The sequence below is a fragment of the Budorcas taxicolor genome, chromosome 11 (assembly GCF_023091745.1).
Source record: "Budorcas taxicolor isolate Tak-1 chromosome 11, Takin1.1, whole genome shotgun sequence".
NCBI lineage: Eukaryota > Metazoa > Chordata > Mammalia > Artiodactyla > Bovidae > Budorcas > Budorcas taxicolor.
In genome coordinates, this window is record NC_068920.1 from 40,539,487 (window position 1) to 41,692,919 (window position 1,153,433).

Genomic DNA, 1,153,433 nt, shown 5'->3' on the forward strand with positions numbered 1-1,153,433 from the left:
GGTAGTGTAATGACTGAAAACTTGATTCTAGGACTGACTGGTCAGGGTCAAGCCTCAGTTCCTCACACTGGTTGTATGATTTGGGGGTTTGTGGAGCTAACAAAGTAAGGTTTTTAGCACAGTGCCTGACATAGTAAGTACTCTCTGAATGTTGGTTGCTCATCCATCGTTGTGAGAAGACAAATCTTAGCTGAGTTCAGGCACCAGGAAAGGTAGTAGTAAGCACCAGAGGGATGAAAATTCATGGACTATCTCGAGACCAAGGAAACCAGTAATGCAAAGAACAATAGACTTGGGACTGAAGACTTTGGCTGGAATCTTAACTTTGCCAATTTCATTCCAAGTGTCTTAAGCAAAGAACTAAAATGTTTAATTTTCTATTCTGTGGGTTGGGGATTGTCATGCCTAGCTTTCTTTTTTCTTAATTAAATTTAGCTATGCTGGTTCTTAGTTGTGGCACACAGGATCTTTCCTTACAGCATGTAAGATCTAGTTCCCTCACCAGGGATCAAACCCAGGCCTCCTGCATTGGGAGTGTGGAGTCTTAGCCACTGGACCACAAGGGAAGTCCCATGTCAGGCCTTGCTTTCTCCATAAGGCTGTTGAAGGTCCGATAGAGCAGCCATGCCCTTCTAGCAGACACTCTTTGTTGCCTAACTGATAGCCACTCACCCACACTTCTTGATAATAAAACCCCAACTTTGTCCAGGTTTTGCCTCTTCCCCACAGTCCTGCCTTTTAGGGGATGTGCTCTGGTTGGTCTGAGCTCACAAAGGCAGCTCCATTCCTTCTGCCTGTGACTGGTGGAAGTCAGGACTTGTAACTGACTGGTCAGAGCATGTAACACAATTCGGACCTCTGGGATGTGAGATCAGGTCCTCTGGGGGCTTGGGGGAAAGATTTGTTTGATTTTAAAAAGACGCATAAGGAAAAACTGATATTTTCTTCCCCTGGACATGGCATTTGGGATATGCCCTTGAAAATACCTTGCTATCATAGGGGGATATGCTTGAGCATGATGCTAACTCCTGTGGGATGGCAGAGCAGAGAGACAGGAAGCACATGGGTCTCTGATGGTGTCTATAAACCACTTAATTAGCCAGTTCTAAGAGGTCTCATCTCTGAAATTCTTTAAGAGCAGTGGAGTCAGAGTGCTGGGCTGCTGGCACTGAGACAGCTTGAGTGTCTCCCAGGTTATAGATCACTATAAAATTCCATTTTATGTATCGGTGGAACTTGCACTGAATGCTCCAAACTCTCTGCAAAAAGGGGAGAATAACAACAAATGACCCAGAAAAACCCCAGTGGGTCACAGCACTCAGTAACAAAGTATAGATCAGGGATGTAGAATAGAATCGTGGTACAAAATCAGCCTAAATGAGTTTCACAGCTTATTTCCCAATAATGATGTTCAGAAATGCACTCTGACATGCTTTGTGTTCAACAAATGAGTGTCTTGGAACTTCCCCGGTGGTCCAGTGGTCGGGGCTCACCACTTCCACTACCTAGGCCTTGGGTTCAACCCCTAGTCAGGGAACTAAGATCCTGCAAGTCAAATAATAAAACTAAAATGAGCAAATGGGTGTCCTAGACAAATCACATAAGATAAAGGAGCCAAGCTGCTACTTTATAAACTTCACATGGCCTCTGCTTTGCCATCCTAATTTTCAAAGCGGACATTTACTGTGCATCAGGACACAGGCAAACCAACTGCATGAAATTGTCCAGAAGTCACAAGTTCATTGCTTCAGCTTTTTAAAAAGTGAAATAGAGAGACGCTGGCGGCAGCAAGTATTCCATTTTCTAAATAGAATGCTTTATTTGGCCAGACCAGCTATGACCTAATGACAGAGATTCAGTTGCATCTGAAAGGAACATAAATTAAGATATAAGTGGTAAAATTGCATACTCTTACTAAACTGAGCATATCACAGGATTTCTTTTCTTCTAATAGCTGTTCATTTTCCCTGGGTTGACAGTAAGTGGTCAATATCTTCTGAATTATTTGAAATCCTGTGGGATTTTGTTTGTTTTAAATTTGGTATGGGAAGGCAGGAAACTTCCTGGTAAAGACCCAGGATACTGTCACAGGGACAATGTCTTGATTGGATTTGTGACTCTCTGTAACTGCAAAACCCACGTTCATTCCTGGTGCATAGTAAGTGGTCCACAAATATATTTTTCAAGCCCAATACCCTGTTTATTCTAAGCAGGAGACCCTGAGCACCCTCTTAAGGAGGCAGTGTAATGTTCTTGAACAGGTCTGAGATGTAAATTGTCATAGAGTACTAGAACAAATATTGTCTTTATTGGAAAACCTATGATTTTCCAAAAATCTATGACAATGGCAATTGATGAACTTGATGAGCCACTGGGATTCATAACCTCTGAGTACTTTAAAGTGAAGTCGCTCAGTCGTGTCCGACCCTCAGCGACCCTATGGACTGCAGCCCACCAGGCTCCTCCGTCCATTGGATTTTCCAGGCAAGAGTACTGGAGTGGGGTGCCATGGGGGGGCATTATCATAAAGATCATGAAATTTAGAGTTCACAGAACTAGGATTCTGTGCCTTGCTTCTCCATGTAGTAGTTGCATGACCACAGGCAAGAAACCCAAATCTGCACCATAGCTTCTTTTTTTCCAAAACAAACAATTTTTTACCAGCCCACCTAACCTGCCTCTTGAGAAATCTGTATGCAGGTCAGGAAGCAACAGTTAGAACTGGACATGGAACAACAGACTGGTTCCAAATAGGAAAAGGAGTACGTCAAGGCTGTATATTGTTACCCTGCTTATTTAACTTCTATGCAGAGTACATCATGAGAAATGCTGGACTGGAAGAAACACAAGCTGGAATCAAGATTGCCGGGAGAAATATCAATAACTTCAGATATGCAGATGACACCACCCTTATGGCAGAAAGTTGAAGAGCAGCTAAAAAGCCTCTTGATGAAAGTGAAAGAGGAGAGCGAAAAAGTTGGCTTAAAGCTCAACATTCAGAAAACAAAGATCATGGCATCCGGTCCTATCACTTCATGGGAAATAGATGGGGAAACAGTAGAAACAGTGTCAGACTTTATTTTGGGGGGCTCTAAAATCACAGCAGATGGTGATTGCAGCCACGAAATTAAAAGACGCTTACTCCTTGGAAGAAAAGTTATGACCAACCTAGATAGTATATTCAAAAGCAGAGACATTCCTTTGCCGACTAAGGTCTGTCTAGTGAAGGCTATGGTTTTTCCTGTGGTCATGTATGGATGTGAGAGTTGGACTGTGAAGAAGACTGAGCGCCGAAGAATTGATGCTTTTGAACTGTGGTGTTGGAGAAGACTCTTGCGAGTCCCTTGGACTGCAAGGAGATCCAACCAGTCCTTTCTGAAGGAGATCAGCCCTGGGATATCTTTGGAAGGAATGATGCTAAAGCTGAAACTTCAGTACTTTGGCCACCTCATGCAAAGAGTTGACTCACTGGAAAAGACTCTGATGCTGGGAGGGATTGAGGGCAGGAGGAGAAGGGGACGACCGAGGATGAGATGGCTGGATGGCATCACGGACTCGATGGACGTGAGTCTGAGTGAACTCCGGGAGTTGGTGATGAACAGGGAGGCCTGGCATGCTGCGATTCATGGGTTCACAAAGAGTTGGACACAACTGAGCGACTGAACTGAACTGATAGTTGATTTATAACCTTGTATTAGTTTCAGGTTTACAGCAAAGTGATTCAGTTATATGTATGTATATACATATATGTATTTCAAGTTCTTTTCCATTATAGATTATTACAAGATATTGAACATAATTCCTTGTGCTATACAGTAAGACCTTGCAGTCTCACACTCCTAATTTACTCCTTCTCCACCTTTCCCCTTTGGTTGCCATAAATTTATTTTCTTATATTTTTGAGTCTATTTCTGTTTTGTAAAGAAGTTCATGTGTATCATTTTTTTAAGATTCCCCATATGAATAACATCACATAATATTTCTCTTTCTCTGTCTGACTTAGTATGATCATCTCTAGGTTCATCCATGTTGCTGCAAATGGCCTTATTTCATTCTTTTTTTATGGCTGACATAGTCTATTGGGGCTTCCCGGTGGCTCAGATGGTAAAGAATCTGCCTGCAATGCAGGAGACCTGAGTTTGATCCTTGGCTCAGGAAGATCCCCTGGAGAAGGGAATGACTAGGATACTCCAGGATACTTGCCTGAAGAATTCCATGGACAGAGGAGCCTGGCAGGTTACAGTCCATAGGGTTGCAAAGAGTTGGACATGACTGAGCAACTAGCATTTTCACTTTCAATATTTCATTGGGGTTTCCCTGGTGGCTCAACAGTAGAGAATCCATCTGCAATGCGGCAAACATGGGTTCAGGCCCTAGGTTGGGAAGATCCCCTGGAAAAGGAAATGGCAAACTGTTTCAATTTTTTTAAAAGTGAAGGGGTGGGCTAGAGTCCAGGGGGTCACAAAAGAGGCAGACACAGCTTAGTGACTAAACAAAAACAATATTCCATTACATTTGTATATATATGTACATATGCAAACATGTATACATATATATATATACACACCACATCTTCTTTATCCATTCATTTGTCAATGCGCATTTAGATTAAACTTTGGGGTGTATGGATTTTTCAAAATTAGATTTTCATCTTTTCTAGATATATGCCCAGAAGTAGGGCTGTAGGATCATATGGTAACTCTATTTTCATTTTTAAAGGAACTTCCATACTGTTCTCCATAGTGGCTGCACCACGGTTTGTTTATTGACCAAATGGATGATGAAAACAGTCTACGTTATTATGTGGTTTTGAGGATTAACTGAGCTAATGTGTGAAAATTACTCACAAGGTGTCTGGTGTATTCATCTTTGTCAGAATCACCCAAAATATAACACATGAATGAGTGAAGGAAGGAAGGCAAAATGAGCTATGTTGGTGATAGCTTTCAAATCCAATCTATGATACCGAAGCCTACTTCTGTATGACCAATTCAAGATGACACATAAAAGAACTCAACTAACCAGATTCTTTGATTAATCAGTGTGCATGCTTATGACTGTGCTTTCCTTATAGTGTCTTCATTATTTGTTTGCAATTTTCTGTGTAATCTTTCATCTTTTTAACGCCAAGACGTAGCCCAGAGTTTGGCACATAGTAAGCACTTAATAAACATTTGTCAAATAAGTGAGTGAGTGAATGAAGAATTTTCCCTGGGGTCAGAATTCTTTTCTATAAAATATCAAGTGATTGACAGGGGGTCCATTGGTAGCTGCTAAGACAAGTCAAGATGAAGCCACAAGCGAGAGCCCTCTCTGAAGGCTAAAAACTACACATCCCCACTGCTGGCCCTGCTGCCAGATGAAAACCGCACCACGTGGCAATTTACATTGTGTTCTCCTAACACGGAGAGATTCAAGACAGCCTGGCTCCTGCCATCTTAGGAACAATTCGGCCCCAACACACTGGCTACTGTTCTCTCTATTGAATTGCAACTTCTTTTTTACCCTGGGTATCGATAAACAGCTGCAGAGTCAAATTAGTACTGTTTACTGTCAAATTAAGATGGAAACCGATCCTTTCTGTTCTTTGTTTACAGTGCCTGTACGGCTTGTCCCAAACCTCCAGAGTAACTAAATGCAAACGGACGGCTTCTGACGGTGGATGCTGTCCCAGATCAAACAGAAGGCAGATTTTGTTTGTCTTCTAAAATAAACTATCTTTTCAGGTTCATGGGCTCAGAATAACAGCTATCGTATTTCGCCAGCTGTTTTTTATTCCTTTGCTAATTTTACAGCTTGGTCTTTCAGAAGGAGTGCTCTTTGTTCCATTCCTATGGGGCTGGTTCTGTGCCAGGGGAACAGAATATTCATAGAGGTTTAGGAAGCAGAGAGAGAGAGAGAGAAGAGTGTGTTTGTAATTTGGATGCATGGATAATACTGTTCTGAAAGCTCATCATGAAATAACCAGTGTTTATTGTCAAAATAAACGAAATACTGTAGCACTCTCTAAATATTAGAGTTTTAAAAAATCCTAAGTCTTATTACTTAACATTTATATTCCTTCCAGGGCCTTTTCCATTTGCATATTTGATAAGCAAATCTTTTATATATTCTTCTAAGTTTTTTTCTGAAAATGTTGAGCTCAATGGGTAGCATGGCGCTTAGAAACCATCTGCAGTTTGACATCGCTTTGATGGGTTTCATCACTTTGGAGGGCCTGTTTTCAAACCAGCCAGTGCGCTCTCCTCCTCACCACTTCAATCTTGTTCATCAGCCTGTTATGAGGAAGAATCCTGCAAAGCTGCCTCACTGAAATTCTGATGTGTTACCTCTGCTGCGTTTTCCGAGCAACACTTACAACCAAGCGAATGGTATTGGGCCTGCATGAAGGGTGCTCAGGGAACCCAAGCTGCTTTCTGGACATGACAGCTTCTTGATTTCATGCTTGTAAACCACAAACCATGTTCTCAATCGTTTGATCTAGAATCTCACCCAAGAACCCTACTGTGTCAATTATTTTATAGTTAGTAGAATCTATCCTCTTACCTTTTATGGAAATGGGACTGATAATTTGCCAATTTCATTTACCATTCACATGTCACAGAGTTGTTTCACGTATGCTATATAATTTAATCTGCATGATGGTTTTATAGGAAATAGCTCCACTTTATTTTTTTAAAAATCGCACAGGTTAAATTCTAGAGCAAGAGTTGATCCTCCTGTTTGCATCTCTAGTTCAAACCCTCCCGCCACCATGCCCTGCCTTCCCCTGCCTGGAATTCATAGCCTAAAATCTGGCTTTGAAGCCCTCTTTACTGTGACCTCACTCTTCCATTTTAAATTTCCACTCTTCTTCCACTTGAAGCTCCAATCAAACTGGATTACTCCCTGAACCTAAACATGTCTGTATAATCCTGCTCCATGTTCACGCCATTCCTGTCCTCTTCACACAGCCAGGTTCCAGTTAAAAGGTCTCATTTTCCACCATCCTTCACACAAGCTCCCTCAGAGCAGTTGCACTGCTTGCTCAGTCACGTGACAATGAAAAGAAAGGGCATCTTGCTGGGAGGACTATGGACTTTGCACTGTTTAAAGTCAATGAGGGACCGGGGCAGATCATCCAGGATAATGTGGTTGCATCAGTGGCTTGCATCACTCTGCTTCTCTCACCCATATTATACCTGGCGATGCGAATCCTTCTGCCATGTTTAGTTCATCAGATACAGGAGGAAACATCAAACTGGCATAATCTTTGGGAGAACTGCAGTCTTCTGCTAGGAAACTGCAAGGGAAAACTGCAGCTGGAATTCTTCTTATTAAAACAGTATGCACAGGTAGTCTCCTCGATCTGTGAGAAGCTTGAGCTTTTTTCCAATCGACGTTTCATTCCATCATTCCTTCAATAGGAAAATATTAACCACGACTGCTGAGAAGTACTCAAGAGGATGAAAAGACGGATACGAGATAGCCTTGCACATCAAAGTTACTGTTTGGTGTGAAAAATAATCTCCAAGACCACATAACAAGGCAGCAGAAGGATATAAAGGCTTTATGAAGTGTTCGAAAACAAGACACAGTCCAAGTTCAGAAGGGGAGCCCTTCCTACTGGATTTAGAGACAAGCTAAAAATGGAGGCATGGGAAAGAAGAAGGGAGTACGGATAAATGTGTGACGGTGGAACTTGCCAGATGAGTTCAGAGGATGGCGAATGGAATCTAGGCTCCGTACAGATCATAGGGACCTATCACGGTGAGGCTGATGTCACCTGGGAGCACCAGGCTAATGAATGGGTACTCTTTGTACCCTCCTGTGTGTGTGATAGCGAGCCCTTGAAGGCTTTGGGGCAGAGGAGTGATGTGGCAAACACAACGTTTAGAAAGGTTAATCTGATCATTCTGTGGGAAAGGGAACTGTACAGGTCACAGGCTTTAACTTCATCATAGTTGGAACTCCTGAATGATCTGTGAAGCTCATTTTTTACTCATCCACACTCATCACGAATTATAAGGAAGCCCAGGATGGAGTCCCAACATATTTTTTAAATGCTTTGAATGAACAATGTATCTGTATTAGTTCTAGTTATGAAAAACAATGACTATGGTCTGGTCACACAAGGTCCTAAAAATTGGAGAAACCTCAAGCTGAGGACCTTGATCTGGAACACTACAAAGTGTGTCATCACTGTCGTTGTTATCCATCATCATTATCGCCACTAACAGTTACTGAGCACTCCACCAAGTGTGTGCTATAGACTCCTTTATTCCTTGTCACACTATAAGCTAGAGGGAAGGGGCTGACTTTTACCCTTGATCATCACAACATTTTGATTCCAGATTCTGTTTGGTGTGTCCCTTGTCCAGGCCCAGAATAGAATTTTCAACCTACATCCTGGGAACCAGCTCAAGGCCCAAGCTGGTTATAATCTGGAAATCTTGTTTCTTTCAATCTTTGGTCCTGATCAATAGTCAGATCTGAGTTTCTTTCTTTTATTCTTCAAATATTTCTTGAGCACCTGCTAGGCACCCAGCACTTTAGTGACCAAGAAGCCGGGTGAGTTTTGCTCAGAATGAGTGAAGGTGGACACCTTCACACCCCTCTCATGATAACAAAGAAGCCTGGATATAAGACTTCCCCCAGAGGCTAATTATTCTGGGACCTGAGCGAGCATCTACACCTCCCTGAGCCTCAGTTTCCCTGTGGTTAGAAAGAGAATTCACCTGGAGACTCAGATCTTCATCAGAGTCTGGTTTCCAGGGTTTAAAAAGTGAAGTTATGCTGCCATCAGATGACTTTCCATCTCCCCATCTCAGCCTTTCTGCTCTCCAGGGCTGCACAGCCTGGCCGTCAGTGGCTCAAACCTGCCCCATTGCAAGCCCTTCCCCAGTGAGGTTAATTGGAATCATTCTCCTCTCCCCCGACTCCGTGTCCCACAAGAGCCTGAGAGGTCCAGCCTGGCTCTTTGTTCAGCGTCACTCTGGATCTAAACTTGCTCATTTGGAACATGACATTGTGTCTCTGTTTACTTTACCTAATAAGCAAATCATTTCCCTCATAAAAAGCTCATTTGGGGGATGGAGTGGTGTTCAGAAAAAGGCAATACTGGTCATTTTCCCTGACCTCTTCCATTAGCTAAATTACTTGCTGAGAGGTGATGTCATCCCCTGAGACACAGGCTAGACATACAGGGATAAACAAAGTCACTCTTCTCCTCCCATTGGAAGAGACCATGCCAATGGAGTTATACTGAGTTCTTCAGAAAAGGGAACCCAGGAACTCAATACCATTCTCATTACATAGACCCCACAAAGTCTCTTTGAACATAGGACTCTGTTGACTTAGAACATGCTGTTAAATTGAAAACAGGATTAAGCAAGGCAGTTGCAAATCACAAGGCACTTGAGCTGTCATTTATTTTCACCCTTCTCTCCTTCCAAATGAGCATGCAATTTCCTTTGTTCAATGGCATTTGGCCTCTGCCAACCCAGAGGCATTTTGATTTTTCATATTCACTGTGGTTTCAGCCATCCATTAAAGGCCTATATTTTGCCTTTATGCCCACATGAAAAAATTCATAATAGAACATGAAGTTGATGAGAAGACTGGAACTCTTTCACTGAGAGCCAAGAGGAAAAGTATAAAGTATTCAAAGAAGTTATTTAACACTTTTGGCCAACCGTGATGTTCTCTGAGCCTCAGTCTCCTCCTTCAGAAAAGAGGAATTGGTAGCAGCAACCAGAAAGCTGAGGGATTTCAAGTAAAACATATGTTCATTCATCCAACAGTTAGTAAGTGCCTACTTTGTTCTACGGGGCTTCCTTGGTGGTTCAGATGGTAAAGAACCCACCTGCAATGCCAGGGCCCTGGGTTTGATCCCTGGGTTGGGAAGATCCCCTGGAGAAGGGAATAGCAACCGACTCCAGTGTTCTTACCTGTGAAATCCCGTGGACAGAGGAGCCTCGTGGGCTATATACAGTTCACGAGGTTGCAGAGTCAGATACAACTGAGCAACTAACATAGACACACACACACACACACACACACACACACACACTTTGTTCTATACCAGGATAACTTTTAACTCCCTTGGAAATATGAGAGTGCAGACCAATCCTATTAAAAAAAAAAAAAAGATGCAAAATCACTGTATTTGCATAACCTTTTCCTCTTTATCTTCTTCTTTCTTCTCCTGGCCCAAACTTCAATGTGGAGAAAAACTTCTTCCTTCAACAGCCCCAACTTAACTCCCTTCTCCATAAATCTTTCCTTGGATTCAGGAAATCAGACCTGGAGAACATGTCTTGGAGAACAGACACCTATGAGAAAAAATGGGTGATTTTTGACTGATTTGGTTTCCAGTGAAAACTTGAAGGGTAACTTCATTCAATCCCACAAACATTTAGTAAGTGCCTGTTAGACACACTGCCATGCCATGTGCTAGCTCAGAAAGAGCTGGGTTCTAGTTGGCATTCCATTGCTAATTGATTCCTGACACTGGTCAATTTCAATTCTGTTGCCTTTCTGGATGTCTTTCTCTATAAGAGGGGCTGGAAAAGATGGTCATTAGTGACCTTTCCAACACTAACATTTTATGATGCTGGTGAGTGCAGGGAAAGTAACTGAAAACTAGCTCTTGCAAAAATGGAACAGCTTTGCCATTTCTGTTCTTTTTTTAACCGCAGTCACTTAAATTATTTAGAACATATTTCCATGTTGAGGTCTAATTACAGAACTTCCTAATTTTTATTTTTTTTTTTTTTTACTGTTGTTGTTGCTGCTTGAATCCAACTTGTTTTGTTCGTTGCCTCGGGTGGAAACTTTTAATACTGGGCATATTTTTACGAGTGTCTTTAGAAGAGAGATTTAGATTCAGCCCTTCGGCCTCGATATGGAATTCCCTGGAATTTACAGGAGAAAAAAATATCTAGTCACTTCAAATCTAGGTCAAACCAAATTTTAATATCCAAAGAATTTAATCAGAAAGCTGGAGTCTACATTACTGTTCTAAGATACCAGATTTGGCAAGGATTCTATTTTGTTATGAAGGACACTACCCATCTCAAGGCTAATGCAGTACATGTTAGCATTCAAGACCTCAGGAAATCTCATTTTGTTTTAAATTTAACTCTATGTATCCCAGCATTTGCTAGATAAAGGGATCTCTGCTTCAGATGTAGTCTCCTATATCATATCAGATTTATTTCTCTCACTTATGATGTTCCAAGAGTTAGTTATCAATTGATTCAACACATTCCAAAAAAATCTGATCATATTTCATTAATTCAGACCTCACTAGTTTAGAATTTATGCACCTTGGAGGTGCAGATAGGCATGCCAAAGCCAGTTAGTGTAAATGACATTTAGGAAAATTTTAACGTTCTTAAGAAGGCATTGTTTTAAGTGCGTTTAAAGAATGCTTGCATTAAAATAAAAAAAGTGCTTATGGGAACTCTGTTCAATGTTATGGGTCAGCCTGGATGGGAGAGGGGTTTGGGGGAGAATGGATACATGTATATATGGCTGAGTCCCTTCACTGTCCACCTGAAACTATCACAACATTGTTAATTGGCTACACACCAATACAATGTTTTTTGGTATTAAAAAATAAAAGTTAAATTTAAAAAATTAAAAAGATGCTACATACAAATGATCCTAAGTTAATCTCCAAAGTTAACACAGTACCCCCTCTTTGCACAATATATTTTTAGCCATTATTTGTGATACAGTTTAGGGTAGAAGTCATTTTTTTTATCCATTCTGCAACTCTTGCTTTTTCCTTTTTGGTTTGGGTGTACTGGTGCCATGACTTAGTAGAAATTAATAACATAGTTGCTACAGAATATGCTATGTTGGAAAATGTGATGTGTTTGATCACAGTGTGAAATTTGCTTTCTATGACTCACCCCAGGGTAATGCTGAAAGCATTTGTGGTGGCAAGAATATTTGATTTGAGTTTGGGTAAACACAGAAGGAAAGCCTGTCATCAAAGAATTGACCCAATCACCTTATGATGAGAAAGGGAGGCCCAGAGAAACAAACTGTTTTGCCTGAGTTTCTTCAGTTTAGCAAGAAGTGGAGCAAAGCATAGAAAGCATGACTCTTGACTTTGGGTTCAGGCTTTTTCACTACCCATTCTTCATTTGCTGAAAGGGGAAACCTCTCTAGTGCCACCTTGCTCTGCCATAAACGCTCTTATGCTGATCCTGCGCCTTCACACCAAACAGCCACAGAACCCCTTGTTGGAGGTACACTGAGAGCCTGCCTACAAAATTGTTCAATTTCCCCCCAAAACCATTTACTTAGCCTCAGGATTTGTTTTGTTCCAAGGCATCTGGTCCCATCACTTCATGGGAAATAGATGGGAAAACAGTAGAAACAGTGTCAGACTTTATTTTTTTGGGCTCCAAAATCACTGCAGATGGTGACTGCAGCCATGAAATTAAAAGACGGTTGCTCCTTGGAAGGAAACTTATGACCAACCTAGAGAGCATATTGAAAAGCAGAGACACTACTTTGCCAACAAAGGTCCGTCTAGTCAAGGCTATGGTTTTTCCAGTGGTCATGTATGGATGTGAGAGTTGGACTGTGAAGAAAGCTGAGCACTGAAGAATTGATGCTTTTGAACTGTAGTGTTGGAGAAGACTCTTGAGAGTCCCTTGGACTGCAAGGAGATCCAACCAATCCATTCTAAAGGAGATCAGTCCTGGGTGTTCTTTGGAAGGAATAATGCTAAAGCTGAAACTTCAGTACTTTGGCCACCTCATGTGAAAAGTTGACTCATTGGAAAAGACTCTGATGCTGGGAGGGATTGGGGGCAGGAGGAAAACGGGACGACTGAGGATGAGATGGCGGATAGCATCACCAACTCAATGGACGTGAGTTTGAGTGAACTCCAGGAGATGGTGATGGACAGGGAGGCCTGGCGTGGTGTGATTCATGGGGTCGCAAAGAGTCGGACACGACTGAGCGAATGAACTGAACTGAACTGAACTGAAGGTATCTGATCCAGTGGCCGCCCCATAGAGGAACATTGTTGTTTGGGTGGAGGTGGGGAGGGTAGAGGAGACAGATACTTATAAAAAGATCCTGCCACATTATCGAGCCTGACCCTTCTGCCTGTTTTCACCCCTTGCTTACTGGTAAACCAAGGGTAAGTGGGTATTTTAAGGAGAATGTACTGACTGATCACCCAAGCAATGTGAACTCAAGTTGAGCAGAGAGCCACAGGCCACCGTAACCTGATTCTCAAAATGTTCACCACTGACCTTGGCAGATGTTTGTTCTCTGGTTTGTGATTTTCAATAAGATCTCAAACAACCAAAAGGAAGGAGAAGAAAAAAAAAAAGAGCAAGCAAAGGGAGAAATATCCCTAACCTTCCCAAACCAACCATTTATCACAGTCATTCACACAACGACCTCAAGGGAGGTCACCCGCTACTTAAGAATTGGCGACAGTGCTGTGGTGAGAACTGAAGGGCATTTTTGGCCTAACAGACCAATTAGCCAATGATCATATCCACTTCCTTGCTCCTTCCTGAATTTCTTAAACATGTGTTTCTTGGAATCCACCTCTATTGCCACATAGACCCAAGCGACAAATCATCAGCCCCCAAGAGCCAGCACTCTGCAGCAAACCCACAGCACACGCTGCAGCTGCCAGAGGGCAGGAGGGAGTGATAAGCCAGACTACCAAATTTGGTTACAGGAAGAAAAAAAAAAAAGGAAAGGAAAAGCCTGTTTGCCTTGGCTGAGCAGTATATTCCAAAGTGCAGTGGTGGCACTAACTTCTTTGCAAAATGTTCTGAAATCCGTTACCCTAAAGAGGAAGTTTGGTGAGAGGGAGGGTGTCGTTGGGGGCAGGCTGGCCGGCTCCCAGGGAAGCAGTAGCTAGATGAAGCTCCTGCAGTCCACACACTGGTCCTCACCCTTGCAGCCGCAGCAGTTAGAGTTACCCCACACAGACCCGGAGATGATAGGTGAAATTTCTTACAGGCAGGTGTTTGATAACCAAACACACAAGGGGCTGATGCTAGTATGCCTCTAGATGGATCTGGGCTAGTGTGCATCTGGCATTTCTCTCTCCCCTCCCATCCCTGCCTGGAATGAGCCTCCAGAGATGAGATGTCTACGTCTTCCGCTTGCAGTTTTAGACACGTGGTGTTGGGAAGAACTTTCCAGAGACTGGCTTCTGGCTCCACACCTTTATACTTGGCTTCTCCTCCACAGTCTCACCCGACCAGGACCAGGTGCCTTAGGACACAGTCAGAATGAGATGATCTTGATTTTGACCTTGTGCCTTTAGGCCGGGATGGAGGTCAAGGCCACCCACCAGGTAGTAGGATTATTCCTGCTGTTCCTACACCAGGAGTGTTTGCAATGACTTAATCGTGCATGAGTATGATGACAAAGCATTCGAACATACCCCAAGAAACCTGAACTTATGTATCCCCAACTCAACTGCCCTTTATCCAGATCACCGAAGTGCCCACAGCCACCCCAATGTCACCTGACAGGAAGGGAGGTATTGGAGGGAAGGTGCAGGAGAAAAGACAGAAATCTCGACTACCTTATAACAGCTTGTGTTTGCCAATTTTACAAAGACTTATGAGCACTAGGGCCTCTTGTATGCAAACAGGGGAGGGGGGTCCTGAAACTTAAGCCTCATCAGCTTCATAGTAAATCCAGGCCTTAAATCTGGACATGCCAGACCTGTTGATAAAGCTCAGTGTACCCTTCTCCCCCCATATGGCTCACCTGATGTCTGGGCTGAGGAACTGATCATCTAGGTCTGCAGCTAGTGCATGGGGGTGGGGGGCATCCCAGATAATCCTTAAAATGAATCCATATGTGGCTGGATTTGTCAGATGAGTGGGGAGGAGAGTGAGGAACCAAGATCAGCAAACATCTATACTCATGGGTTGATTAGCATCGTGAGGGAAGGAGACCAGGAGGCAGCCTGGCTGGAGTGTGGGAAGCTGGGGCTGGAGGAGGGCAACAACGTGGAGTCTCTCTCTTACACACACACACTCACACTCATACCTGCCAGTCCAAATGTGCAGGGCCAGTGGCTGGGGGAGAGGGCTGCTGGAGGACCTGGTGAGTTACAGGCACTCTGTTCATCACCTGCTCAAGCTCCGGGTGACTGAGTGTGATGCAGAGTGAGGCAGCAGCTGTTCCCCATTCAAAGAGAACCCAGCAGGGCTCTGGTACCTTTAGGACCCGCCACTGTCTGGGAAGATGGCCCCGAACGTGGACGGCGATACTGCCGTGGGGTTGCAGGCAGCCAGGAGAGGTGGCTCCAGAGACTAAGGCACAGCGAGTGCTTCATCAGGAGGGCCTCAAGCAGGAGAGGAGGGGGGTGGAGGCTGCCACGTGCTGATCACCCCTGGCACACATGACACGTCCTCCCAGGATCCCCACAGTGATTGGGTGGGCTCTTGCAGGCCCTGGTGCGCAGGCAGGGGCAAAACCACACTCAGACTGCATGGTTGTCCTGAAGGCCTGGCAAGATGGGAGTTCCGTGTCATGGACACTAGCATCTCAGCCTTTTTTTTTTTAAGAACTTTTTTTTTTAATAGATGGATTGTATTTATTTATTTATTAAGATTTTTGGTGTGGACCATTTTTTAAAGTTTCTGTTGAATTTGTTACAATACTGTTTCTGTTTTATGTTTTTGGCCTTGAGGCATGTGGGATCTTAGCTCCCTGACCAAGGATCGAACCTCCATCCCCTGCATTGGAAGGCAAAGTCTTAACCTCTGGACCACCAGGGAAGTCCCTCGGCCTACTTTTTATAAGAACCCTATCCAGGAAATATTATTGCTCTGATTTTGAAGGTTGAGGAACCACATGGCAACCTCAGATCCATCAGTTAGGGGTGAGAGGGTCAGATGATTATGAGATTCTGCTTATGCATTTATTCCTTTGTTCATTTCCTCTTTGTTGGGCTCCTACAAGCTGCCAGGCATGATATGGGGTAGCATCTAGAGTTCCAGGTGATAGACTGCTGAGGGCACTGGCCATCTCTGAGTTAAGGCGTCTCTATCTCACAGGAGCTGATGTGCAAACCAAGTGGGAGGCTACATCCCCTGAAGGTCAAGGTTGTGGACCCTGGAGCCAGATGACCCGGGTTTAAAGTCATAGCCTCTTTTTACCAGCTGCAAGGACTCAAGCCAGCTACCTCATCTCCCTGAGCCTCGGCTCTTGTGGTCCCTGCCTGTAAAATGGGAATAATAACCGTATTTGCTTCCAGGGTAATTTTGAGGATTAAAGTGTAGAGTCCACAGAAGTGTTTGGCCTCATGTCTGGTGGCACAGGAAAAGCAAGGAGAGTGGACCTGCTTCAGGGTCTATTCGTATGAGTGATTCTCTCCTTGTCCCCCACTGGGTCTTGTTCTGCAGCACAGAGCTATGAGCCAGACCAGCACTCATTAAAATGCAGGACAGAAAGCACAGGCTTCTGCAGGTAGGAGCAGAGGAGAGGACCGGGGTCGCTCTCAGCAGCTGCGGGGACCCAGCAGCCCGCTTCCCCTCATCAGAGAAACAGACTGACAAGTGCCATGAGGGAAGTGGCAGCCGCACACAAGCACACGGATGACGTCTTCTGAAGACTTTCAGGAAAACTAGAGGAGGGAGGTTTGGAAGGACCAAAGCTCCGCTCCCCCAGCCCCTCCCCGGCCCTCCTGTCTCCTCGCTTCCCCAGACACACCTTGCTCCTTCTCACTTCCGCATCATGCCTTCCACCCTCAGTGACGCTGGAAGTGCCCTCTTGCTCCATCTTCCTCATTCCTTCCATCCAAGATCCAGAGCAAGCTCCTTATCTTCCACTGGTCTCCCCTAGTCAAGACAGTCATCATCCCAAATGATAGTAGCAGTAAGGACAGTTCCATGCTGAAGCTCGCCAGCCAGACACTGTGAGTGCTGACTTCAGCTGAGCACTCCCTCATTCTATAAAAAATAAGGAGCCCCTGTGACAGGCCAGGGACCAACCAGGAGCAGGGACCTGGCAGTGCACGAGGCAGACCGGGGCCATGTCCTCCCAGGGCCCCGTGGTGCTAGCATCACAGGGGGCTTGGGAATAAATGGGCTGTCCTACACACACAGGAGCTTCCCAGGTGGGAATAGTGGTAAAGAACTCATCCACCAGTGCAGGAGATGGAAGAGACATGGGTCGGGAAGATCCCCTGGAGGAGGCCATGGTAACCCACTCGTTTTCTTGCCTGGAGAATCACATGGACAGAGGAGCCTAGCGGGCTACAGTCCACGGTGTCGCAAAGAGTAGGACATGACTGAAGTGACTTAGCATGCACACACACATACATGCCCTGGGATGACTGTCAACAAACTCCTGCATTCAAGAACTGTTAGTTGCCAAGTTCCGCCTTTTAGAGTCAGTGAGACAATAAGAACTTGCTGGTTGTGTGTAAGAGCACTTATTTTTCATTAACATGGTAATTAATTCTCTGTCACTCAGAAGCATGGAACTAAAACTGAAAGGGGGACATACAGGAGGCAGGCAGTGGCTCAACAGAGGCTATGTAATAAGAAAAAAGAGTTTCTGTGGTAGGTAATGAGCTCCCCATCAGCAGAAGTGTTACAGCTCGGGCAGCTGCAGGACATGATGGTCTATGCCCCAGGGACAAGGTGGGAAGAGACCAGCATGAAAGCCCCTTGCCCCTCGCCCCCAAACCCTGGCAGTCAATCTCAACAGGTTTCTCCAGATTTGCCATTTCCAAGACAGGCGCTCAATCAGCAGGAGGTGGCAGATGAATCAGACCAGCCTCAGCCTCCCAAGAGTTTGCAGTGTGATCCTCAGATTTTCAAACATCATCTTCATAAAGTTTCTGGGAGGAATTTAATTCCTTTTGTCTCCTAAGAATAAGTCCCTTCTGACCTGCCCAGTCACTCTCTCTGTTCTCTGTCTGACTCCTGAGAACCCTATGGGGATCCAGGTTTATTTTTTAAAAAAACAAACAACCGAAACACTTGTATCATATGTTCTATGTCGCTGCCTCCACAGAGGAAATTCTCTGTGTTACTGTAAATAATAATTTGCAGGTCAGTGAAGGTTGTTAAATGTCCCTGATGCTTTTGCTCACTTCCCTCTAGACTTTCGTAATTACTACTGCCCTGAACGCAGCTGGCAGAGAGGCCTAGTTCTCTGTCCAGGAAATGACGGCAGTGTGGTACCCTCTTAGCGTGGTGAAAGCCTTTATGTCTGTGGATTGGGCCTGTCCTGAACTCGCATCAGAGCCACTCATGTCTCTGCATGAAAATAGCCATATGAGAACTCATGCATTGCAGCCCCAAAGAGCCGAGGCTGCGGGTCATGATAGCTGGGTCCTAAAGTTGACTGTGCCACGATATGCGTGACTTCAGACAGTCACAGAACCTCCTAGGCTTCTGTGTCTTCACCTGCAAAGCTGAGAACACAGTAATTACCCTGACCAGTAAATATCATTGCTGGGTGAATTCATGCTTTTATCCAATATTTCATTCTAAATCCTTATAGATCATGGCTAATGGCCGGGGGGGCCAGGCCCTTTGTGGTCACTGGGGAGAGGAAGATGCAATGGTGAAAACTGCTATGGTTAGCCATTCAGTCGTGTCCAACTCTTTGCGATCCCATGGACTGCAGCCCACCAGGCTCCTCTGTCCATAGGGATTCTCCAGGCAAGAATATTGGAGTGGGTTGCCATGCCCTCCTCCAGGGGATCTTCCCAACCCAGGGATCAAACCGTGGTCTTCCACATTTCAGGTGGATTCTTTACCATCTGAGCCACCAGGGAAGCCCAAGAATTCCGGGGCGAGTAGCCTATCTCTTTTCCAGGAGATCTTCCAGACCCAGGAATCCAAGTCGGGTCTCTTGCACTGCAGGCAGTTCTTTACTAGCTGAGCTACCAGGGAAGCCCTTAATCATGAAAAAGGCAAACAAAAATCTCTCTCCTCCTGCAGCTCCACTGGGGAAAACACAGAAATAAGGGAATAAGCAAAACATACAGGATTTCTAGTGGTGCTAAGCGCTTTGACGAAAGGTAAAGCAGAAGGAGGTGGGAAGTGCCGGGCAGTGATCGGGAGGGCATCTCCAAGAGGTTGCAACTAGGACTGGGACCCAGAAGAGGTAGGGAAGTGAGCCCAGAGGACATTTGGGGGAAAAACATTACAGGTAGTGGAACAGCAGGTACAAAGGCCCTGGAGCAAGGGGTAAAGATGGGTTCAAAGATGGTGAGGCCAGTGTGGCTGAAGCAGAATGGCTGGGATGAGAGATCACGCTGAGGTCCCAGGGAAGTGGGACCAGACAGGGCAGGGCCTTAGGAAACTTTTGACTTGGACTCTGAGTGAGATGGGAGTCACTGCTTGGAGTAGAGGAGTGACATAATCTGACTTGAGTTTGCAAAGAATCTCTCCAGCTGCTGTGTTTAGAAAAGAAAGTGCATTGAGAAAATGTTTGCAAGTGTTTTCAGAAGCACAAAGCATGACCGGAAGATGAAGTACAGGGGAACCTCAGCTCTCTATAGTTCTGGAGACCTGGTGTGGGTGAGATATAACCACACAAAATCATTGTCACTTTCCCTTTTGAAAAGGGGAGAACATGCCTCTTCCCTTCAGTCTTGTTGGGCCTGCAATGACTTATCAAATAAGATGCAGTGGGATTAACGCCAGGTATTTTTTAAAGGTCCAGCAATACAGAAGCAGAATGCAGGGCTCCACCTCCCAGGCCATTGTTCCAACATCATCTTCTCTGAGTACAATCCTCCACTGTGATCTGTAAGCCACCAGTGAGGCCAGGAAGCCCCAGAAACACCTTCCCATGAGGGATGGTGAAGCTCTAGGGAAATGTTTCACTTGGCCCCACTACTTATCAGCCTTATGAGACTGCATGAGTCGCTTAGGCTGTCCAAGCCTAGTTAATTCAGAATAAAAATTCCACTCTCCAGGATCGCTATGAAAAATCAATGAAAATACATTAGTACCTAGTTCAGTATCTGGCATTCATTTAATTACCATCAGTTCCACACAAATGTAGAAACCAAACTTATGGTTACCAAGAGGGAAAGAGGCAGGCAGGAATAAATTGGGAGATTGGGATTGACATATACACATGGTGTGTGCTCGCTTAGTCGTGTCTGACTCTTTGAGACCCCATGGACTGTAGCTGGCCAGGCTCTTCTGCCCATGGAGTTTTCCAGGCAAGAATACTGGAGTGGGTTGCCATTTCCTACTCCAGGGAATTTTCCTGATCCAGGGATCGAACCTGTGTCTCCTGCATCGGCATGCAGATTCTTTACCACTGAGCCACCTGAGAAGCCCCATACACACTACTATGTATGAAATAGATGACTAATGAGAACTCACTGTACACAGAGAACTCTGCTCAGTACCCTGTAATGACCTACATGGGGAAAGAATCTAAAAAAGAGTGGCCATAGGTGTATGTATAACTATGTCACCTTGCTGTACAGCAGAAACTAACACAACATTGTAAATCAACTATATTCCAATAAAAATTAACTTTAAAAACTACCATCATTTCTTTGTCATGTCCTGTGTCAGGCTTAGCCCTAAAGTGGCATGTGGGGCTTCTTATACGGCTAGATTAAAGCTTTTCTTTCTCCTTGTGACTTTACCTACTTGATTGGACTATTCTACCTCTAGACCCTCCCATCTGGGAAGGGATTTCGAAAGGCAGGAGGCTGTCCAGGAAAGGCGTCTGCTGAGATGTGTATACATGGTGGGAGGCATTATGGAGAGAGCCCAACCAGAACAGAATCCAGTTTTGCTGAGTCCTGTTTATAGGACCCTCTACTGGGCAGGGGCTTCCCTGGGGATGGGGAAGCAGCCTGGTGTGCCAGAAAGTGAATGTTTAAAGAGGGGATAGAGCCCTAGGAGCCAGCGATGAGATGTAAATGCCTCCCATCCCACACCTCCCCCATCACTTCCTGAGGATGGTGAGGCCCCCAATACTTGTTTTGGAGAGAATTTTAGTCTGTGCTCAGAGGAAAAAGAGAGAGAGAGAAAGCCAGTAAATCAATAGCAGATTTTCCTTCCCATCAGTTGGTTTCAAGGTTTGAGCCAATGTCAACCAATCTAGAATTTCTAAGTTGTAAATAAAAAATTGAATGGTAAGATTTTTATCTGAGCTGCCTCATGAAAGGCACTATTCAGAGTCCTGGTTTATCACACTCCTCACGTAGTCTGAGCTAAGGTGTGGGTGCCACACTGCACGCCAGTCCAGGAAATGCAGTGTGAACGTTTTCACTTCTTCCCATCTTGGGCTACCCGTGCTCAGATGTGGCCCTTTTACTGGGTCTTCTTGTTTCCCCTCCATTAATTTCTTGCCCTCTGAACTAAGCATACAGAAATGGTCAAAGCAAACGAGGACATTAACAGGACACAACCCCAATGTTCAGGATTAAACAGGCATTCAACTTACCCATCACTGTACCAGGTACTGTGGAAATTAACAACAACAACAACAATAATAGTAGCAATGGCAGCTTACTTACTGAGCTGGCCACTCTTCCTCGTATTTCTGATGCTTCAGAAAAAAATGGATCAAGTGGGTGCCATTGCAGGTTTTATGTGCTTGTCCACTAGAAATAGGCACTTGCACTGGCGCTTGCCGCCTACCTCCATAAGGATTAAATCAGGTGCTGTTGCAGCTGCTGATTTTCAACACCCCCTGAAAGGAGTTTAGAGTGGAGAGTAGAAATGAGGCACATTCTGTGCTCTGGGAAAACCGGCAGAACAGGTCTTTCTATAGTGAGCTATTTTCAGGAACTAGTTTTATAAGCCCAATTCTTGTATTTCCTCATATCTAGAAAAGCACTAAAATCCTTCATGGTGGCGACTGCTCCTTGTGGCTTTTGCCAAAAATATGTTTTTGATTGCATGTATTCTTCCTTCACCAAAATCACATATATACTGACCTTGACTCCTACCTCTTTGGACAGTTTCTCAGAGCTATATGAGGTGCTATCTCCCAGGCTATAGTCCTTATTTTGCCCCACATAAACCTTAACTTGAAACTCTAAGGTTTTGCATTTTTTTTCAGTTGGCATATTGACAAATTGAGACTTTGAGAACTTAGGTAAGTTGCTCAAGGTTGCCCAACTAGTGAAAATAAAGAAACCATATGATCAATTTCTTGCTCCCAAAGAGTTTTAAGAAAACCATCTTTTCATCAATCACTCAGAATTTTTCTCTTACTTCTAGCCGTTTGCTGACATTCCTTCGGCAATAAATATGCATAAAGCACTGATGTGTATCTGTGAACACAACACTGGCAAAAGAGGAAAAAAATACAAAGAATGATGATTTTTCCAATGTGGTAGAATATAATGGAAGGCCAGAGTAATAGGATAGTGTGGGCCAGAGAACCCAGGGAACGTTTTACAGAGAAAGTGAGACTTAAGTTGAGTCTTAAACAGTGGGGAAAAAATTTTCAAAGGGTCTTCCTTGTCAGGGGAACTGACTGGGATAGGCAAAGGCACCGAGGCTTGGAAAGTGTGACAGGATGATGAAGCATCCTGGAAGGAAGTCTTAAGTGAAAGAATGACATATTTCCCACCCACTTCAGGGGTTGGGCTGGGGGTGGAGAGGAGGGCATTTGACTATGAATTGAACTATAGAGGTTGCAAATGGTAATTCCAATGCTTCACATTTCTTATCCTCAGAAGGTTTGAGAGTCCTTTTAAAAGAAGACAAAGAAGAATGAAAAAAACAACCAACCAACCAACCAACGCTGCTAGTTCTTAATACTTGAATCACTAACTCTACTATGAGAGCAACAGTCTACCAAACATGGGATCACTGAGAAAGTGTTTCTGGGGATTTCCCTGACCCATGCTTCCACTGCAGGGTTCATGGGTTTGATCCCTGGTCAGGGAATTAAGATACTAGATGCCTGCAGGGCAACTAAGCCCAAGAGCCCACAACTAGAGAGAGCCCAAGAGCTACAGCAAAGACCCAGTCCAGCCAAAAACAAATAAACTAACCAATTTAAAAGTAAAAAAAAAAAAAAAACTTAAGTGGAAAACAGACCTGATCCCTGCCCTCAAAAACTTTCAGTCCAGATATGAAGAAGGTTTTTTCTTGCATCATCAACAATCCTAGTAAAGAAGAGAAACCAGGGGCCTTGTGTTAATTTTTGCCTAAACCACCAAAGGTGATTTTAAGACCCTTCTCAATCCAAGACTTTTAGTTGCATCAGATAGGGTTTCAGTTCTGAGCCATCATCCTCGGGGGCTCTATATACACACAAAAAAAAATTGGCAAAGACCCGTGGTCTGTGTGGAAATATGGCTGAGAGGAACTCACCACACATTTATGGCACAGAGAATAATTTTTGCTAAAAAAAATTGTTTAGAATGAAACACAAGACAGAGTGGAACAAATTCCTCTAAAAATTTATTTTTAAAAATGTTTGCTTTTTTTTTTTTTCAGTCACTTCTATTAAAAAGTCATTCAGCAGGATTTAAGTAGCGGACCCTACTTGAGATGATGTTTCACTTTAGCAAGGGAAAGAATTTGAAGCTGAAAAGCCAACTACTACTTCATCACTTGAATGGAAATCCCCCTGAATTCTATGATCTACTCAATCGTAGGCTCCTAGGTTGAGTCACAAAAAGGTAACCAGTGGTCAGGAAGAAAGGCACCGAATTGTGAAAAGCATTTCCATTTGGCTTTAGTGCCTTTAAACCTGTTATTGTAATGGTTCTGGTGGAGGTGGGTGGGAGTGGAATTAAACATTGCTCCTTCATTCAGCAAATATTTATTTAGTGCTGCTACATGCCAGGCACCATGTCAGGTGTCTTTAAAAATGGATGTCAATTACGGAAAGAAGTACTTCTCTGACATGTGTAGCCTGCCTGTCCTCGTCCTTGGTGTGTGGGGGATCCGATTTACATTATTAGAAAAATTGTCTCATGGAGTGCAGAAGACCTGAGTGCAAGATTCACTTCTGGGTCTAGTTGTGTGGACCTCAATCAGTTACCAAATGTCTCTGGGACTTGATTTCTCCATCCTCAAAAATGAGGGAAGGTCATGCTAGTGGTTCTCAATTATGGCTTTCACCCGGGGAGTTTCAAGGACATATCAATTCTTGTATCCTATTCGAGACCGGTGGAGAAGGAAATGGCAACCCACTCCAGTATTCTTGCCTGGAGAATCCCATGGATGGAGGAGCCTGGTAGGTTACAGTTCATGGGGTCGCTAGGAGTCAGACACTACTGAAGTGACTTAGCAGCAGCAGCATTCGAAACCAGCGGTCTCAGGATCTCTGGAGTTGGGGCTTGGGAGCAGGTTTTTCTTGGAAAGCTCTCCCTGCCCACCCACAGTGGTTCTTCTAGTTTTATCCTCTTTGCTAAAGACTAAAGACAAAATGCCAGAGCATGGGGTCCACCGAAAAACAAGGTGGCAACTCTGACTTCCTGGGCACTGCAATTTTTAATGACGAGGTCACGGCTTGCCTCTTCTCCTCCACTTCTGGTCTTAGCACGTTTATGCCTTCCTTCCTCCATTTCCTCCCCTGTTACCACCTGTTTCCTGACTCCCTTTCTCCCCCGAGCCACTTGCTATGGCCTAGTGCCTGCTGTACTTCCCTTCTGCTTTTGGTAAACTGTACAGCAGTATCTGGGGCTTCCCAGGTGGCTCAGTAATAAAGAATCTGCCTGCCAATACAGGAGATGCAAAAGACACAGTTTCAATCCCTGGGTCAGGAAGATCCTCTGGAGGAGGAAATGGCAACCCACAGCAGTATCCTTGCCTGAAAAATCCCATGGACAGAGGAGCCTGGCAGGCTACAGTCCACGGGGTCGCAAAGAGTCAGGCACGAGTGAGCACAGTATGCACACAGTAGTTTTCATTTGAAGCTAAGAAAGAATTCATCTCAAGAGTTCCTGGTCTCAGGAAGGATGACCTGTAGCAGGAAAATGAAAGGCCCTCTAACCCTGAGAATACAATTATAGTTCTCAAGAAAATAGGACAGGACACTTCTAAGAGTCAGGAGTAAAGCTAAAATCAAACCCTGTAAAATAGTACCTTCCCTGATTATGCAGAAGAGCATATGCCTTCCAACCAGTGGAAAATTAGACACAATTGGACTTCCCTGGCAGTCTAGCGGTTAGAACTCTGTACTTACAATGCAGGAGGTGCAGGTTCAATCCCTGGTCAGGGAGCTAAGATCCTACCTGCTGCTCAGTATAGCCAAAAAAATAAATAAATAAAATAAATTAAAAGAAAAGTAAATTAGATGGAATTTCTCCAGGATTTAACCCCAAAAGCTAAAATATTGAAAGTCAATTGGGAAGTCTTTTGGTCAAACATTTCAGCCCCATGCTCAGGTTTCCAAGCCCATGAAAGTGACTTTACTAGATGTGTTTCCATTTGTGGGTATTCCCCTTTTAAAAATGAAAGTACCATTAAATTAAAACATGTTTTTAAGAATATCTATACACTGAAAACCCCAAGGGGCCCGTGTAAAGTACAGTTGTTTTATCTGCTTAAAGACAAGCAATGGGTTGAACATAGAGGGTATTCAACAGATGTTCCCTTCTTCTTATGAAAAAAGTAAAATTTACACTATTAAATTTAACATGGGACCTTTTTGCTCAATGCCTTTCTTTTGAACCCCAAACTGAAACACTTTGGAGGGATGAGAAGAGCACTCCTAATTCAATTTTTATCACTTAGCAGAGGTTTTGGTACCAGGTTGGATGAATGAATGAACAACTCCCTCAATGGAAACTTCTCCTGAAAGTTTTCTCTTGCATAAACCATTCTCCTTTGCTTATTCTGAAAATGGCACTATTTGCCATCACAAGATTTAGACTGACTATTCCAAGATGAAGTGACAATGCCTAAATGCTGCCCACACCACACCACCTGTACGGTGACCAAACGTCCCCTTCACTTCCCTTCTCATGTACCTCATGAAGCTGTTGCTCATGAAGTGGTGGTGTGGCCCCACTCAGACACTCAGAAAGAACTTTCTACTCTGGGTGTTCCATCTGGCCCCATGAAGCTGCCTTGAAGTTTCAGCTGAAAGGTTATTTATTCATTCATATCCCATTTAATAATCTATTTTTAGCTTTGTATTTTGAAATACTTGTATGGTCATCAGTTCAGTTCAGTTCAGTTCGGTCATTCAGTCGTGTCCGACTCTTTGCAACCCCGTGAATTGCAGCACGCCAGGCCTCCCTGTCCATCACCAACTCCCGGAGTTCAACCAAACTCATGTGCATCGAGTCGGTGATGCCATCCAGCATCTCATCCTCTGTTGTCCCCTTCTCCTCCTGCCCCCAATCCCTCCCAGCATCAGAGTCTTTACCAATGAGTCAACTCTTCCCATGAGGGGGCCAAAGTATTGGAGTTTCAGCTTCAGCATCAGTCCTTCCAATGAACACCCAGGACTGGTCTCCTTTAGGATGGACTGGTTGGTATGGTCATAGGAAGTTGCAAAAAATGTACAGAGAGGGCCCAGGTACTCTTCACCAAATTTCTCCAATTCACCAAACTAATATGCAATTTGTCAGAATCACTTTTATCAGGCCTTTTTACATGAAGGAATGGGAAATAGAGTGACCAGCCTTCCTGGTTTGCCCAGTGTGTCGGGGGAGAGGGGTTTCCCACAATATGGGATCTTTAGATTTAAAACCAGGATAGCCCCAACCCAACAGAGACAAGTGAGTCACCCTAAAAATATCCATATTAATGTGCTAAGCAAGCAATGTTTGGGATCCCTGTTACTCTTTCTGTCCTTCTAGAACTGGTTCCGTGACCCCTTCTGTGCTCTCCATTTCTCTGTTCCATTCCATTACTCCTGTTTGCAGGCTCTCAGCTCTCACTAATTGGATCTGTTTCTCTTTCCTCTGCTTAAGAACTATCCCCTCACACTGTCCTGAGCCCCGCATTAGCTATCAAAATTTCCATTTTCTCAGCTCACACTGCTGATTTCAACAAGGTATTCAGAGAAAAGCTTTTCATTCCAATGCAGTGAAAAAAAGCCCTGGACTCAGAATCAGGAACCAAGGGTTCACATCCTGCTTCTGCTGTTGGTAGAGTGACATGGTGTAAATGGTTTTCCAACTCTGGACAGTTAGTCTGAAAACAAGGTAACTGGTCAAAAACAGGCTTTCTCACCTACTGACACTATTGATTTCTGGGCCTGATTATTCTTTGTTGTTAAGGTCTATCCTGTGTCTCATATGAGTAGGATGGTTAGATGCATCCTTGGCCTCTGCTCTCTAGATGCCAGGAGAAGCCCGAAACTGTGACAACCAAACACATTTTCAGACACTCCAAATGTCCCCTGGGGAGTAAAATCACCCCAGGTTGAAGACTGCTCTAAAACATTTTCCAAGTCACTTTTAGTTCTGAAAGCACTTGCTATCATTGAGTGAGTGAATGATGGTCTATCAGTCATGTCTGATTCTTTGTGACCCCATGGACTGTCGCTCACCAGGCTCCTCCGTCCATGGGATTCTCCAGGCAAGAGTATTGGAGAGGGTTGCCATGTCCTCTTCCAGGGGATCTTCCCAACCCAGGGATCGAACCTGGGTCTTTTGCATTGCAGACAGACTCTTTACCGTCTGAGCCACTAGGGAAGCCCTTTCACTATCATTAACCCCTGGTAAATTAGAAGTGATTAATAGTTTCCACTTCACCTCCCTAGAATATCTGCATTTTCAAAGTATTACCTGTTTGGAGAAAAGTCTAGAAGCATCTTCACCAAAACATTAAAAACAGCTCTCTCTAGGCTGTGTTAGTAGAGGTTTAATTTTTTTTCTTTTCTTCTTTTCCTTCTCTTCCTACCCCTATTCTTCCTCTTCTTCTTCTTTTTTTTTTTTTTGGAGGGATGGTTAATATCAACATAATCTTGTGTTATCCGAGTTATTTTTTAATTGAATGTTTTAAAATCCAGATGAAATCAGTAGGTTTTCAAGCCAACACTATGAGTGAAACAGGAGAGATTACAGGAAAAATAGGGCCTCACTAAGTCACCTCATTCTGAGTTCTCATACCTTTTCATATAGCTGTATTTACTTTGAAATTTTTATGATATATTATCTGAATCAGATTATTCTGGCAAGCAAACAAGATTTTTCAAAGTACTCCTCATACCAAAAGCATCCTTCCAATTCAGGGTCCCTCAGCTAGAATGAACAAAACCCCCTCTCAGAAGCACACGTGTGCATGCTAAGTTGCTTCAATCAGGTCCGACTCTTTGTGAACCCCAGGACTGTCGCCCATCAGCCTCCTCTGTTCATGGGATTCTCCAGACAAGAATACTAGAGTGGGCTGCCATGCCCTCCTCCAGGGGATCTTCCTGACCCAGGGATCAAACCTGAGTCTCTTCCATCTCCTGCATTGGCAGGCAGGTTCTTTACCATTAGGGCCACCTGGGAAGCCCATCTCAGAAGCACAGTCCACCCCAAGCCCTCAGCCTCTGATATTGGGACTGTCTGGTTGAGGGAGGGTTCTAAACCACAGACTTCCAAAGCTCATGGATTATTCACTTCATACAAATGTGCTAAATATTTGAATGAGTCATATAAACTTACTGATAGCTCACTGTTTCTGACGTACAAAAGCCGCAATCTTATATAGGTTTCCCTAATAATATTCAGGAAGTGTCAAATAGATGAATCCTGCTTATCAACACTGGTCCTCCAGTCAAGTGCCTTGACATGAGAAGTGGGTAGAAAGGGTAGGTGGTAGAGGAAAAGCCCGAAGGAGAAGATAGAGGAAGCTAGGCCTCTTATGAGTGATGGAGGACCCCTGGGGATGATGGTGGTCCCCCAACTGACCTGATCCACGATTTCACCAAGACAGGTTGTGTCTCGTGATTCTGTCCTGCGCAGAGTGTAAGCTCCCTGACAACAGAAACCATCTGCTAGTATATGCATCTGTATGTCTCATTCTGCGCCTCTCTCTCTGTGTTACACACAGCAAGGACCTAGTAATCACTGCTGAATGGTTAAGTGCATAGGAATATTGAGATCCTATTGTGCTATGAAATGATTCATTTAGGCCTTCCCTCATGTATGGGTTCCTCCATCCACTGTGTTTATTACCTAAACACGCAAAGAAAAATGTTATTTCATGTGGTCTGATCAAAAATCTTGCCCCAGCTCTCAAGACAATTCTAGCCCATGCAAATTAGGCCTAAAGAAGTGGTTTCCATGCTAGAATCCAAGTTCAGTGTGCTCCATGTGAACGGTTTCATCATTAAAGCAAGTGAACCCGGGGAACTCCCTCTTGAAGTTACATTTATGACCCCAGTCTCTCTGACAAATGACAATACCCAGTTAAAGCAAAGGAAAAAGTCTACTTGGAAGAGGGGAAAAAACAGTTTACTTCATTAATGACCAAATCTTCTCATGCTCACCAACTCATTTTTGGATTCTCAAAACCCAGGAGTTTGCCCCTGTCATCAAAAATACACAAAGGCTCTGAAAAGATTCCAGTACGCAAAAGTCAGACTGAAGCAATGATGAGGCACTCATTCAAAATCTTTCCGATTATTTTTGAGGTGCTTTTTCCCTTTTAGAGCCTTTATAGTTTATGAACAGAATTGACTAGAATGAGGCCTTCTGAGTCATAGAAAGCCAATTAGATTTATTCCAACTGATTAGGGCTACTAGCTCTGACTTGAGGTCAGTAGAATAAAGGAATCATTCATTCAGGGATGAATGGTCTCACGTTTTTTATAAGAAGTTCAACAAAGTCCTCAAAATCTGACAAGCTCCTATGTTTGTATCTTTTTCCTGTTTTGCCTTGACATTTGCATAACTAACAGCTCCATCCAACATGGCTTTGACTGGTGTGAACTGACTGCCAGAATTTGGACAGGACCATTTGTAGAAGGCCCAGCCCCCTATCAGCAGCATGTGACTGTCCCCTGAAACCTACTGACTCTCTCTTGGTTACCATGAAGGAAAGACTGGCAATTTCTGTTTAGTCCAGGTATTTATTTCCAGGAAACTGACCAAGCAAATCTTGCTTTCCTGACCTCTGATTTAAGAACACAGGATCTCCAGTGGAAAAGGAAACTGCCAGAGGACAGAAGAAATCTCAGTGCAGGGCAAAGGTCAACAGGAGTTGTGAACCCAGGGACTGTAGCCCACCAGGCTCCTCTGCCCATGGGAATTCTCCAGGCAAGAATACTGGAGTGGGTTGCCATGCCCTCCTCCAGGGGATCTTCCTGACCCAGGGATTGGACCTGAGTCTCTTACGTCTCCTGCATCCCACCTTTCTGCCTCCTATGGTACACATAGCCAGCCTCGCGCCCATTACAGAGGTGAATTAAACCGAAAATTGCTTCAAGGTCTAATTCTCTATAATTCTATGGCCACTTAGGAAAAAAAGCGTTCCTCTCTTCTGCCCTTGTTCCTTCCCTTTCTCCCCCTCCTTCCTCAATCCATCTCTCTCTTTCTCCCTCTGCCTCCTGCCCCTTCCCTCCTTCCTTCCTCCTTCTCTCTCTCCCTCTCTCTTTCTCTCCCCCTCTCTCTTTTTTCCATAGGGCTTACTAAGTCCTGGCAAATGTTTCCCGGCAGCCAAATAGAAGTCATTACCAGAAGCACCGCAGCTAAACAGAGGGAAATGTTTAGGTAAGCATTATAATGGGCATGGAAATAAAGAGACCACAATTCAAAGCATAAGTCATCGTAGATGAGAATGCACATGTCTGGGGCTTAGGTTTATGAGAAATGAACGGGATGAGGCTGGGCTGGCGAATCCCTCGGCTCGTGTTTTCTTAATGCCAGGAGTGATTTATTTTCTGGTAAACAGTTTTGCTCAAGTAGGGCATCCAATTACTACAAACCTTGTTTGGTATAAAAACTAACTGCATAGAAAAATATTGCTTTAGCAAGGTTTAACTGGTTGTTAATCCAAACATGTGGCAGAGCCCGAATTCCAGGGCTCAAAATATCCTCCTGATTCTTAGCAGCATCCGAACGTCCAGAGGAGGTCATAATCATCACTCTTAATGAGGCATGACACGGAGGTAGCCTATGGAAAGAGGACATTTCCATAAAAACCATGGTATGGAAACCAAGCCTGCTGGGGGAGGCAAGCGGTCCCTTAGGTAGGAGTTCTGCTCAGCTGCTTTGAAGTATGAGGCTGGGCTGCTTCGGGAAGATGAAAAAAAGTTTCAAAAATCCTCCTTTCCACACAAATCTCGTCACATACAGCTCTGTTCCCAGGGATGTTTCATCACCTAAAGAAATATATTTAAAACAGACACAAGTAAAAGTATCCTTTTATAAGGAAAGCAAACTCTGAGCTTTTATTTTTTAAACAACAACAACAAAAACTGTAATTGCCTCCTTCAAATTCTCTGGGTTCACCTCTCAGCATCCATGAAACCTAATTGTCATACTTTAAATACTTTGTTTTTAAGTTAAAAAAAAAAAAAACAAACTTGAAAGAACTCAAGAAAGGAAAATGAAAGAAAGAGAAAGAGAGAGATCTGGTCATCAAGAACATTTAGCTTCTATGTTAAAACAAAAGAAAAAGTTTTAAAAAGAGAAAGAAAGATAAGTTAATATCCACAGCTTCCCAGCTTCCCACATCTCATTTCCACGGGGTTTCCTGCTGCTAATAGCTTACAGTTGCCTCTACGAGGTGTCCGGTGACCGTGTATTCTGAGTATGGCAGATACACCCCTCCGCCTGCACGTCCTGGAGGGTTTGTTTAAAATACTTTTCTTATTTCAAGGTGGCAGTTGGCAGTCAGAACGGTCCTAAATGACTCTGGAGCCATTCGAGTAGAAAGGATCGCGAAGTGTCGGCTTACTCGGCACACAGACCAGGAGCTTCGCCACGAGGCAGCAGGCTCTGGCTCCGTGCACTGGGTTCGCTGCCACATGCAATACCCTCAGCACAGCGGAGTCGGGGCGCCCCGGGGGGACTTGGCCCACAGAAAACCCTCGGCTCGGCCATCCCAGGCAGATAACTAAACCAATCCACCGCGTTGATTCACGCCGATCACATTCATTTAAGAATTCGAAAGATGGGGATTTCATAATCTCCCTTGGTTATTCGTTCCAATGTCTTACAACGCTTCAACCAGGACCTGCTCCTCCATCTCCAACCCTAATCTCCCCTGATGCAATTCCAGCCCCTCCAGGTTTTTTTTTTTTTCTGTCTTCACTAGAAATGAAAAACAGCTGGACACCATCTTCTGCATAAAAACTCTCCATAAACTAGGAGACCATTACTAAATCAACCGGGTCTTTGTCTTCTCCAGGTTACACGATGGATGCCAATGCCTTCAGAGTTCCCTCTGGGTGCTGGTTTCTTATTATTTTCCTGACTTTCTGTGTCACTCAAAGCATCAAGGCCCAAGCTAGAAATTTTGTGAGAATTTGTCTCATAATAAATGTGTTCGTGTGCGCATGCATGTATAGGAGGAAAGTTAATTCACAGTGCCAATGAGTTAATTTTGCAAACTCTTCTGTTGTGAAAAATAGTAAAAAAAAAAAAGTTTACATAACATACACGCACAATTTAAAAAACAAAATACAGTCAGAACTCACACACCCAGCACAAGTTATTTTTTCTATTAACAGTGACCTTGTGTTGGATTTGCCTTATTTGAGAGAGGAGGCTGAGAGTTATTTCACCATTGTTTGTATTTTAAGTCACATTTACATTGAAATCACACTTTGTTTTAAATCCAATGATGCTGTTTTAACTCTTTCACACACATTTGTTATAGCCTCTCTCAAACCTGACAATATTCAGCTAAGGCATCAGAAGCTTTATAAGATGGCCCATTCTAAAAAAAGCTGAATCCAAATCAAAAAAAAATCTTTAAACCGGAATGTTTTCAATGAGCCAAGTTTACTAACAGTCTGCTGCTGCTGCTGCTGAGTCGCTTCAGTCGTGTCTGAGTCTGTGCGACCCCATAGACGGCAGCCCACCAGGCTCCCCCGTCCCTGGGATTCTCCAGGCAAGAACACTGGAGTGGGTTGCCATTTCCTTCTCCAACGCGTGAAAGTGAAAAGTGAAAGTGAAGTTGCTCAGTCATGTCTGACTCTTAGCGACCCCATGGACTGCAGCCCACCAGGCTTCCCCGTCCCTGGGATTCTCCAGGCAAGAACACTGGAGTGGGTTGCCATTTCCTTCTCCAATGCATGAAAGTAAAAAGTGAAAGTGAATTTGCTCAGTCGTGTCTGACTCTTAGCGACCCCATGGACTGCAGCCTACCAGGCTCGTCCGTCCATGGCATTTCTCAGGCAAGAGTGCTGGAGTGGGTTTCCATTGTCTTCTCCGTTACTAACGGTCTAGTTCTCTATTATTGAAATACTCATGTCTGAGCTAAGATACAATGCTTTCATCAATACATGTCAGGAAACAGGCCATTTAATCATGTTTCTAGCAGATGATATTTGATTGTATTGTTTCCATCATCCTAGGAAACTGCTGAGAATCAGATGTGCCCAGTTTCAGTGGAGTTAGAGATGCAAGCATCTGTAGATGTAACATCATGGATTTTCTACTTCCTATCAGTCAAAGATGTTGCTTCACGAAACCAGTTGAGATGAAGCAACATGAACAAACAACTATCATTTTGTATGTTTAAGGGGAAAAAAATGTGTGAATCAGATCTTCCTTTATGGTCATCCTGAATCTCTGCTTGAGTCAAAAGCCAGAAGGCTTCCTGGATATTAAGCCACAGTTCTCAGTTCAGCTGATGTGAAACCACGAGCCTGTGCTTATTGTCCAGAGGTAGCTGTAATCCCCTCTCCCACCCATAGGCGGCCCCTCTTCTTTATTTTTTTTATTGAAGTACAGTTGACTTACAATGTTATTTATTGCTGTACAGCAAAGTGATTCATTTATATATATCACACTCTTTTATGTTCTTTTCTATTATGATTTATCATAGGATATAAATATAGTTCTCTGCTATACTGTAGGACCTTGCTGTTGATCCATTCTATGTATAAAAGCTGACATCTGCTAACCCCAAACTCCCACTCCATCCCTTCCCCAACGCCCTCCTCCTTGGCAACCACCAATCTGTTCTCCATGTGTGAAATTCTGTTTCTGTTTCATAGGTAAGTTCATTGTGTCATATTTTAGATTCTACATATAGGTGATATCATATGGTGTTTGTCTTTTTCTGATTTACTTCACTTAGTGTGATAATCTCCAGGTCCATCCATGTTGCTGCAAATGGCATGATTTCATTCTTTTTTACGACTGAGTAATATTCCACTGTCTAGTCAAGGCTGTGGTTTTTCCAGTGGTCATGTATGGATGTGAGAGTTGGACTGTGAAGAAAGTTGAGCACTGAAGAATTGATGCTTTTGAACTGTGGTGTTGGAGAAGACTCTTGAGAGTCCCTTGGACTGCAAGGAGATCCAACCAGTCCATTCTGAAGGATATCAACCCTGGGATTTCTTTGGAAGGAGTGATGCTAAAGCTGAAACTCCAGTACTTTGGCCACCTCATGCCAAGAGTTAACTCATTGGAAAAGACTCTGATGCTGGGAGGGATTGTGGGTGGGAGGAGAAGGGGACGACAGAGGATGAGATGGCTGGATGGCATCACTGACTTGATGGACATGAGTCTGAGTGAACTCAGAGAGCTGGTGATGGACAGGGAGGCCTGGCGTGCTGCGACTCATGGGGTCGCACGGAGTCGGACACAACTGAGCAACTGAACTGAACTGAACTGAATATTCCACTATATATATGTACCACATCTTTTTTGTATATTCATCTGTCAGTGAACATTTAGGTTGCTTCTCTGTCTTGGCTAGTGTAAATAGTCTTGCAAAGAACATTGGGAAACATGTATCTTTTTGAATTATAGTTTTTTCCAGATGGAAAAAGGAAACCCTCGTACACCTTTGGTGGGAATGCAAATTGGTTCAGTAACTGTGGAAAACAGTATGGAGGCTTTTCCAAAAACTAAAAAATAGGACTACTTGCAATATACGTCCTGCAATCCACTGCTAGACGTATATTTATCTCTTCTTAATCACAGACTCTACCTTGGTCTTTCCACCTTGGCTCTGCTTTTTCCAGAATTCTCCACTGCGAACTTTTCCTGTCCTAGAAAAGGAGCAGAAGTCAAAGCTCTGTTCTCACCACTTTCATATCGATTTTTCCTCAAGCAGACCAAAGAAAGCATTTCTTGCTTTTTGTTATTTTTATTGTTGCTGTTGGATTTTTTTTTTTTTAATTGACCTCTACTGCCCACTGATTCACTACAATGGTTTGGTCTATATCATCTCACTTGTTTTGTGTTCACAGGTCCTCCTTTCATGACTAGATCAAGGTTTGTGACTTGGCAACAAACTTATTTTTGTTTCTTTCAAGATTCCAGATCCGTTTTGAATGCAGACCTCGGTTGGCTTCAGAGCACATTCCCACAAAGCTGTGTGGAGGCTGGCTTCCTGCATCCAGTCTCTTTATCCAACACCAACCTTCCCTTGGCTTCAGGTTAAATAGTTTTAAACCATCGCCACGCTCGCTGAGAATTTATAAAGACTGTTCGCTTCCATTTTTTTTTCCCAAGCTGATGCCCATGTTTTATTCTAATTCCCTTTGGTAAAAGTAAGAAATATGCAGGGTGTTTGATTTCTCTTTGGTAGCAACTCCACTGTGGACACTTCTTGCAAAGATTTTTCTCCACCTGTCAGAACCGTGGCCAGACTATTTCCCATCCTAACGGCTGCTCCAAGTTCCAGAACAAGGCTAGACCCACCTGGCAGATTCTGTGTGGGATCCAAGGTTGGGATGAGCCAGGATACCTGTCTTGGAAGAGAAACTTCACCATTAGGACCACCCACCTGATACCATCCTGGAGCTTTGGGCTGGCCTTTAAAGAGGGAAAGGGGGGAAAACAGAAAAAATAACATAGCAAAATTGATCTCAGCACTACCCGTGGAGTCATTAATGTGGTTCCTTGCAAACTGCTCATAAAATTCATGGCAGCAGCTAATTGCCACCATGTTCTTCCTCATATACTCTCATATTAAATTTGAAAGAAAGAAAGAAAAGCCCTTTCAAAGCCATATTAATCCATGCACAGCAGTGGAATGTGTGATCTAAAGCAAGCCTCTCGCATCGCCACAGCTATGTAGACTGGCTGGCAAGCAGTGGATTGCATGTCACTCACAATACAATGAACAATGCCTTTGCCAGCTGCTGGCTCTGCTTGGACCCGGCTCCCCTGAACCCCAACAGCCCCAGCCAGCATGGAGTGCCGTGAGCGCCCACACGTGAGCACTGGCATGTGTGCCTGAGTGTGTATATCAGCCTCTGAGCCGACTCGATGGAATTCAAGCTAAACTTAGCATCTGTCTTTCTGCCTCCACCCCCCACATATGCTTGCTTGAAAGTTCTCAACAAAAGAGAGGTGGCCCATGGCCAAGCTCTGGCAGCCGCTTTACCCTCACAGAGAAGTTTCACTGCGTTTGCCAGGCAATGTGCTAAGAAGACCAGCCTTGCCTCGAGGCAACTCTTGCAAGAATTCAAAGAACTGCAAACTCCACAAGCCACTCATACTTTCTGAAATTCTCACTTGTAGAAGGCTCCTGTTGGAATTCATTATTCCAAGCTCTCCTGGGACCCAGGCTGCCCTTCAGCTGGTCTGCACAGGTGTGGTGCTATCAGTTTTGATGGGTCGTGGCATCCCTTCTGATTGGGTGTGGCATCCTTCCAACTGGTTCTGGCACCTCTTTTGATTGCTTAAGCCAGTGCTGAACTGATTTGTCCATATTGTAAGTGTATTAAATGCCATAAATCTAGCCAAGAAACCAATATGTTCAAACAATATATCACAATAGCTGGGTGACAACTCACCAAAGACATGGCTGGGTCTGCAATGAGCAGGTCATCTGAGAATTTCCTGCTGCTGTGTGAAAATATCACCCTCTCCTAGGTTTATCCAGAGATGGTGTTGCAGAATTGCTACAGATGAATTTCTTTTCCCAAATCTGCCTGAACAGTAAAGCTCAAAGAGGACTAATATGGGTCTCCATGGTCAAGAAAGATCAATCCTGTAGCATCTTATGAATGACTCTTTGATCCCCCTGTCTTGTCCCAACCTCTCTTCTGACAAGAACTGAACTCTTTTCATTACCATTACCCACTGTGGCCCCAAGTCGCCCTAACCAAGCCAGGCAGCAAGCCAGAAGCCCCATTCCAATCAATGGGTATGTTTGGTACTAGTCTACAATTAGTCTTGGAAGTTGATGGAAATGAAGCAACTGTTCTGTGTCCTGTCCACCGGTCTCTAACCTTAGCCTCATCTTCACAGGCATCCTCTCCCTGCATCCCATCATTTCCACAGTGATGGATGCCCTGCTCTTTATCACAGTCCACTGATGTTCAATCTCCACACTAACGTAATAATAGTGACACCCTCTCACCTCTACAAGCAGCCCAAAGCCTCCTGCTTCTCTCCAGGTGGCTTCCCCAATCTTCTCATCCCTCAGCCACATCCAAGAGGAAGAGTTCTGAAATCATGGAGTCTTGGGACAATTAGATCTCCACTCTGGGTAGTGAACTTGGAGATGGGAAGAGATGACATGGGCCTGAACTTGGCCAGCATTCTTTTTATTTTGAGTTCATAATTTTATGTGCATCCTCACTATAGAAAGGGTGAGAGTAGGACCAGAGACAGACTCATATGTATATAGGTGGAAGAGGCCACAGAGATACGACTCTAGTCTTGGATTAGAGGGAAAAAGTAAGTTTCAGCTTCAGCATCATTCCCTCCAAAGAAATCCCAGGGTTGATCTCCTTCAGAATGGACTGGTTGGATCTCCTTGCAGTCCAAGGGACTCGCAAGAGTCTTCTCCAACACCACAGTTCAAAAGCATCAATTCTTCAGTGCTCAGCCTTCTTCACAGTCCAACTCTCACATCCATACATGACCACAGGAAAAACCATAGCCTTGACTAGACGGACCTCAGTCGGCAAAGGAATGTCCCTGCTTTTGAATATGCTATCTAGGTTGGTCATAACTTTTCTTCCAAGGAGTAAGCGTCTTTTAATTTCATGGCTGCAGTCACCATCTGCGGTGATTTTGGAGCCCCCAAAAATAAAGTCTGACACTGTTTCCACTGTTTTCCCATCTATTTCCCATGAAGTGATGGGGCCAGATGCCATGATCTTCATTTTCTGAATGCTGAGCTTTAAGCCAACTTTTTCGCTCTCCTCTTTCACTTTCATCAAGAGGCTTTTTAGCTCCTCTTCACTTTCTGCCATAAGGGTGGTGTCATCTGCATATCTGAGCTTATTGATATTTCTCCTAGCAATCTTGATTCCAGCTTGTGTTTCTTATGATGCTGAAGCTGAAACTCCAGTACTTTGGCCACCTCATGAGAAGAGTTGACTCATTGGAAAAGACTGTGATGCCGGGAGGGATTGGGGGCAGTAGGAGAAGGGGACGACCAAGGATGGGATGGCTGGATGGCATCACGGACTCGATGGACATGCGTCTGAGTGAACTCCGGGAGATGGTGATAGACAGGGAGGCCTGGTGTGCTGCGACTCATGGGGTCGCAAAGAGTCGGACACGACTGAGCAACTGAACTGAACTGAACTACAGTTCACATATGACCCATCTCAGGGCCTCAGGCAAAACATCAGATAAGGATCTGGGGCCTAAGTATACGCCAGAAATAGGGGTCTGTGGCAATGATAAGCAGCTGATTAGGTACTAGAGATTCATAATTTTAGATTCATTTCAATAAATATATGGTTTTAGCCAGGCATCTTTCTCTAGGTTCGAAGCTTGTTTACCAAACCCTTCACCAGCGCCTGGGGTCCTGCTTCTCACAGACAGAAGTCCCTGGATGGCATGTCTCTGGAAGTCCAGTGGTTAAGACTTCACCTTCCAGCACAGGGAGTGTGAGTTCTGTCCCTGGTCAGGGAGTTGAGACCCCACTTGCCTTGCAGCCAAAAAAACAAAACAAAAAGCAGAAGCAATACTGTAACAAGTTCAGTAAAGACTTTCAAAAAATTGTTTTTTAAAAAAGAAGTTCCTGGATACACAAGTTAGCCACCCTCCAGACAAAAAAATATCACCCCTGCCCAAACACTCTTGCTGTTAAGTCCTACCCACCACATTGGCATCCTAGGATGTTTTCATCACCACACATGCAAACCAAGTTCAAGCATTGATCCTTTTTTTTTTTTTTTTTTTCAATTCAAGACTGTTTTGATGTGGACCATTTTTTAAAGTCTTTATTGAATTTGTTACACTATTGCTTCTGTTTTATGTTTTTGTTTTTTGGCCCCAAGGAATGTGGACTCATAGCTCCCTGAGCAGGGATCGAACTCACATCACCTGCATTAGAAGGCAATGTCTTAACCACTGGACCCAGGTTAAGGTGCCTGGAGGTCCCCAGGCACTGATTCTGTGATGCAAATGCAGCTATCCTCCTTCAGGACCAGTCTTGATTCCGTTGCACACTTTCCGACATACTCCCCTCTTCTGTAGTCCTGTCTCAGAAGTTTCAGATCACCTTGCAGCTATAATAATAGAAGTGTTTGGTGCATGTCCAAAAGTTTAACTGTTGTCTCTGAACACTGCTACGTGTCTGTGATTGTGTCAGAGAAAAGTAGCAAAACATGAGAAAATTGTTATTCAAGTTTAATTCTCAGTGGATGAGAGTCCAAGCAATAGTGTTTCTGAAAGTCTGTTTAGAGCCTTGGTATCTTCCCTGATGGTTTTAGCTTCTCTGCTATTCAAAAAGAAGGATTCTCATAAATAGTACAACCCAACTGATTACAGGTCCATAGGCTTTGGGTACTATCTTCAGTCTAATATTCACATAAAACAATTCATCTTTATCTTCTGTAACTGTGGGGAATCCAATGCTTTTCCAGTATTTCTCAGGATTTTGATAAGATATTTACAATCTTTGGAAGCTTGTCTCAACCCGCCAGCCCTAAACACTTGTTCCTGATTCCCCCAATCATCTCGGATTTCAGCGCATGCTCCTCACACCCTCATCACTGCCTCCAGGGGCCAATCAGCCTCCTTTTATTCCTCAAGGCAAAACCAACACTTGCTTGTGTGGAATAGACTTTGAAAGATTACAGCAGAGGACAGGAAGCAACTTAAAACTGGATATCTAACACAGATGCTAAGAAAGTTGGTTATCCTAGCCCTTCATGAGGGCTTAGATATCCAAAATGGTGACTCCAGATCCTTCACAACCAGAGGAAAGTAGCAAATTGGGTTTCCTTTCTGATCACCTTTCTTCCCCAAGCTGCTGCTTGCCATTACCTCTTTTCTCCAATGGTGAACACTTAGACTAATCCAAAGGACACTGAAATTTTCATAAAAATTATGGAAAGTCATTTTAGGCCTCTCTTTGACTCAAAGGCATCCATATAGTTAAAACATGATGTAGAATCAAAAGCTCTTTAAAATGCTTTCTTTAAAAAAAAGAGGAGCTCCCTGTTTAATACAAGGTCTGTCTTCCTCACACCCTCTGCATTGGAAGTTGAAGTCTTAATCACTGGACTCTCAGGGAAGTCTCATACTCATGAAGCATTTCCAGGTGGAGTTTAAAGGTATCCTTGAGAGGAGGAGATGAGGAGAACTTACCTGAGAACCAGCATTTGGTTTGGTGCATAAATGAAGAGAAGTTAAGATGATCTCATGGACTGCGTTCTCCCAGGCATCCCCATGTCTTAGTGGGATGGATCTTAAAACTGGAATTCAAAAGAAGAGGACATTTTTCTGGAAAGGGAAGCTGAAAAGTCTTCCCCGGTGGCACAGTTGGTGAGATGTGGGTTTGATCCCTGGGTGGGGAAGATCCCCTAGAGTAGGAAATGACAACCCTCTCCAGTATTCTCACCAGGAAAACTCCATGGACAGAGGAGCCTGGTGGGCTGCAGTTCATGGGATCACAAAGGGTCGGACATGACTGAGTGATTGAGTATGCATGCATGCTGAGTCACACAAGTCAAGGAGATAGACGGCTATGTTAAAATTCCCAGACCTGCTATCAAAAGGTTTCTGGAAAGCATGTGAGTGAGGGGACCAGGACAGGAGAGAGGGTGCGCTGTGGTCGGAGAAGGCCGTGGTCAGCTAGAGGGCGTTGACAGTGCCACCAGAGCAGATCTGGGAGATGCTGAGAGCAGAATGCCTGACTAATGCTAGAATGTGAAGGCATTATTCCATGGCCCTGTGAGTCAGGCCGGGAACTTGTCTCTCAAACGTTGGAAAGATCTTAAAAAGGAGTGGAGAGCAGTTTTTCCTGTGGTGGAAAACTGAGATCTTTTGATCTCAAGTGCAAGGAAAGAGGGAAATGCCTCAAGTTTGGTGGAATGTTTTAATTTGGGGATTTTATTTCCTTTAGCTCATGGTACTGATTCCTATATCCCTTTTTAATAGCAGGGAACCTGATGTAACTTTCAAGAAAATTAAAAGTTGGTCTGGCTTGATGTCATTTTTGAGAACTTTAGTATCCATTTAAAGCCAAAGAATCACAAAAGAGACAGTACAATGTCCCAAGCTGGTTGCAAATGTGTGCCTTCTGATTAAGACTAATACAGATCTCAAAAAATCCCCTCTCTTAACTCAGTGCAACACAGCCTTCTTGTGGTTTCAGCTCCTTCCCCAAATAACATTAGAACCACCCAAGTCAGAAAGTGGAAGCAAGCTGTGTACGAAGGGGGATGTTAGCGGGAAGCATGGGGTCAGCTTGGAGATACTTGGGCATCCTTGTGAGCCCTTGATTGTTTGTTAAGCTCCAGGAATTGGCTGTGCTGTAGCCTCCTGCCTTTCTGTATTGAGTTACAGGTCACCTGGCTTGCTTTCCTTTATCTGTGAAGTAAGATCAGCCTCTTGGTGTTTCAGATCCTTGGTGTCATTCTCTTAGTCAAGTGTGGGATGGTTTAGAATTCAACTGAAAGTCAGGAAAGAACTCAAGTAGCAAGCCAATTCCTGGAGCAGCTCTAATGCCACACCCAGGATGCTCACGGGGAAAGTCCCAAGTGGCAGTTTATTCAATAGAAGTCAAACGACATCTCTACCTAGCCTTAAAAAAAAAAAAAAGTAATGCAAACAGTATTCTCACACAACTCAGAACTGTATTTAAGAAATAGGGACAAAAGATGAATGGTCAATTAAACATGAATATAACGTGAATATATGTACAGGTTTGGAGAAAAAGAGCCTCAAGGAAGTCACAATCCTGATAGGGGTGACCAGCTCTTTCTGAGAATGAGAGTTCCCAGGATATGGAGAGTTCAGTGGTAAAACTGAGGGAGTTCTAAATAAATCAGAACACTTTGTCACCTTGGTCTACAATAAGTGAGGTTAGTGATGATGCAAGTGTCAAAAGAGATTTCTCTTTTGTGGCCAGCATGGACTAACTACAGAATCAGAGAGAGGTCCAGGGGCCGATCTCAATGCTGCAGACTTGGAGGATGATACAACGAAAGCAGAGCACTCAGACTCCCGCTTTGCTTGTTCTCTCTGGAAAGAAGAAAAATCTTCAGGCAACAAAGAATAAAAGAAAGATTGGTGAAGGGTCTATCAATGCTCGAGATGAATGTAGAGCTAATAAGAGTTCATCCAGATGCTTGAAATGAAATCATGAGTACTAACTCAGGAACTTTGAACCTGAAAGAAACAGCCATAGCAACTACCAAACCTCTATGGACAGTATTTAGAGTTCTCAAACATAAGTGTCCTTGATGTCCTCCTGGGAAGCTTGTTAAAGTTGCAGGATCCAGGGCCCCACCTTCAGATAGTCTTATTCAATGGGTCTCAAAAGTGAGGGTCTGCAGTCTCAATGAACACATCAAGTCATTCCCTTAAAAGTGGGCTTTTGTGGTCTACTCTTTGAAAAACACTTTTTTAAAAGAACATGGGTGAGCAACAATTACTGAGCAAACAATTGGTCAACCCCAACAACTGGTGAATGAACAAACAAAAAGATTAGGGATTTTAAAAAAGAACAAATACATACATGGATGTCTATATGCCTGTGTATGCACATAGACATGTTTAAGTTTCAAGTCAGAAGTTCCCAAGATGGGTTTCACAATACATAGTTTAATGAGCTACTTGCCAGATTCTATCAGATGCAGGCGAAGGCGATGCCTCTTGGGAGGACAATGCAGTTGGTGGTGGCAGAAGCTATACTCGATCCTCTCATGTCCAGACTCTCTAGAGACCTTTGAGCTGAGCACGCCTTAGAAACATCTGTTTAAAGTCAATGCCTCCACCCAAAGGAATGAACTTCAGGTTAAAAATTGAAGACACCCTGACCAGTCAAAGCTTAATATACATCATTTGGGTATATTTTTGTCATCAGTGGGCTAGACAGTTACAGGTATGCAAATCAGGCATCACTGAAGACGCCAGGGCTGGAACCTCCCCTCTACCCAGACAATCTATATTCTAATAATGGCATTTCCTGCCTGTCTGGTCACTAATTCTCTGAGATGCAAAGAATAAATGAGAAAAAAAAAAAAAAAGAAATGATCTGCCAGCTAGCTCTATGGAAAAATTCCTGCTACTAAGTGAAATAAGTCAGACAGAGAAAGATGAATACTGTATGATGTCACTTATATGCAGAATCTAGAAAACGCAACAAACTAAATTAGTGAATATAGTAAAAAAGAAACAGACTCATTGATACAGGGAACAAACTAGTCGTTACCAGTGGGAAGAGGGAAGTGGAGAGGGATAAGATGGGGTGGGGGAATAAGAGGTAAAAACTATTATATAAAATAAGCTACAAGGATATATTGCAGAACACAGGGAACATAAGCGATATTTTACGATAACTATGGATGGAGTCTAACCTTTAAAAATTGTGAATCACTATATTGTACACCTGTAACATATAATATTGTATCGACTATATGTCAATTATAAAAAGAAATTTCCCCCCAAATTAAGATTTGTATCTCTTCTTAACTTTGGTTTCTGAAATAATAACTAATATGCATATCCCAGGGGACACAGTGGTAAAAAATCTACTTGCTAATGCAGGAGGCAGAAGAGATGTGGGTTCAGTCCCTGGGTGGGGAGAACCCCTGGAATAGGAAATGGCAAACCTGCTCTAGAATCCTTGCCTGGAAAAATCAGTGGACAGAGGAGCCCGGCAGACCACAGTCCATGGAGTCACGAAGAGCTGGACATGACTGCATGAGTATGTGTACACAGACACACACACACATGCCTCATGCTTTATTCCTTAACAAAGTCCTTTTGAACGAATATAGTGTGTGTGATATCATCTCTTTATCCTCCTATCAGCCCCTTGAGGTAGGTCAGACAGAGGGTTTAGTAACACCTAGGTTCTCCAGCTGAGAAGGGGCAGAGCTCAAATAATCAGAACTGAGACTCTATTCAGTCTCCTGATTGCAAATTTGAAACCACAGCTCTCTGAACCAGACAATCACCCCCTTAAATCCTTCAGGGAAAAAAGGAGGGGTGCAGATTACTTAATGAGCTAATTCTTCCATTGAAGAAATGGCTCAGACAGTCAGGGCTACTCTTAGGCTCACCATTACATTTGTGTTTGCTTTTCCTTAAAATTAACTTCATTATGTTCCTGAGTGGTGGATGCCAACACGTTTATCTGCAGGGAATTACAATTCTGGGCTGAAAGGAAGCTCCCTCTTGGACGCCTTGCAAGACCCATCAAAGAACCTGATGGAAATTGAGCCTGTCATTAATGAGACAGGGCAATTTGGCGCAGAGAAAACAATCTTCTAAAATGACTATGTTAGCAACCTCATTGGATTCCCTCCCTGAAACAGAGTAGGGACCAGTTCCCAGAGGGCAGAGGCCATGTGGTTACACATTTATATGCTCTCTGGTACTGAACACAGTGCATAGACTGAGTGGGGGCCCAGAGATGTCTATGAGATGGACTCTTCAGGATGGATGTGTGATTTGTGAGCTAGAAAGAGGTGCAGAGAATAGAGCCAAAGAATAATAAATTAAGGTCTGAGGGTTTTCATCCCAGCTCTAGCCTGTAAGAGCATTTTAATCTTCTTTCTCATGGGTAAAGTTCTTTAGTGAAGATAAGGACAAGTTAAACATCTTGCTTTTCAATAATCAATATAAAATCTGCCAGAGGTGGGTAAGCAAGCAAAACAGCTAAATCAATTTAGCAACAGAAGGGAGGTAGTCCAAATTCAAAACTGAGCATCCTAGCAAGAAGAAAAAAAAAAACATAGATCACTTCCCTTTGTAAAACGATCCCCTGGCTAACACAAGGTTGACTATGCTTAAGGGTTAAATGCACTACCAGCTAGCAAAAGACTTTCTGGAGAGAGAAGGGGGAAGCAAGAGAGGCCAACGCTTCAGAAGTAACTTATTTAATAAAAATCATCTCCCTCTCGCATTTCTGACACCACCAGCCAGTCACACCTTCCTGCCTCAGGTCACCAGACATGGCTTCGTGAAGTCAGAGGAAATTATTGAAATCCATCATGGCTGAGTTTTCTGAACTAGTTATTACTCGCTGCTTTTTATCTTCCAAACGGTTCCTAAATTTAATTGCTTCGTTGTAATGGATTAACCTCTGAGGTCCACAGTAGCATTTATATTGTGTTCAAAGGGAAAGTTGCAGGTTCTGAGCTCATTTGTGGAGTAGGTTTCATCAGACCAAAACGTCCCTGCTCATTGCAGGGTGGCTCTGACTGTTGCTTATCTGCAGAGATCACACAGAAATCCAGGCAAGGAGTAACCCCAAAAGACTTTTATTTGACCTGGAGAAATCAGTGTACGTCCCCGAAGCTGATTTCAAGATAAAAGAGGAGTGGGCAATGACTCGGGTCAAAGGGGAGTGTCACTCTCCAAATAGATGTGAAAGTACTGGTTTTCAGGGAGGAGTAAACACAGGTCTTACTCTCCTGCCCCATTTATTCCTCTGCCTCTTCTGTCCAATTCCCATCAGCAAGCAAACAAGCTCTATTATCTCCCATCTATAAAAAGGTGCCTCTCTTGGCCCCAGAATCTTTGCTATACTTTTAAAACAAAATTCTTAAAAGTATCACCTATCCTCCCCCCTCTTTCTGCTCAAACATTGCTTATCAGTGACCAACAGTCTTCATGGAGTCAGATGCTATAGACACTTTTTTGGGCTCATCTTCATCACTTCGGTAGCGGCATTTGATACAGTGGACAAGTCTCTGAGTTTTAAATACTGCTCCCTCCTAGATCCTATGAAACCCATCCTCCCTGGCTCTTCCTTCGACCTCTCTGGCCATTCCTTTCCCAAGTCCCTTCACTGGGTCCACTCCTCTTCCTACACTCTCAACGTCAGGGTTTTGTTTTCTTTTTCCCCTGAGCCCTCTTCTCAGTTCTATTCTTTCCTAGAATTTCTCACCTGGGCCCTATGGCTCTAAACGCCATCTATACACTGATGACTCTAACATGTACATCTCTAGCTTCTGACTTCTTTATTGAACTTCAGACTAACATATTCATAGTTTATCTGACCCACATTGAAATCCTTGAGCATTCACCATCTCAAGAAATAACTCCTACCCCTCTCTACCTCCAACCCACTGGCCTTTCATGTTGAATCTACCTCCAAAGTATATCTCATTGGTTTCTGACCCAGGGATTTGAGCCAAGGTCATTGTTCTGGGAGATAGCTTCTTGGGGTGTCTGGAAATCATGTTCAGTTTTCATATATGTGTTGGAATTGGAGAGGCAGATGTGGAGCAGATGTATCCGTCTTGAGTTCGAGGCCTGTGAGTACAAAGACTAGGAGACAAGCTTGGAGAGATTGGAAAGCTGCAGTGATCACTATCCATGGCACATCCTCCCTCCTTCCTTCATTCAATCGATTTTCCCCATGAATAGTCACACAATACCTCCTGTATGTGCCAGACCCAGTCCTGGCAGCTGGGGACCTCAGATGGAGAACCAAGGGGACATAGCCCCTGCCCAGATGGCACTACAGGTGGAAGAAATACATATTAACAAACACAGAAAAATGCCATATTTCTTTTTCTCTATGATATTATGGATTGTAAGAAAGTTCTTCATCACAGGTATACATGGGTAAGATGCAGCCCAGTGCCTTAAAATATTGGAAAGGCAGAGAAGTTTCTTGGAATGCAAGAGACAAGACACATAATTGTGTAACTGTGATATGTGCTATGACAAAAATGCACAAAGCATCATGGGAGAATGCACAAAGCATCATGGGAGAAGATCAAGGGGTGTAGGCAGGACTAATTTAGACTATGGGAGTCATGGGATCCTTCTTGAAGGAGTAATGGTCAAGGTTTCTCCTTCCTTGAAATTCCCTTTGTCTCCCATGTGACTTTGGGAGCCATAGGAGGTAGTTAGTTTTGACCTGGGAACATCTCCATCATATCTTTTACAAATTTCTGTTCAAACAACGTAAGGACTTTTGAACAGATTCTCTTCTCAAATATTTGAAAAGATATATCATCAATTGATGATAAAGTAAGTGTAAGTTCTGTGTCCCAAGTCCAGTCCTGCCATTAGTCTTCATCATACTGGGCAGCTCCCTTCACAAGCACGGTCTGAACAACAAGCATGAGAGAGAAAAAAGACTACAAAATGTAAATGCCCACGTACACTATCAATAATCCTAAAAACAACAACAATGATAACAGCTCATGCCACACCAACCACATCCTCCTGGTATTGGCGGGTGATGACCCCTCAAACCCATTTCTCACTCATATAATGATCAGAAAAACCCCAAGTGTGACTCTGCCTAAGCTTTTTCCTCCTTTCCCTTCAAACCCACATGGACTTTGAGGTAAATCTAATCCACATGTTTCTGATTCATTTACACTTAACTCATCAAAATGTTGTTTTCGAACAGCTATGTGATGGCCAAGAAGTCATTCTTAAAGCGCCTTTCTTAGAAATAGGATGTTGTGGTTGGCCAAGAGAAAAAAAGGCTGAGCCCCCAAAGGTTTAAATTTCACTTGAAACTAAGAAATGGTAAAGTTTGGGCCAAATTTGGCCTGATGCTTTCTCATTATTCCTAAGAACCTTTCTCCCCTAGGTGATTTTTCAACTCTTGCTTTAGTGTTGGACAGAGGGAAAATACATGGATTAGGCAGGATTGCTTGTCCAGGATCGCCTTTGAGATGAATTTGAACTAGAAAATAGGATGCGTTCAGAAAGGATGTTTTTCCGTCGGCTCATTTTCCCTCTCTTGAAATTCCCGTTACCGCCGTGGTTTACAGTAAGCCTCTTGTCAGCTAAATAGCAGCTCCTTGACTCACCCTGGGGTGCTCTCCCCTAGAGTCCAGCTACTCATGGTGCATGGAACCACTGCCTCTTTCTGCATTTCCCCCTCTCAATGAAAGCTCTGTGTCAAAGGTTTCAGTAAAACAAAAATCCTGGAGCATGAAGCATTTCATGGCCCTGCAAAGGAACAGAAGATACGTTAGATCAGATTTAGGCTGACAAACTTACCAACTCTCCTTAGCTTAAGACTTTAATTGAAATGACCCTTGTAAGGAGGATGAAAAATAAATACTCATTCATGGTTTTGCTCTGGAATCCCATAAAATCTACACAAATACACTGCTTCTGGTTTACTGTAGCTTCCCAAGACACCCTGCCCAGATGGATTTGATTCTTGCCATTTGGAATTAAGACAAATCTTGAGAAGCCCTCACAAGCATAGAGACTCTGATCTTCCTCCACGTTTGTTTCTCTTTGGGCAGCTTCCAGACATGGGCCACTGGACACATGGTACACGGGCGAGATGAGTTTATGAATTCTCTCTGGTGATGGAGCAAACTGTGTAGTCTGGCAGCAGTAACTAGGACACAATAAATGTCCACAAATATATATATGTTGAGTTAATGTCTATCAACAAAACTCAGTGGGCCTACAGACCTAAAGAACAGGGAAGAAGAACCATATTCATACTTGGCAAAGCGAAAGAAGGAATTGACAAAGCAAGGAGAGAATGAAATGAGGAGAAAGGCACATAGAAGATACCTAGGAAAGTCATCTTGCAACTCCAGCTATTGTCTTTTCTCTTGAGATTGTGTGTGTGTGTGTGTTCAGTCTCTCAGCTGTGTCTAACTCTTTGTGACCCAGTGGACTGTAGCCTGCCAGGCTCCTCCATCCATGGGATCTTTCCAGGCAAGAATATTGGAGTGGGTTGCCATTTCCTTCTCTAGGGGATCTTCTTGACCCAGGGATCGAACCCGCATCTGTTTCGTCTCCTTCGCTGGCAGATGGATTTTTTTACCACTGTGCCACCTGGGAAGAAGCCTGTATGCATATAAACGCTCAAAAGTCCTTTGATCTTCATTTGGAGAAAGATGCCATTTTTAAAGATGAAATTAAAAGTTTTTATATTAAACTTAAAAAATGTACACAGACATACATATGTACACACACACACACACACAGTGAAGTACTAATTAGCCCTGAAAAAGAAAATCCTGCCATTTGTGACAACATGAATGGAACTTGAGGGCATTATGCTAAGTAAAACCAGACAGGGAAAAACAAATATGGTATGATGTTATTTATATGTGGAATCTAAAAAACAGACAAACGTCACCAAACTCATAGAAAAAGAGATCAGATTTGTTGTTACCAGAAGTGGGAGGTAGCAGGTGGGGGAATTGGATGAAGGTGGTCAAAAGGTACACACGAGCAGTTATAAGATACAGAGTACTGGAGATGTGATGTGCAACGTGATTACTATGGTGAGTACTGCTCTATGCTGTCCTGGAAAGTTGCTGAGTGACTAGATCCTGAAAGTTCTCATCACAAAAAAAGCTTTCTTCCTTCTTTTTGTATCTACATGAGATGACGGATATTAACTAAATTTATTGTGGTAATCATTTTGCAATATATGTAAGTCGAGACATTACACTGTACAGTTTAAACTTATACAGTGCCATATGTTAGTCGTATCTCAATAAAACTAAAAGATAAATAAATGCCAACAGTTAGAAAATTTTAAACAGACCTTTTTTTAAATTGAAGTGTAGTTGATTTACAATGTTGTGTTAGTTTCAGGTATATAACACGATGATTCAGTTTTATACATATATGTATTTTTCAGATTCTTTTCTTGTATCAGCTCAGTTCAGTTCAGTCACTCAGTCATATCTGACTCTTTGCAGTCCCAGGCACTGCAGCCCACCAGGCTTCCCTGTCTATCACCAGCTCCCAGAGCTTGCTTAAACTCATGTCCATCAAGCAGGTGATGCCATCCAACAATCTCATCCTCTGTTGTCCCCTTCTCCTCTTGCCTTTAATCTTTCCCAGCTTCGGGGTCTTTTCCAATGAGTCCATTCTTTGAATCAGGTGGCCAAAGTATCGGAGCTTCAGCTTCAGCATCAGTCGTTCCAATGAATATTTAGAACTGATTTCTTTTAGGATAGACTGGTTTGATCTCCTTGCACTCCAAGGGACTCTCAAGAGTCTTCTCCAACCCCACAGTTCAAAACCATCAATTCTTCAGCACTCAGCCTTGTTTATGGTCCAACTCTCACATCCATACGTGACTACTGGAAAAACTATAGCTTTGACTAGATGGACCTTTGTCAGCAAAGTAATATCTCTGCCTTTTAATATGCTGTCTAGGTTGGTCATAGCTTTTCTTCCAAGAAGCAAGCATCTTTTAAGTTCATGGCTATAGACACCATCTGCAGTGATTTTGGAGCCCAATAAAATAAAATCTGTCACCGTTTCAGTTTGTCATAAAGTGGTGGGACCGGATGCCATGATCTTAGTTTTTTGAGTGTTGAGTTTTAAGCCAGCTTTTTCACTCTCCTCTTTCACTTTCATCAAGAGGCTCTTTAGTTCCTCTTCACTTTCTGCCATAATGGTGGTGTCATCTGCATATCTGAGGTTATTGATATTTCTCCTGGCAATCTTGATTCCAGCTTGTGTTTCATCCAGCCAGGCATTTTGCGTGATGTACTCTCCATATAAGCTAAATAAGCAGGCTGACAATATACAGTCTCGATGTACTCCTTTCCCAACTTGGAACCATCTGTTTTTCCATATCCAGTTCTAACTGTTGCTTCTTGACCTGCATACAGATTTCTCAGGAGGCAGGTAAGGTGGTCTGATATTCACATCTCTTTAAGAATTTTTCAGTTTGTTGTGATCCATACAGTCAAAGGTTTTGGTATAGTCAATAATGCAGAAATAGATGTTTTTCTGGAACTCTCTTGCTTTTTCTGTGATCCAACTGATGTTGGCAATTTGATCCCTGTTTCCTCTGCCTTTTCTAAATCCAGCTTGAACATCTGGAATTCCTCAGTTCACATACTGTTAAGCCTCACTTGGAGAATTTTAAGCATTACTTTGCTAGCGTGTGAGATGAGTGCAATTGTGTGATAGTTTGCATTGCATTCTTTGGCATTGCCTTTCTTTGGGATTGGAATGAAAACTGATTTTTCCAGTCCTGTGGCCACTGCTAAGTTTTCCAAGTTTGCTGGCATATTGAGTGCATCGTTTTAACATCATCATCTTGAAATAGCTCAACTGGAATTTCGTCACCTCCACTAGCTTTGTTCATTGTGATGCTTCCTAAGGCCCACTTGACTTCGGACTCCAGGATATCTGGCTCTAGGTGAGTGATCACACCATTGTGGTTATCTGGGTCATGAGATCTTTTTTGTACTGTTCTTCTGTGTATTCTTGCTACCTTTTCTTAGTATCTTATGCTTCTGTTAGGTCCAATTTTTTCTTGTATAGGTTTTTACAAATATTGAGTAGAATTCCCTGTGCTATACAGTAGGTACTTCCTGGTTATCTATTTTATACATAACAGTGTGTATATAAACAGACATGTATTTTATGGAAGATAAGAGATTTTGTCTTTTACTGATATCAATAAATGGAGATGCGGCAAAATAAACAAAGCTAAACTTAGTGATAAAAGTGTGAAATAAATATCAGTTCTTGAAATGGGACAAAAGTTTGAATAAAAATTTATCAATAAACTCTCATGAATTTTTATAAATTTGTGAATTCCTTCTGGAATGTGATTAATATGATCTGAGCACATTCCTTATGAAATGTGGCTAATATAATCTCTATTAAAAATATATGCATACACATAGTTGTATAGCAGAAACCTAGACAACCCTGTAAAGCAATTATCCTCTAATTAAAGATAAATTTTAAAAATATATGTATATATACCTATATGTACATACAAAAATGTACATATATATATATATATACACACATATATGCCCACACTTACATATACACACACACAAGTGCACCCCCATTGAAGAAATGCAGTGATTTATGCTATATATCTATTTATATAGCAAGATTTACTTGGGCTAATGGTATTAAAGAAGGAACAAGTATTTGGAGATTTAATTAATTAGAGGCATGCATTCATGTCTGCTCATTGTTTGAATCATACATTTTGGATAGTAATGATCCAACCAGTCCATCGTAAAGAAAATCAGCCCTGAATATTCACTGGATGGACTGATGCTAAAGCTGGAACTCCAATCCTTTGGCCACCTGATGTGAAGGACTGACTTAATTGAAAAGACCCTGATGCTGGGAGAGATTGAAAGTGAGAGGAGAAGGGGATGACAGAGGATGAGATGGTTGGATGGCATCACCAACTCAATGGACATGAGACTGAGTAAGCTGTAGGAGTTGGTGATGGACAGAGAAGCCTGGCATGCTGCAGTCCTTGGGGTCGCAAAGAGTTGGACACGACTTAGTGCCTGAACTGAACTGAATGCTTCCATAGTTTAAACCACTTTATAGATTTATTTCTTAAAAGATACTCTTAAAATCACATTGACAAGTAATCATACTCAGGCTAAAAATTTCATAATAGAACTATAAATAGAACCCTAAATAATGCATGTGCAATCTGATTATAAAAAGTGTAGGGCCCAGAGCCTCTGCCACACCTCCTATTTCTTCGGAATTAATTGCTCACAGCATGTGGCTCAGAGCTCAGTGCCTTAACAGGTAATTGAAGAAAAGACTTGACTGTTAATCAATTTAAGTTAAGCCAAGTTAAGACTTTACCTGAGTTTCTTTCATGTACACACTCACACACACACACACGCACACACACACACACAACAGAGACACTCACATCTGTAGTTAAATTAAAGCCTCATTTATCTGACATTATTAGTACAATTCCCAAATAAATAAAGCTCACCCATTGAAAGTTATATATTTTAATTGGGATCAAAAAACCCTCTGAAAGAAAATATGCACTACTCAAACTTCTTAAACATGAAATTCTCAGCACAATATAAACTGTAAACAAAGAGTCATGATGGTTGTAATTATGAACATCAGTCATTTCGCTGGGCCCTCAGACTTTATGGAGGACCTTGTAGCAATCCTCACGTTATTTATTATTTCTAAACTGCATTCTAAACAGCTGAGACAGGGAGGCCTCTCCACCTTCTTCAGTGTCATGCATCTGGAGGCAAACTTTGCCTTCTGAATAAAACGTGAGCATTGATCCCTGAAGACAATGGATGTTCTGCTTGGGAAGGATTCGGGTGTGGGGTTGAGTTTGAGATTGTATTAAATCATTTGGTGACACTAGCCATCTCTCCCATTCGATTCTTTTTTTTTTTTTTTTTTTTGGCTATGCTGGGTCTTCGTCAAGGGCTTTCTCTAGTTGCAGAGAGTGGAGGCTGCAGTCTGGCTGTGGTACACCTGCTTCTCGGTGCTGTGGCCTCTTTTGTTGTGGAGCATGGGCTCTAGGGTGCTTGGGCTCAGAAGTTGTGGCTCCTGGGCTCTAGAGCACAGGTTCAATAGTTGCCATGCACCGGCTTCATTGCTCTGTGGCATATGGGATCTTCCCAGACCAAGGATCGAACTGGTGACCCCTCCTTTGGCAGGCAGACCTCTGGACCACCAGGGAAGTCCCCCATTCAATTCTTAGGGAAATAAAAAAGCAGCTTTACCCAGGAGTAAAACACACTGAAAGTTAATGTCCCCAAATAGAAGTCCTCTTTCTTTTGCTTTTCTGTGGGCTGTCTAGCCTGCTCCATGCAGGGTACCCCATATGGAAGCGCATGCCATGCCCAAGTAAGCAGAGTAAGAAGGTTGTTCTCTGATTTATGGGAGAGGACTGTGAGGCAAACAGCCCTATGCAAAAGCAGGGAAACCCTAAAACCAAAGGTCATCCAATATGGAAGAAAAGTTGATTCCATAACAGGGAAGGATCAGGTGAATAAACCGATCTATTGTTATTCACAAGGCAGAAGTGACATTTTTTTAAAAAGTGTGATTAGTATATACAGAGAATTTTAAGATGATGATGCATTCGGAAATGGAAAACAGAGTGCAGCGAAAAAGAAGCCTTCAAAGAACAAGAAGGAAGAAAGAACAACAAAAAACAACATTCTTGGAAATTTTAAAAAATGTTTTTCAAAATAATGCAGTCATATGAACAGAGCAGAGGAGGTTAAAAACCAAGGTGGTTGCCTGGAATTTGTAACTGGCAAACATTCCATAATATAGGGCAATATGACAAAGAGATGGAAAATGCGATAGGAAAATTAAGAGACATGAAAGAAAAATCTACTAAATCCAGTCTATGTCCAGTAAGGGTCTTGGAGAGAACAGAGACAAGGGAAGGAGAAAACAATCAAAGACAGGAGGGAGGGATAAATGCTCCCTGAGCAGAGGAATGATAAGAATCTCCAGATGGAAGGTGCCGGTAAAATCTTAGAAGCATCCCTAAAGAGATCCCACCTAAGGGTACGAGAGATTTCGGGATTTTGAAAAATAAAGAGAAAGGCTTAAAAGCTTCTGAAAGCAAAAGTAGCTCTTATAAGGGGGATTTGAATCAGAGTGACATCAGACTACAGTAGATACTGGAAGTCAATAAAGCAGTTACAAACACACAGTTTGGAGACAAGAGGGGACCTGGAAAATGACCCTGTGTATTATCAAGTAGTCTCATGGCTGATACTGTTAGTTTCTCGCCTAATATTAGTGGTTATCTTCTTTGCTGACAGAAATCCATTTTCTTAGGAAGGGGGATATCAACATTGTTGTTGCTGCTGTTGTTTAGTCACTAAGTCGTGTCCAACTCTTTGCAATCCCATGGACTGCAACACGCAAGGCTTTTCTGTCCTCCACTGTCTCCTGGAGTTTGCCCAAATTCATGTCCATTGAGCCAGTGATGCCATCCAACAATCTCATCCTCTGTCATCCCCTTCTCCTCCTGCCTTCAAACTTTTCCAGCCCCAGCATCAGGGTCTTTTCTAATGAGTAAGGTCTTCACACCAGGTAGCCAAAGTACTGGAGCTTCAGCTTCAGCATCAGTCCTTCCAATGACTATTTAGGACGATTTCCTTTAGGATTGACTGGTTTGATCTCTTTGCAGTCCAAGGGACTCTCAAGAGTCTTCTGCAACCCCACAGTTCAAAAGCATCAATACTTTGGTGCTCAGCCTTCTTTATGGTCCAACTCTCACATCCATACATGACTACTGGAAAAATCATAGCTTTGACCAGACAGACTTTTGTTGGCAAAGTGATGTCTCTGCTTTTTAGTATGCTATCTAGGTTGGTCATAGCTTTCCTTCAAAGGAGCAAACATCTTTTAATGTCATGGCTGCAGTCACGGTCTGCAGAGATTTTGGAGTCAATATCAGTGTACCCAGATAAAATTAGTTACATCACTAGACTCTCGTGATGCTAAGAATGAGCACAGGATCCAATTCTGACCAATGAGAATAAGCAGAAGCTGATAATTGGAAGATCCCGGATGGATTTTTCCAGGGAAACAGAGTCAATAACCTGAGTTTTTGTCCATTTTTCCTTTTGCTCTTCTCCCTGAGTGCTTCTCAGAATGTGGACTTGATGCTTGGAAGTTCACAACCATCTTGTGACCAAAAGGATCACAGTCTACACAAAGAAGGGGAGAAAGAGCCTGGATCCTTCATGAAAAATAAAATCATAAAAGTATTAAGAGAAATGTGGGAAAAATTTTAAAATAGTTTTGGAGGAGAGAGGACCATTCTAAGTGCATGACAAGATGCAGAAGCCATAAAAATAAAGATCAATATACTTGATAAATTAAATCTTTAAACTTACAGTATGGGGAAAAGAATCCCACCAAAATCAAATAATCAAAGAGAAACTGTGAAAATAACATAGCTGCAATTCATCCTAAAAAAGATCATATCTTTAGTATATAATGAAATCCCTACAAACTGTATAGAAACAAAGACTTGACTCAAAGAGAAAAATACACTAAGGATAAGAACAGTTCACAGGTAAAATAACACAATTGCACTTCCATGAAAAGATGTTCAACTCATAAAAGCTAATGTAAACTAAAACTATGGTGAAATACCGTGTGTGTGTGTCAGTTACTCAGTCACGTCTGACTCTTTGCAACCCATGGACTGTAGCCCGCCAGGTTCCTCTGTCCGTGGAATTCTCCAGGCAAGAATACTAGAGTGGATTGCCACTTCCATCTTTAGGGAATCTTCCCAACTGAGAGATCGAACCCAGGTCTCCTACATTGCAAGCAGATGCTTTATGGTCTAAGCTACTAGGGAAGGCCCAAATACCATGTAGACATAGATATACAGATATATAGATATATTCCTGTTCAAGCTCATATATTCATTAAATATTCTGGACAGATAAGTAGGAAAAATTCCCCTGGAGGGAGGAAGTGGATGACTAAGAAACAATGATGGATGGAACACTTACTTTTCATTGTATACTTCCCTTTATAATTAAACTTAAAAAAAAAAAACAGTTACTTTTTAAAAAATTAGTTAATTAAGTTATGTTTGTTTTTTTCTGGTGGCTCTGTTCATGGCTGCACACAGGCTTTCTCCAGTTGCATAAGCAGGGCCTGCTCTTCTTACTCTTCATTGTAGAGCCCCAGCTTCTCGTGGTGCTGGCTTCTCTAGTTGCCGAGCACCAGCTCTAGGCTCTCAGTAGCTGCTGCTCCCAAGCCTTAGAGCACAGGCTCAATAGTTGTGGTACTTAGGCTGCGTTTATCCACAATATGTGGGATCTTCCTGGATCAGGGATCAAACCCGTGTCCCTTCCATTGGCAGGCATATTCTTAACCACTGGACTACCAGGGAAGGCCTAAACATTGTATTTTGAGGTAATGATATAGGCTTCCCTTGTGGCTCAGCTGATAATCCACCCACAATGCAGGAGACCTGGGTTCGATCCCTGAGTCAGGAAGATCCCGTGGAGAAGGGAATGGCTACGCGCTCCAGTATTCTGGCCTGGAGAATTCCATGGACTGTATAGTCTGTGGGGTCGCAAAGAGTTGGACACAACTGAGTGACTTTCACTTTCATAGGTTCATAGGCAGTTTTACAAAATAATACAGAAATAATACAGAGATTCCTTATATCCTTTAGCCAAGGTCCCCCAGTGGTAACAGTTTGCAAAAATCTAGTACATTATCACCAGAGAAGGCAATGGCGCTCCACTCCAGCACTCTTGCCTGGAAAATCCCATGGGCGGAGGAGCCTGGTGGGCTGCAGTCCATGGGGTCGCACAGAGTCGGACACGACGGAGCGACTTCCCTTTCACTTCTCACTTTCATGCGTTGGAGAAGGAAATGGCAACCCACTCCAGTGTTCTTGCCTGGAGAAACCCAGGGACGGGGGAGCCTGGTGGGCTGCCGTCTATGGGGTCGCACAGAGTCAGACACGACTGAAGTGACTTAAGCAGTACATTATCACAATTGGAATATGGCTAGTGATACAGTCAAGACACAGAACATTTTCAACACCACAGGATGCCTTATGCTGCCGCTTTGCAGCCACATCCACTTCTCTCTCACCCACAATCCCTCCTGAGCCCCTAGCAGCCACTCATGGACATTTCAAGAATGTCACACAAACAGAATCACATATTATGCAACTAACCTCTTTGAATTGGCTTTTTTGCTGGCATAGTTATCTGGAGATTCATCCAGGTTAGAGCATGTTTATCAATAGTTTGTTGCTTCTTAGGGCTGAGTAATTTCCATGGTACTGTTCTTGTCTTGTCATTCTTAGGAGGAAAGCAGTCTTTCACCATTAAATATAATGTCAGCTGTAGCTGAGGTCCTTATTAAGGTGAGGAAGTTCCCTCTATTTCTGTTTTTCTGAGAGTTTTGTTTGTCTTTGTTTTGTTTAGACTGTGCAGGCTGTTTGTCACAGGGCTCAGGCTCTCTAATTGTGGCACACGGTCTTGCTTGCCTGGAGGCACGTGGGATCATCCCAGACCAGGGATGGAACCTGTGCCCTCTGCATTGGCAGGTGGATTCTCAACCCCTGGACCACCAGGGAAGTCCCTCTGAGAGTTTTTATCGTGCATGAGTGTTGAATTTTGTCAAGTGCTCTTTCTGGATCAATGGATATGATCATGTGATTTTTCTTCTTTAGCCTGTTAAATGTGGTGAATTACATTGATTTTGTTCTGAGTATCACAACAGCTTTGTATCCCTGGGAGGTACCCATGACAAGCATTATTAATGCAAGTCAGGTGTGGTGTCTTTGAGCCTCATCTAAGGTGTTCTTTCTCCGAGCTCTGCCATGCTTTCTCACCTGCTGGAGAGGTGGTCAAGGCTGGCTGCAGCGGACACCGATCCAGGCAAAGATCACCAGGCCATGGAGCTAGCAAGTCTCACAGGGCAGCCGGCATGCCAAAGAAGAGAATATTGTGGGTGCATCAGACTGAATCAGGGAGGAGTAAGGAAGAGTGCCCACCATGCCAAGTTTGCCACCTGCAGAGCCCAGTGAGTTATCAGCCTTCAGCTGGCCAACAACTCCTACTTGCGAGCAATGTGGCTGATTAATTCTGATTAACTTTGCCCATAAACATGCAAAGCATGAAGGGAGTATGCTTCCAGCTATCAGTGGAATGCCGTACTTGTCCTAAGACCCTCAGGTCAGCTTACTTTGCCTTGCTATTGTTCTAAGAATATATTCTGCATTTTTATTTGTGTGGAACCAATTGCCCTCAACAAATCCCAGACTTTGTCACATTCATCCGATGCTCAGTCATAAAAATCACCCACAGACCTTGAACATTGCTCATAGACTAGAGCGGTGCATCAGTAAGAGATGAAAATGTGGAGACTATTCCTTCAAAGTCTGTATAACATTTCAGCTGCCTGGAGAAAACAGGCAAGATTTTGTGTGGGGAGGATTGCTCTCTGCTCCTCAGACCCCCCAGGGAAGCCAGAAAATACAGGCAAATCTCCATTTAGAAACAGAGGCCATGTATAAACCCACTTCTTTCATGTGAGTCATCTAGAGAGGAATTTATATGTCTAGTGAAAGTGGAAAAACATGATCCAGCATTTTAGACTGAAAGGGCTCCATTTTTGGTCTATTTTTTTCTTCCCTACATCAGTGTTTCACAAACATGTTTCATTATATCTCCCTCTAAGGTGTCTTGTAAGACATTTCTTTTCTAATGTCCCCTTGCTCCCATGAAAAGTGAATACCACAGATATAGAGTGTATCTGTTTACTTTGATGGGTCAGATTGAGTTTGGGGGGACCAAAATCATCATAATATCTAATTCTCTCCCAACCAATTCTTCCCCATAAGGAGCAATTTTGCCTCGTTAAGGACGTGTATTTATATACAGGAGTATCTAGATTCTTCACCAAAGCGGAAGAAAGGAATATTATTTTTTTTTTAATGGAAATTTCATTTATTTATTTTGGGCTGTGCTGGATCTTCCTTGCAGAGCGAGGGCTTTCTCTAGTTGTGACAAGTAGGGGCTACTCTTCATTGTGGTGTGCGGCTTCTCTTTGCGGTGGTTTCTTTTGTTGAGGAGCACAGGCTTTAGACATGTGGACTTCAGTAGCTGCAGCTTGTATGCTCAGTAGCTGTGGCACATGGGCTTCATTGCCCCACAGCATGTGGGATCTTCCCTGACCAGGGTTGAACCTGTGTATCCTGCATTGGCAGGCAGATATTTTAACACTGAGCCACCAGGGAACACCCCAGAATGGAATATTCTTAAACCATTTTTAAAGTTGCTCCCATATCCTGTCCTCAGAATTACAATGACAGTTATTCCCCTTTATCTGGATTCAAGTATACATACTTTTGTCCAGAATCAAGTAAAAAGAGATTTATTATAATTAAGCGGCTGTCAGGGAAGTCAGTTTCAGAAAGTCCTAAAAGACTGAGAAAGTCACCCTCAGGCAGCTATCTTCCCCTTCACCCACTAGATTCTAGGTAGAGACTCTCATCTGCTTTTGCCCAGGGCTCTGTCTTGTGCAAAATCCAAATGCCTAAATCCTTCATCCCCACAAACGTCCAATGTCCCTTCACTGTTATGTTAAGGACAAGGGGTAATGGAGGGTGAGTTATATGGCACCATTTGTTGCAATATCTGATGGCCAGAGTCAGATGCAATGTTTAAGTGGACCAGCTTAATTTAAGACATTATAAAAAAAAAACTAGTATGTCTTAGAGTCGAACAGGTTTTTGGTACATGAACCGTGACATATTTATCTAGGGTGGTAACTGCAATGTAATAATGAATTTGGGCAGCTGATTTACCCACATTAAAGGTTTCTTTGATTCATTTCTATTGGACTTGAACAACCGTAACACTGATGTCAGGTAGCAGGAAATCTGAAGTTGTGTGGAAGCTGCTCAGCGTGCCAGGGTAGCAAGGTTTGCCAGGGAAGACACTTGCTGGGTTTGAGGGCCTTCTAACAATCCCTCCAGTCCTATAAGGAGTCTCAACTCACTGGGAGATAAACCTGAAACAGTTTGCTTAGTTGAGTATCTGCTACCAACTGGGCTCTGTGGACCTGCCCTTTCTTCTGGATGCCTCACTGATAACCATAGCTGAGATGGCAACATGCCTTTCCCATTACCTTTCATGATCAAAGCAATCTCTTTTCAACTCTTGAGAGTCAGTGCTGTCAGTTTAAAATCTCCAGTTCCATATTCAAGGGGAACATTTCTCTTTCCACCTTCTGGACTTTGGAGTAGGCTATGTTGGGAGCTCAACTGGCTTAGCCAGAAGGAGGGAAAGTGAGATGCAGTCTGCTCTTATGCCCTTTCTCCTTCTTCCTCTACACTCTCATTTGGAGCTGGAGAGCAGAGGGTTAGAGGTATGTATCTTCTTATGTGGCCACTCATAGTGAGCTTTCACGCTGTCCCTGACTTCACCTTTGTTGGTCCTCACTGCTGACTTGGCTCATTATCTGTGAATTCAAAATGGTCAGGTTGGTAGTTCCAACAGCCTTGCTGATAAAGGGCTCAATTTAGAGATGCTCCGCTAGGCATAGCTGATCTCTTAGGAGACTAAACCACCTCTTTCACTTGTTCTCCAGCTAATGGCTTCACCTAGTTGCACTGATATTTCAGAGCAACTTCTTCTACTTGCTGGACTTACTTTCATGAGACTACAGGAAAACTTATGAGTGATTCTCTTGAGATCTCCATCCTTTGACTTCAGAAAGTTAAACCTCCTTGGGAAGGGAAAAGGAGGATGGTTTGAGAGGCTCACAGCACTCACTCAAGTAGGAAGTCTCATTCCACCCCCAGTTGCCCTCTTCTACTGGGAGGAGAGATGGATGGACAGCAGCAGAGGCCATGCCTCTTGGCAAGCCCAATGGGAGTGCCTGATCCATTAGTGATGTGAAAACAGGGTCTCACTCCCTCACCACATGGCTTCTTTCCAAGTCCCTCAGGTTTTTTTTTTCCCTCCACAGTGATAGCTTGCAAATATGGCTTTGGGTTGCTATGCTAACAGATTTGGCCAACTGACCTCAGCTCTATTGCTCAGTTCCAACTACCTCAATCTCTGAGTTTCAGTGCATATTTTCAAAACAGGGAGTCTGGCTCTGCCTTGGACAGATGTTCACTACTGGTTCAACCTAATGTGAACAAAAGAACGGGTAAAAAACATCTTCATAGTCCTACTCATTCATCAGGTCTAGGTTGGAATTATGATGTCCTCACATCCACCAAACTGAGACATTCTGAAGAGCAAGAGATGGGACCAACAATTCTTCACTGACAATATAAATGGGATTATACTGAGTAAACCAATAAATACACTCATTCTACCCAGAGGAAATTTCAAAGAAGGAATAGTGGGTAGACAGGGGTCCCAGGCACATTTCTGATTTAGTGAGCCACGGAGTAGTCAGCAATCTCCTTGAGGGAAGAAAGTGTGTCTTGTACATTTTACACATTGGAGTCTAACAAGGTATCTGTCAGGTAGGAGACACATAATGAATATCTGTAGCATAAATGAAAATTTAACAAGCTCCAATATCTCGGTGAAAAAAATATAGCTAATTTTAACACATGAACATGGAATCTTTTTTCCTACAAGAGGGAAAATGTTCAAATTATTCTAAGAGATAATTTTATAGTCCTGTTGATCAAGTTGCCCATATAATGATGGGGAATTATGAAGCATGGGACATTGACCTTCTTGGAATTTAGCCTAAAACATAGCCTGCACCAAAGCAGCATCTTTTCTTTCATTTACGACATTTGTGATTCTTAAGTCTCTTTGGAATTTCAATCCTTATACTGGGTTATATTGGCAATCTTACTTCAGGAATTTAGGCAGAAATGCAGTTTCCCTCCATCATGGTTGGACACTCCCAGCTGCAGGATAATAAAGCAAATCAGGAAGATGGAATATGGCTGGAGTTGGTGGAGTGAAAGATACAGAAAACAGAAGTAAGAGAGTAAAAGGCAAGAAAGATGCCCATAGACTGGAGAGAACTGGGAATAAGTTCTGTACATCATCTCCGGTCAGTTCCAGGTAAGTGGTACCTCCCAGTGCCTCTGAAAACACACCAACTCCCAGCTACCTTCCTTCTCAGGAACTATCAGCTCCTCTCCCATGTAGAACTTCTTTAGGCATCTGCAGCCCATCCATACACCCATCTAAAGTCATCTCCAAGAACAACATCTTTGGAACCAGCAGAAGCACCCACAAGCAGCTAGACTGACCACCCTGCCCCTTCTGCACCCAAAAATCAGAAGGCACTTTCCTTACAGCTCTGTTAATATGGCCTTGGTCCTCTAGCTTTGTTCTGGAAGGCATCTCTGAGTCTGGAGACCTTAACAAAAATAAAACCTATCAAGTTTGTGAAAAGAAACTTTATTGCAGAGTAAGATCATTATCATATTATTCTATTTTAGATGAATTTATATTTAATGATTTTAGATTTTTTCCTATTTTTTGGCTGTGCTGCATGGCAAGTGGGATCTTAGTTCCCCAACCAGGAATCAAACTCACACCTTGGAAGCCTGGGGTCTTAACCACTGGACCGCCAGGAAGTCCCTAAAAGGAAAAGACCCTGATACTGGAAAAGAATGAGGGCAGGAGGAGAAGGGGACAACAGAGGATGAGATGGTTGTGTGGCATCACTGACTCAATGGACATGCTGCTGCTGCTGCTAAGTCGCTCCAGTCGTGTCCAACTCTGTGTGACCCCAGAGACGGCAGCCCACCAGGCTCCCCTGTCCCTGGGATTCTCCAGACAAGAACACTGGAGTGGGTTGCCATTTCCTTCTCCAATGCATGAAAGTGAAAAGTGGAAGTGAAGTCACATGAGCTTGAGTAAACTCTGGGAGATGGTGGAGGACACGGAAGACTGGCATGCTGCAGTCCATGGGGATGTAAGGAGTTGGGCCCAACTTAGCAACTGAACAAGTGAAGTGTAGCGACTGAACAACAACAAAAATGAGAAGTGACTTGTGTAACAAGAGAAAGAGAAGAGATAAAGGGAAAAAAACTACTCAAAAATACTACTCCACCTCCTCATCTCTCCTTTCATATTTTGACACTACAAACCTATTTAAATTATCATAGATGCTGTATTTTGTTGATTCTTGTCCTTATAAATGTTTAAGTTGCTTTATCTCTTTTCCTTTTAAAACTATATGCGTGCAGTGCACTCAGTCGCGTCTGACTTTTTGCGACTCTGTGGAACGTAACCCACCAGGCTCCTCCATCCATGGGATTTTCCAGGCAAGAATACTGGTGTAGTATCAGGGGATCTTCCTGACCCAGGGATCGAACTCGAATCTTCTGCATCTCCTGCATTGTCAGGCGGATTCTTTACCACTGCGCCACGTGGGAAGAACAAGACTATATACTTTTAATTAAGCCATTGACTAAGCAATGTCCATTTCTTTGGGAGGAAAGCTCCCCACCTTCACCCTCCAATCTTGTTCTGTGGGAGAAGCTCTAATGCCAGGCATTTCCCCTCTCTGGGTGGCTGAATCACAGACAAAAAGCCTCAGAGTATTTAACTTGGCTTCAGAGAGTCTCCTTGCAAGCTTGAACTTAATGAGGACAGGAAAATTATTACAGAGGTGTTCTTGATGGCGTCCAGAATGAAAGCACATTTGCTATTGGTCAGTGACAACATGGTATACCTCACTCTGTCGCTGCCAACTTCAGGCTCCTGGAATTTCCCCAAGGCCTGGTTGTCTCAAAAACCCAATAAACAGTCCAGGTTGTTTACTGGAGAGGGGCTCTGCCTCTCCCCCACCTCTCACCATTGCCCTGGGTGGCCTGACCACCCTTGCTAAGAGGTTGGAAAACGGCAAATTGAGGGCCACATTTATGCACTGCACTGAATTATCACTTGTAGGAGGAGAACAGAGAGAAAGTGAGCCTCAAGAAATCAGTTAATCTAGGAATGAGAATGTGAATGCATGTATAACATAAGGAAAATAGAAGGGTTACAGGTTTTCTTGCCATTTTAAGACTTCAGAATGTTTTGTGATGGTTTATGCCGACTTGATGTCACGTTTTAGATCACAGGTTGACCACTCCTGGGCTATGGGCTAGATCTGGCCAGTCATCTGTTTTGCTTTGCTTTTTATGGTCCACACATGTCTTCAGAGGTTTTCTTTTTTAAATTTATTTTTTATTTTTTTATTGGAGTATAGTTCATTTACAATGTTGTGTAATTTTCTCCTCTACAGCCAAGTGAATCAGCCATACATATACATACATCCACTCTCTTTCGGACCCTAGCCATCTGTTTTTATAAATAAAGTTTTATTGAAACACAGCCACACACATTATTTACATTTTGCCTATGAGTGCTCTTGTGCTGCAAGGCTGAGTTGAGTATGAAGAGACCATATGTGTCCATATGCATCCATAAAAGCTAAAATATTTACTATCTGGCCCTTTACAGAAAAAATTTACCAACTCTTGATTTAGACCAATATGGAAGTACAGTCTCATTTTCCTAATTTAACAGGAGGACATTTATATATCAATGCAAACTAGAACCTAGGACCCTCCCTCGTAACTTATGATCATGTCATTGATTTTCTGCAATGTGGATGTGGATGTGGATGTGAAGCATCCTTTCTGTGGATGTGAAGAGAAGCATCTCCCCTCCATGCCTGTCAGGTGTGAGACTTTGGGCCAATCCTTTAAGTTCCTACATGCCTGTTTTCTCATCTGTGTGGGAGAATGGCAATTGGACCTCGCTCATAAGATTATAATGAAATTATGTGAGAGAATGTGAACATGAATGTGTTAGTTGCTCAGTTGTGTCCGACTCTTTGTAATCACAAGGACTATAGCCCTCCAGGCTCCTCTGTCAGTGGGATTTTCTAGGCAAGAATACTGGAACGAGTTGCCATTCTCTTCTCCAAGGGATTTTTCTGACCCAGGAATTGAATCCAGGTCTCCTGCACTGTAGGCAGATTCCTTACCATGTGAGCTACCAGGGAAGCCACTGTGAAGGAACACACCTTTTGTATTCATGTCCAGAAAAGTCAAGGATAGTGCCTGGCCATCATGTAGCCTCCGTCTACATCAGCCTCCGTCTACATCATCCCGGAACATCCAAAGTCCATGAGACACACGTTTCTAAGAAAAAGGGAAATAAGAGAACATGGAAAAGAGGTAGTCACCCACTGGCAATTTGTTTTTTTTTTTTTTTTTTTAAGATTTTTTATTAATGTGGACCATTTTTAAAGTCTTTATTGAATTTGTTACAATATTGCTCTTTTTTTTGCATTTTGGTTCTTTGGCCCCAAGGCATGTGGGATCTTATATCCCTGATCAGGGATAGAATTTATGTCCCCTACGTTGGAAAGCAAAGTCTTAACCACTGGACTACCAGGGAAGTTCCCACCCATTGGCAATTTAGCTAGATCTAAGTTCCTACCCCTTACTTTTTTTTTTCTTAGAATCATTCACAACAATCCATGACTGGTTGTTCTAGGACACAGCCAACAGAATGGCTCCTATAAAATCCAAATGGACAGTGGACGAGAATGACAATACTTCTTTGCACTGTTGAGTTGAGTTTAGTCTCTCAGTCCTGTCCAACTCTTTGAGACCCCATGGACTGCAGCATGCCAGGCCTCCCTGTCCATCACCAACTCCCAGAGTTCACTCAAACTCATGTCCATTGAATCGGTGATGCCATCCAACCATCTCATCCCTGTCGTCCCCTTCTCCTCCTGCCCCCAGTCCCTCCCAGCATCAGGGTCTTTTCCAATGAGTTAGTTCTTTGCATCAGGTGGCCAAAGTATTGGAGTTTCAGCTTCAGCATCAGTCCTTCCAAAGAATAATCAGGACTGATTTCCTTTAGGATGGACTGGTTCAATCTCCTTGCTGTCGGAGGGACTCACAAGAGTCTTCTCCAACACCACAGTTCAAAAGCCCCAATTCTTCTGCACTCAGCTTTCTTTACATTCCAACTCTCACATCCATATATGACTACTGGAAAACTGAAATCCACTCAATTCACTGTCTCTGCAGATACAGCTGTGGCAACTCTCTCTCATGATCTAGTGGGCTCCTGTTCCTTGGATATGCTCAGCACCCAGCTCTCTTCAAAGGGCTCTCTACGAGTACCCATCTATGTGCCATGGAATCAGATGCACAGGATCTGGGCTGACCTGGGCTTGCAAACAGGAAAGCTAATCAAGTCATTGCCCCAAGGGAGTCCAAAGAGCACGTAAGTCATTTGCCCCAAGCCCCCAGCTCTGGTTGCCCTTCAACAGAATGGCTGAATCAATTAGCCTAATTAAATGAGGTGGAAAATTACTCCTGCAAATAAGTTGCCATGAAAGGCAAGTCTTAATTTGGCCTAAGGGAAAGCAAACAGTTCGCCCCTGTGTCTTGCCAGAGAGTCTATGAATGGGGAATAATTGGCAATTTATGTGTGTGTGTGTGTTTAAGGCCATGGTACGAATATGTTTTTGTTGACAAGCAGCTGAGGCTTTCCCTGGTATAAAGAGGGTTCTAATTAAAGGATAGTCTAATTGTGTATGTTGGCTGAAATGCTGCATGTGTACCCTGGCTGCACACATGGGGGCCTGGGACCCGACCCACTGCGGGGAGCTGGGGCTGGGGCCAACATTGACCCCAGGAAGCAAGACCTCACATCAGCCCAATCAGCCTCTGCTTCCTCCTTGAGGGACATTTCCCAGCTCAGCACACCATGCAGAGAGAGTCCGAGGATTCTACTGAAAGCATCCTAGAAAGATAAGCTATGAAATTGGAAAGTAAAATTAAAAAGGGTGCCTTCTTGGCTCAGATGGTAAAGCATTTGCCTACAATGCGGGAGACCTGGGTTCGATCTCTGGGTCGGGAAGATCCCCTGGAGTAGGAAATGGCAACCCACTTCAGTACTCTTGCCTGGAAAATCCCATGGATAGAGGAGCCTGGTAGGCTACAGTCCATGGGGTCACAAACAGTTGGACATGACTGAGCAACTTCACTTTCACTTTCATCCCATGGAATCCCATTAAGAATGATGCTGGAGAAGTGTTATTTCTGAGTATATTGAAATTATAAGGAAATTATAGGAAAAAAAAACAAACAAACAAAACAGCTGCATGATGGTCTATGTCAGTGTGGATGTAGCCATCTGGCTCATCCATCCACAACCCAGCACCCAGCCTCTGGGATCATCCCAGCACAGCTCCCTCACCTGCCCCCAACCCTCTGCATGGGAGACTCCGAGACCTCTGCGTAGCTCAGGGGCTGTAGGTCCTTGGGATCCTCAGAAAGGGGTATCTACAAACGCAGCGTAGCTCTCTTTTGCCCATATTGGCCCTCTTGGGCACTGTAACTTTGATATTCTTTTCTAGGGTGGAGGAAGGGGGGGAGAAAAAGAAAGCAAAATGTCTTTTTTGGATGTCTTTCTCAAAGATCTCTTCCCCAACAGAGAAGAAGGCTTGAAAGGAAGAAGGATATGAGGGAGAAAATTTCTGCTATACTCAGGTAACTAAAAAGTTAAAATATTAACATAATCACAGGATGTGATCTTCTCCCAGCACCCTCTTCTAGGGGACTGGAAGGACCCAGAGAAGTGTGGTTCTGAGCCTGACAGGGAGGGATGTGGGATTCTCAATCAGCTTGGCTTCCTCCTCCTCATCCTTCTTTCACCCCCATTTTCCTGGTCCCTCGCATACAATGTGACCCTTGTGCATTTCTAGACCATGGGCTGTATCTTACAGGCTCCTTTCATCAAGCTGGGATGATAAAGGATTAGCTAATAACCCAGAATGGGGAAGCATCGATAGATCTAAGGCTCCCTTAGAACAGCGGGCTTGCAGTGATGGAGAGACCCAACAATCATGTGGTTGACCTAGGAGTAGGGCTGCATGCCTTGCAGATACAAAGAAAACCAGTCTCAGTCTCTCTTATGCCATGACAGGGCTCAGGTTTTGAGATATTATGTGTAAGAAGCAGTGTCGCTTGGGGTTAAGAGCATCAGTTCTGCGAGTTCCCACTAAATGCCCATTTTATGCTCGGTAGTGTGTATCCATCAATCCCAATCTCCCGATTCATCCCAGCCCCTCCCTTGGCCCCTGCCTTGTCTACCTGTCACCTCTACATCTACTTCTGCATCTCTCTTCCTGACCTGCAAATAAATTAATCTGTACCAGTTTTCTAAATTTCAAATATATGCTTTAATATACGATATTTGTTTTCCTTCTTTCTCACTTAGAGTTCTGAAAGGATACATTAAAATATAATGTTTAGCTATTGAAGATACAGAAAAATGAGCATGCGTTCTGAAAACAGGCAACAGGAAGGAGGGAGAAAGAATGAGGGGAAAGTGCTGACTCCAGCTCCATACGTGCCATGTGCTGTCTTTTAAAGACATTGTCTCACTTAAGCCTCTTCCTATGGAACCTATGGAACCAACCATCTGAAGAAGGGCATTTTAAAGAGCCCTCTCGCTAAAGCTCAGAAGCTATGCCACTAAATGTTTCATTTTTATCTGTAACCCTCAGCCCATCTGGGACCCTCACCCCTACCTCTGAGCATATCCCACTCTCAAACTCCATTTCACTCCTAAGATGAGGCTCAGAGATGGACAGGAGGCAAGCAAGTGTCTTTCTTCTAAGTTACTTGATCATTTTTAAAAGCTAATCATTTCGGGATTTTCTTTGAGTGTGGTAAAATGTAGTATGAATGTCAAAATCTCTACCTTGGCCATCAAAGTGGAAGTGAAAGTCGCTCAGTCATTTCCGACTCTTTGCGACCCCATGGACTATACAGTCCATGAATTCTCCAGGCCAGAATACTGGAGTGGGTAGCCTTTCCCCTCTCCAGGGGATCTTCCTGACCCAGGAATTGAACTGGGGTCTCCTGCAGTTGCAGGAGGATTCTTTACCAATTGAGCAATAGCTTCCCTGATAAGGGAAGCCTTTCAGCCATCAAAGCACTGAGTCAATTAGCCATGTCACCCACCATCATCCCTCATACAGATGAGGGCCCAGAGAGCTTCACTATCTGGTCCACTTACTGAGCTACACAGTGCTGGAGCCAGGGCTTCAAGTAATATGTGTTGCTTTGTTTGAGTACATGGCTTCCCACTCCACCACACTGCATCCCCCCATCCCAGAGGCACCCCTCATCCATCTCTGCGCCCACAGCCTGGGCCAGGATGCAGATTTTCTTTCGTGTCCAGAATCATGAACCAGCTTGAATCAGTCCCTAGCACCTCCTGCCTTAACTGTGCATGTCCTAGTAGCTTATTATATGGCACTGGTTTAAAATAGGCCTGTTCAAAAAATTAATCTTGTGAAACGAGAAAAAAAAAATCAAAAAAGATGCTATAAGAAAAAGCTTCCTTTTCTGACAGGTGCCATTTTGCTCAAACTCCCATGGATTTAAAGTGGACCAGGGGCTTCCCCAGGTGGCTCAGTGGTAAAGAATCCACTTGCCAATGCAGGCGACATGAGATTGATCCCTGATCTGGGAAGATCCCGCATGTCATGGAGCAACTAAACCCGTGCACCAAAGCTATTCAGCCTGTGCTCTAGAGCTGGGGAGCCACAACTACTGAGCCCATGTTCTGCAGCTACTGAAGCCCATGCACCCTAGAGCCTTGCCTGGCAGCAAGAGAAGTCCCTGCAATGACAAGTCCATGTACTGCAACTCGAGTAGCCCGTGCTTACCGCAACTAGAGAAAGCCACACAAAGCAATAAAGGCCCAGCACAGCCATAAATATTAATAAATTAAGAAATAAAATTATAAAAATTAAAGTGGACCAAGGCTGCTTCTTTTGGAATAACACAAGGATCAGGTGACTGGATCTGTGGTGCCAGTTTCTATTTTTCGCTTACTTTGAAAGTGTTCAAATAATGTGAGCATGGTCAGGTGTTTAGAGGTTGGAGATGCTGTGGATCTTGTGGACAGCAAGATCTGGCAAGGAGTGTCTGCCAAGGGCCTGAATGGGACCTTGAGAACATCCTCGGGCTGTAGTTCTCATGAGGGCTTGTTGGACTCAGATTCCCACTAAAGTACTATTTCTTTCCCTTGCTGCTTGTTGATGAAGTTTTCCTTTGAAACCTAAATGCATGAAGCAACAGATCCTTCCAACCAAACTCAAGAGGGCCATAATGAACTAGAACTGACTCTCTTTTCAACTTTTTAGAAATGGGAAAGGGGTGGCAAGAACTTTTATCTTATTTTGTCAAAGGACATCAAGCTTCCATGATTCGTCATTTTCTCATTTGATGCGCATACAGGAGACTGAACAGAGTGGGGAGATATCTCTTTGTTCTAGCCCCAAGGTTACTCAGAGACAAAATGATTCTACCACTTTCTCTACCCCTTCAAGTCTGACAAACCTTGATTGTCTCTCATTTCTCATGTCTGTCAATAGATTTTTTATTTGAAACATGTCCTAATTGGAAAATGAATGAGTGTTTTTGGAAAGAAATAATATCGGCCGCCATTTACAAAGGTTTCTCATCTGTCCTAGGTTAAGACCTAAGTAGCCAGGAAATTAACCCTGAATATTCATTGAAATGACCGATGCTGAAGCTCTAATACAACAGCAGACTCATTGGGAAAGACCCTGATGCCAGGAAGGATTGAAGGCAAAAGGACAAGAGGGCGGCAGAGGATGAGATGCTTGGATGGCATCACTGATTCAATGGACATGAACTTGGCTGAACTCCGGGAGATGATGGGAGACAGGGAGGCCTGGATTGCTGCAGTTAAAGGGATCGCAAAGAGTCGGACATGACTGGGTGACTGAACAACAGCAACAAAGCCAGAGATTTGGAGGAAAGTGGGGGAAATGGGCTGACTGAAGCCCCTTCTCTGAATGCAGAGCATCTTTGGGTCCACTGTGCTCTGACTGTGACACAGGCTTATGGGCTTTGCCATCCAGAGACATGTCTGCCCAAGAGTCTGGAGGAAGCTGAAGTCCTCATCCACCCTGGTGATCAGCAAGACAGCAACAGGCAAAAACAAAAACCAGCCAAATAAAAACAGATACAAAAAATACAGTTTTAAGCCAGAAAACAGCCCTGCTCCTAAGACAGCAAGGATTCCACACCCATGTCTACACCTTCCCCACACCGCAGACTAAATCAAGATCCCCAACAGCGTATTCACGCCCCATCCCCAGTGTCATCCCTGGCAAGCAGCCCCCCATCAGTAGCCCCTCCTTGAGGCTCCTAAACGGGGACTCTCACTCCAGGAAACCAGTGGGAGCCCCAAGAAGCAAGGGCTTTCCCACATAGCATTTTGTGGTCCCTTGAAACCTCTGCATCTCTGCTAGATCTGTAAGGCTCCATGGAGTTGGGTTGGAGCCAAGCTGGGATTAAGGGGAATTGTAGAAGTTTTCCGAATAAGCAGTTTCCTACTATTAGCAACTTCGCACCTCCAGCGAAGGCTCAACTTCCCCCCACTCCCTTTCTTAGCCAAGAAGTATATGTAATAATTCTGTTGTGTGAGATAAATTGTGTGTGCGTGCATGTGTGTGTAGCAGGCCACATATGCGTCTGCACTTCTCTACATAAGAACTGCATGGCCATATCCTCACACCCCCTGCACTGCAGAGCTGGCCAAGTCCCAAAGAAAACATGCATTTTGGATGTCTGTGTAAGTGCTTTCAGTGTGTGTGCAGGTGTATGTATGTGTTGTGTGTGTATGTGTGTACAAACACAGATGCATATATATGTATATATAAATATATATATCCTTTCTCTCTTTATTGATTCTCTTCCCAAAATTTCATGAAATCTGATAACCATTCTTTTCCATTCCTATCTACATCAAGTTTTCTGGTTTGTCTGCTTCAAATGCCACGAAACAAAGGTTAACTTTTTTAACAGCCACCGTCATAGGACCTAGAGCTGCTGTTTCCACATCCTTGCCGGCCTTGACCTCACTGGGCTATCTCCCACCAGAATCCCCCAGACACATGCCATCAACCGGCATACACAGCCAGGCATCTCAAGTGCTCCTTCTGGGTTGTGTTATAAATTTTGGCTGAGACATTGACACATGTCAACATGTTACTTTCAGTGACGTGTTTGTCTTTTCTTTGTTAGCTTTGGTCCAAGGCCTTGAATCCATTTGGAGAAGCGACATTTCCAAGCCTAAGCAGAAGTCTTCTAATCTGCTTCATGGATTTTGGGGCTTCTCCATGCCTCCCCTCCTCCTTCCTTCGGTCTCCCTCCCCTCTTATTTTTCTTAGAAATCCAAGTGAAAAGAATATTTGGTGATCAAAGGGAATTCAACTGGCAGGGCATGAAGGAAAGAAACCAATGAGCTCCCGGTGACCTCTGTCTTTGGTTGGAGCTTGATGAGATCCATCCTCGGTACCCACGTTTGCTGCCTCTGGGGGGATCGCAGCCATGTCTCCTGCTTTTCATCTGAGAGCTACAGTTCTTTTTTTTTTTTTTAATCTTTTCAATGACAACAGTGGTCTATGGTGAGGTTTTAACCCTGCTTTGTCAAGTCTCTTCTCTCCTTGGTCATTATTCAAAAGATCTTTGATCTTTTTGAAGTCAGATTCCAGGGTACCTGCAACGTTTCTTCCAGGAGTTTTGAGAGCTCCAAAGCCATTTCCCTTTGCCCAGGGGACCTGCTTCTCTGCTCACTTCCTTTTGCCCTTGAGAGAGTAATTTCCTTTGAGGGTGCTTTGATTAGCTGCTGTGGGTAAGGAGGAGTCAGAGCAGTTTGGCTCAAAGACATGGTATATGAAAAGTGGCCTAAAAGTGAAGATGTGTTACACATTCCTCAGGGCCAGCTGAAGGTGGCCAGCAGGAAGCTGGTTTACAGCAAAAGAAACATGGTTTTATTGCCTCTTTCTTTAAAGAAATGCTGCTTGGGCTTTGAACAACTAATATTCATATAAAGCTTGAACACACATCTTAATCATCAACCTTAAATCTAAATCAGTTTTGGCTGTCCCAGAAATCCATTCACAAAGGATAAAGATTTATCCCCATTAGTATAGCATAAAGAATTAGTCACAGACTCTTAAAAAAAAAAAAAGCTATAGCAGGAGACAGCATGTGAGAATGAAAGGGGCAATTAAACCAGAAGTCAGACAACTGGATTCTAACGCCAAGACTGCTTCTGTATGACCGTGGGCAACTTATTTAATGACCTTAGGGTTTAATTTTCTCATCTGTAAAAAGGGAGGGGGGTAGATTTAAACCTCTGAATTTCTATGGTTTTCAAATATGTTCTGAGCAAGCAAGCCATATTAGAATAAGCACATATTCTCCTAAGGTGACTACTTTGAAGGAAAAATATATTTATTTGGATATACAAGTTCTGGTGTTTGTTAAAAAAAAAAAGATTTTTATTGCTTTATAGTCACACCTCGTATATTCCAGCTTCTGTTAGAAGCCTTTTATGACTCTGTCATTCATAAATTTGTCTAAACTCTTTTTTAATCCATTTACATTTCCTGTCTGTACTGCCTCTCAGGGTAATGAGTTCCATAACTTTATTACGTGCTAGGAGAGTATTATTTCCTTGTTTTCCCTAACTTACCTCAAGCTTCCAAGCTGCCTGCTTGCCCGACTATTTCAGAATTAGGTGAAAAAGTTCATCCATAGTATTTGCTTTATAAACTTGAGTTAAAATCATTTTGGGCTGCTTCATAAAGCAGCAGGCCACCCTATACCATTCCCCAAATCGTGATAATTACTTATACAATAAATGTAGGTGCTGATGCTGTAAGAAAGCCTTAGCTTCAAATGGCTGAGAGTCAGGAGAGCCTGGAGGCCTAAAGCTTAGGCTCCAGAGTCAGACAAACCTAGATTCTGATTCCAGATCTGCTATTTGCCGTGTGGTCTTTCTGAACCCCATTTCCTCACCTGGAAAAGAGAAAATAGTCCCTACAATAGAAGTTGTTGTAGAAATGACTAATATAATTTTTGGAATGTGCTCAACGCAAAGCCAGGGACATTGTAAACATCTCCCCAAATCTAGTGGTTGGTTTGGTGATCATTAATGGACGCCATGACACTGCTGCTGCTGCTGAGTCGCTTCAGTCGTGTCCGACTCTGTGCGACCCCATAGACGGCAGCCCACCAGGCTCTGCCGCCCCTGGGATTCTCCAGGCAAGAACGCTGGAGTGGGTTGCCATTTCCTTCTCCAATGCACGAGAGTGAAACGTGAAAGTGAAGTCGCTCAGTCGTGTCCGACTCTTCGCGACCCCATGGATGGCAGCCCACCAGGCTCCTCCGTCCATGGGATTTGCCGGGCAAGAGTACTGGAGTGGGGTGCCATTGCCTTCTCTGGCCATGACACTAGATAGACTTTAATGGGCAAGGTGTTCTAGAATCATGGCTTGTACCAAGAGCAGGGCCTAAATAAGTGGTTGATGAGCAATAATCTAAGTTTCAGTGCATGAGATGATGAAAAGCATGGGTGGGAAGTGATGTGCTAGACACGTCCGAGTGGGTAGAGTTTTGAAGGGAGATCTTTGGCAACAGATAAAGAGGTGATGTGATCTCAGCTTGAACTAAAGTGGTATCTGATCATGGGCAATCAACATTGCCAAGGGATAGAGGATATTTTAAACCAAAGAAGGCAGGGGAAGCCAATAGTCTCTTTCCAAATCAGTGGTCTGTGTGTCTCACAGAACAGAAATTCAATTTCTAGGTCTTATTAGCAGTCTGGATGACTGTAATCCAAAGCTATCTCTAAGTCTAGGTTCCCTTGTGCACAGAATGGAATCAGTCTAGTTCACTGACTTACAAGCCCTGTTCTTTAGAACCTGTATTAAGGAAGAGAGATAGGAATGAGGATAGGATACTAGTCCTTGCCCCTAATTCAATCCAAGTGGCTCCCCTTCTAAGTTCCTAAATTGACTCATAAAGAAAAATTGCATAGGGCCAAAATCACTCTTTAAAAAACGCTTTATCACTCCAATGTATACTGTGATAAGTTTAAAGGAATCAAAACCAAGTGAAGAAAAGCAAAGTCACCTCTTCTATCTCATGCTCACTCAGGTTTGCATCATTGAGCCAAGAGGTAGGTGAGTTCTCTTTCTTCTCTCACACACACACACATCCATATGGTTAAATACATGTATGAACTAAAGCTATTGCAATGGACTTCCCTAGAAGGTTTATAATTTGGTTTGTATAAAGGTTTGCTAAGCTATAAAGAACATAACTGACACCACTAGATTAGATGCTGAAGTGCCTTCCACTCTACAGAATGGGATTCCAACCAAAAGACTGTAAGCACTGGCTCCAGGATTCTTATTAGAGAGATTTGGAGAGAATCCATAAGAGGAAATTGGGACAATTTATTTGCACACCTAATCAGACAACCAACAGGTGTGGGAAGTGGATGGAAAATAAGCCAAAATATGTAAGCATTTTTGCATGAGTCTTGGAAGCCTAACAGCAACAACAACAAAAAAAGAACACTTGGCATCCAGTAGACCTATAACCCAACTGGGGGCTCTGCAAGAAACTGGTTACAGGAAAGGAATGCAGAAGACTCCACTGGTTATCCTCTGAAGACATGATCCCAATGTGTATTCAGGGCCAAAATGACCAATAAAATTCCAGGCACATCATCAGCATGATTGCTTTTTCAAAAATACATAAATACTTTATCCAACTCCTGAATAAAAGCATGGTGCAACTCAATTAAGGTAATTCACATTGCTCTCATTCTTCCACCTCAGAAAGACATACTGAGCTGGGCAAGGGCAACTCAGGAAACAAAGAGAGATAAAATAGAGCAAAAGAAGCAAGAGGAAGAGAGGGAGGGAGGGAGGGCGGGAGGGAGAAAACAGACTGAAGCATTTCAAAGAGTGGGTTTACAGTGATAAAAGATTCTTTAGTAGAGACTATTTGGAAGGGATGTTACCAATATCCACATACTACCGACAACATTACAAAAGAGAAAACAAGGTGGCCGTGGTCTTTACCTTCCCCTCCCCAGCTATTTGTAGGGCCTTAGAGAAAGGAGCATGAGGACTAACAAAAAGCATACTCCATCCAATAAAGCAAGGTATATTTAAAGGATATCTCACAGGTATAGTGCTCACATTTACCCATAGGAAATGCATGGAACTGGTTATTTCACCAGGAGAATTCAACAGATGTTATAAAGAATTCAAGAAAGCTTAGAAAAAAGATATAGCTAAATTTGGGAATTTGATTTAAGGAGAATGTAGCTCTTTGTATGTCTTTGGCCAAAGAACAGACCATTTTTCATAGAATGTGTTATGTCTTCAACCTGGAGCATGATTCTGGAGAATACTGCTCAATTGTTTCCACATTTCCCCATTAGTTTTCTAGTCCCTAAAGGCAAGGACCAGCTCTTATACTCCTTCATGTCCCTCTAAAACTCCTGTCAATCCTGCTACCTTGTACAGAGTCAGCAATCATTTATATTTGCTGAAACAGACTTAATTGCATTGACTCTTTGCAGGAGCTGGTAAATATCATCTCTCTACAAGCCTTCTTGGTAATTTCAATGTTCCCTGGATCCATAAGATCAATCCCTAATAATCATTACATTTCTTGTCATTTGGAAAATACTTGTTTTGTATGTTTTTAAATTTTCCTTGGAAGTTCCAACTTATTGGGTTTCCCAAGCATTCCATGTAATACTCCTTTTTATAAAAGTATGCAATTTGAATAACATCAGAACAGATGCAGCTTTAGTCTATTGTGGTACTAGGAAATAGCCAGTGTCAATCAATTTCAAAACAAACCTCAGGGTTAGTGCATCCAAACACAATGGCAGTCAATCAGCAGTTTTCTTCAGAGCATGACTGTTAGTGCTGAGCCTGTGAAGGAAAGGAATATCTGTGGGGTCTCAGGGTTTGTCATCATGCTCTTGGAGAAGGAATCAACCCAGATGTGGGGCTTCCCTGGGGGCTCAGGGGTAAGGATCCATCTGCCAATGCAGGAGACATGGGTTTGATCCCTAGATCAGGAAGATCCACTGGAGAAGGAAATGGCAATCCATTCAAGTATTCTTGCCTAGAAACTCCCATGGACAGAAGAATCTGTCAAGCCATGGGGTCGCAAAACAGTTGGACACGACTTGGCTACTGAAATAACAACCTGGTTGTAAGAGATGCAAAGTCTAAGACCAGTCATATCATGAAAGCACCTGTGGCTTCAGGTGAATGATTTATCCCCCCTGGGCCTCATTTTCATCATCTGTAAAATGCAGAGGTTACTGTCTCAGATCATAACACCCAAATCCCGGAATTTGATCCTTTTTAATTAAGGAAAACACTGTTTCCATAAAATGATATTTTGATCTCTATATTTGAGAATACAGATTCTCTAACTTACTTTAACTTAATTATGGATCCATAGCATATTTGGAAACCTGGAAAAGACTGTGTGTATGTGTGTGTGCATGCACGTGTGAGCACGGGTGCATGTGTGTATGTGGTGGGGAAAGTGAGAAGGGTTGTATAGGGCAAGAGATTAAGAATAAACTCCTTGGGTTCTAGATGAACTCCTTGGGTTCTAGATGAAAACTATTTTTTTCTCTGTGATGTGACCACACTTCATGTATTTCCATTTATATATTTATCAAGGAGACAATCCTTCAGGAAGAAACATTTTTTCTGAAAATCTTGTTAAGGTCCATATTTTACTGCACTCTAGAATGAAAAACTCCTGGAGAGTAGAGACTTTGGGCCTCAGTCCTGAAATGGTTCAAGAAGTGGAAAAGAAGAGTCCTGTGTGAAAAGAATGGGTCTAAAAGAGCTGTGGTCATGGAGAAGGATTAGATGCCTTGCTGGAAAAGTCAGAGAGGTGAGTCTCATTCATGACAGCTTCAAATCCACAAGAAGACAGAAGCCTGCCCCAGAAGATTCTACAATCATCCCAGAATTCCAGTTCTTTACCAGCACATAGAATAGACATTGGTGAATGACGTACCACACAGCACTTTACTAATGGGCCAAGATAAAGAAAATGACAGGAAAGGGCATGCTTTTCAAAGGTTCATGGATCAGAATGGCTAACGATTGGCTCCTGACAAACACTATGAAGAGTGTTTGTAAATAAATAAAATAGAAATAAAAGCTCTTGTTGTTCAAAAGCTACATGAAATAGAGACTGCCACAGACATCTTGGAATGCTTTCAGCAATGTTATCTACAAGATTTCTCCATTCATATAAACAACAGGCCTGAGCTGTGACTGTGTCCTAATAAGAATGGATGGTGAAAGGTCTGCTGTACTTGCAGTCAACTTTGTAGGAACTGGAGACATGCTTTGCTCTGTGATGACAAGGAATATAACAAAATAGAATATAAGGACTCTACCTACAAGAACACAGCAATCCAGTGGGTGAGGTAAATGATGCATGTGCCCAAAGTTCAACACCTCTCCAAGAGACACCCTCAGACAATATAAGAAAGAGCAAAAGACTAGTACAGACAGAATGTGTGATGAGCAAGAAGGATATGGATATAAGAAGGTCAGGGAAGTTTTCACGGAGAAGAGCTTTGAATTGTGGGCATGGAGGACACAGTGGAGACAAACAAAAGACTTCCAAGAAACTGGAAAAGTAAGTATGGCTAGGCACCAACACTGGGGAAGAATGAGCAGGTCAGGCAGGATAACATGGAGAACCTACTTGGTGACAATATCATATGACTCTACAATGACTGGGTTGATCAGCTGGCTAGACTAAGCAACTCTGATTTTATCCTGATTCCCTGCTACTGCTGCTGCTGCTAAGTCGCGTCAGTCGTGTCTGACTCTGTGCGACCCCACAGATTCCCTAAGGGAGTCTAAAATTTTGATCATTGGTCCTTGCTCCATTGAGTCTCTGCTCCTTATAACCATAAAAACACTATTCAAAGTTGCTCACATCACATGTAGTTTTAACAAATTTTCTTCCTAAGTTACAAGAGCCCTTGCAAACTTGAAGAGGATCCTAGAATTGGAAGAAGTCTAAGAAGTTGCCAAATAAGTTTCTCATGAATACAGACATTTTTCCTACAAGACTCTCAAGTGCAATGTATTCCCCAAGCTGAACCTAGGAGGAACTCAGGAAAGATTGAGGGGTAAGCCAATAAATTCAATCACTTAGTAACCTTGGTCATTTGAATTTCACTTACAGGATTTTATTTATTTATTTCATTTCTTTCACTTTATTTATTTCTTTCTTACATTTATTTCTTAGAGTTCTTTCTTCCTTTGAGTTAAATTGTGTCCTATTTCTGCCACCCATGGGCTCTATTCTGTCATCCAAAGAAACATAAGAAGTTTACTCATTTTCCCATGCCCCTGCTCTTTTAATATTTGGAGACATTTGTTGAGTCTTAGCCTTTTCATCTTCAATTAAACATCTCCAGTTCCTCCTTAGAGCTCAAAGTAACCAACTTGCTAATGTAAACAATGCTAGATTCTCTTGTATCTCTTAATTCATTGAGAAAAATGGGCTGCTGAGGGGGTTGGGTTACAGATTCTAGGGGCAGGTGTCACCCCGAGGCTACATCAGTGAGTGCTTGAACTTTTGCCATGCTTCCCTGGGATCTATGTTCTGTCCCCACTGCAGCTGAGACCACTTAGCCATTTTTTCGGAAGACCTGACTTTTTCTCTCCCCCCACTGTTGTTGTTCAGCCACTCTTTGCAACTCCATGAACTACAGCAGGCCAGGCTTCCCTGTCCTCCACTACCCCCCAGAGTCTGCTCAGACTCATGTCCATTGGGTTGATGATGTCATCGAACCGTCTCATCCTCTTTTACCACCTTCTCCTCCTGCCCTCAATCTTTCCCAGCATCCGGGTCTTTTCCAATGAGTCAGCTCTTCTCATCAGATGGCCAAGGTATTGGAGCTTCAGCCTCAGTCCTTCCCATGAATATTCAGGGTTGATTTCCTTTAGGATTGACTAGTTTGATCTCCTTGCTGTCCAAGGGACTCTCAAGAGTCTTCTCTAGCACCACAGCTCAAAAGCATCAATTCTTTGGCACTTAGCCTTCTTTACAGTCCAATTCTCATATCCGTACATGACTTCCCCTCACTCCAAGCTCCCAAACTTCCCATGCTGTGGGGTCTATGTGACCTGTCATCCTCCCACTGCTTCCATTTCCATCAAATGGCATCTTTCCAGGAAGGAGCTTTCTCATCATCCCACTGGCAGCTTTTACGCTAGCCTGTCTACTCTAAATCACAGCCATTACCATTTAAGCCCACTTCCTCCAGCTTGGTCCCCAGCGCCTCAAGCAAGCAAAAGCAGCTGGTTCCTCATCCTCCATACCATAATCCTTCAAATCCTAGAAAGCCATCATTAAATCACAATTCCACCCATGTCACCACACCCCTAAGCTTCAGGGAATGCTAGGCTGCAAACCAACGTTTCACCTTCTCAAGCAGAGGATCGCAGTCAACATTTCTAAAAAGCAAAACAGAAAACACTCGAGTTCATCATACTTAATAATCATAAATATAATTTCTAGAATTTGAGGGGTTTATATGCAGTAATAATTTTTTAGTTATATGCAACTATATTCTATATTTATCTATATAAATATTCTTCAGGCACTTCAATGTTAAATGCCTTTGGATTGAGGATTTTGGTCAGAAGAATTTGCTTAACAGTTTTTGTACATATTGACACATATATATAGTATATATGATGTATATGCACTACCATGTATAAAATACATAGCCAGTGGGAATGGGCTTCACTTGTAGCTCAGCTGGTAAAAAATCGCCTGCAATGTGGAGTCCTGGATTCGATCCCTGGGTTGGGAAGATCCCCTTGGAGAAGGCAAAGGCTACGCACTTCAGTATTCTGGCCTGAATGCTGGAGAATTCCTTGGACTGTATAGTCCATGGGGTCGCAAAGAGTCGGACACAACTGAGCCACTTTCACAGTGGGAAACTGGTGCATAACACAGGGAGCTCGGCAGGGTGCTCTGTGATGACCTAGAGGGGTGGGATGGGGATCCGAGGGAGGCTCTGGAGGGATTATAGCTGACTCACATTGTTGTACAGCAGAAGCGTACACAACATTGTAAAGCAATCATCCTCCAATTTAAAAAAGTATCCTATGATAAACCACAATGGAAAAAATATTTTAGAAGAATATGTATATTTATGACCAAATCACTTTGCAGTATAATGGGAATTAATAACATTGTAAATCAACTATACTTCAAAAAATAGATAAATAAGAAAAAAAGAATTTGATAAATGCAATTTTCTACTAGCCCAAAGCTGTGGCTGGCCCCAGTTAAGGGTTATGTAATAAAAAGATGGATTCCGAAGGTAGACACCACATCTATCTTACTCACCTTGGCATTTTCACTCAGTATCTCCATGAAGTAGGAGTCTAATATTAACGAATATTTGCTAAATAAATGAAAACCACTCCCTGGCTGGGTGACCTCTGGGACTCCATCCTTTCATTTATAAAATGAGTTTTCAACACTTCTTGGTGAACTCTGAGTCCCCTCAAACCCTACCCAAAGCATCCATGACCATCTCTGGGTCCTGGAAAATATGTTTGCCATGACAAAGTTTGGTTCTGGTAACATCTTTCTTCCCCCAAACTCACACTGTGCAAATAACCACCTCTGGGTAGGAAGTGTAAGGATAAACTGGTGCTGAAAATGAGCTAAGCAAAAAAATTAAAAAATAAAGTAAATCCTGCCCAGTGGATGTCAGGCTGTGGTTTGTGCGAGATTAATGAAAGCCCCGCATGGCATAATTGTGTTTACAGTGAGCTTATAGGAGTTTTCCCTCAAGGTAGGGAAAGGGGATCAGGTTAAACAAATTATTTAGCTTTTCCTGACCTGAACTGGCAACAACGATGGGGAGTAGGAGCTGAGGAATGGCCTTCCCAGTCCTGCCTGGATTATGCTCACCTTGAGTTCCTCTGCAACTAGATGCTGGTCTTCCATCATGGAAAGGGATAAAGCCCCTAACTGTTTCCACTAAGCAAACAGTACTCTATCCAGTTGTATAGAAGTGACTTTCAGCTACTAGACAGCAAGTGACTGGTATTACAGGAATGAAAGGTCCTGCTTTTTGGAAGGAAAAAATGAAGCAAGTAAGCAAATCTGATTCCCTAGAAATGAAATCCTAAATCCTAAATCCAGAAAGAGAAAAACAAATATTAATGAGTGTATGTGGAATCTGAAAAATCGGTAAAGAAGATCTTATTTACAAAGCAGAAATAGAGACAGATGTAGAGAGCCAAAGTATGCATATCAACAGGTAAAGGGGAGATGGGATAAACTGGGAGATTGGGATTGACGTATATACACTATTGATACTATGTATTAAATAGGTAACTAATGAGAACCTACTGTTTAGGTCAATGCTCTGTGACCTAAATAGGAAGGAAATCCAAAAGAGAGGGAGTATGTGCATACGTCTAGCTGATTCACTTGGCTGTACAGTAGAAACTAACACAACATTGTAAAGCAGCTATGTGTGTGCGTGCTCTGTGTTCCTTCAGTCATGTCCAACTCTTTGCAACTCCATGGACTGTAGCCCACAAGGCTCTTCTGTTCATGAGATTTCCCAGGCAAGAATACTGGAGTGGGTTGCCATGCCCTCCTCCAGGGGAGCTTCCCAACCCAGGTATTGAACCCACGTTTCCTGCGGCTTCTGCATTGCAGACGGGTTCTTTACTGCTGGCTTCCATGGTAGCTCAGCTGGTAAAGAATCCGCCTGCAATGTGCGAGTCCTGGGTTCGATCCCTGGGTTGGAAAGATCCCCTGGAGTAAGGAAGTGCTACCCACTCCAGTATTCTGGCCTGGAGAATTCCATGGACTATAGTCTATGAGGTCGCAAAGAGTCGGACATGACTGAGTGACTTTCACTTTCTTTACTGCTCAGCCACTGGGGAAGCCCAAAGCAGCTATACTCCCATAAAAAAAAACAAATTTAGAGTTCTGTTAACTTTATTGCTGTGATCCAGCTCTTCTTCCTGAAATGGAAACACGTCACGAAGTTACAAGCAACCCACATCAACAGGAGGGTGACCGGCAGTTCTGATAAGAAAACACCAATCCTATCTGAGTCTACACAGCACCCAACATCTAGTTTGAGTGAACACTTCTCTGAATGGATTCAATGAATGATGTATTGCTGGGGCATGGTTGACTTTGGTCTAAAAGCAAATTAATTTTAACTACAGCTTGGGGGATATGAACATAATGTTGCTTAGTTTTATGGTGGGTTTTTTTTTTTTCCAGTCAATCCGTAGCCATTGCCAGTTTCTCTTTAGTCTCTGAAGATATTTTTAGGTATGAGACTGTACTAACAGGATGTATGTAATTTATTGGCAGAACTTTTGCTGTCAACCTGTCAGTCATTTCTGATTCCAAATTACACGGCCCAGCCCAGGTCTGGGATGCATTCACATTAAATGATTGGGGATCATTTATTTCAGAAATGATAGGTTGGAGAAAATGTGCTTTGCACATGAGAAATGAAATCCCACAGCACGTCAAGTTTCCTGTTTCCTTGAGATCCTTCTTTTTCCATTTAGTCTCTATTTTCACTTTTTCTTCCTCTCACTTAAATTTCTTGAGAGGATCCAAATACAGATCAGGAAACACCTAGCCACCCCCTCCCAGTCCTGGAGTTGCCTAAGCCGACATTCCCAGGGGGACAGGACGGAAGGAATTACTATCACAACTGACACTGTATATGGCCCTTGGGAGTCCAGCAAGCAAGGAGAGGGGTGTGAATACCCACTTTGCAGGCTCAGCTGGATTAGGTGAGTTGGCCAAGACAGGATCCCACCCAGAAGGGGTGAGGATGCTGGAACATGACCGTGTGCTCTCATGATGCTGAACTCTTTCCTCCCCACTGTTTGTGTTTCCTCCTGGTTCCTTTTACCCAGCACGGTATCTATATCAATGAGTCGAATCCCGTATCAGTCTGAGAAGCACAGCCTCTGTGAATGCCATGATGGACAGGATGCCTTCTGAGGGTAGAAGAAGTAACCCATGGAGAAATTGGGTTACTAGGCTTCTATAAATCTTTTGCCTGCCATCAGCCGGGAAAGGAGGATAAAGGTAAAGTGGGAAAGGCTAAATCCAACAGGAAGGATATGCCTTGAAGCAAAATGATTTTCTTTAATAGAACTCCTCCATTGGGTGTCTATGCCTTACAATCAATCATAAAAACCTAAAAAGAGCAGGTCTCCTGTCTTGCAATATTTTTTCACTTAACTGGCGTGAAAATCATTTCACATCAACAGATATATATGCAAAGAATTAAAAATGGCTATGTATTATTCCATTGGGTGGCTAAAACATGAAATCTAACCAGCCTTCAGCAATTTGACCTTTAAGCTTCAAGGCCTTGCTTTTCCCCTTACTTCTTTTTTTCTTTCATCTTTTCCATGTCTTAAATAGCAGTTTATTTCCATAAACTGAATTGCCAAATAATTCTTAGCTTATTTTAATCAAGTAAATGCAGAGACCAAATATACCCTCCTTCTGAAAAGATCCAAGAAGTACATAACACTGAGTTTTACCAGAGGTAGCAAAACCACTACCCAACTTTCAAATATATGAAATGATCTTATCTATAACTTGTTCTGAAAGAGTTTGGTACATAATTTCCTCTCAAAAAACAGTAAGTGACATTCCCAGTAAAAACATCTTAGGAAAATTAAACTTAAATACTTGCTCATTAAATAATATTGATAACTATAGTATATAGTATAGTTGGGCTTCCTCGAACCAGGTTCGATTCCTGGGTCGGGAAGATCCCCTAGAGAAGGAAATGGCAACCCACTCCAGCATTATTGCCTGGAGAATCCCATGGACAGAGGAGCCTGGCAGGCTACAGTCCATGGAGTCACAAAAGAGTCAGACATGGCTTAGCAACGAGAGAGAGAGAGAGAGATAGCTGATTAACAAAGTTGTGTTAGTTTCAGTTCAGTTCAGTTCAGGCCCTCAGTCGTGTCCGACGCTTTGCGACTCCATGAATCGCAGCACGCCAGGCCTCCCTGTCCATCACCAACTTCCGGAGTTCACTCAGACTCACGTCCATCGAGTCAGTGATGCCATCCAGCCAGTTCATCCTCTCTCATCCCCTTCTCCTCCTGCCCCCAATCCCTCCCAGCATCAGAGTCTTTTCCAATGAGTCAACCCTTGGCATGAGGTGGCCAAAGTACTGGAGTTTCAGCCTCAGCATCATTCCTTCCAAAGAAATCCCAGGGCTGATCTCCTTCAGAATGGACTGGTTGGATCTCCTTGCAGTGTACAGCAATTTATTTTTTGGCTGTGTTGGGTCTTGGTTGCTGCACAGGCTCTTCTCTAGTTGAGCGAGAGCGGGGGCTACTCTCCAGGTGTGGTGCATGGGTTCTCATTGCAGTGGCTTCTCTTGTGGAGGAGCACAGGCTTCTACGGTGTGCAGGCTTCAGTAATTGGGGCACGTGAGTTCAGTAGTTGTGGCTCACGGGCTCTGAAGCACAGGCTCAGTAGTTGTGGTACACAAGCTTAGTTGCTCTGCAGTGTGGGATCCTCCTGGACCAGGGCTAGAACCCATGTCCCCTCCATTGGCAGGCAGACTCTTCACCACTGAGGCCACAGAAACACCCCAGGTTTACAGCAATTTGATTGAAATCAGAAACTGGCTTTTGATTAGAAGACAAAACTTGTGTATTTTCTTGTGAAACTGAAAAAGTGAAAGACTTAAAATGAAATGATTCAAAACAGTGGGGCATTTTATATATTCATGGTGTTTATAATGTACTTGGACAAGGAATGGGCTTCAGATGGATGAAAGAGAGCAGATGTCACAGCCTCTGTCCTGACCAGTGTAAGGACAGAGCTGCATGGTGCTGGTCCATTCTGCTGGCTTTGGACGAAGACTGCTCTTCTAAGAGCCAGATCTGAAAGCTCGGATACTAGTTATGCCTAATGAGGATAATTGGATCCCTCTTTCTCAAATCATAGGCTTGAGAAATTCCTTACTAAAGTGTTCCCTAAAATTAATTTTATTTTTAACTTTATTTTATAGCTAGAGCTCATGAAGCTCTGACTACTGAACTCAGGTAGCTGTGCTTTTCAGGGTGTTGGGGGTAGCAGGGGCAGCCCATATTTCTCTCTGAGTTTATTTTTCCCCAGTTGTTCCTCAGCCTTTTAATGGAATGGATTTTAAAGGCTTAGAGGGCTCCAGCAGCCACTTTAATTATTCCAGACAAATTGAATTTCCAGGAGTTAGAGTTATTTAGGAGGAAGAATGACAGGCAAAGGCCTGTGGTCTATGAGACAAAACCAAGGGGTCTGTGGGGTGTCAGCAGAAGTCACTGCATGGCTGAGTCTGATGAAAAGGTCAGGCAACGTGTTCTCCCTAAATTCTTAGATTATGTGACCCAGTTATCTCTGGGAGAATTTGAAGTTCTTTCCTAAAAGGCTTAATTGCTTCGTAATTTGGAAATTCTCATTATTGTTGGACATAATTCTTTGAGGGGGAAAAAAAAACCCAGTCATTCCCTTTTGCCTTCTTTTAACTGCTGTAGGGCAAGAAGTTAACTCTACTTATCCTTGGGCTTGGAAGCTCATAAAGAGAATGTTCTTAGCATGGAGCCTCTGTGAACCATCATAGCCTTGCTATCATTTTAAGTAATTCAATGGAGTTTAATAGCAAGGGTTTAATTCAACACATTGAATGGAATCCACCAGCCCAAGGCACCCTAGACTGAAGATATTGCCGGAGACAATAGAAATTAATGAGTTTCCATTTTACTTCATTCAGACAACTAGCTGAATTTCTCTTCCTTGCCTGAGTTAGCCAACGCTCTGGTTCTCCTCTCTCTTGCTTCCTGATCACCTTGTACACCCCAGTGCCTTTGTGATGTGTGCACGTGGGCATATGGAAAAGCTCAGCTGACTGAAGATCCTGAAGGACTCTGGACGAGGGAATGAAGGTCAAACCGCAGAGAATTAGCCTAAAGCTCACTGTTAACTTATAGTCCACCGTTTCCATAGCAAAAGAGCAATTTTAATGCAAAAAAATTAGATGGAGACTCTGTAATATCACTTGTATCATGAAAATTGGGAGAGAAGAGTCTTCAAAGATGGGAGAGACCTGAGTGAATGAAACAGTGATGCTCACATTATAGGGAAGGGAAGTCCACTGGAAGACAAACCCCAGAGCCAAGGGAAAGGCAGCTTGTTGGAATCTTCCCTAGCTACCTTTTCAACCTCGGGGACCCCAGGGACCAACTGGCTGGACAGTGAAGGGGGAATAAAGAGGTCATTGTTGTTGAGTTTGCAGTTGACCTTTCTTGACTTGTTTTAACCTGATTTCACACTCATAACAATGTTCATTTCACGTTATCAGAAAGTATTGAATAAGAACTTGGGAAAGGAGCAGAGAGAGCTAATTTAGGGCTGATGTCCCATAGCTAGGTTGGTCCAAGACTTTAACTTTTAGGGGACATCCCTTGAGGAATTTTAAGAAATAGACATGAGGAAAGAAAGAAACAAACAAAAAAGGTATCCCCAAACTCATCCTTTGTCTATGTCTTGCATGCATGCTAAGACACTTCACTCATGTCTGACTCTTTGAGACCCTATGGACTGTAGCCCTCCAGGCTCCTTTGTCCATGGTATTCTCCAGGCAATAATACTGGAGTGGGTTGACATGCCCTCTCCAGGGGATCTTCCCAACCCAGGGATCACACCTGCGTCTCTTACATCTCCAGCGTTGGTAGGCGGGTTCTTTATCACTGAGCCACCTGGGAAGCCCATCTATGTCTTCAGACATAAGAAAAGAGATACTGAAAGCTGTATCATCAGAACTCTATTCATGCAACTCAACTTGGGAAAATGTCATCCTGTGAGAACCTGCTATGTGTTGGAAATCTCCATTTGTCACGTGGCCCTAGAGAATAATTGTCATCCAGGTAGAATTTTATTTCTACAGTCTCCTGCTGCAATCCAGTTTTGTGACAAGTGTAGCTTCTATGTGAAGCTTAACGGCCTCTATGGATTTTTTTTTTAAATAAATGTGAAAGAATATAAACTGGGAATACTGCCCACTAATATCTCGTAACATACATTTTATTTTACTGATAGGACTTTTTTAGTATTTAGTTATATAATGTTTAATTTATATTTTTATGCATATTTCAATAAATTTTCAATTTGGATAATATCCTGTATGCTTCCTTTTTCTTAGTGGTAGATATCCTTTACAAATGTAATTTGGTTTTGCATATATAATTACATACTTTAGAACTTTAGGCACTGAGCTTGCAACGTTATAATGCAATAAAGTGACTCAGAATAGAAAATCAAAAAGAGAAGTTCTAGGGACTTTCCCGGTGGTCCAGTGATTAAGACCACGCCTTCCAATGCAGGGGGTGTGGGTTCAATCCCTGGTCTGGGAGCTAAGATCCCACATACCTTGTTGCCAAAAAACCAAAACCATGAAACAGAAGCAGTATTGTAACAAATTCAATAAAGACTTTAAAACTGATCCCCATTAAAAAAAATTTTACAGAAGAGAGCAGCTCTAAAATTTTTAATTGGGGAATATTGTTTTGTTAAATGCCTGCAATGTAAGAGTAAACACATTTGAAAACTAAATTTAGCTTGAAGCTCCCTTGCAGCCTTGGCGAAAAGGGAAACATAGATTCTAATGAGACAAAGCCTTTCCCCAGGGCTGAAATACAATTGAAATATTACACAGAGCCCTCAAACTGAGACCTTAAAAATATAGTGGATTTCCTCATCTTGAGTTTTACATAAGACACAAAAATTGTTTTCAATATGGCCATACAATAAAATACGAGAGTACATTACCCATCAAGATGGACGGGAAACTTGAACATGGGGGCAAAATCCAGCACTTTTCGTGGCATTGGCCTGGTTGATAGTAATAACCCTTAACAGTGGAGGTAAGATTTCCCCAGGGAAAAATGAAAGTCCTAAGAACAGACCATGTGTAACTATAGGAAGAAGCTCTCCACTCTGACACAGCGGATCTCTTACTCAAAAGGATAAGTATGACAACCCAGAGGTAACCTAATCTCATAAGTCATGTTCTAAAGTCACTCAATTCTCTGTTTTTAAACTCTTGCAGAAAAACCTTAAAACTGTAATTCTTTTCAAATGAATTTGGGGCCTTTAAGGTTGTATTTTGTTAAATCAACACACCATATTATTTTGGTCAATTTCATCTACTAGAGAAAAAGCAAAGCAGTGAAACCACTGACTTTGAATGGTGTAGATGCCTCCAGAAAAGTAAAGCAATCAGAAAAAAAAAAAAAAAAAAGCCTTCTTTTGTATCTCTCTCTCCTCCATTGTACCAGAGCACCAGTTCCTAAGAATCTCAGATGCAGTAGAGAAATAATTATTAAAAAATTGAATTCTTGTCTACACAATGCCAAAACATCTAGTAAGTCTGGTTAAAAAAAAAAAAAAGTCAATCCAGATGTTTGGCACTGTACAGACAAAACATCCAGATGACTGGCTGAACTTGCAAATAAACTGCTGAAATGGGCCAGATGTTCTGGCTTTAGGGCCTAGGGGTCCTTGGGGACACCAGCAGACACCAGCCAGTGTCTGCTCTGGACCTTCACCACCTGCATGCCTTCCTTGGAAACTGAAGTGGGTGTGTAATGGCAGGGTTTCAATTAAAATGGTCAACAACTGCTTTAGCAAAATCCAGCAAAAAGTACAAAAAAGGATGTAATGTGATATTTATCTGAAATCCATGTTTTGGGAAGTCACTGAGTCACAGCTATCTTGAGGCATTGTGGCTACATGTCTAAATATTCTCCCCCTATAGACTCTCTCTTTCAACCCAAGCTCTGGGTCACCCTTGCCCAACCCAGGGGACAGAGGGTTTTTCAACAGGCAACAGTTAAAATCTACAACACTCTTTTCCCCCATCATTTTGTCCCTTCCTTGATCTCTTCTTCATGGTTCCTGTTCTATCTTTTCTTTCTTTACAGGAGTGTGCAAAGCAGGAACTGGAAGCATCCGAATCAAGCCAGGGGTTCTTCTGGTACAGCTCAGCCATGGGTAGCCCTGGGGAAAAGGCTCCATACCAGAGCTGGCAGGGCGAGCAGAGGGATGGAGGTAGAAGGATGCTGAGGGTTGCTGCCTCCAGAAAGAAAAAGACCCACATGGCTGCCAGCCAGCCAGCCAGCGGAGGCTCCAGCAGCACGCAGGCAGCTATTAACTGACAGGGTGGGACAGAGCCACGGAAGCTGGTGTCCCCTCCAGCAAACTTGTCTAAAATGGTGCCTCGCAGGAAACTGAGGGCAGCAGAAAGGAAAGAGTCTCACCAACCACCATGTGATTACGGGCTCCCAACTGTATTTAGAAAACAGCTTTGGCTTCCGTCAGATCAGAAAGTTCCGAGATGATTTAATCTGTGATCTAATTTTTGTTTTCAGAAAGGGGATCTGTTTTGTTTCATTTAAAAAAAGAAAGAAATCATTAAAAGATTTCCCTTGGGTCCTTTTTTTCTGGAGTCTCCTTGCCTGGGAGACTTTTTACCACTCTGCAAAGAAAAGCTGGGATTGCTTTCTTCTCCTCCTCCAGGGGGACTTATTCAAACGATCTCGCAACTGCCACTGGAGGAGGAGTTTCTGCGTCCCTCATCAGGATACAATTAATAGAACAAATGAAGTGATGTGGGAAAGAAAATAGAAAAAGGCAACGCTCCCAGTGTCCCTCGTGAGGCTGGCCCTGTACTCTCTGCTGGACTGATGGAAGTCAGAACAGCAAATTTGAATGTTGAAAGAACAGCAGCCACCCTCCCACCACCACCCCAAGACCCATAGGACACACCCTGATTTCACTCGTATCAAAAGATGGTAGAGACAGATGGGACAATTTAAATACAAAATTAAAGAGTGTTATTTTCCTCTCTTTGGATTAAGAAAAAAAAATCCCTTCTCCCATTTCTAACCACCCCCACCCTCTCCCCTCCCCTCGCCCCCTCCTCTCTCAGGGATTGGCTCTATTTAAAAAACTATATTTCTGCCCAGGCATTCAAAAATGCTGAGTGCCTCAAGCAAAGTAGTAGAATAAGCATGTTTCTTACTGCTTCTTGGCAACTCTGCGGCCCAAGACCTGCTTCCAATTAGGGATCATGTGGCTTCGGTTTAGTATTATCATGAAAATGAAATTACCACTTTAGAAAAGTCAAGTTATTTTGGAAGTGAAAACTGCAGGTCAGAGCCCACCAAAATTCCAAAAAATTTGCTCAAGAAACATCTTGTCGAAGGGTCAAACTGGCCTGACTGATAAACATCCTGGGGTTAGTGATATGCACCTCTTCTCCGGCAGCACACCCATCACCCCCCCTCCCCCCGGCCTTAGGTCAAGTTCATTATCCTTGGGAGAAAAGCAGCCTGCTGATGGCGGATCCAAACTCTCTCTGCTTGCAGAGCAACAGCGCCGGGTTTTCGGATCTTCTGATGTACTTGAACCCATGGACCTCAACCAATCACCTGGCTGGGACATAGTTTACCTTAGCTGGCTTTTTCTCTACTGAGATTTCTATTCGCCACCCCCTCCTCCAATCCCTTCTCCCCAAACACAGGAGACTGTAAATTCCTGAGAGCAAGGGCCGTGTCTTTACTTTTATGTAGCTTCATAAATTCTTAGAACAGGAAGGGACCAGGTCCAATCGCTTCAATTTAAAGATAAGGCCTATTAACTAGTTTCTGGCGGACACCACTGAAGACTGAGGGCTCTGGCCACATCCAGGTCAGTCCTGAGCCCACAGTTTTCCTGACAGCCAGTTGTTGTTGCTGCTCAGTTGCCCAGTCTTGTCTGACTCTTTGCGACCCCATGGACTGCAGCACGCCAGGCCACTCTGTCCCTCACCATCTCCCAAAGTTTGCCCAAGTTCATGTCCATTTCATCAGTGATGCCATCCAGCCATCTCATCCTTACGGCCAGGATACCCTTCAAAAGTGCTTCAGACCAAACCCAGGAGACCTTGTATAGCTGCACAGTGGTTAAGACCCTTGATTCAGAAAGACTGAATTCAAATACTAAGGCCATAACTCACTAGCTCTGGCACCTAAGACAAATTGCTTTATCTATTTTAGACTTCAGTTACTCACGTACTCCAGTACTCTGGCCTGGAGAATTCCATGGACAGAGGAGCCTGGTGGCCTACAGTTCATGGGGTCACAAAGAGTTGGACACAGCTGAGCACATACACGACCACAACTATTCATGTGCAAAGTTGAGAAAATACAGTTTGCTGAGGATTAAAGAAGGTAATGTATATATTTAGTCCCTGTATCTATTGTTAAGATGCACTGAATAAATGGATATTGTTTTATTATCATGATTATTTGGCATGTTTGATGGAGCCCAAACAGAGCGTTTCTTTTATAGAAAGCTCCAGCCTTTGTCATATGAAACATGGGTTTATTTGGAGGAAATGGTCTGTATTGGCTTTTTGGAACCATCTCTGTTATTATGAAATTCCAGGAACTGGAATAAAATAACAAGGGGGTGGGAGAGAGGGTGAGTGGATTGTTCACAAAGCAACTGAAACCAACCAGCCAAGAGGTCACTAATCAAATGAGTCCCCCTCTGTGTGTCAGGCACTGTATCTGGTGCTGTAGGAACTTTGGGCCATGTTAAACTTGGGGTCTGTCTTCAAACGCTCAAAATCTACTTGGAGACCTAGAATTCATGGGCATAAAACTAAAATTCCAGCTGTGGGTAGTCTGTCTCGAGGAGTCTGTTGATCACATATACTACAGAAGTTCAGGAGAAACGATGATGTCTTCCAGGTGGCGCAGGCAGGGACAATGTCACAGAGAAGGTGAAACTTACAGTAGGATTTGAAATTTTGCCATTTGTAGCAACATGGATGGATCGGAAGGCATTATGCTAAGTGAAATAAGTCACACAGACTTGATGACATCACTTATATGTGGAATTTAAAAATACAACAAACTCGTGAATATAGCAAAAAAGAAACAGACTCATAGAGGACAAACTAGTGGCTCCCAGTAGGGAAAGGAAGGGGGATGGGACAAGATAAGAGGTGGGGGAGTGGCAGGTACAAGCTACTGGGTGTAAGATAGACTACAAGGATGTGTTGTACGGCACTGGGAATATAACCAATATTTTGCAGTAACAGTAAGTAGAAAGCAACCTTTAAAATTATAGAAAAATAAAAAATAAAATAAGATAAAGTAGCTTTTGAAAGACCAGGAAGACTCAGCTAGGTGGAGATGAGGAAAGACGTGTTCCTTTATATTAAAGGAAGAGTCTGTATGAAGCCCCTGATGTTGGAATTTCATGCTGTTTGAAGGCATGATCTGGCTGGCTAAAGTTAAATGTACATCTGTAGATTAAGGGAACATAAGATTAGAAGAGCCGCTTGAGCATGTACTTGGAAGAACTTTGAATGCTTTGCTTATTATGGAAACCTGTGACTGTGCTGAGTATGAGTCACCTTAGCATTGTACAGTGTACAACCTGAACAACTGTACCTAGCAGTCTGGCTAAATCTTTGGACGTCATCCTACAGATAGCTGTGAGGCACTGAAGATTTTGGAATAAAATATCAGGCTCTGGTTTCTAAATATGTTGTTGAGGATACTGCACTCAACTTGAAGAGTTTTAGAACTGGGTATCACCAATTCCATGAAATAACTGACTACCAATTACGATTTGGGTGTGGAGAAGAAGAGAAGTCAAAGTGCTTCAAAATCCTGGGTCTTGGCAATTCACAGTCTCAGCATCTTTGGAGTTTAAAGAATCTTGTTCCAAGTGAACAATTTTTCAGAACTGACTAGGGGGGAGGAAATCAGAATCAAACATACTCCAACTATCCAAACTTGATTGTGGGCTCTTCTAAAATTCTCCTTATCTAATTCCAGAATGTCTGGAGGAGGTTAGAGAACAAGGGGCAGAATGAGGAGGTGGAGAGACAGCCATGGTGCTAACTCAACCTCCTCAGAGGCAGGAAATAAAGGAGCAGGTGGAAGAAGGGACCCAGTCAAAAATCTTCCATTTTCCTTTTCATTGTCTTTGAGAACAATTGTTCTATGACCTACATCAAAAAGAGAAGAAAATCCAGGATAGTGCCAAGAAAAACTCCCCTGGATGTAGCACAACTTTGAGCCTAACATGAGGTGGAGGGCAAGGAGCGGGAGAGGATTGCAAAAGAAAACAGCCATGTGTGGTCCTCCTCCCAAATGCTGGCAATTGATGGGTGAGTTTCTGTATCACAGGCTACTTTGAATGCCTCCCAGCCCCGAGTCTCTAGTCAACTGCTCGGGGCAGACAGCCCCATAGTATCCTGAGGTTCCAAGAGGCCCCCAATTCTGGGTTCCCCACGTCATAGCTCCTACTGACCGCCAGGGAAGACAGAAGCTCGAAGGAGAGCAGAAATCTTCTGTGAGGCGGGAAAGGTGTGAAGCAGATGCCGGGAATGAGGGTTGCCAAGGGGATGGGAACAGATGCTGGGAGTTTCAGCCATCAACACCTACTTGTAGATTCGAGTTTGAGCCATCATTTGCAAATGCCTGTGTAAAATAATCCATCTCCCATGACCTCAATGAACATGACTTGGCTGGCGGGGCAGAGCCTCCTGAGGAGGAAAAGCAGCTTGCCCGGATCTTCACAGAGAGCTGAAAAGATCCCAAGATGGGCCCCACGGCTTTAGGGCAGGAAGGCAAGATAGAGGTCAGGGACCCCACAGCCGCACCAAAGGAGACTTTCCTCCTGCTTGACCTCAGGAGGGAGGAGACGTGCAGGGACAGCATGGGTGGCTGGCTCTCCTGCACACCCTCTGGGTCCCTGGGGAGCACTAGGGAGCACGTCCCCTGCTCCCTCCCCTATCCGCCACCCTGACACACCCAGAAGAGTCTCCCTCAGGGAGGGGGAGAGAGGCCCAGGCAAAGCCCAGCCGACCCCACAGCATCCCCTCCTGAGCTTTCCCAACCCAGGGCAGACACCTAATGGATGTGCCTGGGGCCCCCTGGAGGCCCCGGGCACGAAACCAGAATGGAAAAGAAAATGACTCGCAACTGTTGACAGGTAGCCCCTCATCTGCGGACTGCAAATGTTTGGGGGGAATGTGCAGACAAGCCATGTGGCCACCAGAGCCGGCTTCTGCCTGGCTGTCCTCCCACCAGCATGGCCACCAGGATGGCAGGGAGGATTAGCTGCATTTGGCCTTTTCCTGTCATTATTGCAAATGCTGCTTGGACCATCTCGAGATCAGGGCCTCGCATGGGACTGCAGAGCACCTCCGGGGCGTTCAGTGTGCTGTAAATTCAGGATAAGAAGATGCAGAGAAACCCCTTGCCTGTGGTCAGCACCACTCTTTGTGATGAACTGTACGTCCTTGACTTCCTGTCTTCTGCTGCTTTCTCTCTGCTGTCTTTTTCACCCACAGAAGATGTGTGTGTGTTGTTGGTGGTGTTTAGCTGTCCAGTCATGTCTGACTGTTCGGAACCCCATGGACTGCAGCACACCAGACCTCCCTGTCCCTCCTCATCTCCTGGAGCTTGCCCAAGTTCATTGTTCATTGCATGAGTGATGCCATCCAGCCATCTCATCCTCTGACATCCTCTTCTCCTTCTGCCCTCAATCTTTTCCAGCATCAGGGACTTCTCCAATGAGTTGTCTGTCCGCATCAGATGACCAAAACACTGGAGCTTCAGCTTTAGCATCAGTCCTTCCAGTGAATATTCAGGGTTGATCTCCCTTAAGATTGACTGGTTTGATCATACATATATATGTATGTACGTGTACATGTTCATATATATATATATGTATGTGTACATATAGAATAAGTCCCTAGTGGTTCAGATGGTAAAGAATCTGCCTGCAATGCAGGGACCCAGGTAAATATCATAAAATATATGAAATATAACGTAATATAATACAATGCAATAGCTCCTTGGGATCAGCACAGAGGTCAGGATCCTTGAGACAGACTTTCTGGCAGGGGCCAGTTTTATCAGCCCCGCACTCTGAAAATCAGCTCAGAGCAGAGTCCACTCAAGATCTCTGGTCTACCACTGTTTTCAGTGGAGAAACCAGGTGCATTTCCCTACAAATGTTGCAAGGGTTCTCTAAGAGTAGACTCTTCTACTCATTTCATGAAATCAGAAGCTTCCATGACAGTCACAACGACAAGTGTCCAAGGTAGGGCCAACAGCTGGTTACTCTGGAAGATGGGGAAGGGTCCCCTCTAAACACCACGGGCCTGTCTGCCTCTTTTCCTGACTCCCTCCTCACCTCACCTCTCCTGCTGGCCCACAGTGTTTGGAGAAGGAGCCAACGCCCCACCTACGCACTGTCCCGGCTCCACCCATGCCTCTAGATAGATAGCGGCAGGCACACCCCTCACTCTGTTAAGTGGCTGATGCCTCATCCTTTCAGTCTTCCATATCACCAGACATGTCGAGATAAAATTCCGAGACAAGTGCTCCAATATCTCTGGGCATTCAAAACATCCACTGAGGCCATGAAATCTGAATCTGTGCATCTCCCAAGCTGTCACCACCGCCCAGAATCACCTCCTACTCTTCCTGGAGCTACTTCATCTCTGGCTAAACATGCTGCTTCACATTCCCTCAAGGGGTCCTGCACTCATTCGTGCATCAGCCAATGTTTATTGAACATGCGTTACGTGCCAGCACCACTGGTTCTAGACGCTGGGATAAGGTAGTAGGAGAAACTGCCAAAGTCCCAGCCCTCATGGGTCTTATAGTCAGTAGAAAAAGGAGATAAATATGCCATGTGTGAATACAAATGCCGCGTGTAAAACAGATAGCTAGTGGAAATCTGCTGTATACCACAGGGAGCTCAGCTTGGTGCTCTGTGAAGACCTAGAAGGGTGGATGGGGCTGGGTGGAAGGGAGGTCCAAGAGGGAGGGGATATATGTAGCTGTACATAAATGTACACATACAATTGATTCACTTCATTGTACAGCAGAAACTAACACGACATTGTAAAGCGACTATAGCCCAAGGGGAAAAAAAGGAAAGAAAATAAATATTTCATAATATGGCAGGGAGTGGTAAGGTCTAGAGTTGAAAACAGACCTGCTTAAGAGGATTGAGAGTGAACTGGTTTGAGGGATTGGGTAGCATAGCAGATGGGGAGGTGCTGTTCAGGGGAGCCTCTCTGAAGGGGAGTCACGGGGCAGGAACTGAAGTGCAAGCAGAGTGTGCAGGGGGACATCTTCTGCTTGTTAAAAAACCCTGAATTCCCCACGGCCGTGGAAGGTGGGGATAAAAGTTAGAGTGCCTTCTGTTACGTCAGCACTGAGTCACTTATCACGCATGTGCTTTGCACTCACCACTTCATTTGCTTCTCACAACTCTCTGAGGTGTTATTTGCACTGTAAAAAAAAAAAGCTGAAACAGAGTCTCAGAGAGGGAAAGGGACTTTCCCAAGGCCATTTAGAAAAACCAGTGACATGGAAAGATTAGAACCATAACATAATGTAATACAATATAGTAGATCCTTGGGATCAGCACAGAGGTCAAGATCCTTGAGACAGACTTTCTGGCAGGGGCCAGTTTTATCAGCCCAGCACTCTGAAAATCAGCTCAGAGCAGAGTCCACTCAAGATATCCTAATTCCCACTCAAATGCTCTTTGGGAGAATAGAACATGGTGGATGATCCTATTATTAGGCATAGTATACTCAAAGTTTTCAGTCAGAGATACCAAGGGAACATTTTAAGCCAAAGATGAGCACAATAAAGGGCAGAAATGGTATGGACCTAACAGAAGCAGAAGATATTAAGAAGAGGTAGCAAGAATATACAGAAGAACTATGCAAAAAAGATCTTCATGATCCAAATAACCACAATGGTGTGATCCCCCACCCAGAGCCAGACATCCTGGAATTCAAAGTCAAGTGCCTTAGAAAGCTTCACTACAAACAAAACTAGTGGAGGTGATGGAGTTCCAATCGAGTATTTCAAGTCTTAAAAGATGCTGTTGTTAAAGTGCTGCACTCAATATGCCATCAAACTTGCAAAACTCAGCAGTGCCCACAAGACTGGAAAGGCCAGTTTTCATTCCAAACCCAAAGAAGGGCAATGCCAAAGAATGTTCAAACTACTACACAATTGTACTCATCTCACTTGCTAGCAAAGTAATGTTCAAAATTCTCCAAGCCAGGCTTCAAAAGTATGTGAACCATGAACCTCCAGATGTTCAAGCTGGATTTAGAAAGGCAGAGGAACCAGAGATCAAATTGCCAATATCCGTTGGATCATCAAAAAAGCAAGAGGGTCCCAGAAAAATATCTACTTCTGCTTTATTGACTATGCCAAAGCCTTTGATTGTGTGGATCACAACAAACTGTGGAAAATTCTGAAAGAGATGGGAATATCAGACCACCTGACCTGCCTCCTGAGAAATCTGTATGCAGGTCAATAAGAAACAGTTAGAACTGGACATGGAACAACGGACTGGCTCCAAATTGGGAAAGGAGTACGTCAAGGCTGTATATTGTCAGTTTGCTTATTTAACTTATATGGAGAGTACATCATGCAAAATGCTGGGCTGAATGAAGCACAAGCTGGAATCAAGATTGCTGGAAAAAATATCAATTACCTCAGATATGCAGATGACACCACCCTTATGGCAGAAAGCCAAGAACTAAAGAGCCTCTTGATGAAAGTGAAAGAGGGATGTGAAAAAGTTGGCTTAAAACTCAACATTCAAAAAACAAAGATCATGGCATCTGGTCCCATCACTTCATGGGAAATAGATGGGGAAACAATGGAAACAGCAAGAGACTTTATTTTGAGGGGGCTCCAAAATCGCTGCAGATGGTGACTGCAGCCATGAAATTAAAAGACACTTGCTCCTTGGAAGGAAAGTTATGACCAACCTAGACAGCATAGTAAAAAGTAGAGACATTACTTTGCCAACAAAGGTCCTTCTAGTCAAAGCTATAGTTTTCCCAGTAGTCATGTATGAATGTGAGAACCGGACTGTAAAGAAAACTGAGTTGCAAAGAACTGATGCTTTTAAACTGTGGTGTTGGAGAAGATTCTTAAGAGTCCCATGGACTGCACAGTGATCACACCAGTCAAATTTAAAGGAAATCAGTCCTGATATTCATTGGAAGGACTGATACTGAAGTTCCAACACTTTGGCCACTTGATGTGAAGAACTGACTCATTGGAAAAGACCTTGAACCTTGGAAAGACTGAAGGCAGGAGAAGGAGACAACAGAGGATGAGATGGTTGGATGGCATCACTGACTCAATGGACATGAGTTTGAGCAAGCTCCTGGTGTGCTGCAGTCCATGGGGTCACAAAGAGTCAGACACAACTGAGCAACTTAACAGAACTGAAGTCTTCAGTCAGAGAGACTTCCCTTCCCAGGTGGTCCAATAGCTAAGTATCCACACTCCCAATGCAGGGGGCCAGACTTTGATCCCTGGTCAGGGAACTAGATCCTGCATAATGCAACAATGATTGAAGATTCCACATACCTCAAGTAAGACCCAACAGAGCCAAATAAGTAAATAAATGTATTTTTTAAAAAAGACTTCAATCAGAGATGCACACTCCAGACATATGCCCGTGTGTGTGCAGCCTCAATTCCCTTCCTCCTGGACCTAAAACATAGATACATGGTTACAAACAAGCAAATGAGTCCCTAAATCACCATAGGTATGCCACTCTTATTCCGTGGTGGGTTAGTGGTAAAAAAAAAAAAATCTGCCTGCCAATGCAAGAGATGCAGAAGACACCAGTTTGATCCATGGGTCAAGGAAATTGGCAACCCACTCCAATATTCTTGCCTGGGAAATCCCATGGACAGAGGAGCCTGGTGGACTACAGTTCATAGGGTTGCAAAGAGCCAGATGCGACCTAGTGACTGAACAACAACAACATCCCACTCTTCAGTGAATCAGAGCTGAATATATTCAATCAGAAACCCGACAAAGAGGTTAAGAGCAGAGAGAGCACAGTATGGCTACTATATTTGCTGTAACTACTGCATACATGTTTGTGGGCTTGCTCCCCCCTGCATGTTAATAAATGGATGTCTTCTGGATTTTTGACTGTTGGGTCCCAGGTTTCCCCCTAGATAACAGATTCTAAATTGGAAAGCTGCCAGTCGTATGTGACTTTGGATAAATCGTGTCCCCTCTCTGGCCTCAGTTTCCTCTTTTGTAAAATGAACATTTGAATTAGATGGTCTGTAAGTTTCTTTCCCCTCCTGATATCTTACAATTCTATACAAACATGTATTTTTTAAAATATTAAACAAAGATAAGGTCCTAAGTAAGCCCTTTGGTGCTATGCTAACTGTACCTGGCTGGAGACTTTCAACAATACCTTATCACCTCCTTGATTCATTTTCCCAACAAAGAGACTCATCCAAAACTAAAAAATTCCTGAGCCTTGCTGAGAAGAGAGGTGCAGAGGTTGTTCATTTTTTTCTCTAATCAGTGTCAGTTCCTGACTAAAACACTGAGACAGGATTAAGCCTTTGGGGATAAGTGTGAGGATGAAAAGGAACAACAGGAAAGGGGCAGGAAACAAGAAAAGGAGAAGAAAGAGTAACAGGAGGTGAGGAAAGGAGAGAAAAGAAGGGGTGGGTGGGGGATGGGTGATGGAGGGTGGGGGCAGGGACAGGAAATGTCCTGGAAAGTATTTCCAGAGTTTCGTGATCTGTTTCTTGTATAAGGCATACAGGCTTCATTAATAAGAAAGTGTGAGTGTGTGTTTGTGTGTGTCCTGAAACATGTATTAATCATGCTGGTGACGAGCAGATGAAATCAATGATTCCCGAAACTTCCTCTGAAATCAACTCGAGAGACCACGTACGTGATGTTTCCTCAAACTGGCACCAGTCGAGTCATCCTTCATGGGCTAGGGTCCAGGACCCTTTCCTCGTAGGCTTACCCCTCACTCAGGTGCAGCCCCAAGCTCTCTCTCTGCTTCTCCAGCCCTATCACTGGCTTTGCCTTCTCTCCTGGAAGGGGAAAATTTGTAATATCTCCTTAGCCAGCTTCAGCCAGTGAGGAACTCCCCAACTTACACACATTTTCTATATGCTTTGAGACTTTTACTCCAGTTTTTTCTTTCTGCTTTTGTCTCTTTTTAAAATATTTACTTATGTATTTATTTTTGGCTTCACTGGGCCTTAGTTGTGGAACATGGGCTCTTCGCTGCGGCATGCAGGCTCAGTAGTTTCCGCACCAGGGCTCAGCTGCCCTGCAGTATGTGGGATCTTAGTTCCCCAACCAAGGATAGAACCCACATCCCCTTGCATTGGAAGCTGGATTCTTAAGCACTGGACCAGCAGGGAAGTCCCTGGTTCTCTTTTTCACTGAGGTTTTTCCATTCGCTTCACCTTCACCTACACCTAGAGCATCTTGTGTCTTATGGAAATAATCTTCAAACTGGGTGTGCATACACCCCCTATGAGGTATCATGACTTTCGGGGGGAGGGGAGAATAGTGTACACTTGCAAGAACAATGAGAAAATAATGTTCCACATCCTGAACACCCGCAAATGCTCTTTAAATCAGCACCTCCAGTCTGCGGCATCTGCTTTCACTTTGCCTTCCATGCTCACCGTTTTCCTGCTTGACAAAGCAGAGTGTATTTCTTGCCCATCCAGATCTTTCTTTGGGGTATGACTTGGTGAGTAAAATTCTCTGGGACACCAGACAAGGGACAATTCGATAATGCATTGTTCCGAAAGGAACTCCTTGACAGCAAAGCCTGGAGGACTTGACTAAGAATTATTAAAAGGGCAGAACCTTTTTTCTTCCCGGAAACTAATTAATGACATGACTCTGTGACTTTAACTGTGGAAATATCTACCCATCTACAAATTAGAAATCCAAAGTTGCCATAGGAACATATCAAAAAGTGTATTTGAATTGAAATTTTAAGTTAGATTTTTTTTCTGACAAAAAAACAAGACCAATCTGACTGATTTATTTGAACATGAGAACCACCTTTGCCAAGGGGTTTTTATGTGAGTGGAAATTTTCACAAACTGAAGTTCTAAGGCCATGACAAAATGTATTTAAAGTACATATGCACTATGCCAGAAATGATAACACTTGCAACTGTTAAGCTTACGATTAAAAGAATTTAGATGTTGTGATAGATTGCATTTTTATCTCCAATTTTTGCTGTCCCATTCTTATAAAAGGGATATACTGATACCTGGGTCAGGCTTGGCCGTATGACTTGTTTTGGCTCACGGAATGTGAGCAGAAGCATTGTATACCATAGCTGCACAGCAGCTTTAAAAGTCATCAAACGGTTCTGCCAGAGCTCTTTTTCCCCTCTGCCATAAGAATGTCATGTTCCAAACAGCAGGTGCTGCCTGCTTCAGCCTGGATCCTGGAAAGGAGAAGACATATGGCCATAAACAACCTGCAGCCAATGTATCAGGTAAGCCAGAAATAAGACCTTGTTATAATAAGCCACTACGCTTTTGGTATGTTTGTCAAAGCAGCATAACCTAATAAAATCTAAGTAGAGAGTAACATATGATCCAGCAATTCCACTCCTGGGTAAATATCTGGAGAAAACCATAATTCAAAGAGATACAGGCAGCCTTGTATTCACTGCAGCAATACTTGCAATAACCAACATATGGAACAAATCTAAATGTCCATAGATAGCTGAATGGATAAAGAAGATGTGGTACATATATACAATGGAATAATAGCCTGAAAAGAACGAAATAATGCCATTTACAGCAACGTGGGTGGACCTAGAGATGATCATACTGAGTGAAGTTAGACAAAGACAAATATCACATGATACACTCACATGTGGAATCTAAAAAAAAAAAAATGATACAAATGGACTTATTTACAAAATAGAAATGCACTCACAGACTCAAAGAACAGACTTGAGATTAACAAAGGGTAAAGGTCAGGAGGAGAGATAAATTAGGAGGTTGAGATTAATGTATGCACACTATTATATATGAAATGGAGGCTTCCCCAGTGGCTCAGTGGTAAAGAATCTGCCTGCCAATGGAGGAGATGCAGGTTCGGTCCCTGGGTCAGGAAGACGCCCTGGAGAAGGAAATGGCAACCCACTCCAGCATTCTTGCCTGGGAAATCCCATGGACAGAGGAGCCTGGAGGGCTATAGTCCATAGGGTGGCAGAGTTGGACACAAGTTAGCAACTGAACAACAGCAACAATATGTAAAATAGATAATCAACAAAGACCTACTGTAAAGCACAGGAAATTCTAGTCAATACTCTGTAATAACCTGTTTGTGGAAATAATCTGAAAAAGAACAGCTGTATATGTGTGTTAGTCACTCAGTTATGTCCAGCTCTTTTTGACCCCACGGACTGTAGCCTGTCAGGCTCCTCTGTCCATGAGATTTCCCAGGCAAGAATACTGGAGTGGATAACCATTCCCTTCTCCAGGGGATCTTGGTTTCCTGCTTTGCAGGTGGATTCCTTACCATCTGAGCCACCTGAAAAGCTCTAGATCTATGTATATGCGTAACTTAATCACTTTGCTATAAACTGAGACTAATACAACATTGTGCTGCTGCTGCTGCTGCTGCTGCTGCTGCTGCTGCTGCTGCTGCTGCTGCTAAGTCGCCTCAGTCGTGTCCGACTCTGTGTGACCCCAAAGACGGCAGCCCACCAGGCTCCCCCGTCCCTGGGATTCTCCAGGCAAGAACACTGGAGTGAGTTGCCATTTCCTTCTCCAATGCGTGAAAGTGAAGTCGCTCAGTTGTGTCCGACTCTTAGAGACCCCATGGACTGCAGCCCACCAGGCTCCGTCCATGGGATTTTCCAGGCAAGAGTACTGAAGTGGGCTGCCATTGCCTTCTCCAGCACAACATTGTGAATCATATTATATGCTCAATTTTATACTCCAATTATAAAATTTAAAAATTTAAATAAAAATTTAAAAGAAAGCTGATTAAATATAAGTATCAACTCAAAAATTTCTGACAGGAAGGGTAAATAACTTTTCAAAATTTATTTAGGGAGTATAAGAGCAAAAAGGTTGCCAACCTCCATTTTAGATGAATGATCGTTCCCCATTAAATAAGCCACCTTTTATACCTGGGCTTCCCTGACAGCTCAGCTGGTAAAAAATCTGCCTGCAAGGCAGGAGACCCCAGTTCTGTTCCTGGATCAGGACGATCCACTGGAGCAGGGATAGGCTACCCACTCCAGTATTCTTGGGTTTCCCCTGTGGCCCAGCTGGTAAAGAATCCACCTGCAACGTGGGAGACCTGGGTTTGATCCCTGGGTTGGGAGGATCGTCTGGGAAAGGGAAAGGCTACCCACTCCATTATTCCAGCCTGGAGAATTCCATGGACTGTATAGTCCACGGGGTCCCAAAGAGTTGGACATGACTGAGCGACTTTCACTTTCACTTTACACCTAGATGAGCACCTAGAAGCAAAGAGAACCTTCCCGTGAAGAGCAGGGTGTGGTAATGGAGTGAAGATTCAAGGGACATAGAGAAGACCCATCTGTTAGAGAGAAGAGAAGGAGAATATAAAGAAACACAGGAAGAGAAGGATGAGAAAGTTGGTTGAAGGCAAATTTTTACCTCAAAAGCTTCAGGATCAATCGGTATCCTTTTGAGCTCATGCGTCCTTTGCCTATCCACAATCATGTCACTCCCTATTCAACACCTTTTAATACTTTCCTGTTATCTTTGGGATAAAGTTAACACTTTCTCCCAAGATCTATAAGGCAATGCTCCATCTTGCCTCTGCCTAGCTTTCTGGCCTCAGTTCATATCCCCAAAATCCCCAGCATCCTGGACTCATTTCCTCAGAACACTCTGGTCCTCTATACAGCTAGGGTTGGCAGATGGAGGACAATGAAGGGAAGCTCTAGGCAGGGTTTCCCTGGACTCTCTTCACCTCAGTTTGGAATCCTTCTTTGTCCTGCAAGCTCATGGCACCTGCATCTCATAGCAATTATCATCGCTATTATTACAGCCCTGGGTGAGTTGTTGAGTGTCTGTGGGTCCTGCTAGACTCCAGGAACCTAGTCTGTGTTGTCCACCACCACATCCCCAGGCTGTGTCATGCCTGACACAGAGCTGACATGCAATAAATATTGACTCAATGAGTGGGTGGATCCATGGGCCCACCCTCGGCTGGAGGGTAACCCAACATAGAGGACAGGAACCAAAGCTTGAAAGTTACATTCCTACCAGTGCTCACCCACTCAGGACAGACTTGCCACCAGACACAAACACACACCTCTAGCCGGCAGCAAGTGAACGTACCTCTACTGCCATCCCTCGAAAGACGGAAAGAAGAAAGGTGAAAGAGATTGGGCCTGGTTTGCTATCCCTACACACCATATCTCCATGACTACATCATGATTTTATTGGCAAGTGCTCACCGCAGACTTCTGGATTGTTTTTTTAAAATCACCCCTCAACAGATAAGAAATCAAGAGATTTTGATACGCCTGGGGTCACATGGCAAACTGACAGTGAAACTAAAGGTTTAAACTCAAAACCACGAGATAGTCGACATATTCACTGAACAGGCATGATTCACACGTGAGCTCTTTGGTTTCATCTGGTGATTTCATTCCAATTGTATGTAGACTGAGCGAAACCCCAGTCTGGCAGAGGACTTAGTATTCAGAATGTAAGAGGATTTAGAATTTGCTGGGGTTGATGCCAAATACTGGACTGAGGACAGACAGTGAGTTAAGAGGAAATAAATGCCTGAGAAGAGTGGCCTTTTTCGGAGAGGTTAAAGGGGATGGGAGAGAGTTGATAAGGACTCAGGTTGGGATGCTGGGGGCCCTAGCAGGTAATGAGCAGGAATGGGTCAATGTCCGGTATTTTTAGAAACACAGAAGGGTGTTTAATCATGGAGCCACTAGGCTGGCTCTGCATCCTGTCTCTTCCTTTCTTAGCAACTGCAGAAAAGTGACTTAGTTTAGTTAACTAGTACCTATCTTATGAGATTATATTACAAATTAAAAGGGAAAAATCTGATTTATCAAGTCAGAGTTCAAAGTATAGTCTGTGGGCCAAACTGAGCCCACTCTTTTAAAAAATTTTTAATTGAAGGATAATTGCTTTACAATATTATACTGGTTTCTGCCACAAATCAACATGAATCAGCCACAGGTGTACACATGTTCCCTCCTTCCTGAACTCCCCTCCACCCCTCCAGGCTGTCCCAGAGCACTGGGTTGAGCCCCTTGTGTCACACAGCTAATTCCCTAATTCCACTAATTCCCTAATTCCACTGTTTTACATACAGTGATGCACAGGTTTGCATGCCACTCTCTCGATTCGCCCCACCCTCTCCCTCCCACACTGTGTCCACGAGTCTGTTCCCTATGTCTGCATCTCCATTGCTGTCCTGCTAATAGACTCATCAGTACCATCTTTGCAGATTCCATACACATGCAGTAATATACAATATTTGTCTTTCTCTTTCTGACTTACTTCACTCTGTGCAATAGCCTCTAGATTCATCCACTTCATCAGGTCTGACTCAAATGCATTTTTTATAGCTAAGTAATATTCCATTGCATACATGTACTACGATTTCTGTATCCATTCATCTGTCAGTGGACCTCTAGGTTGCAATTATGTCCTAGCTATTGTGAAAAGTGCTGCAATGAACATTGGGGTCCATGTGTCTCTTTCAACTATGTTTTTCTCAGGGCACACACCCTGTAGTGGGATTATTGTGTCATATGGTAGTTCTATCCTTAGTTTTTTAAGGAATCTCCATACTATTCTCTATAGTATCAACTTACAATCCCACCAACCCATCCTCTGTTTTTGTAAATGAAGTTTTATTGAAACACAATTATGCTCATTTGTTTACATATTGTCTATGGCTGTTTTCATACTGCGGTGGCAGAGTTAAGTAAACACAGCAGATATCATATGGCCTACAAAGCTGGAAGTACTTGCTGTAGGGTCCTTTCTAGAAAGCATTACTGATTCTTTTTAAAAAATTACTTACTTATTGGTTGCTCTGGGCCTTCGTTGCTGCACGCGTTGCAGCAACGTTGCTGCTCTAGTTGCGGAGAGTGGAGGCTACTCTCTAGTTGCGGTGCGTGGGCTTCTCATTATGGTGGTCTCTCTCGTTGCAGAGCACAGGCTCTGAGCCCACTGGCTTCGCTGGCTGAGGCATTGGGCTCAGTAGCTGTGGCTCTCTGGCCCTGGAGAGCAGGCTCAGTAACTGTGGTGCACAGGCTTTAGTTACTCTGTGGCACATGGGATCTTCCCAGACCACTTATAGAACCCACGTTCCCGGCATGGGCAGGAGGATTCTTATCCACTGTACCGCCAGGGAAACCCCTGATCCTTGATGTAAAGCATCTATTACGTGTTCAGTGTAATAATTTAGTTCTGACTGTGTACACGGACATGACTGAGTGACTGAACTGAACTGAATTGTGTACACATTTAAATATGCTTAATACACAGTCTGGCACAAAGTAAGTGCTTCATAATTATTAACTCATTATAGAATCCCCTCCTGTCAGATGAAGGCCCAGAGAGGGTGATTTTTCCCAGGGCTGCTGAGTAGATTGTATTAAAGAAACACGATCAAGAAAGAGGATCAAGTGCCAAACAGGGCAATCAGGAAACCTCACCCCCACCCCCAGGGGAATGCACCAGGACACAGGAAGTTCAGTTCAAGAAGTCTGCTTGTCAAATCCAGTGTCTTATGAGTTGGGCTGGATATAAAACAAAAATTGACTATAATCAAGAAGGAAAAGCCAAGGGGAATAACTTTCCTCATGTGTGTTCCCTCATCAGGAAAATCCAGGAAGTTTTCATGAAGGTTGCCTTTTTCTCCCAAGTGATGGTTGTGACATATTACCCAAAAGTGATGAGATCAGCTAGAAAATCTTCATCTTAACTAAGGTTGGGGACCGGCTGGTCACTGCAGTCTATGATTTCCATTTCAAGCAAGTAGATTGAAAACTTTTCATTTCATCGTGTGCTGTAACCCATCAAACACAATCAAGACAGTAAATAATGAAAACAGACCCTGTCGGGTCAATGATGCCTTTGTACAATCAAATAACTGTTTGGGTGTATTTGAGGGGAGGCAGTTATTGTATATCAGAAACTCTTGAACAAGCATACAGTTACTTTTTTGGCAGTTACTTTTTTTTTTTGGTTGCACCATGAGACATGCAGGATGCTAGTTCCCTGACCAGTTATTGAATCTGTGCCTCCTGCCATGGAAGTACAGAGTCTTAACCATTGGATAACCAGGGAAATCCCAAGCATGCAGTTTTCTCATGAAGTAGCAAAGCTGGAGACGAAAGTAATCTTGTTACTGAGGTTTATATTGCTTTATTTATTTATTGCTTACTCAGTGGAATCTAACACAGGGGTGGCAAATACTGATCCTGTATATACTGATCCTGGGTGCTTCTATTCCTCTATCCACGGCAGACATTACTAATTGATCTTGGTACAGTTTCCCAAGCTCATACTGAGCTCAGACTGCTTGAGAATTCTCTTCAGTGCGTGCAAAATGAAATAAAATTGCTATCCCTAGATGCATGGCACATGGTTAATGATTATTGAAATTCTCTTGAATGATGAATAAATAAATGAATGGATGAATAGGTGGGTGACTCAATAATGGATCTTCCTAAGTGCTGTAAACTGCTTTGTTTGTTCATATCATTGATTATAAGAGAAGCCAGTAAGGGGGTGATTAGAGCAGATTAGGGAGTTTTGCTGGAGGAAAACAACTCTGGCATATCCTTGGAGCCTTGAATTAATGGTAATGACTACGTCTCTGAAGAGGTGAGCGTGGGGTACTTCCCTGGCAGTCCAGTGGTTAAGAATTTGCCTTCCAGCGCAGGGAATGCAGGTTCAATCCCTGGTCAGGAAACAGACTCTACGTGCTATGGGACAACTAAGCCTGAGTGCCACATCTACTGAGTCTGTGTGCTCTGGAGCCTGTGCGCCACAACTGAAGCCGCAGCCCACAGTGAAAGATCCCGCGAGCTGCAACGGAGACCTGACTCAGCCAAACAAACAAACAGAATTAACAAAACAAAAACCGAACATGGGAGGGAATGGCTCTCAAGTCAGCTTGTTGCAGTTATTCAGAAGGGTGGCTCACTACAGCGAAGCCTCACTCATTTGCTCATTCAATAAATCTTAGTATCATCAGTCATGACCCCAGCAGGACACAGATAATGGTGAAAACAGATAAACTCAAGTGGAGTCATTTTCTGAGTTTAATGAAGAGACTATTACAAGGGACAGTACGGGGCCCTGGGACTAGAAGGAGGGAGGTGTTACCACCCCTGGGCTGACAGGGGCTGTGGCTGCAGCCCAGGGACTCAGCCAGCTCCTTGCTAATGCTCTCTGTTGCCTTCACTGGCTGGATCCAATGTCAGCCAGGGTTATCCAGAGAAACAGAACCAACAGGGTATATACAGACATTTATGAGCTTGACAGTGGGCATTGGCTCCTGTGGTTTTGGAGGTTGAGAAGTCCCACTGTCTGCAGTCCGCTGGCTGTAGAACTGGTAAGGCAAGTGGGGTAAGAGAATCAGGGGCCACTGGCGTAAATCCTGGAATCCAATGGCCCGAGAACCAGGGTCTCTGATGTCTGAAGACAGGAAGAGATGGACACACCAGCTCAAGAAGAGAGAAAGGGAATTCACTCTTCCTTGACCTTTCTGTTACATTTGGGCCCCCAATGAGTTGAATGATGCCAACCCACATTACTTGGTCTATCAGAATAAAAAGCTAAACTCTTCTAGAAACACCCTCAGAACCACTCCTCCAGAAATAATACTTTACCAGCTATCTGGGGGCCCATTGACCCAGTCAAGTTTGTCCATAAACTTAACCATCACAGAGCCTTGTGGACGCGGTTGGTAGGAGACAGCCCCAGGGCACAGAGCGGGTGAGGAAGGGTATAGACGAGAGGCACAGTGTCTGGAGGGGCAAACAAAGACAGCCAGATCGAAACCAGCTGGCAGTGTTGGTGATGCAGAGGACTCAACAGAGGATGAGGCGGGCAAGGTCCTGACTCACAGGACGCTGACAGTCCAATGATGGGAAAAGAAGTACAACGCTAATAAATAGGTGAAAAGAAGATGATTTCACATATTTCAAAGAAAACCCAAAGCTGGTGGTATTTTACCAATATTGTTTCATCTACTTTTACTTAAATTAGAAGATAAGCCATCACCAGAAGAGAACGCAAATGCCAAGAAAGGGCCTTCTGTCCATTCTCAAAAGAGAAATGAAGCACGATTTTCCTATCTTGTCGTTTAATCACTAGCTCGCTACCAAAGTTATTCTCTCTTTGATAATTTCAGAAAATGGATTTTTGGTTTTGGAATGAGTGACTTGTTTAATCCTGGTTTCTGCAGTCTTGGTAAATCAGGGAGAAAGATATGTCCAGTGGACAACACAAGAATGTTTTATTTGCTTAAGAAAAAAAAATAGAGATTTTTTTTTTTTCATGAGTTGCATGAATCAAGTCTTGATCATACTTTGGTGTTTCACATCCATTCATCTCGGGAAAGTCTTTATCTCCAGTCTGTTCTGGATTCTCTCCAAAGAGAACTATGACACTTCTCTTTACCAGTAATGTCTTACAGCATAATATGCTATAGAAGGTTTCTTAAAGATTTTAAAATGAGACAGGTTTGGTCAATGGTTTTGATACTTTTCCTGGAGGGATCTGAGTGAAGGGCTGGCAAGCGAGAAAGGGGAGAGTTTCTTTTTTATTCGAGTGGTGTTTGTGTTTTTTTTACCAAGATACCAAGTACCAATCCCCAAATTGACAAGCCATGCCCAAAGTTACAAAAGTGGAGAAGGGTTGGCTGAACTTACCCGAAAACCTTACAATGAGTTCACAATCTGATGGGTTCACAATATTAAATGAAATCTTCAGCAATCACAAATCTTACAATGCATTCCAGAACAATGAAAAAAGAGAGAAAGGGAAATAAAAAGCCCTTCCCTCCCCAAACCAACTGAGCCAGTATTTAAAGCCATTTTAATTTAACAGAACCTAGTTTTTACGGTATCCAGGATATGTTGCTGGCTTTTCAAGCTGTCACATGATCTCCCGTCCAGATGTGCGGGTGTATATCTGAGATGGGACTAGTCAAAAGCTTCAGCACCTCATTCAGGCTTGAAGCTCCATCCTGTGACTCAGATTCATCCTCTTGGCTCCAGAAGCCCCGCGTTAACCTGTGCAGTCACACAGGAGGGGCCAAAGTTAACCAAAATATTCACAGGAATCTGGAAAAGCGGAGAGGCAGCGGGAGGGGCTGCAGGGGAAAGAGCGCCAACTCAGAAGTTTATTGGTCAGCTCCACACAGCCCTGAAAGTGAAACCTCCAAGTGTGTGGTGGTCTGGAAACTTCCTTTTTTTTTTTTTTTTCACCTACTGGGAACAGCTTTTACCCGAGGACAAGCCTGCCTGGAGCTTTCCCCAGGAAATTAGCAAATGCCTCTGTTTGGAACGTCAGGTGGCAGGAACCCACAGCAAGGCCAGCAGTGCCTCAAGAACCACAGAGAACAGGGCTTCTCCTTCAGAGAAATTTCTGGAAGCCCAGGCCTTCACCACAGAGGGGCAGGGATGGGCAGCCAGGGGGCAGCTGCCTGCCTGGTGAGACTGCCAGTGACCTTTGGGGGGACTAACCCATCAGGCTGCTCGGCGAACGGCTGGCAATCAGTTCAACTGGTTAAGCCTCGGTTTCTTCCTGTATGAAGTGGGGTTATTCATAGAACCCGCCTTGAAAGGTATTTTCAGGATTTGATGGAATCACTGTGAAAGCACTTAGCATAGTGCCCGTCACATATGAGGGTTCTGATTCATTCTTGAGTCAAAAATGCTGGCAGACCATTGGTGCTGGAGGCTTGGGGACATCTGTGAATCAAACAAAGATTTTGGCCACTGTGAGGACCTTACTTGTGGGGGGTCAGCAGAGCCAATATCATAAGTAAACAATTTTATGTCTACAAAGTTGGCAGCACGTGTTATGGAAAAGGGAAGAGAAAGCCTGGAAAAGGGGACTGAATGTTAAGGGCAGGCCCCATGGAGAAGGTGATTGTAAAGTTCATTCAGTAGGGGCTTCCCTGGTGGTCCAGTGGTTAAGCTTTTGCCTTCCCATGCAGAAGGTGTGGGTTTAAACCCTGGTCAGGAAGATAAGATCCCACATACCTTGAGGTCAAAAACCCAAAACATAAAGCAGAAGCAATATTGTAACAAATTCAATGAAGACTTTAAAAATGGCCCACATTAAAAAAAAAATTAAAAACCTTAAAAAATAGAATAAAATTCATTCAATAAAAAATGTGATTTGCAATCTTATCTAAATTCATAAAGGACATCTATCAACTCCTTAATTTACAAAGGACATCTATCAATTCCACAGAATTCCTAGTCCTAACCTTTGAGAACAAGGGACTTTCTCTGAATGAATGTGAGCATGTGGAGAATGTGGGACTGTCTCCGTTGTGTTTTTTGTTGTTTAGTTGTTAAGTTGTGTCTGAGTTTTTTGAGACCCCCCCATGGACTACAGCCCGCCAGGCTCCTCTGTCCATGGGATTTCCCAGGCAAGAATACTAGAGTGGGTTGCCATTTCCTCCTCCAGGGGATCTTCCCCACCGAGGAACTGAACCTGAGTCTGCTGTATTGGGAGGCGGATTCTTAACTGCTAAGCCACCAGGGAAGCCTGGGGGTGCCTCAGAGAACCCCCCCATTTAAGACCCAGCCCCCCAGTCTGCTGGGCTCATCACCCCAGACTCGATCAGGAATTGCTCCAGGAGTTGGTGGAATTCGCCTGTGTGTTTCTCCCTTTTGTAAAATAGAGGTTAAGACAGATAGAGCCCAGGCTTCCCTTTAGGATTCTCCACTAAAGGGGCATGAAAGGTAGGAGAGCTGGAGATTTATTAAGGGGAGTCTATATTCTTTTCTGCCTTAACTCACAGGCTCTCAGTCCCACAGTGCAGTTGCTAGAAGGGCATTCTACATTGGCCCCTCACCCCACTCATACAGTTTTCAGGACCTTTTTCCCTCTTCCGTGGAGTGTCAATCCTCCCAAAGCCTCTGTACTCTACTAGGTTTGACTTCAGCTCGAGTGGTGAGAGGAAAGATTTATTTCCACGGCTTTCTGTGCCGAGTGTTTCACAGAAGATGTATTGTTCCGAGTGAGATTTTCACCGGGACAGTGAAAGAGGCAAGAAACCTCCCCTCCTCACCTCCCTAGAAATCATGTCACATTTCTTCAAAATCATGGACTCTTGGGAAAAAAAAACAAAACTATAATCATTTCAGTTAGGTATAGGCAGAAATCTATATTGTATGTTTAAATATATGTGCATGTCTGACATAATACATACACACACACGTTAAATCATGTAATCTGAGGGTCAGGAGGGTACGTCTAGCAGAAGCCCTTCTGCCACTGTTGTGTGTTCTGAATGACGCCTGCTTGAGTGTGACGCAGCCAAGGAGACACCGCCACCCCTCTGCAGTCTAGCCAGTCTGCCGCAGTTCTGCAGATGGCACCGACCAAAGGTAGGATCTTAATTTACAGCCTGGATTATGACAATTTCAAAACACTTTCGTTTAATGTAAACTGAGTTTAAAGGCGAAGAAGTTAATACAAGGATTCACTGAGGTTTTCTTAAATATTTTTATTTCTTTATTGACTTGGTTGCACTGGGTCTTAGCTGTAGCATATGAGATCTTTAGTTGTGGCACGTGAACTCTTAGTTGCAGCCTGTGGGGTCTAGTTCCCCAACCAGGGATGGAATCCTGGTCCCCTACATTGGGAGCATGGGATCTTCACCTCTGTTGTTTTTTGATCATTAAGTCGTGTCCGACTCTCTGTGACCCCGTGGACTGTAGCCCGCTGGGCTCCTCTCTCTGTCCATGGGATTTCCCAGGCAAGAATACTGGTCCATTAGCCACTGGACCACACTTACTGAGTTTTAGTGGTGGTTTTCATCTCTGGGTACACATTAGAAACACCTGGACCCTGGTATTTTTAATCCATACCTGCAGAGAATCTGTTTACAGCCAATTTCAGTGATCACTACGCTAGGTTCATCTTTTGCAACAGAATGAAATGTTCTGCCTATAACAATGAAAACTTCTGGCACGAAGGCTCATATGTAATTTCCCCTCAATAATGTTTAAAACGTATAAATCATTCCCCTCTCTACCCCACAGTCATACTCTGATATTTTTCACTGGCCTTTGCAGAGGCCTTTGGATTCCTCTTGTTGCAGTTGTGGGTATAGTTGAGAGAATTGTGCTTTAGGAACCTAGAAACACGGTCGTCCCCTCCTTTGACATCAACTAGCTGTGTGATTTCAGGTGAGGCCTTTCTGGCCTCAGCTTGCTCCTCAATAAAATGGGCAGATTGTCCTAGGAGATCTTGAAAATCTCTTCCTTCAGAAAGAAGGCATGGAAATTATGGAAGGAGTCAGAAAGATGGGAGTGTGAATCCAGTTCAGTCTCTTCCTAGACTTCGTCTCTGTTTCAGAACAGCCATTGCTAAACATGTCCTGGGAAAATGAATAGAGACAGCAAGCATGAAGCACTTTTGCAAAAGACACAAATATTCATTTCCATTCCATCTGGTTCCCTTCCTCCCCTCAGGCCCCTTCCTGAGTTGACAGAAGACTCAAGTCAAATACAAAAAGGGGTTCAGAAACCCACCTGAATGATGACGGAATTTCTACTTGGCACTATTTTTTTTTTTTTTTAAGTCTGATAAATTACTCTTTTCTCTCCAGGTAGCCTAAAGGAGACAGGGCATTGCTCACACTGGCAGTGGTTCTTCAACATTCAGTGTGCTTCCTGGAGTAGATGACCCCCTTGGGGACACCAATGGTGGGCATTTGGGGCTACAGGAGAGACATTTTGGAGGCAAGCCCTGGATGGAAACCTCCGAATCATATTCCACGGTCACCCACTGGTTGTTTCAGTGTTAGATGAGCCCGACTGGTCTCAGCAACTGCCTTTCATTGCATGAGGGTCAGGCCCTCTGAGTAGCATCTTTGGGTAAATCTGATGTTTCAGTCTTTTCAGGAGAGGAAAGAGACTGTTGATTCAAAGAGGACAGAAAGGAAAGCACACACTTTCTTGCAATTTCTGAAAGCATTATTCCTTCCAACAGCCCGGGTAGACTGGTAATTTGCTTAGTTATCTATGTGACGGGCTTTCTACCCTGAAAAGAATCATCTTTTTGACAAGTCCAGCATGTCAAACCCCGTGGTAGATAAAGCAAGTGTAATGCCTTACCATGTTTAGCTTTTATAGCTATAGAATATAAGCTTGTTGTGTCGATGGTTTTTCGAGCCTGGCAATTGGAAAAACATCTACCTCGGACTTGTTCCCTGAATGAATATGATCGGGGGTGTGGGGGTGGGCGGGAAAGGAGAAAAATGAACTGGAGCTGTGTGAAATTTGACAGTTTCAGTTCACAGGGCTCTGAGTTCACTTCTTTCAGTTTCAGTTCATACAGGTTTCCCTCCTTTGGAGAGAAATTTTGACTTTCAGGTTGAAAGAAGTTAAACGGAGCCTAAACCACATTATTTGACGTACTTTCAGGTTGAGTCGAGGAGGAGAAAGAGGTGGAAAGGTCGCCCCAGCTTCATTCCAATTTCTCCTACAAAAACTTGCCCCTGGTTCACCTCTAGAGTTCTGTGATTCCTGCTTAGCTTTCCTTCTAGCTGATTCAAATGAATTGGCTACCCAAATTCCCATTTCTTTAGCCTCTCCTAGAGCCCCAGTCCCTAAGTCCAAGCCCATTCTGGGGGAGAGGGCCAGTCACTGAGGGAGGGGCAAGACCTACCCTGCAAGACCCACCCGTCTCCAATGTCACTCCGTTGACCTTTCTGAAATCCCACTTGGGGCCTGGGATGGTGATCAGTGGAGAATCTGGGTTGGAACCCCACCTCCACAACCTATTATCTGTATAATCTTGCGTTGTTGTTAATCATCAAACTCTTGATGCAAATGTTAATGATTTTTTAAAATTCCTAACATTTGTCTGACTACCTCAAAAATCACGTTGTCACTCCAAGTTTGGTTCAGTGTGTTGATGTATTTAGTATAGGACTCCTCCACCTGTAACTGGCCCATTCCCCTAAAAGTGCTAAGTGGTTTGGGGAGAAGTTAATAATGAAGCAGTTAAGAAAAGTTTAGGAGAATGGGAAACCTGTTAGACACTTGAGAGAGACAAAGACAGGCTGCGTAAGAAGCAGCCAGAACCCTAAACACAGGAAGCCCAGGAGGGAGAAGGTTTATGAAGTGGAGCTGGTGGGCACCGAAGCCAACTCCACTTGCTCCACAATTTGGTCACAGAGAGGAGCTGTTGTTGTTCAGTCATTAAGTTGTGTCCAACTCTTTGCAACTCCACGAACTACAATATTGCAGGCTTCCTTGTCCTTCACTATCTCCCTGTTTACTCAAACCCATGTCCATTGAGTCAGTGATGCCATCCACCCATCTCATCCTCTGTCACCCTCTTCTCCTCTTGCCTTCAATCTTTCCCAGCATCAGGGTCTTTTCTAATGAGAGGAGTTACTCTCATACCAATGTGCTTAGCTCCCCCAAAAACCAAATGGCCGGTCACTGGAGGCTGTGAGTACAGGAGACTCTCGCAAGGCCACCCTAGGTCTGACTGAGGCCATCTTTCTTTCCAAACAACATCCTGTGCCTTCTGAGGTCTCTGCTGAGGAAATGGGTCACAGGGTAGCCAACACTCCTGCCCCGCATTCGGTGGTATTTTCAAATGGAAGGAGCAAGGTGGGGAGACAGAGCAAAAAAGAGAGATTTTCCTCCATGTAGAAGGAAGCACTGCTTCCAAGGTTACTCTGATTTCCAGAAATTAATTAGTGTACATCCTGACAAAATTCCTGCAGCACGTGGAACCACTTTAGATAGGGATCACTTATTGGAATGAGAAGGAAAGATCAGGTCTGGAGTAAGAAGAGGAACTCTAATGAATACAGACAGGCCACAGACAGCAAGAATGTGATTTGCTAGATGTTTCAAGTGACCAGAAGGTCTGTATTACATGGTTAGAGGAAAAACCTTGAGGAGATCAAATAAGGCGATGAGTTTGTCTCTAGAAGAAAAGCATCTCAAAAGTTCCAGGTCTGACCTGGGCTTTAGTATTGTATCAAGTTCATCTTTGACAATAGAAATCACAGGACCTGATTCCTGTGACTTATAATACTCAGGATTTTGTGGACACAAGTCAGATTCCTTCAGTGTCAACCCATGGGCCAACGGCCAAAGCATAGACACCCACTGTGGGCAGGGGGACACCTCTACCCTGTGCAGTGATTTGCTGGACCGTGACTCAGAGAGGCAATGGTTTGGGGAGATGGAGGTACTTTTAATGAAAATCCTTGAGGTATGAATCCAAAACTCTTAGCTTGAACCCAAAGGCATCCTGTTACCAAGGCAAAGATGGCTAAACAGCCTTTCCCCCAAATCCAAAAACTCCTTGTAGCAATGATTACTGACTGTCCCCTAATATATATTCTGTCCATCTGTAGTCCTTTGGTGCACAATTTTTTGTGGGGCACCCAACTTAAGACTACATTTCCCAGCCTTCTTTGCTGTCATGTGATTTCATAATTCAGTCCTGGCCAAGAAGGTTAAAGCGGTGTGTGTAACTTGCAGGGGGTGGCTTTAAAAGCAAATTATGCCCTTTGTCCCCACCTTTCTCCCCAGTCTTTTTCCTTTCCACTGGCTGGAATGTGGCTGTCATAGCTAGAGCCCCAGCAGCAAACTGGGATGATGACATTCTAGAGAAGCCACGCATGATGGAGGATACAGATTAAAGATGCCTGAATCCCTGTGGCCACAGAGTCCAAGAATGCTCTGAACCGCTTGCCTCCAAACTTACTGAATGCAAAGCAGGAAGAAATTCTTACTTGGTTTGCAAGGTTGCTCACTCTTAAACTTATTCATGAGGACACATTCCCTCAACAGGCTGCATGTTTGCTTGCTTTGTTTCCTCTTCCTTTATTCCAGACTTAGACCTCTTCCTGTTCCAATCATCGAGTTAACAAAATTAAAATAATCATACCTGGCATTTATGGAGTACGTGTTATGTGCCATGCACTGTTCTAAATGTTTTATAGGAATTGATTTGTTTGTCACAACAACCTATGAAGCAGGCCCTGCTTTTTTCTCCCCCCTATTTAAAGATGTTTACCATAAGAATGTTTGCAATGACAAAAAAGGAAGTAAAGTATAGGATAGGGGACTGATTGAGCGGACGTGTGTGAGTGTGTATGTGTGTGTTATGCAGCTCTATATATTGAAACGGACATTCTCCTAGGTGTGTTGCTAAGTGAAAAAAAGCAAACTATTAAAGTACGATTTTACCAATCAGGAAACTGGCATAGAGTACTTTGGGAACTTGTTCAATGTTGCATTTCTTATAGTCTGATATGCTCAGTTGCTCAGTCATGTCCAACTCTTTGTGACCCCATGGACTGTGGCCTTCCAGGCTCTCCTGTCCATGGAATTTTCCAAGCAAGATGGAGTGGGTTGCCATTTGCTCCTCCAGGGGATCTTCCAGACCTAGGGATTGAACCTGCATCTCCTGTGTCTCCTGCATTGGCAGGCAGGTTCTTTACCACTAAACCAGAACAGGTTTGTAGTTTGATACTTGAATTCAAATAGTCTGACTTCAACTCTGGAAAGTGAGAGAGAGGGAAATGGTTGGCCCAGGTTTTCAGCTGCCAGCTGAGGTTCATAGTGGTGGGGAATTTATCCACTGAGCAGAAAGCTGGATCAGATGATTTCCAAGATGCATTGTATTTCTAAAATTTCCATAATTGCATGATTAGGAGACATTGTAAGATCCTCAGGCAACCAATGAAGATTCAGTGATGTGTATCACAGCTCTTCCTGAGACAAAGAGAGTGAGCTGGAAACTTTCAACCTCTCTGTTCCAGACTGATTCTAGATTCATCAGAAACTCAATCAGAACTTGCATTTCCCCAGGTTTCTGGTGAAACAAATCCTCTTCTCCATCTAGTCACAATTCATCCAGTCAAGAGCAACCTAACTAAATCCTTTCCACATTCAAGGCACTATGTTCCCTGATCAGAGAGACTTAATAAAATAAACTAAGAACATTGTTCATCCCCTAAGCCTATGAACTCTCAGCATAAAAGAATCATATAAAAGTCTTTGGCTTGAGTTCAGAAGATCTTGGCTTATGTCCTAGACCCTAAGAAAGTCACTTTTCTTCTTTGAGTGTCAATAACCTCATATTTGAGCTGGGATTGGTTTGGATCGAAGCATTAGCATTCAGATTAAGTAGGGTAACACACCATTGTCAAAAAACCCTCAAACCATGTGCTGTGCTTAGTCACTTAGTCATGTCTGACTCTTTGTGACCATATAGACTGCAGCCCTCCAGGCTCCTCCAGCCATGGGATTACCCAGGCAAGAATACTGGAGTGGGTTGCCATGTCCTCCAGGGGATCTTCCCAACTCAGAGATCGAGCTCAGGTCTCCCGCATTGCAGGTAGATTCTTTACCATCTGAGCTACCAGGGAAGCCGGTATAATTCTTAACTGCTCTTTATAATCTCCATAACCCTCTCTCACAATTTTTCAATATCCTTTGTGTCTTATTATAATCCAGCAGGACAAGTCACATGAGTAATGTCATCCCATTTTACAGAGGAGGAAACTGAGACCCCGAAACATGAATTAATCTGACCAAGTTCAAAGTTGTTCCAAAAAAGTCGGCCCTTAGGGAAGACACCTTGAAGCTGAAATCCTGAGTATGCCATCTCCAGATGGTAAAACAGCAGACAGTGATTTCAACTGGAGCCAGGCTCCCCAAGTGTGAATCCAAGATCTGCAACTACATCATGGGCAACTCTAGAAAAGTGATCTAACCTTTCTGAGCCTCAGCTTCATCATCTGTCACGTGGAGAAGGAATAAGATTAGAAGGTGAGGAAAGTTTAAAGATTCTTGACAATATTTTGCTCAAATACTGGAAGCTTCACTTTCAAATCTCTCCATTGTCTTTCTAAAGCACAGGACCAATCCTGCGCTTGGTTTGAAGGAGATTTCAAGTCTCTTCCTTCAGTTCATGAGGTTCTGGGGTTCACACCTGTTGCAATGGCCCAAAACCTTAAAGGAAAAGGCCATCATAAGAGGTACATTGGTTTCTCAGCTAGGCACCAGAACGCGAGGCTGTTAACTTCACCCCATGCAGAGCATTTCCACCTCTGAACAGGGAAGGATAGACTTTGCTGAACACCAGAGGAGAAGCAGGAAGGAGGGATCAAATCCTAACTATCCAGGCTCAACTCTCACCATGTAAACACTCCCTGGCTGCACACAGACACCCACGGCCACACTGGTGTATACATTTACACTGGGACCAAGCAGATGAATTGGCTCAATTCACTAACACTCTTGTTTAATTTGGAGCCTTGAACGTCCAACTGCCAAGTGAAATGGCTGTCTTAGAAAGCGCCTGTGTATTTTAAAGGAACATTGCATGCATTTTAACCAGAGATTTCCGCTGTGTGTTTATTTCCAATAGTAGAAGTGCCAAAGGGTGCTAAGTTTGCTGCCTCTCATCTGTGGTTGTTGGGACAAGATGACTGGCCTGCCTAAGGACGTTGAATGATGGGCTACAAGGAGTGAATTGGAAATCAGAGGGGTTCCTCTGTGCCCCCATTGTCTAGCAACCAGGGAGAGGAAGGGGCTACTTGTATTCCGAAGGCCAGGGTGCTTGCGGATGCTATATTTTATCCAAGCCATCCATGCAATGTTTGGATATAGCTTTGAAGTTAGAATTCTTTCACATGCATTCTGTATGTCACTGGGCAGCAGGAAGGCTGCTGGTCTGGTTACACCAGGGCATCTCAGGTTATATGTACAGCCTGACACTAGCAAGAGCCGTCGCCTAACTTAACTGATGACACATCCCAGCTGCGTGGTCTTGGGACCACAGGTCACTTGACCTCTCTCTGCATCTCTTTCCTCACATATCTGCTTGTGGAGTTGTTAGAATTAAATGTCAGTACGCATAAAGACCTTAGTGCCTAACCCATAGTGAGCACGCAACAGGTATTAGTCACAATGATGCTAAGGATGGTCATGATAGTAAGGATGGAGGTGACGATGGTGGTGGTGATGATGGTGATGACAACAGGGAGGCTTCTCTCTCCTTTTTGGTAAAATAACAATAAAAATAGAGTGCAATCACTTGAGGTCTATTGTGAGTGAGCAAGTCACCCTCTTGGGTACTTTGTATACACTGTATTCAATCTTTGATGACCTATATGTTCTAGTTGGGAAATGGAGACTCTGGCTGGTAAGTAGCCGGCCTGAGGTCACAGCCCTAATAAAAGGCAGAGAGTCTGGGTCTGTGGTTACCTCCCGACCACACGGCACACACCTCTGCTGCATCTCTGGGCAGTTTAGTCCTCTAAAATGTTTTCCAGAGAAGGTGATGTGTAATATGAATAAATGAACATATGCGCAGATCTTTTGAAAGCTGAGTTCTTGGCTGCTTTCCCTTCCTCTCTGCATTTTGTGTCACTTCTATCCTGACTTTTCCACCACTTCCTAACAGCTTCTGTTTCCAAGTTTTCTGTTCACAACACCTCTTATAAAGAAACTATATATATTTTTAAATTTGAGGATGATTGTTTTACAATGCTGTGTTGGTCTCTGCTCTATATCAGCTTGAATCAGTCATCATTTTATATATATATTTATATACGTACATATCCCCTGCCTCTTGAGGCTCCCTCCCCCCGATCCCACCCCTCTGTGTTACACACAGGCTCCCTGTGTATACAGGAGCTGTCTGTGTTATCTATGGGCTCCCTGTGTTACACACCACCTTCCCACTGGTTATTTATTTTACATTTGATAGTGTCTATTTGTCAATGCTACTTTCTCAATTTGTCCTACCCTCTCCTTCCTCCAGAGACATTACTTTGCCAACAAAGGTCCATCTAGTCAAGGCTATGGTTTTCCCAGTGGTCATGTATGGATGTGAGAGTTGGACTATAAAGAAAGCTGAGCGCCGAAAAATTGATGCTTTTGAACTGTGATGTTGGACAAGACTCTTGAGAGTCCCTTGGACTGCAAGGAGATCCAACCAGTCCATCTTAAAGATCAGTCCTGGGTGTTCATTAGAAGGAATGATGTTGAAGCTGAAACTCCAGTACTTTGGCCACCTGATGCGAAGAGCTGACTCATTGGAAAAGACTCTGATGCTGGGAAAGATTGAAGGCAGGAGGAGAAGGGGACGACAGAGGATGAGGTGGCTGGATGGCATCACCGACTCAATGGACATGAGTTTGAGTGAACTCCAGGAGTTGGTGATGGACAGGGAGGCCTGGCGTGCTGCGGTCCATGGGGTCGCAAAGAGTCGGACACGACTGAGCGACTGAACTGAACTGAACTGAACTCCTCCCTCCACTGTGCCCACCAGTCCTTTCTCTACATCTGAACCTCTCTTTCTTCTAATGTTCTGTGAAACAGAACAGCTTTTCCTGAGCCCCAGGCTATTACAATGTTCTTTTGGAAACCCTGGGTTAAGTGGACTATGTATTGATTGGATACGACAAGTTGCCTGGCTTATTTCTGTGGACCTGTGGGGACCAAGTACCTGACCTGTGCCAAAAAGCCCATCCTGCACATAGGAACGAAGCCCCCACTCCCGCAGACTTGCATTCTGGAGGATGATACACACAGCCCCCAGACCCAGAAGAGAAATCATTGTATCTTCTGTGTTAAACCAAACTTGCATTCTTCACAGGAAAAGCCATGCATTGCAAAGCATGCATGTTTTCAGCCCAGTCTGGAGTCAAGAATTTCAGAATCCAAGTCCTGTGGGGAGACAGGGTGTTAGGGACACTCAGATTCAAGCCTTGGTGCTATTTTCCTCATCTGTGACCTCAAGCAAGCATGAGCCCCTCTCATCTTCAGGTTAGTCCTTTGTAACAAAGATGACACCCAGCTCCTCCATAAGCATGCCTTGCTTTTGCCCAATAAATTTAACCATCACATCAGCATTTCCTTTCACTGTGCCAAGCCCAGACCCCCAGGTCCCTGGAAGCATCAGCTTCCTGGATCTCTCTGGAGCACAGTGAACTAGTAACCGGCACTACGTACTGACCAGTCAGTGGCTCCAGCCCCTTGTACTGATCAGGACCGAGAGCTCTAAGACAGGAACATGGCCAGCAGCAGACACGCTGACTGAGCTGGGATGAGGGGTAGCCGAGGCCGTGAGAGGAAACTGGTCCATTCCAGACAAGACGGCATGTGCCCCCAGGCCCTCTTGTCTACCCTAGGTTGCCGTCTAGTTTGTTGATGGAAATAAATAAGTGAAAGCCGTTTGAAGTGCAGTGGAGTTTATGTGAGGTTTCTCTTGGTAAATATCCTGAACCTAGGTCCTAGTTTTGACCTTTTGGTGTAGTTTCTCAGAATAAAACCTTGGCCCTCCAAAATCACTGAAGGGACTATGTATGGTCAGGCTGTTTCCTCACTCAGCCCTGCTCCCAGATGGAGCAGGTTAACCTAGTCCTTGAGTGCACACACACTGAATTCAAGTCCCGCTTTTTCATTCATGTATGTGTGACTTTGGGAAAGTTACGTGATTTAACAGATAGATGAACAACCATGGTTTGGACACACTAAGATGCTAATGTCACACAGGTAGCTAGTGAGCATCTGGAGAAAAGGAGACCACTTGGGTCTTGTTCACCACCATGTCCCCTGCCCCATTACCTGGCATGTTGTTTCTCTGCCTGTCTCACCTGGAGGAGATGGCCTGCTGAGAAAATCTGAACCAACTGCTACATCTGGAAAGGGACTGAGGACATTGTGCCAACCTTGTAGTGGTAAGACAGAACCCAGGGTTCCACCCAGGGGTGTGACAGATCCCCAGGCCACCTGGAATCTTGGGTTTTGAAGCCAAAGAATCATGAGTTCTGATCCTGCCTCTGCCCTTCTGACTTATGGCACCTGGAGAAAGCCTCTCAACTTCCCAAGCCTTGGTTTGCTAATCTGAAAAATGGGACTGTGGGTATCCATCTCCACTGGGTTGATGAGACGATAAGTGTCAAGATGTTTGTGAATCACTGAGACCTGAGCAGCCTGGCTGTGTTCTGAGTTGCATTCTCCACCAACCTCAGGATCAACCCCTCACTCCATGCCTATGAACCTTCATACAAACATACCCGTTGCCGTAATTTAATTTTACATTCAGAAATTGATTTTTTTAAATTGTTGTCATACTACACACCACAAGACACAAAGTTCAACAAAACTTTAGCCAGTAAAGATCCAAATTGAAAAAAGACCCAGACCTGTCCATAGCAGGAACCAGGGTTTGGTCGGCATAAAACTATCATGCTCTCATTAGGGGGCAAGCGTCTTTAAGGTTGAAAATCTTGGACTCAAGGGTCTCCTCAGGGTCCCTCTGGCTACAGGATTCCAAGTCTGATTTGGGGAAGGCTGCAGAAGAGAGAATGTTGTCCTCCAAGCCTGATGAGTTCAGGGAATGAGGAGTGACTGTCGCAGGACTTGTCTTTCTCATCCTCCTTGGAATGGGGTATAGGACTGGGGGAGCTGGAGCACTTTTAGAAGCAGAGCGCTTTCTGTGAGCCCTTTTATAACAAAGGACAAATACCAGAGTTCAGAAGACTGTAGTCAAGCACTCTCCAGAATCTTCCTGGAAGTTCTCAAGTGATTAGCCAAGTAGTCTCTCAACACCTAAATGTTGAGAGAAGGAAAGAAAAGGAAAGAAAGGAAAGAAAGGAAAGGAAGGAAAGAAGGAAAAGAAAAGGAAAAGAAAGGGAAGAAGGAAAGAAAAAAAGGCATCTTCTGCTTCCAGGGTGCACGCTGCCAGTCACCTTAGTCATCTTCCAAACCTAACTTCCATCTCCCCTGCCACTTGAGCCAAGCACACAGAGGATTCTGGGTAGCTTCTGTATCCTTCACATCAAGTTTTAGCTTTCTGGAGAGCCAGAGGCTGATCACCACCACATGCACTGGCTGGACTGCATAGGGGCATCCTAGTCTCTGTTGGGATATGACAATTATAGAGATTAGAAAGTAGCTGGACCCCAGCCCTCCCTTTCCCTGCCCAGAGTATCCATCTTCTGTCACATCTGCTTAACCTGATGGACTACAAGCCCATTTTCGCAAAGGTAGGTTAAGGCCAGAGCCAAGAAAGCTGCAGAAAGAAGCAAACTGCTTGTGGATCTCCAACTGGGATACCAGTTCACTCTGATCCTAGAAGTGACTAGACCCCAGTTGGGCATCCATGATGGTCAGCTGGCCTCTGATGAAAATAGGGTCAAGGGAAATCTGGGCTTCCACCTTTTGGGAGCTGTGTTGATGCTGGTTACACCTGTCTTATTCACATAGGGGCCTTGAGAGAAGCACGTAGGAATGGAGAGATGCCCCAGGCCAGTCTAGGGAGGAGCCTGGAAAATCTGTAAATGTATACAAGATGCCATGTTTACAAGGCCAAGTGTGGATACCCAGGTAGGTCAAGCCCTTGAGCCATGGATGCATCCTCCCCTTACCTGCAACCCGAGCCAGCTGTCTTTATAATATCTGTGTGTAGACAACAAAAAAGCCAGGTGAGAGTGTGGATGGCTCTTGGAAAGCAGTCCCCATGGCCACAGGAAGACCCAACCAGCACTGGGGGCAGAGATAGGCTAGCATCATCTTTAAATGTAGAAAGGACCACTCTTCTTAGCATCTCCATCACCGTGGGTACCGAACACCTTCTCCACCCACTCAAGTGGTGGCAGGGATGGTTCATGATTGTTCAGGGCTGGAGAAACCGTGTTAGTAGGAGTCCTGATCCCAGACCTGAAAGCAACATAGAGACTTCCATAAGCACAAGGCTCTCCTCCCCAAAGCCTCTTCCCGCTCTGGTCCTATGCTCCAGGCATGGCAGCCTTACATCAGTTTCTATGACAGGACTGATTTGGCAGAAGAGCCTCCTGCCTCCAGTCTGGGCTGAACCCAGATTTCCACTCAACATGTCATTGCACTGACCACCTGGAGGAAGTGGATGCTCTCAAAATCAGTTGGCTAAGGTTGGATGATGTACGTGGAGAAAGAGCTTTCCGTTTCAAATCTGGTTGAATTATGTTTCCATACAATTTCTGCTACAACTATTTTTATCACACAATGCAACATGGACAAAGAGTCGAGTTGACAAATAAGAATCTCATGGAAGACAATGCTGTGACCCCCTCCGCTATATGACCCTTGAAGGACCCCCTTAAGGGACCCCCTAAGGCCCCTCATCCCCAAAACCTCTCTCTAACTGGCTTGCCACCATCCAAGGTATTGCCATCTTTATGGTTTCATTCCTTTGGGTTAAGATAGTGTCCCCTGTCAAAGTATAAAATTCCTGGGAGGATAACACACGGAGTATCGGTCTCCAGCATCTTAGAATCCATTCATCATGCTTTCATCACCTCACCCCGACTTTCACAGAGGCCCCCTTTACTGGCTGCCTTGCTCTGTTCTCTCCTCTATCCCACTCATCTTCTCCTCTTCTGCCAGTGATTACTTAAAAAAAAAAAATCAGTCGTGTCACTTTACCGCCTTACAAAACCTCTGTGAACTCCCCTTCTCTTACAGAATCTAATTCAAACTTCTTAGAGTTCAATCTCTCAGGTTTTAGCCCCGGTATGGAGATGGAGGGTCTCCATCACCCACACCCTGAGCATTTGTTTACCAAGGGAATCAGGTTCTTTTGAATCTCTTTCCTCTGTGGTGTTCTATTGGTCTTTTCTCCTCCCTTCCTCCTGAATTGAGATGCACCTGAAATTGTATCCTGCTTGGACTGAGTTTCCCATGATTATGTATGAATCTATTAAATATAATATAGAAAATAGATTATACTCTTTCATATATATATATATATATGAATACAATAGATATAATAACTTTTCTTCAACTGTGAACTCTTTGTGGATCAGAACTTTGTTTTATTTATCTATGTGCCCCAAATCCCAGCCCCAATAGACAGCCAGCCTTCAGCCAATATGTGTTCTCTTCTATCTCTGACAGTCAGCTAGGAGATTTGGACATGGGGAAAAGAAGTCATGGGCCAGCGGCTGGTAAAAGCAGTATATACTTTGGGCTTCCCAGGTGGCGCTAGTGTTAAAAACCCACATTCGCAAGAGACACAGGAGTCGCAGATTCAATCCCTGGGAAGATCCCCTGAAGGAAGGCATGGCAACCCACTCCAGTATTCTTGCCTGGAGAATCCCATGGACAGAGGAGCCTGGCGGGTTAGAGCCCATAGGGTCACAGAGAATTGGACATGACTGAAGTGGCTTAGAATGCATGCATGCATTTTGGTCTGAAGACATGAAGCTGTCACTTGAAGACTGGATGAAGGAAAAGCACCATGAAAGATAAGAACCCAGGACCTTCATCACAACAACAGCAGTAAAATAAGTCTTTCCAAAATGAAGACCTGGTCTCCAGGTCAGCCCAAGCTTAGCAAAGAGTGCTAGCAACTTAACCGTGTCTAGAACCTCTCTGCCAGCATCTATGTCATTTCATCTGGATTCCCATGTTTACACTTCCAAATACATGTGGGTTATTATTCTGTTCTTGGTTTCTAATTTAACAGTACTGTAGTCAGAAAACATGGCCTGCGTGTTCCTGAGTTTTTGAAACGTAGTAACCTTTATTGCCTGATACACGGCCAATTGCTATAAACATTTACACAGGAAAGACTATGTAAGCCCCAACTGTGGGGTGCAGGGCTTCTTGGATGTCCACCGAGTCAAGCTTGTTCAGTGAGCTGTCCAAACCCTCGACAGCTGTGCTAACTCACGGTCAGCTTGGTCCTGAGGCCACTGTGTGCAGCATCTCTTGCTGCGATGGTGCGGGTCACAGGCGCTGCTCCTTCTCTCTCTCTAAAATGTGTCTGCTCCCACTTGCCTCACACAGCTGTCAGATCCAGGGAAGAAAGGGTTTGCGAACCATGAAGCTTCCCACACAGGTTAATTGTTCCTGTCGAGCATCTTCCGATAGCTCTCATCATCTTGAGAAGAATAAAAGCCTCTTTAAAATTTTTCAGTTTTATTTATGTGTTTTTCGGTTGTGCTGAGTCTGTGGCTGGATTCAGGCTTTCTCAAGCTGCAGCGAGCGGGGGCTACTCTCTAGTTTCGGTGCTGGGCTGTGCTTAGTCCCTCAGTAGTGTCCAACTCTCTTCGACCCCGTGGACTGTAGCCCACCAGGCTCCTCTGTCCATGGGGATTTTCCCAGGCCAGAATACTGGAGTGGGTTGCCATGCCCTCCTCCAGAGGATCTTCCCAACCCAGGGATCGAACCCAGGTCTCCCACATGGCAGGCAGGTTCTTTACCATCTGAGTTTCAGTGCTGCTGCTGCTAAGTCGGTTCAGTCGTGTCCGACTCTGTGCGACCCCATAGGCAGCAGCCCGCCAGGCTCCCCCGTCCCTGGGATTCTCCAGGCCAGAACACTGGAGTGGGTTACCATTGCCTTCTCCAATGCATGAAAGTGAAAAGTGAAAGGAAGTCGCTCAGTCGTGTCTGACCCTTAGCAACCCCATGGGCTGCAGCCTACCAGGCTCCTCGGCCCATGGAAGTTTCCAGGCAAGAGTACTGGAGTGGGGTGCCATTGCTAGGGCTTCTCATTTCCGTGGCTTCTCGACTTGTGGAGCACAGCCCCCAGAGCATGCGAGCTTCAGTAGTTGTGGTGCAGGGCTCAGTGATTCCGCAGCATGTGGGAACGCCCTAAACCAGACGCTGAATTCATGTCCCCTGCATCGGCAGGCAGATTCTTAGCCACTGGACCACCAGGGAAGTCCAAATAAAAGCCTTCTAGTTCTTACAGGGCTTCTTCCCACCTTTCTCAGCATCCCTTCCATGGCTGAACACCAACTGTATGTGGGCTCTGTTCATTTCATTCCTGGTTTTCCCCTCCAGTGCCTGTGAGGATGTGTCATTAGTCGCAGAGGGAAGAGCCATGCTCAGACCCCAAGTTAATAAAGCAGCGGAGCCTGGAGCAGAGCCCAGGCTGGCCTACCTCCAAAACCTAGGCTTTTATTATGTTTTGTTTCACTGCTTAAATTGGTTTTCTAATGATGAAATATTTCATATGTATATATAATCACAAACGTGGCACTATACAGAAAGTATGGAGAATAATCCCCACCACGCAAGCCCTAAACACAGTACATTCTGGGTGCTTTCAAACTCACTTGTGTATCCACCCCATTCTCATCCCCTCCACCTTTTCCTCTGGGGTACCCACTCTCCTCTCTTTTCTTCACCTTGCCTTTTCCTTGATAGTGCTACTATATAGGTATGTAAATATGCATATATATGTATATCTAGATAGATAGATAAATATAGATATTGATATATGTAATGACATTTTATTGAGTTGTACATAATTCTGCACTTTATTTGAATGGGTTCATACTGCACATATTCTTCTACAACTTAAGAGATCCATCTTTATTAATATGACAAATGGGATATATTCATTTTCCCTGCTGTATCATATTCCATTGTATGAAAAGGGAGTCATTCAGTTGTATCTAACTCTTTACAGACCCCACGGACTATACTATTCATGGAATTTTCCAGGCCAGAATATTGGAGTGGGTAGCCATTCCCCTTCTCCAGAGGATTGCCCCAACCCAGGGATGGAACCCAGGTTTCCCACATTGCAGGTGGATTCTTTACCAGCTAAGCCACCAAGGAAGCCCTTCCATTTTATGTATTTATATACATATACATATATATATATATTTATTTATTTCTTCTACTGCTGATGAATGTATAGTTTGTTCTTACCTTTTGCTAAACAATGGTGCTGTGAATATACCTATTTCTTGGTGTACATGTGCAAAAGTTTCTCTAGAGTATAAATATTAGGGGTAAGCCTTACTTTGGGCTGACGTCAAAAAATACCATAGACTGGGTGGCTTAAACAGAAAAAAATTATTTCTCAAAGTTCTAGAGGCTAAAAGTCTAAACTAAGGTGCCAGCATGGTCATTGTCTGGTGAGAACTCTCTTCCTGACTTGCAGACAGCCACTTTCTCACTGTGTCTTCACATGGCAGAGACAGCAAGCTCTCTTATGAGGACACTAACCCCATTATGAAGACCCCACCATCATAGTCTCATCTAGCTCTAACTATGTCTCAAAGCTCCTTTTTCAAATACATCCTATTGAGGACTAGGGATTCAATACTTGAATTGGGGAGGGGAGCACAGTTCAGTTCAGAGCAGAGTGAAATTGCTGGGTCATAGCTTACACCTATCTTCAGCTTTACTAGATATTATCAAACCATTTTCTGAAGAAGTCAGTTCAACCTCCATGCTCCTGGCCAGCTTCTTAACTCGGCCTCCTGCCTCCTTCAATATGCCCCTCATGGTGTGCGTGCCAAGTCTCTTCAGTCGTGTCTGACTCTTTGCGACCACGTGGACCATAGACCCCCAGGTTCCTCTGTCCATGAGACTCTCCAGCCAAGAATGCTGAAGCAAGTTGCCATGCCCTCCTCATGCTTCCCATTCACATTCTTTAATCAGATTTAAAGTGTTCTTTATCCAAGAGTGTAAGAATCTTTTGTGGCATGACCTGTTTCTCTTCCCTGCCCCCTTGTCTGGCTACCCTACCTTGTTCATCTCCTCCCCACCATCCCTTCTCCCCACCTTCCCTCTGATGACACATACTGGCTGGCTGACACACACCACACCCTACCTGCGCTCCAGGAGTCTGTTGTGCTTCCAGGGTCAGAGCACAAAAGAGTATTTGTCTCTCAAAGGCACGCGGAGAGATGGTGCTGCAACCTCCCTTCTGTTAACCACCGTGAAGGATTCAAGCAGTGGTAGAATCGAGGGGCACTGAAAATCTTCAAGGCAGAAGGAGTGTGAGCAATTACCATCTCCTCCCCCTTTTACATAGGAGGAAATGAAGAACATGCTTTGCTCCAGCTCCTCAAGTCAGTGAGGGGCCGCTGGGCTGGAACCCTAAGACCTGAAGTTGCCATCCTGGCAGTTTTTAGGGACTAGGGTGACATTACTCTACCTCTGAGCTTTAGATACAAACAGTGAATCTCATTAAAGAAAAAATTTAAGTTGTCCGAAATAAGCCACCTATTTGGAGAATGTATTGTTGAGGGCTAATTTTATGTCCAACCAAAGATGACAATTATCAGTACATTATAGCAAAGTTTTTTTTATAGTGTAGAACAATAAATACCTTGTTCATACCTTCATTCATTCAAAAAGTTTTTATTGAACAGCTACTATGTGCCATATTCTAGGCACTATATCAGAGGGGGAAAAAACAGGTGAAAATCCCTGCCTTCTTTGAACTTACTTTCTAGAGGATGATAAGAGACAATAACAAGTCAAAAAACACAAAAAACCAACAAACACATAGAAACATCAGCGTGTATGTCCATGCAAGCGTCGGATAGAACACAGCCGGGTGAGAGAGTCAGAAAATAACCAGCCAGAAGGGGGCGCTGTTTGTAATGAGGCCTATGGAGGGCCAGTTCAGTTCAGAAGGAAATGAAGCCAGAAAGACGGCAGGACCAGATCACTTCTGGTCCCTAACCCTAACCCTAACCCTAACCCAGTTTCCAATTGCTGCTACAACAACACAAACCTCTTGGCTTCAACCATTTCAAATGTTTCATCTTGCAGTCCTGGAGGACAACAGCCAGACACGGGTCTCACTGGGCAGAAATCGAAGTGTCAGCGAGGCTGGGCTGTTTCCTGGGGGCTCAGGGGAGAAGCCCTCGCCTCCTCCTTTACAGAGCCTGCGTCATTCCCTGGCTCATGCACCCTTCTTCACCTTCAAAGCCAGCTGCTGGGGGTCAGGTCCTTCTCACCTGACATTCCTCTGAGCATCCTTCCAGGCCCGCACCTCCACTTCTCTGACCTCAGCCAAGCAGGGGGACTCGTGGGATTAGAGTTGAACCCACTCGGGAGGCCCAGGGTGCCTTCCCCAGGAAGACCCATCCTCTTGATCACATCGGCTGGGTCCCTCTCACCAAGTGAGGTAGCACACAGGCTCCAGGCATAAGGCCATGATGTTTGGGGGCCATCAGTCTGCCAAACACCAAAATCACTGGAGGATTCTGGTAGAAGAGTGACCTGGTTTCTGAACGGCTGCTTGACCGTGAACAGACCACAGAAGGCAGACATAAGGGAAGGGGACTAGCGAGGTAGCTGGCGCCAAGTACCCAAGAAGGGGGACGGGAAGGGAGACATGGATCAGAGCCACGGAGGTGGCCTTTTTTTCCTGAGTATATTTTAAATTTAGAGCCAATAGGATTATCTGACCTACTGAATGTGGAGGGAAGCAGGTAGAGAAGTGGCGTGATTCCAAGAATTTTGGAGAAATCCATTCTCTTCCGAGAATGGACTTGCTCATTGGAGGAGAAGATACGGAGAGAAACAAGGGGTGGGGAGGGATGAGATTCGGTAATACTTCCACCCACGGAAGTTAAGCTAATGAACCGACTTTGGCCCGCAGCTTTCAGGATCTTGTATTTCAATGGGAAAATCAAGACACACAAGATATCACAACCGATTACTTCTGATATATCAGAACTTACTCCAACAAGTGAACACTAACCCCAAAGCTGTCATCTCGGGAAGCCATGCACATTTATTCCAAGGCTGCTGCCAAAACGTCCTTGGAATTCCTGTCTAGGAGCTGGATTGACTTCTGAGCTGTACAGAGAAATCAGCCTTGCTTTTCTCTCTCAGAAGTTCAGTTTGAATGTTTACTTTATTCACCAGACCTGATTCGACCTTTAAAGAATCAAAATCATTTTCCTAAGGTGACAACTGGCCTCCAGGGAGGACAGTCACCTCTCCAGTTGTGACCGTGTCTCTGGAAAAGTCAGCCACCATCTCCAGGAAGGAAGAATTTCCTTCTACACACAAACATCCCCTCCAGTGGGGGTGAGTGCTACCTCTCTTTAGGAGCTCCAGTTATGATACCATTAACATAGAGCAGAGGTCTAATAGCCCAGTCTTCATCTGAATGCATAGATGTGGGTGTAACATGGTCTAATACTGTGCTGCTTGATGATAGTGGATCATCCATGTATTTCACAAGAGATGTTTTTCTCTGGCTTCAATACCAGGCATATTCATGTTTCCCTTAAGCTACTAGACTGTTCATATTGTATGGTCCCGTGAAGATGTTGCTGGTCATATTTCTTCCTTCATTCCACAGACTAGAAAATCTGCCTATTTTCTCTTCATTTCATATATATCGGAAGTAATCAGTTGTGATATCTTGTGTGTCTTGATTTTCCCATTGAAATATAAGATCCTGAAAGCTGTGGGCCAGTCGATGCATTAGCTTAACTTCCGTGGGTGGAAGTATTACCCGGTCTCATCCCTCCTCACCCCTTGTTTCTCTCCACATCTTCTCCTCCAAAGAGCAAGTCCGTTCTCAGAGTTGTGGGTTTTTATCTTGCTCCTTTGTCTGCAACATAAAGCAGAAACTAACATACCACTGTAAGGCAACTGTGTGCCAATTAAAATGTCATCAAAATTTTTCATAGAAAAGAAAGTATGAAAGAAGAAATTGAAAACAAAAGAAATGAATGCATTAAGTAACAATAAACAAAAAGTTGATAATATGTTATTAAATCTAAATAAGAATAAACTTTAAAAAAAAAACAGAAGAAAAGAAAATCTGGATCTAGTTTGCTCAATTGTAAAATATGAGTGTTCATTGTATCTTCTCAGGGTCGTTTTGAGGAGGAAATCAGACATTTCATACAAAGCACTTCACTCGATGCCTAAGAAACTCTTGAGAAAGCATATTAACCTCAATCCATGTGCAGGATCATGTTTACCAGACCATTGCTCACCTTATTTTTTTCCCCCAAAAGAACTTACTCCTTTTAGGCTCCAGGAGAATGCGTTGCTTGGTTTTGATTCTTGTCTGGTTTTCCTACAATTCCGCTTGAGTCACTGGCTGTCCAGTAGGTTGTGGGGATCAGGTGGGTGAGCCATGGTCTTCTCCTACACCCGCTTTCCCTCGTCTCTCTCCTCTGACTGCCAGGCCATCCCAGAGACAGGCAACAGTCCTGCCACGCCAACATCCTATAAGTCATCAGTCTAGCCTGCTGCCTTCATGACTGTCAGAACGCAGAGGCAAAACGGACCTGTTCCACGCTTGCAGGGAGCAATGAAGAGTGTACAGGCTCCGGGTGAAAAGCTTGGTCTTTGCTGATCCCTGGATGCCCAGGGAGAGAGGTGAGATCTCAGTAAAACTTTGGGTCCCCATCCCTTTCATTTAAATCAACCCCCAAGTTTTCCATGAACCTGAGAAATAATTACATGCCAGTGCCAGGTAGACATTTCTTCTCTCAAAGGGAACTTTAGGGGCATTTTAACAGGGGCTCCAGGAGGTCGTGTGTGGCTCCTGCTTCAGATCTGATACCCTAGTGACCTAGCTGTTTGGAATCTTAGTCCAATGGAGGAGACAGTTTTGACCAGAATATCTTTCATGAGCACCCCAAAAAGACAGTGAATGAAGGCCCATTTTCTCTGTCTGTCCATGAGATAGAGTGCCCCAAAGGGCAAAATGGGGCTTCCCAGGTAGCTCAGTGGTAAAGAATCTGCCTGCCAATGCAGGAAGGCGTGGGTGCAATCCTTAGGTCAGGAAGATCCCCGGAGAAGGAAATGGCAGCCCACTCCAGTATTCTTGCCTGGGAAATCCCACGGACAGAGAAATCTGGTGGGCTACAGTCCATGGGGTTGCAAGAGAGTCAGACATGACTTAGTGACTAAACAGCAACAAGGGCAGAGTAAGGCCCTCCCTCTCTACCCTCCTGCCCTCTTCCTCCTCCTTCCCGACCCTACCACGGCCTTAAAGAGGAGTCATCACCCACGGTCAAATGAACACCATCTCCTGGGAGATAAAATCTGAAACGTTAAGAAAGGAAAAATAGAGGGATATGACTTTTTAATCCTATTCCAGATGCTCAAGTACCCTCCTCAAACAGAACATAAATTCAACGAGACTACTGTCCTCATTAGATGAGAAAGTGGATTTTAAACCCCCTGCTCTGCTCCTGGCACCCAAAGGGTCTTTTATCACTATCAGGTTAACTACTTCTACCCCACCGTTCATGTTTGCCCACCAACCCCACGAAGTCCAGACCCCAAAAGACCGTGTGCTGAGGCTCTGAACTGGATGCAAAGGTCCCCCCTCCTCCAAGACCTTCTCCAGCCCAGTTATAACTTCCCAGTCTCACTACAGCTGCTGATGGACCAGCCATGCCCATCTTTCTTTCTGAGGATCTGGGACTTTGTAGAAACTTCCAACTGCTTGATTTGACAAATGACTTTCTGAGTGGAAAGGGGTTTTACATTTAATACATATCATAAGAGACATCAGAGCTATGCTCAGGAGATCAAATAGTTTCTTCAGCTAAGAATGTAAGAATGATTCCCATTAATATCTTTCCAACAAAAGCCCTGAGCTCCCCATCCCTGTTCCTCTATGATCTCAGTTTATTAATGTGGCCGCCCCCTCCTCCGGTTAAGCTGCGCTCACCGCAGACTCTCATTCCAGTCTGATGTACACCCTCCATAGAACACACCTCCTTGGCAAGCATTTAATGTTTAAAAAAAGAAGAAAAGAGTCCTTCATCATCTTCAATCATAAAATCAAACGACTGAACACCATCTCCTGGGAAATAAAATCTGAAAAGTTAAGAAGGGGGAAAAGAGAGGGCTATGATTATTTTAATCCTTTTCCAGATGCTCAAGTAGGATCCCCAAACAAAACCCAAATTAAACATGAGCCTTACTCAAAGGGATGATAAGCATGCAAGTGTCTAAGACAAGGTTTGGCAAATAGTAGGTGCTCGGTTAATGTTTATCTAAAAATAAATAGGAACGTCCATACAAACAGCCCCGTTGACTGCCCTCTGTCATGCCCCAGCCTGAACAGACAAGATGGGTGACTGTTACTACAGTCCTTACCCAGACCAGGGTGACACGATTTTTCAAAGCACCTTCATGCTTCCTAGCTGCTTTGATTAATGCAGCGTATCAAACCTTGCACCTGATCTCCAGAGAAGCAGGGCCTCTTCCAGGTCCCTGAAAGACAGGATTAATGCAGATACCACGCACTGACACCCACCAACACTGGGAAGATCTGGTTTTCCTAAGAATTTGGAAGCATCTTAAGATTTGGGGATCTCTGTCAGCACCACAGAAATTGCTGAGATCAGAGCACTGATTCCTTATCAAAACTAGACTGGATAAAAACCTCTTAAATTCCAACACCAGAATGTGTCAGAAGGATACTGACATTGTAAGATGGATATCTTGGCCCCTTTGGTCAAAAGGGCCAGTATACCAGTCAGAAAACCTCTCTTTTTACTTAACCACTGAAATCAATGTCCAAGTCCTGTCATTCCCTGGGTCTCAGTTTACTACATCTATAAAATGGGAACAAAGAGATTGGCTCCATCTCCTGGCTGGCATTCTTGAGAGAATAAAATTACACAGGGTAAAAAAAGAATTTTCAAGAATGGAAACTTATACGTACAAATCGGCCACCACCAGCGAAGGGCTGATGATATGGGTACCAAAGAGAGCTGAAGAGGGAGCTCCTTGCCAACATGGTATCAGGTGACAGGAGCAAGGATGCTTAGATCATCACAGGTCGTGTTCTTCTTTAGAGGGCTCTGTCGTATCTTCCAGGTTCAGGTCACCCAGCTGTCCTGGGTGTGAATCCCAGAGCTGTCATCCACCAGCTAAATAACCTCATGATCTCACCTGTTCCCTTGGCCTCACGGGCTCTTCGCCTCCTTTCATACAGAGCGGACTAATATTTTTTCCCTCGTAGAAAACAGCTAGGATGTTCTGTAGGGATGCAGAGGGAACGTGGTGCTACCCAGATGTGAGCCCAACCTGCAAGCCTGTCCTTCAAAGGAACCGTTTGACTCTCAGAGACCCTCAGATGGGAGGAGGAGCTTCCTTAGAATTGCTTGTGTAAATTTGTCTCAAGTTCTGCCTCATTGCTCTGGGTTTCCTCCCACCACCCTTTCTGTGGCACTTCCACGAGCCTTGGAGGGTCGCATGCTGGGAAGCAAATGGCCCTTCACCTTATGCTCCATCTCCTGCTGGTGGAGGCGGTGCCCAGAGGGGACGGAGGCAGCCTGATGGGGTCGCTGGGGGCAGCTCTAAACCAGCACCTCCCAGAAGCCCCCAGGCAGTGCCCTAAAGCAGAAGGGAGCTTCCCAGGTGGCTCAGCGGTAAAGAATCCACCTGTCAGTGCAGGAGATGCGCCAGACTTGGGTTCCATCCCTGGGTCGCGAAGATCCCCTAGAGTAGGAAATGGCAACCCACTCCAGTATTCTTACCTGGAAAGTCCGAGGGACAGAAGAGCCTGGCGGGCTACAATCCATGGGGTCGCAGAGTCAGACATGACTGAGCGACTGAGCACAGAAGCAGAAGGCAGAAGCAGGTGGAATCCTCTAGCCCGGCTTTCCCATACGCGTTTCACCACCCTCCCCAAACAAGGCCAGATGTGCACAAGCGGTGCCACCCGAGCTCACCCGGCCCCAGGTCCTCGTGTCCAAGCCTCCTTAGCCTCAGAACTCTGGGACCCAGTGGGATGCAGAGAGCATCCCTTCTAGGTTCTGATCTGGGTCCCTGAGCCCCCTAAATGTGCTGACAGGCAATAATTGGGGTGCTAGAGATTCTCTAACTGTTTTTCAAAGCTGCTCATAACACAAACAAGTGCCCCATGTGAGACTAGACACGTTAATTATGTCTCTGTGTCTTTTGAATGGAATTGTATCCATTCAATGTGATCACTCTGGTTAGCTCATGCTGATAAAAGTTTTAATCAATAGTATATAATTTTTAAATGTAACAATGACTACTTCATGAATGCTGTTTGTAGCACTGACTCTTATTTTTTCTAAACAGGAAATCCATGGGGGGTAAAAAATAATGAAAAGCCTCCTTAGTGGCAAAGGGACAAAGACCACCAACCTGCCCTATTTCACAGGTGAGGATATAAAATCGCAGGAGTTAGACCTCTCCCAAACCCAAGCAGCTTCTCCGGGGTAGAAGCAAGATTACAAATTACAACCCCAGGAGTTTTGCTTCCAGTGCTGTTTGAACAAGCTGCTCTTCCCCCTGGGTCCCGTGCCCTTCAGAAAGCCTTGATAATTACCAGTTGACACCAAACAAGGAAACTATATCTTGTTGGCCAGGTGACAGGACACATGTCAACAGACCCTTCTAAAACTGTATTGTCCATTAGGTAAGATACACGTGGATATTTAATTTCTAATTAATTACAATTAAACTTCAGTGTTTTCATTCATATTCGCCACATTTCAAGTGCTAAGTAGTCACATGTGGCTGGTGGCTACCATATTGGACCTTGTGGATATAAACCATTTATTGAGTTGGCCAAAAAGTTCTTATGGATTTTCCATAAGATCTTATAGGGAAATTCAAATGAACTTTTTGGCCAACCCAATACTGGGCAGCACTGGTCTAGGAGTGATTCTGACAGAGAAGAGTCCAGAACCTGTGGCTGGGGCAGGGCTTAGAACTGCTTCACACATCAGGTCTGTGGGTCATCAAGGACCTGGAGACTTTGAGAGAGAAACAGTGTAAGGAACCACCTCCCTCCTAGACTGTTCCTGAGTTTCTATGACCAGAACCGCTCTCGAGATGCAACCACCGTGAATATTTACAGGCCACTTTGTCACAGGCGAGACAGTACTAAAATGGGTGTCCAAGAGCGGGTTTCAACCCCAGGGCTGCCTTTTGCCAGCCGTGTGTGTCTTGAGCAAATAACTCTTCTCTAGTCCTCAACCCCCTACCAGGGAAACGACTCTGTCTTCTGAAGTCTGAAAATTTCATGCTGCCCCATCCTCCATGCGTTCATCAATCTTGGGACTGTGTCTCATCTTTCTTGGGTGTGTGTCCAGGCCACCATCAGGATAGGTATTAACGTACAGAAAAACCATCTGAAGATGCTATGGGATTAGAGGGACTTTGGGCTACTGTTCTCCAGGCAAGAATCCAGTAGAGGGCGCTGTTGCCTAGAGGCGATTTTCTGACAGATTTTTGCCTTAAGTGTGTCATAGTGGGTGCCCAAGCTCGCGGGGCAGGAAATGTGTCTTTTTCGTCCATGAGGGACCCCAAATGTCTCCAGACACCCAGACTTAATGAGTCACCTTCAGAAGACCCAGGAAAGCCCCTCGTGCCCTTTCTGTGCCTTTAGCCCTGAGAAATGTTCCCTTTTCCAAATTATAAAATCGAAGCTATTTTCTCAGATGTCTTTTTCTTAGCTGCTGTCAAAAGTTGGAACCTGGCAAGATCAAGGACTTTTTGCCAGCTCAGAATTCACTCCTGTTCCAGGTGGGTTTTCCCCAGCTCTGCCCTCCTGCTCTTTTCTTGGAGCAAACTTGCAAAGTCCACCACGTTTGTATGAGGCCCTGGCTGTATATGCCTCTTTCCATACAGAGCACTTTTAAGAAAATAAAAGTGCATCCTCCTCCCCCCATTCACTTTTTTCCTAATTGCCTCATTTTCCTTCCCGCTTTGACCATGGGACTTAGTCCCTCTCCCTAGATGAAGGTTGATTGGCAACCTCGATCCACAATCTCTCACCATTTTCTGAGAATAAGACTCACCCAGCCTCAGCACCACAACTGAGAGACAAAGCGTTCATCGGAATTTCCAGCTCCTCGGATTTCTCCCTTCAGTTCTTCAGAGGTAAAGATGAGGGCAAAAATGTCGAGACGGCCCCTGGCTGTGCGAACCCATGGCAAGGGTTTTGGGGACAGAAGGGCACACAGCTTTTGCAACTTCACCATGAGACTTTTGTAGAAGGGCTCTTTTCCTGTAAATGGCCCCATTTAAGGCTTAAGGTTCAAGAGGGTCCCTGGATTCAGCCTTACTAGCATCCCTGGGCCCCCGACTTTCCAGGGCTGGGAGGAAAGGGAGGAGGGACGCAGAGGATGGTGGCAGTCTGGCAGGGGCCCCTTCTGTTGAAAGAAGAGGCACCTGTCCTGGTAAGTTGAAGCTGTGTATGCAGCTCAGCTGCTCTCTTAAAGCAATGGATGAGAACGTGTGCTGTAGGTGTAGGGAGATTTCGTTCCCTGAGATTGGTTTCCAAGTTGAATAGACAAAGAAGCAAGAAATGGGGGAAATTCTCAAGCAGAATAGTTCGCATCCGTATTTGCTGATCGTCTGAGTGAGAACTCTTGGAATATTTTCTAAAGCTCTGATCTGTCTGGAGAAGGCAGGCATAGTGTAGAGGTAAATGCCGTGTGCTCATTAGGAGAGCCTATGTGGGGAAAAGGAAGAAAGAGTCAGGCTTTGGGGCTGGATGTTGGTTCAAATCCCAGCCTCACGAGCTTCTGCTTGGATAACTGTTCAAATTTGTTGTTGTTGTTATTGTTTTAATTTTACTTTATTTTACTTTACAATACTGTATTGGTTTTGCCATACATCAACATGAATCCGCCATGGGTATACATGAGTTCCCGATCCTGAACCCCCCTCCCACCTCCCTCCCCATACCATCTCTCTGGGTCATCCCAGTGCACCAGCCCCAAGCATCCTGTATCCTGCATCGAACTTAGACTGGCGATTCATTTCTTACATGATATTATACATGTTGCAATGCCATTCTCCCAAATCATCCCACCCTTTCCCACTCCCACAGAGTCCAAAAGACTGTTCTATACATCTGTGTCTCTCTTGCTGTCTCGCATACAGGGTTATTGTTACCATCTTTCTAAATTCCATATATGTGTGTTAGTATACTGTATTGGTGTTTTTCTTTCTGGCTTACTTCACTCTGTATAATCGGCTCCAGTTTCAAATTTTTAAATTTATTTATTTTATTTTTGTTTTATTTTGTATTTATTTTATTTATTGTTTATTTATTTGTTTTATTTTGGGCCACGCTGGGTTTTTATTGCTATATTCAGGCTTTGTCTAGCTGCGGCCAGTGGCTCCTCATTGAGGTAGCTTCTCTTGCTGTGGAACACAGATGGGCCCTAGAATGTGCAGACATCAGCAGCTGGGGCTCATGGGCTTAGTCGCCCTGAGGCGTGTGGGATCTTCCTTGACCAGGGATCTCACTGGCAAGTGGATCCTTCACCACTGAACCACCAGAGAAGCTCCTTGGATAACTTCAGACAAGCCGTTTAGAGCCTCTGAGTCTTCATTTTCTCAACTTTTGTAGAGTATTGCCAGTCATCAATGAAACAATCTGTGTGAAGGCACTCACCTCTGGGCCTGGCACGCAGTGAGCACTCACATGTTAGCTGTGGTCTTAATTTGGCAAATAAAATAACACCACAAGTTGTTTGCCCTTTATTTGCCCTTCTAAGTTAAACAGAGACAAATGAGAAAATTGTCTCTTTCTGAAAGCTACATGAATATCTTTAGGTTTAACAATCGTGCGATTTAAGACTGACCCCCAGAGAAAGTCACAGGGGCATTTGACACCAGCTTCCTAAAATTTGCTGTTCTCCCTGGTGACTCAGATAGTAAAGTGTCTACCTACAATGCAGGAGACCCCAGATTCAATCCCTGGGTTGGGAAGATCTCCTGGAGAAGGAAATGGCAACCCACTCCAGTATTCTTGCCCGGAAAAATCCCATGGACGGAGCAGCCTGGTAGGCTACAGTCCATGGGGTTGCAAAGAGTCAGACATGACTGAGCGACTTCACTTTCACTTTCCCTAAAATTTCCTTCCTGTTCTCTCTGATAGCACTTGTGAGTATGGAGTTCTGTCACTGAAGTCACTTGGTCAGTATAAACGGTAGAGGAGTCACCAAAAAACCATATATTTCTCAGATCCAGTGAAATCCTGTGAAAAGACCATGCCCTGACTCCTAAATTAAAATCAGAAACAGAGATTGGGCCCATCATCATTCCAGCCCTGACTATAATAAAAATGACCCTATGGCCCATTTTGGGCTTCCCCAGTGGCTCAACAGCAAAGAATCCGCCTGCAGTGCAGGAGCTGTGGGAGATGTGGGTTTGATCCCTGGTTTGGGAGGATCCCCTGGAGGAAGGCGTGACAACCCACTCCAGTATCCTTGCCTAGAGAACCCCATGAACAAAGGAGCCTGGAGTGCAGAGTCTGACGTGACTGAAGTGACTGAGCATGCTTGCATGGAATATTGTGGACCTCACTTAAAGCATCATAGAAGAGTGAGTGGGGTGTGTGGGGGGTATGTGTGGGGCATGCGTCAACAGCCCCCAGGGTGGGAAAGCATTGCCCCGATTGTGTTAAACAGCATATGTGTGGTTCCCATTCTTGTTCTTCAGTCAAGGTCAGGTAGATGTTCTTGGAGCAAGTCAGTGGAAGCACAATTCCTGATGGTTCTAACCCCAGCCCAAGTCTAAATCCTGCATGTGAGAGTTACATTATCATGGGATAAAAATCTTGAGCTTGCACAAATAGTTAAAAGGGAGGGAAGAAAGGGTGTGGTTTCCAAGTTTGAAGACCTCAAGATTTTCTAAAAAGAAATTAGCTATGACACATGTGCCAAGCGATCAATAACATGTTGCCACTCACAATGGAAAAGTGGACTGGTTTATTCATTCATCTCACAAGCCTTTATTAAGCACAGTGGCATGCCCAGGGCCAGACCCTGGAGAGTCAAGAGTGAACTGGACACAAACTCAGTTTCCAAAAATCTCACAGGGGAGTATGAGAAACTGACCATGCCTAGCGACAAGTGCTGGGTAGGGTAAGCAGGGCACTGTCGAGCCCACAAGAGGGAGAGACTGTTAGTTGTATATAACTCTGCCTTGAGCCAGGAGATCAAGGTCCTGAGATGGGAGAGCTGGCATGCATGGAAGTCCTCCTGGGGGTGTGGAGGAGGAGACTTTGAGGCCAAAAAAGTCCACAGGGATCAGATGCAAAAGCTCTGAGGAGGAGCAACCTGTGTGAGGGGGCATGCCCATGTTCTCAGTCACTTCACTCATGTCTGACTCTTTGCAACCTCATGAACCAGCTTCCTCTGTCCATGAGATTTCCCAGGGAAGAATACGAGAGAGGGTTGCCATGCCTTTCCTTCAGGGAATCTTCCCCACCAGTGATTGAATCAAGTCTCCTATGTCTCCTGCATTGCAGATGGATCCTTTGCCGCTGCACCATCAGGGAAGCCCAGATGGGGGTGGAGGAGCCTAATTCTTCAGCCCACATTCCTCCCACAGTTTCTCTGAATGATAGTTGCACTCAGATTCCAAATACACAAAGTTGTGGCACAATTAGCACTGAACTTGAGAGAACACAACATATATGCTTATTCTGGAACCAGGAGAGATTTGCAGGTGTCCTTGGAAATTTACGACCCTAACTCTCAAACACTGAGTGACAGCCACGTGTGAGGTTTCAAAGCTCTCTAAGGAAGCATGCATGTCTCAGAGATCTTTGATGATAATGTCTGACCTCCCTCCCCAAAGATCAGGAAACATTTCTTCACTTGGCCCCTTGTCACATTGTAAGTCAATTGACTATTACTCAGCATGCATTGTGAGGCGAACATGTAAACTGCTACACTACAAAAACAGCTTCAGCATGCATCATGAATAAAGCTTAATATTATTCCCTTAATATAACTTAAAAAAAAAAACCTCATAGAGTGTTAGAATGAATGAAACGCCCCAGACCATACACTTAAGCCCTCTCTCTAAGTCAGCAGCTCCGAGTGTGAACGCTGGGTGTGAGCTGGTTGATCCAGTCTACGTGCAGACCCAAAGCCAGCTCGGCCCCACACTTAGATAGGATTTCAGAGGCGCCAAGAAACCTACCCTTGGTGGCAGAATTCCAATAAGTTATTCATATTTTGAGTGAAGGTAGTGAGAGTTTGGGGCTTTGTTTGTTTGTTTCCCCCCCCCCCCTTTTTTTTTTAAAGCAATGGAAACCTTCCTCCACATGAAATCCTGCAGAGTGCCCCGTGTAAAATCATAATAGCAGATTCTTCAATAGTATTTATTATGTGCCAGGTTTTTAACTCGTTTAGTCCAACGGCAACTCCATAAGACAGATACAGTGTACTGATACTATTCAGTTTTCCCCAAATGACAAAACTGAGGTTAAATGACCTGCCCAACATTAAGCAGCTGGTCGGTAGTGGAGCTGGGGTTCAAATCAGGGTGGTCTGACTCCAGAGCCCACCCATTACTGACCCCCGCTGGGTGGCCCCAAAGTAGAAGGCAAATACTATCAGAGCCCACGGGGTGGATTTCCAGGGTTTCCAGGCACCATGGGGTGATCCTCGGGTACATTCATGGAAGGAGTCCATGAAACACAACTCTAATCATTGGATTGAGGTGTTATCTACCAAGGGTTACTTTAAGATAACACCTCCTTGGAGGAAGTGAGGTATTAGTGTATTATAATGAATAGGTTTTAAAAACCTGGTCCTAAGGCCAGGGAGATCCCAGCCTCAGGACATGCATCTGGCAAGGACAGAGCTGGGTTAAGGAGGGGGTCGGACTCCAGAGTTCGAGTAGTAGGAGGGGCTGCTTGTGGAGCAATGGCATCTCCAAGACCACATGCTCCTGCCTGGCAGGTGAGCCGGAGATCAGGCCAAGAGCGAGGTGCCTGTGAGGGCCTTTGGAGAAGGCCTTAGGGTGGGCAGTCTTCTGGTTGCTGAGTACAAAATAGGGGGTACCTCCCAGCCGAAGCATAGCGTGACTAGAGTTGTGGGGAGTGGGTGAAAAGAACAGCCTGACGTGAGTGTCAGGGCTCCTCGTAAGGTGACACTCAAGAGTTTTCAGTTTCTATCTTGATAAAATTTTGCGATTTTCAGAATTGCGGAACGAATAGCAGTGTGACTCATACTTCACAATTTGCTTGGCAAATTTACTGCACTACCGCAATTCTGCCCATCACATGTTCTTCAGGGAGGGGGCGGATGTCAAAAGAGAGTGTTTGGCAGAAGAGGTATGTTATCATGGAGGGACACCCATAAACTCCCCTCACGTCTCAAGTTCAAGATCAGAGCCAGAGATTTATGTGGGTTATGGGACTCAGTGGCCCTAGGGATACAAGTCTTGACATATCTACCATGTGTGTGTTTGGTCTGCTTTTTAATCAGCTGTGAGCCACATTTCATCCTCTGTAACTTCACCGGAGGAACTGCTTGGGACTCATCATTAACAGGATTAAAAATTGGAATGAGTTTGCAAATTGAAAGTTTAAATGGTAAGAATTTGAGTAGAAATTCTCAAGATAATCTAATTTAAGAGGTGATGATATGCACAATTAAATCGTGACGTTTTAAAGGCACAATTAAAATACCAAGTGAAACTGAAAAACCAGAGTTCTGCCCTTTGGTTTTTAACTGAGGAATCAAGTCAGAAAGTTTATGGTCTCCTGTGGAAAAAATAGACATGGGAGACCACGGGAAGTAGACAAGTTTTGTCACCGTTAGATGACACCTAGCGTCTTGTCAGCAATAGAAGAGATAATCTCTTATTTGTTGAATGAATGAATGATAAATACATACATGCAAACACTCATATATGTAGTCTGTACAAGTTGAAGCTCCAATACTTTGGCCATCTGATGAGAACAGCTGACTCATTGGAAAAGACACTGATGCTGGGAAAGAATGAAGGCAGAAGGAGAAGAGGGTGACAGAGGATGAGATGGTTGGATGGCATCACCGACTCAATGGACTTGAACTTGGGCAAACTCTGGGAGATGGTGAGGAACAGGGAAGCCTGGTGTGCTGCATTTCATGGGATTCATGCAAAGAGTCGGACATGACTTAGCAACGGAACAACAACGGCACAAATTGACATAGAATCTTACCATACTCTGGGACCATTTTCCTCTAGGATTTCGCTGGTATTTGTTCCTTTTAAAATGAGTTTATTAATCTCAGAAACTAGCTTATACAGAAAGAGAAACTGCTTCATATCTTGCGTTTGTTCACCGCCTTTCCCTCAGGTCTCACTGACATTGTCTGTATTTTTAATTCTCAGAGCACCAGCAGGCCATTCAGGCAAAGGTCATGGTCTCCAATACCTCACACCATCACGCTTTTCACTCTCTCTCTCGGGGGCCTTTGTGGAATAGAAACTACTCTATTAACTAAGAGACTAGTTCTCATTAGATGATTCATTCAGATAGTCTGAAACTAGTATCTGGTGAATTGCCCGCTTCTATAGACATTGGGACAGACCCTTAAGCGTTATTTCATTTAATCCTCGCAAGTATAGTTTTGTCCATTTTAGGAGATGAGGAATTGTGGGCGGAGAGATTTATCCAAGCCACCAAGATAGGAAGAGACAGAATTAGGATTCTAAGTCAGGCTGAGTCCAGCGCCCCTGATAGTTACATCAAGGGCTAACAGCATTAGTTCAAATGGAGGAGGATGGAAACCAGCACCCTAACACAGGCTAGAACCAAATGAGAGAGCCTTTAGGCCAGTGGGTGGAGCTGATATTTGGGGAGACCTTCTTGTTGCACCTCAGTTCTCACTGTGTAGCAAGTTGACCAGTCAGATGCTGCAAGGGCCTCCCCACCAGCCAGTCGGGTCCCCAGTCCGGGCCTCCCTCCACGTTCAGCCAGAGTGATTAAATGGCAATCGGGTGAGGTCACTGTCTCATACAAAGCCCTTTAGCACCACCTGTTGCACTCAGAATGAAGACCCCAATTCTCACCTGCCAGAAGGTTCCCCCTGACCAGCCCCACCTGCCTCTTCCAGCTCATCCCCTCCTTCTGCCTGAGCTCTCTGCTCTCCAGACCCTGGGCATTCACTTCCTCCTTCCTGCCACAGGGCCTTTGCAAGGACCTCCCGCTCCTTCAGGGTTCCGTCCCACCTCGCTTTCTGCCAGGCCACCTTCTTTCCACTTTTCCTCTCTCAGCATAAATGACCCTTGCTCAGAGAAGTCACCCCCTTTTTTTTTTAAACAAATACTCATCCCTTTATTGTTTTTTTTCCTTTTTGAAGTTTTCCTTATAAGTTTTTTTTTGCCATTTTATTTTTTTAATTGAAGGATATTTGCTTTACAGAATTTTGCAGTTTTCTGTCAAACATCAACAACAATCAACCGTAGGTACACCCATGTCCCCTCCATCTTGACCTTCCCTCCCATCACCCTCCCATCCCACCCCTGTAGATTGTCACAGAACCCCTGTTTGAGTTGCCTGAGTCATATAGCAAATTCCCACTGACTACCCATTTTACATATGGTATTGTAAATTTCCACGTTACTCTCTCCATACATCTCAACCTCTCCCTTCTCACCTCCCACCGCGTCCTTAGGCCTGCTTTCTATGTCTGTTTCTCCACGGCTGCCCTGAAATAAATTCATCAGTACCATCTTTCACATATATGTGTCAGTATATGATATTTATATTTCTCTTTCTGACTTCTTGATGAACAGTTTAGGCCCCCTGCAATGCATCCCAGGGCACAGTGCCCTGATCTTTTATTTAACTTACCACTGAAAGACTGCCACAATTACGTGCATGACTGTGTGTTGAATGTTATCCTGTATGCCCCCGACCCGGAGGGAGATCTGACTTCAGTGACACTCATGCGTCAGGGACCCATCCATCTTGTTCATTACTGTATCCCCAGCATCTGCTTCAGCACTTGACATATTGGAGATGCTCAAAACATGCCTTTTCCCCCTAGGAGGCAGATCATCACAAAACTAGACACTTGCTCATCTAGTTTCAGGCCCAGGGCTCAGGAAGCCCCACACTCTTACAGTCTGATTTCCTTGAGTTGAGGAGCCAGAGGAGCCAGCTTGTGGCATCCCTGTCATAGGAAGCCGCTCACCATCCGGTGATCCTCTCTCCACCACGTTTTAATAAGCCTGACAGCAACAGCAGCGAACATTTATTAAGTGCTATGTTCTCACCAGTGGGTTAAGAGATTTTTATTCAACTAAAGTCCACACAGCATGATCCCGTTTCACTTACGTCGGATCCTGCCCCGGCTGTGTTCGCCTCCTGAGGCTCCATCTCATTTACAGGAAAAGCCCCCGTCAGAGGCCTGGCCCGCAAGGCCCAGAGGCTTGGCTTCTCTCTGACCTCATCCCTGGGACTCTCTGCCCCTCTCACTCCGCTCCAGCCGCACGGATCTTACAGCTCCTAGAACACTTCTGGCAGGGACGCCCCCAGGGCCTGTGCACCTGCTCGTCCCTCTGCAGGGACCCCTCTTCCCCTCAGAGAGCCACGGCTCTAGCATCTACTTTAAACGTCCCCTGCTCTCTGAGCCTCCCCGACTCCCATCCTGTATTCCCTCCAGCCTTTGCTGGGGGAATAACAATAACTATAACAAGAACAATAACTATAGTATGTTATAGTACAACATAGTATAATGTTAGATGTTCTGTTGTTATTATTTAGTCATTGTGTCCAACTCTTTTGCCACCCCACGGACTGTAGCCCACCAGGCTCCTCTGCCCTTGGGATTTCCCAGGCAAGAATACCGGAGTGGGTTGGCATTTCCTTTTCCAGGGGATCTTCCTGATCCAGGGATCGAACCCGAGTTTCCTGCATTGGGAGGCAAATTCTTTACCACTGAGCCACTTGGTAAGTCCCAGATGTTCTGTTAGCTCCCATGTATCTGTTTTTTTATTGCCTCTCCTACCCCCTTGGAATGGAAGCACCATAGGGTTGGGGGGTTGCCTGTTTAGCTTATGGCTGTGCCCTCCTGCCTGGCACAGACCAGGAGCTCAGCACACAGTGACTCCACCAGTGAAGCCTCTCCTTCCTCCTGATGCTCATCCCGAGGACATAGCAGGAGGAAAGGAGGGTCTTTATGCTGAGTGCAACAGGTGGTGCTAAAGGGCTTTCCTGGAGACAGTGACCTCCTCAGATTGCCATTTAATCACTCTGGCTGAGTGTGGAGAGGGACCTGGATCGGGGACCAGACTGGGCTCCTGACCATTTGGGAGGCCCCCTATAGCATCCAACTGGTCAAGCTGCTACACAGTGAGAATTGAGGTGCAACGGGACAGTCTCCCCAAATATAAGCTCCACCCAAAACACCTGTCACCCCAACACCTTCCTGGCCACTTGGGTCTGACGAGGCTACCCCTGCCACTGCACCCTCTGGGGGAAGAGAAGAGACCAGGAAACCCAGCCTCCAGACATCCGTGCGCACCGCAGCCCCCAAAGCGGGATCTGAGACAGGCGCCCTGTTTCAACTTCCCATTTCTTCAGTGGAGCCAGAAGAAGCGTTTCCTTCCCCATCAGCTTGAGCATTTGTTGGTGGTTTCAGCCGAAACCCATCACTTGCTCTGATGGTGGATGCGCCGCCCTCGGTGAGGGGACCCAGGGTTAAGAAGCTGGGAGGCATCCCAGCGGCCTTGTGAGCTGCTTTCTGTTGCACTGTTTTCCTGCTCATTTATTTTTCTAATCTCAAATATAGATTTGTGTTACCTTTCAAAATACGGCACCTTTAAGAAAAGCAGTCTTTTCAAAAAGTGCTCAGGGCTAGAACTGAGAGCACTTTTTTCATACCTCGCGGGCCCAACCTCCAAGGGTGAAAGGGCTGCAGCTTGGTCCCAAATAGGAAAACACAACATTTTTTTTAACCAGACAAGGGCTGTGTTTCCACACATAAGACAGGTTCTGAGTCCTGGGGCAGCAGTGAACTTGATTGTTTTTCATCTGGGATGCCACATCTCTGATTTCTTTCCCCAGCCCATGACGGCTCAGCATTGCTATTAGTTGCTCCAAATGTTTGGCTCGTGTTTAAGGCCACAGAGTTATTGCTTAATAAATACCCCAAACATGCTCGTGCCCCACTTCCTACCCTCATTCCTGCCACTAGCTTCACAGCTCTGTCATTCTCAAAGTTGTCCCCCGTACTTAGGACAACCTGTTTCTCCTGCTTCATCAAACCACCCTGTTTCAGATCCCTCCCTCTTGAGTGAAACCTTCTACCATGGTCTCACAAGGAAGGTCCCTCCCTCTCGCCACCCCACCCTGAGAATCTGGAGAGGCAGGAGTAATAGCAGAACTGAAATAAAATGTCAGTTTCGGTTAACCTGAGCCGGCCACACTTTCACCAGGTGTTTCAGATCTCGCCTCCTGGGCCAGATGAGGATCAAAAGAGTAAAGGCTGAGGACCTCTTGTCCCCAAGACTACAGCCTAGACTGTCAGAGTCAGCACCTGCTTTGCAACGGACAGGGTATGGACTTGTCTACACATTTCGATTACAGGAACGAGCAGGGCATCATGTGTCCATTAATTCATCAACGTCATCCTTCAGTTACATAGCAAATAGTGATGGGGAGGTTTAGTTGTTTGATTGCTGAAGGTTTTACAGTCTAACTTTAAGCATGTCCTAAACTGCAGATCTTTTCACAACATATTATATCTGACAGAACGCACTTGAATTTGATAAAATGCAGCTCCTTCATTTGACCCTCCATGGTATTTTGCAGTGCAGTTAAAGAGCACTGGACTGGGGCTAAGGAGAACTGGAGAGGAATCCTGTCTCTCCTGCTTAACAGTGGGAAAGTCACATGACCTCTCCCACCCTAGCCTCAGTCTCGCTTATCCATAAGATGGGTGCGATAACCCTCCTGCCAACACCACAGGAGTTGCTGTACCTTATTAATCTCAGTGTCTTTGGCCATCGATACAAGCTGCCCTGCCTACGTCACAGGAATTGCTGTATCTTATTAATCTCAATGTCCTTGGCCCTCAATACAATTCCTGATGTATAACAGCCTTTCCAAAAACATGAGTGAAGTGAGTGAAGTCGCTTAGTCATGTCCGACTCTTTGCAACCCATAGACTATAGCCTACCAGGCTCCTCCACCCATGGGATTTTCCAGGCAAGAGTACTGGAGTGGGTTGCCATTTCCTTCTCCAGAGGATCTTCCCGACCCAGGGATCGAACCCAGGTCTCCCGAATTGTAGGCAGATGCTTTACCAGCTGAGCCACATGACACCAAAATGATTGTAGTTGTTAATCCATTGAGAAAGTAATAACAGAAGACCTTTTGGTTGAATCAAGCATGACAGACACAAAAGCCTCATCTCTACTTAACAAAATTCTATGCATCCTTGAAGACCTAATTCAAATGCAGTTTTACCCAGTAAGTGGCCCACCTCTCAACCCTAAGATAGAAAAGAGTGGAGGAAGTCAGGTAGCATCGAGGCACCTGGCCGTACGTTGGAGGTACTGCTCCCTGGACGGAGCTCTGGAGAGCTGCCAGGGGGAGGGAACCAGCGCAGGTGACGGAATGTGGACACCCAGGTCCTGCCTGGGAGGAGGGGCACACCAAGGTCCCAGAGCAAAGCGGGACTCTGAGCTACGAGGGCAGAAATGGAGCAGATGGGACATCTGAGAACAAAGTGGCAGGGGGGAGGTCTGCAGAGCCAGCAGAGACGGTGGCATGTTCTCTGAATCAGGTTGCATGGAGACCCATCCTGTCCTTTCTCAAGGGGCACTTTGCCCTTCCTGGGGCGCAGCCCACACTGCCTGTCTTTGTGTTTCTTCAAATGTGCACATCCTTCATCCCTCCCCTAATATCAACTCTTTGAAGACAAGTCCAGACCTTACTCATCTTTGTACCCCTTTCCCAGCCTACACCCAAAGCCTAGCCCAATGTCTTGCCTCGAGCCACTCTAATAAATATTTGTTTGATGGATTATGAAAACATGACACTTCTTGGTTTCCAATAGGATCAAATAAAACATGGTCTGAGATACCACTGAACTTTATGACCTAGTTCACTCATCTAGTTTTGTCATCTGAGTTTTGCATTTTCTTTCTTATCCTTTAGCGTTTTACAGCACACAGTGTACTTATCCAAGATCACTCACTGCTCACCGGGCTCTATGTGTCATACGAAACCATTTGGCTCCCATTTGTCGAGCCTTGTGGCAAAATTGATGGGCGTTGGCCAGAAACATTGGGCACCCCTTGCCGAGTGCAGAGTTATTGCTCAGAGAGCCTGCTAGGCTGAGATTGTATTTCTCAGCTCTCCTTACACCCAACTGAGGCTTCAGTTCTCATCACGTCATGTGGTCAAAGTGGGTGCCTCTCACCTCTAAGGATACTGGAAAACAAATAGGGCTTTTCCACTCTCTCCTTCACCACCTGAAGGCAGAGAACTCGAAGGTTCCAGAAGATGGGAGAGTTACAGGATGGAAGCCTAGATCCCCGAGTCACCGTGTGGAGGAACGTCTCCTGTTTCCCTGTGGAGTCTGTTACCAGAAATAAACTTTAATTATACAAAACCACTGGAATTTGGCTCTGAACTGTTCCAACAGCTAGGGTTACCTTAATTATTTCACTAAATGCTTATAATAGCCTTGCATGGTAGGTACACTCACCAGCCCTCTGTATTTTCCAATTGAGTACACTAACACATTACTTAGATAAGGTGTCCAAGCTAATAAGTGCCAGAGCTGGAATTTAACTTAGGTTTGCCTGTTTCCAAATGCCGTGTTTTCCCTCTCTGCCTTGTCCTGTCTCCCATCCATCAGTGACCTTGGACTCTGTCTGTGACATCATTTTTAAATTAAGGGTTTCTGACCTACTCTTTTAAAAAGAAGTTTAGAGGCATGCCTCCCCTTCCCTTCACAGAACTCCTTCTATCACCTGGAAGAATTATGGATGCCAAACGCTGGAGTGTTCTACAAAGAACTTAATTTCTTTCTCACCTGCCTTGACACTTTTTTTTTTTTTTACCACCAGAATTAAATTATTTCTCTAAGGAAATATTTAAACTTAATACTGTTTGGCTTCTGTGTTTTCTACCAGTTGGAAAGGGTGAGAAGAGAATTCATTTGGGGTTTTGAGTGGAGAAAGAAAATGGGGGAAAAAAGAGAACCCGTATGGATTTGTTGAGTCCAGCCTGGCCCTTGCTGCCTTCAGTAAGCTCTCAAAAGCTTTGTCCTTGTTCTCAGGCACTTTGTTGATAAAATGTATGCCACCAACGGTTTTGCCTAGGCTAGTTCTGTTTCTTTTTCACCTTCTGATTGAGGCATAAGAAAGTTCAAATGACTTATCCAGCATCATATGTAGCAAGTGACAGAACTGAAAAGCAAATTATATCAGCCTGAAAAGGAATAAGAAAAGAAAGGTCAGTGCAAATTCATCTGCAAGAAGGAGCTTTTAAAATGACAGGGGTTTCTTTCTTTCTTTCTTTCTCATCCTTAACATATAAAATGACAGTAACCCAGCTTAGAAAGGGGGAAAAAAATCATAGGCAATTCAGATTCAAATAATTGAAACCAGCTCTTTTAGCTACTTTCGAAAGTCACCTTTCTAAAATGTACATACTGGTCACCCTCTTAAAGTATATTAACCATTCCTTGTAACTCCAGATAAACATCAGTCTATAACTGGATTGTGAATAGAGGGTGCCTTCAGAGAATGCTGAAGAAAGCAAGGCTTTTGGTCTCTACACTCAACGTCCTCAAAGTGGTGTGTGTCACGGGTTCCATACCGCCCTTGAGGACAGGGACATTAGTCCTTTTTGCTCAATAACATAGCTCAAGGACCTAGACTAGTCCTGACACGTAGCAGTTGCTCAATGAGCACGTGTTTAGTGATTGAATAAACAGATGAGTGTTTTACTTTCTAGTGATTTCATCTCCTCCTTCTTTATCAAGTCATGTGTTGACATCATTCCCTTGGCCCTTAATTTGCTATTCCTAATCTACTTTGAGTTGGGAAACTAAAATAGATAGACAGATAGATAGAAGACATCGTGATATAATTTCATAGAACTTTTAGAACTTTGCACAATGCTGGAAATTCCTCTGTGTGCTATCAACTTACCACTACTGAGTCATTGAAGTATGGCTAATTCTGCTAAGGGAATGAATTTTACTCATTTTGTCTAATTCTAGTTAGTTTAAATTAAATTTAAATAACCATGTGTGGCTGATGGCTACTGGCCTGGACAACACAGGTCTTGAACAAGATGCTAAATAAGAGTCAATAAGGAATTGTCTGAAAGTCAGGGTATGAATATTTTGAAAATTCAGCATTTTTAAAAAATTTATTTCTGCCCTGATATGAGTGAATAATGAAGCCGATTGAAATGCCCTCCAGCAAACCCAGGGACTGAAGGGGAGCTGGACAACGATTTGGTTCAAGGAAGACAGTTCAGTTTTCATGATAACCGATGGAGGGCAAAGGTGGCTGAAGGTGAGAAGCAGGGAAGCTTGGTCAGGAGTGTATCCAAGTCCAGGAGAGTCTGGAGAGAAGAGCTGCTTTTTTTCAGGGATTCCTTCCATCCTGGTCACTCAGGGCCGAGAGCAGGGCAGGCAGAACCACCCGAGACACCCAGGACCAGCTCAGAGTCCCCTTGGGCCCAACGCACACACGTGACACCAGCCTGGATGATGATAGTATGCTGATGAGGGTCCTTGGGCTTTTTTAAATCCCCACACTTGCTCATGATTTTTTCCAACACAAGGCTTCAAGCAACCAGAATAGGCACCAGTGCTCTTCTCTATTTGTATCCTAAGAGGCGAGGATCGTTCTAATGTCACTGGGAAGCTTCAGGATCTATTATCTGAGTAGATACTGGGTATTCCAGGGTGTCTGTGTTCTGCAGGGGGACTTGCTGGCTTTCTGAGTAGGATAGGGGTAGCTCAGCTGGCTGGAGGGAGTCCATCCACCTTTTGCATCTTTATCTAAGGTATTCCCTGAAGCTCCAACAACCTCAGCAAGTTAGACCTCAAGAATCCTACACCAAATTCAAGGTCAACTGTGTTCAGAAATGGCATCTGTCCATCTCTGCAGGGAGAGAGAGCCACAGTTCTGGATGCTGACACACACATACCTCTTTCCCGGCCAAGGATAAAGTTGCTCATCTTCAACCTGTAGGTACTTGCCACCGGCTAGCACAGCTATCAGCTCTTAGTGAAAGCAACAGCTCTGATCTCAACCACCCACACTGAGGCACCAGGTCCTATTTCAGCATCAAATCTATGCAATTCTTTAGTTTTTGAAATAAAGATATGCACAGATAAATATTCATGTGTCTATTTAACAGAATATAAAAGCAATAACTGGGACTCCTCTGGTGGTCTGGTGGTTAAGAATCCACCTGCTGATACAGTGGACATGCATTTGATCCCTGGTCCCAGAAGATCCCACATGCCGTGGGGCAACTAGATCTGTACGCCACAACCACAAAAGTGTGTGCACTAGAGCCCGTGCTCCGCTACGAGAGAAGTCACCACAGTGAGGAGCCCGGGCACTGCAAGGAAGACCCAGTGCAGCCATAAATAAATATCTTAAATAAATAACATAAAATCAGTAACTGATCGTTAAAGAAAATGTAAAAACAAACGCGTAAGCAAAAACACAGTAAGACTCTCACCCAAAGGCAACCTCAGGTACCATTTGGTTGTTTCTTGCCTGTCATTTCTCTTTACATTGAGAGTTTCCCCTCTTGACCTAGTTACAAACATGTTATAATCAGAGTCTTGGCTTTTTGCTCTATCGCGAGCTTTTCCCTTGTAATCATACAGATTTAGCAAACATCATTTGTAATGCCCACACAGTATTACGTTAAAGGAACTATCAAACTATCATATCTGCTTACTCATTCCCCTCTTGAAACACAATTTTTCCCAGGACTGCGCATTTCTAAATTATGATAGCAAATGGCTCTGTCTGCAAAGGCTTGTTCCCAACATACGCCACTTCTGGGGAAACTCTCCTCAGGATGGACTCATAGAAGAGGAATTTCTGAAGCTAGGCTCAGGAACAAGGAGCCAAGGTCCAGAGTGGACCAGAGCCAAGCTTATGAACCAATAATCTTGACCTTCTTGGTGTTCCAGCTCCCAAACACTAGACATACTGCTACAGGATTACCTGGGCATTACCAGGGCATTATCAGCAACCTGGGGTCACCAGATTGCTAGGTGAGTTCTTGCTAATCACTGCTTGTGATCAGTAGGAGCTCCAGGCGGGAACACATTTTGAAGAATGTGAGTTTTCTGTTTACCTGTTGCTACTAAAACATTGGCTCAGTGGTAAAGAATCTGCCTGCCAATGCAGGAGAGGAGGGCTCAGTCCTAGGGCTGGGAAGATCCCCTGGAGAAGGAAATGGCAACCCACTCCAGTATCCTTGCCTGGGAAATCCCTTGGAAAGCAAAGTCTGGGGTTGCAAGAGTCGGACACAACTTAGCAACTACACAGCAACAGATTAAAACTACAGATAACAGGGACTTCCCTGGAAGTCCAGCAGTTAAGACTCCCAGCTCTACTGTGGTGGGGGTAGGTGGAGGGTTCCACCCCTAGTTGGGAATTAAGAGCCCACATGCTTCATGGAATGGCAAAAAAATGAAACAAAACAAAATCCCTGCAAATAACAGGCCTATTCTTAACCCTGGCCTCTTGGCAGGGGGAAAAAAAATTCATAACAGCAATCGGCTCATTCTCTAGCTCCTTTTTTGAAGTATTCATCTAAAATTTTTTAATCATCCCACATAGAGATATGGAAATTGAAGTCCCACCGATTAAAAGGCATGCCTTTACCTTATAAGATCTCTGAAACTTAGCCCTTTCTAATGCGGACTTTTTTTTAATAGGAGTATAGTTGCTTTACAATGTTGTGTTAGTTTCTACTGTCTAGCAAACTGAATCAGCTGTATGTATACAGATATCTCCTCTGTTTTGGATTTCCTTCCCACTTAGGTCACCACAGAATATGGGGGTCCCTGTGCTACACGTGGGTCCTCATTAGATAACTCATTCAGACTTTTATTTCCCTTGCTGAGGCTGTCTACAATTTCCACTGCCAGGATTCTGGAGTCTTTTTACTGGGAGACACGGGGAGGGTCTCATCAGTTTTCATCATGACCCTAGAAGAGGTAGGGTGATTCTGTGGGACCAGAATCAGCAATTTGCATCACAGAACATTACACGTCCACCAAAGGAAAAGTGATTGGGAGTCGCTGATGGGATCCTCCAAGAAGGAAATGGGAACCTGGCTCAAACCCAAGGAGTGCACAGAACACTCAAAACTCTTCCACCTCCCTGAACCCAGGCCTGCTGCCTTGGTGTTCCTTTAATTAGGAGCAATGACTTCACACAAATCAAAGCTGAGCAGTAATGACAGAGTCAGAAACTGAGTCAAAAAGCAGAGACCGTATTTGTTTTTCTCCTTCTGACTTTTCACTCTGTATATTAGGCTCTAGGCTCAACCACCTTGCTAGAACTGACCCAAAGAGTCTATTAATGCATGTATATGGAATCTAGAAGAGCTATATTGATGAACCGACTTTCAGGGAAGGAATGGAGATGCAGATGTGGATGGAGATTGGGCTTGTGGATGCCATGGGGGAGGGACAGTGAATGAACGGAGAAAGCAGCATCAAGCGAATACACTATTTCAGGTATAAGATGGAAAGCTGGTGACTAGTTGCTGCATAGCCCAGGGAGCCCAGTCTGGAGCTCTGCGGTGACCTGGAGGGGTGGGATCGGGAGAGGGGAGAGAAATTCCGGGGGGAGCGGAGGGTGTACGTGTAATTATGGCCTATTTGCAAAAGCCAACACACGATTGTAAAAATTTTTTTAATAAAGTTTAAAATATATATATACATATATATATTTAGCAAAGACCAATTTTGGAGCATGCAGAACTTCAGGCCAAGGTGGGTGTGATCCCAGGGGCTGCCGCCCAATGGGGTTGGAGGGAAGCGTCCTGCCTCCTGCATCCTGGCCCTGCGTCAAAACCACTCTCTCAGAGGAGGTGCTGGAAAGGTGTCTGGGTATTAATTTGTCTGTTGTGAGAGGTTTTAGTGCTACTATAAATCACTCCAGATCACAGACAGCCTCCACGGAGGTATCCCTGAGCTGCCTGAACTTGGTGAGACCTGAAAAGAAGACACTTCTACCCACGTTGGGAGGGGGTGGAGGGAGCCAGACTACAGGCCAGTGTTAATCAGCTGATGTGGTTAAAAGGCTATGGTTCTGGTCCCACAGAATCACCCCACAAGCATGAAACTGGTGGGTGTCATGTCCTGGTAGTCAAGAGATTTTTAAGGAGGATTCCTCAAAAATAAGATGTGCTGAGACTCAGAAGCTGTGCCTCAAGGTAAAAGGGACGGGGTCATGGAAGGGCCATATGCAGTTGTCTGGGAGAGGCTTCCTTTTAATATTAGACAAGCAGTCAGCTGGATTCAGATAGAGAAGTTGAGAGGCTGGTCCATGAGGTGGCGACCTGGCTGGGTCATGGTGTCATTTTAAAGAAAGAAAGTTCGCTAGAGTTTGAAGTCATCTCACCAAGTCTTCAATGATTCTCAGGCCCGGGCGTGGCCTGGTACAAAGAACCCACCCCAAGGTCCAATCTCTAGCATTCACAAGGAGAACAGAGAGGCCAGGGCGGAGTAGTGGAAGCAAGCGCTTGTGAAAAAATCTTATTTTCTAACTTTTTTTATTAAGACACCCTTTCTTTTTAGAGTGGGTAAGAAAGGCTGGAAAATCCAGACCCATTCGCCGAAGGTCTTTAGGTAGGTCCAGGAGTCTGTGATGTTAAATGGCCTCTTGCCCCATCACACAACTCCAGTATCGGTGGCTGAAGGACCCACTGTAATCAAGACACCCCTGGAGCCCCAAGCATGGCTCCATTCAGGGGCCCCCAACGTAACACTTGCAGTGTTGAGTAACTCCCAGATAAGCTCTGTGCTCCTGGGGTGAAAAGGCCATGAATTCTTGGCCCTTCTTTTGGAATGAATCACAGAAGGAAGACTCTGCACTTATTCTCTGGGTGTACAAGCCAGTGACTCAATTCTGGCAGCAGCATTCTTGTAAGATGGCCTTTGGGGCCACATAAGCCAAAGAGATAGTCAAATACACTGACTCAGCCAGCCAACTGGGGCCACACCACCCCCTCAGAGTGACCTTTATTGATCATGTTATCATCCCCCAAATGTTTATTCCCCCCTTCTCATTTCACCAGAACTGCAACCAAGCAATAGAGCATAAGCAAGAAAGAAATGTTTGCTCTTTTAAACCATTGAGCTATTGGGGGTGCTTCTTACTGGGGCAAAAAGCTGCTTGACAGACACAGCTCTGTACCTTGATAGACACAGGAATGTGGGATATTCTTTCACCCAACATACTTCTTTAAATGCCTACTCTATGCAAGGTAGTATTCAAGAATAAATGTACAAACTTTACAAATATAGCATCTGGCCATCCCTTACCATTCGGCATTATCCCCTTCTGCTACAGAAACAAATCATGTCACTCTTCCACTCAGAGCCTTTCACTGGTTCTCCAGCCTATTTATTTATTTATTTTTATTTTATTTTTTTGACTGAGTGGCATGCAGAATCTTGGTTCCATGACCAGGGGTTGAACCTATGCCCCCTGCAGTGGAAGCATGGCTTCCTGACCACTGGACCGCCAGGGAAGTCCCCTCCAGCCAATTTGAAATTAAAGCCCAAGTCCTTTATGATGGCCTGGAGGGCCCCCCTGGGTCTGGCTCTTGTCTCCTCTGTGACCTCATTTGCTACCACTATTATCACCTGTTCCTGCTGGCACCCTGGCTTTCTTGCTGTTCTCAAAATATGCCAAATGGGCTCCTGCCTCAGGGCCTTTGCACTTGCTGTCTTTTCTTCCTTGACCTAAAGCTCATTCCTTCCCCTCCTTTCAGTCTTTGCTCAAGTGTCACCTCCTCCTAGAAGCCTGCCTTGACCACTAGTTTGAATTGAACCCTTCTTCCTTTGCTTTCTTATCCCCCTTCCCTGCTACAACTATCTCCATTGCATACATCACCATCTAAGGAGTTCTCAGAGCATGGTGCACCAACTCTGAAGCTCTCTGAGACTCATTCAAACTATTTTCATAACACAAAAATGCTATTTGCCCTTTTGCGTGTGTTGACGTTTGCACCAATGGTACAAAGGCAGTGTTGAGTAAAACTGCTGGCACCTTGGCATGAATCGGATCAGGCACATCAAACTACTATTGGTTACTGTGTCTCTCGCTGCCCCACTCACAATAGAGAAGGTTCTAGTTTCACATAAGAATATCCCTGAGAAATGAGTGTAGACTATTCATTTTATTAAATCTTGACCCTTGAGCACATGTCTTTCTAATATTCTTTATTAAAAATATTTATTTGGCTGTGCCAGGTCTTGGTTTGGACACGTGGGATCTTTAGTTGCAGAATGCAAACTCTTAGTTACAGCATGTAGGATCTAGTTCCCTGACAGAGGGAACCCGGGTCCCCTGAATTGTGAGTGCAGAGTCTTACTCACTGGATCACCAGGGAAGTCCCTCTAATATTCTGAGGAATATGCACCAAGCTCTTCTATCACCTACCAAGAAGGGATAATTTTTGTACTTGTGTGATGCTTTGAGTTGTAGGCTGAATCGACTGCTTCTTTCGTGGACAATGTTTTACTTAAAAGAATGACTTGCAAATTATGATCATTCCAACTTGGGTATTTGGCAGATATTTTCTAGAGAATAACGGATGGTGTTTGCTGCCAAAGATAAAATACTGGCTTTCAAGCAAAAATTTAAAATTTTGGAAGATCTGTTACTTCCCAAAACTTTAAGCTTTTTCTGATGAGATTGGAGATGACATGAATATATATAATTTTGGTATTGGATCATGAAAGGCATGAACTTTTGAAAGAATCTGCGTAACATGGCGAATCAGTTCTTTACAAATGACCAATTAGTAAGGCATGGGTAAAAGACCCATTGAAAGTACAAGCTAGACCAACAGATTTTAAGGAAATAGAATATTGACATGGTTTCAGATTCAACATTGCAACCAACCTTTAAGAAAAGACTCCTTGTTGAGTTCTGATGTAGTATGAGAGAAGAATATACACAATTAAAAGGCTATTCAAATATTCCTATAGGAACTTCTAACTACCTATCCACATGAGGCCAGATTTTCTCCATCCACTTCAGCCAAAACAATATACCACCACAGGCTGAGTGCAGAAACAGATGAGAATTCAGTCAGAAAAATAAAGAGCTCTGCCAAAATATCAAATATGCCACTCTTCCTCTAAATTTTCATTTTGGAAAAAATAGCAATTTTTCACTAGATATACATTATTTATACTCAAATGTCATGAGCATATTGTTGCTTTTAAATGTTCATATATGAATATTTTCAACTGATCAGTTTTTATTTCTAGGGTTGTAATCTTCAATAGTGATACCCTATGTAGAAAAATGGAGAAGGCAATGGCACCCTACTCCAGTACTCTTGCCTGGAAAATCCCATGGATGGAGGAACCTGGTAGGCTGCAGTCCATGGGGTCGCTGAGAGTTGGACACGACTCAGTGACTTCACTTTCACTTTTCACTTTCATGCACTGGAGAAGGAAATGGCAACCCACTCCAGTGTTCTTGCCTGGAGAATCCCAGGGACGGCAGAGCCTGGTGGGCTGCCGTCTTTGGGGTCGCACAGAGTCGGACACGACTGAAGCGACTTAGCAGCAGCAGCATGTAGAAAAAAAGCTCTGAGTTCCTCAGTCATTTTTAAGAATAGAGTGAGTTTCTGAGACCAAAGTTTGAGAACAGCTACTATATATAACATGGGTTATTTTTTGTCTTCCTCTTTTAGAATGCAAACTACATGAAGGCAGGGGCTGTTTTCTGTAGTGTTCACTGTCCCAGAGGTTAGAAAAGTCCCTGGTGTTAGGAGGCACTCAGTAAAGATCTGTTAAGTGAATGAACAACATCCAACCATACCCTCGCTTCTCTGAACATCTCTGCGGCACGATCCACAAGACCGAGCTAAGGCCTGATCCTCTTGCATCTGCTGTAAAATATTTTCCAGCTTCCTGCCATCTTCTAACCAAACCACTCTTGCCCCACTATACCATTCTGAGCTCCTACTGCACCGACCCATTTCACTCATTGTGACCCCAAGGCCACCCCTCACCTTGTCTGTGTTACCCACTTGCCTTCCCACCAGCCTCCGAGACCCCAGTCCCATGGCATGATCCCTTATCTCTTCCACGGCTTGAAGCCCAGCACTGAAGAAACACCATTGAAATGAATAAATGCCTTTTACGTGAACAAATGATATGCAAGATGAACATCCTTTCACACCAATAAGCTTATGTATATAAATACGCAGAAGAATGTTGCTAGCATCCAATCAAAACCTTTCTCCAGTACAGCCTGGATCTCACACATTTTGAAGGTTCACTGGCTGACCCTCACTGGCACTTGCACCAGAGCTAGTCTCCCAGCCTCTGTCTTGTGGCCACAGGTCCAGGCATTGATCCCTTACAGGAGTCCTTGCCTTAGTGGTAACAGTAGCATTTCTTGAGCATCTACTATATATCAGTCAAACATATATTTAACCTCCCCAGACCTTCCCACAACCTCATGAAGAACCCAAAGAAACCAAGTGCCATGTCTAATGAATTTGTCGTGTCTCCATCCCCTAGCACAGTGCCTGGTACACAGTATGTGCTCAACCAGTATTTAGAGACTATGTAGATTAATGATTGAGTCCCATCCCATTTTACAGATGAGCAAACTGAGCCTCCTCAAGGGTAGGCAGCCCGTCCATCATGTGATTCTCCTTCCACGTATTCAGGGCGCCAATGCTATACACCTTCGTTTGGCCCCCAAGCCTCTCTCCCCACTAGCCACTCAGTTTTCAACCACAGACCCTCCAGTCTTGGCTCGTCCCACTGTTCATTCAGGAACAAATCTCTGGGTGGCAGCCACCTGAGACAAGGCACCTTGGGGCTCCCAACCCTGCCATCCTCAGCACAGCAAGCAGGTATGCTTTCAAAGTGTGCTAAACCCCTGGCATGAAACTTCTTGATCTCAGCTGGTTGGTCCAGAGCAGCAACTAAGAGCAGGAGGACCAGCTCACAATGCAGAGAGCAGCAAGCAGGAAGCTGTCCCACTTGCAATGAGCATGAAGCTAAGGGCCCTTCTTTCAGTCCTCCTCAGCTTCCGCTACTGGGGGAGAAAAAGTGAAGCAGGAGGTCGGGGAAAGGCAGACTGACCTGTACACTCAAAACGCGCCCAGTCTTGCCACCTGCGGCTACTGTTTTTGCTGGAAGGCCATAGACACGTGACCTGGCCAAGCCTAGGTTAGCTCATGCTTTACTTTCTGAGGGCTTCTAAGAGCTGCACTTAACTGGAGGAAACAGAGCCAGGAAGGCCAAGATCGGCCCCTCCAAGGGCTGGCCATAAGCATCCTTCGCTCAGTTATTGCCACCAGCAGTACAGGGAGAAAGTGGGCCCTTGTGTATATGAGCTGACTGTGCATCAGAGAAGAAGCACCAGGGACCCAGATGGGATTGGAAAGCCTGAGCCTGGGTGTCCCCAAGGCCTCTGGTGTTCACTGTGGACAAAGAACAGTACCTACTTAGCAACCGATTGGAGAAGAGACAGAAGAGGGCCAGGCCCTTCTCTTGCAACCGCCTCAGAGAACGAAGTGGCTGGGGTGCGGTCACCCCTCCCCTAAATTTTTTTCTTGCTTTGCAACTTTAAAAGTGATAAATTTTAAAGGAGAAAATTTGACTAATACATAAAAGCCCTAAGAAGAAAACTAAAGTGAAAGTGTGAAAGTGAACTCACTCAGTCGTGTCCGACTCTTTGTGACCCCGTGGACTGTAACCTGTAAACCCATCCGCAAACCTTCCAGTTCCTTCCTGGACACATGCTTTAACATTTGTAACATTGCAATCTCATAATGGGCTTCCCTGACAGCTTAGTTGGTAAAGAATCTACCTGCGATGCAGGAGACCGTGATTTGATTCCTGGGTCTCATTCATTTGATCTCATAATGTTCACACTGTTCTGTAAACAAACAGTTTTATACCAAGCCCTGCAGGGTGAATGTTTTCTTTATCATAATAAATAAGATGGTACTATTTTAAAAGCATACAGAGTAGCATGCTATTATATACTATTGTACAGTGTATTATACACTATTGTACAGAATATTATACAACTACATAGCATACTGTATACTGTTTATCATCATCTGGGATTTATTGAGGCATTCATTATTTTTTTACCTCTGCCCTCTTATTATTGAACTTTATCACTTTTCTAAACAATGTGCTGAAGATCTTAAATTGGGCACTTCAATGATTGCCTTAGGACTTTGACTAGAAATGGAATTATTAGGTCAAAATGTACAGACACCTTTGTTTTTTTAACAGATGCATTAAGGTATAAGGCTTCCCTGGTGACTCAGACAATAAAGTGTCTGCCTGAAATTTGGGAGACCTAGGTTCAATCCCTGGGTTGGGAAGATCCCTTGGAGAGGGAAATGGCAACCCACTCCAGTATTCTCACCTGGAAAATCCCATGGATGGAGGAGCCTGGTAGGCTACAGTCCACGGGGTTGCAAAGAGTCAGACACAACTGAGCAACTTCACTTTCTTTTAAGGTATAACTAACATACGATAAGTTACAGGTATCTAAAGTGCACAGTTTTGTAATTTTTGACATGGGTTCACACCCATGAAACCATCGCCATAATCAAGGTAAGGAATGTGTTCATCATCCCTGTAAGTCTCTCTGAGTCCCTTTGGCATCTCTTGCCCACTCCACTCTCCCGCTCCCCAGCACCACTGTCCTTCTTTCTGTCACTGCAGACTGGTTAGGATTAACTAGCATTCTATGTACACAGATCAGACAGTATGGACTCTTTTCCCTCTGGATTTTTTACTTGGCATAATTACTTTGCAGTTCATTCACATTATTGCACATATCAATAGCTCCTTCTTTTTTATTGCTAAGTAGTATTCCACACACATTTTTAACATTCTTAATATACACTACCAAAGGTTTGTGGGGGAGGGTTTCTCAAAGCCCTCCATCAGAACAGCAAAGTGATTCAGAGCAGTAGTCATGTATGGATGTGAGAGGTGGTCTACAAAAAAGGCTGAGCGCCAAAGAATTGATGCTTTCAAACTGTGGTGTTGGAGAAGACTCTTGAGAGTCCCTTAGACAGCAAGGGGATCAAATCAGTCAATCCTAAAGGAAATACAACTCTGAATATTCATTGGAAGAACTGATGCTGAAACTGGAGCTCCAATACTTAGGCCACCTGATGCGAAGAGCTGACTCATTGGAAAAGACCCTGATGCTGGGAAAGATTGAAGGCGGGAGGAGAAGGGGACAACAGAGAATGAGATGGTTGGATGGCATCACCAACTCAGTGGACATGAGTTTGAATAAACTCCGGGAGACAGTCAAGGACAGGGAAGCCTGGTGTGCTGCAGTCCATGGGTTCTCAAAGAGCTGGACATGACTGAGAAGTTGAATAACAACCCTGAAAACCTAGGATTGAAATGCCACTTGTCACAAGAACACCATTCTGTCTCCTGAATTGCTTGGCCTCTAACACAAATTACCGGGAACAAATAAAAATGACCAAGAATAACTGCAAGAGCAGAAGGGCAGGGATGGGCAGCAGAGGGTCCTTGGGGTCCTGATGGTTCGTTCACACCTCAGCCCTCCAAGCCCAGAAGGGACCCATTTCCTGGATGCTGCATTGCTGGCAGGAACCTGCAGTAACTCAGCTTCTGATCGCTGGCAGTCATGAGCAATCCCTGAGCAGGGTACGGGGACCACGCAGCCCATGCCAACAAGTGTGTGGGGGGCACCCCTGCTCTTCTTATAACCATGTACTAACATTGTATCAATACCGGCAAATGTAACTATAAAATAGCAAAAAAGCCAGAAAACAAACAAACAAACCGTATTTGCTTTGCTACTAGACTGTAAAACCACTGCAGGTAGAATTTGTGGCTGACTCATCTTTCCCCACAGCCTCTCACTCTGGTAAATTCTCAGTACACTTTCGCAAACGCTAATGATGACGTGCTGTTTGAAATAGCTCAGCCCCTGCCCAGCACCATGAGAGAGAAATCAGGTGACCGCAGGGCAGACCAGCTAGGGGCTAGGGGCTAGGGGCTGTGGGCTGCTACGATCAGGAAGGCTATGTCCTTCAGAGGACAACGAATGTGTGAGTAGCTGTGATATAGTTCATTTCCTGGGTCACTCACTAATGTGCTCGTAACAAAATCAGGAGGAACGCTCATGACAATTGCAGGTTTCATTTCTATAACTGATCACATGGTAGCTGGTGTTTATAAATCCCTTCTCCCACTACTTACTCTATATTCCCTTTGCCATCAGCAAGAACCTCCGCTGGTTGTGGTTCTTTACCTGGTGGGACGACCCAAACCTTCTTTCCCGAAAGGTCTGAGTCATTAGTAGTCCTGCCTGGGTTGGGGTGTTGTAGTTTTCCACTGACCTTAACCACAGGGTATGGAGATATTAAGACATGCCCTAAGGAGCTCCTGTATTTCAGACACACTCTTTCTTACCTCTGTTGTGGAGGAGCAGTGCTGTTTCCCCTTGGGAGTCAGGTTCGGTCACCCCAGTTAATGCTGTAACTCCCTTCTGTACCTGTTGATTCAGACGAAAGAGGAGGCCAGAGTAGCTGGTGGCCACCTTAGCTTCCAATTTAACAGAATCATTACTGTATTTGCTGGTGGAAGCCTTCCTCTCTCTGGAGCTAAGACCTCTAAGCCAGCAGAATTTCCTTCTCCAATGCATGAAAGTGAAAAGTGAAAGGGAAGTCGCTCAGTCGTGTCCGACTCTTAGCGACCCCATGGACTGCAGCCCACCAGGCTCCTCCGTCCATGGGATTTGCCAGGCAAGAGTACTGGAGTAGGGTGCCATTGCTTTCTCTGAAAGTCACAGGAACAGGAAGCAAAATCTGCGATGGATGCTGATGCTGGGAAAGATTGAGGGCAATAGAAGAAGGAGATGGCAGAGTATGAAATGGTTAAATCACATCACTGACTCAATGGACATAAGTTTAAGCAAACTCTGGGAAATAGTGAAGGACAGGGAAGCCTGGTGTGCTGCAATCCATGGGGTCCCAAAGATCCGGACATGACTGAGCAACTGAACAACAACTCCAGGACTATAGCCTTCTTCCTACTCCCCTCCTACAAGCTCTTCTGCTTCCTTCAACACACAGCCACATGTCTTCTCTTTAAACCCACTTCTGAATTCCCCAGGTGGAGTCAGCCACTCCTTCTGTCCCCCTTGTTTTCCATTTTGTTCAAATAACTTGTCTATTCATTCAGTGAATTTATTGGGAGCCTCCTGTGTGCCAAGCACCCTGACCCTTCGCCATATGGAATCCAGAGTCTAGGGAAGCCAGACGACTGGAAGCAGTTCAGTTCAGTCGCTCAGTCGTGTCCGACTCTTTGCGACCCCATGAATTGCAGCACGCCAGGCCTCCCTGTCCATCACCAACTCCCGGAGTTCACTCAGACTCACGTCCATCGAGTCCGTGATGCCATCCAGCCATCTCATCCTCTGTCGTCCCCTTCTCCTCCTGCCCCCAATCCCTCCCAGCATCAGAGTCTTTTCCAATGAGTCAACTCTTCACGTGAGGTGGCCAAAGTACTGGAGTTTCAGCTTCAGCATCATTCCTTCCAAAGAAATCCCAGGGCTGATCTCCTTCAGACTAGACTGGTTGGATCTCCTTGCAGTCACCCATCCATATGTCAGGAGCAACGATGAAGATGTACAAGGGGCACCACCAGCCGCTGAGGAAGAACACCTGTCAGAGGGTAGGTAGGGAAGTAACAGTGGCTTTCTGGAGGAGCTGGGCCCTAAAATAAGCCTTGAAGAATGAATATAGGAGTTATCCTCTTCATCAACTCACAGGAGCAGTTATCCAGGGTAACAAATGAAACAGGGCACAGGGAACAAAGGCAGAGAGGTTGGGGCGGGGGGCATGGGGGGAAGGAGGTGGGTGCAGAAGGAAGAGTCAAAACCCCTACCCACCAAGAGGGCCAGAGGCCAGAGCAAAGGGTGGAACAGTCAGCCTGGAGGTCAGGAGCATCTACGAAGGCACGAAGCTGGAGAGGCAGGTGCAAGCAAGGGCACCCAGCGTTCTGCACATGGTAAGTGGGCCAAAGGGAGCCACTTGAAAGTTTGTCTAAGTGACTTAGTAAGATGTATATTTTAGGCGAATCTCTTAAGAAACAGTGTGGGAGAGTGCTGCAGAGGGATGAGACCAGACCAAACAGACTAGCCAAGAGGAAATTCCAACAATCAACAAAAGAGGCATGAAGGATCTAAACTAGGGGATTCTTGGCTGGGATGCAGAAGCAGAGACGAGTATGACAGATGTTTTGAAGGTAAAACTCACGAGACTCAGGGACTGATTGCAGTGTGGGGGCAAAGAGGAGGGAGAGTCGACAGTGATGGGCAGGTTTCCAAAGTGGCTCGAGTGTGGATGGTCTGTCGCGTCAGACAGGACAAGCTTGTCCAACTCACCTTTCCATCCTCAGAGGCCAGTAGAATGTCTGAGATACAGGCAGTGCATAAAATTATTTCTGAATGAATGAATGCACCAGTCAAGTGTGGGGCCAGCGTCTTACCTCCATGCCCAACTCCAAGGAGACATCTACACAGAGTGCAAAGTGGCCAGTGCCCTGGCATTGGGCAGCTGGAGACCCTTGGCTTGGGGATGGTCCCCGGTCACAGTAGCCTGAGTGTCACAGGGAAAAGTGCTAAAAAAGAACTTGGCTACGGCAAGGAACAGAAGAAGACAAATATCCATAAATGGAGGTGGCTTAGATCCTTGTCACTTTCAAGCTATTGACAGTTTATCAGGTCAATGGCAGAAGAACTCCAGGAGCTGGAGGGAGAGAAGTTTCTGGAGACTTTAGTCAGCAAAAGGAACTGAACGTGGATAAGATCCATGTTTACAAAGTCATGCAGAGGCTACCTAAGCAAGGTGGGTCTAGCCTCTTAGTATAAAGAGGTTATTGACAGTGTTAGTCACTCGGTCATGTCTGGCTCTTTGCGACCGCATGGACCCTGCTAGGCTCCTCTGTCCATGGAATTCTCCAGGCAAGAGTTCTGGAGTGGGTTCTCATTCCCTTCTCCAAGGGATCCTCCCAACCCAGGGATCAAACCCCGGTCTCTTGCATTGAAGGCAGATTCTTCATCATCTGCACCACCAGGGTTATTAGAGGTCAACTAAATGGAAACTCTAGTCTCTGTAAAGGAAGCACACAGAATTGTTGAGGGGAGGAAAGATCAAAGACTACAATAGAATACAATGATGGCTGATAGACTTACCAGAAGTTATTGGGTTTTGTGGCACATCCCTTGTACAGGATGGGAAGATGAATGCTATTACCCTCCTTCTCCTTCCTTTTTGTCTTGGCTGAGGACTCCTGTACCGGCTATATGGATCCCCACTGGGAACCTTCCTAGCTGAGTGTCCTTGAACAAGCTTTCCATCTCTCATTCTTCAGATCCCTTCCAGTAGAACAATCACCATAATATCAACCTGGGAAGACTTAGGGTTGAATAAGATCCTGCACATAGTATGTGCTCAATAAATGTTAAGAGTTTATTCTTAGAGACAGAACCCCATCTTTAACTCAGACAAGATCAACCTTTCTGAATTTCCCACTGAAAAGGCATGACCAGGTTTTGAGAGAATTCAATGAGATAATGGAGTATTTTGTACCCAGGAAGAATTTTCTAAAGGAAAAAATGATTGTTGTGTGGGGATGAGGAAGGAAAATCAGGCCCTCGATCCACCTGCAGACAGTGAGGATTTTCATCCAGAGCAAGGAACGTTATGTCTTTCATTCAACACCTATGATTCAGATCAAGGATCTGCACACCAGGCTGCTTGAGGGCTGGGCTCAGAACCCCCACTCCAGGGCCACCCAGGAGTCCGAGCAGCCACAGGATGCCTGCAGCTTGTTGACTTAAGAATATGAGCCATTGGAATGTACTACACCTGTCTGGACTGGCTACCTAGTCTTTTAGTCCTTCAAGGTGTTTAATTTAATCTGCAGAACTCTATGCAGTGGGACCATCATTCCCTCTGAGGTTACTGCTTGCTTTTATAACATCAGACTTGGAAGTTATAAAATTTTCAGAATGTGGGAGAAATACCAAGGGCCTAACCTTGGTTTGACCACCTACAAACTCTGTGGTCCTGAGCTAATCATTTCACTTCTCTAAGCCTCAGTTTCCTAGCCTGTAAAACAAGGTTTCTAATCCCTGTTTATCTCAAAAGGTTAGGAGAATCAAGAAAATATTTTGTGCAGTATAAGCAATTATTTAAAATAAGTATATGAAATGTTTCTGGTCATTTCTGCTATATTAGTTAGGTTAGGCAACACCATGCTCCAAGACTTCAACTAAGGGTCATTTCTTATTTAAAGTTAAATGTGGATTGGGTGGCTCTTGAGGGTAATGTTCCTCCATGCAGTGATTCAGGGATCCAGGCTGCCTGCATCTTGAGATGCCAAAACTTCAACATCCGGCTTCCTGGATTATGGAAGAGGAAGAGATGGATGGTGACTTAGCCAGGATGTTGTTGCAAGCCGTGCTTGGGTTAGCTGTACATCACGTCTGCCCACATCCTGTTGTCAGAAACCAATCATATGGCCCCAACCTAATTGGACACGAGAGTGAGAAATGTAGGGGAGCCCATGAACCAGTGGGCAAATACCACTCTCTCAGCTACATCCGCACTAGTAACAGTGATTTCACATGCTTAGGAAAATGCAGGGCAAAGTACAAAACCCTTAGAATCAGGCCAGCTGGATCCAAATCCAGGCTTTGTTGCTCACTAGCTGTATGAACTAGTTTGCTTAACTTTTCAGAACCTCAGTTTCGTCATCAGCAAAATGATTCAGCCATATATGTGTGTGTGTGTGTGTGTATTATATGTAGTATATATTATTATATATATTCTTTTTCAGATTCTTTTCCGCTATAGGTTATTACGAGACATCAAATATTGTTCCCTGTGCTAAACAGTGGGTCCAGGTTGTAATATATTTTTAGAATGTATCTTTACTCATTTTTTCCTAAGCATTATTTAAACAAAGACAAAGTCAGTGCTATTGAGAATTACAAACTCAACACTTTGCAATAACACATAATGGAAAATAAACTGATATATATGTAGGTATATGTGTATATATATGTATAACTGAACCATTTTGCTGTATACCTGAGCTAATACAATGTTGTAAATCAACTATACTTCAGTTTTGTTCATAAAAAGAATTGCAGTAAGCTACAAGTTGAAGAGAAGCCTGAGAAACAGGAGCATAAAATAACTTAGAAGTCTTGTTTTTCCTCATGTAATTAGAAATCTACAATGAGGGCTTTCTCAGCACAGATCCCATGGCCACACTCTCAGAGTTCCAGGCCCTTTCTGTCTTCCCTCTCAGCTACTTGTAGCCTGTGCTGTCTCTTCATCACATTCTCACTCCAGGCTGGAAGAATGAATGGACAAAAAGGTGTCCTCACCCCCACACCCCTTCAAGGAGCACCACTCATTTGCTTCTCATTGGCCAAAAGAGTGTCACATGACAACTCCTATCTGCAGGGGAAGCTGGTAAATGTAAGTTTTCAGCACATGGTTCTGACAGTAAGGAAGAAGGGATGAATGGATACTGGCTGGACCTAGCAGTGTAGACCAGATGGTATATGTAACCAGGTGATTCACAAAAGGGTTAAAGGGAGGAATAAAAACTGTTAAGAGGTAACTCTCCACATCAATCATCTATATCCACAGTAATTCTACTGTTACTGACCAGGGTCCTTGGTCTCCTTAATCAATAGAAATTGATCAGAGGACAGATGAGAAATTCATGCATGGCTTTACTGGGGCTTGTGGTTTGTGCTGCAGCATGAAAGGGAAAACAGGCAGCAAGTGCTCTTGCTTGCTCCGCGAGGGCAGGTGAGCTGATCCCTCACTCCCCTTGATCGGCGGGTTGGGCCTGAGAGGTGGCTTAGGCGGTCTGCCCACCCCCTTGGTGGTGCTGTGTTCAGGAATCACACACAGTACCCTGCTTTTGTTCCTAGCACCTCAGAAGTGGCAGCTGCATTTGGGCCTTTTTGTATCTTGCTGTTCATAATTTGCCTCAACTGTGCATGCATGCATTTATCTTTGGTCCTTTATTTGTATTCTGTTGCTTGAGGAGATGTTTATCTAAGTTCAAGCACTGCAGTAAAGAGTCCCAGGTCCCAGTCTTTACCATCACTAAGCCTCAGTGACACGGAAGAGTCAATATCTAGCGTCAGCCGGAGGTCAGCTGTGAGGTTCTGCTAATCTAGGCTGGGCTACCATGTCTGGGAGTTGGCTGGCCCTTGGCTAATCTAGACTGGCCTCATCTGGAACAACTGGGATGACCTAGCTCTGCTCCATGATGTCAATTCCTTCAACAGACTATCTTGAACATGTTGCCATGGCAATGAGAGGCGCAAGAGAATGAAAAGAAATACGCATGACTTCTTGGAATCTAGATTCGGAACCAGTGCACATCACTTCCATTTGATCCTACTGGCCAAAACAATCTCCTGGCTGAGCTCAGATGCAGCCTTGGAGGTCAATGCAAAGTTACATGGCAAAGGCATGGATACAGGAGGGATGCAGAATTAGGACCATTTTTACAATCCTTCCCATCCGCCTCCATGGATGTGGGCCCTCAGACCTAGGGGCTAAAAGCAAAACCAAGTGGCTAAAACGTGTTCTCTAGTCAATAGGGTCCATCACATTCGCACTCACTCTCAGGTCTGCTGATAGAAGAATACATCCGAGCAACACAATCTTGTTATTCCTTACAGTCTGTTTGGGGACTTAAATGTCTTTCCAGAAAGCATAGAGAGAACGTCAGAACTTGCAAAAGGTGGGAGAGCCAGACATCAGGGGCATCAGGGTGAGGAGGGGGAATACAGATCTTCCAGCAGCAGAAATAATTCCTTCACCTGAACTTGACTCTTTGCCTAAACTTGGTACTGGTGGGAAAGCTAAGCCTGTTTCAAAGCCGCCTTCCTGCACAGAGCTGCTATTGTGCGGTGGGTGGTACAGACTCAGCTAACCCTACAAAATCCATTTCCCTAGACACATCCTGCAAGGTTTCTGCGGCCACCGGTGTTAAAACACCAACATGGAGCTCATTCGTCAAAGAGCACTGTCATTCGGCCCCATTCCTCCTAGGGGCACACGCTGGAGGGGAGAATTTCTCTTCTGGGGCTTTGCGCTTGTCTGCTCATGGCCTTGTAAGGAGAGAGGAAAACACGGGGGGAAATGAAACTGTCTGAAGGAAACAGTCAACTTGAATAGAAATGTTGCTTTCACACGGTGGCTTTCAGGAGAGAGTGACAAGGACTGTCTTTCCCCTCAGGGAGAAAGACAAGAATTTAGTTAGCATAAGGCTTGCCCCAGGATGAAGTGACCTGGTTTGCAGAAGGACTGAGCTCTACTTTAGATGAGTGATTACTCCTCTCTGGGTCTCAGTTTCCCCAAACAAGCAGATGAAACAGGTGGGACTGAAGTCCCTTCCAGCCCTTAGAGTCTGTGTTTGGAGGCCATCACTCAAGGGATGTGTATGGCACCATGCGCGTGTCCTCCCCAGCGGGGAGAGGACGACACGCTCATTGGACATTGGCGTGACTGGAGCAGAGTAAGCGACCTCAGCACGGGAGAGTAGACCACTAACAATATGGCCTTAGGAGGGCAGAAGGATGTGCATGGTGCCCCCAACTGGGGCCATCAAACTGGGGGGCAGGAAGGTATCATGAGAGCAGGTTTTGGAGAAGGGAGTTTTGGAAAACAAACTTTGCGTTAGAACTCGGAGGAACTGTGATGGGATTCTCTCTGCGTGTGTGGGGGCAGCCTTCATGGCATACAGCTTTCGCTCCCAGATCCAAAAGGGTGACCCTGTCCCACAGGGAGAGTCAGATGGCATTTCTGAACCTGACGTGCAGTTCTAAGAGGAGAATGGATTATTACCTCTAGTAATGCAATGTAGGGGCTCAGAGCCCTTCAAGGAATTAGAGCTAAACACCCAGTCATTAACCAAACATGACCTGATCACCCACTGTGTGCCAGTGACTTGGGGGGCGCCTTGCTCTCTTCCTGCCTTCAGGCCATGGAGACCCCAGGCAGGGAGACACCATGGAACTTCAGATCAGTCTTGACCAGAAACACAACAGGACAGCCTCTGTTCCCCCAGCCTCCCTTCTAGACTGAATTTCCTGCTCTGAAAAGCTGTCCGCAGGCAGCCCAAGAAGCCAAAAAAAAAAAAAAAAAATAGGCCTTTTAAAATTAAGGTTCTAAGATACGGAGCTGGTGGGAGGAAAGGATGAAAAGAAGGATCTTGGAAGGACTCCAGCTATTTCATTCCAACTTTTTCATTCCAGTTTGGAGATCTGGGACGCATTGATTCACAACTTTATAGTTCTTATTCAACCTTGATTTATGAGTTGACCAATCTGGGCCTAATCAGTTGGAGAAGGATTGGTTTTTTTTGGTCCAATAATGTTATATTTATGAGCCCGTGAAGTGCACTGGGGCTGCAGCCCTGCCTGGAGTCAATAGAACAGAACTGCTAAGATCTCGGAGAGGGGAGTTCACAGACCATTTTCTGCTCCCAGATCATGCTTAAAGCTCCCCTGTACATTAAAGGCTTCTGGTGTCATCTTATATTTAAACTCCAAACTGCCTGCCCATAAATCTTTAGCGACTGTGAGCGGCTCCGACAGTTGGGAACGTTCCTGGTTCCGACTGCCTGTCACTTTCCCCCTCCCACCCTCTTTCTTTCTCTGACTGTGGAAGTTACTAGCCCGAGGCTGGAGCTGCAGACACCGCTGGGTGCTGGCTGGAGATCTCACAGCTGCAGAGAGAGGCCAGGGCAGGATTTGAATGTGCACACAGAGACGCCCGGCCAAGGCCACGAAAAGTTCATCAGGTTATCGTGGGCTTCCGGTTCGACTTGTGGTTATTCTGGTTCAGTGACTACAAAGAAATGAGCAACCTGGAGAGACAGGAACTCGTGGAGTAGCCTGCCTGCCGTGGTGAAGAGGAAATAGACTCACAGAGCATGCATCTCTGTGTTTCCCTTTGATGGGAAAGAAATTTTGCTTGCCACTCTCTGGGCAGTTTTCTGTTCCCAGCCCCCACCTCCGGGTCATCCCCAGCTCATCATTCTCAAGCTACCTCCAGGCAGCAGCCCCACGGTGGGTACCAACAGTCAATGTCTTGCCAGCCTTGACCCCCTATTTCCCTGTCGGAAGTCTTCCAGACAAAGGGGTCACCTCATGGTTTACCCTCAGAAGAGAAAATCTAGCAACAGCAAGACACCACTCAGCAAAGACACAAACCTCTGGGGATGAAGCCCACCAGGCTCCTCCGTCCATGGGATTTTCCAGGCAAGAGTACTGGGGTGGGGTGCCATTGCCTTCTCCGGGGGATGAAGGGAGAAGCTGCAAATTCTAAATTTCAGAGTCCAAGCCCTCTAAAGATGACCAGATCGATCTATAAAGAGGATTTTTAGCATCCTGGGAAGATCGTTTACCATCCCTGGATGAACAGTCAAATGAATTGTCCAGACCAGCAATCAGCAGACCTTTTTAATTTTTCTGCAGTCAGAGAGTAAATATTCTTGGCTTTGCGGGCCACATACAGTCTCTGTCATCTATTCTTTTATCAGGATTTGAATGTAAATGCAAAATGGTAAAATCACTCTCAGTTAGCAAGCTAAACAAGAACAAAGTTACAAGCCAGGACTGCCTGATCCCTGGTTTAGAAAACTGAAAAACGTCCTTTTCATCTTAAAATGTTGATGCCTCTTCCATGTGTGTACATGTGTGTGCTGAGCGTACGAGTGCCCCCTCTGCGCTGGAGGAGGCGGGCCAGCGGCTCATATAGCAATGGAAAGATTCACTCCGGGGAGCCAGGAAGAGTGCCAGCTGAGAGAACACAGGGCACGGAGGACATCCGCCTGGCACCCCTGAGCAAGCCACTCCACATTTACGATCCTTCCTATACTATCTGCAAAGACAGGGGTCAGGTCGGATGTCATCCAATCTCCTTCCCGGATGCACAATTCCATTTGGCCATCTCAAACATTTTTGGAAACCAAGTGGGAGGCAAGAGAAAGGACTGGATAAAATTTGCTGGATCTGTTCACGCCAGCACAAAGCACAACGAGGTCGGAGGTGACTTGAGGTGATCACTGCCCCCCACCCCCCCCGCCCCCCGCCACCATCGGAATATCCCGCTTTGGGAGCAGAACCCCTCCCCATGCCCCAGGCAGTAGCCCTGCTCTGGGAGACCCTGAAGGAATGCTGAGCCCCGAGCGCCAGCCTTCCCTGCCATGCTCACCACGGAAACAAGCCATGCGGCCCGCACACCGCGCCAAGAATCCGGGCAGCTGAAGGAGCCATGCCATTGTGGGCAGACACCGAGGCTCCCAGAAAACAAGCAAAGGCGAGGCCTGGAAGCTGCAGCGGAGGCAGGTCGTCATGACCTTCCCTCCCGGGCCAGCACCAGACTGGCCAGCCGACAGGTCTTCATCTCCATCCAGGCGGCCCCGGGCAACCCTCAGGTGGCAGGAGGTGGTGCCCACCGCTGCCAAGCTGGACGCCCGGGGACTGCTCCCTCCATCAACATTTCTGAGCATCAGCTCCTTGCCTGAATGCTGCCGGGCACCGAGGGGACCAGGAAGAGATGGCCAGGCTGGAGAATCAGTGCCCTCCGGAGAGCGTGTGGGCAAGAGACATAGCCCTTGGTGCACTTTGGAGGAAGAAGCTGAGCCGGGAACCTTGGGTGATGCCCTGGTGGCCCCCCATCAGAGGCTTTGCATATTCGTTTTATGGAAATGGTTTTTGAGCTGCCAGGTACCTGGCCAGCCTCATATATGAAAGCCAAGGTTAGTCAGCCTGCTTGTCATTTGCGGCGGTCCTTAGGCGGATTCTTTACCACCTGAGCTACCAGGGAAGCCCTACTCTGCAGGAGGCTTAGCAAATGCCCCCGGGACACAGGATTCTAGTGCAGGTGCCTTGAGACCTGCAGAAATCCTCCCGATTTCTGGTTCTCCAAGCAGAGACGGTTGTTGGAAGCCAGGTAGCCCGAGGGGGTAAGGAGTGAGGGAAACAGAACACAATTATGGCTGAGTCTCCCTGTTCACGTGATGTGGCCAGTGATGCTGACCTTAAAGGACCCGAAGGTTACTCGAATTTCAGAACTACGGAGTGGGCTCAGCCCTCCCGAACTCACCGCCTCCACTCCTTCCTGTACCTTGCCTCATCCTCCAGTCCCCCTGCACACAACATCATTGGTGCTATAACGGGGCAGCGGGGGTTAGTGGTGGGGAGTCCCCTTTTGTTTTATGAGTTATTCTTCCAATTCTCCAACATTTTATGATATTTTTCAGGGACCTGTTACTTCCAGAGAGCGATACTGTTGCCATCCTGGGGAAGGATCATCAGCCAAAGGGTATTCATTGGTCCTGGATCTTTGACCTACTTCTGAAAAGGGGAAGTCTAGTGTAAGAGGCGGAGAAGGCGATGGCACCCCACTCCAGTACTCTTGCCTGGAAAATCCCATGGATGGAAGAGACTCATAGGCTGCAGTCCATGGGGTCACAAAGAGTCAGACATGACTGAGCGACTTCCCTTTCACTTTTCACTTTCATGCATTGGAGAAGGCAATGGCAACCCACTCCAGTGTTCTTGCCTGGAGGATCCCAGGGATGGGGGAGCCTGATGGGCTGCCGTCTCTGGGGTCGCACAGAGTCGGACACGACTGAAGCGACTCAGCAGCAGCAGCAGCAGTGTAAGAGGCAGCAGCGTGGGGGCACAGCCAGGGCCTTGGAGACAGACAGATCCAGGCCCTGTTGGTTACCAGCTGTGAGACCATAAGCAAGTCACATAACCTTTTTGTGCCTCAATTTCCTCTTCAATGAAATGCACATGATAGACCCTAGCTCCCAACTTGCTTACACATGCTATGAGACATAAATGCAGTCCTGCACATAGCAGGGCCAGGCACCTGCTAGGACCCCAATCAATGATCGTGCAGACGTCTTATAGATAAGGGAAGATGGCTCAGGGCTGACTTCCTGCTCTAGAGTGGCAATGAACACTGGTTAACCTATGATTATCCAGAGCCCAACAGCCCACCAGAGCTTCCCCAGTTGTTCAGCAGTAAAGAATCTGCCTGCAAAGCGGAAGACTCAGGTTCTGTCCCCGGGTTAGGAAGATCCCCTGAAGGAGGGCATGGAAACCCACTCCAGTATTCTTGCCTGGGAAATCCCATGGGCAGAGGAGCCTGGAGGGCTACAGTACAAGGGGTCGCAGAGAGTCAGGCACAACTGAGCTCTCGAGTCCCTGCTGAGACCGTCACTGGCTTGCTTGTTGTCAGTCACGTTCCTGCTCTCCTTTGCTCTGTTCTGTGTCCTAAGGGCTGAGGCCCCACACCCTGCATCTCCTAGACTTCCTCCAAAGGGCTTCCCTCTAGGTTCCCAGAAGAGGAGGCGCTGGCAGGGAAGGTGGGAGGCGGGGAGAAGCAACTCTCTCCCTTCCTCCCTGTGGTTCTTGTTCGGAGGGGAGGAGGGTGACAGGCAGCAGCAACAGCCCTAGTGACAGCTGAGGGTGACCGTGGCAGGGGCCACAGCCTGGCAGGGTGGCTCCTGGGTTCCTGCTGAAGCAGCTCAGCTCTGTAGCCAGGCCCGCAGCATCACACTGATTCAGGATCCTGGGTCCCCTTGGCATCTCCAGCCCAAGGCTGGTAGCACTCACTTGCCTGCAATCACTCTTCTTTGGGGACCTACCTTCCAGCCTGGTGGGTGCCGTCTATGGGGTCGCACAGAGTCGGACATGACTGAAGCAACTTAGCAGCAGCTTCCCCTCTACACTCCTCCAGCCTTCCAACACCCTTGCTCCCGGTTCCTGAATAAGTCCCCTTTGTGCGCAGAACCCAGGCGGTTTCCATCTCCTGGCCACACTTGGACTAATGCACCATTTGAGTGACCATTCAAGATTCACACCTCCAGGGGGGTGACGCACCTCTGTTTGCTCCCCCATCTGCTGACTTTAAAGTTCAACATCCAGAAGGCAGACTTGTTTCTATTTCCCCCTTTTCCAGCATCCTGGATGGAACCACCCTAAGGCCCTGAGTTCCACCCACCATCCACTCACTTCCCCTGTGGGAATCTTGGGGAAGCTACTTGTTTAGTTGCTAAGTTGTGTCCAACTCTTTCAACCCCACAGACTGTAGACCACCAGGCTCCTCTGTACATAGGATTTTTTCAGGCAAGTATACTGGAGAGAGTTGCAATTTCCTTCTCCAGGGGATCTTCCCGATCCAGGGATCAAACCTGCATCTCCTGCATTGGCAGCAACAATCTAAAACAAGAAGTAGGAGCCTTTGACCCCACAATCACAGCTCTAGGAATTGACAGGAACAACACAGTCACAGAAGAGCCAACACGTGTATCCCAGACACGGTCACTACAGGACTGCTTGTGGCCGTGAGAATCTCGAAGCTCAAATAGAAGATGGACTAAGTGAATCTTGCTTCATATATAATGTCTATCTTTTTAAATAGAGAGATTTTCATCATCTATTATCAAGTTAACAAACGAAACAGCAGACTACACACAGCAGACATACTATGATCTGCAGAACTGGACACACATGGATGTGTTTCTGTTGAAGCACAGATGTTTCATATGGTAGTTGCCAGAAGACTGACAGCAGTTTATCTCTTGGGGCTGGAATTTGGGGTGAGTTTTATATTCTTCTTTGTTCTCGTCTGTGTTGTCTGAATTGTTACAATTGATGGGTCCCTTTTACAGCACGCTTTTTTTTGTTGTTTAAAAGGCAGTATGCTGGGAAGACAGCAGTGAACAAAGCAGACAACAGATTTCTTCTCTGCTGACATTCTAAGGACAATAAATAAAGGGAGACCTAGAGCGGGTGGGGTGGAAATTGATGTGAAGCGAGAAAGGAGGAAAAGAAATGCATCTGCAGATCAGAGGCTTAAGGTTAGGAGAAGGTTACTTTTAAAAGGATAATGATGTTTGAGCAAAAACCTGAAGGAGGTGAGGGAGCAAGCCATGTGATATATGTGATCCAGGCTGAAAAAATAGGCAGTGCAAAGGCCCTGAGGTAGAAATGTGCCCAGTGCATGGGAGGAGCAGCAAGGAGGCCTGGGTGACCTGAGTGGAGGAGCATCATAAGAGATGAGATCAGGCAGGTAACAGGAGATCAGATTATGTAAAACTTTGGCTCTTCCTCTGAGGTGAAAGCCACCGAGAGTCTTGTGCGGAGGAATAACCTGGTCAGAAATATTTTTGAAAGACCATTCTGGCTGCTCTGTAAGAAAGGGGAAGGAGAAGGGAACCTATTTAGGAGGCAATTGCAGTAACTTAGGTGAGAAGGGACAGTGTGGTTTGTACCAGGTAGTAGCAGTAGAGGTGGTGAGAAGTGGCTGGATAATGGAGCTCTCTAGAAGGTAGAACCGAGGTGACATGGTCTTGGATTGGATGCAAGCATGAGAGATAGGGAAGAAGCGAGGATTACTCCAAAGTTAAAGAGTCCTTAGATCCCTGCTCCACCCAGTGGAGAATCCCTTCTGCTGATGCACCACCAGTTCCCCATCTGGGCTCTGCTTGAATGCCTCCAGGAACAGGTCCCTCACTACCTTAAACAGATGAGCCTGGTAACTGCTGGCAGATCCTTCCTCGGCTTAACCCTGCTCTCCTCTGCCATAGGTTTTATGCTTGCCTTCAGCTTGCCACCTTGAACCATCGTGTGCTTGTCTCAGGCTGTCCCCACCTGTGCGACACCCTACACCTGGGGAAAAGCAGGTATCAGGGCAAGTTCGTGCTCTCCAGAGGGAATGTTCAATCTAGAATCTACAAAACTAGATTTCCTCTTTTCTGCTCAGCTCCTTCAAATTGATATTTTGTTTGAACTCAATTCCATTCCCCTCCCCGTGCCTCTGTCCCAGAAACTATCAAATTTCCCTGGTTATATCTTCTGCAAGATGAAGGCTATCCTGCTCTTCTAACCCTCTTCAGCCCCATTTTCCAAAACCCTACAGCTCTTACTCTAGGGAACTGAGGGATCTAAAGACTTTTTCAGTTTCTAAAGCCCCACTCACCCCAAATGGGAGCTCAGACTTCTCTAGTGTGACCCGAAGGGATCAGTGTTATGCCAGCTTCTTCCTCTGATAGCCTCAATCATATATGTGGGGATTCTGATCAAATGATTCAGCCACTATATCTAAATTTATCTAATTTAGGATTTATACGTCAGCCCCTCTTCATTTTGGAAAGGCTTATTTTGTTGCTGTTGTCTCTAATCTCATGTAAAAGAATTCAGTTAAAATGAAAAGACTGTTCATATGAGTAAAGACCAGAAGATGATGCTCCCAGGTGTGATGCTGGCATTCCAGTTTAGCCGTTTCTTCAGCTAAAGAGTAGAACAGGGACTGGTCCCTTTGAGTCAGGAATTCTCGTCCCGAAAAAATGAAGGTGGTGTGGGGGTTAGTCCCTCAGAGCCAGAGGGACTCAGACCTCAGTGTGTGATTCTCACTCTACCCACCTTCCTGATACAAGACCCAGGAGAGAGGACGTAACGATGCCCACTGACCTAAAAGTGGCATTTCGGCAGTACTTTGGGGGCTGCAAAGCTGCCATCACATCTGTGTTTGGTTCTGATTGGTAGATGTCATCATCACCATTTGACACAGATCCAGAGACTGAGGCTTGGAGGGATTAAATAAGTCTACCAACATCAAACGTCCAGAAGCCCGGCCTCCTGACCATCAGGCTCACCCTCCCTGCTGATTCCAGAGCCCCTGTAAGCTGCTTCCACACTGGAACTGATAATCCCTCTCCATGCAGGATGGTGGACTGGGAGCCCCTGAAGGGCAGGGCCCTTATTCTATTCATCCTTGGGTGTCCCGGGGCACTGGCATTGTAGACACCCAATAAATGCTTGTTGAATCGATTTAAACTCCACTGAAACTTTTTTAGAACTGGGTGGTTAGACCTAATACACGCTTGCTTTCAAATAGAGAAGTCCCCTCAAAGAGCTGCTTTGAAAGTTGGTTGAGGAGTCCAGGTCCCTGCAGGGACAAAGACAAACAGCAGTTTCTGGGGACTAGTGGTGATGGAACCAGCAGGAACCCCAGATTAGACACCCCCTATTCACAACTACGCAAAGTGTGTCTTCCAGCAAGCAGCATCAGCATCCCCAGGCGCTGATTAGAAATGCTGAGTCTCAGGCCCCACCTCGGAGCTACCAAAGCAGAACCTGTGTTGTAAGCTCTCCACACACAAGTCTGAGAGGCTCTGGGGGTGCCAGAAACGGCAGACACCAGGCAGCTCACCAGTTGTGAGCCCTACAAATGCTTGGGATGGAGTTTTGCTCTGTGCAGTGTGGTTTCCAATGCCTGGTTTGTTTCTGGGAAAAGAGCAGTCAGTTTGCTTCTGGCAGATGAGCGCACTTCATTAAAATTCTAATCCAAGCAGGAAGGCGAGAAGAGCCCTCCTCCTTATGGGAAGTCAGATCCTGGAGGGCACAGGTTCCTCCAGATTGCTGAAATTCCAGCCAGGTCTCCACCAGGGCACACTGGCAAAGTCTGGAGAGATGTTTGTTCGTCACAACTGGCGCAGGTGGTGTTATGGGCATCTAGGGGGAGAGGCCAAGGATGCTGGCTTCCTCCCTGACGGCCAGTGACTCAGTTTCTGCTCCAATTCCAAAGCAAATGGGTGGATTTACCAAATGTAGGGAGGTCTGGGAGTTTTAGAAAAGAATCACGAGAACCTTTAAAAGCTTGTTCTTACAAGTGTGAGAAAAGTGGAAATAAGCCCCAAGGAGTAAAGGAGGGCTGGTACAGGTAACTGAGAACAGAAAGAGCAGGGAAAGGAAGAAATGTGGCACAGAAAAGCCAACACCCAGAGAGTACATACAAAAATCTTGTTTATTACACAAAATACTTTCTTATTCATAAGAAAGACTTAAATACCCCCCTTCTCCAAATACATCAGATTTTTCTCACTTCTCTGTTTTCCAAACCTCTCAAAATGTGGTTATTATGAGAAAAAAGTAAACTTATTTCTCCCAAAATAATTTTTTTTAAAAAAGGTGAAAAAATCACAAGAGATCAGATACAGCATCAGCAACTCAAAAGAAGAGCATTGGACCTGCCCTCGAGCTGCTGCTTACGTAATGTGCTGTGCACCTGCCTTTCTTCCACGATTCTCAGAAGCCACCAACGGGGATGGGAAGGGATGGTTCTCTGAGCCTTTCCCAGGGTCCCACCACTGTCTTAGGGCACTTGTCCTGCCAAGAGCTCAACGCCTTTACCAAAACAAGAAAAGGACATTTGAAGGGCCAGGAGAGCTCCGAGGACCCGGGTGGGCATGAGAGAAAGCCTCACAAGGCGGAAAGTGTGAGAAGCACCATCATTTCAGGTTGAAATGCCAGGGGAGGTCCATGCCTTCCCGTAGGCAGGTTGAACAGAGTAATCCTGTTCTCCGCTGGGTTTGCTGGGCTCAAAGGTGACTCAGGCAGGGATGCCTGGTGCATTCGGGATCCCTTTAGTGCAGAGCTCAGATGCACAGTCGCAGGGCAGCCCCATCACTTGGCATCTGGGGCATCCGGCGGGGTCTGCGGCTGCGGCCCCAGGGACGAGGCCAGTTTGGTGAGGGCCCTCGCGATGACGTCCAGGTGACCGTTCATTGTCCTCAGCTCCACCAGGATGTCCCCAACATTGGCTTCCAAAGTGGTGGAGGCAGCAGGCCGGGCGCAGGGCTGCGGGGAGGCGCCCAGGTCCTCAGTGCCCTCTTCCCTGCCAGCTGCGCCAGGGCGCGCGGCGCGGGGCCCCTGCCGGTCTCGCTCATCCCCGCGAGTGCCGGGAGGGGTGGTTGAGGGGCCGCCGGGGAGCCAGTCCAGGAGGCGCGAGGCTGCCTCCGGGGACGAGGCAACCACCGAGTAGAGGCCCGCGCGCCTAGGGGCGCCAGAACCCGAGGCCGAGGGTGCGGGCGCGGTGGGCAGCGAAGGCAGCAGGTGGGGCAGCGCCGGGGGCCCCGGGGAGAACGCCGAGGGCTCGCAGGACGACGAGGGGGACGGCAGTGCAGCGGTGGAGGGGCCTGGCTCCTCGGAGGAGAGGAACAGGGTGGTCGAAGACTGGGAGTCCAAGGTGCTGGGCTCTGAATCTGGCAAGGAAGAAACGAGAAAGGGTCACTGGGGCTTTTATTGACTGTCAACTGTATGCCCAGCTCCATGCTAGGGATAAAAGAGCTGAGTTAGAAGGTGAAAACGTATTTCCTAACCCCCAGACCTAGGATGGAGTAAGGAAGAGTGGGTTTCGGGTACCCAAGAAGCTGGAGACAGGGGAGACCATGGAGTCCAGCAAGCATCTTGGTGAGTAAGGCTCTCCCCCGCTGAGGTCTAGACCTTGAACTGCTGGGAAGTCAAGAGGGAGCTCCAGGCAGGGGTGGGAGGCGGCAGTCTTGCCAGGGACAATAGGTCAAGGCTGTAAAAGGAGGGCCCCCTCCTCACTCTCCTCAGAGGATGTGTGTTAAGCAGAGGGCTTGGCCCACTGTCCCAACCAAGCCAAGCTCTCAAGGGGGAACTGAGAATTTGGGGCCAGGAGCTAGATCTTACTGCTGGTTCCCACTCTGCCAGAAAATGCCATGGAACCATGGGCCAGGCCCATTGCCCTGGAGAACTTGGTTTTATTTCCTCATTTCTACAGGGAAGGTGGGCCCAGTGACTCCCCACCACCCCCAGGTCCCTACCAGGACTGATCAACTTGCCTTCAAAAGTCTTCAGCTCGAAGCACAGGTCTCAGTTCAGAGGGATGCAAGCAAAGAGTCTACAAGCCTTTTATTGCTAGTTCTCCCCTAATCCTCTGAATTCCCAGGTAGAAAGTGGGTGGCAGCTCTTTGCGACAGGGTATGGTAACAAGATTTACCAACCTCAGATCAAAGGACCCACGTCCATGCCAACAACCTTAGCTCAGCTGTTTCAGCCACCCTTTCCTGCCTTTGGGTAGACGGCTAGTGATCACCCTGGAAACAGTTCTGAGTTTTACTGGAGCCAAGCCTCTCAGGTCTTGCTCCCCAATTCCAGCTGGAGTGTCTACTCTTGGCTCTCCTCCTTGGCAGCTCTGGTACCCAGCTTTCTGCCCTGCCCTTGAGGGGAACCCCTTGAGGGGGTTCCAAGGCTTTCCAAGGCGGACCTCACTTTGATTACCCCAGCCTGTTATCTTGGGGGGGAGGGGGAGGAGTGATATGATGACAGAGCCAGTGAGTAAACACGCTCTGCGTTGCCTGTGAACATGTGTGCTCTCGCCGCCCGTCTTGGGTGAGCTGTTGCTTCATGTGGGATCTGGGTCTGGCGGAGACTCAGAGCAGCGCTAATCATCTGGTGAGAGCTTATTCCCTCATCCTGACATCAGCGCCCAACCACGTCCTTCCAGGACTCATAGACCCCAGATGGTCCGAGGTCCAGTCTGTGTGGTTGGGAATCTGGTTGGATGGGAGCAGAGAAGCAACGGCTCCTTGGGGACCACAGTTGAGGAGAGACACGCATGTGCCTGCAAATTCCTCTGCTGGAAGCTGCATGGGTACTCTCTGCTCCTGGCCATCACAGAACTGCCTCTCCTCCTCTGAAACTTAATTTCCTCCAGTTTCTGTGATGATCTTCTTTTGTAAACCACGAATCAAGACACTTCTGCGCATGTTACCTCCTGTGAGTTGAAAATGATCAAAGTGAAGCCCTACAAACTCTTGGCTCTGCTTTTACTTGCAAAAGATGTTAATAAGCTTCATACAACCAACTCTTACAGCAGGCAGGAGGCCTTTATATTTAATCAAATAGAAGTCCCACATGTAAAATGAAATAGAGACAAGCACACTGAATGATCTAGCACCATGCTTCCTGAATTTTCATGTGCGGACCACTTCCCTGGGATGTTGTTAAAGGGCAGTTTGTGATTCGGCAGATCAGGGGTGGGACCTGAGACTCTGCACGTCTAGCCAGCTCCCAGGAGATATGGGTGCTGCTGGTCTGGGGACCACACCTTGCATAGCAAAGGTGTAGACCAAATATACAAAGTTGACAATAAAGCTTAGGGTTCACAATCATAGAAATTAGAATCATCAGGGGTAGAGGAGAAACCTGGAAGCCTTATATGATCATGAAGATAGTATTAATGCTGATGACCTCATTTGGCTATCAGGGGAATAAGAGAGGTGGTCTCTCCTGCTGTTCAGTTCAATCACTCAGTCATGTCTCACTATTTGCGACCCCATGGACGCAGCACGCCAGGCTTTCCTGTCCATCATCAGCTCCTGGAGCTTGCTCAAACTCATGGCCATCGAGTCGGTGATACCACCCAATCATCCCGTTTTTCTCCTTCCTTCAATCTTTCCCAGCATCAGGGTCTTTTCCAATGAGTCAGTCCTTCACATCAGGTGGCCAAAGTATTGGAGTTTCAGCTGTAGCATCAGTCCTTCCAGTGAATATTCAAGACTGATTTCCTTCAGGATTGACTGGTTTGATCTCCTTGCAGACTCTCAAGGGTCTTCAAAAGCATCAGTTCTTCAGCGCTCAGCTTTCTTTATAGTCCAACTCTCACACTTCATACATGACTACTGGAAAAACCGTAGCTTTGACTAGATGGACCTTTGTTGGCAAAGTAATGTCTCTGCTTTTTAATATGCTGTCTAGGTTAGTCATAGCTTTTCTTCTAAGGAGCAAGCATGTTTTAATCTCATGGCTGCAATCACCATCTGCAGTGATTTTGGTACCAAAAATAAATAAATAAAGTCTCTCACTGTTTCCATTGTTTCCCCATCTATTTGCCATGAAGTGATGGGACCAGATGCCATGATCTTCGTTTTTTGAATGTTGAGTTTTAAGCCAACTTTTTCATTCCACTCTCCTCTTTCACTTTTATCAAGAGGCTCTTCACGTCTTTGTTTTCTGCCACAAGGGTGGTATCATCTGCATATCTGAGGTTACTGATTTTCTCCTGGCAATCTTGATTCCAGCTTTTACTTTCAGCCAGCCCAACATTTTGCATGATGTACTCTGCATATAAGTTAAACAAGCAGGGTGACTATATACAGCTTTGACATATTCCTTTCCCGATTTGGAACCAGTCTGTTGTCCCATGTCCAGTTCTAACTGTTGCTTCCTGACCTGCATACATATTTCTCAGGAGGCAGATAAGGTGGCCTGGTATTCCCATCTCTTTAAGAATTCTCCATAGATTATTGTGATCCACACAGTCAAAGGCTTTGGCGTAATCAATAAAGCGGAAATAGATGTCTTTTTGGAACTCTCTTGCTTTTCATTGATCAAATGGATGTTGGCAATTTGATCTCTGGTTCCTCTGCCTTTTCTAAATCCAGCTTGAACATCTGGAAGTTCATGGTACATATATTGTTGAAGCCTTGCTTGGAGAATTTTAAGCATTATTTTGCTAGTGTGTGAGATGAGTGCAATTGTGTGGTAGTTTGAATATTCTTTGGCATTGCCTTTCTTTGAGATTGGAATGAAAACTGACCTTTTCCAGTCCTGTGGCCACTGCTGAGTTTTCCAAATTTGCTGGCATATTGAGTGCAGCACTTTCACAGCATCATCTTTCAGGATTTGATATAGGTCAACTTGAATTTCATCACCTCCACTAGCTTTGTTTGTAGTGATGCTTCCTAAGGCCCACTTGACTTCACATTCCAGGATATCTGGCTCTAGGTGAGTGATCACACCATCATGATTATCTGGGTCATGAAGATCTTTTTTGTACAGTTCTGTGTATTCTTGCCACTTCTTCTTAATATCTTCTTCTGTTAGGTCCATACCATTTCTGTCCTTTATTGTGCCCATCTTTGCATGAAATGTTCCTTTGGTATCTCTCATTTTCTTGAAGAGATCTCTAGTCTTTCCCATTCTATTGTTTTCCTGTCTTTCTTTGCATTCATCACTGAGGAAGGAAGAGCAACTCTCTCCTGCTGTTAGTTTGATGGTTTTCTGGCAAAACTTTGAACCAGTGAGCACTGGCTTAGGGAGGGAACCATGAAGCTTGCTTAAGGAAGAAAGCCCTTCACCATTATTTCAACTAAAACTTCAAACTTTTCTGCAATGACCACACATGGACATGCCTTCTCTCGTCACTGGCCTTTAGCAGAAAGGGACTTATTCCTCCTAAGCCTGTAAGTCAAGGTCTTCTAAGTACCTTCTGTTCCATCAATGCTGAGTCAGACTGAATCGTTTCTTGGCTAGTAACTATGTACCTTGAAAGTGGATCTTTTCTATCTTTTTTACACCCACTTGGCGTCCCCTGTCTCCACCACTTAGACCACCAGCCTAGGGATAGGCTTTCCCTGGGGGAAGCCTGCAGATAAGGCAAAATGTTCAGCTGGCCACTGGAACCCATGATTCATTTGCAAATAAACTCTTCTGATCATCCCCTAAAGCATGTTCCTCTTGCTGCCTTCCCCTTCTCAGTAAGTGACCTTCCCTTAGTTTAGCCAAACACCCAGGACCACCCATCTCTTTCCTCTACTCCCCACACCCAATCTGCCAGTAGTGATTGTAGGCTCTGCTTTCAAACTGTATCCAGCATCTGATCAACTCTCATTGGCTCCAGGCAGTGGCCCAGCTATTGGTGGCTGAGCTGAGACCAGAAACCAGGGCTCCTGAGCTCCAGGTCAGTGTTTCCTCTGCCACACACTCCAAAGCTTGAAAATGTAAGTCACTCAGGCATGTCCTATTCTTTGTAGACCCCATGGACTGTAGCCCGTGAGGCTCCTCTGTCCATGGGATTCTCCAGGCAAGAATACTGGTGTGGGTAGCCATTCCCTTCTCCAGGGGACCTTCCCAACCCAGAGATCAAACCCCGGTCTCCTGCATTTCAGGTAGATTCTTTACCATCTGAGCCACCAGGGAAGCCCCAACCCCAAATCTTACTCGATTCAAATGCATCATTTAGAATTCTCCCCTGACTCTACTGTGTATCCCTGGCCCTTCTGGCCATTTTCCACCATTTTCCCAGGAAAATTTTTTGTTGCATGAGTCCTAGCCTCTTTTTTTTTATGTAAGATAATAGCTATATTTATTCAATAAATATACCATTCAACAGATATTTAGTAAGCACCTACAATATTCTGAGCAGAATGCTCCATGGTGTACAAAGCCAGATCTAAACCCTGATGTCATTGTGAGGGCAGAAAATAATCAAATAATTGCATAAACAAGCATATAATTGCAACAGCTATACAATCTACATGCTATAAGCATCTGAAATAAGAGACAGAGTTTGACCCAATTGAGGAGGATTCCCTGAGGAAATGCTGTTGGAATGGAGTTCTGAAGGATGAGTAGTTAGGTAGGAAGAGGGGGAAATGTTGATGAATGATCAAGGGCCTAAGGCAGAACGGAGTGTATGTGGGACTCCCAGAGAAAGCCAGTGTGCTGGGAGTGGATAGAGCCAGGGGAAGGAAATGTGAAGGGAGATGAAGCTCAGAAGGAGAATAGGTGTCAGGAGACATAGTATATGATAAGCACTGCTGGTGTTGTTCAATATCTATTCTCTTCTTCCTTCTTTTCAGCAGATTCATGGCCATTTAGAATAAAAATTATATTTTCTAGCCTCTCTTCCAACTAATTCTAGCCATGTCACTAAGTTGTGGGCAGAAAAAATGTCAGTAGAAGTGCTATGCACAATTCTTTGTTCCTGTGCCTAGGTTTTGGTTACAATGGCTGGTGCACAAGCAGCCCCCTTGGACCATGAGGTAGAAATCATATGCTAAGGATGAAAGAGCAGAAGACTGAATCCTTGATAATTAAGAGGAACTGCTATGTCAATCCTAGTTAGTTCAACTGCAGCTGTTTTAATGAGAAAATAAAACCTTATCTATTCAAATTCTGTTAAATTGGGTTTTCTGTCACTGACAGCCAAACCAAATCCTGATAAACATGGCCTTGTTGAACTTGTTAAGGGGTTTTATCATTATCCTATGAGGAATGGAAAACACGTTTTAAACGTGTATGTGTGAGAGAGAGAGAAAGAAAGAGAGATGATCAGTTTTGTGTTTTGAAAAGTCCACCTGGCTATGTTGGGCAAGAAGTAGACAGAATAGAAGTTGCGGACACAAGTCAGGAGAGAAATTAGAAAATGACAGTGGTTTTTACTAGAGGTGCGAGGAAGTAGACAGATTCAAGAGGCAGCTGGGACCCAGAAACCTTAGGATTTACTATCAGCAGGGATGCAGGAGGTGGTGAAAAGGGCATCAGAGAAATGGGTACCCTCCTGGCTGGTGCTTCAGTGCCAGGCCCCAGAAATTCTGACTCTTGTAGGCAACTTTCCCTTTCTTATTCTCTGGAGTCTGGGTGGCCCCTTCCCAATCCATACCCAGCCCTGCAGCATAGCTCAGCTCTGACACACCTCAGTAGAGGCAGCCCGTGGGAACATCTTCTCAGGAGCCTGGAGGGAGGAGAATGGGGTAGCTTTGGGCGGGGAACCAGGGAAGCAGAAGTCTGTGGGAAGAGGATGAAACCTGTCTGGAGGAGAAGCAACATCTCTCAGCACTGCAGTCGGGCCCCGGCCTTTGATGGTTCAGACTTGGCTGGGCCGCTGCCTGCCGCTTTCAGAAACCCCAGCACACAAACAGGAGGGTGAGTGTCTGATGAACTCAACCCGATAATATTCACTCCTTTTATTTTCCAGAAACGTCATGAGGCCCACAGGGCAATCTTCTGGTTTTAAGACCTGGTGAGTCACGCCTACAAATACCTCTGACTCAGTGTGATCTCAAGTTCTCACCAGGCATCTCCCAGGAACGTGGCTCAGCAAGAGAGCTGGAGCGGGGCAGCTGGGCAGGGGATAGCAGGGCTGGTGTCTCTGGAGGGGGTGAGAAGGGCCAGTTGCAGTGCAGACCGTGGGATTGCTGACTTGACACCAACTGTGCCCCCAGTAAGAGCTGGCATTGACAGAGCACACACTCTCTTCAAGCCATGTACTGAGTTCTCTCTTCTAGTCTCCGCGGGATATTACGAGTTGGATTCTGCTCTCTATCCCATTTTACTGTGGAGGAGACTGAGGCTTTACTACGTTCAGTACCCTGCTCACGGTCATCACATGTGAAGGAGGGCACGCGCTTTATGGGGTTGCAAGGATGAGACAAGGGCTGAGGAGAGCCTACGTTTGTGCAAGGTTGGCCACACTCTGGGTTGATAATTTGCCACCTTGACTGCTTATTAAAATCACTCAGGGAACTTTGTAAATCCTATCGATGCCTCAGCCAATTTTATCATGATCTGTGGGGATGGTGTTCAGCCATCCTACATTTTAAAGCTGTGTTAGTCACTGAGTTGTGTCCGACTCTTAGTGATCCCATTGACTTTAGGCCGCCAGGCTCCTCTGTCCATGGAATTCTCCAGGCAAGAATACTAGAGAGGGTTGCCATTCCCTTCACTAGGGGATCTTCCCAACCCAGGGACCAAACCTAGGTCTCCTGCATTGCAGGCAGATTCTTTACCAGCTGAGCCACCAGGGAAGACTTATTAACTTTTATGTATTATTTATTTTTTTATTTACTTTTAATTGGAAGGTAATTGCTTTACAATACCATGCTCATTTCTGTCATACATCAACATCAATCAGCCGTAGGTATACATGTGTCCCCTCCTCTTGAACCTGTCTCCCATCCCCCACGCTATGCCCCCCCTCTAGGTAGTCGGAGAACACAAGTTTGAGCTCTCTGCACCATATAGCAAATCCCACTGGCTATCTGTTTTGCATATGGTAATTTGTATGTTTCAACGTTACTGTTTCATTCATCCCTCCTTCTCCTCACCATACTGTGTCTACAAGTCTGTTCTCTATGCCTGCTGTCTCCATTTTTAAAGTCTTGATATTCAATTTGTTACAATATCACTTCTGTATTATGTTTTGTGGTTTTTTTTGGCCGTGAGGCATGTAGGATCTTAGCTCCCCAACCAGGGATGGAACCAGCACTTCCTGCCTTGGAAGGTGAAGTTAACCACTGGACCACCAGAGAACTCCCCCAAAGGACCCCTTCTGTAATATAACACTAATACACAGCTAGGGTTAGTCGACAAAAGCAATTTTTATATGTTTCCCTATTTAACCCTGACAGTGACCCTCTTGCCATTTGCAAATGGAGAAACTGGGGTTCACAGAATTTGGGTAGTTTGGACCAAGCCCACAGCCGCCAAGACTTGATCTGTATCTGTCTGACTCCCGTACCATCATGTTGATTCCATTCTCGCTCATATCAGGGCCTTCTCCATTTTGAAAGTATGTGAACTTTCTTTATGCAGATTTCTTTTTTAATTTGCATATTTTGTGTTCATTTGGAAATACTGTTTAGGCCCGCTATTGGAGAGCAGCAGTATAGCTAGAGCTGCTGAGTAGAACCAGCTGGCCTGAGGCCTCTGAAGCCATGGCATAGCTTCACCCAGGCTCTGCTACTGCCAATGGGCCAGGACCTCTGAAGAGATGCCCAGTAGCCCTGACCAGGATGCACTTGCAAACTCTCCAAGGAGAACACTGCCCACCCACTGGAGTGCCGGGCCTCTGAGGATGGGGCCGCCCTCTGAGGATCAGAAGGCCCAGCTCAGGGGAGATCTTTGGTCTCTGTCTCCAGAAACATGAGTGACTCCCCAAGGGTGACATGAGAAAAGTCATCGCCCTTTACTTCCAGGTGAATTATCCAGACTCCAATTTCCTAATGGCAGAAGGCTGGGCTAATGAGAAGAGGTGTTCACCATCGATCACCTTAGTAAAAAAGTAGTTGGGAAGGCAGAAGGGCAGGCAGAGACTGATCTGACCAGCCGAAAGGTGCTCCTGCCCAAAGACTACCTTTAAAGAGGGGGAGGGGGGAAGAAGTGACAGAGGTGTCTATCTGCCCACGTTCATGACAGCGTTATTCTCAGTGGCCGAAATGTAGAGCATGGAACAGCAGACTGGCTCCAAATAGGAAAAGGAGTGCGTCAAGGCTGTGTATTGTCACCCTGCTTATTGAACTTATATGCCGAGTACATCATGAGAAATGCTGGGCTGGAAGAAGCACAAGCTGGAATCAAGATTGCCGGGAGAAATATCAATAACCTCAGATATGCAGATGACACCACCCTTATGGCAGAAAGTGAAGAACTGAAGAGCCTCTTGATAAAAGTGAAAGAGGAGAGTGAAAAAGTTGGCTAAACGCTCAACATTCAGAAAATGAAGATCATGGCATCCAGTCCCATCACTTCATGGAAACAGATGGGGAAACAGTGGAAACAGTGTCAGACTTAATTTTTCTGGGCTCGAAAATCACTGCAGATGGTGATTGCAGCCATGAAATTAAAAGACGCTTACTCCTTGGAAGCAAAGTTATGACCAACCTAGACAGCATATTGAAAAACAGACATTACTTTGTCAACAAAGGTCCGTCTAGTCAAGGCTTTGGTTTTTCCAGTGATCATGTATAGATGTGAGAGCTGAACTATAAAGAAAGCTGAACACTGAAGAATTGATGCTTTTGAACTGTGGTGTTGGAGGAGACTCTGGAGAGTCCCTTGGACTGCAAGGAGATCCAACCAGTCTATCCTAAAGAAGATCAGTCCTGGGTGTTCATTGGAAGGACTGATGTTGAAGCTGAAACTCCAATACTTTGGCCACCTGATGCAAAGAGCTGACTCATTAGAAAAGACCCTGATTCTGGGAAAGATTGAAGGCAGGAGGAGAAGGGGACAACAGAGGTTGAGATGATTGGATGTCATCACCAACTCAATGGACATGGGTTTGGGTGGACTCTGGGAGTTGGTGAGGGACAGGGAGGCCTGTTGTGCTATGGTTATGGGGTTGCAGAGTCGGACACGACTGAGCAACTGAACTGAACTGAACTGAACTGAACTGAAAATGTAGAAGAGTCCATGTGTCCACGGATGGATGGGTAAACCAAATGTGATCTCTGCATAATGGAATACTCATGCTCATGCTTGGTTGTGTCCGACTCTTTGTGACCCCATGGACTGTAGCCTGCCAAGCTCCTCTGTCCATGGGCTTCCCTAGGCAAGAATACTGGAGTGGGTTGCCATTTCCTTCTCCAGGGGATTTTCCTGACCCATGGATCAAACCCACATCTTTTGCATTGCAGGCAGATTCTTTACCAATAAGCCACCTAGGCAGCATAATGGACCATTTTACTCAACCTTAAAAAAGAAAGAAATTTTGATACGCACTTGTGGGTAAACCTTGAGACATTATGCTGAGTGAAATAAGCCATTAACAAAAGCTGATACAGAAAATATTAGATGATTTCTGTTGGCTGAGGGTCTTGGGGTAGTCAAGTTCATAGAGGCAGAGAGGAGGAGGGTGTTGCCCCAGGGTAGGAGGAGAGGGGAGTAGCCAGTTAGTGTTTAACAGCTGTAGACTTTCAGCTGGGGAGGATGAGAATGTTCCAGAGATGCATAATGGTGAGTGTTACCTAACAGCAAAGGTATTTAATGCCCTAGTACTGTGCGCTTCAAAATGGGCAACACGGTAAATGTACCCTCTATATATTTTACCACAATAATAAAAAAAAGAAAAACGTGGTAACATCCTAATTCACAGTTTTATCCAAGCGCTTGATGGATGACCTTTCTGGGGCTATTTGTAAAAGCGTAATGAGAAGGACACAAGTTATTGTTGAGAACATTACAGATCAGTGTTCAATGTAGGTTCAGTACCCCCAAAAGTCCCCTAAGGATGAAGACCCTTTCTGCAGACCTGGACATAAACATTGGTGCATCACAGACCACTCCATTTTCAATCACCATGGTGAAAAGTTCTAAAGTAGCTTTGTTGAGACCATGGACATAGGTTCTAAGAAAGTAAAGTCTGGAGTCTGACACATTTAGATCCCCTCTTAGACTCATTGTGCTTTTATAAACAAAGTTATGTCATTCCTCCAAGCACTTCACAGCCAAGCTGCTGGCTCCTTGGGGTCCCCGTTTCTCACTAGCACCACTGACCACCAAAAAAAGGTGAGAATCGTTTCAGTTCAAGAGCCTCAAGGTTCTCAGCCAGGCCACTAGCCACCCCACCCCTTCCTTGTTCACTCTGCTGCAATAATTCCTTGAAGGTATCAGACATGTTCCAACCTCAGGGCCTTTGCACTTGCTGTCCTGCCTGCCATGCCCCCCATTCAAAAATCAACATGGTTCATTCCATTACCACCTTCAGTCTTCACTTAAAGTCACCTTCTCCAGAGACCTTTTCTGGAATCCCCGGTTGAAAGGACTATCCCCATCCCCCAGCACTTGGTGGAGGGCATGACAGCCCACTCCAGTATTCTTGCCAGTGTTCAGCATTAAAAGAATCCCATGGACAGAAGATCCTGGTGGGCTGCAGTCCACAGGGTCACAAAAAGTTGGACACAAGCATGCCTGCATGTACATCCTGTCCACAAGATGCTCTCACTGTCCCACTTATAGCCGGGGAGTCATTCCACATGGAGGGAGTCAAATTAATATGAGGCTTGAGGATTGTGGCCTGAAAGACAATTTGACATAGCAGAAGCATAGGGTACTCAGAGTTGGGAGATTTGCAGGAAATGACTTTACAAGGCAACAAGGAATGAGGGGCTTGTCTGAAGGCTAAGGAATTTGAATTTGAGCAAAGGGAAGCCACTGAAGGGTTTTAAGTAGGAGAGTGATTGATTTGATTTGCGTTTTTAAAAGATTACTCTGGCAGCCAGCCTTGTGGAGGCTGAACAGAGGGGGTGAGGCTGGAGGTAGGAAGACCAAATGTAAAAGGAACCTCTAGGCCAGTCAAGGAGCTAAAATAATATTAGAGAAGAAAGAGACACAAGTGTGAAGCCCAGCCAACCAGTGTTAGAAGCAAAAAAAAAAAATTTTTTTTTCTAGGAATGCATTAAATTTCCACAAAAAGAGACCTTCCTGCCACCCTTTATGGACAATACTATGAAGGCTGGCTCCTGTCTGGTTCAAGTTGGCCACCCTGGATCTTTCATGCGTCGCCATTCAATAAAAGCAGGCGTGGGTTTTATGGGATTGTTTGTTAAGCCTTGAGCCAGGCTTTTCTACTCACTCAGACAGGACTCCTCTGCCAACTTCTAAATTGGCTGTTCTTTACATATAGGGTGTGAGGGATATCTCTATGTGTCTTTACGAGCACACCCATTTGGAAGGAGACATGTGACTATATATAATGTCTTTATGTGATTTTGGGGAAGAGCTGTTTGTACAACCTGTATATTCCTTGGCATGCCTGTGTTTGTAGTATAGAGGAAGGGAGAGACAGAAGGCAAAAGCTATTCCCACACCATAACCAACTTTGGCTCCCAAAGAAAAATTCAAAATAGATTATGTTCCCTAGCAATGCCTCCAGCGTTGAACAATTTCCAAATCCACCAGCTTAATCCTTCCTCCTGGAAGGGCACTCACCTTTGAACTTCATTTTTTTTGTAAACTATCATTTAAAAAAAATAACAATAACACGGGCCCAGACCAGACCCTGTTGCAGCTCAGGCTCCCTGCTGGCTTCCTTTCCCTCCCAACAACAAGAGAGCAACAAGAGAGCTCACCAAAGGGACCATCTCACTTGTGAAAAAAAGAAAAGAAAAGAAAAAGCGGGCTGCTTGATGAACTTGATGGAAACAGCCAGGCTGTAAAAGACGGCATTTTGGCTTTAACAAGGCCCACAGCCCGGAGCACGGCCAGCTGGGTAGTCTGAACCAACCCAAGAATATTAGAACCCGGGGTCACCGGGAGCTGGGACGCCACCAGGAATGCGGGGAGGAGAGACAGTCTGGCGGGGGGGCGGGGGTGCGGCTGGGGATCACTGGGGCCCCCGTGCTGCCAGCTCCCTGATGCGAGTCAACAGGCAGAGGGAGAAGCCAGGACAGCTGGGCGGGGGCGGTGTGTGCCCCTAGCAAGGGGCTGGCCAGCCCTCTTCACGTGGCCAGGCTCCGGGACCCCTGAGGTCGGGCAAGTGGCCACACGCACCCACTCACCAGCTCAGCAGGGACAGCACTTCAGGGAGGAAACCTCCTTGCCTTGTTACGATGCCCTTTCAACAAACTGTGGACCCACAGGTAGTGAGGAAGCGGTGGAGCATCCCACCCGCAGAGCAGGTTGGGGAGGGAGGGTCCCATTTCCTGAGGCCTGAAGCAGCAAGGTTCTGGACAGGGGTGTCCCTGGGTCAGTAGCCGAGCAGAGGAAAAGGCTCAGCACCCTCCAGGACCTTCGTTGTCCTCTGGACCAAAATGGTGGCCCCCGGCTCTGGACACGCTCGGTAAACATCTATTAACACAAATCGCCCTGTTTTGCTCAGGATTCCATGCAGCCTTGGGAGCAGAGCCTCAGTCTTAACATCTGATGCCTCTGTGTCTGTTGCCCACCCCTCGAACACAGACACAAATAATGCCAAGAAACTGACCATATGTGTTTCCTCAGCGTGTTTAATACCTAGTCCTTTCTTGGAGAACTCCTCAGAGATCGGACCCCTCCATACCATGCCACTGTGTCTCCTTGGGAAAGGTTTTCTAATTTGGGTCTGAGCTTTCCTTTTTCTTCATCCCATGCCACCCCTCCTAATGATAACCCTTTGTGCCAGGTTCAATTACACACAAAGCTCAAATGAGCAGCCCCAACTCTAAACTTGGCCCTATCCATTGGAATGGGTTGGAGGGGGGTGGATCTTGGGCATCTTGCTCTACCCAGAAAGAGAGATGCTGTTCCCGAAGAAGAAACAAAGCCAAGGATGGGTGGAGGGAGAGGGAGAGCGGGGGAGGGAATCTTCTGGTAAAATAAAAAGTCACGAATGAGGAAACAGACCAGCGCCGGCTGCCCCAGGGCACTGGGACTGGAGGCAGATGCTCTGTCTTCAGCCAGGCCTGTTAGGACCCTGCCCTGCCCCTGGGCATGCAGAATCAACAGGAGTGCTTTGATTTTTTTCCCCTTTTTAAAGAAACACCCTCCAGCCTGACCCTACCTACGCTCTAACTGCAGGGTCAGCAGAGGGTGAGATGAGACCATTCGCTGGGAATTTCCTGACTTCTGTGAATTTTTCTCAAGATCTGGCCGTGAGTCAGTGTGAGGCACTGTGACACATGGTGTGACTTGCAGGGCCCCCCTCCCTCCTGGAACACCCTGAAAAGCACCTCTTGGCTGAGTAACTGAGGACGAAAACCTGTAAGCCTCCCTTTGCCCTCCCCTGACTTTCCTTCCCCATTGTCGCCAAATTAGAGGAGATAAGAAACTCGGTTTCATCAGGATATTCATATTCTTCAGACAGACAGAAAGATTGGTGTTGATGCAGTTGCCTTCCTTTGCAGAATTAAGCTCTCTTGTATGATGTCTGTTGGTCTTGATGTTTGAGGGTTTGGCAGGGGGAATAGCAGCAGGAGCGATGGGGATGAGAAGAGGCGTGGAGGAGAGAGATGATTTCTTAGATTTACAATGTTCTGACAAGATCCTAGAACAGCCCCTGCAAGGTCCAGGTGAGCCAGACTAGGTAGGCCGGTAGATTAATGGGTCCAATTTTACTGATGTTAACAAGCAATCTGAAACAGCCAAACACAGCAGATTAATTACAATGTTGTGTGTGACTTATGGCTGCCAGGACTAGAGATCGCTTGCCAGTGAAGACCAGCCACGCCAGTCTCTGCTAGTGATGGCTTATAATTCCCTCCAGAGTTTGGGGGGGGTGGGGCGGGGGGAGCATTTGGATCAGTGACATCTTTCACAAGATCCTGGAAATTAAACTGAAGGGAATACTGCTCAGCCATTAAAAAGAATGAAATTTTGCCATCTGCAGCAACATGGATGGAGCTGGAGAGTATCAACTCCATGAAATGAGTCAGCCAGAGAAAGACAAATACCCTGTGATAGCACTTCTATGTGTGATCTAAGCTATAATACAGATGACTGTATACGCAAAACAGACTCACAGATATAAAGGTCAAATTAGTGCTTATCCGAAGGGAGAGAGAAGGGAGAAGGACAAAATAGGGGTGTGGGATTAAGAGATGCAAGCTACTCTGTATAAAACAGATAAACAATAAGCTCATACTGTCTGTCACAAGGAATTTCAGCCATTATCTTATAGTAAGTTTTAATGGAGTATAATCTATAAAAATATTGAGTGACTAGGACTTCCCTGGTGGCCCAGTGGTAAAGAAGCTGCCTGCCAATGCCAGGGACATAGGTTCAATCCCTTGTCCAGGAAGATTCCACATGCCCCTGGGCAACTAAGCCCAGGCACCACGACCACTGAGCCTGCACTCTAGAGCCCTGCGTTCTGCAGCAAGAGAAGCTGCCTCAATGAGAGGCCTGCTCACCGCAGCTAGAGTAGCTCAAGAGCAGGAACTAGAGAAAGCCCACGCACAGCAATGAAGATGAATCGCAGCCAAAAATACACAAATAATAAGTAAAGTTTTAAATAGACATTGAATGACTATGCTGTACACCTGAAACTCAGGTAATAATATAAATCAACTATGCTTTAATTAATTAATACACACGGAATGTTTAAACGTGACCACTAAACTGTATGTGGAGCCTGGCCTCACTCAGGGTTCTTGGGAAGGGGTATAGAAGCATTTTGCAAACTGTCATACATTATGCAAACAGCGAGGAATCAGCATCCTTACAGTGTGTTAACACCCTGCCATGGGGCTACAGAAGACGGAGACTTTATAAATAGCGCAAAGAATTTCTAAACATCCTAGTGAGTTGAGAGTGCCTTAGACAGCAAGGAGATTGAACCAGTCCATCCTAAGGAAATCAGTCCTGAATATTCATTGGAAGGACTGATGCTGAACCTGAAACCCCAATACTCTGGCCACCTGATGCAAAGAACAGACTCATTGGAAAAGACCCTGATGCTGGGAAAGATTGAAGGCAGGAGGAGAAGGGGACGACAGAGGATGAGATAGTTGGATGGCATCACCGACTTGATGGACGTGAGTTTGAGCAAGCTCCAGGAGTTGTGATGGACAGGGAAGCCTGGCATGCGGCAGTCCATGGGGTCGCAAAGAGTCAGATACAACTGAGTGGCTGAACTGAGTGAGTTGCGAGGCCAGTGTTTTTATGCTGCCCTTTCAAATGCAGAAAACGAAAGGCAGACACTAAGGGAGTCACCTAGACACTGAGGAAAATGAGGCACCTCGTGCCCTGAAGTCACCCCCGACCCCACCTATGCAGTCCCTTCCCCACCTTAGACCTCCCCCCAGCCAGGAAGACCAGAGCATTCTCAGTGGTAATAAGTCAAACTTGGGAAGGAAAATTCCAGTCTGAAGCAAAGGTCTCAGAGCTCCTACACCTTCTGCCATTCTGAGGCAAACATAAGATGAATATTTTCTGGGGCTCTTTCAACCAAGGTGAAGAAGGTAATTTTCCTCTTCCCCTCACCCCATCTCCCTTTCTTCTCCTTCCCCTAAATCTTCCCCTTCTCTTCTCATCTTCTCACCACCATCCAAAGAGACAACTCTTGAGTTTTCTTCTCATTCTGGGAAAAAAACGTTTTTCTGAATTGCTGCCTCTTCACTGACTTGTGAAGGCAAAACAAGAGAATTAAATGAGGCCGTTGGGTAAGAAGGAATTGAATCTTAGTGAACTATGATTTCTAAATTTTAAAAAATGTTATTATATATTGTAGATTTTATTTTATACATTTATTTTACATTCTTTTTTTAATATTCTTTCCTGTGATGGTTTATCACAGGATATTGAATATAGTTCCCTGTGCTATGCAGTAGGACCTTATTGTTTATCCATTCTAAAATGTAATACATAGATTTACTTGAAATTATTTTCATTATAACTATATATATATATACACACACATATATTTTAAACTAATAGAACCTTTCCTTGGCCATCTACCATCTGTTTTGCAGTTTTCTTGCTGAGATGCAACCCTGGGGTGGGCACTGGGGGCAGCCAGGGTTTCTCTGAGCCTGATCTGGTCTCTCTTACTGGCAGGCCCTGGAAACATTTTCTTTCAAACTCACCCCCGGAACCCTGGGCCATGCTGTGGTTCCCCCGTATATAAAATGAGCACCTCCCATGGGCAGGTGGTGAGGTTGAATTGTTCCAAATGTGTCCAGTGTTTTAAAGTCCTGGGATTAAAGAATTTACATGAGAGAAGAAAATACAGTTCCAGAGTGGGGTCCTGCTCCGTGGTCATGAGTTCTGTCCCTGTCTCTTCTTCCCCTTGCAGGTAAAGAATCTGTGTGCAATTCAGGAGACCCCGGTTCAGTCCCTGGGTCGGGCAGATCCCCTGGAGAAGGAAATGGCAATCCACTCCAGTATTCTTGCCTGGAAAACTCCATGGACAGAGGAGCCTGGCGGACTACAGTCATGGGGTCTCAAAGAGTCGGACATGACTGAGCAGCTAACACTTTCACTTTCCTCTTCCCCACCCCCTCCATCCCTGTGTCTTACATGACTTAGGACAAGGGCTGTGAGCTAAAAGGGCTTCAGAAATCCTCTAAGTCATTTCTTGGCCTGCTCTTCTTTATCTTTTAATAAATTCTATTAATAATTCTACTCCTGCTTTTGTTTTTTTTCTTCTTCAAACACCCAAAACCTTCTCCCTCCTCATGTGAATTATCAGATGAGGAGCCAGCTGGTTGGACCCTGGTCCCCTCTCAACCCGCTACTTCCTCCTGTCTCTGATCCCTGCCTCGCCTCAGCCTGTGTTCCCCATCACATCCCTTGTTTTGAACATGCCAGACGTTTTGATAACTTAAATCAAACTTGACTCTGAACCCTTGTCGGTAAATTTGCTTCTGCCTCCCGGACAGGCACTCTCTGAAAGGAGCCAGGAGCCTCCTTCGGGGTGTGGGCCACTGGAGCAGGGCCCTGCTGTCCCCAAGGAGGCGCTTCCCTGCTCGGGGCTTTCTGACATCAGTGTCCCACGTGGAATGTGGGAAAACACCCAGGCAGCTGCTGGGGCGGCCGTGAGACAGCGGCCAAGAATGCCCCTGGCCCTGGCTGCAGCTGTGGCCTCAACAGGTGCGGCCTGGCCTCTGGGCACGCCTGAGTGTGTCACCTCCTCCTCTGGACACACACAAACATCCCCGCTTGGGGCCCCCGACATGGCCTCTTCTCCACTCTGCCTGCCCGTCCTGAGGCCTTGGAGGCTGTGGGCACAGGACAGCCCCAAAGTGACAGAAAGCAGCTGCTCACGTGTCCTCTGAACTCTGCCTTCAGCGTGAGGCTCACTGGGCACATGATGGCCGCTTTCGGCCTCACTACAGGGGAGGGGGCGTCTCCAGAGACAGCACGGCTGACCCTGCACTGGCCGGCAGGACCCAGACAGGCTGCCTCCCCACACTGCCTGAGACTGGGGACAGGTCACAACAAGGCGCTGCCCTCCTGCCCCTGGGCCCCCTCTGGCATCCCCTCCTGCCTTTCTCTCCCACACCTGCCTCAGAGTCTCCCCTCCCAGAGTCCATACTCTCAGGGAGAGTTAGTTACCTTAGGGTGTGTGTGTGTGTGTGTGTGTGTGTGTGTGTGTGTGTGTGCGTGCGCGCGCGCGCGCGCATGCGTGTGTGTGTTTTGCCTCCTCAACAAGAGAAGAGTAGGTTGGGACTTCCCTGGGGGTCCCATGGTCAAGACTTCACTTTCCCATGCAGGAGAGGTGTGGGTTCAATCCCTGGTTGGGAAGTTAAAATCCCACATCCTCATGGCCAAAAACCCAGAACATAGACAACAGAAGCAATATTGTAACAAATTCAGTAAAGACTTCAAAAATGGTTCATGTCAAAAAAAAGAAAGAGAAAAAAAACACTTAAGAACAAAAAAGGACAAGAGTAGGGGCCATGTTGTCTAGGGGGTCATAAAGCACCCCCACCCCTCACCCCCTGCCCACAATGTTGCATTCACCCCCACAGAAATCAAAACCAAATCAGAAAAACATCACATGTGAAATCTCCTCTTCCAATCCCATGAGCTTTGGGAAGAAACTTACTTTTGTCTTCCTTATCTATATTTTACTCTCTCATTGTGTTTTACTTCACATTTCCCAGAGGCTGTTAAATGGAGTACCACGAAACTTCAGTGGAGAAATGCTGAAACATTCAGAGCTAAACAAAGTACAAGAGGACTTCTCGGCACCTTAACTTAGTAATGCTAAGTCACTTCAGTCATGTCCGACTCTGTGAGACCCCATGGACAGCAGCCCACCAGGCTCCTCCGTCCACAGGATTCTCCAGGCAAGAATACTGGAGTGGGGTGCCATTTCCTTCTCCAACTTAGTAAAGGCTGCCATAATCACCACGAGAGGAGTGCAGAATTTGGGGTCTTCCAAATTTGGTTAACCTCGAAGCCCCCTCTTTGGAAGGCTATTTCGAGGAACTGACATCGCTTCCATCAATGCTGCAGTAGACGTCAGCTCTTCTCACGAATGATGTACCGCACCCAGCAAGGATGGTGCCCAGGCCAGTGCTCATTAAAGCCCAACACCTCTGCCTTCCTCAGGCAGAAGAATAGAAATGTGTCATCTTCTGGAACTCTTAATTGTCTCAGGAGGAAGAAGCCCTTTGGCCAAGGAGGGATTCCCTCTGGTCTTTGCCAGCGTGTGTTTCGCCCTTGGATAGTGAGGGGATACCCAAAGCTGTTCTTTCTACCATGGGTCCTTTTGAATAGCCAGACCCCTCAGTTGCCCATCCCCAGCAGTACCAGCATCAGGGCAATAAAAGCAGTGCAAAGCCCAGAAAAGTCCAGCCCCAGCACTGGGGCTGGGGCGACTCTTTTAATTACAACCCTCACCCTCCTGCTGGTCACCTTCTTAGACCTGGTCTAACTTCTTTGGAGCCCCTCATGAATCAGCTCTCACCTCCTGGTGCCATGGGGGTTGGGGGTCACTGTAGTGTCAGTGTGACAAGCTATGGGACCTGTGCCCTTGTCCTGGATGTCTCCCAAACACCCTATGACCTGGACACACATCCACCCTGTGTTGCTTTCTTCAAGTCAGGGGGAAGAGAGGGGTGGTCTGCTAGCTTCCGGGGAATGCTGGCGATGTTGGAGAGTGGCCGGGAGTGGGGAGGACTATCAGGGCCAAGCCAACAGACTAGGGCATTTGGAGAAGCCAGGCCAGTTCCCACAGGTCGCCGACATGGAAGCTTTATACACAGAGCTCACTTGCAAAGGACCTGTGTGGCCACTGCCATCCGGGGCAGGATCACTGCTGACAGTGTTTCTGCCCATCACGTCCTCCTTTTCCCCCACACTGTCCCTACAAAGAAGGGTGGGAACTGAGTGGGAAGCAAGCAGATGGCATCCCCTGGGCAATGTTCAGGGTTTCTAAGAACCACACCAAGCACCTGCCAGCCAGCTCCTGTTTTTTCCTCTTCCTCTCCATGGGCCTGAGTACCCTCTGGGTACTGAGTTGAAGCACAGCTCAGGGGACACCCACGCTCTGTGCTTTGCTGTGTTTGCTGTGCACCTTGGAGCCTCCGTGTGTTCATCTGTGACATGAGCACAGTGGTTCCCTCCTGGCTTGTCTCATGGAGAGGAGTTGGCCTCTCAGATTCACAGCAGAGAGAAAACTGAAAACGACTCTCCCTTCCATTTCCCCAAAGCTTTCCATTCCTGTTCTTCAGCCTCTCTCCCCCATGAAGATCACATCTGGGCTCCCTCTCTGCCAACACTTGAGGCCACAGGAGACCAAAAGTCCCACCTCATTCGATTCCAATCACAGAATTTTCAGGGTGAGAGCCCCTGAGCTGCCCTCATCTGCTCTAACTAGACCCAAGTGTCCCTTCCCCTCTGCAAAGCCCTTTCCTGGGAAGAACTCAGAGACTGTGGCCGAGCAAGTATGCCTTTGATCCTGACAAGAATGAATGCAAGTGACCCTACCTCCATCTTCCCAGCTGGTCCATTTGGAGTGAGAGGGCAGGACCACTGGGAGGAGGAAAGAGTGAAATAGGTTCATTTCTGCCCCCTCCCGACTTCCCCCAGCCAGCCGCCAGGTCAGTGCTTCCAGTTACGGAGGCTCTAAAACCGGTTCCCAGCATAAGTCAACTGGAAGACGCCCAGGATGATGAGAAGGTGCCTTAGCCCAGACAGAAGAGCCCTCCAGGGCAGCCACGAAGCGCTCAGGATAAGCCCTTTCCTGTTTCTGTGCTGTGGCTCCTTTATCCTCCTGATTGTAACTCACAAAGCCTCCATCAACCCCGTCTCAGACTCCGAGATCTGTAGATGGGAGTCCCAGCCCTTTACACACCCTATCCGTCTGCAGGGAGCTGATGGAGGTCATTGTTCTCAGCCTCTGACTTCCCTGAAGTCCCAGCAAAACCACCAGATCTCAGAGCTTGGGGCCGGACAGGGAAGAGGCCAGAGGAACCCCAAGCTGTAACGTGGGAGGGTGAGGACCCGCTAAGCCAAGATGAGAGAGGAGGGGAGACAGACGGAAGGAAAAAGAAGAAGGGAGGAACATTTCACCACAAAACCTTTCCCAACGGAGCGACGTGACTAGGGAGGAAGGCCGCAAAAGGGTACACAGACAAGTAAATATAAACACGGTTATTTTCGGGCTGGGGGAGGGGGGAATGGATGCTGGTGGTCTCCAGCTTCTTCCTGGTGGGTCGGGCGCTGGTCCCAGCGAGGAGCCTGGGCGCTCTCAGCCCTGGCACAGCAGCCCGACGGGGCGGCCAGCGCGGAACCGCAGGACCAGGGCGGCCCCGGGTGGAGGCTCGGCCGCACCTCGGGGAGGGTCGGGCGGAGGTGTGAGCAGCACTTTGACATGTGCCCGCGCCGAAGGGCGAGTTCTCAAAGCCCCCATTCATGGACCCGACGCGCAGGGGCAGTGAACAGGAAAAAAATTGTTTCCCCCGTCGGCCTCGAAAGGTGGGTTCCTGTTTATTAATCGAGGACCACATCAAGAATGCTGGGTTACAAATGTTCCTTCTCAGGAGTGCGGTAGCTGGTGGCTGGAGGTAAAAAACTGAAAATTCCATCCGGTGGACAAAAAGCTGCCGCTGTGGGTGTACACACCACACACACACACTGCGGTTAGTTTCACAAGGAAAATTCTACAAAAGGATGGGGAGGCAGCAAGAGAGTATCTTGCTGAGGGTGAATTGCTTTCCCTAGGGCTGGAAACAGGCCTCCTGCTGGAAGCTCTCTGGTGATGGGCTTAGCAGCAGTCCTTGCACCCCCTTTCTTCCTGCTAGGCCCGCTCAAACCCCCCGCCCTCCCCTCACACACACACTTCTTCCTTCTGAGCTAGTAGTAGTCAGAAACGCTCAAGGGGATTTTTTTTTTTTTTTCAAGATCATTAGCAATTAGTTCCCTGTAGAAATCGGGGAAAATCGAAAGGAGGCCCTTGGAAGAGGTTCAGAGAAATTCATTCACCAGGCAAGGCTGGGCCAGACCAGGAGGGTACCCGCCCCGCCAACCCCCGCCATTCGGAGACCAGGCGGCACTTCCCACCTACAGCAGGCACCGTGGAAAAGGAATTAAAGGAGCAAACTGCAGATAAGATGGAGACTCCGGTTCTCCTTTGAAGCTTAATTAAAGCAAACTGATCAGGCCTTACACTGGGCTGGCTGCAGACTTCCCCAACAGCAGGGATAATCGCTAACAGGGAGCCATGTTATTCCAGAGTCCAGGGATGAAGAGGAAGCTGATTCAGGCTTCCAGTGCGGTAGAGAAAAATCTGAACTGTGATAATTAAATACAAATCACGCCAGGGGGCAAAAAAAAAAAAAAAAATTCCTTGCCTTCTCCAGATAAGGGGGAAAAGGAGCAGCGGAGGAAATGGAGGAAGTGGGTTCAGAGCCATCTACATTTCATTTCTTCCTCTGACAGATCCTAACAGATTTCTAGGTGAAGGGAATCAAAAAGGCCTGTCACCAAGTCACAAAGCTGTCTCAAACACATGCACCCCATCCACTCCATCCAGCTCCCAGACCAATGGCACGTTTTATAATTTCTTGACACTACAAATACTTGGCAGCACTGAAATTGCCCCAGTGAGATCAACCTGGGGCTTCATCTGCAGTTCTGAGGTGCTCTCCAAGTGTTTGTCAGAGCCCAGCCCCAAACAACCACCGGTCTATGGTAGGAAAATGCGTCCTCCTTCCCATGCCTGCACACCACCCTCTAAGCGAAGGGAAGGTCTCCACTTGGTGTGCGCGGCTGTTGCTTTTGCTGTTGACTTGGCCTCTCTTGTTTTCCATTCACACAGCAGCTTGGTGGCCTGAGTCAGAAGACCAAGACTCATACCTTCCCTTTCCAGCCCTTTGGCTGCCTGAGAGAAGGAGGCCAAGGCCAAGTCCAGGATGGGAAGCCATAGGGGAGAGCAGCCACAGGGGAGTCAAGGGTCAGAGGGGTCCACTGGAAGGGGACAAGGTAGGGTGAGCAGAGAAGGGAGGAGAAACAGGAAGCAGCTGCCTTGGCGATGCCTCCAGGAGCCCAGGGATGCCAGGCAGGTAGATGCCATCAGCCGCGAGGCTGCTGTTTGCTTCTGGACACAGAGTAAGATTTCACCCCATGTTAAGACTTTGACATGGGAATTCTCTGGCCGTCCAGTGGTTCAAGACTTCACCTTCCAATGCAGATTGGTCAGGGAGCTGGGCTCCAACATGACTCGAGGCCAGAAAACCAAAAGGTACAATGGAAGTAATAGTATAACAAACTCAGTAAAGACTTTAAAAATGGTCCACATCAGAAAAAAAAAAAAAAACTTTACAAAAATAAAAGACATTGACATATTGACATCTTTCTCTTTGAGGTTAAAAGTTCCTAGAGCTTACAACGTGTGTTTCACTCAATGCCATTTCGGTCTTAGAGCTGCTGCTGCTGTTAAGTCGCTTCAGTCGTGTCTGACTCTGTGCAACCCCATAGACGGCAGCCCACCAGGCTCCTCTATCCCTGGGATTCTCCAGCTGAGAATACTGGAGTGGGTTGCCATTTCCTTCTCCCTTAGTTGGAGAAGGTGGTATAATTTCCCCTCTCCACAGGTGAGAAGACAGAGGTACAGAGAGGTACAGGATCAGGAGGAATCCAGGCAGGATTCCTCAGGCTTATAAGGAAAGACCTTGGAGATCTTTCAGGAAGTTTGGAGGAATCTGTACTTGTTTGCTAACCACCTGTGTCCAAAAGCTTCATTCCATCCTTACCTGCCTCCCTGAGCCAGGCCTGTGGACAGAGCAGGCTCCATCAGACCCCAGCCTCCAAGTGCCCCTCTCCAGGAATCACAGCTGGCCCTGGATCCCCGAGAGCAGAAACATGAAAGTCTGCCTTGCCCCTCATCACATGGAGACCTCCCCAAAAGTCTCAGACAAGCCCCATGGCAAGGCCAACAGAATTCAGTGTTTCTTCCTAGGCCATGCCATAAACAATCACCTTTTAGTGATTGCCTTGTTGATGACATGCTCAACCCTGCTGCTTTCCTCCTGCCTGGGAGATGACTGAGATCTAACTTACTAAACGGGCCCCACTTCGTGTTTACCTGCAATCCAGAATAGCCCTCGTTTTCCCTGGTTCCTCCCTGCCCAGTCTGAGCCCAGATCTTATAATAAGCCTCTCCCCAGCCCTTCCTCCTGAGATGCCCATGGCTTTTCAGGGCCTGTTCCCCTCACCGCAGCAAGTTAGTGAACTTGGCTTTATGTGGTGATGTGCATTCTTGGTGGCTCTTATCTGTTGAAAAGAGCAATGTTGGGGGAAGTAGTTGAGGCTAAGCCTTGCATCTGACCACAGCCTCTGCAAACCCAGCTTCCTCAGGGATGATACTGATGCTGAGATATCACCTTGTTATCAACACCTGGTTCTCCAGAGAGAGAGGATACAGGCCCCAACCGTGGGGTAAAGGGCTCCGTTTCTTCTCTTCTCTCCTGGAGGCCACATCTCCAGTCTGCATCTAGGATTCCTAGAGGGGAAATGAGCAGAGGGACACCTTGAGATCTGAAATGTATGTTGATTTTGTCGTCTTGTTGTTATTTTTAATGTAAAAATAGCCATTTTTTCTGGTTCAAAAAGAATAAACAATTCAAAAAACTCAAACTCTAGAAAAATATAAGAAACTAAAACTAACCTGAAATCCACCAGTCGTTAATCACCACTAGCTTTTTGGTAACCCATCTCTTTATATATCTGTCTGTGAACATACATATGCCTTCTGTATCAGTGGGAGATCATACATACTGGTGTTATTTTATAATACACATCTTTTTCTCTTTCACGGTCTTTTTTCTTATCTCCAGTCTCCGCCTCTTCAACACTTCCCCTGCAGGGCACCAGTGCTGCCTCATATTCCCACCCTGATCTCCACTCACCTTTCTCCACACAGCAGTGAAAGTGAAAGTCGCTCACCCGTGTCCAACTCTTTGCGACCCCATGGACTGTATAGTCCATGGAATTCTCCAGGTCAGAATACTGGAGTGGGTAGCCGTACCCTTCTCCAGGGGATCTTCCCAACCCAGGGATCGAACTCAGGTCTTCTGCCTTGCAGGCGGATTCTTTACCAGCTGAGCCACAAGGGAAGCCCAAGGGCAGAGGATGATAAAAGCCCCCATTCCTGGGGAAAGTCTAGATTTTGACAATGGACATTGGACAAAGAGACAAAGACAGATACACACATGAAATTAAGTAATCTCTGATTAGAAGTCAGAAGATGGGGACTTTCCTGTGGTCCAGCAGTTAAGACTCAGCATTTCCAGTGCAGAGGATGCTGGTTCAATGCCTGGTCAGGGAACTAGGGTCCAGCATGCCTTACCACGCAGCCAAAACAAAATAAAATAAAAGTAAGACAAAAGCTGCTATTGAAATGTTCCTATGATAAACTTTAAAAAAAATCCTTGAGAAAAAAAAATTATCTAAAAATTAAAATAAAAAGTCAGAGAAGACTTCTATCTTGTGGATGTGGTGCTATCTATAATTTTAAAGATTGTTGCTGCGCTATAACTGAGTTCTCCTCAAAATATACTGACTGGAAGACAAACAGAACAACCCAATATCCTCCTCCTCTTCCTCCCAAAACAAAGTTGGATAGGGTGAGGTGTTAAGGGGGTGTAGTTTCTATGTGGATTTCAACACACCCCAAAGCCCCTTTAGATGGTACTTCCAGTCTGTTCTCTGCATGTAGCCGTGTTCTGGCCCGGCTGGTACCACCCTACCAAACAGAATTCCCCTCTGTGCCTACAGAGCACCTTCTTGCTCACTCTCACTTCTAATTATCTAAAATCATTCACCGTCTGATATAACATTCTCAAGACACCAGCTATGATCAATAGCCGCGTCCTAACGCACAGCTTTCTGCGGCGTGTGATAAAGATGGATGTCATTTTACTCTACTTTTTTGAAAATTCAGATGAACACTAAGGGTGAATTTCATGGTAGTTACTTGTTGAAGAATCAACTTATTGCACAAGAAAGGGATATCCTAAGTGAGGCTACAAAAATGCATGATTCACATCCAACTTTTCAGGAGCGTGTTTGTTGCCTTAAAGGAGGGTGCGCATCTGAGTGCCTGTCTGTAAGTGTGTGTGTCTGCGTCCATAAGCCTGGACCTCTGGTCTCTGGCCTTTTAAATCAGGACCAGGTTGCCTGCCACATACTTCTCTTCTGCCTGTCACTCACCAGAAGCGGCCCCTTGCAGGCTGGAACTCTGCTGTGAAAACAGGTGCAGCCGAGTTCATCCAAAAGATTAAAAAAAAGAAAGACTCCAAAACAAAAACTTTCCACTCAGAGCAGGCAAGCTTTGCTTTTTTTCAAATAAGTGTTACTTAACAGAAGGTCTTGTAGAGCTCGTAAAACCCTGGAACATCTGGTAAACGGTGTCAGTTTTACACGTCCTCCAACACAGGGTACATGACTCGTGTTTCCACTGGCGTAACTCAAGGACGCTGGTGCGTCTCCGGGCATCCCGCCCATCCTGATTTTCATGGGATGAGCCCAAGCCAGCAGATCTGTCTCTGCTTCCACCAGGCCAGCAACAGACAACAGAAAACCTCAGAACCCAGACCCAAGAGGCGAGAGAGATGGCGGGGAGAGGGGAAGCAGCCGAGGACATCATCGCTACTGTGACAGGCGCATGTGGCATGCCGGGAGATTGGGGAGGGGACACAGATCAGGGTGCTGCAAGTGACGGGCACAATGACTTCCCTGGGTGCCTTTAAAATACCATGAGAATCTGTGTCTTTAACATTTAGTCATTTATCCCAGTTGTTAAACAGCCCACCTTTGGCCTGAGTTGGATGCCAGGGGTTGAGGGTTACTCAAAAACATTGAAAATCAATATTTCCAAAGTTGTCTGGAAATGAGGTCACAGCCCCATCCGCAGATGCTATTTGTTATACCTGTTTTTATATCCTGGCAAGAATGAACCCCAAAGGCTCCACCATGAGACTCTGACTTTGCTATCAGAAGACAGCTTCTTGCATCCCTTCTGGACTGTGTTCCCACCATGTGACTGTCGCCCCAGGGACAGCCATAAGAAAACATCTGAGAAACCATCTAAACTTTGAGTTCCCAAGCAAACATCTCAGAAAACAAACCCCTGCTTTTTTGCAAACCCTCACACTCTTGCATTTCCCTTCAGAATATACCTAGGGCTCAGGATTGTCCTAAAACCTGGACACAGGGCAGTGCAAGCACCCAGGAATGAGCTGAGGACCCCTGGCCATAGGAGGGCTAACTGTGTGTATTTGGGCAAGTCCCCCACTTAAGCCTCGCTATCTTCATCAGAGAAATTGCCCTGTTTCTCACAGACTTGATGGGAGACTCACACAACTTAATACCCATGAATGTGGTCTGTAAGACATTCCACAAGTGTTACTTCCAGTTATACCTACGTAATTGCTGACCTCTTTGTCTTTTCTATAGTCTTCCCTAAAAAAAACCCAGTTCTGGCTAATGAATTAACAGAAAGTCTGCCGAAAGATTTCTGGGAAAGAAATTTTGCTGCTGATGAAATACACTGATGTTCAACAAAAGAGCCCTCTGGTATACTCCCTTCCCTGTGCTTCCTGACTTTGAAAGCAGAGCTTCAGCAGCCATTCTGTCATCATGAGACCACAAGCCCAAGAATAAAAACTCCATTATGTTGAAGATGGGCGAAGGCATGAAAAGGACCTGGATCCCTGATGACATCACAGAGCCAACACCAACAAATCCCTCTTTGGGACTTCTTGCTATGTGAAAAAGAATATGCCCTACTTGTAGAAGTCACTGTTGGTTTTCTGTTCCTTGCAGCTGAATGTCTTCTAACAGATCTAGCCCCTCTGTTCGCCGTTTTCATAGGACCTCATATTTTCCTCTGAAGAGCTTATCACAGTTATAATCACTTAATAAAGTATTTCTTAAGTTCAGAAGTTCAGTTACATTCACAACTTGGATGGAATTTATTTCTAAATATTTCAATATATTTAGTTAAATTACTGAAATAAATTATTTAATTATTAGTATGACACCCCACTCCAGTACTCTTGCCTGGAAAATCCCATGGGCGGAGGAGCCTGGTAGGCTGCAGCCCATGGGGTCGCGAAGAGCGATTTCACTTTCACTTTTCACTTTCATGCATTGGAGAAGGAAATGGCAACCCACTCCAGTGTTCTTGCCTGGAGAGTCCCATTGACAGCGGAGCCTGGTGGGCTGCTGTCTATGGGGTCGCACAGAGTCGGACATGACTGAAGCGACTTAGCAGCAGCAGCAGCATCTACATATATATATATTTTTATAATTATCTATGGGGGCTTCCCAGGTGGCTCAGTGGTAAAGAATCTGCCCACTCATGCAGGAGCCACGGGAGATGTGGGTTTGATCCCTGGGTTGGGAAGATCCCCTGGAGGAGGAAATGGCAACCCACTCCAGTATTCTTGCCTGGAGAATCCCCATGGACAGAGGAGCCTGGTGGGCTACAGTCCATGGGATTGCAGAATCAGCTTCGACTGGGCACATAATTATCTATCCAGTGTCTCGGTCCCCATCTAGACTTAAGTCTATGAAAGCAGGAACCACCTTTGCCTGTTCATTGCCAAATCCTCAGCTCCTAGATCAGGGTCCAGCATATAGAAGTTGCTCAGTAAATATTGGTTGGTTAAGTAGATAGCTCTGGTTCTGAATGGACACTGGTCACTTCACTTCTTAATCCCAGTAGCACTAATGAGGCGTTTGCTCTAATGAGTGTTTAGGTTCTGGCAACGTGAAGGGGCCTCGCCACCATTTTACTTCCAACGCTCACTAGAGTCAGATTTTTATGCCAGTTGAACCACATCCATTGTGGAGATAACACACAACACTGACCCCTTAGAGGATCCTCAGTAGAGACTTGTTGAACAGAATTTGCAGCCTCCCAGAGTTGTTTCCAATAAGATAAATGCATTCTGCTTTCCAAAGGCTGTTTGAATCCTTTCTTCAGAAGTGTGAGCTTCACCCTCAGCTTTGAGAGCAGGAAGACACCTCAGTAACTAATACCCACCCATACACTTTCTTGATTTTGGTTCAAGAAGAAGGAAGAACATTTTTCTCGGTGAGAAATCTTCCCATTCTTGCTGCTCCCTGGGCTGTGTTACCACTTCTAGCCTCAGCTGGAACTAGCAACCCCAAAGCTGCCCCAGAAAAGGAGAAGGAAAAAGAATTAGATCACACCACCCACCAGGGATCGGGAGTTTACAAAATAGTTTCCCAGTGGTTGGCTGCGAACACAGTGTGGAGGGTGGTCTCTGCCTCCGTTGCTGGTCCCCGCGTCCTCCCCATGCGCCAGGGGTGTATATTACCTTTCTCTCTGTTAAATGCCAACACACAAACTCCTGGAAAGGGTCCATCAGCAATTCCAAGACAGGATCTCCCACATAAAGCAAGAAGATCCTGAGTTTCAGCTTCCTGTCTCCATTCACAATGTACCTTCCAAATGGAGAGAGAGAGACTGGTTCCCGCGGGGCCATAAAGCATCACAGCAAGGACCAGGATTCCAGACCTGGGAACCCTGCCACTTCCTGGTTATATAATCCTGGCATCTTATCCAAATCTCCATAAAACTCACTCTCTGCCTTGCTCAAACTGGGACGTAAACGAGACAACCCCTGTGAAAGCGCAAGCTTGTCACAAAGTAAGCCTCGAAAAACTACAGATATTTTTATCCAGGCTCAACCAGAGACACTATTACCAATTAAGCTTATGCATCAGGAGTTGTTAAATGGCCTTTGAGACCTTTCTTCCTGATTGGCCAGTTCCCCCAGCCCTCTCTGGTCCTGCCTGTGTTGTCTCTGAGTCTACCCGTCTCTCCTAGTCTCACTTTCTAAAGGGGCTCCTCCCGCTTGAAAGATGCTTCCTACAACTTTTGTGGAGCCCAGGACCTGACTCGGTGACTGCCTTAGTCACCCTGAAGTGACTCTGCCAGGCAAGTCATCTTCCTTCAGCTGGTTTGCATCCTCTGAACATCAGGGAAAATAATTGCTCCTTTGCAGGACTGTTATAAGGTAGGAAAATTAAATAATATTTGTTAAGTGCCAGGCATGTATTGGGCACTTGAGTTTGTTTTGGTTAACTCAGGCACATGCTAGGTTGAATCTCAAATAATAAATATTAATGATATGCATAATAATAATAGTATTGAATGTATAATATTACTGAATATTATTTACTATTATTGAATATTGATATTATGAATAATATCAATATTATTATTGAATAATGTTACTGAATTATTGGAGAAGGAAATGGCAAACCACTCCAGTATCCTTCCCTGGAAAATCCCATGGACAGAGGAACCTGGTGGGCTGTAGTCCATGGGATCACAGGGAGTTGGGCATGACTGAGCAATTAACACTAACACTAACATGAACTATCAGCTTTGAATAATAATGATGGTGATATTGTTTACTACAAATACTAGCAATATTAAGGGCTTTTTATTGCTAGTATTCATAATAAATAATATCACCATCATTATTATTATTCAAGCTAATAATTCAGTAATATCATTCAATAATAATGATATTGATATTATTCATAATAATATCAATATCAATAATGGTAAATAATATTCAGTAATGCTATTATTATTATGCATGACATTAGTATTATTATTTGAGATTCTACTTAGCATATATCTAAGTTAACCAAAACAAACAGACACACAAACAAACCAGAAGTAAGGGCAAAAAATGTTTTCTTTTCTTAAAGCCGAGATGCAACTTGGCAGTCAGCTGGGGTCTGGAAAGGGAGCCTGCCAGCCACCCAGCGCGCTGCCGCTTGCTTCCCGGGAACACAGAACATTCTGCTTTAAAGCCGAAGCCCCACTGGGCAGGGTCCAGAGACGCCTGGCACATAACTGGCATCACCACACAAACACAGATGAACGTGTGGTTGCAGACGTGTACAGATCTAGATGAAAAATCAAGTCCCCGACGGACCCCACCAAACATATATTTTAGATGGGTTTTCTTTCTCTCTCTGTCCCTCCATGTGTGTGTCCCTCTCTCTGGCAATATTCTGGACTCCTGAAAATAGAGGTTTATTATGGAAATGCTGACAGACCCTTAAATAGAGCGCTGTATTTGCAACACTGTAATTATGCCTCCATTGAAAAGCTCCAAAGAAAATATGATTTCCTTGTGCAAATAAATCATGCATGACTCTAAAGGCCCAGATTTAAATCACCTGAACCATAAAGAACCGTCGTCTTCCATATATAAAGGGATTACAAATAATAAGGACTTTACAAAAAAAAAAAAAACTAGGCCTGTACCAGGGAAACGTAGACACACTTATACAGTCTTCATAAAATTGGACCCACATCTGACTAGCGTCCAACAGCATAAGTTAGCCTTATGACAGTGTTGATTTGATTGACCTAGAAATTGCCCTTGAATAAATAAAAGATCTGTATCTTCTCCCATCCACACCCTACACAGGACTCTCATTTCTCTCTCTTTCTCCTCCTCCCTTCCTCCTCTTATTCCGACCACACCTTCCGACCTCCACCCCCCACCCCAGCCCCACCACTAACATTTGCTCTGAGACATTTCTCGGCTCAGCAGATGATCTAGGGTCAGACCCTGCGTTTAGCTGCCTCAAGGCAATGCAGTCACTCAGGTGTGTCTGGTGGCTACAGACAGGCTCACTCTCCCTGGAAAATGTGTTTCTCCATACTCTCGACACACATCTCATTGAAGACAGGAGGCCACCGATCCTTGAGAACAGCACCTTGACAAGCACCATGTGCCTGACATCCAGCGTGGCTCTGCAGCCTGGGCAAAATTTGCTCCAGATTTCGCAGTCATCCCACCAAGCCCTGGAAAAGGGGCCCTTCTGCGCCTCTGCAGCAGCTCCCAGCGGTAATCAGAGAAGCCCAGTACTCTACTGTAGCATGGGCTTTTTTGTTCCAGCCAGCTTGTGGTTTGCTTATTTTCAAACAGTTATTGATACTTCCAAATGGCAGTCACTAAATGACAGGTTTCATTTAGATGATTATCAAAAACGAAACTCACAGCATTTGAGGCCATCATTCGTTTTCTTAATAGCAAAAGAAAACCTGTGTTCTAATTCTACAGACCTCATGTGCTTATCCACACTTATTTATACCTACGAAAACCAAAACTGTTCTGCGGCATTAGTTTTTTCAACAGCATAACCATATCCAGATATTTTTCACAGATGTAATTTTCATAGTTGGGAGTGAGTTCACTCCTATGAAGCCTTGCACATTACAAATGATTCAATTATGTTCCTTCTGATTTTCTTATCAAATTTATTTATTACCTTCTGATTCTTTGAAAACTGAGTAACAGAGAGTTGCCTAAAACTACACATAACCCAGGTGGCTCAGTGGTAAAGAACTCACCTGACAAGCAGGAGACGTGAGTTCAGTCCCTAGGTTGGGAAGATCCCCTGGAGAAGGAAATGGCAACCCACTCCAGTATTCTTGCCTGGAGAATTCCGTGGACAGAGGAGCCTGGCGGGCTACAGTCCACAGGGTCACAAAAGAGTCAGACACTACTGAGCAACTAAACAACAACAAAAACCCCTACAAACTCACAGCCCCTGTGACCCAGGCCTGGTAAGGGCTATATTAAAAGCAAGTCAGTAGAAAACAAATACACTTGAAAGCAATTTTAAATGTCCTTTTGTTCTTTTGAGAAAACACCAAATTAGGGGTGGAGAAGAAACATGTTTAATATAATAAATCAACTTTAAGACCCTTGTATGGACTGAACTGTGTTCCCCCTCAAAATCCTCTGTTGAAGCCATAACCCCCAAAGTGACTGTATTTGGGGAATGGGGCCTTTAAAGAGGTAATTAAGGTTAAATGAGATCATGAGGTGGGCCCTAATCCGACATGACTGGTGTCCTTAAAAGAAGAGGAAGAGACGCTAGGGTGCACAGACAGAGAATAAGCCATCTGAGGACACTGCCAGGAGACGGCCGTCTGCAAGCCAAGGAGAAAGACCTCAGCAGGAACCAGCCCTGCCAGCACCTTGATCTTGGATGTCCATCCCTCAGAACTGTGAGAAAATAAATTTTGGTCTTTCAAGCCACCCAGTCTGTGGCGTTTTGTTATGGCAACTGTAGCAAACAAATATCAGCCTCTTTAGGTGTCATTCATGCTTGTTCCCTCGCATCGGAGCTCCCTCCACAAAAACTCCACTTACTCCCTCTCTCCCTACAGCCCCCAAACTTTCCCAAATGCCCATTCCACACCTGCTTTCGTGTCTCTCTTCCTGCTACACTCTGTGGTTCAGCTCTTTATTACGTATATCAGATGGGCCACCCTCGCCATCTTAGCCTTTGCCCATCTTATCCTGTCCAGTATCAGAGATTCCAGAAAATTAAAAGCCTTTCTCAGAGAGAGGGAGAGAGGCTATGAGGATTATCACAATCTGCTGCCCTTGTTACAGACTTTAAGATGATAACACAGGAAAAAAAAAAAAAAAAGATAATAACGTAGAAGCAACTGGGACAAGAAAGAAAACAGTGAAGGTCAAAAAGACAAACGCAAATGCTGTGGTAGCATTGCGGCATGATGTCAAAAGTTTAGTAGAAAGGACCAATTATTTCTCATCATTAAAAACAAAGCAAACAAACAGAAAAGAATCCGAGTGTTTGACTAATAGGTTTGCCATCCTGACAATCTTGACTAAAAACGTTAATGTCCTAGCTACCGGGTAAGAAGGCAGGCTGCTTGAAAGGGTATGTTCGAGTCTTACAAGTCTTACATCGGCTCCTGGCTCTTCCCCAGGTGCAGGTGTAAGAAGAGCAAGCCTTGTCTGGCCATCCCAAACAGAAGAGAAATGAGGGAGAAAGAGGGGAACCAACAGTGCTCAGTGGAATAAGGACCATTTTAAAAACACCAACAGAAAGTCTGATTTGTGTGTGTGTGTGTGTGTGTGTGTGTGTTTCAGAATGGGCTTGTTTACAACTGACTACCAAAATATTTAGAAATGTCATGGGGGAGAAAAGTTCACCACCAACTCTAACAAATTCTACTGTTAGCAGAGCGACTGCAAATCTGGATTCAGGCATCTGGGTGCAATTATGACAGCATTTACAACACACCCTTCACCTTCAAAGCCCTTTTGCCAGCATTAACTTAGGAACCCTCCCAACAGCCTGGGAGGGGAGGTGTAATTATAACTATCTTGGAGAGAGGGAATAAGGTAGCCTGAAGAAGGCTCTCCCAGGCCTGACAGAGAGGCATCCTGCATGTCCAATTCCTTGGCAGACACTGGTCCTCTAGGGCTCCCCTGGTCTCCAAGGACTTTCCAGACTTCCTCTGGTGTAGGAGGCACCCAGAGAGGTCGCCACCGACTTACAACTGCTAGTCCCCAAGGACAGACATAGTTCCTCTCCCTTGGGGTGAGGAAAGCTCATTTCTGGATCCAAACAGAGAACTCAGCTCCAACCATTAGTTTTCAGTCTTCTTCCAACACATGCTGCCTTTGTCCACTGTCAACTCAGCTAAGCTGTAACTGGGATTCCCAGAACTCCCTTTCCACTATGGATCCAGATGAGGGCTGGCCACCAGAGAACTTGGAGTGGGATTTGAGGGCTGGAACAGAAGCGGCCTCTATCTCAATAGGAGGGCGGTGTCAAGCACCAAGTGCTTCTGTGGCCCGCCGCACCTGTTGCCGCTGGTCCACTAGCCCGTCTTGTTGGAGGAGGGCTTGCAGGATTGCCTCCTTCTGCAGCTCTGAGTCCCAGGCCAGGCATGCATATAGTGTCATGGAGACAGACACCGGTTGCTACAAGGCAGCCATACAGTTAAGGTGAGAGGTGATGAGTGACGCACCCAGGTTCTAGGAGGCTCTCCCCCACTTCACATCCAAGCTTTTCTTTCCAGTTGCTAACATGGACCAGCAGTGATGTCAGGCCACCATCAGACACAGAGGTAAGAGCTTTCCATCCATTTCTTCACCAGCTACAGATGGGTAAGTGATCATTTTTTTATAGAAAATCTCTTATTGACCATATCACCCATAGTGATTTTGCTTCCTTGATCAAACCCTAACTGACACAGAGCATTGACTACATATGCAATCACAGAGCCTCCAAACCCAGTGGGCCCCACAGGGTGCCTCCAAGGTATATACAATGGTGTCCACAGTCAGGATGGAACTCCAGTTTCCCCATTTCTCTCTCATCAGTCTACTTGGCCTCCATCCCTGTGAATGAGGACTCAGAAGACCTGTGAATAGGAATTCTAACCCCAAAGCACATCCCCACTCCTCTCTTCTTCCAAGGACTCACTCCCATCCCACTGGTGTGGGCAACGTGGTGACCGCAGCTTGTGCTCTTAGAAGGAGAGTGTTTATTTAATGAGGAGCTGCCTAAAAGGAGCTCCATCCATGCACATTTCAGCAACAAGGGTGAGGCTAATTTGGGAGTGCGGTGGCTTCACTACGCAGTCTACATATTATCCAAGAAAGGCCAAATAGGGAAGAGAGAGAGAAAGGGTTCTGTACAACCTTCCCAAGGGGCCACCACTTATCCAAGATGAGTATAGCCATATTCCCTCAAGGCCACACTACAAGGAGCATTGGGGGCATCTATGGATGAATGAGGGCTTCTTAGGTGGCTCAGGTGGTAAAGAATCCTCCTGCAATGCAGGAGACCCAGGTTTGATCCCTGGGTGGGGAAGATCCCCTGGAGAAGGAAATGGCTACCCATTCCAGTATTCTTGCCTGGAAAATCCCATGGGCAGAGGATCCTGGCTGGCTACAGACTATGGGGTCACAAAGAGCTGGACATGACTGAGCGACTAAACCACATGGATGGATGAATGCTGGTCATTTGTCTATTTATCCTCAAATCTGGTCCCTACCATTCCCCTGTTCTCTGTTCACATTCAGAGAAGGTGACCCCAGAAGACTAGCAAGGCTCCCTCGCCCACTGCTACCTGCTTGGTTTGGGCAAAGGGAAGCACAGGCAAGAAAGAGACTGGAGGGTGGGCATGCGGACAGTGAACACTCCCACCCCACCCCATACTTCTGGCTGAGTCTTCCTTATTCGGCATAAACTTCCCCTGAAACCAGATTCCAACAGGTAATCCAGGCTCTTGAGCTCAGGTAACACCTCTACACCCCCAGCCTCAGAAAGAAATAGTGAGCTGTAATTGCTGATCTTAGTGTTGTCTTGCCTTTCAGGGTTGCTCTTGCTATTCTTCTAAAACCTTTGTAACTAATTTCCCATATTAAATTTCTTCTATGAAACGCTCTGCATGAGTTTGGTTTTTGCTCGAGAGACCCTGGCTGATACAGATGCTTTCAACCTGGGGATCAGAATTTGCCAAAAACTGACTGCCTTCCAAGATTTCTAAGTTCCCTGAACTAGTATTAGTTTTTAAAATTACTTATAGTCAATGACACACAAAGTGTTGTAGAAGAGGAAAATTTACAGATAACTCTGCACCCAGCTTTTGTGGGTAAAGATGTATAGAACTGATTCAAATCTCCCTGGGTACCCAACAGGAAGAGACCTATGCTAGAGGAGTTTCTCAAGTGATTGCAGTGGGTTTCTACTCATAGTAATGGGTTTCTACACTGTCTTACCCAAAGTATTCACAGCTTTCATATAATCACCAGCATATGATACGACCTGCCAGGCCCCAGAGAGGTGTAATAGGCAATAATGTTACTGACCTCAAGGAACTTTCAGTCTAGTAGCCGAATGTGATCATGTGTATATTTATTCTAGCCATTAACATTAAAACCGCCCTTAACATTAAAACAAAGGGAATTCAGCTGGCCCCACTGGACTGAGTCTGTGGTTCTAGCTTAGAATGACCAGCTCTAACCACACCAGCCAGATAAATTCATCATAGACTTAAACTTTTGAAGTCAGCTGGGTAGAGGTGCCCAGAAAAATAAGGCTGGGCTGTTCAAGTTCAACCTCATGGCAATGCCCATCAGTAAAGCCATTCATATAAGAAAGGCAGCAACATGCACCCTCAGAAAGGAAACCATATGCTTCCTCTCAAAGTCCAGAGTCCAGTCTCTTCCAGGATTGGACATTCCAGACTCCCCTTTCACTGCCCTGTGTGTTCTGACTATGTATCAGTCTTACTGACTAAACCTTCAAGGCTTGCCTTGTCTCACATGTTCAAAAGAGTTTATCTTCCCTCTTTCTCCTTCCCCAAGCCAGACACTGACCCTACCACTCATCTGGTCCCTTCAGATCATGGCTCCACCTCTTCCTTCTTAATCAGCTGTGTGTTTTCAGCATCTGGTAGTATCCGACACGTGGAAGTCCTTTCATGAGCCTCTGCTTGTTGAACTAATGACTGAATGGGTACGTGGATGATTGGTTTGGAGTGGAAAGCAATCACAGATGGATTCCTCAGGAGTTGACTGCAAAACACTGGTCTAGAAATTCTTCTTTAAATATCCACCCTTGATCATCATTAGAGTTGAATGCCAGAAATAAGACTTACAAGGAGCAATGCTGAAACCCCATCCCTGGGCATAGATCAGGACCAGGGTGTGCAGAAGTGACCAGACCTGCAAACCTGTGACCAGACGGCAAAAACAGTTTCATCCGAGGATTCAGCTAATTCTGAAGAAATCAAGACTTCTAAGGAAAAGTTTGACACATTCATTTCCCAGAGTTCCCCCACGAAGCTGGCTCAGTGTGGATCCAATATTTTAAAATCTTCCCCTGGCATTTTCAGTGATAGAAAATATGGATCACAACAGACTACAGGCAGATGGCTCCTTCATTTTCCTTTGCAAAGTGACCTGCAAACCCAACACCCCCAGACAAAGCCCTCTCTCTGCAGAGGATGAGTTAGAAACTATAGGGAGATGTCTGTTAGTAGCTGCAAGACTCTCCCTTTCCCCAGACTTTGAACTTTGGTCTCTAGCTTGTTAAAGATAGAAGGTAGACTCCCCAGGGGCCCAGACTTGTGCCCAGCCTACTAGAAATATTCAGGAAGCCAGAGATGACTCAGCACCTACTTCAGACTCGAGATGAATTTTCTACCAGCCACTGCTATTGTTTTGAGGTACCCAACCATCTGGGTTCCTGATCTTGCTTGCCTTGATCTCCAAGACTTGTTTGTCCTGTCCTGCCATAACAGATCCACTAGCTGGGCCTCAGGATTGATCTTGGAGGGCAGCAAGTTCACAGTTTTTGGCTTGCAGACCTCTATTCTTCTTTGAGGGGGCAGGATACTTGCCTTACAGTGTTGTGGTGGTCTCTGTCATACATCAACGTGAGTCAGTCATAATTATATATCCCCTCCCTCTTGAGCCCCCGTCCTCCCCTAGACCCCTCGCCTTCATTCCCGATCCATTTCTGCATGTCCAGTCCCGACAGAAGCCACCCACACCCCAAAACTCCTAGTACCGCTGCCTCAGGAGACAAACCAAATAAAATATAAATCAATAAAAGCCCTGGATGAAGATTAGATGGCAGATCCGCCGTGACCTGGACGCCATGCAGAATTAACACAGAATGGCTCGTGCCATAAGTTGAGATCACAGCCCCCAAACTAGCCATCTCTAAACACTCCCCTCTTGGCTGAGACAAGGTGGCAGAGGCCAGCCCCCTCTCTCCCTTCTAGGCAGGAAGTCTTATATGGCTCTTTGCATTCCATCCCAAAGACAAAAGAGGGGGTGGATTTCTCTGAACCCTCGCCAGGTCGCATGGAGGTGGGTGTTGGGTCTTTTGAAACCGTCAGAATGAGTATGCTTCTGATTATGGGGTTCCCAAGACTCTGAGCCAGCTTTTTTTTTTTTTTTTAAAGCACATACATTTTCCTTCTGGACCAGAGCCACGTTGCTCTGGCTATGTTAATCCCCCCAGTAGTCACAGGGCTTCCCAGGGCATCCAGGGAGTTGCTCATTTTAGGGAAATCTGTTAGGTTGAACTCTGTTCAAGAATGTGCTCAGTGTGCTTCAGCCCAGAAGCAAAGTGGATTTTGCCTGGAGAGTTGAAAGCGCTTGGGTTGTCGGGGCCGGGAAGGGATGATAGTATGTGAACCTCGGGGGTCAGTTAGCTCAGTCCTGCAGCTTTCTGACCCATGGTCTCAGAGCTGAACTAGCAACTGGAAGGTTCTCAGAATAACCCAGTTAATGAAAGGGCAAGTTAGGACTGATGTGGGGTGGACAACTGTTAAGTGGGCCTCACTCTGCCGTGTTCTAAGACCATCCTCTCCCACTGGGTTCTCTGGGCCCACTCTGTGTCTGAGAAGCCCAGGAATTCTCAATGCAATGGCTTTGCAGATCGAGAAATATGTTTCCCTTTCCAAACTTTTACCTCTTATTTTCCCCACTCATCAAAACTCGCCTGTCCTGGGTCCCTACGTTGATTATAGGATGTGATCATTCATCTCTGTTAATGCGTTTTCCAGGGTAACCCTTAAAAATAACTGAAGCAGGACACTTACTGTATGATGGGAAGTTAAAAGCACCAGTTGTTTGCTTCCTTCATCCCAAGAACTTTCCACTTGATTCAAGACCATGTAGAGGTTCACCATGATGTTCAACCATGATGGTTATGAACAAGCAAATCAGACAGTCCATATGCTATACGGGACCAACAACGCCACTAAGAATTGGGGACTTCTGTCTATCTTGCGGCTCTGCCATTAATGAGTTATGAGATCCTAGGCACTCACTACAGCTTTCGCTTTATGTACAAAAAAAACTCCAGGAAAGTTAGGAGAATAACGGCAATTTGGTGGTTCAATAAACTCACGCAGCCCCGAGGTCTGCCTGTAGGGGGCGCTCTCTAATACTGGATGAACAAATGTGCTGGGCCATAGACTAGCCATTTATGTATACTTGTGTGCTCCTGAGATTCTTTCCCAGTATTGGGTTTTCTTTGGTGGAGGGAGGGAGAGGGAGAAAGTAAGAAAAAGGGAGAGCGACATGGAGAAAATGAGCCAAAACATAAAACAGGCCATCAGGAAGAGAGAAAGAAAACAGAAAGGGAGAGCAAAGGTTAGCCACACTGAGGAGGAAATGACCCTCCACAATTTCACTCAGCCCTGCCTCCCTTTCTGGTAACCGGTTCAGATGCACCACAGGGCATGCGGCCTGAGTTAGGCTGAGAGACTGTTCTGAATCTGAACGAGACTCTATGTCTCGTTTTTAGAAGAGGTATGACCAAGTATTCCTTGATTACTTTCAAAGAAGAGGTTCTGGGAATATTATGTTGCACTCTTTTAAAAAATAAGATTTTATAAAATGTGAACACTGGGAAATTTTAGACATTAACGGGTTTTACTTAATAAGTAATTGCTGAATGTATAAAATTTAATAAACTTAATAGAAACATGCTACTGATATACATAAGGCTCAAATTTGCCAGCAGCCTATTTTTGTTATTGAAAAATCTGTCCTGCTGGCTGAAGTTGGAGGAGACCACATAAAGCGGTTGGAAATTCAGCAAGGAAATGGGGAGCTCAGTGTTATCCCTGTAAGGAACTTGGTTCTGCCAACCCTCGAATGACCTTGGAAGTAGATTCTTCCCCCAGAGCCTACGGAGTCCCCAGACTTCTGTGAGTTAACAAACTGTGAATTAATAAATGGGTGTTGCTTTAAGGTCAGCAAAAAAATCTATCCTCCATCTGTGACATGATGAGTGAAGTATATATGTAACATAACCAAAAAATGGATTGTATATATATGAAGTCCATAAGTTATCTCCACATGACACAGACAATATTAACTATTAAAATATTGGTTGTTGTGCTCAGTTATGTCCAACTCTTTGTGAACCCATGGACTGTAGCCCACCAGGCTCCTCTGTCAGTGGAATTTTCCAGACAAGAATACTGGAGTGGTTTGCCATTTCCTCCTCCAGGGGATCCTCCTGACCCAGGGATCAAACCTGAGTCTGCCGCATCTCCTGCATCGGCAGGCGGGTTCTTCGCCACTTGCGCCACCTGGGAAGCCCTATTAAAATCTTGTGTTTGTGTTTAGTCCCTAAGTCATGGCCAGCACTTTTGTGACCCTATGGACTGTAGCCTGCCAGGCTCTTCGGTCCGTGTTGAAGCATACGAAAAGGAAAGAGAGAGAGAAAGAGAGAGTGTATTTAGCCTTTCTATGCCTTCATCTTCTCCTCTATAAAAGGAGCTCAACATTAGCAGCTACCTCCATGGGCTGTTTGGAGAACTAAGAGTAGCAATGCCTGTTAATCGCTGCCATGCTAAAGCATGTTTAGCCTTCCTCACTCAAGACTCGCTATTTGTAGGTCTGTTAATATTTGGGAGGAACACGATGTCCTGCACTCCAGACAGGCGTCTAGAGGAGGAAGTATTTCTTAAATAGGAGGACAAAGGCAGTGAGGTTTGCAAGGCCTCTTGAGTTGAAGCCTGTGAAATGGGAAAATGAGCTGTACATGGTGAGCTCCTTTACGGACATGCATGAGGCCGATTTATAAAGCGCGGGTAATCCACAGGTGCCACATTACCTGGTGCCCTGAGTGCATCACAGGTTAAAGGTCAGGTCAGACTGCTCAGAGTGTGAGATTCACCCCAGCATGGAGACATGATCCCCCAGCTGCATTCAGAAATGTGATGGATCTGGACCAGTGAGTTATTTTTAGCTGAGAATGAACAGAGAGAGACTATAAAGCTCTTCACAAATTAAAAGGTTACCCAGAGATCAGGTTGGCTGGGGCCTGGGGGCACCACACTGCTTGGAGGAAGTGAGGATAGGATCCTGGGGGTGTCTTCTTCTCAAAGTACGACTTGGAATTTTTTTCACTGAGGATAATGATGTGGATTCACAGTTAGGAAATGAGCTACCAGGGTTTGAGTGTAGGAACCTCCATGGTGGTACAGTGGCTAAGATTCCGAGCTTCCAATGCCAGGGTCACGGGTTTGATCCCTGGTCGGGGAACTAAGATCCTACATGCCATTCAGTAAGGCAAAAAAAAATACAAAAAAAAAAAAAAATTTGAATGTAAAAGAAAATGTATCTAACAGCATGGTTAAGACATATATAAGCCATAGAGTTCTTTTCTGAACAAGTAACTAAATAAAATCCAAAGTCCTCACAATGGCTTCCACATGACCCACCCCTTTTGTGACTCACTAGTGGTCATGAAATCAATGTAATAGACTGAAACAAAAATCTTTATGCAATTAGTGAGAAAAGAATGGAAAATACCACAGTATTTTATGAAACATGTATTTCCACTTTGTGACAGTGTTTTTAATGTCATGAGATAAAAATAAAATTTTCACTCTGGGTCATGGTTAAAAGAGTTGAAAATTACTGATTTAAAGGAATCTATTATAGTCCTGATTTGGGGTGATTAACGCCTGAATTGAAGTGGAAGCTATAACAGAAAGAATAACAAAACAATAATAACTATTACTATTATCTTACCCTCCCAGTAACCCTGTGGGGTTGGATTTATTGTGTTATCCTGATTTTTCAGAGACTGAATAGCAGATCTTAAGTCACACAGCAAATAAGTGGAAGAGCCTGATTCTAATAAGTTTGTGTGCTTGGTTTCTCTGTCTACTCCAGATCCTATGATTAGGCTACCTGCCTCTTCAAGAAGGGGTCTGAGGGAGAAAGCTAAGGGAATGCAGCATCATTACTGAGTCCCGAGTGGTTGAGAGAATCCTTGTACAAATGTCCAAAATGGACACATCAGCAGAGAGGACTGGTTTGGGAGGAGAGTGGGAACGACCTGAATTCAAAGCTTTTCATGCACCTCAGATGGAGGGACATCCGAGTGCTTCATTTTCAGGTCAAAAGAGAACTTCAAGCCTTTGGTAAAGATCACTGGGATTCGGGTTTACACATCTTCCAGTCAGAGCCAGCACCCGTCCCTTCTGTGCAAGGGAGCACCTCCTATACCCTAGAAGAGCTGTCTGGCCCTTGTGAATTTACATCATGGCCTCATCATGGTGCCAGTATCCTATTGAGAGCTTCAGATTCTGAGGAACCATCAGCCCTTTCCTGTGTGCACATCTCCTCACCCCCTCTGAATTGAAGTCCTCCACTGAGAGCTCATAGAACATGCTCGAGTCACTTCCTGTTCTGTAGCTTCAGTCTCTGAGGGCCTCTCAATGCTCCTCTAACTTCACGCCCCCATCAGACTAAGAAGCATTCATCGAACCTCTCCCATGCCTCTGCGGTCAGCCCTTCTGCAGAGCTCGCCCAGTCTCTCTTGCTGCAATGTGAGCCTGCTGCTTTCAGAAGATGTGGGCACTGGACAGGTTGTAGCCTTCTGGCAAAAACCATGACCCAAGGCAACCATACATTCAGTATCTTAACTGAACATTACCCTCATGCCAAAGCAAAAATTAAGCCTCATATATCGAGTGGGGGTCGACCACATATAACACATTAAAAAATTTTTTTTCACAAATATGAAAGTGAAAGTGAAGTCGCTCAGTCGTGTCCGACTCTTTGCGACCCCATGGACTGTAGCCTATCAGACTTCTCAGTCCATGGGATTTTCCAGACAAGAGTACTGGAGTGGGTTGTCATTTCCTTCTCTAGGGGATCTTCCTGACCCAGGGATAGAACCCAAGTATCCCGCATTGTAGGCAGACGCTTTACCCTCTGAGCCACCAGGTTGATGCGAGGCAAACTCAGGGGGTAAATGACTCTTCTCTTTTCTCAGTCCAGGTGGGCCTCAAAGGTGAGGCACAGAATTAATGATCTCTAATCAGAAAAATAAACAACAGCAACAACAAAATATACAAACAGCTAAGCTGTTCGCTTAGGGCATTCCTGAACACACATGATTAGGATGTGTGGTCAGTTGAATAATGGTCCTCCTAGAGAAATCCATATCACAGTTCCCGAGACCTGGGAATGTTACCTTATATGGCAAAAATGACTTCGCAGATGTTAAAGATTCTTGAGATGAAGAGGGTATCCTGAGTTATTCAAGTGGGTTTTAAACATAATCACAAGTGTCCTTATAAAGAGAGAGGCTAAGAGAGATTTGCCACACAGAGAGGAGGAAAAGGCAGTGTGACCACAGAGCAGAGGTTGGAGGGATGTGGTTAAAGTCAAGGAATGTTGGCATTCACCAGCAGCCGAAGAGGCAAGAAGCAGGTTCTCCCCTCAAGCCTCCAGGGAGAGTCTGGCCCTGCTCACACCTTAATTTCAGCACAGCAATATTTTTTCCCCTTTTTGGCCTAGCTGCATGGCATGTGGGATCTTAGTTCCCCGACCAGGGTTTGAACCAGTGCCCCTGGCATTGTTAGCATGGAGTCTTAACCACTAGAATAGCAGGGAAGCCCCTAGTCCAGCAATATTGATTACATACCCCTGGCCTCCAGAACCGTGACAGAATGCCATTCTGTTGTTTAAGCCACTAAGTTTGTGATAATTCCTTACAGTACCCATAGGAAACTAACAGCCTAGAGCACAGGATATGCAAAATGCAGTAAGTGATAGGTAACAGACACTCCATAAATGTCTGTTTCTCATTTGCAAGTCTTTCTGTATCCCTTCCTTCCTTCGTGTGCTTTCTATGTTCTTATCCTCCTTTTAAAAATATATATCCAGGGACTTCCATAGTGATACCATGGCTAACACTCCATGCTCCCAATGCAGAGGGCCTGGGTTTGATCCCTGGTCAAGGAACTAGATCCAATGTGTTGCAACCAAGAGTTTACATACCACAGCTAAGATCCTGAATGCTGCAACGAAGATCAAAGATCTTGCATGCTGCAACTAAGACCCGACACAGCCAAATAAATGCTCAAAAATAAATAAATAAAAATATATCCAGTCTGTTAGACATAGACAAAGGAGCAGAGGCTTTGGAAACTTAGTTCAAATTCCACCACTAGTCATGAACTTATGCGAGTCATGAACCTCAGTTGTCACATCTGCAAAGTGGGGATAACACCACTTATTATGTAGGATTCTTGTGAAAAACAAAGGCAATAATACACATTCATCTTTACACAGTTTGTTTGCATCATGTACCCATTTATCTTGTACTTTCAACCTTCCACATTTGGGGGGAAAAGAAAATGAGAGAAAGATAGACAGTAACAGCAGAAAATAACTATTTAAATCATACTAGTCATTAGCCTGGTGTTTTTCTCCATAGTCATTTGTTGCAAAGAGCGTATGAGATGAAGGCTATGAATCTACTCTTCCTTCTATGGCATCCAGCCTCAGGTGCTTCTGTTGAGTGCAGGTTCTGGGTACAAACCCAACTTTTTAAAAATATTTATTTATTTATTTATTTATTTGGCAGTGCTGGGTATTCACTGTGGCAAAACTGCATTATGTGGGATCTAGTTCCCTGACCAGGGATCCAGCCCAGGCCCCCTACATTAGGAGCGAGGAGTCTTAGTCACTAGACCATCAGGGAAATCTCACAAACCCAACATTTAAAGATACATTTTGTTAGAGAACATGGTCCCTAAACACAGGTGCACTTCTTCATCTGATGTCTAACCCCAAAACAGCAACATGATCCAACCAAGAAGGAAACTCACTGGGATGCCGACCACTCTCCAAAGCGGTACCTTTCTATGGTAATTTTTTTTCTATGGTATTTAAGACATTATTATTAAGCATGCATGGTGTACGCTTTATAGCTACATCAGAATGTGGACCCAGGAAAGAAATGCTTCCGCTGTACTGACTGCTCATTATCCTCCCACACAGGTATGCACTTGGCTGGCCGGCCCTCTCCTTCCATCCTCCCACTAATCCAAGCCTCACTGAACTCCCATAGGCACCAAAGGCTACTGGGTTACTGGCCTTCTGGCCATATCATAGTTCTGGAACAATCATCCTACTTGTCTCTTATCTTCATAACATCATTTCAATGCAAAGCTGCAAAGAGGCATAAAGAGTCCCCAGAGTTGGGGAAATATAGCAAGCGCCAAAAGTCATGAGACTATTTGAATACCAAGTTACTGCTCCTGGCCATAAGCAATTTCCTCAAAGAAGTCATACATATTTATAGCACACTTGTCTTCCTACAGCATCTCCCACTTCAAAAGTGATTGTCTTTTAATTACAGCAGAACTCATTGCTAAACAACCATGTCTGCATCCGAGAGCTTCAGGGAGGTTATAAAACAGATAAGCAGCTCTGTTGGAGTCATAACAGAGCAAAAACCTAGTCACACCACTGCAAACGAAAACCTGAAATTTACTCTACCAGCCTTAGAATGGGAGTCTCTCAGGGGGAAAAAAAAAAAAAGAAAGGCTCTGGCTTCTTTAAATATCTCCCTATATTTAATTTCACTGAAAACCACGCTTTTGGCCCCACGGTGCCAGCAACCTTCTCATTACCTCCAGCAATTTACATTGCATCTTTTTTGAACTCTGAATTCCCGGACAGAGTGTGGTGCAGCAAATTAGTGAATCATAAAAATTAGAGCTGGAAAAGGCCTCTGGGGTCATAGGGTTATCCTCTGCCAATTCTAGATGGTTCTCTGTGGTTTATTCCTGAGTGCTTTGTTCAAACTGGTTTGAAGTCAACAGTGCATCCCACAGGGAGCGGGAAAAAGAACATGTCCCCTGCCTCTCCGATCCCCCAGCCAGCCCAACCCAGGAGAGGAAGACTAGGGCCACCGGGAAACGCGGGATGAATCATGGGATGTGATGGCTAGAAGCGACTTCAGAGGACATCTCGTCCAACATCTGATTTCACAGGTAAGGAAAATACAGTTTAGGGAGCTTAATGCACAAGGCACAAGGATTACATGAGACCCATGACAAGCTCAGCCCTTCAGAGGTACTTGACAAATATTGGTCCCATTGCCTTCATCAGCTCAACTTGTACCTTGTGTTTGAGCTGTTGTATGCACGCATTAGGGGGCTTCACAGGTGGCGCTAGTAGATAAGGAATCCTCCTGCCAATGAAGAAGATGCAAGAGACACTGGTTCGATCCCTGGGTCAGGAAGATCCCCTGGAGTAGGGGACAGCAACCCACTGAGAAATTCCTTGGACAAAGGAGCCCGGCATGCTACAGTCCATGGGGCTGCGAAGAGTCAGGCATGACTGCACATGCACACGCACAAACACACAGACTAGACTGTGGCTTGTGAACTTCATGTGGATGGAGCCTCTATTTTATTTATTTTTATATCACCCACAGTGCCTAAATCAGAGCCTTGCTCATAAAGGATCGCTTAGTGAGTGCTGGTCATGTTGCATTAAGTTACCAAGAAATGGTCTTTCTTTCTTACACAGATCTTAATAGCTTGCATCCAAATGTGTCCCTGCCCCCATCTTCTAGACCAAGGAACAATGGGTGTCCATCACAGGATCAATGTGAACCAAGCTTCCTATGGACAATACTTTAAATAGACTGGGTTGTCATGGGAGGTGTGTCAGGCAAAGATGGAAACCGGGTAGAGCCATAATGAGGGGACTCAGGCACCCAATTTAAGTTGAGAGTATTGACCTCTGGGGTCCCATCCCACCTTCAAGCTTTTATGATATAAAAGAGCTTTATTTCCAAATGCACATAAGGTTTCAACTAGTTGAATCCCTTAAAAGTCAAAGCCCTCTCAAGACAGATCCCCCTAGCCTCTCCCCTTATAAATCAAAGACATCAAAATATGGCTCCAACCGTGGGTGTATGGGGAAAGGGTTGTCCCCAAAGTTTTCTCCCAAATGCACCCCTTGATCTAGGTAAAAGACTTCAAAAGTGATCCTCTAATACACTTTTTAAAACCTCATTTAACATAGTCGAAAGTGGAATTAGTTCTGTGAGTTGGTTTGGCAGAGAGATGAAGTCACATCAAATCCATATCCATTAATCGACATCCCATATGTCATCTGTGAGGATGAATGGGGGCTTTCGTGTGGGAGGAAGGATACTTCAACGCAAATACTCTGGGACTCACAGAGACCTGTCTGCAGTCTTCCTGTTTCGCCTCCTTTTAATTGATTCATCTCAAACGCTGGGAATCCAGGGAGACTCATCTAGTCCAGCTGAAACCCTCTCGTGTTTAATGTACTTCTCCCCACTCTGGGCACTCTAAGACTGAAATAGGTCTTTGAAGATGCTGAAACATTCTTCTTTGTTGTTTTTAAAATTAACTTCGTTAAAACTTGGAATGTCATTGTAGAAACGTTAGAAAATGTAGGTAAACAAAAGAAAACCTCTTGGAGAGAATGGCTATGAATATCTAGTAGGTAGCTGTCAAGACTTCTTTCCCTGTCTCCATCCTTTAGAGCAGCAGTCCCCAACATTTTGACACCAGGAACGGTCCCATGGAAGACTTTTTTCCACAGCCCAAGTTGGGGATGGTCTCAGGATGATTCAAGAGCATTATGTACTGTTATTACTTTGTCGGCTCCACCTCAGGTCATCAGGCATGAGACCCTCGAGGTTGAGGACCACTGCTCTAGAGCAGTGGGAATGAGGGTAGTACTTAGAGAATAACTTTATTATCAAGGCTCCACTGAGTGTAAGCTGAAACTTCTAGGTCAACCTCACTCTTGGACACTTGGAAAAGCCAACATCAGGGGTATGTGGAAAAAAGTTACAGAAATGATACAGGCTGTTTCAAACCAAACATCCTCTCCCTCTTGGAAACTATTCAGATTTCCATTCATTATCAATAGAGCAACCTCACTGACTGAACATGTAAAATGTGCTAAGCATCCTTCATCTCATTGAATGGACATGTTCTAGAGCCTTCCCGGGGATATGATGGTAAAGTTTTAAAAACCAGCAAATCTTGGGGTAGAGTTGCCATTTTCTGTGGTGTAAATACTCCTATCAGTTTCAAGTTATGACTCAGAGTTGGAAAGAGGAGCACAGCATCACACAGTGGTTTGAGATGTCAGAGTCATAAGAGGTGATGGCAAAGTAGAGTCATGTAATTAGAAAGTGGTGAGTAGTGTGTATCGTATATTTATTACTTATGTTTTTAATATACTCTAGTCAATGGAAAGTTTATATATCTTAGTTTTCATTAATGGCTGTGTTTTGCAAGCTGGCTTGCAAAATCCCTGAAAAGCAATAGATTGGTTCTCATGAGCCCACACACCACAAAGCCTTCTGCACCAACCCTTCCCCACTTTGTGTGTAAGTAAAATGTGATTCGTGAACTTTTGCTTGATACGGTTTTAGGTTTTCTTTTTCTATTTTCCATCCTCAGGATATTCTTATCCTCCTTTGATTTTGCCTTCTGGCAACAGGATGGGAATGGAAGCTGGACTCCAGAGAGAAGAGCTTTTCTATGGAATAAAGATTTGAAGAAAGGGAGTGAACTAAAGCAAGAAGTGGAAGGCAAGTTCTGAAGCCTTGCTGTCCAACATGGTAGCCACTGGCCATATGTGGCCACTGAGATTTGAAATGTGCTGCCTAGTTGGAATTGAGATGTTCTACAGTTGTAAAATACACACCAGATTTGGAAGATTTAGTTCAAAAAAATGCAAAATATCCCATTGATGATTTCATATTGATTATATGTCGGATGATGTTTTGTATCTGTCAAGTTAAATTATGTTACAAAATTGATTTACCTGTATCTTCTCACTTTTTAAAAGACATCTACTAGAAAATGTCAAGATATATCTATAACTTGTGTTATCTTTCTATTGGACATCACTGCTACAAGGGAGTTACCAGGAATCAACGATAACCTCTGTTGACAGTTGTTTTGAGTGTTTTCGCCCTAAGTTTTACAATCCCGCATGGTCTCCGAAACCTACTGGCTTGGTGAGAAACCTGATTCCTATAGCATCTTTCAGGAACTCAGATTGACCTGGACTTACTTAGTGCCAACCTTTAGAGTCAGTGTGAACAACAGCCAGCAGTGTGAACAACAGCACACTGCTGGACCTTCACACCATCTGACTTCCTTACTGCCCTACTGTCTCGAAGCCCAGCCACATTCAGCTGGGTCTCATGAGAAAACTGTGAACGCCTGCAGTCAAGTTATATCCCCAAGCAGTTATCACCTATCACGTGCTAGCCCTGAGCAGGTACTATAACAGAGTGGGGCTCAGGAACACAAAAGACCTGGCATGTGTGCTCAGCTTCAGTCATGTCCGACTCTTTGAGACCCTATGGGCTGTAGCCCACCAGGCTCCTGTGTCCGTGGGATTCTCCAGGCAAGAATGCTGGAGGCAAGAATACTGTGCCATCCTCCAGGGGCTATTCCCCACCCAGGGATCAAACCTGCATCCGTGCCCTGCAACTTCTGCATTGCAGTGTGATTCTTTATCCCTGAGTCACCTAGGAAGCCCCCAAAGGGGTGGACCCACAGGTATATGGCCAATTGATTTCTGACACAGGTGCAAAGACATTTCAGGAGAGAAAGGAAATTCTCTTCAATAAATGTTGCTGAAATACCCAGATATTCATATGTCAGAACAATGAAACTTGGGACTTTCCTGGTGGTCCACTGGTTTAAAATCACCTTGCAATGCAGGGGACCCAGGTTCCATCCCTAGTCAGGTAACTAAAATCTCCCATGCCATGGGGCAGTTAAGCTCGTGCGTCACGACTAGAGAAAGCTCTCACGCCACAATGAAAAATCCCGCATGCCGCAACAAAGATGCCTCGTGCTGCAATTAAGGCAAAATGCAGCCAAATATATAATAAGTGTGTTTTTTTTAATATACAGTATTTTTTTAAAAAAAACACCTTGATCCATATTTCACATTCCATACAAAAATTAACTCAAAATTGATCCTAGCCCTAAAACTTAAAGCTATAAAACTTTTGAAGTAAACACGGGGGCAAATATTTATAACCTTGAGTTAGGCAAGGTTAACCATTGCTGCCGTTAATTCTCTGCTAAGAATCCTAACAAGCAGACCAGATTGATTCCTTTTAGGATCCGTATCCATAAAGTCCCAGCACAGGGCCAGCTCCCAGAAGCCTTTCCATCTGTTTCTAGCATCTCCTCCTAGCAGGCTCACCTGTGCTTCCTCTTGCTACCTGCTCGGAGTGCCCTGTGGGGAGCTCTGTTCTCAGCTATTCCTACCCACCAAGGAATTAGTGCCTGAAAAATGGTTGTGTTGTTCTCTCAATGGGACCTGCATTTTTATGGATCAGTGGAGCAAAAAGGCTTCATTTCTATGAGGGGACATTTCAGACTCTCCTGAGACCTGAGGGATCTTTCCATGACCTAGGCCATCACCCTGAGTTCCTTCTCACCTTCTGCAATCACAAGTCAGGAGACCTTTACTCTTCAGTTTTGGGAGCTGCTGGTAGAAGGAAGCTGACCTAATCTCTTGTTTCCTTTCAAGCTGAACACCCAGCAATGAGCAGGAGGGAGGAAAGGCCTGGGGTTTTTGATGCCTGTTGGGAACCCAGTCATACTGGCCAGCAAAGTTCTACTGGAGATGGTGAGTTGCAGGCTGAGAAATGGGGCACAAAACTAGCGTCCTGTTGAGACAGGCTGAGACCTGGGACCTGGACTCTTTGCGGCAGTGCCTTCAAAACAAAGAAACTGTAAGGGACTAAAAATAACTGTGCATGCGCAGTTGGGCCAAATTCTGGACAATGAGATACCAAATAACAAAAAGAACTGCTACTTCTGAAGGGCCAGGAGTAAGGTGTTGGGAGCAAAAGCAGAGTGCCCCCTGCACACAACACCCCCCAAGGGGTGGGCAAACCACCTAAGTCACTCTTCCAGCCCGACAACCCCTGGATACCCTCACCCCATACAAGGAACCAGCTTGTCCTCTCTCCCTGGGGAACAAGCAAGGAAACCTGTTACTTGTTTTTGCTCCCTCCTGGTGTGGCAGAAGCCCCAGTAAAGCCTTACCTGAATTTCTTGTCTGACCTCTAGTCCATTTGTATTGGTTGGGGAAGGCCAAGAACCCTGATCAGGGTCACCATGAAGGACACCTCCCAGTGAGACCGTGTCTACCAAAGAATGGCTTGGAATCTTCTGGAATGGAATTCTTCTTCCTTCCAAGTAATCACGACGGACCAGGTTCGCTCCCAATGGGGCTGGAGGATGAGCTGGGACCTTGACTGGGAGCCCCTGGGTTTTGAGATGGCCCATTCATCCCTCTGGAGTCCGACCCCCCCCCCCGCCCCCGCCGCCCAGGGCTGGCTGACCCCCAGGTCAGAACCCTGTCAGAGACACAGAACAACAATGTTGTTTCTGGAGTTTTTTTAACTGCTCTTTAATTCTGTGGACAACTTAACACACAGGATCAGGAAATCTCAGTTGGAGGAACAGTAGCCGTATTCTAGCCTGACTACCTCGCTGACACATAAATCTCAGCTCCATCATCCCTGTCTGCTCTTTGCCTGAATGCTCCCAGTGACAGAGCTCTATTTTAAAACAAGCCCTAATTGTTAGAAAGTTCTTCCTTATATGTGCAGCTGTGAAGAAGAATGAGGAAGTTCTCTTTGTACTGATGTGGAAAAATCTCCAAGATATACTATCAAGTGAAAGGAAAGAAAACACACACACAAAACCTAGTGTTGAACAATGTGTACCATATACTAACTTTGGAATTTTTTTGAGATAAACAAAAATGATATTCATATATGCTTATATGTGCATCAAGAAACTCTGAAAGACTATACAAGAAACTTAAAAAATAAAGGTGACTTGGGACTTCCCTGGTGGTCCAGTGGCTGAGACTCTGTCCCAATGCAGGGAGCTCCCTGGTCGATCCCTGGTCAGGGAACTAGATCCCACACGCTATAACAAGAGTTCACATGCTGAAGCGAAACGATCTCACATGCCGCAACTAAGACCTGACGAAGCCAAATAAATAAATACTTTTTTTTCGAAAAAATGTTTAAGTTACTTAAGGCGGGACAGAGAAAAATGAAGCCAAGGATAATGAAAGCTAACATGTACGTGCAATTTACTTACAGCAAGCCAAGAGCTACTCTTCAGTGCTTTACATGTACGAACCCCTTTCATCATCACTACAATCCTGCATCATTATTCCTATTTGTCAGATGAGGATACTAAGGCTCAGAGATGTTAAGTAACTTCCCTAAGGCCACACAGCTAGTCAGCAGCAGGGATGGGATGCAAATCCAGGCAGCCTGGCTTCAGAGTCTCTGCTCTAAGGACCCTGCCAAACTGTCCCTTCCAGAGTATAAGGGTGGCAAGGAGATTTTCCCTGTGTTTGTGTTTGTTTTTAGACTTTTTATTAACTTGGTTGGTCGGTTGATTGGTTAATGAGTTGGCTAGTTACTTTTTTAACCACATGAATATATTACATTGCGCTAAATAAAATTTTCTCTGGTGGCTGTAAGGGAACAATATTACAAGCAGTGGGTGGGGGAAAGTTTGAAAAGAAAGGAAAAAAGAGAAACATGAAACAAAATTCTCCCATAAGCTGAGGAAAAAAACAACAACTCAACTACTATCCCGAAGTTTTTTGGCTTTTTTGTCCTTGGTTGGTTCTCTGGGCAACTACCAGGTCCTGCTGAAAGTGAAAGTGTTGGATGCTCAGTTAAGTCCAACTCCTTGTGACCGAATGGACTATAGACCACAAGGTTCCTCTGTCCCCAGGGATTCTCTAAGCAAGAATACTGGAGTGGGTTGCCATTCCCTTCTCCAGGGGATCCTCCTGACCCAGAACCGATTGAACCCAGGTCTCCTGCATTGCAGGCAGATTCTTCACCATTTGAGCCACTAGGTCCTGCTAAATGGATCCTTTTCCCGAGATGGAAAAGGACACTCTTGATTTTCTGCTGTTTTCTAGATGCCCTGGGCTTTCATATGCTTCACCATGCTGGTCCACCTTCCTCCAAATACACTCCAGGATGTCACTGTCCTCTTAAGAATGAAGCCCCAAATAGAACCCAAGTCTCCAGCACTGGTCCAGCCAGTATGACTATCAACTCTCTTGTTTTGAGAACTATATTTCTACTAAGGCAACCAGTGTTTACACTTGCTATTCAGGAATCCTCATCTCTCCCCTTGCTATTAACTAAAACACCCAACATCCATTCCCACCTGCTTCTGCTTGTTCCGCTCTCCTCTGTTACTTCCTGGCACAGTTGCTTTGAACCGGTGTCCAGGATGTTAAATCTCTTCCCATTAAATTTTCCCTTGTTAGTCTGTTTGACCCATTGGTCCAGCCTGCCTCAGTTGACTCCTGGCTCAGTTTCCCAAAACAGTCAAGATCCTTCCCAGTCAAGAGATTTCCATTTGGTAGATAAGGAGATTGACAGCCAGCGAGGGGACTTGCCAAAGAGCTCACAAGTGATTCGTGCAGGTGGGGAGGAATGAATCGAGGGCCTCGACCTCCACGCAGTGCCCTCTCCAGGAGGGTCACAGACCGGTGCCTGGGGAAGACTCCAACCGGCGGGCATGGTGACATCCTCTGCCTCCCCGTGTGCAGCTCTAGCGCCTCCCATAGGCACCGGGAGAGAGTGCACCTAGGTACTCCCGCAGCTGAGAGTTGCAGTTAGGACGCGCAGGCAGGCATGTGCGCGGCACATGTTCAAAGTTGGCTGGTGATTATAGCGGCTTTAAACATCATGTTCTAGATTAGCTGCTTGGGGTTTTCTGAAGCTTGTGCCGAAATCAGAGATGCCGTGGGGATGACATCTTCCTTATCTGTGAAGTGATGTGATGCGGAGCTATTCAACAAGCAATCCCTAGAGACCACAGACCAAGGAACCCGTCCAGGAATTCCAGTCTCGCCTGCCCGCCCGTCCGCCGGCCAGATGTGCAGGTTGAAGTGTGTTTCGACGCTCCGCCTGCCTTCTTTCCAAGAGATGGGATCAGACAGCTATTTCGAGGATGAGTCCAGAGAAAAAGGAGGGAGTGCCTACCTAATCCTTGTGCTGGTAGCATGTCCGACTTGGCAAAGTGGGTGGAAAAAGTAAACACAGGGAAATTCCCCAGGATAAACGAATCCGTGGTCATGAAGAACAGCAGAAAATGGGGTAGGGGAGACAGAGAGAGTTTGATGGGACGGATCCAAGTGCTCCAGGATGATCGTCCACGGGAAAAATCAGGAAAGGACGAGTGGCAATGAGTGAAAATGCCTTGGAGACGAGGTGACCCCAGTCAGATTCAGAGGCCAGCCCTCTGCATCGTCGGTTTGGCTGGGGTCTGAGACACACCTCTGTGTCTAGAATCAGGTCTCAGAAGCCTTCAGCAACTTCAGCTTGCCTGGATCGGGTGGAACTTCCAATGAAAGCTTACTAACTTAGACCCCAAGAATGTGGTCTCCCATTCTGATCCTGCCTTACTGGAGGGGCTTTTGAACATCATGTAACAAGTGATCACCTCCCTTTCTCCCCTTCAGTGGTGACTCTTGGAAAGGTAAGAAGAAGAGAGATGATTAATAATCCCCACTCTGCCTGCCTAACTGATGTCTTATAAATACAGAGACAATAGCATCAGGAAATTCTTCTGTATTACCTCAAGAATGACAGAGAATAAATACAAGACTTTGTTAGTGCCATTATGCTGCAACTCATAAAACTGCCTATGGGGATATGTTTTCTGAAATCCCAAACGACAATTTTTTCTCAACTATGTAACCATCTTCACCTTATCAAAACACTTAACAGAAAGTCCCCAGGACTCCATCATGGGAAATTAAATCTCTGGAAAAGTAGAAAGGCCTCGAAAATATGCCCTTCTGACCCCAGACAAGGAGCAGGTTAGAGCGAGAAGCTATCTCAAGTATGTTCTGCTGTGAACTGGGTGCAGCTGGCATCTCTTAACGGATAAAACTGGTTCCAAGAATGAGTCATCCTGATTATACCCTTGGGACATCATTCATAAATATCATCTGTCCGCAGAGACTTCCAAAACACAGGAGTCATGGCAAAACACACACACATATATACATGTAAGCAAGGTTTCTAACAATCGGGTTATTGTTCAGTGCAGAGAAACCAGGCACACCCTTTATCTAAGATAAAAAGAAAATGCAAAAGCAATCAAATGAAATCTATCTCGCCCAACCTGAAAAACAGCGGTTGGATTAGAACACTGTCCATGACCCATTTTTAGTGAATCTCCTTTCTGGGAACATTTCAGCTAGCAGAACACCCTTCCAGGCCAGCTACCCTCCAACCATCATCAAATGAAGAAGCGTTCCCTGCCACCTGTGCCCAGGTTCCCTGCCATGACTATCCCCCCCAAGTTGGCCCCATCCTCACTTAAGGAGCCCAACATCTGATTAACTAAACTTTCTTCTTTCCTATAAAATATGTTCTCAGAAAAATAGCTCTCTTTTTTCATAGGGAGTAAAACTTCAGAAATGTTCATTTCAGGCTTTTGGGCACCTGAAGTTCCCATACTGTGGCCACCTGATGTGAACAGCTGACTCCTTGGGAAAGACCCTGATGCTAGAAAAGATTGAAGGCAAAAGAAGAAGGGGCCAGCAGAGGATGAGATGGCTAGATGGTATCATCGACTCAGTGGAGATGAATTTGAGCAAACTCTGGGAGATAGTGGAGGACAGAGGAAACTGGCATGCTGCAGTCCATGGGATTGCAAAGAGTCAGACATAACTTAGCAACTGAACAACAGTAACAACAAGCTCTTGGAACCAGGGTGAGGGGAGGCGAAGGGGATGTGTACACTATCCTATCCAGTTCCTCAAGGAAGAGCCTGCAGTTCATCACTTAGAGAGATACCTCCCACCACCCTTTTCCAGCCTGCACAGAACAGAAAGTCTGGAGAGGACTAGATCTACACGACGGCCACTTGGCCCCACTGCAGCATCCTAACCCAGCACAGAGCTTCCCGAAGATGCTCTTCCACAGAGGAACGTAGTGAGAGCCAGCAGGCCACACCGCCTAAGGCAAGGCACAGAATGTATTCATCCTTGCTGAGCCTGCAGCCCCGGAATAGAGGTTGGGAGGTTTCCGGCTGTCTCTACCCTCTTGGAGTCCTCCATAGCACCCAGGAGGCTTCTAGGAGCTCCCTTGGAGAGACGTACTTAGAACTTGGTCCCCACGGCCCCTTCCACTGCTCCTCTCTCCACCACATTTAGGAGTTAGGAACTAAGTGGAGTCCAGCCCCTCAAGTGCAAACCCAAGGGTGGCCATGACTCCTACAATCACACCCTCCTAGAGCACCAATTCTAAAATAGAAATGACGCCCCTCCCCATGTCTACCCTTTAGAGGGCATTAGACCACCAGCCTCCCACTAGACACATATCTTTGAATTCACCCACCCAGGAGTTGTCACCCAAATGGAAAGAATTCTAGCATGATTCTGCATGTTCAAAAACTCATGCAAAGAGAGAAACAGAGACGGAGAGTCTCACAGGCCACTTGGGCTGAAAGACATCCCCTTAGAATAAGCAGGTCAAACCACTAGCTTTTTTTTTTTTTTTTAATTTCTTCAATGGTTATAGATCTATTAATTTTTTACTTATTCAGAGTCAATTTTGTTAATTTATTTTACTAGGAAATTATCCATTTATATTTTCCCTCTAGAAACAGTTATGGAATAATGGAGTAAGAACTTCTGAAAATCAACTCCTCCATAAAAGCAACAAGAACACTGTCAAAAATGTTAAAATCATTTTTTTCATAATTTATAACAATCCAAGGAACATTATGACTTTTAAAATCAACTCTTCCATTTCTGCAAGAAAGGCAGTTGGAATTTTAAAAGAGACTGCATTGAATCTGCAGATCAATTCAGGAAATATTACAGACTTAACAATATTAAGTTTTCCAATCCACAAACACAGAATATCTTTCCATTTATTTGCGTCTTCTTTAATTTCCTTCAACAATGTTTCATAGTTTTCAGTAGATAAGTCTTACATTTCCTTGTTTAAATTTATTCTTAAGTACTTTCTTCTTTTTGATTCTATTGTAAGTGGAAATATCTTCTTGGATTATTCACAGCTAGTGTTTAAGAAATATAATTAATTCTTCTATATTGATATTTTTCCTGCAACCATGTTAGACTAGTTGATTAGCTCTAAAAGATTTTCTATGGATTCCTTAGACCTTTCTATATTTAGGAGCATGTCATCTGCAAATACAGTTACAATTCTTCCTTTCCAACTTGGTTGCCTTTTATTTCCTTTTCTTGCCTAATTGTCCTGGCTAGAACTTCCAGTATAACATTGAACAGAAGTGATGAGAACAGACATCCATGTCTTGTTTCTGACTTTAGGGGTAAAGTTTCCAGTCTTTCACCGATAAGATTTGTTTTAGCTCTGAGTTTTCCATAGATCCTCTTTATCACTGGTGTGAAGGTAAAATGGTGAAGCTGCTTTGAAACACTCTTTGACAGTTTCTAAAAAGTTTAAACACAGAGTGACTATATAACCCAACAACTCTCCTCTTAGGTATATACCCCAAATAATGGAAAACTCATGTCTACACAAAAACCTGTATGTGAATGTTCATAGAAGGGTTATTCATAATAGCCAAAAAGTGGAAATATCCCAATGTCCATCAAGTGATGAATGGATAAACAAAATGTGGTATATCCATACAATGTATTATTCATTCATAAAAAGGAGTAACATAAAGATACAAACTACAGCATGGATGGATCTTTAAAATATGCAAAGTGAAAAAAGGCAAACACAAAAGATCACATAGCATATGATTCTATTTATATGAAACATCCAAAATAGGCAGTTTATAGAGATAGAAATTCATTAGTGTTTGCATGGGAACGGGGGAAGGGAATAATACAGAGTGACTAGTAATGGATATGGAGTTTCTCTCTGGAGTGATGAAATGTTCTGAAATTAGTGGTAAGAGTTGCAAAACTCTAACAGTTATACTGAAAACCGCTGAACTGTACACCTTAAAAGGGCACATTTTATGGAATGTGACATGTATCTCAACAAAGCTGTTATTTAACCAAATTTTCTTCCTAAGCACATTAGCTGCTTCATATAAATTTTGATGGTGTTTTTGTTTTCATTTAGTTAAAAATATTTTCTAATTTCCCTTGTGATTTCTCATTTGACCCACGGATTACTGAGACGTGTCATTTAATTTTCAAATATTTGGAGGTTATCCATATGTATTTCTGTTGCTAATTTCTAATGTAATTCCACTGTGTTCAGCAAAAATACTTTGTATCTTTTAAAGCTTCTAAATTTATTAACAGTTTGCTTTATGACCTGGCATAAAACCTGTCCTGGAGAATGTTCCATGTATGCTTGAAAAGAATGTATTCTGCTGATGTTGAGTGGAATGTTCCATAGATCAAACCAAGTTGGTTGGTAGTGTTATTCAAGTCTTATATCATTTCCAATTTTCTGTCTAGTTACCTATCAATTATTGACAGTGGGGCATTAAAGCTCCTAAATACTTTTGTTGAATTATCTATTTATCCCTTCAATTTCATCAGTTTTTACTTCATATATTTGGGACTCTGTCCTTAGGTGTGCATAAGTTTATAACTTTTATGTCTTCCTGGTAAATTGATCAGTTATCATTATAAGATGTCCCTCCACGTGCCTAATAACATTTTTTTTTTGTCTTAGAATCTATTTTGTTTGACAGTGTAGCTTTCTTACATTTACTTTTTATAAAGTATATCTTTTCCATCCTTTTATTTTCAACCTATCTGTGTCTTTGAACCTAAAGTGCATCTCTTTGTAGATAGCACATATTTGGACTTTTCATTGAAAACTGCCTTTTGATTGGAGTGGTTTAATCCATTTACCTTTAATGCAGTTACTTAAATGCCTGGATTTGTGTCTGTCATGTTCTTGTTTTCCATATGTTTCATGCTCTTTTTAATTTATCTCTTCCTCCTTTACTACCTTCTTTTCTGTCAAATAGGTATTTTCTAGTATGCTATTTCAAGTCCTTTGTTGGATTTTTAAATTATTCTCTGACTGGTTAGTCTAGGGATTATAGTTTATATCTTAATTTATCATAATTCTCTTCGGATTAACACTAACTTAATTCCAGTACAATATTGAGTTTACTTCAATACAACTCTGTTACATACATAACCCTCCTTTTTGCTATTTTTGATATATATATTATGTCTTTCTGTAAGCCCCAAAATATAGTTTTAGAAATATTGTTTTATATCATCATATTTTAAATCTGATATGAGAAGAAAAGAGAAAAATATGTAATGTACTCTGTTATATTTGCCTATGTAATTACCTTTTCCAGTGGTCTATTTCTTCATGTGAATTCAGGTTACTGTTTGATGTCATTTCTTATAAGGTAGTTCTGCTAGCACTTTTCAGTTGACCTGGAAAGATGTTTCATCATTGCCACTTTTGAAGGACAGTTTTGTTGGATAATAATACTCTTGGTTGATTTTTTTCTTTCAGTTCTTTGAATTTGTCATCCATCACTTTCTTTCAATATTTCTAATGAAAAGTCAACTTTAATCATATTGCTTTTCCTAGGTACGCATTGCCTTGTTTCTCTTACTACTTTTAAGTCTTCTGTTTGTCTCTGTCTTTCAACAGTTATACTATGATCTATCTAGATGGTCACTACGGTCTTAGTAGTTCAAGAAACTTGAACTTGGTTTGATCATAAATGCTGCAGATACAAATTGTTTTTATTATGTATAACCCATCATCCAAGTGCCAAGCAATGTCCTACTGTATTTCAAATTTAATCCTCATCGCAATGCTGAGAGAGGGTGAAACCTAGTCATGCCCATTGTGCAGAGGTGGAATCTGAGGCTTAGAAACATCTCAGTCTTTAAGTGGTAGAGATGTGATTCAAACACTGACCTTAGGCTCTATGACTTACTGTTGAACATAGTTCAATGTTCTTCAACTGGGATGTCATCTGAACATCCTGGGGTGTCAGCTGAAATAAAGTGAGTAACATGGGAGGAACCCTGGGAAAATTGATAACAATAATGCAAGATTTAGGAGTAGAAAACTTAAATATTGGGGATTATTTGGTCTAGAAAGGAGCTGAAATAACAATATATAAAGTGATATCCATGTTTGCTGGTAAGTACTAGATTATTATTTTCACTGAAGGGAAAAAAGCAAAACCGAACAAGAGAAAGCACATTTCTGTCTCATCAGGAAAATCTTGTTCCTTTCAAGGATTCATGAGATGTCAAAATGTGTTGCCCAAAAGGTTGTGTGATCTCATTCTGCAGTAAGTCATTGCTTTTCAAGTCTCCTCAGTATATAGCTTAGGTGAAAGCAAGGGTGACTTCCCAAGACTCTTTCAGCCCTGCCTGCACTGCTCTAGTTAGAATGACAGGCTCCCCATCCACGCCCACCAGAGTCTGAGCTCCACATGCTGCTCACTTCTAGAGCCTCTGCACCTCCCTCTGGTTCACGTAACTAATTAAAGCAAGACGCTTGCATGAAACACCCTTCCAGGCAGGGCCAAATCGCTCTTGAAAAAAACAGGCCACCCTATGAGTTCTAATGTAGAGACATATAAAAGCCCCACTTGTTCTAGCTAATCCCCCTGACCAACTGCCATGAAAATCCTCCCCATTTGATTTAATACTTTGAGGTAAGGACTATGCATCACCTTGGGCACATCTGTTTGAGTAGATGGGTACCTCCAACTGGTTAACCGTCTCTTGGGAAGAACAGTGATTCTGAGATAATAATAGCTTAGGTCAGGAGAAATTCAGTTTGTGGACAGGAAGGTAGATAGAAAGGTTGAGATTTTGCCTTGCTGGAGAAATGAGTCAAAGCGGGGTGAGAAAGGAAAAACCAATGAGAGATAAGAGCTAGCTGAAATTCAGAAAACACCAGTGCAGACCTGAGACATTCTTGTCCTTCACAACTGTCCTTCAGCCCAGCTTTGACTCAGGTCATGCAACATCTATTCAAGGCCGAGAGTCTGCACCAAAGACCTAAGTGCTGTGCAACTTTGATTGTACCTCTCTCAGCCAGCTGGAATCATAAGCATATGTTTTTACGTTCACTTTTCTATGAACTTCGTTTTGCTAGAGATTTCATTAAAACCCACTTCCAGTGTTGATATGTGCAACATGAAATCCTCCAGATGAATTGGGTCTGTAGATGGTGACAACACTCTCGCCACACTCCATGGATCAAATTGCTCTGTATCCACTTGACTTGGCCGGAATGTAAAGGCAAATGCTGAGTAAATGCTATGAAATCAATAGCTACAGAGTGTTGCTTTCTTGTTTTTCTTTTTTTTCCCCCTAGGCAGACCCCAGAGGAGACTGACACGCAGATTAGACAAATCACTTTTCATAATCCTAAGGACTGCAGCGTGACGTATCCAAAGTATTAATCAAAGGCTGGGACCAAGTAAAATGTGAATTAAATTTCTTAATGGAGAGAGACGTAAACTTTCTATCCTCAGATCTCTGGCTGTGGACATCTCTAAGGCAATGAAAAATTCAGCTACCCAGTTTATAATATTCTGAGAGATATATCACCAAAGTGACACAACTTATTGTGGTTACAGTTTCTGTTTAGAGAACTTGCTTTCCGACGTGGTTGAAAGGAGCTCAGGGGCAGCTGGCAGAGTTTGAGGGTAGCCCGTGAAACCTAAGGTCTTATATATTTAGGGTCATTTAAATATTTCTTTCCACTGGTGTCTGGGGGCCTGTCCTGGGGTCTCAAACAGACTCCAGGGCCTTAATATTTAGTCCATGGAATTGCAAAGAGGTGAAATCTTTTGCTTTCTAAGCCAGCAAAGCCAAGATGAACCTAAAAGAAATTAGACTGAAACCAAATGAGATGTAATACTAAAATTGAAAATAAACCTGCACTATGGCTTTTTCAAAGGTCAAACTCACACCATCTAGAGTCCCTGCTATGACTCTGGTTAAGTTAGGGATAAACAGCAAGGAAGAAAAAAAGTTAGTCAATGAGTTTGTGAAGCAAATAAGTTTTTTCTCACCCCTCACAGAGATCTATATCAGGGCGGGGGGTGGGGCGGGGGGGGAGCTGGTCATGCAAAGTCTCTCTAGGACCTCTGTCTATCTCAGAAGCACTGGCAGCAGTAGCCAGGTGGGATTCCTTCTCATCCGGCACTCTCTGGCTCCTTGAGGATGGATGGGGCTATGAACACACATGGAATTTTTATAGGATGCAGTGTTTGTGCATAGACAAATTTTTCCTAAGGGGTTAAAAGCCTTTTATGGGCATTATCTGACTTATCCTCCCCAATCTCCTGGTAGATGGAGGGAAAGGAGAGGAAGCCAGCAGTACAGAGTGGCACACCAATCAGAAATCCACAAAGCCTGCTTTAAGAGGTATCAGTGAACGTCCCTGGTGGTCTAGTGGTTAAGAATCTGGCTGCCAACGAAGGGGACATGAGTTCGATCCCTGGTCCAAGAAGATCCCACGTGCCGCCAGGCACCTAAGCCCATGCACCGCAACTACTGAAGCCCATGTGCCTAGACCCTGTGCTCTGCAACAAAAAGCCACCACAGTGAGAGCCCACTCACCGCAACTAGAGAAAGACCCAGTGCAGCCAAAAAGGAAAGAAAACTACTCCAGCATTAAAAAGAAGTATCAGTGACTTGCCCAAGAGAAAGCAAGCTGGTAGAAAAACGAATCAGAGGCATTCACTTTCCCAAGGAGACAGGGGTTGAAGAATTGCATGCCACATGCCACACACACACACACACACACACACACACACACACACACACTGGGCCTCCCTGGAACTCAAGATTACAGAGTACACTTTCCAGGACAATTGCACTCATCCCACATGCTAGTAATGCTCAAAATTCTCCAAGCCAGGCTTCAGCAATACGTGAACCGTGAACTTCCAGATGTTCAAGCTGGTTTTAGAAAAGGCAGAGGAACCAGAGATCAAATCGCCAACATTCGATGGATCATCGAAAAAGCAAGAGAGTTCCAGAAAAAACATCTATTTCTGCTTTATTGACTATGCCAAAACCTTTGACTGTGTGGATTGCAATAAACTGTGGAAAATTCTGAAAGAGATGGGAATACCAGACCACCTGACCTGACTCTTGAGAAACCTGTATGCAGGTCAGGAAGCAACAGTTAGAACTGGACATGGAACAACAGACTGGTTCCAAATAGGAAAAGGAGTACGTCAAGGCTGTATATTGTCACCCTGCTTATTTAACTTCTATGCAGAGTACATCATGAGAAATGCTGGGCTGGATGAAACACAAGCTGGAATCAAGATTGCCAGGAGAAATATCAACAACCTCATACGCAGATGACACCACCCTTATGGGGAGAAAGTGAAGAGGAACTAAAAAGCCTCTTGATGAAAGTGAAAGAGGAGAGTGAAAAAGTTGGCTTAAAGCTCAACATCCAGAAAACTAAGATCATGGCATCCAGTCCCATCCTTCATGGCAAATAGATGGGGAAACAGTGGCTAACTGTATTTTTCTGGGCTCCAAAATCATTGCAGATGGTGATTGCAGTCATGAATTTAAAAGACGCTTACTCCTTGGAAGGAAAGTTATGACCAACCTAGACAGCATTTTGAAAAGCAGAGACATTACTTTGCCAACAAAGGTCCGTCTAGTGAAGACTATGGTTTTTCCAGTGGTCATGTATAGATGTGAGAGTTGGACTATAAAGAAAGCTGAGCACCAAAGAATTGATGCTTTTGAACTGTGGTGTTGGAGAAGACTCTTGAGAGTCCCTTGGACTGCAAAGAGATCCAACCAGTCCATCCTAAAGGAGATCAGTCCTGGGTGTTCATTGAAAGGACTGATGTTGAAGCTGAAACTCCAATACTTGGGCCACCTGATGAGAAAAGCTGACTCATTTGAAAAGACCCTGATGCTGGGAAAGATTGAGAGCAGGAGGAGAAGGGGACAACAGAGGATGAGATGGTTGGATGGGATCACCAACTCAATGGACATGGGTTTGGGTAGACTCCGGGAGTTGGTGATGGACAGGAAGGCCTGGTGTGCTGTGATTCATGGGGTCACAAAGAGTCAGAAACAACTGAGTGACTGAACTGAACAAGGAAATGACTAAGGCAAAAAAAAAAAAAAAGATCCATAATAAAGGGTAATTCCCTCCTAAACCCTTCCCTCACCCTTCTCACTGCCATATCCATCTAGAAATGGGCCTCAGAAGAGGGCAGAATGTACAAAGCAGCCAGGTTGGCAGCAGGAGTGAAGCTTCTAACAACCCCTCAAACAAACTGACTATAGATTCTGTATATTCTGAGCTAATATACTGTCCAAGCAGCAGCCCCCAACTTTTTTGACACCAGGGACTAGTTTCGTGGAACACAGTTTTTCCACGGACAGGAGGGGGTGATGGTTTGAGGATGATTCAAGGACATTACATTTATTGTGCCCTCTATTTTTAATCTTTTATGCTACTGCTGATCTGATAGAAGGTACCGGTCTGTGGCCTGGAGGTTAGGGACCTCTGCTAAAGCACAGACTCAAATGTACTTTGTATTATGTCAGGCTAAGAGTGCACTGAGTCGCTGGCTGAACCTTCACCTTCTTCTGCCTTGCCCGACTGCTCCCCTTTGCCTGTGATGGCCTGGATGCAGATTTCACCCCTTCCCTCCCTCTCCCCGACTTGGAGACCCAGGGATTTTATCGGCATGTATGCAGTAAATCTTGAAGGTCTATCCCCACTTGAACGCAGTGTGCTAGAGCACACCGGGTTACAAGATGCATAATTAGAACTCATTCGGCTGACAGATTGATGGGGGTGCAGTGGAGGCCAGATAGCAGTAAATTAAGCAGCAACACACTGCAGACTCTGGAGTAACGTCAACACCAAACTGCATGACTTTCGTAAGGCCTCTTCAAAGTGTTTCTGTTTTAGGAGGGGTTTTCTTTTCAAGGTACCTCAGCATAAATACTTTTATGGGGAGTTTTTCCTCCTGGAATTCACCACTCCACTGACCCAACTATTTCAGAATCACCTACTTAATACACACTGTATATCATTATGGCCTATTATGGGATGAATAGTCACATGTATGCATGACAACAATGACTTCTTAGTAGGACTCAGAAATACTCTACCTGACAAGCTAAAAAAAAAAAAAAAAAAAAAAACACGAACATCCAAACAAATCATTTTTTTAAGTTCTGATTACCTGATTCTCTGAAAGTCAAATTGGGTAAGAAGAAAGTTAAATTTCAAAGTGTTCTGAGGGATGAAACAAACAAACCTGAGTGCTACAGGTGTCCTCATTCTATATAGGACCGCTCACCAAGATCTCAGATTAGACAAATTCATGTTTAAGGATATGCAGCCGATCTTCACCCCCAGGCCTCCGAATCTTTTTCACTTGTTTCTATCTCTGCTTAGATGTCTGCAATGTTGAGAGCATTTTTCTGATCCTGGCTCCTTTCTGTCTGTTAATGAGTTGTCCTCTTTATCTGTGTTTCCAAGCTTTCTCTAAATCAGGGATCATCAAGTGTGTGCACTCACAAAAGAAATTTTTAAGACTCCTCTTTTCAGATGACATCTACATTTCATCGTCATACACGTAGATAGTTATAAAGGATGTAGGCTTCCCAGGTGGCACAGAGGTAAGGAATCCGCCTGCCAGAGCAGGAGATGCACGAGACAAGAGTTTGATCCTTTAGTTGTGAAGATCCCCTGGAGGAGGAAATGGGAACCCACTCCAGTATCCTTGCTTGGAAAATTCCATGGACCGAGGAGCCTGGTAGTCTGCAGTCCATGGGGCTGCAAAGAGTTGGACACACACACACACACACACACACACACACACACACACACCCCATCTGGCAGTGGTTATTCTTTACTGGTACTTCAGCTCTGTTTCAGCAAACACTTACTACAACAGGTTCAGGTGATCCCATTTATGGAAAAGGTTTGCTGTCAAAAATGCCTGCTCAAATTGTCCCTTTATTTAGGGACCCAGAGGATATTTAGACCCTGGAGTGATGCTCTGGAGTGAGATTGGAGCTGGTGAGAGAATGTTTTTTTCTTCAACACAGTCTTCTCTTTATTGGTTCTTTGTTACTATTGATAACAATGTTTAAGGCTATTGAAACAGCAAAAATATGCATAGTAAGGTGTTTGCCATTTTCAATATAGCCCCACACCCAGAATCCAAAAGAACATGGACTGTCCCGTACAAGAATTTTTTATTGTAAAAGTGTGAGAAGTGCAATCATAAAGGGATAATGTTCTCAGGCTGGTGAGTTTTAGAAAAGATGGAAGTGAAGAAACTCAAAACCCATGCCTTTAAAGCCACATGCATCTGCATAGCCCCTGGAGAGTCCAGGTACCCCCAGAAGGATGCATACGACAGAGTGAAGATGCTGTCCTTGAACAAGCCCACCAGACAGGGGTCATTCTGAGACCAGCAGTGAGAAACACCTGATGTACCACCGCCTGCCTCTATTCCTCCAGTGATCGTGAGCAAGACCAAGAGCAAGAGCGGCACTCTTCACTCACTCTTCGATTCATTCAACAAGCACCTTCTCTGTTGAACGACCATTCTCAACCAAATCCGGAGACTCCCATCAATCCTCATTTGTGATTCAGATCATAATTAAACCAGGGGGAGTGCAGAGAGCCACTGGTTACTTGGGAAGAAAAACCTGACTTTGGTATTTCCAGACACTGGAGCCATCTAGAATTCCAGATCCCAAATAAAAATAAAATAAAAGGGGTGGGGGGTTGCCTGAGGGAAGAAGTCATATCCTAAACTCATTGTTAAATTGCTGAGAAGTGTGAGTGATGAAAATGGCCAGAAAATACGATCCTTTGGTGGGTTGGGATCTCACTCATGTTTAATTGGGTCTCCTGTGAGGCATTTAAATCTATGGGCAGCTATCAAGGGTGAGAACTCTGCTCCAGTGGCCCCCAAATGATTTCACCTTCACTTTCATTTTAGTGGTGGAGGAAAGCCAGGACATTTGCTAAAATATTTGAACTGTGGGTGTGTGTTTTAAGGCCTGTCTGTGTGTGGCAGTCGCCATGGAGGAAATTCAGAGTTCCATGATTGCTTTCAGCATGTCGCTTACCAAAAACCAGGGCAGCCACCGTGGAGGTCCAGGCACCTTGTACATGCCCTGGATTTCTCAGTTTCCCAACACAGAATTTTTTTTTTTAAGTATGGCTTAGAAATATATTCCAAAATATATTTATAGAAATATATTCCAAAATTTCAAGTATTTCCAAACTTCCTTCAGCCTGAAATCTAGGTGCTTCCAAATAAACAAAAATGGTTTACAAAGCACTCCTTAGGGACTTCCCTGGTGGTCCAGTGGTTAAGAATCTGCCTGCCAATGCAGAGGACTCAGGTTTGATCCCTGTTCTGGGAAGACCCCACATGCCATGGGGCAACTAAATCCGGGCACTGCAAGTGCTGAAGCCAGCGCTCTGGAGTCCTCGAGCCACAACAAGAGAAGCCACCACAATGAGAAGCCTGGGCACTGCAATGAAGAGTAGCCCCTGCTTACTTCAACTAGAGAAAGCCTGTGCACAGCAGGAAAGACCCAGCGCAGCCAAAAGGTAATTCATTAATTTTTACAAAGCACCCCCTCGTCTCTTCACTCCAAATCCATTCAAAATAAACAGGAGCGTAAAATCTTGTTTTGTTTTGGTTTTCAGTTCTGCCTCATCATTACCAACATGGGGACGAGAGACAGGTAGGAAAAGCGGTGGCTCACGAGGCAGGAGACGGAAGGGTTTAGTCCCAGGTCTGTGGAGAGACCAAGGACACTCTAGAAGGAGGTGGTGAATCTCCACACCACACTCCCTTGCAAAGTGATCTTGGGGAAGTTACTTAAGTACCCTCTGCCTCCGTCTCCTTATCTGTAGAGTGAGGGGCCTCTGAGTGGGTTGGCGAGGATTCAAGAAGATAGGGTGTCGGGACTGCTTAGCCTGGCACAGGCATATACCACGGGCTCAGTCCTGTCTGCCGCTACTGCCGGTGGCATTAGGCAAGTCACTGAGTTTTCTTCTGCCAATGTGGGGAGGAAGAAAAGCACATTTTATGGCTTTACCACAATAAAGTTTTACTGCAAGGTAAATGGATCGAAAAACAGTTTCTCCCTCCATTAAACTGCAAATGTCTTGAGGTCCAGGTCAGAATCTTGCTTTTGAATTCCACTCCAAGCTCCCCAGCACCCCTCCATTGCCCATCAATACCTTATACAGGGTGGGCAGCCATCTATACACGTTCATGGACTTGGAGTGTCTCTAAGTTCACCTTTGTGATAAGCAAAGGAGTGAGGCCGTTTCTGTGGGGGTGTTCAAGTGTGTCTGGGAGAGCCTGTGTGAGCGAGAGTACATGTATTTATTAGTGATTTACAGAGGAGGTGGGGGAGGGGCAGTTGCTCACTCGTATGAGCATTTCTGTAATTACTGAGCCTGTTTTCACTGACCTACTACTAAATTCACAGTTGCACAAAACTCCGGGTCAGTAGATAGAGATGCTGTTATTAAAATTCTAAAATAATAATAAAGAAGCACATTTTAGCTCTGAAATGAATCAGATTTCGACACTGATCTTCCAAGGATAAGTTCATGTGGGGAGAAGAGATGAATTGCATGTTTTCCATCTTTGCCTTCCTTGCTTTGATTTATCCAAAACTATCATCTAGAAGAGATAGCTTTTTCACTTCAAAACAACAAAAATCAACCCCTGCTTCTGCACAGGCCCCCGCCCATCTCCCTCTGAATAACACCAAGCGCAGATGAAGCCCTCTGCGACAAGCCTGGGTTTCTTAGACTTTACCTCAGAAACCCGAAGTTAAAAACACGTCTCCGCAGTGGCTGTCCATGTCTATTTCTTTTTATTTTGAAATAAAAGAAAGATAAAACAAAACCAAAACCCCCAGTGTTTTACCTGGCATGCGTTTTGTGATGACTCACTTCAAGAACATTCGATGGGGGAAAAAAAAAAACCCACTTCACTTTTACCTCTAGGAAATTCCCTTTTCATGGGAATGAAAATCCCGGCTCCCACGCGCTCATATTCTGGGGACTTGAGGAGGTGGCTCCGTCTTCCTGCCCTGGAGCTCCGAGCCCTAGGGCAAGGCAGTGCTTTCTCCCTAACCAGATCATATTTTTCGATCTGAACGGTTTTACGATGGGGGCTTAAGCAACTTCCTACAGTCCCGTGGTTGCTCTTAATTTCTTCGACTTGGAGTGAGACCCCTCCGGGGAAGCCGTAAAGAAAATAAAAGAAAGAAGGGAGGAAGAAACTGTTTCTCTCTTCTTTCCTCCCTAAACCCTCCTCATAAACATCCTACCCCGTGTCGCAAAATGTATGGCGCGCGTTAAGCCTTGGCAGTATTTTGACACGATGCGTGGTCCCTCTCTCCCCCTCTATTCCTTTGAGGTTCATCTTGCAGCCCAGGGCTCTGTTCCTCTGCCAACTTGGTGGGAGTGTTTAGTGACTGGAAGGCTGTGGCCTGCTCTCCCCAGAACTTCACACTTCATTTTTCCATATCCCTGGGAGCAGCAGCAAATATTTCACCAGCCTGGTTTGCCGGCTACCGCCATAAATCAGACTTAGGCCTCAAAAAAATATCCAGGCCTGTCAAGGCATTAAGCTTTTATTTTCTGACTCCATCCAGTGGTAAATGAGAGCCTGTATTTTCCTTTAAAACTGTAAAGGGATTTTTAAGGATTGTCGCTGGATGGTTACCAGCTCCGAAAGATACAATACGGAGTGTAACTGGTTAGGAGAGATTTGAAAAAGTCTTAAGTATGAAAAATGGCTTTTCTGAAAGGTTTTTCAATGAAAGGAGAAACGGGGCTAAAATTTCATAAAGATTTTTTTCCTTTTTTTTTTTTTTTCAGAGAGACCTGAACTGTTCATGAGAAAAGCATTAGGAAGAGTTGTGTTCTTGGAGAAATGTGAGTTATATTGGCGAGGCGGGCCTGTCTCCCTCGCCCCGCTCTCCCTCTCTTTCTCTGTGTACACAGATACTTGGGTTGCTTCATTAGGTCAGTTCCTGCCATCATGACGGATGATATGACAGCAAGAACAAACAGACTGGACAGTTTTATGTGCTGTGTATTAATTGCTTCATCATTGAGGCCGGCAGACCAAGTCCTCTTGGAAAACCCTCGGCTTAAAATTTTAAACAAGTTTGCAAGGTGCAGACCTTGCCTCTGAGGTCACTTCTTCGTATCTCCCCCTGTTGAGGAATCCAGTCTCACAGTCCTAATGCCGAGAACTTCCTTGCAGTAGGAAGAGTGATGGAGTTAAATCGGCAGGTATTTGCACCAAAACACCACGTCCAGGAAATCTGAGGAGAGGTGCATGGAACCAGGCTGAAATCAGGCACTCGGGGCAGAAAAACAACCCCACGTAGATGCTGTGATGTGTCACATGTCATCGAGGTACGTGTCAATTTTCAGTGGAATATGGTGAAATGAGAATAAATGTAGTATGTCCCTGGCTTCATCCAGGTCATTGCATAGACTTGCCATCCGGGCTGGCAAGGAGGTGTGAAAAGGCAGAGGAGAAATTACTAAGGAAACAAGGAGTCTCTAGTTATGAAGATTTCACTGCATTGAAAACAGCATAAGACAGATCAGGAAGGTAACAGGCCATGTAGAGGAAGAGATCTGATTTTTGAATTGGGAACCTGGGCACGAGGTGGATGGGACTGATAAGAATGTCACTGCATTGAAAACAGCATGAGACGGATCAGGAAGGTAATGGGCCATGTAGACAAAGAGGTCTGATTTTTGAATCGGGAACCTGGGCGGTGGATGGGACTGATGAGAATGTCATGGATCCTGGAGGAGGAAATGACAGGTGTGCAGCAGGGTCATAGTGGGGAAGACATACCCTGGGCTGACTTTGCATGAACCCCATCCGTCCTGCTTGTGCAGTGACTGATGTACACAGCTCCCATCCACCCCCACGTCGTTAGTTGCATTACATTTTGGGTGTGACTTCCCTGGTGGCTCAGTGGTAAAGAATCCATCTGCCAATGGAGAAGACATGGGTTCGATCCCTGGTCGGGGAGGGAGGATTCCACATGGCACAGAGCAGCTAAAGCCGTGCGCCACAGCTACTGCAACTGTGCTCAGGCGCCAGAACCACGACTACTGAGATCCATGCACCACAACTACTGAAGCCCGTATGCTCCAGAGCCCACGCTCCGCAACCAGAGAGGCCACCACAGTGAGAAGCCCGAGCACCTGTGCAGCCACAAAGACCCAGCACAGCCAAAAACAACAAATAAGTAAATAAATCAATAAAAACTAAAAAAAAAAATTCTCGGGCATTCCAAGGTGGGGCATTATTTTCCTGGTTGCTTTGTATTCTTGAGAGAGTACAGCAGAATCTGAAAGCAAACTTTCTGGACCAAAGCACTTTGAGCCATAGTTCAAGGCTCACTGCCATGCCCACATGGACCCACTACTAACATTCCTTCCAGCTGATCCGGCTCCATGTCTTCAAACCCTTTAGCAATACCTGGAGCCCAGCTTCCAGGGGCTAAAGCCTCTGCAGCCACATCCCTCCCCTCTCGCTTCCACTCAATGGTCTGTGACCACCTTCTGTTAGTTCTTTCCATTTGCTGGGCTCTCACTTGCCTCTGGTCCTTTCCCCTCTGAAAACTTCAAAAAGTATATGAAATTTGGACTTCTATGTCCATAAATCAAGTTTTATGGGGACATAGCCGCGTTCATCTGCTCACAGATTATCTATGGCGGCTTTCACAGTAGAACAGCACAGTTGGGTCGTTGTGACAGAGATCGTGTGACCTGCAAATATTTACATTGGGCTCTTTCCAGAACAAGCTCGCTGCCCTCTGCACCACTTCCCTTGTCAACCACGCACACCCACGCTGGGCCTGGCTGGCCCCTTCCTCTTCCTCCAGAGCTGCCTGCAGACTAGCCCTCAGGCTGGTGCTTCCCTTCTCGAAAGCTCTGAACAGAGCCTTGCAGAGTGAATATGTCATATGTTGAATTCATTTCTAAATGCTTTTTCACTCAAACTACAAAATGGCAAAACTACTACATGAAAAAATTTAGAAGTCATCCAGCGGTCATTAAAAAGAAAAACAAACAAAAAAACCCTACTAAACAACAAGGTCCTACTGTTTACCACAGAGAATTGAACTCAGTATCCTATGATAAACCATAATGGAAAAGAATATTTTTTAAATGTATGTATACATGTATAACTGAATCACTCTCCTGTACAGCAGAAATTTACACGTTATAAATCAACTATACTTCAATAATAAATAAATAAATAAAAGGAAAAGTTTTTAGTTAAAATTTAAAAATACCCTACTTGAAAACTGGAATCACATAACCAAAATGTCCATATTAGTTATCCACAAAGGGTGATACTTTAGATGAATTTAACACAGTTTGACTTATCTGCATTTTCTAAATTTTTATAGTATACATCTCCTAAATTTTCTCTATGATATACATGTTCTAAGTTTCCTAGAACATATATTCTATCATGTTTAAATGTTAATTCTAATTGGACTTTTATAAAAATATATATCGGGCATCTTTTACATGCAAGGCACTGAATTAAGTGCTATGGAAATAATCCATGCCCTCAAGAAAATCTAAAAGCTGGTAGTTTACGAAAAAGGACATACATAATGATGGTGACAATATGCCAGCTTTGCCTGCTTTGTTTGACTATTCAAGAGAGCAACAATCATTTGCTGAGGAAACTGGTTTGTTATGAGATGACATATACATGTCTATCACCCTCTGTTTTATCTTCCACTTATTTACCAGAAGTCCTTGAGTATGTCTCTATCCTTTTTAAAAATGGAATGTATGTGTTTTCATTTACATTAAAGGTATTCTGGTATAATATCATCCTTTAACTTTTACATTCTTTGAAAGAGTTATTAAAAATCCCCCAAAAGGTTTTGGACAATCTTCTGTTAGCTTCATTCCCAAATTTATTGTGGGCTTAGCTGGTCTTGTGGATAGGGTCTCATTTCCCATATTCTTTTCTAGTTGGTCATCGCCGATGGGTCATGAATCTTAAACTGGTAACCTTGCTGGAGAAGGGAAAAGTCAGTAAAATGCAAAAGAGCCTCTGACAGATCACTGGGCCACAAACTAAGGAGCTGAGTCTGCCCCTGAGGTCTAAGAGCCTGGGGTGGGATGGGGTGGGGCAAGGGAGTGGTCTGTATCTTTGTTACTCATCAGAGTATCTCATGCTTTTCACAAATGAGACCCCTGGAGGCCTGCTGCGTGCACCTGGCATTTCCTGACACCACATCACCGCCACCCTGACTTTATCCAACCTCACCATCTATACACGCCCACCGAACAACCCATCCTTTCCTTAAAAATCCCCTGCAGAATTTTACCAAGGCTCTAAGCCCATCCTTTCTGCTATAAATCTGTGGACAAGAAGCAGCACTGGGACTTCCCTGGTGGTCCAGTGACTAAGACCCCACCTTGCAATGCAGGGGACATGGGCTCCATCCCTGGCTGGGGAACTCAAATCCCAAGTGCTACAGAGAACTTAAGCCAGCGGGCCACAGCTGAAGATCCTGTGTGCTGAAACCCGTAAAAATGGGTTGCAGCCTAAATAAATAAATAAAATAAATATTAAAGAAAGAAAGAAAGAAAAAAAAAACCAGCACTGACATCTTTCCCTTTACCCCCTCCAGCTATCCTAGTAGGCCGAATGGCCTCCAGGATCCATCACATCCTATTGGGTAGAGCTTATTATTCTAGGGGACTCCCACTTGTTCAATAACATCTGGAGGACTCTGGAATGATCTGAGTAACCCCTGAGATTTCAGGTCTTGGCTGGTCCCTCTTACCACTACCACCACCTGAGCTAAATCATTTCATGGGTGTTATAACGACCTAGTTCGCCAAGGGCTTTGCTGAAAACAAGCGCCATTTTGGCAGAAGTCAAAAGAACCCAGCAAACAGATCCTCTTTGTCCACAGTCATGAAATGTGGGGAAGAAGCTTTTGAAAAACTTGCCAAAGGGCTCTAGATAATCAAACCATCCTTAGCTAATGTTTATGCAGGAGTAAGCTATGCTACTTCTGACTAGGGCCAGGCCCAACTTTCCCTAGTGAGTTGCCCTCTCTAAGTACAGTTAGTCATCCCAGCTCTTTCAGAAACTAGACATGGCTCTCAATCACCTGGCTCTCAGCAAATACCAATACTGAGGCCCCACCCCAGAGAAACTACATCAGAATTTCCCCATTTGCTGTGCCAACGGTATCATGCTGGTCTCTGAGCCCGAGCAGGACCTGTCTGTCTGGAGAGGGGGAGGAGTGGGGTGGAGAGCCTGTCCTCCGACCCCACCTCTCTCTAACCACATCTAAGCTAAAACCCACAAAATCAAGTAAACAGGCAAATGAGGGCTGATGCTGTGATTGGAAGGAAGGGGGAGTGGTAGGGTGGGGAGGATAGATGAGGAAAGGAGGCCATGTTTGATTGACAGAGTCTTCCTCAAGGTCAGAATGGACCTTCCATGGAGGAAGTGATCTTGGAGGGTCAGGGGGAAGGACCGTGCCACCAGTGCCCAGGCTGAGGAGAGGACTGAGCCTCAGCTGAATCCAGACCCGCCCCAGGAGTTCCTGCCCACCCTCCCTGCAGACCCAGGCTGCCCCCTGGCTCCTCTGTGTGGCCCCTTGCACACACGCGCACGCGTGCGTGTGCGCACACGCGCGCGCACACACACACACACACATTCACTTCATCACCGCCTGTGCTTCTTGGGTGTTCCATCTGCCTCTGGCTGCCATGTGAGGGGATTCATTTCCTAAAACGCCACAGCCTCGGCGGGCTGGCCGTTTAGGGAATAGCCAGGAGAGTTGGCACCTGGCTCAGGAGGCTGTGTCTCCACCAACCAGAGGTGCCAAGACTCATTCTGGGGGCCCCTGGGGTTGGACGGTTTGCTCACCAGAGGTGTTTCCAAAAAGGAGATCAGCTTTCCCAGGCCTCCACGGACACTTTCACCAAAGTTACAGAGACAGAAGAACTCTGCTTCCATCTTCGTTTTCCTGCCCAAAGGACCTCTCTTTCCCAGCCAAGGTAGTCTTTGCTTCATCTCCATAACAATAAATACCTTCAATCACATGCTAGCTAGTACCCAGGGCAGAGTGCTGAGTGCTTTCTGGGTGTACTCTTCTGTAACATTCCATGCCGAGATGAAGAAACAGGGGCCCAGGGAAATCAGGCAGCTTGCCTCACATTGCATGTCCAGTAACTGGCAGAGGACGATCGGAACTCAGGCCTGTCTGAAACCAAAGCCAGAGAAACCATCACATCATGCTGAGGATTTTGTAGGCCAGGGACCCCAGTCGTCAGTAAAGTCAGAGGTGGTGCTCAAAGAGCCCAACCATCTTCCACCAAATTCACCAGAATTCAGAGCCACTTGGTGGCTCCGGAGCAGTATAAGCTGGAGTTGGAAGCACCCACAGGCTTTGAAGTCAAACACTCACTTGACTATTCAAACCTTAACTTCCTCATCTGTAAACTAGGACAACAGTACCTACTTCATAGGGTTGTTGCAGAAATAAAATAATATAGCCCAGGAGAAATGTTTACTACAGGGTCAAGCGCCGAGTAAGAGCTCCATAATGTAGCCATTCTATTGTCAATGGTAGTATTATTAGAAATATAATAACCAGCAAACATTTTCTCACTCATTCAGTGAATATTTATAGAGGGTCCTACATCAGTCACTGAGATAGAGTAAAAAAAAAAAGAAAAAAAAGCTCATTCTCTCCCCAGTTGGAAAGTCCACTCTGCAAAGCAAGTCACCATGGGAAGTTGCAAGTTGTGGATCATCAGAGAATGATGGCAGGTGTATTCAAGTTGTGACGGCTTGAAATGGCCCCTTCCCTACAAGCATCTTTGGAGCCAGGCTTCAGGATGGCCTGTCACATGGAGGAGAATTGGGGAGAGAAAGAATTAAGCTTTACGGAGCACTTCCTGGGTGTCAGGCACAAGGCTGTTTGCTTTCATGCAAGGCATTTCCCCCCTATAACTCAGGATGCAGGAAATGCTTGTAGGCAGGACCTGAAATGCTCTGGGTGTCGTGAAGTCAGAGCATTAAATAACACTGACTCACAGTACCGAGAAGAAATAACACCCTGGTGACCAATCACTTTGATTCCCATTGCGTCCGCAGCCCAAACTAGCTGTGTGCTTTGAGCAAGTGATTTATTCTGTCAGCCTGAGTGCCTTTAGCTAGACAAGGGATGGAAATAATAGGACTAGCTGTCTCATAGGATGGTGAAATACGTGTAAAAAGAGGCTGAACAAAAACAAATATATATTAAAGCATAGATGTGGAATCTAAAAAAATGGCACGGATGACCTGCAAAGCAGAAGCAGAGACACAGATGTAGAGAACAAATATATGGATACCAAGCGGGAAAGGAGGGATGGGATGAATTGGGACTGGAATTGACATATATACACTGTGTGCATGAATGCTAAGTCGCTTCGGTCATGCCAGACTCTGCAACTCTGTGGACTGTAGCCCTCCTGGATCCTCCGTCCCTGGGATTCTCCAGGCAAGAACACGGGTGTGAGTTGCGATGCCCCCTTCCAGGGGATCTTTCCGACCCAGGGATAGAATGCACGTCTCTCCTGAATTGGCAGGCGTGTTCTTCACCACTAGCCCCACCCTGGGAAGCCCTATATATACACTACTATGTATAAAACAGGTAACTAATAAGAACCTACTATATAGCACGGAGAGCTCGACTCAGTGCTCTGTGGTGACCTAAATGGGAAGGAAATCCAAAACAGAGGAGATAGAATATGTATATGCCTGGCTGATTCGCTTTACAGAAACTAACACAGTCACGTGAAGCAAGTGAAAAGTGAAGTCGCTCAGTCGTGTCCGACTCGCGATCCCATGGACTGTAGTCTACCAGGCTTCTCTGTGTATGGGATTTTCCAGGCAAGAGTACTGGAGTCGGTTGCCATTTCCTTCTCCAGGGGATCTTCCTGACCCAGGGATCAAACCCAGGACTCCTGCATTGCAGGCAGACGTTTTACCCTCTGAGCCACCAGGGAAGCCCAATGTGAAGCAACTATACTCCAATTTTTTTTTTAATCTACAAACAAAATAAAAGGGAGGAGAGGATCAACAAGGGGGCGGGAGGGCTCAACAAACTTAATCCATTTCTCTTCTCTTCTGTCAATCTTCTTTAATGGACCAAATAGAGTATCTCAGTTGTCTGTGCTGCTAAGTTTATCTGACCTCTAACAAAAAGAGAGCAAACCGCAGGCTCAGAGTTCCACAGACAACAGTACCTAGCAAGGACTTAACAACCTCACTTTTTTTTTTTCATTGTGGTGTGCGTTATATGAAAGAAAGATTAACTTCTAATTGTATTGAGTGATACTGGTTTTTCATTTTTGCTAGTCACAGAAAGCTTCCTTTTAAAATAAACATCTTTTAATTTAAAAAGAAATCAACTTAAATGCAAATATTACGGAAATAAAAGGACAGGTGTGTGCTAAGTCACTTAAGTCACATCTGACTCTTTGTGATCCTATGGAACTGTAGCCTGCCAGGCTCCTCTGTCCATGAGATCCTCCAGGCGAGAACACTAGAGTGGGTTGCCAGGCCCTCCTCCAGGAGATCTTCCTAACCCAGGGACTGAACTCACATCTCTTGAGTATCCTGCATGGGCAGGCGGGTTTTTTGTTTTTTTTTTTTACCACTAGCACGACCTGGGAAGCCCAAAAAGACAGATAGTAAGTGAATATGACCAACATCTTGACTGTGACATTTGAATGATGGAAGTTTGGGAAACGAGGATAGAGAAGCACCCATGTCACAACTTCCAATCTCCAGTTAGAGATGAGTGCCCAGAAGCTTAAGAGCCAGCGAGCCAAGCTGAAGCTTGAAGTGTATGTGTCTGTGGAGGGGGCTGGTATTCTGCCTCCCTTGGGCACCTACGTGTGCTCCTCAGTATGCACTACCAACAGACATATGTCTTTGCTTTACAGATACCCATTTTCAGACCCCAGAGAGACCACTGTCCATCAGACATCCCCTTCTTCTACGAGGTCATGTACCATGGCTGTGGGTTCTTTCCCTGGAGTTTCCTCCTAGGCTGGGGGACACAGCCTTGTCCCCTTGGCAGGATCAATCTGGTTTTCATGTCTTCTTAGAAGCACAACTATAAGGTGACTCTAGGTGGGCCTACTTCTGCACCTGGCTCACCCCATTCACAGGCTACCGGGTTCAACTATTAATACTTCCTTCCTTAGACGGCAATGGTGGCGGTGGCAAGAGCTGCTCCAATCCTACAGATGAGCATCTCATAAAACAGGAGCGACCAAAGCCACGTGAAGGATTGTGTCTACTGTGGCTCTTATTTCTGTTTCTCACTTAAGAGAAAGGGGGCCACTGGGTAGACATCACCCGGTAAACAGTGTGCTCTGGCGAAGCTGTGATGGTGGGTCTTAGAAGCCAGTGAACTAGGGAGTCCAGGGGATGTGGGTTGAGAGAGATGAGAATCATAGTATTTGAGATGTCGGCATTCCCCCAAACCACAGTCCCATAACTCTGCTTCACACACAAGGGGAGTGAGGCTGAGAGGTTACTGGACCTACCCAAGGTCACATGCCTCCCAGTCAGAAAACTGCCATGTGTCCCTGTGGGCTTCTGAACCCAGTTTGACCCTGGGCCTCATTAAAAATTCTTGCCATGTCTTCTTTCTTCAATGGATAATTTAAAATAGAAATAATAATAAATATAACACCTCGTTGTATATGTGTAGCACCTTTCTTCCAATAAATGGTGTTCTTTCAGCTTGCCCACCCGTGCTGCAGGGAGCGGAAGAGCTTCCACTGTGGACTCTGACACTGGTTATTGACTGAACCTTGCCTCCAGCCCACACACATACCCCTATCAAAGGTACAGCTCACAGGACAGGGCTCAAGTCCTACAAGAAGATATGTGATTCACTACTTCAGGGTGGTGTTTTAAAAAAAAAACTCTCACACATCATATACATGAGAATTATATTTAGAAAGCTAATGTTGTAACAGCTTTTAAAATTACTTATTTTTCTCCTAGTTCTTTGATTCTCCAAGGAATGACAGGCCCTTTTGTGTTTTTAGTAGCTGTTGTACTGGCAGTAAAATAGCAGCGACTACCATCATTTGTTAAATGTAATAAATGTAAGAGTGATTATCATCATTTATTAAACTTCAACATTGGAGGCATTTATATCCAGTATCTTATATAATCCTCACAAAAATCTTAATGATACAGGTATTATGCCACTTTTTGAATGAAACAAACAAAAGCTCAGAGAAGTAATCTGCCCAACACAAAAAAGGTAAATTCTTCTATTTCTTTTTAATTTGGCTGCACCAGTCTTAGCTTCGGCATGCATGCTCTTTTACTAGTAACCTGCAGGATCTTTAGTGGTGGAGTATGAACTCTTAGTTGGGGCATGAGGGATCTAGTTCCCCAACCAGGGATCGAACCCAGGCCACCAGCATTGGGAGTGTGGAGTTTTAGTCACTGGACCACCAAGCAAGTCCCAAGTCTTCTATTTTTGACAGTAAGGTCAACCAGATTTTTCAGAGAATTCCTAAGAGTACTAGGTAAAATATAAATTCTTTATTTTTAGTGCATGACAGATTTGGCTAGAAAGTGAAATAATTCTTTGTTTCCCAGAAATGACCAGCAAGCCAAAATCCAACAGCATCAACGAGTGCTGGAGTCAGCATTTCCCACACTTCAGGAACAAATTCTAAAGCCCAAGCAGAGTGAAAGATCAGAACAGAAAAATATTGCAGGGAACGCTCTCAGTGAGTGAACCAGAGAAACCCAAATCCCACAGAACAGGAAGGTGGAGATCGTGACCTCTTGGCCTCAGCTCTGAGTGGAGCAGAAAAAGAAAAAGATCCTCCTTCCCTATTTCTAATCACAGGCCTGGACTTTCATGAATTTGAGGCCTGAATATACACAACCATTGCAGGTGGAAGAAAACTGCGAAATGTTAGTTTCAACTGGTTCTAACTTGGTGATAGCCTCAGGCACCGGACAGCAGCAAATTCCAGTTTTCACTAGAAGAAAAATGCTCTTAAATGGGGCCTCAATGAATCCTTACACATCAAGTTACAAGGAGAAGGAACTCCTTCTTTTAAAAAGTCACTAAACACACAAGGAAATAAGCCACACTAAGTGAGAGTCAGCTGGAGAAAGAAAGTCTACAATCAGATCTTCAGAGACCACAGATACTGGGACAAATCAAACATAGACTATAAAATTAGCATGATGAACAGGTTCAGAAATACATAGAGACATTGATATAGCAAAGGAAAAAAGAGACTATTGTAACTGGCCAGATTTGATAAAAGATCAGATAGAAATTCTAGAAATGAAAAATGTGATCAATAAAATATGGGAAATATGAAATCGTGAGAATATTCTATAGGAAACAATAAAGACAATGAAGAAAAGCAATATTGAAAGAGATAATGCCTGAGAATGCTCCAGATTTCATGGAAAGGTGCCAGTACATGGATTAAGAAAGCCCAGAGAACCCTGAGCAGGATAAGTAAAAAGAAATCCATTCCTGGACATATTGCAGTGAACCTACACAACAGCGAAAACAAACAGAAGATTTTAAAGCAATCAGAGAGAAAAAGTTGATAATCTGGGAAAGAATGACATGTTGACAGCTGAATTCTCAAGAACAGCAGGGAAAATTAGATGCATTAATATCAACCAACTAGTATCCAGTAATCAACAAATTAGAATTCTGAACAAGGAAAGCTATTTTCCCAAAGCCTAGGGTAGGGGCAAAATTTTTTCAAAGTATCACAAACTGAAAGAATTTACCAGAACACTCTCATTGTAGGAACTTCTAAAGGACATACATTTTAGAAAGAAGGAAAATGATCCTAGAATAAGGGTCTAAAATGCAAACAGTTTAGTGAGCAAAGGAAAGGGTTGAAATGTGGCTAAACCTAAATAAATATTGATGGTATAAAAGAGCAATAATGTATAATTTAAGGGTTTTTTTTAACTAAAAGAAAATTAAAATCCTGGACAAGAGCATGTAACATTTGGAAGAGAGCAATTAGAATTCAAGAGTTCTTTGCTTCTTTTACCTTTTGGAAAGAGCTTAAATATATTAATTTTCAACTTTATTATGTTAAATATACATATTGAAATGTCTAGGGTAACCTAGACATTCTTTAACCTAGCATAAAAGAACTGGAAATGATTTTGGGGGTGAATGAAACCAATCAATTCAAAACAAGGAAGCAAAGCAGGGAAAAGAAAAAGGAATACAGGAAAAGCAGGGTATTTATTACCAGAAAGTGCAACATAAGATGGTAGAAATGAATACAAAGAATTCAGTTATTGCAAATGATTTAAATGGATTAGACTCTAATTGAAAGACAAAGCCTGTTAGACTAGAGACTGACATGGAGGAAGAAGTTGGTCCAAGTTGAGGAAGGGTAGAAATAAGATTAAGAAGGTGATGCAAAGCAGCACCATGTCACACAGTGATGTAAAAGCTTAGCACATGACCTTGATTCAACAGGGCTTGCTAGTGTGAAGCAGGGGGCAGGAGACTGTTGTTTTCATTATAAGATTTCTTCTATTGTTATTTAAATAGTTTTTGTTTTTATATGCATGAATTATATTGATAAATATTTTAAAGTTAAAAAAGACTAAAAGAAAGAATCTCAAAAGATCCATCCTTTGGTTTGATGATAGGTGGAAAGATAGATGATAATAGATAGATATGAGGTATTTTTCCTTGATACACCTCAATATTATTTGAATTTGGGACCGTGTTATTTAAAAAAAAAACTGTGCTTTAAAAAAAACTCAAAAATAGGTAATGGGATACTGTAGAACTTTGAGTCAGGGGCACTTGAGAATGAGATATTATTATTCAGGAAGCAGACCGCAAGATGGATTGAGAGGTCAGAAGACAATATCTAGAATCAGAAAAACAAATTGCAGCAACTAAAATGATTGTCTGGATCAATGAGATAAATGTGGGATGGAAGGGAAGGAAAAATCTGAAAGGAAAGAAATGACGGTATTCATTGACTCTTCTTGTTTCTGCAGGTCAGGGGTAGTCAGAGCAATTGAGTTCCTGAAGATGAAGGAAGAGGCAAAAATTACTTAATGAATGATGATGACAATGCTTGTTCTAGTCTGCCCTTGCAGGAGTCACTTCTACCCTAAGCCAGCTGCAGAGACTCTCTATTTGGACATTCTGGAGTGTTCGCAACAATCCCCAGTTATCTTGTAACCCCCTGCTTGGTATCTTTCCTGGAAATAATTTGGCATAGCAGAGGACCAAACACTACTGTAGCCTTCAGCACCTCCAAAATACAAGGCAGTTTGATTATAATGGGGAAAAAAGATCCTCATTTGCTATTCTTCTAAAACCTCCCCTACTCCCAGTCCACAGCCCTGGAGGATCTGGAAGGATCTTGGAATTTCAGATACGTTATAAAAAAGGAGAGGGCAGTGCCTCAACCATGCCATGGGTCCTGGCATAGGATGGGCAGGTCCATCCTCTGTGCCCTAAGCCAGGTTCTTCCTGGAGCCACCTTGTCCAGTGATTGGACAGGAGACTCTAAATGCCCAAAGGCAGGGAGCCAATTACCCGAAATCACCTTTATCATGACTTTTGGTGCCTCCAGAACAGTATCCAAACTGGCCATTTCTCAGACCCTCTAGAACTTCACCTGTGTGAGTTGAGCAAGCCACTGACTCTCTCTGAGCCCTGGTTTCCCCACCTGTAAATTGGCATGGCAGTAACAGATGTCTAAAGCTTTGTTATAAAGGTGAAATGGGTCAGTGACATAGAAATCATAGAAGGCTTGGCCAAAGTACCAACTTGATACTTATTTGTTACTTATGTTTTTAAAGAGTCTTATTACTTTTTAAAATTTATTTTTAAATTATTTTCAATTGAAGGATAATTGCTTTACAAGGTACTGTTGGTTTCTGCTGTACAACAATGTGAATCAGTCAGAAATACACGTATATTCTCTCCCTTTTGAGCTTCCTTCCACCCCCCATCCCATTCCTCTGGGTCATCACAGAGAACCAAGCTGAGCTTCCTATGCTATATAGCTTCCCAGTAGCTATCTGTTTTACACATGGTTGTATATAAATATGTCAAAACTACTCTCTCAATTTGTCCCATCCTCTCCTTCCCTCACTATGTTCACAAATCTGTTCTCTACATCTGTGTCTCTATTTCTTTCCTGCAAATAGGTTTATCTATACCATTTTTCTACATTCCATATATATGCATTAATATACAATATTTTTCTCTTTCAGACATATTTCACTCTGTTTAACAGAGAGAGAGCCCTTCTATTTCTGAAGACGTGCCAGTAGAAATACCAAGGCAAGAAAAGACAGGAAAATTAGAGAAAGGGTAAAATCAATAGAACTGAATAACAGAAATGAAAGAGATGGAGTCTTTCATAATAACGCCTCAGTTATTATGGAAAGTGTGTTATCAGTGATCAAAATAAAGATGTCAGGAGGGCAAGTCTTGTCTCTGCAATGAGATCGTAGGATGTTTGAGACAAGAAACTGTGCTTCTTCATCACGATATTGAGCACAGTTTGAACATTACTTTAGTTCTAAAGAACTCAAAGTATCTGTTGAGTAAATAAAGAATAAGGGAGTGAATGAATGAGAAGGAAAAGGCTGCAGAGGGAGGGAAGGAAAGAGAGCAAATTGTAACACAAGGCAAGTGCCCTCTCCTAAGGCTGAGATAGCAGCTGTCTCATGCTGAGGAGGGGGGAGGCAATGGCAGCCCACTCCAGTACTCTTGCCTGGAAAATCCCGTGGATGGAGGAGCCTGGTGGGCTGCAGTCCATGGGGTCGCTAAGAGTCGGACATGACTGAGCGGCTTCACTTTCACTTTTCACTTTCATGCATTGGAGAAGGAAATGGCAACCCACTCCAGTGTTCTTGCCTGGAGAATCCCAGGGACGGGGGAGCCTGATGGGCTGCCATCTATGGGATCGCATGGGGTCGCCCAGAGTCGGACACGACTGAAGCGACTTAGCAGCATGTTATCTATTCCAAAACAAGATGGGATTCTGAACCTTGTGGTCATTTGGACCTGATTTTTAAATTAACTAATTAATTTGGCTGTACCAAGTCTTAGTTGTGGCATAGAGGAGCTTCAGTTGCAGCATGTGGGATCTAGTTCCCTAACCAGGGATCGAACCCGGGCCCCCTGCATTGGGAGCATGGAGTCTTAGCAACTGGACCACCAGGGAAGTCCTCCATTTGGACATTATTACGCAGAATCTTTTCCAAGAAGCTAGCACTGGCCCTGAGCATTGTTCCCTCCTCCCTCATAGCATCTCCAGAGGTCTGAGCCCTAAGAAATACCCAAGGGTGCCGTCCAAGAAGCATGGTCATCACTGGCCTTGCTGGTCACAGGTACAGAGGCAGGGGCTAGCCTGAAGCTTAGAGCTAGCCCACGGCACTGCTCCAGACCTGGCTCCCACCACAAAACCAGTCTCCCCCAGAGGGATCAGCCACCGCCCATCCTGGCTGGTAAGTAAAGTGGTTTCAGACCACCTTGTGCATGGAGTCAGGACACGGAAGGAGATATTTCTTTTCCCTGCAGACGGCTTGTACTTCTGATAAACTGCAGTCTGATTTTATTAATGCCAATGCTGGAGTGTATTTTCTCATGATTAAGCATCTTTTCCTCCCGCCTCTTTAGACTTTTGCTATAAATAGGAGCTTCTTTGTTCTGTCTCCTCTGGGCAATAATTGGAAACATAAAGTTGTGGCGGGGAGCGGAGACACCCTCATGTCTTTCCGAGTCTCTTGATTGTTTCTCCACAAGCAGGCAGTCGTGCAAACAAACAGGCCGCTTTGTTTGTGTTTTCTCCGAAGTCACAATTTCTTCCACTAAATGTTTATATATTCCAGCATCTTGAGGACTTGAGGACCAAGATTGATGGCATTTTAATATTCGTTTGAACATGTGCTTGGTTAATTAGGGTAATTAGTAGTCTTTTCATTCCAAGGCCGTTGTTGAAATTAAATTGGGGCTGTTATTTCTTTTAACGAACTAACTGAAGAATTTTTATTTTGAAAATGAATCAGGACTGGCAGACATGAAGTTCAGCTCTGCAACAGAGGAGGAACGGACAAGGATGCTGGGGGTCTGGGGGGTCTTTGAGGGAGAGTTCCCAGGTTCACTTAGGCCCTCCAGACTCCCATCTGTCAGGAATTACAATTCCCAGGGTAATATGACTTTGCACCCAAACCAGGACACTTTTGAGAATGAAATGGTGCCCCATTGCTGATTTCAACAGGACCACAGCCCTAAACAGTCCCGGATAAGCCAGGACTATGGGCCCCCTACCCCACATATGTATAGCTCTTCACACAGGACATTCACTATTTGACCTCATCTGCTCTCACTGGGAGGGAGGGGTTGTTCCCATTTAACAGATGAAACAACTAAGGCTGCAAAGCTAAACCACTTGCCCCCGGCAGGAGAAGAAACCACGCTCAACTGAGCTCTTCCTTGGAGCCGTATTCTTCGTCCACCTCTCTGACCCACATTCCTTTTGGTCAGTCAGGAATGGCCACCATGTGGGTGGGGTGAGTAGTAGCATGTGAACGTGTGTGGCAAAACTGGAAGATGGATGGGAAGGTGGTGGAAAGAAGAGCCGCATTAAGGAGCTGGCAGGAGGCTCCAGCCAGAAAGACTGGCGGACGGCAGGCTGGGCTTCTGAAAGAGGCTGACTTTCTCCAGGAGCCTCAGAGATGGCTACTCTGGGGTTCCAGCCCTGCATCCCACCCCTTGGACATGGATGCGGCTCAGATGAACTCCAGGGCTCCTAGGTGGCCAAGGGAGCTCTAAACCAATGGCTGTTGTGTAAGAATTTTCCAGGAGATAATATTTGGCCAACTCCTGGCCAGGAGGGCTGGCCACATGCAGCTGTGGGCTGTTGCAGTGACTGTATGTCACCCTCCTCGGTGACTCATCAGACAGGCAGCGCTGCTTCTGTCGTGTCAACGTGTTTCTCTCCACCTCCCGTCTCTCCTGCTGCCCTCACCCTTCCCGCTTGGCGAAGGCAAACATCCTCTGCTCAGCTTATCTAAGCCCCTCTGATATCAGCATTTCTATCTTTACAATTTGGCGTCCCTGTGAAGTTTCCCTTTGTACATTTCCCCGTTCCTGTATTCCCATCATTCAGGTATCATCACTCAATAACCATTCGACAGCAGTAATGCTTTGCATATGGAAAGAATTGGTTTTTTATTGATGGCAAATGTTGTGATGAACTTTCATGCCCACTTGGAGCCAGAGGAGCTTTTTATTGGGTGAACCGCACTAAGATGTGATTCCAAGAAATGTCTTTGGAGTGTGGACTGAGATGTACTTTTGGGAATGAGTCTTGTGGCAGGGGATGGGGGAGGGAGGGCAGCCTTCTCCTTTATTAAACTCTCATCAATCAAAATGTATAATAACAACATTATTAATAACCCCATAGTTGCATTGTGCTTGGTATTTTTTTCAAACACTTCTTTGGAATATTATTACTTCCATGTTACAAGTTAAGCAACATTGTAACAGGATTGACTGGTCAGGTGAGCAAGGAGTTAGCTGATAAGCAGGTCCCTGTCCCATGAGAAAGATACTTTTTAGCAGGTGTGAAATCCATCTTTGGGCGCCTCTGAAGATCAGAAGTCCCTTCCAAGTTAAATTCTTCCCAAGATCCCCTTTGCCTGGTCAAAATATAAGATGAAGGCCAACACGCCCAGGCATAGTGCTCATCTCAAGGCTTCCTTTGATGCAGTTTAGCATCCTGACACCTAATCCAGATGCAGTGGGAAACCAAGGCTTATTTAGCATCATATGCCAATGGCATATGGTGTGGTCAATAGAATATGAATGTCACGTATTGTTCCCAAACCAGCGCCATTCTCCACTCGGACTAACGAGAGAATGGTAAGCACTGATCGTGGTGGTGGAGATACTGGTGTATTCCATCCACACTAGCTAGCTGTCCGATTTGAACGCCAACCCACCACTGCACTCTTCAAAAGCCATCCTTTGCACTGGCCTTGGTTAAATAAGGGAATGAAGGGACTCTATAGGAACTTGGAAGCCATCTGGGGCTACCACTATCACCATTTTATTAATAAGGAAGCTATTGATAAAGCCTAAAGAGTGAGGAGGAACTTGCCATAGTTAGCAGGGCAAGCCAGGGCAGAGTGGTACCAAGGACCCTAATGGAGAATGTGGCTCTTCACTCAGCCTCCCATATAGAACGAGAGACTCTCCTGACTCACCCTTCCTGACTTTTCTTCTCCTTTCTTAGCCCGTTGGCTCCCCACTGTTACTGGTCTGCAGTTGGTACTCAGGGACTCACCAGTTTATCTGAGTTACGAGGAGGGTATCCTTCTACACGCATGGTTTCCCCCTGCCCCACCCCCCATCCCGCATCACTTCCACATCTTTCATTATAAGAGAGCAAAACTCCCCAATCAGCAGGTTGTACTGGAAGCACTTGGAGGTGGTGTGAAGCAGCCAGATGCTGAAACTCAACGGGGTGCCTGGTTAGCATCCAGCTGCCATGCCTGGAAGGGTGCCCTTGGGGATCTGTCCTAAGAGCTGGTCCCAGACAGGACAGATCACTCAGGAATGCTCTGAGAGGAAAGGTGCTTTTGTTTCTAGCACCTGCTTCCATCATTCACGGGTGTCCCTCAGCAGGTCCTCAGCTTCGCTGCTTGTCTGACTGAATGGCTCATAATGGAACATCCGGACTCCACGGGGCTCAGATCTTGTGTCCTTTCAGACCTGACCCTCCCTGGCTCATGCTTCAAGGGATGTTTTCCTGACTACCCTCTTGGTTTTCTCTAGTTCTTTGTCTGCTCTTTCTGTTTTGCTTGGCTTATGAAGTGTCATTTTTCATTCTAAGCCAACAAGCTGCTCCTACAGCCAGTCTATTTCAGTCTCAGAGCACTGAGGAGGGGGCCCACATCCCAGTTGGCTTCTGTAGACTCTAAGGTTGCAGGAAATCCCATCCAGTGCATCCCAGCCGGTGTATCCAGTATCCTAGTGCATACCTGTGCCGTATGTAGGGCTCTTCACACTTTGCTTGGAAAACAAAGCGATTTATGGGGACTTTTCTGCCTCAATTTCCTCTCAGCACCATCTAATGGTGCTACTACCACTGAGTTAAGGGGGAAACCAAGGCCACCAGCCAGAGCAGTGGTGGCCAGTGAGGCCCTGACTTCACGCCTGTTACGGCCTCTCTGCCCAGTTCCATCTCATCCTCTGTCCTCATAGCATCTGTCGGGCCTTCCTCAATCCACCTTTTCCAGTCTTTTTCCTCTTGGGTTCCTGGTTGAGGATAACTTGGGGTTGCTTCCTCAGATACCCATGGCTGTTGCTCTTTACACTGAGGTTGTTAAGAATGAAGCACCGATTCTGGGCCAAACACCGTGCTAGACACATTGCATACCTTGTGTATATTATCTCCTGAAATCTGTACCATGATCTTACACAGGACACGTGGGGACTGAACTCAGAGAGGGTAACCATTACCCAAAATCCAGGCAAGATTTAAATCATAGCTTCCTGGGACCTCCCTGGTGGTCCGGTGCTTAAGAATCTCCCTGCCAATGGTTTGATCCCTGGTCTGGGAACTAAGATCCCACATGCCTCAGGACAAAACAGCCCATGTGCCACAACTATTGAGCCCATGCTTTAGGGCCCAGTAAAGTAAATGCTCTGCAGCAAGAGAAGCTATCACAAGGAGAATCCCACGTGCTACCACTAGAGAGTAGCCCCCGCTTGCCACAGCTAGAGAAAGCCCGTGTGCAGCAATGAAGACCTCCATATTTAGCTAATTCTCATCATATTGCTGAAGGTGACAACCAGGACTCTCCTTTCAAGAACACAGACCTAGTGACTACGTATAATGGCGACCTGCACACACATTCTAGTGAACAGATGCCACATGGGGTGGGGTCACCAAACCTGAAATAGTGAGCCCTCCAACTTTAGCAATGTAGCCCCAGGGCACAAGCCATTCCCAGGTGTCGCATAGAAGCTGCATCTGTGGTTTCTACATGTGCTTAAACATGATAAGTCCAGGACTTCCAGAGATCCCTAAAGAAAAAGTTCCCAAGTATTTTTGCAGAGGCAGAAAGAAAAAGTGCCCTGAGCCAATTCTCACCAGCCTCTGAGAACCAGCTGTGCCCATCACTTCTCAGTTCTGGCTATAGTGACATCACACTGGTGTTTGAACTTGGCCAAAGAGGAAGTATTTACACCACAGAAATTGGCAAACTACACATAGGGCTTTTGGGTTTGCTCTGGGCAAGAGTGATGAAACTTACCAACTTTTGGAAGGACAGGTAGAATAATGAGAAACAATGGAGTAGCCAGTTTACCTATGGTGGGCTTTGAGGGGCTCCCACAAACCCCCACCTGCTCAAGACTCATTTGCCAGGTTGTCCCTCCACCAACAAGGGCTATACTTCCAGCCTGGGTCACTTCTCAAGACCAGACTGCAGAAGCAAGGGCTCTCCTGGAAGTCCTGGTCACTGTGCCCACTTAGGATCCCAATTGTAGTCCAGACTTTACCCCCTGCTCTGTCCTCAAATACAGAGGCCAGCACCCCTTTTACCCCAGGAGGAAGCTGCCACGTGGAAGCACAGGCGTGACTGGCAAGGACCCAAGAGGACCAGAGGTCCATGCTGAGGAGGACAGCATCTAAGTCTGAAGCTTTCTTACTCTCCAGATTCCTAGTTGTGGGAAGGAGCTACAGGAACACTTGGGGAAAGGAAGAAATGACGTTGCAGAGGCAGGAAGCTGGGTTAAAACTGCAGACTCTAAAGTTCCTGCGTTTGGGCATTTCCCTTTTTACCCTCCAAGTTCTGGAAAAGAACTGTCCTTTAAAAAAAAAAATGACTGGAGTGATATTTATTTTTTCATGTAGTTTTTTGGCCATACTGCATGGCATGCAGGATGCTAGTTCCCTGACCCGGGATTGAACCTGTGACCCCTGAAGTGGAAGTGCCGAGCAATGAGCCACCAGAGGAGTCCCAAGAACTGCTCTAACTTGAGAACATCCAGGCAGGTGAGCTGTGGGCCCTCCTCCTTCCTGAGAAGGACCCCAGGTGCCCCCGCACTTGGCTCCACATTTTAGATGAAGCCTCTGAAGGATGAGTGGCAGAAGGGAGTCAGAAAGGAGAATGGGAGAGAGGAAACAGAGGATAGAAGTAAAGCCAGAGGCAGAGGAGGAGTATCAGAGACAGCGCTTTTGCACTGGAAACCAGAACAAGGAAAGAGGAGAGGGTGGGGCCTGGCGAGGATGAGGATGCAGGCCAATGTCACCATCTTACTTGTTCCTTCCACAAGGCCTTTCTCAGGACAAATCCATTCTGTAGCCAGCAGCTGCATGAACCATCCTACAATACCACTTTCAATAGGCCAAAATTTTCAGTGGCTTCTTGCAGCCCCAAATCACTAGCTTTGCACCTAAAGTCTCCATTATCTGGTCCCAATCTGCCTTCTCAAACTCATCTCCCACTGAGCTGTTTATAGAGGATTATTCTAAATTATAATCCTCCTTGCCTGCTCCTTGGAAGAAAAGCTATGACCAACCTAGAAAGCATATTAAAAAGAAAAGACATTACTTTGCCGATAAAGGTCCATCTAGTCAAAGCTATGGTTTTTCCAGTAGTCTTGTATGGATGTGAGAGTTGGACTGTGAAGAAAGCTGGGCACCGAAGAATTGATGCTTTTGAACTGTGTTGGAGAAAACTCTTCAGAGTCCCCTGGACTGCATGGAGATCAATCCAGTCCATTCTAAAGGAAATCAGTCCTGAATATTCATTGGAAGGACTGATGATGAAGCTGAAACTCCAATACTTTGGCCACCTGATGAGAAGAACTGACTCCTTAGAAAAGACCCTGATGCTGGGGAAGGTTGAAGGCTGGAAGAGAAGGGGACGACAGATGAGATGGTTGGATGGCATCACCGACTCAATGGACATGAGTTTGAGCAAGCTCCAGGAGTTGGTGATGGACAGGGAAGCCTGGCATGCAGTCGATGGGGTCGCAAACAGTCAGACATGACTGAGGACTGAACCAAACTGAGCTGATTCTAAATGAGAAAAGACAAGAGGCACAGACACTAATGCAAAATGTGATCCTTGATTGAATCCTGGAGTTTTTCTTAAGTAGCTGTAAAGAATGTCACTGGGACAATTTGAGAAATTTAATAGCTCACTATTTGTAATATAGTAACATATTTAAATAATATATTTTAATATTTAAATGATCGTATATCATATGATATATGGTCTTCCCTGGTGGCTCAGACGGTAAAGCGTCTGCCTGCAATGCAGGAGACCCAGGTTCGATTCCTGGGTCGGGAAGATCCCCTGGAGAAGGAAATGGCAATCCACTCCAGCACTCTTGCCTGGAAAATCCCATAGACGGAGGAGCCTGATAGGCTACAGTCGATGGGGTCACAAAGAGTCAAACACGACTGAGTGACTTCACTCACTCACTCATATCATATGATACAATAGGTCAAAGTCTCATGGGTATGATCATTGTATTTTGGAATACATGATGAAATGTTTAGGTGTGAAGTATCCTGATATCTGCAACTTGACTTTAAAATGACTGAGAGAAAAACAGAGGGAGTAAATACGGTGAAATATGAATTGATGAACAAACTAAGCGAAGAGTATTTATTGTAAAGTTCTCCTAACGTTTCTAAAGATTGGAAAATGGTCAAAATTAAAAGTTGATTTAAAAAGAAAATACCAAAGCCTAAAGTAGCTCATGGCCTCTATCCACCATCACCATCAGCTTCTCTGGTCCAAAGTCCATCACAGCCTACGACTGACTGGTGGTCCTTGAACTGGTCCTGGCTCCATCTCTTCCATCTCGTGGCTCTCTCACTACTCTCCAAGCTCATAAGCCTTCTCACTGTTTCTAGAGCCAAGAGTGGGTATTATAACTAGAGAAACAGACAACACATGTATTATCTCATAAAGATCGCCTGTGTGAGTGCAAGAAGAAAGACAAAGCATATGCCTGCTTCAGGGCCTTTGCACTTATAGCTCCTGATGCTTGAAACAGTTTCCCCTGGGGTCAGAGCTTACTCACTCACTTTCTTCAGGATTCTATTCAAGTATGACCTCTTCAGAAAGATCAGTCCTGGCAATCCTATGTGAAACAAAATCCTCACCGACCTCATTATTCTCTATCCCCTTTCTTCGTTTCTTGTTTATGCAAAACACTTAGCACAACTTGACATTATGTTATTTATTTTTCATTTACTGTTTATCTGCCTTTGTCATCTGCAGTGTCTAGAACAGCAGATGACACATATTTTAAACTATATAAAGAAACAAATGGATAACTGAATTGTTTATATATTAATTTGACACATAAATATGCCCGACTGGGCTTCCCAGGTGGCTCTAGTGGTAAGGAACTTGTCTGCCAATGCAGGAAATGTAAGAAATGGGGTTAGATCCTTGGGTCAGGAAGATTCCCTCGAGGAGGGCATGGTAACCCACTCCGGTATTTCTGCCTGGATAATCCCATGGATGGAGGAGCCTGGTAGACTGCAGTCCATGGGGTCACTGAGGGTCGGACATGACTGAGCGACTTCACTTTCACTTTTCACTTTCATGCTTTGGAGAAGGAAATGGCAACCCACTCCAGTGTTCTTGCCTGGAGAATCCCAGGGACGGGGGCGCCTGGTGGGCTGCCGTCTATGGGGTCGCACAGAGTCGGACACAACTGAAGTGACTTAGCAGTTAGCAATCCCGTGGACCAAGGAGCCTGGAGGGCTACTCTCCATAGCATCACAAAGAGTCCCACTCCAGTATTTCTGCCTGGAGAATCCCATGGACCAAGGAACCTGGAGAGCTACAGTCCATAGCATTACAAAGAGTCAGACACACCTGAAGCAACTTATCACGAACGCATACCTGACTGCCTATCGTTGTTTACCTTGTCCAAGTATCTTCCATCACACTTAGTTTTGGAAAGTTACCTTTTTGTTAATTGATTCTTTTTGTTTGTTTGTTTCCCAGTTGTCTCAGTGATAGTCAGAGCTTCCCAGGTGACTCGGTGGTAAAGAATCTGCCTGCAGTGCAGGAGACACAGATTTGATCCCTGTGTGTAGAAGATCTCCTAGAGAAGGAAATGGCAACCCACTCCAGTATGCTTGCCTGGGAAATCCCATGGACAGGGGAGCCTGGTGGGCTACCTTCCATAAGGTCACAAAAGAGTTGGACAAAACTTCTCAATTACACAATAACAGTTTTTCATGAGCTTCAGTCTCTTAACTGAAATAAAATAAAACAGAAACCATAAAGCCTACTTCATAGGCATGAGTTGGATTCATGGAGTAAATGAAACAGATGAATGAGACGCAGCGCCTAACACAGTGCCCTCTACAAAGCAGGATGCGAGCTTTTCAATGGTCCCTTCACTTCAGGCACAGAAGGAGATGGGGGGCAGCACACCAGGTGTCTTGTCCTGGACCACACGGCTGCTGGGCTGCCTGGCCATGAGCGGGGCACCCCCCTAGCTGCATCCACCTCAAGGTCAGCCAGCTGGCACACACCCAGCCCCCCTTCCTCCCTCCATTCAGATCTCCTGAATGCCCTGACCTCACCCAGCACTTTGCTCTGAAGATCTCTGAGGGCTTCAAAGACTCCTCTTCAGATTCAATACAAAGCATGTTCCTTCTGGGTATGTACACAGGTGGGGGCAAGGCTAGAGGGTGGGGCCCAACCATCCCTCAAAATGAAGCCACAACTCCCTGTGCTCTGCTTTTAAGGAGACTTTCCTGCACTACTATTACCTCTGGGCCTTCCCTGGTGGCTCAGAGGGTAAAGCATCTGCCTGCAATGTGGGAGACCCGAGTTCAATTCCTGCTTTGGGAAGATCCCTGGAGAAGGAAATGGCACCCCACTCCAGTACCCTTGCCAGGAAAATCCCATGGACGGAAGAGCCTGTTAGGCTACAGTCCATAGGGTCGCAAAGAGTCAGACACGACTGAGCGAACTCACTTTTACTTTCACTATTTCCTCTGCTGTTGGTGGAAAAAAACACAAAGTCCAGTTCATCACCACATAGGCTCTGGGGTGAGGGTGTGGGGGTCCACCGGAACGGTCTTACTCTCACGGGTGGAGAATGAAAATGTCCAGTCAACTGCTTAAAAGCCATACTTTCCCCCAAGATTACCCAAGGTAGTCCCATTTTTAATTATTATGTCTCTGTAATCTTTTAAAATGCAACCAACAAGTGAATGAAGATACCCCTCAGTCCTTCAAGCTGTTCCCAGCTGAGGCCACTTGTGTACCATGGAGACAAGCCTGTTCTAATTTCTGATCCTTGGAATCTGTGAGCATAATTAAATATCAGCCTCCTGCACCACCATATTTTGGGGTGATTTATTGTTCAGTGAGAGTTGGTGATAGACAGGGAGGCCTGGCGTGCGGCGATTCATGGGGTCACAAAGAGTCGGACACGACTGGGCAATTGAACTGAACTGAACTGAACAGATGATGAGGCCCAAGTACCATGTCTCTAAACCTGGGATTCTGGAAAACTTAATTATACAGACTGAATGCCCTAACTCTCAAGGAGGGGATGGGGAAGGGGGGGAAGTGGCTAGGCAACAAGTCCACTAGGAGTTGTTGATGGAAGAAGAGGCAAAGTTGGACCCACGTATGAGTTGTCTGGAGTAGAATTAGCAGGAGAGGAGAGATAGACAAAAAGAGACATCTTCTATTTTATTGTAATTCTGGACTGATCTTTCAAATAATTTTTTTTTTAATAAAAAGAAATTGATAGAGAAACAAAGACTAAGTAACGTGATTTCAATGGATGGCTTTATTCAAAGATTTTCGTATTGCCTGGAAAGAAAGTGAAAGTGCAAGTTGCTCAGTCGCGTTCTACTTTTTGCAACCCCATGGACTATACACAGTCCATGGAATTCTCCAGGCCAGAATACTGGAGTGGGTAGCTCATCCCTTCCCCAGAGGATCTTCCCAACCCAGGAATCAAACTAGGGCCTCCTGCATTGCAGGTGGATTCTTTACCAACGGAGCTTTCAGTGAAGCCCTGTTGCATGGAACTCTGCTCAATATTATATGCCAGCCTGGATGGGAGGGGGGTTTGAGGGAGAACGGATATGTATATGATGGCTGAGTCCCTTCACTGCTCACCTGAAACTACCACAATATTGTTAATTGGCTAGACCCCAATCCAAAATGGTTTTGCTATTTTAAAAATTTTTAATTAAAATTAAAAAAATAAAATTATAAGATTTTCGTGTTGAAATTTGCCAGTGTTGGAGGTGGTATTTTGTCTCATTTAGTTTCAATGTTTCTGCAGCATTTTATCTTCTGGTTACCCCAATGTTCTTTGGGGTCCTATGGGGCAAGCTACCAAGAATAAAGGCCAAAGTGGCCACTTTGAGTTGCAGTGTGCTATTGCAACTGAAATACTGCATGTCCTTAGAAGGACTCAGATGTCAAGGAGGAGCCTTGGGCCGAGAGGATGCACCAGTGTGCTGTGTGCATGCGTGCTGAGTCGCTTCAGTCATGTCCAAGTCTTTGCGACCCCATAGATCACAGCCCGCCAGGCTCCTCTGTTCATGGGATTCTCCAGGCAAGAATACTGGACCGGGTTGCCATTTCTTTCTCCAGGGGATCTTTTCAACCTAGGGACCTAACTCGCATCAGCTGTGTCTTCTGCACTGCCTGTGGATTCTTTACCCCTGAGCCACTGGGTAAACCCTAGTGCGATCCTTAAACCTGGGCAAGTCATGTTAACAAGTCCAGGCCTCAGTCTGGTCATTCGCAAATTGGACTCAGTGATCCAAGTTCCCTATTCTAACATTTTGGAGAGAGAGAAGTTAATATTTATTTATTCTATGCTAATATTTAATACTTATGCTAGGGCCCTCTGTTTAGGTTATTTTATTTACTCTACCAAACAAACAAAAAAATTCCTAAGAACGAGTGTCCCCATTTTGCCTATTGGGAAACCAACGCCCAGTGGGATGAAGGTTTCAGTCCCTGGGAGGTGGAGGGATGGAACTCTAGAATCAACAGGGCCACCCCCCCGGGGACGCTCCCTCCCTTTCTGCCCCCACAGTGGTTCCCACACCTTGCGCCCAGAGGCTTCAAGAGCCTAGTTCTTCAGTTGGTTCTAATCCTCCATAGTTAACAGGGAAGGTTCTACCCACATTCTTTTGTACTGTCATCAGCTACTTAAAGTGGCAAGAAACAATAGCCTCTTTCTCTGCTCTCCTGGAAGGGTGGCTCTTGAACCCTTGATGAGTCTTTGAGTGACAACCAGGGCAGACTTTCCAGCCTGACTGCCCCCAGGTGCCCTGGCCAAGTCTAGAGGGATCCTGCCACCCAGCTCTTCCCTGCAGAACTGTTAAGTGGTGTGACCTTCTGCTTTCCCCATAAAGAGAGTCCCTCGACCCTAGTATATTTGGCATATATTTGATCCATTACAGGACTCAGAAAAGCATATCATGACCCTTTTGACAAAATATTAGGGACTCCTCTTGATAAACAAACCTATTCTCTATGGCCAGAATGCCCCTTATCCAGATGCCTCACACCTGAGGTCTCTTCTCCCACACCTGTCACTGATGTCTGGATCCTGAAACAATCACCAAATGCTGACCAAGTCCCACTGCAGTGGACCCTGAGAGGGGTCATTGAGAACTGTAACATCTAAGGATGTAGCTACAGAGGGGTTAAGCTCATAGGCTATGCCTCTCTTGCCATGAAGAGTTGTGGGGTCTACTTCCCTTCCCCTTGACCCGAGGCTGGCCCATGTGATTGCCTTTGACCAACAGAACGTGGTAGAAGAGTGACCTTGCCCATCTCCTCTTCAAGGTGGACCTTAAGAGAGATGCAGCTTCCACTTTTGTGCCTCTTAGAAGCCCTGACTGGAAGAATTCTGACTACCCTGGGACCACCATGCCATGAGGAAGCTCAAGCTAGCCCTGCAAAACTGCAGGGCTGAGCCCTGCCAGCATTTTTGACCCACGGAATCATGAGCAATACAACAGTTATTGTTCTAAACCACTAAACTGTGATGCTGCTGGTTAAGCAGAAACATAGATAACCAAAAGAATGTAAGAGGATTAGAGCACCAAACTCATGGGGTTCAGACAAGATACGGTGTCACTGAGCACTTGAGTCAGAATGGCTAGAAGTCTGCACAGAAGCAGACCTGAAGATTTGTAAGAGGAGATGGATTTGGATGCATGCAAGGACAGGGTGTTGGGGAGGAAATTCTACAAGATCCAGATACTCCACAGGCCTCTGGGAAAATGCTCTGAACACCCACCAGACTCCTCCTTTATTTTCACTTCGACCGCCTGACTGCAGAGAGCAAACCGTTAACCCTGGGGCATCAGCCTGAATTTGACCCAAAGAAGGCAAGGCACCCCACTCCAGTACTCTTGCCTGGAAAATCCCATGGATGGAGGAGCCTGGTAGGCTGCAGTCCATGGGGTTGCTAAGAGTCCGACACGACTGAGCAACTTCACTTTCATTTTTCACTTTCATGCATTGGAGAAGGAAATGGCAACCCACTCCAGTGTTCTTGCCTGGAGAATCCCAGGGATGGGGGAGCCTGGTGGGATGCCGTCTATGGGGGTCGCACAGAGTCAGACACAACTGAAGCGACTTAGCAGCAGCAGCAGCAGCCCATTATAAGTAGGAAATTTCTCCAGAGTCCTGTTTTATCTCTCCAACTCCTATGAATTTCATATTGCATTCCATACTTTATTCATCTATATCTTAACATTAAAAAATGCTTGAAATTTCTTAGCAGTTAAGTTACATCAACCACTTCAAGGAAAATAGATACTCCAGGAAAAGGGATCACAATGAGATAGACTGTGTAGACCCAAAACACACGTGCACCCTGAACGGGGGCATCAGCCTCACTCTCACTCTGCAGCCAAAGACTTTGGGATTTTCCTTTCAAGATCCAGTCACACATCCTTAGCAGCCATATCTAGCCTCTGGCATCCCCCCACCCTGTCTCATTCCCAGCTTGAAGCTCACCCTAGGTTCACAAGGGGCCCAGCTCAGAAGAGAACCCGCCAACTCCCTCCAGATATGGATTAAAAATTACGGTCACCCGACACTTTTGTTCCTCTATCTCTGATCCAGGTTCCAGGTCAGCCACCAGTAGAGTGTTTGGAAAGCAACCTGAGGTGATTCTCAGCCTTTCCAACACACTCAAGTGCTCCCCCAAACTTCTTTTTCTTAGAGAATTCACACACACCCACACACACCCACACACACACACACACACACACACACACATACACACACACGTCTACAGCCTGTGTAGATACGTTGACACTTGGAAGCAATAGAGAGGAAAGCTTTTATTATTGTTTGCCATTTGAAAATGATTATCCAGCAGGATGATGTGTATTGAAGGAGACAACTCGCAGTTAGCATCCCGGGGAGCACTCCCTCCCTAACCTGGGTGAGCCTGCACCACCTCCCGGCTTCTCCACTGGGGACTGCCTGGTGCCAGACTTGGATGCCGACCAACACAAATTAAAGGAATAAACGGCCTCCTAGACGGGACGCGGGATGCGAGAGAGTGAGAATGCTGAGAATTTTAAAGGGCTCATCACCTCAGTAGGAGACAAAAAATAAGCCTCAGAAGGAGCAGCTACCCCAACAGATGGTCACCTTCTCCAGTTCAGAACGTCTCTGGTTCCAGGTTACCCAGTGATTGCAGAGGCGATCTCCCCTGTGCCCACATCCCTCCTGCCCGCTTTTCCCCTGCCCTGCCCTGCCCGGGGCCTCTAGTCCTTCGTACAGCAAATCTTCTCTCCTCTTGGGTCCTTTCTGGAAATACAGTCAAGCCTTGTTTAAATCATGAGGCTCTAAGACGGCACTCTGTGCAAGAACACAGCTAACCAACTTGTGTTCAAAAGTGGACCTAGAGGTGGCCCGGGTTTAATGGCATCTGTTTGGGGTCATGGGAATGCAGCAGTCTCACAATGCGGAGGGTGGACTAAATGCCCCTGAAAGGTTCCCTTTAAAAATGGTTCATTCGGGCCCTTCCCTGGTGGCCCAGTGGTTAAGAATCCATCTGCCAATGCAAAAGACATGGGTTTGAGCCCTGGTCCAGGAAGATCCCACATGCCAAAGGGCAACTAAGCCTCCACACCGCAACTACTGAACTCCCCATGTCACAACTAGAGAGTCATGCACCACAACGAGAGATCCTGTATGGCACATTTGCACACTGCAACTAAGACCCAACACGGCCAGATAAATACATATTTTCTACAGAAAGATTCATTTTATGTCATGTGAATTTCACCCCAAGTTGGAAAAAAAAATGATCTCACAAGAAAAAAGTAAATCCTTCTAGAATTCTATTAACTAGCCCATATTCAACATTATATGATTGTTCCTAGTTCCTTGCGGAATAGGACTTGAGAGGCTCCTAGGACAGAGAGAAAGCAGAATCAGCGAGCTGCCCAGTAGGCTAAAATTTACCGACCCTCCACAATCTGGATTTGGCAAGTGGCTAAACTTCTCTCCTGATCCTCCTTTGTAAGCTCAAACGTGTCTTATGAGCCTCTTGAGAGGAGCTCATAAAAGCAATGATAGACTCAGGCCAAATCTTGGGGGGGGCAGGCTCTATGTTTGACCTCCTAATAACTTAATTTCTTTCTCAGCCCCCAGCCAGCCATCTCCAAGAAGCCCCCACATCGGGCAATGCAGAATTTTTCTTTATATATGATTTTAATCTTCAACAGCTCTTGCTGGTTCAACATAAAGAGAAGGGAAGATACTGGGAGTGTGTCTCCTACAAATTTTAAAAAAGAAAATGAAAGCAGTCTTGTATTCCAACAAGTCCTTGTGATACTCAGAAAAGAATCCTTCTGGTCAAAGAATATTTTATTTCGTGTGTCTATATAAATAGGCTTTTTTTTTAATAGAAAGCACATCACTAGAGTCTAAAACAAACGTGGTTTTGATTGAACCAGACTTACATTTATATCTGAAGCTTGTTGGCTAACAATAGAACTGGTTTTCCCATTTGCCAACATCAATGTTGACCTGTTTTCACCTACATTTTATAGACGTCAGGAAAAGAAACTGCGCTAGTCAGGGGCGTACCCTGGCCTTTCTCAGCCACACTCACTTGCATTTTTTGCAGCTCCTTTAAATTCCCCTTGTCACAAAAACTAACAATAAGGTCAAGTATTTCAGAAAGAAATATTGAATTATTATCCAACTTTGTCAAACCGCCAAGAGCCTACGAAAGCTAACCACGAACTGCAGAAGGGCGGATTAACCTCAGGCCTCCCAGCCCTGCCTCCATTGCTCGGGGAAGGATTTTTGGCACTAGGGGGGCACCAGGAGGGTTGGGGGGAATGGGAGCTGGACAGCTCACAATCACGTCCCAGCGTCCATCCCTGGGGAGTGTCTTGTTGCTCTCGTTTGCTGCTGCAAAAGAGCCAGCTTTGATTTTTCTTGGAGAAGGTTCCAGGCACCCTAACATCTCAGTCATGCCAACACCACGAGGCTGCCCAGCTCTCCTGATCCCCTGGCCGTATCCCTGTCCATCAAGGCTAATTTCTATGACAACATAAACTTCACTGTGTCGCCAATAAACTCAAACCCAATGGAACTTGATGCAGCCAGGACGGAGAATGACAGACGGGCAAGATGTCAGGGCTGGAAATAGAACTCGTTCCGCCAGCCAGTGGTTTGGGAGGGGTACAGAAGGATTTATGTGTGTGTGCATGTGTTTTATTTGCTCTAATAAGTCTAATAAAGTTCCATTAATCAATAAACCGTCTCTTGCAGAGACAGGAATAAAATGCAAGGCCCGCTGATGTGAGCTTCAGGTAGAACCAGGACTCTCTCCCTCTTTTTCACTCCAGCCCGCAGTGGCTAAGAACACGGGTCCCCTATCACCTCACGGCATCTGGGCAGGGTTCTGAGGCAAGAGGGAGAGAGAAAGAAGAATGAGGGTTGGCTTTCAACGGGGCAAGGCAGGGATTAGCCTGTAGGAACGCAGCAGCTCCAGGAGATGTCAAAAAAACCATCCCAAGCAACTTTTCTGCCCTTTGAGCTGGGTATGTGACTTTGGAAATGAGGTTTCAGTGGTTCCAAAAAAAACCTTTCTTGAAATGCAAATACACTGGCTCCTTAAAGGTGAGTGTCGGGACATTTTCATCTTATAAAAGAAGAGGTCCACAGTGCAGGGGTAAATGGTGTGGGCTCACAGAGAGACACAGGGTCCATGGGGGTCCTTCAGGGGCATGGCAGGCCTCCAAAGGAGGGATCTGCAGGGGTGGGTAGAGAAGATGCCCAAATCCTGCTTTAAAGTTTTACATAGGGTCAGTCGTGAGCGTAACTCGCATGACATTCTTTGAATAGGTCTCATCCAGAGCATAAACGTGTCCCAACCCTTTATACTTGTCACTCTACTGAACGCTGCAAGGTCTCAGCCAGATCATCTCTCACTTTCTCATCAAGACTCCAGTCTAGGACTTCCCTGGTGGTCTAGTGGTTAACACCCTGTGCTTCCAATGGAGGGGGCCCAGGTTCAATCACTGGTTGGGGAACTAAAATTCTTCATGCACTGGCATGGCCCCAAAAGTAAAAGACTTCAATCCACTTGGTAGCAGAGGTTGAACAATCAATTTTATCTGAGCAATCAGATAAAATATATCTACACTTTGTCCTGAAATTTTGATATTTTGTGCTGTCATCCCTCGACGTTTCTTATAGTGGTGTTTCTTTAGTTAAACATTAAGATGGCACATTTTTATCTTCATGCTGTATATTTTGATAACATGGATCTTTAATTATTCTGATATTGAACATGGTTTCTGAAGTGAGACTCATATCACACAGAGATTCTGATACTGCTCACCCAAGTCCCTCACTCTAAAGCCTCTGAGAAGTCCTCTTTCCTGTCTTATTTATGGATATGTGATCTGGAACACAACAGAACGCCACAAGCCTGGGATGGCCATATCACTCTCTTTTTCCTTCTGGAGAGCTGTGGGGGCCTACCTGCTCCCGGGTACCACACTGCAAGGTGGACATGGGGCTTACACTCAAGCTCGGTGGCAGACCCAGAACAGCAAGGAATTGATTACTCATTCTTCCAGATCCAGCTCAAGCGTCATCTTCCTGTCGCTCCCAGGGGCTGCTGCCTGTATGGGGTTCCTCTACCCTTGGTTCTCTACCATTGAGAAGGGGACGACAGAGGAGGAGATGGTTGCATAGCATCACCAACTCAATGGACATGAGTTTGAGCAAACTCTGGGAGATAGTGAAGGACAGGGAAGCTTAGTGAGTAAAAGTTGCTCAGTCGTGTCCGACTCTTTGCAACCCCAAGGATTATACAGTCCATGGAATTCTCCAGACCAGAATACTGGAGTGGGGAGACTTTCCCTTCTCCAGGGGATCTTCCCAACCCAGGGATCAAACCCAGGTCTCCCACGTTGCAGGCAGATTCTTTACCAGCCGAGCCACAGGGAAGCCTGAGAATACTGGAGTGGGTAGCCTACCCCTTCTCCAGCAGATCTTCCCTACCCAGAAATCGAACCAGGGTCTCCTGCATTGCAGGCAGATTCTTTACCAGTTGAGATATCAGGGAAGTCCAATAGGGCCTGGTGTGCTGCAGTTCATGGGGTTGCAAAGATCTGGACACAACTTAGCAACCAAACAGCAACAACCCTTGGTTCACAGCTCGCCTGTGGCACTGCTGTGCCGCGTTGTCACTTACAAGCGTACTTCTCTGTCTCTCTGAGAAGATGGTGAGTTTTTTGAGGGCACAGAGTATGTCTCATTCACTGTCATTTCCATCATTGCTAGTGAGTGTTCAATCAGTGTTTATTGAATGAATGGCCCCTGCCTCCAGGCCACATGAGAGTCTGGGGTTGTGAAGCAAAATAATAACAACTGTTCTCTCAAGCAAGGGATAGGGCAAAGCTACAGATTTTTCCTCTTCGTAGCCCTCCACTTCCTTCTGCCCTGTAAATGGCTTTGCACTTGTGTCTCACAATCACGAGACATAATAAGGCAGTGCCTATCATTGAACAAGCATTAGATGATTAATCACATTCTAAGTTTTGTCTAACAACACTACACCTGGTACCTGTGTCTGCCATCCTTGCACCACTAGCATGGTTTTCTGCTTACATCTTTAAAATTGAAGATATGTGTTGGTTGTAATGTAACTCAGATAGTAAGCAGATAAAAGGTAAAACTGAGATGAAATATCTGTCTTTTTTCAAGATTAGCTAATTTCTTTAGATGGCTAGGATATCATGTGAATGAAATACAGAGTGTGGCCTCCTCTCTATAGTCAGAGCATGAAACAGCAAATAGAAAGACCTTGGATCACAGCAAGATCATGACATCTACCTTTAGTACTGAGGACAAGGGGACCTCTTGTCCACTAAGGGACAATCAGTTTGAAGCATGTTGCCAACAGACAGATCATCTTTGTTCAGCAAAGAATGACATTCATCCTCTTACACCAAATTTCTCACTAGGTCAGGCCTGGTATCTTTACCTATGATTTTAATGAAGTCATGTATAATGGGTCTTTTTCAATAAGGTTAGCTGGAAAAGATCCTGATGCTGGGAAAGATCAAAGGCAGACGGAGAAGAGGGTGGCAGAGAATGAGATGGTTAGATAGGATCACGGACTCAATGGACATGAATTTGAGCAATCTCTAGGGGATAGTGACGGACAGGGGAGAGTGGCATGCTGCAGTCCATGTGGTCACAAAGAGTTGGACACCACTTAGCGACTGAACAACAGCTGGAGTATGGTATGGAGTTCGTATGTTGTAAATTAATTCACATGTGTATAAGAAATTTTTAACAGAATCAGTTTAAGTTAATAACAAATGGAAACAGGTTCATAAAAAGTAGAAGAGTAAACAAATGCTTAATGAAAGGATAACGCAGAAGATGCTACTCTAATAAAGGAAAGAAATGCCCCTTCCAGGCAATGAGCTTGAGAACTGCTTGGAAATAGATTCCAACCCTTGACGTCCCCTCATCCGTCTACAGCGTGATTCTGCAAAAGTAATTTGACCTCTCTGGGATTTCATTTCCTAATCCTCTACAAAAGGGCCACTTTGGCCAATTCTGTGAGGAACAGTGGGCCTCGTTATCTCTCTTAATGCTAGGCAGACTCTAGCTGCCTCTTAAAACTCCCCACAATTTCTCCATTCTGAAAACCACTCCAAATCTATAGGTAAGAGTTGCTGCATGGAACCTTAGCAGACCATCTGGAAGGTAATATATCACTGCCTACACTTCAGGAGAAGGTCAAGAGAGGTTAAGTGGCTTGTTCAAGATCACACGTTTGGTTAGTAGGGATCTGGAACTCAGATCTTTTATTGCCACTTACTGCTTTCCCCTTTCTTTTGTTTTTATTATTATTATTTACTTATTTGGCTGTGCTGCAGGGCACATGGGATCTTAGTTCCCTGACCAGGGATTGAACCGGTGTCCCTTGCAGTGGAAGTGCAGAATCCAGACCACTGGACTACGAGGGAAGTCCCTCCACTTCCCCCTTTGAATACATTGCCCCACCCCTTCATGCAGCTGCATGACTGTGACAATAGGAAAGAGAAAATGGAAGAGCTCTTTTTCAACACCAACTCTCCCATATATTATGGTGGAAATGAAAGGCTTGTATGACTAAATATAGATGTCGAGTATCTTACAAATACTTAAGTATTTTAGGAAGCGGGAAATGAAACTGGCTGTAAGCAGAAATCAAAACTATCTAAATTCTCTCTAGAAACGAATCTTAAACTTTTGAATCTCTGTTTTCGGCAACCTAAAACATTCATGAATTTGCTTAAATAGAGAATGGCATGACAAACATCTCTTATTGGGATGGATGAACTGAACAGAGATCCTTGCCAACATGCTTTTTAATGGTGGTGAGCCTTCCACTATATTGCTCTGCTTATAGTAGGTGTTCAATAAATATTTCCAGAAAGAAAAAAGAAAATAAGGCAGAGAGAATGAAAGGGAAAGAGGTCATTCTATTCTCGGAGATTTCGGGAAAATGGGTATTAATTCCATATAAAATAGATGTAAGGAAATATTCTGTAAAATGCTTTAAGACAGTGGGAGAGAAACCTACTTATTCAGTTAAAGAGATTTAGATGATTTAGGGCAGAAAACACTGACATTCCATTCCCAGGCTCCTCCAGGCCCCTGTACAAGTACACAAAGCCATGTATACATCAGGTATCCCAACTCAGACCTCGGGCCTCCAAGATCAGTTCTGCCTCTTAGTGATGCCAGTTCAGAAATGGGGAATCTGGGTGCTGCTCCTTTGTCAGGTGGCAAGAAGGACCCCAGAGCCACTCTTGGAAAGGCAAGAGTTGAAGTTGATGGGAATTTCTTGGTCTGGGCCTTTCTCTTGTTAAATGAGGGCAATGCTGCCAAATTAGGTTCATTGATACCTTTTTTAGCAGCAACATTAACATGAAACTCAACACACCTAAATGGAAGACCTTGGAAGAGATCACAGATTGAGGGTTGAGGTTGGGGCAGAGTCGATATTTCTGTTTTGAATGTGCCCGTGCATTTTAAATTTGTCCTTTATGCTAAGTGATGTCTCTGAGTTCCTCTAGGGAAGAGGCTATGATAAGCCAATTGCCAAAGTTAGCCATGATGTTTAGTAGAAAATTAGTCTATAAAATAAGTTAAAAAAGACTACTTTGAAAGAGCAACATTTTTTAAATGTCCAAAGAATATTTTTAAAAAAGCATTCCACTTGGGGCTCCAGCTGTATTGAGAGTCAAACTATTTGGAATCTTTATAGACACATTTTAACAGAATCAATTTAGTCATTAGGCATAACAATAACGCTTGTGCATGCTCAGTTGCTTCAGTCACGTCTGACTCTTTGCAACCACGTGGACTGTAGCCCACCATGCTCCTCTGTCTGTGGGATTATCCAGGCAAAACTACTGGAGTGGATTGCCATGTCCTACTCCAGGGGATCTTCCCAACCCAGGGATCAAATCCTCATCTCTTGCATTGCAGGTGGATTCTTTACCCACTGAGCCATACAGAATCTGCTTGCCAGTACAGGAGGCATAAAAGGTGTAGTTTCGATCCCTGGGTCAGAAAGATCCCCAGGAGTAGGAAAAGGCAACCCACTTCAGTATTCTCACATGTAAAATTCCATGGACAGAGGAGCCTGGAGGGCTACAGTCCATGGGGTCACAAGAGTAACTCTAATAGAATCTATCTGTTTTATATTTATTATGCTACAGACACTTTGCTAGGTTTCCTCATATCTCATTAAGTCATTTACTTTCTCCACTGATGATAAAGGAGAGTGTGTCTAAAATTTTAGCTTAGGGACACAGTCTTTAGAATCATACAGATCTAGGCTTGAGTCTTAATGGCTGTGTCACTTGGGCAAGTCTAAACCTGTTTCCTCATCAGTAAAATGGGGATAAAAACAGTACTATCTTCTTCCTATGTTGCTGGGAAGATTGAGATAGTCTCATGAGACATTCAGCCAAGTGCCAAGGGCACAGTCAAGTGTGCGATGAAAATTAAATCTTGTAAGTATTCTTATTTGATCAGGTTATCAATACCAAATATGACTTTTCCCCAAGAGGAAATTAAAACAATGGCCTTCAGTGCCATCCCAAGAGGGGAAAGAGGTAAATCATCCTCTGTCTCCATTGCCTTCTCCCTGGAATGGTCATGCTAGTAAGGTCTGGGCCTAACAAACTGCAAAGACAGCGATGGAAGAAGAAAACAGTGAGAAAATAGTTGCTAGGGTGTCCTGTCGCATTGCAGGGGAGGGAGCAGCAATCAGGAAAAGGAAGTACCAGGGCTTAGGAGGAGAAGGCAACGGCAACCCACTCCAGTACTCCTGCCTGGAAAATCCCATGGACGGAGGAGCCTGGTAGGCTGCAGTCCACGGGGTCGCACAGAGTCGGACATGACTAAAGCAACTTAGCAGTACCAGGGCTTAGGAGGACGATGGGGACAAAGAATAAAAGCCATAAGGAGGGCTTCATTGGTGTTGTTCAGTGGCTCAGTCATGTCTGACTCTTTGCCACTCCATGGACTGTAGTCTGCCAGGCTCCTCTGTCCATGGAATTCTCCAGGCAAGGATACTGGAGTGGGTAGCCATTCCCTTCTCCAGGGGATCTTCCCGAGCCAGGGATTGAACCTGTATCTCCTGCATTGGTAGGCGGATTCTTTACCACTGAGCCACCAGGGAAGCCCCAGGAGAACTCTGGGGACCTGATTACCAGTATAAACCTCTCTACCTGCTCCTAACATCGATTCCTTCTCTCACTGCTGCAGACTTTGGGCACAAAGCCCCAAGGAGAGACAGTCAGGGAGCACCAGGCACCCTTGCTCTCCGGGAAGAACTCCTGGGTGGCGAGAGCCGGCCTCAGTGTGCAGCCGGGTCAGTGTCTGCTGTGGTCAGCCCAGCCCTGCAGAGCCCCACAGCGGCTCTGGCAGCATCCTGGGAAAGAAGAAAGCAGCATCTTCCATGTGTGGCAGAGCCTAAAACAAAATAAGAACTGCGAGATTTGATGGACTCTGACAGGGGGAAGAAGAGAGTGAAAAAGATGGAACAAAGATGCCATTTTAAAATCGTTGGCTCAGGTTCAGGATTTCACTATTTTCTATGGCAAGGAGCAAGTAAAAAAAAAAAAAAATCCCTCCTGTTGATGAGTTTTTTGTGTGTTTTTTTTTTTTTACAGTCAGTGAAAGCCAGAGGGCATGGGGCTTCCGATTTTTCCCTCTCGGGGACCTGGGAGCTGGTGCTCTGGAGAACTCAGGGAAGGGCAGGATGGCCAGAAGGCAGCAAGGCCCCCAGCAGGCAGCATGAGTGGATGAGGCACCCGGGCAGGAGGACACATTGTGTTTTCAACTCAGATTCTGTGATCTTTCTGCCAAACGGGGGTTTACAAAGCGAAAACCTCCAGAGCATTCTCATACTTTCTGGCTTATTCGCCTGGTGTTCATCTTAACAGGAATCAGCTGCTTGCCTTCTCACTTCTCCAGCATGTTGCCGGGGAGAATTTAGCATCTGGTCTGGCTATTATTAAAAACAAGAACATCCTGCTCCCTTGGGAGAACAGCACCACTGGCAAGAAATGGACAGAGATATTTGCATTCAGGATTCCAGAGCTGGTTTCGGTTCAATATCTGCTCTCCCCCCACCCCACCCCCTGCCACCCCCATCCCAGGCTTTCATTTTGAAATTTCCCCATGCATCTGTCATCCGCAACGTGGTCTCCTCTTGCCCGAAACAGAGAGACAGAGCGTAATTTTTCCTTTCACTGGGAGGCAAGAATCGCTGGAGTTGTTCAAATACTGCCCGGCTCCTTCAGTGTGATAAAGTTGAACTACCAGAGGAAAAAAAATTTTTTTTTTTTTACAGCTGCGGAAATGAAAAAGTAAACAAGACTGGAGCTGCATGGGTATTCAGACTCCAGCTTTTTTGTTGTTGTTTTCATCTTTTGCTTTTTATTTTAAGCATTGGGCTAGAAGCCTGAAGGAACCATATAATATGAAAAACCCTGAGAGGTTTTATTAGCCAATTAAAAAAAAAAAACAACTGAGTTCCTATTAACCACTTAACTCCTTGCTAAAGTTCCGCCTTGCATCCCTCTTGGATCCTTCCCTCCCTTGGATGCTCGAGAAGAGTGAAAGTCAGTCCAGAAGTCTCTCCTAAACGGTTTGAGTTCCCAGTGTGCCCCAGAAGTTGTGGTAGAGAATTACAGTCAGTAATAATCTCTGCCTTTCTCATCTGTAGAACCACTAATAAGATCTTGATAAGAAGTTGGATTTTCTGCACCCACATAGCCACACCCAGAAAGACTCTCTGGGCACATGGCTAAAAAGGAGAAAGGTCATTGTGATATTCAAGATTTCAAAATTAAATGACTGTGAAGGAAAAAGAGAATCGGGTTAAGACATTACTGGAGTCTATCACAAGTCCCACAAAAGGTTCCTCTCGTTTTAGGGCAGAAGAATAGAAAGAAACTCACAGAGAAACAGAAAGTGAAACTGGCTAGAGTTGCTGCACTGTCAAAGATGGAAGCAGTTATTAAATAATGATCTAATTTAAGAAGGAAAGGATGCCCAAGGAGATTTAAATCATAAAGCCATTGTATCAAGGCTCTCACGATTACACACATCACATGGTTTTGTGTGTCGGACTTGTGCTATTTTTAAATCATACATTTGTACTTTTTACACCAAAGCATCATCTGATTGTGTTTTGGGAGTTGCTGCTACCCTCATCTCTCAAAACCCTGCTCCGGCTCTGCCACTGTATCCTATATCTCCTGACTCCGTGGATCCCACTCCATCTTCCTTCCTGCACTGGTTTACCTCTGGGACTTTGGCTTCTCAGAGAGAAATGCCGCAAGGCAGTAGGAGAACAGGGCCACAGGAGACCTGGCTGCAACTGTGTGTTCTGACCTCTTCTGTGTGGTGAAGACAAAACTAGTTCTTGAGGGGCTTGTGTGGAAGTTCTTTAGCTTGTCCCTGGCCCCCTTTTTTTTCTAGCATTCTGCTAGATGGTCTTGGTTTCTCCATAAGGATGGTATCTCAGGGTGGGGGCGGGTGCAGGGGGGCAGGGGTGGTATTCCTCCCTTCCTATTGGCTGTGGAGTGACACAGAACCGGGAACAAAGCATGGCAATCACGAAGTGAGCTAGCTTTGTGATGCTAAGACATAAAGTAGGTTTTTCAGACATCACCGCAACAAGATCATAAAAAAAATAAATAAATACAGTAAGTTTTAGTAAACGTTCAGTGGGTTTCTAGAAATTTGATCTTTCTGCTTTCCAACTGGTTGAGCATGTCTGTCAGGACAGCAGGGCCGGCTGAATCATGGAACGCTTGTGAATAAAAATGCTTTACAAAAATGAATAATAGCCCTTCTTAGTCGTCCGCATCACTGTGCTTCTCACATCTCAGGGAGGCGGCCTGTGTCCCCGGTCCCTTCTAAATAACCTATTTGAGGAAGAATAATTGCTTGTTGGGAGGAAGGTGTGCTTTTTTTTTTTTTTTTTTTTTTGCAGAGTTTGCAGGAGCAAGAACATCTGAGGCAAATAAATGCTGTGTCAAGGGGCATCTGTGTGTGCACCAAGCCTCATCTTTCCCTGAGAGATTGCTCTGGCACCTCTTTCCATCCCTTCCCCCTTCTCCTTCCCTCTCCCTCCCTTCAGGCGTGCATGTACCCATCATACACACACACACACACAAACACACACACACACAGACACACACCCCGCTTAGTGTATTACCCTTTACATCTGCAGTGGATCCTAGGCTAAATTTTGATGAATTTTTTAAAATTTAATTTTCAAAGCCTCGCAATTGAATGGCTACTGCAATGAAGCCCTGGGGCAACTACAAAAAAAGGTGCTTGTCTTTGCTCAGAGCTCATAATTTAAATAAGGACCTATCCATGTATTGGTTACTACCTGGCCTTCCTTCAGCATCTTCTCCAGGCCCGAGGAGAGAGCCCAGGAAGGAAGAGCAGAGGTGGTGGAGAAGGGATAGAAGTGGCCAGGTCACCCAGGGCGAGGGAGAAGCCAGCTGCCCTGCTACCCCACATTCTCTGCACCAACCCCCGGAGAGCTCAGGTGGTGCAGACCTTCCCATGAAGGCATCCTTCCCAGGCCTTTTCAGCTGACTTGAGGAGCTAATGCATGAGTCTGCCTGGGGTCTCACAGGGAAGCTGGCCTGCGCTCACTTTGACAGAGGTGGTCAGTTGACTTCCCCCAGAAAAACTCAGAGACTACAAAATAGCAATCTTATCACAAACCACCCCACAACCAAAAAAAAAAAAAAGAAAACAAACCCTTGTTTCCTAGGGCAAGTCTCTAAACTAGCTTTAAATGATTGCGACAGACACTGAAACTGGATTGCACCCCCATTAACCTGATCATCTAGGTAGGGTTGTTTGCTTACATCAGACCAGCCGGTACCTCCATTTCTACCCTGGCTCTCGGCTGGGTCAGTGCAGTTAACCACCCGCTTCCAAAGGGGTTGAAAAGTCAGCTTGCGAAGATCTGCGGGCCCTGCCCTCCCAGTGAACGAGGAGTGCTTCCCCTACCTCCTTCCTGGCCTTTCCAGACTGTTCTCAAATCCCATAAATATAAACATGTGGCTCTTCAACTGCATCTGCAGATAATAACTTCAGGGGGCTTCCTGTTTACATGGCAATACCCATTTCCCAGCCAAATAAACTCTGCGACAGAGAGCTGAGGTGTTTATGGGGCTGGTCTCGGCTGGGATTGAGTTAACAGGAAACACCCACTCTCTAAGAAATGTCTGATGATTCAATATTTGGGGGGCAGGGGGCACGAAGGGTCAAAAACACTGGAGAAATTGCTTTCTTCTTCCACCGGTTGTTTCCAGTGAGAAACAGAGAGCCCTGATGAACACAGCCAAGCTGGACAGTCCTAGCAAAGCCCCACAGCTGTGCTGATCAAGGGCTACGTGGCCCGTGAAGTGGGGAGGAGGGAGGCAGTGCAGAAGGGAGAGCCAGAAGCCGTCTCCTGACACATGCAGACCTCAGGGTGCCATCAGGTGAGGTGGTGAGAGAGGGTGATGGGCATGCCTCCCTGGGAAGTCCCTAGGTGTCCTGCCTGATTCTTCTGTTCGAATAAGCAATGTCTTCTTACACTGGTTCTGTACAGAATGCCTAAGAAGTTAGAGCCTTTGGCCCAATGGTTCTCAATCAGGGCAATTTTGCACCCCACCCCAGCCCCGCCCCACCCAGGGGACATCTGACAATGTCTGGAGACATTTTTCACCAACAGGACTGGGTAGCTGCTCATGGTATATGGCCGGTAGAAGCCAGGGATGCCGCTAAACATCCTTCATTGCACAGAACAGCTCCCTGCACACACGCCAAAGAATTATGCAGCCTGAAATGTCAACAGCACCAAAGTCTAGCTCAGCACCTTTCCATAAACCAAGAAGCTGAGACCCCCGAGGAGGACAGTGATGCACCCTAAACCCTGCTGCCACTGGACAAGGCTGGAATGGCCAAGAGAGCCACCGTGCCCACCTCCCGTGCAATGCCTTTTAAAGTCACACAGATGTTTAACTTACAAGGATAAATAAATATGCATCCTCAAAGAGCTGCAAACAAGTTCCCCGGCCTAAGCTCACCCCAAGTGCTTTTAGGATGTCTCCTAGGCTTAGAAATGAGCGGTTGCTAAGTTCTTTTAGAAAACAGAGCCAAAGAGGCAAGAACGAGCAGATCTGAAAGGCAGCCTCTAATTCATAGCTTGACGTGGGCCCCCAGCCAGTGGTCATGCTCGTAGGTACTGAGGTTTCCCTGTCTCTCCCTGAAAGTGTGATAAGCCAAGGCATACAGACAGCACAGGACAGAAAGAAAGCAACCACACTAACCCAGGCCCTCGACCTTCTTGCAGAGGAGGGACTTACCAAAAATAAACAGTGGCCCAGAATAAAAGTCTCCAAACTAGAGTTAAGGTCACTACTAGTAGAATTTTTCTGAGGCTAGAGTTCCCCAGGCCAAGGTCCGTTTTTACTCATCCTGGTCTTTGGTTGACTTTCTTTGTAGGAACCCCAAAGAGACGTGACGAGGAAAACAGATCGCCCTCCTATGGTTGGGCGGCTTTTGTGATTACAGTCAAGGGTTCACTGCTGGCCCTATATATGTGCCTGGAGATGAGAATCATGGAACCATCGAGGTTGCTGTCTTTCCACCCTGACTGGTCCCCTGGTTGGAATAAGGGGCTTTACCCAAGAGTGGGGTGAGCACTCCTCCTTCAGACAACAGTCTGATAAGGAAGTGAGTGCACTCCTAGATTCTTCACCCACCCATTTCTGTGTCAATCGCTCAGTTGTGTCCAACTCTGTGACTTTATAGACTATAGCTTGCCAGGCTCTTCTATCCATGGGATTCTCCAGGCAAGAATACTGGAGTGGGTAGCCATTCCCTTCTCCAGAGGATCTTCCCCACCCAGGGATCAAACCTAGGTCCAAAGCAGAATCCAGCGCTTACCAAGATGCTTTTCCTCTCACCAGTAACAGAGGATCTCTGCTCTCATCCAGCCCTGGCAAGTCCTATGACCAATAAGTGCCCAGGTGTAGACAGGAGCCGGCGTCAGACAAGAGAAGAAGCCGCGGATGAGAAAAAACCCAGTGTACACACATAACAAAACCAAAAAAGCCATTTTATTGAAAATTAAATTCAAACTTCAAATTAATATTACAATCATGAGAAAAATGCCAAATAATTCAATTTACAGTTGCAACATACAATACAAATAGTCCCTTTGAAGTTAAGAGTAAACTCATCCACAATCATGACCTGTGGCACAAAGCAGAATTTGTACAATATGTGCACGAAAGCAAGTCTTGGGCAACAGCGATTGGAAAAAAAAATAAAAAATTGAAAGCTTGTATTTACACAAAATGCTACAAATATTTTTGTTCCACAGAAATCTAAGAATGGTAAAGCATATCCAAAAAAAATGGAATCTTATTCAGAATACCTAAGAAATGACTGTAAGTTATGGTTTTGGCTGATAATATTTCAAAGTACTGCATGAAAAGGCAAACAGTTATTTGTAAACATGAAGTAAACAAACATCTAAAAACTTCTCACATAGAAAATAAGTTTCAAAGGCATTATCTTTTTTAAGGACAACAAATTCAAGGTTTGGGGAAAAGTCATCTTTTATTTATTTATTACGGTTCCTTCGAATGTCATAGGTATAATTATTGTTTTTGCTAATGCTTTGTGTTTTCACATATTCCCCTAGACTCTGAGTCAGTCGCTTTCCTGGGAATGGAGGGAACTCTTTCAGCCAGCACACCCATCTCCTCCCCTCTGATTCCACAATGAATGGGGCCTAATGGTGTGCAGTTCTCTGCTCACTTTTAAAAGGTCCTGGTCGGGGTAAGACGGCCTGAAGCGTGAACCACAGCTAATCTGTTGAATCTTTGAGTTCTAAACTGGATGTCATTTCACAAAAAATCTAAAAATCTTTGGTACCTAATCTGGAACTCTGACACAGGTTAAAACAGGTTTTTTATGTTGTTTTGTTCTTTAAAAAGTAGCCATATTGGTGACATTGTAAACCATGTCATTTTAACCTGAAGAAAGTACAGTGCTGGCTAGTTCATGGTTCCATAGTAGCAGTAAGGCTTTGTTTTAATCTTGAAATCACAAATCATGCACGTGACTCAGTGCAAATTAAGGACTTTTTTTTTTTTTTAAAGCAAAATTTAACCCCCAGGCTGAAAAAGGGCCAAATTTGATCTAAGAAATATAAATTGCCCCATTGAGATGGTTAGAGCGAAGAGAGAAGGAAGAAGTGCTTGAATTTTTCCCAAGAAAAAAAAACTTTTAAAGTGTTTCTGGGTTGCTGCCTGCAGCCATTACTAACATTTCAACACAAAAGCATCCCTCAAGTCACTTAGTATGTGTACTGTAAACTTAAAAAAGCCCTTTTAACATTAAACAAGAATGTACAGATATAGTACCTTTTTTATTAAATAGGGTACAGCTGGCACTGGAGATAACATTTTTATGTCAATTAATTAAGATTGAAATGTGTAACCAGACACTGGCTTTTTTAAGTGCTGCTGAAACAAACACACATATTTTACACTTAAAAATAAATGGACGGTGGTGTGCTTCAAGCTACCACATACAAACAATAAATAGTATCCATTACTACTTCCATCTTTAGGAATAGAAAAGTGGCTTATTTATCTAGGCATACTTGGTATACAACCTTTAGAAGGCAAAGTGTCTTGGTTTGGTTTGGTTTGGTGTTCCCCTTGACTTTTATTAGGGGGAGTCAGGGTGAATTCCCAGGTGAGAAGCACAGGTCCAATGCCCCTTGAGCTGTCCCGAGATGCTTGGTGGGTCTATGAAGTGGGCTGGGTGATGACCAGGGAGCGAGGGGCTTCTGGGGGCTGGAGGCAAATCTCTAACAGGTTCTGCTTAGGGTGGCGGGGGGGGAGGGTGGCAGGAGGGGGGCACAGATTTTGAATGAAAGAGCCCTGACCTGTGGGGGAGGTGGGTGGGGATCTGCCTGGTGGTGTCGTGACATGGTCCTGGCTTGGATTAAGGACCAGGAGAGCTCAGAGTGCATCCGACAGGAGGGTTTCAGCTCAAGTTCACACGCAGTAGTAGATACCAGATTCCACCAAGCCTTGCCTTCCTGACACCCTCCAAGGTGAGAAATACAACGAGTACCAGAGGCTGTGTATGGGTCCCCACAGCCTGTGTGTTCTCAGCTGCCTGTTGGAACTTGCCTGCTCCTTCAGATGACCTTGCTCTCAGAAGACAATGACTTAATTCTGCTCCTTTAAATGCAAATTCTGTGGAGAGCTGCCAGTGGGGCCCAGGCAAAGGCAGATTTGGGTTCCCCTGACTTACTGTCTGGGTAAGGCGGGTTGGGTAAGGCTGCCTGGCACAGTTCTGCTCTCCTGTACCTTGAGTATTATGACTGATCCTTCAGCTATGTGTGTGGCTTTAAGCTGACTGCGTCTTCACCATGAAGCCTGGCAATTTTGAGTTTTGCTTTAACTATGAAACCACAGAACGCCATTCTGCAGTTCAAGGATTCACTTGTACTTGTCTTTTAATATGACGAGAGTCATCACTATTTCAAAGAAATTAGGAAACCACATCACTCCAGCATTTTATGCTGATAAAGGGCAACATAAGTGATAAAGGACTCAGGGTTGCTTTTTAAATCTCTTAATTATTGCTATTTTTTTAAAAAGGCAAAGCTGTGTTAGAGGCAATCAAAGATCTGAAAAGAACGAAACATATCAATTCCTTCATACATCGCAAAAACAAGCTACATCTAAAATATTTGGAGATGGAAGTATTTTTTAAAAATCACATTGTGCCTGGATGAACTGAAATTGCTTAGCAATATTTCAGATATGGCTCTAGCCCACTGAAGAAATTTGTTATTTAATAAAGAGCACTTTTAGAGACCGAAGTCAACATATCAATACACTAAGAAATGTTTCAAGGGTCCAAATGTCATTAAATAATTATAAATATATCTTTAAAGTTATATGACCATTCACGTTAGCAAGTTACCTCAGATTTTACACATATTCATAATTTAAAAAAAAAAAAAGAAGACAAATAACACACAGCCAAACGCAAACACTATCTCTACCATTATGGCTATAATAAGGTATTGCCATTTTCAGTTTCGTATAAAAGAAGGAGTGGGTTGGAGGGGGCAGGTGGTTCAGGATTGGATTTCCTTTTGGTTCAATGGGAAAAGGAAAAAAGAAGTATGAAAAAGTAAAATAAAATAATCTATCCTGATCAGTATTTTTTTGAAGTCACTTTCTCAAAGTAGGAAAAAAAAAAAATAATAATAAAAACAACTGAACCAAACAGTTCAAATGAGTACTTGCAGAAAGTATGAAAGCAAAAGTTTGGAACAGTTACTCTGAATGGATGGCAGGGGAGTGGAAGCATTCCTTTCTGCCTCTTTTCCCTTCGCAGGCACCTGGACCGGCTTTGTAAGCGGGTCTGCCCAGGGCACTGGTCCACATGTTGCGGCGCCGTGAACCATAAGGACATGTGGTTTCAAAACACAGAGAGGAAGCGGCTTTGCTCTTCCTCCCGGACTTGGAGTCCACCTCTCTGAACAGGCATCTGAACAGATGATTGAGGATAAGAGACCAAACAACAACAGCGAACAAAAAATAACTTTTTTTTCCCTTTGTTTGTTTGCAAAGGTACATGTTTAAATAGAAAACGATCTGAAACCTGGTTAGGACTGTCTCTCTCTTGGGCCTTTTGTTTTACAAGATTTACCCTCTTAGGGTTGCAAGATCGTGACAGAGTGACTGAATGCCAAAAAAAAAAGAAGAAGAAAAGAAAATTTTCTAAAAAAACAGGCACTTTGTAGATAGCGAGTTGATATACATATATATGCACTCTCTATATATGTATATGTCGATACACTGGGGGTGTGGCTCCCCACCGAGACCGCTGGGGCCACTGCTGAGGAAGTTTCAATAGGGTCGCCAAACAGATTCATCCATTCTGCCACTAGAATTCAAAACGGTGGGGGAACTGCTGTGGCTTCCGTCGGCGTCAACGCCATCGTTCTGGGTGGGCAGGTTTGGGTTTAATAGCGTGCTGCCATTCGAGGTGGTGGTGCACGGCGGTAGCATTCTGGAAGGAGACCGATCTCCCCCGGGCACCATGGGGAACTGATAGGATCCTGACGAAGTGCCATAGTAGAGATATGGCGTGCTGCTGGTCTGGAAGGGTCCGCTCTGGCTTTGGGAGGAGCCGGGGTAGGGTGGTGGCAGGTAGGTGTGGTAGTGGGTGGTGGCGGACATACCGAGGGACATGCCTGAGGTGACTGGCGGGGTGTAAGTAAAGGTGGCTGGATAGTGCATTCGTGGGTTGGAGAAGCGGCTCTCAGTGAGGGATGAAATGCTTGGGAACTGCCTGGGGTCTGAAAAAGGGCCCAGTTCTGAAGCACCTAAAAATTACAACAGAAGATGGGGGGGGGGGGAAACATCTGTAAATATCAGTTAAAATCATGAAAGAATTTTTTTTTAACAAGGAAAAAAAAAAAAAGAAAACTTTAGCTTTTCCCCAATGGAACAGCAAGCCACAAACAGACTTTCAAATGCACCAGTCACTACACAGTCTTTTGGGTTTTTTTTTTTCTGTTTTCATTTTACAGTCTTTTAGCCTCAAGTTCTTCACACACACCCCACCCCCCACCGCCCCAGAGAATCCCAAAGGGCTTTAAAAAACCCAAATACGTGCTAAGTTGTGCATGTAAACCCCATACTTCATGAGACAGATTTCACTCACCAGACTTTAAGACTGAATCCTCATTGATTTTTTTTTTTTCTCCTCCCTTTCTGTTTCTTGTGGCACCTCAGATATTTGGAAGTGACCTTTATACTAAATCTGACACATTTCTTTTTCTCACCCAATAATAAAGAAATTCCAAAATGATCCGTTTTGGTATTGATACTCTTAGTAGGATCCTTTCATCAATGAAGGACTATAAAAAAGATACTCTAACACGGGCCTATCACTTGAACTTGTAAAATAATGTAAAATCCTCATCTTCGTAATCAGTTTATGTATTTTTTCCTCATCTTAGTAACTGATTTCAAAAAGAAAATCAAACTAGATTTCAATGTTTTCTAGAACTAGCTTATGTATCTGGGGTCATATAGGAAGAGTCTGACCCTTAGAAACTGCTGAGGGTCCTAAGCTAGCAGAATTGAAAGTGGCTGGCACCTAGCAATCACTGCACTTCAAGTCTTGACGGGAGAAGCAAGACCTGATTAAGGCCACATGTCAACAGCAGCTTTGGGGAAAAGCTCCCTGGAAAGGAGAAAGAACAGGAGGGCATCTCACCATCCACCTACCGGGCCCATATACCACCTCCTACAGAATTAGCTGCAGGCCAGTTTGAACTGGGAACCTGACGCAAAGACAGTTTTCCCCTAAAACATGAGGTCCTTTAACTTCTAAAACTAACAGGATGCCTTCTTAATAGGTATTTCTGGCACTCAACTTATGAAACCACAATTAGAAACCACTTCATGTGAAAATTAGTTTTTGGACATGCCAAAAACTTATAGTTGTCATCTTTAAAGACTGGGTTATGAATTTCTAACACTGACAGAATTGTGACCAGCCTTCGATAATACCAGTGTTTGTAAAGGTTTTGTTCACACCTGAACTCTTCCAATCCTTTGGCTCTCATGTATTTGCTTTTCCTACCACTTTTATCTATAAGGGAAAACACTCAGTATTCTTTTAAAATTTTTGGCCACACCATGCGTGGCATGTGGGATTCTTAGTTCCCCCATCAGGGATCGAACCTCTGTCCCCTGCACTAGAAGGCTGAGTGGGCCACCTTAACCACTGGACCACCAGTGAAGTCTCACTTGGTAATTCTTGAAGGCCTTAGTGAGCAGGTACTTCCTCAGCTTCCTTTTTATTTATCCCCCGTTCTCAGATCCTAAAGGAAGTATACCAATCCTCTTCTTTCAAGGTGCTGATTGAGAGTTGTTCATTTCTGTTGAAATACACACTGCCTTGTGTTCTTTGTAAAATGCTCCGGTTAAGTGCCTTAGTGGGCACTGATAACTAAAAGTGTCTACTTCAAAGCAATATGTCGTTAACAAAAGTGTTTCTCACTCATCGGGCAGTCTCAGTCAGACAACCCCACCCAGCCCAACCCAGCAATTGTGAAAAGTCTCACCTGCCTGGCTCTTCTTACTGAGAGTGGAAGGCCAGAGGCAGAAGTCAGAGGTGGCAGTGTCATCATCTGTAAAATGAGGGGATGAGCTCTAAGTTCCCTTCTGGTTCTACCATTCTATCACCGTGAATCCCAAGACAGCAGGAGAAGCTACTGCCTTGGGGGAGGGGGAGGGGAGGCTGGGAAGTTCCCACCCCTCACAGTAAACCTTCCCGGAATCCACAGGCCCCATAAGCAGAGGGGGAAAAGCTGGTGAGCAGCTAGCTTCTAATACCGGAAGCAAACACTTTCAAGATGACAAACCAAAACTCGCACAGTCTGGGCAGTTGCTCTCTGCTTTTGATAAATTCTTCCATCCTCCACTGGCCTCTCCCTAACCCCTCCCAAGTACGAAATGCTGACAAGTTCAAGTGTGAAAAGGAGCAAGGAGGGACGCGGACAGAATCGCCCACGGTAGTGCAGATGAGACCTGCCATCTCTCTGCCCCGGGCTTCTGTAGTGCCTGACACGATACAGGCCCAGCATGGAGACCACAGATGCTCTCGGCCAGCCCCATTTTCATCGCAGGGCATCTAGGTGAACTTGAGTCGGGAGAGTTAATAGGTGTAGGCAGGCCACTTCTGTACGCATTAAGTTCAACACTCAGCTCGTGTGAGAGAAACCAGAATAACGTGAGCAATTTCAAAAGGAAAGAAGTCACACTTAAAACAGCAGCGTTTGCTCCACAGAAGCACAGAGCTCACACAAATAGGCTCATCGATGTAAAAATTGCTTCTTGTGAGTATTTATACTTAAAATATCCTGTCCTTATAATTAAAATTCCATGTGGTTTCCCTTATTTTAATGCAGAAGCCCTATTAAAACCCTTTACGTGGGACCCTGCCAGTAAACTCCAATGTGGCTTTGAATTTATCTCTCCGCCCCTTACCCCCAACTTCTCGATTTCACCTGATACGTTTGGCTGATGTTTTTATTATCCATCGCATGCCGGGATCACTGTACCTTTTGGGTTCAGAGATGCCGGCTAATGCAAATTGACATTCATTTTTCAATTAATGAGCTCTGGTTGTGGTTTATAGAACACAATGCAACAGGTTTCCGCTAGGTTTATAGAATTTTCACCAATGGCTTCCAGTCACTTAAGACTGTCAGGTCTTGAGGATTTAACTCCTTCTGAGCAAAGAGAGCTGATGTGGACTCTAAAGGGATTATACGGCCATTTTTATAACTTAAAAAAAGATGATTCTCTAGAACTTGCTTAGTCATTTTGTGTCACGCTGCAAAGTGTTCTGTAGGAAGAAATTTTAACAACTTGTTGCAGTCTCACGTGAGAGCTCATATAATAATCAGTGGCGGGGAGACTGAAAGAATCCTCAACTTAAAAAGAAAGAACTTAAACTCCTTCCTGTCAATTATTTTTTATAATAATTATTACAGAAACAAATGCTATAACTAAATTTTCTTTCTACACTTCTAATCTCTTTTCTGTACAAGAACTCAGTTTTTCTTTTAGACCATCTTCTCAGGTTGTTCTGATCTTTGTGTCCTAAACTACTCATACCCACATCACCAACCACAATACATACAACTACAAACCATCTACAGACCTAGATATTATATCAACTAAAGAAAATGTAGTATCTATTTATTAAAAGGATAAGGACGAACACCTGGAGAGTTCTGGAAGTACTCTTACCCCAATCTAATTTTAGAAACATAAAGCCAAAGCTCAGTAACTGCCCCAGTGATCTGCCTTGGAGCCTGAGAGCTCCCCAGAGCCGGTTTAAAACTCCAGATCACAACCTACAGATTAAATAAATCCAGTACTGCCAGGAGTTACTTGAAGCCCAAGATAAACATGGTACATCTTCCCAACAGGCTGGCTTTACTCAGTCTGGAAACAAGCGGATGCTGTACGGTAAACACGAACATGATATGGACTAGCACGACTGAAGCGACTTAGCAGCAGCAGCAGCAGCAGCAGCAGCAGCAGCACGCAAGACTCGGGTGAGTTTTCAGGCAAACGAAAAAACTGTTTCAACAAAATTTTCCATTTGCAAAGCTTTAGAACACTTAGATGAATTTTTAGACAAATGAAAACTGATTTCAATAAAATTTTGCACTTGGGAGGCTTTAGACTATGCCCCCAGGTTCCCTAAGGTACCCATTTATCCTCCTCTGCTGGTTTGGGGTATTCTGGGGACAAAAATCCAAACTCCTCTTTTACTGTCTAGATAATCCTAATCTAACCCACTGAAAAATAGGGAAGCTAAACAGAGAAAGGGAACCATTTACTCTACAAAATCACCCAGCTCCAGAGAGGCAAAACCACGGTTAGACAAGACCTCTCAGACTTCTAACCTCTCTTCAATCTTAGTCACCCTCAAGGAATTTGGTTGACACAATCACAGATACAGATATATATATCTGCCTTAAAAGTTCTATATGCTGAAATAAAATTGCTTAAAAATATTTAAGTAGGTTCTTCTGGTGCCCACGTGTTGCCCCCAAAGAGAGTTACCATCCTTGGGAGACTATTTAAAAACTCTTTCAGCACTTGCTGACCTAATTTGCTAAACAGTGAGCAATTAATTCAGTTATTCATGGTGTAATCTGATTGAGACCAAGGTCAAGGGCTTGATTCCCTTAGGACCTGATGGTTCCCTACAGATGCATTTTATTCCAGAATGACCCTCTGCACCCCCTGCCAAAGTCAGAGACCTGCAGATTTCTCTCATCAGAAAGAGAGCTGCAGGAAACTTGCTCATTGAAACGGCGGCAGCAGCAGCAGCAGCAGCAATTTTTCACAATCTAATATACCTGGGGAAGAATATATTGATGAAATGCCCATGAAGCTCCAATAAAAATAAAATCAAAGTTAAAAATAAAAATTCCTTGGGAATTCCCTGGTGGTACAGTGGTTAAGAATCCACTGGTTGGGGAACTAAGATCCCTCATGCTGTGGGGCAACTAACCCCTCATGCTAGACCAAAGAAAGCCCACGCACCCCAACGAAGACCCAGCACAGCCAAAAGGAAAGAAAAGGAAGCACTGATTATTCTTCAGTGAATGCAAAGTCTAATCATTGTGAAAACCATTTTTTAAAAAGTAAAAATTTCTTGCCCCTCCCCACCAAAGTCTATGGGGAAAAAGGAAATAGCCTGCTTTTACCCAACCATGTCTCTCGCGTCTTCTGAGCAAGTGGAAAGTGCGGTGGGGAAGGAGTGAAACCAAGATAAGGGAGAATAAAAGAGAAACTCGGATCTCTGGTTCCTGTGGCCCGCAAACCTCCACTCAGCGCCTTCCACATGCTGCTGTCTAATGCTAGTTATCTTGACTTGTGCTGGACTCCTAACTAGAGGGAGCTACAGCAGCAGTGATCTAATACTCATTCATCTTTCCCTTTTGGGTTTAATAACAACCATGCTTGATGTTTCTTTCCCTAGTACTTTCACATATATTTTCTCATTCAGTAGACACTCAAACCATTATGGCTTGGTTGGTTGAAGATGGGCCAAGACAGCGCTAAAAACAACGGAGATAAGAGCTTGAAAAGAATATTGGACTGGGGTACTTGCCATTCAGGGCTCTCAGCTAGGAAACATCACACCCAGGAACCATCTCTGCTAGGGAGTGGCATTTACACATCCCAACTGCGGAGGGCAGGTCGGGACATAGAAAAGGACCAGGGACCTTGAGTCCAGGTGGAACACAGGTTGACAAATGCAGACTTCTCTGTCCTTTTTTAATGCAAGGGCAAACATATACTGTATGAAAAGCCATCAGACTTCTCAGCAATAAGGTATTAACTTCAAAGCTTCATGAAAGCCTTTTAAATGATAAGAGTTATCACTTCACCAAATCTCAAGTAACATCCAGGTACTTTTTATTAAGGGCTTCCCTGATGGCTTAGTGGTAAAGAATCCACTTGCCAATGAAGGAGACACGTGGGTTTGATCCCTGGGTTGGGAAGATTACCTGGAGAAAGAAATGGCAACGCACTCCAGTATTCTTACCTGGGAAATCCCAGGGACTAGGGAGCCTGGCAGGCTACAGTTCATGGGGTCACAAAGAGTTGGACATGATTTAGCAACTAAACAATAACACTTTTCATTAACCCCCTTGCAGCATCTTCTCTATTGGAATAAGAAGCAGCGCCTTTCTCCTCTAAACATCTTCTTCCCCTTCTACATTTTGGCTGCCGCCTTCCCAACCGCTCTATTATATAATTTCCTATTTCACTCCTGTTCTAACAGCATTTATTTTCCATATCACTCTTTTGGGCCCTCAGCCACTGAATTATTAGCTGTTTCTTAGCCTGTGCTCTCCAACTACAAAGTAAACTTTGGATGGTAAGGATTATGATTTATTTTCCTCTCATATCCCTCAGAACAGTCTACAGGGTAAGAGCTTAATTTTTTTTAACGTAAGCATATGAATGGATGAATAAATCAATGAACAAGGCAAATGGGCTAGGGATTCAAGAACTCTGCGCAACAGCTGGTATGTTTTTGATGCATTAAGAAAATAGATATTATAATAAGCATTCAGCAATGGTGGCATCAGACCTAAATGTAACTCAAATACAATTCCTAACTTATGAAATCTCATAAAACTCTTTTTAAAGGGTGTTCAAAGCTCTCCCCAAACATCACTACATCACTTGACTTCACGTTTCAGACAGAGGCCCACCAATGGTAGTTGCCACTAGTGAACAGATGCCACCGGGCTGTGTCCAGTATCCTGAGAGCCCGTATCTATGTTAAGTCTGCACTGGGGAGTCAGAGGGAGAAAAGAGAAAGGAGAAAGAGGGCCAGGCTACAAGTGCACAGTGAATGGCACATTCCTATCCCCAGGACCCCAGGGTAACTGCTGCCACTAAGGTTTTGTCATTTATTTGGAGTGGGTAGTAGTAAAGCTCACATCCTGTTTGAATTTCTGGACAGTACATAGAGCCAGTATGTCAGCGTCACCCAGAACTGAGGATGGCCTTTATAGATGAAGAAGTGGCAGCCTGGAGACAGGTGGATCTTCATGACCCTGAGATGAAAATGCAGTTCTGTCCTAGGCCAGCGTGAACATCTCCCCCTTGGCTGCCCTGACAGTGCATGCCAGCAGGAAAACGCAGAGCGTCGGCCTTAGATCTGAGTTCTCTGAAAACAAACACAGAACGGGAAAATCTTCCACCTTTTCAGGCCACGCAGGTGCAAGGCCTTGAAAAACCAGAGAGTATCACGCCGACCCAGCACAGGTCACGGCTACCCCTTACCAGGTGTGACCGAACAGCTCTGCAAAGCGGACATAAAAGATAATGGGAAAACTACTGGCATCGTCAGAGCTTCCTGTTCTACCCTTCCAAGGTCACATCTCATGCTGCTCAGGATGAACCTTCCTGTTTGTGGTAGGACATTTACTCAGGACCCTCACTGTGGCTCTGTGCATGCTCAGACTTACAGCTACTTCCCTGCTGTCTGCCAGACCCGGGTACTGTAAGCAGGCCCTTCAAAGCTCACCACCACACAAGGACTTTCAGGTATACAAATCCTTATCATCTTTTCTTTACCCTATATATTTAGGACATTTACATATGTAAATTTTACCACTCTGTGGTAAAAATTTTGTCACTGGTTTTAGAGAAATATTTTCATTTTCCAACTAAGGTATTTTAAAGAAGTACTTAGAATATTTAGTGTTAGAGTATTTAGAAGTACTTGGTATTTAGAGAAGTATTTTCATTTTCCAACTAACGGGAGAGCAAATGAAGAAGAACCATGTATCCTCCTTTGAGATCCTCCCTATTTCCACAGTATGGTGTTGAGAAAAGATGGGTACTTCCAGAAAATCTGCTAAATGAATGAACTATTAGCATAGTCCCAAGCAGATAACATGACAGAAGCAGAAATGCTGTATAAACATTATCTAAAAATCAACTTTCATCTCTACCCAGAAGATTACTTTGCATTTTCCACACTGAGGCTTTAAGAGATTTTACATCAACTCTCTTTCTTTCCCTGAATTTATTCCTTCACACTAAAATGATCAAGTATTGATCACTCAATTAATTTTACTTTTAATTTCATTAAATCAGTCAGAAAACTACACCCCACGTGGAAGAAATGTGATGGGTCAGGCTGGTGGGAAAGAAAGCAGAAAAATGAGAATCTGAAATTGATTTTTTGAAGATAATAAAAGGTCAGACCAGCAAGCTCCATAGTTGTGCAAAAGAGAGGAAAAGTGCCTCGACTATCCAGTATAAATATTTATTTTCCGTGTTGTAATGAATTGTACTTTTCCACTGCACGCTCACAAATTCTGAGACCAGCTGATCCCAAGGCTAAGGAAGTATGCTACGTTGAAGGAAAGAGAGAAAAAGGGGGAGAAAAAAAAAGTACAACCTGGCAATTTTCAAAAACTTCAACCATCCCTTTAACCCACCCAAATTTTGAGGATATTGTTGGAATAATACATTTCCTCTTGGTGAGGGGGAGGAGGGAGGTGTTAGATGCTTAGTGTGTGTGTTCGTGCGTGCACAGGGAGGGAGGCTAAGAGGAGGAAGAAACCAAAAGATGGGGTGGTAGGGGGAGAGAAACGGAGTTTAAAAAAAAAAACACCAGAAAACACGAGAGGGCTCTTCTCGTTAGGCCTTGATGAAGAACTTTTAAAAGGCTAGGAAGGGTGGATAGTCTTTGAAACCAGATCCGCAGCAGGAAGGAGGCCAGCACCCAGGACACCGTGTCTTTCAGAAGAGGCCACCCACAGTGCCGCGGCGGTCATATGATTGCTCTGTCACATCCTGAAGCCATTTCCAGCCCATGCACACGTCTGTGCTCCCATTTAGAGAGGATGGGATATATTGGGAACACACATATGGAAACACTTTCAGAGAATCAGTTTCCATGAAATTCATAATGAGCCAAGTGGCTTCAGATGTGGTTGCGTTCCTCCGATTAGCCAGAAAAAAAAGAAGGGGAAAAAAGGAGGAAAAAAGGGACAAATCCACCCTTTCAGACCTTATTTCAGTTTCAGAGAAATTAAAAACCGCTAATGACTTATGGCTACCAAAACATAGAGCCACAATTAAGAGAGGAGGGACTAGGAAAAAGAGGGAAGGAGGTTGGAAAGCAATAGCCTTTCCCTCCTAAAAATAACAGCTTCGGTATCAGTAATCTTATCTTGGATCGGGAGCGGCTTTCCTGTGACGGTATCTGCCTCGGGTGATATAATTAATTTTCTGACATCCTGGCAACGTGGAGTGCGCATGCGCACGTGTGGGGTGGGGCCATGTGGACAGAGGCAGAGGCTAGGAAGACCCACTCTTATTTGATAACATATGTGGCCAATTAAGATTATTTTAAAAATTGCAACTAAATGATAAATTGTTCCTAAGTTAATCTTTACAAAAAGCCTGAATTTAGAAGGGACAGGCTGGTATTTTCCTGTGGCCTGTGCTAGTGGTAACTCAGGACTATATTAAAAGCAGAAATTTATGAACTGGCTGAGATGTTATATATTAGACATCCAAGCCTAGCTGATAGGAGTGCATGAAATAAAGAAGGGAATACATGGGGGAGTTCTTTTTCTTTCTTTTTTTTAAGGACATATTACTGATATTAGTAAATTAAGATGTTATTTTTATATTAAAACCAAAGTAGGCATATCATGGAGGAATATTCACATGACATGAAAATGCTCTCCAGGCAGGAGCTGGGTGGTTTGGGGTCATGTCAGCAGATGGGGGAGCAGAGTGTGCGGGAGGAGCTCCAGAGTTCCCTCTGCCCTTTGAGGTGCTTCAATGGGAGAATCTTTCAAGCATGGTATGTTGTTTAGGAATGCCGTGAGGATGGGCTGGGGACCAGCATGGACTGGTGCTTAATAGCCCAGTCTTTGTTCCAACCATAGGGATCTTCCAGGTGTTTCTGTAGTCCCAGCATCTCATGGTGTCACAGATTTTACTAATGGGGAAGAGATTTGAGGATCCCACCTGCAGAGCATCCATGAAAGACGTCTATTCACATTAGAGCATTAAATCCTCAACCCAGGAAGGGAGACGGTGTCACTGACCCCACGTTATGGATGACAGACTGAAGCTCAAAGATTTCCTCAAGGTTACAGACCAGTAAATGGTGGCCCAGAACCTGGCCTCAGACCTGGGGGGCTCCGCTGCCACAGTCCCTTCCACTGTTCAGAGATTCAGTGTCATTTAAAAAAAAATTTTTATTTTGTGTTGGAGCAGAGTCAATTAACAATGCTGTGATAGTTTCAAGTGGACAGCAAAGGGACTTGGCCATACATAAACATGTATCCATTCCTGGGGTCGCTAAGAGTCGGACATGACTGAGCAACTTCACTTTCACTCTTCAGTTTCATGCACTGGAGAAGGAAATGGCAGCCCACTCCAGTGTTCTTGCCTGGAGAATCCCAGGGATGGGGGAGCCTGGTGGGCTGCCGTCTATGGGGTCGCACAGAGTCGGACACGACTGAAGTGACTTAGCAGCAGCAGCAGCAGCATTCTCCCCCAAATTCCCCTCCCATCTAGGCTGACACATAACATTGAGCAGACTTCCCTGTGCTACACAGTAGGAGCTTGTTGGTTATTCATTTTAAATATAGCAGTGTGCAGAGATTCAGTGTCATTTTTCTGAGAGTGCTAACATATTGGAGGCCATGCCTACCTGGAGGGCAACGATGAAAAGAGTTCTGATCAACTACCCATCCTGGGGGTGGAGGCAGAGATGGGATATGGAACTGGGAGATTGGCTGTTCATCCCTATCTTGAGGGCTCCACTCGGACTCTGAATTCCCACATGGTCTTTACCACTGAAGTTCTGAGTGATTGTAAGCAGGTCACACTTTATATTCCTCAGGTTCTCTCCCTGGATAAGACTCTTGTAAGTGAGAACTGGCAAAAGTACACAGCAAATGGTAAACATCTCCATCTCACAAGAGTATCCCTTCATATGGTATTATTTGAATTAGAAGAGCCAGAGAAGAAGGAAAATGTAAAAACTAGGGTCCAAGCTAGGAAAAACGTGAGTTTGGAATCAGAATCCTGGAAGCTCCCGATTAAACTCCACACACCCAGCGCCAGACCCAACCAAACTCTTCTGTAAAAATAAACATGCCTCTTGCAGTGGGAAAAGGAGGCTAGGAGAGCAAATAATCACCATAGCGACCACATTCCACCATCCCCTAAATGTACAGACTGTGTTTTCAGATCAGGCTCGATCCTCCCCTTCTTAAAGTCAGAATAGATCTGCCCCTCTAAATCCGGCATCAGCACAGCCTGACTCTCCCTGTGACTGACTCGAGCGCTGACCCAGGAAGTCTCCAGGCGGCAGCCACCTCAGAGGGAGCATCCTTTGAAACGTTGACAAGCTCGGGGCACAGTTTTTCTTCAAATAAAATTCCCTTCAAAGGGCTTAGCGCCCTGGTGTGGTCCAACAGCCCCGAAGCCATCTTGAACCTTAATGTCTGTGACTCAAAACACCCAATGCCCCAAGACCTGGAACGCGAACCAGATGATCAAAATGCCCTGGTTCAGTCTCCGAGTCAGCTCCACCAGCTCTCCCAGGCCTCACACGACCCACGTTAATCTGAGATCAAAACCACAGGCTTCAGCCTCAAGCCGTGTCCTGCGGGACCCAGCCTTACCATGCCCCTGCTCCCACTCCACTCAAGATGCATCCGCTGACCTGCCCCCTCTGCCCAGGCCCTGGGATGGGTTCCCGTCCATGAAGACCCTGTAAGAGGCTTCCTGGCTGTGACCAGGTCGCCCTAGAATCAAGAGCCACTTGTGCGTGTGTTGTATCTGCTGCCCAGATGGCTCATCTGGGTTCCTGAAGCCTTGTCTCCTCCGACTTTCTGGCTCCTGAGGCTTTCCTTGTGGGTGACTGCCTACGTGTTCTGTGACTTCATGTCGCGCTTCTTCCTCAGGCTTGTGTACATGTCTAGATCTCTCCATTAGGCACTCAGCAAACACTTGCCGGAGGAACAGTCCTGTCCCAACCTGCCTTTCCAGTCTCCTCTCACTGTCCTTTGGGAACTCTACGATCCAGTCAGACTGGACCCCTGTCTGGGTTCTGTCCTGTCCACCCTCTTCTATCTTGCCTTGATCAGGCGCTGGTTTTACAGTCTTCTCTCAGCCTTCAGTGTCCCCACGCTCACTCTATCTCAGTTCCTTGAAATTCTAAGCAGCCTGCAAAATCTGCCTCACAATCCCCCTCGGCGTCCCAGAGTCATCTTCCTGTGTCCTTGTTTTAGCCCAGAGTGACCCCTCCCTCCTCAGCACACCCACCCACACCCCCCACCCCGTTCTTCTTCTGTCTGTCTCTTCCAGGCAGGCATGCACGTGCAGAGGGCCTATAGTCACCTCACCACTCTACCAGCCTGTAAATTCCTTGAGAATGACAACTCTGTCCTGCCTATCTACAAGTATCTGCAAATGCACTGTAGCTCCTCTCAAGAGTGACATTCGGAAAGTTTTTAAATGCATTGTGTGTAAGGAAAAAGAGATGGTGATGCCAGGTTTGCCCTAAGTCCTCATCTCTAACTGCAGTTTGCCTGTGCCTTCTGATTTCTGCCAGTCCATCTTCAGCCACCTGCTTTTCCTGACCTACTACACCTATGGTTTACCTGCACCTAAAGGGCTCAGGTCAGTTCTAGATTCACACCTCTGCTTTGCCCACCACTTCTGGGTGCATCTCTCGTTCTAACCTGTCCCCTGCATTGGCTCCCTTATCCTACAAGCTATTCTTTTTCAGCCCCAAGCCAACTCTCCTGTCTCAAAAGGAATAACTGTATTTAAAAAGCATGCCTCAAATGTATACACTGCTTTTCAGGTTGTCACTGTTTTTATATACATCTGGTTTAAGCCCAACTAAAAGGAAACTTAGCCAAGGAAAAAAGGCAGTGATTCGTGGATGCAGCCAATTAGTGGCAGAGCTGGAGTGAAATTGTCAGGTTTCCTAATTTGTGTCCCTTTTCCCCACTAGACTTGTCTCATTGGCATCTACTACTTTTCATCCTAAGAGAAGTCCTGACAGGCGGAAAGATGGTGTTTCTTTAACAACAGGGATCGTTTCGGTTGAAATTTTTTTAAAAAGTGATGACCGACATGCCTTCCCACATTGGAGGAACCAATATCAGGAACCAAAGTACTACCTTTTATTTAACTGAAAACCTGACTCACTTTGAAAAAAACACTCGCTAGGATTTAGCCTAAAACCATGTACAAGACTCTTCCTACTGTCTCGATGCAATGCTTCTGTAACTTCCCAGTCCACACACAGTGTTGGCCGTAACTCGTTCCCCCGACAGTCTGAGCTTTCCCACTCAAGCCCTGCACACGGAATTAACTCAAAACTTCTGCAAGAGAAATGTCCCTTTCAGAGTTTGATTTGGCATCCATTTCAAAGAGCTGTTTGTATATTTTAGAATATGGAGAATTTTCCTTTGATTGAAACCTCTCTTTTCACAATAGACAAGAGATGATTTCTCTTCTGAGTGATTTAAACAAAAACAAACACATCTTAGTTACATAGAACCTTGTTCTCAAAGTGGGTTTTTTGACACAAATCAAAACTTACAGATTGTCAAGCATTTGGCAAAAGCCTTCAAACAGCCAAAGCCAAATAGTGAAATTTTCCTTGTTGTAGGAGATAAACAAATACTAGCGCAAACTGAAAAAAAAAAAAAAAGGAAAAAAAATAAAAGGACTTCCTTTCACTTTCTACTCTGCTCGATAACATTACCCTCTCAACACACCCACCCACCCCTGCAGAGGGGTTTCATCCTGTGTTTACTCCTGGTGCTAGAGTCATAAACTCGCCACAAATGGACAATGTCAACATCTGTTGTGGCTACTCCCAGACTCCTTGTATTTCTTTAGGACATGAAGCCCGCTGTCTCCCAAGTGTAAACAGACACACCTAATTATGTATTAAGGTGTCTGAGAGGAGCTACTTGTTTTGATGACCAAAAAAAAAAAAAGAGAGAGAGAGAGAGAGAGGGCCTGGTCAGCTCAGTATCCTTGAGAGAAACACACAAAAACACAGCAAACAGTCCAACGGTAGCTCCCCCAACAGCGGAATTTCTCTGCCTGCCCCAGACCTGAGCCCTACATTCCCCAGCCTGGGAATACTGTCCACCGAGCCCCCTCTAGATGCGGCCCAAGACAACTGATAGCTGGTCAAGAGAGATGGTGCTGTCACAGGTGTGGGGCTAGGTCTACTGAGCCTCTTCATAAGGATTTAATTTGAGGGTGAAAAGAGGAAAGGGGCAAAAGAGATAATTCATGGATATCTTTTTCAGATCAAAATGGCCAGGTACAGCAACAGCAACAACAAACAAGGGTCCGTGGCCTATCAGAAATGTAGCAGGAGGGACCTCCCAGCTGGTCTTGTGGTTAAGAATCCACCTTCCAATGAAGGGGGCGCAGATTTCATCCCTGCTTGGTGAATTCAGACCCCACATGCCGAGGGGAAAACTGAGCTCCACAACTGGAGAGCCCACACACTGCAATGAAGACCCAGTACAGCCAAAAAAACAACATCGAAGGAGAATAGGATTCTAGAGCCTTGGACTAGCAGTCGGGCTGAGGTTCTGGAGACAGCATTGCACCCAATGGGCGGGGTGATGGTGGTGGAGCCCCTTCTCCCTGACCCCACACATTCATCGTAAAATGACAGGACCTGACTCAACTGTCTCTCTTGTTTTCCAGCTCTAAAATTTTGATTCAGCTACACATTACAAAACCTTGAGAATTCCAAAAGTACCTTAAAAAATTCTATTAGAAATACTGTTCTAAAGAAAGATGAAAAAGAGTATTACAGTTTTTTTAATGCGGTATGTCTACTGTGTGAAAAATACCCGGTTCCCCTCTAGATACAATGTGCTGATTAGAAAATGTAGTAAAAAAAAAAATGTATAATTGTTGACAATAGTTTGCAAGAAAGCCAAAAGAAAACGCAAACACTATTAGCTTTTTAAGAGTTTTTCGCCATTAACTTTAGCAGGAAAGGGGTTTAAAATTCACTTTAGGCTCATACATTCAACGAGAGATATGATGTAAACTATTTCTTTTTCTTCTTTGCTCTAGACTCTCAGAGAATTGTTTGGACCTGACTTATCTGAAATTAAAATAACAATATTTATATCCACCTTTCCAGCTCTTGCAGGGTAGGATATATTGCATGATTTAAGTAGCTTAAGTTTCTTTGCCCCCACATATAAAAATATATACTTTCAGGTTTTAAAATTTCATTAATATATGCATTTTTAGTCTCTACAATAAAAGGTAGATTTACAAAAATCAGAAGGTAGATTATTTCCACTGTTGCTTCTGGTAGGAATCTGGTAAATTTTACCTTATTTTGGGTTATCTGATCTGTTTCAAGCATGGATATTGCCTACTTAGTAAGGAAGACTGGTGTTATGTTCCCTGAGAATACACTGGATGTGATTTAAAAAAAAAAAAATCCCTGAGGATAACACTCAACAGGCTTTTGTAGCAAAATCTGGCTTTGACATAGAGACTCCTATGACCATGCACAGTGGGGAAGGCACACTTGGAGCCCAAAGACTCGGGGTTGAGGCTTCATCTCCCCCTTTTTCCCTGTGTGACCTAGAGATCAAGTCTCTGAATGCCCCTGAGCCCCTAGTTCCTGCAAAACAGGGACTACAATAGCATCAATACCCTGGTGAGCTGCTGTAAGGTTACATGAGGACGTCTGTGAACGTCTTTTCTATAGACTTAAAACACTGTCTAAATATTATAATGATTAATCCTGAGGTTTTCTGTATACCCTTATTTTTACTGTCACCTTTGGACATAGTTGCTGTAACCCTTCCCGTTTGCCTCTGCACCTAATTTGTTGTAACATGGCGTTCTTTAGCTGTAGGCTTTATTTATTTATTTTCAATATTCATTTACGGGCTGTGCCAGGTCTTGGTTGCGGCACAAGGGATCTCCGATCTTCCTTGCAGCATGCAGGATCTTACAGTTAGTTGCACCATGTGAACTCAAGGGACTGAACCCAGGGCCCCCTGCATCGGGAGCACAGAGTCTTAGCCACTGGACCACCAGGGAGGTCCTTATCCACAGGCTTTCATTTCTGCCATAGGAAAAGCCACTGTTATTGACGACGGGTGCATCCTGGGTCTTTTCAGTTTCCTCTTGTTCCTCCAGCTGCTGAATGAGAGCGGCAGATTTCAAGCTTCCCCATCGCGAGGACAATTCCTTCTTCCTGGTGGTGTCTTCAGTTTTTCTTCATATGTTCAGGGCGCCTGCGTCTCCTGGTCTCAGGGTCTCCATGCCTCCTGGTTAACTCAGCCTTCAGGCCACCATCCCCTAAGCCAGACGAGCTGCTAGAGCCTCTTCGTCCTCAGACTGCACTGGGTCACGGTACTCGTCATACCCAGAGTGATGCCGCTGAAATCTACAGTCCCAACCCGCAGGGTTATTTGTACAAATCTCTTTGTTCTTCCCATTTTCCTCAGTGCTAACCTGCCTATTTGTTCTGTTCGTTAGAGCTTACTTGCCATATTTTTCAGTATCCAAAGTTTTACCTCCGCGTGAATGGCTGCAATTTGCCATCTGCATAACCTTACTTGGTCCTTGCTTTTTCGACTTTCACAAACTTTCGGATTTTTTCCCCAACTTCTAACTAGAAGTTCTGTTATTTGCAATTTGAAATGTTATCTCTATCAAAATGTTAGAAGGAAGACCCTTGGATGGGGTTTGCTTTGGTAAAATTGGTTTTTTTTTTTCCCTCTTTTAGGCACCGGGGGACATGGCACAGAGCAGGGCAATGTCAGGTGGCCACGTGCAGGGAACCAGGGCAGAAGCTATGGCTTCAAGCTGACATTTTATATACTAGTTGAGAGGATCTGAGTTGGGGCTGAAATACAACCAGATCACCAAGTTTCTAGTGCCAATCAATGTCCCTAAATAGAGGTCTAGTTATATATCTCCTTATCCGCTTTTGTGGTGATTCTTTTAAATTAATTTATTAATGTATTTATTTTTGGCTGTGCTGGATCTTCATTGCTGCATGTAGGCTTTCTCTGGTTGCGGCAAGTGGGGGCTACTGTCTTGTTGCAAAGCACAGGATCTAGGAGCAGGGGCTTGACTGCCCTGGGGCATGTGGGATCTTTCCAGACCACAGATTGAACCCATGTCTTCTGCACTGGCAGATGGAGTCTCCAACCTTTGGACCACCAGGGAAGCCCCAGTGATTTTCAACATAATACTGCAGAGTTGTAGCAAAAAAGAACAGGGCCAAAGTCTTGAAACTGGAGGGAACCATGAGCCTGGTCAAGACCACCCCTCATCTGATGAGGAAGCAAGCCGTACCATCAGTATTCAGACCTCCTGGCTCCTGGGGCGAAAACAGCCCTCACTCTAAACCATGTTGTCTCTAAGTTTTATTCTTTTTAAAAAGTGACTATTTTTTCTCCAGTGGCCTGTTATTTGGTGTTTCTCCCTCTGGTCTTGCATCCTCCTTACACTGAGTCTTTTGGCTTCCATTCTCCTTGGGCCATGTCTAGACAAAGCCAGAGAAGAAGGTAAGAACTAGGTTCCAAAGCTAACGGAAGAGCCCACCTCTTATCCAGAATTCCAATCCAGCATGTTTTCAGAGCCCCTGGAATGATTCTATCATCCCATCCTATGCGATGCTGATGCCCTTTGAATTGTACTGTATTTTGAGTTCTTTGAGCTTCCAAAACTCCATATAAATCCATCAAAGAAATTTTAAGTAATCAGGTCACTGAGAAATATGCTCCCCAGATTCTGATTTTACTGCACTCCTTTCCTTTAAAACAAGCTGACAAGGGACTTCCCTGAAGGTCCCGTGGTTTGGACTGTGCGCTTTTAATGCAGGGGGCTCAGGTTCAATCTCTGGTCAAGGAACTAATATTCTACATGCCTTGCAACAGCGTGGCCAAACAAATAAATAAATAAAATTAAAATAAGTTCTCTTAGAAAATAATTTTTAAAATAATAATAATAAAAAGCTAACAAATTGTGGTAATGGTTTTAGGATGCTTCCCTCTGTCCTTTGGCATGGCAGGAAGAAGAGGTCACTGGTATCCACAGAGAGCAGGATTTTTGTGACTTCAAACAGGAAATGTAAGAAGTGCTCTTATCTTTGTAAGATCTGGAAGCTAATTTCTAGAACCACAGATGGAAGGTTTGGGGGCAGAGGGAGAGAAGACTCTTTAAGGTTTGGTTAGAGGATATCTGAGAAGGGAGTAATCACTGACTACAATGGCAATACAAGTGTCTCAGCTATTTGAAGATTCCTCCGTTAATGTTAGCCTGTGCTTGAGATTCTGCTTAGAACAAGTCCCTCACCTCTTATCAACTCAAGTTATTCCCAATTTAAGCCATGTCTTTATTTTTCAGTCCTCTGGGAAGCAGCTGTGTGGGGTTGTTGACTCCATTCCCAGGGAAGACAAATGCTGGTGTCTCACCCAGCTTTCCTTGTCTCAGATGCAGGAGCTGGGCTTGCAAGCCTGATGTAATGAGCCCCAGCCCCTTGCTCGGGGCTCTCCTCCCTTCAGGGCTGTTGCCACACGCTTTCTGTATGATCATCTAAAAGCCCCAGTATAGCATTTCATTCCATCTTTAAAAGCCGTGTATAGCAGTGGATAGAGCCTCTCAGATGGTGTTAGTTGGTAAAGAACCTGCCTGCCAATGCAGGAGACTCAAAAGACTGGATTTCAATCCCTGGGTTGAGAAGATCCCCTGGAGGAGGGCAAGGCAACCCACTCTAGTATTCTTGCCTGGAGAATTCCATGGACAGAGGAGCCTGGCTGGCTACATTCCATAGGGTCGCAGAGTCGGACATGACTGAAGTGACTTAGCAATAGATAAAGGCAATGAAAGATATAAAAACACACTACCTACATTTTAAGAGGACAAAATACAATGCTGGTCAGTCCCCCCAATTAATCTCATCATTGCACTTCATTGCACCGCAATCAGGGTTTGCAGCGTGACAAGGAAAGGGAGCTACTGGAAATAATCAAATTAATGTGTCAATGAAAACAACCAAACCAAACATTTCAGCTCTCAGAGTGGATTGCTAGCCTGAATTTTCCAGGTGGGTGGTTCTGTATTCACCTAATAAATCAAGCAATTCCTGAATGACCGATTCACTCCAGGGTATAGGAACAGTGTATAAACATTAAGGTTTTAGAGGATGCAATATTCTTCCTTTCAAAGTAAATGAATGATGGGGGCGGGGGGGAGTATGATTAAAACATGTTGATGATACAGGCAGATACCACCGCCCCCCCTCCCCAATCCACAGTCTCCCCATCCCCACCCTTCCAGGTTGAGCATAAACCACCATCTTGTTGCCATAGCGACTGCCTCAGCCTCCCAGCCACGCTCTTGGTCTGTCCCTCATCCTCCTACACAGTTCTCCCCCGAAGGGCCAAAGTGACCTTTGGAAGATAGAAACACATTTATATTTTGACCCTACTTAAAATCTATTGGTGGCTCATCACTGCAGGTCCCTGCAAATCCAAACTTCTAATCCTGACCAGCGAGACCTCGCATGACCCTAAGCCCGTCTCTCTGACGCATCTTATCTGCTGCATCTGCAGCCACTGGGCGCTCTGCTCCCCGGTGAGGGTGCGAGCGCTAGCCTTCCCCACTGCCTGGGGGGTCACACAGGGCTACGCCTCCTGGCTGTTGGGGTCTCAGCTTAAATGTCACCCTACTCATCAGGTCACCCTACTTTACTTTTTCACAGCACATGTCCACAGATAATACTTTCTTATTTTCAACTGCCTACCCTTACCTAGTAATAGCTAACATGTATTGTGTGCCAGGCATCATTCTAAGGGCTTTACATATATTAGCTACCTTTTAGTCCTCCTTTTGAGGTTAGTGGTAGCCCATTTTACAGATGGAAAAATTGTGGCACAGACAAGCTAAGTAATAACCCCAAGATCACACAGCTAGTGAGTGAAGAGGCCTGGCTCCAAAAACTGAATGTTTAATCACCACATCATATACCAGTAGAAAAAGCTTTCTGAGCTTTTCTCTGATTCATCACCATATTAGTAAAGTTTTTATCACACAGACATAAAAAACTGTGATAGCAATATTTCGCTAAACAGAATTTTGTTATAAATGTCATAAATATAAATATATTTGTCATAAATATAAATGTCTAAATAAATCATTAAATATATAATCTCTAAATAGATCTAATTTCTTCAATATAGAAGGTCTGGTCTTTTGATTCCATGTATTCTTTTATTAACAGAATTCACCTGCTCTTCTGTTTTAATAACCTTTAGCTTACAAGATTCTCATTTCTCCAATGAGATAAAGTGTACTTCATTATAACCATCCTCAAGTAAAGAGATGTAACACAGATACACTGCATAAAGCCATGCAAGGATGTGTAAAACATCAATGAGATAAAGTTTCTTAATTCTAAATTGAAGAATCTGTCTGCAGACCCTGACACACACATCCACATATATGAGGCTTCACCATGTACAGAAGCTCAGCTGCGGGTAAGGTCTGAATGTACTTTGGCATTAATTAACCTGATCTCATGTTGCTTCTCATCAGAATCAACTGAAGTACAAGACAAAGCTTTCCTCGACATCTGCAGTATTTATTTCTATAAATTTAGTTCATAAATCAAGCCTTTATTCTTATTATAGGTGGCAGTATCCAGTTTTCTTATGTGCTTTCAGGCCTTATTTTAGTATCACAGACATTCAAAGCTTTATGAATCTCTAGCCCAACTAACTCACCTCACACCTGAGGAAACTAAAACCCATGGAAATTAAGTGACTTGCTTAAGAACTCAGAGGTACATCCAAGATTAAATGCCAGGTTCCTCAATTCCAAGCCGAGTGCTGTTTCTAACACACTTCCAATGATGCTCTGAGAGTTTAATCACCATGCCATATGCCTGGGCCTTTCAAGAAATGTTTTTCTGATAAGCCAAGTCAATTCAACACAATTTTACTCAACAATTGCTACTTTTATCACTGTTGGGTTCTACTCTCTTTGGAGGTACATGTCCCAAATTTAAATGTTTCAATCATTTGCTAGATTAAATAGGTTATTTGAGACTTTACTCACCCTTCAAAGAGAAACCACTCCAAGTATATCAATAATCACAATAAATGTCAGTAGTTTAAAGGCATCAGTTAAGACAGAGATGGTTAGAGTGGATCAAAAAACAAGACCCAGTTGGACATTATCTACAAGAAACTCACTTTAAAAATAAAGGCACACAGAGATTATGTGAGCAATGAGAAATCTCATTCATTGCTGGTGGGAATGCAAAATGTACAGCCACAGTGGGAGACAATTTGGTGGTTTCTTTCAAAACTAAGCATACTTTTACTATGCCATCCAGTATTTGGACTCCTTGGCATTTACCCAAAGAAGTGGAAAACTTATGTTTACACAAAACCTACATGCAAATGTTTATAGATTGCAAGGTACTCACAATACCCATGAAGTGGTATAATGTTATTGGAAGTAGAGCTGGAGCAGTCACAAATGTATATTGCAAACTCTAGGGCAATGACCAAAAAAAAAAAAAAAAAAGGTTAAAAAAAAAATCAGAACTGATATGCTAAGAAAGGAGAGAAGAGGGAATCAAATAAAACACTCAAAACCACAAAAGGTAGAAAAAGAGTAAAAGAAAAAATCGAATAAAGAACGACACTAGTACAAACAAAACAGTAACGAATACGGTAGATGTGAATCCAACTACATCAGTAGTCACTTTAAATGTCAACAGTCTAAATGCACCAATTAAAAGAGATTGTCAGAGTGGATCTAAAACCAAGACTCAGTTAAAGCTTCAAAGGTAGGGTACCCTTGACAACCAATTAACCTCTAAGGTCAGAAAAAAATGGAACTTGTTCTGTTAACCACCCAGGAGGTCAAACTCTCCTTTTCAGAATCTTTAAGGTCAATTCTCCAACATATCTTTAGGTAACACTGAGAATCCCTGTTTTCCCAAGGTATAGTATGGGAGCTGACAAGTTTGTTATTTTTAATAATGAGTACCACAACAGTATTATCAGACTTTTTTGTTTTCTCCAAGGCTTGTTTGATTTCCTTTGTAGTTGTTATTTAGAAAGGGTTCTTTTTAATTACATGTGGATGTGACCACATCAGTGGGTATATTATTGATTTATCATGAATCACTGCTCTCCTTGTCATAGGGTGGAGTGTTTATAACCGTCCTTATATTTGTTATCATTATTCCATTAATGACAGCATTATTATTAATGACAACAGGGAGCTGGAATGGTGACCGTTTGGGTTGGAGAGAGCTGTAGCCAATGTTTGGATACAGAAACATGGGCTTCTCCAGTCCACCATGCTTGGCTGGTTCTAAGCTGGTCACTGAAGGCCAAAGTCTCTCTAGAAAAGATATGACACCTTCCTGGTGAAGAAATCCTTTGAGATATTCAGGGACAATGTCACTTGAGCAGACTTTTAATTTACATGACTTTCATAGACTAGACATTCCTGAATTTCTTGAGAGCCACATCAAAAGAAAAATTTTTTTTAGACATTTTAGTCAAATGGGATCCTAGATTTGCTTCACACCAACTCACTTATATTCTGACCTAGTTTAATAATATATGTTTGTTTCTGAAAATAAACTGTTCAAAACAAAATACAAACCCAAAATGACTTTGAACTCAAGCTAAAGAGCCATTATCTGCATTTTATCATATAAAATTTAAATGATAAAAAAGCTTTTTACCTGTTTAGTTACCTCTTTAAATGTATCTTTCTAAGTTCCCCTTACAACTGTTTCTATGTATTAACAAATCTAAAAACTAACTTAATATTATCACACAATTTCTCTTTCCCTTTTTCTACAAGCAGTGATCAATTAATACTTCCTGAAAAGTCAAAGGGCTTCTCTGCTAGCTCAGCTGGTAAAGAATCTGCCTGCAATGCAGGAGACCCTGGTTCAATTTCAGGGTTGGGAAGATCCCCTGAAGAAGGGATAGGCTACCCACTCCAGTAATCATGGGCTTCCCTAATGGCTCAGACGGTGAAGAATTCACCCAAAATGTGGGAGACCTGGGTTCAATCCCTGGGTTGGGAAGATTCCCTGGAGGAGGGCATGGCAACCCACTCCAGTATTCTTGCCTGGAGAGTCCCCACGGACAGAGGAGCCCGGCGGCCTACAGTCCATGGGGCAGCAAAGAGTCAGATGTGACTGAGTGACTAAGCACAGCACAGAGAAGTCAATGCTCAATAAAGTAACAAAATAATACTAAAACATGGGGGTTTCAATGGTCCTATTTTTCCTGAAAAAAGTAGTAGCCTTGCTGATGGAGAAGGAAATGGCAACCCACTCCAGTGCTCTTGCCTGGAGAATCCCAGGGATGGGGGAGCCTGGTGGGCTGCCGTCTATGGGGTCACACAGAGTCGGACACGACTGAAGTGACTTAGCAGCAGCAGCGGCCTTGCTGATATATATTAATATCCCAAATAATAGACCCAGTCAAGGATATTTACATGTATATTCATTCTAAATGTAGGGAACAGATGACTACATGCATATGTGCATATATATGTTACAGCACATAGCTAACTGTATTCCTTCACTTTAAAAGATGATAGTGGAAAATTCTATGATATAATCATGTGCGAGGACCATATCTGTGTATATGGAATACGAAATCGGGGTAAATGACAATTGTCCTTAGTCTCCTATATAAACCCACTTCTAGATCTATTAGCCAATTCCTAAATATGGGCTTCCCTGGTGCCCCAGTGGCAAAGACTACCAGCCAACACAGGAGACCTGGCCAACACAGGAGACCTGGGTTTGGTCCCTGAGTCAGGAAGATCCCCTGGAGAAGGAAATGGCAACCCATTCCAATGTTCTTGCCTGAGAAATTTCATGGATAGAGGAGCCTGGCCAGGTTATAGTCCATGGAGTCCCAAAGAACATGACTTAGCAACTAAACAACAACTATGGTCAGAGCATAATCAACCCTGAGGCATGCAGCCTGGACTATTGGGTTGACCTCTCTTCTGCAGGCAAGAACTTCCCATGAGCACCCACATGCACAGCAGAGAGGGAGTAAGAGACACAGAGAAGGATAAGAAGGCCAGTTCCTCGGCCTACGGGGAGTCTTCAATCTAGCTGAAGTCTTGGAGAGATAGCAAAGGATTAGGAGGCGAGGCCCTTGGCCTATGGGAGCTTTCAATCTAGCTGGGAAAAGACAAGATCTTGTATATTCTTGTCTTAAGAAACATTATGAAACCACACATGTCAACAAGTGTAATCTTTTTTTCAGCTGAAAATGTAATTGTCGAAGCAATTCAGAATAAAAATATCTGAGCAGAAGGGAATTGCTTTTTAATTTCCTCAAAGAGAAGACTTTAAGTTTATGCAGGGGTCAAAAGAGATCCCCGTTCACTAAAATCCTGAGCATTTTTTGCATATTCTGGTATCCATGTGGGCTGGTATCATCATATAACCATGTCATAGTCTCATCCTGTCTTCTGAATGAGACTGAAGTCTTCCTGAAGCCAGAGACAATGTCTTTTTATTCACTGCCTGCCTAAGCACATTTTAAGTCATGTACCAAGTATTTGTTGAACTGACTTGAACTGGCTGAAATGAACTAAGGAAAGACATCTCAGGTAGGAAAGAAAGCAAGAGGCTACTACCAATATATTGGATGAAATTAATAAAAATTCAAAGTTCTTGACAGGCAGAAGCTATTACCTGAATTAAATAACATAAAACCTAACAGGAATAAGTGGGTTTCCCTGGTGACTCAAGACGGTAAAGAATCTGCCTGCAATGCAGGAGACCTGGGTTCGATCCCTGGGTCAGGAAGATCCCCTGGAGAAGGAAATGGCAACCAACTCCAGTATTCTTGCCTGGAAATGGACATGAGAAGCCTGGTGAGCTACAGATCATGGGGTAACAAAGAGTCAGACATGACTGGGCAATTAACACACACAACAGGAATAACCATAAATTTCCATACTTGGATCTAAAAAAAAAAAAACCTGAAAAAGTAAAAAAGTGGAAGAAATGCAGCTTGACAGAAAGAGGCCCATAAGAAAACAGTGTAACATGGTCACCAAAGAACCAAGGCCACTTTAGCCGGCACCAACAGGGGCTGAGAATGAAAGAGTTTGGTTCTGGATGCCAGGCCTCAAGAGGGCCACTGAGCAAGTGTGGTTTGCCCAAAGACCACTGACCAGGACAGTGAGGTCTTCTGTCACAAAATCTCATCGTACAACAAGAGTTTAAAAAGAGGAGAAGGAGAGGGGAGAACAGGAAAAATTCAGAAGATAAGACTTTATGAGAAATGATAGTTGTCCCAACCAGATCTGTTGCTTTTTTTTGAGGAAGAGTTTTGCTTCAGTTTATGGCTTAGTTAATGTAGTTTCTATCGTTTTCTCAGAAAAGACTTTGACACTTTATTACATGACAGCTATAATTAATGTCAGACTCTAAATTAGAAATCAAAAACTCTATTTGATCATTTGGTTTCAAGCTGGACCTAAAGTATGTTTTGGCATGATTACTAACTGTTAGCAGCAAGTTCTGGAAACAGATGCAGTCTTGATATGTGTTCTAAATGTGAAACACATTTCAGAGAGACTTGGAGATAAAAATATACACTGCTCATGCACACTCTTACTGCGCTATTTCCTGTCCTTATCAGTCAAAAGTTTCTCTTGTTTTGCCCTTTATTTGTTGTCCTAGGTGAATAAGAACTTTTTTCCTTCTTTTTCCTTTTTCCCTTTCTACTTCTAATTTTCTCCCACATGCCCATCTTCCCCTTTTTTTTTGTTTGCTCTTTTCTGTTTAAATTTGACCAGGCCATGTGACATGTGTGATCTGAGATCTCGGAGCAGGGATCAAACCCTCAGCCCCTGCATTGGAAGGCAAAGTCTTAACCACCAGACCACCAGGAAGTTCCCTATCTTCTTCTTTCGTTTTTCCCCTGTCATCTTCTCCACTAATATTTGTTCCATTAAACATTTACTGAGCACCTACTATACACCGTAACTGTGTTGGTTATAAGAATACTCAAGAACATGTAAGGCACAGGCTTGTCCTTGAAGAAGCCTGTCTCCCCTGAGAGGGTGAAAGCATGTAATCTAACTATTATCAAAGGAAGATACATACACATTAGAGGTGTGTCCAGTACAAAGAAGGATGAAAGAGTGGTTCGTCTGGAGGAAAGTGGATGGTTGGGAAGAAGATGCCTGAGAAGGATCAGCCCGGCCCTGTCTGGGCAGCGCAGAAAAGTGGGCTGGCCTGAAACTGGAACAGCACAACACACGTGAAGAACACCAGGCATTCTTGGGACATAAACAGCATCCTTTTCCTGGGAGAGACGTCCCTGTAGCTCAAACGGTAATGAATCTGCCTGTGAGGCAGGAGACCAGGGTTCAGTCCCTGGGTTGGGAAGTTCCTCTGGAGAAGGGAATGGCAATCCACTCCAGTATTCTTGCCTGGAGAATTCCATGGACAGAGAAGCCTGGCGGAATACAGTCTGTGGGGTTGCAAAGAGTTGGACACGACTGAGTGACTAACACAGTTACCTAGGAGAGTTGGGTATTTGGGGAGGCAGCTAAGTAGCCACATAAATGGATTGTTATTTTTAGCTGGGCCAGTTCAGTACTTGAGTCAACAGGAACAACCACCTAAATAGTAAATGTTCCTATGAGCAAAACCATTCCTATGAGAAGAAAGTTTTCATTCAAAAATGAGCCAAAGATAAGGAAAGCCATAATCTGGGCCATTTGGTGACAATGGCTAAGACAGAGGAAATGTTCCCCCAGGCAGGAATGCATGAAATGCTTTCTAAAAAGAAATATCACTAAGTCAGCTTCTTCAAGGACAAGCCTGTGTCTTACATGTTCTTGAGTATTCTTACAACCTAGCACAGTTACGGCATATAGTGGGTGCTCAGTAAGTGTTTAATGGAACAAATATTAGTGGAAAAGGAAATGGTGTGGTAGTATTCAGAGGTGCAGGGAGAATGGCCTGAATGCTTTTAACAATTTAATAACATCCTTACAATGGAATATCATTCAGTGGCAAAAGGAAATGAGCTATCTAGCCATGAAAAGATATAGAGGAACCTTAAACGCATAACGCTCAGTGAAATAATCCAGTCTGAAAAGGCTACTTACTGTAATGCCAATTATATGATATTCTGGAAACAGCAAAAATATACAGACATTGCGCTCCCCTGGTGGTTTAGTGGTTAAGAATCCACCTTGCAATGTAGGGGACACTGGTTTGGTCCCTGGTCCAGGAAGATTCCATCTGCAGAGGGGCAACTAAGCCCGTGAGCCACATCTACTAAGCCTGCATGCAGCAACTACTGAAATCTGTGGGCCCTGGAGCGCGTGCTTCACAAGAAAAGTCACTGCACTGAGAAGCCCGTGCTCCACAATTAAAGAGTAGCCCCCACTCTCCACAAGCAGAGAACGCCAGCATGCAGCCACAAAGAGCCAGAGCAGACAAAAGTGAAACACATTCTAAAAATACATACTGACAGGAAAAAGATCGGTGGCTGCCAGGGGTGAAGAGGGCAGGTGGGGAGGGACAAGTAGGTAGAACCCAGGAGACGTTTCAGGGCAATGAGACTATTCTGTGTGACTCTGTAATGGTGGATACATGGTACTAAGCATTTGGCAAAACCCACAGGCGCATACAACACGGAGAGTGAACTCTATTGTAAACGATGGACTTTAGTTAATAATAATGTACAAATACTGGTTCGTCAACTGTGAACAAATGTACCAAACAAAAGCAAAATGTTAATGACAAGAAAAAACGGCTGGTGCAGATGGTGTTGGGGAGGGATATAGTAACTCTGCACCTTATGGTCAACTTTTTGGAAATCTAAAACCGCTCTAAAAAATAAGCATTAGTTTAAAAACCAATATACATGATAGTATGTTTCTACTCTTTTGAAGGGAATGACATAACTTAGTTCTTCCACTAGCATTTATCAGGTCAGACAAGCTTTCTTTACCAAAAGTCCTAAGAACAACAAATCCCTGGACAGACACAATCATACTCCCTGAAGAACCTCTGAGACAAGTGGCTGGACAGTTTTGAGTAACTCACTTACACGAGACCATGCAGGTGTAATAAATTAACTGACATATTTGAGAAAGATGCAAAGACTCTTTAGTGACAATGAAACCAAAACTCAGGTTTCCTCAAGTTCAATTGCCTCCACCCTCATGTGGATCCCGGTGAACCACAGAAGCCACGGCGTCATTCGAAAATTAACTTTAATACTTTTGCTCAAGTTAGGTTCAAGCACCCAAACTTCTATGAAAAGAAAGGGATTACAGCAAATCTTTCACTAAAATATGTAACCACGTTTTTGCCATCCCCGCCTAAGCATGATCGCTTTCATTACTGAGTCTTTTCTCCACGTGTGGGTGGCTATACGTGTTATCAAAAATAAACCCTCAATGAAAACAATCGACAAGAACCACGTATACGGTCACAGTTGAACCTTGTACCCAGGTTCATCCTGGGCTTTGGTAGCTCATTCTAGCTACAAATAACAGTAACTAGTCACACAGCCAAATTTTGTCAACTTTGTGAGCTGGGCCAACTATCCCTAATCAATCTCATAGGAATGGAAATCATTCTTGTATCCTCAGCATCAGAAACTCAAAAATTATGCTCAGCTGAGGTCCAGGGATGCCCTTGAAACTGGGCCTACAGCAATAAGATAAAAATACCCTCTGCTTGTGTCAGAAAATATCCTATTTCTAGAGAAAGGAAGATGAGTTTTAACTCACAGAATGCAAAATTAACCCAACCAATCACAGTCAATATTATAGGGAAGAATATTGAATATTCACTTGGTAACACAGGGCTTGCCTTTGTTTAGGGTCCATTAAATTTAATAACTTCCCCCTCTGTGGCTTTAAACAGAGAACTTCTTCAAAATAAGAGTGGCTCCTATTAAACTTAATTACTTGCCCGTGGCTGAGATGGCAGAGGTGTGTCTACCGAACAGGTAGGTCTTAATAAAGGAATAGTTCTATAGTAAAAAGTAGATGGTCTAATGTTTTATTATAGTTGCTTTACCTTTCTGATTTAATTGCTGGAGTTTTCCTTTTAACCTCTCTGAAGGCGTCACTCCCTCCTGTGAGTTAAGAGAGGCCCAGCTAAAATTAACATCCACATATACTTGGCACATTACTGAAGCTGCTGGTTTCAAACCCTCAAACCAGAGGAACTGACAGAAACTCAGCTATAGAAGGGATATTTAAAAATGAACTACATCAAACATTGCTGGCTTTGAAATGACATGAAACAATCCTGCCAAGTGACCTTGAGTGATCAAATGGAGTTTTTCCTCTGCAATTTCTAGATTTTGTAGAAGTAATAAAATAGTTTTTAGGAACTTTCTTTATCAGACTAACCCCTATTCTGCTGACTTTTTGGAATATTATAGTTTACCAACTAAGAGTCACAAAAATGGAGACATCTTAGTGGTCCTGTATAGTTGATCAAGTGGCATTTGTTGATATTTAAATATTTTGAAAGAATAAATTCAAGACTGCTTGCTTAAACAGAAAAAAAAAAGATCTTCAAAAAGATTATAGTTCTTAATGCTGTCTTATGTAAAAATAACCCTACAATTGTAGAGAAAAAACATCCATATAACCTGTATTAGTCTCTCCCAGGGACCCCAAGGCAGACAACATATATGATCCTGTATATCTAATTCATGTGTCTTACATATCTAAGAAACTTCCTAAAAGGATCACAGAGGCCCATGGGTACAACGACCAAGACCACAGAAAAAAATGCCAAAGAGCAGTACAGACTTAGGCTAATCTAAGATACCTCAGGGCTTCCCTGGTGGCTCAGCAGTGAAGAACCTGCCTGCAATGCAGGGGATGCACATTCGATCCCTGGACTGGGATGATCCCCTGGAGGAGGGCATGGCAACCCACTCCAGTATTCTTGACTGGAGAATCCCATGGACTGAGGAGCCTGGCCAGCTACATCCACAAGGTCACAAAGAGTTGTGACTTTCAAGATACGACTGAAGGGACTCAGCATGCACGCACACAAGATACTTCTAGGGTCTATGTACCCTAGACTGGTTGGAACCAGGAGGTTGATGATGCTGACTCCCCATTACCTTACCTCCAACCAATCAGAAGAACATCCATGAGCTGATCATGCCCTGTTCCTTGCATGCTATAAGATTCCTCACTACCCACCCCAGGGTAGGTCACACAGTCTCGAGGGCATTAGCCCACTGTGGCCCCCTTGGCCTGGCAAAGTAATAAAGGTACTCTTTTCTGTTTCACCCACCCACCCAAACAAGGTACTTATAACTTACATGGGTGAGATGGGAGGAGTTATTTGCAATGAATAAACCTATGTACAGTCTCCGTTAGAAGGCTAACAATAGCTCATACTCTGACTCATAAGTCAAAGAATAAGATTCAATAAATAGCTAGACATCTTTTCGTAAGAGTATAATTACATAAAATACATTTTGAAAGTCAGTAATTATGTGTCTACATACTATTTTTTAACGAGCTCCAGAAAAGTAATTATAATCTTTGTGTTAAGCCTCACAAGTGCTTTGAACATCAAAAATGCCACGAGTGATAACAGTATTACAGTGATGAAGCCATGCAGTGGTCTGGTTTGTTGTCAAGTCTCCCTGCCTTCCCACACACCTTGCTCTTTAATAGAATCAGTGAGAAACAACGTTGGCTACCTCTGTAGGGTGAATGTTCTTTTACAATCATGTAAGATGAAATAAGAGAATACGTAAAATCACTGGGTGTTCAGGGGTGCTACTTAAATCCCAACTATTATGTGATAAAGCCATATTTATCACTGTAAGTATGGTAGGGAGAGGAACCAATCCCTCAAGGGCTTCCTCTGCACTAAATCCCTCTAGACTGGTTTCTGTTTGATTTTCATAATTCAGCTGGATATGAACTCAACACAATAAGGTCAACCCTATCAGTCATTTATAGTGCTTCCCTGGTAGCGCAGCTGGTAAAGAATCCACCTGCAATGTGGGAGATCTGGGTTCGATCCCTGGGTTGGGAAGCTCCCCTGGAGGAGGAAATGGCTACGCACTCCAGTATTCTGGCCTGGAGAATTCCATGGACTCTTAGATGGGGTTGCTACTTAAATCCCAATTATTATGTGATAAGGCCATATTTATCATTGTAAGTTTGGTGGGGAGAGGAACCAACCCTCAAGGGCTTTCTCGGCATTAGATCTCTCTAGACTGGTTTCCGCTTGATTTTTATAATTCAGCTGGATATATCTAAACTCAATACAATAAGGTCGGCCCTATTAGTCAGTTACAGGACAACACTTTATTGTTCAGCCATAAACTTATAACTGCTGCTATTGTTCTTCTTATAGTACTGAAGGCTACTCAAGGTTAAAGAAATGTTTCCTGGATCTTGGAACTGCCCCCTGTAAACTTTGAGATGTCTGGTTTTGCATCTTTATTTGCAGTAAAGTAGGGATTGCAAGTAATGTATCTTTATCATCTTATTTTATTTACTCCTTGCTTCCATAAAGGATGTGGGGGAAACTACAGAATATATAATTTGAGCAAACTCTGGGAGATAGTGGAGGAGAGAGGAGCCTGGAGCCGCAGCCATGGGATCACAAAGAGTTGGACGTGACTTAGCGACCAAACAATACTGCCACCACCACCAACAGGACATATATACAGGCTTCCCTGGTGGCTCAGTGGTAAAGAAGCCACCTGTCAATGCAGGAGAAGTGGGTTCGATCCCTGGGTTCGATCCCTGGAGAAGGAAATGGCAACCCACTCCAGCATTCTTGACTGGGAAACTCCATGGACAGAGGAACCTGGCGTGTTACAGTCCAATGGGTCACAAAAGAGTTGGCTACAACTTAGTGACTAAACAACAACAGGGTATATATGGTATAGTATTATTGTCTTTATTGTAACTCATTAAGTTTGAGCATTTGCAGCCACACTTGATAAATGACTCAGAAGAAAGAACAACAAAAAAGGAAGTTGTAAAGCTGGATTCTCTGAAGGTCTTTAAATAGATTAAATTGTGGTATTTCTTTGCAATGGTCGTCTTGGATAAAATGGAATTTCCTTAGGAATATTCCTTTCTGAAAGATATTTCTGGTGACTTTTATGCTTATGATCCCTTGGAAAAGAACATTAGCATGCCTAATTACATGTAAGTGTAATTTAACATTTTCTGTCTTCTGACATCATAAATGAATAGTTATTTTCTCTTAGTGCTTTACTGACTTTTTGTGAATGCCTCCCAATTTCTTTTAGCTCTATGAAAATTCATAGTTAGTCTATGGAATAATAATAGTGACAAATATTTATTGAGTACTCTATGTGTTAGGCACTGTGTTAAGTGCTTTATGAATGCCATATAGTATTAACTTATTTAAGTATTTCATGAGTTTTTGTTTGTTTGTTTTAAATATACTCTGTGACCACCCATTTCATAAAGCAAATAACTCCTTTAAAAGTTTAGATTTTTATCAACTGATTCATTTAAGTCAGGGCTTGCCTACAAATTATAAATAGACATACAATTTTTACAAAACACTTTTAGCTCCTTAATATCAGCTACAATCTGTGTGACACACATACGGTGTGTCAGGCCTGCCCTAACACTTTACACCTATGCATCTCATTTAATCCCCATAGTAACCCTAAGAGCTAAATATTATATCCCCGTTTTACCAATAATAAAAGTTTCCAAGAAGTGAGAAACTTGCCTAATATGAGCTGGGATTCAAACCTGGGCCTGGACCTCCACCCTTACTGTGTAAGTGATGAACTGTATTCCTTCTCACCCAAGCTCATATGAGAAAGTTTTGATTAGGGAGATGAGAACGGACTGCTCTACACTAAAAGAAAACAGGAACTATTCTGGAAAGCATCTCAAAAAGTGAACACAGAACTGCTTGGAGATGGCAACAGAGGTTAATATTTTAGCTGTCCATGTTATAGAGACATAGCATCCTAGAACTTAGGGACACCTTTCGATACTGAGGGGGATAATAACAAGATAGAAAGTATGCAATGTGGTACCTGAGAATCTATGAGACAGACTTCTGTCCAAGGAGTGTCCTAGAACCAGTCCCAAGGGAACTGGAGATGGGGCTCACTCCTGAAGACTTGGCCCTGTAGTCCACCAGGCAGTGCTCTGGGGCGTGGATGCAGCCCCACACCCAAGAGCAAGGTCAGAGGAAGCAGGGCTCCTCTGGTTCCCTGACAGTTGACATCTAGTTCTTTCTTCCTGATTCGTTACACGCTGACAAGAGGGATTTTCTGTTCTCTTTGCTCTCATGTTTACACAGAACCTCCCACCCTGGCCCCATGCTACTTTGCCAGGAACAACTCATAGAGATGTTTGGGGTGGGAGGAAGAAACTGGACTAAACTCAGGTTTAAACTAGTTTCAAGCAGAAGCCCGTTCCTACCTTTGGCCTCAGATTAATACATGGCTGGATAATAAACCAGTCTCTGCCTCCTCCGTGAAATGAGAAAAGCTGTGTAATATTCGTTCATGCAAATGTTTTCAGTAGATCTCATTAAACTGCCTCCAAATAACCTGGCTGCTCCATATTACACATGATAAATGATAAAACGCCATTTAGGCAGCTTTTTTTTTTTTTTCCAGTGTTATTGTCAACGTTTTCCCATTGAATACACCTCAGAAAGAAAATGCTGGAGATAAATGTCTCTAAAGCTGCCATCTCTCCCTGAGGTCTTTTTTTCCCCTCCAGGTAAAGCCAGAGGATGAACAGCTTCAGCCACAGAGGGTTGAACAGACAGAAGCCCCAGAGAACCCTAAACAGAGGCAAAGTTGCACAAATCTGTCCTGGCCAAGTGTTACCTTGGCCCTAGGTAAGACAAAAACAGACTCAGCCTAAAATATGTAAGGGAGGACCAGAACTAACTCAACACCATCCAACATTGTCCCTGTGACCCTGCATCAGCCCTGGTTACCCCTCTGTGCTTCCCTCATCCTTTCCCGTGTCCTTACTTGACGTTTGCCTAAAGGAGGGAGTCGTTCCAGTAAAGGGAAGTGATCACTACAGTTCTATACTCTGCAGATTTCCCAATAAATACCATATGATCATGACAATAACAGCAGTTGGAATGAGAAAGGGTCACGTGGTTTTCCCAAGACTCTGAAGGTTCCCGTCCACCCCCCGACCCCTGCTTTCCCTACTCACCCCTACGGGAGTCCATCTGTGGCAGAAAAGGTGAAGGCCTTAGGACCCGAGAGCCCTTTCCTGCCATTCGCTTCAGAAACAAAGCCTTCCCTCCTCCCAAGTTGAAAGAAATAAAGGAGTCTGAGCTAATCGCAACCTGCAAGCCTGCGGGCGGCCCATCAGCTTGCCAGTGGTGCAACCCGGCGGAGCGAGTACCGGCTTCGAGCTTTTGCAGAAAAGGAGAGAGGGAGAGAAAACAGAGACAGAAACACAAAGAGAAAGAAAGAAAGGCATTAACCTAGCCAGGAGTCAAATAGGTGCATGGAGCCCGAACGCTGAGAGCAGTGTTGGACACATAGAGGGTCCGACTGTGTGTGCTTCTTGCAGAGGGGGTGGGGGGGAGCGGGGGAGGGCTGCATCTGAATTGATGGGGGCAGGGCTGCAGTCCGGATGCAGGGGGTATATGACAGATTTTTTTTTCTTATTCACAGGACTCAGAGGGTTGGCCGAGAGCCTTTAACTTTCCTCCACTTGTCAATCTGACATCTTTGTGGATACTCTCTGGTTCCCAGGGACAAACGCTCTATGAGAGGGGGGAGGTGAGGCCAGGATGTTGATCACACACACCCCCACCATGAGTCACAGAATTTCGTGGTGCCTTGGGAAGAGAGGACGGTGAGCCCTGGGGGCTGCCACGTTGCGAGCAACAGCAGTGAGCTGTGTGATTCATGGCACTGCCTGGGTCTTGAGTTGGCTGCTCAGAGGCCACAACACGTGGCCCTTTAAGCCTCTTGCAGCCTCACTGTCCTTGGAGTGACTCGTGTCTGTCTGACGGGGATCTGAAGTGTGCAGTTTCTCTCTCTCTGAACTGGCTACCTGGAACTCCTGGGTGTTTAAGAGCCTCTAGAAACAGAGGGCTGTGCCTTCAGGCTGTAGTTTGGCTTTCAGGCAGATGTTAGGAACAGAAAGGAACGCAAGCAGAGGAAAGCTGGGCGGGCGGGCACAAGACCCTCAGGAGAAGGCCCCAGTTGGGAGACAGCGCCAACCGAAGGGGATGCAATTCAGCAGGACTGAACCTTGGGGACACTGAGTGTCCTCTTAGCAAAGGATGCCATGTCTGGTGGAGATTCAGGCTCTTGACCTCAATTTAAGTTCAAGCCCTCACTAGCCCTGTAATTTGGAAAACCTGGTTTGCAGCTGTGGGACCCCTGTCTACAAGCCTCTGACGGAGAGTTTACTGTGAGCGTAGCTGAGACAGCTGGGCCCACCCTGCAGCCCCAGTCCCACCCTTGCACCAGAGTGGGCTCTGAGATCAAGTGTGGTCTTTACCTGAAATGCGCCTGGGCACGTCGGTGATGGCGGGCAGCCCGGTGCCCCGCGTAGAGGACAGCGGGGTGGTGGAGTGGATGGATGGAGGAGTCATCTGGCTCAGGTATGAGGGGTAGGACTGGTCATAGGACCAGGGCGGGGAGGACTGCGCCTGCCTGGGGTCTGGGAAAAAGAAGAAAATCCTTAGCACACCAGCCACTCTGGCCTACACACACAACCCCAAACTTAGAAAGGATAAAGCAGGGAAAAAAAAAATCAGACTATACAAGGACGACGAATTTCCCACAACCCCACCCTGCAGGCCCTGTGGAGCGCACAGCTTTCTAGACTCCGAGTCTCTATGAAAGTAACAAAATGCATCATGCCTAAGGACTATCTGTCTCCCTCACACATAAATATTTCTATTTGGAAAGACTAACAGTCATTTAGAAAACAATCTGTTTTGGGTATCTTCACAAAGTTGAACTCTATTTTCTTTGTTTTCTGTGTTTTTTTTTTTTTTTTTATTACTCCAATGAACATGTATCACTTATTTCTTTTTTAAAAAGAAATGTTGGAACAATTTACTCGATTAAAAAGTAGAGAGATGGTGCCTTTTGCTGCTGCGCATCCAGTCAGTATCCTTCAGACGTGCTTTCTGGCTCTAAAAAGTGCATGATTCTGTGATTTTAGCACGGTTCACATCCCAGGCAGGTCAGTGGGGATGAGGAGTCTGGGGCAGAGATGAGCAACAAAGGGGGCAGCATGTAAGTAGAACAGGCAAGAAAGGAGCCAGTTGTGTTGGGCTTCCCAGATGGCTCAGTGGTCACAGGTTCGATCCCTGGGTCAGGAAGATCCCCTGGAGAAGGAAATGGCAACCCACTCTAGTATTATTGCCTGGAAAATCCCCATGAAAAGAGAAGACTGGAGGGCTACAGTCCATGGGGTCTCAAAGGGTCGGGCACGACTGAGCAAGTGAGCATGCACAGTTATGTTATTCTGATGCTAAAGCTGCCCCAGAAAACAACCGTTAAGAAAAAAACAAAACTTAATTTCAAAACTAACCAAGAACAGAAAAGCTTTATCACCATCTAGTTTCGATGTAAAGCACATGAGTTTCTGACAGGAAGAAAAAAACCCAAAACACAACAGGGAAATGTCTTTAATCCTATTGGAATCTGTTTAAACGATGTCACATGTTTGGAATGTGGCCTGGAGTTACCTACAGTCACTACAATAACAACAATAATGGGCAACCAACTGGTTAGAGTGAACGGCTGAGAATTAGTAATATCTTTCAATGTATCTCTAACAGAGTTTTTTGGAGATACACAAAGAATCATAAGCTAATTTCTTTTAACTTTTTTTTTTTGCGAAGTTCACTTTTTCTTAATTTTAAAAAATTCCAATACACCAGGCTGTTCTCAAAACAGCTTTGTATATCAGAATAGCCATGGATTTTGGACCATGTCGTAAAATTAGGGTCAAGTTCTGAGACTTACATTTCTAAGCTGTGTGATTTTGGGTTAATCACTCAGTGACTCTGAACCTCGGTTTCCTCATCTGTGAAAGGGGATGGGAAGGAATAATATCTGAATCACAGGGATGTGGAAATTGCATGAGAAGACTATGCAGAGAGGGCTAGCACAGGAGGTGCTCAGTGATATTAATTCTTGCCTTTTAAAAAACTTTTGGTGACACAGGAATTGTTTCATGATTAAAATACATCTGAATTGGAGTTAATCCATTTAGAATAGGTTTAGTTTTTAAATTATTCCCATATCACCTATCAGCCTCTGAAAATGGAAAGCTCGATTTTTGAAACCAATAAATATATTTGAGTCAATTCAGGTTTATCTCTACCAAAAAAAAGTGGATAACAAGATGTGGGTTTTTTTTCTGAGATCATTCCTCCTTTAAAGCCTCTCAGTTTTTCTGTACAAAGCCATTTAGTTTCAGCTATTTCTTGTTTATTTGTTCAATTCAGAAACAATTTATTTAAAGACTATCTAAATGGGACATACTTTCTTTGACTCAAAATAATTAAATACATCTGGATATTTATCGAATGTTTACTGTATCAACAGATATACAGAAAAATTTCATCCAATTCTGTTTTAAGGAACATTTACCTGAGTTTGCAATTTGAATTTAAGTATACTATCGTAAATGGTTCACAGAGACGTTTCCTTCAGAAATTGGATGGATATTTAATCGTTCAGGTAATGAAATTTTGTGCTTTAAACTGTTCAAGGTTGAGACTGTAATAGATCGGCAACATTTCAAACCTGATCCTTGTTATATATCTGATACAGATATACTTCCTTGTTTTAACCATTAATGTCATTTGCTATTCAGATAAATGGTAAATGATCTTCAGATGGAAAGAGATGCATTCCTTACAACATCAGAAAGCAGTCTCACAAAGACAAGGCCTTCCCTCAAGCACCATTTTTAATAGATACAAAGGATAAGAACCACACAGCAAAATGAGCAGGGCACACGGGACTCAGATAATCTAACATCACCGGATGACTTTCTGAGCAAGCAGTTTCATCTGTATCTCCACTCCCATACTGTAGCATGTTACCAGCAGTATAGGGCTCTCTGCCTAAAAGTGGGGGAAACACAAAGAAATCTAAAGAATGACTAAAATCACTGATGTTTAGACATGTCACAAAGGAATCAGGGGACTTAGCTTGAATGGAAGATACAGCTTTGCATTTCTCCTTAAGCTGAGAGGCAGCTCAGTACAAGGGGAAACAAGGGGCCTTTCTGATGAGAGGATCTGAGCTGGGGTCCCAGCTCAGCTATGTGTGAGCTGGATATCTGGGCTGTACTAGCTAACCCTCTGAACCTCAGTTTCCTCGTCTAGAAAATGAGGCAGCATAGCATGATGAAGTGAACATAGCCAAGAGTTTTTGTGTGCCAGTTGGACAGCCAATTTGGGGCTTGAATCACAGCTCCCCACTTTATTGAGCAAGTCACTTAGATTCTGAGGGCCTCAGTGGCTCACCTGGAAAATGGGAATCAGGATGCTGATTAGGGCTCTGTGAGTATTTACACGGACTAGGCCTTATCCAGTAGGTTGTCTGCCACTCTTGGCACATACAAAGTATACAATAAATAGAAATGATCATTGCTCTCTGTAAAATGAGTATAACTACTATCATTTTTGTTTATAGAATTAAATGAAATAACACAAGAAAAGCCTTTTGAAAACTCTAAAGTACTATATGAAAATGGTCATTATTCTCATGGGATGTGGGAGCTCACATCACATGGCCAAGGCCCTGCTGTGTGACATGGGGTGTGTTTCTTAATGTGGCTGAATTTTAATTTCCTCATCTGTAAAATGGGTATGATAACACAGTCTCAGAGAGTATCATAAGGATTAAATAACACAGAGTGAATGGCTAAGCATTATTCAAAAAAATTAAAAATCTGACTCTAGAGGACAAAAAAAACACAAAACATAAAACAGAAGAAATACTGTAACAAATTCAGTAAAGACTATAAAAATGGTCCACATCAAAAAATCTTAAAAAAAAAAAAATCTGACTCTAAACTATCCAGCGTGGCTGGGTTGTCTGCTGTTAGTCTTAAAGATGTTTCAGAGCAGACTCATCACAATTCAATATAATGTCTGGCACATAGTAGGTGCTCAAGAAATAACCACTGCACGAACCTCCGGGGTGGCTGGAGTGAATAATGCGATTTTATAAAGAAGTAGTATTTAGTCTTTCTCTAACTTCCGCTTAGGCTATAAAAGAACTTGTGTCAAATGAGGTTTTAGCTTTGATATAAACTTCCTGACTGCTAGAATACACACTTGAACTATCAAAGGATCACTATCCTTTGAGTAGAGGGCCTTTCTGAAGATTTCCAGCATTAGCAAAAAGAACTTCTCACTATCCCTAAATAAGCAAGAAGATCTATCTTTGCTTTCTGTCTCTCAAAGAATAGGCTGCAGGCTGGCTAATCTTTCTTTCAAGGTCATCATCCTAAGATTCTATGATAAAGACCTACTTAAGGAGAATAGGACAGGGCTTGGCAACTGAACAAGAAGGAGAGTTACTAAAGAAAAACAAAACACAAGAACCGCCGTATGGGGCTTACTAGATCTAGTCTAAGGCATTTTGAAAAGGAACTGCAATCTTAAAAAAACAGGACTGGTCTCCAAATACCCCAGTCTTTCTCTAACACCCTGTGAAGGAGGCCTCATCAACACCAGCTCCCTCATTTCTGGCCTGTGGGATCTTGGACAAATTATATAGCCTATCTGACTTCAGGGTTCCTAATGTGTATAATGGGGATAAATAAGACTTCCCTCCTAAAGTTGTTTTAAAGATTAAATGAGGTCATGTAGGAAAGAGCTTAGCACATGGAAAGAACCCAGTAAATGTTCACTACTATTAAAGCATCTCCTTTACTGAGCCTTCGTTCTGTATTTATGTTTCCAGCCCATAACCTCTTATTCTAGCAAAAGGCCATTTTTAGAAAGCTTCCTGCAGTTCTGAAGTCTGCTGTTTGGAGACTATACCTGAGACTATATCTGGTCACTTCGATAGCCTTTACAATCATTTAACCTGAGTCACGTTCCTTCTTCATCCTAGCTTCTCCCAGACCAAGAAATCCTAATCTGTTTAGTGTCTTTTCTAATACTGTATGCGTCAACTTTTTTCAAACTGTTAGTGAGGGAAAAAATGGCTATAAAAGATCTTGACTTCCTAAATGCCCAACCACTAAGAAAATGTAATCTTATAAATATACGATTACAGCATATTTGCTTTGTTGTGGACAGTCATTAAGGCTGACAATAGAGAAAAGTCACCTTAACCTGATCTCACCAATGATTTCTGAACTCAACTTCCTGAAGAAACCTGAGACTTCTGAGATTGACTCTGAACTTGGATGACTCAGAGCAGGTGACAGATGTTTTTAGGCATCAATCCTAAGATTACTAATAGGGAATAGTGAGTGTAGGACCTAGGTCTAAGACAAATCTACGAATTAACCATTAACAAACAAGAAACGATCTTCATCTACCTTGGGCCCCACAAGGCTAGTATAATGCATTCCTTCCCTCTGCTCCATCCAGAGTTACACTAAAAGTCTTGTCAAGTCTACAGACACATGGAAGGAAGTACCTTGTCCTTCCAACCCAACACAAATAAGAATATCCTTGATTTGGGGGTCTCAGAGGCTCAAGCCACTGTCTTGGTATCACATCCTGGGTGATCTGAAATTACCTATGAACACCCATGAGTTTTCAGAAAATAACTGAACTCTATTTCATAGAAAAAACTGCTGTTACACTTTAGTTTTAGGGTGCTTTAAGAACAGTAATTCAGTACTTTTCTATGGCAATCTACAGAAACAGCCTCAATATTATTTTTATTACTATATTCCAGACATTCAAAGCATTGACAGATGTTTTTATATAGATATGATCACTGTAAAACAAGACCTTGGGTGCTGGTTTTTTTTATGGGCACATACTCTTTCGTGCTTGAGAAACCTGAAATATGAAATAACACATGAGCGTTTTAATAGGTCTCCACCCCTATTTTTCCCCAAGTTTCTCTCCTATCACCTAAAAGGTGTGTGTGTGCGGGGGCGGGGGGCGGGGGGGGCGGTTACTTAAAGAGAGGTGATAATCAAGTTTGACCTGTAACATAAACTTTGAGAGAGAAAATCAGGTCTTCCTTATACAATGGGCAGCCGTGCTCACAGCAGGATATGACTGATCACAATGACTCAATGGCAGAGAAGACCTAGGGCTGAGCTCCTGGAGGCGCTGGGGATGACCGAGGAGAGAAGAGCCCCCAGTCTAACTGGGGACTCACACTCGCAACTAGCACCTGGCTTCTGAGGTCAGGCTTATTGGACACCTCAGACCTACGGCTGCACACGTGCAGAAGAAATTGTGGTCTCCTCTGTGTCAGCGGACCAAGTCTAGCTATGAAGAGTGCCGGGTAAATAAAAAGGAGCCAGTTACGCCACCTGACAAAAGGAATCCCTTCAGCTTCTAGCTGAAGCAACGTCTGTTGGATGAACTTTAAAAAGACACCAGAAAGGCACAAATTATTGGGTATAAGACAGGCTCAAGGATGTTTTGTAGCAAAGGGGGAATACAGCCAATAATCTGTAATAACTATAAACAGAAAGTAACCTTTAAAAATTGTATAAAATTTTTTAATTTAAAAAAAAAAAAAAAAAGACGGACCTCCCGAGTGGTCCAGTGGTTAAGACTCTGCTTTCATTGCAGGGAGCACAGGTTTGATCCCGGGTTGGGAACTAAGACCCCACAGGCCTCAAAGCACAGCCAAAAGTAATTAAATACAGAGTGAAGATACAAAAAATAAAACAAGTAAATAAATAAAAAGACACCAAAATCCAGGGACCTGCATACACTTTGCACTTTCTCTCCCAACACTTTGCACTTTCTCTCCCAACTCAGTAAGTTGAGCACAAGATTCTTATTTAGCTGTCCCTTTCTCATCTCCAAAGTACCAATGGTCATAACTGCCACCCTTAAAAGGGCTTTGGGATGGGGTGGGGAGAGAAGTTTTTACATGGTATTCTGGTGAGTCAGCAAACTATCCATTTTTCTTGTCGTGAACAGCTTCTGTAACCTACAGAGCAGTGAGATGGTCTAAGGAATAGATTAAAAAAAAAACCCAAAGACATTTCTTGCTGTGCAAAAGCTTACACAAGCAGGTGGGGAGAGTAAGACTAACAGATATAAAATGACAAGTTAGTTCAAAAACTGTCAAAGCATGCACCTGTGTGTTTTTAAAAGCTCTAAAGATAGACATGAACCATGGTGCCCTGATATCACTGTGGATCTTATCAGAGCTCCTTCTAGAGTGGTGCTCCTTTGGCTTAGGCTACCTGGAGACTGGCCTCACATCCTACAGACCTCAGAACATAAAAGTACCAAAGAAAACATCCCCGGAAGATGCTCAGAAACTGATGCTACCTGGGGGAGAAATGGTTCATGCATCTCACGTGGTCTCTCTATCAGGCAGAAATGGAGACTAGCATTTATTTAAACCGTGGGTGTGAGAAAAGCAAGATCTCTCCTTTGAGTTAGACCATAGTTTCTGAAATTTAATAATGGGTGTGGAGAAAATGAAGCAGCGTCATGCATTTCCTGAAATGATTTGTAAAGAGTCATGGGATCTAAGAGTACCCAGACTTTTCAAATGACTGAGAAACTACATTTCATGTCTGCACACTTGAACTCCGAACACTTAGGGTCATAATAAGAGGAAGGGGGAGGCAGATGGTTAGAAAAAAAAAAAAAAAAAGCACTGTAGGTCAATTAAAAAAGCACCAGAGGAAAAACAAGTGACTCTAGGAGAACAGGTCTTTTCTTAATGAATAAGATAACGTGGGGAGAGGAGAGTGGGCAGAGAGCTTTAGAAAAGCCCTTGGAGGAAATTCCCTGGGGATATAGTGATTGCAGCTCTGTGCTGCCACTGCAAGGGATGCGAATTCCATCTCTGGTTGAGGAACTAAGATCCTGCATGCCACTGAGCCAAAAAAATAAAACAAATTTAGAATAAGAAAAAAAAAAAGCCCAGGGAAAGGTACATATGGAAACTCAGGAGTTGCTGTTAACAGGTCCCCTTCGGTTAACACTCTGGTTAGACACCTACAGGTGTGAAAGGACTGCTTCCTAAGAACTGCTCACAACAGGTACACCTTGGATACGGTGTTCAACTTCACGCAGAGATGGGAGGAAACTAGCCAACGGGGCCAAGCCCAAACCAGCACACAAGTGGCTCCTTCCTGTTTGTGCTGCCAGAGGGCTGCTGGGTGACGTGGCAGGACAGTGGCCAGCGGTTTCTGCCCAGGCCGTGCACCCCCAGGGAGCACCTGCTATACTAGGGTACCATCACATTGGAAGAGCATCATATTCCCACCCCTTCTCCTCTACCCACTTCCCCCTCAATGGCACTCAACTCAGGCTGGAAAAACCCCAAACATTTCTTCAGAAAACTGGGGTATTTAACATGAACTGCATAGACAGTTCTCCTGAAGATTTTGCCTTTCTCCTTGCAACCAGGGTCAAAGTCAATAATCTCAATGGAGGGGAGCAGATTTACAATTTCCTATCCTAGGCTGTTTCTGTCATATTACTATCATTCATAATACAAATAGATGCATTCATTCATAACCATTCGTTCACATTTCCTAACATTTATACTAAAAATGTTAAGCTCTATGTCTTTTCTAATAACCCTGCTAATAACTAAGTGGACATTTAGAATGTGCTTTCCCACTCACTTCTGGTTCTCTTGACCAAGAAGAAACATGGTCCAAAAATAGGCTTCTTGGGGTGCAAGAGGAACCCTGGCTGGGGGGCCTCTGGAGCTAACTGTGCAATCAAACACCAGTGATTCGCCTTCTCTGAGTGTCGTTGTCGTCAGGCGTAACATGAGAATGGATGGTCTCTAAGATGTTTTCCGAAGATAAAATGCTGTGATGCTAACCACTTGCAAAGTTGGGTACCCTACTACACTCAGTCCTTTCTGGAGATGGTAGCTGCACCAGAAATTACTGAAGCCCTGCTGAGCTGATCTGGGGTGGCTGGGAGAGGGGAGCTGACACTCAGGGTGCTTCTCATCACACAGCTTGTGACCCATGTCATCACAGAAGACCTCAAAAGCAGGATTCTGATCTCCCTCCTTGTCCCCAGTCAGGGTTCTCTCCAACTGACCAAGGTGGCCAGAATCACTTGGCAGAAGACCAACCCAACCGATTCACAGAGCTTAAGACTGAAATTTGAAACTCTACTCAATGCTCTGATGGTGACATAAATGGGAAGGCTATCCAAAAAAGGAGATATATGTATAGCTGATTCACTTTGCTGTAAGGTAGAAACTAACACAACATTGTAAAACCACTACACACCAATTAAAAAAAAAAAAAAAAAAGACTGAAATTTGACCAAAAAAGCAGCAATCTGTTTGGATAAAACCAGATGCCTCACGGGGTATACCAGGCACTAGGAGTTAATACAAACAATGGGAGGAGAGGGTCTCCATGAATCTCCACGAATCTTAAGAGACAATAGTGGAAGAGAGAATGAGAAATGATACAGTCTAAGACATCACAACCTCTAACAAAATATTAAAAGAAAAACCAGAAGGAAGCTAAGACAAGGTAAAAAGAGGTGACTTTTCAGTCTCACCAATTTGGGGCTGGAAGGAACTCATCACTGTCCTACAGAAAATGAGGGAATTTCCTTACTTCAGAGAAAAACCTACTAGAAGAAACAAGAGGGCATATCATACGTCACAGCTAACCCGGTCTCAGCCGCAGCACGTCTAGGGCCTCAGTGTAAAGGCAGTAGAGGAAAGGGAACTAGTCACAAGCAGGTACGGCCAGAATCTGAGAAATGACAGGGATGTGGTGTTGGCCAGGGGACGTGACCTTAGTTCAAATCACAATATTGAACTGAATGCAGTAAATTCAAGTTCAATTCAGGCTACTAACATCCAGGGGGGTGCGCTTATAGCAGTGGGAGTGTCACAGAAGGTCCTCAGGCATGGTGAGTCCTTTTGTTGGATAGATGATGCTATTATCTGTGGTTCTAAGAACTGTCTGCCATCACTCACTCATTCATTCATTCAGAAAATATTTATTGAGCACCTACTCTGGTACTCTGCTAGGTTCTAGAGACATGAATGGTGAATAAAGAGTCTGCATGCCCTCAATAGAGTTTACAATTTGGTGGGAGAGACTGACATTAATCAACTAATCATATAACTGTGATAAAGTGCTAAAAAAGAGATGTCCTTGGCATTGTAAGAATGTGCCATGAGGGACTCCAGCCATGCCTGGGGGCCAGGAAAGGCTTCTCTAATGATGTAATGATTAAGCCAAGAACTGAAGGGCAAGCAGAAGTCCAGAGGATACTCAGGTGGGGTTAAAAGGGCTGCAGGCTAAGTGACAGCATATACCGAGTTCCAGAGACAGAGGTAGTACAGTTTCTTTTCTGAAGAGGCGAGAAAGCCAGTGTGGTTGGATGACTGACAGAAGGTTCAAAACAGTTTGAGAAGAGGCTGGAAAACAGGCAGGAAGGACCGAGGCTATGAAGAACCTGTCGGACCACGCAAGAGGTGTTGGTTGGTCTTTATACTAAGAGCAGTGGAAGGTCACAGGGGTGTTTTTAAGTATAGGGTGACATCATCAGATACGCATCTTTTTAAATCTCCCTCTGACAACATCACAATAGAAACAGGGCAGAAGTCCAGCCCAGGACTGGACACATAGGGAAGGGTGTGTAGGGAAAACAGCAGCTGAAAGGGAGGCCAGGGTGGAGTTCAGGAGCTGCACCCAGGGAACCAGGAAGCAGCCAGAGGCACCCAGCTGCCTCTGCACATGGCCCGACCAGAGGGATGAGCCCCTGAGAGGCCTGGCCTGGAGCAGGTTGGCTCTGGGTGGGCGAGGTGAGCCCCAGGTCAAGGGCCTGGGGCCTGCAGCTGCGATCTGGGCAGGCTCCACCTCATACCTTCTGGTTCAGGGGTAAAGCCTGGGCCTCTGTACCTGTAACAAGTTCCACAGGAGATGCTAACAGACGCCAGAGTCGGAGAACAATGGGCATGATTTTTACTGATGACAGTTAGAAAGGAAAATTACCCAACACTACTTGATTTAATCTTCCCTATCAAGAAGAACAATCTCCAAATAGAACGAGCAGAACAAACATGCTTAAGAGGAAATGAAGGCCCAAGACAGGTGAGGAGATAAGAGAGAGCAACCTACTGCTTTAAATGAATTCAAGTGTCTGCTCCAAGATGAATTATGCCCCACAAAATTGCAAGAATGTATGGAGACTGGCAGATAAAGGGCCTCTATGTGACAGAGCAGGGTCGGCAAAGTTCTTTATATTAAAGAAAGCACGTCTTCCTGGAACTCTGTTCACTCCTAATCTTAGGTTCACCACCTGGGATTCCTTGTCCATATGACAGTTATTAAATTATTTGAAGATAATGCCTTTAAAGTTTACTACATAATTGTACTTTTACATGAGTTCACCCCATCTACCTTTTCTGGAGATGGCATTGCTATTGGTAAAATCTAAATTGCAACTAGCGTTTTGGAATCATTGCTTGCAGCCCACTAAAAACACTGGAGTCACTTTTGACAGCCTGTGTACAATCAATGCTTCACACTTGATCCCCAAAGTGAGAGTCAGAAAGCGGGATGGGTTCACTAAAAACTTGTTTCCCAGGATTACTTGAGCAATAGGTTAAGGGAAAGGTCCTCTATCTGCTGTGCCTCTTGACCTCAGCAAGATACATACCTCTAATGGGATGTACAGGTACTTAAAAGGCCCACCAGAAAGTGATCACTGACATGGGTCATGGTCAGCTTTGAAAGAGGAACACAGTAGTATATTCGAGGGCTTGACAATCCTAGTTACATTCAGCATCTTCAGCAAAGTCTTGAAGAGTCAAAAGCAACTTTCCTAAGCTTCAAGATGAGATGAAATGGGGAGGGAGAGTCAACATAGCGGATGAGGAATCAGAGCTATAAAATAACTACGAGATGGAAAGAGGAGGTGGAAGTGACACAATGAGACTGGCAAAGGACAAAAGTGCAGCTGCAGCTGGTCAGCTCCCAGACAGGCCCAGGAAGGCTGCCTTGAACGCAGCAAGCCTTTTCCATGGCCTGCACACCACAGTGTGATGGGGTGACAAAAAGCCAACACAGTCCTGGGATGTATTAACAGAGCACACGTGAACCCCTACCCCCAGATAAGACAGTGCTAGAGGGTTGTGTTTTCTCGAGGTGGGGTCAGCCCAGAACCCTGGAGGAGACGGAGCAAGCTGTGGGACCTCCATCTGTCACAGGAGGAATGGTTAAGGGACAGCCAAGAGCTCCCATCCACCCTCAGCCTCTCCCTGAGACATCTACTTCCCACCTGAACTGAAGCTTGGTTTTCTCCCCATCCTTCCTCCTAACCTCTCCCCTGGGCCGCGGCTCATTCTCCAAGGCCACAAGATGAGCCAAATCCTCTTCAGAAATTCTTCTGTCTTTCCTCTAACCTACCAACCTCTAGAACCTTCCCAGACACTGGTAAGAGGTTCCACATCTTTCTTGTTTCCCTGACTTGCACCAAGTCCTACAGAGTTCCACGAGAAATTGCCATTCCCACCGACATCCACCAAAGCAGAGCCCACTTCTATTTACAAACTGCAACCCCTGCAGGAGACAATCATAACTTTGCTGACTGGCTCTTCCTCACATCTCTGTCCTTCCTTGGGTCCTCAGTGATGCTCAAAGTCATTTTCCTTTCCCCGCCCACTCACCTTGCTGACAGCCCCAAAGGTGTACTGTTCTCCTAATCTTTTCCCTACATCCTCCCCACCTGAAACCACCTTGTCAGACTTTACCTTCCCAGGACACTGACTTATAATTTCAGCCCTGAGAGTTCCAGAAACTCTTGACACCTCAGTTTTCTTATGTGTTAAAGAGGGTTCATAATACTGACTCTGCTGTGAAATCTGTCCTTTAAAGACTGTTACAGCCAACTGTTTTCAAACAGCTAAAAAAGCAAGTCCTTATCAAAATAAACAAAGCCCTGGAAAGAATCTGATGGTCTTCACTGGGAATGGTGCCATACAATTTTATTCCTGGAATACTTCTGCATGTATTAAAATAAAAAAGAATGGAATGAAAATACTTTTCAAGCTGATAACATCTGTAATATGTTGTTGCTATTAATACTACATAGTACAATATACTCTGACTCTGAAGCCCTGGGTACCCATCCACAATTCAACATCAAAATACACCATCAGAGCATCCTATAACTGCATACCTGACTTGCCCTTCTCCTGGGTTAGTCCAGGAGGTTGAATATGTCATTATTAGACTCCTGTTCTGATCATTCTGCCCAGAATCCATTGCAAAAGGCAAAAAGGGGAAAGAAGGGTCCCTAGGCAATGAGTGACAGGGGAAGACACAAATACATGTATGTACATATATAGACATATATGTAAAGCTCAAGGTAAAAAGAGAAAGATGATGCTTTGGGAACAAAGGAGAGAAAGAAACACAGACTTCCACGGGGCACAGTCCTAAAGTCAGGCTAGAGATGGAACAGTCTTAGGGAAGGAGAGAGTGAGGTGTTATCAGAGATGGATTCTCCTTATCAAAACTAGATAGTAACTGAGCATCATGTATTCCAGACAGGAGGAAATTACAATGACAAGATTCTGGAACTCAAAAACTTGATTTTTCTTGGAACATTACCCTTCTCATCTTTTTGTAAAAACATAATAAGGCCAGAGCATCTTCATTTAAAAAGGGAAGTTCAACCAACAGAAGTCCAGGGACCTTTAAGCAGCTCATCTATGGATGATGTCAACAGCTGTGGGGACAACATGGTACATTGATGGCCAGCCCCTCACAGGGTCATATTGAGCCTTATCCTTCAAAGCCAGCACAAGCCAGACCTGAACTCCACGTTTCCTTATTAGGAAAAGAGATTTGAACTCGTGTTCACTCACAGGACTTAAGCTGTTTCTTCATGATGATTGTAACGGGCAACCTCCTCTAAAGAGCCTTCCTGCTCACACATGTGCACGGTCGCAGCAGATTTTCCTGGCTATTCTGCCCACAAGATCTCCAAGGAAGGAGGCAGGACAAGACTCCACAGTAACCTCAGAAATGAAAGCTCAGCACCACCCAAGTGAAAGAATGGTACTTCCAACCACCTGTCTTGAGTGTGGCGATTTCAGTTCCTTAAGACAAAAGATGCCTCTAGGTGAGTAGGACCACAGCGGTCGAAAAGCAGGAGAGAGACCTCGGCAGACTCCCACTCCCCACATCCTACAGTTCTTCTCACCCACAGTCACGCTTCCTGCTCGGCTCGTCACTGCGCCCGCCGTGGGCTCACCCTCACACTCAGAGCCACAGAAACTGCAGCCCCACCCACTTCACCTCCAACTCCTTTCACACTAAAGAATCGCGGGACCACTGGGCACTCAAATAGGACGCTGTGCTCCCCTGTGTCTAAAAGGCCTTGCTAATAAATGTTCCAGTGCAAGCCCAGCAGACTGAGGGCTAAGACAGCCAAATATCAACCTGGGCGAATCCCAGCGGGCAGGGATTCTCCTTCATTTTTAATTAAAATTTATTTTACTTCAACTTTAATTGGAGGATAATTGCTTTACAATGTTGTGTTAGTTTCTGCCATACAACAAAGTGGATCAGTGCTACGTATACACATATCCCCTCTTTTTGTGGATCACCTTCCCCTCTAGGTCACCACAGAGCACCAAGTATATCTCCCTTTGCTCTGCAGCACCTATTTTATACTTAGGACCAGTAGTGTGTATGTCAATCCCAATCTCCCAATCCATCCCATCCCCATCTTTCCATCTTGGTATCCGTACGTTCGTTCTCTTCACCTGTGTCTCTCTTTCTTGGGTCCTCTTAATGCTTAAAGGAGCGTGTTTGCCAAGGAGGGGAACACAGAATCAGACTAGAGTTGGGCAGAAAACGACTTCACTTCCGTCAAGGAAACCATCAATGAGACCACATCATTCTACATGATGTCTGCCACGTCGTTTTTTTCAAGATACCCCTAAAAAGGTTACCTTGAGTATAGGTTCATATATAACTGTCCATTAACTATCAAAAACAATTATGCTGCCTTTTAAAGCATAATTCAGATATTCACAATGCATCATTTTTATGAACGTTTTGTCCCTGAGGGTCCTAAAAAATATCCGAAGGGGAAAGGAAGATGTTGGTCCCTTAGGACACGTGTCAGATTGTCAGCAACCTGCCCAATTCAATGGCCATGACGCTGGTTGCCCACTAAGAGTCTGGAACTCAAAGTCAACTAAACTAGCTCCAAAAGCCTAGAGCAACACATTTCTTGAGAGTCCTTTTCCTCTACCTGCAAAAAACCATACTTTTCACAACTGCTTTAAGGCTTCAGTAAGAATTTTGTGTAAAACTAGTCTGTAAATGGTAACTGCTGCTGCTGCTAAGTTGCTTCAGTCGTGTCCAGCTGTGTGTGACCCCACAGACAGCAGCCCACTAGGCTCCTCTGTCTCTGGGATTCTCCAGGCAAGAATACTGGAGTGAGCTGCCACTTCCTTCTCCAATGCATGAAAGTGAAGCCGCTCAGTCGTGCCCAGCTCTTAGCGACCCCATGGACTGCAGCCTACCAGGCTCCTCCGTCCATGGGATTTTCCAGGCAAGAGCACTGGAGTGGGGTGCCACTGCCTTCTCCAGCAAATGGTAAAGAGCTGCGCAAATAAAAGCCTGAAATGGGAGGAAACAGGGACAGGAGAGAAGTTCACTTCAGCCTCCCAAAGACGCTGGAGGTTGAGTGCGTAGGGTCCTCCAGCCATGTGGATCTTGCCCTAATTCTGGTATTAACGACTCACTAGAGGGAAAGTGGGACTCTGAGCAAGTTATTGAGCCTCTCAGACCATCAGTTTTCACATCACCACCTAGCTCATAGACCCGTTGTGAGAAATGCCTGCTACACCATATACAGCAGCCACGGCAGTACTGTTGACACACAGCAGCTAATAGCAATCCAACTCAAAGAAGTACTAGAAAAGAGATTTGGGCCAGAATAGTAACAGGTCCTGAAGAAGTCAAACACCTGCTCATTCATTCTTCACCAAATCTAACGTCGCCAAGCAGTGGGCACCACCAAAGACAGTGGGGACACAGAGATCAGTAAAACATAGCCCTGCACTTGGAAAATTCTGATGGAGGAGATGGACATGCACACACAGAATTGTCACCGTGTCCAACAGTGGTGTGGAGATTGGACTTGATTTGGGTAGGTTGGAAAAGGCCTAACAGAGGCGCCAGCATTTGATCTGAGTTCTGAAGAAAGAGAAGTGCAACCCGTCTTAATTCCCTCCCAGGTTCCTGCTGCTGTTTCCTGAATGATGACCCTGCTCCTGCCTCTGCCCCCTTAGGACCCGTGCTTCACACAGCAGCCAAAGTGAGTTCTTAAACACATGTGAGTAAAACAGATGACTACTGAGAACCTACTGCAGAGCACAGGGAACTCTGCTCAGCGTTCTGTGGTGACCTAAATGGGAAGGGAATCCAAAAAAAGAGATATGCGTATACATATAGCTGATTCACTGTGCTGGACAATGGAAACTAACACAACATTTTGTAAAGCAATTATACGCCAATAGATTGTTTTTAATGTGAATTATATAATGTCATTTGCCTGCTTCACATCTTTCAATAGTACCCTTCTGTGCTCAGAATAGAACCCACTTTCCTGAACAGGGCCTGGAAGACTCTCCATTATCCAGCCACTGCCTACTCCCCTCGTTCACTCCACTCCACCTGCCGGGACCTTCCTGTCCCCTGAACGCACCACACTTGCAGCTCCCTGAGAGATTTGGCCTGAGTTCCCTTTGGCCAGAAATTCCATCCTCAAAGCTCTCCAAAGAGCCCTTTCCCCACTTTTCAATCAAAATTAGCTTCTGCCCTGCTCTCTCTCTCTCTCATCCTCCTTTCATTTTCCCAAAGCTTTTACTATTATCTGAAATTATCTTGCATGAATGCTTGACCCAATTGCTGACTATATGTCACCAAAACACAAACCCCTGGCAAAGAGAAACTAGACTATCTTGTTCCCTTACATCCCTGTCTTGCAAACAGAAAGCACTCAATAACTACTTTTTGGAGGAATGAAGAACAGCATGGCAGAATGCCCACCTCAAAGGTTAGATGGATTTCCCAGTCTACCAGGGGCTGAGTCAGCTTTTTACTCCTTCTAGATGCAGCTTACCCGTCCAGAGAGCATTTTGAGTTTAAAAACAGTGCTTATGGGGAATTCCCTGGTGGTCCAGTGGTTAGGACTCGGCGCTTTCACTGCCGAGGGCCTGGGTTCGATCCCTGGTCAGGGAACTAAGATCCCACAAGCTGCATGGCGTGGCAGAAATAAATAAACAATAGTGCTTACATGAGCAACATCTCCTGACATAGTTATCACCACCATTATCACCACATTCTGAATCAAAAGAAGTGGATATTTTTGACAGACTAGGTGTTTCCTAGCACCCAGAGACAGGCAACCGATGTCTGACAGATTTAAAAAAAAAAAAAAAAGAGGTACAGAGGAAGCAACTTCCTCAGGAAACCATGGGGAGGCCCTGGGCCCTCAGGCAGAACGACAGCCATTTTAAGACCTCGACAGTGACAGGCCAGACCAGCGCTGCAAAGAAGCCAGCCCACTGCACGGCTAGGACCCTGAGCCCCAGGAACCACAAGAGACACTAACATGAAACACTGAAGGCTTAGGACTTCCTCAATTTATAATTCCTAATTTCACGTCGCTCTTCTGGGAGTTCAACTTGACTTTTATGCTGGCAAGTGGGAGAACTCAGTGATTATACAACCATGATCACTATTAAGAAAATAGATTCTTCTTAAAAGAATCTAACAACACACAAGCTCCAAAGGCCATTTTAAAGACATCAGTCATTAGCAAAATATAATTAGTAAACAGTTAAGGATCACACTGGGCTTCCCTGATGGCTTAGTGGTAAAGAGTCTACCTGCAATGCAGGAGACACAGGTTCGATCCCAGGATTGGGAAAATCCCCTAGAGAAGGAAATGGCAACCCAATACAGTATTCTTGTTTGGAAAATCCCATGGACAAAAGAGCCTGGTGGGCTACAGTCATTCGGGTCATGAGAGTCAGACATGACTTAGCAACTAAACCACTACCAAGGATCAGAATACAAAAATCACACATTTAAAGAACCCAGGGATTGCCAAATCATAGAACATGTATTTTCCTTATATATATCATAATAGCCATCATAGTCCTTCCAAATCACGTATAAACACATTTATATATGTGTACACATGGTTCTACACACACACACACGGAATCTAAAGATTCCTATAAAGACAAAAGGACAGCTATTATGACCCTTAATCACTAATATAAAATCCACCACTTAAACAAACTACTGCATATAAAAAATAAGCTATGAGGATACATTGTACAGCACAGTACATACAGCCAATATTTTATAATAACTATAAACAGAGTATAATCTATAAAATTTTAAAATCACTGTTATACATCTGAAACTAATATAATACTGTAAATCAACTATACATCAATAAAAAATTAAAAAGTCCACTACTTTAAATGCATCAGCACCTATAGCCACAAGCTTCAAATTCACAAGTTAGTGTGAATTTCACCCTGGCATGTTTATCAAGGACCCATGTCTAGTGGATACATTAACCTGACTCCTACATTTCAACATTTGGAGATTTATTTAAATCTAACACATGATTCTTCTTCACAGAGTTCTAAGGATCTTCCCTAATACAGGTATCTGTATCTCTTCAGTGCTTAGATATTTTATTTTTATAGTTCTATATTATATTAAACACATATACTCAGGCATACCCAAATTTTCAGACTAATAGAGACCCACAGAAACATAAGTAAATATCCAAGAAGATATATATCTAATATGGGCAGGAGAGAAGCAGAGGCAGGTCATTTTGTTTATAAACAATTATGCTTACCAACCACTAAGGACACTCAAAACCTAACTGCTACAGACAAAAACTAACCCTTTGAAATGATCCAAGTTTATCATATATTTTATTCTGAATCATTTTCCCTCTCAGCTGGTCCCTCTGCCAACAATAGTAACTGGATGATCTATGAGTTCCTTGCTGCCCTCAGTACTGTGATGGCGAATTAAAGATGTACAATGATTAGCACACTGTATCCTCACCATGACATAAAAGCAATCAGACTAGTCCTACAGTAAGATCTGCCCAAGCCAGACAGGATCAAAAAGAGAAAAAGAGTTGGGAGTCTTAATGCCCCAAATGTGAATGATTAGTCTGTAATGCGATGCTGATGTTCATTTTGAAGAAGAAAAGCAAAGCAAGAAGCATGCTGGAATGCATGAAGAGAGATGTCGCATGAAGAACGGGAGCTCAACGGGAATGGGCGGGGGTGGGGGTGGGGTTCTGTCTGCCCAAGGAGCCGCTCCTTGGTCTTGCCTTGTAACCACCAATCAAGACTTCCTGTTAGCCCTGGGCAGTTTTCAAGCACACTTAATGAAATAGTTATACATGTAAGAAACTTAAGCCCAAATCTGAGCCAGTAACACTAATTTTCTAATAGTGAGGGTGTGATGTTATCCCCCACACCACCTGGACACAATATAGAGAAACACAACACACATTCTCCCAGAGAGCATGGTATAACCATCCCACCTCTGCTCAGACTGACATCACTATGGAGGACAGCATCCATAGAGACTTCCCCCAAGCTTCATCCCCAAGTTAGTGAATATTGGTATTTGCTTTTTATTAAAAAGAAAAAAAAAAAAAAGAAAAAGAAGAAGGTCAGTATCTTCAAGTGTCGATCTCTTTCATCGTAAGCCATTTCCCAGCTCCAGGAGTTGTGAAGTGAACGCGTCTCATCTGGAAGCCCCTCACCCCCAGCCTGCCGGAGTCTGCGCAAGTGAGACCTAGGAGTCTGTCTTACCTGTAATCTGACTCTGTCCTTGTGGATTAAAAGGACTTGGTGCAGAGTTCAGGGAGGGCCGTGGGTTCTGAGGCGGGACACCTACTCTCATACTGGGATGAGGAATGCGCCCTAAATCACTGAGGCGATCAGAGAACAAACTAGGTTTAGAGTCATCAAGCTTCTGTCTGTGCCCTGGAAATAGCAAATCATAAAATAAAAGCATATTAATTAGCTGAACAATTGACCATGCTAAATAGATACGTGAACATACATACTGGGGGGAGGGAGGGGTAAGCCAAGGAATTTGCAATACTGATCTTTATAATGAAGCATCTGTATAATGTCTTCCATTTCAAAGGGCTTTGTAAACATCATTCTGTGGTTAGTGTCCCTGGCTTGGTTCTGAATGGAGAGCTGAGGGGTCCAGAGGGGTGACTCGGGGCCCAGTGTCAGTGGTGAGGTCTGGATACCAGAGCCCAAAAGGGACTCTCTGGGCGCCCTCTCTGGCCTCTTGGTGAGGCTGGGAAGGGTGACCATGTCCGGGACTGTGTTTGCTCATTTTAAGAAGGTGGAAACACCCCATGAAAGTTGAGTCTATGCATGGAACACATACTGGGCCGTACTTGGGGCAGAGACAGAGACAAACACACTTGTCAAAGGGACATTTCCGTGATGACCATAAGTGACTTTTCCTTTTTTATGTTATAACTGTACCTTATGGCGACTCCTTTCTGGAAAATGAAAACTCAAACTGAGAACCCCTTTAAGAGGGAAACAGAAAAACAGGCAGGGAAACTCAAATTCTCGAGAGGAATGTGGCTATTTTGTGATATGCCAAAGCCTGAAAGTGTATAATAAACTATGTTTGATCAGAGAGAATGCTTTTTTATTTTAAATCGAGTACTGTGGTTCTGTAAGAGAAATTGAAAAATACCCTTTGGGTTACCATGGGAATGTGAGAATCCATTATTTTGAAAAAACAAGAACAACAAAAACTTTGCTTTGCCTCTCTTCTAGTTTATTCGAGTATAAAATCCAAGGGAATTCTAGATATTAAAGAACTATGCAAACTGAAATACAATCAAGATCCTAGGACTTTAAAAAAATCATCCAATCATTCTTAGCAAAGAGTATAGTATTGCCTTGGTACAGGTATTAACAGGAAAACATCTGAATCTTGATGCAACATTAGTTTAGTATAAATCCATAGAATGGGACTGTGGTGAACAAGTAACATTATGTCTACTGGCTAAACAGAAACACATTTCATATTCTGCACCAGTGAAGCCCTAGTATGTTGCCCCAACAGTTTAGTAAAATGTTAAGTAACTGAAGCTAATTTAAAGAAGAGCCATTTAAGATGATGACTAGAATAAGAATTTGCAGGAAAAAATTAAGGGCATTGGCAGTACTATCCATAATAGAATAAACCTTGAAGGCAGATTATTAAGAGCCATTGAGAATGGGAAGGTCGGTTCTACAAGTAGCAAGAACACCTCCTCACCCACTTAGTACAGGATAAAAGAGATATATCAGGACAGGGTTAAGCCCAGCATTAGAATTTCCCAACTATAAGCTGTCCTCCTAAGACAAATTCCTGATTTTATTTGCCCCCAAATGTATTTTCCTGTCTCCTTTTTCATTGCCTACCCAGCCCAAAGAAAACAGACAGGAAGCCAAGGATTGGTAATAGGAGTGTAGCTGCCTTCACAGCCAAACATGTTCCAACTAAGGCCCATTAACTGAAGTGCACCCACCACCCTATTTCCTGCCAGTGTTAAGTCTGGGGCCTGCTACAACCGAGGGGCCAAAACTGGGAGAAAAATGATCAGGACAAACTAGGAAAGCTCATAGTTTACTGATGGCTGTTTTCCCCACCATTTATGACATTTTATCCAGATTACAAATAGATTGTAGAAATCTAAAGGACCTTTGTGTGTGTCAGTTGCTCAGTCATGTCTGAGTCTTTGTGACCCCATGGACGGTAGCCTGCCAGAAATCCTCTGTCCATGGGATTTCCCAGGCGAGAATACTGGAGTGGCTTGCCATTTCCTTCTCCAGGGAATCTTCCTGGCCCAGAGATCGAACCTGGGTCTCCTGCATTGCAGGCGGATTCTTTACCGTATGAGCCAAAGGACCTTCAGAGACTATCCAAAACAGCTCCCAGGCCCCAGAAAGAAAAGTGCTCACAGATGAAGTGACCAGGGCCTACAGAGATAAAGCAACTAGCCCGCGGATCTCAGTTACTGACCACCTCAGCCTGGATCAGGATGCAGTTCAGGTCCTAGTAGACTAAGTTTTCTACACATTGCGTGGCACCATCCACGGTGGATCCTAGCATCTCCCTTCCTCTCTCAGCTGCTACAAAGGACGGAAAAAATTCAGATTGCCAGAATGAAGGACCTGAGGACTAAGCCCTGCAAGGCGTCAGGCTGGTTTTCAAGACAAGCAGAAGCAGCAGCAGCATCCACAAAGTTAATAGCTCACCCATTACCCTAAACAAACTTCCATCAATACACTTTGCTGAATCTAACAAGGTTCGCAATTCGAGAATTACATAGTACTCATCACACTTAGATCCAGGGATTCTGTTGTTCATACACATAACCAAGAAAAAGTATTGGTGTGGTGTTGATACAGCTGTAAACATTAACAAGAAAGCTTATGGAATTGTCTCTGGAAGTTATTTTTTTAATAGGCCATATTTTGGGAATGGCAGATTCCCTGAGGGTTGAAGGGAGTGCTCCATGATCTCACATGGTTCCTCTATATAGTGGGGCTTTATGGGGGCCACAGTCACAAGAAAATTTAATGAGCTTTGCCTCTGCTTTCTACAGACCTTTCATTAGGTTTTCATGGAGACCATATGTGGGGGCTTTCCCAGTGGCTCAGATGGTAAAGAACCTGCCTGCCAGTGCAGGAGAGGCCAAAGACAAGGGATCGATCCCTGGGTCAGGAAGATCCCCTGGAGAAGGAAATGGCAACTTGCTCCAGTATTCTTGCCTGGGGAATCCCATGGACGGAGGAGCCTGGAGGGTTACAGTCCACAGGGCTGCAAAGAGTCAGACACAACTGGGCATGCATGCCACGCATGGAGTCCATATAAGGTGTGAACTCAGCACACAGGTGTGTGAGGACACATTTATTTCCTCTGGTGCTTCAGGGCAGTGACAGGAGGTCGTAAGCAAGAATCAAGGACTTCAAGGAGCACGCGTGTGTGAGAAATTTAAGAGCAGGTGCAATCTGAAAAGCCTCAATGACCTTTCGGATATGATCCTCAAAGATGAGCTACAACCAAGTATCTGTAGACACCCTACAGTAATTCAGGGAACATCTATCTGCAGTTGCATCTGTACAGAAAACCCTGCATTTTTCCTTCTAGAATGTCTGCCCCTCACAGCCACCACCATGACCACAACAGAATCCTTGTAGGAGAATGAAGAGCAGAAGCCAAATGGTGCTTCATCTTTCAACCATGACAAGTACCTGCTACTACTAAACCACTTCAGCGTGACACTTGAATGACAGGCTGAAAGAAGAGGTACTTAAACCCTCAGCACCCAAGACATCCCTTCAGAAATCGAGGACCCGGAGGACAAAGGGTACACTGACTTAAATCAAGGACAGACACTCTGCCATGGTACTGAGAGAACCAAATGTCATCTGAAGGGCCAAAGGAAGGCTTCCCTGGTGGTCCAGGGGTTAAGACTCTGCAGTTACACTGCAGCAGGTGTGAGCTGGATTCCTGGTTGGAGAACGAAGATCCCACATGCCACATGGCATGGCCAAAAAATAATAATTATTTTTTAAAAAATGTTTAAAAAGATAAAGGACCAAAGAGTGGATCTTCCAAGCAGGAGAAAGCTATGAAGAATGGATAACTGCTGTCTTGTATCTGTTGCTATTGCTGCTGCTGGTGGCTCAGTGGTAAAGAACCTGCCTGCCAGTGCAGGAGAGGCCAAAGACAAGGGATCGATCCCTGGGTTGGGAAGATCCCCTTGAGAAAGAAATGGCAACCCAGTCCAGCATTTCTGTCTGGAAAATTCAATGGACAGGGAAGCCTGGCAGGCTATAGTCCATGGGGTCACAAAGAGTCACATACAACTGGGAGACTAGACAGCAATCGCAGCAACAAGGAGCTTGGAAAAATATGAGTGTCCATCAGCTCAGTTACACCCAGGGCTCTGGAAGAGGGTCCTGGGAAGGTTATTCTTTAAAAGCTCACCACATAGTCCATCGTGCAACCGATGCAGAGAGCCACAGCCCGGGATGATTCCACAGCCCCACGAGCTCAAGACCACCAACTCACTCCAATGCCTTCCCCCACTGCTGCGGTGAACCTTGACCTCTATCCTGAGATTCAGGTTTGTGCATCCCTCTGTCTACTTGACTTTCCCCTGAAGCATTTCAAAGGTATCTTCAAAGCAGTGTATTTAAGGCAAAAATCTTGATTCTTTTCTCCAAGAAATCCTGTTCCTCCCTAAGAGCCCCCCTCTCAGTAAATGACACCAGCCACTCTGTCCCTTAAGCCAAAAACCTTGAAACCTTCCTTGACTTCCCCTTACCCCTCAAACCCCGCATTCAGCCCGTTATCGAGTCCTGCCATTCCCATCTTGAGAGTCTACCTTGAATCTATTCAGTTCTCTCATTTCCACCAGCACAGCCCTGGCTCAGGACCCCGTCAGGTCTCTCTGGGCATCTGCCATTGTCTCCCTCCAGTGTCCCATCCCAGGACCTCTCCATTTTCTGCTTAAAGAAATCACGCATCTGAAACGCTCTCCCTTCATTCTCCACACAGCCTACTCTTTCTCATCTCTTAGACCTCAAGGTGAACACCACCTCCTATGAGGGGTGCCTGCCTACCAGACCCAGCGTAGGCTCCCTCCCGCTTGAGCACACCCTGTTCAATTCCCTTGATGTCTGTCGTCGCAATCTGTAATCATCTCAAGCACTGATTCATCTCAAGACTGAGTCTCATGAAGACAAGCGCTCTGGCTTGTTTACAACTGTATTCTCACAACCCAGTTTAATCCCCATCATATAGGTGCTCAATAAATGTTCAGACAATGAATGAATGGTCTCCTTTTTTAGATAAATATCTTGGTTTAGAGAACTTTTTCTGTCTCAGGATATTATATTACAGCACTATCTTCCTCCCTGCCACCCTCAAAAAAAGTCTTCCTTTTTTGTTTGGAAATCACATGAATCCAGTGGGCTAGGCTCCTTTTTTAGAGACCAGCCTTTATTGGGTGCTTCCTAAGAAATTTCCCTGAAGAACATTCAAGTGAAAGCTTCCTTGCTTTCTGAAAACGTCCCATTTGCTCTTACGATAATCCTATTTCTTTTTATTGGCACATAATTGCTTTACAAGGTTGTGCTAGTTCCTGCCGTACAACGAAGTGAATCAGCTGTGTGTGTGTGTGTGTGTGTGCGCGCGCCCATCACCTCTCTCTTGGATCTCTATCCCATTCCCCACATCCCACCCCTCTAGGTCATCATAGAGCATCGAGCGGAGCTCTCTGTGCTGTAGAGCAGCTTCCCAGTAGCTCTCTACTTTACACATGGTAGTATTCGTGTATCAATACTACTCTCTCAGTTTGTCTCACCCTCCTCTCCCCCACCCCACTTCCTGTTATGTCCACACGTCACTATAATTCTTAAACATCGGGGCAAGTGATTTAGAATCACAGAGCTGAAAAGGACAAGAGAAATCATTTAGACTCAATTTTAGAGCAATGCACTTCTTTAATGGATGAGGACTGAGTCCCTGAGAGGGGAGGTGACCTGCCCAAAGTCACATAGTTAGTGTCAGGATGAGAACTCAGGTCTTCTGACTGCTGGAGCAGGGCTCTTTTCCCTCTCATGGCCAACCAGCTTATTTTAGATTAAAATGGCACATCATCATGGACTCAAGGGAAATCAAGGTCAAAAATTAATATCAAACGGGGGGGAAAAAAAAGGAGTTTTCAGAACAAATTTCTTTCAAAAAGTTTAGTGTGTTTGGCTGAATGTGACTTTTGTTGCAACAAACGCAGGGGCACAAGAAGAAAGCGTGATGGAAAGGTCACAGCATTCACACATCTCTAGAGCAGAGACGCATGAGGAACGTTAAGTCATCAACCAATAGTCTAATGGTCCCATTCTTCCCCGCCTGGCTCTTTCAGTCCAAAGGCGCGGCTCACCCCCAGCGAAAGTTGGTAATGTTGCCATTAGAACTTCTGCTTTAAAAATCATGCATTTGAAACTGGTCCATGAAGACTCTGAAACTGTAGTATGTGAACTATGAAAACGAACGTGCAACTCTAATGTGACCCATTTTGCCCATTTTTATAAAAGTCGATTGAGCCCGGTCAGAACCTCACGCTCTCTGCACTGCATCCACAGCGTGATGCACTGCCTCGGCTACAGCACCCTCCTGAAGGACGCCCAAGTGTACTGACAAAAGAGTACCCCTTTCACAAGGGGCGTGCCATGTCACAGCCCATCCATCCTCACATGGCACTGTGGGGTTCATTTTGCTGGTCACTGGGGCATGATGCCTGACAGCTCCTCTCTTTACACAAGTATTTGAAATTGGTTTTAAGTGCTCCTTGCTTGGGACCCTGGTGGCCCAGTGGCTGAGACTCTGTGCTCCTAATTCAGGGTCCCCAGGTTCAACCCCTGGTGAGGGACCCAGATCCCACATGCCACAACTGAAAAACCAGCATGCTGCAATGAACATGGAAATCACATGTGCCATAAGTGAGATCTGGCACAGCCAAATAAACTCTTTTTTCAAATAAAAGCACTCACTTCTTTTATTAGATATCTATCTACTTGCATCCCGGGTATCAGGAAGACACAATTTTTAAATAAATGTTAACAGGCAGATCTGCCCTAAAGCATCCATCAGGAACCAGTGCACGTCCATATTCAGGTCAGTTAGTCCAATCAGTGTGTCCTGATCATCTACCATCCAAGTCTCACTGGGCATAGTAAGAGGAGGGGGGAGTAAATGTGTAAGACAATGTCCTTGCCCTCAAGCAGCGCAGAGTCTAGTAGGAAAGAAAGAGGAACAATTACGTATAACTGCAAAGAACTGTGAGGCAATCACTGAAACACTACAGTTTGGGGATCTATTGAAGAACTGTTAGTATGGACCATTTCAAAATATTAAGGAAGAGGTGCTTTTGGTAATTAAGTAAGAATATGCCCTTGCCTTTTAGAACAAATAATTATAGGTTAAATGTCCTGATGTTTGGTGTTTCTTGTAAAATATTTCAGTAAAATAACAAATGAAGCAAATATGGCAAAATGCTATTCATTATAAAACAAGGTGACGGGTATCTGGGGTTTGATGAAATATAATTTCTTTCAATTTTTCATGATAAAAAATAACAAAATGCCACTGGAAGAGCAGTGGAGCAACTGGTGTTAACTAAAAGGAAAAGGGAAACCCTCACCGATGAGCTCATTATGCCCTCCAAGGTGGAGGAGGATTTCGATAAGCAGAGAAAGGAGAAAAGCTAGCTGGAGGACAAATGGTAAAAACTGTCTGAACAGTTATTATATATTACATATAATAAATATATATGACATATAATATAATAGATATAGAAACTGACCCTAATAACAACTGTCCTATGATCAAGATAGTGCTGAATATATATGTGACATTATCCTAAACAGAGGCAAACCACCTTCAAATCACTTGACACCTCTCGTTTGACAGCTATACAATCCTTTTCAATGATGCAGTATATATTTACATATGTTAATCTGTCCTTATAAACAGATTATTCTACCCCTTGACCAATAAAGTGACACTTTAGAATCTGTGAGCCTCCCCGGCCATGCATTAGGCTTCCCTGGAGGAGAGCAGGGTCTGGGAAGATGTGAGCTAATTTCGCTGCCAACAAATAAGTGACAGAATAAGATCTGGGCCAGTATCCCAGGGCTCAAGCCACAGGATAGAATCATCTAACAGTGTTGAGACAATGACTTAGAGAGTAAAAAGGAAGATGGGAGAGGACTTGCAGAGGGGAGAGAATTACAATCTTTCAGAGTTAATAGATTATATGCAATAGGGATGCTATTCCACAGCAGTTGTGAGGAGGGGGGACAAAAATGATGCCTTCAATCCTAATCTCTCTACCCTGAAAGTGATACATGAGGGAGTGTTTACAGAGAGGGGTTAGGGGACAGGTTGACTAAATTTACTAATTTTTTTTCACTTTTAACTTTTTATGTTGTATTGAGGCCAATTAACAATGTTGTGATAGTTTCAGGTGGACAGCAAAGCACTCAGTCATATACATGTATCCATTATCTCCCAAACTCCCCTCCCATCCAGGCTGCCATATAACACTGAGCAGAGCTCCAGGTGCTATACAGTAGGTCCTTGCTGGTTATCCATTTTAAATATAGCAGTGTGTATATGACCATCCCAAACTCCTTAACAATCTCCCTTCTGCAACCATAAGTTCCTTTTCTGAATCTGTGAGTCTCTTTCTGTTTTTTATGTTCATTTGTATCATTTCTTTTTAGATTCCACATATAAGGAATGTCATATGGTACTTCTCCTTCTGTGTCTGACTTACTTCACTCAGTATGGCAATCTCTAGGTCCGTCCATGTTGCTGCAAATCAGGTGAATTCTAAAGTCATAATTCAATTCCAAATGAAATTACTTGGAATTTTACCTCAAAGGATAAGCCTTACTCTATCCGAGAGAGTTTGGTTTAGATGGTTTTCCACAAAAGCACTGTAACAGAGACGATGAGACAAACTCCAGTCAGTTCTTAGGGAGGCCATGCCAAGTTTGGGTCCAAACACTTTACTGAGGCTCTAGATTAAAAACCTTGAATTTCTGCATTCCTACATACGTGTGAAAATGAAAATACTGTTGAGAAAAGTGAAACTCTTCTTTGTTTACATTCAGAGGACCACATTTCACTGGTGGTTTGTGAAAGTCTAAAAATCGAAGACCTGTAGCCTTGTCACGCTTGTAATGTTTAGACAAGCTCTTCGCCTCTCCCTCACACACCTCCCCACCCCCTGCCCATGCCACTGCAAACAGTCCCAACCAACTTCTCCTCAAATGTCCCTGTTTCCATTAATATCACCATTTCCCGTCTCCCAGGCTCAAAATCCAGCTGAGGTCTTTCCCACCTCCCTTTCCTTGACCCCAGCATCCATCCAGTCAAGCCCATGCCTATAGTATCTGCAGGTCAAGTCCATCTACAGGGATGTGCCCCTGGGTTTCGTTTCCACTAGGACCACGCCTAACCTCTCACTTGTGGCTAAGACACCAGGGCAGCAGGCTGGCATATTTGAAACAGCAATGACTGGTTGTTGTCATTCCCTTCTCCAGGGGATCTTCTCAACCTAGGGGTTGAATCTGGATCTCCTGCATTGGCAAGAGGATTCTTTACCATCTGAGCCACCAGGGAAGATTCTGTATGACCACAGAAAGTGTTTAATGGAACTCTCTGAGCCAACTAAAAATGAAGAGATAGTTTTCATACTTCCTAAAGTCCTTTTAATGCCTGAATCCTACCAGTGACATTACTTACCTGCTCCAACCCTTCCCATTGTCTTAAAGTGTCTACTGAATTAAGCAGAGCCCCTGAGCCTAGCAAACAAGAACCTGGAGAAGATGGTCTCAAGGTACCTTATCAAGCTCTGTTCCAAAGGCTCCAACTGTACTGCTACCAACCTAAGCTCTGTTCATACTGGAGTCCCCACAGTTCTTCAGAGTCCCCGTGCCTTTGCCCAAGCTTCCTCCTCCACTCAGAATTGGCTCTCCTCGGCATCTACATTGGCCAAATCCCTTCCCAGCCTCAACCTGGTCATCACACTGTTCCACTCTTTTCTGTCTCAAGGGCTTTGGTGAGTCTTCTGGTTTCTATCACGGCAAACTGAAATCAGCTACAACTGCTTTTTGTCCACTGCATGTGGTTATGCTTAAGTGTTGTAGGCATTCAGTAAGCATTAACTCCCTGGTGCCTCAGATGGTAAAGAATCTGCCTGCAGTGCAGGAGACCCAGGTTCGATCTCTGGGTTGGGAAGATCCCCTGGAGAAGGAAATGGCAACCCACTCTGGTATTTCTGCCTGGAGCATTCCATGGACAGAGGAGTCTGGTGGGCTACAGTCCATGGGGTTGCAAAAGAGTCAGACACAGCTGAGCGACTAACACTTTCACTCTTCCATGAATTTATCTAAAATTTAAAACCCTCATATCTTAGGTCCTCCTGGACTTGACTATGAACCTGAAGATGAGTATCATGTTTTACATCTAGCACTCTAGCACAGAACTTAGAGTCTAAGTACAGAGAAGACACACAACAGATACTTGTTGAATTCAGAGAATTTAGAATTCTCTCTCCTTTTGTTCAGTAAAAGTCAGAGAGGAGAGGGGAAAAAAGGCTGGTTATTGGGAAACGTTTCCCACAGTTAAATTGATGAGTCTCTAATCTTTGCTGGGAAAGGCTGCTGAGTCATCTTTTTTCCTAAGACTATGCTGTCTGGTTCAGGTCAAAAACTATTTTGGGACTAGAATAATGAAACAGACTAAGAAACTGTTCATGTTTAAGGCCTGGAGCTCCTCTGAGCCGCTGGAAATTAGCAACTGCGCCCTGTGATGTGTGCCTGGGGCCCCAGAGTGCACATAGGATGACCCGTGAGACAAGACCGCCCTAGACTACTGTTAGTGTTTGGTTCCAGTCAGAGGACCACAGATCATAAACAAATCCCCTTCCAGGAGATTCTTCTCTGATGGCATTTCAAAAATGAACTAACAGAGCTTCCCTCTGAGGGCCCTTCTTAATCTATAAACCAATTTCTAAAGGACAAAAAAAATCATAATCACCACCACATATCTTCAAGGGCCCGCTTTCAAGCCCTTGAACATAGTCAGGCATGTAGAATTCAGAGTTCATCAGGAAAGAAGAGAAGAAGAACAGTTTCACCCAAGAGAGGTCTGAAGCCTTCCAAGTCTCTTGGGTAAAAACATAATTATGGGAAGAAAAACATAATCTACTCAAGAGACATAATTACATAGTTAAGCCATAGACTACATAGAAATATTCTAGGAACTCCAGTTCATAGAAAAAAATGTTAAAAGCTGAATTTGCTTTATTTTAATAATATGAGGCGCCAGTTTAGATCAGTGAGTAAAAAGTTCACTCTCCCAAACTCGCATTGAGTCATTTTTTTAAATATAATTAGCATGAGAGAGATCATTGAAGGACAGCCTCTTTCAAAACTGAAGCCTTCTAAAGGTTAAAGAATTCAAGATCTTTCAATAAACACACAAATGAAAGAATTGTGAGATATTAATTTGTGTGGATATAAATGCAAGTTCCTTCATAACTTTTAGATTTAAGGCAAATTCCCATGATCAAAGAATAAAGTATCTGGAAGAAAGGACAGTCACCCACCAGGGAATAACCTCTATACAACATATACTCAGCATACAACCCTGTGTCTTGAAATAAAGGAGTCAAATAAGTTGAAATACCTAAAGAAAGAGAAATTTCTGGAAGGGAAGGAGAAAAAAGAACTTTAAAAATGTAAAGAAAGACCAGATGAAAGCAAAATGGAAATATATAAGAGGGGACGTAATATGTTTGCAGGCGGGGAAGACAGAACTCTACAGGGAGCCTGGCTGACTTCAGCACAGCCCCTCTGCTCTGTCCCAAGACATCTCCAGTCTCCTCCACCTCTTCACCTCTCAGTTTTCTGGCACTTTCTTTCCACTTCCACCCCTGCTATCCTTGACTTTGTCTGCCTGTTGCTTCCAAGGAATGATCTCCACTTATATTCCCATTCAAAGTCAGATGACATGAATTTGAATTTTTCAGAGCTGGCAGAGAATGTGGGTTTCACCAGATCACATTTTTATTTTAGAAAAGGAATTGAGGGACTTTCCTGGTGGTCCAGGGGTGAGGACTTCAGGCTTCCACCACAGGGGGCACCGGTTCAATCCCTGGTCAGGGAACTAAGATCCCACAAGTCAAAAGGTGCAGCCGGGAAAAAAAAAAAAGAGAGAGAGAGAGAGAGAGAGAAGAGAAAAGAGAAGGAATTGATGCCCAGAAAACCCCAGTGACTTGTCTGAAGTCATGGAAGCAGGTAGTGACCCTGACCTGCCTTGGTTCTCTTCTTGATACACCAGGCTGCCACACAAAGAAAGAAGAAGGGAAAAAAAAGGCTAAGGAAAAAAGACCTAGAAAGAACCAAAGAAGAAAAAGCAATGAGATGCATAATTCAAATATTTCATTACATTATACCCTGTCTTATTGACTCAGTTTTATCACAACATATCTTGTTCTGCTAATTACAAGCCAATGTCCACAACTGTCCTTGGGCCATCAGAATCTGCAACTCTCCCTTCAGTTTCTGGGAAATGAACAAAAGATCTCTTTCTCTATGTCTACACATTACTCCCCAAACTTGGTAAGACTCGAGTGTGTTAGTTCTGAAAACATTTCCTTTGCCTTCTTTGACTATAATATATTTTCACACACCACAGTTTTGCGTTACTGGCCTTTATAGAGACCCCACTGAGAGATGTAAAGATTTTTTTCTAACGGTAACGTTGCAGGCAATGGAAATGGTAGTTTCCATAGTTGAACAAAAAGCATCACTGTTTATTTGCCAATAATCCAGCTAAACATGGATGGCATTATTCTTCAAAGGGTCTAGTGACAACTAGCCTACAGACTGTCACGCAATTCCTGGATCCTGGCTGAGTTTCCTTTGCATGCGATCTTCCCTGTTTCTCTTTCATTATTATAGTTTTGGGGCATGTGCTGTGTGACTGTGTGTGTGTTTCAAGCAAAGAAAAAAAAGGCACTACATAGAAGCAATTAAAAAGTGCAAAGGGCTCCTCTCTTGACATTTGCTGCTACAGCCAAGGAACATCATTTTCAATTTTCCCATTTCTGTAACAGGAAGAAAATGTTAAAAAGTAATAACCCAAGGAAAAAGTCAGCCAGCTCCTGCAGCCTGGTCTTGCTGTGCTGAATGGCAGTGAAGACCATAGAAGAAGAAAAAAGAAAAAGACAAAGCAGAAAAAAAAAAGGGGGGGGGGGGGCGAGAATTTCTTGCTTAAACTGGACCTAGTCCAGCTGGCAAGAAGAGGTGGTTTTCTTAACGCTTGCGAAACCTGATTAGTTTTTTAAAGGAATGAAGAAGAAGGAGATGTAAACACAGCCATTAAGACAGATTTAAGGTACTTAGTTTTAATCTGGTCTAAGGCTTCTCCAATTGTCTGCCGCTCCGCAATTCTCTGCTCCCTAGACATGAATCCAGGGTATGTCAGTGTTCGGAGCGGCCAATGCTGTCAGCTGAGCTCTGTGGTTACCCTCTCAGGTCAGGCGTGGAAGGAACAGCGGCTTAAGCAATAATGGATGGATGCCTGTTACGTGCTGTGTCTGTCAGAAGTCTGTTTTACTACATTAAAGGACTATTGTGTTTATATCTATACAACAGGTCTTAAACAGATTGTTTAAACATGATTAAACAGGAGATGTCTTTGAAATAACCCCCCTAATAAGAGTCAGATGGGTAAGGAACTAAAAAATGCCATCAACAACATTAAAAAATAACAACCTTATTTCTCTCTAAACTGCAAGGGTAACATGATATAAACTCCAAAATAAAACCGTTTACAAGTTAAACTCAGAAAAATTCCCTCGTGGATCAGCAGCTTTTTCCAATGGAATAACGTTGATCCACCCATCCATCCACCCTTCCTAAATGCTGTTGCACAATGTTCTACAGTCTTGATAGACAGATAATTGCTTTGTTCAGTCGTGTGTAATGAAGGGAGTCTATTGTGTTAATCTCAGTATTCTTATTTTCTGCAAACTTGGAATAAAGAGCTGAAAACTCTACCTCTTCATTCCAAAACAACCAGCGTTTACTTGCTTTCAGATCTGCTAAAGTGTTCTTACATTCCACTCTGTCACAAAAGGTGCCAAGTATTTTGAGTAGGATCAAGTTATTGTTGTATAAAAAGGAATCTAAAGTAGTGTTAAATGGAGTTAGAAGATAGCAAGTTTTACCTTTTTTTTTCAAGGCACAGCAGACTACAAAAGTGCATGCTTTTCAAATCCAAGGAAGTGGGTTGGTTTCCATTTTTCAGAATTCATCATCAGTACCCTCTCAATGAAAGACTATGATAGAGGCACCAGTTCAACACATTTTTAAATATTAAAAAAAAATACCTTCAGATGATTAAAATCAAACATTTTTCCTTCCCCAAAGGCAAATGTAAAGTTTTAAGGATTTTTGTTTGCTGGCTTCATGCTGAATTACCTAGTCAGTGAGGACATATGAAGATTTTTCTTTGGTCTGCATAAAATGTATAAAGTATCAGCACTTCCATACATGCATGTATGTGGTTATAAACTGATATCTCCATTATACGCATACATATATGTGCACAGGGAGGGAGAGCCCAGTGAAGGGACAGAGTCACTACCAATGTCAGTTCCATGTCCCCTCCCAGAGAAGTAGGATGCTGTCCTCTTGAGGTTCAACCTGCTGTATACTCTGCTTATACCAGGACACCATGGCTCTTCTGATTACTGAACACATCACCAGCCTAATTAGATGCCTTGGTTCTATTTCATTATGGCACATACTCAAGAATTCCAGGCAGCTCACTGGAAAAGGAGGAATACAGTCTAGAAAGTAGGGTAAACCCAGGGAAAGAGCATCACCGTTTGATTCCTTCTCTTCTGGGTGCTGCTGCTTTCAGGGCCCTTCATGGTCACAGAAATGATGTCCTTTCTGCGCCAAGGGAAGGCCCTTCCTAAGAGTCCACTGGCCTAATGGCTAAACAAGTCCAAGAGATTCAATAAAGCTCTGTCCAGTGTTACGGAGGATTGCCCAACGCGTATTAAGGAAGACAACCCGTGACTATTCATCAGGAGATCTGGATTCTACGCTAAGAGTAACTTGTGAACTTCTCGGGTACAGAATTTTCTCATCTATCAGCTAACAGACAACCTAACTTCTAATTCTAAGAATCAGTGATCCCACGGATGTCTTACCTGTCACCATGGGTTACATACACACACAATCAGTGAATGTAATATAATGCAACGGTGAAAAGATCAAGCTGCTGGCTGACTAAAAAGCAGAATCCCGTATCTAAATCTGGGCCAGACTTGACAAGGACCAGAACATGGGGAGTGTGTTTCTGGCTTTGCCACGAACTCGACTGCAGAGTTATAGGCAAATAATTCATTATTTCTATGACTCAATTTCCTCCTATGACTCAACTTCCTCATCTATCAAATGAGGATCAAAGTATCTACATCATAGGGATGTCATCAGGATGAAATGTAATAAAGGTGAAACTGTCCTACACAGGGAAACCATGGTGCAAATACAGTATTCATTCTTCAACTAAAATCCCTTAAGCACTTACTATGTACCATGAACGGCGCTAAATCAGGGGCTCAGCGTGCACTTGGGGAGTTGTCAGATCAACAAATAATGACAACAATGTGACAAGTGGCATAACTGAGGTCTCAATAAGCAAGGGGGAATCGAAAAATAAATGCTTAACTTCCTTGCTGTATAGCCTGGTGCTTTCTGACAACCTAGAGGGGTGGGATAGGGTTGGGGAGAGGAAGGGATATAAGTATCCTTTCAAGAGGAAAAGTATATATGTATACTTATAGCTGACGCATGTTGTTGCAGAGCAGAAACTAAGACAACGTAGTAAAGTAATTATACCCTAATTTTTAAGAAAGACAAAAAATAAAAATAAATAAATGCTTAACTTTCAAGAGCAGACAGGAAGGGCTTGCAGAGGAGACAGCACTTGAGTATAAACGTAAAAGGATGAGTAGAATTCAGTCAAGCAAATGAAGATGAAAAAGACATTCCAAACAGAAGCAACAGCAGGTGCAAATACACAGAGGTTAAAAAAGTATAGAGTGAAGCAACTTGGCGGGGCTGGGGTTCAACCACAAGGGTATGGGAGGGAGGCGGTGGGGGCAGGTCAGATGCTGAATAGCCTTGTCCACAATGTCACAACATCAGAACTGCATCTTGTAAATAACAGGGGACCACTGAGATATTTTAGGCAAGGGTGCTCCACGGGCTGATTTATAGTTTCAGAGGACCACTTTACTTACAGGAGAAAACAAAACTAAAAACCAGTGCAGTTTGAGGCATGAAACCAGTTAGGGAATTATTTTTATATTATAGACCAGAAAATAAACACGGATGAGTGTCAATTGTAGCAGGAAAGCATTTCAGACACAGAGCAGAGAAACAGACCACACAGTAGAACAAGAAGATGCAAGAGGTAAGGCGGGGAGGCTCAGCCTCTGGTTTCTGTTTTGGTCAAACAGATGAACTGTGGAGAACCTGGAAACTGAGAAACTGGAAAACCTGAGGGCATTCCTATTTGGGTGGAGGAGGTTGGTTAAAGTGGAGGTGGGGGATCCCGAATATTTGGGGAGACATCCCCTGAAGCACCCGGGAGATATACTCAGGTGGAGATGCCCAGGAAGCAAACCAGAAATATGAGTCTGAGATTTCAAAGAGGAAGGAGATGCATTTTCAGGGGTCACAGGAACCTGAAGCCACCCGTGTAAATGACAGGGTCACCCAGAGAATGGGTATAGAGAATGAGTAGAGGTGGGTATCTAAAATGGAATCGAAGGAGCCCAAACGTTTAAGGGGTCAGCACGCAAGAGGAGCAGGTAAACAGGTGGAGTTAGAGGAGGAGGAGGCGGTCAGCGGTGCCACGGAAATCAAAGTGGAGACCGCCCTCCTCCTGGACGGACACAAGCCAGGAGCCGCTCTCTTGCAGCTACTTCAGGGGCCCAAGGAAGCCTGGCAGGAAAGCAACCTCTCCTCTTGTTCCAGGGCCAAAAGCACAAAGTTAATTCAGCCACGGTGGTAAAAAAAAAAAAAAAAAAAGAACTCTCTTCCATGTCCTCTGTACCTATCCATTCCCCAAGCGACGCTGTGCACACCTATGGCTTCTAGCAACCTCATACACCTACGGCTTCAAGTGCATCTCTGGTCTCTCCTCCTGAACCTGAGATTCACACTTCCAGCTGCCTCCAGGGTATCTTTTTAATAAAAATACCTTCACCAGCAACCGCAAGTGTGCAGTGTCTTCTGAGTGCAATCCTGGTCACGCTTTTATAAAATGGAAAATTGTAACATTCCTTTTTTAAAGGAATACTTTCAAACCTCCCCACTGCACGGCAATCAGCCACCTCTGGGCCAAGTCACAAGCCAATCTGTGACTCTGTACCCATCACGGGCACAGGTCAGAGAGTAACCAAAACGTGGTCCAGTCTAAATATCACACTGGGAACATCTAAACCAGCATCCCAGAGGAGTGAGAACAAGACAAAACAGGAAGCAACAGCAAAAATCTCTAAAACTAACCATCTTTCCCAGCATGACTTTGGAGAAAAAGCTTTCCCAAATCCCATGGAGCAGTATATCTTGATCACTTCTTAGCCTACCATTGGCACGCCAATAAGCTTAAGAGAAATATAGGAACAAAATCAAATAAACCCAATCCTTCTTCTGCACCTTCCCCCTTTCTGCAGTCTCACTCCCAGTGTCAATCAGAACGTAACCAACCCTGAAGAATGTATATGGAGATGGAAGGAAAGAATCCATCTGTTATGGATGGAGGCATGGCAGGGGTCCAGGACAAACAGTAGGAGTGATAGCATTTAGAGAACTGCAAACTTAACTAATAAACATATATCAAAGGACTTTGAAAAGAAAGTCTAAGCCACCAAGTTGGCCTGAAGATCTTAAGACCTTTTCCTTTTCCCTACATGGACACTGAACTCCAGAGGTTGCTAAATTCTAGAGCAATTTATATGTCCCTTGAGAAAACATGATGGTCACCTCTAAGATTCTGCAAAGGGCTTTTTTTTCTGTTAATTTGAAAGGAGGCCTTAGACTGGTCAATAGTTTTAAGTACCGGTTCACAGCACAAATTTTCATTCCATAATACTAATCTGAAAAAACAAACTTCACTGTGTATTTTAAAAGGTAATTCAATTACCTGATCTACTTTGTCCCACTGAATTACCTTCAACTGAGTATCTACAAGAGACAAAGCACTATTTGAACTGAGCCCTAATGTCAAGGATTAATAAAGAGGAATGTAGAAGAAAATTAAAACTGAAAAATACCACCCCAGCCAAAGTGCCAGGCTGTAACTTCCCTCAATCGGTCTGCAAAGAGTCAAGACTGAGAGATTTCTGCTTTTGGACTGGGGGGTGGGGGCAGTTTAGCAGAGGGGGGTGGGGGGGGGTGGGGGTAGGGAGGGGAGGGGAGGAGAGGAGGGGGGAGGTACTAATCAATTATAAAAATAGAAGAGGTTTACTGTTAAGTCTTCTGAAAGTCACTATCTATCTACCTAGAATTTAATATTCAAGAATTTCTGCCAGTAAGTTTAACTACTGATAGTCAAGATCCAGCTCACAGGCTTCTCTGGTGGTCCAAGTGATTAAGAATCTGCCTGCTAATGCAGGGGGACATGGGTTTGATCCCTGGGCTGGGATGATCCCGCATGTCATGAGGCAACTAAGCTCATGCGCCAACCTGCTGAAGCCTGTGCACCTACTGCCCCAGTTCAGCAACAAGAGAAGCCACCACAATGAGAGGCCCACACACTGTAACTGGAGTGTAGGACCTCCTCACTGCAACGAGAGAAAGCCCCCACACAGCAAAAAAGACCCCGCACAGCCAAAAATAAATACATTTATAATACTAAAAAAAAAATCCGGCTCACAGGACTTCACATGCATAAAACCTTCCCTCCACCCCCCAAGCTGAAGCTGCTCCTGAGCTCCCCTTCACTGTGGCTGCCACCTTCTCATGCTTCTCTCATGCCACTTCCTACCATTTTCTATCACACAGGCACAGTCATTTAACACCCGTGCTTTTTCCCCTTATCAGGTTGAGCTGCCTTCTGGGCAATCTATATGACTAAGTCATCTGTGCATTCTCACAGGCCTTTTTAAAGTACATATAGGTACCTAGGACTTCCAAAACCATGCTTGAATAATAGCCAGGACATGAAAGCAACCTAAAGGTCCATCGGCGGAGGAATGGATAAAGAAGTGGTACATACAGACAATGGAATGTAACTCAGCCATAAAAAGGAACAAAATAGTGCCATCTGCGGGGTGGATAGAACTAGAGACCGTCAAAGAAAGTGAAGTAAGTCAGAAAGAGAAAAACCAATGATAATATCATTATATGTGGAATCCAGAAAAATAGTACAGGTGAACTTATTTGCAAACCAGAAAGAGAGACACAGATGTAGACAACAAACTTATGGATACCAAGGAGGGAAGGGGGGATGAACTAGAAGATTAGGACTGACACACATACACTAACAATATCATATATAAAATAGACAACTAATGAGAACCTATTGTATAGCCCAGGGAACTCTACTCGGTGCTCGATGGTGACCTAAATGGAAAGAAATCTAAAAAAGAGGGGATATATGTATAACTGCTTCCTTTTCCTGTACAGCAGAAACCAGCACAACATTACAAAGCAACTATACACCAATTAAAAGTACCCAATCAGTGTCTGTTGAATAAATAAATGGGCTAGCACCTGAGAGAATCTATATGCTAACAACCATTCTCTCTAGTCAAAAACAGTCCTCATTACAAAAACACTCAAGGCAATAGGAAAGCCCCGTAAACTCACATATCTTGCCTTCTTTTTCTGGATAAGAAATGAAAATTTGGACTTAATATCTATGAAGCGCTCTCTGGGAGTCTGACACTTAAAGAGACTTCCAAACTTCTTAGTATTTCCAAGAGCCAGATAAAAGCTCTACAGATTCTTATCCTATTTTAGACTTACTAACAAAAACGAACAAATATCAACTTTTCTTCCTCTTACAACAAACACTAGACAGGAAGCCTGCCCTCCTCAAAAAAGATAAAATGCACAATGAGTCATCACAATGTACACATTGTATTGTGTCCTTAAATACTGAAATACACATACATGTATAATATAAAAGTATGACGAGCATTATTTAACATATTTACCAACCTAGTTCTCCACCTAAATATTCCCTTAGCCATTATGCAAACCATACTCTAATTCACTTTATCTTTCCCTCCAAGACAGTGATCTCCAGGGAACATCACTACTGCGGCAAGCAGTTCAGAGGAAAATGTTATAGCCACTGATGCTGGACAAGGGGAAAAAAAAATTGCAAAGCAACTGAATCTGCATTAAAGGTTTGGGCAGACAGAATGAAATTATCCTGATCTTAAGACGTGCTTTCAGGGGACTTCGCCGGCGATCCAGTGGTTAAGACTCTGCACTTCCACCAGGTTCCATCCCTGGTCAGGGAACTAAGATCCCACAAGCAGCATGAAAGTGAAAGTGCTGGTTGCTCCGTCGTGTCCGACTCTTTGCGACCCCATGGACTGTAGCCCATCAGCCCATCCTCTGTCCGTGGCATTCTCCAGGCAAGAATACTGGAGTGGTTAGCCAGTGCAGGCAAAAAAATAAAATCAACATTAAAAAAAAAAAAAAAAAAGATGTGCTTTTGGGGTTAACAAATCACACGTTTCACTGCATTAAGAGCATTTTTTTCCCTTCTTATAAGAACAAAATCCCTTGGCCCAGATAATAATTCAAAGCGTCTATACCTGAGATGTTTGGACCCGCTGCAGCTCGGGGGGCCTCGTCCCAAGACCTTATACCTGTTGACCACGATGGCATTAGTGAAAAAGGCAAGAGAACTTCTGACTTTTTCACAACTGAGCTGGAGGCGGAAAACTTGACATTGGTTCTCAGACATATATGACTCCTTTCAAGAACTCCTGACTCAAAATTTCAGAGGAAAGTGGCCCTGTAATAACATCTCTTCTGAGAATAGTGCCATATGGTTTTAACAGAGGTTTATTTCCTGAACCCAAAGAGGGCTGCTGATTCTCAATCCAAGGAAAATAATTATGCAGACAATTTCACTCTATTACTCTCAGTGAAACCCATTCTGTGTGGTCCACACATGCCTGCTGACACCTTCAAAGAGACATTAAGCCATTTTTATGTACCGTACCTTTAATGGGTAGAATGCAAGGGAAATTTCCCTGAAGATTAGCACCTGTCGCCATGCATAAGGCTCCCCCACTTTGACTCTCATGTGTTAATACTCTGAGCAGGTCAGGAAAAAGGCAGGAGATGAACGGAGCTTGCAAGTAACAGCTAATTATCAGTCAGATAGGAGGACAAATACACACACAGACAGACACACACAGACACTGAGAACCTGAAATACTGCATCTCCCAAAGTCAACAGCAGTACTTCTGGGAAATTACTTCAGACACAATTGGCAGGTAGGAGGGCTGGCGGAGGGCAGTTGTTGAGGGGAGGCAGGGAGGAAAGGGGAACCACTCTCTTAAGTAAATGTTCACAACGTTCAACTGCTAACCTTAAAAATAAAATCAAAATCATAGGAAAATAAAACCCTTCCAGTGCCAAAGACGAACAACACAAATGCTGTAAAAATAAAGACTTCAACCAAAGAACACAATCATTAAAATATAGTGATCTCAAAGGAGACCACCCTTTAAGCCTAAGAATATTCCCCTAAGAACAGAATATGCCAGGTTGCCCCTGAATCTGAATTTTATTATAGTGGTTGGCTAGGAAATGAACTCATTTCTCCCTTTCAGGCAATTAAAGATCACTGAGTTTGAACAGGAACCCAGGAAAACTACTTTTCATTTTGCCAGCATTCTTGGCACTTTGTAGAAAGAGCCTCTTTCCCCTATATTAGCGCTTTTTGCCTTCCAATACCTACCACCTCTCTTTGAATCAGCTGAGAAACAATCAAAAAAAAAAAGTAAAATTTCTGGAGATGTCTACAGGAATTTTACAAAATTGAACCAGAGAGAGGCAGAGACAGAGAGTCGTGTACAGCAGGCAGTGTCCAGACCCAGAGACTGGGAGCCAGATAGAAGCAGTACAGTACTCAGCACCAGGCAGGCCAGGGCTGTTTTCTTTAGACTGCCTCCACGTCGTGCCAAGAAACAGACGGATGCTGCTGAAAGAATATCTTCCACAGCTGGGCATCTGGGTTCTATGACAGACAGCCCTGTTCCTGTGTGTGGTCTGTAGAATATATCGAAAGCTTGGGATGGAGTTCTTGGCACAACCGGAGAAAAACCTAAGGCTGTTCTTTTTTGCGGGGAGACGAAATGAAATTCCAACATCATACACACCGGAGTGAAACTGACTCCGTTGCTGACACCCCAGACCTAGATTTTGTTTCTCATTTTTTACCCTGTGTCTGCTATCTACTGATTGATTGAGCAGACAAAACTCACTTTCATTTCCAGGAAGACTTTTACATCTCTTTTTTTGCGCCAACCAACACTAAGGCATTTTTCATTTCGAACAATCCAAGGGAATGTTAAACAAACGGGAAATCTTGAAATTCCTTAAAAACAGAAACAACAGGAAACAGCCTCACCATGCCTGAAAACTATGTTGCCAAACAGGTTTTGGTTGAGTCTTCTTAAATTAAAAAAATATATATATATGACTTACTTTCCTTGATCAGACTTCCTTAACTCTCTCCCTGTGACTCTCTGTCTCTCTGACTCACTCAGTCATGTCTGACCCCATGGACTGGAGCCCGCCAGTCTCCTTCATCCATAGGATTTCCCAGGCAAGAATAGTGGAGTGGGTTTCCATTTCCTCCCTTCTACAGGGAATTTCCCGGATCAGGGATCAAATCCGTCTCTTGGACTGCAGGCAGATTCTTTACCCACTGAGCCATTCTTAAAACACTGGACTACAAGGAGATCCAACCAGTCCATCCTAAAGGAAATCAGTCCTGAATATTCATTGGAAGGACTGATGCTGAAGCTGAAACTCCAATACTTTGGCCACCTGATGCAAAAAACAGATTCACTGGAAAAGACCCTGATGCTGGGAAAGATTGAAGGCGGGAGGCGAAGGGGACGACAAAGGATGAGATGGTTGGATGGCATCACCGACTGGGTGGACATGAGTTTGAGTAGGCTCCAGGAGTTGGTGATGGACAGGGAAGCCTGGTGTGCTGCAGTCCATGGGATGGCAAAAAGTCAGACATGACTGAGCAACTGAACTGAACTGACCCGAGTTTTACTGTGACAGTATACTGGCTGAAACAATAGAGCAAGAACAGAGCCTAATAAATAAAGCCAGCCTCTACTGTGTATCTTTCAGAGTAAAAGGCCAGAGCTCAATAGAGAAAAAGAAGGCTAGCCTGGAAAATTAACCATTGACAGAGAGTAGCGGCCAGCTTCCAATAGCAATGGAATAATACGACACAACTTTCTTGCCTTTGAAGATGCTTTGAAGATGCCTGTACCAGGTGTGTAGTATTGCTTGAGTTCCGGAGAGGGAAAAAAAAAGCACATTACACGAACCTTGCTTAATGGGAATTTTAAAATAGAATAATACTCTGATTTACATCCATAAACATCACCCAGACAGTAACAATTTTGTACAAAAGCCATACGTACTCGTTACAGTCAGGAATTCCTCTAGTCTGGATCTGCTTTTTGATGTAACAAATCTGGTGAAGCCAATGCCTAGGAATCACTCTACCCCAATTTAAAAACTGAGGCACTTTTGCTAAAAAAGAATGGCAAGGTATGTGGATTTCCCTGGTGGTACAGCATTCAAGAATCCACCTTCCAATACAGGGCTCACAGGTTCAATCCCTGGTCAGGGAACGAAGATCCCACATGCCGTGGGTTTACACCACAACTAGAGAGAAGCTCATGCACGCAATGAAGACCCAGCACAACCAAAAAAAACGAAAGAAGAACGGGAAGCCACAGTATTCTCCCACCCCCACTCCCGACAGTCCAGTGTCCCCCTTTCCTAAGACAGCTTCTGGGTTGGTTTTCCATTTTCCTCAGGCTCTAACTGGCAGAACGGAAGAACTATACCATTTTAATTCCAACAATACCATTATTATGTACGTTTTTGTTAGATCTCTATTTCGGGGACTTGAATCCACAAAACGTATAAAAGTTTCCCTGGGGTGGTAGAGGTAGGAAGTTAATATGAATCCATTTCATTTCTATGGAAGCTTTTGCCCTCCCAAAAGCCAGGGTACCTGCCAGAGTCCTGAGCTAACAAATGTAAAAACGACAGTGAGTTTGGGGCATGCCTTCAAAGAGGTGTGTTAGGAAAAGGAACAGGCCTGGAAGTGGCGCATTTTTAATGCCCTACTTCCATGTTACAGAAGACACAGCATCTGAGCGCCAGTGGAAGCGCCTAGTGACCAAGAGATGTATTCCAGGTACCAAAGAAAGACAGTCTGATCAAAGGACCATCGTGGACTCAGAAAGAAATCACAATGTTTTTTCTGAGTATTAGCGTCCACAGTGATCTTGTCCCCCAAATCTGAAGAACTCTGATCAGTGTCGCTCCTCTGACATGTATTATATACATTTCTTTGTCATCTCCCCTGGCAAGTATTTCTCAACTTTCCAACTCTACACAAAGTCCCGCAAGTATTTCTCAACTTTCCAACTCTACACGAGGTCCCTGAAGACAGAGCTCATCTTTACTCTCTATTATATCTCCCAAACCTACAAGAAGAGCTGGTGTTTCATTGGCTGGTTTGGACAAAGTCAAAGGTTTTTCTATCACAATTTTTCTATCATATGCTCAAATGCACATGAGTCAAGAGATGGAAAGAAAAGAATGAAAATTGATCGTGTCATTTGACCGTATCACTTTCTTGGATTACTTTACATAGCCTTTGCATTCAAAGACAAATACTTTCTGCTTCAAAAAATATGTAAACAAAGAGTTTTTCATTTTCTCACCATCCTCCACAGTAACAATGCCTGTGTTGATGAGCACCCATGGCTTGACTCGTAATTTTACACATGAAAACACAACCATCAAAACTACAGTTTGCCAGAGTGCTGTAACTAGATTGACAGCAAAAAGTAATATCTACTTTTCCAGTGGCAACGGTGGTGTGCAGTAGCTTAAATGTGTTTTTCATTGTCGAAGGGGTCTGATTTCTTTCATACGGATATTGTTAGGGGGCCGAGGATTGGTGATGGAGTTAAGATGACAGAAAGTGAAGCCGTGGCGGGAGAGACTGCACAAATGCTTCATGCGCCTCTAGTTAGAGATGAAAGGTGGGTGGGGAGTGAGCCCTGGGCTTTCCAAGCTCATGTCCTTGGAGACAGATGCTCAAAAAATGGAGTATGAAGAGAAAAAGCTGAAGGCATTCAGTTCTTGGAAATCTTGCTTACTCTTTAGAGCGTATGTGTTAGAAGTCGATCTTGAGGGAATTACCCATAGTGGTTTTGAGGTTTCAGAGTAAAGAGGGAAAACGAGGGAAATTGCACGAGCATCCTGATCGACTTCAAAAGTTGATTTTATCTGCACATTTCAGAACTGAATGAAAAAGAGGCACTTTATCCACATTTTCTCTACAATGTTTGAACGCTGGTTTAATTCTGCTCCAAACTCTCACTCTGGATAAGAGAATGGTCTTATTTTTAATAATAATCCCAACAAACACACATCATAAATTATCACAAATATTTATGCAGATCAAACCTATAGACCCATAGACTTGTTGTGTGCTTTTCTGACATTAACTTGTACTGTGGGAAATTTATGGCCTGAAGGTAAAATGTAAATATCACTTAAAAAGTAAGTTTTAAATACTAGAATCAGAACCAGTCTCTCATTTTGTTTTTCTCTTACCAATATTCTTTACAAACTATCCATTCATTTACCCAATAAACATTAGTTGGGTATGTACTATGTATAAGGTACTTTGCTACAAACACTGAAGAATATATGTTCTTTGGAAGGAATGATGCTAAAGCTAAAACTCCAGTACTTTGGCCACCTCATGTGAAGAGTTGACTCATTGGAAACGACTGATGCTGGGAGGGACTGGGGGCAAGAGGAGAAGGGACGACAGAGGATGAGATGGCTGATGGCATCACCGACTTGATGGACATGAGTTTGGGTGAACTCCAGGAGTTGGTGATGGACAGGGAGGCCTGGTGTGCTGCGATTCATGGGGTCACAAAGAGTCGGACATGACTGAGTGACTGAACTGAACTGATCTGAACTGAACATATGGTCTGTGTCTTCAAGGATCTTACAAGGTGGTAGGTGAGATACTACCTAGACATAAGTGTGTGCTTAGTCGCTCAGTCATGCAACCCCATGGACTATAGTCTGCCAAGCTCTTCTGTCCATGGGGATTCTCCAGGCAAGAATACTGGAATGGGTAGCCTATCCCTCCTCCAGGGGATCTTCCCAACCCAGGAATCAAACTGGGCTCTCCTGCATTGCAGGCAGATTCTTTACCAGCTGAGCAACCAGGGAAGCCCTAGACATAAGTAACTAACCCAAAGCAACATATTTTAAAAACAGCGAAGTGTTGCAGTCAGTGTTACAAGATTTTAAATGCCAGACATTCTTCCTAAAGGAAAGCTTAATGGAGTAGGTGCCATTTGAGCTAGAGAGGAGGGTGAGGTTTCAAAAGATGGAAATGGAAGACGCATACTGAAAGCAAAAGGCACAGTATGAAAAGAGATGTGTAATCAGCAAAGGACCAGGCCCATTCAGGGAGCAGTAACAACAGCTTGGCTATAGCCGTGCTTCTCACAGGGAGCGCCAGCCCCGGGGGGAGCTTGGTTTTGACCGTCACATCATTGAAGATGCACTACTGGAGTTCGGATGTCAGTCGTCCTGCGATGCATGGGACAGTCCTACACAATGCAGTTTTCCCACATCCCTCAGGACTTTTGGAAAATCCATTAGGCATTCAAGTAGGTGAAAAAATCTGGTTATAGTTACCTGACCCTACAACCTAACTCTACTTAAACATAAAGATTTTTTTTTCCTGAAGTTTTAACACACTGGACTTTCTAGGAATAAAACTACCCAGAAGTCAAGGGAAGAGAATATACTTTGGTTAGGAATTTTACCAAGAGCTGTACATTTTACAAAACCTTTAACAGTGATGTCATTCTGGGTGTCTGAGTCTCTTAACGCACAATCCGGATCAATCTTAATCTGTAGCTGCCACACGTGAGATGGTTCAATACAACGTTCATTTGTTTTCTACCCTACTCTTTCCCAAGTATTTAGATACTAAAATATATAAATATAATTTTGTTTTAAATTAAGTCCCTGGTTTTTCTCTTTCCTTTATACTTCAGTCCTAACATTGTATTAATTTTTTGGAAGTGATAGGTAGATAGATGTATCTAGATAGATATAGAAAATCATGATTTCTTTTCAGAGTAGTAAAGGAAGATTATTGGAGTTTTGTTATTTTTTTAAAAAAATGGTGCTGGCTCTAATACATCCGAGAACTACTGGACTAGAAAGTGTGTAAGAAAGTGGAGGGAGACGTCAGGATAAGACAGGGCCAAGAGGAGACACGTAAGGATAAGATGATCGTGGCTTTGAGAAACCTTTAAGTGACGGGGTAACAACTAGAGCCCCACAAGGGTGACACAACGGAAAGCCATCACGGTGAGACGATCAAAGCCTCTGGGCGAAGAGGACTTTAAGAGGAAAGAGACTGAGGGCAACAAGAGCAGTGAGTGACCCTGGCGTCTCACTCCCATTCCTATGTCAACACGAGGAAGGGATGGCTTTTACAAAAGGATTTTGTGGCATTTGTTTCAGGGATACAAAGATGAGGAAATTGAAGATGGTTAGGAAGGAAGATGAAAGATTTGGAGAGGAGGACTTCCCTGATGACCCAGCGGTTGAGACTCTGCCTTTCAATGCAGGGTACACGGGTTCAATCCCTGGTCAGGAAGCTAGAAGCCCACAATGCCTCAAGGCCAAAAAAGAAAAAAAAAAAAAAGCCCAGAATATAAACAACAGAAGCAATACTGAGGCAGGTTCGATAAAGACTTGAAACATGAGAGAGAGATTTAGGGGCTGATCACAAAATCAAAGTGATTGCTTAGATGAGCGGGAAAGGAAACAGAGAGAGGAGAGCCAAGTTCAGGGCTCTGGGTGACGCTGACTTGTGGGAGGAGGTGGCAGTTTAAAAGATAAAGCGCCAGAGGGAGAGGAGCAGTCAGACCGGCAGGAGGAAGCCTGAGTAGGATCCAGCAGAAGCCAAGGACAGGGGCAGAGGACGTAATCAAGAGGGTCAGTGCCTGGAGAGGCCGAGGCTGGAAACCAGGAGAGGAGGCGGCCAGAGGGAGGCTGGGTCCTCCCAGCAGCTGAGCGGAGGCCGGCCTGCAGGCGGCCAGGGGTGAGTGCATGGGAGGAAGCAGAGGTTATAAGCCCAAGAGGCTCTTTCAAGAAGCTGGGTGGCTAGAGAGAAGGGAAAGAAGGTATTCGCTCAAAGAAGGAGGAAAGAAAAGGGATGTCTTAGGAAGGTAAATCTGACTTGATAAACAAAAAATGTGGCAGGAACTGGTTTTCAGTTTCTTTATCTGTTAAATAAATGAAGTGAGCCTCAGTGGCCTTAGGTAAGACTTTAAGATTCTCTGATGAGCCCCTGGGACAAATCACATTGGGTAGGAAATGAAGCCTCAAAACAAAAGTCTTGTTTCGTGGAAACAGGATTTATCCCTCCCTGAAATTGAAAGACAGAAAAACAAATGTCTACTCCTAGGAGGCTCCTTCTACAGACTGCAGAGCACTCTAATACTTGAAGGGCACCCACCAGTGTCGTGTCCAACTCTTTGCAACCCCATGGTCTGTAGCCCACCAGGCTCCTCCATCCATGGGATCCTCCAGGCAAGAATACTGGAGCGGGTTGCCATGTCCTTCTCCAGGGGCTCTTCCTGACCCAGGGATGGAACCCAGGTCGCCTGCACTGCAGGCAGATTCTTCACCATCTGAGTCACGAGGGAAGCCCGTGCCCACGCCCACCCATGAAGAGGTACCAAAAGTCAGACTGGCCACCTTCTCAAGAGACCTGACGGCCGCTGCACAATGACGTCTCCGCCTGGCAGGAGCTCAGGCCCTGACGTTGGCGCTGGATTCCAGTCCTGACTTTGCAACCCCGTGGGTTTGAGGACTTGGTCGTGTTCCTTAACTTTTCCAAGTCCTTTCCTCTTCTTTCACATATACAAGGGTTATTCATTTATGTATGCAAATTTTGGCCACACCCTGCAGCCTGTGGGATCTTAGTTCCCCTACCTGGGATCGAACCCACACCTCCTGCATTGGAAAGGCAGAGTCTCAACCACTGGACCACCAGGGAAGTCCCACATTTAAACTGAGATCACACCAACATTCAGTCATAGAACTGTAATGTTATATAACATAAGGTCTTATTATTGGCATTTTTAATATCTCAGGATTAGTGTTCCTGCTGTAGTTTAAGAAGTACGAAACTGAAGCACGGGAAGATGCAGTGGCTTTCCTAAGCTACCACAGATGCAGAATGGAGCACAAATTTCAAAGCTAGCAACACAGTGACCACACCAGCAAGTCCAAGTTCCTTCTTAATTGACTGAATAATCTGCACCAGCTCAGATCAACAAAGTATTGATAATGATCCACAGGGTAAGTGTGGTATCAAAATTAGAGCCCTTGAAGAATAAGACTCTCGTGACCAGCGATATTTATTCTCTTGCTAAATGCGTCGCATAAAACCCCTAAATGTGCTCAGTCACTTCAGTCTTGTCTGATTCTTTGTGACCCTATGGAGTGTAGCCCACCAGGCTCCTCTGTTCATGGGGATTCTGCAGGCAAGAATACTGGAGTGGGTTGCCATGCTCTCCTCTAGGGGATCTTCCTGACCCAGGGATTGAACCTATGTCTCCTGTGGCTTCTGCATTGGCAAGTGAATTCTTTACTACTTGAGCCAGCTGGGAAGCTCCTTAAATCCCTAAAGGACATGTAATCAACCACGAGAGAGGAATATTTTAACAGAAAGGATTAAAAAGATGCAGTGTTTTGGGGCTTCCAAGTTCCCAGTGCAGGGGGCCCAGGTTCAATCCCTGGTCAGGGAACTATATCCCACGTGTTGCAACTAAGACCTGGCACAGTCAAATAAATAAATTATTAATAATAATAATAAGTAACATTTCCATTCTGCCAGCCTCTTCTGATCTTGGAAGCCTGACCCACCTTACCCACCAGACTAGTACGGGGTTCAGGGGGAGAAGGACTTCCAGGATCTTGTGTCCAGGGGAGCCTAGCTGGCCAGGCAGTGGGCCCATCTGAAAGTGTTCCATGTGACCAGGGGACACCTCCAGTGTCTCTGGGGACTCACTGTCCCCAGTGTGTTTTTCGCAGGACTAAGACCCCAACTAGAATCACCATAGGAACTTGGAGCTTTCAGAGTACCTATGTAATGCCCATAAGGAATGGCCTGGCCAAGGCTTATAAACAAGTCACAACACAGGTGATCTTAGTTCAAAAACAGGCCCCAAAGCCACTGGGTAAATAATAAGAAACCACAGCAGAGACAAAAAAAAAAGTGTCACATATAAACTCTTTAGAGCTTACAAACCTCTTATACGTACAAAAGAGAGCAGATCTTGCACACTAAGCATCAACGAAGCCCTCCTTAGACTCCCCTCGTGTCTACAAGCAGTGGTGCAGCCATGTTACAGACAAAGGTCCCAGATACATAAGAGGCTGACAGGGTCTCCATGTGCAACGAGAGAGACTGTGATTCACGTCCTGCAGAGGCCATGTCCAGACAAATTTTAAAAACCGTAAATCCGACTGAGACACAGTCAGCTGCCTCAAGTTATCAAAATAAGGATATGATGACATTCATTAGGGTGAAATGAGCAAACTGAACCAAGAGGCTGTATCTATCTGTTCAATCCTCTACAGGTTCTAAGGGAAGAGATCCCTCTACTTTCGGTAAGAGTAAGTGCTGGATAATGCCGGGACACTGGTCTCAGCTGGTTCTTCCAGCTCTGTAAAGAGCAAAGGCAAGGACACAAAAATCTGGTTTGAGGCAGCTCATACCAACCAGGGGCCACTTGGAGATACAGCCTGGGGGAAGCTGACACTGATCAAAATGAAACAAAGGATTTGCATTTCATTTCACATTATTCTCAGGTCATCATCCAAGTACCCTAAAGGGAAAAAAATAAATGCGTATATGTGGGGTGCTTTCTTGGGTTTAGCAATCACTTCACAGTAAATTTACTCCTTCTAAACATTAGAGTTAACTACCACTTGCCAGGTACTGAGCCAGGTACCTGTACATTAGGATAAAAAGACCTAGTCCCTGATAAGCAACCTATAGATGTTCGTTTGGGAGCTCAGCTATCTCTGTTGTTGAGAACATTTTTCTAATTTTTAACACAATTCACCATGAGTCCAATTCGTTGTCCAGTGGGTCTTATCCCGTAAGTTAATAAAGATAAAAACATTCCTATTAATTAATTAATTTCCTGGATAAAATAAAGATTTGGATGCAAATATTTCACTGTATTCTTCTGGCTGAAGAAGAATAACAAACTGAGCTACCTCTTCTTGCCAGGGAATAATTACACTGAGAGAAAACAAAGAACAAAAGTAAAACGAGAAAAAAATTAGTGTTTTAAGAAAAGCACTGGGACTCCCCTGGAGATCCAGTGGTTAGGACTATGCACTTCCACTACAAGGGCCACAGGTTCGATCCCTGGTTGGGGAACTAAGATTCTGCATGCCACAAGGTGCATCAAAAAAGAAACAAAAGGTACTTAAATAAATGTGAGCATCACTGTATCAATTTCTTTGCTTTACTACTATGACACATGTGGAGGGAATCCATCAGTTTTAACTCTACTGGCAAGACAAAATGGGGAAAAAATACCCAATATGCTAAACGAAATAAAGACTAATATGGGAAAGATTTTTTTTTTTTCTCCCCAGCTAGAAAAGAAATATCTCCATCCTTTTAGAATAATATGGGAACGTAAAATGCCTTCATGTCAGTGTGTTTAACATATAACCCACCTTAGAGTGTTTTTCACTGACTTAGTCAATTCACTCAAACTTTAATATGCCTGAGGATGATACAAATACTTCCCTGTATAGACTTTTCCTCTTGCTTCTGGGTCAGAAGATTTTACTTTTAATGGAGAGCAAGGGCATGCATTCTCTTTCCAGTAGAAGGTATCACCCTGTTTGTTTCCTATGCTCATAAAACCAGACAAGAAGACAGGGAAGTGACCCAGAACTAAACCATTTGGTGAAGACCCCTGCCCTTTTAAAAGGCACTGATTAATACTTGATGGAAAGAGAAACTGGCTGTGATATGCTCCTGTTTTGGCTCAGATCCACAGTGACCACAGTTCTGAGAAGCTCCCTATTTCAATGCATCCTTCACACAGTTCCAGATGCGGCTGACTTCAGCCTCGGGTTCTGGCTACTCAGTACAAGTCTGGGCTCAAGCAAGTAACTTGGTTCTTTCTGACAGGACCACAGAGACACGATATTAGACAATGGCTCATAAAAAGTGTGCTGATGGGTGATGCTTTCTGGACATCACTGTCAAAATTAACCTGTAGTTGATGCCTACTCACTTGCGTTCAAATTATTTTGCTCTGAAAGGGAAATGTTTACTCTTCTACACATTTGGTTTCAACCTCTGAAACCACTGCTTGAAGTTAATCTGAACCACTGAACGTCTGCTTTAGAACCCAAACCCAGGTCCCTCGTTTTAATGACATCAATTAGAAGGATTCTATCTATAAAATTCTACTGTGAATAGCTGCGTGTTGTCACCAAACAAGCCATTAAAACCAGCGCCCTAGTCCTGATGAATTACTTAAAACTATAGTTCACAAATTAGAGAGTGTTCACTATCTCATGCTTAAAGCCAGTTCTTAGCCAGTTTAAGAGTTCTCTTATTCATGTGTCTGTCCATTCTCACCTGATTCTCCAGGCACACTATTAGATGGTCTTCTACGCCACTGGAATGTGGTCATCTCATAGGCTCACCAGTACCAAGGAGGAGCAATGAATGAGGGTGGACCAGGCCCCCTGCCTTCCTGTTCCGTTGGTAAGGATCAAACCAGCACTTCCCACAGGATTAGAAATAGAAACCAGCTTACTTCACTGATATAAATAACTCTGTAGTGCCCTTCACTGAGCCCTAAAATCTTTCATGTATTAAAACCAATTTCCTTAAGACAGACTGTCAGAAATGGAACCTTTTTTTTCCCCTTTATTTTGAATCCGTGTGTCTCTGTATGTTTTATGTATCTTAATTAATATCTTCTATTTATAATGTTTACTTGTATGAATGTCAAACGAATGGTGGAGGGGGGGTTGAGTTTAATAGTATTCTAGTTTGACAAGCCAACTCAGATCATGCATTCTAACCGCAGCTGCCATGGGAACATTTTTAAGAGTCGTAATTAATGTCTACTGACACATCACGTTTTTGTGTGTTTTTTTTTTTTAAACTGCACCAAGAGATTAATATGGCTAATTCATTTAGCAGATGTTACAGACTGATGGAGCAAACTATATGACAGGCACAGAAGAATACACAGGATCCTGGTAAGATATAATCCCTCGCAAAACACAAAGATGAAAAGAAAAGGAAACTTAAGCCCAGTGCTCTCACAGTTTGGCTTCCTCCCACACACTTCCTGCCACCAAGGGTATGCAGTCCATGTTCAGAACGGCGCTTGGAAGAGGGCCCAGAGGAGGGCCGAGAACAGCAGCAGCACATAGTAGGTGCTCAATAAATACCTGCCGACTGTATGGAGACGCCTTCCTTCTGCACTGTCCTTCTCCACAGGGTTCACACTGACTTAAAAGGCACAGAAATTCCCAAACAAGAAGTTTCAATCAACCCCGACTCTCATCACACTTGGGTCATGGAAGGACCTTTCCAGCTGGCCTCCTTGGCCCCCTATATTCCTCACCTCCTGTTTCCTCCTTGCCTTTGGTTCCTCCTGCTTCCCCCACCAAACGAAAACATCCCCCTTGCCTCCCGATGTTGGACCTCTTCTGTAGACAGGCAAAATTTACTGCCATCCTTGCATGTAGAAATGCCAAGCCTTCCTCTTCCAACTCTCCTGCTGGCAAACCCCCAGAGCCACCCTCCTGCTGCCCCATCCGCTCAGACTCTTCTGGAGCCCGCCCGGCCCTGCATCCTCCACCCAAGTCTCCCCATCCAGCTGGGTGTTCCTCTCCTCCTCTCCACGCATGCTCTGTCCCACTCGGGCCTTTCTGCTGGAGCCCTCCTCACACCGCACGGTCCCTCCTTCCCGGTGCCTTCAGTGAAGGTCTTCAACTCACCCAGTCAGGCACACTCACTGTCTTCGGGACTCAGCTTCCTCCAAGTCATTTCATCTTTCTTTAGGATTTCTACCACACACTAAAGATGCTAAGACTCTCACATTTATGTTGCAGCTTACAACAACAACCTTATTAGACATGATTCCCTATGATCACCATTAGAGGTGGGTTTCATTACCCTCATTTTTCCACTGACAATGCCAAGGCCCCGAAAGATGAGAGTTTGTCAAGGACACTTCCCCCTGAAAGAGGGGCCCTGGAGCTTCAGGTCCTTAACAAAGTCCTAAAGGTCCTCCTGACTGTGCCGCCTCCCCCTCCAGGACCTCCCCACTTCCATGATCCCCTTCCGGAGAACACTCTCAAAGGCTGTGACCTTTTAGGATTTCCCTAAAGGGTCAGGGGTTAAGAATCCTCCTGCCAACGCAGGGGACCAGGGTTCAGTCCCCGGACAGGAAAGATTCCACATGCTGTGGGGCAACTAAGCCCGTGGGCCACAACTACCGAGCCCACACGCTAGAGCCCATGCTCCACAGCAGGAGAAGCCCAGCCGCAGCTGGAGAAAGCCTGCACTGCAGAAACCAAAACCCAGCACAGCCAAAAAATAAATACATAAAACCTTTTTAGAAAGGCTGCGAACTTTAAAAATTCCTTCTCCCTACCTCCTGTCCTCCGTTTCCTCTTAAACTTTATCAAACCATCTTGTGAACCTGTCCTTCCACAGACATTTCTTTTGCCAAGATCACCGATGGCTTCCGTATGGCCAAACCTAATCAACAGTATCTGACACGGTCAGTGACGTTATTCCGGAACTGAGTCCCCAGCTTCCTGGACACCACACTCCTCGGGGCTCCACCTACTCGCTGACTGCACCCCCTCAGTTTCATTTGTTGGTCCCTTCTCCCAGTTCCAATTTTCAAATGTTGGAAACCACCCCAGGGCTATGTCCTTGGCCCTCTTCCCTCCTCTATCTAAAAATATTTATTTCAGTCTCACAGCTCCAAATAGGACTCCAGATCCATTCTGTTGCCTGAACTCCAGATCCACAGTCTACACCCAGAAGATCTGGGCCTTCCAGCACCAGCCTCTGCCCACAGCTCCTTCTTTGGCCTCGTGGCCTGACCCTTCCCCATTCTCTCTGCTACAGCCACACTGGCCATCTTGCCCCTCCATAAACATGCCAAGGGGGTGCTTCTCTGGTGGTCCAGTGGCTAAGACTTCACACTCCCAATGCAGGGGTCCCGCTTTGATCCCTGGTTAAGGAACCTGATATCAGATGCCCCAACTGAGAGTCTGCATGCCACAACTAACCCTAGTGAAAGTGAAAGTGAAGTCGCTCAGTCGTGTCCGACTCTTTGTGACCCCACGGACTGTAGCCTACCAGGCTTCTCCATCCATGGGATTTTCCAGGCAAGAGTGGATTGTCATGTCCTTCTCCAGGGGATCTTCCCTGGAGGATCTTCCCCAGGAATCGGACCCAGGTCTCCCACATTGTAGGCAGATGCTTTTACCATCTGAGCCAGGGAAGTCTAACCCAAACTCAAATAAAGATCCCACATCCCACAATAAAGACCGAAGATCTCACGTGTCACAACTAAGACCTGGTACAGCCAAATAAATAAATAAAATTATATTAAAAAAAATAAAAAACTAATATACCAAGTAGCTTCTTGATGCTTTTGCTCTTCATATTCCACTGCCTGGATCCCTCCCCAAATGTATAACTTAATTCAGGTCTCTGTTCAAATGTTATCCATCAGCAAGGCCTGCCTGACTTGCGCAAAAGAGGACCCACCTCCCAGGGGTGATCTCTATCCCCTGACCCTGCCTCTGTTTCCTTGAAAGTGATTATCACCACCCTGCATATTTGCATACTATATATGTATGTGTTTGCTTACTATCTCCTTCCTCCAATAGGAAGCAAGCTCCATGAGGGAAATAAATTTGTCTCTCTTGTTCCAGGCTATCTCCCTAATCGGGCTTCCCAGGTGGCACAGTGGAAAAAAATCTGCCTGCCAATGCAGGTGATGCAAGAGATGTAGGTTTGATCCCTGGGTCAGGAAGATCCCATGGAGTAGCAAATGGCAACTCACTTCAGTAATCTCGCCTGGAGAATTCCATGGACAGAGGAGCCTGGGAGGCTACAGTCCACGGGGTTGCGAAGAGTTGGACACGACTGAGCACACACACACATTCCCCCTAACATCTAGAAGAAATTTCTGGCATATAGCAGGACTTAATAAATACTTGTTGAAGAAATGAACATATGATAATATCACATAAATGAATAAGTATAGACCATCCAGTTGTTTAGTAATTACAAGTGTTATCATCTGAACCATATTTCAATTCCTTAAGAGCAGAACCTTCTGCCTTACATTGCAATGTGTATGTCATTGGTATAGCTGTGGGCACACAGCAGGTGCTCAGTAAAGACTGTGGCTGTCTGACTGATTTGAGCAATGCAGAGAAACGCAGGACCAGAATTTCAAGGATATTCAGCAAGTCATTATTTTTAGGTAATTCTGTGTGTAGATTTTTACAAAGAAAATGAACTGACAGACCCCTGCCCCATGGGAATACAGTGGTATGATATTGAAAATGGAAAACCATAATGTATGTGGAATTTAAAAAAAAAAAGAATGTAAATAACTATAAATAGGTCAGACCCTTAAGGCAAGCACCCAAGCTGAAAGAAATTCAACTAAAAGATAGGAGAATAGCGGTTAAGGTTAAAGAGGAAATGTGGGACTTAAACTAAAGAAATCTAGAAAGAAATATGAACTGAAGACTGATCCATACAAAAGAGGGAGGGGAATTAACCCAGAGAGAAGGAAGCAGGCAACAGTTCAAGGCTACAGGCGCTGGCACTTCCCTGGTGGTCCACTGGCCAAGGCTCCACACTTCCAGTGGAATGAAGACGGAGGACCCTACATGCTGTAACTCAGACCCGGAGCCACCACATAAAAAACAGACACTAACTGAAAAAAAGCTACAGATACCTGTCAGGGTTCAGAACCAAAGAACGCAGCCCCACATCCCCGCGGATAAGTTTGCTCTGAGAGGAAGGAATACGAGGCTTTGCATCAGCGGCACCACTGACTTCGGACTCAGAATCATTAACAAGAGAGCAGCCGCTCTGGAATTTCAAGGCTTTGGGAGGTTTGGTAATGTTTCCCGATCTTTCCTCAAACTAGCCACTCTGTCCTGCCACAGATCACTACCAACCAGTTTTATCAACAAAAGGAATATGTGACACCTGACAGACTCATTCAGCTAACTACTAGAAGATTCTGCTAGCAGTCGGCTATTCACATACTTTTAATGGAATTTTCTTTTTTTTAATCAGAGAGGAAAAACAACAAGAAATTATTTTTGTTGACTTAATGTACATGGCAAGAAGGACTGGAAACCAAAGACGGGCGTACTGTATTTGCCATTGAACACACAGTTGGCATTGAACAAAGGTATAATTTGTGGAGGTTATCATAGCTGGTTCCTTAGGAACTCGGTTATTTCTTCGTGGTTTTTCAACATTACAACAGCGAGGTAAGAATTCTCTGTATTATAGTTTCATCAAGAATTTAAGATGCTTAACATCTTTAAGGTATACTGCCTCTGAGTTGCACTAGACTGTTTTTACTGTTTGTTGTTTGCGGGGGGTAGGGGGGATTGTTTTCTTGTTTGTTTTTTGACTGTACCGCCCAGCATGGAGAATCTTACTTCCTCAACCAGGTCTAGAATCTGCAACTCATGCCTTGGAAACACAGAGTCTTAACTACTGGACCACCAGTGGGAAGTCTCCGGATTGTCTGTAATTTCCTACCCCAGAACACATCATTGCCTCTATCATTTGATCAGAGCATCTTTATTTGTCCTAGTCCAGGCCTATAAGCTTCCTTGTCTTATTAATAGGGGAAACACAATTTAGAATGACCTCTGCAAACTTTCCCAGAGCTCTGGACCACAAAGACTGACTAAGCCTCTTATTTTTTTCCCCTCCATCACAGGCTCTCCTCAGCCAAGGCATCATCACCCTGGCTCATTTCTTCTGCTTGGTTCTGTGGGACAGACTCCCAACTTACATAAGAAGTCAGACACTAGACAGGCTGGTTTCCTTTTCACAAGCTCTGAATAAAAAATAATAATAATTCAAATGATAGTTCCAGGTAGATAAAGTAGCTTAACACAAAACATCTGCGAAGGATGCTTCTTCCTTTCTCAGATATCCTTATGAACTGAGGATGTGTCAGATTTCAGAGATTTCTAAGAAGCTTGAATCTACGTGGTATAGTCACACTTCTAGAACTTCAGAAATAGGAAAAGCCACTGCCTGGTATTGGCCTTCCTTCCACTTGCCCTTCACCAGACACCCTCACTCCCAAGGAGACGGGCCAGGATGAACAACTGTTCTGCCTGCTGTCTGAGCTCTCCCTGTAGGCTTTTGCTGACGGGGAAGATGAACTACTGTCTTTCCCTTCCAGTCCTGATAATGCGTGAGCTGCTACACTGAAGAGATCGTCTCTTTCCCTACATTTGTTTTCCTTCATTAATTGGTTTAAATTGGCTTTTTTTTTTTTTTACTTGTATATAATTCCTACTTACTTTGAAGGGGGAAAAGGCTCATAAAAAATAGTGAATTTTTCTAGTTAGAGTAACCTAAACTTTTTTTGACTGTGGTAATGTTTTCTGCATTTTCTTTTCAATTCTCAGCAGGAAACTTTTCTTGAATTTTGTTTGAGTCAGACTAAGCTGTTTTTAAATATTAAATGTTCAACTGAGATGTGTGACCCTGGGCAAGTCCCTTAACGTCTCAAGGCTTCTTCCTCACCTGCAAAATGGCATTTTCTCAGCCTACTCCACAGGGTTATTATGAAATCAGAAGTTAACGTGTGTGTGTGTGTGTGTGTGTGCATTCAGTTGCTCAATCATCTCTGACAATTTGTGACCCTAAGGACAGACTGCAGCCCACCAGGCCCCTCTGCCCATGGGATTTTTCCATCAAGAATACTGGAGTGGGTTACCATTTCCTTTTCCAGGATCCTGACTCAGGGATCGAACCAGCATCTCCTGAGTCGCCTGCATTATAAGTGGATTCTTTACCACTGAGCCACCTGGGAAGCCCCTAAGTTAACATACACTTTGGAAACAACACAAATATAGCGTATGAGACCCTAAGCTAAGGCACACAGAACCACTCGCAAGGAAGACACATGGAGATGGAGCCTCTAAGACGTTTGAAAAGAGACTCAAGAGACCCTCAAAGCACGATTGTGGTGCCCAGCATAGCACAGTCTTAGTCATTTAGCATACAGGGCATCACATGAGCACCTATAAAACAAAGTACAGATGAAAGGAGAAAGAGACAGGAAGAAAAGCGGAAGCAAGGAAGAGAAAGTACAAATAATGCAAGTTATTTTCTGAGACAGGCAACTATATTTGGAGATTAAATAATCCCATGAGCTATAAAATTTTTAAAGGAACCAGAATAGGAAATTTTACACTAATTTTATAAGCTAATTTTCACAATGTTTATCTTTACTAAACAGAAGACTGACCATTCTGATATTAAAAATCAAAGTGCAGCCCAATTCCTTCTAATAAGTAAAAAAATAAAATCAGCTTAGAGGATATGAGCAAAATTTTATAAAATAAAATGTGTGAACAACTATGCATGTACAGAAAACATGCACTTAGGAAAATATTAAAAGTAAACACATCACAATATAAACTGGAGTCATCTTTGGCATTGAATTTCAAGTGACTTTTACTTTCTTCTTCATACTGTTTGTGTTTTCTGAAATTTACAACAAATGTGCTTATACAGTAATTAAATTAAAACCAATATTACTGTGAGTGGATAAATAAGCTGTGGAATATCCAGACTGTGGTATTTGGCGTTACAAGAAATGAGCTATCAAGCCATGAAAAGACGGGGAGGAATCTTAAATGAATATTACTACGAGAAAGAGGTCAATCTGAAAAGGCAACATATTGTGTGGTTTCAATTATATGACATTATGAAAAAGATAAAGTTGTGGAGGCAGTGAGCAGATCAGAGATTGCAGGGTTTGAGGAGAGAAGGGAAGGGATGCCCAGGCAGAGCTCAGATTTTTAGGGCAGTAAAACCACTCAGGATGAAATTATAATGGTAGACACATGTCATACATTTGCGAAAATCTACAGAATATACAACACTGCGTGAACTCTAATGTAAAGTAAGGACTTTGGGTGATAACAACATGTTAATCAACACAGGTTCATCAACTGTAACCAGTTCCACTCTGGTGGAGGGGTTGCAGTGCGTGTGTGGGAGCAGGGGGTACACAGGAAACCTCTGTACCTTCCTCTCAATTTTGCTCTGAACCTAAAACTGCTCTAAAAAAATAAATCTTAAAAATAAATGTTATTTCAGTTCAGGGTTCTTGAGTACAAGCTACTCATTCTCCTTGCTTGGCCCTGTGATAAACCTTCCTCTGCTTAAAAAAAAAAAAAAAGAAGAAGAAAAAGTATTTAAAATTTAAAAAGGGGACATCCCTGGTGGTCCAAGGGCTAAGACTCTGCTCCCAATGCAGGGGGCCCAGATTTGATCCCTGGCTGGGGAACTGGATTCCACATGCCGCAACTAAGACCCAGCACAGTCAAATAAACAAACATTTAAATAAAACGTCAGAAGAAAGAATGGGCACCACTGAACATCGTATTCCCACAACATTCCCATATGTTTTCATCAAATCAACATACTTTCCACAAAATCTAAACTACCAAAAAATAAAAGTATTAATACTTCCATGGCAGAGCATTTATCCATGGTGGCATTCACAACGAACAGGAAAAGACAAGTCTGCTATAGTACATGAGAATATTCATCTCCTGTGACTTAATAATTCCAATTTCTCTAAGAAGAAAAGATGGTGAGGCAGAGCTCAGCAAGGCTCAGAGGAGTCCCAGGTTGCATGGCTGGTGGTCACAAGAAACTCTTCGCACCCTAGTCCTTCACATTTCACCATGAACTAAGGACAACTCAAACAACTACAACAAATATGTGAGTCTAGCTTTGTCTTAACCTCTGATAGAAATTTCTATAAAGTTTCCCTTCCAAATTACACACAGATATTCAAAGCCTTTATTATCAAGCAGAAAAGGGAGCTTCCTTGGCAGTCCTGCGGTGAGGACTCTGTGGTTTCACTGCTGGGGCCTGGGTTCAATCCCTGGTTGGGGAGCCAAGACTCCACAAGCCTCACCATGCAACCAAAAATTTTAAAAAAATTTTTTAAGCAGCAGAAAAAGTATGGACCTGAAGTCATAAAACAGAGTTGACTTTCTTAGCATGAAGGACGTGGGTCAGTTAATGCAACCCCCATGAGGCCTCAGTTTCCTCGTTTGTAAAAGAGAAGTTAATAGACATAAGGCATCCAGCACAAAGCCTCATGAACTAATGAACATTAATTTTTGTCCTCCCCAGCCCTCCCCCAGGATGCACACATAATTTAAATTAGATGAGTTTTATTACACTCCATTCAGCTTTGGTGGTTCAATGCGTAAACTATCTGCCTGCCATGCAGGAGACTCAGGTTCAATCCCTGGGTCAGAAAGATCCCCTGGAGAAGAAAATGGCAACCCACTCCTGTATTCTTGCCTGAAGAATTCCATGGACAGAGGAGCCTGGAGGGCCCCAGTCCATGGGGTCACAAAGTCGGACACAACTTAGTGACTGAACAACAAAAATCATTCAGCTCTGGAAACCTTTCTTCGAATCAAATGTACTTGGAAGGCTATTTTCTAAGGCAGAGCCATGCTTCTCTGTTCCAATCAGATGAAGTAATGTAGAGCAAGGGAGCACAAAGATGTTGGGCAGGAAGCAGGTCTGGTGATGGACGAAGAAGGGAAGAGAAGGGAACGATGGGATAAACTGAGATAAAGTCAGAGATGGAGGGACTGAATTCCCAGTGAGGGCCCTGAAGGCTGTAAGGAGATGCACACGTGGCCAGAGAGGGGACAGCTGACAACAAAGTACAAGTAAATCACAAACTTCTAAGTCACTAAAATGAAAGCTGGGACCCTGCTCATCTTCCCTACAAATAATGGCTTTACCTCCTGATGTGTTCAAAAAATACTGTGACTACCCTTAGGCTCGATTACCGATCTTGCTGTGGCTCTTTCAAGTTAGGTTCTCAGTTATTCCATCAGCACCCCAGCATTCAGAGGCTCTGACACAGAGCAGTCTGGCTATTAATGTTTGCCCAATTAATGTAGAAATAAAGGATACATGTATGTATAAATATATGCTGACTTTTCTTCCTAAGGTTAACTTATTCAAACTACCAAAGTGATCATGAACAAAAGGGTCTAAGTATCAACATTAGAATTCCATTGCATTGCTAGAGGTACCTCGTTAAGTGTGTAGAGGTCTTGGAATTTCAGATTCTCTTGTACAAAGAATAATATTTTAAAACGTAGTTCTTTTCTATAATTTACAAACCATGAGTCATCCAATAGTCTGACTCAACACAGAGGAGACTAGTGTGACTACACAAGCTGGAAACTACCAAATCCACTCCCAGAACTGGTCAGACAGTATCAGGGATAGAACTAGAAATAGTGCTTGCCTCTAGTTTGCCTTCAGAAGCTCTTTGTAGTAGCAAAAAAAAAAAAAGTTGGCTTCCAATACATTTTTGGTGCAAATTATTACCTTTTCAAAAAGAATGAAAGGAGATGTATATAAATGAGCCAGAAATGCCACCTGTTCCTTCAAACTCAAGGCTCTCCCCCATCCCCCATAAAAGTTTTTATTTACCAATGTATTTGGCTCATCCTGTTGAGTGCCTAGCTGAGAGGCACACAGCAAAAGTGATAACAGCCAGAGGCATCTATCTAGATCATCAGATTTCCTTCCTCTGGTCAGTGTGTGCCACAAATCTCATGCTGCAAAAGCGACATCTCATCTTTCAGTGTCAGATTTCTTCCAATTCCGTTGCAAATTTCTATTCTATTTCAGTTCCCCCAACAAAAGAGAAGCAGAAGTGGTGAGTCCCCACCACATAAGAGCTTCTCCTGAGCTGTCACTGATGGGAGAGTGTGGACCCACAGCAAAAAACGGACGGTCAGTGCAGCTACATCACGTCCTATTCTAGTACTGACTTCTGTTTGCACGCCAGCACTGGGCCAGTATGTGACAGACCAACTACAGTCAAACCGAATCCCCAGTACAACTCCTAGATGGACTGGATGAGAGCAACGAGGAAAGGCACGTGTCTTATTTTGGGTTTTCCAGATACTTGGCTCCACCAAGGAACTGTGGCCTCAAAGCTCACAGTATATAGAATCAACACAGCATAGAGTAAAAGGAGGCCACAGGACTTCCCTGGCAGTCCTTTGGTTAAGACTCTGTGCTTCCATTACAGGGGGCACAGGTTCAATCACGTCTGGGTACTAAGAAGCACTGGGTTCTACGAAGCACTGACCACTGAAAGCTCTCAGTCTGTCTCTATCACAGCTTTCCTAAAGGAAGGGGAGGTTGGTTCACAAGTATTAAGTCAAGTCCTCAGGGAAGAAAGAAACTCACGAAAGGACAGACAGCCATATAGTTTCTGTGGACACACCAATGGGTCTTCTGCTGCTTCAGCTAAACCAACACAATCAGCTTAATCCCTGGGGAAATACAGTCAGCCCCAGTTCACAGTATTTCAAAACTATCACAGAAAATAAAGAACAAATGCCGTTCCACTGCCCACATATGTATAATGAAGAGACTTTTCCCCTAACAAAGAAGGATTCAGAAGAGCACTCTTTTTCAGAATAGGAGTAAACCAAACCTCTTGTCAGTTGCTTTTCCTTCCCACTATCCATCCCTGGGCTTCGAGAGCAGAAAAGAAGGGCCACTGACCCCCTTTAGGTCCCCTTTTCCTATGGAAAAGACAGCTGTCGGTTTTAAAAACCCTCAGAATAGGGTTTTAAAAATAAATTATCAGGGCGTGAGGGACACCCAAATGTAGAAATCACAAAAATAACTCAATCAAGTCCCAAAGTGCCAAAGCCACTAAGAAAATATCACAGACAAGGAAGAAAAGAGGCCAGTAAAACGAAACGAGTTGTGACTTCTGACCCAACCGCGGGCTGTGGGTGGCTCTCCAATGGGCAGCGATGCCTTGGAAAGGTCAAGTGTAGTGGCTCAAGGGTCTAAAAGTACTTAATGAACCAAGGAGCGCAAGTTATTTTGGGAGGAAAGAAAAATATGTTTTCTGAGTATTTTTCCTTTCCTCTAGCTTAGCACCACACCCACCTAACCTTCTTCCCAGTCGCGTCACCTGTCTCAAAGTCTGTTTCTTCGGTCTCTTTGATTATTTCTTTTCCTTTAGAGAAAATTATATCCACTTAGCTCAAAACAAAGAACCCATCTGAGAACACTATGTGTGTGAGCTTTGTTTTTTCACCGTTGCATCAATGCATGAATCCAACCATCTGCAGGTGGGTTAATTTATTATTACAAAAGTTGCTCAGACGGGTATTTTATCAGTGAAAGAGTGGATTCAGAAATACATTTTAAAATGAAAACCCTGACACTTGGCTTCCTTGAGAAAGCTTAACCCAGGAAGCGGGACTCTTGGCTTCCCTGCAACCCCAGCTCCACCGTGGAAAGCAACGGCGTACACAGTCAGCCCTTCTCAGATTCGCTCTGCTCGACTTCTCCCCTGCTCTGCCAGCTTTTAAATGCATGAAGGTTTCTGTTTTCAGAAATAAATCCTGCCTATTTCCCCTCTCCTTCCTTCTCCGCGCCGATAAATTCCTTGAGGGTGATTTTCGGATTGCGTCTCTTGAGCTACAGGTTATATGAACTTCGGGGTCACCTGGAAATGTTTTTAACTTCTTCCAGTAGGGAGGGAACAGAGGAAAATGAATCGACTTCCTAGAACTCTCCCTTCTGAATCTGGCATATACAACTCAAACAAACCTGAGTTTTTCTAAGGATAAAACGATCTCACCCTCACGCGGCCCCAAATTCTTAATCATGCATCTCTTGTGATTATCAAGAACAATTTTTTTTTGCCATGTGGCAGATCTGTTCCTCTTTTTCGTCATATTTTTCTCAATTAAAGATTCTAATGGCCATTGAAGCAAGACAAATTACCCTCATCATTTATGTCTACAAACCTCTGTGACTCTGAGCTTCAGAATTATAATGGGAAACAGAAATCATGACTTTGATTTTAAAAGCAGAAAGGTGGCACTTTGTTGCACTTGATAAACACGCAGAGAATCACGAAGAGTGAAGGGGTTTGAAGGAGAAGCCCTCCAGTCAAAATCCTCAGCCTTCAGTGACCTGTCCTATTTAACAGTTCTTAGAGTCCAGAAGTTCTTCTTTAAATCTAACCTAAATCTATTATGCTTCAGTGAAAACCTACGCCGTCTCTATGCCAGAAACAAAACAGCTGGTCACCATACACAGCTTAATAACTCCTCATAATTTCGAAGTCTGTTATTAAGTCATTTTTTAGTCTCCTCTTCTTGAAGCTAAATAATCCCAAGTCTTTCAACTTCTCCTTATAGGTTCAATTTTACAATCCTTTAATCATCATCAATGCTTTTCGCTAAACATTCTTACATTTTCCATGTTGCTCTTATGTCTTGAAACCCAGCTCACCTTTGGAATTGCTTCTCGCCGTCTCCAAAAGCCCAGGACTTTTGTGCATTACACACACCCCACAGGATGTACTCAAATAGGAAACCTACTGCTTTGTTTGGGTTCTTTTTGGTGCAAACCTGCTCCTACAGTTCCTTCTTTAAAGAAAACATGTTCTTTGGGAACCAGTGTTTATTCCCACTCTTTCTTCCTCACCAGAGCTCTTCACAGCCTTTCCCAATCCACTTTCCCCAGATGATCCTGTTATACAATGAGTATCTACCTAATCAGATACGCTTATTCAAACCAAGTTGTTAACCGAAAAATGTCTTAAAATATGCTATGCTTTACTGATAACATCTATGAAGGTCCTGTCCTCAAAGTCTTAACTCAGAAAAGAATCTCCAGCACCCTTTGCCTTGAAGCCTCTTCTCCACTCTTCCTAGAGCTGGCTTTGTTTCACCTTCACGTATCTGCTCTGAAGCTGTATCCCTTCCAGAACACTCGAGAACAGGCTCCCGATCCTTCCTTACTACTAGATCAGTTCCCTTTACAGAACTGTCACAACTTGCAATTAGATGCAATTACAGATATAAGTTTATTTGCCCATTTCTTTCTGTCTGGCATGTAGAATGGAGGCTCCTCAAAGGTGGGGTCACGTCTGCTCTGCTTTGTATGCCTGGAACCTGGCTAATGGTACACATTTGATTTTTGAAGGAATCAATATCTCCACTGCTGGAAATATTTACATTTAAAAATATATCTGGGGGGAGGGGGATTGCACGACGGTAGTAAAAGGTACAGACTTCCAGGGGACTTCCCTGGTGGTCCAATGGTTAAGACTGTACGCTTCCAATGCAGGGGATGTGGGTTCGATCCCTGGTTGGGGAACTAAGATCGTGTAGGGTGCAGCCAAAAATAAAAAAGTAAATTAAATAAGACAGGCTATTCTTAAGCTCTCTTTAAAAAGCTGGAAAAAAAATGTTTTGCAAAGGTGGAGACATCCAGTTATAAGATAAATACGTACCAGGATGTAGCATACAACATGAGTGATATAATTAACATCGTTATATGTGATCTATGAAAGTGGTTGAGAAAGTAAATCCTGAGAGATCTCATCACCAGGAAAAAAACATTTTTCTATTTCTTGAATTTTTAATTGGAAGAGACCCTGATGCTGGGAAAGATTGAAGGCAGAAGGAGAAGGGGACGACAGAGGATGAGATGGTTGTATGGCATCTCTGACTCAATGGACATGAGTTTGAGCAAGCTCTGGGAGATGGTGAAGAACAGGGAAGCCTGGCATGCTGTAGTTCATGGGGTTGCAAAGAGTTGGACAGGACTGAGCAACTGAACAATAACAACAAGAAATAATGGATGTTGACTAAACTTATTGCAGTAATCATTTCATGACATAGTAAGTCAAACCATTATGCTGTAGACCTTATAGGCATTCAGTGCTGGGTGTCCACTATATCTCAATAAAACCGGCAGGAATAAACATCTCTAATTGTGATTTAAAAGGCTCTGTCAGCTGTTACAAATGGGGGTGGTATTTCAGGAGTGGTACATGTAGTGGTGAGACAGGGTGGTGGGAGGAAGGGGCCCTTCTCATGTCTATCTAGTTAATCATTCAGGCAAAGCCAGGACCAAAGCCCCCCAACAGAGAGAAAACTGCTGCCTCTTCCAAGACATTCAAAAACTGGAAAATGTGGTCAGTCCCACTGTCTTCCTTCTGCTCCTTAAAGTAATTAATCTCATTTCCAGTAATTCTCTCTCCTTTCAGCGTCAACACACTCACACTTCTTGTAGTATTCCATCATCTTTCTGGTGCTACGTCTTCATGGCTGATCCCTTCACAGAAGCACTAGCATTTAACTTCTAGGAAATTTAATGAATGATGAATATTATTTATTAATATTCAGGCTATCATTGGCAGTGGAAATCTTTGGAGATGGGATTACGGACATTTTTTACATTTCCTTCTTTTGATTAATTTTTATTCTCTAACTTTTCCTCCAAGGCCTTGTCTGTATTTTCTAGTTGAGTGATTTTTTTTTTTAAGGTTGTGTGTTTGTGTGTTAGTCACTAAGTCGTATCTGACTCTTTTCAACTCCATAGACTGTAATCCGCCAGGCTACTCTGTCTATGGAATTCTCCAGGCAAGAATACTAAGGTAGGTAGCTATTCCCTTCTCCAGGGGATCTTCCTGACCCAGGGATAGAACCCAGGTCTCCTGCATTGCAGGCAGATCCTTTACCATCTGATCTACCAGGGAAGCCCTTTTTTTTTTTTAAGGTTTAATGAGCTTTATTTTGGTGGTATTCAAAGTGAGATTCTATTGAGGGTTAACCTACAAAATTTGTGTTCATCTCATAGAATTCGATGTTTTAAGCTCTGGTGAACTTTCATCTTAATGAATTCAAGATTCATTTCACAAACATATATATTGACTCTACACACACACACAGATTTCATATACATGTCTTCTGTGTATGAGGCTATACCTTGGGACTTTTTGACTACATAGCAAGGCTGCCGCATCACCAGGCTTGCCTCTCAGGTAACACTGCTTCAGAGCATCAATCAAGAATATCCTGGGCACGGTACCAGGAGCTCCACAACTTTAATGACAAAGCACCAGGGAGTCTGAGCAGTGAATAACCAAACAGGAAGAGACCTGGGCTCCTTGCCCACCTCCATAAATCATCTGCTGACTCGGAGACCGACATGCAGCAAATGAGTTTTCAAGTGCCCATGCCTCAGTTTACCCACCTGTAAAAGGCATAATGTATTCCTCAAAGGGATATAAAGAGAACCAGTGAGGTAATGTCTAAGCCTCTGGAACTCCTTGGCAGAAAGGCGCTATATAATTACTATTTGGTATTTAAGTTGCCCTTCATGTGTGCCAAGAAGTTTATGATCGTTCCTTGCAAGTTACTCCCAGCTACTCTGAAGCTGTCTTCATGTCTACTTCCACTGAAAGGATGAAGAAACTGAACTGGAGAGCAGTGTAGGGATTTGCCTAGGGTCACTAAGATGGCACTGAGATCTCAGAAGAGGACCTTTCAAGTCCTCCCACTCCCTCGACCATAACTGAATCCACATCTTCCACACAAACTATACCTACAGATGAATTCCCCATTACGCTGCTCTGAAACAGCCCTCATGGAGCAAAAAACACTGTAACTTGTTTTTGTAGAACAGAGTGAATGGTGAGGAGGTGAAACAGAAACCAAAGCTCTAGAATTAGTAACCTAGACTTCACAATCACTCTTTTTTTTTTTTTAACACATCTATATTTCTCTTCACTTCCGGTGTAACAGTGTTTCAGGACCTTCATAATCTCTCTAAAGGTCTCATGTTTTTCTATGAATAATTTTCAGGGCCAGCCCTAAGAAGGCATAGAGTCCAGGTTAAATCACTCTGAGCTTTGCCTAGCAAAATACATACTAGCATTGTCACACAAGTTGTAGCTCATGAGAATTAACGTCAAGAAGGTAAGGGACAAGAAGATGCATGTCACACAAGGTACATATAGAGTGCGAGGGTTCATGGAAAGGCGGAAAGTGCCAGCTTGCGTGAGTGTCAGCTGACCTCTTCCCCACCAGCCACTTTGATGAGAGTTGCACAGAGCCAACATTGGAGGCCCTCCATCCACTTTGCCTACAGAGAGTTCTTCCCAAGAGTGTGAACCCAGCTCTCTTAAACCATGCCCCTCTAGTTCTCACATCTGTTTTCTCCCCTGTTTCATTTAATGACTGATTTACCATCTTTTGGTAAATGAAGCATCTTCTGGTTCTGAATCCTATACTCTCACTAAAATGACAGGAAATGGGTGGATACATCTAAGAAGTGCTGCTCTGGTTGTTCAATGAGCAGCAGCCAGATGACCTCAGAGAGTCAAGTGCAATGAGGGAGCTTGTTACCATAAATTTGGATAGAAAGTTACAAAGCACCATAAGGGCCTGCCCATGAGGAAACAGGGAAGTTGAAAGTTGAGTTTCGTCTCCCTAAATACCCCTTTCCTGTCTTCGCCCCTTCTGTCTGCAGGAACATTTCTTCCCACCACCCCTCCCCTCACTGGCCCTGGACTTTTCAGAGCACCCCTCTTTCCCTCATCCATCATCCATGGAAGCCCTGGGTCCCACTCCCTTAAGCGCTACTCCACTAGTTTGATCACGGCCACCTGAAAGTCTCAGCCCAAAGAATGGCTGGGAGTGTGGCTCCCCAGCCCCCAGAGCAGCTGGACTCTCCATAGGGTGCCTCTCACACCACACCAAACGGGCAGCCAGTGGCCACAACTGCTGACATTTTAGGAACAAAAACTGGGTCTACCCTGAACAGGTTCTCACTGAAAGAACTACAAAAGAACATACATCAAGAAAACTAAATCCAGAAGGAAGGACCCACGTGTAGGAAGGAATGGTGAGCAAATAAACTGATAAACATACAGGCAAATATGAAATAAACAGTTTAAATACTGAAGATGACTAATTCAGGAAGCATAAAACAAAGATAAAAATATCAGACAACAACATGAGAAGAGACGGAATCAAACTTACAGTTACCAAAGGGAAAGGGACGAGTCTGGGATTAACTTGTGCACACTACTACACATATAAAATAGATTAAACAACAAGGACCTACTGTATAGCAGAGGGAACTATACTCAATATCTTGCAATAATGTATAATGGAAAAGGATCTGAGAAAGAATATATACATCATGTGACAGATATATTAGATATAGAATATAGTTTTATATAGATATATATTATATATTATGATATATTTCTATATAGATATGTAATAGAGATAGATCTATAGATATATAATAGGTATAGATATATGTAATATAGATTATGTATAACAGATATATAGATAGATCAATATTTATTCTTTTTCAGATTCCTTTCCATTATAGGTTATTGAAAGACATTGAGTATAGTTCCCTGTGCTATACAGTCAGTCCTTGCTGTTGAATCTATTTTATATATAGTAGTATGCACAAGCCCAAACTCCTAATTTATCCCTTCCCCTTCCCCTTTGGTAACCATAAGTTTGATTCTCTCTCTCCCCCAGGAGCTCAGATGGTAAAGAATCTGCTTGCAATGCAGGAGATCTGGGTTCAGTCCCTGGGTCAGGAAGATCCCCTGGAGAAGGGAATGCCAACCCACTCCAGTATTCTTGCCTGGAGCATTCCATGGACAGAGGAGCCTGGCGGGCTACAGTCCTAATACTTCACTTTACTGATTCACTTTGCTGTACAGCAGAAACTGATAAAGCAACAATACTCCAATAAAAAGTATCTTTTAAAAAAAAAGTATAGTAAGGTTCTTCTATTATCTGACGTGGACAGAGATTATAATGAATTTCACTGAGACAAATAGATACATTAAAATAGTAATAATGATAATTAAAAGAAAATCAGAAATTGAATGATAATTTGCTAACCAGGAGAGGAAAGAGTCAGCACGTATCTAGAACAGAACTCAATGAGAACTACTCTATAAAAGGGAAATATTGGCAAAGGGGGTAAATATGGAAATAAAATCAAAACTTCACACCATGAGACTGTAGAATCCTACATCAGACCTGACATCAGGAATCCACATTGCTAGGGCTGACCTGCAGCAAAATTGCAACACTTCAACTTGGCGATGACTGCCTTCAAGGCCAGCAAAGGCCCGGCCTGCCCACCTGACTCTGTGTTTACGTTTAGTACAAGGACTTGGTTGATCATTCTCCCTTCATCCTCCCAAGCCTCCTCCCAATAATGGATTTGAGATGACTTATTTTTTATCTTAATGTAAGTTTAAATCTGAGTTACCTTTCTTAGAGGAGTCTGGACATAGGCCATAATCCTGAATTTTAATGAAGCACTTTTGTCTGCAAGCAGAGTCCCACCACCAGAGCACAGCAGCAGAGAAATTTCGAGAGGAACAGGGAGCTCTTCCTTTGCAATTAATACTTAAGCACCACATCCCAAATACAGTCTTCTGCATATGACCTTGAATTAATACTGCTGATTTATGTACTTTTTATGCACTGGCTTAATTTCCAAGAGTTTCTCGAAAGAGTGAGCAATTATTTTCCACGTTTGCCTAAATAAAAACTTCAGAGATTTTATATGAAGACTAAAGACAGGTCTATGACAAGACTATGATGTTAGCTGACATTATAAAAGTATCCTATAGCATGCTAGGTAGGGACAAGTATGAATATGAAGAGCAACATAACGAATCTTTTTTTCTCTGTCATTCTCAAGTATTCCCTATCTTTCTCTGGTCCAGCCCTTCCTGAAGCAAATGCTATAGTATAAACAAAATAGAAGTAGTTCAGTGATCTATTGGAAATTCTTTCTCTCAGGAAGGAAAATTTATTTTTTATAAAATAAAGCCAAAAAAATATTTTTTCTCTCTCTTAAGTATTTAGCACTGTTTTAAGAATGAATGACTTCTGACTTCCAGTGAGATATAAGCTGGTGACACACTTGGGTCCAATCGGTGTGTTTTGAGAGCACATAGAGCTTGAAAACCTGCCAGGCTGCTTGCTATATTTAGTGAGAAGTAAATATATCAATGGGAACTGTGTCTGCGGACAGGGAGCTCTACCTGGGAAAGCCACGCTGCTTGTGAACACACGTCCCATACAGTGAGAAAGCACATTCAGAACCAAGAAGCCAGGGGAGAGTGCAAAGGAGGGACATGAGCATGTTTTAACGGCTGCGATAATTTGCCATGAAAGGATGTGAAGGCCTGGCTCCTTGCTGCAGCATGCCATGTGCTGCTGAATTCAATTACTGCCCTGCAGTCTGCGAGCGAAGGAATGTGTAAACAGGCCATATAGCCTTGCATCAGTTCCACAGAATATTGCACAACACAAAATGCCTCTCGATGTGTCATTTCCTTCTTGGCCATCTTCCCAGCTCCTGACAGTCAGTCAACAGAAAAAAAAAAAAAAAGTACTGCAAGAGATTTAAAACTGCTCCTCTCAAGAGTACATTCCACCAACCACCAGACTTGACTTCCACCAGCGCTTCGGACTCCCTCACCATCCTCCTTAAGGAAAAGGGGAAGAGGAACAGTTTTTTTAAACGGTGATTATTCTCTTAAGTCAAAGGTGGTCAATGATGGTTTGGATCTTAGTGACCAAAGGATACATATTTATGACCATCAAACTGCTGCTTGTGGTTGCTGCCTTGTAAATATCAAAATGTGGCATGGACCCCTCACTGCCACTCCTTGGGCACTTCAGAGACAGGGAAGAACCACAGGAAGTCTCAAGTCAAGAAGTGGAGGGCGTTTTCACAGTGGAGGGCATCATGCAACGTGAAGTCAGTCAGACACAGAAAGACAGATACTATGTGATATCATTTATATGTGGAATCTAAAAAATACAACAGACTAGTGAATAAAACAAAAAAGAAGCAGACTCACAGATACACAAAACAAACTATGGTTACCAGTGGGAAGAAGGAAGTGGGGAGGGGCCATGCAGGGTAAGGGGGGAATAAAAGGGGTTATTATGGGACAATAAAAAACCATGTGTAGGGACTTCCCTGGTGGTCCAGTGGTTAAGACTTCACCTTCCAATGCAGGGGGTGTGTGTTCAATCCCTGGTCGGGGATCTAAGATCCCATATGCCTGGTGGCCAAAATATCAAAGCATAAAACAGAAGTAATAGTGTGACAAATGCAACACAGACTTTAAAAAGTGGTCCACATTAAAAAAAAAAAAAGTCTTTAAAAAATATCATGTATGCGAAACATTTGAAAATCATAAAGCCCTATATAATTTAAAGAATCTTTCATTCAATAAAAAAAATTGTTTTCACATTTTTAAAAAGTTAAGGATTTTTTTTTTTTTTTTTACTAACACTTCCAACCAGAGACTAAAATTCAGGCCTGTGGCATCAGGGATGTGGTACGAGGCTTATCAAGCATTTCTCAAATTGTCTACACAAACAGCAAGAATGTGAACATACAAACTGTGTCCAGACAAACCAAACAGCTTTAAAACAATTTTGCTGTCCCTTCATCCAACACACTTCACGTGTTTCCTGTCCTTTTTCACATCTGACCAAGCTCTATATCAGCATCCACCACTGATAAATAAGCAAAGATCATGGGCCAGGCACCATTAAAAGTCTGTTCCTACACTCAACCAGGGTGAAGAGCAGTGGAGGATGAAAGCCAGCTGCCACTGACACCGTCTGCAACGAGGAATAGCGAATGCCAAGACCATGATTCTTGCCACCCATTCTGGGGCTGGAGAACTGGAGAGAGCGACTGGCCTGGTGGTCCAGTGGTTAAGACTTCGCCTTCCAATGCAGAGGGTATGCTTTTGACCCCCCATCAGGGAAGTAAGAGCCCACATGCTACAGGGTATGGACAAAAATTAAACAAATAAATAAAAGATATATTTTAAACTGAACATTCACTGGAAGGACTGATGCTGAAGCTGAAACTCCAATACTTCAGTCACCTGATATGAACAGCAGACTCTTTGGAAAAGACCCTGATGCTGGGAAACACTGACAGGAGAAGGAGAAGTGGGCAACAGAGGATGAGATGGTTGGATGGCATCACTGACTCAAAGGACATGAGTTTGAACAAAATCTGGAAGATGGTGAAGGACAAGGAAGCCTGGCATGCTGCAGTCCACAGGGTCGCAAAGAGTCGGACACAACTGAGCAACTAAAGAACAGTGAACAACAACAATATTCTAAACTTGAACAAAAATAGTCTTTATGGAAATTTTTAATATTCATTAAAAACAATTTTTTTTAAAAGAACTGGGTGGAATAGCATGGGAGAAAAATGAGATGCTTCAGAGCCCAGATCACTGTTTTATTTAAGTCTGTCTTAAATGTTCAGTTTATAAGGTAAAACCTCTGCAAACAGAATAATAATAATAAAATGTTCTCTAAAGAATTAAAAACGTGCAATGAACTGGGCACAGGTGACAAGAAGCAAGCAGGAAAAGAAAACAGTTTCGCTGCAGGACATAAGCCTGACAAGTTGGTGAAGCCGAGTGCTGAGACAGCCCTGAAACACACAAGGCATCCTGCACACCCAGAGAGGTTCTCCATCCCCTAAGCGCTAGCCCTGCTGAAGTCATAAAAGGAGTTAAGCAGAGCAGTGCTGCAGCCATGCACTCCAAGCCTGCAGGAAAGGAGCCAGATCGTGGGAAAGAAAAGGCAGGGCTTTCCCCTTCTCCCCAGCTCAAGACGGGTAGGTGGCCAGCACTGACCAAAAGTGTCCCAGTAGCAAAGATACAGATGATGGCTTTGGTCTCTCCTGGAGGGTAACTATGATTTACTTCCCTGGGGCACAGCACATGGAAGCTCTTAGAAACCCATTCATGTGCATTAGGAATCAGATTTGCAGGTGTACTGGCAAGGGAGAATTTGTAAAGCTGAGTGACAAAGAGCATAAAACCACCAGGCTTGTTCATTTGAGGATCCATAGACCACCTGACCTGCCTCTTGAGAAATCTGTATGCAGGTCAGGAAGCAAGTTAGAACTGGACATGGAACAACAGACTGGTTCCAAATAGGAAAAGGAGTACGTCAAGGCTGTATATTTTCACCCTGCTTATTTAACTTATATGCAGAGTACATCATGAGAAACACTGGACTGGAAGAAACACAAGCTGGAATCAAGATTGCCGGGAGAAATATCAATAACCTCAGATATGCAGATGACACCACCCTTATGGCAGAAAGTGAAGAGGAACTAAAAAGTCTCTTGATGAAAGTGAAAGAGGAGAGTGAAAAAGTTGGCTTAAAGCTCAACATTCAAAAAATGAAGATCGTGGCATCCGGTCCCATCACTTCATGGGAAATAGATGGGGAAAGAGTGGAAACAGTGTCAGACTTTATTTTGGGGGGCTCCAAAATCACTGCAGATGGTGGCTGCAGCCATGAAACTAAAAGACGCTTACTCCTTGGAAGAAAAGTTATGATCAACCTAGATAGCATATTCAAAAGCAGAGACATTACTTTGCCGACTAAGGTCCGTCTAGTCAAGGCTATGGTTTTTCCTGTGGTCATGTATGGATGTGAGAGTTGGACTGTGAAGAAAGCTGAGTGCTGAAGAATTGATGCTTTTGAACTGTGGTGTTGGAGAAGACTCCTGAGAGTCCCTTGGACTGCAAGGAGATTCAACCAGTCCATTCTGAAGGAGATCAGCCCTGGGATTTCTTTGGAAGGAATGATGCTAAAGCTGAAACTCCGGTACTTTGGCCACCTCATGTGAAGAGTTGACTCATTGGAAAAGACTCTGATGCTGGGAGGGATTGGCGGCAGGAGGAAAAGGGGATGACAGAGGATGAGATGGCTGGATGGCATCACTGACTCAATGGACGTGAGTCTGAGTGAACTCTGGGAGTTGGTGATGGACAGGGAGGCCTGGCATGCTGCGATACATGGGGTCACAAAGAGTCGGACACGACTGAGCGACTGAACTGAACTGAAGATACTTTGGCTACAGATTTGCCCAGATGCCAAGCAAGGCAAATAACCTCTTTATGTTCAAATATCTAATATTCTTCTCCCATAAGAGGACTGATCTGACTTGACTTGCTGTTGACCTGCTGATACCAAGCGCCACAAGGTATCACCCACCCCTCATTCATCTGGTAATTACCAAACTGGTCTAATTCAGAGTGAAGCTACTAGCACTGGAAATTGGAGTGACCTTGAAGAACTTCAGATGTCTTCCAGAATAAAACATCAGAAGACTTTTCAGGAAATGGTACCTCAAAAAATTATTTCTCCTGTGATGGCAATGATATTTCCGATATATGCACTTATGGAAGTAGGTGACATTGGTGGTCCAGTGAACCACCATCCCCATCATTCATCTTGCAAGATTTTTTTCCCCTCAAGCCCAGGCTGCATGTGTATCTTGTTTTAACCAATAGAATATGTAAGAAGTGACTCTACTCCAATTCTGAGCCTTAAGAAGCCTTACAAAGGCCTGAAAGTTCCCACTTTTGCACCCAAAGGAACCCTGAGCTGCTACATAAGAAGTCAGACTCCGATAGAAAAGGCCACATGGAGAAGATGAGGCTCTGGAACTATAGGAGAGAGAAAAAGGCCCAGCTGTCGCCTCCTTCCTGCTGAGCATAAACTTCCAGTCACCCCATGAAGGGACCAGACAAGGGACTAAGACCATCAGGATGTTCCAGCACCAGCTGCCATCTTACTGCAAGAAAGACCATAGACAACCCATCCAGATGAACCCCAGTCAACCCACAGAGTTGTGAGAAATAATAAACTGGTGGCTGTTTCTTTCTTTCTTTTTTTTTTACTTTTTTCTGCACCAGGAAGCTTTCGGGATCTTGGTTCCTTGACCAGGGATCAGACTTGGGCTTCCTGCAGTAGAGGCACAGAGTGCTAACCACTGGACCACCAGGGAATTCCCTGGTGGCTATTTTAAGCCACTGTGTTTGGGGATGGCTTGTTATTTAGCAATAGATACCTGACAGAGCAGCAAGAGAACAGAAAGACTTCCGACTGTGCAGGGTGATTTACTTGTTCCATCCTCTGCACAGCCAATAATACCTTCCATCACTCTTCCTCCTTAACTCAGAACCGCAACAGTAGAATATGACACCACTGAGCAAGATTTCACCTTCCTGGACAAGTTCTTTCAAAAGGACTGCAGTTGGAAGCAACTGCATGCATGGAACAAAAGATCCTAATAGAAGCTGATGTTTGAATGAGTTAGGCATCCAAATGCATTACTGGAGCGGCTGCTGCTCCACTGACTTCTGCTGGTGAACATACGGCAGTACCTCTTCAGAGCTAACTTGCCAACAGAAGGTCAAAATGCCTTGCCTAAACACAAGGCTGACAAATTTGGGATCTTAAGTATGATGTCATGTCTTAAACTGATAAGCCGGCAGAGAAAATAAATGGCATTTTGTAAAGATGTGTACCGTTCTCATGTTTACGCTACTTAAGATGAAGGTTCTAATAAGTCATCGGCTGTGTTCCTTTAAAGGGAAGTTTTATAACTGAGATGAATCACAACTGCAAAAGATCAAAGTTAAAAAACATCAATGATGCCATGGGGTACTTTTTAATCTTGTAATGAGTGATGATCATGCGCTCTTATGAAGTTCGTCCAACTGCCAGCGCCAGATGTGTATATTAAGAGAAGGAGTTGTTTGTGATGTGACAGTACCCGTTCAGCTGCCAGAGACAGAAAACATAGAAGGATGAAACCTTTCTGATTTTTTGAGTGAAAAGCAAGCCTTGGCAGATGGGCTGATAAGTGGGGCCTCCGAGGGCGGCATCAGTGCCCTCGCATCCTCTCTTGGACTTTGCTGCGAACAAGCTGTTTATCATCAGTTCTGCCCAGCTGTCCCCAGGCAGCATGAATACCTGCTCCAGCACAATTTATAACACTTATTAGTGTCATTTACTAATAAGCAGAAATTAGTAAAGCCATCTGCAAGGAAAAAAAAAAAAATTACCCGAGAGAACAGAAGCTAGATGGTATCTATTTCCTGGAAGTGTACTCTAAGCAAAAACTACAGCAAACTTCTGACGCTGAAACTGATGTAATAATAGCTCATGCTTACTGAGCACTTACTGCCCGACAGTCCCTGGGCTGTGCATTTTAGATACATGACATCACTTAACATCTTTGCAGCAATGGATGAGGAAGATACTATTATTAGTCTTCTCACTTTATTATTAATTATTTTTCTCACTTGAACAGAGGAGGAAACTGAGGCCAAGAGAACTTAGGTAACTTGCCTATCACCACACAACTGGTGAATGGTGGCATCCCAGGCTTTCAATCCAGACAGCCTGATGCAAAAGCCCACACCCTTAATCACTGTCCTGTTGCTGAGTAAAGACCCAACCAGTTAACCTGGAACCTGTCCTTGTTCAAACAGCTCATCTGCCAAAAGTAGTCTTTTCAACTTATACTGTATCTTCTAAAGAAGGAGTGAAATTCCATTAACAGGACCAAGAGAGCAAAAATACTCAATCCCTTCAAACTTTCGCAGTAAGAAACAGACGTACAGTCTTTCAATGACAACCATTACGTACAGAATTAAAATTTTGTGGGAGAAGATGCTAAAACAATTGAATTCACTGTCTTTTTTTTTCTCCCCTCAGGAAAGCCTTTTCCTAAAGCTCTTCTCTGTTAACGGTTGAGAAAATAAGCCACTTTGAAGAAGTCTAGAGCGGTGGTTGGCGAACCACAACTTGTGTGCCAAATCTGACCACCCCCAACCTATTTTTGTAAATAAAGTTTTATTGATATGCAGCCACTACCATCTGTTTATGTATTGTTGAAGGCTGCTTCTGAGCTACACTGGTAGAGTTAAATCCCTGTGGCAGATATCATAGGACCCAGAGAGTTGAAATCATTTTCCATCTGGCACGTTACAAAAAAAAGTCTGCCAACTCATGTTCTAGAGGATTCTTCATTTAACATTATACACACACCTATCAATTTAAAGCCTTCAACTCACAGTTGAAGGAAATTTAAAATCTTGGGCATTTTCCACACCTGGGAGTCTCAAAACTAAAGAACAATATTGAGAAGAGGGTTTTACTTACAAAACATTCAATGCTCAGACGGCCAAGAGCAGGGCAGAAGGAAATAACCCCGGACCGAGAATGTAGGCTGTAGGATTAAAACGTTACTGATACCAGACACAGCCAGACACTGAGTTTGGCCAGTCACCTTGTGATGTCAGGGAAACGACATCGCATCTCCACAGATATTTTTAGTTGGTGAGCAGATCTACAGCAGTGGTCCGCCACTCGATTTCTGTATCTGCTTCTCCCCAGCACCTTCAGCAGCATCAAAAGCCTAAACTCAGGCCACATGCATACTAGCCGCTCTATCCCTAACTCTCACTGCTTTCAGAGCAGTTCTCTGTCTTTACAGGGACTGAGCCTAGCAACTGTTCATTCTGCCAATGGCCTCCTGGGAATGAGGTGGTACTACCCTTGCTTGAAAGAGAAGTGACTCTCCCAAAGCTATTCTACCTCCTTCTTTTCGTCACCACTTTCAGAATGAGGCAGCACCCACCTTCCCCTGCTTCCTCTCCCAACCATCAAGTCTGAGCATCAACTTGTGAGCATCTGGAGATATACACAGAGAGAGAGAGACATACACACACACACACACACAATGATGGTTTTTCCAAGAACTGAGAAAAGCAGCTGAGATCAGCAGGAAACATCTTTACAAGATAAGTATTAGTCGTGTTAAACATGAAAAGACTACCATCCTGCTTGGTGCATTATTAAGAGGGATGTCCCTGCCTTTTCAGGAACTCGGGGGCTAATGAGATAAAATGCTAGATGTCTTCCATCCTAAACCATCGTTCCAGATGGAGAGTGGTCCAGAAAAGTCAGGCAAAAATCCGAAATCAGGCCAGATAGCCCTAGGCTGATCCACTCACCTGCACTGCATGACTGCTGACCCTGAGGACCAGAGACGGGGCAGCCAGAGATGTGTGTGTGGCCACCGCCTAACAGGACACTCCTAACCTGCGCAGACAGAGCCAGCGCTCTCATTGCTGAGAAACCTAGAAGAACGCCATACACATGCAAGAAGGAGAAAAGAAGAACCTCAAAGACTGACTTTTCAGGCAGGAAACCTCCCTAGCTTGGGTGAGCAGTCAGCCTTCGTGAGAAGAGACAGTGCAAGAGGAGCGGAAGGCAACACGTCTTCCCATGGCTCAAGGACAGGCGGCCCCAGGGGCAGAGGGGAGGCAAAACTTCACCAGCCCTTTGCTCTCGATTTAGGAGCAGAAAAGCTATGCCATTGTCTTGGCAGGTGTATCATTATATAACAAAGATTTCTGCCAGCTGTCCCTCCACCACAAGCCAAATTAAACTCTCCAAACACAATGGCTACATCTCCAGTGGATTCACTCATCAAAGGCAGAGTTCTGTATGATGTTTCCATTGGCACAGAATTTTTAAGGTTGTATATATCAAATAATCTTTAATCCTTAAACATACTTAAATTCATGGTAAGTATGTTCAAATCAGTTTTAGGGATGGAGGGGGGAGCGAACCTATTTTAATTTAGATTTAAGAGGAAAATGCATATTAGCCCAAATGGATGATGGGCACTGCCTTCAAATGATGCTGGTTCAACCTTCCAGATGTCCCAGGAGACAGAAAAACCAAGGTGGATTTAAATCTGGCTTGACTCTATCTGCTAAAGAAACTATCTATGGCAATTACTAGAACATGAGCAAACAACAGTGTTGTAACAATCAAGCAAGTTATCATTTGCAAATAAATTCTTTGTAATTAAGCAGTGTGCTCTCTATAAAGGGAATTGAGTGGGCGAGTTAAAAAGTTAAAACACATTCTTAGATCATGGGAAACACACGCAAAAGCTTTTTGACTAAGCTCAGGATTTTGCAGTTTATTGTTTTCTTCCTCAGCTCTCGTGGGTCTGTTCTGCCTCATCTATTGTGTCCAGTGGATGAGCAGAATTTTTTTAGCAAAAAAACTTACAGTAACGGAAATTCACAAAGTTATGTTGGGCTTAGCAATTTTGAGGCAAAGGTGAAAAGTGTAATTTGATTTTCCACTAACTGTGAAGATCTAATTGCCCCTCGTAAAAACATATGCAGATAGCAAACTTGGCAAAGTAACTCTTCAGGTGAAAGTAGCACTAATTTATCTTGGATAAATTCCTCACAGGGTCTCCACAAATTCTATTCCCATTTCCAATAGGAAGGCAAGCACTTACTTCTGGGTTCCCGGGGTCCATCCACTGTGACTTTAATAGCTCTGTGATAGGTGGCTACTTGGGGAGGATTTGTGAAGACAGTTATGGTCAAGGTGAAACTCTTGCCTGCAGATAGAAAAGGGGAAATCCACAGTGAATATAAAAAGACAGTATTGATATAATGGCAGTACTAATGTCTACATTGCATTTAAGCATCTCGGAAGAAGTAACCAAACATGAACAAGGGTCAAGACTCCTTATTCTAATGAGAAACCCTCTGATGGCCACTTTAGGGAGTTACTAAGCTCATGAGCACTAAAATCCTCATCTTCATGGCAGTCTTGTACAGGGAGGCTCCAATTTCAAAAAAGAGTTGCTCAGTAGCAAGAGTTCTAATGCAAACAAAAACTCTGGACCACTTGAAGAGGGTTCTCTCTGCTTTCAGTTTTTCTACAACATCAGGAACACATCCAAGCAGACAATTTAAGAAGTCTTTATTTAGGATTAGGTCATGACCCCGTGAGAGAACAATACTAAATCACTGTTGATTATGCTATTGACTTCACATGGCTTTAGCATTTCATTTGCTTAACTGCACTACAATGAGAAGATGAAAGAGTAAGATTCTTATGGGAATCATTTTAACAGGAGCCAGTGTCTCCCGTCCTGGCCTTAATGTGCCTGTGGTATGATGATTTCATCATTGCTGGAACAAAGTTTTTCTCCTCCCTGCCCACCCCTTCCCTAACATACCTCCTCATCTAAGAGCCATCTTGAAATGACTCCCTGACAGTAACTTATTTTTGGTAAATGTACATGACATCTCCCAGTGTAAATATGAATGCTTGCTTTCAGCAGAGGTTGTGCTTCACTGAAAAAGTACATTTGATGTCTCAAATTAATGAGCTAAAAAAAGGTGATGAAGTTGGGGTGGGGGGTTGGAAGGGCGAAGGGTGGCAAAAATGATGGGGAAAAGTTTGGGTGCAGATGTGGCTGTTCGCTTTCTCCAGAAGAAGATACCAGACTCTGCTACCCAGACTCACTGACAGTTGTAATCAGTTAGATTTGCGACGGTTAGTCATGTCAGATAGTCAAAACTGCAAACTGTTACAAGACAGGAAAAGGTGGGCGTGAAGCAGTGACTCAATAAAACATTCAGCAATCTCAGGCCAGAGAATTCATTTAGCCTGCTCCTGGGACAGAGCTTTGAAAAGCTCCTTTCCTTTTGCTTTTTTTTTTTGGTCAAAGACTGTTTTTCCCTTTACTGAAAGCAGAGGGTATGAAATCAAAACACAAATCTTAAACAATATGTAGCAACACAGAGTTTAATGCAATCTTTTCAAAGCTTAATATGGAACAGGTTGTAGAGGAGGCTTAATGTAGAACAGGCCTTTGGCTGTCAAGTCCAGTGAATGGGTTTTCTTTTCAACCCAGACCATGTAAGTTCCTAAAATATGTTTAAGACACATATCATTTGTTACTAGGCATATATAGTTTTAAGTCTCTTTGGCTACCCTGAGGCCAAGAAGGTGCCGGGAGGGGTGGGGGGGGGGGGGCGGGGAGGGGGAGGGGGGCGGGGAAGAGAGAAAGGGAGGGGGAGGGAAATATGAGGAAAATGAATATTGATTAGAAACCAGTGAAGTGCCAGTCACTTCATACACATTATCTCATTTAATCTTACCCACTCAGGTTTATCACCCTCATTTTACAAATAAGGAAACCGAAGCTCAGAGAATCTTACTAATTTAACCACACAACTAATAAGTGGAAAAAAATCAGGATCTGAAACCAAGTCTTCCAGACCCTAAAATTAATGCTCTTCTTTTTGACTTTGTTAGAGAACATTTTTAGAAACTAATAGGTAATTTATTGCTACATGTGTCCCAAACAGCTCTATCAGACCAAGAAACAAATATAAATCTACTAATGAAGTATGTCAGCCAGAATGATGAAATCATCTATCTTTAAAGTGTCACTGATATTCTGTATTTTATCCATTATATATTGAATGTTATATGGATTTAAGAAATTTAATTATCTGGTTAGGGAACAAAGGATTTATTATAAACATTAAGACTAACCAGAAGAATAAGGCAGCCAGGAGTCTGAACTACTCACAGAAAACTGAAAGCCTACAGAAATGGAGATTAGAAAGTCGAATAGGAAGTCACTGGATCCAGACCAGGACCTTAAAACAATGGGAAGATCTGGAGGAGTGAATGGGCTGAACTCCTAGATTGAAAGTTAATTTGCATTAAACCATAAAAAAAAAAATCCATTCTGGGTTGGATCAATGGCCTGTGAGCCAGGACTGTGTTTCTAACAGTGCTTCAAGAGTGGTGCTTAGAAGACAGTTGTCATCCATGGCACGAATCTTCATAAACCAAGGATGTACACGTCTCAATTGTCCTTAATGACTCTTAATAACCGCAAGAGACAGTGCCGGTGAATTTACCTAAAACACTTCTGAGAACACTGCTGTTTGAGACTTTCACAATGTACTCTGGATATTAAAATGCACTGATGCTTCTCCACAATTCATAGAAACACCTCACATAGGAACAAAAGAAGGTGAAATATAAAATTCACCATCCAATGTTCACATCAGAACCGACTTTCTATAAAAACTTCATTTTAAAAAGAGTTGGGTCTGAGAGAAAGGAAACCAATATGAAAGTCTGACTGAAGTCTTCTAAAATCAAATCCTAAGAATCAAGATGTACTTTAACAACTAAAACAAAAGACAAGGCGGTTCCTCCCACTTCTTATTGCCCCTTCAGAAGGAACATGAACCTAATGGTTCCAGAAACTATCACCCAACTGGGTCATTTGCTCTCGTCCCTATAAACAGTGATACATTTCTGAAGTCAAATGTTTACATGAGTATTCATGATTTCCTCCCTTAAATTAACAAAAAAATTCCAAATCCCATTGTTTACTACTCTCCATAAGTGATAAAAAATGCAGCTCGCTCTTACGGAGCTAGCACTCGTTAGACAACTCATTGTAGCATCCTTAGCTTCATCTAGGAACTAGTTCTGCATTATGTCCTCAAGTCATATATTTTCTGAGATACACATAGGACCTGTCATTGAAAGACAATGCTAACCTAGCCCGAGGGGCTGTCAGAAATAGTGGGGGAAGTTAAGACGATAAGCACAGATTGTATCCAGAACTGACAAAGTACCATGCTCTGCACACTACAGGTGTTTAGAAGTGCTTGTAAATTAAAAGCAACTCGCTTGACGTCAAAAGTGAGGAAGCACACCAAGAAAACTTAAAGACCAAAGTCACTTTCCATACTTGGCTTAAAATATAAAGGAGAAAAAGAGAAAAGACAATTTAAAAATGTAAGCCACTCTGCACTGAATGCAAGTCTCACCGATGCTCTACTCGAATTCCAAAGCACTTCGAAAAGCTGGGGTCCTCAGATAACCCATGATGCCAGAGTAAGTAGCCATGTTACTGCTTTATAAACCGAAAACAGTTTTTCTAATTCCTGAGAGTGTATCTTTCTACCCATGAAAAAATGTAGCATTTGAGGAACTTGCTGGTTTTTCATTTTTTAATGCTACCGAAAATAGAAAATGTAAATAGCTGGGCAGCGAATACAATGGCAGCATCTTGTTGACCCAGACTTTAAAACTTGAGAGAAATATAGAAGTGTGAAAATCAAAGAGGAAGCTGGAAAGGGACTGTTAGAAGCAGGTCAGGTACACAGGCAGGTTAAAGGATTTCCTGCCACTGAAGAACTGACCCATTTTTTCTTTTCAAAGGGTAGTATCTCATCAATATTCTCTGTCCTTTTTCCCTCTTCATTTCAGCTTGATATTATTGTTTCCTTTCATATAATATTAACGTCCTGATTTAAAAATCTATTATTAGTGATACATCAATTTTTCTTTCTCTCTCCACTCGATCCCCCCACCCCCAATCTAAGTCTCGAAGACAAGTCTGGACCAATTTCTCCATCCTGCCTCTGGCAGCAGACTGTGGCATTTCAGATCCTCCACCAAGTCCCGGCTGCTTCAAAGGAAAAATCCTACTTTCTTCAGTTAAGATCATAAGAAATATAGGGGGAGGGGGTCAGCTCTGTTTGGACATAATTACACTTCATCAAAAGAAGCTTTCTTCATCTTCCATGCGTGAAAAGTCTGCAAGCAGTTAAGTCTGTCTTTTTTTTTTTTAATATAAAAATTGCTATTTGGGAAACCAGCCAAAACTCAGAAAGCCAATATAGTAAAACAGTGCACACCCTTCGTTTCTCTTTGAAGTTTCTTAAATAAATATGTTGAGGGTTTACAAAGTACACTATCACTTTGCCATAGTTTCTACTCAAACTGATCAGAGAAAAGTTATGCAGCATCTATATCATACAAAAGCAAGATAAATGAAAACTCTAGTTTGTATCTGTAAAATGATGTATAGTGCCTGGTCTTTTAAACACTAAAATTCAACAAAGCAATGTTACATTAGAAGAAAGATGCCCTTCAGAAGATACAGGTTCAGAAGATACATCATGTTCAAATTTCTCTTCTTACAAGAAAAAAAGAAATTTGAATTGTACAGTGGGCCTGCACAGTAACCGAGGGGAAAAATGAATACACACACATACATACTTTACACCTAATCAGTCAAGAGTGAGACTAAGATGTATCTTTTTTTTCCTTTTAATGAAAGTGAACTAAACCTGATGCAAAGATAACCCCTTGAGTTTTGATTCTACCAGAGGCTCTCATTTTATTTCAAATCTTCAGTGACAGTATCTCATTAGCATGCATCATTTTTTTTTTTTTAAGTTAAAAAGTACAACTTCTTGGCCCTGTTCCTAGAAAGTAAACTAAAACTACTCACCGGAAACAGTCTTGCATGAATTTCCCTTATCAAGTTTTTACAATGGTAATAATTTGACATCTGATCCAAACTAAAGGGCAATTATTGGACATGGTTTAAAAATTGATGCTTCTCATTTCCTAACACAAACCTGGGTTAAAGTCATTCCACAGGTCTTTATAATTTATTTATAATTCATTTCACTCCAGTCCTAAAGTGGTCTATTTTCCCTCTTCTCATCAAAATACTTAAAATGGAAATGTCAGATTCAATCAATCAGTAAATGAACATAAAACTTCTAATGAATGATGATTAAAAGTCTTGCCATAGAATAAGTAAATAAAAGCCAAAATACTGGTTTTCTTTGAGACTTTTAAAAAAATATATTAACTGCATTTATGAAACAGCTACAAAAACCCTAAAAGGGATTATTTTCTCTTTTATGATCTTTTTAAAGATTCCTAATATTTGAATGGGGGGTATGGATGGTGGAAACTCCTGAATAATGTGGAAATATTTAGAGTCCCAATCATTCATCTGTCTAGGCAATTCCACATAGTCATTCTAACATAAGTAATACATTATTCACTTATTCAAATGAAAAGCCTTCTATAAAAGCCTATGATTTTTAAATAAGTTCCTATAGGAGTAAATTAAATCCTACAGAGGTAACATATGTGACAAGTGAAGAGCATTATGCTAGCTGTCCTTGCTACAACTTAGAGCAAAATTGATATTACCAGGAAATTGATCCAATGCACTCCCTTTTCTTTGCCCTTTGCCACTGAATGTACTCAGTTATTTGGCTCCTCATAACTCAGAACTTGAACCTCCAACTGTTCTTCCTTCCACCTCATATGCTCACACCCAGTGAAATTAGGAACTGGTCCTTCTGAAAACATTGTTTGAATTTTCAATATCATAAAACAAATGAAAAAGGCCTGAGTACTCACTAAAACACTCAACCTCATCTGGACGTATTTAAAGAAAACTTTCAGTAATTCTATTCAGTAGAAGGTGCTGATTTGTATACAGACTTAGCCTACATTTCATCAGAGGATCCTAAAGTGTTTATTCCATTATCCATATGAAAAATCAGAGACCTACCTCTTCCACTCCGGCCGACAAATCTCAGATCATTGAACCTTGCTACTTGGTTTTTCATAACAGCAGAGGCATTTCGGAGCTCAGCAGAATAATTTTCATCGTTACCCGCCATGACAGTAACCACAGTCCCATCTGGTACCTCTCCGAGGGCTACCACCTACATAAAACAGGAAAGATAGCAGCAATAATGGCATTTCAGAAAAGCTGAAGAACTGAGAATATAGTCTCATCGTAAAGGATGCATTGTATCAGGACTTAGTGCTCTAGTCCAGGAATGGCAGACAGGAACGAGGCATCTGCATACGGGTTCGGATGCCACTTCAAACAGACCAGCGTTTCAGGGCCCACCCATTTCAAAGGCATGCAAAAGTTTCCTTCATTTGTTGTTGGACTCTTCACAGAATACATGTACATTTTTATTAAATCCCCATGTTAAGTTGTCCATAGGAATTATACCACAGAAGGAAAGCTGATGCCCCATGTGCAGACTGCATCGTACATATTAAGGCACTGTCTGTCTGCAGTGTGGAGCTCCCCAAGGTGTGGTCTCAGCCAGATCATAGCCCCCACCCAAAAAAAGGAAGTGTGGTCAGCTCCATGGGATAAGACATTTAGGGGAAACCTTACAGTTCTTGACTACAGGGAAGTCTAAATGTGGTATGGTATCCAGAACTACATTTCATCAACTTACTCTGAGCTGAATATTCAGCATTCAATCACAATGCAAATCATGACAGAATGCCCACTCTGCAGTGGGATCCATTGGAATATACAACGCTATCATGAGCTTAAAGTCTAGGTACAGGAATAAAGACATGTAACAGGCTGAAAATGATCACTGACACATGAGTGGTATAGACAGAAAGTGCACCTTTAGCCAAACTTCTGTCTCATCCCATCTGCCATCTTGGAATGACACACTTGCCTCCTTAATCTTCAGCAGTTAACCTGCAGCCGACTAACTCGGAAAAGTCAAGATCCAGAATAATCAGTCTTTGAGGCTAATAAACATTTTTCACTGCTGCCAGGAACACATTTTTAACCAGGGTCAGCTAACTTGCAAATAGGTGCCTCTGATTAACATGGAGCCCGGAAGGGACTGTTGGTGCAGAGTCTTTGCTGTCATACATAAAACACACTATTTTTAAACCTATTACCAACAGCCTGCCTCTTAATAATATCCTTTCTCACAGCTAACTTCCAGGATCCTATAATATTCAGATGATTTCCATCTCTTGCTCATTCGGCTTCCAGATGCCCTTGCAGTGAGTAAGCCAAGGCTCCAACTACAGTAACCCCATCACCCTCCAATGACAATACCCACGTGTGCTTGCCTGTCTGGCAAATATTACCCTCATCCTTCCATTCCTCCCTCTTTTGTCAAGATGTCCATAAAGCAAACCAAAGCATTTAATTCCACGCTCCCAATACAATTCATACATAACTCTCATTAAAGCAGATTTCTTACAGCATGATGAAACAGACATGATCACTATACTTTAGAACTGCCTTTCCCCCACCAAGGAAGCCTGCTCCAACACCCCTCCACTCTGCCCTTGGCTCCAGCCAGGGAAACAACCCAACAAACAAACAAAAAAAAAAAAGTCAATATTTTTTTCACCTTTACTGTTCTTTTAGGGTTTCTCAGTTCTCTGCCTCCTTTAAAGTGAAGTCACTCAGTCGTGCCCAACTCTTTGCAACCCCATGGACTGTAGCATACCAGGCTCTTCCATCCATGGGATTTTCCAGGCAAGAGTACTAGAGTGGGTTGCCATTCCTTCTCCAGAGGATCTTCCTGACTCAGGTCTTGAACCCAGGTCTCCCACATTGTAGGCAGATGCATTACCAACTGAGCCACCAAAGAAATCCATGCCTCCTTTAATGCTCTGCTATTTGGTTTAAAATCTTAAAGCTGTCCTCAAATTATAGAACCCACTTCTATAGCATCCCATTGTACTCAAATAATCCTCATTTCAATGTACATATAGAAATGACCATCATACGCCCTTTGATACGCTAGCCCAAAGCTAAGAGACTCTCTCTAGGGGCCCAGATTATATGAGACTAGAAATTACAAGAGGCAGGGGCCTTCATCTGCCTTGTTCACCACTCTATTCTCAGCTCCCAAAACAGTGCCTGGCACAGACTAAGTGTTTGATAAATATTTTTGAAATGAATAAATGAAAGAGCTCCATAAAGAGCATCACGTCCCACCGCCAACAGTCCATGAGAGAACCAGTTAAAGTTTGAGTCAGCACTCCCAGCTAGAGGCAATATGCCCTTGCTCCAAACTAGTTTTCTGACAACTTTTTCCATCCCAGAGGAGAGGGAATCATGCCCACTGTCCTTTACCCGGAATATACGGTTACTCTATTCAATCTGAGAAGTCTCCCAGGTCAAGGGTAAATCCCATGAGAGCATGACTTCCTTCCTGCATACTTGATCTAGTGCCTCAAGCGGCTACTGAACACAGGTAACGCTGTACCCCTGACGGGGGCAAAGCACTCATCAACTTTTCAAATTCACAAGGCCAAAAATGTGCACATCTGAAAAATACTGAAATAACTGACTGTGTTTGCCAGTATTCATTTGAATGCTTGACATTTTTTACACTCAGCATATTGTGTTTTAACACCTGCTGTGTGGCTTTCTATGTCAAAGTAAATATGGAACCAGTAAGTGTATTAATGAAGGCAGAAAAGTTGGACTCTTTAGAACAGAATTAATGCACCAAAAATCAAGAGACCCTCCTCTTTACCCCCACCTCTATTACCCCTCTGCCATGATCGCAAGTAACTTCATCTCCTGAAACTACAGTTTTCCAACATAAATTGGAGATAATTTTTTTAAGTCTGTAAAATGTAGAAGATATACCATAAGTATAGAGTATAATTATAATGATGTGCTTTTAGTAAGATGAGCAGGCTAACTTCTGTTCCAAGTCGGCTGCGTGCTAAACACAGGCTTTTCCTTATAAGCATCCTTAAAGGGTTCAATTCAATATGTAATTCTTTATTTCATGTCCTGAGATGTTTTTTGGTGTTGTTGAGAGATATAGGACTGCTGATGGGTTTGACTCCAGGCTGGTGAAATTTCCAGAAAAAAAGTGAAGAAATCTGCCCCAATATAAAGATTTTTTAGAGCTCTGGGACATTATTATTTTACTGCATATTTTTAATATAACGGATTTTTTTTTTAGTTAGAAGAAAAGGAAAATTGATTCAATATGGGAAAATATGAAAGAAAAGATCCCTAAGAGTGAAATACATAAATCCACTTTTCTTTGCTTAAGCAGTATAATAATAGCCATATTAAATAATGGTATGTTTTATGTATCACATTTAATAACAAAACAAATAGGTCATCACAAACTGTGTGAGTCTTCTATGAGGCTTACAACTTGGCCTGGAAAAAAAAAATGCTAACTAACAAGATATAGTGATAACTTTTCCTGTTTTGGCTGAATTCTATTTTAGTAGCTAAATCTATTTGTGTTTTTTTGTTTGTTTTTTTTTTTCTGCTATTCACTCTACCACATCAGATTGACTAATGTTTTTCTGAGGAAAAAAAGGGAGATACAGAGAATATATTTGATTTTATATCAATCAGAAGTGTAATTATATGTTTGAGGGTTTAAAAAAAAAAAAAAGAAGTAGATCTCTGAAGCTAAAAAGTTTCCCTTGGAGATTCTCAACTGTGTTTATCTAAAAGAAAACCAAAAGAATCAAGAAATTTTTACACATTTCATCTGCACCAAACCCAAGCAATACAAAACATTTTAAGGGGTAGAAAGCACTCAAAAATCACCTTTTAACTAGTTAGTTTAGCACTCAAAATTTTGTTTCCACATCACCCAATACAAAAGTTCTGTTCTGCAAAGAATAATTTGTGATTAAACTTTAACAGTTACTTTTCTAGGTGCTTTTCAAATATAAAATCTACCAATTCAAGAAACTTCATGGGGAAGAGGGAAGCAATTTTGTGTCCTGACATTTCAGAACAGAGAAAGAAGTTCCTTTATTTTGCACACCTCACGATAACAAGCATTTAAATCACATGATATAGAGCTTGTGAAAAATAAAGTAAAAGGATATTTAACTCTAAAAATGCTATTGAAAATTTTTATGAGGGTTCCTCTGACTACATCTGTGAGCTACTCTGAAAGAGGAGCAATGGAGAATTAACTCAGGCCCTTAAAATTGTTTTTGCGGTCTTATTATATGGAAATTTAAATTGCTTATGACATTTCCATAGATAGAAGTCAAGTCTTCTATCTTGACCAATATCACTTGGGCACATTGTACTTGCAGCAAAATTGAAATATAATTATTTTTCAAGATAGAATCTGACCAAATCTATCTTTGGAATAAAAAGAAAGGTAAGGGAGTAATTGCAAAAAGGAAAAGTTTTATTCCTATGGTAATTATATAAAGATAACTTTAAATAAACTATCACAAAGTTTCACAAATATTAGTTACTTTTAGACTGTAACCTAGAACTTAGAAAAACTTGATTGAACTGTACAGAAAAGAGTAAATGTAGTATAAAATAACATTTCTTAATTTTTATACTATATGTCAGAGAAATTTGATGGGCATTATTTCAGTTTAAGCCAGAAATTCATGAGCCATGTATCAAGCTGACTTAGAGCATCTAACAATAGATATTCTGGAATTCTAAAAAGATAAAAACAGCAATCCCAAAGGGGCAAAAATAATGAATGACATTTTACCATGCCTGTTTTCAAATATAAGTTTTTTTAATTTTTTATTTATTTTCCATCTAAAACTATTTGTTTCCATTATCTTACCAGTAAGTTTTATATTTACTCAATCCTAAAATTTTGAATTTTAAATAATTTTTCTTGCATCTAAAGGCATAACACAAAAATAAGTCTGTCTTCAAACAACTTGAGATCTATTATGATGTACATAGTTTTGCACAGCAACTCAGAGTAGGTTTAGCAAAGTTTTAACAGGCTTAATAAGCTGTTTTCTTTGTTTAGGTATAATTACATTAAAAAGACACAAACATAAAATAAGGTCGCTAATTATGTAAGGAAAATACAACTCACTATGTCAACTAGGTATTAGCTACATACTTGCTTATGAAGAGAAAAATGGCCAATGACGTCGAAAAAATTATTTTCAAATAGAAATTGCTCCATCATTTTGAAACCCTACTTGTGACAAATACTGAAAGGTATTATTAAACATGCAGAATTAACTATGAGCAATAGATCATATATCGAAAAATGTGTTTTCTTTCTTTAACACTGCCAGAAAAACATATGATCCTGGTAAATATACAGACCAGTGTTCACTAACTTAAAGCAGTGCAATAGTCTTACACTACTTTTAACTTTAAAACACACATCTGGACTTAAAATTTCTGCATAGTGTTTCAGCTTGAAGCTATTTAAAGCAACTGAGCTACGAACCCTGAACACCAAGCTTCAGGATGAAAATGCGGACAGACTCCTAACTTACAAGGGTGCTACTGGCTACAGGGCTAACACGTTCTCCCCACTATTTCTACCTGACTATTAACTAATGCAATGAATTTGCATATCGCTTTCTCATCACTGCAACTACCCAAGACAGAAAGGGCCTGGGATCCTCTAATAGTATGCCTTAACTATTTTAAGCTTTCAGTGACATACACCTGAGAGAAACGTTAAAAATATATATTTCCATTTCCTTGACACCTGGGAGGACTGAACATTTCAAAACTGCAGAACTTTGTTAAAAATATAATGCTAATAAACAACTTGGTATAGTTTAAAGCATACACGTTGTTTCTGCACTTTTACATGTCAGTGTATTAAGTACTCTTGTATAATTCCAAAACAAGATCAGATGAACAACGCTAGTACATGACATGTCTTAATGCAATACACTACCAATATCATTTTGAAGCACTGTTTTAAGTTAACATATCAAAACACAGTCTACTGAATTCATTTCTGATCTTCTACTTTGTAGAGCTCAGTGTCACAGGCATAAAATATGGGCTCAATAAATATTATATTGATTTGAATACCAGACTTCTCAACAATTAAGTTCTACATTAAATATATTTACCTGTCTGCTATCTACCCAACAACACTATAATTTACTTTGTACATAGCTCTGAATATGATAGCCAAATTGCTGTCACCACTTTTAAAACTGAGACTTCTTCATATTACTTCTTCTTTGCAGATGTATTTGATTATGTTGCAAGAGTCTAGAAAGTCTACCGCTCACAGGCTTTTATCTCCAAAGTAAGGTAAAAAGAGGTTGATTTTACTAACATTCAGATGAAAACAAACAAAAATATTGTCAAAATCTGGATGTTCTAAGTATCTACACATCTATTTTCAATAGAGACAAAACTTCTATACTGAGTGGATGTCAGCTGTCCACCACTATTTGAATTTTGTTAAACACAAGTTTAGGGAGGTGGGAAAACATGAAAGTCAAGATTTACATTAATTCAATTTATCTTTCAGTTAATACAAATTGAAACATTCAATTCAATATGGCCATGTGTTATCTATGGTTTTGTTTACTGGTTAAAAGTAAAATTACTCTATAATTAAAAATAAGTATGATGAATAACAGAGAAAGCAATTTATTTTCAAAATATTTTTACAAGGGTGGTAATGAGAAAACCTAAAGATAGCCAAAACATCTGAGAACAGCTCAAACTAAATTGCATTCTATCTTTATGCCAAAAAGAGCCTTTCTAGTCAAAGTATTAATGCTCAGAATCAATTCAGCACCATAAATGTAAGAGTATAGTTCAAGACATTTATACCTTAAAACCATGTTTAGCAAAACTAATGGAATGCAGAATACCAAACATCTAGAGCCTTAATTTTTTCATATCCTGACTTCTGGCATTTTACATATATAATATCTATTTATTTTTATTATTTGCTGTTTTCATCCAGGGCTTTTTGTTTGTGTTTGGAGGGGATTTGGGGAGGAGGGAGAGGTAGGTGGAAACAAATTTCCACTCTCACATAAGGCTAATTAGAAAATTCTGGACCCTTGGACGATGAATTGTAAAAGATATCTCTCACGTGAAAATCCACATTTCTACGATTCACCTATATTCTGAGCTTTCCATATTTCAAGGAAGGAACGCTTAACCTACAAAATGGGTGGTTTGTAAATGGGACGGTTAAAACACACACACGTTTCTTGAGCCAACTGCAAAATGAAACTTGCCTCAGAATGCAACATCCCCTTTCCATAATAATTCATTCTGATTCCTGCTCTGATAGAAGACCTAGCGAGATAACCAGCTCTAATTGACCTGGACTCCTCTTTCGTTCCACCCCACCCACACACGGAATCTGAATTGGTGCGTGGCGCAGGGGGGTGGTCAACAACAGGGAACTGCCACTGGCCCGTGGGAGTTTGGCCCCAGGGTCCACAAGGGAGGAACTGGCGGGGATTCCTCCCTCCCCGCTTCACCCCACCCCAAGGCCTGGCTTACCCTGCTCTCCACAGTCCCAGAACCCAGGGGACCCAGGCCCACCTTCGCGGGTTCAGAGGCTAGACTGGACCGGAAGCATCTTTCTGCGAGCCCTCTCCTCCGCGTCTGGCTCACCGCCCCCTCCATCCCAAGCGCCTAATCCCTCGAGGAGGAAGGGCCTGGGTATCCCGTCTCTCCAGCAACCCGGGGCGCTCTGCGAGGGGGCGAGGGCTGCCGGGCACGGGGGGACCCCAATTGCATCACAGAGAGACTCCGGACCCTCAACCTGCCGAGCCGCTGCCCGCGACTCCGGCTGCTGACATCCGCCCTCAAACTAACGGGCCAGGCGGACCGAGGAGGCCGCCGCAGGACGCGCGGGGGGTGCTCTCCAGCCTGGGGGGGTGGTCACTGCCTCGGCGCCCAGGTCGCGGACCCGAGCCTCCCACGACCTTTCAGAAGCGGGAGGGACCTCTGGGGTCTGAGTCCTTAAAAGAAAGAATAAGGCAAATCTCACAGTGTCACCTCAGTTTTCAAGGCGGGCGAGCCGAAGGCATTTCGCAGGTTTCCCTTCAGCCTCGCGGCGCGGCGAGCCCCCGCCCCCTCCACTAGCCCGCGCCGCCTCGCACTCGAGGGTCTGGCTCCCGGGACTCCCGGGCTCCCCCGCCTCCGGGCGCGCGGCGACCCCGGCGGCCCCGCCTTCCTCTGCAGCGGGAATCGGCGAGGGTCTGCAGGCTGAGGACGCCCCCGTCCCGCCTTCCCATCCCTTGCTCCCCGAGTCCCTAAATTTGCCCGGACCCTCTTGGACACCCGTAATGCGGCCCACGCGCCGCCGCCAGCAACCGGCACCCGGCGCCCCGCCCCGGGCGCGAACGCCCGGCGCCGGCACCCCACTAACACTGGCCCCCGAGCCCGGGAGGGGCCGGGACAGCCAAGGCGCAAGCCGGTCAGAGAATGGGGCGCCGAGACGGGCGGAGGGCGTTTGGGAGGGAGTGGAGGAGAGGGTAGGAGCCCGCGGAATCCCGAGGAGGGGCGGCGCGGCGGCCCGCAGTCGGGTTCAGCCGGGATGCCGGGGACCGGGGCGCGGGAGTCTCAGGGGAGAACGCCGGGGATCCTCGCCCCGGAGGAGTGGGGGGCGGGGTGGAGCTCGTGCCGGCGGCGGCTCCGAGAGTGGGCACCGGGGGATTCCTGTGGGAGGGGAGAGCGGCTCAGAGGAGTGGGTCGGGACTTTGGCCGGGAGGCTCGAGGGGTGATGAACGGATAGAGGGGACACGGGCGGAGGTGGTGGCTTCGGGCACAAGTGGGAGAGGGAAGGATCTGTGCGGGACCACTAACGCGGCGAGCCCAGCTGGGGGATCGCGAGGAAAAGGGCCAGACGGGGGTCCCTCAGGTCGGAGCCACCGAGGTACGAGCCTTGGAGGCCTCCCGGGTCGGGACCCAGGCCCCCGCGGGCTCGGAGACGCCTGCGGGCAGGTCCGGCGGCGCCGAGCCGGGGGCGGGGGTGGGGCGGGGGGCAGCCGCAGTTTCTTACCTTGAAGGCCACGGGCAGGGTCTTGTTGCAGCGCCAGTGCGAGGGCAGCACGGAGCACAGGAAGTTGGGGCTGTCGGTGCGGACGAGTTCGGCCGGGTGGTCAGCGATGATCTCCACCATGGTGCGGTTGTCGTGCGGCGGCCGCAACCGGGGCACCGCGGCCGCCGCGGCCGCCGCCGCCGCCGCCGCCGCCGCCGCCGCTGCCTCCTGCTGTTGCTGCTGCTGTTGCTGCTGCTGCTGTTGTTGCTGCTGTTGTTGCTGCTGCTGCGCAGCCACCACCGGGCTCACGTCGCTCATCTTGCCGGGCTGCAGGCTGCTGGAGGGGGGGCTGAAGCGCCGGCTGGTGCTCGGATCTACGGGAATACGCATCACAACAGCCACAAGTTAGCGAAGTGGCCGGGGGAGGGGGAGGAGGGTGGAAATGAGGGGCGAGGAGGAGGAAATTGGGGGGGTGGAGGCGAGACGGGGGAAAAGGGGCTGGAGGTGATGGGGCTGAGGAGGTGAGAAATCAAGTTCGATGAAGCCGACTGCCGGGCGGAGTCTGACGGGAGCCAGCGGCGGCGTTGCGGAGCAATCGGCTTGGCGGTTGGGGAGACCGGAGAGGCGCAGGTCTTGATGGAGCCTTTGGAACACCCGGGGTGGCAGCTGCGAACGAGCACCGGGACGTGTCTGGCCCGGGCAGGCGGGAGGCTTCAGTCTGCAGCAACTTGGAGTGGGGCCCCCTGGGGCACCGCGTCCTGGGTGCGCTGGCGCCCCCTCCCAGTTCGAGTCCGGCGGTGGAGCCCAGTGGGTTCAGCAGTCCAGCCCCGAGGCCGGGATCGCCGCGCGCTGCCCGCCACCGCCGCTCCGCGCCGCGCGCAGCTACCCGGCTGCAGGCGTCCGCGCCGCCGCCCGCCCGTCCGCGCCGCTGCCGCCGCCGCCGCCGCCTCCTCCGCGGCGGCCGCCGCTCCCCCCGCGCCGGCTGCGCACTCAGATTCCTCCCGCGGCGGCTGCCAGCCCGGCTCCCCGGTCCGGCTCTTTCCTTTCCCTTCTCCTCTTCTCGCCCTCTCACCGCCACCTCCTCGCATCCACTCCCTCCTGCTTTTTGCAAAGCTCCCCTGACCCTCGCGCTTCGAGGTGCCAGGAGGTAAGTCGCGGGCAGCGGATCTCGGGGCAACGGATCTCGAGGCTACGAATCGCAGCCGCTGCCGCCGCCCGCCGGCCGCGAGAAGGAGCCCCCGGGACGCCGCGCGCAGCTTCGGAAGCCGAGAGAGGCGGCCCCGGGCTAGCGGGATCTCGCCGGGTCGCGTCTTCTTGCTTCTCGCCCTCTCCTCCCAGGACAAGGAACCCCCTTCTTGGTCCAGGGAGATTGAAGCTGAGATGCCAGAGAGCCGCTGGCTGATCTGACTGTCGTTATTTTTCGTTTTAACTTCAGGAGAGGAGGAAGGAAAATTCTTGAGCGTCTGTGCTGACTTCTCAGCACTCTTCACCCTTCCCCCACCCTACCCCCCCCCCCCCCCACCTCTGCCGGAGCGGCTCCCTAGGGAAAAAAAAGATTTTGCAGGGTTTGGGTGTGTTTCTTTTTCTTTTTTTTTTTTTTTCACTTAAGTGACACAAAAATTTGGGATGGAGGGGACACTTGTCAAAATAGTTTTAGAAACTCAAGTGGGTGTTGGACACTTTTTCCTTCTATATTCAAACTAGTCGTTCCTAGAGAACAAGGATGAGTTTTTTTAAGCACTGGAAAACTGTCAGCTTGATGATTAAAATAAGTTGCAAAAACCCTCGCTGGGGGAAAACCCCAGCAGTTTTCCATGAATTTCAAACTTTTATTGTCTATTCTGCATCTAAAACTAGGTCTAAGGTCTTAATTTCTCCCCCACCACTCCCGGGGGAAAAAAATTAAAAGTACAAAATAAAATATTCAAAATGTTTCAATGGCTATTTATTTATGTATTTATTTCCCAATGTGGGTTTAAAAAGCGACTTTGGATCCCCCAAAAAGTTGTGGTCGAGAGGATGAAGGAGCGCAGAAAAAAAGCAGCAGTTTTACCTAAAATGTGGTTTTTGGAGGCTGGGATTTCTAATGATTAGGTTTTTGTGGTTTATATAGACACGACTCTGGCTAAGGCGATCATTACGCTGATGAGAGTCAGAAGCACGTGGGTGTCTCCGACCAGCCTCAAACTCTGAGCCTTCAAAACAAATAAAACAATGTGCGGCGCCCGCAGAAGCCGGGAAATCCGCTTGAGGCTATTGCACCCCTAAGAAGGGGGCACCGGGCTGTTTCCCCTCCTCTAACTGTACTTCTAAGTTCCTGGCTGTCAATCTCCTTTAAACCTCTCAAAGCTTGAAAACGTGTCTGTAAGAATCATCCGTTGCCAACGTTTCAAAGATGCCTAACAGGGTAACTGACACTACACAGTAATAAGCGACCTTGTAAAAGAAATGAAAAGTTACAGTGCCTCCTCTTCGGAGTATTCAGGAAGATAGTTGAGTCATCACTCATTCTCAACCCCCTCCATCTTATTTAAACCAATTCACATATCCATTAATCGGCGTTTTTATTGCTCTGCGCAAACGCCTCTCTCACCCTGGTAGCGACCTGCCACGACCCTCCCTCCTGGTTTTTAAAACATCGCTTCCACGCGCCCAGCCGGCGATTGCGGGGGGGGGGGGGGGGGTCTGAGTCTTTGAAAGGGCCTGGAAGAGAGAGCGTGGGGGCCGCGGCAGAGGGGACCCGGTGCCTGTCCAGGACTCTGGAGCCTATTTCAAGAGCAAGATGAACATCAAGGGCTTCAGTTGCCTGCTCGGGGACCACTAAAGAGATGCCCTCTAAAAAGATGTTCCTTCGACTAAGGGGCTTCCAACCGTGGGAGCGGAGGCGGGGGCGGGGATGGCTAGGCGAGGCGAGCTCCCTCACGGGGGTAAGGATAGGGTTGAAGGGACACTGCTCCGTCTTTCCTCTTTGGGGCTTATTTTTACCTTCCCTTTCCCCATCGACAACTCCACGCCTCCCTCGTCCGACTTCTCCTTCCCCAATTTTCTCTCCGCTTTCCCGCCTCTCCTTCCCAAACCCCGCAGATTCGAGCCTAGCCGCCTCGCCCCTGCGTGACTCATTCTGCATCACCTGCTAGGACACCCCCCTGCCCAACCTACTCCTCGGGATGAGAGAACCCACTTATCACTAGGACTTGATGCGCAGCGAGGAACGGTGCTGTCTCCGGCGCCTGCGATTTTTAATTATCTTTTCGGTCACAGGGGAGAGCTCTAACCCTGGGCACCACCGCGCCGCCGGCGCGCACGAGGGTCGGGTCTTCCCCAGCCGCATGCAGCGGACCAGCAAAGGGAAGCCAGGCTTACCTTTCAAAAAGACAGAAGAGAGACCAGACTGCTTGCATTAATTTTCTACCTTATTCCCCCCACTCTTGCCTCCACTTAGTCACATGCACTGGGGCACACACGCTCACACATCCCCACGCCGACACAGAAAGACAGACACAACTCATACACAAGGATTTTTTTTCTTCTTCTTTTTTTTTTTTTTTTTTTTGCCTTTCAGTGGGACAGTTTTATTTTGGGCACGTTGTACCTCAGTCTATCAAAGATCTCTGATTTGGTTTGTTGTCTTTTTTTAATGTGTAGGGGCTGCAAAGGAAGAGAGAAGTTACCGGAAGCTGATTATTTCTGTGGTCAAGGGAGATAAAATTTCAGTAACTATTAATACCACAGTCGGTGCTATGCCGCCTTCTCTGGGGTTGTCCTTCTCCCTGGAAATCCGCAGAACCAGTGACTACCAGAAAATGTGGTGACACTAAGTAACAGTATTTCGAATATGGGCGACCAGACGGGTTCTTTTTTGAATAAGAACTTGTAGAGCAGTTGAACTTAAGTAATCATTTTGGGGGCTTTTCCTCTTTCCTCATTGCTGTTTTGTTTTACTTAGTGGATAGCAAAATATGCAGGCCTGAATGTTTGGGTGCTTTGACTGGGGATTTTAAGGGTGATTTAATCAATGTTGAATTATTTATTTTAATTAATCATATCCGGTAATTCAGCTTTATAGCCTGTCCTTGGACATCCTCCCTTCTTTTCACATTTCAGTGGAGCTAATATAAGCAACTCTTGGAAGTTACTAGTCTTGGATCCCTTAAAATATCGTACAGTTATTTATAATGTGGAAATGAAATTTTCCACTGAATACCCTAACAACGTTTCAGGTGTCTGGCACAGCGGATTTTCAGTCTCCTTTCAAAAATATCCTCTTGCTGAACATTCACACTTTCAACTGGAGCTGACTGAGCCTGGAACTGATGATGTCTTGGCTCAGAGAGTTATTCTTAAAGGAAGAAAGCATTTTTACAGACCCCTAAACTGAACCTCTCCTGGTAATAGTAGGCACAGAGGGAAACTGTGAAATTTTACATGTGTGTATTTTGTGCTATAGTTTGCATGAGCTCACTCTTGGGCTTAATTTTTTTTTTCTACCTCAAAATGTTCAGAAGAAATCACCCACTAGGTTCCTCTCCAGAAATATGCCTCTCTTCTGTTGTATGTTATGGCATTTAAAAACACACACACATTTTCTGAACATGTAGCTATTCCAGAAAATACAGGCATAATTTTCCCCTCCATCTCCTTTAACATTTAATATAACTGTTTAGTAACAACATCTGGAAATCCTGACTTTCCAGACAAAGAAAATGAGATGTGAAACAGTCAAGTTACTTATCTAGTCAAAGAACTGAGTTCTCAAAACCAAGACCAGAAGCCGTGCTTCTTTCATTCAGGTTTTCTCTTCTAATTGCTAAATCATTTTATATATACTTTTTCTTGATAAAAAGTGAAAAAGCCACTGTAAAATCGTAAACTAGTTTTCAGTGGGTCAGTTGATGAAGTGGGACAACCTTTCAGACATGCAGTGAAAAATCATGACATACTGATGACTGCTAAAGTTTTGAATGGTTGGATGGGAAAACCTTATAAACAGAACCATCTTTACAGAGTTTTCCTTTGGACTGTGAGAATGAAATTCACTCAGCTCTTGTAGAAGTAGCACTGCCACTAGGCCAAGAATTGTCACATTACAGTCCATAGGCCAAACCTGGCACAAAGCCTATTTTTGTACAATCCACAAGTTAAGGATGGTTTTTGAATTTTCAGATAGAAAACAATTTGGAGAAGAATAATACTTGTGACATATGAATCTGATATAAATTCAAATTTCAGTGTCCACAGCTCTATTCATACAATTGTGTAGTTATGGAAAGGACTACATGGCCTGCAAAGCCTAAAATATTTAATATCTGTTTTGTTTTGTTTTTACAGAGAAAATTTGCCAATCCCTGCCCTGAGAAGGATACAGCACCAGAAAGGAGTAAGCTACTTTTCTGTATAAAATGTTAGTTAGACTAATATTTTTCACTTAATCATTTTGGATGTGCCAAAACAGAGAATGAGGAGTTAATAATTTTTCCCTAGCTGTTTAAGCACCCTTGTCTAGCACACCTGTATATGTCGGCATCTTCAGCTATCCTTCATAGTGGGAGTACATTAACTGCATAGATGAGCAAGCAAGGGGTAAAGAAATGTACATGTCATTTGAACATGAAAAAAAATACATAAGGCTTGCATAGTTTTATTCCATCTGTTCTACAAACGATTACACAAGAAACATAAATGCGCTTACCAAGAATTTTCTGCTCTACTAGATTTTCACAGGGCCTGAAATGCAGGAAACCCTGGTTCAATTCCTGGGTCGGGAAGTTCCCCTGGAGAAGGGATAGGCTACCCACGCCAGTATTCTTAGGTTTCCCTGGTGGCTCAGATGATAAAGAATCTGCCCGCAATGCGGGAGACCTGAGTTCAATCCCTGGGTTGGGAAGATACCCACTCCAGTATTCTTGCCTGGAGAATCCGCATGGACAGAGGAGCCTGGTGGGCTACAGTCCATGGGGTAGCAAAGAGTCAGATGCGACTAAGCACAGCATGTTTATACTTTTAAGACAGTTAGCTTCATAACTTATGTGATCCCAAAGCTTTCTGACTTTTTTAATTTGAATTTTTATACAGTTCAATACTGTCTGATTTGTTGTAAACTCACTCAGTTTTTCCCTTTGTCAATGAACCTATAAAAATTTGCATGGCTGTAACAAGAGATGAAGTGTTTTGTAGTTGGGGGGCTTAGCATCGTAAACTTTTCCTTGTTGCTCCAGTTAGCATTCCCATGGGCCATTTTCAGGCATTTATAAGAGAGTGCAGCATTGTCATAAAAAGGCTTACGCTTGCCATGTGATCTTCCACATTTTTGGAGCACCTGCCTAATTGTATGCCAGGAGCGACACGGACTAGAGCGGTACATGTTATGTTTGACAAAAAGATCAGCTTCCTAAATGACACCCTCTCTACCTGAGGTGACAACATAATTTGTAAGAAGAATCTCATTTATTACCTAGAAGTCAGAGAAATAAAACTTACTTTCTTAAATCAGCCCTTTGGTATTTTGATGTTGGCAATTGTCCTGTGTCAGTGGCAGTGATTGCCAAGAAGTAGTGGAAAATTATATGTAAAACCTTATAAAAGTCTGTGATGAAGCACCTAAAAACACCCTAAAATAAGGTTTCCCATAGTAATCTATTTCTTTATTGATGTGCTTGCATTTTACCTTCTGGACACCAAGGCATGCTGCTATCCAACTCTAATCCCACTGCCTACAATTCTGAAGTTTCACTCTAGATTTTGGAATGGTAGCCTGAACTATTTGTCCCCTCTCTCCAAATTTCCATCAGGGTAAGAAATATAAATCCTAACAGTCTTAGTCCGTATAAAGAAGTACAAAATCAGCCTTTGCACAGTCCGAGAAATTTGAATTCCCAACAAGAAAGTCAAGAAAAATAGAAGAGGAAAAAAGAACAGAATAGAAATAATCCAACTTGGTTTTCTTAGCTGCAGTCCTAGGGGATGCCAGTTCTGGGTCACCATCCTAATTATTTTTTTCCTCTTTATTTCATACCCAGAAACTCTTTCTCCAGTGTTTTCCCCTAGGAGTTCCTGAACTAGACTTTTTGCAGAAAAAGTACTTTCTTTTTCCCATCTAGCCATGATCAACACTTGATGATTCTTTACTTTTGTTTCATTTCACATGATTCCCCTAAATTATCCTGTTGTTGTTGTTGTTGTTGTTGTGTGTGTGTGTGTGTGTGTGTCAGTTGCTCAGTCGTGTCTGACTCTTTGAGACCCCGTGGACTGTAGCCTGCCAGGCTTCTCTGTCCTTGGAATTCTCCATGGCAAGAATGCTGGAGTGGGTTGCCATTTCCTTCTTCAGGGGATCTTCCCGACCCAGAGATTGAACCCAGGTCTCCTGCATTGCAGGTGGATGCCTTAAGGTCTAAGCCACCATGGAAGCCGTTGGGTGAGATCTGTTCATCACACTCCTACAAGTCACAATTTTTCTCTAGATCATTTTTCTTCCCTGAGGGTGCCAATAATCAACGTATTGCCTCTCAGGTCCAAAGTCAACTTTTTTACCTGCTCTGTGAAAATGGATCTGGGCCCTTTAAATATTTCTTCTTACCCACTGGCATCACCATTTTGTCAGTAGGGGGCACTGGAGAAACATTACAGAGGGAAATGGTTTTGCTTCCTGGTTCTCTCATGCTCAACAGAGCAGATTGCCGCAACCCAGCAAGTGTAGCTTCTTCAGCTCACAGCTCCTGCGATACACACTTCCCCAGGGCTCAGCTGCTCTAGCAAAGTTGGTTTCTCCAGTACCAGGCTCCTGTTGTGCACAACCAGCTGCCAGCAGCACCCAGCATTTTCTCCCAGCATCCTCCCAACTTTGTTTTATAATGGCATGCCTCTGGCAAGACATCTACTTGGAAACAGCTTTCCCTAGCACCCTAGAGGGTAGATTTCTAGCAAGTTCCACCAGTGCAACTTCTGTGCCCCACAGTGAGTCAAGGCTGTGCTCTCCCAATGAGATCGGTATCTCAGGAGGTGGGGAGGGGCGACTCTTTCTTGGTTACGCTATTTCAGTCCTGAGGGTAGTGGATGCTCTTCTTCCTATAGTCTTTAATTCCTTATAGTAAACTTTTCCTTGTTCAAATTACTATGTGAACATAATTTAAAAGAGCTTATTGCAAAATACAAAATATTTGAATTTCTTAAAAAGTGCTTTGTGGTCTTGTTTTCCTCAATTTTTCCAGACTGATAGAGTAGGGATTACATTTTCTATCCTCCAAAATGTACTTGTTCACAGTGGTTTCTATTTTGGGTCACTTCATTTGAGTCATTATAAGATGAGCATTTCCAACATTACATTACATCTATTTAATTTATCTCTACCTAAGAGGTATGATAAATCTACATTTAGAAGACATTAGGAATTCCCTGGTGATCCAAGGGTTAGGATTTGGCTCTTTCACTGCTGGGGCCAAGTTCATTCCCTGGTTGGGGAACTAAGATCCTGCAAGCTGCACAGAGAGGCAAAAAAAAAAAAAAAAAGAAAGAAAAGATGTATATTTTTAAGAGATGGCAAAAAAAAAAAAAGATGTATATTTTTAAGAGAAGGTATGGAATGGAAAGAAAGTATAGGTTAAATGGGTCAATATTTTCTACCCAGAGTCCTCTTGATATCTCTCATGAAATCCCATAGTCCACAATGTGGTACACACATACATAGTGGAATATTACTCAGCCATAAAAGGAATGGAATTGTGCCATTTACAGAGATGTAGATGGATCTAGGGGCTTCCCAGGTGGTACTAGTGGTAAAGAACCTGCCTACCAATGCAAGAGACGTAAGAGATTCGAGTTCGATCCCTCGATAGGGAAGATCCCTTGGAGGAGAGCATGGCAACCCACTCTAGCATTCTTGCCTGGAGACTCCCATGGACAGAGGAGCCTGGTGGACTGTAGTCCATAGGGTCTCAGAGAATCGGACATAACTGAAGTAACTTAGCACACACACAGATAGACCCAGAGACTTCCTGTCACACAGAGTGAAGTCAGAAAGAGAAAGTAAATATCCTATATGAACACATGTATGTGTAATCTAGAAGAATGGTATAGATAAACTTATTTGCAAAGCAGAAATTGAGGCACTGGCATAGGGAACAAGTGTACGGACACTGACGGAGTAAGTAGGGGATGAAATGGCCTAGGAAATTAGGACTGGCATGTATACACTGCTATGAATGAAAGAGATAACTAATGGGGACCAATTGTATAGCACAGGAACTCTAGTCAGAGCTCGGTGGTGACTTAAATGGAAAGGAAATCCAAGGAAGAGGGAGTATATGTGTATGTGTGACTGATTCACTTTACTGTACAGCGGAAATTAATACGACATTGTAAAGCAACTACACTCAAATAAAAACTAAAGTGAAAATTTTTACATAAATAAAATCACACACAAAAATTCCAGAGCTGCCCCATTCCTAGATCTGATAAAAAGCTGGTGTCAGGGAAGGTGCATAGGTATCTTGCAAGACGTGGAGAGCGAAATGCTGCCAACCCAAGAAAGCCAGGGAGCCAGAGTAGATGATGCTGACTTATTGTACTTGAAGTCAGAGACTAGGCAATGCTATCTTTCTACTGTAAAATAAACCAACAAACATTGGATGAAGCAAAATAAATAGACATGGTATTGCCAATTTTCTCCCAGCTTTTAATATGCTATATGCATCTTGAAACTCCATGAAAAGAAACTAGAACATACTATTTCCCAAATTCACTTAATTATTGCTTCTGAGCAGATTTAAAGGTCTTTGATGTATTTTTAGAAAATCCAGTGTTAAGTCAAAGTGGAAAAAAATTGTTGCAATGTTAAAGGGACTATCCTGTCTAGAAGGGAATATTGTAACATAGTAGGAAAATAAAGTTGGCTAAACTACTTAGAGCTAGGTCACAAAGGGCCATGGCACCATGATCCCTACCTTTGTGCACATATACAGGAAGGAGAATATTTAAGCTGCTTCTAGGAGCCTTGCTCTTGGTCCTCATCCAATTATTCTAGCCCATTCTTGGTCCAAACAGAAGAGTTAAATGGAAGTTTCTCTGAGCAGGGCCAGTAGGAGGGTGAGATAGAAGAGCCTGCAAAACAGGGTCCAATCCTGTTTTATTTTACTTTTTGGCCATGTTGTGTGGCATGTGAGATCTTAGTTCCCCAATCAGGGATTCAACCTGTGCCCTCTACAGTGGGAGCATGGACTCTTAACCACTGGGCCTCCAGGGTAGTCCCCATCCTATCTTTATTTAAAGTTTGACTCATACTTTGTTTATTGTGGATCTTTTGGTATTAAATTTGATTTTTAAGAATACTGCATGAATATATTATCGTGAATAATGGGTTTCTTGGAATGCCTTCAAATTTTCTATTCAGGCCATCCTAATCCTAGCCCAGCTCTGTTGGATATGGAACTTACAGAGCGATTCCTGACCTCCCTGTTTTGTCAACATCTTTCCTCTTTTAAAATCTATTCCTAAAGGCAAATACAAATTGTAATAATTCCACATTCTCCCAGAAAAGAACACACATTATAACTTTCAGTACCTAACAGAGGTTTCAATAGCAGATAAAACAGAAGAGTTTGACCTTCAAAAATATAATAATATGTAAGGGTAAATCTGTGTATACCTGGTTATCACTCTGTGGCAACAAAAATACGCATCATCTGTTTTTTATTATGCCATTTTAAAAAAGGCAAAAATATGCCTACTTTGAGGTTTAAGTCTGTTTTTAGAAGAACTATCTTCAATTTTACTTAAATATGTTGCAAACACAATATAGTTAGAGCCTGTTATTTTTCATTTCTGTAAGTATTGTGTTGGTGTTAAATTCACTGGATTCTTTTAATAAATGGATTCCATTATCAAATCTTTATACCAATTGTATTAAAGACATTTCCTACTAGTGCCAACGTGGCGGAAATAAACTTTCAGCAAAGTGGTAGTGGGGTGGGAGAGTTCAGACATTTTTAAAAAAAGGCTTACTTGGCTACTGTTCTTTCCTCTCTCAATGCAGTTCTTTTTCTGTTAATTTACATCTTTGCCCAGAGAATATATTTATTTCTATTTCCTAAGTAAAATTTCTAACTTTTCTTTAGTTTTTTATGGCCAGATTTGAGGCTTAACCATGACTTGTTGACTCTTAAGCATTCTGAAATAGCAATTTTCCACATGCTTTAAAGCTTTCTACTTGACTATGCCTGGCAAATCTTAATTAAGATTATGACTTCTGCCTTTGGGTCAGATTTATATGAACCTGGCTAATCAACAAATCTAAAAATCCTATTAGATGATACTGTTCTCATTATTGTCAAGTAAAAAAGAAACTGATGAATTGTTTCAGATATTTATCTGATTTACTTAGTTTAAAGCTTATTCTTCTCTAAGATTGCTGAAAATGTGGGTTGCATCTAGTAGTTTCATTGAACTAGTCTTTGTTCTGTTTTTAACTTCTTCACAGCAGTTTATCCTTATTAAAGGGCATATTATTATAGTGTGCCCGTAACTGTAAACATGGAAATGACTTGAGGTGTTATAGTTTATTATATATTGTCATTTGAGATTTAATCATGGCTTCTCTACTACTGATAGTATTATTCACAGAAAAAAAGAATACCTTTTTCAAAAGTATCTATGATAAAACTTGAACTGTGAAAAAATATTAATAGGGAGATAATTACAAGAGGTATGATACATAAGAACCATAACTCATCTTAAAGTCAGCCTTCAAATTGGAAAGTTTTTCAGTTTTCAACTTTGTTTTACAAACTTTTATAAACTCAGTCATAGAATTTCTCTCTCATCAGAGATCCAGCAAAAGCATTTCCATTCAGAGCTAAAGTTTCTGTAGAATATTTCCAACTGTCAGTGTTAAAAATTTTAAAAACTGGAAGAAAAAATAGTTGGAAATTTGCTTTGCATTTGTCACTGAAAAAAGGGGATGGCTTATATCTAAATAAATTAAAGTCTAAGCAGTCCATCTGTGATTTTTATTACACATATATGAAAAGAAAAAGAGATTTGTTTTAATTCATTCACTTCTCCCTTGAAATGATCAGAATCTATGTGGCCTTGATAATTTTAATACAAGTTGCTCAACTTTCTTTTCTTCTTGGTCAGGGAGCATGAAATTTGGAGCCACTGAAAGAAAAAAAAAACTTTCAGAAGGTTTATATTGGAGTGGAGATTTGGTCTCTTCCCTCTGAACTCCCTTCCAGGGGCAGAGCAACAGGACCACATGTAAGTGTATTTCTTCTCAGCACATTTTAGAAGAGAGGGTAGCCGTGCAAAATGGGGCGTGTACTTGGCACATCTTTTTAGCTAACTCCCCATAAAACCTGTAACAAGGGCTCCAAACCATCATGTCCTATGACCTCACAGAAATTTCCATTTGAAGATTCATTCTGTAAACAGTCAAGGTCAATATGTCCAGTATACCTAGCTCATTGTTCCAAGCAGAAAGGGAAACAAGGGACATTTATGCTGTCAAAGCCCACTGTACACAGTCCTTATATCTCCTCCACTTTATTAATATTCCCACTCCTCTCAGGATTGTGAATTCCAAAATGATAGCGACTATGTTTGGCTCACAAATCATCTGAAACCACACCACTGAAGAAATCCAGGGAATTCCATTCCTACTGTAGTCCATGTATAACAATGTGAATAATGTTCCCTGGAGTGATATAACACGGCAGCATATGGCAGCGAGCATAAAGCCTGGCTTATATTGGTAGCATGTGACCAGTATACATGAGTTGACTGAATGAATGAATATTCCCCTTTAGGCAGAAACTTGGGTATCAAGATAAACTAGTCTTCTCCATCATTTTCCACTTCTACTCTTTCGCCTAATTCTATTAACACTACTTTCTAAGTATGATTCATATCTACTTTCTTTCCATCTCCATAACCAGTGCCTTAGTTCAAGCCTCTATCACCTTGAATCTCAACTGCAAGAGATTTCTAGCTTCCTGGTGCCATTCATACCCACCTCAATCCCAAATCATTCTCTATGTTCCTATTGGAGGATTCTTTTTTTAATTAAAAAAATGTTTAAAATTAATTTTGATTATAGTTGCTTTATAGTGGTGTGTTATGAAAATGAACCGACCATGCATATACAGATATTCCCTTCCTTTTGGACCTCCCTCCAAAAGAGGTCTCTTTTTATAATACAATTTCAACCATATCATTTCCTGGCTTGAAACCCTTCAGTGGTTCTATATCAGCTATCGTATGGGACAAGGGATAAAACCCTGTACCATCTGGCCGCAAGCACAGGGGTTAAAAGGTGAAATCCAAATTTGAAAATAAACATATCTTATGAAAAACCCCATTCCATACATCTCCTACTCTCGTTTGCCGTTGAGGGCAGGGCTTGGCTTTGTTCATTCTTCATCCCCAGCACTTAGCGTAATGTCCGGAATACGATAAGTGCCTATAAATACTTGCCTACATGAGTCAGTGAATAAACTTATTTGAAATTTTATTTAGACCTGAGTTTTCTGTCCTTTAAAATAGGAACTTTTTTATAGATAAAAAATAATAAATAAAATAGGAACATTTTGAACAAACAAATTGACACCAAAGGGGGAAAGTGGGGGTGGATGAATTGGGAGACTGGGATTGACATATACATACTTCTGTTATAAAATAGATAACTAATGAGAACCTACTGTCTAGCACAGGGAACTCTACTCAGCGCTGTGTGGTGACCTAAATGGGAAGGAAATCTGAAAAAGAGGGGATATGTATATACACATACCTGATTCACTTTCCTGTACAGTAGAAACTAACATAACATTGTAAAGCAACTACATGCCAATAAAAATTAATTTAACAAAGTAAAATAAAATAGGAACATTTTGTGTTATTAAATCCTATGGTTCTGTCTAAAATGATCAAATACTGATTAGGATGTGGAACAGCTCATTCTGACACTTTATTGAGAACATAAATTTCGGGGAAAGACTTGGGAATCACAGTTTGGCATTGTCTAGTAAAGCTGAAACTGCACATATGTTCCATAACTTTGTAACCCCACACCTAAATATCTACCCTAGTTAGAAAACACATAGAAAATAATGATATGTTGCGTGTTATTCTGGAGTAAAGAAATGAAAGGCTTGTGCACAGAGGTAAGGAAGCAGAGCTTCCGCCACCTCACACTGCCCTGTGTCCTGAGTGCTCAGGGATCAATACTTTCTGCTGTAGCGGTGGTCTTCAAACTAGCAGTGTAATGCTGTTTGCTGGAATATTAAAAAATACTCATCCTACTTTAGAAAATAAGAGAAACAAATAAGGATAGATGAAACGATATAGAAGTTAGTCATTTGTAAGACATGTAACAAAGACATGTTTCTTTATGTAAGGCATAAAGGAAACAGAGCTTAACATGCTTAACATCCACTGGAAGGGGTAGAATGACCAACAGCATCAAATACTCATAACACACTAAATAAATATGAAGCACTCAATATTCTCAAGATCTTAAATGGGCATCCCATTGATGACATCCATTCTGGCCCATGTGTCCTCTGCCCAATAAACTCAGCAGCTGCCCATCAATCTAATTGGTAAGCTACAACAATGGCCAGGAGTACCATAAGCAAATGGGTACTGGTTCTAGGTACCTTCCTTCTTGCAGAACACTCTTGCACAGACCTCAACTCTGACTGGTAGTCACATGGTTGGCAGAATGTTATAGTATTAGAAAAAGAGATGGAATACACAAGCTTTGCATAATTTCAAACAATGCGCCCTACCCTAAAGTGTAACAATCTACATCGTCTCTGTCCTCTTGCTTCTCCTTCTGATTTCAATTAATTCAATCAACTGCATGATTCGAGAATCTTAATGTGGTCTGTAGGCCTTTAGTTCGGGCTTCCCTTGTGGCTCAGGAGGTAAAAAATCCACAAGATGTTCAGGAGACCTGGGTTCAATCCCTGGGTTGGGAAGACCCCCTGGAGGAGGGCATGGCAACCCATTCCAGTATTCTTGCCTGGAGAATCCCCATGGACAGAGGAGCCTGGCGGGCTACAGTCTATGGGGTCACAAAGAGTCGGACATGACTGACTGACTAAGCACAGCACAAGCCTTTAGTTTAGTGACAAATAGTTTCCCTTATTATTCTTAGAGGCTACCATTGCATCAAGGTAATCTCCCATATAATGTTGGGTTACATGTACCCCTACAGGACAACAGAGGATGAGCTTTCCAAGAACACAAATTGTTTTAAGAATTAATTTCAATATCCTCAAAGTCATATATTATTTTTGTTGTTCAGTCGCTAAGTTGCACCCAACTCTTTTCAACACCATGGACCTCATGCAGCATGCCAGGTTTCCCTGTCCTTCACCATCTCCCAGAGTTTGCTCAGATTAATGTCTGTTGAGTCGGTGATGCTAACTAACTATCTCATCCTCTGTTGTCCTCTTCTCCTTTTACCTTCAGTCTTTCCCATCATCAGGGTCTTTTCCAATGAGTCAGCTCCTCATCTCAGGTGGCCAAAGTATTGGAACTCCAGCTTCAGCATCAGTCCTTTCAATGAATATTCAGGATTGATTTCCTTTAGGAATGACTGGTTTGAACTTGCAGTCCAAGGGACTTTTGGGAAATCTCCAGCATCACAATTCAAAGGCATCAGTTCTTCAGCGCTCAGCTTTCTTTATGGTACAACTCTAACACCCATACATGACTACTGGAAAAACCATGGCTTGACCATACTAACCTTTGCTGGCAAAGTGATGTTTTGCTTTTTAATACACTATCTAGGTTTGTCATAGCTTTTCTTCCAAGGAGCAAATGTCTTTTAACTTCATGGCTGCAGTCACCATCTTCATTGATTTTGGAGCCCCAAAAATAAAATCTGTCACTGCTTCCAATTTTTCCCCTTCTGTTTGCCATGAAGTGATGGGACCCGATGCTATGATCTTTGTTTTTTGAATGTTGACTTTCAAGGCATCTTTTTCACTCTCCTCTTTCACCCACATCAAGAGCCTCTTTAGTTCCTCTTTGTGCTGTGCTGTGCTGTGCTTAGTTGCTCAGTGTTGTCCAATTTTTTGCAACCCTATGGACTGTAGCCCACCAGACTCCGCTGTCCATGAGATTCTCTAGATAAGAATAGTGGAGTGGGTTGCCATGCCCTCCTCCAGGGGATCTTCCCAACCTGGGACTGAACCCAGGTCTCCCGCATCGCAGGCAGATTCTTTCCCATCAGAGCTACTAGGGAAGTCCTTAGTTCCTCTTTATTTTCTGCCATTAGAGTGGTATCATCTGCATATCTGAGGTTGTTGATATTTCTCCCAGCAATCTTGATCCCAGCTTGTGATTTATCCAGCCCAGCATTTTGCATGATGTACTCTGCATATAAGTTCAATAAACAAGGTGACAGTATACAGGCTTGTCATACTCCTTTCCCAATTTTGAACCAGTCCGTTGTTCCATGTCCAGTTCTAACTGTTGCTTCTTGACCTGCATACAGATTTCTCGGAAGGTAGGTGAGGTGCTCTGGTATTCCCATCTCTTTAAGAATTTTCCAGTTTGTTGTCATCCACACAGTCAAAAGCTTTAACGTTGTCAATTAAGCAAAAGTAGATGTTTTTCTTGAATGCCCTTACATTCTCTATGATCCAGCAGATGTTGGCAATTTGATCTCTGGTTCCTCTGCCTTTTCTAAACCTAGCTTGTACATCTGGAAATTCTTGGTTTACATACTGCTGAAGCCTACCTTGAAGGATTTTAAGCATAACCTTACTAGTATGTGAAATGAGAGCAATTGTATGATCAGTACAGTCACTCAGTCCTGTCCAACTCTTTGCGACTCCATGAACTGCAGCATGCCAGGCTTCTCTGTCCATCACCGACCCCCAGAGCTTGCTCAGACTCATGTCCATTAAGTTGGTGACACGATCCAACCATCTCATCCTCTGTCATCCCCTTCTGCTCCTTCCTTCAATCTTTCCTAGCAAAGAAATTGTATGATAATTTGCACATTCTTTGGCTCCGCCCTTCTTTGTGATTGGAATGAAAACTGACTTTTTCCATTCCTGTGGTCACTGCTGAGTTTTCCAAATTTGTTGACATACTGAGTGCATTCCTTTAACGGCATCATCTTCTAGGATTTTAAATATGTATTTCTTCCTAAAAGCAATCTGCCTGGGAACTTGCCTGTGCTTTCTATTTTCTCTCTTTATATTTCCCTTTTCCTACTTCACAAAAGAAAAGTCACGTCCTGGCCATCTTCCCTTCCTACTGTGTTTTGCTCCAGGGCATATTAAAAATCTCCTGGCTGCCACATAGCACTTTCATTAATCAAGACACCAAAAGCAACACTTCATTTGACATAAGCAATGCATTCCATTAGTCACCAAGTCGTTGCTTAATTTTCGACCCCATGGACTATAGCCCACAAGGCTGCTCTGTCCAAGGGATTTGCCAGGCAAGAATACTGGAGTGGGTTGCCATTATCTTTCCTGACTCAGGGATCAAACCTGCATCTCCTGCATTGCGAGGTGGATTGTTTATCACTGAGCTACCAGGGAAGCCACATTCAATAATTATTTGTAAAAGAGTATAATATATTTATGTTGTTTTCATCAACTGTATACTAGGAGAATACTAATAGTGTAATAACTCAAACCAGAAGTATTTTAACAATTAGAAATGTATGGACCTAGTTCAGCTCAGTTCAGCTGCTCAGTCGTGTCCAACTCTTTGCGACCCCATGGACTGCAGCATGCCAGGCCTCCCTGTCCATTGCCGACTCCTAGAGCTTGCTCAAACTCATGTCAGTGATGCTATCCAACCATCTCATCCTCTGTCTTTCCCTTCTTCTCCTGCCCTCAATCTCTCCCAGCATCAGGGTCTTTTCAAATGAGTCAGTTCTTCACATCAGGTGGCCAAAATATTGGAGTTTCAGCTTCTGCATCAATCCTTCCACTGAATATTCAGAACTGATTTCCCTTAGGATGGACTGGTTGGATCTCCTTGTAGTCCAAGGGACGACTCTCAAGTGTCTTCTCCAACACCACAGTTCAAAAGCATCAATTCTTCAGCGCTCAGCTTTCTTCACAGTCCAACTCTCACATCCATACATGACCACTGGAAAAACCATAGCCTTGACTAGACAGACCTTTGTTGCAAAGTAACGTCTCTGCTTTTTAATAGGCTATCTAGGCTGGTCATAACTTTTCTTCCAAGGAGTAAGAGTCTTTTAATTTCATGGCTGCAGTCACCATTTGCAATGATTTTGGAGCCCAAGAAAATAAAGTCAGTCACTGTTTCCACTGTTTCCCCATCTATTTCCCATGAAGTGAAGGGACTGGATGCCATGATCTCAGTTTTATAAATGTTGAGCTTTAAGCCAACTTTTTCACTCTCTTCTTTCATTTTCATCAAGAGGCTCTTTAGTTCTTCTTCACTTTCTGCCATAAGGGTGGTGTCATCTGCATATCTGAGGTTATTGATATTTCTCCCAGCAATCTTGATTCCAGCTTGTGTTTCTTCCAGTCCAGCGTTTCTCATGATGTACTCTGCATATAAGTTAAATAAGCAGGGTGGCAATATACAGCCTTGACGTACTCCTTTTCCTATTTGGAACCAGTCTATTGTTCCATGTCCAGTTCTAACTGTTGCTTCCTGACCTGCATACAGGTTTCTCAAGAGGCAGGTCAGGTGGTCTGGTATTCCCATCTCTTTCAGAATTTTCCAGTTTGTGGAGATCCTAGGAAGCTAACAATTTCTAATTTATGTACCTATTAATTATGTACCTGTTTTTGCTGCTGAAAATAGTCCAGCATGACTGGTTGAAGACTTTAAAGCATAAAATATTATTACATCAAGACATCGTCTGTACAGGATGTGTAATAGAAGTAGGATGAAAGGAAACAATGAAAACCTTTTGACTGACAAGGATCTTTTTCATATAAATGGTCTCAGATCACTATGACATTTATCTTGCACTGAATATATCTGAAAGAATGATGTATAGGTTTTCTTTTCAAAGTAAAAAAATTACAATACACTGGAAATAGCCTCTTTGACAGCTATTTAAGCCTATAATAGAAAATGTTAGATGTTTTTTCAAAGTCCAGTGAAGAAAACAGAAACATTCCCAGGGATTTCTTTCAACAGAGAGAATTTAATAAAGGTATTTATAGGCTATGGAAGAGCTGAGAAGGCAACAGGGAATATGAAGCAGTTCAGAGGTTAGCAACAGCAGGAGTTCCTTCTAACCCCAAACTACAGCAACAGCAAGAGTAGGTTTTGTTAACAGAATGCAGGGCCACCTAGCAGTCAGGAGCATGGAGGGACCATGTTGAGGATGTAGAACCAGAAAGGGAAGAGTTGTTTAGTGTACGATGGAGTCACAGGGGCAATGCAGCAACTGCTAGAGGTACTACCTGAGGCTGAATGAGGAGAGACATTTCTGGCTTCTTTCCTTCCTATTTGTCCTCTGCACGCGTGTCTGCATGCTCAGTTGCATCCAACTTTTTGGGATTCCTTCCCCAGGCAAGAATACAGTAGTGGGTTTCCATTTTCTTCTCCAGGGGATCTTCCTGACCTAGGGATCAAACCCTCGTTTCTTGCATCTCCTGCGTTGGCAGGTGGATTCTTACTAGTAGTGCTAGTGGGAAGCTCTCTAATTCCACTAGTGCCTCCAGTGGCTGACCCTACTGGGAGCCAGTGGTTAGAAGGGTTAGAGAGCCTGGGAAAAGTAATTCCCTTAAATACACAGCAGAACATGGAAAGGAAAGACAAACCAGTGCCCAGCACAGCTGTGAACCTGAAACTGAGTAAGCAGTATGTAGAAAAACGACGTTAGACCCCTATCTCACACTGTATACAAAAAGTAACTCAAATTTGGTCAGAGGTTTATGTGTCAAAGCTAAAACCATAAACTTCTTAAAAGAAACTTCAAGTATCAGTACTTGTAACTGTGGATTTCAGTGGTTTGTTAGATATGAGACCCAAAAGACAAGCAACCGAGGAAAAACTAGCGCAACTGGACCTGATCAAAATTAAAAACTTGTGGACTTTGAAGAACACTATTAAGAAAATGAAAAGATAACTAACAAATTGAGAGCAAATATTTCTGAATCATATATCCGATAAGAGTCTAGAATCTAGAATAGACACAGAACTCATAACTCCACAACAAAGCAAGAGAAAAGGCAAAGCAACTCAATTTAAAAATAGGCAACATATCTTGAGAGACATTTCTCCAAAGAAGAAATGCAAATGGCCAATAAGCCCATGAAAAGAGGCTCAACACCATTAGTCATTAGGAAATGCAAATCCAGACCACAGTGAGATACTGCTTCACATCCAGTAGGATGACTTTAATAGAAAAGATGAACAATAACATCTTTTGGAGAAGATGTGGAGAGGTTAGAACACTCATGATGGGAGTGGAAAACAGTGTAGCCACTGTGGAAAACAGCTTGGTAGTTTCTTTAAAGGTTAAACATAAAATTGCCATAAAACGCAGCAGTTATATCCAGGAGAAAAGAAAGCATACATTCACACAGAAATTGTACACATATCCGTAGTAGCATTATTTATAATAGTCAAGATGGGGAAAGTTCTTAAATGTCTACTGACTGCTGAATAAATACATAAATGTGGTATATCCATTCAATGGAATATTAGTCAGTTATAAAAAGAAATGAAGCAATGATCCATGCTCAAGCATGGATGAACATTGAAAACATAATGCTAAGTGAAAGAAGCCAGGCACAAAAGACCGCATCTTGTAAGCTTTTGTTTATAGGAAATGTCCAGAATTCAGAAAGTATGTTAGACGTTGCCAGGGGCTGGAGGGAGGGGTAAAAGGAATGACTGTCAATGAGTATGGTATTTCTTTATGGAGTGAGGAGAATATTCTAGAATTAGATAGTGGTGATCATGACACAACCTTGTGAATAAACTAAACAGCTATTGAATTCTACACTTCAAATGGTGGATTTTATGTAATAGAATTTTATCTCAGTTTTCAATTAAAGTTTTAAAAAAATGAATGACTGACTTTCCTGGTTGTCCAGTGGTTAAGACTTTACTTTCTAATGCAGGGGGCGTGAGTTCAATCCCTGGCTGGGGAAGTAAGATCCCTCATGTCATGCAGGGCAGCCAAAAAGAAAAAAAAAAAAAACACACAAAAGTTTGGGACTAGAAATATACTGGGGGAAAGGAGCTTTAGTACTTCAGTTTGTAAATTATTCTTGAAGGAAACCTGTGCTCACGTGCTCTAGGAGGATAAATGAATATTCATAGCAGCACTAGGAACATTAACAGTAAAAGGATAAACATAGAATATTTATGCCATAGAACTATCTACAGTGGAAATGAACAGACAACAACCACACACAATATGGGGCTTCGCAGGTGGTGCAGTGGTAAAGAATCCATCTGCCAGTGCAGGAGATGCAAGAGATGCGAGTGTGATCCCTGGGTTGGGAAGATCCCCCAGAGGAGGGAATGACAACCCACCCCAGTATTCTTGCATGAAAAATTCTATGGACAAAGGAGTCTGAAGGGCTACAGTCCATGGGGTTGCAAAGAGTCACATGTGACTGAGCACAAAAAGGACATATAGATAAAACTCAGGAAACCAATATTGAACTAAAACAACAAATTGCATGAGTATAAAGACAGAGGAGAATAATCATAGCCATGCTCTTCATAATAAGCAGAAAGAAAACTACTCAACCAACACCCACAGTAGAATGGATAAATTATATTTACTGACACAGTGAAATACTATGAGCAATGAGAATGAATTAAGTTGAATCTATATGTAACAAATAGGATTAATCTCATAAAAAATATTGAATGGGAAAAGAAGTGACAGAGTACATATTATATGTTTCTCTTTATAAAAAACTCAAAACCAGGCAAAACTAATCTACAAGAATAGAAGTTAGGATACCGGTTACACCAGGCAGAAAGGATGGTCGTGTCTATAGGCCTTCTGGGATGCTGATAACACTCTGTTTCTCTATCTCAGTGAAGGTCAAATGGATATAATAACTTGCAGAAATTCTACAACCAGCACACACATGATGTGCACACTTTTTTGTATGTATATCATCTATCAAAGTTAAGTTCAAAAAGAAAGTAGCAACCATGTACTAAAGAATTATTAAGTGTGATACTATTTATATGAAATTCAATAACACAAAATTAAATAATATATTGGAGAAACTAACATTTGATATAAAGAAAACAATAAATCCCAAATTCAAGCTTGTGGTTATCTCCAAAGTGGATCAACGACCAGATCAGGGTTTCATAGGTATCAGTAAATAGTTTATTTCATATGCGGGGTGGTAGGTACACAACTCTTCATTGTATTGCTATTCTGTATGTGCCATAATGTTTTATAAAATCCTCTTTACACTACTTAATATTTAATAAAAGTTATTTTTAAAAATTCTATGGTTCTGAGTGCCAAAGTCTATAACTTAAAGCATATATACTTCCCAGTTGTTGGGTTGGGCTGCAGATTGGTTTGGAAAATCTGTCATTATTTTTCCTATCTTTAAATACTATTAGTTATTCTATTAGTTGATTCAGTACACTAGAAAAGGAAAGGTTTTAGTCAAATCCCACGTGAACCAGTTAACCCAGAAAAATCAACTTATTAGTTTTCAAGTTTACAATTCAAAAGAACTATATTCCCAAATTTTATTTGCAAAAGGATTCTGGGGATTTGGGACCACTTTTTCTCATAAAACAACATTATAAATATTGGTCAAATTCTCATCTGGCCCAGGAAAGCCTATTTAACCTGCAGTATAACTAAATATAATACTGAAAGTTATATTCTCCCATTGATCCTGTGGTAAATGAGGCTTAATTTTTGCCCTAGAAGTCAGGATGCTAGAACATAACCAGCTAGTGCTTTAGCCCCAGTCTCTCAATCAACGATCCTTCTCCTGTAAGTATCTAGAGAACAACATTTTCATCCCATGTCAGGTCCCCTTATCGAGGCCGTAAGTGAAGAAGATTTCACTGAGGCAGCAAAGAGTGTGTCCTCCTCTATACAGCAGAGGCACTGTGGGAAATGACGTTGCATAAATAGAGCAGGGTTATATTGTAGACTTCCTGGAAAGCTTCACAGAGCAGTTGAGGATTTATGAGATAGGTCGTTAGATGATCTAATAAAAATTAAGCTGTCGGCTACTGAATACTTACCATGTACCATGATTTTTTCCCAAGTAGTGTACATGCAGAACTCATACACTCCTTACAACAACTTTATGAAATATGTAGATAATTCAACATCCTTATTTTTCAGATAAAGGAAACTGAGAGGCAGAGTGGTGTCAGATGACTGAGAGGCAGAGTGATCGTTCACCTGATGTCATATGACTAGTAAGTGTAAAGCCAGAGGCAAACCCAAGCCATTGATTTGTAGCATCTGCCAATTTCTATAGTGTAAATATTTCCGTCACAATTGGCCTTAAGCTACAAACATGATGTTACCAACGCTGGGCAGGAAAGGGATCTGCACAATTGGCTCTAGCAAAATGAAATGATGCAAGCCAGCTCTAGTGCAAAGTTGAACAAGATTTATCAGTGCTTATTGTCTACACGAAGTACTGTGCTAAAGCAAAACAATTGTTTAGGTTCCAATTCTTGCCTTTCTGGTAGTGATAGGATGAATGGAGAGACAATATTTACAGTAGTGAAATGCTGAATAAAACTTATATATATAACTTTATAAAAGAAATGACGGTTCACATTTAATTATCAAATAAATAGTATAGATTAGAGGTAGAAAAAATAGCAGTGAACTCTATGGACCAGTAAGATTTTATGGAGAGTTAATATTAAATCATTGCAGAATTTGTGTGGATGCAGAGGAACGCAATCTAAAGAGGGGTGTGGACATGAACAAAAAGCACTAGTAAGTGAATTAATGTTTTTCTAAATCAGCTCAGTTCGCTAAATCAGATTACAAAAGGAAATTGTAGAACCTCTCAATGAAAATTTTTTCCGTGACCGGATCAGCTTCAACGTTGATCCACCAAGAGGCAGGGGGATGAACTGGATGACCTTTTGAAATCTTTTCCAAGTTTGCTAGTTCTGATAGTTGTAACTCTTTAGCCTTCCTGATCTTAAAATACATTAATGAAGGAAGTATTGAAATCTAATCTTTCAAAATGCTATATTCTGGTTCTGGAATGCAGAGAATCTTCCTCTGGCTAAAATATGAGGATTTATATTTTTATATAAAAATCCTTTCTTTTTATGCAGTGAATAATTAATCAAGTTGGTCTGTTATGTTGATTGTCTAGGGTGTTCTTTGGAAGGAATGATGCTAAAGCTGAAACTCCAGTACTTTGGTCACCTCATGTGAAGAGTTGACTCATTGGAAAAGACCCTGATGCTGAGAGGGATTGGGGGCAGGAGGAGAAGGGGACGACAGAGGATGAGATGGCTGGATGGCATCACTGACTCGATGGACATGAGTCTGAGTGAACTCCGGGAGTTGGTGATGGACAGGGAGGCCTGGCGTGCTGCGATTCATGGGGTCGCAAAGAGTCAGACACGACTGAGTGACTGAACTGAACTGAGCATGTTGTTGACAGATATCCTAAGAATTGGAAATTCTGTTCCATTACATGGATATTTTAAAGAATGAATTAATAAATGTCCATTGATAGCAACACTATCAAAAAGAATGGATGATCTCTTAGAGAGCGAGAAGCAAAAAATATTCAGCATGCAGGCTGTTTTTCTAAACAAGGAGAAGGAGAGATACCACAGAAATGTGCAGAGGAGGCTGAGAGCCAGAGACTGAGGATGTGGCTCTCCCAGAGTCGGAGACAATCTGAAGAAAGTGAAGCCTTTGCACTTGTATTTCTTTATGCTCAGAGCACTTTTCTCCAGGACATCTACATGGATCACTCCCTCATCCTTTGTTATTTTTTGGCCACACTGGGAAGCTTGTGGTATCTTAGCTCCTGAGATTGAACCCATACCTTCAGCAGTGAAGGATTGGAGACCTAACCCCTGGACCGCCAGGGAATTCCCTCTTTCATCTTTTTAGATGTCATTTCTCCGAGAGGCTTCCCCAGAACTGTATATATTAATAGCAATTCATCCCCCCACCCCTCACCTCACCAGCTGGCTCCCTTACATCCATTCTCCTGTGTTATTTTTATCCATTTCTCTCCTGACAGTTTCTTGGACAGCAAGGAGATCAAACCAGACAATCTTAAGGGAGATCAACCCTGAATATTCCCTGGAAGACTGATGCTGAAGCTGAAGCTCCAGTATTTTGGTCATCTGATGCAAACAGATAGCTCAATGGAAAAATCCCTGATGCTGGGAAAGATTCAGGACAGAAGGAGAAGAGGCCATCAGCGGAAGAGATGGCTGGATAGCATCACTGATACAATGAACATGAACTCGGGCAAGCTTCGGGAGACGGTGAGGGACCGGGTGGCCTGGTGTGGGGCAGTCTGTGGGGTCACAAAGAATAAGACGACTGGGCAACTGAACAACAACAACTACTAGTTCAGCGTTTGGTATACCTGTTTATTTCCTTATAATCCATCTTCCCTCTTTCCCCAACTCAAATGTATAAATTAGAACATCAGCTCCATGAGAGTGTCTGTCTGTTTTGTTTACAGCTGAATCCACAGCATCTGTTACAGTGCCTGACACACAGCGGGCACCCAGTAAATACTCGTTTTGAATACAAGTATTCAAATATGGATGATCAAATGTGGCTGAGATGTCACATCTCTGGTTCCTTGAATAGACTACGTCTCTAACACTGATCAGCTAGATGCAACACCTCTATCGACTATAAGGAAAATAAAAATTAATAAGTATGGAAGAAGACAGCGTGAGCCCACTGCCAGCCACTGAAGAAAAACTAAGAAGCTCTTCAATCCTATTTTTGGGTTAATGATACAGGTAGTGTAATGAACTTAGATCCATACTATAAATTTGTCATGATTATATCCTTTTGTTTTATAACCCTAAGAAGAAAAATGTCCTGTCAGTTCGTGGGCCACTTTTTAAAATCTCATAGGTCCACCTAAAGGTTTTACAGACATTGTGGTAGAGGTCCTTTCTTAAAAAATAATCTACATTTATGCCTTTCCAAAAAAGACCCTTGGGGGGTTTCCTTGGTGGTGCTAGTGATAAAGAACCTGCCTGCCAATGCTAGAGACAGAAGAGACATGGGTTCGATCCCTGGGTCGGGAAGATCACCTGGAGGAGGGCATGGCAACCCACTCCAGTATTCTTGCCTGGAGAATCCCTCAGACAGAGGAGCCTGGCAGGCTACCGTCCATAGGGATGCAAAGAGTCGGGCACGACTGAAGTGACTTAGCAAAAAAGACTCCTAAGTTGATATATTTAAGTATTGATTTTTATATGCCAAGTTTTTAAAACATGCTGTATATAACCGATCACTGTCTTTTGACATTTTCTGAGAAGGTTTATAATTCCTAAAATATTCACTGAGAAATATATATAAAATGTTAGTGTGCATTAACTAACTTAGGTGAAGTCATTTCAGGGCCCTTTAACCTCTTTTGCATTCTTCTTTTAAAATTTGGTTTCAAATGACTGTTTCTGGAAGACATCCTGGTATTGACTGGTCTTTCATAATTCAGCTTGTGATACATGATTCTGGCAACTCCAAGATCAGTAAAGGCAATTTGCAAAATTTGCTGGTTGCTGAGGGAACAATTATTTTAAAGTTCCCATTTGTATACAGATCAGCTAAGGAAGTTTCAGCCAAGTTAAAAGAGGATAAGCGATGCTTAAATTGTTTTCACTTTAACCAATACCTTGTATCACACCTAGTTATTTCTCATAGTGCTTGAAAGTGTTGAGTTGGATATTTTTTGATGCTCCAGAAGTAACTAGCAGAACCCAAGACACTAGGACCTGAAGCTGAAGAAAAAGGGAAGTTGGGTATCCACATTACCACTGTTTGGACTGATAAGGATGTATGACATTTGTTTGTGCCAAGTGGGCACTGTGGACAGTAACAGTGCTAGAACCATCCGGACAGTAGCTCATTGAAGACAGCTGTCACTAGTCTTGGAAATGGGGAAGGGAGAAGGAAAGCCCCGGAAGAGGTTGAGCTGCCACAGGAGGAACATGTACTGGTTTTTGAATTCCTGTTGTTCATTAGCCAGAAAGGCAGGGACCCCCAACAGTCAGACACATAAACAGGCTCTACCCTCTCATTATCCAGTTGTTCAATTACTGGTTCTAGTTTTTTAAAGCCCACATTATCCAATTCAGTTCTTAGGGCAATTCTATGAGGTAGGCATCAAGAAAAAAAAAATAATACCTCTTTTTCAGATTAGAAAACTTGGAAATAGATTCAGACAAGTTATGCAGTGAGTCTAGGTCACACAGTTAGTGAGAGAGTCAGGGCTTACCACCAACATTTTTAGGCTAATTTTATGTGTGTCCTTATTTAATGTTTTCAAGATCTCTTTTAGATAAGGGATTGTTAGATCTGTTTGAGAGTATATAAACATAGGGACTTCCGTGGAGGCCCAGTGGTTAGACTTTGCCTTCCAGTGCAGGGGCTGAGGGTTCAATCCCTGGTTGAGGAGCTAAGATCCCGCATGCCTCACAACCAAAACACCAAACATAAAAGAGAAGCAATATTGTAACAAACTCAATAAAGACTTTAAAAATGGTCCACATCAAAAAAAATTACACAGTGCTTTATATATATACATATTGTCGTTTTTTTCATTGTTCAGTTGTTCTGTCGTGTCCTGCTCTTTGCCACTCCATGGACTGTAGCCTGCCAGCCTCCTCTGTCCATGGAATTCTCCAGGCAAGAATACTGGAGTGGGTACTGTTCTCTTCTCCAGGCGATCTTCATGACCCACAGATCAAAGCCAGGTCTCCTGCATGGTAGTCAGATGCTTTACCATCTGAGCCATCAGAGGAGACCACATATACATATGGAGAGAGAGAGTATGTAAATATGTATAAGATGGTTCTTATTCTTAAAGAATTCTTAAGGAGGTCACTGTTGAGGGGAAGATCTTAAACAGTCTGGGTGAAAAGACAGTAAGAGTACGAACAGTAAGAGATAATTCAGCAAAGAAGGCTAAACTGCTTTCCATTAGAAATAAACCGAAAATTTTGGCAGGGTTTTCCCGCTGAAGAGATAGTCCAGAATCAAGGAGAGAGAGCAGGATGAATGGCTGAATGAGTTGGCAGAGAGACTTAAGGGATTTTGTTTTGCCTAATATTTGATTATGAAAAAAAAATTTTTAAATAGCAAAGTTGAAAGAATATTTATAGCAAACACCCATTTAATTACCCACCCATGTTCTATGTTCTATATTAATATTTTATTACATGTGTTTTATCACACCTCTGTACTTCTATCATCTTTCTATCTCTCCAGCAGTTCATCTTTCTAAAAAAATAATAATAATTTCAAAGTAAATTGCAGACAGTACAGCTGCAGGCATTTTCAAAACAGGGATGTATTGTATTCAATTTTAAGTTATCTGTGTTGTAGCACTGTAATTCCTCATGTCTCCTTACCTTTAGTAAAGCTCACTCTACACTAGAGGCCTTGTAAGAATGGTGTTTTTAAATAATAGAAGTCCAAAAAACTGGCTGACTTCCAAGGGTATATAGATGCAGGAACTGAGATAAAAGAATATACAGGACAAAGGGGAGGAGTCAAATTTGGTGGAATCGGGAAGTCAGAACTAGAGGTGAGCACAAGATTATCAACTTCCTGGACCGTGCAGGCATTTTGGGGAGAGCATAATTTCTGCACAAGGTGCAGGTAGGGATCAGAGTTGGGTTAAGGTTACAGATTAACTATAAATCACATAAAGGATTTTACTGGGGTGATGAAATGTTCTAAAACTCAATTATGGTGGTAGTTGCACAACATGGTAAATTTACTTAAAACCATTGAATTATACAATAAAAATAAGTATATTTATGATATGCAAATTATGCCTCAATAAGATTTATTTTAAAATCCTAATCAAAATAAAAAAAACAAAAGCAAATTTTTTAAAACATTAAGAAAAAACCAAGATGAATATGTAACCGATAATCTCAGATATTGTATTTATTAATATGGACTCTTTTTTGTTTTATATAATATTTAAACAAATGTATTCAATAACATATAATAATTATACATATTATTAAAGTTTATATTATCATATATGTAATTATGGAGTAAATTAGAATATGGGAGTTTCCTGTACTATAGCTTTATAATTACCCATCACTTGATCATATCTACTCAGCTTTAAACTCTTAATTTTAAAGCAATTATTGAATTAAGAAGTTGTTTCATAAAGCAAATAATCTTTTTATAATTAATATAGTGGTTAAAAATTTCTTGGGTTAAATACTGTGTGACTTTTGAAATGTTTACCTTTATAGGCTATAGTCAAAAGAACCATAGAAACTGTTGCCCTTTTCATTGAATTTTTGTGACATTACCTTCTTGTCCAAAGGTTTTCTCTTATAGTCTTCCTTTACTCTCCAGCAAGCCTCTGATTTAGGAAGAGTGAATATTACCCTCACTTTACAGTTGAGTAAATAGAGCTGAAGTGGATTGGGAGACTCAGCATTCAGGTTAAAAATTATATCTGAGCATAAAACAGTGTGTCTTTCTACCACCAGATACTATCAGATACTAATTTCTATCAGAGTGGTTTCAACTGATAGAAATTAGGGCTCTAATGTTCATTGTTGGACTTCCCTGGTGCCTCAGTGGTAAAGAATCCACCTGCCAATGCAGGAGAGACGGGTTCCATCCCTGAGTGGGGAAGATCCTCTAGAGAAGGAAATGGCAACCCACTCCAGTATTCTTGCCTGGGAAATCCATGGAGAGATGGGCCTGGATGGTATAATCCTTGGGAGTCCCAAAAGAGTTGGACATGGCTTAGTGATTAAACAACAACAGTAACATCAATTCATAGATTATTTCTATATATGAAATTGGAGTAGGCTTCCAGTCTCCAGTCTGACACATAAAGAGCTTGCAAGTTGTCACTCCCATCCTCACAAAAATAGAAAAAAGCTGAACATAATTGAAAATCAACAATTCTTCATAGATCCATCAGAGAACTGAGGTTGCAGGGCAAACCACTGCCCCAAACACTGGAGAGACAGATGGTTTAGCTTACCCCCAAGATAAAATGTTTTACCAAAGCCTAATTGACCTGAGGGAAAGTGAAAGTGAAAGTCACTCAGTCATGTCCGACTTTTTGCGACCCCATGGACTATAGTCCATGACATTCTCCAGGCAAGAATACTGGAGTAGGTACCCTTCCCCTTCTCCAGGGGATCTTCCCAAGCCAGGAATTGAACCCAGGTCTCCCACATTGCGGGTGGATTCTTTACCAGCTTAGCCAACAGGGAAATCCTGAGGGAAAGAAAATACCTAATTCCAGCCTCCTCTAGCTATGTATCTGGAGGAAGGGAAATACCCAACTCCAGATCCCTCTAGCCCTTCTAAGCTACTTAGTAGGGTGCTGGAGAAGACTCTTGAGAGTCCCTTGGACTGCAAGGGGATCAAACCAGTCAGTCCTAAAGGAAATCAACCCTGAACATTCATTGCATGGACTGATGCTGAAGATGAAGCTCCAATACTTTGGCCACCTGATGCAAAGAGCTGACTCATTGAAAAAGACCCTGATGCTGGGAAGGACTGAAGGTAAGAGGAGAAGGGGACAACAGAGAATGTGAGGCCTGGGTGGCATCGCTGACTCAACGAACAGAAGCTTAAGCAAACTCTAGGAGATGGTGAAGAACAGGGAAGCCTGGCATGCTGCAATCCATGGGGTTGCAAAAAGTCGGACACAACTGAGCGACTGAACAGCAGCAAAGTTGGAGAGGAAAAGATGAGTCCTCTGGGAGGTCGCAGCCTAGGGACACAGGCTCACTGAAAACCTGAAATGTAATCATAAGCTATAGGACCTCCTAGGTGGCTCAAGAGGTAAAGAAGCTGCTTGCCAGTGCAGGAGACATGGGTTCAATTTCTGAATCAGGAAGATCTCCTGGAGGAGGAAATGGCAATCCATTTGAGTATTCTTGCCCAGAGAATCCCATGGACAGAAGGAGTCGGACATGACTAAGCATACACAAACACACAGTCAAACAATCACAATTCAAAGAACTGCAAGCCTCAGACCTGCTGAAGAAGGCACCTCTTGGGGATCCGAAAATGAAGACCCTAGAGGAATTGTAGCCTCTGACACTATGGTTGCAGCACCAGTGAACACATCCTAACTCCTAGCTAAACAGAAAACTTCATACACTGAATGCCCTCTCTTACTTTTACACAATACATCATGTCCGGCTTTCAGCAGAAAATTCCAAGGAGCACTAAAAGGCTGAAAATTCAATCTGAAGAGATAAAACAAGGATCAGAACCAGACAAAGATATGGCATCTGGATATGATGAAGATATTTTTGGTTATTAGAATGGGAATTTAAAATAACTATGATTAATACACTAAAGGCTATCATGGAAAAAGTGGACTACAATGTAAGCTCTGATAGTTAATGTAAGTTGGAAAATGGAAATGCTAAGAAAGATTAAACAAGAATTGCTAGAAATTAAAAAAATTACGAAACACTGCAATCAAAATGAAAACTGCCCTTAATAGGCTCAGCAAAGACAAAGAAAGATTTCAGTAAGCTTGAAAATATATCACTAGGAACTGAAAAACAAAGAGAAAAAAAAAGAATGAAAAAATTAAGACAGAGTTTCCAAGAACTGTGGGACAATGAGAAAAGGTGTAACATAACTGTGATGGGAATACCAGAAAAAGAAGGATCAAGGAGAGAGACTAAAGAAATACTTGAATAATAGCTGAGCAGTTTCCAAAATTAATGACAGACACCAACCACAGACCAACCACAGCAATCTCAGAGGACACCAAGCAGAAGAAATAGCGCCCCACCCGCAAACCTACACCTAGGCGTATTGTAATCACACTGCAGATAATCAAAGGGAGACTGGAGCATGGATCCAAAGTGTAAAGGATTTTTTGTTTTGTTTTTTCTAATTAATACGACAGCTACTTGGTTTCCCTTCTTTTTCTTCTGACTTCCCCTCCACTGACCTAAAATCTCTCCTGTCTGGAGAATATGGTAGAATTGTCGCAGGGGGCTGTACAGCCAAATTATTTCCCCCTTTAATAAGGAAATTATATTTAAATATAAACAACAAAAAATAAAATGCTCTATTAGCTTTAGCTCTCCAAATGAACTGCAGATTTCTTGAAGGCAGGGATTGTGGTGGTGGTTTAATGGTTTAAAGTCGTGTAGCCTGCTAGGCTCCTCTGTCCATGGGATTCTCCAGGCAAGAGTACTGGAGTGGGTTGCCATTTTCTTCTCCAGGGTATCTTCCTGACCCAGGGATCGAACCCAGGTCTCCTGCATTGCAGGCATATTCTTTACCACCTGAGCTATAGGGAAAGCCTAATAACATAATTCTGAATCCCTTAGTGTATGTGGGCTTCCGTGGTGGCTTAGACAGTAAAGAAGCTACTTGCGGTGCGGGAGAGCAGGGTTCAAATTCTGAGACCAGGGTTCAATCCCTGAATCCCTGAGTTCAATCTCCATTATTCTCTGGAGAATTCCATGGACAGAAGAGCCTGGTAGGCTACAGTCCATGAAGTGGCGAAGAGTCAGACACGACCGAGCGACTTTCACTAGAGTGTGTGGTACTGTTTATCCTGTTGAAGCAAATGACTTGCTTGCTGTTTAACTGATTGGACTTATCTGTAAAAGCTTAACTATTAACTACACTGAGACCTGCAGGTTAGGACTGGAAGCTGGTGAAGACAAAAGCCTCTAATCAAGTGGATTCAGTAGTTTTAAAGTATTCTTTATATGTTTAAAAAGTAAAACTCATTGGTCCCATAGTATGCTCTACCTTTATGAAACCCCAAATGATTTGTTTACAAGTCCATTTCTCCTGTTAAGGGGTAAGTTCCTCTAGGACAGGAATCACACCTTTCTTCCTCTTTAACTGTGAGAGAAACTTAAGTCATATTTGGTAAATAAAAAGCTGAGAGATAGCTGATCAGAGAAAAGAGAGTCTAAAGCCATTCTCTAGTAATAAAGGTGTGCATTTCGAAGAAGTGCCTAAATATTATATTAATTTTTCAGAGGAATTTTGAAAGAGTTATTCCCAGAGAAGAGATATGCCTGCATCCTTTGCCCCACAAACCCAATCTTCTTAGGGAGCCTGGATTCCACTTCATCTACTCAATGGCTATCTCACAGGTTTCTGTCAGCTCCTTCTTTCTTTTTTTCCCTAATCTAATGTCCTTTTCATGAGGGGGAGACCCAACAAAAAAAGAACCAAAACTCTTTCTACTTGCACCATTAACTATTTCCGTCTTCCATCTTGTTTCCTTCCTTTCTTTAATGGCTGAGCTTCTCAAATGTGAGATTGTTGAATACATTCACATCTCAATCCCACTGCACCATCAAGACTAGTTATGTGAAGGTTAAAGAATTTCTGAGTGAACTCAGAAGTCATTTCGCAGTGACTGAATAACATCTACTTTAAGTTCCTTGGGCTTTAAAATATTTTCATAAAGCAACTGATCCTTTTATGAAGTGAATAAGCACATGCTAATTTATCTGTTTCCTGAAGTTGTTCAGAAGGAAGGCAGGACTCCAGGTTGGGGTGCTGCCAAGGAGGGCTGTCTGAGCCTCTCACAGTAGAGTTGTGGAGTTTGGGGTTTGGTCCCAACCTTTACCAGGTAACATTATTCCTGTTTCCAAGCTGACTTACCCTGACTCAAATAAGACCAGCATTAAAACTGAAATGCTGAGTTATCAATTTGTAGTGAGGAAATATAACTATTGGTTGGAATGAACCATAGTATCAGCTCGATCCTATCAGCTGAAGCTCCAATACTTTGGCCACCTGATGGGAAGAGCGGACTCATTGGAAAAGACCCTTATGATGGGAAAGATAGAAGGCAGGAGGAGAAGGGGATGACAGAGATTGAGATGGTTGGATGACATCACCAACTCAGTGGACATGAGTTTGAGCAGTGATGGTGAAGGACAGGAAAGCCTGGTATACTCCAGTCCATGGGGTCACAAAGAGTTGAACACAACTGAGCGACTGAACGACAACAATCAGCTTGATCATAATATTATTTGGAACAATATCCAAAGATTGCTGATCAGCATAAGAGGAGTTAGCTATCTAATTTGTTCCTTTGAATGATGTTAGGACTCTGAAAGCCTGACTCATTTCTCTTTTCCCATTCACCTCCACCATATAAAAATATGCTGTGCCAATTTCTAATTCTGCTTTTTCTGTGCTTTGTAACTTACTAACCTATCTTCAGATCTAGTATTTTAGTCAGGTTACAATTAAGGCTTGTGTTGATCTATATCCCTTTTGTGATCTGCTACTTGTTTATTGTATAAACTAACTTTCAGAGATTAGTCTTATCAGTACTTACAGAAACATCTCATGTCATCTGCTCTGTGCACCTATAGATGGTACATATGGATTTCCACGTATGATGTCATATTTCTTTTTAAAATGTTTTATGTATGTATGTATTTATTTTTGGCTGTGCTAGGTCTTCGTTGGTGGAAGGGCTTTTCTCTAGCTCTGGTGAGTGGGTTTCTCATTGCAGTGGCTTTGCTTGTTGCTGAGCACTGGCTGTAGGGTGAGTGAGCTCAGCAGTTTCAGCTCCCAGGCTCTAGAGCACAGTCTCAATAGTTGTGGTGCATGGATTTAGTTGCCCCATGACACATGGTATCTTCCTGGCCCAGGAATCAAACCTGCGTCTCTTGCATTGAGAGGCAGATTGTTTACCACTGAGCCGCCAGGGGAGCCTCATATTTCTTAGAGCAAGGCACATCTGGATAAATCAGCCTAATCAGCCACCTACCTACTTGGCTATAAAATAAGTTTTTAAGATTCTTCCAGACTGTGACTGTTGGCTTTCCCATTGTTTAAGGTATTCAAAAGAACATCTTTCCAGATCCCAAAAGTAGTTCTAAGTTAGGTTCCAAGTATTTGAGCAAAGGCAACACTGTTGGAACAATGGTAGTAGAAATGGACTGTATTTTTGGTATGTAGTATAAAAATTATAGTCATGAACATGTGTCCAATTATAGACAAACTATTGAATGAAGTACGACTGGCTAACTTCAAGTTCTATTAATATTAATTTACTATTTGTTCACTTATTTTGTAACCTATTAGCACTTCTTTTTGCAAAATAATCAACTACAAGGGCCAAAAGTTAAAGAAAAATTTATGGAAGAATAACTTAAAATTGAGAAGATTCAACTTGTATGCTTTCTCCCCATCTACCATTAATTAGAATGGGATGATTATTGCAGGAGGATAATTGAGAACTGCTGCTATACAGTGAGTTACTGAATACTTTTGACTGAGTTAAGAACAATTTTATTTCTAATATAAAAGTAGAAATTGAGTAGAGAAGCAAAAATGTTTAACAGAATTCTCTTGGTAAAACTTGAAATAAAATATTCTCTTGGTTCAGATTTTTTAATCATGTATGACATCCATTTCCAGAGAGAAACCAGCAGAGTTTTTAAATCTTGAAGGATATTGTTCTGAATAAATATATTATACTATGATATGACAAATGTAACTAAAAAATGACTAGAATATGGTTGAGTAGCCTAGTTTTTGCTTTATCATTTGCTTTCTAGTTGGGGGAAGTCACAAGTTCTGTAGAAGTTATTTTCAAATATTAGGGAATCTCAAAATTGGGGTCATTGGGTATGAACTGCCTCAAGTTCTTGTTCTTTTCTTCCAGTTAATCCTTTTCTATTTTAAGGTTCATCCCACTTCCTGGACTTTTGATCAAAAACTTCCTGTTTAGGAGTGGAGCTTGCAGCAGAGATTCAGGCTGTGGAGGTTAAGAATGCACGGTGCAGAGGTTTGGGGAATAAGGAGGCATGGACTGACACATGAGTGATACCTTGCTGTCAAAGAGGCAGTCTTAAGGAGAATAACGAGATTTTCAACAAAGTAATGAAAACTAAGAGATGCCCCTAATAGGCACTCATATACAAGCCAATCATTGGGATCCTCTAAGGCTATCAACTTTTATATCTGAGAAGTGTACCCCAATGCCAGCTCTAACTTAATCCCACAGGACTCCCCAACTACTTAAGCCAGTGTTTTCATTGCAGCAAAATTACATTTACGCAGCAGTGCCGAAAGAGAAAATAACCATAGAAATGGAAATTCAACTTAAGAACTGACACTTTGGCCCAATTCATCGACTACAAAACCAAAAGGACAGAAATTATTTCCAGATTCCCTCAGTGCTGAAAAGGAGATCAAACCCTGAGCCTTTGGAGTGGGAGCACTGTCTCCAAAACCCTAGACTACCAGAAAACTAACCCTAGCGAGTATCAAATAGTGAGAATTCACACAAAGGAAACCACTTGAATACAAGACTGGGCATCACCCGACCACCAGTAGCACCCTGTGCAGGATGCCTCATCTTAACAACAAACAAAACAAAAATACAAACCCAATCATCAGCAGACAGGATTACCCCCTCACTCATCCTTGCCCATCAGAGGAAAAACAAACAAAAACAAAAACAACTCAGCACAAATCTCACTCCATACAAAGCTTACACAAACCACTGGACTAACCTTAGGAGGGGAGAAACCAGAAGGAAGAAAGAATTCATCCTGAAGCCTGGGAAAAGGAGACCTCAAACACAATCAGTTAAAAAAATAATAATGAAAAGGCAGAGAAATACTACACAAATGAAGGAACAAACTAGAAACACAGAAGTCCAAATAAATGAAGAGGAAATAGGCAAACTACCTGAAAAAGAATTCAGAAAAATGATAATAGTAAAGATGATCAAAAACCTTGAAAACAGAAGGGAGAAAATGCAAGAATAAATTAACAAAGACCTAGAAGAATTAAAGAATAAACATACACAGACAACACAATTACTGAAATTAAAAATACTCTAGAAGGAATCTATTTCAGAATATCTGGAGCAGAAGAACAAATCAGTGAGCTGGAAGATAAAATGGTGGAAATAACTTCTGAACAGCAGTATAGAGTAAAAAGAATGCAAAGAACTGAGGATAGTCTCAGAGACCTCTGGGACAATATCAAATGCTCCAACATTCTAATTATAGGGATTCCAGAAGATGAAGAGAAAAAGAAAGGGTATGGGAAAATTTTTGAAGAGATTATAGTTGAAAATTTCCCCAACATGGAAAAGGAAATAGTCAATCAAATCCAAGAGACACAAAGAGTCCCATACAAGATAAACCCAAGGAGAAATATGCCAAGACACATACTAATCAAACTAACAAAGACTAAATACAAAGAAAGAATATTAAAAGCAGCAAGGGTAAAAAAACAGATAACATGCATGGGAAACACTATACCTTTAACAGCTGATCTTTCAGCAGAAACTCTGCAGGTCAGAAGGGAATGGCAGGATATATTCAAAGTACTGAAAGGGGAAAATCTACAAACAAGATTGCTGTACCCAGCAAGGATCTCAGTTAAAATTGATGGAGAAGTAAAAAGCTTTTTGGACAAGCAAAAATTAAGAGAATTCAGTACGACCAAACAAGCTTTACAACAAATGTTAAGGAGACTTATATAGTCAAGAAATACAAGAGAAGAAAACGATCTACAAAATCAACCTCATACAATTAAGAAAATGGCAATAGGAATATATATATCAATAATCACTTTAAATGTAAACAAATTAAATGTGCCAACCAAAAGACACAGACTGGCTGAATGGATTTAAAAAAAAAGACCCATATATATGCTGTCTACAAGAAATTCACTTCAGACCTAAAGACACATATAGACTGAAAGTGGGAGGATGGAAAAATATATTCCATGCAAGTGGGAAGCAAAAGATAGCTGGAGTAGCAATCCTCATATCAGACAAAATAAACCTTAAAATAAAGATTACAGGAGATAAGGAAGGACACTACATAATGATCAAGGGATCGATTCAAGAGGAAAACATAACAGTTGTAAATATCTATGTACCCAACATAGGAGCACCTCAATACATAAGACAAACACTAACAGACATTAAAGGTGAAATTGACAGTAACACAATAATAGTGGGAGACTTTAACACCCCACTCACACCAATGTCAAACAAAACAGAAAATTAATAAGGAAGCACAAGTCTTAAATGATACAGTAGATATATCTAATTAGATATCTCATTGATATCTTCGGGATATTCCATCCAAATGCAGAAGAATACACCTTCTTCTCAAGTGCACACGGAACATTCTCTAGGCTAGACCACATCTTGGGTCACAAGTCAAACCTCAGTAAATTTAAGAAGATTGAATTTGTATTTCCAGCCACAATGCTATTAGACTACATATCAATTACAAGAAAAAAACTGTAAAAAAAAAACCAAACACATGGAGATTAAACAATATGCTTCTAAATAACCGACAAGTTACTAAAGAAATCAAAAGGGAAATCAAAACATTTCTAGAAACAAATGACAATGAAAACATGACAACTCAAAACCTATGGCATGCCGCAAAAGCAGTTCTAAGAGGGAAGTTTATAGCAGTACAATCCTACCTCAAGAAACAAGAAAATCATCAAAGAGACAACCTAACTTTACAGCTAAAACAACTGGAAAAAGAAGAACAAAAACCCAAAATTAGAAGAAGGAAAGAAATCATAAAGATCTGAGCAGAAATAAATGATAAAGAAATGAAAGAAACAATAGTAAAGAAGATGAACAAAATTGACAAACCTTCAGCCAGACTCATCAAGAAAAAAAGAGAGAAGAGTCAAATCAACAAAATTAGAAATGAAAAAGGAGAAGTTACCACAGACAATCCAGGAATACAAAGGATTATAAGAGACTACTATGAACAACTATATGCCAATAAAATGGATAACCTGGAAGAAATGGACAGATTCTTAGAAAAGTTCAATCTTCCAAGACTGAACCAGGAAGAAACAGAAATTATGAACAACCCAGTTACAAGCACTGAAATTGAAGCTGTGATTAAAAATCTCCCAAAAAACAAAAGCCCAGGACCAGATGGCTTCACAGAAGAATTTTATCAAACATTCAGAGATGAGCTAATGCCTATCCTTCTAAAACTTTTTCAAAAAAATTGCAGAGGAAAGAACACTTCCAAACTCATTCTATGAGGCCACCATCACCCTGATACCAAAACCAGGCAAAGACAATACACAAAAAGAAAACTACAGGCCAATATCACTGATGAACATAGATGTAAAAATCCTCAACAGAATTTTAGCAAACAGAATTCAGCAACACATCATAAAGCTCATACACCATGATTAAGCTGGGTTTATTCCAGGAATGCAAGGATTCTTCAATATATGCAAATCAATCAATGTGATATACCATATTTACAAATTGAAAGATAAAAACCATATGATAATCTCAATAGATGCAGAAAAACCTTTGACAAAATTCAGCACCCATTTATGATTAAAACTCTCCAAAAAATGGGCATAGAAGGAACCTACCTTGATGTAGTAAAGACCGTATATGATAAGCCTACAGCAAACATTATTCTCAATGGTGAAAAACAGAAACCATTCCCCTTAAGATCAGGAACAAGACAAAGGTTTCCACTTTCACCACTATTATTCAACATAGTTCTGAAAGTCCTGGCTACAGTAATCAGAGAAGAAAAAGAAATAAAAGGAATCCAGATTGGAAAAGAAGTAAGGTTCTCACCATCTGCAGATGACACGATACTGTACATAGAAAACCCTAAAGACAGTATCAGAAAATTACTAATCAATGAATTTAGCAAAGTTGCAGGATACAAAATCAATGCACAGAAATCACTTGCATTTCTATATACTAACAATGAAAAATCAGAAAGAGAAATTAAGGAATCAATCCCATTCACCATTACAACAAAAAGAATAAAATATTTTGGAATAAACTTATCTAAGGAGACAAAAGAACTGTACACAGAAAATTATAAGATCCTAATGAAAGAAATCAAATATGACATAAACAGATGGAGAGATATTCCATGTTCCTGGGTAGGAAGAATCAATATTGTTAAAATGACTATCCTACCAAATGCAATCTATAGATTCAATGCAACCCCTATCACTACCAATGGCATTTTCACAGCCCATGGGGTTGCAAAGAGTCGGACATGACTGAGGGCGAGCACAAATTATGAATCCTACCACTGTATTGGAGCTGCTTTGCAAAACGTTGTTTTGAACGGGCTAAATCCAACTAACTCGTTTTAGTACCGTTCATCTCTCTTTGAAACTCCCGGCTCTCCTGGTTTCCATAATACTGCTTCCTTAGTGTACTTCACGAACTCTTCCTCTCCCTGTCCTACTGAATGTGGGTGTCTAGAATCCAGTCTTTGTTCTGTGCATACTCTTCTCGGCATTTCATTGTCTCTCTTGGCTTCAGTTGTGTCCACAGATCCTTTAGGAGAACGTTTCCAGGCCAAAACATTTCAGGGCTAAATTCGACATCTACGTGACATGTGTGGAATGCGACATACTGTGTGCTACTGTTTCCCAATGGGCATCTACCCTCTTGAACTCCAGACTTTATTCTGGCTTCTATCTCCACCACTCTGTCTGAAGTGTCCAGTTGGCTATTGCTTTATAGCTACCTGCAATTTTGTATGATGACCTTAAACTTAACACGACTAACTTGTCTCTAGGTAACTTGAGGAAACTTGGAATCATCCTGTTTCTTGTGGCTTACCTCCATCCTGATATCTTACCAGTTAGTTATATTTTGGTTCTCTATATTCTACTTCCTTAGTATTTCTTCCATCTGTCATGTTCCATCATTTCCTAGTCCACTGACATAGCTCTAGCCCATATCATCTCTTTCTTGAATTAACTTCTTCCAATTTTTCACCCTTCCAATATTTCTTGCACATCACTGCCAACCTCCTAACAGGCAAATTTAATAATGTCATTAAGATACATATTTCCAAGTTTCCCCATTTTTTATCAGATAAAGTCCAAATTCCATGAAACAACGCCCAAGACTTTCTCTGATTTGTCCCCTCCCAAGTTTCTGGCTCCCATTTTTACACACTGTGATCCCAGTGTGCTGGACGGCTTGCAATTCCCTCTAACACATTGGCTTTGCTTCTGTTACTCCCTTTGCCTAAATTATCCTTTTTCATTTTGTTCAATTATTATTCAGTTTTCAAGGCTGGGTTTTTTTGAGTCATCCATCTTCTTAATAGTAATAATGAAAAAGAAGACATATTAAGTGTTTATTATGTGCCAGACACCTTATGTACATTTTCAGGCAATCATCACAACAAAACTCTGAAGTTTATATCATTCTCAATACAAATTATTATACTAATAAGTGGCATGTGTGTGCTCAGTTGCTTTAGTATTGCCTGATTCTTTGTGACCACATGGACTGTAGCCGGCCAGACTCCTCTGTCCATGCGATTCTCCAGACATGAATACTGAAGTGGGTTGCCATGCCCTCCTCCAGGGGATCTTCCCAACCCAGGGATTGAACCCGGGTCTCCTGCAGGCAGATTCTTTACAGCTGAGCCACTGGGAAAGTTTAGCATTAGGATTAGGGTGGCATAGAAGCCCATATTTTTGGGGTTAATGAGTTTGTTTTAAGCATACCTTGGAAAGAGAATATAGCTTCTGCTGCATCCATGAAAGACTAAAATAAAAGTAAAGTAACTTGATTAAATTTTTTGATATAAACCCCTGGTCACTGGGCTTCCCTGGTAGCTCAGATGGTAGAATCTGCCTGCAATGCAGGAGACTTGGGTTCTATCCCTGGGTCAGGAAGAGCCCCTAGAGAAGGAAATGGCCACACACCCCAGTATTCTTCTTTGGAGAATTCCATGGACAGTGGTGCCTGGTGGGCTACGGTCCACAGGGTGGCAGAAAGTTGGACACGGCTGAGCAGCCAACACTTTCACTTTTCACTCCTGGTCACTAGCCGTTGATCTGAGCATTCTTTAGTCAATACTGGTTTGCATCCAGCTTCAGAGGGTGAACTAGGAACAGCAGGCTGCACTAGCTATACTGTGGTTTATTGCGCTCATGGTACAGATTAATTTTCCTCCCTCTTTCCACATTTCATAGAAAAATTAATTTATATGCATAATAGAAAATGGAGACAATTACTCAAACAATTCCCTGAATTAGATCCAGTTTTACATCTAAATATCTTAATGAAAATACTTTGTCGGACTGAATGTTTCTGTGTATTTGTCTCAACTGAATTCTCCACTTTATTTTCAGGTACTGATAAACCCTCTCTCCTCATCCCCTGAAAAACAATTATTGTTTTCTTTTATTCCTTTATTCTGGCCATGCCATTTGCTTTCAGGATCTTGATTCTCTGACCAGGGATTGAACCTGTGACCCCTGTAGTGGAAGCACAGAGCCCTAACCACTGGACTGCCAGGGAATTTTTCCTCACATCTTCTTAAAGCAAAAATAAAATATTCCTTGACATATATTAGACAGGTCTAGATGGCCTTCTATTGTGTGAGCAGGATTAGAAATTCAATTATTATTAAAAGAGGTACAAACTTTCCTTCACTTTCATAAGAACTTAGGATGGCAAAAATGCTAAAGATAATACAAACTCTGTACTTCATTACTCATTTATGCCTAAAATTGGATTCTTAATCTCGTGCATACACCCAAGATACTCTCTCCCTAGTCCTTTCCATCTCAGTTGATGGCAAAGTCATTTTTCCAGTGTCTCAGAACACTTGAGAGTCATTCATTGGTTCCTCTATGACCTCACATTATGTTGTTCTTCTTTCTGGGTCATTCTTCAGTTAACATGGCCTTCTGGACATTCCTGCAACTTACCAACCCTGTTCCCACTTCAGGGCCTTCGCGTGCATTGTTCTTATGGTCTGGAATTCTCTTTCTTTAAACATCTACAGGTACCGCCTTCACTTTCTTCAAGTCATTATTCAAATAACACTTCCTTAGTGAGCCCTACCCTGCTAGTCCAATATAAAAATCACAATTCTCTTATTCCTTCTGTGCTTTATTTCATTCTATAATCGCTTCTCTCTTGTATAATTTTTCCACCTCCAACACTAATGGCCTTTTAATATATTATATAATTTGAGTATTCATTTCACTTATTGTCCAGCTCCTTCTAGAATGTGAGTTTGATGATGGCACGGAGTTTTGATTTGTCCACTGCTATATGTGGCTTCTAGAATAGTGCCAAGCACACTATAGACCCATCATAAATAATTGCTGAGTAAATAAGATAATTAGCACCTATTACAAACTCTCAACAAATAGACCCTATTTTCAAAGGTAGAAATGTAAAAGTTGTTTCCAATACAAGAGGTATTATATAGCAGATTCTATGGGAATGGAGCAACTTAAGTTTCCATAAGTCTAGAGAGGTCAGGGGCCAAATGAAACCCTGATATTCTCTGATTCTCTTCCCATCAGAATCTTGAAAACATGATCATTTTCTAGCAGCCAAGCACTAATTTTAAAAGATCCTGGAAGGTTAAACCTGCAGTGAGAGTTTCCTAAGAGGATGGATCATGATTACAGTTCTACTAGCTGCTTTTAGTATTTCTTCTCTCATCACTTTGCTACCCTTCCTACTTTGAAATATATGAATATAATTGGAAGGTTTGGGAAGCCAATTTGATTACACTATATTGTATATAGTGTAGTCAATTGAATAATTATTGCTGCACCTCCTCCAGTGTTTCAATAAATTTGATTAATATATACCTTTCCCTGTTGGTCTTTTAAAATGCACATAGTTGAACATTCAAGTTGGCCTAAAGCAAGAGTCCGACAAAGTTACTTAATTTTTGGAAGCATAAATATGAAAGCTAAAATTATTCTGCAAACCTTTAAGATCCATCTTTTGGTCATGCCTATTTAAAAGAAGCACAGAATTTTAGGGCTACAAGATTGTATTTTACTTGGCTTGATTGCCTTATTTTACACTTATGAAAACTGAGCCCCCAAGATACAAAATGACTTTCCCAGGTACCATGGAACTGAATAACTATTTTGGTCGGAACTTCTAAGATTAAAACAAGGTAACTCTGAGATTGCCACTGAAAACCTGTTCTTAGTATAAGGAAATTAATTGACTATAGCAACAATTACAATATGGAATTCTAAACAATATGCAGTCTTACCCAGTTTATTTCCATGGTGACTATATAAACACTAGAAAAGCAAATTAAGCAAAGGATAAAATAATTGATAAAATGATAAAGAAAAAGTCTCCACAAGCATCCTAATAAATAATTAAGAGCCATGGGTCACATAAGAGTTAAGAATTTGCAGCTCACCTGAAGTGAACTGTTCCACGACATTCACAGGAGGAGAAGTCACTTTCTCACAGAGATGGTTCCATAGTATGCATGGCCTCTGCTATTATTTGGAGGATTAGGGCTTCTTTTCTTACCTAACCAATCTAGTCATCTTTTAAGATGCCAAGAAGTATTTCTGCTTAGATATATACCCTTTCTGTTTGCATTAGTGAGTCTATATTAAGGTTAATATGCCAGAGGAATGTAAAAATCTACAGTAGCAATGCTGTTTTCCTTTAATGGCTTTGTTCAAGGGATGAAGACTTTTTTGTGGTGTGATGAAATCAGTTTGGTCTCCTGGTGTGTTTTCTCCACATGTGTGGAAATCTCGTATTTTTCTGAAAGCTGGTAATCATCAACATCTTATCGGCACTGGTGTCATTGTTTTAGCTTTGTTATAATGAAGATACTTTAGTAGTATTGATAACTGAGGATCTTTCACTGAATGAAAAGTATTTTTGACCCTTTGTGGACAGGGGTGCTCTCAAACTACAAACAAAATGATAGTTAAGTCGCATTTTTAAAATGGATTTTAACAGATTCCAGGAGGTAGGAACGTTAAGATAATTCATGTGACTTCAAAGGTAAGATCTTTGTGAACAGCATGTCACAATTTCTTAAGAGTGAAATTTTGAGCTCCCTCTACCAGAACCTTGTTTAACTCAGTTTCTTTTCTCCATGACACCTTTCCTATTGTGTGTGATCATATGTAGGTCAGATACCAGTGGCTTGAGAGTAAAGTCTGGGTACTGTTCTGAAAACTAGATTAAATCTGGTCCCCAGGTGATGCAGGTAAAACTCCTATGAAAATATCAGTATGGCAACACTGATGGAACAAAATTTTAATTGAAATGATCTCCTTTGGGTTCTATTTCTGTAGATCTAATATTAGTATTTCTCTTAATTTTCTATTTTCTTGCTAATGTACTTGAAAGGGTTTTTCAACAGTTTTATAAACCAGTCTTCCTTCCTAAGAAATTATGACAATTTTGAGTTACTTTCCCTTAAAGTCTACACTTTGTGCACCAATGAACTGAGCCTTGATTTACACATGGTGAGCTTTTACATCCGAAACATATTTATTCTCTTGAAACTTTAATTATTTGGCAAGTATTTAAGTGTCGGGGAGGTTGAAGAGACCTAAACACGAAATTAACAGAGGACTCAACTACAATCCACAGAGGAAATAATCAAATAAGTTGCTATTTTAAACAATGTAAGCAAATAGGAGGAAGGGATTATTTCAGAACACAAATATTCACCGGCAAGAAATTAACCGAAGTAGTAACGCTTAAAAAACTGGAAGGTTAGTAGTTAAATCTTTGAAAAATAAGGAAAGCAACTCAAGTCACTCTTATGACTCTATTATTTAAAGAAATATATCTGTATCAATCCTGAGAGGACAGGACGTACAGCTCAAAAGTGGGAGTCAAGATTTAAAAATAAGGAGGAGGCTAAAATTCTAAGGAAAAATAAATATAGGATCATGCATCAAGAAGCCCTGAAATAGCAAAACGGTTTCAATCAAAACGTAGTCGTTAAATGTTAAAAAGAGGAGGTGGGGGGGAATTGTCGCTGCGGGGTATTATCTTCCACTGCCTGTAAGGGAAGGATGGAGTGGTGATACGCGGGAGCCGGCGGAAGACCGGATGTTTCACTGTCCCAGAAAGGGTCCCCTGTCCTCACACCGGCACCGCGAGCGGTCCTCTGGGGAAGCAAGCCTTTCTGATCTTTCCATTTCCCTGCACCATCCTAAAAGCACAGTCCCGCTGGGACCCCGGTTCATCCCAATTCTGAAGGGAACCGTTAGAGAGGCCAATCTCTGCCCTGAAGTTGAAAATAAACTTCCTCCGTCCCTCGAAAACCCCAGCCCTCTCAGCTCATTCTTAAAGGAGTCCAAGTTTGGCCCTGAACACCCTCCAGTTCTGTTCATCCCAGCAGCCCTCGTCCTAAAAAGGCCGCGGCGTGGCTCGGGGTCGCCCGCCCGCCAGCCAGGCGATCAAAGCACCACGGCCTTAGGAAAAGCGGCAGCAGGCGCGCGCCGCGAAGCCCCGCCCCCAGCGAGTGTGGCGGAAGTGGCTGGCTAGGGAAAGGAGACCGCGCGCCACCTGGCCGAGCGCGCATGCGCCAGCGCCCGCGCCGAGAGTGGTGGGGGCGATCGTAGCCCTCCCTCCTCCACCTCCGCCACCCCCGCCCCACAGTGAGAATCGGGCTCACGCCATCTTGCCCCCCCACCCCACCCCAACCACGTCCCCGCCGAACCACCCTTTCCCTTTCGACACTTTCAGCCCCCCACCCCGCCCTTTTCCAAGCGTGTCCCGGGCCGCCGCCGCAGAAACCGCACCATCTCTAACCCCACATTCTCCACGCGGGACGCGCAGCCGTGTCTACAAGTGTTCTTAGAGCAGAGGTTGTAGGGGGCATCGGGGGCGGGACGGGGGAGGACGGGGGAGAGGGCTGGGGTCGCGAGGGCCGCCGAGCCCACGTGTCTGGGCCCAGCCCCGGCCCCTGGCCCCGGGGGGCGGCCGCGGGGGGTCCCGGGCGTTCGCGCCGGAGGCCGGGGGTAGAGCCGAAGCAGCGTCTCCAGAGCCGCCGGCCCCGCGAGGCGCCCGGGTTCCCCCGCGGAGTGTGGAGTTGGCCTTGACTCCTCCCCGTTGGCGGGTGGGCGTGGGGCCAGGGGAGTTGGGCGGGCGAGTGAGAGCGGGTACCGCTGGGTGTGTTAAGCACCTTCCGGCTGTCATCTAGGCCGTGTTTAGGGGGAAAGAATTCTTAAAAGAAGGAAATTGTTGCTTTATGGGCGAGGTGGAAGAAGAGTTAGGTAGTGTTAGAAGAAGTATAGCATGCTGGAAAAGGAAAAGATTGACTCCCTCCTCTCTGGGGTGAGCCCACATCTGTGATCCCTGGGGAAATTATTTAGCGTGTTTTTGGCTGGGTGTTTTGGTCTGTCAAATGGGGGTAGTAGTAACCTAGCTCAGAAATGTGAGGATTAGATGAGATAATACAGGTTAAACGCTTATTGCAAGCTCTGAGCACTGATCAATTACCTGTTAATTACCTGTCATTTTTCTCTCTCTGTTTTAAGCAATTCAGAATGACTGTGACCTGGCTAAGTGAAAAAATGAAACTGGCCTCGATTTATAATAGGGGGCAGTGGAATGTAATATGTGGCGCTCAGAGGCGTTCCTGGAAATGTGTTATTAATGTACAGGGGAATAAACGAGCTTAACTCCGTGAGATTATAAGACTTTAAGCTACCAATATTTCCTTGCAAAGAAATGATGATGGATTTATTTGGGAGGGGAAGATCTAGAGTCTTAGTGTATGTGAGGGATAGAACTTTGGAAATAGAATTAAATTCGTCTATGAAGATTTACTTGAAGACCAAATTGAGTACCAAACTCGTGGAATTTCTGGTGTATGTTTGAGAGAGGATGGATTTGATTGTTACGAATACATTTCCTGATAGTTACTATTTTGCAAAAATAAAGTGACCTTTAGTGTGCTATTGCGCGTTTCTTGTCTCTGGGAACATTCAAGAAAAGATCTAGAGCAGCCCTGTCCAGTGGAACTTCCTGTCGTTCTGGAAATATTGTATAATCTCTGCTGTCCTAACATGGTACCCACTAGACACAAGTGGCTCTTAAGTACTTGAAGTATGGCTAGTGCACTTAGGAATTTAATTTTATTTAAATTAATTGATGTCGGGAAGATACCCTGGAGAAGGAAATGGCAACCCACTGCAGTATTCTTCTCTGGAAAATCCCATGGACAGAGGAGTCTGGAAGGCTGCAGTCCATGGGGTTGCAAAAGAATCCAACAGGACCTAGCAACTAAGCAAACAAAATTAATTGAAATATAAATAGCGGCTTGTGGCTAGTGGCTGCCTTGTTGGACAGCATAGGTCTAGAATCCAGGCCTTGAGACCTTTTCCAATTCTTGATTTGGTTGAATTTTAAGTTGGAGAAGCCAGTTGTTAGAACATTTGTTGCCTTAGGGAATCATAATTACATTCAAATAATACCTTTCATTCAAATACTGCAGTTCAAAGCTTGGGTCTGTTAATACTTATTTACAGCTTGCAAATTAAAGCAAAGCATTCTTTTGACTCCTAGGTTGTACAGCTAATGCCAGATTCATCTGGAGATTAAGTGGAGTTTCCTTTAACCATTATTGTACTGTATTGTGACTGGGTGTCCACTATCTTTTATCACTTCAGTTAGTTTTCAGTGAAAACTTTTCAACTCTTTTATTCCTAAACTTTTTTCAGTTTGAAAGATGGTGTTTTTCATTAACTTTTTATATAAGAAATAATTTGATAAATTATAATAGTAAACTTTGAGCATTGGGCCATTGCAATAGTTTTGTGGTTATTGGTATTCAAAACTCTTGAAGAGATAAGCCTGAAATTTGGCAGTATTTTGCAAGGATTCTTTCTTTGAAATAAAAAAAATTTTTTTTTCAATCAAATGTTTATAAAGTTAAGTTTTGAAGAAAACCTTAAAAAAAAACCCACTTTATTTATAGATAACACACCCTCAACTATGGCCTGGTGTCTGTAGAGTGGTACCCTTCGTCTCAAGGCTGATGATTATCCTTGGATCTGGAACAAAAACTTGAAGCTCATAAATAAAGCATATACAGAGAATACACCGTAACATACAAATCAAATGGATTGCTGTTATGTAGGGTGACTGTATGCCCTGCTTTTTTGTGTCAGTCATGGTTTAGAGCCTGTTTGTCTCAGCATAATTATTAATAGGGATCCTTTCATTTTAAAAAATGTTCCAGTTGGGTCCACATAATAATATGGTCACCCTCCTTTTAAACTTGTTGAAATTTGGAGTATATAATTTTAGGAGGAGTAAATGTACTGTGGTCTCAGAAATGTACTCACTTTAAAGTAGTGACAGATATTGCTTATGTGCATGAATAACACATGAGCTGTCTAGAATAAGGCCAGCAAGTGACCTGTCTGCTTAAGCCACTGATCATTAAAAATTTCTACTTTTACCAGTATAATTGGCTAGCAATCTTGGGTACTCTGATTGTTGGTTTTCTCTAAAAAAATATTTGTTGTAAAATCTGCAAAGAAAGCTGGACCATGCCAGTCAAATCCGAACATTGAGTAATCTTGTTATACCTGTTTTCCTTTATGGTGAAATTGAGCAATGAAATTAGAAATCTGCTTACCATGTTGAAGACTAGTTTCACTTAAATAGTAAAGAATAATAATTCAATCTAATGCATTATTGTATTAATTGAATTTATAGTGTAGTGGATTAAAATACTTATATTGAGAGTCAAACACATTTGGTTTGCTTCCTCACTGCTGAGGGTTAAATGCAGTAACCGGTGTGATGTGTTGGGTGCAGGGCTGGGTGCAGCAAAGCACAGAAGTAAGTACTCAGCAAGTATTAGCTGCTGTAGCCTTAAGTTGATCGAGTAATGGATCTGGAGATGCATTTTGAATTAGTTTTAACTAATTTCAAAATCCAGGTATACACCTTTTCTGCCCTATGATTTCAGTTGAGGTGTTTAACTTTTCTGAGTCTCAATTTCCTCATCAGTAAAATAGAATTAGGGCTTCCCTGGTGGCTCAGACTGTAAAGTGTCTGCCTGCAATGCAGGAGACCTGGGTTCAATTCCTGGGTCGGGAAGATCCTCTGGAGAAGGAAATGGCAACCCACTCCAGCATTCTTGCCTGGAAAATCCCATGGACGGAGGAGCCTGATAGGCTACAGTCCATGGGGTCGCAGAGAGTCAGACATGACTGAGCGAATTCACTTCAACCTTAACCTACCTCCTCACAGGATTACTGGAGGCTTCAGATGAGAACTGGGTAAATTGTTGTCTTGTCTTTCAGATGTTAATTTAACTGGTTTAGTCTACCTCCTACCTCCAGTAAAGACTGACCTTAAATCTGCAAAAACTGCATGTATTTTAATTTGTGAATCAGCACATACATAAGATCATTCTCTTTAACAAATAATACTGTAATTCCCAGCAATGGTGCTTAATTGATCTGTTTCCAGTATATTCCCTGCACAAAACAACTCTATACTAACTGCTAAGGGAAAAACCAGTGTTTTCATGGGCACTTCGTGTGTTCTAAACTAATGCTCTATCTTATTTATCCAAAGATGTCATTCCCACTTAATAGGTGGTACTGATGAGTCTTTACTTTCTGGAATGGATATGTAAGATTCTTTGTTTATACTGCTGCCTCTGATAATATCTGACTAATAGTGGATATTGAAGTTTAAGTTTATGAATATGAAAATAACATTCTGTCTGGCATATAGTATGTATTAGTTGCTGAAAAACTGTTGTGTTCCTTGAATTTTCACAGGGCAGTAAATATGTGAACTTTTAAAATTATAAAATATACAAATATACATTACTTAAAAGCTTAAAGTATACTTTTGCTATTTCAAATGCTGTAGAGGTTTTTTGACTGAATCCTTTATATTTCACTTTTTTTTTCATATTAATTTGTTTCTGAATCTTTCAAAGACTACTCCTAAGCATAGTATTCTTTCTCTGAGGATATACATGTTTAATAGTAGTACTTTGGGATATGTTTTCAAGAAACTGTACTTTTGCTTGGGCTCATAATCATTGTCATCATCATGATGAACTAAGTATTTCTAGGTAGCCGGCACTGTCCTCAGTGCTTTGTGTACATTACTTGATGTCACCTATGAGAGGAGTATTTTTAATCTCCTTTTTAAAGATGAGGGAACTGAGGCAGAGAGGTGATGTGACTTGCCCAAGGTCACCTGGTAAGTGTTAGAGCTTGTATTTGAACTCCAGAGCCCAGCTCTTTACCTGCTAAACCGTGAGTTGGCATAGACAGATACTTCACAACAAAGTTCACTATGACAGACACATTGTGGAGGACTTGTGAGTTAATTATAACCAACTTTTATTTGTGTGATCCTTGTGGGATAGTAGAAAGAACTCTGGACCAGAAGTCAGGGGACCTCAGTTTTAGTCCCAGCTGTATCGCTAAATAGTGATGTGTCCTTGGGCAGTTCAAGAAACCCCTCTGGACTTCAGTATCCTCACCTGAAAAACGAGGGATTTGGGTGAAATTAGTGATTTTCGAACTGTAGTTCTGAACCTCCGATGTCTTTGGTCCCCCCTCCCGACAGTCCATGGTGTTGCCAAGAGTCAGACTCGACTGAACGACTAACACTTTCACTTTTTTTTTTTCTCATCTGCCAGTGTACATATACTTTGCCCATTATAGTTGTTTATCTGTTTGCCTAAGGTTTACTTTTAAGCAAAGAATTCCTGAACTTAATTTTTAAAGTTGTCAGTCTCTAAGAAAACTTAATGACACGTCGCTTGGTACTACTTCTCAGTAATTCCTATTTTAGTGTGTTAAAACTAAGGCACTAAGGTAGAAGATGGGTGAACTTTTGTATGTATGTAGGTGGACTGGATATTGTGGGTTATCTAAGATCAGAGCGCTTTTCTGTGTGTTAGATTTGTGGCCTCCACCCAGTGCTTTTACTCTTAACCTTCTTTGTTAGTTGGGGGGGAATCATGCCTAATAGGAAGGTTTTGAACAAATGTGAGCTAATACAGGTGAAAGATCCTTTATAAATTCCGAAATGCCTATGCAAACTCATCTCTTTTTTACATGCCTCCAGAAAATGTCCCCCTCCTTTTTCTGTTTAGTCATGTTAAGTGTGTTTTTAACCACAGGAGATATTTTATTGAATTGTTTGTACTTAATATGGACTTCTCATAAGATTTAATATTTTTAAAATGTGAATCTGGACTGGAAGAGAATCTTGATGTTTAAGAGATCTCCTTTTTTGACATCCTTGTCAAATATACTTACTTCTTATTATTAGAAGTATAATTGATTCCAAATTTTTGCACATATCTGGAAAGTTAACCATTGTCACTCAATTGTGTATTATTTTATGTAGAAACAAGTGTTTTTGATATTGGAAAAGTGAGCTTGCCATTTTGTCAGGGTTTGGATGTCACGTATTTTAGGATGATCTGACAGGCAGATTGGCTGTGCGTAAGAAACATTTTTGCAAAAATAAAAATTTTTTTGAAACTCTTTTAAGAGTTAATACTTAAGAAACTCAATATTTCTTAAGGAGAGTACTGTATATGAAAACATATGGGGAAAAAAAAAAAGAAAGCGCATGGAGTAGAAACCTACATTAATATGAAACTAAAGAAAAAAGATAATAATAGAACTTCACGTGTCTCTGACCAGTGTGTCACAGCTTCTTTGTCAGTAGGTTAAAAAAAAATTGCTCAGGTAGCCAACTGAGGTATATAAGCGTAGTTTATAATCTATCTAGAGGGAATTTTCGTACTTTACAAGTGTTTTGATATTTTCAATTCAAGTGTATTTTTTGAGTGCTCATATGTTGTAGCCACTGTCTTCTTTACAATACTCCTCTGAGACAAATTATTCTTGACATATCAAGAAACTAAATGAGAGATTAGTTAACTGTTGTTACCAAGTTCTAGTATGTATTAACTTGAATTGGGGTGTGTATAAATATATTGGAATTACTATTGTGTTATCCCCAACTAGACATAGAAGTTTTAAAATTTTGCACATTTTAATTTGCTTTTTTATTTTTTTATATTCTCAGTGATTGATCATTTGGTATTATTTTTCACAGCAGGAGGAAATTTATATCATGATATAACTTGAGCTTTTTTTTTTTAAGCAATAAAGCTGAAATGTAGTGTGTAATAGTGTTGGTTTAACCATAATCTCTTCCTGCCTTTGGAGTTCTATGAAAATGAAAATGTTCTGATTATAACAGAACATTATTACTTTATATTATTTGGGATTATTACTTTATATTATGTGGGATGCTCAGATTATGAATGATTGAAATTGAGACTCTTAGATGCTCAGAATCAGTACAGAGGTCTGCTGAATTAATTGTTCTCAAGAGTGAAACAAAAAATTCTGCTATCTTTTAATAAATGGCTAGACTGATGGATTTCACAATCCAGAGTTTGACATTGTTTTGAGAGTGTTTTAACTAGTAATAAAGTTTTCAACTCTGAGGTATTTTAAGCTAAAGATGTTTCATGGTATTTCTTTGGTCATTTAGTCACTAAAAATATGAGCTATAAATAGAAACCGAGTAACAGTTTCATTACATTTTTGCTTAATTCACATTTGTGATGTATAACTTTACTACATTAAAAAAATTTTTTTGTCATGATATTTTTTAAGAAAAGGGGAATATCCTTAAATTCCATGATTTTTATTAAAATATACCAGTTTTTCTACTCTGGAACAGAATTTTACAGATGTGATATAATACTGGCTATTGGCTTAATGATCAGGTTTAAGTATAAGTATTAATCAGTGATGAACTTATTCCTTGAGTTCACATTTAAACTGTGGCATGTTGAAATAATCTAGGTCTCCATCTGCACATCTGAATTCATTTTGTAAAATATGGCAAACAGCTGCATTTCAGTTGAAAGCTAAAACAACTGTAGGACATTAACCCATTGAGAAGATTACAGTAGGTTTTCAGTTCCATGTTAACTATATTTATTAGAGAAAATTGACTTGAGTGCTTCTGCTTTTAACCGACATTTATTTTTTTTAATGTCTGGGAGATAGGAAATAAAGCACTGGAATGATAGGACTTTGATGTGTTAAAAAGTTAATGTCTAAAGAAGTTAATTATCTCCATCATCAAACAAAATGTGGGCACAGGAAATAATTTTAAAGATTCTAATGCACTATCAGCTCATTATGTCAAGAAAAATGTTATCCACCTGTTTGATTTAAGAATTAAATAACTTGACTGTGAAAGGATGATCATGGTTATAATAAATTAGAATTGGGACCTTTTCCCTCTTACTAATAAATACTCTTGATATGAAACATTTGCAGTAGGGGCACAATCTAAGAAAGCTGGAGTTTTGCTATGAAGTTACTTTCTGAAATGTCTTCTCTTCAGAGAGTGTTAAAGCAAGGTGACTGGATTTGCAAAATGAAAATTACTCTGGCAGTATCTCAGGAGAGTCCCACAGAATGGCATGCCCTCAGATCTGACTTGAGTCAGCCTAAATCATAACTGCTTTTGGAGGGTGGGGTTAACACGTAATCTTTAACATCTTCTCCAGGATGTCATATCTCTTGTCAGTTTCTCTTGGGACAGGTGGAAACATTCTCTAGGTTCAGTAGGATAGCCAAGTTCCTTTTTTAATCAATGTGTCCTGATTCTGTAGGACTGTTCCTGGAAGTACTTGCTTTCCTGTCTTATTTTTCCCCCGTCTTGGACTGATGATAAAATAATTTTTTTAAAAAAACTGAGTTCCAAATGGTGTTTCCTCTTTCTCTCTAATACTTGTAAAAAAAAAAAAAGGTACTTATCCGCCCCCCCCCCCCCCCCGAAGTCTTTGTGAACAAACAGGACAAATTTAGGCTTAAAAAGATCGATGGTTTTTCATAGCATTAGCTTCTTTAGTTTAGAATTTTGGTTTTCAGGCTCAGTTTGAGTGAAACCTTTTTCTTTCTGTTTCTCTGCTCTTATATTCTCTGTCAAATGAATTTTGCCTGGCCCTTAGGCCCCTCAGATTAGAGAGGGGGTTATGTTGGCAGAGAGTTGGTCCTGCCACGGAATGATATTGGGATGTTCCAGATCCGGCTACTGAGCTATAATTATGCTGGCCTTAAGTCTCTGTCCTTTTGCCTTATCAGAAGCTTCCTATGTGGCCCATCTCAGACAGTAGTTTGTAGTAGTTAATTTTTTGAGCTTTCACTCATGGAAGTGAAAGTGAAGATTGCTCAGTCACATCTGACTCTTTGTGACCCCATGGACTATACAGTCCATGGAATTCTCCAGGCCAGAATACTGGAGTGGGTAGCCGTTCCCTTCTCTGCGGCATCTCCCCAGCCCAGGGATCGAACCCAGGTCTCTTGCATTGCAGGCAGATTCTTGACCTTCTGAACCACCAGGGAAGCCCACTCTCTTTCACTCCTGGGGCTCCGACTTTCCATCTCAGCCATCAGTGAGTGACTGGTTCAGGCTTCCTTGATCAATTTTAGTCTCTGTTGCCCACCAAAGTGGTCAGGTTAGAGGATGTATTAAGAAATACATTTGACAGCAGTATGGAGAGTGAACTGAGATGCAAGAAAGAAGCTATAAATAGAACTCAACAAGAAAGGGAGGAGGTAGAAACATAAAGTAGAATTTATTTGACTTCTTAGCAAATTTTAGGGTGCAGGAGAAGGGATCAAGGATGACGACTTGAGATTTTGAGCCAGGCTGACTAGTAGCAGCACTGATGTCAGTGTGAAAACAGAACTTATTTTATAAGGAAACTGATGAATATTTGTTGAATTATATTGAGGTCTTCTAGTGAAAAGATTCAAGTTACTTAAACTTTGTGATGGTGAAGTAAGGATAATCTAAATTTGTCATATAAAAGTTCTTAGCACATCAAGAAAGGGAGAATTCTTGAGTTCTTTCTGTTTACAATAGTTAACATTGTATACTGACTGCTCAGAACTGTTCTGGATGCTTTGTTCATGTTAGTTCATTTAATCCTTACAACAACCCTGATAATTGTAATCCTTACAATTATCATTACCATTTTACAGATGAGGTAACTGAGGTATAAAGAAATGAAGGAACTTGCCCCAAGTGCTAGTGAAGTGGTGGAGCTAGGCTTCTAACCTTAGCGGTCTGACTCTTAACTCCTCGTTATTTTTATTATACTTAACATTTCCTAGTACTGCTTAATTTTATTATATATTTTAGATTTGTTAATTCTTCTTTAACTCTGCAAACTATTTTTTAAAGAAAGTCATAGTATTGAAAAATTTATATAAACATAAAATATTAACTAACATTTGTTGAGCACTTACTGTGTCCTTGAGATAAAAGCCAAGGCTTTTATCTACTTTTATTACTTAAATGTTATTTTCACTAATTCTTATTTATGGGACTGCCACATACAGTAAATAAAATGGTGTATATTAGGATTGGCATCTAATTTTTCCCATTATGCATCGGCTTAATTTTATTGGGAAAAGAAATCACATTTTAAATTGGTGAGTATTATTTAACCATAAGACTATAACATATCACAATGCTAATTTCTGATCTACTGTTCAGCTTTATTTCTATTATTTGTATTTTTGGCTGTGGTTCAAATGGGAATTAGGTCATGTTTTGGTTTTGTAATTTTGTATCTTACAGCTGTGCAACTTTTTCTTTAAATAAAATGTTACTTGAAACCCCAATATATAAAATAGAAAGATCAGAGTTCTTGTGTTCAGGATGGACAGTGAGAGCTCACTGAAACTGGAAACTTACTGAAATATTGCCAGGGAATCTTAGGGCTCCCTGGAACACATTTTGAAAACCACTGAGCTCTATTAAAATACTTTAATGAGTATATTTCTCCCAATACTTAACTGTAAAATATGTAATGAGAAGTTTTTCACACAAGCAGTTTTTTGATACCATATTTGACTAAGCAGTTTTCTACCTTGCCTTTATTTGATTTTAATAAAGAACAAGTATGGATAAATCAGATTTTTACATAAGGCAAATCAGAATTTAAAAAATTTCTGTCGTTTTTGAAGTAATTTATAATTGCTTCCATTTTCTATGCATTTACTTATAGCTAAATACATTTTGTAAGCTGGGTTCTCTTTTTTATTTAGATGAATAATACTGCAGCCAGCCCCATGTCTGCTGCCCCTTCAAGCAGTGGAAGAAGCGCAGGGAAGTCAATAAGCTTCACCGCAGAATTGCAGAGTATGATGTGAGTATGGCTGTATGTCTCTCTTACTGCTCTTTTAAGTTTGTTCATGTTGACAGAAGACAGCAGAAATACCAAGACTTATAAAAGTTAACTTGAAAATTTGTACTTAAGTAAAAAAATGAAATAGTCTGATAACATTTTAAATAGCCATGTACAGAAGGGGCAAATTGGTTAAAAATGCAACAGTGATACTGTATTCCAAAAGTATTGGTTCATCTTCATAAAAGAATGAATACTCATGTAGACATTTGTGCCCTAATTATTATCTACCCAGATTTGTATTATGGATGGTTTATGGTATTTTAGATTTAGAAAATTTTGACATTGAGTATATTCTTAGATAGTGGGGAATATTTTCACAGAGTTCTCAAGTTTTTCTCAAATGTCAGTCATCATAATTCCATGAGCCTCATTTGGTTTTCAGTTTTGATAATATTTCTGTGTTTCAGAACTGGAGAAAAAACTTGGGACATTTAAAAAACACATTTATTTCTTTTTTCAGATATTGCATATTCATTAAGATTTCTTTCCTAAGGCTCTTTTCAGCTTGATTTCTGGCTTCTTTCATTGAGACTGCATAACTTGATCTGATGAGAGGTAGCAGATTTATTAGAAATGTCTGCTGGCACATATTAGCTTTTCTTTATTATTGGTTCAGGAGACAATTTTCTGCATATGGGGGACAGCACATTAGAGCTCTTCTTTTCCTGTGGCTACATTATTCATGACATACCCAGCAATTTTAAAAGAATGTTTCTGTTTAAGTGGGTGTATATTGATAGTCTTCATAGTGGATTAACTCCCGTGTGTGATGATTATCCTTCAGAAGAAAAATGAGTTTGAGCATGTATCTAATAGTTGCTTGGTAAACATACTTTAAACAGCATTGGAAACATTCAAGTCATAGGTTCTCAAACTTTGGTCTTGGGATCCTTTTAAACTCTCAGTTATTGAAGACCTTAAGCAGTGTTGGTTTATGTGAATTATTTCTATTATTATTTATTGCTTAGAGTTTAAAACTAATGAAAATGATTCATGTGAAAAACAATAAGCCTATGATATGTTAACGAAAGTAATATATACCCTATAAAATAATTATATTCTAAAACCAAAAATTGGTAACACATTTTGTTAGGTAAGATAAGACTAAATTAAATGTATTAATTTAGGAGTTGTAGGAAGTTAGGCTGTCTTTTAAATTATGGAAACTTTTAAGGGCTTATGCATGTATATACTTTGTGTATTTAAAGATTTTAGCTACAGTTTTGGGGCTTCCCTCATAGCTCAGTCGGTAAAGAATCTTCCTGCAATGCAGGAGACCCGGGTTCGATTCCTGGGTCAGGAAGATTCCCCTGGAGAAGGAAATGGCAACCCACTCCAGTATTCTTGCCTGGAAAATCCCATGGACAGAGGAGCCTGGCAGACTACAGTCCATGGGGTCGCAAGAGTCAAACATGACTTAGTGACTAAACCAGTGACTAAACCATAGTAGCTTTATGCTAAAATTTTATGTTGTACTGTTAATTATGTTTAAAAACTGCTAAACATGTTTTAGAATGTTTATAATATAAAGCAAGGAAATTCATTTTCCTGTAGAGCCTGTTCATTAATTTACTCTGTAATTTTAAGAACTTTTAATTTTGAAAATTTCAAACTCATAAAATCATTGGAATAGTATAGTGAACTCCATACATCCATCCTCAGACTAACAGTAATTGTGTTTTGCCAGTCTTCTTTAACCTTTTTCCCTACTCCTCACTTTTTTAAAATGAAATTATTTTAAAGCAACTCTAAGCTATCATATTTCAAATTTGGTATTATTTATTAAAACAGTGTATTTATTATTAGGTGAAAAAACATGCTTTATAGCTGAGGTCAGGAAACTATAGCCATAGACTGGCTGCTTGTTTTCAAAAATGAGATTTTATTGGACCACAGTCACAGACATTGTTTATCTATTATCTGTTGCTTCTTTCATGCTTCATGGTGGAGTTGAGTATTTGTGACAGACACCATATGGCCTGTAAAGCTGAAAATATTTACTATGTGGCCCTTTACAGAAAGTTTGACGACCTCTGATCTATAAAAACAGCTTTCTGTAAGAAGAAAGCCGTATTTCCTTTTGTCATTTATACTTAAAAGAGGTTCTACTTAGTGCATTGGATAGACTGTAGGCCATTTAAGAAAACTGAGAAAAAAAGAAAATAAAAGCTAAATTCAGCACTTTCTTATTAAATACTTTTGCAAAGATCTTCCCAACTAATGTGCTTAAGCTGGATTCAGAATGCAAAAGTTATTGTTGGCCACAGCTTTGGAAGAAATGTACATTTTCCTTCTATTTCAGACCTCATAGAGAAGCTACTCCTAATAGTTACATTCATCATTTATAGTCTGAAGTTATTTTTTTCTTCTTATGAATTGCTTCATAGAACAGGAAAATGGGGCCAAGATTAGGGGAATCCTTTTTTAATTTACCAATATTTTCTGATAGCATAATGTTTTCAGGCTTTTGATTATATAAAATTAGAATCAATATGCATTTGATCCTTGCTTATGTGATTTTAAATAAGAAAGTGAAGCCTTAAGTCTCTGTGTTTATTTCATGTTGTAGGAATTTGATTCTGTGAATCTTTACTTTTTTTCCTCTGCATTTTCACATTTCTTCTAAGCCAGTGTGTATTGTGTTGCTTCTTTTAATCCTCTCCAGCCACTGTCTTCCCCAACCATTCACCACGAATGAGATGTTTTTTCTTGACTGCATGACCTCTAAATAAGTAACAATATTGTAGTGTCATTTCCAGGGAGTGGCTTCACTGAAAGGTGTCTAGTTGTCTGGCACAAATGGAATTGTCAGGATCTGCTATTAAATACAGAGCTGGCAGCTGGTCTGTCTTCCTATTAGAGGCTTGATAGGATTGACCATATTTTAGGTTTGGGTGAGAAATACTTTGAGTGCAGCATTCTCTAGAACATGCTTCCACAGATTTTAAACAAAAGTATTGGCAGTCAAACAGTTCCTGGGGGGTTGGACAGCAGCTTTACCTTACCTATGCTTGTAACTTAACACTTGCTCTATGCTCCTTATCACAGCTTTTTGAATAATACATTCTAGAAAGGGTTCAGAGGCTTTTCATTTAAAGTTATTGAACTCAAGTAGCCTGTAAATTAGAAAGTAAAATCTTTTCAACCCACATTGCAGGTATTTTGAATGACTTATTAAATAAATTAATTTAAACACACTTCAAGGAATCTTCATTTTTTCTTCCTTATTTTACTCTCATAAATTTCTTTGCTTGGTTATATTGTACTCTTGCAGGTTTATAGGCCTGGTGATAATGTCAGGTTTCATTGCTTGGTAGCATTTAGTAATTCTCATGTGACCAAATTAAAAAAAAAAGGATTTTGTTTGCATGCTACTTATATTTTCTAAGAACTCTTCCAAGTGAAATTTCATCCTTATCTAAACTCCACAGGGTGAAAAAAGTCTTTTCTAAATCAGAGTTTTCTTTATAGACAATGAAATTCACTCTTTTACTTGTACTCTTCTGCAAATTTTGCATTTTTTTTAAAAAAAGCAACATTATTGAACCCTTGTATGGCAAAACCTGAATGCCTTCGAGATAGTGTAGCAATAGAGAAGGGTTGTGGAGGTGAATGAATGTCACATGATAGGATGTGAAAAATTCCATGGTAATACAAAGTGGGGAGTGATGATCTGAGTGGAGTCTTCCTGACTTTAGGTCTGTACTCCTGACTGCTTTCTGGAACATCCGTTAAGTATTCTGTTAGTAGCTCAAACTTAGCGTGTCCAAAAATGAACGAGTAGTTTTCTCAGTAAGATTTGCTTTTTCTCTTGGGAATTTTGGGATAAATAGCAATAACCATATATACATTGCTACACTAGAGTAAGGGCGCAGTTGTGTATGTGAAATGGTATCATTTGGCTATTATATAACATTAAGAAATGAGTTGTGAAAGAATGTGTTCCTAGTTCTATCCATACCTTAATCTGCCTATCAAGGGATCTAACATATAAATATATGAATTGATAATTGATATGTATTAAACATATCAATTTTGGAGAAGGAAATGGCAACCCACTCCAGTACTCTTGCCTGGAGAATCCCAGCGACGGGGGAGCTTGGTGGGCTGCCGTCTGTGGGGTCACACAGAGTTAGACACGACTGAAGCGACTTAGCAGCAGTAGCAGTAGCAGCATGTGTTAAACGGCCACAGGGTTCCTTCAAACACTGAGTTTCCCTGGTGTATTTAAGTTTTTCAGGAGGCTGGAGCAAAGAAATTCTTACTTGTGATAAGTGGTAACATTAATATTATTAATATTACAGTTTCAGAGATGCTTTAATAAGGCCAATAATAATAGCAAATGCTGTTGTGTGTACCAGGCATTCTCCTGAGCACTTCCACATACCATTTCATTTACTCCTCACACAACCCTTTGAGGACAAGTGTTGTTCCCTTTTATAGATGAGGAAACTTGAGACACAGGTGTTTGTAACACCAAAAATTGCCATTGTAGCAAGTGGTAAAACCTTGGTTTGAAACAGAAAGTCTAACTCCAGAGTCCATGCTCTTAACAAATTACGCTAAACTACATTTCAACTAATACAACTTATTTTGATTTACAAAATTTAGTTTACAAATGAACTTTTACCAACTTGTGTGTGACTAGTGTGGTATAAGGAAGAAATAATGGGAAAGGCGAGTAATTGGTTAATTACTGTTATTTGTGATGAGGTCTAATTCTTATAATGAATATTGGATTAATTTGTATTTTCATAGTATAGCATTTGTTTCAATTTCTTATGTCTAACCACCAGATCTTTTTAAGCAAGGCCATATCAGAACCAATAAAAAGTATAATTTTTCATAGAAACTTAATACTTATGTACTCCTTACTGGATGCTTATATGTGTGATATTTCATAATTTTGAATTTAAACATGGCCACAGTGTTGAGTAGTTAAATATCTGTCCTACTTTTGTATTTTGTCACTATTAAATGATTTATTTTAATTCTTGATATTTAAATTTCATTAAAGTAAGCGTATAACTTATCTTTATACTTTCTGTGAAATTCATCAGTTTGGAATGCTTTAAGATATACACTAGTTTATAAATGTAAGAATAATGAATATTTTCAAATTGTAACATAAAATTGGTCATAATCTTTCCTGAAAGTGAGAAAATGTGCAAAAGTTGATTGAGAGCATAAAAGCACTGTGAAGCTGAAGGTTGTTTATACTTTTTTTCCTTTTAGAAATGAAATAAGGTAATGGTTAAATTGCTCAATCCAATTGAGTTAAGTACTTGCACTGAAAAGCATATCATTTTATAAATGTGACAAAATACAGTTTTGAATTTGTATTTAAATATCTTTATCAATTATTTCATGAAAAGAAGATAGCTAGGCCTTTTATTTTAAGATACATAATTACTAGAGGGAAAAAATTCTGTTCAGTCTTAGAAATGAATTCTTGAAATTCAGGGAGATAAGAGTCATTTAATAATTCTGTGATGAAAATCCTCGGGCCTGTGGGGAAGAATTCATGGATTTGTCATTCTGAGACTGTAGTACTGTGTGAGTGCAGTTACTAATGCTGGTCAGTGGGAACACCTGTTCTGAACTATTTTGACGGCAGCTGCTGCTGCTGCTGCTGAGTCACTTCAGTCGTGTCCAACTCTGTGTGACCCCATAGATGGCAGCCCACCAGGCTCCCCCGTCCCTGGGATTCTCCAGGCAAGAACACTGGAGTGGGTTGCCATTTCCTTCTCCAGTGCATGAAAGTGAAAAGTGAAAGGGAAGTCGCTCAGTTGTGTCCGACTCTTCATGACCCCGTGGACCCGCAGCCTACCAGGCTCCTCTGTCCATGGGATTTTCCAGGCAAGAGTACTGGAGTGGGGTGCCATTGCCTTCTCTGTTGATGGCAGCACCAGGACCTAACTGATTGATGGTTATTTATTGACTTGCTTACCTTTCATGTTAATATTCATACATTCTACTGTGCTCTTGAGTGCTTCCCTCAAGAGTTATTATATGGCTTTTGTGTAGTAGTAGCTGAAAACTTCTGAATTCTGAAATACTTCTTTCAGATAAGGCATTGTAGACTTGTATCTACCTTATACAGTTTATATGAAAATTAAGTGAGGTACTGAGTCAGAGCACATGAAAAACACTGGTCCATGTTTATTGTTCTGGCACATGATAAACAATTTCCTGTTAGTACTTATCATCACTGTACTTAAAAGAATGATTATCATCAACCTGTTGATTTAGGAAGTTTATAAAAATTTTTCAGGTGTAGGGAGAAAGGTTTGCAGTTTTATGGAGAAAATTTTTATAATTATAGAGAAAAAATTAATTTGTCTATATTATATAGCATGCTGTCCAGGAAAACTTGCTGTAGTGATGGAAATTTCTGTTTCTGTACTCGCCAGTAGATAGCCACTAACCACAGGTACCTTTTGAGTACATTAACTGAGCAAGACGACTGAGCTACAGAATTCAGAGCAAGTGAATTCTACTCTTTGTTTTAATTAGTTTAAATTTAAATAATTACATGTAGTAAATGGCTCCCATTTTGGACAATACAGAAGAAATATGGAAAATAAATACATGAAATACTTCTTTTCTAGTATGCTTATATTTTTGTTGAAATTGGAAAAATACATTTTACATGTTACATTATTTTGTTTTGTATTTACTCTTAACGCTGACATCCATTAACTTTTTACTCCTCCCTCTTTTGGGTTGTCATTGTCTCACAGTTTTTCAGTGATTTGGGGATGTTAATTTTTGGTTACTTTGACAGGTCAGATTTGATGAGGAGGTTTAATATTACTTTCGTGTTCTATTTTGTAGGCAGTCTGGATAATACTGAATATTAAAAATGTTCTTCTGTGAATTTACTTAATATATTTATATTTAGTCTTTCTGAAAATCGTGTGATTTTTGGTGATTATTGTTCTGAGTATATTATATTGCACTTAATTGTCATGCCAGTTGTGTAACTGAATGTGTAACAGCATTGTGAGTTTTGGGTGCTTGTTTTCATGTAGCTGGATTTGCAAAACTTTTGGTTAGGTATATAAAATTGAGCAGTATGTCGCATAGCATTCTGTCAGTTCATTATTTTTATTTTAAATATGCTGAGATTTTGAAAACTTATTTTTAAGTGTATGAAGGTCAAAATTAATTGTTGAAAAAGATAATAAAAATGGATTTGTAAATGCTGAAAATATATTAGAGAGTGGTTACTAATTTTGGGTAGGAAATTAAAATTTTTTACCTATGATTATATGTTTCCTTCTTACAAGAAATTCTGTTGATACAGAATGTAAACAACTCATTATATGATATCTATTATGTTTTTAACCCTCTTTTATTGGACCATTTGGTTATTTCCAATTTTTACACTGCTATTGAAAATGATGTAATGGAAGCTTAATATCTTATATAAAAGTCTTAGAAGAAGATTTTTTTCTGAGTCTAAAAACTTTTTTGATAGTAATTTCTTAATTTATCCTCCAGGGAAACTGGACTTTTTACATGTCTACCAACAGTTATGAGAGTACCCCTCTCCATCTCTGACATTTTCACAGTAAAAACATTGTGCTTTTCTTTAACTATTTTACATAATAACTTTCCTTTGACTACTGAGTTTGGAATTATTTTGGCCATTTGTATTTCTTCATTTGTGGGTGTCTGTTCACAATCTGAGCACAGTTTTACTGACTTCTCATTTTTCCTCCCATTGTTTATTATTATGGGCTTTTAATATATTAAAGACATAAAGCCATTATTGATCATAATATAGAAGTCTCCCCACAGCCCCCCATACCCTTCATCTTTTGGTTTCCATCAGGTTTATTTCTTTTTAACCTGTTTGTTTTCATTTTCAGTGTGGTTAGATCTGCCTTTATTTTATTACTTCACTTTGACAGAAAGTCTTACCCACAACTTTTGTACAAATCATCATGTACTTTTCATGTTGCAGGCTTTTAGTTTCTACAGTTTAACATTTAATCCATTATTTTGTCGTATAGTGCCAGGGAGGGTTCTGAGTCAAAACAGTTTTTACTTTTAAGTTCGCTTGCCAGTGGTCTCACCACCACAAATATATAAACCTCCCTTTTCTCTCAGAATTGAAATGCTACCTTTATCAGATAATGAATTATTATTTTTGAGTTTTCTGCTTTGTCTATCGAATTGTCTGTTCTTTTGCCAGTACTACATTACTTTAGTTATTATAGCTTCTTAATATGTTTTAATGTTTGGTATTACAGTTCAGGGTCACTTGCATAACTTCTCTTTTTAAAATATTTCTTGTCTCTTTTCCTATTTTTATTCTTCCAGATGAATTTTAAGGGATCATTTTATCAAGTTCCAAAGCAAATTCTAGTGCAAATTTTAAGCAGTTTCGTTTTTCTTTTCTTTTTATGCTTTCTGCTGTATACTCAAATTTCAGACATTGGTCTGTGTGATTTATTTTAAAGTCAATTAATGAAATAATTTTACTTTTAGAAATTTTATTTGAAACAACGCTGGGTAGAAACTGACTACCGAGTGACTTGGTTAACTGTTGTGCGATTAGAGATGCTGAAGAACTGTTTCCTTTAGTGTTGGTTTTACTTGCGTGAATGTAGAATTGTGCTGTGTCTGCAGTGTATAACAATCAGCCAGACTATCGCCTCGATTTTCAATTGTACAATTATTGTCTTGGGTGAAGAGCATGATTGGAAACAAAAGACTAGCTTACAACTGTATTCTATTAGAATTAAAAACCAAGGCATCTATGCCATATATATCGTAGAGAATAAATATATTTAGTATATTTATTTTATAAATACATGAGGTAATCCAAGTGATAAAATGGATTTTATTTTGACCATTTTAATGAAAATATTTCTATAGTAAGGTTATTATAGCATGTTTACGATTATGTACAGATGGAATATCAGGTACAATTTGAACTTTTTTTTTTAAACTGAAATTTCATTATAAAATATATCAGGTGTTATAGTCCACTTGTACCATTGTGATGCCCTAGGGTACCATTGAGGCATAAAGTGTAGTTTGCTCCTGTGATCAATAGTCCTACTTTGATCTGCTATTTGAATTTATAATTTTGGGGGGTTGAGTTTTACGGTTTTTCTCTCGTTTGCATCAGCTAATTTTGCTGCTGTTGTGTTGCACTCTGGCAGGGTTTCACCTTGCCACCCAGTCCCCCTCCCCACCCCCACTTGAATGCTGCTTCTGGCTACTATGGACTAGAAATTAAATTTATCAGATTTGTGTCTAAAATAAGTCATACTCTAGGAAAACCTGATACATGTTCTCTTCTGAGAAAAGTCACTTGATCTTTGGTGTGTAAACTTAGTTATCAATTTTGAGAGTTGGTATACTTCTTACTTTTGGTTTTTGGTTGTATTTTAGTAGCTGAAATTGTTCAGGTAGCAGGTCAGAGTTTATTTGCAAGTCCTTTGTTGGGACCAAATCTGTTTTCATAATGAAACAATGTTAGGGATGTTAGATTGCTGGGTTAGTTCAATACGCATAACTTTTTTAACACATAAAAGTAGTGTGAAGTCATATTTTCAGCTATGCATAATTATCATTCATACCATTTTGAAGAAGCAGGCAGGGCCAGTGACTGGAGTTGGCATGGAAGGGATGGGGAGGTAGGGAAGCTTGAGAGTGGTAAAGGTTTGTAATGGCAGCAGTGGAGTTAGGGAGAGAAAGCTCATCAGGAATATGCTTAGTGTTGCCTAAGTTGTCAAGGGCTCTGACAAGTTGTTGTTGTTCTCTTGCTATGTCTTGTCCAACACTTTGTGGTCCCACGGACTGCAGCACGCCAGGCTTCCCTGCACACTATTTCCCTGAGTTTGCTCAAGCTCATGCCCATTGAATCATAGAAGGGCTCTAACAGCAAGGTTGTATACTTTTCTGTGACGGTGCTCAACTACTGGGCATAGGACTGGAAAAGAAACGTGATTGGGTTGATTTAGGAATTAAAAACAGAAGAATATTGAAATTCAAGGTGTTAGAGGTTCTAATCACTGAGACTAGGCTAGTGGGGTGGGATGGAATAGAAAGGAATGAAGTCGATTAATTTGTTCAACAATGGGAGAAGGGTTTGGAAAGTTTAATGAAATCTAAAAGTCAGAAAAGTATAAGATTAATTGAGAGAACTGGAGGAATAGGAAATACAATAAAATGGAAAATATCAGCTTGGACAGCTCATCCCCCAAGAAGACATCATTGGCTGTCCAATCTTGTTAATTCCTTTCTGTGTGCCATGGCACCTTGTATTAATAGTGTACTCTTTAAAGAAGTCCTTACGTTAGTGTATTCCAGGGATCTGTTTACTTGCCTGTTTCTTTGCCCACTGTAAGTTTCATGAAGCCAGAGCTTGTTTTAACTTTCCTATTTTACAGTACCTGGTACATGTTAGGTACCTAATAGGTGCTGAATTTAATAGAATGAATAGGAAATTGTGTTCAGGGTGGGACAGTATAATTTAGGAGGACAATCTCCATGGGTCTTGGAGATTATAACTTGCTAAATTTATTATTTATGTCCCTCATCCCTTGTCTGTTTTGCTTTCTTACTAACTTTAGAGCTGAAGTTATATTATTCCCTTTATTCTCTTCCGACATTAACTTGAGTTTCCTCTTCATCTTCATTGCATGACAAACATTTTTTTTTGTGTGTGTGTAGCATTCTATATTTTGAGTGTCTGATTTGCTTGAAACCTCTGCTGCGTCCTTAGAAAATTGTGGCTATGTGTCACATCTGGTTTGATGAAAGAAGGATGATGTTGTGGAGTCATAAAAATTTGAGTAAGTACCATGAGTTCTATTTCTTATATCGCTGAGAATTTTATTTGTAAAACTCAAATAAACATATACATCTCTCAAGATTTCTTTTGTGGCTTGAACCAGATTGTATAAATTATTTACAGAGAAGATAGATAGGTGTTCAGTACAGATCTCTATATAACATGCCTATACTTTTTACATCTAGTTTGACTTTGTAGGTTTATAGATAGAATTGAACCTCAGCGTATTTTTGTAGGATCGCTTATCTGCCTTTATTCAGGAAGAAGGGAATCTGGCTAGTATCCATTACTTAGACTGAGTGGAAGATCTGAGAGTCTTTTTTTATTTAGAGTCTTTTTTTATTTACTCCTGAAGAAACTGGAGAACAGTGAGGTGAGGTGATTTGCCCTAGACTGTGTAGTAAGTTAGTTTGGTGTTCAAGGGCTATATACCTGGTCTTCCGAATATCAGTCCAGTTTACTTTCCCAGAGCCTGTCTGCTATAAATTAGAGTTAAGTTGACTATTCTTCACTTGTTCTTCATTTTTTAAACCACCAGCACTGACTCAGTTCTTTGTTTTACTTGTTTATTTGAGATGACACTACAATATTGGACCCACTTTAAAGTGAGGAGTGAGGCATATACTTGAAGTGTTTATATTGATTTAGAGCATAACTTCTCCATGTGCCTTAATTCCTATGATCATTTATTATAAACTGCTCTGAAAGTATAAAGGCTTCATTCATTTAGACAATACTGAGATGTCTGAATTTCCTGATTAGAACCTGACATTCAGTTGACAAAAAATTATCCTTAAAATTTTTTGTTGCTTTCATGTTTCATAAGTATCCTTTAAAAGACACAGTGACCTAATTATAACCACATTTCAGCAGCCAGACATGATTTTTTACAAATTATTTTTTGGTTTGAAGTTAGTTTTTTTTTTCTCCTTTCAACTCCCAACATTTAGTCTAAAGAGGTGCCTGCCACTCAGTGTAACCAGTATGAGAACTGTTCCTCGTTGTCTTTTATAAGGTAAGTAGCCTGAGCCAGCCTGTAAACCAGTCCCCTGCTTTCTTCATTGAGATAGTTTTCTTGTGATACTGGCAAAATTAAATGATGTGCACAGTAACGTACATTCTGGTGCAAACTCTTGGTCTCCTTGTGGGCTCCTAACAAGCAGTTCTGTCACTTATAGGAAGAACTCATTTGATATAAAGGATTATTGAATGCTAATGCTTTTCATTTATTCATTCAGCAAATTTGTTTTGAGTGTCTATTTCCTGGCAGACTTCTAGGGGCTGAGGATATAGCAGTGAATAAAGCAACAGCAATAATCCCCATCCCCACCCCTCACCCCCAATCTCTTGGAGTTTATGTTCTAGTTCTGTTAGAAATACCATTGTTATTTCTTTTTTTTCTCAGAAGTTCTGTTGTTTTTGTATTAAAACTGTACCTGTGACTTAGTTCTATGTATGTTTACATATTGCTGGTAATCCTACTATGAAAAAATTCTTAAAGTTTAATCAACTTAATTTTTTATTTGATTCTCCTGAGCTTTCTAGGAAGAGAATTGTATTATCCGCAAATAAGGGTTTAAGACGGGCTTCCCTGATGGCTCAGTGGTAAAGAATCTGCCTGCAGTGCAGGAGATGCAGGAGACGTGGGTTCCGTCCTTGGGCTGGGAAGATCCCTTGAAGGAGGAAATGGCAACCATCGCTTGTATTCTTGCCTGGGAAATCCCATGGACAGAGGAGCCTGGTGGACTACAGTCCATGGGGTCACAAGAGAGTGGGACACGACTGAGCAACTGAGCATGCACTCACGGGTTTAAGTCAGAACTTCCAGAACATCAATAATTAAGAGTGAGGATAATGGATCTTTTTATTCCTGATTTTAATGGAAATGTTTTTCTTGTTCACTGGTAAGCATAATGTTGACTTTTGGTTTAAAATGGTTTAAATCACTTTGAGGAAGTAGTTTATATTTCTGAATTTAAAAAAGAAAATGAAAGGGCATTGAGTTTTATCAGATGCCAGAAAGGTTATCTTTGAGATGATTGTATGCCTTTTTCACATTTGACCTACTAATATGTTATGTTAGCAAGTTTTCTATCATGAAACCATGTTTATAATCTTGTTATGGAAGTTTATTATCATTAATTATATCTCTAAAATAAAGATTAATCTAGAACCCACTTGAAGCTTTGGCTTCATTGTGTCTGTCTTTACATATAGAAGTAATACTGTAGAATAATAATCACATTTTTTGCTTAGCTCATTGTCTCTTTCCTGTGACTTACAAAACCTTTGCCAACAGTTTGTATTTTTTGTCACCCTCTAACTTTATTTGAAATTAGTGGTTCTGAAGGAAGAATCTTTTTAGGAGGAGATATAGAGGGAGTTACTTTCTAATAAAAGAGAACAGGTACATCATGAATTGACTATGCAACTTATGTGGATAGAACAGTGTATTAAGCAGTCTTTCTTGGATTACCTGTTTTATATTTCTGACACATGTCCTGTTTCTCAGATTTTAGAGATTATACTCCAATTCGAATTTTAATAATGAACTATAAAGCCTAGCAAATTAACTTGATGAAAATCAGTGAAACAGTCTACTGCTTACAAAGACTAGATCTTCTAATGTGGTGACTCTCAAGCGTCAGTGTGCATTAGAATCACCTCAAAGCCTTGCTTAGCTATAAGACTGCTGGGCTTCAATTCCAGGCTTTGGATTTCAGTGAATCTAGAGTGAGCCCAATAATTTGCCTTTCTGGTAAACTCTGAGGCGATACCGGTATGGATGGTCTGGAAACCACACTTTGAGAGACAGCACACTCTCTCTCAGTGCTCTCTGACTTACAGTGAATAGTTGATTTAATCATAGTTCTAGCAGGTGAGGACTAAAAGAAAACTCTTATGTGTAAACTAAAAGCCAGCCACTTTTCTTAACCCTTATTTTAGTAGACTGAATAATGGAAGATAAAGGATAAAAGGTAGAGGGTTACTGTGATTCTGTCATTGTGATAAAGTGTAGAGATAGACTGAAATCCTGGTGATGGGATGTTCTTTTCTTTCCTACCTGTAGTTGTGCAGAAGTACTAAACTCAAATGTAGATCCCCCATCCATAGTACAATCAATAATATTTCTAATCAAGATCCCACTGATTATATAGAGACACAATTTTATGATATCAGTGGGAAGATTACAAATTTGAACATTTTTATTCATAACTTAGTTTATAATTTACTAAACATATATGGTATGCTATGCATGGTGGATTCATTTGCATAAATAAGTAAATTTTGACAATTATTAAAGAAAATGCACAGGTCAGTCTGAAATTGTGAAATGTGGGAACTTAATTCAGGGAAAGCCTCTCTAAGGAAGTTCATATAAGCTGCACCCTGAAGGATTGGCAGGAGTTTGGGCTCCACAAAGATTATAGAAAGAAGAAATATTACTATCATCACTAAATCACTTATAGGTATTATGCACTCATATCTTTCCATGTATTATTTCATTTGCTAGCCCTGTTAGTTGGATAATATTTTTCCCAAGTTTCAGATGAAGAAACTGAGGATCAAAGAAGTTAAATAACTTTGCCACAGTTTCCCAATTATTATGTGGTGGAGCTGGGATTTCATTAGGTCTTTCTGATTCTACAGCCAGACTCTTAACTTCCATGTTACATTAGGGAGACTTGAGGATATTTTCTAAATTACCAGATTACATGAGCTACTTTCCTATTTTATGTTTTCTCATTTTGCACCAGGGCCCTGCTGTTTCTATAAATTAGACTAGAGTAGGACATTTACAGACACATACGTTCAGATATGCATATGTATAGGTGTTTGTATTTCTATGGCTTACTCTCATTGTAAAGATAACACTTTTGAGAGATTCTGAAATCTTTAGAAGAAAAAAAGGAAATAATATTATTCAGAGAACCATTTTGACAATTTTGTTATGTTTGATTATTTCAGCATTTAGGCATCTGTAATTTAAAAAAAAAAATTGTAATCATACTTTGTATACAAACTTACTTACTGATAAATAGACCTACAATGTTCAAGTGAGATCTACATTTGTTTTTGGAATGCTAGTAATTTTATAATAGTTTCATTTCATAATATATTGACTTTAGACTTCATGTAAGTAGAAGGAAGAGGTTTTACATATTTCATGAAGTCACATTAAAAGTATTTTGTTAGAGTCATCTTTGGGAGTCAAATTTGGAAAATCATTCTTTAACCTTGTTGCTCCGATGGAGTGAAGTTTTTATAAGAGAGACTTATAATCTAATTGCTGATCTGTTTTTTTTCAATTTTAAGGAACAAGGTGAAGTCTTGACTTGTAGCTTATCCTTGAGAGTATTGTGCTAATAGTGTCCCTATTTTTTTTTACACTATTATTTTTCATTTATTGATTTTTATACATTGCATGAAATTTCTTGGGTGTGTTTTGTGAATACGGAAAAATCATTTAGATTTCAGCTGTATATTTAAATGACAATCCCACAGGCTTATGTTTCTTTTTGTTTGACTTTTTTTTTGTTTTTAGCTTGTATATACCCCTTGGTTTTTGTGGACAGACCCCCAAGGATGCCAGAAGAGTTTAAAAATATGTGGACTTAAGCCTTGCCACATTTTATGTTTATTAACCAATTTTAAAAAATATTAAAGGTCAGATTTTGTTTTATTGAACTTAACGTCTTGCCATTAGTGATATATGCCTATTCCTTTTGGGTTCATTATATGTCATGGTGATTTGTGTTGAGGTATTTCTTTTGTGTGCATCTACCTCCAAAAGATTTTAAATACAATTGCAGAACCTTACATTTGTAACTTGAGAAAGGAGGAAACACATTTAAAAAAGAAAATCGGAACATCATTCCACAATAGTCATACATAAATCAGTGAGATAAAATTCATTAAAAAACATGATAATTGTTCACTATAGTTTAATGTAGTATAACTCTTATTTCTAAGCTCTTGGATGTAAATTGAGTTTAGATATTAGCTAGATATTGTATTACCCACACATGAGCCTTAAAAATCTTAGCTTCTTTCCTTGATAGCAAATATTTTATTGAAAAGTCTCTAGTTTTAAATACATAAAATACTGCTTTTTTTCTTTTCTAGACTTCAGAGTTATTTGTGAGGTATTTTCCTTTTTTATATAGTATTTATATATATTTTATGCAGCATTTACAGTATTTATATAGTATTATTCTATTTATGTAGTATTTTATATATTTTCTGTTCTTATTATCAAATCCCTCTTCCAAGTCTTTTTGTGTTTTGTTACGACAACTTTTCATTTGCTCACCTATTCCACTTACTCATTAATTCACTCATTAAGTCATCCACTTACTCATGAATTCACTCCAGAAATGGTTATTTAATTCCTATTGTATAACAGACAATGGGGTACATGATATGGAAGGAAACAGAATGGGGATTTTTCTGCACTGATGTGTGTGTTCGGTACAAAGTGTGACTTTGATGTGTCTTATCTCTTGTCGTCACATGAGATAGGTTTTCCATTTTACAGAAGAGGTTCAGAGAGGTTCAGGGTTTGCATAGAGAACAGAGCTCTGATTTGATCCCAGGACTATCTGATCTTACACAGTGTTGCCTTCCTACACGGGAGATGGTGAATAAATTGAGTACACTCCTGGTCTTCACAGAGGCTATGGTTTGGTGTGCCGTGGTCTCTGTGCTTTGTGAAGATGTCTGCAGAGTGTGAGGTTTAGCTATCTTCTTAGCCTTTCTCCCTTGCAACCAGAAAAGCACCTTTAAAAAGTCCATTTTCCTTACTAGGCCTTCTCATACCATCTTATGTGAAAAATGGACTTTACAGCTGAAAAAAAAAGCTTCACAGTCACTGGTCAAGAAGAATTGTATGTTTACATGTATGTGTAAGTAGAGAAGCAGTCTCATAGACAGAAACAGGTAATGATAGAAGATGAATATGTGAAAAATGACAGGTGTACTAGAGTTTGGGAATACAGAGGTAGGTTAAGGGGATTTTCAATTTGGAGTTTGTTAAAATAATGTCATCTGTGCTCTGTCTTCAAGGATGGCTAATGTTTGGCATTGTGGAAATCTGGAGGGAGGCTGGCAATGAGGATAGGTAGAGAACACTATGAGTAAGGAAAAAAGCATGATGAACATAGCATTGTAATAGTATAATTGAGTGGTAATGACAGTGATTGAAGAATAGGACATGATTTTAAGTGATAATGCAGAGGCTAGATTGTAGGTATTGAGGGCTGATGGAATTAGTGCATTAGATACCAAAGTAATTTCAGGGTTTCTGTTCTGGAGGAATTAGAAACTGATGGTGCCAGCTGGCAAGTTTGAATGTTGAGTTTTATCATTTGTACCTTAGCTGATCCCAAAACAATTAGAAGAATTTGTCATAATTGTTTATAATAGAATAGAAAAAACGAAAATCAAGATTAAACCTAAACGGAGAAGAGATGCAAAATTAGTACCGGTGGTATAAATGCAGTGAGATATGTATAATAAAGTCCCTCTCTGTTTGCTGAGTTGGGGCAAAAGTTTTACTGTTAAGCTTCCTAGAAAATAGGAAAGCATAACGTTAGTGAACTATACCATCTCAAAAGAAACTAGATTCACAGTCCATGATATAACTCATAGCAGTTATTTGGAGTTTAATGTTTATTGGTATTGAGACCTGAGAGAATTTTCTTCCTTGGAAGCCTGTGGGGACACTTACTTTATTATGTAGTCGACAATATTCTTAACTGGATACCGGCAGTAAATATAATATCAAGTATCCAGTGGATTCTTCATAACATCTTTGACGTCCAGCTAAGGAAAACAGCGCTATTAAGTAAAAGCGTATTTATTTATTTTTAAAGAGGGTAATGGAAAGTCTGATCTCAAGATGAGTTGTTTCAAATTGTGCTCTCTGGAACTGTAGGTGTTTAATCACGGACCTCCAGGTTCCTGTTCCCTTAATCCCACTTTAGTCAGGGTAGCTCTGCCTTTATTTGTCTCATAGATTGGGTTTGCATTTTAAAATCTGATGTTGGAACAGAGAGGTCCATAGCTTAAAGAAATTTGAAACTACTGACTTAGAGCCGTGATATCTAAAGTAGAGTTCAGGGAAAAAATATTAAGTGACTTCTGTTTATATGTTTTTTCATGTCTTAAATTTTCTCTTTTTGTGACTAATTTATAAGGTAAATAAAAGGTTATATGTATATTATTTATAAACAAATGTACAATGGTAGTCATTTCATGTATATTTTATTGATGGTTATATTGTAAAAGGGAGAAGACCCACTGAGCTAGGGGAATGTATAGATAGAGTAACTTTGAGATAATTTTTAATGAATATTGTATCACAAAATTTAGTCTTCAAAACTGCTTGGTTTGCTGAAAGTTTTAAAGTGTAATTCTTTGGTTAAAAAATCAGCAACAACAACAACAAAAAACTGGCCAACCTGGAAGCCCTCATATATCCTCTATTGCCATTTAAAGGCACAAGCATTTTTTTTTGGGGGGGGCATATTTAGGTTTGACCTTATCTTTTTTTAATAGTACTAAATTATAGTGACTTCATGTGATATTCTTGAGATATTTATTTGAGCTTTGACATATTTATCTCATTAACATCTCAAAAGATCCATGGAGGGCAGGGCAGGTAGGATGGATTTTTCCTCTTATTTCGCAGATGGGTAAACTAGGGCATGAGGAGGTGGTTAGTTTTCTTAAAGCCATTCAGGAGAGTAGAATGCTTTAGAATTAAGTTCTTCCGCCTGCTTGTCTTGTTCATTACTTTTTCTACTTCTTATCACTGCCCTCTGTTAGTGCCTTCTTAAAACAGCTCTAGGGCTGCAGAAGGAAAAACTCAAAAGATAGATGTCAGGATTCAGTAGAAATGAGCATAGTTAGATGAAAGTTAGGAAGAAGAAATTGAATTTTAAATGGAAGGATAAACCTTCAGGCATGGAATGGTGAAAAAGCTTGTACAGATTCCTATTGTTTATTAGTGGCTCCCTAAAGACCAGGATTGAGAAGGATTGTGGTTATGCAGAGTCTCAGTGGGAAAAAAATGCCTTCTACCATAATGTCTGCTGAACAGCCTTCTGCTAGCCAGGAAGTACTGTTAAAAATAATCTTCTCTCCAGAATGTAATAAATATGGCAGACACAGAATTTGGAAAAGCCATAGAGAGTTTGGAAAAGCCATATACAGTTCAGTGTGATAAGTGATGAAACTGAAACTCTGAAAAACTGCTTTGTTTTACATCATTATGACCCTGTAAGTAGATTTTACATTTGCGGCTTAGTCCTTTAAAAATCCTATCGTACTAGAAAAATTGGGGGTGAGGTTGAAAGCTTGGGGAAAAAACAGGAAAACTGACCTCTGTAAAGAAATCAAAAGGAAACATTTATTGAGACTCTGTCCTGTGACTCTAATTAGTCTTTCACTATGAATTTCTAATATCCTGGCTGGGTTATCATGCTTTGTATTTTTAAGTTTGTTTTCTCTGTGGGGCTACCTATTAGATATTCAGGTGTGCTGAGGAAGTAGATACTGATCATGAGGAACATTTTAATATACTGCCCTCTTATTAACATTGATCAGTTTGATTCGGATTCTGTTAGGTTCAGTGGAGGTGTTCTGAGACTCCTAAGAATGAAACCTGCTTTAGAGAATAGTATATGGCAACTGCTAAACTACCCTGCTTACAAACAGTCCCTTATACTTCAAATTTAAAAATTCTCAGCTTCCACTTGTTTACTGTCTCCCTTGTCTAGCTCATCACATTCTTCATTTCTTAAATGAGCTTCCTTTCTCCATTCACTCGGTATATTCCTCTTGTCGTCTTTAAGGCCAGTTCACCTTTCATATGCAGTTTTCTTTTCTCTAATTCTTCCTAGCCAAGAGTAAAATGCTGAATCTTACACAACTTCCTTATCTGAAAAGTTGACATGCTTTTGTTCTTAATTTTTAATGGATTTTAAATTTGTGGTAAGCATATCTCTTTGTGGGCTCTATCACTATTGATGTCCCGAGCCCAAGTGTTGCCACTTGAGGAAATTTATGTACACGTATGGACCTTCCACTGGAAGCTTGAAATCTGAGCCAGTGGTCATGTGGATATGAATGAAAAGAGAATTCAGATAGGAGAATGAAAAGAAATAAACAGTACCTGAATGGGCAACTAAGGGCTTGTCATTTCTAAGGGTGGAGAATAAGAATAAGTATGTAGGTAAGGGGAAATTGAGTCTGAGTCACTGAGGGAGTTCTCAACTGTGTAAGAAGTAAAAGAGTTGAAAATTGTATTCGAAGTGGCCTAAAAAATCCTTCAGAGGAGGTGAATTTCTAGGAACTCTATAAGAGTCTGACTGCTGTTAGTGTGCCACTGAATCTAGGAGATGGCCCAGACCTCGCAGACATCCTTTTTCATGTCTACTTCCTACTGCCTTTCATTTCTCTAAATTGAGGAACTTGAATTGCTATTTCATCTGACAGTTTTTCACATATTCAGTTGTCTTCTGTATTGCCTGTTTCATTCAGCTGATTGGAAATGGAAAAAAAGACCTGACTGGGCACCTGCAATTTTAAAATACTTAACAGTAAATATTAGTATAAAAATATCAAAAGGAGTAATTAGTTTTCAAAATGAGAGTCTGAAGCCCTGTCAGTTCGAGGCCTCTGAGATTTTATAATGGGTTCTTAAAGACCTGACTGAGGAGCCGCCTAGCAGGTGAGTACTAGAAGCCAAACGGTTGCCCTCAGCAATAGCCATGCCTCCGGAGCTCTGCGCAGCCAGGGCTGCTGGGGAGCCATCTCAGGAACACGGGCCAGATAGTGTTTTTAACCTTCAGTAAGGAACGGAGAAGTTTGTGGTGGTACTTCGTGTACAACATGGGTAAATACAGCCTGAAATCTAGTCAACATAGCTGTGCAGCTTAATGATTTATACAGTGCAATTGTCGACTTATTAAACAATTTGAATTTGTCAAATTCGTAAAGACCTTGTTTTACAAGAGAGAGTTATGTACCACGGATCCACTGCATGTTCAGGCAAGGTGCATTAATTGAAGGGTGAACATGAGAGTTATCTTTAGGTTTGAAAAGTTATGTTTACAAGTGGAAATGATTAGTCTTTCTGTCAGTTTCTAGCAAGTCTCTTAGAATAGTAATTAGGAGTGAACAAGGAGGTGTTCTTCCCTCAGCATCAGACAAACTGTGGAACAGAAATGGAGTGGACAACTTCAGGGAGCTGGTAACACCTTCGTTGAATGTTATTTTGAATGGGGCTTGTCACATTCTGTTTTTTCCAGCGATCTTGTGAAAATACAGGTTCTGATTCAGAAGATTGAGGCCTGAGGTTCTGCATATTTATATATGCTGATGCTGCTGATCTGTGGACCACACTCTTGAGTAGTCAAATTTATTTATTAAAAAATTAAAAAAATTTTTTTAATTGGGGGAAAATTGCTTTACATAAGTGTTGTGTTGGTTCTGCCATACAGCAACACAAATCAGCCATAATTATACATTTATCACCTCCCTCTTGAGTCTCCCTTCCCTCCCCTCAGCCCACCCCTTTAGACTGAGTAGTCAGATTTAGACTTTGAAGAGGATTTAAGAATTGGAAAGTTGATTATGTGTAATAACTGCAGTGATTTTTTTTTCTGATTGGCTGTAGGTACTTTCCATGTGTTGTCTTACTTTTCACAGAAAACGTTCAAGGTAGGTGGTAATATTTTTAGGATGAAGAGATTGAGGCACAAGGAGCTTAAGTAGCTTGCTCACAGTTTTGTAATTGGTGTGACTGGGATTTAAACTTAAAAGATATCAGAACCTTTGCTATATCTGTCATGTTTCCATGAGATTCCGTTGTTTTTGTAAAACTGATTTTTTGCACATAAAAAGAGTTTTAAATTATGGGAATTTACTTCATTTCTTACAGCTTGAGCATGGGATAAAAAAAAAACAACAACCCAACATTGTTCCTAGTAGCAGATTTGTTCTGTGGGTTCAGGAAAATAAGCTTTTTAAACGTTAAAGCATACTGTCAACTAAATTTTAAAAATAATAATATTTATTCATTTTTTAGTGGAAAAATATTAGAAGTATAAAAAAACAGTTTATCATAATTCTGTTATCTAAACATAATTTTGAGTTCCTCTGATACACATGCACACCCATGTATAATTTAAAAAAAATTGAAATTGTGTTGTTTTTGTGTACACCTATTTTTTTCTTATTAACTGCAACTTTAATCATGACATAGCGAAACTCTAATTTACCCTTTCCCATTTTTTCTCTTAATCATTGACAAGTTCACCACTCTGTCTTCAGCTACAGTCAAATTGTCCTTATTCTTGGTCCCTCCCAATGATTGCTGCCAAATTCTGCTGGTTTCTTTGTGTTATCTCTTTAACTTGCCCGTGTTTTTCACATCCAGGCTCGATTTCTTTCTACTAGTTAATAATGACTAAATCACCATGTAATTCTTCAATTTATTCTCTTCTGCTTCCTTGGTTGACTGTTTTGACTGCACATAAAACCTTTTGTCTTTTCTTACATCTTTTTAGTGACTTTGATGAAATCAGTGTGAATACTTGTGCAGTTTAAAGTCAATAAAGTTATCTGACCCTGTTAGCTTTTATTTTTAACCAAAAAAAATTTTTTTTTAACTTGGCACCATTGTGAGATAGGGTACCAGTTTGCATGTTTCCTTTTTAATGTAGTATCTATGATTTTATACTTGCATGTGTTTATTTAATTTTACTAAGTGATTCGTGCCTTATTTAGGCTTTCTGAGGTTGTTGGTTTGCAGAAGATTGGAGAAGTCTCTTGACGTTTGTAAATGCTCAAACAGCTTTCTCTTCTTAGTTTGTTATTCTCAAAAATGTCTCATCTACCTGTCATCACCTATGGCTTCTGGTCAATGCATCTTTTCTCAGTGGAGCCATATAGATTGAGAAATGTAGTCTCACAGCTTTATTCCTACCCTCTGCCAGGAAAAAAAAGCAGCTAGAGCTCTCTTGTGGCTTCTCTAAGATTTTTTTGTCTTAAATAATTACGGAGAAATAGTTGTGGATGTAATTGGGATGAACAGTGCATGGCAAAAGATTTACTTCCTAGAATCATGTACATAATCTCTTTGGTAGATAAAGAAAAATGTACCCTTATGAGTGGATATTTGGGAGCATCAAAGATTCAAGTAAGAGATCAAGGAAGAGTTTAAGAAATTACAGTTAGAAATTAAGACTTAGAAATTAAAGTTACCTAGGTCACTTAGCCTAAGTGTGGCCATATAGGCCTTTTTAGTTTGGACAGTGAGGTCTGATAAAGGGAATGTTGTGGATAGTTACAGGAACTAGGATTTGACTCCAGATCTGACAGATGCCAAAGCCTGTGATTAAAATGATTATTGTTTAAATTTTATAAAGAAGAAAGATTGTAAACTCCTTATCTTCAATTTAACAGCTTAATTTTTAACTCCTAAAATGGTATGTTCATATCATGTGAAGTATATGCTGTGTGGTATGAACATTAAATAAGATTTTTGATTCTAATGATAGGTTAAGAATTCTTTATTGGCTTGGAATTTTCATCTTCTGATTAAACCTGACCTAACCTTATCACTTGGTATCCTCTTCAGTTTTATTTGTTCTTAATCTTTCTGATCCTCACTGATCAGTATTACTAAAAGTTACACTTTGGGAGACTTCAGAGATGCAAAGATTCTCTCTTTGTATTTTGTCAATTTAATAAAACTTCATGTTACTGAGAAGTAACACCTTTACAGATGAAACTGGGGATTATGAATTGACTTCATTAAGGTTGTGAATAACATTGTAAGGTGGTAATTAAGAGTGAGAAGCTTGGGTTTGAATCCCAGTTCTTCAATAGTGTGACTTGGGCAGATTTTATTACCTCATTTTCTGTTTCCTCATCTGTAAATAATTATAATACCCATCTTATATGAGAGAGTTGAGAGAACTAAAGGAAATAATGTTTATAAAGGGTCTAGCATAGTGCCCTGCACAATAAACATTCAAGAAAGAAAAGCTAACATAAAAACAAAATAGAGTTTCAATTAAAAATCATGAAGGTATGTTGGGCACATACATTTTCTTAAAATATGTTACTGTGAACTTGAATGAATTTAAAGTTTAAAATATTAGATTTTCACAATAGATTGAAATTATATACATAGAATATTTATTTAAACCTAAAATAAATATTAATTTGGGGGGCTGTATTCATCTCATTGAATTGTCTGTGCTTCTGACTTCATTTTCCTTTTTGATGTTACTTGTTGGACACATCAGTGTTGACTGACATCTCTACTTGAAGGAAAGGCAGGAAAGTAACAAACTGAAATTTGAATGCTATCTGATTTGTGAAATAAACTTTACAAATGTTTATAGGGGAGACAGTTTGGAAATTTATATATGTACCGCTTGTCTTGATAACTTATTTGTGTCTTTAGCTTATTATAAGTTTACTGTTGGCTCCCGAACTTGGCTAATTTACCTGGAAGCTTGGCTTAAAATAGTTTCCCAAGATCCTCTCTTCCCCCCTCCCCTTCCCAAGACCTGTTCGTCAAGTGATTCTGTTGATCAATCAGATCTGGATGTCACTGGCCTGCAACAACTCAAGTGTAGTGCTATGAACTTGATAATGGAACATACTTAGTCTTTTTTTTTTTTTAATTAAGCAATAAGGCAGCTTAGTTTACTTTGAAAGGTTTTTATGGCAAATACAAGTCGCCTTTGAAGAAAATCTGTGCCATCTCAGAACTGCAACTACTCATTATAATATGATCATTAAAAAAGTATTTACATTTAAGTTGGAGTGGTTCCTTTTCTCTTTTTTTAGAAACATGTAAATCAGATAAAGATAGAACCTGATTTATAATTTTATTATTCTTATATTACCAAATTTCTGTTTATGATACCTTGCTCAGAACATATCTCATGAGATGGTTTACGCCTGTGTGGCTCCAGAGCAGACCTGGGCTTAGAGTGAGGCAAGCACTGTGCCCAGGGCACAGTGTTTGAGGAAGCACTCATTCCAGGGCTGTGCGTTAGGATCTCCTAAAAGTCTGAACCCCAGGCGCCTGCGTGCTTGCCTCACTCTCTTCCAGCCCTGCTCCAGAGAAGTAGACTGCATATAAATTATTTTAATTTTAGTTTAGCATAATCTTATGCATGCTTGAATGTTTCATAAAAATAATCACAATGATAGTAGTGTAGCCAAACCCAAATTTATATTATCCACAAAAAATCCATTCACTGTTGGAAAAAGATAACATTATGATTTTATTCTTGCATGTTCAGTGATTGTCAGAGTTTCAGAAATTCCAGTTCAGTTGAATCTTGTCTCAAACTGAACTGTGCTTATTTTATCTGCTGGCAGCTATTTGAAATCATTAGTCCTCTATCATAAGTTTCTTAATTTGATAAGGAGTACACTCAGCTCTTAAACTTATGGATTATTATTGAAGTAATAAGTAGTAACTTCAGTTTTACTGTATTTCTGTTAATAATTTTAGAATTCTTTGAGAATTTGCCTATGATTTTTCTTTTTCTTTTTTTTCTTTTTTGAGTGCTACATCTGGAAATGCTCAAAAGTTGTTTGCCTTTTTAAGAGAACAGTTTGCAGTGAAAGTATAACTCCTTTAGAGGTGAGGTTCAAGTTAACGAATGATGAACCATAATATGAGGAAGCATAATATTGTGAATTATTATTTGGCAAACATAACTAATGCAGGCATTAGCTGCTGAAGCCATTAATAAAGTACTACTTGCAGAAAGCTAGAGAGATAGGCAACACAGAACTTTCTCTGTAAACTCTCAGAATGTAAACTAGAGTACAACCTAGCTTATTCAATAAGGACTAAATTCTTTAAGTTTGATATGTTTGTAGGTTCCATGATTAATGTGTAACTCGAGTATAAAAGGTGTATTTAGAATCTGTTAAAATTTGTAGATGTGACATCATTGTCATCAGGCATTTTATTTCTTAAAGTTAGAATTTATTTAAATGCACTTTTTTTTTTCCAAAATAAATTTTTATTTCTACTTACAGGGGTGCCAAAGTAAGTTTTCCTAAATAAAATTATGTAATATTTAGGTCTGTTGATAGTGTTTAAAGTAAACAAAAATAAACCCATAACAACCAAGGGTGGAGGAGTATCTAGATTTGTTTTTAGCTTTCTTTTTCATGGTTTCTCAGAAGTGTATCATATTATAAATACATTCAAAATGTTTTTCTCTGAGGATATGTAGCATTCCTATAAAGGTTAAATCAATAAAAATGATTTGGACACATTCCTAAGCATGGCTAGAACAGGTAGCCCGTTGTTTTAGGTACCCTTGCGTTTCTGGAGCAGATCATTATGGCGTAGCAAAGGAACTCACTAAAAGTTGCTTTCTATGTGCAGATGCATCAGCTTAAAAAAAGTAGGATTTTCTGACCTTCTAGAAATGAATGTTTTTAGGGTAGCCCTGTGAATATTGATTTAATGATATGTTTTAAACTCCAAGTTCGAAGCGTTTTTTTTTTTTTCCCTCTTCTCCGAAAGCTGAAGATACACCATAATTGATAAGGAAGAGGTACGTACAGGAAAAATGCAATGGGCGAGCCTTTCCAGCCAGTTTAGAATAAATGGTAGTCTTATGAGGAAAGAAAGATTCGCACATTATAATTGCAAAATTAGAAATGAGATGTGATTCTTTTTAGTCTTGCCAGTTTAGAAGAAAATTCCGTAGTCACTGGGATGTTATCTGTTCATTTGACCAGTTCAGAAGCCAAGCTTACATTTGAGCATTTATTTTAAAAAGCGTATGTGCTTCTCCTTTGCTCAGTGTTGACTTCTTAGTGTGGTATTGTTGCTAGGGTTTTATTTTATGCGTTTGCTTCCTGCTCTCCTGTTCATTTCATGTTTGAGTGTGTAAGTTTTAAGTTCATGTGTAAGTTTTCAGATCATACTCTTTTCACAGCTCCTTTTCAAAAAATAACTGTCAGCTTATAATAATAAGGTAATTTTTCTTAAAGTTTCTTTTAAAACAGCATTCAGGATATTGGATGTTTTCTGATCATGGAAGCACAATGAATTGACCATGTGTTTGGCAGAATAAGGTTTAAATCGAAGTGGAGAATTTGAGTTACATATATTAATGTAGTTTCATTATACAAAATTTCTGATCTTGTACATGTAACATATATTTACTTTGTGCATAACTACTTTATCGAAAATACTGTTATTTGTTGGAACACATGATTTCATTTCGTAGCTAAGAAAATAGTTTGAATGTGTCTCAGTAAAAATTTTTTTTGTGGATATAAATTTATGTAGAATGGTTAACCACTTAATAATGAAATAATTTAGCAATTTAAGCCAAATATTTTGCTCTCTTAAAAATAGTTATTGTCTCTCTTGATATATTCTGATTTATCATATTAAAAATAAGAATATTTATGAAAATAAAATAAGCTATAATCACATAACTCAGTTTTCTCTCTAGATACTTGTGTATGATAATTTAAAAAAAAAATCTCTTTAGGTGCTTTCCTTGGTCCTATTGGTACACTAAAATATTCTGCAATCCGCTTAACACATATTATAAGGGAAATATATTGTTACATCTTTATTGTTAAATTAAGGGTGATGATCTTCTGACAATACTGATTATCTCTATCTAGGTTAGATAATGGCATTTTAAAAATAAGGTGGATACTTGTGGTAAAAAGTTTTAAAAAGGTTATTCGTTTTCCTCCTAAAATAGAGAACATAGTATGTGTGTTTAGTTTTAACAAGTGAGGGAATGTAAAGAATTCTGTGTGAACACTGGAGTGTTAATAATATGAGAAAGAGGAGTTTCTACTTATGGAGAGAAGGTTGGATTGGTGATCAGAGGTTTGGATTACATTGACTTTCATGTTTATATTGCTTTACAGACGTTCTGCAGTGCGTTGTCTTTGTCAGTATATCTGGTTTATGGATTCCCTTCTTAAATCTTTTTATTTTTGTGTTGAACTCTGTAAGAGCAGTAGCAGTTTTTTCTGCATTTTGTCAAAAGCTGAATTACCTGAAAAGCTTTACAAATTTCATGAGAAGTAAAAATTAATCTTGCTAGATTAGCTTTTGTAACCAGCTATCTTGCCTGATACTGGATGCTACTGCCTTAATAGAAATTTCTCGTAGACATCTTCTTATGATGTCTTATTATTTTTGAATTCGGTGCTAAGGTCCTTGGAAGAAGTGCTTGTATAGTTTTACGTTTATATGTTTTATGGAAAGCACAGTGATTGATAATAATGTAGATTCTTAGCATAAAGAACTTTTCTTTCTGTGCTAGTATAATGCAGATTTCTGTAATCTGATAGAAATTTATAAAATAAAGTGAGAATTCACTTTTCAAAAAATACGGTTTCTTTGAGCTGTATTTACAAAAAATTCTTATAATAAAATTTTTATTGATTAAAAGGAACATGCACACTGTAACTTTTGGATACCCTTGTGTCTAATTCTGGGATCAGATTATGCTAATACAGTAAAAGCAATGGGATAAAAAATATTGATTATAAAATACAGCCCTTTTTTTTTTCAGTTTCATAGTGAATTCACTTTATTTGGATCCATTTAAGTAGTTTTTAATCATTTGGTAGAAATGATGATACCTTTTCACTTGAAGATTATCCTGGAAATTTGAAGTTTAAATTGGGAACTTCAGTAGAAAAATTAGAAATAAAATTAATTATAATTATTACTATCAAAATAGCCAAATTAATACCGTGCCAAATTGTTTACCTAGATTATATTGTCAGTGAGTAAATATGTTGAAAATATACCTGTTTAGCACCAGGCCAGAATTATTCTTTGATATAATGTATGTAAATGGGTATTTGTTAACAGATTAATTGCATTTCATATTTTCCCTTGTGAAATATAATAATTTGTTTAACTGATATCAATTTTTAATGTAAATTTATAACTGGAAAATAACATCTTTGTGTTTTACAAGTGTATTTTCATCTTGTATTGCCTAACAGATGCCTAATCTCTGTTGTTGGTTTTACAGATTAACATTTCTCTGTTAGTGTACATGCGATAAGTAGTTGATTGTCTTTCCAAATGAACTTCAAACCATACCTCAACTAACTAATTTATAATTATTTTCTTCCTGGTTTACAATTATTATCCCAAGTTTCTCTAGGCACTGATGTATATGCATGCCTATGCCCAGGCAAATTAGTATACTACATATTAAAATTTTCATAATTGAAAGAAATTGAAGTTTTCTATACGTGGCAAATACACGCCTCTCTACAAAACTATGTCCATATCAATGGAAGGTTCTGTGGAATACTGCAACATCATTATTAGAATTTTTCTAAAGAAAGAGTGCATATATATTATTTAAATCTTACTGTTATTGTGATTTGGCTTGCGTTTTTCCTTTATTTCCTTTTTTCAGCTCGTGCTTTTACCAAACCATACAATGGATTTAGTTGCTGACTCCTAACAATAAGGAGTAGTATAAACAAAGTTTGGCACGCTTGTGAGTCATATAATTTTCACAAACCTGTAAATGTGTTTTGAAATTTTGAGTTTTAAACTTTTAAGTCTTTTATGTAAATATGTTTTTATAGGTAAGGGTATAATAATTTCAGTAGGTACCTCTGATAATAAAATTGAAAAGTAAAGTAAAATTATTTGGTTTTGTGGTAAAAGTTACTGGCCTTGCACAGGCTATTTAGATGTACCTTGTTAGGACTGTCACTTCTCTCATGTAACTCTTACGTATAATTTCTTAAGGGATGGTAATAGAAGTCATGCAGATGACAGACTTTAAACTAATGGCCACCATAGTCTTAAGTACACGCCTGGGAATCATGCAGCTTGTTAAATTTTCTGACATCACTACATCTAATTTTAAAGTATCTTAAATATCATTAAAATTGCATTCGCTTGATGTATGTCTGTGTAGTGCAGAAATCCTTTTTTTGTAGACAGTTGATTAGAAAATTGAAAATCACTTAGAGCCAAAATCACGCTTGGTCTGAGTTTTAGTCCTGATCTGCATATTGGATGTTGGACTTCTGAGTAGTAACAAGAACACAGAGTATTTATAGGAGATGTATAAATAATGAATTTTTTTTCACTGCATGTATTAAATGCTTATGTAGGACTCAATTCTACAGCTCATTTTATTTTTGAATTATCTTAAATATCCTGATGAATGATGAGGTTTTTATTTATGTAAGACAGCATATTTATGAAAAAATATACCTTAGAGTTAACATCCTGTTCAACAACAACAGTAAATACCCGAAATGATTGATATAATGTTGCTTACATTCAGCACTGTACCAAAGTTGAATCCTGCGTCTTTAGTAAATAATATAAAGGAGAGAAATTCTGAAGAATTCAACATAAGATGAAGATTTTTGTATACAATGTAATAAAAGAGCATTTAATCTCAGTTGCTATACAGATCTTTAAAAAATTATGTGGGAATGTATGTGTGCTTGCTGTTAAATGGACAAAAGCTTGTGGTCAGCTGTGGTTAAAACTGTAAGGAGGCTCCCTTTGAATAAGGTATAGAATTTTCCCATTATTTTTTGAATTGTAACACATTAAACAAAATACGTATTAACTGAATTCCATAAACTTTGAAATGACAATAGATTGTATCAGGGTGTATATTTTCATTATGTGAGACTTCCTTCTCTGACAATTTGTTTTAAAACTAACTGTTTCATATTTCTTGAAGCATTTCCATGTACTTTAGACAACTTAAAGTATTTTGCTCTTTAGAAAACACTTGAGTATGGAGTTCATTGTTATCCTTATTATGGGAGACTAATGACAGGCTTTTTTTTTTTTTTGGATAAAAATTTGTATTCAGTGGATTCACTGGTCTAGGAGAAAAAGGTAGTGCATTTTGGTTAGCTCATAGGAAGACTGCGTAAATTAGCACTGATTTTGCTAGCACCCATTTACTAATAAGTTTTGTATGGCAAATAGCTAGGAAAAATAGTTATGCTTTAATCATATTGCAGTTTTTTGTTCGTGGGAAGAATTTTTTCATATTGAAGGTATTTGCCTGTTTGACCATATGTGTATTATTTTTACAGAGGCCCAGTGTAGAGGTAGACTATTCCAGTGAAGCTTAATGTAAAATTATCTCTAAAGACTTTTGTTAGGTAATTAATTGCGTTTGCAGTCTTGATTCTTTTGAGGAGCTTCGTATGACCTCCCTGTTGACTTAGAGTTGTCCCATGTAAGTTTCTTGGAACAAAGGTTAGAACAGCATGGAGGCTGGTATCTGTATGCTTTGGAGAGGAGTTTGAGATGTTACCCTGTTTTGCCATTAGTTTTCAAGTATGCATGGGTGCATCATTAATCATAGGAAATGCAAAAATAAATAATCCAGTCCCATTGGATTTTTTTATATGAATACTTACCTTTTCCCTTTTTTGTATATACAGTTGAGGTATTTAGGTAACCCCTAACCTTTTGCTTCAACAAAGAAGTACAGTATAAAAATATTGCAGTTTTCATGTGAGCAGCTCTTGAGAGGGAAAAAAGCCCTCTAGATGAATATTTGTTGGGGGAAAAAAAGTTGTGATACAGAATGTCTTAACTCAGCCCCAGTACAGTACTTGAGGACCACCAGTGTATAAAATTGAAAGCACATGAGTTTTGAAGCACTAGAAAAGGTTTGTAATTGATTAGCGCTGCTTGGAAGTATTGAAGTACAGTGAGTTTTGATTTGTGAATGGTTCTATTCAATAAAGATTAATTCTGTGTGTTTGATAAAATCTTACTGCCTTCAATGAGTTAGTTTTCCCCCCCCCCTGCAGTTTATTTAACCATCAAATATTTCAGTGTTCTTTTAACAAACTGGAACATTTCTATCTTACTGAATTTAGCATTAGCATGACTGATTTAAATAATTCAAACTATCAGTGATTAGCTTGAAGGGTGTAATTGAATAGATTAATTTTTTCTTCTTTTAAAATGACTAGAATATATCATAATATAACGATGTGTATTTCATGCTTTCTTATGATTTAAAGACTATCAGGAGGTTTACATAGACTAACAAAAATTTTTTTCTGATTCCTTTTAAATCTTTTACATTCTAAAATATTATAATGTTTAAATGTGAAATCTTTACCAGTTTTCATGTAAAATTATGCTTATTTACTGTTAAGTAAAATAATTCATAATAAGTATCTTTGGAAATTGCATCAACCTTGTTAGTTTTTAATAGGAGTGGATCCTCTGTGTATGTTCTTTTTAAATCAGGGGAGATCCCTGGATTTTGGAGTTTAGCTCTCTTATTTTAGAAGCAAGTTGTGACACTTTGTTGCTAGTCAATCTTGAAACTATAAAGTCACTATCATTGATATGAACCACAAGTATTGTTTTGGAAGTCAGTGTTCACACATCACGTTCTGTCTGGCACTATGATCAGTTGCAAAGTTTTATGTAGAAATTGTTTGTCAGCTGATATATTTTCATAAGTAAGTTTTTAATGGTAAGATGCTCCATGAGTTACATCTGTTTATTTTAACAGACTTCATTTATGATAAATAATGAACAGATTTTGAGTAGCGCAGATTGAAAATTCATACACAACACACACATTCTCTTACATACTCACACGTACACTCACACTCTTTTCCCTCATTATTTTGAGGTGAAACAGTTGGTCAGCTTTGTCCCTCATCTAGGAAGAGCCCGAACTTTTAACAGTATTTTACAAAATTGAAGTACATACTTTTGACATTTCCTTAGGTTATTTTGGTGATCAATTATGTAAACATTTAAAGCCTAAAGTGAGGTTTCAGACTTCAGATAGATTCCAGAAGGGGGAAATGTTTGTAATGTGATGATACCCTGTACCTTCTGTCCACCACCCACCTGTAATTAGTCCGGTGAAGTGGGTTCATTTTATGTTCTCTATTCAGGCTCTCCAATACTGTTTGGGTGTGGGAAGGGGTAAATTCCACTTTGCAGAAGAAGAAGACTTAAGTTATGATGTATAAGCATGTATGACATGTGATAGAAGATTATCTAATTCACTGTTAATGTGTTGTTTCTAACTTGATCAAGTTTTGCAAATTTTACTATAGAAATAGTTATAAGGATGTTACAGAAATGTAAGACTCCCTGTCATGATAGAATAAAGAACATTTAAACATTTTTTGTGACTATATTAATGACTTTAAGTCTGATGCTAAAATAGTGCTTGAAATTTGTGTTCCTGATCTGGTTTGAAAACTCATTATTTTTTTAAAGCAGAGTAATATTGTGAAGAGTAACTTAACTTCTTGAGGTGCCTGTTTCAAGTTATCCCTCCATATAACAATTGTTTCAAGCATTTTTCCCCCTCTTCTTGAGTAGGTATAGCAAAAGTTTCCATGTAGAAGCTATAGTTATAAGAGTTGTTAATGCAGTCTAGTTGTGTATATGTTCTGCTTCCTTAATGCAAAAGTTTTTACAGTAATGCTCATTACCTTCCATTACATTAAAAAAATAATCTGTGATTATTATATTGGATGTGTTATAACCGAGGGGGCCCACTTAGAGCTGTTGAGGAGTCACTACAGCAGTTTTACATTTTTTGGTAAAATACATAGTACATTTCCTCACCCTTTTAAGAGAAACCTTTTTTCTCCTTCAGGTTTAATTATTTCTCTTTGACCGAAACTAAGACTGATCCTCTGGTAGCCAGTTAAAATGTGTGAAGTAGGAGGAGTAAAGGAAACTCCAATCGTTAGTTGTAAGTTATAAAGCAAAGTTAATACAGGTATACACAGCAAAAGGATTTATTTTAAGGGATAAAAGAAAATTTTATAAACTTGTCTTAGAGAACATGTTGGACATCATAAAGAAAATCTTGTAAGTGTTTAGCTATTTTACTATAATACCACTTAGCTGATGAATGTTAAAGTAGTTTACTTTTTGTATCAACACTAACTGGAAATTAAATATTAATACTACATTATGCCTGTTTTATTTAAAGTCCAGCATGACTTAATTGGTCTGGCTCTTTTAAATCATGCAGAGTATCCTTACAGAATTTTCTTTTTTATGAGACTAAACGATAACTCATTTGGTAGGTTCAAGAATATGATTAAAAGAATCCTAGACATTTCGATGTTTGCTGTGGGTTTATAACAAGTTCTACATATGGGTGATAGTGTGTAGATGTAAATGAAAATTGTATAGAAAGTTATGATTACATGTAAGGTTTTGAAGACGTCTGTGAGCTTTTTAATATCTTGGATTCCTGGGCAACTATAAAGAGTTTTTAAAAATGGCTGTTACATACTTATCATAATTTTTTTGAATGTATGCTTCAGTTCTGTAAAATTGTTTAGAAACAAGCTTGTGCAGATAGCTTATGATACAGTTTAAAATTATAAATAGGTATCTTTTAGTTGAGCTGGTTAAAATGTTAGTTATACTGCAGGTTTCTTTCTCTGTTTGCATGCTTGAGTATAATGTCAAGATACTTCTGTGGTCTGTTATTTTGTAAAATTGCTTCCTTTTTAAAGTTTGCTCAAATATTGGGAGCTGCCGGAATGAATACTTTTCACAATACTTTGACTAATTTAGTGTCTAATTTTATTTCAGTGAGGGTTAATGAAAGTATTAAACTTTGCTTTACTGTTTCGGCTACCTCATCTCAATAACCCTAGAAAACATTTAGACTAATGTGAGATAATTTAATTTTTTCTATTTCAAGTCATTAGCCCGAGAAGTAGATAAGTTACAGATGCCAGAAGCACATTTGTACTGCAATTTCATTTTTCAGCTTTCAGTGCAACAAAACAGCATCATTATGACCTTTCATATAATGTTAGCCGGCGAAGCTAGCAAGTTTATCCGAGCAACATACCTTTCTGTTTAACAGGTTCATCTCTGATAGGATTTTAAAATATGATAACACTTACCCCAAAAGAAGTTTTGCTGACATGGTGTCACTGTGCTGAAGAGGCTGTTTGATGCCATAGTCCCTCCTTTTTTTTCAGATAGAACTTGTACCCTCTGTTGTAAATTCTGCTTGCAGCCTTAAACTGAAAACACAAACCATACCCAAACCTTGTTTTAGTTTTACAGTATGCCTGCAGTACATAGACTTGATATTTATTTTTTTTCTGTCAAGAAATTATGTAGCTGGTAGCATGGGAAAAGCAAGGAAACAAAACAAAAAAGAGAATGAGCAAATATTGGAAGGACCTACTATTACTGCATAGACTGTGGTTTAGAGAGCACTCACTGACTCTGTTGGTCTCGGTGGCTGGTAGGGACCTGCGGAGATTAACCATTTAAAAACCAGAGACTTCTTGCTGTCCTCCTGGAGAAAGTTTGCACCGCACTTGTGGTTCTGTGGTTGTTTGTGAGGCGAATGAAGCATTCACACAATCCAAAAAAGCAAAAGCTTTCAAACTCCTTTTTTTTGCAAGCACTATTACTGGAGAGACAGAATCATGTGGTTTGTGACCTCACAGTACTCACAGTCAAGTGGGACTGCCTACCACTGTGGCTTCCCCCCCTTGCTCATGCTCTTTCTTTCTCTCTCTCCCTCTGACAAAAGGCTTGTGGTAAGGCCCTTCCTGGCATCCAGAAGGATATAGCTTTTTAATTTTTGTGACTCATGAGGATTTGGATAGAATACAAATGCTGAAGGAGCCCAAACTCCTGTAAGGTTAAGCGTCTGTGGAGCAGAGCTCTGCAGTTGGGGGCTTTCTTTTCTATCCCCCACCCCTATATTTTTGGTGCCTCCTCCTTTTATTTAGTTCATTATTGTGTCTGTGGAGAAGTGAGCAAAATTGGCTCAAGAGGCGGTGTGTGAAATCCTGAACAACAGTGATGATTTACAATAATTTACATCTTTGGACTGTATCACATTCTGGGGTCTGCTTCATATTTGCTGGGTGATTGGAGTCCTGTTTTTCTTTTTCTTGTCTTCTTAAACTCGTGAATCTGTAACTCATTGTAAAAAAGTTTACCTTTTTTAAGGTCTGGTTGCAAACTGCTTGCTGGGCTTGACTGTAAATTGGCTGTCATGAAAGTGTTAGTCTGGGAATTCCTTTACAAATATTAAATCATGTCTGTCTAGTTTATGTATGATCAATATTGGATGCTGGCTCCTACAATAAAGATGAAATATAATTGGTACATTTTGTATTACATTTACCTTTATCTCATGGCTAGTTTGAGTATCTTATAAAAATGAATAGCAAGAATTATAGCAGCCCAAGTTTATTGGATGGATCTTAGTTTTCTTTATGCTTGTAATAATTTTTTATTTTTTAAGGAAATATACTCATTTTGTATAATCCTTTAAATAGTTTCTTTGGATATTAGCTTTAACAGAGCCTTTGATAGCAAATCTTATACAAATATAAAGTAAAATTCTTATGTTGTAACTTAGATTGTTAAATGTTATTGATTTCTCTGAGCTCAGAATGGAGTGGGTTAACAGAAGCTGTGTTTTTTGTTTATAATAGAAGCTTTGAAATAAATTACAAAATGCTGTGTGTAGTAAGGAATAATGCACACAGAGTATGTGAGTCGTCTCGATTTGCTAATTCTGATTCAGAAGAAAATTGGAAACATCTTTGGGAAACTATCTCCTTTTTTGCCCCTTTGGACATGTATGTATAGAACTCATTTTCTTGTTAGGATGATTATATATCATAGGCAGAGAATTTCATATTTATGAATAGAGCTTCCTGTTTTCATCAGTTGAGAGCGATGGGGTATTTTTCAACAAAAATTATCAAGCTGAACAGACCAATTTTCTAGGCATTTTTTGGCCATTTATCCACGCCACTCTGAATTTGCATGTTAGACTTCTTCCTGGTGTGATAGTAACCAGGAGTGGCATGAAGTAAATGACTGGGAGGGTGGGCGGAGACAGTGAATTACACAACATTATTCAGGGTGTTTAATGGGGTAGGGCTGGGAAATACTAAGGAAGATATTAAAGCCAAAATGCCCCTTTGTGTGGTCACCCTAGCATACTTCAGTATCTGCTTTTGGTTTATATTCGGTAAAGATAAATGTACTAACGTGTTCGTTAGTTTCTTAGAAAAAAATAATTTCCCCAAAATACACTTGGGAGTACATTGAAATGACTTTAATCCTTTATTATTCAAATGTCTAGAACTTTTCCATAATAAACTTTTAGTGATAAAAGAAATACATTTTAGTGTTTTATTCAAAATACAGATTTATCGTGCCTCATCATGTATCTCTCAAAAACAGATTTTACATTGAAAACTAAAAGATTTCATTTAACATGCAGTTATTCGAGCAAAAAGAGAAAAGTCATTCATTGATTCTCTTTCTTAAATAAGGCGTGCAGTGGGATCTGTAGCTCTAATTAATATCGAAAGTAAGTTAAAAGACAACTTTGTCCATATAATTTGTGGAGTTTTCAAGCATAATTCTGTATGTTCATACAATAGTGCGGAATTAGGCAATTGAGAAAAATGTAGTAGTCTGATAAGTATAAATGTTTTTTTCTTTTCAGATTGAGTTTTCCGGTTAGGATTCTGTGACATCTTTTAACCCCAACTTTTTGCTAAATGTTTTCTCCCTTAAAATATTTTTTTTAATTAAGTGTACTTTGACCCTCTAAATTAACTGTGTATGTGTTTGAATAATTTCTAACATCTATGTGTCTCAACTGCTTGTTCTCTTTCGCAGGTAACCCTTCTGCACATAATTTTTCGGTCAGAGTAAAGCACTCTTACTGCTTAATAGCTTAGTAGATATTGTTGACTATGACCTTTCTGCTCTGGGTGAGGCCCATCTCATTCTGACTGGAGAACATATGAGGTCATGAGCTTTAAAGTTTATATATTCATTATCTGCACACACAAAAACACATACATATTTTTTTTTTCTTTTTCTAAATTGAAAATCTATCCGCTTTGGAGTAAATATTACGTTGGGGTAAAAATTTAAACACAATAGTGATAACGGGTACATGTTTGATAACTGACCGTTTGTTTCATTAGAAATAGCTTACCACATGTGATGAAGAGAGACTGAACCACATGTGATGAAGAGAGACTGACTCAGCAGAGTCATTGCAGATAAAGCTCTTGATTATGCTTCACATCAGAAATGAAAACCACAGGTTTTTTGTTGTTGTTGTCTGGTTTTTAAAGACCCTCAAAACTTCATTTTTTGGGGGGATATATGAGTATTTGTTATGTTGAATAAGTAATGAATTTAAGTCTGCTGTATAAATTATGTATTATAATGCCATGGAAATTATAGCTTTGAACTTGAAAACAGTTTCACAAAAGTGATTTTGCTTCCCATTACCTTATGTTTAATAAGTTTGTCAACATTGGTTGAACTTTTTATATTATATATTGTTAGATGATATAACACTGTAATGTTTTAAATACTACATATAGCTTCATTGTTACCTTTTGAATCATTTTAAAAATTTTCTGAATTAATGATCGTATTATAATCATTTTATCACTCTCAGTCTTGTGTCCATTTCTGTTTTTTTTTAATTGTTTTAAACTTCTCTTCGTTGCTGTTCTATTTTTTCTTTTAGTTGAGAGCAGTAGAAGCAAAATAGGTTTAATGTAGGAGTTGTATAAATTGTAGAAATCTATTTTGGCTTAAAATGTTCTCATTGATTGTGAGGTTTTAACAGGGAATTTTCTTAATTTGTTGTTTCAGTGTGGTATGTGGCAATTTTTTTGACAGTTTTTTTGGATTTAATGTATAGCTGTTGAGACATATATAGAATTTATTGGATCTTATATTGATGCTTTGAAAAATGTTTATATTAGTAAAATACATATAATTTTATTAATATTTTAAATTATGATTATGAGAGATTTAATTCTACTTATTTTAATGGGATATATATCCATGTGAACTGCACACATATGTGCGGTTGTATGTATGTACAAGGTATTATTTTGTGGTACTTTAAAACATTTATGTGGTGTGTGTATATATATGTATTGTATAAAATGTGATTTTTTTTGTAATGGGAGTACTCTTTGTTTTCCTCTGCAGTGTCTTTCAGTTTTGTGAAAACCCAAAACACTGCCATTTCCATGATTGTTTGAACAACTTCATTTGGTTGGTATAAGCAGCTTTCTGGCTGACCGTGAGATGATGTGGAAATTGGATGCCAGAAGAGAAAGTAGTTAACTTCTGTCTCTCTCTCTCCCCTTCTCTTTCCCTTTCCACTCCTCCCACTTTCTTCCCTTTCTCCCCTAGGCTTTTTTGGTTTCTCTTTCTCTGTTTTGACATTTCTATAAAATCTCAAAGTAGATTCTTAAGGTCCTTGTAGGCGATATTGACATTAATCTTCACTAATGAACATGTAGGAGGTCTGCAGCTTCTGACAGTCAAGGAGAGTTATCGTTATAGCTCGATATAGTACACCTCATTTGTTAGGTGGTAGTGGCATCTGATTACAGAGATTTTCTTTCTTTTAACAACTTTAAGTCCTTCCTCAGTGTTAATTTACTTTAACATTATTTCACACGAATTTAGGACTTTAATTGTGAGGATTACTTTTTTCTCCCTTGGACAGTTTTTCAAAGTACATAGTGATCCATACTTGTTTAATGTTACTGCATAAATAATTCATGTTTCTTATAATTATTAAAACAATTCATGTTCTATTGCTGTCACTTTTCTAAGGAGAAAAAAAGGGGAGAACTTGCAGAAAATATGGGAAACATGCTCATATGACAGCTGAGGATGTGGCTAGGGTAAAGCAGGAAACTCCTACCCACAATGCAATGTTACATATACTACCACTTAATAAAATTTATATCAAACATGCTACTGACAAAACCAAAGAAAAATAATATCCCTGCGATACTAGTTAACGTACTAAATATATCTAGGGAAAAGTGAAACTAATCTTTTTGGAACCTTTCTACTTAGAGACTATAGTAAATGAAACTGGGACATCATAGCACATTGGAGCCTTTGTGCTATGGGTCTTGCTTGTAGGTGAAACCCTCCCATAATGAGAACTTTTTGGATATTCACTTTCCTGGAAAAGGCACAAAAGGGCACTTTTTTTTTCTTTTTTGATTGAATTGTTGCAGTATTATACGAGGTTCGAGAACATTGTCATCTAGTAAGAAAAATAAATTATGAGATGTTCATCATATTTATATAAACTCTTTACCCAGCAAGGTATATTTCTTTGCATTTTAAGTTGGTTTTTATTGCCAGATTTGACATGTGGTTCAAAGTGTTCATTGGAGGCAATTTTCTTTCCAAAGTAATTGTTTTTCTTGCTCTTAGTTTTCGTAACCTACCTATAGCTTACCTGGCCAGTCTGTATGCTTTACTAAAGGGAGGTTAGTCTGAAGCAGAAAAACGGCTTCTATAATGTCATTGAAAAAGATATGAAGACATCGTCTATAAAAGAAAAACAGGTTTTAATATCCTTAGAGTTTCTGTTTTAAGTCTTAATTTCTTATGCTCTTAACTGTCAGATTTTAGTAATCTGGATGAATTTAGTACATTAGTAATTTAGATGAATTTTGAGGTTTTATAAGGGAGATTTTCAGATATTTAAATAAGGGAAGATGAGAGTTTTCAAATTGGTAAATAATGTATAGTGATTGTGTGAGATAAAGAAGAGAAGAGATAAGAGACTATGAAGTTAGTGTTAGTTTTGGAAGATTCTTTCTTAGTATTCCCAGTTATGTAAATGGCTCCTGTTTCAGACCTGCCACGGTATTTGTCATCTCACATTAGTGTATTGTCTGCCTGTCTGTATCTTTGTTAAGGATGGTTTGTTTAATTGTTTGAAGTGTTTTCTCCTGTAGGGACTGCTTATCAATAACAGCTGTAGCGCTGTGGCTTTTCTCCGTGGACTCATGGTGGTCTTTAGAACCACGTTCTTCAGCTTTGACAGGTGAGACAGAGGCTCTCCAGTGCCCCTGCATTCGGATGAATCTAGCTGTGGTTGGAGAAAGTGCATCTTGCCAAAGTATATGGGTGAGACCACACACAGCCTTTAAAATAGTTATTGTAGGCTTATTTTTAGGGATACATGTCTTGACAGTTCTTTTATTTGCATGCCAATTTCATCGCTGTGTATAGATTTTTCATTGGTTTCTGTAAAGGGAGTTGCAGATTTAGGTCTCTATTTGTGTATAATTTACACTGGAAAATACTTTGAGTTCAGCCATAATTAACAATGCAGAGAATATATTGAAAATGAATCACTAGAATACTGATCTTTTTGTTTTTATAAATTTGATGGTATTCCCCTTGGAAATCTCAATTTCGCAGTCAGTTTAGGAGTCAAAAATTGCTTCAATTTGTACTTAAAGATTAAATAAATTATGAAAGAATTTGAAAATATTTATAAACTTTACTTGTATTCCTAATAAGAAAAAACTTGTGGTTTGTGCTATTCAGGAGTATGTATTTTTATAATACTGGTATAATAAAGCAATATTGGTGTAATAAAGCATTATTCAAAATATAAGTTCTGCGCTTAAATAAAAGCTTGAAAACTTCGAAACAAATTGCCAAAGAAGTCAGTTTCTTAGTGCATAAGCATAATATGCAAGCTATTTAGTCTTTTTATGGGATGATTAAAACTTTATTTAACTTGGTGAACTCTAAAAATTCACCATGTTTTTTAAAAAAGCATGTTTTGTCTTCTAAAACTGGCTTTTTCAGTGACCAGTAAAGAGCACGTTTTAGACTTTTATAAAATATTGCTTCTTTTTATAAGATGATACAGTATTTGGATAGTCAGTTATTCATGATTCCTAGTATTCGTGATAGTGGTGTTGAAACTTAATTTCTTAAGTCCTGGCATGTCTTGGTCACCAGACTTCTCACTTGATCAATGGATGTTGGCTAGGTATATATTTATAAAAAATATAATCAGCTATGATAAGATTGTGGTTTCATTCTAAATATTTTCATAGTGAAAACAGAATCTACTGAGATAATTGGAAATTCAGTTTCCTTCCCATCATTATCCCAATACCTTTCCATTTCTAATGGTTCTGGCAGGAAAGGTCTGGGGAAGTTGTGTTCCTACAGCTTTTCTAGAGAACAAGTTTTTGGAAAGAAGAGAGAAGATAGTATACCCCAAAAGATTATTTAAAGAAAAATTTGGTCGTTGTCACTCAGAAACTGATCGTGTATGTGAACCTTGATTGGATGCTAGATTTTTAAAAAAGCTTTGTAAGTCATTTTTAAGATATTTGAGGGAACTGGAATATGACTTGATATTGATGATACCATGGAATGTTAGTTAAGCATGATAATGCTGTGCACATTCAAAGGAAAATATCCTTACTCTTAAAAAGGTATGTGATGAGTTATTTTCATGAAGTCAGTACTATACTTAATCAAATTCTTACAGAAAACACATGTGGCAAAATGTTAACAATTGGTGAGTCCAGGTGAAGGACTTTTTTTTTTCTTTTTTTCCTGTTTATTTTATGCTTCCCTGATGGCTCAGTGGGTAAAAAATTTGCCTGCCAATGCAAGAGACTCGAGTTTGCTCCCTGGTTTGGGAAGAGCCTCTGGAGGAGAAAATGGCAACCCACTCCAGTATTCTTGCCTGAAAAATCCCATGGACAAAGGAGCCTAGTGGACTACAGTCCAGAGTTGCAAAAAGTCAGACACAGCTGAGCACAATAACTTCTGAAAGGTGAAACATTTTATAGAAAAAGTGTGTGGGGGTTTGATTTCAAACTGAAATCAGATAGATGGGGAAAATTCATCTATTTGTATAATAGTAAGTTTTTTTTTAAGTGAATATGGATAGCCTGGGGTATATATAGCAATTTTAGGTTTTAGTTTTATTTTTACATTGGAATTCTGTTCATATTAAAACAAATAATTTTCACAAATTTATATGTGGCAAATGTAAATTGGAAATGGTAAATTATTTTTGAAAATCAGTTCAGTTCAGTAGCTTAGTTGTATCTGACTCTTTGCAACCCATGGACTGCAGCATGCCAGACTTCCCTGTCCATCACCAACTCCTGGAGCTTACTCAGGCTCATGTCCATTGAGTCGGTGGTGCCATCCAACCGTCTCATCCTCTGTCATCCCCTTCTCCTCCCACCTTCAGTCTTTCCCAGCATCAGGGTCTTTTCCAATGAGTCAGTTCTTCGCATCAGGTGGCCAAAATATTGGAGTTTCAGCTTCAGCATCAGTCCTTCCAATGAATATTCAGGACTGATTTCCTTTAGGATTGACTGGTTGGATCTCTTTGCTGTCCAAGGGACTCAAGAGTCTTCTCCAACACCACAGTTTCAAAGCATCAATTCTTTGGCGCTCAGCTTTCTTTATAGTCCAACTCTCATATCCATACATGACTATTGGAAAAATTATAGCTTTGATTAGATGGACTTTTGTTGGTAATGTCTCTGCTTTTTGATATGTGGTCTAGGTTAGTCATAGCTTTTCTTCCAAGGTGCAAGTGTCTTTTAATTTCCTGGCTGCAGTCACCATCTGCAGTGATTTTGGAGCCCCCCAAAATAAAGTCTTTCTCTCTTTCAATTATTTCCCCATCTATTTGCCATGAAGTGATGGGACCAGATGCCATGATCTTAGTTTTTTGAATGTTGAGTTTTAAGCCAACTTTTTCACTCTCGTCTTTCACCTTCATCAAGAGGCTCTTTAGTTCTTCTTTGCTTTCTGCCATAAGGGTTGTGTCATCTGCATATCTGAGGTTATTGATATTTCTCCCGGCAATCTTGATTCCAGTTTGTGCTTCATCCAGCTTAGCATTTTGCATGATGTACTCTTTAGATAAGTTAAATTTGAAAATAGCCATCTAAAAAATTACTCATTTGTATTATAGTAACTGAAGTCTAGACCAATAAGCTAGAGGTTTTTGAGCCTTAAAATATGTTGTTACTATGTCATTGTTTATTAATTGGATGCTTCTAAAATATGTAAAAATGCATTTAAAAGTAATGATAAGATTCCTGTGACTTTTATCCACAGATTTGTTTTCTTTTCAGATTGTTCTGGATTTAATGCCCAAGCATAAAATATTTAAAAAATCTTGTTAGAGATTTTGAACAATTTTCTCTTTTTCATTTATATTTGAATTTAAATCTGAGTAAAGAAATAATTAATTTTGATATTACTTAATCTCTGAAACATTCACTTTACCCATCACTGTACATAATATCCAAAGTAAACTAGTTTTCTGAGAATTTATCTACATTACCTAGACTGACTATTGGGTGATGATGATGATTACAACAAATGAAGAGGAAAAGGAGCCATTATTTGTTTTTCATTGGTAAAGACCATTTGAACCCATATTTTGATCTGAACTTGATAGTGTATCAAATTAATAGTGTATTAAAACTTTAAAATAAATGAGGTATTAATACTTAGTATATAAATACTTAAAATATGTGTTAATACTTTAAAATAAATGAAGTATATATAAAATGAGTGTCTTTTTTTTTTTTAAGTATTTATTTTTGTTTATTTATTTGGATGCCCCAGGTCTTAGTTGTGGCATGTGGGATCTAGTTCCCTGACCAGGGATCAAACCTTGCCCCCTTGCATTGGGAGCGTGGAGTCTTAGCCACTGGACCATCAGGGAAGTCCCAAAATGATATAGTTTTAAGCAGAAGTTTACAGTTCATATTCTTAAACACCTTATTTTAGCCACGATTATTTTAAGCAATTCCAATTATTACATACCTAACTAAGGATCAGACAGTTGAAAAATTAGTACTATATAAAATTCATAAAATTTTATTGTAAAGGAGCAGTCTCCCTCCCTTTTTTCTCCACTGTAAGCTCTTGGTCTTTGCCTATTTATCCTCATTTATTATATAGTTCTAACATGATTGTTTTTACACTTATTCTCCTTTCCCCAATATTTAATTATAAGACAGACACATAAATCATGGCAAGTCATGAGACTAGCCTGTCTTGGAAGTAAACAGAAGCCTCAAAAAGCATCCTCCAAGGTCATTTAAATGAGTTCAAACTCCCTTATCTCCTTTAATAGTTTTTAAAAGGTATCACTGTTTTGAAAGTAGTTTAACAAACAGGAGGGACAGTTTATTAACCTTACTTTGTTTTAAAAGTTAAGGTAATATTTAATATTAGGGAAGATTTTTATCCAAAATTAATTCATAACAGTTTTGGCATTTAAAGTTATAATGTTCATTAATAGGAAGATTAACTTTTGAGGAATAAAACCTGGCCTAAAATTTAGTGGTTATATACAGATCTATGTTTTATGTTTTGCTTTCTCTTTGTACAATTTTAAAATTTTGGAGTTCTTGTCCTTTTAGCTATCAACTAATATTTTTTAAAAATTAGAACTCCTAAAGGTTACATGTTTCTGGAAAAGTGTAGAGATTATTCCATGTGGTTGGTATATATGACAGCATTGATCTGTAGTTATTTACTGCATGAAATCTTTATAAAGCTAAACACTGGAAATATGAGAAAGAACCACTTAAAAACCTGATAGGTTTTATTTTTTAGAGCCATTTTTATTTTTACAGAAATTTGAACAGAAAGTACAGAGTTCCTAATATGCTTCCATCAGCCCTCAACTTTCCTTGCTAATATTCAGTTCAGTTCAGTCACTCAGTCGTGTCCGACTCTTTGCAACCCCATGAACCGCAATATGCCAGGCCTCCCTGTCCATCACCAACTCCCAGAGTCCACCCAAACCCATGTCCATTGTTTTGGTGATGCCATCCAACCATCGCATCCTCTGTTGTCCCCTTCTTCTCCTGCCCTCAATCTTTCCCTGCATCAGGGTCTTTTCAAATGAGTCAGCTCTCCACATCAGGTGGCCAAAGTATTGGAGTTTCATGGGGCTTTGTGTTTGTTACAATTGATGAACCAGTATTGATATGTTATCTCCTAAAGTCAGTAGTTTATATTGGGCATCGTTCTTTATGTTGTGCAGTTCTGAGGCTTGATCTAATGCCTCATGTTATATATCCATTATTACAGTATGATACAGAATATTTTTTCTAGAAATTGCCATAAAATTTTGGTTATATATGCATAACAAAGTAACGTCTTAACTATTTTAGCAACTGGTGGTTTATTCTCTGTATAGGGCTTTTTCAGAATGTCATAAAGTTGGAATCATACAAAATTAAGCCTTTTCAGGCTGAATTGACAGTGTTCATTTTAGCTTCTGTGTCTTTTTTGTGACTTAAAAGCTGATTTCTTTTTACTTTTGAAAAATATTTCATTGTATGGATATACCACAGTTTGTTTATCAGTTTATGTATTAAAGGAAATGTTGGCTTCTTCCAGTTTCTGGCAGTTATGAATAAAGCTGCTGTAAATATGAGTGCTGGTTTTTTTGTGGATATAAGTTTTCAAATCATTTGAGTAAATACTTAGGAACGTGATTTCTAGATTGCTAGATCATGTTTCACTTTGTAAGAAACTGACAAAACTGTCATCCAAAGTGGCTGTATCATTTTGTATTCATAGTAGTAAAGATGATAGCTTCCATTGTTCCCTGCCTGTCAGGTTTTGCTGTTCTCAGTGTTTGAGTTAGCTATTCTCCTAGGTGTGTAGTGATACCTCATCATTGTTTTAATTTGTAATTCCTTAATGGCAAACGATGTTGGGCAACTTTTCATGTGCTTATTTGCCATTTATATCTCTTAGGAAGGTATCTGTTCAGATCTTTCCCCCACTTTAAATTAAGAATTTTTAAATTGACTTTTAAGAGTTCTGTATACACACCACATTTTGTTTATACATTCATTTGTTGATGGACACTTGAATTATTTCTACCTTTAGGTCATCGTGAATAATGCTGTAATTGAATATTGATACACCTTCATGTACTTTCCTTGGCTTATTACATTAGCTAGAACTTCTCATATGATGCTGAATAGGAGTGATGAAAGGTAATATCCTTGCCTTGTTACTGATCTTAGGGAGGAAAGCATCTAGTTTCTCACCATCAAGTATGACATTAGCTGTGGAGTATTTTGCATATATTTGTTATCAAGTTGAAGAATTTTAACTTACTGGGAGTTTTTATCATGAATAGGTGTTGGATTTTGTGAAATTTTATTTATCAATAGGAGCATATGGTCTTTAGTCTTTTGGTATGATGGATTAGATATGTTGATTCTCAATTTCCATTTGGTTGTGGTGAATACTTCTTTTTATACATTATTGAATTTTATGGAGTTTTTTTTTTCATTTATGTTCATGGAAAATGTTGTTATGTATTTTTCCTTACTTATAATGTCTTTGTCTTGTAATAGAGAATGGTGACCTCATAGAATGAGTTAGGACGTATTCCCTCTAGATCAGATTGTAGAGAATTGCAGATAATTTCTTCCTTAAATTTGCTAGAATTCACCAGGCAGCCATCTGGGCCTGGTTCTTTCTGTTTTGGAAGATTATTCATTCAGTTTTTAAAATAGATATTGTCCTATTCAGATGATATATTTGTCATTGTGTAAGTTTTGGTAGCCTGTGTCTTTCAAGGAATTGATAGTAGTCTAAGATGAGAAGTCTTTGCAAGTGACTGAAGGCATGCTTTTATATAAAAAAAATTTAAGGAAGAGGATAAGGCAACAAAAAGCCACCACTGTAGAAGAAATGAAGAATGCTTTTTCTGATTTTTGTTGTTCAGTTGTGAAGTTGTGTCTGACTCTTTGCATTCCTGTTGACTGTAGCACACCAGGCTCGGCTGTCCTTCACTAACACCTGGAGTTTGCTCAGATTCATGTCCATTGAGTTGGTGATACTGCCTGACCATCGCATCGTGTATCACACTTCTCCTTTTGCCTTCAGTCTTTCCCAGCATCAGGGTCTTTCCAATGAATTAGCTCTTTGCATTAGGTAGTCCAAGTATTGGAGATTGAGCTTCAACATCAGTCCTTCAGTGAATATCTAGGATTGATTTCCTTTAGTATTGACTGGTTTGATCTCCTTGCAGTCCAAGGGCCTCTTAAAAGTCTTCTCCAGCACCATAGTTCAAAAACATCCATTCTTTAGCACTCAGACTTCTTTATGTTCCAACTCTCACATCTGTACCTGACTACTGAAAAAAACATAGTTTTGAGTATATGGACCTTTGTTGTCAAAGTGATGTCTCTGCTTTTTAATATGCTATCTAGTTTTGTCATAGCTTTCCTTCCAGGGAACAAGCATCTTAATTTCATGGCTGCAGTCACTGTCTGCACTGATTTTGGAGCCCAAGAAAAGAAAATCTGTCATTGCTTCCACTTTTTCTCCTTCTGTTTGCCATGAAGTGATGGGACTGGATTCCATGATCTTAGTTTTTTGAATATTGAGTTTTAAGTCAGCGTTTTCACTCTAGTCTTTCACCCACATCAAGAGGCTGTTTAGTTCCTCTTCACTTTCTGCCATTAGAGTGGTATCATCTGCATGTCTGAGGTTGTTGATGTTTCCCTCGGCAATCTTCATTCCAGCTTGTGATTCATCCAGCCCAGCATTTTGCCTCATGTACTCTGAATTTAAGTTAAATAAACAAGGTGGCAGTATACAGCGTTGTTGTAGTTCTTTCCCAATTTTGAACCAGTCATTTATTCCGTGTCCAGTTCTAAGTGTTGCTTCTTTACCTGCATACAGGTTTCCCCAGGAGACAGGTCAGGTGGTCTGGTCTGTCTCTTTAAGAATTTTCCACAGTATGTTGTGATCCACATGGTCTTAAGTTTTAGCAGAAGTAGATGTTTTTCTGGAATTCCTTTGCTTTCTGCATGATCCAGTGACTGTTGTTCTTATCCTTTCTTTTCTTTGATTGTGGCCAGCCTTGTGGTTATGAACCATACTGTTCTTTAAAATTGAACTAATACTCATCCTAAGATTGTAAGGGTCATTTAAATAACTTGGCAGATAAAATATTTGGCATGTTACAGAGTATCAGACATTTACCTTTACTTTTTATGTTGTGATGTGCAGTTCAAACTGAAATTGGGTTTAAATCATGGGTATGTTTTTTAGTTTTTACAAGACATCTATAGAAAGGGAATCATAAAACTAGATTATGATCAACCATTGGGCAAACTAATTGAAGCCTACAGTATTAAGTTTTTGGTTATCCCTTTTACTTTTAAAATATATTATTCTTGATAACAGTTTCTGTATAAGATGGCTGAGAAACTATTTCATTTTCAGTGCCTGTTGGTTGGCTGAAGGGCTGCATTCACTAAAATTTGCCATTGGTAGGCTTTGTTGTAAATCATGTTTATATTAATTTAGAAAAATGGCAAAATGTTGCATAATATGAAGAATATGCTGCTGCTACGGCCAAGTCGCTTCAGTCATGTCTGACTCTGCGGACTCATAGACGGCAGGCACTCGTAATTCTTTTTCCGAGAGATAAAATTTTAAATCAGTCTTTTTTCTTTTTGTATGTATTTGATACATACAGATGTGTATATATATGTGATGTTTTAATTTAATTTTTAAGTTAATATCGTGGCATGTTTTCTAAATATATTAGAAATCTCTGTAATACCGTTTTAGTTGCCATGTAGTATTCCTTCTTGTAGGTGTTATAGCGTTTTCATATGGTTGAACTGCTATTTCTCTAGTTTGTATATTTAACACCTTTTTTTTTTTTGGTGTTTTGGATCTTCAATTACTTTAAGGTTTCTTTTATTTCAGGGGCTACCTGTTTTAGAACCTGTTACTGCTTTTGTTTTTAAATAGTCATCAGTTTAATATCATTGCTTTATATAATTCAGTGAAGCATCTTTACTTATTTTGATGCTTTTTAAACTGGAAGCTTCTGTGATTTTTATGGCTTTTTACCCAGGGATAATCAAAAGCCATAAGATTAAAATGAACCATATTTTGGAAGCATCATTTTTAAGTTTGGGTAAGTAATTTTAAAAATATAATTATAATGTGGATATGTTATGAGATCAAGGAAAAGTTAGGAAATTTAAATATAGAACTGGGGATTTCAAAAAATGTTGATAAATTCTGGCATTTTGGTAGGTAGTTTTGAGAAATAAATTGGTTTAGTTTGCAATATATAAGATTTTCAAAATTTATCATTTAGTTCATAAGATAATGAGTATGCCACTAATCTTCAGTCATGTATTTTTCTCATTTGAGCAGACTGAGTAGCTGTGTATCTTTTACAATGTATTGTTTTGGACTTTTGAGTTATTTGTCATTAAGAATTAGATAAAATTTTAATAAATATTCTCTACATATGTTAGGCATATCTTATAAGATTTGTTTTTTTTTTTTTAATGATTTGATATACAGATAGATCAAGTCACAGATGTGTGGAAATTAACTGTGAAACATCTTTAATTCTCCTCTTCAATCCATTTTTCCTTCATTTAAGTAACTAAACTTAAATAAGAAAGAATTTTAGTTTTTCCTGATTATGAAACTTACACATGTACTTTGTTGAAGTGTAGAGAACAAAATTTTTCATTGGCACCATCATTCTTCCAGTCATTCAGTTTGGTATTTTGTCTTTGATTCCTTAATTTTTTAAATTCTTATCACTTGTTTCTCTGTATCCTTTCTTTTCCTTCCATTTTTCCAACTTGGTTTAGACTCAGAACTTCCCTACTTTGGTCTTATGAATTAGGACCTCATTCCTCTGTCTCCAAAGTTATGCACTCTAGTGCTTTTAAATTTTTCTTTTATTACTACAGACCGTTTAGATACTTATATATAGTTAGGTTACATGCTTGTTCTAGGTAACAGTGCTAAACATTATATCCTGAAGTTGTTTCTTGCTGTCTGTGCTTCTTTTTATTCCATTGGCTTCCTTGTATCCACTTTCTGAAGTCCTGGTTGTCCTTCAAGTTTTCACAGACCCCACCTTTCTGTAAAACTGTTTCGTGAACTTTGGAGTGAGAACTGCGTGAGGCTGTAGAAACCTAACCGCTCTGGACTTTGTCAAAACTGTGTTCTAGCCCCAGCTCTGCTGATGATCAACTCTGTGATTCAACCTCTGAAATTTTCTGCTTCTTCATCTCTACAGTGGGCATAATCATTTTATGAATATTGTGAAAATTAAATTAGATAGTATTTGTAAAGTGCCTAATACAAGGAACCGGTTAAGTAAATTATGCTGAGTCACTCGTTCAGTATGTATGGGATGTCTGGATGTGCTGGGTCTTCTCTAGGTGATGAGCTACACAGGAAAGTAGATGTTGAAATTTTAAAATTATACATATCATTAATAATTTAAGTGAGAGGGGTTATGAAGGTAATAGAAAGTAGGACTGTCTTTCATATTTTTAGTAATAAAAGCAAAAGTCCCTGGGCTTGAATAGCAAAAAGGCCTATTCCTACTGCAGCTAAAGAGACTCTATATAGAATGTTTATGAATGTATCTTTAGATTTTTTAAACCAGGGTAGCTTTAGGATGGTTTGATTTAGGTTGATAAATCTCGACCTCCCTGTTTTCATCTATAAGATAGGGTTAATAGTACTTCCTCTTGTTTCAGTTCAGTCGCTCAGTTGTGTCTGACTCTTTGCGACCCCATGGACTGCAGCACGCCAGGCTTCCCTGTCCATCACCAACTTCTGGAGCTTGCTCAAACTCATGTCCATCAAGTTGTTGATGCCATTCAACCATCTCATACTCTGTCGTCCCCTTCTCCTCCTGCCCTCAATCTTTCCCAGCATCAGGGTCTTTCCAGTGAGTTGGTTCTTCTCATCAGGTGGCCAAAGTATTGGAGCTTCAGCTTCAGCATGTCCTTCCAACAAATAATCAGGACTGATTTCTTATAGGATTGACTGGTTTGATGATCTTGCAGCCCAAAGGACTTTCAAGGTAGTTCCTCTACCCTTGGACTTTTGTTAAGAATGTGATTAGATAATGTATGTAAGCCAGTTAGCACAGGGCTACAGTGCTATTGTAGGTCCCCAACACCACAAGAGATAAAGAAATGGAAGTACATGAATGCTAAGTGACTTATCCACAGTCTTGCAGTTAGGAGTTGGTAATTCCTGTGGTCATGTATGGATGTGAGAGTTGGACTGTGAAGAAGGCTGAGCGCCTGAAGAATTGATGCTTTTGAACTGTGGTGTTGGAGAAGACTCTTGAGAGTCCCTTGGACTGCCAGGAGATCCAACCAGTTCATTGTGAAGGAGATCAACCCTGGGATTTCTTTGGAAGGAATGATGCTAAAGCTGAAGCTCCAGTACTTTGGCCACCTTATGCGAAGAGTTGACTCATTGGAAAAGACTCTGATGCTGGGAGGGATTGGGGGCAGGAGGAGAAGGGGACGACCGAGGATGAGATGGCTGGATGGCATCACTGACTCGATGGACGTGAGTCTGAGTGAACTCTGGGAGTTGGTGATGGACAGGGAGGCCTGGCGTGCTGTGGTTCATGGGGTCGCAAAGAGTTGGACACGACTGAGTGACTGAACTGAACTGAATGGCAGCAAAAGCAGCTGCCATTGCCACCTTCCTCTCTCACTGCCTTCTGTGAGTTTGTGGTTTCTGGTATCACCAAAGTTTTATCCATGTTGTTTTTACTGCAGGTGTTTGTTACGTGGAAGAATAGGCAAGGGGAGAGAATCATAGTGAATTTTCCTTGGCAGTTGAGAGGAATTTGCGTATCAGTGATACTTGCTGATTGTCAAGAGTCTAGAGAATCCAGTGAAATACTGTATGTCCAGAATTACTATTAGATTGCTGAAAGGTCATAAGATTGATAATCTAATTGTGGTTTAGATTGACTTCTAAGAGAACAAGTAATATTTTGAGAACTCTTTGTTCTACTTGGTGATAACATTGATATAAGGAAAGCTGTATTATCTTTGAATTCTGAAGGGTACCATTTACATTTTTTTTCTATCACTTAGTAACTGTGACTTTGGATAAACCACATAACCTCTGAGCTGCTATCTAAAATCATTAAAATTGATAATACATCTTGAAAGATTATTGTAAGGCTAAAATGAGATAAAGTTTGATACCCCCTAACATAATGCTTAGCTTGTAGTAGGTGTGGCATTCATTCATTATATCATTCCTTTGTCAGCTGTGAAGCTTCTTATTTTATCTCTGTTTTGCAAATGAGGAAGCAGAAGCCCAGAATTGACCCAGCTTATACAGCCAATAGATAGTGGGTCTAGGATTGGAACCCAGATCCACTCACCTTCTTTGCTAACTAGAATTCAGTATAGAAGAGTTATTTTTTAAGTGGAGTTTAGACCAGAAAGCGTTTCTGATATCTCTTCTAGATTTTATTTTCTGAAGGCCAGTCTTTGCAGTTTCTCTCTTTTGCTTGCAGTGTAGAGATTGAGTAAGACTTTTTGGGGAAGTCTATGGGACTGAATGCTGGGTACTTCACTTTCCTGACCTTCCAGTTCCTCATTTGTCAACTGGGAGTAGCATGGCATCTTTCTCAGTGGGATTTTGTGACATGATACTGTGGGATAGTTTAGTATATAGAATAAGCCCTCAGTTAGTGTTAGCCACTGTTACGATTTGACATTAGAATCAGTAGTATGCAGAGAGTTTGAAATTGGATAGACTTGAAATCTGGTATAATTCTTCATACTTTTCAGCTTTGCGTGAATTAAGTTTTTGGAAACTTAGTTTTTGCCTTATCCTTATCGTTCAAAAGAGAGAAGACCTACCGCGGTATTTTTGTTGATGTTTATTGGATAATTTTATTTAAAACAGCACCCAAGAGAATACATGCAAAATAAATGTGAGCCTTTTCTCTCATTCTGCTTCCCACTCCTGCCTTTTTCTGAAATCGTCAGTGTCCTGTCCTTGTCTAGAAGGGGTGCTTTGGTTCTCGGATGCTGCAGTTCAGGAGTGCCTGCACTGCTGTAGATACAGTACCGTCTCTGCCTGGTGGACAGTCTGTCTCACTCCTCCTGGGCTAGTTACAGGTCATATTATCTCAGGCATTGTCTTCCTTTTGGTCCATAATTGAAAACAAGAGTCCTTCTTGCTTCCCAAATAATTTTTAAATTGAGATAGAATTTGTCCAAAGAAAGACAATTATATTTCAATATTTAAGTAAGAAATTGTTACTGTTAAAAATTCATACTTCAGTCTTGGTACTGGTGTTAACAATTGACTTATATAGTTTTTCTTTAAAAATTTTCAGCAAGCATATTTAGTTATTATTTCCCCCTCAGCAGTCAGACTCACCACACATAACACAATTTGGGTATTACTGATGGATATTTTCTCAAAGTTACCTCTTTTTTTGCAACTAAAGATAAGGTAATTATATGGATAAGGTAAGTATGCATAAATATTTTATAAGATGTCTATGTTAATGTATTATCTGACTTCTCAATAAATTATTGTTATATCTTTTGGATATAATACCACTAATGATTAGATGGACTTCTGGGTGGTGCTAGTGGTATAGAACCCACCTGCCAATGCAGGAGATGTAAGAGACACAGTTTGATCCCTGGTTGGAAAGATCCCCTGGAGGAGGGCAGGGCAACCCACTCCAGTATTCTTGCCTGGAGAATCCCATGGACAGAGGAGCCTGGTGGGCTACAGTCTACGGGGTCGCAGGGAATCGGACACAACTGAAGCGACTTAGCATGCACATAATGATTAGGTAGTATTTCATAGATTACGTTCTTAAAATGTACATAGTCATCATAAGAGCAAAATATTACATTTGCTGAGATCCTCGATGTTCACCCCCTCAGACTAAGTGACTCAAGTCCCATTGTGTATGTAATTCCCAGAGTCAGGACGAGATCTCAGATTTTAGTTTATATTTTCATGAAAGCTGCATTATTTATTTATGTCCTTCATTGTTCCAAAAAGAACTTTAAATGACTTTTAAAAGTGGAAACAGCCTTGCAAGATAGAATAAATTAAGAATGAGTAATAAAATGAGGCAAAAGGAATATAAAGTAGGAAAAGAGGACGGGGTTTGGGAGTTAGGTTTGTATGCGAAATGCATACAAAACATAGAAGTTTAGCTCTTGTTACAGTTTGAACCATTACTAAACCTGAGAACCTCTCACATAGGACTAGGAAACTGAGCACAAATAGGTATTGTTATTTTCAGATCTCAGTGATGATTCCTAAAAGGTATATAGGTTTCAGACCTTGGTTGCTGGTTGAGTAGTGACTCGTACCTTGAGGTTAAGGTGAAATATATTTGACATCATATCATGAAGGTTGAGCAGCAGAGGTTAGATGTGCCAGATAAGGAGGTGAGCTTAGGAATGCCCTGATGGCAGCACAGGGGTTTTCTTTAGAAAACAGTATTACATAAATTCTAGTAGGAAACGAGTACTTGAGGCCCCGCAGTTTTGTATAATAAATGTATGACCATTGTAATATTAACCTGGAAACTTTTTAAGGCAGATGTAATAGTCTTTCTCAGCCATAAAAAGATAAAATTATAGGAAAGCTTTGTGAAGCATATCTAACTCTGAATACTGTATTATTTTAATGTACAAAATTAATGCTTATTAGTTTTAAAAAGTTACAAGATACACAAGTAATAACTAATTACTTGTGGCAAATTTGCCACAGGTAATAGAATAAATCAGTTTAAGTTGGGAAGATGTAGTTTAATTTTGGAAATAAGAAAAATTTGACTTAAATTTTATTAATTTCACAGGGAGCCCAAATCCAGTGCTCTGTGGCAACCTAGAGTGGTGGGATGGGGTACGAGGTCGAAGGGAGGGGACATAATGTATATCTATGGCTGATTCTTGTTGATGTGTGGCAGAAACCAACACAATATTGTAAAGTAATTATCCTCCAATTAAAAATTTAAAAATTGAAAAAAATAGTGACAAACGCTAACTCTCTCACCCCCCTCCATTGAGACTAGTATGTCATAACTTTGTTTTTTCTGATGAAAGAAACATTCATCTCTGTTATGCATTGGTCATTTAACCAAAAAATAATATAAGAAAATAAACATTCTCAGCACAGCAAAAGTTTTTATTAATGTTCATAAACTGTTAAAAATTGTAGCAAACCTCTCTCTCTATACATAATTTTTGCCATTTTAACCAAAGTGTATAATGCAGTGGTCTTAAGTGCATTTGAATTGTTGTCTAACCATTACTGTCATTCATCTCCAGAACTTTTTCATCTTCTCAAAATGAAATTCAGTACCTATTAAACAGTAACTTCTCGTTCCTCCCTCCCTCAGCAACCACCGTTCTGTTTTCTCTATGAATTTGACTATTCTAGGTACTTCATATAAGTATAATCATACAGTATTTACCTTTTTGTGACTGCCTTATTTCCCTTAGTGTAATGTCCTCAAGATTCATTCATGTTGTAGTGTGTTTCACAATTGTTTTTTTAAAGGCTGAATTCCATTATATGTATATGCTATATTTTGTTTGTCCGTTCATCCTTTCTGTGAATTAGGAAATGTGTTCTTTTTGGGCAAATTAATTAGCAAGAGTCCCATTCTGGGCTAAAAACGCTTGACTGTACAGACTGACAAGAAGATGACATCTTTGTATTAAAAAGCAGAAACCACCACCACTCTCTTATCCTGGTGTTCTTTGCCTTGCCCAAGGATACACCCCTGGCGCTTCAGCCTGTACCTGCTCTCTTAGCCAGTGCTTTTGCGCAGGGTGTAAATCCTCTAACCATGCTTGATAGTCCTGCTTGTTTCTGTATTTCCTATCTTTAAAACCATGTGCCTTATATTCTGTTGCTTAATTTTTTTTTTCATTCATTCATTGTACTGATTACAGTGTGTGGTAGTAATTGTGCTCAGTTCTGGAGATACAGAATGGATAAAGCACATTAAAGTCTATTAGGTAGTACTGATCCATGGATGAGCAAAACATTCTAAGGATGACAGAGATGGGGTACTTGACTTAGCTTCATGGGGTAACAGTTGGGCTGGATGCGATCCTTAAACTAAATTTTAAGACAGTAATTATAGCTAACACTTGAAATGTTTCTTGCATGGCTCCATACTTGTTAAGGCTTTATATGCATTAACTCATTTACATCTCAAATCTATATGAAAGCTATCATTATCAAGATTCACATGTAAACACACCATGACACAGAGAGATGAGGACTTTGCCAGAATGATACAGAATTTAGTGCAGTTTGTGATAAAGATTCAGACTCAGGTAGTTGGCCCCCTAGTCTGTGGGCTCGTAGACATTGTGCTGGATTGTATCTCAGGACTCTTGGAGTCCCAGGGTTGAGGCAAGAGGCAGAGTTGTGACAGACGTGGTGGCCACTGTGGGGTCTTTCAGGGAGATGTTTGGGAACTCCAGAGAGATGCACTGTCTAGATAGAATATCATATGCAGTTGTAGAGGCTTGACAGAGCACAGCCACTCTAAGGGAACTGCGGGATCTACACTGGGCCCTTGACTGATGCCTGTGAAAGGCTGGTGGGCGATGAGACTGAGAAGTAGATAGTTTCAGAGACTGAAAGACTTCGTGTACTTGCTTGCATTACCCTGAAATCTTCTGTTGTTTTAAGGATGGTAATCTCTGTTTGTTCCCTTGGTCTACATTTAAGTCACAGTTTATCCCCACACCTACCTTCATTTGTATCTCTCTGAAGGGAGGGAGTAGAGGCAGGGTGGGCAAGTAGTGGAAGATGAGATTACAGACATATTAGGGGCTCCATCAGGTCGGGCTTTTGAATAATTGAGAAACCGAATTCCACAGAATTTTAATTAGCGACAGTTGTATTTGGGATCTGAATGTTTTAAATTTCAAGAATTATTTTAATAGTTTTTCCAGGAAGATTATTCAAATCTTCATCTGTTTTACTTACGAAATAAGCTAGTTATCAAAAATTTTTGTCTGTCCAATTATTTTTCTACTGCTTACAGGTCAGAATAAGCCCTTTGTGTGTTTACTGTCTTACTCACGAGTGACTTATGGTCCTCAGTGTGCCTGCTTGTTGTCCAGGAATGCCACACTCAAGTGTTTTTAACGGATCGTTCTGTCATTCGTTACAGTCATCTTTATTGAACAAGTCACAGACTTATCATTGTCCTCTTCTCAATATAATTCTTGCTCATGAGTTGTAGTGCTTTGAAGAAATCATTCCGTTCTTTTGAAATGACATTTAAAATGAAATCAACTTCTAGTTGTCAGAAAAAATAACAGCTGTGACTTTGTAAGCTACTCTTAGTGGCTTTGGAAGCTAGTGTTGGTTAGCTAGTTGTCATTATGAGGTCATTTTCCAAAAGAAGATGAAGTCATTTGCCATCTTGTTTTAGTCATACTGGGCTTTTTCTTTGACCAAATATTTTCAAATTATACATTCCCACCTACTTATTTTCATAGTTGATAATACCTTCATGGAATTAAATAATGATGGAACTTTTAAAGGGCAACAGTTCATACTTAATATGGTCAGTATTTGATTTGTGTTTTATATCATAGTTAGAAAAAGACCTCTATAGGCTTGAAATATTATTAATTTATATATACTAATAAGAGAGTCTTATGTACTTATGTACACAGTATTGTGTACATAAATCTCAGCACATAGAATTTGAATTCTACCAAGAACTGTGTATTTCCAGGTCCCTGTAAGGTGATAAGCTAATCAGATCCCTGTAATCTCTGTCTGCTTGAATTCCTGTTGTATTACTATGTATCACTTTAAATTCTCTTCTGGTGTCTGCCCCTCCAGATCCACTTGTGATGAAAATTAATAGGTAGTAGAGGTAAGAAGCAACTCTCCCAGTCATTCGCATCTATTTTTTACTGGTGCCTAAATTGTTTCTTCTTCAGGGCTGCAGCTCATAAACTGTATGTTTATTTTTAAAACTTTCATTTTATTAAAAATTTAAAAAAATATATATTTATTTATTTATTTGACTGTGCCAGGTCTTAGTTGGAATCTAGTTCCCTGACCAGGGATCGAACTCGGGCCCTTGCATTGGCAGAGTGGAGTCTTTGCCCTTGGACCACCAGGGAAGTCTCTGTACATTTATTTTAGCCTCATCATTCCAGACAGATAAGAAGGGCTAATTATAGATACTGGATGACTGATCCAATTGTCCTTTATTGGCAAGGAAAAATAATTAGTATAGTGTTGTTACACAGTAATATAAAAAGTTATATATAATGTAGGAAGTTATTTCTAGTAGTGAAAATTCTGTGAGGTATTATAATTTATCTTTATGTAATAATAATCTGAAAATAAAATCATGGGATAAATGGAGAGTCCCAAACTAGATTCGGTTGCTTTTAAAAATTTACTGTAAGAACCATAAGATGAGAATAAACAATTATTAAATAGTGTCACATTGGATTACAAGTTTAATATAAAGATAAGAAAAACTGATGGAAAATGGAAAAGCTTTTTATCTTTAGAGATGTTATAATTATGATTTCCTGACAACCGAAGTATTAATGTTAAAGTAGTAAATAATGTTGACTTTAATTATTAAAGTGGCATAGTCTAAGGAACTGGTCTTTCCTCTACATTAATTTTTTCTTAAATGTGCACTGAGTAAAGTGTCCCTTCAAGTGCTTCTTGAAGAAAAGTTGTTCAAGTTAAATAAGTTGGAGGAAGGTGGTATTTTTGGTGCTTGCCACTGTATGTACTCTGTTAAAAGCTCTGAGCAGTCCTGCAGTGGAGAGACTTTTAATTCTGGGTTTCCCAACCTTAGTTATCTTTTGTTTTCTCTATACCTACTAGTGTGTTTTGCACTTATGTACCCTGAAGCACGTTTTAGTAAATGCTGCTCTCATTCTTTGTCTTTTCCTCGGGTATATTGATGGTTGTAGGAGATACCCAGGCTTTACTTATTTGGGTCCTTAGAGGAATGACTTTACAGCATGTGACCTTCAGTTATAATGCTCCCATTTCTCTGTCAAAAAGGCCTGCATGACACTGCCCTTTTGAAGATTTGGAAAAAAGTTATATTTCCTGACTGTTCTGCTTCATTTTATTAGGTAAAACAATGGGGGCCAATATGCTTTTCTCTTAACTTTAACTGACATGACGTTCAAAACAAAGATCTGTGTTCAGTTAATAAACCCAGACTAGGTTATCAGAAATAATTTTCCTTCTGAAACTATCACAACTATTTTCTTAGTTATCTAGCTTTTTCGTTTTGTTGAATAGTTTGGGGTTTTATCTGTTTCTAATAGTTTACTTTAAATACTTTTTTAAAAGTAGGTGAACTGCACATTTCTGTAATTGCTTATTGCTAGAATGAGAGAAAAATTCTTATGCCAGTTGTCTTCTATAAGAATGTGTGGTGGTTATGTTTGAGAAATTGTATTTCAAATGATCTCCAGTTTGCCTTAATCATTCATTTAAAAATATTCTTCTACATTGGATGAGGTGCTTTTTCCTTTACCAGGTTAGGAAAACACATTTACAAACCATGTGTTTACTTGGATGCAAAGCAATGGAAAAACACATCATTTACTGTTAAAGTTTGTTTGAATTTTCATAATTCAGATGATTTACAGTTATTAATTACAGTGCTGCTTGCATACCTCTGATTTTTTTCTAAAAGTTTTTATTGGAGTTGTGTGTGTGTGTTAGTTGTTCAGTTGTGTCAGACTCTTTGCAACCTCATGGACTGTACCCACCAGGCTCCTCTGTCCTTGGGATTCTCTGGGCAAGAATACTGGGGTGGGTAGCCATTCTCTTCTCCAGGGGCCATTCTCTTTTCCAGGGGATCTTGCCCACCCAGGGATCAAACCAGAGTCTCGCACATTGCAGGCAGGTTCTTTACCATCTGGGCTTCTAGGGAAACCCTTACTGGAGTCATAAGAAATAAATTATTTGGGTTTCTGAATCTGTTTGTCACAGTAGCAGGATTATGACTTCATCTAATTATGAGAGCTAGAGAAAGGAAAAGTCCACTTTTTTTCAGTGGTGTGTTTAAAGATTTTATTCCCGTTTGGTTATAACTTTGGAAATCAAGGTATTTGATTCTATGGAAAGAGAATAATTTTATATTGATGTTTCACTTGGCACCAAAGAGTATAAGGACTCTACCTATAAATCATTTTGCTATTGCACAAACATGCCAAAACTCAGTGACAGCAATTATTTATTATTGCCTATTTGTTTGGGTCTTTTGACTGGGCCTAAGCAGCTCTGATTCTGACTGTAGATGTGTGGGTGGGGGGTGATGACTGTAGTCCCCTTCACTTTCCTCTTTATTTTATGAGGTACCTCAGGAATGTTCTTATTTTGGTGATGGCAGAGTCTCAAGAGGGCCTTTTAAGGCGTTGGTTTATAACTGGCACATTTTGTCACTTCTGCCCATTTATCAACTGGCAAGAAAAGTTCACATGGCCGATTTAAAGTCAAGAGGCAGAGAAGTACACTCCACCCACAGTGAGGCTGTGGCAGTGTTGTGGATGGAAACATGGAACCTGTTATGTAAACTACCACAGTTTGAGAGTTTAAGGGAGATAAATTAATTAGACTCTTAAGTGATTAGTGAATATTAACTAAATTTGCCTAGTCACCATCCCTTAATGTCTCAGTTTTTTTAATTTATATTTTTAATTGAACACATATCAATTAACTACCCTGACACTCTCAAATTTATGTTGGGATCATTTTAAAGCTTAAAATAAAAGCATTACACTTACATGCATGTGTAAAAACATATGCATATATGTATTAATATTTATGTATGAATATGGTAGAGAAGGGAAAGAAAATTTTTTTTCATTCTAGACCTGTTTTATAAATTAGAATCTGAAATATGTGTGACATAGCCAGCCTTTTCATTAATACTATTGTATTAAATTTATTAACAGTTTTGGTAAAGAGGATTTCCATGACAGCTATCTCTGTTATGTTTGAAAATACATTTTTTATCTTATGCTGTTAAATTAGTACATATAGCTGAGTATAGTGTCTTTGGATATAAGGCAGATTTTTCTTTTCACTGTGTGAGAAGACTGAAAAGAATTTAAATTAATATATAAATAAAAGTAATTAGAAATGTGATTTTTCCCATTTAAATTTTACGACTCTTCAGATTGTTCACATGCACCTGATTTAATGTTTTCATCAGGGCTAGAGATGTTTTTAAGATTTCACACACAGTGTATATGATCTTTATTCATTCTAGATTGAGGTACAGCATAATTTAATGTAATAATTAGAAATTTTTACTGTCATAGTACCTATTTATTCTTTGTGATATTTACATGATAAGTACTTTCACATTTTTTTAGCATTAATTTTTTTTTATTTTACAGTAACATTTAGCATTTCTAATTTTAAAGTAATACTCTCAGAAATAATGACTAAACTTGTATTGAATTTCTTTGTTGCTTCTCTCTCTTTATTTTTTAAATCTTAATTTTGTTAGGTGGCTTTTATAAGCTTCCAGAACTAGTGTTGTGTGAGATTGATTCAGGCTACTCTATGATTCCCAAATTATACTTCTTGATTCTAAATAAAATCTCTTGGTAGAGTGCCCTGCAGCAGGAGATCCTTTGTTAGGATTCTAAGATGAGACAACTCTGTTTTTCTAAAGGATAATTTTGTGAAGAAAAGAAGTTTGATTTATATTTGGGCAAAAGACATACATAAGTTCATTTTTGATCACCTTGAGAAGGTAGATTTTAACTTATTTCTGTCTTCTTGACATACACATTGTTTTTTTTTCCTTTGGTGTAGTCTTGTTTTTAACTACTTTCAAGGTATTAATTGATCAAACATAATATTCCTGCATGTATAATATATTCAAACTGTCCACTAAAAGAAATGGTTATAATTTTCATTGGATTGCTGCAAGGACCACACAGATCTTATGTGGTTTTTCATGGCCATGTGACATCATTTGTACTTTTCCTGAAAAATTATTTCCAAAGACAGGAGGTAGAAACCATAGTTTGATGTGCTTTGTATATTTAACGGTTTTAAAAAATTACTTGACTTTAACCTTAATGCACTTAAAGGTATTATCAGTATTGCTCAGTGTCTTTTCTTGCTTACTTGAAAGTTATGATTGCTAAGACGACTTATATCCTTATATCTGCCTTCTCTACCAAAATATTTTATTTAGAATCAAAAAGGAAATTCAGTACAAGTTCAGTCATTATTCCTGGGAGTATTACTTTAAAATGAGAAAGAATAAATAGGTGCTTACAACAAGAGAAGTAAGGTGAACAGAGTGAAGTTTTTTCAAAACAAAAACAAAGAGAAGTTTGTGTTAGAGGAACAAAAATGAAAACTCAGTATCAAACGTTTGAGATAAAGCAAAAGCAGTGCTCAGAGAGAAATTCACAGCTGTAAATACATTAAAAAGGAAGAAAGATCTCAAATCAATAACCAATATCACAACAGTAGATTACGGAAAAACAGCTCCAAGAAACAGACATATTATAAGGGGCAGCACTGAAAGTGAAAGTCACTGAGTCGTGTCTGACTCTTTGCAACGCTATGGACTATTATATTCCATGGAATTCTCCAGGCCAGAATACTGGAGTGGCTAGCCTTAACCTTCTCCAGGGGATCTTCCCAACCCAGGGATCAAACCTAGGTCTCCCACATTGTAGGTGGATTCTTTACCAGCTGAGCCACAAGGGAAGCCCAAATTCAAGATGAGACAAAATCATGAAGATTAGAATAATTTGAAGTCTCTGGCACCTGCTAATAAAGCAAGCAAAGTCAAACTCTTGTATTAAGGGTGTATTGGTATTCATTTCAGTAACTGTTACCAAATATGACATGCCTTGCTGTCAAGAAAAAATTACAAGGCATGCCAAAGGCAAAAACAAACAGAGAAAAAAAGCAATCATCAGAAACAAATTGTATCTGACATAGATATTGGAATTATCAAATAGGGCATTTAAATAATTTAAAATAACTATGACAAACATGTTAAGGACTCTAATGGAAAAAGTAGACAACTTGTAAGAACAGATGGGTAACACAAGCAGCCCTGTAAATTCTAAGAAAGAATCAGAACGAAATGGTAAAGAAACTGAAATTCACTTTTGTAAAGGAAATGAAAAATCCTGTGATGGACTCATGTGTAGATGCAACAGAGACAAAAAAGGAATCTGTGAACTTGAAGATTGGTCTATAGAATTTCTCGAAACTGATATGCAAAGAGGGGGGAAAAAAGCATGAAAACAAAAACAGAACAGTACATCCAAGAAATGTGATGTAATATCAAGAGGCAGAACACTCACGTTATTGAAACACTGGAAGGTGGAGAGAGAACGGGGAAATATTTCAAGTAATAATAGCCAGAATGTTCCAAAAATAGTGACAGACAACAGGCTATAGATCCAAGAAGCCCAGAGTGTATCTAGAAGAATAAAATACACATATACACATACCTCTTGGTATATCCCACCGAAACAACACAAAAATCAGTATGTACAAAAAAAAAAAAAAAAAACCAAAGGGAAAATCTTGAAAAAAGCAAGAAGGAAAAAATATATCTATAGTGGCACAAGGATAGGAATGAACAGGGTTCTTATCAGAAAGCATGCAAGCAAGAGAAAGAAGTGAAATATTTAAAGTGTTGAAAGGAAAAAACCCACCAATGTAGAATTCTGTATCCAGGAAAATTATCCTTCAGAAGTGAAAAGGGGATACTATAGACTTTCTCAGACAAAGGAGAACTAAGCAGTTTCAACACCAGCAGACCTATTCTGCAAGAAATATTCTCCAGGGAAATTTAAAAAGAGAGAGAGAGAAAGGGGAAAGGAGTGGGAATTCAGAAAATACAAAAACCAGTTTAAAAAATATATTTTTAAGTGAGAGAAGACCTGATTTGCTTATATCAGAGTGATAAATGAAAATAGAATGAACTTATCTATTAAAAGAAAAATTAATTTGAATTGAAATTTCCCCTATGATGTTTTTGACTGAGAAGGCAATTGCTATAATTAAAGTTTTCCTTGACATATATACAGTTATTTTAAAATTTCCTCGAGAATTTTTATTCTTTTGATTAATGTTGTATTCTGTAAGTGAATTGAATACATACAATACAAAAGAGCACATAACAGATACCTAACACTATCATTTTATTGTAAATTATAAATTTGACCAATTGGCTGTTTAGGAGCATGTTAATTAGTTTTGACATATTTATGTATTTTCCAATCTTCTGTCTTTTATTGATTTTAGTGATTTCTAATTTTACTTCATTGTGGTTGTGTATGATGTTACCTGTTTATAATTTATTGACTTATTTTGTGTTGTTGCTAGCACTTTGTCTGTTTTGGAGAATGTTCTGTTAGTCTTAAGAAGAAGAAAGTGCATTCTGTTGTTGGTTGGGTTGGTCTGTAGATATCTGTAGGTCTGGTTGGTTTATAATGTTGTTAAAAGTCTTACAGTTTCTTCTTTCTACTTCTGTCTTACTGTTGTAAGAGGACTTTTCTTAGCCATTTTTATAATTGAAATATAGTTAATTTGCAGTGTTGTGTTAACTTCACGTATACAGCAAAGTGATTCCATTATGTATCTATATTCTTTTTCAGATTCTTTTTCATTATAGGTTTTTGTAAGACATTAATTAACTGTTATGCAGTACGTCCTTGTTTATCTGTTTTATACACAGTAGTGTAAGACATTAATTAAGTGTTATGCAGTACGTCCTTGTTGTTCATCTGTTTTATACACAGTAGTGTGTACATGGAGAAAGTAAAAATGTCTTGGTAACATTACAAGTTTGTAGCAGTTAGATTGAGTTTTCTTTCAGTTCAAATTTAGGCATTTCCAGGCTCCTGGTTTAGACTTAATAATGTCTTAATAATTTTATAATAATCAAATTATAGTTATAAACTATAATGCTAATATAGTGGGAAGGTTTTCCAGTAAAAGGCCCAGTGCAGTGATTTTGAAGAAACTATTTAGTCCAATTTATTACTCCAGCGCTCTTGCCTGGAGAATCCCAGGGATGGGGGAGCCTGGTGGGCTGCCATCTCTGGGGTCGCACAGAGTCGGACACAACCAAAGCGACTTAGCAGCAGTATTACTCTTCTTATGTCATTTATTGGGAAGATACTTTCTTTTTCCTTCCTTAGTATTAGCTTGATTTTCTTGAGAAAGTTAGCAAATGAAAGAAAAAAGTTGATTGATGAACTTTCCGCCATTTTCCTTCACCACAACAGTTTAAAAATGTGCATAAAACACTTTAAATAAAAGCTGGATTATCTGGTAATGCAGGTAATGTAGTGGTGGACAATTTGATTTGTTCAGATGAGGAATTTATTGAAAGGAATTGAATCAGGACTGAACAGACTGGGTCAGGTCTTTCCCACCAATTCTCATCTTGGTGACTTCCCATGTAGCTCAGTTAAGCCTTTCACATATTTCCTACTGGAAGATCAGATGTCAGATTTTGATATTTGTTTGGCTATTTACTCAGCTTGATAAGAAATTCTTCTGTTGTTCAGATGATCTTTTGTATAGGTAATTCATAGAAGGATTTTTCAGGGGTTTTCTGTTCTTCATAAATTAGGGAGGATTCTGTGAACATCTTTGTGCCACCGTGCCCCAAGAAGTTGGTGAAAGCTATTAAATATTCTTACACAGTTAGTGTTAATGCATTGTTTTATTGGTTCAATTAAAATGTAGAATAAAAGGCAAATAATCTATATTATAAAAGACCTAAATATAACAATAAAAATTAATACAAATTTGACTTATCATTCCATATACTTCTAGACATTACAATGATATATTGCCATTCAGTCAACAGTGCTGCTAGAATGCTGTCACTTAGCTTGAGTTTTTTCTAAATAGGCTAAGCCTTTTTTTTTTTTTCTAAAGGTACATTGATTTCTGATAGGAATAAATTGAACGTGCAGTGACCATGGTGGCTTTGGCCATGATTTTTAGGTAAACCACAACTAATTCATAAAGTGCTGTGGACCCTTTAATACCTACCAAAAGTGGGCAGGATGTCAATTTGGAAGATTCCGTCTAAAACATATTCCTTTACTTTGCTCTTGAAAAACTCCTGCAGTACCCTGCATAAAATGTAGTTTATTTGCTGAGAAAAAGGAATGGTTGAGTCAACTCACAGGAGATAAATCTGTGGTAGGTGTTACAGGCTGATTTTTAAGCCATACACCATCTCCTTTTTTTAGGTTATTTTACTTGCTAATATGTAAATTTTATTAATGAAGCTAGGAGAGCTCATTCAGAGATATTTTAGACTTCTTTTTAGTGAAGGAAAACAGTGCTTTTGTTAGGAATGACAAGTTAGTTTTGTCACTGAGTAAGTGCAGAGTTTTTAGGAGGGGATTAATTCTTCATATAATCTCTATTGAGATTCTTCTTATAATCTCTGTTAAGACAGGGGAAAAATAACTAGTGTTAATTTATAGTTTTAATAGTTAATTTGCAGTGTTATTTTCCATTAGATTAGCCAACAGAAATGAACCTGTTATTTCCAGTATCAGTTTTGAGCATCAATATTAAGCTGTCTTCAGTGGAAATATCGGTGTGTACAGCAGCATCTAGCTAAGACCCAGACCAGGCCTCAGAGTTACTAGTTTTTACATGGCTTGATTAAAAAAGAGGAGGCTTCTATGCACTGAAATTTTCTCTTTTCAAATGGGCACATTTCCCAGCATAAATATGATACTTCTGTACTAATCAGGATGGAGTCTTATCCTGCAATGGGACTTACATTTTGGGCTTTTCACCACATCATTGCTGTTTTCTATGTGGTCAAAAATAGATATAGAGTAAACCAACCCCAAAAGTCAATTACAGGGTTTTATAGTGATGTACTGTGAAAAATCTGGTCGTGTTTTTCATTATACAGAATGTTCTTTCCAAAGACATAAACAGAAAAAGCACATATGTTTGATTTTAAAAATAACTCTGCTTAGCTCTTTAAAATGCTGGAGACATTTTGGATACTTTTAAATGATCAGCATTATAATTAAATGATAAACCTTCTATCTAAAGGTAGCCGTGGCTTATAATTATTTATTCAGCTTCTCCCCCAACTTTAAATGTTTTTTTGTTTTTGTGAAGGATCAACATAAATACTTTGAAAGTATTTCTAATATATGTTTGTATGATCTGGTAAACTCATCTTATTTTCTGATCTCTTCCCAAGAAGCAAATGCTAATATGTATTATATCATTTTTGGAACATACATTCTAATTTATAAGTAATATATTATAAAAAGTATGGAAAATGAAAACCATTTGTCCATTAGGAATTAGTACTACATTTAAAATATGATTTATGAAATCTATTTGCTAATATAGTTGCTAAAGTAATATAAAATAGTACTTAAAATTATTCGAAGTTAAACTTTACATTCTTGAGGAAAGCTTATCTGAGCCTCCCAGAACCTTAAAGTGAATGAAAACTTTTTTTTTTTAATATAGTTTACATTTTCTTTTTTTTTTTTTTTTACTTTATTTTAATTTACAATACTGTATTGGTTTTGCCATACATTGACATGAATCCACCACGGGTGTACATGCGTTCCCAAACATGAACCCCCCTCCCACCTCCCTCCCCATAACATCTCTCTGGGTCATCTGAAAACTTTTTTTATAGTGGCATTTTATTGGAAGAGAGACTTAGAAGCCTTATAATTTAAAATGTTACATTTTATTAATGATTATTTGCCATTTTCCAGCTTTAAACTGTAGTTAATTTACATTTTGGGTGTTTGAAAATGTACAAATAAATGTTTCATATTTAATCCTTTGGTTCTATAGTTAAGACTTAATTTTCCATAGTCAGATTTCAGCCTAATGCAAGTCTTGGTTTCTTTGCTTTCTTTGTTAATTGAAGTCTTTTACTCAGCGACTGACATTATAATTATCCCTTCACTCATACAGATAACACTGGCACAGTAGTAGCTAAGTGGTAACTTTTTAAACGTGGTAACTTCACTCATTTCTGAGGTTGAATAAACAAGAAAATCAGAAGTTTTGTTTCTTTCCATATATACTTGTAGCAGATACTTTTGATTGATTAAGAGCCATTCTTTCTTTCTTAAAGAGTTCTGATTTCACACAAAAATGCTGACTAATCTAAACCAGTAATGATGACTCTATTCTTACAGTAATTGGTTTAGGAAGAGTTGTATGACCAAAACATAGTCTATGAGATAAGAGAAGTCTGAATGGCTCCTTGCGAAGGTTCCCTCACTGATAAAACAAATTACCTGGAAAAGGCTTCCCCTGAATGGAAAGCATGAAATTACACAGCGTTATAGTGTAAGACATTGGGCTGTAGAACCACGCTGCCTGCATTTGAACCCCAGCTTTTCCCTTCCTAGCTTTGTGCCGGTGAGAAGTGTATTTTCTCTCTCTGAATCTCAGTTTTTCTTATTGTAAAAATGGGGCTCATACACATGGAACATTATTCATTAGGGAAAAATCATCACTAGTAATTAGAGAAATGTAAATCCTCAGTGAGATACCACTTCATCACCCACTAGGATGGCTGAAATAAAAAAGTCAGACAACAGCAAATGTTGGTGAAGGTACAGAGAAATGAGAACCCGCATACACTGCTGATGGGAATGTGAAATGGTTTAACTGCTTTAGGAAATAGTATGGTAATTCTTTAATTATTAAATGTAGTGTTAACCAAATGACCTCGCAGTTCCAATCCTAAGTATATACCCAAGAGAACTGAAGACAGACATCAGCACAGAAACTTTTATACAGATGTTTATAGCAGCATTGTTCATAATAGCAAAGAGGATGAATGGACAAACAAAACACAGTGTATCAGTGCAACATATTATTTGGCCACAAAAAGGATCAAAGTACTGATATATGCCACAACATGGCTGTACCTTGAAAATGTGGCAAATGAGAGAAGCCAGTCACCTAGGACCACATGCTGTGTTATTCCACTCATATGAAGATCTGGCATAGGGAAATCTACAGAGATGGAAAATAGGTTAGTGGTTGCTTAGAGCTGTGGGTAGAATAAGACAGGGAATGGGAAGTGGTAGCTAAAGGTTACAGAAAGTTTCATTTCCAAGTGATAAAAAAGGTTCAGTTCAGTTTAGTCACTTAGTCGTATCCAACTCTTTGTGACCCCATGGACTGCAGCACACCAGGCTTCCCTGTCCATCACCAACTCCCATAGCTTGCTCACACTCATGTGCGAGTCAGTGATGCCATCCAACCATCTCATCCTCTATCTTCCCCTTCTCCTCCTGCCTTCAATCTCTCCCAGCATTAGGGTCTTTCCCAATGAGTCACTTCTTTGCATCAGGTGGCCAAAACATTGGAGCTTCAGCCTCAGCATCAGTCCTTCCAGTGAATATTCAGAACTGATTTCCTTTAGGATTGACTGGTTTGATCTCCTTCAGTCCAAGGGATTCTCAAGAATCTTCTCCAACACCACAGTTCAAAAGCATCAATTTTTCAGTGCTCAGCTTTCTTTATAGTTCAACTCTCACATCCATACATGACTACTGGAAAAGCCATAGCTTTGATGATACAGAACTTTGTCAGCAAAGTAATGTCTCTGCTTTTTAATATGTGGTCTAGGTTTGTCATAGCTTTTCTTCCAAGGAGCGAGTATCTTTTCATGGCTGCAGTCACCATCTGTGGTGATTTTGGAGCCCAAGAAAATAAAGTCTCTCAGTTTCCATAGTTTCTGCATCTATTTGCCATGAAGTGATGGGACCGTATGCCATGATCATAGTTTTTTGAGTGCTGAGTTTCAAGCCAACTCTTTCACTCTCTTTCACTTTCATCAAGAGGCTCTTTAGTTCCTCTTTGCTTTCTCCATAAGGGTGGAGTCATCTGCATATCTGAAGTTATTGATATTTCTCCTGGCAATCTTGATTCCAGCTTGTGCTTCATCCAGCCCAGCATTTTGCAGGATGTACTCTGCATATAAGTTAAATAAGCAGGGTGACACACAGCCTTGACGTACTCCTTTCCTATTTGGAACCAGTCTGTTGTTCGAAGTCTGGTTCGAACTGTTGCTTCTTGACTTGCATACAGATTACTCAGGAGGCAGATTAGGTGGTCTGGTATTCCCATGTCTTTAAGAATTTTCCACAGTTTTTCTTGTTAAAAAGGTTACAGGGTTCTTTTTCTACAATTGACTATAATGATGACTGCCGTTGAATTGTACACTTTAAATCAGTGAAAATTGTATGATATGTGAGTTATATTTCAGTAGAACTGGTGCAAATGAGGCTACCTTATAGGCTGTTGTAAGAAATAAAATTAATGAGCTAAAGTTCTTAAAATAGTGCTTGGCTTATAGCAAGAGTTCAAATAATGATAAGTATGCTAAAAATTAATTATAGCCCTGAGCTCTAGCTAGTCAGGAGGGAGACACTGTTCAGAAGAGAGAAGATTCTAGAGTTGGAAAGAACTCGGGCTACCTTGCTTTGGGGCTACTTATGTGATAAAATAAGTTGTGTGATTCCGATCTGTCTCTTGAAGCTGAAGTCATCTTATTGATATGATACCTTCTGTGATCTTACTACGGGCTTTCCTGGTAGCTCAGCTGGTAAAGAATCCACCTGTCTATAGAAGAGCCCAGTTTGATTCCTGTGTCGGGAAGATACCTTGGAGAAGGGATAGACTACCCACTCCAGTGTTCTTGGGCTTTCCTAGTGGCTTAGAAAGTGAAGAATCCACCTGCAGTGCAGGAGACCTGGGTTCGGTCCCTGGGTTAGGAAGATCCCCTGGAGAAGGGTATTCTTTACTCCAATATTCTTGCCTAGAGAATCCCCATGGACAGTGGAGCCTGGCGGCTATGGGGTGGCAAAGAGTTGGCCCCACTGAGTGACTAGGCACACAGTGATCTTGCTTGCTCTGTCTCATTGCATGTTAGCTGTCATCTTCTCTTTATACGTAGAGACTTGACTACCTTTGGCCTTTGTGTATGCTGATATCTGTATGTCTAATTTGGGTTTGTATGTAATCACTGAATTAAAAATTCTTTGCTTATAGCTTGGGCTGTGTTTTAAATTTTAATGTCATATATACTGCTGAGAACAGGACTGTGGTTGCTAATAGTTTGTGGTTAATCATTTGTTAATCAGAGAGAGAAGGAAGTGATTTAGGTTTTCTTGAAATGAGCTTAATTGATGTTTTATTTTTTGTAGAGTAATATGCTTTATTTTGAATGCTTTCTCATACTTTTTAATTAAAAATAAGCAGTTTCAGTTGCAAACAATAATCTATTGATCTATTAAAACTAAGCGGTAATCTATATCAAAAACTGTGTATAGCAACTTATAGACACTAGATCATGATTCTTTTCTAGTATGTATCTGTTTGTAGTCTTGATTTTCTGTTAAGGTCCAATTTCAGTAACAGCAATAAAATTGACTTATTTTTCGATGCTTGTTTCTTCTGCTTCTGTCTCGTGCTTGTCAGCACTTCATGATTGAAGCCTCTTTTTGTAGATTTAGTACAACCTGGGTTTCTATAGATTCTGCTTGAAGGAGAAAAATGTCTAGAATGCTGTTAGCTTCCTGCTTCAGTGCTTTATGTCAGTTGCTGTATAGAGAGGAAGTCATTACTGTTTCCTGATTATAAAAGTAGTACGTATCTATGTATAGAGAAAAGGCAGATCTAAAATATTTTTTTAAAGTGCAAAATACTAATGAGCTCAGCATTTTAAAATAATTTTTGTTGTTTGGTGTATATTGCTCAAATATTGATACAGGTATAGATATGAATGTGTGTGTGTGCATGTGTGTGTATCTATGTGTGGGTGTGTATGTGTGTTAAAAACACACATATATATATATAAAGAGAGAGAGAGACAGAGATTCCGGCACTTGCTTCAGACTATTTTCTTTGTGAATTATTTGTTATTTCTTACTCATTTTAAAGAGATAGAGATGTTTATATTTCCTTATTGAGTTATAAGAACTCCATGTATTAAGGGAAGGTTTTTAACTCTCTCCATTTTGTATTTCAACCCTTTTTTACTTTATTATTTGAAATAGTGTTTGCATGTTTATAGTACGATATTCATTCAGAAGTTTCAAAATCTGTATGTCACATATAACATTATCATTTGTGGTTTTCTGACTTTGGTTCCTGGTTGGTGAATACTTTCGATAGCATTAGTTTCAGTCACCTCATAGCTGATAGGAATATCTCATTGAAGATGGTGGGCTCACATGTTTCATTTTTGGTCTCCTTTAATGCTCATTAGGCCTTGAACCCAGTTCTCCCAGGAATAATCTATAAGATTTAGAATATTTTCTTTCCAGGCTTATTTTCTTATGTTCTGATACATTATCCCTGATTTTGTTCTCTTGTTCATAATCCCAACGCTACTTATTCACTAGTATCCATCTTGTTACTTACCACTAAGCATGACTGACATAGAATAGGGTGGTAGGAAATACTTTTGAATGGATAAATAAATGTCATGAACTGATTTAAGAGTCACATCTTTTGGTATTCCTTTTCTGAGAGGAATACCCCCCGCCCCCACTTAGGTACCAATTTGTACCTTAGAACTTTTAATCCTTCCCAGTTTACATCTTTTAAGTTTTATTCTGCCATTTCCAGGTCTGAAATTCTTCTGGAGAAAACTTTGAGCACCAGAGCAGTGTTTATCATATAGTAGGAAATGGGTAAATACCAAACTCAACTGATAATTGAATGAAAAGACAGCATAGAGACAACCAGCAATACCACTTTCCTTGCATCTTTGTTATTTCATTATTTTGGTAGACGTATTATGGGTTTCACAGCAATATAAACATATATTCTGGTGCAGGTATAAAATTTCATTTGAACATTGTATATAAATTTGCTTCAGATCAGAAGAACATCAGCTGTAGAATTAAATCAGAAGCTTCCTCTCCCTATTAACTGTGATCTTGGACAAATTTCTTAGCCTGTCTTCAGTATAATTTCCTGTCTAAAAATGGAACTAATGGCTGTTAATGAGGATTGAGGGAGATGTCTGTAGTACAGTCAGTAGTACAGGTGAGAAAAAGTAAATCTTTACCTGTTGTTGTAACCAGTCTCCTTTTAATTTGGGACCTAGAGTTAAATTTAGGCATGTCCCTTTATTAAACCTTTATTAAAACCACCAGTCATTTAGTGGTTTTTTTTTTTCTTCTCTCATTTCCACTCCCTATTCCTCTGCCCTATACAATGTTTATTTAAATATAATTTATTGGAATAGATTATTTGAGATAAGGTCTGATTATCTTCTCTTTTAGATGATCTTTATTATCTGAACGCCCTGTCTTTTGTACTTAAGAAAAGCTAATATCTAAGCCTTTGGAAGCCGTATAGCATAGTGTAGGAAGCACTGTAGTCTACCACCGTGCTCGTTCATTCAATTAACCTGACTTTTGTCAGTGGTAATATGAAGCCTTCTGGCTTCACATACCTGTGCGAGGTATGTAGAAGTACTTTGATCTTCTTAAAGAAATAATCATTTGGTTTTATGAATATCAGATGGTGACATTTTATGAAGCATATCCTTTTCTGTTATACTTGAAAAGTTCATCTTTTCTATCAAATATATCCATTTAAATTTCCCGATTTCAGGGTAGCCTTTATTATACAGAGGATTTGGGGGGACTTGAAAATTCTGTCACTGGCTTGATGTTCTGATGGAATCTGACAGGCATAAATTTCTCCATAATGACCTGTACATGGGGATTACTCACAACAAATTTTTAATCTTACTCTTGTCTTTCAGCTGGCATTGAGCACTTTTCTTGGCAGGTTTCCTTCGTAGTCATTTAGAATCTACTTAAAGAAGAGACTAATTTCAGCATTAGCTTTAGAAAACCATGATTGAGATGTTAACTGTCGTTGAAAGATAAACATGAATTCTAAAGCCAAGTGAGAATGGAACGCATGACATGCATTTCGGATCATTTGTGTATCCTTTTCAGATCTTTTGACGTAGGTTTTGAGTGGCAAACCATTCTGCCTTAAAATCCTGTAACCTTTCTGCCACTATTTTCTGCTGTTGCTGCTACTGACAAGGCTCATGTCATGCAGCGCTGGGAGCCTTTGTATCTGACCATTTTGTCCTTTTACTCTCAATACTTCTAGTATCTTTTCTTTAACTTTTGTGTTCCGGTATTTTATGATAATGTTGGTATAGTATGGATCTTTTTTCATCCACTTAGCTGGGTACTCTTTCAGTTCTTAGAAATTTTCTTGAATTATTGTTTTGATAATTTCTCTCTCTCCCTCCCCGCTTAGCATTCTGTCTGTTTCTCTTTCTTTCTTCCTTCCTTCTCTCCACCTGTTCCTTCAACTTTCAGGCTTTATTCCCCTCTTTTCTTGAATTGCTATTATTCAACTGTTGGGTCTCTTCAACTGGTCCTTCAGTTTTCTTTTTTCTATCCCATTTTACTTTTTGGTCTACTTTCTAGTTTATCCTTAACTTCATCTTCTAAACTTTTTATTCAGTTAAAAAGTTTTGGTCATAATTTTCATTTCCAAGAGTTTTTTTGATTCCCTGAATGTTTCTTTTACTTACTAAAAAAAAAAGCCCTCCTTTTCCTCTTAATGGGTGTGATATCATATCTGCACATTTATGATTATGTAAAACATTCTTTTAGAGCCTTTATTTTCTCTGCTTCATTTGCTTTCCTTTTTATCCTCTTTGTTACCTTCTTTTATGTTAGAGGCTTTTCTTATTTTTGAGTTTTGAGCATTATTTATATATCCTGAATACCAGGCCTTCACAAGTCTTTTGCCTAATACGTGATTTGAAAATATTTCCTCCGAGTTTGAGTGCGTCTTTCTTGTCTTTTACAGTAACTTCTACAGAACAGAGTCTTTAATTTCAACTAAGTCCAGTTTTTGTTAATTTTTCCTGTTATGTATTATGCCTTTGATATTATATATAGGAACTCTTTGCCTGTCTGAAGATTGCAAGCATTTTTAACTGTTTTGTCTAATAATATGATAGTACACTTGTTATATGTTTAAGTGTATTTTGAATTAATTTTATATGAGTTAAGTATGAGGTAAAGTTTACTTTATTTCTGCTTGTGGATATTTATTTGTTCTAACACTGTTGACAAGCCTGTCATTTTTTTAAATTGGATTGCTTTTACACCTTTGTAAGTAATCAATTGACCTTAGCTCTGTGGGTCTATTTCTAGACTTTTTTTCTGCTCAATTGATATTTGAGCTATCCTTTCTCTATTACTGTACCATCTTGATTACTGTAGATTTATAATAAGTTCAAAAACCTCTTAAGATGAATTCTCCAGTTTTATTGGTTTTTTTTTTTCCTTTTTTTTTTTTGGCTGTTCTAGTTTCCTTACATTTCTGTATAAAATTTAAAAGTGGCTTATCTATTTCTATTTATTCTGTAAAAATTCCTGCCGAGATTTTGATTGAGTTTGCCTTAAATCTATGGATTAATCTGGGACTAATTGTTACCTATAGTGAGTCTTCCAACCCTAACTGATACTTAAATGTTAAACCAAAGTAGCATTCCTGAGATGAATCATAATTTATTGCAATGTTTTCTTGGTTATTACGCCAAAAGTAGCAAAAGAAAAAATAGGCAAGTTGGGCTTCATTAAAATTAAAAACTTTTGTATACTGAGGCATACTATCAATAGAATGAAAAGACAACCCACAGAGTAGAAGAAAAGATTTATAAGTCATATATATGCAAAGAAGTAAATATGCAGAAGTAAATATCAAGAATTCCTATTAATAAAACTCAAAAAACATAAAACAACTCAGTTAAAAACTGGCCAAAAACCTTCAATAGACGTTTCTCCCAAAGAGATATACAGATGGCCAGTAAGAGTATGAAAAAATGCTCCATGTCACAGATCATCAGAGAAATGCAAATCAAAACCACAACAAGATACCGTTTGACGTCCACTAGGATAGCTGTTAACAAAAAAATAAAGAAAAAAGGGAAAGAGAAGAGAAGAAGCCGTGGCAAGGATGTGAAGAAATTGTAATGCTTGTGCATTGCTGGTAGGAATGCAAAACGGTGCAGTTGTTGAAAACGGTGTGGTAGTTCCTTGAAAACCAAAAATATATTACTGTTTCTGAGAAGTTTTTTTTTTCCCTAATAATATTTAAATTAGGATCTACAGACTTTTTTCTCAGAAGTGATGCTTTTTGAGCCTTGCAGGTTTCAGTAGAGAATTTATTCTGGATTTTGGTTCATTGAGTGAAAATACATATAGAGGATGTGATGTAGTTTGTCCTTTACCAATAATTTAAACTTTTCAGGTATTACAAGTATTCATAAGTATTTATAAGGAGAAATTTTTGGGTTTTGGCCATTTAGTTGGTCTCTGTTATGGCTTTTTCCCTAGGACCTTTTCACTCCTTTCTCACTTTATAATTTAAGATAGTTTTTTTCCTTTGTTTAAATTTGAAAAAAAATTCCCAAGGGAGATATTTTTCCCATTGAGGAGATTAAGGCAGAATTTTGCAAGATGTCTGGTTTATTTGGCTGTTATAGTTAATTAAGAAGGCCTTTGTATTATACTGAACTGCTTTTAAGGGTTTTAAAAACATGCAGCTATTCACTTTTATACAAATCTGTTGTACCCTAGAGAAGCTTCCAGTCAGTGGAGATCTCCTTAGAAAACTTGTCATTTAAATGAAGAATATTATAAATTCAATAGTAAGGTAGTAACTTGATACCCAGTTATAATTTGTTTACACTTTTAAAATCTTCAGGTATAATAATATTACATTGTTTCACTGTAGAGACAGTGATTAAGCTAGGTGAACAAGGAAAACAAAATATATAGTATTTCAACCAAAGATTAAGAAAGTCTCAGCAATTGTTAAATTTGAAAATAAGTATTCAGTTCCGTAAAAAATAAGAAACTTGGAGTCTTATATCTGCTTTTATTCAACAACTTTGGTATAGTTTACCAGAGGATTAAAGAATTTTAAATAATTGAACAGTGTGTCACCATTTACTCAATAATGTATTTTATCCAAGAGTTGAAAATACATAGGAACATTTTAAAGGAAAATGTTTACAGTTTTTGTAGCTTTTCACAACTTTGTGAAGAGAATGCTTGTTATAACTTCATAGCTGTTTTAGAATTTGGTACAGATACAGTGACTATCTTTCAAGGAGTGCCAAACCATTTTTTTGAACAGTAAGACATATTTGAGATTCTCTCTCTCTCTCTCTCTTTTTTTTTTTTAAGTGATGTCCCTGAGTACAAAATAAAGGGCAGCAATTTTGAAAGTAACTTATAATTTCAGTCATACTGTTCTAAAAGATTTACAGGAAAGTAACATATTTCTCTCTGGGGTAATTGTTGCTGTAGTGTAGTGTGAACAATGTAAGCTTAGAGTCAATCTGAGATTTGAATGGAGGTTTAGCCAGTTAGTAGCTGTGTATTTTTGAAAGAGAAGTATTTGACTTCAGTTTTTTCATATTGAAAATGTGGCTGATGATGTCATCAAGGTTGGAGGCTGTTGAAGAAGATATATGACATAATAAGTATGAAGTTTTTAGAACACCATCTGTATCTGGAGGGACTTCTAGTTAGTGCTTAGGTATGTGTCAGATATTATTTTGTCGTAGCCAAATGCGTGACTTATGTATATATTCCTCATTCTGTATATACCTGCTCAGGAGGCAATATCACCTCTCAATGAAACCCTCACCTAAATCAGAAAACTGCTTTCTCAGTGTAAGTGGATTTATAGTTCTCCTAGGAGAAATAATGATTTTAAAGGTTTGTAGCCCCTGCTGTGATACATAACAGTCTCAAGTTTATTAAACAAGTAGTTACTTCAGTAGTTACTGCAATAATAATAAGTAAAAATTAAAATCAGTAATATCTTTAAAAGCTTACTCTTTTTAGAATTCATGACTTTTATATAACAAAAGGCTATAATTTTGATTTTATATATATTTTTAAATGTTAGTATTCATCCTAGCACATTTTAGAGTGCTTATTAATTCATTGACTCAAGTAAAATAACTTCTGTGTAGAATTATTTCTTGTCACAGTGTCAGGAGTTTCAATATTCCTGTTGATAAACTGATTGTAAAGAATTTATTTTTGGAAGATGTGTTAGGGTTCTACAGAGAATTGGAACCAATAGGCCGTGTATGTGTAGGAAGAGATTTATTATAAGGAATTGATTCATGTATTGATGGGGGCTGGCAAGTAAGGTTGGAAGCTGCTGGACAACTGGGAACAGCTGATGTTTCAGTTGGAAGGCTCTCTGGAACGGAGCGGGTAGGCCCAAGTCAAAGGCCATCAGATGGGAGAAGTTTTTGTTATTTGCAGGAGGGTCAGCCTTTTGGTCTGTTGGGACCATCACCTGATTACAGGAGCCCACCCACATTATGGAGCGCTTTCTGCTTTTTACAGTCTACCAGTTTAAATGTTGATCTCAATTGACAATATCCTCACAGAAACACCCAGAATAATGTTCAATTTAATATCTGGGCACCTCCTGGCACCTTCACATGAACACACAAAATGTAAGCAGAAAATAATAAAAGCAAGTTACTGACTTTCTGTAGAGGTCACTCCTTCACATATGCTGTTGCCATGGCATCGTTGTTACTGTGTGTTTTCAAATTGTGTTTCAAATTGTCAGAGGCTTAAGATGTACGTAAAGTGTAGATATTTTGTTTTGCTTTAGTTTTTCTTCCTCATCCATCTTATTTGATTAAAAATAAGATAGAAAAGATTTTTTATTTTTTTGGAATATATTCTTTCCACCCACCAGATTTCCATCATCCCATCTGAAACATCAGCTGTACTACCCTACCTAAAGTGATCTATAACTTCAGTGTGTTCTTTAGAAATTAGTCTTGGCAGACAAAATGATAAATTGAGGAATAGTTACATTGAGCTATTTAGTAATGTAACCAGTTGCCTATGTTTTTGTCTCTTTATTTCTTACCTTCATCTGGCATAAATCTGCTAGGTGAATCTGGGTATCTCATCTCGCTAAAAAACTAATTGTGATCAGGGACTGCAACAAGCGGCTGGTCCATCTTTCCCTCACCCTAATGTTAAAGTCTTAAATCTGAAAGACAAAATGAGAACTGAAAGCAAAATATAATTTCTGTCTTGGAATCAGTCTAAAACTAGCAGAAAAACGTAGTAGTTGAAACTCCACAAATTTTTTTTTTTGAATGAGAAATATCTTGTTTCCTAATAGTCATTTGTATGTTTTTAAGGCTGAGATCTAAACTGAGTTAAATAGCTTAACATAGTTCTGAAGGGACTAGCACATGAACTTCATAGGATTAAAGAAAACATGAACTTAATTAACATCTTATAAATATTAAGAGGAAGGAGAATTTTTTTTCTAGGATATATAATACAAATCATTCCTTGTAACTATTTTGATTCTAAGAATTCTTCTGTTTTGAGGACATCATTGTAGTCTCCTTCAAGCATTGAACTGCCTTTTAAATGTAACTTGAGTATGAACCTGTTTTTAAAATGTAAGAATTTTGGCTTCTTGGAGCAACTGTATGGATATAGTGTGTAGAACTGTCCTTGGATCGCTCTACTTTTAATAGGTATTTTCTTTCACTGTTTCCTTTTCATTTAATTAAATAGGCTTATGATAATGTAGCTGGAGAGTATTTTCAGTATTTTTTAATTTCATAAACTAAAAATCATTAAAGAGACCAAAATAATACAATTTGAAAATGTATTAAGCGTCTTTTACCAGCACATTCAATCATGTAGGCTAAACTTTTTCTTATTTTTCCCTGTATTTGAGTAAACAAGTCATATACATATATATGTGTGTGTATATGTATATATATGTATACAAAACTGACTCTACATAAAGTCATAGTGTATACTCAATGATAGAAAGCTAAAATAATTTTGCTGCCTTAAAACAAATATTTTTTGCAACAGAATTTGTAGTTTTAGTACACTCAACTCAAAAGAGTTCACTATTTCCTGGATTTGATGCATCTGTTGTGAAATTATAGCAATAGTATGTAGGCTTATTGAGAGAATGCTGCCGCTGCTGCTGCTTCTAAGTCGCTTCAGTCGTGTCCGACTCTGTGCGACCATAGACGGCAGCCCATCAGGCTCCCCCATCCCTGGGATTCTCCAGGCAAGAACACTGGAGTGGGTTGCCATTTCTCTTCCTTTGAGAGAATAAAGTTAGTTAATACAAGTAAAGGGTATGGGTCTTGGTAGTTGTAAGTGCTCAATAAATCTAGTGCTTACTCTCACATATCTGATGATTACTTTGTTATACTGAAGTCTTATGAAGGTGATAGTCTTTCATTCCGGCCGCCCCCCACCTCCCACCGGAATGAATTTACACCCCCTCCAATGGTACTAAATACTTTGCAGTGGTTACCCATTATGTAAAACAGGAAGTTTTTTAGTTGTATATTTTAGTTTCACTAATAAACCACCATGGGTGTGTGGAAAGAGGGAGAGGGGAGGCTGTATGTCTGTGTGTCTTTTGGGGACTTATCTGACATGTGGGTATAGTCAGGTTTTCATGAATATTTGAAGATAAAGTATATTAAAACCATGTTGCAGTTTCTGTGAAGAAGTGGAATTATACTATGCATTCTTAATAAACGACCTGAGACAAACTTTCAAGATTGGTAATTATCAGGGTTAAAAAATAAATACTAGCTAAGTACTAGTGATGAGGAAGAGGAAGATAGAAGGGAAAAGATGGTGGTAAATTCCAACCAGCTCATTTCTCACCATATTTGAAATGCATACAAAAGTTTTAATTGTAGTAAATGGTAAAACAGTAGTGATCACAGCTGGGATTAGTTTTGACAGTATGATTGAATAGATCTTAGTGTGCTTTGGTATTGAACCCCAGCCTTGAAAATTAAGGCATATAAGAAACTTCTTACCATGTAGATTAAATAAGGTAGCTGTTTTTGCCTAAATGTTCTTTTGGCCTGGTAGTAAAGGACATAAACATCCCTTTACACAGTGTAGATTATTAAAAATTGTTTAAAAATGAACCAAACAGTTGGAAAGTTGTATATGTTCAAAAAGATACATAATTATGAATAACTTTTTGCTCTTTCCTCATTCAAAATTTATTATAATGTATATGATAGACATTATAGTAAGCCAGTTTTTTTTACTTATATTCTGTAAAATCTGGTATAGCTTTAATTGACTGTTGTAGCCCTGTTTGTCCTTTTGTGAAATGACAATAACATATAGAGATTTAATTTGTTTGAGATTAATTGTGCCAAGATGCTGTGTAGTGTGAAGTTTCAGTGCTTTTTTCTTTTTTTAATAGTAAATTTTGTATGTGGGTGGTGGCAGAACCACACAGGGAGAAACTTTTTTTTTTTACCATGTCATAGTTTGTTCTACTCAAACCATGAAGTAGTGTAGATCCTTTAATAATCCTATTGAGAGAATTTCATGCTGTTTAGGGGGAATGCTTACATATGGCTAACGACAACATTTTTAATTAGGCTATACAATTGAAAGGGGAAAGCTTCAGAAATAGTGTATGGTAAGAATGCTGTTGATTAATTTTAAGATGACATATTTATGTTTTATGTGATTATATTATGTGTGAATCCTATAATGAGTTCTAACTGAAAAGATACTACCTTTGATTCTTTGTGCAATTTGGTTCAAGAATTTTGTTTTTGGTAGATTGTCAGTTTTATCTGCTAAACTTAGTATGTATATAGTATATATTTTTCAATTCAGATATTTAGGCTTATTTTATGATTTGTAATTTAATCTTGATAAATATGTGATATTCATAAAATTATAGTAATGTTTTTGGTTAAGAAATTTAAAATAAACTTGGAATTTTGAGCATCATAGTAAGTTCTTAAATAGAATGCTAAATTTGATTTTATTAATATTTTTGTGCAGCAAGTAAATGCATTTTGTGCAGCAAGTAAATAGTAAATGCATTCTTAAAGTTAAGCTTAAAATATTTGCTACTTTGTGACTTACCATATAATCTAGCAATTATGTCAAAAGCATTGCTAGATCATATGGTAACTGCATATTTAGTTTTTTAAAGAAATTGCTAAGCTGTTTTCCAGAGTATCCGTACTATTTTTCTGTAAATTGTTGTTGTTGTTCCATCACTCAGTCGTGTCCGACTCTGCGACCCCATGGACTATAGCACGCCAGGCTTCCCTGTCCTTTGCTATCTTCCAGAGTTTGCTCAAGCTCATGTCCATTGAGTTGATGATGCCGTCCAACCATCTCATCCTCTATTACCCCCTTCTCCTCTTGCCCTCAATCTTTCCCAGCATCAGAGTCTTTCCAGTGAGTTGGCTCTTGTTATCAGGTGGCCAAAGTGTTGGAGATTCAGCTTCAGCATCAGTCCTTCCAATGAATATTCAGAGTTGTTTTCCTTTAGGATTGACTGGTTTGATCTTGCAGTCCACGGGACTCTCAAGAGCCTTCTCCAACACCACAGTTCAAAAACATCAGTGCTCAGCCTTCTTTATAGCTCAACTCTTACATCCATACATGACTACCGGGAAAACCATAGCTTTTGACTATACAAACCTTTGTCGGCAAAGTGATCTCTCTCCTTTTTAATACTCTGTCTAGGTTTGTCATATCTTTTCTTCCAAGGAGCAAGCATCTTTCAATTTCATGGCCACCATCCATCAACAATATGTGAGTGACACATTGTGATGTATCTGTATCCTTGCCGGCCTTTGATATTGACACTGCTTTTTATTTTAGAGATTCTAATATGCATTCAGTGATAATCTTGGGGTTTTATTTGTGTTTTCCTAATGGATAATGTGTTGAACATCTTTTCGTGGGCTGATTTGCCATCTGTATATCCTTTTCTGTGAAGTGATACCCTTTGCTATTTTCTAATTGGATTATTTGGGGTTTTACTCTTGAACTTGAGAGTTCTTTTCAGATGTACATACTAGTTCTTTTGTCAGATATGTGGTTCACAAATATTTTTCTTCCCCCCTTTTTATTTTTGTTGCTTGTCTTTTTATCCTGTTAGTAGAGTCCTTTATAAAGCAAGAGATTTAGTTTTTATGATGTCCATTTTATAATATTGCCTTTTGTGAATCATGTTTTTGGTATCAAGTCTGTCCTGCATCCCAAAGATTTTCTCCTGTTTTTTTTTTTTCCCTTAAATTTTGATGTTTTCTGTTGAGTACTGTGATTGGGCTTGAGTTAACTTTTGTTTAAGGCATGAGGTTGAGGTATATTTTTTTTTGCCTGCTGTGTCCAAATGCTCTCTCAGCAGTTGTTAAAATGGTTAAAATGGCTGTAATTTCTCCATGATGTGATTTGTATTTGGTGGCTCAGAGGTTAAAGTGTCTGCCTCCAATGCAGGAGACCCAGGTTCGATCCCTGGGTTGGGAAGATCCCCTGGAGAAGGAAATGGTAACCCACTCAGTGTTCTTGCCTGGAGAGTCCCGTGAACAGAGAAGCCTGGTAGGCTACAGTCCACGGGGTTGCAAAGAGTCGGACACGACTGAGCACCTTCACTTCACTTCACTGTAGTCCATATTTGTGTCTATATCCATGTTCCCTGTTTCAATCCAGTCCATTGTTCTGTGTTTCTCTGTGTACCAGTATCATAGTGTCTTAATTACTGTAGCTAAAAATAGTCCTTAATATCAAGTAGAATGAGTCTTCATACAATTTGTTTCTTCTTTTTAAAGATTGTTTTATCTACTTCAGTGGTACAGTATAAAATAAGATTCCTCAAAATGTTTTGAGACACTTGTTTTTTGATGTGAGAACTTCTATAGGACTGTTACGTCTTCCTTACGGATTGATCTTTTTATCATTATGTATATCATTATGTATATCTTCCTTTGCCTCTTGCCATTTTCTTTGCTCTAAAATCTTAGTTTATCTGATATTAATATAGTTATTCCTCCTTTTTATTAACTAGTGTTTACTAGGTATGTCTTTTTTCAAGCTTCGGCTTTCAAAGAATTACTTTCATGTTTTTAGACACTGCTGTTTTGGTGAATTGTTACCATTTCCATTTAAGTTAATTATTAATGTGTGATAGCCTTTCTTTCTTCTTACTTTTGTTTATTTTCCTTTTTCTCATTTCTCTGTTTTCTTTTCTGACTTTCCTATATGTACTGGAACGTTTCTGGGGATTCCATCTTGGGTTTTAGATAGTGTTTTTGAGTGTTCTGAGTGTATTTTGCATAACTTTTATGATTTTCACAGCAGTTGCTCAGAGTATGATAATACTTATATAAGCTGTGTTAAGTTACTGTTACCAACATTTTTTTTTACTTCAAGTGACATGTAGAAGCCTTATTTCTATTTAGGTCCCTTTACCTTTCTCCTTTTAAATTCAGTATCAGATGGTGGTCAAGATTTTGTTTTAAATCAAATATGATTTATAAAACTTGGGGGAGTGATGGCCTATTGTATGTACCTGTAGTTTTGCTTTTTCTGTTTTTTCCTTACTTGCACTCAAATGTTCCTTCTTTTTCATTTCCTTTATTTTTGACAGACTTTCTTTAGTCAATTAGCAAAGACAGATTCTTTTATTTATTGTTTTTAAATATGAGATTATGTTTTTAAAGTAAATGTAGTATATACTAAAGACATTGTATGCTTTAGTGGCATGAGGAATATTAAAACATATTGTTAGACAAATGAGATATTTTGTGCTTGATGACAATGAACAAAAATATTTTCAGATTGTAGGAAAGTGCCGGAAGAACACGTCTGATTACACAGTCCTAGCTTTGAAATGATGATGGCAAGAATGAGTAATAACTATTTTCCATACATTTTTTAACATTAAGGGAAGATCAAAGTGTTGTAATCAGACTGCAAATTAGTATGTTCATATGTGCTGATCTCAACTAATAGATTCTTATTAATAATAAACACAGTTTATACTTAATCTATAATGTTTCTCTACCAATTGTTTTATAAGTGAAAGAGTAATATTTTCCAGTTGAGATGTCAAAAAATAGTGTGATTTTTAAAGGTCTTTCTTGTTTTGGAGTTTCTTAAATTAACTGGCACTTTGTTTCTTTGACAGTATATCTATGTAAGGTGATGGCTGTTAACTTTGTAAATAGTTGATTGTGAATTTTGGAACCTGGTAGTAAGTTATGATTATATAAATTGTTGATATTCATGTCATGAAAGCATTTGACTTCCGTTCAGTTTTATAAACAGATAGTATTGACTGTTCATAATGTTCTCACAAATGTGTTTTTTCTGAATTTTCACAAATGTCTGGAGTGGGATAGCATTCTCTGTTTCAGAGTATCTTTATGATAAAACTTTCTGTATTTTTAATATTTTAAATTAATAAATTCATGTCTAGACAAAAGTTTCTGTATTTCTTTCAGTTAATGCTGATTTCCTTTCATTAGTTTTTATTTATCATCAATTTTCTGATTGTCATCTATCAAATCATTCTCCCATTTGGCATAATTTATACTTTTCTTCATTTTTATATCATTTTTCCTGTTATTTTCGCTCCTCTGTAACTGCATGGGTTGGGAATGTGTGTGGTCAGATATTTAAATTTTTTTCATAAGGTGTTGTAGAAAACCCGCTTCTTTCTTCTGAGCTGTTATGTACTTGGGTGGTCACTGAATCGTTTGATACTGTAGCTGTGAGCTATGCTTGCTCATTTATACATTGCTTTATTGTTTAAAATCTCTTCCTGGAGTTAATTGCTTTCAGTCTATTGACTCTTTTTTTGAAGTTTCACAATCTCAAAAGTCTTTTGAATGCTGTTGTATTGGCATAGTTATTCACATCATTGATAGGATTTTTGTCTTTGGTAAATTTTGTAAATTTAGATGAATTTTAGAAACTTTGAAATAAATCCTGTCTAGTACCAGCTTTCAGTGTTCTCCATAGTATATTAATTTGTATGAGAATTTAAGAGATCTTTAGGTTAAAATGATAGTGATTTTGTAATAAAGGCAAGTTTTATTTTAATTCTCAATTTGGAATAATTTTTGTATGACTTAAAATCTTCCTAGTGATCCAGGAAGATTATTTGGTAAAAGAATTCTGGATGGTTTTTTCTTTTACTCTTTTCTGTACATAAATATTCAGTATAATTTCAAAATTATCTTTATAATCTGAAAGATAAATAAACTTAATTTTGGAAGCAAAAACATAAAACCTTTTTAAATCATGTGTTGGTTGTGGACATCTTTCCTTGTCATTACTTACAACTCTCCTTTGTTAGTTTTATGTCTATATAGTTCTGTTATTTATTCTTGGCAGTCTCTTGGACATTTGGATTGTTTCCAGCTTTTAAATATTTAGCTAACACTTAATAGGCTTCTTTGTTCCTAATAATTTGTTCAACTTATTATCATAGGGTATATACCTGGAAGTGAAACCACTGTTACTATAAGATTGATCATTTAAAGCTGTAGTTAATGCTACCAAATTGCTTTATGAATGTATTGGTTTATATTCATTAAAATAGTGGCTATGGAAACTTGTTTTTGCAACAGCTTTACCAGCACTAGTGTTTATCTGTTTTATTATCACCAATGTAGAATGATTGTGCATTTAACTTACAAATTTTTTAGTGAACTTAAACATTTTTTCAAAGGTTTTGGCTATTTATGTTTTCTCTTCTGTGAATTCCAAACAGTTCATTATTCTTTCAAGGCATTGATCTTTTTCATATTAAATTTAAATGACTTTTTGTATGTTATAGACAGTAACCCATTTTGTAATATATGTTTGTTCTAGTCTTCATCTAGCACTTTGCTTTAGATTCAGTTGAACACCAGAATGCTTGTGTTGAGGGCTCCTATTGTTTGAAAAAAGGATAATCTATAGACACGTTGTGTGGTGAGATTCTCAAGCTAATTGAAACATGAGAGGACTGAATCCAGCTGAGCATATTCTGACTGTACATAATTGAATTACGTGGCAAACAGAATTGTTTCTCTTTCTGACTCTTCTGTTTTACAGTATTGAGGAGAGTGGCATTTGTATGACTAAATTGGTTTGTGTGTGAATGAATTTTTTTTTAAATTTTTTCTTCAATTTTTTAATTGTGACAATGCACATAGCATAAAATTTCATCGTAATCATCTTTAAGTGTATAGTTCAGTGTTATTAAATACATCCCTAATCTTGCTCAACTGCCACCACCATACATCTTTATATCTCTGTTCATCTTGTGAAACTGAAACCCATTAAACAATAATTTCCAATCCTCTCCCTCCCCCGGTGCAGGGTAGCCAGCATTCTATTTGCATATCTATGATTTTGACTCCTTTAAGTACTTTATATAAGTGAAGTGATAACAGTATGTGTCTTTTTGTGACTGACTTACTTACTTAGCTTAATGGCCTCAGTTCATCTGTGTTGTAGCATGTGTCTGAATTTTCCTTTTTAATGCTGAATGTTATTCTGTTGTTCTAGATGGGTAGTTGAGTGGTTTCCATGATTTATCTATTACAAATGACTCATCTGTGAATATGAGTGTACAAATACCTCTTTGAGACTCTGCTTTCAATCATTTTGGATGTATACCCAGAAGTGGAATTACTGGGTCATATGATAATTCTATTTCAAATTTTTTAAGGAGCTGCCATACTATTTTCCATAGCACTGCACACAGGAACCGTTAGAATTTGTGAACGGCAGCTAGAACCTCTAAAAGGAATGCAGGCCTGTTGTCACTTTGATTTTATCCCATTGAAACTCATTTTAAACCTCTGATCTCTACAGCTACTAAGATACTACGTTTGTGTTATTTTAAGCCTCCCCGTTATTTTAAGCCTACTCCCAGCAGCAGTAGGAGAATAATATAGCCATTAACCAATATCAGCAGTCACCTACCTCTGGACTTCTCATTTCACAAAACAAACCAAACAAAACTCTTACGTGTGCAAGTCTCCCTTTTAAACAGCCACATACAGTTCTAGTAGATAAGAGAAATTTCCCCATTCAGCACCTCTCTAGAACTTTTGATATCAGGTCAAGATTATCTGTAGACAGTTCTATTGAATTCAGCTATAAAATTGTCTACGGCCTTTGTGTGTGTGTATGTTTGTGTTTATAGAGGAGTAAGGGTTTGGTTTGATTTTATTTTTTAACTGCAGCTTGAGTGTCTTGAACAGCCGTGGGTTTGTTTTCCTATTTGTTTTTTATTCATTTTTAAAAATTGCTATTTTCTAGGAAACTGTCCAGTTTGTCTTGTTTTTAGATACATCTTACTAAAGGTATTTATGGTATTTTCTCTCTGTGTGCTAATGTTGCCCTTTTCATTGCTAATATTGTATCTTCCTTTTTCTTGATCAACCTTATATAAACTTATTTTTTAAATTTAGTTTTTAAAATTGTTATAAATTTATTAAAAACTTAAAAATTTTTTAAAATTTGGATTTCATTTGTAGGTCAGAGCTTCCCAAACAGTTTGCCCCATCACCCTGGAGCATGTGAATGAATAATAGTAGTGCCAGGGTGCTGATTTGGAGAAGGCAGTGGCACCCCACTCCAGTACTCTTGCCTGGAAAATCCCATGGACAGAGGAGCTTGGTGGGCTGCAGTCCATGGAGTTGCAACTGAGCGACTTCACTTTCACTTTTCACTTTCATGCATTGGAGAAGGAAATGGCAACCCACTCCAGTGTTCTTGCCTGGAGAATCCCAGGGACGGCGGAGCCTGGTGGGCTGCCGTCTATGGGGTTGCACAGAGTCGGACATAACTGAAGCGACTTAGCAGCAGCAGCAGGGTGCTGATTATTTCAACTGTTAATGAAATACACAGGAATGCCATAAAGATAGGGAAGCACTGTTATAGGTAATAAAAAGTATTGAAGGATTTTTACTTAGAGGAATGGAAATAGTCAAGATCTGAGTTTCCAGAATAATTGCTTTGGCAGCTCCATATGGGTTTTGAGGCAGGGAAACCAGTTATGAGACTGTGTCCAAAAAGCCCAGGTAAGACATGCCAAGGGCTTGTATTGAGTTGGCATCAGTTGGATTGAAGAAAAATGCAAAAATTTGAAACATACTGAAGAAGGAGAATTCATGGGACTGGTGAGTGGCTGTGAACTCAGAAGTTTAGAATGAGTTTTAGACTTGGGAGGTGGTGATGCTATCAGTCTTAACAGGTAATGTAAAAGTCATTGCCCATTTACAGGGTAAGTTGGTGTCTTCTGTTTGAGGCAAGCGAAATTTAATACGTGTTAGGACTTCCAAAATTGACAGTCTGGTAGTCAGTCAAAATATGGATCAAGGATATTTAGGGACTGAAGATAAATGTTTCAGAATCATCAGTATGGATAGCAGTTGAAGCCGTGGCCACGGTTGGTTTTCTCAGTGAGAATATGAGAGGGAGGAAAGAAAACTGAAAGAAGTCTCCAAAGGCCCACCATTGTTTAAGGATCATTTGGGGAAAGAGAAGTCAATAAAGTAATCCAAATGAAATAGCTAGAGAGTAGAAAATAATATCAGAAGAGAGGTCCCGAAACCCCAGCAAGAAAGATTTTCTGAGTGGAAGTTGTCAGTAGTATCAAATAAAATAAAAGGTGGTAAATAACCTTGTGTTTGGGAGGAAAAAAAGGTTACTTGTGCCTTTGGAGAGAATACTTTGAATGCAGTGATGGGCGTATAAGCCAGAATGGCCTAAGATGTGTGAGTCTAACAGGAGTATCTGTGGGTTCCAGGACAGAGTTCACGTTGTAGCCCACTCTCCTGCGTTCTCCCTCCCAGTCCTGGAGGACTTGCTTGCATGGATACGGGTACTCCAGCTGATATGTTGGTATTCTGCCCACCCCTGTGTCTCCGCTTGGCTGTCCCTCAGATTTAATGGTGCATCAAGGAGCTGTATGGAGAGTATTCAGGAAGGTGAATCTGGGGAAGACATTTGCATAGGTTCTGAATCTGGACTTTGGACATTGATCCGGGTGTTTGAGGGTCCTGGTATCTGGAGCACATTCTAGAAAGGGGGATGAAGGCTTGGGTCAAGCAAGTCTTCTTGGCTCCCATAGACTGAACTGAAAGAGGGCCAGAGCAGATTCTTTAAAACATAGGATTCAGGATAGGTCGCTGGTTGTGTGGCTTCAAACGGTGATATTAGAGATGTGAAGAATTGGTTAGAACTTTGAGATAACAAGTGGATGCTTTCTAGGTCCAAACATCTTGTCCTTTGCCTAGCTACCAGTTTCCCTGGTCCTATTATTAATATTGTTATTGTCAATATTGGCAACCGCTTTATAAACTCTGTTTCAAGACTTGCCCTCTTTGGTCAGCACTGTTTCTCTCTATAGCACACCTCTTTACTATCCCAACTTAACAAACCCATTTATCTGTATACTTTTCTATTCTCTTACCCTTCTTGAATTCTTGTCTTCCTCCTTTACCTACCTCTAGTCTCCCCTGTCATAATCAGCACAGTGCCAGTACCTGCAACTCTTGAGCCTTTGTTGCTCGTTCTCCTTCTCCTTCCTCAGGTGTTCTGCTCCTCTTTCCCTCCTTCCTTGAATTAACTTCACCTTCCTGCCCACTCTGTTTAGGCTGGCTCTACATAGGCACAAGTCAGTGTGTCTGAAGAAAATACTCGGTACTGACTTTTCTGATTTATTTCATGACCACTAATTTCAACTTGTGCTTTGCAAACTTTGACTCTCCCAGTTCATTCCCTATTCTATTTTTTTAAAAATAGCCCTCTTACGCATTCTCTTTTCTTTCTAAACATTCAGCATCTCTTCTTTTAGCATTACTGTCAGTTGCTAACTTTTGCTCTCTGTTTCACTGAGATCATAAAAGTATTTACTGGAAAATTTAAATAAGTTCCCAGCACCAAATATACATCTTCATCTCTGTCTGTGCCCACTTCCTGACTGTTACTATGGATGAACTATCTCTGCTCCTATCTAAGGCCAACCCCCTGCACATATGCATTTGATTCTATCTTCTCTCACCTCCTCAAAGACATTGCACCAGAATTTGTAGTTTTTATTTTGCTAATCAACAGGATTTGGAGTTGCATGAATTTCCTCTACTCTCAAACAATAAACAACAGTAAATAAAACACAACATATTGATCCTGCATCGTTCTTAACATTCCCGTTGCTCTGCTCCCTTTTTAGCAAAACTTTCCAAAGAGTTGTCTCTTCTCACGGTCTCCAGTTACCTTCTCTTTCTCTTGAAGCCACTTCATTCAAATTTTTGCTTCTATCACTCCACCCAAACTGTGCTTCTGAGGGTCCCCGATGACCTCTGCATTACTAAATCTAGTGGTCAGTTTTTGGTGCTTACCTTCATTGACCTGTAACCTTTGACAGTTGATCACCTTTCTTGTTGAAAGACGTTATTCATTATCCAGAAGAACCTCACTCTTCTGGTCTTTCTTTTACCTTGTTTAGTCACTTCTGCTCATCTCTTGGTTTTTGCTTGCTTCTCATCTCCTGGTCCCCTGAATGATGATGAGGTATATACCCTTCCCTTCCTTATTTCTCACCTGTTTTTCTTATTCATCACTGTCTGACACTCTGAATATTTAACTTATTCATTCATTCATATTAGTTTACCCTACTGAAGTATTTTCTTCATGAAAGTGAATAGTCAGTTCTGTCCCCTGCTGTATCCCCGGCACCTGTTAGGAGCGAAGTAAATCTTGGTTAAATGAATGTTACCATTCCTCACAGGTAGGAAGACAATAGCTAAAAATTACTATAATGGAGAATCAGGGTTTTTTTGCTTTTTTCCTTTCCTAGTAAATGATATGACCTATGTTAAAACTCCTACAGTTCGAGTCTAGAGCCCAGTCCTCATCACGCACTCTGAGGTCTCCTGTGCAGATAGTTGGAATAGAGCCGGACTAGAAGAAAAAGGGGTGAGCCGAGCTGCTAGTGGCCTGGTTCCTGGCCTGTCCTTAACTTTGCTATGTGACCTTGAACAAATGGCTTACTTTTTTGAGTTTCATTTCCTCATCTGTAAAATGCAGACTGTAGTCTCTATGTTATCTAATTCTTTCATGTGTAATTGTGAGATTTTATGCCAAGGTTTAATGTACCTAAGAAGTACAAAGAATGCTCCGGTATAAAAGATTGCTCCTATAATTTACGTCAGTCAAACTAAGAGCACAAAATTCTGCTTCAGTGTGTCGAGTGCGCCTTGATCACTTAGGCCATGCAGCTTTGGAGCTCTGGTTTAGATGGGCAGACAAGAGAGTTGTCATGCATCCTGCTTGAGTGATAACGATGGACTTTTGAGAAAACTGAGCTAAGAAATAGGAAGTCTAGAAGGTTAAATAGGTGGTTTGGACAGGTAAGGAGGATTTTAAAATCAGGCAGGGGAATTTTCTGTTATGGATAGAATGAAAGTACTGTGTGGAAGAGAGTCCAACATGGGTGTTTTTGAGGAAGGGGAGATTGGAGTTAAGTAAATTGCGTAAGAGGGCTTCCCAGATGGCTCAGCAGGTGAGGAACCTGCCTGCCAATGAAGGAGACATAAGAGATGTGTGTTCAATCCCTGGGTCAGAAAGGTCCCTTAGAAGAGAAGTGGCAACCCACTCCAGCATTCTTGCCTAGAGAATTCCAGGCAGAGGAGCCTGGCAGGAGGTAGTCCATGGGGTCACAAAGAGTCGAACATGACTGAGCGGTTGAGCATAAGCTGCATAAGATGTTGCTGTAGTAATTCCAGGAACAGAAGGATCTAGGTCTGTTTTAGTCTGGCAGCAGTGGTAATGGGGGAGAAGGGGTAGATGAGAGGAGGGGAGAAGGGGTAGATGAGAGGAGGGAAGAATCCCAGGATATGGTGATTGATTGGATATAGAAGAATCAAGGAAGCAGAGAATTAAGATGATCTGAGGTTTTAACCAGGGTTACCAGGGCATTTTCTATCAGGATATTACGATGTTAGGAGCAGTGGCTGGAGGAAGGACTCTAATAAGAATGGATAGAGTATACAGGTTAAGATTCAGAAGTTATTTAGGGCAGAGGATTTCAAGCTTTTCTCTTTTTTTCCCCAGAGGAAGTGTTATATGAAGACACAATATGTAAAAATGCATGAAAGTGAATCTGATTTGGTTGGAGCCAAGGCAGCAGTCGGTGATAGATGACACCAGCATCTTGCTGGCTGGTCCTCCTCCTGGTCTTTGAGGCATCTTGTTGAATCTGAGGGCACTGATGAGTAGAGTCAGAAACCACTGAAGTAAATCATCTATAAATGTTCTTCTAGGTTGAATATCTGGTGACCTGAGAATCTGTTATATCCTGTGAATCTTGGTTGTCAACATCTTCCTGTGTCTCTTTGACTTAGCATTTAGCAAATCTTTATTATTTCCCACTTTTGTGTTATCCCTGGAGAATGGTAGAATACTAAAGAGTCCCTTCGCAGTGAAACCTTGCAGTTTATTATAGCAAGCCACCACTTAAAAGATAATAAAAAGCCATCAAATAACTCTTAAGTGTAATCCATAGAGTGTTGTGACAGAGAAGTACCAGTTAATCTGAGCTTGTAAGAATATCTCACTTTGTCGAGGGACTCAGGTGAGGGATGATCAGGGAGGACTTCTTTGTGGATGTTACAGTGGGGCTTGTCGGAGATAAAGAGACAAGGGAGCAGGTTTTGTCTGAGGGACTGGGAGGAGTCCTTCCTGGGAGGGCAGGGGCTCATGTAAGGCTGGAGAGGAACAAGGTCAAACTGAAAATACAGATAAGCACCAAATCAGTGCTTGTCATGTTGAAGATTGTAGACTTCATTCTGAGAGTGCTGGTAATCCGCTGAAAGGTTTTTCAGTGAGGGGGTACAATGACCTGATTTACGTTTTAAACAGACCAACCTGGCAGAGAATTGGTTTCTTGTGAGGGTGGGATGGAAATGGGGACCAGGAGATACAGGGAGACCACCTGGGAGACCACAGAAGTAGTTCAGGTGCGAGATGCTGTGTCTGAGCCCGTGGGGGCTGGTACTGGGGAGCTAGTGATGAACACCGGTTTAAGATCTATTTGGGAGGCAGAGTTAACAGGAATTGGTAACAGTTGAGCTGCAGATTGTAAGAGAGAGAACATGTCATTGATGACACCTTAGATTTTGATCTGAATAGTTGGATAAATGTTAATGTCACTTATTAATTTCATGGCCTGTGCCTCCTTTTTTATTTGTTTTTCGAGCTGCTTTCCCATGTCATTTTTCTGTTCCTTCTCTCCCCTCCGTACCTTTGTTCATCACCATCTCCTCCATGCCTTTATGACCTTCTCTACCTGGTGGCTCAGACAAAGAATCTGCCTGCACTGTGGGAGACCTGAGTTCAATTTCCGGGTTGGGAAGACCCCCTGAAGAAGGAAATGGCTCCCCACTCCAGTATTCTTGCCTGGAGAATTCTATGGACAGAGGAGCCTGGAGGGCTATAGTTCATAGGGTGGCAAAGAGTTAGACATGACTGAGCAATTAATACTTTCACTTTCTACGCACTTAAAATGACTGTTTCTCCTGGGTTTTAATTCAAATTGAAACCTTCCTCCACACCATGGTGCAAAACTTCCATCTTGGAGTCTACCATCCTTGATGATGTTATCAGTATTTCTGTATTCTCTGTCTTACAGTCTTATATTTGATGTTGCTTTGTAATTTTTTCTGTTATTATATGCATGTACATACGTTTGTAGGGTGTCCCCAATTTGCATTGTAATTTCCTTCTGCTTTATGAATGTTTGCATCTGAAAATCAGAGTAAAAAGTACAAATACCCCTCTGCTATAACAATTCATTCTTCAGTACGTTACATACAATTTTATCTGGTTTATAAATGTTGTATTTATGTTGTTGAGAACCATTAATTTCCTTATCTAAGTAAATACTCTAAATTGAATCGAAAGATATTTCAAAATAGGGATTTTGTTGAGAGGAGAGGTGATAGCATAAAGACTTTATCAAGTTAGCTGTTAAGAAAGGCTTATGGATAAAGGTATTTAGGCAGAATTCCTAAATTGGTCATTTGACAGCTTTCTGGAAAAGATAATTGTTTAAAACCAATCTGAGTAAGTTTCCATTAATGTTGTAAAAACTTTTGAATTTACTATTAGATAAATAGTAATCTGAAATTTTTGTTATTGTAGATTTTTGCTTTTTAAAATGTGTCATCAAGAAGTGCATACGGCCTTCACTATTTTCCTTTCTTCTCTTTATCCTTTCTCTCATAATAATCACTTTGATTTTAATACACCCTCAATCTGAAACTTTTTGAACTCATTTCTTAATTATCTGAAATATAATTTTGTAGATATTCCAGTAAGAGTATCATTGTTAATTCAAGGATGCCTAGGCCATGTTTTAATACTGCATATTTATTTTTAATTTATAATTATTGAGTAGGTCAAAAGAAAAGTAAAAATTTTGAAACTGATCAAATTCATTTTTGTATCTTATTTGCAAACTTTGTTTCTATTTGAGAAGATATAGTCAAAGGGAAATTAAAAGTGAATTCACATTGATCTTAAAGTATATAATGTATCCCATTTTAGGAAGTTGTATGAAGGTCAGTTAAAATCAAGTAGAGTTTCAGAAACATTGGAAATAACTGATGTAAAATGTTGATTAGGTATGCATATGATACTATTTTTTAACATGTTAACATAATTTGAAAATTTGAACTCTATTTTATGAGCTTAACTAGTTGTAAATTAAAGTAAAACAAAATAAAACTACAATATTTTAAAAACTAAGCATAAGGCAGTTTGGTAAAGTTTAAGAACATGAATGTTTTACTTGGAACAGATGTGAAAGACATATTATTTTAAAGGAAAATGAGGTCCGCAGCTATCTGTTTGGAAATGTCTTTCAGTTACAGTGGCGTCCGTGAATGTTGGATCTGAATGAAGATTTGGCTAGAACTTTTCTATATCCTATTCTGTATTTCCTTTTGAATAAGAAATAGCATGTGTGAAATACATTTACTATAATCCATTCCATACTGTGTAATAAAAATTCTGTGAGGAATGATTATGCATGGTATGAAATTAGCCTGATTATATGTTCTTTTCACTTTTAGCTAGCTAGTATTTTAAAGTTTATATAAATGTTATAGAGTGTGTTGATACATTAATTTATTTTTCAAAATGGGAATATGGAGTAACTTACTCTCATTATAGATATTCACATTCCATTGGTGGTGTAACTTCCTATATTTAGCCAAACATGAAACATTGTTCACTGCAAAGAAAAGTAAGTGCCTTACCTAAGTGGACAAGAGCCTGAGCAATTAGAAGTGAATTCTTGCTGAATAAGATGTTCAGGGGAATTGCTGAACAAGAGTATTTGCATTTAGAAATTCTTGCTTTAAATTCTAGAATGGCCTTCAGTTTTTTAAAATGCAGGATAATCGAGTTGAAAAGGGTAACTTAAAACTAAACTGAAGGACTTCCCTGGTGGTGAGTGGTTAAAATTCTGTGCTTCCAGTTTAGAGGTTGTGGGTTCGATCCCTGATCGGGGAATGAAGATCCCACGTGCCACACAGTGGGGCCAGTAAGTAAATAATAAATAAATTAAATTAAGTTAAAAAAATAAAGTGAATGATTACTATATTATCTGTTATTATTCATTTAAATGTACCTATTAGAATTTCAGTAAACAAAATGCAATTTAATATGTATTTAATCATTTTATTTAAATTACTAATTGAAAATATTTTTATTCTTGAATTTAATAAGTTTATTAAATTTATATTGAAATCCTTATATTCTGTTAAGGAAGTTAGTATATATGTGCTTGTGTGTATATGGGCATATATGATTGTTTAGATCAGGACTATTCAAATTTTAGAATAGGTAAACATTTGATTTTATTCCTTTGAATATAGAAAATAAATAATGTATAGAATGTCCATTTGTTACAAGAACTGTGTAATAATTTTATATCAGACTTAAGCTGTGTATGTATGCTCATATAATAATCCATTACATACTGGATTCAGGCATTAAGTCAATGACTATCACATTTTCCTTCCAACTTTAAAAAGTCAAATTTTCCTGTGATGCTTACTTATTAGGATAGACCTCAAGAGCATGAACTTAAAAAACAATAGGCTGTCAATTAATAACTGTGTGACCTTTAGTAAGTTACTCACTTCTAGGTGAGTAACTTATTTTTCATCATCTATAAAATGAAGGGGTGTTCTGAGCATTAACTAAGTGCAAAAATATAAAGTGTTTAACATCTGTACCTTGCATGTAATAAGTGCTATCAACAAAAATGTAAGATTGTTATATTAGCTGCATTTAAATATTGATTTAAATCAATATTGGAATCATGATTTTGGAATCTTGAAAATTTGTAAATTTTTAAAAATTGTGAGTCAAAATTAGATCTGCTTCAGCTATTTTACTGGACATTCTGATTGTGGATGTTTTTCATTAATGTTATACTTGATTTCATTTAACATTGGGTGGCTTAGCTATCACTTAATATTGGTAACTTTAATTTCTAAGAAGGCAATAAAATATACATGACAATTATATGGACAGTATTTTGTATAATTAGAGAACAAATTTCTAGATGCTTATTAATGATCACCTATGGCATTTGATCAAACATGGCACTCACTATGTTCACATATTAGAGTTTCATTAATATTTGCTGAGTTAAATAGAAACTTGCATAAATGTGTTATATAAATGTACAGATGTATTATTGCTGATTACTTTTTAAAACTATAAGTATTTATTTCCTCTCATCAATTTGTTTTATTTTTATCTCTTATCTGTCACACAGAGTGAGTAATGTTCGTTATAGTCTGTGATTTGATAGAAGGATATGCAACATTTTATTGTCTTCCCTCGCAGATATCTCTATGAATTGAAGCTAGATTATGGTGTTTTAATATGTAAACTGACTGACTTTGCTTGGAACAGAAAAATTTTTGTCAGTTAAGCCACAGACTCACATAAATAAGGCTCTGGTCTTAAAGAAACATTTTTTTTTTTTTAATGTTTAACTGATCTTTGAGAAATCTTGAGTTCAAAGTCATGCATTGCAAAAGAGGAAAACATTTCTGAATTATGAATGCTTTTTGTACTGTAGACAGATAAAAGATATTTCTTCTAGAGTTAAAGATAGAAAAAACACCCATAGCGAAACAGAAAATGTGTTATAGGTTTAACAGTGGTTTCAAGTAATGTGAAAAATTATGCTACTGTGAAACTACTGAAGAATCATCATCTGACTATTGAATTACCTACAAATGTCAATCTTCAATATTTGGTAGGGTTTCTTGCCTGACCATAATGTAGGAAAAATAGTCTATTGGATTACCAAGTATTTTTGGTATATACTTTATTCCAAAACAAGTGATTTTTTTCACTATAAGAAGCCCAGGAAATGTTTTTCATGTGGTTAAAGAGTAAATGTGCAAATAATGTTTTTTTTTCATAAAATTATTTAAAGTGCTGCTGAATTGTGAAGATTCATGCTTTAATTGGTAATTCCTCAGATATCAGTAGGTTTCAGGTTACATTATTGGTACATGCTTTAAGTTGTGTAATAGTGTGATAAAATTATTTAAAATTAAGTTGAAGTCTTTTTTTTTTTTTCCTGACAAGGAAAAATAGACTTAATTCTGTATTAGAGGTATTCATTAATTATATACGTACTCTAATCCAATATAACAAGATTTAAAATATTTTTTTAAATGAATGCATCTTATTATCCTTAGGTTAATAAATTTTGAAATATAAAATTATTTGTATTTCTGATTTTTAGAATATTCCATCCCTTAATATCCCATGACAGCAGCCTTAATAAGCACTTAATATTTCTTTTCTTATGATTTTAATGTTATAAAATACCACAAATATTTGTAAAGAAAGTAACAGTACAGAAAATAAACTGTTATAATCAGTTTGTCTGTTGTGTTTCTCTTGGATTATTCTATTATTTAATTCCATATTATTTAGAGCTTAGAATAAAAGATATTAGAAATTAACGTATCTACTCAAAAAAGAATAAGTGGACTGTTGCAATAACTGAAACATTAGTGTTCCAAACATTATAATTTAAGATAGTGTGATTTCACTCAGAGTAACTCAAGGACTGTATCTATAGAATTTAAAAAGTTATAGCTCTTTATGTAGTAAAAAACATTCATGTAGTCTATTGTAATTAACATAAGATCAACCAAATTTTCCTCAAAATCTTAAGTTATTTCACATCTTAAGAATGAAAGTTTTTTTCAGTATATCAGTATTATTATAGGTGACATGTTGATTCACTGTATGTGGTTACTCCCAAGTTCTAAAATTTGATTTGTTTCAGAAATGAAATTTTCAGCAAATTATTGTAATGTAAAGACTCATTCTTTTTTCTCTCTGTTGTCTTTTGGTTAATTTTGTAAATATGTTTTTTAATAAAAAACTGTTACATTAGGAGACTTTGTAGTTTTAAATTGCAATGTTTATATGTTCCAGAAGCTGCTGCTGTTTGATTCTTAACTTCTTTCCATTTCAGAACCTGTGGCTGTAGCCACTGAGGTGGACATTTGTTCTTTTATTGTCTTTTTTCTACTTTTGGTGAATAAAAAATGACAGCTTCTTAAAATTTTTGTAAAAGTGATCCTGTTTCAACTCAGAAAATTGCGTCACTGGAATATATATTCCTATTTTGAAAAGCTGTGTTAAAAAATATTATTTTCTTTGTAGCTTTCATATTGATTTGACCATCTCTTATTTTAGGAAAATATGATTAAGTGTGATCTTAAAGTAGTAATGGACAATTCAGAGTCACTAACCTTTCAGATAATACCTTATTTAGCAGAAAATATATTAGATAAGTTGAGAACTTTGAAATGTTTTTAGATGATATCTAGAAATGTAATGATAGAGTATTATAAAGTTCATAGTATTTAAATAGCATTCAGAGTAAGAAATTAAGTCTGAATGCTTTTTTAAGTTCACAGTTTCAGTAGGTGCTGATTGTAGATGAGAAAAATATAGTAAGTTTATTAATTTATGATGTAATTTGAGTATTTTTTAGATTTGGTTAGCAGTTAGGTTCATATTCCAGTGTGTAATTTTAAAGAAAAGCAATTGTCTCGCAAAAATCAGATGCCTTTTACAAGACAGAGGGAAAGAGCAATGTTTATATAACACATAGGGACTTAAAAATTCAAAGCATAATAGTTTTATAGTCTTGACTTTCTTATTTTCTTTTCAGTAAACTAAGAAATATAACTAGTTTCGTTTTCTGCAAATACCACAGAACTTTTGTCTTTCTCATTCAGTTTGTAGTTTTGTTATAGTGCCTATTTTAATTTAAATTTTTCCTTTTTTTTTTGCTTTATAAAACATATAAAAGAGATATGATAATTTTCATCCCATTGAATAAGCCATATATTCAGTGACTCTTTAAAAATATCTCATAGTAAGTATTTTTAGTAAAAATGCGTATAAAGAGGGACCACCATGAAAAAGAAGAGCCATTTAAAAAATTCCTGGGCAGTTTTTTTTTTTTTTAATTTCAACTAAGAAGAAAATGTAGAGTAATTGTTCATCAGCTTTTGAATTGCTCTTTTAAAAAAATCTCATTAAAAGGAAAAGTTATCTGAAATGACCAAGTGCCATTTTCTCCTCTACTTAATCATTTGTTTACTCAGTACTAATTCAGCTTTTTAAAAATTTTATCAAAAGATTAACGCATGGTCTTTCACTCTTCCTAGCCCTGGTATTTAAAAACCAGTTTCAGTATGTAGCAGCAGGAATTTAAATACTGTGATAAGAGATAGAGTAGTGAAGAATTTGTCCTAACGACAAAACTCTTTTCTCCATTGCTGAGTTTCACAGTAAATATTATTTATTTCAACCTTTGATACGAGAATGATTTTCCTTTCTCTGTCTCAGAAGCTTGAGGATATGTTATATTAGATAAACCGTATCAGGGAAGAGGCACTGAATCCATGTTGTTCTTTTTTTACATATTTTCTGAAACAGACTTTTTTCTCTTGTGATTTATAGTATCACAGTAAATCAGCCCTGTCTATGTTTCCCTGAATCACTTTCATATTTTCATCTTTTAGCAGTAGTTCTCACAATATTTTTATGGAACCAAATGCCTAATAATTGTAACACACATAATCTTTCGAGAAGTTATAAAAATACAATTCTTGTGCTAATGATATCCAGAAAGCATAATATTCTGAAAAAAGAAATTCCCTTTAGTCAATTTAAAATTAAACACTCTAATGCAAAAGGATATCTAAGGTGAAAGATGTTTGTGTAATGCTAAACATAACCAAAGAAACTGTGGTTTTAGCAAAGGTACTATTGCTCTATTTTATCAAGTGCCAGAAGTTGCATAATGAAAGTCTTTCAGTTAGTGAAAATATAAGTAAAAAAACATAAAAATACCACCCAGCTGGTAGAGATCTTCCTAATTTTTACCTGATTGTATTTCTGAAGAAATATGGCAGGGCTGTCATAAATTTTCAACATGAACTGCATTTTTGTTGCCAATTTCCATATCCTTTAAAAAGTGCTGAAGCGTGCATTTGCTATTTATGTTTGCAGTAGACTGAGTACACTTTTACTATTTGTGGTTTTAGAAATTGGAAACAACCAAACAGTGGTGCTATGGTCTAAAAAAATAAATTTTAAACAGCTGCGGGGACAGTATTTTTAGAATGGTAGGAGTCCTTCTAAAGCAATATTGCTGTCCCCTATCCCCTTTAAAGATGGAATATGGTCACATATATATAGTCAGGTTTCCATTGTATTTTATCTAAGATGGATAAATTAAATTAAAACTATGCTTTCGTTATATGTGAAATGTACTTTTAGCATTCTAAAGTCAGCTCTCCCTGCTAACCAGCATATGTTTGTCAAGAATATACACTCAAACAGGGGCTCTGTATCAAGCAAGAGGTGTGGGCTGGGGAGTGAGATGGGAGGCAGGTTCAAAAGGGAGGGGATATATGTATACCTATGGCTGATTCATGTTGACGTTTGACAGAAAACAGCAGAATTCTATAAAGCAAGTATCCTTAAATAAAAAATAAACTAAAAAAAAAAATACCAGGCTAATCACGTTTTAGACTTGAATCCTCACAAAGACCCTTCTGTGGATAAGAATTATCATCATCTTACAAATAGAGAAACTGAGGCTCAAAGAGAAGGTAAATAGCTTTCCTGAAATCACAAAGTTTGTAAGTGGTAGGCCAGAGCTTCAAGGCCAGAGCTGTTTAAGTCCAGACCCACTAACCAAGTGCTTTTCAACCTTGTGTTTTGTCCAGATCCCATTAAAAAGGGGAAGGAAATCCTACCCAATCCCACTATTAATGTGAGGCATTGTTATGCTAACATTCCTGAAATACATACAAACATAAACATACAGATAGCAACTTCTTACTGCATTTAAATCTTACATAATGATACATTTTAAACATTGAGAGATTAAAACTAAATCCATAATACCAATAACAGTCAAATTAATGGTCTTAATTTAATGTGACAGATTTTTCACTCTTGGATAAACCCCCTTCCTCAGTGTGACTGCTGTGGTGTAAGAGTTGGTTACATTTTTTCAGGCATTTGCAGTGTTTTTTGCACATCACACCACAAGTAAAAATATTAGTATTCATAGGGCCATGGAATGTAAAAGCACAAGGTTGGTCCTGACAGGTGACGACAGGCAGTGGGGAGCCTGAGTACCCCTGGCCCTAGCCAGCCATTCCACAGGCTGAGAGGGTTGAAATCTATGTACTTAGACCCAGTTGCATAGGAGATACAAAGGGCATGGTTGGAAAGCTCTGATCATTGCTGTCTTTTCACTTGTGATAACCCAATTTCCTATGACTTTTGTCTATTCCAGTTGTTATGAAGTCTGTCTAGAGTTGTATCTTGACCCTATTTGACCATTATTTGCATATTGAGTTAACATCATCCCACGTTCCCTTTTCCAACTTCCCATGATCACACTACAGTTAAACAGGTTTTGGCTGCCACTTCATTATTTTTTATTGACACAAAAATTTAATCATGCAGGAAAATTACTGGAAACTTGCAAGTTTCCAAGAATTAGGAAGTCTTCCATTAAAGACACTATTCAACTATTTACAGGTCTTTTCACAGTAGTGTAAACCTTTTAATGTATATCTTTCATGACCTGATATCATGGACACATAAATTTCCTAAATGAGTAGTCAACCTCTTTTGGAGTAAAAATCACAAAGTAGTGTGAAATTAGATGAATACTACTCAGGATGAGATTCGGTTTAAATGGGGTTGATTTAAGTCACTGTAATAAAAGCATTGTTGCAGATTCAGCTTAACTTTGTATTGCAGTCCATTAGTTTTGTTGCATACAACCATGATATATTTTTGCTAGAACCAAATATGTATTTATAGTAGCTTTGATGTCAGTTTGGAGAACTGATTTTGATTGTGTGTATATGTGTGTATTTAACTAAAATATTTTAACTGCATGTACCTATAAGGCATTAGAGAGTAAACCATTTTTATTGTAACAGATATTTGAATGAAAATTTTGCTCTGTTCTTTTTGGTGGTAAATAGTTATCACCAATATAGTAAGCACTTAGATGACAAAACCCTGTTAACCCAAGTTAATATTATAGAACTCTGTTCTATAATGCTATAATTAGAACATTGATTTCTCCTTTTATCAGAAGACCAAGAGAATTAAATTGACTCATTGAAATTGAGTAAGAGTTCAAATGTCTGTCTGCAGAAGTTAATGGAGGGACCCTGGGAAAAACATTTATAAAAAATCTAAATAGAAATAATTTAGAGAATGGGAGTGCTGGACTAAGAGACAAGTGAGCTTATTACTGTGTCGTAGCTTTTCCTGTGAATTGATGTTACCCTTTTGAATGTACCAGTGTCTGACATCTGTTTACTTAGTAAATTTAGTGAAGATGAGGTGACTGCAGTAAAAAGTGTCAGAGACCTATAGTGGGTGTAAAATTATTTGATGACACTAATTAAGACACTAGGTATTTTATTTTATTGTTTTACTTTCATGGCCTGAGTTGTTTTGATCCTTGGACACTAGGATGTTATTCTTTCTTACTCTGCTAAAGTAGATGACAAAAATATTTAAAAATTAGTCTTATTGTAGAATTTGTGATTCATTAAAAGTAATAATTTCATAAAATTTGAAAACAAATAACTTTTTCTTACTTGAAATGCTTGCTTTTATTGTGTTATTTAAAAATTTATAGTCTTTGTGTTTTAAGAACAGTTTTAGGTTTAGAGAAAAATTAAGCTGAAAGTATAGAGGGTTGTTGCTATATATTCCTCTACCACCACTGCTTCCCTGACCCCGCATTTCAATTAAAATTGAATAGGCAGTTATATATATATATATATATGTATAATTTTATTACTTGTTTTAATTTTGGCTGGGCTGGGTCTTTGTTGCTGCACAGGCTTCCTGTAGTTGGAGCGAGCGGGGTCTTCCCTTCCTTGTAAAGGGTGGGCTTCTCACTGCACTGGCTTCTCTTGTTGCAGAGCGCCAGCTCTAGGGCACGTGGGCTCAGCAGTTGTGGCTCCCAGGTTCTATAGCTCAGGCTCAGTAGTTGTGGCGCCTGGGCTTAGTTGCTCCATAGCAAGAGGGATTTTCTGGATCAGGGATTGAACCCATGTCTGCTGCACTGGCAGGTGGATTCTTCACCTCTGAGCCACCAGGGAAGCCTGGATAGATAGTACTGATACACAAGTATAAACTAAAGTCCTTAACCTGTATCAGCATAGATAATGGCAGCTATCTTTCATTATGGAGTAGTTTCACCGTCCTGAAAGTTTTCTATTCTACCTGTTCACCCCTTCACTTCCCCTGAACCTCTGGCACCCACTGACCTTTTGGCTGTTTCCATAGTTTTACCTTTTTCCAGAATATCGTGTAGTGGGAATTATACAGTATGTAGACTTTCTGGTTTGGCTTCTTCACTTAGTAATATGCACTGGAGTTTCTCCGTGTCTTTTTGTGGCTCCATTGCTCGTTCTTTTTACTGTTGAATAATATTTCATTCTCTGGATGTACCACAGTTTGTTTATCCAGGCACTTAGTGAAGAACACTTTAGTTACCGTGATGTTTTGGTAGTGTTGAATAAATCTTCTCTAGGCATGTGTGTGTGGGTTTTGTATGGATGTGAGTATTCAGCTCACTGGTTGAATGCTAAGAAACATATTGCTAAATCTTGTGGTGGGAGTATGTTGAGTTTCGTGAGGCGCTGTCAAACTGACTTCTGCAGTGGCTCTGTCATAGTGCGTTTTCACCCACAGTGAATGAAACTTCTCATTGTTCCTCATCCTTAATAGCATTTGGTGTTTGACAGCACTCATGTGTTGGAACTTTGCTCATTTTAATAGGTGTATAGTGGTATCTCATTCTGATTTGCATTTCCCTGGTAAGATATGCTTGTTTGACATCTGGATGTCTTCTTTGTTGAGTTCTCTGTTTAGATCTTTTTTGCTCATTTTTAAGTTGAAATCTTTGTTTTCTTAATATTGAGTATTAAGAATTCTTTATATTTTGTGCTTACCAGTCCTTTATCACATATGTATCATTCAAAGATTTTCCCACAGAATGGGGCTTGTCTCTTCATTGCCTTTCAATGTTTTAAAAATTTTCACTCACAGAGTCTCCATGTTTTTAAAATCTCTATCTCTAAAGTATCTGCTGCTGCTGCTGCTGCTAAGTCACTTCAGTCGTGTCCAACTCTGTGTGACCCCATAGACGGCAGCCCACCAGGCTCCCCCGTCCCCGGGATTCTCCAGGCAAGAACACTGGAGTGGGTTGCCATTTCCTTCTCCAATGCATGAAAGTGAAAAGTGAAAGCGAAGCTGCTCAGTCGTGTCCAACTCGCAGCGACCCCAGGGACTGCAGCCTACCAGGCTCCTCCATCCATGGGATTTTCCAGGCAAGAGTAATGCAGTGGGCTGCCATTGCCTTCTCCTACTCTTAACTTATTAAGAATGACCCAAGAAATTCCGCTACTTAACTATGAAGTATATTTTCACAAAGATTAATTAGCACAAAGAATTGGCCTGTTTACAGAGTTTACGTATGTCAAAACCTTCTTAAAAGTTTGAAAGCGAAAGCCATTCGTTGTGTCTTACTTTGGGAAGCTCTGCATTGAACCTACCAATTCCTGTGGGCCAGTTAGAATTCCTCATCCTTCTTAGTTTGCACTTTTGATAGCATTTCTCAAACTATATTCCATGAAACTTGAATATTTTTGAAGATTATAAATAGATTTTTTTACATACTAAGTTTTTATTCCTTTGTCATATATTTTGGGAAATACATTTCATACTTTATCTTAGTACTTGTTTAGCAATGCATAGTAAATCTTTAAAAGCAAGTTTTTATAGTAAAGAAACATATTTTATTTGTTTACTGCAGTGATCCCAGCAGTTTTCCATGATGGAACCTTTCTGGGAGAACATTTGCTTCAGCTTTCAGAATGCTATTGTGCAGAAGAGTAGTGAGGAAAATGATGCCCTTAAGTTGCATGCACTGGAAAATTCTTTTGGCCTATTGCCAAAGGGAAGATAAAAAGTTAAAATGTGAAAAAAAAAAAAAAAGTTAAAATGTGTGATTTTTAGTATGAGAATACAGGAATTTTTAAATTCTGTTATTATTGTCCATGTTTAGCTGTGTTACGTATAGCTTTTGATATCAAGGAAAATAGTATTTAATGGCTTTCCAATCAAAATAAAATCCTTTGCTATTCTTGTTTAAAAAAAGACTCTGAAGCTTAAAGGTTTTGATTTGTCTCACAAATAAATTCCCCTTGAAAGAGTATTGTTTTCTTTGGTGGTGAGGGCTTCCTCTTTGATTTTATAAGTTTTGTCCAGTGAAAATGTCTTTGGGTGGTCTTTTAGCCTGGGAGATTGATACAAAAAGATTAATTTACCTTTTCTGATAAGTAGTTAACAGCAGTTCTCTTATTTAAACCCCATCTTATGGTTTCCTCTGTGGATCTGCTGAAATGAGTAGAATTGGCACGTGAGCTTTTCTGAGGGTTGCTTTGAAAAACAGGAACCATGTTTCTCTGAAATTTTGGACTGATGAGAACTTTAACATTTTTCACTAGTTGAACTGAAATGAACCTGAAATATAACCACATTAAAATTTATATTTTTTACTTTAGAGACTGATATGGTTTTGTTTCTGATTGAAGACTCTGAGCCTGTAATGCCAAGTTATGATTTATGAACATGGTGAGGAAAAAATAGAATATCTTTCTTTTGGTTTTTAGGTATCTCTTAGAGCATTTATGCTTTTGAAACTTAAAGATTAAATTTATATCTACACGACCCAGATAATCACGATGGTGTGATCACTCACCTAGAGTCACACATCCTGGAATATGAAGTCAAGTGGGCCTTAGAAAGCATCACTATGAACAAAGCTAGTGGAGGTGATGGAATTCCAGGTGAGCTGTTTGAAATCCTGAAAGATGATGCTGTGAAAGTGCTGCACTCAATATGCCAGCAAATTTGGAAAACTCAGCAGTGGCCACAGGACTGGAGAAGGTCAGTTTTCATTCCAATCCCAAAGAAAGGCAATACCAAAGAATGCTCAAACTACTGCACAGTTGCACTCATCTCACATGCTAGTAAAGTAATGCTCAAAATTCTCCAAGCCAGGCTTCAGCAATACGTGAAGTATGAACTTCCAGATGTTCAAGCTGGTTTTAGAAAAGGCAGAGGAACCAGAGATCAAATTGCCAACATCTGCTGGATCATGGAAAAAGCAAGAGAGTTCCAGAAAAACATCTATTTCTGCTTTATTGACTATGCCAAAGCCTTTGACTGTGTGGATCACAATAAACTGTGGAAAATTCTTCAAGAGATGGGAATACCAGACCACCTGACCTGCCTGTCGAGAAATCTGTATGCAGGTCAGGAAGCAACAGTTAGAACTGGACATGGAACAACAGACTGGTTCCAAATAGGAAAAGAAGGACGTCAAGGCTGCATATTGTCACCCTGCTTATTTAACTTCTATGCAGAGCACATCATGAGAAACGCTGGGCTGGAAGAAACACAAGCTGGAATCAAGATTGCCGGGAGAAATATCAATCACCTCAGATATGCAGATGACACCACCCTTATGACAAAAAGTGAAGAGGAGCTTAAAAAGCCTCTTGATAAAAGTGAAAGTGGAGAGTGAAAAAGCTGGCTTAAAGCTCAATATTCAGAAAACGAAGATCATGGCATCTGGTCCCATCACTTCATGGGAAATAGATGGGGAAACAGTGGAAATAGTGTCCGACTTTATTTTTTTGGGCTCCAAAATCACTACAGATGGTGATTGCAGCCATGAAACTAAAAGACGCTTACTCCTTGGAAGAAAAATTATGACAAACCTAGGTAGCATATTGAAAAGCAGAGACATTACTTTGCCAACAAAGGTCTGTCTCGTCAAGGCTATGGCTTTTCCAGTGGTCATATATGGGTGTGAGAGTTGGACTATGAAGAAAGCTGAACGCCAAAGAATTGATGCTTTTGAACGATGATGTTGGAGAAGACTCTTGAAAGTCCCTTGGACTGCAAGGAGATCCAACCAGTCCATTCTAAAGGAGATCAGCCCTGGGATTTCTTTGGAAGGAGTGATGCTAAAGCTGAAACTCCAGTACTTTGGCCACCTCATGTGAAGAGTTGACTCATTGGAAAAGACTCTGATGCTGGGAGGGATTGGGGGCAGGAGGAAAAGGGGACGACCGAGGATGAGATGGCTGGATGGCATCACCGACTCGATGGACGTGAGTCTGGGTGAACTGCGGGAGTTGGTGATGGATAGGGAGGCCTGGTGTGCTGCAGTTCATGGGGTCGCACAGAGTCAGACGCGACTAAGCAACTGAACTGAACTGAACTCAATGTTCTTTGCATTTCTCCATATGCATATTCTCTTTGAGTATTTTGCCTTTACTGCATAGATAAATTTTTATAGTACATATGATATGTGCTTATTTTCATGTTGTAGTAGCTAGTTGAGGATGGTTCGAAAATGATTTTTTTTTTCTTTTAATTGGAGGCTAATTACAGTATTGTAGTGGTTTTGCCATACATTGACATGAATCTGCCATGGGTGTACATGTGTTCCCCATCCTGAACTCCCTTCCTACCTCCCTCCCCGGCACATCCCTCAGAGTCATCCCAGTGCACCAGCCCTGAGCAACCTGTCTCATGCATTGAACCTGTACTGGCGATCTGTTTCACATATAGTATACATGTTTCAATGCTATTCTCTCAAATCATCCCACCCTCACTTTCTCCCACAGAGTCCAAAAGACTGTTCTATACATCTGTGTCTCTTTTGCTGTCTCACATATAGGGTCATCGTTACTATCTTTTTAAATTCCATATATATGCATTAGTATACTGTATTGGTGTTTTTCTTTCTGGCCTGTTTCACTTTGTATAATAGGCTCCTGTTTCATCCATCCACCTCATTAGAACTGATTCAAAAAAAAAAAAGAAGTGATTCAAATGTATTCTTTTTAATGGCTGAGTAATATTCCATTACGTATGTGTACCACAGCTTTCTTATCCATTCGTCTGCCAACAGACGTCTAGGTTGCTTCCATGTCCTGGCTAGTATAAACAGGGGTGTGATGAACATTGGGTTACATGTGACTCTTTCAATTCTGGTTTCCTCTGTGTTTATGCCCAGCAGTGGGATTGCTGGATCATATGGAAATTCTGTTTCCAGTTTTTTAAGGAGTCTCCTCAGTGTTCTCCATCGTGGCTGTACTAGTTTGCATTCCCACCAACAGTGTAAGAGGGTTCCCTTTTCCACACCCTCTCCAGCATTTATTGTTTGTAGACTTTTAGATAGCAGCCATTCTGACTGGCATGAAATGGTACCTCATTGTGGTTTTGATTTGCATTTCTCTGGTAATGAGTGATGTTGAGCATCTTTTCATGTGTTTGTTAGCCATCTGTATGTCTTCTTTGGAGAAATGTCTATTTAGTTCTCTGGCTCATTTTTTGATTGGGTCGTTTATTTTTCTGGAATTGAGCTGTAGGAGTTGCTTGTATATTTTTGAGATTAGTTGTTTGTCAGTTGCTTCATTTGCTATTATTTTCTCCCATTCTGAGGCTGTTTTTTCACCTTGCTTATATTTTCCTTCATTGTGCAAAAGCTTTTAAATTTAATTAGGTCCCATTTGTTTATTTTTGCTTTTATTTCCAATATTCTAGGAGGTGAGTCATAGAGGATCCTGCTGTGATTTATGTCAGAGAGTGTTTTGCCTATGTTCTCCTCTAGGAGTTTTATAGTTTCTGGTCTTATGTTTAGATCTTTAATGCATTTTGAGTTTATTTTTTATTGGTTTTTAAAAACTGTTTCTGAAAGAAAGGAGGAAATGGAGAGAACTGTTTATTTCAAACTTTTATCTAATGGGTGTTAGAACTAGATAAGAGCCTTAAGTTAGTGTTAATAGCTCAGTCATGTCCGACTCTTTGCACCTCCATGGACTACAGGCCCACCAGGCTCCTCTGTCCATGGAATTCTCCAGGCAAGAATACTGGAATGGGTTGCCATTCCCTTCTTCAGGGATCTTCCCGACCCAGGCATCGAACATGGGTCTCCTACATTGCAGGAGGATTCTTTACCATCTGAACCACCAAAGCCTTAAGTGATACAGTAAACTATCTAAAGGATTTTATTTTTCTTCTTAGTGTTTTTAACATACAAGTTGCTTTTGTTTAATATAATTTATTTTGTTTGGAAAAATAAGGCAAATGACCTTTAACCTTTCTTTAAAAGTTCCTTCTAAGAAAGTGCCAATGTAATTAGCCACTTAGAGGATTTATTATACGGTGAATTTTTTTTCCCACTCATAAAACAGAATTAAAAGACTGCTACAAGATGAATTCAAATTTCTTGTAAGAATGAGTAACGTGGTTTGATAGTGGTAAGCTCTGAAGTATATGCTGTGCCACAGTGGAAAGAGATATGAACGAGTACAAGAAAATTGGTTTTTAGATTCTAAAATACATCTAGCATACTTTCCACCAAAGACATTTGTACTTACTGCTTCTTTCTCCTGGAATTTTCCTAGTTGATCCTTTCCAATATTTGTGATATGATACTCAGGTTTCTCCCTAGTATTTCCCCTTCTGAAATTACTACCCTGACCACCATCTTAGTTAATATAATACGCATCACTTTTTATTCTCATTTTTTTTTTAATTCCCAGGAAGATTTTCACTTTATTTCCTTGAAAAAAATTTTAATTAATTTATTTTAATTGGAGGATGATTACTTTACAATATTGTGGTGGTTTTTGCCATACATCGACATGAATCAGCCGCGGGTGCACATGTGTCCCCCCATGCTGAGCCCCCCTCCCCCCCCTCCCTACCCCATCCCTCTGGGTTGTCCCAGAGCTCCGGCTTTGAGCGCCCTGCTTCATGCATCAGACTTGCACTGGTCATCTGTTTTACATGTGGTACTATGCATGTTTCAATGCTATTCTCTTAAATCATCCCACCCTCACCTTCTCCCACAGAGTCCAAAAGTCTTTTCTTCACATCTTGTCTCTTTTGCTGTCTTGCATGTAAGATTGTCGCTACCATCTTTCTAAATTCCATATATATGCGTTAATATACAGTATTGGTGTTTGTCTTTCTGACTTACTTCATTCTGTATAATAGGCTTCAGTTTCATCCACATCACTAGAACTGACTCACTTGCGTTCCTTTTTATAGCTCAGTAATATTACATTGTGTATATGTGCCACAACTTCCTTATCCATTGGTCTGCCTGTGGACATCTAGATTGCTTCCATGTCCTATTTATTGTAAACAGTACTGCAATGAACATTGGGGTACATATATCTCTTTCAATTCTGGTTTCCTCAGGGTGTATGCCCATAACTCTATTTTATTTTATTTCATTGCACTTATTCCTGCCTGTCATTATCTTAATATATTTGTTTGTTCTTCACTTGTTTTGTTATCTCTGTTAGAACGTAAGCTAGGAGTACAGGCCCAGTATTTTGTTCTTTGCTTCATCTCTGAATCTTTTTTACATCTACCATAGGTTTTTGCTTATGGATTAAAGACTTAAAACATAAGACCTAAGCCATAAAACCCCTAAAGAAAACCCATAGTTCATAAGCTGCTTGACATCATTCTTGGCAGTCTGCTAAAAAGAACTCACCAGAGAAAATGTCCCAGAGTGTTTAATAGAACTGAGACACTAGGAATACTTTATAGGAAGTACTTTAAGACATTGGTTCAACCATTTAAAAGATGTATCTTTTAAAGTATTTGTTTCATACAAAAAAATTTTCCACTGGGTGCTAGGAGTCAAGAGCCTTGGTTTCTAATTTCTAATCAATTTGTGATTGTGACTGGGCAGATTATCTAACCTATTTGAGATGTGCGTTTCACATTTGCCTAGAATAAAGAACACTAATTTTTTTCAACCCCAGAATTAGAGGATTCTGTAAAATATCATATATCCTTGATTCTAAGATATCTGCTTTAACTTACTAAAGGTAAAATGCCTCTTAAATCTGTTTAAAGTGATATTTGTTCTTATTTCATGTATGTAACTTCCATTAATCAATGTTTTCTATTAATCAACAATGCCTCTATTTTAGGAGAAATATAAGTCATCTTTTTTAGTGGTGTGCGTTTAAAAGTAACGTTTAACAATCTCAGAGTAAAATCTAGTTGCGGAGTTCCACGTTTTGCATGCACATGTGTTTTCTGTGATGTTTATAAATGTCTCTGCCTAGATAGTATTTTAATTGTTTTTCTGAGTGGATGGTGATTATTTGGGGTTATATTTCACTTAGTTTTTTAGGCTAATAAAATTAATTAGTATTATATGAATGTGTGTCAGCTAATTATAAGAAAATTGATCAGAGGTATCCTTATAATCATGGGGGGGGAATCCTTAACATTTTTGTATAAATTGTGTACATATAATTAATAAAGTTGATATGTTATTTTTAAGTTCCGTTTTGATAATATTTAAAATACATACTCTAAACGTAAATAGCCCTTTTAAGTCATTATAAAGTGTTGTACATTGTAGTTATTTTCTATTTATAGTTTACTCAGAAATAATTTTGGAGAAGGCAATGGCACCCCCACTCCAGTACTCTTGCCTGGAAAATCCCATGGATGAAGGAGCCTGGTGGGCTGCAGTCCATGGGGTCGCTAAGAGTCGGGCACGACTGAACGACTTCACTTTCACTTTTCCCTTTCATGCATTGGAGAAGGAAATGGCCACCCACTCCAGTATTCTTGCCTGGAGAATCCCAGGGATGGGGGGAGCCTAGTGGGCTGCAGTCTATGGGGTTGCACAGAGTCAGACACGTCTGAAGCGACTTAGCAGCAGCAGCAGCTGCCTAGAGAACATGTGATAATACAAATAAGACACTTTTTTTTTAATGATTAATCAACTATTAACAGAATATATACTTGAAACATGTATTTTATGGAACAATATTGCTCTTGAATTAAGACTAAGAAATTGATGTGGTAGGAAAAAAAACTAGAAATAGCCTTGCTTGTAAACTTTGAATCTAATTTGGCTTTGCCACCAACTTTGGTCAAGTTGCTTCTTTTCTGTTAATTTTTTTGATTAGAATTAAATTATCTGCCCTCTAATTTTAAGACCCAATGTTGTAATAAAGCTCTTCATAGATTATATGTTCTCAAGACCTTTGAAAATTTTGAAGACTTGTGCAAATGCATGATTTGGCCCTGTTTGTAGCTCTAAAATATTCTCCATTTTTCCCTCCCCACTTTTTTTAGTGAAAAAAGAAAAAAAAAAAAAAAGAAAGATAATACTCCCCTACCCAAAATAACACTGCATGTCCCATTTTATAAATATCTTCTACTGAAGCTAATAATGGAACATTATATGTTAAGATCTTATTATGGCTTTAAAACTTATATTGGAGTTTTAAAATTAAACTTTTAATTTTGAGACAATAGATTCACATTCAGTTTTAAGAAATAATACAGAGAGATCCTTGGCACCCTCTACCCATTTTCCCCAGTGGTAAATCTTACAAAATTGTAGTTCAACATACTGATACTAGCAAAATCAAGGTCCAGAACCAAGGTTTACCACAAAGACCCCTCTAGTTATCCTTTCAGAGGCATACCCACTGCCTCAGCTCCCACCCTTCATCTGCTCTACGCCCAGCAACTAGTCTTTTCCATTTCTACAGTTTTTTCAGCTCAAGAATTGTATATAAACAGAAACATACAATATGAAATCTTTGGGGATTTTTTTTCCCCACTCACCATAATTTCCTGGAGCAGTTGAAGTTGCATCTGTCGGTATTTGTCCATTTTTATTTCAGAATAGTATTTCATTGCACGAGTTAATTTAATCACTCATCTACTGAAAAACATCTGGATTGTGTCCAGTTTGAGACTGTCATATAAAACTGCTAAAAACATTTGTGTACAGATTTTTTGTGTGTGAACACAAGTTTTCATTTCTCTGAGGTAAATGCCTAAGAATACAGTTGCTGAGTCATAATAATTGGATGATTAATTTTACTAGGTACTGCCAAATTGTTTGCCAGAGTGGCTGTACCGCTCTTCACTCCAATCAGTAATGTATGAGTGATCCAGATGCTGATGACCGAGATTTAGTTTCTTTGCAGCTTTTCCTACAGTGAGTGCTGCTATTGTTTTGTTTGTTTGTTTTAGGCATTCTAACAGGTGTGTAAATGGCATTGCTTTATGACTTTCATCTGCATTTCACTAATGACTAATGATGCGGAGCATTTTTCTTATGCTTATTTTCCACGTATTTCCTCTTGGTTGAATGATTGCTCCATTTTATTATTAGATTATTTATTGCTTATGTTGAATTTTTAAGAGTTCTTCATAGATAGTCATCCTTTATTAGATATGCACTTCGCAAATATTTTTCTCACAGTTCTGTAACTTGTCTTTTCGTCCTCTTACCAGAGCCTTTTGCAGAGAAAGTTTTGAATTTTGAATGAAGACCAGTTTATGAAACTTTCTTTGTATGAATTGTGTTTTTGGTGTGAAGTTTAAGAACTCTTTGACTATTCCTTTATTCTGCAGATTTTCCCCTATATTTATTTTTTCTAAAAGCTTTATAGTTTTAGGTTTTAGATTAAGGTCCATGGCCCCTTTTGAGTTAAGTTTTGTGAGGTGTAGTTTGAAATTTCTTTCTTTTTTTTTGGCCAGTCGATTCTCTAATGTTCCTGCACCATTTGTTGAAAAGGCCGTTTGTCTCTTCTCCATTGGATTGTATTTGGAACATTTTCAAAAATTAGTTGGACATATTTTTGCATGTTTACTCCTAGGTTTAGATTCTGTTCCGTTGCCCAGCGCATGTATTTCTTTGACAATTCCATACTGCTTTGCTTCATGTGGTAGGCATGAAGAGCAGAGAGAGTGATTTTTTTCTACTCTATTAGTTTTTTAAATGGTTTATTCTAAGACATATTCCTTTCTATATAAATTTTAGAATTAGCTTGTATTGTATGCCTACAAGTAACATTGTTGGGATTTTGATGGCAATTGCATTGAACTTAAAGATTAATTTGAGAATTGACATCTTTGCTGTATTGTGTCTTTTCATACATGAAAATGATGTGTTTCTTCATTTCATTTACCTATTCTTTGATTTCTTTCCTCAGCATTTTCTATTTTTCTGCATACAGGTGCCATTCTTGTTAACCTTATAGAAAAACAGTTCCTTTTCTGTATGTGATTACACATAATATTTTAATTTTGGTTTCCACATGTTTCTTTTTGGCAAATAGAAATTTAATTTTTGTGTGTTAGTTTTGTATCCTTTGCTGAAATAACTTAGAACAGTTACAACAGTTTATCAGCAAATCCACTGGTGTTTTCTATGTAAAGGATCATTTCCAGTTAAAGATACTTTTATTTATTTATTTCTTATTTATATATCCTTTTATTTCTTTTTATTGTCTTATTTTAGTAGCTAACACTTGCAATGCTTTGTTGAATCAGACAGATAAGAGCAGACATTCTTGCCTTGTTCCTCATTTTAGGAGGAAAGCATTTCATGAAAATTTTTACTATGAAGTGATATTGGATTATGTCAGATGCTTTGTCTGCATCAATTTACATGATCTTATAATTTCTCTTATTTAATATTTTGATATGGTGAATTGTTTGTTGTTTAGTCACTAAGTTGTGTCTGACTCTTTCGCAACCCCATGGACAGAGGAGCCCTCCAGGCCCATCTCTCCATGGGATTTCCCAGGCAAGAAAACCGGAGTGGGTTGGCATTTCCTTCTCTAGAGGATCTTCCCAACCCAGGGATTGATCCACATTCCTGCATTGGCAGGCGGATTCTTTACTACTGAGCCACCAGGGAAGTCCATGGTGGATTACACTGATTGATTTACAAATATTGAACCAGCTTTGTGTACCTGGAATACGCTGCAGTGGTCATTGTGTAAAATTCATTTTATATATTGCTGGACTTGATTTGCTAATCTTCTGTTGAGAATTTTTATATCTAAATTTATGAGAAATACTGGTCTATAGTTCACCCTCCCTTTTTAATACTGTGTTTTGGTTGTGCTTTAGACTCCTTTTGTTTCCGTATCAGAGTGATAGCTCTAAAATAAATGTGCACATTTTCCCTCCTTTTTAATTTTCTGGAACAGATTATGTAAAATCTATATGAATTCTGCTCTAAATGTTTGATAAAATTCTTCTGTGAAGCCATCTGGGCTTAAAGATGTTCTCTGTAGCATTGAGTTCATCCAGTAAGTTTATTTTTTATCATTTTTTTCAGTTCTATACTTAGTTTCATTATTTTCAAAATCTTATTAATTTGTGTTAACAAAACTTTAATCGCTTGTTGCAGCATGTGTTCCAGCTGCTTTAAAATCCTGTCAGACAGTTTTAACATCTGTTCATCTCGGCTTTGACTGTTGTTGTTGGTTTTCCCATTCCTGTTGTGCTTTCCTGGTTCTTGGTATGGCAGTGATTTCTAAAATTATATCCTGGTTTTGTATTATGAGACTCTTGAGCCTGTTTAATTATTATTATTATTATTTTATTTTATTTTTTTTATTAAATTTTTATTTTTACTTTATTTTACTTTATAATACTGTATTGGTTTTGCCATACATTGACAGCTAGGCTTCCTGTTGACGTGGCTGAGGGTTGGATATTTGTGTATGTTCACATGCCCACTAGGTTCCCCCTGACTCCATACTCCAGGACCCCGATAGCAAAAGTAGAAGCGGTTGGCAGGTTGGAGATTCACCTTCTCCTCCTGGAGATTTGAGCTATAGTGTCAGTTTCCTGCTGAGCCTGCCACCACCAGGGCAGAGATGGAGGGAGTGGAGTGCCAACCAGCTCTGTATCCACTCCTTCCTTGGGCCTTGTGAATTCACAGTAGTGTGGGGCTCTGTTTCCCCCAGCCACTACTGATCGGAGATGAGTGGGAAATAGGAATGTTGACCAGCCCTGCTCGGCTCTGTGGAGTGAGTCTGGAGATTCAGCTCCCCACTGGGCCTCGGTGACCCTGGGAGCTGGGAAAGGTGGAGCAGCGGTGAGTCCACCCTTGTGCAGTCTCGGTCCGTCTCATCCATTGTGCCGGGTGAGGCTCCTCTTTTTCTTGGCCGGCACTAATCTTGGTGACTGGCTCTGCTCAGACTGCCTTCTTACACATCTCATTGCTGCTGGGGAGGGGAGGAGGCTCAGCCTTTTACTCTTCCTCGCAGATGCTCCTTCCTTGGGGACATTCTAGGGACTAAGGAGAAGGAGCAACACTGACCATTTGCCAGAAGGGCGGTAGCCGCACCCCTGGTTCTCCCTGGGGGACGATGAAGGTCCGCCTGCCTGTCCAGCTGTCTGACTGACCGCTGCTGGGTGACGGGGTCACTGCTTCTGTGTGCGAAGGGTAGACTGGGTGGGATTTTGAACTTCCACTTCTCATTTGGTCTGCTGGAAGGGGAAAGTGGTTTCTCCATTGGTAAGTGGAGGGTGATTGGTCCTTTTGTTGGTCTGCCCTTTTCTTGGTCCTTGGCCGGGTGTTGGGTGGAGGAGAAGCTTTTCTTGGAGGTCCCACAGGCTGTCTCCAGCTGTGCCCTGCCTGCGACACCTGGGGCCAGTAGAAGGCCCAGGGCACATACCGCCATGTTTTTCCCCCAGAGGCAAGGTCTCTAGGCAGCCTTCTTCTTTCCACCTTTTGGACACTTCCTGTGCTGCTTTGCTGTGTGACATCTCTGGTTTTTCAGTTGAGGGGGTGGAGGCTTGGGAGGTATGGAGCTTCCCTTCATGACAGAACCAGAGTCCCTTGAGATACTGCTTTTGTCAACACGGCAACACTTAAAATTTACTGTTCTTATTATAGTGGAGTAGTGTCTCCTGAATGTATTTTCTGGTAAGAATTTCACCGATTTCTGCAGATTGTGATTCATTTACTAGCATTTTTTCCCCTGGAATCACTGAATTATTTTCTCATCAGACAAGGAGTGTCTCTAATCGTTTTGATTTGTGGCAAAACAGATCTAACGTGAAATTTGCCATTTTAGCCATTTTTAAGTGTACAGTTTGGTGGCATTAGCTATATTCCCAATGTTACGCAGCCATCACCATTAACTGTTTCCAAAACTATTTTTTGTTAATTAATAGACTTAAAAAAGCTTTTTGGTTTATCAAAAAAGGAGTGGAGGAAAGTTCTCAGGTACGCTCTGCTCTTCCTTACCTGCTTTTCCTGTCATTAGCATCTTGTGTTGGTGTGCTCCATCTGTTACATATACATGCTGTAGGTTTTGACAGATGGTTAATAACATGCATCCACCTTTACCGTGTCATACAGAATACTTTCACTGTCCTCAGTGTGCCCCGGGCGCTATTTAGTCATTCTTCCTTCTTTCCTGCCCCACAGTTCCTACCACTCATCTTTTTACTGTACCTAATTCAGCATCCTATACATATATATATATATTTAAAGTTAGTTCATCAAAATGTTTGGAGAATATAATTCAGTTTCAGAACATTAGGAAGGTGAAATATAATGTAAAAACCATTTTTATAAATGTTTATTTTAAATAGAGCCTGTTACTACAAACTATTCCTGCGTTCTTCTTTTAGAGTGTTTTGCAAAGGTGGTATTTTGTTTGATAGCTTATAAAAGTGAAAACCCATTTAAGCAGTTTACATTACGCACCATGATGGCAGTTGATGTTCATGTTGGGTCAGTTTTCCACTTACTCACCTCACTTTTTATGCCCAGCATTTCTTAAAATGCATCATGGTCTCTATCTTGTTAGGGTTAGAGCATGTATTACAGTTTAGCCAGAAAGGGGTCAAACTTTTTGAGGTAATGTACTTAGAATACCCTTATGATCTTAAGGAGCAACCACCCTTAAGATAGTGTGCTATTGCCAGATAATTTTGCCCGTGATGGCATACAATAAGAGATTATAACTGTGGAATCCTGATTGTCTGATACTTGAGCCAGGAAGGTCTGATACAGATGTTCTATTTTCTAGTAAATTGTGAAGGTATAGGAAGTGCAAAGATAGAAAGGCAGAAGGCAGTGGGGTGATTAGAACAATAAAGTAGATAGTGACAGTGCAGTACGACGGAGCCTGGGGCACAGAAATACAGAGTAGGACGTCAGGGATCCCTTCCCCTACGAAAGAGACAGCTAAGCTGAATTTTGCTCTGACAAAGCTGAATTTGGCGTCATTCAGTTCAATTCAGTCGCTCAGTCGTGTCTGACTCTTTGCGACCCCATGAATTGCATCACGCCAGGCCTCCCTGTCCATCACCAACTCCCGGAATTCACTCAGACTCACGTCCATCGAGTCGGTGATGCCATCCAGTCATCTCATCCTCTGTCGTCCCCTTGTCGTCCTGCCCCCAATCCCTCCCAGCATCAGAGTCTTTTCCAATGAGTCAACTCTTCGCATGAGGTGGCCAAAGTACTGGAGTTTCAGCTTTAGCATCATTCCTTCCAAAGAACATCCAGGACTGGTCTCCTTTAGGATGGACTGGTTGGATCTCCTTGCAGTCCAAGGGACTCTCAAGAGTCTTCTCCAACACCACAGTTCAAAAGCGTCAATTCTTCGGCGCTCAGCCTTCTTCACAGTCCAACTCTCACATCCATACATGACCACTGGAAAAACCATAGCCTTGACTAGATGGTAGACTTTGTTGACTAAGTGATGTCTCTGCTTTTGAATATGCTACCTAGGTTGGTCATAACTTTCCTTCCAAGGAGTAAGTGTCTTTTAATTTCATGGCTGCAATCACCATCTGTAGTGATTTTGGAGCCCCCAAAAAGAAAGTCTGACACTATTTCCACTGTTTCCCCATCTATTTCCCATGAAGTGATGGGACCAGATGCCATGATCTTCGTTTTCTGAAAGTTGAGCTTTAAGCCAACTTTTTCACTCTCCTCTTTCACTTTCATCAAGAGGCTTTTTAGTTCCTCTTCACTTTCTGCCATAAGGGTGGTGTCATCTGCATATTTGAGGTTATTGATATTTCTCCCGGCAATCTTGATTCCAGCTTGTGTTTCTTCCAGCCCAGCGTTTCTCATGATGTACTCTGCATAGAAGTTAAATAAGCAGGGTGACAATACACAGCCTTGAAGATGTGTTATTGTCTCTAAAGCATTTATCTGTAGGACTTTTGAAATATATTTGTGGTCCTTTCTCCCTCGGATGCTGACAGTAGTTCTCCCCAGACTACTAAGATTCTAAGCCCCCACTGAGAAAGCACAGTTTACAGTTGGTTTAGAACTACTAAGAAGAATCATACCTTACAGGGGGTGACGTTGAGTGAAAAATAGCTTGTCTTGTAGTGGTAAGAGTCCACGTCTGAAATTGGGTAGAACTGATCTAATTGACGGAGAAGGCAATGGCACCCCACTCCAGTACTCTTGCCTGGAAAATCCCATAGACGGGAGAGCCTGGTGGGCTGCCGTCTGTGGGGTCGCACAGAGCTGGACATGACTGAGTGGCTTCACTTTCACTTTTCACTTTCATGCATTGGAGAAGGAAATGGCAACCCACTCCAGTGTTCTTGCCTGGAGAATCCCAGGAACAGGGGAGCCTGGTAGGCTGCCGTCTGTGGGGTTGCACAGAGTCAGACACGACTAAAGCGACTTAGCAGCAGCAGCAGATCTAATTGAACCTGGATCCTGCAATTATGTGACCATGGATAAAGTGGATAACCTTTGTAAAACAGGGACACTACTGATTATAGATTAAATGAGATTATGCTTACAAAGCTCTTAGCATAGTACTTGGCATATACTGAGTACTGCGGGGTGGTTAGCTGTTTTTACTAATAAATGAGCCTTACCTAACTGTGTTTATAATTATCAAAATATTATATTAGTACATGTTACATTGGTGCTAAATTTGTGCTCAGAATAGCTGGGAAGATGTTTTATTTAAGTTCATGTAGACTTATAATATTTCCAGTAGCAACCATAAATTTAGACACATGTGAAGAAATGAGAATTAAGAGGAGTCCTGTTTTGGTAAATAGATATTAAACAGTGTTTTTCTAAGAAAACCACGAAGAATTTACCCCCAGAGTTCTTGAGTGTGCAGCATCCGGATGTTTAACATGTGATTATTTATGTGTGCCCTGTCCAACAGCTGGATATCTGTATGCTTTGTGTATATTTTTATTTCATCACATCTTTGAATCAGAAAATTTTCGATAAAGAAACTTGTCTCATTAATAATTTTAGATAGCTTCTTTTATCAGAGTTGAAGGATTCCTAGTGCAATTGCTCAACAACTAAAATTTTAAAAATATCTTCAGAATTTTTTTTTAATATATTGAGTCCATTGTTAATCAAAAGAAAGTTATGAACCCTTGGTTAAAGCAGTTTAAAATCTGAGATGAAGAGTAGTACAGATATATACAGGGTAACTTAAGAATAATATTTTGTACATAATAAAAATAAGAAAATAAATGATCATGTTCTGTTGGAATCCCATCCCATCACTTAAAAAAAAAAAAGCAAGTGGCATTTTTGTGAATGCCTTTACAAGGAAGGGATAATTTCAAATAGTTGTCTACACTTTGTGAGAGCAACGTGTTGATCTTACCTTAGATTGTGATCTTTTATCAGTCTTGAAGTGCCTCCCTGTTCGAATTGGGGGCACTGGTTTGAAAGGTCCTCTTCAGTTTTAAGCCGTAAAAATGCCATGGTGGTTTGGGGTTTTGATTAAAAATAGAGTGTACTGATTTCTCTGTAGGCTTGCTTGCCATATTTGTTTACATTTATTCAATGTTAGTATTGCTTTTATTTCTAGCAAATATTTCTTAAGTGTATTTTTGTCTTGTTTGTGTTATAAAACAGAAAGAACAAAACTAAAGGTGTAAATTCATATACGTTTTATAACATGTTAAATAAGGTATTTGTTTTTGCTAATAGCATCAGAGAAGTTGCCTTTTTTTGGTTTTGTTTTCTTTGTCTCTGAACTTCTGATACAGTCCTGAGATTAAAATCTGTTGCAGTTTTGATCTCCTTAAAGCTGATGCTTAAAACTAATATAGGCACCAAAACTGAATATTTTTTAAAAATATAAATAGAGATTTTACATGTGAACAGTTCTTCTGGAGATCACAGTACTCAGGCTTCATAGTGCAACCAGATGTGATAGGAGTGGGCTTATTTGGGTATATTGAAATTTGAAGAAAACCCATAAGAACGTACTATTGATAATCTTCACTGGACAGAGACTTTTAAAGATTCACTTCTAAATAAAAATTAAAATCCACCAGCAGCTAACATGTGTGTAATAGCTTACTATTTGTAGAGCCTTGTATGTGCAGGATGGGCTTCTCTGGTGGGTGGCTCAGTGGTAAAGGATCTGCCTGCCAGTGCAGGAGACGCGAGTTCAGTCTCGATTGAGAAGGTACCCCGGAGGAGGAAATGGCAACCCACTGCAGTCTTCTTGTGTGGGAAATCCCATGGACAGAGGAGCCTGGCGGGCTATAGTCCATGGAGTTGCAAAAGAGTTTGACATGCCTTAGCAACTTCCCCTGAGATAAGAGGATTTCTGATATCCAGGAGACCCACTCCAGTATTCTTGCCTGGAAAATCCCATGGACAGAGGATGGCGGGCTATAGTCCATGTGGTCTGAGAGAGTTGGATGTGACTGAGCAACGGAACAGCGGTGGCGATGTACAGTGTCCTCTTGATCCTACCATCAGATTGATGCAGGAGTGTTATTATCTTAATTGACTTGCCTATGATTGTAACACCTAGTAAGTGATACCAACAAGATATTAGGCTCCAAGGTCCATGTTGTTCTCTACATTCTCTAAGAACATGTCTTTATTTTAAAAATTAATCTTAATGAATATTGAGCTCATGATATCTTAGAATTATTTTGTATGATCTTCCATTGCATATTGGAAAAAATAAATTAACAAAAGGTTCCCCATCTTTCTTATGTTACTAGTCGGAAGTGACAACTGTAGCTGGGGAAGTGTGAGGCCCTATGGAAATAATAACTAATTGTAGGATCCACCTTAAGTAAAAGAAAATTATTTTCACATTCTGGACAGAAAACCAAGTGAGAATTTCATAGTCAGCATTTTAAAGGAAAAGAAAACTTAACCAAACCAAATCACCAGTTTTCCGAGTTGTGATGCTATACTAACGTGCCTTTTAAAGGCAGTGATGCTATACTAATAAACTTTTTAAAGATTATGATAAACTGCACAGATTTGCCTTAATTTCCAGAAAAAAATAGTTCAGAATATCCTTGAACTCCTTTCACCTACAAAAGATTTGTGGACTTAGTCAATGAACATGAATATTTCATTTGGGTGGAGATGTCAGAAAGGTTTTTCTGTAGAAAAGAGGGGAAATGCTGTATATATGGAGACTGAGGAAAATTTCATAGGCTATGATTTTTTTTCTGTATAGTCCCTGGAATTCTCCAGGCCAGAATACTGGAGTGGTCAGCCGTTCCCTTCTCCAGGGAATCGTCCAAACCAGGGATCACACCCAGGTCTCACGCATTGCAGGGGATTCTGTACCAGCTGAGCCACTAGGGAAGCCCAAGAATACTGGAGTGGGTAGCCTGTCCCTTCTCCAGCGGATCTTCCTGACCCAGGAATTGAACTGGGGTCTCCTGCATTGCAGGTGGATTCTTTACCAGCTGAGCTACTAGGGAAGCCCCCTGATTTTGTTCTAGTCAGGAAAAATGTAAGGAAACACAGATCCTACCTAAAGACATTGATTGCAGTTCCGTGTGGCTCGCATTTGTGCCCAGTGTAGGACTGCTGTTACAGTATTGTTCAAAAATGATTTTTTTCTTTTTCCACCAATCCATCTTTTGTAGCAAATATGTTATTGCCACTATGCCCTATGAAAGGGTAAATTTCTTCCCTGAATTTCTACCAAGAGTTGTTTCCCAAATCATAGCCTTTCCTTAATCACAGTGAGGCAACTGGTGATACTTCTGTGTTGAAAGATAGGAGTGGGAAGTTTCAAAGCATACCAGGGGTCAGTTTCCTGTTCCCACCTCCTGGGACTGTGCCCTAGGGATCTATTTTGAGTTGCCAGACTCAAAGTAAATAATTCTATTTAGCATCTACTTTATATACTGGCTTGAAATTTAACTTTGTAAATTAAACAAAGTTCCACTATAGGGCATCTAAATGATTATCTTCTTAAATGATTCTTGTCAGTTTCATATACTTTGACCACAGTTCCTGAAATACTAGGATGAGTCTTATTTACTGTGAAAGAAGCAAAGAGATTTCAAATACATTCTTGTTCTGGCTAGAAAATATTAAAACCTTGTTTCACAGAATGAGTCTGTTAGAGGGTGCAAAGAACCATAGGCCGCTGACCAGGGGGCCATAGCAGAATAATCTGAAGGACTTTTCCACAGATTTCTCCAGGTCATTTGATTGAGTGGTTTTGAGGTGGCTGCTGCACAGGGCACGTTTTTATAAAGCTTCTGAGGAGATGATTGTGATTAACACACATAGTAAAGAGCTACTTTATTGTATTGTTTTAAGCAAGGCCCAGACATGTGAGCTGGTTTGCCCAGAGACTGTTGATGTCAGAGCCCAGACCGGATTCTGGTCTCCTGCCTCAGGCCCCGTGTTGTTGTTGTTGTTGTTTTTCCCTACTTTATCATAGTTACTTCCGAGTTTGGATGTTTACACTAATACTGGAAAATCCTCTCTTTTTCTCACTTGTTTCAAACTTGTGAGACTGTGGTCATGTCAAATGCTGAAAGATTTTTGCTCCAATATAAAAAACTTTTAAGTAACTTCAAGACAGAGACTGAAGAAAGTAACATTTTCTTTAACCTCTGAGCGATTATAAGCACTTGATAGGTGCCTATTAAATGACTAGTGATTCACTTAATTATAAATGCTTAGTATTTGGAATAATGTAAAAACATTGTAATATGTAACACCTTTGGTTCTAGCCAGTGTTCAAGAATATTTATTGAATAAAAATCAGTCTTCAGGGAGTTTTCTTATAATATTGGCTATGAATATCCTTTTTACATAATTTCTGCATAATTTAGCATAATTTTATAATTTAGAATGATTTTTGTCTTCTCAGAATAATTGTTTTGTTTTGCTTTTTGTGTGTAGTTGTTATTTCATATAGTAAGATCACATTTGAGTAGTTAAAAGGGTAGTGGACTTAATGTTAGATGACATCACTACCTTAGGCTTAGTTTTTCTCTGTCTGTAAATGAATGAATTAGGCTAGATTTCAGGTCTAAAATTACGTAACTATATTCTGTTGGCTCTGTTTCTCTATATCTGTGTAAAGACAAATCCTATTGTCTCTGTTCCTCCGGAGACCCCTGACTAATATGATCTCTGTCTTTCTTTTTTGTAAGAAGTGTAATGCAAATGATGGTAGCTGAGCACTTAGATGTGGTGAAACAGGAGATAAGGGAGCAGAGAGTGGTGAGAAGTGCTGTTTCAAATAGAGGAGTCGGAGAAAACCTTTTTGAATAGACGACACTAGAGCAGAGTTTTGAAAAGAGTAAGGGAGTGAGACATAAGGATATCCTAGGGGCAGAGGGAAGTGTATCTTTATAACAACTTCATCATAATTTGTCAGAACTGGAAAGAGTTCAGTGTTCATCAACTGATAAAAGAATAAACAAAGTACCTGTATACAGTGGAATCTGTATACAGGTTAGCAACCAATTATGGATAACCACAACATGAATATATCTCAAAGATATTATGCTCCATGAAAAATGTAGCCATAGAAGAATACTTTGTGATTTTGTTATTATGACATTCTAAAAAAGGCAAAACTCTAGGAACAGAGAACAGATCAGGGGTCAGCAAAGATGGGGGCCAGAATTTTCTGTAAAAGGCACAAAAAGCTTGTGGGAATGATGGATATGTTTTCTGTCTTGATTGTGGTGGCATTTACACATCAATATTCAGTTGTCAGAACTCAATCGGTACATTTAAAAAGGTGAATTTTACTGCATGGAAATTATACCTCACTAAATCTGGCTTTAAAAAATTCCTTGTAAATTACATGATGAGTAAACCTGAGGCCCACTGAAGGTATGCCATTTCTGCTTTATGACTTTCTGTTGTCATGGGAGATAGAAGTACCTCTATTCCAGTTTGAGAAGCATGGGACTAAGAAAATTCTCACAGAGAGTTAATCATGCTGTTAATACTTACGATAGCAAATTTATGAGCAATTTCAGCTCTACTGAAGTACTTCTTAGCATAAATTGTGGAAGTCCTAGAAAGCAGTAGTATCGTGAGGAACACAGGGAAACAATGCTCTAATCACAAACTAATACCAAAGGTATTGTTAATACTATGATCAGGGATACAGTTTCATATGATGGGAGAAGGGAGCTTCAATTGTGTCAGAATCAAGACTTTAGTCAGGCTATTGCTATGTTTCATCAAAAAGTTCAGTAAACATCTCTCTCAGTGTTCTCACCATCATCTAAATTTTCCTTATTCCAGCCAGAGGGGAAAAAAGTCAGCCAAAATCACCAGTCTCTTCCTTCCTAGGATTTTAAATTCTATGCCAAAATCCCTAAAGTAATAAATGTTGAGTCTGACCAAAAGATGCAAATGATTAAGACTTTAGAAAAATAAAGCAGCTAATTTAGCACATGAGCACAGGCAGAAAAGATTAGTAAAACAAAATTCATCAGGCCCTACCCGCTGCTTGTTTGGCCACACTACCAAAACTGGCCCTTATAAAGTTTCTTAACAGACTTTAGCAGCTTTACAGGGAAGATAAGTGCTTAGTTTATTTTTTGGGGCTCCAAAATCACTGCAGATGGTGACTGCAGCCATGAAATTAAAAGACGCTTACTCCTTGGAAGAAAAGTTATGACCAACCTAGATAGCATATTCAAAAGCAGAGACATTACTTTGCCGACTGAGGTCCATCTAGTCAAGGCTATGGTTTTTCCTGTGGTCATGTATGGATGTGAGAGTTGGACTGTGAAGAGGGCTGAGCACCGAAGAATTGATGCTTTTGAACTGTGGTGTTGGAGAAGACTCTTGAGAGTCCCTTGGACTGCAAAGAGATCCAACCAGTCCATTCTGAAGGAGATCAACCCTGGGATTTCTTTGGAAGGAATGATGCTGAAGCTGAAACTCCAGTACTTTGGCCACCTCATGCGAAGAGTTGACTCATTGGAAAAGACTCTGATGCTGGGAGGGATTGAGGGCAGGAGGAGAAGGGGACGACAGAGGATGAGATGGCTGGATGGCATCACTGACTCGATGGACGTGAGTCTGAGTGAACTCCGGGAGTTGGTGATGGACAAGGAGGCCTGGCATGCTGCAATTCATGGGGTCACAAAGAGTCGGACATGACTGAGCGACTGAACTGAACTGAACTGAAGTGCTTAGTTATCACTTAGCAAGCCCACTGAGAGCAGTGGGGCCAGATGTAAAGGTCCAACGGAAATTCCAAGAGAGCGTCACACTTTGGTATACCTGAAACACACACTTTCTGTGGTCGTCACTTCCTTCTCTCTCCTTCCCTGCCATAGCGTGAGGTTAAAGGTGGAAAGGAAGGTTTCAGTTCAGTTCAGTCACTCAGTCATGTCTGACTCTTTGCGACCCCATGGACTGCTGCACACCAGGCCTCCCTGTCCATCACCAACTCCTGGAGTTTACTTAAACTCATGTCCATTGAGTCGGTGATGCCATCCAACCATCTCACCCTCTGTTATCCCCTTCTCCTCCTGCCTTCAGTCTTTCCCAGCATCAGGGTCTTTTCCAGTAAGTCAGTTCTTCGTATCAGGTGGCCAAAGTACTGGGGTTTCAGACTGATTTCCTTTAGGATGGACTGGTTGGATCTTCTTGCAGTCCAAGGGACTCTGAAGAATCTTCTCCAACACCACAGTTCAAAAGCATCAATTCTTTGGCGCTCAGCTTTCTTTATAGTCCAACTCTCACATCTATACAGGACCACGGGAAAAACCATAACTTTGAATAGACGGACCTTTGTTGGCAAAGTAATGTCTCTGTATTTTAATATGCTGTCTAGGTTGGTCATAACTTTCAAGAGTGCCTGCAATTCCTATTCATTCAAAGCTCTTAACCCATTTGGAGAATCTTGCCCAGGAGCTGTCTTAGGTGACAGGGTTGTATCTTCTCGGAGATCTTAGTGTACTCTTGACGATTCAAATTTAAGGCTGTTTTTTAACAGCCTTGGTTATCCTGTTGGTTAAATAACCTAGGAGTGGCATTGTTTGGCCAAGCAACATGTGTTTAACTATATAAAAAAATCTGCCAACATAGTTTCCAAAGGAAGGGGTCATATAATTTCACTTCCCCACCAAGAGGGCATGAGAGTTCTACTTATTTCACATTCTTGCCAGTGCTTGGTATTATGGCTTTTGAATTTTAGCCATTCTAGTGGATGTGTAATGGCATATAATCATGGTATTCATTTTCATTTCCCTAATGAGTAATGATAATGTGCATTATTTCGTGTGCTTACTGGCTGTGTGAATATCTTTTTCCGTCAAGTGTCACATCCTTTGGTCAGTTTTTATTGGTTTTATTTGTGTGTGTGTTTGGGGAAGAGAGTTTTCTTTCTTTATCATATATGTGTTTTGCAACTGTTTTCCTTCAGTATCAAACTTATTTCTTCTTCTCTCTGATTCCACTTCTATGTATGTGAGACCGTATAATAGTATCCCACGGCTCTAGGGTTCTCTGTTCTCTTTTTTTTGTTATCCCCCTTTGTCTTCCAGCTTGGCTAATTTCTGTTCACCTTTTCAGGTTTATTGATTCTTACCTTAGCGATTCTTCTTGTCCTTACTGCTGATGAACCCAACTAAGGAATTGATCTGTGATATTCTATTTTTTAGCTCTCCAACCTGACTTTTTTTTTGTTTTTGTAGGTTCCCTCTCTCTCTTGCAATTCCCCATCTGTTTATGCATGTTGTGCTCTTTTCCACCAGAACCTTTAACATATAGGTATAAGTATTTTAAAGTTTCTATGTAGTGTTCCCCACATCTGTATCATCTCTGATCCTGGGTTTGTTGTCTGCTTTATTGTTTGACAATTGCTCATTGTGTCATTGCTTTATTGTGTGTTTTATAATTGTGAGTGAATACCGTATACTGCTTATAGAAGAACAGTAGTATTTTGCTGAATAGGTATTTGCTCCTAGAAATGGGCACACCTCTTCTGCTGTTACGAGTGGGTGCTTGAGTCAACCAGCCATTGAGCAGAGTTTGGATTTTGTTGTGGCTGTGCCACCTTTGGGCTTATGCATTGGATCAGCAGTAAAGAATCTGCCTGCAGCTCAAGAGACATAGGAGATGCGGGTTCAATCCCTGGGTCAGGAAGATCCCCTGGAGGAGGAAATGGCAACCCACTCCAGTACTCTTGCAGAGAAAAATCCCACGGACAAAAGATTCTGATGGGCTGCAGTTTGTGGGGTCGCAAAAGAGCCTAACACAACTTAGCGACTAAACAACAACAAAAAATGGCTTACAGACCACAGTAAGGTTCTCAAATCACGCAATTGATTGAATGAATTGAAGTCAGAGAGAGAAGCAGAGAAGAGTCAGACATAACTGAGTATACCACGTTTAGGTCCCCAGCCTTTGATTTCCTCCACTGGGAGCTGGTGCTTCCTTGTGCTTATGGTTGGGCCGGTGGTGCTGGTGGGTTTTTCTTTCAACACAGAGATGCCTGCATCACAGAGGAGACATCTCTCACTCTTCTTTTCTCCCTGCAATAGCATGCCTTTTCTTGTTACTGGCTGTGGGGCTTGTGGTGGGGACAGGATGGAAGTTTCTCAGTTCTTCTTGTGCAGCCTTAATCTTAGGTGGCCCTGTGCACATCGACCTGAGGATGTGGCCTTCTCTGTGTACCGGCGCACCCTCCTGTGGAATCAGACTTTGCATTGTTTGTATCTGTGCGGTGTTGGGCTTTAGCAGACACTGAAGTCTGGGCCCAAGAGGGTGTTCTGCTTCTCCCTAGTAGTGTGAGTTTTTGTTTGGTTTAAGATAATGGTCTGAGGAGGTGGTTGGGATTTTCTATATGTACCACTGAGGCCAATGTGTGTGCGTGTGTGCGTGCCAAGTCACTTTAGTTGTGTCCGACTCTGTGATTCTAGGGACTACGGCCCACCAGGTTCCTCTATCCATGGGGATTCTTCAGGAGAATGCCCTCCTCCAGGAGAGCTTCCCCAGCTAGAGGTCTTTAGGTCTCCTCATTGGCAGGCAGGTTCTTTACCACCAGCGCCACCTGGGAAGCCCACTGAGGCCCATACTCACCCTTTAAAATTGATGACAATTTGACCTGTTTTCTTTTTACTGACTTTTATGGGGCTGCTGCTTTCTCCTGTGCTCCATCAGGGGTGAGACAGTGTGCATCCTGTCTCTCCTGAGAGGCTCTGGTTACTCTTTGGAATTTGTTTACTTGGTGCCTTGTAACCTCAGTTCTCTAATGGGCTCAAGAAAAGTTATGATTTTATAGGTTATTTGGAGATTTCTCATTCTTAAGTTTGGAATAACATTCTCTTGTGGTTCTCTGCATCCTAAAGCAGAAGCAGAATTCCAAAATAAATTTTATATGTTGGGGTGAATTTTTATGATAAAATATGAATCTCCAGAGAAATAATCTGTTGACGGCAAGCTGTTTTGTGGCATACTCCTCTAACTGCCCAGCATGCATGTTCTTCTCCTCTGACGTTGTGGGGGTGGGAGGGGGCTTCTGTGGAAAGTTTGAGAAGCAGTGAATCATAAGCCAAGCAAACAACAGAGGCAGAAAAATTCACCTTAAAGCATTCTTGAGTCATCAGTGACGTAGACACTTTTAGGTTGCACTCGTTTCCAAAGCCCTTCCCTGCCTATCTCTATAGAGAAGTGGCTGGAAAAGGTACGTGCAGTTGATTCTTGTTATTGGCAAAAGGAGGGTTCTATAAATTTGTCAGAAACCTTCAGCTGTTGCTCCTAGGGAAATACACACATGAACGCACACCCTCACACAGACTGTAATCTTAAGTCCTAAAAACAACTCATCTTGAGTCGAATTTCTTTATTTTATAAAAAAGAAAATGAGGCTCCGAGTGTTAACTCAGTTCCCGAGTGTTAATTCAGTTCCCCAAGGCTTCCCCACTGAAGGCCCCAGAGTTAAGATTCACACCCTCCGCAGCTCGCCCTGCTTTCCTCGGCCCCGCTCCATCCCCATCCTGTGGTCACCTCTGTGCACGAGCTGAAAGAGAAGGCACAGGTTCACCTTGTCAGACCTCAGCCGGGGTGTCATGTATCGGCAACTCAGATTTTTCTGCACATGTCCGTGAATGATTGTGAAAACACGGCAAGTATTGATTTTGGAATTATAAACAGATTTCAGTGAGTAGATGAATTCACAAATACAGAATCCGTGAAATATGAGGATCAACTGTGTTTACTTTTCCAATTACCCTAATAGTCAGAGGTGGGTAGGTGACTGAGTTCTAGCTAATAAGTAGTAAGTGAAAGTCTCCTGTAGGGCTTTTGCTGCATGCGATAAAGGTAGCGTAGTGTCCAGGGCCACATCCCTCTTTTTCTTCTGAAGTGAGTGTTGCCCTGAGTTGCAGAGTGTGGCAGTAGCCCTCTGACAACTTGGTGACAAGCATGGGGCTGAAGAGCAAAATTTTAAGGTGGTCCCTGGTGAGCAGCTGACCCCATCCTCACAGCAGGGAGCTATCACTGGTGTGTGAGCTTGTAGAAGAGTACCGCCCTGCTTAGTTGTCAGGTCTCCTGAGGTGGATGGAGTTAATGCAGAATTTATAATGTGGTATGAACCAGGGTTCCTTTTCTGTGGCCTAAGAGTCATGTTTATCAAGCTAGGCCCAGGTAATGCTTCCTTCTTGACTCCATAACTTATTAGTTAAACATGACCCTATTTCAGAGGCAGGAAAATTTGTGGACTGGTTAAAGGATTTTGTTTGTAGAAAGTGTTTCTCATCAAGACCTAGACTAGAATCTTTAGTTATCTAGATTTTTCCTTGTATAACAGAAGCATCGTCTTTCCTATGAATTATACCTCCTTTGTGTATGTGAGTAGTTTTACTGTCTTCATTTTTTTTTTCTTTTGTAGTTACTTGAATTTCTTATTCTACTCTTCTCATTTAAACATACAAATTTTACAGAATTTTATTTTTGTTTCAATTCAGTATTCATTTCAGGCAGTTAGGAAACTCACCATAATTCACTTACATATAAAAAATGTTTTTACCAGCTAAAACAATATTTTTAGTTTCAGATTTTGCTAGGCTTGCAGAATCTATGTGTGTTGTGCTCATTCATTTTTATGGAAAATCTTTATATCTCTAGACTGTAGACATAGTACTTATATTTTTGGTCATCTAATTTTAGACCAATTTTCAAGAAAACATTTGGTCATGCATTTAAAATGTTTTCTCTTTTGCTCCAAAGCCCTACTGTTGTGCTATTCCTTCAAATACTTGCCACAGATCTATCTTTCTGTTAAAGCCCCTTTTAACATTCCAGAAAGTTTTAATTCCCTTGTTTGGAGACCTACCTCTAAAATACTAACAATTTTTCAAAATAAGCAACAGTAAGTTTGTATTTTAATTGACAAGAACATAAAAGACACATCTCAGCCTGCCAGATGGTTGTATAAGAGAAACACATTAAGTGTCTTCATTAATGACCTTGGTTTTAACTATTTCAGAAGTAACCTGCCATGCTTGATAATAGCTGTTAGAGTCCCTACATTTCAAAGAATATTTTCCAATTCTATTTCACTTCTCTGATGACTGGAACATAAATGAATCATTCGGACCCAAATTTCTTTTGTTACTTATGAACGTATAACTAATTTGAGGGATGCTGGACCGTCTTCTGATATTAAGAAGAGGTGGCAAGAATACATAGAAGAACTGTACAAAAAAGAGCTTCATGACACAGATAATCATGATGGTGTGATCACTCACCTAGAGCCAGACATCCTGGAATGTGAAGTCAAGTGGGCCTTAGAAAGCATCACTACGAACAAAGCTAGTGGAGGTGATGGAATGCCAGTTGAGCTGTTTCAAATCCTGAAAGATGATGCTGTGAAAATGCTGCACTCAGTATGCCAGCAAATTTGGAAAACTCAGCAGTGGCCACAGGACTGGAGAAGGTCAGTTTTCATTCCAATCCCAAAGAAAGGCAATGCCAAAAAATGCTCAGACTACCGCACAATTGCACTCATCTCACATGCTAGTAAAGTAATGCTCAAAATTCTCCAAGCCAGGCTTCAGCAATACGTGAAGTGTGAACTTCCAGATGTTCAAACTGGTTTTAGAAAAGACAGAGGAACCAGAGATCAAATTGGCAACATCCGCTAGATCATGGAAAAAGCAAGAGAGTTCCAGAAAAACATCTATTTCTGCTTTATTGACTATGCCAAAGCCTTTGACTGTGTGGATCACAATAAACTGTGGAAAATTCTTCAAGAGATGGGAATACCAGACCACCTGACCTGCCTGTCGAGAAATCTGTATGCAGGTCAGGAAGCAACAGTTAGAACTGGACATGGAACAACAGACTGGTTCCAAACAGGAAAAGGAGTATGCCAAGGCTGTATATTTTCACCCTGCTTATTTAACTTCTGTGCAGAGTACATCATGAGAAACGCTGGGCTGGAGGAAGCAGAAGCTGGAATTAAGATTGCCAGAAGAAATCTCAATAACCTCAGATATGCAGATGACACCACCCTTATGGCAGAAAGTGAAGAGGAACTAAAAAGCCTCTTGATGAAAGTGAAAGAGGAGAGTGAAAAAGTTGGCTTAAAGCTCAACATTCAGAAAATGAAGATCATGGCATCTCGTCCCATCACTTCATGGGAAATAGATGGGGAAACAGTGGAAACAGTGTCAGACTTTATTTTTTTGGGCTCCAAAATCACTGCAGATGGTGATTGCAGCCATGAAATTAAAAGACGCTTACTCCTTGGAAGGAAAGTTAGGACCAACTTAGATAGCATGTTAAAAAGCAGACATTACTTTGTCAACAAAGGTCCGTCTCGTCAAGGCTATGGTTTTTCCTGTGGTCATGTATGGATGTGAGAGTTGGACTGTGAAGAAAGCTGAGCGCCGAAGAATTGATGCTTTTGAACTGTGGTGTTGGAGAAGACTCTTGTGAGTTTCTTGGACTGCAAGGAGATCCAACCAGTCCATCCTAAAGGAGAGCAGTCTTGGGTGTTCATTGGAAGGACTGATGCTGAGGCTGAAACTCCAGTACTTTGGCCACCTCATGCAAAGAGTTGACTAATTGGAAAAGACTCTGATGCTGGGAGGGATTGGGGGCAGGAGGAGAAGGGGACGACAGAGAATGAGATGGCTGGATGGCATCACTGACTCGATGGATGTGAGTCTGGGTGAACTCTGGGAGTTGATGATGGACAGGGAGGCCTGGCGTGCTGCGATTCATGGGGTTGCAAAGAGTCGGACACGACTGAGCAACTGAACTGAACTGAACCGGACCTTCTTGTACTTTTGTGTGTCTATGTGTGTTTTAAACTGTCACTACTGTTTCTACTTTCTAGGAACAGGCTTAGAGTAATCATTGTTTTTTAAAAAATTCCTGACCTTTCTGAACCAAACGGAAATGTATGAGTATTTCTATCTTACAATTTCTGAAGCAAGCTTAGAATAAAATTGTTTCTAACCAGTCAATCCTAAAGGAAATCAACTCTGAATATTCATTGAAAGGACTGATGCTGAAGCTGAAGCTCAAAAACTTTGGCAACACGATGCAAAGAGCCAACTGGTTAGAAAAGACCCTGATGCTGGGAAAGATCAAAGGCAAAAGAAGAAGGTGACAGACGATGAGATGGTTGGATGGCATCACTGACTCAATGGACCTGAGTTTGAGCAAACTCCGGGACATAGTGAAGGACAGGGAAGCCTGGCTTGCTGTAGTCCATGGGGTCACCAAGACTCAGACATGACTGAGTGACTGAACAACAACAGCTAAATATAGATCTCAGTGTTATTAGTGAAACAAAGAGAAGAATTAAAATACTTTCATTTAAAAATTGTAAATTTCTGGTAGAGTTATGTGGAAACTAAAAATGTTTGGTCTGTTTAAACAAACATGGAATTGCTAACTGATTGGAAAGTATGGGAATTGTGGGTTTATGGGAGAATCTGTGTAGGTCTCACTAGTCTCCGTGACACCTGTCTCTGAAGAAGGTTTGATGTTCAGACATTGGGTGAGGCTATAGATGATAGTAGATCCAGTGATGGTGACCGCCTCTCTGTAGATCCCTTCTGTGGGATGACAGTTTTGATCTGCAGATATCTGAAAGATCTCATTGACTATGGAGGTCTAGGTGCTCCACTGGGAGGCAGCCAATTAAGTATTTGGATGGTGACTTCATAAGATGTCCTCTGAGCCAGTACATTCAAACAGTCCCAGGATTCTTTCACCACAAGGAAGGATGGCTTCACCAGGTTCAGTGCTGCCGTGCATCCTAGGAAAGTGGGTCTGTTACAGCGCCAACAAGCTTGAGCAGATCTGGCATGCTGTCAGATTGGATGGCATACTGACCTTGAATGGTAGAGGCTTGGCCACCTGCCCAAAGACTGGAGAACGGGACAGCTTGGTCTGCCTTTCTGTGGGAATGGGAGGGTAGGGGTGTGGAAGCAGGACTTCAGCACAGTTACAGAGAGTTTTTTACATACTCCATTATGGATTGTGAAATGTGGCATTAGAGATGGACACCAAGTCAAGTCGAGAGCCACACTACTTACCACTTGGATTTGAACCCCTCTGCGTGCTCTTATTCCTTGGAGATTGAAGCCATGGTCCCCAGTGAGAGCGCCCCGGGAACTAGTCGGGTCTGCCTCCAGGTGCCTGGCAGTGGTGGGATGTGTGTTGCCGTTCTCACATTGTCTGCATAGTGGTGCCAGGAGCTATTCCACGTGTTTATACCATGATACGACCTCTGGCTTCGTACCTTCATACATGAATCAGTACAGTGGGATACAGGGCTATTTCTAGAAGCCATTGCTGTATACTGACAACTACAGTAACCATACAAGGAAGTAACTGTTAGCCACTAAATGTATCACACTAACCCAAACAAAGGGTACCCCCATTTCATCCTTCCCTTAGCTAGATTCTTAAAACTGCCTGTGGCCACTTCAGAGTCACTAACAAGAGGGAACTGTCATGGAGGGAAGTTAATATGGAAGGTGACAACTTTCTTAACTGACTGTAATGAAAATGCTTTGCTTATGTTGATTTTTAAATGAAACCGTATAACCGTGTATCTTAGATCTCACCAGGCCCATGGAAAGAGTGAATGCAAATGAGTTGACATGAAGCTTAATTTCATTAAGTTCATGGTAAAACTTGTTGTTTTTGTTAAGTGTGTGTGTCAGATAAACTTGAACATTATTGCAAGATCAAAAAGATGCAGTGCAGATAGAACACAGTGAGTTTATTGATACAGTATTGTAAGAGCTGTTTTTCACTGTGTTTATACACACATTATACACACATACAGTTGGGGCTTCCCTTGTGTACACACACACACCACACACCCCCCCGGCGCCCCCCCCCCCCCCCCCCCCGGGCTTCCGTCGTAGCTCAGTTGGTAAAGAATGTGCCTGCAGTGTGGGAGACTTGGGTTTGATTCCTCGGTTGGTAAGATTCTCTGGAGAAGGAGATGGCAGCCCACTCCAGTATTCTTGCCTGGAGAATCCCATGGACAGAGGAGCCTGGCGGGCTACAGTTCATGGGGTCACAAGAGTCAGACATGACTTAGTGTCTAAACCACCACCATATATAGTTTGCTGGATAAGCTATATTAACCGCTCTAACTTGATTATTTACTTTAAATCAAGTATTTATTTTATATTGAGTCTTTACTCAGCCTTATGTTGGGTTTCTGTATGGATTACAAATATAATTCTTGTCTTTGGGAAATTTATACTTCTTTTTGGAGTAATAGACTCACACGGAATAATTTAAGAGCAATTCTCAACATTATGATAACTATATCTAATAACTGTGTGTGTTGTGTGTGAGAATCAAATTGTCCTCACAGCAGCTCTCACAAGTCTGAGCTATCCTGAAAGAAGTTGGTGTTTTATAGCTGCAGAAACGGAATCAACAATAAATCTTGGAACTTCATCAGGATCCCTATTATTTGCCTTTTTGTCTCTTTTTCTTAATTAAAAAAAAAATTCCCTCTTTTTGTAAATCTGAAATACTTCTTATACTACTTGGTTTCATAAATTGTAATTGTACTGTGTTTGTTTCCTGGGGCAGCTGGTAACAAAGTACCAGAAACTGGGTGGCTTAAAAGAAGATTAATTTATTGTCTCATAGTTCTTGAGGCTTGAAGTCTTAAATCAAGGTGTCAGCAGGCTTGGTTTTTTTTTTTTTATCCTGCAAGCTCTGGGAGGGAGAATCTATCCCATGCTTCTCTTCTAGCTTCTGGTGATGCTGGCAGTCATTGGAAAAATGTCTCTTTAGGCCTTTTGCCCCTATTTATCATAGCCAGGGCATGGAAACAATGCAAGTCCAACAACAGACAATTGGTTTAAGAAGATATGAGATATACACACACACAAAATGGATTCATATTCAGCCATAAAACAGAATGAAATATTGCCATTTGCAGCAACATGGATTGACCTAGAAAGTACCATACTAAGTGAGACAGAGAAATACAAATGTTATATCACTTATAGATGGAATCTAAAAGAAAAATACAAATGAGCCTACATACAAACCAGAAATATACTCAGAGATGTGGAAAACAAACTTATTACTACCAAAGATGAAGAGGGGGCTGAGCTAAATTAGGAGAATGGGATTAAAAAACTACTATACATAAAATAGATAAACAACAAGGATTTACTATATAGCACAGGGAAATATATTCAACATTTTATAATAATCTAAAATGGAAAACAATCTGAAAAAATAGATATATAACAGAATCACTGCTCTACACATGCAACTAACGCAATATTATAAATCAACTGTACTTCAATTTTAAAAGGAAGAATTAGTAATGAAAGTTTTAATGGTATTATGGCTTAGATAATTTTTTAGAAAGAATTTTGTGTAACAGTTACAGAACCGCTTTAGATAAATAAATGTGTACACTGTATAATCAAAAAAGGATATTTGAAGATTCCTTATTAAATAATCCATTTTACTTTATTTAATAACAAAGAATGTAGAGGTTAAGAAATGAACGTAGATCAAAGTTTGGGAGGTGTGATGGCATTACAGATTGAGATTATAAAATAAATATATTAAGTAGTTTTCAAAAGTTACAATTTTAGAAAGCTAAATTTTAGAATGCTGGTCAGGATCTACAACAGTGATTCTCATGATTGACTAAATATTAGATTTACCTAAAAAGTTTTTTAAGAATATTGATGCCTGAACTCCACCCAGATCAACTGAATCAGAATGTCCTAGGGTTGGAGTTCTGGCACTTATATGTTTTCTGGATCTTAAGGTGATTTTGATGTGCTTTAAGGTTTGAGAATGACTCATCCAGAATGAGAAAATTTTACTTACATTATAAGTTAAATGTTCAATCATATATTTATTTTTGGAAACTGATTTTCATTACTGCATAAAAAAATTAAAAAAAAGTATGACATTTTAAAACATAAAAATTGACATTCCTTTTTCTTAGTTAAGGCTTCCAAGGCTTCCCAGGCAGCTCAGATGGTAAAGAAGTGAAGTGAAGTGAAGCCGCTTAGTTGTCTCTGACTCTTTGCAACCCCATGGGCCGTAGCCTACCAGGCTTCTCCATCCATGGGATTTTCCAAGCAAGAGTACTGGAGTGGGTTGCCAAATCTGCCTGCAATGCAGGAGACTCAGGTGTGATCCCTGGGTTGGGAAGATCCCTGAAGAAGGAAGTGGCAAACTACACCAGTATTCTTGCCTGAGGAATCCCATTGACAGGGGAGCCTGGTGGGCTACAGTCCATGGGGTTGCAAAGAGTTGTACACAACTGAGCAACTTCCACACTTTGAGTTATATTAATTGTAAAGCCTTCTAAATTATTATGACATTACTAAAACTCCTTTCTAAAAACAGTGGTATCTATAAATGTAATAGAAGTGAATAATAATCCTTTGAAGTTGAAAAAAGGAAAAATGAAACTTTCATCATTTAAAAAAAATATTTTATTTATTTATTTGGCCATGCAGGATCTTTAAGTGCAACATGTAGGATCTAGTTCCTTGACCAGGGATAGAACCTAGGCCCCCAGGATTTGGTAGCTCAGATGGTAAAGTATCTGCCTGCAGCAGGAAACCAGGATTTGATCCCTGGGTTGGGAAGATCCTCTGCAGGAGGGAATGGCAACCCACTTCAGTGGGTTGGAGAATTTCATGGACGAAGAGCCTGACAGTCTATAGAGTGTGAGGTCACAGAGTGGGACATGACTGAGTGACTAACACACACACACACACGCATGCATGCACGCACACACACACACAGGATCTAGTTCCCTGACTAGGGATCAAACCAGCTAATTGCATTTTCATTGAAATGATTAAAAATGGAATTCCATTTACTTATTAGTATTCTCTGACCAAAACAACAGAGGCCAGGATATATGATGATGGCTGTTAAATTCTTTGTACTTGTATCTCGACTTGTACATATTTTGAATCCTGTGTTTTCTTTTCATAGTACTGTAGAAATTAGGGTATTACAGAGTCACAGTGGGGAATTCTCTGGCAGTCCAGTGGTCAGGACTCAGCGCTTTCACTGCCATGGGCCCGGGTTCACTCCTTGGTCGGGAGACTAAGATGTTGCAAACCATGTGGAGTAGGTAAAAAAGAAAGCCGCAGAATTACTTACACTTTTTAACTGAGAAAGTTGCATATTATTCTTTCAAGTTAGTTATTCCAAACATCTTTCTCATCAAAAGTCAAAGAATTCACATTCTATTATATATATTAGAGAAGTCCTGGATACTTTTTTATGTTGTGTATTTTATTTTCTCATACTTGTTTCTGATCCTATCATGGAATTGGAGCATTAAAAAAAAACTTGCTTCTTGTCATGCTCATAAAATTGTTAATATTTTATTTGGATTGATGAATGAGTACGGCAAAGCTGCATTGATTTAAACATTTTTAGAAGCAGAGAGATCTCAGAAAGTTTTTGAACTCATGCTTTCTCATGCGAGAAGCCGAACAGAAAAGGGGGAAAAAATGGAGATAGTGTTTTGAAATGTCTGTCAGTCGTTGAGCCTGTGCCTTTAAATGTGGTAATGAATGTCCAAAGAAGTGTTTGCATCGAGGCTTTTGACCATTCTTGAGCTCAGGAAGGATGCAACAGTTTTGTTAGTTAAAAAACTTTATACAAATGTTGAGGATGTCTGCGTGACATTAGGGACTGAAAGCATTTTGTCATCCTGTGATAAGAACAAGGCCAGGTGGCTCTATTCTGTGGCTTAGGATGTGGGTTTCTTCAGCTGAGCTAGTCTGGAGTGCTGAGGGAAAGAAGTTACATATGCAAAAGGAGCTGGTTGTTTATGGTCCATGTAGCTTGGTAGAATAATTATTGGTCATGAGATCTGTTCTCTTGACCATTTTGTGGCAAGCTATGTTCTGTCATGCTGAAGAATTATGAATATTTTGTTACTCTCAGAAGTATTGTTTGGTTTTACTTTTATTGTGTTTCAATGTGAGATGAATTATTTGCTATAATGAATATTTTAAAAGTGAAAATTGACCACTTCAGGGTAGAATGGCCTCTGATGGGTATTGAAGGCAATTTTTCCGGATACTCTTCAGCAGAATGCTTCATACTAGCCACTATCTAACTTCGTTGCCCTAATGTGTGCTTGATCCTGGGATCTCAGTCTTGTCCATTCATCTTTCTTTTATTCATTGAAAAACAGCATTCTCAAGCACTTGTTTGTAACACGATATCTACTTACTCTTTATGAGAAATTAACGTCTTCTCCTCATCACCTCCTTTTCCTTATCTACTTGTAAACCAGCACTTTGACTAGATGAGGTGTTTTGTCCTGCGGAGTTTCCTAGAGATTCTCATAGTAAATAGAACGGATAGTGAATCCTAGGGGAATAAACAGTCAGGATTTCAAAGTCCCTCTGCGTTCTCAACTCATCCTTTTCCCTCCATCCCATGCCTGAAATGTATCTGTTTAAGTTTTACATACTGGGCTTTTCATGTAAGATTCCAGTTAAGAACAGGATTCCAGCTGCTTAAAAAGGAAAAATCACTGAGCTAGATAATCTTTATAGTCTTTTCTTTTCCTCTCTTTTTCATAATTTCCTCATAATAAAGAGTCTGTTATTCTAAGATGATTCTAAATATGAAGATGAAATCAAATTGCATTTTCTAGAAATTTCAATTATGTGATGGATATACTCTTCTATATCAACTTGTCAACAACAAGTAGATGAATTATATAAAGGATATTCATGTTTACAAGTCATTGTCTGAGTACATTTTGTATGCTGAGGGATGATTCATGGAAATACATGGTTAGACAGGGTGGGGTTATAGAAAAATCCCCGTCTCATGTTAGTAAGGAAAAAACTAAACCTAATGGAGTGAGTGAATTTTTGAAACTTTTAATTATGAAGGTATGGACTTGGCAACTCATACAATATAGTACTTTCTAAATGTTTATCAATAAAATTTGACTTGTCTTTATTGTAATACAAATATGCACAGTCATTTTCCATTTAATAGTGAATAATATAGATATAGTTCCTAAGAAGGTTTAATCACCAGTTTCTCTATATTCTAGTACTTACTATGCTTTTTTAAAGTTGTTTAATGAACGTGAGAAATATAGTATGATGTCTGTCTCTTGGTCCCTGTTAAGTGACTAGTTCTGACTAGTTCTTTTGTCTCTATTAATGTCCTAATTAAGAGCTAATGCATTCAGTAAATTTTACTGTATATGTTCCATGCCACTGGGGCTACAGTTGCCACTGGAGCACGGTAAAGTTTCTGTCTTCGTGAAGCTTACCTTCTAGTCATAGAGGTAGATAGCAAATAAGTATGTATATGATATATGTGATAGTGCTGCGTCCTAGGAAGAATAATGAAGCAGGCCAAAGGGATACAATATGATGGAAGTGACTACTTTCAGTATGGTGGCCAAGAAAGACCAATTTGAAAAGTGATATTTGAGCAGAAATCTGAATGAAGTTATGCCAATATTTGGGGAAGGAGCAGCTCCCGTCTGAGGGAATAGTGAATATAAGAGCCTTTAGGTAGGAACATGTTTTGACTGTTCAAGGAACAGTAAAAAGACTGTTAGGTAAGAGAGAAGGAATAAAGTGGATAAGAGCCAAGAGGCCAGACCTTGTGGACCATGGCCAGGAGTAGTGATTTTATTTAAATATATATATAATTATTATTTTTTAATTGGAGGACTTTGATTGGGGAGGAATGTGTTTCTTCTTAAAAGCCTTACTCTAGCTGTGGAGGAGGGCTTCCCTGGTGGCTGAGATGGTAGAGAATCTGCCTGCAGTGAGGGAGACCTGGGTTTGATCCTGGGTTGGGAAGGTTCCCTGGAGGAAGGCATGGCAACCTGCTCCAGTATTCTTGCCTGAAGAATCCCCATGGACAGAGGAGCCTGGCGGGTTACAGTCCATAGGATCACAAAGAATCAGACACGACTGAGTGACTAAGCACACACAGCTGTGAAGGGATGACATGAGATGGGACAAAGGTGTAAGCAGAAAAGCCGGATAGGAGGCTATTGTAGGAGCCAAGGCTGGAGATGACGGTAGCTTGGACTAGGGCAGTAGCATTTGGAGATGTGAAAAGTGACCAATTTCTAGAAATGTTTTGAAGGTATTTGGCAGTATTTTACTAACATATCAGAAGTGGACCATAAGAAAAAAGTCAGAATTGATTCTGAGGACTTTGGTTTGAAGAATTTGATGAATGAATGTGTATAGTCACAGCAATTCATGTAAAAGAGAATTGGACATTTAAGATGTCCACAAAGCGCATCACGTGCTAACAGTTTGGAGTGAGTGTATAAATAAAGGTGGGTGACCCTGTGCCTTAAGATCATTGACTTTGATATGAGCAAACTTAGATGCCACTGAGTTTCTGCTATAATGCAGAGTTTTGCTATAATGCAACATATTCGTTGCTAAAAAGAATCATCATGCTATGCAAAATCACACACGGAAAGCCATTGGATTTATAAGAAAATGAGATTATAGCACAATACTCAGAGACTTGTCAGTGACAGTAAAAAAGTTATAAATGTTAAAAGATTAACAAATAAATATTGCAGTACATTTGACACTTAATATTGCAAAATACGTTACTCCCTTGTGGAAGCGGTTGCAGCACTGTGAGTTCCTGTGAGTAATGGAAGGAAGCTGACTGAAATCTAAAGGAAAGTGGTAACACCAGATGTGAGTGGATGTGATTCACATCTCACATGGTGGACTGGTAGCTGGTACATAGATGTTTGTGGTGTGTGCTTTTGGTGTATTCCAGCATGGCTCTGTGCCATGGGGGTGAAAGAAAATGGGGTGCAGTTTTCTGTATTTACCGTATGTTTCTTCTGAATGAACTTGCTTGTAAGCAGATATGAAATGTGAGTTATGCTCACATTGTTCCTTGCTATTTCGGTTGCGTTGAAACACATTTACATTCTCAAAATAAGGGTTAAAGCAGAACGAACTGTGTTATCTAGTGACCTTTGACTCATTGCATAACCTCTCAGAGCCTTGATTTCCTGTGGGGCTTCCCAGGTGGCACTAGTGGTAAGGAACCCAACTGCCAATGCAGGAGATATGAGACACGAGTTTGAACCCTGGGTTGGAAAGACCCCCCAGAGGAGGGCATGGCAGTCCACTCCAGTACCCTTGCCTGGAGAATCCCATGGATAGAGGAGCCTTGTGGCCTGTATAGTCCATGGGGTCGCAAAGAGTTGGACACAACTGAAATGGCTTAGCTCAAAATAGGGGATAATAGTGTTGAACTTTTACAGGGTTTGGGAGAGGATTAAATGAATGTGTACATCTAAGTTTAGAATATGATATATGTTTGTTAAAAATGAAGCACTTTCCTATATCCTCTGCAGAAATTGTCCTGAGGAAAGTGAAAATATACGAATTGATGTTTTTGTCTAGTTATGTATAGCCATAGGAGTACAGATTTAGCTGTTTATAGGTGACTCAAGGACAGTGGTAAAGGATCCCTCTGTCAATGAAGGAGATGCAAGAGATGCTGGTTCAATCCCTGGGTCTAGAAGATCTCCTGAAGTAGGAAATGGTAACCCCCTCCAGTATTCTTGCCTGGGACAGTTCCATGGACAGAAGAACCTGGCAGCCTGCAGTCCATGGAGTCTCAGCTGAGCACAAGAACAAGCATGCAAGGTGACTGAAGCCTATGCTGGTAATTCCAGTTGCTATCAACAGCAGTGCCTTGCTTTGCTGTGGGACTACATGGTAGAAAGTTTGTGTGTGATCATTGCTTGCTGCATTGTGCTTAGTCACTCAGTCGTGTCCGACTCTTCGTGACCCCATGGACTGTAACCTTCCAGGCTCCTCTGTCCACGGGGATTGTCCAGGAAGGGATACTGGAGTGGGTTGCCATGCCCTCCTCCAGGGAATCTTCCCAACCCAGGCATCGAACCCAGGTTTCCCTCATTGTAGGTGGATTATTGCTTAATTTTCTCTATAATGATAAATGTCTTCATTAAAACAGCGTATCTTTCTGTTAGCTAACTGACATTATTTATTTCATCTTTGGTCCTTTACCTCCATTGTCTTGGTTGAGCCTTAATCTTTCATTTATAGTGTTCAGTTCAGTTCAGTTCAGTTCAGTCGCTCAGTTGTGTCCGACTCTTTGCGAACCCATGAATCACAGCACGCCAGGCCTCCCTGTCCACCACCAACTCCCGGAGTTCACTCAGACTAGCGTCCATTGAGTCAGTGATGCCGTCCAGCCATCTCATCCTCTGTCATCCCCTTCTTCTCCTGCCCCCAACCCCTCCCAGCATCAGAGTCTTTTCCAATGAGTCAACTCTTCTCATGAGGTGGCCAAAGTACTGGAGTTTCAGCTTTAGCATCATTCCTTCCAAAGAACACCCAGGTTTGATCTCCTTCAGAATGGACTGGATGGATCTCCTTGCAGTCCAGGGGACTCTCAAGAGTCTTCTCCAACACCACAGTTCAAAAGCATCAATTCTTCGGCGCTCAGCCTTCTTCACAGTCCAACTCTCACATACATACATGACTACTGGAAAAACCATAGCCTTGACTAGACGGACCGTAGTCGGCAAAGTAACGTCTCTGCTTTTGAATATGCTATCTAGGTTGGTCATAACTTTCCTTCCAAGGAGTAAGCGTCTTTTAATTTCATGGCTGCAGTCACCATCTGCAGTGATTCTAGAGCCCAAAAAAATAAAGTCTGACACTGTTTCCACTGTTTCCCCATCTATTTCCCATGAAGTGATGGGACTGGATGCCATGATCTTCGTTTTCTGAATGTTGAGCTTTAAGCCAACTTTTTCGCTCTCCTCTTTCACTTTCATCAAGAGGCTTTTTAGTTCCTCTTCACTTTCTGCCATAAGGGTGGTGTCATCTGCATATCTGAGGTGATTGATATTTCTCCCGGCAATCTTGATTCCAGCTTGTGTTTCTTCCAGCCCAGCGTGTCTCATGATGTACTCTGCATAGAAGTTAAATAAGCAGGGTGACAATATACAGCCTTGACATACTCCTTTTCCTATTTGGAACCAGTCTGTTGTTCCATGTCCAGTTCTAACTGTTGCTTCCTGACCTGCATATAGGTTTCTTAAGAGGCAGGTCAGGTGGTGTGGTATTCCCATCTCTTTCAGAATTTTCCACAGTTTATTGTGATCCACACAGTCAAAGGCTTTGGCATAGTCAAGAAAGCAGAAATAGATGTTTTTCTGGAACTCTTGCTTTTTCCATGATCCAGCGGATGTTGGCAATTTGATCTCTGGTTCCTCTGCCTTTTCTAAAACCAGCTTGAACATCAGGGAGTTCACGGTGCATGTATTGCTGAAGCCTGGCTTCGGGAATTTTGAGCATTACTTTACTAGCGTGTGAGATGAGTGCAGTTGTGCGGTAGTTTGAGCATTCTTTTGCATTGCCTTTCTTTGGGATTGGAATGAAAACTGACCTTTTCCAGTCCTGTGGCCACTGCTTTCTCTTAGCTGGATAATATTCCTTTGTGATATATGTACTATATCTTTATTCATTCATCCTTTAAAAGACAGTTTTATTTTCATGTTTTGGCTGTTGTGAATAATAAAGAGTAAACACGGGAGTATGGATATCTCTTCAAGATCCTGTCTTCATTTCCTTTGGATGTATATCCAAACATGAGATTAATGAATCATATGCTGGTTCTGTTTTTGACTTTGGAGGAATCTTTATACTATATTCCACGGTGGCTGTACCAGTTTACATACTCACCAACAGTGTACTAGGATTCTTTTGTCTGTATACTTTCACCAACACTTTTTAATCTCTTGTCTGCTTGATGATGCCATTCTAACAGGTGTGAGGTGATACCTCATTATGGCTTTGATTTGCAAGTCTTTGATCATTACTAATGTTAAGCATCTTGGTGTGTACCTGTTGGCCATTTGTGTGTCTTCTCTGGGGCCAAAATTTATTAAGTTTCTTTGTTCTTTATAGAAACCAGCATGGGGTGGTTTTTTTGTTTTTTTGTTTTTTTGAATTGCACACATTCTTTATATCAGTCTATCTGGATATTAACCCCTTATGTGATATATGATTTGTAAGTATTTTCTTTCATTCTGTAGGTTTCCTTTTCACTTTTTTACTTCTATTATTTCTTATAAGACAGATTTGGTAGCAACACATTCTCTCAGTTTTTGTTTATCTGGAGATTTATTTATGAAAAATGGTTTTACTGGCTATAGAATTCTTGATTGATTTTTCTTTTAGAACTTTCAACATGGCATTCCATTGCTTCCTGGCATCGTTTTTGTTTGTTTTCTTTTTATGGAGAAATCAGCTCTTAATATCATATGGAACTAGTCATTTCTCTTTTGGTGTTTTAAGATTTTGTCTGTCTTTGACATATAAAATGTATAGCTATGAATCTCTGGGTTTATCCTGTGTGGAGTTTGTTGAGATTGGTGGTATTGGTTAATGTTTTTCATCAAATTTTGTTTTCAGCCATTATTTCTTTAAATATTTTTGTTTTCTTTTTCTCTAACAACTTCTGGTACTCTTTTCAATACTTGTATACTTTATGTTCTCTGAGAGTCTGTTACTTTTTTATCAATCATTGTTTCCTTTGTTTTTCAGAATGGGTAATTTCTGTAGGACCAGTTCAGAGTCACTGATTTTTTTCCTTTGAATGCTCAGATTTGCTATGGTATCCTTCTAGTGTCTTCTTCATTTCAGTTATTATACTTAGCTGCACCAGAATTTCCATTGTTTATTAAGTAATATTTTCTTATGACTTCTATTTAGTAAATCATTGCTGTCATACTTTTCTTTATTTCTTTAATCATGGTGACAAATGTTTAGTTCTGTGAATGTATTTAAAAGAGGTGCTTTGAAATCTTTATCTCTTAAACCCAACATTTAGAGGTAGCTTCAATTGATTTTTTTTTTCCTGAGTCAATAGGTTATGCTTCCTTGTTTCTTTGTGTGCCTTATAATTTCTTTTTGTTGAATACTGTACATTTTAGATAATATTTCATAGCAGTTTTAGAACGTGGGTTTTCTCCTGAGATTTGTTGTTCTCTTTGCTTGTGTGTTTGGTGATTATTAGGGCTTCCCTGGTGGCTCAGAGGTTAAAGCGTCTGCCTCCAGTGTGGGAGACCCAGGTTCAGTCTTTGGGCTGGGAAGATTCCCTGGAGAAGGAAATGGCAACCCACTCCAGTATTCTTGCCTGGAGAATCCAACGGACGGAGGAGCCTGGTAGGCTACAGTCCGCGAGATCGCAAAGAGTTGGACACGACTGAGCAACTTCACTTCACTTGGTAATTATTTAGACTGAATCTCCACCCAAACTGTGTGGCCACTGATCTCTCTTCCCCAACTTTTCTTCCCCAACTCTCTTTATTTTTAAGCCTGGCTACCTAAATATTTTCCTCTGTTTCTACTTAGCTTCTTCTTCAGGCAGCTCCTGGTCAGAGATTGTACTCAAATAGTTTGAGCTAGTAAGGCTTGCTCTGTCTAGTTTTGGATCTTTGTGTAGTTTGGAGGGTACATTCAGTGTTCTTGATGTTTTTAAGTTTCTCCTGGCTCTTGTATTCTCTTGGGTTGTTTTGTGTCTCCTCTGTGCCTTACCTCAGGTTCTGTTTACTAAAGATGTATGAGTGGCTTACCCCACTCCACTCTCTGCTGTGCATATATCAGCCTCAGTCAGTGCAGGATACTTGTTGATCTCATCTAGCCCCTTGTGGCTGTCTCACGTCCCAGACTTACCTATTAAATTCCTTGCTTGCCTGCCAGTCTGTTGATTGAGTACCTGAAAAACAACTAGGGGAGAGTGGCCTTCGTGTGCCACTAAGATTACCATTTTCACTGACAACGTTTTAGATCAAGTGACATCCTCTTCAGTAGCAGCAGCTGAATTTCCAATTACTTACCTTGTTTTGCCCTAGTTGAACTACTGCATGTACAGAGCTGAGAGCTTGTCAGAAGCCTCAGGAAGATCACCTCGTGCTTTTCTTACTCACTGCTAAGTCGCTTCAGTCGTGTCCGACTCTGTGTGACCCCATAGATGGCAGCCCACCAGGCTCCGCCGTCCCTGGGATTCTCCAGGCAAGAACACTGGAGTGGGTTGCCATTTCCTTCTCCAATGCATGAAAGTGAAAAGTGAAAGTGAAGTCGCTCAGTCGTGCCCGACTCTTAGCGACCCCATGGACTGCAGCCCACCAGGCTCCTCTGTCCATGGGATTTTCGAGGCAAGAGTACTGGAGTGGGTTGCCATTGCCTTCTCCATTCTTACTCACAGTGCAGTGATTTTTATGAACAGCCACTTCTCAGTCTGTTGTAAGCCTGTGGTTTATTTTTTGAATGCTGAAATGGTTGTTTTGACACTTCTGTTAAGCTGTATAGTTGGGGGAGATGGCAGAAGACTTGTTGCTCTCCTATCATGCAGGAGTGAATCTCCATGAGCATTTTAACTAAGTATGTGGTGCAGTTCATTTTCACACTGAAAATGATTCAAATATGAGAGATAATCAGAAATTCAGGTTTGTGAGGCTGTCCTCTCCTGCTCTGAATATTCTATATTGGAAGGAAAATTTCCACTAGGGAAAGAAAAGACTATTAATTTATGTTTCAAAACACTTTTTGAAGTTAGGACTGCAGGAGACTATCTGGGTTGAGGATCTGAACAAGTTATGTGGAGTATTAGCAAGAAAAGAATGAATTTATTTCAAATCGTTTGTTCCTCAGGTTTAGAACTTCTGCACTGCCTCCTCAATTTAAGCGAGTCTTGCAGGCTGAGCAGTGAAGTAGAATGGGGCTGAAAGTAAGCAGATGAAGATTATAACCACTAACTGTGTGTATGTGTGTACGTTTAGGAGGCTGCTCCCTCTCACCCTTCTATTATTCATGAGACTTTTGTTTCTAAGTCTTACTTTTCTTTTTCGAAAAGAGATGATAACAGTCATACCATTTTTTTTCATATTTTCTTAGGATTGAATTACGGTATTTCTATTGCTATAGTTTTATTAATTTCTTGAGTGATACTTCTCTAGGCAGTGTTAAATAATTTTGAAAAGCAAAGAAAATTCCTGTAAGAAAGGAATTATTTCCTAAATTTACTTGTATGGATTCAGGTGCATCATTTAAATTCCATCCTAAAGTTTATTTTTGTGAATTCAGATGAGTCACTCTGCGTTGTTGTTGTCCAGTTGCCCTGTCATGCCCAACTGTTAGTGACTCCATGGATTGCAGCACACCAGGCGTTCCTGTCCCTCACCATCTCCTAGAGTTTGGCCAAGTTCGTGTCCATTGCATCAGTATTGCCATCCAGCCATCTCATCCCCTGATGCCTTCTTCTCCTCTGCCCTCAATCTTTCCCAGCATCAGGGACTTTTGCAATGAGTTGGCTGTTTGCATCAGGTATCAGGGTGTTCCAAAGCATAGGGTGCCAGTACATTTGGATTTGTTTTCTTTCTCCCCCATGAACAGTCACCAATGACGAAATGCTAATCTGATAAGTCTTTTGTAGAATTACAGCAATTTTCAATCAACACTTTTTTTCAGATAATGTAATATATATAAAGTCCATTGGTCTTAGGAAAGGTCCAGCGGTCAAAGAGAAATGTAAGAAAGAAGAAAAAAAGAGGGTTCTTTTTCTGTCCTGTTCTGTTCTGTCACTTATTTCCTTGGTTGGACTTTGGAGTAGGTTATCAGGCAGTAGGGAAAGCATTTGAAGTAGATGAGCTCCATGGCTTTTTTTCTGCTTTTGTTCCTGTTTAGTATAGAGACAGACATGGAGCCATTTGAAGTCATCTTTTGAAGCAATTTTGAATGGGAAAATAGAATTGAAAAAGGCCTTACTATTATCTGACAGTCTGTGTATCAAAGTTAATGAGAGGTTTGCAAACAGTCTGAAGAGTCTAAACTTCCTACCTCTCAGTTTGGGCTGCTTCCATAGAATACAGAGATCCAATTTTAGAGGAGATTTGAAATTGCCAGTACCTAGGACTGGAAAATAAATCGAACATTGTTCCAACCAGCCTGAAATGTCTGGTCACTGTAATTACGATGAAATAATACTTAACTAAAGCTGTAATTTACTTGTTCTTCTCTATTTCACATTGCTTCTTGGGAATTATATTTATTCTGTATGTTTAGCTAAATTACAATTGTTAAAAAGTAATGGGTTAAGAATGGCATTTGATTTTGTTCTTTGCCCATAGTTTTATCTTGACATTTAGATCTTCCAACAATCTGAAAATATTTTTATAAATGATGTATGCTTATGAGCTAACTCTTTTTTTTCTAAGTTGCTAGTCAGTTTATTAGTACCACTAATTGAATAATCCATTCTTTCCTCATTGATTTGAGAATACCTGTATTATTCTTATATATACATGGTGATATTGTTGTATTCTGTTTCCTTTCATTTATTTATTCATTCATTCACTGAGCAAATAGGTCTTGAGTACCTACTCTGTATCAGATGATATGTTGCAAAGTAGGAATACCTTTGCAGTTGAGACAGCCATTCAATAAATGTAAAGTTGCCAGTGTTACAAGTGGGACAAAGGAGAGAGATGTTTAATGCCATGAAAGGTTACTACGAAACATTTATATATTTCTGAATGTTATACTGTTTTAAGTATACTGTATTTTGGTATAAGATAGTCCTTTCCTCATTGATCTATTTCAAAGTCTCCTAGGGTAGTTTTATACATTTTGCTTCCATTTGAAATTATATTGAATTCATGGATTAACCTTGTGAAAATCAACATCTTTATAATAAATAGCCTTTATATCTGAAAGTATATGTTTTGCATTTCTCCTATTTTCCTGCATATGCATCTTTAATTTGTTACTGTGGTAAAATACATATAACATAAAGTTTGCCATTTTAGCCATTTTTAAGTATGCAGTTCAGTGGTATTAAATACATTCACATTATTGTGTAACCATCACCACCATCTACCCACATGACTCTTTTCATTTTGTGAAACTGTAACTCTGTACCCACAAAGTGACAGCTCCATTCTCCCCTCCCCCCACTCAGCTATCTACCATTATACTTTCTGTGTTTATGATGATTTTGACCACTAAGTTGTTCATAAAAATATTTGTAGTATTTGTCTTTTTTACATCTGACTTATTTCATTAGCATAATGTCCTTAAAGTTAATTCATGTTAGCTTACTACAGAATTTTCCTGCCTTTTTAAAAAGTTGGATAGCATTCCATTGTTACGTATATACCGTATTTCACTTTACCCATTCATTTGTAGATGGACAGTTGGTTTTTTCCCATATTTCAGCTGTCGTAGATAATGCTTTTATGAACATAGGCATACAAATATCTGTTTGAGACCCTGCTTTCAGTTCTTTCGGGATTATACCCAGAAGTGGAATTGCCCAATTATGTAATAATTCTGTTTTTAATTTTTTGAGGAACACGATTCTGTTTTCCATAGTGTTTTGCATTTTACATATCTGCCAATGGTGTACATGGTTTTAAATCTTATGTTTAAGTTCTTGATCCATGTTTTAGTTAATTTTTTTGTATATAGTTTAGGATCTGCCTTTATGCTTTACCATATGAATATCCAGCTTTTCCAGTATTGTTTGTTGAAAGACTGCTCTTTCCCCATAGAGTGGTCTTGATACCTTTATTGAATTTAGTGTACATGTGAGGCTTTATTTCTAGATTATCTAGTCTATTCCATTGGTCTAATGTGTTTTTTCCTATGCTAGTTCCACACTGCTTTGATTACTGTAGCTTTGCAAGAAGTTTTGAGATCAGGAGTCCTCCCCTTTTATTCTTTTTCAAGATTATTTTGATGGTTTAGGGCCTCTGGAGATTCCATACAATTTTTAGAATAGGTTTTTCTTTTCTTTTTTTTTTTTTTTTCTCTGTTATTTCATTATTATTATTTTTTTTTTAATTTTAAAATCTTTAATTCTTACATGTGTTCCCAAACATGAACCCCCCTCCCACCTCCCTCCCCATAACATCTCTGTGGGTCATCCCCATGCACCAGCCCCAAGCATGCTGTATCCTGCGTCAGACATAGACTAGCGATTCAATTCTTACATGATAGTATACATGATAGAATGCCATTCTCCCATATCATCCCACCCTCTCCCTCTCCCTCTGAGTCCAAAAGTCCGTTATAGACAGCTGCGTCTTTTTCCTGTCTTGCATCCAGGGTCGTCATTGCCATCTTTCTAAATTCCGTATATATGTGTTAGTATACTGTATTGGTGTTTCTATTTCTACATAAAAACGTTAGAATTTTATAGGGATTGTATTTAAAGTAGGTCATTTTAGGTGTTATTGACATTTTAATAATACACTAAGTAATGAGTTCCATTCCAAGAGGGTGTTTGTAAGTCCAATTTGTTCCTAATTCCAACAAAGTTAGCCTAGGTACCAAAGTAACACAGTTGGCTATATGGTACTACACTGTAATGAGTTTATAATACTTTTCACACAATAATGTGTAAAAACAAAAACATTTTAAATCTTTTAGTACAGTACCTTGAGAAGTACAGTAGTCTAGTGCAATAGCTGGCACACAGGGACTTGCATCAAGTGAAGAGGCAAGAGGAGTTACTCACGGTGGGTGTTTTCATTGTGCAAGTCTTTAATTTGCTGCCTTAAGATAATTCTTAAGTATTTTATTCTTTTTGAGACTGTTATAAATGGAAGTGATTTTATAATTTCCTTTTCAGATTATTTTTCTTTATGTGTAGAAATGCCCTCATGGTTCAGATGGTAAAGAATCTGTCTATAATTTAGGAGACCCAGGTTTGATCCCTGAGTCAGGAAGATCCCCTTGAGAAGTGAGTGACTACCTCTCCAGTATTCTTACCTGAAGAATTCAGTGGAGAGAGGAGCCTGGCCGGCTACACTCAGTGGGGTCACAAAGAGTCAGACATGACTGAGCAGCTAACACACACAAACACACACATACACACACACACACACACACGGAAATGCACCTGATTTTTGTACACTGGCTTTGTGTCTTGTTACTTCACTGAATTCATTTATTAGTTCTAACAGGTTCTTTCTGAAGTCTTTAGGGTTTTCTACACATAAACTCATACCATTTGTAAAAAAAAATACAGTTTTATTTCTTCCTTTCCAATTAGGATGCCTTTCCTGTCGTTTTCTTGCTTTGTAGCTCTTACTAGAACTTCTAGTACTATGTTGAATAGAAATGGTGAAAGTGACATCCTTGCCTTATTCTTGGTCTTTGATTAAATGCTTTCAGTCTTTCACCATTGAGTATGATGCTTGTTGTGTGTTTTTTTTATATTGGATTTTATTATGTTGAGTGTTTTTAACCTGTTAGTGAATTTTATCAAGTACTTTTTTTCTTTTTGCGTCCTTTGAGATTGTCATATGTTTTTACTTTTCCTTTCATACTGTCAATACAGCATAATACATTGATTGAATTTTCTTTGTTGAACTTTATTGTATTCCAGGAATAAATCCCACTTGGTCATGATGTATATAATTCTTTATATGCTGCTGAAATCTGTTTGCTTCTATTTTGGGGAGGAAGATTTTTGCAAACAATGTTCATATGGGATATTGGTCTGTAGTTTCCTTTTTTTGTAGTGTCTTTATCAGGATAATGCTTTCCTCATAAAACAAGTTAAAAAGTGTTTCTTTTTCTTTAAATTTTTGGAAAAGTTGTGATAAGGTTTAGCATTAGTTCCTTATATGTTTGGTAGAACTCATGAGGACTTTTCTTTGTTGGAAGATTTTTTATTAATTTTTCAATATCCTTACTAGTTACAGGTCTCTTCACATTTTCTTTTTCATCATGATTTACCCTGCATAGGTTTTAAGTTTTTAGGAAGTTTTTCATTTCATTTACATTATCCAATTTATTGGCATACTATTCTTAGTACTTTCTTACAATCCTTGTTATTTCTTTGGAATTTGTAGCAGTGTGTCCACTTTTTTCTTCTGAGTTTAGTAATTTCAGTCTTCTCTCTCTCTTCTGAGTCTGTCTACTTTCAGGGCTTTCAGTTTTCTTGACTTTTTTTTTAAGAACCAACCTTTGGTTTCATTGACTTTTTAAAAAAATTTATTTTATTTTTGAGTATGCTGAGTCTTCATCACTCGGGGGCTTTTTCCTTAGTTATGGGAGTGGGTCCTATTCTCTCGTTGTGGTGTGTGGACTTCTTACCGCAGTGGCTTCTCTGGCGGAGTCCAGGCTCCAGGGCAGGTGGGCCTCAGTAGTTGCGGCACGTGTGACTCAGCAGTGGTGGCTCATGGGCTCTAGGGCACATGCTCAGTAGTTGTGGCGCACTGGCTTAGTCGCTCCACAGCATGTGAGGTCTTCCAGGATCAGGGGTTGAGCCCACCTCTGCACTGGCAAGTGGAGCCACCAGGGAAGCCTCCCGGACTCTTTACACTTGCTTCTGTTTTCTCTGTTTCATTATTCTCTGCTTTGATTTTGTTATCTCCCTCTTTCTGCTGGTTTGAGGTTTAGTTTGTCCTTTTCCCAGTTACTGAAGTTGTAAAGGGAGGCTATTGATTTGAGATCTTTCCTGTTCTTAGTATAGGCATTTATAGCTATAAGTTTGTCTTTTAGCATTGTTTTTGTTGCCTACTCCATTATCCTGATACCCAAACCAAAATATGTTAAGAAAACTAGAAATTATTGTCTCTCCTGAACATGAGATGCAAAAATTATTAGGTAAGTGTCAGCATATCTAATCCAGCGATATATATGTAAAGACTGTGAAGAATTTATCCCAGCAATGTATATTTGTTGCAAATTAAGAAAATATATTGGTATATTTCTCTATATTAATACTACATATGGTAAAAACCATAATCATTTTAATAGATATAGAAAAAAGATAATATAAATGGAAATATGCTTAAACTGATAAAGATTATCTATGAAAACTGCATGTATCATAGTTAATATATTAGAATATTTTCCCTATAAGATCAAGAACACAAGCATGATGTTTTTCTCTTGCTACTTCTATTTGATGTAATAGTGAATGTCTTAGTGCAGGAAGGCAACTGAAGATAAAAGAAACATTCTAATTGAGAAGAAAGTAAAATTGTTTTTATTCACAGATTATATAATCTTGTATATAGAAAATGCTAAACAATGATTGTAATAATAATAGTTTAAAGACTACTGGAAACTAAGAAAAGGATGTATTAAGATCACAGGGTATACAGTTAAGAAATGAAAATTCATATATTTTTATAACCAGGCAGTATAGAATGAGTAAATGAAATTTATTGTTTATAACAGCCAAAATGTGGAAACAATCGGAATGACCATTGATGGATGAATGGATAAGGACATACATACAGTTATACTAGTATTCAGTCTTAAAAACAAAGGAAATCCTTCCATTTGCAACAATATGGTTGAATCTGGAGGACATTATGCTGTGTGAATAACCCAGGCACAGGAAGAGAAATACTACATTATACTACTTATATGAAGAATCTAGAACAGTTGGACTCATAGACCTAGAAAGTTGAAAGTGATTGCCAGGGACTGGCAGGAGATAAAAACATGGAGGTATTATCAAATAGTACAGAATTTATATTATAAAAATAATTTTTAGAGATCTACTATATAGCATAGTGCCTATACTGCATTGTATGCTTAAATTTTTTCTAAAAGGATAGATCTTATTTTATGTGTTCTTGTCATCAAAAAAAGTAAGAAAAAGACAGGAGGAAACTTTCAGACGTGATGTGTATGTTTATGGCATAGATTGTGGGAATGGTTTCCCTGACATGGATATATACTTATCTCCAGTTCATCCAGTTGAATGAATTAAATATGTATAGATTTTTTAATGTAAGTCATATCTCAGTAAAGTGGTTTTAAAAGTAAAGTTCAAAATATAGCCCATTTATAATAGCATTAAGATAATACAATAGAAATAAATTCAAAATATGACAGATCAATACAGTTACAATTACAAAATATTTCTGAGCGAAAAAAAAGGCAAAGTAATGAAGACTTACAGCCCTTCAATTTATTGTCACTTCTCCCCAAGTTGATTTATAGTTGAAAGTTCTGTCAATCAAAATCACAGTTGGCTTTGTTACAAATAGAAATTGACGTGACTATTCTAAAATTCTGTGTCTGCAGAAAATAGCCAGGATAGTTTTTGAAAACAATAATGTTGGTGGCTTTGCACTCTCTAATTCTGGGCTCACTAAAAAGTGAAATGCTAGAGTAATCCAGACAGTGTGTAGTGGCAGAAAGATATATATGTACCTCAGTGGTACAGAATGGAGAGTCCAGAAATAATGGCATATAGATGGCCAGTTGACTTTCTGCAAAGATTCCAGGGTAATTCAACCATGAAAGGATACCCTTTTAACAAATTGTGCTGGATCTGTTGAAAACACATTCTGAAGAAAATGAATAGGTGGGCCACTGACTGAGAGGAAATAAAGACTTGCAGTTCTTATGTTTGACAAAGGAATTGTATTCAGAGTATCTAATTATCACACTTCAATTAAAAAAAATTAAGCAAACCCCCCAAAAAATTGGCAAAAGACTTGTCATTGTACAAAGGAAGGCATGCCAGTTAGCACGTGAAAACTACTGAACACCATTAATCTCCAGGAAAATGTGGATTAAAAGTATAGTGGGGTACCACTGTGTGCACCTTGCAGCAGCTCAGGATCCTCGAGCTTCTTTCCACTCTGGTTCTCCATGTGCTTGCTGTGGTTTCTCTCTCTGGCTGTGGTCCTCCTCTTTACTGTCCTCTTTTCTGTCTTGCAGTTTTTTGCTTACTTGGATTGAATTGCTTTCACTCTTGTGTTTCTTTACTTTGCCTATTCTACTTCCTGTTGACTTTGTCAACTTTCCAAGAGAATAAATATAACCGGGTAGTACTTTATTATGTATGGTAAAGCTGATATGTGCGTCCACCATATTATCTGCTGGCTTGTCAATAGATATCTGCCTTTAAGGTTAAGCATTCATCCCAATTAGGTACGACCTGAGTACTCTTACGATTATCAGGGTAAGTTCCTGTTTCATTCATTCATTGTTTTCTGCCTTATGACTTGTGACAATAGGATGTTCAATAAATATTTGTTGAATAAATGAGCTACCTCTGAGAATGAAATTGAATGTGGTGACTGCTTCCCTGCTAAGGAGGCATAGTATGTCATGTTCAGAATACGGTTCTGCCAAAATGATAGTTTCAAGGAACTGTGCAACTTCTGTTCTATTTGAAGATCCAGAATAGCCTAATACTTAACACTGACCCTGGAACCTGCATCATAACAGGCAGTTTTACTGTGTTTGTGACTCTGAGCAAGTCACTTAATTGCTTAGTGAGATTACCTGTAAACGGAGATAACAGTATTAACCTCATAGCACAGTATTGTTGTAGGGTGTAGGGATCAAATAACTTAATGATGTCAGGTGTGTAGGAAGAGTGCTTGGCACTTAGTATGATGGCAGGCTTCGTGTTATTGTTATTATTATTGATTTGGAGGGAAAAGCATTACTAAAATCAGGTACAGAGTGGAAGTCAGAATCTTTAGAGCCCACAACTTCTTTTATCTAGTTTCTTTCAGGCAAGCCTTTTCTTTCTCCTCTCCCCTTTTTAAGAGACAAAATTAAATTACAGAGGTATTTAAACACTAGAGATCACTGTAGAATTTTACAGAAACATTTTGAATTCAGTAGAGAAAAGATATACAGTAACACTTTGTTCCACGTCTATTTCATCCTAATTTCCCTTTGTGACGACTACTGTGCATTTGTTATCCAGGCCCTTCCCTTAGAGGACAGGCATGCTCAGTGCCCTTAACCCTCACATTTCTGATGCTGTCATTCATATCTTTTTTGGGGAACCTTTAATTATCAATCCCAGAACATCCTATAAATCTTCATTAGGAAATTCCTTCTGAACTTTTGCTGAAAAGTAGTTACTGTGCACTGTATGTGTAGCAGCTGTTTGCCTAAGTTTAAAAAAAAAGTTGACCATTTTAATTTGCTTTAAAAATATCCACTGGCACTGGTTCTCATTACAGATGTGTGGTTGTAACATTTCATTTTTAAAATGTGTATCCATCTTTTTTCAGTTCTAAAGGAGTCCAAAGAAACCATCTAAAACCTTAAAAATAACCACTAAACCTACAGTGTTTTTGGTTTTTAAAAATTCTCAAGGGAGGACATTTTTTATCTTGGACTTAAGCTTCATACAGGGTGGCCCATTTAAAAGAGGCCCTGTACACAGCCACATTATTAAATAGGAACTGTTTTAAATGGGCCACCCTGTAAATCAGGATTTTTTTTCCAATGGATATTTACTTCTTTGCACACTTGTGAATTTAGTTCAGGTTTTCAGTTACCATGCTTGATAAGCATTCCAGAAATTTAAATTTGGTCTCCTAAATGACATTGAAATGCATAAATCTGACTTCAGAGACACTAAGAAAGTTTGTAAGATCATATTTGGGAGATCATGTTTGGGTGTCTCTGAAAATTTGGCCAACATTCTGTGCGAATCTGCTTTTTCAGACATTTTTTTTTTAATGGATGAAATACAAATAAATGAAAACTTTATCATAAATAATAATACAGCTTTGGACTACCTTTTACTGGAAATCTTTAAAAACAGGAAAGATATCCTTTTTTTTGGAATAGATTAGGGTCAATAGTTCTTAATGTTTTTCACCCCAAATTTCTAAACATACTTCATTCTTTTTACTTACCAGACAGTGAATCTGTGCTAGAAATGAGATAGAAATTGTACCTTATTTGAACCATCATGTGTCTGATTCAGGTTTTGTTCAAACTTGCCCCCCAAAATGTGTAGGGCATAGTGTAAGAATTTAAATGAAGGCCCGTGTACCACGTGTCATCATAAATATACCTAAAATCACAAATCAGATCAGGAAGAGAAGCGAGAAAATGAGTCCTTGGCACTTTGTGAAAATAGTACGTTGTAGTGCCAGAATCTTTTACATTCATGCTGTCTAAGAAGATTTGAGAACTTCAGCATTTCTACCAATTAATCCCCCTGACTCCCAGGGCAGTGTGCATTTCCCATATCAGTAGTAACACAACCCACAAACTTTCATGGCATTCTGTTGCAGTAGGCTTTCGTTTTCAGAAATGTGGAGAAGTTTTCCCCTCAGGGCTGAATGGTGTTATTCAGGAGAGTGGATGATTTGGTTTATGTGCCTGTGATGAGTATTGATGTAGTTGTGTTTGTGACATTGAGTCTCAGGGTAGAATTCTCCCTGACCACATCTTAAGATAATCCTGTTGAACTCAAGTATAAGTTTTATTGATGGATTATAGAAACCTTCACTTCTACTTTAAATAGAAACAGAATCTCTGTCTCCGAATTTGTATCCCTCTACTAATTTACCACCACTAGGGTCTTTCTATATATTTTCCCAACTCTAATATTTGCCCTGAGAAGTTTTTCTTTTCTTAGTACATTATAGGTCATTATAATCTTGGGACCATGGTTAATGGCTTGGAGAGAACCTACCACATTGTTTTAATTCTACACATTATAGAAAATAGTACATTGGGAAAACAGATTAGAAAAGATTCCTCATAAAGTGTTGGTATAAATGGGAAACCTGAGAAGGAAAAACAGAATGAGGAGTTTTAACAGCTTAATCTGGCCTAGATCCATCAGCTTTCTCTTTAACATTCCTCATAAACTCATATTTTCAGAGATGTTCTGTTAAAACATAGGGTAAAGATGAGAAGTGGTATCTTATAATTTGAGTTCTTATTAATACTCTTAAAATATTCTACATTGTATAAGCCAAAGTTAAATGATTAATGTATACTCTTAAATAACAAAAAGGCAGTCTAACAATTCTGTGGTAGCCTTGATGTTGCTGACCGACTTTATTTTTACTGAGTGGCCTTGATCCAAGACAATACCCTGATTATTATTATTTTTTTTCCTAAAGAAGTATGGCGGTGCTCATGTTTAAAGCAGTAACGGACCATTTAGTGAAAATGTTATAGCGTAACTTCTGCAAGAAAGAGCTCCTGGGCAAGGTAGCTATGCTTCTGTTTGCTTGAGGAAAAGGTTTCTTTTATTCATTAATGTGAAGCCCTATCTTGAAAAAGAGAAATATTGACTTGGATCCAAATGAATTTCCTGGTTGCTTATGTTACCCCCATTTGAAAAGAAGGTGGTATTAGCGGTCATTTCTTGAATTACTCAGGAGCACCCCATACCTAATGAGAAATATACCATTTGGACGTTGAGGACACCAAGGCCCTTAATTGCAGCAGCTGAATTACTCAGCTGCTTCATTCAGGAAGCTTTCACCTGACATCTGGAGGCAGCAAGCTAAGTAAGTATGACTCTGATTTTCTGTCTGCTTGTTAGCTGTCCACCTTAGCCAAAGAACATCTGGTTTGAGGTACTGAGGGAAAAACAAAATAAGGAATGCTTTGTTTGGTATCTGTATCATGCAAAGAAAGTCCATTTAATTTGTTTTTAAACTTTTTGTTTGGGGTGTAGCTGATTAACAATGTTGTGATAATTTCAAGTGAACAGTGAAGGGACTCAGCCATACATATACATATATCCATTCTCCCCCAAACTCCCTTCCTGTTCAGGCTGTAACATAACATTGAGCAGAGTTCCACATGCTGTATAGTAAAAAGTTGATTTACTTTTAACATGACAGCTTTAATGTAGCATTTATTTTATTTCAGACTTAATATTTTATTTGTTCATTATGTGATGATGTGTTTTGAGTACTGTAATGATAGTCTTAAAAATTGAAAAATGTCCTTAATACTTTGTTATGTTTGTATTTTAGTTTTGTTGAGCTTCTTTAACAAATATCAGAAACTAGGGGGCTGAAAAGCACAGAAACTCATTGTTCCCCAGTTCTGGAGGCTAAAACTCCAAAATTCAGGTCTTAATGAGACCGTGCTCTCTCTCTGGAGGTTCTCAGGGAGGATCTCTCCTTGTCCCTGTGGCTGCTGGTGTTTGCCCGCCGTCCTTGGCTTGCCTTAGGACGCAGACGTAGTAATCCGGTGACGGTGCTGTCTTTTCCGTGTCTTCATGTGGTCTTCTCTCCGTGTGTCTGTCGCTCTGTCCAGATTTCTCCCGTTTATAAGGATGCTGAATTAGGGCCTACCTAGTGAACTTATTCTGACTTCATTACTTCTGTAAAAACCCTATTTCCAAGAACGATCGTATCCTGAGGTGCTGGGATTGAGGACCTACACCTATCTTTTTAATTTTTTAATCTACTTTTTTTCCACATATCTTTTTTGATAACCCCTGACTGTTTTTTTTTTTTGCCATTTTAAATCTGAATGTACAATATTTAAAAAGTTGGTAAGCTCTAAATACAGCTTGGACAGTATTGTGCTTAATTGCTTATTGTTTTCTGCATGTTTTGAGTAAACAGTGATTTTTTTTTCCCCCAGAGAGTGAAACGGCTTTCTTGCACATGTAAACTAGATTGGAGCTGCAGTAAATGAATTCTCACCATCCTTAGATCAGCTCAGGTCCTAGCTCAAGTTCTTCTTACTCAAAGGAGTATTTCTTGATTGTTCAATTGTATTCCTTTCTCCTCTCTCAACACCAGTAACAATTATAGTCAGTACCTACTGGAGTCACTCTAAAATCATGTATTATTAATATTTGGTATTGGTGCTTGGTTATACAAGAGTTGGCAGACTAAGCCTGAGGGCCGCATGCTGGCGGCTGCTCGTTTTTGTGTATCATGTATACCTAAGAATGCTGTTTACATTTTTAAACCGTTGGGAAAAAGCCTGAAGAATAATAGTATCTTGTGGCACGTTAACAATTATGTGAAATTCAGGTTTTAATGATTGTTGAGTCTGACTGGAATATAGCCGTGCTCCTTCCGTCATTCATGGACTGTCGGTGGCTGCTTTGGTGCTACAATGACAGTTGTGTGATCGCAAGAGGGACCCCAAGGCTCACAAAGGTGAAAACATTTACAGCCTGGCCTTATACAGAAAAAGTTCGCTGGCCCTCTATTTACCAGTACTTTATTCTCAATAGTTTATTAGTCTACTTCACCTATGAAAGAAAAAGTAGATAATATAATTTTATGTTTGACTAAAAGGGACAGTGGTATTCGTATATTTTTATGTTCATATGCCAGTTGCTGTATATATTTTTAGAGTTCATAAGGACTCGGTGTTATTCACATTTATTTCTCTGCTTTTAGTGGGAGAATGATTATAGTTCATTGAATATTGTTAAGCAGTTAAATTTATCTGTAAATGAAGATGTTTCTGTGTGTGTGTTGAACAACCAAGTAGCATACCTAGAATATTTCGCTGATATAAATAAATTTATGCCAGTTCTTCCAACATATTAATGAGAAAGCTGAAAGAAGAGCACATATAGGCCCTTAAATTTCCTCCTTTCATCTTCAGTATGCAATCCAAAATGAAAGAATTTAGTGAGGTTCTCATGATTGTCATTCTGTTGACCAGATCTGGGAGTTTAGTGTTCAATGTGATTTAAACCTAGAAAGTACACACGAAGTGCTCCTCCTCGTCTAAATTTGAAAAATCCCTCCTTCTGATGGGACTCCTCTCCAACATTACACCCATTTTGTTTATTTTTCACAAAAATTAAAAGCAAAACTCCTTTATGAGGATAAGAGCGACCGTCTCCTCTGTCTTTGCTGTTTTAATTATCTGCGTGGTGATTTAGCCTTAGGACATTAGGAGGAAGTTTAGTTGCTAGAATAATGATGGTTTTTTTAGTGCCCTTTCAAAATTTTTTGTTTTGTTTTCTTGGCAAATTGATAAAAAAGAGACATTTTAAATACCAGTATTTTATACATTTAAATACATATATATTTTTATAAATATAAATATAATTTTTACTCCAGAAGTGCCGCCAAATTGTTCTTAAATTAAGTGTTTTAGAGAGAAAATGTGTAAGACCTTTAGCTGTAAAGTGTATGTCAGTTTAAGAAAATTGAGGTAGTTATACTAAATTGAACCATGGTTTTTTCTGTTATGTGTTATTTCTGTAACATTTACTAAAAGTGCTACAGACAACCTTGTTCGTTTCCTACTTCCTCACCAATTCCCATCTTTCACCCCAATCTGGAACAGATTGTTGTAGGCTGTTGCATTTTAACAGTGTAATAAAGATGTGAAATATAGTGAATATACCTATATGAAAATATAGTAGGAGTGACCAGATTAATTTGGCATTTTCCTTTTAAAGTTTGTATATACAGAAAATAGTGTTTTCGTACTCTGGCACTCTTTCATCTTTAAAAAATGAAATCTCTTTCATCTTTAAAAAATGAAATCTCTTTCATCTTTAAAAAATGAAATCTCTCTTTTTCACTTAATTTTTTCCACTTAGGGTTTTAAGAACAGATCCCTAAGTAGAAACAAGCTCCCTGAATTTAATGAAGAATTGAATAGTACAGTATGAAGAATTTAATTTGAAATGTTTAGTATTATTTTGAGTCACCCACCTGTGAAATACATTTTGACAATCACCTAAGCATAATTTCTTAGCTTTTATCTTTTGGATGCGGAGGGGACTTCCTGAAGCTGAGAGAACTCAGCTTGTGTCATCCAGTATTCTGATTCCTTATTGCTACTGAGGGAGACAGATGGTACCCTTGTTTCAATCTTGGGAGTCTCTGGGCTCCAGGGCATAGAGCATCACGTGTGTTCTCACTCACTTAGTCTTGGCTGACCTCTGTGCGGCTTTAGGGACTGTAGCTTACCAAGTTCCTCTGTCCGAGGGATTCTGCAGGCAATAATGCTGGAATGGGTTGCCATTTCCTACTGCAGGGGATCTTCCTGACCCAGGGATCAAACTGAGTCTCCTGTGTCTTCTGCATTACAGGTGGATTCTGTATCGCTGAGCCACTGGGGAGCCCCTAGAGCAGAACACTTTCCGTTTTTCCCTCTCAGAGTTGCCTAAGAATTCTGTCGGTAAAGGCTAAGCAGAGATTTGCCAAGGGGTTTGAGATATGAAATTTGTGTATGACAAAAGAAGCGTGAATTCTTCTGTGGGAACCTCGAGTTATTTGGGGAAGCCAAGTTCTTATGGTTTGAGGTTTTTTGGGATATTACTCTGTTTGTCAAACTCTCTGTGTTTGTTACATGAGTGGTATAACAGACTGGTTCCAAATTGAGAAAGGAGTATGTCAAGGCTGTATATTGTCACCCTGCTTATTTAACTTATATGCAGAGTACATCATATGAAATGTTGGGTTGGATGAAGCACAAGCTGGAATCAAGATTGCTGGGAGAAATATCAATAACCTCAGATATGCAGATAACACCACACTTATGGCAGAAAGCGAAGAAGAACTGAAGTTATCTAAAATTATTTATTTTATTTTTTATTGTTATGGAAGCCCTAAATAAATGACATATCAGGTCCCTTCAGTTCCTGTGGAAGACAGTGTTACAGTCCATGGGCTGATTTTTAAAGTTTGCAGTTAGACTGGTAGGAACTGGAAACCTATTTCTGCCATACATTAAATGTATGACCTTGGATAACCTAGTTAAATTCTTGAAGTATAGAAATGGAAAGAATAGTACCTACCCCATGGGCCTTTTTGACATTTAAGTCAGTTCAGTAGTGTCTGAAGTGAAAGTCGCTCAGTCGTGTCTTGGCTCTTTGTGACCCCATGGACTGTAGCCTGCCAGACTCCTCTGTCCATGGAATGCTCCAAGCAAGAATATTGGAGTGGGTAGCCGTTCCCTTCTCCAGGGCATCTTCCCAACCCAGGGATCGAACTCAGGTCTTCCACATTGCAGGCGGATTCTTTAGCATCTGAGCCACCAGAGAAGCCCGAAGCAAGAATACTGGAGTAGGTTGCCATTTCCTTCCCCAGGGCATCATCCCAACCCAGAGGTCTAACCCAAGTCTCCTGCACTGCAGGCGGATTCTTCACCACTGAGCCACCAGAAAAGCCCTAATAGTGTCTAACAAATAGTGAATCCTCAGTGTGTATTACAAATTTCTTTCACTGTTCTTTTCCTCATTTCTATTATTATGGTAACTATAAATCCTATGTCCTTTCAGACGCATTGATTTTTTTTTCTTTTTTATATCTGCTGCTGTGAGAAAATTATATTATCTAACACTTTTTTGAATAATTTTTACCTATTTCCCAAAGCATACCAACTATAATGCAATTTTTAATGTTTTTTCTTTGTGCTAATTTATTCAGTAAACATTATTGAGTTTCCAGTATATGCTCTTTCATTTCATACTGATGAGAAAGATCAAGTCTCCATTATCTTGCCATTACCGCTAATATAATGTTCTTATGCTATAAATATGCGTGTATAAATTCAAAGAGTATAATTAGTTGTTCCTTGGGTAGGTGTTAGAGATAATTTCATAGAAGGGGAAACATTTGATCAAGACCTTAAAAGATACAATGGTATTAAACAGGTGATAAAAAGTGGTGGCAAATTGAGGGAGTACAACCAAACCTAGAGAAAAAGGTGTGGAAGAAGTAGTATGTGGGATTACAGGAGAAAATGAAAAATGGGGGCCCTTTTCCTTTGGCATCTTTGTAGTTCTGCCTACTACGTCTACATGTGAAAACGTAAAGATTTCAAACATACACCCTTTGATTCTCTGCCCTGGTATCTTTTACTACATATGTAAAACCACTCCATGCTCTTGGCCAGAATACTAAAGTTATTGGCTCTTTCCTGCCAACATCATATTCACAAGTCATATGAATTGTAGTTATTTCATCTAAGAGGCAGCTACCTATGTGCCTTCCAGTTTTGATCTGCTCTACCAGCAAATAAGAAGTAAAGGGCCTCTTGATGAAAGTGAAAGAGGGGAGTGAAAAAGTTGGCTTAAAGCTCAATATTTAGAAAACTAAGATCATGGCATCTGGTCCTGTCACTTCATGGCAAATAGATGGGGAAACAATGGAAACAGTGACAGACTTTATTTTCTTGGGCTCCAAAATCACTGCAGATGGTGACTGCAGCCATGAAATTAAAAGATGCTTGCTCCTTGGAAGAAAAGTTACGACCAACCTAGACAGCATATCAAAAAGCAGAGGGGACATTACTTTGCCAACAAAGGTCTTTTAGTCAAAGCTTTCGTTTTTTCCAGTGGTCATGTATGGATGTGAGAGTTGGACTATAAAAAAAGCTGAGTGCCGAAGAATTGATGCTTTTGAACTGTGGCGTTGGAGAAGACTCTTGAGAGTCCCTTGAACAGCAAGGAGATTCAACTGGTCCATCCTAAAGGAGATCAGTCCTGAATATTCGTTTGAAGGACTGATGCTGAAGTTAAAACTCCGATACTTTGGCCACCTGATGCAAAGAACTAACTTATTTGAAAAGACCCTGATGCTGGGAATGATTGAAGGTGGGAGGAAAAGGGGATGACAGAGGATGAGATAGTTGGATGGCATCACCGACTCAATGGACATGAGTTTGAGTAGTCTCCGGGAGTTGGTGATGGACAGGGAAGCCTGGTGTGCTGCAGTCCATGGGGACGCAGAGTTAGACATGACTGAGTGACTGAACTGAACTGAACTGACCAGTGTTTAGTGTGGAGAATGGAGAAGAAGATTCTTGGGAATCTGAGATCTCAGTGTAATCAGATGGGAGGTAAACCCCATCTCAACAGCTGTCCTTCTTCATCACCTCTATGCTTTTCCATAAGAAGCTTTTCCTCTTCAACACAATAATCCTCTTGATTATTTCTTTCTCCTTCTTACCCTCTCTTCCTTCCTTTTTGCTTCCCTCCTTTTACTTTGCCTTTCCCCCCATATTTTCCCAAACTAGTATTTCATGTCCACATGCATCTGGCCTTGTGTTAGGGACTGAGAATACAGGTTTAAATAAGACTTAACTCTCCTCTAAAGTCTAGAGGAGAAAGGTGAGTGAGTCACTATGAACGTGTGATGTAATATGTGCTATGATAAGTGCTGTGGCAACGTTTAGGAGGGTGGACCTGTTATTTGCTGCCACAGTAGTGCTGCATGACAAAAAGCCACAGAACGTCAGTAGTAAAACCTCAGCACACGTGTTTATGTCTGGGACAGTAGATTATGCAGCTCCCCCAGTCTTGACTGGTTCCTGCCATCTGACTGGTCTCAGGTGCCTCTGCTGGGAGACCTGGACGGACTCAGCTCTGCTCCCTTTTTCTCTAGTCTGCCAGCACGCTAACTAGCCTGGGCACATGTTCATAGCACTGGCAGTGTACAAAGAGCACAACTTGAAATGTTTAATGCTTCTTAACCTCTGCTGGCTAATATCCTGTTGGCCAAAGCATACAACGTGATTGAGCTCAGAGTTCTAGTATAAAAGTACTTGAAGTTTCTTAGCAATAGTGTGTGGTAAAGATAGGGCTATCAATACAATATACCACAGAGGAGCATCTAAATTACATGGGGATTAGGGAGAACTTTCCAAGGATGGTACCCCTTGAACTACATTCTGGAATAATTATTTGAATGAAAGAAGAATCAGAGGCCAGAGAGAACATCACTTACTGGGCCAGAAGATGTGAAGCTCATTGTATGGTCAGCTCTCTTCAAATAGTTTTGATATGTCACATGGGAACAAAGAATACATGGCTGGAAGTAAGGCCAGAACAAAAGGCAGAGTCAGATTTCAAAGGTTTTTACATACAAAGCAAAGAATTTTGAAAGTTGTGGGATTCTATGATGGTTTAACCCTAGGTGGTAAGTTGTATTTTATTGATATTGTTATTGTGTGTGTGTGTTAGTCGCTCAGTTGTGTCTGACTTTTTGCGACCCCATGACTGTAACCTGCTGGGCACTTCTGTCCATAGGATTCTCCAGGCAAGAGTACTGGAGTGGGTTGCCATAACCTTCTCCAAGGGATCTTTCCAACCCAGGGACTGAACCTAGGTCTCCTGCATTGCAGGCAGATTCTTTACCTTCTGAGGCATCGGAGAAGCCTTAACTATTTTTATTTGCTTCTATGGAACTACTCCTCGTGAAGATACTTAATAATATATCGGCTGATAGTTGGTACGTTTTCATTAATATTTTTCACACATTTAGAAGACTGCACATTATTTATTGTAAGCTACTAGAAATATGGACTAAGATTTTCATAATGTTATTTATTTAAAGAATAACTTTCACTGATAATGTGTGTAAATATCTATAAAAAAGGATCTTCTTTATACATGCCAAAATGTTAAGGTGAAGCCAAAAGATCATTTATTATATCCTATTTATTTATTCTCGCTAAAATTGTTATATATAATTGTCCTAACAATTTTCACTCACTTTTTTATCCATGTTCTTAAAAACAGACTTAAAATATGTTTCTTCTGGGCATACTAAGTTTCATTTTGATTTGAGGAAAATTGTGGAAAGTAGAGATAAACTTTTTCTTAATTTTGTCAGAACAAAAGTGACTGATCATTGGCCAGTTTACGTATTCAAGAAAGTCAGTTGTCTTGTACACTTCCTGATTGAAACTGAAGCCCTTTGTGAGGGAGCAAATGGAATGTATTATGCACTGCAACTGGAATATATTATGTATTTTCCTGTTGGCAGTCATGAATATTTGCACAATTAATTTCTGAGTTGCTTAATTGGTAATATAACAATTTTGTACTGTTTTCTGTATTTTTTTAATTTACAGATTTATTTAGTCAGTATTATAGTATATGAGACTGAAGCTATTGTTTGGGGCGATAAATTAAATCCTGGAAGTAAAAGTACATTAGGAGTGAGATTATTTACAACAGTGGTATTAATTACTACCAGGTGGTTTTTCTAGAATGCTATTTAAGGAAGTGTAATTAAGTTATAATTTTGGCACAAGTTTACTTCATTTAAAAATATGAAGGGGGAAGGGAGATTTCTAGTCATTACACTCTTGCGAATTTGACATCAATCTTAATAAAAATTCTGGGATCTGTAATGAGTAGGAACCTACATGAATTAACAATTCATACTGGAGTAAAAATAATTTCCCTTCCTGATAGAGTAACGCCATGGCAGTAGAGTACAAAATTTCAAGAAGATGTTCTTATGGATAAGATGGAGAATTATAGTCCAGACAAAGGCAGCTTGATAGTTGGTTCAACACTTGCTGGCTCACAAAGCGTTCTTTAGTGAATCTTTTGTCTCAGGGATATCTCTTAGATTACAGGACTTGATATTTGGCTTATGACTTGTTAAACACTTAGAGGTTTTCACTCCTTTTGTTTATTTAAAAATTTTGGAACCTTTTCAATCAAATGAAATCATCTTGGATAAGACCTCCGTCTATCAGTCACATAAATGCCTAATTGCTCTGATTCAAGTGAGGATTGGAAGTGCTGGTAATTGGGAAAAGCCTTTCCAAGGATATGCCCCTTAAGTAGAGACCTAAATGATAAGAAATGGGGAATCCTTAACCATGAAGAACAGTAGAGAGGGGTTCGAGGTTTCTTTGGGTAGATTAGTGGTTGCCTGGGGCCAGGGATGGGAGTGGGGATTAACTGTAATTCGGCAGGAGGCGTCTTTTTGGAAAGATGGAAATGTTCTAAGACTGAATTATGGTGATGGTAGTACAACTCTGCAGATTTACTAAAAATCATTGAATCGTACACTTTATATGTGAATTTTATGGTATAAAAATGGTATCTCAATTAAACTATTTTAAAAAATTCTACTTACCTGAAAAAAATTTTTAAGTAAACTTTTGTCATATTTTTGAAAAACCTGTTATATAAAAGATAGATTGGATATTTTATCTAGTTCTTGATTGCAAAACTAAGCCCAGTGTATGGAAGTGAGCAAATAGAACCACACTTACTGTAAGAAATGTCTCTCCAAGATGGGGAGGGACCGGCATAGTGATAGGGGGTTGTTGTATCTTTCAGAGGTTTCAATGGCATCATTCATGTCAGGCACAGGTAAAGCACTCAGGAGATGTTTACTGTTCAAAGAAAAATAGATTCAAGTACATATGTGTATAGTGTGTCATGTGCATTTGTGTGCATTTGTATAACCATGTGTGAGAAAGCAAATGTGCTAACATGTTAACAGTGATAATACTAGCTGAAGGAGTTTTAGGTGTCCATTGTACTTTCATTTCAGTTTTGCTGTTGACTTGAAATCTTTCCAAATAAAAAGTGGGAAAAAGGAGAGCATAAGGGGTCAGGCTCACATGGTCATAAAGCAGTCTTTCTCAACACTGTGTGATAGTGTTATGAGACCACTGTTCAAATTCAGTGTCTGAAATAGAGAAAACTAGATTTATTTTTATGACCACAGTGGAGAGAGGTATATATGCTGGTCCAGCACAGTCCTCAGCAGGGAAGATGGCTGACCTTATGTAGAGTTTTGGGGACGCACGAAGTTCAGGGATCAGTGTTGTCCTGGAGGCTGACGTCATCTGTAGACGAGGTTGCTCAGATGAGACTGACATGCATTGGTTGGCACATTAGAGGCAAGTTGAGTCTATTCCTAATTGACTTTGAGAAGTGAAGACCTGCCACTGTTAGGTGATCTGGTGAGTTTTAATCTGATTCTGGTGGCTCCTTACCATAGCTACAGAGAAATCCTTAGTTTGTGGTAACTTTAAAAATTCTCAGCTGGTGTAAATTTCAGTGCCTAACGTTGTTGTTGTGCAGTTGCTAAGTCATGTCCTAATCTTGGCGACCTCATGGACTGTAGCACACCAGGCTCCTCTTTCCTCCCCTGTCGTCCATTGAGTTGGTGATTCTATCTAACCACCTCATCCTCTGCCGGCCCATTCTCCTTTTGCTGGGTCTTTCCCAGCATCAGTGTCCTTTCCAGTCGGCTCTTCACCTTAGGTGACCAAAGTATTGGAGCTTTAGCAACAATCCTTCCAATGAATATTCAGGGTTGATTTCCTTTAGGATTGACTGGTTGGAAATCCTTGCAGCCCAAGGGACTCTCAAGAGTCTTCTCCAGCACCACAGTTGTGTACCACACAGTGCCCAACATAGAGAACCGCAGTGAGCATCTATCAAATAAGGGATTAAATGAGACAAACCCAACTACTTGTTATTATCAGCACGATCACTTCCTTGTTTAAAATTGAGCAGCCTTGCAGTTCTAGCACCTTAGCCTGCAGCATATTTGGATCCCATCACTGAAGTTCTTAAGTCATACTAGACTCTTTCTGCTTATGTCAGTGTTGCCTAAATTGATTTTCAATGCTTTATTACTAAGTGGGCTTAGAAAAATGATTACGTACACAGTAAATACATTAAAAACCAAAAGTTTCTTTCTTCCAGAACTCTTCAGAGTATCTAAAATAGGAACATGCATTGCAAATCTAGAGAAGAATAAAATACAAGTTATTTCATAAATTTATTTAACTACAGATTACTATTTTTCTGGGCAACATCAATTTGGGAGATGCTGGAAATAGTGTGCCACATTTTGCTAGTTATTTTAATATCTGTATGGTGCAAAATTCTCTTATCTTTAAGTGACCATCTTAGAGCATGTAATTCTCAAGTTTACTATGGCTAATGCCATAGGCAAAATCTCTTTAACTTTCTTAAATCTCTGATACCCAGTCCATGAAATGTGCTTGAAAATTTGGGTGAAATTTGTTATTATGCTGTGTCTATATCCAATCTTATAGAAAGTTAATTTTTACTGTTACATTTCGGCAATTATAAGATAGTTAAATCCTTGTGTGATTTAATGTTTCAGGAGCCTGAGGGACTAAAAATAACTTGCTTGAAGTTATTACATATCTCTCTAAAAGCTTCAGAAAATTAGTTTTATAAAGTAATTGACCTAAATTTCCTTTATATTATTTTTGTTAATCATAATCTTCGATAAATGAGCATTGAAGGTTAAGTTGTCTAATTTGTTACAGTTTTTATACATTTAACATGGTATTGCAGAAAAAGAATTTTGGACGAAATAACCTGTAAGTGGATTTGTGACCCTGAGATGGTTATTTAACCTCTCTGACCTTTATTTTCCCTCTCTTTAGAAAAGATGGACTCAATCTTTTAGGTCCTTCGCTGACCTAACATGCAAAGATTGGTATACTTCTCATTCATTCTCTTTTTCGTCCTGGAATAAGGAGTGCTTAAAATCTGTTGCTTTATGCTGTTGTGCATTTGAGTTTGAATACAGGGCTGTTTGCTTCTTCAGAATGCAGGATATGTGAGAGAAACTGCTCTGTGGATTGTTAGAAGAAATTCATACAGATATGAGGCCATTTTCATAAACTTCCTCGGAGGCACAATTCTATGCCTCATGCCCTCATAACTCTAGAGGAGCTTTCCTAGGTGAGCATTTGGTTTTAACCTAGGTTTCTGAGTTTTTTCTCTTTCCTATTTCTTGAAAGCCATTTCTTTCACATGTCAGAAACTAATAAATGTCCATTTTGATATTTCCTGTCTCCCTTCTGGTGTCTACATGTCCCATTTCCTCATTCTGTTCTATGCTTTCTTTTTTCCTTTGTCATCTTTTTATCATATAAGCCATTTACTTAGTAATTTATCATGTATATTGTTTGGTATCCCTTCCTCATTGGAATGCAAACTCTACTCATTTTTTTAACCTATTTTGTTCATCAATGTATCCTAAGCAGGTGGAACAGTGCCTGTTACATTCAAGGCACTCAGTAAATACTTGTTGATTGGGTATTAATGCCTATAGTAATGAATACTTGTAGGTTATTTAAATGCTTTTTCAAAGGTTTAGCCTGTATTAAGTTTTACTTTAAACAAATGTATGTATTTGTATATCTTTTTCCCCATCAGTATTGTAAATTTCACATCATAATGAAAATTTCATAATCTTTGCTTTTCTTATTTCTTAAGATGTTGTTGTTTAGTTGCTAATTCGTGTCTGACCCTTCGCAGTGCCTGGGACTGTATAGCCCACCAGCCTCCTCTGTCCATGGAATTTCCCAGGCAAGAATACTGGAGTGGGTTGCCATTTCCCTGTCAAGGAGATCTTCTCAACCTAGAGATCAAACCCACGTCTCCTACATTAGCTCTTTACCACTGAGCTACCAGAGAAGTCCATTTATCTTAAGATATTTATACTTACTTCATGGAAGGTTATAAAATCCTAAAAATAATTCTCAAAGTTCATTTTAGTTACATGTGAATATATGCTAAACTAAAGGACAAGAGCATGGATATTGAAAATCAAGCAAGGAATGAAAAAAGATCATATCTAGAAAAACTGTTGTCTTAGCTGTTTGATTATTTTAATTTATTTGTCACTTTGGCTTTCTCAGAGCCATTGCTAATTGGATTCATTTCTTCTGTTGGAAAACAGGTAGATACTCTCATAGAGTTATAAAGGTTAGTGGTATTAAAAATTGAAGAGTAAGGAGAATTAGCATGTGTTTATGACTGTCTGATTGCCTTAAATGACTGCTCATGGTCAAACTTCTGTACTTTTTTTTCCCCCGTTTGGACAGAGGATAAATCAGTCTCAACAAATATTGGGTAAGAATGACATAACAGTATGATGTCTGTGTTTGCATGTGCTGTCTGGTGCCAGGTTAGCTGACTGGCGTGTATGCTCGGGCTCTAGCCTGCTATTCACTCTAATTCCAGTTAGGAGAAATTCCTGGGTATTATAGTAATACCTAGCCTATAAAAGTATAATCAAATAAGTGGTTTGAAGAGAAAAAGGAAACTTTCTTTTGGGGACAGAAAGTCACCCAGGGCCTTCTAATACCAAGCAGTAGTCACAGTGGTCCATTCCAAAGTAATGTCGATTACCTGAGGTAGAAAACGTTCAGAAAACCAGAAGTAATTAAAAAAAAAAAAAAAAAAAAGGCATCTAGCTCCCAAGACCACAGCAATTACTTAACCACAGTATCCAGAATAATTTAACCACATTAGAGTTTGTAGCCAGTGGTAAGTACTGAAAGCAACTCAGCATCCAAAAAGACACACACAAGGCAGTAAAGAAATGTCTCTTTGTCCTTTTAAGTTTGGTTCCTGGATCTTTATGAGCAGATCTACCTGTGGGCCTGGTGTTCTTCTGGACTGCTCTAGCAGGCTCTCTGTCACAGATTTTTACTAAACTTACCTCCTTGGCTTCTTTTTCAGACCCTCCTTCCAACCCCCAGCTTTACTGAAGTATAACTGACAAAATTGTAAGCTAAAGTGTCCAGTGTAATGCCTTGACAGACATACAAATTGGGAAAGGATCTCTTTAATCGAAGAATCTCTTTAATTAGAACTTACTCAGTCCTGTTCTTAATCAGGGCTTGAAAATTTGAAAACAAGTATTTTAGACTCAAAAGCTGACCCTGTCAAATATACTAAAAGTGAATAATATAAAACTCTGTGATACTTTCCCTTAATATAGGCACTCCTTTGTTTTGTTTTTATTCTCTTTTAAGGGGGCAGTGGAATGCTTCTTGGAAATTATTTCCACTTATAGGACAAGAATAAATTGTAGCTTTATTGCTCTTCCTCCAATTATTTTTATTTGTTTATTTCATTGTTACCCATTCAAATTTTTTTCTTCTTTTCTTAATTTCATGATTTTTGCCCAGTTTACTCAGTTTAGTAAGATTTAACTTTCTTACAAGAGTTATAAAAGTGATTTTCTTAAAATATAATTTTCTTTCAATTCTTAAAGATAGAAGTTTGAGGGATTTAAGGCTTATAGCGACTTTCATAGTCCAAAGTAAATATCTGAAAACGCATCTTAAAAATCATTGAATCCAGTCCCCTCCTTTCATTGTTGAGGAACCGAGGTCCCCAGAAATGTTACTTGCCCGAGGTTACAGTACTTCTTAGCCACAGAGTAGGAACCAGAACCAGGTCATCTAACTTTCAGTCTAATTTCTTTTCATCATAACTGATTGCCTCTTCTTTGTAGCTGATGACCAGGATGTAGTGGGACTTCTAGCTGCATTATTGTAATCTTCCTAATTGGGTACTGGCCATATGAATTGTATCTGTTTTTTCTCGGCTCACGTCTCTGGCCCCTCATTCAGCTGGGTGCTGTTTCTTCTTTGAGTGGGGGCAGTGACTACAGTGACGTTCATTCTGGGTCTCTACTCCTCCCCCACTGACTACATGAACTTAGTCTTCAACTCCACAACATGGAAAAACTTAATCTCCAAATGAGGGGGTAAATTCCCCATGTGCTTTTTTTGGGACTCTAGAACTAAAATAATAAGATAATTGTTTGAAAGTAAATAGTATACAAACTTTATGTATTATTCATTCATTGCCTTAAAAAATAAAATTTTCTGGCTTTTAGTATTAATTAAGCTGATTTATTTGGTAGAAAATAAATTGCAAAATCCCTGTCTCAGGCAAACTGGAAGTGTTGGTAAAGCTAATAATTTATATGTTTTTTTAAAACTTTTCATTTTGTATTGAGGTATAGCCGATTAACAGCGTTGTGGTAGTTTCAAGTGAACAGCAGAGGGACTCAACCATACATATACATGTATCCAATCTCCCCCAACCACCCCCCCCCCCCCCCGCCCCTCCTGTCCAGGCTGCCGCATAACAGTGAGGAGAGTTCCCTGTGCTATACAGTAGGTCTTTGTTGGTTATCCATTTTAAATATAGCAGTGTGTACATGTCCATCCCAGACTCCCTATCTCTTACCCTCATACTTCATATCAGCAACCATAAGTTCATTCTCTATTTATATCTGTTTTTAATCAGGGAAAATTTTTTTTCTCATTTTAATAAATAAAATAATTGTAGTTGTTTAGTTGCTAAGTTGTTACTGACTCCTTTGCGATCCCATGAACTGTAATCTGCCGGGCTCCTCTCTCAGTGGAATTTGCCAGGCAAGAATTCTGGAGTGCGTTGCCATTTTCTTCTCCAGGGGATCTTCCTGACCCAGAAACTGAAGCCATGTCTCTTGCGTCTCCTGCATTGGCAGGTGGATTCTTTACCACTGAGCCACAAGAGAAGCCCAAATAAAATGATACTTACTTAAAAAATACTGTTTGATCCGTTTTTACCTCTTTGAAATCTCTCTTTTGTGTTTGTGTTATGCTGTGTCATTGTACTAATATCACATGTATGTTTGTATGACTTAAAAAGGATAAATACACGCATTGTATATGCTTGCTGAAAAAGTTTGTTTTTCTTACAGTTACAGCTGTTAAATGAATTTGGTGTTAATGCTCCACATCATACATTGTTAATGAATTAATTATAACTTAAAACAATAATTAAGCACCACTAGATAGCTATTAGCATGACAGAAGTCCAAAACACCAAATACCAGACAGGATCTGGAGCAACAAGAACTCGTATTCATTGCTGATAGGAATGCAAAGTGGTACAGACACTTTGGAAGACACCTTGGCAATTTCTTGCAAAACTAAACATGCTCTGATCATATGGTCCAGTAAACATGCTCTTTGTTATTTACCCAAAGATCTTGAAAACGTTATACCGACACAAAATTTGAATGAATGTTTATAGCAGTTTTATTCAGAATTGCTAGAACTTGGAAGCTACTAAGATGTCCTTTAGTAGATAAGTGTATAAACAAATCATGCTATATCCAAACAATGAAATGTTATTTAGTAATAAATAAAGAGTTATCAGGCCATGAAGGCATGAAGGAATGTTAAATTCATAATGCTACGTGAAAGAAGCCAATCTGAGGGATCACATACTCTGTGTTTGCAACTGTATGACATTTTGGAAAAGACAAAACTACAGAGACAGTGAAAAGATCAGTTATTGCCAGGGATTACAGAAGAAAAGGGATGAATAGGCCAACCCCAGTGGCTTTGTAGTGAAACCATTTGTATGATAGTGTAATAGTGCATACATATCATTATACATCTGTCAAAACTAATAGAGAATCTCACGCAGAGTTACCCCTAAGGTAAACTGTAGACTCAAGCTAATAACAACTTATCAGTCAATACTGGCTCACTAATACAAAATGCAAATAACAGGGGAAACTGGATGCAGGGAGAGATGAGGGGATAAAAGAAAACTCTCTGTAGTTGCCAGTTTGTTTTTCTTTAGCTGCTCTAAAAGCTGAAGTCTGCTATAATATTTTAAAAAACAGAATTCAGAGTTGATTAGTTTTCAGCAGTTGGTAATAAGTGGATATTAGGAGAATGGGTCTGTAGATAGATACATCATCAGATGTATACATTTCCATAGGATCTGGAAGTTAGCCCAAGATTATGATAAATAATAATATATTAGAAATTTCAGACACATTGAAAGTGTATCACCAATACACTTGGGAAAATGTTGGCATAAGTTACTAATCAAAGATGTCCAATAGGGGTTCAACATAGAGTAAGATAGCAAATATCTGACATCTTCCTTCCTTTTAAAAAAACACATTTTTTTTTTTTTTTTGAACTGAGGTTAGAAACTACCGAAATAAGATTTTGTTGTGTTTTTGGAAACACATAGTGACTGGAGTAATATTCGGTGTATATTTTTAAAACTTTGTTTTCTGTATTTTGGAGATGTTTCTGTAACTAGTTCTTACTCTGTTTTACTCGGCACTGTCTAATAATAGTTTTTTTTGTTTTTTTTTTACTTTAATAGATGTCTATATAAAGAATATCTCCCATTTTAGACTGTGTTAGGGTTACACATGACACACAAAAGTACTGAAAGGCTTAGTGGTAAGTTCTGCAGACTTTTTGGAAAGGTGTCCCGTGGTTTTGTTCAGCATATGCCCTCCTCTGTCTAAGTGTACAGAATAAGAAGTATACATTCACCTCATGGATAGTCATGCTTCTTTCATACTTTCATTATGCAGTGGGAATTGCAGAATCTGCTGCCCAAGTCCAGCTGCCCACTGAGACACTGTATTCTGGGATTGAATAAAAACCAGACCTGTTTGGGTGAGAAGGCAAGCCACTGTCTTGCTTGTTGTGACCATAGTTATCAAAGTTACATGAAAACTAAAATAGAAGCTTGTGTGTTATAGCAGTGAAGTTGCTGTAGAAGACCAAGGGAGAGACAACTTTTTCAGGAAAGTTTCCTGAAAGACCCTTAGTGGAAGCTTCACCAGCAGTACTGGTGGTGTTTATAGGCATCTAGGCAGTATGTGAAGCAATTGAGCATCAGACCCTTTTGCTTGGGAATAGTCCCAAGACAAGTCAGTCAAGGCATCAGTGAGTAGTACGATATAATGGGGGTAGAAAATAAAAAGATTTGTGTAAGTTTACCAGTTACTTTGATTTTGTCTTTAAGTGATTGAAAAATATTATATGTACTGTGCAAAAAGAGGTGATTATGGCTAGGTACCAGAGAAGGCAATGGCAACCCACTCCAGTACTCTTGCCTGGAAAATCCTATTAACGGGGAACCTGGTAGGCTGCAGTCCATAGGGTTGTGAAGAGTCGGACATGACTGAAGTGACTTAGCATCAGCAGCAGCATGGCTAGGTACAATGGCTTTCATTTCTGTCTTACAAAAACCATTAGGACAATATCTAGCTTTCTATTTGTGGGGAAAAAAAGTTGGCAGAAGTAATATGAGAAAACATGTAAATTAAAGCTGCAGAACTAACAACCCTGAAAATTAAAATAATATACTCATCAAAGTTGCATCCCTAGTTATATCTTTGGCTGATTTTAGATACTTCACATGTTTATACTAATGATGATCATTTTTAGAAGAAAAGTTTATAAAACCATGAGATAAAACTTGGTAATTATTTATACATTTTAATAATATAAAAAGTAGTTTAAAAATATTCTTTTTACTAGAGATGTGAATTGAATTCATCGTTTTATCTTTGAGTTAATTATTTCCTTTTGATAGTTCAGTTCAGTTGCTCAGTCATGTCCAGCTCTTTGCAACCCCATGATGCAGCGTGCCAGGCTTCCCTGTCCATCTCCAACTCTTGGAGTTTACCCAAACTCCTGTCCATCAAGTCCACCCAGCCATCTCATCCTCTGTCATCCCCTTCTCCTCCTACTTTCAGTCTTTCCCAGCATCAGAGTTTATCCAGTGAGTCAGTCCTTTGCATCAGGTGGCCAAAGTATTGGAGTTTCAGCTCCAGCATCAGTCCTTCCAATGAATATTCAGGACTGATTTCCTTTAGAATGGACTGGTTGGATCTCCTTGCAGTCCAAGGGACTCTCAAGAGTCTTTTCCAACACCACAGTTCAGAAGCATCAATTCTTTGGTGCTCAGCTTTCTTTATAGTCCAGCTCTCATATCCATACATGACTACTGGAAAAACCGTAGCCTTGACTAGATGGACCTTTTTTGGCAAAGTAATGTCTCTGCTTTTTAATAAACTATCTAGTTTGTCATAGCTTTTCTTGAAAGGAGCAACTGTCTTTTAATTTCATGGCTGTGGTCACCATCTGCAGTGATTTTGGAGCCCAAGAGAATAAAGTCTGTCACTGTTTTCATTGTTTCCCCATCTATTTGCCACGAGTGATGGAACAGGATGCCGTGATCTTAGTTTTCTAAATGTTGAGTTTTAGGCCAACTTTTTCACGCTCCTCTTTCACTTTCATCAAGAGGCTCTTTAGTTTGTCTTCATTTTCTGCCATAAGGGTGGTGTCATCTGCATGTCTGAGGTTATTGATATTTCTCCCTGCAAACTTGATTCCAGCTTGTGCTTCATCCAGCCTGGCATTTCTTATGATGTTCTCTGCATAGAAGTTAAATAATCAGGGTGACAATATACACCCTTGAAATACTCCTTTCCCAGTTTGAAACCAGTCTGTTGTTCCATGTCTGGTTCTAACTGTTGCTTCTTGACCTGCATACAAATTTCTCAGGAGGCAGGTCAGGTGGTCTGGTATTCCCATCTCTAAGAATTTCCCACTGTTTTCTGTGATGCACACAGTCAGAAGTTTTGGCATAGTCAATAAAGCAGAAGTAGATGTTTTGATAACTTTGTACTTTTGTGTGAGATTTCAGTTAACTTAAAATAACCAAAGAGAAACTTTGTTTAGGCAGTCCAAACAATTAAATATTGAATATGTCAGTGAACATAAAAGAAGACTTTTGCCTTTGTGGAGCTTATCCTCTAATGGGGACTTTTCATGCTCTTTCTCTTCTGTTGGTTTGTTTGTCCTTTTACCAGCAGCACACCATCTTTAATTCCTCTGGCTTTATAGTAAGTCCTGTAGGCTATCTCCTCCCGCTTTATACTTCAAAAGTGTCCTGGGACTTCCCTGGTGGTCCAGTGGTTAAGAGTTCACTTTCCAGTGGAGGGGTTGTAGGTTTGATCCCTGGTTGGTGAGCTAAGATTGCACATGCCTTGTGACCAAAAAAACCAAAAAACATAAAACAAGCAATATTTTAATAAACTCAATAAAGACTTTAAAATAGTCCACATAAAATAGATATATATATCTCTTGACTATTCTTGTCTCTTGACTCTCTCACAGAAAGTTTAGAGTCAATTTATATATATTTTAATTGCATTTTGTGCTTTTGTGTGCTGTTTCCCTCAGCTTTATTAAGATATGATTGATATATTATGTAGGTTTGAGTCTATGTTGATTTGATATACAAAATGATTACCACCATAGCTTTAGCTCACACCTCCATCGCATCACACAATTACTATTTCATTTTTGTGGTAAGAATATTTAAGACTCACTCTCTTTTAACTTTTAAGCATGCAATGTAATACTGGGTCACATGTTGTATGTTACATTCTAAGAACTTATTCATTTTCTAACTGGAAGTTTGTACCCTTTAAGGATCATTTCCCTATCTCCCTCGCTCCCAACACTCCATTATTTGCTTCAGTGAGTTCATTCTGCCTTTGTGTTAATTATGCTATGTAGATGCTCTTATAATTGAAAAACTTGCTGGCTTGTATTTATTGAAATAATTTGTCTCCCCATTATTTTGAGTTTTCTTTGTAGATATTCAGATTATATGAATAAAAACAATTTAGTTTTTTCTTTGCAGTGCTCATATAGTTTAAATTTTTTCTTGCCTTATGTTGTAACTGTAATCTTAGTATTATATAGACTAAAAGTGGTAATAGTGGGAATCCTTATGTTGGTCTGAATTTCAGAATGTTTGAATGCTTCTGAGTATGTTATTTCCTATCTGGTTTTTGGTAGATTCTCTTCATCAGATTGAGAAAATTCTTTTTATCCCTCATTTGTTAAAATCTTTATCATAAAGAATTGTTTAGTGATTTTTCCACATTTAGTGAGATGATCATTTAGATTTTCTGTTTTCAGATTTTATATAGTTAATTGTATTAAAAAATTTATGGTTTACTCTTGTTTTCCTGACAACCAAAAGAAGTCTGCTCAACAAAGCAATCCTTCAGAATTGAAGGAGAGATGAAGAATTTCCAGGGAAGTAAAAGTTGAAGGAGTTCATAACCACTAAACTAGCCTATAAGAAATGTTAAAGCAACTTCATTGATACTAAACGAAAGGATACTAGTTAGTAGTAATAAAATATATAAAAGTACAAATTCTGCTGGTTAAATTCAGAATACACAAATGTTTTAATGGTGGGTAAATCAATTATACATCTAGTATGAAGGTTATAAGACCAAAGTAGTAGAAATAATAACTACAGTAATTTGTTAATGATACACAAACTAAAAAAATGTATACTGTGAAACCAAAAACATAAAATGTGATGAAAGCGTGAAAGTGTTAGTCACTAAGTTGTGTCCCACTCTTTGCGACCCCATGGACTGTAGCCTGCCATGCTCCTCTATCCATGAAATTCTCCAGGCAAGAATACTGGAGTGGGTAGCTATTCCCTCCTCCAGGGGATCTTCCCGACCTAGGGATCTAATGAACCTGAGTCTCCTACATTGCAGGCAGATTCCTTACCATCTAAGCCACTGGGGAAGCCCCAGAATGTGATGAGGGGAGGGTAAAACTACAGTATGAAGACCTGAGAAACAGTAGAACTGATTGTGTCCCAGTGTGTTCAAAGGCAGTCAAAGACCAGTGTCTCAGCTTGAAGGCAGACAGAGAAGTTGAGTTCTTTGTTACTCCCCTCTTGTTGTATTCAGTCCTTCAACAGAGTGGATGATGCCTGCCCACATTGGAGAAGCCGTCTGCCTTACTCAGTTTACTGACTCATATGTTAATTAATCTCATGCATAAATAACTGCAAATACATATCAAACTAATGTTAACCAAATATCTGGGCACTTAATGGTCCAGTTAAACTGAAACGTAAAATTAACCATCACCCATATCAACTTGGCACCCATATGTCCTTAAAATATACTTAGTCTCCAAATAAAGATAATAACAGGGTCACAATTGTGCCTAAGATGATACAGTTTCCAGCACACAGTTGAAATTGCACTAACCCCTTTCCTAGAAGATGAGGTTAAGTCCATGAGTGACATTAATACTTCTCCTTAATATTCCTAGCTTAAATACTATGATATAAATACTGTAAGTCTAACACATTTTATGTTACATGATGAGGGAGTAAGAGAGGGAAGGAAACAAGATATTTCCCTAACAACCACACAAAGAATTATTCACACACAAAAAAGTATTCATAACAAAATGATCATTACAATGCCTTTTATGTAACTGGTTAGATGATTGTAGCTTGCATTAATGACTACCTTCTCCCATTTCCTATTCCGTATTCCCCTGCCTTTAGCAAGCACCTCAGCTGGCTGTGGTTCTTTAACTGGTGGAGACCCAAACCGTCATTCTTGAAGGATCTGAGGTATTAGTAGTCTTTCCAGGATTGGGTTGTAGTTTTCCATTGACATTAATCACAGGGCATGGAAATTCTATGAGACATCCTGAATGATCTCCTGTATTCCAGACGTACTCTTTCTTACCTCCACTGTGGAGTACCAGTCAAGTTTCCACTGGGGAGTCAGTATCGCTCCCCGCTGCCAACCCAGTAACTCCTTCTTTGCCTGTTGATTCAGAAGCATGTGGAACCCATGGTGACTCAGCTGCAGTCTTAAGTTTCATTCAATGGAATAATTGTTGTGTCAATGGAATAAATGTGAAAGCATTCCTCCCTCTGGAATTAAGACCTCTAGACTAGCAACTCATAAGACCATGGGAACAGGAAGCAACAATTTTGCTAGTGGGTCTTTAGAAGTAATGATGAGTGGTGCCTCTCTCTACCACCCCTTAATTCCTAGACCTGTGAATTCTGTGCGTGGGAGAAACCGCACCGTATATTGGATGCTGATTCATAGGCTGTATAGTCTTCTGGAAAACCTTACCTCTGCTCTACAAGGTATTACCACCTTACTGGCACTGTTGCTCAGCCTTCAAAAGGTCATTTCATCATTCTGTCAGACCAGCTGTTTCATAATGGTAGGGAACATGTTAAGTGTGTGTGTGTGTGTGTGTGTGTGTGTGTGTGTGTGTATGTGTATGCATGCACGTGCGTTCAGACATGTCTGACTCTTAGAGACCCCCATGGAGTGTAACTCCCCAGGCTCCTCTGCCCATGGAATTTTCCAGGCAATAATACTGGGATAGGTTGCCATTTCCTACTCCAGGGGATCTTCCTGACTCAGGTATCGATCCTGCATCTCTTAACATCAGCAGGCAGGTTCTTTACCAACTGTATCACTTGAGAAGCCCTTATGTTAAGAATAGTGAGTTCCATTTAACCTGCAATATCTTCCTGTATACTTTGAATCATCTCTAGATTACTTTATAACACCTACTACAAAGTAGATGTTATGTAAATAATTGTAAATACAATGTCAGTGATATGTGAATAGTTGCCAATACATGGCAAAATCAAGCTTTGCTATTTGGAACTTTCTGGATTTTTTTTTTTAATTCAAGTATTTTTGTTTCATGGTTAGTTGATCTGAGGATGCAGAATGTGAAGATATGAAGGGCCAACTGTATTAGTTGTTTGAGCATGGTAACATAATTTTCTGGTCACCAATATAATGAATTGGTTGTTAACATTTTGCATTTTGAAATAGTAAATGCCCTCAAAGATGCCCACACGAATCAACAAATAACACTGATGACACTGTTCTTTTCTCTGGAAGTTTCAGCTTATGTAGGAAAGATGTAATTCTTTGTCATAGAAAATTATGAACCAACTCTGTCATTTGAGAGAACAATTTGTACTTTATTAAGCAGAGTATTATCATTGATATTTTTCACTTTTGCCTGTTTTAGTTTTACAGTCCTTAATGATGGCATATTGATTTTCTTTGCAGGTTTTCTTTAGGTGATGCTCGGAGGCCTCTTCAAGAAACAGCAGTTTTGGTAGAAGATGTAGTGCACACTCAGTTAATTAACCTGGTAAGAGCACGTAGTCTTATTTGGTAGCTCTGCTCTGTGTTCTACTTAGACTGGCATGGCAACCCAACTTTTTTTTTTTTAATGTCTTTTTAAAAAACATTTCAAATTCTTTCGCCATCTCTATTGAAATATAAATTTCCTGTAACAAAATTTCACCAGTGCATGATTCAGTGAGTTTTGTCAACTGAGTATTGTCATGTGACTAGCAGTGCAGTCATTATATAGAAATATTTCCATCATCCAAAAACATTCCTTTGTACCCCTGTGTCATCAGTCTTTTCTCCCACTCCTGATAACGCTGGTCTGTTTTTAAATCATTATATCAGTGTAGTTTTTTTAGAACTTAAAAATGATCTTTTGCCCTGTACTTGAGATGTATGAAGAATTGCACAAATAGTACAGGTAATTCTCAGGTAGCATTCAGCTTCCTCTGTTAACATCTTGCACAACTGTACTACAGTTATCAAAACCAGGAGTAGCATTGCTATCATACTGTAATAAAATTACCAAGCTTACTTAAGTTTCATCAGTTTTCCCATTAATGTTCCTTTTCTGTTCCAGGATCCAGTCCAGGGTAACTCACTGCAGAGATCTGTCAGGTCTCCGTGGTCTTCTGTCTGCGATCAGCCTTTTCTTAGAGTGTTTCATGACGTATATATTTTTGAAAATTACAAGACAGTTATTTTGTAGAATGCTCTTCTTTGTCAGTTGGTCTGATACTTTCTTATGGTTGGAATGTGACTGTGCTTTTTGGTGGTAATACCACAGAAATGATGGACTTCTCTGTGTATCGTATCAGTGGATTCATGTTGTTGATGTTTATTACAGTTTTAACCTTGATAACTTGGATAAGGTGATATGTGCTGAGTTTTTCCACTATGAGGAGGTTACTTTTTTTCCCCCCCTTTTTTTGTTGATAAGTATCTTGTGGGAGATATTTTGTGACTATGCAAATATTCTTTCTCTGAAAAAAAATTGCTTATTTAACATTCATCAGTGGGTATACTTTTCCTTCTCTCCTTTTATCTTTTTAAGTTGCAATTGTTCTGAAAGGAATAGCTATCCTTTATCACCATTACATATAAATGTTTAATGTACATATGTATGGACTAATGTATATTTAAGTTTTACTCTTATAATCATTATGTAATATTTTAATTTATGTTTATTGCTCAGTTCTTATTCCAGCACTGGCCATTAGAAATGATTTCACGTCCTCTCCTCATTTTCCTATCAAGTCTTCCGGTCCTGTATCTCATAAATGTTAGGCATGTCAGTCCTTTGCTTGGGGCATATGCTACAGGTATATTCTTCTGCTGTGCAGTTTTCTTTTGACTTTGTTTTTATGACAAAAAACATAAAACATGTTTTTTGGGGGGCATACAAGTATTTTTATTTTAATGTAGTCAAACGCATCAATCTTTTATTTCCTTTGTATTTTGAATTATAGTTAGTAACATCTTTCTTATGCTGAGTTTAAAGAGACATTTCATCCATACTGTCTTCCAGTACCTGTGTAGTTTCATTTTTAACATTTAGTTTCCTAACCATCATCATTTATTAGAAAGCACCTACTTTCATGATTTGAAATGCCTCTGTCTTTATTAAATTAGCATATATATTGGGATCTATTTCTGATTTCATGTTCTGTGTGTTGAAGTGTTAGTTGCTCAGTCATGCCCGACTGTTTGCGACCCCATTGACTGCAGCCCACCAGGCTCCTCTGTCTATGGGATTCTCCAGGCAAGAATACTGGAGTGGATTGCCATTTCCTTTTCCAGGGGATCTTCCCTACCCAGGAATCGAACCCAGATCTTACGCAGTGCAGGCAGATTCTTTACCAACTGAGCTATACCAGTGGTTTATTTGTCTATGCATGTGCTAATATAACATTTTTAATTGTAGAAGTTTTGTGGTATATCTTAAAGATTGTCATGGCTAGATACCCCTTTTAATGTTATCTCAGTATGTTCTTGATTATTCTTATATGTTTATTTTTCCATATGAACTTAAGTTTTAAAATTTCTAGCTCTGTAAAATAGCTTGTTGGTATTTTTATAGAGATTGTGTGAACTTTTAAATCAAGTTAAAGAGAACTATATCTTAATGTTGAATCATTCTAAGGAAAGGGAATGTCTACATTTTGCCAAGACTATTTTTGTGTCTTTCATGAGTATTTTGATCTTTTTCATCTATAGGCTTCATGTATTTCTTACTAGATATAGTCCTAAGTATTTAATCTTCTTATTTGCTATTGGAAATAGGCTTTATCTATAATTACATAATGGCTGAAAGCATCTGGAATTTACTGAAATATATAAATCTGTAGTCTTAAGAAGCTGAGCAAACTCCAAAAAAGGATAAGCCCAAAGAAATGTATGTTCAAACTGCTGACTGTGAGAGACATAAATCCTAAAAGCACCCAGATTTATTACGATAGGGGAACAATGATTTGAAGGACCAGAGAATTTTTATGAAAATACAAAGACTAGGAGGAAATAGCACAACAGATTTAAAGTACTGGATTCCATATTCTCCACATCCTCACCAGCACTTGTTATTTCATATCTTTTTCATAATAGCCCTACCCAGGTATTGACATAAAACAGACACATAGCTCAATGGAACAGAATTAGAGTCCTGAAATATTCTACATGTACATAGTCAATTAATGCACAAGAAAAGTAAACAAAATTGGAGTTTTTGTTTGTTTCCTTTGGGGCTTCTCTGGTGGCTCAGTGGTAAAGAATCCGCTTTCAGTACAGGAGACATGCAGCAGCCTCGAGTTTGATCCCTGGGTCGGGAAGATCCCCTGGAGAAGGAAATGGCAGCCCACTCCGGTGTTCTTGCCTGGAAAATCCCATGGACAGAGGAGCCTGGCAGCTTACAGTCCATGGGGTTGCAAGAGTTGGGCACGACTTAGTGATGAAAACAAACTAACAAAAAGCCAGAATTGGAGAACTGCATGCAAAAGAGTGAAATTGGGTACTCTTTTACACTATACATAAAAGTTAGCTCAAAATGGATTAAAGAGTCAAATGAAACCATGAAATGCCCAGAAGAGAACAGACCAGTTATCTTGACATCAGTCTTGGTGATGATCTTTTAAATCTGACAGCAAAAACAAAAGCAAAAATAAAGGCAAGTGGGACTACATCAAACTAAAAAGCTTGTGCACAGGAAAGGAAACTCTCAATAAAATGAAAAGATAACCTACTAAATGGGAGAAACTGTTTGCAAATCATATATCTGATAAAGGACTAATATTCAAAAAATACAAAGAAATTATGTAAGTCAGTGGCAAAAAAATAAACAATCTGATTAATAAAATGGGAAGAAATCTAAATAGACATTTTTCCGAAGAAGACATCAAAATGGCCAACATGTACCTGAAAAGATGCTCACCATTATTAACCATCAGGGCAATGCAAATCTAAACCAATGACATTTCACCTTATACCTGTTAGAATGGCCGTTGTCAAAAAAGACTATAAACAACAAATGTTGATAAGGAGGTGGAGAAAAGGGAAGCCTTGTGCATTGTTAGTGGGACTGTAAATTGGTGCAGCCACTATGGAAAACAGTATGGAGGTTACTCAGAAAATTTAAAACAGAAATACCATAATCATCCAGCAATTCCAGTCCTGAGTATTTATCCAAAGAAATGAAAACACTAACTCAAAAAGACATATGCACATCCAGATTTATTTGTAGTAGCCAGGATATGGAAACAAGGTGTGTATTCATAGGTGGATGAATGGGTAAAGAAATTGTGGTGTAGCTACACAATGGAATATTATTGAGCCACAAAAAATAATGAAATCTTGCCATTTGCAGTACTATGCATGGACCTCACGGTTGTTATGCTAAGTGAAATAAGGAAGGCATAGAAAGACGAGTACCATAAGAGCTCTCTTCTGACTGGAATCTAAAATAAAAATAAATCAAGCTCATAGATACAGAGAAACAGATTGGTGGCTGACAGTGTCAGGGAGTGGAATGGAATGAACAGTTTTTGTTTTAGTTTAAATAAACTGATGTTTTTTATTTTAAAAATAAACTAATTTTTAAAACATTATCATAACTGATAATGGTAGTATTCACACAGATACAAATTTGCACAACTCTAGTCTAGAGTTCTTCATGCTTTTGTATGTACTCATCTCTATAAAAAACATACTTTAAATCTTTCATAGGAGTCAGCATATATTTATTAAACTTAACTGAGGAAAGTAAGCATCAAGATAGAGGTAATACGCTCTTGAGCTGTACAAAGATATAGCGTAGAATCTTTACAAATTTCACTTGCAGTATATTAAGATACAAATTTAGTTGCCAACATTTTATAATTAGATCACCTTTATACAAAAACTTAGGATTTCTGGCTTCTCTTGAAACATTAAAATTGGAATGGTTGACAACATAGGTATGAATTTTGAAATGGAAATCTGAGCTAAGGAGCCACTTCTCCCTGTAGTCTTTTCACAGACTGCTTTTTAACCAGTAAAAACCAGAAAATACTTAACCAGAGAAGTATTCAGCATTGATGGAGTTATACAGCATATTGTTGACATATTTCCCATCTCCAGTTTCAGTTTTTAATTTTGGAAGAAAATGATGTTTTTTAAAGGAATTTAAAAAAAAAAAACTGTGAGAACAGTATTATATACATCTCTGATGTTCATAGAGAAAAATAATAAAGAAGTTTTTTATGTTATATGCTTTTTTTCTCCTATGACTTAGTGCTGTTAATGCAAGAGTGATCTGTCAAATGCTTTGATAGTGTCCTGTCAAAGGTAATATATAATATAGAAGAAACCAGAAGAAACTTGTTCTCCTTTCCTGAAGGCCCTTACTTAATACCTTAATCTGAAACTTTCAGTTCAGCTGAGTTGCTTAGTCCTGTCTGACTCTTTGTGACCCTATGGACTGCAGCACACCAGGCTTCCCTGTCCATCACCAACTCCTGGAGCCTACTCAAACTCATGTCCATTGAGTCAGTGATGCCATCCAACCATCTCATCCTCTGTCGTCCCCTTTTCCTCCTGCCTTCAATCTTTCCCACCATCAAGGTCTTTTCCAGTGAATTGGTTCTGCAAATCAGGTGGCCAGAATATTGGAGTTTCAGCTTCAGCATCAGTCATTCTAGTGAATATTCAGGCCTGATTTCCTTTAGGATTGACTGGTTGGATCTCCTTGCAGTCCAAGGGATTCTCAACACCAGAGTTCAAAAGCATCAATTCTTTGGTGCTCAGTTTTCATTATAGTCCATCTGTCACATCCAGACATGACTACTGGAAAAATCATAGCTTTGCCTAGATGGACCTTTGTTGGCAAAGTAATGTCTCTGCTTTTTAATATGCTGTCTAGATTGGTCATAACTTTTCTTCCAACATGCAAGCGACTTTTAATTTCATGGCTACAGTCACGGTCTGCAGTGATTTTGGAGCCCCCCAAAATAAAAGTCTGTCACTGTCTCCATTATTTCCCCATCTATTTGCCATGAAGTGATGGGACCAGATGCCATGATCTTAGTTTTCTGAATATTGAGTTTTAAGCCAACTTTTTCACTCTCCTCTTTCACTTTTATCAAGAGGCTCTTTAGTTCTTCTTTGCTTTCTGCCATAAGGGTGTTGTCATCTGCATATCTGAGGTCATATTTCTCCCTGCAAACTTGATTCCAGTTTGTGCTTCATCCAGCCTGGCATTTGACATGATGCACTCTGCATATAAGTTAAATAAGCAGGGTGACAATATACACCCTTAACACGCTCCTTTCCCAATTTGGAACCAGTCTGTTGTCCATGTCCAGTTCTAACTGTTACTTCTTGACCTGCCTACAGATTTCTCAGGAGGCAGGTCAGGTGGTCTGGTATTCCCATCTCTTTAAGAATTTTCCACAGTTTGCTGTCATCCACATAGTCAAAGGCTTTGGCATAGTCAATAAAGCAGAAATAGATGTTTTTCTGGAACTCTCTTGCTTTTTTGATGATCCAGTGGATGTTGGCACTTTGATCTCTGGTTCCTCTGCCTTTCTAAATCTAGCTTGAACATCTGGAAGTTCACGGTTCACATACTGTCGAAGCCTAGGTTGGAGAATTTTGAGCATTACTTTGCTAGCATGTGAGATAAGTTCAATTGTGTGGTAGTTTGAACATTCTTTGGCATTGCCTTTCTTTGGGATTGGAATGAAAGCTAACCTTTTCCAGTCCTGTGGCCACTGCTGAGTTTTCCAGATTAGCTGGCATATTGAGTGCAGCACTTTGACAGCATCATCTTTTAGGATTTGAAATAGGTCAACTGGAATTCCATCATGTCCAGTACTGCTGCTGCTGCTAAGTCGCTTCAGTTGTGTCCGACTCTGTGCGACCCCATAGACAGCAGCCCACCAGGCTCCCCCATCCCTGGAATTCTCCAGGCAAGAACACTGGAGTGGGTTGCCATTTCCTTCTCCAATGCATAAAAGTGAAAAGTGAAAGTGAAGTTGCTGAGTCGTGTCTGACTCTTAGCAACCCCATGGACTGCAGCCTCCCAGGCTCCTCTGTCCATGTGTTTCTCCAGGCAAGAGTACTGGAGTGGGGTGCCATTGCCTTCTCTGATCACCTCCACTAGCTTTGTTTGTAGTGATGCTTCCTAAGGCCCACTTGACTTTGCATTCCAGGACTTCTGGCTATAGGTAAGTGATCACATCATCATGGTTATCTGGGTTACGAAGATCTTTTTTGTATAGTTCTTCTGTGTATTCTTGCCACTCTTCTTAATATCTTCTGGTTTTGTTACGTCCATACCATTTCTGTCCTTTATTATGCTCTTCTTTGCATGAAGTGTTCTTTAGTATCTCTAATTTTATTGAAGAGATCTCTAGTCTTTCCCATTCTGTTGTTTTCCTCTGTTTGCATTGATCGCTGAGGAAGGCTTTCTAATCTCTCCTTGCTATTCTTTGGACCTCTGCATTCAAATGGGTATATCTTTCCTTTTCTCCTTTGCGTTTAACTTCTCTTCTTTTCTCAGCTATTTGTAAGGCCTCATCAGACAACCGTTTTGCCTTTTTGCATCTTTTTCCTGGGGATGGTCTTGGTCACTGCCTCCGTCACTAACCTCTGTCCATAGTTCTTAAGGCACTCTATCAGATCTAATCCCTTGAATCTGTTTGTCACGTCCATGGTATAATCGTAAGGGATTTGATTTAGGTCATACCTGAAACTTAAAGGGGAAGAAAATCCAAAACATATAGTTTAAAATCTATATAAAACTTCTGACTGTATAAGAGAGCATGTTAGATTATTTAAGCCACAGGATTTTTCTCTATTAATTTTTATTGGAATAGAATGGCACAGTCATAAAGAACCCGCCTCCCAATGCAGGAGATTCAAGAGGGTGTGGGTTTGATCCCTGGGTCTGGAAGCTCCTCTGGAATAGGAAATAGCAACCCCCTCCAGTATTCTTGTCTGGAAAATCACATTGACATAGGAGCCTGGCAGGCTACAGCCCATGGATCTCAAAGAGTCAGACACGACTGATCACGTGCGCGCATACACAGACACACACAGTTGCTTTACAGTGTTTTGTTAGTTTCTTGCTGTACAGCTAGTGAATCAGTCACACGTATCCATACGTCCGCTCTTTGTTAGATTTCCTCCTGGTTTAGGTCACCGCAGAGAGCAGAGCTCCCTGTGCTCTGCAGTAGGTTCTCAGTTAGTTATAGATTTTACACATGTGTGCTTAGTCACTCAGTGGTGCTAGTAATTTTAGTATTACTGTTACTAACTTTCTGTAAGTTAGTAAATGGTTACTATTACAATGAATTATAATAAGGTAACAGGGCTGTTTAATATCAGGACTTAGATTAGAAATAAATTGAAAAATTCATTGAAATGTTCTTGTAGATTTTCCAGAAAGATGCAGACATTTTCATATCCTAATCTTCCATCTTCTCCCATTCCACAGGGTCATCTACACTTCTGTTTGAAGTAGGTAGAGATATATGCCAACTTGAAATTGTGTGACAGACTTGCTCTTATGATTGCTGTCAATAATAAGATGTTTTCAAGTTCCCAAACTGTCATGATGTCTGATGACTACGTAGCTGCTTTCATTTTTTTTAATTCATTCAAAGTTAAATATCAGGGGACCCTTTACATTTTATGCATAAAATATAACTATCTACCGTTCCGCTTCAGAATCACATTGATTTCCACTACATAATCTACCAGGCAACCAGGAAGCTCTTCAGTCTGTTGTCCTGTGTTTTCACATCAGAATCAGTTTCTCAGGGTTATTCTAAAGGTCTTTAGTTAAGAAAACTAATAGCAAATTTGTGTGTCCAAAGTGATCGCTTACACCTCCCATCTGTATTAGCATTCACCGAGTCGTGCCTTCCTCACTCTACTTGCTTGTAATGCTTTCTCACTGGACAGTTTATCTTCCTGGTAGATAAACGCAGGGCACTTGTTCAGTTCTCACCACCACTTCTGTGGGGCTGTCACTTATGTCACCTCAGCCATGGTTTATGAGTATGTTTTAAAATAGTAATAAGAGTTTCCTGTGCAGAACTTCAATTAGTAGGGTTATCAAAATAGGACAAACTAATATAATTTGTGATTGCATAAAATAAAGGAAGTAGAGGTACCATGGGGACCTAATGAATCACAAAGTGGAAACAGTCTTCTCACTGACTAAACATTCAGACTTTGTGCTAAGTCAGAGCGTGGAGATGTAGCTCAGCACACTGGAAAACCATCTGTGTTTACATGGATGGGACAGAGAAATTCACAAATACCCTCTGGGACAAAAAATTCTTGGCTTATTTGTCTGTTTCTACTGTTGAGGAAATGAGGCACCGCTTATTTAGCATAAACATGCTGAAAGCACACCTCTTTTGTGGGATGCACATAACATGTGCACACATACACACAGAGTGGCTCACAATACAGAACATGCTATGTTATGAAAAAGTGATTGACTTCTCTGTTCTTTCTTTTCAAAGAATGTACTGTGGAAAGTTTACTAATTGTTTTGAACATTACTTGTTTCTGATTGTTCTTAATGTTTTCTATTTAATGAATCATATTTTCTCTCATATATTACTACCTCATGCCTTCAGATATAGTATTATATTTCCTCTTTTAAAAAAAATAACATTGCAGTTGACAGATATTTAATAATATATTACATATAATTAAATATATTTAATAATATATTTAATAACATTTAATAATAATATTAAATAAAATTAATAATATTGCAGTTGACAGATATTTAATTTTTAATCTGCTACACAAAATGGGCATATACTCAGTGGACTGCCTGTTTAGCTCTACATTCCCATCAGTTCCCCTGGGTAGTTTGCCACAGCATAACCTAGAGGACCCCCAACAAGGAAAGAATTTCCAGTCCTTTCTCTGCTCTCAACATATCTTCTTCTTCCTCCTGTAGTACATTCACTCTGCTTCTTCTTCTTGTTGTTCAGTCGCTCGATTGTGTCGTATGCTTTGCAGCTGCATGGACTGCGGCGCACCCGGCTTCCCTGTCCTTCATCATCTCCTGGAGCTTGCTCAGATTCAGTCCGTTGAGTCGGTGATGCCATCCAACCGTCTCATCCTCTTGTCGTCCCCGTCTCCTCCTGCCCTCAATCTTTCCCAGCATCAAGGACTTTTCCAATGAGTCGGCTCTTCTCATCAGGTGACCAAAGTATTGGAATTTCAGCTTTAGTCCTTTCAATAATAAATCATTCAGTAATAATCAGTTCAATAATCAGGGTCAATTTCCTTTAGGAGTGGCTGGTTTGATTTCCTTCCTGTCCAAGAGACTCTCAAGAGTCTTCTCTGACACCTCAGTTTGAAAACATGAAGTCTTCAGCGCTCAGCCTTCTTTACTCTCCAGCTCTCACATCCATACATGACTACTGGAAAAACCATAGCTATGAATATTTGGACATTTGTTGGCAAAGTAATGTCTCTGCTTTTTAATATGCTGTCTATATTTGTCATAGCTTTTCTTCCAAGGACCAAACATCTGTTCATTTCATGGCTGCAGTCGCCACCCATAGTGATTTTTGGAGCCCAAGAAAATAAAGTCTGTCACTGTTTCCATTGTTTCCTCATCTGTTTGCCCTGAAGTGATGGGACCAGGTGCCATGATATTAGTTTTTTGAATGTTGAGTTTTAAGCCAGGTTTTTCACTCTCCTCTTTCAGCTTCATCAAGAGGCTCTTTAGTTCCCCTTGGCTTTCTACTATTAGGGTGGTGTCATCTGCATATCTGAGGTTGTTGATATTTCTCCCCATAATCTTGATTCCAGCTTGTGATTCATCTAGCCCAGCATTTTGCATGATGTACTCTGCATATAAGTTAAATAAGCAGGGTCACCATATACAGCCTTGACGTATTCATTATACTACTAGAATATATTATTCTGTTAATAGTCCATTATTGAATTCAAGGTAAGAGAATCTCAGAATATACACTGTTTACAGTTCCAGTAAGTTTAAAGCACCGTTACATATTACATGGTTTTCTTAGGAGAGTTATAAAACAGTACCTTGCCTCCTTTCCATGAGTGTCAAGGCTTTTCCTTTAGTGTTCTTCATTTATTTCCTGCTGGTCAGCTAGAATCCTATTATCTAACTCAGGCTAAGCTCTGCTTGGCTTCTTGGCTCCTGTGCCAAGTTTGGATTTCTGACCTGTGCTTGAAGTTTCAGTTCTGGCTGAAATTCCTATTAAATGCCTAGTGCATGGTTTCCAAGAATTTCAGATTTACCAAAGACAGGCAGCTCCTTCATAAAATATCCTCTCTCCAGATTGATTTGCATCACTGAATTAAAATAGGTACAGATTTGTGCCAACTAGAAATTGTGTGACTGACTTGATATTTTATGCTGTCAATAATATGCTTTTGATAGTATCCATTTTGAGTGCATTTCAAAAAGAAAACCCATGTTTTTTGATGACTGTATAGCTACTTTTAATTCCCTGTTTACTCACAGTTAAATATCATAAAGGTCTTTTTGTTTTATACATAGAATATAATTATCTAGCATTCCATTTAAAAGTCATACTAGATATTCACTATATAAATTTATCAGCCAACTAGTAAATGATGTAGTCTGTTGAAATTTGTTTAAAAGACTCTGATGCTGAGAGGGATTGGGGGCAGGAGGAGTAGGGGACGACAGAGGATGAGATGGGTGGATGGCATCACTGACTCGATGGACGTGAGTCTGAGTGAACTCCGGGAGTTGGTGATGGACAGGGAGGCCTGGCCTGCTGCGATTCATGGGGTCGCAAAGAGTCGGACACGACTGAGCGACTGAACTGAACTGAACTGATGAATTGGTTTTCAGAGTTATTCTGCTGCTACTGCTGCTAAGTCGCTTCAGTCATGTCTGACTCTGTGCGACCCCATAGACGGCAGCCCACCAGGGTCCCCCGTCCGTGGGATACTCCAGGCAAGAACACTGGAGTAGGTTGCCATTTCCTTCTCCAATGCATGAAAGTGAAAAGTCAAAGTGAAGTCGCTCAGTCGTCTCCAACTCTTAGCGACCCCATGGACTGCAGTCCACCAGGCTCCTCCGTCCATGGGGTTCTCCAGGCAGGAGTACTGGAGTGGCGTGCCATTGCCTTCTGTGCAGAGTTAGTCTAATAATCTTTAATTATGTAAATTAGATAAGAATAAGCTTTGCTGGTATGAAGAGTGACTGACTAACCTCCCATCTGGATGAGCAGACAGTGAGCTCTCCTTCTCTATCTGTTTCTACTTGTAATGCCTTTTACGTTGGCAAATATCTCCCAGCTGCTCTATTCTCACCCATCAGATTTTGTGTTCTCTTCTGTATCTGAACCAAGAAATTGTTTTCAGACTCCTATCCTCCAGTATCTTTCCCAAGGTCTTTGAAAGTCTTTTATTTATTTGTAACCCTAGATCTTTTAATGGAGTTGCTGTTTCTCTTGATAAATGGAAAATTACCCAGAGAAAAAGGAAATAAAAATTAGTTAACATCTACTGTGTGCCAAGCAATATCCTAAGTTTTTTTTATATATTATTTTGTTGTAGATATATAGTCCATTTTCCAGGGTTAAAAAAAAATCACATTATTATTTCTGTATAGCTTTTTAACTTAGTTTAACACAATTTAACTGTGCCTTATGTGTTATATAGGTATAATTAGATATAATTTATATATCTATGTTATATATAGATATAATTAGATATAATTTCTCAGATCCCAGTATTATATATTAGTCTACACATAAAAATATAGTTCATTTTTTTTAAATGTTTTTATCCCTTCAGATACTCACACTCATCCTCATTTTTATTAGGGATATTATTTTACCAATTGTGATATGGAGCAGTTTGTTTACGCTGATAGTTTCAAATGTTTCTAGTCATTTTTATGGCTCTTGATGAATTTATATATCACATTCTGTTTCTTAAGAATGCACTATCTTTAGATACATCTCTAGAGTAAGTTGAAATTCTAAGTCACATAGATAATGTGAAACTCAAAAGATGTTAGTTATGTTTGAAGATTGATAAAAAATTGATTTTAAATTTTTAAAAAGAATGGAAAGAGAAATAAGGTCTTCCAAATAAATGTTTTAATTAGAAAAGGCCTAAGAGAACATATGAAGAATATTTTGAGACTAATTTTGAAAATAATGTTTTATTTTCAATAAAATCTTACTGACTTTGCACTTTTTAAAAAATTCTATAAATTTATTTATTTTAATTGGAGGCTACTTACTATATTGTATTGGTTTGCCATACATCAACATGAATCCGCCACGGGTATACACGTGTTCCCCATCCTGAACCCCCCTCCCACCTCCCTCCCCATACCATCCCTCTGGGTCATCCCAGTGCACCAGCCTCAAGCATCCTGTATCATGCATTGAACCTGGACTGGCGATTCGTTTCGTATATGATATTATACACGTTTCAATGACATTCTCTCAAATCATCCCACCCTCTCCCTCTCCCACAGAGTCCAAAAGACTGCTTTGTACATCTGTGTCTCTTTTGCTGTCTCGCATACAGGGTTATCGTTACCATCTTTCTAAATTCCATATATACACGTTAGTGATGTTCAAACTGGTTTTAGAAAAGGCAGAGGAACCAGAGATCAAATTGCCAACATCCGCTGGGTCATGGAAAAAGCAAGAGAGTTCCAGAAAAACATCTATTTCTGCTTTATTGACTATGCCAAAGCCTTTGACTGTGTGGATCACAATAAACTGTGGAAAATTCTGAGAGAGATGGGAATACCAGACCACCTGACCTGCCTCTTGAGAAACCTGTATGCAGGTCAGGAAGCAGCAATTAGAACTGGACGTGGAACAACAGACTGGTTCCAAATAGGAAAAGGAGTACGTCAAGGCTGTATATTGTCACCCTGCTTATTTAACTTCTATGCAGAGTACATCATGAGAAACGCTGGACTGGAAGAAACACAAGCTGGAATCAAGATTGCCGGGAGAAATATCAATCACCTCAGATATGCAGATGACACCACCCTTATGGCAGAAAGTGAAGAGGAACTAAAAAGCCTCTTGATGAAAGTGAAAGTGGAGAGTGAAAAAGTTGGCCTAAAGCTCAACATTCAGAAAACGAAGATGATGGCATCCGGTCCCATCACTTCATGGGAAATAGATGGGGAAACAGTGGAAACAGTGTCAGACTGTATTCTTGGGGGCTCCAAAATCTCTGCAGATGGTGATTGCAGCCATGAAATTAAAAGACGCTTACTCCTTGGAAGAAAAGTTATGAGTAACCTAGATAGTATATTCAAAAGCAGAGACATTCCTTTGCCGACTAAGGTCCGTCTAGTCAAGGCTATGGCATTTCCTGTGGTCATGTATGGATGTGAGAGTTGGACTGTGAAGAAGGCTGAGCGCCGAAGAATTGATGCTTTTGAACTGTGGTGTTGGAGAAGACTCTTGAGAGTCCCTTGGACTGCAAGGAGATCCAACCAGTCCATTCTGAAGGAGATCAGCCCTGGGATTTCTTTGGAAGGAATGATGCTAAAGCTGAAACTCCAGTACTTTGGCCACCTCATGCGAAGAGTTGACTCATTGGAAAAGACTCTGATGCTGTGAGGGATTGGGGGCAGGAGGAGAAGAGGACGACAGAGGATGAGATGGCTGGATGGCATCACGGACTCGATGGACATGAGTCTGAGTGAACTCCGAGAGTTGATGATGGATAGGGAGGCCTGGTGTGCTGCGATTCATGGGGTGTCAAAGAGTCAGACACGACTGAGCAACTGAACTGAACTGAACTGAACTGATACTGTATTGGTGTTTTTCTTTCTGGCTTACTTCACTCTATAATCAGCTCCAGTTTCATCCACTTCATTAGAGCTGATTCAAATATATTCTTTTTAATGGCTGAGTAATACTCCATTGTGTATATGTACCACAGCTTTCTTATCCATGCATCTGCTGATGGACATCTAGGTTGCTTCCATGTCCTGGCTATTATAAACAGTGCTGCGATGAACATTGGGGAACACGTGTCTCTTTCAATTCTGGTTTCCTCGGTGTGTATGCCCAGCAGTGGGATTGTTGGGTCATAAGGCAGTTCTCAGAGAAGGCAATGGCAACCCACTCCAGTACTCTTGCCTGGAAAATCCCATGGATGGAGGAGCCTGGTAGGCTTCAGTCCATGGGGTCGCTAAGAGTCAGGCACAACTGAGTGACTTCACTTTCACACTTTCAAGGCAGGTCTGTTTCCAGTGTTTTAAGGAATTGCCACACTGTTCTCCATAGTGGCTGTACTAGTTTGCATTCCCACCAACAGTGTAAGAGGGTTCCCTTTTCTCCACACCCTCTCCAGCATTTATAGCTTGTAGACTTTTGGATCGTAGCCATTCTGACTGGTGTGAAATGGTACCTCATTGTGGTTTTGATTCACATTTCTCTGATATGAGTGATGTTGAGCATCTTTTCATATGTTTGTTAGCCATCTGTATGTCTTCTTTGGAGAAATGTCTGTTTAGTCCTTTGGCCCATTTTTTGATTGGGTCGTTTATTTTTCTGGAATTGAGCTGCAGGAGTTGCTTGTTTTTTTTTTTTTTTTTTGCTTGTATATTTTTGAGATTAGTTGTTTGTCAGTTGCTTCATTTGCTATTATTTTCTCCCATTCTGAAGGCTGATTTTTCACCTTGCTTATAGTTTCCTTTGTTGTACAGGAGCTTTTAATTTTAATTAGGTCCCATTTGCTTATTTTTGCTTTTATTTCCAGTGTTCTGGGAGGTGGGTCATAGAGGATCCTGCTGTGATTTATGTCAGAGAGTGTTTTGCCTATGTTCTCCTCTAGGAGTTTTATAGTTTCTGGTCTTACGTTTAGATCTTTAATCCATTTTGAGTTTATTTTTGTGTGCGGTGTTAGAAAGTGATCTAGTTTCATTCTTTTACAAGTGGTTGATGAGTTTTCCGAGAACTGCTTGTTAAAGAGATTGTCTTTTCTCCATTGTATATTCTTGCCTCCTTTGTCAAAGATAAGGTGTCCATAGGTGTGTAGATTTATCACTGGGCTTTCTATTTTGTTCCATTGATCTATATTTCTGTGTTACTGTCTTGATGCCTGTGGCTTTGTAGTAGAGCCTGAAGTCAGGCAGGTTGATTCCTCCTCCAGTTCAATTCTTCTTTCTCAAGATTGCTTTGGCTATTCAAGGTTTTTTGTATTTCCATACAAATTGTGAAATTATTTGTTCTAGCTTTGTGAAAAAATACCGCTGGTAGCTTGATAGGGATTGCATTGAATCTATAGATTGCTTTGAGTAGTATACTCATTTTCACTATATTGATTCTTCCGATCCATGAACCTGGTATATTTCTCTATCTATCTCTTTGATTTCTTTCACCAGTGTTTTATAGTTTTCTCTATATAGGTCTTTAGTTTCTTTAAGTAGATATATTACTCAGTATTTGATTCTTTTCTTTGCAATGGTGAATGGAATTGTTTCCTTAATTTTGCTTTCTATTTTCTCATTATTAGTGTATGGGAATGCAAGGGATTTCTGTGTATTGATTCTATATCCTGCAACTTTACTATATTCATTGATAAGTTCTAGAAATTTTCTGGTGGAGTCTTTAGGGTTTTCTATGTAGAGGATCATGTCATCTGCAAACAGTGAGTTTTGCTTCTTCTTTTCCAGTTTGGATTCCTTTTATTTCTTTTTATGCTCTGACAAAATTCAACATCCATTTATGATAAAAACTCCCCAAAAAGCAGGAATAGATGGAACATTCCTCAACATAGTAAAAGCTATATATGACAAACCCACAGCAAACATTATCCTCAATAGTGAAAAATTGAAACCATTTCCCCTAAAGTCAGGAACAAGACAAGGGTGCCCACTCTCACGACTTTGCACTTCTAATCCAGCTAAAAATCTGACAGTGGAGAACAGAAGGGCAGTAGACTTCACTAAAATCATGCTCATTCTTTAGTGGTTTTAATTTAGAAGTTTATAGATTTTTCTTTTTTTCCAGTAGAGTAGATGCAGCAGAAATGGTGAGGATCAAGGCAATTAGTTACTAAGACAGGTGCCGATAAGCAGCAGCAAGAGGTTGTGAAAGTGTCGGAGCTAAGAGAAAATGATTGCTTTAAAAACAAAATTACAGGAATCTATTTGGTGTAAGAATACAGTTTATAAATTATGTTCCAGAAAGTATGTATTGAAATACCTAATGTTTGCTAATAAAGTTCATTGATTGCAGAGACAACCACTCTTACAAGTGGTCACTCTAACAAGCATGATGATTAATACTCAAAATTAAGGCTTGAAACAAGTAGAAAAAGTTGATACATTCAGAATACTCTTTAGAAAGTAAAGATAGCATGTGATACACTTAGAAAGATGTCTCTCAATAATAAAAGTTTATTTTTTTAATCTGGAAATTTAGTTATATATAATATAGCATATATTTCTTAAAAGATCAAAAAACTTTTCCCCCCAAAACTTTGTATACGAATTCCTTGATTTAGCAATTCCTTAATGAAATTTTAAAAATGTATTTTCTTTTTAAAGTTTCAATCTGTGCACACATTGACAAAATGACATCTCTTAAAATCAACATTTTACTTAATATTTACAATAAACCTGGGGAGTTAAAAAATATCTTCATTTTGTAGGCAGGGAAACTGAAGAACAGAAAGATTAAGTAACTTGACAGAAGTCACATAGGTTATAAAGTAGGAGATGTGAAATTCAAATGATTTCTTCTTCAGAGAGTTTGGAGAGGATGAAAAATTCTGATTCTTTTATGGATACTTAGTGGTTGAATTTGCTGTGTATCTCTAAGGTCCCTTCTAATTTTGAGTATTCTGTGATTCTCTGAAGTGAAGAGTATTGTTTCCAGAATAGATTCATATTCTGCAGAAGGTTTGCGGAGAATAGTGAACAAAAAGAAATGGTTAGCAGAGAGGAGCCCCAAGATAAGAAAGCAGAGTCTTCTTTTCTTGTGGAAAATAAAACTTCAGTATCAAGTCTCCGTTAAAGATATCCCATATTTTAAATCTGTAAAGAGAAAAAGTAACATTCTTCAACATGAGAAATGGTCATTATAACCAGTAAAAAATTATCAGCATGATGAATAATTTTATAACGTTAACGTGGCATTATTTGATAGATCTCTGGACAAAGGTAATTATATGTTAAGAAAGAGGAGATTAAAACATACTCAAAAAAGATATTTAAAATGTTAACTTTTCTGGGAATTTACCATTTGCTGCTTGTTGATCATTGGCTTTAAGAAATTAAGTTCTAGATGTCTTCAGGAGTAGTATTCCAATTTTTAAATGTCAGATAAATTGCCCAGAACTCAAATTTAGCCATTGGTTTATATGAAATCTCCTTGATCAAGATATGTAGATTTCTAGTTGGAATATAAATGTTTCTTAAATGTGTACTGGTGAAAGGAATGAAAAGGTTGGGACTAAGATATTCAAAGTCATTAAATTTCAAATTGAGAAATTTTTATGTAATTCTCTTGGTTGCTGGGGCACTGCAAATTTCAGAAAGCAGCATAGTCAGGAAAGTGGATAGAACAACCAGGCTGTTTTATATAGGACAGTGAAGGACTCAAGATGACACCTCCAGAAAGGTTTGTTTGGAGAAGAATGTTGAAATATTAATATTTAGGCAGGAATGTTACCACCTCTGAGTTGGATGGTGACAGGTTTCTGTATTATATTTGCTATCTGTAAACAGTAATCTATTCTGTCTATAAATTAAATCCCATATCTGTAAGAATAAACAAATTCAACACAAAATATCGATCAAATCTGTTATGACAGATATCAGTGTTTATCTGAATAAAAAATTAATAGAAGTATGAGTTCTTAGTACATTCAGATGTACCAATTTGACATATTCTCTTACTAATCACTGTTCTAAGTGTGACTCCCCTGGTTACGTTCGCAAAACCCACAAGAGTTTTTGAACCTTCAGTTGGGAAATGCTGGTAGAGTGAAAAGCTTTTGGAGACATATCCCTGGGTTTGAATTTTGGCTTCCTAACTTGCTAGTTGTGCAACCTTGAGCGTTAGTCTTTCTGAAACTTGGTTTACTCATGTGTAGGAATGTACCTACTTGATAGGCGTTATATAAAATGATTTATATAAATGATTTCAACTGCTGATGAAAACATGATTTTATTAATGCCAGCCATGAATTTAATCATAAATCTATACAATGGGAATAACACAGTGTTGAAGGCAGAGACACTAAAGAGCCAAAAGAGAGCTTGGATGTATTTCTGGGGCCACTTTCCTGACTTTGAATATCTTGCTACATACAGTTCTGTCCTGATTTCTCCTACCTCTCTCTTCTGGTATATTTAGATATCTTAAAATTCTTAGGTATCAGTTTTGATAATTTGTTATATGTGGATTTCCCTGTTCCTTCCTTGTCTATTCCCATCTAACATTAAATCCCTGAGAAGAAATTGTTAGATACAAAGTGGTCTAAGTTGCCTTTGTTTGAATCCTGGGGCATAGAAGACTTCCATAAACTTCATGCTTTCTCATCTTATGACTGCAATTCGAAATCGTAACTCAACTAGAAGTGAAAGTGAAAACAGGAGCACAGTGTTGACTGAAAGCATTTATTTTTCTCCATCAAATCCGTGAATGCTCTCCTAAATGATTTTTCAAGTCCCAGCATTTTGTATTTTATCGTGACTACTATGTTTAGTTTTTTCCCTTTCCCACAAGTGAATAACTTGCAGAATACTGTATGAAAAAGTTACCCAACATGCCTGAAAAACACATGGAAAGATTTACGAAGTAGGTAGCAACATGGAGTTGGAGAGATAGTACAGAGAAATGCATAAATGGTTCAGTGAGAGAGGGTTCAGAGGACAGAAACGAAAGTCCAAGCCCCCAAAATGAGCACTGTGCTAATTTATTATATAATTATTATTGAGCCAGAATCAGTTATTTAACATGAATATACCTTTTAAAATATGAGGCAGTATATTTATTATTTTTATTGCTAATAATGATCTTTCAAAACCTGTTTTGAAAGTCTTTACTCTGAAGAGTAAGCTTTTTACCAAATATAGAGCTTTTTATCTGAAATATTGTTAGAGTTAATAGATGCAATTTTTATTATCAGTATTAGCATTCATGGGCTTCCTGGGTGCCACAGTGGTAAAGAGTCTACCTGCTAATGCAGGAGATGTGGGTTCAATCCCTGGGTGGGGAAGATCCTCTGGAGAAGGAAATGGCAACCCTCTCCAGTATTCTTGCTGGGAAAAACCCACGCTCGGAGGAGCCTGACAGGCTACAGTCCATGGGGTCTCAAAAGAGGAGGGCATGACTGTGCGACTAAACAGTAGCAACAAATTCGCCTTCAGGGTTAAGTTATAACCGCTCAGTGCCAAGGTGAGGGGGGAGTCAGACATCCTTCCCGTGTTCTGTTTTCTGTGAATCAACCCTTATGCATTTTACCTTCTAACACCTTGGCATTTATATAGGAGATTTCAGAGAAAAAGTTAAAATTCAGTATTTTAAAGTTAATCATCCAGCTTTATTATTTTTTAAAATAGTTTTTTAACCAACTGAAATCGTGCAACATAATACTTCTAGGCTTATACCTGTATTTAACACCATTTTTCAAAATATGTATCCATAAAAGTAAAATTACTTGCTGTGCTTTATGTAACTGAAGTTACAAAAAGACTTGTAACTTCTAATAATCAGCTTAATCTGATATTAAACTCTTGATAGTTTTGGAACAGGAATTTTCGTTTGAAAGAAAGATTGGCTTGTTAAATGAATTATGCAATTATAAGTAAATGTGGTTACAGCTGTTTTTGATTTCTTTGTTATACACCTGATTGGAAACAAGTTTTTAAAAATATTTTTCCATTTCTTACACTGACACCTAGTGTTCACTCTTCCTGATATCTTAAATATCAAAATGTAGTTATTAATAGCTCTGGAACTATTTAATTATTAATAGCTCTGGAATTAGAATTATAAAAAACATGTTTTTAAGCAGTGCACCTGTTCACAAATCAATAACTCCTATTTTCAACACCAGTGAGATAGTGTTTCCTAGTTATATACATGACTCAATTGCTGAGGCTGTTTTGACCACAGCAAAACTCAGTGAAGGATAGAGTTTTAAAGGTGAGAGGAACTTAGGTGGATTTTAAAACCAAAATTCTTAAGACCCCAGTGCTTTGTTATGTACACAGTTCCTTCAAGTCCAAGGCGATGCTTTTGTTTATGTGAGTTTGGTTCCTAGACAATAGAGGTAACAAATCACATTTAATTATGTAAGTATTGAAGATTTGATATTATTCGTTGGACAGGAATGAAGCAAGATTGAGTTGTTTCTGATTTTCTTATTGAGGTTTATTTGGCATACATTATATTAGTTTCACATGTACAACATAATAATAGCAAAATGATCACTACAGTTAAGTCCAGTTAACATTTGTCACCATACATAGTTAAAATTTTTTTTCTATATCTCGTGATGAGAACTTTTAAGATCTACTCTATTAGCAACTTTCAAGCTTGCAATACAGTATTATTAACTATAGTTACCATGCTGAGTGACCTGGTGATATTATATGTTTACTATTTCCTGTGAAGTCCTAAGGATGATTTAAGTACTCCAGTCTTTCTGGTAATAAAGTTTAAAGATCTAGAAGATTAGTATCAAATTATCTGCAGTTAAGTAAACATGTATATAAGTTGGGGAAAATTTATTTATGTAGTAAGCAGTTGTTAAACCAGAAATCCAGGTGGTCAGTGCAAATAGTGAAATTTATTCATTTTGTTTTTTATATATTTCATGAATGTAGGGAATGATATTATTGGTTAAGTTGAAAATTTTAAATAAGTTTGAATGTTTAATTTGCTTAAGTATCTACAAAGTCAGTGACAAAGAGTAAATTTCAAGTCATTCCTAATTTGCTACAGATTTCAGAGTGTTTGAGTAACACAAATGTATCTTTCAGTGAACTGTGATTTTTCTCATAAGTAAAAATCAAACATTTTTAACATAGGAGGTAATCATAATTGAATTAGATTTATTGTTAATAATAATTATGTTTTTAGGTAATCTAAGAACTTTGCTCCGGGAGTTGGTGATGGACAGGGAGGTCTGGCGTGCTGGGGTTCATGGGGTCGCAAAGAGTCGGACACAACTGAGCAACTGAACTGAACTGAAGAACTCTGAAAGGGGAACTCTGTCTCATAAGCTATTTTTTATACATAGCACAACACGTCTTTATTATATAATTAATATTCATAACTTAAGTTTATTTATCATCTGCTATTTGATAGACACTATTTTTGATGCAGGAAAAAGGTGTTTAATGAAGTCTTCGTAATGTTTTGGTTAACAGAAATGAAAAGACTAAAGATATACAGTACATTTCTCAAGTTGTGTTTTCAGGGTTATCAAGTTCAGCTCCAGATCAACCAGGTTCTTAGAAAAGTGGTGCCCAGTCCCTTTAATTGTACTCTAATACATGTGACATGAAAGGACCTTGTCAGATAAAGCAAAAATGAGTAATGAAGTCGGTAACCGTTGTGGAGAACATAGTTTTCCTTTGATTTAAATGGCATGAAAACTTTAATTCAGAATATTAGCATACATTAAGTTGAATAAAAACTGGAGCAGTAGTAAATTATGTCCATAAATATAGTGATTCTCTGTGTAGAGATATTTCAGAATGCTTAATAAAATATTTCAGTTTTTCTCTTTTAAATCAGGACAGTAAAGTTTCAAATTACACTTTTTTCCAGAAGCTTAAAGACAATGCATGTTGTGCTTTTCTACTGTGTAAGCTCGTTGGCACCACTTTTATTCAAATCACTTGCTTCATTCAGAAGCCCAAATAAAATTAAAAGAAAGGCATCACACTTACATGTAACAGAGTGAAAGTTCACCTGGCTTTTTTCCCTTTCTGTTCCAGGTGCAAAAATTGGCTGAAACGGCTGGGACAGGCAGTTATGTTAGAATAGTTTCTGGTTTAATGTTTTATCAGGCCCATGAGTAAAATATTCTACAACTACTGCAATTTTATATTGCTACTCCTAAGGTAGAACTCTGTTAAAAATAGTGTATAATTATGTGGATTCTGATATAAGTAAAATCCGGTCTCCTCAATTATGCTGTGTATAACAAGGTAGAGTTAGACTGGATGGAATTGTTGGCTTCACAGGGGTTCCATCATTCAGTGATTCATCAAAGGTTTACCGATGAAACTTGCGAAAGCACTGTTTCAGGCACTGGGGATATAATGGCACACAAAGCCTCTGCTCTCATAGAGCTTGTATTTTGGTATTCAAGAAAGATAATACATGAATAAATAATATTAAATAATAAATAAATCAATAAATAATAAAGATAATTTCTTTGATGTTCAAGAAAGATAATAAATGAATAAATAATGTCAGTAAATGAATAGATAATGTTAACTGCTATAAAGAAAATCATGAAGGATAAGAAAAGGGAAAGGGAAAGTTAGATTACTTTGAGGGAGGTGAAATTTGAGCAAAAAAGTAAATAATGTTAAATACAGTACCATACAGCAGTTTAGGAGAAGATCATTCCAGACAGAGTGAACAGGAGGTATAAAGTTCCTAAGACTGAAATGTGTTTCAGAAACAGAAATCTCAGGGTATTTGGAGTGGAGGAAGTGGGATCAAATGCTAGAAGAGGAGGTGTGAAATATAGGCAGGGGCATTGTGTTTCTCTGTCACTTTCACTTTTCAACTTTGTATAGGACAGAAGCTTTTAAAAGGTTTGAATTACTTTGATAAATCTTGCTAAGGAGTTGCATTTTGTTCAGAGTCTAATGGGAAACTACTGAAGTTTATAAATAGGGAATGGATTTGTGCTCCCAGGTACAGGTATTTTATTTATCTTCTAGAATTTGACTTTAAAACTAAGCACATGGGTTTCATAAGTATTTTTTGTCCAGGGAAGTAAAATTCACTAATTCTTTCACTTCATCATTCCAACAATTTCTGAATTTGAAGTACAGTATTTTCAACCACATGTACATTGGTGTACAGTGAATCCCCAGAACCTTCTTGATGATTTAAGGTTTTTAGAAGATCAGTGTAGCTGGCTGTAGGAGTGGAAGCAGGGAGACTAACTAGTTAAGAAGCTTCTCATGTGGTTTGTGGTAGCTCACACTGGTGGTGAAAAGTGATCCAGTCTGGCTTTATTTTGAAGGTATAGTCATGAGCAGGACTTGCTCACAGACAGGATTATTAGATGTGAAGATAAGGAAGAAATCAAAGTGACGTCTAGAATGTTAGTCTGAGCAGCTAGATGAATAGTTGTTTGGGGCCAAAATTTAGCATTTATATGTTAAATTCACTGATTGTGTTAAAGTTAAGTAGCTGTTCTTCAGTTGCTTAGTCTTGTCCAACTCCTTGTGACTGCAGCACGCCAGGCTTCCCTTTCCTTCACCTTCTCCCAGAGCTTGTTCAAACTCATGTCTCTTGAGTCTGTGATGCCATCCAACCATCTCATCCTCTGTTGTTCCCTTCTCCTCCTGCCTTCAGTCTTTTCCAGCATCAGAGTCTTCTAATGAATTGGCTCTTCACATCTGGTGGCCAGAGTATTGGAATTTCAGCTTCAGTCCTTCCAGTGAATATTCAGGGTTGAGTCCCTTTAGGGATTGACTAATTTGATCTCTTTGCCACCCAAGGGACTCTCAAGAGTCTTCTCCAACACCACAGTTCAAAAGCATCAGTTCTCAGTGCTCAGCCTTCTTTATGATCCTACTCTCACATCCATACATGACTACTGGAAAAAACATAGGTTTGACTATATGAACCTTTGTATAGTAGTGTCGTTGACAGTTAAGTGAAGGACTCCAGTAGGCAGTTTAATAGAGGACTTGAATTCATGAGAGAGATTGGCGCTAAAGATAAAAATTTTGGAGTCATTGGCATATAAATGATACTTAAAGTCATAAGATAGTATGAGATCACTTAGGAAGAGAAGAGAAAAATGAGAGATGACTGGAGAGTGGCCGCGGGAGGTATCCCAACATTCACAGGTTAAAGCCATAAAGACAGAGCCAGGTGGCCCACACACCCGAGCTGTATGGCATCCTAGTAGCCAAAGGAGAAGACGTTTCAGATCCTGCTGAGAAGTTGACTAAAATGAAGACTGAAGTCTAAATCATAAGTGCACGCGTCTGCTTAGTCATGCATCTGTCCGACTCTTTGCGACCCAGTGGACTGTAGCCCTCAAGCCTTCTCTGTTCATGGGATTTTCCCAGCAGGAATAACTGGATTGGTTTGCCATCTCCTTCTCCTGGAAATGTACCTGACTTAGGGATTGAACCCAAGTGTCTTGTTTCCCCTGCATTGCAGGCTGATTCTTTACTCCTTGAGCCAACTGGAAACTTGATTATTGCATTTGATAAGATGTGACAAGAATAGGTCCAATTCAATGGTGGGAGAAAAAAAGGCCTTTTCAAAATAATTACCCAGAGAATTGGAGATGAGAAAGTGAAGGCAGATGTGATACTTAAGCTAGAGAGGATTTTTGCTGTAAAATGTGAACACGTCCTGGCTTGCTCAGGAAGTCCTAGTTGGTGCCCATCATCCCAGCATAACTGTTATCAGCATTCTCTTTACTGTCAAAGACTGAGAGAGGGTTTGGTATCAAGGGAGGAGTTTATTGAACCTGATAAGTATTATTCTAATGGATCTAATAATATAAATGAAAGCTTACAGTGTATATTCTTCTGAATCTAGCTGCTTTTACTCATCATGTGAGATTCATCACAATAGTTGTGATCAATTGTTATTTATTCTTGTGCTCAGTGGCATTCCATTGTATAATTTTTTTAATTTATTTTAATGGTAGGATAATTGCTTTACAATCCTGTGTTGGTTTCTGCCATACATCAGTATGAATCAGCCATAGGTGTACATATGTCCCTTCCCTCTTGAACCTCCCTCCTACCCACCCCTATCCCACTCTTCTAGGTTGTCACAGAGCACTGGTTTGAGCTTTGAGTCATACAGCAAATTCCCATCGGCTATCTATTTTGCATATCATAATGGATGACATCACCGACTCAATGGACATGAGTGTGAGCAAGCTCCAGGAGTTGGTGGTGGACAGGGAAGCCTGGCGTGCTGCAGTCCATGGGGTTGCAAAGAGTTGGACATGACTGAGTGACTGAACTGAACTGAATGCATATGTTTCCATTCTACTCTTTCCATTCATCCCACCCTCCTCTTTGTCCATGAGTTCATTCTCTCTGTCTGCATCTCCATTGCTGCCCTGCAGATAGGTTCATCAGTACCATCTTTCTAGATTCCATATATATGGGTTAATATACAGTATTTGTTTTTCTCTGACTTACTTCACTTTGTATAATAGGCTCTAGGTTCATCCACCTCATTAGAACCAACTCAAATGCACTCCTTTTGGTAGCTGAGTAATATCCCATTGTGTATTATGTACCACAACTTCTTTATCCATTCATCTGTTGATGAATATGTAGGTTGCTTGCTTCCATGTCCTAGCTATTGTAAAATAGTGCTGCATCCATTGTACAAATTCAGCACAATTAACTTCCCAGTTTTAATTTTAGTGAATATTTGGGTTAATCCAATTAGAGCTATTATTAATATTACTTTTGTACAGGTGTTTTGATGAGCATATTTTTGTTGGATATACTTAGGATAAGAATTTTAATATAGTATGATTTACTTTTCTGATACTCAACATGTTAGTATACTACAAAATGATTTAATGTTTATTTCATTTTATAATTTAGACAGTCTCAAAAAGCAAAGTAATACCTTATTTTAAGTCTTTCCTTTGCTCAACTGTATTGAGTTCATCAGAATGTCTTATATTGAACTTTAGGGGTACAACCTTCGAAAAGTACCATATAGGATGCCTTCTGCCTTACTAGAGAGGTTATATATAGTCCAGCAGGGGATATGATAAATTATGGAATGAATATACTACTAATGAAGATGTAATATATGAGATGTTATAGTTGTTCAATGAGGGAAAAATTAATTTTTCCTCTAAGAATCAGGAAAAGCCTTAAAAGGAAATAATTTTTGTGCTGGCTTAGGAATTAGTGATATCTGATCTCATAGAGACTGGAAATAATTTTGGAGTTAGATAGTGGAAGTTATAGATAGGAGAATAGTTTGAGAAAAATGAGTATTTCATTTTGAGGAAAATAAGCATCCTTGAAGCGAAAGGAAATGAAATTTAAAAACCTAAACTATGAGATCACATTTAAAAGAAATTGAGAGTCTCTTCAAGTTTTGACCTTATTTTTCATTCTGTTTTCAGATAATAGCCTAATATCAGTACATGCAATAGCTTGGGGCCGAGAGACTCTTGCCTGGGGCCCCTGGCAGGAAACAGGGCGTTTAGACTCCCAGGGCTTGCCGGTAAGTTAGCTGGTTGCAGGACATGGCGTGGGTGCCTGGCATATGCAGTGGGGAGCAAACCTTTTGTTCTGAACTGATTGTGAGTAATAAAACATAAATGTTACTCAATAGGCTGCAACTTAAGTATTTTGACAGGAAAGAAGAGCTAGTAATTAACAGTGTTTATGTAAATTTTGTAAAAGTTTTGCCACATATGCTGAATATAACCTTATTGTACTCTTATAAAAGTACAACAGCATTCTGATGGTAAAGAGTCTTTTGACTTTGCTGGCCAGCGTTAGTTGGGAAGAGCCTATTTTTATCACAGAAAACATCAGAATCTCTGCCCACGTTGTTTTTTTTTTCCCCTTCTTATGGCGTATTCTTTATGATATCAGACACAGTAACAGGAAGAACATCTCCATCTGGTAACCATTACCTGTAGCTTGTATGTATCTTCTGGAAGTTAACTTTTAATGTTAAACAAAGGAAGCTGATCAAAACCAGCTGTAAAACCTCTGCGTAGTTCATATTTTATACAGTCAGCATTAGGTTACCATTCACATAACTGCATATCTGAAGTTGAAAAAAATAATAAGGTAAATCTTTTGCTTTTATTAAAATAAATGTAATCCTGATTTTATAGTTAACACAACTTTAATTGTTTTCCTGTTTGGCAGGGAAATTTAATGCAGTTGGCATCATTATGTATGTATTTTATACACCTTGGAGAAATAATGGTTCATTTATTGACTGCATGTGCCACAATTAATATATTTTGGATGTAGTCAAAATAAAAACAGTAGGTTGATCTATAATTTTCTAATATAAAATTATGGGTTAGTAGATGTAGATACTAGCCAGCTAAACATATAACAGGCCATTAAATGTATTGTGGGAACTAATTCTATAGATAATGAAAATTACTCTAGTAATACCCTCTTTGACACATGGCATTTATTATAATTCTAGGTACATGCGAGCACAGTAACTTTAGATCGTTATTATTTATGATAAGAAATGATTCAGAGAACTTTAAATCAAGATGACTTTTTCCCTTAATTAAATTCTGAAGAACTAAGAAATTTAGAAAAATCAGAACATTCTGGACCATATTTTGCCTACTTTTGGTATGTCGTGTATGTTTAGTAATGTTTTCTTCTGCCTGGAACTTGCAGTTGTTTTATGCATAGATATTTCGAAATGACAAAGAAGCGCAGGAGTTTGTCATAGCACATAATTTTGAAATGTCTTTAACAACATAACAACAGCGTTGAGGATTTTTGCTATCATGAAATGGAATTTCCTATCAAGAAAATGCAGCAGATAATGAAATGACTCAAGCATAACAGTCTAGGTGGGAGACAGTAAGCATTTCTCTACCAAAGAAAAATTTTGAAATTCAGTGGTTCTCTTGCAAGTGATTAGCACTGTTTTGTTGAAAATGTTCTAGTCTGTGGAAACCTAAGTATTGCTCACAAACATCATTTAGGCAGAGAAGCCAAGGTCAATTCTAACCATCCAAGTATACCACCATTTCGGTTGTGACCAAGATTCGACAATCTGTTGTACAAGTTGTTTTCTCAGACCTTGGTGAACTATCTAGCTTTAGAAAAGTATTTGAAAATATATAAGTACATAAATAGAGAGTAATATTGACAGCAAACATTAATAATTATTAAAGTATTATACTTGTAGTTTTCATTTTTGCAGATAGGAGTTTATTCTGTTTTTAAAAGATATGGGATATCTTGGACACAGAAAAAGCACTGAACAATGTTGTCATCAGAGAACTGACAAGTTACCATTCCTTAGGAGGGAGATTTACAGAGTGTTTTACTTTAAACATAGTATTTGTATTGGAACATTTAAGTCAGGTTAAGATATGTTCATGTTTAACACAAAAACAAGTAATGTCGCATCTGCTAGGAACTCAGTGTATGTTTGTTGACTAAATTACTCTTTGTGCAAAGAAGACTTAGTTAAATTCAGTCTTTCTCTTAGACTATATATATGTTATATGTAGAGAGATAGTGTATATAAATGCATATATGTGTGTGATATGTTAATATACATATTTGTGAATATAAAATAGGCACAAGGCAATGTACATTTTAGTTCCTCAGTTCAGGGACCTTAGGCAATTCTGCATTACCATGTAACTGTCACCCCAAACTCGGACTGACATTTGGATTCCTTAAGGAAATTCTCACCTTCAACGTGGGATAGCTCCTCTAGGCCCTCCTGTGCCCGCGCAGCTGAGGAGTGGTGGCTGCGCGGGTGCAGAAGGGCCTAGAGGAGCTATCCCATGTTGAAGGTCAGGAAGGGCAGCGGTAAGGAGATACCCCTCGTCCAAGGTAAGTTGCAGCGGCTGTGCTTTGCTGAGGCGGCCGTGAAGAGATACCCCACGCCCAAGGTAAGAGAAACCCAAGTAAGATGGTGTTGCAAGACGGCATCAGAGGGCAGACACGCTGAAACCATACTCACAGAAAACTAGTCAATCTAATCACACTAGGACCACACCCTTGTCTAACTCAATGAAACCAAGCCATGCCCGCAGGGCAGTCCAAGATGGGCGAGTCATGGTGGAGAGGTCTGACAGAATGTGGTCCACTGGAGAAGGGAATGGCAAGCCACTTCAGTATTCTTGCCTTGAGAACCCCATGAACAGTATGAAAAGGCAAAATGATAGGATACTGAAAGAGGAACTCCCCAGGTCAGTAGGTGCCCAATATGCTACTGGGGATCAGTGGAGAAATAACTCCAGAAAGAATGAAGGGATGGAGCCAGCAAAAACAGTACCCAGCTGTGGATGTGACTGGTGATAGAAGCAAGGTCCAATGCTGTAAAGAGCAGTATTGCATAGGAACCTGGAATGCCAGGTCCATGAATCAAGGCAAATTGGAAGTGGTCAAACAAGAGATGGCAAGAGTGGACGTTGACATTCTAGGAATCAGCGAACTAAAATGGACTGGAATGGGTGAATTTAACTCAGATGACCATTATATCTACTATTATATCTACTACTGTGGGCAGGAATCCCTCAGAAGAAATGGAGTAGCCATCATGGTCAACAAAAGACTCTGAAATGCAGTACTTGGATGCAGTCTCAAAAACGGCAGAATGATCTCTGTTCGTCTCCAAGGCAAACCATTCAGTATCACAGTTATCCAAGCCTATGCCCCAACCAGTAACGCTGAAGAAGCTGAAGTTGAACGGTTTTATGAAGACCTACAAGACCTTTTAGAACTAACACCCCAAAAAGATGTCCTTTTCATTCTAGGGGACTGGAATGCAAAAGTAGGAAGTCAAGAAACACCTGGAGTAACAGGCAAATTTTGCCTTGGAATGTGGAATGAAGCAGGGCAAAGACTAATAGAGTTTTGCCAAGAAAATGCACTGGTCATAGCAAACACGCTCTTCCAACAGCACAAGAGAAGACTCTACACATGGCCATCACCAGATGGTCAACACCGAAATCAGATTGATTATATTCTTTGCAGCCAAAGATGGAGAAGCTCTATACAGTCAACAAAAACAAGACCAGGAGCTGACTGTGGCTCAGATCATGAACTCCTTATTACCAAATTCAGACTCAAATTGAAGAAAGTAGGGAAAACTGCTAGACCATTCAGGTATGACCTAAATCAAATCCCTTATGATTATACAGTGGAAGTGAGAAATAGATTTAAGGGCCTAGATCTGATAGATAGAGTGCCCAATGAACTATGGAATGAGGTTCTTGACATTGTGCAGGAGACAGGGATCAAGACCATCCCCATGGAAAAGAAATGCAAAACAGCAAAATGGCTGTCTGGGGAGGCCTTACAAATAGCTGTGAAAAGAAGAGAGGCGAAAAGCAAAGGAGAAAAGGAAAGATATAAGCATCTGAATGCAGAGTTCCAGAGAATAGCAAAAAGAGATAAGAAAGCCTTCTTCAGCGATCAATGCAAAGAAATAGAGGGAAAGAACAGAATGGGAAAGACTAGAGATCTCTTCAAGAAAATTAGAGATAGCAAGAGAACATTTCATGCAAAGATGAGCTCGATAAAGGACAGAAATGGCATGGACCTAACAGAAGCAGAAGATATTAAGAAGAGGTGGCAAGAATACATAGAACTGTACAAAAAAGATTTTCATGACTCAGATAATCATGGTGGTGTGATCACTAATCTAGAGCCAGACATCCTGGAATGTGAAGTCAAGTGGGCCTTGGAAAGCATCGCTATGAACAAAGCTAGTGGAGGTGATGGAATTCCAGTTGAGCTATTTCAAATCCTGAAAGATGATGCTGTGAAAGTGCAGCACTCAGTATGCCAGCAAATTTGGAAAACTCAGCGGTGGCCACAGGACTGGAAAAGGTCAGCTTTCATTCCAATCCCAAAGAAAGGCAATGCCAAAGAATGCTCAAACTACCTCACAATTGCACTCATCTCACATGCTAGTAAAGTAATGCTCAACATTCTCCAAGCCAGACTTCAGCAATACGTGAACCGTGAACTTCCTGATGTTCAAGCTGGTTTTCCAAAAGGCAGAGGAACCAGAGATCAAATTGGCAACATCCGCTGGATCATGGAAAAAGCAAGAGAGTTCCAGAAAAACATCTATTTCTGCTTTATTGACTATGCCAAAGCCTTTGACTGTGTGGATCACAACAAACTGTGGAAAATTCTTCAAGAGATGGGAATACCAGACCACCTGACCTGCCTCTTGAGAAATCTGTATGCAGGTCAGGAGCAGCACATAGAACCAGACATGGAGCAACAGAGTGGTTCCAAATAGGAAAAGGAGGACGTCAGGGCTGTATATTGTCACCCTGCTTATTTAACTTCTATGCACAGTACATCATGAGAAACACTGGACTGGAAGAAGCACAGGCTGGAATCAAGATTGCCGGGAGAAATATCAATCACCTCAGATATGCAGATGACACCACCCTTATGGCAGAGAGTGAAGAGGAGCTATAAAGCCTCTTGATGAAAGTGAAAGTGGAGAGTGAGAAAGTTGGCCTAAAGCTCAACATTCAGAAAACGGAGATCATGGCATCTGGTCCCATCACTTCATGGGAAATAGATGGGGAAACAGTGGAAACAGTGTCAGACTTTATTTTTGGGGGCTCCAAAATCACTGCAGATGGTGATTGCAGCCATGAAATTAAAAGACGCTTACTCCTTGGAGGAAAAGTTATGACCAACCTAGATAGTATATTCAAAAGCAGAGACATTACTTTACCAACAAAGGTCCATCTCGTCAAGGCTATCGTTTTCCCTGTGATCATGTATGGATGTGAGAGTTGGACTGTGAAAAAGGCTGAGTGCCGAAGAATTGATGCTTTTGAACTGTGGTGTTGGAGAAGACTCTTGAGAGTCCCTTGGACTGCAAGGTGATCCAACCAGTCCATTCTAAAGGAGATCAACCCTGGGATTTCTTTGGAAGGACTGATGCTAAAGCTGAAACTCCAGTACTTTGGCCACCTCATGGGAAGAGTTGACTCATTGGAAAAGACTCTGATGCTGTGAGGGATTGGGGGCAGGAGGAGAAGAGGACGACAGAGGATGAGTTGGCTGGATGGCATCACTGACTCAATGGACGTGAGTGTGAGTGAACTCCAGGAGTTGGTGATGGACAGGGAGGCCTGGCATGCTGGGATTCATGAGGTCAGAAAGAGTCGGACATGACTGAGCGACTGAACTGAATTGAGCTGAAGGAAATTCCCATTTCCAGTCACAACCTGCCTGCTGCCCCCAGGCAGTCTGTCACCATAGATTAACTTGTGTTTTCTTAAATTTCATATAAATGGAATTGTACAGAATGTACTCTTGCATCTAACTTTTTTGGGGTTTGTAAGTCTTTTTATTTTATATGTTCTAGTGGATATGTAATGTTATCTCACTATGATTTTTATTTCTAATTCCTTAATGATGAATGATATTCACCATCTTTTAATATGTTTGTTGGCCATTCATGTGTCTCACTTTGTGACATATCTTTTCAGTTTTCTGCCCATTTTTATTGGATTATTTGTACTTCTCATGCTTTGTCCGATGAACTTTGTGTATCCCACAGTCATAAAAATTCTCTCTTAGGTTTTTCTTCTGATATTTTTATGGTTATTGACTTTATGCTTAAATCTGTGATGTACATTGAACTGATTTTAATTTGTGGAATAAGGTAAATATTGGAGCTTGCTTTTCTCATCCACATTTGTTACCCATATTTCAGCAACATTTTGGGTACTGGATAAAAGACCATATGATTTTTAAATTATTTTGTGTAAGTCATCAATATGCCATTTCTATTAGCTCCTTTGAGTTTAATTGCACTTTGTCCACTAGTGAATTCATTAAACTGTACCTGCCCGTAACATTTCAGCAAGCATGTCATCATGCATCCTACTTTTCTGTTCTCTTCCATCTGTGTATCTTAGACCAGTTACTCCTGTTTGTCAATATGGAGTGACTTTTGGTGAATTTGTATCTAACTGCTGTCTTAAAGTTCTGCTCAGAATCTCAGTTAATCTGTTTTTCCTGCTCTTCTCAAAATTAAGTGTAAAGACACAAACCCCACAAGCTGTAAGATCTTAGGTATTTTCTAAAATTATTTAGCTGAGTTGTTATAACATGATGCCCCGATGTATCTTAGGTGTGGGAGTATAATGTGATGATTGAAGCCCAGTTGCTTTTCTAAGATTTCTTAGAATTCTGTGTTCATTTTAGAAACATTTTAATGACTCTCATAAGTAAAGTTAGGAAAACATTGATTTCTAGTTTTTCAAATAAAATAATTGTTTTATTGAGTAGTCTATTTTCACCCTAGACTTATCCAATTTATAAACTAATTATAATTAATTTGATCTTCAGATTAAGGGTGATTTTTTATCCTTATTGTTCTTCTCTATAGTTTCCAAACGTTCCATGATAAACGTGTATGGCTTTTTTATATAACCTGGAAACAAAAAGTAGCCATTAATAACGTCCAATAGTAGACTATGTCCTCTAAACTTTTGGCAATGCCTAATTAATGAATAGAACATATTTAGATATTAGGATAATTTGGTTTATGAATTTTTCAAATCAATATAAATAGAAGATGGAGAAAATTGAGCTTCTAGAGTACGTTGAGTTCATGTGATTAATTACATTGTTTGGGCTCCAGAGATCTGTATGTTTAAATAATGCTGCTTGTGGACTCCCCATACATCTTCTATGTAGATAACGAAGAGTGTCTGCTGAGGTGTCAGCCAGAATGTTGTTTACAAGGGACAAAAACAGACATGGGGGAAAGTAATTTTTTTCAAACTTGTATTGGGAAAAATGAAGAGTTGAGAGCATCAAGAAATTTTAAAGATAACAGAGTAATAAATGATACCATTGTTTTCTGAACTCTGCGATTATTTTCTTGAACCTTGAGCTTTCTGATGTTTGAATGGTTAGTGATGTATAGTGACACAGCTGTCATTGTCTGAATCCTTCTGGTAAGATGGAGAGGGGATCCAAGTTTGAAGAGTGCTTTTCCCTGTCTGAGATTAAAACCCAGGAGCTGATTGTGGAGAAGCCTTGATAACAGAGGAACATGAGTCCAGATGACTCGGCATCAAAAACAGATTCAAAAGAGTCAAAGTTCTAAGTCCGTGCTTCTTAAACTATTTGGAGGAAAAGTCTGGTTTTTATTTTTATTGTTGGTATTTTTTACCTTTCCCACATTTATAAAATATACTAAAAAAGTCATAGTGATGTCACAATATTATAAAAGTTTCTAAACACTCATTTTCTCTTATTTTGCTGAATACTGACAGCAGTTTGTGGTCTGGTGCTGATCAGGGCCCAAATTTTGAGTAGCACCAATAAGAAAGCATTGTATCAGCTTAATTGGCAGTATATATTTTTTCTTAGTGCTCAAATAATGGTGATCTTACTTGCAGTGTTAGATGTTTGGCATATATTGCTTAATATGGTATATATTGCTTAATATTTAGTATATATTGCTTAATCGGACAAAGATGCCTGATGCCTAGACCTACAGAAGAAATTCAGAGGCTGTTGGTATTCCCTGAATTAAACCTGAATTTATTGGTGCTTGATAGCCAGCTCTATAAAGAGAGGTAATCTCTTTTACCTCTCTTTTACCCTTTCTGGCTGATGCCTAAGAAGATAGCATTGGCTCCATGCCTAGGAAGGACTGAGTTTGCAGGTTAACAGTCTTTAATGGATACCATTGGGCAAAGCAAAAACAGGCAAATAATAAGTTATTTAGTTAGGTAGTTTCCTCACTTGTGACATTTGTACCTTTTTCTAAATGTTTCTGAACAACAATTTAAAAATGTAGATTAGAGCTTCTTGATATTGACCTCCAGAATCCTCAGTTCACTGTCCTACAAAATAAAGAAAAATGTGGATTTCCCATATGTCTTCTAACCAGGGCTTTGTTATTCCTGTCATTCAATAAAACTTGAAACTCTTGCCAAATAAGAACCTGCCTGAAATAAAGATACATATCTTTCTAATACTTTATCCACGTTTCTTCATTTCATTTTCTAGAAGAGTAGCAGAAATAAAATACTGAGAACTTCTTTTTCAATCATGAGTTTACTACTCTTTATCATGTTTAAGAATAGTGAACATACTAATTATGTTAAGAATAAATGGCAAGAGAAGACATAGGAATAGGAAATTTGTTGTGTGGCTCAGATGTTTGCTGTTTATACATCTGCTTCATTTCCTGTGATTTCATTGGTGGTTTTGAACTTACGGGCGTCCTGCTGTACAGTGGTTGTGACAGTTCTTCCATGTCATCACTCCAGTTTGTAAAAAGAAATTGCTTCCATTTTGAGATGAAAGGATTTCGTTTTCCCAGCTGTTGTCCATGCATGCAACCCCTTCAGCAGAAACTTATGTCTCTGAACACTGAATTAGAATAGATTGATCCTGTAGTTTACAGACTGGCTTTGGGGTGGTCTGAAAAGATGAGAAATCTACGTTTTGATCTGGAAGCTCTATAAATTCTCATAAATTTCAACATGTTTTAACTCCTGTCTGGATAGTGACTGTTTCTTGGATAAAATGGGTTTGTTGGATAAGCAATGATCTTTTTCCTCTTAAATTTCCAGATTATATGAAATAAATAATGATATGCTAGTAGATTAATAGCCAAGGAAAATGAGCAGATTTTTTCTTCTATGCATTCAGTAACCTAAAAACCTGTTAGAAGTCCTTTCTTGGAAACTGTTAATACCAGCAGAACATGGTGTATTGATACATGGCATTAATCTGATGGCTCTTTGACATGTGACTACTTTGTTGAATGACTTTGCTGAAGGAAACTGAACAAGTTCCCTCTCCCAGCAGTTAACAAATACTGCCGCCAGCAGCTACTGGTAGTCTCCTCTCTAGGCATGGTTAAGCAGGAGAAATGGAGTCACTGTGTTGTCCCTTTGTGTTGGAGTAGAGCTTCCCTGGTGGCTCAGTGGTAAAGAATCAGCCTGCCAATGCAGAAGAGCCAGGTTCTGTCCCTGGGTCAAGAAGATCCACTGGAGAAGAGAATGGCAGCCCACTCCAGTATTCTTGCCTGGGAAATCCCATGGACAGTGGAGCCTGGCAGGCTACAGTCCATGGGGTCACGAAGAGTTGGACAGGACTGAGCGACTAAACAACGAAAACAAAGTTACCTAAAACCTGTAGAGGAGAACGCGGCTCAATATTACCGTTCAGATATTATTCAAAAAATAAAACCAATTCGGTGACTTTTTTAAAGGGTTCTCTACAAAATATAATTTTGTTAAACTGTGGATTTTTTTGTGGTTTCCTCCCACTCTACTCATATATCTCAGATTCTTTTGGTATAATGCTGAAACAGTTACTCTTAAAAAAAAATTAACAGGAACTTTCTAGGAAATACAGAGGCAACTTTGAGTATACTGTTTCCTTCCAATAGTTTACATATACTTACATGAATCATACTTACATTTTCTGCCTCCCAAGCTTCCTAAACCAAGCCAAATATGCTGTGCCAATTTACAAGGGTCTATAAATCTAAGTAGTATTAGGACCACAGATCCATCCTTTTTTCTCAGTCCCTTCCTGCAACTGTAAAATTAGTCCATGTGGTGATACCTGGATTTCAATTCTAGCTCCCCTTCTAACACATGCTGTTAATATATAAACACAGCCTTTAACGTGTCAGCCCACCCACCCTCTCCCCCTGCTCAGAATGTTATACTGTTGAAATGTAACTCAGAATTTAGCAACTCAGAATAGTGAATAATAGCATGGCTAGAATTCTTTTAGATGTGGATATTATTTAAAATATTGGTCTAATATAGATTTGTATACTCATATATATTGGATTTTTTAACTGCTGTACACATATGACATTGCAAAAACTTAAAATAATAAAAATTATGGATCTACATTGTAATAAATGCTAGTTTTAAAAGTATCACTAATTTCTAATTTCTGGATAGAATGTGTTCCAGTTCAATCTTCTAAAACTTGTGCTAAATGTTGAAGGAAAACAAAGCACAGATGAGCACAACACAGACCCTGCCTGCCTGATGCTTCTCATCTCGTTTCTGTGAAACATCATAGCAGTAAATGAAGTACAAGAGAAGAATTCAAGGTAGCTAGATACTCAGCGGAGGGAGAGAGCAGATGTTCTTACAAGATCAAAAACATCTTTATAATGGGTAGGAAATCGGGGGTGAGTTTTGAATAAGATTTCAAGTGAAAAGATGGAAAAGTGAAGAGGGCAAACATTCAAGGCCAAGAGAAATAGACAGGTGTGAATATGTGCATTTGAACAACTTTACAAATTAGTAAGCAGTGAATAATGAGTTTGGCTGGAGCTAAGAACAATGAGGGGGAAAAGGGTGAAAAAACTGGAGAGCAGCTGGAGTCGTGCTCTACGCTTCTCCATGTTTCTCAATGACAGTTAGGCCCTTCTTTTAGTCTGAAGGGTTTGGACCTTAGGGTTAAATAAAAGAAATGTATATGTATGTGTGAGGTTTCAAAGATCTCTGCAGGTGCTTCTAACATGGCCTTTCAGATATATTTGCTCCCTAAGGTCGAGCACTGTATAGGCCCTAAATGCTTGATGTCAGGCACTGCTCTTATTACCATCTATGTTATGTGTCTGGGTCCGCTCTCTAGTCTTAGACACTTATGAGCACTTCACATATGCATCTGAAACCAAATTCCTTAGCTTATCCTTCGAATTCCTCTTTGCCTATAGGTGTTTAATTTCTCATGTGAGGATACTGCCTCTTAGCAAGTCAATAAAACTGCAAACCATAAAGTCATCCTTGACTTACTTTCTCTGCCGCTCTCTCCCCGTTCCCCTCCCTCCTACTCCCAGCTTTCTCTGCCTGCACCTCACTCACTCACTCACTCACCCACACACACTTAGGTCTTGTGCCTTGCTTATACTTTCTTCTGCCTAGAGCATTCTTCTCCTTCTTCGTCCTCTTCTCCCACCCCTCCTTTTCTGGTCTGTCTTGCACATGACCTCCCGAAGGATGAGGACCGCGTTTTAATCGCCTCTGCATTCCCAGCCTCTGGTGTAGTGTCCAGTGCACTGGAGATCTCCTCAGAAGCGTGAGGTAAGTACAGCCAGTCTGTGGGTCTGTTTCTCCTGACAGCAGGACTAAGGTAATGTCTGTTAGTAATAATGGGGCATTTTCTAAGAGCTGTATTTATGTAGAGGTTTTTGTTTTGCTATTGCTTTAAACTTGGTTAAATAAGAGTGTCTGCGTCAACGGTGTTTAATTATATTGACGGTCATCATCTCCTGAGAAATGCAGTCTGTACAGAATTCTGCCATTTGGATGACTGAATTTTTGCAGAGCCACTGAAGTATATTCATGCCATAATTTGGGAATTAGATTCAGCACGTTTCTAGACAACCTTTCAGGGAACCTTGGTACGAACATCTATCTGTTTACCAATCTTTCTTAGCTCTTAACACCTCTGAGAAACCAAATCTTTTAAAATATTAATTTAAATTTCTGAATGAATCAAATATGACAAAGCAAAACATAACAACCTTATTTTAAGTACACTTTTTTAAACTCAGAATTCCACAATGACATAATTCTCCCACCCTATTAATTATCCCATTTCAGAAAATGTGTTTCAAATCTTCTCTCACTGACTCACCTCAAAAAACCTTTTTTTTCACCTCTTTATTATGACTAAAATATTATCCCATAAAAAGTACCTAGGTTTTTCCCTCTGATATATTAAAAGATCTGGTTCATTTTCCTTCTGTCCATCATACTCCTCTTTTAATTCTTGGTCGTTTCAGTAGTTATGTACATGATCCTTGCAATACCCTGTCTTTCACTTTCATTTCCTCTCCTCTGATGATACTGTCCTCCAGCCTGCTTCAGCCAGAATTCCCATAGTCGTACCTGGGACCTTGTCAACAATAACTGAACCCCCCTCTACGATTTCACTTTAAACTCTTCCGCTCTCCAGTAAACACCTGCCTTTATCCCTGACCTGTTTTTAGATTTCACGGTAATCATTTCCTTGCATGTGTGTTAATTCCCCTCTGTGTTCTACCTAAGACATTTTTGTTTTCTTCAAACAAATTCAGACAATCCAATGAAAAATGGACCAGAAAGCTCATGAAGACACTTCACGAAAGAACGCTTGTATTTGTGAAGGACCAGTAAGCACATGCAAAGATACTCAACATCATTAGTCATTAGGGAAATGCAAATTAAAAATATAATGTGATACTGATACATCTCTACTGTATGTGTGTCCTTAATCACTCGGTGGTAACTCTTTGTGACCCCCATGGACTGTAGCCTGCCAGGCGCCTCTGTCCGTGGGATTTTCCAGGCAAGAATACTGAAGTGGGTTGCAATTTTGTCCTCCAGGGGATCTTTCCAACCCAGGGATGGAACCTGTGTCTCCTGCATTGGCAGGCAGATTCTTTACCACTGAGCTGCCTGAGAAGCCTGTATATAACACATGCATATGCACATATTCATAGACGGATATATATGTGTGTATATACACACACATACATATGTATGTATATTATATAAATAATACAGCTATCTCCACAAAGATAGTATTCTTATATACTTTTGGCCCCTTTTTGTTGTTGTTTTTTAATATTCAGCAGTATATCCTGAAAATGACTCTCTTAGGTATATCTAATAAAATTCATGTATTATATAGTAAGTTCTATTTTTTCAGAATGATGATGGTTCCACTGTTAAAGCAGAAATCTAAAAAGCTAAGTAAGAACTGCATTTATGTGTGTGTATTCTGTACAGATACACATGTTCACGCAGAAGTTCACTGCCTTATTAATTACAACTGTATAACTACATCCCATAAACAAGGTAGTTTGGGGTTATGACAGTATTTTAGAAGAATTTAGAGGTCTTTAATACTTTGATGTTTTTGGCGTACAAGGACAGTGTGTTCCCCTAAGGGGAGGGGGGGAATTGAGTTCCTGAATTACTGAAGAGGAAGCAGTTTCATTTCTTGTAACACTGGTTCTCAAAGTGTGGTCCCCACAGACCTCTGATGGGCTCCTCAGAGTCTCTGGGTGGGCTGCCAGCTGGTTTCTTCTAAGGCTTGTAATATGACAGTGTCTCTAGTCTGTTTTATGGCCTGGATTAATGATTTACTTAATGACATTTCTAAAGTATTTTCTCAGATGCCATTCTTCCCATGAGTAATGATGAGGTTTTTTTTCAGTGGCAAGTGAGTATAGGTAGGGTTGGTGGCCCATGCATTCTTTTTTCCTCTCATGAAATAATCCACCGAGTGAAACTGAGAATGGCTACCTTAGAAATAGCAAGAAATCCTTTGAGAAATCCTTCACTAGCCATTTGAAACACTAAAATAATTTTTTTAAGTGAAATGCCAATTTGCATGCTTTATAAGAACTCTTCATCTGGTTAGAGGGTGGTGCCTCTGTTTTCATACTGGAGAAATCACATCTGAGAACCTAAGCTAATACTTTCAGTTAACAGTGCAGGATAATCTGGCCTACAACCCAGCAACAGGCCTGGATTTATCACTGATGCCATCACCTAGTAACTGTGAGACTTCAACCAAGTTATTTTCCAACTCTGAAATTACTTGTAAAATGTTGACGTATTTATTATACCATGTTGAAATAATTCTAGAATAATGCTGTACACATTCATTCATTCATTCATTCAGCAAAAATATTTTGAAGGTATATTCTAATATTAAATGGTAGAGATACGTAAGAGGATAAGGTGAATAATGCCGTTTCGTAAAGTCCTTTCTAGCACAAAATGTTGACTATGGGATAATTCTTTAATAAAAATAGTTACATGTATATAACTTAGTCCTAGTAGTTTCTTAAGCACTAAAGGCAAGTTTTCCCTGATAGTACCTTACATAGAGTGCCTTCCCTAGTCTCGGCAGATAGGAAGCAGTAACCATGTCCTAGGCATTCTACTTGTGTTACCACCATAAGGGTGACTTAGACTAAATGAATTTTTAAGTAAGTTTGACTTTTTAAAAGTCTTTTAATAGTGAAAGGACAGTGTTTTCTCTTTGCATTTTGTGTTCTCTGAATTTCCATTTCATAAGCATCTTTCTGTTTTGGAAAGTTTGTCATTTTTAATTTATTATTTTTTAAGTTTTATAAAGAAATGCATCTGAGTTAAACTTTGAACTTACAGACTTGTAAATTAATGAAGTATTCCAAATCTAAGAAAACCTATCTGTTTTTGAGCACATTTATCTTTGTAGATTAAGGAAGCAGATATCCGGAAACCTGAGTTTAGCTTTACATAAGGATATCACTTTTTCTTAAAATTGTTTTTAATATCAACATTTGCTAGTACTTTGCATAAATGTTTACTTTGGGTATACAAGGGGATAGTTAAAAGGAAAATTACTGAAGATAGTATGCACATATTGGATTATAGTTTTATAATGTTTTATATTATGTGGTAGACTCATTGTATCTTTAAAAGTTCTAAAGTATTGTTTAGTCATTGGTATACTTCATCCCTATCAGCAGTACTTCACATTTTGCCAGTTTTATCCTTGAATAAACTTACTGATGAAACATCAGGAAGTTCTGTTGAGTCTTCCTCCAAAATACCCATCTGCTGCTTCCATTCCCAGTGCCGACGTCATGCCCCACCCTCCCTTAGAGGACTGGCTGGAGCCAGGGCCTCCTGGTTTCACCTCTGCCCCCCTGCCATCCCTTCTCCTCACAGCAGCAAGAGTTCTTCAGATGCAGGCAGACCTGGTAGCTGTTCTGTTTAGGACAATCTCATTCGAGTCAGTTATCCAGGTGCAATTATTCATAATGCCCTCATGGTAACAAAAGGTCCCAATTTGGATAAATCAATGTGGTCAACCAGCATAAAGTTCTTGAGTGGTGTCCATTACACTTAGAATAAATTCACACGTCTTACAATGGCCAGCATGAGTTGACTGCTGCCCTTCCATGTCCTCATTTGTTCATTTTTATTCTTCTTTAACTCACTGTCGTCATGTCTCAGTTTCTCATTCAAGCCAAGTTCTTTGCTGTCGAAGGGCCTTCCAGCATGTTTTCCCCTGCCTGCATGCTGCTCTTCACCACTCTCTCACCAGTGAGTGCTCTGTGAATGACTAGATTCCTGTCATCCTTGGGTCTCAGTTCACAGCTTGAATGTCTAAAATGTTTGAGAGGCATTCCTTGACACCTCTGTGTAATATAGGGGTCTCCCGTGTCAACAATCCAATTTTCCCTTATATCATTATGACTTATAAATCTTTAAAGTATAGATTTCTTCATTCCTGGTTGTAATGGAAGTTCCTTGAAGACAGAGACCATGGCTGTTTTTTTCAATATGGCAACCTAGTTCCTAGCACAGAGGACAATGTATAGGAGGCACTCGACCAATATTTGTTGAGAGAATGAATGAGGGAAGACAAATTGAAGGCCAGAGCTTGCTTTAGTCTTGCTTCTGTAAGACGTGACACGAAGTCACTACCTGTTCTCTGTTGAGATTTCTTGGCTAAAATTAACTCACTTTTGAAATGGAAGAAATAAATAACGCATCAAGAGATTGACATCCAACTTTTTGACCACACATACAAAGGAAGGGAAAATCTCTCAAGGGAGGAGGGCTAATTAATTTCAATGTAACAAATCTAAAGCTGTTGGCTGTTTGTGGATTTGTATTCTGGATTCCTTCTCACTGTCAATATATTTAATTAATTATGCATCTTAAAGTTGTGATTCTCCATAATTCGGCAGAATTATTGATCATATCAGGAGAATATAGTAGAAATACAGTATTTAGTGTGTTGCTCAAGAGTACAAATATCTATTTGAAAAAGGTTTTTGTTTTAGGTGCTTATAGTCTGTGTAAAAGTGTTAGAAGATAGGATTTTACAGGTATACACTTTGCAAGTAGAGATCAAAAGCTCTAAAAGCTATTTTAATAAAATAGTTTATAAGATCACATCGAAACTTGTGAATAGCTAATATAACTAATCATGTGTTTTCCCAACTATTCTGTATCTGCATTTCCATATATGAAGCATGTGTTTAAACTCAAGTTTTTGTTGGGTTTTGAGTGCTACTTTTATTTTGTTTTACTTCATAGAATAGCGTTGTTTTTGTAACACAGTATCATTTTTATATTTTCTCCATAATACTTTAGACTGGGGGCCAGCAAACCAAGACACATGGATGAAATTGGCCCTTTGCCTATTTTTGTAAATGGTATTTCCATGGAACACAGCCATGCTCATTCATAGAACATGTAGCTAGCTGTGTGCTAAGTTGGGCAAAGTTGGGTAGATGCAACAGAGTGGCCTTCAAAGCTGAAAGTATTTACTATTTGACGCTTTACACAAAGAGCTTGCTGATCTCTGCTGCAGATCATATGAAGGCAGTGATCCTGTCTGATCTGTGCATCTCTGCTCATATGCCTGGTGCCCTGCTTAGTCTGACCAACTCCAAAATCCTGCTGCATGTTAAAAAAAAAAAACTGAACGCCTTTATTCTTATTTCTATAGCCATTGTAGTAAATTTGGGACCTCTTGTAAATTTTACTCAAGCACAGCAAAGATTAATCCTACTTGTCTAATAAAATTTTTTCTAGCTGTGCATATCAGAGTGTTTTTTTTTTAAGTAAACTGATACAAACATTTCAGAGCAAAACCTAAATTCTTTAATACTACAGGACACTTATAAATCAATCCTAACAAGCAGGTTTTTTTAAATTTCTCCCTTCAATTTTTACATGGCTGTTTTATTGTTGATTTTTGTTGAAAGCCTTTCACACCTTAGGAAAGTAGATTTGAAATATTTAGGCAATGCCTATCCATATATTAAAACACTTTTCTTCCCAGAGGAAGTATAGTAATTTATTCTTTTAGGAGTATTGTGACTTAAATGCATCTTTTTCTTCCTGTTTCTTGATCCAGTGTAATTAAATAATAGATTTTATTTCATAACTTTTCAGAAGGAATAAAAAGGAAATTATGTTCAGCAGACTTGTTTATTTTTTTCTGTGCCCTTCAAAAGTTTAAATGGGATCCTTTCTCTGCACTAGAGGGAAGTGAAATAGCCCTTTCAAATCAGTGTTCTTGGAAAATGAATGTTAATTAAAATACACTTTAAAGAACAGAAACATAATTTTTTTCTGGAAATATCTAGTGGTTAAATCTAAGTTAAATGCTACACTGAAAATAATGCTACAATTTTTAATATTTAAAAATGTTAAAACTAACATTGAAAAAATTACAGTGAGGTGTAATTTAGTTGCCAACTTAATCCTTATCAAGTAAGTTTCAGCTTTTATAACAAGAGAAATAGATATTTAAAACTTTTAAAAATCATGCCTCTTCAAATTATATTTTTATCTTAGATGCTACACTTATTTAAGTTATATATGTACATTATAACATATACTTATGTATACTTAGGTTATGTATGTATAAATATATAGAAACTTTAAAATATACAAGGTTTGTCCCTATTGTTGCTTTTTTTAAAATAAAAAATGAGTCTATATTTTACATTGCTGCATCTTGTTTCTGTTGCTAAAAATTACTTCACAGCAGTTCCTCTCTTCTCCAGTTACCCAGTTTAACTTGCTAATCTTTTTCATTCCAACCCCCTGACTGATAAATGCATATTCAAGTAAATATCAATGATCGCATATGGGTCATCCCCAGAGATGCTGCAAGCACGCATATGTTAGCTGAGACTCTGCCAGGTAAGTTCTGAAACGTGAGCTTTTCTCCAAGTCCTGATTTAGAGGCTAGGAGGCAATTTGATTTGCCTTTAGGCTGGAAATTAATCATGGCTAATATCTGACAGAGTTAGTTGGGATATTTTCTTTAGATTTCTTTCTTATATTTTACATAATCCGTAGCAATGTCTTGGGACTCTTTCCCGATGAGTAACCTCAGTGTAGTGTGTGGCTTCCTTGTGCAGCCTTCACCAAGGTGTTAGCTGGACGTGCATTTCAACACAGGGTATGAGTTATGGTACCTATCACTCAGCTCTCATTTTCAGCATTAACTTGTTTAACTTATTTTAAATCAAAATTTTGTAACATCTGCTGTTATTTATCATGCATCTTTACTAAAAAAAAATAAGCATGATCTGTAAATCCATGAGTTTAGGAACCATTTTTTTTCCTTGTTTGCTTGCTTGCTTTACTTCTAATTAGCATAATATACACTTCCAAGCCCAGTGGTTGGCGTATACTAGGTGCTTAATGGCTTCTCTGATAGTTCAGTTGGTAAAGAATCCCGCTGCAATGCAGAAGACCTCAATTCAGTTCCTGGATCAAGTACACTGGAGAAGGGGCTAGGCTACCCACTCCAATATTCTTGGGCTTCCCTTGTGGCTCAAGTGGTAAAGAATTTGTCTGCAATGCAGGAGACCTGGGTTCGATCCCTTGGTTGGGAAGATCCCTTGGAGGAGGGAAAGGCTACCCACTCCAGTATTCTGGCCTGGAGAATTCCATGGACTGATAGTCCATGGGGTCTCAAAGAGTCAGACACAACTGAATGACTTTCACTTTCAGGTGCTCAATAAATACATCTTGAACAAACCAGGGCCTAGTATTTGATTAACTCATAGGGTTTTAACCTCCATGCTTACTTCATTTTAACCTCATCTGTGTGACTACAGTTTGAAGAGTTACCCTTCCATGACTTCTCTTTTAGTAATATCACTGCCTTGTGACTCCACAGAAGGAAATAAAAGACTAGTATTTGGGGGCCTGATAATTGTTTTAGGCATTATCTTTTCTGCGTTTACTTTGTCTTCCTTACTCGTTCCTTTTAACATCCCTACAAGAGAACGGTTATCATTCCTAGGTGTGTTTGTTTTGGTTAGCGGGGTCTCCGTGATGCTTGGTTGCTGGCCACATTCACTGAGAGCGCACCTTAGGGTCAGCGGCCTTCAGCCTTCTAGTCCCTGTGCCAGTTTCCACGTGCCCGTCATGCACCTTTTCCTTTCACGTGACTTTTGCCAAATTGCTTCACTGTTCTTTCACTTGTTTCTAATACATTTTAATGAAAAGCTTACCTTTTAATGGAATGTTTCCTTCCACTTCTGGAAGGAAAGCCTTTTTCTTGTGAAGAGATCTTTACCAAGTAGGATGATAAGGAGTAAGCCAGCTGAAGTCCTACAAGGTCCCCAGGAAGCACAGTGGGAAGGGAGTGGTTAGGTCTTTGCTTGAGTTAGAGGAGACCTCCGAGGTGGGGCACCTACCTTGCATTTCTGAAGGACGAGGGTTCTGTCTTCTCTATGCTATCTGCTTTCTCAGGATGTGATGGTGTGAGTATTGTTGAGGTTTGTACCATTTTATGTCTGATATGAATGAGTCCTTTGAGAATATCTTGGTTTGGGTTTTTGCCGCAAATCTGAAACATTTTATGTGCCTGCTGAATTAACAGTGAAATTTTTTCTTTTCTTGTATAGACTGCTGTTCCACATTATTCACCCCCACGCCGTATCTTATGCTCATAGAGTGCTAAATTGGTCTCTAAGAATGTGCATGTGTGCTAAGTTGCTTCAGTTGTGTCTGACTCTTTGTGACCCTATGGACTGGCCATGGAGCACCAGGCTTCTCTGTCTATGGGACTCTCCATTGCAGAATACTGGAGTGGGCTGCCGTGCCCTCCTCCAGGGGCTCTTCCCAAGTCACCACCTGGGAAGCCCTCTCTAAGCATGTGCTCCACATCTTTTCATCTAATCTTCACAGTGGTCTGGGAGTGTAACAAGATCTGTAGTTTATCACCTTCTTGAGCCCTTTTTAGTAACTTTTAAAATTCTTCAGTGGAACACAGGACTGACATCTGAGCCTAGGAAACTTGACTTTTCATTTAGTTTGCATCTCCTACAGCTAATTTGATAAATACTATATACAACTTTGATGGGTTTTCCTATGCAAGCAGTGTTCGAATACAAAATTTGAATAAGAGCTACTTTCTCTGAGAGACCAAGGGGGAAGCATATACAAATTACCTCTGCTTACCACATGATAAAGGCATAGTGCACACTGGAAATGGATAGAGAGGAGTCTCTTCTACACATTAGTAATTGCATTGCTTTAATCCCATTTTGCAACTGGCTTTGGCTTTCAAATGTATCTGGGACTATTGCGTAGGATGCTGGAATAATTATATCACCTGCTTATTTGTGTACCATGGCAAACATTCTGGTAAAATAGGTCATTAATGCTAAATAATAGTCCAGCCTCCTGCTTCCTGCCACACTCAGTTAATTGGATGGGTTGTCCTTTCCACTGGTATGACTAAGAGGATTTTTTTTTTGAAAACCGACTCCCATGTGCCTCTCACTAAGTTGTACTATTTCTCCTTGTGATTCTTCTTTTTTGTTTCTTCTCGCATTGATGCAAGTGCTTAATCATGGAGCCAAAAGTACAGTATGCCTCGTGTTAAATACTAAAATGAGAAGGGAAAAGCCAGAGGCTCTTTGGAGCTCATTTGTTGTTCACATCTGTTCAGTTCCCACTTGCAGAACTTGAGAATTAGAATGATCAGCTATTCCATTCAAAACTATGACTTCAGAACGTATGCACACTGACACATGCAGTGTATTTCATGGTGAGTTGATTCAAGAGAATTTATTAGAGAAACTACTAGTTCTCTATCAGAAGAAGTCCATCTAGTTTTCCACTTGAACTCTAGGTAGAATTACTCTCTTAAAACTTGTAAAGAAGTGGTTCTAATGATATATACACACATATATATGAGAGTGTAAATACATACAAATATAAATCTATGTGTATATGCCTGTGTATATATTATATGTATATAAGTAATATACATATAATTTATCCACATAAATATTTACATCCTAAATTTGTTTATGGTAAAATAAGTCATAAGTGCTAAGTTATGGTCCAGTGGTAGCCTGAAAGTTACAAATTTTCTTACGATGACACCGAAATTTAATTTCTTCTTTCTAAATAAGTGGAGATAGCCATTACTAAGGGCTTACTGTGTACTGCACGTTATTACCTCCCTTAAACATCAAACCATAAGCATTTTAAAATTTCTTATGAAAGGAAAAAACTTAAGGAGGCTTTGGAAACTTCTTTGAAGTAATGATTTTCTAAAGCTTCTCAATTAAACTACTTGTGGAGTCAGTGTGTGTAGTGCCTTGTGTGGAGACAATCTACTGAGTTAGTGAGATTTAAAATGGAGGCAGTAGTCTGAATTCTCTGGAACTCTCTTCAAGATACACTGTACTGACAGAGAAAACCAAACTTTAACTGAATTTCATAGCACACCCTTGCCCTCCTTGTTCATTGCTCACATTCTGAGACCCAGTGTGAAAAGCTGCAGTTCTGAAATTCTAAAGTTGGCGCTTTGTCCATATATTTTCTCAACAGAGACAAAATGGTAAAATTGCTTTTGTGAAAACAATGCTGATAGCAATAGAGATAAAATTAGAAATCAGTTTTTCTCATTCCTCTTGATTATTCTGTAGCATTATTCTTTCCATTTGGTAGTTTTTCCGGTCAGTACGTTGGTCTGTGTGTGGTCTGGTGTAATTCAGTGCTTTTAATACCCTGACCTAAACATGAAGATTTAGGACAAGACCTATGTTTATTCCTAAACATCCTAGGGTAAAATGAAACCAAGTTATCATGTGAAAAATTAGGTAGTGTTCTGCAGAAAAGTAATTAACTGAGTCTTATATCTGTTATTATTCTGTCCTTTGGAGAAATAAGTAATGGCTATAGTTCTTTAGGTAGATGCCTTTTTCAGAAGTGTGACCAGAAGGAGGCACTAAGATGGCAGGAAATAAGCAGAGGGGGAAAAACGACACATTATGAAATGTAGACCAGGAAAGTATACATTTTATAGGCTACCAAAACTTTTATGCTTCTAGAATTTTAAGAAATGCAAATGAAACCTATTTGTACCAGTACTATTTTTTAGTTATCAACTAACCAAAAGATAGTTGTATAAATACTGAACAAGCTCAAGATCTCCTGCCATATTTGTACAATTCTAATGATATTTTAGTTTAAATAGAGAGTATTTCAGTTTCAATAGTTAAATAGTGAATAGTTAAATTTTAAATAACATTACCATAGTTAGTTAATAGTATAGTATTTAACTATAATCTAGTATAGTATAGTATTTAAAGTGTCAGTTCAGTTCAGTCGCTCAGTTGTGTCCGACTCTTTGTGACCCCATGAATCGCAGCACACCAGGCCTCCCTGTCCATCACCAACTCCCGGAGTTAACTCAGACTCACGTCCATCGAGTCCGTGATGCCATCCAGCCATCTCATCCTCAGTCATCCCCTTCTCCTCCTGTCCCCAAAGTTTCCCAGCATCAGAGTCTTTTCCAATGAGTCAGCTCTTCACATGAGGTAGCCAAAGTACTGAAGTTTCAGCTTCAGCATCATTCCTGCCAAAGAACACCCAGGGCTGATCTCCTTTAGAATGGACTGGTTGGATCTCCTTGCAGTCCAGGAGACTCTCAAGAGTCTTCTCCAACACCACAGTTCAAAAGCATCAATTCTTCGGCCCTCAGCTTTCTTCACAGTCCAACTCTCACATCCATACATGACCACTGGAAAAACCATAGCCTTGACTAGACGGACCTTAGTCGGCAAAGTAATGTCTCTGCTTTTCAATATGCCGTCTAGGTTGGTCATAACTTTGCTTCCAAGGGGTAAGCGTCTTTTAATTTCATGGCTGCAATCACCATCTGCAATGATTTTGGAGCCCCCCAAAATAAAGTCTGACACTGTTTCGACTGTTTCCCCATCTATTTCCCATGAAGTGGTGGGACCGGATGCCATGATCTTCGTTTTCTGAATGTTGAGCTTTAAGCCAACTTTTTCACTCTCCTCTTTCACTCTCATCAAGAGGCTTTTTAATTCCTCTTCACTTTCTGCCCTAAGGGTGGTGTCACCGGCATATCTGAGGTGATTGCTGTTTCTCCGGGCAATCTTGATTCCAGCTTGTGCTTCTTCCAGCCCAGCATTTCTCATAATGTACTCTGCATAGAAGTTAAATAAGCTGGGTGACAATATACAGCCTTGACGTACTCTTTTTCCTATTTGGAACCAGTCTGTTGTTCCATATTTAAAGTATAGTATGGTATAATTTTTCATCATATATTTGAAGTATAGTCTATTTTAATAGTTTAATTTCAACTTAAAAAATTTTTCAAAATATCTTTTTTGCCTTCAAAACTTGATTTGTTTAAACTTGAAATTTACTTACAAATAACTTACATGCAAAATAGTTTAAAAGAAAACTTTCAAATGGTTGTTTTTCTACCACTTTCACCTTTAAATAAGAATAACCAAAGAATTAGTTTCTTGTCAGAATTGCTGTTCTTATTGGACATTTTTTTAAGCTTTCCAAGCTTGTATTGATTGTCATTGGTCATTCTTTGAAATGCATATATAAATAAAAATGAATTCTTTGAATCATGAGATACCGATAATTATAGCCTGTTCATATTTTTTAAACACTTGACTGTGTTTGACTTATCTTCTAAAAAGAAGAATTAAAATGAAATTCTAAAAAATTTGGCACATCTTTTAACCAGTTTATGTACTTGTTTGTGTTTCAAAGTCTAAGACAGTGGAAGACTAGTTACCAAAATAGAACAAGATGATATGATAGGAATGGATTAAGTCAAATATCTTACATTCATAATAGTTTGAATGTTGACTGCATTTAGTTACAAATCCATTTCCTTTCTAACACTTGCTGAGTTCTCAGTCCTTAAGCTGTGTCTCCATGAAGCAACTGACTTGAATGTTTTGATCCAAACCTCTTTCTGGCAACCATTTATTTGCCAGCAGTGAAAATGTTTTCAAAGGCAAATAAATGTTTTTGTGGGTAGATTTTCTATGCAATGTAAGACTATTTAGTGATCCTACCTTCCTGTGTTCTGAATAAGAAATTAATCTTGGAGAGAAAGATGAATGGCTTAATGTTGACCATTTATTATTTAGTCCCAGTTTTATGTACCTGGACATCTCTCTTAGGTTTGTTGTGAGAGTTAAATGAGATGATATATAGTAGGCAGGAAGCATGGGATAGTACAATTAGTAAATGTCAGCATATAAAGAGAACATCAGCTTCCATTTAAACATGGGTGAGACATTGCTTGTCTCCAAACCTTCTCAAAAACCCAACTGAATGCCAGCAAAATAATTTTTAAAAGCATAAATCTATCAAGATCAAGAAAATGGGATATTAAATAGCAGATGAGATATGTCAAGTAAATAGGGACTCTTAAAAGTGGATAGAAATGCTAAATGTTTAACATATTTGAAGAAGATGAAAGCTTGGAACGTGGGGGGACAAATCAGGACTCAGGATCCCTCTGGAAACACGAGAGCATCATTGGTAGAAAGTCATGGAGCAGTTTTATTCCCATGCCTGGTCACAACCACACAGGAAGTCAACTGCCCCGTTGCCGTTCGGTCAAAACAGTGTAGGTTCACCTCCAGAGAGACTGAATAGAAGGAACTCAGAGACCCCCCACACAAAGACCACCAGCATGCAATTAATAGATATTCTGGAAAGAATCCAGAAAACAAAGGAAATTTTCACAGTAATCTAAGAAAATTTCCCAGACTTGGAGGACAAGAATATATGAGTTAAAATATCCCTGTGTCCAGGAGAATATGTGAAGAAAGAGCCTCATCAAGGCATAACAGCATCAAATTTTAAATTCTGGTACAAAGAGGAAAATAGCAAAAGTTTCTCAGGAAGGGGGAATCACAGAAGAGTTTCAGAATCAAATAAACTGAATTTCTCAGCAGTAACATTTTAAGTTTGAAGATAATGGAACAGTGTTTTAAAATTTCTGAGGAAAAATTATTTTAAATCTCAAATCCTACACCTGGGTAGATTATAAATTGAATATCAGGGTAGCATAAATGATTTTTGGACATATAGAATCTTTAAAACTTTTGTTTTCCACACATCTTTTCTTAGGGAAGCTATAAGAGGTATTTTTCAGCTGTATCCCACCACTGGAGGAAAACTGTAAATGCTACAAATTGAATTCATTTTAGTTAGCTGCCTGTTTAAAAAAGTTACCAGTCTTCTTTCATTTCAGTTCAGTTCAGTCGCTCTTCTTTCATTTCAGTTCAGTTCAGTCGCTCAGTCGTGTCCGACTCTTTGTGACCCCATGAAACGCAGCACGCCAGGCCTCCCTGTCCATCACCAACTCCCGGAGTTCACTCAAACTCACGTCCATCGAGTTGGTGGTGCCATCCAGCCATCGCATCCTCTGTTGTCCCCTTTTCATCCTTCCCCCAATCCCTCCCAGCATCAGAGTCTTTTCCATGAGTCAACTCTTGGCATGAGGTAGCCAAAGTACTGGAGTTTCAGCTTCAGCATCATTCCTGCCAAAGAAATCCCAGGGCTGATCTCCTTTAGAATGGACTGCTTGGATCTCCTTGCAGTCCAGGGGACTCGGTAAGAGTCTTCTCCAACACCACAGTTCAAAAGCATCAATTCTTCAGCACTCAGCTTTCTTCAAGTCCAACTCTCACATCCATACATAACTACTGGAAAAACCATAGCCTTGACTAGATGGACCTTTGTTGGCAAAGTAATCTCTCTGCTTTTCAATATGCTGTCTAGGTTGGTCATAACTTTTCTTCCAAGGAGTAAGCGTCTTTTAATTTCATGGCTGCAGTCACCATCTGCAGTGATTTTGGAGCCCCCCAAAATAAAGTCTGACACTGTTTCCACTGTTTCCCCATCTATTTCCCATGAAGTGATGGGACCAGATGCCATGATCTTCGTTTTCTGAATGTTGAGCTTTAAGCCAACTTTTTCACTCTCCTCTTTCACTTTCATCAAGAGGCTATTTAGTTCCTCTTCACTTTCTGCCATAAGGGTGGTGTCATCTGCATATCTGAGATGATCTATTTCTCCTGCCAATCTTGATTCCAGCTGTGCTTCTTCCAGCCCAGAGTTTCTCATGATGTACTCTGCATAGACGTTAAATAAGCAGGGTGACAATATACAGCCTTGACGTACTCCTTTTCCTATTTGGAACCAGTCTGTTCCATGTCCAGTTCTAACTGTTGCCTCCTGACCTGCATATAGGTTTCTCAAGAAGCAGGTCAGGTGGTCTGGTATTCCCACCTCTTGAAGAATTTTCCACAGTTTGTTATGAATCATACAGTCAAAGGCTTTGGCAGAGTCCTTACAATGTGTCATTACAAAAAAAAAAGTTATCATTATTCTTTAGAGGAACATAACAGAACCCAGAGTCCTTACAATGTATCATTTACAATAGCTCAGATAAAATCACAGAGTATCCTTAAAATACAAAGTAACAGGGAAACATGATCCATAGCCAAGAGTAAAGACAACACTGTGACTGACTATAAGATGGCCCAGATGTTGAAACAGCAGACGGATTTTATAAAGCAGCTATTATGAATATGCTTAAAAACAAAAGAGAGAAACTTCCAGAGAATGTGCTCTACTGAAAGAAAGAATGTAAATTACATGAGAACAAAAGAGATCAAGAGAACAAAAATCCAGAATGGAACTGTTGAAGAGAATCTGGCAGACTCCGGATGAGTCTCTAAGGAAAAACAAAAACAATGAAATTGAATCCCATAAATATTCAAGAATTTCTTATAACTTGAGTTTAGTGTTATACTAGGATTCTCCAGAAAAAACAGAACCAATAGGTTCAGTTCAGTTCAGTCCTTCAGTCATGTCCGACTCTTTGTGACCCCATGAATCGCAGCATGCCAGGCCTCCTTGTCCATCACCAACTCCCGGAGTTCACTCACACTCACGTCCATCGAGTCCGTGATGCCATCCAGCAATCTCATCCTCTGTCATCCCCTTCTCCTCCTGCCCCCAATCCCTCCCAGCATCAGAGTCTTTTCCAATGAGTCAACTCTTCGCATGAGGTGGCCAAAGTACTGCAGCTTCAGCTTTATCATCATTCCTTCCAAAGAAATCCCAGGGCTGATCTCCTTCAGAATGGACTGGTTGGATCTCCTTGCAGTCCAAGGGACTCTCAAGAGTCTTCTCCAACACCACAGTTCAAAAGCATCAATTCTTCGGCACTCAGCCTTCTTCACAGTCCAACTCTCACATCCATACATGACCACAGGAAAAACCATAGTCTAATAGGTTACATGTATATATGTGTGTGTGTACATAGATTTATTATAAGGAATTGGCTCACATGACTGTGGAGGCTAAGAATCCCAAGTTCCATTGTTGGCAAGCCAGAGACCCAGGGGAAGCAGGCTGTAGATCAAGTCCAAAAGCCTGAGAGACAGGAGATATTTTAGTCCAAGTCAAAAGGCTAGAAAAGATCTAAGTCCCAGTTTAAGGCAGTTAAGCAGAAGGAGATCCCTCTTCAACTGTTTGGTTGAGGCTCACTAACATTAGCATTTAGAGGAGGCTGTGGTCCTAGTGTGATTAGATTGACTAGTTTTCTCTGAGTATGGTTTCAGTGTGTCTGCCCTCTGATGCCCTCTTGCAACACCTACCATCTTCCTCAGGTTTCTCTTACCTTGAGCATGGGGTGTCTCTTCACGGCCGCTCCAGCAAAGCGCAGCCGCTGCTCCTTACCTTGGATGAGGGTTATCTCCTTCCCGCCGCCGTTCCTGACCTTCAACGTGGGATAGCTCCTCTAGGCCCTCCTGTGCCTGTGCAGCCACCGCTCCTCAGGTTGCTCCTCCCTGCCGCCGGCCCTCTAACTCAATGAAACCAAGCCATGCCTGCGGGATAACCCAAGACAGGCGGGTCATGGTGGAGAGGTCTGACACAATGTGGTCCACTGGAGAAGGGAATGGCAAGCCACTTCAGTATTCTTGCCTTGAGAACCCCATGAACAGTATGAAAAGGCAAAATGATAGGATACCAAAAGAGGAAGTCCCCAGGTCATTAGGTGCCCAATATGCTACTGGAGATCAGTGGAGAAATAATTCCAGAAAGAATGAAGGGATGGAGGCAAAGGAAAAACAATACCCAGTTGTGAATGTGACTGGTGATAGAAGCAAGATCCAATGCTGTAAAGAGCAATATTGCATAGGAACCTGGAATGCCAGGTCCATGAATCAAGGCAAATTGGAAGTGGTCAAACAAGAGATGGCAAGGGTGAATGTTGACACTCTAGGAATCAGTGAACTAAAATGGACTGGAATGGGTGAATTTAACTCAGATGACCATTATATCTACTACTGTGGGCAGGAATCCCTCAGAAGAAATGGAGTAGCCATCATGGTCAACAAAAGACTCTGAAATGCGGTACTTGGATGCAATCTCAAAAACGACAGAATGATCTCTGTTCGTCTCCAAGGCAAACCATTCAGTATCACAGTTATCCAAGTCTATGCCCCAACCAGTAACGCTGAAGAAGCTGAAGTTGAACAGTTTTATGAAGACCTACAAGACCTTTTAGAACTAACACCCAAAAAAGATGTCCTTTTCATTCTAGGGGACTGGAATGCAAAAGTAGGAAGTCAAGAAACACCTGGAGTAATAGGCAAATTTGGCCTTGGAATACGGAATGAAACAGGGCAAAGACTAACAGAGTTTTGCCAAGAAAATGCACTGGTCATAGCAAACACCCTCTTCCAGCAACACAGGAGAAGCGTCTACACAGGGACATCACCAGATGGTCAACACCGAAATCAGATTGATTATATTCTTTGCAGCCAAAGATGGAGAAGCTCTATACAGTCAACAAAAACAAGACCAGGAGCTGACTGTGGCTCAGATCATGAACTCCTTATTCGCAAATTCAGACTCAAATTGAAGAAAGTAGGGAAAACCGCTAGCCCATTCAGGTATGACCTAAATCACATCCCTTATGATTATACAGTGGAAGTGAGAAATAGATTTAAGGGCCTAGATCTGATAGATAGAGTGCCCAATGAACAATGGAATGAGGTTTGTGACATTGTGCAGGAGACAGGGATCAAGACCATCCCCATGGAAAAGAAATGCAAAAAAGCAAAATGGCTGTCTGGGGAGGCCTTACAAATAGCTATGAAAAGAAGAGAGGCAAAAAGCAAAGACGAAAAGGAAAGACATAAGCATCTGAATGCCGAGTTCCAGAGAATAGCAAGAAGAGATAAGAAAGCCTTCTTCAGCGATCAATGCAAAGAAATAGAGGGAAAGAACAGAATGGGAATGACTAGAGATCTCTTCCAGAAAATTAGAGATACCAATGGAACATTTCATGCAAAGATGGGCTTGATAAAGGACAGAAATGGCATGGACCTAACAGAAGCAGAACATATTATGAAGAGGTGGCAAGAATACATGGAAGAACAAAAAAGATCTTCACGACCCAGATAATCATGATGATGTGATCACTCATCTAGAGCCAGACATCTTGGAATGTGAAGTCAAGTGGGCCTTAGAAGGCATCACTACGAACAAAGCTAGTGGAGGTGATGGAATTCCAGTTGAGCTGTTTCAAATACTGAAAGATGATGCTGTGAAAGTGCTGCACTCAATATGCCAGCAAATTTGGAAAACTCAGCGGTGGCCACATGACTGGAAAAGGTCAGGTTTCATTCCAATTCCAAACAAAGGCAATGCCAAAGAATGCTCAAACTACCGCACAATTGCACTCATCTCACACGCTAGTAAAGTAATGCTCAAAATTCTCCAAGCCAGGCTTCAGCAATACATGAACCATGAACTTCCTGATGTTCAAGCTGGTTTTCCAAAAGGCAGAGGAACCAGAGATCAAATTGGCAACATCCGCTGGATCATGGAAAAAGCAAGAGAGTTCCAGAAAAATATCTATTTCTGCTTTATTGGCTATGCCAAAGCCTTTGACTGTGTGGATCACAATAAACTGGGGAAAATTCTTCAAGAGATGGGAATACCAGACCACCTGACCTGCCTCTTGAGAAATCTGTATGCAGGTCAGGAAGCAACAGTTAGAACTGGACATGGAACAACAGACTGGTTCCAAACAGGAAAAGGAGTATGTCAAGGCTGTATATTGTCACCCTGCTTATTTAACTTCTATGCAGAGTACATCATGAGACACGCTGGGCTGGAAGAAACACAAGCTGGAATCAAGATTGCCGGGAGAAATATCAATCACCTCAGATATACAGATGACACCACCCTTATGGCAGAAAGTGAAGAGGAACTAAAAAGCCTCTTGATGAAAGTGAAAGAGAGCGAAAAAGTTGGCTTAAAGCTCAACATTCAGAAAACGAAGATCATGGCATCCGGTCCCATCACTCCATGGGAAATAGATGGGAAACAGTAGAAACAGTGTCAGACTTTATTTTGGGGGGCTCCAAAATCACTGCATATGGTGATTGCAGCCATGGAATTAAAAGACGCTTACTCCTTGGAAGAAAAGTTATGACCAACCTAGATAGTATATTCAAAAGCAGAGACATTACTTTGCCGACTAAGGTCCGTCTAGTCAAGGCTATGGTTTTTCCAGCGGTCATGTATGGATGTGAGAGATGGACTGTGAAGAAGGCTGAGCACCGAAGAATTGATGCTTTTGAACTGTGGTGTTGGAGAAGACTCTTGAGAGTCCCTTGGACTGCAGGGAGATCCAACCAGTCCATTCTGAAGGAGATCAGCCCTGGGATTTCTTTGGAAGGAATGAGGCGAAAGCTGAAGCTGCAGTACTTTGGCCACCTCATGCGAAGAGTTGACTCACTGGAAAAGACTCTGATGCTGGGAGGGATTGGGGGCAGGAGGAGAAGGGGACGACCGAGGATGAGTTGGCTGGATGGCATCACGGACTCGATGGACGTGAGTGTGAGTGAACTCTGGGAGATGGTGATGGACAGAGAGACCTGGTGTGCTGCGATTCATGGAGTCACAAAGAGTCGGACACGACTGAGCAACTGAACTGAACTGAACTGAACTGAACTGAATCATTAACGGGGGCTGATTGAGAGGAGTGGCAATCTGCTTTCCTCAGCCTAGGAATTCAGATATTAATCTCATTCAGAAATACCCTCGCAGTCACACTCAGAGTGTTTGCCCAAATGTCTGGACACACGGTAGCCCAGTTAGGCTGACACATAAAATGAACTGGCACAAGTACACAAAGACATAAAGACAGAATGGAACTTATGGGAGAATAAATGTAGAAAAATATGACAGAAAAACAAATTTAATAAGAATGAAGTATAGGGACTATCTATGAGTTGATATTTATAAACCACACTGAAGTCAGGTATCAGTGGACTATCACAGATCCTAGAACAAGAGTTATGGACATTATATTTGAGGAAGATCAATGCTTAGTCTAAGTAAGATACATCACCATTTGGAGACATTGAAGTTTAGGAAGCAGTAAGCAAAATCTCCAGGGTTTTCCAGGTGGCTCAATGGTAAAGAATTTGCCTGCAACGCAGGAGACATGGGTCAGGAAGATCCCCTGGAGAAAGAAATGGCAATGCACTCCAGTCTTCTTGCTTGGGAAATCCTATGGACAGAGGACCCTGTAAGGCTACATTCCATGGGATCGCAAAGAGTTGAACATGACTTGATAACAACAAAGCAAAAACCCAGAGGCCTAGGTTCAGATGAATACTGTGGAAGCAGACAGCAAATTCAAGACCCCAAGCCAATTAAAACAATAAAATCAACGGAAATTAGTGAAAATAAAATAGAGTGAGAAAGAATTTTCCAATGTTAGCATCATTGATGGCAGTGCGAAATTGAGAAGAGATTTATTTGTGGTATCAAAGATGAGGCATTTAAGATGTCATGTAAAGTTTAAACTTTATGCACAGCCTGTAAATAAACCATTGCAAAATATTTAAAATGCAAACATGATAAGTGTTAATATGCCAGGGAAAATATTTTTCTTTTAAACAGTTTAGTATTATTTTTAGTTTACACTAAAGAATGGAAATAATATTTATCAAGAAAAAAATCAGTGCTTTAAATGAGTTGCTATTTCAGAATAATATCTTTTAGCAAAATATTTTACTGAGTTACAAATAACTCTTTATAAGGTTCCTGTCACCATCCCTTTATCTGTTTAAAGTTTATTCTGTACACTCATTCAACTAGTTACTGGTCTTAAAATATTCCTCTGTCCTGTCAGTTCTTGTATATTTTATAATACAATTAAACGTATGCCACTTTCATTGTAATAAAAAATCATAAAATGGACTATCATGTCATTTTCCATACTTCCAGAAATATTTGCCTTGCCACAGTGAATGATGAAGTACAACTTCATTTATTTTCAAGGGAAAAATTAAGGAATTCTTACCATATAGAATCAGCTTTTTTTTCTTTCTTGACACTGAAGGTATTAGAAATATTTTGTGATTTCGTTTTCTGTTTCTAGTATTGTTTTCACATTAAATGCACTTGATCCTGAGCTTAGTTCAGTGGAACTGAACCAGCCTTCTGCTGACTTGCTTTTTAAGCTTGTGTTGTTGAAGAGGAGCTTTACCCTCTCATAAAATGTCTTGAAGTTAGCCAATGGGCAGTGCATACTTGAGTGTGAACACTGTCATTAGTTAACAAGCTTGCTCTCCTTCGTCAGCAGAGAAAAGGAGGTGAAACTGTGGCCGAGGTTGTTTTGGAGCATGGGACATGTCAGGGTCAGATGGGCTTGTTGCAGTGACACTGTGATAACTTTCAGCCTGAGGACTCACTTCATGAGGTTCAAGGGTTCTTGTAGAGCACCAGTAGGGTAAGTGCTAGTGAGGGAACTAGGTTAGGTGACCAGCAGTGCCTATGTTAGGGAAGGTACTAGGTTAGGTGACCAGCATTGTCAATGCTAGTGAGGGTAGCAGGTTAGGTGCCCAGCATTGCCAGTGCTAGTGAAGATACTAGGTTAGGCGACCAGCAGAGCCAGTGCTTGTGAGGATACTAGTTTAGGTGATCAGCAGAGCCAGTGCTAGTGAAGATACTAGGTTAGGCGACCAGCAGAGCCAGTGCTTGTGAGGATACTAGTTTAGGTGATCAGCAGAGCCAGTGCTAGTGAAGATACTAGGTTAGGCGACCAGCAGAGCCAGTGCTTGTGAGGATACTAGTTTAGGTGATCAGCAGAGCCAGTGCTAGTGAAGATACTAGGTTAGGCGACCAGCAGAGCCAGTGCTTGTGAGGATACTAGGTTAGGTGCCGGGGTCCTGCCCCGGTGGATCCAGGGTAATTTGAAGCAGGGATCGCATAGGTGAGGAAAACTTATTTATTTAGAAATATAAAAGAGATTAGGAAGAAATAGTATAGTAGGAAAATTCAGTGGAGAAAAGAGGCTGAATAACTTGGTTTACGGGGAAAGCTAATAAAACCTCAGCACAAGAGATTTGCACCATCTACGTTGGGCCACCGGTGCCCGTTTGTATAGCGGAGGGTGCCCCACCTTAGGCTCCCTCTCTCACGGATCTTAGAAGCCAGAGCCTCCCCGCTCCAGATGGGCATTCAGCCTGAAAATAGAGTAAAGAAGACACGGGGGAAACCAGTCTTTCCAGTGACTGGCCCATCCTCTATTGTTGTAAAGTCTTTTTATACCTTTTTTTGTACATCAAGATCAATGGATAATATAAAATTATGCAGCGTCAGCAGCCCTGACTCTTATTGAGACCAGGCTTTCTCTCTGCATACCTAGTTGTATACACAAGTCTTAGGTGATTTACATCATCTTCTGGCCAGAAGGCCAATTAACATTTTACAGCCCTTTTCTGATAAGGGTTTGTCAACCAGAAGACTTATTTGTGGTGTTCTTCCCAAAGTCTGGTGCCACTCTCAGAAAGCACTAAATAAAGTTACATTCTTACATAGCAAGGATGCAGCAATTTATAACAGTGAAAGAAATACAGTGATTTATAACAAAGAGAAAGTTAATTAACTCAAAAGTCTAGTATTGCTACCATCAAAAACTACTATATTCCTATTTCTGCATCCCGTTTACATTGATTAATATCCTCCCAGGTGCCTAAAAGATAAAGGATATGGAGGCCTGGCGGCAAACATTAACTCAACAAACTCTTCACCAAACTAATTCTTAGCTCCCAAAGGCTCTATATCTTTAAGATGTTTTAAGCTTTGTGCCTCTCATGGTTGGGGGCTGTAAACAATCCACAAGTTGTAAAAGTCCCCAACTGTTAGGCAAGTTAGAGAGCCATCAAAGGGGTTTGAGCTGAAACATTCTTTTCATATGCAGGAGACTGTTAACTGAAGCCCTGAGTTAACTTTTTCCAGAGAACGTCAGAAGAGTAGAAAGCACAGTACAATAAAGCAGGCAGACTCTGGTTTTGGGGGGTAGATGTTCAGGAAAACCCAGGAGGAACCCCTGAAGCCAGATCACGCCTTTGCATTTTGTCGGGCTTCCTTCCTCATGACCTTTGCCACCGGCGGGATTCCTCACGCTGGCTCCCAGCAGTTAGGTGACCAGCAGAGCCAGTGCTAGTGAAGATACTAGGTTAGGTGACCAGCAGAGCCAGTGCTAGTGAAGATACTAGTTTAGGTGACCAACAGAGCCAGTGCTTGTGAGGATACTAGTTTAGGTGACCAGCAGAGCCAGTGCTAGTGAGGATACAGGTTAGGTGACCAGTAGAGCCAGTGCTAGTGACGATACAGGTTAGATGAGGGAAATAAGTAAATAACATAGACAACACCTAAAGATAAAGTTTTCCTGCTAATTATGACAACATAACCGAGACATAAATTCCGGATCCCGTGATAGTTGTGTACTGGTTTTGAAAGGATATTTAAAATGGCTGACTCTTCTAAGTCTTTATTTTCCATTTTCTCTTTATTTTCCCTAGTTGAGTGTGTTTTTAAACTAACATTTTGGAGAGTGTTACAAATACAGATTATTTATATGTAGAGTAGATAAACAGTTGATTTATTGGGAAGACTACTTAGGGATGTATACTTATCCTGAGCTTTCCTTAACGTGAGAAAAAATTGCTTATATCTGTGTAGTATTTTCAAGTTTTCAAATCAATACCATCCTTCGTCTGAGAAAATAAAAATGTTACCTGATAGTGTGGCCTTCCAGTTCTCTGTATGTGTCCAGACAAATGGATGCTGAGTCCATATTCTGCTCCACATTGATTGTGTGTGTTTTATGCTGTGACAGAAATGTTTTTGTTTGAAAAAAACACATGCACACGTATTTCCCTGACATTCTTCCAATTTTTAGAAAAATATGTTCACATTTTTCCTACTGAAAACTTAGTTTCTTTCTGGGCAGATATATCATCTTTTTAAAAACCTTTCCCCCAAGATTTCTTTTTAAATGGTTCACAGTTAAATTTAAATTTCTATATTTAGGTAGAATTATGTTTATATACCAACCACCAGTATCCAGGAAATTCAGCGGTACGGCTGACACATAGGGAGTTTATAGTCTGTTTCATAGTCTGTGTATTTAGACGAGGTTGGAAGCTTACTTAGCAAAATTGCTTGAACATCCAGAATTTCTTTAGTACAAATGCACTATTTGATTTCTTTGTAATTGTTAAGATAACAGTGTGTCACTTTTTAAAGATTAGTTCTTAGGAATATGTGTTATCAAAGAAAGATGCATTCAGGAACAGCTTTTATATGTAAATATTTTTATAATATTGGATAGAGTTGGTTTGCTGCAATCACCATTGATCAAATTTGGAAGAAGTTACAGGCACATTTTTGTACTGTTTTCTCCAGCATCTTTATTTTTTTCAGCTGGATGTATTTTATATTCCTCCTAACTAATCAAAATAAGAAACTGGTTTTGCCTGTGCCAAAAAAATAGAACTATCATTTTTCACATTCTTTTATTTTCCAGGTCATTTTCAAGTAAGATTGTGTTTCTGGGACTTCTGAATTCCAGAAAACTCTCAACTTTGTAGATAGAACAGCCCAAATGAACATTTCAGGGGGAATCTAACTTTTCATGCAGTATGTTTTGTGTTGTGCATTCCAGATACAGTTAACTTTTTGTGTGTATGTGATTAGTGTGGAAAGAAATTAATGCAGTCCAGTATTATGATTTATGGACTGAATCCTTTGCCCACTGAAGACTTGCCAAAACTAAAACTATTTTTTTTTCCTTTGGATATTAGAAACAGCTACTGTTTTTGTTGATCTTTTAAAGTTCTGAATGGGCCTATTTCAAATCATACCAGCATGGGAGCTCAGATTAATAATATAGTTATTCAACTAGTGATACTGAGCAAAACCATTGCTCACATGGATATGAGGATAAAATTTCATAAAATTATTTTCAGGTGCATTAATGCATTTCTGGAAGCTGCACTTGATTTTTCTTTTGCATGAAAGAAATCAAGGATTTCTGTTTATTGTATCAGTTACAGGTGGGCATATAAGTTAATTGCATTTTTTTATACCTTTAAACATAAGACATTTTGCTTTTTAAAGCAGTAATGTGATTGCTGAGTGATCCCCAAAGATTTTTAACTCTTAGTGTATTTATCTCTCTTGAGACATCATGACTGTAGTATATTTAATTTAGATTATTAAGAAAAATTTCCTTTGTTGTTAGTTACAGCAAGCTGCTGAAGTTTCTCAGCTTCGGGGAGCAAGAGTAATCTCTGCTGAAGATCTTCTGTTTCTGATGCGCAAGGATAAGGTAATGTAAAAGAATTTCACGGTATTGAAATGCCATACTTTGTGTTTAATTACACTTATGTAAGGAAGCTACCCTTGTTATATGGCTTTCATATTGGAATCATAAGTGTTGAACTCATGTTTGGAAATCATAGTTTGCATAACAACAAAATGGTTCATTACAACAGAATTGATTTTTTTTTTTTTTTTTTACATGGGCAAGGGCACTTATATAAAACTGCTGACAACTAATTCTCACTTATCCTTAACATATCTATTTAGACATTTTCATTGCTACATAAAATTCACTAGATCTTGACTGGGTCCTTTGTTCTGGTAACTGGGATATAACTAAATGGCATATTTATTTTTCTAATTTTATACAGGATTGTAGATGTTCATAGAGTAGTTTTTCACTTGAAATACAAAGTTTTTTCTGTGACACTGGTTAATAGGAAAAGGCAAATCAATCAAGATGAATATTGCAATAGCATAAAATATATACTCTTATTACTTAGGTTTTTTTTATTTGCTAGAGATCTGTCTTTGAACTCTGATATTAAACTATTTAAGGATATAATTTTGTCATAACTGTCTTCCATGAGTAGCTAGTTGAAAACATTTTGACTTTCTGCATGTTTTTAGTACAGTTTTCATCTAAAAGGTCCTTACATGTGGAGAAACGAGCTGAGTAACCACAGCATGTTATGGTAGCTGCTAACCCAGATGAGCACCCAGGGCTTAGTTCCTAATGCTCCATCTTTCATTTCTCCATTGTTTTTCCCCTGGTCTTTTAATTACACTTACTGATTTTTCTTTCACCTTTTTTGTATGTTTGTGGCTCACATTTTTATCAGAAGGCATCCCATCTGACCTTCAGGATATCCTGTCTTTCTGATACCCATTCCTTTATATTCATAAAAACCTTTCCTTCTAATTGATTGAAGATTGACTAAACTTGGATGAAGGATTTTCTCTTCTTTATGCAGTGGGATATACAAACTGCACCTCCACCAGTCTACCATGAAATTTTATGAATTTTTAGCTCATTGACTCTTATGTGGTATGAGGACTATAAAGAGAAAAGAAATGTCTTTACTATCAAGAAGCTATAATCTGGTTTAAGAAATCTGTATCATTGAGTTGAAGAAGCATTTTTGAGACTCACAGTATTTTAAGGTTGTGCGATTAGATGGAGAGTCTGTAAAATGTGGTGGAATGGAGGTTTTCTGCCTAGGTTGAAATTCATGCAATTATATTAGAATGGAACTAACTAGGGTGCAGGCTTAGTAATCAAGGCAAACCATGATTAGTATGATGGCTCTGGAAGTGAATAGGAAGGAAGGTTTTAGCGAGATAGTGAAGAGTAAGGCTATTCAGGAGCTAGTAACTTCACTAGGAAGACATAGGAGAAGTAGGCACCATACAGCAAGTGGTGCTGAGAGGAAGGAGCCTGAATGCGCCCTTGGAGAAGCAGGGACTGTGAGCCAAGTTCTTTATGAAGACAGCTGGGTAACAGTGGAGTTAGCATCAGTCCTTTACAGAATACCTCCAGTAGGTTTTTCTTTTTCATCAACAGAGGTAATCAGGCCAGCACAAAAAGTAGTCCACGTCAACACTTTTTCCTACCTCTTGGAGGAGTCAACGTTTTAAATCCTATGGACCCTTCAGGGACATATACCAATTGTCAAAGCCCTTCTACTGGCCAGAAGGACTCTTAATCAGAATCTTTTAAGCAACCAGGAACATAGCTGTAATATGATAGTTGCCAGTGTTCTCATCTTTCTCCTCCAAATAATAATTTTCTTTATATGCTGACATGTTCCAAACAGAATTTAAAGTAGTTTACACAACTGTAATATAAGACAGAATCAAATCTAAAGTACTGAATGGAATCAGAGCAAAGAGAAAGGAGGGATAGCAAAGACCTGGATCCAGGTATATGTTTTTTCTCTTAATAATTCCAGTTTATATTCAAGTAGAAGTTGTTGACTGCCCACTGTATTTTACATACTGCACTAGACAGCTTCGCTTATTTTCTGATTTATTTCTCACAATATTCCTCTAAGGTAAGTACTTTACTTACCTTGTAAATAAGGAGATTGAGGTTCAGATGTTATGCGTTCCTTCTGGCCCTGCTTGGCTCTAATTGTGAGACTATCCTGAACCTCAGTTTCCCTATATATATAAAAAGATGATAATGTTTGTCTGTATCTCAGGGCTATCAAAAATATCAAATAAAATGCATGTAGAAGAGCTTTGTAAAATATGTTTCAGCTGCCATTAGGAATCTTAAACCTGAAGACCAGAACCCAGTAATCATCTACTCTAAGTGTAAGCATACAACTGGCAACCAGTTCTGTGTTCTTGCCTGGAAAATCCCATGGATAGAGGAGCCTGGCAGGCTACAGTCCATGGGGTCGCAAATAGTCAGACTGAGCACACACATCAGTTACTTTTAAAGTTAAGCGGTATTGTAGTCTTCTGATAAACCTAAAAAAGCCTCAACTATCATTCATCAGCTTTGAGTTTCATAAAAAATACGTTTCTCAGATTACAGGATGTTTTCCAGAAATATAAAACATAAGCCAACTCTTCTAAATAAAAGATTCTCAGGGAATTAAAAAAAATAAAAAGGAAAGTGCTTGACTTCTTCAAACAGTTGTTGCAAATTTTTGTATAGGTGTTTATAAATCATTTTAAAAAATGAAATTTGGTCTTGACGGTGTACAAAATTCCCCAAAGACAGTATTGTCAGCTTACTGTGGAGAATGTGATATTTATCGCAATCTTCAGAAGGAATTTAACAACAACAAAAAAAAACAAAAAATAAAATTAATTGTGATTCTGAAATATCTGAATACCTTCAAATCAAATGTGCTTTTAAAAATGCTTGTGTTGTAGCTTTTATGTTGAATTTGATGACTAAACTTTATATTCATAGTACTATGCTGAGAATTGCTATATTTTTCCAGTGGTCCTGGGGTACAAGTTTATTCTATTTAGTCATCACTGTTCTTGTTGCTGTTGTTGATTCACTAAGTTGTATCTGACTCTTTGCAACTCCACTGACTGCAGCATGCCACGCTCCCCTGACCTTTTCTTTATAGCATCAGATTTTACTTTCACCCCCAGACACATCACAACTGGACATCATTTCCAGTTTGACCCAGCTGCCTCATTCTTTCTGGAACTATTAGTAATTGCCCTTCGTTCTTCCCCAGTAGCATATTGGATACCTTCCGACCTGGGAGGCTCATCTCCCGGTGTCGTATCTTTTTGCCTTTTCATACTGTTCATGGGGTTCTCTTGGCAAGAATACTGGAATGGGTTGCTATTCCCTCCTCCAGTGGACCACATTTTGTCAGAACTCTCCACTGTGACCTCTACATCTTGTATGGCCCTACATGGCATGGCTTCATTGAGTTACACAAGCCCTTTCACCACGACAAGGCTGTGATCCATGAAGGGGATTTAGTTATCATAGTAGTTTTTAATCATTAAAATGAATATATGTGTAAAGTGTCTTCTTTACTTATTTCATATTTTTAATAGAAAAAACTTAGAAGACTGCTGAAATACATGTTTTTCCGAGACTACAAATCAAAGATTGTCAAAGGCATTGACGAGGATGATCTTCTGGAAGGTAACTTAAAGCACTAAACTAAAACTTATGTGACACCTGTATGCCGATGACACATTTATACAGAGTCAACTTAGATAATTCCCATCAGAGTTCAATGTATGTCCTTCTGTTAAGTATGTAGTTTAGTAACTGTCCAAGTATTTATATAGTCAGTACTTAAATCTTGTGATTTTTCCAATTGTGTGACTTCAGAGTTATCTGTTATTTTAATTCTTTTAATAAAATAACCTGCTTTACTTCAAAATATCGTGAAACTGAGAAAATTGTGCCGATTTAAAACATAATTGATTTTAGCAAATATAATTTTTCTGTTGTGAATGTAGGGAGCCTGAACTATTATAATATATCTTTGAAATTGACACATATGGTTTTTTGTTAATTTATTATAGAAAGTATCTGATATATTTTATACTGTAAAGTCACATCATTTTAATGTATTATTTTCGGGCTGTTTGAAATCTAACCAGAAATCTGACACAAAGTGGGAATTTTTCCTTAGCTGACTTTCCAACTTAATTCCCTGTTTTAGGATGTTTAGAAAAATATTTATGTTGCAAAAATCAAATACTGATAAGCTGAAAACAGATAATTACTAAATAATACTAATCAAAATAAATGTTTGTGTTTTTAGAAATAACACATCTACTTTGTATTGAATATGGTCACTGTATAGTGATATCCTTTGCTAGTGATAAAGTAGCTAAACAAACTCTACTGCATTAAGGACAATTCCAGAAAATGGCTCAGAACCAACTAAAGAGTTAACTGACTTTGAAAGAGGACCAGTTACTTTCATAATCCTCAACAGATCCGCAAGAGTAATAGCTGTGTCAAAAAAAAAAAAAAAAAAAATACTGATCAAACATTTAATCAGTATTGTCTATTTCATATTCCTACAGTTCTCATACAATTTAACTCCTGCAAAATAGTTCTCCAAATGAATTTAAATGCTTTCATTTATGGTGAGCATGAAAAACACAGACTTGGAGCAAACAGACCTTAATTCCTGTTAATCCCGGTTCTCTGCTTTTTTTCTAGAAGCATCATTGAGGGTCACTTTTCTCATTTGAAAGTCAGAAATTATTACTGGCCATTACAGTTCAATATGATATATGAGAAGCACCTGATACACTCCTGCCACTGAATCAATGATGGCTGTTAATACGATGCTTTGAACACCAAGAAGCTCAGACTAGTATTCAGTTTTACTCACACTGTCATATGTCAGTTTGATGCCCTCTCCTCCTCAATTTATTTCAAACCTCTCCACTTTATCATTTAAATTTTCTAATTTCGTGTGCCTTATATAAACTTCTAAAGTACAGTTGACCCTTGAGCAACATGGAGGTTAGGGGTGCCAGCTGTCTCTACAGTTAAATTTGCCAAAAACTTTACAATTGGCCCTCATATACACTGTTCTGTGTCCCCATACTCTCCAACCACGTAGAGTCATGTAGTATGCATTTAGTGAAAAAAAAAAATCCAGGTTTAAGTGGATACACATGTTTCAAACTTGTGTTCTTCAAGGGTACACTGTAGTTGATACAATTTATAAAATAAAATACTCAGGTAAAATACATTTAATACTGAAGTGGGTCTTCTGGAATGGCCATGTGAGGACTGTGGTAGACTCTTTGCCCAGAGAAACACATTTAACTCATGAGAATGAAGAAAAATAATAGTTAAAAAAATAAATAAATAAAATAAAAAATAAAATCTCTAGTAACTGTTCTTAAGGGCAGGCAGCAAATGGAGAAACATATTCAGAAACAGTCTACTAAATCTCATTAAGAACAGTGAGAATCTGTTGCCTTTGCACCACAGTCTGCTCTCATCACCTCTCTCCTCCCTTCCTACCCTGGTGCCCCAGCTCAAAGTGATACAAGCTTTACTCTGGGTACATGCGTCCAAGAACACTGGGCCCCTACTTCTCTACCCCCTAATCTAGGGTGACAGTTTCACCCCAGGAAGGGCAGGAGGTCAGCCTCTCTTGTCTTCTTCAGCTCTGTGTTGCAGAACTTCAATGCTAGGCAAGCACAGCTACAAGGACTGTGACTGTCACTCATCCTCTAGTAATAGGGAAGCTCTCAGGTTGCCCCATCTTGACTTGCTGCTGCTGTTGCTAAGTCTCTTCAGTTCAGTTCAGTTCAGTTTAGTTGCTCAGTCGTGTCCGACTCTTTGCGACCTCATGAGTCGCAGCACGCCAGGCCTCCCTGTCCATCACCAACTCCCGGAGTTCACCTTCAGTCGTGTCCAACTCTGTGCAACCCATAGACGGCAGCCCACCAGGCTCCCCCGTCCCTGGGACTCTCCAGGCAAGAACACTGGAGTGGGTTGCCATTTCCTTCTCTAATGCATGAAAGTGAAAAGTGAAAGCGAAGCCTCTCAGTCGTGCCCAACTCTCAGCGACCTCAGGGACTGCAGCCTATTAGGCTTCTCTGTCCATGGGATTTTCCAGGCAAGTGTACTGGAGTGGGTTGCCATTGCTTTCTTCACATCTTGACTTGCTCACAGGGAGTAAACTTCACACCAGAAGAGACAAGCCTTGAAGACAGGAGTCTGAATCTCTAACGAGGTCCCCCCTCTTAGATCCAGGACAGGCTTTCTTGGAGTACTGACTGCTCTTCCCAAGTCCAGCTCTAGTACAGAAGTGCAGAGATTCAGCCAGTAAGAGAGAGCCTTAATAGCAGAGAGCTCTACAGCTCTTCCTGCAGGGAGTGACTCTTTGGAAAAGAGCATTTGGAAGGTCTTGACTAAGAGTGTTTTAAAACAATGGAGATCCTGGTGGTGAACCAATAAGAGGAAGCTGGTCACTTTGATACTAATAACAACACAGAAAACAGTGCACCAGCTTAAAGTTTTGACAAAAGAAAGCAGTAGCTAAGAAGAGCAATAGCTAAGAAGACCCCCTCCTGGGGTCGGAGCAAAACTTACAGGCTGGTCAGCCTTGACTGTGCAGAGTGACCCAAATTATTTAGATCAGTCTGGAGCAATTTGTGCTCAATAGTATCATTGAAACAGCAGAACTCTCAGCCAGCAGTTAGTGGAAGCTAACAGCTGTGTATGATACAAATAGAGTCAGACCAGCCAGAAACTTAATGGAGAGAAAAGTGACAGCAAAAGAGAACCTGACTTAAAAACCACAGTCATTCCTGGTGGTGGAGTAAGCTCTTCACATGCTCAAGGCTGTGCTATCTGAAGAGCAACACTGAAGGCTAAAAAAGAGACTGACTTGAACTAGTCCAGCCAAGTCACTGAACAAACAAACAAACCAAAAAAAACAAGCAAATGATGACAACAAGCCCCAGGATGGAAAGGGAATTATTATGTAGAGTTGCTCTAGTGTATTTCCTAAAATATCCATTTTCATCAACAGCAACAACAACAAAATACTAGACATGCAAAAAAACATATATATATGATCCATAAAAAGGACAAGAAAAAGCAGATAAGACAAAGTACCTTTGAGGAGGCCCAGATGTTGGGCTTCACAGATGAAAACTTTAAATAGCTATTATAAATACATTCAATTTTTTGGAGTATAAAAAACTCCAATACTTTGGCCACCTGATGCAAGGAACTGACGTATTGGAAAAGACCCTGATGCTGGGAAAGATTGAAGGCAGGAGGAGAAGGGGACATCAAAGGATGAGATGGTTGGATGGCATCAGCAACTCGATGGACATGAGTTTGAGTAAGCTCCGGGAGTTGGTGATGGACAGGGAAGCCTGGCATGCTGCAGTCCATGGGATCGCAAAGAGTCAGACATGACTGAGCGACTGAACTGAACTGATAAATACGTTCAAAAGACTTAAGGAAACCATTTGTAAATATAACAAAAGAAAGGTATGGTTACAGTGTCTCACAAAATAGAGAATACCAATTAAGAAATAGAAATTATATTAATAGAAACAAGTAGAAATTAAATCCACATGCATACACATACACATCCCAGAGGGTATCTATAAATGTAATTATGTAGGTAAATAGAAAATATGACTGTGTTACAATTGTATTAATATATATAACTGTACTGTCGAATCTGTAGCATACAGATATGTAGTATATTTGATAGTAGCAACATAGGTGGGTGATAACGAAGTTGTATTGGAGCAGGGAATGACAGTTTTTATTCTCACTCTAAAATGTTAGGGTTGTCTTTATTTGGTATATGAGTATGTAATTTGTCACATTATAAAATAATCCAGTTCTTACTAAGTCACACTGATAACCTTTGTGTATTAAACTGTACTAATTACGTATTGTATGTTACATTCCTTCCTGACTTTTTGCAGTAACCTTCTTAGAGTTTTGTTTTGCTTTGAAGTATGATAGTTTTATCTCTTATGAGAAAAAGAGTAAAATCTCATCCCATAGATTTTACATAGATTGTCATAGTAATGTACCTAGTATTTTCTTCTTTTAATTTCAAGTTGCAATCCTAATGCCTTTTATTTATGTCTTTGTTTTTATTTTCTCAATTGGGCTTGCCATAGCAGGATTCTTTTTCCAAATCTGATAGGCTTTTTTTTTTTTTGGTAAGAAATTTTAATCAATCTATAAATACTTACTGTAGCAATTGATTATTTGGTATTATTCTCTCAATCTTATTCATGACATACATAAGTAGGTGATTCAATTCTGTAAGACATATGCTTTTTTTTTGGATACAAGGGTTCTCCTTTGGAAGATTATTTTGAGAGAATTCCAATTTTGAATTTTATATGCAGTATTCCATACTTAACAATGGTTAGGACTGATGTAAACCTATTTAAGAATATTTTGTTTTTCCTTCTTTTATCTTCATGAAGACAAATTGAGTGGCAGCAATAATGTAAACAAAAGACAAAAAATCGCTCAAGACTTTCTCAACTCTATTGACCAAACAGGAGAACTCTTGGCAATGTTTGAAGATGATGAAATTGATGAAGTTAAACAAGAAAGAATGGAGGTATAGTACATGCTTCCCTTGTTAGAGTAATAGAAGAACCGTTGCAATGTGTATAATATTGGATTATTCTATTCTTATGTCCTTTAAATGTTTGTCTGAATTGTCCAAATCAGTGGTTTCATGTCTGAAGCAGCATTGTGCAGTGAAGTAGTCCTGGGAAGGATGTCAAACTCTGCCTTCATAGCTGACTTTGGGAAACAGCTTCAGTCCCCTGTTTCTTTGTTTCCACCTTTGAATATGAGTAGATTTTCCTAAGCTTCCTTCTGGATTTTACTTTTACTGATATTATTTTCTTCCATAAAAGCTAGTTTATAATTAAATAATTTACTTAGTTTTTGTACCAAACCATCCAGTTATCTTTGTGGGCAAAACTAATTCTTACTGCTTTTGTGTTGACATATGGTATGAAGAGCTATATTTTCCAGTGTGTAGCTGCAGGCTATGGTTGGCCTCACCGGCTAAGGTAGTATCCAGGGCAATTACATGCTTTATATTGCTGTAAAGCAATGTCAGTAACAAGTGCTTGGATTCCCTGGGCATGTTTTAACAATGGATAAGAAAAATTGTATGCCTTCTATGTACCCTAGCTATTTATTCATAAAATTGTTTCCTTAAATATTATACTTTGGAAAAACAAAAGTAGTGACTGATTTCATTTGAGTGCCTTTCAATATATAAGGCGTTATTCTTATCATTCTTATAATGCTTTTACATGCTTTAAAAAAAAAAAAACAAAAAACCTCCATTTTTCCCCTTCTCTTTAAATTGGGCAAGAGAGGTAATTCCAGAGTTCTGAAAGATTGTGCTAAGTGCTGACTTTATCATAGTCTCTATGCATGCTAAAAATATAATTATTTCATGTTAAATTTTGGAGGAAGTCCAGTAGACATCCATGCTTTATAAAATTTAACAGCCTTCTTTCAAGAATTAGTATGCTTAGATCATGAGCTGTGATCTAAAGGCAGTGTTCTTCTTAGGTATCAATTACCTTAGAAATGTGTGGTTATCTTGGTTTGAGGCAACTGCAAATGATTTTAGTTCAGCTTTGCCTTGGGCAAAAAACATGCTCAGTTGTCCAAAGCAGATGATAAACATATATTTCTGATGTCATTATGGCCTAAACAGGATATGATTGTTTAGTGGCATGGTTTTACTTATGATGTATTACGCAGAGAGCAAATATTGTTTATGCTTTATTTTTTAAACATTTTTACATTATACAAATGGGCATTAAGAAAAATTTATTAAGAAAGGACTATACAGAAAACATTAGTGAAATTGAACAAGTAGCTCTTTCAATTTTGACAGGAAAATCTCTGTCAACCAAGTCTATTGCCCAGAAGGGCATTCCACAATCAAGGAGAAGAAGAGAAATGGAGCATGTTGTAACAGTAAGCTCATAATAGCAGGCTACTGTGGGCCTGGAAAACTGATGAGTCAGTAAGGTACAAGTTCAAATGAATCAAATATTTGGAAATGTAAGGCAGAAAAAGCTTAGGAGCTCATACGGTTTAAATTTCTCTTCCCTATAGTTATAATATATATTGCATAGTGGTGACTAGGATAATAAAATATCAATAGTTGATAGAAACAATTGCAGTCAAAGTCAGCTTTATCTATACAAGAAAAGTTAAGATTGCCAGCTTCTCCAAGCCTTGAATCATAACTAAAATCTCTAACCAAAATAACAAAGAGTAGTTTTGAGATTCTATTCATCCAAATAACAGAACTTAAACTGGATAAAAAATGCTGAACTTGTAGACAGAACTGTAGACAGTAGAAAGTGGAACCGTTAAGAGCATAGTCCTTGCCTGCTTCTAATTTGACAGGTTATAGTTTCAAGCGTAAACCACAACTGTGGCAGTCCATATGAAACCACTTTGGACTCACAGACTGCAATCCCTGGCTTTTAAAGTGCAGTAGAGTAATCAGTCCTGGCATCACTCAGTGATTCAATTTTCCTCTAAGCATCACTTACAGTTGTAGAAGCTTTGTTTACTACCTTCTCCCCTAGAACGTATGAAAATGGTATAGACCTACCAACAAAGCTTGTTATTGTTTTTTTTCTTTTTTGTTTCATTTAAATGTAATTGAGAAGAGAAAAAGAAATATATAGACATAAAAACTCTCTTGGGACCCTAGCTTTTTCTCAAAACACTGAGGAAGCGTATGAAAAACTGAGTTCTTTCCTGTTCTTTTCAGCTGATTTGTGTGTGTGCTTGGCTTTGTGTTTTACTCATCATTTGCTTCGTTAAGTATTATATATTTGAAATATAAAAAAGTCTAAATTTTTATGTCCATTTTTTATATCTGCTTGCTAGTCCATCATCATATTAAGTTAACTAACTCTTATTATCTTTCCCCATCACCAACACTTTGGTGAATGAATAGTAGAGATCTATGACCCATGACCTCTGAAGATCCCTCTTAAATTATCAAGTGTAGATTAAACAATGTTCAGAATTGCTTTAGTATATTTGAGAGACTAGGAAAGAGAAGCAGGGAAATAATAAGCCTAATACATATAAATACAACTCCCCTCCAAGCACCTTTCAGACCCCCTCTACCCACCACCAGAAAGACCCAGGTGTGCTTGACTGTTGATCCTGTTTCTTGCATCCCAATCTTTTGAGATCTAATCAACTAAATGTGACTATCAACCAAGGCCAAGAAAGGATCACTAAAGCCTGCAGGTAGCTTTGTATTTTCTTAACAAAGGACCTGTGGTGACTTACATAAGAGCCTCACATATGAGCCTCAGCTAAGACCCTGCTGCTCTACTCATTAACCAAGTAAAATACCCTGTCTAATGAGCTGCTAGGGTTTGTGAAGGAGGTGTAAATAAGGAACACTAAAAAGAAAATTGAGTGAATTCTCTACTTTCTGACTAATCCTCAAAAAGGTAAAATAAACAGGGGACCAAAGTTCAGAGCTCACCAAAGGGCAGCCTTTAAACAGCTTAGGGTGCTGAAAATCCCCAGTGACTGTTTATTGTTAGTTTTTAAGTCAGAGGCCTAATCCTGGAATCTAGAAAGAAAGTAGAATGGAATACATAAAATTTGAGGCAGCTTAAAGATTGTTTAAAACTGACTGAGTTGAATAAGACCTCATGTGCCATCTGAATTGTACTGATAGGATGACCATGCTCTGATTGGCGTAGCCTAAGTCATATGCTCCATCTCCAAAGAGGGGGCAGTTAACCTCTGTAAAAGCATGAGTCCCTGCAGCTTTAAGAAGAAGGAATAGGTGCTGAAAAGGCAGATACAAAGGTCCTTAAGGATAAATGACCTCTCATTATGTGTAAGAATTGGCAGAGGAGGTATGTCATAATCTTGACTCTCTGCTCAAATCTCTGGGATTTTTTTCCCTTAGAGACAGCATGTTAGAATGAGCGGAAATCATTTTCTTTGGGTTTAGGCAAACCATCCATCCATCCGTCCTTCCACTCTTTAATTCATTCAGCATTTGTCTGAGCTTCTTTTGTAAATCAGTCACTGTACTAGGTCCTGAAGTTACAACTATAAAAAAGACAAAATATGGTTTCTGCCCTCACAGGCCTTTAGTAATAACTGGCAAATCAAAAGCTAGCTGAGTACACTGGTAAGGGGAATACAGGCTCAATAAATGGTTGGCATTTTTTTGACTATTTCTGTATTTGGTCTTGAATTTTGAACCTTCGTAGTAGATTATTGGTTGTGTGATGAAGACATGTATATTCTATTTCACTTGCTGTTTTATTTGAAATTTTGTTTATTCTGAAGTAAAGCACATGTCTTCTTCAAGAAATATTTTGTGATTAACTTCAGAGTGGTTTATACAACTAGCTTCAGTGTGGTTTGTTGAAGAGGACACAAAACAGAATCATAGTACTAGGGTCCATTTTAAAACGTAAAATAGTGTGATAGTCAGGATCCGTTTCTGAAAGAGATTCATCAAAAGAACACATCACTGTGTCTTTGTTATTCATTTCAAGGTAACTTTTGTTCAGATAATCTAAAAATACTCTGTGAAATTGTTCTTCGGGGAATACTAATAGAAATACCCCCCAAATCTTTGGTAATTCTAGCTAGCACAGAGCAGAATTAATGTAACTTAGTGTATATTTTTCTGGCCTAGAAACTGCAGACCAGGGAGCGTTACATGACTTTAGGAGAACCCAAAGGTTGGTATGATATATAACTCTGAAACTAATTTCCAGCTCTGTCAAACTACTTTTTATCCCCACCTTCTGATTATTGGGCTTCCCTCGTGGCTCAGATAGTAAAGAATATTCCTGCAATGCAGGACCTGGGCTTGATCTCTGGGTCAGGAAGATCCCCTGGAGAAGGAAACAGCAACCCACTCCAATATTCTTGCCTGGAGAATCCTAGGGACAGAGGAGCCTGGTGGCTATAGTCCACGGGGTCACAAAGAGTTGGACACAACTCAGGGACTAACACTGATTATGGAATGGTAGAGACCTGTGTATTCATTGCAGTAAAACATCTGGAGAAGACATATTTCAATCAATGACATGAAGAGTAAGTTACAAATCTTATAACAGTAGAATATTCCCTAACTCTTACCCACGTCCTTATCATCCTGTAGGTTAATACATCAGATTTGACAGATGTTCCTCAAGGAATTCATTCAGGCTTTTCTTATCCATGTGAACTATGAGCTGTGAACTAGGGTAAAGTCAGACTTCTGTTTTGCTCAGAGTGCCCCACGTACCAGCTGTGAAACCAGAAGTGGTTGGGTGATGGTAGCAGTGTTTTGATCATTCTCTCACATTTAAGATGCTTAATCTCTTGGATTAAGCTTAACTGTAGAAAAATTTTAGAGCAAAATCAGTCAAATAAACAACTACCGTCTCTATGATAAAAAAAATTCAGTATCACATTCTAAGTATCATCGTCCACCTTCAGAGTCGTTGAGGATTTTTTACTATTTAATGTCTGGGTGAAATTGAAAAAAAAAAATTTATCTTCCTTGCCTAGTCTATTAAGGAGCAAAATACACGGTGACAGCATTGAAGCAGTAATCATAGTAGTCATATTTCCCTTAACCCAAATCAGGACTTGTAATCCGACGTCCATTGGTATCTTTTGTTTCAGAGACAGCGTATGTATTTTAAATCTGGCCTTGGTAGTAAAATACAGAAACAGTGATGGCCATCCACTTCCACCCTCCTCACCAGAAGTTTCAGCTTCAGTAAAGCAGAGCATCATTTGCCGGGGGGAAAGATGCACAGCAGTGATGCAAACCGACCATCCGTATCTCCCCAGCTTTGCTGCACCACACTGTTGAGTCTTGTTAAGTGCACTTTGTAGGCTGCACTGTCCAGTCTTGATTTTCCTCCTAACACCTCTGATGACACTGTCCAATTAAGTTTTTAATAGAATCAATCAATATTTTCTTTCTCAAATAATTTCACCTTACCCTTTTGAAAATGAAATCCTTTACTTTTAAAAGATACATTTCAAGGGTTTCCTTAGAGATCAGTCTGCTAGCTTGTTTATAAAACACCTTGGCAGAGAAGAGTTTTAAAATATCATCGAGTTTAAGAACACCACAGGACTTACCACTAATTTACATTTAATGTTTATAGTTCTCAAATTGTGGCTGTTGTAATAACCAAAATATTTTTGTCTTGAATATTTTGTAGATTATGTTTCCCTATTCTTTCTCCTTCACCCGAATTCCCCACCGTAGGTGGGCAGATTTTTGTTACGTAGCCTGGTTTTTATTTATCTTTACTGGTTTAATCTCAACCAGTCAGTCCTTCTAAATATGAAAATAAATGTAGTCTGTGGAAAGAGTTTTGTCTTTTCAGTGCCATCATTTATTGAGTGGAATTAGACTATCATTGATTGTGTGGTTAGGTAATTTCCTTCTGTTCCTTTATTTGCATCCTTGCTAAGGAGCTGCCTTAAGATCAGTTCTTATTGTTGCCACCACCTCATGGTAAATCATGCAAACCAAGCTGCATTAGCAATTAGACTTACCCTTAGATCATTGTATTCCTCATTTAGAAATAGGAATTTTGGAGTAAGCTATAAATATTTAGTGATCAATGCAATCTGGTGCATGTGGATGGCTGTTGGGAATTCTCCTGTTTATTAAGGATTGGTTCAAAGGGCAGATCAGATCCTGCCAGGCTTCTGCTGTTCCTGACTCCGTTTTCTGTAGAAGAGTCTTAACTCCCTAGCACATTATTCATGCATCTTTTATAATATGGCCCCAACAAACTTTTTCATGTTCATCTCCCACCATTCCTGCTCCTCCTCTTTACCCATATTACTTCCCGAAACACACATGTGTACACACACACAAACACACACACACCGCCATCACCACCCCACACTATTTAAGGAGCCCCTTGAACTTGCAGTTCCCTAAATAGGCATTCATCTTTTCTTGCCTTCCGTTAATCTTTCTCCATCTGGCCGCATCTGAGTTCTGATATTTTAGTATGTGAAAGATTATAATTAGTTGTTTCTTGCTTAGTTTGACTTACTAAATAAGGTCCTTGAGAGCATGGACATACTGTACTTTCATATCGTCTGTACCCAGCACAGTGGCTTGAACATTATAAACTTTCATTAACTATTTGTCCAAATAAGGGGAATTAATAGGTGATATATGCAAATATTATTAGTCTGTCCTTTGGACAACCTGAATTTTTTCTCTTCTGCTTAAAGAATGCAGTTTCCAGGTATATAAAATTAGTCTTTTCTTCTCATTTACATAGGATTACAAAAAAAAGCTATATACCTTTATGAAGGTTTTGTACCAGGAATTCTTCAACACACCTTTTAAGGTGCCTTCTAGTTGCAAATAGTTTTCATTGTTTGAATAATTTCCTGTTTAATCTAGAGTAGTGGCTTTTCCACAGTTCTAGCTGTAGGAGTTCTCCTAACCACACTGCTTCAGTATTTACCTGCAGTGTTCAGATATGTCTACAGGCTGATACTGAGCATCAGTTTTAATTTTAATGAACAGATTTTTTTCAAATGAACCAATACCATCTGTGACCACTGGTTCATTCCCTCTAGTTGTCAGTTCAGAACATTTGGCAATAAATGCTATGCACTTCTTGTGTATTTGCTATTATAAGATTTTACAATTTAGCATCTTCAAATAATAACATATACTTGTTCACTTCTCTGATCCATTAAATAACTTCTCTGGACAGTTCTGTTAGTTATTAGTTATTGGCTGATTTCTACTTAGAAAATAGTTTGAATTTGTAGATGCCTTTTAAGTTACTGTTTAATTTCTTGTGGCATGGAAATCTTGCATCTCCACATTTGCTCTATCACATCTTGTTGATAGAGCCTTCAGCATGTCCAGGTCTGGGTCTCTTGTTCCAGTGAACACCTAAGTTTGTTACAACTTTGCCTGCCTTTAATGTTAGTCTTTCTGAACCAGTTAGTTTGGTATAATTGTCTTTAACAGTATATTAATATTTTTTCCCTTAATTTCTTTCAATTGATGATATTACCCTTATTTACATAGCACATGCATTTGTATCTTTTTTTATTCTTCCTCAGTTTTTTGCTTCCTCACCTGTTCTCATTAATTCCTTTTTATTTGTAATTTCAGAGTTAACCTGTACGTAATTCTTTCAGTGGTTATTTTTAAATTCTGAGGAACCATAAATCTGTACGTCTCAGTTTATGGCCCTTAAAAATGAAGTAGCATTTTTTTATTGTGTGTGTGTGTGTGTGTGTGTGTGTGCCAGCCGCTGTACTAGATCATGGGGACATGGTATTCCCAATTCAGTTGTTTCCTTGACAAAACATGTAATACACCAGAGAAACAGATATAGTAGTGATAAATACAGAATCCTGTGTAGACTTAGTACACACCACACAGTGTTCTAAACCTTGACACAGACATCAGCTCATGTCTGCCCTTGGGATCAGTTCTGTTATTATCCTCTGTTTGCAGATGAGGACCCTAAAGCACTTGCTGAAGATCACAGTTAAAAGGTAAAAATGCTAGGAAGGAAAACTCCTGGGTGCAAGCACTATTCTGGAAAAGGAAGATAGCAGAAAAGTGTCCTATTTCTTCCACCTTGGAAAAATTGATCTGGAAGCAGTTCCTTGAGTTGTATATGGTTACTAGCCTCCCGAGCTTCAAGGCAAAGAAGCTTATTTGCTTTACTTTTGCTTTTCTTTGGCTATTTCAGGTAATGGCTGAAAAAAATCACATATTTTAAAAGATAAGAGATTTATCATATTTGTTTTACAAATGTGAACCTTTGTTATCTTAAATCCACGGTTTTCAAAACCATGGTTGATATGAGAGAGCACTGTTTCTTCTTTCAAAATGTTTAAAAATACTTGCAGGGCCAAGGACACTTGGTTATTTACATATTGATGTGAATTACATTGCTTACCTCTTAATCATCTGCTGAAAGGGATTTCTTTAAAGACTTTTGGTCAGCGAGGGGTAAAGGTATTTACCCCTTGAATTTTACAGAAATTTAAGGGTAGAGAACATTACGTGATGTGCTATGTTCTATTTCTTTGGGAAAGAGAAGATTCAAGAGAGATATTCTAGGAGGTTGATGTTTCAGAAATAAAATAAGATGTCAGCTTTGTGTTTTTATAATTTTGCATAATTCTGGACAAGGACCAAATTCTCTTAATTAATTATGCCTCTTTTGATCCTTCCATAAACTGGATGCAGTCCAGATACATATGGGTTAAAGAGGTTTTTGTAAGATTACTTCAGAACCTATGCACCATTTAAAACAATATTTCTATGAGAAGGTGCAGCCTGAATTCAGAACACACTTTTAGGATTTAAGTTGGAGGATTTTGTATTTTAGTTTTAAAAGTTAAGTTTTATGTGTTCACAAATTTTCAGTACAATAGAACTGCTTCGCATCTCTAGAAACTGTTTTATCCAGCTTGTTTTCTCTGCTAACAAAACTACTAGTATCAGAGGCCAGTAAAAAATTTTGGCACCTCCACCTAAGTTGTTTTTATAAGGTTATTTAGGATGATCATACTCCCTACTGAGTAAAGGACTTAATGATTCCATTCAAGACTTTACATAATTTATGTCCAAGCTGCTGGCAATGTTCTGGCGGTAAATTAAAGATGTATATTAATTTACTGTGCTATTAAATAAAAGAAGTGTTGGTTACGCACAGCAAAGAGATCCTTTTTTTTTTTTTCAAGATGACAGTACAAAGTTATTCTGGGAGTTACACGTCAATAAGACTTGCCACTCTTCTTTCTGTAATTGGTGTACAGAGTGTATAGACACCATGGATTCATTCAGAGGCAAGCAATGACAAGCTAAATTTATAAATTCACTTATAACCCATATGATATGTTGTTTAGAAAAATGTTGAGCTCTGCATACAGACAAATTTTATCTTGAGAGTATCTGTATCTTCTAAGCAACCCAACAAAGGAAATATGGCTGGGCCTCAGGAACTGCAAAGCAGGTACCACCGAAATCAGCGTTCTGTTCACAGCTTCTGTTCTCCTGCTTCTCTCTCTGCACAGGCTTCATTTTTCTTTTCGAGTTGATTGACATTTTTTACCGCCTGGGTAACGCTCTGCGAGCACGTGCTCCCAAGTTAGCTTTTTCACCTGGAGAGAGGCAGACCCAACCCTCTGGGATAGGAATCTCAAATCTCAGTACATGGCCTCTGATTGACCTGGTTCGTTTTGGGTGACCAGGCGGGTAGCTGGCCACATGGCTGGAAGGCAGGGCCGCACAGTAACCACTCAGCTGTGGAGGCTTGTAGGGCAACCTTGCAGCAATGGAGCCAGCCAGTGCCGTGGACACTCACTACCTCCAGGCAGCCCTCCACTCGTCCACTCATCATTTCTAGCCTGCACACACATCCGCTAGATCCAACTTTGAGACTGTCAGTGTCTTCCTTCAAAAATCATTATATAATTTTAATCTAAATCTAATTTCCTTTTAAAAGCTACAAGGGATACTCTCCAGTTATCTTAGACTTAAAAGAACATGGCTAATAAAAGAGTAAATATAAAAATCCCACTAAAGTTCCCAGAATGACAAAGAAAGTAAAATATTCTTCAGTCAAGCCTTTTCTTAAAAATATCCTCACTTAAAACTGTAAAACATTTCAACAAAAACATTTCTTCAAATATGTTATTTTAAATACTATATTACTTAAGCAAATATTTAAATACTATATTAGTTTCTCTGAATACTTGACTTGAATTTAATTCCACCTGTCTGCCAAATGTTGAAACTCCAAAACCATTTTCATTGGCCAGGTTAAATGTTTATTTTGTTTTCCCACATAATATGCTCTTTAAACTGTCACAGACATACCAACTCTGACTTCTTTTTAATAAGGACTTGGTAGGGATTTTATTCTTTCTTCAGTTAATGGTAAAGGATATGCTTCTCTTAAGGAATATGCAAAGGTATATTCACATTCCCTGTCTACAGAAGGTATCTACTGCCTTTGTTAGTGTTGGGAAGTAGACATTAACTTTCTTAAAGGAAGTTTAAAACATGTCCATTGTATTTGCCTACGTTTTTGAAGCCTCACTTTTATTTCCTTATAATCAAATTATCAATGACCTTTCTCATAGAGTGTCCAGTTTAATATAACAAGCGATGCTGTATAGACTAGTACAAGGAAAAAGTATCACACTACACTAATTTATTTGATCATGGGGTTTCCCTTTATGCTCATCTATGTTTATGTGATCAGATATCCATTTGAAAATGTTGTTCTTATTTTCAAAGAACACGTGTATCAGTTCAGTTCAGTCGCTCAGTCGTGTCCGACTCTTTGCGACCCCATGAATCGCAGCATGCCAGGCCTCCCTGTCCATCACCAACTCCGGAGTTCACTCAGACTTACGTCCATCAAGTCAGTGATGATAATCTAGCCATCTCATCCTCTGTCGTCCTCTTCTCCTCCTGCCCCCAATCCCTCCCAGCATCAGAGTCTTTTCCAATGAGTCAGCTCTTCACATGAGGTGGCCAAAGTACTGGAGCTTCAGCTTTAGCATCATTCCTTCCAAAGAAATCCCAGGGCTGATCTCCTTCAGAATGGACTGGTTGGACCTTCTTGCAGTCCAAGGGAGGGACTCTCAAGAGTCTTCTCCAACACCACAGTTCAAAAACATCAATTCTTCAGCACTCAGCTTTCTTCACAGTCCAACTCTCACATCCATACATGACCACAGGAAAAACCATAGCCTTGACTAGACGGACCTTAGTCGGCAAAGTAATGTCTCTGCTTTTGAATATACTGTCTAGGTTGGTCATAACTTTTCTTCCAAGGAGTAAGCGTCTTTTAATTTCATGGCTGCAGTCACCATGTGCAGTGATTTTGGAGCCCCCAAAAATAAAGTCTGACACTGTTTCCACTGTTTCCCCGTCTATTTCCCATGAAGTGATGGGACCAGATGCCATCATCTTCGTTTTCTGAATGTTGAGCTTTAAGCCAACATTTTCACTCTCCTCTTTTACTTTCATCAAGAGGCTTTTTAGTTCCTCTTCACTTTCTGCCATAAGGGTGGTGTCATCTGCATATCTGAGGTGATTGATATTTCTCCCGGCAATCTTGATTCCAGCTTGTGTTTCTTCCAGTCCAGCGTTTCTCATGATGTACTCTGCATAGAATTTAAATAAGCAGGGTGACAATATACAGCCTTGATGTACTCCTTTTCCTATTTGCAACCAGTCTGTTGTTCCATGTCCAGTTCTAACTGTTGCTTCCTGACCTGCATACAGATTTCTCAAGAGGCAGGTCAGGTGGCCTGGTATTCCCATCTCTTTCAGAATTTTCTACAGTTTATTGTGATCCACACAGTCAAAGGCTTTGGCATAGTAGATGCCATAGTAAAGGCATAAAGCAGAAGTAGATGTTTTTCTGGAACTCTCTTGCATTTTCCATGATCCAGCGGATGTTGGCAATTTGAACTCTGATTCCTCTGCCTTTTCTAAAACCAGCTGGAACATGTGTATATCTTTGAATATTATAGTCTTTTATACATACTTTTCTTAAAAGAACTAATAGCTTTCACTGTGTACTTATTTTTTTCTTTAATTTACTAGGCATATGAATTCCACATGAATTGCATAGTGGTTTGTACTTTTTGCAAATTTCACGAGTACACCTTAGGTTTCTAGTATTAGACCTAATTCACTAAGTAAGGAGCATCTTGAGGGGGAGGTATTTGAAGCCATAGTGGTAGTGATCTTCCTAACCTTTAACTTCCCTGAAAAAATGTACCTTGAATTCTTTTCTTTTCTCCATCTATAATGAAAGTACAGATCGTTATGAATGCCACAGTCTCTCTTCAACTATCCATATCACAAGACCTGCTGGTTTCCTAAGTCCATTGCCCTTCTGTTTGAGTCAAGGGAGGCATAACAAAAGTTGATGCCGTAAATAGCTATATCAGTGCTGCAGGAGAAGTGATTTCACACACATTTTCCGTTTTGAAATGCCTGGCTATTTCCCAGGAGTTAGGAACCTCATGGTTTCTTTCAGTGATATTTCTTCTATATTAGAATCACTGCGAATACACTGAGGCTATTTTCTAGTATGGACTTGCACAAATCTTAGAATCTATAGCTCTGAAGGATTTCTAAAGATTTCAGGACTTCACTAAGGTACAGGATACATATGGAATCACAAAACATCAGCACAATACAGAGGAGACAGAACTCAGTCACAGTGAGATGAAGCAGCTTAACCTGGAGATTCCCATGTTGTGTTCGAGATAAAACAAGACCTGGAATACAGGTCTTCTGATTCATGGGTCAGCATTCTCTTCTTTGGCCACTCTAGAGTTTTTCTGATGGAATAGAATGTATCTCAGGGTCATATAAGAAGATATATCAGAGCTTTAGATTATGATTAAAAGCTGTTACCACTCAAAATTACTGATTTAGCAGATATAGAGATTGGATTGGAATTGTATTAACCCTATAATATACCTTATCCATTCCTTTTCAAATACACCTCCTCGAATGTTGTCTTATTTGCTTTCTGTTTATATCTTTATCATCAAAATAAAACAGTGCATAAATGGAGAACTTCCTAAGAAGTATGCACTATTTTTTTTTCAATTTTAAGTTTTTCATTAAGATGAGAAGTGTCTTCATTAAAATCCATCCTACATTTGCTTATATCTGTCTCTCAAGATACTCTTTATTACTTTCAAGTTTCATTGTTCTCAAGGTCACTTCAGCCATCATCCCACCCCCAAGTCTGCTTCAGTTGTCTTTTCTCTCATTGATGAAGTTTGAGATGGATGGCTTTTCATTGGCTGTAGCTAAGATTCCAGTAAATTGTTAGGACAGGACAGGTAAAAAAGCAATGTCCTTATCCTGCCAGTCAACATTTGTGTAGAATGTGTAGATTAAAAATGGTAAGTATTGAAGAAGCACCCATTGTAGTGAATTATTCGTCGAGCCCCTTGTTAAGTCATTCACCTGCATTTGACTTGTTTTATGCTATCTGTCATGTGCAAATAGATAAATGCAAGTAAATCTATTTCTTTTTAAACTGGAGTATCTCAGTCTTTTTGGAGTTAAGATAATATTATTAGTTATTTGTTTGACTCCGTGTTGTCCTCAAAAGCATTCCCTGAAGTTAAAAAAATATATAAATTGCATTTAAAAAAAATGTTGGTGAGTATTGTGATGAGAGAGAATACTGACTCTTAAGCTCATTCATGGCCACTATGACTGCTAAAAATCAGGTCTAGAAATCAATATAATAGATCACATAAATGTGTAATAACTATATACACCAGCACGGTGGAGACAGCTGCTCACCGTGCTGTATCCATCCTCCTTTATGGACCTGGTTTCTAGCTGTTGGCATCCAGAGTACCACACCCCTCTTCTTACTTTGCAGCTAGGCTGGGTCATACCGTTGGGCTGTGGCCAGTGAAATGTAAGCATAAATTTCTATTTGGACTTCTCTTGGTTTTCTTAAATAGAAGGGGCAGAGGGGTATACCTCTTTTCTTATCTTCCTATGTTTGATTACTTGATCCAGATGTGATTATCTGGAGTTTCGGGGGTTATTCTATATCATGAAGATAAAGCTAAAGCCTGCACAATTTTATACATCAGTTATATCTCAGTGAAGCAGGGATTAGGTGGTGGGAAATGAATGTACGGATGACTGAATGCATAAATATGTAAATAAATAACTTTTAAAGCATGGAAAAAAAATAAAAAGCTACAGCTTGAAAATGTCAGAGCCAATGTTGGAAGTAACTGGGGCTCTCACAGCATTAGCAAGCAGTTATGTTAAGCCTGAATTACTTGTCTCTAGAATTCACTTATGTGAGGAAAAATAAATTTCTGTCTTGTTTAAACATCTATAATTTGTAATTGTATTATATTCAGCCAAAAACACTTAGCTAGTAGTACCTGTGAATGAGACTTTGATAAAATTGAGAATATACTTCTAGAAAGTGATTAAATCTGTTTTTCATATTGAAGGAATATTCTGTCATGTGGCCTGTGATTTTCAAAGAATTGCCATAGCCATGCGATGAGTGTTAATACTTTAACACCATGACAAAAGTGTTTCGGCATAAGTCTCATGTTAATTACAGTTTTGTTTATCAAAACTTATCCACATCAGAAGGTTGAAGAAGTCATTCAACATTTAGTACTATGTTTCCTGCTGCTTAAATTCCAGAGGAAAATATGGGAAAGGATCTGATTTTATATTTTTTGTTTGTTAATCAAAATATCCATCCTGCTACTTAAGAAATTAAAATACTGTGCTATAGAAAATAAGTACCATCTGGGCTGTGTGTTTTTCTACGTCCTCTAAAGAACATTATGCAAAAGAGGTTATGCAAAGGCACGCTTCATTTAACTATACTTACAGGATACCTGAGGTGGTACAATAGGAGTATTACTTAGAAATTGGTATTGTTGTTCTTTAGTCACTCAGTCGTGTCTGACTGTTTTGCAGCCTCATTGTAGCCTGCCAGGCTTCTCTGTCCATGGGATTTCCCAGGCAAGAAAGCTGGAGAGGGTTGTCTTATCCTTCTCCAGAGTATCTTCCCGACCCAGGGATCAAACCCACATCTCCTGCATTGGCAGGCAGATTTTTTACCACTGAGCCACTAGGGAACCCCCCATAAAAAATTTATGAACAACAAGGTCCAACCATACAGCATAGGGAACTATATTCAATATCCTGTGACACAGTATAATGGAAAAGAATGTATATATGTATATACATGTTTTTAAACTGTGTCACTTTGCTATACAGAAGAAATCAACATTGTAAATTGGCCATATACTTCAATAAAGTTAAAAAAAATTATATACAAATCAGATTGTTTATTTCATCATATTGTAAATGTACCAAGAAAGCAACAATATAAATATAACTCTAGAGGATTACTTTTGTCCTATGAAGAACCTTAATATATTGTTTTGTTAAGGTCATATTTTCATTGTGTGGATTGTCATCATTCATTTCAACATTGTCTATGTGTTGTTGGTTGTGTTTTTAACTCACCTCTAACATTTGGGCAATCTGGTTATGAAACTTGTTGCCCCCTAACCATCAGGGTTATTGGACTTCTCTGACCAGCTAATTAAATTCTGCTCTCCCCACCTCACCTTCACCCTGAGCTTTCTTGTTGCTTCTTACTCTTTGGAAAAGGGTTGACCTTCCAAGACAGATGAGAACATGCTTAGGTCACTGTAGTATGTTTCCCACTTAAAATCTACAAACTAAACACACACACACACACACACACACACACACACACACACACACACTATTTATTCTCAAAGTGCTTATCAATGTGTTTGTTTCCTTGGCATCATTTTCTGAGTCAGTGATGTCAGTCATCACCAACGAGTAAAAAGCCTTTATCACAGAATGACAGTGTTTTAAAAAATCTTTCACCGAGCTGTTTGCAATGCACCTGTCTTCCTTCTGAGATTCTCTTCATACTGCATGGTATTACGACCAGAGCATCAGCTTTGAGGTCAGACAGACCTTGGTATTCAAGTCACGGTTCCATGCCTTATCTTGTCCCAGGTATCTTTGTTAGTATCCTAGGCGAGTTGCTTAATGTTTCTGACTCTCAGATTCCTTAACTGAAGCCACATCTTAGAACTGTTGAGGAGGATGTGTGAAAACACATGTAACATACCTAGTTCAGTGCCCAGCACATGTGTGTCTAAAAAACGGTATCTGTCTTTGACAAAATCTTTATAAAAATGTACAATAAGGCTAAGTTCCTGTGCACATGCATACAAATGGAATATAGTTTAGGTACAGTCTTCCTTTCACAGTGACCGGAGACAGAACCAGTCAAAGAGTTTGCAACACATATGAAAGATCAAATTATTGGGCTATTTTCTGACAGTGCCTGCTCTCACCCAGTAGATTGACTCTAGAAATGTAGCATGTATGTTCAGAAGGGACTGTATGAGACAGTTCCATAACATTTGTCCCCTTGTATCTTGTTAAATGTCTTGCTCGCATTAGAAGGCTTTTCTAAGTCTTCTCAAAGCTACACAGAGCTCAAGTTGGAGCGGCACTAATGTCCAGTTGCATTCTTTGGGTAATGTTACTTGAGTAAAATTTACTTGGAGAATTCTATCCATATTTGGACAGAAAATGTTTGAGGGACAAGTTTTGTTCTAGCAATCAGTATCATAGTGGAAAAAGTCCTGGTTTTGAAGAAGGAGTCTTAACTCCCTAGCAGTATGCCTTTACCTTAAGGAAAAGCCACAACACTCTCATCCAAGTAGTGAACGCACCCTAACCCCACTTGGCTTCTGAGGTCAGAAGGGACAAGGAGTCTTTGGGCTGGTGAGGCTGGGGGAAAAGTACACAGGAACTTTCTGTCCTGCTTTTGTAAGTTTTCTGTAAATTAAAATGATTTCAAAATATGAAGTTAGTTGGTTTGTTTTTTTTGAAGCCACAGAGGTTCAGTGACACCAATGTCTTCATCGGTCAAATGGAGATGGTAATAATAGCTGACCTTGGGACCCCAGACAGTTGTCAGGAGAATCAACAAGTAAAGCAATACACATAGAACTCAAAACTGGTGCTCTTCTGGGCTGAGTCTTCCTTACTTGACATCACCGTTTTACCACCTCCGGTCTTCCCGTTCTTCTTGCTGCCAAGGTTATATTTGCTTCTTAAAGTCTTTGTGGTTACTTCACGTAAGGTAAAGCACTGCTAAACATCACCAGTTACCAAAACGATTCTCCTTTCTTCCTTCCTTTGTAATCCGTTCCACACCCTCTGTGGCATGCCTTCGTTAAGCCTTCTTTCTGAAAAACCCAGCCTAATGGCCACTGACATTTAATCAAATAACAGTTACGATACATTTACTCATGAGTAAAGGCTGATTAAAATTTGGGCACCAACATCTGAGGATGGGAATTTCATCATCAAGTATCTTAATAGAAACCATTTTGTTAAATAACCATAATTACAGGTTTTACATTTATGATTCTAGGGGATTTTGCTGTTCTGCATTCTTTGAAGCCCAAGAGGCTATCATAGTTTTCAGGCTGCTTGAAATACTAATTTAAGTACATCCAAGGCTTCTTCAGAAGATAAGGCCCTACGGGACTCTATCTTTCCAAGATTTTGAACCTGCAGTTATTTTAAAGTATATTTAAAGTTATTTTTGTTTTTGTTTAATTTTTTTAATTAGGTAAGAGTTTTTAAGGTAGAAGTAAAAATAGACAATTTTTTGAATGTGTAGATATTTCTGCTTTTTCCTGTTAATAATTTAAGAATTTTTCTTTTATTATGTTTGAAACCAAAGCAGTTGGGATAGCCAAAATGCCCTTGAATTCTCATCAGAGTCATATTTGGTCAAGTCTGTTTCTGGGTTTTTTCAGTGATTAAATCTTGGCATTGTCAGGAAATCCTTTTCTTCTTTTTGTTTGGGGTTAACTCATGCTTGCAGCTACATCAGTCTTTGTGGCAGATTTCTGTTGATGAACTTGCTCATTTCTGACTCACGAAAACAGCTCAGCCAATTATGAGAAAAGAAACGTCAGCTTGAAAATGGTTAAGAGCATTCTCTTTAGGGAAATAAACAATTTAATTTGGTCTTGTTTCTAATCTTAACTCAGATGGCGTCCAGTTGTAAAAGCCTATTTTTTCTTCTGTCACATAGTCGCTTGAGAATTTTTCCTAGACTGATGACTTTGTTTCTTCACTGGTGCCTAATAGACTTCATTATTCCTCTTTTCATGGTTTCTTCTTTTGAATTTTTTTAAAGCATGTGTGATTCAAATTTATTGTTATACATGGTTTTTTACACCCCTATTTATCACAGTTTTTTACAGCACTGTTTTCCTTCAGATGAAAATTACTAAATGAAAATTTTAACCATTTTATTAGAATACCTTCTTAGCTAGAGTACTTAAGGTTGACTATATGAAGTGCCAAATTTTAAATTATTTTATAAACTAAGAGATTGAAAGCATCAGCATAAATTGTAGGAGGCAGAGACTGTGAACTGGTTATTCTGATCCACCACTGAGCCAGTTATCTCTGCTGTTTCTGGCAGCAATAGTGTAGCTTTGCAGTAGGGAGTGGTGATGAGCGGCAAGGGTAGGTCCTGGTGTATTTGTTCAGAAGGATTGAAAGGAGCAGCATTTATCCTGGTCCTTGCTTTAGGAGCTCTATGTTGTCTATCCTCACAAGTAAGCCTGCCGTTTTTCCAACAGAGCGCTAGTGGTAAAGGACCCGCCTGCTAATCCAGGAGACACAGGAGACTCGGGTTTGGTTTCTGGGTCAGGAAGATCCCCTGGAGGAGGGCATGGTAATCCACTCCAGTATTTTTGCCTGGAGAATCCCATGAACAGAGGAGCCTGCTGGGCTGCTGTCCACAGGGTCACAAAGAGTTGGACATGAATGAAGTGTCTTAGCATGCAGTACCTCACAGTGATGTCAGAACTAAAGAGGAGTTAGATAGAAACGACAACATGATTACATTTTTAAAAGGTCACTGACTGATGTGTGGGGTGAGTTGTTCCTTTAGTATCGTGGTCATCCTGTGAGTCCCAGGCATGGTGTGGCCCCTGTTTTGAAACCATAGGGTGGAGGCACAGTGCTCGTCCCTTGAAGGGCAGGCAGCATGGGAGAGCCCAATGCTTTCCAAGTTCTGCCCTGCGGGTTCTGGTGTTTGATTGAAACATACCTTGTAGAGGAGAAAGAAACTTGACTCTTCAGACTCTTCCCTCCCCTCTGTCACCTCTGCTTTAGCAGTTTCATTACTGAGGCTTCAGAGTAAAAATCCTATCTTGACAGGAATAGAATATTAAAAGGTGGAAATGTCAGAATTCTAAAAGAAATGAAGAAAGAGGTGAAAAGGATTTAAGAGAAAGTGACAAGCATAGAAGTCAGTCAGAGAAATTCCTACAGCTGTATACTGAAACCCCCCAAAGAGGAAAACCAAATTAACGGAACAGAGCAAATATTAAAAGCCTATAATCCAATTATTGGTATATATAAAAGAGACAACTAATGAGAACCTACCATATAGCTCAGGAAACTCTACTCGGAGCTCTGTGGTAACCTAAATGGGAACGAAATCCCAAAATGAGGGAATTTGTGTATTAGTATAACTGATGCACTTTGCTGCACAGCAGACATAACACAACTTTGTAAAGCAGCCATATTCCAATGAAAAAAATTTTTTTAAGGTAGGAAAAAAATCAGCATAGACTTTGGAATAAGACAGACCTGGCTTCAGAATGTACACGCCTCTTACCTGCTTAGCAAACTTAAATGAGGTTACCTAATGTATCTGATCATAGATGCTTCATTTTAAAAACAGGAATCGTATCTGCCCACTGAGATTATTGGAAAAATTAAAAGAGATAATGAAAAGACCAAGTGTGACACCCACACACACATAGTAGTGAGTCAACCAGTGTTAGTACCCTTCCCCTTAGACTAGTGGTCCTCAGCTGGTCTGATTTTGCTCCCCGCGGGACACTTGGCAGTGTTTGGATTTTCATTTTCACAGCCCACAAAGTGGTGGGCAGATGGTATCAGCATCTAGTGGGTAGAGGTCAAGGATGCTGCTAAACATCCTTCAGGGCACAGAACAGACTCACAACAAAGAATTACTCAGCTCAAAATGTCAATACTACCAAGACTGAGAACCCTTGCCTTAGTATTAACTTTTCTCTATAAAGACTGTAGAAAGGAACTTCCCTGGCAGTCCAGTGGTTAAGACTCCACATCTTCACTGCAAGGGGCTCAGGTTCCATTCCTGGTTTGGGGAACTAAGATCCCACATGCTTCATGGCACAGCCAAATTTTTTAAAAAAATAATTATAAAAGAATATAGAAAAAAAAGTATATATGGGTTTGTTCCACCAATATTTGTGAAACACTACTGTATGTCAAGCTCTGTAGAGACTGGGAACTTAGTACTGAGTTAAGTAGACATCATCTCTGCCATCAGGTACTTCACATTCTAGTTGGAAAGAAATAGACAAGAAAATAAGAGAGTAATATTACTGTGGCAGATGGTAGTAAGAGCTAGGAAGAAACATGAAGCATAGTAATGGACAGAGAGTGACTTGAGGGAGCTGCTATTTTGTATTAAGTGGCCATAAACAGTTTGTATAAAGTGACTTTGGAACAGAGACTGAAGAAATTGAGGGAGCAAGCCGGACAATGATATGGGGTTAAAACGTTCTGGACAGAGTGTAGTAGGTGCAAAGACCCTGGTATGGGAATGTTATTTGACATTTTCAAGAAAGTTCAGGATAGGCCAGAGTAACTGGAGTGAGGACAGTGGTAGGAGGTGAGGTCGGAGAGTAATAGGGAACCAGACTGTGTAGGGGCTTTATGGGCCATTCTGAGGATTTTGGTTTTTATTTTGTATGTGATAAGAAGCTGTTTTTTGTTTTAAATTTTACTTTATTTTGGGAAGAATAGCTGCATGGAAGTGCATGATCTGATTTTCAGTTTTTGAAAACTGAAAACTCTGAAACTCTGAAACTGAAAACTCGATCACTCTAGCTAGTGCACAGTCAAGACTCAGGGTTGGGGATAGGAGCAGAGGCAGAGTGGAAGCAGGAAGACCCACAAGGAGATTATTGCAGTAGTCCAAGGGAGAGATGAGGACAATGGCTTGGACCAGAGTACTAGGAGTGAAAGTGGAAGGTGATGAAAAGTCATTCCAGGTATATGTTAAAGGCAAAACTCCTGGAACTTGCTTAGAAGGAATTAAGTAAGCTAAAAAATTTTTTTCACATATTAAAAAAATCTTCATTGAAAATACTCAGATGTATCACATAGTAACAACAGGGAAATTCAAGGAAGGCTCTCTTGCTCTTACAGAGTTCCCTATATCCTTGACAAGGATGTGAGGCCTATGCTGCAATGACAGTCTCCCTGCTTCGCAGGATTTTATTTTTAAAAATATGTAAGTGAAGCTGGCCTGAGTTCAGTACATATGTTGGACTGCTCAAGAATTTGATCCAACTCAGGGTGAAAGAGAAAGCATGAAGTAAATTTTGTGCAATCGTTGGAACAAACATACATATTTTCCAGTTGTGAATTTTTGCCCTAAACAACCAACATATTTCACTATGTCCTCGTGTATTTGCTAGACTCTAAAAAGTCATGTTGACTCATCTGGATATTGCATAAACCTATGAGAATTTTTAGAAGAATTATTCAGAATACCTAAAGAGCTTACATATATTAATCTAATAGGCCCACTTTTGGGTATACAGCCAAATAGAAACCACAAAAAAGGTTATAGAACTCTCAATCAGGAAAATCAAAAAGAGGTCCATCTTCTGTCACTTTAAAGAGCTAGTTTGAACAGAAATTCACATAGCTTTTTATATTATTTGCCAGCTTAGTTATTACAAAGCCTGTTTACAATTTCAGGAGAACATCAGTGAACATTAGTACTAATACTACATGAGGGTCTACAACTAAACATGGGATTAGGTTGTTTGGTACTAAGTTAATGGGAAAAAATGATAGAGTTGTTTGCACAGCAGAAACTAACACAACATTGTAAAGCAATTATATTCCTTTTTTTTTTTTTAATTGATACTTTTCCCAGCACTCATTTTATCCCAAGACAGGAAATGTTTTATTGAGAATAATTTTCTCCACTACTAGCTAATAAATTCAGATTTTAAAATGTGAAGCAGGCATTACCCCAATTTAAAATGTAGTATTTTGATTTTGATAACAACTATATTTTCCTTATATAATCATTCATGCTCATTCTTTGTAGTTTAAAATATAGGAAAAAGAAAAAAATCCTATATTAACAGTAATATATTTAGACCCAGAGTACAGACCAAAAAATCCAATATTTTGAAACAACTCTATTATGAAATAATATCACAAATATCCTTCTGAGTATTTCTCAATCACTGATGCTTTATATTTACTGAGAATTACTAACTTATTTTGAGCACAGAAATTCTTTTCAAATTCCTTGAATGTTCTCCTAGAATCTATAGCTGTTTCTTCAGGAAACTTCATTTGACTAGTATAATACATTCTTAATACCTTGGGCATATAAAATTGGTGGATTATAAAAATCACTTTGGGGGAAGAAATCAATACCAATGGAAACCTTTATTTTTAGGCTAGGAAATATATTGTATCTTTACTCAGTTATTCTTGGGCTTCTGTTGTGGCTCAGCTGGCAAAGAATCTGCCTGCAGTGTGGGAGACCTGGGTTTGATCCATGGGTTGGGAAGATCACCTGGAGAAGGGAAGGACTACCCACTCCAGTATTCTGGCCTGGAGAATTCCAGTCCTGGGGTCACAAAGAGCCGGACATGACTGAGTGACTTTCACTTTCACTTTACTAGTTATGTAATTCAGAGAAAGTTCTGGGTCAGGCTTAAATGAACTTTTGATTTCAAGGTTACACCAATCAGAATTCTGAACTGGCTCCCTTAACATCGCAGTGACATTCTCCTTTTTCACCCTCCTTCACTTTCTCTGAGAACATATATCCCAACTAATGCTGTCTCTCTGTGACTTTCTGCCTCTTGAGTCATTGCTTTGATAATGGTTTAGCACATGGACCTTTATTTAATGACCTTCTGTAACTCAAGATTTCACTACTTTCCAAAATCTTTTTTTTTTTCCTAATTGTAATTCAGTTAAGAAAAAAACTTTTAATTACTGAAATGTGTATCTGAAAAAGTAAAAGTTCCCTCTAATGTTGCTCCCAGAGATGAATACTATTAAAAGCATAATGCGTATACTTCCAGATGTTTGCAAACATGTATGTATGTTGTGTGCAGACACTTTTGTGTTTCAACATAAATGGGATCAAGACACACAGCATTCTAATTCTCAGCTTGATTTTTTCAGTTAATGATACATTCTTGCAGCTATAATCCCTGAGGGGAGACAGCATACACAGAGAAGTGCATGGGGTATGATACTAGCCACAAGAGCGTGTACGGTTTAGAAGAGAGGAAGCAATGTGGCCTGGGATCTTGAGGGAAAACTTGCTAAAAGAGGTGATAGATCTTGTTGGCAAACTTGGTAGAGGATTCTGCTGAAAGAAAAGGAGCTAAGTTGCCATGGGAATGGGAGAGGGGATGTCCAGCACAGTCATGAGGAATGGGCAGGGGATAGCTGAACATGGCAGATGTGACAAAGGGTGACCTCTGTGCCTGGGTCCTTTCTCCTTGTTTTTCTTTGAAGTGATTGTACCCAGATGAGTTGGGAGAGTTAAAATATTTGGAAGGCACCAGCAGATCCCTGTTGCGGTCCTCCAGGCCCAAACTGATGAGCATTGCAGTGGGCAATTAAAAGCAGGGGAATCTACAAGATGTTTTGCGGGAAACATGCTTAACTCTTGGGAAGGGAATCCAGTAAATTACAAACTGACCCAGCAAGCAGAGCCAGCACTCACCTGGGCACCAGGTTGCCTCTGCAGTAATCCAGATAAAGCTCCATAACCTTTCTGGACCTCAGCTTTCTTCTTTACAGTGAGTTGGGAATGTATGTGGTTTCTGAGATTCTTCAGGATGCCGTGGTGTTTACTGATCTTTGAGTATCCTTCTGCTGTGGACCACAGCAAACATGAACACCATCAGCATTCCACAGTTCATGTGTTGTCATGTTGCTGGATGCTGCTGCAATTGCTCTTTATGTAGCTTTCAAGTTCAGCAACCTATTCCTGTCTAACGTAAGGTATTTGGTAGGCTACCATTGGCATTTAGCGTTTTCCATCCAGAAAGGACTTTGCAATTCACTTGTAAGACTTCTAAGTGTCATCAAAATAAGATTTTTTTTTTTTAATTCAAGGTAGAAGTGAAAGCAGATAAGCTTTCATCTTGGTTTAAATGTTATGTTCTGTGATTCTGTGTTGCTGAAGAAAGTCATGTGTCTTGAGAAGCCGCCGAGAGATATGCCAGTGCACAGCTTCTGTAACATTTACGTATGCTTCAGTGAAAGCATGAGAGAATTTAAATGAAACTGCATGCTACAGAAGGAATCCAGCCTCATACCTCAAACTGAAACATGCAGGGCAAATGGTGATTGTCGTTGCTGTCACTGAAAGTGTTTTTCAAAGATGCAAGCAATTTCACATCAACTGAAGTAAAAACTTTTCACTGAAACTTTGCATTAACAAATATATACCGAGAGTCTGTTGCGTTCAGGTATTGAACAAATTATACTACATACACATTCGTAGGGATATTTGCTCCCCTGTTTTCATTCAAGTAGGACCCAGAAAGTAAATTTACCTGCCTTGCAATTCTGCCTTTTGTTGTACAATAACCAGAAAGACCAACAAGCTTGATAATGAGGTGAATGATTGTTAGCATTACTCTTCTCTTTTACCTTTTTAAAAAGTGATTTCATGTAGATTTTAAAACATTGTTGGGCATTTGAAGATTTTAGAAGTAATTCTTTCAAGGTAATAATTCTTTCAGATGTATGCCCCTACCTGGTAGTGCTTTGCTATGTTGTAGTACTAGTAAGGTTCAATTGCAGAAAAGCCTCTGAGTATGAAGCATATTGTTATGAATGTTTGGAGCACTGCTGATTCCTAGAGAAAGGGAGAATTGGGTAGAAGAGCCAGATTAAGCGGAAGACGAACTGGACTTGTAGATACAAAAGCATGAGTAATGCAGACTTGACCTGACATTCATATGAGAGTCTTGAGATCAGGAGAACGTATGTCATTTGAGGATGTTCAGTTCTTGCCTGGAGAATCCCAGGGACGGGGGAGCCTGATGGGCTGCTGTCTATGGGGTCACAAAGAGTCGGACACGACTGAAGTGACTTAGCAGCAGGATGAAAAAAAGCTGTGATTAGTCTGCTATGATTATTTAGCAGTAGGTCATTCAGGACCCACCCAAGATTTACCAAGGCGATGGCACCCCACTCCACTACTCTTGCCTGGAAAATCCCATGGACGGAGGAGCCTGGTAGGCTGCAGTCCGTGGGGTCGCGAAGAGTCGGACACACCGAGCGACTTCACTTTCACTTTCATGCATTGGAGAAGGAAATGGCAACCCACTCCAGTGTTCTTGCCTGGAGAATCCCAGGGACGGGGGAGCCTGGTGGGCTGCCGTCTATTGGGTCGCACAGAGTCAGACACGACTGAAGTGACTTAGCAGCAGCAGCAGTTGCCTGTTTATTAACATTATGCTTTAATTTTTTTAACTTGTCTACATCTCAGTGTGCTCAGCTTGTAAAATGGAGCTATGAAAACTGTTTATCCTAAAGGTTATTGTGCTGCTCTATCTAAAGAGCAGGCATTGTTGTTTTTTTTTTTTTTGGTCATGTTATTTATTTGGCTTATGATTTTTCCCCCCTTGCATCTTTTTCCAGAGATTTCTTAAAGTTCCAGGAATAGAAAAGGGACTGCCAATGTGCACTTTCGTGTGGATTACAGAGAGTGCTCTGAAGAGAAGCAGAAGGGAAAGTGGAATTAAGATAACACAGAAAACAAGAGCCAGCCTTAGTTCATTGTTGGCCAACATCTTGTTTTTTATGGGTCTTTGGCTTCAAAAAAGTTGCCTACTCTTTCTGAAATTTGTACAGTTGGATCACAAATATTACAGTTCCTGTTTGTAGATCAGCCAGCAAGGATTTATATGCATTTCTTTTGCCTCAGTTCACCCGTCCATCTGCCCAGTTGTTCAGCCAGCCAGCAAATGTTTACTGAGGCCCAGGTGAGTCCAAGCTAAGCAGTGGCCAACACTGAGATTAAGGAAGCAAAGAATATGTAGTCCATGAAGGTTAGATACCTTCTGACTTTCTCAGTGTTTAAGGTGATAGTGTCAGATTAGGAGATAGTATAATCAGATGCTAAATCATTTGGATGCTTTCATGAGGTCAAATTTGTCCCCCTTTTATGGTTATTTGAAACAATTCCTTGGGAAGAGAGACAAGTAAAGAAAAATTAGCATGAGGGGCAAATCTGAATCATCTTCTTCATCCTCAGCTCCCAGTAAACATCTCTAATTTCCTGTTGATCACACTGGACCGTGCTGTAAAAAGCATGAGTGCCGGTGTCCCATCACGTGTATTCCGAGGATGTTAGCAGGAGGGCTTCCCAACCCCTTTCATGTTGTGAGGCACATACAAAGTGATAGCATTTTAAAGCGATATGCCAACCAAGGTAAGTACAGGTTTCCTTGGTGGCTCAGCGGTAAAGAAGCTGCCTGTAATGCAGGAGACGCAGGTTCCATCTCTGGGTTGGGAAGATCCCTTGGAGAAGGAAGCAGCCAATCACTCCAGGAGTTTTGCCTGGAGAATCCCATGGACAGAGGAGCCTGGTGGGCTACAGTCCACGGGGTCACAAAGAGTTGGACATGACTGAGCGACTGTGGTGGTGGTGGTTTAGCCACTCAGGGCCTCATAATTTCATTTTCTTAAGAACAGTTTGGGCATGTTAATGACAGTGACTCCGTGATACATTTTAGTAAGATAATGTATAGAGGATGATCCCAAAGAAAAATATTGGATTAAAAACTACTGTAGGTTTGAGGCAACTCTTTATAATAAAAAAAAAAAATAGGCTTCTTCAAGGAATTGAGAGTCCTGGACTTCAATTCTCACTTGATCACCTTTGGCAAATCATTGCTCTCTGAACCTCAGTTTCTTTATCTTTGAAATGAGACAGCTCTGTTACCTTTTTGGCTAAGATCAAGTATAAGACGAGGGAGACTGAACAAGATGAATTTTAAGCTGCTCTCTAGCTCTAATATGCCAGGATTTTGTACTGCCTATAAATCTTTGCTGGTGAGTCAACTGCTTCACATAGAGTGTTTGCTATATGCTAAGCACTTGGTAAGCAATTTCTGTACATGATCTAGTAGCTTCATGAGCTCCCAATCGAAAGTTTCTGCATTGATGCTAAAGGAATTGTTAATAAAATACATCAACTGTCACCCTCTAGGCCTGCCTGTATGTAGGTGACAGGTCTTAAATATTCAACTTCTGGAAGAAAGAAAGAAAAGCGAAAGTGAAGTCACTCAGTCGTGTCCGACTCTTTGCGACCCTGTGGACTGTATAGCCCACCAGGCTCCTTCGTCCATGGGATTCTCCTGCCATTTCTGTCTCCAGGGGATCTTCCCAACCCAGGGATCGATCCCAGGTCTCCCGCATTGCAGGCAGACGCTTTAACCTCTGAGCCACCAGAAAAGTTAATATTAAAAGTCTCGTCAGGAGCTTTTTATGTAGTTGTCTGAGTCCTTTCTGTCTAGTGTGTGTTTGGTGGGTGAGGCTGTCTAGCTGGAGGGTAGCAGAGGACACCTGGAGAACACCTGGATAATCGAGGACTGGCGGCATTATGGTAATTTGCCCACAAGGTAGACCAATTATGGTAGCTTTTGTTTATTCCACAAGTGTTTTATTCTCATTTACCACGTGTCAGATATTTGCTGCTGCTGCTGCTGCTGCTAAGTTGCTTCAGTCGTGTCCAACTCTGTGCGACCCCATAGACGGCAGCCCACCAGGCTCCCCCATCCCTGGGATTCTCCAGGCAAGAACACTGGAGTGGGTTGCCATATCCTCCAATGCATGAAACTGAAAAGTGAAAGTGAAGTCGCTCAGTCGTGTCCGACTCTTCGCGACCCCATGGACTGCAGCCCACCAGGCTCCTCCGTCCATGGGATTTTCCAGGCAAGAGTACTGGTGTGGGGTGCCAGGGCCTTCTCCGCAGATATTTTCTAGGAGCTGTAAATTCAAACCTGAGAGGTTCCTGCTGTAGTCAGACACAGACAAGCAGTCAGATGCATATACCGACTTGCATACATAATATATACATAAATTAAAGATATCAGTCTCAGAGGGAGGGTTTTTTGTAATAAACACATTAGTAACTAATTTGAACTGTTCAAAGCACATAAATTATCCTTTCCTTGCTTCCCATTTTCCATTAGTAAATGTTTATTGAGTCATGTATCAGATACATTAAAAAGGACAAAACTAAATCGTATCAAAAAAAATACTTCTGAGTGCATAAAAATTCAGTAATACACCCTTCCGGAAACATGATGTTTCAGATACATGCACACCAGGGTACATGTACACATACATGCACAGGTGTGGGTGTAATATTTACTTGCAAGTGTCCGAAAAGAATACTTGAACCAAGAGGATAAATAGAGAAGCCTGGGTTTGTGTCAGCACATATATATGTTTGTGAGTATGTATCAAGGAGATTAGGAAGGAAAGACGAGAAGGAGGGAGGAGAAGAAGAGAAGGAAGGGAAACAATAATTGGTAGTCTTAGAAGGAACCACAGTAATCAGTAGATTTTGCCTTAACACCCCCCCACACACACACACACAGACACAATCTTTTCTGTATGGCGCTGCAGCTAGCGCACCATTATTCATTCCATTAACTGATGGATTGTTGGAATTAAGTTGTCCAACCACCCAAATCTAACAAAATGCAAAAAAGAATAATTTCAGTTCCTTAAAAATATCCACAGACATTAGAAGTGGTACTTAATGTACTCTACCAACTGTGATAAAGAAAACTTGCTAAAAGTCCTTCCAATGCAGAAAAAAATTTTTTCTTAAATCTCAGGGAATTTTTTTTCCTTTACTGGCCAGAAACTCATTCCAAGAAGTACCAGCCTGTCTCATTTCAAAATGCTTCCTTTGCCAAGGAAGCGGAAGCGGTCATATTCTTTCCCACCAAACTGTGGATGAATTATAATTATCCTACCTCTGGTGGGACAGTGAAGCAGCAAACATCTGCTATACTGAATCCAAAAACCCACGAATGAAACTACATCAAACTGTGAATCATACCTGGACGCAGACTAAAGGATCTGTGTTGTGTTTACCTTTTTCTTGATTTTCTTTGCAATTTAAAATATGGATTTTTTAGCTCTGGCTCCATGTCCTATGGGGAACTATATGGGTTCCATTTGCTGACTCCTATGTTAATGTTGAAAAACCCCAGCTGTAAGGCAGATGGGCAGTAAAAGTTAATAACAAATTTTCTGTTTAATTTGTTGTCACCTCACAGTTTCCGTTTTCTTTGAGAGGATGGTACTGGTACAGTCAAAGAAAATTCAGAAGTGCACAGTCTAAGTCAGGTCCTTTAGTATTTTTTTCTTCCAATATAGTAAAAGTAACAGAGGACTGGAAAATGGTTTTTTAAACCTTACTTAGAAAACAAGCAAGCTTCAAAACTACTGTTACTTATTAAAATTTTGTGTATCGTGGTGTTTAAGGTGGTACTAAAGTATTCACCTAAAGTAAGGAAAGGAAATGAAATTTATGCTCTTGAGTTTTAGCTGTGAAAGCATATAATAGTCTGCTTGATTTAAATTTGGGTGTGTGTCTTCTTATTTTCATCTATCAGAGAGCAGAAAGACAAACTCGAGTTATGGATTCGGCTCAATATGCAGAATTCTGTGAAAGTCGACACTTAAGTTTCTGTAAGTAAGCATTTAACTTGGCTTCATTATATGTTTAAGAGATTATGTGTTACAGATACACGAAAGTACAACACAATCTCTGTTCCTTAGAAATTGGTGAATTTAATACATACATGCAAAGTTATAACTGTTATGGAAACAGCCTCTGCATTGTAGGGGAACCCATAAAAGGTTTTAACCCACTCTGCTGTTTTGCAGTTCTAAGTATTAAGAGGTTTTAAAGAGTGCTGGTAATACACAAAGACCCATGTTAATTATTCACGTTACTTTTAGTCAGAAAAATTCCATTTTCCTTAATATTCCCTTTTAAATTTCTTTTTCAGTTTCTTAGTCATGTTTGCACTGGTATTGGCTGATTGTGCTTGACCCATGGTGGGCTGTGGTGGTACACTCACGACATTTAAAAGCCCTTAATGTTAATAAATGTGCAGCTTCCCCTTCACGCATGCATACTCCTGTTACCACAATAGGATACGTCAACAGCCTCTTCTGTCTTCGCCTATAACCTCCTGCCGTAGTGCGTGTTCCCTGTTAGCCAAGTTCATTAGTCCACACCTTGTACCGATGGTAAAATTAGTGCCGTCCCACCCCCGCACACAGCTTTTTAAGAGGACACAAAGGCTTGTGATAAATAGTGGGCTAGATTGTGTAGGAAAAACATCCTTACAGCAACAGTTCAGTGATGACTAAGACTTTGAGGGTAAAGGTCAAAGAGTAAGTGTGATGACAAGTCCAGTTAAAAATATGACAAAGTAGCGCATGACCCTTGTCTGAGAAATCATAGACACAATGGTGTCTTTAAACGACAAGCTATTATGTGGTCACAATAACAGCGTATTCAATTTGGAAAAAGAAAATGAGAGCTTCATTTATAGATCATAAAGTGCAAATAAATGACACATTTCAAATAGCACCCCATGTAAATGTCAGGAAAATATAGGAAAACATGTTTGGGAAGGGTTTTTTTTTTTCTCTTGACTAAATATACTTTGCAGTCTGACTAACAATTTGGCATCATACATCTGTGAAGCATTAAGTAAATGACACTTCAGATCATGGCAATTTCAGCAAATGAGAGGTTTTTGTATTGTAAATTTTAGGTTTAAAAATGGCATTCAAGTCTTTTATAAGTATAAATCTCCATTTTATAAAGTAACATTCAGTGCTATTGAACTATTTTTTTGAATCATTCTTAATTTACTTAAAGAAGCAAGTGCTATTTCACACTAAAACATGTAGTGTCCTAATACCTCTTTTGTTTAAAAATCTGATTTTTCGTAACTGAGTTTTTTGCTTCATAACAATAATAAACTGCAGTAGATTAAAAATTAATATTTTCCATTTCTGTATAAAATAATTATAGTATAAGGAGTATCTTATGCTCAATTTTCTTTTCTTTAAAGAAGAGGGATTTGGGCATTGAAAAATATTTCTTCATATAGTGCCCACAGTACTTCATCATGCAGCCTTAGTGGGAGAATCTGTTTTCTGTGCCACGGTACTGTCTTTGAGAATGCTCAGTCCTAGGGGGTCAGCAGTTCCAGAACTAGACTCTTCATGCCTCTGCTGATACATGACCAAGGTACAGGAATTGTGATCCAGCCATTTGTGTCTTTTTAAATATTTAATCGTAGTACTCACTAGCTGAGGCTACTGGTGCATTTAAAAATGACCTGTCTGTAACTTATAAAGGCTGAGGGTGAGCTTTACAATTAGGACCCTGATCCCATTCACCAGTATTTTGTTTTTATATTTATAAAAGTCAGATCATCATTTCCCTTTAAAAGTCTTTTAAAATCTGATATTAATTCACAAAGCTCTAATTTAGTTATAATTTGATAAACCTGTTTCCAGTCCTTTCAACCCCATTGTTTCGTGTGTGGTTTTTGTAAACAGATACCTAAATTTTCTTTTTAATCAATCTGAGAGTCTCTTTGTATTGTAATTGATGAGTTTAATTTACATATTCAATTACTGATACATTGGGGCTTATATATGCTATCTTATTTTGTGTTTTGAATTTACTGTGCTTTTTTATTTGGTTTTCCTCCTTTTATTTGGATTGATGGGCTTTTCTTGATTCCATTTTTCACAAACTATTTTGTATATTACTTATTCTATTGCTGTTAGTTGCGATCCTTAATTTTTCTAAAGCACATTCCTGGCCTAAAATGTCTCTAAGTTGGTAAGTACAGGCATACCTTGTTTTATCGATCTTTGCTTTATTGTGCTTCATTGATAGTGTGTTTTTTTTGAGAAGTTGAATGTTTGTGGCAGCCCTGCCCTGTGTCAAGCAAGTCTTATTGGTGCCATTTTTCAAACAAGATTATTTTTAATTAAGCTATGTACATTTTTTTAGATATAATGTTATTTTACACTTAATAGACTACAGTGTAGCTTAAACATAGCTTTTTATATGTACTGGAAAACCAAAAATTTCATGTAATGTGCCTTGTTGCAATATATGATTTATTGTGGTGGTCTGGAATCAAACCCACAGTATCTCCAAGGTATACTTGTATCTGAACTTTCCATCTCCGCCTAATTTTGTTGTTCCCAAGCCTCTGAAAGTACTTTAAAGCACTCCTTTTTGTCTTAAAAAAATGACTTTATTTTGTCCTCATATCTAACTGATAGTCTAGTTAAGTAGGAAATTGTAGACTAATAGTTACTGGTTAAAACATGATTCCATTGTCTTTTTGCCTCTGTTGTTGGTTAGAAATCTGATGTCTACTTGTTTTATGGTTTCCCTGTGGGAGAAAAGAAAAGAATGAAGATGTTGCTGCCAGGCCGTACAATATATGGGGAAATTAATGGGCTGGCAAGCAGCAGCTGATCAGTCTCTCTCTCTCTTTAGTCACTATGTCGTGTCCGACTCTTGTGACCCCATAGACTGTAGTCTGCCAGGCTCCTCTCTCCATGGGATTCTCCAAGCAAGAATACTGGAGTGGGTTGCCATTTCCTTCTCCAGGGGATCTGCCTGACCCAGGAACCGAACCCAGGTCTCCTGCATTGCAGGCAGATTCTTTACCAACTGAGCTATGACACCATCCCTATTTATAGCTGATCAATAAATAGGTATAAAAGGAAAGAAAGAAGGAACCCCTACTCTAGAAGTTTCCAGGGAAGGAACTTCCCTGGCAGTCCAGTGGTTAAGACTTCACCTTCCAACACAGAGGGTGTGGGTTTGATCCCTGGTCAGGGAGCTGAGATCCCACATGCCTCATAGCCAAAAAAACAAAGCATAAAACAAAAGCAGTATTGTAACAAATTCACTAAAGAGTTTAAAAATGGTCCACATCAAAAAAAAAAAAAAACTTCGGGAAAGAAAAAATTCCAGAGAAAACCATGCCCTCTTAGGAAGGCTATTTTTGATTCACCCAAAAAACAGTGATTTTGCAGAGAGAGAAGTTGCAGAAGGCTCTCTTTGAAGTACAGTGAGCATCACAGAGAGCCCTGAGGGAAGGGTCAGGACTGGAAAGGCTGGTGAAAAGGGATGTGGCAGAAATAATGAAATAACATGGAAGGGTGAGAGGTGAGAATGGAATGAATTTTGCCCCGATTACTGACGAGAAAGACAAAGTATATGAGAATTAACTAACCTTATATTTCCAGATGAAATTATTATGTAAAGTTTATTTCCAACACAGGCTAAAAACCAGGGAGTATCAGAAAGAGGATGATCCTAGGAACTTTTGACCTTTGGTCAAGGTTCTGAATAAATTGATAAATTTATTGATCATTATTATTGATCATTATTATTCTGAATAAGTTGATATCAACTTATCTGAATAAGTTGATAAATTTCTAGGATTACCCTTAATCCTGATACAGTGAGAAGAGGGACGAAGGAAAAGGAACTCATTGAGTCTGAAGCCCCCTCAGATCTGGTAAAAACAAACCATCATGACTGGAGGTATCTATGCCTCTTGTGTTGGACCCACTTTTACCCTGGAAGGATCCATCTCTGAAACAGTCCCTCCCATGTATCAGGGTCAGAATTACCTAAGAATCTTTACCTGTTGGAGGAATAGGAGTAACCCAAGCGGTTTTGGAGAAGGAAATGGCACCCCATTCCAGTATTCTTGCCTGGAAAATCCCATGGACAGAGGAGCCTGGTGTGCTATACAGTTCATGGGGTCGCAAGAGTCAGATGCAACTTAGTGACACCAAGTAGTCTTATGGGACCTCTGTGCATCTTTTTTTGATGTATGGAGAAGTTTGGATCCTGTCCTTTTATTAAAGAACTATCTATCATTTGTTTATTCTTTCATTCATTCACTCACTCATTCCTTCTAGAAATATTTATGGTGAGTACACTAATGCCAGGCACTCTTCTGGGTGCTAGGATACCACGACACACCCAGGGTCCTCACCTCTGCCTTCTCAGTGCGGAAGAGCTAACAAGGAAGCTGCCCATTCTGTTGCGTAGATGGACAGATCTGACCAAGAGCTCTCCTTTCCCTCACTTTTAAAATCGAGTATTTAGAGCAAAGACACAAAATACCTGTCTCCCTGTTCAGTTCAGTTCAGTCACTCAGTCATATCTGACTCTTTGCAGCCCCATGGACTGCAGCACACCAAGCCTCCTTGTCCATCACCAACTCCCGACGTTTACTCAAACTCATGTCCATTGAGTCAGTGATGCCATCCAACCATCTCATCCTCTGTCGTCCCCTTCTCCTCCCGCCTTCAATCTTTGCCAGCATCAGGGTCTTTTCCTTCACCATCATCCATCAGAGGGCAGACAGACTGAAAACCAGAATCACAGAAAACTAACCAATCTAATCACATGGACCACAGCCTTGTCTGACTCAGTGAAACTTTGAGACCTGCTGTGTAGGGCCACCCAAGACAGACAGGTCATGGTGGAGAGTTCTGACAAAATGTAGTCCACTGGAGAAGGGAATGGCAAGCCACTTCAGTATTCTTGCCTCGAGAATGCTATGAACAGTATGAAAAGGCAAAAAGATAGGACACCAAAAGATAAACTGCCCAAGTCAGTAGGTGCCCAATATGCTACTGGAGATCAGTGGAGAAATAATTCCTGAAAGAATGAAGAGACAGAGCCAAAGCAAAACAACACCTAGTTGTGGATGTGACTGGTGATGGAAGCAAGGTCTGATGCTGTAAAGAGCAATACTGCATAGAAACCTAGAATGTTAGGTACATGAGTCAAGGCAGATTGGAAGTGGTCAAACAGGAGATGGCAAGAGTGAACATCGACATTCTAGGAATCAGTGAACTAAAATGGACCAGAATTTAACTCAGATGACCATTATATCCACTACTGTGGGCAAGAACCCCTTAGAAGAAATGGAGTAGCCATCATAGTCAACAAGAGTCTGAAATGCAGTACTTGGATGCAATCTCAAAAATGAAAGAATGATCTCTGTTCATTTCTAAGGCAAACCATTCAATATCATGGTAATCCAAGTCTATGCCCCAACCAGTTTCCCTGTTACTGTCTGTCAAAGGGAGAAATGAATAAGGTACATTTTATTGATCTTGCCAAATTGCTGCCTGTTAACTTCAGAAGTATTCCACAGATGTGAATCAAGTGTTTGTGAGCTATTGCAGCTTCCTAGTTAGATGGAATGTTACATGTCAGAGAGCACTGGGAAGATTGGTTCCTTTAGGGAGATAGCTTTGGTGGGGATGACTGTAACTCAGCCACAGCTGACAGCTTTGGATACGTGCTTCAATAGCAGAACTTAATGTCTCCTGTGATTTATTTCACAGAAAACTCTCTGTATGTGGAATCCAAGAGAACTGTATCTATCAGGATCAAAACATCATGCTTGGAGTTACGATTAAGTGTTTCACAGACTTGTGGGACCAGATTAATCAAAAGAATAATCAGTGAATTTTTTTAAGATGATTACGTTATAGATGTGATAAAATCTTCACTATCAATCTTTTCCTCTAGATTGCTAGTTAAGTTAGTATTATCTAATGAAGGCCCTATGTCACATTAGACTGCTTAGTGTTGTGGCGGTTTCGAGATACCTAACAGAAGATTCCTTGTGTTTTCAGTACTGTTAGGTATGCAGAGAGACGAGATGCATGGTATTGACCCACAAAACTTGTAATGTGGCTTGTGAAATCACGAGCAGACACAGAAGGATCTCTGATAAGAGTTCAGTAAATGATTGGAGTGGGGGTCGTGTGTCTGTGGCCCTGGGCAGGATTCATATGAATGAAGCCAAGTGATAGGAGAGTATCCCATGCAAGGGTCAACACAAAGAAGATTAACTCAAGCCTAGGTGACATTTTAATTAGGGAATAATATAAAGGCAGGTTGGAATCATTCTGGGTGGTTTTGAGAATCACACTCAAGGATTTGGACACGTTTTTCATCAAAAAAAAAATGTAAGCACAGACTTAGATCAGGCCAGATATCAGTTTGTTCCACTTAATTCTAAATTCACAACTTCGAGCCTACTCAAGAAATAGACCTAATTTGAAAGGTAGTAAAAATACATTTCCGTGTGTTCCTTTTTTCATCACAGGTTCTTTCTTGCAGGATTTTCTTTCCATAAGAATAAAGTTACATCAAGCAAGTGATTCTTCTGACTATTGTTTGAACAGAATCTATGGTCAGTGATAACCTATTCTAACACACTGTAAGAAGTGCTAAGCATTCAGTGGTTTAGCATACTTTTAGGCAGCAGAGGTATGAAAGATGCAAGTGTGTAAAGGCATTCTTGGGACTAGAATATATCTAAACACTAATAAGATTTTTTTTAATTGCATTTTATACACATTGTTTTCAATAGATATATTTTTCATTTTGTGATAGTAATATGCAGTATTAAAACACTTCAAAAACTAAATATTCTCTACTTTTTTTTTAATGACTAGCCAAAAAAGGGTCCAAATTTCGAGACTGGTTGGACTGCGGTAGTATGGAGATAAAGCCCAATGTTATTGCTATGGAAATTTTAGCATATTTAGCGTATGAAACTGTGGCACAGGTAAGAACTTGAATCTGTCGTATCAAGCTATATGTAGCTGCTTTCCTCTTATTCCTGTCCCTGATCAATTCCTCTTCCACCTGCTGCTCTACCAGGACTGAAAACAGCCATGAGTTCTCTTTTATGATAATCTCACTATTTGCTGAAATTTAGGCTGGTTACGTTTCTCTGCATCCTCAGCTCCAGTGGGTGTTAGGCAGAAGTGACTGCTGTTTCTTGCCACTTGTTTTCGTCAACATTGAATTCCAAGTATACATCTCTCTTGCTTAGAGATTACTTTTGGACTTTGAAAAATACCTCTCTAGAAGTGTAGCATCCACTGAGTGCTTACTAAAACCCGAGTCTGGAATCACTGTCCTCTAGTAGTTTCTCAGAGCCTGGTTCTCAGGCTGCAAGCATCAGCTTCCCCTTGGTTCTTGTCTAAAATGTAAATGTCTAAGCTACATCCTAGAGCAGCCATACCGAATTATTATTGACTCTCAGAGCATGGAACCCAGAAATCTGTATTTTAAAATGTTTCCCTGGAGATTATAAGCTTTGAGAACCACTGCACTAGGAGGTTAGACTGTATCCTTTATGTTCATGAGTAGGTCCGCTTACCAGCCATGAAAGCATACGTTTATGTCCACAATACAGATTTTTTAGGCAGACCATCTGACTTATATTGGGATATAGTTGCTTGTATGTAGTTTTACCGTTTCGGTCTCCTTGGTGATTATTTCCAGCTCTGTGACTTGCTTATTCTGATCTTCTAGTTAGTGGATCTGGCCCTTCTTGTGAGGCAGGACATGGTAACCAAGGCAGGAGACCCCTTCAGCCATGCCATTTCCGCCACCTTCATTCAGTACCACAACTCTGCGGAGGTGAGTATTAAAAAATCGGGCTTTGACAGGTCTGTGGATTTTTTTTTCCTCATGTCTGATATTTACATTAGTAGTTCTAAGAAAAAGATTATGTAGGAATATATAGCCTTCAGTCACAGAATCTTAATACATTCAGCATTCAAACAAATACCTACTATGTTTCAGGCCCTAACAGTCCACTTAATGCAGTGATCTTATCACCTTCTTTTAGCCTTATTTAGCATTCCTGACCCTTCAGTGAAAGAGTATCTCTCATTTCCATGGGAGATGAACACTTGGTTTAGTTAACTGAATAACATGGAGAAAAGTTATGTATTTAATTTTTGCTTCAAAGATGAAAGGATTATTTTATTCATGTAATGATAATTCCTGGCATTATTGATAGTTGGACTTTCCAGTAATGGATCCATCTCTAAACATGATTTAGAGAAATATGGCTCCATGTATCCTTTGTGGTTTGATTGATCCAATCATGTAAAAAATCACATCCTTTCTATATTCAGTTACTGTTGCTGGGATCCCCACCTGTGGGGACTGTGAAGTTTTCTTTCCAACTTTTAAGGCTTTGTATAATAAGTATATATCATTTTTGGCATAAAAAATAATTGCTATAAACAGGATGTGCCTAAAAACCAGAAATGTAACATCTAGGTAATGAATTTGCAAATAATCTTTTTTTTTTTTTACACTAACATAAACATCAGTCTCATATAATTCAACCTAATGACCATAAAGAGGGCAGCAAGGAGGTTTGGTTAACATTCACATGTATAATATGAAGTGAGCCTCAGATCAAGTTAGGTGAAACCTATAACCTGAAAATGGCTACTAAGCCCCTTTGAGAATCCGAAGAAAACTGTAAATCCTTTCTCCGTAAATACATTTGCACATTTTGTATACAACTTCAGGGCATTCAGAGACTCTGAAACCATTCCATGAATATAAAGGATCTGTGAACCCACTGGACTCCATGTTTAAGTGTCTCTGCTCTGAAATACTTATGAGATATATAAAGATATATGCCGGTATCTTATTACAACCCAAAAGTATGACATCTTTTTATGCCCCTTGTGGAACCAGATTGGCTTAGAACTAAAGTAGAAATCAAAATGTTTATGCCCATTAAAAATCCATTTTTTTTCTTGAAAAAGGTTATACATCATTATCAGTGAACATGATTTAAAAGTCCCTAAAGCACACTCAGTTGATTAAACAGTATTTGTTTTCTTTATGTTATGTTACAAACCCAAATTATGATGTCAAAGAACACCCTTTAAACTGTCTTTGGTACGTGTTCACTTTATGAATATGTGTATACGTATGCTTTTCATTAACATCAGACAAATTTGTTGTAACATTTCTAATTAAAGAAATTTACAGTGAACATAACAAGCCTAGTTTTCCCTTAACATTCAGGGATTGCTTACGTGGCTAGGAAAGCTGTATTTCTCCCCCACTTTCTTGATTCTCCAGGGTGGCCAAGCTGCCCTGGGCAATGCTCAGCAACCACAGCTGCTGCTCCCAGCTACCCAGCAGTTAAGAGAGATGGCTTGTATGTGTTGAACTTCCTGGGCTCTCTGGGAGGTGGGAGCAGGCGTGTCAGAAAGCATCCTGGCTAAATATGTCGATACAAGCCTCCAGCATTTCCCTGGCCTGCCAAACACTCCTCCTCCAATGTGACTAGTGGTCAAAATGAACATTTGGAGGGACTGGAAGTCTTTCTGCCCTTTATTACCTGATTCAACACACAGAAATGACCACTCTAGGCCAGGAATTCCTATTCATCAGCATTGCAGGTCAGCAAGCACAATTAAGGGGCTGGTTTAGGGACTTCACCAGGTTAGGAACCCATGGGGGCTCTGGAGACTAATATGATCTGTATTTAGGGAGATAAAACATTCTGCAAAACAAGCAAAGCAGTAAATGAACAAACAGACAATTCAAGATTTTATGTACTGATTTCTAAATGAGTGTCATAGAAAGTTCAAAGATAAAAGCAGCTCCCTAATTATAATGAAAGAAGACTTCAGCAAAGAAGTTAAGTGTTGAAGAAAAGATAAAAATTTGATGAGATGGTAAAAGTGGGGAAGATACTGTAGGCTTTGGAGGCAGCATAAGTGCAGTTGTACAGGGAGGAAAAAACCTGATTAAAATATTCAAGCCAAGGAGTCATTGAGAAGGGAAGTAGGAAGTTAGAAAACAAAGGCCTTAGACGCTTAGGGAAGGAAGAATTCGAAGTTTCTTGGCTAAGGAGTGATGAGTTCAAAAGGGTATTTTAAGAAGATCCAAATGGAGGTGCTGTGTACAGTCAATTGGATTGGAAACACAAGGCATGGAATTAATCACATGCATTCTGTTTTAATAATTGTCATTCTTCAACACTAACCATATAAAGAACTGAGCTAGTTAAGCTTAGGTTTCTCAGATTATCAAGGTTAATATTAATTTGAGTTAATTTTTCAGAGTTTTTTTTTCAAACATATGGTTTATATTCTGGAAGGAATGATCTCTAGGCATTACCTTGTTTTTCCTAAGAGCAACTCATGCCACATTAGGTTTATTCCTTCTTGTTTGATGTTTCTAGGCAAGCAGATCAAAGAAATACTCTTGAAAACAGTATCTGAATTTCAGCAAAATGTTTTACAAAGGTTAGCATAATTTTTAAAATACATTATAAAGAACTATAGGTCAGTAGATAGCATGGTTATTACACTTGATAGGATCGGGAAAATATATATTTATAATACCATATATGAAAAAGACTTATTTGCCTAAAAGTTTCTTATAATGATAAATATTGTGATGGTACTGAAAAGGAAACATCACAATATCTTTTGTTTTGTTTCAGTGTCTAGGCACCATCCTAGAGGATGGACATTGACAAAGTGGAGGCTATCTAAAGGAGAGCAATAGGGGTGGGAGGAGGACCCTGAAAGCATGTCTCATAATAAGTGGTAGAAGGAACTTGAGGTGTTTGACCTGTAGAAGGGAAGAGACTGTGAGATAGACAGTTTTCAAATATTTGAAGGACCTCCACAAGGGAGAGAGAGCAGACTTGCAGGCATAGTCAAAGAAAGCGGGTAGGTATGAGGGATATTCTGAAGGAAGGAAGAAGGTGTTGGAGGGGCTAGAGATAAGTCTACAGTGACCCTAAAGCACTGAGTTTGAGTTATTTCGCCTTGAAGTGAAGGCTGGTCACCATGATACAGAGAATGTCTGAAAGGCATCCTGTTTGGGGGGGAAGTTTAGAACTTCCTTTTGAGTACTTTTGAAATACTGACAAAACTTCTCAATAAAAATATCTGTATCTGACTGAATCAGCAGAAATTTTGGAAGCTGTATCGAGGAATCCTATTTTTTATCTGAATGATCAGACAGATTAGAAATTAATATATTTAGACCCTTAGGGGTAAGATGATGGCATCATTTCTGTGGACTGGATAATAATAAATTGGGTTTTTGTATTTGTAACTTTTAAATATTGTTGAATTAATGAGCTATCTAAATTAAATGTTAGTGGAAGTTCTGGTTGCCTGATTTCAGAGCCACATGTTTTTGAACAGGGGTCTTGCATGAAGCCCTATCCAGACTCTCCTGAGAACACACCTCCTCCTACACCAACAGCTCCATCCGTGGGCTCACAGCACTCGGGGAAGACCACATCAGGATCCCTAGGGAATGGGAGTGCTGGACAAGACTCAGCTAAGACCAAACAAAGGAAAAGAAAAAAGGTTAATGATATTTTTCTATTTCTTTTTCTTTCTTTTTTCTTTTTGGTGCAAAGAGAGATCTTGAGGCTTCCCTGGTAGCTCAGCTGGTAGAGAATCAGCCTGCAATGTAGGACATCCTAGTTCAATTCCTAGATTGAGAAGATCACCTAGAGTAGGGATAGACTACCCACTCCAGTATTCTGGAGCTTCCCTGATGGCTCAGATGGTAAAGAATCCACCTGCAATCTGAGTGACTTGAGTTTGATCCCTGGGTCAGGAAATCCCTGGAGGAGGGCATGGCAATCCACTCCATTCTTCTTGCCTGGAGAATCCCCATGGACAAAGGAGCTTGGCAGGATATGGTCCGTGGGGTCACCAAGAGACAGACGTGATTGAGTGGCTAGGCACAGCACAGCACAGGGAAATCTTAACTGAGTTCACAGGTACGGGAAATGTGTTCTGTTTTTCATTAATCAGATTTTAGAAACAGCCAGTTTACAGCAAGATATTGATATTTTCTAATATTTTATTTAAAAAATTTTCAAACATACAAAAAAGTTAAAAGAATGTAGAGTGAATACCATATATCTATCATCTGATTCTGTAATTAAAATTTTACTATACTTAATATATTTACTATATTTACATTTACTTTATATGTACATCTGATTATTCTTTTATCCATCCACCAGTTCTTTTTTTTAATACATTAAAAGGTAAGCTGCAGGCATCAGTATAATTCATGCCAAAACGCATAATTTTGTATAATGTAAAGAAATTTCTTTTGTATAATTATAAAGAAATTTATAATATATAAAGAAATTATAATTCTTTATAATTATAAAATTTATAATGGATACATTATACTTTTTTTTAAAGGTAAAGTTTATATACAGTGTACCACTCAATTCTTAAGTATATCATTTGCTGAATTTTGACAGATATATAAATTCATTGTTTATATATCCTCTCAAGATAAAAAAATAACATTACAATCAGTTCAGAAAATTCTTTCACACCTCTTCCAGGCAATCTCATCACCATCCCCAGAAAAGCAAACACTGTTCTGACTTTTTAGTTTTCTCTCTTCTAGAGCCTCATACAAAGAGAATATAATGTGTATACTCTTTTGTGTGAAATTTCTTTCACTCAGGGTATTTTTAAAGTTTGTGTTTTTAAGTACAAGTGTAATTCATTCTTCTTTATTGATGAGTAAGTTGCTTGTATATCAGTTTACTCATTCTCATTTTGGTTGTTAGGCTATTTCCAGTTTTGGGGGTATTATGAATAAACCTGTTACGAGCATTATTGTACAAATCTTTATGGACAAATGCTTTCATTTTTCATAGGTAGGTGAAATGAAATTACTAGCTAGAAATGAAATTATTGGATCATAGAGTAGCTATGTGTTCAGTTTTTAAAGAAACTACAAGAACTTTTTCCCAAATGGTCATATAATTTTATCCAAAGCTACAGTAATCACAACAGTATAGTACTGGCCCAAAAACAGAAATATAGATCAATAGAACAAGATAGAAAGCCCAGAGATAAACCCACTTATGCTTAACTATGCCTATGCTTAACTAATCTCTGACAGAGGAGGCAAAAATATATAATACAATGGAGAAAAGACAGTCTCTTCAATAAGTGATGTTGGGAAAACTGGATAACTATGTGTAAAAGCATGAAATTAGAACACTGTCTAACACTATACACAAAAACTCAAAATGGATTAAATGTAAGACCAGATATATAAAATTCTTAGGGGAAACACTAGGTAGAACACTGTCTGATATAAACAAGATCTATTTTGACCTACCTCATAGGGTAATGAAAATAAAAATAAACAAATGGGACCCACTTAAACATAAAAGCTTTTGCACAGCGAAGGAAACCATGAACAAAATGAAAAGACAGCCCACAGAATGGGAGAAAATATTTGCAGCCACTGCTTTTAATCACATGTCAGAAGATTTTGTAGCTTTTTTTGGTATTTGTAATGTTCTATTTTTCTCTGGATGTTTTCCAAATAATATCTTTATTTTTGATTTTCAGCAGTTTGACCATGATAGCCATAGATATGGTTTTCTTTTGCATTTTTTCTGTTTAGAATCCTCTGGGCCTCTTGAAAATTGAATACTTTTAAATTGAGGGGGAAATTATCAGCTATTATTTCTTAAGATATCTTGCCTGCCTCATGTTCTCTCTTCTCCCCTTCTGAGATTCCAGGTATATTTTTGTTAGTTACTTTGATATTGTTCAATGTGTGCCTGAAGCTCTGTTTAATTTCGTTTTCAATCTTTTCTCTCTGTTCTTCGGGTTGAATAACTTCTGTTGATCTTCCCTTCCAAACTCTTATCTACTGTCAGTTCAGTCTTCACACTCATCCATTAATGTCTTGTTTCTGATATTTTGTTTAGAGTTTTATAATTTCCTTCTGATTTCTTTTTATAGTTTATTATTATTTTTTATTTTAATTTCCTTTATTTCATAATAGCTGTTTTAAAATTCTCATATGATGAATATCTGGATTGTTTTGATCTCCATTGAGTATAAGTCACACTTTCTTGAGTTGTTGCATGTCTAGTAATTTTAAATTATATGCTGGACATTGTGAGTAGTATATTGTAGAGATTTCAGGTTCTGTAGTATTCCTATGAGAAGAGTTGGTGGTGGTGTGTTCATATGTATGTTAAGCAGACTGTTTACTCTTCTAGATGGAACTCTATAAACTCCAAACTCAAATGCCTCTTCAGCAGCTAGACCCTCTCTTCCTTTATTTAGTTTTGCCTTGGTTTCTTGGATTCAGGCCCACAAAGGAATAGCTTAGAAGTTAGTCAAAGATTTGGGTAAAATTTATACACTTACATATTTGTCTTCCTTTCTTTGATTCTGACCTTTTTTGGGATTTTCTTTTTCTCTTTACACCTACTGTGGTTGCCCTGAACTCTGAGCTATAGTTCTTCATGCCTCTAAGGTCCCGTGACCCTGTACTGACTAGGGCCTACCCTTAGGCTAAAACAGAAAAACAGAAAACCAACCCCTAGCTATTCCCTTCTCCTATATATAGTGCGCGCCCTTTCAGGTTTTGTCCTGGTTAGATCACTCTGTTGCTTTCAGGTACTTGTTTTTTATAATTTGTCCAAAATTTATACTTTTCTCTACAAGTTGGTTGGCACAATAGAAACTGTTTGCCACTACTAGTAATGGAACTGTGCCAAGATAAAATCTTAGAATTGATGGAAAGCAGATTTAAATTTCATCCTCATATCTGCATTCCCCCTTTTATTTTCAAAGTGACAGATCTCAGTGCTTATTTATTAAGGGAAACTCCAAACAATAAGGAAGTTCTGTATTGTAAAGTAGTTCTAAAGAATTTCGGCTATAGCGCTCTCCAACTCATTCAGTAACTAAAGCTAGAGTATAAAATAGTACTCAAGGACATCTTCAGTGGATTTGCTTTACAAACTATGTAGAAATTTATAATTAACCTGGTAATTATGCATATATAAAATCATTTATTTTTTAAATTTACTTATCCACATCTTCTACATTCAAGAAAGTGAAAGTGTTAGTTGCTTGGTTGTATCCAACTCTTTGCGACCCCGTGGCCTATAGCCCACCAGGCTTCTCTGTCCATGGAATTCTCCAGGCAAGAATACTGGAGTGGGTTACCATTTCCTACTCCGTATTCAAGCTCTTGCTATATTTTGATTTTTTGCTCACTGGAAACCTCAGCTGTGATGGTACTAAAAGCCAAGGGACTTGATGTATAATCATATCTTAATACTGTCATTTTAATCTTGGGAGTGTCCCTTATCTTCACTGTATCACCTATAATGTGGGGAGTTGGGAGAGTTTAGAATAGATAATGTTTTTATGTTTTTATGTTCTTATGTTTTTATGTTCTTATGTTTTTTCCTAATTTTATAATATATGAATCTTTAAATTTGGTGATTCTTTATTGTTTTCTTTTCAAATATCTCTTCTAGTTAATTTCTTTAGTTTTAAAAAAAATCACTTCCTACTTACATAGAATGACAGATTATGCAACATCTCAGTTAAATTTTGGAATGAGAAAATTAACTGTATTTAACTGTATTATACTATAGCCTTTGGCCAAGGAGTGGCCCAGCTTCATATGAAAGGAAATCCTCTATAAACTCGAAGAACTAAGAGAGCTCTGTGTACAAGAGTGAGGGGAAAGAAGACACTTGCCTGCCCACTCTGATCATACATCAATCCATGTGATCAGTGAGGGACAGAAGTCGGTATTACGGCTAGAAAAGGCAGAGGAACCAGAGATCAAATTGCCAACATCCGCTGGATCATAGAAAAAGCAAGAGAGTTCCAGAAAAACATCTATTTCTGCTTTATTGACTATGCCAAAGCCTTTGACTGTGTGGATCACAATAAACTGTGGAAAATTCCGAAAGAGATGGGAATACCAGACCTCCTGACCTGCCTCTTGAGAAACCTGTATGCAGGTCAGGAAGCAACAGTTAGAACTGGACATGGAACAACAGACTGGTTCCAAACAGGAAAAGGAGTATGTCAAGGCTGTATATTGTCACCCTGCTTATTTAACTTCTATGCAGAGTACATCATGAGAAATGCTGGACTGGAAGAAGCACAAGCTGGAATCAAGATTGCCGGGAGAAATAGCAATCACCTCAGATATGCAGATGACACCACCCTTATGGCAGAAAGTGAAGAGGAACTAAAAAGCCTCTTGATGAAAGTGAAAGAGGAGAGTGAAAAAATTGGCTTAAAGCTCAACATTCAGAAAATGAAGATCATGGCATCTGGTCCCATCACTTCATGGGAAATAGATGGGGAAACAGTGTCAGACTTTATTTTGGGGGGCTCCAAAATCACTGCAGATGGTGACTGCAGCCATGAAATTAAAAGACGCTTACTGCTTGGAAGGAAAGCTATGACCAACCTAGATAGCATGTTGAAAAGTAGAGACATTACTTTGCCAACAAAGGTCCGTCTAGTCAATGCTATGATTTTTCCAGTGGTCATGTATGGATGCGAGAGTTGGACTATGAAGAAAGCTGAGCACTGAAGAATTGATGCTTTTGAACTGTGGTGTTGGAGAGAACTCTTGAGAGTCCCTTGGACTGCAAGGAGATCCAACCAGTCCATTCTGAAGGAGATCAGCCCTGGGATTTCTTTGGAAGGAATGATGCTAAAGCTGAAACTCCAGTACTTTGGCCACCTCATGCAAAGAGTTGACTCATTGGAAAAGACTCTGATGCTGGAGGAATTGGAGGCAGGAGGAGAAGGGGACGACAGAGGATGAGATGGCTGGATGGCATCACTGACTCGATGGACATGAGTTTGAGTGAACTCCGGGAGATGGTGATGGACAGGGAGGCCTGGCGTGCTGTGATTCATGGGGTCGTGAAGAGTTGGACACGATTGAGTGACTGAACTGAACTGAACTGAACCTTTCACTTGCTCTGATCGGAAATATATATTACTCCTCTGTTACACCTCTGTAGAATCTAATGTATCAAGTTTAACAGAAGATGTAGTCGTGAAAAGAGTAAGAGAGTTATCTGAGATCCCAGGTCCTTCTTAAATATTACATTACCTGGCAAGGGGAAAGCTGAGAAAGGATTTTTTTTTTTTAAGTCGTTTCTTCCCAACAGCTTTTATGTTGGGAAGAAAAGAGTCGAATAAGAGATCCTGGGGCAACCGAAGCTTCAGTGTAACTTCTTGTACGGCAATTGAGAGTTGAAACTGTTGAAGAATTTTATTCAGTTCAAGCCAGCAAGGACGGAAGAGGGACAATGCTCAGATACAGGAAGTATGGAGAACTCCGTGTGATACTTTAGCTTCCAGTGTTGAGCAGCAGCTTCTGAATAAAAAGACATAACTGAAAACGAAATGGAAGACTCCAAGAATGGAATATGAATACAGCCGGGGGAGGGGCACCTGATGTATGAAGAAGAACTTTACCAAGCACCTCGTTCTTGACTTTAGGAAATTAGTTTAGTCCCCACAGAAATTCTGACAAATACACTATAGACAACAAGATTCAGTATTTTGTCCAACATGTGGGTTTCATTTTTGAAAATTTAAAGAATATTCCAAGATGTGGGCTCAAGCAGAATGAGAAAGCTAAATTGGTATATAAATCTAACAGTCTTCATATGTATTTATAACATAATATTTATTTTTATTAGTGTAGCAAATACATAAATTTAATGCTAATCCTTCTGCAACAGTTTTGAAGACTGTTAGAAAATTTATGAAGTCACTGCTGAAGTAAAAATTCTAAACTTGATATGAATTTTGAACTTAGATTACTAGTACTTTGGTGAGGGAAGGGATGTTTACAGAAATGAGAAGGTGTTTTTTGAGGTGAAAGCAATACTGCAGACACAACATTTGAGATTTAAAGATGTCCTTGCGAAGAACTCAATGGGCAAATCAGGAGGGTGCAGAAGTGCATGTGGTAACTTATGCTGGTGTTTGCAGTGGCTTAATTATAGCAGATAAACCAGAAACTGGCAAAATAGAAATTTTAATGACATTTTTCACAAAATTGAATATTCTTATTTTTATATAAGGTGAAATAAGGTGAAGTGAAGTGAATTGAAGTCGCTCAGTCTTGTCCAACTCTTTGCGACCCCATGGACTGTAGCCTACCAGGCTCCTCTGTCCATGGGATTTTCCAGGCAATAGTCCTGGAGTGGATTGCCATTTCCTTCTCCAGGGGATCTTCCCAACCCAGGTCTCCCTCATTGTAGACAGACACTTTACCGTCTGAGCCCCAGGGAAGTCCTTTATATAAGGTAACTTCTTCTTTTTAGCAATGATAACATGATTCAAACAGGATGGCTTACTTGCTGCCATCTTACAAATAGCAGCCACAAGTGGTTTCTAACTTACACTTCCTTCTTCAGTGTTCTGAAGTCGATTGGATCTCCATGCCAGAAGTTCTGGGAGATTTTGACCAACATATTCTATACCAAAATCAAACTTATTTGGGAAAATAAAGGAAGAGTCCCTCTTCAATGGCCATGTAGCAAAGAAATAAATCCACTTTGCAGGGAGCAAGGAGCTTTCACAGAGAAGAGTGCTGGAAGAACCCCTTACCGCCTTAGTCTGCAGGATATTGCCCTCTTAATGTCCCCGTGTTGTATGGGGTTGGCCGAAATGTCCGTTCTGGCTTGTCTATAAGATTCTGATCAAACTTTTTGGCCAGCCCAACTCACAGAAGAGTCTTTAGCCTCACCAGGTACTTGGTAATTGCATTTATTCTAATATACTCCAATTGGAACAAAGTACTTGGGATAGAATCAAGAACGCATTTTTTCTTTTTAAAGAAAAACTGTGTGTGCACTTTTATATGAGTGCCAAAGTGAGGGGTTAAGATAATTTAATCCTTGTTATTGTGGGCACAGCAGTTATGTTATTTAGGGTATTGTTGGAATGAAATTGAGAAAGATACTCTAGAGTATATTCCTATTTGGCTTATTTCAAATCTTGTTAAAAATAATTAAAAATAATCAAGCTCTCGTTTTATATTTTAGTCTTATTTCAGGTTCAGCTTGAATAATTAGCAGATGCTTTTTGTAGGAATGTTTTAATTACTTTACTGGTTCATAATAATAATAAAAAAAATACGCAAAGGGCACAAAAAATATATTTAAAGGGCACAGAAGGATATACAGTGAAAAATGTTTCTTCTAACCCGTATGCTCCAGATACCCATCTGTACTCCAAGAGAAAGAAATTCTGCACTGTTACTAATTTTCAGGGTGTCTTTGCAGAAATAACCTATGCTTAAATGAGCATATACTGTTCAGCCTTTAAAAAAAAAAAAAAGCTGATAACATGGTTATCCAGTTGTACACCTGACATTTTCTCAAACAGTGTGTCTTATAGATAGCTCCATAGGAATCTATATGGAGCTGCCTCCTTCATTATGGTGGTTGCTGTGGTTTCCGTTGCATTGAATGAATGTATCATAATTGATTTTATGGTTCTCTCCTTGATGAACATTTGCTTCATTAATTCAGATAGTACAGCAGTGACTATCTATCTATATTATTTTTTGCCTGTATAATATATACCTGCAGGATAAATCCTTAGAAATCATGAAATTGTTGGATCAAACATGGTTGTATTTTTTCATTTTGATGAGATTTGCCATTTCACTCTCAATAGAGGTCATGCTGAATATACCTCTATAAGGAATTCTGAGAATGGTACTTCTGCAATGAGAGTGATAAGTAATGCATGGGCTACTATTTCTTTCCCTTGATTCTTTAATGTTGATGACTTGGCATCTGGTACCTACTGCACTTTTAAGTAAATTAGCTTATCATTTCAAGAACACGGATGTGCTGTTTTTAATTTAAATAATAACCTACTGCTGTTGATAGCTAACATATGTCAGGCACTGTTCTAAGAGTTTGAACATATCAACTCATTTAATTTTCACAGCAACCCTATAGAACAGTTAAAATTATTATCCTGTTTATAGATAAGGAAACTAAAATACAAGTATCGTACATGACTTAACAGAACTGGTAACTGAGATGGCTGGGATCTAGACCAAGGTATTTGAGAAGCCAGAGCCTACAACTAAATCACAAACATATAATACCTCTGTTTCATTTGTTTAAAATCATGTTACATCCATTTCTTGAGTTGAGATCCATACTCTTATTGCAAATAATCTTTTTCATTCTTGTGTCTTTGTGTACTTTCAAACCTATCTTTTATACATGAGGCAGATTAAAGTAATAGTTTCTGTTTTATTTTGTTTTTGCACAGAGGACACTTAGAAAACTAGGAGCCAAGTTGAAATGATTTTCTATGACCATCCCCTGTATTATAAATAAACATATAGCAATTTTACATTTTTTATTTTAAAATTGATGACTTTCAGGTTATTTCAGAAATACATCCAACAAGCTCCCAAGAAACATTTATAGTAATAAATGTTTTTTTAAAAAAATAGCTTCCTGTAGTTCTTTCAGCAAGCTCACATGACACTTTTCAACCGCTCACAACTGGCTCTATTCTCCTGTACCTTGACATGCAGGCCTAGGTGAAATATTGGGGGCATAAAAATAGCATTTGGTTGGTCTGCTTGGAAGGGGTCATGTAAAAGTCATCTTTGATTTGCTAATGGAATGTTTTTTGTTAGATGTAGTATATGGCAGCACTGATGTGCATCCTAAGGGAAAAAACCGTCCATTTTATAAAAGTTTATTTTCATATTTTATACACTGTAGTTGTGTTGTGTGTTTTTGATTTAGTAACAATTTATGTGTTTTTCTGTCGCAGAGCACTGCGGCCTGTGGTGTTGAGGCTCACAGCGATGCCATCCAGCCCAGCCACATCAGAGAGGCCATCCGACGCTATGGCCACAAGATTGGCCCCCTTTCCCCATTCACAGTACGTAATAACAGAGTTATAAAAAGTTATATTTATAATCTGAAAGAATTTTGATTTTCAAGTGGTCAAATGAAGCAGCAGTGGAATTGTTGAAAGCAATTTGTGGTAGCTGTAATTTTGTTGTATAAAAGTGGCATAATTCTCTTGGGAAATAAGAGTTAGTCATTTTTGTCTCTTTTTGGAAGAACAGTTTTTTTCTCTACAAAATATTATTTTCTTTCAATTACAAATTATGCTTTTTTTTTCCTTGGGGCTTATATTTTCTATTTTTCAAAGCTTAGGTTTATAAAACTTTTTTTGTCAAATTATATGTATCCAAATATTGCTAGAAGCACTTTATATTTTAAAATTGGTTAGATTGGCAATACCACTTCTATCAGATGTTCTGCTCCTAAACATACTTTGAGTTGGAAGAAGAAGAAATGATTTCGCTACTGGCTTTGAAGTAGGCTGAAAGGCAGACAGTCTTCCACATCTTCAAATGGTTTTAAAGCTTATAATCAAGGTTTGTTTTTTTTTTTAATGGAGAATTAAAGACTTTATATTTCAACAGCCTAAAGAAAGAGTGTGTGTATGTGTGTTAATTAAATGCTCATCTTATGGCTCTTTTAAGAAAAATCTTTATTCATGTTAATATAACTTTCTCCAAGTCCTTCTCTGTTTATAAGGCATTGGTTTGATTTTCAGAAAGCTAGGTTTGATTTATGACTAAAGCACAGTGGAATTCACCATTTATTTCACTTTTTTGTATTCACATCTGCTTTAACATACTAAAGCAGCATATGTTTGCGTAACATTACACATACATACGTACATAGCATATATGTTTTTTCCTGAGTGGATTTTGCTATTATTTGTTGATAGAAGTCATAATTTCTTCTAAATTATCTCATCATCTTTTTTCTTGTGTTTCAGTTAAAGAGAATGCTTTCTTAGCATTCTTTGTTTTCATTGATTATTGTTAATCATATGCATTATCAATATGACTGCAAGAATGTATCAGAGCTTCTTTGTCTCTAGAATCTTTCTATAATGGTGACAGTTATTTCCAGTTCTGGTTAATGTATTAAATATGTCATATATGTGATTCATATTTATATTAATATAAAAAGCAGTGTATCCTTTTGCATGAGTGTTTCTAGGTTATTTGCAATTGAAAGAATGAAGTCTGTATCTCTTGTTTTATTTTTTTTCCTACATGACAAGTGAGACTATTTTAAGTGATTAGCCAAAAGGGAGATGAGATTTAGAGAAATATGAGTTGATTGGAAGAATTTAAAAACCAACTGAAATTGAAGGAACCAATTTATAACAAAGGATTAAAATTTTCAGATGCATAGATAAGAGCCAAATAATGACTAATAGTCTGAGGCAATGGAATAGAGAGAGAAGAAAAAGGCAGAGTTGATAATAATCTAGAACTAATTAAAGGGTAGCAAAGAGCTACAGGGATTTTGAGAAATAGCCTAAAATGGTTACTAAAAGTAATGGGTAAAATTACATAAAGGAAAATGTATCTACTCTAAGGGGAAATCTCCTAATCATAAGGTCTGTGATGTTTCTTCAAACGAAAGTGGTGGTGGTGGTAAGCTCCTTAATTCTTCAGGTTTTTTTGTTTTTAAAAACACTGGTCAGATCACTTGAGAACCATCTTGGCTGATGACACTGTGTGTCTGTGTGTCTGTGTATAAATATATATTCATTCCTCCGTATCTCAAGCTGATGGTCATGTATTGTTGCTTTTATAATCCAAGATTGTAGTATATGGCAGGAAATATACTTGGAATATTCAGAATATATATATATATTTTTTCAGATATAGTTTAAGCTGATTTTTGTCTAATAAACATATAACCAATATGGTTTTTTAAACTAATAATTCAATTTAAAAGTGCTTAGTGTAAATAGATCTGGAAAATAGAACAAATAAGCCATGATCTTGAAGGCCCGCTTAACCACTGCCAGAGCAGATGAACAGCGTCAACAGCAGATGGGAGAGAAGACAGCACAGGCAGACACTGAGTCTTCTTCACACCTCAGGCCTTGAATGGTCTACTCCATTACGGGGACTGTAAGGATCTGCCCAGCCCACAGGGCGATATATCCACTCCATTGTCTATCATGAATAGTAGGACCAGGCAGTATCATGTATTACAATACATAAGTCTGCCTTTTAAAGTTAAAAATTCTCTTTAAAGTAGAATAGATTTGCAGACTACATATGCTAACAGTGTGAACACCAGTCCTGGTTCCCTCATACTTTCAACTGTTAAGAGGAGACGCTCCTGATGCTGGGAGGATGCTGATGCTGAGTTCCCTGATGTCCACTCCCTGAGATGATATATGATGCTGCTTTAGGGACACTTTGCTTCCTGGGCTTTGGGCTGTGGCTCCTAAAAGGAGAGGAGGCATGTGGGCTGCGTCTTTGGCAAGCTTAGACTGGACCTAAATTATGCAGAAAGGCTGAGCTAACTTACCTCCAGTATGAAATTTCCTTTGTAAACTAAAATCGCATTAACAGCTAGTTTATATTTATGAAACATAGAGATTCTGTCTTTGCAGCATGTCATTCTGCACATAAAGTGCTTGTCTAATGATGTGTATAAATGAGATACCTCATTTAGACTACCCATAACTTGACTGATGTATAGCTAATTCCTAAAACTATGAGACTAATTTGGAGAATTAAAATGACAGCCAGTGGGTTACTTGGAAACTGAATTCCAGCGTCAACCAGTAAAGCCAAAAGCATTCTGCTTTTGATGTGGCATCATTCTGTCCTCTACTGTGTGACTTGTGAAATGATTGTACAAACTTACACCATTACAGATTTCAGGAATACAGTTCATTATACGAAGAATTGAAAGTGAATCCTTCCCCTTGGGAATAGTTAGCTGAAATGGTAGAAGAAAGGAGTGATTAGAGCCATGTAAGGTGGAGGGGAGAAAGGAGTACAGCAGTGCTTTGCACTGAGGAGCCGCTGGGTTGGAGAGGGAGGGGACAGTGTGACCGAAACAGCAGTTTCCTGCCATTCATACAAGGGCTGTGGAGACACTTCTAAACCTCCAGTCCCCACTCAGCCAATTACAGCTATATTGCCTTTGGCATGTTGGTTTTCCTCGGTGACTTCTTTCTTTTCAGTGTTTTCATTTATTCTCAATCCTTTGCGGAAGATCAGAAGAGAGTATCGTACCTAGAAGCTAAAAGATTAACTGAGATTAAGTTGAGGTTAATTTAAGTTAGATTTTTCTTTTTTTTTTTTTTTGCAACTTTTCCCATGGCTGTATGCCTGATCTTCTCTGGTGGTGACTTAGCTTCTGTATCTATCTGAAATACTAAAGAACATTTAAAAGGACTAGTTCACCTTTTTAAAATTATTGATTTTTCCTAAATAATTCTGAAAATCACTTCAGAGCCTGCGATTTCTAGTCATTACAATACTTAGCAAACTGGGGTATCCTGAGACATTTTGATGCTTGTCATCTTATCCTTTGACTTATTGTAGTTGGCATTATGTGAAGTTATATTGCATGGTGATTGACCTTAGAACCAAGTGGCCAAGATTAAAATCCCAGCTCTGCACCTACTAGCAAAGTAGCCTTAAGGAAGTTCCTTAACCTCTCTGTGGTTCAGTTACCTCATCTGTAAAATGGGCTTAATAATAGAACATACTTCATGATAGAATCTAAGGGGCACTGTGAACTTGACAAGTGACAAGCTCTTAATGTATTTCATTAATAATAGTGGAAGTAGCAGTAATAGCTGGAGTACATTTTCTAAAAAAAAATCAGGTAAAAATACAAATGGAGTAAAGTAGAAACCATTTCCCCCACCACCAAACACACAGATACACACACACAGAAGCCACACTTTATAATCCTAGAAGAAACTAAAATTTGAATTATAATGTGACTTCTTTACAGACTTATAGTTTATACCATCAAGATCTAAACGCTACTTAAAGATTATTGTCCCTGGGAATAAATGAATGTTCGTTTTCACTTTTAGAGTTAATCGTGCTTGAAGAACATTAATAGATTTTTTTTTTTTTTTTTACCACGACTGTCATATTAAAAGACAAGGTCTCAGCAACTGAGTGTCCATAGTTTCCACTTGATTTTTGCTTACTAGTTAGGTTTTGCTTCCTAGCTCCTGTGAAATAGAAATCTATGGAACAAATGGCACAGCCTCAGATTTATAAAGCTTCATCAAATTCAGTTTATATGAATTTATATATTTGTGTAAGTTATTGTAAAAAGGTTTTCAGAGGCTGTTGTATATATCACAGTTGGTATAATTTTTAAGCATAAATTATTACTAGTCTCATTTTTCTCACTTTTTAAAATTTCCTCAGTTTACCAATTATGAAAATAATGCTAGTATGTTAGAAAATTAAAATATAAAAAAGTAAAGGATAAAATAAAACTTATATTAAGAAACTTTTAGGGCCTTAAAAAAAACAGTATAGCAAAAGCTTTAAAGGAGTTTTTCTATCAGACAGTTAATTGGTACTTAATTGTTTTAGTTGAATTTAATTGTGTAACAGAAGAGTATTTCCTTGCAGCCTAAAGATTCAAATGCTTTTGGTAATTGTTTTTGTTTTTGTTTTTTAATCTTAGAATATTCTTTTTCAGGTCAAAGGACAAGAAAGCATTTTAAAATTTTGTGAATGAAGTAGATTTTACAATCAGAGCATTTTGGTTTTTTCTCTTGAAGAAAATACCTGCAAAGAATAACTCAGTGGACTGTGTTATCTGTCACTAAAAAGATGGTCAGACATGTGTTTTCTCTAGATCCTGGCTGTGTACAAGCAGTGGGTGGTGCCCTTGGTTGCCGCCTCTGAAGCGCAGTCCCAGTGCTCAGTGAGAAGTGCTGGAAATGGCTGACAGAAAACCGGGTCTGTAATTTTGAAAGCCAGAGAAAGCAAAGTATGTACACCAAGGGGATGACATAATCCCATGTGTAATGCCTATATATGTTAGTTTCTCCTGAATGATATTCACAGTGGAAAACTATCTCACCCCTCACCCTCCTGAACTTACACATTACCGGGTGGCTATCCACTGAAGCAAAATAATAAAACTAAAATTTCTCATTTAAGCATGGTCATTTATATGAATGGTACCTAAGTGTGTCCCTAGAAGTGAGTGGCTTCAAAACCCACTCGGCTGTCTTAAATTGTGAGACATTTGGCTGAGCATTTTAAACTGGCTAAGAAAAGGGCTCCCCAGGTGGCTCAGTGATAAAGAACCTGCCACCCAATGCAGGAGATGAGGGTTCAATCCCTGGATTGGGAAGATGCTCTGGAGAAGTAATTGGCAAACCCACTCCAGTGTTCTTGCCTGAGAAATCCCATGGACAAAGGAGCTTGGCGGGCTATAGTCACAAGAGTCAGAGATGACTTAGTGACTAAATAGCAACAAAGACTTGAGAAAGTCATTTAATTCAGTCTCAGAGAAGCTTTGCCTTGTACCCAGTGGCACCTTGTAAGTGAATGACCCGGCTGGCTTTGGCATCCAGCCTCTCGACTCTAAGCTGACTACTCTTCCCTTGTGGCCATTCACTTTGATGTGTTATGTCTATTAGGGATGCTGGAGATGCTCTCATATCATTGGTTCTTCAGAAATATTCACAATAGACAAATAAGAGTCAAAAATAAGAAATTTCCTTTAAGAATTCCTCATGTTAAACTTTTAAAAACAGAAGTGGCATAGCAGATTGCTTTGACTATTTTGATCTGGAATTTCACATTCGTGAATAATTCTTATGTCTTAAGCACATAAAATTTGTCTGCATCTTATGTGTTCAACCTGGAAAATAAAATGTTATAAAATATTAATTTTTAAATGTAAATACCAAGTAGAAATTGTGGATGAATTCATAAATATTTTTTTAAGAATATTTTTTAACTGGAAGTAAAAATTTCTCAGTATATTTTGTGTAAGTACTAAATCTATCATTAGGTTGGAGCCAAGTATGTTTTCATAGGTATGGGCCACTGGTTCTCAGAAAAAAAATTTGATGTGTGGCATATTTATTATCATCTGGGGCTTCCCAGGTGGCACTAGTGGTAAATAAGAATCTGCCTGCCAATGCAGGAGACGCAGGTTCGATCCCTGGGTTGGAAAGATCCCCTGGAGGAGGAAATGGCAACCCACTCCAGTCTTCTTGCCTGGAAAATTCCATGACAGAGGAGCCTGGTGGGCTACAGCCCATGGGGTCGCAAAGAGTTGACATGACTGAGCATCTGAGCGCACACACACATATTTATCATATAAGAGTAACCTAAAATTGAGCATTGTTTAGAAAAGGGGTAAATTTTTAAATGTAGTTTTTAATTTTAAAATAAAGTTGGGCAGAAATGTTAATTACAAGATTTAGTATGTCAAATTATGTGAAATAATGGTTTCTTTAGGTCATAAGCAGTTGAATATTAGAAATCTAATGATTCAACTGACACAGTATTCACTTGAGGGTTACTTAGGGAGAGAACGTTTGAAATGGAGTAGTGAGAATACTAGAAAACTTCTTGAGAGGTAGTCATTAGAATCAGAAAAGTATTAGTTGATTAATAACATACAATATTTGTTAGGAACTTTTCATTTACTTTGTGTTATTCTTACAACACAGCAAGATGAGTGTGGTTTTCCCCACTTTATAGGTAAGAAAATTGATATTTAGAGAAAAATCAGGTAACCAGCTTAAGATTACATCATGACAAGAGCTAAACAGAAATACTCTGTGGCTCACAGGGATCACAGGCTTCAGTGAATCCTCACTAATCTTCCTCATTAACTCTCTTTTTGCATATTGGCCTCTATTCTTAACTATTTAAGTGGTCTTATTGTGAAAATGTGAAATAGCATTTCCTCAACTACATTGCATAGAAGACAAGTGTTCCAAGAGGAATTAAAAGATGCTCCATAAGAGAAGGGTTTCTTTATCAAATATTCCAGAAATCTGATTGTTATACGTAGAAGATCCACTCTGAAAATCTCATTCAATAGGAATAGAGAAGATGTTTCAAAATCAAAGTTATGTTGTAACATTATATTCATCACAGTATCTACTTTATTTCCACATTTTATTTTATTTACATTAAGCATTAAGAAATTTCAGAAATATAACAGTTTTTAATAATGATCAACACAAACCTGTAATCGTCTTGCCTCAAAAGAGACATACTAAGAAATTTTTTGCTCAAAAATTGTTTCACTAACAATATCTAATAAGTGGTGACATTTTTAAACTGATTGTATTTAAAGGGAATCAATATATGGATTTCTTATTCAAGCATAACTCTTCATGGTTTTCTAGAAATATTTTTAAGGTGTCTTAAAACTTATGTATAAGCTATTTAAAGTGAAAGTGCAACTCACTCAGTTGTGTCTGACTCTTTGCAACCCCATAGGCTATACAATCCATGGAATTCTCTAGGCCAGAATACTGGAGTGGGTCACCTTTCTCTTCTCCAGGGGTTCAAAGTTTCAGGGTCAGATTTGTTTGGCTTTGTCTCTTGAAGCCAGATTTGGTGAATTCATTACCGATACTTTTTCTGCTGTTGTCACAGTGTCTTATTCTATATTGCTAAGTAGAGTTGGCATAATCATGTTATATGTTTACTTAATGTTTCTTAGTCATCAGACAGAATTCAGGGAGAAGGGACAAGAGATCTTATGTCATCTGAGCATTCTGCAGTAATAACTTAACATTGGGACAGCCCATGAATTTGTCTACAAAGAGTTACCCAGTTCCATTTTAAAAAATTCTGGTGTTATTAACAGCTGGTTTGTCTCTTCAGTAAACAGGGACATTTTGCTTTTTATCTGCCTTAATGTCAGCAGTAAGAACCTCACACTTATTCAGCATGGGCTGTATACACAGTATGCCAAAGGTGGCATACTGACTTGCGCAGTTTTCCTTATTTACTCGGACTGCTTTGAATATCAAAACAAACAAGAACCTGAAAGGCCAGAATTCCAAGACATAGCTTCCTAAACAACAAAACATTTACAAGAAGTTCAAATATAAAACACAAGATGACAGAACCTTTATTTTGAGTAGCACAAAAAATTGTAAATGGGCATTCACATCAAACATCTAAGAGGCCCCTAGAAATCCTGCAGAGAATCCTAGAATTTTCAGGAAAATAATTTGAAAAAGAGACAATCAGAGTTCTCTAGTGGGGGTCATGGATTTGAAGTAGTTTAAGAAGTTAACTTATCTCTATTCATTGTAAAAGGCAGGCTGTATGGTGGAGACTAGAGGAAGAATTTGAAATGAGTGCAAGGAAGAAGCAGTAATTGACAACTAAGAAGCTTTTTGAGCAGAATATTCTAAAAGGACCACATCTTGAGATTTGAATGTGTTATTGTAGTTCCTAGGTTTTTGCTATCTTCTGAGAGAATGGAGAGAGAATAGAAAAATATTTTGAGTGACTCCCGAAAGGAAATTATTTTTTCTTTTAAAAATTCGCAGGATTCTTTCAACTCATAAATTCATGAAAGCAGCAAAAATATTAGTTGGGAGGAACTAAACTAAGCTGAGATATTTCTGAGCTTAAAAAGTATGGCCTAAAAATGGCAAGAAATTTTCCTTTTAAGTCTATAAATAAGATTGTAAACATTGAGTTAGACATAAACTCAATATATTAAATTGCCAAGGTTCACCTAGCAAAAATATCATTTAAAATTTTCAGTTAATATTTTATATCTAAAGTAGATGAATATTAGAGAAGAACACATTAGTTCTATTGGGATAGATTCTTTATTAACCATTGCCAGAAACATCTAACAGTCATAGCGTGTTTGGTTTAAGTAAAACATTCGTGTACTGTTTTATTGATAGTGTGACAAAAATTCCCTCCAGACAACCATGATGAGAGCCTGTTGAAGTGGAGATGATTTACTTTTTGATGATTTCTTAAATAGGGTTACATACTTTAGTCACCGAAATACAATCATTGAACTGTCACTTAATTTACTGATGTCGTTGCAGAGTTAATTCCTACAACATAATAAGTGGATTGTTTTTAGTGGAAAATTTACACCTTCCAAAAATGAAACTGATACCTGGGTCTTATTGTGCCCAACATATATTTAAGGCTGTATGCAAGGTAGGAAAAAAAATGCAGGAAAAAAATAATTATGCCTTGTTTTCCTGACTGGTGTTTTAATTATGATTTGATTTAAACCAAATCCCCCAGGCTGTGTATGCACAGATCAAATATTCCACTCCCACACACCGCCTCTGCATGACCCCAAGCTGTGAGAAGAGAAAATTCATAGCCCATATGTCAGTCAGATGTTAATTCTTGCCCTGGCACCTGGAGAGGCTCTCCCACCTGACTGGAGTACGTTTGCAGTTCTGGGCGTATACCCAAGATATGGAGTAGGCTCTCCAGATCTGGAAGTATGTTGGCTGATGAGTTGGCAGAGGTCACGAGGGCAGAGCCCAGGGTCAGGTTCTGAATTTGCCCAGGTGCATTCAAGGTGACAGTCGGGCAACTGTGCCCCTGCTGGAAAGACCAGGGAAGGAGTATCTGAGTTGCCTCTCTGGCTTCAGAAGTTCACAGCCCGACCTGCAGGTTCCTGTCAATTCCAATTCAAACACTCATGCAGATTTTATAGTTTCCAGGAGAGAAGTTAAGGACTATTTTTCTGGCCCTGATTTAATTCTGCATTCCTGATCTAACCTGAAACACCCATTCTCATATGCTGGACTAATTAGGTTAAGAGCGTAATAAGTAAATAAGTTGTAGTTGACAAGCTTTCCTCCTTGAAGCAAGCTTTTGGTGTTTAACGAAAAGACGGGGTGTGGAGAAGAGGAGAGAAAAGAAGAGAGAGGAGAGGAGGAAGAAGCAGGCCCGAGCTCCACACTGTGCTTTTCTCTGAAGCCACTGTCTAAAGATGGTATTAGGAATTGATCCTCATGTGAGTGAATGAACCTCACTTCTGGTTTTGGTGACAGCAGCATCTTGCACCCACACAACCGGTTCGCAAGTGGATAAAGGCAGAATGAATAAGGAGGCAAGACTGCACTGCTACAAGTCAGTCTGTCATCTGCCAGCGCTGGAAAAGCAGCTCGAAGTATATGCCTTCCTGATAGCATGAGCTACCCTTCACATGCAAAGGATAGCACTTGCTTTCTTGGTTTGGTTTAGATAGTAACTGTTCATCTGATAGAATCCTTATTGGTACAATTGAACCATCATTTAGAAGTGGAAGTGCTGCTGGTTAACATCCCCACATGGCCTGAGATCCTTATAGCTCTGGGATCTCCATTTAATAGTTCAGTAAAAGCTGCTAAACGTGTATTAAAAATCTGTTGAAAGGGGGCTATACTGTATGGAGATGAGTAGCTGGATGTTCCATGTAGTGAAGGAGATGCTCAGCTGCGCGTGTAAGCCGTGCCCTGTGGTTGCTGTTGCGGGGGTAGGGTTGGGGGGAGGAACACACTGAAGAGGCCACTGTCTGCCTGAGGAAGTCAGGGAAGCTTCATTGAGCCACTAACATTTGAACTGAGTTTATGAGATGGAGGTAAAGGAAATGAGTGAGAACTATGACAAGACAGCTCAGGCAGAAAGAACAGCAGGAATAAAATGAGGGAAAATACCATGTAGGAAGGCAGAATGGCTGTTTGGACCAGGGCAAGGAACTGAGTCTGGAGCGCACTGAGAGCAGGTGAAGCGCTGAAGGTCGGCTGACGGCAGTTTGAGGGGGATTTTGAATCCCAGGCCAGTTTATATGGACTTCATCACTCAGGCCAGCGGTTATCTAATCATGCTCTACAGAAACCCCAGATTAGTTTACAGGTCTTCTGCAGAATAATAAAGCGTTTTCCCTAAATAGTACAGATCAGCTTTTATCTGTCATATACATTGAGTTTTCGGGAAGATTTTATTGGAAAAATTTGTTTGTAAACAACAGGTATGGTCAGCAGAGAGTGATTTTAGAGTTTTTGAGCAAGGCATTCATATGAACAAACATGAATTCTGGGTAAAAACAAGAAAGTAACCCAGCTAATGGGATGGAGGAGGGATTGGAGTTAGGAGATGTAATTGGCAAAGAGACTGATCAGGTGGCCACCACAGTATTACAGGCCAGAAGACAGAACAGCCTCTGTCGAGACAGTGACACTGAGAGCAGAGAAGACGGGGTTCTCTTCAAGAGATTTTTGCCATAAAGCACAAGTAGAATGATGGAATAAAAGAAGAATAACAGATGACAAGTTTGTGATTTAGGTCAGTGCATAGCAGATAATTAGAAATAGTCTCAAGAATAAACTCTCTACCCAGATGCTTACAGAGAATTTGCATTAGCGTAAAGATTCAACAAGAAAACTAATTTCAAGGGGTTTTCCTTAGGGGAAGGAGGGAGAGCGCAATGCATGGCTCACCTGAACCTTTAAAAAAAAAAAAATACACAAGCATTCTAACTTGGTTTGAACTTCTGGGAGTGTTCAGATATATAACCAGAAAGTCCCATGTATTATTATGCTGTTTGGGTGGACAAATTGACTTTCTAAGCCATTAATGAATTTGGTCATGCATTCCTGAAAGATGACTATAATCTGGCCAGATTTTGGAAATGTTTTCATCATTAAAGCCATGCCCCCAATAGCTTTGTGCTGGTACAAATAACCAGAGCATCTTTTTTCTAAATGTTGGTTAGTGGCTTCCATCTCTGTGTGAACCTGTTGTCTCCATCACCTCCCCCAAAATAAAGTCTCAGGGAAGTAATGGGAGCAACGCTGACTCAGACAGCAGATTTTGGAGGATGATGGAATGATGTACTGTTAGCCTTTTTACCTTTACCGAAATCCAGTGTTAGCGATGATAGCGATGCTTCTAAGTGGAGACGTGCCATGCTCAGTTCATCCTTACCCTACACTCCCTGCTCACCGATACAACCATCTGTAAGAAGCTCAGTCTCAGACTTCTCTGCCCTTCCCCGCTACGAGTCCCTCCTTCAGCTTTATGAAAGAAAACATTTCTTTCTGTGAAAGGTTTTTGTACACCCGCATCTGGAAGTGTTTATTTCAGTGGCATGTAAGCTATCTGTGGATTTAGTTAGCACCAGACCCCCTTTTGTATACTCCTGCCTTAAAAATTTTATAAATGATCTTATTGAATTGGTGCCAGTATGCACATGGTTTGGCTGATTGCTGCATATATCCTTTACCTGCCAGTCACCTTTGATTTACGTTCCTTCTGCTAAGCTTTTACTTTCCAAAAATGGTGCCACTGAACTGTCCTCTAAATCATCTTATTGGTTAAATTACTCCAAGACGAGCTGATATGTTTTGGGTTGCATACAGACAGATGAATTTATATCTTTTTGCCCTTACCCACTTCTAGTAAAGCCAGCCACTTAGGACGGTTGGACGTGTCATGTCATCGATCTCTTTATTCCAGATGAATACCATCTGAAACACTGTGCCAAGACCAAAGTGACAGAGAGGTGTTCTTCAGCATCCCCTTCTGCCCAGAGACCTTCTTGTACACGTAAGCCTGTATCTTGAACTGAACCTGATGTGGGGACTTTTCATGGCTCAGAAAAGGGGAAATAAGTCTCTCAAACAATAAGTAAACTTCATCAGAAAGATCGAGACTTTGTAGGCTCTACAAAGCTTTACTAACTTGTGAGTTTTATGGTGTTCCCTGGAGAAAAGCAGGTGGTTTGGCAGTTATTTTGGATATTGGCTATTTGTGGTAATGGTTTTGAGGGGTTTCATATTTCTAAAGAGAGATCCTAAAAAGCTAGTTCCTAAGAGAGTTTGACAAAGTGATGCATCATTTTAAACTAATTTTCTAGGAGTTCACTGGTCACTGAATATACCATTTAACTTGATCTTGCAGGTTACCAGCTCTCTCCATGGGGGTAATCTTAATACTTTGGCGGGTAATCTTAATCACTTAATATTTAATAACTGGGAAGGTTAGTATGCTGACAGAGTAAAGCAGTACTGATAGAATTTAGAAATAGCTTTTCAGTTCAATTCAGTCGCTCAGTTGTGTCCGACTCTTTGCGACCCCATGAATCGCAGCACGCCAGGCCTCCCTGTCCATCACCATCTCCCGAAGTTCATTCAGACTCACGTCCATCGAGTCAGTGATGATATCCAGCCATCTCATCCTCTGTCGTCCTCTTCTCCTCCTGCCCCCAATCCCTCCCAGCATCAGAGACTTTTCCAATGAGTCAACTCTTCGCACGAGGTGGCCAAAGTACTGGAGCTTCAGCTTTAGCATCATTCCCTCCAAAGAAATCCCAGGGTTGATCTCCAGATATGCAAATATCTAACTTAAAAAAGCTTTGCAAAGAATGACTTTTTTCTGTTCTATATGGTGATAGGGGAATATTTTTAAATTTCACGATTATACTTGAAATGGCATGGAAGCATTTCAAATGCTTGGATTACACGGATCTCAGTGTCATAGCTCACTAACTGTTGGAAGCAAAAGATCGAGCTTCTAGGCACCTTTACTTGTGGTCCCAGCAAGCCTGGAGGTGTTTATTCCGAAACACTCAAGAGGCTTCATTTGTCCTCCTGAGAGTTTATGTGGCACTCCCTGTGTCCTGCCGAGGCGAAAGACATCTCAGGAGCTCACCAGTCAGTCACGCTGGCACAGCCTAGTCAGTCCTTCTCCTGGTGTGCTTTTCAGAGATGTCGGGGACTGCATGGGAAATCAGCGCCAGGTATGTGAGCCCAGTATTTGCATTAAACTGTCACTTCTATTCAAAATGTATATGTGTGTTTATGTAGTCTTTTTGACAGGTAGAATTTATGTGTGTGTGCATGTATACACATAAGTAGCCTCATTTTAAAACATTGTCTTCTAAGGGTTTTAAATGTATAATACCATTTCATCATTCCAACAGCCTAAAAGATAGTAGAATTAGGACTATCCTAAATAAATAAACATTAAAAGAATATCTTAAATGAACCAAATTTCACTGACACTATTTCCTGTTAAGTCACCAGTTGACATTCTACTGTCTTTGATAGTTGGAGTCAGATGACTGGCCTGAACCCCAGTTTAATCAGTTATGAAAATGACTGGTTTTTTAGTAAATATTTAGTAGTAACACTTGAAAGTTCCTAGCACTATGCCTAAAACAGAGAACATGCTCCCCAAAGCAAACACGGGTTTTTTTGTTTAAATCATTGTCATCCTCGTAGAACACAGAAGTAGAAATGGCACGGCTAGTGTGCCCTTCTGAAAGGTGCAGAGGAGATCCAGTCTGACATGTGACTATGAGGCAGAGACCCAGACCCACTGATTGTCTTTCTTTGTAGCCTTCAGAGAATTCCCTGCTGTTTTCATGTCTATATTCACGTGTACAAAGTGGGTAATAATGTGCTCTTTATAGTTTCAGAGTATCTTGAGCTCCATGACCGCTGGACTCCTTTCCTGCCCCACATTTCTGCCCCCGTGTGGGCAAACAGGCCCATGTTGAGGACCATTTTACTTCCGGTGGTGGTGGCACTACTGACCACATATGGGAAGTGAGGCTTAGATGCAAAAAGGGTATGGTAAAAAGATGAAAAGCTACAGAAATTGTGGGTTGCAAAAAGTGACTGCCAAAAGCTTTTCCAGGAATGAGAGCTTAGAGAAGTTGGAAGCTCTAGATTGAAAGAATGCAAGATATAGTACATCGCAAACTGGCTTTAATTGCAAGTTTCCAGCTTGAGGATCAAGAAAGGACCTTTACCTAGAAAGGTTCCTATTCCTGCTTTCACTGATTCCTAAATCCTAAACTTCAGCTAGCAGTCACTGACCTCTCTTAAAATATGTCTTGTACCCATGTGAAAATTTAATTTCAAGTATCTGGGTGAAAGGATTCATAATTCAACAAAATCATTTGGTGATGATACTTTAAGTTGTAGTCCTGGTCCGTTCTCTCAGTCCATCTTAGTAGGACCTGCCTCCCTTTAGTTTTTCAAGATAAATGAGAATTTATACTGTTTTTCTACAACCTTCTAAGAATTTAACTGTGAAATCACTGTTCCCAGGTTATTTCAGCATCCAACCCTTACACTCTTTTCTTCCAACCTAAACTGAGAATTTTTCTCTATTTCTCCTTTGTGGAAAGAAAAATACTATAATATTATATGAACAAACTCTCTGAGGCCCTTTCTAATTTTGGTAGCAGTGTTTCTCACAATTGCTTGGAAGAATTTTGTCACTGTCTCCACGTTAATGTTGAGACAGCTTCTGTGTACACCCATACTTCTTTTAGGGGTCAAGGTCTAGAGAAGGAAACCTTTTCACACTTGGATAGATCTAGGCCCAGGGAGCTCCTGGTGATTCAGGGTATGGTAGGAAGTGTCAAATCCCTCCTCTTCCTTATTTCTTTGACTCTCTCTGAACTGTTTTCTCCTTCAGAGACAAATTTTGAACCTTGACCCACTTTCCCCAAGATATTTTGTGTTTCCTGGTCTACCTACCCCCCAGATAGACCAAGGGACTGTGTTTTAATAATTTTGTATCTCCCTTAGTGAATTACAATGGCCTTTGCTTATTTGGAGCTCATCATAAAAGATGGATGAGTGAATGGACAGATGAGTGAAATGATGGTCTGAAGAGAGAACAGCCTTCCAATGGACGAAGTCCAATCTTAATCTCTCTGGTCAGGTTTAGGCCCCTGAACTTGGGATATCCTGAACTGGATCAGTTCAGTTCAGTCACTCAGTCGTGTCCGACTCTTTGCGACCCCATGAATCGCAGCACGCCAGGCCTCCCTGTCCATCACCAACTCCCGGAGTCCAACCAAACCCACGTCCATCAAGTCGGTGATGCCATCCAACTGTCTCATCCTCTGTCGTCCCCTTCTCCTCCTGCCCTCAATCTTTCCCAGCATCAGGGTCTTTTCAAATGAGTCAGCTCTTCGCATCAGGTGGCCAAAGTATTGGGGTTTCAGTTTCAACATCAGTCCTTCCAGGGAACACCCAGGACTGATTTCCTTTAGGGTGGACTGGTTGGATCTCCTTGCAGTCCAAGGGACTCTCAAGAGTCTTCTCCAACACTGCAGTTCAAAAGCATCAGTTCTTTGGCACTCAGCTTTCTTTATAGTCCAACTCTCACGTCCATACATGACCACTGGAAAAACATGGATATTAAACAGTATATAGATCACTGCAGAGCCATAAAAATGATATGGTTGCTTCATTATTAGTATCCAGCATTAATCATTGATTCCCCTGGAATCTCAGGCAAAATCATGCCCAGGTCACCTCATGAGCAGTATCTATTTTAAAATGAATATTTTCAGTGGGTAATTATATACCAGATGTTTTGAAGAATCCTTGGGCACTGAGAGAGTATGAAGCTTAGCTCCTCGCATCATGCTGGAGCCATTATGGGAGCTGACTCTGAATCTTTGGTTGTAGCGCACAGACTCTGTACTCGTGGTGTGTGAGTTCAGTAGTTGCAGCATATGGTCTTAGCTGCTCAGTGGCATGTGGGATCTTAGTTCCCCAACCAGGGATCAAACCCTCATCCCCTGTGTTGAAAAGCAGATTTTTAACCACTGGACCACAAGGGAAGTCCTGACAAGTTTCTTACTTTGGGGGTATTTTTTGTTTTGTTTTGTTTTGTTTAAATCCAAGAAAGCATTGTCTAATTCTTGGGCTTTGGAGTTGGCCTTGTTAGAGAAAATCCTTCTTCATGGGTGAAGTCAGATTTTACTGGTATGGCTATTTTATGAGCAATTAAACTGATAACATTTAAGGTAGGCTACAGTTGATAGTCAATAGATAGGTTTTTTAATGACAGGAATTATAAATATGAAACTATCCCCTCATAGAGGTGGCACTGAATTATCACTATCCATTCAGGAAGCTTTTGACTGAAAAATTACAGGCACCAGAAATAACCACTTAGAAAACAAGATTTGAAGAACCCAAAAATAGCCGAATTATTTGGAGATTAAGACACGGCTATTACTGAGATGATTATGAATTCCCAGAGACGCAGCCTAACTTTTCTGATAAAAGTGCCTTTGTTAGTGGTATGCTGCTGTACAGTTTCAGACACATTTTTATGATACATCTTTATGCATGGCCATCAATTAGGAAAAGAGTCTAGACATCTTGTTTTCAAATTTGGAAGAACTGTTTTCTCATTGGATAACAGCTTCACATGCTGTCATGAAATATGTCAGGTTCCCACACAGACTGTAGTTGCCTGCATTCTTAGTGGGGAACCTTTCTCTTGCCCCGTTAAGAAATTCATTCCCAGCAGATAGTATTTTGTGCTATAAGGCTAAATAAAATCACTGGTCACCTGCGGTATAAAGATGCAGCTTCATATTACCTCACTGAAGGAGAAGTCGTCTTTCTTTTTATGCCAAAGAAAAGCAGACATCCACAGGGATGCTGCAATTCTGCTTTGAGAGACATAAAAGAATTCTCAGGATTGGACTAACTTGGTGGCTCAGTGGTAAAGAATCTGCCTGCCAATCGAGCCAATCAACAGGTTTGATCCGTGGGTTGAGAAGATCCCCTGGAGGAAGAAATGGCAACCCCCTGAAGTATTCTTGCCTGGGAAATCCCATGGATCGAGGAGCCTGGCCGGCTACATGGGGTTGCAAAGAATCAGACACGACTTAGAAACTAAACAACTAAAGGGTAGTAACAAAGGAAGAGTAGCACAAATGAGCATGTCCTGACGTCCTGCTGCCAGCTAAAAGGATGGTGGTTCCTCTCCAGAGGCAGACGGAGAGAAGACTGGGAAGGAAGACAGAAGAAATCACCCTCCCATGTGTAATTAGGAAACCCACTTCTCTGCAGCCTCTTTTTCCTGAGGGCTGTGTTTGGTCTGCCTCTTCTCACTGGGCAGGGAAATCAATTCCCCTGATGAACAAGGAAGAATCAAGTTCATGAGTAATTCTCATATTTTATTCAGAAGAAATCATTTTCCAGTTAATTAATTAAGCAGCTATAGTTTTGAACTCCTGGTATGTGGTTAGTGTCATGTTAGACACAGGAAAAGAGAGGAAGGAAAAAAATGAACATCTGCTGAGTACCGGCACCTCTCACAGGAATGGGCACACTGAGAGCCAGTCTTTATTTGCACCTCTGCCAACTACCAGTACCAATGCCTGAGACTAGAAAGAGAGCTTGAAGTTCAGTTGTAGGGAGGGCAACAGTAACTCCCTCTTTAGATAAATGGTAAGTTTACCTCATTGATTGCAAGTGCTTTTGGAATTCAGAGGGAACTGTATGGCTGGATTCATCAAGAGTCTCCCTCAGTGATTCTTGTGCGTCTTGGTGCTCTCCTAGGCCTGGTGGGAAGGCCTCCTGCCCTCAACCCCACGTTGTGTGCAGAACCTCCTATCACAAACACTGCTCAGGCCCCCTTCACCGCCACGCCCTGAGCCAAAAGGCAGGCACTAACGGATGAGTAAGCAGATGTGGTCTATGCAGACAATGGCCTGTTGTTCAGCCCATGAAGGAATGAAGTGCTGATTCTTGCTACCACATGGGCAAACCTTGGAAACATGCTAAGTGAAATAAACCAGACACGAAAGGACAGATATTACATGGCTTCACTTTTGTGAAATAGCTCAAAAAGACAAATTCACAGAGACAGAAAGTGGATTTGAAGTTTCCAGGGGTGGAGGAGAGGGAAAATTATTGTTTAATGGGTACAGACCTTTTGTTCGGAGTGATGAAAACTTTGGGGAAACAGTGGTGATAGTTGTTTAGTTTTGTAAACATAATGCCACTGAATTATGCACTTAAAATGGTTACAGTGGCGAATGTTTTGTTACATATATATATATTTCTTTTTCACTGTCCTCACCCCCCAAAAAAGCAGCTGCTGCCAAATGACATGAAGGTCTATGGATTGTGCTGTAGCCAGAGTCTTAGGTGGGTGTTATGTAAGTCTGAGTTGGAGGAGGATTTGAGCTGCATAAGTTTTTAAGTAAGAGAAAAGGCAGATTCGCTCATCAAATCCTTCTTCTCTTTATGTTCTAATTCAAGATTCAGTATATACTCATAAACTGACACAGTGTCCACAGTGGTTGCATGTGCTGGCTGAAAAAGAGTATGACTGGGGCTTCCTGGGCAGCTCGCGGTAAAGAGTTCACCTGCCAACACAGGAGGCATAGATTTGATCCCTGGTCTGGGAAGACCCAATCGCCATGGCACAGCTAAGCCCTTGCACCACAGCTATCGGGCCTGTGCTCTAGAGCCTGGAAGCTGCAGCTACGAAGCCTAGTGCCCTAGAGCCTGTACAAATAAATAAACTTTAAAACAGTATGACTCATATTACTCTTAAATTTGCTGGTATATATGTCTTATAGATCCAGATAATAAATGCATGAAACATATTAGTTTTTTCTGTATATTAGCAACTAATTAGATTGGCATTAAATATTCAAATTGCAAATATATGTATTTTAATAAAATATATAATATGATTCCATTAAATTTTCAAAAAAACTAAAATAGAAATTTTAATTTTATTTAAATACTTTAGAAACATATCAAGGGCAAGGCCCATCATAATGGTATTCACACAACTGGTAAAGGAAAAGATATACAGGCTAGAATTTGGAGAAAATGCCAGTGGTGTTTTTTTTATGCTTTGTACAATGCAAAGTTTTTCGAATTTGTTACTAAAAGTTGTGGTCACAACTCTGTCAAAAACAGTGACATTCTTTGGAACAATTTGAAGGTTACTTATGATTTTTTTCTGGATGTACCCAAAGAAAGAACATCTTGATGAAATGGATATCAAATTTGACCTTGCAATCACTGTCAAACATATGGTGGGAATGCTGACTAAGAACAGGTGAAGTGATTTGACTTAATTTTGAGAAGGTATAAGATGAACCATAAAGAGACCAACACAAGTTTCTCAGATCAAGAATAAATCAAGGTCTTTGGAGGAAAATAAAATCAATTTTAAATTGCACTGTCCACAAGTTTCTCGGTATGAACTGTTGACTACTATGAATAATGCTAGCCAAAGCTTATCCAAAAGTTATATCTAAATTTGGCTGATTCACTTATTTTAAAAAGAAGTGAATCAGCCAAAAAAAAAAAAAAAAGTTATTTTTTAAGAGAAAATTGTTTTCTAAATCAAAAGCAAATTTGAACAAAGGAATAAAAATACTCGCCTAATTATGAAGGAGAATTTTCACAAATCATCTTAAAACTGATTTCTGTAGAAAATATTTTCTGTTTATTATAGATCAGGGTTATTATTACAAGAAAATCATTTCAATGAATCTCTTATTTGTTTTGTTGTTATTTCTAGAAAAGTTATGTAAATTCTCTGGGGTGAGGAAGGGGATAAGCATTGTCTGAAAAAGCTTCTCACTTAATTTTAACTTGGGGAACAGTGTTTATTCATTTGACATATAAGCTACATAGGGTAAGCAGTTGTGTCCAGCAGGTCATGTAGTGGAGAAACTTTGGAAGAAGCTGTCAGATTGGGAAGCAGGGAGAGAAGCACATAAAAATTAGAAACTAATGTGAAAGGTTGGGAAAGAGGAGAAGTGAGACTTCACTGAGGTCAGGATCTAGGAGAAAAGAGTCAGGAGGGAGGAGAGGAAGAGAGGTTCAGCAGACAGGGGAGAGATGAGCCGTGGCCACAGGCACTCAGAAGCCAATGGGGGCGTAGGCCCAGCTGCAGAAAGGATCCGCGTTCACAGTGGAGGGAGGTGTAGGCTTTGGCCCAGAATTGCAACAACAGTCTTCTTCCTCTGTAACACTTTTAAGACCTCTAGTATGTGTCGCCCAGGTGCACTCTAAAAGGGCTGTGCCAGGTTACTCTACCACTGGCAGTTCATGAGAGTTCAGGTTTTGCTGTGTTCATGCCAGTATTATTAAGTTTTAAACGTCATTGAAAGTTTAATAATTTGATGGTCTGCCAACATTTCTAAAACGTGGCATGGCACTAAAACGAAAACCATCCCTGTTTGTAAAATATTCCTTGGAGAATCCCAGTGCTGTCTGCCTTTGGTATAGTGGGAAGAACCCTTGCCCCCAGCCATGACAAGTCCATGAGCCTCTCTCCATCCGTAATGTGAGTCATAACAGGACTTTCTGAGTCCCAGAGCAGTTAAGAAGAATAAAGGAGATGATAAAACTAAACCTTTGTAATTGTAAGCTAGATAAATGTAAACTCAAGATAGTTGGTCTATATGTTAACTCACATGGTAAGACATAACCTTGAGTACCTACCTCATAAGATTGTGTGAGACTTAAATTAAGCTATATCACTTCTAACCCCAGTTTTTAAAATCAAAATTTGAAGTAGGGGATGGACTGAATAACCAATCCTACTTCAAATTTTGATTTTAAAAACTGGGGTTAGAGGTGATATATCTGGGGTATATGTATAGAAGTGATATAACTGGGGTTAGAAGTGAAATATCTAAGAATAGCCAGGAAAATTCTCAAAAAAAAAAAAAATTGGGGTTGCTGTTGTTGTTGTTGTGTCCCTCAGTCATGACCAACTCTTTGCGACCCCGTGCCCATGGACTAGAGCCCTGCCAGGCTCCTCTGTCTATGGCATTTCCCATGCAACAATACCAGAGTGGGTTGCCATTTTCTTCTCCAGGGATCTTATTGACCCAAACCTGCATCTCCTGTATTGCAGTTGGATTCTTTTACCTTTAAACCACCAGAGAAGCCCCTTATAATTGGGAGAAGGAGTATTAATTAGGTAGGCCAAATATTAAGACATAGCACAAAGCTTTAGTTACTCACAGTTCCATGTTGGTATATAAATAGATTGAGAATCCTCAAATGAACAAAAATATACCCAAATATGGATGGTGAATTTAACATACGATAAAAATAGAAAAATAATCTCCAAAATTATGTTTGTAACCAAATGAAAACAACCACCAAAAACACCTAATATATAAAGCAACAAGAAGGTATATTCTGTTATTACTTAAAAGGAGTAATCGAGGAAAGTATCTGTCTCTATCTATATGTGTTTATGTATGCGTATGCTTGTAGAGCTATTTCAAATCCTGAAAGATGATGCTGTGAAAGTGCTGCACTCAATATGCCAGCAAATCTGGAAAACTCAGCAGTGGCCACAGGTCTGGAAAAGGTCAGCTTTCATTCCAGTCCCAAAGAAAGGCAATGCCAAAGAATGCCCAAACTACCACACAATTGCACTCATCTCACATGCTAGTAAAGTAATGCTCAACATTCTCCAAGCCAGGCTCCAGCAATACGTGAACCATGAACTTCCTGATGTTCAAGCTGGTTTTCAAAAAGGCAGAGGAACCAGAGATCAAATTGGCAACATCCACTGGATCATGGAAAAAGCAAGAGAGTTCCAGAAAAACATCTATTTCTGCTTTATTGACCATGCCAAAGCCTTTGACTGTGTGGATCACAATAAACTGTGGAAAATTCTGAGAGAGATGGGAGTACCAGACCACCTGACCTGCCTCTTGAGAAATCTGTATGCAGGCCAGGAAGCAACAGTTAGAACTGAACATGGAAGAACAGACTGGTTCCAAATAGGAAAAGGAGTACATCAAGGCTGTATATTGTCACCCTGCTTATTTAACTTCTATGCAGAGTACATCATGAGAAACGCTGGACTGGAAGAAACACAAGCTGGAATCAAGATTGCCGGGAGAAATATCAATAACCTCAGATATGCAGATGACACCACCTTTATGGCAGAAAGTGAAGAGAAACTAAAAAAACCTCTTGATGAAAGTAAAAGAGGAGAGTGAAAAAGTTGGCTTAAAGCTCAACATTCAGAAAACGAAGATCATGGCATCCGGTCCCATCACTCCATGGGATATAGATGGGGAAACAGTGGAAACAGTGTCAGACTTTATTTTTGGGGGCTCCAAAATCACTGCATATGGTGATTGCAGCCGTGAAATTAAAAAACGCTTACTCCGTGGGTGAAAAGTTATGACCAACCTAGATAGCATATGCAAAAGCAGAGATATTACTTTGCCGACTGAGGTCCGTCTAGTCAAGGCTATGGTTTTCCCTGTGGTCATGTATGGATGTGAGAGTTGGACTGTGAAAAAGGCTGAGTGCCGAAGAATTGATGCTTTTGAACTATGGTGTTGGAGAAGACTCTTCAGAGTCCCTTGGACTGCAAGATCCAACCAGTCCATTCTGAAGGAGATCAACCCTGGGATTTCTTTGGAAGGAATGATGCTAAAGCTGAAACTCCAGTACTTTGGCCACCTCATACGAAGAGTTGACTCACTGGAAAAGACTTTGATGCTGGGAGGGATTGGGGGCAGGAGGAGAAGGGGACGACAGAGGATGAGATGGCTGGATGGCATCACTGACTCGATGGACATGAGTCTGAGTGAACTCCGGGAGTTGGTGATGGACAGGCAGGCCTGGCGTGCTGCGATTCATGGGGTTGCAAAGAGTCGGACACGACTGAGCGACTGAACTGAACTGAACTGATGCTTGTATATCATAGGCTTCCCTGGTGGCTCAGATGGTAAAGAATCTGCCTGCAGTGCCAGAGACCTGGGTTTGATCCCTGGGTCAGGAAGATCCCCTGGAGAAGGAAATGGCAACCCACTCCAGTATTCTTGTCTGGAGAATTCCATGGACAGAGGAGCCTGACAGGCTACACAGTCCATGAGGTCGGAAAGAGTCAGACACAAGTGAGCAACTAACACTGGACTGGACTGGATGCTTCTGTATGCAGAGAATCATCTGGAAGGTGACTGTAGTTGTTGACGAGTTCAGTGATGAGAGGGAGGCATACTAGTTAATGTCAACGTTTGCCATAGTTTGAAGTTTCAAACCAATTTCAAGTATTACCTATTTTAAAATATTTTAAAGAAAATAGAAGCTCAGAGTAAAAGCCGGGCCAGTGGGAACTTTTACAAATAAAGTATCTTGATGATTTTTTAAGGTTTTACTCAGGTATTTTAGTGCACTGCTATCTAATGTATCAGGAGATGTATAAACCTACCTTTTTGCAATCCAATTCTTTGCCCAGTCCCAGGCACAGAACTGACTTGTAGTGAAGAGTTTCTGGAGTGTGAAGGTAGCTTTCCTTGACTATCAAATGGGTCTAATTTAAGAAGCAGGATGGCCGAGTTGGCAGTCCTCTTAAATACTTTCCCCATAGTACCAAGGTGAAATATCAAACTTTTGGCAGCCAGGTGAGTTCCATGAATTCACGTGTACCATTTCTTTACCGTCTAGAATTGAGATCCACTGCCCCGTGCTTAGTTTTAAATTATCTCTCTGAAATTCTTGCTACATTTCTGCACTGGTTGAAATGAAGCCCTTTGAACACATAGGGAGTTGTTTAAATGTCTTGCCCTGGGAAGTCACTGCTGAACGCATTATGGCAGAGTTTTGTTTCTTGCTGCTCTTCCCAAGTCTCTTCTTTTTGGTCCTTCCTCACTGCCCACAGTCAGAGCCACTATGTCAGAGTTTATCTTCAAAAAAGTTAGAAACTAAGCAATTTTTCTCTTTTTTTAAAACTTAACATTGGAGAAAGCACAGTAAACATATATTACCAGTAATTGTATCAAATTGGGGATTTTGCTGATGAAGTCAGCATCTCAGAAAATGGAGACAGCCATATCTTGCATATGATCACCTTGAAAAATACCACCTCCCCCAAAAATAATGCCTGTTACAACCAAATATAAATCAGAATGTAATGATGTAACTGCTGACCTTTACCAGCTGTGATTGTTAATAGTAGTCGGGTCTGTAATAACTGATGGAATGATAGTGGTTTATGGCTGATAAGAGAATCACAGTAAGCCATTGCTTGCTCTCAAGGTTGGCAACAGTACTCATTATCTACTGTGTCATATCTGTGATGTCTGTAACAATCCCAGAACTCAGTGTCTTAAAACAACAGTTATCATTTGATGTCGCATAATTACTATGGGCCCGGAATTTGGGAGCAGTAGGGTTGAGCCTGGCTTTTGTGATTTCCCATGAGATTATAGTCAGCTGTCAGCCGGGTGCTGACTGAAGTCAGATGGTTCCTTCTAAGGTGGCTCACTTATTACATGGCTGTCACGGTTAGTGCTGGCCGTTGCCTGGAGATCTCAGTTCTCTGTGAGATTACATGTCCTCATTGCATGGCAACTGGCTTATTCCAGAGCTGGAAACCCAAAAGAGCATGGAGAAAATCACAAGGGCCTTCTGCACCCTACCTAAGGGTCATGCTGATAGCTTTACCAATCCTGATTCAGTGTGGGAGGAGCCATGCAAGGGCAGGAATACCAAGGGGCAAGAATTACCAGGGACTGTCTTGGAAGCTGGCTGCACAGCAACCCATGCAGGATACAGTCTTTGGGAAAAGAGCAGTTTGGACTCAGTTAAAAAACAAACAACAACAAAAACACGACACCAAGTCAGAAACTTCATCTCATCTCCAAAAGTATCAACACTGAAGATTAGGGCACATTGCTTCCAATAGCTGGTGATATTAAAGGAGGGCATTTCTGTAGCCAAGAATTGCTGAACAAGTTCCGTTTCCCCTCCACTAAATCTTAAGTGAACATTTTCATCACAGTGGATTTCTGTATGATGACTAATGAACGGTAGGGTAATCCAGCCATTGTTTTTAAAAATCCATTTTGACAAATAAAGCTGATAATGCTGCTGGAAGAGTTAGGACCTGTGTGCGTCTCCTCCACAGAGAGGAGGTTTCTGTTCTCCACGTCCAGCCCAAACCCCAAACCACGTCATCGGCCTAGCCTTCAGTTTCTTCTCTGTAGTAGGACCTTGGGTTGAGTCAACACAACTGGGATTTGGAATCTTGACTCCAGAAAGTCTGTGTTTTTTCAACCTCAGGCTCAGCCATTCTCTGATTTTAAAACTAGTAACATGTCAAGTTCTACTTTCAAAGGCACAGTTAGCAGTAAATGAGAGAATGTGCATAAGAGGCTTTGGCACAGTGACCTAACGAGAATCAGGGTGCAATCAATGAGGTGGTAATCAGAGTCATCCTAATCGTGCTGTCGTTCCACTGTCATACATCTGACCTTGACCTGTCCATCATACATCTGACCTTGACCTGTCCAGCTGTACTCCATGCTGACTTTGAGGCATGCTGAGTCTTCCAACCTGTTTTTTAAAAAGCAGAAGACAACTCGTTCTGACTTTTCTACCCTAGAGAAATGTTAATACATGTAAGTGAAAGAATGCATGAAAATTACTTAGAAAAAAGGAGAGAAGTACTTTTAAAAGGCCATTAGAATAAAATCTAGAAGAGGCTTGATGGCTTCAGTTAACAAGCTCTTTTGTGAACCTCAGAGGCCTCATATTTACAGTTAGAGTTTAAGGCTTTTTGCTGTTGTTCAGTCACTCAGTCATGTCTAGCTCTTTGTGACCCCATGGACTGCAGCACGCCAGTCTTCCCTGTCCGTCACTATCTCCTGGAGTTTGCTCAAACTCATGTCCATTGAGTCAGTGATGCCATGCTACCATCTCATCCTCTGTCGCCCCCTTTTCCTTTCTAAGGCTAGATGATCTTAAAGATCCCTTTCATCCATCATCTTAGTAATTTTGTATTTGATCTCAGAGCCACTCTATGGAATAAGAGCTCTCTTTGGACAGTTTACTTCCATGACTCAGCTTCCTCATGTAGAAAATGTGGCTAGTAGTAGTACCTTCTCATGGACTTGTTAGGGATTAAGTGAGTTAAAATATGTGAAAGCCCTTACAGCATTGCCTGGAATGCAATCAGAACTCCATAAGTCTTAGCAATGGTGATGACAATGTTTATGATGATGATTTTGCCGATGAGGAAGCTGTGATTCATCAAAGGTCATCATTTTTTTTTCTGAGATCACACAGTAGGAGAGCTGAAGCTTGAATTCAGGTCTTCTACTAAACCCCATTGTTTGTGCGTATATCTTTCATACCTTGTCTATTTTTTAAATGTAGAGTTGATTCTCACAGCATCTAAACAGTGCTGCCAAGACTGTCTTACAGAAAAAAGTGAGGAATGAGAAAGATGGGGTGGTATTTGCCCCTAGGATTTTGAGTCTGTGGGACATATGGCAACACCTCCTTCAAACCTAGGTCCCACCAGGGCGTCACCACCTAGGAGGGTGGAAGAGAATCCTACTCCCAGGAACTCTGAGCTGCCTCACTTCCACTGACACTGCCTGTGAGATAATCACTCACTTTACCCTACCTCAGTTACATCTTCTCATTTCTCACTTGTTTGGATAAGAGGCATGAATTCCATTGTTTATTGTACAGGCTGTTAAAGCAGTAAGTAATGGTTTGGTTTTAAAATAGATTCTTTGGGGACTTCCCTGGTGGTCCAGTGGTTAAGACTCAGTGCTTCCAGTGCAGGGGCCGCAGGTTCAATCCCTGGTCAGGGAACTAAGATTCCACATGCTGCACAGCGCAAAGATTACAGTAGAGGCTTTGTTCTCCAGTCTTTTCCACTAAGTGTTGTTCTGCTTTGGGTGAATGCTTGAAAAGCAAGATCTCATTGTCTTCTATGCAGTTACTGCATTAGGAATACACCACACTCCCAGCCAATGCCAGCGTCATCTTGAAGTGAAGTGAAGTGAAGTCGCTCAGTCGTGTCCGACTCTTTGCGACCCCTTGGACTGTAGCCCACCAGGCTCCTCCATCCATGGGGTTCTCCGGGCAAGACTACTGGAGTGGGTTGCCATTTCCTTCTCCAGGGGATCTTCCCAACCCAGGAGTCGAACCCACGTCTCCCGCATTGCAGGCAGACACTTTAATCTCTGAGCCACCAGGGAAGCCCCAGCCTTATCTTAGCCATGTTAAAAAGACAGGGGAAACTAGAAGCAATTTGACTAGTTTTCTTATTCTTCCTGTTTTGTTTTCAAATATAACCAAGGCGTTATTTCTCAAAGGCTATGTCTTTCAAAACAAAATGTCCTTGAGTAGCTCTCCAATTTTAAACAACGCTGTCTTTACTCAAAATATTTTTGAAATTACTCTCTGGTAATTATCTTCAGAGCTTGCAACACGTTCTTTTGAAAAGACTCAGTGGTGATGAATCAAGTTACTTCACAAACACACCATATAGTTGTAGACATAAATATAAAAAGAAAAATTATGGGATGGATTGTTTTGTGGCCCAGTTCAGTAGCTGAAGCTAAGTTGATGCAGAAAATTAAAAAATTGTTAAAAATTTTTAAATATCAACTGGTACTAATAGGTTATTACCATTTCTGGACGTCATTGCCATATTTCCATTGTATCCACATCATTAAGAGTATTTATCTTCACATACTCTCGTTTACCTAGTGGAAAGTTAAATAAAATGTTCTATAATAACTTTTTTAACAAAATAATGCTCACTTATTATATTGTTCAATTTTATATTTTATATTATTTTTAAATGTTATAAAAATGTATTATTTTATTGCCCTATAAAACACACAGGCTTATTAACCTGGTTTTCTTAGCCTGTTTATGAGAATGTTTTATCAAAATGGATATTTTAAATGTTATAAAGATATAATACTATGCTAAATTAGACTATAAATGATTAATTTGGAAAACAAATACATTTTTATTATTTTTCTAGAATGTCTTTATGTGTTATAATAGGCGACTATTAGGAAGTAAGATTCCTTCCAATGTACACCTATGCTATCTTTGGGCACACAGGCCTCTCCTGCAGATGAATAATTGAGTCACCATTTGTCTCAATTTAAATGTTGGTTTTTGTGTGTGTACTTTTCTTTTGTATTTGTTATTGTTGTTTCGCTAAGTTGTGTCTAACTATTTGCTGTACCCTATGGACTGCAGCATGCCCCGCTCCCCTGTCCTTCAGTATCTCCCAGAGTTTGCTCAAATTCATGTCCATTGACTCGGTGATGCTGTCTAACCATCTCATCCTCTGTCACCCCCTTCTCCTCCTGCCCTCAATCTTTCCCAGCATCAGAGTCTTTTCTGGTGAAGTGGCTCTTTGCATCAGATGGCCAAAGTTTTGGAGCTTCAGCATCAATCCTTCAATGAATATTCAGGGTTGATTTCCTTTAGGATTGACTGGTTTGATCTCCTTGCTGTCCAAGAGACTCTCAAAGAGTCTTCTCCAGCACCACAGTTTGAAAGTATCAGTTCTTTGGTGCTCAGCCTTCCTTATGGTCCAACTCTCACATCTATATGTGACTACTGGAAAACCATACACATTTTGTATTTGTTCAGAAGACTTCTCTGTAGAAGTCTGTATGGGTAAATTGATATGGACTACTGTAGGGTATATTGAGTTAGCTGCTCAGTTGTGTCTGACCCTTTGCAACACCATGGACTGTAGCCCGCCAGGCTCCTCAGTCCGTGGAATTATCCAAGCAAGAATGCTGAAGTAGGTTGCCATTCCCTTCTCAGGGTATCTTCCCAACCCCAGGATCAAACCCAGGTCTACTTCACTGCAGGCAGATTCGTTACCATCTGAGCCACCAGGGAATTTGTAATGTAAGAGGAGAGAGAAAACTACGAAGTCAAAAAAAAATGGGGCTAAATTCTTGAAGTAGATTTCAGTAGGAGAAAAGAAATTCGATTTTTGGCTGCTAACAGTTGGCTCAAGGGGTGTTGATTTACTGAAGCTGTGTCATGTGGCGAAAAGAGCAGGAGTCAAGAGGCTTGGGCTTAAACTCTTTGGCTGTGCCACTAATCTCCCTGAAGGATCTCAGACAAATCACTTGACCTCTGTGAGCTTCTGTTCCCTCATCTGTATGAGCACTTTGATGACATAGTTGCTAAAACCTCTTCCAGCTCTAACATTCCATCATTCTAGTTCTGAATGAACTGATTCAGATCTTCTTCTCCCTCTGTGTTAACTGCATGCAGACTTCTTAAACATCCACAGATGTTTAACTTCCAGGCTCTGTATTAGTCAGCTCAGACTGCCGTTACAGAATACCATAGACAGAGTGGCTTAAATAACAGATGTCTCTTTTCTGACAGTTCTGGAGTCCACGATCCAAGTGCTGGCCAGCTTGGCCCCTGGTGAGAGCTCTCTGTCTGGCTTGCATGTAGCTACTTGCTGGTTATAACCTCACATGGTCTTTCCCACTCCCCTCCTCTTATAAAACCACACATCCTAGGTTAGGACCCCACCCTTATGACCTCATTTAACCTTAATTACTTCCTAAAAGTTCTGCCTCCAAAACCAGTCACACTGGGCAATAGGGCTTCAACATAGGATTTCTGAGAGGGAAACACAATTTAATCCACAGCAGTTCCTCTGGATATTTCACTCTAGAACCGCTCTTCATTTCAAGTGGTCTGAACTCACTATCCTCCTTTTTAGGTTATAAAGAAAACAATGTTAAATTTCACAAGCTTCCAAAATTAGAGAAATAATAAATGTACCCTCAACAAATGTGTAAAAGAAATAGAAGTGGAAATGACTTCTTGATGAACCGTTCCCCCAGTATTTTATTATGGAAACTGTAGCATAAAACACACAGGCGTATAGAAAAGTTGATAGGATTTTATGGTGAGCACCCATATACCCACCACCTGTATCCACAATTAATATTTTTACTCTTCTTCTTTTCTTACAGATCTGTCCACTCTCCATTCATCAACCACCTCTTTTTTGTTTGAAGCTTTCCAAACTAAGTTCCAAACACCAGTACCTAAGCATTCATCTTATTTACTAATGTTTAATGTTTTTTTCTTTTAGATCATCATTTTAAATCATGCTATGTTCTGTATATGTTAAATTGAAAGAGTTACGTTGTGAGAAAAGGGGCATTGCTCCATTAGTAGAGGCTAGTTATAACATATACTTTGTGAAAGCATCATTATTTAAATCAATAAAAAGAGTTGAGAAATAAGAGAATGAAAAATGTCACAATTCTTTTTTAAAAAGCAAATTTGGCAGAAGATTAGAAAAAAACAGGTTAAAGGCATTTGAGTACTTTTATATACATACATGGGAGAAGGCAATTGCACCCCACTCCAGTGTTCTTGTCTGGAGAATCCAAGGGATGGGGGAGCCTGGTGGGCTGCCGTCTGTGGGATCGCACCGAGTTGGACACCACTGAAGCGACTTAGCAGCAGCAGCAGCATATACATATATGGACTTCAAAATAATTTGCTTTCTACTTTTGCTTTGATTTGTAAATGTGAGGGTTGGGAAATGGAAAAAGACGCTTCTCTTCTCTACTCTTATCCCTAGAAATTCTTTCTCAACCAAGAGAGAGAATATTAAGTGTCTCCTAACATGTGGTTGTCACCTTGTAAAGATGGATAAATGAGGAAGTGAATGAGTGAAGATGAATGAATGACTAGCATTAGCATCCGAAAGTCCTTTCTAGAGACTCTTTGACTGGTGGCTGTGAGAGAATGCTTATCTTCTGATGGATCATGCACTGCCTTCTCTAAAGTGTGGGAGTAAAGGGTTCCAGGCAGGTTTGTAAAGGGCTTATTCATCCATATGTGCCTGTGCTCGACAGTTTCAGTGATGTCTGACTCTTTGCAGCCCTGGTTGGACTATAGCCCACCAGGTTCCTCTGTGCATCAGATTTTTCAGGCAAGAATACTGGAGTGGGTTGCCATGCCCTCCTCCAGGGATCTCCCCAACCCAGGGATCAAACCTGCATCTCCTGTGGCTCCTACATTGGAAGCAGATTCTTTACCCACTGAGACACCTGAGGAAGCCCTGCTCATTCATAGGCATCCATAATTGGCTTAGTTTTTGGGTTTTGTTTTGTTTTGTTTTGTTTTTGCTTTTATTTATAGCAATAATATAACAACTATATAATACAGCTATATGTTTTATATATATATTTGTAGTTATATATCCATGGGCCTCGTTTTCTAGTCCCTGAATTACTTGTAGATTTCTCAGAGCAGTTGCAGTTTAAAGTCTGTCTGAATCTGCTGGAGTCTTAGTTGCTCTTAGTGGTTCATATCTCAGCTCTTTGTTCACCACTCAGAGCTCACCACTGTCTTAATGACTCATCCCAGTATTTAGCAGCATCCAGGGCCATTTTTCTCCAAAGTCACTTGAAGTGAACTCCCAAGGCCTGGAAGGAATTGTTTGTACAGGAGACAGCTGGTAGAGGACTTTTTTGGAATTGCTGCACTTCTTGGGGTGTGATATGCTATTCCAGGCAGACACTCTTGGAGTGGGGGGTTGGGGGAGGCAAACCAACATATTCTCAGTGTGGAGAATTGTTTACTTTTGATGTTTGGACAAGAGCTGACACAGCTAGAGAGGGTCTGCCTTTTTAAGCACTGTTGTTGCCATCTGCAAGGATAAGAAGTCTCCTGAAGACTCCCATCCTACTGCCGATGGATATGGGTAGTAGAAACATCGGTGAGATTTGGCCCTTTTATTCAGAGCAAATCAGAGTGACACACAGGAACCCAAATCAGCAGTGGGTCTACCATGGGGTGATATAGATAGATAGAAAGGAAGCCATCATCACAGAAGCCCAGACGGGAAGCCAAAGAACAAGGGTCCAGGATTGCAGCAATTGGTCCGCAGTTGAGGACCTCAGACAAAAAGCAGATTAGGGATCTATGACCAGATGACAAGGACTCTGTCCTCTTGGGAGGTGGGGCACAGGAAGCTGTGGCTGGGGTGAAGTGCAAGAACTAAGGAGCTAAGAAAGAACTAAGGAGCTAGCTAAGAAGGGGAGACAGGCAGGAGTCAGTAGGTGTGGGAATGCCCATGGGCAGAAATGGCAGCTGAGAAGATGCCACCAGTGAAGTCCCAGTGGGATGGTGGAGCAGAGCGGGTGGCCCAGCAGCTGCCCAGGGGCTGCCCAGAGTTCATGGGGCAGAGACTGAGCAGAGAAAGTCACCTACTCATAGACGATTCCCTTGTCATCCTGCAAGACGGAAGCATCATGAAGTGCGGCCTCCTCTGGGCAGGCAGGTGGAGACATCATCCTTAAAAAGCTGAAATGGATGGTTCCATGCTTAAGAATTTTGTCTTTAAAACGTGTAATTATTGGGGGCAAGAGACACCCATTTTGAACTTGGTTTTTCAGTTTGACTCTACATTTTCTTGGGGTTTAGTTCTATTTGCTTCCAGCATGATCCAAATACCTACTTCAAAGCAAACATTCTAACAAGAACTTGTTAAAAGGAAGGGAAACCAGCTCCTGTGGCTTCTTGTCCACTGGCTATGGAGGCACTCACAGAACCACGTTTGTGAGTTGAGTGTAAATGAATCCGAAACCTACAAATTAGATTTCCCTTGAAATACACATGGGTTTAAAACCTTAACGGGAAAAGAACTTGGCAAATCAAACCTGACCATATTCAGTAAAACCTCACTAATTTGCACTAATGACCAGGAGACCCATTGAGAATTACTGATATTTTGTGTGTTAGCATAGGAACAAGTACCAGAACAGGGGTGCAGGGATGAGGGAGTATGGAGGAAGAGTAGATGGGGGGACATCAAAGTACCAGAATCAAACAAACACACTTTCTGGTACAATGAAGAATGTACTTGAACAGTTACTGGAATGAAATTCAATAGCTTAATGAGGGCCTGGCCGTGGTGCGCCTGCCCGCTGCGGAGGCCTCCATATCATCCAGCCTGCCCGAGCCAGCAGCTAATGTGCACTTAGGTTAAGAGGCCTTTGCTTTCTCGAAAGTTGAGGGGTTGTGGTTTTTGCAGGACTGTGAACCGATGAGATTCCACCATGTGTCACACACGTGTGTGACACAGGCTTGCACAGGCAAGCTGAGACTATAGATCAGCATTGGGGTGGGATTGCTTATTACCTCTTAAGAAATAAAAAGTACTTGTGAGAAGAGATAGCAAGGGAAGTTAGAATTCAGACTAGCTGAATCTTCTTGTAGTGGAAGAGGTTTAATTTTTTCTGAACTGAAGATGGGCCATTTAGTAGATACTTATCTTGTGTATTTTACTAAAAATAAAAGTTGCTTCTTCCTTTATAAGAAACAAGCTAAAAGGTTCTTTGAAGATTAATCATCTGTGGCCTGAATTTCAGTAAGTATAGTGACTTTTAATTCATTTTATTTGAGAAATAGAATCTTCAAGTTGCTACTATTTAATAACTGTGGTTAAAGGACCGCAATAATGCTTCCTTTGACTGTCCTGTCCATAATATCTAAGAATACCTAGGTGTTTGGATATTCTTTGTAACTGAGGAATTTCTCTTGACTAAACGTGTTATTCCTCTGACTCAAGAGCAGCCCCAGGTAATGATTTGTGTCTATACTGATTTTAATCACTCCTTCCTACTTGCCTGACTGGGAGCTAATGTTTTACCAACTGAGGAATAATTTAGAACTTCCACTCAAGCAACCCCTGAAGGCTGCAGGGAATAATAAGTACATGAGGCCAGAGCACTGTTTAGGACATGAGTCGAACAAATGGTTTCAAGTCTTCTCGTGCTTCCTCTGGACCATAAATGGAGTTGTCACCTCGGCTGGTGCAGAAAAAGACTGAACTTCCTGTGATTCACACTGAAACCTTCTGCTTTCGTCATTGTTAATCTTTTCTTTCTTCCTAACTGCCCAGTTCAACAATAAACCATGATTCATGCAGACTTTTTGTGCCAACTCCCCTTAAATCAGGCTTCCCTGGTAGCTCAGCTGGTAAAGAATCCACCTACAATGCAGGAGACCCTGGCTCGATTCCTGGGTCGAGAAGTCCCCTGGAGAAGGGATAGGCTACCCACTCCAGTATTCTTGGGCTTCCCTCGTGGCTCAGATGGTAAAGAATCCCCTTGCAATGTGGGAGACCTGGGTTTGATCCCTGAGTTGGGAAGATCCCCTTGAGGAGGGCATGGCAACCCACTCCAGTTTTCTTGCCTGAAGAATCCCCATGGACGGAGGAGCCTGGTGGGCTACAGTCCATGGGGTAGCAAAGAGTCAGATATAACTGAGCAGCTAAGCACACCACAGCACCCCTTAAATCAAGGGTGAGGAAGTGAGGACATATGAAAGGTTTATGTGTCATTAGCATCCTCAGTTGGAGAAGACAGTGGCACCCCACTCCAGTACTCCTGCCTGGAAAATCCCATGGACGGAGGAGCCTGGTAGGCTGCAGTCCATGGGGTCGCTGAGGGTCGGACACGACTGAGCGACTTCACTTTCACTTTTCACTTTCATGCTTTGGAGAAAGAAATGGCAACCCACTCCAGTACTCCTGCCTGGAGAATCCCAGGGACGGGGGAGCCTGGTGGGCTGCCGTCTATGGGGTCGCACAGTCAGACACGACTGAAGTGACCTAGCAGCAGCAGCAGCAGCATCCTCAGTGGGAACTATACCAAACTGACAACTCTTCCCAAGCCCCCAGGTTTGCCCTCAGGACTCTCAGGTGGGTGTTCTGTTTTGCTTTAAAAGGAAAAAAGAAAGAGATCTAAGACCAAGTAGGCTTTCTAACCAAGTAAGTTTTGTTTTTAATTAATGATTTTTTCCAGTGTTTTTTTTTTCCTTTGAGGAAAGTTTTTGACACGCTTTTTATTACTAAATAGAGTGCTGTTATCTCTGGCTGAACCTTCCTACTGCTTCTTATCAACAGTCATATCCTTTTGGAGACTCAGTTCTTCATTAGCTTGGATAGGTTTTTTAACAAGAGAATAAGCTGTGCGTCATCAAGGCCTTTTGCAGAATTTTTGAAAGTAAAACTTTTGATCAAGTTATTTTATTTCTTCTTCCAATTTTAACAAATGTACAAAGAAGAAGACCTTGGTCATGAGGTGTTTACAGCCCAGTTGAAAGAGACAGGGTAGAATTATATAATTTCATTATAATGTTTAATTGCTCTGATAATCTTTCATAAGACCAAATGGGAGCAAGTTTGGTCCCATTTAAGAAGCAAGTTTGGTCCCATTTCAGAGAAGCCTTCACAAAGGAAGATTTCCTGAGCTGAGATTTGAAGGGTAAGAGGAGTTTAGTCAAGCAGAGGGAAGAGATGCAGAATGAACAGGAGCAAAAACAGAGATCCAAGGAGACGTGAAACAGTGCTGCATGGTCAGAAAATGACCAGCAACTTGGAAACATTAACACATGAAGCATGTGGTGGGAATGACTGGAGATGAGGAGAAGAGGGGAGGTGGGGACTGAGGCAGGGAGAAATGCTCTTTGGGAACTTAGACTTAATCTTTGATGGGGTGCAGTTGCAGGACTTTTAAGCTGGAGAGTGACCAACAGAGTTAGAAGGAATATTGTACTCAACTTTTTGGTAGTTTTGAAACTTTACCACTTAACTTGTTCTTCATACAAAATCTTCCATATTAACTTAATATTAAGAGCAGATCAAAGCAGAACTGCCCAGTTGAGGTTGGGGTAGAAAACTCAGAACTTCCTTGCTTGGCCTCCTCTACACTCTTCCCCTGGCTTCTTTGTCAACTCCTGAGAGACTGTCATAGAACCTCACACTTAAATAAAAAACAACCTTTTCAGTCTATGGACTGGAAAACTGGGACTCAGGAAGTAAGAGTATCTAAACTAATTCTTGGAAAAGCCCAGAACAGAACCAAGTCTGTTGATTCCCAAGTTAGCCATCAGTGGAAAGAGTTTGGTTTATAACATGCATTCATTGGAGAAAGACTACCTCATGCAAGAGAAATTCCTCACTCCTGTTAACACAGGGGCAATATATGAGACAAAGAAAATGTCCAAGGCAGAGTCCATTTTCTGCATTTAGCACATGCTAAATTAATTTTTATGCAAGTTTTTTTTTTAACATTTCAGATTCTTTTTTACATTTCAGATCCAGTTTATACAGTTACCTTTGCCTTTTCATGCTGAAAGAGTACCAAGTTACCCCTCAACTTGAACATGTAGGGATTAGATACAGGGAATTTTCTGTTAAGGCCCCTTGTTACTAGAATCCCTTCCCATTAAGTCTTGATAGTGCCTGGGTTTACTGACCTTGTCTAAATAGTATATCATGGCTGAAGCCTGTCCTAATGGCAAAAGCAGTGGAGTAGGAGTCAGGAGACCTGGTTCTACTCCCAGTCCAGCCATTAACTGGCTGGATAACATTTGGATAAGTCACTCAAGCTCAACTGTACAATGAGAAGATTGAACTAAATTACCTCAAAGGCCCATTCCAGCTCCTACAGTCTGTGATTCTAATTACAATGCATGTGTTTTATCTTTGAGAGTGTTGACATTTTATAGACTGCCATGAGCTCTCATTTTTGGTGGTCCTACAGACTCAAAATAGTTGGGTATAGGAAGAAACTGCTTGTGAATCTCTCGAAAGAGAAGTGGGCATTTTTACTCATCTAGGCAAAGGATATATGCTAATGAAATGGGTTAAATTATTTGCAGCTATATTCCCAATTTGGGAATTGGAAGGGCTTCACTGATATGCTGGTAATGCATTCCCCATGACCTTATTAATGGACAGCTCAGCCTTGGACAGCCCACCTAGCAGATAGGAGGATGTTTATGAAGAGCTCTGCTTATCTCTGTGAAAATCATGATATAGAAACTCTTTCCAGGCTTAGAATTGTAGAAGTCTTTCAGAGTCCTTCTCTGAACTCCCCTTCTGTATCTGATCCCCCAGTCTCATTTTCCTACACAAGCCCTTCCTCAGCTTGCTATTTAAAGCCCTTCACATCAAGCCTTACTACTTTAAGGAGAAGTGTGATATAACAAACAATGACATTATTATATTGTAAGGACAAGAAATAGGGGGTGAGTTATAAAGCAGAACATTTTTATTTACACAGCAGTGTTTTAATAACCAGTAAAATTTTGGAAGAGAACTAGAAAAATAGTTAAAAGATAAATGGACTTATGTTTCAATGTTATGATTTTTCACATACACTAAAGTTCATTTTTACTTAAAAAAAAAATCCCTGAATTTCGGACAGAACCCTGGGAGAGTTGTTGGCATCCTTTGGTCAACACATTTGTCAGGGTATTTTTTTCAATGTCCTTCTATGGTTCTATTAAGCAATAACCTCATTAGCAACACATTCTGAGTGGTATAGTGTGATAGCTTTACTACAAAGGGGTTCTGTATTTCAGTTGCCAGGATATAACACTCTTATGACGGGAGAAAAAGAAAACTTGCTGTGAAGGGGAAGCTTAGACATTATTTACTCTAAATATTGGAGCTTTCCATCTGAAAGTTTACAGAGGCTGAAGAATTGTTGAATTTGGAGATTTTGAAATAAAAATCTCCAGCAAACTCTAAAAATGTTTCTCCCTGAAAACAGGTCTATTCCCTCCTGTGAGCATTTGCCTTACGGAGTCTGGGATTAGCCTGTAAGTTATTTTCATCACAAATACCTTTCACTGAGACACAGTATCACGCTTTTCTAGAGTGACACAAATAAAACATTCTGATTCAGGGCTAGGCCACTGGAGAACAGACTGTCAGTTGTGTTGAGTTACACACAACTCAAAAAAAGGTGGACTTTTTTCTAATTTTTTTTAACCTCGTTCTATCAAGTCTATTTTTTTTAGGCCACTTCAGGTTAGAGCAATGCAGGCCTAATCCAAATTAACCCTGGCTATATTCCAAAAGTGCTGGAAACTAGCAAATTTAAATCATTTTCAACTGCAGATTCTATTTTTTCTTCTTTTACCTTTGGCTTTATGTCATCATATATGACCTAAAACTAGGGGAAAACATGTTACTGATTTTACCTCTTTTGGGGCCCTTGACTTTGTCTACAAAGGCAGAATATGTTACAACCAATGTCACTGTTCAGTTCAGTTCAGTTCAGTCACTCAGTCACGTCCGACTCTTTGCGACCCCATGAATCGCAGCATGCCAGGCCTCCCTGTCCATCACCAACTCCCGGAGTTCACTCAGACTCACGTCCATCGAGTCCATGATGCCATCCAGCCATCTCATCCTCAGTCTTCCCCTTCTGCTCCTGCCCCCAATCCCTCCCAGCATCAGGGTCTTTTCCAATGAGTCAACTCTTCGCATGAAGTGGCCAAAGTACTGGAGCTTCAGCTTAGCATCATTCCTTCCAAAGAAATCCCAGGGCTGATCTCCTTCAGAATGGACTGGTTGGATCTTCTTGCAGTCCAAGGGACTCTCAAGAGTCTTCTCCAACACCACAGTTCAAAATCATCAATTCTTCGGTGCTCAGCTTTCTTCACAGTCCATCTCTCACATCCATACATGACCGCTGGAAAAACCATAGCCTTGACTAGACGGACCTTAGTCGGCAAAGTAATGTCTCTGCTTTTGAATATACTATCTAGGTTGGTCATAACTTTTCTTCCAAGGAGTAAGCGTCTTTTAATTCCATGGCTGCAATCACCATATGCAGTGATTTTGGAGCCCCCCAAAATAAAGTCTGACACTGTTTCTACTGTTTCCCATCTATTTCCCATGGAGTGATGGGACCGGATGCCATGATCTTCGTTTTCTGAATGTTGAGCTTTAAGCCAACTTTTTCTCTCTCTTTCACTTTCATCAAGAGGCTTTTTAGTTCCTCTTCACTTTCTGCCATAAGGGTGGTGTCATCTGTATATCTGAGGTGATTGATATTTCTCCCGGCAATCTTGACTCCAGCTTGTGTTTCTTCCAGCCCAGCGTTTCTCATGATGTACTCTGCATAGAAGTTAAATAAGCAGGGTGACAATATACAGCCTTGACGTACTCCTTTTCCTATTTGGAACCAGTCTGTTGTTCCATGTCCAGTTCTAACTGTTGCTTCCTGACCTGCATACAGATTTCTCAAGAGGCAGGTTAGGTGGTCTGGTATTCCCATCTCTTTTAGAATTTTCCGGAGTTTATTGTTATCCACACAGTCAAAGGCTTTGGCATAGTCAATAAAGCAGAAATAGATGTTTTTCTGGAATTCTCTTGCTTTTTCTATGATCCAGCGGATGTTGGCAATTTGATCTCTGGTTCCTCTGCCTTTTCTAAAACCAGCTTGAACATCAGGGAGTTCACGGTTCACGTATTGCTGAAGCCTGGCTTGGAGAATTTTGAGCATTACTTTACTAGCGTGTGAGATGAGTGCAATTGTGTGGTAGTTTGAGCATTTTTTGGCATTGCCTTTCTTTGGGATTGGAATGAAAACTGACCTTTTCCAGTCCTGTGGCCACTGCTGAGTTTTCCAGATTTGCTGGCATATTGAGTGCAGCACTTTCACAGCATCATCTTTCAGGATTTGAAATAGCTCAACTGGAATTCCATCACCTCCACTAGCTTTGTTCGTAGTGATGCCTTCTAAGGCCCACTTGACTTCACATTCCAAGATGTCTGGTTCTAGATGAATGATCACACCATCGTGATTATCCGGGTCGAAGAGATGGGAATACCAGACCACCTAACCTGCCTCTTGAGAAATCTGTATGCAGGCCAGGAAGCAACAGTTAGAACTGGACATGGAACAAGAGACTAGTTCCAGATAGGAAAAGGAGTACGTCAAGGCTATATATTGTCACCCTGCTTATTTAACTTCTATGCAGAGTACATCATGAGAAACGCTGGACTGGAAGAAACACAAGCTGGAGTCAAGATTGCCGGGAGAAATATCAATCACCTCAGATATGCAGATGACACCACCCTTATGGCAGAAAGTGAAGAGGAACTAAAAAGCCTCTTGATGAAAGTAAAAGAGGAGAGTGAAAAAGTGGGCCTAAAGCTCAACATTCAGAAAACGAAGATCATGGCATCTGGTCCCATCACTCCATGGGAAATAAATGGGGAAACAGTGGAAACAGTGTCAGACTTCATTTGGGGGGGCTCCAAAATCACTGCAGATGGTGATTGCAGCCATGAAATCAAAAGACGCTTACTCCGTGGAAGAAAAGTTATGACCAACCTAGATAGTATATTCAAAAGCAGAGACATTACTTTGCCGACTAAGGTCCGTCTATTCAAGGCTATGGTTTTTCCAGTGGTCATGTATGGATGTGAGAGTTGGACTGTGAAGAAAGCTGAGCACTGAAGAATTGATGTGTTTGAACTGTGATGTTGGAGAAGACTCTTGAGAGTCCCTTGGACTGCAAGAAGATCCAACCAGTCCATTCTGAAGGAGATCAGCCCTGGGATTTCTGTGGAAGGAATGATGCTGAAGCTGAAACTCCAGTACTTTGGCCACCTCATGCAAAGAGCTGACTCACTGGAAAAGACCCTGATGCTGGGAGGGATTGGGGGCAGGAGAAGAAGGGGACGACAGGATGAGATGGCTGGATGGCATCACTGATTCGATGGACGTGAGTCTGAGTGAACTCCGGGAGTTGGTGATGGACAGGGAGGCCTGGCGTGCTGCGATTCATGGGGTCGCAAAGAGTCAGACGTGACTGAGTGACTGAACTGAACTGAACTGAACTGAACTATCAAGGAATTCTAACTATAATGCTTTTTGTCCTATACAGAAGTGGCTTCATGCGTAAAGGTGTTTTTATACATCCAAGGTCCTAGGTAGGAAAAATGAACTAAAGAAAACTGACCTGTGGAATAAAGTAAAAAACTTGGAAACAAAATCTGTTCAGAATGCCACATAATAATAGCTATAGCATTGTGATGGTAGAAGCTGGATGACCTATTTATCTGAATAAATCAACAGGCACATTAAAAAAAAAAAAAGGCAGTTAACATTGAACTGAACATGGACTTTAAAAACATGGACATCAACCCAACTGACCTGGATATTTTTTTCATCTAGGACAGAGTAAACCAGTAAATGCAAAAGATTGCTGTAGGCAATCCCTTCCCTTCCAGCAAGGCTGTTCCCCCAAACAGAACCTTCCTTTCCTTCAGCAAACCCATCTGTGTTCAGAGAATATGTTTTTCTTCCTGCTTGTGTCCTCTTACTCAGCTCAAACTTGCATGTGCCTAAGGTACTTTATGTTTGATACTGATATTATAAGTGATGTCTTTTCTATTGTATTTTCAGAATATCTATTTTTAAAAGCTTAAAAAGGTAAATAGTATGAAAGAAGCAAAACAGACAAGAAAAATGAAAAAGATCATTTGCCAATCAATATCCCATTGAGAACCTGAATATTTAAGAAAGGGATATATTTGTTTCAGCCTGAAAAGACTGCTTACTGTTCAGCCTAAATGTTTTGGGATAGTTTATGATATAGAAAATTGAAATGTTTCAGGTTAGTTTATGATATAGAAAATGGATTGAATTGAAATGTATATCTTTCTCCTATATAATAACATACCTAATTCTATACTCATAAATGCTATAGTCTCCAAGATTTCTTTATTACAGATTTTATTCTCATTTATGAGTTCCATGTTAAACTGTTAAATCAACAGAATCATCACCTTAGCCTTGAATTAGCATAGCACATCATTAGGGAAAGCAGTGCTATGCATTTAATTGCTGTTTTTAAAAGTTATATCATGTTGTCATACCCTGCATTTGTGTTCATATGTTACTGTGTTTAATTTACAAGGAGTTTGTTTAATTTACAACAAGCTTCTGGGCTGCTTCCTGTTGTTCACTAGCTCCCTCCAAGCACAGCTATTTGGTAATAACTGTGGCTATTGCTCAATGAATATTTGAAATACAGTGAAACTAAAGTGATATAGGATAAGAGAACACATGTTAGGGAATTGGCAAAATAGAAATACCAGGGCAGCATGAAATGTCAAACCACATTTTAGGGCACTTTTGCTCTATTTCCATAAATGCATGCGGGAATTATGTTGCAAATACTTGAAACTGTTTGTTTTCATTTTTGGCCTGATTTTCTAGCATTGAAGAAACCATGTCTAATGATCTTGAGTGTTCCTAAAGAAAAAGAAATTATATTTTACATAATGGTTTACATGTGTGAGCTCCCTCCGGCAGCAGCACTATAATTAGGGTGTCGTCTCTGTGAGGAGAGACTCCCTGTCTTAAAGATGCAACGGTCACATCTGACTGCCGGAGCTGAGCACAGAACATCATGATTTCGTTAAAAGATAAACACCAGCTCTTTCACTTATTCATTCCTTCTCCTTCCTGGTGCTTTGGCCCAAGCCGAAGAAGCCAAGGACAGCTGAGTGCAAACCATTTTCTTCCTTCCTCATTCAGCAAACCATGGAGAAAGATCTTGGCTTCTTGACATGAATAACTTTGCTTCAAGTCGACTTGGAACTATTTGGGCAGCTTTTCAAAAACGAAAAAGGTACAATAAAAGAGGACTGAACTTCCTGTTTTACTCTTAAAGTAGCAGATTCAGCAAAGTCTGAATCTCTTCTGGGAATGACCATATTCCTCCCCAGGGACCCACAAACTGTAGAATATTATTTCCTCACACAACTTTCACTGACGGTATTAAAAAGCCAGTCAGCTTGAGTAGGCCAGGTGAGAGACAGGAGACGCTCTTCAGTCTTTATTACGTGTAGTGGCCATATAAATGACTGCCTTTTAGACACTCATAAATGTCCCCGATCAGAGGAAGCACAGTGGGTAGGGACCTAAAGGCGGTCCTTAAACCAAAATGGGGGGAAATGTGAACACTTCTATAAGGGGTGTATATGATGTATGAAAATATTTGACATCTATCTGCCTTATGTGCATATGCTCACAAAACCATACACCATCTCTTGTCATAGCGGCCTTTGCTGTATATTAATTTTTGATTCCGTGCAATAGTTGAGAAACTGGAACTGACGAAGAGTCAGATACAACACATTTCAAGTCAGTACCTATGGCTGCACAGTAGGAGTAGCGGAAAGATATGAAGAAACCATTCTATGACTAAAAGTGACAGTTTCATTAGGAGAGCAAAATAAGGGGGGAAAAAAGCCTTCTGACTCTGTTTTGCATTAGTTTGCACTCATTTCTGAGTGCCCCAGAGACAGGATGTCTGCTGCCCCTTATCTGTTACAGCGTGTGCCATCAAGCCTAAGAGATGAAAACCGACCATCTCGATAGAAAGAAGCATCTCCCAATCAGAACTGGCCAGCCCGAGAGATGGGGCTGCAGACCACCCAGCTCCCTCCTCTACGGCAGAGCGATCCAGGCAAAAGCGGGCAGGGTTCAGCATGCAGTGTCCTCTGACCCTCTCGAGAAAGTGCAGCATGTTTATGTGCAATTCCACGTGATGGAAGGAGATTCAGTGTTGAAATCACAAAGCCTGAGTTTCTCCTTCAGGCCTGAGTGTGCTTTGATAACCCAAGAACTGCGGGTTGTGGAGCTGAATGGAAGAGATTGCACTCCGTGGTGGTTTTCATTCTAACACGTTCCCCATCAAGAACACATTTTGTGCTTCCTCTTGTTCATTTTTTATCTTTCAGATAAGGAAATACTGTTTTTATCTCGGGGCGGTGGGGCGTGGTTCTTGGAACTTCAGGGAGACAGCTAATCTATTTCATAAGCTAGACCTTCAGGTATTTAAAGAGAGCTATCCTGAGCAACTGATCTGAACTGAACTGATCCTGTTCCCAGATTCTGTTAGAAAAATCTCTGAGATAAAAGAATTATCTAACTGGTAAATGTTTCTTTTTATTTTTTCTATAAATAATATTTTTCTAAATCACTCTTTAGGTATATTTTAAATGCCTACACTTGTAGTTTTTGGTCCTGTACAGGGGTAGGGACAAGGTGCAAAGAGAGGCTGGCAGTTAGAGCCAGATCTACAGAGGTAGAAAGAGAAGAAAGGAGCACCCTGGCCAGGGGAGGTAGCAGATGGGGATGGGGGAAGATCCTCTGCAGAGGAAGCTGTTCAGTGATGTCAGCCCCCCTGCACAGTCCCACCACGTAGTAACCAGGTTCATCCGAGAAACTGAATGACTCATGGTATCTACTCTTTGATGTTAGCTTTTCCTGACTTAGGACTGGAATCAGTCAGGTCAGTAGTGACAGTCACTCATTGACTCTCACCTACTCCAGGAAGATGATAAAGGATCATCTGCTGTGAAGAGAGTGTTCCCTAGGCCAGAAGCAAGCGCACAAGGGAGACAAGTTCAAAGGCTACTCTAAGAGTCTGCCGAGAGTTGTTGCACAGTGTATTTTGCTTTGGGAAAGTTGATTTCAGCCAGTTCTTTTTTGGCCTGTTATTGCCATCTCTGCATTCATTTTTATTCCCCTACTTGGGGCCACCTCTGTTTTGACTTTTGTTTTGAGTTGACCAAAAAGTTCATTCATGTTTCTCCATAACATCTTACAGAAAAACCAAGTGAACCTTTTGGCCAACCCGGTAGTTCGCCCTACGTGCAGATCCCAGCCCCAAGCATGGTGCGACTGTTCACTGGTTGAGACGACCAGACACCATGCCAGTGGCGTCGGAGTTGTGTTCACTCTTCTGCCTCTAGAGCACAGCCCGAGGTTAGGGATGGAGTCAGCACTCAGCATGTGCTCGTTACATGCGTGCATTCAGTGAGTACGTGTTTCTGTGATGATTTTAGAGCTTCCCGAGGTGTCAGTGATTCAAGGCCAGGATGACATCCAGTTTGAGAATATGGACTCTGGAGCAGCTGCCTAGGTTCACATCATGGCTCCCCTGCTCAGTGGATAAGTGACCTTGGGCACCTTATATAGCCTTACTGGTAGCACCCAGCACATAGGATTATTGTCAGAATCAAGTGTGTTCATATGAGTAAGGTGCTCAGAGTAGTGCCTGGCACAGAGGAAACGCAGTGTGCTAGCCTTTATAATTATCTAAAGAAACAAAGCGGATTTCTCTCATCCCCAGAAGAGCAAGGCAACCACTGGGTAAAATACTTTCTACAGCCACTGGGACATTATTTAGAAATGTTTAGGATATCAACTTAAAGCTTTCTGTTCAGGATAATTTTGAACCAGGTAGTGGAAGGGAACCTCCCAAAGATAAAGGGTGAAATCACATTGTCAGGCAGAGCAGTAATGCTCCAGCATCCGTTCCCTCTGCCTCCTTGAAGGTCAGCTCACCAAGGAAAATTCTAGGAGGCAGCATTTACTTTATGCAAATTAATTGTGAGTTTTGTGGGTGAACAAGACCATTTGTGTGCTAATCATCCTTTTGTTTAATAAAACACTAAAAGGTTAAAAAAAAATAGAGAATTTATCATAGCTGTTCTTCTGTGAAAATAATCTGTTCTCCAAACTAGAAGAATGGGTAAACATAGCATCACTTTTTAAATGTCTTTATTCTCTTCTGATGTTCATAAATACTATTTCTTGTGGAAAGGGAGTGTAGAGAGAGGAAGCCGAGGCATGGGAGACGAGAGGGTTCCTTCTCCATTCAGTTTTTTTCAAAGGATTCAGTCCTTCAATAGCCTTACAATCAAAAGTTAAGTTAAAAATGCAGAATTAAAGCCTTGCTAAAACTCGACCTCTAAAGCCGTTTTAAGATGGCTGCCATGTATAGACTCACAGCTCCACAGTGTAGCTTTCAGGAAGGTTAATGAAGCTGACCAGAGTCTGAGCGTGTCGCAGCCATGCCTCGTGCATAATTAGGGGAAAAACAGAAGAGTGGAACTAGTCGACAGGTAAAAGAAATCAAAATGGAAAGAGTGACTGTAGTGGGGAGTTTGTCTGGTGTCACCAATAACTGCTTTTCCTCAGGTGCCCATTTTCCTCTTCTGGCTTAGCTGCTTCTAAGTAGTTGATTCTGAGCCTCTTCCTTCCTCACTTGAATACAATAAAAACTAGAAGCAAAGGCCTTCCGAGTTTCCCAAGGCTGGAAAATAGGAGATATGTTATCATTCAAATGTCCGATGACGATGGATTTTCCACTTCCTTTGGTGTCCAGATTCATAGGAGATGCCTGTGCACCCCTCTTCTTTAAACAAGAAGTCAGTCTGCATCCCTTTGGCAGGTTAAGTTCCTGGAAAAGACCTGACAAGTCAAAATGATGTGAGTCAGTATTAAACTTTCCCACAGACAGTGTTCAGTAGGAGTTTATATTCTTGACCAAGGGCTTGATGCCCAGCTTTTTATAGAAATAACTCCAGACACCAAGATTTCATCAACTGAATTAATTAGAGAAGGGGCTGTAGTGTTTCATAATTTAAGACTTTTATGTATTTTTACTACAAGGGCATAGTAAACCATATGGAATCTTTTTAAAAAATTATTTCTATCACATTTTTATTTTAAGGACCTAGAAAGCGACAATATGTCTGCCTTAGGATGGAAATTTAAAAGACTCTTTAGAGAATATTTTGACAAGTTTCCTCAATGAGATGTTGAGCCTCTCAGCAATGGTTCCTTAATAAAGAAATCACACTTTTCTCACTGATAATTCAGTTATAGCCAGCACAGGTTTTAGAGAATGAGTGTTTTGGTAGAACAGTTTGAGGTTGGACTCGTTTCCCCATAGTTGCCTTATGTCTTTCTGTGCAGCCAGCCATACTGGGGTAGATATTAACACAGGCCTACTCACTGCCCTGAGTCACATCTGTGTCCTTTCAAGACTTCCTGTTTCCCAGTGAAAAAGGATCTCATGTGTCCCCACATTCTACTCATCCCAGCCAGTGTGGGAGACTCTCTTTAATCCTTATATAATTACGTTGCTTTATCCTACTCTTGTATTTATATAAATTTTTTATGCAAATTCTTCAAAAATATTGTACCTGAAAAGTCCCGTGGAAAGGTGTCATTCAAAATGATTGGAAGTGTTCCAGCAAGGAAAGCTAACAGCTCTTCCTTGCTCCAGTCTCTCTGCCCATGGAGAAATCCTCATGACCTTGACGTTGGTATCTATCAGAATTCTATCCCAGGATCTGTGTGCAGGGTTTGTGTGCATCATCTGCCAGTGGTCAGACCCCTCCTTTAATCTTGAGTTCCCAGAAAAGAGAAGACTTAGTCTCCGGGAGTGATTCCTGCACTAGCAAATCTGGAACATAATCTGAATCTGTACTTCTAGATGAGTCCGTAGCTGATTAGGAATATATCTGTGACTATGCAAAAGGTGACTGAAAGCTGTAAGTGGTGACTCCACAGTGCCTGTATGTGTTCTGTATTACACACAAATACAGATGCATTTAGGTAAGTGGATGGATAGTATATAAAACCAGTAACAAAAAAGCCCAGCTTCTCCAGACTTTGATTGACAAGATAATTTTTTAAAAAAGAAAGAGCATTCAGCATTTCAGTCATAAATTTCCAAGACTTATTTCTATTTGAAAATGTTTTTTTGTCTTGCTAACCACAGAGAGCAGTTGGAGCAACTGGGTCATTTTCTTTCGATTGCTTCTCCGGCGCTGGCCCTTGGAGACAGATGTGATGATCTAATGGGTCCTTCCCATCCCTAATATCTATAATTTTGGCTACTCTGTGGCAGCTTCTTATTGCTTTAAATAAGCCGTCTTAATTCAAAAAACATACATCTGGATTGGACCTGCCTAATATATTTCAAGAAGTGTGTGTGTCTCCAAAGCCCCACCAGGAACTCTGAAAGACTTTAAAAAAAACAAAACTGAAAAGCAAGAAAAATGAACAAGGAGAAGTGGGGAGACTATGAGTCAAACAATTTTCTGTTTAGTTTGTTTTATTTTTTCAGTAATGAGATCAACCCTTAGGCCCCTTTAAATCACTTTTTGCTTTGTTACTATCCAATCTGAACATTCATGCATCTTGCAAGCTAAGTCACTTTAGTTGTGGCCATGGTCGTTTTGCAACCCCATGGACTGTACCGTCAGGCTCCTCTGTCTGTGGGATTCTCCAGGCAAGAATACTGAAGTGGGTTTCCATGCCCACCTCCAGGGGATCTTCCCGACCCAGGGATCAAACCCGAGTCTCTTAAGACTCCTGCATTGGCAGGCGTGTCCTTTACCATTAGCGCCACCTGGCCTGGGAAGCTCATACATCTTACTTTAATAATTTTTCAAAATTGTTGACTCAGTTTCTTAGAAGTTGCCCCATCATTACTAGCATTTTGATGCTCACATCATCTCTGGCCAGTTCTTAGCCTCATATCCACTTTGCAACTTCTCAATGGAAATGTCTGAAGAGGAAGTGGCATTTGGGCATGCCTCTAAATGTCAGTCAGTGGTGGTCCTCTGGCCAGGTGTGTTGGGGGCATTATCACAAATGCATACTATCTTTTTCCCAGTTAAATACATCACCAACACTATGAAATAGCTTTCATAAATATATGAGCATGCAGCCTCTGCAGTTGTGCTTCACATCGTATATCTGGTTGACCTGCCGTAATAGCTCTCCCTGACTCTTCCTGCACAGTGAGTTTCATTTAATATGTAGCTTTTTATAAGCTGTTGTTAATATTTTCTCCTGCATATATCTAGTTACTTCCTGAGATTCTTCTTCCAGATAGGAAGAATAGAGAACCGTGTCTGTGTGTCTTATTGTCCATTAGTCTGCCTCTGTCTTCCTCCAAGACTACTTCAGCCTGAATGCTGAATTCCTTTTTCTGACCCTGTCTCCATATCTTTAGGGTTATAGGCAGATCAAACCAAGATGAAAACCGGGATTCATTTGGAGTGCTTATCTCCAGAGCTGTTCTCTATAGAAAGGTGATATACCGTGCCACAAGTAAGTAGGATTTTGTGTATTTATTCACTCAACAGGTATTTGTTGACCACATACTATATTCCAGGCACCTCATTAAATTACATTAGACTGATTCCACATATGGCACCCAGTGCTTCAGCGGTAACTTAGCTCCTGATGTCACATTTGAATTGAAATGAGTCAGAGGATAACAAGAAAGCTGTCTCTGACTCACCTCTGTTCTTCTTCAGAGGAAGGCCGAGTGGAGTGAAAGCAGAAGTTGTACTGGGCGGGGAGTTAAATGTGCTGGCTTCCAGTCCTGCCTGTGTCTGCGTCCCAGTCCTTCCTGAACTCTGAGGCTTAGACAAGTCATTTAACCTCCCTCCACCAGTTATCTCATCTAAAATGGGCGTAATAATCCCACCTGCTATCCAGAATTGTGGCGAGGGAGTGCTACTTGGAAGACCTTGTCAATCATACACCAAAGATGTGCAAAGATGCACGTAAAACCCACTGGTGCCAGTCCAAACTAAATGATGAGCGCCGATCAAGGAAAACGTCTCGAGAGCAAGCAGTTTGGGCTGCTTAAATACATAATGGAAAAGGTTCTAAGCCAACTGACAGAAAAACCCTGGTGAGAAAAAGCCAGTTGCAGATATTCACACAACAGTGTACACAGAAGGAAAGGAAAGGAAAGTTAGTTGCACAGTCGCGTCTGACTCATTGTGAGCCCGTGGATCGTAGCCCACCAGGTCCTCTTGTCCGTGGAATTCTCAAGGCAAGAGTAGTGGAATGGGTTGCCAGTCCCTTCTCCAGAGGATCTTCCCAACCCAGGGATCGAACCCAGGTCTCCTGCATTGCAGGCAGATTCTTTACCAACTGAAGCCCCCATGTACACAGAATATAACTGTAATGTTTTAATATTTTTGTTGAATCACAAGGGATGCAGACAGCAGGGAATTAAAACTCAGAATGATCCTGAAAGACATAAGAGGGTTTGATTTTTTTTTTCTCCTCCCGTATCAGTGGTTCTCCATTCAGATTCAATGTTGGAATTGATGCCCCAGCCTCACTTCCAGAGATCTGTTATCTAGGGGTGCCATCTGGGCCATAGGATTTTATAAGATTCCCAGGTGGTTCTAAGGCACCATCAGCTGCTAGTGAGAAAAATCACTGTGCTAGAGAGATTAAAAAAGAAGATCTCCAAAAGTCTAGGTACAAGGGTGGAATTTATGGACCCAAAGAGATAACTGTCAACAGTAGAAGCATCTATGTGTCTAATGAAAATGGGTGGGACCGACAGGCCTCCAAGCATCATCTTATAGGAGCTTAGCTGACATCTCACCAGGTGGAAAATTGGAGCAGGAGAAGAAAAAGCAGAGGGGAGTGACAAAACTCTTCTCAGATTAAGTTTCCACTTGAAAAGTGAGTTTTCAGCCAGTAATATGATAGCTGTCGAGTGAGTCAAGTGGCAATAGGTATACATAAACATGAGCATTAAGTGTTATTTTCACAATTCTTGTTCCCTCTAGTAAATATTTATCTAACGGCTAATCTGAGTTGTTATAACTAATCATGGCCGGTTTCCCTTTAATGTGCAGACACTATGATTGCGACCAGACTTGTAGTCTCAGGTCATTTACAGAAATGCCAAAAAAAAATCTTTCCACAAGAAAGACAGTGGCATTTTATGCTTAGCAAAATAACTGTATCAGCATTTGGAAAAGTATATAGTAGTTAGCACAGTCCCAAAATAAAATACAAGAAACAAAGTATTTGCCTTTCATTGTGCTCCGGGTCCAGTTCCCAGAGCATTGTCCTGATTTATGCCCAGAGTTTCAGTCTGATCCTTAACATCAGTTACCAGGAAAAAGTCACATTTATGTGTTTTAAAGTTCTGTTTTTAAACACAGAAAAAGCCAAGAAAGTCAAAGAAACTGTAATGCTAAAAACTCCATTCCTGGTATGTAAAGTTATTCTTCTTTACTCTTTAAAAAATAGTCTCGATTGGGGAAAGACAAAATATTCAGAAAAGCTAGGCTTCCCATGTTCTTTGCAAAGACCTTTCTCGTTTCCCAGCAGTATATATATGCTTCTCTCCAACTTTCTACCTCCTTTCCCCAGTTTTCTTGGATTCTAAAAGCTCTCTGTTTCTTTTGCTGTCTGCTCCACATGGTTTATTGTTGATCTCTAAAGTTCCTCACCAGTGTCTATACTATTGAGCATCTTGTCACTGTCATCTGTGGTTCACTTGGAATATTTAAGTGTGCCTTTTGAAGAGATCAGTGCACCCAGCTGCTTTATTTTTATTAATAACTAGCTTTTTGCATTAAGTTGAGGAAAAGTTCATGATTGTCATGTCAAAAATTATCGTGCAGAAAGGAGCAAAGTTGGAGAGCAGATGGGTGAAAAGCAGCAAGAGTCAGAGATGGTCCAGAACAATTTTTCAAAACCTGGTGTTTCATGTACTTTGTATCAAAGGACAGTTATCCAGAATTAGATTTCAGGCATTCCACCAAGCGATGCAGTTTCAGGGCTTTTTACTGGCTGTTAATAGTTTCCAGTGATAGAATGTGAGTGGATGGCTTCAATCGACTACATTTGTGTCTCTGGACTGCCACATCTGTTTTCCTCCCACGTGGTGCCTCGGCCAGTACCTGATACATAGTAGGCATTCAATTAATTTTTGCCAAATTGAGTCGACTTTATAAATATGTACACATTTAACTTTGGTTTTAATAATTGTAGCCACATATTTTTTTCTGTTCAACTACACCCTTCTAATGAAAACATAGAATGCTGCCATGTCAAAAACTTGGAAACTTACTAAGTGTCATCTTTCATTTCCTGACACTGTTCAGGTTCAAATATTCTTCCTGCCTGTGATGTAGAAATCCTGACCATCCCCAGAAAAGCATATTTATTTGGGGTGGTTTTTTTGGGTTTATTTTACTGAAGTATAATTTACATACAATAAAATACATTGTTTAAAAGTATATAGTTTGATGTGTTTTGACAACTATATATATAGTCATATAACCATCATAATTAAGATATAGAGAATTTCCATTGCTGCAGAAAAAAAGTCTTAATCTTCTCCCCTCCCATCCCCAACCCTGTCAACTACTGGTGTGTTTTCTGACCCTATAGTTTTGCCTTTAGAATGTCATATAAATATGGCATCCTACATTTGTACCAGTTTGAGTCTGACTTCTTTCATTTATCACAGTGCATTTGAAACCCATCCGTGTTGTTTGTGAACCATAATCATTCTTTATCTATGTTAATAGATATTTTGGATAATTCCAATTTGGGGCAATTATAAATAAAGTTTACATTAAAATATATAAGCATACACTATAAGTCTTTATGTGGGCGTGTTCTCATTTCTCTTGTGTCTATAAGTTTTGAAGTTCAAAACTTGTCCATAAGTTCAGGTTGTCAGTTTTTGTCTTTGTGTATGAGTGTGTTAGCTAAGAAATCTTGGCTTATCATAAGGTCATAGAGATTTTTTCCTTTGTTCTTCTGGAAGTTTTATAGTTTCTAATGCTTAGGTCTGTGATTCATTCCTGGTTAATACACTTGACCCTTGAATAATAGGATTTTGAACTGTGTGGGTCCATTTATATGCAGTTTTTTTCAATAGTATACAGCTGGCCTTGTGTATTTTTCATATCTGAGGAGTCAGCGTACCAAAGATCTAAATTTCCATCTGAGGTTGGTTGACTCTGCTGATGGATACTGAGGTTCAGCTACAGGACTTGAGCATGGTCGAATTTGGGCATACTTAGGGGTTCCTGGTAAATCTCCCACTTATATCAAGGGATGACTGTTTGTATTTGGTATAAGGTAGGGTTAAGGGTTTGGGGTTGGGGGTGTTGCATATGAATGTTCAGTTGTTTGAGCTTTGAAAAGATTATCCTTTCCTTCACTGAGTTATCTTTGATGAAAATAAATGCACCGCATACATGTGACTCTTTCTGACACTCTTGCATCTGTTCTGCTACATCTTTGTATGTGTGCTATTGCCACCCTGACTTAACTAATTTAGCTTTCTACTTGTTTTGAGATCAGGTGGTACATGTCTTCCAATTTCATTCTTTTTCGGCTGTTTAAAGTTAATAGTTAATAGTTAACTAAAAAGTTATTAAAAGTTAATAGTTTCTTTGCTTTTTCATTTAGAATCAGCTTGTCACTTTCTACAGAAAAGCCTGGTGGAGTTCAGAAGCAAATTATACTGAATCTGTAGATACCTTTGTGGAGAGTATCTTAACAATATTGCCTTGCCTTGTGATCCATGAACATGTATATCTCTTCATTTATGTAGTGTTGGTTTTTTTTTTAATTTTTCTTGTCAGTATTTGGTAATTTTCATTGTACAGGTCTTGCATGTATTTTATTAAAATTTTCCCTGTGTATTTCATGTTTTTTCACTGTTTTTGATTTCAATTTCTACTTGTTCATAGCTAAAATACATAAATAAAATTCATTTTTATATTGACTTTATATTCTGAAATCCTGCTAAAATCAGTAGTTCTAGTATCTATGTTTTTGTTTGGTTTTTTTTTTTTTTAGGTTCTTTGCTGTTCTCTGCGTAGACAGCTGTACTGTCTGTAAATAGAGGCAGCTGTATTGAAGCATTTCCAGTTTGTATGCCTCTTATTTCACTGGTATTGATTGTGAAGAGGAATGTTGAGAGTAGATATCATGCTTTGTTTCTGGTCTTATGAGAAATGTGTTCAAATTTGCACAATTAAAATTGATGTTAGCTGTGGATTTTTCTGTGATGTTAGCTGTAAGATGTTCTTTATCAGATTAGGAAACACTATTGTTTTCATTCTATTTCTGTTTATGTGTATATGCCTTCTTGGAATTTCTAAGGCTTTCTATGTGTATCATTAGGATGCTAACTTAAAATAGTTTCTGCCACCAAGAAGTATTTTGTTAGCATGCCAAAGTATAACTGTCCTGAAACCAGACTTTTATTTGTTAATATTTCTTAAGTTTCTAGCAATATTGGGTACTTTCTTACCTAATTCATCTTGTCATCTCAGTGGCCACAATGTGCTCAGGTAACAGTATTCTTCCACAAGCATGTTTCTTTTCAAAAGTCAGTGAACTTGGGTCTTTTTCATTGAGCTTTGTCTCTCTGATCACACCAAAAGCAAGTGACATCATTGTACATTTAATATGATTCATTCTGATATGAGCATTTATTCATAGTCACTACCATAATAACCTTTCTTGTTGCTGTGTGGTAATGTGATACATGGGCCCCTTGTATCTTGCAGGAAACTGGATAAGCAGGCCTGTCTGTCACCACACAGTAATCAAATCTCCTTGACCATCAAACTGCTCTTATATGGCTAGCATTCTTCACATTTAAAATTTTTTCTAATCTTTACATACGCATATATATAATTTTTAAATAGGTATATGAAGGCATGAGAAGCCTTTGATTTATGGCTGGTGATCTCTCTCCCACTCTCTTTCCAGTCATTTCCTTATACTGAAATAGTTCCTGTTGGGGAGCACTGAGCAGCCTCATGATCTCATGTCCTCCCAGGTTTCTTATTAAACTGATACCAGTTACCCATTTTCCTAGAGGAAGCAGAACTTCCACATTTATTACTTAACCCAAGCTACTTTAGATAGGACTTTCTAACTTAGATGCTTTAGCATGCTCAACAGTTGCTGAAGCCCCCAGTGCCTCTTGTTGAGTTTGTATTATTAGTTGCTATGGATCAGTGAGTGCTCTGAGACCTCAGTTAAAGTGGCAGCTTTGAGTTCCTCATAAAAGTGAGTTTTGCTTGCTGCTCTAAGTCAGAGTTTCAAATAAGTGCCCCAGATATACAGCATCTCTTCCTCCCGGATGACTTCACCATGGAGATGAGATCAGTGCACGTTTTCCCACGCCACGTGGCACTGGTTGGTTTAAGGGACTTTGTGAGGAAAATGCATCACCAAAATCTGACCTTCTCTGAAGAAAGATATGTTAACGGATTGAATTGTATTGAGGGACTTTTTTTTTTAATTGGAAATTCTTTGGGAGATAGTGTCTTTTTTATTTGCAAATGTGTTATTAGAGAGCTCACAGTCAGCCCTTGCATGAGCATTAGGACAGACTCCAGAAAACAGCTTTTTTTTTTTGTAAACTATGAATCTGTCACTCACCTGGGACTAAGCTGGACTGTGACCATCCTTCTAGAAAAGGTCACGTTGGATAGTTTATGTGTACGTGTATGCACATTTGTATACAGGCATACATGGATACGTCTTAAGTGACTCCTCCCCGCTCCCTCCCCCTGACCCAAAGCAAGATCCTGGTGACTAGAACTGTGACTGGATCACTGCTCCAGGTCCTCAGAGCCTACTGGGCACCTTTCGCTCAGCACATGCACAGAAAATGCAGGAAAGAGGATAAGATATTCTCAGTGTTGCCACTGTCTTACAGGGCTTTCCCTTCCAAATACAATTTCAGTTCTGCCCGACTCCTCACTGCTGCTGCAATCCATAAGCTGTCCAACTTTGGTGTCTGCATGGCTTCCCTCCTCTACTTCATTCAGGCCTCTGAATGTCACCAGATCAAAGATACGGTGACATTGCTCCCATCCCATTGCTGTCTGTCCCCCCACCCTACCTTATTTGTTCTCATAGTACTTAACACAACTGTCATTATGTTTATGTATTTACTTATTGACTATCTTACCCACAAGAAAGTCAGATTTAGTATCTTCATGATGAGCCCCCAGCACATAGAACAGTAACTACTTGAGCCATCATAGGCACTCAGTAAATACTTGTGAGCTAATGAAAAAACAGATGTAAGCTGGGGAACATTTTCTTTTTTTTTTTTTTAATTTGTTTTTAATTGGAGGATATTGCTTGAAGTGTACATTGGTTTCTGCTGTACAACAATGTTTATCATCAGTTCAGTTCAGTTCAGTCGCTCAGTCACGTCCGACTCTTTGCAACCCCGTGAATCGCAGCACACCAGGCCTCCCTGTCCTTCACCAACTCCCGGAGTTCACTCAGACTCACATCCATTGAGTCAGTGACGCCATCCAGCCATCTCATCCTCTGTCGTCCCCTTCTCCTCCTGCCCCCAATCCCTCCCAGCATCAGGGTCTTTTCCAATGAGTCACCTCTTCGCATGAGGTGGCCAAAGTACTGGAGTTTCAGCTTTAGCATCATTCCTTCCAAAGAAATCCCAGGGCTGATCTCCTTCAGAATGGACTGGTTGGATCTCCTTGCAGTCCAAGGGACTCTCAAGGGTCTTCTCCAACACCACAGTTCAAACGCGTCAATTCTTCGGCGCTCAGCCTTCTTCACAGTCCATCTCTCACATCCATACATGACCACTGGAAAAACCATAGCCTTGACTAGACGGACCTCAGTTGGCAAAGTAATGTCTCTGCTTTTGAACATACTATCTAGGTTGGTCATAACTTTCCTTCCAAGGAGTAAGCGTCTTTTAATTTCATGGCTGCAATCACCATCTGCAGTGATTTTGGAGCCCCCCAAAATAAAGTCTGACACTGTTTCCACTGTTTCCCCATCTATTTCCCATGAAGTGATGGGACCGGATGCCATGATCTTCGTTTTCTGAATGTTGAGCTTTCAGCCCACTTTTTCACTCTCCTCTTTTACTTTCATCAAGAGGCTTTTTAGTTCCTCTTCACTTTCTGCCATAAGGGTGGTGTCATCTGCATATCTGAGGTGATTGATATTTCTCCCAGCAATCTTGACTCCAGCTTGTGTTTCTTCCAGTCCAGCATTTCTCATGATGTACTCTGCATAGAAGTTAAATAAGCAGGGTGACAATATACAGCCTTGACGTACTCCTTTTCCTGTTTGGAACTAGTCTCTTGTTCCATGTCCAGTTCTAACTGTTGCTTCCTGGCCTGCATGCAGATTTCTCAAGAGGCAGGTCAGGTGGTCTGGTATTCCCATCTCTTTCAGAATTTTCCACAGTTGATTGTGATCCATAAGTATTCATATATCCCCTATATGTATATAAGTATACATATAGCCCATCCCTCTTGAGCCTGCCTCCCACCCCTCTTGGTCGTCACAGAGCACTGAGAGCTGAGCCCCCTGTGCTATGCAGCAGCTTCCCACTAGCTGTCTGTTTTACATGTGGTAGTGTATGTATATATATGTCAACATGTATATATGTATATATATGGCAACGCTACTCTCTCAGTTCATCCTCCCCTCTTTGTGGGAGGGGGTTGGGGGCGGCATTTTCAAACCTGTGAATCTGCATTCCCCAAGAGCCTTATAGATAGAATGGCACATCCCCAGACCCAAAGACACATAAGCACTGTCTATAGAAAGGATAACTGATACGTCTTAATGTGTTTTCAACTGTTGTAGGTACTGTTGTGGTAAATAACATTCCTCTAAACCCATCATTGCAGGATTTTGATCAGTACCTATTTTCTCAGTCAGTGGCTACCAGAAGTATAATTTCCATATGTGTTTTAAATTTTTTCAAATATCTCCCCATACACAAATTTTTTCACCATAATATATGTTTTTAGTATTCCCTTACACATTATAAAGATGAGAATTACTGATCCTAGGCTTCAGTGGGCCAAAAATAAAGTAACTTGATCTCAGTTATTAGGTTAGCCTTGAAGCAAAGGACTGTGGTGTGATGGATGGCCATTATCAGGAACTTCACTTTAAAAATATCTCAACTTTTTCCTTTGAGGGCCAGTACCTTAATAGTCTCTCATCTTATACTTTTATGCAGTGTTTGAGGTAAAAATGCCACTGTCTGGAAAAATATCACTTTAAGTTCTTTCTGCCCTAGGTCTATCATGTAGGAAAGCCTTGCTTAAGCGTATACTTTGTTTCAGGTGACTTACAGCACTCCCACTCCATACCTGCTGTAAAAACCAGAAGGGAAAAGTTCTGTCCCAGTAGAAGCAGAGCTCATCTCATCTGATGCTCTCAGCCCAGAAAAGTAGTGGGTTTTTTCCCACAAAAGCAGCTGTTCCTACTAATTAGACTGACAGGAAGATTTCAGCAATGACCTTAGTTTCCAGGCCATTTGGTTAAAACCATACAGATCAATAAAAGTAACACAGTTAATGTAAGAGAGTTGCCTTTGTTTTTTAAGACTGCTGTTGACAAAGTACCACGAACTAGGCAGCTTGAAACAACAGACGTGTGTCATCTCCCAGTTCTCCAGGCTAGAAGTCTGGAATCGAGGAGTCAGCAGGGCAGGTTCCTTCAGAGGGGCGAGTCTGTTCCCAGCGTCTCCTAGCTTTGTGTGATGACCAGTAATCCTTGGTGCTTGGTTTATAGATGTCGCCAGTCTCCACTTCTGCCTTCACATGGTACCCTTCCTTTATTTAAGAAAATTTACTCTGCCTTTTTTTTTATTTATTTTTTTATTTATTTTTTTTTTTTTTAATTTTAAAATCTTTAATTCTTACATGTGTTCCCAAACATGAACCCCCCTCCCACCTCCCTCCCCATAACATCTCTGTGGGTCATCCCCATGCACCAGCCCCAAGCATGCTGTATCCTGCGTCAGACATAGACTAGCGATTCAATTCTTACATGCTAGTATACATGATAGAATGCCATTCTCCCATATCATCCCACCCTCTCCCTCTCCCTCTGAGTCCAAAAGTCCGTTATACACAGCTGCGTCTTTTTCCTGTCTTGCATACAGGGTCGTCATTGCCATCTTTCTAAATTCCATATATATGTGTTAGTATACTGTATTGGTGTTTTTCTTTCTGGCTTACTTCACTCTGTATAATCGGCTCCAGTTTCGTCCATCTCATCAGAACTGATTCAAATGAATTCTTTTTAACAGCTGAGTAATACTCCATTGTGTATATGTACCACAGCTTTCTTATCCATTCATCTGCTGATGGACATCTAGGTTGTTTCCATGTCCTGGCTATTATAATCAGTGCTGCGATGAACATTGGGGTACATGTGTCTCTTTCAGTTCTGGTTTCCTCGGTGTGTACGCCCAGCAGTGGGATTGCTGGGTCATAAGGCAGTTCTATTTGCAATTTTTTAAGGAATCTCCACACTGTTCTCCAGAGTGGCTGTACTAGTTTGCATTCCCACCAACAGTGTAGGAGGGTTCCCTTTTCTCCACACCCTCTCCAGCATTTATTGCTTGCAGATTTTTGGATCGCAGCCATTCTGACTGGTGTGAAGTGGTACCTCATTGTGGTTTTGATTTGCATTTCTCTGATAATGAGTGATGTTGAGCATCTTTTCATGTGTTTGTTAGCCATCCGTATGTCTTCTTTGGAGAAATGTCTACTCTGCCTTTTTTTTAATTAATCACAAATATATTATCATATATATATGAGAAATAAAAATTCTCAATCTGTAAAATAATCAGTGTGAAATTAATTCATAAGTGTCCATCTGTATTGGTTTTCTTTACATGAGGACTACCCAAGTTTACATGGGGTTTACTTATTTACCAAATATTTATTGAGCTTCTAAATGTAAGACATTATGGGATCTACAATAATAATGACCAAAACACAGTTTGAAAGGTAGTTATTAATTAATATAATGAATTAAATTAACATTCTCAAATAGAAATATGTATAATTAGAGAATTATAATCCAAGTGCTTCTAGAGTTGAGAATATGCATTTCAATGAACATACATTTGTTAAAAATTAAAATTCTCCAAGCATATGATTTCATGTTGTTTTAGCTATAACTTTTTCTTGGGGATGGTCTCCTGTATAATGTCCCAAACCTCCGTCCATAGTTCTTCAGGCACTCTGTCTATCAGATCTAAATCTGTTTCTCACTTCCACTATATAATCGTAAGGAATTTGATTTAGGTCATACCTGAATGGTCTACTGGTTTTCCCTACTTTGTTCAATTTTAGTCTGACTTTGACAATAAGGAGTTCATGATCTGAGCCATAGTCAGCTCCTGCCCTTGTTTTGCTGACTGTATAGAGCTTCTCCATCTTATAATCTAATTTCGGTACTGACCATCTGGTGATGTCCATGTGTAGAGTCTTCTCTTGTGTTGTTGGAAGAGGGTGTTTGCTATGACCAGTGCATTCTCTTGGCAAAATTCTGTTAGCCTTTGCCCTGATTCATTCTGTACTCCAAGGCCAAATTTGCCTCTTACTCCAGGTGTTTCTTGACTTTCTACTTTTGCGTTCCAGTCCCCTATATTGAAAAGGACATCTTTTGGGGGTGTTAGTTCTAGAAGGTCTTGTAGGTCTTCACAGAACCATTCAAATTCAGCTTCTTCAGCATTACTGGTCAGGGCATAGACTTGGACTACTGTGATATTGAATGGTTTGCCTTGGAAATGAACAGAGATCATTCTGTCATTTTTGAGATTGTATCCAAGTACTGCATTTTGGACTCTTTCGTTGACTATGATGGCTACTCCCATATCTTTTAAGGGATTCTTGCCCACAGTAGTAGATATAATGGTCATCTGAGTTAAATTCACCCATTCCAGTCCATTTTAGTTCGCTGATTCCTAGAATGTCGACATTCACTCTTGCCATCTCCTCTTTGACCACTTCCAGTTTGCCTTGATTCATGGATCTAACATTCCAGGATCCTATGCAATGTTGCTCTTTACAGCATCGGACTTTGCTTTTATCACCAGTCACATCCACAGCTGGGTGTTGTTTTTGCTTTGGCTTCGTCTCTTCATTCTTTCTGGAATTATTTCTCCACTGATCTCCAGTAGCATGTTGGGCACTACTGACCTGGGGAGTTCATCTTTCAGTGTCCTATTTTTTTGCCTTTTTTACTTTGCCAACAGTTAGGTCCATCTAATCAAAGCTATGGTTTTTTCAGTAGTCATGTATGGATGTGAGAGTTGGACTATAAAGAAAGCTGAGTGCCAAAGAATTGATGCTTTTGAACTGTGGTGATGGAGAAGACTTGAGAGTCCCTTGGACTGCAAGGAAATCCAACCAGTCCATCCTAAAGGAAATCAGTCCTGAATATTCATTGGAGGGACTGATGCTGAAGCTGAAACTCTAATACTTTGGCCACCTGGTGCAAAGAACTGAATCATTTGAAAAGACCCTAATGCTGGGAAAGATTGAAGTTGGGAAGAGAAGGGTATGACAGAGGATGAGATGGTTGGATGGCATCACTGACTCAATGGACATGCTGCTGCTGCTGCTGCTGCCCCTGCTAAGTCGCTTCAGTCATGTCCAACTCTGTGCAACCCCATAGACGGCAGCCCATCAGGCTCCTCTGTCCCTGGGATTCTCCAGGCAAGAATACTGGAGTGGGTTGCCATTTGCTTCTCCAATGCATGCATGCATAAGTCGTTTCAGTTGTGTCCAACTCTGTGTGACTCCATGGACAGCACCCCACCAGGCTCCACTGTCCACAGGATTCTCTAGGCAAGAATACTGGAGTGGGTTGCCATTGAGTTTGAGTAAACTCCGGGAGTTGGTGATGGACAGGGAGGCCTGGTGTGCTGTACTTCATGGGGTCACAAAGAGTCGGATACGATTGAGAGACTGAAATGAACTGAACTGATAGCTATAACTGGAATAATAATACATGTTGAACATAAATGTAAACACCCTTACCCTTACATAAGGCTTCACATTTTACTGGACACTTTGATATATATTACCATAGCCAAAATTTCCAAGTCTCTCTTCTCCAAAGTTAGATTACAACGTTATGTTTTAAGGTATTACAACCTTGCTTGACTCTTTTTTCATTATAAGTTTGACTCTTTAATATCACCATGTAATTATGTTTACAAGAAGAATTGGAAAGAAGGCATAGTCTCCATATGTTCATTTCGCCCTGTGTGGCTAAATGGCTTATAACAGTCAGTGCGTGAAAATGGCCTAGATTGAATAAATTAGCAAAATCACAAAAGGAAACCACTGTAGGAAATAGTTTTACACATGTAATTGCTGAAATCCTCTAGCGAATGTGTCAGTCTGTACTAACTAAATAAATTTGTTTATAGACATGTTCTGTATTAGCTTCCACTCTTTCACAGCCCTTTGCCAAGCAAAATCCCACTAGAAGTAGGATGTTCACACCCGAGTAGGAGTTTCTTGGATAAATATTTTTACTATATGGAGACCAAAACCACTTCTACAAATTTCAGACTTTGATTGAAATACTATATTTCTTTAGCGTTTTTTCCCTCCCATCTTTTCTCCTGGCAGCTATTCATGCATTAGCTTACCTCCCCTCACCTCCCACGGCTATGGGGAACGAGAAGAGGCCAGCCGCACACACTGGAGGCCAGTGGACCCTGGGAGTGGTGGGACCTGCCCATTCGGTCGTTGATACCACCACATGGACTAGACGGACAGACAGAAACTCGTGTGCAAAAGAGCCTTCCCTTCCTTTCCTAAATCCTGGTTGAAATGATTCATTGAATTAATTTCAGTGTATATATCCCAAGGCTCTACTTTATAGAATGCCTGCTTGCATTCCATTGGAGTGCTCGACGAATAGAATACATAAAGGTAGAATTCATTCAGCCTTTCCTAAAGAAATCATGGTTAAGAGTTCTTGAAATAATGACAGCCACAGTCTTTTGGAAGGATGTCTCTGATCTCAACTTTCGCCAACAAGAATCTCTGTCTTCATTCCCTGGTCCAGGATTGGTGCTGAATTTTTCATAGGCCTTCTGAAGGCCTGTTTTTTAATTTATCTGGTGACTAATAAAACAAAATGTTCTATGATAAAGTATTTTTTATGGTAATAACTGTTTAAAGTGAAATTAAGAACTTTTTTTAATGTACTAAACCTACACCTTCTCAGTATTTTTAACAATATGACCAGTAAACAGCAGAGTCGAACAATGGTAGAATAGGGCTGGTCTGGGCCAGCACAGTATTCTAGTTACTATGACCCAAATAGCCTGCCCTTTATGGCACTCAGTTATGTCTGACTCTTTGTGGCTCTATGGATTATAGCCTGCCAGGCTACCCTGTCCTTCGAATTTTCCAGGCAGGAACATGGGGGTGGGTTGCCATTTCCTCCTCCAGGGGATCTTCCTGAGCCAGGAATCAAACCTGAATCTCTTATGCCTCCTGCATTGGCAGGCAGGTTCTTTACCACTGGTGCCCCCTGGGAATCCCCAAAAAGCTTACCTTTTAAGGTTTATTAGAATAATGCCTAATAACACGAGCACTGTCACTGCTATAGAGATTATGTATCTGATTTGGAATGATTCCATCCTCAGGGATTTAATCATTTAATATGCTAGCTCTCTTCAAATTAATCTTTCACACTAGAGAACACACTTTGGTTATTTATGATACTTGAAGGTGATTTTTTTTTTGATGGCTGAGGTAGATTGTAAATGTCTGTGGCAAATTCCATTAACACAACTCCATTATAGAAATATGGCAATTAATATGACCAAAGTATGTTCATAGTGCCTTCCACACTCAATTAGGGAAGGAGACACAAAGGCATGGAGAAGGCATGCCTGTCACTGAGAAGTCAGTACACAGCAGTTAAAGTTTTTTTATATTTTTTGATGTATAGTTGATTTACAGTGTTTTCAAGTGTACAACAAAGTGATTCAGTTATATTCTTTTTCAGATTCTTTTCCACTACAGGTTAAGATATTTGAATATATTTCCCTGTGCTGTACAGTAAATCCTTATGTTTATCTTCTATATAGTGCTATGTCCATTACTCTCAAATTCCTAGTGGAACCCTCCCTACTTTCTCCTTTAGTAACCATAAGTTTGTTTCCTATGCCTGTGAGTCCACTTCTGCTTTGTAAATAAGTTCATTTGTATCATTTCTTTAGATTCTACATATAGGTGATACATGATATTTGTCTTTGGCTTATTTCACAGACTATGATAATCTCTAGATTCATCCATATTGCTACAAATGGCATCATTTCATTTTTTTTATGACCGAGTAGTATTCTATTGTGTGTATGTATACACACACACACACACACACACACGTCTTTTTTATCTGTTCATCTGTTGCTGGACGTTTAGCTTGCTTTCCTGTCTTGTTTGCTATGAATAGTGCTGCTGTGAACACTGGGATGCATGGATCTTTTCCAGTTAGTTTTATCTTTTCCGGATGTATGCCCTGGAGTAGGATTGCTAGATCACATGGTAACTCTGTTTTTAGTTTTTAAGGAACCTCCACGCTGTTCTCCACAGTGACTGCACCGATTTACTTACTCCTCCACTGTTCTTTCTTTATACCCAAGTTTCTGAACTGTATCTGGAAACTTCCTCATAACATTTTCCTATAAGCACAGAACTACTAGAAAATAATCCCCTCAGTTTTTGTTTGTATGAGAAGATCTTTATTTCTCCTTTATTTATCTTTATTTATACTTCTTGGTGTTCCCTAAGCTCCCTGGGTCTATGGTCTGATGTCAACATTAATTTGGGAAAATCCTAGGTCATCATTTTAAAAAATATTTCTTCTGTTCTTTTCTTTTTTTCTTCTTCTTCTAATATTCCTGCTATGCATATGTTATACCATTTGTAGCTGTCTTATAGTTTTTGGATATTTTATTCTGTGTTTTCTGGGTTTTTTCACTCTTTGCTTTTTCAGTTTTGGAGGTTTCTCATACAGTATCCTCAAATTCAGAGCTTATTTCCTCAGTCTTATTCAGTCTGCTAATAAACCCATCAGAGGCATTCATCATTTCCGTTACAATGGAGTTTTTATATCTAGCATTTCTTTTTTACTTTTTCTTAAAATTTCCGTCACTTTGCTTGCATTGCTCTTCTGTTCTTACATGGTGTCTACCTTATCCGTTAGAGCCTTTAGCATCCTAATCATTGTTGCTGTTGTTGTTCAGTTGCTAAGAGTCATGTCCAACTCTTTGCAACCCCATGGACTGTAGCACACTAGGCTTCCCTGTCCTTCACTGTCTCCTGAAGTTTGCTCAGATTTATGCCCACTGAATCAGTGATGCCATCCAACCGTCTCAATCATAGTTGTTATAAGTTCCCAGTCTGTTAATTCCAACATGCCAGTCATAAATGGGTCTGGTTCTGATGCTTGCTGTGTTCTTCAAACTGTTTTTTTACCTTTTATTATACCTTGTAATTTTGTCTTAGTAGACAGACATGATGTACTGGGTTAAAGGAACTGCTGGAAAGATAGGCCTTTATTATTGTGATGGTAAAGTGTGGATGGAGGGGAGACATGCGGTGCAGCTGTGAGTAGGTCTTAGTCTTACAGAGCCTGTGCCTCTGAACTGTGAGCTTCACGGCTGCTTTCTAGTGCCCCACCCACCCACCAGACTGTTAGAATGACCACGGTGCACAGTTGGGTATTTCCCTTTGCCCAGGTCAGTTACGCTCTTATAAACCTTAGGCAGGTTAAGCTCTGATTAAATTATTTCTCTTGTGCTTAGACCTTATTAAGAAGAACGTAATGCTTTGGTGTATTTCAAAATGTTTTTAACCCTCCCTCCTCTGGAAGCATGAAGAGGTTTTTCTGTGATAGTCACTGTGAGAACCTAGTTGACCTCCAGGAGCTAAAACTCACAAAAGTGTGGTTCCCTTCCCCATCCCCCACCCAACCCGTGTCTGAGTCCCCCTGGAGTTTTAGCACCCAGGTTTGTCCACACTGAGCTTTAGCAGTTTGTCAGTTACAGTTCAGTTTCCCCTACCCCAGCACTGGTTCCCACAGAGGTTTTTGCTTATAGATCTCTGTTCCATTAAGTTGTGACTCTTTGTCTTTCTCTCTGTTTTAAGGGCAGTGGTTTGCCCTGTGACTTCACTTGTCCTTTGGATCTAAGAGTTCTTGATTTTTCACTTTGTTCAACTTTCACTTGAGTAAACAAGGACAGAGGGCAACTTCCAGACTTCTATGCTGGATCAGAGACCAGAAGTCCTCCAATTCTCCCAGTTAAAGAGATTATATCAGGCTCTAAAGCGGTGATTCAAAAGAATCGGTTGAATATTTATATAACATGAGCGTTTCTTACCTGAATTTTGATAAACCCTTCAGTGGTAGGTGGTGTGGGTTAGTGTCTTAGGCTTAATATTTATAGCCTATAGACTGGCATTTGAAAATAAGTCAGACTCTCTCTCCTTTGGGTCTTAACCTAGAACATTTTTCTGTCCGGCCCTTTCACCACTCATCCCCATCCCCAGCTTGGCCTCAGCTGAATGTCTTTTCCTTCAAGAAGCATTGTTGATCACCACCCACCTCTACTGTCCTCTTATATGGTCCCATCACACTCTACTCTCATTTCGTGATTCCCATTACCTTTTTCATTTTTCATTCACTATGTCTCCCCTATTAGACTGTTCAGCATAAAGGGCAGGAACCACTTCTAAGATCACTGCTGTATCCACTGCATCTTGCAACCTATGTTATTAAATGAATGAATGACAATAGGTTCATACAAAAATATACCTTCTCAGGTGGCTACCACAGTGATTTTCATTATTAGTGACTGTGTCCTGATAGTTCTATGTTGTAATTTTATTATTCATTTTCTTCTAAAAATTCTTGAGAACTTTAATTATAATTTGTTTACTGTTCTAAATTGGTGCCTTGACCATTGGTAAACAGCTGTGGCTATTCATGTACTTATTCCTCATGTTGTATTTTTTGACATAGCAAAGGCCACTGAGGCAGTGTTCTTTTAATTTTTATTATGTCATTGTTGACAATTTTGAAAATAGAAAATACAATTGAGTAACATTGCCACCTAACCAAGATTGTTAAAACATTATTTTATACTACTGTAAGCTTTTCAGTAACAGAATGTTGGAACTTAAAATGTTTAGATGCAACAAAACAATTCAACAGTGTTGTTTTAGATGACTTGGATTCTTTCTTTCTGGCACACAAGGCAGTTGGCTCCGTTGATGCAAAAGTTTTTACTCCTGGCAGATAACAGTAATGAGAAGCCCAGAAATGCTCCCAGTGGGAACTAAGAACTAACATCAGAATAACTCTCTGCAGCATTGCTTATGACTGAATTATCAAGGTCACTAATTTATTTTTCCTACTAATTGCTGCTGACGATTATCTGGTGAAATGATAAGCATTTAGTCTAAGCCTGATTTTTTTGGAGCTGACAATATCTCAGCCCCTGCTGTCATGGTGAATACATGTTAGCATTTCTCATTGTCCAGAGGAAACTAAGCTATTTGCAAATCAAATGCATTAGATGATTATCTATTGAGCACCTACTTATATGTTGTACATTGGATTGTACCCTGGACATACAGAGACAAATAAAATAGCAACTTCCTGCCTCCTGGAGAGCTTTGAATCAAACAAGAAAAACAAGAATTAACTGTTGTTATACTGAGCACCTCTCTCCCCCACCCTGCCTGCCCACGCTGCCTGCCGTGGGGATTTTGATGACTAACCTGCCAATTTGGTACTGTTTATACATAACATGTGTCTGCAGCTTGGAATAGTTTGGAAATTTGTGTTTTAATTGTTTATAATTTAGGTGGAAGGAAAAAAAACCTTAATATTATTGCGATTAAATTATTACTACCATAAATGTATTTAAGTGCATACAATATCATGGAAAGACTAGTTTAAGCATAGAAATGGTACACTTCTATTTAGACTCATAAAATTGCTAAAAATAACATTCACAAAAAACTTTTCTCTAAAATACAGTGCTATTTGCATCAACCATGTAATTACTTTGCTCAGTGACAGCAAAGAAATTAACACATCTCATATAATTTGATTGAGATGACTTGGGCAATTAGAAATGGTAATTTTTAATAATTAATTTTAATTGAGAGATGTTTATATCCAGAAAAACATTTGAGAAGAATATGATACAGACTTAGAGAAAAACATGCATAAAATGACACGTTCCATAAGATTTATAGGCTCACAGTTACTTGGAATAGAATGGGAGTTAATGCTATGTCTTTTTCCCATTCTGCCAGCCAGAGAAGACCTCTTATTTAGAGGGCAGGGCTCCCTCCACTGTCTTAAATCAAGGCTCTGCTGTCTGACAAACTGCCCTCCATGATTTTCACAGGATATTTATAACATGGGGAAGTACTCAAAAAAGGAACATGTTTAATGAAGAGCTTTGCATATTACAGTGCTATACATCATATGGTTCAATTTAGATTCTCTGAAATTTATCAGAGTTAGAATGAAATTATCAAAAGGGGGAAAGTCACATGGCATTGGTACAAACAAGATGTGCCTATTTGTATTTATGTTTGCTAATGAAATTCAGCCATGATCCCCACTTTGATTTTAAGAGTCTCAGACCACCATTCAGTTTTATTCATTGTAATTAAATCTCTTGCCCACATGCAGACACAAGGGCAGCAAGAAAAGGGGGCATATTTTATCTTTTAAAGAGCTATTATATAGCTTTGATATGAAGCTCCAGGGGTTCAAAGATTTATAGTATTAAAGCGAAACAAGATGCCTCTCAGGGCACGGTCACCTCCTTCAGCAAATGGAGGAGCTGGGAGGGGGCTTGGACTCTGAATCCAGTGACCCCACAGAGGGCAGGGCTGAATTGGGGCTGATGGGGGCTGTGGAATTTGAAACAAACTGATGTAGACTCCGGTGTTGCTGCCAGAAGAGATAGAAAAAGGCAGATAAAAACACAGTTTGTCTTGACAGTAACTTGGGAGTGAAGTGGGCTAATTAATGTAGCTGTCTTGTGAAACAGCATTTTTAGACATGAAATTAATATTTTTATACATGAAATTCAGAGACATACATACCCTCATCCCCCACTCAACTGAATAGTCCAATAAATGGAACACTTAGGTTAACTTCATTAGTAAAAGACTAGGGAAAGCCTGTGGGCTTCCCTGGTGGTTGAGTAATAAAGAATCCACCTGTAATGCAGGAGCCTCAGGAGACACAGGTTCGATCCCTGGGTGGGGAAGATCCCCTGGAGGAGGAAATGGCAACCCACTCCAGTATCCTTGCCTGGAGAATCCCATGGACAGAGGAGCCCAATCACAGAGAGTCGGACACGACTGAAGCAACTTAGCAGGCATGCAGGGAAAGCCTGTTGCTTTCAGTTCACCCCACTGCCTCCTCCACCACATCCTCCAGCAAAGCCAAGCCAGTAGTCATAGAACCTCTGCCCTCGGTACCTTCTGCATCCCCATGGAGCAGAAGAGAGCTCTCGAGAAACCACCAGGCCCTCGGTAACCAGGGTGGCTCCTGTGGCCCACAAATCATCCAAAATGCAGAGTCTACCCTACATTTAGTTAATTGGGAGTTAACAGTAGTTTGGGAAAGGGTGAATGTAGGCTCCAAATCTTTTTATTGTCCTTTCTCTCCTGGATTTAGCCCAAATTGGCCAACTCCAAACCGACCCAGGCAGGCCACATTGTATGCTTGACCCTAAATCAGACACTGAGCACAGACTTATTAGAAAGACTTGAGCGCACATAAATGGTGCGTCATTCCCGTGAAGCTTCTAAAGGTGTGTGCTTTTGCCACAGAACTTTTCAGCCAGGTTGATCTTAATTATTTTGAGAGTTCGTCTCTTTATCAAAAGTAGTATTGGGGGCACTTGGGGATATTAAGTGATTTTCCAAGGGAGAGCTAATCAGATAGCCGAAGAGGCAGGCATAGAACTAAAAGCTCATCATGGCGTGTATTGTTCTAACTACTCAGCTGTCCTGTTTTGGACAATGAAGTCCTTCCCTCCCTCCAGCCCCTTCACTTTTGTTCTGCTCCCAAGGATTCTTTATCTGGAAAAACAATTTTTCCCCTGACATCTGTTTTCCCCGTTAAGGTCAGAAAAGCTGAACATACAGCTTTGGGCAGAATGAGAACCATCCTAGGTTGTCTGCCCCGTGACCACAGATCTGTGTGTCTCTCTCTGGGCAGTAGTTTTTTCATCTGTTAGATTAGGAACTGGACTAGAGGAGTTCTCAAAGACACTTTGCAATTCCAAAGTTTTATTGTTCCTTGATTTTAGATGTAAGCAAAAGATTTGTTCAACATGGTTTAGTAGGCTTAGTTTCCAAATCCCTCTGCCATTATGGAATTAAACGTGGTGTGGTGGGCTGCAGGGCTGCGCTCCCTCACAGCAGCATCCCGGCTCCTGGGAAGGAGAAGAACAATGACCGGTCTGCACGTGGCCCACAGTCAGAAGTGAGAGGGCCACAGGTAGCCTGTCTGCTATCTTCATAAAAGGCACGTCTGAAAACCTGAATTTTAAAAACATTTTATTTTGTATTGCGGTATAATTGATTAACAAACAAGGTTGTGATAGTTTCAGGTGAACAGTGAAGGGACTCAGCCATATGTATACTTGATCCATTCTCCTCCAAACTCCCCTCCTATCCAGGCTGCAGCATAACACTGAGCAGAGTTCCCTGTGCTATACAGTAGGTCCGTGTTGGTTATCCATTTTAAATGTAGCAGTTGAAAACCTTAGTTTCTATTTCTTCTGTATTAAATGCTAAGATTAGGATTCCCATTATGAAATACTGTCTAATGTGTAATCGTGACAGACTGAAAGAGTTCTGTATTTGTTGACAAAAGCATTTTGGAGTCCTGTTCATGGTGTGCTCACCTACTCCACTGTCGTTCTCAGCCCTCATTGTGCATCCAGGTCAAAGTGAAGAATTTTTTTTCAAAATGTATTTATTTACTTGGTTGCCTCAGGTCTTAGTTGCGGCATGTGGGATCTTTTGTTGTGGTATACACGCTCCGTAGTTGGAGCCTGTGGCCTTGGTTGCACCAGGGAGTGTGGGATCTTTGTTCCTCCACCAGGGATTGAACCCACGTTCCCCTGCATCGCTAGGTGGCTTCTTAACCACTGGACCACCAGGAAAGTCCCTGGATTGCTTTTAAAACATTCCAAACCCGAACTCCACTCAGACCAATAGACTTTAAAGAAGTGAAGCCAGAGTATCTGTTATTTTTGTAAAGCTCCCCCAAGTTATTTGGATGCACAGTGTTTTATTATTATTATTATTATTATTATTATTATATATTAACCTTTAAATTAGTCTGGAAAATAAGCACTAGTTGAGAGTGCCTCCAAACTGAAGATGATTTAGATTCAGGTCCCATCTCTGCACTCCAAGGATTGTGCCAAGCTAATCTAGTTTAAATCTTTGAAGTACAGTTTTAATTTAAGTGACCTTTAGCAAGACTTGAGTTTGTTAGGACTAGGAAATAGATATGTCTACAGTAATCTAGATGGAATAAATTAAGCTAGATTTGGAGGGGAGGAGTTGTTTTCTTTTGTTTAGTATAAGATAATGGTATAATGAAAAGAATACAGGTCTTGGATTTTGAATCCTAGACATATCACTTTAAAAAGGAGAATAATAAGACCTTTCTTTTTAATAGTTGTGGTAATGCTAAATTAGACATGGACATGAAATTATTGAATACTTCATAAGCCAATTTTTAAAAGTACAGTATTTTTTTTAATATTTGCCCCCCCCCCACTTTAAGAAATATACAAATCTCATGCCTTTTACCTGAAATTAAATATTGTGATTAAAAGTAGAAGAGCAAGCAAAAAGCCTGCCTTATTTTTTTCCCCCACTCTTGAGAATGACCCCTCAATGCATTTTACTTGTGGTGGTTAAACCGTTAACATTCAGTTGGAAGCTCTAGTGGCTGCAGGACTGTGTCACTCATCTTCGAGTCCTCTGTACCACCAAGCACACAGTGGCTTACACAGAGTTGGAACTCAATAAAGAGTTGCTGAAATCAGATTCTGCAAATTTATAAGAATTCAGATAATAGAACAAAAATCTTCTGTCTTAGACCTTTGAGAAATGAAGTATTTAAAAGTGAATTTGAGGCCTGCTATAATGAGATTTTTTCCCCATTTTTTTCCATCTTTATTGAGGGATAATTGAAACATATAAGGTTATATAACATATAAGGCTAGGTTTATTTAAAATCTTCCTTTTGTCTTAATGTAGGCATTTATCACTATAAACTTGCCTCTTAGAAGTTCTTCTGCTGCAGCCCATAAGTTTTGGTATGTTGTAGGGTTTTTTTGTTGTTGTTTCTCTTGAAATTTTTGTATTTCCCTTTTGACTTTTTTGTTGACCCATTGTTTATCCATGCAGGTGGGTTTTTTAAATTTCTACATATTTGTGAATTTTCTAGCTTTCCTCCTATCATTGATTTCTAGTTTCATTGTGTTTGGGAAATATGCTTGATAGGATTTCAGTGTTCTTAAGTTTGTTAAACCTTGTTTTGTGACTAACATATGAGAGCTGACTATATCGTTTCACTTAAATGATATCCCCTAATTTACATAGACTTTTATCACCCTTTTTTCATTCTTATTTCTTTTATCCTCTTAATGGATATCAAAAAATGTCTCTTCAAGTTGGCACATTGTTTCTTCTGTTTGGTTGAGTCTGTTTTTGAAGCTCTCTCTTGCATTTTTCACCCTTCAGCTCCAGAATTTTCGTCTCACTCTTTATGATTTCTGCCTCATTACTGAACTTCTCATTTTGCTCATGCATTGTTTTCTTGAGTTCACTAACTCAAACAACTCAGTCTGTCAGCTTTCTGACAGACAAATCTTACTGTGCTTTCTTAAGATAATCATTTTGAGTTCTTTTTCAAGTAACTCACAGATGCCTGTTTCTTTGGTCTTAGTCACAGGAAAAGTACTGAGCTCCTTTGGTGGTGGTACGGTTCCTTGCTTTTTCCTGTTTCTAGTAGCTTTGCATTGATGTTTGCGCATTTCAGGGGGCAGTCATCTCTTTCCGCCTTTTCAGACTGACTCTGGAAGAGAAGGACTTTCACCTGAAAGTGTCTGTGAGATCTCTGGCTGGATGGAATTCAGCAGCTCTGATGCTGGGGAAAGCACAGTGGCATAGTCTCCAGGCAGCTCCATCAGCAGCTGAGGTCAACTTTGGCAAAGACTGCGGGGCTCTTCAGTGGCCCAGACCACAGAGGTCCTGCCAGTGGCAGTGGAATCTACAGCTGTTGGGGTCCTCAATGACAGAGGCTGCTGGGGGTCTTCCTTTTTTGCCTGTGGGAGGAATTTCTAGCCAAAGGGATCCTTCTTGGCACCAGATTTAGCACACTGGCACTCAGTGGCAGTGGAGCCGGGGTTTTGGCATCAGGCACACGGGGCAGTTCCTTGGTCCTGGTGCACCAGTGCCGTTGCAGTGATGCTAGTACCAGTGCCTGAGGGTAGGCATGTGCACATCTTCCGCGGAGCCAGGGTCTGAGTCCTTGGGACTCACCACAGCGATTCGTGGCCCCAGGATGGGGAGATACAGTAGTGGCACAAACTGTGGGGTGGCAGCAATGGCACACCCTGGGGATGGTGGGTCCCAGTCCTGCCTCTGGCTCCAGGGCACAGGGTACGGAGCAGCCGCAGCTTAGCCTCAGCAATGCCAGGTCAAAGCCATGACTCAGGACCCAAAGGGTAGAACGCAGAGCTGTATCAGTGTAGCCCAGTGATGGCAAGCAATGCCATGACTTAGGACCCAGGAGCGGAACAGAAAGCAGCATCTGGGCCCCGCTGATAGTAGCTGCAGAACCCTGGAGGCAGGGTACAGAGAGCAGCAGTAGCTTCACTCCCATCAACGGTGAGATGCTATGGCATCATGGTCCCAGAGAGTGAGGCACAGGGGAGCAAGTCTCACCGCAGAGACAGCTCCAGCCCCAATAAGGAAACACAGCAGTGGGGACTCCATGCAGCTCAATGACTGGGTTCTTTGTTGATAAAGACTGTGGGGGTGCTTGGTAGCAAACGTCCACAGCATTGGGGAAGGGAGGTTTGCAGGGAATCTCCTGCTTTCCTTGTCCTCTGGGATGATATCCCTCCAAGGTGGGTCACTCTTTGTACTGAGCTCCTCTGGACTGGGATGGGTGAATAATGCAAATAAAATGCTTCCTACACTTTTCTGTATAGTCATACTTTTTTTGTTGTAATTCAGAGCTATTTTTTGACTGTAGTTGTTTATTGTTTTGTTGGGGAGACAAGCTTTGGGACCTCCTAGTTTGCCATCTTGCCGATGCTTGTCCCTACAATGAAATTCTTGTTTTATTTTACTTTAAAAAGCAGAATAAATCAGGAAGTGTAGTAGTGAGAATAAAGTGTAGGTCTGAACTGAAGGGGATAGTTTTATCTGTAATTAAAGTCTTACTAATCAGACTACTGGCACAAACAACACATATACACACACTCATATTCAACTTGGAACTGCAGGGTATGCTTTGTAGCATATTTATCTTCTTTTTGTTTAAGATATTTATTAACCTTTTCCTTTTTAATGTTAATTTGTATTCCTTAAAATGTGCAATTATGATGAACCATATAAGCAAAAGTAAACCAGTTTGGGATTTAAATGTTTTCCCTAGTTTGTTCATTGCCCCTGTGCACACAGACTTTTTAAATTCCTATATTAAAGGTACACACTTATGAGTTAATACCCCACCAGTGTCCAGTGCAGCAGGTAGAATCTGTGTCTACTTATCCAGGTAGATTGAGCTTCCAGTAACAGGTCATAATTTGGAGCTGAATCAATAAAAAAGAGTGTCAAAAATGGGGGACTAACGTGATACCCAATTTTAGGAAAAAAGACTTAAGAACTACAATTGGTCCTTTTAAAAAATTAAAATACATATAATATATATATATATGTGGAAGTGTTAAACTGCTCCATCGTGTCCAGCTCTTTGTGTCCCCATGGACTGTAGCCTGCCAGGCTCCTGTCCATGGAATTCTCCAGGCAAGAATACTGGAGGGGGTTGCTATTCCCTTCTGCAGGGGATCTTCCTGGATTGAACCCGGGGTCTCCTGCATTGCCAGCAGACCCCATCTGAGACACCAGGGAGGCCACATACATACACACACACACATATATGTATACATATATTCTTTGCTGGTACTTTGAGAGATACTAAAATACCTGAACTTTTCAATACATTTACATGGAAGTAAATAATAGTTGAGAACAGAACTCTAAAATCAGAAATGAAGCTTAAGTGGTATATAGCAAGTCAGAGCTGGTTTGAGGAGAGGGAGTCTGTGTTATTAATTAATTTATACTTTTCAGTAGTTGGGGAGGTCCTGGCTTTTTCTGCTCAAGGTCTGGGTTTTACGAAGAGTGTCTGTGAATTGTTCACAATATCTAACAATAGACAGTGAGTGGGACGCAGAGTGTTTCATGAGAACGTGGCCTCTGGAAGGCCCTCACACCAAGCAATGTTTAAATTTAGTTTCAGCATTCGCAGCACAAATAGAGAGAAATTCACAGTTGACACAAAGATGAGTTGTCTCCATCCATCTTCCTTTCAAGTTGCTTACTCTGGAAGGGATGCCAAATTTGGGACATTCCCATAATTGCCCTACACAGACAGACAACATACATCCTTTATACATCAAAAGGAAAAAGCAGTGACTCAGGGTGGAGGACCCTAGGGGATTGGTTTGCTGAAATTGCTCTTCACTAATTACACATGCCTGTTTGTTCCTTCTTTATTTTAGAATTAGAATAGGAAGAACTTATTCCAGAAATCCGGGTCAGCTCTAAACTTTGGTTTTCTTATTAAACTTGAGGGCCTCTGTTATTCAGTAAGCCTGTCATCTTTTAGTTGTTTGCAAACAGCTTTAATCAACTCACCTATGAAGGTGAAAAGAGACCTTTTCAACACTGGAGTAAACCACTTCATATCACCCACCCTGGAAAGATTAAACTTGGTAATTTCTCAGGTGGGCTCAGCCAAAACTTGGTCTTCTCCTGAGCCAAGATTACTTTTTCAAGCAAGGCTCACCTGAACCATTTATGTTGAAGAGGAATCCAGCTTTACTCCCAGGTCTGTTTATCTCCATGTAAACCATCCCTGGGCTTTAAATATTATGTTATGTTGAAGGTTGTCACAGTGGTTGTAAAACGTGAAACATCAAGGGTAAGAAGCAGAAAGTATTACTTTGGTGTGAGCCTCTCGAAGGCGGCCGTGGTGGAAGGGGCTATTTCAGGGCCTGAGGCTCCCCTGCCTGTGGTTGTGGGAAGACACCCTATCCGTTCCTGCAAGTTATTTGTGGCTCTCCAAGGAGCTCATTTTCCACTGTTCTCCTGTGCATGGTCTTAGGAGCTCGAGTTAGAATTTTCTAGCCTTTGTTTGCACGTGTGCTTCAGTCCAAAAGTGCCCTATGACGCAGAGAGCCCGGTAGTAGGATGGAGCTCACAGAGCAAGCCCCAAAGAAGGGTTCTATGGGATCTGTTTTCTCATCCTTGATACGCTGATCCAGAGTGAACTGTGTAACAGCCCACTAATGAAATTTCAACCAGGGCTTCCAAGCCTGACAACCATAGTAAATCCTGTATAAGCAGGAGATTTGGAGGGAAGGTTTTGAAGCTAATTGAATTTTATGATTAAGAGAAAGTTATTCAGAAAACCGTTTTTGTTTCACCTCATGTTGGTAGAAGTCTTTGTCAAAAACTTGGGTTTTACCTTTCTTTTTTTTTCTGTATAATTAAAAATAATCATTTTTTAGAATTAAACTCTTCTGCACATTCCTAACATTATCTTAATCATAAAAGCTTATTCTGTATTTCCTGTAGGATGGCTGCTGAAGGTAAATTTATTGGACTGAAAGTTTATATACTCCAGAACAACCCCAGAATTATTAGCTTAAAAGAACAAAAAATTCATGATGTTATGAGGATTTGTCTTTTTTCCATTTTTCTGAAAATAAATTATAGAAAATTTTCATCTAATTGAAGGTTACAGATTCTCTGAAGGTGGCTGGTCCAAGTTTAACTAATGAAAACTATGGTGGTGAAGAGAGGAATTTTATTCCTAAATCCTGGATTTCAGTTCTGCTTCACTGTATGTCTCATTGTAGAAGGCCCTGTATGGCCCAATTCTTCCAGTTCTGAAATACAAAATATATCTCTTGAGGTGAAATGTTGCTTTCTTTATGGAGTGTATTATATTATTATGCTGTGTTACTTTCTTTACTGGAATATATTACATTATTACAATTACAAAAATTACTACATTTTTCTTTTATGGGTATATTTTTATCCCATCATGAATATCTATCTATCTATATATATATACACATAATAAAATTATGTAAGATTCAAATTTTCTGTAATGCCTATAATGTACAGAACTCCTTAGCACCATATTGGGTAAGGGGTCCTCTATTACTATCTGTTCCCATAGCTTTTTACTGAGACTATAAATTAGGCCTGGGAAGGATATAATGAGTCGGTAATTTATAGACTATTAAGATACTTAGTTAGAAGTGATTCTTGGGCATGTCCAATAGAGAACACATGTTTCTAAAGGACAAACAGATTCAACACAACGTGTCTTTGGCCTAACCAAGCCCAACCAATTAACAAAATGGGATGTCTTATTTTACATTTCTCCCACTCCCCCGAAATAGAATCACTAACCACTTGTTAACCACACTGACTTTTTAACCGAGCAGTTGCTAATGCTTGGCCACCAGCAGTGTTCAGACGAAGCACCCTACTAGACTGTAGCCAGCCAAGCCCCAGACAGGAAGAAAGTGCTGCCTGCTCTTCTGCCCCCTTTCCTGCTTTGACTTGATGTGATGATTCACGGCAGATTTCTTCTTCTTTGACAGAGTGCCTACCGCAGGAATGGGATGGCTTTTCTGGCCTGCTGATGTGACTGCGACTGCGGCAACAGGAAAGGCAATGTTATATTAAGGTGATTTCTGTTCCCCTCCTTGGGCAAAATAAAATACAAGTTTACCCTCTCCACAGCCTTGGGAGTGGGTTGGTTTGTTGTGACTATCAACTGACTGACTCCAGCCCTTCTCCAACCCCCTCAACGCTTGGTCTTGTTTACTGGATGGGCCATTTAGCCAATTAATGGCAGGATGTTCAGGGTGGTGTGTAGGTGGACAAGAATGCAATTTTGCAATTTGAATTTGGAATAGAGCTGCTCTCAGTTCACATAACTTAAAAGCAGGGTCTTTTTTTTTTTTTTCCTCAGTGTTTAGTCTGTGTTTTATTTGATGCATTTTGTAATCCAGGTTTGGGACAAAGGAATCACAATTAAAAGGACAGTCACATTTCCCTTTGCACTGTCCCACCAACTCTACTTTCTGACATTTGGTGACTAGATCTTCATGTATTTTACAGATACTTGTCCACCTTGTGAACTCAGACTAATCAAAGACCCGATAGGCCCGATGAACTGTCTGTTCCTGTCTTTTCTTCCCTTCACCCCATGTATTGTACATCTGTCCTTCTTACGGCATCTGCCCAGCTTTCCAAGTATCTGCCTGTGGTGTATTTTTTCCCTCATAGAACTCTTCCCGTCTTCATTTCTCTCCTTTCCCTGTCCCTTGGATCCCCAGGCCCACCCCTCACACACACCATACCCATTTAGAAGCCAAGCAGTTAGAATCAGTGGAAGGGCAGCTGAGTGATCGGTTTTCTCACTCTTTTATTCTTCCTAGACTGAGTGTGGGCTGGGCACTTCCCTGCTCTAGCAGCTGAGTCATCCTTCTGACATCTATACTTTCTCCAACAAATGAGGAACTGTCACTCTTGGAAACAAACTTGAATATAGAAGTAATATACAGATCTTGATTCAACTTGAATTGGAAAAAAAGGAAGTTATCTCTTTCATACTTGATGAGTTTTGCGTAATTTTACTTTTATTGTAGTTTCTACATGCACTGAGACAACCTTTGTCAAGAATTAATAAAAATATAAATGAGAAGCGTGAAGGATTTTCCTGCTATGACCAGATCACAGTGAGACCCAGCTAACGGGATTGTGCCACAATAGCTTCCCTGGTGGCTCAGACGGTAAAGCGTCTGCCTGCAATGCAGGAGAGCCGGGTTCAATTCCTGGGTCGGGAAGATCCCCTGGAGAAGGAAATGGCAATCCACTGCAGCACTCTTGCCTGGAAAATCCCATGGATGGAGGAGCCTGATAGGCTACAGTCCGTAGGGTCGCAAAGAATCGGACATGACTGAGCAACTTCACTTTTACTTTTTCATTCACATTTGTGAACTATCATTTACCTGTTCTGTGTTAGTCCTTCTGGAAAAAATCTTCATGTCAAGAACAACAACAACAAAACACAGATATATAATATCAAAAAATTGCCGAAGGGTTTTGATGTTCCATCTGTGATTGGTGAAATGTATGATTAAACTTTTCTTTTTATCATCATTCTTATTTTTCTTGGCGTCCCTAATCACAGAAAATTATAAGCTTGCAGTAAACATCCTAACTTTTTTAAATGACAGCATTTATTGTATTTGGTTTCTGTGCCAGGCTCATAGATGTATAAAATCTTCAGGAGCTGATTTTTCACATCAAAATTCCTCCTCTCCCACATTATACATTTTAAAGTATGCACAAGGCAGAAAATATAAGGTTTAGGTTTTTCCCCTTCATTTTATTCTACCTGATCTCCTTATAGTCCCAGAGAAGGAAGACTCAACGTACATTTCTCTCAGAAATATGACAGGTCTATGTTTTTGTTGGTCTGGCGTATGTTTGTCTATCTTGAACAGTCTGACAGGTAATTATTTATAAAATCTGGTTTTGCCCAGTAAGTCCATATAATAACCTTTCACTTTTCATCATAAGCCAATGAGCTGAATTTAGAATAAAACAAGGTCATTTATGTCTGTCCTGAACCAGCCTAGATGTCCCCGTAATTGCTCAATATTAATATTTGTAATTCTTTTTTTTCTTGTCTACACTTAGGTTCTTTTTCTGACTCTTTCCACAACGCTAAATTTGAAGTGAAATAAAATTTCCTTAAGCAGTGAGTATAGGGGAAAAAAAGATTTATGAAAGGAAAGTTTCAGAAATCGTGACTTAAATAAATTGTTCTTTCAAGATTAAAATATTATGTGGAATCATAAAATGTCAGAGTAGAAGATGGTCTTAAAGACCATTGACTACATCCACTCATTTTACAGATGGAAAATGATGGCTTAGAGAGGGAAACTGACTTTCCCAAGGTCACTCAACAGCGGCTGTGACAGACCAGAGGCCAGACTCATTGTCCCTTATTCTCAGTTTAGTCTTATACCCTCCCATTCTGGATCTGCCTTAGATGTCACCAACACATGTCAGGGTTTTATGGCATGTTTGTCTTAGACAATAGCCGAAACTTATTTTGTGAAAGTGAAAGTGTTAGTCACTCAGCCGTGTCTGACTCTGCAACCCCATAAACTGTAGCCCACCAGGCTCCTCTGTCCATGAAATTTCCCAGGGAAGAATACTGGAGTGCATTGCCATTTCCATCTCCGGGGAATCTTCCTAACTCAGGGATTGAACCTGTGATCTGTCTTTGCATCTCGGGCAGATTCTGAGTCATCGGGGAAGCCCCGAAACTCTTATTTTTTAAATGATTCTGATTATGGACATATTCTAAAGCACAAGCGTTAGATTAAAATCTTCAGATGGGCTGTGATATTAATTAACTAATGTGTTATATGTCAGTTGTACATCAATTTTTAAAAAGAAGTCAGGCACATGAAAAGATGTTCAGCATCACTAATTATTGGAGAAATACAAATCAGAACTACAATGAGGTATCGCCTCACACTGGTCAGAATGGCCATCATCAAAATGTCTACAAACAATAAATGCTGGAGAGGATGTGGAGCAAAGAGAACCTTCATACACTGTTGGTGGGAATGTAAATTAGTACAGCCACTAGGGAGAACACTCTGGAGGTTCCTTAAAAAACTAAAAATAGAGCTACCCTATGACCCATCAATCCAACTCTGGGGCCTGTATCTGAAGAAAACTGTGCTTCAAAAAGGTCCTGCACCCTAGTGTTCATTGCAGCACTGTTTACAATAACCAGGACATGGAAGCAATCTAAATGTCCATCAACAGATGAATGGATGAAGAAGATGTGGTGTGTATAGACAGTGGAGTATTACTCAGCCAAAAAAAAGAACAAAATGATGCCGTTTGCAGCAACATTGGACGGACCCAGGGATTATCCTGTGTGCTGCACTTAGTCGCTCAGTTGTGTCCTGCCAGGCTCCTCTGTCCTTGGGGATTCTCCAGGAAGGAATACTGCCATGCCCTCCTCCAGGGGATCGTCCCAACCCAGGGATCAAACCCAGGGCTCGTGCAGTGCAGGAGGATACTAAGTGAAATAAGTCACTTAGCAGACAAATATCATATGATATCATTTATATGTGGAATTTAAAAAATCATACAAATGAATGTGTTTGCAAAACGGACTCTCAGAAAAACAAACTTATGGTTACCAAAAGGGAAAGATGGAGGGTAGTGGATAAATTAAGAGGTTGGGATTAACATATACACGCTCCAGTACACAAAGTAAATATAATCGGCAAGAACCTACTGTATAGCACAGGAAACTCTACCCAACACTCTCTAATGCCCTATGTGGGGAAAGAATCTGAAAAAGAAGAGATGTGTGCGTATGCATAACTAATTAACTTTGCTATATACCTGGAATTAATACAGTATTGTAAATTAATTATGCTACAACATAAAATGAAAAGTTAAAGCTAAACAAAATAAAAAGTCAGGCTCAATTCTAAATCAAATGGGAATATACAAAATAGTTTCTATTTTTGTAGCTCTGTGCTTAGGAGATGAAATTTGAAAAGAAAGAAATCAGGTAAGTAAATAACTTCTCTTATGAGACATTGATGCTGCCTTGTAGACATGAGAATAAAAGAAATAGAAGTATTTCTCCCTCGGATCCCTTAGAAAACTAGGAATAAAACTACCATATAGCCCAGCAATCTTATTACTAGGCATATACCCCAAGGAAACCAAAATTGAAACAGACATATGTACCCCAGTGTTCTCTGTAGCACTATTTACAATAGCCAGGACATGGAAGCAACCTAGATGTCCATCAACAGATGAATGGATAAGAAAGCTGTGGTACATATACACAATGGAATATTGCTCAGCCATGAAAGGAAACATATTTGAGTCAGGTCTAATGAGGTGGATGAACTTAGAGCCTGTTATACAAAGTGAAGTTAGTCAGAAAGAGAAAAACATATTGTATAGTAACACATATATATGGACTCTAGAAAGACCTACTGATGAACCTATATGCAGGGCAGCAATTAGGGGCTTCCCTGGTGGCTCAGAGGGTAAAGCGTCTGCCTGCAATGTGGGAGACCCAGGTTTCATCCCTGGTTGGGAAGATCCCCTGGAGAAGGAAATGGCAACCCACTCCAGTATTCTTGCCTGGAAAATCCATAGATGGAGGAGCCTGGCAGACTATAGTCCATGAGGTCACAAAAAGTCGGACACAACTGAGCGACCACTTCAATGGAATGTAAACATAGAAAACAGACTTACGGACCTGGGGGAGGGTACAGGGAGGAAGGAGAGGGTGGGACAAATGGAGAGAGTAATGTGGAAACATATACACTACTGTGCAACATAGACAGCCAATGTGAATTTGCTGTATAATTCAGGGGACTCAACCCAGAGCTCTGTAACAACCTAGAAGAGTGGGATTGGGTGGCAGGCGGAAGGGAAGTTCAAGAGGGAGGAGATGCATGTATACCTATGGCTGATTCATGTTGATGTATGGCAGAAACCAACACAGTATTGTGGAGCAGTTATCCCACAATTAAAAATAAATTAAAAAAAAATAAATATTTCTCCCTTCACCTGAATTTGGAAATGCAACTTTCTAAACATGCCATTTTGAGAATATGTCATTAACCTTCTGTCTGCACATATTGCAATAGTTGAGATTCAAAAATAATGTTCCAGTTTTAGAGGCAAGAGTTGTTATTTAAAAACCATCAGAAGCATAACTGTTTTTAATGGTGTGTATAATTTCTGTATTTGGGATGAATTCCTTATTTCTTACTCTATGTTCTTTGTTCCTATAAAATAATAAACAATCTACTTTTAATGCTTTTACCATGTAGAAGACAGATAAACATAACTGGTAATTCTTGGTCTGAGAGTAAACAAGTTTACTTGTCTAAAAATAATAAAATTTAATTTTATGAAAAAAAATTTATATAGTTCCCAAATCAGGCATTTCTTTCCACTTCATATAACCCCTTATGTAAAACTGAGTCACTACAGAGAAAACAGTCCCTCATCTGCCCTCCTGGAATTTAGATAGACCCTTCCCAAGTTGCATTTAAAATTCTACCATCAACCATGTATACATCTTATAAAATATTTTACAGTTTCCTGCATGCTCTGGCTGAACATTTCATAGTACATAAACACTTCTGCAAATAATATAAGGGCATCAAGTTGAATATGTCATAGCAGTGGCGGCCACATTAAGCTGATTCTTCATCAATTTATTTTCTTATTTTTATCTTCTTGTTTGAAAGACAAGATGAAACTTTCTGTGCTCTTATTGTATAGTTGGTGGGGGATGGGGAACAAGGGCAGACAGGGGACTCTAGCAGTTTTAGTGGAGTCGTGTTCATTAAAGGAAAGGCTTTCTGCAGAGGGCGTCAAGCCAAGCTTAAACAACAAATCTCTGCCTGCAGGAATTGGATGTAAATGTGATGGTTAAATAAGGGCCAGATGGTTTTAAAAGCTCAAATATTAAAAAGTCATATCTCTTAAAGTAAGTTTCTAGTGTCAGGACTAGGATAGTGATACCATAGCACTTAAGAAAAAAAAAAGAAAGAGACTTGCATTTTTTTTCTGGAAGAAAATATCAAATATTCAGGCTGTCGTAAGTCATGAGAGTTTTGGCAATTGAAGCATATTTTAAAACAATCAATTCCTACAAAGTCATGAGAAACCCAGATACAATATTTCATTGTTGGAAACCACTGTAACTCTGTATAGGGTATTATATTCATGTTCTCCTTTCTGCTCATCACCACCCAATCTTCACTGTTCCTTTTTTTTTTTTTTTCCAAAGAGTATAAAACTAGAAAAAGATACAGGAAAAATCAAGAAGCAAGATGTTTACTTATATAACTGTTTAACAGTTAACTTGCTATCAAAAATAATTTATCATATCAGCATTTTAATAGTGTTTCACATAATAATCGTAGTTTCACATAATAATCGTAGGACACCATGTGCCACCCTGTATCCTAAGCACTTTATGTGATTATCTGATTAAATCCTCACAACCCCACTATGAGAGATGCATTGTCATTCTCTGTGTTGCCTGTAGAAAGCAAATTTAAGAACTGAAGGTTTGAACTTGCCTGGTGGTCCCGTGGTTAAGAGCCTGCCTGCCAGTGCAGGAGACCCAGATTTGAACCCTGGCCCGGGGAGATTCCACATGCTAAACCCATGTGTCACAACTACTGAGCCCATGCTCTGCAACATGAGAAGCCCACACGCACCACTAGAGAAGGCCCACGCATAGCAACAAAGACCCAGTCCAACCAAAAGTAAATAATTTTTAAAAAAAGGATGGTTCAGTGCCTGATGCAGAAGTGCCCAGGATGGAGCTAGCTTTAGTACCCAACACTCTGACCCCAAAGCTCATGGTCTAAACCAGTGTTATACCACGTGTATTGTACTAAAGATTTCTGATAACAGAATTGCCCTGAACTTAGAAGTATTTTCAATACCAAAAAACTTGATTACAAGAAAATTCTATTTTAACTTAACATTCCTTCCCTGAGGCCAAGTATTATATATATAATAGAATATCATATAATGTATAACAGACTATAATTATATAGAATGATGCCAAGTCCTCTGTGATGTCTTGAACCTTAAGATAAATACATAGGATCAATACACATACTAAGAATCCCTGTACAAATTATGAGGAAAACTTCCCAAAGATCCATGTATACAAAGCCTCTCCTTTGTGGAACCAGATTTCTCTAGAAGGCTATCATTACACAGGCTACTATTTTATGCTTTCATACAAGCTATTTCATGTTATAAAACAATCCCCATCATGTTTACATGTGTTTGCAGTGGCCGATCCAGAAGTACATGCAGCAACCCCTTGTAACTTTATACAAATGCCCCTTTTAGGTATTTGCCTGTTAATTGTGATACAGTCTTGTTTCTCCCAGCCCAGGATGTGTAATTTTGTGCGTGGGATAGTGGTGGACAGAGATAAGGAAGGAAGTGGAAAAAAAGTTGCTGAACACAATTTGCATTAGAAATGATGGTTTTCCTCTCTCATTAGCAGCTTCTTTAATTCAGCCCTAGGTCTGTTTTGCCTCAGAACAAGTCACTTTCAAATTTCTATTTGTTAAGCTGTCCTCTAGCAGTGCAGCAGCCTGTGGTACTAGGTACCCGCAGGCTTCTTTTGCAAACGCCGTTGATTTACTTCTGCCAACCACTTTACTTGGGAGAAGTTAGTTCACCTGCCAGTACATTGGCCTCTTCCCATCACTCCTTCCAGACTGTATGTGCCAATCCGTTGAGCAGTGCTTAAGCAGCAGTGACTCCTGCAGGTTGGCTGGCCACACTTCCATAGGTTTGGCCTGGAAAGAGACAGTGAGCCCAGATGGTGCTGGAAGTTGGGACTTACGTGGCAGCCTCAGCAAGATCAGCATGGTGTCAGCTTTCCACTGTCCTGGGACTTTCCTGGCGGTCCAGTGGTTACGACTCCGTGCTCCCAATGCAGGGGGCTTAGGTACAATCCCTGGTCAGGGAACTGGATCCCATGTGCCACAGCTAAGACCTGGCACAGTGAAAAAACCAAACAGGACTTCCCATGGTCCTAATCCCACAGGAAGATACCAGATCTAGGGGCCAGATGACAGAAAATAAGAGTGGTGGGTCACCGAGTCATGGAATGCCAACTCTAATTAAACCACCAGGCAGTTTTCCAGCTTTTATCCATACCCAAAAGGAGGTCAAGGTGGAAAATCTCATGTGTCTCCAGAACCAGGGAGGCAGATGATTCCTTGTGGCAGCCCCTCCCTAGACTGGCTATCTTGTCATGTCCCTGGGACAATTGCTGAGTGAGGTAGAACCTTGCCACATGGCCCATGTGGAAACATGAAAGGTCTTAGGGTGCCTTCCCCTGAAATATGCAGTCACGTGTCTGTGAACCGTATGGAAAATCCGTCTGCCTCTTCCTGGATTTGCAAGATGGCCTCCTTCCCCAACTCCTTCCCATAAAACTTCCTGCCTGCCTTAGGGCACGGTGCCTTCTGCGTCTGCTGAGCTTTTTATGCTCCTGTTGGTCTCTATACTTTCTGTTTTCTGTCCCTAATCATCTCTCCATGTATTTTGTAGCCTGCCCCAGATTAAGAATTTCTTGAGTGCAAGTCTCAAATCTATACCTCTTTGTAATCACCACATGCACATATTAGGTATTCAATAAACATCTATTGGTTGGTTGACAGAAAAGAAAATAGGCATTTAAACATCATTTTTTTCTTTTTTTGGTTAAGTCTATGTTTAATCTTCTATGGATACTTGTTTGCCTTTGGCTTCAAATCTCAAGAACTATAGATGATCCCAGCCTTTTTCGTAATGACAGTAACACAGTATCTCAAGAGAAATCACTTCAAAGCAGGCCATGAGTCAGGTTTCTTGTGGCTTTTAGGATCTGACTACAGGCTTCCCAAGTGGCTCAGTGGTAAAGAATCTGCCTGCCAACACAGAACATGGAAGAGATGTGGGTTCAATCCCTGAGTCAAAAAGATCTCCTGGAGAAGGAAACGGCAACCCACTCCAGTATTCTTGCCTGGAAAAATCCTGGCGGGCTATGTATGGTCCATGAGGTTGCAAAGAGTTGCACACAACTGATCGACTGAACACACACTCAGACTACAGTTTGATCTGAAGGGGTTAATGACCTCAGACAGGAAGGGAACCTTAGTCACACTCGTATACTACTAAAGACCTCAGAACCTTCGTGCCGGCTTGAGTCTAGACTTACAGGCTCACTTGCCATTTTTGTTTGTAGCACTATCCTTAAAAGCCTGCTGGGCCTCCCACTGGTTTACTGCAAGGACAGTGAGCCGTTTTAGGATGAGGTTTCCCTAAGGTAACATGTCCACTGAACTTAAAGTAAATACGAAGATCTATTTAGATTGGAAATAATGAGATTTTGTGAACTGGAAGCAACAGTTTTTCACCCAGAAGGAGCTGGCAGTTAGAATGTCTGCTTTCTTGATCTCTATTCATTCATTCATTGATTCAAAAACAAATTTTAGCACCTATGAAATCCAAAGCAACCAACATGGATTGACAGTTCCCAAAGAGTGAGACAAGGATCTGGGGGAAACCAAGGAATTACAAAAGGGATTTGATTTAAAGGAGCAAGAGACACTTGGATTAAATTATCTATAGACTAAATATGTTACATGTTTTGCCAACATAGGGATCACTCTACTTTAGACATTTGCATACATGCCACTGTGATCTATAAAATACAAATTCATTTAAAATTGACACTAGGACTTCCCTGCTGGTCCAGTAGCTAAGACTCCATACCATTAATGCTGGGGCCTGGGTTCAATCCCTGGTCAGGGAATTAGACCCCACGGGCTGCCACTGCGGAAACATAGATCACATTCCCGAGTGCTGCAACAAAGACCCAGTGTAGACAAGTAAATAAATGTTTAAAAAATTTTTCTTTGTAAGTGACACTGAAATCCTGGTAGCTCTTTGACATTGCATATCTTTTTTTCACTCAAGATGTAGCAGAAGTACATGTTACAGAATGCCTAGGTCAGGGACTTTGTTTCTGTTAAAAAGTGATTCTCAAGCTCAAAAAAAAAAAAAAAGATAACTGCTGCTCTCTGTGCTTTTACAGTAACTGCCATTGTCTCCATAGCCCTTCAGTGGTAAGTTGTGCTTCTGAAGGTTTTAAACTTGTTTAGCTTGGATTTGAGGGTTGTTTTTTTTTTTTCTCTTTTGACATAAAGTATCACCTGAACTTTTTTCACATGTCTTATTTTGGGGAAAATTTATCTTTTTAACATTTTAACATTAGGAAGTTTTGCTTTTCCTGACATTTTATTGCTTTGCATATTTGAAACATTTCAATCCCAGACAATAAATACTATGTGATTATTATTTTCATATGAATAGGCTATTTCCTCCTGTTTTTTTCTAACCCACTTTCCCAGCTAATACTCCAAAATTTATTAATATTAAACTGTGCCACTCAGCTTTCTTAGAGTCACATATAATGAAAATTGAAAGAGGGGCAGGTTTGAGACAGGAGGGGTAAGTAATAGTTCAGAGTAAATTGAAGTGTGTGGTTTTCTTTCAGTTGAATTTCTAATGTTTCTTGTTCAGTTGAAATGAAGATTATATTTACCCCATAAATCATTTTTATAAACTGTCATAACCAGTTATCACATTAAATGGTATCTTTTTATGTCATTATTGTGGAAACTAAATGGGTCTCAACAAAGTGGATGGGTGTTAGCTGAGTACCCTGTGAGAACTCAGTGTTAATAGCACTCGCCTGTAAAAGCTCTCCTCTTGGCTCCCTCCCTGCATCAAGCACCACTTTCTCAGTAAGGCCTTTTCTAACCCCCACCTCTTTTAAATACTGAAGCCCCAGCCTCTGCCTTACATACCCTATCTGCTTCCTTGCTTTCTTTTTTCACTAATACTTCCATACCGTTTGACAGACTTATTGTTTTGCTTATTATCTTCTCCCTCTAGAGTGTAAACTGTCCAAGATTTAGGATTATGGTCGGTGTTTCCCACTGTTGTGTCCTCAGCGCTTAGAGCAGGGGCCTGACATTAATACACGTCCCATCAGTATTTTCCAACCCGCATGAATGATTGATCAGCCCTTAATTCTGCAGATTCTTGCAACAATATGCCCATGTCATTGTCCTCTGGTTCATCTCACTTCTGTCCTGGCTTGTTGTCTGACTCCATGCCTCAACCGTTTGCCTTCCCTTGGCTTTGTTAGTTGCTCCCTACCTTTGCTGGCATTTGGTGTGATCTATTCTGTTCTTTTGTTTCAATTTTAGCCATCCTAATAAGCAAAGAGTGGTAACTCATTGGGGTTTTACTTTGCTTTTCTCTGATGACTAAGGATAACTAAGCATTTGCATGTATTCACTTATCATCTTTTTCTTTTCCTCGCTGAAGTATTTGTTCAAACCTTCTGTCCATTTTTTTTTAAAAATTGCTTGTTTCCTTATTACAGCATTAGAATTCTTCTTATAGTCTAGATATAGAAATGTGGTTTTCACATGTTTTCTCTGGGTCTTGACTTTTCTTTACAGTGTGTTTGGAAGATTTGAAGTTTTTAATTTTGAAGAAGTTTGATTTATCAGTTTCTATCCTTTTATGGATCATACTTTTTTGTGTCTTATCTAAGAAATCTTGATCTAACCCAAGCTCACAAAGGTTTTCTCTGATGTTTTCTTCTTGATATTTTAAATTTCAGCTTTTACTTTTAGGTATCTGGTTCATTTTGAGTTTATTTTTGTATATGGTACAAAGTAAGGTTTAAGATTTTTTCTTTCTCCCTGCACATGGATATCTGATTTTTCCAACACCATTTGTTTGAAGACTATTCTTTCTTCACTGAATTATCTTGACACCTTTGTCTGAAACCAGTTGTCCATATATGTGTGCGTCCATTTGAATTCTGTTTTGTTCCTTTAATCTATATGCTTATCCTTAAACAGTACCTCACTGTCTTGATTACTAAGTCATGTAATCAGTTCTTATGAATCCTTCAGCTTTCTAATCCTAGGTCTTCTAATCAGTGAATATGGAATAACTTTTCATTTACTTAGGTCTTTTCTAATTTCTCTCATCAATGTTTTATAGTTTTTCAGAATGTAAATCCAGTACATACTTTATTAGATTTATCCATAGATATTTCATATATGATGCTATAAGAAAGATTAAGTTTTCTTAGTTTCTGGTTCATTACTAATATATAGAAATAAAATCAATTTTTTATGTGAACCTTTTCTCCTATAACCTTATTGATCTCACTTATTAACTATAATAGTTGGGGGAGGAGGGTTGTTTTGGTTTCTGTTTGTATATTGTTTGGAATTTTCTACATAGATGATTATGTTATTTGCAGATAAAGACAGCTTTATTTCTTCCTAATCTGTATGTGTGTGTGTGCATGCTAAATCACTTCAGTTGTGCCCAACTCTTTGACCCCATGGACTGTAGCCTGCCAGGCTCCTCTGTCTGTGGAATTCTCTAGGCAAGAATACTGGAGTGAGTTGCCATGCTCTCTTCCAAGGGATCTTCCCGACCCAGGGATTGAATTTTTGTCTCTTATGTCTCCTACATTGATAGGCGGGTTCTTTACCATTAGCGCCACCTGGGAAGCCCTCTAATCAGTACCCTTTTTGTTTTTTCCTCTTGCCTTATTGCAGTGACTACAATCTGGAAGGCTGCAGTCCATGGGGTCGCTAGGAGTCGGACACGACTGAGCGACTTCACTTTCACTTTTCACTTTGCTGCATTGGAGAAGGAAATGGCAACCCACTCCAGTGTTCTTGCCTGGAGAATCCCAGGGGCGGGGGAGCCTGGTGGGCTGCCATCTGTGGGGTCGCACAGAGTCGGACACGACTGGAGTGACTTAGCAGCAGCAGGATCTTCAGTATACTGTTGAATAGGCATGTTGAGAACAGACATCCTTACCTTTTTCCTGAATTTATGGGAAAAACCTTCAGTCTTTAACCATTAAATTAGCTCTTAAGATTTTCTTTGCTCTTTATCATACTGAGTGAAGTTCCTTTCTGTTCTTAGTTTCCTGAGTGTTTTTATAATGAATGGATGTTAAATTTTATCAACTGGACTTTCTGCATACTTAAAGATAATACAGGGTTGAGGGGGTGATACATTGCATTGATCTTTTTTATTTACTATAATTGACATACAACATTATATTAGTTTCAAGTGTACAACATAGTGATTTGATGTTTATTTACATTGCAAAATTATCACTAGGGTATATGTATTTTTTTGAATTAGTGTTTTTGTTTTCTCAATTTACCTTTCTTGCAGTTTGTAGAACTTCTTGACTTTGTGGCTTGCCAAATGGTCTTCCAGTCAGGTTTTCCCAGTTTATATTCTCATTAACAATGTTTGAAAGTCAGTTTCTTTGTGCCTGCACCAACACTAGATATCATTACCCTTTATAATCTTTTCTAATTTGAAGAAGGGGAAGTCTGACCACTGCATTTATTTGTATTTCTAATACCACTGAGGTTGAACATTTTGAATGTGTTTATCGGCCATGCCTTTTCATACTGTTCAAGAAAGTGAAAGAGGAGAGTGAAAAAGTTGACTTAAAACTCAACATTCAAAAAACTAAGATCATGGCATCCGGTCACATCACTTTATGGCAAATGATGAGGAAACAATGGAAACAGTGACAGACTTCATTTTCTTCAGCTCCATAATCACTGTGGATGGTGACTGCAGCCAGGAAACTTGCTCTTTGGAAGAAAAGCAATGACCAACCTAGACAGCATATTAAAAAGCAGAGACATTACTTTGCCAACAAAGGTCCATCTAGTCAAAGCTATGGTTTTTCCAATAGTCATGTATGGATGTGAGAATTGGACTATCAAGAAAGCTGAGTGCCAAAGAATTGATGCTTTTGAACTGTGGTGTTGGAGAAGACTCTTGAGAATCCCTTGGACTGCAAGAGATCCAACCAGTCCATCCTAAAGGAAATCAGTCCTAAATTTTCATTGGAAGGACTGATGCTGAAGCTGAAGTCCCAATACTTTGGCCACCTGATGCAAAGAATTGACTCTTTGGAAAAGACCCTGATGCTGGGAAAGATTGAAGGCAGAAGGAGAAGGGGACGACAGAAGATGAGATGGTTGGATGGCAAGCTCCGGGAGTTGGTGATAGACAGGGAAGCTTGGTGTGCTGCAGTTCATGGGGTCACAAAGAGTCGGACACGATTGAGCTACTGAACTGAGCTGATTGGCCATGCATCCATGTTGTTTTTGAATTGCCTGACCTTGTACTTTACCCATTTTTCTCGTAGGCTATTCCTGGTTTGCATGTTGATGTTTGTCCGAAAACTGGGTTATTAAAAGTTTAGTTGACCTCAAACAACCCTACTAGACTTTTAAATATTATGAATTACTCTCACCCAAAATAATCTATTTGAATTTCCATTCCTTTATTCTGTGTTTCCCTGAGTCCTATCACCTTTTCCAGTTCTTTGTTTTCTCAACTTCACAATATTAGAACTGCAGAATCACCTCATTTTTCAGTTGAGGCTTTTGACACCAAAAGAAGAAAGGGTCTTGTCCTTTCTGAAGGTGGGTGGGAGTGCCTACTCAGTTTGAATCCACAGGACCACTCTTTCGTCTTCTGGCCAAAAGGACACCAACAATACATTTAGCCCCTTTACCACAGGATTGTGTCCTTGTGTCTGACACTGAGCAATTAAGTCTGTCCTTAATTTTTCTCATGAGTAACTCAGATCCTAAATTCCCCCTTACCCCTACTGGGCTGTTTGACATTTTATAAATTACTTTAACTTTGGGGCCTTGGATTCCCCATCTATTAAGTGGGAGCACTGAACTTCTACTCAGTGATTCTGAGACATACTTTTTACTGTTGAAGTCTGTCGTTTAAAGAGGGCATTAGAATGGATTAAGGGAAACTAGCATGGAAGTCAACCTTTAAGAAATTTATTTCCACCTAGAGTTCTATTTTTGAAAGGAGCCTAATCAAAGCTTTTTAAAAATAAGTTTTTAATTATAGGTTTGAAACTTTGTGTTATTTGTAATACCTTTTTAGAAGCATGAAAATAGCATTTCTCTCTGTACCAGCTTTGTGCTTTCCCATTGGGTAAACACTGATTTTATTTCACTCTGTGCCTGTAGAAGTAAACCAAGACAGCTCAGTACTTCCTGTTTACCTCCTGGTCCTACATATTGTAGATGGCGACAGACCTGCTCTCAAAATAAGCTTCCTTGGTTTAATTCTGCATTTTCTGGTTAGGCAACTGGCCTGTCAATACTTGAACAATGGAACAATTTGGCTGCTGAAACCCTGTTCTCACATTCCCCCTTCAAATTGTCAGTGGAAAGTCACTTAATGTAATGGTAGGGATCATATATTAATAATAGTAGGATTTATATTTAAATGGGGGCATCACACAGGCCCTTTCATTTGAGAATATGAAAGCATTTCCAGCTCTTCAACTTGGAATGTGTGACATGGCAAACACAAAGATAGTAAATAACCCTGTTTCCTCTGGAGATTCTCGCTGCTCTAAATATCTATTTTTTAAAGAGGAAAATTGAGTGTTATATGTATTGAGTGACTAAAGTATAAGCTTAGAAATATTTTATGTTTCCATCATAGTTTATTCTGCTTAGCATAAATCATCAGAGCCAACCATAACTTACCATTTACGAGAGCGTTTTCAGTTGTATTACACTTTTCAGTTGTATTACACTCACGTCAGACACACCTTCGTACAAGTCCTTCCAAGGTCAATAGTTTAGAAATTCTGCCTCTTCCATCCCCTTCTCCTCTCAACACTTATGGAAATATATGCTAATTGGAATAGAAGCAGCATACCCAACGAACAGGGTTAGATCACTCCTAAGGCAAGATTAATGAGATAGAAGTTTAGGGAAAAAATAACATTTTTCAAGCACTAAGGGTGTAGATGCCAAGTAAAAGCCAGCAACTCTCCTGGATCAGTCAGATCCCACGCTTTGCCCGCCCTCAACTTCCCTCAAAGGAGTTAGAGAGGAAATGCTGTACACCCAACTCTCTGGCCCTCCACTTTCCCCGAGGCCCCGGCTCAGGGGTCACCACTGCAGAAAGGACTCCACGCACTGCCGAGAGGCACGAGCATGCGCAGGTAGCTGCCTGTGTTCACAGTCAGCCTTGTCAGTGTGAGATTTATGTCTAAAAAAGAGAACATTTAGAGACCATGGGTATTTAAAGTCACAGATATTAACAAGATGTTAAATTTGTGAAATAGTCTACATAGTTGATTTGTGATTCAACCGTGAGTTAACAGATGTCTAGAGCTGCTGCCTCTGGGGTCGCACAGAGTCGGACACGACTGAAGCGGCTTAGCAGCAGCAGCAGAGCTATTAGGAGCTTGCTTCATTCGCTTCAGTTGTGTCCGACTCTTTGCGACCCCATGGACTAACCCGCCAGACTCCTGTCCACGCGATTCTCCAGGCAAGAATATTGGAGTAGGTTGCCATGCCCTTCTCCTGGAGATCTTCCTGGCCCAGGGATCAAACCCGCAGTCTGTCATGTCTCCTGCATTTGTAGGGGGATTCTTTTCCACTGGCACGACCTAGGAAGTCCCAACAGAACAGTATTTGCTCAGAGGGAGAAAAGCCTAAAGACGTTATCAGTTTGCTGAGACTGTAATTGGCATCCCAGGTGACAGGTCTGTAATATGGAGATGAGAGGCTAATTTCCTTTTAGAATTCCAACTTTCAAGATCCTAAGGTAGCCTTTACCTCTGGATACTTGGTTTTTTATAGGCACCCTAAATTCTTTGAGACTGAAGAGTAAATTTTACACATTTCACAAGTGATGTTCTTTCATGTCTAATACCCAGATCTTAGTTTCTAAGCATTCCCCATTGATATTCAGGCTTTTTGGAGAAACAGCTGATTCCAGGAGTGAGGCAGGGAAAGATGCCCTGAAAAGTTAGCCTGAAATATCTTAACTCACCAGAAAACAAAGAATTGCTCAAAGAACCAGAGGGACATGTCAAAAATGGGAACTTCAAGAGACTACCGCTGGCTGAATCTGGGAAAATCTGACTATAATAATGGGTTATCGCCCATAGAATAAAAGAAATAGTTTTGAGTCCATACAACATAAATAAATAGAGGAGAAAGTGAAAGCTCTTTTTTGCCATCAATCACCAACTAATAAGTATGGGTGGAATCATGACATTAAAAGATCGTCACTGGGGGGGAAAGACTGATAAGGAGTAGAAATTTACATAGTCTTAAGTTGTTGTTCAGTCGCTCACGTCCATTGAGTTGGTGATGCCATTCAACCAACCATCTCATCCTCTGTCGTTCCCTTCTCCTCCTGCCTTCGATCTTTCCTAGCATTAGGGTCTTTTCCAGTGAGTCAACTCTTCACATCAGGTGGCCAAAGTATTGGAGCTTTAGCTTCAGCATCAGTTCTTCCAGTGAATATTCAGAGTTGATTTCCTTTAGGATTGACTGATTTGATGTCCTTGCAGTCCAAGGGACACAAAAGAGTCTTCTCCAACACCACAGTTTGAAAGCATCAATTCTTCGGCACTCAGCTTTCTTTATGGTCCAACTCTTTTTACATGACTACTGGAAAAACCATAGCTTTGACTATATGGACCTTTGTCAGCAAAGTAATGTCTCAGGTTATTTTCCCACAAATTCCTTATTACTTACAAAGGAAAACTAGTAACAACAAGAAAATCTGATGTTCTTTCAATGGTTCATTGTAAATATCGTTCATTAAATTTTTCATTGTTTTGATTCACAAATAGTTAAGCACTTCTTTGTCTGGAGTTTTATTTTTCTCAAGGTCATGCCATTAAATAAGAAATGCAGACAGAAATTCACTTATAACCATTCAAAGACTGCCTCCAATAATGACAAATCCTTTGGTAAGATATACTTTGGGTAAACACCTAAGCAAGCTCTTTTTGTTGAGACCTAATGAAATTGTTTTCCCCTCCAACAGCCAGATCAGTCTAACCCTGCAGCACAGCAGAGACACAGAGCAGCAGAACCACCCCCACCAAACTCTTGGATAAGAGAGGGAACCCGAGAGCTGCAGCACTGGGTGGGCAAAGTGGTGGCTGTTCCAGGTTGGCCCCTGAACTGCATCTCATCCCCCTAGTGAGGATTCTGCCCTTCTTTACTTGGCCTTTTGCTGTCTACGTAAGATCAGAAACACTGCTTTCAGTTACTATGATGGTTAGGTGTTTGCGACAGGCAGGAGGCCGATGTCCAGAGAGGGCAGGCGGGGTGAGCAGAACCTCTAGATGTTGCTGGCTCAGCCGGGCTCCTGGCCACCTGGTTCTGTGATGGACTGCACCAGCATTCCAGGAGACAGGACAGGCCCCTCGAAGACAACATTCAGACATTAAAACACACACCCACAAAATAGCCATCCCAGACCTCTAATCTTACTTTATAACCCAAACTATAATTACATTACAGCAATTACTTGAATATTACATTTTTATTACTGTTATGTCATTATGTCTACTAGGAAAAAATATGCCTACTTTAACCAATAAAATTCTGAATGACTCATTTAAGCTACACGAAACCCCTGACTTAAACATTTTGGTCAAAATAATTTTTAGAGCCTGGGGGATGAAGAGGGTTAATCTCCATCTCTATGGTTACCCCAAAAGCAAGAAAACTTTCACTGGTAGATGGACTCCTAGAGATCAAAAAGTTCTAGCCAAGGCTGGTCAGAAAATTACCATAGTGCTTCCATGCATGCATGCTAAGCCACTTCAGTCATGTCTGACTCTTTGCAACCCTATGGACTCTAGCCCACCAGGCCCCTCTGTCCATGGGACTCTCCAGGCAAGAATACTAGAGTGAGTTGCCATGCCCTTCTCCATTTTACATATATATTTACCCCTAAATAGTCTATGCATTGAACAAACACTTCCCTACAAGAAAATCAAGCGGCTAACAAGTTTCACTTCCCGTAGGTAAACCAAACCTAAGGTTTGTCTTTTGCTTCATTTTCTGAAAAATCCTTTTCACAAGTATATGTCCTCGGTATTACTCTGTAAAATTCAGTGCCTAATTCTAAAGTTATGTACGTCTGCTGGACATATACACTGTTAAACATTCATCAGTTCAATTCAGTCGCTCAGTCGTGTCCGACTCTTTGCAACCCCATGAATCACAGCACGCCAGGCCTACCTGTCCATCACCAACTCCCGGAGTTCACTCAAGCTCATGTCCATCGAGTTGGTGATGCCATCCAGCCCTGACTGCCTACAAATGTGAAAAGTATTACCAGGTCTGTTTTTAACATTGTTATGGCAAGGCTGTTGCTGTGGGGCGGGGGGCCGGGGGCGGTGGGAATCCTATAGAATCTTCATGAGAAAACTGAATGATTCTTGGAAATGTGGCTGTGATTCCCTAACTTATTAAGTGGTGATGTCACTGGTGCTGAGAAGCCAGAAACAAGTAGACGGGCTAGTTCACCAGCACACTCTGGAGATGCACCGGAGGGGAATGAAACTCGTCTGAGATGCAGTTTGTGCTGAACTGCGCCTTCCACCGCCACTCCAAGGACACATCTCACACACTCAGTTTGTCATCCCCGTGAGCATGTGTCATGGAAAGGTATGCTCTTGGCATGCGGTTCTTATAGAACTTGATTGGCCCACTGGCCTTTCCTCTGTTCATTACCCACATTTGTCTTAGGAAATAACCACCTTGTTCAGCTGTTAGCAAAAGATGGGGGTTCACTTGCATGCCCTCAGTCACTTACTTAGCAAGTGACAAGAAGTTCAGAGAAGTCTTATCAGGACAAGAGAGAGTGATCAGACCTCCTTGTCACCCAGTTTGAATCCTGGGCCACACTCTGGGGCAGAGGACACCATGGCGCATCAGATGGTGCCCTGGTCCGGTCTTCAGTGAGTTTGTAATACTACAAGAATAATAAAATATTAGTGCATGAGAGGTGGCCTCTGAAAGGAAAGCCGATGTTTCTTTGACATTTATAAAAACAGGTGAATTCTTTCTATGAAATCTGTTAAACTAACATGCAGTAAATAGAATGGTTACAAGTCAAAATACCATTCTTGATTTATAGATTTACCAAATTAACCTGCCAAACTCACATCCTTCTTGCAAAGACAAACAACCAAAGCCTTCCACGGTCACATTTCCCACCTCCAGCTACACGTTCCAATCCCAGACCTGTCCTGGGCACCTCGAAGGCTTCCCCACTTCTCCTCATGTCGTCTCGGCATCTCAGGGTTGTCGGTGTGTTTTCTCAGGCCTGTGACCCCCATCCAGTGTTTACGGGACCAGCTGGTGACCTCACACACCCCTCAGCTGTGCTGCAAACCATTTCAATACAACCACCAGCCTTGGAGTTTTAATGAGAATTTGCCCTGGAGCTCCGGGGTCTGGAACAGCTTGGGGGCAGCTGAGTACCTGCTAAAGTGTTGCTTCCCCCACCCCACCCATGCCCCTCAGAAGGGCTGTAAAAGGTTAGAGTTCTGAGAGGTGGGCAGAGGCTGTTGCACACAGGTTCCTGGGCCCACAGAGGATGGCCCCCTCCTTCCTCCTCCCTGCCATGTGTTTGTTCTGAAGCCTCCTTCCCTAAGCACCGTGTGTGAATGTGTATGTAAGACCAGCAGCCACGCAGCAAGCAGGGCCAGGTCTGGGGTGAACTAAGAGTCTTATTAGTCATGAGGTTAGCTGAGAGCAATGAGAGGCAACCCCTTCAGCTAAAGGTCCCAAGGCTGCCTAATCCCAACAAGCAATTTACCAGCCCCACCCGTAACACCCCTCCCCATCAGTACTCCAAAATAGTCAGGGAGTGGGAAAAAATTCCCACCACTGACTGTTGGACTTGCCCTACTCTAGCACATGGCACATCTGCCGTCGTGTGCTAAAGTAACTTTTGAGGGCCACTGGACTCATTCAGTTCAGTTCAGTCGCTCAGTCATGTCAGACTCTTTGCAACCCCATGGACTGCTGCATGCCAGGCCTACCTGTCCATCACCAACTCCCGGAGGTTACTCAAACTCATGTCCATTGAGTCAGTGATACGATCCAACCATCTCATCTTCTGTCGTCCCCTTCTCCTGCCTTCTATCCTTCCTAGCATCAGGGTCTTTTCAGATGAATCAGTTCTTTGCATCAGGTGGCCAAAGTATTGGGACTTCAGCTTCAGCATCAGTCCTTCCAATGAAAATTTAGGACTGATTTCCTTTAGGATGGACTGGTTGGATCTCTTGCAGTCCAAGGGATTCTCAAGAGTCTTCTCCAACACCACAGTTCAAAAGCATCAATTCTTTGGCGCTCAGCTTTCTTGATAATCCAACTCTCACATCCATACATGACTACTGGAAAAGCCATAGATTTGACTATATGGACCTTTGTTGTCAAAGTAATGTCTCTGCTTTTTAATATGCTGTCTAGGTTAGTCATTGCTTTTCTTCCAAGGAGCAAGCGTCTTTTAATCTCATGGTGGCAGTCACTATCTGCAGTGATTTTGGAGTCCAAGAAAATAAAGTCTCTCACTGTTTCCTTTGTTTCTCCATCTATTTGCCATGAGGTGATGGGACCAGATGCCATGATCTTAGGTTTTTTGAATATTGAGTCTTAAGCCAGCTTTTTTATTCTCCTCTTTTACTTTCATCAAGAGGTTGTTTAGTTCTTTGCTTTCTGCCATAAGGGTGGTGTCATCTGCATATCTGAGGTTATTGATATTTCTCCCAGCAATCATGATTCCAGCTTGTGCTTCATCCAGCCTGGCATTTCAATAAACTCTGCATAAAAGTTAAATAAGCAGGGTGACAATATACAACCTTGATGTACTCCTTTTCCAATTTGGAACCAGTCTGTTGTTCCATGTCCAGTTCTAACTGTTGCTTCTTGACCTGCATACAGATTTCTCAGGAGGCAGGTAAGGTGGTCTGGTATTCCCATCTCTTTAAGAATTTTCCACAGTTTGTTGTGATCCATACAGTCAATGGTCTTAGCGTAGTCAATGAAGCAGAAGCAGATGTTTTTCTGGAACTCTCTTGCTTTTTCTGTGATCCAGTGGATGTTGGCAGTTTGATCTCTGGTTCCTCTGCCTTCTCTAAATCCAGCTTGAACTTCTGAAAGTTCTTAGTTCACATACAGCTGAAGCCTTGCTTGGAGAATTTTCAGCATTACTTTGCTAGCATGTAAGATGAGTGCAATTGTGCAGTAGTTTGAAACATTCTTCGGCATTGCCTTTCTTTGGGATTGGAGTGAAAACTGACCTTTTCCAGTCCTGTGGCCACTGCTGAGTTTTCCAGATTTGCTGGCATACTGAGTGCAGCACGTTCACAGCATCATGTTTCAGGATTTGAAATAGCTCAGCTGGAATTCCATCCCCTCCACTAGCTTTGTTCGTAGTGATGCTTCCTCAGGCCCACTTGACTTTTGCACTCCAGGATGTCTGGCTCTAGGTGAGTGATCACACCACTGTGGTTATCTGGGTCATGAAGATCTTTTTTGTATAGTTCTTCTGTGTATTCATGTCACCTCTTCTTAACTAGACTCATTAACTGCACATAAAGCTTCCATGAATACCTGTATCTAATTGTGATAGACTGAATTATGGGAAAGACATGCACAGGAGAGCATCTTGTTACATGACCTGCAGCTGTGAATCTAGATTGTCAGTCAACAGTTATGGATTATGCAAAGGACCTTGCCTGAAAAACTGTACAGCAACCCTCCAGGGCCATTGCCTCCCTTGATGTGGCCCACCTCTCTCTTGAGGTGATCTCTCTCTTCTTTCTTCCCTTATCATTAATAAACTTTCTTGCGATGGGTAAGGCCTTACTTTGCATCCCTACCATGAATCAAGGCCCACAGGAGGAGGGGTCTGCAGACTCTCCTCTGCTAATAATCTGAAGCATCTTCAGTTGCCCTGCACGCTGGCCATCCCCTCATACATCATCCACTGCCCTCAGCCCAACTGTCTGAAGCTGTGAAGAGGTGGCCTTGGGCAGACCAAGGCTGATTCAGAAATGTCCCTTTTAGGACTTCCTTAGCAGTCCTGTAGTTAAGATTTCGCCTTCCAGTGCAGGAGGTACAGGTTCAATCCCTGATCAGGGAACTAAGATCCCACGTGCCTCCTGGGCAAAGGACCAAAACATGAAACAGGAGCAGTATTGTAACAAGTTCAATAAAGACTTAAAAATATGTATAAATAGTAATAAGAAGAAGCAATGTTCCCTTTGCACTTCTTTCGCCAGAAAAATAGCAAGTCTTTGGTAGCAGAACTTGATCTTTCAGGAGTCTCTACGAATTGCTGTGTCTTCTGCTTTTACCAGCTAAGCAAAGCAGTATCCCCTTAAAAAGAAGAAAATACTGCTTCCAGATTTGCTCAAGACTGAATAATGACCCTTGGCAAGTCACAAAGGAAGAATCCTTAGCAGCCTGCTCCCTGCTCCCAGATTTTCTGATCGCTCAAAAATGGTGTGGACAGGGTGAGGTGGTGCAAACTGCTTGTTTATTTGGCATTTCCTCAGGGGGCTATAAAAAACAAACAACAAAAACACACACACAAAAGCCTGACACTCGATAAATAAACCATTGATGGTAATCCAAGACGAAGCGCTCCTGCAAGCGTCTGAGCCCGTCTGCTTGTTGCCATTCTGCAATTAGCCGAGGATGCCCGAGGATTGTGCTAACACAGCACGGAGCCCTGTGCCAAACACCTTCTCAGGTTTTTTCCCCTCTGCGTTTTGCTAATCCCTGGATGAAACATAATCACAGAGCAGTGTTCAAGGCTGGACACAACAGGGAGGAACTCGGCGTTGGCTCCCACCCAGTGGAAATAACATGCCCCTGGACTCGACAAGGCAGGAGGAAGGATGTTAAACAAATACACTCCCTCCAGCCTCCCTAGCAACAGCTTGCTGCTCTCCGCAGAAGCCCCAAACTTCCCCAAGCTGTTCACTCCGCCCCCAGGTTTCATCACCTGAGATATGTAAGAGAGAACTATACAGGGAGGTCAACTGAGCTAAACTCTCAATCAGGAACAAGGTGGAAAGAGACGCAAGTCACTTATTCTCCTCTAAGAAAAAGCTTCCTTGCCCTCCCTTGCTCCTTGGAAGAAAAGCTATGACAAACATAGACAGCATATGAAAAAGCAGAGACATTACTTTGCCGACAAAGGTCTGTTGAGTCAAAGCTATGGTTTTTCCAGTAGTCATGTATGGATGTGAGAGTTGGACCATAAAGAAGACTGGGCGATGAAGAATTGATGCTTTTGAACTGTGGTGTTGGAGAAGACCCTCAAGAGTCCCTTGGACTGCAAGGAGATCCAACCAGTCCATCCTAAAGGAAATCAGCCCTGAATATTCATTGGCAGGACTGAAGCGGAAGCTCCAAAACTTTGGCCACCTGATGTGAAGAGCCAACTCACTGGAAAGACCCTGATGCTGGGAAAGACTGAGGGCAGGAGGAGAAGGGGATGACAGAGGATGAGATGGTTGGATGCCATCACCGACTCAATGGCCTTGAGTTTGAGCAAGCTCCAGGAGATGGTTGCTCAAACCAGAGGGAAGCCTGACCTGCTGCAGTCTGTGGGGTTATAAAGAGTCGGACACATCTGAGTGACTGAACAATAACAAGGGCAAAACTAAAGTTATGCAAGTATTTGTATGTAACGAATAGATAATTAAACATAATGATTAAACCCCAGTCACTTGCACTCATCGTTCTTTTTCTCTCAAACTAGAGGAAAACATTTCTCCTTATTGTGGTTGCAGGTTCAGATTTTTGATGTAGAAGTTCCAGGTACCACCTGACTCTCGTCATCTTGTGTTCTGATGACAGTGGGAAAAAGGAAATCAAAATCGGACAGAATTCTCTCCAGTGAAGAGAGAAGGCTGTCTAAAAGAACTCATCTATTGTACATAATGTTATCTAAAATATCAACCCACACAAATATATGTATTTGTATCTTGATCTTTACAACAAGCCTCTGAGATTGATAGTTACTTTACAGATGAAAGTCTGGGGTGCAGTGGTCGGGGGAGGTTTTAGACCACACAGATTGAACCATGAAATAGTTGGAGGTCCCCATGGGATTCAGACAGAAAAGGGACTCCAAGGAATCATGTAGGCAAAGCTAGAGGTTAAAAACAATAACAGCAGCAAATCCTTCTACTGTCAGATGGCCAAAAAGCAAATAAATAATAGAACCTGGCCACAGCGCTCAACCTTCTCCAAGGGAGCTTAGAAAGCGCTCAGCCGTGATCTTGCATCTGGCTGTAGTTGCACTGGGTTGTGGGTTTGCCTGGGGGCACTATCATAAATTTGTGCTGAAGCTGAACCTGTAGCAAGTCTCCCCTGTCAAGCTGGTCCAGCTCTCATGAAATTGGATGTGACGGAACCAGGAGGAGGAGCGTCAGTCTTTCACCTGGTCCAAGGATGGGGAAGTAAAATAGCAGCCTTTGTTACCACACCTCCCAGAGTGTATCCGTGTAGCCTTTCGTGGACTCTCTCTAGGCTTCTCCTCTTTCTTCTGAAACTGTGAATCCTCTCTGGCCTTCAGGCCATGAAGCCGAATATAAGCACTGGCCCCAGACAAGCTCCTGCGGCTGTTACCAGTATCTGCAAGTGTGGCCATCACTCCATCTTCCTGCAGATCATCCAAAGCCCTCTGAAACCTTTTCTCTTCTATTCCTCGAGCCCTCGATGCACCAAGTACCATGGCACACAGCACAGGAAGGGATGCAGTTTCTGCAGTGTTTGCTCAGTCAAGTAAAGTGAAGCTGACCTCGACGTAGGCTGACTACTCTGTGACTCTCTCAGCCCTACAGCCTAACGGAGTCGGCGGAATGCCCCTGGACGTGGAAGCAAGGTGAAGTAGTGAGAGCCTCCCTCCAGGCTTTACATTCTGGCTCTGGTCCTGGTCAACTCTCCGCACTTGGGCACATCTCATTACCTCCTGGAGCTTCAGTTTCCTCACCTGTCAAGTGGAGGTGCTAATTCCTACCTCGCAGGATTTGAGGTGGTGCCACTGTGACCCCACCTCCAGCCTTCAGCAGCATCTCTCTAACTCTCTGGTTTATTCTGAAGATTCTTTTCTTCCCACTTCAGTCAATCATCACCAAAAACCAAATGTTCTGTTCCACTCCCTGTTTCTTATTTGTTTTTTTTGTTTGATAATTTCTTCTCCCGGGTGAGTGTATCCCTCACTAACTTCTTTGAAAACCTTTGGCAGAGGGGAGCATACTTCTACTAAATGCTGGCAGGGAAGAGAAGGGAGGGAGGAACAATTCACTCCTTCTACCTAGAGAGCCTTTCCCTTTTCCCAGATGCAGTGCTTCCTCACCTGCAGCCTCAGCTCAGCCCCCAGCAGCCCTGGGAGGTGCTCAGAGCTGAGACCCCTCAGCCCATCTTACAAATGAGGAAGCCAAGGTGCACGGAGATTGCATGGCTCACCCAGGGCGCACAGCCGATCCATGAAGCCAGATCTCTAACGCAGGTCTCCAACTCCACGTCAGTGCTCCTTCTTCCGCAAGGAACTTCTGGGAGAATTCCTCTTTCTGGTTGCAAATCCAAGAGGGAAGCTTTCTGACTTTGGCCCAGGATATGGGAGTGGGGCAGCAAGCCTGCCTTGCCTCCTGTAATCATTTGCAAAGCTTTTGCAACTGCTTCCTTTTCCAGAAACACAAAGAGTTAGGGCCTTCTGTTTCTATATTCAGTAGTGGAATTCATCCCCATCTGGAATCACTGCAAGTCCAAGATCTCATCCACCAGCCCAGCCCCACTAAAGTCTCCACTTGTTGCTTCATGAGAAGGCTTGAATGAGTGATTACCCTGTTTGAGCCTTAGTTTCCTCATCTTTTAATGAACTGGGGATATGAATGCCTACTTCTGTGAGACTTCCCTGGCAGTCCAGTGGTTAAGTCCCCGAGCTTCCACTGCAAGAGTTCAATCCCTGATTAGGGAACTAAGATCACATTTGGCACATGGCCAAAAGAATTTAAAAATAGAAAAGTACCTACTTCTCATTGTTGGGATGATGTACTCTCATATGTGAACAATTACTACACTCACGCATCTTATGACAGTGTGTTATGTGCCAGGAATTATTCTAGGTACTGGATATAAGCAGTGAACAGACAGCAGACCTTCCTCTTGTGGAGCTTACCTGCTAAAGGGGGAGTATCAGTGATAATTTAACTAACAATGAAGTAGATAAGTCCCCAAGAGTAATAGCTACTGTGGACATACATGATTGAACATATAAATGAATACTTAAAAGTAATCAAACTGAAAGAAATAAACTTAATTGTATGTTGTATGGTGAAACAGTCATGCAGAGAAAAGAATTGCTTCAGGTCATTTTTTAAATATAGTATTCTGATTATACATCCCTTGTAAGATATATGCACAGGACAATAAGAACTGTAAAGAAATCTTAATGTTTATTTAGTAGGCTTCTTATAATTTGAAAGTTACATTGGAAAATTAACAAGTTCTTAATTCTTTTTTTCTCTTAAGAAATAACGTATTTCCTAGCTCTAACCATTGAAAGAGTTTCCCTGGTGGCTCAGATGGTAGAGAATCCATCTGCAGTGCAGGAGACCTGGGTTTGATCCCTGGGTTGGGAAGATCCCCTGAAGGAGGACATGGCAACCCACTCCAGTATTCTTGCCTAGTGAATACCATGGACAGAGGAGCCTGGTGGGCCACAGTCCATGGGGTCACAAAGACTTGAACACAACTGAGCAAATAACCACAACTATTGAAAAGGCTTAGAAGCTGATAACCCAGTAGCAATAAGTCCCTACTTTTGTGGTCTCTATATCTGATTTAGAGACCCACAATAAGGGAGCCAAAAACTCATGACAAAATGGTTAATTCCAAGTCTCAGGCAAGAAATATACAAGATGAGCTTTGGATATCTAGCATGAGAAAGCAAGGAAACCACCAAAGACTAATTTTAATGTGTCTATTCAGTAGAATACAGAACATAAGAGAGTCTACTTGAAAGGGTGTCTGTTGGCCTAAGGATAATATGAACATCAAAAAGATCAAATACATCAAATATAAAGGTTGATGGGGAACTTTATGATAGAAGAGTCAGGCTGGCACCCTAGTCAAACCTCGAATCCCTACAGGTGGAGCAGCTGCACATGGTGGGTTTCCCAATGTGATGTGCCCCTGTGAAGTGTCACCAGACAAGTTAGAATCTGAGTCTGTAGCTCTAATTACCAGTGAACAGGAAACTCAGGAGACAGAGGGAAAAATTAGAGTAATCAGCCACATCGAAAATGTGGGCTTCAGGTCAAACAACCTGGTTTCTCCACCAAACAGATGGCATTAAGAAGGCAGGGAGGGAGACAACCTAAGTGGCCTTCGGTGAATGAATTAATAAAGAAACTGCGATATGGAGAGAGAAAGAAATACTACTCAAAAAACAAAATCTTGCCATTTGCAACATTATGGATGGACCTCAAAGGCATTAAGTGGAATAAGCATAATAATAAATCAGAGACGACAAGATTAGTAAGAAAAATACTATATGATCTCTCATATCTGGATGAAATACTTAAAAATTAGCTTATAGAGGGATTTCCCTTGTGGTCCAGTGGTTAAGACTCTGAGCTTTCTTTGCAGGGGTACAAGTTCAATCCCTGGTTGAAGAACTAAGTTCCCACGTGCCATGCAGTGTGGCCAAAATGAAAAACACTTGTAGACATCAAAGGTACAAATCTGTGGTTGCCAGAGGTAGGAGTGGGGCTGGGAGAAAGAGGTGAACTGTTTTTGTTTATACTTTTGGTTTTTTAAATTGAATGGAAAAAAAAGAAAATGAAGAGGTGAATAAAATATCTGTGGACTAGAGGGAAACTTCAAGAGGTATAGCATATGCATGATTGGAATATAAGAAGGAAAACAAAGCAAGAACAGAACAGAAATATTTTTGAAGTAACAATGGCCAAAATTTTTGAAAAATCAATGACAACACAAAACCACAGATCCAGATCCAGAAGCTCAGAGAATCCAATTCAAGGTAAATATAAAAAATTCTACACCTAGGTATGTTATATGTGTATTATGAGTCAAGATTGTCCATAGAAACAAAATTAATAGGATATACGTGTAGATATATAAAAGGAGATTTATAATGCTATGAGAATTGGCTGACATGATTATGGGTGGAGTCCCACCAGTAATTATAAAAATTAAAAGGTGGGGTGGTGATAGACAGTGGAGGTTTTAAAGAATGGGGGAATAAAAAAATTGGGAGATACGAAAACCAAGTGCAATGTGTAGTTCTTGGTTGGTTTTGAACAAATCAACTGTAACAAATCAGGGAACTTTGAATATGGGCTGGCTGTTAGCGATATTAAAGAATTAATTAAAAACTTTTAAAATGTGATGATGTCACAGAGATATACTTTAAGAGTTAGAGATGGACACTGAATTATTTAGGATGAAATTAAATGATGTCCCTATTTGACAGGTAGAATAATAGTCCCCCAAAATGTTTAGATTCTAATCCATTTACATGGCAAAGGGGATTTTGCAGGGACGACTAAGTGAAGAATATTTAGATAGAAGAATAGGCTGAGTGGGTCCAATCTAATCACATAAGTGATGGAGGAAGAAGGCCAGAACTGGAGAATGTGCACAGCTTCTAGAAGCCGGAAAAGGCAGGGAAACAGATTTTCCCTGAAAGCCTCCAGAAAGAAACTCAGCCCTGCCAACATCTATAAAATAATCAATTAATTTGTCTTAAGCCCTAAGGTTTTGGTCATTTGTTGCAACAGTAAATGAAAACAAATGTGTATAAGATCTGTTTTTAAATGTTTTAGGGGGAAAAAAAAGGTGGTGAAGAATAGATGAAAGGTTAGGAGAATAATAATAACTGTTGAAGTTGACAGATACTTTGAGATTCATCATACTATTTTATTTCTACATTTGAAAATTTCCACAATAAAAGGATTCTTAAAAATGACTGAAGGGTGGGGAGTGGGTGAGAGGAGGAAGAGTTCCAAGGACAGGGTGGTTTACTGGTACAGCATGAGATCAGAGGTCTCTCACGGAAGACCACCAAGAGTGACACGTTACGTGGACTGGAGAAGTGCTCCCAGTCACCAGGGTGGTCCTCAATGCACTCTGTATGGACCAAACCAGGAGTAAAGGGCTCTCTCTAGAAAAAGTAAGTAAATCACTCATTGACAGACTGTTTCTTGAGCCTCTGCTGTGGTACTGAGCCCTAGATGCAGCTCGTGTGTTCTCTTCCTTTTTAATATGTGTCTGTATTTACTTGGCTGTGCTGTTTCTTAGTGGCGGCACTCAGGAGCTTAGGCCTTCATTTGCAGCATGTGGGCTCTTAGCTGTGGCCTGTGGGGTCTAGTTCCCTGACCAGGGATCAAACCTGCAACACCTGCATTAGGAGTGCAGAGTCTTTGCCACTGAACCAACAGGGAAGCCCCAGGCCTTGTCTTCTTGGCTAAAGAAACTGAAATAGTAGCAGAAAGATGGCGGAATTCAAGCCCTGCTCGTTGATATCACACATGCCTTTGGTGTGGAGGTCACGGTGAGGTCTGACTTGTCTCTGAGAGGGAGAACAATTTGTATCCATCCAGCAGTGGCCGCACCTCACCCCAAGAAAAGTATTCGTGTGGTCACCAGCCTGGCTGGCACCCATTCCAGTCAACTGAGCCACCTGGACCCTTCACACCACCTCAGGTGAGGGGAAAAAGTAACCGTTCACTCAAACTAGCTGAAAGAAAAGGGGCAGTTTGGGGATAAGGAGTCAGGGCAGTAACCGGCACAGACCTCACGAGGGATGCCGCCGGGGCCAAGTTAACCGGAAAAGCACAGCAAGTTCCTGCTGCCAGTCCGCAAGGGAGAGCCCCAGTGCTCCCTCCCTTGTGTGGTGTGATAACATGCTGGACAAGCTGCTGTCCTTGGACTGGATGCTATTCAGTAGGTGGCATCCATCGTCTCAGAAAATACTGGGGCTGTTCATCAAAAGGAAGGGAAACAGACAGAAATCATCAAGGTCCGTCCTGGGAAAAGAGATTTCTGACATTAACAACAAAAACACTGGTGCTGAAAGGCGGGTTTTTGATTGGTGAGAGTCAAGCTCTTGTGGGAGCAAAAGAGTCCACTGGGCTCCAAAAACCAGATTTTGGAAACACAAAGGGCAAAATCCTGAAGAGCTCTTAATCCTATAAGCCTAGATGGATGGCCTAGATGATTAGGAGAGGGAGAGACCACCAGATCCCAGAGATCAGCTGATCCACAGGCTGGGAAATGGATGGGACAAATAAGGGGAGGTTGGCAGGGTCCAGAGTGAGAAGATGGAGACAAGCCCATTACCTAGGGTCAGCCAAACTAGCTCCCAAGACGCCTGGGTCCCCATCGCCTGCCTGGAAGCCCAGTGGGGAGTCTCATTCAAGTCAAGTATCTCCATGGGTAGCAGCTTTCCAGCTCCAAGTCACTGCTCAGCCCCATCCTACGTGGAGCTAATGGTGCCAGACATGCCGGAGTTCCCCAAACAGAAGTGACACACCGAAGGTAGTGTTGGACTGAAGGCCCCCGGTACCTCCATTTACACGGGACTGAACGGTCCAGGAGCTTTCTCTAAGTGAAGACAATGATGAAACACACCCCTCTTACACTTAGACAAAAGCAGCCACTCCGGACCCAAAGGCATGGACGGATCCATCAGCTTGAGTCACTGCATTGAGTCCTCAGGCTCGGGGTGGACAGTCCAACTGGCTCAGCTTTGGTCAAGAGCCTGCCTACTCCTGTGGTTGGAGGGCTGGAGCCACGTGGCCTGAATTTTATGTTTCTCATTCCCACGGGTTTTTATACTTTTGCAACCCACGTATAGGTCTATAAACAGTACATAGATTCATGCTGTATGTTTTTAAACTTGATGTAAACAGCATAACACTGCACACATCCTGCATCTTGCTGTTATGGGCTTGAGAATGAACCATGATGATAAATGCCAGGCTGGTTCAAACACTATAACTACTCAGACACATGATTTATTTATCTCTTTGTTGATGGACATTTAAGCTCTTTTTTTTTTTTTTTTTTACTGTTATAAATAATGTTGCAGTAAGCATTCGGGGGACACAATTTTTCCATCCCCCGTCCATGCTTTTTTCCCAATGCCTTGCTATCCCCACCAGTGCTATAACATCTCCTGGACACGTGGCCCAGAGTTTCTCCCAGGACTTCTCCTGGGAGGAATCGCTGGGCTCTGGGATAGGCATGGCTTCAACTCTGCTAGCTTTTGCCAATTCGCTCTCCAAAAGTGGTTGTACCAATTTACACTCCCACCCTGCTCAGTAATTTTTCCATTATGCCAAGCTGCTGCCTTATTCTGCTTTCAATTCTTCCTAATTTATGAAAGGAAAATATAAAAGAGGTGCTATTACCTTATTAAAAAAAATCCAGCTTCCTTTCCCTGAAGAAAGGAGAGGAGGAGAGATGGGGAGCTGCTGGTTGGATGAGGGCCTGGCACGCATTCATCAACTTTATAGTAGCGCCGGCCTGGAATTCAGGTCTCCTGAGGGGGGGAGAGCCAGGCCACTGGAAACAAGAGACACTTTCACCACGGCCTCCTCCAGGAATGCAGATAGAATTTACTCTAAGGTACAAAAACGTTTGCACTTACAGCCTCCCTGGTTCCAATCAGGACATGAAGGGAAAGTGCCAAGACACCAGAGAATAAGCCAGTTCTCATAAACTTTCCAGCCAAACGGCAGACTCTGGAAGGTAGAACCGAGCCTGGTAATGAACTTGAGCACTCAGCTCAGGGCGGCTTGGGGCTCTTTTGAACAGTGACTGGCAGCGCCCTCAGCTCTGGGGAGGGTCCTCACTTCTCTCCCCAACCGAGCCACCCTGATGCCCTGCCAGCCTTCCCGATACCAACTCTGTGTCCTCTGCCCCTCTCCCCACAAAGGAGACCCCTGGGCTCCTCCGAATCCTGCTCAGCCTCCCTCTGCTCAGCCTCCATGTTCATCTCTGTCATGGTGCTTAGAGCTTCGTTGGCTGCCGTGACCCAAACTTGTGGGTGGATCTGTCGTCCCCAAAGCCTGTCATCCCCCGAAGGCAGGGATTGCATCTTCCTCACCCTGGTACGCTGCCCAGTGAGCACGCACTGGTTTGCTCTGGGAGGAAGAAAGACAAAAACACCAAACAACTGTTACCGGGCTCTCTTCCTGCTCCTCCATTTAGTCCCATTCTGTGCTGTTGCTCTAGTCGCTCCATGTGGTGAATATCTGCTACAGTTTTTGTAGCAAATAAAAAAAGAGAATCGAGTTACCCTACTGGGCTGTGCATTGCCGGAGAGCAGGGGCCCTGTGGTGGACAAGTGTCCAGTGGGAACCGAACGGCACTTAGTTGGTGTGCATTGAACTGGGTGGCATTGATATGTCAGTTTCAGACTCAACTCCATTCCCTATGTCTAGTTAGTCACAGGTGCCTCTTTATTGAGCTTCCCTGGTGGCCCAGGTGGTAAAGAATCTGCCTGCAATGCGGGAGCCCCGGGTTCAATCCCTGGGTTGAGACGATCCCCTGGAGAAGGGCATGGCAATGCAAAGAGAATGGAAGACAAAGCTCATTCGAGTTTGGGGCAGAAGGAGCGAAGCACCAGCCCTGCTGATGTCCTGAAAGAGACGGAAGACGAGGGAGCGCCTGAGGCGGGGAAGGGAGAGACCCATTTTAATTGGAAAACTCTCTTAATTTTCCCTTTCTTCTTCTTCTTGTTTTTAAGTTCCAGTCTTGGATCCTAGAAATTACAGGCTCCTTCAGCATCGCCTCTGTGGTTGGAAAAAATGCTCATTTCACTTTTAAAACAAACAATGGAAAGTTCCTTTCAAAGGAAAAATCTTATTAGCCCAAGTCCAAGGAAATCTGTGAGAGTTTCACTCATGTGTGGGGCTGGTCCACAGGGCAGGGGCGGCCCCCCAGGAGGCAGCCCCAGGGAAGGTCTGTCTGACCTCTCCGCCCCCCGAGGGCTCCCTTCTCGGAAGAAGCACCCACTGAACCCCTCCCTGCCAGGGCCAGGCATGCAGAAGACCCCACAGCGAACACATATGCAGGAGGAAACCACTCAGACATGAAAGGGCGGAGAATATCCTTTACCCAAATAAAAAACCAGACGAAGATGCAGAGGGAAGCGAATCCCATCAGACAAAGCCACAAATTAAGATCACAGGAGACCCGGCTTGGGAGTCGGGCTCTGTCTTTCAAACATCTTCCAGGAAGCTGCCCCTGGGGCTGCCCTGTCATCCTGCCCGTCCCTCTGCTCATGCTGGACCCCTGGTGGCCCTACAGTGGGCATCTGGGCATGAGCTGAGTCATCAGTGATGTTGGGAAATTGGAGGGGGCCTGAGCAGGGCGGGGGTGGGAATGAGATGGGTCAGTTGAGGGTCAGTGATGCAAAAGGGGGACCATGAGAGGGGAAGATGAGGCCCTGCACAGAATATTAGGTGGCACCAGACAAGAGTATGGAGGCCTGTGCCTGGGACTTGAGCTTCCTCTCTGCCCCAGACAAGCCCTCCCCACTCCCAAACCAAGGCTGCAGGCTGTCCACAGAGACTGTGTGGCCTCATGCTTGGATTAACAATTTTCAAGCTGACTCTGCTCAAGCTGCTCTATCCTTGCTCCATCCCAGCCTTGCACCCGGGCCAGCAGTCAGCTGTGGGGCAGGTCCCAGGATCAGCCTGTCTCCACGAAGATGCCATTATCGTGTAGTGGAAAGAGTGTGGAGGCATTCTGTTGCTATCTGAAAGCTCACTAGTCTTATTTGGGAGGGCAAAACAAGACACCTGCAGATAATGTAGAGATTAAACAGATAGGAGGATATCAGGAAGCATTTTATGTCCAAATTTTAAAATTCAGATGAAATAGATAAAAGTGACTTAGAGATTAAGAATCTGGGTAAACCTCTAACTAGTAAAGAAATTGAATCACTAGTTTAATTTTCAAAAAGAAACGTCAGTCCAGAAGGCTTAATGGTGAGTTCAGTAAGTCATTTAAAGAATCAGTCCTCTCTAGTATAAACCAAGGGATAGAGTAAGAGAAATTTATTCCTTCTGCTCCAATTTTTTGAGGAGGCTAGGAAGATGAACTCTTTATGAAGCATTAGGGAAAATTCAAAAATTCATAATGACAAGGCAACAGCTCTTTGCAAACTAGGAATAGAACTCTTAAGTCTGACAAAGAACATCTACAAAGAAGCTGCAGAAGTCCCTCTGCAGGGATTTTTTTTTTTTTTTTTTGGTCAAAAAATCCCAGAAGCCCTCCCATTCAGATCAGAAAAACAAGCACATTTAAGGATATCCAAGAAATCAGTCCTGAATATTCATTGGAAGGACTGATGCTGAAGCTGAAACTCCAATACTTTGGCCACCTGATGCGAAGAACTGCTCATTGGAAAAGACCCTGATGCTGGGAAAGATTGAACGCAAGAGGAGAAGGGGATGACAGAGAATGAGATGGCTGGATGGCATCACCAACTCAATGGACATGAGTTTGAGCAAGCTCTGGGAGTTGGTGATGGACTGGGAAGCCTGGCACGCTGCAATCCATGGGATTGCAAAGAGTCAGGCACAACTGAGCGACTGAACTGAACTGATCCAACACATTGGAGTGAGTACCTATTGGAAATGAATGAAAACGTGAGTCAGAGAGAAGGTGGACATGGAATGAAATACAATGAGAAGGGCCTTGCTCAGGTTGGTGAAGATGGTGCACCGTGAGCTAGAGCTCATGATTACCTCTGTCCCAGTCCTGAAGTCTAACAAGGAAATCAAAACCAACAAAGACTGCCAATGTTACCTCAGTGAGAATTCCCTGAACTTGACATTCAAGGCTGTTTCATTCTTCTTCTTAGTATCCATGATGATTTCACAAAATGTCCCAAAATCCCATCACAGAGTGAGTATATCTTGATCAGCACCATTTTATAATTATTAGCTATTGTAAATTGGATTTCATCAAAGCAAAACATGAGACAAGGATTCTATGCAGATGTGTTTTCTTGAGGGAATGAATAATGCAGGCTAGGACAGGGGAAGAAGCTCAGCAAAAAGATGGGTTCAGCTGAAGTCCAGCCTCATTCTGATCCCATGAAGAGCTCTGGAGTATGAGTGACACAGAAAGGTTAGTTATGCCTCTTAGAGGCAAAGAAATGATCTTTCTGTATCACAGTATCAGTCAGGGGTACTATGAGTCCCACTAGGGGCAGGTGTAACAAACATTCCAGGCATTTTCAGGCAATGTGCCTCCTAACAGGGCGGGCATCTTTGAAACTGGTGACTACAATCTTCCCTTTGCCCGCCCCCCAAATCCACATCCCCTCCCAACATTCCTACACATCTCATGCCCGAGAAAGCATCAGGTTAAAGTCGAGAATCTCATCATCTAAATGAGGGCTAAGTACAAATGAGACTCCTGAATGTAATTCCTTAGGTAAGCTCCTTGAACACAATACCTTTCTATTTTAAGATCTCCAAACAGGATAGTCGAGTTATTCCCCACAACGTACAATGTTGGAACATGGTAGGAATAACTACAGGCATTCCTGTTCAAAAGGAGGGAAATGGGAGGTACCAAGGAGTCACTGGCCCATAGCAATTCTGAAATCCATTGGAGAAATTTTTGAAAATTTCCTGAGGGACTTCCAGTGGTTGAGACCCTGAGTTTCTAACACAGATGATGATGGTTCTATTCCTGGTCGTGCACAGCATGGCCAAAAAGAAAAAAAAAATGAATAAAGAAATTTTCCTGATAAGAATTCAGTCCAAGTTCTGCCAGGAAATGATTCTCCTCAGTTCTTACCGTCTATGCTCTTAGTTCTACTCTCTGGAGCTCTCGGCTTTGTCTTCTGAGTCATCCTTTATCTTTTTTCTTTCTTGCCGGTAGAACTTTAGAGGTCCAAACCGCTATTTATTTTGTACCGTCTCTGTCCATTGCAGTCCAACCTGAAGATACTTTTGTGAGTGTAATTATCCTTTAAAATTTGTGGCTTTCGTATGAATGATCTTGAGATTTTTCTCCATAGACAAAAGCCAAATACAAAAATCCCTTGGAGATAAGCTCTTCTCCAGCTTCTTCTATTGCAGTAACTAAGTTTGCATGTAAGCTTCTTAGAACCCCCATTGTTTGATGGAGAGGATCTGTGAGACAGATCCTTAAACACTTTAGAATACCCCTGGTCTAGCTGAATGGTACTCTAAGGCACTCTCGTCGATTTTTCTGACATTTTCCCAGAGGACTTTACAGCCACATTCACGGCTTTGTTTTTTGACCGTGCTTTTCTGGCATACGTTGCTCTTTGTTAGTCGCTCAGTCTTGTCCGGCTCTTTGAGACTCAGAGGACTGTACCCACAGGTTCCTCCATCCATGAAATTCTCCAGGCGAGAATAATGGAGCAGGTTGCCATGCCCTTCTCCATGGCATCTTCCTGACCTAGAGATCGAACCCAGGTCTCCCGCACTGCAGGAAGATTCTTTACCGTCTGAGCCACCAGGGATGTCCAGTTTGCTCCTTAGTTGAAAGATATTTCTTAACTTTATAATCATTTGGATGCTGAAGTTTTTGTTGTTGTTTTGGCCACACCACACAGTCTGTGGGATCTCAGCTTCCAGACCAGAGACTGCACCCGGACCCTCAGCAATGAAAGTGCCGGGTCCTAACCACAGGTCCTAACAGCAGGAATTCCCTGCTGGAGTTTCTTGAAAACTTCTAAATCATCAAATCTTAGTTCCTTGTGGTTTAATCTTTCCTCTGGTGCATCTGCTTCCTCGTGTATTTTAGTACAAACAGGAAGAATCAGGGAAACTTTATCACTTCAGCTGGAAATGGTTAGCTCACCCAGCTCATCAGGTGCATCCTCTATTACCAAATAACTACAGGTGACACTGTTGCTAAACTTTCTGCCTCTACATATCAGGGATCCTCCTTTATCCAGTTTCTAATAACATGTTCCTCGTTTCCCATTAAGCTCTCACCAGTAGCCTCCTCAACATCCAGACTATTCCAAGCACTTCAGGCTTTTGTTTACACTCTCATCAATGTCCTCCTAGCTTCTCCTCACTTCCTGGTTCCAAAGCCATGCCCAGATTTGTATGTATTTGTTATAGCAGCCACTCCCTCTTCCAGGTACCCCAAATCAATATTAGTTATTGATTTCCATGAGTCCAACATTTATTATCACACAGTTTCTGGGGTTCAGGAATTCAGGAGGAGCTTAGCTAAGAGGTTCTGGCTCAGTACCTCACATGTAGTTTTGGTCAGGATATTAGCAGAAGTAGAAGTCATTAGAAGGAGTGCCTGGGATGGCAGGACTTGTTTCCAAGATGACTCACCCACGTGGGTGTTGGCAGGCAGTCTGCCTTCCTCACCTCTTGGCCCTCACCTCAGCCTGCTTAAGTGTCATCTTAACATGGCAGCTGGCTTCCCCCAGAGCAAGTGACACAAGAGAGAGTCTAACTTTACCCTTTAACAGGGATCATTCTGGTTGTTGGGTGGGGAGCCAAGGGCAGAAATGGGGGCCTTATTAGGAAGCTAATAAAGTGATGTGAGCGAGAGATGATGTTGGCTTGGACCAGAAAGGAAGCCAGCAGACCCTGGCTACATTTGATAAGAGGACTGATGAGAAGATATATTGGGTAAGGAATCCTTTAGAAGGGTCTAGAAGGTGTATATAAAGTTTCTAAGCTGTTTTTAAAATTATTTATCCATCTATTCGGCTGTGTCAGCCCTCAGTGGCCGCAGGCAGGATCTTGGTTGCATCTTGTATGCTCATTTGTCACAGCGCATGAGCTCAGGAGCTGCGTCACTCAGGCTCTCTAGTTGTGGCGTGCGGGCTTAGCTGCTCCACAGCCTCTGGGATCTGAGTTCCCTGTCTAGGGATAAAACCTGAGTCCCTAGCATCGCAAGGTGAATTGTTAACCACTGGACCACCAGGGAAGTCTGGATCAATAAGGTTTCGATCCAGGCAAACTAGAGGAATGAAGTTACCACTGACCGAGATGGCCAGCCTGCATAGAATGTGAGAATCTTCACTATCCACACTTTCGCAAGTGAGCAAAGTGAGATTTTGAGAGCTTAAGTCGCTTGCTGAAAAGCTCCCAGGTAGTAAGTGACGCAGCTCGTTCTCAACTACTGTACACTATTGTCTGCTGAGCCAGGAATATTACTAGTTGGAGTCGGTTGTCAACATCCTTCACTAAGAGCAGCTGGCAGATGCCCACATTGCTTCTGGGTAGCTGGCTCAGCCATGGGGCAGGGGCAGAGCAGGAGAGTCCCCCCTCTATTAACTCACTGCCTGTGCCCCTGCTATCCTGGGACCCATCCAGGGCATGGTGATGAATGTGAGCCAGACAGATGTGGAAGCTTCCAGAGAGGCACACAACACCACAGAGAGAAGGTCAAGGGAGACCTGTCCCCCTTGTGCCACCAGACTGCGTCCTTTCCAGCCGGAGGATGTTAGTACCACTTGAGGAATCTGCCGCCAGGGCCAGCTCTGCCCTAGGAGACCCTGAGCGCAGAGCCTGGATCATTCAGCGGGGGCCCTGGGACAGTAATTTCTGCAGCTGCCCACAGTGAGCCTGCCAGAGGAGGCGGAGCCCAGCATTTTCTACTCTTAACTCAGTTTCCATCCTCACCTCCTAGGCCACAATCCAGTTCCTGAGGAGGAGGAGGAAAATTCTGAGTGCCCTCCCTAGGGAGGAAAGGACCTCATTTCCAAACGTTCCCCATTCACTTTGTCCTTGCTCAAGAATCTCTTATAGTTTTGAGAGCAAAACATGTTTTCCATTTTCTTTTTTTTTTCCTTCTTTCCTACAGGAGAGTATGCAATGGATGCTTTATGTACCTGGTGACAATTAGTGGATAAGCCCCAAGAGAAACAGTGAATTTTCTTCATCCTGTGTTAAAGAAAAAAAAATTCAGAGGGGCCAAGCAAAGAACATTTCAGTGGTTCCACCTGGGGCCTAATTAGGAGAGTTTTCTTGGGGCATTTAGAGTGTGGGGACCTTGGAGTCTTCTGTTGACCTGGGAATGTATCTGGTGTCACCACTTTATCATTTCAAGTAGGAAACACAGGGACTCAGAGAGAACCCCACCCCCACCCAAGTGGAGATCACAGATCTATAGGACCATGTCCTGCCTCGCTGGGAGTGGAATACACCCAGTTAAAACAAGTCACCGATTTTCACCCAGCAAATCACTGGGCTTATTTTGAAATACAAATCCATTATGGGCTAGGGTGTTGTAAAATAGCTGTTCCTGTGGGAGCAGGAACATAAACTGTTACAGCCCTAGTAGGAGCCGCCAGGGAAGCCCAAGAATACTGGGGTGGGCAGCCTGTCCCTCCTCCAGGGGATCTTCCAACCCAGGGCTCACACCCAGGTCTCGCGAATTGCAGGGGATTCTGTACCAGCTGAGCCACTAGGGAAGCCCAAGAATACTGGAGTGGGCAGCCTGTCCCTCCTCCAGGGGATCTTCCAACCCAGGGCTCACACCCAGGTCTCGCGAATTGCAGGGGATTCTGTACCAGCTGAGCCACTAGGGAAGCCCAAGAATACTGGAGTGGGCAGCCTGTCCCTTCTCCAGGGGATCTTCCAAGCCAGGGCTCACACCCAGGTCTCGCGCATTGCAGGGGATTCTTTACCAGCTGAGCTACCAGGGAACCCCAGCAGTTTGGCAGTTTATATCAAAAGCCTTTGAACAGGGCTGCTGTAAAGCAATTGTTCTGGATGTGCACAGGGCTCTTTGTGTTTCCAGCAGCTTCATTTATATGAGAAGACAGTTGGAAACAATGACAGGAAACTGGTTATTAAATCACGCATCCAAATGCTAACGTTAAAACTTACTAATACAGGAAAATAGGCATCTTGTATTGTCAAATGAGAAAGCAAGATGCGATAAAGGGAGACACATCAGATAAAGACCATATATGGATCACAGAGCTGTATCTATGTCTGACCAAAAACAGCCTATCAGAATGACTAAGGGCTCAAGGTCCACATTCACATCACCCAGGCAGCCTAACTTATTCTCCCAAAGCCTCAGTTTCCCCACCAATGAAATGGGGATAAAACACCCTTCCTCACACCCGAGGTCAGAGGGCTTCAGGCCACCCATCCCTGGCTGAAGCTCTGGCCAGCTCTGGGTCGGGAGGTCAGGTCCCCTCGGTTCCTGTTCTGACTGCGTAGTGCTGAGCCCCTCTATGCAGTGCTAATTCCGGCCATGGTGGAGCCCCCATGGGCAGCACCAGGCCTGTCCCCACACAGATGGTACGTGACCTCCTCATCCAGAAGTTTCTCACCTTCACCCCAAGGGCTCACCTGTCCATCTTCTCCCCCATTCCCTGATGCAGGCCACGCTTAAGCCTTACTGCCTTCGGGAAGTCTCCTGGGGTTGCCTGAGTGAGGCCCTAGTCTCTTCCTACCACCCCACTCCTACCTCAGCACGCTCATCTACCCCTCAGCCTTCATCCCAAGCAATGGACCTGGATGCAGGCTTCCTGCACGGGTCACCTGATTCCACGGGGCCTGCCTCCATTTCTCATCTGTAAAATGGGGATAAGCACACCACCTCACAGGGGCATCAGGTGTGAGAAACAGAACTTGCAATGCACAGCGCTCACTGCGGTCACTCAGTGAGGGGCAGCTCTTCTACTGGAGAGTGAGCAGGCTGTGACTGGAGGCCTGCCGTTCCCTGTGTGAGGGGGCACGCATGGGCTCTCAGAGGCTCGTGGGCTCTCTGCCCCCGCCCTGGTTCCCAGCTGTGAGTAGTCCCGGGGCTTCCCAGCTTGTTGCGTGACTTAACCGTTTTGTGCAGGTTTCTGTTCCCCTTGGGAAAGTGTGTTTCACCTCCAAGCCCACAAGCCCCGAATTTGAGTAAAACTCTCCAGGACTTTCCAGGTTAAAAAACAAAACAAAAAAAAACCTGCTTTGTGAAAGAATTTCCCACCCTGGTGAGTCAATTGAGGAAGTGGCATTGGCCAAGACCACCTGTACTTCATATCCAAAAAGGGGGCTGGCGTGTGTCTTGGAAGGGCTCACCTAGGAGACCACAGGCGTGCAAACCACCGTGCAAGCCACAGACCAAGGTGGTAGGGGACCACTCCAGTGGGGGAAGGGGGCGGTCACAGGCAGTTTCCAGGTCAGGGCCTGTTGACACAAGGAACAAAGTCTTGAACTAAGAGAGTGAACAGTGGGGACCCCTTGGAGGCCTTTATGGTCTCCCAGGCTGGGTTTCACCATGTCCAAAATTCCCCCAGAAGTGTTTCATTCCCCTGGGTTCCTGTCCCTGTATTTTTTTTTTTTTTTTGATGTGTAACATTTTTAAAAGTCTTTATTGAATTTGTCATAATATTGCTTCTGTTATAGGTTTTGGCTTTGGGGATTCTAGCTCCCTGGTCAGGAATCAAACCTGCACCCCCTATGTTGGAAGGTGAAGTCTTAACCACTGCACCAACAGAAGTCACCCTCTCCCTCTTTGACATGAACACACTCTAGGTGGGGTATTGCTCAGCCACCCATGCATACCTGAGCTAAGAGGTTACCAACTGAAGCGTGGCCAAAGAGTATGAACAGCAAATTCACAGCAAGAGAATATAAAGAGTCGCTATGGATATAAAGAAGGCTGAGTGCCGAAGAATTGATTCTTTCGAACTGTGTTGCTGGACAAGACTCTTGAGAGTCTTGGACAGCAAGGATGTCCAACCAGTCAGTCCTAAAGGATCAACCTTGAATATTCATTGGAATACTGATGCTGAAGCTGAAGCTCCAATACTTTGGCCTCCTGATGCAAAGAGCCGATTTATTGGAAAAGTCCCTGATGCTGGGAAAGATTGAGGACAGAAGGAGAAGGCGATGACAGAGGATGAGATGGTTGGATGGCATCATTGACTCAATGGACATGAATTTGAGCCAACTTTGGGAGATGGTGAAGGACAAGGAAGCCTGTCCTTTAAGCCTGTCCTACAGCCCCATGCAATTCATGGGGTTGTAGAGTTGGACAGGACTGAGCGACTGAAGCAGTAACTACAACATAGATAAAGAAGTGGTCAGTCTCACTCATTGTAAAAGAAATGTCCATTGAGATACCATTTCTCACCTATCAGGTTGGCAAAGAGGCAAATGTTTGAAAACACGCCTTGAGGTCAGCCAGTTATTAAGTTATCCAGCTCCAAACACCCCTTCTCTCTTCCACTTTGTTGACACTGGGCTTTGCCAGCCACTCCCTCTCAGCCTCTGCCATTAGGGGCACTAGAAGAAGCCTGCAAGATTGGAAGAGGGAGGAGAAACTGTGTTGTTGTTGTTCAGTAGCAGCCAACTCTTTGTGACCCCATGGACTGCAGCACGCCAGGCTTCCCTGTCCTTCACTAAGACCCGCAGTTTACTCAGACTCATGTCCATTGAGTCAATGATGCCATCCAACCGTCTCATCCTCTGTGGTCCCCTCCTCCTGCCCCCCATTGCCTCCTGCTTGTTCATTGTTCTTGAGAGGGCTGCCCTGGCTGTTGACTGACAAAGCTGGTGAAAGCACAAGATGGTACAATGCCTATGTAGAGCAATTTAAAAATATCTAACTAAACTACAATACAGTGATCGTTTGGCCTATAGTCAACCCTTCTTTGATTCTAAACGGCATGTGTTCAGGATCACCTTTTCTAGCCTCTTTTGAAACAGCAAAAAATGTCCATTTATAGAGGACTGGCTAAGTAATATGCATACAATGGCTACTCTACAGAAGTAAAAAAGAATGAGGAAAAACTCTGGATTGGTAAATTAACAAAAGCAAAGTGCATAATGATGGGTACAGTGATCTGCTTTTATGTAGCAAACAGGTTAAGATTCAAAAACATACATATTTGCTTACAGTTGCCTATAGAAACCCTGAGAAGAAACAAAAGAAACTAGCAAGAGGGACTTCCCTGGTGGTCCCTTGGTTAAGACTTCTCCTTCTAGTGCTGAGGGTTCAGGTTCAATCCTTGGTCAAGTTGCTAAGATCCCACATGCCTCAGGGCCAAAAACAAAAAACAAAAAAAAAACATAAAACGGGAACAATAGTGTAACCAATTCAATAAACTTTTTAAATGGCCCACATCAAAAATATCTTTAAAAAAGAGACGTTACCCAGATGGTTGGAGTGAAGGTGTTGAAAGACAAATTTCTGCATATCTTCTGACCAGAGGTTGGACACAGTTTCACCGTGAATTATTTTTTCAAAGATGTTTGTGTAGAAATAGCCTCAGAAGATAGGGGTGGTGTCCCTCTCCAGAGCAGTTCGTTTGCTATCTGATATTAATAATATTAAGATAAAGTCTTCCAGCAGGGCAAAGATTGGGCAGGTGTGTTATTCTCAGCCCAGAATCAGAGATTGGGGTTCCTCAACTGTGAGGCAAACCCACTGTGTGTGCAGCACCCACCTGGGGGCTGTGGAGGACCAGTGTGAGCAGCAAGCTCGCTGCCTCCTTCACCCCAATTGTCGCAGGTCTTCTGCTATTGAAAAGTGGCAGAGGTGGGACTTCCCTGGCAATCCAGTGGTTGAGACTCCTTGCTTCCAAGGCAGGGGGCGCAGGTTTGATCCCTGGTCAGGCAACTAGGATCCCATGTGGGTGCTGGGTGGCCAGGTAAATAAATGAATAAATAAATAAATTTGGTTTGTGTTAAAAAAAAAAAAAGTGGCAGAGTTACTTGTTAGCTCACAAGTAGAGTAAAATCTAAGACCCTCCACAGTTCTTGATGGGGAAGAAGGGAATGTGATATATGAGGATGGAATAGGATGAGGCTTCTTATGGCATATCTTTTCATATTACTCTGTTGTTTTAATAGATGAATTTTATTTACTTTGTTTACGTGTAGCTGTGCTGGTCTTCATTGCGGTCCACAGGCTTCTCATTCACGGTAGCTTCTCTTGTTGTGGAGCATGGGCTCTAGGGTGCACAAGCTCAGTAATTGTGGCTCTCAGGCTTAGTTGCCTTATGGCATATGGAATCTTCCTGGACCAGGGATTGAACCCATGTCATCTGCATTGCCGGGCAGATTCTTAACCACCGGACCATCAAGCAAGTCCAATATTATTCTGTTTTGAACCACATGACTGTGTTATCTGCTCAATCTTTAAGTAACATTCAATTTGAAATTTAAAATATTACTCTTGTATGAATCACAAAACTTTAGACTTCTGGGCCTGTGCATGAGAGGGCATCACTTATGACCCTGGACTCCCACAGAGGAGGAGATCAAGGTCAAGGGTCACATGGTAACACCCAGCTAATAACTAGTGGATCCTGAAAGAATCCAGACTTCCTGATCTCCCACCCAGTATCATTTCCAGCACCCAGCATGGACTGGGGAGACCATTAGATAAAAGTGAAAAAGACCATTAGATAAAAGAATCCAGACTTCCTGATCTCCCACCCAATATCATTTCCAGCACCCACCATGGATCGGGGAAACCATTAGAAAAAGTGCAGACCATGGTTTAGACTTCACAATTTATCTGAGATCCAGTCCCACCCAAGGATTCCCTGGTGGCTCAGACGGTGTAAAGAATCTGTCTGCAACGAGGGAGACCAGAGTTTGCTCTCTGGGTCTGGAAGATCCTCTGGAGAAGGGATCTTACCTGGAGGATTCCACGGACAGAGGAACCTGGCAGGCTATACCGTCCATGGGATCACAAAGAGTCGGACATAATTGAAATGAGTAACACTTTCACTTTCTTTCAGTCTCACCTGAAATTATCCTACCAGCCTCTCAAAAATCCCTCAACATTTTGTTCTTACTGTAACATCTACCACAGAACATACTGTTATAGTGAATGGCTTTGAACTGTGTTCAGAAGCAAATAAAACATTTAAAAATTGCATGCTGATATGCTTGTCCAACCTAAAAGACTTTCCCATCCTGTCAGAAGCAACTGTGGAGAGAAGAGAGATTCAAGGCTTCCTGGCACTGCCCCAGGGAGGACGTGTGGGGCCAGTGTCCGCAGTGAGGTCCCTGAGGCCGGGTGTCCCGCCACCCCCTCCATGTTGTCTGGGCCTGGAGGGAAACAGGTTGCCTGTGAATGTATGAGGCCACGCACAACACACATTGCCTCAATAACATCAGGCTTGCTAATGCCTGAGAAAGACCACACCACTGTCCCTATTGCTGTAGAGTCTGATAGAGGGTGGAGAAAGGATATAGAATTGGCCCTGAGAAGATGCCTCTTCAATCAGACCAGCTCCTTCTGGTTCCATCCATCCATCTATGCATCCTCTAACCTCTCCCCATCCTCCAGGATCTTTGAGTCTGGATGGAAGGGTGATGTGCAGAGATCACCAGAATATAGTCAGAAAAGTGCCTACTGCAGATATGTCTACTGCAGATATGTCTCAGGTGGAAGGATAACGGAAAATGTTTGTCTTCTGCCCTGTTTCCTTTACCCAATGGTGAACCCCTGAAAGTGTGTGTACTGCACAACTGAAAGGCAGTGGACTGTGTTTTATTAATCTCCATGTCCTCTGGACTCAGGATGGCACATAGTAAATCAGCACTTGTTCAATAAAGCAATACATGTACGTGTTGCTGCTGCTGCTGCTGCTGCTGCTGCTGCTGCGTCACTTCAGTCGTGTCCAACTCTGTGCAACCCCATAGACGGATAGCCCACCAGGCTCCCCCGTCCCTGGGATTCTGCAGGCAAGAACACTGGAGTGGGCTGCCATTTCCTTCTGCAATGCATGAAAGTGAAAAGTGAAAGTGAAGTCACTCAGTCATGTCCAACTCTTCACGACCCCGTGGACTACAGCCTACCAGGCTCCTCTGTCCTTGGGATTTTCCAGTAAGTACTGGAGTGGGTTGCCATTGCCTTCTCTGACATGTACGTGTTAGTATTAGTCAAAATGGAATAGATCATGCCATAGTAACCAATAAAACCAAAATATCAGTGGCTTAGAACAAACCCAGGGAATTCCCTGGTGGTCCAATGGTTAGGACTCTATGCCTTCACTGCTAAGGGCCCTGGTTTAGATTCCTGGTCAGGGCACTAAAATCCCACAAGCTGTACTACACAACTATTTCTTGCTCATAAAACAATGGGCCAGAAGCTCTAAACTGTCACCACACTGGACTCGGGTTGATGGAGCAGCCATCATCTGGACCAGCGCCTGCCATCACCACACAGGAACAGCTGGAGAATGGTGAGCATGTGCTGCCCAGAAGGGTCCCTGCTCACTTCCGTTCACGCATTGTTGACTGGAGCAAGCCATGAGGCTGCGCTGCCAGGAGAGAACAACCCTGAGGTGCTCAGAAGGAGGTGGGGAAACACTCGTCATGGATAGTCTGATTTCTGCTCACAGCATGTTTGACCCACCCTCCTCATCGTGTGAGAAATCAAGTCCCCTCCTCCCTGGGGAGACAGACGGAAGGTCCCCTACAGGCGTCTGGTGGAGGCCCATGGCTCTGGGTGATGCATGGGCTCTCCTGGCCAGGGCTCTGTGTGGCTTTTCCTGATAATCTGATGAGTTGTCTGCCCCACATCCCCAAGGTACCCGCGGGCCTGGGGCACAATGGCGCTGCAACCCTGCGGAAGCCGGGGCCCCAGCCTGAGGGCACCGTCCCTCTGACGAGTCATGTCCCCTTTAGGTCCCAAGTTCACTCTCTGGAGAAGCTCGCCTTGCTCTCTGAGAGCTCTGGATCGGCTCTCTGGGAGACTCTTTGTCTCTCATTGTTTTCTTCATCCGGGTCACGAGTGAGCTTCAGAGACTCTCTGCCCTGGGGGCTGAGCGGCTTTCCCCAGCTTCTGCTCTCATCGTGGTGGCCACCACAGCAGAGGGGACACTCGGGCATGGGAATCGCATGGCTTGGCTGGCAATGCTTCTGCCCCAAGTGACAGGCTCCTCTTGAGTTCACTCAGCATCACCTCCCAAGTCTGGCTCTGCGGGGCCGGGACATGCAACCCTCCCAGGCACCTGGAAGGAGAGCTGGGAATCCCAGCCAGTGTGCTGAGTGATTTTTATCGGGTTCCAGAGAACTGGCCTGTGGTTCATTTAGAGAAGGGTAGCTCTAAGCAAGAAGCGTGAGAGGAGACGACAGGAAGCCTGGGGCACAGTCCCTCCAGACATGACGCTGAGTGGGGTGAGGACTAGGGAGGGCAGACCGGCACCTGCATTATACCCCTCAGCACCCCCAAGAGTCTAGTATGAAAAGTTCTGCAGTGGGGACTGCGGAGTTAAGTTCAGAAAGTAAAAGGAAGGACATCTCCTCCACAGAGGAGGGGGACCAGATTCTCCCAGCTGGGGACTCATAGAGGATCCCGTCACCTCTTAGGTGATGCCTGTAAGCCCGACGATCAGGAAGCTATAGGTGCGCAGAAACATCCCTCACCCCTTGAGGGTGATGTCACCACATCTTCCAGCATGTCCCCCTCACCCTTCCGTGGTGCTGGAAACCAGAGGGGCCCTGGGGGCTCCTGGGTGGCCATGGTGATGGGCCTACTGCCTGTGAACTACTGGAAATGAATGTGTCAAGACGCTCAATTACAGACTGTTCTTAAAGCAATCACACACTGTCTAAATGGACACAGCTTGTTGGCTCTGAGGACAGAAAGGAGCCTGACACAGGCCTTCGGCCAGAGGACAGCCTAGTGCTGCCTTTGGTGCAACAGTAAAGACGGAGGTGGAATGAACACATCCATTGATCACACGGCAACAACGTGTCTAAAGAGCTTAAAAGCTATCTGTTCTCTTAAGTGCGTTAAACAGCTCCCCTCCAGCTTTTTCCCCCTTACATCTGTCTGCTGTCAGTGGACAGGCAAGGCCCGGCCTGGCCCCTTGGCCCACTCTTGCCCCTTCCCCGCTGCCTGTGGGCTCTCACTAGCCATGATGTTACTCTGCTAACAAGCATCATTCTCTCTGACTGGCTTCCGCACCTTGTCCAGAACTGTCTTATATCGTGGATTATTCCTCTAATCAGTAATAAAACACACATGACTGAGGTTCCTGGTCTCGATTCTGACAGCTTTAAAGCACTGTGTCCATACGATCAGGGGAGAGGCAGAGAGTGAGAAACACCACTCACAGGTGGAGTGTTGAGGGAGAAGGCTGGAGTCCCCTGAGGTGACATTTTTGCAGCTTAAGAGCCTTCTCTAAGCCCTGGGTTCAAAGAGCCATGCCCCCACAGATCCCAAGAAACCCTTTTTGTGACAACACTAAATTGCAGCCACCCCAGGTAGCGCTGGTGGTAAAGAACCCCCCTGCCAATGCAGGAGACCTAAGAGACGCAGATTCAATCCCTGGGTGGGGAAGAGCCCTCGGAGGAGGAAATGGCAACCCACTCTAGTGTTCTTGCCTAGAGAATCCCGTGGACAGAGGAGCCTGGCGGGCCCCAGTCCTTGGAGTTGCAAAGAGTCAGACATGACTGAAGTGATTTAGCGCACACTCCATCTGGTCTATAGACAGTAATCCAAGCCTATGTCCCGACCAGTAATGCTGAAGAAGCTGAAGTTGAATGATTCTAGGAAGACCTGCAAGACCTTCTAGAATTAACACACAAAAAGATGTCCTTTTCATTCTAGGGGACTGGAATGCAAAAGCAGGAAGTCAAGAAATACCTGGAGTAACAGGCAAATTTGGCCTTGGAGTACTGAATGAAGCAGGGCAGAGACTAATAAGAGTTTTGCCAAGAGAGCTCACTGGTCATAGCAAACACCCTCTTCCAATAACTCGAGAGAAGTCTCTGCAGATGGACATCACCAGACGGTCAATACCGAAATCAGATTGATTATACTCTTTGCAGCCAAAGATAGAGAAGTTCTATACAGTCAGCAAAAACAAGACCGGGAGCTGACTATGGCACAGACCATGAACTCCTTATTGCCAAATTCAGACAAATTGAAGAAAGTAGGGAAAACCACTAGACCATTCAGGTATGACCTAAATCAAATCCTTTATGATTATACAGTGGAAGGGAGAAATAAATTCAAGGGATTAGATCTAATAGACAGAGTGCCTGAAGAACTATGGATGGAGGTTCCTGACATTGTACAGGAGGCAGGGATCAAGACCATCCCCAAGGAAAAAAAATGTAAAAAGGCAAAATGGTTGTCTGAGGAGTCCTTACAAATAGCCGTGAATAGAAGAGAAGCTAAAGGCAAAGGAGAAAAGGAAAGATATACCCATTTGGATGCAGAGGTCCAAAGAATAGCAAGGAGAGATAAGAAAGCCTTCCTCAGTGATCAGTGCAAAGAAATAGAGGAAAACAATAGAATGGGAAAGACTAGAGATCTCTTCAAGAAAAAGATACCAAGGGAACATTTCATACAAAGATGGGCTCAATAAAGGACAGAAATAGTATGGACCTAACAGAAGCAGAAGATATTAAGAAGAGGTGGCAAGAATACACAGAAGAACTATACAAAAAAGATCTTCACCACCCAGATAATCACGATGGTGTGATCACTCACCTAGAGCCAGACATCATAGAATGTGAAGTCAAGTGGGCCTTAGGAAGCACCGCTACGAACAAAGCTAGTGGAGGTGATGGCATTTCAGCTGAGCTATTTCAAAACCTAAAAGATGATGCTGTGAAAGTGCTGCACTCAATATGCCAGCAAATTTGGAAAACTCAGCAGTGGCCACAGGACTGGAAAAGGTCAGTTTTCACTCCAATCCCAAAGAAAGACAATGCCAAAGAATGCTCTAACTACTGCACAACTGCACTCATCTCACACACTAGTAAAGTAATGCTCAAAATTCTCCAAACCAGGCTTCAATAGTACGTGAACCAAGAACTTTCAGATGTTCAAGCTGGATTTAGGAAAGGCAGAGGAACCAGAGATCAAATTGCTGACATCCATTGGATCATCAAAAAAGCAAGAGAGTTCCAGAAAAACATCTACTTCTGCTTTATTGACTATGCCAAAGCCTTTGACTGTGTGGACCACAACAAACTGTGGAAAATTCTGAAAGAGATGGGAATACCAGACCACCTGAACTGCCTCTTGAGAAATCGGTATGCAGGTCAGGAAGCGACAGTTAGAACTGGACATGGAAAAACAGACTGGTTCCAAATAGGAAAAGGAGTATGTCAAGGCTGTATATTGTCACCCTGTTTATTTAACTTCTATGCAGAGTACATCATGAGAAACGCTGGGCTGGAAGAAGCACAAGCTGGAATTAAGATTGCCGGGAGAAATATCAATCACCTCAGATATGCAGATGACACCACCCTTATGGCAGAAAGTGAAGAGGAACTAAAGAGCCTCTTAATGAAAGTGAAAGAGGAGAGTGAAAAAGTTGGCTTAAAACTCAATATTCAGAAAACTAAGATCATGGCATCTGATCCAATCACTTCATGGCAAATAAATGGAGAAACAGTGAGAGAGACTTTATTTGGGGGGGCTCCAAAGTCACTGCAGATGGTGACTGCAGCCATGAAATTAAAAGATGCTTGCTCCTTGGAAGAAAAGTTACGACCAACATAGACAGCATATTAAAAAGCAGAGAAATTACTTTGCCAATAAAGGTCTGTCTAGTCAAAGCTATGGTTTTTCCAGTAGTCACGTATGATTGTGAGAGTTGGACTATAAAGAAAGCTGAGTGCCGAAGAATTGATGCTTTTGAACTGTGATGTTGGAGAAGACTCTTGAGAGTCCCTTGGACTGCAAGGAGATCCAACCAGTCCATCCTAAAGGAAATCAGTCCTGAATATTCATTGGAGGGACTGGTGCTGAAGCTGAAACTCTAGTACTTTGGCCACTTGTTGCAAAGAAGTGACTCGTTGGAAAAGACCCTGATACTGGGAAAGATAGAAGACAGGAGGAGAAGGGGATGACAGAGGATGAGATGGTTGGATGGCATCACCAACTCAATGGACATGAGTTTGAGTAAACTCCAGGAGTTGGTGATGGACAGGGAGGCCTGGCGTGCTGCAGTCCATGGGGTGCAAAGAGTCAGACATGACTCAGCGACTGAACTGAACTGAACTGAACAATCTGGTCTGAGCCATTTGAAGCGGTTTATGCAAGGGGAAGCTGCTGGGACATTCACATGTGTTGTGCTTATTCCTCTTGGTGGCAGGTAGGCAGCCTCTCTGTTCCTGCCCCTCTGGAGAGGGTGACCATGCAGGCTGGGGGTGTAGGTTGTTTGGGAGCAACCCATCTTCTGGGCCTTTGCCTTCTAGAAGCTGGAGAAACTTAAGGGGATCAGGCAGTGGGAGGGGGCCCATACAGGGAGCCTGTGGATTTCGTCTAGGCAGGAGGACCTGCAGCCTGCCACCCCCACCCCACGGAGGTGACAGGACCGCCCAAAGAGACAGTCACCCAGCGCATCTAGGAGATGGAGATGGACAGAGGGTGACCCACCATCACGGTCTGCCCAGAACTGAAGGGATTCCCTGGACAAAAGGCTTTCACAGCTTAAACTGGGAAATTCTTGGGTAAACCAGGACAAGTTAGTCACCCTGGGTGGAGCAGACGTCCCAGCGGACCCTGATGTGAGCGCCTCCTATTCTGAGCCACACTCAAGGAGCTACAGAGGACCCTGCCCCACTTTCTGCTCTATAAACTCGCTGATCCTTATGTCAGCTCAATAGAAACTCACCCCCCTATCCAAGTCCCATTGGGGACTAGGGGTCAGACTCAATTTGATTTACAGCAAATCAAATGGGGTTTGATGGTCCTTCTATGCCAAGAGCTGTCTGCTGTCTCTTTCTGTCTCTGTGTCAAGCCTTCCTCGCCTCTGTCCTGTCTGCACATTAGACCAAATGAGACCTCCTAGAGGCTCAGGGCCATGGGGGAGGGGAGGGCCTGAGCACCCGGCTTCCCTCTTAGCCCCGAATCTGGACCTGGGATATTTGTGTCCAAGAGGGGCCGCCCTTTCTACCCCATCCTCCAGGGCAAGGGGAAGCCCCCTGCCCCCCAAGCAGCTGGAGTGGGGGATTCAGCTCCCTCTCAGGAGCTGGCTGCTCAGCCCTTCCTAGGGGCCTTGCCTGACAAACACTCGGATAGGAGGGAATTCCTTGGCAGCTCTCGCTTGCTCAGATAACCGGCAGGTCCTGAAGTGCCAGCCCTCAGCAGGAATGAGCAGAAATCACTTCCATTTGTTTTCTGAGACTTGGCCTGACACTCACCAGCCGCAGTGGGGGGACTGCATGGTCAGGAGGCATTAATGCACCAACCAGAATCCCCAGCTCTGGGGAAGCTGCCCACACAGCTGTCTGTCCCTCATAGAAGTTGCCAGAACCCCCACTGTCCAGCCAAGGCCAGGCAGGGGAGACAATGAAAGGACTCAACCGCCAGAGTCCCATCTGGGACAATGGCTGTGCAGTTAAATACAAGTTCCCATGTTGTTGTTCAGTTGCTAAGTCAAGTCCGACACTTTGTGACCCTATGGACTGCAGCACACCAGGCTTCCCTATCCTTCACTATTTCCCAGAGTTTGCTCAAACTCATGTCCATTGTGTCAATGATGTCATCCAACCATCTCATCCTCTGTTCAGTTCAGTCGCTCAGTCATGTCCGACTCTTTGTGACCCCATGGACTTCAGCGTGCCAGGCTTCCCTATCCATCACCAACTCCTGGAGCTTACTCAAACTCATGTCCATTGAGTTGGTGATGCCATCCAACTATCTCATTCTCTGTCGTCCCCTTCTCCTCCTGCCTTCAATCTTTCCCAACATCAGGGTCTTTTCCAATGAGTCAGCTTTTTGCATCAGATGGCCAAAGTACTGGAGCTTCAGCTTGAGCATCAATCCTTCCAATGAATATTCAGGGTTGATTTCCTTTAGGACTGACTGGTTACCCATGAATCCCCACCAAGATTTGCAAGGTGGCATAACCCTGGTGTCCCCTGGGGCCACTGGCCCCTTATGATGCAGACCTGGTAGGCTTGTCCGGTGCTAGCCCACCACCCCCTCCATCCCAAGCCTTTGGGAGTTCCTGGAGATTCATGTTTATTCTGCCTCCTCTGATTCTGATTCTGAGCTTCAGCTGCAATGTCCTCCTCTCTGCATTTTGTTGCTCTTCCCAGGATGTCTCCCCTGTACTGACCCAGAAGTGGAAAGACCCTTTCCCCTGAACCCCAAGTCTCTGCGTACAACCAGGCATGGAAATTGGGTGTAAAGATTTTTCTGAAGACTCAGGGGCAATAGAAAGAAGCATGTATCTCACTCCAAACTGCAGAGAAAATAAACAGTGGAATTTAAAGTGCTTAAGAAGTCCCTGAAATCTGTCCTCCCCTTCAGCTTCAGGTCCTCATGGCTGCAGCCCTCTCTCACCTATGCCCATCACCACCTCCTGGTCCTTTGTTATATAGACTGAGATGTTCTCTAGTCTTCCTCTTCCTTCAGCCTCCCCTGGGGAGCCCCCACCCTTAATGTCCCATCTTTGCATCTTCCCAAACTAAGATTGTTCCTTTCCTAAGTGAAAATGAAGACGGTTGTGGTGAAATGGCTCTTTTCTTCCTTTAAAGTATCATTCTTTTTTTTTTTTTCTTACTAATTTTCAAAATATTTATTTATTTATTTAGCTGCACCAAGTCTTAGTTGCAGCATGTGGGATCCAGGGATTGAACCCAGTTCCCCGCAGTGGGAGCATGGAGCCACTCGACCACCAGGGAAGTCCCTGAAAATACCATTCTTTAGAGATGAGGACATTTTGGCTGGCTAAGACAAGCTAAGCAACTTAGTTAAGGTCACACAGCAGACAAGAAACAGAGCTAGGATCCCATGGGGATCTGTCTTCACACAAAGTTACGTTTCCTCCTGGGCTGACACCTGGCTGAGGCTTTACTCTGGAGGAATAAAGGGCAGCAGGAGGAATAGGTGGATCCTGGAAGCAGTCTGCATGACCCAGGGAACCTGGGAGGGAGCAGGCAATCCTGAGATCTAGAGAGCTGACGGTGGGTGTCTAGGCCAAGGCCACCCGGCCCAGTCCTGGGGTGAGGGGCTGGCACAGAAGGCCAGGCATGGCCCTCAAGCAACAGGATTCAGGGTCGAGGAATCAGGAGGAAGGAAAGCAAGCAGGCCTGGGAGGGTTGGCAGGGAGACCTTAACTCTCCACAAGCTTCTCATCTCAGGGATCCTTCATCTGCCTGCAGGGAGGCGGGGATCAATGAAAATAAAAAGAAATTGTAAGCACTGTGTATCTCAGATGAAAAGCACCACAGTCAGAGGACCAGTCCCAGCCAGACTGTTCGCCCCTACAGGTCACCATTGCTTTGTCTGGGAGATTTCTATGTGGGTGTGAGGTTGATGGTTTAAAGGGAAAACAGCCGTTTCATGGAGCTATTATGGGATTTTCTCCGTAGGAGCAGACAACCTCTGCACCTCCCTGAAATGTTTTGACAGCTCGGGCAAATCCTCAGGGAAACCTGGGGCCTGAGCATGCCAAGATGATGCTTATCGCTGGCTCTCCAGCCCCCAATGTGGCCCCGGGAGCTCCTCCACGCCGGCTCCCTGCCAACCCTGCCGCCACCCTGCCCCTGGGGACCCACACACACCGCCTGGGTATGAATCAAGCTTGTCCTCCAGGTCAGATGCGGGAAAATGGGATGATGAATTCATTGCCATCACCACGCTGCCCATAAGTCACAGCTCCATAGGCCTTTTTAATTTCTTTTTCTTTTGGAGTTTCCAATGACGAAGATTTCATTATCCGAAGCAATAATTTTTAACCAGAGCAATGCAAGTTTTCACTCTACCTGAATTAGGCCCATATGTGAGAGGGAAGCCCAAGAGTTAGTGTCTGGAGGGCAGAGTGGGGGGAGAGGGGCTAGGCCTCCTGGTTCTCACCCCGCCCACATCCTCTTCCTTTTTTTCTCCTCCCCTCCCAGCTCGTGCCCTGCATCTCTGTGTTTCTCCCCCAGGCAGTAACCCCTGTTTCAGCAGCAGCCTTAAGCCTGGGCTGACCTCCTCTGTCCCCTCCGCCTGCCTGGTCTCCCCAACCCCCCACCCCGAGTCTAAACTCCTTCCCCCAACACGTGAAGCTGAAGAGAGACAGAGCTGCATGTCTTAACCTTTCTCCCCACAAAATGAATCTTCTGCATTAGTTTCAAGTGCAGCCAAAGGACTTTTTCCTCCTAAGTGGAAAACCAGTTTCAAAACCACTGCATGAGAGAGGATATCCCAGAGTCTGGCTGTCTCTAGTGCTCTGGTGTGCCACCTTCTGCCAGGGCCCACCTGCCTCCTTGTTCATCTTCACATGGAGGCCATCTTTTTCCAAATCCAAAGTCTGATGTCATAGGAAGCATAACTAAGAATCTAAAGAGGGAAATATGTGAACCTTCCACCGCAGCTCAGCCCTCTGCTCTCAGCCCTCCTGGGAAACAGTACTTTCTATTTATTTATTTGGCTGCACTGGGCATTGGGTCTTAGTTGCAGCATTTGGAATCTTTCGCTGCAGCATATAGACCTTCTAGCTGTGGCGTGTGGGCCTAGTTGCTCGTTGGCACATGGGATCTTAGTTCCCTGATCAGAGATTGAATCTGAGTTCCCCACACTGCAAGGTGGATTCTTCACCACTGGACCAGCAGGGAAGTCCCCAGAGCAGTACTTTTCTTTGAGGGTTTCTTCTGGGGAGACTGAGAGCCCTGCCAAGAATGGCTCACCCTGAGATTGGATAGGGGTATCCCTGGCACATCCCCTGCCCCATGGAGCCTCCCTGCTCCATCTTTCTTGCCATCATGGCCCTGCAGGGACATGCTTTCCTCCTAAAGAAGTGGTATTCACCAGTCCAGGGACAGCCCCAGGTCATATCACCCATTTGACAAGCTCAACGTGAAACCCTGTCAGATGAGTGAGCTACAAACTGCAGGTCTGTATTTATTTATTTTTATTATTTTTTAAAATTTATTTATTTTAATTGGAGGATAATTACAATATTGTAGTGGTTTTTGCCATACATTGACGTGAAGGTCTGCATTTAAATACCAACTATTATTTATTGAATACCAACCAAGCGCAAAAGATATAATAAATGAAAAAGATGAAGTTGACGTTCTCAAGGAGCAAATGCAAAGCATGTCTGATCCTGGAGTTTTCAAATCAGATGACCAACCTCATTCCCATCTGGGTAGAGTAAATACCAAGAAGGAGGCCCAGGCTGGAAGGGGGTCTTCCCAGAGGAAGTGGTTCTTTGTAAAATGAGGAAAGGGCCTGTCAGGGAGGAGGAGGTGCCACCAGGGGCATAGTAACAACCCTGAAAAGTTCAGGAGAGTGACAAGGGGAGGAGCAGTGTGTCCTCCTGAAAGAGGTGGGTGATATTAGGGAGTTAGGGGACCCAGCCATTGAGCTTGGAAGCCCAAGCCGAATGTCTAGCCTCAAATACTCCTGCTGTGAGCCACAAAGAATGTGCCTGAGGCCTTCTCTGTTCCGCTAGTTCTCAGCCACCAGCATTACATGTGCTAACTATCCCTCAAAACACAGTGATGGACTTCCCTGGGGTCCAGCGGTTAAGACTGTGCACTCCCAAGGCCAGAGGTGTGGGTTCCATCTCCGGTCAAGGAACTAAAGTCCCACGTGCCCACCACCGGCACAGCAAAAACCAACAACCACAAACCCAAAACAGCCAGGTGACAGTGGGCCCGGGGACGCGGAGAGAGAAGCCGGCGGGGCGGGGGCTGCCCTCACTGCCTAAGAACAGCGCTGTGCCCCCTTCCCCGGCCCCATTATGGGCCCATGTCCTAACTCCCTTCCCTGACAGCCTCCACAGCCACCTCCTGTCATGAATCTGGAGTTCTGGGTGAGCAACTGGAGGTATGAACCACGACATATGTATACGCCAGGGTGCAGTGAGATTTGGAGGCAGTGGGAGAAGTTTTCTGATTAAAAATTTCTTACAGTGAAATTCACATAACATAAAATGAGCCGTTTTAAAGGGTGCAGTTCAGTGGCATTTACTGGATTCACACTGTCCTGCATCCGCTAGTTCTATCTGTTGTTCCAGAACAACATTTCCATCACCCCAAAAGGAAACCCTGCAGCCTTTAAGCAGTCACCCCCTGCCCCTCGCCCCCCAGCCCCCAGCAGTCACTGGTCTGCTTTCTGTCTCTGTGGACTTACGTATTCTGGACGTTTCATATAGAGGTAGTCCTACAATACGTGGGCTTTAGTGTCTGGCTTCTTTCACGGAGCGTAATGTTTTTGAGGTTCATCCATGTGGCAGCACATGCCGGTACTTCATCCCTTCTTAAGGCTGATTCATATCTCGTTGTATGTAGATACCAGATTTTGTCTATCCATTGTCTATTGAACATTTTCCCCCAACCTTTGGCTGCTGTGAGTTATGCTGCATGCCTGTACAAGCATTTGTTTGAGTCTCTGCTTTCAATTCTTATATACCTGGGAGTGGAATTGTTGGGTCACATAGTCATTCTTTTTTTTAATGAAAAAAATCACTTCTTTTTGTTTGTTTGTTTGTGCTGGGTCTTTGCTGCTGCATGGGTTTTCTGTAGTTGGGGTGCTCGGGGGCCCCCCTTTGATGCGGTGCACAGGCTTCTCATTGCGATGGCTTCTCTTGTTGTGGAGCACAGGCTGTAGGCACACGGGCTTCAGTCGTTGCGGCTCATGGGCTTTTGCTGCCCACGGCGTATGGAATCTTCTCAGACCAGGGATAGAACCCACATCCCCTGCATTGGCAGGCAGATTCTTATCCACCATACTACCAGGGCAGTCCAACAATAATTCTATATTTAACTCTTTTTTTTTTGGCTGTGCCATGCAGCATGTAAACTCTTAGTTCACTCTCCAGGGATTGGACCTGTGCCCCCTGCTTTGAAAGTGCAGCATCCTAACCACTGGGTCACCAGGGGATCACTGTGTTTACCTTTCTGAAGGAGTCCTGAAATGTTTTCCACAGGGTCTGCGTCATTTATGTGCCCACCATGGAAAGGTTCTGAGAATCCTCAGGCGGAAGGTAGAGGAGGACTCCTCTGGGGGTTTTGCATGATACGCGAAAGACTGAGATGGGGCTCCTGTGCAATATTCCCAGGACTCCCAAGTTCCTTGCCTTCAGTGCCCAGGACAGTGTGAGCTCAGAGGCCCCCCAGAGTCCAAGGTGAGAAGGAAGCCTCCCTGACTGACGGGTTCAGGGAGGATATGTGGGCCCAGTGTCTGCAGTGAGGTCCCAGAAGCCAGGGGTTCCCTCTACCCCCTCCAGGTGGGAGGGTGGTGTAGGAAGGCAGTCATGATAGAAGTTCTGGGACACAGTTTTGAGACTTGACAGGGCCACAGTGAACATCCCCCCAGGCTTCTCCCTGGGGCAGCGGTCTGGGGAGCCGGATGCCTCTGCAGATCCCATTACTGGAGACTGGGCTGCGACACGAAATGATGAAACTGTAAAACATGAGGGAACAGGCTGTAAATCATTTATTGGCAGCCTGCTTTCCTACCAGCCACGCCCGATCCGAGGGCGAGGCTGCAGCCACTGAGGGTTTTCTAGCAGCCTGGACCAGACTTTCCCTTCAGGAGCCAAGATCCCAACCTGAGAACTGAAACCTTGCGTGAGGAAAATACCTCGGGGTGCAACTCATCCCACCCACCTGCCAGGAGCATCTCCTGGCAGGGAGCCCGCCAGCTCCAGGCCTTGAGAAAACCCTGCCCTTCCACTCCTACACGTGTGACGTGATGACGCTGGGCTCCATGGCCTCCCAGGCCCCCCAGCCTGTTCCAGATGTGTCTTGGATTCACAGGATTTCCCACAGTCTTGGCTCTCCTCACTTGGTCCCAGGAAGGAAATTGGAAAACGGAGAGAAGTGACTGATGGGTTCAAGGAGGACATGTGGGCCCAGTGTCTGTCATGAGGTCCCAGGCCAGGGGATCCCTCTACCCCCTCCAGATTTGGCTGAGCCAGATGGGGAAAAGGCCACCTGTAAATGCGTAAGTCTGTGCACAACACACATTTCCTCAAATGTGTGCTGAAGGGAAGGCTCCCTGGAAGACATACTCGGATTAAAAATCTCCTAGGAGGACTTCCCTAGTGTTTGCCTGCCAATGCAGGAGACACGGGTTTTGATCTCTGGTCCAGAAAGATCTCACATGCCCTGGAGCAACTCAACTGCTGTTCAAGTGCAACTTGAACTGCAACTGCAACTCGAGTGCCCAGGAGCCTCAACCGCTGAGCCCGTGAGCCACAACTGCTGAAGCCCGGGCTCCCTAGAGCCTGTGCTCCACAACAAGAGAAGCCACCACAATGAGAAGCCTGCGCACCGCGGCTAGACAGTAGCCCCCATTGTTCACAACTAGAGGAAACTGGGGTGCAGGAACGAAGATCCAGCACAGCCGAAAATAAATATATTTTTAAAAATCAACCAAGAAGGAGAGGAAATGATGGGCTGACTACTTTCAGAAAGAACTCCCCTCCCCCTCTACCCAGCCTAAGATGGCTTTACATGGTTTGCTTCAAGTGGGATTGATGTCCACACTCACGCAGCAGCCTGTGTGTCCTCTGAGGCAGAGATTAATGTGTATAGCATTGCTTCAGCTGTGTGCACTTTATTAGTCCTGCTTGAAGCTGTCCCCTTCCACCCAGCTTGGCTTGGCCACCAAAGCAGCTCTGAGCTGGAGTGCCCCACTGGGGGTCAGGAAGAGACTGAGGTGGGAACTGGGGCTTCTTGGCCCCAGTAATGAGGCATTCCAAAACCCATGTGCCCTCCAACAAGCCCTCTCAGCTCTGGGCCTCAATTCCGTCCTCTCTACAGTGACACGAGCCTTTGTGATCTCTGAGTCGCTCAGGGATTGAACCCAGGTCTCCTGCATTGCAGGCAGATTCTTTACCTCTGAAAGGAACAAAGAGAAGCTCAGCAAGACTAGGAGACCAATCACCTGAGACGCGACAAAGGGAGTGCAAACCCTGCTCACACCCTAATCTTGTCAGAGACCCCACCTTTGACCCATGTTATAAAAACCCTCATCAAGTTCTCTGGGGATGAGACATACTGTTTTTGTGGGGCAGAAGCCTGGTGTGTCTCCCTTTGCTTGGCAAAGCAATAAAGCTATCCTTTTCTACTTCACCCAAATCTCCAGGACTTGATTTGGCACCGGTGTACAGAGGCTGAGCGTTCAGGAGCACTACCACCAGCAGCCTGTGCAGGTCCTCCCACACTCTGTGGTCCTTAGGAAGCTGGAGGATCGTGCCAAGGTCAAGAGCCTGCACCTAGCTGACCAATGGCTTGGCTTCAGTCTCCAGCTCTGCCGTGCACCAGCTCTGTGAACTTGCCCAGGCACCTGCCCGGGCTTCCTGAGCCCCAAGTCCACCATCTGAATTGTCTTGAGGGTTGAATCTCTGTACAGCACTCAAAATAGCACTGGTCAGAAATAAGCACCAGGCAAGCATGTGCTAATATTATTTATGATGAATCCTCACAGAAAGAACTTTTTCCAACTTACAAAAATAATATATGTGTTGTGAGTGCTCAGTTGCTCAACTGTATCCAACTCTTTGCAACCCAGTGTACTGTAACCCACCAGGCTCCTCTGTCCATGGAATTTCCCGGGCACAAATCCTGGAGTGGGTTGCCATTTCCTCCTCCAGGGGATCTTCCCCACCCAGGGATCAAACCTATGTCTCCTGCTTTACAACTGAGCCGCATGGGAAGCTACAAAAAATAAAATCTACTAGATATAAAAAAGAAACAAATGAACCTTGCAAAATCTGAGAAAGAGAAAAAGAGAAACCTCACTCTCTACAGTCCCAACATCCAAAGAGAAGTCTATTAACTGCCTGGCGAGGACACTGAAATTCCACACATGTCCATTCTCCTCTGCCCAAAAAAATGTCTCAAGCTATTCATACTGTTCACAGTCTGTCCAATAAAACTTAACACTGTGACAAAAATATTGGTCATATGCATTCTATCATTTATCTTAGAGGCTACGTATGTTTCATTCTTTGAAGGATCCCTTATCATGAAACGTTTATAGGATTTGGAATTTTTCATGCATCTATTCTCCTGTGATGAATATCCTCCCTGTCCCTGATTATGCCCTCTGAACAAACTCTTAGAAGTGGACATGCCAGGTGTAGAGGGCAGGCCCAGTGTTAGGGTTGTTTGTTCAGATATTGCTTCCCAATTGGCTCAGTGGTAAAGAATCCTCCTGCCAGAGTAAGAAACACAGGTTCAATCCCTGAGTTGGGACGATCCCGTGGAGAAGGGAATGGCAACCCACTCCCGGTATTCTTACCTGGAAAATTCTATGGACAGAGGAACCTGGCGGGCTACAGTCCATGGGGCCACAAAAAGTCGAAGATGACTAAGCAACTAAGCGCACACACACACAGAGGTTCAGATGTTCCTGGACCAACCTGGATAGAATGAGTGTCCCTAGAAGGCACAGGAGCAGAGGGACAAATATATGCCCTCCCATGTCTTCATGGGCCACAGGGATGGCCTAGAATCCTTCCTGGAGAGCAATGGTGTTGGCCTTGAGAGCCTGGATACCCTCCGCATGTATCCTCTGGGTGTGGCCTCCCCCATCTCCCCCAGGAAGTAAGCAAAAGCCAAGTCCCCTCCAAAGCCCCAGGAGCCTTCCTCCTGCCTGTGACTGCTGATGTGCCCAGGTTTCCACCTGACCCTCCAGCAGCCTACACACCAGGCGTTCCCACTCTGTAACAGGTAACCCCAAATCCACTTGCCCAGCTTTGATGCCCATCTCCCACCTGGACCTTTACCTCTGCCTGGCCGTCCCAGAGAAGGGTGCATCGTCTTGGGTCTAACCTGATAACCTGACCTCCTTGTCTTCCCCTCGGGCTGCTCCTACTGGCTGTGTAAACTGAGGCCCAGACATTGGAGTCTGGTAGCCTGGATTTGACCCCTGGCTCTGCCATTTTCCAGCCAGACGATGGTGGGAAAGTGACTTCCAGGGTTGCTCAGCTGCTGAATAGGGGTGGTCATCCTGGCCTCTCAGGGCTGTGAGGATTCAAGGAAGTGACTTCGGATCCTGACACAGAGTCAATGCTTAATACATGGCAATGGGAGCAAGGTTTATTATTATTTTTGTCCTTACTACCCAAGGCTGGAATTGGAAACCTCCTGGTCACTCATCCTCTTCCTAGGGCCTCTGATCCTCCACACACCTGGGAAGTAAACCTCAGAAAGAGCCCTGCTGCCCAGCTCCGTGCATGTGCATTCAGAGTGCTACCTGCTCACACACACACACACACACACACACACACACACACACACACACACCAGATGCCTGGAAAGCTGCTTGAGGGAGAAGTAGGCCGGTCCCAGCTCTAATAAGCTGTGTGACTCGCAGATCACTTCCTCCGCTTCCTCTCTCTGGAGCCTCCTTCCCCATTTGTAAAGTTATCTCCCCGGGCTCTGGCAGCAGCCAGGAAATGCTGTGACTCCCCATCCCTTCACTGGCTCCCAGTCCCAGGGAACACGGGAACCTGGTCCCATCACTCAGGCAGGCAGATTCTGAGCAGGAGTGGATGAGATGAACAGCTGCAGAGATAATTCCTCCTTTTATCTCTTAAACCATCAACCTTCCCTGAGATTTCTGGACTACTGTCCCTTGGCTGGCTCGGAAATTTATTAGCTCTACCAATATTTTCTTTCGTAGTTCTGTAAAGCAAGCTCAAACTCGGCGAGCACTGCCTATGCAAAGACCTTAAACCACATGTTTATTTTCCTAAGCTATAAAAAGTTTATAGCGGGAGCTGGACTCCTTGTTCGACACCAGGCTCAGAATCGCTACTGCATTCCACAGGAAGACAGAGGGCTCTGTGTCAGCCCGGGGGCGACGGGAAGGGGTGGAAGAAGGCTGTCCAGCCTCCGTGGAAACCACACAGGGAGTGGGGCAGGATGAGGGAGTTGCAAACTTGTGGGGTGGAGGGGGCAGGGGGAGAAAGGATGGGGGAGGATGGAGTGTGGACCAGCGTGCAGCGAGCTGACACGGTCAGACCGCAGAAGGTGTGTTTTCTCCCAGTGTCTTCCTCCTGTCCAGGCAGCTTTGGGGTAACTGTGTCAGCAGAACATGGGGCTAAGCCTTGGCAGAAGCCCCCCTTCTGACACAGTCCCTTTATCCTAGAATATGAAGTTGGAGTTGCTTGACTCTAGATTAAACTACCAAGAGTTGACACCTTTGCTTAGTTGCTCTCTAGCTGGCACTGACCTCAGCCCATCTGTCCACTCAGCTCCACCCAGCCCAGTGCTTCTTGAGAATCAGACTTGGTTACCAGGAGCCATGCTGAGCCATGGGGGTTTTGTCCACAGCTTGGATTTCTGGGATCCTTGATAAGAACTGAGCCTTGGAGAATTGAGTATTTCCACTTGGCAAGCAGGCTTGGGTTCTCCCACTGGTACCTGGAGATTCCAGTGGACATCTGAAGTGGCTCTTGGACCCAAGTAGCCGTAACACCTCCTGCTGAGACACTTTAAGACTTTTGGAGTTTGGGTCCTTGGTCCTTCTGGGGCATCTCGGGATCTGCTTTATCCTGGCTGCATCAGAGGAGGAAGGAAGCAGAGGTGATGGGAAGGCTCCCACTCCTCACTCCAGCCACCCAGATTTGAGCACTTGATGGAGGCAGGGGCAGGACCAGGTGACCAAGTTCTCTTCCAACCCTGCAATCCAGCAATTCTTAGGAAAAGAAGGAGACTGCCATTGTCTCAGAGTAAGGCTTCTCAACCTTCTCAGATGCAATGCTTCTTCCCTATTACGAACATTTCATAATGTTCCTTTACTGCCCCAAAAGGGAGGGAAAAGGTAGTTGTATCTACACACAAAATTGCAAAAGGTCAACATCTCTACTGTGAAAGAAAGAAAGAAAGAAAGAAATTTATAACAAAGCAATGTGGGTTGCCACATGGGAATGCCCAGGCAAGACTATCCTGGAAGCCCAGATGGAACACGGCGGCACTCGTGCCTGGTCCCTCAAACCCCCACCACACTGAGCCAGGTACACTACTGGTGCACAGGTATGCGAGTGGGTTGTCCTGGGGTTCAAAACCTCCCAGCTGCATTTCTATCAGGGACAAATTTTAATTAATCCTAAACATTGTTGAAATATAATCTTAGGTACTGGTCACATTCCTGAAAAACATTTAATGTGCTCTGAAGCCATGCAAAAATAATTTCTTGGGTTCTGGAATAAGATGAGAAAAGCAGGGTTTTCACCTCCAGGAATCACTGTCCAAGCTGGATGCTTGACAGTCGTGCAGGCCAAGGACCAATTCATTCTATGGGGCAGTCTCAGGAATGGCAGGCGCCATACATTCTGTGGCCACCACCTGCTAAGTGCCAGTCATGAACCCCTGGCTGGCAGAACCACCCTGTTCAGAATGGCCAAAGTAAGACAACCCTGGTGATCTAACGGTAAAGAATCCACCTGCCATCGCAGAGGACACAGGTTCGATCCCAGGTTCGACCCCTGGTCCAGGAAGATCCCACGTGCCATGGAGCAACTAAACCTGTGCACCAGCACCGCAAGTGTGGAAGCTTGCACTCCCTAGAGCCCGTGCTCCGAAGTGAGAGAGGCCTCTGCAATGAGCAGCCTGAGCACCACAACTAGAGAGTAGCCCCAGTCGCCACAACTCGAGAAAGCCCACACATAGCAATGAAGACCCAGTGTAGCCAAAAATCAATTTAAAAATAATTTCTTTTTAAAAAAGCAATGAGCCTTTGAGGTTGGCTGCACTAACCTGTAGTCTCTGTATTTTTAAAAAAAAAAAAAAAAAAAGAATACCTGAAGTCTCTTCTTTGTCCTTGACTTTGGGAGGCAAGGAGGTAGGGACACTGGGCATCACAAGGTTAAGGACCCATGGGACTTGCCAGGACATCACTATGATTTTCTGAAACAGACATAGTGGTACCTGATCGTTCCCTGCCCCCACCTTTGTCTCTCAGGTGGTCCTCCACCTCTGCCCCAGCCCCAACACCCCAACATCTCATGTCTCTGGTAGCTGTAGACCAATTTATAAACCAGGCTGACTGCAGGAGTGACCTTCTCTTGCATGGGATGCTTTCAGAAGAAACTGGACACCCTCTTTTTGGATTAGACAGTCCTTGGAGGTGTAATAGACAGCATAGTGATCATAGTTAATAATACTATATTGTGTATTTGAAAGTTGCTAAGAGATCAGATCTTAAAATTTCTTACTCACAAGGAAAACAGTTTTGCATGTATTAATATGTGTTTGATGGATGTTGACTAGACTTACTGTGGCAATCATTTCAAATGATCCATACAAATATGAAATTATCATATTATGCACCTGAAACTAATATACTGTGTCAATTATATCTCAATTAAAAAAAAGAAAAAGAATGCTAAACTTCAATTTGAGGTGAGAAAATAAAAAATGTTTTTTCCTTCTTATCCAAACTGGGGGCCCCTTGAAATCTTAACTGCAGGTTAAGAAGACCTGTGCTGGAGAAGCATCCCTGTTGGAGAGAATCCTAGAAGCTTGCCCGGTTGAGGCTAAAGGAAAAGATCTAACATATGTGAGCCCACCTTCCAGTCACGCTGATGGTGTGGCAGGTAAATGTCCTCCCCATTACCCTGAGTCCATCTTTGGTCATTGGATAAACTCAAGCCAGGATGAAAGACATGGACAAGAATTTATAGGGTTCACACACTCCGCGCTCTGCTGTCCCTTGTTCCCCACCCCCTTCTGTGAGTTTTGACCTCCAAGTGCTCCGGAGAACATCACCTTCCGGGTCACATGGTCATTTCCGGGAATCCCTCACTATAGAGGAGGTGAAGGGTTACTCTTCGGAAGGCCAGACCATGGAAACCTCTCCACTGTGGGAAATGAAGCCAAGACCAGGAAGGGCCTTTCAAAGCTTCAAAAGTCAACCACTCAGTCCTCCCAACCACATCTTGAAGCATTTTTACTATCAAGAAGGATCTGCATGCAAATTTCAGATCCTGCCTTTGCAAGGAGTGTTGGAACTGTGGCATGAAAGGAAATCCAGAGAGACGGGGTAATGGGTGTGGATGACTGCTAATGGGACCCTCAAGTCCCTGGGCTGTCAGCCCTGTCTCCCTTAAGCACGTTGGAGTTCAAGTTTAGCCAGGTGGAGGTGTGTTCTGATTTGCTGATTTGGGTTGGGGGTGGGGAGGTGGGGAGAAAGTAAAGAAGAGGAAAAGCCTAAATCACTCATCTTTTGGAGTCTTTGTTTTTTAGAAAAAAATTAATAATTTAACCATTCATGTATTCAGTGAGGGCAATTTTCAAACACTAGGCTGTGGGACAGTATAAACAATTTTCCTCATATAGTAAAAATTATTTCTTTGTGTTCCGTTCCACACACTCTGTATTTGGGAAGAAAGAGTGACATTGTTTGTGAACAGGAGGATATTCCTTTACAACTTGCTACTGTTCTGTTTTTTTTTTTTTTCCCCAATAGATTATTCCTCCTCATGATGAAGTATCTCAAGATGAAATATTAACCTGAAAATTGTCATAGGAATACACCTGGAATAGTTGACTTCACAGTTTGGGAGTCAAAATACAACCACCCCTCCAAGAGTGTCTCCAAGGCAGTGCTTGAGACTGAAGCATGTTAAGCCTGCCTCTCAAGCCCCTCCCTCTCTCACCTCCCTCCCCTGTATGCCAAGGAAACTCCAGTATGTCAGTCTGGCTGCTCCCATAGCCACATCCTAACTATGCAGGGATTGAGAGACTCCCTGTGATGTGGCCACTGCCTTCGTGCAGGAAGCACTGTGGCTGTTAATGAGGGTCCTGAGCCCTGTTCACAGCCTCTCCACTGGTTTTAATTCTGGAGGCTACGCACTCCCGTGTCCCTGGATTATAGCCTGGGGTTTAAGTCCATCCTGACTAATGTCCACAACTTGACATCTCTGCATAGAGAGACTGAGGTTTCCTTCTGGTTTCTCCCAGCAAGCCCCTGAATTCCTTATGCAAATTTTCTCACATCATCCTGGTAAATTTTAAGTCATAGGCAAGCTGCCAGGGCAATCAGCCTGCTACAGACGGTGTGTCCATATCTTTGACTACATAACAAGCTACTCCATGTTTTAGTGGCTTAAAACAAGAAGCACTGATTTGCTCATGACTCTACAGTTCAGAAGCTGCGCTGAAGCTGAATAAATCATGAAAGTTTCGTTCACGTGCCGGACCCTTCAGGCACTGTAGCTGGAAAAGCCCCAGGGCTGAAGGAACCTTTCTCTCTGGAGGGCAGTTTACATGAGTGGTCCAGAGTTTCAGGACAGCAGACGCTGTCAGGCTGCTTGAAGCCTCAGCTCAGAAGTCCCGGAATGTCACTTCCACAAGGTCAGCCCAGATTCAAGAGAGAAAGAATAGACCCTCCCTCTTACCATTCATAGGCTTCCCTGGTGGCTCAGCGGTAAAGAATCCTCCTGCAGTGCAAGAGATTCAGGAGATGTGGGTTCGATCCCTGGGTCGGGAAGATCCCTTGGAGGAGGGCATGGCAACCCACTCCAGTATTCTTGCCTGGAGAATCCCATGGAGAGAGGAGCCCTGTGGGCTACAGTCCATGGGGTTGCAAAGAGTCGGACACGACTGAAGAGCCTGAGCACGTGTGTTCACTGCCCATCCGTGTGGAAAGAGTCGTTATTGATTGTATTTGTAGACAATCTACCCCAATCAGAATAAATCTCTTTTTAAAAAGAAATACAGAGAGGAAAGAAATCTAATGTCCAAGTATTTGCACGTTTTGGCTTTAATATTCTCAAACTAATGCGCTTCAGGACCACTTCTGATGATTATAATCTTATAAGACCCCACGTGCACCCCAGGACCAGATTCGTTCATAACTCAGACAGACACATAGCCATACTTTGTAGTCATTTTTCAACTGAAAATTTCAAAGCTCTTGTAAAACAACTACATATTAAAAATACTGGTATTAGTGTTTTCTTATACAATTTAACAGTTTTTTAAAAAAGAATAAGTCTCACCCCTGGACAACATTCTAGAAATGACAATTACACCCCAAACTGGCAGGATCCATGATAGCATGAGAGGAGGATCTGAGGGCTGCTCCCGGGTGTGGGTGAGGGTGGGACACGGGAACAGCTGTGGGGCAGGAGAGACCCTGAAGGGAAAGGCTGGAACCCATGGGGTTGCAAAGAGCCAGACACGACTGAGCAACATATGTATGTATGTATAAGTAGTTAAAAGAAACCTGATTTTTGTCAGTAGATAATTCAGCCTGATCAAAGGCAGGAGGGGCCAGAGACCCTCCAACACCTTCCGAACAAGGACCATAGCAAGGTGGGAAATGCCGGCCAGGAGAGTATGTGGCAGACGGATTTCTGGCCAGTCGGTCTGTGATTGGCAGAGCATGGCTAGTTTACAGTGTGTTCTGTCATCACTTATTTCATACGGTAGATAGAAATCCATCTCATAAGCTGACAGCTCAGGCTGTAAGTGCATGGTATTTTTATTTACCCACAACCATAACGGCAACCCACTCCAGTATCCTTGCCTGGAGAATCCCGTGGACAGAGGAGCCTGGCGGGCTACAGTCCGTGGGTTCGCAGAGAGTTGGACATGACTGAGCGATTAACATTCCACTCCTCCGTTTATCAGGACACACAGAGGTGGCCTCGGGAGCAATCGGGAATCTTTTGGGTGTTGTGACCACAGGGAACACTTGAAGGAACACAGCCCAAGAGACAAGGCAGCTCCTGGGGACCAATGTGACCCAGTTAACAAAACACCCGCCGGAGTCAGAGGGAAGCCACGGTTCTGAATGAGCGTGAGCTTGAAATCTGTGACTCTGGTTTGCCACCAGTGAAATACACACTGACTCACTTCTGGGACCTGAGAAGATAGAAGGCTAAAGGCAAACAGAAGATGTATCACCAACAAAATCTGGAGGCAGCACAGTGAGGGGGAGCCTTCGATGGTCTCACAGGAGAGGGAACCGCTGCCCTGCAGGGCATGGGCTGTGTCTGTGGGGACGACTCCCAGAAACACTTAGGAGGGGGTCCTTCCTGACAAACAGGTGAGAGCCAGTAGGACTGGGTTCTTACCTTTCATTGGCCTTCCTCCCTTTATGCTTATAGCCTGGGGGACACAGGAATCCCTGGGGAGAAGAATTAGCCCTGGGAATGTGATATAAATAAAACCACAGCACATTCATTTACTAATTGCTGTTCTGCTGGGGACCTAAATCTCTGTTCAGTTTTTGAGATAACCCAAAAAGAAAGTTTGAAAACTCTCTCTTGAGTGATCAATCGTCATGGACTTACCAAGGAACTAAGGGATCCTATGAAAACCAGCATCCACCCTCCTGAAGACAAGGAAACGGCAGAGGTCAGAGCAGACGGGAGGAATTCCACAGGTATGCCTCCTGCCTTCACGCGCTGCATGATGACTTAGAAACTCACTTAACCTCTCTGGTTCAAAGTAGTTGGGAAAATATGTCTAGAAGCAATTTTTTTTAGTGGATGATGCCAACATTTCCTATCAATTCAGCAGTTTTCACATAGTGTGAGGTTGGAAGTTCAATTACATCTATGGACATGAATGTAGAGCAAACATCTGCTGAACTTTCAGGTTAGGACCTGGTTCTGCTGCAGGTCCTTCCAGATGCCTGTGGGTTTGGGAGTAAAGCTTTTATGCTGCAGATACATATAAAAGGCAAAACCAAAACTGCCTCTGCCATGGTCCTTCCATAGCCATGAACACGATATTCTGACGCCTCTAAGGCTGCCGTGTTTCAAGAAGCCAAGGAGCCATGATTTTCAAGGAACTTTCTGATGCAAAGCCAGCAGGCTCTGCAGACACGCCGACCTCTCTCTCTAGAGCATTGCTTTGCCTTCTTCTTGGGCGCACTCCGGTGAGCAGCAGAGAAAGAGGATCAAAAATCCCACGTTCAGGCTTTAAGCTGAACCAAACTGTGGGCCCCCGAACCCGCCCAAGCTGCTCCCTTCAGCTGAAAGCCAAACCAAACCCGAAAGCTAGTTTGCAGAGTTTGCCCGCTAACCAAACCAAAGATTTTCCAGCAGCCCAGCGAACCTACTCTGAAAAAAAGAAAATAATTGGACCTGTCTAAATTTTTTTTAATGAAAATAAAAAACCTGAACTGGAACAAAAACAAAGCCTAAAAGTGCTCTCCAAATCGGACGGTTATTTTGCTTGGTTCAGGTATCTGGTAAGTATAAGGTCAGAGTCTGTGTTAAACTGGAGAATTCAGCCAGAGAAAGCCTATTTCTTAGAATAGGAGCTGTCTTTCAGGGGGTTAGGATGATTTTATTCATTCAGCCCTCCTAATGTCTATGAGACGGGTTCCATTTTTGTCCCCACCTTATGGAAGAGGAAACTGGGATGCGGGGAGGTGACAGATGAATTCGCCCATGACTTGTTGAGCCGCCGGAGCTGGATCCGACAGCTCAGTGCGCCTCCCTCCGTGACAGGGGCGGACGGGGAAGCTGCATAAGTCGGACAGGGCAAGAGGCTTCTCAGCGGAAACATTGGCACTGAGGACGCTTTCATCATATGTGGAATATGAAATGATATTTTTATTACCCACTCATTGAAGTGGGCTTTTAAATGAGGCAGCTCAGGAAATAGCAGCTTATAATTTTGTAGCACATGTTTAAACAGATTTGGCACCTTGGAAGACCCCTCAGCTCCCGTGAGCAAGGCCCCAGGCCCCACTCCGGAGCTCCTGGAAACTTCGAGGGTGCTGCCTTCCTCTGCTCATTGCCCTCCCCTGCTGCGTCTCTGGCTCTCATTGCCTCCCTGCACCTGCTTCTCTGTAAGGAGGCTTAAGGAGGCTTGGTTTTATTTAGGGCTCCTGCTCAGTAGCGTCTAGTTCTTTGAGACCCCGTGGACTATAGCCCACCAGGCTTCTCTGTCCATGGGATTTTTCAGGCAAGAATATGAGTAGGTTGCTGTTTCTCCTTCCAGGGGATCTTCCCAACCCAGGGATCAAACCTTGTCTCTTGCATTGCAGGTGGTTTCTTTACTGCTGAGCCATCAGGAAAGCCCAAGGCGGCCTAGTGTTTGCTTTGGGCAATGCTCTTGAGAACTGCCTGGCTCTGTCCAGCAGTCTCTGGGTCCATTCTGGGCCCATGGAGCCCCTCCCAGGGGGCAGTTCAGGAGAGGTGCCTAAACCTTTGGCCAGGTAGAGCCTCCAATAATACCCATCCCTGAGGAAATCAAAGCATGTGCCAGACTCTCTCAACTCCAAGGTCACACACACCCCTGGGTGGTTGATAACAAGTATCCTTTATTAACCTTAAAGAAGGAGAGAGGATTCCTTGGAGAGGTAGGTGGTTAAGGGTGAGCAGAATCATTCCTGTGCATGAGATCAGACCTCCAGAAACACCTGAGTGAGGAGGGTAAGGTCCTCCACTCACATAAATAGGGGCTTGGAACCATCGAACATTGGACATTAATGTTGGCAGATGTATATTGGTGAGTTTGGGCTAAATTGTGACGATTAGACCCAAACAGTGCTTCACTGGTGGCTCAGGTGGCAAAGAATCTTCCTGCAGTGCAGGAGACCGGGTTCGATCCTTGGAGAAGGGAATGTCTACCCACTCCAGTATTCTTGCCTAGAGAATTCTATGGACAGAGCAGCCTGGCAGGCCACAGTCCATAGGGTCACAAAGAGTCAGACGTGACTAAGTGACTAACACACACTGTCTCAGGGCTTCCCCAGGGGCTAAGAAGGTAAAGAATCTGCCTGCAATGTGGGAGGCCTGAGTTCTATCCCTGGGTCAGGAAAGTTCCCTGGAGAAAGAAATGGCAACCCACTCTAGTATTGCCTGGAGAACGTCATGGACAGAGGAGCCTGGTGGGCTATAGTCCATGGGGTTGCAAAGAGTCAGACATGACTGAGTGGCTAACACTTCCTTCACACATACTGTCTCAACAAAATACAAGCTTATTTCTTTTTTAAAATGAAAATTCTTTCTCCTTAAATTTGACTCATCATTGCTTTATTTACTTATTTATTGGCCACTTGGCATGTGGGATCTTGCCTAGATTGAACCATACCCTCTGCAATGGAAGCTCGAAGTCTTAACTGCTGAACCACCAGGCAAGTCTCCACGCTGATTTCTTGATCACATAAATACAACTGTTCAGAAAGGCAGTGTGATTCTCTTCCATGTTCTTCAGGGGCCCAGGGTCCTTCTGTCTCATAGAAGGAGAAAACTATGGTGAATCATACATGGGAGACTTTACGATCAGGCCTGGAAGTATGAGGCCTCACTTCCTCTGAACTGCATGGGCTAAAACTCAACCAAGTGACACACCTTCCCTGTGAGGCAAGCTGGGAAATGGGCCTAGTTGTGTCCTGGAAGAAGGAGAGAAAGACTTTGCTGAGCAGCTACATCTTGCTGAGACCTCCTGCAACCATTTGGAAGTTGCTTTATAAAGAATCAAGGGAAAACAAAAGGAGATCAAGAGAGAAAGAGGCTTAAAAATCATTACTGACCACAATGAACTAAACAAATGTGAAATTACAGGTGAAAATAACTAGCCTAATCTAAAGAATCCATCTAATCTATCCTGAGAAAGTAGTCCTAAATCTTTCATGCAAAATTTGTTAATCACTGTGTAATGGTGTGTGATAATTGACTATGAGAGATAAATTCACAATCATAGGGGAAAGATAAACTGAATCTGCCCCTTTAATCATGATATTCTTGGTGACAGTAACATTTTTTAGGGTAAATGAAAAAAAATATGACAGAAAGTTTTATACGCAGTGTAATGGCTGCTGTGTAATACTGTGGAGAAAAAAAAATGCTGCACAGAGAAAAGGTGAGAATAAATGCATCAAAATGATAGACAAAGTGGTTTTCTTTAGTTTCTGTGTATTTATTTATTTGCAGCATGCAGGATCTTCAGTTTCAGCATATAGAATCTAATTCCCCAACCAGGGACTGAACCCAGGCCCTCTGCATTCAGACTGCAGTCTCTTAGCCCCTGAACCACGAGGGAAGTCCCACAAGTCTGGATAAGGGCTCTAGGAGATTTGTTCCCCAAAGATGTTAGTTTTCTGTAGTGTTTGAAAGTGTCCAAGGGAGTGTGTATTGTTTTATAATGGGGAGCAGTCATAGAGGAAAGAGTCAAATGCCCTGTTGGCTCCCTGCTCCTCATCTGTCCTAGGTCAGCCTTCCTCCCGTCCTTTCTCCCCTTCACGCTCCAGAGGGTTGATCCAGATTGGACAACATGGTCCTGTTCCCCCGGGTGCAGCGGAGTGTACATGCTTCCCAATTCACTTACCAGTGGCCAGCCAGGGTCCCGGGAACTGATCATCCACTATTGGGAAGAGCAGAGAAGCCCTCACTCACAAGACCACCGTGGCAGGGGTTCCTGGACTAGGAGGGTCCGGGGTTACAGTTGCTTCCGTTGTGAGTACTTATTCACCAGCCCCAGCCCTGCTCTCACCAGCCCCTCTTCAGCAGTGCAGTCCTCACCGGGGGCAGCAGTTAATGTATGTGTCATGAGTTGATGTTGTGTGTCCATGCATATGGGTGTGCATACAAACACATCCTTGTGCTAAGAAGTATCAAAAACTAAACAGAAATTAAGATGAGCAGCCAGGAAACTTTCCTATTTTCTACTCTAATTAGTGGCTGACTTCCATCAAGGTCTTGGGACTTTGGATCATTATTATTTGCTATGAACAAATAGGAGAAATCCTTTAAGCTGAGACTCAAAGGAAGTGGGAAGAACCAGTGATGTGTGTCTGAGAGGGCTTTGGATGGAAGGAGAGGGGTGTAGCTGGGTCCCAGGGAAGCCAGGGTGAAGCACAGAGGGGAACTCTTCCCAGCAGAAGCTGGGTCATACGAGGTTTAACCATCACAGTGAGAAGTTTGGATTTAATTCTAACTACAACGGGAAGCCGTTAAGCAATTTTGTGCAGAGAAATGCATAAAATGCATCATGATCTGAATTATGTTTTAAGAAGAGAAGCAGCCCCTGGGGCAGCTGTGTGGAGGGTGGATTGGCAGAAAGGCAGGCAAAACAGCGGGTGGAGATGGTGGAGGCCATCTTGGAGGGGATCGAGGTTGCCCAGGCAGAAGATGCTGGTGACCTGGAGGATTCAAGAACCCTGGGGGTCTGGGAGTTACACTTCTGGGGCTTCCTTGATAGACTGGATCTGAGGAATGAGCAAGAGGGAACAATCAAGGAGGAATCTGAGGGACTTCCTTGGAAGTTCAGTGGTTAAGAATCCACCTTCCAATGCAGGAGAGGTAGGTTCAATCCCTGGTTGGGGAACTGAGATCTCACATGGAAAGAGGCAACTAAGCTCTTGGACTGCAACTACTGAGCCCAAGCACTGAAACAAAGGCCTAGTGCAGCCAAAAAAATGAAACAAAATAAAGTATATGAGAGAATGTGCATAGGTTATGACAAAAAAAAAAAAGAAAGAAAACTCTTAGATAAAAAGGTAAGACAGTAGCAGAAAGTAGAGTCCCAGTTTAGATGTGTTCAGTGTGAACTAATCAATTGATGAATACTTCTGACATTCTAGGAAGGACCACAGTTGGGCCTATGAAGGAGCGTCTAAAATTTTCAGTAGAATGTTAACTTCAGGACAGATTCTGAGTGATCCTCCAGGCACTTTCCATTCTGCCATCCTTTCCAAAACATCACATCCCAAACTGGAAAGCAGGCTTCTCCTCTGATGAAGGTGGCATGGTGGCAGTAGTCACAGACTCGGGTGGATTTGGGAGAGACTCACCCTGAATATTCACTGAAAGGACTGATGCTGAAGCTGAAGCACCAATACTTTGGCCACGTGATGCAAAGAGCTGACTCATTGGAAAGACACTGATGCTGGGAAAGATTGAGGGCAGGAGAAAGGGATGACAGGATGAGATGGGTGGATGGCATCACTGACTCAATGAACATGAGTTTGAGCAAACTCCGGGAGATGGGGAAGGACAGGAAAGCCTGGCGTGCTGGTCCATGGGGGCACAGAGCTGGATACGACTGAGTGAGTGAACAACACCCTGGAGGAATGGAGACCCAAGAGGGCAATAGCTTCTCTTGAGGATATGGGACCAGCGCGGCCCTGCTTGCAGGAAGGGTGAGGGCTGGCCCAGGGACCACTGCTGGGCCAAGTCATTGTCTCCAACTCCACTCCCAGTTTTGAGCCCAACAAAACCCCAAATGCATTTGGGCCCCAAACTCCCTTCCTTCTGCATGGAAGTCCATACATATTTCAGGGAAATCTGTAACCGATTTGTGAGCAATCTGCCTGCCCTGGAGCAACTTTGTCACAAAATATAGTATTTTCGCATTCTTGCTGAAACCACTGATGTGTCCGCCCCCGCCCCTGCCCCCCAGCACTCCCAATCCCACCAATCACGGTTTCTTTCCACACATGTAACGCTGCAGATCGGATGCCAAACTCAGCAACTGGCTATCTCCAAAATGATTTCCATCTCCCACGGGGCCATGTGCTGCGGGGGCGTTGTTAGGAGAAGGTATACTGTAAATTAGAACAGCTTATTTTCAGAAGCCATGTCTTAGAAACTTGATAGCAGCTCTGGTCCTTGATAACCACGTTCCTCGGAGGTCTGCATGCACAGCCTCTGTAGGCCCTGGGTTGGAGGCTCCTGGATGAGCCGGTTGGATCCCTCGTGTGGCTCGAACCCCTTTCCTTGTATCTGGGCTCATGGAAACCCCAAACGCTACCCCTCCTCACCCCTTCCCTCTGGGTTGAAATTCTATGTATTTCAGATAAATGTTATCCATCTGTTTCTGATTCATTTACCCCAACTCATCATGCTATTTGTTTTGCAAGAGATATTCAACAACTAAGAAGTTATTTTCAAATTCTTCCTAGGCAAAGAAGAGCGTCTGATCTTGTCAAAACACCCGAATCCCTAAAACAGAGTCAGGAGAGGAGCCGAGATGGTGAGAATAGAGGTTCAGACCCTGACTGTGTGCCTAACCCCCCATTCTTCCTAAGTCCCAGTCATCGAGGAATCAGGAGGGGACCGGCTCACGCGGGGTTCCGGGCTGCATTCCTGGGAGGCAGGGTCAGGAGTGCAGAGGGAGACAGCAGACATGTCCCAAGTGACCACCCAGGAGTTATGTGCTAAAGGCAGCAGAGATACAGGGGTTGCAGCCGGGGGTGAGGGGCTCCTAGAAGGTGGGATGGTACCAGCTGAGGGTGATTCATGGAGACCTCCAGCCCCGATGCCACAGGACCAAAGATGATACGGGATGGTTCCTCGAATTATGACAAATACCTTGCCTTATTTCAGAAAGGGTTGGAGGCTGCTCATAATAACCGGTCCAGAGGCCACCATAGAGGCCACCACTGTTTACTCACTTCACCTTCCTTTTTCCTTGGAACCCTAAGGGTAGATGTTTTTAATCCCCATTTTACAGACATGAAAACTGAGGGTCTAGGAGGTTAGATTGCTTTTTGAGCATTAAAAAAGAAGGCAAAATTCTCCCAAGTCAGGAGAGGATTTCTGCCTGGCCATGCCCCTCCTCAGTGGCCATACCTCGTGGGCCCCCAGAGCATGGTGAAGAGCAAGTAAGAAAGGCAACCCCATGAGGAAGGAGGCACACTGCCCCTCGGAGGGACAGAGGCAGGAGCCCAGCCACTCTGAAGGGCACTGGCTCGTGGCTTGTCGTTTCCATGATGTTAACGGGGTTTCTGTGGCCATCTGCCCCTCCCACCAAGGGCCCCGACCTTCTGCTGCCCCTCTGCCTCTGGCTGCAGTCACCGCCAAGGGACGAGGGTCCGGCAGCCGTCACCACCAGCGTGTCTGCCAGGCTGGGGCTGAGACTCGGGGAAACACCAAAGCAGGCAAAAGCAGGCACCATCTGGGAACAATTAAAGGCTGACTTTTATCCTGAGGCCTCTATAAACCATCCATCAGGGAGGCCAGGAGGAAAAAAAAAAAAAACACACACACACACACAACCTTCTTTCCCTTTCTATTTATTTATTCTCTGTTTTGTTTATAGTGACAGTGGTCAGTTTCCCTGAAAGGAAATCACTAAAAATTACAGGGTGTTTGGTTGGAGTTTTTAAAAATTAATTTCCTCTATTTTTGCATGAATTTGATTTGTTCTCGTTCCCTCCCCCTAACTCACGCTTAGTGAAAAATCTCTTTTGATTTGTTCTTAATGTGGAAAATGTTGGCAGTTCCACATGGCAATTGGAAAAAGTCCGAGTAGCATAAACCAGGTGGAACTTTCGGCTGGTTTCCCTGGGCAGGGAGATGGTCTCCCTGAGATCTTTGCCCCAGCTCAGCCCTAAGGTCCTTCTGGTTCAGTCCGTTGACCAGAGGCTCTGCTGTGTTTCTCCTGCTCTCCCAGCTCCCTCCTTTCTCTTTCTAGTTAAATTGTCTTTCCAAAAGAGTTTCCCCTCTTAAAGATCCACTTCTCCTTCAAGGTGTCCCCAAACTGGAAATTCACTCTTCTAAATTTAGCTCAAGATGCTGCTTCCTGAGATGGGATGGCTTCTATGGGCCCAAAGTGAAAGGTCTTCAGGATTCAAAACAGGTCTGCCCATTACTCCATCACAAAGACAAATCTCCTGGACGTCAGACATCAAAGCCTGCAGTGGCCTCTGGGGCAGAAGTTCCTGAGGGAAGTTCAGAAGAGCCTGGTTCCAGACCTAGTTCTGTCATTTCCTGACGGAGTGACCTTGGACAGGTCACTTTACCTCTCAAAGCTTCAGTTTCCTTAAGGATGGTCATCACTATCTTTGTCATTACTGTACCTTCTGTGTGTGGATGTCGTCCTGTGCCAACTCAGCATTAAGCTCTTTGCTCACTTCACCTTCCTTCTTCCTTGTAACAACCCTAAGCATAGGTGTTTTTAATCTCCATTTTACAGACGTAAAAACTGAGGGTCTAGGAGGTTAGATTCCTTTTTGAGCATTAAAATTTGAGACTCAAACTTAGATGGCCTGATTCTAAAGCAAAGCCTCATGACCACCACTGTTTTCTTCTGCCCGATAATAAGCGCAAATAGCTCTTGGGCGTGACCCCATTCTACATGTCTTCTGTGGCTTAAGTCCATTAGCCCTCACTAAGCCTCTTGAGACAGACCACCAGGAGGGGGTGGGACCAGGACCTGAATGTGGGCAGCGAGGCCAGAGTGCACACACACCCACCACAGCTCTAACAGTCATGGATGGACAATTTGCCACTCGGATTGTCATTTAAAAAAACAAGGATGGTCAAGCCTGAGCAGCAGCCAGGAGTCCATTTCTGCAGGCACCAAGGAGCCCTGGCACAGGCTTTCCTGCAGAGGACAGTTTAGTCCAGGCACTCACATGACCCTGGTTCTCAGCTCTCGCATGGAAGCTCCTTCCTCGGTACCCACACCACACCTACACCGTGGTGCATGCATACAGTGCGCACCATGACCCCCACCATCCAGCATTGGCCCAGCCCGGGTCAAGGAGGGGGGATCTTGTTTCAGGTCCCAGGTTTTACCAGGGTGTCTGCATTATGTCCCTGAAATGGACCAGAGTTCCAAGCAAGCTAGATAAAAATAAATCACCATGCAGAACACCAAAGACAATGGAAGTATAACAAAAGCAACTAGAAAGGAAATACCTTTACAGAAATAACAGACTGATGGTAGACTTCCTTAAGCAACAATAAAGGCTAGCAAGCATGCAACACCTAAACCTGTTGATGGGAAATAATTCCACCTAAAATTCTATGTACAGAAAAACTGTCATTCAAAGCGGGAAAATAGAGATTTTTTCCAATAATCCAGAGATTAGGAGAATTTTATAACTCAGAGACCCTCACTCAAAGATCTAAGAACAGAAATCATTTTAGGATTTGTTAGAGACTTCAAGTGCAGAGCATCACACCCAGTTCACAGCACTTGTCATTGGCATATATGCAAGGTCTAGCCCTTGGTCCATTGCTTGTCCCCAGCTCATTCTTCCAGAGGCAACTCTCTAACGTGTGTCATGGGCATCCATGCACTTGTATGCACACTTCTAAACCCACAGTCCTGTATTTAAGCATGCAAACATTTATTTATATAAATAACGTGGTCTGAGAACCTCATTCTGTTTCCCAGCATTTGCCCCCATTAAACACCATGCTGTTAAGACATGGCCGCACCAGACTATGCTTGCCTGCTACGCAGTACTTCAGAGCATGTGTCCACCCACTTTGCTCATCTGCACCAAGGTTACCTCCACCTCCTGCTTCCATGACAATCTGAGGTGAACATTCTCGTACATATTCCCTTATGGACTTGGAGGATGAGTTCCCTGGGGACGCGTGCAGGAATGGGACCACTGAGACATGGGGCATGAACACACTTTGCAGGATAAGTGTTGCTGGTTGTTTTCCAGCATGAGTATACCTATCCACACTTCCACCAGGAGTCCACAAACTTCCTATTTCCCCAGATCCATGCAACTTGGGCATCAACTAGCTCTTCAGTTTTGACATCCCAGGGTGTGTTTAAGTGATACACTATTATTGATTCAGTTTGAATTTCTCTCATTTCTGATGTTTGAGCATTCCCTACCCACCATGTTTCTGTAGTCATTTGGGTGTCCCTTTTCTGTAAATTGCTCATTCACGTCTTTTGTCTTTTTTTTTTTTCCATTTGGGTTTCCTTTGTAATACATATTGATGCTGGGTCAGGCAAGTCTCTCTATTTTGTTCATCTTCTGTTGACATAATTATCTGTGGATGTCTCTGTCTCCAAAAATATTTTGGAATACATATATTGAGTTTTTTTTAAAATACAACAGATTTTTATATATTATGATCATATTTCATTTATAGATCATTTGGAAGAGATATTTCAACCTTATAATATTATGCCATCCCAACCAAGCGTATGGAGTAATGTTCCCAGTTATTTAGATTTTCTTTGGTATCTCTTAAAAGAACTTTAACTTTCTTCCATGGCATATTTTTAAAATTAAGTCCTGAATACTTCAATTTTTCTGTTAGTAACAATCATGTTTAATCTTCTCTTATATTTTAGTTGTCTATTAGCATAAAATGCTATTTAGTTGATGTTTTTTTGTAAGTTAAACTTTCATCTAGGAACTTTGCGAACCATCCTTATCAGTTTTGTGTGCTGATTTTTATTTTTTCTCATGTAAGGATAGCTATTTCTTCACTGCTAATCTTTATGCCTTTTCTTACCGTTGACTTGTTCCACTGTGCATATTTTTTGGGTGGGTGGGGGTACTTGCAGTTTTTTTCCATACTTTGCTAAGTCATAGCACCAATAGTGGGATCCCTGTTTTGTTCCAGTATTAAAGGGGATCGCTAAAGTTTCTTCATTAAATATGATGTTTACTATAGCTATTTGATGTATGTGACGTTTATCAGGTTGAGGGAGTACCCATCTCTTTCTAGTTTATAAGAGGTTATCTTCATTTTTTTCAGGCTACTGTAACGGAAGAGCATAGACTAGGTGCCTTATGAAAAACAGAAGTATATTTCTCACAGTTCTGAAGGCTGGAAATTCAACAATAGGGTGCCAGCGCGACCGGGTTCTGGTTAAGACCTTCTTCCGGACTGCAGGTAGCTGACTTCTCACCTTGTCCTCAAGCAGTGGAAGGGGCAAGTGGTCTCCACCGTGTCCTGTATTTGCCCTGGTTTTCCAGGCTCCTCGGACCTGCTGAGTCCTCCTGGGTCCCCAGACAGCGGGGGAGGATGGAGAGAGCAAAGCAGGAAGCTGTTCTTACCTCTCCTGAGAAAGCAATGCTTTTTTCTGGAGGAGGGAAGCCCTCCCAGGCCACTGCCTGCTGCACTCTGAAGTATATCCCCAGGCTGATAAGGGAGAGATGCAAACTGCTTCCTCTGAAAGGCCGTGGACTTTAAACAGGAGGTAAGCACGTTATCCTGCACATCTACGCTGCTCTACAGAAAAGACAGGCCCGGAAGTCACAGGCCTAACTTTCACTGGAATATATATGAGACCTTCAGTTCAGCGAATTCCCTGGCAGTTGAAAGGTTAGGACTCCATGCTTTCATTCCCTTGGGCCTGAGTTCAATCCCTGGTCGGGGAACTAAGATCCTGTAAGCCACACAACATGGCCAAAAAATAATAATAATAATTAATTTTAGAAGTTTTTTTTTTAATTTTTATTTTTACTTTATTTTACTGTACAATACTGTATTGGTGTTGCCATACATTGACATGAATCTGCCACAAGTGTACATGAGTTCCCAACCATGAACCCCCCTCCCCCCTCCCACCCCATATCATCTCTCTGGATCATCCCCATGCACCAGCTCCAAGCATCCTGTATCCTGCATCGAACATAGACTGGCGATTCGTTTCTTACATGATAGTATACATGTTTCAATGCCATTCTCCCAAATCATCCCACCCTCTCCCTCTCCCTCAGAGTCCAAAAGTCCGCTCTACACATCTGTGTCTCTTTTGCTGTCTCGCATACAGGGTCATCATTACCATCTTTCTAAATTCCAGTTAATTACTTTAAAAAATAAAAAATAAATGAGACCTTCATCATCTCTTGGTGGAAATAATATATTTTTCTCCTGAATTTCTCTGATACCCCCAGGGGCCCCAGCTTTCCCAGGACTGGGTTCCTTGACCCTGTGGAGATCACCTCTCAGAAAAGACAGGAAAAGCTTTGGAAGCTGGAGGGGGTCACGGCAGGAAAACCAACTCCCAGTGGGTCCTCTCCAGGAGAAGAATCTGCAGTCAATCTCAGCAAAAGCAGCCACACAGAGCGACACTTGTAATAGGGCTACTGAGCACTGTCAAAGGACCATTAAGTATCAAGATCTCATGTAAGTACCTGACCAACCTGATAGGCAAACCTATGATGCCCTTTTTATAAATGGTGCAAGCACAGCTCTGTAAGGTTAAATAACTCGCCCCAGGTCGTGCTGTTTGCTGTACACGGAAAGGCCTGGATGTAAACCAGCCTGTTTCACTACCTTTCTGAAGCTTTTAAGTGACCTGTAAGAATTGTGCAGACATCTCAGAAGAGAGGGCACCAGAAAGGAAGTTCTCCAAGCTGAAGTCTCCTCCCACTTCTGCCCCCTGACTGGCTGTGGGCCTCCCTGAACCGCTGTTTCTTCATCTATCCAATAAGCAGGCTGAGTAGATGACTTTTAAAGGCCCTTCCAACCATGCTTTTAGGGCCAAAAAAACATCACACGCTATTTCACACTAAATTCCAGCAAATTCCTCACTTCCAGAACCAAGCAGCTCACATGGAAGAGCCTCCAATTAACAGCTTTGTGGGTCTGGGGTGTGGACCAACGACCTCTCAAGCAAACAAACCGAAAAAACCATCCCACAGGCAAAGACCACCAACGTGCTCTCCAGACCTGGGTTCTGAGCGGCTGGCCCTGATGGAAATCTGCAATTAGCTGTTTTAATCCCTAAAATAGCTTTGCTACTGTTGTACATAGTCACATAAGAAAAGGAAAAACCAGGGGCCGCCCCAGTCGGGCCAGGGGGGAGTTGGAGGCTCGGGTCTCCGAGCTCCAACCTTCTCCTCGAGTTGTGTGTGGTTGCAGATAGTGTTCTGATTTCCAGTGAGCTGACAGCTGGGATGAACGGCTGCTCAACCCGATTAGATATGCCTCGGCCACAGACTCTGGGGCCACAGACAACCGCTCATTTGAAATGCATGCCACTGGCACCCGACAGAAAGAATAAAGGCTGGCCTCAAACAGACAACACATTCTTGGATGCAAACCTTATGGTTTCAACACAGCTAAAAAGGTTTATAACTGCCTGGGGTTCCTTTTCACTGAATATTCTTTGTTGAAGAGTGTTTAGAACAACTTGTAACTTTAGCGCTTTCCTGTAATTGTAGCTTGTCATTTAGGACCTGGTGGTATGTGAGGAACCCAGGAGGTGGCGGGAAGCCAAGAGCTACTCAGTTCCCGCATTTGGTCCTCTCTCTCTGTCCCTTCGGGCCATGGGGGGAGCTCCCGACCGTCCGATCAGGACCCTGGTGGAGCCAAGTGGCCCTGCTGTCTTCCTCCTCTTATCTGGACTGTGCGGCATCTATTCTAATGCCAACTGGAGTCACTGCCCAGAGGGGGACCTCCTCCCTGATGCGCTGGACCCCAGCACAAGCTTCTGAAAGCATCTCTAGGAGCCATGGCAGCCTCCAGGGTAGCCCCAGTGATGATGGGAGGGGCCAGAGGGACTTTTCCATTTAAACATAAGCAGAAGGTATTTTGGCCTGAGCACACACTACTGGCCTGGAATTGAGGACTGCATCTCTTTTGAACTCTCCCTGGAAGGACTAGCTTTTCCTTCTGCCCGTCTCTCCCGGAAGCACTGTGGCCCTGTGTAAAGTGGAGGCACATGTCACACCCACAGGAACAGCAGGGAATCCATTCTTCACAAACCACATGTCGGAGCCAAGGACACACACTGAGTCATATCGATCATTCTTCTACACTTTGAAATATTTTTTCAAGAACTGGAGACTACTCAGATACTAACTATAAACCATGAATCCTAAATCTTTCTGTTTGCTTCTCTGCAAACCATAGACTTTTTAAAATTTTTTATATTTATTTTTGGCTGTGCGGGGTCGTTGTTGCTTCTCAAAGGCTTTCTCTAGTCGCAGCGAGCGGGGGCTACTCTCTGTCTGTGGGGCTCAGGCTTCTCACTACTGTGGCTTCAGCTGTGGCACAGGACAGGCTCTAGGACACAGGAGCTCCATTTGTTGCGGCTTGCAGTCTCTAGAGCATGGGCTTCAGGAGCTGCAGCACCCGGGCATAGTTGCTCTGCGGCATGTGGTATATCCTCCTGGACCAGGGATCGAACCCATGTCCCTTACTTTGGCAAGTGGATTCCAAACCAGTGAACCACCAGGGAAGTCCTCCAAACATGGACTTTTGTAAAAGTCTTTTATCAGGGCCTCCCTTCCTCCCCTCTTACTACAGTGATTTGGCTCTCTCTCTACCTTGGGTGGAGAAGGCAATGGCACCCTACTCCAGTACTCTTGCCTGGAAAATCCCATGGGCGGAGGAGCCTGGTAGGCTGCAGTCCATGGGGTCACGAAGAGTTGGACATGACTGAGCGACTTCACTTTCGCTTTTTACTTTCATGCATTGGAGAAGGAAATGGCAACCCACTCCAGTGTTCTCGCCTGGAGAATTCCAGGGATGGGGAAGCCTGGTGGGCTGCCGTCTATGGGGTCACACAGAGTTGGACACAACTGAAGCGACTTAGCAGCAGCAACAGCTACCTTGGGTGTGAATCCTTCTCAGCTGAGCCTCTGTTTCCTCATCACTTAATTGGAATAATATGAGGAGCTCCTTGCAGTGAGTGCAGACCAGGCGACAGAGGACCTGACTTACCCGACAGGCTGAATGAACCTGAACTATCGTTATTTTTTTAATATTTATTTTTTAATTAATTTATTTGGCTGCACCAGGTCTTTGTTTTGACATGCAGGATTTTTTCTTTAAAGCTGCCACATGTGGAATCTAGTTCCCTGACCAGGGATCAAACCCAAGCTCCCTGCATTGGGAGCACAGAGTCTTAGCCACTGGACCACCAGGGACGTCCCTGAACTATCATTACTATCATCAATAATCCGTCCTCAACATGATCATCAACTTTGACTTTGCTTGAACCTCGCTTTCTGAATTTAAGCTCACCCCATGGAGGCGACTGAGCGACTTCACTTTCACTTTTCTCTTTCATGCATTGGAGAAGGAAATGTCAACCCACTCCAGTGTTCTTGCCTGGAGAATCCCAGGGATGGGGGAGCCTGGTGGGCTGCCGTCTATGGGGTCGCACAGAGTTGGACACGACTGAAGCGACTTAGCAGCAGCAGCAGACACAGGAAGAAGGCAACTGTCTGCAAGCCAAGGAGAGAGGCCTCAGGAGAAACCAGACCTGCCAACACCTTGATCTTGGACTTCCGGCCTCCAGAATTGTGAGAAAAATAAATAAATTCTTGTTGCTTAAGCCACCCAGTCTGTGGTATTTTGTTATGGCAGCCCTAGCAAATGACACAAAGGCCAATTAGAAAAACAGAGAGGGAAAGCCCAGTAAATGTTAATGATTTCAAATATTTTGCCTGTTATTTCTCAACATTATAGCTTTCTGAGGACATTAGGGTTTTATTCTGTTGGGAGGTGAGAGTAGGGGCAAGAATGGATTCCGTTTTCAAGTCCTGGGTTTCAAGTTTGTAGCTCCAGGCTTGCATTTCTAATACTGTCAAACCCTGATGATTCTGACGAGGGCTGTCCATGCCTGTTGCCCCACAGTTTTCCAGAAACATTTCTTGCTTGTCCACTCAAACTTAATCACTGAAATACCTGCCATTTCTCATGGACTTTTGAAGGGTTGTGTTTGCTTTGTAGAGTTTTAGGAAAGCATTTGATTTTTCTCCCCTTGTAAAAACTCTAGTTGGGAGAAATCATTTTATTTTCCCCTCTAGGTTTATTTTGTTTAGCTAAAGCCATTAGAAAGAGCTTCAGTTTTACATTTTTCTTGTCTGCTTGCAAAGTGTGTTGCCATGGTGGTTGAATTTCAATGGTTTGGATTGTTTTGAATGACTCCTGTGTTTTTGTTCCCAGTTCCTCAAATACTGGTTGCTATCTAAGGTAACCAGGTGAATGAGTTAATTAGTAATAGGCATTTTCATGAAGTGTAGGTATAAAAGTATATTTTGAAGTTGCAAATCTCATGTTCCCGTAGATACAAGACAATTCGTGTACCAAGAGACCCAGAGGCCAGGATTTCCTCTCTGGAGCAACTGACTCTGAGACCTCCCAAAAGTCAAATCTTTGGGGCCCATCCTCTGCTGGGTCGATATAGGTCAATAACCAAAACCACTTGGAAGGTTGTACTGCCCTGGAAAATGGTGTCATAGGAAGTTTCCACTTGACTAGTATAATGTTGAAGCAGTCATGCAGATTTCTGAACATCATTACATTTTCTTGACAGTCCTCTGGAGCCAGGTCCTATTTTTGTTGTCATCATCCCCATTCTACAGATAAAGAAACTAAGGCTCAAAGAGGTTGTCAAAAGCTGTCTTAGATGTCAGTTCTCTTTTGTGATTGTGCCTTGTCAATCAAAGCTTGCAGTGGGGGACCTGGTTTCTTTCACTCCTTGATGCTCCCTCTTGGTACCTTGTAATATTAGAAATAGCCTTGGGCGTTTCAATTCTCACTAGTACTTGTAATTTACCAAAATCCTCAGCTGAGGGGTTTTAAGGATCTGTGACAAAAAGGCAGTGTGGGAGAAATGGTTTTGACCTCAAATTTTCCTAAAGGCATTCCTAAAATCACACTACAATGATGGCAGTTAATCCTGTCCACCCAACTCACCCCATAAACCTGTTCCTTTGTCAGACAAACATGCCCTGAAGTGCACTCCCTTCCCTAATAAAACTCTGTCTGAGATGGATGAGGAGGGAGGGTCCCTGGGGGAGGCCCTCCTCCCCGGGTGGAGGTGTTCTCTCGCTGGCCAGAGCAGAAGGCTGTCTCCTGAAGCGGGTGTGCAGAAAGCAGCAGTTGACATTGATCCCTAAGAGGAAGGTAAGTTCTGAATGATGAGGGTAAAGCCTGGAAGAAGTATGAACCCCTGCCCACCAGGAGATTTTTTTTTCCCCCTTTTCACCAGTTTTAGGGTGTCTGGAGTTCAGTTTCACTGAAGAAACCCAGCCTTTATGCACACACATCAGATTAAGAGAACAGCCTCTGACTTCTTGCCGTGGAAAGAGACTTCTGCCTTAAGCATTCATTCTGAATTGGCACTGTTCCCTTATCAACTTGGAAAGCTGCCCCAGCCTGACAAGGTCCCTCAACTGACAGCATCCCGGGGCTCTGGCCCGGATTCCAGCTCCTGCCCCCAGTGGCCTTCACACCTGCGGCTCCCTGATTTAATGAGGGCTGTCGGGGATTATCAAGTCATGAACTCGCTTGCATCCGCCAGACTCTCATGAATGAGGCATTTTGTTCAGCTACCTCTCGTTTCGTGTTTCTTGGAGCCAAGGCAAAGGGAAAAGGCAGTAAGTGAGCAGCTATTTTGGGCCAAGGTTCTAATATTTGAATATTGCATGATGAAATAGTGGGTATATCAAGTCTGTTTGTTTTTGTTTTTTTTTTTTTGGTAACTTTCTTTTCTCTCTTCTTTCCAACTCTCTCCCCACCTTGGCCAGTCCTTCCCAGCCCTGCTATGCCCTTGCTGGGTGGGTTGGTATATCTCTGTAGCCAGTGTGTCCCAGCTCAGTAACTGCAATGACGAACGTCTGCCCAGCAAATCCCGCAATGAACGGTCACCGGAAGTGGACCTGCGAAAGTGGGGCCATGGGCCAACATCTGAGCTCCCTGAGCCAGGCGGATTTCGAGTCCGAGCCAGGCGGATTTCAAGTCCGACCCACTCCGAATCCTTCTTGATCCAAGTTAATTTTCTGTGGGAAATCCGATGGGGAAAGGCCTTGTAATTTAGGGGTGTTTTGAGACTTAAACAAACAACACTGGTCAATAGCAGAAGGAGAAGATGGTGGTTTGGGTATTCAGTGGCTTTTGGTTGACAATATTTTGATCATGAAGAGTTAGAGAAATTTTCTGTATGAGGCCCTCCTCCCAGGAGAAGGCTGAGAACACAGCAGGGCCAGCTTTTGGCCTCAGACAGGATTATCCTTATTACAATAATAATTGCCATTATTAACAATTATAGGAAATTATTCTTCGCCTGTTTTCTAGCCATTAGCACTCAGCTGCCGTTGGAGAAGAGATTACAATGTTGATTCTCATTATCCTTCAACACCTCCTCACTGCCAGCCCCAAAGTACTTTGAGTGGGAGTTTATAACTCATAGGATTCTTTCACAGGCAGAAGGAAAATCCTATCTTTGTTTCAAACTTTTCTCCAGCTTTAACATTATTTTTCCATCTACACCGAGAAAGTAGTTCTTTCTTAAAATACACCAGCCTCTGGAACCTCTGAGAGGGTCTGTAGACTGAAAGACACGAAGATGGAAAACAAAAGGTAATATGCTTGGAGGTTCACAAGTGAGAGGTCAAGGGGGGCAAGGAACCTTTGTCCAGTTGGTGATTACTAACACAGGATTAGAGCAAGAAAGTGGCTCTTTGTGGCTACTGAACTGGCTCCACCGCAGACCATGGGAACACTCGACCTAGAGGTCCTTTGAAAGCTGAAAACATCAATCCTGGACTCTGGGGTCCTCCTCCAACTGACAGGGGTTGTTGGCTACGACATGTGTCATATCACGTCTGATGCTAGATTGCCCCGAGGGAGCTGCCCACCCCCGCCACTCCCACTCTCCATCCAGCAGAGGCCTTAGCACTTGGCTCCATAGCCGGGGTCGGACGTCCGGAGGAAGGATGAGTGTGGCCGTGCACAGCTGCACGTTGTGCCTGAGGTTTCTTGTGATTGCTGTGGATGGAGTGGCGTTGACTGTGGTGTCCTGTAACCAAGATTAGTCGGCAATTCCGGAAATCTGAGGGTAAAAATAGCTGCAGAGTCGCCAACCCCCACGGGTGCCACCTCGGGAGAGAGGAATGGTGGCTGAAAAGTGCTGAGTGTCATGATCTCTGCTTCCGTCCGGTGGTGGGAGGTTCTCAGAATAAGAAGCTTTGGCCCTTGGATTTCCCCCAAAGGGTTTCTCCGTGCTTTGCAGCCTGCTGAGTCAGTGGAGTAGGGTTCGGGTGAACTTTCAAGGAGGGATGTTGGGTTTTGAGAGAGGGGGTGTGTGGAGCAGCCATGTGGGGCTGAGCGGGGGGAGGGGAGGGTGGGAGGGTGGTAACCCCTAAGGGAGCCCACTGGTTGCGTTGACCTCCAGTGGCTCCAATATCCTGTCATGGAGGATTCATGGCCACCCAACAACCTTCCAAAGTAGATCCCTCAGACCCAAAGCCTCTTCCTGCTCTGTTGGTCTTGCCTCTTGCCAACCCTGCCTCCAGACATGGACAACTGTTGACTAACATCCTCACCCAGCTTCTTCCCCTTCTGTCCTCCAGGAAATCTGGTTAAATGCCAAGTTTGTGGTCCAGGTCCCATCCTTTCGGTACAATCCAATATGCTCTCCATTTGATCCTTGTTTTAAAAAATATTTATTTATTTGACTGCACCAGGTCTTAGTTGTGGCATGCAGGATCCCCTATCTTCGCTGCAACACACAGGACCTTTAGTTGCAGCATGTGAAATCTAGTTCCCTGACCAGGGATTGAACTCAGCCCCCTTGCTTTGGGAACACAGAGTCTCAGTCACTGGACCTCAAGGAAGTCCCTCCAATTGATCTTAACCCTGAATCCCTCTGTACCATATTCTCCACATTTTCCTGGGAAATGTTCATTGCAAAAGAGTTCTCTGGGACCCCCTGAGAAATGGAAAACAGAAGCTTTTTACTCATGGCCCACAGAAAAGCTGGACTAACTTGGACTGAGGGGACCATGTGTTTGAACTAAATAGAGATCTACATTCTAGAATAACCCTAGGAGAGGGAAGTCATATTATTTGAAACTCATGGAATAATTTCTACTAAGCTTACTAAAGTTGAGGTGGTATCAGCCCTTTGATCTCCTGCTTTGATATCCAACTTGATGAGAATAATTCTAATTGCTAAGTTAATCTTTCAAATTAAAGGGATTTTTTTTTAAGGGAGTGTGTTCTAAAATAGTTGACTGATGCTTAAGTTTTTTCCGACCTTGCCAAACCCAGTTCATCCCTCTCATCACTGTGCTCATGTACAGCTTGATTTTTTTCATTAAAAATTTTTTTTTAATGTAGTGTTTGTGTATGTGTGTGTGTGTGTGTGTGTGTGAGAGAGAGAGAGAGAGCAAGTGTCTGTGTGTGTCTGTGTATGAACACTTAGATGCTTGTGTCTGGGCTAGGCTGTGAGCTCCTTTTGAAAGGGAAAGATTCATTCAGTTTTGTATCTCCAACACACTTATGAAATGTTTATTGAATTGGAAAGGATTACATGGATTAAAGGTTCTTTGGGGAAATCCTGTTTACATTATTAATTTGCTTGGCAAGTTTCTAGACAGCAATAAGATACAGTTCCTTGCCAGCGTCTGTCCAAATTAAAAATTCCACCTTAATGAAGCTCCATCATCTTTCTGTGAGTCTGTGGCTTGATGTCACCAATCATGTCTTTATTTCTTCTCCAAGTGTTCCTGGGAGGACTCCAGCCTGCAGGCTGGATCCATTGCCTGGAGCGTGAGGTCCATAGGCCCAGAGTCAAGCATTTGGCCTGCTGGGTCCCCTCAAACTCATAAGCCCCGTCCTGTGCACTTGACCCAAGTCGGCCATTGCACACTTGGTCTCAGAGGGCATAGTGAAGTTGGAAGGGCCCACCTGGTACCCATGGAGGAGAATAGTGTTCTGTGTGCTTTGGCACCAGACCCAACTGGTACAAATCCTGGCTCCAGCACGTTCTAAGTGTGTGGCCTTGGTCAGCTCAGTTATTCTCATTGAGACTCAGTCTCCTTTTCTGTAAAGTGAAAAAAACGAATGCCTTACTGAGCACCGAAGAATTGATGCTTTTGAGCTGTGGTGTTGGAGAAGACTTTTGAGAGTCCCTTGGACTACAACGAGATCCAACCAGTCCATCCTAAAGGAGATTAGTCCTGAGTGTACATTGAAAGGACTGATGTTGAAGCTGAAACTCCAATACTTTGGCCACCTGTTGTGAAGAACGGACTCATTTGAAAAGACCCTGATGCTGGGAAAGATTGGGGGCAGGAGGAGAAGGGGATGACAGAGGATGAGATGGCTGGATGGCATCACCGACTCGATGGACATGAGTTTGAGTAAACTCCGGGAGTTGCTGATGGACAGGGAGGCCTGGCGTGCTGCAGTCCATGGGGTCACAAAGAGTCGGACACGACTGAGCCACTGAACTGAACTGAACTGAATGCCTTGCCTGTAAGAATGCTGAAATAGTTGTGAATAAGGGTGCAGAGCAGCTACTGCAATGCTCGGCAGCTACACATAGGAGGGAACACTTTCAGAGATGTGACACGCCATCTTCACCAAAATCAACTCTAAGTTTCAGAGTCAGAGGCCGGGGGATGCTAAAGAAGCCAGAGGCCGTATCTGGCTGTCAAGAGGGAAGAAGTCAGGAAAAAACAGCTGTAGTATCAAGTGTTAATTGAGCACTCACTCTGAACCAAGCACTATGCTACGCATTTTATGTGGAACATTCTATTTAATTTTCCAACCCCCTTTTTCCAGCTTTATTGAGATATAATAAAATTGTGAGATATTTAAAGTGTACATTGAGATGATTTTATATATATATATGTATATATATATATATATATATACACATTGTGAAAGGATTCCTCCCATCTAGTTAATTAACACATCATCACTGTTTTGTTTTTTTCTTAATTTAGGGGTTGAGAACATTTAAGTTCTACTCTCTAAGCAAATTTCAGTTATATAATCAGTGTTATCAACTACAGCCACCATGTTACACATTATTCATCATACAGCTGAAAATGTGTACCCTTTTATCAACCTCTCCCTATTTCCTTCACCCCCATTCCCTGGCGATCACTTCTACTCTCTGTTTCTGTGAATTTGACTTAAAAATAAAAATTCCAGGAACTTCCCTGGTGGCCCAGTGGTTAAGACTTGACCATCCAATGCAGGGGGCATGGGTTCCATCCCTGGTCAGGGAGCAAAGATCCCACAGGCCTCTCAGCCAAAAAACCAAAACATAAAACAGAAGCGATATAGTAATAAATTCAATAAAGACTTTAAATATGGTCCACACCAAAAAATAAAATAAAAAATTCCACATGTAAGTGATCCCTTGCAGTATTTGTCCTTCTCTGTCTGACATCTCATTTAGCATGATGCCCTCAAGGTCCATCCACATTGCTGTAAATGTTAGCACTCACAACTCCCATTTTACAGATTGAAACACTAAAGCTCAGTAACATGTCCAAGTTCACGCAGACAGACAAGTCAGGTCAACCCCAGATAAGAGGCAGACACCGCTCCTGGGTTGCAGGAGGTCTCATAGCCTCAGCAGGACCCTTGAGATGACCCTTTGTGTGAGCTCCATGGCTGGGGTCAACCTTGGGGCAGGCACATGTAAAAGGAAAAACAAGCAAACAGGGATGGTGAGAGGTGACTGGAATCACCCTTCCCACGAGGACAGAGAGGCCTACAGAGGTGGGAGGAAAGCTTTGTCCCTTCCTGTGACTGGTTAGGGCAGATCTGGGACCAACCCAGCACTTCCACCTGGGGATCAGCCAAGCGAGAGGGACCCAGCCTGCTTCCCCGGATGCACAGCACCCTCTTTCTGACTCACGCCTGACAAGCTTGTGGGGTGGGGGCTGGAGAAGGAAAACTGACAAAACCAGCGATAGAAAAAAAAAAATGGATTGGAACATTTATTCGTTCAGGACCAACTCTAAACCGCACCTCCGCCTGCCAAGGCTTAATCGTCATCCCATGGCAGAGTCCCTCCTTAGTCACTGTCTGCCCCTCCAGAGGGACTTGTAAGGCAATTACAAGAATTCAGCGATAATCTCTGCCTATTTGCATTTTTCCGTTTTTATTCCCAGCTTTTCCAGCATTTGCTCGCATTGAACATCCAACCCCAAAGCCAGCCGAAAAGGCTTGTCAGCATGTTCTGGTACTGTCTCCTTCCGCCTGATTCTATTACTCGGGTGGAAGTCCCAGGGTTTTGTGTCAGCTTCAGAAAGATCAAAGGGGAAAGGTTAGGCCCTTGGAAGGGCACAATCATAAGGACCTGCGAGGGAACTGCGCTACTAGCTCCACGGTCGTTTATGTTGGAGACAGAACATTGAGGCCAAGAAGGGGCTGCCTGCTGGGCAGAGGGGACCTGCACCCTGGGGGCATTACCCAGTGGTGCTGTCCGCTGAGGTCTGGGGAAAAGCCAAGTCTGGTGTGACAATCACCATTCAGAATAGCTGGGCCACTGGCACACTTAGAGCACGGAGGTTAGAACACAGCTTCCACAGGGCGGCCTCTTAGAACCTCTACCTCAGTCCTCTCTAGCTAGTGCTTACAGCACCACACATGCACAAACGTACATGCACCAATTCACAGGCACACACACACACACACACACACACACACACACACACGGCCCCCACACTCTGTCTCTGCATAAAGAGAGAATGCTTGGAAATTCTTTCAGAGGGGAGTTTTGGGATGACAAGGACTTAAAGATACTGCTTTTTTGAAAGGCTGTCCTGTCCCGTCTGAGGTTACAACTTGGTTGGAACTGAGGGGAGTAGTCAGAGCTATGGGTTATGGAAGACCCATGAGGATTGCCCCTCACCCCCACCGCCAGCGTGTTTTTCTTCCTTATCCCTGAAGACCCCCTGCTCTTCTGCTGGCATTTCACCACCTTGGTCCTTTCTACACATCTCTGGAAAGATTGAATCCTGGGAGAGAGTGGTCTAATTTTTCCTCTTGGGTAGTAGTTCAGTTCAGTTCAGTTCAGTCGCTCAGTCGTGTCCAACTCTTTGCGACCCCATGAATCACAGCACGCCAGGCCTCCCTGTCCATCACCAACTCCCGGAGTTCACTCAAACTCATGTCCATCAAGTTGGTGATGCCATCCAGCCATCTCATCCTCTGTCATCCCCTTCTCTTGCTGCCCCCAAACCTTCCCAGCATCGGGGTCTTTTCCAATGAGTCAACTCTTCGCATGAGGTGGCCAAAGTATTGGAGTTTCAGCTTCAGCATCATTCCTTCCAGAGAAATCCCAGGGCTGATCTCCTTTAGGATGGACTGGGTGGGTAGTAGGAGTAGTAGTGAAAGTCACTCAGTCTTGTCCGACTCTTGCAACCCCGTGGACTGTAGCCCGCCAGATTCCTCTGTCCATGGGATTCCCCAGGCAAGAATACTGGAGTGGGTTGCCATTTCCTTCTCCAGGGGATCTTCCCAATCCAGGAATCAAACCCATGTCTCCTGCATTGCAGGCAGATTCTTCACCGACTGAGCTAGGAGGGAAGCCCTCTCCTCTTAGGTGCCACATACCATATCCCGACTTTGCCTTTCATAGTTTTAGCAAAATATACCCTCTGCAAAAAGTAATTGTAATTAAGGAGTATATCCTGGACTGGGATAGTAGATAGGATGGAGGCTGTGTAAACTGCTGGAACCAGGAGCCTAATTGGACTGAAGGCTATTTGTCTCCTGACAGCCTGGAGGTGAAGGGTCCAGGCCAGCAGGGAAGCTCTGCTCCACACAGTCACTTAGCTCCCAGGTTTCTTGTCTTGTTGCTTTGCTCTGCCATCCTCTGGAGAGTTGTCTTCATTCAGGTGGTAAGAGCTCTTACTCACAGGGAGCAAGGCAACTTATTGTCATAGTAGAAGTGGGGGAACAATTCATTTTCATGTAAGCAAGTGATGCAGAAGTTACACACCTCAGTTCTGCCCATATTCTACCAAAGAACTTAGTTACGTGGCCACATGTAGCCGCAAGGGAGGCTGGGCAATGTGGTTCCTAATAAGATGAAGGTCAACTGCAGAGGTTAAGGTTTTGTATGAACATGTACATATGGGCTCTTCATTGACAACACTAGATGGTGAGAGTTCATTCTTCCAAGGATGACTCTGAGACACTCCTAGCGTGTGTGCATGCGAAGTCACTTTAGTTGCATCTGACTCTTTGTGACCCTATGGACCATAGCCCGCCAGTCAGGCTTCTCTGTCCATTGGATTCTCCAGGGAAAAATACTGCAGTGGGTTGCTATGCCCTCCTCCAGGGGATCTTTCTGAACCCTCGTCTCTGGCATCTAACTGCATTGACAGGCAGTTTCTTTATCACTAGTACCACCTGCCATCCCTATCTATCTATCTGTCCATCATCAATCAGTCATCTGTCTACCTATCTATCATCAGTCAATCATCACTCACCTATTTATCTATCAATCATCTACCTATCACCTATCAATCAAACACTATCTATCTACCTATCATCAATCAATCCATCTATCCTCTATTTTGTCTATCAATCAATTATCTATCTGTCTTTTATCTATCTATCAGTATCATCATCTTCACTGAGGACATAGTGGAAAGCTTGGTAGGAAGACAGACTAGGGATTAAAACATCAAACAAACTGACCATTTGTTCATTCATTCAACAAACATTTATCGAGCTCCTACTACAAGCCAGGTGCTGTGCTGGGCACTGAGATATACAGACATGAAAAGCATGTTTATGACTCTGAGTAAACTTGTCTGTGGTTTCTAAACTTGCCAATTCACCCAAACTCTCAGAGAGACAGGTGAACTTGTTTTTAAACAGACCTCAAATGATGCTTCTTAGCCATCTCTGTTTAATTGAAGGGTACCCTAAGATTGAAGCTAATTAAAAACAATTACTATTTGCAACTACTTATCTTCTTAATCGCCTACAACAACAACAGTTGGGAATGAAATTGAATGCTGATGTCAATGTGATTATAACCGTCAGCTGTAATCCCAAATTTTCAATTCTCAAGTCCATCAAAATGGAACCCCTATGCTCATTTATGGGCTGTATAATACACCATCGGTATAGAATTGAACTTTAAAAGTACCGTTTCTGGTTATTTCATTTTCTTTTGACAAAACTACTGAAAAAAGCTAAAGACCAGTGGAATCAAGCTTCTTGATTCTTCCAGTGCAGAGGCTCGCTAGCCCCCTGATTTTCTGGGATGACTTACAGGGTTGGGATGTGATGTGGGACCACTGACAGGCAAAACAGCATAAAACACCAGGGAGAGGTCAGAAAGATGGGTAACTTGGTGGTTTGTCAAGAGCCCCAACTGAGAACAGTGAGTGGGTGAATTAGGTTTCCCTCACTGCCTTTCGGGTGCAGAAATGCACTGCGTAGGAGTCAGAAGTCTGACCCGGCTTGGGAAACCCCTGGGTCAGAGACCTCCATCTCCTCCAGCTGCCAGACTGTGTCGAAGGAAAATGATTTTCCTCTCAAAAATGTGCTTTCAACCCCCACAGCTGCCTTGCATGTGGGCTGTAGCAAGGGCCTGAGCCACCCCTCACCTGCCAGGCACCCCCAGGGTAACCACCGAGAGAGTTTAGCCTAAAGCAACCAAGGAGCACAATGCCAACAGATGGTCTAGAGTTGAAGTGGGTTTGTCTGGTTTCAATATTATCCCCTTCAAATCCCGGAGCAATGTGATGACTGCCAGGCACAGCTTCTGGGCTCCAAAAGCAGGAGAGGAGGTGCCCTGGGCCACTCGGTGAGTCACTAGTTTTGTCAACATCCTCTTTCCTGTTCTGTCCAATGTGACAGTCGTCTCGGTCAGCACAAAGGTGCCCATGGTTTAACAAGGAGGAATCACAGTGACAGACCCCACTGCCAAACTCCATGGCATTTCAGTCCTGTGCCTTTGGTGCCCTGTCCCCTGACGACAATCTTACCGCTCAGACAGCACAGGGATGAGCACCAGGCTTCAGAGGAGTCGGGTGAACATTGACGGGGTAAGACCCTGAGCACCAGCACCCTTGCAACTCGTGCACTATCTGTGATTCAAACCAGATTGTCTGGCCCCGTTCAGCAGGCTCCCTGCTCTACTGCTTGGCAAGCTGCCACCTCCCTGGGTCCTGATTGGCTCATTTGCAAACAAGAGAGAGAAGAAAAAGAAAAAAAACAAAAACAAAAGAACAGTGACAGTGTCTAAAGACATCTCCAACCCTAAGGGTCACAAGCAAGGTGCAGCGAGATCCTCCTGCATGAGGCACATAGGTTCCTTTATCCCAGCTCATCACCAGGCAGCATCTGGGGTCTCACCTCATCTTTCGAGGAAGAAAAAGAGAACTGAGGAAGAAAGAGTAGCTGCTGGCTGTGCTAAGAACCCCACAAGTATCATCTCTCTTGATTCTCTCAACTGCATCCTAAGGCGTGTGTGATGGTCCCCCTTTTATGATATCTGAGGCTCAGGGAAGTTAAGCAGTGCTGAGAGTCATACCACTTGTAAGCAGCCAAGCTGGAATCTGGACCTAGATCAGTCGGAATTCATGAGTTTTCAAGGTTTAGTCCTCCTGGGTCTAGTATGCAGTAGGTGCTCAATAAGTGTGCTGAGTCTGGTACACAGTAGGTGCTCAAAGAGTATGCTGAGTAAATGAGTGGGTGGAGTGAGAGCAGACAAGGCTGAGGAGAGAGATGTGAATCGGTGGTTCCTGGTGGTTCCTGGTATTTCCTGGTGCAGGGTGGAGGCTGTGGTCCTTATTATGAGGAAAAGGATACTGTGGTCCTGGGGAAGATGGGGGAGGGTGAGACAGCCAAGCTGCCACCACAGACAGGGGACAAGCGGACGCGGCTGGAGAAGGCAGCTGTTTTCCTCTTCTCCCGTCCTCCACGCCCACCAAGCCAGGCAGTCATGTTCGTGTGTGTGGTTGTCACCCGAGAGTGGAGGTGATGCCTTGTCCCCCCAACCACTTCCCTCCCCTGGGAGAGGAGTCATGCATGCCCAGCAGAGTCACCCTGGGGAGCTCACTGCCCCACTGCCCATGTCTGCCTTTCTTTCCAGAAGTGATGTAAGAATTAGCAACCTGAGGAGAGGAGCCCTGGCCCACCTCCGAGGGGGTTTAATGCCAGGGCTGGGGGCCGACAGCAGGCTAGGCCAAGACGCATCTCCAAACCACGGGCCTGGGCCGCCCTGCCTGAACTGTCTCCGAGCCTCCTCGTAGGGTGGCCGCTGTCTGTCACCGCGGTTCCTGAAGAGCTGACAGCTTCTTCGTGCTCGGGAGTCACAGGAGGATTACGACTGTCGGCCCCCTCCTATTACCCACTCCAGCTGCCTGGGCCCCCCAGAGAATCCCCTCCCAGTGTGCGAGGATGTCATCATCACAGCAAAATTAAAACGACTTGTAAGCAACATTCTTAAAACGGGAGCGTGACTGATGTGTGTGTGGGGTAGGGGAGCAGGGAGGAGGGAGACTCTAAGTCATAAATACATGGAATACATCCCTCCAGCCTCTCAGGGTAGGAGACAGAGTTGAAGCAATGTGCAAACTCTCCTTAAGGTCCTGTCCTCCTCTTGGTCCTGGCTGTGATGAGCTTTTCATTTCTCAAGATCCCATTTCCGACACTCCAGCATGAAAGGAATCCCTATGGGGTCCAGGAGTGGCCATCAGGAAAGGAATAGCTGGAGACCAGCCTCGCAGGCACAACACAGCCAGCGTGCCTGCACCCCCGGGCACACCCCCTCCCCGCCCTCGTGCCTCCTGCTCTGCCACGCCCCCTGCACTGTGTGTGCATCAGAAGCTCCCATGTGTCGGGAGCCCCCGTTACTCAGACACTTCATCAGACCCGGCAGGTCTGGTGGAGCCTATGCTACAGGCAAGCATCCGGTGTGCGCTGCCCCCGGGGAGGCCAGGGCGGGCCATGTCCCTCCAGGTCACACTCCAGGATTGTGGGGTGTTCCCCAGGAGCTGGTGGGGCTCAGAGTCAGCCCACCAAGAAGTTTGAGTGAGGTTCCCGTCTGACAGAGCAGGCGGCATCCCCGTGGCCCGTGACAGCGCTCCCAGACTTGGAACGTGGGTCTCCCGGGAGGAGCAAGGTGGTGAGGCGGGGTATCACCAATTTTAAGGTGTTTTCATTCCTAGAGACCTAAGGAGCAGATTCTCTTAGGGGTCCTCTCTCTGCCATCCCAGGAGGCCTGCTGCCCCTACAGCCACGCACACTCTCAGGACACACTCTGTGTCCCACTCTTGGCGACCTTATGGACAATACAGTCCATGGAATTCTCCAGGCAGAATCTGGAGTGGGTAGCCGTTCCCTTCTCCATGGGATCTTCCCAGGTCTCCCACATTGCAGGCAGATTCTTTACCAGCTGAGCCACTAGGGAAGCCCAAGTGTACTAACGTGGGTAGCCTATCCCTTCTCCAACGGATCTTCCCGACCCAGGAATCGAACTGGGGTCTGCTGCGTTGCAGGCGGATTCTTTACCAACTGAGCCACCAGGGAAGCCCATTCCTAGAGACCTAGGGAGCAGATTCTCTCCGGGTCCACTCTCTGCCATCCCAGGAGGCCTGCTGCCCCTACAGCCGTGTACAGTACCCTGGGCTTGAAGTCCAGGGTCTCCATTTCCAGCGAAGATGGCGAGTCCATTTCTACCCCTGGCGACCTATGCCTGGAAGAAAACATGGATCCTGTTCCCTTGACTGTTTCCTACATTTTATGAAAAGCTGTGGTTATGTGTCAACACCGGACAATGACTAAAAGAAACTGGAATATTGCTTTGTAAAAAAAAAAAAATATGGATTGTATTATTTAATTTAAGCTTCCCTGGTGGGTCAGATGGTAACGAATCCATCTGCAGTGTGGGAGACTGCATTCAACCCCTGGGTTGGGAAGATTCCCCTGAAGGAAGACATAGCAACCCACTCCAGCATTCTTGTCTGGAGAATCCCCATGGATACTAGAGGAGCCTGGTGGGCTACAGTCCATGGGATCACAAAGAGTCAGACATGACTGAGGGACTAAGCACAGGTACTCCCCTACTTAACTTGGCTTCTGCTATCTATCATTTATTATTATATTAGGAACACCCTCTAATATGGGATGGGATGGTTATGGTAGATGCCTGGACACTATTAAAAATATACAACCAGTCATTATATATTATAACTGTAGTGCTGACTGTTATGCATTTTACATCTCTATTATTGAAAGAATCATATGAAATCATTCATTGGAATGTCATATTTAATTAACTGGCCTCATCTTTTTAGTTTTGCTCGTCATCAACCCAAATATTATTTGGTCATACTTCAGGATTCGATCAATTGAAAGAACATAAACATTCATTACATTTTTCACTTTTTGTTGTCAAACAATAGATATTTTTCTTCCTTTTAAAAACAGTCTAACAGTTTTACTTTAAAAAAAAAATCTAACACAAGTAACAAATGTTGGTGAGAGTGTGGAGAAAAGGGAACCCTTGTACACTTTTGATGAGAATGTACATTGGTGCAGCCATTTGGAAAACAGTATGGGGGCTTCTCAAAAAGCTAAAATCAAAACTACCATATGACCCAGCAATTCCACTTTTGGGTATATATCTGAGAAGAACAAAAACACTAATTCAGAAAGATACCTGCACCCCAACATTCATAGCAGTAATATTTACAATTGCCAAGATAGGTAAACAACCTAAGGGTCCATAAACAGATAAACAAAGAAGATGTGGTATACATATACAATGGAACACCACTCAGACATAAAAAAAGAAAACTTTGCCATTTGAAGCAACATGGATGGATTCTGAGGGCATTATGCTAAGTGAAATAAGTCAGACAAAGACAAACACACTATGATATTACTTATTTGTGGAATCTAAAATAATAGAACCAACTAGTGAAGATAAATGAAAAGCAGCAGACTCACAGAGAACAACCCGGTGATCACCGTCGTGGGGAAGATAAAGAGGTGGGAGAGTGGGAGGTACAAAGTATGGGGTGTAAGACAGGCTCAAGAATGTAATGTATAACATGGGGAATATAGCCAATATTTGTAATAACTGTAAAGAGAAAGTAACATTTCAAGTGGTATAAAAAGTAAAAATTTTAATTGTTGTTCAGTTGCTCAGTCATTTCCGACTCTGCAGCCCCGTGGACTGCAGCATGCCAGGCTTCCTTGCCCATCACCAATTCCTGGAGCTTGCTCAAACTCATGTCCATTGAGTCAGTGATGCCATCCAACCATCTCATCCTCTGTCACCCCCTTCTCCTCCTGCCTTCTATCTTCCCAGCATCAGGGTCTTTTCCAAAGAGACAGCTCTTCATACCAGGTGGCCAAAGTATTGGAGCTCCAGCATCAGTCCTTCCAAAGAAAAAATAAATAGTTTTAAAAAATCTAATAGTTTTTCATTCTCCCTTGGAATAGATACTCTCTTTTTGTGTTGCTTCAGATGGATACAAATCAGTTAGGGTCTCTGCAGGAAACAGATGGCACATGCAAACTGGGTGATTGGGGGAGAGTTTAATGAAGTGACTCTTAGAAGTGTGGCCAGGAAGAAAGAGTGCGGCACCCAAGAGCTGGTCACAGTGGGGAGACACTCAGCCCAGGCCAGAGGAGGCGTGAGCAGACGCCAGCATCTCAGGAGAGAACTGGGCAGGAGGAGCAGCTGCTGGCCTTAGTGAGACTCTCCGCTCCACCACCAACCCCTGCCGCCCCCCAGGCCGGGAAGGAACCCGCTATGATTACCTGGACTCAGACCCTCCCTTTCTCAGATCTCTTACTGATTCTCTAACTTGCCAAACCCCAGGGGCAGGCTGAGTACCCAGAAGCAGGACGAGCCCATAGGGTCAGCTTTGCCAAAACAGAGAGCAGAGCAGAGAAGGAAGGAGGATCTCTGAGGACAAACCAGAGGGTCACCCACTTCGTGACAGCTTCCACTTTTCTCCCCTAGTTTCTCGTATTTATCTGAATATACTATCCCCAAATTAACCATCACAGAAACTTTTTTTTCTTTCTTATAAAGCTCAAAAAAGAATTGGTACGGGAATTCCCTCACAGCCCAGTGGTTAGGACTCTGGGCTTCCACAATAGGGGGCAGGAGTTCAGTCCCTGGCTAGTGAACTAAGATCCTGCAAGCCGTGTAGAGAGGCCAAATGTTGGCTTTTCTGTTAGGATATCACTTATTAAATCTGAATCTCTAAAAAATTATTTTCAAAATGTTCGACTATTGCTCTCCATAATTTCTCTTTAAAAAAATTCAAATCTGGACACAATTTTCAACCTGCTTTTGTAGCTCTTAAACTGTAGAAGGCCCCTCAAGTTTTCCTCCAGTTTTTACTTTCTAAGTCTTAAGCTCTTTGAATGTATTATTCAATCCCTAACCGTATTTTTTTTTTTTTGAAGAATAAAAGTTTATGGTAGAAAGATTTAAAGTGATTTATCCTACTTATATCTTCCATTGCATCTTTCAAAGATAATTGAACACAGTGACTTACCAACTTAAATCAGACTGGAAATTCTCCTAAAATCTTGGTTGAAATATCACAAACTTTCCATAGCATTATACTGGTACTCTGTACGAAATCCAATGAGATTTTCATATAACTATTGTTCAGTGAAAAATTATTCTTCTCAAACACTGATGATAAAGTTAGATATATTACTTCAAACATCACTATTTTAAGTTCCATAAGATAGACAAAATCTATTAAACTAATTTCAAAGTCCTAAATTTCACATATTTAAGTAAATTTTTAACAATACTTCAGTGTGAAAGAGCTGAAGCTTTGTCAACCATGACTGACATTTTATTGCTTTGATGGGTAAGTTTTCCAAAAAGCAGTTATGTATTTTAGTAGGCAAATGTTTTATAACAAGCATGACCATAAACTAGACTATAATCATATGACCTTATTGAAAATACTGTTTCTGAAGTCTATTAGATATTTTACATCTGAAAATTCTGGGTATATTTTAAATAACCACTTGATATTGCTACCACCTCTAATTAATAGTCATTCCTAATTTTTTACTTCTTTATTGACAGTCATTGATAAACTTTTTTCCACAAATTTTGATGATTTCAAATGCTTTTTTTATATAAAATTGACCCCTGATAATCTCTTACTTTCTTCCTCCCTGATGATCTCAAATTTTCTTTATTGGGATCTTGAACTTGAATGGAAGAGAACTGCCATTCTGATTATATGGTTAAGTGTTTAGCACTTTCAGTTTTTAATGGTACAATTTCTGAGCACTCTTTACATTCCCCATTTCCAATACTAGCTAAAAAAGCTAGTCACATTTTTGTTGAAATAAATTGTAAATTGTTTCCCACTCTAGCAATATAAATTATCTGGTTGATTTTGTATTAATATTTCAAGAGTATTCACAAGACATTCTGTTTGGATTTGTTGCATGGGGTTGGGAGATGTTCCAGTTTATAGCTGATGATTAATATCCTATCTTCTTTGTTTTCCTGCAGAGTCAGAAGATTCACATGTATGATATTTTTCAAAGGAGCATTAAAAAACTTATCTCAGCTTTGATGTGTTTTCATTCTGAGTCTTCAGGGTTTTGTTTGCTTTCAAGTGAGCACATATCAGCAGAACCAGTAAGACAGTAAGACTGATTCAAAGAAAACTGGAGTGAGCAAACTATTTATACCAACTAATTTAGAAACATAACTGCTCAATAACCCACAGAGCAGAAAAACATTGTAACCTTTGGAGTTTTCTTTTCTACAAGACAGAAACAGTTATATCTCCTCTGGACCAAATTCATTTACACTGCTATTGGACAAAAATCATTTGTGTCAAATCTAAATTTTATACAGGTTAACGCTTGTCTTTCTGGGTCTGTAAAATATTCTACGTCAACAGTAAGCAGTAAGTAGTCTTTTTCCTATTGTCTTGCTCTATTTCCTTTTTTAAAATTATCTATTTGTTATTTATTTTTGGCTGTGCTGGGCCCTGGTTGCTGGGTGCTGGCTTCTCTTGTGGAGCATGGGCTGTAGGGTGTGTGGGCTCAATAGCTGTGCTACACAGACTAAGCTGCCCCTTGGCATGTGAAATCTTCCAAGACCAGGGATCAAACCTATGTCCCCTGCATTGGTAGGCAGACTCTCAACCACTGAACCACCAGGGAAACCCTCTATTTCCTTTTTCAGTAAGAAACCTTGGCTGTGATTATAACCTGCTCTTAGTTTTGTGAGCTCTAACAAACCAGCAAACTTGAAGATAGTCTTGAGAACTCAGCTCTGTCGAAAAATAAGAAAGTCTTGTAGTTTACTCTGTTTAAAAACAATCAAAAGCTTGTGGGGTCGGGGAAGCACTAAGTACACAAAGTCATTCTAAAATATGAAATCTTTGCTCTCTAGGTAAAGAAAAAAATTTTTATACCACATGTTAAAAGCAGACTGGGTACTCCAAGACCAATTTGTCACCACGGCTGAAAGAAAACAAAATTTTGACTTTTGCATTAATATTATATTCACAGTAAATGTATAACAGGTTTCTGTATCTTAAAAACATGCTTGGGGCTGGTGCATGGGGATGACCCACAGAGATGTTATGGGGAGGGAGGTGGGAGGGGGGTTCATGTTTGGGAACACATGTAAGAATTAAAGATTTTAAAATTAAAAAAAAAATAATAATAATAATAAAAAAAAAAAATAAAAATAATAAAAAAAAAAAAAAAAAACATCTTATGAATAAGCTCATAAAACTTAGCCAGTATTGGCAAAATTTTACATTTTACTTTTCATTGCCTATTTTGATACTCATTATTTGTAGGTATTATAATTCAAGGCAAATAAAATTCTTTTTTCACGAAAGTTCTACCAATTCCTCCATTCACAGAGGTCTTCTCCTTTCACCATCTTCTTTTATGTCTGGAACCATCAAACTCTGCATTTTAGGACAAAATTACTTTTTTCCCTTAATAAGCAGAATCATCAACTTGCAAAAGCATACATACTTCTCTGTCATTATTACTCCTATATTAATCACCCACATAAATTAGAACTTTTTCCAAAGTAGGCCGGTTCTTTTTTATGATAAGACCTGAAAGAGTGCCTTTTGGGCGCGGGGTGGGGGGATTTGGTTTGTTGTTATTTTGTCTATTTGTGTAGATTTCTGCCCCTGGTTTTATATAACAGATTATTCTGATTGTTAGGTAGACCTTGGCCTTGGAGTGATGAAAGCAAGACAAGTTCTATTTTAGAGTTCAGTTTGTTTGATTAAGAGATTCTAGATAAATCTCATACATGCTGTAATGCTGGAAAGTTTGTCTAGGAAGCCCACATCCTGTGGGTGCAAACCTGCCTGGACATGCCTGGGTTGAAGCAGCTTGAGAGGGCTTATTCAGATGAGAAGCCAAGAGCCTCTGGAAGGAATTTTCTGTAAAGTTCTATCTCAACACGCCTGAAGTAACAAGGCCCAGTCCGACAGTGATTCCCGAAGAGATGAAGTAGCTGGGCACCTCTTACAGTGTTAGCGAGGACTGAGCTTAGCTAAAAGTAACAGAAATCATGAGTCAACAGTGACTAACATAAACTAAGGAGAATTTTCTTTCCTCTCAAAACAAGAAGTCCAGAAAAAAAAAATTTCCTAGTATTAGTTCAGGGGTTAAGGATTCCAAGGCCGAGGTCTCAGCAATTTCCTTGGCCTTTCCCTGCTGATCACAACATTGCTACTGGACCGACAGCCACTAAGTTGAAATTATAACCAGAAAGTAGAAAATAGGAATAAAGATCAAAGAAAAAGAGGCAGTACTGGTATCAGAAAAGCAAAATGTTTCCTCCATATCTCCAGTAGACTTTTGCTGTGGTTTATCAGTCCAAATGGGCTTCCTAGGTAGCTCAGTTGGGAAAGAATTCTCAATGCAGGAGATGTGGGTCCGATCCCTGGGTTGGGAAGATCCCCTGGGGAAGGGAATGGCTATCCAATTCAGTATGCTTATCTGGGAAATCCCACTGACAGATGAGCCTGGCTGCAGTCCATGGGGTCGCAAAAGAGTTAGACATGATTTAGCAACTAAACAACAACAATTGGTCAGAATAACATTTGGACATGTCTGCCCTGCTAAAATTGGGACTCTGTTCACAGAGAAGGTGTGAAGGATATAGAATATGCGTATCTGTCAGAAAACCAGAATCCAATTTATGTAGTTCAAGCGGAAACAGGGATATGATACGGGGATACAGGGAGCTGAGTGTGCATAAGACAGTTGAAAAGACGAGCAGGGACAGGAAGGCTGGCACTGGCTCTACATGCACTGCCAGCTTTTAGGACATCAGGAATTTACTACCACAGGAAACCACTACTGATTCTAGAGCTCTGGCTACTAGGACTACCCATAGCAGGCAGGCAGGTGATTCACAGGGGAAAAACCAGAGGTGGCTGCAAAACCCCACATCTGCCCAAACCAATGTGACTGCCCACCACAGCTGGAGGAAGCATGTGGTCAGGGTCTCCCCTCTCTCTTCCAGTTCTCAGAGGAGTGTGTCATTGCAGAATATAAACGGGATGCCTGCTGACAGTGGATTCTGGCAAATGTAGTCCACAGCCCTGCCTTCCAGAGGAGATGTGGGCCTGAGTGGTGCTGAATACCAAGAGTTCATTTAGCACTGTAGGCAATAGGACTGTTTCTCACACTCAACCAGAGTGCAGGTGTCAGACTCCATGTGAGTGTGGAAGAGCTGAAAATCCCCCCAGGTGCTCTTACTACTGGGTCACTTTTGAGTGTCACTTCTACAAGTTCCCTGATGGCTTAGCTGGTAAAGAATCTGCCTACAATGTGAGAGACCTGGGTTGGATTCCTGGGTTGGAGAGATCCCCTGGAGAAGGGAACGGCTACTCACTCCAGTATTCTGGCCTGGAGAATTCCATGGACAGTATAGTCCATGGGGGTCCCAAAGAGTCGGACACAACTGAGCAACTTTCACTTCACTTCATTTCTGCAAGGGAAGTGATATATAAATGTATGTGCTTGGTGCAAAGACAATGGGTTATGTCCAGAGGAGCAGGGAAATTCTTAAAACAATTAGAATGTGTGTAACTCAGATCATCCTCTCCTTTCATGCTCCTTTACCCAAAGCCTTCCAACACAGCCCTCTTACACAAGTTACCTGCACCCCAGACCAGAGTTCCACAGAAAGGAGGTTGGGAGAGAAAAAGGATGGTGTCACTGGGTCAAGACTGGTCACCTTGGGGCTGTCAAGGGGGGAAAGGATGCTTGCTCACTTTAGTCCATCAGCACTCAGGACAGAGACAGGGCTGGGACAGAGGGTAGCAATCTGGGAGCGCCTGGCTGATGTCATGAGAAGAGCCGTGCGTGAAAAAGACATTGAGTTACCTCAGTCTCCACCTGAAGCAGCAGCCGTGGAGCCAGAGACCCACACGGCCAAGACACAAGATGTCACTGAGGGACTTCCCTGGTGGTCTAGGGGCTGAGATACCGTGATCCCGAAGCAGGGGGTCAGGGTTCAATCCCTGGTCACAGATCTAGATCCCACAGGCTGAGACTAAGAGTCTGAATCCTGCTACTAAAGGTCCCGCATGGCTCAGTGAAGATCAACGATTCCGCATGCTGCAACTAAGACCCAGCACAGCCAAATAAGTAAATTAAAAAAAAGAAAAAAGATGTCACGGAATGGCCAGGATAACTGCAATAGAGGAGCTGAGGGAGAGACCTGGGACTGGGTTGTCACAGTTCTGAGCTACAGAAATATTGCTTTATTACCATTACTGTAGCCTTACTGGCCCCTCCCCAAAGATAAGAATCAAACCTTCACCAGCCAAGTACCTGATCATATGAAGCTCATTACACGCACAGCAATAAGTGGCTCCAGGCAGAAAACGAGATCCTGTGGACAGGAGGGATGCAAGTGGCAAGGGGTGAGTTCTGCCTCTCTCCTCCCGGTGCGGCCTGCGAGCAGCCAAGCTCCGCTCTTGCTTTCTATGTTTTGAAAATACGAACATATTTAAAGAAGATTTGAGACATACTTGGTTGGTGGTTGCAGGGATTTCCGCAGAAGGCCTCCAAGGAGCCAAAAGCATCACGGGCCCTGTCCTTTCCCCCAGAATGCTGGAATGGTCGTTACACGAGCTGCAGTTGACCTCAGCGGCTGGGGAGGTTTGCAGAACTTAAGTAGCTCTTTTTAGGTAATATGGAGTAAGTAAGACCAGTGGCTCTGGAGCCAAACCCTAAAGTGGATGTGAACCCGTCAGAGGAGCCAAAGCGGAGGTTTTTAGAACAAGGGTGATGTCACAACTGACTGGAGTTCACCTCAGCTGCTTGGCCCTCTGGTCACAAGTCTGTCGTGGCTGGAGTCCAGCCTTGGCTCTGCAAGCCAGAGGGCGGGAGGGAGAGACGAGAAGGCGGAGGGGCAGGAACTGACACACAGGAACCTGGATAGAGCTTGGGCCTGGCCTCTTGGCTCCCGTTCCCGGAGCCGCTGTTGATGGCCTTCAAAGGGTGACAGCTGTCCGCTGGAGAGGCAAGCCCAGAGGCGCAGTGGATCTGAAGGCTGTGGGTGGGGGGCGTCGCTGACTTCCGGCCGAGGAGCTCTCCCAGTCATCTCCCCAGGATGGACAGAGCTGGCGGTAGCCGCCAAGGAGGCTGCCATCGAGCTTGTGAGGAAAGGGCCGACCTCGGCTGAGGGCTCCCCTTCTCCTCCTGGGGAACTAGAAGGTGCCCCGCCTGACTCTTTCCGGAAAGATGTAGGACCCCCAGTGAATCCAGGTCTGCTGGCCCAGCCTGCCTCTCCAGAGTCAGGATAGCAGCTGACACACAAGTGAGTTGCAGCGTAAGAAATAAAAGAAGAGGGGCCCTTCCACACTGGGTGCCTGCGGGTATGTGGGTGGGGTAGGGGTGGGCCCCAGCTGTAGGAAGGACTCACTGCCAGTGCCCTCCAGGAGGCCTCTCAGCTGGTAGCATTTGGATTCTGCTTAAGGAAATGTAGACTGCTCCAGGCTTGACCTTCAGCAAACCACAGGATGACCCAGCGACCGCAGCGCTGGGAGCAGAGAACAGGGACAAGTTGGATCAGAGAATGCGCATGGACTTGAAAGAGCAGCCTGCCGGGCGGGGGGACAGGCGTAAATCCTGGCCGGGGATGCCAGCAGCTCCTGGGTCATGTGGGGAAGAGCCCACGCTGGAGAATGAATGAGGGGCCCTGGCTGGATGTGGGGCTGCAGGCTCAGGGAGGGGCTGGGACAGACCCCCGGCAAACTCACTGCTTTTGTGAAAGGGAACAATCACTTTCTGACAGCTGGATGCACCACAGGTCTCTCCATTCAGCAAAAATTAAGCACCTACTGTGTGCAGAGCCTGGTCTCGATGTTGGGGAAGCAACCACAAGCAAAACAAAGTCCAAGAACAATGTGGCTTCATATAGGGACGAGAAGACAGGGCCACAGGCAGAGCCTCAGAACAGCCTTGTGCCTGCTGGGTGCCACCCCTGGGGGCTCTCATTTCATTGAGGTGGGTTTGATGTCCTCATTCAGGGAAGAGAAAGATGAAGCTCAGAGAAAGAGAGAGATTAGGATAAAATGCTCAAGGCCACAGAGCAGGTCATTGAAAGATCTGGGAAGCCAAGGCTGGACCTGAGTTTAACAACTCTACTCCCAGCATCCCCACTTTGGATGTGCTGTGCTTGGTCACTCAGTCGTGTCTGACTCTTTGCAACCCCATGGACTGTAGCCCGCGAGGCGCCTCTGTCCATGGGAATTCTCCAGGTGAGAATACTGGAGGGAGTTGCCATGCCCTCCTCCAGGGGATCTTCCCAACCCGGGGATCGAACCCAGGTCTCCCGCATTGCAGGCAGATTCTTCACCATCTGAGCCACCAGGGAAGCCCTCACTTTGGATAGGGAGATAAAAATAGCCAGGTTCACACCACCCCTCTTCTGCCTCCTTTTTAGAATTCACTGTCACATCTTTACAGTAATTGACTAAGCATTTAGGTCTTGTCACCAAGTGCCCAACCTCATTTTATCCTTTTTAAAGAGCTACAAATCATAATGATAATAATAATAGTTATATTGAGATGTACTCTCTGACCTTGAGAAGCTTATTTTGGCAAGTCTGACTGCACATCTGTGAGTTAACCTGAGGCTGCTTACAGAGCAACCAACCCCACAGGTAGAAAGTGAAAGCCTCTCTGCTAAAGGACACCAAATAATAGGGCAACAAGGTAGAGCTGGAGCAATCGGGGAAGGCTTCCTGGAGGAGGTGGATTTTAAAAGGGCATTTTGACAGATACAGTATACCCAACTGTTAAATAAGCAAGAAGCCTACATTCTGAGAGGCTTGAACCATGAACTGGTCACAAAAGAAGTAAGAATTTGGAAAGGAGGGGAGCAGGACTTTGGCCCCTATGACCTTCACTGTTAATGTTACACGTGTGAATGTTCTTTGTTATATAGCAAAAGGAATTTTGCAGATGTAATTAAGGTCAGGGACCTTAAAACAGAGAAATGAGTCTGGATTATCAGAGTGACCCATTCTAGTCACAAGTTCTCAAAAGTAGAGAACTTGCTCTGACTGGAGTCAAAGAAATGTGGCAGAAAAAGGCAAAGATTCGAAGCATGAAAAGAACTTGGCCCACTTTTGTCACTTGTAGGTGGAGAGTACATGATGACGGGGAAAGTGTGGCTTTAAGAAGCTGAGAAAGTTTCCCAGCTGGCATCCAGCAAGGAAATGGATTCTGCCAACAACCTAAATGATCCTGGAAGTGAACCTCCCCCAAGGTCCACATAGAGCCTCGATCAACAGACACCTTGACTTTGGCCTTGAGGCTCTCAGATGAGCCATGTCGTGTTGGACCTCTGACCTAGGGAACTGGAGGTGATCACTGGTGTTGCTTTGGGCCACAGGGTTGATGGTGTTTGGTCACAGCAGCACCGGGAACTGATACATCCTCCCAGCTGGCTTGCACGACCCTGATGGCAGCCAAGGCCCTGGTCAGTTCCTTAACCTTATAGAAAAAAATACACTGCCTGCTCTCCATCCTACACTTCTATAGCCTGGGAGCCGTAAACTAATTCCTGCTAATCTGCAAGTGGCAGTGGCCCAGCTGTCTTTGGGCCGAGGCTTTGGAGCGGATTGAGCAGGAGGCTGGCAGGCGTTCTCAGCAGTAAGGGTGGTGGTGCAAGCAAGCCATCCGGGCTGACCCCCTGCCCCAGCCTCGCCTCTGCTTACAGATCTCACGTCTGCATCACTGCTGAGAGATCCAGTCACAGGAAATCGCCTACAGGCTGAGTGAGACACCCTTTCCGCTGACTCAGTCAGGTCTTATGGGATTTGAACCCAGGCTCCAGAGTGTCTAGGACTTGGACAGAAGACCGCAAATCCAGCATCCTCACTGGATCCAGCCAGGGTCAACCTCCCAGTAAATGCCCCCTTATGCTAAGTGGTGACTGCCTTTGTTTCCGAAAGTTGTCTCATCAAAGCTTCTAATCACCTCCTCTCTTCCTCCTCCTTCAGGGAGACCACCAAGTTGAAAGACCAGAGATCTCCGCGGCCCCCTGGCTCTCCATCTGGCCTCTACTGGCTCATAGGGACAGCCACTCCACTTGTCATCCAAGCCACCAACAGAAACGCTCAGCAGGACGGAGCTGGGGGCACCTTTGCCAGAATGCTTGGTCCCAACGTTCTGGAGTATGGCTCTCCTCCAGAAAGTGCCCTCTGGGTTGACACCCATCTAGTCACTGCATCCCCATGAAGACAGTGGTTCAAACAGTCACCCTCCCACCCAACTGTACCAGCACATGGATAGAGTTCTCAGTCTCATCCTGAAACAGTCTCTTCTCCTACTGATGTGCTCATCTTGGAACTCAGCCAAGGAAGACAGTATGAATGGACTGACATACTTGCTCCTAGAGGGTCAGGCTCCTTCCAGGAAGCGCTTGCGGGGAGAGAGTATGGTACAGTGGTTAAGGCCCAGGCCCTGCTGCTGGGCCCCCTCAGAGTGAGTTGGGCTGTATGTTTTAATCACTCACTGGGAAAGCTGTTTAACCTCTCTTTGCCCCACTGAACCTCACTTGCAGAGCTGAAGTAACCATGGTGCCCATTTCATAGGGTGGTTATGAGGCTTGACGGAGCACGGAAAGCCCAAGTATGAGCTATGCTTTTTACTACTTGCTTCTCTAAGCATGGGACTTCCCTGGGGACTCAAATGGTAAAGAGCCTGCCTGCAATATGGGCCATATGGGTTCATTCCCTGGGTTGGGAAGATCCTGGAGGAGGGCATGGCTATCCACTCCAGCATTCTTGCCTGAAGAATCCCATGGACAGAGGAGCCTGGCAGGCTACAGCCCATGGGGGTCACAAAGAGTCTGACACAACTGAGTGACTAACCCTTTCACTTTTATTTCACTTTCTCTAGGTGTAGGCAAAGCCCTCCCTTAATAACCCATTCTAGAAACCTGGTCACAGGGTCTCTTTAAAAGATATGTGTATTTCTTTCACTGTGTTGGGTGTCAGTTGCAGCATGCAGGGTGCTCGTTGCATAGTGCAGGATCCTTTGTTTTGGCACAGGGACTCTCTAGCTGTGGTGTATCAGCTTCAGTAGTTGTGACGCACCAGCTTAGTTGTCCTCCAGCATATGGGATCTTGGTTTCCTGAGCAGGGATCGAACCTATGTCCCTGGCATTGGAAGGCGGATTCTTAGGCCCTGGTCCACCAGGGAAGTCCCTAGCTGCAGGGGTGTGAGTTCGTCGTTGATATTTTCTTTGGCTACATATTCCAAAAGCATCCCTTATTCCTGCCGGGTGGCTATTTATTATAGTAAGGACGGTACTGCTCATTTAAAACATCAAAAGGCACCTTTCCTCAAGGCTGGGAACAGGGAGACATCTGGCCAGCAGGTGGAAATTTACAAACCTTGGGCAGAGACGCTGTTTGCTTTCAGTGTGCTGGGATACAAACCCTGCTGCCTCCACTCACCCATTCTCTCCAGCACGCTACACAGCACATACTTGGCACATGCTTGGTGCTCCATCATGTTTTCTGAATAATCGAGTAAGTGAATGAGCAAACGAACTGAGAAATAATACACAATAAAAGGCAAGTGCTTTGGACTCTTTCATTGAAAGCCTGCATCCTACTGTCATTCTTTTCTAGAGATTGAACTTGTTGGTAAAGCATGGCTCTGACAGTTGGAGTTTTTTTTTCCCCCGGAGGTGCCAGAGTGCAGGCCATTTTGGAAATATCATCCATTGGGTGATCTAGCATCCAGCAGGCCCCCTCTACCCAGCCCAGCTCTTAAGCTTAAGTCTGCATCTCCACAGCCGAGCTTTAGAAAGAGAGGTGCTCAGAGGTCCAGCCTTTGTCCGGGAGAAGGTGGCCTGTCTGCTGGGTCCTGAGCAGCGGTCCTCTGTCAAAGCTCGTGGGTAGAGAAGCATAGCAGTTGATCTGTATGTGACCTTTGTCCTCGGAGGTGCCAGCTCCACCGCAGGTCATTTCTGCAGAGCAGAACTGCATTTGGAAGCCAGGAGACACGAGTGACTAATGGCCCCACAGTAAAGGGTGGAAAGGAGATTTGCATACAGGTAGGGTGCGCCTCTGCGGGCTGGATTAAAGCCCTTTAGGAGTCTAATAACAGGCTTTCCAACAGGTTAACTCCTGAGGCTGGTTCAATCCTCCCAGACTTCTGGTGCCTGGGGTTGACTCATCTTTCCATCACCCTGGGCAGGATTCCATTAAGGCACTTTGGGGGATTCAGATGCTGGCTTTGCTGTCACCTGTGGGTGAGGATTGCTGCTCAGTTTGAGGCTCTCAGCACAGATCATGACAGCGGCATGATCTTGACCTCACTGAGATCATAGCGTCCTTCTGAGCAGGGCTGTTGGGTTGGGGTTCTGTCCCCAAGCATCCTTCCATACTCCTCTCAGTCTGCTTGCCCATTAGACCTCAGGTCTCTCAGCTGTGTATTAAAAAGCAGAGAAATTATGTTGCCAACAAAGGTCCATATAGTCAAAGCTACGGTTTTTCCAGTAGTCATGTATGGAGGTCAGAGTTGGACCATAAAGAAGGTTGAAAGCCTAAGAATTGATGCTTTTGAACTATGGTGTTGGAGAAGACTCTTGAGAGTCCCTTGGACTGCAAGGAGATCAAACCAGTCAATCCTAAAGGAAATCAGTCCTGAATATTCATTGGAAGGACTGATGCTAAAGCTAAAGGTGCAATACTTTGGCACCTGATGTGAAGAGCCAACTCATTAGAAAAGACCCTGATGCTGGGAAAGATTGAAGGCAGGGGACGACAGAGGATAGGATGCTTCGATGGCATCACCAACTCAATGGACGTGAGTTTGAGCAAGCTCCAGGAGATGGTGAAGGACAGGGATCCCTGATGTGCTGCAGTCCATGGGTTGCAAAGAGTTGGACACGACTGAGTGACTGAACAACAACCTTCAGCTGCATGGGAATACAAGGATGGGTGTAAAGACCTTCACAGATCTTATTAGGAAGTCTGGCAAACATGAGCTTCCTCCCAGGTTTTTCCTCTCAGAAAAACTCCTCACCATTCTTCACTGAGTCCTCCCTGTCCCCTCCCAACCTAGCACTTGTCAACTTTTGAATGTATGCCTCCTTTCTGTTTTTCCTGCCATCCTAATCTAAGCCATGACCATGTCTCCCCAATAAAAGCCTCACAGACGATTCTGTTTCTGCACTTTCGATAATGCATTCTCTCCGTGGCAATCAGCGGGGTTGTTTTATTTTTTTTTTAATGCAAATCTGATCGTGTTGCTCCCCTTTAAAAAATCCTCCAGTGGTTTCTCATTGCTTTAGGAATAAAAACTCAGGCTTTGAGTTTTTAACCCAGTTTTTTTAACCCAATCAATAAGGTCCTGCTTGGTGTGGCCCTTACTCCAAGCAATCCTTTGATAAAAAATCTCATCGTACTCCTTACTTTTTCATTGCTGCAGGAATCTGAGTTTTCAATTATACAACGGTGGGTGATTTGAACAGAGAGTGTAGAGCACTTTGTGCAGCTGTACAGGTTATGCACAGCACAATTCCTGGAGTGGGGGCTCACTCACAAACATTAGAGTGTGACTGGACACTTTAAATGGTACAGGGCACAACTTACACAACCATACATGGCAGCTCATGGTATTTCCAGCTCCTGGCAGAGTACCTGTCACTGGTAAGTGCTCAGTAAATATTGGTTGAACGAATACATCTTGATGGAACCTCAATGAACTGAAAAGATAGTATGAGCATTTTATAAATCTCAGTGAACTCCAGATTTAATAATTTAAAAAAAGATCCTAGAATATTAGAGATGTAATGAAGAGAGACCCTTCAAATACAAATATTTTGTTTGCATTTGTTCATAATTAAAAATAACATTTATCTGTAATCTTTTATTCCTTGACATAGTCATAGGTTAATTTCATGCTTTACTGTACTCAGTCTTCACAACAAACCCGTGTAGGAACTGGAACCAGGGTTGTCCAAGCCCAATGCCCATCTCATTACTGAAGCATGACATCCATGTCCAGGCTCAAGACTGCTCCTTTATTTCTTCCCAGAACCTCCTTGGTACTTTGGAAGCAAGCATGGTTTTCAAAGTCTCGTGGCTGCCAGTCTTGTGGCTGTGTCCCATGGAATCACCTCTCTCTGATGCCCTGAGGTAGCAGATGAGGCGATCAGCTCTGTCTCCATGGTCCCTGCCTCACCGGATGCCAGAAGGACTGGAAAGGTTCAGGGGGTTCCCTGAGGCTTTTTGTATTGGCCTCTGGCTTCCATGGTAGCCCAGTTGGTAAAGAATTCGCCTGCAATGCTGGAGATCCCGATTCAATTCCTGAGTCGCGAAGAGCCCCTGGAGAAGGGATAGGGTACCCACTCCAGTATTCTTGGGCTTCCCTGTTGGTTCAGCTGGTAAAGAATCCACCTGCAATGCAGGAGACCTGGGTTCGATCTCTGGGTTGGGAAGATCCCCCGGTGGAGGGCATGGCAACCCTCTCCAGTATTATTGCCTGGAGAATCCCCATAGACAGAGGAGCCTGGCTGACTACAGTCCATGGGGTTGCAAAGAGTCAGACAGAACTGAGTGACTTTTACTTTCACTGGCTCAAATGCAACTCAAAGGGCTTCTTCCTTCCAGCAGGGGCAATAGCGGGGTGGGCAGGGGACAGAGACTGCGCCTGAGCTCAGGAGCTTAAAACATCTGTGTTATTACTACCACATACAGATGCCTGTGGTGTCCAGACATCATACAGATCTGCATATATTGCTTCTCTGGAAAGTAGGTAGAATTATGCCCATTTTACAGCTGAAAAAACTAAGGCTCATTGTAGTTAAGTGACTTATTAAACCTTCCTTAACCTGAGAGTAACTGACCAAATGTTTCAAACTTCAGTGATTTGAACTTCAAATCAGGTCTGTCAGGACCTAAAACCCATGTTCTCTGGATCAGATTATATCTAAGATCAGCTCCCTCGGGAGGTGGACAATGTGATGGTCTTCCCGCCTTCTCCCACATGGGGCAACCCTGTTTAGGTAAGTATTCCATCTCCCACATCCATAAACCAAGCACCACAGTCTCATCCTCCTCACCACAGTGATTTGTTCAGGGGTGGGAAGGAACCTAGGCCTAAGCCAGTGAGAGTGCAAACTTCTCCTCCTGGCCACAGTGACTGGCTCAGGTTGGCCCAATTAGAGTGAAGTACAGGACTCATGTTGAATATCTAGGGGTGAGGTGGGGCAGGAGAGCTCTATCTATTGCTCTCCATGGTGTGGTATGTGGATGTGAAGCCTGAAACTGTTGCAACTGTTTTGCCAGCATCTGGAAAATCATGCTTCAGTGAAGCCAAGCCATCCAAAAGGGCTAAGCCAAGAGGATCACAGGGAAATGGAAACATAACCCTGATCAAACCACTCCTGAAGGCTGACCAATTCAGACCTTACACTCCTTAATGTACTATTTCCTTACTCTTCAGGTCATTCTTTGGACTTCCTTGCTGGCTCAGATGGTAAAGAGTCTGCCTGCAATGCAGGAAACCTGAGTTCGATCCCTGGGTTGGGAAGATTCCCTGGAGAATGGAATGGCAACCCACTCCAGTGCTCTTGCCTGGAGAATCCCATGGACAGAGGAGCCTGGCGGGCTACAGTCTATGGAGTCGCAAAGAGTCGGACCTGACTGAGCGACTTTCACAGGTCGTTTTTTTAGCTGGGTTTTCTAAAAATTGCTGTAGAAATGATCATAGCCGAAATCTTCAAGAAGTTGGCTTTAGTGTATTGTTTCTAACAGAAGATTACAGATGAAGGGGAGAGGTAGCCCAGGGGAGGGCCAAAGGTGCAGGGAGGCCGAGGGAGCTGGTGTGAGCAGGGCAGGATGAGCGAGGGAGGTGAAGGATACGGAGGCTGAGGGGGTGGAGGGCCCAAGGAGGAAGGGAGTCATTAGAAGAGCAAGGGATGTGATGGGAATGAGAATTTTGCAAGGGAGGAACAAGAGAGCAGAGCTAAAGAGACTCAGAAAGTGAGGGGTGAGAGAGTAAGGGAATGAGGGAAGGAAAGCCCATGAAAGAGGTGAGGGGGCAATGGAGTGAAGAGGGTGAGGAACCAAGAAGGTGAGGAAGGTGGGAAGTGCCCTCCCAAGGGCTACCCCAGGTCAGCCGGCTGCCGGAAGTGCCCCTCTGACTGTGGGCCAGCCCCACACCTGCTGGGCAGGGGATCTCGGGGAAGAAACCAGGAGTGAGAACACACAGCCTGTTGACGTAAATATTTGCTTTCCATATTTTCAGTTCCTCGTCACTTAATCGGAAGAAGCAAGCCCTGGGTTTTCAAGATCCTTGTTCCAGAAACATGAGAATTCACCCGCTTCAAGGAGAAGGCAAATTTTGGAATGAAAATGCTAACGCATCTCTAGCCTCAGTCTTTTTTGCAGAGAGCAAAGGAAAGGGCTTGGGCAAGACTCCGGAGGAAGAAAGGGGCCCCATGTGGTCCCTGGTTGTGAAAATCTGGAATTATCAATGCAAAGGAGAACTCAGGGGCCAGCATGATTACAGAAGACTCTCTGTAACAAAGAGAAGAGTTATATAACTGTCCTGGGAATAATGAGCCCTCCCAGGGTCTTTAAAATAGGTCTCAGGACGTCCCTGGTGGTCCAGTGGTTAGGACTCCTTGCTTCCACGGCAGGGGGCGCAGGTTTGATATCTGGTTGGGGAATTAAGATCCTACATGCCACTCAGCATCATCAAAAAATAAATAGGCCTCAATTCACAGGAATCTGGTCCCCTTTTAACAAAAGTGATCACTGATTAGAAAACAAGACATACCCAAAGATAGCACATATCGAATGACTTCCCCAGGAGAGTGGCCTCAGTTAGCCTCTTCTCCAGGCCCTCCCTCAGTTCCTTGGCCTCTAACCTCCTTGGCCTCTAAAAGCTGTGCAGCCAGGACCCCTTAAATGCTCCCAGACTGGCATACTGGACCTCTTCTCTCTAAAAGATACACATGCCTTCATTCCATCACCAATCCACCAGTCCTGCAAAGCTACCCTGCAAGTTTTAGGTCATGGCATGATAGACAAACTAAAAATCTTGTCCACGTCTGACTATGTGGCCTGAGCTCTGTTTCTTAACCTCTCTGAGCTTTAGTTTGTTCTTCTCTAAGTGGGAGTAATTATATCACAAGGCAATTGTCATATCAAATAAACATGTACAGCAAAGCACAAGCTTCCCACATGGTGCCAGTGGTAAAGACTCCACCTGCCAATGCAGTAAATGCTGAATAAATCGTTTGAAGAAAAATCTGTGCCATGAACAAGAGGATGGATTGATCTGAGGGCTTAGTTGGTTTTGGTTGCAAACAACAGAGTCCACTTTAGCTGATTCACATGAAAAAGGATTTATTAGAGTGAATATATGAATATGTATAGGCCTCTCAGGTGGCTCAGTGCATAAAGAATCTGCCTGCAATGCAAGAGATTCAGGAGACACAGGTTCAATCCCTGGGTCGGGAAGATTCCCTGGAGGAGAGCATGGCAACCCACTCCAGTATTCTTGCCTGGAGAATCCCATGGACAGAGGAGCCTGGTGGGCTACAGTCCATAGAGTCACAAAGATTTAGACACAACTGAGTGACTGAGCACGCACAGCACATGAATATGTATAACTGACTTACTTTGCATTGCATCTGAAGCTAACACAACATTGTAAATCAACTATACTCCAATAAAGCCTCCCAATACTCCAATAAGAAGTTTTTTAATTAAAAAAACTTTCAAGAAAAAGGATGTGTTAGAGAATATTGGAGAGTTTATAAAATGTGTTGGAAGGCCAGGGAACCAAGCTGGGAACAATGCAGACTGAGGCAACACTCAATTTCTGTGGAAACTCCACACCTGTGATGTTAGGGACTACTCAAAATGGTTGCAGAAAAAAAAACAACAAACGACTCCTCCAGGGAATCTGATGTCCCCACATCCAGCAGCAACCTCACCTTGTTCACGGCCGTCTTCCATGCCTTATATATGAACCACCACTTGGCATACCTCAGCCATCATCAGAAACCCTGGCTATAACAGGTCAGATCCTAGGATTCAGGAAGGCTGGGGAGCAGATGTTTAGTGAGCCAGCCTGCAGGGTTGGCATCCGAGTCTGGAGAAAACATGTCAGGCTGCAGGACCTGTGTGGTCCCCAGCACTGGTCTCCAGCCAGTAGCTAGAGTGTCTGCCATGCTTGCTGATCTGTCCTGAAGACCTCCCAGAAGCCAGCTCAGCCTGCTGCCTTGACCTGCCTTTTAGCTCTCCTCCTGTAGGATCCCCCTCCTCCAAGTGGCCCAGCTGACTAGCTTCTGCTTCCTGGGATGCTGTGGGGCATAGGAGGACGGTGGGTGCTGTGCATGCAGGCACAAAAAGCCTTGATTTCAAGTCCTGATTCTATTATTTATTTGCAAGTTTTGTAATTAAGACATATGATTTCCTCTGGGCTTTAAAGTCCTCATCTGTCACAGGGTGATCATCATAACACTTGCCCTGATTGTGAGGCTGCAAAGAAAGAATGAGGGAAAGCACTTGGTAAATTGCTGAGGGCTTGCATCGTCACTCAAAGCTTCCCTGCCCTTCAGGACTCAGCTCAGCACTGGCCTCACCCTCCAACCCCGCTGCTGGGATTGCAGTTCTTTGGAATGGCTCCCGGAGTCTGCTCAGCATTCTTGGAAATGTCCTCCAAAGATTGCTAGTTCTCTTTATTTGAGGCTTGATCTGATATTTAGAAGCAATTGAAAGCCATTTGAGGCCCATCCCGGGGAATTAGGTGAGTAATCAAACAGGCTAATAGAATTTTTCGGTCAATAACGAGGTAGGGCGGAGTGGTTTATTTTTTTTCCACGTGGCCCACACAAATGGACTCTGAAGGCCATTCCAAAAGCGATGCCACACGGTACTTGAGCAATGGCAGCCTCCCTGGAACAGGAGGGAGCTTTCCAGTGGAATGTCTTTAGAGTCCTAGTCTGTTTGCTGAAAAAACACAGTCATTATTTTATAATCACAACTTGCATAAACATCAGCTTTTCTCTCCTGGCTCCGCAACTGGCATATGTAAACAGTGTTCCCTCAATTTATTTTGAGCAAATGACTATACTCAACAGGCAAGAACCTACAAAAACAGAATAGATGTATGTAGAATTGCAGTGTTGTAATTAGATCAAACTTACAGCACGGGGAATCTGATACATATTTAATCATTACATAGTTGTTGCAGGGCAACTTGGTAATAAGGCATAAATGTTCTTTGTAAATGTTGGGCACACCAACACAAAGGGTTTTGGAGATCTGCTGGAATAGGGAGAGTGGGAGAGAGAAGGGGGAGGGTTTTGGCCCGCCCCCCCCCCCCCCGTCCTCTCCCCCAACATCCCTCCCCAGCAGGTCTGATCTTAGCAAAGGAGGCTGCCTAGCCTTGAGCTAAGATTGAAACTGAGCAGGTTTCTATGGGGGTCTCTTCCACTTCACCCAAGACTGTCTCCAAGATTCAGTTTGGTACCAGTGTACAGAGGCCCGATTTCAGCTCCAAGATGCTCTCCTTGGGCCAAGTTTGTGGGTCGGGTTCCTGAGGACAGTGGGCTCTGGATGCTACCAGTTCTGTCTTCTGAACAAGAACAATGAGTCAGAGCTTGGGAAGATGCTTCTGAGCTCCCAGGGGGCAGGCGGCTCTGCCCTGCAGGTTGACGAGGCCAGGTGTGAACCAGGCAGGTGACCTTGCTTGGGCTCCCCATCAACCTCCACACGGCTCACAGGCCTCCGTGATGCAATTTCAGGGTCTGTGGGGGCGTAAAATCTGGGGACTTTACTGATGGTTAAAACTCTGAGCTTCCGTGGCAGGGGGCATGTGTTCAATCCCTGGTTGGGGAACTAAGATCCCACATGCCACAGGGTGTGGCCAAAAAATTAAATTAAAAGGACCTCAAACTCATTACCAAATTGTATTAATGTTAAAAAAAAAAAAAGATGTAAATCTGGGCGCATGGTGGGTGTTCCATAAAATAAGTCTGTGGTCCCCTCACCCTCCTATCCCCAGAGAAGCTAAGAGGCTGCAGAAACCCAAGCAGGAGGCAGGCCCAGGATGTCATCAGCACTAACGACACAGGGCTTTGGGGAAGCTCTGCTAAGGAGTCCTCTATGGGGCTGTTTAGGTGTGAGACCTGCCTCTTCCCCTCAGGTTATCAGAGTCATTCTTGATGCCAGCCAAAAGGGAAGAGGTGTTTTTGTGGAGGCAGAGGAAAGAAGAGGCTCCCTCGAGAAATAATTATGGAATGTGGAGTATCTCTGGGGCTTCCCTGGTGGCTCAGTGGTAAAGAATCTGTGTAATGCAAGAGATGCAATGATGTCAGTTCGATCCCTAGGCTAGGAAGATCCCCTAGAGAAGGAAATGACAACCCACTCCAGTATTCTTGCCTGGAAAATCCCACGGACAGAGGAGCCTGGCGAGCTACAGTCCATGGGGACTGTTTCTAAACTGCCCAGTGGCTGAGTGATGCCTGGGGCAGGGGGCAGTCTTGGTAGCTGGGAGAAGAGGTCCAGAGAGTGGGCTTGGATGGAAGTTCTTTAAGATACAGGAGAGAGACATTTTCTGCACTTTCTGGAAGCTAAGGGATTGTTCTTTAACCCCCTGATGGAGTAGGGCCAGTCCTGTTCCCGCCCCCCTCCAAGGGATGCCCTTGGTTTGGGGAGATGCTGGAAGGCAGAACCCAGGGGAGGAAGCAGAGCTTGTTGTGAGAATTTGGGCTCCAGCGAGACCCTCCCTGGTGAGGTCTGGGTTTGGCCTGGGAGAACCCGGCTGCACATCCCCGTAACTTGGCTGGATTTTATTCAAGGTGGGCGGTCTGGTCCTGGGGCCGGGAGGAGGGAGGAGAAGGGGGCTTGAGTAGTGTTGCTTATTAATGGGAAGGAGACTTTCTCAGGAGACAGAGAAAGAGGAAAAGGGAAACAGCAGCGGGTCTGAAAAGTCGGAAAAGCCAGAGAAAATGAGACGGTCAGCTCCCCAGCCCTCCCCGACACTCCCTTCTGCAGCATTTTACGGGCCTAAAGACGACCGTGACTCATTCATTAATTTGAAGAGAAAACAAGAGAAGAAAACAACAGAATGGTCCAGACACGAGCATTCTTTTAATGCCTTCCATTCCCCAAACACACATTTTAAACCAGATTCCTTTGGCTTCCCAGAATGTCTTAATTTTATGCTTTCATGAGTCATTAGAGGGAAGAATTCTGAACCCTATGGAAAGGGCAGCAGTCAACAGTTAGTGATTTTTAAGGACTGAGGCTTGGAGGAGGCTTGCACGCATGAGATCTAGCTGGGGTCCCTGCAGGCAGGGGCCTGAGACCTGTCCCCACCCTCGCCTTTACCCCCTCTTCCTTTATCTCTCTCTCCCCTTCCTTTCCTCCCCTCTGCATCCTTCCCTCCCTCCCTCTCCTTACACCCTCTCTTGCCACTTCTCTCCCCTTGGTTGTCCCTTAAGGGACGGGTCACCTTGGGTCACCAGACACAGCCCCTTCCCTTGTCCTGCAGAGCTCTGGTTCCCCAAACCCCAGCCATGCCAGGAAGAACGGTCTGCCCAGGCTCCTTTGCAATGCAGAGCAGACTTACCTGGCTTTATGCACGGCTTAACCAATTATTTTAAGAAGAAACAGCCAACTTGGAACACTATGTGAAGAGACTTTTCTTTCTGCTTTTGCTTTTTCCTTTTTATTTTTTTAAACCGGCATCTTCTCTTACCGTCCCTAGCCCCCCTCCTGGGTCTCTCCTCCCCCAAATGCTTGCTTTGGCTTGGGGGAGAGGTTTTCGATATCTGACAGCTCTCAGAAGTGTAGTTTGGCAAAGGAGAATTGAAATCCACTCCAGCCAGCCAGGCCTGCACTGGGGGCTACATGAAAACACCTGGGCACCTCCTCACGCCCGACAAAAACCAGGCCTCCTGTCTACAAACACAGCACCCCGGTCTTTCTACCATTCCAGCCTGCTCTGTGCTCAGCTGAGGGCCTGCTCTCTGGAAACTGAAATGCACTGAAAACTCTGGGACTAAAAGCAGGTGGTAGAAGCCAGCAAGAGGAGGCCTGGGCAGATTTGGAGGGGGGAGGGGGGTCGTCTTGCAAGAGCTCAGGTTGGGGGACTTTTGAGCCTGGGCCTCTGGATTTGCCCCCTCCTCTCCTTCTCTCCACCGCCATCCCCCACCTCCGCCAGCCTACCCCCAGACCCTGCTACGACCATCCTCAAAGCCTGACAGATGTTCAAACTGATCTAAGACATTCCTGGAAATGACAGGGGAAACTGTCAAGGTGTCTTTAGCAGGAGAAGCCTGACTGCTGGGAGGACTGTTAAAGCTGCCCTGCCTCCCTCTCTCTGGGAACCAAAACTATTTTCCAAGGCCTAGATGTGGGCTGGTGTCAATTGCCCCATATAAAACAGCAAACAGCCCGTCTAAAGAAAACAGTTTTTAAGGTGCAGCAGAATATATCATAATGGAGAGAACTCTGGGCAGGCAAGCCGCAGTGGGGCAGATGGAGACACGTGCTGGAGGTGTGAACTGTTACACCCACAGGATGGTTCACACATCACAGCGCTGGGTGGAAGGGGAACACCCATTCATACACACACACACACAGACCTACACACACACACACACACACACACACACACACACACATGCAACCACACACACATGCAATCACACACACACACACACATATGCAAACATGCCCCTGACATGGTAACAAAGGAATTTTGCCTCATGCAATCTCCACTTTTATTGTACATATGTTGTTTAGTTGCTAAGTCATGTCCAACTCTTTTTGCGACCCCATGGACTGTAGCCCACCGGGCTCCTCATCCTTGGGATTTCTCAGGCAAGAATACTGGAATGGGTTGCCGTTTCCTTCTCCAGGGGATCTTCCCATCCCAGGGATTGAACCCACGTCTCCTGCACTGGCAGTCAGATTCATTACTGCTGAGCCACCAGGGAAGCCCACACATCATATACCTCATATTTAAAATCTTTTTCCTCTAGGTGTAAATGATTAGGAAAAAATAAAAGAAAGTGTATTTCGGTTTCTCATTTAAATTGTGTTCTCAGAAGAGAGTCATGTTGCCCGGAACCGTTTTCAACCATCCCAACCATGTTTCAAGGGCAGCATGGGTCCTGCAGAGGGCCTGGCACTGGGGCCCAGGAGCCTGGGTTCTGTCTTAGCTTCCCCACTCGCCAGCTGGGTGGCCTGAGTGAGTCAGTTCTCTCTGGACCTCAGTTTCCTGCTCTACTGTAAAGTGAAATTCTAAAGCTCTTGTAACATTGGTTGATTGTTTAAAACCATAAAATGCAAACTTCAGCTGCTTTCCACTTTCCACTTTTGCCCCCATGCCCTCCCAGTCCAGCCCACTGCCGTTGCTTACGAGGCTTGAAGCCAGTCCACTAGGGACAGCTCGTGAGCATTTCTCTGGGGAGGCCCATCTAGTGGCTCTGGGAGGGGGCGGGCAGCCTTGGTGGGGAGAGGGCTTGCAGTCCATGTGAGAGCCATGCTGGGCCAAGCGGCAGAGCCCCTCCGTCCCCTGGGTCACTGGGCAGGCACTGACAACCCCCCTCCACCCGCCATACCAACAGTCTCAGAGCCAAACAGAGCCAAACTGTTCATCTGGACAGTGTCAAGGCTGGACCGTCTAGTCTGTACCTGGGATTTCTTATTTATCTAACTCAAATATCTCCATATACAGGGCTTGGAGGGGGAGGAAAAAAAGCTGTGAGCTCAGCTCAGTCCCTCTTTGGCTAAGTGCTTAGCTTTTCTTTGGCCCCAGACGCATGTTCCAAATGTGAGGGTTTACATATAGACATATCTATTTGCAGATAATTTGTCTGAGCCCTTATTATCCTGTAATTGGGTTAAATACTGCTGTGTAGGCAGCAGCATACCAAAGCCATTGCCGAATCCTCGCACGGCATCAGACCTGCCCCCTCCTCCCCCTTCCCTTCTGCAGGCCTATTGGAAGGGAAAGGTAGAAACATAAATTAAGGCAAGGAGAGCATAGTTCTTTCTTGGAATGAGCTATTTAAAGAACAAGCCAGATGGTGCAAAGAGACATTTTCCCTTTGCTTTTTACATTTTCAAAGATTGTGTGTGTGTGTGTGTGTGTGTGTACTTGTGTGTGTGTGAGAGAGAGACAGAGAGAGAGAGAGAGAGAGGCAGAAACATACCATTCTTCTCTGCCCACAGCACTGCCATGCTTTCCAATAAGAGCCCCTTGGGTGGTGGGTTTGATGGAGGCAGATTTTGCCAGGGAAACCACTTCTGGGACAGCAGGACCCAAGTCTGTGCTTTCCATGAAGGCCACCCACACCAGCCTTCTCTCCCAAAGGATTTTCGGCTTTCCATGAGTCTCTAGGTCAGGGACAAGCTTTCTAGTGGGGGTGGGGATCAGCTCACTGCTCACTGACGCCCCCCCCTCTACCCCCCCGCCTGGTCCTGCCCCAGGAATGACAGGCTTTGTCATTCCTCTGTCACCCGTGCTCCCAGTGGCTGGAATCTAGCTTCTGCCCTCCCCACTGAGCCTGGAAACACCAGCTTCCTGAGTCCTCTCACAATGCTCTTAGAAATTTTGCTTTATGGAAATCTTTCTAAAACAGACTGTGTTTCTGCCTTATTTCCTGCATACTGATTGTGTTGAACACAATTTAACTCAAAGACATAAAATGAAGTACGGCCCTGGTGGCCTGGGGCAGACTTAGGGCTGGGAGTCAGAGCTGGGTTCAGATCCAGACTGTGTCCTTTACTATCTCCGACCTTGACAGTTCCAGGAGTCTGCCTCCTCACAGAGGGAAGGTTATGACCTCCGGGGGTGCGGGGAAGATGAAATGAGATAATCCTGTCATCCCCTCTCCCTCCACTGGGTCTCCACCCGCTGTGAGCATGCTCTCCCTTGCTGGCGTGGGTCACCGCCAACCGCTAAGTAAACCTCTGTTTTGTTCCTCTTCTCTCCCTGATGCTTTCCGCCAAAATAACTTTTCCAAAATGTAAATCACCCTCTGTCTCTCCCCTGCTTCAAGTCTTCACAGTTCCCTCTCGCTTCGAGGACCAGTTTTGAGTGCTTAATGAGCTGCAAAGAGCATCCTAGCTCAGCTCCCCTCCCCCTGACCCTTCCCTCCAGGCCACGCTCCCAGCAGTTCAGAGCGGCTGGGTCCTTTCCTCTCTCTTTTACTTGGCTTGTTGTTGCTCAGTCGCTCAGTTGTGTCTGACTCTGTGTGACCCCATGGACTGCAGCACGCCAGGCTTCCCTGTCCTTCACCATCTCCTGGAGTCTGCTCAAACTCATGTCCACTGAGTCGGTGGTGCCATCCACCCATCTCATCCTCTGTAGTCCCTTCTCCTCCTGCCTTCAGTCTTTCCCGGCATCAGGGTCTTTTCCAACGAGTCGACTCTTCACATCCGGTGGCCAGAGTATTGGCTGCTCCTCTTCAACCTCCTCCAGGAAGCTTTCTGAGATTACATTCGGTTCACCTGCTTGGGGGCTTCCTCATTAAAGAAATTCATCGCGATCTACTAGAATTCTGCCTGTGTGCCCAGTGGAACCTTTTAAGGGCCAAGGCTATTCTTTCTCTCTGCTCCTCAGCACCCAGCACAGTGAAGACCAGTCAGCCCTCCATCCTGTAAGCTCCATCTCCCTTCCTTTCTTACTCTTTCACCTGAAAAAGCGCCCTCAGTTCTGATGATGGGCGGTAGTAATTACAACCCTGGGGCTACATGAGTAAGGCTATTTATCTCCACCCACAATAGGCTCAGACCTTTGGGGTTTTAAAACAGTCCTGTTCTTCTGCTGTTAATTCTCACCTCTCACTGTTGTTGACTGTCTTGCTTCATGCCCAATTATTGGGCGAGGGCCTCTCCCATCTTAAAAACTAAATTGTAGAGCCCTGAGCTGTTTTGCTCACAATGCAGGAGTCTTGTTCTCCCTTTTGTCTCCGTGGCTTTGTCCTCAAGTGTTGGTGTGGCTGGAAGCTAGCTTTTGGACAAGTGGTGGGGGATGCAGGGTGAGGTGTATGCGAAATGCCTGGTTTAGATCTGGGGACCGACGAACAGAGTGCCCACTGCAGAAACCAGACCTTCCAGATTGTTTTAAGGGCTAGTTCGATGAAGAATAACTTAAATTCCTGGAACCTGCTTTGAAATGTCAAGTTTCTTAGTGTCAAATTCAAAACCGCAAAAGGACAGATGTTTTGCTTAAGCTGCAGGATGACTTGGCCTCTTGGGAGAAGGATGCACGGGGAAGTCAAATGGGGCCACACGGAGAGCCCGAGCCTTCCATCAGTGCATCTTCTGTGACCAGAGGTTTCCTGCGGTGGTGTCCACAGGCAGACCCCATGTGGGGGGCAGGACAGCCAACAGCACAAGGACCCAGCAAAATGTAGGCAAAGGGTTCTACCACCGAGGTACCACTGGGGACCATGTCTCTGAGTGGAAGGGGCCAGGGCACAGAATCCACCCTGAGAGGATGTGAGGAGACTGAATCAGGTTGTAGGACATTCAGAGTTCAGAAGGATATATTGAACTACATCAAGCAGATACAGAGCAAGGGTCTCTGCAAGCCCTCCACAGACTGGTTTCCTCAACCAAGAAATCACAGGAAAAAAGAGAGAGAGAGAGAGAGATGGAACCTTCAGGTCAGAGTTTCTCAGTGTCAATGCTCTCGACATTGGGTCCGGATAATTCTTTGCGGCGGGAGCCATCCTGAGCATTGCAGGATGTGAGCGGCATCCCTGGCCTCCATCCACTAGAGGGCAGTAGAGTCCCCCAAACCCAACCAGTGACAACAACCAACAATGCCTCCAGACATGGCCAAGTACCCCTTGGATGCAAAGTTTCCCTTCAGTTCCACTCAGTCACTCAGTCGTGTCTGACTCTTTGTGACCCCATGGACTGCAGTACGCCAGGCCTCCCTGTCCATCACCAACTCCCGGAGTTTACTCAAACTCATGTCCATTGAGTCAGTGATGCCATCCAACCATCTCATCCTCTGCCGTCCATCCCCTTCTCCTCCCGCCTTCACTTTTTCCCAGCATCAGGGTCTTTTCAAATGAGTCAGTTCTTCATATCAGGTGGCCAAAGTATTGGAGTTTCAGCTTCAGCATCAGTCCTTCCAATGAATATTCAGGTCTGATTTCCTTTGGGATTGAATAGCTGGATCTCCTTGCAGTCCAAGGGACTCTCAAGAGTCTTTTCCAACACCACAGTTCAAAAGCATTAATTCTTTAGTGCTTAGCTTTCTTAATAATTCAACTCTCACATCCATACATGACTACTGGAAAAACAAAAGCTTTCACTAGATGGACCTTTTTTGGCAAAGTAATGTCTCTGCTTTTTAATATGCTGTCTAGGTTGGTCATAACTTTTCTCCTGAGGAACAAGCATCTTTTAATTTCATGGCTGCAGTCACCATCTGCAGTGATTTTGGAGCCCCCCAAAATAAAGTCTGTCACTGTGTCCACTGTTTCTCCATCTATTTGCCATGAAGTGATGGGACCAGATGCCATGATCTTAGTTTCCTGAGTTTTAAGCCAACTTTTCCACTCTCCTCTTTCACTTTCATCAAGAGGTTCTTTAGTTCTTCTTCGCTTTCTGCCATAAACGTGGTATCATCTGCATATCTGAAGTTATTGATATTTTTCCTGGCAATCTTGATTCCAGCTTGTGCTTCATTCAGTCCAGCATTTCTCATGATGTACTCTGCATAGAAGTTAAATAAGCAGGGTGACAATATACAGCCTTGACATACTCCTTTCCCGATTTGGAACCAGTCTATTTTTCCATGTCCAGTTCTAACTGTTGCTTCTTGACCTGCATACAGATTTCTTAGGAGGCAGGTCAGGTGGTCTGGTATTCCCATCTCTTTAAGAATTTTCCACAGTTTGTTGTGGAAGTTTCCCTTAGCTGAGAACTATTGCTATGAAGTAAAAGAGGCTTGAAAAACATATGGACCAGTCACAATATATGGACCTTATTTGGATACCGAGTCAAGCAAGTAAAAATTCAACTGTTTAAAAATAAAAAGGAAACATTCATGAGACAGTACAGAACTATATATTTGAGGTTATTAAGGAATCATTGCTAAGTTTTCCATGTAACAGCATTACAAGTATCTTTAATATCCCTTTTCTTTTATCGATGTTTATTGAAACATACTAATCAAATGCTAGGGTGTCCAGGCCTTGCTTCAAAATAATCCAGAGCAGGGGATAGAGAGTAAGACAAAGATGAAATAGGATTGGTCATGAGCTAAAGATCACTGATCTCTTTTTTTTTTAAATTAAGTAATTTTTTTTTGGGGGGGGGAGCCTCGCCTAACAGCATACAGGGGCTTCCCTGGTAGTTCACTGGGAAAGACTCTGCCTGCCAATGCAGAAGACCCTGATTCAATCCCTAGATCAGGAAGATCCCCTGGAGAAGGAAATGACTCTTGCCAGCAAAATCCCATGGAAAAAGGAGCCTGGCAGGCTATAGTTCATGGGGTTGCAAAGAGTGAGACACGACTGAGTGGCTGAGCACATGCAGAACCTCCCTGGGCAGGGACTGAACCCACCTCCCCAGCAGTGGGAGCACAGAGTCCTAACCCACGGGCCACCAGGTAAGCCAAAGCCCACTGACGTCTGATAGAGCCACAGAGTTCGCTACACTCTTCTCTCTATTCTGCCTGTGTTTGAAAGTTTTCTCATAAAAATAGGTAAAAGAACAAAAGCAGAAAAAGAAGGCAAATAGTAGCTGGGATTACTATTATTATTATTAGCCTCAAAGAACTATTGTAACTTTCTCCCCAGCTTTTCCAAATCTGCCCTTGAATCAGATCCCTCTGGGACCCTGTGTTCATGAGCTCACCACCGTAAAAGGCATCAAGTTATGTGAAGAGACATCACATTCAGCTGAGCCCTTGCTCCATGCGAATTTTAACAGTCAATGGTGTCTGCATGGCCCATCTCATCCCAGCAGTTCTTTCCATAGAAAATCTAATCAGTGCAAGGTAGGCGCTCCACAAATGGTTTCTGCATGTGGGCATCCATGAAGGAATAAATTCATGAACGGGCAGAGTTCAAGGCAGTCTGCTGGGCTGTGGGGAAAACATGGAAATAAATAGATCACGATCTACGCTCTTGAGAAGTTCACTGTCCACTGGGGCAGGAGATGTTCAGATAATCGTTGTGAAAATAATTCAGAATAAAGTCAAGGCTAAGTAGACTCAAGGCAAGGTGACAGGGCATGGCCAATTTCGAGGAACGAAGGGAGCAAAATCCAAGCTGATACCTTAGGGACTGATCTCAGCAGAAGCAGCACAAATTCTTATGACATCTAGCTGCCTTTTTCAAGTCTTTGGGTTTTGAAGTCATAAAAGCCGCCATACTCCAACAGATTCACTGGGGGGTGCTTGGCTGGCTGCAGAGGGGAAAATCTGTTTACATTAAAAAGAAAAAAAATTTCAGTTCGACTACTGCAAGAAAACCGAAAATCAGAAAAAGCTGTCGATGGCTTAATATGCTCTTTAGCGGCTTCAGAAGATCTGAGTCATGCCTTTTCCTAATATGTCTTCCCGTGTCAAAATCCACCACCTCAAAGGGAAGCGGAAGACGGTCTTAAGGAGACCGCGCTCAAGACAGCCGCATGTGAACGGTGCCAACGTGTTAGCTCATCGCCCAGAGCGCAAAGTCCTTTTAGGAAATTGATTTTCCTTGGATAAAGTCACTTCCCCTCTCTGCACCTCCGTCTCTTCCACTGTAAGATGAAGCAGTTGGATGAGATCAAGCATGGCAAATTTGTGGCATACTTTCTACTCCCTACCGCTCTGCCCACAGCAGACATTGCTAATTGATCCAAGCATCCTTCCCCACTGGGACACAGCCACACCAGGGGTACTCAACAGAGGGTCCCAGGCCCGCATAAACCATCAGAGGAAATGATACTGGCCTCAAAACTCCTTACCATCTCTGGCCTTCAGTTTCCCGGAATGCTGAATTTAAAAGCCTCGATCAGCAATATGTATACCTATGGCTGATTCATGTTGATGTATGGTAGAAACCAACACAATATTGTAAAATAATTATCCTTCAATTAAAAATAAATAAATTTTAAAAACGTATCACCATAGAAAACCCCAAGCACACCATTACTTTGTGCCGTTGTTATGAACAACCAAAAAGTCTACTGAGGGGCTTCCCTGGTGGTCCCGTGGCTAAGATTCCACGCTCCCAATGCAGAGGGCCCAGGTTCAATCCCTGCTCAGGGAGCTAGATCCCACATGCCACAAATAAGGGTTTGCATGCTGCATCTAAAGATCCCAAGTGTTGCAACCAAGACCCAGTATAGCCAAATTAAAAAATTAATTTTTTTAAGAAAGGTTAACTGAGGCCCTGTGGCTTGCTGAGGGTTGTGATGAGAGCTGAGTTACCAGCAGAAGATGTGGCCCACTCACCCCTCCTCCTACAACTTAAGGGGCTTATGGTTTGGGGAGGGAGAAAGGAAATACAGAGGGAAGACAAACCATAGTGCAACTCCAAGGGCCAGGGGAGTGACCAGGGATAGCCAGGCTGCAGAAGGTGGAACAGAACAGGTTTCCCAGGAAACGGAGACAAGTTGTACCCTGAAGGATGATCAGAGTAGACAAAACAGTGAGAAGAGCCAAGGTCACCCAGAAACCGGGCCCCTGCTCTGGGCTCTCCCTCTGCTCCCTAGAGAGATAAGATGTAACGTCCGCAGGGATGGTAGGCAGTGAGGTCATCCTACAGCATCCATAATGGGAAAGAAAATTCGTCTTGGGAAATCTACACCCAAAGTCAGCCTCCCTCCCCACAAAGGGAATAATACCTGGAAGAAATTTTCGGGTCAGGGGGCATTTAATCCACTTCCCCATACATACTGTGCTTAGTACCGAGGATGGACGTGAAAGAGCCAGGGGTCCCTGATCCCAACTGCATAGACACGGGAGGTGAGGGGTCTGAATGCCTGCAGGCTAGGATTCTTTCACCTGAATCTTCTGTTTGTTTTCAAAGTGGCTGCCCCAAACCTTCATTCCAGAAATAGAGTTGGACCAGGCAGAACCTGCAAATGCAAAGCCTGCCTTAGCTGTGTAGCTAACGGAACAGACTACGTAACAGGAAAAGGCACAATTCAATGCCATATATGTGTATAGTGTACATACATGTATATATAAATATATGTATATTGGTGTGCTATTGATTTCTAAAGTGGGGTAATTTGACAATGTGCCTTAGCCACACTGTAAGGGGATGTATTGGAGATCACCTTCTGTGTCTCCCTGGGTCTGGCCAAGGCCAAATGGACAGCAGACTCACAGCATGTCTTCTCTCCAAGGACTGTGAGCCTGGGGCAGACCCAGATTCACAGCACACTGCCTCTAGCAGCCCCCAGACTGCTATTTATCCAATCAGTCAGAGCTCCCCTCCACTATGCGCCCAGCTCTCTGTCCCTTAGCACGACATAGATGACAGAGGACAGGACGGGCAGGCGGGCTGGAGATCTGCCCTTGCGGACAGAGGACGCAGTGTCTATCTGGGGTCCAGAAGGGCTGGGAGGACAGTGACTGGAGCCGGGAAACTGGTCTGGGCTTTTCTAATGCCACCACCCCTTCCCCATAAAGGTCCCCAGTTTACTGAGAGAGAGGATGCTCAGAGGTGCTTTGCTTCTACTCTGCATTCTCTTACTGTACCCAGACTATACTGTGTCCAAGCCACAGAAACCTCAGGGACCAGTTAGTCCAACCCCCTCTACCAACACATCCCCGCCTCCTCTGATTTGATGCTTTTCAACTGCCACTGTCTGAGAAATCCACTCAACATGCTTTTGGACTTGAATGTCAATTAAAAATACGCAGCTTGGGAGAATTCCCTGGTGGTCCAGTGGTTAGGACTCCATGCTTCCGCTGCAGGGGGCACGGGTTTGATCCCTGATCCAGGAACTAAGATTCCCACATGCTGTGCACTGCAGCCAAGGGAAAAAAAAAAAAAAATACATAGCTTGGAAGCTCAAAGTACCCAAATGTTCATCAGCAGTTGAACGGATCTATAAATCTTGATGTAGCCACAAGGTGAAATACTACACAGCCATGAAGATGGGAAATCTTCCACCCCACACACATCAGCACAAAAACTGGCAGGAGTAATCCAGGACACAGAAGTCAAGAGGATGGTTCTCCCTGAGGAGTTAGGGCTGGCGGGTAGAATGGAGGGCTCCTGGGGGCTGATAACATTCTGTTTCTTGATTTGGGTGGTGGTTGCTTAGGTGTGCTGTTTATGAAAATTTGCCAAGTTGTACAGTTAGAATCCATGGCTGTATGCGTGTTATACATCCAGAGAAGGTTTTGAAAATCTGTATGTTACATAAGAAGTTGCACAGTGTACGATTCCATACGTTGGAAACATGGCACAGGTAAGTCTGGAGACAGAAAATAGAACAGAAGCTGCCAGGGACTGGGGCAGAGGGTGGGGAGTGACTGTTCAATGGGTAAGAGGCTTCCTTTGGGGGAAATCAAAATGTCTTGGAACTAGACAGAAGCGATGGTTGTACAATCTTTTGAATGCACTAAATGCTACTGAGTTGTTCATTTTAAAGTGGTTAGTGATGAATTTTATGCTATGGTGATATAGTGGTAATGAGTCAGCCTGCCAGTGCAGGAGACACAAAAGACGTGGGTGTGATCCCTGGGTTGGCAAGATCCCCCAGAGTAAGAAATGGCAATTCAGTCAAGTATTCTTTCCTGGAAAACTCCATGGACAGAGATGGGGTCACAAAGAGTCGGACATGACTGAGTGACTGACACACACACCTGTAAGTTAATAATGTCTATCTAGGAAGGGCCACACACTAAAAGCCATCTTTGTTATTTCTGTAATTCCTGTAGCTTGATGGTTTCCCTGTCTCTCCCAGCTCTTGCGGTGGTCACAGATGGCTGAGTTCAAGGGGTCTCTGATCTGAACTCCAAATAACGAGAGGTTCCAGGGCAATGCCTGGTCATTACAGTGAGCAGGCTCACAAGATGCCAGAGGCCCATCACACTTTCAAGGGGTCTTGGGTAACGGAGCCTGGGCTTGCAGGGGGCCAAGCTTCATTCACTGCCATGTCAACCCCACTCCAGAGCCAAGGACTTCCCAAGGACTTCCGCTGCATCCTTGCCCCTGTCCTGACCAGAGCTGGCTCTGGTGGCTTCCCTTCAGCTTCACGTGCAAATTCACATCTGCGGCAGTAAGCGAGCCCCGGCTGGAGAGCAGTGGCCGCTCACACTGTTATCCCGTTCTCAGCAATAATGTTTAGGTTCAGGAAAGAGTTCCAAGATATATATAATTCCTCATGCTGAGTAAGGGCCCCAGCTACTGCTCCATCCAGGAATGTTAATACACCAGCCGTTGGCCCCGCGCTATGGATGGATGTCTCTCAATGTCCTCATTATGTGCTCCGTATTTCAGGTCATGTAATTCAGCTGTAAAAATTTGCCCCTGGCTGCACCTGGCATAGGAGTGGCACAGAGGGGTGTGTTTATTTTTTTAAGGTACTGTTAAAAATAAATTTAATAAGAGAAAGAGAGTGGAAGAGAGCAAGCAAGGGACGGAGACTGTGTAATTTGAATGAGGGAGGAAAAGACATGTACAGCAGGTTTGAGATCCTGGTGCTTTGGGAGTGTGAGTGTGTGTGTGTGCATGAGTGTGTGTGTGCATGCACGCATGGGTGTTTCTCCTGAGTAACTCAAAGCCAGCTTTGTTTATTAAACCGAGATTTTCCAGATCGTTAGGTTGTGATGTGGCTTAGCTCATACTGTGCAGTATCCCATCTTAAATACACACAGGTACATAAGTGAAAACCGGTGGAGCGACTTCAATTAGTAAGAGTATGGGCAGCAATTAACTTTAAATGAACATTTTCATGAGTTTTTCTCCTTCCCTTTCCTTCTCTTGGCTGTGTAATTAACAAGTCTCTAAACAAACTAAGTCTCTCTTTGAGACTAGAAGACTCTGGTTCTAGAAGCCACAGCGTGAAGATGGAGAGGAATGGGGACACTTAGGTGGCAGGGGCCTGTCCTTTTGGGCATGCCATGGGTGGAAGAGAGCTACCACTCCCGCCCCCAACCCCTAGGAAGTTAAGATGCACCTAGGGCGATCTGATCATCTAAACCAAACCCTAGAACACGTAGGCTGACAGAGGAGTTCTGTCCCATTTCTGGCCAGGAGAAGTTGTTTGGGAAACATCGTCTTGACTATCACGTTTTCTAGACTACTTTCAGTGATAAATTAACATGTCTTGGAAGGGCTGAAGTAGTGCCAGTAAAGGGGTGATGGGGAAAAGAGGGGGGAATATGGACACACCAAGTTGTCCTTTCTCCACCTGAGCTACATTGCTATGTTTGGGGGGCTATTATGTCCCTTGGACCCAAGATGTCCATGTTTGCACCCAAACATGGTACCACACGGAAGTCAAGAAATCAAGGCTCCATGGACAGCGGGAGAGGGGAGGGGGAGGTGGATAGAAAACCCTTGCTCCAGAGGGGCAGCCCCCTCTCCTGACCTCCCTGGACTGCGATGAGAGGCTTGTGGTCTAAGGAGGACCTCTTGGATGTAAGCACATGCATCTATCTGCTGGTGTCTACCCAGGGCACCATGGAGGGTCACCCAGAGCAGAAAGGACCGGGAATGAGATGTCTTAGGTAAACCATAGGACCGCTTCGCACCACGCACCTTCAGTGTCCCGTCCACCTCACCTCCTTGGAGGGCCCTGTGGCCACCTCTCCTGCCGGGTCACTCTGCCTGGGACAGCAGGAGAGTGGCCTCGGGGGCTTGATGCTGAGACAGCACTCTCTCACGTAGTCCCTCACCAACGGGTCACCCTACCGGAGCCAGGACACGTTTCTGGCCGTCGGTCACCTTAATCCTCTCCATCTGAGTTTGCGGTCGCTGTTTTCCCTGTTTCTTTCAGCCTGTCCTGAAGCTCCTCGTTCGGCCTTACTTGGGTGCCACCTGGTGTCCAAGAGCCTCACTGCTGGTGGGTTCTGGCCGAGTGGAAAGAACAGGAGGTTTTTGCTTTTTGTTTTTGTCTTTGTTTTTCCTGCTCTTCTTTTAGGTTCTGTGGTGAGAGGTGGAGTCGGCCTGGATTGCAGCAGGGGAACAGGCACAGCCTGTTCACAGGACATTCCTGCCCCAGCGGACACTCTGTGCCCTGGGCTGCTTCTCACAGGGCAGAGGGAACTTTCAGAGTCCCCCTGTGTGTACTAAGTCACTTCAGTCATGTCCAGCTCTTTGTGACCCCATGGACTGTAGCCCACCAGGCTCCTCTGTCCATGGGGTTCTCCAGACAAGAATACTGGAGTGGATTACCATGTCCTCCTCCAGGGGATCTTCCCGACCCAGGGATCAAACCCGAGTCTTTTACGTCTCCTGCTTTGGCAGGTGGATTCTTTACAATTAGTGCCACCCAGGAAGCCAAGCACCCCCCTAGTCAATGCTTCTTTTGTTTTAAAGAAATATATATATATGTGGAGAGAGAGAGAAAGGAAATTTGGGGCTAAAGGATTAACAGGAGCCAGACTGGGTTTCCCTCTCGTCTCTGCCACTTACTAGCTGTGTGATCATGAATAAGTTATTCTCACCTCTCTGAACCGCAGTTTCTTTCTCAGAAAAAAGGGAAAACTATACCCACTTAAGTGGAGAAGGCAACTCTTGCCTGGAGAATTCCATGGGCAGAGGAGCCTGGTAGGCTGTAGTCCATGGGGTCGCGAAGAATCAGACACGATTGAGCGACTTCACTTTCACTTTTCACTTTCATGCGTTGGAGAAGGAAATGGCAACCCACTCCAGTGTTCTTGCCTGGAGAATCCCAGGGACGGGGGAGTCTGGTGGGCTGCCGTCTATGGGGTTGCACAGAGTCGGACACGACTGAAGCGACTCAGCAGCAGCAGCAGCATACCCACTTAAGAGGGTCCATGAGATAAATCAAAAGTCCTGCCAGGTTCTGGATCACTGAGGGTGCTCAATAAATGTCATTTCCTCCCTTCCTCAGCAGACATAGGGAGATAGAGATGATTACATAAGTAATAAAGTTTAGGACACAATGAAAGTAATATTTACTTTTTTCTTAGTGTGTGTGGGGTGATGGGCAGAGCTATAGTGGGGATGGGGGTGGAGGGAAGTTTTCATTCTCACTTTCCTCCAAGCTTCTCAGCCTTTGCAGGTCTGGGAAGAGGAATCCAAACTGTGAGTAGTGACTCTGATCACATCTCCAATGGAAAGATTAAAGGCATGCTTCACTCCCAACTTTACACCAACTGGCTAATAAATAATAAGCTAAGTCATTGTGGACTAAGCCTTGTTTGAAGAGTTTTCCAGAGGCCAGTGTGCCCAGCTCAAATGAGTTTTGCCCCATAATGCTCATCCCTATTTACTGAGCCCCTTAATAGGGGAGGCATAGCCAGGAATTTGAGTGGCATCACCTCCTGTACCCTTGTAACAACGATGCCAGGTCAGAATTACTGCCCCCACTACATAGGTGAGGAAATTGGGGCTCAGGGTGGTCAGGTCACTTGCCTAAGGTCACATATTTAGGAAGCGATGAGGTCCACCCAGCTCTAGATCCAGTGTGTTCTTTCCTGCTTCTCCCAATATCCCTTGAACCCAGGGATCTTCTCCTGGAGCAGCGGCTGGTCTCTGAACCAACCAGCAGCGGCTTTCTGCCCCAGCCCCAGCCCTGGGCATAAATCACATCTCGGTTCCTGCCCATGGCTCATTGGTTGGGCTCCCAGCTGCCTTCCGCCTAGTTCCAGGCGTGCGGCTATATTAAGAATGTGAACTGTAACATTAACACTTAAAAAAAAATCCCAAAGAGAAAGGCAGAAAGAAAGAAATACCCCTAAAGAGTCTAATGTCAGGTCCAGCCAAGGGTCATAAATCAATGTCGGTAAATTTATAAACAGTTCATAAATGTAAGTGCTTTTTACAGGGCTGTTTGTTATTGTGTCGGGGCTGGGATGGGGCGGGGCGATCCATCCATCTGTCTTCTAGTCGGGAGCCGCTCAGATGGTTCCAGCACCTCCAGCTGCAGAAGGAATAGGAACCGGACCAGTGTGGCCAGGTGATGGGAAGCTTGCAGGTGGGTGAGGGGAGCCCTGAACGTGAAATGAGGTTTCGAGGACTTTTACAGCAACAGCATCACAACGATGGCTTTTTCTCCAGGTTTTTCTTTTCATTTTTCTAAGTATGCTGTTCTTAGAAACTCTGGTGTATCGTTAGCCTAGATGCACAGCCAAAAGGAAATATTCCAAAGCAGAGAACCAGGTTTTTCACAGAGTTCCCCCTGCCCACCCATGGGACACCCCACCACCACCTCACTTGGCCCATTCCAGGACCCAAAGCCCAGACACTGGGTTTAAAGACAGGCTTGGCCAGGACATAGCCTCTGCCACCGCAGGAGAGGCTCTGGCTAGAAATTTCTGGAATTAGAACTAAAAGGGAGGTATGGTGAACGCTGCCTTCTCCCATCCTATCTCCTGGCTAAAAAGCAGCAGGTCTTGAGCCCTGAGAGCTCTCAGAGCATGTCTTGAAAAGAGCTTCTCGGCTTCTCTAGGAAATCAAGAGTAGGAAACGCACAGTATCCCCTCCACTGTTTACTTTTCTCTCCTCCTTGACTTGACCACATGTCACTTCCTTATCAGCCCCAAACTGAGACTCTACACAAATAAGCTCTTGCCCACAGGTCCTTGGGGTGGAGGACAGGGAGTGGGGTTGCCTCACTCTTCTTCCCAAAAGCTCCAGTTTCTGCAGTGCCAGGCTGGCCCAGCCCAAACACCCTGTGGAACATCTACCTCAACCCCTGATGGTGCAGTAGCCTGTCAGCAAGGATGGAATGAGTGAGGGTGATGAACTCTACCCTTGGCCACCTACGTCCAAGCCCCAGTCCCCTGAGCTAAGTCACTCACTGATGATCAGTTCAGAACAGCTGTGAAGACCTGAAGGATCAACTCAGGCTAAGCCAACTATGAAAGTGAAAGTGAAAGTGAAGTTGCTCAGTTGTGTCCCACTCTTTGCAACCCCATGGACTGACGGTAGCCCAGGCTCCTCCCTCCATGGGATTCTCCAGGCAAGAGTACTGGAGTGGGCCATTTCCTTCTCCAGGCTATCTTCCTGACCCAGGGATCGAATCCAGGTCTCCCTCATTCCAGGCAGGCTTTAACCTCTGAGCCACCAGGGAAGCCATCACTATTACATTCTGCAAGCTCAAGATCCTGGAGTCTTTCTGGGTCTTGAAGGCAAGTGATCATGAAAGTAGGTGTGTACACCCAGTGTCCTCTAGCAACTTCTCTCAGAGCAATTTCGAAACACATACATGTCTCAGCATAAGCGATGGTATTTCTGACACAGAGCAGCTCTTTTTATAGTGAAACTTTATTAAAATAATGCATTTGTGGAACTTCCCTGGTGGTCCAATGGTTAAGAATCTGTCTTTCAATGCAGGAGACACAGGTTTGATATCTGTTCTGGGAAGAAACCACATGCCTCAGAGCAACTAAGGCTGTGAGCTGCAACTACTGGAGCCCAGGTGCTCTAAAGCCCTTGCCCCACAACAAGAGAAACCACCTCAGTGGGAAGCCTGCGCACCACAACTAGAGAGTATGGCCTGCTCACTGCAAACAAAGACCCAGCATAGCCAGAAATGAAATTAGTAATTAATTTTTAAAAATGCGGCATCGGCTTGTGTGTTCAGTCGTGTCCGACTCTTTATGACCCCATGGACTGTAGCTCGCCAGGCTCCTCTGTCCAGGGGATTCTCCAGGCAAGAATTCTGGAGTAGGTTGCCATGCCCTCCTCCAGGGATCTTCCTGATCCAGGGACAGAATCCACTTCTGCGTTTCCTTCATTGACAGGCAGATTCTTTACCACTGCACCACCTGGGAAGTCCTTGGCCCATAAAAGTTGTTCCACTATAACCTTATCCCTCGATTTCCAGAAGGCTGTTACTGCACACTCTTCAAGAGACCACTGGGTCTGGCAGAACCACCTCATATGGCCAGAACCACCATGTATGGCCAGAACTGCCCATGAAAACCCCGTTAACTGGTTGCACCTTTCCAGGCAAGCGCTAAAGAGGGATTTCATTTATTTGAAAAGTAGGTATTAAATATGTCAGATGTAGGAAGTGAAATGTAATGGGCCCAATTCCACACTTGGTTCCATATGCGTAAATCCCACTGATGGAGAACAGAGTGTGGCTGGGGCAGCAGAGACGAGGTCCCCGGTCTGCAAGAGGAAATTGCGCTCTTGATGGATCTTAGCTGACATTCTAATGGACATGGAGGCGAGGCTGTTAAAACTGGAAGGGCCCCTGAAGTTTCTGGTTGGGTTGCTCAGGGTTTTTTTTTGTTTGTTTTTAAAGCTTTAGGAGTTGTCACATTCCTGCTTTATTCCTCGGTTTTATTTTCTAACTCTCGGTAAACATTTGCCATTCCTCCTCAGTCTTGTTCCAGTTCAGCTGTGCTTGAGTGGAGTTTTCCAAGAGGGTGGCCGGGTGCTTGGCCAAGGAACGAGCAAACATTTCATAGCCTAAGTTTGGGAAGCAGCCTGAAGGCCTCCTAGCCACTGACACTACAAGTAAAGTCTTGCTATTTAAAGTGTGGTCCCTGGACCAGCAGCATCAGCCTCCCCTGGGAACTTGTTAGAAATGCAGGGTCTCGGGCCCCACCCCAGACCTTTGAAGTCTAAGTCTGCATTTTAACATGATGCCAAGTGATTCATGGGTACATTACAGAGTGAGAAGCCCTGGGTTAGAGAAAAGACACTGGGCATGACCCCTTCCTTGACACGAATTTATCACCAGGCATTATCTTAAGCACCACAAGAATCCAGGTCAGATGTTTGTGATAACTGCAATGGGAACTCACCAGCCCACTGGTTCTCTTCCATGCCTGTGCCTTGGAATCACTGAGGGAACTTTTTGAAAATGAGGAAGTGCAGACCCAGCCCAAGAGATGGTAACTCTCCTGATGGCTGGGAATGGGCTTGGATCTTTGTTATTTACTTTGAGTTCCAGTTGACTTTACCTTGGAGCCAGGACTGGGAGGTCCTGTGGTAAAATATCACCTTGAATAGTGAGATTTCTTCTGGAAGCAGAATGATGTAAGTTCCTGATTCTCCCACCATGCATAGCGTGCTGGACCCCAAAGATGGATCCAGGAAGGGATACAATGAGTGCTGTTCAAGAGCTTGCGGTTCAGTTGAGGATAAAGTGAGATGCATAGCAAGAGGTGCGTGGTTTTGAGAAGTGCCCTGGTTCTGTGAGGAATGTTGAGCGGGTGAGTCCACTGCAGAAAATGATGGAAGCAGAGAGGGAGTGCATATGAGAGGATATGCATTCACATGGTATGTTAGAGCTGGGAGGAACCTTAGGAATTGTCTGATTTTTCCACAGAATGCCATAGAGCAGGGTTTTTCAACCTCAGCAACATCGACATTTGGGGCCAGATAATCCCGGACCAAAATAACAACGTATAAACGGTCCTGTGCATTACAGGATGCTCATCAGCATCCCTCTGTGTGCCAGCAGCATCCGCACCCAAAATGTCTCCAGACTTTGGCAGGTGAGCCCTGGGGGCACAATTGCCCCTGGCTGAAAACCACTAGCATAGAGCAATTAGGGAAGATGGTGGTAGGCGTGGACACGTACTCAGAAGGTGCACAGCAACGGAAGTAAAGTTATGCCTTCCAAAAAGTAAGTGGTCAACAACATGGATGTTAGTCCCAGTAACAAGGGGTGTGTGTGTGTGTGTGTGTGTGTGTGTGTGTGTGTGTGTGTCCAAGGGTTGGGTGCAGACAGTGGAAGTTGTGTCTCCTCCCTAAGTGCTTAAAGCATGGGTACTGGTACTCGATTACCTGGGCTCCAATCCCTGTTCTGTCACCTACTACCTACCCTGACCAAGGTCCTTAATCTCCAGGACAGGTGCCTCAGCTTCTCCATCTTTAAACATGGGACTTGCAGTGCCTACCTCAAAGGGTTGTTGTAAAGACTACGTGTAGTCAGTTCCCGGGTTTGAGCCATGGCTGACCGCATCAGCTCTGAGGATGTAAATGGAAGGCTGGATAATGAAGAGGGAGACCTTCAGGTCCTGTTTTGTAAACTGCTGCCTGTTTGAATCCTGTCTAATGAGATTGTGTTTCTATAATTGTGTAAGAAAGCAAACACACACACAAAAGAAAGAAATGCTCTTGTTTAGTCCACCCCGTCTTTTTAAATAAACTTTTTATTTTGGAATTATTTTAGACTTGCTGGGGGGAAAAAAAAAAAAAGGTTGCAAAATAGCACAGAGTGTTCCCTCGTGCTTCTCACTGCGTGTTGGGTTATCATCTTACATTTCCATGGTGCAATTGTCAAAACTGAGAAACACTGGAGCATCCCTATTAACCAAACTCCAGACTCCACTTGGATTTCACCAGATATTTCACAAATGTCCTTTTTCTGTTCCAGGATCCCATCCAAGACAGCACAGTGCGTTTAGTCATCCTGTCTCCTTCGACTCCTCCGGGCCGTGCTGGCTGCTCTGTCTTGTCTTTGTGTTTCGTGACCTTCACACTTCTGAAGAGTGGTGGGAGGCCTTTTATAGCAGGCCCCCTAATTTGGGTCTGTCTGATGTTTTCTCATGACTAGACGGGGGCTCTGGGTGTGGGAGAAAACCACAGAGGTAAGGTGGCCTCCTCGAGCCATCACCCCAGGCCCACATGCTGCCACCATGACCGCCACTGGTGAGGCTGACCTCACCTCGACCACCGTGGTGTCTGCTACATTCTTCCACCAGAAAGCGGCCCCCTCCCGCTCCTCACTGATGCTCTTAGCCACCCACACTCCAAGAGGGGACAGATTAAGCTCCTCCTCCAGGAGGAGGGAACGTCTAGGTTGTATTTGGAGTTTTTCTGTAGGAAGATTTGTCTCTTTGCCCCATCTATTTACTCACTCAGTCATTTATTTATACAAGTATGGACTCATGGAGATTTATTTTAGACTTCGGTTTGTAATCTAATACAGTGATATTTATTTTTTTGTTCAAATACCCACTTCATTTTCAACAGTGGAGAAGCCCTAAATTGGGTTGGGGGTGGGGGTTGGGGTGCTGATTTGTAGATCAAGGGGCGCCAACAGGGAGATGGATCACGAGTTACAGACGCAGAGCAGGGTCTTTGGTTTGGATTGGCCTCCGTGAAGGCCACGGTCGGTGGGAAAGCAGAAAGAACAGAGGCTGAGTGGCTGGTGGCAAAGCCGCTGCCAGTGTGACTGGGGAGGGGGAGAGCTTCAAGGGTGAGGGACGTAGACAAGGGTCCCAACTGTGTGATGTCAGGGCACGTCCCATCTACAAAATCCCAGGAAACCAAGGCCATGGTGAGGTTGAGAAAGACACTGTGGAAACCTGAGACTTTCTCAGGGATCAAAGAACAAAGTCTGTCAGAGCTGTAGGCTGTGTGTTCTCTGGGGGAAGGGGACGCAGGCCTGCTGGACTCCCCAGGGCGGGAGTGGGGAATACAACGTGGAGTACAGACATGGAATCACAGGCTCCGACGTTCGAGGGAGTGTAGCGACCTTGCTGCCATTAGTCAAGCTTGAACTGGAAGCCCCATTGGGCCTCACCATCTTGACTCCAAGGCTGAGTTCCAGCTCCAGTCGCATCAAGAGTCCACAGGGCTGCGGGAGGCCCTCTGTCTTCCCTTTGCGGCCTCTCTGTGCCTGGGCCTTTTGCTGTCTCACCCTCAGGGTCCCGTCTCTTCCTTTTCCTGGCCTCCCATGTGGGGTCTCAAACCCTCTCTCGTCATTCCGGCCCCACTGGTCCGAGGACAGGGCAAGGAGGGGGGCGGAACTTGGATCCTGTGAGCTGACCCCCGGTGGAGCTCAGCCTTCCCGAGTCAATCTGGCCTCTCCCAGTGCAGCCCTGGGGGACCTCAGGTTCTGGGACTCCTCCCTGCCTAGAGCCCCATCTCCCAGGCCCCTGCCCCAGCCTCCTCCGTGCATTTCTCCAGGAGGGAGAGAGGGCCAACTATCCTCTCCCAAATTCTTGTTAGGCATCCTGTAGGAAGAGTAAGAAACTATGGTTTTCACAAACGCAGACACAGAAAGAGCAGCTCTACAGCATCTTCTTGGCTGATGGGCCTGGACTAGAAGGGGCCCGTCTGCTGGGCCAGAGGAAGCCACCCATGTACAAAAATCCCCATTCTCAACTAGAGCCGTTCAGCAAACCCTTTCGGGGTATGGGGAGAAGCCCTGGGATTTTAATATTAATCAGAAGGAGAAATGGGTTCCAGGTGGAGCGTGGAGGTTCCAGCCTGGTCCCACTCCCAGGTCTGAGCAGGTGAGGGGCCAGGCCAGGGATAGAGGGAGTCTTGGCCAAGGCCCTCTTGAGGTATCTTTTTAGCTTACTGGAAGCCATGGGCTTCTTCAAGACTTCTTCCCATGGGGTCTGGCTGGTCAAGGCAAGTATAAGTCACCCTGGAGGGAGAGGTGAGTCAAAGAGGATGGCTTCCAGGAGGAGAGAGAGCAGACTGACCACAGGCAGGCCCCCCGGGCAGCTTCCCACTCCCACGCACCATGGGAGAGCCTTCCTGGAAGACAGAAAGCTCTGGCCAGGAAAATTTTTTTTTTTTTTAATTAAAAAAAAACCATACATGGGTCCCAGAACTATCAAAGAGCAAGAGGAGAAGGGATGAGAAAGCCCTTGACAAGGCTGGGATGTGATTACACTGTCCACCGGAGGGCTCCCAGAAACCCCACCAAGGAAGTGCCATGGAGACGGGAAGACGCGCCCAAGCACAGGAGGGGGCTTAGCTCATCTCGGCCAAGTATGGTGGTCCCCTCCCCTGACCAGTGTCTCCAGAAGGGACCCCAGCCTGGCCACCCCCAGCTGGCGAGACTCCCGCTGTCCAGCAGACTTATTTCGAGAAAGAGCAGGTTTCTGTGAAGGCGGGGAGGCCGCTGGCTGTCGTCTCTGGCAGGAGCACAGGAAACACTCGTGGCTGATTCTGTTTCCAACAGGAGACGGTGCTGGGGCTGCCCAGGACATGGGAGATGCAGCCTCTGCCCTCGAGAAGCTCACGGTCTTCCTGAAGAGACAAGTCTGGTCTAGGAAGGAGCACAGCCTGGGAGTCAAGTGAGGACTGGAGCCTCAGCAGGACCCTGTATGGGGTGAGCACCTACACAGACCGTGTCATGATTATCTCCCTCATATAACAGATGGAGAAACAGACCAAGGGACTTTGCTGGTGGTCCAGTGGTTAAGATTTTGCCTTCCAATGTAGGGGCTACAGGTTCAATCCCTGGTCGGGGAGCTAAGATTCCACATGCTTGATCGCCAAAAAACCAAAAAGGACAATGGAAGCAATATTGTGACAAATTCAATAAAGATTTGAAAAATGGTCCACATCAAAAAACAAAATCTTAAAAAAAAGAGACCAAGAAAGATGCAAAGGATGTGTCAAGAGAAGAAATGGAGGCCATGGAGATGGGTGGTTCATCAGGGATGGAAAGACAAAGACAACCCATGAATAACTCTCTAGATGAACCTCAGAGGCCCAACTTGCCATGGACACGAATCTGGTTGTGATGTGACCAGTTCCTTCTGCAAAGCAAGCAGCCATCATCCCCTTGGGAACACCCCCGGTAGTCCTTCAGGATCAGGGCAGGTGTCCTGGCATTCCTGATCACCTCTGCTTCTCAGGCCGTCATTGCCCTAGGACACTGCAGTCAGTGTCTGGGTGGGAGACTTGATTACCTGGGAAGCCTGCAGTCTCACTGCGGCCATTCCTCCAGAAATTGCCCCAAGGCTGGATCTGCCATGGAGCCCATAGCTTCAGCCCCAGGCCCAAGTCTCCCTCCTTCTCTCCCATCCCAGAGAGGAGAACCAGATCCTGTTCCGGACCTGCAGCTTCTGCCCAGATTCTCATCCAACTTCTCCTGATGCTAGGAAGCCTGGCTCAGAAGACCCTAGGTGACTTCCACAGCCCCCAGACTCATCCCAGAGAAAAGAATGACCCTTAGGTTTCCTCCAGTGACTTTGAAATAAGAACATGCTAGAAACCCCAGAGGAGTGGCAGGCTTGGGCAGAAATGTCCCACAAATACTCCTGTTGTTGCATTCATCTTGGACCCCACAAAGACCCTAGAGAGACACACCTGGGATAGCCTGTAACTATGCGATCCAAGGAACCCATTTCCCATATGGCTGCCCAGCTCCATCTTTTCCTCTTTCAGTCTTAATTTTTTGCCTCTGGCCTTGGTGGAAGCTTGCGTAGAACTCTCCAACCATAGTAACCGTATCAATGACTATGGCTACCACATTAAACACAGGCCTGTATGAACCAACTCCTGGGCTAAGTGCTTTGCAGGTATTACTTCTAATCCTTATAAGAAGTATGCAAAGTAGGTGTCAAACACATTTTACAGACGTGGAAATTGAGGCCAAGAGAAGCTAAATAACTTGTTCAAGCTCACACAGTTCTTGGGTGGTTGACCCAGAATTCTTAATTTTTTTTCAAGAGATCATTCTGCCAATCTCAGCCGAATCCTACAGTACAGACATTCCAGCTCAGACCCTTTCTCATGTGATGGCACACATAGGAAGTGCAACATTGGCATGGTGCAGGGAGGCAAATAGATGAGGCTGCTTGTTGAGGTGGGCTCTGGGGGCTCTGGCAATCCCACACCAGGCTCAGCAGTGAGGCTGAGAGGACCAAGAACTTGTACTCTGTGACCCATTCCCAGGACCCCTTGTTGGAAATTCTGCCCTGAATTACCAATTCATCAGCAGTTCCTGAATTTGGCTAGTCAGTAGAATCATCTGGGGAGTTTTAAAAAATGCCTGTGCCTAGGCCACCCATACTCTCCGGGAGTGGGGCTTGGCTTAGGTATTTTTGAGAAGGCACTGGCTTCCTGCTATTCTTGCTGATGACTCAGCCACACACCCCATACCAACTCCCTGGTCATCCCCCGCCCTTGCCCAGTCTCGTGTCCCAGTCCCCATCATGAATACATGCACACACACTGCATGCCGTACAAGAGCAAAGATCATGTCTGTTTTGTTCACCACTGGACCCCCTGACTAGCACAACGCCTGGCATGTAGAGGGTACACAATGGGTTTTTTAAAATGAATAAATGTTGAAGATCCTGGAAAGACTTCAGACAAAGCTCTTTCATGTGTCTAATCGAATGGCAGCTTTTTACAGAGCACAGTAATCCATGTCATAGAGAGCTAAGATTCATTCAATTCACTTTTCTTTCTTTACAGTTAGAATTTGGCATTGGTTTGTACTTAAACACAGAAGCCTCCACTCTGACCACAATTCTTATCATGTAAGTATCTAAATATGCTACCCATATTAATTGATTTGCAGATATTGAATCATCCTTGAATCCTTGAGATAAATCCTGGGTTGTGGAATGCTTCCTAGAAAAGGTAGGATTTAAACTGAGACTGCTGCTTCTAGCAATAAGGTAGATCAGGTGTTCAGGCTAGCCCTCCTGCTCAAAACACAGGCAGGGGACATTTTTTTTTATTTTTTCTTTTTTACTATTTTCAAATTTTCCATGAGTTAGCAAGAAAGTATGGAATACTCTGGCTTAAAAAAGTAAATAAATGAAAGCAAAACTCAGAAGGTGAGATGAGGACTGAAGCCAGCATTTGCCTTGAAGGAATTTTCTGGACCTAGGGAACTTGAAAGTTGATGTTTGGAGCCTTATGAGGTTTGGTGGGTAGGAGACCAAACCTAGGTCTGTCCAAGGTAGACAGTCTAGTAGGGGACATCTCATAGAATTAGAACAGCCAAGGGCCATACATTTAGTGTCAAGGAGAAATGGAAAAAAATCCAACCTCCTCCCCAGATTTGGGGAGCAGGAAATACCTGCAAGGAAAATTGCTTATCTTGAAGTTTGGTATTGGAGCAAAGGAGGAAATACCTCTCCTGAGAACTACAAGCCAAACATCTTGTGTAGCCTGAATTCATTCTACATTGCTGTTGTTGTTGAATCGTTAAGCCGTGTCCAACTCTTTGTGACCCACCAGGCTCCTCTGTTCATGGGATTCTCCAGGCAAGAAGAATACTGGAGTGAATTGTCATTTTCTTTTCCAGGGGATCCCAAACTAGACGACGAAAGAGGAAGCAAACAGAAATCCTTTCTGAAGGTGTTCACCTTTTCCCAAGGCTGCCAAGTATTTCCAGCAGTTTCTACAGAAGATGAGAAGCTTGCAACTAAAATTCAGCCCCAGTATGAGGAAACAAGGTACCAAGATGGAGAGTCAGCAGCGACAGACAGTGGAATCAGGCTGCAAACACTTCTGGTTTGAGAATTATCAAACGAAATAGAACTGATTTTCAATAAATGGCAGAGAACCTTTAAAATATAAGTTCAGGGTCCTTAGATTTGTAAAAGAATAAGAGAGAACTTCTAGAAAATAAAAGTCGAGAAATGAAATAAAATAGAAACCAAAAACTCAGTGGAGACAATGAAACAGCAGACCAGCTCACAAAGAGAGACTTCGAGATCTGGAAGGCCACGTGAACTGGAGAAATTATCCAGAAGGCAACCTTAGGAGATAAAGAGGTGGAAAGTGTAAAAGAAATTAAAAGCCACAGAAGATAGAGGGGAAAGGACCCAGATGTGTCTAATCAGAGTCTCAAAATGTAGGGAAAGAGGAAACGGGGCAGGGGCATAATAGCTGAGAATGCACCACAGCTTAGGACTGACACCAAGCCACAGATTCAGAATGTGAGCTGAGCTGCAAAGATAAAAAGTGAGAAATTTGGATGCTCAGAGATGAGGCATGTCACAAGCAGCAGGACCTCAGAGTGTGCTGATGGGGCAGGCACCCTGAGCACTAGTCTCCTGGGACTGAAAGGAGGTTCAGAGCTTCAGGGAGGCTTTGAAGCCCAAAACCTCTTCATTCCTCCACTGGAGAATCAATGGGAAACATGCCTGCTCCCAGATGACATAGCAAAAACAGCAGGACAGCTCCATTTTGTTCTTTGGGGGCAATATACTTTTGAGAAAGGAAGAGAAGAGATAGTTTTGATCCTGATCCATTGTATAGATTGGGGGATTGAAGCCCAGAGAACAGATTCTGAAAACAGAGTTTTACCAAAGTTAAGTGGCAGCCCTGGAATTGGAGCTCTTTCTGTCTATCTCAAGGCAGGCACCTCCAGTCATTCATGCTCACTATGTGTTTGGTATATCAAGTGCAGTGATGGATGGAGCCACTGGCATCCTTTCCAGCCCTGATGAGACTTTCAAAATTAAAAGCAAAGTCAAAACCACTCTGGGGCCCGGGTCTGGATGCCTTCCCTTTAGACAAAGTGCTAATTACCCACGACCGCCTACACCTGACGACTTGGACCAGCCAATTGTGAGGCAGTGTTGACATCTATGTGAGTGACGTGCAGATGAGTACATCTGGACCCAACAGCTGTCCCTGGGACCTGAAAATGTGTCTGACACACATGGTTCTGTGTGTAGCGTGGGGGAACAGCAGACAGAAATGCAGACATGCTGAACTGATAGGGTGTGCCTGGTTCCTCCCCGACCTCCATCTTTACCTTCTCCATTCCAAGATGATTTTGTTTCTCTTGGTAGCAGTTATGTTTTCCAGTTATCTGAACTCTAATTCCAAGTCTATGACTGTCACAAGTTACTTAACATCTTTAAGCATCAGTTTTCTCAATTGTATAAGGGGCTTTGTATTATGTCTTGGAATTAAACCAGACTACATATGTTTTGGAGGAGGAAATAGCAACCCACTCCAGTATGCTTGTTGCATGGGAAATCCCATGGACAGAGGAGCCTTATGGGCTACAGTCCGTGGAGTCACAAAGAGTTGGACACAACTGAGTGATTAAACAACAAGAACCATCATTATATTTTGGTCATTTATCGGGCTTATTTCCCATATTATGATTAAGTTAAGCAGCCAAAGATTCTATTCTCCTATGATTACAGTGTGTGTTAGTCGCTCAGTCATGCCTGACTCTTTGTAACCCTATGGACTATAACTTGCCAGGCTCCTCTGTCCATGGAATTCTCCAGGCAAGAATACTGGAGTGGATTGCCATTCCCTTCTCCAAAGGATCTTCCCAACCCAGGGGTAGAACCTGGGTCTTCTGCCTTGCAGGCAGATTATTTACTATCTGAGCCCAGACAGAGTCTATTTTGGGTTCAAGTTTGGAAGGAAGACTTAGAAACTTGTCATTCAATTTCAAAATGTGCTAAGCAGGATGTCTAAAGAAAGAATAAAAAATGCCTAAGGGGAAAAAATTAGGTAAATTAGAGTTTAGCTTTCTTTAGGTTCATATTTGACAGTGATTCTCACCTGGGACAGCCTAACCATTTCTGGATTTCAAAAGACATTCTTCCTGTTTTGCCACATTCTGCACTTTTTTTTTTACTCCGCCACGCTAAATTTGGCTCAAGGATTGAGAGGAGAGCTGATGGCACAAAGAGGTAATGTTTGCATGTGTACATATTAGAGGGTCAACAGTGTGGGCAGACAGAGGGCTGAGCCTGGAACCTGTCTGAATCTGAGGGAGGGGACGCCAGTGCCACAGCCATAAACTGCTGACAATTCAAAAAGTGTGTCGGAGACCAACTAACGTTGGGAAATTCCAGTCTACACATTTAAAGCGCAGGCACAGTGGGTGGTCCAAAGGGATCCAGCAAGAACATGACAGTAGGAAAAGAAGGAAAGGAAAAATTAGATTCAATCAAAGGGAAAAAAATTCCAAATGGTGAGTTCGTTCTATTTGGCTGCAGTGTAACCCCTCCAGGGAACATGGTGGAACTTGAGTCACTGAAAGCTTGGCTGGGAAAAGTCATGGAGGATGTACTATAGACAGAGCTGCAGTTTGGATTAGTCTGGTGGTGGGAGCAAGAGATCCAGGAGGTGATTTGCCTCGGCATTGCTCTGATTCAGCAGACATGCCCCCTGCTGACAGAGTCTGCTGAGGGGCTGACTCTGGCCAGGGTGATGGGTTGAGCCTGGCCACGTGTGAATGGCTGTGTGTGTGTAAAGGGACATGTTTTCCAAGTCATCATGGCCTCGTTTCCTCAGACTGCCTAGGATGTTTGGATAGTTAGCACGTTCCCTCTCATAATAAATTTCACATTTCTTGCAGAGAGTTTATTTTACAGGAAAAAAAAAAAAAAGAAGCAGGGGAAAGGATATTCCATCTGAGTTTGCAGGAAATAATCTTGTTAATTAGAAAGCCTCCACACATTTCGGATTTTCCAATAGTGCTTCAGTTCACTGCCGTCATATGTATGTGTGTGTTTTAGAAAAGTAAGCTGCTATTAATTATTTATTTTTCCTAGAAAGTACTGGTGGAGGTGTGATTTCTGCGAAATTGGGCTATTTTGGGTCATCCGCATGATCAATACAGAATGGCATGTTCTGTGAGGTTGGATTCATAAAGTGCTTTGAAGCCAGGAAGCATCACTATAAAAGTGGTAAAAACCAAGATCTTATATGCAGGATCACCCATACCTAGCACAAACTGGGTCAACAGACAATGGTCAGGGACTTCCCTGGTGGTCCAATACTTTCATTGCAAAGGGTACAGGTTTGATCCCTGGTCAGGGAACTAAGATCATACATGCCATGCAGAAAGGCCAAAAAATGTTTTTAAATAAATAAAATAAAGAATAAAATAGTGTTTATTTTTAAAAATTTCTATTGGAGTGTAGTTGCTTTATACCGCTGTGTTAGTTTCTCCTGTACAGCAGAGTGAATCAGCTGCACATACACACATATCCCCTCTTGTTTGCGTTTTCTTACCATGCAGGTCGCCACAGAGCATTAGGTAGAGTGCTCTGTGCTATACAGTAGGTTCTCATTAGTTACCTATTTTATGTGTGTGCGTGAGTGCTAAGCTGCTTCAGTTGTGTTCAACTCTTTGTGACCGTGTGGACCACAACCTGTCAGGCTCCTCTGTCCATGGAATTCTACAGGCACGAATACTGGAGTGGGTTGCCATGCCCTCCTCCAGGTATCTATTTTGTACATAGCATCAAAACAACAAAGACAGTGGTCAACAGTTACATATTGACTGATTGATTTGGTAAGTTACCAAAGTAATACCTCCTCCAGGGTATCTGCAAGGAGGAATGATGATTAGCTTTTTCAAAACCAGTTTGCTTTTCACTTCAGAAACACACAGGAATCCAAGATATGAGCAGAGGGGATGGGGCAGAATCCAGATTTTACATTAAGAAACCTGAATTTGAATGCTAGCCTTCTCTAAATCATCAAAGGACTTAAGCAATAGCCCATCAGCCCACCCAGCCTTCGTTTCTGAGTCTATGAGTTTGGGGAGCTATTAATAGCTCCAGCACTTCTTGCAGTTCCGCTAACCTTGCCAACCCTTCCTCTGCCTGGTAACAGCCAGACCCATGCTACCCAGCGCTTATCCTGTTTGCAGTTGCCCAGAAGTCAGTGATGGGTACCTCTGCTGCTATTTCAAGAAAAGACACAATATTTATAAGAATATCTTCATAAAGCAGTAAGTGGGCTACCCAAGGGGGGTTGCCAACACAGCAGAGCAAAGATAAATCAAAAATAAAATGTAAAAAAGAATTTGGACCCCTAGTTCTGGCTCTAATTCTGTTTTTGAACTGACTTGCTTTAGGATCGTGGACAAGCCGTTCAACGTGGGCCTAGACCATGTGTTATGTAAATGTAAAAAGGCGTTATCACTAGCAATGATTCATTAAGTGTATGTTTGTCTACTGATTTGTTCACTTGTTTGCTTGTTTGTTTAGCTATCCTTGGGTATCTTCCTGTCCAAAGGATCTATGGTAGATTAAAAATGAGGTAACCCTCTAAAGAAAACCCTCCAAATCAGACCCCCTTATCTGGCTCTCCCTCAATATTTTTTAACATAGCTTTTTTTTTTTTTTCCCAGCCACACCATGGGGCATGTGGGATCTCAGCTCCCTGACCTGAAGGACACTAACTTCCTGTCCCCTACCTAGGAAGCACGGAGTCTTACCCACTGGACTACCAGAGAGGTCCCTCTCTCAATATTTTAACGCTGGGCATTCGGAAGGCAGTGAGCCACTGGCTGCCCTGCTCCAATCCTGGTCCTGCTCACTGACCCATTAGCCATGTAAATTGGGGAAATCACTTCACTCTCTGGAATTTGGAGTCTGCGGTGATTCTAAAACATATCCTCACATTCTTTACTCCCTTCCTATTAAGAGATGATGCCTCATTCCCCTCCCTTTGAATCCAGCCAGCTCTGTAATTCACTCCTAACTCACTGAGGTATAGTGTGCGGTGGAAGTGACACTGGGTGACTCCAAGGTTAGGACTGGTGTGCACGTGGACCCGTCAAGCACAACACAAGCCACTGGCATCTAGAGATGTTTTTCTAGCTTCTCCCTTGATGTAAAGAGAAGTGAAGTCTCTCAGTCGTGTCCGACTCTTTGTAGCCCCACGGACTGTAGCCTACCAGGCTCCTCCGTCCATGGGATTTTCCAGGCAAGAGTACTGGAGTGAGTTGCCATTTCCTTTTCCAGGGGATCTTCCCGACCCAGAGATTGAACCCAGGTCTCCTGCATTGTAGGCAGACGCTTTTACCGTCTCAGCCACCAAGGAAGTCCCCTTGATAACATGAGATTTGTAATGCTGGAGATACCCTACATGTATGGATAGTTTATAGAGACGTGCCCTCAAAGATGGGCAGAGTGTGAATCAGGAGAAGATGGAAGAGAGGTAGCCCATTGAGGAAGGGCATGCATTCTCAGCCGCTCAGTCTTGTCCAGCTCTTTACAATCCCAGGGACTGTAGCCTGCCAGGCTCCTCTGTCCATGGAATTTTCCAGGCAAGAACACTGGAGCGTGGTGCCATTTCCTCTTCCCAGAGATCTTCCCAACTCAGGGATCAAACCCGAGTCTCCAGCGTGTCCTGCATTGGCAGGCAGGTTCTTTACCATTAGCGCCCCTGGGAGGGTAGGGCCAGGCCAGGAAGAAAATGGGAAGAGGACGCCTCCTGAACTGTGGGGGAGAGACGGACTGAGTAGCCGAGGGCACCGCCGAGGGGAGTGGGGCTGACAAGCCACGAGCCCCACTTCGCGAGATGCCTGTCGCCTGGCTGTCTGCTCCCCTTCCTTCTGGCTCACCCCCATCCTGCTCGATCATTTGGAAGCAGCAGCTTTTTCCCAGAGCTGGCGTTTGGTGGTTGGCAAGGAGCACCCACCTTCTCTCAACAGCCCTCCGTCTTCTGTCTTCCCCTTTCCAACAGGGTGAATACATTTCTCTTCTGCTGTGTGTGCCAACATACCTCGAATTTGCTGGCAGCAAGCACTTCTCATGTGTTGGTTTTGGAACCTTTTGAGCAGTTTGTCCTATTTCTCTTCCATCTGGGCTAGAAACATGCCAACCAGGATTTCTCTGGATTTTTTTCCTTAACCCCAGGCTGCAACCCAAGGCAGTGAGCATCCAGGACTCCCTGGGTCTCAGGGTCCATCCCTGCCTGGTACCCATCTCCGCTCCACAGCTCTCACCAGGCACCATGGCCATCAGTCCCCCAGGCATAGTCCCAACTTGTAGTGACCCCTTGAACTTCGTGCCTGGAGGCCAGGTTATTGCAAAGGGACATTTGAGCTTCCACTGGAAATTGGTAATATATATTCTTGGCAGCAGCAAGAACAGGCTGTGAAAATTCTTGTAGCGTTGGACTTCTTTTAAGGAGTAGACTTTGGTTTTAGTGTACTCCCAGGCAGTGAAATGGGAAAACCAGGCTAAAGATGGAGATGTATGAGGGTGGCAGGTGGAACCCAGAGCCCCGTGTCTGGAGAACATCAGGGCCCGTCACCTAATAGGGGCTCAATAATCGTCTGCCGGATGAGATTCAGCAGGAAGCCACACATGGTGATACTTCAACTTCACTTTATTACATCGATTGTCCCACTGGGTCAACCTCGTAACCTAATCACTAACCTTTCAGGTCTGTATCTCCCCTCCCGGCTCTCTTCTGCAACAACTGGAAAGCCTGGCCTCAACCGCCACCCCCCCACACCAGGCTCTTGCCCAACTTCCTCCCAGGTCCCCTGGCCTCCAGACCTGGGCCTCTCCAGTCCACTCTGCAGACCACAACTACTGCTTATCTTCCTAAAAACAGACCCACTAAATGCGGGATCCTGGATGGGACCCTGGAACAGAGAAAGAGCATTGGGGACGTCCCTGGTGGTGCAGTGGGTGCAAATCTGCCTGCCAACTCAGGGGACACGAGTTCGATCCCAGGTCTGGAAAGATCCCACATGCCGCGGAGCAACTAGCTCAGAGTACCACTGCTGAGCCTGAGCTCTAGAGCCTGCAAACTGCAACTACGGAAGCCTGTGTGCCTAGAGCGTGCACTCTGCAACAAGAGAGGCCACTGCAATGAGAAGCCCACGTGTCACAAGGAAGAGTAGCTTTCGCTTGCTGCAACCAGAGGAAGCTCATGCAGCAATGAAGACCCAGCACAACCAAAAATGAACACGTTTTTCTTTTTAAGACGAACATCAGTAGAGAAACTGGGAAAGTCTGAATAGAGTCTGAAGCATAATTAATAATAATGTATCTATGTGACTCTCCTAGTGTTGACAAACCCATGTAAGTCCTTAATAATAGGGGGAACTGGGTAAACTGAAACCTCTGTACTATGTTTGCAACTTTTCTCTGAATCTAAAATTATTCTTGTAACAAAAAATTATGCCAAAATGAAGCAAATTCAACCATATCGCTCTCCTGCTTAAATCTAGGGTAGCCAATGGACTTATCTATGAAACAGAAACAGATTCACAGACAAAGAGCACAGATGGGCTGTTGCCAAGGGGGAGGTAGAATGGAGAGGGATGGACTGGGAGCTCCAATCCTAGAATTCTACTGCGTAGAAACACTCACATATGCCTCAAGATGTATGCACAAGGATATTCTGTTATAGCAAAATATTGAGGATAATCTGCATGCTCATCAATAAGGAAAATAGCTACATAAATCGAAATAAATTCATGGAATGGAAATACAAGGCAGCCATTAAAACAATGAGGTATATTGCCATGTATTAACAGGAAGAGATCTTCAACATATAAGCTATATCAGGGGTCAGTAAAGTGAGTCCCATAAACCAAATCCAGCCCCTGTCTGTGACTGTACTGCCCGCAAACTAAGAATGGTTTTTACATTTTTAAATGGTTGAAATACAATCAAAAGAAGAGCAATATTTTGTGATACATGAGAATTATATGAAATTCAAACTTCAGTGTCCATAAATAAAGTTTTATGGGAACAAGGTCACCCCTGTTCACTTTCATACTGTCTACAGCTGACTTCTTGAAATGCAGTGGCCAAGTTGAGTACAGGTGTCGGAGATCATCTGGTTCACGAAGCAGAAGATATTTACTGTCTGGCCTTTTACAGAAAAAAATTTGCTGACCATCGCCTAATTGATAAAAGGCGGGTCATGTATCCATGCATAATTCCTTTCATAAAATAGACTTATAAATTTATAAATAATACATATATTTCAGCATGTAATTTAATAGAGAAAGGTATGGAAGGGTATATCCCAAATGGTTAATAATGGTTTCCTATGAGACAGCAACAGGATTAGAGAAGAAAAGTTGATAAAGGGAGATTACGTATTTTATTACTTTATATTTATATATGTATTTATATTATTTTCATCTTTATGCTGAATATATGTATGAATAAATTTATCTCCAGGTAATTCTTATTAATTCTTATTATTTGCAGTAGTTATGTTCTACAAAAGGCAAACACTGGAATACAGAACAGTGAGCGTTGCTTTGAGGGGAAATGTGGGGTCAGGTTTCTTGTCACAATATTTTCATCAACCAATCATACCATAACCTTGTTTTATGTGTGTTTCTGTATAAAGACACCTTACTTAACATGTTTTGTTGATTCATTAACACTGAACTCACAGCCAACAGCTCTGTAACTCAGACCTAAGTGAAACTCACCAAACACATGCTTTTTTTTCTTTTTTCAGAAAGGCACATCACAGCCCTCTTTGACTTAGGAACACTAGGCAGATTTTTCAGCACTACATTTGGGAGCCATTTTAAACAACAAAATCATCAACCAAAAAAAAAACACACACACAAATGTTAAATGGACGAGGATCCTTGTTAACAGTATGAAACAACGTCACCTAATTTGACCTCAGCTGGGGACGTGCCTGTGGGTGACTCAAATCTTTTTGCCCCTCTGCCCATGTCCTCAAATGGCTACAGAAGTACTACGTCTATTAACTTGTGGGTTACAAATAAATTTTAATGAGTAGGCAAATTCACATAATGGAATTGGTGAATAAATAAAATCAGATATGTATATATGTATATATATATATATATATACACACACACACATATGTATTTCATACTGTTTGTGGGGTTCTCGCGGCAAGAATACTCGAGTGGTTTGCCATTTCCTCCTCCAGTGAACCACATTTTGTCAGAACTCTCCATGCACGGCATGGCTCATAGCTTCATTGAGTTACACAAGCCACTTTGCCACAACAAGATTACGATCCATGAAGGGGATCACACTGGACTCATTGGAAAAGACTCTGATGCTGTGAAAGATTGAAGGCAAAGGAAGAAGAGGACGGCAGAGGATGAGATGATTAGATGGCATCGCTGACTCAATGGACATAAATTTGAGCAAATTCTGGGAGATAGTGGAGGACAGAGGAGCCTGGCGTGCTGCAGTCGATGGGGTGGCAAAGAGTCGACACAATGCAAATACTGAGTGCAAAATAACAACATATGTATTGCTTTTGAAGTTAAACAAAAAACAGGTTTGCTGTTTGCCTTTGACCACAGAGCTGCCCCCAAAGTCTATCTCTTGGGCAGCAAGCAGAGGGTCCCTCGCCATGCCTTTGATGGGTAGAGATGCTCATTTTCACATAAGAGAGCCCACCTTTTGCCAGGACCCCCATAGAGCAGAGACAGCACAAGGCAGAGGACATGTTAAGGCTCCTCATGGGTGTTTGCCACATTGCAGGGGCGACTTCTTGGACATCCGTGAACAGCTGTGTCCTGGGCACACACAGTCAGGCCAGCCAGAGGTGCTAACTTTTATGTTTTCATCTGTGGTCTAGTGGGGAGCTGATCTCTGGCTCGTCTTCCCACTGGCTCTTTCAGAGAGTAACCTGTGTCCTGGTGTTGCCCCCACTCCCACAGAGGTTATGGAAGAGCTGAAGGGGAGTGGGGAGGTCAGAACCCTTCAGCAGGGCCCAGTCCGATGGAGTTAAGGCACTAACTCAGGAAGGAGAGGCACACCCAGGCCCAGGTGAAATGACCTGAAGACCTCGAAGGACTCCTCAGACCATCAGGGCACAGGACGTGAGATCTGGTCCTCAGAGTGTGCTTGGACATCACCCCCACCCCAAGCCGGGGCTCCTGCAAAGCGCTGTTGCCACCTTGTGGGGAGCAGGGGTGGGGCTCGGAGCCCTCGGGCTTCTCCAGGCTCCTCTCAGGTACTGTCTCTTTCCCTGGGGCTTCAGCGACCCTACCCCACCCCCAGAGTGTGCCCTGGAGCAGGCTCCAGGGGACAGGCCGCGTGGCGGGGGAGACTCCTCTGTGGGCCCCGTCCCTCTCTGCCGAGCCGCCGGTTGCCCTGGCTTCACAGGCTCCCCCGGTTCCTTCCAGTTTCTACAGTCACTGTTTTGTACCAGACACCACGGGGGCCCAGAAGCTCTAAGAGCTCCCCCAAAAGCTCTCAGCCCCCGGCTGGAGCTGCCGAGAGACTATACCCTGAATGGGCCTGAGGCGGAAGAGCCTTACTGCTCTTCCTTTTGAGAATTCCCACGGTCAGTGTCTCTTTGTAGGTAGAGAAGGGGAACACGTGTCCTTTGGGTCTACCCCTCCACGTCCACAGTGGCGTGCAATCTCTCCATGTGCGGGGGCCAGGGGGGCAGGGCAGGTAAGACCTGGGAGAGGGTGTGTGTGTGTGCGCACACGCGCGTGTGCATGTTATAGTGCCTACTCCCTTATGAGAAGAGACCAGACCTGGAGGAAGTGGAAAGGTGCAAAGGAGCTGGCCTGCGGGCATCTGGGGGAAAAAAAAACACTGGCTTTCTCCCATGAGAATGGAGGCTGTGCCTTGCAGAGCAACCAGTTCCACTTCCAGGGGTGGCCCTCGGGACAGGAAGTCTGCAGCTTTGTGGCCATTACTTCAGCTTGGGGTGAGCCTTGCCTTGACAACAGTAGCAGAGCGTCCTGCTGCAGGGTGGGAATACCCATCTGTGCCTTCCCAGGCCCCCCAGCCAACACTGGGCCTCACACTCTAAAACACCCCTCCTCCATCCCTCTGTCTGACACCTGTGCTGCTCTGTCCTGGGACTCAGCCAGCAGGCTCCAGCCCGTCCCATCCATAGCATCTCGGGCTCATAGCCAAGCTTCATCACTGTGACTGGTCCTGAGCAGTGCCCACCTGGAACTCTTGGGAAGAGGCGGGTCCTCCCTGTGAGTCTAAGGCCTCCGTGTTTTAGATCCACGAGGCCAAGCTCCCAGTGTGGTAGTTGGGACAGTGATTGACAACTCTGAGAAGTCAGATTTTCATGTTTCAAAGGGAGTGTTGCTGAGACCAGCTGGGTTGGGGTGGGATGGGGAGATGGTACCATGGGATTGGAGTGATCACCATCCCACTGTGGGAGAAAACAAGCCTCGGTCAGAGTCGTCTCACAGGTCCCTAGAAAGGCTGGAATTAATCCATGAAATTTTGTACCCTTTGCAAAGGATGATAAGTCAGTATAACTGTGTCCATTTTACAGAACAGAAAACTGAGGTATGAGGTGATTGATCCATGAAGTTCATATACATATATTTTATACTTTAGTGTACCTTATCTATATAACACACATTATTTACATCTATTTCACGTTTTTATTTTCTGTCTTCTTTCTTTTTTTAACAGAATTTGAAAAGAGTTTATTTGGAATTTTTTTCTTTTTTTTCTTTAGGCTGCTTTGTGCCGTATGCGGGATTTTAGTTTCCCAACCAAGGATCAAACTCAAGACCTCTGCAGTGGAAGCATGGAGTCTTAACCACTGGACTGCCAGAGAAGTCCCGCCAGCATCTTCTTGATTCTGACAGCTCTGTGAGACAGAAGGCCAGACCAGACCAGGTCTCTGTTAGAACAAGTCTTCTGCCTCTCTGCTTGGGAATACTGTCCATTGCTTAACTGCTTTCATTATCAACTCGCCATTTTCCCCGCCTTCCTTACAGAGTCCAGTTAAGCCTCCCCCATCCCTACCCCACCCTCATGTAGTGCCTGAGCCTCAGGGGAATCTGATCCCAGCAGTCAGGGTTAACAAAGACTTAAGTCTCTTTGCAAGTATCGGGTTCAGAACCCCGGGGCCAGTTAACTCAAGATGTCAGCCTACTAGCTGCTATAAATCCAGGGTGTGGCTTAAATTGACCACAAACTGAAGGAAAAAGGTTTCCTGTCTTTTTCCTCTGGATGTGACCAAGGAAGCAAGCGCCAGAGCTGCTGCTGGCAGCCACCTTGCAGCCATGAGGTGAGTCAGCCTAAAGAAAAGAATTGCAAGAGGGCAGAGCAGGCCGCATTACAGGAGTCAGTGCCCTGATAAAGCCCTGCCTGGAGCCCTGGCTCTGGGCTACCTGTTAGATCCTACGGGAAACTCTGCATTGTTCCTTGTATCCAAAAGCACCTTAATCGGCAGGTCTGAACGGACCCACGGTCTCCCACTTCTGCTGTCAGACGTCCCCCTGCCTTCCTCTGGCTGCTGTCAGAGCCAAGTCAGCACACATTGAAAGGGCCAGGGCAGACTAAATGCGTCTTCTGGATACCACAGATGTCTTTGCGGTATCTTAAGACTTTAAGAACTGTGCAGGGAGCTGCGGCCTAGCTCAGCCCTGCTTCCCATTAGGATAAACACATCCTTCAGCAGAGCGACCCATGCCCGGCTCCAGAAATAGCCTGCCCACCAGAGAAAATGCACTTTATTTGACAGGCTTCCACCGCCATATCATTATCATATAATCTCTTTTTATCCACCCCTTTCCCCTGCCTGGAACTCAAATTGCATCTTTAGAATGTCTAAATAGCAGTTTGGTGCTCTTCAGCAATGCTATAGTTGATACTGAGCTGGGGAAATCAATGTCAAATGCCCAACTTCAGAGAAGTCTGGGTGAGGGGTGGGAGGGAAGTTTTACTTCCAATTCGTTTTCTGTGAAGAAATACGGGTTGAAAATACTTGACAATGGACTAAGTTTCAATATCCGAAGGTCCAGGTTTGGACTTCAAACCATCGACGTTAACCCTGCAGACCTCGCCCGAGCAACTGTGTGTGACTTTCCACCATTTCTGGGTCAGTTCAGTTCAGTTCAGTTGCTCAGTCATGTCCGACTCTTTGCAACCCCATGAATCGCAGCACACCAGGCCTCCCTGTCCATCACCAACTCCCAGAGTTCACTCAGACTCATGTCCATCAAGTTGGTGATGCCATCTAGCCATCTCATCCTCTGTCATCCCCTTCTCCTCCTGCCCCCAATCCCTCCCAGCATCAGAGTCTTTTCCAATGAGTCAACTCTTCTCATGAGGTGGCCAAAGTACTGGAGTTTAGGGACTCCTGTTTTTGGCTTCCTTCTTCCAGGGTGGCACAGCCTTACCTGGGTGCCAAGGTCCCAGGGGCTCCAGGGGAAATCAGACAAAATGCAAAAGGGCAGTTCCAAGAACAAACAGTGCTGGTATCTAAAAATGCCAGCCGCTAAGGGACAGTGTCAGAACTGTCCCCGTGGGGGCTGCTCAGGGCAGTCACAGCATCAGATTGGAGCAAAGGAAGTTCTCCAGAGGATAAGGGAGTCCGCGTGGGGGTGTGGAGGGCTGAGAACATCTGTGTTGGTGGTGGGCGAACTCCACTGACCCAGGGCTGGCTCTGAGCAGTGCTGAGACATGGGCGGGAGTCTGTCTCTGGGGCAGCCCACCCCCTCAGGCTACAAAGTGATGCCCCACCAGGTGCCCCGCTAGGTGGAGCTTTCACACGCCTCTTGTCCTGCTGGACACCTACTCCGGATCCTTCCTGGACCTGAGTGACAGACTCCACCAGCTCCCAGTGCTGGGTGGAAGGCCAGGGAGGCAGCCAGGGTCTAGGAGAGAGGCTTCCTAAAGGGAATTAAGTCTTCCTTCTGCCAAATCCATTCCTAGCAGCAGCAGCCTGGAGGACTTGGTGGAAGAGGAGAATGTGGTGCCTCTCCTCCCTTGAGCAGCACGCTATCTCCTACTCTGCACTTACACGAATTCATAGCATGGAAGTCATTGGCCCAATTTACAGATGAGAACACTGAGGCTGAGAGGCCCGGGAACTTTCCCAGGATTTCACTGCCAGAAAAGTGGCCGGTGGCTTTCAAGTCTGTGTTTAGACCCCTTGAGGCCTGGATTGTTGTGCTACCTACCCTGCTTGCCTCTTAGGTGAGGTGAGCTCTGCCTTTCCTTACTGCCTCTTAAACTAACCTGGGGAAGCAAATAACAGCTCCCCTAATTGGAGCCCACCGTATGCTGGATGGGGCAGGGGCTGGTCATTACAGACCAAACAACCAGCCCTTTTCTCCTGCGAACGGCTCCCAGTCAATGCTGGGCAGCCCTGGCCATTCTGGGACAAAGGGCAATGGAGCTTCTGGAAGTTCTCAGCATTCCCCACCCTCCCAGCATACATGCATACACACATACACATGCCTGCACATGCAGACACACACAGATATTCACACACAGAGACATACATGCACAACAATCAGTTTCTCTGGAGCCCAAAATAAATGAACTTATACCATCATATTTTCCTTCAGATTTCTGGGATATCCAAAAAAAGACCACTGTCCCTACCCTTTGGGTTGAGGAAAATTTCAATCATCCAAATGAAGTTAATAAGGACTTCCCTGGTGGTCGAGTGGTTAAGAATCCACCTTGCAACAGGGGGTGTGTGTTCGATTCCTGGTCAGAGAACTAAGATCCCACATGTCCTCGGGCAACTAACCCCACACTGTGCAACTGCTGAGGCTGTGCCCTGCAACTAGAGAGGTCAAGTGCCGCAATGAAAAAGCACCTACGTACTGCAGCTAAGGCCCGAAGCAGCCAAATAAATAAGTAATATTAAAAATGAAGTAACAGAGAAGCAGAGCAGATCTGTCTCTCACGAAGAAGTTTCTGGCAGAGGCAGCTCTCCTGGGGGCACACATGTGCCCTGTGCAGCGGCCACTCTGGCACGTGCTGCAGGTAGGGTGTGTCCTGCTCAATCATGATCCCTCCCTGCACCCGGGTGTGTGTGCCGAAAGATCCAGAAGCACTAGAGCCCCTCGTCCATTCAGAATCAGGCAGCAGAAAATCTGCCTTTCGTTGAGGATGTTGTAAAACTAATCACACAGATGACCAAGCTCGCAGTGCAACTCTGTGCCCTTGACTTGGTGCCCGAGTGTGGGACGTCTTATGGAGCTGTGAACTCTAAGCCAAGGCTTCTTGAAGAACAGGTCTTCTCTCATTAGAATGATTGTACTTTGGAAGGTGTTTTCCCGGCCTTTTCCAGGAAAAGGAGACGGGGGGCGGGGGGAGGGTGGTGGACATGGGGACTTCCAGGATGAAGGAGAGGGACAGGGAGGCCGACTTAGATCTGTCTTAAAGATGTCTTTGTTTTTCATTATGCATGTCCTGGGCTGCGGCGCAATCAACCTCTCCTCAGAGTTTCGACTCAGATCAAATGCTGTGTGCTGCAGCCTGACTCTCCACCTCCCAGACAGCGGCCTTTCCCCATTGGAAGGTTATTTACTTTTTCCCAACCACCTTTCATGCTGCTAAATGATTCTCCATGCTCAGTGAAGAAAACAGCCCAGAGGGGTTTTATTTTATTTCCCTGAGTGCCTGCCTGTCCTCCCACCTCATCCCAGGGAGCATTTTAGGCTCGACAGTCTGCACCCCCCTTCCTAAGGCAGCTCCATGTCCACGGCCTGGCCAGGGAAAGGCCCCCAGGGTACACGGGTCTCCTGGCTGCCTCTGGGCCTGCACGACTCTACTTTCAGAAGAGAGGGGGAGGACAGACTGCTTCTAGAAGCTTGCTGAGAAGGAGCTCAGTCCGACACACCGCCCTTCCAACTCCCCCACCCCTCTCCTCCCCAGGATATCCAGTAGGTGGGCAGGGCACCCCTCTTGGACTTGAAAATGCAGATTTAGCCTGAGTGGGCTGACGCCAGCGCCCCCCCTGGCTCTCCACCCGGGTCCAAAATAAATTCACACCTCCTCATTTCTGTCCTATTAATCAGTCGGTCTGGGGAAAAAACAAGCCAGCTGAGCTCGGCCAGTTGGACGGAGTCACAAAATACATGTTTTCAGATATTTTAAAATTAATTTTATTTCCTGCTCATATTTTAAATTTTGCTTCCATTACCAGAGTGCAACTGTGCTGGATCTCTTGTAAGGAAAGCTGCAAATTCTATAGTTGGACTTCCCCCACCCACCCCCCTGAGATGCTGCACTGCCCGACCTCCTAGGCGGTGACCCTGTAGGGGGAGGGCAGACCCCAGCCCCTTCCTCCTTCAGGTTCTGACTTTCAGATCTCGTCCCCTATGCCTTGTTGGGCCTTGACTCTCACTTTCTGGCCCAATTTGGGTGGTGTCTAGGGAGCCCTGAGAGCACCACCCATTCCCCATCCTTGGGGGCCGAGGTGCCCCCATGTCAACCTTGGGCCCACTGCCCTGCTCTCCCCACCTTGCTCCTTCTCTTTGTAGGCCTTGCTCTTGAATCTGCCTCTTCCTTCTGCTCCTGAGACTCTTTTAAAAACCGGCAAGAATAGAGTCACAGACACAGAGAAGGACATGCGGATGCATGAGGGGAAGGGGAGGGTGGGATGTATTGGGAGATTAGCATTGATATTATACATTACCATATGTAAAGTAGATAGCTAGTAGGAAGCTACTATATCACACAGGGAGTTCAGCTTTGTGCTCTGTGATGACCTAGGGAGTGGGATGGGAGGGTGGGAGGGAGGCTCAGAGAGGATATGTGTATACATATAGCTGGGTCACTCTGAGGTACAGCAGAAACTAACACAACATTGTAAAGCAATTATATCCCAATTTTAAAAATATGAAAAAAAGAAAAAGAAAAAGCCTATACAGACAATGGAAAAATGTTTTTGAAAATACGTATTCTTTTAATATGTGAATATAAACAATAAGGGAAAGAACAGCTACCTTCAAAAGTACCTTTTCTGTAAACTAGTCTCTTTCAATTTTTGTGTATAGAAAATACTTAGCATAGTATATAAGCATAGTAAGTCACAATATGATATGAAGAAATGACTCATATTCTGACTTTGGGTTTTTAAAAAAATCTTGTTGGTTATCTTTTTCAAATCTAGCAGTGTATAAATGTCAATCATGAACTCCCAATCTGTGCCTCCCCACCACTTCTCCCCCCAGTAAGCATAAATTAATTCTTTAAGTCTGTGAATCTGTTTCTGTGTTGTAAACAAGTTCCTCTGTATCACTTTTTTCTTTTCTATTTCCTGCATAAGCGATATCATGTGACTTTTGTCTTTCTCTGTCTGACTTACTTCACTTAGTATGATAATCTCCAGATCCATCCATGTTACTGCAAGTGGCATCACCTCATTCTTTTTAATGGCTGAGTAACCGTCCATTGTATAGACGTACCACATCTTCTTTATCCGTTCATCCATCGGTGGACGTTGAGGTTGCCTCCATGTCTTGGCTGTTGTAAATAATGCTGCAGTGAACACCGGGATTAAAGACCTAAATGTAAGATCAGAGATGTTAATAAGAAACTTTAAAATGCTGTCTGCAGATGAAGACAAAATAATAGCAAACACTTACTGGAGTTTACTGAGCTCTGGGCATTCTCCTAAGTGCTTTACCTGGATTAATTCATTTACCACCCAGAACCTGTGAGATAGATGCTACTGCCATCTCATGTGAGGGGGGCCAAGGCACCAAGAGGCTGAAGCTTGCTTTCGGTCCTTGAGGTTACCAGCCAGGATGCAGACGGGCTGAGCTTTGGACACAGGCAGATCCTAATAACTGCATTCTTCCATCTCTCTACGGAAACAATTTCTCTAAAGGGAGAAAGGCAGATTTTAGCATTTTCACTAGTACAGTAATATTCCATCGGTCAATTATTTGATCATCTCAACCATACAGATCTCAATCAAGAACTGAAAACATAAAAGTAAAGGGGACCTCTGAGAGGCTGAAGAATGTGTCACAGAAGTCAAACCCAAAGTTCCGAGGAAAGCCCCTCAGGCCTTCCCAAAAGGTAGCAAGTCTGATTAATTCTTACTTTACATGCAATTCTAACAGGCCTGGTTGCCCAGCCACCGCCTACTAGAAACAACAAATTAGAAAGAAGGTAAAATCAGCCTTAAAGGGAGGCGTGTTAAACCACATCATTGTGCCCCGTCAACTGGCTATGTGCTTAGGCGCTTAGGCTTGTTCAACTCTCTGCAACCCCATGGACTGTAGCTCACCAGCCTCCTCTGTCCATGGGGATTCTCCAGACAAGAATACTGGAGTGGGTTGCCATGCCCTCCTCCAACTGGCTATCTTTATAGCCAATATAGATGATATTCCCTGGAGAAGGAAATGGCAAAACTCAAAACAATGAAAAAATAGAAAGCGGGAGTATACCAAAAGCATTTTTCTTTGGATGCCATGGGTGTTTGTTTTTTTAAAATTTCTACTTTTTAAAACCTTTTTTTTAATTCTTTCAAGTTATCTGTAATGTGTGTGTAGTCTTAATACTGAAATAACTCCCAACAAACTTCAAAAAAGAGAAATAGGGAAAGAGGAAGGAAGAAAGTCAAGGGAGGTTGGGGGTAGGAGGATGGGGCGAAGACCACCCCAATCAGGTACAAGCCCTGCCACCAGTGATAAACCAGAGGAAGAGAAATTATTTAATTCACATCCAGGAAATTAGGATGCCTGACAGTCTTGGCACCACTTCCTGGAAGGGCAATTGCTCTCCATAAAGCAATCGCCTTGAAAATATCAATGATATAATCAACTGGTGATTTATAGAATAATAACTGTTATTAACCAAGCTCTTTCCAGACAAGCCATTTCCTTAAAAAAATTACTGGACCTCAGGTGCACCATGAGAGGGAGCTCTGCCTTTCCTGTTTACCCTTGAAAACCTGAGGTGTGCAGTTACTATGCATTAGGGTGAAGGTTTGATTCTGTTCACAGTATCCAGCTAAGAAGGTCTAGAAGTAAGAAACCAAAAGTAGATAGATTCTCATTTAAAATATCGAAATTGAATGAGAGCCTTTTATTTGTTCAAGGGGGAGTTTCAAGTGTGAGAAACACTTGCCTAGCTTACCTTGTGGCTAGGTAGGGAATACCCGGGGACTCCAGGTGAAGTTCCCTAGAACTCCTCCAGCCCCCACACCCAGCAGGACCACAGCAGGACTCAGAGGGCTCCACTCTTTCCTGCTGGAAAGGGGTCCTGCCTTCTAGTACCTTGAAAGGGTACCTTCCCTTCTGCTTGTGCTAAGTCGCTTGAGTCGTGTCTGACTCTGTGACCCCATGGACTGTGGCCCTCCAGGCTCCTCTGTCCATGGGATTCTGCAGGCAAGAATACTGGAGTGGGTTGCCATGCCTTGCTCCAGGGACCTTCCCAACCCAGGGATTTAACCCACCCCTCTTATGTCATCGCCTGCATTGGTAGGCAGGTTCTTTACCACTAGAGCCACCTGGGAAGCCCAGGCATAACACAGGGCTTCCTGCAAAGGAAGCTTTCAATTCGAGATCTGCTGAAAGGAAAGAAGGGCCAAAAAAGGAAGGAGAAGGGAGGACCATTCTGTGACCCAGGAGCCTGCCTGCAACTCAGTTACACAACCCCGGTTACTGAAGGGATCTCGGGTAATGATGTCCAAGGCCTCCACTAAAACAGAGATGGGATCCAGGAAGGCTGCTTAAGCCACTAAGTCAGCTTTCTAATGAGCGTTGTGTTCGGGAGTGGGACACAGAAGAAATCAACTTCAGTGAAGGAAGAACTGAGTGTGCCTGGGGAAGGGAGGTTTTGAGTCTTTTCCTTAGATTCGTAGTTAATTTAAAATAAAGTCCTTTTCATAGCATCGTAATGTTTTAGCTCTGAAAGGTACCTTCATCTGGTTTCTTTTACACATAAGGACATGGAGTCCCAGAGAGGGAATTGACCTACCCAGGATCACATTGTAAATCTGTGGCCAAGCCCAAAGCAGAAATCATTGTCCTAACTTCTTGCTGCGCCAAACTCATTTTGACAGTGGGAACCTAACACTGTAGTTTCTATTTAAAGCCAGCTTGCTGCTGCTGTGTCCGTCTCCAAATTCTCTGTGAAGTGGGTTCCCCGACCACATCCTCCTGCCCTTTCATTCTGGGATGACTTGAGATAAAGATCTTGCCAATGACCACCCTATAAAGCCCAGACCAGAATGGGCCTCCAAAAACCCAGCATGTCAGAATGATCTCTGGCCCCAAGAAGTTCCAGCTCTGGGCCACTCGTGGGATGTGGATAAAGAAGAGAGGAGGTCAGGGTAGGAAGAAAACTCTTCTCCCGGTAGAGAGAAATGGAAGGTGATTCTCAGCTACTGGGGTTAGTGCCCTTCTCAGGTCCAAGCCATCTAAGGGCATCTGAGACCTTTGATTGCGATGGGGACAGAAAGCTGAGCTCTCCGCTCCTCCGTGACATTGACCCTGGGGAGAGGAGGGGATGGTGAGACACTCCCACCTAACAAAGGTGAAGCCTGAAGACAGAAGGAAATTCAATGTCCTGTGTGTTTTGTGCAAGAAGATGACATGTGCTTTCAGTAATGGAGGTGATATTGAGTTAGAAGACTATATGCGAAGAAGCCACCATGAATTGTATCTGGCTTCCTATCAGAGAGAATCTGCCAACTTGTTACACCGAGGTGAAAGCAAACAACACTTGTGCCCTTGTGTGAACTGTCAGAGCGTGTACCTTGGGAAAGCCAACATATCATTTGAGGTCAACCTCTTATTCTTCTTTCACTTTCCAATACAATGTCCTTCCCATCTCTGAACACACTTGTTTATTTCACACGCCCCCACGCTGGAAACGATTTCTGTGCTCTGAACTCTCACATAAGTATAGCTACACTTCTCCCCAAAGGGTGAGTCGTTTCTACTCCTTATTATGGTTCTAGATGCCCGTGAGCAACTTGGGGAAACGTCTCCTGCCTGCCCTTTCCCTGACTCCCCTCCCACAGCACCCAGTGTGTGACAACCACACAGCAAATGTTTACTAAATGAACAAAGGTATTTCTAAGGCCTCTCCAGTGAGGGGTTTTATCCTCCATGGATGAGCTGAAGAGGAACCATAAACCTTTTGAAATCATCTTTAACTTTATGCAGTCCGTGAATGTATGCTGTTTGGGGAAGAGAGTCCACAGCTTCAGCTAGCTTCTCAGAGGGATCCAGTTTCCAAGAATCATAGCTCCAAGGTTGCTCTGCTGTTGTTCAGTTGCTCAGCTGTGTCCAGTTCTCTGCAACACCATGGACTGCAGCATGCCAGCCTTTGCTGTCTCTCATTATCTCCTGGGGTTTGCTCAAACTCACATCCACTGAGTTGATGTTGCTATCCAACCATCTGATCCTCTATCACCCCTTTCTTCTGCCCTCAGTCTTTCCCAGCATCAGGGTCTTTGCAGTGAGTCTTCACATCAGGTGGCCCAAGTATTGGAGCTTCAGCTTCAGCATCAGTCCTTTCAATGAATACTCAGAGTTGATTTCCTTTAAGATTGACTAGTTTGGTCTCCTTGCTGCTCAAGGGACTCTCCAGAGTCTTCGCTAGCACCACAGGTGCCATGAGGACAGACCAAAAGACATGGTGTTTATTAGACAGTCTGGAATCCCACCTGGGGAGTGTCTTGTGTTGAGCTCCTGGAAGTCAGCAGAGAGGTCATAGCTCCACAGCTTCTCCCTCTCTCCACACCTCACTCACAAGTAACAACATTAATAACTGTCACCATTTTTCAAGGGTCTTTTGGGTGCCAGGCTCTGCTCTAGTGTTTGCTCCATTACAAACGAAGAAACCAAAGCTCAAAAAGGAGGCAGTCACTGGGGCCTCGGGCTGGTAATGGCAAGGCTGCGTTCTGAACCCAGACCTGACTCCTCTGAGGTGCGTCAGAGGACGCATGCAAATAGGACCCCAAGTAGTGCTCCTGTGGTGGCAAGCGTACCTGAGAGTGTGGCCTTATTTGGAAGCAGGCTTGCCATGAGCAGGATCAGTTAAGATGGGCTCGTACTAGGCTAAAATGAACCTCTGATCGAATATGACTAGCATCTTTACGAAAAGGGGGAAATGTGGATGCAGACACGGAGGACTCCATGTGAAGATGAAGGCAGCACTCTGCAAGCCAAGAAACACCAGTGATCACCAGGAAACCACCAGCAGTGAAGGGAGAGGCCAGGGACAGACGGTCCCGCCCAGCCCTCAGAAGCAGCCCACCTTGCAGACATCTTGATCCAGTCCAGCCTCAGGACTGGGAGACAATGCATTTCTGTTGTTAAAGCACCCCCCACCACCCACTTTGTGGTGCTTTGTGATGGCAACCGTAGGAAACGCATACCCTCTCTGTCTTCAAAAGCAGAGTGAAGAAGTCTACCCTGGGGGTCCAGAGGCTAAGACTCCATGCTCTGAATGCAGGGGGCCCAGGTTCAGTCCCTGATCAGGGAACTAGATCCCACATGCCGCAACTCAACTAAGAGTTCACACGCCACAACTACATATCCTGCTGCAACAAAGACCAGAGAATACACACGTGCTGCAACTAAGGTCTGGAGCTGCTACTGCTATAGCTAAGTCACTTCAGTCATGTCCGACTCTGTGTGACCCCATAGACGGCAGCCCACCAGGCTCCCCCGTCCCTGGGATTCTCCGGGCAAGAACACTGGTGTGGGTTGCCATTTCCTTCTCCAATGCATGAAAGTGAAAAGTGAAAGGGAAGTCACTCAGTCGTGTCCAACTCTTAGCGACCCCATGGACTGCAGCCCACCAGGCTCCCCCGTCCATGGGATTTTCCAGGCAAGAGTACTGGAGTGGGCTGCCATTGCCTTCTCTGAGGGCAGCCAAATAAATAAAGAAAAAGCTGATTCAAGGGGTGAAAAGTACATGGGAACAGAAGCCTAGACCTGCCCATGCACCAAATTCTAACATATAGGTCCCTTACCTCCCACAGAATGGAGACAAACAGGTCAGTCAGTACTGGCATGGCAGGACTGAGGGAAGGCTTTTCGAATGGATTGCCTTTTGGCTTGGTTTTCATCAAACTTATATTAGATTGTGTAAACTTCTTCATTCAAACCACTGTTCTCCAGAGCTTGGCATTGCTTGCGTACTTGTTTACTTTTGATGATTTAACTTACCAAATCAGAAAACCAAGGTTCTGGAAATCTGATTGAAACGCACCTTCTCCAAGTGTCTAGTTTTACAACAGGACAACCCTCCAGCCTTAACTGGGACCCCGATGGGCTGGACCCTGGGCAAGCTTCACTGAGGGAAAAGAAGGCGGCCTGAGGACAGCTCCCGCCCACAGGGGTCTGCCGCCTAGCCAAGGAGGTAAGCCTGAGTGACACACTCAGTGATACACACTACAAGGGTGACTGTGTATGACACACACTGCAAGGTCTGAGTCATGAAAAACAGGCAAGAATTCTAGAGAAGTCACAGCAATGGCCAAATGAAAAATGCAACACCCAGGGGACCAGCTGGGAAAAGGGAGCAAGAAGTTTAGGCAGGTCAGAAAGATGAGGACAGATAAAGTGTTCAATAGCTTGAAATTCAACCTTTGCCCAACACAAGGGGAACTTGAAACTCAAGTTTCCAGATCACAGCTAAATTTACAGCCAGAGTTCTAAGTAGGTTTGAAATCTGGCCAAATTGCCTATTTTTCAGGTTCTCTTGATATATTTGAAGCCACAAATGTGGTATTTCTAAACAGAGGAACTTAAAGAGAGTCAGCTGGGGTGGGTCCCTTAATTATCATTAGTGTCTCCAAGCCCTAAAGGAACAAGTCATTGTAGGGGGAAAGACCAGGCCTATTGTGCTTCAGATGGGTCAGCCATCTTAAACTCACTCCCCAGGACTGGGTGCGTGCCTGCCTACTGCTCAGTCGTGTCAGTCATGTCCAGCTCTTTTCGACCCTGTGGACTGTACCTGCCAGGCTCCTCTGTCCATGAGATTTCCCAGGAGTAATCCCAAGAACACTGCAGTGGGTTACCATTCCCTCCTCCCGGGGATCTTCCTGACCCAGAGATCGAACCTGCATCTCTTGCACTGCAGGCAGATTCTTTACCTCTGAGCCACTCGGGAAGCCAGGTTGGGGGTTACCAAGCACTTACTATGGGCCTAACAGGGCTTAACAGCCATCAACTGAGAAGCTTTGCTCTCTCACAAGCTTCCCAATCACCCCAACAGATAAGCCACAAATCACTCAGGAGGACCCAATGACTTCCTTCAAACCTCCCTTCAGAAAACTGTTAGGTGGTATTGGTATCAGAAGGGCTGATGGGCACATCTTGCAAAGAGGAAAGACATAGGCCACAGAGCAAAGAATCCAGGACAAAGAACACCTGTACTTTTCTGATCAGCTGTTGGCTGTGGGGGCAGAGGTGGGCTTCCACGACCCCCACCCCCGAGGAGCAGGAGTCCCAACTTTCCAACAGGAGGGCCTCTTTTTACCATAGAAGTTGTTGATAGTGGTCATGTTTTTCCCATCTGTGGTAGAGAAAATCCCTCCCAATGAAAAATTACTGAAAATTCAGTAACATTTTTCAACTGATTTGTGTCTGGCTCCTTCCAAAGGACCCACATCTGTCATGTACTCTGTGCAATGTCAATATTTCTCTAAGTCTAGATCAAGACATTGGCTTGCCTACTGTATGGACTTACTGAGTGAACTCACTGGCGCGGCTTTGTAGCTTTTGTCAAATGTGAAGTTTGGTTGAAAGAATGAAAGTTTCTACCCTAAATCTGGCCACACATCCAGCTTGTTTCAGGATTTAAATGTTGGTGCCACGGTGTTCAAAACAAGAGCATCACTTTACAATGGGAAGCCCAGCAGAAGCTCAGAAATGCTCAAGTGGTACACAATGGGTGAACTATCTCATTACAGAAATTTTTAAAAAGTCATTATTTCATTTCTGAAAGCCAGAAAAGAAATTGTTTCTATGGGGCACAAGTGAAGAGCTTAACAATTAAATTTTAGAACTAAAAAAAATTTTTTTTTTTAACCGCTTGGGACTTCCCTTGTGGTCCAGTGGTTCCAGTGTAGGAGGTACAGGTTCTATCCCTTGGTCACGGAACTAAGATCCCACATGCCATACAGAGCTGAACAAACAAACAAACAAACAAAAAATACCACCAAAACTATTACTCATGTTTGTCAGTTGGGAAGCAGCAGAAGTTAAACATTCAGATTTGGGGACAGACCTTAGTTTGAATACCAGCTCTGCATCTTATTAGCACTCTGACCTTGACAAGTTCCTTAAATTCTCTGAGCTTTGTTGTTACTGTTCAGTCACTCAGTTGTGTCTTCGTCTTTGCGACTCCATGGACTGCAGCACACCAGGCTTCCCTGTCTTTCACTATCTCCTGGAGTTTGCTCAGACTCTTGTCCATTGAGTCGATGAGGCATCCAGCTCTCTCTGAGCTTTGGTTCTCTCCAACTGAGATGTATTCATTCTATATCAGTGCATAAGTAATGGCCACACACAGTGGCCTCGAACAGATATTCCTTATCTCACAGTCTCTGTAGATCAGGAGCCAGGCAGGGTCCTCTGCTCAGGGAGTCTCAAGACTGAAATCAAGGTGTTGGCCAGTCTGAGTTCTCCTCTGGAGGTTCTGAGGAAGAATGTTCTTCCAAGTTCATTCAGGTGTTGGCAGACCCAGCACCCAGCAGCTATGTGCTGAGGTCCCTGTATTCTTGCTGGCTCTCGGGCCTAACTGCTCTTGGCTCCTGAAAATTGCCATCAGCTTCTTGCCAATGTTGTGTCCCCCACTGGCCCTTCTCAACATGACAGCTCACTGCTTCAAGGCCAGCAAGAGAGACTCTCTCCCTGTCAAAGTCTTATAAAACCTGGTCATGGGATCAGCAAGCCCATCCCTTCTGCCTTATTATGTAACCTAATCACAGGACTAACATTCTGTCGTGTTCACAGTTCTGCCCACAGTTAAGAGGGAGGGACTTCCCTGGTGGGCCAGTGGCTAAGACTCTGCACCCGCAGTCCTGGGGGCCTGGGTTCGATCCCTGACCAGGGAACAAGATTCTACATTCAATAGTGAAGATCCCTCATGCAGCAGCTAAGACCCAGCACAGCCAAATAAATAAAAGAAGAGGGATGTAGGATGTGTGCACAAGGAGGCTGATCTCTGGGGCCATCTTAGAAGTCTACCTACCAAAGTGGTGTGGGATTAAATAAGACACTTCATGTCAAGTGTTTATCTCTGCACCTGGCATGCAGAAAGCTTCTACAAGTGGTTGCCATAGTCACCACCATCAATATGAACAGTAGGCAAAATAATGACCCCCCCCCCCCGCCCCCAAAGACATCCTTGGGACCTGTGAACATGTTATGCTACATGGTAGAAAGAAGTGAAGGTTGCAGACAGAATCAGGGTCGCTAATCAGCTGACCTTAAAATGGGAAGATTTTCCTGGATTAGCTCCTTATGTGATCATAAGGATCCTTCAAGGTGGAAGAGAGAGGCAGAAGAGTCAGAACCAGAGAAATGGCAGCATGAAAAGGCCTGGCCCCATGTCGCTGGCTTTAAAGATGGAAGAAGAGGGTCACAAGCCAAGGAATGCAGGTGGCAAGATATGTGGCCAAAACTGGAAGGGGCAAGGAATAGATTTTTCCTCTGGAGCCCCCAGGATGCAGTCTTTCTGTCTGTCACCTTCTTCGCCCAGTAAGATCTATGTCATACTTCAAACCTCCAGACCTGTAGAAGCATAAATTTGTGTTGTCACATTTTCTAGTAATTTGTTACAGCATCCATAGAAAACTAATACTATACTATGTTTTTACTGGGCAACATAGTCTTATGCCCTCTTCTGGCTACAAAAGAAACTGGGAAATTCATCCTTATTCTGGGTGGCCATGCAACCTGCTGAGAAATTGGAAATTTTGTGATCATGGGAGAGGAGAGAAGAGGGAACCAACTGGCTCTGCATAAGGATGACAGGGTGATTCTGGAGGCAGAGATTATCCTCCCTGTGCTGGCCCCTCACTGGTTTGGCATTCCAGTAGCATCCTAATTCCTTTTTGGGAAGTGAACTTTTCTCCCATGGAACTATGCAAAGGGACCATTAACAGAGGTGCTTCCCTACCATAGCCAAGAGCTCCATCAATTACTCTACCTCCAGCCTCAGGGAGAGAGTGATTCCTGGTACCCCCGCCCTGAACTGCCTAGTACCTGCCCTTTTTCACACCAGTTCTCAAACCTTTGCTAGTCTGTCTAAAAATATCTTTTCTGCTTTGATCAGTTAGAGGGAGTTTCTGTTACTTGCCACCTTTCTGTTACTTATATCCTCACAGATACACTTGTTCTGAATCTTCTAGCAGAAGTTTGCAACATCTTGGCAGAACCGAAAGCAATCCTGTGGGTGGTACACTTTTTCCTATTTCATCTGAGAGTCAGAAAGCGAAATACCCACTAAATTAAATGATTTATGCAAGGATTTATATTGCCACCACTAAGATACTCGGAGATAAGCAATCCAGAATTGTCTCAAGATGCGTTAGTGCCATTAAAAAGAACTTTTTCTGAAAAAAATTAGGCCATATATAGCTTAGGCTTTGCCAGTCACACAGACTCTGGCACCATTGCTCCATCCTGCATTGTAATGTGGAAACAGCCACAGATAATACATAAAGGAATGGGCATGGCTGTGTTTTAATAAAGCTTTATTGACAAAAACAGGTGGCAGGCCAGGTTTGACGTATGGTTCCTACTTGTCCAGCTCTGCTGTTAAGAGCCCAGATCCTTCTCCTTCCTCCTGCTCTGCTTTAGCATGTGGCTTTTGTCAGCATGCTTGCCACATCATTGGCACAGGTGGCTACTCCACCTGTGGCTACTCCATCATCTCCTTTTAAAGTATCTTGCTAGATCCCACCCACTGACTTCCACCTATATGTCATGTGACCACCCCGAAGAGTCAATTAAAAAATTGAGACGTAGTGGTCTTTGGAGGAATACTTTGCCACCCTGAATAAACCAGGGTCCATTATGGAAGAAAGAGAGGAAGCAGAGAAGGGGAAATGGGAGAAAGTGTGGATAAAGAGCAGGCAATGAGCAGTGTTTACCGCACATCCTGTTCACTCGGGTGTCTCCACAGTGCTGGGCACACAGCGAGGAAGAGGAGGAGGAAGATGGTGCCGGGCTAACCCATTTCCATTCCTTTGTTTGTTTAGCCCTCAAACCAACCCTGCAGCATAGGTGTCATTATCCTTCCAGGTTTACACACTGTGGACCTGGAAGCTAAGTGTCCTGTCTGAGGTCACAGTTAGGAGATGGCACAGCCAGCGTGTAACTTTGCCTCTGCCTGACTTTCAGCCGTGCTTAAAGCCACCAGGACGTGTTTATGGAAAGATCGAGGCTGAACCAGACGACCTTGACGTTGATGGCCCCTCCACCCTGATAGGCTGTGATAGCTACTGTTGCTTAAGCAAACTGAAATGGAGCCTCTCCGTGGTTTCCACCTCATGCCCAGGACCGGGCTCCAACTACTGTCCTTTCCAATTTCTCTCTCCCCAGTTACCCTGAGCATATTTTCTGACACAAAAATCAGGACACATTCATCTGGCCCTGGCCTGACATGTGGCCTCCCAACAGAGCAGACTGTTTGAAATCGAGACTTCTTGGAAATTCTGGGATGAGGACTGGCTGCCCCAGGGTCCCTCTGAATTGAAGATGAAGGCTTTGCCTAGCCAAGATGCAAGGACCAGAGCCACCACCTGTGACTCTCGTGTTCTTTAGGAAAGAGGGAGGAAGAACGTGGACATTTTGGAAATAATGAAACCCATAGGTTTTCCACCTCAGAGCAGAGATCAGGCGATCAGAAATCGGCTGGAAATTTTGGGTCTTTAGGTTATGAGATTCTGCTTCACTGAGGCAAAGACTCTCAGAGAATCGGAAGGCAAAAGCCTCATAATGATCATGTGGATTCTCCCTAGAGAGCCAGGAAGGAAACCACAGAAGTGAGTTCAAAGAGAAGCTAGGGGGACTTCCCTGGTGGTCGAGTGGCTAAGACTCTGTGCTCCCAATGCAGGGGGCCTGGGTTCGATCCCTGATCAGAGAACTAGATCCCACATGCTGCAACTAAAGATTCTGCGTGATGCAGCAAAGATCGAAAATCCCATGTGCTACATCTAAGACCTGGCACAGCCAAATAAATAAATAAAAATACACTAAAAAAAAGAGAGAGAGAGAGAAAATGGGAGCTAGCAAGGATGCCCTGGCTGGTTAGGCCTCACTCAACTTAAGAACCTTTAGATTAGGAATGAAGAGGGAGCCAGGACCACTTGCATTTTCCTCCAACCTCCTCCCCTTTAGAGACAACCTACTACTCCATCTTCTGCCTCCACGTGTCTCTGAGCACCTCCATCCTGCCCCCAGGTAGCCCAGCCCCCTCCTAGAAGGTACCTGGATCTAACAACCCCTCCCAAGAGCTGCTTCTTCACCAAACAGAGGTACCTTCACACCCTGACCTCTAGTGACACAGCGTCACTAGAGACTGGGTGACATCTCACTGTAGCCCAGAGGAGGGGCTGGAAAGTCAGGCCTAGAAAACCCCCATTGCCACTCTCGGGCCCACTAGTCTCGCTAACCCACTCTGAATGCAGACCCAGAGGTAAATGGGAAGACTGCAGAAGCAGGGCAGGTACATGAGGTACTATTGGGAAGCTGGTACAGGACCAGCAGGGTCACCACAGCCTTCCGGGCTTGAAATGAGCAAAGAGAGGACAGGCTGGGCCATGTCTCTCCCCGAGGTCTCCTCTGACCACACGCCAGCCTTGTAACACTTGCAGATTCCCCAAAGGGCGGTGATGCCCCTGAGTTTCTGGTCACACTGCTCTCTGACATAGAACATCATTTGCCACCATCCCCCACCAGAAAGCATGACCATTGAGGAAAAGAAAGCCATACTGCGTGACCCCAAAAGGGCTGTTTTTCATCTGTCAATTGAGAGAGAGGATGGTCACCTTCAGGAATCACCAGGAGGATTTGATGAGAAGATGTGTTGAGAGTGCCTATAACCACACCAGCCACAGCAGAGCCGAGGGGTGGGAACATGGAGAAGTCGAAGAGTTCTGGGTCTCTGGACCATCACAAAGAGAAGGGACAGCCGTGGGGGAGAAGATGGGCTCCATGGCAAACCGTGTCCATGTCCCAAGTTGTACAGTTCTTTTCTAGTCTCGATATAAACTCTGCCTTTGGACAGAAGTGAAGCATGGGTTCTGGAGCCTGCCTGCTTGAGTTCACATGGCAGGATTTCCTTCCTTTTTTATGGCTGACTAGTATTCCATTGTCAGGCTTCCCAGGTGGTGTAGTGGTAAAGAAGTCACCTGCCAGTGCAGGAGATGAAGGAGACGTGGGTTCAATCCCAATCAAGAAGCTCGCCTGAAGTAGGAAATGGCGACTTACTCCAGTACTCTTGTCTGGAAAGTTCCATGGACAGGGGAGCCTGGCAGGCTACAGTCCGTGGGATTGCTAAGAGTCAGACACGACTGAGCATCTGAGCATGAAGTATTCCATTGTAGATAGACCAATAGATAGATAGATGATAGATGGCTAGACATATAGACAGATAGATAGATAGAGATAGAAATCACATCAGCCAAAGATATGACCAATAGTGTGTTAGTATTCATAATACATAACAGCTAATATAACTTATATTAAGTTTGAAAGGAACAGGAATCACCTTAATGTCTCCCCAGCCATGGTTGTGGAGAAGGCAATGGAAGCCCACTCCAGTACTCTTGCCTGGAAAATCCCATGGATGGAGGAGCCTGGTGGGCTGCTGTCCATGGGTTCGCTAAGAGTTGGACACGACTGAGCGACTTCACTTTCACTTTTCACTTCCATGCATTGGAGAAGGAAATGGCAACCCACACCAGTGTTCTTGCCTGGAGAATCCCAGGGACGGGGGAGCCTGGTGGGCTGCCGTCTATGGGGTCGCACAGAGTCAGACACGACTGAAGCGACTTAGCAGCAGCAGCAGCAGCCATGGTTGAGAACCACTGGGTCAGACCACGAAGGTCTTTCAAGGGCTCATATTAGGGTTAAATATGGCTCTATTCAATCCCCCTTTAATGGAAAACTGCTCTGTTCCATGACCTTGTGTCATGATATGTGAAGATGCACAGGGCAGGCTCCCGGATGAGAGTGAACACCTGGAACAAGATGATGACCTCTCAGCATCTCCCAAACCCAAGACCCAGGGCACTGCGACACACAACTGTAGGGGGCACCCTTCACACCACAGATGCTAGAGATGTCTCCAGAGGGTGCTACCAACATGGAATAGATGCTTAGGAAGCCCTGCAGCCATGCCACCTGGAGGTCCTGTGGGAACCTGAGTAGCTAATGAAGGCAGAATGCTGGTGCCCTCTTTGGACACACATGGATTCCCAATAAGCCACTCCCCACCCACAGTCCAGCTTTATCTCACTTCACTCATTCCAGGAACACGAGCTCACTAGATTGTGAGCTCCCAGCAGCATGTTCACACTAGAGATGAACATACAATGTATGGTCCAAGCCAGGGAGCCCCTGAGGTTAAAACAAGGAGCTAATAAGAATGACATCAAGACTCCCCTGGTGGTCCAGTGTTAAAAATTCACCTCCCAAGAGTAGCCCCCGCTCACTGCAACTAGAGAAAGCCCGTGTGCAGCAAGGAAGACCCTGCACAGCCAAAGAAATTAATCAATCGGGTTTTTTTTTTTAATAATTACATCAGATTCTGTTACATGTTTTTCTCCTTTTACCATTCACTTCCTATATTATTTATCTACTGCTATGTGACCAGTTATCCCAAAACACAGAAACTTAAAACCAAAGGAAAAAAAATAAAATTACATCACAACTACTGGTATAAGCCAGGACCACTGCAAGCAATAGGAAGTGTGCCCCCCTGCTCCACCCACCCACAACTACTATTCCTCCTATATCCCCCTCAGTGCTGGCACAGAACTTTGCACAGGAGAAATGCTGAGAATATTTAAATATTCTTTCCTTGATGGATTTACTTCCCTCTTAGCAGCTGAAAAAGTACACACTTTGTTTTAGAAGTGAAAGTCTCTCAGTTGTGTCCAACTCTTTGCAGCCCCATGGACTATACAGTCCACGGAATTCTCCAGGCCAGAATGCTGGAATGGGTAGCTATTTCCTTCTCCAAGGGATCTTCCCAACCCAGGAACTGAACCCAGGTCTCCCGCATTGCACGCAGATTCTTTACCAGCTGAGCCATCACAGACGCCCTCATTTTGAGAGGGTCCTACTTTATATCATCAAGAAGCAGGAGCCAGCTCAAGCTTTCTGTGTTGAATTAATTTCCCTGGTGTGTGTTAGTCGTTCAGTCTTGTCCGACTCTGTGCAACCCCATGGACTGTAGCCCTCCAAGCTCCTCTGTCCATGGAATTCTCCAGGTATGAATATTGGAGTGGATTGCCATTCCCTTCTCCAGGGGATCTTCCTGACCCAAGGATTGAACCCAGGTCTCCTGCACTGCAAGCAGATTCTTTACCACCTGAGCAACCAGGAAAGCCCCATTTCCCTGGTAGAGCAAAACCAGATTGCAGATTCACTGACTTGAAAAAGTGGAAATGTTAGTTGCTCAGTCGTGTTTGACTTTTTGCGACCCCATAGACTGTAGACCACCAGGTTTTGCCCACTTGAGAACACACCCAAGTGGCATGCATACCACTTTTGCCCCTACCCTGCAGGGATGGTCAAGGGGAAAAATCATCACCCCTTCCGCTAACATGGAGCCTCGAGGAAGGATTAAGTACTGATGTTTAGGTTGAATTTGGGGGAGACAGAAAGGGGATTTCCACTTCCCTGATAGAACACAGTAGAACAATAGGAGAGCTTTGGCAGAGTCATCAAGGTTTGGCTCCATGAACTTTTGGACCAGTGCATGGCCCTGAATCCAATCAGCCGACCAACACAGTGAAGCTGGTGAAATCGAGACTTACTGCTTCTCTGTAATTCTCAATCAGTATCAGTTTAGTCGCTCAGTCGTGTCTGACTCTTAGCGACCCCATGAACTGCAGCACGCCAGGCCTCCCTGTCCATCACCAACTCCCGGAGTCCACCCAAACCCATGTCCATTGAGTCAGTGATGCCATCCAACCATCTCATCCTCTGTCATCCCCTCCTCCTCCAAAAGTGTATTGTAATTAATTCTCAACACACTTTTGCTAGTTACCAGGTCCCCAAGCTGCTCCTCTCAGTAGGAACTTCCTCCACTGGCAGGGATTTTCCTCTGCTCACCTGCATATCAAAAGGCTCCTGTCCTGTGTTATCTGCCCTTTGCCATGGACCCTCCCCCTCCAAAAATATAAAAGCCTGCTCAGAGGTTGCTTCCTCCTCGTGATAAAACAGCTATTCCTTTTCGACCGGAGTCTTTTTTCTTTTCTCGGTTGTTGTTTTCCACATTTTTATTTTTCTATAGCAGTGTGTACATGTCCATCCCCAACTCCCTGTCACTTCCCCCAGTTTCCCCCTTCATCCCTCACCCCCGTAACCATAAGTTCGTTCCCTAATTGACAAGAGCCTTCTTGACCTGAAGGCATGTCTCCTAGGAGGAGAATTTCTACTTCAGGCCAAGGCATAACTGAACATCTCTGAGCTCTTTAAAATCACATCCTATGTAAGTGGACACTTCTCGCCTGACCCACAAAAACAGAGAGGACCAAGGCCAAACCCATCAGTAGCTGGAAAGTGGTGATCTGAGGCGATGGGCCGTGTTCTCTGGTTTTGTTTGTGACTCACTCACAGCCCAAGCTCTTGAAAATAGACCTGCTGCCATCCCTGTGGCTCACGTCTGTGTGACTGGACCTGACACAGAGCCCATCTGAAATGACAGACACTCGTACAGAGCAACGTAAGAGGACCAGCCCCAGTCGGGAATCCGGAGGGTTTTTTGGAGGTCAAGGGATGGGAGCACAGGCCTGTGGGCAGGTATCATGTTCCCTGGCAAGTCTGGAAGAGAAGGGGGGAGAAGCAAGGAGCCCAAATGCCCAAACGACTCTGAAAGCTGGAGGGTTGAAAGGCAAGGAAGAGAGCTCGCTTGTCTTTTTTCCCTGGCTCTCTTCACAGCTGTTTTTATTTTGCCAAATGTACTGGAATTAAAATACTGATTAGAATTAGAGTCTCAGTTTGAGGCTTCAAACAAGACTCTCTCTCTCTAATTAGGGGACTGAGTCTCATCAGCTACTCAGGATGGCACACATGGTTCCCACTTGCGGGGACTGCTGCGTCCCTCACCCACTGCAAATGCATCCAGGGACTCGGCTTCTCCGCCCAAAGTTGATGCTTCCAGAACCAGGCAAAAACTCTCTCCTGCACCCCCCACCCCGAGAGTCCCAATCCCCTGAACCACTGAAGCTCACCCCATCTGCCCGAGAAAAGACACCCTCAGCCCATCATTCAGCACCTCCTCATCCCTGCTTCAGTGGGGGCCTCCCTGGACACTGCTCCTCCCTCAGACCAGTTAGGAAGAAGGAATACTTGTTGAGTATCTGGACATCCCAAGTATTCTGCTCGGCACCTGACCCCACCATCACATTTCCTCTCTCTGATCCAAACGCAAAGACAGAAGGATCTCCCTGATCACGTAAATGTCCTTGTCAGAGTGAAAATCTGAACCACTCTTGACAGCTCCAAAGCCCAGGCTCATCCCTCCACTCAAAACATAATTGTCAGCCTTTCTAAACCTTTGGTGTCTAGCTCTCTGATAGCTTAAGAGCCAGAAAGTGCTCAATTGTTCATAGTTTCTGACAGTTTCAACGCCTGCCGCTTTCTTCCTAGCTTAGTCCGAGACAGCTGACTTTCGGTTCTGGATATCCAGATGGTGTCTCTCTCCCCACCTCCACCCCATCCCTGGTCTCTTTATCTGTTGCTGCCAGACCCTCCCCTCTCCCCACAAATCCCAGCCCAGCACCATACGAGGGAGAAGTCAGTGAGCTCTGGTCCAGAGGGAGACGCATGGAGACCAAGCCTTAGCTCTTGCTGTCATGTTGAACAGATCAAACCTACCATGGATTTGGAGATGTTTCCATCTCCCAAAGGCCTTCCCTCTGTAAACATGTGCCTTATCTCTGGTTTACACGCCCTTTGTGCCCTCGGAGTTGTTGCAAACAGTTTGTGAATCCATATGTCAGATAATGTTGGTATGTCACATAAATGGATATAAATAGAGAATATAACATACAATTTCTCAAATGTCTACAGATTAATAAAGGAGAAATTCATTTAAAAGTACTTTGTACTTTTCAAGCATAGCTACTGTCATATTGGTATCTATGAAATGTTTTGAGCTTAAAAGAAGCCTTCCTGCTTTAAAAAGGTTATGTGTGCGTGTTAATCGCTCAGTCGTATCTGACTCTTTGCAACCCCATGGGCTATAGCCCACCAGGCTCCTCTGTCCATGAAATTTTCCAGGCAAGAAACTGGAGTGAGTTGCCATTCCCTTCTCCAGGGGATATTCCCAACCCAGGGATCGAACCCAGGTCTCCTGCATTGCAGGCAGATTCTTTACCATTTGAGCCACCAGAGAAACCTATAAAAAAAAGTTTAGGTTTTATGGATTAAAATACTACAAAAGCTCCATCCCAACCTCAGCATCCTCAGTTTCTAGATCTTCAGCTCATTCAACAGAGGTTTGCTGGATGCCTACCACATGCCAGATTCTTCACTAGGTGCTGCAGCGGTATCCATGAATATGGTAGACAAAAACCTCTGCCTTCCTGGAGCATATATTCTGGTAGGAGGAGAGAAAAAATAATAAACAGGCAAAGGGTATTATATGTTGCTGCTGCTAAGTTGCTTCAGTCGTGTCCAACTCTATGCAACCCCATAGACAGCAGCCCATCAGGCTCCCCTGTCCCTGGGATTCTCCAGGCAAGAACACTGGAGTGGGTTGCCATTTCCTTCTCCAATGCATGAAAGTGAAAAGTGAAAGTGAAGTCGCTCAGTCGTGTCCAACTCTTCATGACCCCATGGACTGCAGCCTACCAGGTTCCTCCATCCATGGGATTTTCCAGGCAAGAGTACTGGATTGGGGTGCCATTGCCTTCTCCCGTATTATATGTTAAGTGCCTAAAAATAATAACAGGGCAGGATAGGGGGAATTGGAATTTTCCAGTGACTGGACTCAGCTTTGAACACGCTGGTCAGGTGGACCTCATTGTGATGTGGCTTTGAGCACGGGATTGATTGATTACGGGCTTTCCAGAAACATTGCCAAGCCAAAGATTTCACTTTGGGTGGGCATTTTCAGATTTTGAAAGGGTGATGAGGAGACGTTACAGAGCCTGGGAGGGGGCGCTTTTTAGAACCCCACAAAGATTCTTCACAGACCACTGCATAGGCACAGACACTCCTCAGTTCAGGTCAGCATGGAAACGTGAAGGAACTGAATGACTTTTGTCCTTTCGTTACCTAAAAAGAAATGCGGGTTCCTTCCTAAATGTCCTCGTGGGGGAGAGTACGGGCCTCAACCTTGTCCCTGGTGGTTTCTTTATGCCAAGAGGCCAGCCATGAGGCCAGCTACACCCAGGCAGGCTGGCCCCGGGCACACTCTTGTTCCAGAGCCACCTCCCTGCCCCGGCTGCACTCTCAGCATCCTCAGTCTGTCCCTGTTGCCTTGACCTTACCCAGCCTGGCACCTCTCTCTAGGTTCCTACAACTCCAACAGCGGCACCACATCCTTTTTTCTTCTGGACTGGTCAAGCACAGATGCAAATGCTCCAACTCCAAAAAGCCTAAGTGTCTTTACAGGCCCCAGGCTTTGTGAATCAGGAGTTTTCTGCACCCATTTCCCACTCCCAGGTCACCACCTTGTAGATTACAAGCCAGGCTTTCTCTTTGGAAGGTTTTCTTTCAACAAGAAACAAAGTTGCAAGATAGATCCAGGAGAGGAGAACAGGGGTACTGGCTGCTCATGTGACCCCCTCCCCACATGCTCCCCATGGCAGAAGTGATTCAAATTCAGCCTCAGCAACTTCCCAGTTACTTCCCCGGACCAGTCAAACTTCAGAACTACCAATGCTCTTGGAGAAGGAAATGGCAACCCACTCCAGTATTCTTGCCTGGAGAATTCCATGGATGGAGGAGCCTGGTGGGCTCTAGTCCATGGGGTAGCAAAGAGTCAGACGCAACTGCGTGACTAACACACACACACACACCAATGCTTTGCCCACAAACACCAGGGGCCTTGCCTTGTGCCCTTTGTGTTGGATAATTTGCCAAAAGCTCTACTCGCGGTCCCTGCCTCCGGGGATCAGGTGGGCTGTCTGGGCCCAGGGGCACTGTTCAATGGCCTGGAATGGAACCCACAAAGGGAGAGCTCTCAGATATCTCTCTCTGGGGAAGGGAGACAAGGCTTGGAGTGCATGAGGGATCCGGAGCTGGAAAAAGTCCTGGAAATAGCGTCCCTTCATAGCCTGGGTTCCAGTCCCCTCTCTAGCGCATTTCAATCCTGGTCTTGAATTTTTCAACATTTTTTTTCCTTACTATAACAGCAGTTGTCTGCTGCTCATAAAAATTCAGGACAGTTATCACATATAAAGGGAGATTCTGGGATGCTGGTAAATGTTCCATTTCTTGACCTGGTGGTAGCTGAAAGGAAGCTGACTTCATATCCATTCAGTAAACAGTGTATATACATTTTAAACCTTTTTTATATAGGTTAATTTTTAAATTTTATTTACGTATTTATTTCTGACTGGGCTGGGTCTTCGCTGCTGCACACGGGCTTTCTCTAGTTGTGGTGATGGGGGCTGCTCTTCATTGCGGTGCACAGGCTTCTCGTTGCAGTGGCTTCCCTTGTTGCAAAACACAGGCTCTAGGCTTGTGCTTCAGTAGCTGAAGCTCATGGGCTTACCTGCCCTGCTGCATGTAGGATCTTCCTGGACCAGGGATTGAACCTGCGCCTCATGCATTGCTAGGTGAAATCCTAACCACTGGACCACCAGGGAAGTCCAATGCACTTTTCTATATGTATGTTAATTACTGCATATAAGAAAAGATGTTGACTTGAAGACACCACCCCAGTCCTGGAGGGGCTGTGGTGAACTTAGGGCCTCACAGGCGTGTGCTCCTGACCAGATGTCCTTTCCTCTTTCCCCCATCTCCATCCCCTCTCCTGCCCCCTCCTCCCTCTCCTCTTCCCCCTCCTCACCCATCCTCTGCTGTTGCTGCCCTTCTAGTTTCTCTTCCTCCCCACCTTCCTGCAGATATCACCGGTAACCCGCAATCCCCCATGCCTGCCCTTTCTTTCTATCTTTGTCCGACATTGCTGACTTTCAGTTCTGGGTACCCAGATGGTGTCTCTCTCCCCACTTCCATCACCCTCTCTCTTGCATTTTTTTCTATCTGTTGCTGACAGACCCTCCTTTCTCCCCACAAAACCCCAACCCAACACCACATGAGGGAGAAGCCAGTGAGCTTTGGCCCAGAGAGAGATGAACAGAGATCTAGCCAGGCCCTTAGCCATTGCTGTCATGATGAACCGATCAGACCTACTTGTGGATTTGAAAAATGTTTTCCTCTCCTAAAGGCCTTCCCTCTGTAAATAGGACTAGAACTGAGAGAGGCAAAAGGATGACTCAAACAAAGGAAACTCACAGGACAGTCTTGGAGAGGAAGATTCAGTATCAAAATGCAATGTCAATCTCTCAATTACTGTTTTAATTTAATGCATTCCCCAAAAAAATGCTGACAATTTGAACCAATTATATGATTCTAAATTTCATGTGAAGAAACAAACAAGTAGGAATAACATCAACATAGCTGAAAAGAAGAGAAACGAGAAGGTTCTACTCTACCAGATGTTAAAACATATTCAGTGTTGCAAATGACTGAGGTACTGGCACGTAAATAGATAAACCGATAGAACAGAATAGAAAGGTCACAAATGGGTCCAAATAACATAGAAGTTGTTATGATAAAGGTGGTATTTCAAATCATTGGTGAAGAAGCTAGATTATTCAATAAATGGCATTGGAATATTTTGCTAGTAAGTTGGATAAAAGTAAACTTGGACTCCCTCAATTAGAAAATTTCAAAATTGATCCAAAACTTAAAAGATAATAAATCTATAAAACTGTGAGGAAAAGACGTGGGAGAATTCTTTAAAAATCTAGGAGTTAGAGAAAGCCTTTCTAACTTTATTAGAATATCCATATTATAAAAAGAAAGTGTGATTTGATTATATAAAAATCAAAGCTTCTGTGTGGCAAAAAGGCAAAAACAGATTCTAAGCAAGAAGAATATTTTTAAGTCAAACTAGGAAGAAACTGAACTTCTGTGGTGGCTCAGTGGTAAAGAATCCTCCTGCCAACACAGAAGATGTGGGTTCGATCCCTGGGTAGTATTGACAAAGAGCTAATCTCTAATAAGTAAAGAGCTCCTTCAAATTATTAAGAAAAAGACAAACAACATAGTATAAAAATAAGTAAAGGATAGAAACAGGAAAAAATTTCTTTAGAGAACTACAAATCTCTCTTAAGCATTTGAAAATACATTAAAACCTCACTCATAATAAAAGAAATGTATTATAATCAACACCATTTCACTTTTGTCCTGTCAGAATGACCAAAGTCTGAAAGTTTGAACACCCGTTCTGTTGGTAGAATTGTGCAGGAAATGGCCCTCTCACATACAGCTGATGGGAATAAAAATTGTCACAATAAACCCCTAGAGAAGGCAATTTAGTATCTGTCAAAATACAAAATGCATATATCCTTTGACGCGGCAATTCCACTTTTAGGGACTTACCCTCCAAGTGTACTTGAATACCTGCAAGATGACATATGTGGAAGATGCTCATTGCCTGAAGATTTGTAATAGCAGAAGACTGAAACAAACTAAACGTGAGTCAGTAGGGAACTAGTTAAACAAACTGTGGCCCTCTTACAACATATACATCGGTTGAAAAATGAGGCAGCGATCTTTATGCTCTTTGTTATTGAATGGGTAATACTTCCAAGATGTAAGAAGTGAAAAAAAGCAAGATGTGGCGTAGTGTCACAGTATTCACAAGAAAAGCAAGGATAAAAATAATATGGATTTCAATTATCCCACAAGTTTCCAAAATAAAATCTAAGTGGGAATAATGAACTAGCCACAGTGGTGACCTGTCAGATCGAAGGGTGGGGTCATGGGCGGAAGATGTCTTCTTATTCTCTACCTTTAAATCTTTCTTAATGTTTGGACCCTATTTTGTCGTTTTGTCACTCAGTCATGTGCAACTCTTTGTGACCCCATGGACTGTAGCCCAGCAGGCTTCTCTGTCCATGGGATTCCCCAGGCAAGAATACTGGAGTGGGTTGCCATTTCCTTCTCCAGGGGATCTTCCCCACCCAGGGATTGAGCCAGCGTCGTCCCGTATCTCCTGCATTGCACAGGCAGATTATTTACCATGAGCCATCAGTTTGAACCTTGTATATGTAATCTATTTTAACAATAAATTTAAAACAGTACAGAAAGAGAAAAACAGAACCAGCATTTACGTGGCTTCCCTATAAAGGATGTGGCTGCAAACAGGCACACCCCAAAGAAGGCCCAAAGCAGGTTGAGCAATGACAGCCTGGTTAGAATGGGGAGCACCATCAGGGCAGTGCATTCCTTGCACACTTCATTCCGCCACGTTTTGTTTTGTGCAAAGTCTCAATGATTTTGTTGCCACTCATCTTCCTATTCAGAGAACCAGGCATATGAGTTCCCAGAGACTCACTTTTATGGTCCTACCTCCCTGGTGCTGGGGGTCTTTCCCAAGGCTCACCCTTGCCTTCCAAGGGTCCCAAGTTGGCCATGAGGCTAAAGCTATGGAAGAAGAAGCCAAAATTCTTCTTGAAACTCCCCTTCTTTCCTTTCTTCTACCTCACCATCAACCTGGCCTCCTGTCTAGATCTCTAAGAAGTGGGTAACTTCTTCATATCAGTCTTCTCACCCCCTGCACATGCTCCCTTAACTTTCAACAGTCCCGCCTGCTTATTTTCTATTACCTTGGGCAAGTCTCTGTTACAGTTTGCTTATCTGTAAAATGAGAAGAATGGAAACTAAACTTCCTAGGGTTTTTCTGAAGAGCAAGTGATATTATGTAACTGAAAGGACTATTTTGATGTAAATGATTATATTCATCAAGGCAATAAATGCTAGCAGCCACACAGTAAACCTCCAAGTCTCAATGACTTAGCACAAAAAAAGGCTTATTTCTCCCCCAGGAACATTTCAGTCCAGTTAGCCAGCCTTTGTCCATCTCGCAGTTAGCCCACCTGGACTATGTGCTCTCCAGAATTGCGATAGCTTTTGGAAAAACCATCTCATCTCTGCCCTATTTGCCAACTCTCAGGATGTCAACTCATCAGCTGCTTTTCCTCCACCCACCTCCCACACAGGAGCCAGGCAGCCTTGCTAGGGCGAGCAGGGAGCGGGCAGCAGTCAAAATTCCCAGCTTAGCATGGGGCCAGGTGAGCCCCTTAGCTTGCTCCATCTGGGAAAAGGCATCACCAGAGAGGAAAGCCACATGGCCAGACAAGTGGCACCAGGATCCAGGTCCACAGGGACAACGTCATGGAGACCAGAGTGAGATGGAGCCACTGGGTCTCTTTGACCTTTGGCCCTGACTTCCCCCGCTACCACTGAGCCCAGCTCCCAGGGTAACTGCGCCAGGTGCCCAGCTATTAGAGACACCTCAACACCTGGTGTGTTGGAGAAGACAATGGCACCCCACTCCAGTACTCTTGCCTGCAAAATCCCATGGATGGAGGAGTCGGCTGAAGTCCATGGGGTCTCTGGGAGTCGGATATGACTGAGCGACTTCACTTCACTTTTCACTTTCATGCATTGGAGAAGGAAATGGCAACCCACTCCAGTGTTCTTGCCTGGAGAATCCCAGGGACGGGGGAGCCTGGTGGGCTGCCGTCTATGGGATCCCACAGAGTCGGACACGACTGAAGTGACTTATCAGCAACACTTGGTGTGTATGTAGGACCATGGGGTCTACGAGGGGCTGTCACAAAACTTACTCTCTTTTCCACAAAACTCCCATTGTAGGTGACCTCCTGCAGCCTTTAGTGAGAACCCAGCCAGAGGAGCCAGGAGAGGTTTAGGGGCCTGGGAGGCTTTCTTTGGGGTGTCCTCGCCTTTCTCTGGGAAGGTCACGTTCCCATTTAGAGGCCAACGTGGCAGTAAGGGTGAAAACAGGAGATCAGCGCATCAGGGGGACGAAGCCAAGAAAACCAAAGCCAGCTCTCGCTGCCCAGCTCCAGCCCTCACACCCTCTCCTTCCCAGAAGAGCCCAGGGGAGGAGGAAAGGGAAGGGCAGAGAAAGGCATCCTCCCGGACCCCCTGCAGCTGCCGGCGGCCCCAGGATGGCCAGCTGTGAGGGCTGCTTCCTCTCCTGTGGGCAAGTCCTCCCCACACTCCCAGGAGGGCGGTCCCCTCAGTCAGCCGTGCAGGAGAGGGGCCCCTCCACATCCCAGGTGACCTTTTCCAACCTCCTGAGGCCTGAACCACCGGGCCCTCCCCTAAAGGCCTCATGGAGGGCTCCAGTCTCATCCCACGTGAGCATGGAAGGGTGGCTTTGCCCTCATGTGACCCCCGTGGCTCACCCTCCCTTCCCCAGGGCACCACAGATCCACACCTGCTCTTGTGGCAGATGGCAGGGAGGAGATCAAGCCAGGAACCCACAAGCCAGGGTGAGACCTCGCTGCTCCAGAGGGCAGTGTGTGCCCAGCCAGTCACCAACACACACACACACACACGCACACACACACACACTCACATAGTCAGAACAAGCATCATCCCCCCAAGGCCTGGTCCTCCCTTTTGTCAGAGCGCTGCCTCCGTGGCCAAACCGTCTCTCCTTTCTAGGACACCCACCACCACCACCACCACCGGCCAAGGACAGTTTCCAAATTCCTGGTTTCTTTATCAGAAGTGACTTTCTGGCAGGCATCACAAACAGGCAGAATCGCGTGGCGGTCAGTGCTCCATAACAACCTAGAGGGGGTGGGATGGGATGGGAGGTGGAAGGGAGGTTCATGAGGGAGGGGACATATGTGTACCCATGGCTGATTCATGTTGTTGTATGGCAGAAACCAACACAATATTGAAAAGCAATTATCCTCCAATTGAAAATAATTTTTAAAAAAAGAATTGCGTGGTACTGAGTAGCAGGCAGAGCCTGGGTCACCTGCTGGGTTTCATGTGCCAGCCCTGCCTCTGACTGGCCATAGGACTCTGACACTGACAGACCTTTCTCAGCCTGCTTCCTCGTCTGTAAAACCAGGACACTGCTATTACTTATCCCACAGGGTGACCACCCTTTGAGGATTGGATGGTGTAACACACATAAACCTCTGCAAGGGTTTGAATGGTGGCTCCCGAAAGATGTGCCTATGTGCTAATCCGCAGAATCTGTGAACGTGGATTTGTATAGAAAGTGGGCCTTTGCAGAAGAAATTAAGTTAAGTATCTCGAGACCATCCTGCATTATCAGAGTGGACTCTGAAGCCAATGACAAGCATCCTTAAGAGACGTACAGAGAAGGGGCCATGGGAAGACAGAGACAGAGGCTGGAGTGATACAGCCATGAGGCAAAGAGTGCCTGGAGCTGCCAGAAGCTGGAGGAAGCCAGGAAGGACTCTCCCATTAGAGCTTTCGGGGGGGAGGAGAGTGCCCAACCAACACGAGTTCTGACTTCCTGTATCCAGACCTGTGAGAGAATAAAGCTCTGTTATTTCCAGCCACTCAGTCTGTGAAATGTGAGCATTTGTAGAAAACACCATCGATCACCAGTTTCCACGAAGATAGGTGACATCCTGGTTAGTTGACATCATCGGCACTGGGGTGTCTGGACCAAATAAGACAAAAGATTCCAAAGGGCTTTGTAGAATGGGGAGAACTCGGTGACTGAAAGCTACAATTTCAATTGCTAATTAACTCTTCTAGTTAACAGAAATATCAAGCCTGGGTTTCTACTTTTTAGAAGAATTGGTATCCATAACATTAAATCCATTTCGAGGGTGGGAAAAAAAGTCATAAAATCCAGATTTGAAAATGACGCTCTGTGGGGTGGGTCCACGAGTAAGTGCTTAGGCCTCAGTTCCTATTAGTGAAATGGAGTATACATGTGGTTCTCTTACAGACATTTTTAAAAATATTTATTTGTTTATCTATTTTGCTGCACCAGGTCTTAGTTGCAGCATGTGGATTCTAGTCCCCTGCCCAGGGATTGAACCCAGGCCCCCTGCTTTGGAAGAGCAGAGTCTTAACCACTGGACCACCAAGCAAGTCCTGGGCCTCAGTATTCCTATCAACGAAATGGGATTAACAGCTGTTTCTCTTACAGGCATTTTTAATGCTCTTAGGATCATTTTTTCACGGGTGGTGGTGCTGTGACTGCACTCCAAATAATCCCAGGAGAATAAGAGATGGAAACCTGAGCTATCATCCCACATCAGGTACTTACCAGCACTGGGACTCAGTCTGTTTCCTCATCTGTAAAATGGGAATTTAATCTCTCCTATTCACCTCCCAGAGCACTAGGTGGTTGGGAAGAAATAAGCCTGAATCTGTAACAAAGACTCATTTTTTAAAAAGGCAAAGGGCATCCATTGTAATGATGTCACTTTTTCTATCTCTGCTCCCATAAGAGTGGCTAAGTGTCCAAGGATGAACTTGTTTCTTGCAAAAGCTTCAAGATTCGGGTGTCCCCGCCCCCAAGGAGAGTGGGGACTGGCTTGCAGAGCTGGAGGAGGGCACGAGGTGGAGCAGCAAGGTCTGCATGTGGCTTTGATTTCAAGCATGTGAGAGAAGATGATCCTCGCAAAGGCAGTGGCCTCACCAAAGGCTTAGGGGGCAGGATGCTGGGACCTGAGATGGAATTCAGCATTCTTGAAGTTCTGAAGCCTGACACTTTTTATGTTTTAAATCCTCTCCCTTATTTCCTGTTACTCTATTCTTCCTGACTGTAATCTTACCTATTAACTCGGGAGCAACGTGATTTAAAGGGAACATGGGGGTTCAAATAGGTTCAAGGTGCTCAGTTTTAAATAGACAACTCAATTCTCTTTTAAAAAATTTTTATTTTGCAGCTTAGAAACAAAATCTGGTTTTTCTCCTTTCAGCACTTTTTGATCAAAGTCAGACTGATAGAGTTTTTTTAAAGTAATCTTTTAAAAGACAGACTGAAAATACAGTTTAACTTTATTTTTCCAAAGCTGAGGTACAAACTAGTTTCTGTTTCCTGTGTCTAATGGTCACAGCCATCATTTAACGTTGCTTTGCAGACAATAATTGTACCCAACATTTGACAAGGACTTTCACCTTCATTACCTCTATTATTTTTCACTGCATCATTCCCGTTTTACAGATAAGGAAACTAAGGCTCTGAGCCCAGGGTCTCACAGCCAGTAGAGTCACATGTCAAACTCTAACTTGATGTTCAGAAGTAGCTCTCAGCTGTTCACAGTTCTAAGGTGTGCCCTGGGGATCGTATTTCTAAGACTGGGTGGCAGCCAAACAGAGCTGGCTTGAGGAGACAGGAGGCTGAGTTCCCATGACAGAGGTAAGTTCCCAGGGCTGGAAAGATTGTGAAGGTAAAGGTGCAAGCCAAAGGAAGTCAGCGGGGACTTCCCCGGTGGTCCAGTGGTTGACTCCACACTCCCAGTGCAGGGGGCCCAGGTTCGATTCCTGGTCAGGAACACTGAAACTCTCATGCTGCAACTAGGAGTTCACATGCCACAACCAAACATCCCATGTGCTGCAACGAAGATCGAATATCCCGTGTGCCACAACTAAGACCCAACACAGCCAAATAAATATTTTTTTAAAAAAAGAAGTCAGTTGAGCCCAGTGGAGCAGAGTACTGTACCCTCCAAGGGCTGATGGAGAAAGGATGGGTGTGCCCTGGTCCAGTGGTCCCATCTGGATCCCATGAGGTCACATGTGTAAGTTCAGGCTAGGGACAATTGGGGAGCATGAACAAATGGGCCTGTATCAACAAGGCATTTATTGAGCACTTACTGTATCAAGCACTGACCCAAGTGCCATGGGAATACAAATGGCACATAAGACGGGTTTTCTGTCCTCAAGGGACTTGCTCAAGGGACTTGCAGTCAAGTTAGGGAGTCAAAACTAAAACGTGCAATGGCAGAAGAAATGATGTCTGTATTCCACTTCATAGCATAAAGTAGAAGTTGCATAGGAGTCTAGAGCAAAGGAACACCTCTGGGGACCAGAGACCATTAAGAGACATGGAGGATAGAATGAAGAGGGCTGGGACTTTCCTAGCGGTCCCTGTATTGGAAGACTCCATGCTTCCAATACACAGGGACGTGGTTCCATCCCTGGTCAGGGAACTAGGATCCCACATACCTCACAGTGCAATAACAACAAAAGAATAAAGAGGACTAACATTTCTAATCAGAGTTCCAGAAGGAAAGAAAAAACAAGATGCAGGAACTGTCTAAGAGACATAGGACCTTAATGGAATAGGAAGGCCCTTTCCTATTTAGTTTCTCTGAAGGAAGTCCTTCTCTGTATTTGGGGTGCAGGTAGGCACTGTGGTACATTCAGCTGGTAAATTCTTCTGAATGTTACATCCCCCCAGTGCAACCAAGGATGGGGTGACAGGGAGAGGGCCATGCCAGAGGAGGCTGAGTTTATCATACGTCTTTTTTTATTTGTTTTATTGTTTATGTTATTATGGTAAGCCTACCCTGCAAATTGATCTATAATTCTAACACTCTCCTCATTTATTTTTAAGTCTTTATGGAATTTATTACAATATTGTTTCTGCTTTATGTTTTGGTTTTTTGGCCACAGGGCATGTGAGATCTTCGTTCCCTGCATTCGGAAGCAAAGTCTTAACCACTGGACCACAAGAGAAATTCCCTACCATACATCTTCAAGGCTATTCTTAGTTATGTCTACACCTGACTTTTGCCTGTGTTTCTAGCTCTACAACCACCCACTCCCACCCATTCCAAGTCTTCAATGTAATAAAACCCTCAGGTAGCTAGAAATCAAGATGACAGACATCTCCACTCTCGAGAGAAGTGGTCTGCATTTCCTTTAAAAGCTCAGCTTCCAGAATACACCCTGGGGTCAGTTCACCTTCAGCCCAAATTCAATAACTCCTTTAAGTGATTATTTATGTTCACAATTCTATCTCTGAGTAACTCAGTCAGTCAATGAAGACTCAGCTGTATTCACGATCAGAGGCTATACCCTTTGTAAGGTGTGCAAGGCGACTGCAGACCTCAGGCCTCGGTAAACCCGGTCCCAGCTCTGCCTGCATAGGGATGGGGAGTGTCCACCCTTCGCGGGCATCGTCCTCCACAGCATCCACAAAGGGCAGTTTGCATGGACTACACGATCTAGGTATCCTTTATATTTTTGTCTTCTTTTAAGGAGAGACATTGTGTTTTGCGGAATGCACAAGTGCAGAATCTATTGAACCAGACATTTTTGGCTCTGTGCTTAGAACAGTTTTAAGAGCTTCTTTATGCTATGTAAAAGATAAATTAAGCACAGCTCTATTTCCCTTCTGGAGCTGTCACCCCACAATGAGCTGCCTTGAATGTGTGAGGCTGATGGACATTTGCCGGTCAGAGAGCAGCCAGGTTTCAGCCAATCAGGATTCAGTAGAGCTCCGCCCTCTCTCTCTCTCTACTTCACACCCCCAGAGTCACTCCTTAGCCGCGAAAGCAAACCCAGGGCAAAGCTAAAGCAAATGCAGATGTAGCCCCTTGGAAGCAGCAAGAATCCACAGAAAAAGTGAACTCCTTGTGTCGAGTGACTAACGATTATCATAAAGTTTCACCGTTTACGAAAATGTCAAGAAGGAGTTGATGATGACAAAGCAGACATTGTTGGACTAGGTTATATGAAAAATAGACAAGAGATGAATTTCAGAAAGAGACAGTGGCTTTCTACCTGATTTCTGCCTAAGACCTTGCTGCTTCCGAAGCTGCCTCTCTATAGAAGCCCTCTTACGAGACAGGCACAGGGCTGATAAATTCTGTTGAGATTTTCGGTCCTAAGATTGGAAAAAAAAAAGTGTTTTTGCTATTCAGAAGCTTCAGTCAAACAAAGCCCTTTCCTTAATGCTGAAGTAGAAGGAGTTTGGACCAACTCAAGTCTACTCCCCAGAGCCCTGTGTCTGAAATGCTATGAGATATAGGATCTGGGCCATTTCCCCCTTAGTGCTGGGGGGAGAGACAAAGGGATAAAAAAGAAAAGACCCTCTGAAACTTTTCTAAAGGGTCTCAATGATCCTATCCATTGGGTTAATTCCTTTTCATTCCCTGGTGGACTCAAGCTGGGAGCATGGTTAGAGAGCTTGGAATGCTGAAGAAGGGGGTCTCAAGATGCCCTCATTGGAGAATTTCATTAGAAGACCACTCAACTCTCACCAACAAATGGGTATATGGATGGGTATACATATCAAGTAGTTGGTCCACAAATCTCCTGGGTAGATGACGAACCTTCAGGAAAAGGGAGGAGAGATGAACAGGTAGAGAACTTATCTACTGGAAAAATGAGTAAAAGCTATATAACATTTCTCAAGGAAACTTGGATGGAGCCTTGTCCTCAACCAGCAAACATTTGTGTCTGAACCCAGAAACCTGGTTTGGGTATCCCAGGGTGATCTCTTTGGATCCATCCTTATGCCTTTTTTAAAAATGTGTTGTCTGGGGGCTGTGCTGGGTCTTCGCTGCTGCACACAGGCCTTCTCTTGCTGCAGTGAGCAGGGGCTTTCTCTAGTTGCAGTGAGTGGGCGCCTCTTGTTGCGGAGCTCTACGTGCGGGGACTTCGGTAGTTGTGGTACATGGACTTAGTTGCTCCGTATTATGTGGATCTTCCCAGACCAGGGATCGAACCCGTGTCCCCCGCATTGGCAGACAGATTCTTAACTATGGGACCACCAGGGAAACCCGTCCCTATGCTTTCTGGCATACTCGCTGGTGGCATGGGTGAGTATACTCATACTTCCTGAGAATACATATGAGTACACTCATATTTTCACTCCCATACTTTCTGGCAGTGGTGATGTGAAACAAGCATCATCATAATTGTACAACTAACTCATTTGGTTCTTTTGCCGTCACTTCATCTAAAAAAAGCACAGGTTCCTAGGCAGCTAACAAATGATTTATTTGCTTTCTTCTTAAGTAATCAAACAAATCAGTCTAAAACTCACGAAATACCTTAGAGATCACTGAATGTGGTCCCTTCTCATTTTAAAGCAAGGGGAAACTCTATCCCAGAGAAGGGAAATAGTTAGCCCTGAGTCACACTGCTGGCAGAAGGAAGCCTCGAGCCCGGGGTCTCCCAACACCCAGTCTGGGCCTCTTGTAACAGCACCACATGTCCAGCCACCCAGGACCACAGGCTTGATTTACATCACAACCTGTGGGCTCTTACAGTCTCAGCCTGGGCTCCCCACCACGCCGTGGGGGTCTGGATGTGCCTCTTACCTCACACGTTGACTTCAGCCACACCACCCTATTGGTTGCTCTGCCATACAGCCCAAGTCTCCCATTGTTAATCATCTTTTTAAAAGAGTTTAACATCTGCTGCAGGGAAATTTACTGGCCTCAAGTTACCGGCTATAATTTTGGTCATTTGGGGGAAATAATGATACTATAGTCGTCACTTTCCAAATGTTGCAGGAACTTGACCCAGATCAAGAAACCTCTCCATAAATCAGCTCAAAAGCAGCATCAATTTCTAGCCTCGCCATTTAGAGTGTTGCAGCTCTGAATCAGTGTCTGGGCTGGAGAAAGCATCCAATTCAAAGCCTCTAGATTTTAATAATAGCTGCCATTGTTCAAAGAGGGATTCATAACTCTCGATGGACTCCAGCCAAAAATCTGGAGCCAGACTCTGTATTTATGTGTATTTGGATGTACTAAGTGCTCTACGAGTCCATGAGTCGTTCTTTCAATATGGGAGCTACTCAGATCTCCAAGCCTTGGTTCTGCCTGTGGACATCTCTCTGAACCAAGCCTTCCCTGCTCACAAGTCTTCTTTGGCTCTCGATGTATGCACAAATGACCAGCATCATTATACAGAAGGGCATAGGTCCTTAATAATAAAAACAACATTGACTTCCTTGTCTGCCCTATGGTTAAGGCTCTGCACTTCCATGGCAGGGGGCACAGATTCAATCCCTGGTCAAGGAACTAAGATCCCAGATGCTGCGTGGTGGCCCCAAAATAATAATAATAATAAAATAGCCATAATAATAATAGCAGTTAACACTTTATGGAGTGCTTGCTCTGGGCCAGGAGTTGTTCCATTAATTCATGTAACCCTCACAATGCTATGAGGCTGGTATTGCTATTATTTTCATTTTACACAGGAAGAAAGTGAAGCACAGCAGGAATAAATGATCATTCACCAGGGAGTAATCAAAGGAACGAGGGTTTGAACTCAAGTAGTATGGCTCCAAAGACTTCTCCCCTCTCTCTTTTCCAAATAGCTTTCAGTTCAGTTCAGTCACTCAGTCGTGTCCGACTCTTTGCAACCCCATAAATCACAGCACGCCAGGCCTCCCTGTCCATCACCATCTCCTGGAGTTCACTCAGACTCATGGCCATTGAGTCTGTGATGCCATCCAGCCATCTCATCCTCTGTCATCCTCTTCTCCTCCTGCCCCCAATCCCTCCCAGCATCAGAGTCTTTTCCAATGAGTCAGCTCTTCACATGAGGTGGCCAAAGTCCTGGAGTTTCAGCTTCAGCATCATTCCCTCCAAAGAAATCCCAGGGCTGATCTCCTTCAGAATGGACTGGTTGGATCTCCTTGCAGTCCAAGGGACCCTCAAGAGTCTTCTCCAACACCACAGTTCAAAAGCATCAATTCTTCGGCACTCAGCCTTCCTCACAGTCCAACTCTCACATCCATACATGACTACTGGAAAAACCATAGCCTTGACTAGATGGACCTTAGTCGGCAAAGTAATGTCTCTGCTTTTCAATATGGTATCTCGGTTGGTCATAACTTTTCTTCCAAGGAGTAAGCATCTTTTAATTTCATGGCTGCAGTCACCATCTGCAGTGATTTAAAGAAATGCAATTCATATGCCGTATAATTAACCCTCTTATAGTGCATAATATCATCACTATCTAATTCCAGAACATTTTTGTCACCCCCAAAGAAACCCTGTATTCATTAGCAGATGGTTCCTAATTTCTTCCATCTCCCAGCCCCTCGGGTGCTATTAATCTATACTATGTCTCAATGGATTTACCTGTTCTGTACATTTTATATAAATGAAATCATGAAATATGACCTTTTATGACTGGCTTTTTTCTCTTAGCATGTTTTCAGAATTCATCCATGTTTTAGCATGTATCAGTACCCCCATTCCTTTTTCGTGACCAAGTAATGTTCCATTGTATAGATATACCACTTTTGTTTATCCATTCACCAGTTGATGGACTTTGGGTTTCCATTTGGAGGCTGATACAGATAATATTGCTACCGACATTTGTGTACAGGTTTTTGTGTGGACATATGTTTTCTTTTTTCTTGGGTATACCTAGGAATGGAATCATAGAGTCATGTGTTGGCTATGTGCTGGTGGTTTGTTTTTGTTTGTTCGTTTGTTTGTTTTTTGAGGAACTGCAAATTCCAAAGTATCAGTACCATTTTTAAGTTTTTAACCATTTAAAATTTTTGCTAGCTATGTATGATGATTACAATTTCTGCATATCCTCATGAACACTTATTATTTTCCACTGTTTTGATTATGGCCAACATAGTAGATGTGAAATAGCATCTTACTGTGGTTTTGGTTTGCATTTCCCTAAAGATTAATGATGTTGAGCATCTTTTCATGTGCTTATTGATTATATATGTATTTGTTTCCTTGGAGAAATGTCTATTCAAATGCTTTGCTCATTTAAAAAATGGGTTGAATTGTAAAAGTTCTTTATACATTCTGTGGATACAAGTCCCTTATCAGATAAATCATTTGAAAATATTTTCTCTTCTGTAGGTTTTCTCTTTACTTTCTTGATGCTGTGCTTTGAAGCACAAAAGTTTTAGATTTCAGAAAGTCCAATTTATCTATTATTTTGTTGCTTGTGCATTTGATATAGTATCTAGGAAGGCTTTGCCCAACCCAAGCACATAAAGATTTGCCTTTTGGTTTTGTTCAAAGAGTTTAAAAGTTTTAGGTTTTGTATGTATTTAGGTCTTGATATGGTGTGAGCTAGAGGTCCAGATTTATTCTTTTGCATGTAAGTATCCAGTTGTCCCAGCATCATGGTTGAAAACACTATTTCTTCTTTCATTGAATGGTTACTACATCCCAGAGGACTCTCTCTTAACTACTATATCGAAATATTTTAGAGGATGAACACCTGTGTGTGTGTGTGTGTGTGTGTGTGTGTGTGCGTGTATAACAAAAAAGCAGCGGGAACTATCCAAAGCACTAACCTAAAATACTGGTCTCTCCTGAACGTAAATCAACAAATGGTTGAAAGTCTGAAGGGTAAAGATGATTAAATAAGGCCAAGACCAGAGTATCCATCTGTCCTCCAAAGGCTGAAATATCACTGGAAAGGTGAGAGGGTCTTAGTAATAAGAGTCTGAGAAATGAAGCTCTCCCAAGAAAGGAGGAAGAAAGACAACTCCATGAGAAGATGGTACCCAGAGGGGCAGACATCCTCTGGGCACCTCTTGTGTGGAATCGAGTGTTCTCAGCCCAAGGCACAGATGAATGAACATATAGAGTCAGATAACGAGACTGGGATTTCAGATCTGTAATGATGTCTCTCTTTTTAAAATTTATTTGATCACACCAGGTTCTGGGGTGCAGCGTGTGGGATCTTTTTGGTTGCAGCATGTGAGATCTAGTTCTCTGCTGCTGCTGAGTCACTTCAGTCGTGTCCAACTCTGTGCAACCCCATAGATAGCAGCCCACCAGGCTCCCCCGTCCCTGGGATTCTCCAGGCAAGAACACTGGAGTGGGTTGCCATTTCCTTTCTCCAATGCATGAAAGTGAAAAGTGAAAGTGAAGTCGCTCAGTCATATCCGACTCTTAGCGACCCCATGGACTGCAGCCTACCAGGCTCCTCCATCCATCGGATTTTCCAGGCAAGAGTACTGGAGCAGGGTGCCATTGCCTTCTCCCTAGTTCTCTGACTAGGGCTCAAACCCAGGTCCCCTGCGTTGGAAGCATGGAGTCTCAACCACTGGACCATCAGAGAACACCCTGTAATACATTCTATCAGGTCCTTCTCAAATCTTAGCATTATTTCCATCTTTGTCACAGCTCTTAATGTAATAACTTCCTGCCCATTATCTGTGCCAAATTCTGTCCCATCAGTAACTTAGGGTCCCCATTTCCTAGCCACTCCCAGGATAGAGAAGCTGTGATTCTATTACTCTGCCCACTTTACAAACATCTCTTCAGCCTCAGAAGGAGCCCTGACATTATCCAGTTAGTGATTCATTACCTCTTCTCTCAAAAGAGCACCTCACAGGGGGGTGCTCAGATAACTCAGAGAGCCATGGCTTTCAGAAGTGATTCCTTTGGGGCAGGGGTAGTACCATATGAGGAAGACTTCATATTACACAGGACTCACTTAGAAGCAGTCAAGCTCCAATCATTCTGCCTTGAAGAACTTCTGTAGGGTTTTCTTTCCTTTCTTCCACTTTCATCATGAGCCAGTTCCTCACTCCCTGAAGGGTTTATATAAGTCAGGGGAAATAACACTAGTTGCTGTAACAAACGATCCCTGAAATTAAAACTGCTTAACTCAGTAAAAGGTCATTTCAGAAACTTCCCTGGTGGTACAATGGCTAAGACTCCGCACTCCCAATGCAGGAAGCACATGTTCGATCCCTGGTTGAAGAACTAGATCCCACACGCTGCAACTATAAAAAAGATCCCGCGTGCTGCAACGACGATTCCACGTGCCAGAACTAAGGCCTGATGCAGCAAATAAATAAATATAAGTAGATAAAAGGTCATTTCTCTCTCCCACAAAGTCCAGTGCAAACGTTCCTAGCCAGTAGGCAGCCTTCTACGCAGCCATGCAGTACCCCAGGGTCCTTCCACCTTGTGTCTCTGCCATACGCTTAGGACTCTAAGTCCTCTGCTGGGCCCTGCCCAGCCAGCAAGCAGATAAGAAAGAGAGGTTATGGACTCACAGTGACGTTTATGGGCCAGACCTGAGCGATATGATTTAGCCATATTGGCCAGAACTCAGTCACAGGGACACACTTAACTCAAAAGAGGCTGGAAGAACAAGGCCTCCTGTGGCCGGGAGACAAAGGAAACGTTTTGGTGAACACATGGTAGTCTCTGTTAGCAACTATGAAGATGCAGAATTTAGCTGCCACAATAACAACATCCTTATGCAGCATCCCAGCTGTCCTAGAGTGTTCCTTCCTCTGAGCTCAGGATGGTCTCCCTGGCCATCTGCCTTAATTAGGTGTGACCAGATCCATGTAGAGGAGGCTCATAGGCAAATCTGCAAGCTAGTGAGATAAGCTTGGACAAGAGCCTTCCTTTCCATAACAGTTCAAGTCTATCAGGCAAGAATTCTGCAAATACCCAAACATGGTCAAAAATCAAGAAAAGATTCTAAGAGCCTGACCTCAGATTCCATCTAAGTGGTGATGAGAGGATGTCTGCTAGTCTAAGCAGCATCTTCTCCTCGTAGAGTTGCCTTCCTTCCTTCTCTCTTAGGGAAGTTTCACTTCTCAAACTTTTGCTGACCTGAACTCGGTCTCCTGGACATGTAGGCTGAGAAGGTGTTGCCTAGGGAGATCAGGAAAAGTCATGTCACTCCAGAGGGCTGAGCACAGAGACAGAGCCAGATGCAAGGCCATGGAGCAGAGCCTGGAGACATCAGAACAAAGCATGAATGGATAAATCAGTCTAGGCATTGAGGCTCCACAGCTACTAACATCACAAAAGAGACAACCAGATATTGTGAGCCTTCTGATGAAAGAGCACACAACCACTTCTCCTCTAGGGAGAAGAATCAAAACTGAATATGATCAGACCTCTAGGTCCAATCACTAATTTGGCAGAAATAGACAGGGGGGAGGGACAGGCTAAATGACACCATGAGGATGCAATCAAGAAGAGTCAGGCATAGAAAAGAACACAATAGTGCCATTTGCAGAACATAGGTGAACTGGCAACCCACTCCACTGTTCTTGCCTGGAGAACCCCAGGGATGGGGAAGCCTGGTGGGCTGCCGCCTATGGGATCGCACAGAGTCAGACATGACTCACAGAGTCAGACATGACTGGAGCAACTTAGCAGCAGCAGCAGCAGGTGGACCTAGAGATTGTCATACTGAGTGAAGTCAAACAGAGAAAGACAAATACGATACGGTATCAGTTACATGTGGCATCTAAAGAATCGTACAAATGAGCTAATTTACAAAACAGAAATAGAGTCATGCATGTAGACAATAAATTCATGGTGCCAAAGGGAGAAGGGGAGGGATAAATTGGGTGACTAGGATTAGCAGATACACAGTACCATATATAAAATAGGTAACTAATAAGAACCTACTGCATAGCACAGAAAATACTACTCAATAGTCTGTAATGATCTATATGGGAAAAGACTTGTAAAAAGAGTGGATATATGTGTGTGTGTGTGTGTGTGTGTGTGTGTGTGTGTGTGTGTGTGTGTGTGTGTGTATATAACTGGTTCACTTTGCTATACAGCAAAAACTAACACAACATTATAAATCAACTATATTCTAATAAAAGTTAATACTAAGAAAAAAGATCCAGGCTGTGGGAAGCCCTACAGGCCAAATGACCCTTCTTCAACAAATACATGACAAGGGAAAAGGGGGCAACAGGGAGGAATGTTTAAATTAAAAAAGAAGCTAAAAGATATATCAAAGACATAGGGAAAATTAAGCTACAGTGTGAGGGGTGCATACTTGTGTGATAAACTATTAAAAACATGTTTGTCACGAAAAGCTGCCCCCTTCACATAGGAGGACAGTCTCTATGTCCCATCGCCGCTGAGGAAGTGACCTGGAATGTTATTCCACCTCAGATGTGGGCTTGCAGGGCTACAGTGGCATGACTGACATTCACTCGAGCCACCTGCTTCGTTCTCTGCAGACCTGTTTTCACTCATCTTCGCCTTCCTGTCCAGCACCTGGGACAGACACTTTAACTTTAGCTGGAAAATCTTCTGGGCTCTTAATTCTGGCTTTACCCCCAGGTGCCGCAGGAAGGTTTTTGACAAGACAGGTTTTAGGACATCAGTTACTTCCTCTTCCTAAACCAGGAGCTAGAGTAACAGCTCAGCAACTCCCAGAGAGCCAGGCGGTATAATAGGCCTGCCAACTCCAAAGCTAGACCCCAGGGGTATCTCAGACACATGTGGGAGCTTCGGAGCCCAGGGGTGGCAAGAAATGTTCTGGGGGAATTTCTCAGCGCAATGGCCAAAAGGGACATATAGGAGAAGCAGGGTTTCAGATGCATCCTCAGCAGCAAACCCTCTTGCCTGGGATGCAGGCTGTCTGTGGCGGGGTCTGCAACATGATATCAGAATTTCCTACGTGAGAGCCCACCACTGTCCCCAAGACTTAAGAATAACATCCCAGCCCTCTTTCTGTGACAAGCTTTGGAAAAACTGAACTGAGAGTGAGCTGGAAGCAGGTCCGTGAGCCACGTCCCAAGGCCAGGTCTGCAAGGGAGAGGGAACAGCCTGTACCAGCTCCCCTTCCTGCTGCCGCCGCCGGGCTCCTGTTTTCCCAGCCACTTCCAGCCATCCCTCCTTTCAGCTGCGGAGCGAGCGAGAATTATGGAATTGCTATTATTACCCCAGCCCGGCGTCCTGGGCTTGATGGCTGCTGCCCTGGCAGCTCCCACGCAGACAGGAGCCAACTGCAGTGACAATAAAACAAAGTCTTTGGCAGCCGAAGGCCTCTCCTCTGTGTGCCGAGGCTGATGAACGGGCTGGGGAGCCAGCCCTGACTCCAGCTCCTTGGGAAGTCTTGGAGCTGGAGTCTTGCTCCCCAGCATCTGATTCCAAAGGCATTTTTCAGTCCAGTTGGGAAGCCTGTGACAATCTCAACAAGGCTCCCTCTATCAGCCTTGAGAAATGAGTGTCTGCCAGCCTCGGCTGTCTGTCCAGGGCCTCTTCCAGAAGAGGAGATGGATTTGTTCTATTAACTTGGCTGGCTTTATCAGCCAACCAACCAACCACACAGCATTTAGAGAGCACCACTGCATGCGAGGGCCTACTCAGGATCCATTTATCCCACACATCTTCCTACAGCACCTACTTGGTGTGAGGTACCCTGCTATGTTTACATCCACAGACAGAGGCACTAGGAAGCCTCCTGGGAGCTTATACCCGATTGTCAGGAAAGAGAGGAGGACCAGAATAAACAAGTGATGTAGTGACATAGAAGGTGGTAGGTGCTATGGGGGGATTTGGGCAGAGTCAGGGGGATGAAACATGTAGGAGGCAGGGGTGAGGTTTAAACAGGTGGTCAGGGAAAGCCTCGCTGGGAAGGTAACACTGGAACCAAGACTTGAAGGAGGTAAAGGGTCCAAACCTAAACCCCCAACTGATGTGCCTTCCAGGCGTTTACTGGCTCCACAGGAGAGCAGACTTGTTCACAAACATCCTAAGAGCGGAAGCTTCTTGAAACCCCAGACAGAGGGGTGGTGGTGGACATTCAGAGGAGGAAATGATTAGAACCTGCTGTCACCCAAGAAGGGGCGTGACTCTACCCTTGGAACGGCTCCCCAAAAGCACTTCATTGCTTGAAACCTGGGAAAGGAGCCTAAGACTAGTGGGTGTGACCAGTAATATGAGGAAAGCATGTAAGTGGGGCCCAAGAGAGCAGAGGAGGGGACATCCGAGAGAGCCAGTGGGCCTATCCCAAGGCTGGGGCAGTCCGGGGAAGAGAAGTCCCTGGGGAGGTTTAGCAAGTGGAGGCCGTGGGAGATGTGCCTTCTTCCCCCTCGGAACACCTGCAGATCTGATGATTGTTGTCCTGAAACCAAATCCACTGCACCACAGGGCCTCAAACCTGCCTGCCCATCAGTAGGACCTGTTTTCTCTTTTTTCCACTGACTCAATGGACATGAGTTTGAGCAAACTCCCCAAAACAATGAAGGGCAGGGAAGCCTGGCATGCTGCAGTTCGTGGGGTCCCAAAGAGTCTGACACAACCAAGCGACTGAACGGCACTAACGTTTATTTATTTGGCTGTGCCAGGTCTTCACTGGGCCATGCAGGATCTTTAGTTGCAGCATGCAGGATCTAGTTCCCTGACCAGGGATGGAAACCTGGGGTCCCTGCTTTGGGAACGTGGAGTCTTAGCCACTGGACCACCAGGGAAGTCCCCTATTATCTGGTTTTCAATAGCACAGGTTCCTGGGCTCCATTTTAGACCCATAAATTAGAATCTGTGTTTTTTAAAAGCTGTCCAGATGGTTCCAAAGATCCATCAGGTTTGGGGTCCACTGCTCTGGCCTGACACTGTTTTTACTGCTTGAATCAGGTCAGAGGCAGCTCATGGGATCAGAAAAGTGTGTCAGGGATTTCCCCACTGAGAGCAAATGCTCTGTTCAAGTATCAGTCTCCGCTGTAAGACTGTGAGCCCCTGAGGACAAGGACTCCTTACTTCTCTATGTGAAGACTCAGGCCCTGAACCATGAGAGGCATCAGTAAATCTGTACTGGGCTGGACGGAGCTAAGCCGGCTCCACTAGCCATCTGGCTGTGGCCCTGACACTTAACCTCCCTGGGTCTCCGTCTGCATCTACAAAGTAGGTACAGTTATGCCCTTCCTGTCTCGTGGGATTTCTTAGAGGCAACAGATACTCTTGCAAGAACAGTTGAACAGTTTCCCAGTGGAGGAGAAGCTAGGCACAGATGACCCAAACTAGATCACCTTAAAGGATTGTTAGACCTTGGAATCCATCCTGCGAGTAGGATGACCTCCTTGAACTTTTCTTTTGCTTTACCTGAAACTCACTTGTTCATACTGAACAGTGAGCTAAATAGGAATCAACTATGGGTCACACACTGTATTTGTATATGTATCACAAAGGAATAAGACATAGTCTGACTGCTGCAGAGTACAAATTTGAACTGCGAGGAACAAGCATGTGGACAAATGATGCTGATCTAAGCAAGTGGGAGGGAGGATTCTGTCCAAAAGCTTTGCTTCTAGGCAGGAAGCAATGAGCAGAAGAAATCTCCCAGGGTCCAAGGCAGAAAACGTATAGTGGCTAGACAAAGACAGTGAAATAGGATTCGGAGAAAACAGCTCTGAGGAGTGAGGAATGTGTGCCACAGGGGCACCTCTCTCCACATGGCAGCCAAATCATATCACTCTCACTCAAAAGCCACCAACGAATCCTAACAGCACTGAGGATAAAACCCGATGTCCTCCCATGGTCCAGCGGCCCAGTGTGGCCCAGTCTGTGGCTGCTCACTAAGCTCTTCATTCTCCTGGCTCACTCAGCCCCGGCCAGTCAGTCCCTTGTTAGCCTCGCTGTCTGGATTTCTCTTCCTGCCAGTCGTCTGTTTGTTCCACTCTCTCTTTCAGTGTCTTCAGAAAAGGCTTCCTGGGGACTTCCCTGGGGGTTCAGTGGTTAAGAACCCACAATACAGGGGACACGGGTTTGATCCCTAGTCAGGGAAGTAAGATTCCATGAAACAAGCCCACGGGCCACAAATGGAGAGTCCAAGCGCTGCAACAGATTCTGCGTGTTGCAACCAAGGCCCTATACAGCCAAACTAACTTACTGTTTTTTTTGTTTTTTTTTAAAGGCTTCCTGATGAAAAGGCATTTAAGCTGAGATCCTAAAGAAAAACCATGAAATTTGTCGTCTCGGAGGAATTTGGGAGATTGGCCTCATTGTTTTAGGTCGCCCCTGGCAGGATTAGTAGTAGTAGAGCAAACAAAAGCTTTTCTGGATGATCCCAGGACCGTGGGGCTGGGGGGCCTGAATCCCAGAGAGAATGGGATGTCACTGGTTGTGTGGGACATCTCAGCAGGAGGCCCTCCACGCTGACCACCCCAGACGCTTCCCCTTGGCCAATGGGCTTGAAACAGAAGCCAGGTTGCAGGGGTTTCCTCCGCAGCCTGCGCAGTGAGGTGACAGAGGCGCAGGGAGGTGACGTGACTTCCAGGCTCTCCTGTCCCCAGGGCAAGAGCACTCCTCATCCTTGGGTCTTCAAACACTGAGCCCTGGACAGAAAGAAGTAAAGATATCTTAATCAGAAATGACATGTAAAAAGTGCTTTGTCAATTGCTCTTCATTTATAACCATCTTAGCTTATTATGTGTGGGTTTGAAGCAGTCATTCATTAAGCGGGCCTTGGCTGGCCACTTACCAATCGTGTGGTCAGGCGCCGTGCTAGGCAGCAGCTACTCACTCTGCCGAGGGTGTGCCCGGGCGTGCCCTGTGAGGCTCAGGATCGGGAGGTTCTCAATCTGCAGGGCCAGGAGGAGGGGACCTGGAGAAAGCAGGGCTTTCTGGGATGGTTGCCTGAGGGTGGTGAGAACCACAGCCCCTGAGGAGTTCTTCATCATCTGCCAGATGAAGGGTCTCTACAGCCCGTCCCCATCTGCTCACAGCCAACATCGCCCTGAGCTCCCGGGAGGCCTTCTGCAAGTGACTGGATCCAGCCAGCTGGCAGCAAGGCCACGGCAGGTATGGCGAAGGTCTCTTGGCCGTGGGCAGGGCCATGGTGATGTAACGTGGCTCCACTGGGCGACCCGTGAGTCACTGGTGTGCCCCTCCCCCCGGAGTCCTCCACCTCATCATCCCCCTTACAGGCCACCCACGGTGTCCTCCAAATGTCAGCTCTTCTATTTTCACTTTTTCCCTAAAGACAGAAGAAAAAAAGCGACAAGAAGCTGGAGAAGCAAAGGGCCAGGTAGTAAGCAGGGAGGCGCCATCAGAAGGGACCAGACAGGCTGGGAGCAGCAGGCTTCAGAGACAGAGGACTTCAGCCCCACTGGTGCAGACAGGAACCCCCCAGAACCCCCAGACCAGACCCGGAAGAGGCTTCAAACACCATCTCACCCAACCTTGGTTTCAAGTCAACTGATGTTCAAAGAGGTTAGACAAATTGCCCATGTTGGTAATTAAACCAGATTTGTTCTGGCCTTAGAGAATGGAAGAGAAAGTTGAAAAAATAGTTACCTTGGACAGAGAGCCTGTGTTTTAAGGCACTCAACCATAGAATGACACCTAATCACTTACCTGTGATCGGTCTCCATCTGGTTTCCTCTAAACAAGTCGAAGTGCCTGAAGGGCGGGCCGTTTCTGAGATGCCCTTACGTCACAGACACCCAGGAAGCGCTGGCTCACATAGGTGAACAGAGGGGCAAAGAACAGCAGATGAATCCCAGGCAACAAACGGAATAAATGATGAGCAGAGACACCTCCTAAGGCGCCTGCAACTCACTCTTGCTGAGACGTCAAAGCAAAATTAGGAACACATGTACACCCATGGCTGATTCGTGTCAATGTATGGCAAAAACCACTACAATACGGTAAAGTAATTAGCCTCCAACTAAAATAAATTAATTATTTTTTTTAAAAAAAGCAGTGTGGTCTACAGATAGAACAAACCAGTGGCTACCTAGTGGGGAGAGAATGGGACTTCCCTAACGATGCAGTCATTGCGACGACTCTGGGCTTCCACAGCAGGGGGCACAGGTTTTGTCCTTGGTCAGGGAACTAAGATCCCACATGCTATGAGGGGCAGCCAAAAACAAACACTGGGGAGAGGGAAGTGGGGAGAAGGAAGTGAGGAGGGGCCATACAGGGGTAGAGGATTAAACAGTACAAACTGTTAGGTATAGAATGCTCTACAAGAACATTTTGTACAACACAGGGACTATAGCCAATATTTTATAATAACTATAAATGGAATATAACCTTTAAAAATTGTGAATCTCTATGTTATACACCTGTAACTTACATGATATTGTACCTCACATGATATTGTACCTCAACTATGCTTCAATAAAATAAAACAAGGTTGTTTTTTTTTTTTTTAAAAGCAGTGTGATCTAGTGGAAAAGCACAGAATCATAAAGAATGATAGTCACATTCATTACTAATATCAAGAAATGTACGTGGAATGGCACACAGCTTTGTCTCAGACCCTCTCTATTATGACCAAGGACAGCTGGCCAGGGAGAATCACTGGCAATGCCTGAAAAACTCAATTTCCACACCTGCCTTGAATGAAAAATAGCATTTTTCAGAGCCTGCTTCATGTTCATCAGACTCCCCAAGGGGTCATGAGAAGCGTGGAAAAAAAGCATGATCTAAAATTACCATTGGTTTTTTGGGTTTTTTTTTTTAAGTCCCTATGTCATTTATTCTGAAATTTCAAAAAACATCAAGAGGGGGCACAAGATTGTGCGTCAGGAGGGGGTGCAAGTTTGAAAGACTGAGACATCCCACAAATGTGTCTGCTTCTGCCGAGGGCACGCTCCCCACTCCCTTGTGTCCCCAAAAAGAATGCAGAAGGGGTGAGCTGGGGTTTCCTTTCCTCGCCGTTCTCCTTGCAAGGGTAACAAATAGCCCTCCAGCTGCGTGAGAAAATCACTTTCATCTTCCTCATTTTGTGTGATCCTTGTGAGATCTCTGCAAGATGGGTGGGAGCACCACTGAATGCTACAAATACTCACTGAAGGGAAACCTAAGAGGCATGGCGCTCAGCAGACGACTGAAGGCAAACCTAAGAGGCATGGCGCTCAGCAGACGAGGACACTGGGCCCTAAGAGACCCAGAGTTTCTAACTGCGAGTCTCAAAGGTGTTCTTGGGGCCTCTCCCTTTCCAGATGAAGAAGTGAGGCCCAGAGAGGGCAGCAGGCTGTTCTCTGTCACCCAGTTAATGCTGAAGCTGAGACCAGAACCCAGGGCCCCCAAACCTTCACCATCCAGGTTCCGTCACCACATCTCATGGCCCCTCCACGGGCCCCCCACGCTAGAGGGGAGGCGGGGGGAGGAACAAAGAAGGAAACCAACACGGATCCCCTGGAGACAGCTTCTCACCCCGGTCTTTGCATTTCTGCACAGTAAGCCCCCTGCATACAAGCCTTCAAGATGAGAACTTTCAAAGAGGCGCACGTGCATCTGGTTCCAGCAAGGAGCCAGAACCTGTGCCATCAAAGTCAGGTGTAGGTGAAACGGCAGCTTGCCCTCCGTCTCCTATTGCTGGCAATCCTTCAGCTCCAGCGCCTCCCTCCTCCAGTCAGTAACTCTTCTTGCCTGTTCGCTCGATGCCAGCCCCTGTGTGCCAGCTGTTGTACTGCACTACTGTACTTATCAAGGTCCTGTACTGTAAGATTAAAAATGTTTTCTTTATTTTCCATGTTCGTTATGTATTATTTGTGTGAAGAGTATTATAAACCTGTTAAAGTACAGTACCATACAGCCAATTGTGTTCGTTGGGTACCCAGGCTACCTTTGTTGGACTTACAAACAAATTGGACCTGCAAACCCGCTCTCGGAACAGAACTCACTCATCTGAGGGGACTTACTGTACTGACTCAGCAATTCCTGTCGGCGAGTCGTTCACCCCACCTTCCAAGCACTGCGAGTCTCAGAACCCCTGCATGGGCTCTTCATCTTTAAACGGCCAGAACCCCGTGTGCTTGTCCAGGGTTGCAGTGAGGATAGGTGGCCTCAGGTCTTAAATACCCACCCTCCCCTCGTGGGCTGCGAGATGTCTCCTCACTCTTATCTTGCATCTGAATCGCAGAGCTGGGGCATGCCACCACTGGTGATGATACGGAGGTCCTCGACTCCCAACAGAGGGCCCTCGTCTGGTGCTGCTGGGGGACCAGCCCGCAATGAGCCAGGTTTCCCTCTGTGAGAGCACGTGCATGCTGCTAAGTCGCTTCAGTCGCATCCAACTCTGCGATCCTATGGACTGTAGCCCACCAGGCTCCTCTGTCCAGAGGAATCTCCAGGCAAGAATCCTGGAGTGGGTTGCCATGCCCTTCTCCAGTGTGAAAGCACAGGACGATCCTAATAGGAAACAGAGCCCCAGCACCCCCACACTCGCCAACTTGGAAAGCAACCACTGTCGGTTCAGGCCAGGCATTTTCTTTTCAAAATCAGATTTTATTTGTGAGTTCACTTCTGAGTCATCGAGGTCTGTCTCAGGCTCTTGCAATAGCTTTTAGGGTTGAGAATTCTACTGGGGCCCCAGAATAATCCTGGAAGCAAGTGTCCTGCAGGCAAAGCAGTTCAGGTTCTGACACCAGCTCTCAGGTCGTTGGTCACTTGTGCACCAGAGTGCCTGCTGGCCCCAGAGGGTCACACAGGGCACGCTGTTCCAGGTAGTTATGCCAGGGCTGTGAGTCTGGGTGAGCAAACTGGTAAACTCCCTATGATAGATGTGGGAAATTTCCAGTTACTAAAATCTGACTGTTTCCCTTGCAAAACTCATTCCCCACCCCGCTGTTTCAAGAATGTTTCCCAGCTTGCTGGTTGGGAGTTCCTATCCTTTCCTTAAACCACCCTCTTTATGCTTTCTTCTAGGTCTTCAGGGTGGGAACCTAGTGCAGTTCATCACAAACAAGAAGTTCCCAGACGTCAAAAAATTGTTCTTACTTTACTGTCTTCTTAGACTATGGGTGAGGGGTATCCAGACGGGCTTACAGGCAGCTGGGCAGTAGAGCCTTGGGGTCTGGCCACTGGGCTCTAATGCTCAATCTTGCTACCTCACTGTGTGGCCTTGGGCAAGTTACTTCTCCTCTCTGAGCTTCAGTTTCCTAGTTTATAGCTTAACCTGCCTTTTGGCGGTCAAGTCTGAGGGGCCTGCCTAGTCCGGGTTCATAAGACTCCAGGATCCCGGAGAGCATTGACTCAGGACGTCTTGGGTGGACCGCTTAACCTCTCAGGGTCTAGGTAACACTGAAAGGATGGTAATAAAATGCCTACTTGTTTGGGCACTGCAAGGAGTCAATGAATCAGTCCTTGTGCTTGGCACACGACAGGCACAAAGGATTAGCTTGTACTTCGGTGACTTTGACAAGGGTTGCGTCTCACTCATCTTTGTGCCCACAATACCTGGAGAAAGGAGCCAAACAAATGCGAGAGACAACTCAGAGCTCTAAACCAAACACACGAGAGGTGGGCTCAGTGCGGGGAGCTGTTCGGTGGAGCAACAGGTTCCCTGGCCCTGGCCCTTTGAACTGTCCGTGTCCTCACGGTTGGGGGTGGAATGTAAGGACCCCAGCCCCTCCCCACCCCCATTGCACTTCTGGAGCCCAGGGAAAGCCTGGCTTCTGACTCCCTGTCTGTGGTGATGGTCCCCATACAACCCCACTCCCCCAACTCAGCCCACCTCCATGGCCCCTCCATCTCCTTTCATCTCATGCACGGTTCATCTTCAAACTCAAGGGAAACAGTAGTCAAAAAAGAACCAGCCCTCCGCCCCTCAGCCCCCCGGCCAGTAACCTGAGCTGCAGAAGGAAAGGCACAATTATGGTTTGGGATTTCTCCCCCTCCTTTTCCAGCTCCCTGACTCAACTTTTCATCTTTCTCCGGCCTTTGGAGAGCTCAGAGTTGAGCTAGACCCGCCTGCAGCCTAGCGGGGGCTGGGGTGGGGGCCCAGCAAGACCCTCCACCTCCTCCTGACAAAGATGGGGGCGAGGGGGCAGCAGACCTGGGGCCCCCTCTGCTGACCCACCGCCGACCACTCCCTCGCCCAGCACCCGGCAGGCTCAGCCCTCTCGCAGGACGAAATTTATGAGCCGAGGCTGCGGGGAGGGCTGGGGTTACTGAGACTTCATTACTCTTACAAAATATACTATGGGACGTTTACTAGTGTCCCGTGAAGTGTGCCCATAAATCAGGGGCTCAGCGGCGCTTGTCAAAAGAAACGAGGAAAGTGCGTTTGCTCACGCCTGCCTTGGCCTTGCCATCGACCCCAGCCCCTGGCAAGGCCCCCCGGGGCTGGACACAGGCCCACCACGGGCCGCCCTCCCTCGAGGGCGTCCTCTCGGCCTCACGGTACACAGGTCTGTCCCAGCTTGAGCGTTCTGAATGAAAACATCGTCCAGTTTCAAATTCGCACATATCACACGTTGAATCTCTCCTGGAAATAATATTTCCTCTGCCAATTTTATTTTCCCGGCCCTAGGGACCTACAAAACTTCTGTACAGCATGACCCTGTTTCTCATATATATCTATATGAAGGAAATACACCCAAAGGTTAACAGTGATGCTCTCTGGGCAGAACAATTACAGGGAATTTTTATTAATTTCATTATACTTTCCCAGGTTTTCCACATTTAAAAAAATATTAATTTCTGCAACTTTCCTAATCAGAAAAATGTTACTTTTTAAACAAGTAAACTCAAGAACAAATCATGGAGAAATATAAATATGTTTGTGTTATTTATTTTTTAAAAAGTAAAACTATAAACAACCTAAATATGTAACCATTATTCCACATTACCAGAACAGAACATCACACAGCCACTTAAAATACTGGTTTTCAAGAAGTGAGGAAATGCTTAAGATTTAATGGTTAGAGGAAAGAAAAAAAGGCAAAAACAGGCCATTTTTGTACGCATGTGCTAATGGGTAGTATATAAAATTGTACATAAGAAAAATGCCCAGAGAGAAATATTATTGTTGTATTAAGGTGTGGGCTTCTGAAATATTTTCTTTTTCTCTTTTCCAAATTTTGTGTAATGTGGTTGTACTTCTTTCATAATTGGTGTTTGAAAAGAGAAAAGAAAATGTAGTTCAGTTTGGGGTCCCTGCTCCCCCCAGACCCCCCACCCCAGTACCACACACGTGTTCTCACCCCACATTAAAACAGGAGGCCCAGGGTGCCGTGGTGGGTTCCGTTCCGTTGGGACAATGTTGGACAGTCAGCCCCACCAATGAACTTTTTATGGAGTTTCTGACTTTGAAGCTAAGTAATGAGACTTGGCCCCTGACCAGGCCTTGAAATGTTCAAAGTGGTCTCCCCCAATCAATTAGCTAAGCCTAGGCATCCGAGGTGGGCAGGGCAGGCGGGCAGCCCAGCGAGGCCCTGGTGTCTGGAGGCGGACAGGAGAGGGAGATGGCCCTGTCCGAGGCCAGGCCAGGAGCTGGAGGGCCCCCCTTCCCCAGATCAGCAGCCTGTGTGCCCAGACCCCTTCCTCCTGTCTTACTTTCGGGGGCAACTCCACAGAGAGGGGGAAATCTCAGGGCTTTGAGCTGGTCTCTATCAGAGCAGGGCTTCACTTGGAAATGAGCTGGCTGTTTGAAGGAAACAGGCTGGTCTCGAGCGCCCCCTAGCTGCTCTCGATGTCCACTGCGGCTAACCACTATTCCGAGTCTTAGCACCGGAAAGAGGTGCTCGCGCCGTCTCTCTTCAAAGAAAGGCCCTGGGAGTTTTCTAGACGCTAGATACCAAGGAGATCTGCCTTACTCTCACACCAAGAATTTCGAAATAAATCGACTTTCCCCAGTGAAGAGATTCCTCGACCCCAGGAGAGAGATGCCCTTTGCTAGGGTTGGCTTTTTGGTCGCCTTCCCCATCTTATTTCTTTATCAGCAGTCACTCTCTCCTGACCTAGGGTGCGGGGGGCAGGTGAACCTCTGGCCCACCCTGGTCATCCCCCTTCACTCTGCATTTTGAATGGATCTCACAGAATCTGGAATTGCAGTGGCATTTGGTTTTGATTTTTAACAGGAGGGGGAAAAAAAAACTTTGCCTTGAAGCAATGCGTTCTCTTGGCAGCTCTAGGGAGCCTGGCAATGTTGAGACCTTTCCTGGCAGCGCTGAGAAGATGAGCTCGTTGGTTGTGGTGTGTTTAGAAGTTTAAAACAGCAAAAAACACAGAGCGCCGGTTTGCGGGAGGTGGGGTCTAGGTCTGGGGGGCGGGGAAGGGGGGTGACAAGACCTCCAGGTCTCTCTCTTCTCTACTGTAAATTACAAGCCTGCTTTTTTTAATTTCCTTTCCCAGAACAATGTTATTCATTCAATTCCAAAGTAAACATTGGGCTTAGATACTCAAAGTTTGGGAGAACAAACTGTCCTGGTTGTTAAGGTCTTTACCTGTCAGGGGCCTGATTAAACCCATATATCTTCATGGCAGCCATCGGCAGCCATTGGGGGGCTGTGAGGAAGGACTGGGCACCAGCCCACCCCTCCACACACACACCCCCATTCCTCCATGGATGAGGGCAGACCCTCGGTGCCAGCCCTGGGCTCGGGCTTCCCCTCTCTCCTGGGCGGCTACAGTAGGGTGTCTGTTCAGCACTCCAGCCTGATCCTGAACCTCTGGGGCAAGGGGGCAGATCAGAGGAAGTGCTAAGGCCCAGAGGGCACTTCGAAAGGGGGAGGAGAAGGAGAAAGTGGTGTTTGAACCGCCTTCAAAGTGATAGATGTTTGTGCTATAGAGGAGCTGATTTGGGGAGAAACGCAGGGCTTGGGTAGTAAATCATGCAATCTGATGTCGGAGCTGAGAATATGGAAGCCCATTTCCTTTCTCCTAGGGGAAGGCCGCTTAATTAAGAGATCTCCGGGTACTCGACTTCCTCATAAATTTTAGAGAGCTGTAAAACTCAGTGTGTGTGTGTGTGTGTGTGTGTGTGTGTGTGTGTGTGTGTGTGTGTGTACGCACGAGCATGTGCCTGCAAGGCAGGCAAAGAAGAGGACATTTGGAGCCCTATTCAGAATGTCAGGCTCACAACTCCTCACCCTGTGGTGCCTCAGTTTCCCCCACATGGGGGGCATGCAGATACTAACTAGGCTGGAGGGAAAGGGAGTGGGATGATTTGGGAGACTGGGGTTGACACATATACACTATTGATATTATGCATGAAACGTAACTGATGAGAACCTACTGTATAGCTCAATGCTCTGCGGTGGTCTAAGTGAAGTGTTAGTTGCTCAGTCATGTCCGACTATTTGTCACCCCATGGACTGTATGTAGCTCCCCAGGCTCCTTTGTCCATGGAATTCTCCAGCAAGGATGCTGGAATGGGTAACCATTCTCTCCTCCAGGGGATCTTCCAGACCCAGGGATCAAACCCAGGTCTCCTGCTTTGCAGGCAGATTCTTTACCGTTTGAGCTACCGGGGAAGCCATGGTGACCTAAATGGGAAGGAAATCCGAAAAAAGAGGGGATGTATGTCACCTCTCGGGTGAGCCTTCCTCGGAAATCCGTGGCTGGAATTTTAAGTTTCCTGTTCTCCTCTAAGGAATATTTAATTTCCCAAGTACAATCTGTTTCTCTTCCAGAAGGACTTACTTTCCCACATTGACTTATCTGATGGTGGGACTCTCCGTGAGCAGCTTGTCACCTATGTGTTCTGCAGAAGTGAATGCTGACAGTTGGGGAGCTGCAGCGGGGGATGGGGGTCCTGAGGAGCCAGTGATGCTGCCCCTAACTGGGGGCCGGGGGGAAATGCCAGCAAGATACAGGAGGCTAAGGAAGGGAAGAAAAACCATCTATCCTAGAACAACTCATGCTAATTCAAGCTTATGGAAAGGAAATCTTCTTGTGTGGCATGTCCCCGCCATTGCAACCTTCAACTCTCATTACTGTGGGACCCACAGTGTCCCAGAGAATGGATCATGGAAGCCCAGGGTATTGTCCCGCATTGCAGAGGGACAGTGTGGCCCAGGAAAAGTAAAGCTGCGGCCTGTTGTAGGTCATGCTGAAAGGCTGGTAAATCCAGTCCTCCAACCCACCTCTGCCAGAGCCTTATCACTCTCTGGGTCAGCCATGTCAGCACAGCTCATAGAGTTACAGCTTGCAAGGGCTGGTGTGTGCTCTGTTTTGGGACCTCTCCTTAATAGCACTGCAAGAAAGGATGTGACCAGTGCGTGGAGAATGCTCTCACTTCCGTGGCTTATGACGTAGGGTGGATCCATAGGAGTGAGTCCCAGTGTCTGGGATGGTTTGGGTGCCCCCCAGACCCCCAGACAACCTGCTTCCTTCTTCTAAGCCCTATTGTTGTTGTGTTAGTTTCTCGGTCGTGACTGACTCTACACGACTCCATGGACTGTCACCCGCCAGGCTCCTCTGTCCATGGGATTCTCCAGGCAAGAGTACTGGAGTGGGTTGCCATGCCCTCCTCCAGGGGACCTTCCTGACCCAGGAGTCGAACCTGGGTCTCCAGCTTTGTGCAGATTCTTTACCATCTGAGCCACCAGGGAAGCCCTCCTGTAAGCCCTAGATGCCATGTAGTGGGGAACGCTGGCAAGGATCAAACTAGGCACATTTGTGAGCAGGTCAGGCTCAGGGGTGGTCTCCCGGGACACCCTGGTTTCACTCTCTAGAAGATGGGAACACACATCTGAGCCCAACAACGGGCACGCTGCAGCCCTACCCTAAGCTGGACTCATATCGGAAACAAGATAAGATGCTGGCACTTGTTCTCTTCATGGGCTCCTTTCTTCAAAGAAAATGCCAAGGAGACAGAGAATGGGGATGGGAACACCAAAATGAGGTCGGCTGCCAGAGGAAGAGAGTTAAGGTTTCAAGAATATTCCAGCTCAAAAAGCAACCTCACAGTCCCATCATGTTATTGTTTAAAAAAAAAAAAATTTTTTTTTTGCTGACTTGTTTTTTCTGCAGTAAATGTGCACTATATTTATAAACATACAAATATGGATAATGTACAAAACAATAAAATGTTTTTAAAAGAAAACTCTTGGGCTTCCCTGGTGGTACAGTGGTTAAGAATCCGCCTTGCAGTGCAGGGGACTCTGGTTCAGTCCCTGGTCCGGGAAGATCCCACATGCCTTGGGGCAACTAAGCCCATGTGCCCAAACTACTGAAGCTCTGGGGCTAGAACCCAACAAGAGAAGCCACCGCAATGAGTAGCCCCTGCTCACCACAACAAGAGAAAGCCCGAGTACAGCAGCAAAGACCCAGCTCAAACCAAAAATTAAATTAAATTAAAAAAGAAAAGAAAACTCACGTATAGAGCACATAAGACCCCCTAGTTCCTTTCCTTTCTTTGCACTCAGATGCCTAATAAGGCAGGTTAAAGTTACAACAATTCCATTTAGACAAACCTTTTGGAAATAGTGCTATTACAGTTTAACTGACAACCATATACTGACCACCTTGCCTGTGGTGGGCAAGGCGCCATCTTGTGGTGACGTGGAGGTGATGACTCACCCTCCTGACAGCTTGAAACAAAGCCCCGTGTGTTCCTTACACCTTCTACTTTCTGAATGTTTCGGAGACCTACAGACCCACCCCAGACTCCTGCCTGGCTAGTGAAATGCGCTGGAAATAAGCCTGGACCAGAAGTCAGGAATGGAGAGGGAAATGGCAACCCACTCCAGGATTCTTGCCTGGAAAGTCCCGTGGACAGAGGAACCTGGCAGGCTACAGTCCATGGGGTGGCAAAGAGTTGGACATGACTGAGAGACTTCACTTTCACTTTCTTTTTTTCTTTCAGACGTCAGGGAAGAGGACTACAGTCCAGGCTCATAACTCTCTGGGTGACTTTGAGCAAATCCCTTCCCCTCTCTGGGCTTCAGCTTTTCCATCAGCATCACGACAAGTTGATCTGTAGGACTCCCACGCTTCCCCCCAGCTTGGTCCCGTGAGCCGACCCCCTTCTAGCCCAGGTCTATCCCCCATGCCCTGCCGTGTGCTGCCTGGGCCTAGGGTTCGCCCCCATGACACCTTCCACCCCCACACACTTGTCCCCGCTGGGGACCCTGGTGGCATGGCTGGCTTTCCTGCTGGCCTGGGTCTAGAGCACACAGCCTTTCCAGAAGGTGAGGGATGTGGCCTGTCCTCCTTCCTAGCCTCCTTGCTGTTGCCATCACCTCACACAAAACGACAGAGGTGAAAAGCAGTACAAAGAAGATCCAAAACACTCACATCTGAAGAAGTATGTGTCAAAGGTAGAGGTAGACGGGCACCCAACCACAACACAGATCTTTACTGAACTACATGCCAGATTTTCAGCTTGACATCAGCCCGTTTTCCATATTTGCATTAGACAGAAGGGTTGCCTGCTCTGAGCTGATATTTGCCCCCCTAATATTTAGCAGTCTGGGCTACCCTTGTAGCTCAGCTGGTAAAGAATCTACCTACAATGCAGGAGACCGCGGTTTGATTCCTGGGTCAGGAAGTTCCTCTAGAGAAGGGATAGACTAACCACTCCAATATTCTTGGGCTTCCCTGGTGGCTCAGATGGTAAAGAATCCACCTGCAATGCGGGAGACTTGGGTTCAATCCCTGAGTCGGGAAGATCCCCTGGAAGAGGGCACAGCAACCCACTCTAGTATTCTTGCCTGGAGAATCCCCATGGACAGAGGAGCCTGGCGGGCTACAGTGCATGGGGTCGCAAAGCATCGAACATGACTGAGCGATTAAGCAACAGCACCGAACATTTAGCAGTGTGTCCCTTTGAATGCACGTACCTGCCCAAGTTCAAGATATCTATGTATAAAAGTCAATAGAAAGATCTCTGACCTGGAAAACCTGCTTCGGTTCCCTCTCCTGACCAACTGGTGACTTTGAGCTCATCCCACCCCCTCAGGGCCTCAGAGTCTCCTTTACACGCTGGGAGAGCCCACCTCCAACATCCTCCCTGTGTGGATCTCCAAGGCCCTTCTAGCCCTGACTCCTGGGATGTCCAGGACTGCAGGTGAGGCTGGCTCCGGTGACATGGAGCAGTGGCCCTGCCGGCCTCCAAGGTGCTGACCAGTCACTGCTGGATGGCATGGTGACAAGGCTCAGGGCCCGGCTGGCTTCTCTTCTGCATATTTTGAGGCCTCCCTGGAAATCTTTGGGATAGCCAGCATCACCCCAACCCTTCCTCTGATCCCCATGGAAATGACTTAGCCACATCAAAAAGCTTTTTTTTAAGATTTTCTTTTTTTTGATGTGGACCATTTTTTAAGTCTTTATTGAATTTGTTACAATGTTGCTTCTGTTTTTCTGTTTTGGTTTTTTGGATGCAAGCCTTGTGGCATCTTGAGTCTCCAATTAGGGATCCAGCCCACATTCCCTGCATTGGAAGGTGAAGTCTTAACCACTCGACCACCAGAGAAGTCCTTTGAAAGGCTTTTGGGGGAGATTTAAGGCTTCAGGTGGGCCTGGCTGGGCTTCCCAGGTGGCTCAGTGGTAAAGAATCCACCTGCCAATGTGAAGATGTGGGTTCAGTCCCTGGGTTGGGAAGATCCCCTGGAGGAGGAAATGGCAACCCACTTCACTGTTCTTGCCTGGGAAATCCCATGGACAGAGGAGCCTGGCAGGCTATAGTCCCTGAGGTCACAAAGAGTGGGACATGACTTCGTGACTAACACACACACACACACCTGGGCCCCACCATCACCCCAGAGGTCCAGCTGCCCACCTGACCTCCCATGGCTTGATTTGCATTCACGGGCCCCAGGTAAGCCTTCTGTTTCCACCTAGTTATTAGCACTGCCTCACTTCACACTCAAGTGTGACCCACTTCGGAAGACAAATATCCGGTGACGCTGCCCCTGAGGTAGAGTGGCCTTCCCAGACTTGAGTTCAGAACTTACTACACCAAGTGTGGGCACACAGACCCACTCTTGATCAAAATGTGAGGACCTCTGTAGGGGTTAGGGTCTTCTGGGATCCCCCACCTAATTTGCAGCAGCCCAATCCAAGGCAGTGTTTCATACCCTTCCCAGGAATCAGTATCTCAAATTTACACATTCTCCTGGAACAGAGTTCTCAACGTGTGGTCCCCAGACCAGCATCAGCATCCTCTGGGAACTTGCTAGAAATTCAGGGTCCCCAGGTCTATTAGATGAGGGGTTCAGGGTGGGGCCCAGCAATGTGGGTTTTAACAGACCCTCCAGAAGATGCAGGCATTGAAAGAAGAATGAGGACTGCTGCCCTAGGCAAGGTGAGAACTGACCTGGAAATTCCTCAGGCCTGTGTCTCCTCCACTTCCGTTACAGATGGAGACGCTGGGGGCGGTGGAAGCGATGCTGCAGCCTGAATGCCCACACAGCGCTGCCTGCACCTCTCCTGAATAGCATCTGACCACCTGCATTTCAGTCCCTCGGACATTAGGTGTCCCCCTGGTCAGCTGAGCTGACTGTCACCCTAGAAAGACACTTTCTCCTTTGGGCCTCAGATTCCTCATCAAAACAACGGAAGTATTTGCTTGCCGTTGTTCAGTCACTCAGTCGTGTCTGACTCTTTGCAGCTCCATGGACTGCGGCATGCCAGGCCTCCCTGTCTTTCACCATCTCCCGGAGTTTACTCAAACTCACGTCCATCCAGCCATCTCAACCTCTGTCGCCCTCTTCTCCTGCCCTCAATCTTTCCCAGCATTAGGATCTTTTCCAAAGAGCTGGCTCTTCGCATCAGGTAACCAAATACTGGAGCTTCAGCATCAGTCCTTCCAATGAATGTTGAGAGTTGATTTCCTTTAGGATTGACCAGTTTGATCTCCTTGCTAACCAAAGACTCTCAAGAGTCTTCTCCAGCACCTCAGTTTGAAAGCATCAGTTCTTCGGTGCTCAGCCTTCTTTGTGGTCCAACTCTCACATCCATACAGGACTACTGGAAAAATCATAGCTTTGACTAGACAGACCTTTGTTAGCTGTGATGTCTCTGCTTTTTAATATGCCGTCTAGATTTGTCATAGCTTTTCTTCCAAGGAGCAAGCACTTTTTGATTTACTTAGACGCTCTTTAAGGTCCCATCCAGTGTGACATTCTTTCTTTGTTCCATAAATCCTCCTCCAGGCAGTGTACCCTCACAGGAGCCTCTGGGCTTCAGGCTGTGATGAGATGATTATAGACCATGTTTCAAGGCACACGGTCTTCTAATGACCCTCCAATTCATCTTAGAATCAGACTGGTAGATGTGAAAGAGGATCAAGGGCAGACTAGGATGATTCCTAGCATGCCTGGCCTCCACCCACCGGGTGCTGGTAGCACCCCAGGTCATGACAACTGAAGATGTCTCCAATTGCCGCATGTGCCCGGGGTTGGGGGTGCACAGTCACTCTTGGATGAGAACCACTGCGCATAGGCTCTCTGAGCCTTGAGTACTCCCACCCTCCTCCCAAATCTCCCCCATCCTCACCTGCACAGTGTCAGCAGGGATGCTAAATGCCTTGGGAACCCTACCCGTCCTGCCTCCACCCCAGCCCCACCCAGGTAAGAATGTTTGTCCAGTCCAGTTCACAGTTGAGGGCCACATCATTGTGCCATCACCACTTCCTGATTATGCAACCCTGTACCAGTTCCCCAACCTCTCAGAGTCTCACATTTCTCATCTACAAAATAGGAACAATCCTTCCTGCCTAGTTGGCAAGATGATAATAGATTAAATGGGATGCCCATAAAGCATCTTCTGCTTGGACTCAACAATGGTGTAATAGATGAGAAAAGGGGAGACCTGATACGATTAAGTGTTATTCTGTTCTTATTTTCTGCCTCCAAATTACAACTTCATCTTCAATCCAAAAAAGTAGATTTGCCCCAGGAGATATTCTTTTTGGCTTGGATTTTCCTCTTCAGCAATCATAACTGCCTGCCACCATTGACAGGTAAAGCCGGAAGGACATTTCTGGGCCACTTTGGGGGTTAAAGAGGGTTTATTTATGTGGATCTAGGCCTGGCCTGGGCTTCTCAGGTGGAGCTAGTGGTAAAGAACCTGCCTGCTGATGGAGGAGACATAAAAGGTACAGTTCGATCCCTGGGTTGGGAAGATCCCCTGGAGGAGGGCATGGCAACCCCTTCCAGTATTCTTGCCTGGAGAATCCCATGGACAGAGAATCCCAGTGGGCTACAGTCCATGGGGTTGCAGAGAGTAGGACATAACTGAAGCGACTTAGCACGCATGCCCAGACCAGCCTGAGAGAACAGAGGAACCCCAGACTGTAGACTCAAGGCCTGGGGGCCAGACAGGACGTGAAGGAAGGATGGGCCCTGGTCAGGCACCAGGCACCGCTTCTAAGGGGAACCATCTCTAATCAGCTCCTGATAGTCGATCTACCTGGGATCATCAACTGAGGTTGTCATGGTTTCCTCTTTTTTACGAGAAACTGAAAATCTGCATTTTGGTGTGAAACTTCCAGATTTAAAAAAATATATGTATATAGTTGACTCTTAAAGCCTCTGGTAGAGAGATATCCTAAAATAACTTGGTAACTTAATTGTCACTCAAAACAATGAAATATATGCTGTGACTATCCAGGTTTTATATTGAGGATACAGAGGCACAGAAAGATTAACTCACAGCCCAAGGTCACACACTTCGAAGTGGGCGGAGGGGAGAGCCCTGCACAGGAGGGGTAAAGGGAGAAACTATAGGGCCCATGTTGAATAAAAGGAGACAGAGCCAATTTTTCTACCATAACAGTAAATTGGCCCCAAATTAAGCCAATACCCAGTTCTTATTGCTTCTGCAAGGAATTAATAAACCATGACATCTCCTGAAACAGGGGGGAGGCCAGCTGCTCAGAGAAATGTCAGAAAGCCCTTTACGGGCCTGGAGCTGTTCAGCCTCACCAAGTAAAACAATTCTGCCAGAAACATGCAGAGAGGGAAACTCAGCGGGGGCTGCCGCCGCCAGTGCCCACCCCTGGCTCCACTCAAGTGTGCCCACCACTAGGAGATAGGCTTTGCAGTAGCCAGCTCCTGGGCATTAATGGCTGCGGCCTCCCAGAGAACATTCTGGAAGATTTTCGGTTTACATTTTGCAGACAGTGTGCCAAGTAGTTCTCTCATTCTGCCTATTAGATGGTTAGTTTCCTTTTTCTAGTTAAAGGATTAGCTAGAATTACTAGTCATCATGAGCTTCCCCCAAGGACAGGTCAAAGGAAATTAATGGAAACGGCTGCCGTGGGGACATGGGTTTGCTCCACCAGAGGGATTCCTGACTGGGGGGGAATTGTCCCTGGCATGGGGCAGGGCTGGAAATTCCTCCAGGTCCTGGGCTTGGAGAGGAAGTTACAGGCAAATAAGAGAGCAGAAAGGAAGCTGGTTAAATACTTTATGGTGAAAAGTTCTAAAAACTTGGAACTGGAGGGGCCTTTGAAATATTCCAGCCTGACCCCTTGATCTACTGAAGGGAAAACTGTCCAGAACTGGGCAAGGACTTGCTAAGGATCACACAGCTAAGTAATGATAAAGCTGGAATTCGGGGCCCCCTCTGGCCATAGTTTCCCAGGTTTGAGCTGGTCAAGTTCCCTAGAGATGAGACTATAGGTTTCCAAGGTCCACCTCCCTTTTATACAAAAATTTATTTGACTTCCCCAGGTCTTAGTTGAAGCACATGGTATCTTCACTCTTCTTTGCAGCACATCTTGTAGTTGTGGCATGCAGACTCTTAACTGTGGCCTGTGGGATCTAGTTCATGGACCAGGGATCAAACCCGGGCCCCCTGCATTGGGAGTGCAGAGTCTCAGGCACTGGGCCCCCAGGGAAGCCCCAAAGTTTCTCACTTTGTCCATCAATTAAATGGAGTGTTAGATTTAACACATCACAATGCAATTATCTCCTTACATGTCTCTTCCCTCTCTAGGCTGGGGGTGAATGCCTCCAGGAAGGAGACCAAGACTTCCTCACCTGAAAAGGATGGGTGCCCTCCATATGGGCTGGCACACAGTGGTCCCTCTGTAAGTCTCACAGGATTGGGTGAAGAGTCAACTATAAAGGTGCTGAGGCTCAGCTTGTATATGGACACAATCTCTCTGAAGTTCTGGATGAGATGTCCCTGGACAAGATGGTATCATTGTTGCCATTGGACAGATAAGAAACCTGGGTTCTGGGAGCTACACCAACTAGAGCAAATGCTATTAATATTTGTTAAATCTAGGCGATGAGTACAAGAGCATTCATTTCACTCTTCATTATAGTCAAAATGATTCATTTTATTCTTCTACTAGCTTGAACTTTTTCCTAAAATATAGTCCAAAAAGTTAATAAGAACCTATAGTTTATCCCTAAAAAAAGTATACACCCATGAAGCTTGGTTGTAGAAAACAGCCACCTCATTCATTCACTAAATGTCTATTGTTAAAGACACATGTACTGCAATGTTCATAGAAGCACTATTCACAATAGCCAGGACATGGAAGCAACCTAGATGTCCATCGGCAGATGATGGGATAAAAAAGTTGTGGTATACATATACAATGGAATATTACTCAGCCATGAAAAGGAACAAATTTGAGTCAGTTGCAGTAAGGTAGAGGAACCTAGAGCCTGTTATACAGAGTGAAGTAAGTCAGAAAGAGAAAAAAAAACAAATATACATTAATGCATATATATAGACTTCCCTGGTGGTTCAGGCAGTAAAGAATCTGCCTGCAATCTAGAAAACAGTGGTACTGATGGACGTATCTGCAGGGCAGGAATAGAGATGCAGAGGTTGAGAACAAACTTACACAGCAGGGGAAGGAAATGGGGAGACAAACTGAGACCAGCACGGACATACACACACTACCACGTGTGAAAGAGACAGCTAGGAAATGGGGAGACAAACTGAGACCAGCACGGACATACACACACTACCACGTGTGAAAGAGACAGCTAGGAAATGGGGAGACAAACTGAGACCAGCACGGACATACACACACTACCACGTGTGAAAGAGACAGCTAGGAAATGGGGAGACAAACTGAGACCAGCACGGACATACACACACTACCACGTGTGAAAGAGACAGCTAGGAAATGGGGAGACAAACTGAGACCAGCACGGACATACACACACTACCACGTGTGAAATAGACAGCTAGGAAATGGGGAGACAAACTGAGACCAGCACGGACATACACACACTACCACGTGTGAAAGAGACAGCTAGTGGGGAGCTGCCGCACAGCACAGGGGTCAGCTCAGCGCTCTGTCATGACCCCCAGAGGGGTGGGATGTGGTGGGAGGGAGGCTCCAGGGGGAGGCGATGTGTGTGTACTCATAGCTGATGCACTTCGTGTACAGCAGAAACTAACAGAACACTGTGAAGCAATTATCCTCCAATTAAAAAATAAATTTTAAATACATTTTGTAAATGTCTACTGTTGCTAATGGGATGAATGTTCCTGATTCGCTGGTGGCACCCAAGTGAGGTAGACTCGGACACTGCCCTCAGGAATCTGAAAGGAAATGAGACTCAGGCCACTTTGCCACAGAGAGAGACCGATGTGACTGCAGGGAAAACGTGTGGAAAGCCAGGTCAGCCAGGGTACAGCCACAGACCCACTCCCTGACCAGCAGGGCTGACACAACCCATCGCACACCCACGGTCACACCACAGGCATGTATGGAGGCAACCAAAGGCTGACCAGGGTCCCCCCCTCCCCAAGGAAAGCTTGGGACCCTTCGCCTCCACTACCACCACCACCATGCCAAGCATCACTTCCCACTCTAGAATATTTGCACAGAGATCCATGAGGTTGAAGGGAAACAGAGGAAAATGATCCGCAAAAAGGCGCACATGTGTGAAACAGGAAGAACAGGGTCACAGTCAAGGGGTATTGCGTTTTGGAAGCGGGAGGGGAGCTGTATTTCTGGGTGAATTATATGGTTAAGAATGCCACGGCCACAGCAGAACACCCCAGGTCCAGGGAGAATATGTATGAGCTCTGGGCTATGGTATGAGAGCATAGAGAACACCAGGTTTAGAGTCAGACAGCAGTAGATTCAGATGCCAGGGCTAACAATTGCTGGCAGTGTCCAGCAAGTCACTTAGCCTCACTTTTCCCAGCTGTAAAATGGGGTTAACAGTGAGTATCAGCCTCACAGGGCTGATGCAGGCGGCTGCTGCACTCAGCCTTGCATAGAGAAGGTGCTCGGTAAATGCTCCCTACCCACCCACTCTTGCCCTCGACAGGGGCAGCTTTGGGTTTCTTCAACTATCATGTCAAGGGTTGCTATGACAGCTTCAGCCCCCTGCTCCATGATTTGTATGCTCTCTGCTACCATCCGAAGCCCCTGGCAGGCGTTCCCAAAGGTTGGTGGATGAAACGACATGCACTGCTCCAAGCCAGAGGTTCTATCCAGTCCTCCGACTGGTAATCAAGAGACCCAGCTGGCCTCCCAGAGGGCAGCTGAGGATTAGAGGGCAAGATGACAGCCAGTAGGAGTGGAATGGCAGAGAACTGAACTTGGGGGAATGAAGCTGGGGCAGAAAAGGCAAAGCCAGATCTTTGTGGATGAAACCCCCAGAGTCACAAAATCCACCCCACTTAAGACTGCATTATGGGGTCTTCCCTGGTGGTCAGGTGGTTAAGAATCCACCTTCCAATGCAGGGGATGCAGGTTCAATCCCTGGTCGGGGAACTAGATCCCACATGCTGCAACTAGGAGCATGAATCCCTCAACTAAAGAGCATGCATACCATAACTAAGACCTGGCGCAGTCAAATATATGTATATATATATACACTGCGGCTGAGTCGCTTCAGTCGTGTCCGACTCTGTGTGACCCCATGGATGGCAGCCCACCAGGCTCCCCCATCCCTGGGATTCTCCAGGCAAGAACACTGGAGTGGGTTGCCATTTCCTTCTCCAATGCATGAAAGTGAAAAGTGAAAGTGAAGTCACTCAGTCGTGCCCCACTCTCCAAGACCCCATAGACTGCAGCCTACCAGACTCCTCGGCCCACGGGATTTTCCAGGCAAGAGTACTTGAGTGGATTGCCATTGCCTTCTCCGAGATATATATATATATATATTTTTTAATTGCATTATGCCCTTCAGAGGAGAACACAGGCTACTTTTAAAAACCTACAAAGAACTAGACAATCCCTGACCCTTCCATTGTAAATTACCAGCCGCGCTGTCATGAAAAGTCAGGCAGAGAGAGAGAGAGAAGCAACTGCTCTCTAGTTCCAAACCAGAATGCCCAAGCCTCAGGTAAATGCACAGCTCATGGTTTCAGCCAGGACCCTTCAGGAACCGTCTGCCCTCCCGGTGAAGGGCCAGAGGCCCAGAAGTTGCCCAGAAAGCCAATCGCTCAGTCTCCCTCCTCTGGCTCCAGGCTCACTGGAGATGGTGAACAGCTGTTTGCTATTCTGAGTGGAGGAGACTTTTATATGCTTGACGACATATTAAATCATATCTTAATGATGACTGGGAAGACTTCTTGTTACAGCTACTGCGTAGATAAAAAGTGATGGTCCACATGGCACTGGTGTTAATTTCATCAGGGCTGTGGACATGTGGGCACAGGGCAGAGACCAAACAAGAGGAATGGTTTGGTTTTTAACACTTTGTCTTCAGGCAGAGATGCTGTTTAAAAGAAAAAAAAAAGTACATTTCTTGAAAAGACTAAAATATTAGCAGCAATCTAACTTGAGGTGGTAGAAAGATAGGTGGATTTCATTTCATTTCCTGAAATACCTACCAAGAGTATGAATAATTTTTACAACCTGGAAAAGAGAAACAATGTATGCTCCCAAACATGCATGAATTTTTTGAGCAGGCTGTTAGCTTATACCTGTGGAGATTTTAATTCAGGGCTGTTTTTGAGATGGTGATGAGACAGAACTAGCAGAGAAATTAAAGGAGATAAGTCTAGAAGGAAAGGTAGCAAATTCTTTAGGCAAACACATAGTGGGCATGCAACAATGATTTGAAGGAAGGCCATTACTTGCCTGGGGCTTCCCCAGTGGCTCAGTTGGTAAAGAATCTGCCTGCAATGCAGGAGACCTGGGTTCAATCCCTGGGTAGGGAAGATACCCTGGAGAAGGAAATGGCAACCCACTCCAGTATGCTTGCCTGGAGAATTCCATGAACAGAGGAGCCCAGCAGGCTACAGTCCATAGGATCACAAAGAGCTGGACATGACTGAGTGATTAACTTATTACTTGCCTGGTATGTCTTTTTGTTTGTTTGTTTTGTTTAACTTTTTATTTTATACTGGAGTATAGGCGATTAACAATGTTGTAAGTTTTCAGGTCGACAGCAAAGGGACTCAGCCATACATATACATATACCCATTCTCCCCCAGACTCCCTTCCCATCCAGACTGCCACATAACATTGAGTAGAGTTCCCTGTGTTATACAGCAGGTCCTTGTTGGTTATCCACTTTAAATATAACAGTGTGTACATGTTCATTCCAAACTCTCTAACTATCCCTTTACTTCATCCCCGCACCCCCCCGCCCCGCGCCCCCCCCACCCTGCCCCGCTGACAACCATATGTTCCTTCTCTAAGTCTGTGAGTCTGTATCTGTTTTGTAAATAATTAACTTGTATCTCTTAAACACAAAAGCTTCCCTTTATCTGAAGAGAACAATAGTGGCAGACAGACACAACATCTTCCGAGGAAACTTTAGAAGGAGCAGAGTACATTAGAGATTCTGACAACTCTTATCATCAAGTTTAAAAGTGCCTGGCTTCTGGAGTCCAACTGAGGTTTATGGGATACCCACATTTGCATGGAACAGAAGGAATTCCACAAACATGAATGCACTCACCGAAACAGCATGAGTGCTAGAGAAATGTTGATAATAAAATACTAAATGAAGAAAGCAAGCCATAAAATACTACGACTACATAGTGACCACAACTATGATAACATTGTACTCACAGAGATAAGGGCTTTAAAAAATCAAAATAGTTGCTGTGCTGGGGTAGTTGAATTATAGGTAAGATTTTTTGTAAGTTCTTATTGTAACTGTTAGCCATTTAGGGATTTCAGCCAACACTTTATTATGACAATATTCAAGTTTACAGCAAAGTGGAGAGAATTTTACAGTGAATCCCCATTTACCTGCCACAGAGATTTTGGCTTTCATGCTGCTCAATTTTTAAACTATTTAAATTGTTTTCTATTGTGTGATATTTGGCGCTTATATTAACATATATCAGTTATAAAGCCTAATTATAAAATGAACACCTACAGTATAGATGATCTTATTTGCAAAACAAATAGAGACACAGACGTAAAGAACAAATGTATGGACGCCAAGTGGGGAAGGGGGAGGATGAATTTGGAGATTGTGATTGACGTATATACACCATCGATACTATGTATAAAACAGATAACTTGTGAGAACCTACTGTATGGCTCAGGGAACTGTGGAGACCCAAATGGGAAGGAAATCCAAAAAAGAGGGGACATATGTATACGTTAGCTGATTCACTTTGCTGTACAGTAGAAACTAACGTAACATTGTAAAGCAACTATACTCCAATAAAAATTAATTTTAATATTTTTAAATTTAAAAAATGTATTTTTAATTGGAAGATAATTGTTTTACAATGTTATGTTGGTTTCTGCCATACAACAGTGTGATTTAGCCATAAGTATACATTTGTCTCACCTAGAGCCAGACATCCTGGAATGTGAAGTCAAGTGGGCCTTAGAAAGCATCATTACAATAAAAGCTAGTGGAGGTGATGGAATTCCAGTTGAGCTATTTCAAATCCTGAAAGATGATGCTGTGAAAATGCTGCACTCAATATGCCAGCAAATTTGGAAAACTCAGCAGTGGCCACAGGACTGGAAAAGGTCAGTTTTCATTCCAATTCCAAAGAAAGGCAATGCCAAAGAATGCTCAAACTACCACACAATTGCACTCATCTCACACGCTAGTAAAGTAATGCTCAAAATTCTCCAAGCCAGGCTTTGGCAATACATGAACCATGAACTTCCAGATGTTCAAGCTGGTTTTAGAAAAGGCAGAGGAACCAGAGATCAAATTGCCAACTTCTGCTGGATCATTGAAAAAGCAAGAGAGTTCCGGAAAAACATCTATTTCTTCTTTACCGACTATGCCAAAGCTTTTGACTCTGTGGATCACAATAAACTGTGGAAAGTTCTGAAAGAGATGGGAATACCAGACCACCTGACTTGCCTCTTGAGAAACCTATATGCAGGTCAGGAAGCAACAGTTAGAACTGGACATGGAACAACAAACTGGTTCCAAATAGGAAAAGGAGTACGTCAAGGCTGTATATTGTCACCCTGCTTATTTAACTTATATGCAGAATACATCATGAGAAATGCTGGACTGGAGGAAGCACAAGCTGGAATCAAGATTGCTGGGAGAAATATCAGTAACCTCATATATGCAGATGACACCACCCTTATGGCAGAAAGTGAACAGGAACTAAAAAGCCTCTTGATGAAAGTGAAAGAGGAGAGTGAAAAAGTGGGCTTAAAGCTCAACATTCAGAAAACTAAAATCATGGCATCTGGTCCCATCACTTCATGACAAATAGATGGGGAAACAGTGGAAACAGTGACAGACTTTATTTTGGGGGGCTCCAAACTGACTGCAGATGGTGATTGCAGCCATGAAATTAAAAGACGCTTACTCCTTGGAAGGAAAGTTATGAGCAACCGAGATACCATATTCAAAAGCAGAGATATTACTTTGCCAACAAAGGTCCATCTAGTCAAGGCTATGGTTATTCCAGTGGTCATGTATGGATGTGATAGTTGGACTGTGAAGAAAGCTGAGAGCCGAAGAATTGATGCTTTTGAAATGTGGTGTTGGAGAAGACTCTTGAGAATCCCTTGGACTGCAAGGAGATCCAACCAGTCCATTCTAAAGGAGATAGGTCCTGGCTGGGTGTTCTTTGGAAGGACTGATGCTAAAGCTGAAACTCCAATACTTTGGCCACCTGATGCAAAGAGTTGACTCATTGGAAAAGTCTCTGATGCTGGGAGGGATTGGGGGCAGGAGAAGGGGATGACTGGATAAGATGGCTGGATGGCATCACTGACTTGATGGACATGAGTTTGGGTGAACTCCGGGAGTTGGTGATGGACAGGGAGGCCTGGCATGCTGCAATTCATTGGGTCACAAACAGTCGGACACAACTGAGCTACTGAACTGAACTGAACTGAATACATATGTCCCTTCCCTCTTGAACTTCCCTCCCTCCCACCACCCCTCCCACTTTTCTAGGTTGTCACACAGTACCAGGCTGCACTCCTTTTGTTATACAGCAGCTTCCCACTAACTAGCTATTTTACACATGATAGTGTATATGTTTCAATGCCTACTCTCCCAGTTCATCCCCTCCTCCTTCCCCTACTATGTCCACAAGTCCATTCTCTTTTTTAAAAAATTTTTAATTAATAAAATGAACACCTAAAAACCCATCACCCGGTTTAAGAACCAAATGTCGCCTTCCCTCTCTCATCCCTGTGTGTTCTTCCCTGGCCCCCATCCCTTTGCCTTCCCGCAGGAGCCAGCCACATCCTCCACTGTGGGCTGATCATCATCCTCACCTTTCTCACAGCTCTTGTGTGCATCTGGACCAGCCAGGACAGGCCATGTCCCACTGCAGTCATGAAGCAGCCTAACACTTCAGCTACTTGACACGTCAGCCACAGTTTGTCTCTGGGTCAAGCAAAATCCACTGCAGATGCAGCTGGCTTTCCAGAACAAGTGTCACATGTCCTCCACAGTCCAGGATGCCTTATTCTGCAGGACTCCATCAAAACAGGAGGCTCCCCCAGGATTACTTCAGCTGCAAGTAAAGCCTCTGTGACTCATGGCCCATTGACAGAACTAGTCACGTGGGCTAATTCCACTGCAAGGGGATGCTCCCATGTGCCCAGCAGGAGAGGATAACAGGACAGGGGTCAGCTCTAGAGATGTCCATATTACCCCCAAGCAACATATGGTTTACCTTATACTTGGGGTTCTCTTAGTCTTTGAGTTGCTGTATAAAAAAGAAATATATATATAATTATAAATTATATGTATTTTTACATATGATATACAGTACTCTGCAATCTGCTTTTCTCATTCATTATCATGTCTCTAGGGTTCCCAGGTTGCACTAGAAGTAAAGAACCTGCCTACCAATGCAGGAGACGTAAGAGATGCGGCTTCAATCCCTGGGTGGGGAAGATCCCCTGGAGGAGGGCATGGTAACCTACTCCAGCTTCTTGCCTGGAGAATCCCATGGACAGAGGAGCCTGGCAGGTGACAGGGTGACAGGGTGACCCTATGTGTAATGTCACACATTACACATAGGGTCACAAAGAGTCAGACACAACTGAAGCAATTTAGCGACACATGCTAATTTAGCATTTAGCAACACATACATCTCTATGATTTCTCCATGTTATTGCAGGTAGCTGTATTGTCTTTCATTTTCACTGGTGTCTAATATTCCATGGTGCAAATAACAGATCTTGATGTTTTGTGCATCCTCTTATAGGAATACTGGGGTTTCCAGGCTTCTGCTATGACAGCAGTACTGCCACGAACAAGGTTTCTGGTGCTCATCATGCTCAGGAGTTTCCCTGGGGCACAGGTTGTCTAGGTTTTTTACAGCTAAACATTTTAACATGAGGGGAAAGGTGAGACATGTTGCACTGGTATCTTTCCATTTTGCAAAGGGAGGATGTGACATAGGATTACTTAAAGGAAAGGCAGATGAAGACGGGCAAATGCAAGGGCACAGAAGGATCGCAGTTTTTAATGTGCCTCTTGAACAAGACACAGGTTGGACTGAGGAAGAGTAGTAAGTCAGAGGTTGAATAAATACCTGGGACTTCCCTGGTGGTCCAGTGGTTAAGAATCCAACTTGCAATGCAGGGGACTTGGCTTCAATCCCTGGTCGGGGAACTAAAATCCCACAACCCAGGGAGAAACTAAGCCCATGTGCCACAACAAAAACACCCCACATTACGTAAAAAAGATCCTGCATGCTGCAGCTAAGACCTGACACAGCCATATATATATATGAAATATATAATATAATATATAATGAGTAAGTAAATAAATTTGTCAGCATAAAACTGCAATTTACAAGGAAGAAATAAATGATGAACCCCAGCAGTTTCCTTTCGCACAGTTTGGAGTTTTTATGGCACGTTTCTCAGTGTCAGGATGTCACCATTTCAAGAGACAACCTGAACTCTTGATTTCAATGTGAAATTAATTTTCATTTGCTTCCATTTTGAAAATAAATGCCATACTGTGATCTTTTTTATTTTTTTTCCTTTTTGCTGGAGGGAGGCACATCTTGGAATCAAAGAAATAATGACAAGGTATTTCAACTCCCCAAAGATTGATAATCACCACCATATGGCCCTGGAAGGAAATAAATGAGGCAGGGGAAATAAGGCTATCGGTGACAGATTTTGACATGGCTAACTAAGGAAGAACGTTAATCACAGAGATTTTCCTACCAGGTTCCTAGTAGGATCCCTCAGGTTGGCATTGACCATAAGCAAAAAACAATGGCCTTGATGAAATCTGTTTTATGTCCTGTTTCAGGGAGGTGGGTAGCAGGGGGAACCTGCTGACCCACCTCAACAAGTCAGCAAAGAAGTTGAGAGTCATCCTAAACACTTCTGGAATAGATGGCCGATGGGCAAACTGGATGAAGGTTGGAAGAAGTCTGGGAATCTGTCACCCTAGGTTTTGCTGACAAGAAAGAAGATAAGCTGAATCTTAGCATTGAGTTTAGAAGACCAGGACACAGAGTTGGCCTCTGACCAAGGGCAGAGAAGAGCCTCCAGAGACCTTTCCATGGAGAAGGAAAGATGACCAGCTGCCCAGGAATTAGTAGGAGCCCCACCTTGTCATTCAATGATCGCGGTATGGGGCTCCATCAAGCTGAAACAAAAATAGACACATTGTTCATCATTGCTGCCACTAATGGGGCATTTCTAAGTGCCATCCACCATACTCTGTTTCCTCACTCATTTTTGTTTGGTATCTTGCTCCATGTAAAGTTTTCAATGGTTACAAAAGCAGGACATCTCAAACTTACATAGGAATCACCTAGGGATCTTTTCTCTTTTTCTTTTAATTTTATTTATTTATTTTAATCGGAGGATAATTACTTTATAATATTATGACGGTTTTTGCCATACATCAACACGAACCGGCCATAGGTATACGTGTGTCCCCTCCATCCTGAAACCCCCGCCCCACCTCCCTCCCTACCCCATCCCTCCAGGTTGTCAGAGAGCACGGGCTTTGGGGGCCCTGCATCGCACATCACACTCACACTGGTCACCTGTTTTACATTTGGTAATGTATGTGTTTCAGTGCTATTCTCTCAAGCAGAATGCAGATTCTAATTCGGTAGGTCTCGAGGCAATATGACAATAAGACCTAAGGCGTGTTCTCACCTGTTCTTTCAGTGCCTTTTTTCTTTCTTGCTGTGGGAGCCAGAAAGCACAGAGGACAGAGAAGGCTTGGCAAGGGGGACTGCCGTTATGCTCTAAGGGGCACCAAGACTTGCAGAGGAAACGGAAAGTTGTCTGTGCAGGAGGACAACCGAACACTTGTCAGCTGCTGTTTTACCAGTTCCTTGTAGTGGTTCAACTGCCTAATGCTTGATGCCTAAAGCGCCTTCTTTAGCAGACCAGATGCAGGAGCATAGCATCGGGCGTGAGCCTGTCCAATTCTAAAGTGATGATGACCGAGGTCAGTGTGGAGCCCTTGAACTTTAACAAGCTGATGGCCAGGGACTCGGGGCTTCAGCTGCCTGGTCAGGGAGGCGGCCTGGAGAGAAGGATGCCTCTAAGGCGAGCCCTGTACACGGGGCCAGCCCAGGACCACCAGGGAGTGGAATAGGGCCGAGAAGTCCAGCGGTGTCCCAATAGAGAGATCCCAGTGCAGCGTGTCCAAAATAGCCAGCTCCACCCTCAGAGGCTCACTCAGGGAATAGCCAGAGCCATAGTGCTTTATGAAATCCCCTCCTCATGGAATTAACTCCTCCTCATCAACTTTGACAGCGAGTCTCAAAGAAATCTTTGTAACACAACGGAGTAAATGCTTTTTTATCTTTACTGAAACCATGAGGAAGCTGAAGATGGCGAGAGCCAGGTTAAAATGGGTCTGCTGCTGCTAAGTCACCTCAGTCATGTCTAATTCTTTGTGACCCCATGGACTGTAGCCCGCCAGGCTCCTCTGTCCAGGGGAATCTCCAGGCAAGAATACTGGGGTGGGTTGCCATGTCCTGCTCCAGGGGAGCTTCCCGACCCTGGGATCGAGTCCACATCTCTTTTGCATCTCCTCCACTGGCAAGCAGATGCTTCACTACTAACACCATCTGGGAAGCTCAGAATGGGTCTGGGAGAAGTCAAAAATGTTCTCAACTCTCAGGAGCCACAACTTGATTTTCTGGAAGGTGTCATGGATCTCCATCTGCTGAAGTTGACTTCTAAAGATAGAAATATGCATTTCTGACCAGAAATATGCATTTCTGGTCATTTTAACCTTTTTTTGGGGGGGGGAATGCCAAGTCTCTCAAATCCAGGTGTATATTTCATACTTGTATTTTTCTTGTTTGTTTGTTTGCAGTGCACCATGTGACACACAGGATCTTAGTTCCCCGACCAGGGGTCAGAGCCCATACACCCGGCAGTAGAAGCACCGAGTCTTAACCACTGGACCACCAGGGAAGACCCCCCACCAAGGGACCCCGTTTTGAATAGTGAAGATTGAAGGGGTTAGTATTAAATAATAAGGATGACGTGCAGTACGTGTTTTCCATCTGTGTCACACAGCTGCTATATTTTCATAACTCAATGAAGAACTGTTTGTGTTATAATGGAGAATTTTATTTCTTCCAGGTTGTGATCCAGGTTGTGTTATTTCTTGATCAGTTTTAAAGATGCAGGCATAATGAGGCAAAGTATTGCACAAACGAAGTGGTTGTTTTGTGAAGGTTCTGGTCTAGAAAGAGCCACAAGCAGAGAGTGATACCACAGCTTGAGGGGCCAGCCAGGTTTGGAAATCCAGCCCTATGGCTCAGAAATCTGCCAGTCATCAAAGCAAGAATTTCACAGATAATGGGTCTCAGCCCAAGAAGTTCAGAAGCCTGTCTCTCATCTTAAAAGGAAAAGCACTCCTGAAAATTTATAAACAGCCAATATTCCTGCCTGGAGAAACACATATAGAAGAGACGAAGAACAAAACAAATCTAAAAACCTTCACAGGGAGAGATGGCAGCCACATAAGTCTGAGGGCCTGCTTGAAGCAGGAGCTGGACAAAACCCAACTGCCTCATTGGAACCAGGTCACCGACAGCCCCGCAGAATGAAAGTAAGGGAACCGACGGAGACAGCTGAACAGGAGATGAAAACCATGCAAAACCTAAAGAAAGCAGAGCAGGGTTAGGAGAAACAACCACCTCCTCGTGAAAGTCAACAAAGACAAAAAGAGAGAGAAGCAAAGGGCACCACGAAACCAGAGCAGCAGTGGCAGAGCCAGGGAACGACAGCTGAGGACAGGCAGAGCGGACCCCAGTTAGGGAAAGGGAGCTGGCATCACCCAGCCCTCGACAGCCGTGTTTGGGGACAGGAGACAATAATTAGAAAGCTATTTTTATGGTTTCCTTTGTCTCTCTGAAGCTGCCTATGTTCATTCATTTGGGCGCCTGAGAAAACAACACTGATTTCACCAAAACCCTTGAGTTCTTAAAAATAAGAAAAGAAAACACCCTTCTAAAGCTTCCACAAGTTTCAGCCCTTTTCCAAAATATGTATTTCTTTGCAAAAGGATATTACTCCACAGTGTGGTTTCTCTTTCTCCTCTCTCCAACTTGATTGCCCCGTGTTTACACATCAAAGTAGGAAAGCAGGGGTGGAATATTTTTACATCCCTAAGTTGTAGCCTTTGAGGGTGGGGAGCATGCTGGGTCTCACCATTCTGAAAGATGCTGTCCATCTCAGACAAGGCTATCCTTCCCCTCCAGCAAACTCCAGCCTCCTCACAGAGCCCCTTCCCAGCAGCAGGAATGCACACCCTCCCCGACTCCTCAAAGTGTGACCCTGGGCTCTCTGGATGGACTTGCCCTCAGTCCTAAAGAACGAGCCACCTTCCTTCTCACTCTAAGCCTTTCTCTCCCCTCCCATTCCTCCCCATCCTCCTCCTGTGATGTTCTCATCACCCTTCTTGGTCCACACTTAGACAAGGTAGGTTTTCGCCCCCACCAACTCATCCGCAGACCCCGTAAACCCCACTGATGTTCTTCAGATTTAATAGCTCCCAGTCTCTGCCTATAGGGCTTCCCTGGTAGCTCGGTGATAAAGAATCCGCCTCCCAATGAAGGAGAGGCAGGTTCAATTCCTGGGTTGGGAAGATGCCTGGGAGAAGGAAATGGCAACCCTCTCCAGTATTCTTGCCTAGGATATCTCATGGACAGAGAAGCCTGGCAGGCTACAGGCCATGGGGTTGCAAAAGAGTCAGACACAACTTAGCAACTAAACAATGACAACTCTACCTGTCGGTCAGTATTGATGGGTGTCATTGTCTAGATACTTCCTCAAAGGAAACTTTAGGCTCTTGTCTCAAGGGATCAGGGGAACAACTTCCCAGTGTAGCCTAAGAGGGTGTCATCCAGAGTATCCTATGGGGTGTCACCCTATAGAGGTGTATTCACACCACAGAGGGGTCCCTTCCACGTCTCTGCTCAGCATTATTCCCACCTGCCCATGTTACCTGCCTCTTATTCAAAGCCCAGCCATCCTCAAGGTCACCCTGAGGAGGTAGCTCTCTGAACCAGCCCTGTCCCCCCAAGACAATTCAACTTTCTGAATTGAAGAGTCTCATGTCTGTCCCGCTGGGGCTGCCTGCTCTGTGCTTCTGCGTGCCTAGACTCACCTTTGGTCCTCTGGGCAGGAGACAGATCTGGGCGGGACTCTTCCTGTGTGTGGCCCCTGGGTATTTCCTCTTTTCTTGCCTGATCATTGCTAAGTGGAGGAAGAAGGACTGCAGAACTGGCTTGAGCACCAGGGAGACAGTCAGGTGTGGTTATGATATACACGCTGGCTCTTTCCTTTCTGAATTCCATCTGTAGACTGTAGAACGGCATGGTCTACTGCTGTCTGTCCAGCACTAGACAGACTGCTGTACATGTCCACTCTGTCTGCCCAGCACCCACATCCTCCAGGAATCATCCCATGACCCCAATCCCCTGCTGATTATGAACTCCCTTAGAGTAGGTGTAGGCAAAACCTGGCCCACCACCTACTCTTTTAAATAAAGTTTTATTGTAACACACGTACGCTCATTTGTAGCCATTGTTTCTGGCTGCTTTTGTGCTACAATGGCAGAGCTGAGCAGTCACAGCAGAGCCCATACAGCCCACAAAAATCAAAATATTTTCTATCTGACCCTTTATGGGAAGAGTTGTCCAAGCCCTGCCTTGGGAGTATCTTCTGTCGCAATTTAACACTTAATGCACTGTGGCTTTCTGTGTAGTTATATCACCTCTCCAATAAGCACTTGAGAGCTCTGAAGATCAGAGACAACACATGGACTCCATTGTTTCTCTCTCCTCAGAGCTTAGCTTAGTGACAGTAATAATAAGCACACAATCATTAAATAGGTGGGTCAGAACGCTTTCCTCTCAGGTAACAGAAACACTTTCTCAGACTCACTTACATAATCACGGCATTATGTTTCACAGAAGGAAGTCCAGAGGTAGGGAAGAGGTCAGTGGAGACAGAGTCAGCCCCTCAACCCAAGCTCTTTTCCTTTCTCTGCTCTCTCGGCAGTAGAGCTGGCTGCATCCCAATACTATTTCCCCTCATGGTCTCAATATGGCTGCCAACAGCACCCGGCACAAAATGCATCCTTGTTCACATCCAGCAAGGTGAAAGGAGAGGGGCGGTGTGACTGACTGCTCTTTTCCAGAAGCCCCGAGCTTCTCTCCCGTTGTCTCATTGACCCAAAATGGCTCACACCTGCCCCGAGCCAATCCCCAGGAAGTGGAATGGAATTAGCGTGACCCACTGAGACTGCCTAATTGTCTGGGTGAATAGATGTTGCGGAATCAACCACAGGGTTCCTACAACTGAAACTGCAAAAATCGTCTTGGCACCCCTTCATGTCCCAGTATACTATGTTTTGAAATATTCTAGAAGCAAAGCAAGATTGGAGTTTAATTACTATGAGGGTGGTGGTGCATTTTGTGTGTTACCCGGTGTTATTGAAACTGTTGTACACATTCATTTAGTCCCTTGATTCCCCAAAATATGCGGGCTCTGCCTTCCAGAGTTACACCTAAAATGACCCCAAAACATACATTCTTCTTATATTACACATTTACATTCCAAACCCAAAATACCTAATTCCAATGTATTCTAGAACTTTAACTTACCACATGCATGCTAAGTCGCTTCAGTCATGTTTGCCTCTGCGACCCTATAGACCATAGCGCACCAGGCTCCTCTGACCGTGGGATTCTCCAGGCAGGAATACTGGAGTAGGCTGCCATGCTCTCCTCCAGGGGATCTTCCCAAAGCAGGGATTGAACCCAGGTCTCCCACCCTGCAAGCGGATTCTTTACCATCTGAGCCACCAGGGAAATCCGCAGTACTTAGTACAGCATGCCACCCTGTCTTCTGCATTGGCAGGCAGGTTCCTTACCCCCTAGCGCCACCTGGATAGTCCCTTTAACTTACTAAGCCACAGCAACTTCCCCCCAAGACTTTCATTCCTAGAACATTGAAACAGAAGCCTTCCGTAGACCCCTATCCCTCAGCTAACTAGAATTCCAAAAGGACCTCCACAACCACTTAAGGTCATAGGAAAATACCTGATACATCTATGAATGAGATGTTCAGCCTGCTTTAACATTCTACTAACTAGCTCAGATGTTTTCCAGAAGTTGCTGGAATTGTTATTTCATTCCCAGAGTGGGGGAAAAACACACAAAAATGAAATGAATAATTCCTTCCAGAAAAGATCAAAAAGGGCAACCCCACTATCACTTTGCATCCCCTGCATAAAAACATGAAGAAACGCAGGGCAATGGCTTTAATTACATGCCCTGATTTCAGATTTGTGCCGAGGAAGCTGCGGACATATGGTGAATGTCCATAAATGGTCAGTGAGGCCTTGGCCAAGCATTTGTGTCCCTCAGGGAAGAACAAGGACCCACAAATCACAAGCCTGTGATAAGTACTGGTTGACCAAAAAATTTGTTCGGGTTTTCCATAAGATGTTTAAAATCTGAACGACTTTTTTGGCCAGTGCAATAAATAGGCAGCCCTTGCCAGAATGCATTACTCAAGATGCTAAAAATCTGCCTAGAGGCAGCCATCTTGCCAGCAGACACAGATCCAGATTGAGCTTCTATTTCCTCCTTAAAATCAGGCAGAGCCGACATGTACAAGAGGAGGGGAGCAGAGCTGTCAGTAGCTGGCCTGGTGAATTTACAGGCTGGGGACCTGACAGCCGGCTTCTCGTAGGGGAAGGGCATGAACCTGCCTCTGAGAGTCATCCCCCTCTCCCCAGGAAGCCGTATGTCTACCACCCCTAGAGAAGCCCCATTCTGATGAGAGAGGAGAGTGCTATTAAATTATGTCACTTTGATATAGGGGCCTCTGTCTAGAAGTTCACTATTGAATCATGGTGTGCTGGGCTTTGAACAATATAGAGGGGGGCCGCCCGCGTCCCCTGGGTAGGTCAGCCTAGGTCTGGACTCCCGTGAAATGATGACATTGCTGCCGACGTGAATAATAAGAGTGATTTATTTGTTCAAGTTCCATATTCCAGGCGGGAACGGCTTGTGGGGCTGACGACCTACAATCGGCAAAGCAGAAAGTTTATGGAGTTAATTTATGGAGAAAGTGAAGGGCCAGCTTTCTACACAGAAGATAACTCAGTACCTCCAAGGCAAAGTCTTGCGCTTATCAGGCCAGCTTGCATCTCCTGGGTCCTGTCCTACCTGTAAAGGAAGGAAGCAGGTGACCACAGAGTCACTTTAGACTCTGGTCGGTGCACGGTGCACACCGTTATTCCTCGCAAACTGTTGCCAACGTCACACTGGGGATGTCCCTATCACTGTCCCCATCACCCACCTCCACTGTTGCCTCTGTCACTCCCATCAGCACTCCGGTCACCAGGAGCATTGTCCTCACCTTCACTGTGACCCTGTCACCACCAGCATCCTTTTCGTCCACCCTCCATGAATACTGGCAATACTGTTGTCTTTTCAAAATCTCCATCACATGGGACTTCCCTGGAGGTCTATGGCTGAGATTCCACACTTCCAACACAGCGGACCAGGTTCAATCCCCGGTCAGGGAACTAGATCCCACATGCCACAACTAAGAATTCATATGCTACAACTAAGACCTGGAGCAGCCTAATTAATTAATGAATTTTTTAAAAAAGAAAGAAAAAACCTCCACCTCCATTGCTGCCTTCACAATTCCCTCGGTCCCTTTGGAGGGCTGTAACTCATCTGACCTTCTCCAGCGTGACTGAGCTAAAAAACGGGCCATTCCAAACAACACAGCCCCAAAGAGGCAAACACACGTGTTTCCACTTCATTTCTTAACAGATTCACAAGCCTTGACAGCATCCCCTACTACGTTACAATTCACCATAGCAGGAATCTTCCAGTCTTGGAAAAGATATTCTTTTTATTTTTATTCATGTTGAGAAAGGCTCCAGGAATCAAGGCTGTACACCTTCAGTGGGTCTCCCATGTTGCTAAGATCTTCTATTGGCTCCAGGCCCATCAACCTCCCTGGGTTGCACCGTTGCTTTTCCAGGACCATCTCCCACTAAGCCCAGGTCTTTAACTCTGCAAAGCCTAGTGGTGTCATTCACATATAGAAGACCTCTCTGAGCTGGAAGCCCTTTCTCCCTAGGGGTTTATTCGAGGTATGCCTTACCACCCACCCTCATTACCAATGTCCTTCTCACCAGTGTCCCCATCATAACCATGACATGGATCCTCATGATCACCACTAGCACCATCGATACCCACAGCACCTGGACCATCAGCCTCAGCAGAACTGTTAATTATGAAGTTACGCAAGGTACTCTGCTAGGTACTTCATGGAAAATTTGAGAATCCTGGTTTCTAGAAGAGTGGTCCCCAAAGAGTATTCTTCAGAAAATAATCCCAGGAGACTGAGCATATTTTAGAGGGAAAAAACAAATTTCACTACCAACTGAATTCGGGAAGTGCTACCGTATTGACAATGCACTTTTGCATATTAAAGCTTCTGAAAAGTCCTGCAGAGGAGGACTCTGTTTAAGACTGTTTGACCCAGTATTTCTTAAGTATATTTTACCACAAAATCATGTTTCCACCTAACGTCCATTAACATCACAAGGAACTCTCGCTCCACGGAACACACTGAGAAGTGCAGCTTTAAAAGCTTTAAATGGTGCAAGAGGCATTTAAGGGACACCAGTGTGACTCCTCCTCTGGAGGTATTGGGTTCCTAGGGATTCCCTGGGGACTCAGTGGTAAAGAACCCGCCTGCCAATGCAGGAGACATGGGTTCAATCCCTGGGTGGGGAAGATCCCCTAGAGAAGGCAATGGCACCCCACTCCAGTACTCTTGCCTGGAAAATCCCATGGACGGAGGAGCCTGGTAGGCTGCAGTCCATGGGGTCGCAAAGAGTCGGACACGACTGAGCGACTTCACTTCACTTTTCACTTTCATGCATTGGAGAAAGAAATGGCAACCCACTCCAGTGTTCTTGCCTGGAGAATCCCAGGGACGGGGGAGCCTGATGGGCTGCCGTCTATGGGGTCACACAGAGTCGGACACGACTGAAGTGACTTAGCAGCAGCAGCAGCCATAACAAAGTACCACACACTTGCTGGCTTAAACTACACAAATTTGTTGTCTCACAGTTGTGGAGGCCAGGAGTCTAAAATCAAGGTGCCAGCGAGGCGAGGCTTCCTCTGAGGCTCTGGGTAGAAGTCTTACCTGCCTCTTTCCGGTTGCTGCTGCTGACCAGCAATCCTTGGCGTTCCTCACTCGCAGCTGCATCAGTCCCATCTCTGTTCTGTCCTCACATGTCCTTCTGCCCTGGGTCTCCACATCATTTCCCTTTCCTGAGTGCAAGTTTCCCCTTTTTATAAACACATCAGTCATATTGGATTAGAGGCCCATTCTATCCCAGCATGACCTTATCTTAACTACTTACATCTGCAATGACCCTATTTCAAAAAAAGGTCATAGTCACAGGTACCAAGAGCTAAGATATCAATATATTGGGGGCAGGAGGAAGTGGGAGGCGGAGTGACAATTCAATCCATTACAGTGGGGTTTTTTCCCAATGTTCTTACTGGGAAAAAGAAAAAGTTGGAAGTCCTCAAGCTAAATTGTGCTTTCTGTTCATTTTTCTTGTTGTTTTACAGGTGAGTGAAATCTCACTGCCTGGAAGCTTTAGGAGGGGACATGTTCCTCGGTATCCACTCTCCCACCTCCCCACCCGACCTTGGCTGGGCCCCCACCCAGGCCTCTCCCTGAGGGCTCCTCACAGGAGTGAGGGCTGGTTTCTGCCTCACTGCATTCTCCTGGGAGCCCCAAGGCAAAAGCAGCCCCTCACCCTCCTCTGACAGGTTCAGACAGTTGGTGCTGAGAATGGAATGGCTGCCCTCAGCATCCGTTCCAAGGTCCCCTCCCTGAAGGAAGAGGCTCTTCGTGGACTCAAGCAGCTGACCTCATCAGCCTTCCTGCAGTGACTCCTTGCAGGCAGGACCACATCCCACAGTGGTCGTGGGCCTCCCAGCTCCAAAGCACAGACAGTAGGTTGATGCCTGGGGCCTCATCAACCAAGTGGGGAAGAGAGCCCTCCAGTCCACTGGGCCTGGCTGAGTTGAGAGCTGCCTGGCATTTAGTAGATACTCAAGAAAAGCCTGTGGAATTCAATAGAAGGAAGCTTAATTTCATTTTCCCCACTTGCCTTTCATGTATTTGAGGGATCCTACTGCTCCCCTCAAATGAAGCTATGCTGCCCAGTTTCCCTGTGAGACTTTCTCAGTTCTAACTCCCATCACTTTGCTCATTGTACCTGCTACCTAGAACTTTTTCCCTTCCTCCGTGTAGGCAAATTCCAGACACATTTGGAAGATCAGTGTAATGCCTACCACCTCCACAACTGTGCCAGCCTCTGGAGTCGTGAAGCACCATCCCAGTCATGGGCTTGTACGGGTTGCTATCTGCTTATCAAAGCAGATTTTCTGCCCCCGCTGGATAGGAACAATGCTGATGGACAACTCTAGAAACAATTGTTAGCAGCAACAGGAATGCAACTAGAGATGACCAAGCTAAGTGAAGTAAGTCTGAAAGAGAAGGACAAATCCATGTGATATCACTTATATGTGGAATCTAAAATATGACGCAAATGAACTTATCTGCAAAACAGAAGCAGACTCACAGACATAGAGAACAGGCTTGTGGTTGCCAAGGCAGGGGGGCTATGGGAGCGATGAACTGGGAGTTTAGAGTTAGTAGATCCATAGAATGGATAAGCAACAAGGTGCTGCATAGCACAGGGAACTATGGGGTTGGCCAAAAAGTTTGTTTGAGTTTTTCTGTAATTACAGAAGCTGGATTTCATTTACAGAAAAACCCGAACAAAATTTCTGGCCGACAAAATATATTCAACATCCTAGAATAAACCATAATGGGAAAGAATATATAGAAGAATGTAATAATATATATGTGTATAACTGAGTCACTTTGCTGTAGAGCAGAAATTAATACAACACTGTAAGTCAACTATACTTCAATTTAAAAAAAAAATTTTTTTTAAGGAAACAAACATTAAACATCTTCACACTATTCTCCTTTTTCCTCCCCCAGGCCCCTGGAGCACAATATCATGGGAAAGGCATGAGGTGTAGCTTCAAACAGCCTTGAGTTCTGCTCCTTAATAGCTGTGTGACCTTGGTGATTGTCATACCATCTATGAGCCTCATCTGTAAAATAAGGATATGAAGATTGCACTTGTAAACTGCAGACACAAAGATACAGCTCCCAGCTCCCCCTTCAAGAACACATACTGCACTTGATTCTGGGGGTAGTCAGCAGATAGCCCCCAGCTGTCGGTTCCTCGGGATCTGGCTCCCTACAGAGAGCTGTCCCCCTTCCCCAAAGTCACACCCCTCCCAGGACAGCCTGCATCCAATTATGAAGCAGATGTGGGGGCTCTGGGCCCGCACAGTACTGGCCCACTTTGGTCCAACACTGGACACTCCTACTACTACTACTACTACTACTAAGTCGCTTCAGTCGTGTCCGACTCTGTGCGACCCCATAGATGGCAGCCCACCAGGCTCCGCCGTCCCTGGGATTCTCCAGGCAAGAATACTAGAGTGGGTTGCCATTTCCTTCTCCAGTGCATGAAGGTGAAAAGTCAAAGTGAAGTCGCTCGGTCGTCTCCGACTCTTAGCAACCCCATGTAGCCCACCAGGCTCCTCCATCCGTTGGATTTTCCAGGCAAGAGTACTGGAGTGGGGTGCCATTGCCTTCTCCACTGGACACTCCTAGGGGGCAATATTGCTCTGTGCTTCCACCAGACCTGGGTCACAATTCACCTACTTCCTCTGCACATTCTGCTTCCCTACCCATTAATCCTAATCCCTCCTAAACATCTTGTTCCCCGAACTCCAACTCTACATCATCCACTTCTGAGAAACCAACCTGTTACAGAGTATGTGAATTATAATTTATGACCCCAAAACACCCGTCACTGTCATCTAACACATAGTAAATGCTCAGAAACATCACTCTCCTCCTTACCCTCGCCCCCCTGCCCACCCACCCCTCCAACCCCACCCCCTCGCCCCCCGCTGCACTGTAAGAAAGAAACAGAAGGCTTTCTGGAGGCAGTTTGAATTGAATCTCTCCAGCAGGATAGGAGAGCCTCAGCAACAGCACATGCCAAGTTCCCGGGGAGGCCAGGCAGGCAGGGCCCAAAGAGATGCAGGGCCCTGTGATTAAAGAGACAGAAGTGGATTCAGATGGCCAGGAAATATCAAAACTCATCACCGCGAGGAGTAGCCAGGGAGGAGTGGAAATCTATACGCGGAGTTAATGTTTTCCAGCTCCTGCAGATACCGCTGCCCAGCAGACTTCTGCTGTCTGCCTGGGAATGGAGGCTTGCTCTACTTGGAGGAGTTTTTCCTATAAAAAGAGCCCCCAGGCTATTATTCTTTGCAGTGTGAAATGGAAAATTACCTGGATGGGGTTTCATGTGAAGCAGCAAGCCATTAGAAACAGTTGGATGAATGTCTGAGCTGAGAACAAGATATGAAGCAAGTTCTCGGGGCTGCAGAACTAAAGAGAAGAGCGGGGGTTGGTGGGGGAAGGAGGGGGATGTGGATCTGACCTCAGGTGCCTGGCACCCAAGTCTCCTTGGCATGAGAAGCTGAGATCTGACTGGTACCAAGCTCCCTCTGCCCCTCTTTAAAGACACCCCTTCATCTGCCCTCGTATCCACTCTCCAACCTGAAGGACTAGTGGGGTAGTTCCTAATGGAAGACTCAAAGGAGTGCAAGACACCCAAGGAGAAGACACAGCCGATCTGAGCACAGTGCTCAGAGCCAGGCAGCTTCGATCCAGCTCAGCTCTGCCACTTTGTCACTATGTAACCTTAAGCAAGTTATTTAACCTCTCTGGACCTCAGCTAGCGATTACAGCCTTTATTATCATGCTATTCTTACATCAAGAATTATAATCTCTGGGCAAAAGATGAACATGTCTTGAAACAAGAGCAAACATTGTGCTCTGCCAAAACTAGTATAGGCCACACTGGAGCAGTCTAGGTGCACCTCATGCAGAGGGTGGCATTTGAGTGTGACCTTGAAGGACGGGCTTTAGGCAGACCTGGGAAAGAGAGAAAGCAGGGGGCATAAAATACTCAGATGAAACCATAAAGGCAGGAACGGGTGTGTTTGCCACTTCATGTGTCTGTAATGACACAAACAGCTTCAGCACCATGTGTATAACTATTTCAGTACAATTGGCTTTTTTGGTAATCCTTTACTTTTTTTATCTTATGCTTTTGAAAACAGTGTTCTGAGAAGCATCCATAGGATTGCTACAAAAGGACCCTTTGCCTCACATCTGATTCCCCCAGAAAAAGGCACCTCTGTCCACAGACTTACATCCTCAGCTACTCGGGGTGGGGACAGCAGGCAGCCCTCAGTTGCTGGAAGCTTTCTCCCGGAAGTTGAGCCTCCTTCCACGCAGCCCGCATCCATGAGTGACCCATCTGGAGTCCTGGGAAGTGAGACGACTTCAGCCAAAAGCAAGTCTACACCAACCCGGGCCATGCTGCTGCAGAGCCCGCCATGGGGCCACTTACCTTCTCCCCCTGCCCATGCCTGCTTCCCTCTTCTCCTCCCATCCCAGGCACCCAGGGCCCTCCTCACTCTACATCCTGCGCTCAAACATCTTTTCAGAATCTGCTTCCCTGGGAACACAGCCTACAGCAACTTTCCCCAAAGAGGTGGCAGCATTTTGCGTCTGGTGTGGTGCCTGTTCCTTTGAGCAGCTGGCAGCCCTGGGCTGAATGAGAAGTGGTCCCTGCTTTCTCAGAGCAGTGTCTCGTGAGCAGCCAGGGTTTAAAGGGCAACAGTAGACATGTTCTTGGGAGCACAGAGGGATGTGTTTGTCCAAAGGCGTGAGGGGGAGCTTCCACGGAGCTGATGTTGAACTCATCCTTGAAGAAGGAGGAAGAGTCCACAGGCAGATCAGACAGGGAGGCCAGGGTGGGGTCTCCTACCCCGCATGTTTGCATCATCACAGATGCATGAAGAAAGGAGGCTTGTTCAGGAAACCGTGAGATGATCAAGGAGATGTTTCCAGAAGCACCTAAGACCACCAGGGTCTTATCTGGACTTGAGTTTCTGGACACTAAGGAGGCTTTGAGGAGTTTCAAGTAACAGAACATGAACATCAGGTTTGTTTCCAGGGAAAATAACTAAGGTGGCAGAGATACCTGGAAGGTGAGGACCCCATCGTCTGAGGACCTGAGAGAGAACCAAAGCAGTGGAACTCAGCAGTGGGGGAGGGTTTGGGGTCTACAGTGACTGCTGGTTGGTAGGTTTTAGAAATTGGAAGCCTGAGTAGGAGCCCTGCCCCTTTTTAATTGTTCTGTGAACTTGGACGTCTTATGACCTCTTTGATTCTACATTTTTTCCCTCCTCCGTGAATGTCTGCCTCACAGCCAGAGGTCAGGGTCCAGTGGGCTCCAGAATACAGTCAGTTCAGTCACACCCCAGGAGTTGCCTTCTAGCCTGATCTGTAGCCCCAAAGTGTGCATTGATGGGAAAGTTTATGGGCACAGGTATTCGGAACACAGAGAAAGCAGAACCAGGGCAGGGCCGGGGAGGAGGGTGGGGAAGGTGGGGGAGGGCGGCCCCTGCCACTGCCTATCACCAAGTCAAGGAGCCAAGGAACAGGAGGGTCTCACAATGAGAAAGAACAAGGGGAAAAATTAGAAGCAAAATGTGAAGTTAATAAAAATACTTTATTCAATCAAACTCTGAAAGCAGCTGCAACCCTGTAACAGCAGCCAAAGCTGGGCGCTCTGATATTTCACTTTGGTTAATTACCTAATGGTTTGCAGAGCTCCCTGCTACTTTATGACTCACATTTTTTCTGTTTCTTCCCTCCTCCAACCTCCACCTTCCTGCTCTATTCTGGTCTTCCTTCTCTGGAATCCACTTTCCTGGGAAACCATAACATCTTACAGAAAAACCCAAATGGTCTTTTTAGCTGACCCAATAGCTTTGGTTGGTTAAGGGGGTGCTGAGTCATCAATGGGCATTTTCTGGACCCCAATCTGTTCAGATTGAGCAGGTGCCTCTAGGGAACACAGAGAATTAGGGATCTGGGCCCCGTCTCTCCAGAGCTGGTGTCCAGGTGAGATGGGTAGTCTCTTATGCACACACGCCAGGTGCAGACGGTGACTACGTGTCCATAACCACTGGGGTGGTGAGACCTCAGTGCATTGTGAGGGGCAAAAGGGCATTTCCAACTATGACTGCAGCCGTGAGCACCATCCTGGAAGAGCTGCTGATCATGCTGGGTGCTGTGGGATGTTCTGGCCAGAGAAGGAGAGGCCGGGGGTGGGGGTGGGTGGTCACATTGTTCTGGGAAGACTGAGCAACTCTCGTAAAGAGGCCAGGGAACTAGATTGCATGTTGATGGGGATGGTGGAGCCAGCGCTAATTACAGGCTGGTGGTCAGAGAGCAGGCCAGAGCAAAGAGATCTTTAGCCAGTTCACCCTTGCAAAAGGAGCCAAACCACCAGTCTGGAAATGGAGTTGTGCCAGGCAAAAGATTTGGGTCTCCGTCTTACCGGCAATGAGAATAAGACACTGCCTTGGGCTGAGTTCTCCTGGAAGTGAAGCTTGAGATGAGGATTTGGGTGCAAGTGGTTTACTTGGGAGGTGATCCCAGGAAGCTGGAGTCAGGGAGTAGGGAAGTGAGGCAGGGAAAGGAAGGGGTATAGCAATGAGAGGTGGCTTCTGGAGGCATCTGGGGCTCGATGCCACTGGGACCTCAAAGACCCTGAGTAGGACACATCTCAGAATTGTCCCACTGAGGGGCAAGGGAGCTGGGGTACACCACTGGCATCAACGAGGTCTTCTCTGGTGGCTCAGATGGTAAAGAATCTGCCTGCGATTGGGAGACCTGGGTTCAATCCCTGGGTCAGGAAGATGTCCTGGAGGAGGGAATGGCTACACACTCCAGACTGCTCCTTGGAGTACAGATGCCCCAGCATCTCCAGCCCAACCCTCAGGCAGCAAGTCGTGGATAGATGCTGCAGCCGGCCACCAGTGCATGGGAATGGTGAGTGGCAGGGGTGGGGGACAGGGCACAGATTGTGTCCCCTACAGAGGCAAGCAAAGAGAAATTCAGCTCTCATTACCACCCATGAGAGGGTCAGGGGTCGGGGGGCGCTGCAGAGGAATCTGAGCTGACGGAAGACATGCAGACACCAGAGATGTGGGAGAAGAAATTCCTAAAGAAGAGTGACCGTCATTTTTTAAAAGGCCTGGACCAATGGTGGAATGTGTACGACTGCCATAGGAAAGACAATTCATGCTCCATTCACAGAACCACGGTTCACCCCTCCCATTTCTACTCAGTGGATAAACTCAGGTTCCCCCTTCTATGTACCAGGCACCATTAGGAATACAGGGATGCAGCCCCAGGATGCAGAGCAGGAAGCTGGAGATGATGAGCTGCCGCAAAAGTGGAGAGGATGCGTGTGAGGGATCGTGAAGCTTCCCAGAGCTCGGCCCCAGAGATGAACTGGGAGGATGGTCTATTTCCAGCACTTGCAGCTCAGACACAGGACCAGTGGGCATGGTGGTAGAAGCAGGGTTTGGGGCACCTTCAGGAATCAGCAAGCGGCCTTGAAGCAGCGGTGGGAGCAGAGGCAATGTGGAAGGGAGGCTGGCAGAGTGGATAGGTCCAGCTTGCAAAGAGTCTGGAACTCCAGACGAAGCAGCATGCGTGTAATTCATTAGAAAACTGGGAGAAGTTGAAGGGCTTGTCTGGGGAGGGTTGTTAAAACAGAGGCAAAATAGACTCAGTTAGAGACTGGGGTATTGCTTAGGGAGCTCTAGACCTTGAATGGCTTCCTCCTCAACTGGTCAGTGTGGGTAAGGAGAGATTTATCTCCAGTGGAAGCCAGGCCAGGGCAGGGAGGAGGGCACGAGCAGAGGTGGAGATGGCAGCACTCTGGGGTCACGTGCTGGGGAAGGTTGACCTACAGGGGAAGGTCCTTCCGCACCCCAGCCCCGGATATCCTAGACAGTCCCGACGGGAGCGGACTGAGTGGCCGAGAATGGGGGCAGGGCAGGGAGGAGCGGCCTCCAGGGAGCACTCATCACACCCATTGAGTAAGGAAGCCAACCAAGAGTCAGCAAAGGGTTTCGGGAGCAGGGACATCAGACCGGGCAGGAAGGACAGCCTGAACCAGCCATGAGAGATGTGTGAGGGACCCCTCCCGCTCTCTGGAGGGGACTGTTTCTCCCAATCCAGCCATGAGCCCCAATACCAGCTCCTTCCAGCTCTCCCCTTCATGCACCTCTGGGCAGGGGTGGCCCCAGGGACTCTGGCTGGGCCCACAGCCAGGCTCCAACCAGCACATCAAAAACCCACTGAAGATGATTAGAATCTGTATTTCACATGCCATGCCTCCGCATTTACGCCTGCAGGTAACCCTACACCTTATGATGTCTGCCTTATTACGCTGAAAGTGAAATCCAGTCCTTTCCAGCAGCAAGCAGATGCTTCCCAGGGAGTGCACAGGAAATGGTTACCAGATGCAGGTACAAAACGCCCGCCTGTCCAGGTCAGCACCCCCCGCGCCCCATCTGCACTGACATCCACCTGCACGTACCTAAGGGCGCTTAATTCACAGGAGGAGAGTTGGGGCCTAAGGAGCCTCCGGTTGCGCACACGGTGAAGTCATGCTTAGCTGCTGCTACAATCCTTCAAGGCTAGAGGACCCATGACTGTGAGCTCTGCAAGACACTACTCTAAGTATACAGTCTCATCCATGGGTTAAAAGAGACTCGTTAAAAAAAAAATTAATATTATTTACAGTCTGCAGGGTATAAGACAGAAAGGGAGGGACTTCCCTAGTGGTACAGTCAATAAGAATCCACCTGCCAATGCAGGGGACACCGGTTTGATCCCCAGTCTGGGAAGATTCCACATGCTGTAAGTGGGGCAACTAGGGCCACATGCCACAACTACCGAAGCCCGTGTGCCCAGAGCCTGTGTACCCAGAGCCCGTGCTCCACAATAAGAGAAGCCACAACAATAAGTCCACTCACCACAATGCAGAGTAACCCCCACTTACCATGACTAGAGAAAGCCTGCATGGAGCGACGAAGACCCAGCATGGCCAAAAATAATAAATAAATAAATTTTTTTAAAGACAGAAGTGGAGGCCCTCTTCGGGGGGGGGGGGGGGGGGGGGGGCACAGGTAGGTTCCACTCCCACTCAGCAGGCCCAGAGGCAGCCACTAAGGAGTCTGGGTGACACTTGCCTGTGCGGGTCAGAGAGAAGACTGAATTGGCTGTGATCCCACAGCCGGCTGATAGCAACCCAAGAACACAGACGCAGGACCCTCAAACTCTGTTGTTTCTACCACCCAAGCTCCAAAGCAGGCCGCTGAAAAGTCACGTCATGCTGCTTTGTTCCTTGGGGTCTGAAGAACCACGGAGCATCCAGAGAGGACCAGCTGTAAACAGAAAGGAGGTGGAAAGTGGTGAGTACAGAAGTGTATGGTACTCTGTGCCTCCAAAGCCAGAAATGACAATCATTTCTCTGTTTTAAAAAAGTTTTTTTTTTTTGATGTGGACCATGTTTACAGTCATTATTGAATTTGTTACAATATGTTTTGATTTTTTTCTTAGCTCCCGGAGCAGGGCTTGAACCCCCTGCACTGGAAGACAAAGTCTTAACCGCAGGACCACCAGGGAAGTCCCATGACAATCGGTTCTTAGCCACACACCACTGATTGATCGCTGTGGTTTGACGGTTTGCTTTTTCTTGATTTCTTTATTATTATTACTTTTAACAGTAGTAAAATTCAGGAATTTTTCTCTGTCTTTCCAAGAAACCACCTATCTAAAAACTGATAACTTTGTGATCCTCACTTTCTTTTACTTCCTGTGTCCAGCTGATCACCAAATTCAAGAAAATCTTAAAAAATAGCTTTCCTCCACCCCTCACCACATCCTGGTAGCTGCCCCAGTTCGATTCCTCGTGTTCCCTAGGAACTCACTCCAGTGTCTTTCATGGCTCCCCACCCTGCCTATCCTGTGCCCAAGATTGGTGGCTGTCCCTTGAAGCATCCAGCAGTGTCTGCTGCTGCTGCTGCTGCTAAGTCACTTCAGTCGTATCCAACTCTGCGCAACCCCATAGACAGCAGCCCACCAGGCTTCCGCATCCCTGGGATTCTCCAGGCAAGAACACTGGAGTGGGTTACCATTAACTTCTCCAATGCATGAAAGTAAAAAGTGAAAGTGAAGTCGCTCAGTCACATCTGACTCAGCAAACCCATGGACTGCAGCCCACCAGGCTCCTCTGTCCATGGATTTTCCAGGCAAGAGTACTGGAGTCGGGTGCCATTGCCTTCTCCGCCAGCAGTGTCTAAATACCAGTAAGAACGTATGCCTCCTGCCCTCCTCACACTCTGGGACAAGGCTCTACTCTGTAGGGGGAGCAGGGGATTCTACCAGGTAAAGGAGGGTCTCCTCCTGGATGCTAAATTCAAGAGGTGTAGGCACCTCCCTCCCCATAGCACCCCTTAATACCCCTTATAGTACGCTTGTGTTATCTCAACAGAGCCTTCTTGGAACTGTCTCCTGTTTCCAGCCTAAAGGTCTTGTCAAGGTAGTAAGTTCTGAATATTTACTCTCACATCTGTGTTAAAACTGTCCAAACCCACCTCCTCTGAAATTTAGGCAGTGTAGGACTGGGTGGAGTTGAAGGTCCTTAACTCCAGTGAACAAGTTCATAGCCCCCTATCCATTCCCTTCATGATCACTTCCACATCTGTAAGATGGAGATGTGCACAGCCTTGTCCCAGAGTCCAAGGAGGGCAGGAGGCATGCATTCTTATTGGTGCTGAGACACTGCTGGATGCCTCAAGGGACGGCCACCAATCTTGGGCACAAGACAGGTGGGGTAGGGAGCTAAATGTTAATAGTAGCTACATCTTAGGATGATTGTGGGGCTAACTGAGAGTAGGCATTCTAAGCACCAGGCATAATGCCTGGCTTGGAATCAGTGCTCAATAAATGTTAACTTAAAGAAACAGGGAATTCCCTGGCAGTCCAGCGGTTAGGACTCCATGCTTCTACTGCAGGGAGCCCGGGTTTGGTCCTAGTCAGGGAACTAAGTTCCCACAAGTTGTACAGTCAAAAAAAAAGGTAAATCTTCTGCTTAATAAACTTTTTTTAAAAGAAGAAAGAAACAGCACCCCAGATGCCTGAAAGGCCAAAAAGGAAAGAATATTAACATTTCTTGAGCTTACCTACTGGCAAGACATGGTGCCAAGTGTTCTCATAAGCTATGTCAGTTCATCAGCTTGTCTACCCCTACTATACATTTTTATCCCAATTTTACCATTTTATAAATCAGAAAACTGAAGAACTGTGAATGAAGTTCCTTGCTCAGGATTTCTAAACAAGTCAGTCTTCTTTGAAATGCAAATGATTAAAGCCAACTCAGCCAACTTTACACCAAAGGGACTCAATGTTTCCAAAGACACAAGTTCCCCTCACTGTCCAAAATCAGTGCTAAAGCAAAGAGGCAATTACCTTGGGGCTCATCTTCTTTAGGGATGCACAGAATAAATCGATATAAAGCACAGACGCTCACAGACACAGTTCAAAGCTATGGCGATATGCTGCTGAGAAGCTGAGTGTAGTTCCCAGGGAAGGAGCTTGGCGGAGTCACTCTCATCGGTACACGCTGCCTCTACAATTCGCCTCTGCAAAACAAACAATGAACGCTATTTTCGCTTTCCCCTTTTTCCATAATAGTAAATATCCTCTTCAGATTTCTCTTGATTAGCAATAACAAGTACTAACGCTGTACTTTCATGAAATCAAAGTACTGTAAAGTGCACTTTCAAAAAGCAAGGGATACCTGTACAATCACGTGTTTAAGAAGCAAACCATGCAAGGGGTGGCAGCCTGAGAGTGACCAGAAGCAGGGCTTCAGATACCCTGGGCCTCTCTCTCCACCTCCCGTCTTTGCTCCAATGCACGTGGCAGTTAGCATCTGCCTGCATTCCCTCCTGGCTCTCATCCACAGCATTGGTTAGCAGAGGACTGACTCCATTACTCAGTTTCAGTTTCAGAAATCCCAGGGAAAGACTCTGATTGGCTCAGCTTGGGCCGGATACCTGTCCCTTAACCAATCAGCTGTGACCAGGAAGGCGTGACCATATGAGATATGCAGCTTCCCACTGAGCCACGGGAGCAGCCTCCAGAACGGCTCCCAAAGGAGAGGGGTGTGGAGCACACCACAAAGTAGTAGCGGACTGTAGTTACCTCGCCAATAAGTGGAAGAGTCTGGATTTACGCCCAGGTTTGTTGGGTTCCAAAGCCCACATTCATTCTCTGACGCATGCTGCCTCTCTGAGGCGCTAAATGTGCACTCCTATATTAGGAAATCAGAGTTGGTCAGTCTGACTCTCCAGAAAGTTAAAATAAATGTACTGTCTAGGCAATAATAGCCATGGATACTTTTGGCATCCAAAGCCAAATGAAGGGCAGCACCAGACTGGGAGCCATATTGTCCAACTTCTGTTTCATAGTCATGGTTATCACTACCTCTGTGATTACTTTATTTAAACCATCTTTTTAAATTTTACTAAACTCTTCCTCAGCCTGGATGAAAAGTGAGGTTTTCTGGTAAATAGAGAATTTCTTTAGGTATTGTGTTTAGAGTCCTGATTTTCTGAGTATGGACAACAAAGATCTGTGTGTGTGTTTGTGTGTGCGCACACCCGCGCTTAGTCACTCAGTCATGTCCAACTCTTGCAACCCCATAGACTTTAACCTGCCAGGCTCCACTGTCCATGGGATTCGCCAAGCAAAAATACTGAAGTTGGTTGCTACAACATAGATTGTTAGTGTTAAAAAAAAAAAAAAAAAGAGAGATTTCAAAAAAAGGGTAGATCTCAAAAGTATTGAATATCTCCTTCCTTCTCATTTTATATGAACAAATGATGACCAGGGAGGGAAAGTGATTTCCCACAGCCAGTTGGTGGAGAGCTGGGCCACTGTCCAGGTTGCCTTGTTTCTGGTCCAGTGGCCAGCCCGTCTCTCACTCTGTCTTTTCTGGAACACACTGCAACACAATGTTGTATTGTGTTATGTTATACCAAACACAGTTCTGGTGCAAAATTTTATTTTTAATGATCCAATAAGCACCTCTGTTTTTAAGATTTTATTTAATTCTGCTTTTAAGGATTTATTTAATAGGTAGAACACATTCCATAAATTCTTAATTTTCCCATAGACGTTCATAATATCCTTCCTCTCCTGGCCTTACACAAAATCCTGCTGGCCTCTGAGAACATCACTTCCTTTGAGTCTTGTTAAGTAAAAGCCATTTTTCCTCATACCTGGTGGACCAGAGGCTTGTATGTGTGATAGTCCTCCACGGATCTTTCATCTTACAGGACATCTTTCCAGCAGTGTCACTGACTCCCTTCCTTCTGGACTTTCTTTTCAAGATGTTTGTGTGGTGGCCAGAATCTAACAATAGAAACTGTGTCTGCCTCCAAAGAAGAAGTAAAGCCAAGCTATGGCTTATAAAAGATTTGACCTTTGAACTCAGCATTCCTCTCCTGAAACATAACTTACTTCACATGTATGTATCACTTGATGGTCTTTGCATCACCCTGTAGGAACTGGGGCTCAAAGAATCAATGCAAGTGATAATCCTCTGGTTACTGATATTGCTGTGAGTAATAAACTATCCTCTGTCTCTGACCCAAGAATTTCAAATGTTCTGCCAGCAGCCATGAAGCTGTGTCAGTCTTAACAGTTTATAAGTAGGTGAAATTGCAGACCCTACATAGTTCCTGGGAGAAGGCAGTGGCACCCCACTGCAGTACTCTTGCCTGGAAAATCCCATGGACGGAGGACCCTGGTGGGCTGCAGTCCATGGGGTCGCTAAGAGTTGGGCACGACTGAGTGAATTCACTTTCACTTTTCACTTTCATGCATTGGAGAAGGAAATGGCAACCCACTCCGGTGTTCTTGCCTGGAGAATCCCAGGGACGGGGGAGCCTGGTGGGCTGCCATCTATGGGGTCACAGAGAGTCGGACACGACTGAAGCGACTTAGCAGACATAGTTCCTGACACAGAAATGAGATCTATCTCCTCACTCAGCAACACCACTTCCTGATCACTCCCTCTCCACTCCTGTTTGAATTCCTTGATGGGTTTCCATCTCACTTGGCAAGGCCACTCTAGCACTCTTCACTGTCATCTAATAACTATTCTCTCATCCAGTGGCACCTGTCTCCTCACCCCAAGTCTTGCCATTGATTCTGGATGCGTTCACAGGTCACATGAACAATCCACCCACCCTCCTACCTCTCAGTTCCTTTATCACCTCAGCTCCTCTGAATGACTTCTCCATTCCCTCTTAGCCACAAGCTCTCACTGGCCACATTTTGAACAATGTCAACACTAGTAACCACTCTGCTCAGAAGGTGGATCATTCTGTATTTTGATTACTGTATTCTGATCAAAGAGATCTCTGTATTTTTTAATTCTAAGAATTCTATTTGATTTTCAAATGTGTGTCCTTTTTAATTAATGGTTTACCATTCCCCATAGATACTTTTCAGCTAGTTTTCTACTTCTTTAAGCAAAATGAGCAGAGTTTTTTCAAAATCTGTGTCTGATAATAATATCTGAAATCTGTTACATCTGTGGGTTGCTCCTGGTATATATTTTTATGTTATTTAGCTATCTTTGACTGTGTGCTAGTCATTATATAATACTTGAAAAATTATTTGTAGAGGATATATATCTGGTAAACTTAGTTTAGAACTGAGATTTAACCCAAGGTCAAGGTTTGAACTTCCCTGGACTACTCATGTAGTACAAATCTGAGCTGCAAGACTGTGTAAGAGATGGTTTAATTCAGTTCACTTGCTTTAAAGCTTCTTAGGAGGCCCACTCATAATGGGGAAAGCTTTCTGTTAGACTCTATACTTTTTTACTGGCCTTTGACTTAACTTTATCAGATAAAACAGAGGTTTGGATTTGCTAAAATGTCAAATTCCCTCAGGGCAAAAGCAGATTCTTTGCTCCTTTACCTCTCTGGCTTCTTTCTTTCCTTAAATGTTGACCTGGTAATTCCTTACTATCTTGTACTTTTTACTGATCCTGATCTTCTTACTTTTAAGAAGATGACTTTATATTTTATCCAGCATTCGTGGTTGTTTTCAGCAGGCAAGAGTCCCAAAAAACCTAACTCACCATTACCTGGAACCTAAGTTCTTAATAGCCCATTCTCTGTCAACAAAGACCTATTTCTTCTAGGAGGAAAACACCTATTCTCCTCCACTAATCTCACAGCATGTTTTTAACTGTATTGAGACCCCTAGATCTCTAGCTCCTTCATTTCTTCTAATACATCAGACCCTCTGTTTCTATTCCCTTCTTTATATCATGATTCATCACCAGCCTCTGTCTTACAAAAACTCTTAATCCCTTTGCCCCACTTTTTCCTTCCCTTAGATCCACCTGGAAAAAGCTAATCCTAGGTTGAGGCAAGCTGCCCTGCTTTTATCTTTTTCTAATATTTATTTTTACTTATTTATTTATGTTTTTGGCTGTGCTGCATCTTAGTTGCAGCCCACAGGATCTTTAGTTGCAGCATGACAACTTTTAGTTGTGATATGGTATCTAGTTCCCTGACCAGGGATTGAACCTGGGCCCCCTTGCATTGGGAGCATGAAGTCTTAGCCACTCTACCACCAGCGAAGGGCCAGGTTTCTTTGCTTCTATACTCACACTGCTGAATACAGTGAAACCCACCAAACCACTCACTTCGGTGCCACTCTTCCCTCTGGTCCATAACAACAGCAGTGCCCCCATCACCATCCAGTAGATATCCTCTGTGACACAATCGGCTGCCATGACCATTTTTCCCAACAGCTTTGTTAAACTTTCCCCTCACAGAAAGCCCTTCACTTTCTCACCAGCCCCCCTCCTCAAAGATGCTCACTCCTCCTGGTTCACCCAAGGCAGTCACATCTTCCCATTTCTCCACCTCTGGCTCCCTGTCTTGTAGCTCCTCTGCATCCAAGTCCGCCCTTGTCTCTTTCTCATCTGTGTCACAGGCAAGAGTCTCCTTCCTCCTAAAGCACTTCCTTCCACCTGGCTCCACCTTCCCTCCCCTCCCCTTTCTAAGGAACCTCAGACCAATAACTGCCCTCAATCCTTTCTCTTTTCCAGTGGCTCCTTCCCATTATCTTGTATCTCTCAAATTCTCCCTGTTTTAAAAGGAGCTCTTTCTTTCAACTCTACAGTCCTTTCGAGGATGTATTCTTGGCTCTGCTTCTCCAATATGGACTAGTTCGTTCTCCTACCAATCCCCACTGCACCCCAGGATTATAGTCCATTCACTTATATTGCAATTTCTCCCCAAAAGATGAGTTCCTGGAGGGCTGGTGGCTCAGGTGGTAAAGAATCTGGGTTCAATCCCTAGGTTGGGAAGTTTCCCTGGAGGAGGGAACGGATACCCACTCCAGTATTCTTGCCTGGAGAATTCCATGGACAGAGGAGCCTGGTGGGCTACAGTCCATGGAGTTGCAAAAAGTTGGACAAAACTGAGCGACTTTCACTTTACTGGAGGGCTGGGACTTTGTCTTAATTACTGCTATATCCCCAACATCTAGCATAGAATTTGTGGGAGGAGCAAAAAGAGTAAGCGGGTGTCAGTGTTAGGCCCAGCAGCCCACACTAATCACTGTGTACTGGTTACCAGGGAATTCTGCTTTGATAGGAGGCCAACTGGCCGAGTGCTAACTTTACAGCATTACTGATGCTATGTAGTTCTTTTCAGTCTATGGAAACTCTGTCTTCATTTAGTTAGTATCTAATTTGCGGGTTAATAGTCTTTGTCTGAAGGTCTTGGTGTACAATGCAGGACTAGGATCACCTTTCTCAGACTCCCTTGGGGCATGGGGTGGGGGGGATAAGTATGTTTTGAGGCACTGACTTTTTGTATAATTTACAGGATCTCAGTCTGGGCATATTACTCATTAGGGTTTATTTACCTTTTGTGGTGGCCTAGAAAAAGCCAAGCTTAATGAAGTGGTTACCAAAAGCCTTTAACATCATATTTTCCACAGAGTTCATAAAAATATTGACAGTGGACTTTGCTGGCACATTGCATCTTTCAAAAAGATGAACAAAAATGATAGTAAGCATATTGAACTGGCTTTTTATAAAGTCCTCATAGCAAGAAGCCTGATGGGGTTCATTCTCCAGGACAGCAAGTAGGGCCTTCCAATGGATGATGAGTAAGTTGACCACAACACTATCCTCCTCTGGGTCTCAGTTTCCTCACTATAAAATAAGAGTCTTGGATAAAACGAGCTTTAAGGTTGTGTGTGTTTCAGAATGGAATGAACTGTTCTTTCTAAATTTACCCCTAAGACAACAATTGCCTTTGCTTTCAAGGGAGAGACAATGAGGAAAATCATTTTTCTCTCTAAAATGCCCCACAGTCAGCAGAGATGGCCATAACGTTGAGAGACACGATGATGGTCCTCAAGACCCAAGTCCTATGTTCCCAGTAGGATTTCTTGGCTGCAGCCTTCCTGGGTCACAGCCTGATTTGCCCTAGGGCTGGCTTGCATTGAACCTTTTCAGTTCCCCTCACTTCCTGCTGAGGTGTTCTGCCAACCTTCCCTGCAGACTCCTCAGTAGGAAGAAAAGAGAATGACCAGAGACACCTAAAACCTCAGTGGTGGGTAAACCTTAGTGATCATCTGGACTGTGGTTTTCAAAATCACCTGAGATGATGATGATGACAATGAAGAAGGAGGCGAAGGGAAAGGAAGAAAAGGAGGAGAAGGAGATGAAGAAGCTGGTGTCCGTGATTATGATGAGATGGATAATGACGTTGGTGATGACAAAGATGGCGACATTGATGCTATACTGATGATAAAGACAAGACCACTATGACACGACATAAAAAGTAATAGCTGGCGGACTTCCCTGGTGGTCCAGTGATTAAGAATCCACCTGCCAGTGCAGGGGACATGGGTTCGATCCCTGGTCGAGGAAGATCCCTCATGCTTCAGCGCAAGTAAGCCCGTGTGACGCAACTGCTGAGCCTCTGCTCTAGAGCGTGTGCTCTGCAACAAGAGAAGCCACCGCAGTGAGAAGCCCTCACACTGCAGCAAAGAGTGCCTCCCACTCACCGCAGCTGGACAGGGCCCGTGCAGAGCAATGAAGACCCAGCGTAGCCAGAAATAAATAAATAAATAAAATTATATTTTTAAAAGTAATAGCTGTTAGCCATGTGTATCAATTAGGATACATTTGGCTGCAAGTAATAGAAGTCCTACTTGGAGATTTAAATAATACAATTTGAATGATCTCACATCATAATAGCAAACCATTATGCAATCCTTACTGCCTACCAGCATTTGTTCTATATGTTTTCTACAGAAGTTTAGTCCTAACATCCTTCCTACAAGGGAAGTGCTGTATGGTCCCCAAATTCCAGATGAGGAAACTGAGCTTCAGAAAAGTTAAGCACTTTGCCCAAGTTTGAGGGAGTGATAGAGCCAGGACTCAACTTGTTCCAAGATGGTGTGGTCACAGGCTCTACTCTTTCCTGCTGGTAGAGGTTGAGGTCTGGGTTCTGGGTTAGACAGGAGCTCAGGAACATCAGGGTGCTGAGTCAGTGTCTCTGCGATTCCCTTAGCCTTCCCCTCAAGGCTACCATAGTTCCATGCCTCTCTCCACTGCCCAACAGCTCCCGGAGCAGCTGTGGGTGGAGGACACAAGACTTTTCCTCATGCTACCTTCACTTTTGCCAGGAAGGAAAACCTCTTCCTGAAGCACCTGGAGAGTTCCTCTTACATCTCATTGACCGGAACAGGGTCTCACAGCGTTCCCACACCAACCCCGCAAATGGAAGTGGGGCGGCCGTGAAGAGCTGGTTTCAGTTAAAACAGTTTTTGTCTCTGAGAACTTAACATGCTGTCACCTGAATAAAACTGGGCTCATCATCTGGAGGAAATGGGGATGGATGGTGGGTAGATCCCCCCAAGACTGGTGCAGCATGGGGAAAATGGCAAAATAATAGCAAATTGCATTGAGTGCTATGGAGGACCCATGCAGGATGGTGTGGTAGATATTTAAAGAAGGGATCTCACTTGGAAGAGTCAAGGAAGACCGCCATGAGGTCACATTTAAACTGAGACCTGGAAGGTGAGAAGGAATTAGCCAATGATCAAATGGGGAGAATGTTGTAGGCACAAGGAACCATTTGTGTAACAGGTTCTGAAGTGGGAAAAAGATTCATTTATTTAGTGAAGTGAAAGTTGCTCAGTCATGTCCAACTCTTTGTGACCCCAGGGACTATACAGTCCATGGAATTCTCCAGGCCAGAATACTGGAGTAGGTAGCCTTTCGCTTCTCCAGGGGATCTTCCCAACCCAGGGATCAAACCCAGGTCTCCCACATTGCAGGCAGATTCTTTACCAGCTGAGCCACAAGAGAAGCCCTTCGTTTATTTAAGGAATCCAGAGAAAGCCAGTGTGCCTGAAGCATAGGAAGGAAAGGAGAAAGCTGAGGGCCAGAGCAAGCAGAGCACTGTGGGCCATGGTGAGGAGGTCAGCTTTTCTCCCAAGAGCAGCAAGAATCTACCAGTGGGCTTACCAGGCTGCTGACAGCCAGCCTTTGGGTGGAAAGGAGAAGAGATGGTCTTTCAGGAAAAGGCAAAGCTGTCAAGAGAGAAAATAAAAGCTAAAAGACTATATGGGATTGTCTCATGGGTGTTAACTAAGGAGTTATTCATAAAGTGTTTAAATCTCCCAAAGGACACAGGAACTGTAATGACTGGGCTATTTTAAAGCCATGTATGTCTGTGTCTGTGTCTTTGTGTATGTGTATGTATGTTCCGGAGAGTGGTTGCAATGGCAACCCACTCCAGTACTCTTGCCTGGAAAATCCCATGGATGGAGGAGCCTGGTAGGCTGCAGTCCATGGGGTCGCTAAGAGTCAGACATGACTGAGCGACTTCACTTTCACTTTTCACTTTCATGCATTGGAGAAGGAAATGGCAACCCACTCCAGTGTTCTTGCCTGGAGAATCCCAGGGTTGGGGGAGCCTGGTGGGCTGCCGTTTATGGGGTCACACAGAGTCGGACACGACTGAAGTGACTTAGCAGCAGCAGCAGCAGTGTATGTTCCAGAAAATCCTTGGAAATTTTAAGCACTAATAAAAAGAAAAGATACTGCGGAATTTTAGGAGACTTGAAACAGCTTGCACAGTTAAAATCCACCCTCAAACCCAACACCCACACACTTCCTGATAAATGTCTGCTGGAAAAGAATTCATATTGAAGCCATACCTGAGTAAGAATGGGAGGGTCAGCTGAGCTTGGATAGCCATCCACAGACACCAGACAAGGCAAACGATAGGGACTGGGTGGCCCAGAGAGTCATGCAGGAGGGCTGATGCTAATGCTGCTCCCCAACAACCAAGAATATGGAGTCCTCCACCCCGTGACGCATGAGAAGTTCAGTGAGAGTTTGACAGTATTACGCCAGGATTTCTGAAGCCAAGTAAAAACGACCTTGAAAATAAACCACATGCTGCTGCTAATTAATCTTAGTTCCTGGCTCTTCCCAATCAGACCCTGAACTGTAATCCATCTTCATTACACTTCTTTTAAAGCAAAAGCGGTGCATTTCCGCATGTCTAATTAAGGAAGGAACATTATAAGGCCTTGGGTCATAAGTCTCTTTCTGTCAAATATGCACATCTGCTACACACACACACACACACACATGCGCACACACACACATACATACACAAATGTTTTTAAGAACCTTTTATGGACTGTTTGCCTTGAGAATCCCAGGGACGGGGGAGCCTGGTGGGCTGCCATCTATGGGGTCGCACAGAGTCAGACACGACTGAAGCAATTTAGCAGCAGCAGCAGCAGCATGGACTGTTTATTTGCAATCACAGGCAGGCCACTCTAGAGCCCAGGGATGAATGAGATAGCTAAACTGCATGCCATAATAGTTGTGTCAGCTACTGGCCCTCCTCATTCATGTCCTCATCTTGCACACATGGATCACAATATTGCTGTGTACACACCTAGTGGGCAGCCTTGGGCTCAGGAGAGGGCTGCCTGCCCCCAGCTCCAGAAGATGAAGTAGGATTAGTCTGAACCAGGAGTGGCAATCCAGGGCCCTTTGATACTGATTGGCTTTAAGGTGACATTTAACCCACGTCTTCTGGCCAATTAGACAAAAGGAGAGGTCTGTGGAAGTTTCTGGGAAAGATTCTCTTCCATGATAAAAAAATTATGAACCCTGAATGTAGTTGGTTGTATGAGGGTGAGATGCTTGTCTCTGCAGCAGCCAGTATAGTGAAAAACTAGTGACCATAGAGAGAAAACTTTCCTACTTGTGTGGAACTACCAAAGACATGACTTTGGGAGTTTGGAGAACTTGGGGAGAAAGTGTTGGGAATAAGTTGTGCTGTCTCTGTGGACCTGTCTGGTTATCATTGTCTGACTACATGATTTTGACTTGGGATCCCAAGTCAGGTTAGAATGGTTCAAAACTCAGCTTTGAGTTGGACTACACCTCGTAGGTGGGAACCAAAGTCATGTTTGAGAGTCTAGTGATAGGTGTTTCCCAGCTTGAGATGGGTCCTTTCCGCTGACACATTCCTCACCTCCATTTCCATCACCTCCCCCCCTACCCTAGATGTAACATAAGGTATGGTAGATTTTCACTTTCCCAATTGTTGATGGGATTTCCCAGTTGGCTCAGTGGTAAAGAATCTGCCCACTAAGCAAGAGACCTGGTTTCAATCCCTGGTTGGGAAGATCCCCTGGAGAAGGAAATGTCAACCCACTCCAGTATTTTTGCCTGGGAATTCCTCTGGACAGAGAAGCCTGGCAGGCTACACAGTCCGTGGGGTCGCAGAAGAATTAGACACATCTTAGCAACCAAACAACTGTTGATGTTTAGAGGGTTCCTCCAAGCCTCCAAAATATTTTATTCATCTAAGCCCATGTATCAATATCTATTGACGCTTAAGGAGCCTCTGAGATTAACTGAAGTCTCACTCTCATTCATCCTGCCTTCTCTATCTGAAACCCATCTACCCCTCTTCATCCCCTATTTACTGCTACAGTTTGTATCCTGGAAGAACCCTTAATTCCAGTCTGAGCCTAAATTACACCAACAGTTATACAGCATGAAGAGAGATTCACCAGCCTTTGAATTTCCTGCCTGGAAATTTTAACAATCCATCCATATGACCCCCACCCCCATCACATGACCAGCTCAGCCCAGAGGTAGTTCATTCACATTAAAAGAAAATACACTGGCAATTTAGAAGGCGTCGATGATGTCTTCCTAGAGACCATATTCACACACATATATTTGTGTGTATTCACATGCACAGCATGGGATCTTCAAAGCCAGGCAGGAGAAAGGGGGTTGTTGAGCTGCCAACAAGTTAAATTACAATTTAAAGGGATGATCCCTCACTAGACAGATGAGAAGCTAAATCCCAAGAAGGCAAAGGTCTTGGCCAGCATCCCAAAGCTCCATGCTTAAAATAAGTGAAAACAAGTGAGTTAATAGTGGTGTTAAGGATGCTGGTTTCCTGTGTAGTAAAGTGGTAGGAATGACTTTGTACATTATCCAAGGTCAAGCCTGGCTGATGTGGCGGAATTTCACAGAGCACCATAGACACCTTTTGGGTGACTCCCTGGAAAGCCCCTTCAGAGGCGGGCACGGCCAGACATTTCAAGGCGAACCCCAAAGGTCATGGGTCCGTTACATGACCTGCCTGCTGGTCACAGCCATGGAAGGATGCATGACCCAAAGTGGGTCAGAGACAATCTGCTTCCCCAGAATTTGAGCCTGTATCAGCACACACTGGCCAGAAATCTTTGAGGCTGGGTGGTCTTAATGGGAGCCTACCGAAGAGAAGATCCAGGAACTCCAGCTGCTGAGCCATTGAGGGCAGCCCAGTTTCATTCCAGATCTTAACTGTTCAAGTCTTCCCTTGACTTGTGAGGTACCCCATAGTCCCTCTACACAATTATCATTCTTCTTTGCTTAAGCTAGTCAAAGGGAGTTTCTGTACCATGCAACCAAAACATCAAAAAAGCTTGACTAACAGAATGACAAGCTTAGTGCTCCATGGGTGCCCGTTTGTTGTTCCATGGACAGAGCATCTGAGAGTTCCATGGAGCTGAATTAAACAGAGTCACATGGCTTTAAATCCCCCAGAGCTGTTTACTGGGGCAAAATTAATTAATTAAATGAATAAGGCTATAAAGCATCACCAACTCAAGGTTTTAAAGAATAGCGTTGAGTTTTATTGAGAATATTTAACACTGTACATAAACAGTGTCCCAAATGGATGATATTTTTGTCTAGACAATGATTAAGCTCAGAAGGCAGACACTGGGGAAAGGGTCATTCATTCAGAGACCTCAGGCCAAATGTCTGGACTCCAAATCCAGGGTTCTCTCCCTGTCCCAAGCACTGCAGACCCATGAGGTAGGAGATTGGCTCTTTGATCTTTATTCCATCACAAGCTCACCCTCTAGCCAAAAATAAGCCATTCTGTCTCTCTGGAAACAATTTCCTCCTCTGTAAAATGGGAGTGTAGAGATAAATGACTTCTGAGTTCCCTCGTAACTACAAAATCCCCCAATTCTATTAAACCAGTCGTTAGAAATCTGTTTATTCATTTTTAGGTACTGATTCCAAATGTGGCCCTTCTGGAGCTCATTGAATGGGTTATGTCTCAAAACAGATCATTGGGCTTTTTACAATATTTATATACTTATATATTTGGCTGTGCCAGGTCTTCGTTGTGGCATGCAGGATCTTTTAGCTATGGCATGTGAGATCTAGTTCCCTGAACAGGGGTCAAACCTGGGCCCACTGCATTGGGAGCATGGAGTCTTAGCCAATGAACCACCAGGGAAGACCCCACCCTCAGTTTCTTGGTAAATTCCTATAGGTGAGTCTCGACACTCTCAGCTAAAATGGGAAGAAAACAGAAAAAGGACTTTTTCTGCATTATGTCCAGAGGATAAAAGAGGGTGGTCTGCAGTGTGATTCAGGGTGCAGAGATCTGGAGAAACCCAAAAGGAAGGGACAGGGACAGTCTCCTCCTTGGCCCTCAGAGAGCAGGGTGACTATTTGGAGGCTGGTTTCCTCACCACCTCAAGCTGGTTGTGCCAGTTTTATGAAAGAAAGAATATTAATATCATCCCTGATAGAGTGCGGCCCCAACACCCAGCAAGAGGAATTCTGGAAGGTTCTGTTGCTATGTGCACACCACAAGGAAGACTCCACCGGGACACACAGCAGTGTCTCCTTCACTCGCATGCTAGGTTTCCGGCTCACACTCAACCAAACCTGAAAGGCTGAAGCCCTGGCTCTTGGTACCTTTGCACTGAGAGAAACAAGCCTGCCGCCATGAGGCCGACGTGACAGAGGGCAGGGCACAGGAAAGAGCCGGGGTTTGACTCCCACCTTCCTAATGAACAAATGTTGACTGAGAGCACGCAGTGAGCACATGCAGTGCTTTAGGGTCCCCTGGGGTCATGGCGGAGACAGAATGGGATGATGCAGCTGGCAGGCAACCAGGGAACGGAAGCTGTTTCCACATTCAGCACCCAGAAAGGTGATGTCACATTACTCAGACACGGGGAGCTGTACCTGGACACGTTTTCTTCTGAGGTGGGCATCCTGGTCACTTAGCACATGGGGACAGGAGTCAGCCTGACCAGATACAGCTTCAAACGGCATTTCCGGCAGGGGCCAGCCCTAATGGCCCACAGGATGGGGAGCCCCAGTGCATAAAGATCCCCACCAGGGCCATCGAGCACCAGCTCCAGCACTTTTCAGAAAGACCCCCAGCAGGCTCCAGGGTGGGCAAGGGCGCAGCTCCCCAGAGAAATCATAGCCACACCATTGCACTTCATTACCGAGTTTTATGGCAGGCCAGGGAGTAGGCCTTCCACGTGGAGCTCTCTCCCCCATGAGTAATAAAAAACGCCCCAACACAAGAGTCAGATGTGCTCTATGTTAGGAGTTTTCCATCCACCCTCAGCCTCTGAGGCTCCGCCAAGTCCCATAAAGCAGAAAAAGGTCTCCGGGCTCAGAAGCCACTGAGGGAGACTCGGCAGCAGCCAGAGCAGCCAGCACAGGGAACAGGAGGAAGACAAGCAGCACCAGTCCGACCACCCCTGAATCTCCCCAGCCTCCCTCGAGAGGATCTGGGGCCATTCAAAGCTCTCCAGGGTCGTGATTCTCAAAATGTGGTCCCCAGACCAGCAGCTAGACAGGCAAAGTCTCAGGCCTCACCCCAGGCCTCCTGCATCACTGACTCCAGGGCTCAAACTGGCAATTTGGAGCTGTGTGTTAGTCAGCATAGGCTTACTCTGTGGTACCAAAATCTCAGGGCCGTGAACACCTACAAGCTTGTCCCTCCCTCCTCGATCCTTCCTCAGCAGGACACAGAAGGAGAAGGAGAGAAGGAGTCTAGAAGGAGGGAAGACACAATGGAGTCCTAATAACTGAGGCAGAAATCACTCACTCACTGCTGGAACATGTGAAGGAGTGAACGAATGAGACAAAATAAGAAAGGGACTCAGGGCACGTGGGAAGGATGGGCCTGGCTCCCCTCTGCCTCCCCGGTGTCATTTAGTCCCTCGGCAGCAAGGAGTAGAGAGATGGGACTTCCCTGGCGGTTCAGCATTGCAGACTCCGCCCTTCCACTGCTGGGAGCACAGGTTCTATCCCTGAACAGGGGACTAAGATTCCACATGATGCTCAGGGAGGCCAAAAAGTAGAAACTAAACAAAAAAGGAGTGGAGAGCCCACTGGGCACAGGGTTAGCACGGCTGCGGTGGTGTCCCAGCTCTGCCGTCAGCTGGGCTGTGTGGCTCTGGACAGGCATGAAGTAATAAAAATAAATATATTGGTCTCTGCCCCTGGCTCCTGGAACTCCTGCCCCAGAGCTCCTAAAACCCTTGTAGTTTTCTGAGCCATAGGAGCATCTTTTGTTCTAATGAGGTGACTGTTAGCAGTCTCCTGGATGGGGGCTGAACCCAGGAAGACCAACTCATTTGACGGTTGGAACTTACAGGTCCACTTCTCATCTTCTGAACTGGGGAGGGGGCTGGAAATTTAATTAATAGTCAATGTGGTGAAACTTCCATTAAAGTTCCAGAAGTACAGAGTTTAGAGAGCTTCCGGGTTGCTGAACCCATGAAGGTGCAGGTGGGGCTCCAAGCCCCTCCCATACTCCCCCCACCGTGTGTCTCATCCTTGAGAGCCTTTATCATATCCTCTATTATACAATAAACTGATAAACATAAGTGTTTCCCTAAATTCAGTGAGCTGTTCTAGCAAATGATTGAACCCAAGGAAGGGGCTGTGGGAACCCTGATTTATAATCAATTGGTCAGAAGAACGGGTGACAACCTGGACCTCGACTGGAGTCTGAAGTGAGGCCAGGGCTGTGGGACTGACCCCTTGCTTGTGGCTTTGGATGCTAACTCCAGGGAGAATATGTTAGCCCTGAACAGAAAGATGGGACACTCTGCTGGAGTCAGAGGTTTAGAGACTGGGGAAGGAAACATCCACACATTTGGTGAGCAGAAGTGTCAGTACTTCCCTGCTGGCTCAGCGGTAAAAAATCCGCCTGCCAACTCAGGAGATGTGGGTTCGATCCCTGGGTCGGGAGGATCCCCTGGAGGGAGAAATGGCCACCCACTCCAGTGTTCTTGCCTGGAGAATCCCATCACAGACGAGCCTGTCAGGCTATAGTCCATGGGGTCACGGAGAGTTGGACACGACTTAGCAGCTGAGCACAGCGTCAGTGCAGTAGTAGCAGAGAGTAAAGGAAGATGCCTTTCTCCTTAAAATAAATGGCTTCCCTTCCCCAGGCTTCTGCTTTCTTAACAGTAGACTGATAGAGCCGGACTATCAGAAAAAAGCCTGGTGGTCCAGTGGTTAAGACTCCACACTTCCAATGCAGGGGGCAGAGGCCCAATCCCTGGTCAGGGAATTAAGATCCCACATGCCACATGGTACAGCCAAAAAAAAAACGTCTTTAGGAAACAAGTCCTAACGCTAATGTCAATCCGCAACCATCCACAATCAGGAAGAAGCCACCAGATGAGGGCACAGTTGAGTTTTCAGAGGAGCAAGTATAAGGATCTGTATTTGGGGAAAATGACCAAACTCTGTGTCTTGCAGATTCTATATTAACCGTCAGTTATGACTCAAGAATTCCCAACAATAGTGGTCAATATGTTTTTTGCCTCAAAAGGCAGACTTCATTTGAAGGGATACTGGAAATTTAAGCTCTCCTGGCCCAAGCGCCCGGCGGGGATGTGCTTGGAGGGAGCTGAAAAGCAATCAGAGGAGGGCCCTGGGCCTTCCTTTACTGCATCCCATGCACTCTGCCCCCTCCCCCTGCCCCAGGACCCAGGGAACCACCCCTGGGCTACCTCCATGCCCACGTGCCCCTGACCTCTGGTTGGGTCCAACCATGAGAGGCCCCGAGCGGGCGCTCAGAGCACAGGAGAGAGAGAGGCTTGGGGCCCCCCAGTGGCAACAGCTGGGCTGTCCTAACACAATCCCCTACACCCACACCTCCGCACAGAAACCCTCCTCTCCTGTCCTGTTCTTAGTGTGCCGCCGGTTTCCTGTGGGAATGTGGGGAAAGGCCACCGATGATGCAGAGGGACTGAAGAGGAGGGCCTCCCGGCCGGGGGCGAAGGGGTTGGAGAGGCAGGTGGGAGACATCGTGAGGGGCTGCTGAGCTAGAAAGAGTTGATCCTGGGGGTCAGACCTGCTCCCTAGACCCTGAACCATGAGATCAAGGGGAAAGTTTCCATCAGCAGAACACGGGTCTGGGACCAAGGTGAGGAAAGGTCATGCAGACAGGCCCCTGTCCTCGGAGCTGCCCCTCCCCGTGACATCAGCTGCAGATGGCCTGAGGGGGCACGTCTGGCTGTGCGACCCTGCCCTCCCACCATCACCGCCACCCCTGGACCAGGCATGGACAACTGACCCAAGGGGGCCAGTCGTATTTACTCCATCTCCAACTAGGAATTGGAGACCCGGCTGATGAGACAGGCAGTAACCGACAGATCTGATAGGAGGCACTCTATCACCTCAGTTGTAAACTTATTAAAATGATCACTCTGGAAGGGGATAAAGACCAAAAACACAGGAGGAGGGATGTGTTGGGAGGTAGGGATTAGCAGATGCAAACTGTTACATAAAGAAGGGACAGACAACAAGGTCCTACTGTATAGCACAGGAAACTATATTCAATATCCTAGGATAAACTATAATGGAAAAAATATGAAAAAGAATGCATATATACGTAAAAATGAATCACTTTGCTGCACAGCAGAAATTAACATGACAGTGTAATCCACTATACTGCAATTTCTTTAAAAATGTAAAAATAAATGAAATTTTAAATGAATAACTCCAAAAAAAGACAAAAACTATAATGCAAGACAAAATGTTAGATAGAGCCAGGATCATTTACTAGAAATAGGTGGGATTTTACCCATGTCCTTTTATAAAGAATAAAATACATATATAATTTTAAAATACATTATATTTTAATATGTTAATATTTTCTGCATTATATAATTCTATTTATGTATATAACTGATATATATAATCTATATAATTTGTCCCCAGACTTTCCAGAATAGATTCTCCAAGT

At 42.4% G+C, this 1,153,433-nt stretch overlaps 3 protein-coding genes and 2 non-coding genes across 8 annotated transcripts; 3 read left to right on the forward strand and 2 right to left on the reverse strand.

Annotated features, from left to right (window-relative positions):
• Nucleotides 1-184,130: 184,130 nt before the first annotated feature.
• RUNX2 (RUNX family transcription factor 2) lies at nucleotides 184,131-526,746 on the reverse strand. Its single transcript, XM_052647807.1, has 7 exons — nucleotides 526,689-526,746; nucleotides 434,693-435,045; nucleotides 425,698-425,854; nucleotides 419,779-419,883; nucleotides 358,163-358,336; nucleotides 338,631-338,792; nucleotides 184,131-184,708 (listed from the first exon to the last, which is right to left on the reverse strand). The coding sequence occupies exons 1-7, from the start codon at nucleotides 526,744-526,746 to the stop codon at nucleotides 184,131-184,133; spliced, it is 1,587 nt and encodes a 528-aa protein (XP_052503767.1).
• TRNAC-GCA (transfer RNA cysteine (anticodon GCA)) lies at nucleotides 277,033-277,104 on the forward strand. The gene has a single exon. It is a non-coding gene; the product is annotated as a tRNA-Cys (tRNA).
• TRNAE-UUC (transfer RNA glutamic acid (anticodon UUC)) lies at nucleotides 355,466-355,538 on the forward strand. The gene has a single exon. It is a non-coding gene; the product is annotated as a tRNA-Glu (tRNA).
• Nucleotides 481,304-880,569, forward strand: SUPT3H (SPT3 homolog, SAGA and STAGA complex component). Of its 4 annotated transcripts, none has more exons than XM_052647809.1 (13): nucleotides 481,304-481,475; nucleotides 491,757-491,857; nucleotides 677,804-677,888; nucleotides 741,765-741,851; nucleotides 745,385-745,475; nucleotides 750,287-750,426; nucleotides 780,252-780,327; nucleotides 787,192-787,304; nucleotides 788,060-788,167; nucleotides 791,731-791,898; nucleotides 801,193-801,303; nucleotides 879,112-879,197; nucleotides 879,955-880,569. In XM_052647809.1, the coding sequence occupies exons 2-12, from the start codon at nucleotides 491,757-491,759 to the stop codon at nucleotides 879,151-879,153; spliced, it is 1,122 nt and encodes a 373-aa protein (XP_052503769.1). In that variant the 5' UTR covers nucleotides 481,304-481,475; the 3' UTR covers nucleotides 879,154-879,197; nucleotides 879,955-880,569. The 4 variants fall into 4 exon arrangements, with proteins under 4 accessions (XP_052503769.1, XP_052503770.1, XP_052503768.1 ...); XM_052647810.1 differs by having other exon boundaries at nucleotides 880,165-880,186; XM_052647808.1 differs by lacking the exons at nucleotides 879,112-879,197; nucleotides 879,955-880,569 and adding an exon at nucleotides 831,816-831,997.
• Nucleotides 880,570-1,116,364: 235,795 nt separating this feature from the next.
• On the reverse strand, nucleotides 1,116,365-1,117,336 carry CCNI2 (cyclin I family member 2). Its single transcript, XM_052648202.1, is given in 4 exon segments — nucleotides 1,116,365-1,116,534; nucleotides 1,116,537-1,116,606; nucleotides 1,116,608-1,116,995; nucleotides 1,117,230-1,117,336. Coding segments are annotated over 4 exon segments (735 nt in total).
• Nucleotides 1,117,337-1,153,433: the final 36,097 nt, after the last annotated feature.

Coding starts and splice junctions, on each gene's coding strand:
- SUPT3H (XM_052647808.1), top strand. CDS start 491,757: ATGAATAATACTGCAGCCAGCCCCATGTCTGCTGCCCCTTCAAGCAGT. Junction 788,168..791,730: donor AGTACCACAACTCTGCGGAG/GTGAGTATTAAA, acceptor GTTTTTGAACAG/GGGTCTTGCATGAAGCCCTA. Junction 801,304..831,815: donor GCCCCCTTTCCCCATTCACA/GTACGTAATAAC, acceptor CTTTTCTTACAG/ATCTGTCCACTCTCCATTCA.
- RUNX2 (XM_052647807.1), bottom strand. CDS start 526,746: ATGGCATCAAACAGCCTCTTCAGCACAGTGACACCATGTCAGCAAAAC. Junction 435,046..526,688: donor TCAGCAAAACTTCTTTTGGG/GTAAGTGTTATC, acceptor GTATTCCCGTAG/ATCCGAGCACCAGCCGGCGC. Junction 338,793..358,162: donor AGGACAGAGTCAGATTACAG/GTAAGACAGACT, acceptor TCTTTTTCCCAG/ACCCCAGGCAGGCGCAGTCC.